This window comes from Schistocerca americana, chromosome 1 (assembly GCF_021461395.2).
Source record: "Schistocerca americana isolate TAMUIC-IGC-003095 chromosome 1, iqSchAmer2.1, whole genome shotgun sequence".
Lineage (NCBI taxonomy): Eukaryota > Metazoa > Arthropoda > Insecta > Orthoptera > Acrididae > Schistocerca > Schistocerca americana.
Window position 1 is genome coordinate 679,141,428 of NC_060119.1, and position 1,153,433 is coordinate 680,294,860.

The 1,153,433-nt window shown below is 42.4% G+C and overlaps 2 protein-coding genes, 2 non-coding genes and 1 pseudogene across 11 annotated transcripts; 3 read left to right on the forward strand and 2 right to left on the reverse strand.

The window, feature by feature from the left end:
* Positions 1-86,565: 86,565 nt before the first annotated feature.
* Positions 86,566-86,640, forward strand: Trnat-ugu. Its single transcript has one exon. It is a non-coding gene; the product is annotated as a tRNA-Thr (tRNA).
* A 41,086-nt stretch (positions 86,641-127,726) lies between these two features.
* LOC124608920 (sodium/potassium-transporting ATPase subunit alpha) lies at positions 127,727-762,330 on the forward strand. Of its 8 annotated transcripts, none has more exons than XM_047140031.1 (19): positions 127,727-127,803; positions 653,579-653,659; positions 657,855-657,989; positions 658,671-658,874; positions 665,410-665,523; positions 677,655-677,907; positions 678,277-678,498; positions 679,133-679,378; positions 701,008-701,119; positions 707,970-708,295; positions 717,863-718,111; positions 723,912-724,050; positions 729,929-730,071; positions 736,525-736,781; positions 741,051-741,145; positions 747,465-747,639; positions 754,618-754,748; positions 757,566-757,667; positions 760,847-762,330. In XM_047140031.1, the coding sequence occupies exons 1-19, from the start codon at positions 127,789-127,791 to the stop codon at positions 760,965-760,967; spliced, it is 3,120 nt and encodes a 1,039-aa protein (XP_046995987.1). In that variant the 5' UTR covers positions 127,727-127,788; the 3' UTR covers positions 760,968-762,330. The 8 variants fall into 8 exon arrangements, with proteins under 8 accessions (XP_046995987.1, XP_046995989.1, XP_046995986.1 ...); XM_047140033.1 differs by lacking the exons at positions 127,727-127,803; positions 665,410-665,523; positions 741,051-741,145 and adding exons at positions 569,487-569,660; positions 664,719-664,832; positions 740,405-740,499; XM_047140030.1 differs by lacking the exons at positions 127,727-127,803; positions 741,051-741,145 and adding exons at positions 569,488-569,660; positions 738,530-738,624.
* Positions 641,113-641,230, forward strand: LOC124561346 (annotated as a pseudogene).
* A 133,936-nt stretch (positions 762,331-896,266) lies between the features above and the next one.
* LOC124609007 lies at positions 896,267-995,632 on the reverse strand. Its single transcript, XM_047140034.1, has 5 exons — positions 995,533-995,632; positions 935,733-935,824; positions 915,004-915,081; positions 903,357-903,626; positions 896,267-896,643 (listed from the first exon to the last, which is right to left on the reverse strand). Exons 1-5 carry the CDS (start codon positions 995,572-995,574, stop codon positions 896,601-896,603), a joined length of 525 nt encoding a protein of 174 aa, XP_046995990.1. The 5' UTR covers positions 995,575-995,632; the 3' UTR covers positions 896,267-896,600.
* Positions 955,292-955,366, reverse strand: Trnat-ugu. Its single transcript has one exon. It is a non-coding gene; the product is annotated as a tRNA-Thr (tRNA).
* Positions 995,633-1,153,433: the final 157,801 nt, after the last annotated feature.

Consider the following 1,153,433-nt stretch of genomic DNA (forward strand, 5'->3'; position numbering starts at 1 on the left):
CAGAAAATCTGTGTTGATGACGTGATTGCACAATTGCGTTCGAATTCTCGTCAGCCCACACGTGTTGATTGTGAAAATTTACAATTTGATCACGTTGGAATGAAGCCTCATCCGTAAAGAGAACATTTGCACTAAAATGAGGATTGACACATTGTTGGATGAACCATTCGTAGAAGTGCACCCTTGGAGGCCAGTCAGCTGCTGATAGTGCCTGCACACGTTGTACATGATACGGAAATAACTGGTTCTCCCGTAGCACTCTCCATACAGTGACGTGGTCAACGTTACCTTGTACAGCAGCAAATTCTCTGACGCTGACATTAGGGTTATCGTCAACTGCACGAAGGATTACCTCGTCCATTGTAGGTGTCCACGTCGTTCTAGGTCTTCCCCAGTCGCGAGTCATAGGCTGGAATGTTCCGTGCTCCCTAAGACGCCGGTCAATTGCTTCGAACGTCTTCCTGTCGGGACACATTCGTTCTGGAAATCTGTCTCGATACAAACGTACCGCGCCACGGCTATTGCCCCGTGCTAAACCATACATCAAATGGGCATCTGCCAACTCCACATTTGTAAACATTCCACTGACTGCAAAACCACGTTCGTGATGAATACTAACCTTTTGATGCTACGTGCTGATGTGCTTGATGTACTGTAGAGCAATGAGTCGCATGTCAACACAAGCACCGAAGTCAACCCTACCTTCCTTCAATTGGGCCAACTGGCGGTGAATCGAGGAAGTACAGTACATACTGACGAAACTAAAATGAGCTCTAACATGGAAATTAAGCGTTTCCGGACACATGTCCACATAACATCTTTTCTTTATTTGTGTGTGAGGAATGTTTCCTGAAAGTTTGGCCGTACCTTTTTGTGACACCCTGTATATGTCAACTGGAGAGCAGGATACAAATGTTGTGTATAGCTAAATAGCTCAACCACAGAATGGGATACTATTGGCACTGCTGTGATCAAAACTATAACTTTCAGTCGATACTATTAGCATCGAAGGTGAAAAAAAACTGTACCCCATAGTGAAGCACGACATAAGTGTCGTCTTACTGCCTCTTCGCGAAGTTCAACTGGGGTACAGGTTGCAAATGTAACGTACGTCCATTTCCACGTTTTCGTTAGCTGTGTACACATATATAGGTGAGTGGAAGAGTAGGATACATATATTGTGTACGTAGCTCCTTCTGCCATCGGTAGTACTACTATCTACGTAAGAACAGACTATTAGTGGTAGTGGAGGCGAAAGAAACAAAACATGTAAAGTTTGCATCCCATGCTTCAGTTGACCTATCTAGTTCAACCGAACAACAGGATATTAATGCTAACGAAAACGAAGAAACCGACGTACGCTAAACTTGTATCACGTACTGCAGTTAACCAATACAGTTCGAATGAGGTTCGAGATACAACCCATATGTATGTGACGTGAGGTATTCTATGCTATCAATATTTCCATCGATTTTTCCCCTTCATTTTCCACAGAAATAATACGATACGAACACGCGCTCCCCTTAACGTGAAAATACTACTTGCCTTGACATATGTCAACCATATTTTTTGTCTCTCGTATTCCTTTGTTTCTGAACACGCTTGTCAGCTGTTACGTCTGTGTAATAAACGATCTCTGGCAAATTCTGACGTCATTGGTCAAAGCCAATGGGTTGTATCCCGTGCTTCACTAGACCCTAGTCGGATAGGTTGCGCCCTCTGGCGGAACGCAGCCGAACCCGTGCTGGGTAACAACCGTTGACATGTAATAGTGGACAACCGCTACGGGTACGAGCCAACATGCTCAGTGAATTGCATCGTGCTAGTGTCTAAGGCTCTATAATGCAGATTCGGAGGTGGGTTTAGCTTTATTCAGCTGGGTGTAGTCCATATTTTAAGAAGAGAAAACATTTACTTCTCCTCATTGTTGTGGATAAATTTCCTATCAACAGCGAAGTCATCAGAGATGGATTACTAGTTTAGATGGACGACATCAAAGGAAGGATTCAACCAATGACAATGACATTGAAATGATTTGTGGCAACCACTAATGTTATGACTTGCCCACATAACTTCATTGTTTTTTCGGAAAAGTGATACCAGTGACCTATGGAGAAGACATAGACAAACTGCATCATTTTATCTCTCAATGCACATTCCGCACTAATCCTCAAATGTCCTCATTATAAATGTCCGCAGTAAATAGTAATCACAGGAGAGTAGAGAAAATGAGAGAGTATGTGTTTCCCGCCAATAGTGAGTCTTAGGATAAATAAATGTTCATGTTGTTCAAAAGACAGAAGGGGACGTCCACATTGATTTATGCCCAGTGCCATTTACCCACTCCAGCCATTTTCTCCCATCATGGCCGCCATTATCAACATAGCGAGACTAGAACATGGAATGTGGACAATCGGAATATACACTGAGTGGCTCATCTTCATTGATTTAAGTTAATTTATGCGTTATCCATTGTGCAGATTAGTATCTGATCACTAAAAGGACATGGTCCTGTAATTACTTAAGGCCGATATATATCCGCGATTAGATTTTTCAGATCACATGGTGGGTATGCAACTGTGGTTAGACCTTAATATACAATGACGGCCGTGACTTGCTGTCAAACTACATCGTACTTGGCCACATCTCCTACGTAAGCGAGCCTTAAATACACTAAGAGTAGGGGTTGATGTGTCAGGGTAGTAACAAAGTTTTACTCAGTCGGAGAACAATCTGTTTTCGAGAGTAACAAAAAAGGAGTTCAAGAATAAGTACCGAGCGAGGTGGCGCTGTGGTTAGCACACTGGACTCGCATTCGGGAGGACGACGGTTCAATCCCGCTTCCGGCCATCCTGATTTAGGTTTTCCGTGATTTCCCTAAATAGCTCCAGGCAAATGCCGGGATGGTTCCTTTCAAAGGGCACGGCCGACTTCCTACCCCGTCCTTCCCTAACCCGATGAGACCGATGACCTCGCTGTCTGGTCTCCCCCAAACCAGCCAGCCAGCCAAGAATAACTAAACCTTCTACCCCTCCTTTTCCCCCTACAGCCCTCCCTCTAATAACGTATATGACGTCTCATTCAACTCTGCGTATTCAAGACGTAATCACACACGACAGTGTGGTATTACAGACTACTGGTGTCTCTCCAGATTACAGCTAGGATGTAAATGCTGTGAACAATATATTCAATATTTTCCGCGGTTGTGAGTGACAAAGCAACACTTTCGACTTTACCTCCTTCTACCCACGAACCGAGAAAATATATAAACTGATATTTTACGCTACTTTCCAGAGCTATTAGAAACTGGTCTTGTTAAAGGAATATTATAATAGGTTGCAATACATATGGTTTACATTACCATCATGATGATTGACAAGCTTGACAGAAATTACGTATACATAGTTATTTTTGTAGCCGAACTTCACAATTTTGTATGTTCACTGCATGTAAACAAACTATTGTACCATAACATGTACACTTCTTACTTCTGAAACAGACGAAAAAGTTGATCATTTTCTGTTGCTGAAATGAAACTCAGTATTAGAAACTAATTGGGTTGTTTGGAAAGCCAGAATTATGCAAGCACAATTATTCATTTTATATTTACCCAGATATGTTTCGACACCTATGTGTCATCTTCTGTGGGTCCAGTTTTTATTCCAGTAATGTACAATATCAAATTTATAATAATTTAACTGTTGTAGGCATAAGAATAACAATATGTGCAATTTGCTTTATTTTGTTTAAATGCTCACCTTAAAATCACATTACTAAATGAATTCCATTATTATACAGCGGTTTTTGTGCTCTTTTTCGTCGTTTTTTTTACAGAATGTCATCTACAAACTAGCCATGAGGAAAATTATTGCATATTTATGAAAAACTGTTTATGAACTGTTTATCCAGAATAGTTCTTCATAAACACGCAATAATTTTCATTGTGGCTGTTTTACAGACGACATGCTGTCAAAAAACGGCGCAAAAGAGCACAAAAACTGGTGTATAATGAAACATTCCCTTAGAAAAATTATACATGACTGTGCTTAAACTGACACACAATATTTTTAGCGCAACGCAATCTGACTTTCAAAAATCCCTACAGAAGAATGGCCCTGACTAACATTAACCTCTACATTTCACAAATCACTTACCTCACAAAAATCTTCGTTACTCGAACTACTGCAATACAGCGAGCGCCACTACTGCCAGCTAAATAAAAGATTCAAACTACGGAAGGCACTAACTACTGATAGGCATAGTTAGCAAATGAAAGGTTTTAATAGAGAACAAACAATGTATTTACCTTAATAGTCATCAAAAGTCATAATATATACAGCAGCTCATGACATCCAGTCTTACAAATTTCAAAACTCCGCCATTTCTCTCCCCACATCCATCACTGCTGGCGGCTCACCTCCAATTGCGCAACGCTACGCGCTGTTAACAGCCAACTGTCCAACACTACAATGGCAGACAACAATGCAAACTAGCCACAGACTGTACACAGCACAGCCAGTGATTTTCATACAGAGTGCTACGTGGCGTTACCAATAAAAAAACCTAAACAGCCTACTCACATAGCCCCCATGCTCCCCACAAAAAATTTTACAAATTGATTTGGGCAGTGGCCAATACAGATATGAAAAATTTTTTCATAATCATAATTACAATAACAAAGCAATCAAATGCACACACTTATTGATACAATGTTGGTCGAAAGCTAAAATTTTCTCACAGTCCATAAAGACAGTCCTGATCATTCATCACAGTAAAATTGCAGTGTTTTTCTCAAAGTCTGAGCAGTAAAAGAAAATGCACATGGAAGTAGTGGATTTCCATGTAGTCTTGAAGAAGTAGTGTAGTCCTTCAAAGGAAAGACAGTGCTGACTCTTGACATGCAGACAGGTAATGGGCCACAACAGAGCAAACCCACAGTAGAGTCATTCGAAGTTTTGAAGAATATTGATTGGTAGGTAGGTCATCGCAGAGCAGACCACTGTAGTCTTGTTAGAGATTACGGTATTGGTGGGCCACCAGAGGTGCAGACCAGTGAAATGTAACTTAATTTGAAGAACTGGTGTCTATACAATTATAAATTTACAACATAAGAATACAATTACAAAGGTACAAAATACATCATTAAAGAACATAATAGTACAGATAACATTTGTAGTAATACAGGCTTTACAAAAGAATAGAAATAGACACATACATCAGTGTTACAGGAATTATGACATAAGTAAATACATAAAACATCAGAATAACTTTAGAGACATCAACTTGAGCATTAAAACAAAACAGAATACATTATGTAAATAAATTGTACAAAACTGCAACCAGTCACTTTTTCATTAATAATGCTTTATTACATTAACCGGTTTTCGAACCCTTTCGGGTTCATCTTCAGATGATTTCGGGAGAATCCGGGAAGTTACATCATTACTCGTAGTAGCATAATGCTGGGTGCTGGTTTGCGACAGTATAGGCGGCTTTTTCGTATCTGTCTGCCTCCATTTTGATGTCCAGAACACTTTCACATGAACTATATTAATTCACACTTTAAGAGTGACACTTTACCAGCATCCAGCATGCGCTTTACAACTGCAATGTCGCCTTTGCAACATCCTGCCAAAATAATATGTCATAATTTTTCAGGCAATTTGATTAACCAAATACGGATGAGTTCTGAGGGGCTGTATGGGTTTGACAGGTACTGATTCTTGTGCAACATGTCTTCAAAATATTTCACAAGACTGGAAAATTCAGATTGTTCGAAATGTTTCATCATTATGATGCTATGTTTTACTCGGTCTTGTGTAGCTTGAGATCAATATGCTGAGAGGAAGGCATAATAAAATTCTCCTTCACTGTGACAATCGTGAATGACCGATCGCATTCTTTCAGCTGGTTCATTCTCTAAGTAGCCACACATAAATTCTAATCTGTGCTCTAATGACCAGTTGGGAGGAAAACAATGAGAGAGTTGATGGAGCCACGGTTGTGGATGAATGTCGTTGCCAGAATTCTTAAATGTTTTGAATTTGCGTGTAGTAATGAACAGCTTATACTCAAAATCATCGTGTCGGCGAGTAGCATATCGGACACTGTTACGTCGTGTCGGCGGTTCCATCTCAAAATTCGGTGCACCTTGCCAATTTCTTTCATAATTTGCGAAATGCCCTGTGTTATTATTTTGTGGCTTTTCCGTATTTCTAAGTCCCTCTTCCCGTGTTGGAGCGCGAGTGTCCTGTGAAATATGTAATTTTTGTATTACTTTTGCCAACTGATCTTGTACCTCCCGGATTTCTCTTTTGTGTTGCGTATTAATTTGATTCTGATTTTGTTTGAATGTCTTAATTTGTTCATACTCTTCTGTATCAGTGATGGCTACAGGTCTTGTGTCATTCAGATCATCATCTACCTTTGCAGATAAGTTAGTGAACTGATCCGAAAGTTCGGCTACTTTCTCCGATAGTGTACTTATTTCCTCAGTGTGTTTTTCTGAACCAAGTTTCAGAGTGTCCATTTGTGTTGAAATCGTATCTACTGTGTCCTTTAAGTTTTCCTGAATTTTTGAAAGTAGCGTAACCGAATCGGTAGATGCAACTGAGTCAATTTTAGCCCACAAGGTCTCATGATTTTCATGAACAATGGTTTGCAGTTCTTTTATGGCTGCTTCGTGATTCTGTAATGCATTTTCATGCCGCGAAAAAATAGGTTGGAAATGCTCACAAATTTGTGTTTTTACGTCATTACAGACTTTTTGACATTTCGGTTCAATGTTATGTCACTCAGTAGTTAAATCTTCACGTGTTTGTTCAAGTGTGGTGTCTAACTTCTGAAGCTTTTGCTGTGTTTGTCTCTGATTTTGTTCCATTGTGTCTAACTGTTGCTGCGTTTTTCTCTGGTGTTGTTCCATTGTGCCTAACTTTTGAAGATTTTGTTCCGATGTCTCTAACTTTTGAAGATTTTGTTCCATTGTGTCTAACTTTTGAAGCTTTTGTCCCATTTGTTGCAATAATTGTAATAACAATGCACTGGTGTCTGAAACATGTTCCTCAGTGCTATTCGACAATGCATTTGAACCGGCAATATTTGCATTTTGAAAAGCAGAAAATGTGTCTTGACTTATTTGAGATAACGGCGACGACGCAAAACCTGAATCTACAGTATTTGCAAGTTTGTGTCCTGTCATTTCGGATTCCTGAGGCAAGCTGTTGCCAACCGATCGATCGATAAAGCTTCCCTGTTCACTAATTCTTTCACTGGCTACACCATTATTTGCAGCCCGCTCCATTTCCCTATGCACAATTACCAAATTACTACTTTGAACATTAGTTAATTCATTACACGGTGGCGCTAACACACTGCTTTCGTCTTCACTGTCATTTCTCAGTTTACTTTGGAGCCTAGTATTACGTTTTTCACACGCCATAATTGTCGCAATATTTCACATGACAACACAGAAAACCACAATTTGAAGAGCAAAATAAGAAAACACATTAACATAGCATTGAAAATAATACCTCGTTAATTGGAAGTGCAGCTGTGAAATACCTGGCGCAAATCTATATGCATGCCACGACTGTTATACTGTACAAGAATGAAAAACTACAACTACAAAGGAAATTCACTCTACAATTAAGCGCTAGCAATAAACAAAGGCTGCACTAATTACACAAACTACAAGAAAAAATCAGAAGATTCCAGTGAGGAATCCTCGGCTAAGGGTCGACATATGAAACGTCCCCTTAGCAAAATTATACATGACTGTGCTTAAACTGACACACAATATTTTTAGCGCAACGCAATTTGACTTTCAAAAATCCCTACAAAAGGATGGCCCCGACTAACATTAACCTCTACCTTTCACATATCACTTACCTCACAAAAATCTTGGTTACTCGAACTACTACAACACAGCGAGCGCCACTACTGCCAGCTAAATAAAAGATTCAAACTACAGAAGGTACTAACTACTGATAGGCATAGTTAGCAAATGAAAGGTTTTAATAGAGAACAAACAATGTATTTACCTTAATAGTCATCAAAAGTCATAATATATATAGCAGCTCATGACATCCAGTCTTACAAATTTCAAAACTCCACCATTTCTCTCCCCACATCCACCACTGCTGGCGGCTCACCTCCAATTGCGCAACGCTATGCGCTGTTACCAGCCAACTGTCCAACACTACAATGGCAGACAACAATGCAAACTAGCCACAGACTGTACACAGCACAGCCAGTGATTTTCATACAGAGTGCTACGTGGCGTTACCAATAAAAAAACCTAAACAGCCTACTTGCATAGCCCCCATGCTCCCCACAAAAAATTTTACAAATTGTTTTGGGCAGTGGCCAATACAGATTTGAAAAAAATTTTCATAATCATAATTACAATGACAGAGAAATCAAATGTACACACTTATTGATACAATGTTGGTCGAAAGCTAAAATTTTCTCACAGTCCATAAAGACAGTCCTAATCATTCATCACAGTAAAATTGCAGTGTTTTTCTCAAAGTCTGAGCAGTAAAAGAAAATGCACATGGAAGTAGTGGATTTCCATGTAGTCTTGAAGAAGTAGTGTTGTCCTTCAAAGGAAAGACAGTGCTGACTCTTGACATGCAGATAGGTAATAGGCCACAACACAGCAAACCCACAGTAGAGTCATTCGAAGTTTTGAAGAATATTGATTGGTAGGTAGGTCATCACAGAGCAAACTACTATAGTCTTGTTAGAGATTACCGTATTGGTGGGCCACCAGAGGTGCAGACCCGATGCAATCCTTGTAGAATTAATGGTATTGGTGGGCCATCAAAGATGCAGACCCACTGTAGTCCTTGGAGAGACGGCCAGCAGTCATCTGTTGCGACTGTGCAGGTGCACAATCACCATCGAAGAGTCTTACAGAGAATATAGCAAGTCCATAAACCACCACTTGTGCACTCACAAAGTTTTTGGAATTGTCCTTAGAACCAGCTATGCTGTTAACCAGTCCCTTGCTGAATTATTAACACATGTGCAAACACTAACAGTCCCAACTTCTCACATATTGTGCATTACTATGACCAACAGAAACATGTGCAGTGAAATGTAACTTAATTTGAAGAACTGGTGTCTATACAATTATAAATTTACAACATAAGAATACAATTACAAAGGTACAAAATACATCATTAAAGAACATAATAGTACAGATAACATTTGTAGTAATACAGGCTTTACAAAAGAATAGAAATAGACATGTACATCAGTGTTACAGGAATTATGACATAATTAAATACATAAAACATCAGAATAACTTTTGAGACATCAACTTGAGCATTGAAACAAAAAAGAATAAATAATGTCTAAGCATCTTTACAATGAAAATAACATATTATTAGAAAAATTCCACAACATAACTCATATCAGCTAAACACATAAAGACAGGAAAAACACAAATATACAAGAGTACACAAACACATAGCAGAATAACACAAGAGGAAAGGGCAGGGTTTGTTTCCAGTGTAACATTTGGTACTGCAGTCCAACCCAAAACTTCATTCCATCGATCTTTCATCTTATTTTAACATTTGTTTCCACCAAAAAAATCCAATCCGAGCTTGCTTTCAGTATTTATATGTTCACATATTTCTTACCTCATTATTTATTTTCCATTATCTTACCTCATCATTTATTTCCAAGAAAATCCTACCTATACCTGTTGTCCCTAAACCCTACTTTTTTGTTCATATCCTCTTTCAAAATCCTTTTTTGACCAAACCATTTTCTTATAGCTTCTCAATGCATTTCTTCCAATTCATCACAACTCGTTCTCTCGTATAGCCTACCCCATCTTAAGCTAACTTAAATCTGCTGAGGTCAGATGCTAAACTAAGGGATGAGGCAATGCAGCAGCACAAAACAGTTAATGCAAACAGCAATGACAAAAAAATTCAAATTGGCAAAGCAAGCAGCAGTAAATGTAATAACTTATATCTAAACATGATAAACCCACAAGCAGAAAAAATAGTGCACTAAAGACAAAACACAGATAAGGGAAATGTATGTTCACATCTTAATGTCTATGTAATTAAAGTGGTGCACCACAAAAACTTATTCTATGAAATAAATTACCAAGTACTTGAAAAGAAAATTATGCATGCAGTTCCTGTGAAGGGAAATGTCTCTTTGTGCTCCTACGTTTTTTTTTTTTTTTGGAAGTATATCACATAATTATTATTTACTAGATCTGTAGACAGAAAATATTTATATTAGTACATCTATAAAATTTTATTTTAACCAATGCTGCGGTGCAGCTAGAAACTAGATATTAAACAAAATATGCAAAGCAAGGCGTGAAACGTCATTCACTAGCCATATGGCATTTCATAATGCAGTAAACAATCTTTCAACTATCAAGACAATATACATGAAATGTTTCTCATCATTTCATTTCAGTAAATATCATAAATTAAGAACTCTACAGTGTAATCATGTTTACAAGTTTGAGCGTGTCGTATTTGCGATGCTTTCTACAAAGAAATGTCAATAGCGAGGATAATGACCATTTTTCTCCACCTGTGCCTCTGAAAGGCACACACTAATGGCTTTTTTCCAGGCGACTGTCGTGCAGCTGGGTGCCCACGACGCATTACGTGAAGGTGGTCACTTAACTTTCTTACCGAAATATTTACGACACCAGTTTGCACTACAGTGACAGTCTCATATAAAATTTCACAGGTCGAGAATTTGCGTTACAAATGTGTAGAAACAAAATCCTTTACATATGATAGTGTCCAAAACATTTTCGTCAGCATTGTGATACATTCACGCATTTACACACATTTTATAACTTTTTAAAAGTGCGATTCTTGGTTTCCATCATCCTTTTTCACAAGTCAGAGTCCCTAACCACTACTCCTTATTCCTTACCTTATTACACATATACATATTCATCAACACGTCTTCAATATTTCATCATAATAAATACATAGCATAATCAGATTCCTCATATAGCATCATCTCATTGATCATAAACATACCTCAACAGCGTAATACACATCATCGGCGTAATAATAACATCATAACAGATCAATCACATCTCAAAATCGTCGTAGCTTTCTGAATATTTTAAAACCTCTAAAAAAATTCTCTGCGCATTTCACAAGTGTTATCTACCTCAAACGAACTTTAAAAATCATGATCCCACACCAAATACATCATTCAAAACTCTCATAGTATCACAATGGTTCTGAAAAAAATGAAGAGTTCACAAAGTACAGACAAAATACAGTTTCATAAGTGTGAAGTTACCCAATGATGTAATTACGTAAACATCTGTCACTGATATAGTAAAATAAATGTTTGTCTCTCTCAGTTAGATAATCAGATAGCTGTGTAATTCTGTGTTAAAGAAACATGGTACTGATGTGTAAAGTGGTATAAGCAAACACCGCATTAGCTAGGGCTCCTTGTGCTTGCCAAACACATGATACACAAAGTAAGCATGTACCCCCCTGAGGATTAATGTAATTATACCCTCAGGTGTTACAGATTACAGCAATGGAATGAAATGTATCACAGAAAACCTTCGTATCATTGTACTTCAAATATCTTTAAAAATAAATGTTTTAAGAACAAAATTAATCACTCAAATACGTGTACTGTAGCACTAAACTGTGCGTCATGTTGTAAGATAATCTCTGTGTAAGTGTCGTAGTTACCTTCTTCCAAAAGCTAAGTTCTGCAGAAGTCAATGTACTTACCTCATTATAAACAAAAGTTAAATGCTTTGCGTATAGATATCTTATATTTACGCTTATTGCCATGGTGAAGAAAGTACTGTGCTGTAACGTATTGTTGTGCTACAGAAAAGGCTGTCTCATTGTAGCTACACCACAAAAGTTACCACTAAAACATGTTCTACTTTCCAGAATAATTCAGAAAAACTGTGCAGATATAAAACAGACACACCGCAAAAGTAACATTGTAAATTGTCACTCATTAGTAGTGTTGTGATAAAATCGTGTAGCTGTCACATAAACTAACCACTGTGTCATCTGGTATCTCACAGAAAGTACTTTAAATACAGAATGTATTTTCAAGTAAACCAAAATGTTGCATTAAAATCTCAATAGCAGTACCAGTATATGTTCTAAGTATGGAAGCCTTATAGTCGTTACGTAATCATGCAACTAACAAGCAAGAATGTACACACACAATAACACTGTGTCGTCTGTTCACTATAACAATGCGCTCTTAAATACTGTCTAAATAAGTTCTCTCTGTTCTTGACTGCATATTTAACTTCAAACATTGTTGCATGTTAACAACAAAGTGTGACAAAGCATACTAGTAATGTAAAGTGAAAAATGTTATAGCAAAGACTAAGTTAAAAGGCAGATTATCTCTCAATAAACGGTTTTACATGTGAAATGTGGTGCAATCCTTTACTCTTCTTAGTACTCAGAGTTTCAACTTGAACGCAATTATCATGCGGTATACGTTGGTAAGGAATACTGGAATTTTTCTCAAGGTTAGCGTCTATGTTATTTTTCTCTGAGCCAGCCGGGGCACGTGGCTGCCTGCGGTGCGAGTCATTGTCTGCTGTCTCTTTGTTGGCGCGCATCGTTATTGGCATTAGGAGACCTAACTTCTACAAATTCACCTTGTCGAGAGTGCCCTGATCTGTTTGAATCCTGCCAGTTCTGATGCAATTCAGGTCTGTCATTACGATCATATCGTCTGTCGTCATGTCGGTAGATTCCATAGTTTCTTTCTTGTCGGTTACGTGGTGGAGAATTTCTCCCTGAATCGTAACTGCACGCTGGACTGTTGCGTCTAAAGTTATTCTGTCTCCCTTCATAATAATTATTTTGCTTCCTATATTGTCTGTTTCTCTGATTGTCTCTGTGATAGTCACAACCACGGAGAGGTGATCTTTCCCTGTAATTATTACTACTCTGCCAACGGATGTCATACGGGTGGTGTCTCTTTTGGTCACGATTTGTGTTGTGAGAATAGCGGAATTGTAACGGATGTGACCTGTAATAGTTGTGCTCCTGTTTTCGCGTTCCGCGATTGTCAGTGTCAATTTCCAATTCTTGTAAGAGTCCCTGAAAAGCTGCAATGTCGTCTTTGCAACATCCTGCCAAAATAATATGTCATAAATTTTCAGGCAATTTGATTAACCAAATGCGGATGAGTTCTGAGGGGCTGTATGGGTTTGACGGGTACTGATTCTTGTGCAACATGTCTTCAAAATATTTCACAAGACTGGAAAATTCAGATTGTTCGAAATGTTTCATCATTATAATGCTATGTTTTACTCGGTCTTGTGTAGCTTGAGACCAATATGCTGAGAGGATGGCATAATAAAATTCTCTTTCACTGTGACAATCGTGAATGACCGATCGCATTCTTTCAGCTGGTTCATTCTCTAAGTAGCCACACATAAATTATAATCTGTGCTCTAATGACCAGTTGGGAGGAAAACAATGTGAGAGTTGATGGAGCCACGGTTGTGGATGAATGTCGTTGCCAGAATTCTTAAATGTTTTGAATTTGCGTGTAGTAATGAACAGCTTATACTCAAAATCATCGTGTCGGCGAGTAGCATATCGGACACTGTTACGTCGTGTCGGCGGTTCCATCTCAAAATTCGGTGCACCTTGCCAATTTCTTTCATAATTTGCGAAATGCCTTGTGTTATTATTTTGTGGCTTTTCCGTATTTCTGAGTCCCTCTTCCCGTGTTGGAGCGCGAGTGTCCTGTGAAATATGTAATTTTTGTATTACTTTTGCCAACTGATCTTGTACTTCCCGGATTTCTCTTTTGTGTTGCGTATTAATTTGATTCTGATTTTGTTTGAATGTCTTAATTTGTTCATACTCTTCTGTGTCAGTGATGGCTACAGGTCTTGTGTCATTCAGATCATCATCTACCTTTGCAGATAAGTTAGTGAACTGATCCGAAAGTTCGGCTACTTTCTCCGATAGTGTACTTATTTCCTCAGTGTGTTTTTCTGAACCAAGTTTCAGAGTGTCCATTTGTGTTGAAATCGTATCTACTGTGTCCTTTAAGTTTTCCTGAATATTTGCAAGTAGCGTAACCGAATCGGTAGATGCAACTGAGTCAATTTTAGCCCACAAGGTCTCATGATTTTCATGAACAATGGTTTGCAGTTCTTTTATGGCTGCTTCATGATTCTGTAATGCATTTTGATGCCGCGAAAAAATAGGTTGGAAATGCTCACAAATTTGTGTTTTTACGTCATTACAGACTTTTTGACATTTCGGTTCAATGTTATGTTACTCAGTAGTTAAATCTTCACTTGTTTGTTCAGTGTGGTGTCTAACTTTTGAAGCTTTTGCTGAGTTTGTCTCTGATTTTGTTCCATTGTGTCTAACTTTTGAAGCTTTTGCTGTGTTTGTCTCTGATTTTGTTCCATTGTGTCTAACTGTTGCTGTGTTTTTCTCTGGTGTTGTTCCATTGCGTCTAACTTTTGATGATTTTGTTCCATTGTGTCTAACTTTTGAAGCTTTTGTCCCATTTGTTACAGTAATTGTAATAACAATGCACTGGTGTCTGAAACATGTTCCTCAGTGCTATTCAGCAATGCATTTGAACTGGCAATATTCGCAGTTTGAAAAGCAGAAAATGTGTCTTGACTTATCTGAAAAAAAGGCGAGGACGCAAAACCTGAATCTACAGCATTTGCAAGATTGTGTCCTGTCCTTTCGGATTCCTGAGGCAAGCTGTTGCCGACCGATCGATCGATAATGCTTCCCTATTCACTAATTCTTTCACTGCCTACGCCATTGTTTGCAGCCCGCTCCATTTCCCTATGCACAGTTCCCAAATTACTACTTTTAACATTAGTTAATCCATTACACGGTGGCGCTAACACACTGCTTTCGTCTTCACTGTCATTTCTCAGTTTACTTTGGAGCCTAGTATTACATTTTTCACACGCCATAATTGTCGCAATATTTCACACGACAACAAAGAAAACCACAATTTGAAGAGCAAAATAAGAAAACGCATTAACATAGCATTGAAAATAATATCTCGTTAATTGGAAGCGCAGCTGCGAAATACTTGGTGCAAATCTACATGCATTCCACGACTGTTATACTGTACAAGAATGAAAAACTACAACTACAAAGGAAATTCACTCTACAATTAAGCGCTAGCAATAAACAAAGGCTGCACTAATTACACAAACTACAAGAAAAAATCAGAAGATTCCAGTGAGGAATCCTCGGCTAAGGCTCGACATATGAGACGTCCCCTTAGCAAAATTATACATGACTGTGCTTAAACTGACACACAATATTTTTAGCGCAACGCAATCTGACTTTCAAAAATCCCTACAAAAGGATGGCCCTGACTAACATTAACCTCTACCTTTCACAAATCACTTACCTCACAAAAATCTTGGTTACTCGAACTAACAGCGCCACTACTGCCAGCTAAATAAAAGATTCAAACTACGGAAGGCACTAACTACTGATAGGCATAGTTAGCAAATGAAAGGTTTTAATAGAGAACAAACAATGTATTTACCTTAATAGTTATCAAAAGTCATAATATATATAGCAGCTCATGACATCCAGTCTTACAAATTTCAAATTACAAATTTCATTCCCCACATCCACCACTGCTGGCGGCTCACCTCCAATTGCGCAACGCTATGCGCTGTTAACAGCCAACTGCCCAACACTACAATGGCAGACAACAATGCAAACTAGCCACAGACTGTACACAGCACAGCCAGTGATTTTCATACAGAGTGCTACGTGGCGTTACCAATAAAAAATCCTGAGCAGCCTACTTACAATAATAATGCAGTTCATTAAGGTGATCGTCTAAACAAAACAAATCAAATTGCACATATTGTAAATCTTAGGCCTACAACAGTTAAATTATTATAAATTTGATATTGTACTTTATAGAAATAAAAATTGGACTCACAGAAGATGACACATAGGTGTCGAACCATGTCTGGGTAAATATAAAAATAAGCTAACTGTGCACAAGGCTGATTTTCAAAACAACCCAATTTTTAAATCGCAAACATGGATGAACATCAAGAGAGGCTTAATACCTTAGTAAAATCAGCATTAGAAATTAAAGTTTACTACTCGTAAAACGTTTTTCATATGAGTCATAACTGCTGTAAGCTACATGCAGACTTAAAATTAGCAAACGAAAAGATTTTAGGGATTAAAGTTTCAGGTATCTGCGGACTTCATATAAAAGCAAGGTAGTCGCATGACCCGTAACTTGTATATCCCTAAATTAAAAACACCTAATACAGGTCTAACCTGGAAAACAATAAAAAATAGTAAGTGTTCGTGTACTCTATTTTATGTACCATATTTAATACTTTATTCTGGATACTGCTTCATATGTACACCATTGTATTCTCCCAAAAGCAAAAAACCAAGTCCAGAAGTATGCAAAACCTGCCAAACTGGAGAATAATACTCTTTTTCAGACTAAATGTACACTACTAGTCTACAAAATTTTCAGATTTTCAAACAAGAAGAAACGAGCTTACGCGCCTGTCACAATACCTGTTCTCTCAATCAAGTCTTGAACTCGACTTTTAAAATGTAGTTGTTACGGAATGAGCGACGACTGTTCTCTTTTACATTAGTTTTTAATAACGTTGAAAACGATGGTCGGTGACTGTGGTGGTTAATTTGTTGCTAGAAGTTCTGTAGTGGCTCTCTTCGCGCTATTATGAAGTTGCTGTAATCGATGGTTGGCGGAATGCCCGTCAGATGGCTCGTCGATCGCGCAAAATCCACGGACCACCAGCATCTCATGAATGTTTTTCTGACAAGCGGCGTCGCCCCTGCAATGCATATTTAAGAAATGATATATAACCAAGTAAAAATGATTACATTCAAGTATAAAGAATTCCAATTAACAGTTACTGGAATATATTATAAATATTATGAATATATTATAAATGGTAGGTGATGCAGAAACAATCTAAAAGATATCATCGACAATCTTATTGTTCCATATTTGGAAATATATGTAGAAATTATATATCGGTAAGTATGAAGGATACACTTTACTGGAGGGAAGATGTAAACATGATGAAATTACTGAATACATAGCAAAATGAAATACATTTGTAACAACATTAAGTAAATAATTACAAATGTGTGATAGTGTGAGAAGAACTGAAAAATATGGGGCTTGGGTAAAGTTTAAGAGAGGGAAGTTGAGTTTCATCATTTACTGTTAAACGATAAGTGAGTGCCAGATGTTTACCTACATGTATAGTTATTTATAGTCCCATGACGGAAAACCGGTTAACTAAGTAAATTAATACTGTAGAACACACTTAATATTGTAAATATGAAACTGATCTTCGAAGCAGCGACAGAAGAACCAAAATACACTCCTGGAAATTGAAATAAGAACACCGTGAATTCATTGTCCCAGGAAGGGGAAACTTTATTGACACATTCCTGGGGTCAGATACATCACATGATCACACTGACAGAACCACAGGCACATAGACACAGGCAACAGAGCATGCACAATGTCGGCACTAGTACAGTGTATATCCACCTTTCGCAGCAATGCAGGCTGCTATTCTCCCATGGAGACGATCGTAGAGATGCTGGATGTAGTCCTGTGGAACGGCTTGCCATGCCATTTCCACCTGGCGCTTCAGTTGGACCAGCGTTCGTGCTGGACGTGCAGACCGCGTGAGACGACGCTTCATCCAGTCCCAAACATGCTCAATGGGGGACAGATCCGGAGATCTTGCTGGTCAGGGTAGTTGACTTACACCTTCTAGAGCACGTTGGGTGGCACGGGATACATGCGGACGTGCATTGTCCTGTTGGAACAGCAAGTTCCCTTGCCGGTCTAGGAATGGTAGAGCGATGGGTTCGATGACGGTTTGGATGTACCGTGCACTATTCAGTGTCCCCTCGACGATCACCAGTGGTGTACGGCCAGTGTAGGAGATGGCTCCCCACACCATGATGCCGGGTGTTGGCCCTGTGTGCCTCGGTCGTATGCAGTCCTGATTGTGGCGCTCACCTGCACGGCGCCAAACACGCATACGACCATCATTGGCACCAAGGCAGAAGCGACTCTCATCGCTGAAGACGACACGTCTCCATTCGTCCCTCCATTCACGCCTGTCGCGACACCACTGGAGGCGGGCTGCACGATGTTGGGGCGTGAGCGGAAGACGGCCTAACGGTGTGCGGGACCGTAGCCCAGCTTCATGGAGACGGTTGCGAATGGTCCTCGCCGATACCCCAGGAGCAACAGTGCCCCTAATTTGCTGGGAAGTGGCGGTGCGGTCCCCTACGGCACTGCGTAGGATCCTACGGTCTTGGCGTGCATCCGTGCGTCGCTGCGGTCCGGTCCCAGGTCGACGGGCACGTGCACCTTCCGCCGACCACTGGCGACAACATCAATGTACTGTGGAGACCTCACGCCCCACGTGTTGAGCAATTCGGCGGTACGTCCACCCGGCCTCCCGCATGCCCACTATACGCCCTCGCTCAAAGTCCGTCAACTGCACATACGGTTCACGTCCACGCTGTCGCGGCATGCTACCAGTGTTAAAGACTGCGATGGAGCTCCGTATGCCACGGCAAACTGGCTGACACTGACGGCGGCGGTGCACAAATGCTGCGCAGCTAGCGCCATTCGACGGCCAACACCGTGGTTCCTGGTGTGTCCGCTGTGCCGTGCGTGTGATCATTGCTTGTACAGCCCTCTCGCAGTGTCCGGAGCAAGTATGGTGGGTCTGACACACCGGTGTCAATGTGTTCTTTTTTCCATTTCCAGGAGTGTACATTCATTAGGAGTATAAAACTTAATCTACATGGAAAAAAACTTATTATTAAGACATCAGTGGAATTAACACTCGCTGTTGCGCAGCTCTAAGAAACGACATCATGAAACGGGACGTTTCATTTAGCATCCGTGGTCCATGTAGAAGCGATTTTTAACGTAATACCTGGCATTCCCGAAAGAAATGTTATAGGCCCTCTGCTTTTCCTGGCCTATATAAACGATTAAGGAAACATTCTGAGCAGCCCACTTAGATTCTTGCCTTGTAATGTCATCAGATGATCAAAACCAATTGCAAAATGATTTACACAAGAATCGGTATATGTGCGAGAACTCGGCAATAGACTGTAAATAATGAAAAGTGTGATGCCATCCACATGACTACTAAAAGGAAATCGCTAAATTTCGGCTACACAGTAAATCACACGAATATAAAGGTTGTCCTTTCAGCTAAATGCTCAGCGATTACAATTAGGAAAAATTTAACGATCACACAGACAATGGTGTGGGAAAAGCAAATCAAACACAGCGATTTATTGTTAGAACACTTAGAAAATGCAACAGGTCTACTAAAGAGTCTAACTACACTAAGCTTCTCCGGCGTCTTCTGGAATCCTGCTGTGAAGTGTGGGATCCGTATCTCTTAGGACTGACGAAGAGCATCGAAAAAGTACAAAGAAGGGCAGCTCGTTTTGTACTGTCGCGCGAAATGGGGGAGAGAGTGCCAAAGATATGATACGCCATTTGGGGTGGCAATCAGTAAAACAAAGGTGTTTTTCGTTGCGACAGGGCCTTGTCATGAAATTTCAATCACCAAGTTTTCTGCTCAGAGACTGAAAATATTTTGTTGGCGCCAACCTACATAGGAAGAAACGGTCATCATAATAAAATAAGAGAAGCAGAGCTCGCACGGAAAGATTTAAGTGTTCGTTCTTCCCGCGCGGTGTTCGAGAGTGGAACGGTAAAAAAGTAGCTTCGGGTGGTTGGATGAACCCTCTACCAAGCACTTAATTGTGAATTACAGAGTAATTATGTAAATGTAACTGTATATGCATAATATTGTATGAAATGGCGGTAAACGCGTATTTTGTGTCATATGTAAATAATCACTATGTATTTGCAAAAATTATAAAACGGAAAACTGTTCGATTTTCAAGAAATCATGAAAAATCCATCTCATATAAGTGGTTGATTAACACGAGAGAAAAGGATTCCAAGTTGCGTGAAACATCTCTCTCGTGTTGTGATGGAGTGTGAATACCCTTTTAGTTATCACGTTGTCTGTGTGATATAGTATATGAGTCTTCGACACCTCAAGCAATACTATTAACTAGTGTACTGGAAAAAGCCACTCCTAGCAAACATCATACAAATGCAAAGGTGAGCAGAAATCAAACGTTGTCTTTATTCCACCAAAAAATATGTAGTCTCAAGGATAAAATAGACCGGTTGCCAATAAATTTAAAAGACGAGCGAGAAAGTGAGTCTGATATACTGTGCTTCTCAGAACATCATGTTATGAGTGGAATACACATGCTACAAATTGAGAACTTTAGTTTAGCTGCGCATTTCTGTAGATCTGTTATGAGTAAAGGTGGAGTTGCAATATCTGCAAAAAAATCAATGTAGAGTATAAAACTCTAGACTTAAGCAAATACTGTGATTAACAGCATTTTCAGGTTAACAGCAGACAGTGCTGGAAATCTGAATGTATTTCTGAAACACATATAATCACTTCTGTCCCGCCTATATAAGAAAATTCAATCAACCATTAATATGGGTGACTTCAATGTGGACTTTTTAAAAATAGAAACAAAACGGAATTTGAACACGTGATGTATTGTTACAACTTAGTACCAATGGTGGACACTCCAACTAGAGTAACAGCTGGTTCTAGCACTTTAATAGATAATGTATTTGTAGATAAGGGTATTTACAATAATTTAACTGTGAAAAATGTTATAAATGGCCTCTATGATCATGAAGGGCAATTTCTCACTCTAAACCAAATAAATGCGCAAAGGAAAAAAATTTCATTTGGAAAAACTTTAGGATTATAAATGAACACACCATTGAAAGCTTTAATCAGCAATTACAGCTAGTGGACTGGTCTCCTGTATATGCTGCAATTGTTGTTAACTCAAAATTTAGTATATTTATCGATGAAGTTACAAGTCTTTTTGAAGAAACCTTTCCAATAAAGTCAGTGAGAGAAAATCAGTTACAATCTGGAAACAAGCCCTGGATTACTAAAGGCATCAAAATTTCTTTTAAAACAAGAGGAGAAGTACATGCAGCAGCCAAGAGAACAAACGACCCCAGTAGGAGTATGCACTATAAACACTACAGTAAAGTTCTGAATGAGACCATACAAGCAGCAAAGAACATGTACTTGAAGGCAGAAATTGATTACTCCAGCAATAAAGTAAAAACTATTTGGAACTTTGTAAAGAAGGAAACAAGGAAAAATGGAGTTCGTAGTGAAAATATCCAAATAAAAAGTGAGGGTCATCTTTTTAGCAATCCAAAAAGAGTTGCAGACACATTAAACAAACTTTTTAACAGCAACTGAAAAAATAGTTTTACAAGGCTCCATGACCCAAGCCATCAATGTTTTGAAAGCCAGAGTAACTAGCTCGGTACAACACATGAAGGTAATAACAGTCACTGTTCAAGAAATTGAAGTAAAAACTCTACTGGAATTGACGAGTAGTGAGTACCATAGTCATGAGACAAGAAGAAACCATTATATCCACTATGAACAGGCAGATCTAGGTATTGTACAGAAAGGACTCCATTTCACTGGCTGTAAGATTTTTAATGCTCTCCCTTCAAGAATTAAATATTTGGTAGAAGATGAGATGTTTTTTTTAAAAAAACTTTTAGGTTGTTCCTATTACAAGGGACATTTTATACGATAGAAGAATTCTTGAATTACGGTGTTCAGGATTTCTTGTATTGTTTACTGCAAATATGTGGCCAAATATTTATTTGTAATCCTGACTATTCTTTATTGTAAACACATATTTTGCAATATTTATTTTCTGTAACACTTATTATTTTGTAATATTTATTTATATCCAAAAATTGATTTTCCAGCAATAGAACCTAAGTTACTGTTTACTGTAATATGAAATCATTTTGTTTTGTTTTTATGTGCTACCTTAGATCTGTGGCATGTTTCATATCCTGTCATATTGTCACAACATGCATCACCAGAACAAGACATAAATAAATAAAATGAATAAAATACTGCATTTGGACCGTGGCTACATCGCACTGAGCTGAGTCCAGGGAATTATGCCGTTCACCGCCAGATGACAATGGCATCGTTTTCACAGCGATGGTTGACAAATTTATCGTAATTCAGCCAAATCATCGAAATATTAGCTGAGTACTTGGCGTTGCCCAGGTATGCAGTTATTCCCATCTTCTATTAGTCCATCTCCTCCTTCACCCTTCCTCCTTCCATTCAAGTGTTATGTGCTGTTTAGCAAACGATATTTCACACTCCTTGAGTTAAAGGAAGGATGATCGTGACAGAATAATATTAAGTAGGGACTAAGTCGCGGAACATTTACTGTGGGCGGGTGTTTGTTTCCGTATGTGTAGACATTAAACGGAACGTGTGGAATGCGAGAAAACGGCTCCACTTGCTGGGAGCGGGCCGTTTTACGTTTCGGCGTCGCGGTTTGGCGGTTGCTTGACCGTCAAGGAGCATCCAAACTCTCCAATGAATGAAAACAAAAGAGATGATGATCTTTTGACAAATAAAATGTACTTTAATCTGGAATGTGATGTTGAGCCTTCGAGGTGTATGTCGAGGTGTGGAAACGAGAAAACGGTTTCACATGCTGGGAGCGGGAAGTTGTGTTCTACTCACTTCACTGTAATGATCTGTACAAACATTTAAGGAAATATATGTTTATACGAGGAAAGTAATGGCCGTTCTTTTTCTTGATATGAATAGAAGTTATCTTGTTTTGCTCCAATAACAGCGGCAGAACGTGAAGAAGTCAAACCATTTCTCTTGGATGCCCGTCATTACTAGAAAAATGGCGCAAAGACTGCAGGATGGTGTAAAGGTTTATTACAACAAATACCTGACGAAATGAGTTCAAATATTAAGGCACTATGTGACAAAGCGGAGTCTAAAATTAACGAACTGTCTGTCAAGGTAGAAAATACGAAAGAAGAACTAAAATTTGAGATAAAAGACGACGTTAAACTGGAAACAGAAGCTAAATTAACTAACACTGCAAATACTTTGACCCGGTTGCCTCAGGAGTTGAAGGATGAGAGCGAGGAAGAAAAAGAGCAATTCAAAAAATTAGTTTGTAAAACTAACAAAGTAGGTCAGTTTTCCGTTAGCCAGTATAACCAGGTTAAAAAGCAAACCTCAGAGGTGAATGAGCGTATAATTGATTTAGAACAAAGCAAATAATTTAATAAATAGTTAACACACCTGAAATGCCATCTAACTTTGAGAAACGATAACACGTATTTGTAAAGTCTACCGTAAGAGATAAAGTAGCATCTCTTAACACTGACACTCCTTCCAATGGAGGTGCTGAAGAACACAAAAGAGAATTAATGATACCATGGGAGTCTACTGAGAGCACAAAGCAGGAAATCCGTAAAGGCAGTCGTAAATAACAGTGAATTATTTTATTTAAAGAATTTGAGTCGGAAGACAGTTACTGTATGGAGATCGAGTACGACGTATCAGATCATTAAAGAGGGGAATAATCATGTGCACTGTAAAATGTATTCGGTAGTTCCAAAAGATTTGCATAATTTAACGGCAGCGGACCTCTTTGGCCAGTAATTAAGCACAGGTAGAGGAGGAGTAAATTATGTACTAGTGTTGGTCGAATGTTGGACAAAGTATGTTAAACTTCATCCCATCAAAGAAGCAAATAAAAATACAGTAATACAGTGTTTGCAAGAGCAGTTTCATAATGTGGGTAAACTACAATGTCTGTTTACTGACAATGGCCCATACTTTATTAGCCATACTTTCAAGAAATTCTTGTTTCGAGAAGGGGTAAAACACGTAACTATATCCAAGTATAGTCCACAAAATAACCCTTGTGAACGTGTTATGAAGGAATTAAGACGATTGTGGAAAACGTACTGTTCCACGATGCACATTAGCTGGGCGTAACTAGTGCCGGAATTCCAAGTAATGACTAATGAATTACCTCATATGTCAACAGGATTACCTCTTGTAAAAATTATGAATAAACCTTTATAGGAGAGCACCTGTTAAAATAGTTTACATGGCCGAATTCACCGATGACTGACTTGCAAAAGTTGAAAGAGAAGGTACAAGAGAAACAAGCACAAACAGAACTTTCAATAATAAGGCTGTTGTACCAAACTTCCAAATAAATGTTTTGGTATTAGTACGAGATTTAAAGAAGGAAACGAGCAATTTTTTTCAGTATTAAAGTGGAACTTTTAAAGTTCAGAATATACCTCATTTAACAGCAGTATATCTAATAGACTTAGATTCAGAACAAGATAAAGGATTAAACAATATAGATATGATTAAAGGATTCAAGGCTCCAGGAGGGTTATCGCCCTTGGGTTGACGACCAGCGGCCTTCCGAATTGAATTGTTTCAATATTTCTGTCTTAGTTTTCTCAGGGATAATGTCTATCTTCTTCGACTATTCTGCTATTTTTTTTTTAATTTTGTGCCTACTGCTGCCTCTTCTTCCAGGAACAGAACTGTAAAAAAATATACGACCCTAACACCAATGCGCGGTGCGTCTAGTGTTTGTTCAATAATAATTGCATGGATATGCTTACGAAGATAGCCATGAGGTTATTTAATAAACTTAACTATAAATTAACATATCAAGGAAAATTCTGAAGATGTGTGATGTACATGTAGTGCACAAAAAACAAAGGATAAGAACGATGTAGCTCTATTATCATATGGTAGTAATGGAAACTGGAGGAAGTTATAACACTATGACACTAGCAGAGAATTGCTTTAACTCACAAGGTATTTGCATAAGTTATGAATGTACTAAGCTAAATATTCTGGAATTTAGAATACGAAATTTTTGGTTTTGTACTTTTTTTAAACATGTGGCAAGTCCGTTCTGTAGGGAATGCCGAACAACTTCTCCCTCCGGCGCCACGGTGAAGTAACTTAGCAGATGGCGTCCCTGGGGTGGAGGGTGGTAGGGGAATCGAGCTATGGGGCTATGGGGCACTATCTTCTTTTCTTCTTCGATCCTAATTAACCTGTCTCTCTATTTCCTTTTCTTACTTCTTCGTTAGGAGTTCCAAATCTATCTTCACTCTGTGCATATGCAAAGTTCCCATCGCAGGATCTCTTCTTTTTACAGTCTGTGTAGTAGAATTTACAACCTCCACAGTAGGATTGCGCTGGCGGATATTTCACGTATGGCGACGACAATAGACTTACTGTATTTTTTTTTTTTTTTTGGGTTAAGTAACTGAAACACGTTAGTCACGCCACACGTTGTTGGAGAGACGAGTCCAGGTAAAAGACGTAAGGCAAGGCAAACTGATGGCGTGCTAACATGTGTAGCCGATTAAGAAGCAAAGTCCATGAGAAGTAAAATTTAGTAACAGGAGACGTAGTTCTAGCGTTATACTACTATATTCGCAAGAAATACCTAAAATAAAATCTTTTTTACTGTCTAAATCTAGTAATTATAAGACAGTAAACGATATCCTATATGTATCAGTAAGTAGAAGTAAGACACATAATCGTGAGAAGTATGTCTACATATTGATGGTATATGTGTTAGAAACAAGAGTAAAAAAAAAAGAAAAAGAAAAGGAGGTAAAAGCGAGGAATTAATATATTTATATAGAGAAAAAGCAGGTAATATCATTAGAAAGCGATTATAGGATAAACTTACCATTTATAGTGAGAAAACATACTAAAAGAGATTAGTAAATGTGTTTACTGATGAAGTTAAGAGGAAGTGTGCAAATGTCCGTCCAAATGTTGCATGGATATATGCCCCACCAATGTTCTGTAAGTCCCTCCAAAACCACAAACGCCATGCACTTCGTCTCTCTTTCCGCTTCCATCTACCTTCCCCCACATGAATTCTTTGCCATCTCCTAAAATTCCCACCTCTCCTCACCCACATCGAACGCCTCCTCATCTCGTACACTATCCATAAATTACATTCTAATGACCTTCTTGTTTCCCCTCTGATAACCAACCCTGGTATGATGGCTCACTTTTATAAACACATGCCACTATTACTCCCCCTATACACACTCCATTTCCTATCCCGACGTAGCTTCAAGAGACTCTCTCTCCCAGACTATGAAATTTGCTCCGATAATTATCCGTCTACATTTGCATACACTATGTGACCAAAAGTATCCGGACACCCCCAAAAACATACGTTTTTCATATTAAGTGCATTGTGCTGTCACCTACTTCCAGCTACTCCATACCAGCGACCTCAGTAGTCATTAGACATCATGAGAGAGCAGACTGGAGAGCAACGCGGAACTCACGAACTTCGAACGTGGGGGTGTCACTTGCGTCCGAAGTCTGTACGCGAGATTTCCACTCTCCTAAACATCCCTAGGTCCACTGTTTCCCATGAACCATGGACCTTGCCGTTGGTGGGGAGGCTTGCGTGCCTCAGCGATACAGATAGCCGTACCGTAGGTACAACCACAACGGAGGGGTATCTGTTGAGAGGCCAGACAAACGTGTGGTTCCTGAAGAGGGGCAGCAGCCTTTTCAGTAGTTGCAAGGGCAACAGTCTGGATGATTGACTGATCTGGCCTTGTAACAATAACCAAAACGGCCTTGCTGTGCTGGTACTGCGAACGGCTGAAAGCAAGGGGAAACTACAGCCGTAATTTTTCCCGAGGGCATGCAGCTTTACTGTATGATTAAATGATGATGGCGTCCTCTTGGGTAAAATATTCCGGAGGTAAAATAGTCCCCCATTCGGATCTCCGGGCGGGGACTACTCAAGAGGATGTCGTTATCAGGAGAAAGAAAACTGGCGTTCTACGGATCGGAGCGTGGAATGTCAGATCCCTTAATCGGGCAGGTAGGTTAGAAAATTTAAAAAGGGAAATGGATAGGTTAAAGTTAGATATTGTGGGAATTAGAGAAGTTCGGTGGCAGGAGGAACAAGACTTCTGGTCAGGTGACTACAGGGTTATAAACACAAAGTCAAATAGGGGTAATGCAGGAGTAGGTTTAATAATGAATAGGAAAATAGGAATTCGGGTAAGCTACTACAAACAGCATAGTGAACGCATTATTGTGGCCAAGATAGATACGAAGCCCACACCTACTACAGTAGTACAAGTTTATATGCCAACTACCTCTGCAGATGACGAAGAAATTTAAGAAATGTATGATGAAATAAAAGAAATTATTAAGATAGTGAAGGGAGACGAAAATTTAATAGTCATGGGTGTCTGGAATTCGAGTGTAGGAAAAGGGAGAGATGGAAACGTAGTAGGTGAATATGGATTGGGGCTAAGAAATGAAAGAGGAAGCAGCCTGGTAGAATTTTGCACAGAGCACAACTTAATCATAGCTAACACTTGGTTTAAGAATCATGAAAGAAGGTTGTATACATGGAAGAACCCTGGAGATACTAAAAGGTATCAGATAGATTATATAATGGTAAGACAGAGATTTAGGAACCAGGTTTCAAATTGTAAGACATTTCCAGGGGCAGATGTGGACTCTGACCACAATCTATTGGTTATGACCTGTAGATTAAAACTGAAGAAACTGCAAAAAGGTGGGAATTTAAGGAGATGGGACCTGGATAAACTGAAAGAACCAGAGGTTGTACAGAGTTTCAGGGAGAGCATAAGGGAACAATTGAAAGGAATGGGGGAAAGAAATACAGTAGAAGAAGAATGGGTAGCTCTGAGGGATGAAGTAGTGAAGGCAGCAGACGATCAAGTAGGTAAAAAGAAGAGGGTTAGTAGAAATCCTTGGGTAACAGAAGAAATATTGAATTTAATTGATGAAAGGAGAAAATATAAAAATGCAGTAAATGAAGCAGGCAAAAAGGAATACAAACGTCTCAAAAATGATATCGACAGGAAGTGCAAAATGGCTAAGCAGGGATGGCTAGAGGACAAATGTAAGGATGTAGAGGCTTATCTCACTAGGGGTAAGATAGATACTGCCTACAGGAAAATTAAAGAGACCTTTGGAGATAAGAGAACCACATGTATGAACATCAAGAGCTCAGATGGAAACCCAGTTCTAAGCAAAGAAGGGAAAGCAGAAAGGTGGAAGGAGTATATAGAGGCTCTATACAAGGGCGATGAACTTGAGGACAATATTATGGAAATGGAAGAGGATGTAGATGAAGATGAAATGGGAGATACGATACTGCGTGAAGAGTTTGACAGAGCACTGAAGGACCTTAGTCGAAACAAGGCCCCCGGAGTAGACAACATTCCATTGGAACTACTGACGGCCTTGGGAGAGCCAGTCCTGACAAAACTCTACCATCTGGTGAGCAAGATGTATGAAACAGGCGAAATACCCTCAGAAGAAGAATATAATAATTCCAATACCAAAGAAAGCAGGTGTTGACAGATGTGAAAATTACCGAACAACCAGTTTAATAAGTCACAGCTGCAAAATACTAACACGAATTCTTTACAAACGAATGGAAAAACTAGTAGAAGCCGACCTCGGGGAAGATCAGTTTGGATTCCGTAGAAATACTGGAACACGTGAGGCAATACTGACCTTACTACTTATCTTAGAAGAAAGATTAAGGAAAGGCAAACCTACGTTTCTAGCATTTGTAGACTTAGAGAAAGATTTTGACAATGTTGACTGGAATACTCTCTTTCAAATTCTAAAGGTGGCAGGGGTAAAATACAGGGATTGAAAGACTATTTACAACTTGTACAGAAACCAGATGGCAGTTATAAGAGTTGAGGGACATGAAATGGAAGCAGTGGTTGGGAAGGGAGTAAGACAGGGTTGTAGCCTCTCCCCGATGTTATTCAATCTCTATATTGAGCAAGCAGTAAAGGAGACAAAAGAAAAATTTGGAGTAGGTGTTAAAATCCATGGAGAAGAAATAAAAACTTTGAGGTTCGTCGATGACATTGTAATTCTGTCAGAGACAGCAAAGGACTTGGAAGAGCAGTTGAACGGAATGGATGGTGTCTTGAAGGGAGGATACAAGATGAACATCAACAAAAGCAAAACGAGGATAATGGAATGTAGTCGAGTTAAGTCGGGTGATGCTGAGGGTATTAGATTAGGAAATGAGACACTTAAAGTAGTAAAGGAGTTTTGCTATTTGGGGAGCAAAATAACTGATGATGGACGAAGTAGAGAGGATATAAAATGTAGACTGGCAATGGCAAGGAAACCGTTTCTGAAGAAGAGAAATTTGTTAACATCGAGTATAGATTTAAGTGTCAGGAAGTTATTTCTGAAAGTATTTGTATGGAGTGTAGCCATGTATGGAAGTGAAACGTGGACGGTAAATAGTTTGGACAAGAAGAGAATAGAAGCTTTTGAAATGTGGTGCTACAGAGGAATGCTGAAGATTAGATGGGTAGATCACATAACTAATTAGGAAGTATTGAATAGGATTGGGGAGAAGAGAAGTTTGTGGCACAACTTGACCAGAAGAAGGGATCGGTTGGTAGGACATGTTCTGAGGCATCAAGGGATCACCAATTTAGTATTGGAGGGCAGCGTGGAGGGTAAAAATCATAGGGGGAGACCAAGAGATGAATACACTAAGCAGATTCAGAAGGATGTGGGTTGCAGTAGGTACTGGGAGATGAAGAAGCTTGCACAGGATAGAGTAGCATGGAGAGCTGCATCAAACCAGTCTCAGGACTAAAGACCACAACAACAACAACAGTTAACTGGAGACGTGAAAGGACACGTACAGCACAAAAGCGTACAGGTCGACCTCGTCCGTTGACTGACAGAGACCGCTGACAGGTGAAGAGGTTCGTAATGTGTAATAGGCAGACATCTATCCAGACCATCACACAGGAATTCCAAACTGCATCAGGATCCACTGCAAGTACTATGACTGTTAGGCGGGAGGTGAGAAAACTTGGATTTCATGGTCGAGCTGCTGCTCATAAGCCACACATGACGCTGGTAAATGCCAAACGCCGCGCTTAGTGGAAGGAGTCTAAACATTGTTCGATTGAACAGTGGAAAAACGTTGTGTGGAGTAACGAATCACAATACACAATGTGGCGATTCGATGGCAGGGTATGGGTATGGCGAATGCCCGGTGAACGTCATCTGTCAGCGTGTGTAGTGCCAACAGTAAAACTCGGAGGCGGTGGTGTTATGGTGTGGTCGTATTTTTCATGGAGGGGTCTTGCACCCCTTGCTGTTTTGTGTCACACTATCACAGCACAAACCTGCACTGATGTTTTAAGCACCTTCTTGCTTCCCAATATTGAGCAATTCGGGGATGGCGATTGCATCTTTCTACACGATCGAGCATCTGTTCATAACGCACGGCCTGTGCTGGAGTGGTTGCACGACAGTAACATTCCTGTAACGGACTGGCCTACACAGAGTCCTGACCTGAATCATATAGAACACATTTGGGATGTTTTGGAACGCCGACTTCGTACCACTCCTCACCGACCGACATCGATACCTCTCCTCGATGCAGCACTCCGTGGAGAATGGGCTGCCATTCCCCAAGGAACCTTCCAGCACCTGACTGATGGTGTGCCTGCTAGAGTGGAAGCTTTCATCAAGGGTAATGGTGGGCCACCGCCGTATAGAATTCAAGCATTTCCGGTGGAGGGCGCCACGAATTTGTAAGTAATTTTCACCCAGGTGTCCGGATACTTTTGATCACATAGTGTACATACTCATCAGACCACCGTATGGAGCGTAGTTGAGGGAACTTTTACCACTACTAGTCATTTCCATTTCTGTTCCGTTGGCAAATAGAGCGCAGGAGAAACGACTACCTCCGTACGAGCTCTAATCTCTCTAATCTTATCTTCATGGTTCTTACTCGAAATGTACCTCGGTGGCATCAGAAATTTCTGCAGTTATCCTCAAATGCCGGTTCTGTAGAGTTTCTCAGTAGTGCTCCTCGAAAAGGACGTCGTCTTCCAATAAACTATCTTTCTGCTCCTTCTGAGGGTGGAGAATTGTTGCTGCTAAGATTGTAGGATGCGTAGCAGTAGCTTGTTCCAAAACAAGAAAAAGTTTCTTCTAAACGTTGGCTCTAAAACGAATACCTTGAGCACTTGCTCATCTTCGATACCCTGAGACACATCTCATCTACTGTAAGTTCTTTGGTTTCTATGTTTTTGAAGAGGTAGTATGGACCAAAGCAACAACAAAATATGTCAAGTAAACATGTGCTCTAGGATGCATATCCTAAGAGCTAAGGGAACTTTGTTCAGTAGAAGAGATGTGTTGCTTCCTAATCAGGAAAATTGATACGTTTACATTTCTCCATCGTACCCGAAAGTTTGTGACATCATCGCGCAATCGCCTTCAGCAGCTACATTTTGTTAACATCCGTTCTTCCCAGTCACCCCATCCCTTGCTTTTACATCGCCCCACACACATCCATCACACTATCTACAACCACTAATTAAGCTATTTTCGCTAGTGTCACTGCAGCTGCATCAGCATGTGCTATAGCTCCGTCACTACCACCTGTCACAGCAGCACATGATCTGACATTATTTGTCATCATCATGTCAACTTCATTTGCATGGCCCATAGTTACAACTTCCTGTACACCTCCATCATCAACACACTCTTCGTCTTATTAACATGACCATTCTTTGGGTAAGACATATTTCCATAACGTATCCCAGTGATGTGATCAACGAACTTATTTAAAAATACTATCCTGAAAAGGCAGAGTTCCGACAGTCAGCCTGCAACCAGAAGCCACAAAACCTCACGAGACTGGCTACACTGGAACAATGGAATCCAACCCATCACACCCCCATACATTAATTTGTTCATTTTTTTCTACCTCGACAAAGGCAAAAATTCCTTAACCTTAAAACCCGATCATTTGAATAAAAAGTATCTCCCAGACCGCAACAATACTCATATTCCACAACGATTTTGCAATGTTCAAGTCGACGCGTAATGCCTTCTACCTAAATATTACTTTCACACCACCTTATTGTGTAAATTTTTCCTACGAATTTTGGTCTCCAAACATCCTGGCTCTCATATGGTTCTCCATGCCCCAATCAAGCTCCAGCACCAAAGCCCTCTCCCCAGTATTATTTCAAGGGTATGTACACCGAGGACACAAAAGAGGAACTGGAAATTACATCCAGAATTTCAGATCGGAGAGAACCATCACATCCACAACAACTCTTGTCCCATATTCCTTGTTCACTTATTTTTAGAAAACCCATCATGTACTGATTACCTCATTACCCACGGCGCCTCCATTTGCCACCTTACACATTACGTAGAACTTTTTCGTATCAAGCTCAAGCTACTGTTATCAAAATTGCCACATCAGCCATGATAATCTATCTCAATAATGTTAAACTCCAGTGCGAAACCAAGTCCTCTCAGTTACTGCTATAAGTTTAAGGCAAACTCTCCTTCCAAGAAACCCGAACTTACTGTCGAAAGGACCGATGGCCCTAACAGTCTGGTCCCTTCATTCCCACAAACCAACCAACCAACATTACTGTCGATGTCTGCCCTATCGGTTCATCACGTCATTCAAACAACCACATCATCCTACGTCTCGTTACTGTCATGGAAGAGTTGTCATTGTTGTCGTCTCCATTTCAGTATGACACGCGGCACATACTCGGCTCTTGATCTCTCAGTTTGCAGTTCTGGTCCTCTACTATCTATACACTGGCGAGCTCACGACGACTTGTGTGGCGGTGACCACTTTCCGCTCTTCCTGATCCTCCCCCGGCCTCACTGGCCTCACTAACCTGGTCGCTTGCCTGCATGGACTCTTATCAAGGCTGACTGGGACGCTTTCACCTCTGCTACCACCACTGGATCTTCATCGCACGGCAACTTCGAACATTACTACGACCATTGTTTCTACAGCTGAATCGGTAATCCCTTGTTCCTCAGGTCGCCCCCGGCGGAAGACTGTGCCTTGGTGGTCGGCGGAAAACTCTGCAGCCTTTACAGATCTTAGGCGGGTCCTACAATGTCATAAGCAGCACCTATCAATGCAGCACCTCATTGCCTTCCAACGGCTCCGTACTCGAGTTCGACAACTAATCAACAGGCGGAAGCAAGAGGTTTGGGATCAATACGACTCCAGCAAGGGAACACGAACCTCTCCTTCCCAGGTTTGGACTGAGATCAGACTCCTTGTTGTTCCTAGGATTTCCACAAATGGAGCTGTATATACCGACCCAAACGCAATCGCAGAGCGTTTTGCTGAGCATTTTGCTCGAACCTGTGCGTCTCAGAATTTCCATCCCGCCTTTCGTACCCTAAAACAGAGGGTGGAGCGTCAACACCTGTCTTTTACTACTCACCACCCTGAGCCATATAATGCTCCATTCAGTGACTGTGCCCTTGCACATTGCCCCGACACAACCCCTGGGCCTGTCCGCATCCATCGCCAAATGATTAAACATATGTCAGCTGATTACCAGCGCACATTCGTACAGTCTTCAAAAGCATCTGGAGGAATGGAGAATTCTAGACGCAATGGCGAGGAAGTATCATCGTTCAAGTGCTAAAACCTGATAAGACCCCGCTGTTATATGGATAGCTATCGTCCTATTAGACTCACCAGTGTTCTGTGCAAGCTGCTCGAACGGATGATGAGTTTCCGATTGTGTTGAGTCCGAGAGTCCGTTTAAGCTCACAAACAACGTGGACGATCAGTGGTCTTCGTATGGACCCAGGGACTCATCGGAATCCCGGTAAATCAACTTGCTGACATTCTAGCCAAAGAGGTTACTTGTAAACCGAGTCTGGAGATCGGCGTATCGGAATCTGATCTGGCATTGCACCGCGAAGTTTATGGGTTATGGAATACAGAAAGGTGCTCCATGACTTTGTCGAAAAAGTCACCTGTGGTAATAGATGCGACAGTGCGTCTTTGTCCTCCATGACAGCCTCTCGCAGGGACTCTATGGTCCTTTGCCGGCTCCGCATCGGCCATCCTTGGCTGACATACGGTCACCTCCTATGCTGGGAGGACCCACCTCAGTGCCGCTGTGGTTCACGTTTGACGGTGGTTCACACCTTGTTGGACAGTTCAATTTTAGTCACCCTTAGGCGGTCTTTTAATCTGCCTGACGCTCCCTTCGATGTTAGGTGGCGTCAACAGCTAACGTTGTTTTAAGTTTTACCCTTGAAGGGGGTTTTTATCAGTATATTTATGGGTGGCCGCTTTGTTCTCATCTCTCAGGGCCTCATCGTACCTGCACTTTATCTCTTCCTCGCGCCCTCTAGTGCTGTCTGTTCGACTTGGTGTTAGTCTTTTCACCATCTGTGTTTCACTTGCCTTGTGTTTTTAGGCTGGAGGTATTAGTGTGTTGCAGAGTGGTTGGCTCATACATTTTGTTCTTGCGATCAGCCAGCCAAGGCCATATGCTATATTGTTTCAACACCATCTACCGATTTTTTCTTTTACTTAATGTTATCAATTTTGGCTTGATGCTTTCGTTTTCTACTTCAGTATAGTTATACTCATAGTTTTACGCATATTGTTCCTTTCCCGGAACTCAGGTGACAGGATTCTTTTGGTGCATCTTTTTAACCCAAGATCTGCATGTCTAAGGAAAAAAGGAACTGATAACCTTGCAGTGTAGTCCCTTTAATTTACAAACGAATCAACCACTCATCTATCCTGTGCGAGCCCCTTCATCTCTGCATAACTACTGCAACCTACAGCAACTTGAACTGTCTTACTATAATCAAGCATTTCTTACTCTACAATTTCTACCCCATGCATATCCCTCAGTTACCACAATTACTACTCCTTAGTGAATCAGTATGTATCCTGTCAGCCTATTCCTTCTTATACCCAAATTTCTTTTCTTCACTATTCGATTCACAACTGAGTGATTATTTGTTGGATCTACTCATCTAATCTTGGATATCCTCCTAAGCGTTCACGTTTCACTTCCGTCAAAGGCTGCAACCCAGGCAAATAGTTTCGAATAAAGGCTTCTTAACATATGAATTTAATTTGATGTTAACAAAGTTATCTTCTTTTTTAGTAATTCTTTTCTTGATATTGTCAGTCTATATTATATATACAATCTACTTCAAACGTCGTTGGTTACTTTGCTTCGCAAATAGCAAAGTTCGTTTAGTGCTTCTAGTGTCTTATTTCCTAATCTCTCAGCATCATCTGACTTAATTCTACCACATTCGTTTCCCGTTGTTTTTCTTTTGTTGAAGTTCATCTTAAAACTCCTCTTCAAGGCATTATTCATTCTGTTCAACTGAACCTCCAACTCGTTAGTTGTCTCTGACAAGATTGCAATGTATTGGGCAAACCTTAGAGTTTTTGTTCCTGTTCACTGAACTTAATTTCCCTTTCAAAATTTGTCTTTAGTTTCGTTTACTGTTTCCTCAATGTAATAATAACAGTGTCTTAGACCCTTCTCAACTAGTGGCTTCCTTTCTTTTCAAAAAAATGGTTCAAATGGCTCTGAGCACTATGGGACTTAACATCTGAGGTCATCAGTCCTCTAGAACTTAGAACTACTTAAACCTAACTAACCTAAGGACATCACACACATCCATGCCCGAGGCAGGATTCGAACCTGCGACCGTAGCGGTCGCGCGGTTTCAGACTGAAGCGCCTTTAACCGCGTGGCCACACTGGCCGGCTCCTTTCTTTTCCTTCGACCCTTGTCACTGCAGACTGGTTTCTGTACAAGTATTGTTAACATTTCGCTCCCTGTATTTTATCCCTGCTGTCTTCAGAATTTCAGAGAGTGTATTCCTTTCAACACTGTCAAAAGCCTTTTCTAAATCTATAAACGCTATAAATGCAGGTTTATTCTCTTCGACCTATCTTCTAAGACAAGTCGTAGGGTCAGTATTGCCTCGCATGTTACAACATTTCTTACCATTTGCGCTCTCAATATTCATGCACCTGCTTCTCTTTTCTCCATACCTATCTACTGTACCAGACGAAAACACATGACGCCGTTCTTTACTTTTCTCCGACAGGAGACCGAGAGGATACTACACTACTGGCCATTAAAATTGCTACACTACGAAGATGACGTGCTACAGACGCGAAATTTAACAGACAGGAAGAAGATGCTGTGATATGCAAATGATTAGCTATTCGGAGCATACACACAAGGTTGTCACCTCCAACGTGCTGACATGAGGAAAGTTTCCAACCGATTTCTCACACACAAACAGCAGTTGACCGGCGTTGCCTGGTGAAACGTTGTTGTGATGTCTCGTGTAACGAGGAGAAATGCGTACCATCACGTTTCCGACTTTGATAAAGGTCGAATTGTAGCCTATCGTGATTGCGGTTTATCGTATCGCGACATTGCTGCTCACGTTGGTCGAGACCCAATGACTGTTAGCAGAATGTGGAATCGGTGGATTCAGGAGGGTAATACGGAATGCCGTGCTGGATCCCAACGGCCTCGTATCGCCAGCAGTCGAGGTGACAGGCATCTTATCCGCATGGCTTAACAGATCATGCAGCCACGTCTCGATCTCTGAGTCAACAGATGAGGACGTTCGCAAGACAACAACTATCTGCACGAACAGTTCGACGACGTTTGCAGCAGCATGGACTAACAGCTCGGAGACCATGGCTGCGGTTACCCTTGACGCTGCATCACAGACAGGAGCGCCTGCGTTGGTGTACTCAACGACGAACCTGGGTGCACGAATGGCAAAACGTCATTTTTTGGGATGAAACCAGGTTCTATGTTTCTCGGCGAGGCTACGCTGGAGTCTCTCATTCGTTGACGCTGCTTGCGGCGACTATCTTTTATTGTGAAACTTCCTGGCGGATTAAAACTGTGTGCCAGACCGAGACTCGAACTCGGGGCCTTTGACTTTCGCGGGCAAGTGCTCTACCAGCTTCTTTCTATTATTATTTTTTGTTGATCTCATTTTATTCGTTGTATTTGTTTGGGGTGGACCTCCGATGATACCCGGTCAAGTTTATCATTGATCCGTTCACTCAGTTTTTTTTATTACAGATGGCAGCTAACTCTCAGCTCAGCTACGAGCTATCCAAGTACGACTCACGACCTGTCCTCACAGATTCGCTTCCGTCAGTACCTCGTCTCCTATCCTACAAGGTTCTCAGGAGAACTTCTGTGTAGTTTGGAAGGTAGGAGACGAGGTATTGGCGCAAGTAAAGCTGTGAGGACGGTCAGTAGTGCATGGGTAGCGCAGTTGGTATAGCACTTGTTCGCAAAATGCAAATGTCCCGAGTTCGAGTCTCGGTCCGACACACAGTTTTGGATGGTTCAAATGGCTCTGAGCACTATGGGACTTAACAGCTGTGGTCATCAGTCCCCTAGAACTTAGAACTACTTAAACCTAACTAACCTAAGGACATCACACACATCCATTCCCGAGGCAGGATTCGAACCTGCGACACACACAGTTTTAATCTGTCAACAAGTTTCATATGGGCGGACACTGTGCTGCAGAGTGAAAATTTCAGTCTGGATCCTTTCTTGTGGTAGTGTTGCGGGGTATAATCCTTGTTCTGGCACATCGCTTTACGAAAGACAACACACATTCTTCAATTTTTCTATACGCAGCATGTATCTTTCGCATAGTCGTAGTTTGAGTTACAAAACTACCGTAGGCTACTGTAGACTACCATAATCAAATGTAAAATGCGGTAGTTTTGCTAGTAGCCTTGGTTAATTTTAGATCGTAACCGCATTAGCCCCACGTTAGATGTGTTGTAGAACTATCGAGCGCTACCACCATTCGGTCACTTTGTTTACGTATGCGTTCAGTGTCTTACTAAGTTCCCCCAGAAACAGGAAACTGTAAAACGTCTAGAAACTGAGTGAGGATATATAAAGGCCTCGTAACCTATGTAACATTTTTGTTCTACATAGTTATCCTCCTTTGTGTTGTTTAAAAATAAACAGTATTTGCAGCAAAATTGAAATTATCAGTGTTAATTCAGATTTTAATTCGAAAAGTGTTTATTTGTAACACAAAGCAGAGGGATGTTGTAGTAAAAACAAAACAAAAAAACGGATTTAGCATGTCGCGCTAGAAAGCACAATTTCTTTAAAAAAAGTAAAATTAAAAAATTGCAAAACAAAAACTTATCAACCTTTCCTTCAATAGTTCGTCGAGCTTTTGTAAAACATGTTCCTGACATTCACACACAACTTTCACACTTATCAATAATAACAAGAAACTCTTGTCTTTGATCATGAGAAGAACATTCTACTTAGTACAATATAACAACAGTAATTATATGGAGTTATGGTTGTGCATATAAACGGTGCTTGCAACAAGAGTAATTGCTTTGGTTACATAAAAGGGCCGAAGTTACGCGTTCCACTAATTTTGATAACTTAATAATAGTAGTAGTAGCTTTATTCATCGTTAGATCTCTTTTTACAAGGATATAGGATATGTCAAAGAACTTAAAAATTTAGATCAATTTAAAATAAGCTAGTTCGTATGCTCATGTATTTACAGACTTCTAGTAAGACACAATCATTAGATTTACTCCTGGTACTCTATACAATATTTTTTTACAAATAACTTATTAAATAATGTAATGCTACACTGTTCACTCATATCTCACTATCAGTCACTGCACACACTATACACACATTGTTTCATAACACTTCACTCACTACACACACACACACACACACACACACACACACACACCACACACACACACTGGTGATCTCCGGGCCATTTTCTGTACCGCAACTTCCCATTTGTTATCGGAAAAATTGAGTCAGCACCCCTCCACAATGAGTAAGATGTTGAGCTCAGAAAGAGGTATTAAGTATTGTGCTATGCATAGCTTAGTGGTAAGTATTTCTAGAAAGGAAAAAAAGAAAAAAACATAAAGTGAAGGTGTTGTGTGGAATGTTGGATCTTTTATAATCATTATTATTATTATTTATTTGTATAAAATTTTTTTCAAACCCCTACTCTGTTTTAGCTAAGTAATCCTTCAATGTATAAAATGAGTTGGATAACAGTTACTTTTTAGCTGCCTTTTTAAATAAGTGTATTTTGGCAATTTCTTTAATCTCTTTTGGTGATTTATTGTACAGTTTTATTCCTTGGTAGAAAATGCTGCTTTGAGTTCTATGTTTATTTTTTCTTGGTAAATGTAAGTTGCGTCTGTCTCTTGTTGTATGGTCATGAACAGAGCTGTTTGTGGAGTAATTAACAATGTTATTTTTCATGTGTGCACCTGACTGGTAAATGTATTCACATAGAGCAGTTAAAATCCCCAGTTTTCTGAACAGATTTTTACAATGAGCTCGACTAGTATTTTTGGTTATTATTCTTATGGCTCTTTCCTGGAGTTTGAAAATTGTGTTCATATTTTGTGCATTTGTTGATCAAAAAAAATTCCATAGCTAACAACTGAGTGCACATATGAATAATATGTAACTAAAAGACACTGTATGTTACACACTGAGGATAGGATTCTAAGGTCATAACATGCTGCTGACATTCTGTTTGCAAGTACCTTTGTGTGTTCACAGTACTTCAATTGAGAATCAATCACCATTCCTAGAAATTTTGCATTTTTTACACAGTCTATAGAGGTGCCATCTACATTTAATTTAACATTGTCATTTTTCCTCTTCAAACTGAAATTCATGGCGTTAGTTTTCTTTATGTTCAATGTCACTTCCTTGAGAGTTTCATTTGCTTTCTTGGCAAGGAGTTCTCTTGTTTTCTCAGTGACTATAATATTGTTGTCATCAGCGAAGAGGATTTTTTCACCATGAGTAACACTACTGGGAAAGTCATTGATGTATATCAGGAACAGTATTGGTCCTAATATGCTACCTTGCTGAACCCCTATATTAATGTATTTTGGTTCTGATAAGTGTTTTACTAAATGTTTAGAGCTATTTGAAGTATGTGTTATCTCTACTCTTTGTACCCTATCTGTTAGGTATGATCAAAACCAGTCATTAGTTACCCCTCTTATTCCTAATGCTTCTAATTTATTTAATAGAATCTTGTGGTCGCCTATATCAAAAGTCTTAGAAAGATCCGAAAATGTGCCTGTGACACACTCATCTTTATCAAGAGCATCAAATACAACTTTTATGAATTCTACTACGGCTGATTTCGTATTTTTGCCACATCGGAAACAAAACTGTGATTCACTTAAATGAAGGTATTTATTCAGGTAATTCATTAATCTGTCTTTCATAATTGCTTCTATAATTTTTGAGAATGCTGAGAGCAGGGAAATGGGCCAGTAATTTTCTATGTCTTCTGCATTACCTTTCTTAAGCAAAGGTACAACTCTTGCTTCTTTTAATTGCTCTGGAAATGCCCCTGATGTTAAGGATTCATTTATTATATTTGTTAAGGGGCCTTGTATAATCCCTATGCATTGTTTCAGTACACACATTGGTACTTCATCTAAGCCTTCTGACTTTTTATTTTTTAGTTTTTGAATTGTTTTACTGACTTCATTCTCTGTTGTTGGAAGTAACATCATTGTATTTAGTGCAACATTAGTTACAGGTGCAATACTTGAAAAATGCTCGTTTACATAGTTCCTAAGTGCTGTAGATTATTCATTACTTTATCCCCCTCCCTTAGCAGTATGTTATTCTGCATTTGTTTGCCTCTCCCCATTTCCTTTTTTATAACATCCTGGACTGCTTTGCTTTTATTCTCTGCATTACATATTATTTTGTCATTAAATGACTTTTTTGCAGTAATCAGCACCTTCCTACAGATTTTTTTGTATCTATGACAGAAATTTAAGAATTCTGGGTCATTGCGAGTCTTTTTCATGGAACTGAGGTGTTTAAATGTTTGGGAGGACTTCTTAATACCTGCTGTTATCCATCTGTTTTTGTGAGATGTTGATACAGATGTGCATACATTTGGAAATGCGTTTCCAAAGTACAATTTAAACAATGTGGAGAATTTAGAGAATTTTATTTTGATTTCTGATAGATGTCATTTGTAGGTTCGTAGTTTAGGGAATTATCGATGGTTGACTTTACTGTTGTTATTTGACAGAGATGATCTGATAGTTAGAGATCTTTCACAGCTACATCACATTTTTCCCTGTCCGTATTTGTGGCCACATGGTCAATTACTGATGAAGTCATTGTGGTAACCCTTGTTGCACTATTGACCAATAGGGACATGCCAAAACTTTGAAGGTTGTTTATGAAGGTGCTGCTGGATTCATTTCTGATGTTAGTGTTAATGGTAATGTCCTCACACAGAATTATGTTGACCTTTGTACTTGAGACTTTATCTAGAACTTCTGTTAACTCACTGTAAAAAGTGTCCACACTACCACTGGGAGATATATTTACACACACACACGAAATGATTAATTTCTTAGTAATATCAAGCCCTGTTAATTCAATAGCTGATATTTCAAAGTGTTTATCTTGACTTACGGTACTGCGGTCATGTCTTGATTTGAACTGTGTTCCTTTCCTGATATAAATGCATGCTCCTCTACCCCTTGAAGTAGAAATGCAGCAAGATTTTTCCTTTTCATACAATGATAATACATGTTGGATTTCTGTGTCTCTACACCAGTGCTCAGTAATACAAGCTACTGTGCAGTTCAACGATTGGAGCTCAACTTCTAATAGTTGTATTTTATTTTTTATTGATTGCATGTTTTTATGGAGGATTGTTGATTGTTAAGTCTGTGAAATGCCCCATGTTACTCTTTCCAATGGTTTGTTTTTCTTTGTGACATCTGGTATATGTGATGTTTGAGGTGTCTAAATCTGTCTTGTGAATGATCGTTGCAGTAGTTTTTAAAGTGCTGGAGATACTATTTAGGCAGGGGAACCTGTTGTCTGGATTTATCCTAAAAAACACCTACTTTTCTTACCTATGAAAACAGGTATTTGACCATGTGTGGCCCGAGATCCACCCCCTATACTTTCATGAATCAGCTGTACCAATCTTCCCTTCCCAGTCCTGTTTAGGTGTAGGCCATACCTAGTGAAACCCCATCTGTTGATAGTAACGACGGGCACCAGAGAAATATGAGCAAAGTTGGCTGTCCTCAGAGCCATCCCTAACCCCACATTGATTCGCTTCACAGCTCCATCAAGGCGTGGCCGATCATGACGTCGGAACAGCTTAACAAAGTGTACGATGGTGCCATGAGTCAGGGAAAGTATCTTGTCCAGGTCACCACCTATGTCATATGCCCCATCCCTTTCCAAGCTGTTTCGCGCCGCACACACTATCACTAGATGGTCCTCTTTTGTAAAGTCCTTACATAAAGACCCTAGGTCCTCTACCACATGACTTGGCCCTGCATTTGGCTTGAAGATACTGGCGGCCTGGTACGCTGCCCCTAAACTTTCCTGTAACTGAGGGCCTACACCTCGCCCATGGCTACCATCTACCAGTAGCACTTTCTTCTTCCTAACACTTTGTATATTCCTAGGCTTCTTGGCCTTGGTTGAAGTGTGCTGCGCATTTCCTGCTCCTCGTTCTACCTGAGGCTCTTCTCCATTTAACTCTGGCAGGGGTAGATACCTGTTTTTTTGTGTTGATGGTAAAACTGTCAGATCGTGTTTTCTTTCTTCCTATCCTCCTATCAGCTGCCAGTTCCCAACCACCCTCCTCCCCCCTATCTCCCTTGATCCTTATGAGTTCCTTCCTTGCTTCATCCAACTGTGCCTGAAGGGCACAGATTTTCCTTTCCTGTTCCCCAATCAAAATATTTCTTCTGCATACTCTGCAGTTCCAAGAGAGAGCCTCTTCTGTTCTCCCAACATTCTCCCCACTGCACCCCCCCCCCCCAGTGAAATTATTTCCTAAAAGAATTGCAACAAATCCCTCTGCTCAGTACCCTATAACAGCTCCCACATTTCTCACTCATGGTCAGTTTCTAAATAATAATTAAGTTTAAAGAAGGTTATAAATTTGTCAAGGATGCGAGATTGACTGTGTGTAAACAAAAAACGACACAAATGTCTTATGTGGATGGTTGCTTTCTTTTGTACTGATTTAGAGATACAATGACAGAAGAATGAATTTTTAATTAATTTGCTTTTAGAGAATTTACGTTATCAAGCGTGTTTGGTCAGTTTTTTAAACGTTTATAACTCGGAAAATTTAGGCCTAGATCGCGTCTATCTAACTACACTCCTGGAAATTGAAATAAGAACACCGTGAATTCATTGTCCCAGGAAGGGCAAACTTTATTGACACATTCCTGGGGTCAGATACATCACATGATCACACTGACAGAACCACAGGCACATAGACACAGGCAACAGAGCATGCACAATGGTGGCACTAGTACAGTGTATATCCACCTTTCGCAGCAATGCAGGCTGCTATTCTCCCATGGAGACGATCGTAGAGATGCTGGATGTAGTCCTGTGGAACGGCTTGCCATGCCATTTCCACATGGCGCCTCAGTTGGACCAGCGTTCGTGCTGGACGTGCAGACCGCGTGAGACGACGCTTCATCCAGTCCCAAACATGCTCAATGGGGGACAGATCCGGAGATCTTGCTGGCCAGGGTAGTTGACTTACACCTTCTAGAGCACGTTGGGTGGCACGGGATACATGCGGACGTGCATTGTCCTGTTGGAACAGCAAGTTCCCTTGCCGGTCTAGGAATGGTAGAACGATCGGTTCGATGACGGTTTGGATGTACCGTGCACTATTCAGTGTCCCCTCGACGATCACCAGTGGTGTACGGCCAGTGTAGGAGATCGCTCCCCACACCATGATGCCGGGTGTTGGCCCTGTGTGCCTCGGTCGTATGCAGTCCTGATTGTGGCGCTCACCTGCACGGCGCCAAACACGCATACGACCATCATTGGCACCAAGGCAGAAGCGACTCTAATCGCTGAAGACGACACGTCTCCATTCGTCCCTCCATTCACGCCTGTCGCGACACCACTGGAGGCGGGCTGCACGATGTTGGGGCGTGAGCAGAAGACGGCCTAACGGTGTGCGGGACCGTAGCCCAGCTTCATGGAGACGGTTGCGAATGGTCCTCGCCGATACCCCAGGAGCAACAGTGTCCCTAATTTGCTGGGAAGTGGCGGTGCGGTCCCCTACGGCACTGCGTAGGATCCTACGGTCTTGGCGTGCATCCGTGCGTCGCTGCGGTCCGGTCCCAGGTCGACGGGCACGTGCACCTTCCGCCGACCACTGGCGACAACATCGATGTACTGTGGAGACCTCACGCCCCACGTGTTGAGCAATTCGGCGGTACGTCCACCCGGCCTCCCGCATGCCCACTATACGCCCTCGCTCAAAGTCCGTCAACTGCACATACTGTTCACGTCCACGCTGTCGCGGCATGCTACCAGTGTTAAAGACTGCGATGGAGCTCCGTATGCCACGGCAAACTGGCTGACACTGACGGCGGCGGTGCACAAATGCTGCGCAGCTAGCGCCATTCGACGGCCAACACCGCGGTTCCTGGTGTGTCCGCTGTGCCGTGCATGTGATCATTGCTTGTACAGCCCTCTCGCAGTGTCCGGAGCAAGTATGGTGGGTCTGACACACCGGTGTCAATGTGTTCTTTTTTCCATTTCCAGGAGTGTAGTAAACAACACGAAATGTGTTAGTTAAATACGATTTAGAAACGTTTAATTACACTTTTATTGTGACAGTAGACACTGATGAATCTAGTAGCAGTCTTTCTTAAACAAATTTTGCACTATCAAGAAAACTTGAATAGAATTTTTTGTTTATGTCGCCCAAAATTTCGGGTTATGTCACGATTATCGGGACTTCAGCTAAAGAACAAGTTTTTTCAAGATCAAGCGCTGCTGGGACGCTAATATTCAGTTGTGTGACAAGAATGGACACTACAGCAAGTACACAAAGGAAAGAAAATTTAAATTTGACACTAATTTCTGTTAAATAAGTTCTTTTATAGGTCGAAGAAAATACCTGTTATCTCACTTGGCGGCCATCTTGTGTCATCCTTATAACATTCAATTTATATTTTGCGAGGATATAAAATACACAGTAGACCATTACTCGACGATGTGCGGTTCTAATTATGTGCAAAACAAAAAAAAAAAAGAGATGTCATCGGCTCCTAGTCTCTCTCTCACACATGCTACCGGTAATCCGACAATATACTACACCATTTATGCACTGTAACGAAAACACCGAATTGTATTTTTGGTAGAGCGCAACTCTACGAGTACTCTACTGCGTATCATGTCGGCGTGTGTGTGCAGTTTCCCTCCCCTCCCCCCACCCCCCCCCCCCCTCGAGAGGAGAAAGGGAAGAATGGAAGCATAATATGGATTCTCCTCAGTAAAAGTCTTATTCTTTATTTGATTTAGCGAAGTTAATACAAACTTAAAAAGGTGAAACACCACCGCGTGATATTAAAACAGGTGATCTCCACCTGGCGACGGTTTGCGTGGTAATTGTTGTGGCATTGAAATTATGCTAGATAGTGCTTCGGCATATTGGCTGGGCGATAGAGTACGGACAACCAACCCCTGGTGCGCAGAGGGATGAAACTGGGTGGTTAAAATCGGGCTCATAAAGAAAAACTGTTTCTTCATTTCCGTTCTCTCGGTTATGGAATGGTGTTATCCTCCAGAAACACGTCATCTGTTTATTGAGCGATGTTTCACTACATAACAAAAAATTGATCGCAGGACAGGAAAAACAGAATGCCAGCTTGCAACCTTTAGAACTAAAAGCCCAGTGTTCAAGTTTATGGTTGGTGTTTTTAGAACGTGTCTCGCGTTTATGATGTACTTACTTTGAGCTCTAAAGTCAGAAATAACAGCAGTCTGAACATGGGGTTTCGTCGTCTGTAAGCACGTAATGCTGGTAAGCAGCGCGTGCGTTATTTACTGCCGGTACTCACGACGTTTTTACGTTGGTGGGCTTTACTTTGGAACAATAGCGTCTACATTCCGCTACCTGACGTCCCGGCTTACGTCCTGGACTGAGGCGCAAATACTGCGCAATTGACATAATCCTACTAGGGAACGCCCGTATCACATGGTTTATATGTTTTACAAAGTGGAACATTGAGTAAAGATTTTGACAAGCAGCAGTCCTATAACAGAACCTTCTAGTCACCATTTTGAGTTTGTGTAAATTGTTCTTAAGATGGAGGAAGTGTTAATTATCGCCCCGCGGCCCGACTAAGAAATTATTTCTTTGATGGCGTGAAGCCAAGAAGCTCGGAGCCTGTAGCCGTCATCTCTATTGAAATTATACTCATTCTTAGAGATCCCAACTGCTGCCCGGACTTTATAATTCCCATTTAATAATGCAATGGAAAAGTAATATTACTCCAATAGTCCAAAAACTGTCATTTTCACAAAGCGTTTGATAAGGGACACTCTTCCAACATTGGAAACTTCCTTCTCACTAAATAATTAGAGAGCTCTACGAGTATCTGTTCTTGCCAGTATTCTTGATCGTCCTGAGAGATATAAGCATTGTCTCTGTAGAGAAACAGCTGGCTTAGGCTAGAAAACATGTTGGAAATATTGGAAAATGTCATTAAACATAGGAACAGGCAAAAGAAGTTCAGGAGGTGATGGCTCACCTAGTTATCTTTCAGCAGAAACGTAGGGGTTCGAATAATGGTGAACGGCAGTTACTCGTCCATGTAGGAACTACTGGGAAATTTGTGACTGGAGAAATTACGCAGTGTTTAACGTTCCGGTGACAACCGGATCATTAAAGAGGGCGGGGTGGGGTTAAGAGTCATTAACAGTTCAAAGCGTAAGCTTTAATCATTTGTGTGCGTAGAGGAATGATTTGGCGACGAATATCTTATCGAATTCAGCATGTCGTCGAAAATGGCAACATCTGTTCATTTACACGGTTTTTGCAAATGACGACTTCGTGCGTTTACATTATTACATATACAGCGCCTCAAACAAAAATAAGTGCACCCTTTTTCAGGTCTGCCAAAGGGTGTGTGGGGGGGGGGGGGTGACCACGAGAAAAAAAACTGAATAATTAACTAAAAGATAACATTCTACGAATCGGCGCCTAAAATGTCAGAAACTTGCACTTGGTGGACAAGCTACAAAATGTGAAAAGGGAAACACAAAGGCTCAGTCTAGATATAGAAAGTGTCAGTGAAGTGAAATGAAAAGAAGACAAGGATTGCTGGGCAGATGCGTATAGGGTAATATCAACAGCAGCAGAAGTATACCGGGAATTTGATTCATTATGAATCGGAAGATAGGACAGAGAGTGTGTTGCTGTGAAGAGTTCAGTAATAGGGTTGTTCTTATCAGTATTGACGGTAAACAAACACCGACAACGATAGTTCAGGTATACGTTCCAACGTCGCAAGATGAAGAAGAGGAGACGGAGAAAGTGGATGAGAATACTGGAAGGATAATACAGTAAGTAAAGAGAGATGATAATCTAATAGCCATGGGGGACTGGAATGCAGTTATAGGGGAAAGAGTAGAAGAAAAGGTTACAGGAGAATACAGGCTTGCGACAAGGAATGTAAGAAGAGAAAGACTAATTGAGTTCTGTTAATAAATTTCAGCTAGTAATAGCGAATACTCTGTTCAAGAATCACAAGAACAGGAGGAATACTTGGAAAAGGCCGGGTGATACTAGAAGATTTAAGATAGATTACGTCATGATCAGCCAGAGATTCCGAAATCAGATACTGGAGTGTAAGGCGTATCTATGGATAGATATAGACTCAAATCACGACGCAGCAGGCTGAAGTTAAGAAAGAATGATCCCGCAAGCAAGTGGGATACAGAGGTACTAAGTAACGAGGTATGCTTGAAGTTCTCTAAGGCTATAGACAGAGCAATAAGAAATAGATCAGTAGGCAGTACAGTTGAAGAGGAGTGGACATCTCTAAAAAGCGAAATCACAGAAGTTGGAAAGAAAAATATAGGTACAACGAAGGTAACTGAGAAGGAAACTTGGGTAACAGAAGAAATACTTCAGTTGATCGATGAAAGAATGGAGTACAAAAATGTTTGGGGAAATTCAGGAATACAGAAATACACGTCGCTGAGGAGTGAAATAAATAGGAAGTGCAGAGCAGCTAAGACGAAATGGCTGCACTAAAAATGTAATGAAATCGAAAAAGATGTTATTGTCGGAAGACTAACCCAGCGTATAGGAAAGTCAAAATAACCTTCGGTGAAATTAAAAGCATGGCTGTTAACATTAAGAGTACAACGGTAATGCCACTGTAAAATGCAGAGGAGACAGCGGATAAGTGTCAACAGCTCATTGGAGGCCTCTATGCGGGAGAAGATTTGTCGTTTGTGCTAGAAGATGGAACAGAAGTCAATTTATAAGAGAAAGGGGACCCAGTATTAGAATCATAATTTAAGAGAGCTTTGGAGGACTTAACATTATATAAGGCAGAGGGTATAGATAACATTCCATCAGAATTTCTAAAACCATTGCGGGAGGGGGGGGGGCAGGGGGGGGGGGAGAGTGCAACAAACCGACTATTCACGTTGGTGTGTAGTACGTATGAGTCTGGCGACATACCGTCTGACTTTCGAAAAAATTCCTAAGACTGCAAGAGTTGGCAAGTACGAGAATTATCGCACAATCAGATTAACAGCTCATGCATCCAAGTTGCTGACAAGAATAATATACAGAAGGATGGAAAAGAAAATTGGGGATGTGTTAGATGACGATGAGTTTGGCTTTAGGAAATGTAAAGGCCCCAGAGAGGCAATTTTGACGTTACGGATGATAATGGAAGCAAGACTAAAGAAAAATTAAGACACTCTCATAGAAGCAGTCGACCTGGAAAATGCGTTCGACAACGAAAAATGATGCAAGATGTTCGAAATTCTCAGAAAAATAGGGATAAGCTATAGGGAGAGATTAGTAATAAACGATATGTGAGGTGTCACCGCCAGACACCACACTTGCTAGGTGGTAGCCTTTAAATCGGCCGCGGTCCGTTAGTATACGTCGGACCCGCGTGTCGCCACTGTCAGTGATTGAAAACCGAGCGCCACCACACGGCAGGTCTAGAGAGTCTTCCTAGCACTCGCCCCAGTTGTACAGCCGACTTTGCTAGCGATGGTTCACTGACAAATTACGCTCTCATTTGCCGAGACGATAGTTAGCATAGCCGTCAGCTACGTCATTTGCTACGACATAGCAAGGCGCCATTATCATTTGCTATTTATCTTGTGATGCATGTACCGTCAGACCGATGTTCACCAATTATGGATTAAAGTTAAGTATTCCAGAAGCTACGTACCTTTTTTACTAGTCTCTATTCCTCTAACTGTTCCAGACCTCACGCCACCCTGCGTGAGCTTAAACGCGTGCCTTTCGGCTTCCTCTCATAGTGGCTTGGCTGTCTTGCCAAGTCACAACAATATGTATAACAGCCAAAAGGTAATAATAAGAGTGGACGACCAAAAACGAAGCTCTCGGATTATAAAGGGTCTAAGAGAGGGATGTATCTTTCGCCCCTACTGTTCAATATATACATTTAAGAAGCAATGATGTAAAGTTCAAGGTGAAAGGATATGACTGATTCGATTCGCTGATGACATGCGATCGTGAGTGAAAGTGAACAATAATTACATGATCTGCTGAATGGAATGAACAGTCAAATGAGTGGAGAATATGGATTGAGAGTAAACCGAAGAAAGATGAAAGTAATGAGGAGTAGCAGAAATGAGAAGAACGAGAAACTTAACATCAAGACTGTTGGTCGCGAAGTAGATGAAATTAAGGAATTCTACTCCCTAGGCATCAAAATAACCAATGGCGGAGGGAGCGAGGAGGACATTATAAACAGACTAGCATTGGCAAAAAGGGCATTCCTGGCCAAGAGAAGTCTACTAGTATCAAACATAGGCCTTAAATTGAGGAAGAAACTTCTGAAAATGCACGTTTGGAGCACAGCGTATAGTATGATAGTGAAACATGGACTGTGAGAAAACCGGAACAAAAGAGATTCGAAGCATTTGAGACGTGGTGCTACAGATGAATGTTGAGCATTAGGCGGACTGATAAGGTAAGGAATAAGGAGGTTCTATGCAAAATGAGAGAGGAAAGGAATATGTGAGATGAAGATGTTGGCACAGGAGAGGAATTCGTGGCGGAAAAAAGAGCGAAAGTGGTTAGAAAGTTTGAGGTATCGATTATTGCTGAAAAACCCATATTGGTAAGTAGTGTGGCCTCCAAGAGTGGTCTTGCAGGCACTGAATCCGGTGTCCAGTCGATCGTAGAGTTCGCGAATACTGATCTGGGATACATTGGGCCACGCTTTCTCGAACTGTACACGTAGTTCTGTAAGAGTTGTTGGTTGATGAGTTGCACGAATCACTTCTCGTCCCATCACATTCCACACGTGCTCGATTGGAGGCAAGTCTGGGCCTCGTGCTGGCCAGGGAAGTTGCTGCACGTCTTGCAGAGCACGTTGAGCTTCACGGGAAATGTATGGACGAGCATTATCCTGTTGGAACAACACATCACCTTCCTGTTGTAAGAACGGCAAAAGAACGGGTCTACCAACATTCCGCACGTTCCGTGCGCTGCTTAGTATCCCCTCCAGATACACCAAATGGTGTACAGGAAGTGTAGATTATCGCACTACAGATAGGCCTGGGACGGACGCAGTGTGTCTTGGACGTAGGTACTCTACGAGACAGCGTCCCAGGTCTGCGTCGTATGAGCAAGCGACCATCACTTGCATGCGGGCAGAATCCGCTTTCATCTCTGAAGACCATAGCGCGCCGTTCCATCTTCCAAATGATCCTTTGACGGCGCTAATCGAGCTGTGCACTTCGATGCTGTGGCCTGAGTGGAAGACGGGCTAGAGGTGTGCCTACCTGTAGTCCCATTGCTAATAACCGGTTAGCAACAGTTCGTGTTGACACGTCTGGGCTCGCAAGCCCTCTGTCTTGTGGTGCTAGCTGTACGATCTGCCACTGCTGCCCTCACAACGCGACGAGCCTGGCGGGCGTCTGTGATGCGTGGATGTCCAGAGCACTGTCTACGGGTGTCAGAATATTCACGTGACCCCTGATACCAGCATCGCTGTACATCTGACGCAACCGAAAGAACCATGTCGCCACACGGAAGGCCACAGTTTTACCCCTTTCAAACTCGTTTAGTTGGCTGTAGGAAGCACGTGTGCATCTTCGTCATCCCCGGCGTGGTTTCCTACTTCATTCGCACGTTCGCACCAACTGAGTCTTCCGGCTGCAAACATTCCCTATCAAGTGGTAGACACAGATGGCACTCTAGTAGGTATCTCGTTACGCTGCCTGTTGTCAGACGACGTTGAAGCCATTATCAGTACATCTACTATCTCCCCGGTGGCATATACCGACATCGGATCAAAATCGGCGTCGCCTTCCAACCGTACTAATCTTTTTACGGCAGTGTAGTTACAAAAGTAACGGCTCGACGGAAGCGAAAATATGTTTCAGGTTATAAAGGCGTCTCAATGCGTCTCACAAAGAAGAAAATATTCCCTTTAAAATGAAAACCAAGGGAGAATTCCTAATTCAGTACTGATATACGAATTTTATAATAACTCCGGCGCTCCATTTGAAGAGCTGTATAGGTTTAGTAGCCTCCTGTTTTGTTCAGCTTCAGTAGCGCCGTAATCCATATGAGGCTCATGTCTGTAGTCGTACTGCGGGTCATCTTGTAGGTATATAAATGGTATTTTCTCATATGCAGGCACCTGCAAAGAAGTTGCCTGCAGTACACAATATTCTCGGATTTCTTGCTGTGTCAAATCTGGATAAAACCTCAAGCTTTCGTTAATTACCACCATCGACTTCATCAGGAGCAACTGACTGTCGTCGTTGCTGCTGTGGTGATCTTGTATAGCTCATGGGCGGCTTCCGATTTGCTGGTGAACGTCATTATTGTCATGCTGCCACAAGTGGTGTCAACGACTGCACTAGTGGTGCCACAGCTCCTGGAGGAGTGTGAAAAATTTAGCAAATTTCTCTTTCTTCACATTACTGAGTACTCGTTGCCATACACCACTCAAATAACGTCAGCCGTCTTGGTTGAAGCTGTCCCCGCACATTCTGATTTCTAGAGCTTCTTTAATAAATCAATCCCAGTATGTAAAAGCCTGTAGGATAATACGTACATATGCCTGACATGGGACTCTACTCTGTCACACAGTTTAAAAACGTTGGAGATGCTGCAGAAATTTTGTGTTCCAGACAATGTCACGAAAAATCTCGGAGCACTTGCTATTGTACGTTCCATGCTGTGCAGATTACCTAAGACCAAAAAGATAGTTCTGCGAGTGAGATGTATCTTAGATGCTTTTGATTCTGCCAATTATGGCTAATCAAATATCAAGCCAACTTAATCACACCCTTACATAGCTGCAGCGAAACATCACGGCCACCTACTTCTGGTACAGTGCTAAATTTTATGAAATGCCTGAAGGAATGGCTAAGGGTTTTCTCCTGTCTCCAAAACAGGAAAACTTCTTTATGCAACATCTAAAGAAACTTGCATCACATTTGGTTCCATTTCATCTATCTTTGTTTTATTGTTATGTTGAAGACATTTTTGTAGTCTGCCACTTGGTGTCGAAGCTCATGAACACATGAACAGCATGTATCCAAACATCCAGCTCACTATTAAGGCAGAGAGAGAGAAGGTAAGTTGTCAACGCACACTGATTAATGCCTCAGGGTGCAGTTTCCACCATCAATTATAAAAGAGAGTTGTTTTAAATACAATGATTTACAAATCTACAATTCTATCTGTCGAGGACCACTTGGGTTCCGAAATTGATCATTTGCAGTACACGTTCCTAAAGATGGCTTTGGCTGATGTTTGGAAAGACATGTTTTGTAAACGTTATTTAATATATATTCCTTATGTTGCCATATATTGTGGATGTGCGTATGAAATGTTTACTTGCCACTGAAACCTACATTTTCTTCCTTAATTACGTCTCTGACACTCTTTGTAAATAATGAGATGTATATTACTTTAGTTTCAATTTTAGGCTCCTTCTACAATTATATTGCACTGAGAAATCACGTAAATGCGTATAAGGGTGTTGCAAGTACTGTATATACTTATCTTATTTGACTATGCTCATGTATTTCTTCACCAATGGTACTTATTTTGCTTTTTACGCAGTGTGACAGTATCCACTCCTATCCGATCCGTATATCACCCTTGGCGAAAACTAAGATTATGCACATTATATTATATGCCTGCTACATCGTTCTTGGAGACATTCGTACTTATAGTAACTTGATGAATGTATACTTGGATTCCTACTTCCAGTATGCTTAAGAACTGTTTCATAATGTACATCTTCATGTATAGCCCTTTGACGTTGTGACGCCTCCCATTAAACTACTTTCGTATAATCTGTTTTTGTGTGTAAGATTAACTTGCACTTATTGGCACGTTAGCAAATTCAAAGATTTACATTATCGGTAGTCATTTGTGTTATGTTTGAATGCATCTTTGCTAGAATTTAGAATAGCTGATTTCAGTCTCAGTACATATGTGAAAGTGTTGTCGTTCATGCATAATATGACGTGGTTATATGGGTTTAGGACGATGTTTTCTTCCTTACATGATAATGTAGATGGAATATTTCTTATGGAATGGCTTTTCGATTGTATACCACATCACGTACGACACTCCATAATGCTTATTTATAAGTAAGTAAGACTGATTCTGTTGAATTCAAACACTATTGTGGCAGTATTTAATGATTTTCCAAAGTTATGTATATTTAATATCATACTCGTCCATGTTGATGTATTCTTTCGTAGGTGCTTGAAAATGATTCAGTGTCGAAACTGGTCACCCGCACAACAAATAAGGCCATAACTGCGCAGCCTTTTACGGATACTGCTTTCTTTCACAAAATTTTCAAATGCTATTCCTGTCGTCAAAATTTTACACCGAGACCCTGTGCGTCTGTCATTTAAGTACATAACCGCTGTCGTAACACACTCCAACGACAATATCGTTCTATTACTCGATATGATTAGCACTTCAAAATGGCACATCTCCGAAATCGGCTGATTGTGCGATATAAATGGCAGTGACTGTGTAACAACCAAGGTGGAAAACGGAATGGTCATTTTATGCTGATTCGTGTTGATGGTAGGCCATGATATGAAAAGCATCCGCCAAACCATCACAGGACGACCTCTTGGCTCAACTACACTCTCCACAAACTGCGAGTTAAACGCCTTTAATAGAGCTCCACAAAAAGGAGTCGCATGCGTTCATATCCGGAGAATATGGCTGCCAATCGAGGACCATGGCATCATTGGAGTAGATGCAAAATCGCGAATCGTCGTACCATACTACAAGCTTCCAGCCAGCTGTTGTCCAGTTTAGGTACTGACTGGCCCACTGAAGGCGTGCAGCCTTATGTGCCGTTGTGATCAATGACCTTTTTCGACGTACCCGACTCCAATAGTCCGGTGCATGCAGCAGATACAACAAGAAATTGGACAACTTCACTCTCGGTGCGGCCATGTGCAAGTCTAAATAAAGGGTGACAGTAATTGAACTATATGAAAAAAACGTAAATTAGTTAGAAACTACAGGGTGGACACACTTTATTCAAAATGTAAAAGTCACTACAGATATTCGTATGTAGGTTATGACATGTTCGATATGCCTACCATCATTGGCGATGGTGAGGCGCAGACAAACAGCATAATTCTGCATGATCCGCTGAAGTGTCGGAACACCGATGCTGTCGATAACTTCCTGAATGGATGTTTTCGGCTCAGCAATGATTCTGGGATATTGCAGTATACCTCGTCTTTAATAGAGCTCCACAAAAGGGGTCACATGTGTTCATATCCGGAGAATATGGCGGCCAATCGAGGACCACGTCAATGGCCTCTAGGTTCCTCATAGTCAGAATACGGTCCCCAAAGTGCTCCTCCAGGACATCAAACACTCTCCTGCTTCAATGGGGTCGAGCTCCATCTTGCTCGAACCACATATTGTCGAAATCAGGGTCACTTTGTATAATGGGGATGAAATCATCTTCCAAAGCCTTCATTGTTCGCTAGTCACCTTGCCATAAAGGAATATCGCACCGATTCTTCCGTGACTGGACATTCCACATCACACAGTAACAATTTGAGGGTGAAGAGACCTCTCGATCGCGAAATGCGAATTCCCCAAATGCGCCAATTATGCTTACTGACGAACCCATCCAAATCAAAGAGGGCTTCGTTGCTAAATCAGACCATCCGCATGAACATACTGATTCCCATCATGCCCCGCGGCCAACCGTGCAGTTTGAATGTCCCAATACAAATCGTTCAGAAGTTATGATGATTTTACTTCATGTAGTTCAATAATCATCGTCCTGCATGATATCTCCTTTCTGACTTTACACATGTCTTCACGTCAACCTCTCTCACTGAGATTATTCCATGCAACCGACTGTCACATACACACCACTTCACTGTCATGACGTACTACATCAGCAATGTACGGTGGAATGATCGCTTGATACCAGCTCTACAGCACGCGCAGTGCTCCCAAGGGATCAGTTTTTTCCACTGAGGTTATCATCTTCTGGCGAAATGTTACGGATGTTCTATTTTTACTTTTTTGTTTTATTTGCGGATGTTCTATTAAATAAAAATAAAACGTCATCCCTTCCCCATGAGCACGCACTCCAGGTGTGACCCATGGGGTGGAGGCGGAACCAGGCGCTGAGGTCGATTCCTTCCGTGTTCATTCTCGTCAACCACTGCAGAGCGCCATCTAGGTGCAGAGCTAATGACGCAGATTTGCATACAAAGCGAAGCCGACAGCCCTCGTTCCTGTCGTTCTGTATTCCTTGATGATACTCTCCCAATAGCCGTGTACCCTCCAGAGCAACGCGGTGTTTTTAAATTCAAACAAATGCTCTCATTTGAGCCTGTGCTCTGTCAGCCCCATTCGAATACATTCGACGCAGCGCTGAGAAACAATGAGTGCTACTGTTTGATATGTTGGCAGTTCCACATTAACATGCAATGCTGTATATGCCTGGTGCGAGTATTTACATTCCGTCCTTCGCAGAGCAAGTGTATCTTCTCTGGTGTTTCCTTTGTTATTGGTAGGTACCAGCAGCAAGCAATAAACTTCATTATTATCATATATGTACGCCAGATCTTCAATGGATGAACTGTTTTCGACTGGTAAGTCAATTTCAATAGCCTATTAGAATATCTTGACCTAAGGATTCGTCATAATATGTGTGAGCAGTCTCAATCGTATGGTGGCCCAGCACGTTTTTACGCTGTTCAAAATCGGTCCACACCGATTTAGCAATTGAAACTTCCCACGAGTATTTGACTGGAATAGTTTCAACATGTTCTGGGTTTGATTACTTTAAAGTCAGGCGTGTACAGTAACTCACGATAGGAATCCAGTGACGTCTTCTGTCGTTATTGCGGTAACGACACCCGCTCTGGTTCCACAAGTTGTCCACAGACCGTACGTCACTTCTTCGGCGGTAACCATCGTGTTTATCGTCTCTATTCAAAAATCAAATGGCTCTGAGCACTATGGGACTTAACTTCTGAGGTCATCAGTCCCCTAGAACTTAGAACTACTTAAACCTAACTAACCTAAGGACATCACATACATCAATGCCCGAGGCAGGATTCGAACCTGCGACCGTAGCGGTCGCGCGGTTGCAGACTGTAGCGTCTAGAACCACTCGGCCACCCCGGGTGGCTATCGTCCCTATTACTCTTACGGCTCATTAACGGCTTTTTTATTTCATTCTAATCGGTTCTCTCTCAATACTTCGAGCAATTATCCCTAAAGGCTGGAAAGAGCACTCCCCGTTATTTTATTGTATAATCTATGCATTGTTTTTCTGGGTACCTTGCTGGAGACAGTAGTATACCAAACCTGTATTTCGATAGTATTCCTCAACGGTCAACGAGATATGTAGATTTGCACTTAAGTCCTAATTCATCTGCAAAATTGCAGGAAGGAGTAACAGATTTGCAGGTACGTTTGGTATTCATCATACCCCTCCCCTCACCCCTCCCACACACTTTTCAGTTAATTAATCTCCTTACGTGTCGGGACGAACCAATGGTACAATGGTGTGTCCTGGTCTTTCCGACCGTGGTCTTTCTGATCACAAATATTTTAGCCGTTGGTTTTCCGACCGTCAATGGAAATCGCAGTAGTGGCTTAGGCCTGGCTGTGGCCATAGCACATCGGCATGTTTAAATGGTTTTTTTAATTTTTTAATTTGTTATTTTATCTTGTTATTTTTTATTTTCGTCTATTCTCTTTCTACAACATTACTGCATTAAATGATGAAGATTCTTATTTTATTTTTTTTATTTTAATTTCTCACTCAATTTTTTGTAAGAAAGCTAATCCCCGGAATCGTTATATACTCATAAAATATTTCAACTTTCTGTGAATATCTATGTATCTCTTTCTTCTTTTTTGGAGAGGGAAGCCAAAGGAATCATTTTTCTAATTTCAAATGTAGCATTTGCTGTTTCCTTCTTCCAGTCATTTGTCAGAATGAGGAGTTTAGTTTCCTGTGCACAACGTTCGAAGGCAACGTTCGAAGGCATACGTGGTCCTAAACCGTGGCTAAAAGCATTCAGCAGCTCAATTGGTATGCTAGGATTTTCCATCCATTGACTTACCATATAGTCTGAGAATTTTATGACCTGTTCTCCACTGGGCACTTCCTCCATTAATACCATCCACGCTTCATCAACACTGGTGAAAGATGTTGCACTGCAGCGTACATGCGACAAGAGATAGGAATCCCACCGTTAATCGTAGTTCTCGTATTTTCTTCCAAAGACATCGGTGTAAGTGTAAATTGCGACCATAAAGGGATGGATCGGGGAACACTGTTTTCAAAGCCATTTCAATGTCTAGCGCTGCAGTTTTTGGTGACCACCCAGCCATCTTACTTTTCAATCAAGAAAAAATTTATTTCTTCTGTGTTTTGACTTTTCCTTGCGTGTAAAGCAAATAAAACACAAAATACCTTCGTCTGTTCTTCCGTACGTCCATTGTCAACGTGTTAACGGTATAGTGTTTTGAACTGTTTATTCAAATGTTCAAATGTGTGTGAATTCCTAAGGGATTAAACTGCTGAGGTCATCGGTCCCTAGACTTACCGACTACTTACACTAACTTATGGTAAGAACAACACACATACCCGTGCCCGTGGGAGGACTCGAACGTCCTGCAAGAGGGCCCGCGCAATCAGTGACATGGCGCCTCTAAGCGAGCGGCCACTCCGGCCGGCGAACTGTTTATTTAAATTCTCGTCACAGTTGCTTGTAATTTATACTGGTGACTAGTTTCAAATATAGCTGTTAATTTTCAAAGCAGACCTGGACTAAAAGTGCTTATCAAATCAAAATTCCACTGACATATTTGGGTAACGTCCATACAACACATATTTATACATCTGGTATGGAGTGATCTTATGACGTAATAAGATAATAATAAGGCGACATCCACACAACACATAGTCATACACCAGGTATGGAGTGATCTTATTACGTAATGAGATATCCCGTATCTCGTATATGACTGTGTGTTGTGTGGAGGTACATCAGCGTAATTTTGCTTTGATAAGCAGTGTTAGTGCAGGTCTGCTTTGAAAATGAATGTCTACGTTCTAAATTAATCACTACTATAAATGACTGAAATCTGAATAAAGAATTATTAACTCAAAGTTTCTGGTTCTCCTCCAAGAAAATGTTATAACTACATATTTAAATTGTTTCGAACAACTGTCAAAGGTTCTACAGTTCCATTTTCACCCAGGATGTTCATCCCTTCTTCATAACGGAATACTTATTTAGTGAGGAATAGAACCATGTCAGTTTTCGAAAAACTATATCCTTCAGTTACTTTCAAAATGTCTTCGTTCAGCTGAATCCCCGATCTAGCGCCAAGGACAGGGGTCGTCCGAAAAGCTTCCCTTCTTACTGTACACAACGCAGTTTTCGAGTTCTCATACTTTGGCATATTTGCAACGAAATATAAATCTCTATCTTTTAAATCTTGAAATTCCTCTTTAAAAATTTACGAGTAGATAACACGCACTCTTTTCTTCGTGGACTCTCTTCCTGAAGTCTGCATTCGTTTCGTACTCTACACATTCGCTTCATCACTTTCGCAATAATGCTGCTGACCAGCCACCATTCTGCCATTTGCAGTTTTTAAACTGCCTCGGCACCTACTCTGTTTGCAATTCACGCGCTACCAGTTCGTACTTTCATCACATTTTAATAGCGCAGCTGGTGGTGATGGTCGTCGTTTTGAAGACACGGCTCCCCTTTTGTTGTTGTAATTATTTTCATTACTCACAGTGTATAGAAGTAGCTTAGGCCTGCAAAACTGTACGGCAACGAAGACTGTCGGCGATGGCAAGGCCTGTCTTACGGTGACAACATATCCGCTATTGGTGAGTGACTTACATCAGCAGTGGGAACGGAGGGGGGGGGGGAGGGGGGCGGGGAGGCTCGGAAAACACACGGTGGCACCCACAGAATGGTGGTAAGACGGCTATAGTGTTGCATGTTTTTATCGACTTCAAGATCTTAGCTGAAGTTGATAATACACAGGGCGCCGGTCGTTGTGGCCGAGCGGTTCTAGGCACTTCAGTCTGGAACCGCGCGACTGCTACGGTCGCACGTTGGAATCATGCCTCGGACATGGATGTGTGCGATGTCCTTAGGTTAGTTAGGTTTAAGTAGTTCTAAGTTCTAGGGGACTGATGACCTCAGATGTTAAGTCCCATAGTGCTCAGAGCCATTTGAACCATAATACACAGGGAACCAAAACAAGTTTGTTTCCTTCCTCTGCTTCACTGAACGCACTTCTGATCCGGACATCACTGCACCCGTTTTCGTGAAGCGCTTGTTGGAGATGCAACCATTCTGTGGAACAGGGAGGTCAGCACCGTAGGCCGCTATGACGGATGGTGGCAGGTCGTTGCATGTAGGTATAGGTCTGTAAGGGTCTTCGTTCTATAAACTACATGATCTAGAGTTCCAGCTACCTCTTTCTCATTAAGATATCCAGGAAAGAGGTGAATTCGCTTATGTTCCATAGTGAAACAAATGCTCTGTTTAAAGTTTTTTCGGTGTTCCATAATCATCCAGTGCCTGTCTCTGCTTTGTAGAGATTGCGAAGTTAGCAGAGGTCTCATATTGGTGGCATCGTTGGATACAGCCAATTCTTTACCTCTTCTGGTAGTTATGAATTCCACAGCAGAGTTATTGTTTTCTTTACCATCTGTGTTGGGTCCTTCTCGAGCTTCCTGCAATAGTGTGGTTATTTAACAGTGTTAGTCGTTGACGTGGATTTGTACGGTTGCATTCGCTTTCCCCACAGGTTGGGCTATTTTAACAACATCTAAGCGACCGTAAGCGTTGCGCTCCACGATCGTTCTATTCTGTATCAATGAGCCTGTAGTTAAACCTGCTTCGCTTTTTCCGATTTCAGGCTTCGAACTGCTTTTTCCTGACTAATAACGATGTCCCGGCCGATACGGTCCAACACTTTTGAGAAGACCGAACCTGTGGCCGAATCCATTCAAATTTCTGCATAAGTTTAAAATGGTTCTACTCCACCTCCTCGTTTTCTGCCTGAGCTCCCAACATTTTATCAAATTTACCACTCTGTTTTGCTTCGACTTACCGTTTATGTGCGTTGTCGGTGCCTATGAGCTTCAGTCGAAATGTCAAGGGTTTTCAACTATTACCCGGTTGGATACCTGACAGCTGACATCGAGCTTTGTTTTTATTTTTGAATAACCCTAGGATAAAATCAGAAATTTCACTTATATTCCTATGTGTGACAATCTTACTACCTTTTTTTCATTCACCAGAAGATTATTCGGCTTCTTCTACGTCACCTATGTTCCGGGATTTCTTGAATCGCTTAGAAGGAATCGCTTCTGCAGAAGTCACTCTTACCGAATGCTTCGAACCTGTGGAATGGTATATTTGTTGGTCCATTTTAATTATGTTTTACCAAACAAATACTAGAGAAATCTTGTAAAGTAATGAACCTGGCGTGGAGTCACGACCTGGTGGCATTTTTTAGATACGTATGTGTAATGCACTCTTGACAGAAGATGAGTTCACGAAGAAAATTACAGTTGGCTCCATGGAACTCAAGAATGTTGGAGGGAATACACCCTGACCTCCACAAAACAAGCCCCAGTGAATAGTAAGCTCAGTTGTTGCATCAGAACAAAGAACAGTAAGCTACAGCGACTCCCAGCGGTGCAACAGGTTTGCGCCACCCAGGGACACAATTTGGTCTCACAAAGCCCTGGTGTAAGTTGCAGAACAAACAAATGACATTGCGTGGCACTGTTCTTTCTTTTCTTTTTCCACGAGCAAATCACGAGCTGTTTGTTTGGTTCGTGTGAGGAACAAGCTCAACTTATGTGTAAAAAGCTCTCTGTAATTACACAGGGCTTAAAACAGAATGTAGAAGGAGGGGCATCTGTACCTTTAGCCGTAGTCTTTTTCGCGGGTGGGTGGTCGAGAGCATCACGGGGAATGTTCCCGTAAGGGAGCTAATGCTTCTAAATATCACCAGTGGGTTATATAAAAAAAAACAGATGATGTTACATTCATATATGCAGTCCTGTCTTCTTCACTCTTTACTTGTAATTGCACATGTACTGAAGCATTAGTTATCCCTTCGGAGCTCACCGTGCTGCGTGGAATAATATGTGATTAAACTTCAAATGTAAGTGATCCTTCCTGAGATATGTTACAGGAGAATGCTGAAGATTAAAGAGGTAGATCGGATATACAATGCTGAAGATTATATGGGTGGATCGGATAACTAACAACGAGGTACTGCGAATAACTGGGGAGGAAAGAAACTAATGGCACAAACGACGTGCTCAAGTGGAAGGATCCGTCCATAGGACAGAATCGTCTAGCTCTGACTACGGCAAGGAAGTGGAAATGCAGTAGGTTACTGTTGTTATGCCTAAATGAAATGAGCTTTACAAGATAAATGAGCATGAAGAGTTGCATCAAACCAGTTCTCGGTCTGAAGATCCCAATAGCAACAATGCTGTTATCTTATTCCTTAAAATAACTTGGCGTTGTTCGAAATAATTATCTTTTCGCTAAAGCACATATCACCACAAACAAACTTAATCAACTACATCACTCGAACTCGAATCATGTAATTATTGGGTATAACCTGAACATTAAAGCTGAGAGAATAGCAGAAAGATAGTAAATTAAGGAGATATGACAAGATAAATTGAAAGAATCAAAGATTTCAATGCGAGTGTTAGTCAGCTATTAACTGAAACTGGAATAAGGAATACAACAGAAGACGAATGGATAGCATTAAGAGATGAAATATTGAGGGCAGCAGAGGATCAACTAGGTAAAAAGACGTCCCAGTAGAAAGCCTTAAATAACACACGAGATAATGAAATTAATAGATGAAAGGAGAAAACACAAAAGTGCGTAAAATAAAGTTGCAAAATAGAGTGCAGGCGTCTAAAAAAATTCAGAGATGGAAAGCAAACTTGCCAAGTAGCAATGGCCAGAGCACAAATGCAACAATGTAGTGCCTTTTACGATTAGAAAAATATAGAAACGAGTATAGGAAAATTAGAGAAAGCTTTGTAGCAAAGGGAAGTAGCTATACGAATATCAAGAGCCTGCAAGGAAACCGGTATGGAGCAAAGAAGGGAAAGCTGAAAAATGGAAGGGCTGTACACAGGAAATGAACTTGAAGATAATACTGCCGGTCGGAGTGGCCGAGCGGTTCTAGGCGCTTCAGTCTGGGACCGCGCGACCGCTGCGGTCGCAGGTTCGCATCCTGCCTCGGGCATGGTTGTGTGTGATGTCCTTAGGTTAGTTAGGTTTAAGTAGTTCTAAGTTCTAGGGGACTGATGACCTCAGATGTTAAGTCCCATAGTGCTCAGAGCCATTTGAACCATTTGAAGATAATGCTGTGGAGAGGGAAAACGAACTACACACAAAGAAGTTTTGCATCACCTCAGTTCCGAGAGTTCCGTAACCTGTACAGAAAATTGGAATAGAGATCAAAATAAACATCATTTCCGCACTTTTTATTGCTCATGAAAACCACACATTGCATGTTGTACCACCATATAGCGAGACCTTCAGAGGTGGTGGTCCAGATTGCTGTGCTGTACACACTGGGACCTCCAATACCCAGTACCACGTCCTCTTCCATTGATGCATGCCTGTATTGGTCTGGCATACTGTCCGCAAGTTCATCAAAGTACTGTTGGTCCAGATTGGCCCATTCGTCAACGGCGATTCGGCGTAGATACCTCAGAGTGGTTGGTGGGTTACATCGTCCACAACCAGCCCTTTTCGAACAAACCCAGGCATGTTCTATATAGTTCATGTCCGGAGAACATGCTGGCCACTCTAGTCGAGTGATGTGTCACAAGATGAGCACGAGGGGGGGGGGGGCTAATTGTCGTCCATGAAGACGAATGCCTCGCCAGTACGCTGCCGAACGTCTCCGACGATTGTCTGGTTGAAGGCATATGCGACACTCATCGGTGAAGAGAACGTGATGCCAATCGTGAGTGGTCCATTCGGCGTGTTGTTGAGCCCATCTGTACCGCGCTGCATGTTGTCGTGGTTGCAAAGATGGACCTCGCCATGGACGTCGGGAGTGAAGTTGCGCATCATGCAGACTATTTCGCACAGTTTTAGTCGTAACAAGATGCTTTGTGGCTGCATGAAAAGCATTATTCAACATGGTGGCGTTGATGTCAGGGTTCCTCCAAGCTGTTGGGAGCGGTCATCCACTGCAGTAGTAGCCCTTGGTCGGCCTGAGGGAGGCATGTCGTCTATAGTTTCTGTCTCTCTATATCTCCTCCATGTCCGAATAACATCCCTTTGGTTCACTCCGAGACGCCTGGACACTTCCCACTTGAGAGGCCTTCCTGGCACAAAGTAACAACGTGGACGCGATTGGACCGCGGTATTGACGGTCTAGGCATGATTGAACTACAGACCTCTGCAGCGCACTTTTCCTCAGATTTATAGAGACCCTACAGACAACAGACCATGTCCAAAGATGTACGTTGATGATCCATAACATCATAACCACTGCCAATCGAGAGATTAGATGCCCTAACGGGCATATGACGCAGCAAGGGAAGTATATAAGCGGAGAACAGTAGAATGGGTATCATCTGGTGACGATATGGGCTGCAAATGGGGAAATCCACTGACGTGAGTGACTTTGACATGGCCCAGTTTTATGGCCCAGTACATTGGAAAGAGCATCTCAGAATCGACGAAACTACAGTTGTAAGCATCTATAGAAAGTCAGTGAAACCACAGGTAGGTAATGGAGGTCTGAGGGTTGTCCGTTCTGTGAAGCACGATAGGCTGCGGTCTGTGGCAAATCTCATGACACAGTACAGTGGTGGTCCAGGCATAAAAGCTTCGGATCACACTGTTCAACATGTACTGTTGAATATGGTGCTCCGTATCAAACAATCCTACGTGTTCCCATACTGAGTCACCGTCATCAATTACGACTACAGTGGGCACAGGATTATAGAGCTTGGACCGTGGATCAGTGAAACGTGCAGCCCGGTCGGGTGGATCAAGTGTCTTGCTACAGCAGGTCGAAAGCCCTGTCCAGATGTGCGGTGATCAAGGCGAACGCCAGCACGAAACAGGCACCTGGCTGCGGTCGCAGAATGCTGTGGACAGTGTAATGCTATGGAAACATTCACCTATGGTAGCGTGGCGCCTGTGGTACTAATCGAAGGCACAACAGGTTCAGCTCAAATTTGGCAGGTCGCTTGTGTACAACCTAAAAGCAATCCACCCCAAAATTGGCAGAATCGATAGATAACTGTAAATACAGCATTTTGCATCATCTGGTATGGTGTCCACAAATGTATACTCTTCCAGAAATCGAGGAAAGAAACTTTTACAATAGCACCTTATGTACCCACATGGTAAATTATTTTCGCCGCAAGCGCCGATGTCTTCCCTGGCTGTGTCGGCGCGCTCCACCTGAATAACTGTCCGTGTCAATGACGGAATCGGGCTATAGTTGTTAGAGAAGCATGACAATGAACTTGCATTGATACCATGGCCACCAAATTAGCCTGATCGGGACGCCGTCGGGCACTAGCTGCACTCCCATAAACCACCAGCACGTAATTTACGGGAAATGCATGAACTGTGCATAGACATCAGGTGCCGTATAGCTCTGGAAAACTACTGCACCGAGGACTTCAGTGGTCCTAAAGACGACCGCAGCAAGTCTGTCGAAATGTCGGCAATTCAGTTGCTTCAGTGTTTTACAATGACGCGACCTAACACCCAAAATAATTTGATTCGGCGTGACACCGGCCGTGGATGCCTACGAACTTACACCAAGCGTCTGTCGAATCCATGCCACGCAGAACAGCTGTTTTATTGCGTTCCAATGCTAGACGTACTAAGCAAGTGGTCATAATGTTTCGGCTCACCAGTTTATGAGACAGGCGGAATATCCTCACAAGGGAAGATCTCAGACACGGCCAACAGGTTCAGCTCAAATTTGGCAGGTCGCTTGTGTACAACCTAAAACAAAGGACTCTATTTTGACTCAACACCCTCCCGTTTTTGAGAAAATCGCCCCTAAAAGCAATCGACCCAAAATTGGCAGAATCGATAGATAACTGTAAATACAGCATTTTGCATCATCTGGTATGGTGTCCACAAATGTATACTCTTCCAGAAATCGAGGAAAGAAACTTTTACAATAGCACCGTATGTACCCACATGGTAAATTATTTTCGCCGCAAGCGCCGAAAGCGCAACGGCCAAGGTAACTGTGTGGGAAGCCGAGAACCCCGGTTCGAATCTAGAAGATACCTAGTGGATGTTATTCTTCTCGTTTGTATTTTTCCATACCTCAATTGATAGGGACAGGAGGGTAGTCAAATAAATTTCTCAAATCTCTTGGGACAGTAAACAACTAAAATGTTCAAAATGGTTCGAATGGTTCTGCGCACTATGGGACTTAACTGCTTAGGTCATCAGTCCACTAGAACTTAGAACTACTCAAACATAACTAACCTAAGGACATCACACACATCCATTCCCCGAGGCAGGATTCGAACCTGCGACCGTAGCGGTCGCGCGGTTCCAGACTGTAGCGCCTAGAACCGCTCGGCCACTCCCGGCAGTCCTAAAATGTTACTCCTGGTCACTTTACAGTAGCTCTTCCAGTCACTGTTACGTGTCCTCACTTTTCTTCGACCAACTAGATGGATGGAACTTATCACATAAACATTCGAAACAAATATACTCGCGGCATCAGGACATCTAATGAATGCAGTCTTTCGACAGCTACACTGTGTAAGTAGGCTGTTTAGGTTTTTATGTTGGTAACGACACGTAGCGCTCTGTATGAAAATCACTGACTGTGCTGTGTGCAGTTTGTGGCTGATTTGTATTGTTGGAACATTGTTATTGTAGTGTTGGGCAGTTGGCTGTTAACAGCGCATAGCGTTGCGCAGTTGGAGGTGAGCAGCCAGCAGTGGTGGATGTGGGGAGAGAGATGGCGGAGTTTTGAGAGCGGATGATCTGGACGTATGTCCATCAGAGACACTAAATTTGTAAGACTGGATATCATGAACTGCTATATATATTATGACTTTTGAACACTATCAAGGTAAATACATTGTTTGTTCTCTATCAAAATCTTTCATTTGCTAACTATGCCTATCAGTAGTTAGTGCCTTCAGTAGTTTGAATCTTTTATCTAGCTGGCAGTAGTGGCCCTCGCTGTATTGCAGTAGTTCGAGTAACGAAGATTTTTGTGAGGTAAGTGATTTGTATAACGTATAGATTAATGTTAGTCAGGGCCATTCTTTTGTAGGGATTATCGAAAGTCAGATTGCGTTGCGCTAAAAATATTGTGTGTCAGTTTAGTGTTGATCAGAATAGGTAAAGAGCGAAATGTCTGAGTACGTTCAGTTTTGCTCAGCTGTTTGAAAATCAAATAATGTAAGAGGTTTATCAGCACAGTCATCATGAATTTTTCTAAGGGGACGTTTCAACTGTTCCTTCCGAAGAGTCGGCGGAAAACAGACTTGGTTTCCATTTAAAAGAATGTCCTTTTCAGGAATTAATTTTGATGGGTACCACGCATACGATATCATTGCCCGAAAAATCGGTACTGAAAGTTGATTATGAAGTGTGCTGCGAATAGTTATTGCATCCGTGGGGTTGTGCAATTCTCGCTGGGTTTCCAGAAGCACACTGCATTTCTGACCCACCTAAATAAAGTTTTTAACCTGGTGATAGAAATAAATATCACACGGCTGGCACAGAGGTGTGTATTACTTTGCCGTGCACGTCAGTTGACAATCGTCATCTACAATCATTGCCTCGTAGATTAGTTTGCCCACTCCAGGAATCCAATATTAGACAAAACTTGTTATCAGCAACTTATGGTTTTAAAACATTCAAAGAAATGTTCTGTAAATCGCATTTGTCAATTTCTCGGATTTGGAGCAAGTAATGTAAATATTTTTCCACAAGTCACTTAAGCGACTGACCTGTTCCATAATCCGAAGACCAAATGTATCATTCGTTTCTTGTAAACACAGGAAAAACTTAGGCAAAACTTTTCTAGAGGCTGTGATGGCATATTGCGCCGTGTACGAATGTGTTAGTTTTCCATTTTTTACTACCAACGTCGGCAAGTGTTCGTTTTTCTCCCTTATTCATAACATGCGTCGAATGTTCATCCTACACTGGCATCCAGTTTGGTCGTTGTTGATCACGTAATCACGATTACAGCCGGTCCTAAGTGACGCCGTTTGCGTGCTGAAAAGAGCCGGAGCCTCCACTTTCTGTATATCTTCTATATTTTCTACCTCCTTGTGGGACATGTACTTAGTGACGTGTCGTTGACGAATTTTATATTCCGATTTGAAATTCCTTGCCCAAGATAATGAGGTAGCAAACGTAAAATCCTTGTTGGTCGTATACTGAAGCGCTGCACCTGCAGCCCGCTCCTTGAGTATTCTCGTTGTTACACTCTCGTTACGACGACGAGATTCTACAAATTTCCACTTATTTATCGCCTGGTATTTGACGTATCTTGTCCCGCCTTTAACGATATCATTTTCTCACGGTTTTAGTTCCTTCCTCCTTTTCAGGGCTGTTGTTGCTCCATTCTTTTGCAGTGTTTGTAGGTTCCAGTTTGGATGATTCCTGGATAGCGTTATCGCCTTTACTTTTACTTCAAAGGGCATAGTGCCGTAGTTGAATCTTTTAGTAACCGGTTCGTAACAGTTATCGGGAACAGATGAAGCACAGATTGTCTGCGACGTGGACATTTCCAAAGTGTTATGACGTTTTTGCGATTTACTAGTCGTGATATCTTCCACTGGATCATCCACTGCTTCGCCTTCATGGTATAGTTCTTCAGTGTCAACAAAAGTCATTTCTTTCGTCAGCTCCAAAAATCGCTCGACGATAGCCGCTCCTGTCAATCTGGAACACCGAAGAACAGAACTGCCTGCTTCCGGTAGTGCATTGGTAATACATCTGTATTGCAACAGTTTCACAGTTTGTGACAGGTTCTCAATTATATATTTCAGCGCTGGTCGGAGAGTGTACATCCTCCATTATTCAGATTATGCAACTGAAAAATATGACACAACAAACAATAACTAGTTACTACGGCATAAACAGAAAAGCTAAGTACTACAAACTAAATACAGTACAAGTCATATGTTACTTACGGAAGATCACTGTGTTTATTCGGCGGATTAACGATGAAAAATCACTACATGTATCCTCGAGGTTCGTGGAGCTGAGTGACGGAAAACAACCCTTTCCGATTAACTTCTGTAAGGTTCATGCTGGACGCCCTCACTCTTCGAGGTTCGTAACTATGATATGACGAACAGGCAACCGGGACAACGTAACTCTCCCCTCGTGCAGTCTGTCCCGTGCCTCGCTGTAAACTAGCGTCGCGTGGTTGGCTCTGTGGCACCCCGTGAGGAATTCGCAGCACTCTTACCCGGAGCTATTTTCATGTTACAAGGCTTAAAAGATTAATTCTTTTCTAATTCACGTCGCTTGGGAAATTAGTTTGCCTACCTTATAAACATTATTATTCCGTGTTGAGTTACGTATCTTTTTAACCCTCCTATTCCTACGATTTCTGATAGGAAAAACTACAATTTAAAAAAAATGAGAACCGTGCAGTTTCCTCGAGATTCGAACCCGGGTTCTCCGCTTCACAGCCCGTTACCTCGGCCGTTGCCCTATTTTTTTATCTCATTTTGTTCGTTATTGTTCGTTGTATTTGTTCGAGTCGGTCGCCACCTGACACCCGTTCAAGTTCATCGCTCAGCCACTTACTCAGTTATTTATTACAGAGGCCAGCTAATCCTCTGATCGAACACGCTGAGCTACGGTGACTGTACTTGTAAAAGTTTCTTTCCTCGATATCTGGAAAAGTATGCATTTGCGGACCCCCATACCTGATGATGACGTCCGCAGCTCGTGGTCGTGCGGTAGCGTTCTCGCTTCCCACGCCCGGGATCCCGGGTTCGATTCCCGGCGGGGTCAGGGATTTTCTCTGCCTCGTGATGACTGGGTGTTGTGTGACGTCCTTAGGTTAGTTAGGTTTAAGTAGTTCTAAGTTCTAGGGGACTGATGACCATAGATGTTAAGTCCTATAGTGCTCAGAGCCATTTTGCCTGATGATGAAAAATGCCGTATTTACAATTCCCGCCAATTATGAGTCGATTGCTCATAATAACCTTTAGGGGTGATTTCCTCAAAACGGGAGGGTGTTAAGCCAAAACACCGTAGAATCCTTCGTTTTAGGTTGTACACAAGCGACCTGCCAAATTTGGGCCGAATCGGTTGGCCTTGTCTGAGGCTTCCATTGTCAGACGACAAGAGAAATATAACGGCAGCAATTTCTAAAAAGGCAGGTACTGACAGGAGTGAATGTTAATATGTGGTGGTTGTAAAATACTATCAAGAATTTCTTACAGAAGAATGTAAAAGCAGAACTTAACCCAGGGAAGATTAGTCTGAGTTCCACAGAAATGTAGGAACAATCAAGATAAGATTGACCCAGGTTGATAGCATTTGCAGATTTAGAAAATCTTATGAGTTGGTGACTGAAGTACACAGTTTGAAATTCTTGAGATTACAGGGGGAAAATCTAGAGAGTGAAAGGTTTTTCATAGCTTATACAGAAACCAGGCTGCAGTCATGAGGGTCGAACGATATGAAAGAGGATCAATTGGGAAGGCAATGAGAAAAGCTTATCTTATAGCGTCTCCCCGATGTTACCCAGTCGGCACATCGTGTAGGGGGTGAAGGAAATTTAAGAGAAATTAGGAAATAAGATTTTCTCTAAAGCACATATTGTCACAAACTAACGTAAAAGACAACAGCTGTCGAATAATTTAGATAATGAACAGTTTTCGCCTCCCTTCTTCTCTTCTTTTCTTTCTCGTATGCTCATTACCGCAAGCCGGTAACATAGACTCCATCCTGAAAAATCTTTTTCATTCTGTTTTCTCAAAAATTTTTATCCTTCCCTTTTCATTCCTGTAGTTCTTTCCCTACTAATCTTCGGGTATTTGATTTCAGCTTTGTTATTAAAAAAAAAAAAAAAAAAAAAAAAAAAGATGAAAGATGTCGTGTGACTAGGGCCTCCTGTCGGCTAGCTGTTTGCTGGGTGCAAGTCTTTCGATTTGACGCCCCTTCGGCGACTTGCGCGTCGATGGGGATGAAATGATGATGATTAGGACAACACAACACCCAGTCCCTGAGCGGAGAAAATCTCCGACCCAGCCGGGAATCGAAACCCGGCCCTTAGGATTGACATTCTGTTGCGCTGAACACTCAGCTACAGGGGGCGGACCCGCTTCTTATGCTCGTTATGTAAAATGTTGTCATTTTTTTGGTGTTTAATTTTTCTCTAGGCTCTCTTCACTCCATCGACACGTAATCGTAAACAGTAGCTGAATTGTAAACCTCAAATAAAGTTTGTTCTGTTTCGAGACAATTTCTTGCTCCTGAAGTGCTCTACGCTTGTGGAGCGGAGAGCCGTGTCCTTGGTGTTCTCTTCCGTCTTTTACTATAGTGGACACTCTTCTGAAAGGTTGCCCACTGAAACAACATTTGGAAAGACCTGTACGTTTTCTCGTTATAGACGAGTATGTGGCGTGTGATTATTTCCATTGACAAAAGTAAATTTAATCTTGTTTTTTATTGCTTTTAAACCTGTTTTGCAAATATAAAGATACTCATGGCTTTGGGAATTTGATTGAATCCGTTCTTGAATCGTTCATTTCGTCCGTCAACAAAGCTATCGTAGTGCCATGCGATGTCCCTATCGTGATTGAGGCGCTGCTCTGTGTGCCGCGCGAGACAATTGCGGGACGCTGATTTGCTCGGAAACATTTATTGACAGACCTGGATTAATTCTTGCACTACTACATTATTCAATTAATCTGAAATGAATCGAAAGTATCGGACACAAACGTAACTTTTTTTTTGTTTGAATTACACCTCACTTCTCTGTCACCTCCGACTTTGTCACCTCACTCTGTCACTTTTTTCAGACATCACCTCCCATTGAAGATAAAACTTCTAAGTCGTTAGGCCTCGTCATTTTCCTCTGAAATTTCTTCTCACAAAATCGACGTTTCCATCCCTCTATGTCGACATTAGATCCTGAAGAAAATCTCAGCAGCAGGGTCGAAGGTTGACTGTGTGAGAAGAAACTGAAAACAAAAATGACGCGCAAGATTCTATCTTCAGCGATAAGGGCAACGAAAGCCTGCTGACTCACGTCGCCTCCCAGATAGCTACTGGCTCCACGAGCTGATATAAGACCTCTGCGTACAGCAAACTGGAAGTGCCCAAGCATAACTCCGCATCTGCCCACGGGAACGGACTGTCAAATGGTCATAGATCTTCCGTACTGGAAAATTAATCTAACTACCGACTTCCTAAATGATAAACTCTTCAAAACACAAACTTCGCCCCAGAATGCACACGACTCACATTTTCATACAAACTTTTCGATTTCACGGGCTCCAATCGGCTCCACGAAATTATTTTGCGTCGATGCATTTCTGCTAGTCAGCTTCAGGAGCTGATTGGGAGTATCTCATCTGGCCGTTTCACGCTCCCAGTGATCGCACTGCTTTGTAAAGTGCTGTTTTGTGTCCGGATTTTCAGAAATTTCTTTCAGTTGGCTGCTGAGAAAAGCTAGAAGTCAAGGAAAAGTAGTAAGCTATTAAGACAGTAGGTATGTTTTGAACAAAACTCATTTAGAAAGATTATTGAAAGACCAGTTCATCATCTCCGTGGTTAACAAAAGCTCGCATCCTCTGAAATTGGTTCCAGCAGTCACAAGAGCGAAAAGAACGAAGCAGCCGTTTGCGGTGGAAAGGAAGTTACAATGTCTCGAAACTGTTTTGCAAAATAAATGTTGATTGCAGATGCTTTCCCTTATGCAATGAAGTACACAGCTGCTGACCCAATGTATTGGAATACAATATGGTAAAGCCTCAAGCTGAGCCTAAATGTATTGTTTTGTAAGCTCGTTGGCTACGAAAGCCACAAAAACGTCAGCAAACTGCATTTTTCTTCAGCTTCTACACGTCTTTCGCCCAAGACACATCTTGTTGTCACCATGTCTCATTGAAAATACGTTCACAAAAGAGCCACTTTCATCTACTGGAAAATGTGAGACTGTCTCATGCACCACAATGGGTATACTGCTGTCAGGTTTACATTTGCTAATGGTAGCTTGCTTTATCTCTGGCTAACGCAGAAGGAAGGAGATAAATGAGACTCGAATACTTCGTCTATTTTACGAATAAAGCTCTCTCGAAGCCTAAAAATGGAATAAAAACAGGCTGATTTGGCCCACTGACCCTTTAAGAGCTACACGGTGCACTGAACTATATTATTGATAGTTAAAAAGGGTCAGCAAAAGCCAGCCGGAGTGGCCGAGCGGTTCTAGGCGCTACAGTCTGGAACCGCGCGACCGCTACGGTCGCAGGTTCGAATCCTGCCTCGGGCATGGATGTGTGTGATGTCCCTAGGTTGGTTAGGTTTAAGTAGTTCTAAGTTCTAGGGGATTGATGACCGCAGCAGTTAAGTCCCATAGTGCTCAGAGCCATTTGAACAATTTTTTTGGTCAGCAAAAGTCCGTTATATGAAGTGAGAATTAAGAAAACCGGTGGGATGTATAGGGACTATTAAGCCATTTGATAAAGGGCTAAAATTTATTAAACTCGAAATTGTAAAAAAAAGTCAACATACAGGAAGATAGCAAAACTAGGGAGTAGCTTGTTTTCATAACAAGCAAAAGTGACACTGCTGACCTTGCTTTTAATAACGCTAGTAAGAAAAAATCAGAATATTTTCGTAATATTGGCATATCTACAGAAAGACTCTGCACATGTCTAACGGATTGAGTTAATGCATATACTGATAAAACTGGGATAAAGTAAAACAATCAATAAATATGCACAAACTTAAGTGGACAATGAAGCCAGAAAAGTTCGTGTTACAGAAAGCATCAATACAGAAATACGATTTATCACCGTGTGATTTATACTGTGAAGAAAGTGAAGAACAGGTAGGAGAACAGTAAAATTACAAGAGTAACTGAAATCATGGCCGATTCTACCATTATCCAAAACTAGGGGGCCGCCTAGGGTGACAAAATTTTATGGGATGCAAAGGGCGGAAAAAAGTAACTTTAAATCAAGAAAAGAAACAACTGAGCAAACGAGGAGAAAAAATGAAAAAGATAAAAAAGTAAAACATCAAATCGTTTTCAAAAGCACATTCTCCCTATTTCAGGTATTTTGGGAAATTTCATTAAAATTAGGACGATTGTACCCAGAAAATGAGGAGATCTGGTAACCTTGGTTTAACGATTAAAACTATAACAGCAGATCTGCATTGTTGTGCCGTCGGAGAGAGCAACGGTAGTAAAAAAGGGAGACGTTATTTTTCAGTTCTCGCCTACAGCGGCAAAACACCCAGCAACGGCCCTGACTGAAACCAGTGTACCACATAATCCTGGTATCCGAAAATTAGCGTGTGTTGAAAGAAATCTTGATGTAATTATCATAACAGAATTTGAGAATGATAAAAATCGACGATGAAAGTGAGGAAAATGGAAGGAAAATAGAAGTCAAATAATTCTGCTATATATGAAACAATATTACTCATGACGGCTAAAGCAGGCAAGATGCAAGATACCAAACGGAGATTCTGACAGGGAAAGAGAGCTTTCTTCAACAAAATAATTCTTTTCAGTTGTCCAATGTGGACCGTGGTTAACCGGAAAAGACACCCACAGCAGATTCTAATAAGTATAGAGAGCTTTCTTCAGCAAAAGAACTGTTTTCAGTTGTCGAATAGGGACTTTTATTAACCACAAGATCTGAATCTGAAATCACTTGAAATGTGATTCTAGAGAGAACAGGACGGTAAAAGTTGACTTGTAAAGTTCGTAATAATGAAATACTGTAAAATATAGGCTTGGAAGGAACAACTATTACCAAAACAGGAAACAGGTTGATGGGGATCTGTTACGACATCGTGGAATAGCTAACTTGGCGCTGGAAGCACGGTGCTCTGCCCGGATCACAGAGCAACAATTTGAAACATCTATTACAAAAAAAAGGTATCGAGAATGCTGGGTGTTGTAAGTGTGCCGAGATGAAGAGATCAGAAAATGTAAGAAGAGATGAGGAACGCCAATGAAAGAGTCTGGTAGACAGAGGGTTAGGGGGTGGGGGTATAGAATGAGTCTCATATATGTGAAATCTTATGGGACTTAACTGCTAAGGTCATCAGTCCCTACGCTTACACACTACTTAACCTAAATTATCCTAAGGACAAACACACATACCCATGCCGGAGGGAGGATTCGAATCTCCGCCGGGACCAGCCGAACAGTCCATGACTGCAGCCCCTAGACCGCTCGGCTAATCCCACGCGGCATAGAATGAGTCTGTCGGCGACAGAAGTATTCTGGGTATCCATCTTAGTGAAGTAAAATTGTTAGTTGGCTACATGTTCATCTATCAATTGAACCATTTTTATCGAAATTATGTGGAACGAGTCGGTTTAAAGGCAATGTATACATGTCTGGTTTCAGTGGGTGGCGCTGTGTCGCGGAGGCAGAGTTCATCCTCCTTCATTAGCCGGAAGGCTCCAGATTGCCGCCATCCTCTGGTTGTTGTTTACCGGCAGCTCGTCACACGTTTCTCAGTCGAGTGCAAATAAGGCTGTTACTAAATGCCGGGTTGCGTAAAGCGCCGAGCCAAGAACGCTCGCACCGGGCAGCAAACACGCTTTGATGTTAATTCCGCAGTTGATAGCATTCTCCCGTGCTTCCCGTCGAGCCGCCGTTCCACAGCAAATGGGCTATTTGCTGTGGCGTTACATGGCAGACACAAACCTAAATCCGTCTATCTTGTGGATACTGCCACCAGCACCGACAGATAGTCCGTCTGGCTTTTCTGCTTGTCAGATAATTGCCGATACGGTAGATAGCGCCAGTTGTTGCTAAGCGAGTCACTTTGTTGTTCACACGCTACGCATTAAGATAGCATATCCTCTTCAAAAGTCAGAAACAGCGGAAAATATCAAGGGTGAGGTGATTCGAAGTCTTGAGAGGCAGTTACGTAAGACGCATCGAATAGAATCTCTAGAAGCTCTGCACAAGTTCAGTCATTTTTCGTAACCCAAATGACCAAACTGCGGACACGTATGTACGCTAAGTGAATAAACATTTGGAGTTCGTTAATAAAACTGTTCTAATCCCTTGAAATATTGACTCCTCGTCACACGTAATGTGCACGCAGGTCGACCAACCACTTTTATCGTGGTTTTTAAGGGCTATGAGCAACTTCTGACCGAGACTTTAAGGGAAGTTTAAATGATATTTAGTCGCAATTAATGTTCACTGTGCAACTACATGACAAGTTCTTGCGACGGGCTGCGACGGGTCACAATGAAGATATAAATACAAAAAAAAAACGGCTTACTTTGATTTCTTTTACATATGATACCACATTTTGTTGTAACTCCACAAACCTAGAGAAAGTTTTTAGAGTGTAAAAGCCTGTAATGAGACTCATTTGTGGTATAAATTAAAGAACAGCATGATTCTTGCTTCGTGAAGTTTATAAATCGTTTTCACTGTGAGAGCACATGGTGAAAACTGATTCACTTTAGAAGCAAATGAAGATACACGTGAACGCTGATTGGTATACCAGGTACGAAAATGTGAAGAAGACTACACAATTCGGAAATTTCGTGTTGACTGTCCTCTGTTTTCGATTGCCACGATCTATCAGTATTGGCTCTTTCGTTGCTATGCGTTGCGTAGCGTTGTGTGAGAATTGATAAATAAATAATGTAAGGAGTGTGTTTAAAAACGTACGCCTCTATAATCCACTCTCGTGAACTCCTACACCCGTGTCATATTTAAGGAAGGAAGGAAGATTAGTGTTACCGTCCTGTCGATAGTGCGGTCAATAGAGACGGTTATCTTATGTGAATCATAGCTGCTGAACGGTACGACGCGAGCAGATCCGTTGGTTGACAATACTGACCCAGAAACAAGTAAACATTTTCCCTCTCACGACTACTCTAGACACTGCGCCATTCTTTCTCCGTTCCTATCATTCCATCGAGCGAAACCATCTTCTTTCCGTAGAATAAACAGAAGAAATACTGCATATCGACAAAAATATCGATTATTACACGAAAACTTTTCGATATCTGTCGGCCAGGAAATTTGAACGATCGACAGCAGCCTACTTCACGGGATTAATAAAAGTGATCGGTGATGAAATAAATGGAAGAAACGGGCGCTCGATATGGAAGCCGGAGGATTAAAGAAAAGTTGTCACAATATGGGAGATCCCGGGAAATACGGGAGAGCAGGTCATCCTATACTCACACCACCTTACCTGACGTATGTTGCAATTTGTTTTGTGCCGAAGCACGCGGTATCGTAGCCGGAAAATAAAAGACAACATCCTTGCTGACCTTAAGGTCCGTCCATAAAGGCAAACCTTAGACAATTTAGAGAAATGGACATTCTTCCAGTACACAGCCTACGGAAGAGAAAATCCTTAGTATGTGGTAAAATGATATGTACCTTCTGCCACATACTGGACTACAATTTCGTAATGTAACTGTACAGGTAATAATTAACGTGAAAATGATGAACACACTGGGTGTTGATCCTCGGGTGATCTACATCTGCCCCTTTGTGGCAGATGTAGTTGCATAAAGTCCCCAGAAAGTCCACTAGTGTAGCATTTTAAAAAGCAACGACCTACGAATTCACTGTGCATTCTCGCCCCGTACGTCGCTCAGTTGTGTACTGGCATGGGCGGTTAGTCATCGATATCGTAGCTTATGAACTAACATCGTCTTCTCATGTGGTGGTGATATATATTCCTCGTGCTGTTCCATAAACATACTGAGGAGACAAGTTTCGTCCAGTCCTTCGATGCGTCACCTCGAATCTTGCGAGACTAACACATGAAGATCGGCAATTATCTAGATGCTCAAACGATCAGTCGTACCCTGGGCAACGTTGGCAATTATCTAGATGCTCAAACGATCAGTCGTACCCTGGGCAACGTTGGAAGATATTCCAGGGGCAAATCTTTCCACCACCAGAACACTACATCTGTGTGTTATACTCTGGACACGAGTAAAATAAAATCTAGATGCTTGTGATGTTGACGTCGGCACAAATGACACTACATCTACAGGCAATGGTTTGTAAGAAAATGGTGTACATTCGGAAAAGGAAGCTTCACACGCTCGTATGCCGTGGTTCGGTATAAGTCAGCGGACGAGACGCGCTGCGCTGCTCGCCGTCGGCCACGTGGCGCAGCTCCCCCAGACGTGTCTAATGAATGGCGGGGGCCGCACACAAGGACGCGAGCACGCTGCCAGCGCGTCCGCGCCCACCGGCTCTTGTTCGCAGACGAGGGTGTTAGCCGGAGCTGTCAGCCGTCGCCCGGCGCCCGCCGCACTGAATGCAGAATGCCCACCTCCACGCCTGCCACGATAACTGAACCGGTCGCGTCCGCTCGCTCCCAAACTGGTTTGAACTTGTCCTGACCGACGACGAGCACCCGCGGAGGGCACTGCAGTGGCCTGTTTATCTCTCACTAGGTGTTTGTCACCATCAGCATGCAACTAGAGAAACTGTGACGTACAGTCGCCCGCCTCCGTCACCCATTCGCGGTATACAACTATTCTGGTCTCTCTAACCCATTACGTAATACGTATATATTCCACAAAAACCTATTCGACGAAACTATGATCTTCTACAGAATATTCTTCAGATCCTTTTCATCTCGACGAGACTGATTTGTCGACTAACAGGATTTCTACTCCACCATTCCTGAAGAGAATCCACGAGGTGCGGTGTAAATGGCGTTCAGAACTTCTTCCTTCACAGACTACCTTACACTCTCTTAAATCGTTCGATATTTCTCTTAGAACTCTACACCTACTTACACTATGTGATCAAAAGTATCCGGACACCTGGCTGAAAATGGCTTACAAGTTCGTGGCGCCCTCTATCGGTAATGATGGAATTCAGTATTGTGTTGGCGCACCCTTAGCCTTGATGACAGCTTCCATTCTCGCAGGCATGCGTTCAGTCATATGCTGTAAAGTTCCTTGGAGAATGGCAACACATACTTTATGCGCTGCTGCGCTGAGGAGACGTATCGTTGTGGATCACTAAGGCTTGTCACGAAACCAGCGTTCCAAAACATCCCAAAGGTGCTCCATTGTATTCAGGCCGGGTCTCTGTGCAGGTCAGTCCATTACAGGGATGTTATTGTCGTGTAACCACTCCGCCACAGGCCGTCCGTTTTGAACAGGTGCTCGATCGTCTTGAAAGATGTAATCGCCGTCACCGAATTGCTCATCAACAGTTTGATCATCAATGTAGGCCTCTGCTGTGGTAGTGCCACTCAAAACAACAAGGGGTGAAAAACACGACCACACCATAACACCACCGCTCCGATTTTTACTGTTGGCACTACACACGCTGGCAGACGATGTTCACCGGGAATTTGCCGTACCCACACCCTGCCATCGGATCGCCACAGTTTGTACCTTGATTCATCACTCCACACAACTTTTTCCACTGTTCAAAAAAAAAAAAAAAAAGGTTCGAAAGACTCTGAGCACTATGGGACTCAACATCTGAGGTCATCAGTCCCCTAGAACTTAGAACTACTTAAACCTAACTAACCTAAGAACATCACACACATCCATGCCTGAGGCAGGATCCGAACCTGCGACCGTAGCAGTCACGTGGTCCTGGACTGAAGCGCCTAGAACCGCACGACCACCGCGGCCGGCCACTGTTCAATCGTCCAAAGTTTACCCTCCTTACACCAAGCGAGGTGTCGTTCGGCATTTACCGGCGTGATGTGTGGCTTATGAGCAGCAGCTGGACCATGAAATCCAAGTTTTCTCATCTCCCGCCTAACTGTCATAATACTTGCAGTGGATCCTGATAAAGTTTGGAATTGCTGTGTGATGGTCTGGATAGATGTCTGCCTATTACACATTACGATCCTCTTCAACTGTCGGTGGTCTCTGTCAGTCAAATGGTTCAAATGGCTCTTAGCACTATGGGACTTAACTACTGAGGTCATCAGTCCCCTAGAACTTAGAACTACTTAAACCTAACTAACCTAAGGACATCACACACATCCATGCGCGAGGCAGGATTCGAACCTGCGACCGTAGCGGTCACGCGGTTCCAAACTGATGCGCTTAGAACCGCATGGCCACACCGGCCGGCTCTCTGTCAGTCAACAGGCGAGGTCGGCCTGTACGCTTTTGTGCTGTACGTGTGTCCCTTCACGTTTCCACTTCACCATTACGTCGGAAATAGTGGACCTAGTGATGTTTAGGAGTGTGGCAATCTCGCGTACAGATGTATGACAGAAGTGACACCCAATCACGTGACCACGCTCGAAGTCCGTGAGTTCCGCGGAGCGCCCCATTCTGCTCTCTCAAGATGTCTAATGACTGCTGAGGTCGCTGATATGGAGTACCTGGTAGTAGGTGGCAGCACAATGCACCTAATATGAAAGACGTATGTCTTTGCATATTTCCGAATACTTGTGATTACATAGTGTACATACTCTGGAAGCCAGCATACGGTGCATAGCGGAGGGAACCACATACCACTTCTAGTTAATTCCTTTCCTGCTTCACAGACAAACAGAGCAAGAGAAAAATGAATGTCTGTAAGCCTCCATACGAGCCCTAGTTTCTCTCATATTATCTTCGTGGTCATTAAGCGAAATATATGTTGGCGACAGTAGAATCGTTCTGCAGTCGGCCTCAAATGCCAATTCTCTACATTTTCCCAATATTGTCCCGCAAAAAGAACGTCTTCGCTCCAGGTATTCCTATTTGAGTTCACGAATTATCTGTGTAATACTTTCTAGCTGATCGAACACACCAGTAATTTCTTCGATGTCTTCGCTTAATCCAACCTGGTAGGGTTGCAGTACTCAATAACAGATGTCACTACCGTTCGATATACGTTCTCCTTTACAGATGAAGCACACCTTCCTAGAATTCTCCCAATAAACGGAAGACGACCATTCGCCTTCTCTCACACAGTCTTTACATACTCGCTCCATTTCATATAGCTTTGAACACTATTTCTAGGTCTTTAAACGACGTGGCTGTGTCAACCAGGACACTGCTGGTGCATCATCCGAGCATTACGGATTTGTTTTTCCTACTCATCCGCTACTTTTAGAGTTAGCTGCCCCATCACACTAACTATAAATCCCGTCACTCAACGACAACACCTCCCCTTACACCACAGCCTGATCAGTAAACAGCCTTAAATTGCTGCTCACGCAGTCCGTCAGATCATTTATGCATATAAAGAATAAAAGCGGTCCTGTCACACTTCCCTGCGGCACTTCCGACGATAGCCTTGTTTCTGAAGAACACTCGCCGCTGAGGACGAAATACTGGATTCTCTTACTTAAGAAGTCTTCGAGTCACTCACATATCTGGGAACCAAACCCGTATGCTCGGACCTTCGTTAACAGTCTGCACTGAAGCACCTTGACATAAATTTCCCGGAAATCTAGCAGTATGGTATCTGGCTGTTGCCCTTTATTCATAACTCGCAGGATATCATGTGAGAAAAGGATAAGAAGAGTTTCGCATGAGCGATGCTTTCAAAATTCGTCCTGATTTGTGCAGCGAAGCTTTTCTGCCTCAAGGAAATTTATTACATTCGAACCCAGAATGCTTTCAAGAATTCTGCAACAAGCAATGCTAAGGGTATTGGTCAGCAATCATGCGGGTTCGTTCTTTTACCTTTCTTATATACAGGCGTCACCTCTAGCTTGGGACTTAGCACTGGGTGAGATGTGTTGTAAACAGAGGGTGTTTCAGAAGTGATGGTCACTATTCAAATATTCAGGGATATGACAGGAATGATCATTCTAAACAAAAAAGTCAAGTAATCATGGGCTCTAAGACGCATACCTTAAGAGCTATGGGCTCTCTACTACTGCAAACTCTTTGCTTTCCATATTTTAGAAAGTGGTAGAATGCATCAAAACAAGAAAAAAATGTCCAGTAAACACGTACTCTAAACCGCATACCTTAAGAGCTTTGAGCACTTACTCATCTTAGCTAGTTTGAAGCACAACTCCTCTAATGAACAAGTGCTTATAGTATGCATCTTAGAGCACATATTTACTAGACTTTTTTTTCTTGTTTCCGTCCATATCACCACCTCTCAAAATATGTAAAGCAAAGAGATTGCAGTGGAAAAAATTGGCGTCACGGTATCGAAGATTCAGAATTTCAGATAGCTCTTAAGGTATGCGTTTTAGAGCCCATATTTGCTTGACTTTTCCGTTTAGAATGATCATTCCTGTCATATCCCTGAATACTGACTTTCGCTTTTGAAACACCCTGCGTATGTGAACTCACCATTGGGCTATCAAGCATTACCTGAACTTAGCGTCACATTTCATCTAGAATGATGTATTAAAATCCCTATCTTTTGTAATTTATTGTGATATGAGGACCGCTGATGCCAATCTGCCCGTCGGAAGGAAAGAAGGCCACAGTTACAACTGATCGTTGACGTTCAGGAGGCCATCCCAAACGGCATACTAAGATGGCGCGGAAGGAAGGGGTCCGTCAATGAATGATGCCAGTGTTCCCTTGTTGCTACTCAGAAAATCACAAATATCTTGAACCAGAAAGGAAAGGCCGTAGTGGGAGAAGTAAGTTTGCAATCCCTTTGATGTGGCATGTGGGTAGTTAAATAAGCACCAGGTCTTCTGTTCTCCACATACTGACACCTAGCAGTACATCTCACGCACAACTGTATTACGTCAGATGAATGAAAGTCGTAAGCAGTTGTTTACTTGTGACATGCAGAAAGTGTGAGACGTATTAGTACTTCTTGTCACGTCTTCAAACTTTTTGCATGTCACAAGTAAACAACTGCTTACGACTTTGATACCTCTCGTAGATAAGAAACGAAAAAGATTACAAAAATCAGGTAATGTTAAATGTAGGCTACTGTAATAACGACGGAATATAACAAGAAAACTACCGTATCCCTTCTACCCCACAGTAAGTAGGCCTATTAAAAACTGTATGTTGCAAGTTGTTTTATATGTAGTAAAAAGCAAAAACGACTTACTTCGCATAGATAAGAGTACTAGGTTGGTTTCCACAAGGCTCCTGTTTGATTTATGTCAGCCCTGTTGACTGCGACTGCCCACTGCTTTCGTCTTTCTTCATTGCATGGGTACGCTAACATGCGAAATCCACCTTCGCCTCTATTGGAACAACCAAATGCACCACAACCTGGCATCGTTTACGAACGTTTGCAGAACGAATTACAAATGTCAAAAACAATACTGTACAATTACTAACGTGTTTCCCTCAAACATGTAGGCCTACCGACTTCATCACAAAACGCTTCATTATTTCAACTCGTATTTAACATTGCAGACGCTAATTACTTACTAAAAACGATATACAACTAAATCGAACATGCATGCACAACGCATAACAAGTCTTTCAATAATTGAAATACCTTTTAATCCTTTCCAAAAGTCCTCTGAACTTCAATTCAACTCAAAAGCACGGCGAACATAGGAAGCGCGAGAGACGTTTGGCAGAAAAATGGTGCCAAAGCTAATCAACCAATCACGGGCAACTTCACCTATGGCCACTCTCGCTGTATACAGACTCTCTATACCGGATCCGCCTCTAGTGGCATCTAGTGGTCAATTCCGCGTCACATAGCTGTTTATGAATACTTTTTATAGTGCATCGGGGATAAAGTGTGACACGGGTATAACCATTTATAGGGAGACAGAATAGAGATACAGGGACAGACTTCTAGGTTCTGGATATCGCAGACTTGTCTCCGCGCAATATTTGCGGAAGGAAGTTCGCTGAAGACGCTTATTGTGTAGTTCGTAAAGCACTTTTCATGCTAACTCCTGGTAATCTGAGAGACGGGGAAGAATAATTCGCAACCGGAGTCTTTCAGATAACTTTGTTTCTTCATTTATCTTATGTAGTACATGTTGTGGAGTTAAGCTATTCACTTAGAGAGTTGTGCATTCGGCTGTAAACACGTTTTACATTTCTAGACTTATTCTTGGGGACAGTGGTACATACCACCAAATTTTCGTTTATCCTACGAATCTCGATTGCCTTTGTGTCATAATATATAATCATTTTGTTTTTTGTCTATACACTTAATTTTTAAGTTGTTTCTCAAATATCACAACTGAACTGCTTCCAGTTAGTCCTTCCTTGGTTTTCCCACCATACATGTTTCACTTCCATAAGTGACGATTTTCCAAAAAAACAATTTTAGATTTTCTTCACCAGTTTGGGACTAACGCACCATTCAGAGAGATTTTTGATGATCAAAAATACATCCTTCGCTAGTGTCAATTTGTACTACTCGTTTAACTTTTTCCTTCTCAGTGGCTCTTTCTTCCTACCTGACATTCTTCCTTATATTCCTCCAATAGTGTTTAACTAGAAGTACTTATCTTCCTATCATTTGTTGCCATTTTTCTTGTTGTACATATCGTATAACAGTCATCGCATGCCTCTTATTATTTTCACCCAAATGGTCTGTCGTATGGAAACAAAAGCATTAGTATGCTTTCTATTGGAAATTTTGTTTATGTCCTCTGGCATGATATCGACAGGGTAAAGGCAGTTTCTACAGCGGACGAGCGCCTGTATAAACAATGCACGTGCTACCAGTTTTGTCACGCGACAGGCGTCTTTCGCACCGCTTGACCTGTATTGCGAGCCCTACAGCCTTGTCGTCGTTGGCACCAAGCCACTTGGTGGATACCGTTAGAGCGCTGTGACTCAGTGTCTTACCCAAGGATTAACTAGTAATAAAATGCTTCTTCCTCTCTTTACTTTTACGTGAATACATAACATCATGTTTATAATACTACACATTTTTGTGCGCCTCACTGCTGTTTATTTCAACAAACAGTACACGATATTATTTCAGTGGTCTTCAGCTTAGTTACCGCATCGGCCAGCCTAGGTAGCTCCATGAAAGCACGATCTGTAGAGTACTCTAAATTACACTTACAAATACTGATCACTCACGTCAACGACAGATAGAAATACATCTTCTCTAAGACAAGCAAATTAGATGTTCACTGAGGCGGAAAATAATTACAGCACCAAAAGAAATAAATGTAGAGTAATGAAATTTCGGGAATTCATTCGTCTAGGTTAACATATTTAAGTCATTAACATTGAAGTTCACAGGTTAACGTAAAATGCGAGATAAGCCATTGCAAATATGAAATGCTGGTACATTAATAACTGGTGTAAAGGCCAGAATGTTGAATGCACGCATACAAACGACCATATTTTGCATTGTACAGGTGCCGCAAATCAGTTTGTGGGGTGGAGTTTCACGACTGTTGCACTTGGTTTGACCAATGCAGGGACGGTTCAATCTGGTTGTAGATGTCGCTGGAGTTGTCCGATGGTGTCCAAAATGTGCTCGATTGAAGATAGATCTGCTGATCGACGTCCGCAGCTCGTGGTCGTGCTGTAGCGTTCTCGCTTCCCACGCCCGGGTTCCCGGGTTGATTCCAGCGGGGTCAGGGATTTTCTCTGCCTCGTGCTGACTGGGTGTTGTGTGATGTCCTTAGGTTAGTTAGGTTTAAGTAGTTCTAAGTTCTAGGGGACTGATGACCATAGATTTTAAGTCCCATAGTGCTCAGAGCCATTTGAACCATTTTGCTGATCGACCAGGCCAAGGCAACGTGTCAACAGTCTATAGAGAACGCTGGGTTACAACAACGATATGTGGAGGAGCGTTATCCTGTTGGAAAATACCCCCTGGAATGCTGTTCATTAATTGCAGCAGAACACGTCGAATCACTAGGCTGACGCACAAAAGTTGCAGTCGCGTGCGTGGGATAACTACGATAGTGCTCCTACTGTCGTACGAAATCACACCCCAGACCATAACTCGAGGTGTAGGTCCAGTTGGTCTAGCACACAGACAGATTGGTTGCAGGCCCTCAACTGGGCCCTAATCATCGCATGGCCATCACTGGCTCCAAGGTAGAACCAGCTTTCTTCAGATCCCTACCCTCCAACAACTTCTCACTTGACACCTCTGACGTTGCAAATGACGGTGTTTTGGGGTCAGTGGAATTCTTGCTACGGCGCGTTTGGTAGGAGTGATACTTAGAAGTACCGTAACTGATTGTAACAGTTCGTTGAGTCACTGTGGTGCTAACTGCTGTCCAGATTGCTGCTGGAGATGCAGTACGATGGTGCTGAACCATACGTCGAACAAGACGGTCTTCCCTTTCGGTAGTGCCACGTGGTCGTCCGGAGCCGGTCTTCTTACGACCGTACATTCTCTTGACCACCGCTGCCAGCAATCGTGTACAGTGGGTACATTCCTGCCAAGTCTTTCTGCAGTATCGCAGAAGGAACGTTCAGCTTCTCGTAGTCCTGTTACTCGACCTTGTTCAAACTCTGTGAGTACTGATGTTGGCATCTTTGTTGCCTTAAAGGCATTCTTGACTAACATCAACACACCTCCTCCGATCTCAAAGGTAACAAGCGGTCACGATCGTTACGTCGTGTATTTAAGGCAAACGTGATTTGCATCCTCTTAAGTAACTGGGGCGAAACTTGAATGTCCGAAAGAACAGATACCATATCCATATAAGTATATAATTCTGCCAATACCGGCCATGATCTTCTTCTTCTATGCGGATGCAGACATATTACCCGAACTCTTACGGGACTTGGTAAGAATGTCTTCCATGAGTAGTGAGTGTGTTGGGTAGGGACACTACGAATGTAGTATGTGGACAGAAAAGGTGAGAATGTGGGCCTCGCGGGAGGCGTAAGCGAGATAGTCCCTTCAGTCGCACTATCCTCTATGCCCTCGGTGGCTCAGCTGGAAAGAGCGTTTGCCATGTAAGCAGGAGACCCCGGGTTCGAGTCCCAGTCGGGGCACACATTTTCACCTGCCCCGTTGATATATATCAACGCCCGTCAGCAGCTGAAGGTATTAGTATATAAGTCTATTTCCTTCTTGATCTTGCGCTTTCTTTTCCGTCAGTGTATTAAGGTAAAGCAGTCATCAACCAGAAGACTGGTTCGACTGTTGCAGTGCCTGAACTATCTGCGGTTCTTCCGTGATGATATGTCCCATCCTCTCTCCGACGTACCAACTGACTCATTATCTTCTGTGAGCAGACCTGTAGTTCAAATTGGCAACGTTCAAACCGTCACAGCATCGCCAGATGTTAAAGTGTTTACGAACGTATAAAAGTGGCTGTCAAGAGTATGAAGCTGTTTGCTTCATTTGTCGGTTGCAGTTAATCGGATCCAATTTACGGAGTGTAGCTATGCGAAGCCCTCCCATGTATCAGCGAGCTCACGGCCGAGATTGTGGCTCCACAGAGGCGCGTCACCGCTGCTGCTCGGCTCCCGTGACGCATCTGCAGCATCCCCGGCTGGCGGTCAAGTGGCGGCGCTGCCAGTTGCGCAAGCCTCCCTACTTCTGCCGTCTCTGGCACGGAGGTTGCGTCACGTCTCGTGCGTAGCTGCGTTGCGCACGGCCAGAGTACCGGCAGCGCTCGACGGCCGCGTCGCACTGCTCCTGAGACCGGGCCACGTCGTGGGTGCACCACAGTAAGCTGCAGCCTAACTGGTCACAGCGGACCTGTGAAAAGGCTCAGCTCTCTGGGACTGAGCAGTGTGTAATAAAGAACACGAGGTTTGCAGTAGGTCAGCAAGCTACTTATTTAGTATATACGTCAGTCTCGCATCATTACTAAACTAGTCAAAAACTTTACGTTTCATTTTATTTACCTTCTTGTTTGAACATCGCGGTGATGTTCTCGGCACATATATGGATTACGTCTTTTAATATACAGGACGGTCCATTGATCGTGACCGGGCCAAATATCTCACGAAATAGGCGTCAAACGAAAAAACTACAAAGAATGAAACATGTCTAGCTTGAAGGGGGAAACCAGATGGCGCTATGGTTGGCCCGCTAGATGGTGTTGCCATAGGTCAAACGGATATCAACTGCGTTTTTTTTTAAATAGGAACCCCCATTTTTTATTACGTATTCGTGTAGTGCGTAAAGATATATGAATGTTTTAGTTGGACCACTTTTTACGCTTTGTGATAGATGGCGCTGTAATAGTCACAAACATATGGCTCACAGTTTTAGACGGAAACAGGTAGGGTTTTTAAATGAAAATACAGAACGTAGGTACGTTTGAACATTCGACATCTACGGCGGTACTCCGAAAGGATACCGCCCTTCGATTGTGCCATTCCAGCACTAATCGAAGCGCTAGGTTTTCAGATGCCAGCCAGCCGAGCAGCAGCGGTCCAGCCGAGCAGCAGCAGCAGCAGCAGCAGCGGTCCCAGCCAGCAGCAGCGGTCTCGGCCAGCAGCAGCGGTCCAGCTGGCAGCAGCCAGCCAGCCCTCCAGCAGCAGCAGCAGCAGCAGCAGCAGCAGCAGAGGCAGTCCAGCCAGCCAGCCAGCCAGCCAGCCCTCCAGCAGCAGCGGCAGCAGCGGCCCCGGCCCCGTCCGCGGCAGCAGCAGCAGCAGCTGCGGCAATCCTGCCAGCCGTCGTCAGCGTCAGCGCCAGCGCCAGCAGCGTGGGACTCTGGTCTTCGTCCGTCTTCATCCGTCTTCGTCTTCATCCGTCTTCGTCTCCATCCATCTTCGTCTGTCCCCAGTTTTTTTCCTTTCCTTTTCGTCCTGTGCATTTTTGTTTATCCCTGTCGTCATGTCAGCCCCCACCACCACTGCCACCACTACCACCACAGCCATAGTTTATACTTTCCCCTCCGCCGCCACCACCACCATTACATGGTGTGCCCAGTCACACCCCCCTCTTTCCATCCCTCCTCTTCTCACTCTCCCTTCGCCCTCGCTCTTTGTCGCCCCCTTTCCAGCTTCTTCCTCCCACTCCTCTCCCTCTGATCCTTTCCCCCCACTCTCCCAGCCTGTCACTGCAGCTCCAGCTAGGGTGGTGGCCCGTCGGGCCACTGCCCATGCCCAACTCTCCCCATCGCCTTCGCCATCACTGGACCACCGTCGCCGTCGCCGTCGCCTTCACCGTCACCATTTCCGGCGCCGACTGCTGCGTCCACGCCGGGACCTGCCCTTTCCCGCCACCTTCCTATAGCTCCCGTCCCTCATATCACCACCCACCCTTCTGCCACCGTTAAACGCCCTAGGGGCACCACCACCTCCTCCGCTCCCAAAAAGACCCCACCCCGTCCTCCTTGCCTCCTCCCCCCCCCCCGGAAGCCATGGATGTCTCCCCGCCTGGCCCTGCTCCCTCCGCCTCCTCCTCCTCCTCCGTCCACTCTTTATACAAATACCTCCTCTCACATCCTGATCCTTCCCGAGGCCCGGAATCCCTCCCTCCTCCTCCGCCAACACTTCCCTGGTGCCCCCATCTCCCTCCTCACTCCCAGATGCGATTCCGTTCTCATCTCCTCCCCCAGCCCCACCCTCCATACTGACATCCTCTCCTGCCTCCCCATCACCCGTTTTGGCCCCAACGCCTCCCTCACCCCTGCTCCTTCTCCATCTCCTACCCACCAACCCCAACCCCCGCGTCGCCCACTGACCCTCACTGCCGTGATCACTCGGCTCAGTCGGACGATCACAAAGGAGGAGGTGTTGGCAGAGCTCAAGGCGCATCCCACACTGGAGGTGTGGGCAGTCCGCCGCATTTTCAACTCGGCCGGCCCCACCCGCCTTATGAGGGTTTTCTCTGAGGATGCCCCCTCCATTGACTGTCACCTGAAGGAGGGTGCCCTCCACTTCAACCAGTGCTATAAGGTCGACCCCTCCCTCATCCCTGTGCTGCCAGAGGTGTCTGCACTATAACGCACACCCAACAGCTGAGTGCTGCGAGGCCCCCACCTGCCCGCATTGTAGGCAAGCGCACTTCCTCCGGCAGTGCCCCAACCTTCAATCCCCTCCCTCCTGTAATACCTGCAATCTCCCCCATCCCACCTACTCCCAGAAGTGTAAAGCCCGACCCCCTCCGACCACTCCTGAACTCACCGTCCCTGTCCGTCCTCTGGACGCCCCCACCCCTCCTGGCAATTCCCTTTGTCCCCCCCCCCCCCACTGCTGAGGACATCATCAGGTTCCTCACCATTATCCTACAAAACGTCCACCCTTTCCAGCACCCTCACACCCTCCGACAGGTCTCCCTCGCTGCCCGTTCCATTTTCCACTTAAAAATGTATGCCACCTACTCCAACAACCAGGCTCATTTCACCTTCTCCCGTCTTGACACCCTTGTCTAAATCCCTGTCATGGCGCGACAGCACCGTATCCTTTTCAACGCCGGCCGCGGTGGTCTAGCGGTTCTAGGCGCTACGGTCGCAGGTTCGAATCCTGCCTCGGGCATGGATGTGTGTGATGTCCTTAGGTTAGTTAGGTTTAAGTAGTTCTAAGTTCTAGGGGACTGATGACCACAGATGTTAAGTCCCATAGTGCTCAGAGCCATTTGAACCATTTTTTTCCTTTTCAACAACAGCTGCTCCCTTCCCGCCAACAAAAACCTCTTCCTGCACACCATTGCCACCCGCGTGGATGCCTTCCTCCTCAATGAAACCTTCCTCCAACCCCACCACACCGTCCACACGTCGCCCTACCTCCTTCACCGCTCCAATAATCCCCTCCCGATTGCGTGGCGGAGTTGCCATTGGTCACCACCGCCAGATCCCAGTTTGCCTCCAACCTCTCCTTCCCAACCCCACCGAACACCTGATCCTCAGTCTCTTCTTCCCCGGCCTTACTGTCACCTGTGCCACCATCTATGTCCGCCCTAATGCCCCTATTCCCTTCGACTTTCTCTCCCACATTGACCGTACCTTCTCCTCCTACGTGATCGCCGCCAACCTCAACATCCATAGTCTTACCGCCGCCCAGTTACGGCGGTGGCATCAGTTCCTCTCCTCCCTTCAAAGTGACCTCATCCCCATCCCCCAGCACACCCGTCCTGAATCCAACTCCACTCCCGATGTTATCCTTTTCTCCCCTAACCTCCTTGGCCGCATAACGGTGGATGTCCTGGAGCCTATTGGTAGCGACCATCTCCCTGTCCTCCTCATTGTTTCAGACAGTCGTCGCCCCCACCCCGACCCTTGTACTGACTCTCCCCCAAAGTACGTCCATGACTATTCCCGTGCCAACTGGAATGCCTACCGGGATACCCTCTCCACCCAGGTCGATAGCCACCCCTTCACCTACCGTCACCCTGACGATGTAACCCATGCCGCCTCCTTTCTCCAGCAGACCTTGTCTGAGGCCGTCAAGGCCCACGTCCCTACTGTCGCCATCCACCCCCACCATCCTACCCTACCACCACAGGCCGTCCTCCTCCTCCGTGAATCCCGTCGTCTCTACCGTGCCTTTCTCCACACGCATGACCCAGACACACTCCGACGCCACGGGCAACTCCAGTGACACATTCGTAATTTGCTCGCGGCTAAGAAACGCTGGGACTGGCGACAGACATGCACCCGTTTAAATGCTACCCTACCTATAAACTCTGGTCAGCCTTCCATCGCCTTACCGGAACTAAACCCTCCCTCTACTATCCTCTTCTCCATAATGATCATCCCTTCCCTGACACCCTTAGTAAGGCTAATCACTTTGCCTCTTACCTCTCCGATGTCTTTTCCATCCCCAATCATCCCCAGTTTGATTACTCCCTCTTCCCAGATGTCCGCGATCGAATTGACACCTCTATCCCACCCCTCGCACCTGGTTTCCAGTACTTGGACAACATTGCACACACGGAACTCAATGCCCCTATCACTACACAGGATCTCATTGCTACACTCCGCACGAAACGCAACACCGCTCTTGGTCACGATCGTGTCACCTACTGTCAGCTTCGTGAAGCTCCTGTCTCTTTCCTCTCCACCCTGGCCAGGCTCTACAATGTAGTCCTGGCCACCGGTTACTACCCCGACCTGTGGAAAACCTCCCGTATCCTGATGTTCCTTAACACTTACAACACTGCCCTCTTTACACCCTGCATTTGGCTGTGAACTGACTTATTTAATGGATGTATGAAATTATATTGGAAAGAACAGAAAAATGGTAGGAATATGGTTCTTGCATTATTTAAAAGGAAAAAGTAAGAGCTTTACTTGAATGTGAGTTTCTTTTACAATATAAAATACAAATGGGTGTTATAATCAAAAAAAGGAAACACAAAAATGTCGTGGTCAAAAAAGTTTTACATGATCTCTCTCTTGAGTAATGTCATCATACTGTATCTAAATTTTAAAAAAAATATCACTGGAATGTCTAACTGCAGGTACCTGTAAACTAGAATATTTTAATAGTTCAGATGTAGTTAGCCTTTGTGTGAAAATCCTGGAAACACTGTGGGCGCAAAGGCCAACGCCACAGTCCTTGCACCATCATCTACTTTCCCTCCTGATGCGCTTACCGTCTCTTTCTTCCCCATGTCTGAACATACTTTGCAATGCCTAGTAGTATGCACCTTGTCAGCAGTGGGTGGGACCTTCTCTGGAAATTGCCTTGCAAATATCCTCTCAATTTGTGAGGATGAGGCGGCTTGTTGCTGAAAAATGTTTCCGCCCTTCTCAGCCAATTTCTTCCCCACTTTGTGAATAAAGTCTACTAGGGATACATTCTTCCTAGTCTTCTCTTTATATAAAATAAAACTGTTGACAGTTGACATGATAAACAAATGGGAAAACAGCTTTTTTCACCACTTCAGAGTTTTTCGGGCAAACGGACAATAGCTGGAGAACTGATCTGCTCTGTCAAACTCAGCTTTATTCTTATTGTAAACAATAATAACGTCTGGCTTTACAATTTCTGCCATTCCGCCTTTGGCCCTCACTTGAATACTAGTGCTGGTAGACTTATGCTTTGTGGAAAGACAAAAAAACATCTCGTTTTGACTTCGACTTCACTGCCAAGAGAGGGTGTTTCCTTTGAAAAACTATGTGACCCTTTTTTTAGTTTTAGTGTTTTGAATATTCGTGGCAAACCTTTACTGGTTTTCAGTACAGTTCCCACTCCAAGAGTTTTATTTTCCCACAACATGTCCAAAAGAGATGGACTGGTTTAGTACCTATCCATATAAATGCAAGGTCCTTTGGCATGTACAGTTAACACAACCTTTTTACAAGGCCCTGGACACTGTTGACAGAACCTGTATATACATCACAGTTTAGCATATAACCAGTTGATGAATGGCAGAGAGCATACAATTTTATACTATATTTATTGTGTTTGTTTTTCATGAATACTCTAAGCCTATTCTACCACGAAAGTGACTCATTGCCTCATCTATTGTCAGATTCATGCCTGGATGAAAACTACTTTTGATTTTATTCACAAAGGAATCAAAAAATGGCCTCATTTTGTGAAGTGGGTCATGCTTTTCTTCGCCTCTGCTAATGAACGTAGCATTGTCATTCAAGTGTAACATCGACAATATAGCGCAAAATCGACCGCGACTCAATTTACTCGCAAATCCCGTCTGCAAAACTTCGACCAACATCAATTATTTTGCTCCCCAAACAGCAAAAACGGTTCTGTTGACCAATAATCACTGATTTTCGGCAATTTGACGACGCACATATGCAAAATAATACTGAAAAACTGCAGACCACTTATAACAAATAGAGTTTATTTCCAGGCTACCTTTGCGTTTCATTTCCGTAATAACGTTACCAGCGTACCAATCCGTTTCACTTTTGATGAGCCGAATAATGTCGTCATCAAGAAATAACTAAAATATTGAAGCTCCTCAGTGGCATCTGAAAAATGCGATGCTACGCCGACTAGTTCCTGGAAATCCGGCAGTACTGGCTGATCATCTACTCCCGACCAGTGTTGCTCTTCGTGATCAGTGAGGCACACACGGCCAGGTACCACAGATGGTGACTGATGGTCTGTACCACTGTCTATATAGGAAAAAAATAATGCTAAGATTGGTTCTAAATGATACTAAATTCAAGTGAAGTAATGAACTCTACTCACAATACAAAATGCGGTAACGAACTCTTCACTTTATTTACAATTGAGACACATACATACCTGAATCCTCACTTGTACTTTCGTCTGGAGAGTACGAATCCTCTTTGTCAGAATCGTCAATATCAGATCCTACATCTCCATAAAGATTATCTAAGATCTCGGCCTCCGTCAAGTCGCTGAGCGCCATTTCACTATCGTAAACACCTGTTAATGAACTGCAGATAACTTCGTCTTTGCAGTGCCAACAACCGCTCCCAGGATGAGATAGCCGATAAATGCTGGCCTCGGATCCTGTACACCCCCCGCAAACTCGATCCTCCTCATCCGCTTGTCTCACCCATCCTCTCCCACCCCCACCCGCTGCCGCGCCTGTATTCCCACGTCCCACCCGGTATCCATCTCTCCACCCTCCTCACCCTCTCCCAAGGTGGCTTCCGCCAGCTCCCCCTCCCTGATGATGTCCTCCTCCCCTCCATCTACCCCTCCTACCAACTTTGATCCTCCCACCCTCTTCCTGTGTTTGCTCCTTTGGGCACCCTCCCTCCCTTCTCTCCCTCTTCCCTCCCTCCTCCATTTCTCCCCACTCCTCCCCCGGGCTTCCCCTCCCCTGTCCCTCTCCTCCTCCCCCCATCTCCTCAGCCATTGGCATCACCCTTATTCCCCTCTTGGCAGGTCCCCGGACTCGCACACGCTAAGTGGACATTCACGCGTCAGATATCATCGCCATCAGTGTCTCGTGTGTGCTGTCGTGTTTAGTGTTCAGCGTTCACCGTCACACTCCATAGTTCACCAGTGCCATCGACATCTTCAGTGTTTGGGCTTCGTGTCAACAGTTTGTAGTGTGGATTGTCATCGAGTGTGAACGGCTTCACGTTTCTTTATGTTCATGTGTCTACTGTTTTTTCCCCGCCGTTTTGTTCCAACCCATGTGTCTCCTGTGTTTTTATCATTGTACTATCTTTGGCTGAAGAGCGGCGTATTGTGCTGCTGCTAGCCTACCTGTTCTACGGGTTTTAAAATCACAATAAAGAAAAAAAAAAGTTTGAACATTTTATTTCGGTTGTTCCAATGTGATACATGTACCTCTGTGAACTTATCACTTCTGAGAACGCATGCTGTTACAGAGTGTTTATCCGTAAATACCACATTAATGCAATAAATGCTCAAAATGATGTCCGCCAACCTCAATGCATTTGGCAATACGTGTAACGACATTCCTCTCAACAGCGGGCAGTTCGCCTTCTGTAATGTTCGCACAGGCATTGACAATGCGCTGATGCATGTTGTCAGGCGTTGTCGGTAGATCACGATAGTAAATATACTGTAACTTTCCTCACAGAAGGAAATCCGGGGACGTCAGATCCGGTGAAAGTGCGGGCCATGGTATGGTGTTTCGCCGACCAATCCACCTGTCATGAAATATGCTATTCTATACCGCTTCAACCCGCGCGAGCTATGTGCCGTACATCCATCCTGTTGGAAGTGCATCGCCATTCTGTCATGCAGTGAAACATCTTGTAGTAACATCGGTAGAACATTACGTAGGAAATCAGCATACATTGTACCATTTAGATTGCCATTGATAAAATGGGGGCCAATTATCCTTCCTCCCATAATGCCGCACCATACATTAACCTGCCAAGGTCGCTGATGTTCCACTTGTCGCAACCATCGTGGATTTTCCGTTGCCCAATAGTGCATATTATGCCGGTTTACGTTACCGCTGTTAGTGAGTAGCGCTTCGTCGCTAAATAGAACGCGTGCAAAAAATCTGTCATCGTCCCGTAATTTCTCTTCTGCCCAGTGGCAGAACTGTAAACGACGTTCAAAGTCGTCACCATGCAATTTCTGGTGCATAGAAATATGGTACGGGTGCAATCGATGTTGATGTAGCATTCTCAACACTGATGTTTTTGAGATTCCCGATTCTCGCGCAGTTTGTTTGCTACTGATGTGCGGATTAGCCGCGACAGCGGCTAAAACACCTACTTGGGCATCATCATTTGTTGCAGGTCGTAGCTGACGTTTGACATGTGGCTTAACACTTCCTGTTTCCTTAAATAACGTAACTATCCGGCGAACGGTCCGGACACTTGAATGATGTCGTCCAGGATACCGAGCAGCATACATAGCACACGCCCGTTGGGCATTTTGATCACAATAGCCATACATCAACACGATATCGACCTTTTCCGCAATTGGTAAACGGTCCATTTTAACACGGGTAATGTATCACGAAGCAAATATCGTCCGCACTGGCGGAATGTTACGTGATACCACGTACTTACACGTCTGTGATTATTACAGTATCATCTATCACAAAGCGAAAAAAAGTGGTCCAACTAAAGCATTCATATTTGTTTACGTACTACACGAATATGTAATAAAAAATGGAGGTTCCTATTTTTCCGTTTGACCCATGGCAGCGCCATCTAGCGGGCCAACCGTAGCGCCATCTGGTTTCCCTCTTCAAGGTAGACGAGTTTCGCTCTTTGTAGTTTTTTCGTTTGATGCTTATTTCGTGAGATATGTGGCCCGGTGACTATCAATGGACCACACTGTATAGCGCAGGGTAGCCGAGCGACACAAGTTAGTAGGCACAGTATCGAAAAGTCCTCAAGTAATGGACAATTCGTTTTCAGTTACGAAAGAATGATACCGAGAAATGTATGATAACATCTAAGTGGCAGATTACAGGACATTCTGGCTACCGCCTTAAGTGCTCTTCAGAAATATCTCGGTTAATCCGTTTATCTAATGCCGCTATCTAAACAATTATCTGTGCCTGCAAGAGAGGCCAATTTCTTTTTCACAGTTTTTTACGGGAACGTTATTCACTGTCGTTTCACTACGAAATATTAAGTTTTAACTCTCTGGAGACGAAATGCGTGATGGTTCCTTTCCAAAGACAGTGGCCGTTTTCTTCCCTCACTCCTGCCCGTCTGACATAGCGCTCGTTCTCTAATGCTGTTTACGCCAATGAGACTGAACTCCTTCGCTGTTAAACTTGATTTTTATTTTTTGCAGATACAGCATTCATCTTTTGACTCTCTATCGAGTATCCGACTTTGGTTCGCTTCTTTCGAACAAAGAAACCTACAAATACGCACCAGGCGTGAGCGCTTTCTCTGCAACAATAAATTTCTAAAGACAAAGAAAAAGAAGGAGTCTTTATCAATTCTGCAATTACGATGGGGATGGAAACTGTGAAGCAGACTTTGCGTATCTCGCCTGTACATTTATACGTTATTGCATCTTCAGAAGCAACTGTTCTTGCGAGACACTGACTCTTTAGACATGCGTTACACCCAAAAAAAATTCCTGGAAATCTTGATGATAACCAGTCACTAGGGGATACCTCTAGTACCACTACAGTTTGGTCCTGTTGAATCTCTTCTTTAATTATTATAAAATTCTTGGATAGCGAAAGAACTTTGCGTTTCATGGTAATCAAATTTGATTTTCCTGCGGAATATACCGTTACGTACACACAACATCTGTTTCTTTTTTAATTATCATAGGTCAGTCTTTTCGTAGAGAAACATCCTTGCATAGAGATGATACTTAACGGTATCCGGCTTCCAAATTGTTAGTGAGATCGTTACTGAGGAAGCCAGGACCCATTGGTAAGCAGTTTGCTTGCAAAATATTGTTCACTTTTCGTTTCCTGTTTACTTCTTGCTTGTCTACTCAAATATAAACATGTTTTAGACATTACATGGGCCAATGGCCTTGCCGCAGTGGTAACACCGGTTCCCGTCAGATCACCGAAGTTAAGCGCTGTGGGACACTTGGATGGGTAACCATCCGGTCTGCAGAGCGCTGGTGGCAAGTGGGGTGCACTCAGCCCTTGTGAGATAAACTGAGGAGCTGCTTGACTGAGAAGTAGCGGCTCCGGTCTCGGAAACTGACATACGGCCGGGAGAGCGGTGTGCTGACCACATGTCCCTCCATGTCAGCATCCAGTGACGCTTGTAGGGTGCGGATGACAAGGCGGCAGGTCGGTGCCGTTGGGCCTACCAAGGCCTCTTCGGATGAAGTTTTTAGCATTACACACGAGTCACTAAAACCTTGGGTTTCCATCCTTAAAACTGCGAGGCCGGATAGTAAGTCGCAGAGGACACTAAGTTTGAAATGTACATCACTCTGAAGGGAGAAAAACACAGTCCAAGAAGAAAAGCTAGAATTAAACTTTCCGGCGACATATTTGTCTTTAGAGGCGGAACATCAACTCAGTAAAATAACGACAGCTTAGGAAACCTGCGCTGCCTCCTTGAAGGAACCGTCTCATTATCCGCAAGTGGCGCTTTGCATTGAGGAGACTCCACATGCAGATTCCTTTAACGAATCTTCCACTCGCTAGCGGAGTATACGCTGTTTCAAGCTTCTTGACAGTCTGACGCCATGTGCCCGAGCAGGACACGAACCTGCAAGGCGAGTCGAGAATCGTGCATGGGTAGCTCAGCCAGTAAAGTGCAGTGCCCGCGAAATTGCTGGGTTCCGACATACATAAACATAATTTTTGCATCATCCCGATACGTAGCGCATATGTATTGCTATTGTGACTATTACTGCGCCGATCGGAAAGTCACCCATTACGTTATAAACATACACACACTTGCAATGAGCGCTACAGACGGGTAGAACGTCGCATCCGAAAGCGTTGCAACATGTCAGTGGAAAGTAATGCTTCAGCAGAGACGCATTATAGATGTCTGTGAAACAGTAAAGTGGACATCCATTGTTCCACGATGGACAGTAGTGAGCCACGATCGGATACGCATCATCACGTTAAGTGCAGGATTGTCAACCAGGGAAGTTGCTCGAAGTGTGCACTGGAGTCAAAGTGATGCGGTGTGGACATGGTAATCGGTTCCAACTGACAGCTAGTGTTGAGGACTCATAGCGCACAATCGTTCCGCGTTCAACAGAGACACATGATGAAAATATCTTTGTATTTCGGGTCAAAGGACCCGTGGGCTGAGTGCTCCATAACTGATTTTGGCGTTCGAAAAAGCTTCAGGACGTATTTTATAGTATCAAACTGTTAGGAGACGATTGCATGATGCGAATCTCCATTCCCGACAACCTTGTCGTACACCACACGACCAAGAACTCATTTAGAGGTAGAGAGTGAATCTTGCAGAGTGAACGCCCCACAATTGGAGTCGGGTGTTGTTTATACAGGGCTATTGCAAATGATTGAAGCGATTTCATAAATTCACTGTAGCTCCATTCATTGAAATACGGTCACGACACACTACAGATACGTAGAAAAACTCATAAAGTTTTATTCGGCTGAAGCCGCACTTCAGGTTTCTGCCGCCAGAGCGCTCGAGAGCGCAGTGAGACAAAATGGCGACAGGAGCCGAGAAAGCGTATGTCGTGCTTGAAATGCATCAGTCAGTGATAACAATGCAACGACACTTCAGGACGAAGTTCAACAAAGATCCACCAACTGGTAACTCCATTCGGCGATGGTACGCGCGGTTTAAAGCTTCTGGATGAGTCTGTAAGGGGAAATCAAGGGGTCGGCCTGCAGTGAGCGAAGAAACGGTTGAACGCGTGCGGACAAGTTTCACGCGTAGACCGCGGAAGTCGACGAATAAAGCAAGCAGAGAGCTAAACGTACCATAGCCGACGGATTGGAAAATCTTACGGAAAAGGCTAAAGCAGAAGCCTTACCGTTTACAATTGCTACAAGCTCTGACACCCGATGACAAAGTCAAACGCTTTGAATTTTCGGCATGGTTGCAAGAGCTCATGGAAGAGGATGCTTTCAGTGCGAAACTTGTTTTCAGTGATGAAGCAACATTTTTTCTTAATGGTGAAGTGAACAGACACAATGTGCGAATCTGGGCGGTAGAGAATCCTCACGCATTCGTGCAGAAAATTCGCAATTCACCAAAAGTTAACGCGTTTTGAGCAATCTCACGGTTTAAAGTTTACGGCCCCTTTTTCTTCTGCGAAAAAAACGTTACAGGGCACATGTATCTGGACATGCTGGAAAATTGGCTCATGCCACAACTGGAGACCGACAGCGCCGACTTCATCTTTCAACAGGATGGTGCTCCACCGCACTTCCATCATGATGTTCGGCATTTCTTAAACAGGAGATCATGATCAGCAATGCATGTCATGGCCTCCACGCTCTCCCGACTTAACCCCATGCGATTTCTTTCTGTGGGGTTATGTGAAAGATTCAGTGTTTAAACCTCCTCTACCAAGAAACGTGCCAGAACTGCAAGCTCGCATCAACGATGCTTTCGAACTCATTGATGGGGACATACTGCGCCGAGTGTGCGAGGAAGTTGATTATCGGCTTGATGTCTGCCGAATCACTAAAGGGGCAAATATCGAACATTTGTGAATGCCTAAAAAAACTTTTTGAGTTTTTGTATGTGTGTGCAAAGCATTGTGAAAATATCTTAAATAATAAAGTTATTGTAGTGCTGTGAAATCGCTTCAGTCATTTGTAATAACACTGTATATGAAACTCGGATGTAACAACCTTATAATTGTCGATGGCGTGTTTGGAGACAACCTGGTAATATCGAACATCTACATCGACATACATACTCCGCATACACCGTATGGTCCGTGGCGCAGGGTACCCCTATACCACTACAAGTCGTTTCCTTTTCCTGTTCCACTCACAGCGAGGGAAAACGACTGACTATATGCCTCCGTATGAGCCCTAATTTTTCGTATCTTCATGGTCCTTGCACGAAATGTATTTTGGCGGTAGTAAGCAGCCCGGCTCTGAATTGCTCCGACGTCATCCTCTAACCCGACTTGGTGCGGATCCCAAACATTCGAGCAGTACTCAAGAACAAACCCGCCCGGTTAGCCATGCGGTCTAACGCACTGCTTTCCGGGTGGGAAGGTGTGCCCGTCCCCGGTACGAATCCGCCCAGCGGATTAGTGTTAGGTCCAGTGTGCCGGCCAGTCTTTGGATGGTTTTCAAGGCGGTTTTCCTTCTGCCTTGGCGAATTCAGGCTGGTTCCCCTTATTCCGCCTCAGTTACACTACGTCGGCGATTGCTGCACAAACTTTTTCTCCATGTACGTGTAAACCATAATGACTCTACCACGCAAACATTGGGTTACACTAGTCTGGAGTGAGACGTTCCCGGTAGGCGGTCCACTGGGGGCCGAACTCCACAATAACCCTGGGTTCGGTGTGGGGTGACGGTGTGGTGAGTGGGCTGCTGTAGCCTGTTGTGGGGTTGTGAACCACTGCGGGCTACGGCGGGGACGAAGCCTCTCCATCGTTTCTAGGTCCCCAGTTCCATACAATACGATATAATATTCAAGAACAGGTCGCACTAGCGTCCTATATGAGGTCTTCTCTATAGATGAACCACACTTTCCAAAAATCCTCCCAATAAACCGAAGTCGACCATTCCCCTTCCGTGCCACATTTCTCAATGCTCGTTTCACCTTGTATCGCGTTGCAACGTTATGCCCAGATATTAAAATGGATTGACTGTGACAAGCAGGATACTTCTAACGCCGTACCAGAACATTACGGGTTTGTTTTTACTACTCGTCCGCATTAACGTACATTTTTCTACATTTCGAGCCAGCTGCCATTCATCACACAAACTCGAAATTTTGTCCAAGTCATCTTGCATCATCCTACAGTCAAATTTGACACCATCCCGAAAACCACCATAGCTTCATCAGCAAAGAACAGCAGATTGCTCCCACTCGCTCCGCCACGTTATTTATGTATACAGAAAATAATAGCAGTCATGTCATACTCCCCTGGGGAACTGCGTTCTTTTACGTAGGAAGTCTTCGAGCACTCAAGTATCTGGGAACCTATTCCGTATTCTCTTACCTTCGTTAACAGTCTGGCCTGGAGCACCGCGTCATATGACTTTCGGAAATCTGGAAACGTGGAATCTGCCTGTTGTCCTTCATCCGTAGTTCGCAGTGTATCATGTGAGAAAAGGGCAAGTAGAATTTCAAGCGAGCGATGCTTTCTGAAAACGTGCTGATTCGTGGACCAGTGACGTAGCGAACCAAACTGGCGCCCAGGACACAGCTCTTGATTGGCGCCCTACTCCCCTCCTCTCTCCCCCACGCCTATCGGAACCCGGAGCACAACACTTTAATGGCGCTCCCCCCTCCCTCTTCTGCGTCCAGCATACAACACTGTAGAAACACATGTAGTATTATAATGTATACAATTTAATAATAATATATTTTCCGGAAAATCTTGTTTGTCTCGGATACCATTTAACCCCCCTCTGCAAGTGGCGCCCAGGGCATGATAGACCCCCTTGTCCCTCACCCCTGTCGCTCTCTAAGCCACTGTCGTGAACGTAAGCTTTTAGGTCTCTAAGATATTTATTATATTCGAACTAAAATTCCACAGAAAACCGATGTTATGGATATTGGTCTGCGGGTCAGTTCTTTTACCTTTATTATAGAGGGTGGTCGGAAATTCCCGTTACGGACTTCTAGGACTTGCAGAGGGGAGTGAGTACAATAGGAACCCATGTCCGGAGACGTCACCCAACGAGACTACAGAGCGTCAAAGTTATAGGTGCGGGCGTCTGTAAATGTACGTATACACGGGGTGATTCCGAGATGATCTTACAGACTTTATAGGATGACGGAGAACAATAAATGAATTAATTTGAAGTAAGGATCCCTGTACAGGAAACGAACGATTCGAAAGTCATAAACGAAACCCGTTCTGATACCTCTAACAGTTGAATACATGTACCGGTTCTTGTGTTGCGAAGAGTGTAGAGCAGGTAACTTTCAGAAATGGTAGTATGAACAAAAACAAGAAAAAATGTCCAATAAACGTGGGCTCTAAAATGCATACATGAGGAGCTATGACCATTCGTTCATCTTGACTAACTTGAAACACATCTCCTCTATTGAGCAAGTGTTCATAGCTGTTAAGGTACGCAATTTAGAGCCCACGTTTATTGGACTTTTTTTTTGTTTTTGTCCATACTGCCACCTCTGAAAGTTACCAACCCTACGCTGTTCGCAACACAAGAACCGGTACATGTATTCAACCGTCAGAGGTATTAGAATGGTTTTCGTTTATGACTTTCTACATCTACATCTGCATCTACATTGATACTCCGCAAGCCACCCAACGGTGTGTGGCGGAGGGCACTTTACGTGCCACTATCATTACCTCCCTTTCCTGTTCCAGTCGCGTATGGTTCGCGGGAAGAACGACTGTCTGAAAGCCTCCGTGCGCGCTCTAATCTCTCTAATTTTACATTCGTGATCTCCTCGGGAAGTATAAGTAGGGGGAAGCAATATATTCGATACCTCATCCAGAAACGCACCCTCTCGAAACCTGGCGAACAAGCTACACCGCGATGCAGAGCGCCTCTCTTGCAGAGTCTGCCACTTGAGTTTATTAAACATCTCCGTAACGCTATCACGGTTACCAAATAACCCAGTGACGAAACGCGCCGCTCTTCTTTGGATCTTCTCTATCTCCTCCGTCAACCCGACCTGGTACGGATCCCACACTGATGAGCAATACTCAAGTATAGGTCGAACGAGTGTTTTGTAAGCCACCTCCTTTGTTGATGGACTACATTTTCTAAGCACTCTCCCAATGAATCTCAACCTGGTACCCGCCTTACCAACAATTAGTTTTATATGATCATTCCACTTCAAATCGTTCCGTACGCATACTCCCAGATATTTTACAGAAGTAACTGCTACCAGTGTTTGTTCCGCTATCATATAATCATACAATAAAGGATCCTTCTTTCTATGTATTCGCAATACATTACATTTGTCTATGTTAAGGGTCAGTTGCTACTCCCTGCACCAAGTGCCTATCCGCTGCAGATCTTCCTGTATTTCGCTACAATTTTCTAATGCAGCAACTTCTCTGTATACTACAGCATCATCCGCGAAAAGCCGCATGGAACTTCCGACACTATCTACTAAGTCATTTATATATATTGTGAAAAGCAATGGTCCCATAACACTCCCCTGTGGCACGCCAGAGGTTACTTTAACGTCTGTAGACGTCTCTCCATTGATAACAACATGCTGTGTTCTGTTTGCTAAAAACTCTTCAATCCAGCCACACAGCTGGTCTGATATTCCGTAGGCTCTTACTTTGTTTATCAGGCGACAGTGCGGAACTGTATCGAACGCCTTCCGGAAGTCAAGAAAAATAGCATCTACCTGGGAGCCTGTATCTAATATTTTCTGGGTCTCATGAACAAATAAGGCGAGTTGGGTCTCACACGATCGCTGTTTCCGGAATCCATGTTGATTCCTACATAGTAGATTCTGGGTTTCCAGAAATGACATGATACGCGAGCAAAAAACATGTTCTAAAATTCTACAAGAGATCGACGTAAGAGATATAGGTCTATAGTTTTGCGCATCTGCTCGACGACCCTTCTTGAAGACTGGGACTATCTGTGCTCTTTTCCAATCATTTGGAACCCTCCGTTCCTCTAGAGACTTGCGGTACACGGCTGTTAGAAGGGGGGCAAGTTCTTTCGCGTACTCTGTGTAGAATCGAATTGGTATCCCGTCAGGTCCAGTGGACTTTCGACTCGTTCGTTTCCGGTACAGGGATCCTTACTTCATATTAACACATCTATCGTTCTCCATCATCCTAGACAGTCTGTAACATCATCACGGAATCACTCCGTGCATACACACATTTACAGACGCCCGCGCCTACAGCTCTGACGCTCTGTAGTCTAGTTGGCTGACGTTTCCGGACATGGGTTCCTCTTCAAAATACGATGTACGCACTCCCCTCTACAAGCCCTATAAGTCATAACGGGAATTTCCGACCACAGGAGTCACCTGCACTTTTTTTCAGTCGCTTGGGACTTTTAACTGGGCGAGAGATTCCCGATACATGCAAGCTAACGCCTCCAACACTGCCCAACATGTGCAAAATGGTGGAACTGGAGTTATGTTCGGAGCTGGCATCGACTGGGGTCACCGCACACCTCTCGTGACGGTCGAGGGCAATCTCGGTGCTTTACGATACATGGACAAGATTCTGCAACAAGTAGTGGGACGCACCGCCAACACGTTGGTGACAGTTTCGTATAAATAGATGATAATTCTCGATCTCAAGGTACTGTTCTCGCGAACACTCCTTAAGCATGCTAGCGTCAACAGAAAGGAGTGTCCTGTCTGTTCACCGGACGTGGACCCAATCGAGCTTGTGTGAGATCGATTGAAACGAGGTGTTTTGGACGTCGGCAACGACCGCATATTCAGCGCGTCTGAATGCAAAATCGATGAGTGGGACAGTTTGGACCAGGGCTGGCTTCATGATCTCATCGATGGTATGGTATGACGGATTCAAGGTTAATGATTAATGATTAATGGGAAGTTCCACCATGTACTGACGTTGTTCAGGAGTTGTGTTAAAAAATTCCCAGTGCGAAGCATGCGATTTTGTCGTTACACAACTTTTTTAAAAGATACACTGGACACACTGCAAATCAATATAAACTCGTTCCTCAGAGCCATTTTTTGTTTTCTGTGCAATGAATTTCGAAGTAAGAGAGCGATGCAAAACTTTTATTGAAATGTGTTGAAGTAGAGTGCTGGACTAGGCGCAGCTCCGGCCCAAGTGAGCGACAGTATACAGCCCTTGCAGTTAGCTGACGCTTTCGCGTCGTCTCCGTGTATTGCTGCGATGTATTTCCTCGTGTATCACATATAATAGTGCGGAATACTGTACAGCACTTCACTATAATATCTGGCAAATGTACAAAAATTTTAGAAGGCTGTGATCAAACCATTATTGTTATCCTGGTCTTCTTCTGTGTGTAGTGCAAGTATCTGTGATGGAGCTCGGTATCATTGCTGTCGACGAGAGACAAGGAAAAGTGTGCAACCCGATGCTCCACATGGAGGAAACCATGCTTAATGTCTACATACAACAGATGAATCGCCATTAAAGCGCTCTCTCTTTCCACTAGACAGTTCAGGGGTGTTTTGAGTGTGCAGTAGGGGTTTTGAGTTTAATCCAGGAAATTGAGCAAAGTCTGAACAATAAGCCACCATCTGTCCTGCCCCTGCCGGCCAAATAGGCAGCGATAATTTCTTCCACTATCAGTACGTGAACACATTACTTCCGACAGGAGTGCCACCGAATAAGTGTGAGTTAGCGACCGCGGCTATGGAGTCGCGTCTTAGGAAGTCATATGCGTGAAATGCTGTTCACACTTATTTTCTGAGGTCTAAGGATGCGTTCCATCCGTAGTTCGCTCCATTTAAACTTGATTGGCTCTGAGCACTATGGGACTCAACATCTTAGATCATGTCCCATAGAACTTAGAACTAGTTAAACCTAACTAACCTAAGGATATCACACACACCCATGCCCGAGGCAGGATTCGAACCTGCGACCGTAGCAGTCCCGCGGTTCCGGACTGCAGCGCCAGAACCGCTAGACCACCGCGGCCGGCTAAACTTGATTGATTCTCTTTCATACATAAAGAACAATTTAATCTGTTTTTTCCTAGATTACTCAGTTTGTATCATAAACGAACATCTCAAATAAAAACAATGTATTTACCGAAGTTCAGTGCAGTCCGCTCTAGATTTCAAGTGGTATGTTTTCCCCCAGCATGCCCACCTCATGAAGTTCAGAAATGCTGTCCTTCCTTCGTATACCGATCTCTCAGGATAAGATTTTGGATGCTGGCACTGGAACTTAGAGCTTGAAGTGATACTTCCAGTAGAAAGTAAATTCCTAAAATTATTCCAAGCTCCCTTAATTCACCTTAATTTCGTATAGAGAAGGAAATTAAATGCTGAGTCTACTGAAAATTTCTTATTGGAGTAACGTTTGTTTTCATTCTCCTAGTTTTTACGCAGTGTAAATTAAATGGCATGAATATCTACGTGACCTATAGATTTCGATTATACGTCAACTTGTTCATGCAAACCGTCATAATATCTGTGTTATGATTGGGGAAACACGAGCACACACACCGCAGTTTGAACTACAAACCTTTTGATTTCTGTGAACTTCCAAACTTCCTCGGTGAAACTAATGGTTTACAAGTGTTCAGATTTACAGCTGAGTTGTCACTTTCTTTTTCCGATTAAGTTTTAGTATGTTACTGGATACGAAACATAAAAGAAATAAACAAACATTACCAGATCCTGCAGAAAAATGAAGGAATTTCAGTTGTGTCCCCTGCTTCTGGCCGATAACATGGCTACCATTAATTGAAAAATAACTGAATCAAATAACTTAAAAATTTTGCCACATTTATGGTGTAAAACGAAGATCCCCAGTTAAAGAATAATGCGCTGATGTTCATATCAGGTTCATGAGACAAATGTTACGTTATATGCAAAATAATAGCACGCAATCAGACCTACTAGCACAGAAATCTCTACTTACTTGCACGATGAGAATTCCGAGAGGATACGTGATTGAGAAACAGAAAATAGTGTGCAGCTTGCAGTATTTAATCCTATGTCATATATTATACTGATAAAGCTACTTGCTGACAGAAATATGATTCTAAAAGCTGTATTTTATTTACGACTCTTATTATGTTATCGCTAATTCAGCGTCAATTTAATACTTATGGGTGTCTGGCAAGTACGATTATGAACATTTTCTCCGCATTACACAAAATACAGAAGAGTTACCTAACGTCGGTGGTACGAATGATACGAGAAGTTCTGTGTTACGTTGAGTCAACTCACTGCATTGTCTATATTATACATATTCTTACGACTTGTATGCCGTTGTCTAAACAGAATGTAACAGGAATTAATTTTTGCCTTATAATTTCATGCCATACTTAGGACGTTCCTGAATGCAGTTCTGTAGTTTTTTTTTTCTTTCATACAGTTTAGTCTCGTCTATTTCCGTATCTGGATGGTCAGCAGTATACACGACCGCGAGTCTGTCACCGAAACTGCCACGGATATTGTTGGTGGGAGGACTGAAATGAGAGCCGGCCATCAACTTCTGCTTTAATCAGAAGAAGTAAAATCCCACACTAACAACCAGGACATCCATGTGCCCTCCTGTTGCGCCGCCTAATGACGCCTTCAACACAGGATAAATAGAAATCGCTAGGCAAGATGTTGTCGTACGGCGACGAACCGTCCTTTACTTTTAGCGCTGTAACTTCTATTTAATCTCATATCCGAGTACCGGTGTTCATTGTCTTTGTTTAGGACTTAACGTCGCTTCCATCAAGCTATCTGTAGAGCCCAAGCACTGCGTGGACAAGGACTTGAAAGGAGATCGGCCATGTGTTTTTAAAGGACCCATCTTGGGGATGTGCACGAGGACCTAAAGCAGGATTTACAGCAAGAACTTGAATCCCGCTTCTCATGAATGCAAAATCTGTGCCCTAACCCCTGCACACCTCGCTAGGTAGTGATGACTGTGTTGTACACTTCCACAACACGCTGATAGGTAGTTAATGGCGGAAGTCTTCATTAGAGCACAACCTGAACTGTGCAAGGGCTCTGCGTTGCCGTACTTGGAAATTTATACTATATATGTGTTACTACACACACTTGTCAACATATCTTTAACATATCTATGTGATGGCCGTCATGTGTGCGACTCAACAAAAATCGTGCCTCTAAAGCAAGTGAAAATTATGTTTCGGGTCTTCTGACGGTACACTCTTAAAAAGAGATGAACAAATCCCTATATATCTTAAGCATCTGAGTATTACTGAATTACAGCAGCAACTCTACAGGAAAAATACTTTATTAGTTACCTGGACAAGTGACTGGTGAAGGGGGCATTGCTCAAGTATTGGAGTACTAAACGATCTCTTTGATACTGTCCATCTCTATACGACAAAATGTGTTTCAACATTTCAACAATGTGACTTACCGGAACAGTAAATTTGTGCGCTATTTGTGGACCAAAACAGATTAGTTTCAACGTGAGGTATCAAATGCAAATGAAATATTACAAAAAGTGAATTCCTGACTGTTAACTCATTTTTACACAGCGAGTGAGACTTGAAATAGCTGGAAAAAATTTCTACACGATTCAAGGCAGCCATAGATGATCACTACCTATTACTCGAAGCCCGTCAGAATAGCAGGAGGAATGTAACTCATTAGCAGCGAGATTTGCATCAACACGGCGCCGAAGTACTCGGCTGTAGTGTACGGAGGATCTGCCATGATGGGGAAACAGCTAGCAGAACTGACTTTGAGTAGAAAGCGAACATCGAGTAATTTACTTCCGAAAAACTTCTGCTAGTACCCGGAAGAAGGCCTCAGCAAGAATGGCGGAACTCGGATTGGAATATTTAGAAAGAATCTAATGGTATCAATACACAAGAAATTTTAACCTAGTCGGTAACAGCCGCGAAATCTTATGTTTTGCTGTGTTTATTCGCTTCCGAAACAATTCTTAGTATTCATCCTAAATTAAAAGCAATTTTCTGAGACGAGACTGTAATCGCTCGTTCGTATATCAGATCAATTTATTGAACTGACTTTTTGATATGTTGCTGAAATTTGAACCTCTTTCTTTCCATCCTACGACAGGTCATCGCCTTCCACCTGAGATGTTGTTTCGTGGAAGTATCGGAAGGCTTCTGTTTAAGATTCTTTTAAATGTATTGCCATCGATTCTGCAGGTTCATCTATCCTCCGTAGTGTCTGAGAACTACGGAGGAGTGGATGCTCCTGATCCTCCCACCTCAGCAGTTGCAGATACTGCGTGTGAAGATATGTTGCTTAATACTCTGTAATTAAAATTATCTTATCAAGGCTGTCTTTGATACTGCCACTGAACACCAATATGAAGATCATGTCATTAATACACTGACTGGCCGCATCTTATCTGACATTCCACTAGCGTCTGCATGAGTGAATACATTATCGTAATATCTGTTAATTCTGCATTACTCTTTATATTTTCCAAACTCTAGGAGTGCCTCTACAGCCCCCTTCATACCCGCCCTGAACACTGTTCTACTTCTGCCTGTGATTTATTCGGCTCTGGTTATTCTATCTGTTGAAACTTCCACTTTGAATGTAAAGAATGACAGTGCTGGAAAAACTCTTACGTTATTAGATTTTGAAACAGCTGAGCAAAACTCAACATACTCAGACATTTCTGTCATTACTTATTCTGATCATCACTAAACTGACACACAATACTTTTTTAGCGCAACGCAATCTGACTTTCAATAATCCCTACAAAAGAATGGCCCTGACTAACAATAACCTATACCTCTCATGAATCACTTACCTCACAAAAATCTTCGTTACTCAAACTACTGCAATACAGCAAGCGCCAAAACTGCCAGCTAAATAAAAGTTTCTAACTACTGAAGGCACTAACTACTGGTAGGCATAGTTAGTAAATGAAAGATTTTGATGGAGAACAAACAATGTATTTACCTTGATAGTGTTCAAAAGTCATAATATATATCAGTTCACGACATCCAGTGTTACAAATTTCCTTGTTCTGACGGACACACGTCCAGATCGACCGCTCTCAAAACTCTGCCATCTTTCTCCCCACATCCACCACTGCTGGCGGCTCACCTCCAACTGTGCATCGCTATGCGCTGTTCACATCCAACTGCCCAACACTACAATAGCGAATATTCCAACAATGCCAACCAGCCACAGACTGCACACAGCACAGTCAGTGATTTCCATACAGAGCGCTACGTGGCGTTACCAACATAAAAACCTAAACCGCCTATTTACACTGTTTATGATGTAATCTGTTACCCACTTTGTTGAAGCGAAAGAAAATCCAGCAGTTTCACATGCCAGTTCCCAATCTGGAGACTGGCTACGTATAGGTAACAATTATTGAACTATATGAAGAAAACGTGAATTAGTTACAAACTACGGCGTGCACACACTTTACTCAACATGTAAATGTCACTACAAATATTCGGATTTAGGTTATGACATGTTCGATATGCCTGCCATCATTGGCGATGATGTGGTGGAGACGAATAGTGAGATCCTGCATGACCCGCCGAAATGTGGGATCATCGATGCTGTCGATGACCTCTTGAATGGATGTTTTTACCTCAGCTATGGTTTTGGGTGTTATTGCTGCAGACCTCGTTACTAACATAGCCTCACAAAAAGGAAGTCGCATGTGTTCAGATCGGAAGAGTAAGGCGGCAAACTGAGGCCCATTCCAGTGGCCTCTGGGTACCCCAGAGCCAGAAAGCGGTCCCAAAGTGCTGCCGCAGGACATCACCCTCCTGCTTCGATGAGGTCGAGCACCGTCTTACATGAACCACATATTGTCGAAATCGGGGTCACTTTCGGTAATGAGGATGAAATCATCTTCCAAAACCTTCTCGTATCTTTCTGTAGTCACCGTAGCATCAAGGAATATCGTCCCAATTATTCTGTGATTGGACACTGCGCATCACACAGTCACCCGTTGAGGGTGAAGAGACTTCCCGATCGCAAAATTTGGATTATCAGTCCCCCAAGTGCACCAATTTTGCTTATTGGCGAACCCATCTAAATGAATGTTGGTTTCGTCGCTAAACCAAACCTTGCCTGCGCATACTAATTCCCATCATGCTCTGTGGCCAACAGTGGAGTTTGAACGTCCTAACACAAAACGTTCAGAAGTTAATTAATTTAGTTCAATAACTGTCACCCCCTAACTCACTCTTTGTATTCGTAACACATGACTTGTGTCTCCATATATTCTCCATGCTTCCTTATTCAAAACTTCAAGCTGTTCTCACTTTCTACCGATTGTCGTGCACTTTTTCCTTATATTCGAGTCCTTCTATATTTATCAGAAATTTTCCCTTTATTATGTGTCATATATGTGTTAATTCAGTACTGGGTATATTTTCTTAACTATCAACTCGCTCTCAAAATTTCCTTTGTTTTTTCTTTGTACATATCTAGGTTCAAGTAACATGTACCTTTTTCTGAGAATATAACTTCTAAAACGAGAAGTTCTGACTGTGAAGCTATGAAGCAGCTCTTGTTTTGGCGTAGCATTTGATGATGATATAGTTACTGGGTACCAAAATGTCTATCAAGGAGGTTTTGACAGCTGATGTGATAGAAAATCAGGCATTTTTTGTTCCTTATTATATTTGTTTTTATAACGTTCAAATCATTCTCTACGCATAGCCTTTTGCGCCGATCGTTCTAGATTATAAACTAAACGCATTGTACATTTAACTTTACTAGAAGTATTTTCATCTCCTATTTCTTTCTTTGGCACTGTAACTAGTACTTGATCGGTTGACACATTCTTTTTTCACTACTCCCTTTCGCGAAAAATTCTTTCCACCTATTCTGTTTCAAACTCCTCAAGCGTTTTTATTAATCTTTTGTCATACAACATTCGAAATGCCAGTTTCTGTTGAGACTTCTACCACAGTCAGTGTTACATGTATATACAGTGTCATGATCAAGAACCTTATTCGAACGGAAGAGAAAACGGTTGATCAAAACATTTTATTACAATGTATACATCGCTACATTTTCTTTATATACGCGATCCGTTTCGATCGGACTTCGATCCATCTTCAGATATAATTGTAACCAAGATAAATAATCAGAGAAGTTCAGTGGGTTCAAATACTACACTGAATAAAATAAACACGTCATTCTAAGTAGTCTTTACCGCAGTAACTAGTCAGTTCACTAAATCACGACTTGCCGTATTGAATGCCATGCAATTTATACAATCCTCCTACATTACTGTGTGAGGATTGTACAGCAACTCTCGATTTACTGAACTGACGAGCTACTGCGGTAAAGATCACTTACTATGCTGTGTACATTTTATTGTGTGTAGCATTATTTGAACCTAATGACCTTTTCTGACAATTTCTCTCCGTTAAAGTTATGTCTGAAGATACAGAAAAGTTCATATGTGGAAAAAAGTGCAGGGATACAGGAAATGCAGTAAAAAGTTGTATATGTTAATCAGATAGCGTGCTCCATACTTCAATGGTGTTAAAGTTCATGAAGGAAGAAGATGTAAGAATGAGATACATACCTGGTCATGTATTTTGTTACTGTCTTAATTTCGTTAACCTCAACAGAAGAATTCGGCAAACTGCCATTAAAGACAGCAAGAACTGTGCCCGACTTGTCTTAAATTTCATAATTATTACCAAAATAATTTTGCAATACTGGTTGTTGTATTAACAGTGAAGTTTCATAAAAGTTCCATTCGTTTATTTTTTCTTTATCTGTGAATGGGTTCAGACGACATAACCTCTTAGGCTGATGCAGCATCCGAGCTGGCATTCGTCAGTATCAGACAAGACATTTGATTCCTGGGCAAGTACTGTCTCTATTGAAGAACATGAAGAGTGAAGATATTTATACAAAATGTTAAGAAAGAATAAGAAAAGGAAGTACGATTTATTTCAAGAGCTTGGAGAAAACCGTATAAAGCAGTTACGTACAGGAATTTTGCAAAAAAATGGTTCAAATGGCTTTGAGCACTATGGGACTTAACTGCTGAGGTCATCAGTCCCCTAGAACTTAGAACTACTTAAACCTAAGTAACCTAAGGACATCACACACATCCATGCCCGAGGCAGGATTCGAACCTGCGACCGTAGCGGTCGCGCGGTTCCAGACTGTAGCGCCTAGAACCGCTCGGCCACTCCGGCCGGTGGAATTTTGCACTGAATGTCAATATTTAACTGGCGATTCCAGTACCAATGCACCAAAATGATTTTCCACAATAAGACAAGCAATTATAAAGGCAATCATAAAGTTACTGTTGTTTATACAAATTGTTTACATTAATAGTTCATAGATCCGTTGGTTACAGTGTTTCGTGAAAAGATTTTATTTGCCTTACTCCATCTGTTTTCTGAGCGTTAGAGATGGACGCTCTCGAGGCTTCTGCGTGTATGTTCGTCGTCGAATGTGTCGATTGCCATTCAACAATAATGGAAAATTATGGCTAATAAAGAACAGACACAAATTAGTCAAATTATATAACTTATTGCGTTAGACTGGAAAGATGGGAAGAGGACTGTGTAAGAGGGTAATTACTTTGTTAGGGCGTTACAGAATGAACCGTCATTCAATACCCGTGAATTAAGGTTTTTATGACATATCAGTTATTTTTCTTATTTTATATCGTGGAGGAGGTGGTTTAAGTTGGACAAATTGTAAATTATGTAATGTGTTATTTTTCATTCTCCCCATTTCTTCACGGACTTTCCAGTTTTAATGCCGATTCACTATCACTGATGAGTGTTTGATGGGACACATTGTTTCATGGCTTGTTCCAGCAGTTCCCCCAATATTTTTATCCCGGCCGAGGAGAGATGTCAACTGCAAAAGCTGCTATCATTCCTCTAAATCGGTGTCGACATATTCTGAGAATCGCTTCTGGGCCTGTCCATGTTCGGTGTGCCTACGCCCTCTCCCTGATACCAAAGAACAAATGGTATCAACAAAGTTATACGTTACAACCCCATTTGCTTCACGTCTTAAAAATATATTCCCAGAGACCGTTTTCGAGAATCCACCGCCATATTTTCGAAAATATCTTAATGAAGAGAAAATGCCCGCTGTTACCCTGTTTGCGGACATATCCAAAGACGCAACCTTGACTGATATGTCATAGTAATACAAGTGGATTTCGATTTCTGTAAGAAGATGATACAAGACACAATACTTTAGAATTCTGTGAAGAATTATCTACAAGAAATGCTTCCTCACTTGAAGAAAGAAGAAAGATTTGGGTTTCACGCTCGTCCACGACGACGTCATTACAGACGGAGTACAAACTTGGATCCAGGAATGATAGGGAAGGAAATAAGGCGTCTCCTTTCCAAAGGAATCATCCCGAAATTTGCCTTAAGCGGTTTAAAGAAACAAGGAAAAAATCTACATCTGATTTGTTGGACAAGGATTTTAACGGTCGTCCTCCCGAAAGCGAGTCTAGTGTCTTTAACACTGCACCACCTCCCTCGGTTCCTCATCTGAACTTAGACTCACAGAATGGTCTGAAATATATTTTACAACAATTACGATGATCTGGTAATACTGCTAGCATTTTTCTTTCCCTAGCTTTCGGCCGGCCGTTGTGGCCGAGCGGTTCTAGGCGCTTCAGTTTGGAACCGCGCTGCTGCTACGGTCGCAGGTTCGAATCCTGCTACGGGAATGGATGTGTGTGATGTCCTTAGGTTAGTTAGGTTTAAGGAGTTCCAAGTCTAGGGGACTGATGACCTCAGATGCTAAGTCCCATAGTGCACAGAGCCATTTGAACCATTTTTGAACTTAGCTTTCGGTCCGCAACAACATTTTCTGCAGTGATCAATAGAAAACATAATATTTCCTCAAAGCACTAGTCGTTTGTCTGCCCTCAATAAAAATTGTATTGGTGTAAATACGAAAAAAAGTTGCTATTATTTTATACTGTTGGAGTCGCATAATGCAGAACTTCCCTAGTACTATTTTAAGATTTTTCGTGGTTGCAAGGTGCAACGGTTTAATATAAGAATAGCGTATGTCTTAAAGACAGATTTAACCTACATACAGATTAGTGCTTAGTTTGGCGTCTTCCATTATTGTTGCACTTACAATTTCAAAGATGCATTTTACTCTACGTATATCGTGGAGGTAAGAAAATAATGGAGATGGTGCTATTGACATCAGCTGCACGTTCTTTTGAAGCCGGTTTTGGAGGGCCCTGCCGCCATTTTAAGTAGACAAAACATGAGCAGACCACTGTCAATCATTGTTCTTGCTCATTATTTCTGTCATGTGCATGCAAAAACTGTAAGAATTACAGTGCCTGCAAGGCCAACATAGTGTCAGGAAGGAATTTTCTGTTCTTGAATGCGTATTTGCTCTAGTAATACATTGACACACATGGCCCCTTAATGTAACTTGTTTTTGTTGACGAATTTCGAATAATCTAAAAGAGAAGGATGTGATGTGAAAATGATGCTTTCGCAATGCGTTTTGTTCCGCTTTCACTATATTTATATCGAAATCAAATGAATCTGGAACTCAGAAACTAACGCTTGTTTGCTAACTGGTACTGCTTCTTGCTCGTTACATTTTCAGCTTTCAACTCGTATGCACAATATTTTTAAAATTTACATACGTGTTCTTTGTTACCCCATAAGCGTGTGCATTGAGGAAAGAAGTAAGGCATGCTGTCGTATCTTGCGCATATCAACAAAGTAAACAACTATTGAAATGTCAAAGAAACAGAACTGTACCGAGGCATATCTCCATGCAGAATAGACGTTTCTTTTTATTAGACTGTCAGTGCATTAGTTTAACTGTAGTTTATACATCTTCTAACTGTGAAATCTTACTATCATGTGTCATTCAGTATGTAACCAACAAAAGCAATTTACAGGGTAAAAAAATATACAGTTTTTTAAACATCTTTCAGCATTGTGGAATAAATGTGTTTAAGGGAATGGTCTCAAACGATTAAGATCCCATAAAATGGATGTTTTGGTTTCACATATATGTAAGTAATCTTTTTTAGTAATGATTGCCTAACCTGTGTAGGATGTAGGCCCACTTTTTACCGGAATATTTAGTCAGTTTAGTTCAGGAGTAACCGAACATAACACAATTGGAATGTGCTTCTACTTTGATCATCTACTTGATTTTACTTTTAAATTTCAATTTGGAGTTTTCAAATTATATAAGCTTATACCATGCTTTATGAAATATCAATAGTTAGTTAATTAGTTACTTAATTTCGTGTTCCATACATCATTTTCACAATAAATCGTAATGATGTGGAGTGAGTCATTATACATGGACATCAATTTTTTAAAATATGCCACCATGCTGGTCATACACCATGCTTTGTGAAACATCAGTAGTTAGTTAATTAGTTACTTTGTTTCATGTTCCACGTACCATTTTCCCAATAAATCGTAAAGATGTCATTGTATACTGACATCAATTTTTTTAATATACCTCCATGCCGGTCATTTATTAGTTCCTTCGTGTTTTAATTAAAGACAGGTAGATCTTAGTCAGTAAGTCCTACCCACCACCATTTATACATTACAGTAATATATAATCTTCTGTGGAATAGGTGGACTTGTCAAAGAGAAATGTTTTCAGTTTAGTTTCAAATTTTACTTTGCTGTCTGTCAGAGATTTTATATAAATGGGTATGTCATCAAAATTTTTGGGTGCAGCTTAGTGAAGCGCTGTTTGTGCTACAGACAACCATCTTAATGTGGCGTAATGAATGTCATTTTTTTCTTCTGGTGTTGTAATTAAGTGCAACATGGATCCTTTTGAAGTGCAATGGATTATTTACAACGAACTTCACGAGGGAATGACTATACTGCGAAAGGGACAGATTGTTACTCGGATGCCGATCAGCAGACAAGGTCGCCATAAAGAGTGTTCACATCAGCTTTCAGCCAAACCCTTCTTCATGAAGGAAGCAAAGCACACATACACATTCATACAATCATACACACGAAACTCATACACACATGACCGCTGTCTCCGGCTGTTCTAACCAGAATCTTTTCATAAAAATGAGGAGGAAATGTGAACAATGAATAATTATCGGCGGAGGAATTTAGGGCATGAGATGCTGCTCCAACGATCAGCGCGGTTACGTAAGCGTGTGTTGTGAGGAGACCGTTGATACAGTGTGGCTCTGATGTCGGAGTGTTTGCAGTTTGGAAGGCAAAGAAAAACACAGGAAAGAAGAGAAAGAATGGACACTGGGTAAAGTTAGGCAAATCTACAGTCAAATGATAGGAAAAAAACGCTACAATAAATGTAAACAGCGCAACCATAATTCACGTATACAAAGGAAAATATTCACTTAGGAATGAAGTTCTATTCCTTTAAATTTCAAACTACGATCAGATTATTAGTACACCCGTAAACAACGCAAGCTGGTATTTTTGATGAAACAACTACGTCTCCAATCAATCAAAGCATCCAACACGGCCTAAACTGGACACAGGGACGTCAGGGTGACGTCAAAGGGAAGTATCACCGCGGTGAACCATGGAGGTATGAATGCGATGAACCGAATGTTTTGAGCCACTCAAGATGGCTGACATCAGCTTCAAGTTCGTGACGTAATGTCAACTCCATGACGAATTTACACACCCAGTAATCTCCGAACGCCTGTGTATTATAATATCTTTCCTCAAAACTTTTCCACGAGGATGGTATTGCCTTTCCCACTAACAGTCAGTTGTTGTTCGATGACAGCACTGTGAGCTAAAAGCGAGTTCATAAGAAATAAATGATACAGCAGATTCATAGATTGGGTTCCTATTATCCTTTGCAGGTGCACCATGTTCTTCGGGAAGTAAGTTTTTCACGTTTTCCATCAAGTTTTTTCGTCAGTAACCGAATTGTCACACGGCATTCATTTTTCCGCTGAGCTACCTTAAATAGGATTCCATAATTCCGTATGCATTGTTCCGCTCGTTGACGACCCAAACACTACCCATCGAATGATGCACATTCATTTTCATATAACTGAGGGGCTAATTCGTCTTTAATGGAAGCACCAGTCACATTTAGTTTCAATTTGTTTTGTCTAACCTTTCCCACAATAGTGTCACATAGCTGTATTGAACTTCACCGATTCTAATTTCACGAACAGTGTGTGCTATTGATATTTCATTTAGACCCTTTTATCACAAAAATGTTTCTACTACCAGATTACTATAACTTAGTTAATGAAAAAACTTATCATAGAAACTTACTGCCTTTTGAACTTATTTTCCATGCACAGCCTTGTCATTGTTTCGACTCGCTGCACAATATTTTCATTCTTGGGTGAGAGAACGTATTCGTTGAGCTGGCTGGCGAGTTACGAAACAGCCAGAAACTACACTCACAGATATTGTTATCTCTGAAGCAACCTTGCGATTCTCGTTGTAACTGGAATATTCTTTGCACGTGAATGTGTGAGAGAGGTCACTACTGCTTTGAAATGAATAGTCTACTGCCTACAGTACTACTCCATTACGAGTTATTAAAGAAGGACTGAATACGAAAGGCAGAAAGTAATGGAGTCTGTTAGTTGAACCGTTATTACATATGAAGGTAGAGCGCGTGTAATATCATTAAACAGGAAATACCTCCAAATCACGAGTAAGAGGAGTAGTTAGTTTCAAAGCGGATCGGAAAATGAGTGTACAATGAGTTTTCAAATTAAATAACTGGTCTCCTTCTTCTGTATACTGACCAGACCCTCAAGAAAAGTGAATTTAATAGTTACGCACTGTTTCAACCTCCGTTAACAGTCTGATAGGGAGAGGCACATACAGGAATGCGTTCATTAGGGAATCCTTTTTTTAACACTATTGTCAGACAATTTTCATGTAATTAATAGAAATTGCAAAAGACAGTAGCAACACTGGCAAAAAATTACAGAAAATGATCGATTACGAAGAAATTGAATAGTAAACTGATTAACTGAGCTGATCTTACAGTGGCAATTTGTGCTTATATCCCTATATGTTGACGAACTAGAAAAGCAACTGTTTGAGCAGCTTGTCGTAAACGACACTAGTTAAAGTCATTCACTAATATCTGACAATAATTTCTCCGCGATTTATAGCCCGCGCGTAGGCGATCCTCACTTTTTGGAGCATTTGATAGTAACATATAACTGCGAGTCCATTACGGCGGGTGCACTCACACTACCGAACCTGCATATGAAAATAAATTTATGTTCTCCATGAACGACGAAACGAGCTATGACTCACTGGACGGTAAGACAGCACTTTCGCGAGTTTTTCTCGGCCTTTTTCACCGAGCGAGTTGGCACAGCGCTTAGCACAGTTGAGTCTCATTCGGGAGGACGACGGTTCAACTTCGCGTCCGACCATCCAGGGATGGCTTCGTTGAAAGGGCACGGCCGGTTTCCTTCCCCAGCCTTGCTCCGTCTCTAATGACCTCGTTCTCGACGAGACTTTAAACCCTAATTTTTCTTCCTTCTGCCCTTCACGCAGAATCGTTTGTCTAAAATAAGAAAGACACAAAGCATGACATCAGCTAATTTTTCAGTTTCAGAATACGATGAAGTTCATGGACTAAAGCAAAGAAGAGTCTGTAGGCCTATATCAACATACACTACGCTGATAGAATGTTCTTCCTTAATGGATTAATAAACATCATGACTGTCGCATGTCACCGAAGTAGGAACTGCACCAACCCAACCAGTCACTACTATAAAATTGTTTTATTACTCTTTACTGCTTTCGAGTACTTTCACAGCCATCTACAGAAGGTATACAGTTAGTTATCAGAAATAAAGAAGGTACGCTATTGTTCTTTCCATAGCTATACAATACACGTAACATGTATGACTGTCATGTGGGTGACTTGGGTCCATCTCCCTCATCTCCCCAAACTGCAAGAGATTTTCTCTTTTTTTGACGGAAGGCTAACACTCACCTTCGTGAGGTCCATCGGGGATCTGTGAGGCTTCATAATTGAATAACCAACGAAACGTTAACATTTACAAGTCGGGTCGTGGAATGTCAGAAGTCTGAACGTTGTCGGGAAGCTAGAAAATCTGTAAGAAGATGGAGCATTTCTGCTCAGTCGAACATAGGTAACAACAACAGCAGTAGAAAATTTTGTAATGGGTGCAGAAATCGTCATGAGTAGAAAGGTACGTCAGGGAGTCTGTTACTGTGAACACTTCGCTGACAAGATAATTCTTATCAGCATCTATAGCAAACCAACGCCAAGACTGCAGGATCATCCAACGAAAGGTCCCAGAATTATTATGGCTTACTGAAGGTTACAACGCACAAATAGTATTGGGAACTAAAAGCTGGTTGAAGCCAGACGTCAATGACAACGAAATCCTAAGTTCAGACTGGAATGTTTATCGTAAAGATAGGTTAGTCGCCAATAGGGGTGGCGTGTTTATTGCAGTAAAAAACTGGATGAAATCTAGTGAAATTATCACGAATTCCGAGTGTGAGTTAATCTGGGTGAAATCGGATGCTTTTATAGACCATTGGGGTTGGGTTGTTTTGGGGAAGAGACCAAACAGCGAGGTCATCGGTCTCATCGGATTAGGGAAGGACGGGGAAGGAAGTCGGCCGTGCCCTTTGAAAGGAGCCATCCTGGCATTTGCCTGGAGCGATTTAGGGAAATCACGGAAAACCTAAATCAGGATGGCCGGACGCGGGATTGAACCGTCGTCCTCCCGAATGCGAGTCCAGTGGCTAGCCACTGCGCCACCTCGCTCGGTTTTATAGACCATCTGGATCAGGATGTGTAGTTGTAAATCGCTTCAGACGGAACTTGCAGAATATCATTAGTATTTTTCCTGATCATGCCGATGTAATAGGGGGTGACTTCAACTTGCCAGGTATATATTGGGAGTGTTATGCCATCAAAACTAGTGCCAGAGACAGGGAATCGTGTGGCATTGTTCCGGATGTCTTGTCAGAAAATTACCTCGAGCATATAGTTAGAGATCCAACTCGTGAGTGTGACGCCTTAGACCTCCTGGCAACAAACAGACCGGAACTTATCGAATCAGTTAATGTAGAGGAAGGTATCAGTGATCATCAGGCTGTGACGACGGGTCCTACAACGAACATTATGAAAGATAGCAAAAAACTTTTTGCGTCGCCCTGGTTCCCAGAATTCGTAAAGATAAACGTTGACTGTGGATATTGTATCACAGACACAGTCCCTTTGGCTGTTCAGAGAAGTCACTAAACCCGCCCAAAGTTGTAAACAACCATGCATGAGCAGCGCCTATTAAACAGCCGAACAGTTCCAGTCATTTCACCAGGCCTAGACGGTCAATACCGCGGTTCAATCGCATCCGCATTGTTACTTTGTGCCAGGAAGGGCTCTCAACAAGGGAAGTTTCCAGGCGTCTCGGAGTGAACCAAAGCCATGTTGTTCGGATATGGAGGGTACACAAAGAGACAGGAACTGTCGATGACATGCCTCGCCCAGGCCGCCCAAGGGCTAGTACTGCAGTGGATGACCGCTACCTACGGATTATGGCTCGGAGGAACACTGACAGCAACGCCACCACGTTGAATAATGCTTTTCGTGCAGCCACAGGACGTCGTGTTACGACTTAAACTGTGCGCAGTAGGCTGAATGATGCGCAACTTCACTCCCGACGTCCATGGCGAGGTCCATCTTTGTAAACACGACACCATGTTGCGCGGTACAGATGAGCCCAACAACATGCTGAATGGATCATTCAGGATTGGAATCACGTTCTTTTCACCGACGATTGTCGCATATGCCTTCAACCAGACGATCTTTGGAGACGTGTTTGGAGTCAACCCGGTCAGGCTGAACGCCTTAGACACACTGTCCAGTGAGTGCAGCAAGGTAGAGGTTCCCAAATGTTGTGGGGTGGCATTATGCGGGACCGACGTACGCAGCTGGAGGCCATGGAAGGCGCCGTACGGCTGTACGACACGTGAATTCCATGATTTCCATCCTCCGACCGATAGTGCAACCATATCGGCAGCATATTGGCGAGGCATTCGTCTTCATGAACGATAATTCGCACCACCATCGTGCACATCTTGTGAATGACTTCCTTCAAGATAACGACATCGCTCGACTAGAGTGGCCAGCATGTTCTCCAGACACGAATGCTATCGAATATGCCTATGACAGATTGAAAAGGGGTGTTTATAGACGACGTAACCCACCAACAACTCTGAGGGATCTATGAAGAATCGCCGTTCAGGAGTGGGACAATCTAGATCAACAGTGCCTCGATGAACTTGTGGATTGATTCCATATTTTTAGATTTCCAGAAGGCTTTCGACACCGTTCCTCACAAGCGTCTTATAACCAAACTGCGTGCCTACGGAGTATCGCCTCAGTTGTGCGTTTGGATTCGTGATTTCCTGTCAGAAAGTTCACAGTTCGTAGTAATGGACGGAAAGTCATCGAGTAAAACAGAAGTAATATCCGGCGTTCCCCAAGTATGTGTTATAGGCCTTCTATTGTTCCTGATCTATATTAACGACATAGGAAACAATCTGAGTAGCCGTCTTAGACTGTTTGCAGATGATGCTGTCATTTACCGTCTTTTAAAGTCATCAGATGATCAAAACGACCTGCAAAATGATTTAGATAAGATATCTGTATGGTGCAAAAAGTGGCAATTGACCCTGAATAAGGAAAAGTGTGAAGTTATTCACATGAGTACTAAAAGAAATCAGCTAAGTTTCGATTACGCCATATGTCACACAAATCTGAAGCCTGTAAATTCAACTAAATACTTAGGGATTACAATTACAAATAACCTAAATGGGAACGATTGTGGGTAGAGCAAACCAAAGACCGCGATTCATTGGCAGAACACTTAGAAGGTGCAACAGGTATACTAAAGAGACTGCTTACACCACGCTTGTCCGCCCTATTCTGGAGTATCGCTGTGCGGTGTGGGATCCGCATCAGGTGGGACTGACGGATGACATCGAAAAAGAACAAAGAAGGGCAGCTCGTTTTGCATTATCGCGAAATAGGGGAGATAGTGTCACAGACATGATTCGTGAACTGGAGTGGCAATCATTAAAACAAAGGCGTTTTTCGTTGCGACGGGATCTTCTCATGAAGTTTCAATGACCAGTTTTCTCCTCCGATTGCGAAAACATTCTGCTGGCACCCACCTACATAGGGAGAAATGATCATCACGATAAAATAAGATAAATCAGGGCTCGCACAGACAAATTTATGTGCTCGTTTTTCCAGCGTGTCGTTCAAGAGTGGAACGATAGAAAGACAGCTTGAAGATGGTTCATTGAACCCTCTGCCAGGCACTTTATTGTGAATAGTAGAGTAATCACGTAGATGTAGATGTAGATGGATAGTATGCCACGACGAATACAGGCGCGCATCAATGCAAGAGGACGTGCTTCTGGGTATTAGAGGTACCGGTGTGTACAGCAATCAGGACCACCAGCTCTGAAGGTCTCGCTGTATGGTGGTACAATATGCAATGTGTGGTTTTCATGAGTAATAAAAAGGGCGGAAACGATGTTTATGTTGGTCTCCGCACCAAATTTCTTTACAGGTTTCGGAACTCTCGGAACCGAGGTGATGCAAAACTTTTTCTGGTGTGTATATTTACTCAGCAAGGGTGACAGGATACAAATTTCAGAATATCTCAGCAGTCAGAATCAAATATTCGATGATTATGACGAAGATGTGGAGAACAAATGGAAAAAATTCAAAGGCATCGTTCAATATGCCCGACACAAGTATGTTCCAAATAAGGTTTTAAGGGACGGGAAATATCCACCATGGTTTAATAGCCGTGTTAGAAAAGCGCTATGTAAACAAAGAGCACTTCATCTCATCTTCAAGAGAAGTAAAAACCCTGCTGACAAAGAAAAGCTGAACGAAGCGAAAATGAGCTTAAGGAGAGCAGTGAGAGAAGCGTTGAATGATTTTGAAAGTAAGACTTTGTCAAACGACCTGAGCAAAAACCCTAAGAGATTTTGATCGTATGTAAAATCAGTAAGTGGGTCAAAATCATCTATTCATTCTCTCAGCGACCACACGGGCACCGAAACGGAAGTTAACAGAGAGAAGGCCGAAATACTGAATTCTGTCTTCGGAAGTTGGTTCACCGCAGAAGATCGTAACACTGACCCTCCTTTCACTCGTCGTGCGAACGTCGAAATGGCGGATATTGAGATAACCGATCGCGGAATTGTAAACCAGCTACAATCCCTCAGTAGTGGAAAGGCTTCAGGACCAAATGAGATATCTATAACATAAAGATTATGCGAAAGAACTTGCGTAATTTATCGTTGATCGATTGAGCAACGAATGGTACCTAACGAATGGAAAAAAGCGCAGGACATTCCCGTTTTTAAGAAAGACCATAAGACAGATCTTCACAATTGTAGACCTATATATTTGACGTCAATTTGTTGTAGGATTATGGAACATGTTTTAAGCTCAAGAATTATGACGTTCTAAGAAAATGAACATCTCCTCTATAAAAATCAACATGGATTCCGCAAACAGAGATTCTGTTCTTCCAAGAGATCCACAGCGCAGTGGACAACGGCGCTCAGGTTGATGCCGTGTTCCTTGATTTCAGTAAGGGATTTGACACCGTCCTGCATTGCCGTTTAATTAAAAAATACGAGCTTACGGAGTATCGGAGCAGACCTGCGATTCGATTCAAGACTTCCTTGCAGATAGAACTCAACACGTCGTTCTTAACGGAACTAAATCGACAGATGTAAAGGTAATGTTCGGCGTACCACAGGGAAGTGTTGATGACCGTTGCTGTTTACAATATATACAGATGATCCAGTAGATAGCGTCGGATGCTCTTTAAGGCTATTCGCAGATAACACAGTTGTTTGTACCGAAGTACCAACGCCAGAAGATAGTAAGAACTTGCAGAACGACATGCAGAGAATTAATGAATAGTGCCGACTTTGGCAGTTGACCCTGAATGTAAATAAATGTAACTTACTGCGCATACATAGGAAAAGAAATCCACTACTGTGCAGCTACACTGTTGATGACAAACAGCTGGAGACAGCGTCTGCCGTAAAGTATATTGGCGTATCTATCCAGAGCGACCTTAAGTGGAATGACCATATAAAACAGATAGTGGTAAAAGCAGACACCAGACTCAGATTCATCGGAAGAATCTTAAGGAAATGTGACTCATCCGCGAAAGAAGTGACTCATAAGAAGCTTGTTCGCCCGACTCTTGAGTATTGTTCATCTATCTGGGACCCCTATCAGGTAGGGTTGATAGAGGAGATACAGAAGATCCAACGAAGAGCGGCGCGTTTCGTCACGGGATCGTTTAACTGGCAAGAGAGCGTTATGGAAATGCTAAACAAACTCCACTGGCAGACGTTACAAGAGAGGCTTTGTTCATCATGGAGGGATTTAGTAGTGAAATTTCGGGACAGCGCTTTTCAGGAGTCAAACAACATATAACTTCCCCCCACATGCATCTCGCGTATTGATCACGAGGAGAAAATTCGAGAAATCAGAGCCAATACAGAGGCTTACCGACAATCATTCTTCCCACGCAGTATTCGTGAGTGGAACAAGGTTGGAGAGATCAGATAGTGGTACCGAAAGTACCCTCCGCCACACACCATTAGGTGGCTTGTGGAGTACGATGTAGATGTAGAGCGCCAACAACGTATGTTCAGGTATACATACCGACGTCAGAAGCAGGAAGATGAAGTGACAGGAAATCAAATACTGAATAGTTTAGCGTAGCGAGCAGCAGTTACATAGGCTTAGATCACAATTTAGTAATGATGAAGAGTAAACTGAAGTTTAAGAGGATTACCAGAAAGAAGCAGTGTGGAAGACAGTGGGATAATAAGGTATACTGAGAGGCGACTGAAATTTATTGTGGAAAGTGATTCTCTCTATCTCTTTTTATGGGGACAAGCAAGGGGGAGGGGGGGATGAAGGGGGCGTTACAAGCTAGGGCAACGACAGGGGCCTTCGAAAATCTGAGAAAAATAAGAGTAAGCTATAGGGAAAGGAGGGTAATATACAATATGAACAAGAACCAAGATTTGTCGATCTAGAAAAAGGGTTCAACAATATAAAACTGTGCAAGATGTTCTCAATTCTGAGAAAAATAGGTATAAGGAAAGATGGATAATGTACCAGAACCAAGAGGGAACGATAAGATTGCAAGACAAAGAACGAAGTGATCGGATTACAAAGAGTGTAAGACAGGGATGTAGTCTTTCGCTCCTAAAGTTCATTCTATAGAGGTAAGAAGGAATGATGGAAATAAAGGTTCAAGAGTGGTATAAAAAATTCAGTGCGAAAGGATATCTATGATATGATTTGGTGACGCGCTGATGACATTGCTAATTTCAATGAAAGTGAAGAAATATTACAGGAGCTTTTGTATGAAATGAACATTCTAACGTGTAAAGAATATGGACTGAGAGTAAACCAAAGAAAGACGAATGTCATGAGCAGTAGCAGAAAGGAGTACAGCGAACAACTTAGCAGCAAAACTGTTGACCACGAATCAGTCGAAGTTGAGGAATAATGCTACATTGGAAGCAAAATAACACACGATTGACGAAACAGGGAGGGTATAATAAGCAGACTAGCGAAGACAAAGAATGGCATTCCTGGCCAGAAGAATGCTGGCATCTAGCATAGGACTTAACTGAAGGAAGAAAGTTCTGAGCAGGGACGTTTGTAGTACAGCATTATATGGTGGCGAATCATGTTCTGTGGGGAAAAGTGGAAAAGAAGAGAAACGAAGCGAGATGTAATGGTATAGAAGGATCTTAAAAATTAAGAGGACTGATAGGATATGGAATATACGGAGAATCAAAACAGGAAAGGATGATAGGAAATATTTAAGAATCAGGGAATAATTTCCACGGCACTTGGAAGAAGCTGAAATACACTCCAGAAATAGTCCAGTAGGACTTGATCGTAGTTATGTGTGGGAAGACACTTTCACAAAGGTGAGAAGAGAGCTGAACTGCGTTGGTTTCCAAAGTGTCTATCACTTGGACACCTGAACAGTTTCATGACTTAATATCTTCTGGTTACATTGTTTGCGGTGCAGCCTACACCACCCACTATGGTTATTCGCAAATTTTGTGGCAGCTATAGAAGGCCGACTCGTCCCATTCACAACTGGGTGTATGTACGTTTCAATACATACTATTCCATTATAACTCACTGATACTGAATTTTGCTGTTGAAATTCAACTAGTGTAAAGTTGCGAGTAATAACAATTGTAACGAAACGGCCTTCGCTACCTCTGTACGTAACACTTAGCTGGCGCCACCGTGACGCGTTCTCGTGATCAGTAGGTACACAACACGCAAAGCCCTGAATTGACGCGAGGCGTTCTTTTGTTGCAGGTATGTACGACATGACACCTCAATTCTTTCCTGTGGAATGGTACCATGCTGACACAGCTGCAGCAGGTAGCGTATGCTGCAAACACGCAAAGAAGGTATGCGAGCGCTCGTGCCTGCCACACGACGCCAGTTCACCATACAGCAGCTCAGACTGCAGTGCTCGTGAAGCTCCATCTCTCTGTGAAACTTTCCTGTGCCGAGGCGCCTCCAGCCAACACTCGCTGATGCGATGGTGATTAACGTGGTGAGTGCAACTACAACATAAACAGCTTCTTCGCAGAAAAATAGTAAATATTGACGTGTTCTCTGTAGAAAAAAAAGTGCGTTGTTGTTGACTTGTGGGAGAAAGTCAAAGTCATCCATATTCATGCAACGACCTGCGTCTGTACTTCTATCGTATTTTTCTGACTTTAATTGTATGTAGACACAGCCGTACCACGTATTACCACTCAGCTACCTATAACAAAGATAAAATAGAGAGTTATGTCACATTATGAGGCCAGTTAACCATATTCACGCTTCATATCTCTCTGAACGGATTGTAAATGATTCTTTTCTTTTACGTCAGAAAGGAATAATGGTAGGCTAGTTTCTGAATATTTGAGTTTTACAGTGCCAGTAACACATTATTTCAACTTTTTGAATTGTGTGCACCTGAGTCTCGCGACTTTAATAACCAAAGAGAATATATAGAAAATGACTTCGCTTGCTAGAAGAGCAAGGTCCTCTATTCTGTTTCAAATTCGTCCAAGCACTGCTGTGTGCATCAGCAAGACATTCTTGGCCATTTCACACAAGCCTTGTTGGAGGCTCTAGCATTTCCATGCGTCATTTTTTTAATTTTACGCACAGTATGAAGTCTCTGCCATCAATGGAACCTCAGTTAAGTGAAATGATTTTCGGGTTTTCGTGCTGCGCCGCTTGCTTTGTTGACACCCTCCCCCCCCCCCCCCCCCCCCCACCACCAAACCCCCAGAAGCTACGAAGTTAACCTCTATCTCAGGCTTGTACTCTGAACCGATTTGTTATGCGCGAACTGAGAAAAATATATCCTGAGTGTTGTTTACTTCAGCTAAGAAGTCCTCCGTGGTGTTACATAACGAGAAAGAGGCGTTTAGATTCTACGTACAAAGATCGTTATCACGTATTGTGTGGAATAAACAACTGCTGCAAGAAATGTTCAACTAAGCTAAGTAAAAGCATTTTACTTACGCTACTTTCGTCAGCTTCTCAGTACTAAATATATGAAAAGAAGGGCTGCTTCTTGTTCCCTTCCATAATAAGTGCAAATTACGACATTATATAAGAAACGCAGCTTTAAACAACATTGCACGTCCTTCGCCTTGCTGTAATTGCATAGCGTTCCACGAATAGTAAAGAGGCAGTTTTATTGTATCATATTAATTTGGCAGGATTTGCTCAATAGCCGAACTGTTAATAACCCTGACGCACACCTTGTCCGTTCATCTTTACTACTGTCATGCTCTTCTTTACTGTTTGGTGACACTTCGCTGAATGGGGGGCTAATTCCGTGCCCTGCATTACACTTCATTTAGCACACGCCAATATCCGATTTTCGGTGGACTTCTTGTAAGTATCTGCTGTTTAGTAACGCGATTATCGACCGTCACGTTGGTGGAAGTTGCAGAAACGGAGTAGCCTTTTCAAGAGTCAGCCGCTCGTCATGTTGGGCGGGTTGATTGCGTCGTATCATCTGATGATGACTCCCGACGACAGACTGCGAACATTCCGCATGCTTAATTTTTCTTGGCTGAAATTCACAGTCATAGAAAACTAATGGAAAGTCATCTTCGTATCCGTTAACTGATAAACTTGTTTGTTTATAACATGCGCTATTGCAAAGTCAACCCTCTAGCCATTTTCCAGTGGAATATAGTGGAAATTTTATACTTCAGAACATCTGAAATGTAACGAAGACGTAACAGATTGTGCGTTGAAGCACACAATTTTCGCTGTATTCGAAATTCAAATCACTAAGCGGTCGAATTTGCTATAGTTAATATTATAAATAAACAGTTTTAATGACCAAATTTGATGACGATGTGTTTTAAAAACTTCACTTGCAGCGCGAGAAACTGTTTAGTAGTTTAACTTTCTCTGTCTTCCACCTTGAGCAGTTAGCTTATTTCCGCCTCTGTGTGTCCCTCGGAGCGCGATCAAGTCAGGTGTGAGCCATGTGACTGTGGTGGCACTATGCCATGTATTTCTGCATCTAACATGCACTCAGGAAAAATGACCATAATGTAATTAAAGATCATCGAAAATCATAAATAAAGGCATTTGTCTACAAATTCTGTTTATTGCATCACAACCACTGCCAAGTAGCTCATTTTCAAATGCTTACATGTCAATATAGATCGAAATCTTTACTTTCTTAAGCTCGATTTTGATGATCATATTCAGTCACATACCTGTCAGCACTTGCAAATTGCCCTTTGGCGTGACACTGAGCAGCAGAGTTGATACAGGAAACAAAAAACTGCTATTTAAGCTACAACCTTGGTAGAAGAAGTGTTGGTAACCCTCAATATATTTCTGTGGTATCCCATAAGAGGAAAGCTGATGTTATTCCCATTCTGACAGATACCAGATGGCAGTTATGAGTGTCGAGGGGCATGAAAGGGAGGCAGTGGTTTGGAAGGGAGTGAGACAGGCTTGTAGCCTATCCCCGATGTTATTCAAACTGTATATTGAGCAAGCAGTAAAGGAAACAAAAGAAAAGTTCGGCGTAGGTATTAAAATCCATGGAGAAACAAAAACTTTGAAGTTCGCCGATGACATTGTAATTCTGTCAGAGACAGCAACGGACTTGGAAGAGCAGTTGAACGGAATGGACAGTGTCTTGAAAGGAGGATATAAGATGAACATCAACAAAATCAAAACGAGGATAATGGAATGTAGTCGAATTAAATGTGGTGATACTGAGGGAATTAGATTAGGAAATGAGTAGTAGATGAGTTTTGCTATTTGGGGAGCAAAATAATTGATGACGGTCGAAGTAGAGAGGATGTAAAAAGTAGACAGGCAATGGCAAGGAAAGCTTTTCTGAAGAAGACAAATTTGTTAACATCGAGTATAGATTTAAGCGTCAGGAAGTTGTTTCTGAAAGTATTTGTATGGAGTGTAACCATGTACGGAAGTGAAACATGGAAGATAAATAGTTTAAACAAGAAGAGAATAGAAGCTTTCGAAATGTGGTGCTACAGAAGAATGCTGAAGATTGGATGGGTAGGTCATATTACTAATGAGGAGGTACTGAACAGAATTGGGGAGAAGAGAAATTTGTGACACGACTTGACTAGAAGATGGGGTCGGTTTGTAGGACATGTTCTGAGGCATCAAGGGATCACCTATTTAGTATTGGAGGGCAACGTGGAGGGTTAAAGTCGCAGAGGGAGACCAAGAGATGAATACACTAAGCAGATTCAGAAGGATGTAGGTTGCAGTAGGTACTGGGAGGTGAAGAAGCTTGCACAGGATTGAGTAGAATGGAGAGCTGCATCAAACGAGTCTCTGGACTGAAGACCACAACAACAACATTATTCCCCTCTCCGCTGCATCAACACAAAGGAACATCAAAGACGTGCAGTACAGACTGCTCCTGATGAAGTAGTTAAAAAACGCTTTGTTGTCGTTTCAACCTGCCATATCACTTGCCCTGGCTATATTTGAGGAATCTGTGAGACTCTTGACCTTTTAAATTTTCCAGCTGAGGAAAACGTCCTCTAAGAGCTTACTCTCATTACTAAGTTAGAGTTTCTACTTCCAATCATTTATTCTCAGTTATTTGACATTTTTGTCGATATGAATGTACTTTTTCAAGTACATTTGCAAGTATTTTGTTTTCGTAACGTAAATAACGTTTACCTTTATCATTCTTATTTTAACTGCTTCTGCAAATAATATTTTTTTTAACTCTGTCTTTTATTTCTAAACGAAAATGATCGTACTGTTTTGAGATTTCTTACTGTCACCACTTATGACAGCAATATTGTTTGAACCGCACTCCATTCTATTCACATGTATCTTGATAACTATACCCATCTTTAAAACAAACGCAGATACGTCGATACAATTATTTACATTTTTGCTTCAGTTTTTTGGGTCAAACTACTAACGTATTTTATAATTGGGTGCTGTTCGTTAAATGTAACACGCTACTACGTTTGCGTTTATTATAAATCTTTATTCTGGAAATTTCTTTTAACAACATATTTTTGAAGAATGTATTTCATGTTGTGTCCTGGCCCTGTCTTCCTTGAACCTGATACGTAATCTTACCATAACACTTGTGACTGCACTTTATTTGCAAACGGAACAACCGCTCACGTTAAATCAATTGTTTTTGTTAAGGAAGATCCACGTTCTTCCTACTGATATGCATTAAACAGCCACTAGCGCGGAAGTTTGTTTAGAAAGAAGTCTACTTTTCTGGAAAAGCGTTAGCGCACAATTTCTTAGGACTTCACATTGTCCAGAAATCTTCTGTCTTTGTATGTGGAGTCAGTTTAATATTCATGTGAGACGTCGATAGGTAATGGTTAAGTCATCTACGAAGTGAGCAAAATGTTACTCACCCTGAAGAGAAGCGCTGCAAAGTCGCTCGGAACGTCGTCATTTTAATTGTCTTAGTGTTTCATAATAGTCTTTTTCACGCGTATTAGTGTTTCATAATACCCAAAACGATTTTATTTAAAATGAACAAATGTTGTTAGTTAGAGGCAGTATGGACTGGATATCTACCGATTTCTGTTAATGGAACTGCAGTGCTGGAAAACCGTGATATACCAAGTCAACTTACCTTTGTAATTGTATGATATGCAAGCGTTCGTCCTTTTGGCAGCTCGTAATATTTCTGGTAGATGTTCGATATTCTCTGTCTAATGATTCGGACAAAGAACTCGATGTAAGAGTAACTTAACTATAACATTTTTCCGGTCGCTCCATGCTTTACTATAGAACTTATAAGTATAAGATATTGTCTATTTAGGTATCATTCAGTTTCATCGAGTCTTTTAGCTGATCAGTTTAATCATTTGGAAAGACGCGTCCATTGTGAAACTGATCTGTATTTTCCAACGTTCACTGTTATAGATTTCTCTCGTGTTCGTGGCGGCATTTGTACTGTCGAGATTAATTCTTGTGCCGAGATTATTAACTTTATATTTAAAGATCGAGGTGACTTATCTTTGACATTTTATTCTTTAACGTAGGTTCTCATCTTGGTACCTAGCATCTGAGTCCGAAGCGATGGCGTAGCACTTAAGTTGTTGGATTTGTATGTAGAGAGCACACATCATGTCCACTGATTAAACTTTTTTGTGATTGCACTGCCATTTTCGACGGTCGACGGAATGGTTTCATCCACCATCTGTGATCAATAGAGCTGTTGCACGGGCAGGCGAAGCGTGTGCCTGGCAATAAGCCAAGCAATGCACAGTGTTACGCATTGGATGAAAAATATAATTTGCTGTTGGCATACTCTGGCTAAACGAAACATACAATATGAAGTATCATATGTTGTGATCCATATTATTGCTTCCTGCAGAAACGGAATATACAGGGTGAAAAGTATTTAAACCGACAAACTCTGGGAGGTTGTAGGGAACATCAAAACAAATATTTTTCCCTAATGTCATTTTTTCGTATGAGGGGTAGTTAAACCGGTAGAGGAAGATTTCTCTGGCGGCAAATCAATTAAACCAACAAACACTTTTCCATTTTTTTATGACCAAGAGACAACACATTAACATAACCCAATTTCAATTACAGTAGATTTTCAAATATGCCTCCATTGACACGTAAACAAAGGTTACACCGTCGGATCATGTTCTCACACTGGCAAAAAGCCCAGGAGTATCCTGAATTGTTCCTGCTGCTGCTAATATCCGGGCAACCAGATCCTCTTCTGATGCAACAGGAGTTGCGTAAACAAGGTTGCGCATCTCTCCCCACACAAAAAAGCCCATAGGGGACATATCTAGGGATCGAGCAGGCCATGGTACAGAACCTGAAACGTCCCCTTAGAAAAATTATAAATGACTGTGCTTAAACTGACACACGATATTTTTTAGCGCAACGCAATCTTTCAAAAATCCCTACGAAAGAATGGCCCTGACTAACATTAACCTATACCTTTCACAAATCACTTACCTCACAAAAATCTTCGTTACTCGAACTACAGCAATACAGCGAGCGCCAGTACTGCCAGCTAAATTGAAGATTCAAACTACTGAAGGCACTAACTACTGATAGGCATAGTTAGCGAATGAAAGATTTTGATAGGGAACAAACAATGCATTTACCTTAATAGTGTTCAAAAGTCATAATATATATACATCAGTTCATGACATCCTGTCTTACAAATTTACTGTCTCTGATGGACACACGTCCAGATCATCCGCTCTCAAAACTCCGCCGTTTCTCTCCCCACATCCACCACTGCTGGCGGCTCACCACCAACTGCGCAACGCTACTCGCTGTTAACAGCCAACTACCCAACACTACAATAGCATATACTCCAACAATGCGAACCAGCCACAGGCTGCACACAGCATAGTCGGTGATTTTCATATAGAGCGCTACATGGCGTTACCAACTTAAAAACCTAAACAGCCTACTTACAAACCACCTCTGCCAATCCACGTTTCTGGGAACCGTCGGTCCAGGAATCGACTCACACGACGACTGAAAAGTGCCGGCTCCCTGTCATCTTGGAACCACATGCGTTGTCTTGTAGGGAGCGGTTAGTTGATAAACCCGCTGCGCAGCTCGTCCGTTGTGGTGCGCTACGTAGTACGCACCAACCATATCAATGCATTCACTCCAGGTGTATCGCTCCATTAGCAAATAGAGACAATGCACTAATACACTGGTGGACAGAAGTTGCCTACAACTGAAGAGCCTAATACGCCCTCTAACAACTGAAGAGCGTAATACAGCCTCCAACGGTTTAAATAATCTTCATAGGAAAAATGACAGTAGGGAAAAATATTTGTTTAGATGTCCCCTACAACCTCCCAGAGTTTGTCGGTTTAAATGCTTTTCACCCTGTAGAGCCATATGAGGTCATGTCAGGCTGTGTACTTTGAATACCAACTAGTCCCAGATTTCAGCACTGTTGCGTCCAGACATTTACTCGCCTTAGCCAGGCTGATACTGCCATGCGTTTGGTGATGTGCGGCACGGTGTTTGCTCGCTGGGCCCACACGGAATAGCATCCGCCCCCCTCCCCCTGCCCCCCCCCCCCCCCCACACACAAGAGGACTTTTGAACCTGTGATGTCACGCTATTCGCCTTGTCCACCATACTACGCGAATGATAGTCGCCAGGCAAGGCTCCGAGGATCAATATGTCAATGAAACGGTACCCACTCACTAAAGGTATTAAGTCTGTTGTGCGCTATCGAGAGCTTGCATGCATTTTGAATGCCCAGTTAAGAATTATTAAAGTCGTCTGAAATAGTTACTAGCTCTCCGCCCGAGACGGCTGCAGGCACTCTTGAGACCTGTCGTGTCACGTGTTGTGACGTAAGCGCCGCGGCGTGCCTTACTCGTGGGCCTCGATTTGCCCGGTAATGGTGCTCCGGTATTTGGCCAGCGCGCAGGATCGCGGCGTGACGTCGGCGCCTCGCCGTGAGGGGGCCAGAGGTGCAGCCGGCGTCAAGTGGCGCTGATGCCGGCCCCGCAGCTGCGCCTGCCTGCCACGCCGTCACCGGGGAACTTCATTCGGCTGGCGTACGGAACGACCTGCCATTAGCCCGCTAACCGCACGCCAATGTATCACAGCCACTTTGAAATTAGGAAGCTTTGTGAATCACGAGACTACGAGCCACAAACATGCGAGGATGAGTTCGACTGCCGACAAGACGGAGATGTACAGTTGTCACAAAACCGGGTCTAAGCAACACCGACTCAAAGGAAGGCCTCGGCGCTTGTTCGTGACGTCACGTCAGCTAGGCACGGCGAACACCAGGTCTGTTGCAGGCATACTCATAATGGTGGTGTCTCCCTCTCTGACACAGCAAAATGTGAAACTATTGGCGGTAGTTGACCAACACACATTGTTCTGAGGGATAATAGTGTACTCCTGAACTTAAATTTCCACCTGTTTTAAGGACTGACATACAAAAACAACTTCATGGTCCAGCAGCAACAGAATTCGTGCTTCTTTACCTTATTTGTAAATCTTAGGAAGTTACGTTTGTACTGGGTTGCGTTTACAAGGAACTGTGGACATATTGGTGCTCTTCTTTAGGTATCTTGGTTGACTATGGGGTGAGGAGCACTGAATGTTAATGAAATATCTTGCGATTGTACACGTTGGGGGAGGGGGTGGGGGACAGAAGAAGAGGGAAAAGAGAGATACTTGCTTTATCAAATAAAATTTTTTATCTTATAAAGTTTGTCCTTTCAGTTGCAAGAGGGGAATATTTATCTTTTCTAATGTGCATGTTTAAAAAAGTTTAAGCTCAGCAGTATTTTCGATGTATGAAGCTATTTTGTTTCCTGTTTAGAATTCCTTTCGTTGAAAACGACTGTAATCTAACGACTGGCAACAGTTGGACATTTACACATGTAAATTAGTTCACATTTCCAGTGACGATGTCAAACGAAAATAAATAAATAAATAAAAGAAACGAGTTCATTGTAAAGGGGTTGGGGAAATATTCGATAACAAAATGGATCAAGTAAATATAGTTACTTGAGCGTAAAATTTCCGAAGCTTGCAATGGGGCAAAGCGTCTTCTCATATTGATCTACGTTTGTTTCGACAGGGTTCAGTAATACAGAACTATGATCTTCATTTGTAGCTTTACGATAGTAAGAAAATCTTTCATCTAAATAAAACTGCAGAATCCAAAACAATACCAAACAGATTTATAGTGACAAGCACGCCCAGGCGTTTCTGAATGCAACTGACCTGGCGTTCGCCGTGCCTAGATGACGTGACGTCACCAACAAGCGCCGAGGCCTTCCTTTGAGTCGGTGTTGCTCTAAGGCGCTTTACCATTGACAGATTATGTGGAGCCTGAAACACGTTTGAATCTATCCAGAAAAATTAATACCACCACGTGTTTGAGGAGAGACTCCTTAACACTATGACCTACTTGAACCAAATAAAGTAAGATTTTTTTTTGTGCTACGCTCCTTTATGGCAGAGTTATTAATAGCTCCAGCCTCCTATTCACGTTCTACTCCACATCCTATAAATTCCTTTAATCTACAGGGTGACAGTTATTGAACTACATGAAATAAAATCGTCATAACTTCTGAACAGTTTGTGTTAGGACGTTCGAACTGCACGGTTGGCCGCGGGGGTGATGGGAATTGTAGGCGTTGTGTTGGCAGAAGAGCCAACACCGTGTTACGAAGGGAGGCCAAAATGCACGCGTTTTAGCTCACGCAGGCCTGCGTGAGGAGGGAAGGACTATACTGACGTGAGGTCTGGAACATGACAAGGAATTAGAATTCAGAAAGCGGACGTAGCTAGTTTGATACTTCACTTTAATCCATTAATGATGAACGTCGCTCTTGACGGTACATGATTCACAATATTATCTGTTCAGAATACATTCGTATTAACTGAATATGGCGCCTTGTTAGGTCGTAGCAAACGAAGTAGCTGAAGGCTATGCTTAACTGTCGTCTCTGCAAATGAGAGCGTATGTAGACAGTGAACCATCGCTAGCAAAGTCGGCTGTACAACTGGTGCGAGTGCTAGGGAGTCTCTCTAGACTAGACCTGCCGTGTGGCGGTGCTCGGTCTGCAATCACTGATAGTGGCGACACGCGGGTCCGACGTACACTAACGGACCGCGGCCGATTTGAAGGCTACCACCTAGCAAGTGTGGTGTCTGGCGGTGACACCACAGTAGGTGCATGCGCACGCGCCCTGTTGTTGTCGGCCATTTGCACGTGAAAATGGCACGGTACAGTGTGAATGAAGGACAGTGCTTGTGCAGGCCTACTATGGGAGCAACAACAGCTCAAATGCGGCTCAAAGGAAGTTGGTGACCGAAGTTAGCTGAAGATAACCGGTCAAAGTGTGCTAACAATCAAGAATTTGACTCGAGAGTTGAGAGAACGGGTAGTCTTCGCGATGAGTGTTGGCGATTTTGGTCGTCCAAAAAGGGTGAAAACGACTGAAAACATCGAGAAGACACTTTCTGTGTTTCAAACTAGCTCCAGGAAATCGATCAGACGAGCTGCACAGCAGGTGGGAATCAGCCGAGAGACACTATGACAAATTGTTGTTGAAGACCTGCATATCTTCACATACAAAACTCAAACCCATCAGTCACGGAGCCCAAGTGCCATTGAACAGCGGATGTGTTTCGCCAAGACTATTGTCCATCGAATTGATGAACAGGAGTTTGATGTGAATATGGTTTGGTTTAGTTACGAAGCCCATTTTCATTTGGGTGGGCCAATAAGGAAAATCAGCACATTTGGGGGACCGAGAATCCGCATTTTGCGATCGAAAAGTCACTCCAGCATCAACGGGTGACTGTGTCGTGTGCAATGTCCAATCACAGAATAATCGGTGCGACATTCCTTGATGGCATGGTGACTACCGAATGATACGTGAAATTTTTGGAAGATGATTTCATCCTCATTATCCAGAGTGACCCTGATTTCGACAAGATGTGGTTCACGCGAAACGGAACTCGATCCCATCAAAGCACGAGAGCTTTTTTTTTATGTCCTGGAGGAGCGCTTTGGGGACCGCATTCTGGCTCTGCGGTATCCGGGGGCCACTAACGTGTACCTCAGTTGGCCGCCATATTCTCCGGATCTGAACACTTGCGAGTCCTTTTTGTGGGACTATAGCGGGCCGAGATGGCCGAGCCGTTCTAGGCGCTACAGTCTGGAACCGCGTGACCGCTACGGTCGTAGGTTCGAATCCTGCCTCGGGCATGGATGTGTGTGATGTCCTTAGGTTAGTTAGGTTTAAGTAGTTCTAAGTCCTAGAGGCCTGATGACCTTAGAAGTTAATCCCCATAGTGCTCAGTGCCATTTTTTTGTGGGGCTATATTAAAGGCAAGGTGTATAGCAATAACCCCTAAACCATTGCTGATCTGAAAACAGTCGTTGAGGAGATCGTGAACAGCATCGGCGTTCCGATACTTCAGCGGATTAGAATTTCGCTATTCGTCTGCGCCACATCATCGCCAGTGATTGCAGGCATATCGAACATATCGTAACCTAAATCCATATACCTGTAGTAACGTTGGTACATGTTGAATGAAGTGTTTACGCGCCGTAGTTTTTTTTTCATATACTTCAATAATTGTCAGCCTGTATATGGGAAGGCAGGATTTCTCCGTGAATTTCATTGATGAAATCTTCTCAGGTTATTAGCCGAGTCGAGGGGTTGTGTTGTCGCAACGTTTCGACGAGTTTCCCACTCATCATCTTCACTCGGTCAGAACGGGGAGGCAGAACCAGGATTCGACGCCGGGTGACGTACCCCCCCCCCCCCCACCCCCCACCCCCATGCGCTCCCTCCACCATCATCGATCGAGACTTCTCTTCCTGAGGCACGGGACTGGTCCACTCATTGGGCTTTCGGCATCAGAGTCTGTGGTCCTGTGGTTATAAAGGAAGGAACTGGACATGAACCTGGTATTTCGCCTGAAGATGAAGAGTGCGAAACTTGTCGAAACGTTATGACCCCACGGCTTGTCTGATAACCCAAGACGATGTAATCAATTCACTCAGTCTGTTTACAATAGATATGACACAATTTTTATAGGATAGAACATGCTCGTAGAAAACTGTGACAATGGCGGAAAGTCCGAGATTTTGAATGATTCTGTCTGCAATACATTTATTTGTTTATGGGTTAGAACTACTTGTACCGTTATACATCATTGTCATTTTTGTACAGACAATAAATTTATCCACGCAAGCCCTACAAATTTCATGTGAAGTTATACACAAGATGCCAAAGTCAATAGAAATACATTTCGTAGACCTAACAAATCTTAGGCCCTTATTCGTATATTATGTTGAAATTTATATATCTCTATTTTATTTATACAGGCATTATGGCTTGAATGCACCATCTTCGATAATAAGCATGTTACACTAAAGTTAATTAATCTCCCTAGCGCATCACCTTCTCGTGAGCATTTCGTATGCGACAATGAAATTCTTACCAGTAGTTAATATTTTGTCTATCATGTGTAAATTTTTTTTACAAACAACGCCAAATTATCCTTCTGCAGAATGTCCCAGGAGGAATAGCAGGAACAATCATTCGAATCAACGAAGTCTAATAAATACGGTCTCTAAAATGCGTACCTTAAGACTTCTGAGCATAATACTATAAAAGAATATCTTCTACTGCAAGCTTTTGCCTTCCATATTTTGAGACGTGGTAGTACAGACCAAAACAAAACAAAAATGCCTAGTATACATGGACTTAAAGAGTTACGAGCACTTGTTCAGCAGAAGATATGTCTTCCACATTAAAAAGAAGATAAAAAGTGCTCATAGCTACGAAACTCTGTTGCGAAACCTTACACCCGATGTCCCTGATTCTTATACCGACAGGAAAAAAAAAATTGAAAATTAATGTCAGCATGCGAAATGTCATTCCAAATGTGAAATGTTGGCACATTAATAACCAGTTTAACCGCTAGAATGTTGAATGCGAGCATGGAAAGGTGTATGCATAATGTTGTACTGGTACCGGGTGTCTGTTTGTGGGGTTAGTTCCATGCCTTTTGCATTGCTCGATCAGTACAGGGACGGTTAATGCTGATTGTGGATTATGCTGGAGTTGTCGTCCGATGTCCCATATGAAAAGCACAGGAAAAGAAACTGCTTTGACCACGTTATCAAACTATTCAGGAGAGAAATTTTAAATTTCGAAACCAAATTTCATGGATTCTAATGGACAAAACTAATAAATACAAACAAAAGTCATTTGGAAGAACATGTTATACAAATTACATTTAATATAAGTTGATTACTCAAATATTTAAATTATAGTTTTATTGGCTTAATATTTACATTAATGTAATGGATTACAATGGAAAGAGGTGCTACTTGTATATAGTACAATAGTAGATATTGCAAATAAAACTGTGTTTCATGTTAAATATTTTGTGTTAGACTATTTTGTCACGAAAAACAATGTTCGTAACAATAAAGATACTTTGGTAAGCAGTTACTTTGATTTCTTGTGGTAAAGTGGTAATAAGAATAAAATATGTCAGTTAGTCCCAATATGCACTTCTTAGCCTAGTGTAGAAGGTGTATTTAAAACATACTAATTTCATGACTGCAGTGCTTCTACAAAATCTGGAAATGCTGACAGTTTTCTTTTGATAATGCCGGAGTATCCGTAAAGACAAATTATTGTTATTATACAAAATTATTCTAAAATTATATTTTATTATATTTTTATATTTTACCCCTGTCAGCGGCGGTTAGATATTCTCCAGACCGCTGCTCTTGAGGTTGCTGTGAAACTCTCACCAAAGATAAAATTCAAGCTCCATTATAAGTTTCACAGTGTTGTTCTGATGAGCCTTGTTAGGAAAGGTCATTTCCTCAAATATTTCTTCTTGAGAAATGATTTCCAATTGTGTGTCGTATCTTGACACACTTGAGGCGTTTGTCTTGGAGCTGTCCTTGAACTAACTGATTTGTAACAGTTCGTTGTGTCACTATCTACCCTCTCGGTAGTGTCACGTGGTCGTCTGAAGCCCGACTAGCGCAACCAGCAGTCTTGTACAGTACTTAAATCCCTGCCAAGTCTTTCTGCAGTACCGCAGAATGAACATTCAGCTTTTCGTAGTCCAATTACACATCCTCGTTCGAACTCAGTGGTTTGTTGATAATGGTGTCTCTCTCGCTTTAGAGGCATTCTTGACTAAAATCAAACCATCAAGTGCGATCTCAAAGGTAACTAAAGCTCACAACCGTTAGAACATGTATTTAAAGCAAACCTGATTTACATCCTCATACTGTATTTGGTCACATCGATAAACCTTTTGGTCTATTCCTTCGTTGGTTCTCTACTTCTTGGGTTTCGCTCTGCTGATACCTTGACTGCTAGGCTTGAGAAACCATTTGTGCTTGTGGCAACGATAGCATTACTTCCACGAAGTATTAGGTAGTTTATTTGTCCACAGGTCACTTTCACATGACAGATTGAACAGTAGGGGTGAAAGACTATATCCTTGTCTTGCGCCCTTTTCAATGCGAGCACTTCGTTCTTGGTCGTCCACTCTTATTATTCCCTCCTTGCTCTTGCTCTTATTGTATATTAACCGTCTCTCCACATAGCTTTCCCCTATTTTTCTCAGAATTTCGAACATATTGCACTATTTTACGCTGTCGAACGCTTTTTCCAGGTCGGAAAATCGTATGAACGTGTCTTGATATTTCTTTAGTCTTGCTTCCATTATCAACCGCAAGGTCAGAATTGCCCCTCTGGTGTCTTTACCTCCCCTAAAGCCAAACTCATTGTCATCTAACACATCCCCAATTTTCATTTCCATTCTTCTGTATATAATTCTTGTCAGGAACTTGGACGCATGAGCTGTTAAGCTGATTGTGCGAGAATACTCGCACTTGTAAGCTCTTGCAGTCTTCAGAATTGTGAGGACCAATTTTTTTCGAAAGCCAGATGGTATGTCGTCAGACTCACACGTTCTAAACACCGACCAGAATAGTCGTTTTGTTGCCACTTCCCCCAATGATATTAGAAATTCTGATGGAATGTTATCTATCCCTTCTGCCTTATTTGATCTTAAGTCATCCAAAGTTCTCTTAAACTCTGTTTCTAATACTGGATTCCCTATCGACTCCTGTTTCTTCTTCTCTCACATCAGACAAATCTTCCCCCTCATAGAGGCATTCAATGTAATCTTTCCACCTACACGCTCTCTTCTCTGCATTTAACAGTGGGATTCCCGTTGCACTCTTAGTGTTACCACCCGTGCTTTTAATTTCACCGACAATTATTTCTCTTTCAATTTCTTCATATTTTTCATCCAGCTATTTCGTCTTAGCTTCCCTGCACTACCTGTTTATTGCCATGCCTCAGTTACTTGTATTTCTGTTATCCTGAATTTCCCTGAACATTTTTGTATTCCTTTTTTCATCGATCATCTGAAGGATTTCTTCTGTTACCCATGGTTTTTTTCAGTTAACTTCTTTGTACCTATGTTTTTCTTTCCAAATTATGTGATTGCATTTTGTAAAGATCGCCATTCCTCTTCAACTGTAATTTTTACTGAGCTATTTCTTATTACTGTGTTTATAGCATTAGTGAACTTCAAGACTATCTCGTCATTCCTTAGTACTTCCGTATCCCGCTTCTTTGCACATTGATTCTTCCTGACTAATCTCTTAAACTTCAACCTACTCTTCATCACTACTGCATTGTGATCTGATTATATCTGCTCCTGAATACGCCTTACAATCCAGTATCCGATTTCGGAATCTCTGCCTGACCATGATGTAATTAATCTAACTGAAATCTTCCCGTATCACCAGGTCTTTTCCAAATATACCTCCCCCTCTTATGATTCTAAAACAGAGTATTTGCTGATACTAACTGAAATGTATTACAGAACTCTGTTAGTCTTTCCCCTCTCTCATTTCGTGTCACAAGCCGATATTCTCATCCTTTTCTTCTACTCCTTCCAATACAACTGCATTTCAGTCCCCCATGACTATTAGATTTTCATATCCCTTAAGTATTGCATTACCCTTTCAGTATCCTCATGTACTTTCTCTATCTCTTCGTTTACAGCTTACGACGCTGGCATGTACTGTATACCTGAATCATCGCTGTCAGTGTTGGTTTGCTGTCGATTCTGATAAGAACAGCCCTATCACTGAACTATTCACAGTAACACACTCTCTGCCCTACTTTCGTAGTCATAGAGAATCCTACTCCGTTATATCATTTTCTGCTGCTGTTGATATTGCCAAATTCTCACCTGACCAGAAATCCCTCTTTTTTCTACTTCACTTTACTGTCCCCTGCTATACCTAGACTGAGGCTTTGCATTTCCCTTTTCAGCTTTTCTAGCTTCCCTGCCACGCCAAGCTTCTGACATTCAACGCCCCGACTCGTAGAATGTTATCCATCCGTTGGTTGTTCAGTCTTTTTCTCATGGTCTTCTCTCCTTTGGCAGTCCCCACCTGGGGATCCGAACAGGGGACTGTTCCGGAATCTTTTGCCAATGCAAAGATCATCATGACACTTTCTCACTTACAGGTCACATGTCATGTGGATGCACATTACATTCTGCATCCTCATGCCGTTGATCATTGCTGATACTTCCGCCTTTACGGGCAGTTTCTCACCCTAAGGACAAGAGAGTGCCTTGCACCTCTTTCCGCTTCTCCGTCCCCTTTGAGAAGGCCGTTGGCTGAGTGAGGGTGACTTCTTATGTTGGAAGTCTTCGGCCGCCAATGCCGATTATTTATCAAAATTTATGCAGTTGCGGGATTCGAACCTGCGACTGAGGGCACTACAATGCAGTACTGTACTTATTGTCAGAAGCAAACTCTGTTTTTTTTCTTACCCCCTAGCGCACTGAGGCATAGGAGAAAATTCACATGCGCTGCCATCAGGCCAGAGGGCAGAGAGTGAGGCAGAGATGGCTGTCGCGGTCACAGGAAATCCTATGTGGCCCTCTTGAGGCTGATGTCTTTACTTTTGTCCATAGGACGTTACGATTGTGTGCTCCCCCACTGTCACGAATGAAAAAAAAAATGATCGTATGGCATTGTTGGCCGGGAGGCCCCATGGGGGGAAGTTCGGCCGCCGTATTGCAAGTCCTTTTTAGTTGACGCCACTTCGGCGACTTACGAGTCAATGATGATGAAATGATAATAAAAAACACACAAAACTCAGTCATCACGAGGCAGAGAAAATCCCTGACCCCACCGGGAATCGAACCCGGGACCCCATGCGCGGGAAGCGAGAACACTACCGCAAGACCATGAGCTGCGGTATTGTCACAACGTATGGCTTTTGGTAAAAACTAAAGAGCCAAAGAAACTGGTAGAGGCAAGCGTAATATACAGAGATATGTATACAGGCAGAATATGGCGCTTACTGAAGCGCCAAACAAACTGGTATAGACATATGTATATATACAAAAACTGAAGCGCCAAAGAAACTGGTAGAGGCATGCGTAATATACAGAGATATGTAAACAGGCAGAATATGGCGCTTACTGAAGCGCCAAAGAAACTGGTATAGGCATGCGTAATATACAGAGATATGTAAACAGGCAGAATATGGCGCTTACTTAACAAGTGCCTGCTGCTGTTGTTACCAAGATTTAAGTGAGTTTGAGCATGGTGCTGTAATTGGCGCACGAGCGATGGGACATAGCATTTCCGAGGTAGCGATGAAGTGGGGATTTTCCCTTATGACCACTTCACGAGTGTACCGTGAATATTAGGAATCCGGTAAAACATCAAATCTCCGACGTCGCTGCGGTCGGAAAAAGATCCTGCAAGAACGGGACCAACGACGACTTAAACGAATCGTCCAAAGTGACAGAAGTGCAATCTTTTCAAAAATTGCTGCAGATTTCAATGCTGGGCTATAAACAAGTGTCACCGTGTAAACCATTTAACAAAATATCATCGATATGGGCTTTCGGAACCTAAGGTCCACTCATGTACCCTTCATGACTGCACGACATAAAGCCTTACATCTCGTCTGGGCCCATCAACACCGACATTCGACTGTTGATGACTGTAAACATGTTTCCTGGTGGGACGAGTTTCGTTTCAAATTTTATCGAGCGGTTGGGCGTGTACGGGTATGGGGACAACCTCATGAATCCATGGACCCTGCATGTCAGTAGGGAGACTGTTAAAGCTGGTGGAGGCTCTGTAATGGTGTGAAGCGTGTGCAGTTGGAGTGGTACGGGACCCTGATACGTCTAGATACGACTCTGACAGGTGACATGTACGTAAGTATCCTATCTCATCACCTGCATCCATTCAGGTCCATTTTGTACTCCGACTGACTTGGACAATTTCAGCAGGACAGTGCGACACCCCACACGTCCAGAATTCTAAAGAGTGGCTTCAGGAATACTCTTCTGAGTTTAAACACTTCCACTTGCCACCAAATTTTACAGACATGAACGTTATTGAGCATATCTGGGATGTCTTTCAACGTCCTGTTCTTAAGAGATCTCCACCCCTTTTTACTCTTACGAATTTACGGACAGCCCTGCAGGATTCATGGTTTCAATTCTCTCCTCCACCACTTCATACATTAGTGGAGTCTATGAACGGCACTTCTACGTGCTCGCGGGGGTCCTACATAGTATTAGGCAGGTGTACCAGTTCCTTTAACTCTTCAGTATATATATATATATATATTATTATTATTAGTCGTAAAGCTCCCAACATGGAAGACGCTAAGTAAAGATGGTTCACTTCTGGGGCTTCTTATTCTTCTTGTTTGCCCACCAGGTCTTCATTCTTTGCGAGAATTCAGCTTTTCTTTCTTCGCTCCATTTTGTTCCAGTTCTCGGCGCTTTTGTCTCTGGTTTGACCTCCCATTTGTCAACTTTAAGTTTGAAATTGTTTCTTTTGTTCATGTCTTCAGTAGTAATGTTGGCTAATTCCAGATCTTTCTTTACATTTTTGATCCATTCTCCTCCATTAACAAGGGATGCTATGTATCTTACTATTTTTTTTGTAAGTCTGTGATCGGGAAGTCTCATTATGTGGCCATAGAATTTTAGACGCCGCTTCCTCATGTCTATCTCTATGTTAGAATATTCTTCAATTTTAGAATTTTTCTGTAATCTATACCCCTCTTTGGTCCATCTTGGTCCCAGAATTTTCCTAATTATTTTCCTTTCCTCTTTCTTCAGGTTTTCCATATCTGTTTTCCTTTTAAGTGTCAAGGTTTCGCTGGCATATAGCATTATTGGTTTAATTACCGACTTATAATGTTTAATTTTTGTATTTATAGATAGACATTTTTTATTGTAAATGTTTTGGACCAGCCCTAGACCCCTACGAGCTTTGAATATTCTTTCTTGTTGTGAGTATTTTTCAGAAATTATCTCTCCTAAATATTTAAAGTATGGTACTCTCTTAATTTCTCCATATTTGGTTTGTAACTTAGAAATTTCTAGATTTGTTGTTTTAAACACCGTTTTCTCAAAAGATATTTGTAGGCCAACTTTTCCTGCACACTCTTTTAAGGTTTCTATCTGTTTGACTGCCATTTCACTAGAATCTGCCATTATTGCAAGATCGTCTGCGTAGGCTAAGTAGGGGATTTGTAGGTCATCTTTTTTGGTTCCCAGTGATATTGGTTTCCAGTACTTTTCTTTTTTGAGTTCTTTTTCCCATTCTGCCATGACTCTATCCATAACTAAGTTAAATAACAGAGGTGATAATCCATCACCTTGTCTAACCCCAGTTTTTATCTCAAATGATTTTGAAAGTTTCCCCATGAATTTCACTTTGCATTTTGTATTTGTTAATGTCTGCTCTATGATGTTCCGTGTCTTCTTATCGAGTCCTTGTTCTTCAAGAATTTTAAATAGTGTGGGTCTGTGAATTGAATCATATGCCTTTTTAAAGTCGACAAAGACATATACTGTAGGCTTCCTTCGCATTTGTCTCATCCTTGTAATCAATTTCAAGTTTAAAATTTGTTCTGGACATGATCTGTTTGGTCTGAAACCAGCTTGGAAATCTGAGGTTTTGGGTTCTAGCAGTTTTTGTGTTCTTTCAAGAAGACAAGCTGATAATATCTTGTATGTGACGGCAAGTAAGGAGATTCCTCTATAGTTGTTCACATCCGATTTATCTCCTTTTTTATGTAACGGATGTATTAGGGCACATTTCCAATCTTCTGGTATTTCTTCAGTAACCCATATTTTTTGAATAATTGTAACTAGCTCATTTCTTGAGTTAGACCCTAGACTTTTGAGAAATTCGGCTACAATTCCATCTTCTCCTGATGCTTTGTTATTTTTGAGTTTGTTTATGTGTTTGATAATTTCTTCTTCAGTTGGCGGTACAGAGTCTTGCTGTTGCGGGGCTTTAGTGCTGGATATTGGAAGAGCTTCTGTTGGTTCTGGACAGTTTAGTAGCGTTTCAAAATATTTGGCTATTTCTTCACAGTTTTCTTCGTCGCTTAGTGCCAGATTCCCATCTGATTTCCGAAAACAGACATTTTGAGGGATATACCCTTTAATTTGGTTTGCAAAGGTTTTGTAGAATCCATGCGTATTATAATTTTTAAAATCTGCTTCTATTGATTCCAGTTGCTGAGTTACATACTTTCTCTTCTCTTGTCTAATAAGTTTATTTGAAAGTTTCCGTGTTTCTAAAAAGTTTTGAAGAGTTTTCTCATTTTTATTTGAACTGTACTTCGCAAAGGCTTCTGTACGAACTTGAATTGCCTTTTCGCATTCCATATTCCACCATGGATGTTTGTGCTTCTTCTTCAGTGGTATTTGCTCCTTCGCTATTTTTGTGATTTTTTCCTTGAATGTTTCCCAGTTGTTTGCGGGAGAATATATATATATATATATATATATATATATATATATATATATATGTGTGTGTGTGTGTGTGTGTGTGTGTGTGTGTGTGTGTGTGTGTGTGTGAGTGAGTGTGTGCGTGCGCGCGCGCACACCTGTGTCTGTATCTGTATGGTACGTGTAGCCAGGTAGGCAAGCAGATTATGCCTGTCAGCAAGTTTACTTGTGTCACAGACTCTTATTCATTACCGTAGATGTACCTGTCCTGGCCTGTAATATCTTGTCTACTTGTAAACTCCAGGACAAAAGAGCCCCGTGTGCCGACTGCTGCACATTCATAGGTTTTTGTGGTTTGTTGGTGTATTTTACTGGTGCTCTCTTTGTCGGCGAAAAATACGACATCCTTTATTAAGGAAGAATTGGTAGATTCCCCTCACTGTTTGTTTCTGCCCTGTTCCAAATTTCGTGCCTATCTATGTCAATCACACGCCTTAATTTCCTTCTTTAATTTGGCTTTTGTGCCCAGTAACTCGTCCACCTTTTTACATTCACCCTTTTCGATCCAATACCGAGCACCTCTCTCTCTCTCTCTCTCTCTCTCTCTCTCTCTCTTTAGGCTAGGGCTATCGTTAGTACACTGAGTTGACTAAAGTCATGGGATACCTCCCAATATCTTGTCGAGCCTCCTTTTGCCCGGTGTAGTGTAGAAACTCGATAAGGCATGGGTTCTACATGCCGGTGGAAGTCCCCTGCAGAACTATTGAACCACCCCGCCTCTGTAGCCGTCTATAATTGAGAAAGTGTTGCCAGCGGACGATTTTGTACACAAACTGACCTCTCGATTATGTCCCATATATTTTCGATGAGATTCATTTTGGACGATGTGGGTGGCCAAGTGATTCGTTCGGATTGTCCAGAATTTTCTTCAAACAAATCGTGAACGATTGTGCCCTACGACATGGCGCGTTGTCATGCGTAAAAATTCCATCGTTTTTTGGGAACATGACCTTCATGAATGGCTGAAAATGAATCTCAAGAGCTGAAGATAACCATTTCCAGCCAGTGGGTCCAGTCCATACCATGTAAACATGGTTCATACAATTATGAAGTCACTATCACTGCATAGTACCTTATTGACAACTTGGGTCATTGGCTTTGTGGGGTCTGCGCCATACTCGAACCCTGCAGTCAGCTCTTACCAACTGAAATCTGGTCTCATCTAACCACGCCAGGGTTGTCCAGTCGTCCAGGCTCCAAATGGTATGGTCACGAAGCCAGTAGAGAAGCTGGAGGCGATGTTGTGCTCCTAGCAAAGGCACTCGTGTCGGGCACACTGTCCTTGCGGATACGTTTGCCGTACGTCTCACATTGATTGTTGCGTTTATATCATACAGTGTTGCTTGTCTGTTAGCACTGACAACTCTACGCAAACGTCACTGCTCTCGGTCGCTAAATCTACATCTACATCTACATATATACTCCGCTAGCCACCAAGCGGTGTGTGGCGGAGGACACAATTCGCGCCAAAGTCATATTTCCCGCCTTTTGTTCCACTCGCGGATCGCGCGAGGGAAAAACGACTGCCTAAACTCCTCAGTACGAGCTCTTATTTCCCTAATCTTTGAATGGTGATCATTGCGCGATTTGGAAGTTGGTGGTAATAACATATGCTTTACATCCTCGGTGAAGATCAGATTTCGGAATTTAGTGAGCAACCCCTTCTGTTTAACGCGTCGTCTATCTGCAAGTGTATCCCACTTCAAGCTTTCTATGAGATTTGTACCGCTCTCGCGTTGGCTAAATGTACCAGTCACGAATCTTGCCGCTCTTCTTTGGACCTTCTCAATCTCTTGAATCACACCCAACTGGCAAGGGCCCCATACAGACGAACAGTACTCCAAGACTGGACGAACTAACGTATTGTATGCTATTTCCTTTCTTGAAGTATTGCATCGCTTCAGGATTCTACCAATAAACCGCAATCTAGAGTCGCATACCCGTTACTTGTGTAATCTGATCATTCCATTTGAGATCATTTCGAACAGTCACACCCAGATACTTGACGGACATTACCGCTTCCAAAGACTGGGCCTTTATTTTGTACTCGTACATTAATGGGGATTTTCGCCTTGTTATACGCAATAGGTTACACTTACTAATATTGAGAGATAACACCAAGGCCGTTGGCCACTGCGTTGTCCGTGGTGAGAGGTAATGCGTGAAATTTGGTGTTCTCGGCACACTCTTGACGCTATGGGCCTCAGCATATTGAATTCCCTAACGATTTCCGGAATGGAATGTCCCATGCGTCTAGCTACAACTACCATTCCGCGATCAAAGCCTGTTAACTCCCATCCTGCGCTCATAATTTGGAGGAAACCTTTCCACACGGATCACATGAGTACAAATAGCTTCGCTAACGCATTGCCCTTTTATACCTTATGCACGCGATACTACCGTCATCTGTGTAAGTGCATATCGCTATCCTGTGATTTTTTACACGTCATTGTAAGCCTATTAAATCTGAGGTTCTGCACTCGCCTGTCAGAGGCAGGAGTATGTTTCTCTGTCTCCTGGCAAACCTGGCTGATACTTTGAAAGGCCGTTCGAGTATTGCGGGCAGTAGGCGGCTGCGCAGAGGGGAACCCCGGGCCGCATCTGGGTGGAGACGGCGGCGCGGCTGCACCTGGCCACGGCTAGGCGAGCTGGCGTAACGATCGCGCCGCCCGATGTGGGTCGCGGCCCGCCGCTCGCCTCCCCCACACTCCCACAACCGAACCTCTTGTGCTGCTGCGTCTGCGTCTGCGTCTGCACCGGGCCCATAACGATCGCTCTAGGGCGGCCATGTGGTCACTGGAAAGCTGCACAGGGCGCGAGTGTCTGATAGTAGGACGTAAATTTGTAGGAAACGAGTGATGGAACGATTAAAGTCTCCCCGACATCGAATTCGTTAGAAATTAAACCGTAATTTTTTGCTGGGGAGGTGATCTTGCAGTTCACGTGATAGGTATGAAATTCCCTGGTTGAAATGGCTCCCATGTGTGAACGTAAACGCCCAGTAGGCGTCAATATAATTGTGCAAGAAGAGATAATTTTTGATGTTCGCTCTAAACAGTGCGACCGAGATTTCTTGTTTGTGATGTGGGAAACTTTAGTAGTCGAAGAAGGACAGGTGGGAACGTGGATGAATAATAAATCAAGAATATTAGCCGTTCAGTGATAGGTGGAATGCTTTAAATTCAGTAATCTTGAGACGGAAATGTGTTAAAATTGTTGAATGTGAGGTCCGCCAGTTACACAAAACACCGTTTCTCTCAGTACCCAAACGTGTTTCGGCTGCACTGTGCCATCATCAGTGGCTTTTCGTTTTTATTTATTCTGCAATGTCAACATTTTTGTTAAATGATTATAAAATTATGTTTATTTTTAGTTCAAATACCTTTACATTTGGTGTGGATGAATTTTCTGGATCACTTGTGTGTTAACTACTACATGTCATATGCAACCAAACGTTTTTTATTTATTTTTTATTTACCTTCTAGGATGTAATTCAGTTTTTCGCTGTGTTTTCGCGCCTTTATTCGTTTTTACTTACGTTTTCGTGTGGCAAGTACTTCCATTCTCCGCAAAATGCTGAGGTGTTGTGATGCACACGTAACTATAACAAGAATTTTTCACAAATAATTTAGTAAAACACTTTTCACTTCACCAGAACACAGTGTGATTGTGGTTTGTTATGTGTCCCAGCCCAGTCAGTGTACATTTGTTCTCCAGAGAGTTCGGCGCCAAAATTTGAATTTTTGTTTGCATTTTATCTTTGTCTGTGTGTGTGTGTGTGTGTGTGTGTGTGTGTGTGTGTGTGTGTGGGACCTGACATGCAACAATTTTAACTACAAACACGGCGGAGGTTCGAGTCTCCCCTCGGGCATGGGTGTATGTGTTTGTCCTTAGGATAGTTTAGGTTAAAGTAGTGGGTAAACTGAGGGACTGACGACCTTAGCAGTTAAGTCCCGTAAGATTTCACACACATTTGAACATTTTTTTTTTTTTTTTTTTTTTGCAAACACGGCCAATACAAGGAGCTGCAAATCAAAATGATGGAAATGTGTTAATTTATTGCCATTGTACTGATCACAACAGGCGTCCCTCTAATAAAACACACCTAAAGAAACGTGCTGTTATCCTAGCAGGGAACTGTGTCATCATCGAGGAGGACGGGATTCATTCGCCTGTACTCTCACACGGTTATGTTGTTTCGATGGTTTGTCCTGTAACCTAGGAAAAGTGGTTTGCACCAAGTGTGCATGATAGTAGTTTTATTGGGGAGAAAAGAGGGTATTCAAATTTTTTTTCGAATTTTCCGTTTTCATTGTCTTTCAATGGACTGGCATAGTAGGGGCAGTTAAGAATAACACCCACGCCCAGTCCTCGTGAGCATCGTCGCACGGTAGTACCGCTGACTAGAGATGGTATATCTTAGCACCACTGGCGAAGGGACACCACTGAAGCATCCTCCTCCCACCAATGGTAAGCGGTCACAAGGGGCGCGGCGGACAGGTCGATGAGAGTGCTTCGGTATTCGGGACGCTCTCTTGCTCGCCAGTTCTGTCCACGACCGGAGGTGTTCACTAGTCCTCCCTTTGGGAGCGAAATGCCTCTCAATTTAACTGCGAAAGCCTCTTGTTGCCTTACGGAGTTTGATTTTAGTGTACCTCTTAGGCGTAGTCTTTTGGAGAAATAAAACCTCCGCTGATGACTGGAATCTTCTCTTTCGAAGGTTTTCTCCCAACACAAACCGACGCCCCACTTTCCGCTCATTTCCATCCTGGCCAAGTCTGGCACGTACACAACCACTGTGGGGAAAATTCCGATATTAAGTAAAGACTGAATGGCAGAAAAGGTTTACGGAGTATTAAAGCCATGCCCCATAATCGTTATCGTGCCGTGAGTTTCCAAAACGTTCTACCGGTGTAGCAGCTGTTCACGATCGAGGCATCGCGGCAGAATTTGGGTCACACACCACAAGACTGCTTATCGTCGGCTTCTAGAGGTTGTTCTTTGTCGGATGTTCGTCATACACACTCCTCGCACAGACGCACAGCCTCGAATCTTGCCCTCCGCGAGTGGATTCTGCGAGCAGGGAGGGGGGGGGGGGGGAGGGGGAGGGGGAGAAGGGGTTACAAGCCTCCAATATTATGAAAATGGGCCGATATGGCAGCGCCAATGCTCTCGTCAAGAATAGCGTGTTGGAAGAATGAACACCACAGCCGGGCTGTGGTAATAGTCGCCACGTGTAATGTCCGTTACCTGCTTGTTCACAGACTGTCACTATGGAAGGTACTTGCCAACCACGCTAGTCGTATGTAGGCAGCCATAAGATGCAACCAGGCACATACGTACGAAACTGCGCAATATCGTTTAGGTATAACGCAGGAGAATATTGGCTTAGCAGTAGAAAGAGAGAAGAGAAAGACTTTAATAGAGTTCTGCGGCAAAACTCAGATGGTAATAGTGCATATCCTTTTCAAAAATCTCACGATAAGGAGGAGTACTTGGAAAAGACCTTGAGACACGATACCAGATATATTATATCACAGCCAGAGAGAGAGAATCAGAAATCAGATCTTCGATTGTAACGCATAGACTAAGACTACAATTTTCACTGAAGAGCCAAAGAAACTGGTACGGCGGCCTATTGTCGTATAAGGCCTCCGAGAGCACGCAGAAGTGCCGCAACATGACGTGGCATCGACTCGAGTAATGTGTGAAGTAGTGCTGGACGGAACTGCCTCCATGAATCCTGTAGGGCTCTCCATAAATCCGTAAGAGTAGGAGGGGGTGCAGATCTCTTCTGAACAGCAATTCAAGGCATCCCAGATATGCTCAATAATCTTCATGTCTGAGGGGTTTGGTGGCCAGCGGAAGTGTTTAAATTCAGAAGTGTTCCTGGAGACACTCTGTAGAAATTCTGGACATGTGGAGTGTCCCAATGTCCCGCTGGAATTGCCAAAGTCCGTCGGAACGCACAGTGGACGTGAATAAGTGCAGGTGATCAGACAGGATGCTTACGTACGTGTCATCTTTCACAGTCGTATCTAGAAGTATCAAGGGTACCACATCACTCCAACTGCACACCTTCCACACCATTACAGAGTCTCCACCGGCTTGAACAGTCCCCTAGTGACATACAGGGTATGTGGATTCATGAGACTGTCTCCATACCCGTACACGTCTGCCCGATCGATACAATTTGAAACGAGACTCGTCCAATCAGGCAGCATGTTTCCAGCCATCAATAGTCCAATGTCGGTGTTGACGGACCCAGGCGATGCGTAAAGTTTTGTGTCGTGCAGTCATCAGAGGTACACGAGTGGGCCTTCGGCTCCGAAAGCCCAAATCGATGATGTTTCGTTGAATGGTTCGCACGCTGACATTTGTTGATAGCCCAGGATTGTAATCTGCAGCAATTTGCGGAAGGGTTGCACTTTTGAACGATTCTCTTCAGTCGTTCTGTAATATCTTGTCCTGGCCGCAGCGATGTCGGAGATTTGATGTTTTACCGCATTCCTAATATTCATGGTACACTCGTGAGATGGTCGTACAGGTAAATCCCCACTTTATCGCTACCTCGGGGATGTTGTGTCCCATCGTTCCTGCGACGAATATAACACCACCTTCAAACTCACTTAAATCTTGATAACCTGTCATTGTAGCAGCAGAAACCGATCTAATAACTGCGTCAGACACTTGTTGTCTTATATAGGCGTTGCCGAACGCAGTTCCGTATTCTGCCTGTTTACACATCTCTGAATTTGAGTACGCCAGTTCCTTTGGCGCTACAGTGTAGTAATGATGAGGAGTAGGCTGAGGTTTGAAGAGAATCGTCAGGAAGATTCAGCGTGGAAAGAAGTAGAATACTGAGGTACTGAAGAATGATGAGAAACATTTGAAGTTCTCCGAGACTGTAGATACTACCATTATAAACACCACAGTAGACTATCCAGTTGAAGAGGAATGGACATCTCTAAAAAGGGCAATCACAGAAGATGGACAGACAAAACTAAGACCAAGGAAGGCAAATGCAAGAAAAAACCTTATGTAAGAGAAGAAATGTTTCAGTTGGATGGAATAAGGAAGTATAAAAATATCCAGGAAAAAACATGACTACAGCAATCTAAATCAATTAGGAATGAAATTAATACGAAGTGTAGAGAAGCCGAGGTTAAATGGCTGCAGGGAAAATGCAAGAAATCGATCAAGAAATTATCGTTGGAAAAACTGTTTCAGCTTATACAAAGGTCAAAAACTTCGGTGAAATTAAAAGGAAAGGTGTAAACATTAAAAGTGGAGGAATAATTTCATTGTTAAACGGAAAGAAGAAGACGGAAGAAGCAAGGGATCTAGTGTTAGAGTCACAGTTTGACATAGCTTTGAAAGATTTATGATGAAATAAGACTAAAGGCATAGATAACAGTCCTTCGCAATTTCTAAAACCAGTGGGGAAATTGGCAATCAAATGCCTATCCAGGTTAGTGCATAGAATCTATGTCGGTACGTCTGGAGACTTTCGATCGGTTTTTCGGAACAATATCATTCACACAATTCCGAAGATAGCAAAGGGAGATAAATGCGAGATCTTCCGCACAGCCAGCTCAAGGTCTCACGCACCCAAGCTTCTGACTGACAAGAATAATGTACAGAAGAATTGAAAAGAAAACAGAGGATTTCGTAGGTGACGACTAGTTTGGCTTTAGGGAAAGTAAAGATACTAGAGGGGCAGTTCTGACTTTGCAAGACCGAAAAATCAAGACATCTTCATAGTTTTTCCGACCTGGAAAAAGCATCCGGCATGTAAAGTGGTGTAAGATGTCAGAATTTCTGAGAAAAACTGAGGTAAACTATAGGGAAAGCATGGAAATATACAAGATGTACAAGAACCAAGAAATACCAACAAGAATGGACGACCAAGAACAAAGTGCTAGGATTAAACATAGTGTAAGACAAGACGCAGTCTTTCACCCCTACTGTTCAGTCTATACATCGAAGAAGCTTTGATGTAAGTAAATCAAAGATTCAAGAGTGGGATTAAAATTAAGGGTGAAAGGTAATCCATGAAAAGATTCGCCGATGACCGTGCTATCTTCAGCAAAAACGAAGAAGATTTAGAGGAACTACTGAATGACTTACAGAAGATTTGCTCCTGAATTTTGTCCTACAGAACTTGACGTGTAAGTACATAAAATATTTTGAGTAACCTAAAGGAAAACGAGAATAATGAGCAGTAGTAAAAATTATGTTAGAGACAAATTTAACATCAAAATTAGCTGCTGCTACGTTGGAAGCAAAATAATATATGATAGACTAGGCAAAGAGGACGTAGAAAGCTGAATATCACACGCAAAGAGGATATCCCTAGCCAAAAGAAGTCTGCTAGTATCAAACATTGACCTTATTTTGAAGGAATGGTATCTGAGAATGTACGTTTGGAAACCGGGAAAGAAGAGAATCTAAACGTTTGAGATCTGATGCTATGGAAGGATGTTCAAAATTAGGTGCACTCACAAGATAAGGAATGGGGAGCTTTTCCGCAGAATCTGAGAGGAAAGTAATATTTCTAAAGCAGGAACGACTCAGGATGGTAGGATATGTGTTAAGATATGATGGAATAACTTCCGTGATACTGGAGGGAAGCACACAAGGCAATAACTGTAAGGGAAGACTAAGACTGGAACATATCCAACAAACAATTTAGGACATTGGGTTTAAGTACGACTCTTAAATGAAGAGGATGGTACAGGGGAGGAAGTCGAGGTTGACGGCATTAAGCCAGTCAGGCAAATGATGAACCAAAAAAGATCAACACTATACAGAAGACGACATTCTTCAGCAAGAGGCGAAGAATTTGTTACTGATTGAATATAGCGTTGACGACAAATCAATGGAAACAGCAAGTATCGTACTACATTTAGTAGAAACCATTCCGACCGACCTAAAGTGGAATGACCACATAAATGGAACAGTAGGAAAAGCAGTGCCACGCTCATATCCAATCGAAGAATCTTAAGGAAATGTACGAGGAGTAACAACAGATTTTGTATCTGGAAGCAGGTTGATTTTATTCAGAAGCCCAGTGCACCATATTATTCCCTATTCTTTTGGCTTCAAAACCCTACTTATCAACATAATCTCCATTCAGAGCTACGACCTTACGCCTCAAAACTGGGAGGCTCTATATGCCCACATGGTACCACTCTACTGGTCGACGTCGGAGACAACGCCTTGCCCCACCTATAATCTCCCAACGGTCCCTCCCGCCCGAGGTTCGAGTCCTCCCTCGGGCATGGGTGTTTATGTTGTTCTTAGCATAAGTTAATTTAAGTAATGTGTAAATCTAGAGACCACACATTTGAGCATTTTATAACCTCCCCATCATCCACGTAGTTCTCCACGCGGATTATATTCTTCATTGGGCCAAACATATGGAAATCGGTAGGAGCAAGATCCAGACTGTATGGTGGATGAGGAAGAACAGTCCAAAAAAGTTTTGTGACCTCTTCTCGGGTGTGCAGACTTGTGTGATGCCTTGCTTTGTCATGGAGAAAGTTCAAACGGCTCTAAGCGCTATGAGACTTAACATCTGAGGTCATCAGTCCCCTAGACTTAGAACTACTTAAACCTAGCTATCCTAAGGACATCACACGCATCCATACCCGAGGCAAGATTCGTACTTGCCACCGTAGCAGCAGCACAGTTCCGGACTGAAGCGTCTAGAGCCGCTCGGCCACAGCGGCCGGCTCGTGAAAAAGGAGAAACTCATTTTCATTTCCGTGGCAACTAAGACACTGAAGTCGTTTCTTCAGTTTCCTGAGGGTGGTACAACACGCTTCAGAGTTCATCGTTGAATCATGAGGGAGCACATCAATCGGGATAACCCCTTCAGAGACCCAGAAGACCATCACCATGACTTTATCGGCTGAAGGTGCAGCTTTGAACTTTTTCATCGGAGGAGAGGTGGCGTGGCGACACTTCATGGGTTGCCGTTTTGTTTCCATTTCGAAGTGATGAACCCATGTTCCATAGTCTGTGGCGATGTTCGACAACACATCATCACGATCACCTTCGTAACAAACAAGAAATTCCGCACTGATTGTCTTTCGTTACCATTTATGGTCTTCCATTATCAGCGATGAGCGCAGCCGGCACACAACTCTGAATACCGCACCTGATGGACGAGTGTGTCAGCACTACCAACAAGACGCCCAGTTGAGCAGTGATCCTTCTATAACCTCGAATGAGAGTGTCCGCACGTTTCAAAATCGCAGGAATCACAGCTGTATGCGGCCGGCCGGCACTCTGAAGATCGGACAAGTCTGCGCGACCTTGTGTTGATGACAGACGCCTCGCCCAACGACTCATCGTGCTTTGTTCACTGCCAGGTCTCTGTAGAAATTATGCAAGCGCCTGCGAATATCTGCGATATTCTGGTTCTCCGCCCAAAGAAACTTAATGACAGCTCTCTGCTTGGAACGCACCTCCGTTACAGACGCATTTTTGAAGGCTACGCGTAGTGTCACCACCTACCGCAACTTCATGCAACTATAGGGGCTGAATGTTGCGTAAAGTTCCACAAGAAATTCAGAAGTTTTCAACCAAAATTGGCCGAGAAATGAAAATGTGTTGCGTTACTTATTGAACGCCCCTCGTAATTTCATCCACTAATGAAACTACCTCCCAAAACCCTTGTTTTACTGATTCTTGAGTATTGTTTATCAATGTGAGATACTTGTCAAGTTCAATTAATAGAATAGATAGAGAAAATCCAAAGAAGAGTGGCACATTTCACCACGGGATCGTGTAGTCGGCTCGAAAGTGTTACTATGATGCTCCAAAAACAAGTCATAGACGGTACACGAAAGTCGTTGAGCATCCCGGAGGGATTTTGAAATTCATCTTACCAAGTTTTTGACCTGTTACGGTCCCTTCGACAAGTTCTTCTATCGTCGTTTCATTGTCGACCTAGAAGTCTTACACCATTATAATGGTAGTGTAGCATGGATTATGGGACTCTCCTTGACCTCATTCGTTGTAGATGTTTCCCCCAGTCATTTCGATAGTTTTGATTATAGCGTGTGGTGTGTTTCAGCTTAGCTTCTTTAAACACATCTTGATTCCTTTAGTGATCCCATTTGGCGTAACAAGCTGTTGGTGCCAAGGATTTCATTTCACAGTCTGTTCATCTTTTCACATCTTTTGCCTTAATTGTCCAGGTCTCGGTGCCAAATCACAGCACAGATCTTGCTAAGATCTTACGATGTTCTTCAGGACTAGGAAGGTTTTCTTACATTATTAACAACTCCGTTTTTGTAGGCCTGGTTACTTTTTCAGATAGGTATGTTTCTTTCAGAACGGATAGTTTATAGCATAAAAGCGAATGTGTTCACGTATAAATCGGGGAAACCATCTCAACCCACCTGGCAGCGTGCGTTCCTCAGGTCAGAGACAGCTACCAAACAGTGTCGGTTCCCTATGCTAAGGACGGCTGAAATAACTTCCAAAGCTGCTCCAGAAGCTGTAACGTGGCAGCCCCTTCACTGGTTTTGCTTCCTTCTGGAAGGGTAAAACTTAGTGCTTTCAAGTCTCAACCGGAAATTATAGGATTGGCCAACATGTTGACTCTTGAAATTCCGAGAGCACATGTTCCAAGAAGACAAGGTCAACATCTTTTTTCTCACATACGTCTCGTGATATGACCACTACGAGAATTCAGAGCTAATACGAATGTTTATCTACAGTCGTTCTTGCCACGTACCCTTAGCGAATGGGACAGTGAATGGCGAGGAAATTTAGTGGTACCAAATGTAAGCTCCGCCACATAACGTAAAGTGAGTTGCGGTGCGTAGATGTAGACTAAAAGAAGGGATAGGCTGCCAAGAAACGTTCTGACTCCTCAACAAATAGTTTTTTGGCAATGGAAGGTTTTGTATGTGAATGTATGAGAATTACCAGGTTGAAACGGAGAACACATAAACGTTCGCTTCTTTTCTTGTGTGTCTACTGTGCTCTTTCAGCACCTATTCTTTGCAGTTCGTACAAAACGTGTATCATAATAAAGAGTAGTACAGGAAAAGGGGGAAATGACAGTGGTTCATGAAGCACCTTCCGCAGAAGACAGTTAGCTGTGTCGGCCATCGGCCGGGACCAGTGTTAGAAAGGCTGGAGCGTTGCCCATGACAATGTACTCAGTGTATTTATAAATAAAAAATGTTACGTATTCCTACATCAGATAGTGTTGGTCAAAATAATAAGAAAAATTCCTGTAATGACATGTTCAGAAACCAATACCTGTTGAGATATAGGCCAATCATCCTGTCACTCCGATCTGTCAGTTACATAGAAGCAGACACTGTATGGAGTGCTGTATGTGGTTACCACTAGAGTCGTAAAACTACCGTAGGCTACTGTAGACTATCATAAGTAAGCGTAGACTACGGTAGCTTTCCTAGTAGCTTTGGTCAGTTAAGGTGCCTGTACATTAGGTGTGTTGCATACCTATCGGGCGTTAACTCATAGCGATCCATTTCTTGCCGTATGCGACCAGTGTCTTGCTGGATTCCCCTAGAGAGTGGAAGCAGTGAACTATCTAGAAACTGAGTGAGGATGTATAAAGGGCCGCATAATCTGTAGAACGTGTTTGTTCTACAAATTTATCCCCTTGTCTGTTACTTAAAAATAAATAGTATTTATAGTGAAACTGAAATTGTTAACGTACAATTCATGTTTTATTCAAAAATCTTCGTTTTAAAGCGTGAAACAGAGAGATGTTGTAGTAAAAGTAGAAAGAAAACAATACCGCGTAATCAAATAGCGCTAAAAAACTGAGTTTCCTAAAAGAAATTGTAAAATAAAAAAACGCAAAACAAAAATATATCAAACATTGATTCAATACTTCCTCAAAATTATATTCATAAACAACTTCTGCATTATGAAAAAAAGAAAATTCTTGCCTTTGATCATGATGAATAACGTTCTACTGAGCAGAAAAAAACAACAATAGTTATATATATTTTTATGTTTGTGCATGCAGGCTATACCCGCATAAAATGTAGTTGCTTTTGTTACAAAAAGGCGCAGAAGTTATGCAGCCAACTAATTTATTTTCTGTAGCTGTATGGAATATGCATTGGACTAGCGCTGAATCATGTGCGGCTCTAATCATGCGCAAAACAACAACAAAAGAGGAATCTTCGGCTCCCAGTTCGTCTCTTAGAAATTCATTTACGTTTCTTTACCTACCAATGCTACCAGTACTACTGGTACTCCTACCATTTACTACGTCATTTACGTACAGCACTAGAACTACCGAACTATGCTTTTGGTAGAGCTCAACTCCAGTAGCCACACATCCTTCAGCCGTACTTCGCAGTGAATCACATTCTTTCAGATACACCTGGCTCCATTGGGACTGGGTTACGCGCATTGGTCCCGTTACGTCTGCACTGTGTCGATGAGCTGGGCATACACCAGTGCCTTTAAATGTCCACATAGCCACAAGCCTAACGCATTCATGTCCTGTCAACGGGGAGGCCACCCTATCACACCTCCCCGACCAGTCCATCGCCCATGAAATGTTGTGGTGAGGCGCTGTCGCTCTACTCGCAGAAAACGGTGTGGTGCACAGCCGCGCATAACAACAATCTAATCTTTCTGCAAGGGTACCGTTCTCCAATAGCGTTCGTAATTCATATTGCATAAATCGGTGAAACATTGTACCTATTAATCTGTTTGGCAAAATGTATGGCCCTGTGAGTCTGTAAGCAACATTGCTTGTAGATACATCGATACTGAGGCGATCCCGAAGACTTACCTGCATGACTGTTCGATGATTTTCGCCTGTTCACACGTGCGTACTGTGGTAAGTTATATTGTGTCTCACTGTTTAGAGGCACAAAACGCGTGGGTGTTTTCAACTCGATACTAAATGCAAATAAGTAGGAGACCGAGTTGATAGGAGCTGAAGAAGTCCAGGTTGCAATAATGTGCGGTACGGGACACTGTTAGAGAGAAGGATTATTATTCAAGAAACACACAGTACAACGAAAATTACTTATGTTCAGTAGTTTGTAGGACTGCAGCTGCGGCTATAACTAACAACATCGAAACATGGAATACCATGAACTAATGCAACATATTCTCAGGGACTAAGCCTGATGGCCCTCCTCAGAGAATCAGTGCAAACAGAACTGGCTGAGTGCCGATTGTGAAGGTGCGTCTGCCTATCTAAGAAGTGAACGAGGCACACTCCAGTTCCGTCGAGCTGCACGGCCCGCTAGAGTGCGTTGTGCTCGGCACACGACGGGCTGCCAACCTTGTGTTGGCGCGGCGTTGTAGTAGTATCTGTGGCAATGATACCACAAGTTACTATACCATCTCTTGCGACACCTGCCTCCTCTGAAAATAAAACGCGGGCTGTTAACTGTCTAACTTCAATGGCTTGTATCTCAACGGGTATTGGTGTCGGGACATAGCATCACAGGAACTTTTCTAGTAGTTTTGACAAATGTTACCTTCTGTGAGAATATGTGACACACTTTTAACCCCTGTATTGTAAGCACAAGCAGGCGACGCGTGAGAGTGGCTCGTGCTCGCCCAGTTGCGACCGGCCTGCGAAAAAACGGAGCGCCGCTAATTGCGCGTAATGGGAGGCCGCGGGCAGGGCGCGCTCATTCTCGGCGCTCATCTAATTAACTTGTTGTGGGGTCGCCGCTGCACTCCTGCCGTGCCCGTCTGGGTTCCCGCTCTCACGCTACAGGCCTGACGGAAGTATACTCCCTCTCATCACTCTGTCTTCTTCATGGCGCACAGAAAATAGGTTATGTGAACTCTTATGTCAACAGCTCCTTTATGGTTTTATGTGTGGTTTTTACACGTGGTTCTGAAGGTTACATAACAGGGATAAAACTCTGGCTAGGTGATATCTGACAGCCAGAATGGGCTAAGGGAGAAAAAATCGGCATGTGCATACCTGTTCTTCATAGATCGGAATCTAGGTTATACTAGCGACAACAAAGAGGCTCCAACGACTCTGTTAATCACATTACAGAGTCGCTGTGAATCGGTCACACAGCACGCATCTGGGAAGCCTGGTCTGTCATCCAGGCTTTGGTTTCCTTTGTTTCTATGATTTCCATGAATCAATTAAAACCCATACTAGGATGATTCATTTTGAAAGGTCGTAGCCCCCTCCTGACCAACTACTGTTGAATCCGATCTTGTGTCGCGTACCAACACAGGTCTTGTCACCAGCTTTGAACGAAGATGTGGTCTGTGTAGCGCAACTGGGACCAAGATGACACCCGAGCGGAGTAGCTGCGCGGTCTGGGGCGTCTTGTCAGTCCGCACGGCTCCCCCCGTCGGAGGTTCGAGTCTTCCCTCGGGCATCACTGTGTGTGTCGTCCTTAGCGTAAGTTAGTTTAAGTAAGATTAACTAGTGTGTAGGCTTAGGGACCAATGACCTCAGCAGTTTGGTCTCATTAGACCTTACCACAAATTTCCAAATTCCCATGATGACAATGTGGGCTGAGGTCTACGAAGTTACCTTTAATGGAGTGAGACACTTCAGTCTCCTAAACTGCGTAGCACAGGTAATTTTGAAATTGAGAAGAGAATCATTTGTCTTCATAGGAAGTGAATAAGGATGTAAACGTGTAACAGTTCAATTTAAGAACAGTTTATTTCTTAATAGTTCAGCCTTACTTGGAGAGGTGTCTTACAGTGGTTTTAAATCTTTGCAAATCAGTGAGTACATCCTATCACTCTAAATCAGAGGCAGCCGTAAATTCGACTCACGAACCGTGCTGTGGCATGAGTGCCTGGCTGCACACTTCCCCCACCTCCACACCGCACTGTCTCAGCGCGAGGAGGGGGAAGGGGGGAAACTGCGACCATGCCACATTTAAATGGCAGTGCAGTCGCACTGCCCATGACTTGGTTTTATAGTTCACATTTCGCAACAACATATATCACAAACGAAACAAATTTTCACTATTATTTCATTATTTTTCGCGCTCTGGAAACATAAAATAATTTTTTTTTTTTTTTCACCGGTCTTCTGACTGGCTTCATGCTGCTCGCCACGAATTCCTTCCCTGTGCTAACCTCTTCATTTCAGAGAAGCACTTGCAACCCACGTCCTCAATTATTTGCTGGGTGTATTCCAATTTCTCTCTTCCTCTACAATTTTTGTCCTCTACACTTCCCTCTAGTACCATGCAAGTCATTCCTTTCTGTCTTAACAGACGTCCTATCATCTTCTCCCTTCTCCTTGTCAGTGATTTTCACATATTCCTTTCCTCTCCGATTCTAAAGCAGAACTTCCTCATTCCTTACCTTATCAGCTCACCTAATTCTCAAGATTCGCTGGTAACACCACATCTCAAATGCTTCGATTCTCTTCTGTCCCGCTTTTCCCACAGTCCATGTTTCAAAATGGTTCAAATGGCTCTGAGCACTATGGGACTACTTTGGTCATCAGTCCCCTAGAACTTAGAACTACTTAAACCTAACTAACCTAAAGACATCACACACATCCATGCCCGAGGCATGATTCGAACCTGCGACCGTAGCGGTCGCTCGGTTCCAGACTGAAGCGCCTAGAACCGCACAGCCACTCCTGCTGGCTCCATGTTTCACTACCATACAATGCTGTACTCCAAACGTACATTCTCAGGAATTCCTTTCTCAAATTAAGGCCGATATCTGATGTTAACAGATTTCTCTTGGTCAGGAATGCCCTTTTTGGCATTGCTAACCTGCTTTTGATGTCCTCCTTGCTCCGTACGTCATTGGTTATTTTAATGGCTAGGCAGCAGAATTCCTTAACTTCATCTACTTCATGACCATCAATCCTGATGTTAAGTTCCTCGGTGTTCTCCTTTCTACTACTTCTCATTACCTTCGTCTTTCTTCTTTCTGCGATTTATTCTCAACCCATACTCTGCACTCACTTGACTGTTCATTTCGTTCAGCAGATCATGTAATTCTTCATCACTTTCACTCAAGATAGGAATATCATCAGCAAATCGTATCATTGGTATCCTTTCACCTTAAATATTAATTCCCGTATTGATCCTTTCTTTGTTTCCATCATTGGTTCTTCGATGCACAGATTGAACAGTAAGGGCAAAAGGCTACATCCTTGTCCCTACACCCTTTTCAATACGAGCACTTCGTTCTTGGTGGTCCACTCTTATTATTCGCTCATATAGGTCCAAAGAAGGTAACTGCGAAGAAACCGTAGGTTACAGAAGAAATACTTAGTTGATTGATGAAAGGAGGAAAGGAGGAAGTACAAAAATGTTCGGGGAAACTCAGGAATAGAATTATTACATATTGTATATGACTCGTTTCTCCCTATAGCTAAACCCCACTTGTCTCACAGTTTCGAACATCTTGCACCATTTTACATTGTCGAACGCTTTTCCCTTGTAGACAAATCCTATGAACATGTCCTGATTTTTCTTTAGTCTTGCTTCCGTTATTACCAGCAACGTCAGAATTGCCTCTCTCGTGCCTTTGCCTTTCCTGAAGCCGAACTGATCGTCATCCAGCACATCCTCAATTTTCTTTTCCATTCTTCTGTATATTATTCTTATAATCAAATTGGATGCATGAGCTCTTAAACTGATTGTGCGATAATTCTCGCACCTGTCAGCGCTTGCCGTCTTCGAAATTGTGTGGATGATGCTTTTCCCAAAGTAAGATGGTATGCCGCCAGACTCATACTTACTACACACCGTTGTGAACAGTCGTTTTGTTGCCACTTCCCCCAATTTTAGATATTCTGGTAAATTGTTATCTATCCCTTCTGCCTTATTTGATATTAGTCCTCCAAAGATCCTTTAAATTCTGATTCTAATACTGGATCTCCTATCTGTTCTAAATCGACTCCTGTCTCTTCTTCTATCACATCAGACAAATCTTCCCCCTCATAGAGACTTTCAATGTATTCTTTCCACCTATCCGCTCTCTCCCCTGCATTTAACAATGGAATTCCCGTTGCACTCTTAATGTTATCACCCTTGCTTTTAATGTCACCGAAGACTGTTTTGACTTTCCTATATTCCGAGTCTTTCCTTCCGACAATCATTTCTTTTTCGATGTCTTCAATTTTCTCCTCCAGTCATTTCGTCTTAGCTTCCCTGCACTTTCTATTATTTTATTCCTCAACGACTTATATTTCTATTCCTGAGTTTCCCCGAACATTTTTGTACTTCCTCCTTTCCTCCTTTCATCAATCAACTAAGTATTTCTTCTGTAACCTACGGTTTCTTCGCAGTTACCATCTTTGGACCTATGTTTTCCTTCCCAACTTCTGTGATGGCCCTTTTTGGAGATGTCCATACCTCTTCAACCGTACTGCCTGCCGAGCTATTCCTTATTGCCGTATCTATAGCCTTAGAGAACTTGAACCGTATCTCGTCATTCCTTAGTACTTCCGTATCCCACTTCTTTACGTATTGATTCTTCCTGGCTAATGTCAGCCTACTCTTCATCACTACTGTATTGTGATCTGAGTCTATGTCTGCTCCTGGGTACGCCTTACAATCCAGTATCTCATATTGGAATCTCTATTTGACCATGATGTAAAATAACTGAAATCTTCCCGTATCACGCGGCCTTTTCCAAGTATACCTCCTCCTCTTCTTATTCTTGAAGAGGGTATTCTCTATTACTAGCTGAAACTTGTCACACAACTCAATTAGTCTTTCTCCTCTCTCTTTCCTTGTCCCAAGCCCATATTCTGCTGTAACCTTTTCTTCTACTCCTTCCCCTACAACTGCATTCCAGTCTCCCATGACTATTAGAGTTTCATCGACCTTTACATACTGTATTACCCTTTCAATATTCTCATACACTTTCTCTATCTCTTCATCTTCAGCTAGCGACGTCGGCATGTATACCTGAACTATCGTTGTCGGTGTTGGTTTGTGTCGATTCTGACAAGAACAACCTTGTCACTGAACTGTTCACCGTAACATACTCTCTGCCCTAGCTTCCTATTCATAACGAATCCTATTCCCGTTATCCCATTTTCTGTTGCTGCTGATATTAACCTGTAGTCATCTGATCACAAATCCTTATCTTATTTCCTCTTCACTTCACTGACCACTACTATATCCAGATTGAGCCTTTGCATTTCCCTTTTCTAATTTTCCTACCACGTTCACGATTCTGACATTCCACGCCCCGACTCGTTCGTTGATTATTCAATCTTTTTTTAATGGTAATCTCCCCCCTGGCAGCCCTCTCCCGGAGATCTGAATGGGTGACTATTCCGGATACTTTTGCCAATGGAGAGATCATCATGACACTTCTTCAATTACAGGCCACATGTCCTGTGGATACACGTTACGTGTCTTTAATGCACTGGTTTCCATTGCCTTATGCATCCTCACGCCGTTGATCTTTGCTGATTCTTCCGCCTTTAGGGACAGTTTCCCACCCCTAGGACAAAAGAGTGCCCTGAACCTCTGTCCGCTCTTCCGCCCACTCTGATAAGGCCGTTGGCAGAATGACTGGTGACTTCTTATGCCAGAAGTCTTCGGCCGCCAATGCTGATTATTAATTAAAATTTAAGCAGCGGTGGGATCCGGAAAACGTTTTGATTATGAATCAGAGACGCTATCCCCTTTTTTCTTTTGTTGTTGATCTAATTTTGTTCAATTTTGTTCGTTGAATTTGTTCGATTCGGACGTCTAATGACACCGTTCATATTTATTAAAGAGGGTAGCTCACTCTCTGCTTTTACAGCCTCATTATGAATTTGTAGAAACTCTACCTGTGGACAACAATGTAGACGTCCTAACAGTTATAATGCAAAAGGAATTAACTTTAGAACGGCAGTTACGTTGCAGATCAGTCAGTTGCTTCTTTACATGCACGGGGGCGCTTTCAGCACAAATGGCAAACGGTCTCTATAACAGTTCAAAGATTGACAGTGTCCTCAAACCGATGACGAAACTATCGTTGTAAATTCTTTCAAGACCACAATGAATTCTTCATATTTTACATTTTCTTTAAAGTCAGTGAGCCGGCCGCGGTGGTCTAGCGGTTCTAGGCGCGCAGTCCGGAACCGCGCGACTGCTACGATCGCAGGTTCGAATCCTGCCTCGGGCATGGATGTGTGTGATGTCCTTAGGTTAGTTAGGTTTAAGTAGTTCTAAGTTCTAGGGGACTGATGACCACAGTAGTTAAGTCCCATAGTGCTCAGAGCCCTTTGAACCATTTTTTAAAGTCAGTGAGCTTAGGGGTCTGGACTGAGTTAGTCAGAAAGTGTCCCTTGTTTTCAAATGCATCCCCATCAAATCAGAAACAAGTTGTTTCTCACCTTGCGGTGTCTCACTGTGGCCGTGTGCGATGAAGTCCACGTAAAATGCGAGGCCTGAAATCCATTTTGGATGTTCTAATTTTTGTTCCTCTACTCATTTTCCCTTCATAAATTCAACAGTAGCGAGTTTTAAATCGAAAAATCGTTTCTGCCATATCCCTTGAGTTAACCAACATTCTTTGCAGTAATATACGCTGACAGAAAAAAACGCAACATCAAGGAGGTGGTGTGCGGCATAAATGAAAGTTGGTAGGCGTGTTCCTACATCTGAAAGATGATGTCTATTGAAATTTCCCACCAGTCGCGTAGAAGTGGCGTTAGTAGCGCCGCTATGAGGATGAAAGTCAGTTGTGCTTTATATACGCGCTGTAACGATCGTTTCAGATTGGACCTGATGAGCGGATGTCAGTCAAGAATGGCTTTAAGCTGACAAAGATTATCAACACTTCAGCGAGTTTGAACGAGGTCGTGTAACAGGGCTACAAGAAGCTGAACGTTCCTTCTGCGATACTGCAGAAAGACTTGGCAGGAATGTAGACACTGTACACGATTGCTGGCAGCGGTGGTCACGGGAATGTACAGTCGCAACAAGACCGGGCTCCGGACGACCACGTGGCACTACCGAGAGGGAAGACCACTGTGTTCGGCGTATGGCTCTGGCGCCTCGTACTGCATCTGCAGTACCAATTTGAGTAGCACTTAGCACGACACTGACACAACGAACTGTTACAAATCGTTTACTTCATGGATAGCTCCGAGACAGACGCCTTATAGTGTGCATTCCACTGACCCCAAGCCACCGCCAATTGCGACTTCAGTGGTGTCAAAGAAGAGCTCATTGGAGGGCAAGGTGGAGGTCTGTCGTGTTTTCTGATAAAATCTCCGTGCCAGTAATGGCCGTCTGTTTGTTAGAAGACTAGCCGAGGGCCTGCAGCCAATCTGTCGACGTGCTAGAAAAACTGGACTTCCATCTGGAGTTATGGGCTGGGCTGCGATTTCTTATGACAGCAGGAGCACTCTCGTTGTTATCCCACGCAGCCTGGCTACAAAATTGTACGTCAGTCTGGAGATCTGACTTGTAATGCTGCCATTTACGAACAGCATTTCAGATGATGTTTTCCAACAGGATAACGCTCTGCCACATACCGCTGTTGTAAAACAACATTACTCTCCACAGCGTCGACGTGTTGACTTGGCCTGCTCGATCGCCAGATCTGTCTCCAATCTAGCACATATGTGACATCATCGAAAGACAACTCCATAGTCATCCACAAAGAGTATTAACCGTCCCGCATTGACCGACCAGGTGCAACAGGCATGGAACTCCATCCCACAATCTGCATCCGGTATTTTTAAAATACAATGCATGTACCTTTGCATGCCTGGATTCAATGTTTTGACGCTTACACCAGTTATTAATGTAGCAACATTTCACATTTGCAATGGCTCATGTTACACATACATCTTGCAACGCTTATCACTTACATATGTTACCTAGAAAAATGTACTCCCAAACTTTTCATTATTCTACATTAACCGTTTACTGGTTATGCGATCTTTTTTCGTCAGTGTATAAAGTGTCCATACTCTTCGTTCACACCCATCAAAATCTGTTGCAACTGACAGTGGAATAATGCGTGGAGCTTTACAGATTTTATTATTCGTACCAACAATTTATTCACGTGCTGTGCGCATGAAAATTTACCTTAAAGTGCATCTTGATGTACAGAATAATGAATCGTGTCTGTAGATAATTGTAATTCTTTTTCTGTTTCGGTTTAAACTAAATCTTTAAGTTCTTTCTGTATTGTATTATAATGTCGTTTCACAGCAAATTTGCAGAACACGTCGTTTATGCTACTGAATAATGTATTTTGAGAATTCCTCACTTCCGTCATTCCCATTCATTTTTCTAGGCTTTTGACGATAGACCGCAGGTTGTGCAAACAGTAACTGAACCTGTTAACGTCCTTCATCCCACGAACAAATAGCGAAAGATAAACAGCGCTGACACAACGATTCTCCCGAAATAAATAGACTTGTGCCAGTTAAAAAACGCCACATCGCACTACAAAATAACTTGTCGCGCTGTAGAGGGTACGTCCGAGAAGTAGCGAGCAAGGCGGAGACAGGCCGAATCTTGGCCCCGCACGTGGTCCTCACACCCGGCATGCATGAAGTTTGGGACACTGTGACTAGCACTATTCTGTGTGTTAGGCCTTTCCAGCAACTCCCGGTTTCTGAGTTCTGCTTTGCTCTATTAAAAATAACAGCTCTATTAACAACTATTTCCAACAATACACAGTCAAATGCCTTAACCACAACTGGAAACAATTATGAGACTGCACTTGCTCCACTATTTATGTTCTGACAGGTAGAAAATGTTACCTATTACACATTGTGACTTACGCACTCAGATACTTTATTCACATCAGGAGACAAGTGGGAGATAGCGTTTGTTTCTACCTATACTCTGACAGAGAGAAAATGTAAACTATTAATCGTTTCCACTAGAGGCAAACTCTATAAAACGCACATCACAAAAAGTTTTGGGTCACCACAGTTCCCTGAACTCCTGTAGATAGACGTTGCCCACAGACACAGTCCCTTTGACTCTTCAGAGATGGCCGCAGCTCGTGGTCGTGCGGTATCGTTCTCGCTTCCCGCTCCCGGGTTCCCGGGTTCGATTCCCGGCGGGGTCAGGGATTTTCTCTGCCTCGTGATGACTGGGTGTTGTGTAATGTCCTTAGGTTAGTTAGGTTTAAGTAGTTCTAAGTTCTAGGGGACTGATGACCATAGATGTTAAGTCCTATAGTGCTCTGAGCCATTCTTCAGAGATGTCACTAAACCCGACCAAAGATGTAAACAACCAGGCATGAGCAGCGCCTATTAGACGTAGGGGGTCCGATATCCGAAAAGTTCCGGTCATTCAACCAGGAAGGAGGTACACGGCTCGTGTAGTCTGTAGTTCAACCATACCTAAACGGTCAGTACCGCGATTAGATCGCGTCCGTATTGTTACTTTGTGCCTGGAAGGACTCTCAACAGGGGAAGTGTCCAGGCGTCTCAGAGTGAACCAAAGCGATGTTGTTCGGACATGAAGGAGATAGAGAGAGACAGGAACTGTCGATGACATGCCTCGCTCAGGCCACCCAAGGGCTACTACTGCAGTGGATGACCGCTACCTACGGATTATGGCTCGGAGGAACCCTGACAGCAACGCCACCATGTTGAATAATGCTTTCCATGCAGCCATAGGACGTCGTGTTAGGTCTCAAACTGTGCGTAATAGGATGCATGATGCGCAACTTTACTCCCGACGTCCATGGCAAGGTCTGTCTTTGCAACCACGACACCATGCAGCGCGGTATAGGTCGGCCCAACTACATGCGGAAAGGACCGCTCTGGATTCTCATCATGTTCTCTTCACAGATAAGTGTCGCATATGCCTTCAACCAGCCAAACATAGGGGACGTGGTTGGAGGCAACCGGTCAGGCTGAACGCCTTAGACATATTGTCCAGTGAGTGCAGCAAGATGGAGGGTCCCTGATGTTTTGGGGTCGCATTGTGTGGGGCCGACATACGTCGCTGGTGGTCATGGAAGGCGCCGTAACGGCTGTACAATACGCGAATGCCATCCTCCGACCGATAGTGCAACCATATTGACAGCATTTTGGCAAGGCATTTTATCGTGCACATTTGGGAATGACTTCCTTCAGGATAACGACATCGCTCGACTAGAGTGGCCAGCATGTTCTCCAGACATGGACCCTATCGAACATGCCTTGGATAGATTCAAAAGGGCTGTTTATGGACGACGTAATCCACCACCCACTCTGACGGATCTACACCGAATCGCCATTGAGGAGTGGGACAATCTGAACCAACAGTGCCTTGATGAACTTGTGGATAGTATGCCACGACGAATACAGGTACGCGGAAGAGGACTTACTGGGTGTGTACAGCAATCTGGACCGCCACCTCTGGAGGTCTCGCTGTATGGTGGTACAACAGGTAATGTGTGCTTTTCATGAGCAATAAAATGAGCGGAAACGATTCTTATGTTGATCTCTATTCCAATTTTCTGTACAGGTTCCGGAACTCTCCGAACCAAGGTGATGCTAAACTTTTTTTGATGTGTGTACTTGCCCGCATCTCGTGGTCGTGCGGTAGCGTTCTCGCTTCCCACGCCCGGGTTCCCGGGTTCGATTCCCGGCGGGGTCAGGGATTTTCCCTGCCTCGTGATGGCTGGGTGTTGTGTGCTGTCCTTAGGTTAGTTAGGTTTAAGTAGTTCTAAGTTCTAGGGGACTTATGACCACAGCAGTTGAGTCCCATAGTGCTCAGAGCCATTTGAACCATTTTTTTTGTGTGTACTTCTTTAACAGGCAGAAAATTCAAGCTGATAAATGTTGTTGGATTCTTATTGGAAACTCAGTTATCCTCCCTCGTATGAGCAAAGGCTTCGGGTAGTTTATAGCAGAAGCATCGAAGTGCCACTCTATAATGACTTCGAGACTCGGCTGTGGTACTTCAAAGACCCGGCAGTGGTACCGCTCCTGAGCACTTCCTTGTAATGACTGCTTCTAACTCATGGTACCGACTCCTCTGACTGCCTCCGCTATTCACTTACATACTGATTCCTTAGGGCACTTAGACCAATATCTCTCACAGCGTTGCTTTTCCTAACTCTTAAGGGATGAGATTTTTCCAGAAGGTTCTAGAATGTTGTCGCTGTTATTACTTCTGCCTGGGTTCAGTCACCTTGGCCTTCTATCTACCGTGTGGGTGTTATCTTTGCCGGCAGTTACACCACGACAGCTTTCTTGGCTGACTGATAACACGTCTTATTTCATACGGAGGATCTCTGGCCCACTTCCCGTTGCCCATCTGACACCAGGCCTTGTGCGTTATGTTAACATTACTCTTAATTACGTTTCTTTGTTTTCCTAGCACCCATGACTCTCGTGCTCCATGTCAATGACACTCTCGTCGACGCAATATTTGACACCAATTTTCTTTCCAAGTCGTTTTGTCCTGATCTTTGCTTACTTGCAAAATCTAAGGATATGTTCAGAAGCAATCCTGGCCATTGGACCCATAGTGACGTAATAGAGAATTATACTTAGAAAACGAAGTACAAAAATTTAACCCTAACTTCTTCTAGCGCATCGAAACGTGTGGTAAGTGAAACGCTGGTTAATTCTTGTTTGGCATGTGACAATCTCCCTAGTGCGCAACTAAGTGCATCGAAAGACAACTCTGTAGCTCATCGTTCAGTGGAATGAATGTCCATATAAACTCTGGCACAAAAACACCAACTTCTGCGATCAAGAGATCGTGGATGTCAGATAAAAGGTTACACAAACCAAGACGTAAAGTTTTCATGTGATTCAATATGTTGTATTCAATTGTTTTATTAAAACAACAATATGCTAGTGTGTCAACAAATAATGACGATATCAGAGACTGGTAACCTGTCACAGAACTTGTAGAAATGTGCATATTCACGTAATCACAGTAGCAGCTGTTCGTCCTGATCCGATTCTTGACGAGCACATAACTAAACCGGTCCGGGGTAATGCAGCATAGATAGGTGATTTATAAAATCTTTTTCAGAGGCTTACATCAACTAACAGTCAAAAATGATATTTCACTCATCGATACCAACTCAGATAATGTCATAATCCCGCATCTTTGTCCTGAGCAGCCTTAAAGCGGAGATGATCTGACGTTGCTTTTATTCCCCCTGGCATCAAGTGTCAAGGGTGTATTTGTATCATTTGAGCGATTTTGTAAAGTAATGTTATGTTTGTTTTGTTATCGGTTAGAGTGAAATAAGAGTGGGACGGTGAAACCGGGTGTTGGCTTATCTATTCTTGTCGAATAGCGCAAAGGGAGCCAGCAAGCTTACGACGGTAGTATCGCCACCAACATTGTCATACGAGACACTGTAGATACGAATCAGTCTGGCTCCTCCCCTATAGCAGACCGAATACAGTAGATGGACATTACTTCCACAGCCGGACTCACAACCATTTACTTTCAGTTCAGTCACCACCACAACACCGCACCTCAAGGACGCAGTTTCTAATCGGCATAGATGTAACATATTTCTTTAGCTAGAGGGACATTTGTAGTATTTTCTGTTTGTTAGCCTTACAAATCATTTCCCCTGTTTTAACTTTGTATTCAATTTGTAATCCCAGAAAGCTTTTAATGAGTTTCGTAGAACGGATACAGTCTCCGACCATAGCTTTATTTGACAAAATTGCTTCGTAAGTAGGTTTGGCTCATTCGTTTTAGCAGAGATCGAAAACGCTGAGAACTTGTACTGTAGAAACGATCGACACAACAGAGTACCACTAAAAAGCAGGCAGAACAAATTGGACAGAATTTGGCATAATATTTCTTAGGAGGATACCCAACATCTCTGTCAATCAATGCTAAACCGAATAACTGTTTGTACAAGGGCCAGAGGCGGACCAACGCGTTGCTGACATTCTGAATTTGTGAAGCTCTTCCTCTTGATTAATCAGCCAATTTGCCGGAATTTGTTTGTCAGTACATGTTATGACATCTTACGATTTTCGTCCCATTCGTGTCGGATAATTTCTCGCTTTTTTATGAGTATATACAATAAAAAGTAAGAAACCTAAGATGGAACTTTGTGGGACACCACTTGTAATTCGTTCCCTGTTGGATGATGCCTCATAGCTCAATACGAGTCTCTCTCCTAATGACACTCTTTGTTTCCTGTCACAGATGTAGTAAAAGACCACAAAAGTACCATTAGCCTGTAATTTACGATCTAATGAATGAGGCACATTTTCACTGTATGTGTAGATGATCTTCTTAATATCTGAACCCTTCATAAATCCGAGCTATGAATTTGACAACATATTATTTGTTGTAAGATGTCTAAGAATTCGAGTGCACATTGACTTTTTTAAAATTTTCGAGAATGCAGGAAAAAGAAAAAGTGGACCGAAATTTCATGGTATTTCTTTATCTCCTTTCTGAAACAAAAGCTCAGCTTTAGAATACTTCGACGATTCACGATATGTTCCAATATTAAATGACTGGTTAGACAGATAACGTCTGTTATTAAACTCAGAAGCACTTCCTTTAATTAACTTTATTGATATTTTATCATAAACTCTACAATTTTTTGACTTTAAAGATCTTATGGTGGACATTACTTTATTGTTGTAGTGAGGGTCATGCACACATTACCGAAGTTACTGATCTGAGGTATTCCATAGTAGCATTAACGACCTGACAAACTCATCTTTTCAATAATAGTCATTAAGTGCTTGTTAAAAAGTATTCAATATTGCACACGTGTGTTACCGATGTTTCTTTTACTCTTAGTGCTATCTGATCCTTTTTATGTCTGGTTCTTCCAGTCTACTTGTTTACTATATCCACTATTGTCTTTATTTAGTTATATGATGTGATTATATTTTTCTCACAATGCTTTTGCTTTGATATTCGTATTATTATCTTTAATATTTTGTAGTATGTCTTATACTGAACTACAGCATCAGCATTATAGTTGTTTTTGCTGACGATGTGGTTTCCTTTTTGTTTTACAAGATATCTTTATTCCTTGAGTAATCCATAGCTTCTTAGTTGACTTTGGTCTAATGTGGGTTACCTTTGGAGGGTAACAGTATTCAAATAAGGTAATGACTTTATTAAAGAAGTGTTGCACTTTTCACTCATGCTATGAGCAGGGTATACATCACTCCAGTTCATATCTTTGACATGTGTCCTAAATTAATAAATTTTTTGCTTGCTGACTATCTTCTTAAATTCAGATTTTGTACATTTTGTGTCCTGTTCACTATTAACATTTAACAGAAGGAACTGCATGTCATGGTCTGAGAGGCCATGGAGTACTGGTTTTGTAATATAATTTTGTTCACTAGACCTTTCATTAAAGATAATATCAATGGCTGTTTGTGAGCAATTGGTTACCCTAGTTGGAAAATTTACGTTAGGAATTAAGTTGAGTAATAGTGTTATTCGCTGTAATAAATTCTTATTGGCTGAGTTTTTAAAAGGTAATCTTCATTAAAACCTTGAGCAGTCACTATTATTCTTTCCTGTTAAATAGGCCAGTAGGACTTTAAGATAAAGAGTGAACAGACTACTTGCAGGTGTTTGGTATGCACTTACCATTACGAAGGATTTATTATGAATTTGTATTTCTGTCACACGTTCTTCCATACGCTGCTCTACACAGAATTCGTGAGTATCAATATTCTTAAACGTATGACAGTTCCTGATGAATGTGGCAACTCTTTCTTTTCCCATTCCTGCTCTAAAAAAATGAGATGCTAGCCTAGATCCTGTGACACTTAAACACTTAACACATCCATACTAGAGATCACATGATGCTCAGAGAGGCATTTTATGTCAAATGGATTTGATGACACTAACTCATCAAAGGTGATACGTAGTTTATTAATTTTACTTCTTAGTCTTCGAATATTTGGATGCAAAATAAACAGCTGACATTTCACATAGACTGAGATCAAATTGCAAGTAAATACGATTTTTTGCTGATTGCTGAAAATTTTTAACCAACAGCTGTTTGTGCTGACGCAGTATGCCAGAATTATATTGTTTATTTTCTTTCTCAAACTGAAGTTTGTTTCTATACTAGCTTCTCTTAAAACTTTGTTTCTTCCTGTCCTCCCTATTCTAAAACAGGTTCTACTCTGACACCTATAACCACTGGTATTTTACCACTCATGACAGCATCCATTTCACTTAAATTTTCTGCTATTAGCCCAGCTAATTCACCCATTTGTTTCCAGTTGAGGCGAAATCTACACCTAGTATAATCCTATCTACTGAGAGAATAAACTGGAACCCCGCCAATAAGTGATCCTGCACCCGACATAAGCAACTATTCCAACTCCAAATTAACTCTCCTAACAAGAAAGTTCCAATTAGATTGATCATGAGGTCTCAGAATAGATATAAACTCAACATTGGTATGTCTCGATGCTGATACGATATTTACCAGGTTACATTCTATTTTGTACAACAGGACCTCTGTCAGTACTATTGCCAACCCATCCCCTATTACCTGGTTATCTTCCTTGGTAAAGTCTATGCAAAGTAATCCTGTGTCGCAGTCTCCAGACCAGGACTAAGTTTTAAAAAGTGGTTGCCTGGTATTGTGAAGCTACTTCATCCTGAAAAAATTGGCCTACATCTCTAGCATGAGAACGAGCTAGAGATGTCTTTGCTGACTTCCTTAATTTCTTACTTTTCAAATTTCTGCTGTAACGCTGTTATGCTCTTTCTACAGCTATATCTGCCTGAGGCTCAGCAGTTTCTAACTGAAGCAGATTCAACGCAAAGCTGTCAGTTGAAGTTCTCAACCCGTTTCTTCTATCTCTTTTTACCCGTCTCTCTCCTTATTTTTAGTATGTTGATGGTTACGATAACTAACAAAACCGTGTTTAACAACTGTAATCGCATACACACTAATTAACAACACATTTTTTTCAGTATAGAATAGTATCTGCAATCGGCCGGTATATGTTCACTGTAAATACGAAATACCAAGGTGATAGAGCACGGTCTAATAATTATTCTAAACAGTTATATCACAGTTTCAAATACATGTAGTATACCACATACGTACTTTGTTCATGAACAAATAACCATAAGTACAAGATCTCTACCTTCACTTCTCAACTCACTGACATGGCAGCAACTTCTGCAGGTAACAGGAGTAATAATAATAGTATACTTCCGAGCGTATTTGGTTAAACTAAAATCTGATTTTAAAGTTAATCAACTGAACTTGCTGGTCCACTTCGATTGACAATGACTTCCACAGGTTGAAACGAAAATGAATTACCGCTTCCATTAAAAAGAAATAAATAAAAAAATAAGTTAGTATTAGCGTCCTTGATGCAAGTAGTTACTGGAGGTTTTTTGTCACAGTCAAAGTAAATCCCAACCCTACAAAATGAACTTCGAAGACGAAACTGGATTCCGACTTTTCTACCTAGGACAAAATCTGAGAAGGATTAGAACCTTCGTGGTTTCGGTAAACACAAGACGTATGAAAAGGCTGCCTCTGTCTTCTAGATAGCATCGTTGTCTCGTATCTGGTTAAAACCACATTCTGTGTGTAGGTGTACGTTTTAAATGTTCTGTAACACTGTGTGTCCTATGGGGACAAAATTAAGTGATAGAGTTATGTGAACTCAGACTAAGCGTGATTCCTTAGTTTTAAAGGTTAATGAAAACCACGACAGCGGTATTATTACACGTTTGTTATGTTATGATCGGTTCTGCTCTTAGAAAATCTTTACGTTTTCGAGTTACGATAAAATCATGATTAAATGGTCCTGTTGTCGTATATAGTGTTACGACCAAATCCAAAAACAATGGTCACAGACATTCTGCCGACGGCCTGGAAATAAGGTGAGCAGACACAGCATGCTGTGTACAGCAGACTGTTCAGTCTTGTGACAATACCGTGGTGCCATTTTTCAACAAGACAATGCTCGTCCACACATGACACTTGTCCGTATGAACCGTCTGCCCCATGTGACCCCAGAGCTGTCCCCCATACAACACGTGCGGGACAAGCTCGGACATCAGTTCCGTTCCTGTGCGAGTATCCGGGATATCAAGGAGCAGTTGCAACAGTTGTCTGCCAGCTTGCCTCAGCAGAGGATACGACGGCTTTATGGCAGTCTTCCCAACAGAATCGGTACATGCATCCGGGCTAGAGGCTCTGCAAAGCCATATGATAACTGGGATGATACTGCCACGTCCTTTGCGAATTGGATTCGTTTTGTAATCAGTGAAATAACATTTCTCAGCCCGTGAAATTTCATTCCCTTTCCTGCTCTATTTCTTGGTGCTTCACCTTTTTTGTTAGGCAATGTAGAAATTTTTCGGCAAAAAAACTATTCTCATCAGCTGTACTGTGAAGAGCAAACTATGTAACTTATTAAAATCAGAAGTTGAAGATACCGCTTCAGTTGAAAGTTCTTTTGTTATCACACGACCGGTGTCGGGTTCTTATAAGCCCAACTTCAGGTATCGTAACTTAGTGTTGTGGCCCCCGAGCGCCGCGATGACCGAGTAATAGGCGCGGTGTGCTACCTATGAGCGCACAACTCCCTGTTCTGCGCTCGTAGGTAGCACACCGCACCTATTACACGTCCACCGCTGTGCTCGGGGACCACAACATCAAGTTACGACACCAGAAGAGGGGCTTATAAGAGCCCGAAACCGGTCGTGTGATAATAAAAGTTTACAACTGAAGCGGTATCTTCAGCCTCTGGTATAATGCTCAGTTGCGGATGTTCCTCCAACAGGATTGTTCGTTATTAAAATCATCTGAGGCCGTGCGGTTCCAGGCGCTACAGTCCGGAACCGAGCGACCGCTTCGGTCGCAGGTTCGAATCCTGCCTCGGGCATGGACGTGTATGCTGTCCTTAGGTTACTTAGATTTAATTAGTTCTAAGTTCTAGGCGGCTGATGACCTCAGAAGTTTAGTCGCATAGTGCTCAGAGCCATTTTTGAGCCAGAATCATCTGATGATGACTTACGAGGAGAACACAGCAAATGGCGTAACGCGATTTCCCACAAACTTTGCTCAGTGGAAGAGGGGTTTACGTATGCGAACACTTGTCTCAGCTTATCCGTAGGTACTCAACCGTTTCTGAGAAAGCGACGGTCAAATTTTCGGCCGTACTTTATACACGCGTATTTATATGCGCCTTTTAACAGGCGGTCAGTTGAACAGAAGCAGTGGCACAGTGGATGGTGTTTCTGCTTCACACTTTTGCTCCCCATGTTGGAAACCCGATTACTGTCTTCAGTTTATTTTCTTTCTTATCATTTATCTATCCATGTCCGTAGAAGATTATTATACGACTGTTTCTTATCAAAGTAGAGGATACAAGGGCGTTACATTAACTATAAAATTACAACTGGGTTTCATAATAAGGGTCACACATTTATTATGTAATATATATGAACCTATGGTTTTTCCATGGGTTACATTCTTAAATTGTCATATCCTGCATTCGTTCTTTTATCAATGCTTATACTAATTCTTACATTTTATTCTGATATTTATTCTTGAGGAATATTTGGTGCTTTTCCTTGGGTGATACCGATCGTAGAACCATTGGAAGTATAGAAATTACGAACACCGTGAGCATCGAGCGAAGGCAGGTTGGCCTCACTGTCATTTACTTGTGTGAATATCACTCGGGAAAGAAGATTTCACTCATTGGCAATAATTTCTCGGCAAACCACGCATAACGGATCAGTTTTACGAAAACTCCGACTTGCAATTGATTATCAATCAAGCTACACTACAGGCATTTCATTGAAAATAATTTCAAATAATTTTCTCATTCATTTATTGTTTCCTTTAATTCGTTCACCAGACTGGCAATTGGCAGACGAATAAGGGCAGAGTTGTTTCAACATACATTGGAAAACATTGGTGCAGTAATCTTCTACAGACATGGTAGATAAATGAAAAACAAAAACAAAAACAATAACCGGATTCCGAACACGGGGTGCAAAACTGAGAAGCCGCGACGACAGCCACTCTGCCGCCTCCTGGGGTAGGTTAAGTTGTCACTCGCTAAGCGGCATATAAACTACCTCGAAAACAGCGACCATCGTTACCTCAGACAAGATCTAAGGATAAGGCAAGACACGTTTTCGCTTATTTTGACCCCTCTTGTTCTGAGCGAAGTTTTCTGGGGAAATGGGGCGGTGGCACTTGCCGTGATCCTCGTTACTAAGAAGTCGAATCCAGTAATGGCATAATTCGTCTGACCTGAAGCTGAAATAGCCGGTCGGGGTGGCCGAGCGGTTCTAGGCGCTACAGTCTGGAACCGCGCGACCGCTACGGTCGCAGGTTCGAATCCTGCCTCGGACATGAAAGTGTGTGATGTCCTTAGGTTAGTTAGGTTTAAGTAGTTCTAAGTTCTAGGGGACTGATGACCTCAGAAGTTAAGTCCCATAGTGCTCAGAGCCATTTGCACCATTTGAAGCTGAAATATTTCATTGTTTGGAAAACTAAGTGTAATTGTAGATTGCGTACTAGCGAATCCATACAAACATTGATTCGAAAACCGAATGTCCAGTTTGAAACACTCGGGACCCGAAGTTGTGAGACACCACTTCTCCACAGGCGCCTTGACGGAACGCCGCGGCAGTAACTTTTGGCAGCCATGCGCCTCCCGCCTTGCTGCGGGACGTGCGTTTAGAAATAACACCAGGAGACAGCCCGTTGTCAGCGCGTGAATCGGTTTGCTACGTGACAGTCACTGAAACCTTTCTGCGGTCGTCGGGCGCCCCTGTGTTGCTGACGAGCAGCTCTGACACTAGCAACTGAATATATTTTCATTCAACGGCGAGAACTGTAGAAGAGGAACCGTCATCGTATATCTTCCGCGAACTGAACACAATGCCTAATTAGTTATACTTTCTGAGGAAATGACCCACTAAAATCAGCGATATTTACTGCAGCTGATTATAAAAACACTGTCGTCAAGGTAAATATGCGACGAAGACACAGATGTCCAAGTAATGAATTGTGGTTTGCTACTCCGATCAGCTCTTCCGCAATTTACAAGAACAAATGCAGCAATTTTATACTTCTTTGGACACAATGATAAACCTTTCTAATGACTTCGACTTCTACTTTAGTTTTGCCAGCACTTTCCTAAATCAGTCCTCCACTAACCGTGGCCCTTGCCGATGTAGAACATCCTGTGTGTCTCAACGATACAGACAGACGTAACTGTAGTTGTATCCACAACAGAGTGGTGTACGTGGTGAGACCAGACTCACCTACGATTCTTAAGAGGGGCAGCAGCCTTTCCAGTGGTTGCAAGGTAGCGATCTGGATGATTGTCTAATCTGGTCTTGTAACATCAACGAAAACAGCCTTGCTGGGCTGGTACTGGGGAAACTACAGCGGTAATTTTTCCCGAGGGAATGCATCTCTACTCTGTGATTAAATGATGATGGTAACAAATGGTTCAAATGGCTTTGAGCACTATGGGACTTAACATCTGTGGTCATCAGTCCCCTAGAACTTAGAACTACTTAAACCTAACTAACCTAAGGACAACACACAACACCCAGTCATCACGAGGCAGAGAAAATCCCTGATCCCGCCGGGAATCGAACCCGGGAACCCGGGCGCGGGAAGCGAGAACGCTACCGCACGACCACGAGCTGCGGACAATGATGGTAACATCTTAGGTAATATATTCCAGAGAGAATATAGTTCCTCATCTGTATGCCTGGTCGCATCAAGAGGATTTAGTCATCAGGAAAAACAAAATTGGCATTCTACGGATCGGAGCGTGAATATTAGATCCTTGTATCGGATAGGTATGCTATAGAATTAAAAAAATGAAATCAGTAAGTTGAAGTTAGCTGCTGTGGAAAATAGTGAAATATGGTGGCAAGAGCAACAAATTTTTGGTCAGGTGAGTACAACGTTATAAATACAAAATCAAATAAGAGTAATCCAGTTGTAGCTTTAAGAGTGGAATGCACATAAGCTTTTATGAACAGCACAGTGAAAGCATTATCGTAGCCAAGATGGACACGAAGCCAACACCCACGACAATAGTGCAAATTTACATGCCAGCTCGCTCCACTGATGATGTGACTGAAAGAATTACAATAAGATAAATGAAATCATTCAGATAGTTAATGGACACGAAAATTCGATTGCGATTGGATCCCATAGTAGGAAACGAAAGACAAGGAAAATAGTAGGAGAACATGGACTGAGGGGAAAAAATAGAAGACAAAGACGCCTCGTAGTATTTTCCGAAGAGCGTAATTTAATCATGGCTAACACTTGGGTTAAAAATCATGCAAGTAGGTTGTGTAAATGGAAGAGATCTGGGAGACTGGAAGGTATCATATAGATTACGTAGTGGTAAGACTGAAACTTCGAATCCAGATTTTGAACCGTAAGACGATTTCAGGAGCAGATGTGGACTCTGACCATAATTTGTTGATTGTGAACAACAGATTACAACTGAATAAATTACAAAAAGAGAGGAAACTAAGGAGATGGGACTTGATAAACTGAATGAAACAAAGATTTTTAAGGGTTTCGAGGGAGTATTAGGCAATTATTGCCTGAAGATCAGGAAATAAGTACAATAGAAAATGAATGGGTAGCCTCGTTAGGGTGAAGGCAACAGTAGATGAAATAGATGAAAGGACAAGGCCTACCAGAAGTCCTTCGGTAAAACCAGGAGCTATCGTTTTTATTTGACGAAAGTAATAAGTATAAAAACGCAACAAATGAAAATGAAATTGACGGAAAATGCAAAATATGTATGCAGGAATAGCTAGAGGGCAAATGCAAGGCTGCATAATCACGCCCAGCTACGGCGAAGGTGGATGCCGCAAAAGCCGGCCGAAGTGGCCGTGCGGTTAACGGCGCTGCAGTCTGGAACCGCAAGTCGCAGGTTCGAATCCTACCTCGGGCATGGATGTTTGTGATGTCCTTAGGTTAGTTAGGTTTAACTAGTTCTAAGTTCTAGGGGACTAATGACCTCAGCAGTTGAGTCCCATAGTGCTCAGAGCCATTTGAACCATTTTGATGCCGCAGAGAGGAAAACTGAAGACAGCTCTGGAGAAAAGAAATTCAGCTGTACTAATATCGAGAGCCTGTACTCAACAAAGAATGGAAAGCTGAAAAATGTAAATAATACGTAGTAGAACAAATATGTCGGCTATAGTGAATATGTAGAGTGTCTGTATAAGAGGAACAAACTTGAGGACAGTACTATAGAGACAGAGAACGACAACTGCCGGCTCCCTGCTCCGTCTTCGATGTTAGACAGTCATGATCTGTTTCCATCTATATCCACGTCTACATCTACATACATACCCCGCAAGCCACCGTATGGCGCATGGCGGAGGGTGTCTAGTGCCGCTATTAGTCGTTTCGTTTCCTCATCCACTCGCAAATAGAGCTATGGAAAAACGACTCTTTACTGCATATGCCTCCACACGACCGCTAATTTTTCTTATCTTAGTTGTCCTTGCACGAAATATACGTTGTCAGCAGCGAAACTGTTCTGCAGTCAACTTAAAACTCAAGTTCTCTAAATTTTCTCAATAGTGTTTCGCGAAAAGAGCGTCATCTTCCCTCCAGGGCTTCTCAGTTTGAGTTCGCGAAGCATCTCCGTAATACTCTCGTACTGATCGAACCTATTGGAAACAAATCTGTCAAGCCGTCTCTGAACTGCTTCCATGTTTTCTCGTAATTCGACTTGAACAGTACTCAAGAATGTGTTGCACTAGTGTTCTACACATTCTGTTATATTCTGTAATATTCTACAATAATATTTATTATATCCTCTACAGCCCTAAAATATTTTTTCTACAGTTGCTATCAAACTGTGAAGAAAACAAGAATGCTCGTAGCTGCAGAGTTCATAGGTCGAACGCTGTCTACAGGCTTGCGCATTGGGCCACGAGACAGCCCTTTAAACTCTGAAACAAGCGGCAGCTGATCTTTATGTAAATATGGCACTCCGAGACTCGACCTAGGCCTTACTTGGGCAGTGCTTTCCTGACTGAGTCACTTGAATGCACGCCACAGACACATAAAGTTGCTGTCCTGTCTCGGAGCAGTAGCAATATTCCCCTGGGTACGCTGTCGCACAGCGTTAAACAGCCACTATTGTGTTCAAGAAAAATGGAGAGGAGTCAATAGTTGTATGAAGCCTTGAGAGAAACCATAATGGGTGTCTCACGTGGCTCGGTCAGAAGAACAATTTCTGAGTGAGCCTCGTACCCCTGTTCGAGGCCAATACATAGATAAACAGCTCATCGGATAATCCGCGAGCCGGCCGAAGTGGCCGTGCGGTTAAAGGCGCTGCAGTCTGGAACCGCATGACCGCTAGGGTCGCAGGTTCGAATCCTGCCTCGGGCATGGATGTTTGTGATGTCCTTAGGTTAGTTAGGTTTAACTAGTTCTAAGTTCTAGGGGACTAATGACCTCAGAAGTTGAGTCCCATAGTGCTCAGAGCCATTTGAACCATTTTTTTTTATAATCCGCGAAGAGTAAAACAGTTTCTTCCCCAGTGGAACGGACTGATGATTCGTTGAAACCTCTGAGGCGGCGGATACTATACCGCATAATATGTGATGTGGAAATACTGGCTGTCGGCGTATATTTTCTGGTCTATGTCATGAGGCAGGTCTAAGCTCTTCGCAGAGTTCTTATGGATCGAATGTATAAGACAATGCAGGTATTGATCCGTCCGTTGCATGAGAATGGGTAACATTAGGACCTCCATGGTGCTTTTAAATTGGATCACTGGGTTCATCTGCTAGCACGATAGTACGAGCTGGCCGCATTATCGACAACACTGTGTCCTATCCAGGTTCATGATATTCTTCTGCCACGGACTGTTTCCTTCGAGACATCTCAAGGCACTCTCGCAAGTAGATATGAATGGCGTGAGTACAGAAATCCTCTGCAACTAGGCGCCTAAGGAATATCCGAGCCGGCATGTCTTTGCCTTCTTTTTACTTCATTTGAGAAAGCGAGTGTTACAATTAAATACATGACTCGTAACGCAAATCAAGTTTGATTTCGACAGCGGCGCCTGACCCGGTGCAGCGCATAGCTCAACGTCCAGTAGTTTTTTTCCAGTCTGGTGGCACCGCAATCTGGAGGCCGCTTTCACCGCCCGTACCGTCGTCCACAGTTCCCGGAATGCACCGGTACGGGCCGCCTAAAACAGCCTAGGGTTAGACCTCCACAGTTCACGCCGAAAAGGAGAATGTCTGTATCTGTAAACATCAATACCCCGCATGCCACTTCTCAGTGCGTAGCTGAGGGTACTTGGTACCACTGTTAATCTTTGTATCAGTACTCAGCCACTCCCCGTTCTAATTCATTCGTGAAATATGCAAAAAGATAACTCTGTGTCCCTCTGTACGGGCAATAATCTTTCTTTTCCTCATGATTCCTGCCCAGAATGTACTCTGGATGTTAAGGAATTGTTGCACTGTCTACCTCGAACACCAATTTACTCAATACAGTTAAGTGTAAACAAAGTCGCCCGTAGTCATAAAATTTCCATATTACCCCCACAGCATCTCTATTTCACTTTAGGATGTGCTTCTTGGAGATGAGGAGAGAGACATAGGAGAGAGAGTGTTGAAAAGCTGATTGAACCAGTGAGATGATGGATGCCACTGCACCCACCAAAATATGGATTTCATGATCCACATCCAGATATCTGAAGAATACAGCGGATGTTGTTGTAGATTACATCAACAAGTTCACATTTTTAATTGTATTTTGTTGTTTATTTAATATTTATTCAGCTGCACTTCTGTGTCAGTAATACATGCCATAAAATATATCATACCGAAACAGAAATTATGAATGACAACAAAACAAAATATTGCAACTTGAAACTATGAAACGCCAGAACAAAAATAATAATAAGAAGAATAAACATACAGTGTACCAATTAAATTCATTTTACAAAGCTTGATAATGGGCATGACCTGGTTTATTGTGGAAATGGTTCAAACCTCATATCCTAAAGTCTGGATTATGTAAACGAATCTGTATGAGCTATATGTAAACAGGTGTTTCTGAATTCCAGATCCATTTCAGTAACTTCCATCTAGCAGAATCAAGGAATCCTAAACTTCTTATAGATGAACAATATTGTCAACTGTTCCATTATTTACATCTAACTGAATTATCATAATATGTTTAATTGGAATATGTTTAATTGGAACTAAAATATTCTCTCAGGGATGTTAGGGGTGTTATATACAGAAAATAATTCAACTAGAGTTTGACAACTTGCATCGTCAGCAACTGTCTTTAACTGTTTGCTCCGTATATAACTAAAGATGTTCTGCCTGAACTGAGCTGACGAGTCCAAAATATTGCCCTCACATAACTTGAAAGAAAGGAATTACGATAAGTAAATAAGCTTTTAGCTCTGACTGTAGGATCTGTATTTGTAAAGGTAGGCGCACTCCACTTCGCAGGAGTCGCGAATCTAACGGTTCATGTGAAATCTGACATCCTTCGCATCACTAATCTCTACGCGACTGAAAGGAACTTTAATGTCAGCATTAACATAACTTCGTGTAATAAACTGGATGAGTTGCGTTTTCCTGGAGTTAAGAGTCAGCTTATTAGGCGTGAATCAAGAGTTGGTTTTGTCTAGAGCGTTATCGTCCGTAGTTGGAGGCAAGTCATTAATGAATACTAAGAAATGCAGCGGCTGTGATATGAAACTTTTCAGAATGTCGCAAGTTGTAATACCCCATTCGAATGGTAGACAATTTCCTGTTATGTAGCAGTCTTCTGCAACCTGACTCAAATGTAAGACTGGAACCAAAGTAATATTTCATCCATCATTCCATAGTTTAGCGTTTCAGTCGATGTGACATAGTACAGTAGTAGGACATTGGATTCACATTGAGGGGACAGCGGTTGAAATACTCACACATGTTTCCATGCTTTCCCCAAATCGATTAAGGCAAGTGCTGAATCGGTCCTTTAAAACTACACGATCGATTTCCTCCCATATCTTTTCCCAGTACGCCCCGTCTCGTCTTCGTAGGCAAAATGTCATCCACCCTTCCTTCACTGCGTTGTAATTTATTTAGCAATCTTTAGTTAACAACGACGCACATCGTCCAAATTTATACATTTGTTTTGTAATCGTGGTGTCCTTGGCATAAACGTTCTATACACTTGAAAAAAATTGTTACTGAATCGAAGCCGGTACTGAGAGCGAAATGACATAATCGCCAATTTAATTTCAGTAAACATACAATTAACAGTTGCCGAAGAACACCAGCGCTTCTATGAGAGGCACCTGAGCCACTCCTTCACGAGGAAAAGAATCTATATTGTGGTCTACACGGTCAAAACACTACATTACACTGATGTGACAAAAATCATGGGCTAACGATATGCGCATACATACATATGTAAATGGGTTATGGTCAAGGCCCACGATGCTGCTTTAAGGGTTTCTACGTGGGTACTGCAGTTTGATGAGCGTGCACGTGCTCTGCAACAAGAGACTGGATAAGAAGAGTGTGCAACCGTCAGCAAGCTGCAGGAGGTGTGCAATCAACAGGGCGAACTTGGAGAGTTTTAACTGAAAGAAATAAACACAACAGCGTGTGTTTTTCAGGACCTGCTTAAAAAGCCCTGACGTGACACAGCAGTTAGCAGAGAAGTGTCATTAAAGGTACCAAGAAGGGACCAATGAAACTCCCTGCATTCTTGTCCTGCGTGTGATTAGTAGTTACGCGTGAATGATAAACTGTTCCATAAAGCTACATGGAGCACGACAAATTGAGGAGACGGCCGGCAGTCGTCGCGGATGTAGCAGGTAAATAGTGTGCCCTCTGTAGTACTAGTGTTGTTTTAGAGTGTTGAACATTCCCGAAGTCGACCAGCAGCTGTGGCGGGAGTGGGAGGCACTCGTGGACCTTAGGGGCGGTGGCGGTGTTTATCAGAGTAACTTGTGAGAGAGTAATAAAGTTGTTCTTCCAGTAAAGACAGCTTTGAAAAAGTTCCAGAGTGAATTCCCCTACTCGAGCGAAGAGTTTGCTTAAAGTGACGGGTTCCTAGGCGGGTGCTGCATCGTACTGAGTGTGCATGTGCCCTGGAGGAGGAGGCTGGATAACAAAAATGTGCCACCGCCAGCTAGCATCAGGTGGTGTTCATTCAAACAGGCGAATTTGGCAGGTTTTAAATGAATGAAATAAATTCAATAGAGGGAAGCCAGCAGCGGAGGCAACAAGAGACATTTGCGCCGAGTATGGCGATAATGCCATTGGACAGAAGACGGCTAGAAAACATTTTTCTTGTTTTACGGAGGATCGTTTTGACATTAGTGACACCCCACGTTCAGGAAGACATTCGGCGTTTGATAAATATCGTTCAAACGTATTAATCCATAGTGATCCACATCAGTGTATTCACAACTGGCAGATATGATGAACTGTGACCATTCCACCATCATGCGACATTTCCATGCGATGTGGAAGGTTAAAAAATCGGGTGTATGGGTACCGCTTGTTCGAAGCCAAAATCACAAAATCAGCGGATGGCCATACGTACATCTCTGCTTGCTCGTCATCCAGTGGCTCGAGAACAACACCGACCATTCCTATCCCGTATGGTTACTAGTGACGAGAAATTGTGCCTTTATGCTAACTAAGGAAAAGAAAAGAATAGTCCAGCCCTAAAAAAAGGAGCAACTCCCCGTACAAAAATCTGCGCGCCTCTGCATAAGATAATATTATGCAGCTTGTGAAACAGCGACGGAGTGGTGTACTACTAATTGCTCCACCGAGATGTAACCATCGCTGCTGACATTTTTGTCAACGACTCAGACTTCTTGCGGACGCAGCCAAACAACAACGACCAGGAAGACTGCGTGAAATGATGCTACTCCACGATGACGCTCTCCTACATTCAGAGGAGATGGGTCGGGAAGTCATTCCGCTCCCACCTTATTCACCTGATCTTGCACACTCACATTTTCACCTTTTCCATTCTCTTCCGAACAACCTTCAAAGAACTCCCTTTCCGAATGAAAATGCGCTCCGAACTTGGTTCGTGGAGTTCTTCGTCTCAAAACCTAGTGATTTCTAAAGTAGCGGAATCGAAAACTTACACCAGCGTTGGGAAAAGTGTTGTAAACAGTGAAAGGGAATATATTATTGATGACTCAAGGCTCAGTTATGTGTATCTGTTTATTAAGGAAATAAGCTATGAACTGAAGCACCAATCCAATATGTGTTACATAACTAACAAATTCCACGGGTTAATGTAGGGTGCTCGAGTCAATATCATACAATCTGGTAGCTTATCATAAACATATCTTCCTTGTACGTCAGAAAATGTTCAAATGTGTGTCAAATATTATGGGACTTAACTGCGAAGGTCATCAGTCCTTAAGCTTACACACTACTTAACCTAAAATCTCCTAAGGACAAACACACACACCCATGCCCGAGGGAGGACTCGAACTTGCGCCGGGACCAGCCGTGTACGTCAGAAAATCCATTTTCATTCAGTTAGCCATCAGAACCCACATACCTTACCGTGCGCTTAAAAAATCCTCCTCAGAAGAAATCTGTGTAATTGGTGTTGTGTTACGAGTGTTGCTCTAGTTTACCAACAGTAGCCTACAAATGATCACTGAACATTTTTCAAATCTCAGTAATATTAATAACTCTTCTAGCGACTTCTTCATATCCCAATTTCAGTGAATTAGCAACTGAACCGCTCCTAATACTATTCTGGCAACATTCTACATTGTTTTCTGAAGTTTATGTACCCTATACGCGAAACCTCATGAGCCTTGCATTTTGTTATAAAATTTGACAAGATCGTACGAATTTTTGCTGAAATGGGCTGTTAGAGATGGTTCCTGATTGTCAAGTAAGGCTCAATACAATCCATACTTTCTTTCACACTGTATTCTCTTCGTTTCTGTTACCTACACTTACTGCCTTTCATTATAAGGCCTGTGTTTTATATTTTAGAAGATAGCATCTTTCATTAGATATGATAAATGTCTCTCTGAAGAATGTTCCAATGTTGGGCTTCAATGAAATTTTAAGTCTTGCCGATTACATAAATATAAATACTTCGGACATATCAGAGGAGGTTATTCGGGTACAGTGGAACCTCGTTTGACGAGCTCCTCCTATAACGCGCGATTCTCATAACGAACAAAACAAATTGTGAAAAAATTACTCGCTTGACGAGCTATGTTTCGCGTAATGAGTGACGACGATTTAGTGTGACATCACCAGCCGGTCGCGCGCGGTGGGGAAAACTTTCAGCAAAATGAACACCTTTCATTGTCGGCAGCGGCATATGATCAATGTCTTTAGTACGTACTGCAGTGTACGTTTAGCGCTCTTTCTGCTACCGTCTTAGACCAGCTTGTGGTCACACAGTTTTCTAAACTTATGCTCATGCAGTGCTTTTTGTGTGCAAATTTTAATAACCTTCGTAGAAATGTCCCCAAAGATAAAGCTGAAAGAAGACGACCATAAGAGAAAGAAAATCACCTCAGAAATAAAAGTAAAATCATTCAGAAACGCGAACGTGGTGTGAGCGTTGCTGATTGAGCACGCACATACAATTGGTTTACATTAACTATTTGCGCGATCCTCAAGAACAAGGACAAGATTAAGGAGATAGATGCTTCAAAAAGAGTGACAAGTGCATCTGGAAAACAGTTTCTTATTCCGGACGTTGTCGTAAGGTTACTTCTTATATGGAGAAATGAAAATCAATTGCCTGGTGACACTATTAATGAGAACATGATTTGTGAGAAGGCGAAAAGATGTTCGCCGACCTCGTTAAGACGCCACTATCATCAGCGACCGAAGAAGTGTTTAAGAGACGCCGTGAGTGGTTCGAGAAGCTTAAGAGTTGAACCGGCATCCACAGCGTTGTGAGGCACGGCGAAGCAGCCAGCTCCGACTCAAAGACACCACGGGACTTCATCAGCAACTTCAAGATGCTCCTAGATTCTGAGGATTATCTACGGCAACGCGTGACGAGACGGGTCTATTCTGGAAAAAGATGCCGAAGCGTACTTTTATAACAGCAGAGGACAATGCATTGCCAGCTCACAAGCCAATGAAAAACCGTCTCATGCTGCTATTCTGTGCTTCCCACTCCCGGGTTCCCGGGTTCGATTCCCGGCGGGGTCAGGGATATTCTCTGCCTCGTGATGGCTGGGTGTTGTGTGCTGTCCTTAGGTTAGTTAGGTTTAAGTAGTTCTAAGTTCTAGGGGACTGATGACCATAGATGTTAAGTCCGATAGTGCTCAGAGCCATTTGAACCATTTGCTATTCTGTGCCGATGCAAGCGGTAACTTGAAACTCCACGAGCCTTCAAGAAATGTAAAGCCCAAAAGAGAAGGTTAAATGCGATTTGATGTCCAACAACAGGGCTTGGGTGACACGTGATCTTTTTTGTGACTGGATCATTGAAAAAATTTGATCCTTCGGTTGAAAAATATTTGCTTGGGATAAATCTGCATTCCATGGCTTGCTTGTTATGGACAACGCTCCTGCCCATTCTCCAGGCCTACAAGACCACATCCTTGAAAAACTTCATCAAGATCCAGTTTCTGCCTCCTAACACCACTCCGTTATTTCAGCCTATGGACCAGCAAATTATTTCTAACTTTAAGAAGCTCTACGCTAAAACACTCTTCGAGCCTTGCTTTGAGCTGACTGAAGCTACCACTCTGTCTCTCAGCGAGTTTTGGAAATATCACTTCAGCATCGTTGTCTGCATCAAGACGATTGAAAAGGCATCGGAAAGTGTTATAAAGAGAGCACTCGCTTCTGCTTGGAAGAAACTTTGGCCGGAGTGTGTTATCGAATGTGACTATGAGGCATTTGAGTCAGTACCTGTGGGGCCAGTAGCCACCTAGACTTTGACCAATATCATGGGACTAGAAGTGGATAACAATATTGTCGATGAGCCTGTGGAAGAATACAACCAAAAACGACCACCTAAGAGCTTATGGAGTTGCAGTGCGTCTCACAGCAGGAAGATATGGTGTCAGAGAAGAAGGAGAAGGAGTCGGTAACAGCAAAGCACAACTCTCGTGGCGCAATAAGAAAAATGCTGAAAGCATGGGAATTGGTTGCAACGTACATTGAAAATCACCACCCCAATAAAGCAGTGCCTACGTCCTGCAACATTATTTGACGATAATCCTATGTCGCATTTTTGCCTGTTGTTGAAGCGTCGACAGAAACAAGTGACTATAGACATTTTCCTAGTAAAAACGAATTAGTTATGTATCGTGGATGATAAAGTACGTAATACTGCACGTATAATTTTTTTAATAAATGGTACCATTAAGATAAAACTTCTGGTACTTTTTCTGCATGGAACGCATTATCGTGGTTTACATTAATTTGTATGGACTAAATTGTTTCGTTAAACGAGTATTTCGCACTACGTGTAAGATTCTGGAACGAATAATGCTCGCTATGCGAGGTTCCACTTTAATATTGATCAATATCATCACCATCATCGATATCATTCAACACAACCAGCACAATAATCCGTCTGAAGTCCACTGGAGCATAAAGAGTTTCTAAACATTTTTCCATAGTCAGCCTTCATATACAGCCGTTCATGTTGCCCCTCCGTATTTCCTAATTTCTTCTACCCACTTTCAATTAGTTCCTAGTCTCGGCCTGTCTCATCTCTTGGTATCCAGCAAAGAATGTTCTCGGTCTGCCTGTCGCCCATTCTTCTGGCTCCATGCCCCATCTACTTCCATCCATTCTCATTGCCGTCATATTTGTACCTTGCACTTCAGTTGTCTCCTGGTCCATTTGTTTGTTTTCCTGTCGCTTCTTTTAAGCACTCAAAATGCATTTTTTCATCGAAGATTTAGTTTGAAAAGCTGTTTTCATTTTTCTCTTTATGTCTTTAGCTGTTCATCCATTCGCTGTTGTCGACTGTCCTAAATACAATACCCTTCAGCTGCTTGCATGACTAAATTATTAATTTGTTCTGTATTCTTTCTACACTTTGCTTATATTCTGTTCTAGTTTTATTATTATCCATTTTGAAGCCTAGTTCAAGCTTGCTATAAAAAATTCTTCCATTCGTCGTTGAAAGAATTGTAAACTGGTTTTGGGCTATCAAAATTTCTTTCTTGTGTGATAAAATACAGTCCGTTTCATTCTTAGTTCCATCTTGTCCTTACCAAGTTCATTTCCATTCTTACAGAAGAATATATTAAAGACAAACATAAAGATCTTCTCAGCCAGTTATGCTAAACTGTAGCCTTTGCAACTACCGATATCCTATCCAAAGTTTCACGTCCAACAACATCCCTAGCGTAACACACTGCCTGACTAAAGAGTGAAGCACCCAGAAGACATGGTGAGATGCTACTAGAACTTCATGCGTGTACAGTCTTAGACATAAAAACTGACCGCCGTTCGGCCGCCACAGAGACTAAGTCCGAGTCGTTCAGTTAAAGTGGCAAATAAAACCGTCCGCCCCTGACAACGCTAAGTCCGGCCATCTGCACAATCTGGCAACACTGTAAGATGCGGAAGTCTCGGGAGGAAGTGTTGTCTACTTCCGAGATGTTGCTCTGTTCTGTGATCCCGCGGTCTAGTGGTAATCATCGTGCATTCTAAACTCGTCGCGTGTTTGTGTCCAATTGCATTTTTTTTAACCACCTTTCGTCCCTCGTCTAAAGTTACGAGTCTGATTGAACATTGAAAATAATTCGTTCACATTCTACCCATCAGTAATAACAAATACTTCCAGAAACCATGTCGCAGGACAGCTCGTGGCTGCGTCGCGATCAGAACAGCGTTTCCTCGCACTTCAGCGGCTACCGGCCACCGGCCAGACGACGCCCGCCGCCTGAAATCGGGCGCCGCCCAGGTGAACGCGGCGCGACGCTGTCAGTGTATGTACCAACTGTCACACACAGATTTGAAGTTCTAAGCATCATCTTGCAGTTAAGCACGGGAGTTCGCATACTTGAAAATCATAAATTACGGTTAAGCGTTGTAAAATTGGATCGCAAGTGGAAAAGGGAGTAAGATCTGCAACACAATATTTCATTTTGGTATAATAGAGGGGTGAATGCAGAGGAGGCAACTCGAAAGATTGGATTGGATTTACGTCTGTAGACGTCATAGGCCACTCCAACAACGATACTTCTATATGTTTGTTCAGCCGTGTTTAGTTGTTTTCAACGTGTTCATCCTGCTGTATATGAGAACGATGACAGGCTTACCCTCTGTTGGATATAGTGATGGAACGGTTGACGGTTAAATTAGTCTAAAAGATGAGTGAATTTCTGTGAGTCAATCCTGGACTACAGTATAACCAGCTAATCCATCTAGCTTAAGGAGTTATCCAACCTTCAACAGCAATCCACCAATTCCCAGCTAACCGTGTTTCCAAGCTATGAGTACTAATGCACTGTTTTTTTTTTGTTTTTTTTTTTTTGGTGAAGACTTTGGCAGACGATAATCACACTTACTGGTAATCGGTTTTTACGTCCACAAACATCGTTGACATGAATGTATTGACGATGTATCTAAAATGGCTTGATCTTTGACCATAGTAGTTCCTTTAGGTCTTCCGCTACCTCAGATAAGCAAGGAACGGTTCGATAGAAACTCCTTCCTCTTATTTGTTTCCTTATCGTTATATAACTGTAGACTCAACTCGTATGTGACGCTTGAGGAAATCTCTCTCCAAATCGTATCACACGATAGTACCCTTGCGGTAGTCGCAGTAAGCATATACCGCACTATTTATGGAATATTGATAAATTCTCTCGAATTCATAATAAAAAAATGTCTGTCGTCGACGGGGCTCGTGGTCTTTAACGATCTTTATGCTGAACTTTGAGGTCTTGAAAGAAGAGTTTACATGCAAATGCTACAGTTATTAATCACATGCCAGTCGCATATTTAGACCTGGATCTCCATGGCACTGTGAGGGGCTAATCTCTATCAAGATGCGTAATAATACACTACTGGCCATTAAAATTGCTACACCACGAAGATGACCTGCTACAGACGCGAAATTTAACCGACAGGAAGAAGATGCTGTGGTATGAAAATGATTAGCTTTTCAGAGCATTCACACAAGGTTGGCGCCGGTAGCGACACCTACAACATGCTGACATGAGAAAAGTGTCCAACCGATTTCTCATACACAAACTGCAGTTGACCGGGGTTGCCTGGTGAAACGTTGTTGTGATGCCTCGTGTAAGGAGGAAAAATGCGTAACATCACGTTTCCGACTTTGATAAAGGTCGGATTGTAGCCTATCGCGATTGCGGTCTATCATATCGCGACATTGCTGCTCGCGTTGGTCGAGATCTAATGACTGTTAGCAGAATATGGAATCGGTGGGTTCAGGAGGGTAATACGGAACGCCGTGCTGGATCCCAACGGCCTCGTATCACTAGCAGTCGAGATGACAGGCATCTTATTCGCTTGGCTGTAATGGATCGTGCAGCCACGTCTAGATCCCTGAGTCAACAGATGGGGACGATTGCAACACAACAACCATCTGCACGAACAGTTCGACGACGTTTGCAGCAGCATGGACTATCAGCTCGGAGACCATGGCTATAGTTACCCTTGACGCTGCATCACAGACAGGAGCGCCTACGATGGTGTACTCAACTACGAACCTGGGTGCATTAATGGCAAAACGTCATGTTTTCGGATGAATCCAGGTTCTGTTTACATGATGGTCGCATCAGTGTTTGGCGACATCGCGGTGAACGCACATGGAAGCTTGTATTCGTCATCGCCATAATGGCGTATCACCCATCGTGATGGTATGGGATGCCATTGGTTACACGTCTCGGTCACCTCTTGTTCGCATTGACAGCACTTTGAACAGTGGACGTTACATATCAGATGTCAGCAGGATAATGCACGACCGCATGTTGCAGCTCCTGTACGGGCCTTTCTGGATACAGAAAATGTTCGACTGCTGTCCTGGCCAGCACATTCTCCAGATCTCTCACCGAGTGAAAACGTATGGTCAATGGCGGCCGAGCAACTAGCTCGTCACAATATGCCACTCAGCACTCTTGATGAACTGTGGAATCGTGTTGAAGCTGCATGGGCAGCTGTACCTGTACACGCCATTCAAGCTCTGTTTGACTCAATGCCCAGGCGTGTGAAGGCCGTTATTACGGCCAGAGGTGGTTTTTCTGGGTACTGATTTCTCAGGATCTATGCACCCAAATTGCGTGAAAATGTAATCACATGTCGGTTCTAGTATAATATATTTGTCCAATGAATGTCCGTTTATCATCTGCACTTCTTCTTGGTGTAGCAATTTTAATGGCCAGTAGTGTACTTATGGAGTTCTACTGTGTACAGATGATGTAAATTATACAGTTTTGTGTATTGTTTCCTTCATATAAATCAATTGCTCCTTGTTTACCGATGTAAAACCCAAATGTGAATCTTTTTATAATTCATGGAAATTGGTCTAGTTGAACCTCGTGATAATTAACAAAAATTTTTCACTCATGACATGATGAAAAAGCGGCTGTCCTGCATTTTACCCTGTGTATGGAAGCAGTGAAGGTGCACTTTCGTGTACTGCACCAGGAGGATCGTCTGTGTCAGTTGTACAAGGTTTGACCAGTAGTGTCCGCATTCGGTGTCTCCCAGCGCACGGCTTCATTGAGGCCCCCTGGTGTGAGCTGCGTGGGGGAGGCGATGCGCCCTTGCCGCCGGCCGGCGGACACTCACCCGCGCTATGTTTAGAGGCGGCAGCGCCACAGCACGAGCTGCATTTGTCCGGCCGTAGGTCAGGGCGGGTTACCACACGGCGCGCCGCCCAGCCTAACGAGCGCGCGACGTTGCGCAAGGTACACCTCCACGTCGCTGCACGACACTTGCTGCTGCGCACCGTTAAATTTTGAATCACTCCGAGAACACACTCTCCGCATGGCTCTTACAGTCAAGTATTTGTTTCATTTTCAATGTGTCCAAATCTGAAATGAAAATTAGAAGCGTAAAGTGGCACGAAATTACTATCATTTATTTCCCGCATGCACTAGAAGCGAAAGAACTCATGAAAGAATTCACCACAGTTAACAACGTAGCACTATACAGGGTGAACTAAATCTCCACTGACAAAATTTCAGAGATTGCTGAGAGACATTTCCTCAGTATTTTGGGATAAAAGACCCATGGTCTCCACTGGTTCGTAATATAGAAATAATGTAATTGTGATTTATTCGTTCTGTTAGCCGATTACCTCACTTTTAATAACAATACCTCACAACTTGTATACGTAAAATACCCTAGTAACATCTACATCTACATCCATACTCCGCAAGCCATCTGACGGTGTGTGGCGGAGGGTACTTTCAGTACCTCTATCGGTTCTCCCTTCTATTCCAGTCTCGAATTGTTCGTGGATAGAAAGATTGTCGGTATGCCTCCGTGTGGGCTCTAATCTCTCTGATTTTATCCTCATGGTCTCTTCGCGAGATATACGTAGCAGGGAGCAGTATAGTGCTTGACTACTCGGTGAAGGTATGTTCTCGAAACATCAACAAAAGCCCGTACCGAGCTACTGAGCGTCTCTCCTGCAGAGTCTTCCACTGGAGTTTATCTATCATCTCCGTAAAGCTTTCGCGATTACTAAATGATCCTGTAACGAAGCGCGCTGCTCTCCGTCGGATCTTCTCTATCTCTTCTATCAACCCTATCTGGTACGGATCCCACACTGGTGAGCAATATTCAAGCAGTGGGCGAAAAAGCGTACTGTAACCCACTTCCTTTGTTTTCGGATTGCATTTCCTTGGGATTTTTCCAATGAATCTCAGTCTGGCATCCGCTTTACCGACGATCAACGTTATATGATCAATCCATTTTATATCACTCCTAATATCTACTCCCAGATAATTCACGGAATTAACTGCTTCCAGTTGCTGACTTGTTATATTGTAGCTAAATGATAAAGGATCTTTCTTTCTCTGAATTCGCAGCACTTTACCCTTTTCTACACTGAGATTCAATTGCCATTCCCTGCACCATGCGTCAATTCGTTGCAGATCCTTCTGCATTTCCGTAAATTTTTCCATTGTTACAACCTCTCGATATACCATAGCGTCATCTGCAAAAGCCCCAGTGAAAATGGTTCAAATGGCTCTGAGCACTATGGGACTTAACATCTATGGTCATCAGTCCCCTAGAACTTAGAACTACTTAAACCTAACTAACCTAAGGACAGCACACAACACCCAGCCACCACGAGGCAGAGAAAATCCCTGACCACGCCGGGAATCGAACCCGGGAACCCGGGCGTGGGAAGCGAGAACGCTACCGCACGACCACGAGATGCGGGCGCCTCAGTGAATTTCCGATGTTATCCACAAGGTCATTTACGTATATTGTGAATAGCAACGGTCCTACGACACTCCCCTGCGGCACACCTGAAATCACTCTTACTTCGGAAGAGTTCTCACCATTGAGAATGACATGCTGCGTTCCGTTATCTAGGAACTCTTCAATGCAATAACACTGATAGTCCACACGCTCTTACTTTGTTCATTAAACGACTGTGGGGAACTGTATCGAACGCCTTGCGGAAGTCAAGAAACACGGCATCTACCTGGGAACCCGTTCTGTGGCCCTCTGAGTCTCGTGGACGAATAGCGTGAGCTGGGTTTCACACGATCGCCTTTTTCGAATCCCATGCTGATTCCTACAGAGTAGATTTCTAGTCATTGTACTGGAACATAATACGTGTTCCAAAATTCTACAACTGATCGACGTTAGAGATATAGGTCTATAGTTCTGCACATCTGTTCGACGTCCCTTCTTCGGTGTGAGGCGAAAATATAGTTTATAAACTCACTAAACGGAGAAAAGTGCAGCAAAGTGTCTTCGTTATCATTGCAAAGGTTCTGGAAACACCATGTTGTATTATCGAAGCAAACATAAATTTTTTTTTGCCCGCAAAATCCGATAATGTTGTTTGCAACTTATGGTCACTCAATGGCGAGGCCATCAGCGCCATTACACTTATTAAAACAAACTGCTGCGGATGGAAACCTCGAAAATTGTTCCACACTCATGCACTCGAATCGAGCACACCATCACTCTACCTTACATGCTCTAAAACAACGGAGATAGAGTAAAAGTAGCTACACATAAGCTTAAAGCAAAAATAAAACTACAAAGGAGCTAAAAGAAATGCACAGGCAAGTGTGAGTGGCTGACCATTTACAAAAATATGGGTGAGCCAGTCACCCTGTTAACATATTAAAACCATAGCCCTAAAATCTGGGGAAAGATGTTGGACAATTCATAAAACTTTAAAACTCGAACGACATCCATTTGAACATTACTTAAAAAAAGAGGGCAGGTCCGTCGGCAAATCCACCGCGGCCCGCTGGTCGGAAAATAAAACACAGTCCAGTAAAATGTGACGCACAGTTAGCTGCTATACGGCTGTGGGCTATGCGAAGACGAGGAAGGAGGACCTCGTATTGCCGACGTGGCTGGAAGGAGGTACGCCACCGTCGTGTTGTGAGCTTCTCTAGGCGAAGATTGTCACTTCCAGCCACTCATACTCCCACCGACACAAGACTCGGGATATCAACAGCGAGACTATAGTACGCAAGGGGATGGCACACTGAAATACCTAAGGATCACGACATGATTCCTTGGCTGCTAGATCCGCGCACTCGTTCCCCGCAAGTCCCATGTGCCCTGGTACCCAGCAGAATGACACCTCCTTCCCCAGTCGTTGAACATGGGGGAGGGCAGCCTGGATATTTGGACTACTTTACCTGATAGGTACAAACGTATCACAGCGTGCAGGGCGCTCAGAGAATCGAAACAGAGAAGAAACCTAGCACTGGAAGAAAGTCTCATACTCCAGTGCCTGCAAGGTCGCATATAATTCGGCTTGGAACACAGTAAAATCTTGAGACAGTAGGACCTTGAGGCCATGATCCGGGAGAACGATAGAGCAGCCAACAGAGTCCCCCTATTTCGACCCATCCGTAACGTAATATCCGGTCTGAGGTGTAAAATTAGTTGTGCGTTATTTCAGTTTCACCTAACTAAACTATAACAAATTTACTGACCAACGCGTACAGACCGTACGTCAGTCTCCTTGTCATCAGTGTCCATCAAAATACACACATTGTGAAATAAATGTGGTAGACGTCAGTCTAGGATTGCCACAAAAATTAGGTTCGCAAGCTGTACATTCGACGGTCAGGTCACGAAAGGAGTAGCATATGACGAAAATGACAGCGACAGAGATTGCGTTAGCGAGATCATAAACCGAGACGAATGGACATGCTGAGTTAGAAATGCAGCATCTGCGCGCGGTCCTAGGCGAGACAGTGGGTTCGTAGGCGGCGGCGGACTATTGATCGGGCCCGCTCGCCGCGGCTTGGCCCGGCCTTCACCTCTCGCGGGGGCGGAGCACAGAGGAAATCATTTCGACGGAAATACGGATCCCGCCGCCGCCGCCACGGCCGCCGACGCCTCCGCCGCCTGCTACCGCCGAGAGGTACTACCGCCAGGCAAGCGGCCTCTACCGCCGCATTGAACCCATCCGTGCGATGCAGTGCGATCACAAGTTTTACGCTTCTCATTATCTTCTCTTTTACTGTAGAGGGAGAATTTTCTTTACAGGTTCACAGATGATAAAGCAATTTTTCTGGAAATAGCAGTACCACAGCTACACTTTATTGTTTTATTTCAGCTGGCCGCTGTGGCTGAGTGGTTCTAGGCGCTTCAGTCAGGAACCGCGCGACCGCTACGGTCGCAGGTTCGAATCCTGCCTCGGGCATGGATGTGTGTGATGTCCTTAGGTTAGTTAGGTTTAACTAGTTCTAAGTTCTAGGATGTTAAGTCCCACAGTGCTCAGAGCCATTTGAACCATTTTTTTGTTTTATTTCATTAATTTGCAGTCGCAAAGAAACAATAATGTCTAGCTGCGGGACTGCTGTTTCCAGAAAAAAACTTTGCGCTTCTCCTAATCCACACGTAAGTTACTAAGTTAACGTATCTCAGCAATTTTTTATATTATGCAAAATTTTCGATGAATCACTGACTTGTAACTAGGAACTGCACGCTATAATTTTGAAATTACAAAATTATATATTACATATGCAATGTGATTCACGCTGTCTGTCTGTCACCAGATATGTATCAACAACATAATGCGTGCAACTCAACGAATGGTTGAAATGGCTCTGAGCACTATGGGACTTAACTTCTGAGGTCATCAGTCCCCTAGAACTTAGAACTACTTACACCTAACTAACCTAAAGACATCACACACGTCCATGCCCGAGGCAGGATTCGAACTTGCGACCGTAGCGGTCGTGCAGTTCCAGACTGTAGCGCCTAGAACCGCTTGGCCACATCGGCCGGCGCACAACTCAACATTTCATGTACATAAGTACACTACGGGCTATTCATACACTCCTGGAAATTGAAATAAGAACACCGTGAATTCATTGTCCCAGGAAGGGGAAACTTTATTGACACATTCCTGGGGTCAGATACATCACATGATCACACTGACAGAACCACAGGTACATAGACACAGGCAACAGAGCATGCACAATGTCGGCACTAGTACAGTGTATATCCACCTTTCGCAGCAATGCAGGCTGCTATTCTCCCATGGAGACGATCGTAGAGATGCTGGATGTAGTCCTGTGGAACGGCTTGCCTTGCCATTTCCACCTGGCGCCTCAATTGGACCAGCGTTCGTGCTGGACGTGCAGACCGCGTGAGACGACGCTTCATCCAGTCCCAAACATGCTCAATGGGGGACAGATCCGGAGATCTTGCTGGCCAGGGTAGTTGACTTACACCTTCTAGAGCACGTTGGGTGGCACGGGATACATGCGGACGTGCATTGTCCTGTTGGAACAGCAAGTTCCCTTGCCGGTCTAGGAATGGTAGAACGATGGGTTCGATGACGGTTTGGATGTACCGTGCACTATTCAGTGTCCCCTCGACGATCACCAGTGGTGTACGGCCAGTGTAGGAGATCGCTCCCCACACCATGATGCCGGGTGTTGGCCCTGTGTGCCTCGGTCGTATGCAGTCCTGATTGTGGCGCTCACCTGCACGGCGCCAAACACGCATACGACCATCATTGGCACCAAGGCAGAAGCGACTCTCATCGCTGAAGACGACACGTCTCCATTCGTCCCTCCATTCACGCCTGTCGCGACACCACTGGAGGCGGGCTGCACAATGTTGGGGCGTGAGCGGAAGACGGCCTAACGGTGTGCGGGACCGTAGCCCAGCTTCATGGAGACGGTTGCGAATGGTCCTCGCCGATACCCCAGGAGCAACAGTGTCCCTAATTTGCTGGGAAGTGGCGGTGCGGTCCCCTACGGCACTGCGTAGGATCCTACGGTCTTGGCGTGCATCCGTGCGTCGCTGCGGTCCGGTCCCAGGTCGACGGGCACGTGCACCTTCCGCCGACCACTGGCGACAACATCGATGTACTGTGGAGACCTCACGCCCCACGTGTTGAGCAATTCGGCGGTACGTCCACCCGGCCTCCCGCATGCCCACTATACGCCCTCGCTCAAAGTCCGTCAACTGCACGTACGGTTCACGTCCACGCCGTCGCGGCATGCTACCAGTGTTAAAGACTGCGATGGAGCTCCGTATGCCACGGCAAACTGGCTGACACTGACGGCGGCGGTGCACAAATGCTGCGCAGCTAGCGCCATTCGACGGCCAACACCGCGGTTCTTGGTGTGTCCGCTGTGCCGTGCGTGTGATCATTGCTTGTACAGCCCTCTCGCAGTGTCCGGAGCAAGTATGGTGGGTCTGACACACCGGTGTCAATGTGTTCTTTTTTCCATTTCCAGGAGTGTATTAGGGTCATTCCAATAGAAACGAGCCAAAGGCTGTAAAACCAAAGCCTCTGAAGGAATAGTAATGTCATTTCCTACGGAAGAATATGTGGTCTCTCTTAAACCGCTGAGGTCCCAACCTCACCGCCAGAGGAACTTCGGCGCACGTCCACCTGACGACGCAGTGAGTGCGTGCACGCGTCGTCGGTTCACTGCTGTCAGTCGTGCGGAAAACAAAGGAATGGAGTTTTCTAAAGAAGAACTGAAGGAAGCACCCCGTTTCCTTACAGCAGATGGAATGCGGGGAACGGAAATTCGTCGAAGAATGACACAAGTGCACCAAGAATACTAAATGCCAGTTGCAAATCCAACGCTCGGTATGTCCGCAATGGCAGTGTCTGCCACCGAACCTCGCCGGTCTTCAGTAATGACGACATCCACCTGGTGGGGACAATGGTACTGGTAATGCGGTTTGGCATTCCAGATCGTGGGTCACCCGCTGACGACATACATCCTTGAAACTTCCTGGCAGGTTAAAACTATGTGCACGACGGAGACTCGAATCTGCCAGGAAGTTTCTGCTGCAGAGTGAAAATTTCATTCTGGGGATTCATCCTTCATTGAATCTCTTCTGGCACGTCTTGACCATTGAAACTTTTTACCAACCCCAGCATGTGGACAAATTACGTTACAACGAGTACCTCCTCTGTGTGTTAGTGCAGAAGTGTTTAAATCGGTTTTTTTCTTGCCTTTCTGATAACATCACGTTTTCTTGAATGATACACGGTAGGTTTATGAACGTCTTGAAAGCAAATGGATTATCTAATGAAGAATATGCGGCACTATTTAAAAACGACGTACTGTTCTTCGTATCTTCGTAAGAAACAAAATTACAAGAAAGGTTAAATCTTAGTAAAAGTTAAGTAATATTTGTGGTTTACATATGAACGCATTTCTACTGTTCACTATAAATGCGCTAACCAAGTGGGCTGGGCCTTGAATGGGTATTTAGATTGACGAGTGAGGCGAGCGAGGGTGGTCTGTGGAGTTGCGCACTGTCGGTGTGTCGAGGTGGCGTAGTGGTTAGCCCATCTGCCTAGTCAGCAGCACACCTGGGTTCGAGTACTGCCCTGGGAACAAATTTTTACTCTCCGTTTCAGTCTGCATACAGACAAGTACATCAAAGAAGTTTGAGGCTTGAAAATGTCTCTAGAACCAAATACTTTCATTTGATTTAAGCAATATTTGGTTGATTCATTTTCAATTAAGCTTCTGGGAAAAAACTTATTTTCTGTGGTCAAGATAAATAATGTCCCCCGTATACAGGGTGGTGACCGGGCCAAATATCTCACGAAATATGCGTCAAACGAAAAAACTACAAAGAACGAAACTTGCCTAGCTTGAAGGGGGAAACCAGATGGCGCTATGGTTGGCCCGCTAGATGGCGCAGCCTTAGCTCAAACGGATGTCAACTGCGTTTTTTAAATAGGAACCCCCATTTTTATTACATATTCGTGTAGTACGTAAAGAAATATGAATGTTTTAGTTGGACCACTTTTTTCGATTTGTGATAGATGGCGCTGTAATAGTCACAAACATGTGGCTCACAATTTTAGAAGAACAGTTGGTACCAGGTAGGTTTTTTTAAAAATTAAAATATAGAACGTAGGTACGTTTGAAAATTTTATTTCGGTTGTTCCAATGTGATACATGTACCTTTGTGAACTTATCATTTCTGAGGACGCATGCTGTTACAGCGTGATTACCTGTAAATACCACATTAAAGCAATAAGTGCTCAAAATGGTGTCCGTCAACCTCAATGCATTTCGCAATACGTGCAACGACGTTCCTCTGAACAGCGAGTGGTTCGCCTTCCGTAATGTTCGCACAGGCATTGACAATGCGCTGACGCATGTTGTCAGGCGTTGCCGGTGGATCACGATAGCAAACATCCTTCAACATTCCGCACAGAAAGAAATCCGGGGACGTCAGATCCGGTGAACTTGCGGGCCATGGTATGGTGCTTCGACGACCAATCTACCTGTCATGAAATACGCTATTCAATACCGCTTCAACCGCACGCGAGCTATGTGCCGGACATCCATCATGTTGGAAGTACATCGCCATTCTGTCATGCAGTGAAACATCTCGTTGTAACATCGGTAGAACATTACGTAGGAAATCAGCATACATGCACCATTTAGATTGCCATCGATAACATGGAGGCCAATTATCCTTCCTCCCATAATGCCGCACCATACATTAACCCGCCAAGGTCGCTGATGTTCCACTTGTCGCAGCCATTGTGGATTTTCCGTTGCTCAATAGTGTATATTACGCCGGTTTACGTTACCGCTGTTGGTGAATGACGCTTCGTCGCTAAATAGAACGAGTGCAAAAAATCTGTCATCGTCCCGTAATTTCTCTTGTGCCCAGTGGCAGAACTGTACACGACGTTCAAAGTCGTCGCCATGCAATTCCTAGTGCATAGAAATATGATACGGGTGCAGTCGATGTTGATGTAGCATTCTCAACACCGACGTTTCTGAGATTCCCGATTCTCGCGCAATTTCTCTGCTACTGATGTGCGGATTAGACACGACAGCAGCGAAAACACCTACTTGGGCATCATCGTTTGTTGCAGGTCGTGGTTGACGTTTCATATGTGGCTGAACACTTCCTGTTTCCTTAAATAACGTAACTATCCGGCGAACGGTCCGGACACTTGGATGATGTCGTCTTGGATACCGAGCAGCATACATAGCACACGTCCGTTGGGAATTTTGATCACAATAGCCATACATTAACACGATATTGACGTTTTCCGCAATTGGTAAAAGGTCCACGAAGCAAATACCGTCCGCACTGGCGGAATGTTAGTGATACCACGTACTTACAGGTTTGTGACTATTACAGCGCCATCTATCACAAAGCGAAAAAAGTGGTCCAACTAAAACATTCATATTTCTTTACATACTACACGAATATGTAATAAAAATTGGGGGTTCCTACTTTTAAAAAAATGCTGTTGATATCCGTTTGACCTATGGCAGCGCCATCTAGCGGGCCAACCATAGCGCCATCTGGTTTCCCCCTTCAGACCAGACGAGTTTCGTTTTTTGTAGTTTTCTCGTTTGATGCTTATTTCGTGAGATATTTGGACCGGTCACTATCAATGGACCACCCTGTATACTAGTGCCTAGCAGCTGTGAAGCTTTTGCCTAAAAGGGATGCAGCCGGTGCTACACATTACTTTTTACAGATACGTTCCTCATGATGAGTGGATGGCATCTAACGTGTCACTTGTATCACAAATAAATTTCGTAGTTTAATAAATGTGAGAGTCGACGGCTTACTACGCACGAAGCAATATGAGAAATTAACCTCCCGTTAACAGTATACGTTTCTGACGGATGTTAGCAAACCCTTATCTATTTTCGTGTCATTTACGTTACTACTTGTTTTTCATTTTTTCCTACTCTGTCCTCGTAGTTTTATACCGGCGATCAGAAGGAACTGAATTAACCCTATCCAGCTGTTCAAGCGCACGATATATACGTTTTCGTAATTTCCCACAGTCTAACACAGGAACCTGACCAGAGAATGTATGTCGCCTGGGTTTGCACAGGGAACTGAATATGAAGAGATGATCCACTGAATATTATCGATCTTTATTGAACTGAAAGAAGTATCTTCATTATAATGAGAAGTATATTATTCTATATCGTTCGGCGTAACACTAACTAGTGAATTTCTCACTGTGCTTGAGCAGGCCAACATATTACGTTAGCGACTTTGTAATCATTTTTCCACTGTAACCTTTATCGTATAAGATAAATGGTTGAATGTGATTTTGAGCACAATAATAGAAAGTACGTGATAAGCTAATCACTGAACAAAACAATATTTCGTATCTGACTAACACTTTTATATATGAATCCTAAAATTTAATTGTAGGACAAGCAGATGCCATGATGTGATTCACTGAGAGACTAAGAGAAAGTGTAGTTGCTTACAAAATACAGTTGGCGGCAAGATGGTAACAGCAATTAATTTATGAGTTGTCACACAGCAGCTCTGTGTCGAGTTCCGCATCTGTGCACCTCCAGTGGACTGCACCCAGCATTTCAGACAAATGTATTACCTCACCAACTCGCTAAGCTCGTAATGAAAAGGCGTGAAAATGGACAGTTGTAGGAACGTTGTATGTAGTATGTCTGGCGTCAGCAAATTTGAAACACATCAGTGTATAAGACAGGAAGCTAAGGTGTAATTTTCATTTTCGTCAAATCTAATAAAAGAAGGCTGCTATGGATCTCAAACGAAACCAGATGTCTGTGATAAAATTCCGCCTGGAGCTCTAAAAGTCTTGGGAAATGGAGCAATATTCAGGTCTCTTATCAATATGATGTACGACGATGGCTTTTGACTACAAGATTTAGTTAAAACTATTTTAGTCCCTTAACCAAAGAAATATAACGTCAACGACTGGAAAGATTACATGAGACTTAATTTCGTATGCCACAGCACAAAGGCCTTAAGAAGACTTTTAATTGTAAAATTAAAAAGTTGAAAGAAATATGAGGAGCAGTAACGATTCACGGATGGAAAATGAACAGGAGATCTTTTAGGATAATAGAAACTTATTGTATAAGATAACAACAATATGTGCATCAGTTTATTGACTGAGAAAATGCCTTTCACAGAGTTGATTAGATCATCTTTCTGAAAACGTTGACAGGTGTTGGTGTAGAGTGAAAAGACAGAAAACTGAAACTCTGCACAAGCAAAAAGTGGTAGCCAGGACAGGAGATGAGAAAACTGGTGAAATAGGCATTGGAAGAGTCATTAGAAAGGGATGTTATTTGCCATGAACGTTTTCAATGTTTCTTTTTCAGTTAAAACTTCCTGGCTGAGAGGCTATGGTCGGTGTATAAAACTGCTCCCTGACGTTTCGTCTCTTTGCCCGTAGCCACCGCCTCGATCTGTTCCCTCTTAGGCCAGCTGTTGCCAATTCAATCAGCGAGTGCTGCAGACGGCCAGCTAATTGGTTCCGCTATGTGGACGATATCTTTGTAGTATAGACTCAGGTGAAGAGGAGTTTGATGTCTCCTTGGTGCAACCTCAATGGTATTAACTGAAGATACAGTTTACGTTGGAGAAAGAGAGCTATGGCTAATTTAATTTTATGGATGTATCTATAATTAAACGAGTGGACGGGACACTAGGCCATAATGTATACAGAGAGAACATACACACTAATCGATACCTCCACAAGGAATCAAACCATCATCCTAGACAAAAAAGAAGTGTCATTAAAATCTTGGTAGACAGAGCCAACAAAGTCTGCGAGCCGGTTTATTTGCAGGATGAATTAAATCGCCTTCAGTAAAAATGGATGTACTTGTAAGGAAATCCATTGAGTGCTTCATAGAAGAAGAGAAAAAGCCGGGAGTACTGAGCAACAATGGCCGCCATCTGAAAAAGTTTTTCTCCCATTCATGAATGAAATTGCGGATCGTTTCGGGAAAGTTTTGGCCAAGTATGGGATCCAGACGATTTGTACACCCACCAGAGAGACTAATGAATATTTAAGATCGGCAACACCTGGGGTATATAGAATTACCTCCAGATGCAGATAAGTGTATATTGGTACCACGAAAAGAAGAGTCGACACCAGCATAGCCGAACACAAAAGGAACAGTCGTCTAGGACATGCCAAAAAATAGGCCGTAGCAGAACTGGTTTTTGAGGTGGGAACCACGAAATAAAATTCTGTGAGACGAGCGTTTTAGCAAGGACATCGCGATATTATACACGCATGCATAGAGAAGCACAGATTCCTAAAGACCATAATAATTTTAATAGAAAAGAAGAAGGTTTGGAGTTAGATAAGATTTGGATGTCAACTTGGCCCCAACAGAAAGACAGACGGTTATTTTTAATCGAGAATGATGACTCCATTAAGAGATAGTCACACAGTCGACATCATGTGACCTATAATGGTGCCCTTTTAGCTCTCTATAAATGCGAGGGCCCCTCAAGCCTTACTGGCAGTAGCCGTTTTACCTCTGAAGATGTCGCTCGCGTTTGGAGACGCAACGTCAGGAAGCAATTTTAAGCATCGACCACGGCCTTTCAGCCTAGAAGCTTTAACTGAAGAAGACGCCTGCAGTGAAAGCTTGCATTGTACGATATTTAATGTTTGTTCTGATAAACGAACAGACAATGCATTAGAAGAAAAGTTATCCTCCTACAGGCCTCGAAGGCCCAAGGGATGTCGACTGGCCGCTGTGCTCCTCTGCCTTGCGGTTGCGGAACGGAGAGTCATGTAGCCAGTACGCCGCTCCCCTTGCCGTTTTGCCGACTTTCCAGACCATGCAGCCGCTATCTCTCATTCAAATTGCTCCTCCTTTGACTTTGCGATGCTGAATGCAACTCCGTATTAGGTGTCCCACTAAGGAAAATTCCCTGACAATGCCGGGAATCGAACCGGGGTCCTCCGCATGGCTACGCTGACCACAGAGCTTCGGAGGCGGACTGCATTACTAAAAATAGGGGTCCAAAACTAGGAGAAGAAATGATATAAGCAATTAAGTATGCATATGATGAGGAAGTGGTGGTTCAATCAGAGGAAAAACTATAATTTATAATGGAAAGGATCTTCAAAAACAGAAAATAACATGAGAAGATAAACAGAAAAAGAACAACTTATGAGAAACAGAAAACATAAAAAGAGAGACTTTGGAACTAGTCGAGTCTAATAGGTATTTAGGAAATTTGGTACTGGCTTAGAAACTGCGTAAAGGAAATAAGTAGTAGAATGTGAATGGTTAAAAGAGTTTTTGAAAAAGTGAAGTGTTAGTTAATAGCAAAAAGAATCCCCGTAGGATTAAGAAATAGATTCAACAAGTTTCTTTCTCAAGTGTAGTACTATACGGCAGGGAACCATGAACGGTAAAAATAAAGAGTGAAAATACTTGATTGGTTCTGAAACGTGTCTCTGTAGAGTAATGTTAAAAGTGAAAGTGAATAGCACTGTCAGAATGGCGAATGAAGAAATACTTGCAGTAATAAGAAAGCAAAGAAAATTAGTGTAAATGATTAAAATGAGGAAAACATATTGACTAAGATATATACTGCGAAGAAGTTGCGTACAAGAAACGAGTAACCTGTACTAAGAAGTCGCTGTTTTCCTTTCTCCGTTTCCTAGTGGATAGCAGTAATGCGTGTAAGCCTCACCTGGTGCTGATCCTCACTTGCGTGCTCCTCTTTTCTCCAATACACAAAGCTAATGTCCTTAGTCTCTTACGGCTATGAAAAACTATCACAGAGTCGATTTTGCTTTTGGTATTTCCCTCTTTCCCATATTCCCATGCTTTTTCCAAATTCTTGTCTTCTGTGTATTACACCCGCTATAGTCCAGCACTCTCTTTTTTAAACAAGAAATATCAAAAAAATTGCTCTGAGCACTATGGGACACAACTGCTGAGTTCGTTAGTCCCCTAGAACTTAGAACTAGTTAAACCTAACTAACCTAAGGACATCACAAACATCCATGCCCGAGGCAGGATTCGAACCTGCGATCGTAGCGGTCTTGCGGTTCCAGACTGCAGCGCATTTAACCGCACGGCCACTTCGGCTGGCCAAGAAACATCGATACACTGTAATCACTTGATAGTTCACAGGTCACAGACCACACAAGTCATCGTAAACTCTAGAACATTCCATGATAATAACGCAGAGAGTTCAAGGTGCAGCAAATACATCAGTAATCCGTAGAACAGCAGTCAAAAACGTAATACTTACAATGCCACGTAGAAGAATTTAAAGATTTAGTTGACAATGAAAGGGCAACAAATTATAACGATTGACACAGGGGATTCATTATTCTGACATTAAAAAGTACTTTGTACTAAATTTGCAAGCATGCAGCACGCAAAGAAATTGGTGCCATGAATATCAAAATTTCTGAAATTGGAAATTTGTGGTAAGTTCCTATGGGATCAAACTGCTGAGGTCATAGGTCACTAGGCTTACACACTAATTTACTTAACTTAAACTAACTTACGCTAAGGACAATACACACACCCATGCCCGAGGGAGGACTCGAACCTCCAACGGGAAAAATTTCTGAAGTCGCACGCATTATTCCACTGTAAGTTACAACAGTTTTCAATGGAACTGAACTAAGAGTATGAAGACTTGATATATTACTGCCAGATAAGTTGGTTAAGACAGGCGACAAGCCTTGAACGATTTTTCGATTTAAATCTAGCTGCTGTTAATTTTTGAAAGGCAAAATGAGAGGCGGAAAGAAAATGAGAACATCCGGAATAGATTGGCAGACCTCGCATTTTGACTGCACACCGCTCACAGTGAGAAATTGCAAGGTGAGCAACAAATTATTTGTGATTTCATGAGGATGGATATGAAAACAAAATTGCGTAGTAGAAGGCACTCATTCTGAGAAACATGGTCCAGTTCCAGAAGAATGCTACCGTTAAAGAATACACAATGTTTGAATAATTCACTGTGGCCTTCGAAGAATTACAACGATAGTTTCCTAACGTTTTGCGCACAATGCCAGCTTATATCTGTTTTCGAGGCCGTTTACTATTTACATTGAAAATGCCCATGTGCATGGCCAGATGTAATTGGTGGATCTACAAGTTAATTCTTGTTTTAAAGACAAATCCTTTTACGTCAAAACTGCCTGGACATCTACATTATTTTCGTCGGTTAGAGTTTGTAAGTCAGCACAATGAGGTTGCAAAACTGCTGCAATAGTTCGATCAACATATGTGTATGAAAGATCTGTTTTCGATTATGAAACTAAATAAGTCAAGATTACGTAGCTATCTGAATACGAAAATTTGTGAAACTGTCTGCGTCTATGCAACGAGGCTGAGTGTTTTGGCGCTTGTGTCAGGGCACGGATTACGAATCGAATTCTTGGCGGCCCTTGCTCTACTGCATAATGCCATCAGTGCCCAAATGACATTGTTCGACATTACACAGGGAAAACTGTTTCACCAGTAGGTGATGTTAGTGACAGTAGTATCGTGATGTCAGGAATAAATATTATTTTACAATTGCTAATTAAAAATTACATTTATTATTTAGACTACACACAGGGCGAACATTAATAAAACCGATAAACTGCAGGAACGGATTCCTGACTGAATAAGGAGGAAAAACGGTCCTATTAACCTGTATCAGGAAATGGTCAGTGTGCGTGCAACGACAACAAATCGTCCCGGAACACAGTACAGAGCTACGTCGCATCCATATTACAACAGATGTTGAAAGTGACGTCCCTGGTGTGCAATGCAAGCGATCACACGTCGCATCATGGATTGATGGACTCTTTCGCATATTGCTACCTCTCTCAGAATAGCGTCACAGGCGTCTTGAACACCTTGTTGTAAGATCTGCACATCAGGAACTGGTTCAGCATACACAGCGCTTTTCAGATGCCTCCAGAGATAAAATCCAAGGAGTTTATGTCCGGTAATCTGCCTTGCTTGCAAAAGGGCTTCCCTGTCCTAACCAACGTCCAGGGAAGGTGTAAATGTAAATGTCGTGTGACCAGGGCCTCCCGTTGGGTAGACCTTTCGCGGGATGCAAGTCTTTCGATTTGACGCCACTTCGGCGACTTGCGCGTCGATGGGGATGAAATGATGATGATTAAGACAACATAATACCAAGTCCCTGAGAGGACTGGTGACAGATACCCCATAACTGTGGTGGTCTGATGCAAAACCCATTGAAAAAATCCTTACCGTAGAGGGAAATGGGCTGTTGACAACCCTTGCACTCGTTGTGGACATTAAGGGCAGTAGCGATTGTCATGCAGGAGACACATAATCGTAATTTGGCTTGCTCCAAGTTGGCGGGCCACTTGCTTGGAGCCACATTTATCTCAATGTCCTGAAGAACCTGGTCCTCCAAATCTTGTGTACGGACTTCCCATCGCCTCACTGCATGTTCGTCTGTCTGAAAGGATCTGTGACCACACAAACGGCCAAAACCGGCTTGAGATGTTGTGATGAGGTTGGTGTCTTGATGATATTTTCTCTGGCATCACAGTGTTGTCTCTCAATCGTTTCCATCTATTTGGCCGTACACAATACAATCTCGGCTTGTTCCTGACATGAGTACCATATCATTCTACTGCTTCGTATGTATTGTATTGTATGTTAACCGAGGACCAGAAACGACGGAGAGACTCCATCCCCGCCGCAGCCGCAGTAGCCCACAACCCCACGTCGACTACTGCAGTCCACTCCTCTGCCGCCCCACACCGAACCCAGGGTTATTGTGCGGTTCGGCCCCCGGTGGACCCCCCCAGGGAAGGTCTCACACCAGACGAGTGTTACCCCTATGTTTTGTCCATTATAATTATCCGGGCTGTTATGCCGTGGTCGGTTGATGAATTCTGAGGTGATTCCCAACGTTTCGTCTCCGACTGCGGGAGACATCTTCAAGGGGGTCCGTAGCTTGATGGAAGGTCCAACACACACACTGGCTCGCCACTGAAGATGTCTCCCGCAGTCGGAGACGAAACGTTGGGAATCACCTCAGAATTCATCAACCGACCACGGCATAACAGCCCGGATAATTATAATGGACATGATATTTCCGGCCGTGAAAGTTTACATTTTAGTACCCCTATGTTTGCGTGGTAGAGTAATGGTGATGTAACCGTACGTGGAGAACTTGTTTGCGCAGCAATCGCCGACATAGTGTAGCTGAGGCAGAGTAAGGGGAACCAGCCCGCATCCGCCGAGGCAGATGGAAAACCGCCTAAAAGCCATCCACAGACTGGCCGGTTCACCGGACCTCGACACAAATCCGCCGGGCGGATTCCTGCCGGGGACCGGCACGGAAACACATGCGTTACACGGCACGACCAACTGTGCGGGCATTCTATTGCTTACTGTACTATGCGTCAATCACACAGCCTGCAACATACAAGGAACACACGGTGAAGACTTGTCTGGAAGCTGGAACCTGCACGTGTGGCGTGGTTCACTGAGTTCAGCTGGTTGGGCGGCTGGGTGGCTGGGAGCGGCGGCCGCTGGGAGTAGTGTGGCCGCAGTGGGGCAGGCCAGGCCAGGCCAGGCCGCGCCAGCGCCAGCCGTATCGAGCCGCGCGCACCGCTGCACGGCACAGCCACGCCCCGCCTGCTCGTCCCTCTAGCCGACATCCACTCTCTCTCCCTGGTACACTCGTCAGCAGGTTTTGTTTTCTCTTCAGTCTCTGCTTGGCGGCCTGCTACCTGACGTTATAGGCTCTGCTCACCATAACCTTAACATCAAACTGCAGAGCGTCTCAAAGAGATTCATACGACATCGTAAGACTATAGCTTCTACATTAATAAAGATAGAAACTTCTATAGGCATCAGTTATGAGTGCTGCATCATGTGGGCGATTGATCAGCGTTCGTCGAGTCAAGATGGCAGTAACACAGCAACAAAAGACGTTTTACAACCGATGCAATTACTTTACAACTGTGCGACACGACTGTCGTCGAGAGTACAGCACTGCACCACCTACAGCTTTAAGCATTCGAATATGGCACCATCAGTTTGAACACATTGGTTGTTTATGTAAGGGGGAATCCACAAGAGTGGCCGAGCGGTTCTAGGCGCTACAGTCTGGAACCGAGCGACCGCTGCGGTCGCAGGTTCGAATCCTGCCTCGGGCATGGATGTGTGTGATGTCCTTAGGTTAGTTAGGTTTAATTAGTTCTAAGTTCTAGGGGACTGATGACCTCAGCAGTTAAGTCCCATAGTGCTCAGAGCCATTTGAACCATTTGAATCCATAAGACGGCAGACGCCCCTTTGCACTCGTTCAAGACGTGCAAACATTCGACAGACATTTGCACATAGTCCAAAGAAGTATACTCGTCGTGCCAACTGAGAGTCAGCCATTCCTCATGTATTCAGGGTGATCCAGCTGCCCTCACCGGGGGTTTTAGTTAACCAGCAAAACCTTCAAATACCGTGGCCATAATTCTCATATTTTGTCGCTAAATACCTGCAAATTACTGGTTCTAAAGAAGTAATGAACAGGATCTTTTTGTAGGAAATTAATACAGTTAAATTTTGTACTGGAATACAATTCCACTAGACCTCACAGTTTTCGAGTTACTCAAGACAAACGTAAAAAAGTGATGGCTCAAATGGCTCTGAGTACTATGGGACTTAACATCTGAGGTCATCAGTCCCCTAGAACTTCGAACTACTTAAGCCTAATCAACCTAAAGACATTACGCACATCCATGCCCGAGGCAGGATTCGAACCTGTGACAGTAACGGCGCGCAGTTCCAGACTGAAGCACCTAGAACCGCTCGGACACTGCGGCCGGATATAAAAGTGACCTTCAAACGAGTTTTTCTTGAATAACTCGAAAACCGTAGCTCCTAGCGAAACGTGTCCCAATACAAAATTTCCTAAAGAAAGGTCCCGTTAATTTTTTCTGTAACACTAATGCACCGAGGTGACAAAATCGTGGGATACATCCTGACATCGCTTCGGACCTCCTTTTGACCGTCATAGTACAGAAATTCAACTTGTCAAGGCCTCAATAAGCCCATTGAAATTCCCCTGCAGAAATACTGATCCATGGTGCCTCTATAGGCATAATTGCGAAAATGTTACCGGTGCAGGTTTTTGTGCACGAGCTGACCTCTCGATCATGTCCCATAATTGTTCGATGAAATTCATGTCATAATGTTCTTCAAACCAACAGTGGTCTCCTGGTGACATAGTGCATTGCCATCTATATAGATTCCATCGTTGTCTGGAAACATTACGTCCATGAATGGCTGAAAACGGTCTCCAAGTATCCGAACATAACCACGTCCAGTCAATGAAGGTTCAGTTGGGTCAGAGGCCTAGTCTGATTCCATTCCATGTAAACACAGCCCACACCAATTTGGAGCCACTTCCAGCTTGCACAGTGGCTTTGACAACTTGGGTTGGGATCTGCGCCACACTTGAACCCTACCATCAGCTCTTACCAAGTGAAACAGGAAATCATCTGTCCAGCCCACAGTTTTCCAGCCCTCTAGATCTAACCGATATGGTCACGAGTGAAGGAGAGCCCCTTTAGGAGATGTCATGCTCTTAGCAAAGGCACTCAAGCCATTTGTCTGCTGCCATAGACCATTAACGCCAAATTACGCCGCCCAATCCAAAGGGTTACGTTCTTCGTACGTCTCACAGTGATTTCTACGGTTAGTTCACGCAGTGTTGCTTGTTTGGTAGCACTGACAACTCTACGCAAACGTCGCTGCTCTCGATCGTTAAGTGAAGGCCGTCGGCCTGTGCGCTGTAATGCCTGAAATTTGGTATGTTCGGCACACTCTTGGCATTGTGGATATCGGAGTATCAAATTCCCTAAAGATTTCTGAATGGGATGTTTCAAGCGTCTAGTTCCGATTGCCACTCTGCGTTCGAAATCTGTTGATTCCTGCGTTCAGCCGTAATCCTGCCGGACACACTGAATCGCACGGATCACCTGAGTACACATGACAGCTCTGCCAATGAACTGCCCTTCTGTACCTTGTTTATGTGATTCTACCGCCATCTGTATTGTGCATGTCGCTACCCCACGACTTTTGTCATCTCAGTGAAGTCTGCGCGTGGAGAGCGAGACATATCAACCCTTGTTTTTGAAGGAGTTGCGGGTTGCATAAAACCCATAGATAGGGCCACTGCACCAGCCTGTATGTCTGTCGTGTTTTATGGCTACGTTTCTGTTTGAAACCATATACGATACAGTTGGTACAAGCTCATCGTGATGGCGATAAACAACAGCTGACAGAGTTTAGTGAATTAATTCGTGGCGTGAAGATGACATAAAACAGTCTCGTTTGTATTGATGTTTTGGTAAGCTAGAGGAGGTGCTTCCCTCCCAGGGAACACCGCCTTATCGTAAGCACCTCCAGTGCCGGGTGGGAGGGTTTGCGTACCTCGCTGAAGTCGAGAGCTACACCGGCGGAAGCGTAGCTACTGGCAGGGTCATCCAACCCGGACTGGTCTCGACTGCTGAACCAGACGAAGTATGGCCCGCAACATAGGGCAAGGGGACTCTATAGAGGTAGGAAAGCCCAACATCCCTAGAGGAGTAAACCCTAAAGAAATCCAGGTCCTCCAAGATGGGGGTTGGGCGGGGGGGGGGGGGCGGTCCGATAACCCCACACATATTATGGAACCTCAACAAGAGCCTCGGATGATGGATGAGGCACAGAAAAAACGACCTCGCCAAAGAAAAAGGTCAAAATATTTGGCAATAGTAACATGGAACGTACGAACAATGTTGAAACCAGGAAAAGTGAAAGAAATAGCTGATGAGATCATGAAGTTCAAGTTCAACACTGTGACGCTAAAAGAAATAAGATGGCAAGGACAAAGACAGACAGATATGCCCCAATATTCTCTGCTGTATATAGAGGACCAGACAGAAGAACAGGACAAGCCGGAACGGGATTCATTATAACAAAGGGGGTTGGTAAAAGTATTTTTGAATTTGAACCCATAAACGAAAGACTTAGCAGACTGAGAGTGAAAGAGAAATACAAAAATATAACGGTAACAGCAGCATACGCACCAACAGGAGAATCAGAAGAAGAAGCAAAGAAAAAGTTTTATGAAGATCTGGAAAGGGCATGCAGTGAAGTATAAAGTATGAACTGTTCTTAGTTATGGGAGATTTTAATGCACAGGTTGGGCGAATCGAATACGGAAGAGTATCAGGGAGATACACATTACATGAAGAAAGTAACGAGAATGGAGAAATGTTATGCCAGTTTGCTACTAGTGAAACGTCCCTCTTGAACAATTTATACAAGACTGTGCTTAAACTGACATACAATATTTTTAGCGCAACGCAATCTGACTTTCAGAAATCCCTACAAAAGAATGGTCCTGACTAACATTAACCTATGCGTTTCACAAATCGCTTACCTCACAAAAATCTTGGTTACTCGAACTACTGCAATACAGCGAGCACCACTGCTGCCAGCTAAATAAAAGATTCAAACTACGGAAGGCACTAACTACTGATAGGGATAGTTAGCAAATGAAAGATATTAATAGAGAACAAACAATGTATTTACCTTAATAGTCATAATATATATAGCAGTTCATGACAAATTACAAAACTCCGCCATCTCTCTCCCCACATCCATCACTGCTGGCGGCTCACCTCCAACTGCGCAACGCTACGCGCTGTTCACATCCAGCTGCCGCTGCCCAACACTACAATGGCAGACAACAATGCAAACTAGACACAGACTGCACACAGCACAGCCAGTGATTTTCATACAGAGGTGGCGTTACCAATAAAAAAACCTAAACAGCCTACTTACACTAGAAATAATCTAATCATCAGGAGCACATGTTTCCCACATAAAAGAATACATCTCGGAACATGAAAATCAAATGTAAGTGGAGTGGTTAAGTGAAGTAGTCAATCAAATAGGCCATGTGTTATTAAAGGAACGACATGCCACGTCAGTTGTCGATGTGAGGGGGGTCCTAACTGAGACTCAGACCATTATGCTGTAAAATCTGTAGTGAGAGAGAAACTATCTTTAACACCTAAACCTGGAATGGAGAAAAATACAAACTGGGACACAGAAAAACTGAATGACCCAGACGTTGTGAAAGCATACCAAGCAAAAGTTAGAGATGCACTGACTCCCAGTGAAGAAACAATAGGAATCCAAGAGAGATGGATTAAGATGCAGAAAGCGCTGAGAGAGACACAAGAAGACATAGTCGAGATTGAGAAGAAAAGCTCAATTGAGAAGACTATAGCCGGCCGAAGTGGCCGTGCGGTTAAAGGCGCTGCAGTCTGGAACCGCAAGACCGCTACGGTCGCAGGTTCGAATCCTGCCTCGGGCATGGATGTTTGTGATGTCCTTAGGTTAGTTAGGTTTAACTAGTTCTAAGTTCTAGGGGACTAATGACCTCCGCAGTTGAGTCCCATAGTGCTCAGAGCCATTTGAGAAGACTATAGAGGCGTAACCCCACTGAATATAGTATGTAAGATTTTCTCTGGAGTGCTGAACTAAAGAATAAAGAAGTGCGCCGGAAAGACACACGGAGAATACCAATGTCGATTCCGACCAAACAGAGGTAATCTGACCAGTTGTTTGTTGCTAGACAAATAATGGAAAAATTTTGTGAGTATGATATAGATCTCCACTTCCTGTTAGTTGACTTTAAACAAGCTTTCGATATTATTAATAGACCAGAATTGTATAAAGGGCTGAATGAATTGGTCATCTGTGGTAAACTGAGAAGGCTAACAATGAAGGATACAAAAGTAAAAGTGAGTAACAGAATGACCAGGCAGTTTGACTCTGAGGGTAGAGTGAAACAAGGCGATGACCTCTCTGCAGTCCTGTTTTACTTAGCCCTGCGTAGTATCACACAAAAAGTAGATAAAAGAGGAACAATAATGATGGAGTCCAGCCAGATATGCGCATATGCAGATGATACTGGCATCGTGACAAGGGATGTAACATCACTTGAAGAAATATATGGACAAATGGAAGCAGAAGAAACAAGAACTGGACTTACTGTAACTGAAAAAAAGACAAAATATATGGTTATGTCCAGTTCTGAAGCTATAAGAACACCACAGGACCTGAAGATCTCTGATAAGTGCTTCGAAGATGTTAGATACTTCCGTTATTTAGGTGTCCTCCAAACCAATGATAATAGTATGAGAAAATGTATTAAAGAAAGGATACAAGCAGGAAACAATGCCTATTATGCAAACCTACAGATACTCAAGAACTCTCTAATTACAAGAATCCAATTACAAGAACAACTATACCCTTGCGCGACCTGTTGCCACATACGGATCAGAAACGTGGACAATGACAGATGCAGACAGTAACAGCCTAAGAGCATTTGAAACTTACGAAAAATCTATGGTCCTGTGAGAGAGGCAGAAGGTTGGAGAGTGAGATGTAATCATGAAATACAAAAGCTTATACAAGGGAAAGATATAGTGAAATTTAGATGACGGAAAAAAGGCTGAGAACAGAGAGATATGGAGGAAGATTGTTGATGAGACCAAGGCCCACCAAGGGCAGTAGTGCCAAAAAAAAAGGAGGGCGGGGGGGTGCTTGACTGGTGCTGGAGTTTCTTCGCCACGCCACGAGGGGCCGCATGTTCCGCATGAGCAAATTTTCAGATGAGAAGGCGTGGCACGGCTCGAGGGACTGGAGCAGCACGTGGCTCAGGAAGTCACCTGTCAGCCGCGAGCACGTGTAGACTGCGCAGAACAGTGACGAGGACCAACTTGCAAGGGCGGCAGGTTTCCCTCTTCGGATGTGGCTACTTGATGTGCAACCACGTATAAGGTCGTCAGTTCCTTCGTGGAATTTCCAATTGCTGGTTTTGGAGCATTTGCATTAGGTGAATACAGGTCCCAGTTTTCCTATGGAGCTACGTCACCATGATGTACCCGTGCAAGACGGTTGTAGCAGTATCATCAAACAGTGGAAGTTAATGGTGAGCTCCCCTCTGCTGTATTTCCTCTCAACGATTCTTAGTTATGCAAAGAGCGAGTGAATGTACTACTTGGTAACTCAGTCTTGATAATGCTCTTGGGAGCTCGGCTGCTCCATCATTTACGTTTCTGTTTTGATATCGGTCGTTGTCAAATCATTCTGATATGGTAAGAAGCGGGTGGGCACATTAAATCCAAAAACATAATTTGACAGCCTTTATTGAAACATTAATTGAAGTACACTTGACGTAAAATAGTACAGGACTACTATAGATGGAAAATTTGGAACAATTACTGTATAGCCTGTAACAATATCAGAATCTTAGGAGCAATTATTATAAAACTTATTAGCGAAAGCTTAACTACAGTGTTAAGCTATTGATTCAAGAAAACAGTTTTTCTCCAATATTCGCGCTCGTACAACCCTGTCTTCAGATTCATTGATCTTTACAAGTTTTCAGTACACCACCATGACAATTAATCACATTCAGATACAAGTTAGTACAAAAAACAAGTGGACATAGTGCAGTTACAATTCTGCTGCCACGACCCCACGGCACCACGACAATCAGTCGTATTCTGATACAAGCTTCTACAATAAACAAGTTGGCATAACACAGCTACAACGCTGAGCCAGGACCCCACGGTCCGCATAAGAGGTACGTCTGTAATAAAATAAAAAAATTAAAAATTAAGTATTTCAATTAAGAGTAATCAGGTTCTAGACAAGTCTTACAAATAATGATTAACTGTCATAATGGCCAGCGGCCCGTTCCAGAACCTCGAGAAAAAATTTGCGTTTATTTGCTTATTGTAACCTTTAACAAGACTGAGATTTAAACGTGCAATAGACAGATAGCAATGCTTTGTAGTTATTTACAATAACGGTCTAACGGCCTTTTACGAAAGGAGGTAAATAATCAGTCGCTACGCTACATCTCTTTACAGTATTTAAGAGTAACAATACAGAATGTTAGTTTTGGTTCAAATGGCTCTGAGCACTATGGGACTTAACATCTATGGTCATCAGTCCCCTAGAACTTAGAACTACTTAAACCTAACTAACCTAAGGACAGCACACAACACCCAGTCATCACGAGTTAGTTTTGGGAAAAAAACAACTAAACGAGGGTCATAACATTGGTTACCACAAGCAGAAAGATATCAGAGGCAATTTTCAATCGCGTAACCGATTGCTCACAATAACTGCAAATTTTAAGTTTGAGAAAAGTGATTTAAGCAATATCGTAAGTACCAACAGCACCGACCACAGCCATAAAGTAATAGATTACTGCTAATGACGCGGACATTAAGCTTTCAGCAAAAATTTGAGGCTTTATTTACAGTCCACAGCCTTTGAAATGAAAGGAGCGCAGTAGCATGTGCACAAGACATGTGGAGTAACACGTGCCTCAATGCAAGCAAATAATGGCGTCTACAGCAAACACATTTAATAACAATAATAATAATAATATTACGGCACGTGCATACGAAAACACAGCCTCTAAGGGTCACACAGTTACGTCACGTATATCAGCTAGTAATTTATCTTAAAACATACTGAAGTACCACCTTAAACATACAAGATTAAAGAATAGTAAATGATACAAAGTCAGCTTTTGAGATGACGGCAGTCGGAAAGATGAGTAGCCACAGGCGTACAATCAGCAACACGACTCGTTTAAGATCCCCACAGCAAATGTTAAAGTCAATAGTGCCAGTCAAGGTTTTGATGGTTCAGAAACTTACTGCTGTGGCTGTCTGAAACTTATTACATGAACTATACACACGAAAGAAGCAACACAGAACTACTGGAAATTGACTGCAACAAGCGACATAATCGCCACACACACATGCATGTAATACAACACCTCGCTACGGTTACGAGCACGTATACCAGCAAAGCAATTTAATAAATCTTGAAACGCCATTAAGAGCCACGCACCTTCTGTATTCAATGTACACAATAACGACACTTGGTGAACAGAATGCTGAACCATCAGAGACCGACTAACTCCACAGGTCTGTCATTCACCAGAAAGTGCAGTCGTGAACGAATGCGCAGCCCGTCCGCTCAACGGACTTTAATTCAAACAGACCGCGCAATTCCCAGTCTCGGCTGCCCCCATCGGCACTGCTCAGCCGAACCCATAAACATTCAGTGCCCCAGCCTTGCACTCGCGGTCATGCGCTGCCTCAGCTGGGAAGACTCACATCGTACCTCCGAACAAGCTCCAACTACTCTTCCCCCGTCCGAGCAACCAAACATAAAATCTTTTTCCGCTAAATGTATTGACCCCTCGCGGCCGGCCATCCGCCACTGATGTTCCAACCTGCCGCTGTATCGATACTAATCTCCAAAGACACCGATACAGCTGACACAAGGCACACACTGCGGTACTGGGTATCAGATTTGGGTGTTACTTTTATTGAGATTCCAAAGGGAGCGTCAGTGTAATTTGTGTGATCTTGTGATTTTAATTTGTCCGTAAGGGTTGCATTTCCTAAGCGCCATCTCTCCGTAAATTGCTTTTGTATTTAACCGCCTGAGATGCCAAACGGTTAAATGCGACTGTGCCGAAAGGGCCGTTTAGTTATCTGACTACTTGAACACTCATTTGATAAATTCATTCGTGACATTAAATTGTGCCTTATCTTTGATGGGTTTTAAAATGTTATGGAATGCGTGGTCATATTGTTGTTTTCTGTTTTAGAACTCCAAAAGCTAATTGTTTTATTGTGACCTTTCAAGATGGCCTCCGTTCCACACGGCCTGCAAACAGATTGAGTACCGGGGATCATTCGCAGGAGTGAAGGGTTCCCTGGCGATGAGATCGCCACCCTTGTCTTTCTAGTGCTGCGGTGAAAGAAAGCCTACAGACAGGCGAGAATCCCGTTCATGTCCTGTGCGCCACAGACTTTGTTTTAATTTGTGAAACTGCATTCCGTTTAAGGATCAAAGAGAATCATCAAAATGGTTCAAATGGCTCTGAGCACTATGTGACTTAACTTCTGAGATCATCAGTCCCCTAGGACTTAGAACTACTTAAACCTGACTAACCTAAGGACATCACACACATATATGCCCGAGGCAGGATTCGAACCTGCGACCGTAGCGGTCGCGTGGTTCCAGACTGTAGCGACTAGAACCGCTCGGTCACCCGGCCGGCCGGAAATCATCACAATGTGAAAGTGTGGAGAACATAACAGCCATAAATTGTAGTCGACCATGAGAAAAACACTCGAAAACATGGCGTGCTTTGCACTTTTTTCAGAGAAAAAAGTACAGCCCGATCTTTCTTGCGCAAAAGGCGTTTACCTGCGTAAGTGGAATGTCTAGCTTTTTCCACATCTGCGGAAACATGCTAAATCTTTCGCTTATGAATAGAACGAAGCACAACAGCGTTGGCACCTGTATATAGGATCTTTTTTTTTTCTCGGTGATTTGCATTAGCTATCGATCGGCCGTATGCGGCGTACGGTCCTCACAGTGCATCGTTGACCTCCTCTGTCGGCAGATTTCACGACATGATATTGTTTTTTTATGAAGTTTGTGGAAGACTTCTACTATGTGCCTCACCTCCCAACAACTTAGACGAAATTTTGGAATTTTAAAAATTTTTTGTTGTGTTCTTAGAAACACCCTTCCCCTTTGCGTACGCATAACGGAAAATGTGTTGGTTTTGCTGAGACTGTGCTGAAAGATATTTTCAGCTTGCGGACCCTACCTACATATCAGTTCCTACTTAAAACGTGTGCAATTAATAAAATTTAACGAAATTTGTTTTTTATTTAACTTTTTTGTGGTGAGCATAAACTATTCCTCCCCACCTTCTTGGATGTACGATGTGCATATTCGAAAGCCTATGAACGGTTTTCACATTCGACAAGACCGCTTCATTCCTAACCGTTGGATTTTGCTGCTTCAGAGTGCAGCGTCTCAATTCATTAGAGGGTGGCTCGTGAAATAAACTGTATAGCTTCCACAGATATGACGTTTCAATAGTGTGCACCAATTCTCATCTGCTGAGTTTGTTCGTTTCTCTACAAGAGTGTGATGCCGTAGCCCCTATCTCGTAGCCAATTATATAACAAGTCCTACTGATATCTTGGAACATCCAAGAAGCCGTTTAAATTCCTTTACTTAAACTGTTCTTTTATCGTGTTGGATTCAGTTCTAACCAGAGACAATACATGTTACGTGTGCATGTGAGAGGTAAGATGGTGGTGGCGGTAGTGGCATGGTACCGCCGGGCTGCCGGAGGTATAAGTAAAATAAAGGACTGCTTTAAGTCATATTTCTTTTATTGGTTGTTGAGAGCCTAAAAAGAGACCAAACCCTTAATCTGCTAACAACACCTTCAGTATTAAGGTGTATTTCGTACAAGCTGCTGCAAACGCGGTTAGAGCATCATCCAGACAAAGTAGTTAAAGAAATACATCAAGAAGCAACTTTTTAAACAATTTTTTGCCAAAAATCGAGTCCTGTTTTCACCGTTCTTCAGCTGGCGTAATAAAATTATATATTCATCAGTACTGCATTCGTGTCGACTGCATTTTGAATGCTGCACTTGCCTTGTACAGAATAACAGTTCGTTTATATACGTAGTTTCTCAAATGAACATTTGCAAGGTGGTTATAATCAAACTTTCGCCACTTGAGCCAGTGTAGACGGAAAACTATTAACCTTATGACTATGTATAGGAATGATATTCAGTCAGTACTCTGCAGGATTTGCGTTGTAGTAGTGTTACTGTCGTGTCTTGCCGTTAGGCACCGATACTGGTACGGAACTCAGATTACAAGCACCAAGGATAAGCAGCGTGAACGGTAGACATTAATGTGATCTGCTTCGCTAACATGTGATCCTTGCCCTAATGGAGAGAGGCGCCTTGGACTCAGCTGTTTTTGATGCCCTACGGACCTCCACCTCACTTTGCTCGTGAGGTCACTCGGTTACTCCTTAACACATTTGGAGAAAACGGAATCTTTGACCAATCGTTCCAAACTGCGTGGCCCCCAAGATCATTAAATTTGAATCCGTGTAATTTCTGGCTGTGGGGTTAACTGAAGGACAGGGTTTATCAACTGGATACTAACACTCATTGGGGTTTGAAGATGAGTATTGAGTGGGAGGTAGCCAACATCCCACGTGAGGTGTTTCGGGCAGCAGTAGAGCAGTATCAGGTGCGGTTCCAGGCTGTCGTGAATGCAAATGGGCGCCACATTGAGCAACGTTTGTAACCTGAAACGTAAACATGATACGCCATTAACATATATTACCCTCTCATGTAGAAATTAAAATATGTTTCCTTCAGTGGTTTATTCTTACAAATGTTTCCATAAAGTTTCATTGTCCTACGATCACTCATTTTGCCTGCGGGCCCTCTCAAGTAGCGAAAGTTTAATCATAACCCTCCTGTACACCTATGTTCCAGTTAGGAGCAATTATTTTTATTTTGTTTCTTTTTTTCCTGTCACGTATATATGTACATGCACGGCGCTGGAAATGTAGTTGACATAAACTGAATAATGACGAAGATATTATTGTATTATGCCAATAGAAATTGCTGAAAACCCTAAAGACGTTTTGGTTTGAATAAAGTTTCATAAAAGGCGGCTGGTAGTTATATTTCTTTAAGTAATTTAATCCACAGGCATGGAATTCAACCACTATTCATGGATAAATAAATCGGCCAAATTTCTTCATCGCAAAAGAAAGTCGAGTGCGGAACCTTGGCTTTTGTGGGCAATGCTCTTACCAACTGAGCGACCAGGGGAGGGACAGGACGCACGAGCCGCGTCCACAGTTTTACTTTTGCCTGCAACTTATTCCCCCCCCCCCCCCCCCCCCGCAAGACCTCCACCCACAGGCGGGCCGGCCGAAGTGGCCGTGCGGTTAAAGGCGCTACAGTCTGGAACCGCAAGACCGCTCCGGTCGCAGGTTCGAATCCTGCCTCGGGCATGGATGTTTGTTTGTGATGTCCTTAGGTTAGTTAGGTTTAACTAGTTCTACGTTCTAGGGGACTAATGACCTCAGCAGTTGAGTCCCATAGTGCTCAGAGCCATTTGAACCTCCACCCACCACCAGCCGAAGTTTGTAAGTCGCGGGTCGTGGCTGGATAACTCAGTCCGTAAGGACATTGTCGATAATAGCAAAGCTCCTGTGTTCGAGGCCCACTCTGGTAAAATGTTTTTACTTTCCAGGAGATACTTAAAAAAAGAAAAAAGGCAGCGAACACTCGGCTACAGATTTCAGTTTCATCCTGAAAATTTATATTTTCTTGAGTGATTGTAAAAAGCATCTTTTGATGGGAGACAGAACGGACACCGCCTCCGCGCGGTCAGACTTGATGAGGAAAGTGGTGCGGAGCAAGGCCGCAGCCCACTGACCGACATGGCTAATGGCGGCGCTAACTGCCCGCTATTCCCACGGCTGCGGGCTGCGGGCTGCAGCGGCCGACTCTGATGCCCTACGCAACCTCTCACATAACTCTTTCTGGCTCTTAGCATTTCAGCTTTACCCACACCTTCGTATGTCTTCTGGTTTGATGTTTGTGAAAAAGTACAAAAATTATGAAATGTGTTATTAGTAATGTAATCACTTTGAGGCAGTAAAGCAGTAAAGCAATGCAATGAAAAATCTGTTCGTGCGGTAGCGTTCTCGCTTCCCACGCCCGGGTTCCCGGGTTCGATTCCCGGCGGGGTCAGGGATTTTCTCTGCCTCGTGATGGCTGGGTGTTGTGTGGTGTCCATAGGTTAGTTAGGTTTAAGTAGTTCTAAGTTCTAGGGGACTTATGACCACAGCAGTTGAGTCCCATAGTGCTCAGGGCCATTTGAACCATTTTTTTTGAAAAATCTGTTTCCATCGGTGGGCGAAGACATTCAACACACACACACACACACGCACGCACGCACAAGAATGCTTGGTACTGAATTATTGTTACGAGTATATCATTTCCACGGAATTCTTCTGACAGAAGTGAATCTTCAACAGATCGGCGCCAGGGAGAGATAGTGGAGCATTACATAGGACACTGTGCATTAATTTCTCGAAGGAGAAATGGCAGGGGGTGGAGAGGGGGGAGAGGGTTAGGATGGAGGCAAGGGAGAAGGGCGGGGGATTCAATGAGCCATTTGAGAACTTCACTGTTGATACTACTGTTGCACATACAGTCCGCCCGGTCTAACGCACGGCTTTCCGGGCGGGAAGGGGCGCCTGGTCCCCGGCACGAATCCACCAGGCGGATTTGTGTCCAGGTCCAGTGAACCGGCCATTCTGTGAATGATTTTTAGGCGGTTTTCCATCTGCCTCTGCGAATGCGGGCTCGTTCCCCTTATTCCGCCTCAGTTACACTATGTCGGCGATTGCTGCGCAAACAAGTTCTCCACGTACACGTACACCACCATTACTCTACCACGCAAACATAGGGGTTACACTCGTCTGGTGTGAGACGTTCCCTGGGGTGTCCACCGGGGGCCGAACCGCACAATAACCCTGGGTTCGGTGTGGGGTGGCGGAGGGGTGAAGTGGACTGCGGTAGTCATCGTGGGGTTGTGGACCACTGCGGCTACGGCGGGGACGGAGTTTCTCCGTCGTTTCTAGGTCCCCGGTTAACATACAATACAATACTGTTGCACGCGGAACCTACACAACACAGCTGTTGCTTCTAGTTGACTGCTGAGGGTAACAGCAGTGGTAGGAATCGCCGATACGCACAGTGACTCAATCCTTCGCCGTTTTACAACTGAGGCTTCTTCCCCTCTTAGCACATGTATCACAAGGCTTGAATTGTGTCGCCTTTGGACTTAAGAAGGTAGTCGTAAAGTGCCAGTTATCACTTCGAATAAATCGAGATGCTGCAGTCAAGATTTCTCTTGTTCTACACATTCACCAGAAATCTCCGTTCTGGAAATGTCTCCCACACAGAGGCTGCCATACCAGGGTGAAGCAAGCTCAGTGATACAGATGCATGACTGTGTCGTGTGCAGAATCAGCTGGAACATTGTTGTGGGACAAGAAAGCTCTGTGGACAGCTTTGGGCGACGCTTTGTGTAGACGGCCTCCACGTATTTCGTCAGGAGATTTCGGTACTATCCTCCTGTGACAGTATGCCCCTTTAGGAAAATAATCTGTTACCATCGCCCCACGGCAGTCCCAAAAACATCTGATCTTTATTTCCGGCGTATATCGAAGTCAAAACAACCTCCGGCGAAATGAAAACTGAGGTCGGTAACATTAAGAGTGCAATGGGAATTACATTGCTAAAAGTACAATAGCAAGTAGTGAGTACTTGCCTGATGACGTGATAGAAGAAGGAATTGGAGTCGATGAGAAAGAGATAAGAGATCCAGTATTATAGTCAGAATTTAAAAGAGCTCTGGAAAACTTGATATCAAATAATATAGAAGGGATAGATAACAATCTATCGAAATTTCTAAAATCACTGGGGGAAGTGGCAACCAAACAACTATTCAATTTAGTTCGTAGACTCTATGAACAGGCTTTCGGAAAAACATCATCTACACAGTTCAGAAGATAGCAAAAGCAGATATGTGCGACACTTTCAAATTAATAGCTCATGAGCTCACGTTGCTGACAAGAGTAATATACAGAAGAATGGAAAAGAAATTTAAGATCAAGAACAAAGTGCTCGCATTGACAATGGTGTAACACAGGAATGCAGTCCTTCTCCCCTGCTGTTCAGTATATACACAGAAGAAGCAATGGCGCAATTGAAAGAAAGGTTCAAGAGTAGGATTAAAATTCTGAGTGAAAGGATATCAGTGATGAGAATCGCTGATGACGTTCCTGTCCTCAATGAAGGTGAAGAAAATTATAGTGTCTGTTGAATGGAGTCAACAGTCTAATGAGTACAGAATACGAATTGCGAGTAAAATGGAAAAATACTAAAGTAATGAGAAGTAGCAGAAACGCAAATAGCGAGAAACTTCAAGATTAGTGATCACGAAATATGCAAAAGTAAGGAATAGCTTACGTTGGAAGCAAAATCACCTATGACAGATTAATCTAGGACATAAAAAGCAGACTGACCCAGTCAAAGAGGGCATTGCTGGTGTTGAGTGGCTGTTGAGCCGTTTAGCATACTCCCAGGATGCTGAAGTCCTATCTCTTGTAACCGACAGAAAAGGGAAGCACCCAATAACATCAAGAAAACTGAAAAGAAATTATAACGTTGTGAAAACAGAAACATCTTATTGAATGCCACTTAATATGGATGGCCCAATCAAGTATGAAAATATGGGTAGCACACCAGACATGGATATATCATTGGGAGGAGGATCGTGTATTTATAACAGGAACAAGTGGTCACTGTAACAGGTTCATTACTGTAAAGCATCAACACATGAATTACCCACTGAGATAAGCAAATGTACATTTAATAAATCGACAAGGGATTATAACTGTAAAATCTAACCTTGACATGCTGAAAGCATAATTATGTGAATAATCTGAATAATTTTCAGATACGGCCAGTGACCAGAAGAGTGATCAGTGGGTTAAAAAACAACACGGAAAAATAAGTATCAACACCAGTAAGCGCCAAAGTGCAAGATGGAAGCAACTAGCTGGCTGCAAAACGTTATAACTGCGCACTTAACTCCTGGTGGGAGCTAACTAATATTGTGTCCCTACAAAATTAGTGATTGCAATTCCGGAATATTCTTATCACACTCACACAGTGTGAAGGAGAAAGTCTGTACTAGTAACAGCTGGACGTTGTGAGTTTGGCTCAATCCCTGTACTTACTACAAAAATGGTGACAACCTTCATGACATCAAGTCTCATTTGGTAGAAAGTGTTTGCTCGTTGTCGGTCCAGCAGTGTTCTCTGTCTTAACACTCCGAAACCTTGCTGTTTCTGCAAGAGCTAGTATCTCGCCACCCAATAGTAGCAGACATTGCGAGTCCCATCCAGTATTAATTTTATACAATGGTTAAAGAAACTTCTATTCCTGTGGGTTCTGCTATAATTAACCAGTGGAGCTGTGGCATGAGGAGGAAACCCGAAAACCTCTCCCATTCCAAGGTACGATTCTGAAGCGATCAAACAGAAAGGCTTGAACACAGACATGACAAAACATGTGATCTACAGAAATAAACGCTACGAACCAATCAGAAGCCTGTTACAAGGGTTTGATATGAACTTTCTTCCATAGCGTTGCTGATAAGGTAAACAACAGCTCTCGCACTGTAGTATCCCTGAAAAGCTGCACCTGGCTTAGAATTTTATCTTTTCTAAAGCGATTCTTCCTTGTGTCTCGAACAATACTGTTTTTGGCAGATAGCTCGCCTTCTGTACGGAGTGCAGGAGTGGGCAAAGCGAATTCAACTTTAAGCTACCTGCACTGAAGTTAGTCCTCTGCCCTAAACGGGTTTATGGTTTCTCCCATCCTTTTTAAGTGAACTGTGGTGGCGCAGCCAACTTGGAAGCTTTCATCTCTGCACAAAATTGGCAAGGGCCCCTCCGCAATAAAAGAAGAGAAGAAAAGAACCTATTCGCTGGAGAGTCAGTGGTAGTACTGAATATTGTCTGCAGTTGTGATCCAGGGTAAGAGATCATCTACAATGACCAAGGTGATAAGCATATAGTATCATGCAATACGTTGCGTGACAGTTTTAGGGAAAAACTGCCACGAAACACTGGCCAAAAGAGAAGTCTATTAGTGTCAAACATAGACCTTAATTTGAGAAAGAAATTCTTGTGACTGTATGTTTCGAGTATGGCATTGTATGGAAATGAATCATGTACCGTGGGAAAACCGTAATAGAAGAGAATCGAAGCATTTCAGATGTGGTGCCACACAAGAAGATGGAGTGATTATGTAAGAAGTGAGGATTTTCTATGCAGAATCGGCTAGGAGAGAAATATGTGCAAAACGTTGACAAGAAGAAGAGATAGGATATGTGAAGACACCAGGGAATAACGTCCATGGTACTGGAGGGAGCTGTAGAAGGTAAAAGCTGTAGAGAAAGACAGAAATCGGCATCTTTCCAACAAATAATTGAGGATGATGGTTGCAAGAGCTACTCTGAATTGTAGAGGTTGGCACAGGAGAGTGGGCAACTCCTCCGATGATGGCTGAGTCTATGCCCTTTTTTGGTTAATCCACTGTTGTACTGATACATCCAGCACCCTTCCATGGTGATTAGGCGACTGAAGAAGTTATTTGGGTTGGCCTGACACAGCTGTAACAATTTCACTGTTGCTTAGGTTTGGTGGACTTTTTGGGTGGGTGTGAGCAGTCGAGAAACCCAGAGGGCGAAGACCTGTGTGACGCTCAAACTGATCCATGACTGATTTTCACTTTTTGTATTGTCGCCTTGATTGTCATACCATGGTCTTCGAGCACCAGGGCCTCTACTTCTCTCGCAATTCCTGGTTCCGCGCAGAGAATTGGTCTACCACATTGCTCTTCGTCGTTGACTTGTTTGACCACACTAAATACTATCTCATATAATGGAGCATTATTACATACAGTACACTTCCGCCAATTCAGCAGCTGCTTTTGCCGCGTTGTTCCCCTTCAAAAGCAGAAAACGAACTACCATACCATACTCCTTTTTATGTACAGGCAGCGCCATTTTTTTGAAGCTGCTCTATCGGCGTGCTACGGTACTGCGGCGAGGATTATGAATATACCTGCAAACAAACAAAAAATTAATTATGTAACTTAATCTTTTCGAGGTGACAATTAAAACTTTATGTCGGTGCAGTAATCTTTAGCTCCTCTGTTTGTGATCGTTTAAATAACACTGAAGCTGGATGTGATCCTTCCATCTGCTCATCGTGATGGTGACACTTGAGACCAAAGCGAAGGCACAAAGGGAGTAGGTGACTCTGTACCTAACACATACATCTACATCTGTACCTCCGTCACCTCTAAGTTAGTACCAGATGTTTTTGTGTTGCTTTCACAGGGCCTTGATGTACTTTTACCTGCAGCAGCTTTCCTCCTTCTGCAGTGAGGATACTAGATTAAGTGCAATTATTGGTCCTAGCATTCATCGTCTCCGTTTGAGTTTATTATTAGCCCTCACAGTACTCTTTTTCCAATGCTGGTGGTAAGTACCTATGGCAGAGGTCAGAGGTCCCTAGGTTACCCCGCGCGGCTTTCCAATGCTAAATGTGTCCTAAAGCCGGATGATGCAGCGTCTGGAAACTCCCTTGGTTTCAGTCTGTGTCATGAGCCATTATCTTCAGTTTCCTTTATTTATTCCTCTTCTATGAACTTTAGGTGCTCCCGATCCGTAGAAGGTGCTTACCTATTCAGTTAATGCACCAAGGACGGGATGAACATATTTCTTGTCCGTAGGTTTCCTAGGCCCATCTTCCACGGAATGCTTGGTCATTACAGCAGACGATAGTAGCAGCATTGGGCGTTTTAACTATAGCTGTACAAAAAAGGCTATCACGTAACTCTCAAAAGTTTTTGGGTCATCTAGACTCCTAATGTAAATTGGAAAGTTCGAAACGACAGCTCAGAACCCTCAGATGAAGATACTGACTGCAGACACAACGAAATAAATCCAAGAAAGCGTTGTCTTCCGCGTGACTGCATAAAGTTTAAAGCTGTGCTGTCGTAAAATCCAGTTAACTTGTATGCTGAGCCAGGCGTCATTTCGTCAAGCTTTACAAGTAGCGAAAGGACTGTGTAGCTCTGTAATAAATTTACTGCCCGGAACCCCATCATATCTCTTGTTATCAGACGTCCTTGTGTAGTCTTGCATTGCCATGGCTTCTACGAAATGTGTTGAACGCCTGCTATTCCTTAGCTGGCAGTTAAATCTTCCAGGTCTGTCTAGCTCCTGAAAGTGTCCGTCATTACAACACAAAATATAATTAACTTACTATCACAAAAGCACGAGAAAATAAATGATATGATTTCTTACACTGACAATATGATATGTAAATAGGTTAAATCTTTTTTTTTTTTTTTTTTTTTTTTTTTTTTTTTTTTTTTTTTTTTTACAAGCTCCTTCGACTTGCATGTTTCTGGTCCAACCGCTCGGCGATTCCTCTAAGCCGTAAAGCTAGGAATTACCACACGTCACTTTCAAAAAGATCAAAACTTTCAAAGAACATTGACTGATAACTTACAGTATTTGCCACTTAGCACTCACTAGAAGCGAAAGAATAGAAATGTGTCATACGAGGCAAGTTTGGACTGTATGGAGGGTGCACCTTACATTCTATGTGTTTTTTTGTGAGCTGATGCATTTAATAAGAAGATGGATACTGATCACCAAATCAATACATAATGGCTACTGTTGATTGTAGGCAGTGAACGAGTAGGTTAAAGAGGAAAATGTGATTTAATGTTGGTTTAACGTTTCCTGGTAGCCGAAGAAGCTAATCTATGTTATTTCTGCCGCAAACAAACCAGCCGTAGCATTCTGTAATGAGCCTTGTAAGTTTCAAACTGTGCTTTTATGTTTGTTTCTTGTGTGATTACGATTTTTAAGTCACCAGCCTGGCAACTGGTTTAACGCAGCCGTTTTGCTGTATCGCGGTCATATTTTTACCTTTGCACACCTGCAACACTCAGTATTTCTGAAAATCTGCTTTACATGTTCCAGTCATTGTCTGTGCCTACAATGTTTGATCTACTAGCCATTCTGGTACGAAATTATTTATTCATTGTTGTCTTAGGTCCCTTCTTTGACTAAGGGTGTTCTATACACTTCTTTTCCCCCTATACTTTTTACTCCTATCTAAGACGTCTACGTAAAGTTAACCCTTCATCTGTAACATCAAAGTTTAAGTCTTCATCTTTCGAGTTAGCCCACAATCCATCCACAAAATGTTGTGCTACAAAGCGATACTGAAGGAAGCTTTCTTCGTCCATGGCAACTTCGCCCATGGCAATGTTTAAGGACTCCATTGTACTTCAAATACCGTGTGTAGATTTGATATCTATGTTGGAGTATTCTTCCACTGCGTCTTCACAAGATTTGATATTTCTAATGGTGATAGTCTCCTTTCTATGATTTTCATCAGTCTGCTTGCTTTCTTTATTTCTAATCCAAATTCTCTACTACGTATTGCCTAAGACGGATTTAGTTAACAGTATTGACAAGAGACAGCCTTTCTCAGTAATCCACTGAAACGTACAACAAATTCCTTTCGCACCTGGGTATTATTATTATAATTATTACTATTATTATTATTATTATTATTATTATTTAGTTTGAAGCTGTCCTCATGACTAAGCGTTCATATAGGATGGTGAGCAGCATTTTTTATCTTTTTTTGTGCTGCTGAAGTTTTTGTGGCTGGCTGCCTAATTGATTATTGCCGGCTCTTGAGGTCTCTTAGCCACTACGTCTGGTATCGTGCGTAGAGGTTACCGGGAAGCCACCCCAGTGCAGACGACCATAGGCGTCGTTACTCGTTCCTACCACGTGAAGGCGGACTCTTTATTTTCTTTTTTTTCTTTTGTTTTTTTGCTTATGTAATGCAGCTTTATACTCATGCTTGTAGAACTTAAAATGTACGCTTATGTGAAAAAGGAAATTATGATATTTGCATTTTAAAAAGAAAATTAAAAAATGGCAGGAGAACAGAGAGAATAGGTTTGTCACACCACATTAGGCGTCCGGGGGTGAAAGTCTCCGTATGGTTCCTCGAACCACCGACTTTCGGACGCCTTTAATATTCTTAATTTTTATAATCCCAACATTAAAATGTAAGTTGTGCCATTTTTGCCTATGTTATGTACCTTGTTTGTAAAATGTACGCGCTGTTCTAATTATTAGAGAATTATTTATCTTAGAACAGGCTTAACACGACGCCTTACAATCACCGTTCATTATTTAAATCTACTATTTATGTCTCTTTATATTTTTAGGGTGTTGTTAGGTTTAGTTTACAATCGCTTACTATATCTAAGCTGTACGCTAATAGTCTGTATTTGCTTCTATCGATTACTTTCATGTGCGTATTGACTTTTGTGCATTCGGCTTTCGTCGTTGTTTGTGTACCCTGTGGTATTTGTCCTAGTGCTGCATATTTTGCTACGGACTACGTCTTTTCCTGTTTATACACTGTACTTTCGTGATATTTGTTCTGCGCTGGCAGAAGTTCAGTTGATCTTTTTTTTTTTTTTTTTTTTTTTTTTTTTACCTTGGATGTCGGAATAAGTTGACTAACTGCCCAGTTTTCATGCAGTAAACTTTGAATCTTCCCCTGCATCTACGACTATCCCTTGCCAAAGACGAAGACGTAAGCCCTTCGGTTTTCCTTAGATTACATGAAGGTAGCGAATTTCCTTTGCAGGATGTCGGAAGATTAAGATAAACCTTAAAGACGAAAGTCAGGAGTTCGAGTTCGATTTCCAGTCGCAACAGTATACGAGTACACTCCGCTGCAGAGACAACGTTTCAGTCTTGAAAATATGTGTATATATATATATATATATATATATATATATAAGTATAATTAGGATTTTGTGTGTTACAGTGTAATTTGTTAGGACGACAATGGGCAAACAATTTAGGTGATCTTCTTTTTCTTATCCTTTTCTCCCGCATCGGAGCAGGCTCGTCATGATTATTAACGGATTGGCATGGTTAGTTTAAGGGGTCGGCGGATGCCCTTCCTGTCGCCATCCCGTTACCCCACAGGACGGAATATAAGTACCGACAACTGTCGGCGTGTAGCGTAATGGAAGTGAAAGTGAGCGAAAGTTTTCAGAATGTGTGAGAATCGTGTAACTGAGGCGGGCCTTGGGTACTACCAGGTGTTCCCCTATTCGGATGTGGGAAACCGCCTAAAAACCGCATCCCGGCTGGCTGGCACGCAGAGCCTCGTCGTCAGTCCGCCGGACGGGTTCGATCCGGAGCTGATGCACCTACCCTCCCGGAAGCGGCGCTTTAAAACGCATGGCTTTCCGGGCGGCTCAGACAGTTTATGTTGTGATGAAATTAGTATGCCATTCTGCTTGATGAGACAATTTGCGTTAATTACATTTACAATGTACCAACAAGGCATTTAAGTCAGACAAATTGCAATTATCTAGAGTAACTAAAATGATGCATTTGTGCATCGCATTTGAAACTAATTACAGAAACATGTTTAAGACATATTACAGTTGCTTTATTCTCCACATAACCAGCCTATTTTAGACTATGGCTGTGATTCGTCTTCACAATGCATCTCAGACATGCTCTATAGCACTCATATCTGGAGATCTTATTGGTTAGTCCATGTGATGGATCTCTTCAACTAGGAGAAATTACACCATAAGAGCAGCACGATACGGCGAGCGTTACTGTCCACGAAGAGAATCTGATCTCTGTACCTCCGATAGCAATATTTTTCTGCCCACCAGCACCAGCACGTCACCACCAAAAAAATGGTTCAATTGGCTCTGAGCACTATGGGACTTAAAATCTATGGTCATCAGTCCCCTAGAACCTAGAACTACTTAAACCTAACTAACCTAAGGACATCACACAACACCCAGTCATTACGAGGCAGAGAAAATCCCTGACCCCGCCGGGAATCGAACCCGGGAACCCGGGCGTGGGAAGCGAGAACGCTACCGCACGACCACGAGCTGCGGACACGTCACCACCACCAAACTTATGTCTTTGAGCTCATTCCCCTGACACGAGAATCTTTATCAACCTGCGGCAGTAGTCCTCTGTGAAGAGCACATCCTGCATTCATCTTTTGTCAGAGATAATAAAAGGACCCGTTTCGTCACAGTTGGGAATGGGACGCGCACTGCCAGATGTCGGGCAAATACATGGATGAGCCAAAATGGTATGTTGGTCCACCTTTGGAATGCAATACGGCGTTGATTCAACAAGTTCTTGGTACGTTTCTAGAGGTATGTGGCAACAAATGTCTACGCACAAATCACGCAATTTCCGTAACTTACAAGACAATGATTTGTAGATGCACAGCTGCGTCAGATAGCGCCCCAGATGTGGCCAAGATATCAACGTGATTTCACGTCTTGCTCCTCACGTCTCTCTGCCCTTGTGACACGGACTGTTATCCTGCTGAAGAAGCCACCGTCGTCATTGCACGCATCCGGTATGAAAGCATGTTGTTCGTCCGCAGTAATGTTCGTGTAGTCCACAGCTGTCATTGTTCCGTGAAAGCCAAGGTGAATTTCCGCCATAGCACAAGACCGTTTCCTCCAGCCTGCATCCATGACGCATTGCAAGTTTTGAGGAACCGTTCGGTGGATGACAGTTTACCCGAACTCGACCAGCGTCCTTGTGACATAAGAAACGTGATTCATCCGCCCTGGCGACACTTTGCTATTGATCTGCGGACCAGTTTCGATGATCCCACGTCCACTGCATTGACAATGTCGCTGTCTCAAAAACAGGAACACGTAGGGGTCGTCTGCTACGAAGCTCGCATGTTCTACAATGTGCGCTGAATGGTCTGCTCCGAAACACTTGTGCTGGCACCGTCATCGTACTCAGTCATCAGATGTGGCACATATCGCCGCCTGTCCTGCCTCACAGAGCGAGCGAGCCTCCGGCCTTCACGTTCTGTGATGAGGCGTGGTCCCGCACCTTGCCGCGCTATTCATGGTTTCTCTGTCCTTCACCCACTTTCCATAGTTGCTCACGACAGTGGCACACCAAAAGCCGAGCAGGCTCGCCGTTTCCGAAACGGTCGTTTTCACGCGCCAGACCATAACAAATCTGACCTTTGTCAAAGCCGCTTATAGGTTTGTTTATGAAATAGCTTTTCTGCTTATTTCATAAACAAAACCATTGTTTACACAATCGCAAGTTTTCACCGACTGTTTCAAATGGATAAAATAAGAAAGGTCATTTATGCGATTTTCCCACTTGCGGCCCTTGTCGTCACTAGAATGACTCTCCATTCGTCTCTGCTAAGCATATATACCTCCATTAAAGCGTCATGTGTCCACAACGCAAACAGGCGACATTCTGTCTCACATTGGGTGGTGCTCGTAATCTACAGCCAGAAGTCGTAGCTGGTTGCAGTATTCCCTCCAGTGTAATTTACGAAAACAGCTGCGGTGTTCTCTTACCAAAATGGATCAAATAAGTGGTTATAAAATTTTACCTGATCAGTGTGTATCAGCTTCTGTAAGCTTCCGATACACAGTTCTTTTGGAAATCATAAATCCTGGCGCAGCTTTAAATTCTGTAGACGTCTTGCAGACAGCATTAGATTTCGTTTGCTGCCTGATGTTAATGGACCTCGAACTGCCGCACGACAAACATTTACTGCGTTCGGAAGAGTCTCGAAATCTCTGAAACGTTTCCTTGCACATTATGGCAGTAATCGCAGCAAAACAGAGTCAGAATCGCGTCTTTGTGGCATTACGTTGCAAACCTTGTAGGAACCAGTCACAACTCAGAACAAAAGATACATTATTGTCCCCCTGCATTGCTTTTTGTTACCTCTTAATCGCATCATTCATCGAAGCTGTTTTTATGTAAAGAGCACACTGAAGAAACTTTAAAGGTCTTTTTTGGTAACTTCCCATCTCTTATATCTCCTTTTTCTTCTTTTCTCGATTACACTTGAGGGTACACAACGTATCGTCGCCCTCCACAGCAGATGCTCCTCATTTCAAACAGTCTCAATTTTACGAATCGATTTGCGATTTGTTGTCAGGCGCATAGGTAGATACTTCAATTATCGTATTACCGATCGTGCCTGACTGAATTTTATTATGGAAAATTATACGTGCATTGTACAAAGGAGCAGTTTACTTTTGGTTGACTCATCATGCATATATGAAGCTAAAATAGCAGTGAGGGTAGAAAGAATCCAGGCCAACAACATAGCCTCGAAACTTTAACAGGTTTTAAATCAAAGTTCTCACTTTTCTTCATCTAGATACTGACTGCTACAGTCACAATTTCTTGTTTTTTTTAATTTTATTTCTAGTTTCATTCATACTGTACGAACTAATGCGATACAAATACGCATTGCATACCCCGAGAAAGAGATTGCGAAACTTGGAAAAAAGATCTTTGAAAATGAAGGCGACACGGTAATAATTGACAAATGCTAAAGTAGTTGATGGAAAGAGAGTGAGTGGTCTTGTACCGATAAAGGAAGTACAAGCAGAAACCTGGTACTGATCAAGGTACTACAAGCAGAAATGCCCTCTAGGGCAAAACGACGCTGAGCAAACGCCGCTATTAAGGGTTCATTTAAATGCAAGTATGTTATTTTCACGTACGTGCTGCTGCTCAATAGTTTCCAGAACTCGGCTGAAGAGCGCGTGTTGTCAAACAGATGTTAGTTGCAGCGGATGTTTACCTCATTATGTTCTATGAGGTCGAAGGCCACGATTAGCGGCCACCGTCTCCCTTACGTAACGCATTACAGCAGCAGCTTCCTTAAAGTGAGGAGCAGTCGGCTTAAAGGTTGCTCCAAGTTTAACGTATCACACAGCAGCAACGCCACGTGTCTTAATTACAGTTTGGATCATTGTATGCTATAATATTGACTTGTGGCTCCATACCTTCGTCAAAAGTGCACTGCTAACGAAACGGTTTTCTATATACTGTGGTAATATTTCAACTACGATACCGCCGTAGTGACTTCACTCAAGGTTCAACCAAGTAACTGGTCAGTACAAAACTATTTCCATTTATTTACTAATTTCTGCAATATCTTAACATGATTTCCGCCTACAATTACAGTACTGCGTCGTTTAATATGCTACACTACTGGCCATTAAAATTGCTACACCAAGAAAAAATGCAGATGATAAACGGGTATTCATTGGACAAATACATTATACTAGAACTGACATGTGATTACATTTTCACGCAATTTGGGTGCATAGATCCCGACAAATCAGAACAACCACCTCTGGCCCTAATAACGGCCTTGATATTCCTGGGCATTGAGTCCAACAGAGCTTGGATGGCGTGTACAGGTACAGCTGCCGATGCAGCTTCAACACTATACCACGGTTCATCAAGAGTAGTGACTGGCGTATTGTGACGAGCCAGTTGCTCGGCCACCATTGATCAGACGTTTTCAGTTGGTGAGAGATCTGGAGAATGTGCTGGCCACGGCAGCAGTCGAACATGTTCTGTATCCAGACAGGCCTGTACAGGACCTGCAACTTGCGGTCGTGCATTATCCTGTTGAAATGTAGGGTTCGGCAGGGACCGAATTAAGGGTAGAGCGACGGGTCGTAACACATCTGAAATGTAACGTCCACTGTTCAAAGTGCCGTCAATACGAACAAGAGGTGACCGAGACGTGAAACCAATGTCACCCCATACCATCACGCCGGGTGATGCGCCAGTATGGCGATGACGAATGCACGCTTCCAATGTGCGTTCACCGCAATGTCACCAAACACGGATGCGACCATCATGATGCTGTAAACAGAACCTGGATTCAGCCGATAAAATGACGTTTTGCCATTCGTGCACCCATGTTCGTCGTTGAGTACACCATCGCAGGCGCTATTGTCTGTGATGCAGCGTCAAGGGTAATTGCAGCCATGGTCTCCGAGCTCATAGTCCATGCTGCTGCAAACGTCGTCGAACTGTTCGTGCAGATGATTGCTGTCTTGCAAACGTCCCCATCTGTTGACTCAGGGATCGAGACGTGGCTGCACGATCCTTTACAGCAATGCGGATAAGATGCCTGTCATCTCGACTGCTAGTGATACTAGACCGTTGGGATCCAACACGGTGTTCCGTATTACCCTCCCGAACCCACCGATTCCATATTCTGCTAACAGTCATTGGATCTCGACCAACGCGAGCAGCAGTGTCGCGATACGATAAAAAGCAATCGCGATAGCCTACAATCCGACCTTTATCAAAGTCGGAAACGTGGTGGTACGCATTTCTCCTCCTTACACGAGGCATCAGAACAACGTTTCACCAGGCAACGCCGGTCAACTGCTGTTTGTGTATGAGAAATCGGTTGGAAATTTTCCTCATGTCAGCACGTTGTAGGTGTCGCCATCGGCGCCAACCTTGTGTGAATGCTCTGAAAAGCTAATCGTTTGCATATCACAGCATCTTCTTCCTGTCGGTTAAATTTCGCGTCTGTAGCACGTCATCTTCGTGGTGTAGCAATTTTAATGGCCAGTAGTGTATTAGTATTAAAAAGGAACGGAGAGAAATATTGTTATGATCGGTGCAATAAACAGTCTTCGGTCGTGTTTAATCAAGTTCATAACTCAGTCACTATCTCTGTTTTTGGTGCTTACGGAAAACGTACCCTAATTAGCAATTAAGTAAAATTAAATATAAGATTGTATGCATACGAGATAATGTCTATCATTTATAAACCATAATACCACAAGTTCTTTCATACCTGAAGAATTAAGTTATATGTACTATGGATGGACTTTGACTGCTAAAGTCTTGCATGTGCAATACCAAGTCCGAGATTCACTTGACTAACGTACATGCCACGGCTGCCGCCGCTTTAGTGCCGTACTCATCAACTGTCTGTTCGAGAAATACCTGAACATGTACATACTTTCTCCACTACTACATGCTTATGTATGCTTTTCAACTCCCCGTTTTGTGATACTTGTGGTGCGCACATCTCTATCTGCCGTATCTTAAAGGAGTGCATTTTACACCGCGATGCTAGAGCAAAAGCAAATATTGGGGGGAGGGGGGGGGGGGGGGATCTGCCCTCTATTTTAGCTGATTATGAGACGAGTGTAACTAAGGTTTTAATGTTTTGCTATGTGTCTGGACTCTGGCCTAAACTTTTATGCTGGAGTTTATAGAGTGTTGCAGAGTGGTTGCCTCCTCCTTTTTTTTCTTGCGAGCAGCCAGCCACATCCATCTGCTGTACTGTTTTAGCTCCTTATACAACTTTCTTCCTGCATCGTTAACGTTTCACTGCAGACGCAATGCGTCGTCCCTTGCTTCTGTGCGGGTACGCACATAGTTTTCCAACTTTTGTTACCTGTGTTTTGGGTGCTGTTTTATCTTCGTGTTCTGGGTATTTTACTGACACTCGTCTCAAACTGTTTTTGCGCGGGCTCTAAAGACCTTTCCGTCGTGCGCCCTCACAAACATCCTCGTCCATCCATCCATCCTGCTTTTCAAGGTTTATCACGACTTATTGTCTGCTGCTGCCTACTTTATTAGGGCCGTATTATTACTCTACAAGCCTGAGAAGTAATTTTATCATTACATCTACACACTGTATCTTTCCCCCACTTCTACGTCCCCGTTCAGCAAACCGTTCGTGGTGCTCGTTATCATGTATAGTAAGTACCTGCTCGACGGTGCCTTGATACTAAGCAGCCTTGCACGAAACTAGTCTTTCGTTGTTAACGGCCATTCTCGTTTCGATGCTTTTAACTACACGCTCACGTGAAGTGAAACTATCACACTCAACTGTACGACTTACACTGTCAGGTCATTACAATTTTAGGTCCACCACGATGAATTAAAGTATCTTCAGTGGTGTTTATTATCGTTTCTGCCTGCGTAAAGATGAGAGTGTCTTTCATGAGGTTCCCTGTAGGGAGCTTTGGCAAGATTCATTACGTACTGCGTATTGCTAGATAGAATAGTAGAAGGCATGATATGGAGGATCGTCAAAGAAGTCTCTCCTTCAGCGTCACGTGCTTTGCACGTGAGTATAAGCGCTTGATGTGTAAGATAATGGGAAGTGCCCTGAATAGAGAAAGTTCGTCATATGTACGAACATAACCATCATGTTGTTGTTGTTGTTGTTTGGTCTTCAGTCCTGAGACTGGTTTGATGCAGCTCTCCACGCTACTCTATTCTGTGTAAGCCTCTTCATCTCCCAGTACCTACTGCAGCCTACATCCTTCTGAATCTGCTTAGTGTATTCATCTCTTGGTCTCCCTCTACGATTTTTACCCTCCACGCTGCCCTCCAATACTAAATTAGTGATCCCTTGATGCCTCAGAACATGTCCTCCCAACCGATCCCTTCTTCTAGTCAAGTTGTGCCACAAACTCTTCTCCCCAATTCTATTCAATACCTCCTCATTATTTATGTGATCTACTCATCTAATCTTCAGCATTCTTCTGTAGCACCACATTTCGAAAGCTTCTATTCGCTTCTTGTCTAAACTATTTATCATCCACGTTTCACTTCCATACATGGCTACACTCCATACAAATACTTTCAGAAACGACTTCCTAACACTTAAATCAATACTCGATGTTTACAAATTTCTCTTCTTCAGAAACGCTTTCCTTGCCATTGCCAGTCTATATTTTATATCCTCTCTACTTCGAGCATCATCAGTTATTTTGCTCCCCAAATAGCAAAACTCCTTTACTACTTTAAGTGTCTCATTTCCTAATCTAATTCCCTCAGCATCACCCGACTTAATTAGATTACATTCCACTATCCTCGTTTTGCTTTTGTTGCTGTTCATCTTATATCCTCCTTTCAAGACACTTTCCATTCCGTTCAGCTACTCTTCCAAGTCCTTTGCTGTCTCTGACAGAATTACAATGTCATCGGCGAACCTCAAAGTTTTTATTTCTTATCCATGGATTTTAATACCTACTCCAAACTTTTCTTTTGTTTCCTTTACTGCTTGCTCAATATACAGATTGAACAGCATTGGGGAGAGGCTACAACCCTGTCTTACTCCCTTCCCAACCACTGCTTCCCATTCATGTCCCTCGACTCTTATAACCATCATGTAGAATTTTATAAAATAGTAGCAGTAAGAGGCTGCCTTCAGGTTGACTTTAAGCCTTAAGGTAGCTGTCCAAAAAATTTCCTTTTTTTTCATTTCTACATTGCTCAACAGAATTAAAGGACTCTTTTCCGAAACCCCTTAATATCCACTCATTGTTACGCTTAAGTTTGAAATACGGCTCGAAGGTCCGTACAGAGCGTGGTGTCCTGCGACGTCATGCTCGGAATTGGCGGCGCTTCAAACAACCGAAACAGGCGAAAAAAAGCTCACAGCTTAGAAGTTCACGTGAGCTGTGAGGTGGGTTACTGATGTCAGATTCGTACCAAATTTCACCGTAAATCTGCCCGACGCTGCCATGGACGGGTCACATGCTCCTAAGGTCGCCACACCCCCTCTCACCCACATTTCAACCCTTCTTTTGACGACTCTGCCACGGAGCCCAGAACAGCGATGCCCAGCGTTGAAGTCACGAGGTTTTCCTATGGGTGGCTTAGGAAAACATTCAAGACACACTGTTGCTCAGAATCGGCATGAAAAGGCTCGAGAGGGTGGCACAAAGTCACTAAAACTACCCCTTTCGCTGGGGCGTTGATTCCCACACATTTCGCAATTGAAAACGACAGTTTGCAATACCACGTTCACAACATTTGACACTGCTGACACGCTCGGTCCGCTGCTCGTGGTCGTGTGGTAGCGTTCTCGCTTCCCACGCCCGGGTTCCCGGGTTCGATTCCCGGCGGGGTCAGGGATTTTCTCTGCCTCGTGATGACTGGGTGTTGTGTGATGTCCTTAGGTTAGTTAGGTTTAAGTAGTTCTAAGTTCTAGGGGACTGATGACCATAGATGTTAAGTCCCATAGTGCTCAGAGCCATTTGACACGCTCGGGCGTTTCATCCATTCTGTAAGGAATTGTTGGGGCGGTATCCCCATCGAACGTGATCGCACCCGTTTGGAGCCCAGAGCGACCGCAGTTCTTGCTCTCGACTAGAAGACGAACTACTAGAGACCGTACAAAATCAGTCGACGAAATCTGAAGTGATCCAAAGCAGTCAAGGATACTTATGTCTTTTCAGCGCTCCTATGTTTAAAATGTTCACCCTGTATTAGAGCCCGTGACGACGTCCTAGGCGCTTGCAGACCGACAACCCTTTCGACAATCTCCGACCCCTGATGGTCTACTGTCAGGTAGATTTTAGCTGCGAAAGAGCACTCTCGTCACGGGTTCAATAAAGGTGGGCAGGTGCCACCGTGGGTTTTGAAGAACTGGACGGTCTCAGAGGTACTTACGCAATTTTATTCACGCATGTGCCAATGTCGCATCTCCCCATGATCATGACAAAGGAGGACACAAAAAAGGAGTGCTGAAAACGCATAAGCATCCTTAGCTACTTCGGATCACTATCAAAATTCGAATCACGTTCATCTCGCAGGAGGAATCGTTACGGTCAGAGGAATCTTTTCGTGGCACTCCCTGAGTGATCTCGTCGTGGTTCTAATAACACCAGTATGAATTTAGCGTACTTTCCTGGCCACCAAACTCACCGGATCTAAACTCAGGCGGGAGTCTGTGGGACGACCGCAATCGGGCGATTCGCGCCACGCATCATCAACGGAGAAACCTAGTGCAGCTGACCACGGCACTCGAGCTGGTATGGCTCCACATTCCTATAGGAACCTTCCAGAACCTTGTTTACTCTCTTCCTGCACATTTCACAGAGGTCCGCGATACAAAACGTGATTATTCAGGCATTTGACCGGCGGTAACATTAATGTGATTACGCCGTGTATATTTAAAAATTTATTTATTGGGTTTTGGTTCCATGACCAACGCATTTTCATCTAATATGGAATCCAACATGCCTATACCTACACTATGTGATCAAAAGTAACCGGACACCTGGCTGAAAATGACTTACAAGTTCGTGGCGCCCTCCATCGGTAATGCTGGAATTGAATATGGTGTTTGCCGACCCTCATCCTCGATGACAGCTTCCACTCTCGCAGGAATACTATCAGTCAGATGCTGGAAGATTTACTGGGGGAATAGGAGCCCATTCTTCAAGGAGTGTTGCACTGAGGAGAGGTATCGATGTCGGTCGGTGAGGCCTGGTTCGAAGTCGGCATTCCAAAACATCCCAAAGGTGTTCTATAGGATTCAGGTCAGGACTCTGTGCAGGCCAGTCCATTACAGGAATGCTATTGTCGTGTAACCACTCCGCCATAGGCCGTGCATTATGAACAGGTGCTCGATCGCGTTGAAAGATGCAGTTGCCATCCCCGAATTTCTCTTCAACAGTGGGCAGCTAGAAAGTGCTTAAAACTCAGTGCAGGCATGTACTGTGATAGTGCCACGCAAAACAACGAGGGGTGTAAGCCCCCTCCACGGGAAACACGACCACATCGTAACACCACCGCCTCCGAATTTTACTGTTGGCACTACACACGCTGGCAGATGACGTTCACCGGGTATTCGCCATACCTACACCCTGTCATCGGCACATTATGTACTGTGGTTTCGTCACTCCGCACAACGTTCTTCCACTGTTCAATCGTCAAACGCTTACATTCCTTACACCAAGCGAGGCATCGTGTGGCATTCACCGGCGTGATGTGTGGCTTATGAAACCCAAGTTTTCTCACATCCCGCCTAACTGTCGTAATATCTGCAGTGGATCGTGATGCAGTTTTGGAATTCCTGCGTGATGGTCTGGATAGATGTCAACTATCGGCGGTCTCTGTCAGTCAGTAGACGAGGTCGGTTTGTATGCCTTTGTGCTTTACGTGTCCCTTAACGTTTCCACATGTTTAGGAATGTGGAAATCTCGCGTACAGACCTATGACACAAGTGACACCCAATCGCCTGACCACGTTCAAATTCCGTGAGTTCCGCGGAGCGCCCCATTCTGCTCTCTCATGATGTCTAATGACTGCTGAGGTCGCTGATATGGAGTACCTGGCAGTTTGTGGCAGCACAATTCACCTAATATGAAAAACGTATATTTTTGGAGGTGTCCGGATACTTTTGGTCACATAGTGTATGTGTAACGGAATCATTTATCACAGTGTAGGGCGAAATTACACCCAACCAGTAGAGAGACTGACTACTTGCGAAAACAGAAAAAAATGTTTAAAGTAGAGCTGCAGTTCTGTTAAGCCTGTTTTGCACAAGCGTAAATAAGCTGCCAACTACGTCGCGATTTTGTGTGTGTGTGTGTGTGTGTGTGTGTGTGTGTGTGTGTGTGTGTGTGTGTGTGTGTGTGCGGGGGAGTGGGGGGGGGGGGGGGGGGGAGGGTGTGTGTGACTGAAATCTGTCTATTGCAATAAGTAGGCAGGTAACTCTAGTAGGGAGAACGTCGCTACAGAGGCCATTAAATTGTGTCATAACGCGTTGCTTTCACTATGGGAACATATGACGTCAATAGCTAATGGAGAAAGTCGACAACTAAATAAGATCAGAAATGTTGAAACGTCCCCTTAGAAAAATTATACATGACTGTGCTTAAACTGACACACAATATTTTTTAGCGCAACGTAATCTGACTTTCAAAAATCCCTACAAAAGAATGGCCCTGACTAACATTAACCTATACGTTTCACAAATCACTTACCTCACAAAAATCTTGGTTACTCGAACTACTGCAATACAGCGAGCGCCACTACTGCCAGCTGAATAAAAGATTCAAACTACTGAAGGCACTAACTATTGATAGGCATAGTTAGCAAATGAAAGATTTTGATAGAGAACAAACAATGTATTTACCTTAATAGTGTTCAAAAGTGATAATATATATAGCAGTTCATGACATCCATTCTTACAAATGTACTGTTTCTGCTGGACACACGTCCAGATCATCCGCTCTCAAAATTCTGCCATCTCTCTCCCCACATCCACCACTGCTGGCGGCTCACCTCCAACTGCACAACGCTACGCGCTGTTAATATCCAGCTGCCCAACACTACGATAGCCAACAACAATGCAAACCAGCCACAGACTGCACACAGCACAGCCAGTTATTTTCATACAGAGCGCTACGTGGCGGTGGTCTTACCAATATAAGAACCTAAACAGCCTACTTACAATGTATACTCTCTCAAGCTGCAGCGCAGTGCAAAGTGTTCCTTGTTTGCACAGTGTTAATTCGCAGAAAGTGGCCAATAGCGTGAGTTTCGAAGCTACCTGACGGAAACTTTTTGTAGTAGCTAGATGAAAAATACCGAATATAAAGGCACTCTCGGCTTCGTTGGATGCTGACTTTCTGTTACACAGCTGGTAATGTCAATCTATGGAACTACGTCCGCTGCTTTTCCTCCATTTGCCAGACATTTTGACCGTCTTGTCGCGGAGGCACACGAGAATATGAGAAATGGCTTACAGACGTTTGAGTGTGTTGCTCATGCCATATTGCTCCATAAGTTGGACCATTACCGAATATGGGAAGTAGCTCACAATTGGTTCACCTCATACTTTAGCAACAGACAGTAAAAGATCATTATTCACAGAGTTGAGAATGGCCGTGATGTAGGGTCTGAGTGGGGTACAATCAAATGGGGGGGTGCCCCAGGGATCAGTGTTCGGGCACTCCTGTTCCTTATTTACGTAAATGATATGCCCTCTCGTATTATGGGTAACTCTAAAATATTTCTGTTTGCTGATGACACTAGCTTGGTAGTAAAGGATGTTGTGTGCAATACTGGCTCGGTTTCAAATAGTGCAGTTCATGACATAAGTTCATGGCTTGTAGAAAATAAACTAACGCTAAATCACAGTAAGACTCAGTTTTTACAGTTTCTGACACACAATTCAGCTAAACCCGACGTTTTAATTTCATAGAATGGGCATACGATTCGTGAAACTGAACAGTTCAAATTTCTGGGTGTTCAGACAGATAGTAAATTGTCGTGGAAAACCTACGTTCAGAATCTTGTTCAAAGACTTAATGCTGTCTCTTTTATTATTCGAACGGTATCTGAAGTTAGTGATCGTCCGACACGAAAATTAGTGTACTTGGTTTATTTTCATTCGTTTATGTCGTATGGTATTATATTTTGGGGTAACTCCTCCCATTCTAAAAGGATATTTTTGACTGAGAAACGGGCGGTTCGGGCAATAAGTGGTGTAAGCTCGCGAACCTCTTGTCGACCCGTGTTCACTAGTCTGGGCGCTTTGTCATTGGCATCTCAATATATATATACTCTTTACTGTCATTTCTTGTTAACAATATCAGCTTAATCCTAAGAATAAGCAGCTTTCACTCGGCAGAAATCAAACCTGCATTTGGATCGGACTTCCTTAACTCTTCTGCAGAAAGTTGTGCAGTATTCTGCTGCATCCATTTTCAATAAGCTACCACAAGTATTCAGAAATCTTAACGTTAATCCATGCGCTTTCAAATCGAAACTGAAGAGTTTCCTCACGGGTCACTCTGTCGAGGAGCTCCTTGAAAAATTAAGATGTTTCTTGTTATATTGTTGATTGCGGTTACTTAAACTTATGGCTTGACTTTTTTGGGTTCATAAACATTTTATTTTTATCTGTTATTACTTGTACGTTGTAATTCCATGTACTGGCACGTTCCATGACCTTCGAGGTTTGCCCCTCAATTTGGTCCTACGGAACTTCACGTGTAAATAGATAAACGAGGGGGAAGAACTAATTTAGTAACAGGGAAATAATGCTGTCTGGCCAGTAGAACAACAGCATAAATAAGCGTAGTATCATGAGCTCACGTCGAAAATTTTTATCTTCCCTTTAAAAGAACTCCGCTCGCATAAATCATAACCATTTCCGGGGCGCGTCGTATACTGCTCATTTTCTTTTTCCAGCACAGTCCATGCCCTACCAGACGGGCAGCTAATTGCGTACAACGCGTACACAGCTTTCTAGTGTTCTCTGCCATCCGGCTCTTGACACCGAAGCCAACAATATCTGCCCGCAACTAATCATTGACGGACCTCTAGCTCAGTTGGAAGTGGATTGCGAAGGAAATCAGCAGTGGCTGTTGTTCACGTATTAAACTAACCAATATATGAGTCACCCAGTTTGAAAAAGCACACTGCTCGGTTTGGAAAGCCTTAGACGGTGTAGAACTGCTACCGTAGGTCATCTGACCCTCTATCGCTAAAGTACGTATTGGCAGTGAGATGGAGTTTATCTACCAGTCGGTTATTTGGATCAGCGCAGTAAGATGAGTCGACTCGAGGACGTGATAGAATCGCAGAAAAGAGCTGTCGTGTTTGGGCATGCTCATGATCAAACCGTGAATGAAGCTGCCCCATTTTATGCTGCGTGAACACAAATCTTCCAGTTTGCCTACAAGGTATGGTACACAACTCGCAGCCATTTAAGACGGCATAAGAACATGGTGGTTAAAAGATCCTAAAATTCAAATGGTTCAAATGGCTCTAAGCACTATGAGACTTAACATCTGAGGTCATCAGTCCCCTAGACCTAGAACTACTTAAACCTAACTAACCTAAGGACATCACACACATTCATGCCCGAGGCAGGATTGAACATGCGACCGTAGCAGCTGCGCTGTTCCGGACTGAAGCGCCTAGAACAGTTCGGTGCCAACGGCCGCCAGAAAGATCCTAACTGACAGGGACTAGAGACGAGAACCACGCCTTGTCAATAACAATCTGCTTCAAATCCGACAGGAATAGTTACTGAAAAAATGAGCGTATGGCATTGGTAGCCGGGAGACCCCTCGCACGGCGGTTCGGCCACCGCTCCACAAGTTCTTTAACGCCACTATGGCGACTTGCGAGTGAATGAGGATGAAATGATGATAAAAGAAACACAACATCCAGTCATCTCGAGGCAGAGAAAATCCCTGACCCCGCCGGGAATCGAATTCGGGACCCCGTGCGCGGGAAGCGAAAACAGTACTGCAAGACCACGAGCCACGGACACTGTTACTGTCAATGATTGCAAATGCATCTCAGCATTAAAACTGTGTGCTGGACCGAGACTCGAACTCCGGACCTTTGCCATTCGTGAGCAAGTGCTCTCTTGGTAGAGTACTTGCCCGCGAAAGGCGGCACACATTTTTAATCTGCCAGAAAGTTTCAAAATCAGCGCACACTCCGCTGCACATTCTGACATCTCAGTCAGTTTCCAAATGTAGAGAACTGCATGTAATGGATGTCTAGTGCTTGGTACCTCACCTCGCGGAAGGCCGTTGCTCACTTCCTCAGTGGGCCTTACAACGCAGAAGCTGGACAACTGCTGACTGAGGGAGTGCAATATGGTGCGACGGGTTGCGATTTCCCCTCTACTCAAATGATGCAATTCGTCAAGAGGACTGACAGCCCTTCATGAGACATTTACTACGCTGTGTGTGGATGGTTCAGTTAAGGATTACGTTGATTCTATGATGTTTTTGATGTGTTTTTCGTATAATGAATAGGGCCTATTCATTCGGGTTACTAGGAATATGAAACAGGAGCTTTATTTCATCTCGGTTACCCTTTCTTCTACATTTTCATGGTGAGTACGCTATGGACATTCCCATCTTCCAAGATGCAAGAGATGTCTTTTCTAGTTTGACAGGTACGTTGGAGCATCCAATTATCATTTATCAGGTAACAAATGTCTGAGACTATTTGAAACAACGGACGAAAGAAAGAAATTAACATTCCCGCAGTTTGGTATGTGTACGTGAGCTAAACATCAACGAGTGGCTGGATATCGTACACCTGAGGAACCTTACCGATTTCTCTCCTCTCTGACCTAAGGCCATTGTCAGTAATAGAGGCATTGTTACACGGTATTAGCGTGATGGAAACTGGAGGTGAGAAATTTTTTGACCGATGTGTTTCGTTGTGACAACACGAGCAATAGAGCAGAAGGGCCATTCCGAATTCAGTCCACAGTCGGAGTAAAGGCAAGTTTTATGGCACGTCAGCGCCTTCCGGTTGGTCGCTCTGATTTACGAGCCATCAGCTAGAGCTGAGAGGAGACGCGGATATTCGCGCGGGAGCGACCTCCGGGCGCAAGCGGCCGTAAATCTCGCTGGATTAAAGTGCGGAGGCTTTTAGCCGATCACTCCGCCCATCTCGTACGACCATATACTTGCTTTCCACTTCGTGTAACGATTGTGCCGTTGCCGAAAGATTTTTGGAGTTAAATGGTTGATACTGCTGTGACAAAAATCGTTTGATGCTCTGTGTAATTTTTTTCATTCGCTTCACGACAATCCGCCGGTAACCGTGTTTCCATGTTACGATGATTCTCCCCTTGTGATGAGATGATGAAAATGATAAGACATTGGTTTCAGGGCGTTTAGCGACATAACTATCAACGCCCTTGCAGAATATGAACCAAATACTTAGAGAGAATAAATTCTTCCCAGATAAGCAATCGTCTTGGGAAAATGCCCCATGGGCACATATTAGAGACTACAAAGACTGTCTGGCGATGACTACACGTACAGTGAAACTTCCTGGCAGATTAAAACTGTGTGCCGGACCGAGACTCGAACTCGGGACCTGGAAACACCCCGCAGGCTGTGGCTAAGCCATGTCCCCGCAATATCCTTTCTTTCGACAGCGCTAGTTCTGCAAGGTTCGCAAGAGAGCTTCTGTAAAGTTTGGAAAGTAGGAGACGAGGTACTGGCAGAAGTAAAGCTGTGAGAACGGGATGTGAGTCGTGCTTGGGTAGCTCAGATGGTAGAGCACTTGCCCGCGAAAGGCAAAGGTCCCTAGTTCGAGTCTCGCTCCGGCACACAGTTTCAATCTGCCAGGAAGTTTCGTATCAGAGCACACTCCGCTGCAGAGTGAAAATATCTTTCTGCATCACGTACAGTGTTTGCCTGTCAATACGTTAAAATGGATACTAAAAATCACAATGGGACCGTACATTTCCAGATGCTCCTTCACGCCTTCTTCGCACGCTAAGAAATATTAAATAAAACGAGAATTCTGTGATAAAAACGCTAAACATTATTTCCTGGTACATGCGGCGAGCTGATTACTGAAAGAGCCAGCCACTGTGAGAACAAGTTAGTGTTGGGTAACAGTTCTATACACACATGTTGTTAATCCTTACCTGACACGCAGTTTAAAAATATATACAAACGGACACACAGTCCGAATTGAAAATTGATTCAGATAATCGTCACTAGCTATATCATTAACTAAAAATGGATGAACGAGTCACTCCGATATACGTTACAATAACCTACACAATAATTTGGGCAAGAGTCATGAAGCCACAAAATCATAAAACATTTTTTCATGCTCGTCTCATTGTTATTTAAAACAGTGAACTCAGCGTTATATCGCAATCCATTTGCACACTGCCTCCATATTATTTTAATCAAAGGTTAGGTGACTTCATGATAATAGCCATGCCTGATTCCCTCCTGGCCCAAATCAGGTGATGAGTGCATTTAATGACTTCGTCCAGCAAGTTTAACACCAGCTTCCAGAATACAAGCATGTTTTATCGTATTTTCTAGCAGTACCGGAAACTTCAAGTTGCAGAACATTAAAGAAAAATGTGGACTTCAAAATAATTATTTTCGCTAGAATATCACGGTTGATTACTAGGTTTAAACCTACGAATCAGTGTAATCAAATGTTTTGAGCTAGACGAAAAAGAATTTAAATAATTCTGCTGAACTATGACACCTATCTTCTTTTGTGCATTTTTCAAAATGTTTCGTCTAATTCCAGCTTTCTAAAAGTATCATTTTAACTTATTTCCTCCAGTCTAGGTGACGGGGACAATATTAGTGTATTTCATGTCCAACACCATGCTGCAGACTGTGTTATAATTCGTCACAACATAACTCGACTAATGTACACAGGAAGTGAGGTCACAAACAGTGCGAGTTGTCTGTCCACACTAGTTCTACATAATCTTAACAATCGGTATTTTTTGTAAGGTGATCAGAAAGGAATTTCCTTCTAGTAAATATTTCAATGAGCGATAAATTGCTTCTTTGTACATGTCATAGCTCCGAATTCCTTGTTTTTTGGGACACATTCACTTTAGCTTGCTAAGAAGCCATTTTTCAATGCCACCGGAACATAATTTATTGAAATAAAGGCTCGTCAATACAATAAAATGCAATATAAAGCTTAAAAAGTAGCCTGGGCTAACCGCTCTTTTCCTTTAACGAGAGATAACAACGTCTGTGTTTTGACACTTGCTGCAAGCAAACGAAATGCCGATGCATTTATGTTTCCGTATTGTTAAGACAAGATCATTCCAGACATCCAATGCAATGATTAAGATGTCAATGAAAAGCATGTGAAAATCCAGAGTATTCTAGAGCGGGATATCTCTGTAACAGCTGTGTAATTACATTGAAAAACAGCAGAGCGCTTTTGGGCAAACTACGCAACAGCAGACAGGTGTATTTCGAACTCAATTAACATTATCTGATGAAAGAGTGAAGCAATCAGAAGAGGAAGAGGAAACAAACGAAACGCCATAGGTTTAGAGAATATGCGATGTTATTTTAGTGATTACAAAATCGATTCAAATTAACGAAGAATTTGGCTGTAAGAGCCCACTTACCGGTATTACGTTGCAGCCCTCTGCCGTAGGTACATTCACTGAGTCGGTTGCAAGGGTGCCATAAGGCCGTTGTATCCAACCCTGAGGCAAGCTGGCCCACAACTGCTGAAAATCGTCTTCGATATACTGGATACTGACATTGGGATGGAGATGACGTCCGAGCTGGTCCCACACATCTTCTATCGGGAACAGATCTGAGGATCTCGCTGGCCAATGAAGTACCTCAACATCACGCACTCAGTTCATAGAGACACTTGCCATGTGTGGAAGAGCACTGTCCCGCTGAAAAATGGTGCAACGACACTTTCGCATTTGAAATTAATACCGAGGACGCTGGATGTCCGTGAAGTACCGTTGTGCCGTTAGAGTTCCCTAAACACTACCAGCCATGGCCTGAATTCATATCCCATACCCTGACGCCAGGAGGAACACCACTCTGCATCTCCACAACATTGCAAGAATAAGACCTATCCACCGGTCACTGCCATGCTCGCCGACGATGTTTACGTGGGGTAGTGTAGAACTGTGATTCATCGCTGTACGCAGTGCCATGCCATTCACCGACAGTCCATGTCTCGGGGTCACGGGACACTCCAAACGTAGCCGTTTGTGTTCTGATGTTACCAGAAGCCTACGTATGCGACGTTAACTGGCTAGTCTAGATGTTACCAGACTGCAATGAATGGTGAGGGTGAGACATAATGTTTCAGAGAGAGCATTTACTTGCTCTCAGTTGCCAGCTCAGGGATGTGCTTAGTGTACAATACGACGATCCTGCCTTTTGATTACATTAGATTAGATTAGATGAGTACTTGATCCATAGATCATGAGTACGATACTTCGTAATGATGTGGAACGTGTCAGGTAATGATGTGGAACGTGTCAGACATGGTCGACTGGAAGCTTGACAAGTATGCCTGCCATGTTCCTGCGTAGTCCAACAATGGGCCATTGTCAAACCAGCATAATGCACGACACGATCAGCCGACGAATCGGAGGCTCACAATGAGGTCCCTTTCAAACTCTATCAGATACTGATAACGCTGTCTCACATGAGTACGCGGCATCTTCGTGTCCTTCGTGTTAATTCAACCTCTGACACTCTTAACATCGCTTATATACCCTACCAGGCACGGTAACAACACCAAACACGAGCAACGCTAATGCACAATGGTCGCCGTTTACCTGTCACAGGGAAATACAAGTCGAATTATTTGCATACCCCTGATGGTGCTTACGTGTGCGAAGTTACACTGACATCCGACAGTGTCTTCTGGTGCTTCACCTTTTTGCCAGGCAGTGTATGTTGGTAACAAAAATTCTGCTCTGCGCATATAATTGTTCCCAATTGAGTTACGCATCTTTTTTTCTTCTCCATAGAGTATAGCGGGCTACTTGATATCCGGCCCGTTATAGAGTTGCGCTTCGTTTCCGTTAATTACCAGGTGAGCTGTTAGTGGGACACAGCGGTTTCCTATCGGGAATAAATAGGCGGGGTCCAGCAGTTCTGACATTTGCCTTACAATGAGCAGGCACGTATCGAAAACCTTGATCGGAATCGGGAATGGACCCATTTTCAATTTATTTGAGATAACATTGTTGCAGACAAAAATCAAAATGTGTGTCTTTGTGCGTGTGTATGTGTGAGTGAGTGTGTGTGTGTGTGTGTGTGTGTGTGTGTGTGTGTGTGTGTGTGTGTTTGTGCGTGTCTGAAAGAGTATAGCGAGCGCCAAGTCTCTGTAAACACTGCCAGGACGTTCTACCAGTCGCTTAGTTCCTCGACTTCAGAAATTGGCTCCTCGGTCACGAAGTTATTTCAGAGCCTCTGTGTGAACCTCTTCATCATTAGAAAATCTCTTTCCCGTCCAGACGTTGTTTCAGCGCTTGCCGAAAACAATGACTGGATACTGTCGTCGATGGGGCTGGCGTTCCCTCCCGATCAGAATCACCCAGAACTGTGCGGCCTTGATCAAACTGTTGGCACTATTTCCCTACGACTGGACGCAACATTACATTTGCTACGTATAGAGCCAGAATTTCACCGTGAATCCTTGTGCAATTTAGAAGTTTTGCTCACAAGAATCATATTGACCCGCGTACTTCAACTCTGGCCTACATTTCCAGTCGCCACGTCATTTCAGTCGCATATTGTGGTGCACCTCTTGTCCATACCACAGCAGAAAGTCTCTGCAGGAAAAGCAGAAGATGTGCTCTCTTCTGACGATGGGTGACATTTGTTGAGGAATAGTTTTAGCATGGGATAATTGTAACTTACTTTCTGAATTGTTTACGTTATTTTGTTTCCGTACTGTTGGCTGTCGACCTAGAGCAGGTTTTTCTAGAGATGAGTCACGGAATTTTGACTGAGAATGGGACTGAGGAGGTGACCAATTGAGTGTAGTTATCACATAGCTTTTGCTCCGTAGCAGTCAGTACAGTGACTGTGGGCAGAGGCGTGGACATAAACGAGACGACCGGTGGCCGTCAGGCGCGAGCTAGAGCGCGGCAGCGGCGGGGAGGGGACGGAACCCGGCCCCCGGCACGCGCTGGCGGCTGACTCAGGCCGAGTTGCGGGGGCGGCGAGTTTCCTCGTTACGTCGCGGCCACGCCGGCACCCCGCCAGACACGCGCTGCCGTAGCGGCCCTGCGCGGCCCCGGCAGGGACCAGTTCTGACCGACCCGTCGTCACGTATGCGGCAGCTCCAGAAGCTACGAGAATATCTCCCGGCTTCCTGCGTACCAGCTAAAACTGAGAGCTGCAGTAACTCTTCTTATACTTCTTTTAGCCAGCTCCAAAGTCGGTAATTTGGCAAATAGTACGAAACTCCCACGACTCTGAATTTCGGTCCTGCAGGCAAAGGTTACATTCGTGACATGAGCGGACTTTCGCTGTTGAGTGAAGATTATACAGAATGTTACTGCACTATCTCTCATCACCAAATTGATGAGTATGTAGCCCATAGAAACAAGAGCACTACTGACAAACATACAACCAAGAGATTGCAGAGTTATCTTTAATGATCATTTACCAGCTATCGAAGGTCACTTCATGTTGCAACAGCGTTTCCTGCCGTTTACTGTCTTCCACTTCCACCAACAACAATTCTAATGCTGTACATTAAACAAACTTACCACGAATATTATTTTTCAACAAATACAATAAACTAGTAGTTTATACCCCACTCAATCCCAAACTGGTTTCAGCCATTGTTACTCTTGACAGATTCACTACCTACTGTTTCTCCAGCGAGCAAAAGCTTGCCTACACACGTTGGTTTTGTTTCTTTTTAATGGTGCAGTCATTTTTCGCTTGCTTCTTTTATCACGCAGACAACACCGAATGTTGCAGACAAGGCTATGTTCAAACTGTGCGTCACCGAAGAATAGTGAATGTCTGAAGATGGCCGGCCGAAGTGGCCGTGCGGTTAAAGGCGCTGCAGTCTGGAACCGCAAGACCGCTACGGTCGCAGGTTCGAATCCTGCCTCGGGTATGGATGTTTGTGATGTCCTTAGGTTAGTTAGGTTTAACTAGTTCTAAGTTCTAGGGGACTAATGACCTCAGCAGTTGAGTCCCATAGTGCTCAGAGCCATTTGAGCCATTTGTCTGAAGATGAATTTTTAAACTGGAAATCAGTTACAACTGACTTATAGACTTCTTTGATAGGTTTAGACTACGACTGTAATGAAATATTTGTTTTGGAAATAGAAAAAAAATGGTTCAAATGGTTCTGAGCACTATGGGACTTAACATCTGAGGTCATCAGTCCTCTAGAACTTAGAACTACTTAAACCTAAGGACATCACACACATCTATGCCCGAGGCAGGATTCGAACCTGCGACCGTAGAGGTCGCGCGGTTCCAGATTGAAGCGCTTAGAACCACTCGGCCACACCGAACGGCGGAAGTGGAAATAGACGTTTTACAACTAAGCTTTGTCTCTGTGCGGCTGATCCCGTCGGAGGTTCGAGCCCTCCCTCTGGCATGGATGTGTGTGTTTGTCCTTAGGATAATTTAGGTTAAGTAGTGTGTAACCTTCGGAACTGATGACCTTAGCAGTTAAGTCCCATAAGATTTCACACACTTTTTTTTTTTTTGTCTCTGTTTCATCTAGTCGTCTTTCGTTCTTGCCACGAGATTCGAGATTGTAGCCCCATTTCTAAGCAATCATTCCTGTCATTAGCCAAAGTGTTGGATTACAATCATGTACCACCACTGCTCATAGTTTTGGTATATTGATCCCAGCCTGTCAGCTTTGCTGACGACCGTAATGATTGCTTGATAATGGGGCCACGACCTCGAAACTAGCAATAAGCGCGAAAAATAAATAAATAACATAAAGACAGTCTAACTGTGGAACATCTGTGTCTAACAGAAACATTTTATCAGTTACAAACCCGCCAATAAAATTCTCCTTGGAAAGTAAAGGGGGAGGCCACGTAATAAAATAGTAATTATACCAACGCCTTCTGTACATACTCATTGTGGCATTATGTCTATAGTGCTAGTTATACAGCTACGGTAACTTGAAACAGAGAACCTCAGGAGAGCGAGACAGAATCTTCCCGGCAGGTCTGCTAACTCACTCTCTGCGAGAATAACAGACTGCAGACAATTTACACCGATGGCAAGCCGTGTACATAATAACAACTCTACTCTGTAGCAACGCCGTGTCTCTTCTGCAATAAGCGACAACTTGCAAAAATGACAGCGTCTACCGAGCACAAAAGATCTCTGTAGAGCTTTATATTCACGAATTATTTATGCAGGTAGAAAATTATGTACGTTAACTCACAGGTCGTTTCGGTTCTTACATCAACACTGCCATTACTATCGTCGTGACTTCATCACTACTTTTCGATATATAGCTTCTCTGCCTTGGCTGGTAACACCAGACAAAAAGATGAAACTCAGTAAATAAATTTTCACATGTGTACTGCAAATAGGCTACCGAACATGCGTAGAAGAAACGATGTGCTGCGTGTGGGGAAGATACCCGTTTTAAATCGTCTGTGCTACTGTGCGTGCAACTACTGTAGTAACAGAAACAATTATCACTGCCCTAAAGAAATGTATTCGACGATTTTTCTAGTATAAATTAACGCTGATGGTTCCTCCAACAGTTGAACTTTCTTAATGTGTTCAAATTCACAATATAAAACACATATTTTCTTGAAATTCCCCATAACTATTACACTAATGAAGGGTAATAGAACTAAAATAAAGCGCTTCAAGTTTATATTACCTAACGCAGTCTGAATGTTACGTGCTAACGACACATGCAAATCTCCGACACAAAATGATGACGGGCTATTTCGTTCTTCAGTAAGGCAAAATTTAACTAATTCACGAAAATTATTTCGTATACTCCAAGTGCACTGAATGTGAACATCTTGCTTGGAATAGGTGTAATATTTACTTTTTAACGGCTGCCCTTTTGTTACGACAGTACGATTCGGGTTTGGGAGGAAAATTTCCCCTCCTTCATCTTTCAGCTATAATATCATACATAGTGCCTATTACGTCTTTCTCTGCAGAAAGTAAGGGCGTGCATGTCAACGTTTACCGTCGATTGTCTTAAAACCCAGTTTGGGGGTTTTTATTCAAAGGGTTTAGCTTAATTCTTGTTCTTCGATGCCAAAGGAGCTTTTGAGAATAATTATGATCGTAGTGAAATGAGCAAAAGGTGTACGCATGTATAAAAATTTTTGGTATGGTCTTTTTTTATGTTTCCTATCCTTCAGAAGTTATTTCGTAAGCACTGGACTGTGATTTAGATGGTTCAAATGGCTCTAAGCACTATGGGACTTAACATCTGAGGTCATCAGTCCCATAGACTTAGAACTACTTAAATAAACTAAGGACATCACACACATCCATGCCCGAGGCAGGATTCGAACCTGAAACCGTAGCTGCCGCGTGGTTCCGGACTGAAGCGCCTAGAACCACTCGGCTACAGCGGCCGGCAGTGATTTAGACCGTTTATGATATTATCTTATGCGAAGAAAATAAATTCTCACTTAAACCACTGATTCGCCTGAAGATGAAGCTATAAGCCGTGGATACTCGTTGTGGAAGAAATTAGATGTGATTGACACTGATAATTGTTTTGATTTGTCTTTTATTATTTCGGCGTTTACCTTGGGAAGAAACTTGTTGACGTGTGAGTACTGGGAATGGGTTGAATGCTGGGTGCTTTAGGGGAATGAGAGAAAACATGGATAAAGACGTCCGGGGCGCGATCTGAAGGGTGGTTCTACTACGTTAGTGCAGAACCAAGTACCTGGACCCCACGTGGGGATTCACTTAGCGAGCGGTAGATAACAATCTCAATAAACATCGCTCATATTTCCACAAAGTATTTATACATAGTTACCAATATATAGGAGGTGTAAACGTGTTCTATATCAGCAGCGTACCGATGGCTTAGCCGCACGTGACCATTTTTAGAAACTGGCTAGCAGCCAAGGAAGCGGCTGGCGGGCAGCTCAAGGAGAGGCGGCCGTCGGATGTGCATTACGGGCTGGGATGGGAGCCAGACGGGACCGGACCCTCATCCTCATTACGGCGAGGACGGCGGCTGGCGAGGCGGCGCCGGCCTAGGTGTCCTCCGCGGCACTCTGCCACGCCGGCTGCCGCTCACCTCCCAGTCCACACACCTCCCTGGGTGGCTCGGCAGTCAGGAGACAAACTCCCGAGTTCAGAAATTTTATATAGTACAACCCGAAACATTTCCTTAATACAGGGTGTCCACAATGAGACCCCAACATTCGAACTCATAAAATCTGAGAGGAAACACAATTTATTGACGAACAAATACAGGGAAATCATACAGCAGCTCATCAAGTTTTCATACACAGGTGGACGGTTCAGTACACTTGAACATGGGCGCCACGGGTAGCGCGAAGAATATCAAGTCTATAATCGATTTCGTGCCATGTGTTGCGGAGCATCCGTTCTGTGACAGAGTTGATGACAATTCTTATGCGCTGTTTCAAGTCTTGCAGGTCCTTTACTAGTGTAGCGTATACCCGGTCTTTCACATAACCCCATAAGAAAAAATCGATGGGGGTTATGTCGGGCGAACGTGGCGGCCAAGGAATTGGACCTCCACAGCCAATCCATCGTTGCGGGAATGTGTCATTTAAAAATTTTCGGACATCAAGGCTCCAATGGGGTGGTGCACCGTCCTGTTGAAACATCGCATCTGGCTGCAGGTCTGTTATCTGTGACACGGCAAATAGTTCCAACATGTCCAGGTAGATGGCACCATCCAAAGTCGGCTCCTGAAAGAAAAACGACCCAACAATGCGATTTATCATAAAACCACACCACACATTGACTTTCGGACTGTCGCGCATGTGTTCCCTAGGTGCATGTGGATTTTCGGACCCCCAGATGCGCACATTGTGACGATTGACAGTTCCACGTGAAAGGTTGCCTCGTCAGAAAACATCACGCGTGATAAAAATGTCTCGTCCGCGGCAATGCGATCTAACATGACACATGCAAATTCTTCTCGCTTTGGTCGATCATCAGGCTTGATTTCTTGCACAACCTGCACTTTATATGCGTACAAACGTAATCGCTTATGAAGCACTTTGTGCACTGTCGAACGTTTCATACGAAGTTCTCGTAATGCCTGTCGCACTGACTTCTGTGGACTTTGTTCGAACGACCGCAGCACTTGTTCCACATGATGTTCGCTGATCCCAGGCTCACCACCACCATGCCCTTTCGACACTCCCAGTAGTCAAGAACTGATCACATCACTTCTTCATAGTCTTGAACGACTGGGGCGCTTTGTTGTAAACTCGACGATAGTTTCTTTGCACTTGGGTCGCCGATTTTGTCTCTGCATACCACCAAACCACTTGTGCACGCTCCTTCATATCCTCCATTTTGCTAAAACAATTGATTGCAGCTCCACTACGGCCACTTGGCGTATCAAATTTGCACACCACAAACTTGTTGAGTTGCTCTGTCTGCCCCTTCAGGATTCACAGGTCCACCATCTGAAATGAGAAAGATATAGGATATTAAAATGTAAGAGTCTCATTGTGGACGCCCTGTACATTTTTCTTCCTCGAAACATCCACCTGACAGACTACGCAAGTGGCCTGAATGCACTGTACTAAAAGTTTTCGTGCAATTCCGGTATATTTAGTAGTTAGTTCTCAAACGATCGGTATATGACTATTCAAGTATCAACTTTTATAAAAATTTCCTTCTTATAACTATCACATACTTCACTCGTTTGCCGATTGTCCAAGGAAAAGGACAAGGAATGTTATTGTTTAACAATTCAAATAACGGCCTCCAGATTATATACGCGTGGGATTATTACAATGGACATTTCACAAGTTTCGATCGCAGCCACCATATTATTGCTATGCTGAAATGAGTTACTGTTCACGGTACAATATTGTAGAATAATTTTACGTTGGCGAAGGAAGTACTTATTGCTGAAAAAAATTAAACATTTACGTATCAGGTTCAAAGACGAAGCGATCTCTTAGGAGTGCTTGCTACAGGCTCACGTTCATTTACTCTCTAGTAGACTTTATTTTCAACAGTCCATTCCATTAAGAGAATAAAAACAGTGTTGACATACGTGTACCACATGGAAATAAACGTCTCTTCGTTAGAACGAAAGCCGCGCGGGATTAGCCGAGCGGTCTGAGGCGCTGCAGTCATGGACTGTGTGGAGGTTCGAGTCCTCCCTCGGGCATGGATGTGTGTGTTTGTCCTTAGGATAATTTAGGTTAAGTAGTGTGTAAGCTTAGGGACTGATGACCTTAGCAGTTAAGACCCATAACATTTCACACACACATTAGAACGAAAACCAGTCCAAGTTGCAAATATTTTGTTTTTCATTCGATGACTAATTTCGGGCGGAGACCCATTTCCAAATCAACGTGACAGAGTCGAAAATGGCATTTCCGAAGATGTCAAATAAATTTGTAATGTACACACTATCTTCAATAATCTCTTCTGATGTGTTTGTTAAAACGCTCCCTCACGAAACCGTTTCATAATCTATCCATAAAAGTCAAAATCCTGGTAAAAAAAAAAAATTGTAAATTTGTGGTAAGATCTTATGCGACCAAACTGCTGAGGTCATCGGTCCCTAGGCTTACACACTACTTAATCTCACTTAAACTAACTTACGCTAAGGACTAGACACACTCATGCCCGAGGGAGGACTCGAACCTCCGATGGAGGGAGCCGCGCGGACCGTGACAAGGCGCCCCAGACCGCACGGCTACGCCGCGCGGCCAAAATCCTGGCAGAAAAAAAACCATATCTTCCTTAAAAATATATTACGGTTGTTACTTGTTGACAGCTTTTCCCAGGCCCTCTCCCGCGTCTTCACGAGGTCGACGTGTTATTCCGCATTTGGGAACTTTAGTGGTAGAGGGTGGCCAAGACGAAATTTGTGAACCCCATCTGTTTGCATCTAGTATTATTCATATGAAAGTGTTCGAAAGTTCTCGAAATATTTTCGAATTGAGCAAATGAGGCAGAACGTGGATACCAACCCGGTATTCACCTAGGCGGACGTCGGAAACCGCCTGAAAACCACATGCAGGCTGGCCCTCGTCATTAAGACGCTGTGCGGCTCCCGTCTGGGACGGGCGCGCCTCCTCGAATAACGGAAGGGGTTTCTAAGGCGCATGGCTATCCGCGGCGGGTCCATTATATTAGGTACATGAATTGCTTAATACAAACAGTAAATCTTATAAGTACCTGTAAACGGCTAGCAGGTAGCCATTCATAAATATTAATTAATTGTGCATTGTACCAACGAAACTTTACGCAGCTTAAGTTTTCTTGAATACAATCTAAGGGGCACACGACGGACTAATCGTCAGGTAGATAACAACTAGTAACAGTAACGCGATAGAAGTTTTCGCTCTTAGAGCAGTAACCGTGGGAGAATAATCGTTTGGCTACACTGCCTTAATGATATCTCGTACTGTAGGAGGCGAAACGTTAACCTGGAAGAACGATATGTCTTTCATCATAGTATGAATCCCTAAACGATGTAGCATTAAAGTTACGGAACCATTGTTGTTAAACTACGCCATTGGCGATAAATCGATGTAAACTAACAATCGTAAAACGTCTAAGGATAGCCGGCCGCGGTGGCCGAGCGGTTCTAGTCTGGAACCGCGCGACCGCTATGGTCGCAGGTTCGAATACTGCCTTTGGCATGGACGTGTGTGATGTCCTTAGGTTAGTTATGTTTAATTAGTTCTAAGTTCTAGGGGACTGATGACTTTAGAAGTTAAGTCCCATAGTGCTCAGAGCCATTTCGGTGGTGGCTCTGAGCACTATGGGACTTAACTTCTGAGGTCATAAGTCCCCTAGAACTTAGAACTACTTAAACCTAACTAACCTAAGGACATCACACACATCCATGCCCGAGGCAGGATTCGAACCTGCGACCGGAGCTGTCGCGCGGTTCCAGACTGCAGCGCCTAGAACCGCTCGGCCACTCCGGCCGGTCAGAGCCATTTGAACCATTCATCTAAGGATATTCGTTCGGAGTGTGTTAACCTAGTCGTAACGAAATCATGTGCTAGACTGAGGTTCAGTGAAAGTAACCTAGGAGATAAAACTCATCCACGAAACTCTTGTTCGCGAAACATTAACAGAGAAGAATATTCAAATCACTAAGGGCAAATATACAAACGGCGGTAGTATCGGGTACACAGGGTATAAAAGGGGAGACCTTTGGCGCAGCTGTCTTTTGTACTCAGGTGATTCATGTGGAAAGGTTTCCGACGTGGTTATGGGCGCACGAGGGGAATTAAAAGACTTTAAAAGCGGAATGGTAGTTACAGCTAGACGAATGCGACACTCCATTTCGGAAACTGTTAAGACTTCAATATTCCGAGATCCAGAGTGTCAAGAGTGTGCGGAAAATACCAAACTTCATGCATTACCTCTCACCACAGACAACGCATGGCCTACGGCCTTCACTTAACACAGAGAGCAGCGACGTTTGAGTAGAGTTGTCAGTTCTAACAGGCAAACAAAGCTGCGTGAAATAACCGCAGAAATCAATGTGGGACGTACGACGAACGAATCCGTTAGGACAGTGTAGCGAAACGTGGCGTTAATGGGCTACGGCAGCAGACGACCAACACGACATCGCCTGCAGCGCTGCTCCTGGGCTCGTGGCCAGATCGGTTTCACCGTAGACGTCTGGAAAAACTTGGACTAGTTAGGCGAGTCCCAATTTCAGTTGATAAGAGCTCATGGTACGGCCGAGAGTGGTGCAGACTCCACAAAGCCATGGACCCAAGCTGTTAACAAGTCATTGTGCTAGCTGGAAAGGACTTCATAATGGGGTGGGCTGAGTTTACATGGAATGAACTGGGCCCCCTGGTCCAACCGAACCGATTAATGATTGGAAATCTACTTGGTGATCGTTTCACATGTTCACAAACAACAACAGAATTATTATGGACGACAATGCGCCCTCTCATCGGACCGCAGTCGTTAGCGATTGGTTTGAAGAACATTCTGGAAAATTCGAGCGTATGACTTGCCCACCCAGATCGCCCCACACAATTTGGAGGTCAGATCGTGCACAAAATCTCGCTCCGGCAATACTTCTGTAATTATGTACGGCTATAGAGGCAGATGGGTCAATACGGACAGATCGTGCACAAAATCCAGCACCGGCAATACTTCCGTAATTATGTACGGCTATAGAGGCAGCATGGCTCAACATTTCTGCGGGGGGCTTCTGCCACATCGAACTGCTACACTGCTCCGGGAAAAAGGAGGTCCGACACGATATTAGAATGTATTCCACGACCTCTGTCGCCTCGACGTAAGAGCACATTGTCACTTGTTGCATTAGTCATCGTGAGAGTGGCACTGACAACCTTCAACTAACTCCAGTGCTACAGGGTACAGGAATTGGGTCGTTCGTCACAGAGAACTGATCCAATTTCGAAAACACACATTTAGAGATGAGTCAAGCAACAATTTACGTCCTCCCTTATATATATCTCACTAAATGGCAAAGACGCTAAAATCACAGAAATTGTAACTTATAAAAACATTATCAACATCCTTTCCTATCGCGCAGCATTCGGGTGTGGAATTTTTTTTTTGAGTCATCAGTCTTGTGACTGGTTTGATGCGGCCCACTACGAATAACTCTCCTGTACCAACTTCTTCATTTCAGAGTAGCACTTGCAACTTACGTCCTCAATTATCTGATGAACGTATTCCAGTCTCGATCTTCCCCTACAGTTTTTGCCCTCCACAGCTCCCTCTGGTACCATGGAAGTTGTTCTCTGATGTCTTACTATATGTTATGTCATCCTGTTCTTTCTCCTTGTCAGTGTTTTCCACATAATGTATATTCTCCGATTTCGCACAGAACCTTCTCATTCCTTATCAGTCCATCTAATTTTCAACATTCGTCAGTAGCACCACATCTCAAATCCTTAAATTCTTTTCCGTTCCGGTTTTCCCACAGTCCATGTTTCACTACGATACAATGCTGTACTCCAAACGTGCATTCTCAAAAATTTCTTCCTTGAATTCAAGCATATGTTTGATACTAGAAGACTTCTCTAGGCCAGGAATGCCTTTTTTGCAATTTCTAGTTTGCTTTTGATGCCCTCCTCGCTACGGCCGTCATTGGTTATTTTGTTGTCTAGGTAGCAGAATTCCTTAACATCGAATACTTCTTGACCACCAATCCTAACGTTAAGTTTCTCGCTGTTCTCATTTCTACCACTTCTCATTACTTTCGTCTTTCTTCGATTTACTCTCAAGCCATATTCTTTACTCATCAGACTGTTTATTCCATTCGGCAGACCATGTAATCCTTCTTCACTTTCACTCAGGATAATAATGTCATCGGCGAATCCAATAACTGTTATGCTTTCACCTTGAATTTTATTTCCACTCTTGAACCTCTCTTTTATTTCCATCATTGTTTATCCGATGCACAGATTGAATACTAGGGGCGGAGGACCACATCCCTGTCTTACACCCTTTTTAATCCGAGCACTTCGTTCTTGATTGTCCACTCTTATTATTCCCTCTTGACTCTTGTACATGTTGTATATACCCGTCTCTTCCTATAGCTTAACCCTATTTTTATCAGAATTTCGAACTTCTTCCACCATTTTACATTGTCGAACGCTTTTTCCAGGTCGACAAATCCTATGAATGTGTTTTGATTTTTCTTTAGTCTTGCTTCCATTATCAGCCGCAACGTCAGAATTGCTTTTCTGGTGCCTTTACCTTTCCTAAGGCCATAGTTGTCCTCATCTAACACGTCTTCAGTTTTCTTTTCCAATCTTTTGTGTATTATTCTTTTCAGCAAGTTGGATGCATGAGCTGTTAAGCTGATTGTGCGACAATTCTCGTATATCTCAGCTCTTGCAGACTTAGGAATTGTGTGGATGATATTTTTCCGAAAATCAGATGGTATGTCGCCAGACTCGTACATTCTACAAACCGAAATGATAGTCGTTGGAATGTTATCAATCCCTTCTGCCTTATTTGATCTTAAGTTCTCCAAAGCGCTCTTAAATTCTAATTCCAATACTGGATCCCCTATCTCTTCTGAATCTACTCCTGTTTCGTCTTCTGCCACACTAGATAAATCTTCCCCGTCATAGAGCTCTTCAGTGTGCTCTTTCCACCTATCCGCTCTCTCCTCTGCATTTAACAGTGGAATTCCTGTTGCATTCTTAATGTTACCAGCCTTGCTTTTAATTTCAGTGAAGGTTATTTTGAGTTTCCTATGTGATGAGTCAGTCCTTCCGACAATCATTTCTGCTTCGATTTCTTCACATTTTTCATGCAGCCATTTCGTCTTGACTTATTTCTACTTCTTTCGTTCCTCAGCGACTTGCATTTCTGTATTCCTGAATTGCCCTGAACATTTTTGTACTTACCTCTTTCGTCGATCAACTGAAGTATTTGTTCTGTTACCCATGGTTTCTTCATACTTACCTGCTATTTACCTACGTATTTCTTTCCAACTGCTGTGATTCCTCTTTTTAGAGATGTCCATTCCTCTTCAACTGTACTGCCTACTGGGCTATTCCTTATTACTGTATCTATAGCTTTAGAGAACTTCCGTATCCCACTTCTTTGTGTGTTGAGCTCCTGACTAATTTCTTAAACTTCAGCCCACTCTTCATCACTACTGCATTGTGATGTAAGTCTACATCTGCTCCGGAGTATGCCTTAGAATCCAGAATCTAATTTCGGAATCTCTGTCTCCCATGATGTAGTCTAACTGAAATCCTCCCGTATCACCCGGCCTTTTCCAACTATACCTCCTCCTCTTGTGATTCTTGAACAGAATATTCGGTATTACTAGCTGAAATTTATTACAAAACTCCTTGTTCCAAACCCAAATTCTCCTGTAACCTTTCGTTCTATTCCTTCCCCTATAACTGCATTCCAGTCGCCCCATGACTATTAGATTTTCGTCTCCCTTTATGTACTATATTACGCTTTTAATATCCTCAAATACTTTCCCTGTCTCTTCGTCTTCAGCTTGCATCTTCGGAGGATTATCGCTGTCGGTGTTGGTTTACTGTCTATTCTGATATGAACAACCTTATCACCTGTTCACAGTAACTCACTCTCTGTCCTATCTACCTATTCCTAAAGACCCTACTCCCGTTGTACCATTTTCTTTTGCTGTTGATACTACCCTATACTCATCTGACCAAAAATACTTGCCTTCTTTCAGTTTCACTTCACTGACACCTACTATATCTACACTGAGACTTTTCCATTTTCAGATTTTCTAGCTTCCCTACCACGTTCAATCTTCTGACATCCCACACCCCGACTCGTTGAACGTTAGCCTTCTGTTGTTTATTCAATCTCTTTCTCGTGGTCACCTCCCCATTGGCAGTCCTCTCCCAGAGATCCGAATGAGAGCTATTGCGGAATCTTTTGCCAATGGAGAGATCACCATGACACTTTTTCAACTAAAGGCCACATGTCCTGTGGATACACGTTATGTGTCTTTAATGCAGTTGTTTTCATTTCTTTCTGCATCCTCGTACCGTTCATTATTGCTGATTCTTCCGTCTTCAGGGGCAGTTCCCCACCCTGAGGACAATAGAGTGCCCTGCACCTCTGTCCGCCCCTACGCCCTTTTTAAAGAGGCCATTGGCAGAATGGGGGTGACTTCTTATGCCGGAAGCCTTCGTCCGCCAATGTTGATTATCAATCAACCAGGGACCGAGATCGTTTTTGATTACTGATCAAAGACCCTAACCCTAGATCACGGATAGGAGGAGGAATAGGAGGAGGAGGCAGGGATGCAACCTATTTTTAATCAACGAAATCCGTCACAGCTTTGGTGCCCTCCTTTCTCTCTTCCTATATTGTATTGTTGTTGCCTAATCTTGCCTTTTTAACTTGAAAATCTATCTGTTAAGAACCGAAAGGTTTCCAAACAAACTGATTTCTCGTGTAATCTGTGTACAGACTACAACCAACATTCTAGATAATAACCTTTACGTATTTTAATTTGTGCGTCCGCTTCAGTTTACCGTCTCCATCGCATGTTCAGTGTCAAGTTAAATATTGATTAATGGCTTAGCACATGCCCTATTAACCTCCCTTGTTCTGCTGACGGTTTTCCATAGTCTTACCTTGATATGCTTTCTAGTACGATTTAATTTCATGCCTGAATTTCAACAATTTTCTGAAGTACCTCAATCCAGACGTCACTCATTTCTTCTTGTCTACAACTGTCGTAGACTCACTATCACATTCCACGCAATTCTAAGCTGCTGACTTGAGTTTCAGAATATCTGTTTTGATGCCAAGGATCTACTGCAAGTGAAGCTCTCTTTCCAGCACCAGTCTGGCTTCTAATGTGTTCCTTGCTTCTACCACCTAAAATAATCTTGCTTCCCAGTTAATTTTTTTCTGTTCTCTCGTACTTATACTCTGCATTATATTCGATCTTGCTTTCTTTATCCTTACGACAATTCCTTTTACTAATAGTCCGACCATTCAACATGTTTATGTTTTCCTTACTTTCAGCCATTAATGGATTTTGAGAAACAGCGGCGATGCCTGTTCCCCCGGAGCAGTTATTACAGATCAGATGTTCTCTTTCGGATCCTTCATTGCTTCGTGGAGAGATAAGTGAAACAAAAGCAGCGATAGACTATGATTCCATCGTGCTTTTCTCACTTTTCTACTTTTAATTTTATCACCTCTTTCTGTAAATATTTCCATTTGCTCTTGTACAACTATAGATACCTAGGTTAAAGCTGCAACGTACTGTGTATAAAGACCAACTAGTTTCGACTGCTAGGGTTCCGTACTTCAGTCGATCCGTTAAAACCCATTTTTCTCAGGATCGGGTAGACGTATCAAGTTGAAGTTTAGTTCCTTGTCGGTGTAACAAAATTTAAGCTTCTACGTCAAAGCAGTCAAAAGATACGGCCAATTATGTCACATACAGAATGTGGCAGAAAACTCGGCTGTTTTTATTAGTCTCTAAAAGTGGAATGGTATTATTGGCAACAATAAATATTTCTCATATGTTTCAGGTAAGTACGCCAATCTGCTGAGACGGTGCGCTCGAACGGGCCTGGACGTACTGTGGCTGTGAAGGACCTCTACAAAAGTGGTAACTGTTTCTGCTTCTGGACGGGAATACCGTTGTCATTTCAATCTTAAACCGAATAGTACTGTACCATCAGCACTTAAGATCAGGTGACGGGTGCAAAATTCTGAAGTAACAGTTGTAGTGTGCACAGAATTTTACAGAATGATTTAAAGTTGCAAATGCACAAGATACAAGTTGTGCAACAGTGAAATGAAATTGATTATAAATAGCAAATCACTCTGTCTGTTGAACTGTTGACTAAAACCACAGAAAACGAATGCTTCTTAAATTTTCTATGGATGAGCAACAAAGCTCATTTTCATCTTAGTGGTTATATTAACAAACAAAGCTGCCGTTACTGGTGCGAAGATCATCCCAAAGAACTCATCAACGCACTTTATACGGCCAGAAAGCCACAGTTTATGGCACTGTCTATTCAATAGACGTAATTGTCCTTTTTTTTAAACATGAATATAGACGAGCCTCCACAGTCACATCTCAAAGGTATACTGCTGTGATTGACACATTCCTCCCTACAAATGAGTATTGATTACAGTCAGATGATTCTTTGTCTCATCGAGCTGAAATTTCAATAGCAGCAGTGCACAGAGTGTTCGGTAACCACATCATGTCAAGGAATGAGGACACTTTGTGGTCTCTCAGAAATAAAAAACAATCTTATTCAAATGCTTGAAAGTGCCGTAGGCGATTTACATCGCACGTTGTCTGAATGAAAACATAAAACGCGTGAAATGGCGGTATGCAATGGTTTCGTTGTTAAGAAAAAATGTCTTACAGTGCAATCCGCGCCCTGTTTCGCTGTATCCAAAGCGGCCCATTTTTCTGCCACACCCTCTACTCTGATACTCATAAACTCACTCATCAAAGTTACGGGGCACATTTCATTGACCTAGAATCGTGACATTAGGCATGAAGCAACGTTTTATAGTAGAAGTAAAGGAAAGAATGCGAAAATTGTTAACTTGTAATTACATAAAAATATTTTTTGCCATTTGTTGTTTGTCTGTCTGTCTTTTAAGGCTCCTATTCCTCAGGGACGGTTACATGTATCAGGTTGACTTTTCTTGTCATACACTAAGGTCTATAGTTCTTGGCGGTGTAAACAATGTAAGCTTCTAACTCACTGCAATCAAAAGATAAGGCCGTCTGTTAAGACTCCTTTTTCTCAGAAAAGGGGAGAGGTATCAGGTTGAAATTTACCTAAACTGCTGAGATCTGCGGTCCCTTAACGGAGTAAGAAATTTAAGCTTCTAGATCAATGGAACCAAAGATGTGGCCATTTATGTCACACATTTTGAAACTCGCAAACTCAGTCATCAAAACCAGTAGATGACTTGTCTGTCTATACAGGGTGACCGGAAACAGTCTGAAGAGGTTGTAAGAGTATTGCCTGTTATGTTGTGCTGAGAAATAACTGTTAACAAAAAAGTTTGATAGGCTGCATCGTTTCCGAGTTAATTACCACTAAAGTTAGCCAATCAGGCCTTACGCACGCAAATTCAAGTTGCCTGTCAGAGACGGTGGACGGTGTTGTGAAACGTGTTCTTCGTTTGGTTTCCTAAAACTGAACAACATTTGGAAATGGGACGTTAGTAAGGATCGAGCCAAAGGTTGAACAGTCTCGTGCGCTATCATCTTCGTTATGAGAACAACTGATGTGCTAAATGTATCTGGCGGGCCGTTTGTATCTGCGCGGGCGACGTCCTGATTGGCAATCTTCAAAGGTAATTAACTCGAAAACGGCACAATGTATCGAACTTTTTTCTTAATTTCCCAGCACAACATACCCTGAAACAACCTCACAAGCTTCTCCGTTTGTTTTTCAGTATCCTGTACACGTAATTAAATTTGTTCGAAACCCCCGTACTAAAACTTGTCTGTGTTCTTTTATTTTTTATAAAAAAGAAACGGGGGCATCTATGAATCAAAAGCTGCAGACTGTGTTAATACCAAAATCACAAATGCATGTATGGCTTTCGATAGTAAAAACAAGACATGTTTTGGGTAATGAGATTTGATGCATAGTAGATAGGCGCTTCCATTCGGGTAGGCAAGCTACAAAGCCGATATCTGAGATACGTGAGGTTTTTAATTAATCCAGGAAAGCTGTTCCAACTAAATAAAATCATTAGCGCTCCAGACTTTGACGTTTTCACTCGGACCACCGACTCCGTCAGGCTCGGTACGACCCACCTGCTGTTCTCACTTGTTGCAGTGCCATTTAGCTCACTTACCAAAGTAGTGACGCCTCGAGATCTGGGTTACGTTACTCACACATTAACAATCAGCTGGCTGGTGAGGAAATCCGGTGCGGCACGCGCTGCGTCCGACTAGTGCACGCATTGGCAGTCCTCACCTACGCAGAAAGATACACGTCACTTTTCACCTTTTCGACCTCTGGCAGCAGAATAATGTCCTTTTTGACTAAAGGAGACCATATGTGCCTACCGCTCATCCTATCGACAACATTAAATTAGAGATGGAGCATGATGAAGAAAAAAATCAGCTATGTCATATTGCAAAAAAGCCATTTCTTTATTCTCTCCAAACAGTGTAGGGTAAAAAACTAAGTCTGGGTGGCCGGTTGCAGACTTGAAGCGCACTCCAGTTGAATGTCGTCTGGTGGGACACGCTGCTGGCTGTTTCATCTGGCACCACAGAGTTTCCTTGTAAACGGCTTGTGATTTTCCAGGATATCGTTATTTGCTAACCAGTGCACAGATTGCCCTATGCAGTCTCTGCAATCGTATAAATCAGGAGAATGTACTTGTTTTCTGTTTTATTATTTATGTTAGAAAGAGCAGAATTTGGTATTCTTGTATGGGAACGTAGCACCGCCACAGACGAACTCTGACTGACAAGTAAGCGACGTATATGCGCTTCCCCAGCATATGCATCTCAGTCTTCGTCAGTGAGTAGCTGACTGACAGCTATTTGCAGTCATCGCTTAACTTGATGACAATGCGGAACCTCTTGCTGACGTCCTAGTGAAGGTGACTGGCATCTACATTCCTCCGGCGATAGTTGTGCAGGTGTATCACGTCGATGACAGCGGCGAAAGTCTTTACTGTTGGTGTCATGTTTTTGTTATGTGGATGTTTCTGGAGGAAGAGTGTGAAACTTTAAGCTACGTAGCGTTTTTTTCCATATATATATATATATATATATATATATATATATATATATATATATATATATATATATATATATGGTTTTGGTTTTTTTTTCTGACAAAAAACTAAACGTATAACTAACGGTAAAAATAAAATAAGTAAAATACAGTACACCAGTGGTCACATGTTCCTTTAAACTATCGTACCACATCACATGTATACTGTCATGTTCTGTAAAGAAATAGGGCGCCTGGAAACTATTAGGTGCAAGGGTCATATAACATAAGAGAAACAGCCGGACGCTGTGGCCGAGCGGTTGTAGACGCTTCAGTCAGGAACCGCGCTGCTGCTACGGTCGCAAGTTCGAATCCTGTGTGATGTCCTTAGGTTAGTTCGGTTTAAGTAGTTCAAAGTTTAGGGGACTGATGACCTCAGATTTTAAGTCCCATAGTGCTTAGAGCCATTTGAATTTTAACTCTCGTAGACTGTGATGTTTTCTGACGTAGGGCTTTCATGTTACAAAAATGGTTCTGAGCACTATGGGACTTAACTTCTGAGGTCATCAGTCCCCTAGAACTTAGAACTACTTAAACCTAACTAACCTAAAGACATCACACACATCCACGCCCGAGGCAGGATTCGAACCTGCGACCGTAGCGATCGCGCGGTTCCAGACTGTAGTGCCTAGAACCGCTCGGCCACTTCGGCCGGCTTTCATGTTACATATCGACATATTTACCAATTATATGAATTAGGTGGCGAATGTGTTACATTTATCTACATAAATACTCTGAAAGCCACTACACAGCACATAGCAGAGGGAACAGCGTCGAAATGTTATCGATTTTCTGTCCTACTGCATCCGTGTAATGAGCGAAAGAAAAATGAGCACTGTACGCGTCGTAATCTTTCATGTCTTTTTCTCATAATCCCTAGGCATATACACGTAGGTGGCAGTATAGTGGTTGCTCAGTCTTATTTCAAAAGAGATTCTCTAAACCTGCTCAACAGTGTTTTGCGAGAATAACGTCGTCTTTCCTCCAGGGACTCCCTTTTAAATTCCCCGAACACTTCTCTTACAACTCCTTATGGGATATACTGATCTGTATACGATGCTGGCAGCGCGTCTCCGAATTCATTCGTGGTTTGCTGTCACACCTAGTTCACAAGAATGCCTATGACTTCCATTCGCCTTTTCGTGGTGGTCCCACTTCATATGTTTTTATTTATTTATTTATTTTTTTTTTTATTTTTTTGTTATCAGTCTACTGACTGGTTTGATGCGGCCCGCCACGAATTCCTTTCCTGTGCTAACCACTTCATCTCAGAGTAGCACTTGCAACCTACGTCCTCGCCCGCATCTCGTGGTCGTGCGGTAGCGTTCTCGCTTCCCACGCCCGGGTTCCCGGGTTCGATTCCCGGCGGGGTCAGGGATTTTCTCTGCCTCGTGATGGCTGGGTGTTGTGTGCTGTCCTTAGGTTAGTTAGGTTTAATTAGTTCTAAGATCTAGGCGACTAATGACCACAGCAGTTGAGTCGCATAGTGCTCAGAGCCATTTGAACAGGCAGCCTACGTCCTCAATTATTTGCTTGACGTATTCCAATCTCTGTCTTCCTCTACAGTTTCTGCCCTCTACAGCCCCCTCTCCGATTCTGCGTAGAACCTCCTCATTCCTTATCCTATCAGTCCACTTAATTTTCAACATTCGTCTATAGCACCACATCTCAAATGCTTCGATTCTGTTCTTTTCCGGTTTTCCCACAGTCCATGTTTCGCTACCATACAATGCTGTACTCCAGACGAACATCCTCAGAAATTTCTTCCTCAAATTAAGGCTGGTATTTGATATTAGTAGACTTCTCTTGCCCAGAAATGCCTTTTTTGCCATAGCGAGTCTGCTTTTGATGTCCTCCTTGCTCCGCCCGTCATTGGTTATTTTACTGCCTAGGTAGCAGAATTCCTTAACTTCATTGACTTCGTGACCATCAATCCTGATGTTAAGTTTTTCGCTGTTCTCATTTCTACTACTTCTCATTACCTTCGTCTTTCTCCGATTTACTCTCAAACCATACTGTGTACTCATTAGACTGTTCATTCCGTTCAGCAGATCATTTAATTCTCCTTCACTTTCACTCAGGATAGCAATGTCATCAGCGAATCGTATCACTGATATCCTTTCACCTTGTATTTTAATTCCACTTCTGAACCTTTCTTTTATTTCCATCATTGCTCCCTCGATGTACAGTTTGAAGAGTAGGGGCGAAAGGCTACAGCCTTGTCTTACACCCTTCTTAATACGAGGACTTCGTTCTTGATCGTCCACTCTTATTATTCCCTCTTGGTTGTTGTACATATTGTATACGACCCGTCTCTCCCTATAGCTTACCCCTATTTTTCAGACTCTCGAACAGCTTGCACCATTTTATATTGTCGAACGCTTTTTCCAGATCGACAGATCCTATGAAAGTGTCTTGATTTTTCTTTAGCCTTGCTTCCATTATTAGCCGTAACGTCAGAATTGCCTCTCTCGTCCCTTTACTTTTCCTAAAGCCAAACTGATCGTCACCTAGCGCATTCTCAATTTCCTTTTCCATTCTTCTGTATATTATTCTTGTAAGCAGCTTCGATGCATGAGCTGTTAAGCTGATTGTGCGATAATTCTCGACTTGTCAGCTCTTGCCGTCTTCGGAATTGTGTGGATGATGCTTTTCCGAAAGTCAGATGGTATATCGCCAGACTCATATATTCTACACACCAATGTGAATAGTCGTTTTGTTGCCACTTCCCCCAATGATTTTAGAAATTCTGATGGAATGTTATCTATCCCTTCTGCCTTATTTGACCGTAAGTCCTCCAAAGCTCTTTTAAATTCCGATTGTAATACTGGATCCCCTATCTCTTCTAAATCAACTCCTGTTTCTTCTTCTATCACATCAGACAAATCTTCACCCGCATAGCGGCTTTCAATGTATTCTTTCCACCTATCTGCTCTCTCCTCTGTATTTAACAGTGGAATTCCCGTTGCACTCTTAATGTTACCACCGTTGCTTTTAATGTCACCAAAGGTTGTTTTGACTTTCCTGTATGCTGAGTCTGTCCTTACGACAATCATATCTTTTTCGATGTCTTCACATTTTTCCTGCAGCCATTTCGTCTTAGCTTCCCTGCACTTCCTATTTATTTCATTCCTCAGCGACTTGTATTTCTGTATTCCTGATTTTCCCGGAACATGTTTATATTTCCTCCTTTCATCAATCAACTGAAGTATTTCTTCTGTTACCCATGGTTTCTTCGCAGCTACCTTCTTTGTACCTATGTTTTCCTTCCCAACTTCTGTGATGGCCCTTTTTAGAGCTGTCCATTCCTCTTCAACTGTACTGCCTACTGCGCTATTCCTTATTGCTGTATCTATAGCGTTAGAGAACTTCAAACGTATCTCGTCATTCCTTAGTACTTCCGTATCCCACTTCTTTGCGTATTGATTCTTCCTGACGAATGTCTTGAACTTCAGCCTACTCTTCATCACTACTATATTGTGATCTGAGTCTATATCTGCTCCTGGGTACGCCTTACAATCCAGTATCTTATTTCGGAATCTCTGTCTGACCATGATGTAATCTCATTGAAATCTTCCCGTATCTCCCGGCCTTTTTCAAGTATACCTCCTCCTCTTGTGATTCTTGAACAGGGTATTCGCTATTACTAGCTGAAACTTGTTGCAGAACTCAATTAGTCTTTCTCCTCTTTCATTCCTTGTCCCAAGCCCACATTCACCTGTAACCTTTTCTTCTACTCCTTGCCCTACAACTGCATTCCAGTCGCCCATGACTATTATATTTTCGTTCCCCTTTACATACTGCAATACCCTTTCAATATCCTCATACACTTTCTCTATCTGTTCATCTTCAGCTTGCGACGTCGGCATGTATACCCGAACAATCGTTGTCGGTGTTGGTCTGCTGTCGATTCTGATTAGAACAACCCGGTCACTGAACTGTTCACAGTAACACACCCTCTGCCCTACCTTCCTATTCATAACGAATCCTACAACTGTTACACCATTTTCTGCCGCTGCTGGTATTACCCGATACTCATCTGACCAGAAATCCTTGTCTTCCTTCCACTTCACTTCACTGACCCCTACTATAGATTGAGCCTTTGCATTTCCCTTTTCAGATTTTCTAGTTTCCCTACCACGTTCAAGCTTCTGACATTCCACGCCCCGACTCGTAGAACGTTATCCTTTCGTTGATTATTCAATCCTTTTCTCATGGTAACCTCTCCCTTGGCAGTCCCCTCCCGGAGATCCGAATGGGGGACTATTCCGGAATCTTTTGCCAATGGAGAGATCATCATGACACTTCTTCAATTACAGGCCACATGTCCTGTGGATACACGTTACGTGTCTTTAATGCAGTGGTTTCCATTGCCTTCTGCATCCTCATGTCGTTGATCATTGCTGATTCTTCCGCCTTTAGGGGCAATTTCCCACCCCTAGGACAAGAGAGTGCCCTGAACCTCTATCCGCTCCTCCGCCCTCTTTGATAAGGCCGTTGGCAGAATGAGGCTGACTTCTTATGCCGGAAGTCATCGGCCGCCAATGCTGATTATTTATCAAAATTTAGTCAGTGGCGGGGATCGAACCCGGGACCGAAGACGTTTTGATTATGAATCTGACGCTACCCATAGACCACGGGTATATGTTATACATAGATTAAAAACAGTCTTGTCCACAATAAAACATTTATTTTCAATGGAAACTGGTTACGGTCAGAGTATTTATACCACGATGATAGGCTCAGCTGCTCAACTTGAGCAACTGACGGACGTTCGTGGAGCCACGACGCCTGCTCCGTTCACCGCCACCACCAACCATCATGGTGTAGTCTGAAGACAGTCGCAATCTGACCGAAACCGGTTACAACTGAAAATAAATGCTTTATTGCGCTCAAGACTGCTTTAACCCTCTGCCAGGCACTTAAATGTGATTTGCGGAGTATCCATATAGATGTAGATGTAGAATCCATTCTTAAAGTATTTTACCTAGACCTTTGATTTTCTCCACGACAAATGTTCTCAAAAATTACCGATTTCATATCGATAGTTGCAATTATACCTACATACTTGTACTATGTGAAGCGCTCAAGATGTTCAACACTTATCCTGTAATCAGATTCAAAACGTGTTTATTGTGAAATAGTAAAATCATCCTGAAGGTAAAAAATTTCTGGACTGCTAAGCTGCGTCGTATTTGCGCTATACGTTCGACGTTTTGACCCTTCTACTGCGATCTTCTTCAGGATCTTGTTGTGTCCACCTTTTACTATGCATTCAGTCGTGGACCGCACAAGAACCTGAAGAAAATCCCAGCATAGTGGTCGGAATGTCGATTGTACAGAACAACCTGTAATATGACTTGGGGTAACAATCCAAAATACACTGCCCCGAGTGACAATGACCACGAAAATCTACAGACTTGTTTGCTTTGATATTTAGTTTAAGGACAACAGGTGAGAAGAACTTGAGTTGGGTTTCACAATCCACCTTAATTATTTGCTGGATGTATTCCAATCTCTCTTCTCCTACAGTTTTTACCCTCTACAGCTCCCTCTAGTACCATGGTATTTATTGCTGGTATCTTAATAGATTTACTGTCATTCTGTCCCTTCTACCTCTCAGTGTTTTTCCTATATTCCTTTCCTTGTCGATTCTGCGGAGAACCTCCTCATTGCGAACCTTATCACTGCACGTAATTTTCTTGTTTAGCACCACATCTCAAATGCTTCGATTCTCTTCTGTTGCGGTTCTCCGACAATCCATATCTCACCGCCAAACGACGCTGTACTCCAAACGTACCTTCTCAGAAATTTGTTCTTCAAATTGAGGGGTACGTTTGATACTTAGGGAAATAGCGGGAAGGTCGGGGAAGAAGGCCAGTGTTCACTCTGTCTGCTTGCCGGGGGGTCTCATCCGAGATGTGGAGGAGGCCCTACTGGCGGCGATAGAGAGCACTGGGTGCACCCGACTGCAAATTGTTGCTCATGTCGGCACCAATGACTCCTGCCGTCTGGGTTCAGAGGTCATCCTCAGTTCGTACAGGCGGTTGGCGGAACTGGTGAAGGCGGAAAGCCTCGCTCGCGGGGTGAAATCAGAGCTAACTATTTGCAGTATCGTTCCCAGAACCGATCGCGGTCCTCTGGTTTGGAGCCGAGTGGAAGGCTTAAACCAGAGGCTCAGACGATTCTGCGGAGATCTGGGGTGCAAATTTCTCGACCTCCGCTATCGGGTGGAGAAATGTAGGGTCCCCCTGAATAGGTCAGGCGTGCACTACACACCGGAAGCGGCTACAAGGGTAGCGGAGTACGTGTGGAATGCACATGGTTTTTTTTTAGGTTAGATACTTCCCTCCCTAGGCCCGACAAGACGCCTCCTGAGACGCGGCAAGGTAGGAGTAGGCAAAATGCAACAGGGAATAACAATATTAATGTGCTAATAGTAAACTGCAGGAACGTCTACAGAAAGGTCCCAGAACTGCTCTCATTAATAAACGGTCACAACGCCCATATAGTACTAGGGACAGAAAGTTGGCTGAAACCAGACGTAAACAGTAATGAAATCCTAAACTCAGATTGGAATGTATACCGCAGAGACAGGCTGGACAGTGAAGGGGGAGGCGTGTTTATAGCGATAAGAAGTGCAATAGTATCGAAGGAAATTGACGGAGATCCGAAATGTGAAATGATTTGGGTGAAGGTTACGGTTAAAGCAGGCTCAGACATGGTAATTGGATGTCTCTATAGGCCCCCTGGCTCAGCAGCTGTTGTGGCTGAGCACCTGAAGGATAATTTGGAAAATATTTCGAGTAGATTTCCCCACCATGTTATAGTTCTGGGTGGAGATTTTAATTTGCCGGATATAGACTGGGAGACTCAGACGTTCATAACGGGTGGCAGGGACAAAGAATCCAGTGAAATTTTTTTAAGTGCTTTATCTGAAAACTACCTTGAGCAGTTAAACAGAGAACCGACTCGTGGCGATAACATATTAGACCTTCTGGTGATAAACAGACCCGAACTATTTGAAAAAGTTAACGCAGAACAGGGAATCAGCGATCATAAAGCGGTTACGGCATCGATGATTTCAGCCGTAAATAGGAATATTAAAAAGCGTAGGAATATTTTTCTGTTTAGAAAACGTGACAAAAAGCAGATTTCAGAGTACCTGTTGGCTCAACACAAAAGTTTTGACTCAAGTACAGATAGTGTTGAGGATCAGTGGACAAAGTTCAAAACCGTCGTACATAATGCGTTAGATGAGTATGTGCCAAGCAAGATCGTAAGAGATGGAAAAGAGCCACCGTGGTACAACAACCGAGTTAGAAAACTGCTGCGGAAGCAAAGGGAACTTCACAGCAAACATAAACATAGCCAAAGCCTTGCAGACAAACAAAAATTACGCGAAGCGAAATGTAGTGTGAGGAGGGCTATGCGAGAGGCGTTCAATGATTTCGAAAGTAAAGTTCTATGTACTGACTTGGCAGAAAATCCTAAGAAATTTTGGTCTTATGTCAAAGCGGTAGGTGGGTCAAAACAAAATGTCCAGACACTCTGTGACCAAAATGGTACTGAAACAGAGGATGACAGACTAAAGGCCGAAATACTAAATGTCTTTTTCCAAAGTTGTTTTACAGAGGAAGATTGCACTGTAGTTCCTTCTCTAGATTTTCGCACAGATGACAAAATGGTAGATATCGAAATAGACGACAGAGGGATAGAGAAACAATTAAAATCGCTCAAAAGAGGAAAGGCCTCTGGACCTGATGGGATACCAGTTCAATTTTACACAGAGTACGCGAAGGAACTTGCCCCCCTTCTTGCAGCGGTGTACCGTAGGTCTCTAGAAGAGCTTAGCGTTCCAAAGGATTGGAAAAGGGCACAAGTCATCCCCGTTTTCAAGAAGGGACGTCGAGCAGATGTGCAGAACTGTAGACCTATATCTCTAACGTCGATCAGTTGTAGAATTTTGGAACACGTGTTGTGTTCGAGTGTAATGACTTTCCTGGAGACAAGAAATCTACTCTGTAGGAATCAGCATGGGTTTCGAAAAAGACGGTCATGTGAAACCCAGCTCGCGCTATTCGTCCACGAGACTCAGAGGGCCATAGACACGGGTTCACAGGTAGATGCCGTGTTTCTTGACTTCCGCAAGGCGTTCGATACAGTTCCCCACAGTCGTTTAATGAACAAGGTAAGAGCATATGGACTATCAGACCAATTGTGTGATTGGATTGAGGAGTTCCTAGATAACAGGACGCAGCATGTCATTCTCAATGGAGAGAAGTCTTCCGAAGTAAGAGTGATTTCAGGTGTGCCGCAGGGGAGTGTCATAGGACCGTTGCTATTCACAATATACATAAATGACCTTGTGGATGACATCGGAAGTTCACTGAGGCTTTTTGCGGATGATGCTGTGGTATATCGAGAGGTTGTAACAATGGAAAATTGTACTGAAATGCAGGAGGATCTGCAGCGAATTGACGCATGGTGCAGGGAATGGCAATTGAATCTCAATGTAGACAAGTGTAATGTGCTGCGAATACACAGAAAGATAGATCCCATATCATTTAGCTACAAAATAGCAGGTCAGCAACTGGAAGCAGTTAATACCATAAATTATCTGGGAGTACGCATTAGGAGTGATTTAAAATGGAATGATCATATAATGTTGATCGTCGGTAAAGCAGATGCCAGACTGAGATTCATTGGAAGAATCCTAAGGAAATGCAATCCGAAAACAAAGGAAGTACGTTACAGTACGCTTGTTCGCCCACTGCTTGAATACTGCTCAGCAGTGTGGGATCCGTACCAGGTAGGGTTGATAGAAGATATAGAGAAGATCCAACGGAGAGCAGCACGCTTCGTTACAGGATCATTTAGTAATCGCGAAAGCGTTACGGAGATGATAGATAAACTCCAGTGGAAGACTCTGCAGGAGAGACGCTCAGTAGCTCGGTACGGGCTTTTGTTGATGTTTCGAGAACATACCTTCACCGAAGAGTCAAGCAGTATATTGCTCCCTCCTACGTATATCTCGCGAAGAGACCATGAGGATAAAATCAGAGAGATTAGAGCCCACACAGAGGCATACCGACAATCCTTCTTTCCACGAACAATACGAGACTGGAATAGCAGGGAGAACCGATAGAGGTACTCAAGGTACCCTCCGCCACACACCGTCAGGTGGCTTGCGGAGTATGGATGTAGATGTAGATGTAGATACCAGTAGACTTCCCTTGGCCAGGAATGCCCTTTTTTCCACTGCTAGTCTGCGTTTAATGTTGTCATTGCTCCGTCCGTCATGGATTATTTTGCTGCCTAGACAGCAGAATACCGAGGGGGGACGTTGATGAAATTGACCAAAAATTAATTTTCGATTTATTTTTTATTTGTTAGTACAACTGATGGACAATAAGTTACCAAAGTTTCAATGTTGAAATCGCAACCGAAGTGCCTTAAAATTAATTAAAAGTGTGACGCGGTCTCCCTGCCACGCCCACGTTTTGAAACAGCACTTCAGCACCAGCTCAGTGAACAACGATTCTGCGTATTACTTTCAACCAAACATGTGCAGGATACATGTAGAAGGCCGTGATACATACTCTTTGGTTTTATAGATCATCTTTGGCCGATCCTGCACTTCTCAAAAACTGTGTTCATTGCAAAACCCAAAATCCATATGGAAACTATGCACTAAAAACACATTTGCATCTGCTACAATTGTCAGATTTGCAACTTAAGACACAGTAATTGTATTTAATGACGAGAACGTCGGGAGGATGAAAGTATTAGAAAGAATGGGCTTCAAGATAGGAAATTTTACTTAAGACATCCTGAGAAAAATAGATTTACAGCGCGTCTCTGAAGAGTCAGTTGAAGACCTGATAAAGGAAAGAAGACAGACAACAAGAAACCAGAAGAGAATCCTTGAAGGGAAAGACGACCCAGAGTACAAATGTGGTGCCTTCTGAAGAAGTGACATAAGGAAAAAAGTTAGGTTGAACTTTAAATTGCGTTTCCTGAAAAATTTGTTTGTTAAAGTTCATGTACCTTTTCCTCAGATTCTGCTAGAATTATGAAATTTTGTACACATATTCCTGTAAACCTAATAAACGTTGCGTCAAGACCAAATTTTGACATTCTGATTGCAAGCTGAGATAAGGGGCAACGTGCTTGGAATTTTGCATGAATTTAAAATTGTACTTGTGGAATTATAATTAAAAAATTATGAAAATTCTCCTTTTTGACCTACTCCGAAATCCTCATGAGAGAAGCTTACAACATATAAAGAGATGAAACAGAAATTTTTGTAGAAATCTCTTGAATACTTTCTGAGAAAGAGGAACATACATTATTTTTAGAAAATAAGACTTCAAATTTCATTCAAAAAAATGTTGAATATATATATATATATATATATATATATATATATATATATACAAAACCAAAAGATTTTATATGTAAATGTGTTACTTTCATGTAAAGCGTGGTACAAAATTTCATTGCCATATCTCCAGATCTGTGAATTTGGTGCGTTTGTGAAATAGTGTCTGTTTTTCAACAACTTCCCCCCGTTAACTTGGTATAATTCGTGATCCCCAATTCTGATGTGAAGTTTCTCGCTGTTGTCGTTGATACTACTTGTGATACTTCAGTTGCTAGCTAGAACCCCGGTATGCCTCCACAGTCGAGCCGTCAGTAGATGCTGTTGGAGTGAGAAGGTTCCTAAGAGAAGCAGGTGGACGGGCGTCGTTCCTCTGCCTGGAATGGCGGAGGCGGGGTGCGCCGCGGCGGCAGGTCTGCTGCTGACAGAGCGCCGCTCCCAGCCGCGAACGACGCGGCGCGGCTCGGCGCCGCGCAGGACGCGCGCAATTTGGGGTCGCGAGCCGCCGCTGCCGCTGCCGCTGACAGTCCACACTCCGCCTCGCCTCGGCTAATGGGCGCAGCCCCGCTCGCATAAATCCTAATCTCCACGTCTGCCGCCCGTTTTCCGTTTCCCACCCGTTCCGTCCCCTGCCTGCGCTCTACAGCCCAACCTACACGGCGTTCCTGTGGTCTCCGTCAGTCGGGTGTCGAAACCGAAACCGACAATCTTCCTCCAATGCGGATCATAATAGTTGCAAAACAAGGAAGACGACATGCAACACCTGTCAAACTGCCATGTGCTTGCATTTGCAAATGACAGCATTTCTCCAGAACTGCACACACTAAGTAGAAATAACGACATCATGCATTCCGCATATAAGGAACTGCTCTAATGAGGCTACCTGCACTACGCTTCTCCGTCTTGCACGGTATGGGATCGCTACCAGACAGGACCGAGTTCAGTCAAAAACTTTCTCCTCGCTAAAATATTTCGTTGATTCCCAGGTAAGTAGTGAGAAAAGACCACTCTAAAGAAATCAGACCTCGCACTGACCTTAGGGGTTCATTTCTCTCACGTGTTATTCGAGAGTGGAATTGTCGAGAAATAGTCTGACAGTCATCTTCCCAACATTCTGCCTGTCAATTGCAGAGCAGTCAGGTGGAGTTTCTCATTCACAAATCGCAGTAGGGTGATATTTATTTGTGAGAAGATCGTGTTACGCCTCGTATAAGAAGGCTGCCAAAACTTGGCAGTGGCAGGATCGTAGTCTATCGGGATTGTAGTTAATCATTCCGCGATACTGCCTTTCGTATTGTTCGGAGTCTCACACGTGATATGCGACCATGAAATCGAAGGGTTCGGGAAGGTCATACTCAGAGCCACGCAGGATCTCAGCAGGCATGCATGACTAGCGCCCGAGGGGCAGACGTATTACTCTCTCAGGCGTGCAGAATCGCACAACCACGTCCCGCACCTTTAGTCAAATTGGCTTCTTTGCATTAATACAAGTAACCACAAGGGCAGTGAGACGACGTTTGAGACACCACCAACTCTCCATGACGACCATTGTTGGACTTTGTTTGACACGGCAGCAACCCAAGTCGTGCGTATAGGAGCGCCCACCGACAACTCAGGACCACATCGCATTTTCAGCACGTCTCGGATCTGCGTAAACCATCACGATGCTTGCAAGCACCAAGGAGAACGAAGCATTTCATTCGTCATCTTCGTATGTGCTCAGGACCTTGCGTCATAGTATGCGTTGCGATTGTGTAACACAGGCAACAGCTGTTAACATTTCTCTCGTGTTAAGGTGTGTATCTTCCCACGCAACATTTATGTTTCGAGAAGATAACTCAAAACCGCTTGTTGTCCGCACTGTCCTGATCTACCTCGATCTATAGAGTATTCGAGTGTTGCTCCGTACACCAAATTCTCCGGTTACAAACCATTGTGAAGTGCGTGGCAGAGAGTACCAGTTATTATCATAGGATTTGTTCCCCTTCGCCGGCCTGTGTGGCCGTCCGGTTCTAGGCGCTTCAGTCTGGAACCGCGTGACAGCTACGGTCGCAGGTTCGAATCCTGCCTCGGGCATGGATGTGTGTGATGTCCTTAGGTTAGTTAGGTTCAAGTAGTTCTATGTTCTAGGGGACTGATGACCACAGATGTTAAGTCCCATAGTGCTCAGAGCCATTTGAACCATTTGTTCCCCTTCCATTCACGTATGGAGTGAAGGAAAATGATTGTTTAAACACCTTATGCAATCTAAACGTGTCCTCAAAACCCCTACGGAAGCGATAGGGTGGAGAGTTGCAATGTATTCGTAGTATCAAAATTTAAAACTGGTTCTTGAAACTTTTTAATCAGACTTTCTCGGAAGCCGAAGGCCCACTCGTTTACCATTGATGACTGCACGGCACAAAACTTTACACCTCGCCTGGGTCGGTCAACACCGACATTGAACCGTTTATTACTGGAAACATGTTGCCTGGTCGGACGAGATCTCGTTTCAAATTGTGTCGAGCGGATGGACGTGTACGGATATGGAGACAACCTCATCAACCCATGGGTCCTACATGTCAGAAGGGGCTGTTCAACCTGGTGGAGGCTCTGTCGGGCGCGTGCGGTTGCAGTGATAAGGGACCTCCGATACGTCTATAAAGGACTCTGACAGGTGACACGTACGTAAGCATCCTGTCTGATCACCTGCATCCATTCATGTCCATTGTGTATTCAGACGGACTTGGGTAATTCCAACAGGACAATGCGACACCCCACACGACCGGAATTGCTACAGTGTGGCTCCAGGAACACTCTTCTGTGTTTAAACACTCCCGCTGGCCACCAAACTACCCACACATGAACATTACTGAGCATATCTGGAATGACTTGCAAAGTATTGTTCAGAAGAGATGTCCACCCCATCGTACTCTTACGGATTTATGGACAGCGCTGCAGGATTCATGGTGTCAATTCCCTCGGGCACTACTTCAGACATTAGTCGAGTCCATGCCACCCCGTGTTGCGGCACTTTTGCATGCTCGTGGGGGGGGGGGGGGGGGGCTACATGATATTAGGGAGGTGTACCAGTTTCTTTGGCACTTCAGTGAACAATATGTACCAAAAAAAAAGTGGTTCAAATGGCTCTGAGCACTATGCGACTTAACTTCAGAGGTCATCAGTCGCCTAGAACTTAGAACTAATTAAACCTGACTAACCTAAGGACATCACACACATCCATGCCCGAGGCAGGATTCGAACCTGCGACCGTAGCGGTCGCTCGGTTCCAGACTGTAGCGCCTAGAACAGCACAGCCACTGCGGCCGGCAATATGTGCAAAAGCCAAGAGAGAATAATAAGAGTGGATGACCAAGAACGAAGTGCTTGGATTAAAAAGGATGCAAGACAGGGATGTAGTCTTTATCCCCTACTGTTCAATCTGTGCATCGGATAAACAGTGATGGAAATAAAAGAAAGGTTCAAGAGTAGAACTAAAATTCAAAGCGAAAGGATGTCAGTAATACGATTCACTGATGATATGCTATCCTGACTGAAAGAGAAGAAAATTACATGATGTGCTGAATGCAATGAACAGTCTGATGAGTACAGAATACAGGTTTGAGAGGAAATCGAAGAAAGTTCACAGTAATGAGAAGTAGCAGAAATGAGAATAGCGATAAACTTTTCACCAGGATTGATAGTCACGAAGTAGATGACGTTAAGGAATTCTACTACCTAGACAGCAAAATAACCAATGACGGACGGAGAACGGAGGTCATCAACAGCAGACTAGCACTGGCAAAAGGGCATTCCTAGCCAAGAGAAGTCTACTAGTATCAATCATAGTCCTTAATTTGATTATGAAATTTCTTAGAATGCACGCTTGGAGCTCAACATTGTATGGCAGTGAAACATGGATTGTTGGAAAATCTGAACAGAAGAGAATCGAAGCATTTGAGATGTTGTTCTACAGACGAATGTTGAAAAGTACACGTGAACTGATGAGGTACGGAATGAGGAGGCACTGCGCAGAATCGGAGAGGAAAGGAATATGTGGAAAACACTGACAACGAGAAGGGACAGGTTTAGAGGACACCTGGTAAGACATCGGGAAGTGACTTCCATGGTACTAGGGGGAGCTGTAGAGGGCAGAAACTGTAGAGGAAGACAGAGATTGGAATAAATCCAGCAAATAATTGAGGACGCAGGTCGCAAGTGCTACTCTGAGATGAAGAGGCAGGCACAGGAGAGGAATTCGTGGTGGGCTGCATCAAACCAATCACAAATATTCATAAGTGCTTCCAGAATATCTGCCGAAACCTGGCAGAGAACAAAAGCCCAGTGAGCCGTTGGCCAGACACCTGGCATCATCGCAACAAGGTCGCGCAAACCTGTCCTATCTCTCGGCTGCCAGCCAACCGCACACAGCTGTGCCTCCTGCAGTGTTTGAATGTGCAAACACCCTCATTCGTGCTGATCGACATATCACAATCAACCACATCGGTGCTCAGCTGGACGTCTTTGTTGGCAATGCTGACAAATTCGTCCACCTATTGGTGGACGCAAAGGCGTATGGCCGCTGCGTTCCTGCCATCTAACAGAAAACCGTAAAGAGCTTCCATCGTTTTAGCCCCGTGTAGGGTGCCCTCGGCGAGACTCAGTACGTGGTTGACGGGGACATTACTGTTGCAGCAAGACGTTGGCGTCAAGGGTAGAGTCGGACCACGCAGGCGTACAGGCTCTCCCAATTAGGTGACGTAAGGCCATCGAATTGAACGAAGATTACGTCGAAACGCAGGGTTTTGTAGCCAATAATTTGGTGTGTTGGATTCATGAATAAAACCAATCTGCGTTCAGAAAAAAATGTGTTCATTACTTGTTGAACATTCCTCGTAGTTTCGTCTTTATTCATATTTCACTAACATAAATGAGACGAAATGATTATTTGCCTTGATATTTCTGAATTCCAAGTCTTTTATTCCATTTCGCACTTTCGAAATCTTTGTATTTGATAATGAGATTCTTTTTCTTATTACTTCGCTCAAGGTCTAACAGGTACCTTTAATTTGTCTCCTTCTCATCTACCCGTAGTCGAGTACTAATGTCACTAGCCGGCCGATGTGGCCGTGCGGTTCTAAGCGCGTCAGTTTGGAACCGCGTGACCACTACGGTCGCAGGTTCGAATCCTGCCTCTGGCATGGATGTGTGTGATGTCCTTAGGTTAGTTAGGCTTAAGTAGTTCTAAGTTCTAGGGGACTGATGACCTCAGTAGTTAAGTCCCATAGTGCTCAGAGCCATTTGAACCATTTGTAATGTCAGTATTATGTTCAATTCTTCCATTTGTTGGTGCAAAAGGTAACATAAAACCATTAGATATCAACCTGATCAACACACACGTGGAAGAACAAAGACTGTATGTTAAATACGGCACCGTAACCTCTCTGTTCGACTCAGAACACACATTTTTTTTTTATTTTTTTTTTTTTTTTTTTTTAAATGCGGACATTGGTAGCAGACAGAAAATATCAGAACCAGTGCAAAGGTGGGTGGTCCAACGAAATGTACCTGATGTTGAACATGAGAATGTTTTCCCAAGCAGTGACAGAAGAATCCTTCAGCTTTACACTGTAACAATGACAGATGATAGTTTTGGGATCCCCTTCTCGTGGTACATGTTCAAGAGTAATTCGGTCACGTTAGAATTCAGTTACAGATTTCGTAATTTTTGTAACAGAAGGAGCAAATATCTATACAAACATTCACTATTGTCGGATGGATTTCCGTTGACGAATTTTTTGCTGCCATAGCATTACAGGTACAACATGTTTGCTTTTTCCCGTAACCGTGGTTGTATTAGTTCTATGATCCTCTCTCAAGCTCTCTTGTCTGCAAGTACGTCTAGCTGGACTAATCTCTTCACCTGCATCACAAATACAGATTCTTCCAGAAGTCCTCAGGAGAAGAACTGAAACTGGGGAAATGTAGCTGCTGACTGGGTGAAATGACTGTTTGATTTGAACTTTGGAGAAGCAAGCAGAAACATTATTAGAAACACGATCAAACCTGCAGAGAAGAATATTACAAAACTACGAAACGTAGGTTAATATGAATATAAGGAGTATATAAGGGGATTTAAGCTATTTCTGATGTACCTGTTAAATAGTCATGAATGACACAAACACAACAGTGGTGTAATGTTGTACAATATTTATTATTTATTACACAACTGATTTTCGGCTGTTACGCAATTCATCAGGTACAAAGATAAGTTTGTGGTGCAGCGAAATTTTGTTGGGGCAAAGATTTTAAATTAGTGTATTTACAGAGTATCTCTATTTCCAGATATGACAAATGTCAGTGTTAGTATTAGGAATAAAACAACAGCGATTATTTCAGTGTAAACACGATGTGACATTATTTAACTAAGATAAAATATGTGACACATTAACTAATGAACTGTAGACAAATTACAATACATAGAAGAATATAATCGGACAATTAACTTTGGTGACAGATTCTAAAGAAGTTGCTGAACAAAATAATCTTGTCATTAATAGGTCCTAAACTACAAACAGTTAAGATACAATAGTGACATTAAGCAGGTGTGCGAAGCAGCTGTAATTATACAAAGTAAATTTTTAACACAAAAAGTGCAGTTTAGTATCTGAAATAAAGGAGAATTGTGCATGTGAGAATAGGAATAATTTACAACAGGACCCCGATGGGATTACGAGTAGTATGTGCAGTTAGAAATGGTGATTAAGGGTATTGTGTCTGCTCATTGAGTACTAAGCTCGGGTTGATGGACCTTTGGTTATTAACTTCCATTACTTCGAGGTATTTCATCTTCCTTCCTCTATAGATGTGATGTAATACTTCGTGTTTCACCTCGCAGTAATGGTCTTCTTTAAGCAGGTGATCTGCAAAAGTAGAGTCTCCTTTTCTACGTTTATAACTTCTATGGTGTTCCTTTAAGCGGGTACATATTGCCCTGCCGTATAGACCTATATAGAATTTGCCCAACTTACAGGTAATTTGATATACTCCACCCTTTTCCAAAGTTGGAGTGCTGTCTTTACCATTGGGCAAAAAGTGTGCCACAGTGTTGTGGACGTAAAATGATGTTTTTTTCTTTTCCTGGATTTAAGCTGTCTGGCTACATCCAGTGAGACTTTTTCTAAGTATTGAATTGTGCACCAGTTGTAGCGTTCTTGAGGTGATGCGTCAAGGACAGTGATAATTACATGGTGAAGCATGAAGTATTACATCACATCCTAAAGGAGGGAAGATGAATTATTTTGAAATAAGAGAAATTAGTAAACACATGCCCGTCAGCCCAAGCTTAGTACTGAATGAGCAGACACAGATTCCTTACTCGCCACTTCTAACTGCATATACAACTCGTAATCCCATCCAAGTCCTCCCCCGGTAGCTGAATGTCAATCCTAAGGGCCCGGGTTCGATTCTCGGCTGGATCGGAGATTTTCTCCGCTCATGGACTGGGTATTGTGTTGTCCTAATCATCATCATTTCATCCCCACCGACGCGCAAGCCGCCGAAGTGGCGTCAGATAGAAAGACGCACCCGGCGAAGGGTATACCCGAGGGGAGGCCCTAGTCACACGACATTTACATTTATCCCATCCAAGATATGTTATACCTGAAGTACTTGTACCAGTACCTGATGTACCTTCTTTGTACCTGATGATGGCGTAACAGTCGAAAGCCTTCTCGTGTAGTAAGTATTAGATATTGTAGAATATTACATCAGTGTTGTGTGTGATTCATTCATAATACACTCCTGGAAATGGAAAAAAGAACACATTGACACCGGTGTGTCAGACCCACCATACTTGCTCCGGACACTGCGAGAGGGCTGTACAAGCAATGATCACACGCACGGCACAGCGGACACACCAGGAACCGCGGTGTTGGCCGTCGAATGGCGCTAGCTGCGCAGCATTTGTGCACCGCCCCCGTCAGTGTCAGCCAGTTTGCCGTGGCATACGGAGCTCCATCGCAGTCTTTAACACTGGTAGCATGCCGCGACAGCGTGGACGTGAACCGTATGTGCAGTTGACGGACTTTGAGCGAGGGCGTATAGTGGGCATGCGGAAGGCCGGGTGGACGTACCGCCGAATTGCTCAACACGTGGGGCGTGAGGTCTCCACAGTAATCGATGTTGTCGCCAGTGGTCGGCGGAAGGTGCACGTGCCCGTCGACCTGGGACCGGACCGCAGCGACGCACGGATGCACGCCAAGACCGTAGGATCCTACGCAGTGCCGTAGGGGACCGCACCGCCACTTCCCAGCAAATTAGGGACACTGTTGCTCCTGGGGTATCGGCGAGGACCATTCGCAACCGTCTCCATGAAGCTGGGCTACGATCCCGAACACCGTTAGGCCGTCTTCCGCTCACGCCCCAACATCGTGCAGCCCGCCTCCAGTGGTGTCGCGACAGGCGTGAATGGAGGGACGAATGGAGACGTGTCGTCTTCAGCGATGAGAGTCGCTTCTGCCTTGGTGCCAATGATGGTCGTATGCGTGTTTGGCGCCGTGCAGGTGAGCGCCACAATCAGGACTGCATACGACCGAGGCACACAGGGCCAACACCCGGCATCATGGTGTGGGGAGCGATCTCCTACACTGGCCGTACACCACTGGTGATCGTCGAGGGGACACTGAATAGTGCACGGTACATCCTAACCGTCATCGAACCCATCGTTCTACCATTCCTAGACCGGCAAGGGAACTTGCTGTTCCAACAGGACAATGCACGTCCGCATGTATCCCGTGCCACCCAACGTGCTCTAGAAAGTGTAAGTCAACTACCCTGGCCAGCAAGATCTCCGGATCTGTCCCCCATTGAGCATGTTTGGGACTGGATGAAGCGTCGTCTCACGCGGTCTGCACGTCCAGCACGAACGCTGGTCCAACTGAGGCGCCAGGTGGAAATGGCATGGCAAGCCGTTCCACAGGACTACATCCAGCATCTCTACGATCGTCTCCATGGGAGAATAGCAGCCTGCATTGCTGCGAAAGGTGGATATACACTGTACTAGTGCCGACATTGTGCATGCTCTGTTGCCTGTGTCTATGTGCCTGTGGTTCTGTCAGTGTGATCATGTGATGTATCTGACCCCAGGAATGTGTCAATAAAGTTTCCCCTTCCTGGGACAATGAATTCACGGTGTTCTTATTTCAATTTCCAGGAGTGTATATGAAATGTTCTACCAAGAACCTACGGAACAATCAATCACTGCTCTTCAGTAGTTCTTACCAGTACGTGTAGCACAGAAATAATAGTTTTACCCAACTCTTTTATTTGGGAGAGTCAAGGTTCAGACCCGCGTCCGACCGTTAAGCTTTAGATTTTCTGTAATTTTTGCAAAAAGCCTTCACCTGGTTGTCAGGATAGTTCTTGCAACAGTGCTATGGACAATATTCTTCCCCATCCTCGTCCATTTGAGGTAGTACTCCAGCTCTAAGGAACTCGACATCGACGGCACAACAAAATTTAACTCTCCTACAACCATCTCCTCCTCTTTTGAAAAATTAGAGAAAACAAAAAGAAGACATAAAACAATAGAAATGTACTATGATCATACGAAGGTAGTTTTTGAAGAGTATAGTACAGTTACGAATACTACAGTATTTATCTGGACGGAAATTTCAGAACAGAAGCAAGCATTTTGTGTATTTTGTTTGCTCCTCGCCGTTTTTTATTAAGCTATAAGCTGAAAATAGAGTACTTCATTAGCTTTCGATTCAACTAGAGCATTATTAGATATCATATCTTCTAGAAGACAGTATTTCTCGAGAATATGATAAGTAGTTTCATTTATAATGAACAAATGTTACTAACATCTTCAAACAGCACAAGGAGGGCTTATTGCCTAACAATTTTGTTCGAATCCTTTACTCACTCCTGTTGTACTGTTATTCAAACACTCCTCTTCGCGTCTGGTTTTCCAGCAGGAACTCCATTCCATGAACCAGCTCAGCAGTGGTCAGATGTATGAGCGCTTAAACAGTTTAGCCTCTCTGAGATGACGCTCTCAGCAGTGAAGTCCTTCAAGGACCAGAGAGTGAAGAATTTTTCTGAAATTGTTTGTTTTGTAATGCCAGTGCCGCACATCAGTTCCACGACTGCGCTGCAGATAAGAAGGCCTGAAATAAGAGCTGGCTGTCTTCCAGTCATACGTCGGGTACAAAGCGTTCACCATTACTATACGCAAACGGTTCTCTTTAAATGAGATTTCAACTTACTCATATTGCTGTTCTTTGAAGTCTCGTAGTTGGAAGGGCGGAATGATTCTTCTGTGTCAAATAATGCTATGATTTCATGTCTGTTTTACTCCAGAATGTTTATTTGTCAGATGAGAAAGGAGACACATTATTAGGTCCATCGTATTGTGCCACTGCTGTTTTGTTGGCATACAACGCGAGTTTCGCTTCCTTGTCTATGCTTTTCTCCTTCGTTATTTCTCTGTGAACGACTGTTTTGAGTATCACACTAGTTCCCATTGTTATAAGTTATTTTGTCACGTACATATTTGGTACGTCGTATCTTCGATATGTCTGTCCAAAAAATGTAATTTAGCCCCGAGTGACATAATACTAGATGGAATGATATGACACGTAGCGTTAATATTTGTTTACGACTTGTATTTTATTGGGCTTTTTTAGAGTGTACTACTAAATGTACACCATCACTCCTTTACATTTGTTAGTTTTTAGGTTTGTTTTTCTTAATACGGAACGGAAGTGAGTAATAATTATGTCTCCTTGTTAAAAATTCGCACTGAAGTGGTAGTATAGTTGTTGACGGCTTCATTGCTTGGACAACCAACGATTGTATTTAATGTACAGCGCTCACCTCGCTCATCTAAACACTCGTGCACTGGATCTCTGGTTTTTGCCCCTCACTTCAAGATAAATTTAAACGCTTTCCACTTTAACGGTCTTCTTAGTTTAGTTAAGTGAAAATGAAAAAGTTTTCCTTCCCTTTCGGATAATAGATTACATTGTGGTTTAAAAACACTCAGTTTAAAATATATTCCATCGAAATCTTTAAAAAAACAAATATATCGCTGTTCTGGTCACCAATTCATACTGCGCCCGATATAAATAGGTTCAACTGGGCAAATATAGGAGCAACTGGGCAAACTTCCACAAGACACATCCCGAAAACAAACCTCTTCATCTCTGAATCAGTAAATAACGTGAAATTAAAATATCGCTTATTGTCTTCAAAATCAGGTACCACACTGCCACGTATTCAGAAATACTATAAATGCATATATATGTGTTGTGTATAGTGGCCACAACACAAAATGATGACAACATTAACATCAACATTTTTTACATTCATATTTGTTGCATTGTTGGCAACAATAGCCGCAGGAGATTTGGTACGGCTTAGTTCTTTTTCTCGCAGTAGATGGCCACCGATCCGGTGGAAATTTAAACTAGCGACGTGAAATTCCCGTTCCGTGCGAATAGGTGTCAGCTCTCTCCAAAAATCTGAGGCACTCATGGAACAAAGAACGTATAAAACAAATACTTTGTAGTTTCATATTAAATAATTATTACTATCATAAAACAATTAACATTCATATATAACATATTACATAGCATATTTTACCACATCGTGAAGACAGAAGAAATCCGCAGTGGTACAGCCCAGTTTCTGAACAGCTACATAGTGTAATAATTTTGCTAATTAAGAGGAGATGAATATAAATAATCGTTTCATAATTTATCAGTTAAATGCCATATTGTTTAACCTTAAAAGTACGCACATTAATTTCAGTTTTGCCTGGAGTGTCTTCTCTCAGATGGGCACACTTATCGCTACCCGTTCGATGAAGGTCTACTCCGCATAATTTCACTGGAAATAATGGAACGTCAAGTGGGACAAGATGATTTCAGTGTGGAGACTGCTCAGGTACATTTCAGACTAGAGATTGGGCTGGTCTGAACACTACAGTGCTTTATCACGTGTAATCCTATGAGAGATTGTATGCACCTGTCTCCCTCCGTCAGCTGAACTGACTTACCAAGTGAGTATGTGCATTTACTTCCAAATCTACACCTACATCCACTTCTACATCTACATCCATACTCTGCGAGATACTGTGAAGCCCATGTCAGAGGGTACTTCGAAGTGTACCATGTGCTAGGGTCTCTTCCCACTCAGTTCACTTGCGGATCTTGGCTACACAGTTCCCGCATGAGCGAATCCTTACTTAATTCTGGTTCTGGAAACCGTGTGAGCAGACTGTCACGTGATCATTGGCGCCTGTCTTCAAGTGTCTGTCAGTGCAGGTTTTTTAACAGTTATGTGACGATCTCCACATCAAACCAACATGTGGCGATTCGTGCTGCTCTTCTCCGTAGACGTTCAGTATCCACTGGCAGTTGTATATGGTGTTGGGCCCACTCACATGACCATTATTCTAGAATGGCTCGCACGAATGTTTTGTAACCAACGTCATTTGTACAGGGTGTTTCAAAAATGACCGGTATTCGCCAGACATGAACCCCTGTGACTTCTTTCTGTGGGGACAATTGAAAGACAGGGTGTACCGCCAGAATCCAGAAACAATTGAACAGCTGAAGCAGTACATCTCATCTGCATGTGAAGCCATTCCGCCAGACACGTTGTCAAAGGTTTCGGGTAATTTCATTCAGAGACTACGCCATATTATTGCTACGCATGGTGGATATGTGGAAAATATCGTACTATAGAGTTTCCCAGACCGCAGCGCCATCTGTTGTTGAAAATTGTAACTACTGTAATTTCGAAAGTTTGTCCGCCTGAAAATGTACTGTTGTCCCAAGCATACTGCAACAAACGGTGTATTTCTATCGCTGTTCGTTTAGTTTTTATTGCCGTTTCAAATATACCGGTCATTTTTGAAACACCCTGTAGATAGACTGCATTTTCCCAGTAACTTACCAATGAACCGAAGTCTGCCAACCGCTTTACCTGACAAAGCCTGCGTCATAATTCCATTTCGTATCCCCACAAATTGTTACTGACACGTACACTCCTGGAAATTGAAATAAGAACACCGTGAATTCATTGTCCCAGGAAGGGGAAACTTTATTGACACATTCCTGGGGTCAGATACATCACATGATCACACTGACAGAACCACAGGCACATAGACACAGGCAATAGAGCATGCACAATGTCGGCACTAGTACAGTGTATATCCACCTTTCGCAGCAATGCAGGCTGCTATTCTCCCATGGAGACGATCGTAGAGATGCTGGATGTAGTCCTGTGGAACGGCTTGCCATGCCATTTCCACCTGGCGCCTCAGTTGGACCAGCGTTCGTGCTGGACGTGCAGACCGCGTGAGACGACGCTTCATCCAGTCCCAAACATGCTCAATGGGGGACAGATCCGGAGATCTTGCTTGCCAGGGTAGTTGACTTACACCTTCTAGAGCACGTTGGGTGGCACGGGATACATGCGGACGTGCATTGTCCTGTTGGAACAGCAAGTTCCCTTGCCGGTCTAGGAATGGTAGAACGATGGGTTCGATGACGGTTTGGATGTACCGTGCACTATTCAGTGTCGCCTCGACGATCACCAGTGGTGTACGGCCAGTGTAGGAGATCGCTCCCCACACCATGATGCCGGGTGTTGGCCCTGTGTGCCTCGGTCGTATGCAGTCCTGATTTTGGCGCTCACCTGCACGGCGCCAAACACGCATACGACCATCATTGGCACCAAGGCAGAAGTGACTCTCATCGCTGAAGACGACACGTCTCCATTCGTCCCTCCATTCACGCCTGTCGCGACACCACTGGAGGCGGGCTGCACGATGTTGGGGCGTGAGCGGAAGACGGCCTAACGGTGTGCGGGATCGTAGCCCAGCTTCATGGAGACGTTTGCGAATGGTCCTCGCCGATACCCCAGGAGCAACAGTGTCCCTAATTTGCTGGGAAGTGGCGGTGCGGTCCCCTACGGCACTGCGTAGGATCCTACAGTCTTGGCGTGCATCCGCGCGTCGCTGCGGTCCGGTCCCAGGTCGACGGGCACGTGCACCTTCCGCCGACCACTGGCGACAACATCGATGTACTGTGGAGACCTCACGCCCGACGTGTTGAGCAATTCGGCGGTACGTCCACCCGGCCTCCCGCATGCCCACTATACGCCCTCGCTCAAAGTCCGTCAACTGCACATACGGTTCACGTCCACGCTGTCGCGGTATGCTACCAGTGTTAAAGACTGCGATAGAGCTCCGTATGCCACGGCAAACTGGCTGACACTGACGGCGGCGGTGCACAAATGCTGCGCAGCTAGCGCCATTCGACGGCCAACACCGCGGTTCCTGGTGTGTCCGCTGTGCCGTGCGTGTGATCATTGCTTGTACATCCCTCTCGCAGTGTCCGGAGCAAGTATGATGGGTCTGACACACCGGTGTCAATGTGTTCTTTTTTCCATTTCCAGGAGTGTATTTGTACCCTTGACTGATTCTAAATGTGACTCTGGTATTGTAATCACAGGATACTACGGTTTTCTTTTCTTTTTTTATGGAAAAATTTTACATTGCTGAACATTTAAACTAGTCATAGAGCCATATACTCTTACACCCATGCATTTATATGAGATATCCGATTACAATTATGGCTCGTTGATACTCTAGTCATAAAGTACTATTTTTCGTGTTTTGTCAAGTGCACAATTTTACATTTCGGAACATCTGAAGCCAATCTCTGAGCCAGCTGAAACCTTTTCAATATTTGACTCAATATTTCTGCAACTTTTTTCATATATTTCGTGTGACAAGTCTGAGGTTACTGTTAAAATTGTGTGCCACATCATTAATACACAAAATGAACAGCAACACACGATTTCATGGTGCACGCCTAAAGTTAATTCTAAACATATTGAGAGATAATATACAGCACATGTCTGAGATAGCATACTGCCCCCTCCCTACCAAGAAATCCTCAGTTCAGTCTCAAATTTCTTTTGAAGTTAACATTTAGGAGCTCTCCGAACCATTTAAATATTGCAGAGGTGTGCGAAACGTCTTGCGGCTCTGTAACTGAGTGGTCAGCGTGGCTGGGTGTCAAGCGGAAGATCTGGCACGATTCCCGGTACTGCCAGGGATTTCTCCTTGGTGGGAGAACTGGAACGGGGTGCGCTCAGCCTCGCGATGCCAGTTGAGGACTGCTTGACTGTATATTGGTTTCTCTAGGTCACGTAAACTGACAATGGCCGGTAGAGTGCTCTGGAGAGCCCACGCCGCTCCATGCCGCACCCAGTGAGGCCACTGGCAGAAGATGAGACGGTGGTCGGTCGATACGATGGGCCTGCGAAAGCCTGTGTTTTAAGTTTAGCCAAGCGAAACGTGAAATACTTCAGATTTTTCGCGAAACAGCAATAAAACTTCTTGTCACTCTTATACGTCCATGCAGGCTGCTAACTGTTTAGAATTTACCGATAAACTAATAGGAGCAGCACGTTCTCTTGGCAGAAGTAAGTACGTATATGTGGTCGTCACTTGTTACCTCATATCATGTCAGCACAAAGCCGCCTTAATACACTATGTGACCAAAAGTATCCGGGCACCTGGCAGAAAATGACTTACAAGTTCGTGGCGCCCTCCATCGATAATGCTGGAATTCAGTATGGTGTTGGCCCACTCTTAGCCTTCATGACAGCTTCCACTCTCGCAGGCATACGTTCAATCAGGTGCTGGAAGGTTTCTTGGGGAATGGCAGCACATTCTGCACGGAGTGCTGCAGTGAGGTGAGGTATCGATATCGGTCGGTAAGCCCTGGCACGAAGTCGGCGTCCAAAACATCCCAAAGCTATAGGATTCAGGTCAGGACTCTGTGCATGCCAGTCCATTACAGGGATGTTATTGTCGTATAAACACTCCGCCACAGGCCGTGCATTATGAACAGGTGCTCGAACGTGTTGAAAGATGTAATCGCCACCCCCGAATTACTCTTCAACAGTGAGAAGCAAGAAGGTGCTTAAAACATCAATGTAGGCCTGTGCTGTGATAGTGCCACGCAACACAACTAGGGGTGCAAGTCCCCTCCATGAAAAACACGGCCACACCACAAAACTACCGCCTCCGAATTTTACTGTTGGCACTACACACGCCAGCAGAGGACGTTCACCGAGCATTCGCCATACCCACACCCAGTCATCAGATCGCCCCATTGTGTACCGTGATTCGTCACTCCACACAACGTTCTTTCACTGTTCAATCGCCCAACGTTTACGCTCCTTACACCAAGCGAGGCATCGTTTGACATTTACCGGGGTGATGCGTGGCTTATGAGCAGCCGTTCGACCATGAAATCCAAGTTTTCCCACCTCCCGTCTAACTGTCATAGTACTTGCAGTGGATCCTGATGTAGTTTGGAATTTCTGTGTGATGGTCTGCATAGATGACAAGTATCGGCGGTCTCTGTAAGTCAACAGACGAGGTCGGCGTGTATGCTTTTGTGCTGTACGTGTCCCTTCGCGTTTCTACTTCACTATCACATCGGAAACAGTGGACCTAGGGATGTTTAGGAGTGTGGAAATCTCGCGTACAGACCTATGACACAAGTGACACCCAATCACCTGACCACATTCGAAGTCCGTGAGTTCCGCAGAGCGCCCCATTCTGCTCTCTCACGAAGTCTAATGACTACTGAGGTCGCTGACATGGAGTACCTGGCATTAGGTGGCATCACAATGCACCTAATACGAAAGACGTGTGTTTTTGAGGTGTCCGGATACTTTTGATCACATAGTGTATCTTTGCCGTCTCTACCCATCTGGTCATAATTCAGTGTTCTCTTCCTTGTCACGTGTTTCCTTTTTTTTGCGTAATTTCGCACCCGCAAAACACAGTTCTTCTTGATAGTTTACTAAAAAATCAGTGTCAACTGTAAAACTAGTTACTTGAAATCATTCACCAATAATCCCATCTGGTTTCAAGTGACACAAATAAGAATTTTGCATTTGGACTAAATGTTAGGAAGGACGACATTATGAACTCGAGAGTAACATCCTGCGTCCTTGCGTCCTTCAAGCGCGGTGTGCAGCCCCCACAGGGACGCCTGCGCGGCTGGATTCTTTGCCAGCTGGCAGGTGGAGCACAGGGCGCAGATGAAGCCACGGACGTCATAGGCTGTTGCGTCGTAACCATTGCGACAGCAGTTTTCAGAACTGTGCAGGAATCTGTGCCTGCGCTCTCCAAATTCGGACGCCAGATATGTAGGTCACTAGAAACATAACTAAATTATCAGAAAGTGAGGGACCTCCTCAACGACTTCTTTCTCTGTTCGGAATGTGTAACGAGTACAGGAAATCTTTCGTACTTTTCACCAATCCTTTCCTCTGTCTGTCGCTCGGTCCTTCATTGCTGCCCAGATTATAATCGAAGAATAGCAACCGATTGGGTCTTCCAGTCACTCGGTCACAAGTTCAGCTGCCGTGCAGTTCGACTTAGGTAGCTGCCAACAGTCGATGAATAACGGTGAAACTCCTAGCAGACGACAAGGCATGTTTCGTGGAGGAACGAGAACATAAATAACTTTTAGCTGGTGATTACAGTAATGGGGAACACGCAAGTTCTTCAAAGCACAACGTTCACTAGACTTTATGGAAAATGGATCTCAGGTATAGATGAATAATTCATATGCTTTTCTAGAACCAATGAAGTCACAGGTTACAATTAAAGTGAACCGCACAACATAGCAACGATTACCTGATTATATCATGCCTCTTGCTATACCATCGTTGATGATCGTTCAGTACAAGTTCGCAAATAAATAAGGAACAAAAAATTCTGAGGGAAGTGACAAAATTGGGGTGGCTAATATATATATATATATATATATATATATTGAAACGACCCTTAGAAAAAATTTATTAATGCTTGTGCTGATAAACCCCTTAAGTTATTTGATTTTCAAACAGCTGAGCAGAACTGCACGTACTCAGACATTTCGCTCTTTACTTATTCTAATCAACACTAAACTGACACACAATATTTTTAGCGCAACGCAATCTGACTTTCAATAATCCCTACAAAAGAATGGCCCTGACTAACATTAACCTATACCTTTCACAAATCACTTACCTCACAAAAATCTTCGTTACGCGAACTATTGCAATACAGCGAGCGCCACTACTGCCAGCTAAATAAAAGATTCAAACTACTGAAGGCACTAACTACTGATATGCATACTCAGCAAATGAAAGATTTTGACAGAGAACAAACAATGTATTTACCTTAATAGCGTTCAAAAGTCAGTTGATGGACACACGTCCAGATCATCCGCTCTCAAAATTCTGCCATCTCTCTCCCCACATCCACTACTGCTGGCGGCTAACCTCTAACTGCGCAACGCTACACGCTGTTCACATCCAACTGTCCAACACTACAATGGCGAATATTCCAACAATGCCAACCAGCCACAGACTGCACACAGCACAGCCAGTGATTTTCATACAGAGCGCTAGGTGACGTTATCAACATAAAAACCTAAACAGCCTGCTTACAAAATATAGAAGGACAAGTGCGTGTAGAACTCGCTCTCTGAGTGTTCCGTACAAACTAAATTATTTATGTTGATACTTTTTTGATACATGCATAATGCTTACTACCTGAGCACCCATCTTACTCTGTTACTCGCTCCTGTGAACGAGAATGCGTTATGCAGATCTTGGTGCCTCTCGCGTCCATCTAGAAAAGATAACCTGAAGATGCCTAAATAAGCCGAAACGCGTCGTTGAAAAACAAAAAACTGAAATTTGCAACCAAGACTGTTTTTAACCAATACTGTTAAGCACTGGTTTTCTGTATGCCACATATGGATTGGAAGAATTTCTGAGAAGCTTAAGCCGGTCGCTGTGGCCGTGCGGTTCTAGGCGCTGCATTCCGGAACCGCGGGACTGCTACGGCCGCAGGTTCGAATCCTGCCTCGGGCATGGATGTGTGTGATGTGCTTAGGTTAGTTAGGTTTAAGTAGTTCTACGTTCTAGGGGACTGATGACCTAGGGTGTTAAGTCCCATAGTGCTCAGAGCCATTTGAACCATTTTTTTGAGAAGCTTAAATTTTTTATATTTCCAAAGAACCATTTCAGTATTTGGCATAAATTTCAATTTAACACCTCAATCGGTTTCTGAAATAAAGGGGTCTTAACAGTCGGACAGATATTCGGACAACAAAGTAATCCTATGAGGGTTCCGTTTTTACCGACTGCCGTACGGAACGCTGAAAATGAATTAATTGTACTGAAACGATGGATCTGTGGACATAAAATTAATGAAGATACAATGATATCAGATAATGCCAGAGTAAAAAGCGCAGATACGCTGGAGCAGCAAAGTAGATGGAACCATGATTGTTAATGAACATTCGAGTCAAATATGGAAGTGTGCTAAGATACACTAATGGTTAACGCCAATGATGGCCACGTACATCAAATCAAGGTTGGAATATTGGCATGAGACAAGTTTTCTCTTGTCATTACATTTTCATTGTGTAAATTTTATTACTGATCACTTGCGTCTCCTGTGGCGTCTTCTTCGACAGACTTTACAGCGGAGCATTTGTTCATACTACAAGGTCACAACCGGCTACAATGATCTGAAGAGTGAAGGGTATTTTCATGTATATACTGTACCCAAATTGCGTGGTTTCATCGACATACACCTTTTGCCGAGTGTCTCTTAGATCAATGGACATGTCTTCGTCTTCTACAGAATTTCCGTAATTAATTTGAACAGTTATGTTTCGAAATTAGCTGTTTCTCGTTTTTTAGCTCCAGAAAGCCAGCCATGACTTTTTACCTGAATTGTCCCTCGCCATCATGAAACTGAAATAAAGTTTATGAAAGTGTAATATGTCGGCTGCATGGGGTCATTGTTGCTGTAATAGAAGTGTTAGATGCATATGGAAAGAGGAAAGACATGCCGACATTCCTGAAGAGATACCAGTTTACTTTCTGCTATAGTTTTCGTGTCCATCAACCGTCCGCCAATGCGGACTAGCCGTTTTGTATCAGCAAAAGTTTACTTTTGTGCGATACTGCACGTCGCCGCACCGTCTGTTTAAGCCGAAACAAGAACGACGTCTTCAAGAATAGGGCAGTGAAAAGTAAAACTCAAATTGCGATTTCTCCGAACTTCTCCGAGGAGTGCTTGGCATACTACTCGGCCTTCTGGTAGCCGTTTGAAGTCGTATTGGTTTTGTTATTGCTTCTTGGATCTAATTCCCACTCATCACTTAAACATACAGCTGACCACTTCATCTCGGCGCTATACCTCAGCTGCAAATCGGGCCGCCATGCCAACGCGGGCTTGGCGGTTTACCTGCGGGAACCTGAAGCGGTCACGGAGGACGCGAAATTGGATAGGAGGGCACACTTCCCGACGCCACAGCGGTCCTCCTTGGATATATCTAGCATTCTCCGGATGTATCTGGACTGTGCTGCCGCTCCCGGCTTCAGCAGTCTGCTCGCGACCACCCCCACAGCTCAAGTATTCTGCAGTTTTAGCGCCCACAGCATTGCGTAATCTGGTACGTTTGTCATCCGACATGTGATTTCCGTTTGCTTGCGAGTACAATACTTTACTGACGCCATCGCTGAGTATGTATTTATTAGTAAAGACAAACAAAACATATGCAACGGAAGACAAATAGATTGAGCTCTTGCTAGAATTCAGTGCCGCGTGGCAGGAAAATATCGCTGGTCACACGTGTTTGCAGAAAGGCTAATACGACGAATGCACATTATTACAGACCAGTCTGTTGCAGTATCTAACAAAATATTGTAAGCGTGAACGCGACGGTTTTCAAGTAGGACCGATACTTCTTTCAGTATGGATTAAAAATAACTACACGCAGTATGGTTTATTCAAACACGACACCTTGGAAAGGGTAGATACAGGTGAACAAATATAGCACTACTTCCTATATTTGCGAAAGGCGTTCGCCTCAGGCCGGCCGAAGTGGCCGTGCGGTTAAAGGCGCTGCAGTCTGGAACCGCAAGACCGCTACGGTCGCAGGTTCGAATCCTGCCTCGGGCATGGATGTTTGTGATGTCCTTAGGTTAGTTAGGTTTAACTAGTGCTAAGTTCTAGGGGACTAATGACCTCAGCAGTTGAGTCCCATAGTGCTCAGAGCCATTTGAACCTTTTTTCGTTCGACTCTGTATCAGATCGCTAGCTGATAAGCAATGTGGTCATATGGAGTATTTTCACAAATACGCGATATGCTCCAATATGTTTTGCTTTACAACCCAGTATGTTATTCTTAAAGTCGAATGTTGCATAGAAAAGGAAGAAACGTCGTGTATGGCTCAAAGAACCGTAATGGAACCGCTGATGTTCCTGATACACGTAAACGATTCAGCAGTTAAAGTCAGCAGCACTACTATTTTCTTCACCGTCGCTGCCGTTGTCTGCAGGAATGTATGCAGTTCTCTTTTACGCTTGTCTCCATTCATATGATCAGCGTCATATCACGATACTGTTGGTTTAAACAAACCAGTGCGTTGTGAGACATTGCTCCACTCCATTTTGCAGTAACAGTAATTCAATGTTCCAAAAATAGAAAAGAACACCGTTGCAAGTGTTTTATGAATAATGTCGCGCTTCGCTCTGTTAGCGCACCTTCAGGTTGTTTTGAGCAGCGGAGACCGCGTAACTTTAAAATATGACTAATGCGGTCTCCGCTGTTCAAGATAATCTGAAGATACTGTAACAGCGCAAAGCGCGTCATTGTTCATAAAATACCTGCAATAGAGACTGTTTTCTATTTTTGGAATAGTTTAGTGTAAGTTCGGAAAGAAAACTACCTCCCCGTCACACGAGAATCACAAGCAAAATATTGTGATTCAACACTACAATGGAGATGAGGAGGATTGCAACTGAATCGCCAGGTTCGTATGGAACACATCTCGTATCTCAATTGCAGTTTTAATTAAAATTGCTTGGTTTTATGAGCAGGCAACAGCAATAAGATGCTGCCTGCTTAACACTCGTATTTTTATAGCTGCCGATATATTGCAGTAACGATGTACTGTCTTAACTGAGCTCTATTTTAACAGCGTTAGACAGATATTCGAAGGAATGACTATTTTTTCTTTCCAACGAAAAATGTCGGTAAAGTAGGCAGGCGTCTGGCGGAGCAGCGCTTCTTCATTCCAGCTTTCTGATATTTATGTGGAAGAAGAAATTGTATCTGTGAATCTCACTTTCAGCAAATGGCAAAGATGTAGAAAAATGGTGCCAATATTAACCGTACAGAAATATCCTTGATTCTTTTAATATTATCACTTGTTGAAAACTTTGTTCTATATTTGGTGCAGTTTGAAGTATTAGATGTGTTTACTATACGTGGAACATCCTGCGTATGCGTGCAGATTGAATCTAACTGACTCATCTAGGGAGTAATGTATTGTACGATACATTGGGTTAGTGAGGTACACGATACCTGTATATTTAATAATTAAAAAGTATGGTATTCGAATGTGCTCTTCAGGAACTATAATTGGAGGAAGCAAATAAGAGTTTTTTTTCTTTATTTTGAAATTTGTTTGCTTAAATGTGCAAGTCAATAACGTAAGGTAAAAAAACTCAGATACTGAACATTTCATTGTTTAATGATATATAAATGAACGAATAATATGTGAAAACAAGATTATCTGAAGAAGAATACATTGCAGGCTACTGAATGTAATAATAAATTAATGAAAATGGTTGCAAAAGTGCTGTATCCCAATATTAGTTGAATCAGTAAGATTTTATGTCGCAGCTAAAATTAACGTACGAAGTGTTGACGTTTAGCTGTAAAAATACTATTTCGTAAGATATGAGATAATACTAGAGCAAATAAATAAACTTTTCTTGGTGAAATAAAACATGTAACACATAAATAAAAAACTTGATTGTAATGAAGATCGCAATAATGTAACTATTATCATGGATAAGTGAAACGTCCCCTTTGAACAATTTATACACGTGACTGGGCTTAAACCTGACATACAATATTTTTTTAGCGCAACGCAATCTGACTTTCAAAATTCCCTACAAAAGAATGGCCCTGACTAACATTAAACTATACCTTTCACAAATCACTTACCTCACAAAAATCTTCGCTGCTCAAGCTACTGCAATACAGCGAGCGCCACTACTGCCAGCTAAATAAAAGATTCAAACTATGGAAGGCACTAACTACTGATAGGGATAGTTAGCAAATGAAAGATATTAATAGAGAACAAACAATGTATTTACCTTGATATCATCATGTATAAATATAGCAGTTCATGACAAATTACAAATCTCCGCCATCTCTCTCTCCACATCCACCACTGCTGGCGGCTCACCTCCAACTGCACAACGCTACGCGCTGTTCACAGCCAGCTGCCTAACACTACAATGGCAGACAACAATGCAAACTAGCCACAGACTGCACACAGCACAGCCAGTGATTTTCATATTGAGCGCTACGTAACGTTGCCAATAAGAAAACATAAACAGCCTACTTACATAGAGAAAACATAAACAGCCTACTTACATAGAGAAAACATAAACAGCCTACTTACATAGCCCCCATGCTCCCCACAAAAAATTTTACAAATTTTTTTTGGGCAGTGGCCAATAATGATTTGATAAAATTTTTCATAATTACAATAACAAAGAAATCAAATGCACACACTTATTGATACAATGTTGGTCAAAAGCTAAAATTTTCTCACAGTCCATAAAGACAGTCCTCATCATTCGTCACAGTAAAATTGCAGTGTTTTTCTCAAAGTCTGAGCAGTAAAGGAAAACGCACACAGAAGTAGTGGATTTCCATGCAATCTTGAAGAAGTAGTGTTGTCCTTCCAACGGAACGACAGTGCTGACTCTTGACATGCATACAGGTAATGGGCCACAACAGAGCAAACCCACAGCAGAGTCAGTCGAAATTTTGAAGAGTATTGGTAGGTAGGTCATCACAGAGCAGACCCACTGTAGTCCTGGTAGAGATTACGGTATTGGTGGGCCACCAGAGGTGCATACCCACTGCAGTCCTTGTAGAAATAATGGTATTGGTGGGCCATCAAAGATGCAGACCCACTGTAGTCCTTATAGAGATGGCCAGCAGCCATGTGTTGTGACTGTGCAGGTGCACAATCACCATCGAAGAGTCTTGCGGATAATATAGCAAGTCCATAAACCACCACTTGTGCACTCACAAAGTTTTTGAAATTGTCCTTAGAACCAGCAATGCTGTTATCCAGTCCCTTGCTGAGTTATTAACACACGTGCAAACACTAACAGTCCCAACTTCTCACATATTGTCCATATACTATGACCAACAGAAACGTGTGCAGTGAAATGTAACTAACAAGTTAATAATATCATGAACTGGTGACAATTACAATTTTATAACATAAGAATACAATAACAAAGGTACAAAATACATCATTAAAAACATAACAATACAGATAACATTTGTAGTACCGGCTTTACAACAGAATAGAAATAAACATATACATCAGTGGAATTATGACATGAGTACATACATGAAAGATCACAATAACTTTTGAAACATCAACTTCACACATGAGCATTAAACAGAACAGAATTAATAATGTCTAACATCTTTACAAAGTAAATAACATAGTATCAGAAAAATTCTACAATGTAACTCATATCCGCTAAACACATAAAGACAGGAAAAACACAAATATACAAGAGTACACAAACACATAGCAGAATAACACAAGAGGAAAGGGCAGGGTTTGTTTTCAGTGTAACATTTGGTACTGCAGTCCAACCTAAAACTTCATTCCATAGATCGTTCGTCTTATTTCAAAATTTGTTTCCACCAAAAAAATCCTATCAAAGCATGCTTTCTGTATTTATATGTTCACATATTTCTTACCTCATTATTTATTTCCAAGAAAATCCTACGTAAACCTGTTTTCCCTAAACCCTACTTTTTTGCTCATATCCTCTTTCAAAATACTTTTTTTTTTGGCCAAACCATTTTCTTATAGCTTCTCAATGCATTTCTTCCAATTCATCACATCTCGTTCTCTCATATAGCCTACCCCATCTTAAGCTAACTTAAATCTACTGAGCTCAGATGCTAAACTAAGGGACGAGGCAATGCAGCAGCACAAAACAATTAACACAAGCAGCAATGACAAAAAAATACAGATTGGCAAAGCTAGCAGCAGCAAATTAATAACTTATATCAAAACATGACATAGCTCAAGCAGAAAAAAATATTACACTAAAAATGGCCATGTCTAATACCTATGTCACATCTTAACACTAGAGTGATGCATCACAATTTATTCTACAAAAGAAATTACCAAGTACTTGAAAAGAAAATTATGAATGCAGTTCCTGTGAAGGTAAATGTCGCTTTGTGCTCCCTCATTTTTTTGAAAAAAATTATTATATACTCGATCTGTAGACAGAAAATATTTATATTAGTACATCTATAAAATTTTATTTTAACCAATGCTGCAGTGCAGCTAGAAACTAGATATCAAATGAAATAAGCAACTATGTACAAAGCAAAGCATAAGAACATCGTTCAATAGTCATGTGGCATTTCATAAGTAGTAAAAAAATCTCTCATCTAGAAAGACAGTAGTCATAGTCAGGTGTGTAGACAAACTATTTCTTGTCATTTCATTAGGCATTTCAGTAAATATCAGAAAGTACAATATGTTTCCAAGTAATTAGCGTGTCGGATTTGCGATGCTTTCTCTAAAGGAATGACAATGCTCTGAAAGGCACGCGCCAATGGCCCTCTCTCCAGGCGTCCGACACAGCTGGGTGCCCACGACGCATTACGTGCAGGTGGTCACTTAACTTTCTTACGGAAATATTTATGACAGCAGTTTCTGCTACAGTGACAGTCTCACATAAAAATATTTCACAGGTCAAGAATTAGCGTTGCAAATCTGTAGAAAGAAAATCCTATAAATATAAGTGTCCAAATAAAATATTCGTCAGCATTGTGATACAGTCACGCATTTACGCACATTTCATAACTCTTAAAGTACGATTCTTGGTTTCCAACATACTTCTTATTCCTCATATACGGTAGCAACATCTTATTGATCATAAACATATCTCAACAGCATAGTACACATCGTCGTCGTAATAATAACATCATAACACCTCAGTCAAATCTCAAAATCGTCGTAGCTTCCTCCAATAATTTCAAAACCTAAAAAAAATTCTCTGCTCATTTCAATAGTGTCATCTACCTCAAACGTACTTTAAAATCATGCTCCCTTACCAAATACATCATTCAAAGCTCTCATAGTATCACAATGATTCCGAAAAAATATGAACAGTTTACAAAGTACTGACAAAATACAGTTTCATAAGTGTGAAGTTACCCAACTGTGTATTGCGTAAACATGTGTCACTGATGTAGTAAAAAAATGTTTATCTCTCAGTTAAATGATCAGATAGCTGTGTAATTTGTGTGTTAGAGAAATATGGTACCGATGTGTAAAGTTGTATAAGCAAATACCATATTAGCTAGGGTTCCTTGTGGTTGCCACACACATGGTACACAAAGTAAGCGTGTACCCCCCTGAGGATTAATGTAATTATACCCTCAGGTGTTACAGATTACAGCAATGGAATGAAATGTATCACGGAAAACTTTCTTTGTAATTCAAAAATAAAAGATTCAAACTATGGAAGGCACTAACTACTGATAGGGATAGTTAGCAAATGAAAGATATTAATAGAGAACAAACAATGTATTTACCTTGATATCATCATGTATAAATATAGCAGTTCATGACAAATTACAAATCTCCGCCATCTCTCTCTCCACATCCACCACTGCTGGCGGCTCACCTCCAACTGCGCAACGCTACGCGCTGTTCACAGCCAGCTGGCAGTTGGAGGTGAGCCGCCAGCAGTGGTGGATGTGGAGAGAGAGATGGCGGAGATTTGTAATTTGTCATGAACTGCTATATTTATACATGATGATATCAAGGTAAATACATTGTTTGTTCTCTATTAATATCTTTCATTTGCTAACTATCCCTATCAGTAGTTAGTGCCTTCCATAGTTTGAATCTTTTATTTAGCTGGCAGTAGTGGCGCTCGCTGTATTGCAGTAGCTTGAGCAGCGAAGATTTTTGTGAGGTAAGTGATTTGTGAAAGGTATAATTTAATGTTAGTCAGGGCCATTCTTTTGTAGGGAATTTTGAAAGTCAGATTGCGTTGCGCTAAAAAAATATTGTATGTCAGGTTTAAGCCCAGTCACGTGTATAAATTGTTCAAAGGGGACGTTTCATATATGTAAGTAGGCTGTTTATGTTTTCTCTATGTAAGTAGGCTGTTTATGTTTTCTCTATGTAAGTAGGCTGTTTATGTTTTCTTATTGGCAACGTTCATTTGCTAACTATCCCTATCAGTAGTTAGTGCCTTCCATAGTTTGAATCTTTTATTTAGCTGGCAGGAGTGGCGCTCGCTGTATTGCAGTAGCTTGAGCAGCGAAGATTTTTGTGAGGTAAGTGATTTGTGAAAGGTATAGTTTAATGTTAGTCAGGGCCATTCTTTTGTAGGGAATTTTGAAAGTCAGATTGCGTTGCGCTAAAAAAATATTGTATGTCAGGTTTAAGCCCAGTCACGTGTATAAATTGTTCAAAGGGGACGTTTCATAAGAAACTAACGCTGGCCATTTGTATGGTCTCTGTCTTTGTTTGTATGGCATGTCGAAAGGTCTCTGTTGGATTCCTTTCATGTTAATTTCTTAAATCTGTTGTCATTTACGGCATAAATTCCTCTCCTAAATTTACTGAGGTGTTTCTGACTATCTGGGAGGAGACTGAGCAGTGAAACGTGTTACTTTTACACATAAACAAGAACGATCTGTCACACTACTACACTTTAAAACACAGTTTATATGTAATTCATGTCACACAGTCTCATTTGGAACCTACATCTGCTTTCTTTTATATACTGTATATGGTAAAATACTGTCATCCCCCTTCCCTTCTGTGTGAAAAAATGAATGAGCAAATGTATTTCTAGTTGCATGCTTGATGGTAGCAGACAAGCCTGTCTGCAAGAGAATAGTAGGACCAACATCAGAACAGGTAGCTACGCTTTCTAGAAGCAAAGACGTTTCTATTCTTAGTATGGTCCTGTCCGTCCCTTGTCATGTTGGTATAGGAAGCTGCCTCTCTGGTCACTTCCGTTTGTATTTGTGAGGCACCCCTCAGGAGGGACCTACGGCAGTCTGTCCGCGGCGAGCGTCTGAAGTGGTAAGATCTCCGGCTAAGCGTGTGTCTGCTAAGTCCGTAGGCCAATGGATTTCTTAAGTTCAGCCTAACTGAAAATTTAATCACCTTTATTTCAGGTTTAGCTCTAAAATATCTAATGTTATCTTAAATTGCAAAGCAGTGTATTTCGAGTGTGAAGTTCAGAATATCTTCCGCTAGTTGCTTTGTCACTACTTCGTGAGTAAAGTGGCACCTCGTATTCATCAGTAACTCTGACTAAGATCATCAATCTTAATTGCGAATATGCGTGAGATTATAACGTCTTGACAATATTTTTCAATATAGCAACTTTTCTTTATGTTCAACCCACATGGGCTGTACTTTGTGAGACCAGTACCTAACTATGATCATCAATCTTAAATGCGAATGTGTGTGAGATTATAACGTCACGTTTTGACAATATTTTTCAATATAGCAACTTTTCTTTATGTTCAACCCACGTAGGCTGTACTTTGTGAGACCAGTACCAAGACTTTATACAATTGTTTGACCCATCAGGTTAATAGTAAGACGATAGTAACCAGTATGAGGTTTTTCTTTTGTAAATTGCTTTTTGATCTAATTTATTCTAATTATCGAAATTATTGTGGAGCTACACTCTTTGTGTAAACAAAGTTGACCACGTGAAGCATGTGGTGTAATCATCAAAGTAGCCCTCAGCTATTCTTTTCGGAAACATTTCACAGAGAGTTAGTATGAATTTAGTATACCAGTGTGTAGTAATTTCATGACGGACAGGATTGCGCTACAAATGTAACTTCTTTGGGTGAAAATTGAATCGGTTGGTTGTGGTTAATTTCCTCTTGGATATGTTTCAACGTTCTTCGTGTGTTATTTTATGGATGCAGTGTTGTATGTAGTCTCCCAGTCTTGGCTCCCTATTTGGACCTGGACCTGATGGGATACCAATTCGATTCTACACAGAGTACGCGAAAGAACTTGCCCCCCTTCTAACAGCCGTGTACCGCAAGTCTCTAGAGGAACGGAGGGTTCCAAATGATTGGAAAAGAGCACAGGTAGTCCCAGTCTTCAAGAAGGGTCGTCGAGCAGATGCGCAAAACTATAGACCTATATCTCTTACGTCGATCTCTTGTAGAATTTTAGAACATGTTTTTTGCTCGCGTATCATGTCCTTTCTGGAAACCCAGAATCTACTAAGTAGGAATCAACATGGATTCCGGAAACAGCGATCGTGTGAGACCCAACTCGCTTTATTTGTTCATGAGACCCAGAAAATATTAGATACAGGCTCCCAGGTAGATGCTATTTTTCTTGACTTCCGGAAGGCGTTCGATACAGTTCCGCACTGTCGCTTGATAAACAAAGTAAGAGCCTACGGAATGTCAGACCAGCTGTGTGGCTGGATTGAAGAGTTTTTAGCAAACAGAACACAGCATGTTGTTATCAATGGAGAGACGTCTACAGACGTTAAAGTAACCTCTGGCGTGCCACAGGGGAGTGTTATGGGACCATTGCTTTTCACAATATATATAAATGACCTAGTAGATAGTGTCGGAAGTTCCATGCGGCTTTTCGCGGATGATGCTGTAGTATACAGAGAAGTTGCAGCATTAGTAAATTGTAGCGAAATGCAGGAAGATCTGCAGCGGATAGGCACTTGGTGCAGGGAGTGGCAACTGACCCTTAACATAGACAAATGTAATGTATTGCGAATACATAGAAAGAAGGATCCTTTATTGTATGATTATATGATAGCGAAACAAACACTGGTAGCAGTTACTTCTGTAAAATATCTGTGAGTATGCGTGCGGAACGATTTGAAGTGGAATGATCATATAAAATTAATTGTTGGTAAGGCGGGTACCAGGTTGAGATTCATTGGGAGAGTGCTTAGAAAATGTAGTCCATCAACAAAGGAGGTGGCTTACAAAACACTCGTTCGACCTATACTTGAGTATTGCTCATCAGTGTGGGATCCGTACCAGATCGGTCTGACGGAGGAGATAGAGAAGATCCAAAGAAGAGCGGCGCGTTTCGTCACAGAGTTATTTGGTAACCGTGATAGCGTTACGGAGATGTTTACTAAACTCAAGTGGCAGACTCTGCAAGAGAGGCGCTCTGCATCGCGGTGTAGCTTGCTCGCCAGGTTTCGAGAGGGTGCGTTTCTGGATGAGGTATCGAATATATTGCTTCCCCCTACTTATACCTCCCGAGGAGATCACGAATGTAAAATTAGAGAGATTAGAGCGCGCACGGAAGTCGTTCTTCCCGCGAACCATACGCGACTGGAACAGGAAAGGGAGGTAATGACAGTGGCACGTAAAGTGCCCTCCGCCACACACCGTTGGGTGGCTTGCGGAGTATCAGTGTAGATGTAGATGTAGATAGATGTAGATGTGTTCCGTAAGATTACAAACTCACATTTTCACAATCCTAAATAAGGCACCAGTTTAGTTATGAATCAAGTTTGATATGGTGAAATTGTAAAGGAACGATGATCAATGTTAAAATAAATGTCCAAATATAAACTGATTTATTTCTTTTTATTTAGATTGTATATATCACCGGTTATCGTAAGATGAATACTAAAAGATTATAATTAATGTTAGTCTGGTTGGGAATTTGGTAAGCTACACTGGATACCTGGTGAAACAGTTGCGCAGTCATCAAAGGTTAACTTCCTCACATAGCTCACAGCTTTTAATCCACTTTTATGGTCATGAATATCAGCACCGCTTACACCACAAATTAATGCAACAACATTACAATGTTTGGCATGGTTATGAATAATAAAATACATCGTTTGGAAGAAAAGTATCTGATTCAACAATTTACGGAGGGCCAACATCGATATCTGAAAGATAAGTCAGTCCGAAACCGCGCGTCTGCTACGGTCGCAGGTTCGAATCCTGCCTCGGGCATGGATGTGTGTGATGTCCTTAGGTTAGTTAGGTTTAAGTAGTTCTAAGTTCTAGGGGACTGATGACCACAGATGTTAAGTCCCATAGTGCTCAGAACCATTTTTTTTGAAAGGTAAGTAATATTTCGCCATTTTAATTAAAGTAATGTATGCCCTAACATACATGCTACCCAGCTTTCATTTCGCACTTGCACTTTCGAACATCAGCTAATTTTCGGTCTTTTGAATGGATAAATTGATAATATACGGTATCGGCTAATACTCTACAAGGTCGGCCTGAATTCACTTTCTAAGAAAGAAGTGCAACTCTCTTCATTACAGGCGCTGTTATGAAGAGTGGTTCTGTCAAAGCACGTTAGGCTTAGAGAGCTTCGCTGTCGTGTGCCTATAAGCCTTTTGCAGCTCGAGCACTTCCGTAGCTGTACGGGAAAAGAAGCTCCTAATTTACGCTTCGAGGTAATCAAGACAACGTTTGCGTGCAGTAAAAGAAGCTCGATGACAGGATTGCCCATCGAATGAGCGATACACTCGGAGATGGATGTATCGTTGTACTGGTCCCATAATGCAATAAGTACACGACAAAGGTGCGCGACCGCCAAACCGAATTCTACACTTGAGTTCTAATACGATCTATACGAACATCGACTTGTGAGTCACTCGCTCATTTATCGCATAATATGGGGTTAAAATATTTATCCCGGGGCGACTGTGCTCCGTGAAGGTACAGCAGTACTGACAACACGCTGCGAAACTGCCCGCATTCAATTGCTGGAGTGCCTCACATAATTGCCCCAGTCACGTTTAAGCTAACGGCTGTCATCCTTCCTGGCTTACAAAAGGTCTTCGAATAAGGACGTGGCCACCCACGAGACCCACGTCTGCAGTAACGCACGCTTACGAAGTAAGAGGTCTAATTTTATATCAGTCTCGAAAGAATATTTACCTCAGCCGGCGTACGATAATCTAGCCAACGGGTCTGCTTGTGCCTACCATTCCGCAAGCAAGCAATCTATCAGTGGTTTCTGTCAGTGAGATAGTCTAGAGGTTATTTACAGTACAGCGTCCAGTAAGAGAGCGGCCTCAATAAATACCAGTGGATCATTAAATGTTTGGCAGATAACTCACTTAATCAATTGGCTGAAAGTATCCAGTACGGCACAATTAGGATGATAAGAAATAAAGTGTTTTCCTTTGTCACCACACTAGTCGGATTTCAATAATACTGAGCTTCTTTACATTTTCTGCAAACTACGTTACACAGTCGGCAGAAATCGGTTGGAAGAATGCATAGTTCCGATAGGCGTATTGTCTTCTAACAATGCTTTACTTGATCCTAGTGACCAATTTCAACACAATGGTAATACTAAATCTACCTAGTGCATATCAGTGACTCGTGTAAGAACATGAACGCATCGTAGTATAGAGCATAACCACATTGTCATGCAGTCATAACCGCTTTAAATGATTGCAGATTGCAGATCAACGACAAAATCTATAAGCATACTTCATACACATGCATACATCTGTATATTACTCATTCGCCGGCAGGAGTGACCGAGCGGTTCTAGGCGCTACAGTCTGGAACAGCGCTACCGCTACGGTCGCAGGTTCGAATCCTGCCTCGGGCATGGATGTGTGTGATGTCCTTAGTTTAGTTAGGTTTAAGTAGTTCTAAGTTCTAGAGGACTGATGACCTCAGAAGTTAAGTCCCATAGTGCTCAAAGCCGTTTTATATTACTCATTCATACTTATTTGTGATATCATATTCATGAATTTATCCATGAATGTTACGCATGTTCGAAGATTTTGTTTTTGACAGCGTATGACTATAAGACCGCTCACGTAAGAAGGCGGGGTATGACTGAGTAGTTTCTTGACGAAGAAGCAGTGACATTGACACTCTGGTTGCGGAAGTGATGTGTTGGAGAACGATTTCCTCTAGGCTATTGCCAACACGAGAAACGCTAGAGACGGTGCCAACTGCGTATTCGCGACGACGATCGTATCCCAGACGGGCAAGTCTTCTCCTAAAATAAGCGCGATTTTTGGCACTTCTTCAGTAGGTGTGCCCCTCTGTCGTCAACGTCACGTCGCGCAGGAGGGGGTGGGATGAGTGACGGCGAATGCCGTGTATGACGTAGGTGTAGTGACGCAAGCTGGGAAGCATGAAATTGCCCACGTAAACGGGCTCCCAGAAATATCTGCCGCCGTTGAACGCGGCCAAAAGGTAGTTCGGTACACTCGCCATGTCCGCAACACAACTGATGTCTCTTGACTGTCTACATATCCAAACATACTTTGTAAGGCCGAGCAGAAGATAACTGTTGCGAATACAAATGGCCTTCATTATGAACGGACTGATCTTGTGCCCTCAATATTCACGAACGATTCGCTGGGTTGAGAATGCTGGCTATGGCCACAACTGTGAGGCGATGACCACTGTATCATGAGAGCATCCTGAAAATTATGACGACAGTTGACAATCACAACTAGTTCCAATTTGCGAAATTTGAGAGCCACAGAAGTTTTAGTCATTCAGTGGCAACTGCTTGTTACGTAATTCATGGTCCTGCAAGTCTCTGAGCTGCTTCAAGGAACACTACACGATGGTGCCGACCACAGTACTCTGCTGGAGGTAATACTTCGACGGTCAGTGGTGATCCTATCGAATACGACCGGAAGAGGTACATTTCATAATAAATGTGCAAAGGCCGTACGTTTTTTTCGTAGTCCTGTTCGCAGCAGGATCTGCTGAAAAGGTATTTTAGACAATTGTTCCACTTTTATGATGAGGACGCTATCGAACTTGTGACAAAGATGTCTGAAATCTGCAGTAATGCCAATTGCTCGACGACAGTAGCAGGCAAACAATTAACTTTATGTAGTGAGAATGCCTCCTACTTACACTAAGTTTAATATATCAGTCCTCATTTCGCATAATTGCAATTAACGTAATTCATCAAAACTCGTACTGTGCGCCCCGCGCTCACCACAACAGGTCATGATACTACATGGCATCGTTGACTTGCTAGTTCGACCCGACGTTAAATTCAGACGATGGCCATAAAGCACTTCAGGTGAGGCGGCTCAGAAGTTAGCATACTACACTTGTCTGCCCGGTCTCACTTTTTTTTCCTAAATCACTGCAGGCGACTACCGGAGTTATTACTTAAATACTTAAAAATGGTTCAAATGGCTCTGAGCACTACGGGACTTACCTCCTGTGGTCATCAGTCCCCTAGAACTTAGAACTACTTAAACCTAACTAAGCTAAGGACAACACACACATCCATACCCGAGGCAGGATTCGAACCTGTGACCGTAGCGGTCTCGCGATTCCAGGCTGTAGCGCCTAGAACCACTCTTAAATACTTCATAGACTGTTACTTCTAACACCCTTTCCAAGCAATGCTATTATTCCGTATTTGTTGTCTCCGACGCCACGAGGCCTTACAATCGTAACTATAATTTAATCTACTGTGCTTCAGAAGCATTTAGCAGGTATTACCTATGATACACGGTAACGAACCATGAAAAGTATGAGAGCGAGTGGAAACGTTCAACATCGTGAACTTAACTTTTGAAGTAAGACTCAATGCAAAGTTCTAAGTCTTCGTGTTGACCTGCCTAAGGCAGACAGGGAGTAGACAGTAAGTAAACAATATTGAAGCGAGGGGATACCTTGAAGTTCTTGCGTCCAGGTACAATACTGACACTATAGTTAAAGTAACAATTCTCCAAGTTGTAACTTTCTTTTATGAATCATTTCTGTTAAAAATAATTTGTCACTTTTGTAGGCTTCCTTCGAACAGCGAAGCATTGTCCTACTGGAATCAGCGATCTTCTGGGGAAATTACTTGACCTCTTGTATCAGGATAGCTTCCTTCAAATGGACCCATGATAATCCTTCTAACACGAACATAGTGAAAGAGTAAGGATTCCGACAGTTCTACGGCTGAAGATGCAGATGAATTGCAGGATGGGCTGTTGCGACGCCCGTCAACTGCAGCTTGATTTCTTTGTGCATTATCATAATTTTCTGGATCACTCATCCACGTAACACGATCAGGCTGTAAAAATAACGCACACCAACGGTTTTCCAGATCCATAATTGCCCTTCCGTCACGAAGACTCTTTCACTCTCGAAACTGTTGCATAATCTTGAGCAAAAGAGCTTAGCACAGTCATACCGTTGATGGGTTGGCCGACACTTTTCTGCTCCGTTGCAGTTAGTACCAGTTAGAGAATTAAAATGTACGTCGTATTTTTTCCGAGTTCCAGGACATCTGCTATACTAAATATATCACTCTGAGCTTGCAGCACCTGAGGCAGCGATACCTCTTCTTTAGAAATCTAACTGCCTTTAAAGGCAACATGCCACTTTCTACCTTTTAGTACACTTCATTTTCTGAACATCCATAAAGTTAACGACGCTAGAAGCATCACATCAGTTCTTTCATTGATGATATTCTCTATCTATGATTTAAAAAGACGAATAAGGTTGTATTTACTTGAACATGTGTAGAATTAATGTGTTTAACATACAAGGTCAAAGATGTAACAGACGTATCTCAGGAACAACGTAATCGTTTTTCTGAGTGAGAAACTTTTTCTTGATCTCTTGTAACAGCTGTAACTTGATCACTATTGCGAGACTCCGTAAATAGTCTCGATTTATGATGCACGTTTTCAGGCATGAAATTCCTGGCAGATTAAAACTGTGTTCCGCATACGGGGCTCAAACATAGGAGAGAGGTAAGGCCATGAGGCGGGTCGTGAGCAGTGCCTGCAGAGCTCAGTCGGTGAGAGTGCTTGCCGCCAAAGACAAACGCCCCACGTTCGAGTCCTGGTCCGCCCAGGAAGTTTCAGATTAGCTCACACTACGCTGCAGAGTGAAAATTCGTTCTAGTTTGCCACAATTATCAAATAATTCAAGCAAGTTGTCACAGGTCGGAAGTGACGTTGCCCTATAGCCATACTATAACTGACATTTTTCTAGATTAGATCAGATTCAGTTCTCATTCCATAGACCCACAATTGAGATGATTCTCATGGCTGTGGAACATGTCAAAAAGTATGACATAAAAGAATATAGAACATTTGAATATAATACTCATTTGTCAGGAAATTGTCAGATATGTGAATACACTACAGTAATTTGGAATTGCTAATATTTACAGAATAAATACGATGTCTGAATGAAACATAGATGTGCACTTTTAATAAATTTATCATACATAAAGTGTAAGTAGGCTGTTTAGGTTTTTATATTGGTAACGCCACGTAGCGCTCTATATGAAAATCACAGATTGTACTGTGTGCAGTCTGTGGCTGGTTTCCATTGCTGGAATAGTCGCCATTGTAGTGTGGTGCAGTTGGCTGTCAACAGCGCGTAGCGTTGCGCGGTTGGAGGTGAGCCGCCAGCAGTGGTGGATGTGGGGAGAGAAATGGCGGAGTTTTGAGAGCGGATGATCTGGACGTGTGTCCATCAGAGACAGTAAATGTGTAAGACTGGATGTCATGAACTGATATTTTATATATATATATATATATATATATATATATATAATGACTTTTGAACACTATTAAGGTAAATACATTGTTTGTTCTCCATCAAAATCTTTCATTTGCTAACTATGCCTATCAGTAGTTAGTGCCTTCAGTAGTTTGAATCTTTTATTTAGCTGGCAGTAGTGGCGCTCGCTGTATTGCAGTTGTTCGAGTAACGAAGATTTTTGTGGGGTAAGTGATTTGTGAAAGGTATAGGTTAATGTTAGTCAGGGCCATTCTTTTGTAGGGATTATTGAAAGTCAGATTGCGTTGCGCTAAAAATATTGTGTGTCACATTAAGCAAAGTCATTTATAATTTTGCTAAGGGGACGTTTCAAAAGTACCTAATCTCGACTGTTAGGACCAACTGCTGTCAAAACTGAAATGTAACATTTTTACTTAATCTGATCTAACAGTTCCTGTTAAGATATTCCTCTATACAATAGATAGAAGTCTTCAAGCTCTGTTTAAACTGTGTTTTATCTGAAAACAAGCTTTTAATGGATGCTAGCGATCTATTGAAAATGCGTGTTCCTGAATTTAACCCTCTTTTTGGAGCAAGTCAAGCGATTTTAGGTATTTATGTAGATTATTCTTATTCCTAGTATTGATGTTATGGCCGGCCGGTGTGGCCGTGCGGTTAAAGGCGCTTCAGTCTGGAACCGCGTGACCGCTACGGTCGCAGGTTCGAATCCTGCCTCGGGCATGGATGTGTGTGATGTCCTTAGGTTAGTTAGGTTTAATTAGTTCTAAGTTCTAGGCGACTGATGACCTCAGAAGTTAAGTCGCATAGTGCTCAGAGCCATTTGAACCATTTGAACCATTGATGTTATGTATTGAGCTACTGGTTGATGATATACAAATTTCATTAAGGAATAAATATATTGAGATGCAGTGGTTAGAATACCCAGTTCCTTGCATAGGTTTCAACATGATGTTCTTGAATTTACACCACAAATGCATCTAGTAAAGATTCTTTCTCAGTAGATAGTCGAAATTTTTATGCGTTAATCTGTTTGCAAATTATAGCATCTTCACTAAAATGTTTCTGACGCAAAAAAATGCCAACTCCCGATAACTTTGTTAACTAATGACTCGTCATACCCCATCCTTTCTACTATCCTTTCATGTAGACTTCGTTCTTATCTCAAACTTATGAATTATCTGGAAACGTTACTATTATTTACTAAGAAATAAAAATTCACTAAGAAGTAATAATTAATGAAAACGGACTGTTAAATAAAGTCTCTAAGATCTTGGTGGTCCACCGCCCATTCCAAAAGAAAAGAGCTAAAAACTGTCTAGTTTTGCAACCTGAATCTTAGTTGTCCTCTTCATTATTTAGAGCGAAACAAATACCTGATCGAATGTCTGAAGTAATAACCTCGACTACCACAGTTCTCAGTTTCGGACTCAGAAAGGTAAGTGAGGTCACAGAACAGACGTAATCGACGATACGACACAGAAAGCACCACAAATCGTGCTAGGCAATTGCAGGCCGCCACCGACAAAGCTACGAAACTGTCGCGTGGCGGCTTCCTTTGGTACACCATAGCTCGCGAAAGGTCTGGATGCGAATCCGGCTCCTGCAAACAGTTTTACGTTGTCACATACAGTTACCGCAGCAGATATTCTGCTTAGAGAAAAATTATTCAAAAATGGTTCAAATGGCTCTGAGCACTATGGGACTCAACTGCTGAGGTCATTAGTCCCCTAGAACTTAGAATTAGTTAAACCTAACCAACCTAAGGACATCACACACATCCATGCCCGAGGCAGGATTCGAACCTGCGACCATAGCGGTCTCGCGGTTCCAGACTGCATCGCCAGAACCGCGAGAAAAATTTTTGATTCTTAGTCACTATGAAATGTCTGGTGCACAAATCAAAGCCAGTTTAAGGCCCAAGGGACACAAGCGTCCGCTTGTGGCGACACACTGAGAGGAGCGCCAGATGCACCCCTGGTGCACAGGGTGTACCATGATTGAGAGCGAAGACAAACAATATCCAGGGTCATTAGATTTAGATTTATCTTTAAAGGACTAACCAAAAGACCAAGTAACAGTAAGTAGTGCACGAAGAAAGGAAGGGAAAGAGGAATGGAGGGCAAATGATACGTAGTGTGTGTGGAAAATGGAAGAAAAGGCTCATAATTATGTTTCGCTTGTATTGAAAAAATGTTCTCGAGTATATGAAGATGGTATCTTCTTTCGGACAGGTCCGAAAGAACAGGTGCCACCTTCATATAGTTAAGGCTAACCGGCCATTAACCTTCTTCTTCTGAGCTGGATGCACACGCATTGCCCGAACTCTTACGGGACTCGGTAAGATTGTCTGCCGCGACTAATGAGTTTAATGGGCAGGGGCACTACCAATGTAGTGTGTGGACACTAAGTTGGGAATGTGGGTCTCACGGGGAGCGTGCAAGGGATAAATCCCTGCAATCGCATTATCCTCTGTGACCTCGGTGGCTCAGATGAATAACTACCAAATGGAACCAGTTACGTTTATTGAAGAACTTTCTTAGCTGGAATTGCACTAGTGATTTACAATTTTATTACTTTTTTGTTTACACTTTGAATGCCACCTTTGTTGTTGTAACACTCAGTTCCTAGAATTATCATTTGTACAGGTTTCCTAAATGTAATCATGTAACAAAATAAATAAATAAAAGTAAAAATTAAAAATAAAAAAGTGAGGGAATAGTTAGGGGTGGCGCCTGAAAAGGGCTAGTTCATTTCTTTTTTAATGGCAGAGTTAAAGTGGCGGTGCCAAGTAGAGATTGATTTCATTTGTTTCTTTTATTTTTGGAGATTAAACTTGTTTGAATGAGAAGATAGGTCCACAAAAAAAGTGGTCAAGAAAACAAAAAATAATAAAAAAAGTAAAAGAAAAAATAGGAAAAAGAGGGTTAGCAAAAAAATGAAAATAAAAAGGGGAGCATCTTTGGTTAATACTTAGAACGTCTTCGGTCCCGGGTTCGAATTCCGCCGCTGATTAAATTTTGATTAAAAACCTTTAATTACAAAAAAAGATGGATAGAGCGTCTGCCATGTAAGCAAGAGATCCCGGGTTCGAGTCCCGGTCGGGGCACACATTTTCAACTGTCCCCGTTTGTATCAACGCCTGTCGACAGCTTAGGGTCTTGATTTAATTGTAATTTGTTTTCGGGTAGGCCCAGTATGAAATGACACTGCAGTACTGTACGATATAGTTCCGTTTTGCGCCATTTATCTCATCACATCGGTTTTCTGCCTGTGCCAATGACCAAGGTCGCAATTATACTTCTTTTTAATCAGTAGGCGTTTTGGAACTGAGTTTAATTTGCTGAGGTGTCAGAATGCTCATTCGATTTTCAAGCATCAACGAATGTGAGGCACTCCAATTACACTAACCAAAAATATCGCAGTATCAAGAAATAACTAATGTAGGATAATGAAATTTCGGGAATACATTTGTCTAGGTAACATATTTAAGTGATTAACATCGCAAGATCAAAGGTTGCTGTAAGTGCGAGATAAGCCGTTGCAAATGGGAAATGCTGGTACATTAATAACCGGTGTAACCGCCAGAATGTTTACTGCAATCATGCAAACGTGCTTGCATTGTGTTGTCAGGTGCCGGTTGTCAGTGTGTGGGACGGAGTTCCATGCCTGTTGCTCCTGGTCAGTCAACACAGGAACGCTTAACGCAGTTTGTGGATGACGCTGGAGTTGTCGTCCAATGATTGTCCACTTGTGCTCGCTTGAAGACAGATCTGATGACCGACCATACCAAGGCCACTTGCCGACACTCTGTAGAGCAAGCTGGGTCAAAATAGCGGTATTCAGGTGCGCGTTATGCTGTTGGAAAACCCACCATGAAACGCTGTTCATGAATGGTAGCACAACTGGTCGAATAACCAGATTGATGTACAGCACTCTACATCTACATCTACATATTACTCTGCAATTCACACTTACGTGCCTGGCAGAGGGTTCATCGAACCATTTTCATACTACTTCTCTACCATTCCAATCTCTAATGGCGCGTGGGAAAAAGGAACACCTAAATCGTTCCGTTCGAGCTCTGATTTCTCTTATTTTATTATGATGATCATTTCTTCCTACGTAGGTGGGTGTCAACAAAATATTTTCGCATTCGGAAGAGAAAGTTGGTGATTGAAATTTCGTAAATAAATCTCGCCGGAAAGAAAACCGCCTTTGTTTCAGTGACTGCCACCCAAATTCACGTATCATATCAGTGACACTCTCACCCCTATTGCGCGATAACAAGAAACAAGATGCCTTTCTTTGCACTTTTTCGATGTCCTCCGTCAATCCTACCTGGTAAGGATCCCATACCGCGCAGGAATATTCCATCAGAGGACGGACAAGTGTAATGTAGCCTGTCTCTTTAGTGGGTTTGTCGCATCTTCTAAGAGTTCTGCCAACAAAGCGCAGTCTTTGTTTCGCCTTCCCCACAATATTATCTATGTGGTCTTTCCAACTTAAGTTGCTCGTAATTGTAATTCCTAGGTATTTAGTCGAATTGACAGCCCTTAGATTTGTGAGTTTTATCGTATACCCAAAATTTATCGGATTTCTTTTAGTACCCATGTCGATGACCTCGCACTTTTCTTTGTTTAGTGCTAATTGCCACTTTTCGCACCGTACAGATATTCTCTCTAGATCATTTTGTAATTCGAACTGATGGTCTGATGATTTTACTAGACGGTAAATTACAGCGTCATTTGTAAATAATCTGAGGGGGCTGCTCAGATTATCACCTAGATCATTTATGTAAATCGGGAACAGCAGATGGCCTATGACACCACCTTGCGGAACGCCAGATATCACTTCTGTTCTACTCGATGATTTACCGTCTACCACTACGAATTGTGACCTCTGAGAGGAAATCATGAATCCAGTCACACAACTGAGACGGTACTCTATATGCACGCAATTTCATTAATAGTCGCTTGTGAGCAACGGTATCAAAAGCCTTCTGGAAATCTAGGAATATGGAATCGATCTGAGATACCTTGCCGACGGCACTCATTACTTCATGGGAATAAAGAGCGAGCTGTGTTGCACAAGAACGATATTTTCTGAATCCGTGTTGGTTATGTATCAATAAGTCATTTTCTTCAAGGTGATTCATAATTTTCGAGTACAGTGCATGCTCCGAAATCCTGTTGCAAATTGAGGTCAGTGATATGGGCCTGCAATTCAATGGGTGACTCCTGTTTCCCTTATTGAATATTGGTGAGACCTGTGCTACTTTTCAGTCTTTAGGAACAGACCTTTCGTCAATTGAGCGGTTGTATATGATTGCTAAGATAGGCGCTATTGTGTCTGCATACTCTGAGAGGAACCTGATTGGTATACCATCTGTGATTTGAGTTGTTTCGCAACACCTAAGAAATCTACCTTTTTGTCACTCATGCTAACAGCAATCAAGGTGCGTGGGGTAAAAAGAATAGTGCTCCTGCTGTCATACGAAATCGCACTGCAGACCATAATTGTAGGTGTGGGTCCAGTGTGTCTAGCACGTAGACAGGTTGGTTGCAGGCCCTTAGCTGACCTCCTTCTAACCAACACACAATCATTATTGGCACCGAGGCAGAACCAGCTTTCACCAGAAAACACAACAGACCTCCACGCTGCTCTCCAATGAGCTCTCGCATGGCACCATTTAAATTGCAAATGGCGGTGCTTCGGGGTCAGTGATATGCAAGCCACAGGGCGTCTGGCTCGGAGTGTCCTTGAAGTAACCGATTTGCAACAGTTCGTTGTCACTGTGGTGCCAACAGCTGCTCAAATTGCTGCTGCAGTGCATCACCATGCGCCAAAGCCATATGCCGAACACGATGGGTTTCCCTTTCGGTGGTGCCCGGATCTCGGTCTTCTTGTGACCGTACATACTAGCAACCACTGCTGCCAGCAATCATTTCAAAATGGTTCAAATGACTCCGGGCACTATGGGACTTAACATCTGAGGTCATCAGTCCCCTAGACTTAGAACTACTTAAACCTAACTAACCTAAGGACATCACACATATCCATGCCCGAGGCGGGATTCTAACCTGCGACCGTAGCAGCAGCGCGATTCCGGACTGAAGCGCCTAGAACCGCTAAGCCACGGGGCTGGCAGCAAACATTTACAGGGGCTACATTCCTGCCAGGTTTTTCTGCAATATCGCTGAAGGAAAATCCAGTGTCTCGTAGCCCTGTTATACGACATGATTAAAACTGTCAGGTGTTAATGGCGTCTCTGTCGCCTAAAAGCATTCTCGATATAAAGTTACCACGTCCAACCTCTAAGGCAGCTAACGCTATCGGATCAAAATTGCAGTTGTCTTCTGTATAGGAAATAGGTCGCGTAAGGATCCTTTAATCGCAAGCCTACAAGGACAGCGTTTCAAATAGCTCACGAACTGCAGACTGTACACTGGAGACTGTGTTATTTGTGATGTTTCGTTGACTTTAGTACATAAGGTAATCGAATTTCCAGTGGATATCAGCCCCGCCCATTGTTCTCTATCCAAGCAGGCAGGAAAATTTTACACTTAACTGCTCTCATGATGTGGGTGCACGTTCATGGACTCAGACACGGACGTAAGCGATCATCTGGTGGTATTCAGGCCCATAAGGCTGCGTTACAGCTGCGCTTGATGGTTGGTACGGGATTCTACAACTACTGAACGACATCTGTTAGTCTTACTCCTCGGCGGCTTTGTGAACACAAGATCAGCTCATTACCTGACACAGTTAACTGCTAAGTTTGCGTCGGTTTCATGTCAATGTATGACAGAAGACAATCGTAGAGACACTTGGTATTTATAGTTTAGATTACTTTTGAGACTCATTTTACTCGGCCAAGTTGTTACTGGATGTCGGGTGCGAAAATGGAAAACGTTCGTAAACACCAAGTGTACGGCTTCCAAGTTAAAAGAATAGGTCAAAAAGTGCACTTGTAGAGGAATAGGTCAGAATATAGCCAGCTCTTTTACTTTTGAAATATTTCTAATTTTTTGAACACATTCACCGAAAAGGTGACTGTGCAAAACAGTACTATAAACGAAATTGATTTCATTTGTGCTGCACAACCCATTCAAGGTTTTAATCATTATCATGTCTACAGTAAATCTTGAAATTCGCGAGACTGTACAACTAATATAATTTATGACTAGAATGTCAATCTGTGTTTTACACATTCTTTGGAATTATTATTGTTAATTCATTTCGATATTTTTATGTAGTTCGTAAAATGCGTATGTAGATAGACTAATTTCTACTCCGCTAAGCTCACTATGATCATTGTGTTTCGTCTGGAATGTATTTAATGACTGGGTTCGCTTCACAACAGAATAAACCTGCAATTTTTTTTTCCTCTGGAACAACAGTCATTGATGTGAAGTTTCGTCTTGTTTGCCGATGATATGGCGCTCCCAATGTTTTAGCAATGATATCAGTAACCCCCTTACCCCCGAGCCTTGAAGAATGGAACTCCCATGAATGAAACAATTCCATCTGAGTTAAAGCATTAAATATTTAACGTGAAGCATGTAAAACTTTTATGCACGAAGACACAAAAACCGTGATCATGTTGGTTTTATTCGTTTTGTATTACTCACTGGACGAGTTTTATCTGAGTAATTTGCATTCCGTTTTCTGAAAAGTTACTTTTCATAGCAACTCATTGTTTATGACATCATATCTTCTGAACTATATGTCGCGTAATTACATAACTTTGCAGCCACATTCAGTGGTGTATTTGGGTACTATTTGGAAAATGTGAATTGTATTAGTCATTCTGAGTCTGGATCACTTTAATCTTTGCCCATCCGGTTGCCTACAAGAAGGACAGGGGCCTGCCTATAAATGCCAGGAGCATTTATGTCATTAAGATGGCAGCTGGCGGGAAAATTAATTATGATAGCTGGTAGGAAATCGAAAAAAATAAGTGTGGCTGGAATTAAAGATGATGCCATAGCATAATGTCCAAATTGGATCATGAAATCACGACTTCTATATCGGAACTCTGGGATGACGAGTGTGCTGTTCGGCATTTCAGCGTTTGGCAGTCAGCATTTGGCGTCGGCGCACGGCATTCTGCATTCTGCGTAAGGCGTTCTCTATTCAGTGTTCAGCACACTTTCCAGACTGGCTTGTGATCTAGAGGTCCTGACTTCATCATCAAGTGAGTGCATTTCTGCCATGACGTCATCGATGACATTGATCCATGGTGACGTTATGAGGTCAACGACCTTTTCAGTCAATAGCGTCAATCAAAACACATTCTCAGTGTCTGTATTTATTGCTGTTGCACAAAAACTAGTGCATTAACGCACGACTGAAAATTACGTTTGGTAAGAATAATTTTGCCTGTTCTTTGCACAGTAAGTTCAATATGTATAAATTTACGAGTATAGAGTAATTATTGAGGGACGAATATTTGACGAGAGAATAACATTGTTTACTCTTATCGACAAGTTGTCTTTAAGCTGAAATGTCATTATGTGTTTTTCAATGTGACGTGCATATCATATTACGCTGACTGGATATCAGCAAGACAAGACTTGTCAGAACAAGCAGATCGGTCAGTTAGCGAGATCAGTCTAGCCAATTCCTGTCTGACCCTTGACAACAATTTAGGTGTGTGAAATAATTAATTTTAGTCCCCATTCAAGCTTTGCATATACACAAGGGCTGCTTTACGAAATTTTTTGGATTTTCATAATTTTCGGTTGAATATGGCGCAAGAAAGAGCATCCAGACGCAGGGCTGAAGGGTGTGCCAAATGCAGAATACTGGGCAGCGGTTGCAGAGGTGTGACTTCATAACATGGTTAGGCCATTCTTGCTGTGATGTCATCAATGACATCTTTTAAATTTCCCATCCACCATCAATTTTTATTTTTAAATTTTCAGTGACCCTTAATTTTTTTTTAATTTCCCGCCGTTGCTCCTGGCATTTAGGCAAGCCTCTGCCTCTGCTTGTAGCCAACCCGACGGCTAAAGGCGAAAGTTGTCCAGAATCGGCGTAGGTAATACTACTAATGTGTGGAATAGAATTAGCATAAAGAAGTAATAAATTAAAGCGCCATGCCTAATGCATGAACAGCGAAAATAGTACACGATAACCCTTTTTCCTTTCATTTTTTTGTAGAGGTGTCAGCGAGAAAAAGTTTGGAAGTGGCTTGCAGTTACGTGTACAGTTTGTCGGAAGTCGCTAAATGCTCTCTTTTCAGGTGCTGGATGTATATAGTCGGGGTAATTTGTGCGTCGTGAGTTATGCTGCCTCAGAACATACACGGCTTCTAACTTCAGGACTTGGCTTACTGTGTTAAACCTTTAACGTCAGATTATACCTTTTAATGGGTAGATTGTGACACCATTTCCAATTTTTAAATTCGGTGGATAGTTACCTTATATACACTTTTGTACGAGTTGTTAATATAATTTTATCTGCATGATCGCTACGGCAGTGGTATCTAAAAGACTGAAGAATGTTAATATATGTTGATGAATAACGTAGCTATCGAAATTTTTAGTGCGTCGCGGGATATTAAACATCTTTCTTGCAGCGCCTGTCTTGTCAGATTTTCATACAAATGTGATGTAGTTGTCTTGGGATAGATCAAATCAGCTGTAAGTAGTGTAGGTTTTATGAAGAGCTTCCGCGGACAAACCGCAGTTTCCGAGATTCTTTCTAGTGAACGGAGTCAGCTGCGTGCTTTACTCACGATTGACCGTACATAAAGGTTCCACTTTTTGTCTCCAAGTACTGAACCTCCCTGGTTATTCTTAACACACCACTACCGCCGGTTATGACTCATTAAACGTATAGCAACGTGCGTGTATACGTAAAACTCATTAGGTCAAGGTCATTAGTGAAGCAGTCTATATAAGTTTATTTTTTCACACGGAGAGTCCTAAGAAGCTGGCACAGGGGTAAGACTCACATTCTGGAGGACCTGCAATCAAATCCTGGCCCGCCCATCCAGGTTTGGGCTTTCCGTGGTTTTTATAAATTCCAGTGTGATTCATTCGAAAAGGATAAGGCCAATTTCTGCCCACATTCTTCTCCAATTCGAGCTTCTGCTCCTCCTCTAATGGCTTAGTCGTCGACGGGATACCAAACCCTAATCTTAAAACTTACAGCATCGTGCCTTCATTTAGACGTAAGGTAATGTTTGTACCAGTTAGTAGCTTTCCAAGATAAGGAATGGTACATGGTTACTGCAAATTCCACCGGATAATACTTGGTCATATACTATAACCACATCACCGTCGATATGATTTTGCATTTCAGATTATTCTCAAAGTCATTAACACCCAACAGGAATACATCCCTGTGTCAGATTAGAAATTACTGTTTGAATGACTCTTGAAGCAACAAAAAATGTTGGATCTTGCGTTTGTACTCTAGAAATCGTGGTTACCGCATTTGCATCATAATGGCTCAGCCCAGTCTCTATGGGAGCATCCTCAGATTCATCACGCATATTTATCGCCAACAAAATCTATATTTACGTCATTTGTAAATTCTAACTTGTTTTTAGAAAAGCCCATAGAAGGGTTACGTAGTTTTGTGTCATCCACTACTAAGGAATTTGTGGTTTTCTCAATCTGTCGTGGAGTATCTAAATCCTTATTGTCGTCTTATCTGAAATCGCTAACGGAGACGAGATCATTTACAGAATCATTTGTCGACCAGTCTAGTACGGCAATATTGATAGCAACCTCAGACTTTTCGCTGACGACGCAGTTATCTATAATGAAGCAATGTGTGAAAAAAATGTGCAGAAATATTCAATCAGACCTTAATTAGATTTCAAAATGATTCAAAGATTGGTAATTTGTTTTTAATGAACAGAAATTAAAATTATACATTTCACAAAACGAAAAAACATTGTTGCGTCGCAACTGGAATTAGTAAACTTATGTAAATACCTTGGTGATTTATAGGGATATGGAATGGAATGGCGCAGTCGTTGGTAAGGCAGGAAGCAGACTTCGGTTGCTTTGGAGGATATGGGAAAATGCACTACTACAATGGAGAATATTTACAAATAATTTGTGCGTCCCAACACAGAATATTGTTTAGGTGTGCGGGATCCATACCGAATAGCACTTACAGCGTATAGTAAATGTACACAAAGAAGAGTGGCACGAATTGTCACAGGTTTGTTTGACTTATTAGAAAGCGTCGGGGAAATGTTAGATAGACAAATTATCACGCGAAAGCCTACTTATGACACTTCAAGAACAGTATTAAGCGAGATATCCAAATATATCTTCAGTTCCTGTTACCATCGTGAAGAAAAAATTAGACCAACCACGTTAGACACAGAGGCATTTAACCAATCATTCTCCCGCACTTTATACGCGATTATAACGGTAAAGCCCTGACATGTGTTACCATGCGAAGTAACCTCTGCCATCCGCCTCCCAGTGGTTTGCAGAGTTCAAATCATTCAAATGGCTCTGAGCAGTATGGGACTTAACATCAGAGGTCATCAGTCCCCTATAACTTAGAACTACTTAAACCTAACTAACCTAAGGACATCACACACATCCATGCCCGAGGCAGAATACGAACCTGCGACATTAGCGGTCACACGGTTCCAGGCTGAACGCCTGGAACCACTCGACCACAACGGCCGGCGTTTGCAGATTGTATATGTAGATATAGAACAGCAAGAGAAAAGGCGAAAGTAGTTTTGCCTTTAACAGCTTATTGACAAGGGAAGAGCGTACAGAGAGGGCATCGTTTCATCATCGCACCAAGCCTTAAATGAATGATATCAAACTAATTACTCCCGTTGTTGAAAAACAATTGAAACAGCTGAAAACGGACACGCAGCCAGGCTCTCGTCGCATTCCAGTCTCGTTCTACAGAGACTACCCTGTGACATTGTACTTACAGTGATTCTATTGTGTAATAAGGAAAGGTCAAATGAAAACAAGACAGATGGGGAAAAGTAAGTAAAGTATTTATTATTTCGAAAGTAATCACCATAACTGTTAATACTTTTATCCCACTATGAGACAAGACGGTGAATGCCTTCATGGAAAAACGTTTGCTGTTGCCTACGGAACCATTATTGTACCCAGACGGCATCTCTTCGTCCGAAGCAAATCGGCAGCCATGAATGTCTTTCTTCAGAGCTCCAAAAATATGTGCATCGCATAGGGAAAGGTCGATACTGTACGGAGGATGTGTAAGGGTTTCCCAGCCAAACTCCTGCAGCTTAGTCGAAACATTCCTAGGTATGTGGACTTGGCGCACTTCAGTTTATACAACGTACCAATTGAGGCACCATGTTCCAAGAAGTCATTGAGCAGCGGGTTCATGCAGTCAAATAATTAGGTCGTCTTGACTTCTCCAGAGCTGGCGTCCTGTTGTTTCGACTGCCCTCCAGAAGAGTTGCTGGGAATGGCTTACACAGGCACTTACCGTCTTGTCTCACAGTGGGATAAATGTATTTACAGTTACGGTGATTACTTTTGAAACAGTAAACAAAGACAAGGTTACTCTCAGGTATAAAAAAATATTTATATCCGTAAAATTATAGACCAACATCTCGTGGCTAGGGACAGACGCAAGCCGTAACGGTAAATTAATCTCGTGATAATTTCAGTTGACTTTCTGTGTTATTTGCTAAACTAAACTCCATCCGAACAGGCCTTGGTAGGTCCAAATGCAACTGCTTACGAAAAAGTAGTATACAACTAAGTCTCGCATGTCATGCTTGCATGTCTGACGGACACTGCAGAGTACACCGTAAAAACAGGCAGTGCAATATACGTAGTACAGTACATGAAACACGTTTTACTGTTGTGTAGTACTCCCACGTTCTCAAACAAGACCTACATCATCATTCGTAATCAAACGTGCAACTCATAGTGGCTGAGACTAAAAAGTAATCAGGTTTCATTTTTATCTCTTTACATTCCATTCACGCATAGTGTTCTTATGGAACTAAAACTCTGCAATTTTACAGACATTTTCATCACTCAAAGTGTATACGGGAGAGATTAGTGGGTTCCTTTACTTTTTTGGAACGTCTAATCTCACCCTTTTAAGATGATGACCAAAAGATAACACGTACCTGTTACGACCAATTCTGTGTTGCTTTTTCGATGTCAACGAAAACACTTATGCGTCTATGCTCGGTGTTCACGATAATTTCCGTCACTTTATTGGAGTTTCAGACTACCATGGGCGAGAGTTTTATCGAAGACCGACTTGGTAGTTAAAATAGGCTCCTTGGGTTTGTTCAAAGGAATCTGTCTGAGCAAAATTTTTATAGTTAATCAGATTGTATATTTTAAGAACGCGTCTCATTCCAGCGATTACTGGACGATGGTGTACGCGAAGAGGATTAGTTTCCCTTCGCTGCAGAAAGTAATCATAAGCAACTATTTTTTCATTTAGTAATAGTTTTGACATTGTCGAATAGTCTCAGAGAACTATTAACGTTAACTAGCGTGACTACCACAATGCAAATCACTGAGGTACACCCGACCGACGTCGCTTTTTTTTGTACTGATGCCTCTCACTGAGAGTGACGCTTTGAATCCTCTTTCCTAAAACGTATTCTGCCCATGCACTTACCTGGTCTAATATTCTGCGCTCCCTTCTACCAGACGCCACTGCACAACTAAATCTAAAACGTTACAGAAGTCAGAAATACGTCATTAACGTGTGCTGCGCTCTCTGCAGCGTTCTATATATCGTGAACGACGTTCTCTGACGGGAATGTATGCAGATACACAGGCGCAGCTACCGTACTCTTCAGTGTAGGTGGCCTCCTTCTTTTAGAAACTCCTCAAGTGTTTTCGTGTTCGATTTTTTTGCAGAAAGATTTCTTTGCTTGGTATGATGATGGAAAATTTATAATTAGGCAGTACTTAAGCGTAACATAACCATTTGATGTTTTTTAGCACTTACAGTGCAAAGACCGCGAAGTAAGACTTTCTGTTATGATTCCTCTACAGTGCTCTCTGTTGCTGATAAACAGTCTGTGTAGACTGTCTAGCTATGCGTATTCGATTCCACGGACCTCCTGTGCCGCTAGGTCCTGAAAAACATACGCTATTACGGTACGTTGTATATGTTATGCTATTGTCCAGGCTTAAGAAAGTGTATTACATTGAGAGACAGACGAACAGGTAGACATAACTTTGAATGTAGTCGTTCAGCCTGTCCATCGCGTGCTCGTAGTCAACGGCTTTACTTTCGTCTGCACGATTAGCACAGGTCTGCTAACACGAACCTGGCGAGCTACGGTCGTCAGCTAATTTTGTTGGCGTGTCTCGGTTAGCTTACTAAAAAGTTCGCCTGGGTAACGGGTTACCAGCACACACACTTCGGCCAGTCTTTCGCAAAAGGCTTCTCCCCACAGGCACATCGACTTGTAAGAATTTGAAGACGGTACAGATCAAATCGACTTTCGACCAGTAACCCTCGCCCTGCGCAGTGACTCTGAGTTAGTACATAACGCAATCTCTGTGTTTAGCTATATACCTATGTAATTCTGGTACGCTGACGACAGCTAATCACCTGTCAATTTGGTACACACAAGCGGTAGCTGCTTGGATTGTTGGGAACATCAAAGAATTTCTTACCATTGCACACAAGGATCATCCTTACTTTCACAAGGGTTAGTCATAAGTAAAGTTACCATATGACTGTGAACAGAAATAAGATTGAGTTATTTAGATATATTTGCTGGAATAGAGAAAGCAATCGTTGAGAGACGTCAATAAATTCACCACCGGAGTGTGACGTCTTTCTGAGGCGATCGAAATCTTCACCTGTAAAAATACACACATTGCTACAGCACCATGTCCCATAAAGCGAGTAGGAACCAATCAGTAAAACAATATTTGTGCAAATATCAAGCGGATTGGATTGTCCAGTTCAAGAGGTCATTAACACTTGAACTCGGACTTTTTTTTCATTTGCTGCCAATTATTTAATGACTCACCCTTTAATTGCTTATGGTGGATATGTAAGAGCCTCTTGGCCGCTGTGACTGGGTTCGGGGTCCAATGTGGCTATGTGATATCACCCCGGCTCCCGCCTCCGCTCTCACCGTTGCCCGTGTCCCGCCACGCGGAGGCATGCTCTTGTTTTCTTGTTTTTCTTTCTGCGGCTCTTTTAAAACTTTACAGATTAACAAAAAACATGAAACAACTAAAATTTCTAATTACTACAAGAATCATACGTGGATAGAGAGAAGAGTAAAGAAAGGAAAAGAGAAAGAGTGTCGGACTGCGAGGTTGAAGCACTTGTACGCAAGGACTTACACGTACAGAGTAATGGTGGGTGTTTTCATCGACTGCCTGCATGAGGCAGAAGCAGTGCATTCAAAAATTGGTTAATGTCCCCCCTCTGTTGTATGAATACTCTCACTATGATCCCACTGACATGATTATGTAGCTACATCACTGACCTCCATCTGTGGCATTGTGCTAGAGCAAATCATAAGCTCAAACATTACGATATTCCTGGAGGAAAACAAGGTTCTCTGCCGGCCGGTGTGGCCGAGCGGTTCTAGGCGCTTCAGTCTGGAACCGCGTGACCGCTACGGTCGCAGGTTCGAATCCTGCCTCGGCAATGGATGTGTGTGATGTCCTTAGATTAGTTAGGTTTAAGTAGTTCTAAGTCTAGGGGACTTATAACCCCAGATGTTAAGTCCCATAGTGCTCAGAGCCATTTGAACCATTTTTGAACAAGTTTCTCTCAAAAAAATCAACACGGATTCAGAAAAAACACTCGTTTGAAACACATATTCATACATGATATCTTCCAAACAACGGGTGCAGATGAACAGGTAGGTTCTGTCTTTCTAGATTTCTGTAAGGTGTCCGACATTGTACCACGTCGTTGACTGCTGACCAACATACGATAATACGGGTTGTCTTCGCCAATATGTGACTGGCACTCACAGTCTTCCCGCGTTTCGTATATGAATGGAACGAAGAGAATATCTGATGTAATAGTACAATCAGAAATGGCCTCTGCACCCAACTTCAGTTATTTGCAACGTGCGGATGTAGATTTTGAGTTCATTCACGCCACGCGAAAGTATTGCGTGGTTATAATTAATGTACCGCTATTCACAGTGGTCCATTGTGAACTGTAATTATCGTTTGACAGCGAAACTTGGAACCCACTTCTGCTGAAAGAAAAAGCTTCAGTTGTGGCACTGCTGCTTTGCATTGTTATGACGGTAAGGGCATCCACCCCGTGACTTGTCAAGCTATAACGTGAGTGAACAGTATAGTCATCGAGAAGAGAGACCGTACTCTGGTACTGAAACCTATTTTGTGAACGGCAGCAGTTAGTCCTGCACGGAGAGAGTATCGCCGACTGAAAGGTCTGAGGAGAGACCAGATGTCATTAAATGGTTTAAAAAAGATGATAATGAAATTCGAAAACACGAGTGAGTTTGGTGTGGCACCTGGAAAAGGCAGGAAGTCTATCCAGGTGGAACTTATTGACGAGATTGGTGTATCTTAACTGACTGCAGCACGTGCCCCGGTTAGTGCTAGCGCTCGGGCGATGTCACGGGAATCGTCCGTCCCACGGTCAACAGTATGGAAAGTTTTGCGGTCTATATCACACTGGACTCCCGTACAAGATACAGACGGTGCAGCAACGGAAACCTCATGATCCGCAGAAACGTTGCGAATTTGCTCTTCGGTCTCTGACACGGATCGGAGTCTATGAGACGTGGCTGGGCAATATTCTAAGGAGTGACGAGGCACGTTTTACACCAGAGGGTGTTTAAGTTAGTTGTTATTGGGTAATGTATAGAAGCAGTATGAGAGGGAGAGCGAGGCGTAAAGCTCTCTCCACATCCGATCTAACAGCGACAGGCGATACACCTTGTACGGACAGCATAATCTAGCACTGGACGTGGTAAATTGAGGAAATTTATAGGTTAACCCCAAGAATTCAGTAACATTTATAGCGTTGGATATCATTAGAGGACACAATGTTGGAAAGAACTTGTGTTGGCTGCCGCAGTCCTGAATACTTGTTCCTTTTGTGCACAATATTTCCAGGCGATTCCATACACTCTCGGGAGGTGTGTTTACGGTGAGATGATCATCATCATCATCTTCTTTGCGGACCAGGCAGTCTGGTCTGTTGAAAGAGGAGTTCCCGCAGAAGTCCAAAATTTCACTGACCAGTTGGTTTGTAGAGAAATGCCTTTTACATAGACTTTTTTATTCTATTTGTTAAATGAGATGGTAACACTTCATTTTGTTCTATTTGCTTTTTTATTAAACCAGTAATCCCATATTCCCGATTCTTTGGCGAAACGAGCTCACATATATGAAGAGCTTCAAACGTCTGACTACAAATGAGTTAATGTGTTCAATATTTGACATTAAGCATCTAAACCTTTATGGTTGAAGACGCAAAACCCTAATTATACTGGATCACTGCATGAACAACGAAAATAGTAAGAGGTAAACTTTACTTCTTTCCATATTTTCTGGAGGAGTGTTAGGGAGAAAAAGTTTCGAAATGTTTTGAAATTATATGTAAAGTCAGTTGGAAGTCTCAAATAGTGGATGAATATACTCCACGTAATTTGTTCACCTGAGTTACGCTGCCTCAAAATACGCAGAGAGTTAAAAAAAAGTCTTGAATACTTTTGGTGTCGCAGTGCTCATAGAAACAAGTAAATGTACACTGTCCCTCATATCTCTCCTCGTCCCTAACACTCATGTCGGAACAACATGACAGAAACACACGTTCCCATCATAATAAAATCCTCTCCGTTCCACTGCATCGCTCAGTCACCTTCTCCAAGTCCTTTACAGTAGCGGGAACCCGACTCTGGAATAACCTCCCTCGTTATGTTAGAGAACTTAAAAACATGACCGGCTTCAAAAAACAATTAATGACGTATCTACTTAAGCAACAGTAATGCCTTCCTCTGTACATGAGTGCACTTCACCTCATTACTTCCCTCTCCCCCCCCCCCCCCCCCCCCACCTTAAACCTCCCTTACCCAAAACTCGCTATACTAGTAAACATCTACTTTACACACCAAAATATTAATGTACATCTGCACAAACCTTCATTACTATTGCGAATCTTTCTCATGTTTGTCATTATTATTTGATTTTTTTTACTGTTATTATTATTGCTTTCACCATAATCTGTATGTATAGCACCTGATGTAAAAATACTGCCAGCATTTACTTTATTAGGTCTTAGTCACTAGTCTTTATTCATATTGTCACTAGAGTAAGCTAATTTTCTCATTTAAACTATGTTCATGATGTTACTCTGCTGTGTGAAATGCTGCATGTGTGGAACACTGGTCCGATGTAAGAGAGGGCCTGATGGCCCTAATCTGATCAGGTTAAATAAATGAATAAATAAATAAATAAATAAAATTAGTCCCAGAAACATGGGTCCGGAAACGCATACTTTCCGAGATAAACACGTGTTCATAGGAAGGGCTCCGCGATTCTTGGTTACGGATATTAGCACAATAGTTGCATTGGCGCTCAGTCAAATGTGTCAACAGGGAATTATAAAATGGTTCAAATGGCTCTGAGCACTATGGGACTTAACATCTGTGGTCATCAGTCCCCTAGAACTTAGAACTACTTAAACCTAACTAACCTAAGGACATCACACACACCCATGCCCGAGGCAGGATTCGAACCTGCGACCGTAGCAGTCCCGCGGTTCCGGACTGCAGCGCCAGAACCGCTAGACCACCGCGGCCGGCTGGGAATTATAACGTTCAAATGGTTCAAATGGTTCAAATGGCTCTGAGCACTATGGGACTTAACATCTACGTAAACCCAGTTAACCTAAGGACATCACACACATCCATGCCCGAGGCAGGATTCGAACCTGCGACCGTAGCGCCTAGAACTGCTCGACCACAGCGAATTATGACGTCTTACTCACATTACTCTACCTACCATTAGGTGGTCTGCAGTCAGTTGTGTGGTTCGAGTCGTGTTTTAGGCTACGTTAATAATAGTCGTGTTTGTGTGTCCTATTATATAGTACCGTCAACCCTGAGTACGTATCTTGGTGTTTTGGCATCTTCCAAACTCAGATTCACTTACGTGTTTACTGTTATTGCGGTGTCTGCACAAATGTTGTAGTAGACATACATCTTCTCTCTTACACCACTTGTTGGCATTGGAAGCCTGCTATTCGACAAGTGAAATGACGGATATGATTTTCTACTATGGCTTAGCAAGTGGATATAGCCCGCGAGCCCTTGCCCCCTACGCGGAAAAATACTCACAGGGCAGAGTGCCCTCTGATAAGCTGTTCGAAAAACTTTTCCAGCTTCTGTGGGGCACAGGTACCTTTGCACCTGGGAAGACTGACAGTGGAAGGCCCAGCAGAGTCCGAACGCCTCACATGGAGGAACGTGTGCTACGTTCAATTGAAGAAACGCCTGGGTCCAATGTGCGACGATTAGCATCAGCAAAAGGGGTGTCTTATCTGAACAACTGCTGTACCCATATCTTTCGGGCCCTGAGGCCACAGGATCATCATGACAGACGGCGGTTGCAAAAGTGCGCCGCGCATCGACTGTTCACGTACAAGATTTTATTTACCGATGAGGCAGGGTTCACAAGAGATGGTGTTGTGAATTCTCATAACCAGCGTGTATCGGTAGATGTAAATCCCAAAGCAGTTCAGGAAAGAGGGCATCAACACCGATTCTGAATCAACGTATGCGCAGGTGTCCTTGGCGACAGATTAATAGAACCATACGTTCTACCGCAGAGATGAACTAGGGCGCATTGTCTGGATTTTCTCTTTAATATATTGCCTACCTTGCTGGAGGTTGTGTCATTGCAGCAACGAATACACACGTGGTTCATGCACAATGGCATGGAGCATCACACTTTCGGTTGGGAGGGGGGGGGCTCGTTCTCCAGACCTAAATCCCTTAGACTTTTGGTTATGGAGACACTTGAAGGAATCGGTCCACGCCACGCCAATCAACGAAGTGCGGACATCACAGGATCTCGTCTTCAATGCATGCTAGCAGTACAACACCGGGCCATCACGTTGAACACCGCCTGCAAGCACTTGTTTATCGCAGAATGTTTGGCTTTCCGAACTCATGTTTATTGAACTTATTTCTCTTGTTTCCATGAGTACTACCACCTCTCAAAGTATTCGACAATTTTTAATACCCGGTATACGCAGTTCCTAGCTTTAATACTTATTCTGTTAAACCTTTTAACGTAATCTTATACTTCTTAATGAATATATTATGAAAGTATTTTAAATTCAATCAATAATTACATTAAATACTGAAAATCAAATTTTTATTGCTCCTGGAAGCCTTTAGATAGGTAACCTGCAACTGGGAAGGGATGGCCTTTTTAATAGCTGTTTTAACAGCTCACTTCGGCCCGATTCTCACAAACATACAACAACAGGTACCGCCAAAACTTTACAATGTTTCATTTGAGTGTTCTTTTTTATTTTATTAGTAAACATTCTGTTTTTTTTTCTCAGACCTTTATTTTTATCATAAGAAACTCTAAACGGTTAAATATTCTGACTTCCTCGATCAAGTTATTGTCAGTTACTGTCTTTGAGCCGGCCGAAGTGGCCGTGCGGTTAAAGGCGCTGCAGTCTGGAACCGCAAGACCGCTACGGTCGCAGGTTCGAATCCTGCCTCGGGCATGGATGTTTGTGATGTCCTTAGGTTACTTAGGTTACTTAGGTTTAACTAGTTCTAAGTTCTAGGGGACTAATGACCTCAGCAGTAGCGTCCCATAGTGCTCAGAGCTATTTGAACCATTTGAACTGTCTTTGAACTGACTGAATATTCCCCCTGAATGTCATTACCTTAGAGCTGTTGAGGGGCAACTCGAGCTTGTCCTTTCCAACTCGATTTTAAAGGTGATGCATCTTCAGTTACAGATTAATCACGAAGCTCGCAAGTAATAGTTGATCGCCCAAAAAAAACTCGTATTTTAAACAGTTTTTCAAGTTTCAATATGTTTTATATTACTTTACCACTCGTTTATATTTGTGTCAATATACACGGTGTTGGGGTCATAAGTGCAAATATTTCTACTCATGATTGAGGACAGTGAACTGAACATTACATCAGTATTTACTTCATTTGCAGACTGACACATATAGCTATTACGATTAGTATGTTTTTAGGTTGGTTAATACCTCTAAGTACGTGTGACACAGGCAAATCAGATGGACAGTAGGTCAGGTATTGAAGTGTGGACGCGTGGAAACAAAACGGATGTTCCCTACTGACAGGAGTATTCCACTTTGCAGTGCAGTTATGGCCGTGCAGGAAACGTCAAATAGTAAATTATGTCATGTGTCTGCTGGAATGCTAATAGAGGCAGAAAAAAGTAACACGGAAGTGGGTATTTACTAAGGTACCAATGATCAAAATAGCTATACCTATCCCCCTAACACCTATTATTGCCCAGTAAATAATGAAACTTAGGTTATTGTATGTATAAGTGTAGTAAGAAGAACATTTGAATAAATTTGTAGATAATTCGAAGATATACAAGCTGCAAAATGTAATACACAGAGATGTCACCGCTACCATAAATATTTGGTCTAGCCTGGCTGGGCATTAAATCGAAGTGAGCTGGGATTACAGACATGGACAAGTAATTCCATGCCGCTTCATCTCCGTACCGGCGAGATCACCAGGCGTAGTGGCTGGCAAGTGGCAGCTTGCGACTCTCTCAGCAATCCATGACCAGATGTTTGCCGTGGGTGAGGATCTGGAGAACATGCTGGCCGGGGCAACGGTCGAACATCCTCTCTATCGAGGCACATCAGGAGAGTAAGGGCAACATGTGGCCTTGCGTGACTTTCTTGAAAGACAGTGTCACGAACATCCCGAAGATAATGCACAGCCACCAGCCTTACAACGTCACAAATGAAACACCTGCTGTCCAGATCAGCGGTTGTGCGAAGCAGAGGTGATCTTGTATTCTCAGTGGTTCTTAATACCATCATGTGAGGTGCTGAGCCTATATGACGATGACGAATGTAATCTGGGAACGTGTGTTCTCCTCGGAGCTCTCACGTAGGAACACCGCCAGCGTGACGTTGTGCGCGGTACCTGGACTCGTTGTGCCCCACTGTCGACGCAACTTTCTGTTGCCCCATCAAAGGAACCCGCAACAAAGGTCCCCGTGCTGACTTTCCATTGCCCTACAGACATTCTGTTTTTAATTTATCAGACCTTCATCTTGATCATAAGAAATTCTAAACAGTTAAATATTCTGACTTCCTCGATCATGTCACTGTCGGTTACTGTCTTTGAACTGAAAGTCGGTCCGTGTGGATGTATCTTGCTGCATGCAAGTTCATTTTCTGTCTCAAGTTACGTGACGTGATTACACTCTCCTGTACTAGCAAGTGAACAATATGTCTGTCCTCTCGGCGCTAGTCGCGTGGGGCAGTTGGGATCCTGCAAGGCACTGAGTATGTAAAGCTCTCTTCTATCGTACTTTTTCATCGACTTATCCAGAAGACTTGCATACTACTCGCTAGTTTTTGTTTGCCCTTTGCAAGGTAACTCATAAGAACAGTAGCCTTTTACATCCCAGAAAACACTAGGTATTTTTTTAGTTCTGGGCCACCGGCTGCCGTCCAATGCTTTGAATGACTTTATTTCTGATCAGAAATGGTGTACTCTAGTTTTCGGCACACAAAATGTGTTGGACTTATTGTAAAAGATTGCTGAGGAATTGCAAAAGATTGCTGAGGAATTCGTCTTGCATTTACTTTTGAACAGCTTTCACCAGACCGACCACCCATCTTGCACGAAGTTTTTTCATATCTATTTTTTCTTATTCAATTTACCGTGCCCTTCCCTCAAATATGACTATACTGCCATTTAATTCTTATTCGCCCGAAGTCTAATAGTACAAGGTGCACTTTGTCGATGTTTTCATCTGTAGTTGCAATTTTCATACATACCTAACATGAATCAATGCATGTTTGAATAAACTGTTGAAAAGCCCGCACAGCTAGCCGTGCGATCTAACGCATTACTTCCCGAGCGGGAAGGCGTGCCGGTCCCCGACATGAATCCGCACAATAACCCTGGGTTCGGTGGGGGACGGCGGTGGGATGGGTGGACTGCCGTAGCCTGTTGTGGGGTTGTGTACCACTGAGGGCTACAGCGGGGAGAGAGCCTTTCCGTCGTTTCTAGGTCCCCAGTTCCATACATACATATATACAACTGTTGAAAATGAAGAAGTAGATTCTGTAACAGACTTCATCAACTTTTATCGATTTTCCGTTGACTATAAACTGTTCAAAAACCAGGCAAAAAAAATTTACGGTATTGTAACGGATTTCTTTTCTTCTTCTTTTTTTATGTTACACACACAACATGACTAGTACAAAAAGCCGTAAAACGAAACTAGTTCATAGATCAAGCTTGCATATGGCTCACGTTGTTGCGAAAGCTGTAAATATATAAAACATTAACTTCGGTTTACATCAACACCATCTTCCTATTGTCCTATTACCTACGTTTCTGATCTTGCACGGAAAACGAGAGTGGCGAGTAGTTAAACTGCGACGCAAAGCGTGTACATTTAACGACTCTGGTCTAGGTTTACGCCTCGTGGGCTATAAATTCGGTTAACTGCACACCGCAGAAGACGATACCATCTGAAACACCGTCCGCAGTCGGACACGTAGCAAAATACATATTACCTTGCGCGTATTTAACGCTCTCCCACGGCTGCGTCTTCTGTACCACAGCTTCCTCCATCACGGCGCTATTTATGTAGTCGACAGCTGCCGTAGTCCACGCCGCAGCCAGAATTATCGCTTCCCAGAAGTCCATAAAGTTGTAACAAAGCTGTCGCAGTTTGCTCGTACGTCGTTCGTCAGGGAAATGTGCGGTGGCATTAAATCGTTTCCATTGCTCTCGGCTCTGCCTCCTCGGAATCAACTGGAGACAAAGTGACATAGACAGACAATACCTGTCTTACTTGCACTTCTGCTTAATAACGTACATTATCCAGCGAATTAACCATAACTGTTGCTTCGGGTATCACAAGGTAGTAAAAGCCGGCCGAAGTGGCCGTGCGGTTAAAGGCGCTGCAGTCTGCAACCGCAAGACAGCTACGGTCGCAGGTTCGAATCCTGCCTCGGGCATGGATGTTTGTGATGTCCTTAGGTTAGTTAGGTTTAACTAGTTCTAAGTTCTAGGGGACTAATGACCTCAGCAGTTGAGTCCCATAGTGCTCAGAGCCATTTGAACCATTTGAACCACAAGGTAGTAACAGCATGGGGTCACTTTGATGTAAATGGGAAGGAGGTTGGGTACAGCGATTTGATACAACTGAAAATATATTGTTCGTGAACACGGTGTCGAACGTCCAATAATAATAAGAATAATAACAATTATTATTATTATTATTATTATTATCATCATTATGTACGTTGTTTTGCTGCACTATACAAATTCGCGTTTCCACATTCAGTAAAGCCAGCTATAACGAAGAAATAAGTTTAGTTTTAAAGTTAAGTTTGCTCTCTTAAGTACTGTACATCAATGGATGAGTGATAGAAGATTTCTCTCAATACATAATTCATCTGATTTTTAACCAAGTTCAGTGTTAGGAATAAGTGGCATTTTTCTCTTCGAATAAATTACGAGTTTTATTATTCCCCTTGAGCTGCAGTAAAGAATTTAAAACCAATTTCACGAGGGAATCTACGTACTGTAGAGTTCCACTTGACACACATAACTACCACAATAGTTACATGGAAGATGACTAATTATCTAGAGTCAGAAAGAATTTTCAGCGGTAAACCTCGGATTATAACGAAATCTTCAAATGGTTCAAATGGCTCTGAGCACTATGGGACTTAACATCTATGGTAATCAGTCCCCTAAAACTTAGAACTACTTAAACCTAACTAACCTAAGGACAGCACACAACACCCAGCCATCACGAGGCAGAGAAAATCCCTGACCCCGCCGGGAATCGAACCCGGGAACCCGGGCGTGGGAAGCGAGAACGCTACCGCACGACCACGAGATGCGGGCGAAATCTTCTTATTCTGAACTGTAGAGAGGCATTTTGGTGCACCGAGCAACGTGTGCAATGGCACGACCAGGAATGAAATGCGACAGTGTTTCCATGGAAGGAGGACGCATTTCCAGTGCATTCTGTGCACTATAAGCCTATTCATACAGATTCATACATGCAAATGTCCAGTTGCCACTGTGCTTCACAATCTATGAAATTCATTATCCTTTGGTACAAAGAGGGCACGTTCTGTCTTACGCCGACTGCCTTCGGGACAAGCTGTAGGCTGTACTCAAGAGAAATAGTTGCGATACCAACTGGCCAAGACGACCACTCTCCTGGGCACTTTTAAGGACTACCTGCTTCAACGAAAGATGTGTATAAAAGACCGTGCATCGGATATTCAGTGCATTGCCGCCAATGAAATCTGCGGTGGCTGAGCATCTTTTATCCACTGGCCGTTCTGTGAATTACGACAGTGGTCTTTTACTGGCAGTAGCCTAATCTTTTTGTAATTCTGTGGACAAAGAAAGGATGTAAATACGATTATCAGACAACATGATTAGCCGGGACGAGCACCTCCAGTTGGACAGTTACTTGAGTCCTACCACTTCAAGTCATCACTCTCAGAGAAATTTCTGCCCTCAGCCTTCGGTGCTTGGCGCTGCGCCACCTGCCACCATCTTGTACGATACAGTATCATTGTCAATTTGCTGGTTGTTTAAGCAGCTTTATGTTTATTTTTCCTTCGTGCTTACAAGATTTTATCTTTGACGTTTAAATTCTTTTCTCTGACAAGTGCATTTGTGCCAGATGTGTCACCCGTGCACGTTATTTTAAACTGCGTGCAACCACTGCCAAATTTCCACATTCTGAATGAGTACCACCTTGCCTGCTGCCACTTAACCAGCTTCATGCTTCTGACATAGTTGTTTGTGTGCTATCCCCTTCATTTTAACTACGGCGTTCCGCTTTTGGTGCACCATGTGTTCATAACTTTACGTGAATGATGGGGCGTGGTACTAAGACATATACCTTTCCACTATGAGTTGTAAAATATAACCTGTCATCTGAGAGCGCGTATTCAATCTGACGCGAAACCGGTCGCCAGTGCGGATCATCTCGTTCAAAATATACACTCCTGGAAATGGAAAAAAGAACACATTGACACCGGTGTGTCAGACCCACCATACTTGCTCCGGACACTGCGAGAGGGCTGTACAAGCAATGATCAAACGCACGGCACAGCGGACACACCAGGAACCGCGGTGTTGGCCGTCGAATGGCGCTAGCTGCGCAGCATTTGTGCACCGCCGCCGTCAGTGTCAGCCAGTTTGCCTTGGCATACGGAGCTCCATCGCAGTCTTTAACACTGGTAGCATGCCGCGACAGCGTGGACGTGAACCGTATGTGCAGTTGACAGACTTTGAGCGAGGGCGTATAGTGGGCATGCGGGAGGCCGGGTGGACGTACCACCGAATTGCTCAACACGTGAGGTCTCCACAGTACATCGATGTTGTCGCCAGTGGTCGGCGGAAGGTGCACGTGCCCGTCGACCTGGGACCGGACCGCAGCGACGCACGGATGCACGCCAAGACCGTAGGATCCTACGCAGTGCCGTAGGGGACCGCACCGCCACTTCCCAGCAAATTAGGGACACTGTTGCTCCTGGGGTATCGGCGAGGACCATTCGCAACCGTCTCCATGAAGCTGGGCTACGGTCTCGCACACCGTTAGGCCGTCTTCCGCTCACGCCCCAACATCGTGCAGCCCGCCTCCAGTGGTGTCGCGACAGGCGTGAATGGAGGGACGAATGGAGACGTGTCGTCTTCAGCGATGAGAGTCGCTTCTGCCTTGGTGCCAATGATGGTCGTATGCGTGTTTGGCGCCGTGCAGGTGAGCGCCACAATCAGGACTGCATACGACCGAGGCACACAGGGCCAACACCCGGCATCATGGTGTGGGGAGCGATCTCCTACACTGGCCGTACACCACTGGTGATCGTCGAGGGGACACTGAATAGTTCACGGTACATCCAAACCGTCATCGAACCCATCGTTCTACCATTCCTAGACCGGCAAGGGAACTTGCTGTTCTAACAGGACAATGCACGTCCGCATGTATCCCGTGCCACCCAACGTGCTCTAGAAGGTGTAAGTCAACTACCCTGGCCAGCAAGATCTCCGGATCTGTCCCCCATTGAGCATGTTTGGGACTGGATGAAGCGTCGTCTCACGCGGTCTGCACGTCCAGCACGAACGCTGGTCCAACTGAGGCGCCAGGTGGAAATGGCATGGCAAGCCGTTCCACAGGACTACATCCAGCATCTCTACGATCGTCTCCATGGGAGAATAGCAGCCTGCATTGCTGCGAAAGGTGGATATACACTGTACTAGTGCCGACACTGTGCATGCTCTGTTGCCTGTGTCTATGTGCCTGTGGTTCTGTCAGTGTGATCATGTGATGTATCTGACCCCAGGAATGTGTCAATAAAGTTTCCCCTTCCTGGGACAATGAATTCACGGTGTTCTTATTTCAATTTCCAGGAGTGTATAATTTGTTACTCAAGCTCATTGAAAAGTAATAGAACACTCATCTTTCTTTCTGCCAGTTTTTTACACCTCGAGGCATATCTCCCATCAAAATTTCCATCTAGCTTGTCAGTCCTTTTTTTGTTTTTTTGCATGGCTCTGTTTTGCGTCACACGCCTCACTCCATTGTTCCAGCGTAGCCGGTGTGAGGTCTCTTTTTTCTGTGTCGTAGAGGTCTCCAGTGGCATATTTTATAATGCCATCTTTCCTCTCGCATTCTTTAAAGATGTACGTACAATTTTAGGTGTTTGTTTTCATTTATGTCTACAATGTCCTTGATAACTCCCATCTGTTCTCGTAGCTTTTCATGTCTGTGAAAACTCTATTTTCATTGCATTTATTTCATTTTATTGGCCCTAGAGGCTTACCACAGCTCTGTACCATAACGTTCAATACTGTTAACTATAGTTTTGCGTATCCTCCGTTTCTAATTTGTTGACGTATTTTTATTCTAAATAGTGCAGTGCAGCGGGTTAGTTACCATCTTTCCTTTCCCACTCTGGGCTTTATTTCCTCGTTGCTCCCACCTTTGTCCGAAAGGATTGTGCCTAAATATTTACATTTATATTTTTTTCAACAAATCTGTCACTAATGACAAGATCTATTTCTATGCCTCCGACAACCAAGTATTGTGTCTTTGTGAAGATTATTTTTACACCCCACTGTTCATATTCTTCTTTAGGCTTTCTTATAATCTATATCCTCTTCTTCCTCGGCGTAAACGACCTGGTCGTCGCGAAATTTAAGGTGAACACTGTGCCATCAGCTATTTTAATTCTCACGATTTTGCACAGCCTTTTCCAATTTTTCAGTGTTTCGTTCAAAAACATTTTAAGGAGAGTATAGGCTAAGAAGCATCTTTGCCCCTCTTCTTTGCTAATCTTAAATTTCCGTGTTAGTAGCTTCTCAATGTTAACACAATAAGTATTATCTGAATACAGCTTTCTAACAGCTTGAACATGACATTTATGACTGTTCTGGTTACTCACTGTTTCCCACAGCGTATAGTGTGGTACACTGTCATAGGCCTCACGAAAGCTTATAAAAAACACCTCTATGTTATGTGCCATTCTAGTCCGCAATCTGCCTAATGCTGCAGGTATTATGAACACAAGACCTGGCTGAGAGGACGCCAAACTGTTTTCCATCTTCGCCAATCAATCTCTCAGTATTAATTATCTTACCATACAGTCTCCCTTGATAATTCGAGCAATCATCCTTGCTTCCCTTTACAAACAGTTTGTGATGCAAGCCTTCTTTAAACTCGATAGGGATTTTCACTCCTCTAAAACGGAGATTAAATGTTTTCGTGAGATGTTCAAACAATGCATTTGGCGCAGCCTTCAATAACTCCATGTAAACAGCTCCAGATCGTGGTGCTCTCCCATTTTTGAATGTTTCACTGTCTTCTGTCCCTCGGCTGTTATATCCTGGACTTTTGTGCCATGTTCGTTGCGTACCAAGGAGCACACGACTTGAAATTCTGATCGCGGTATTTGCCCGAATTGAGATACCCAAACGACAAAAAGTTTAATCCGGGGCCGGCCGGGGTGGCCGAGCGGTTCTAGGCGCTACGGTCTGCAACTGCGCTACCGGGTGTTGTGATGTCCTTAGGCTAGTTAGGTTAAGTAGTCCTAAGTTCTAGGGGACTGATGACCGCAGAAGTTAAGTCCCATAGTTCTCAGAGCCATTTAATACGGGAAGCCGGACGAGTGTTTGAACGCATTCCCTCCAAAATACGATGTTACTGTTTTAAAAACTGCGCCGCCTCTCTCAATGCTGCTGATGAAATAGATCTCCATCGCAAAAATTTGCTCATCAAAGAAGCATCACAGTCCCCAAACTGTGCTCGAATGGGATCTTCAGTTCGGAGTCCGGTCGATATTTCTCAAAGAAAATCGATAATCTGTCGGCACCAAGTTCTATCCTCTCGTTTGCCGTCTGGGTATTCACCAAGACATACCTGGCAACATACTGACGAGCACGTATCACGGTCGACGGCACTGTTCTGTTACACACGTAACATATGGGAGACAGGAGTCGTCGAAGAGGCTTCCAGTCGTAAGAATGTGAGTCGCGCTGACAGAAAGTCAGAAACAGCGGCGGTGTAGGCATGCATGAAGAGCCTGACCGTGGACAGGACCGTGCCGTGCAGAACTCGAGCCGGCAGTGCGGTTGCGACGTTGGCTGCGGTTAGGGGGAGCCGAAGGACGGCCCTCGCCTGGCCTTGCCGCCTTGCGGGCTGCGCCACCACGTGCTCGCCGGCCGCAGCGGGCTGCACGCCGCCCACGCATGGCAGAGCCCTGCTGTTCGAGGACAGGCGCCACTGACTCACTCACCAGTCCACTTTTACTGGGCGCTCGAAGATCACGGCTGCGTATTCCGGCCAATAAAAACCAAACACAAAACAACAAAAAGCTTGAAGCGACTTTGTAAATTCACGCCCTGTAAAAGTAAGGTACAAGCGAGATAATAGCCTCCCGGACTTCAAAATGTCGACACCATGATCTCAAGGAACTGTGTGTGATAAAGGCCATTGCTCTGTCTCATGCTTCAGCAATCCAGAGAACTTACCGCTATGCCATTCTTAACAGTATATCAGTGACAGAGACGAGTACTGAAATCGAGGGTCTACCTCAGTAGGAGCACCAGTAAATGTTTTATAAAAACCCTCAAGGTTCGAAAGTGAAATAGATACTATCACTCATCACTAAAGGACGAAAGATCCTTTCTGATAAAACAGTCAAGCGGCATCCATGAATGAAGGTAGGCTGGTTAGAGTTATATTTTGTCGACATAGAGGTCATTAGGTACGAATAATCAGCACATGTAGGCAAGTATGATGGAGGAAATAGACCTTGAATTTATCTAACGAAACATCGCGGCATATGCCTAATGTCATTTTGGGAAAGCATGGAAACCTGACAGACCGTGGAGGGGAAAATGGCTCTGAGCACTATGGGACTTAACATCTGAGGTCATCAGTCCCCTATATTTGGAACTACATAAACTTAACTAACCTGAGGACGTCATACACATCCATGCTCGAGGCAGGATTCGAACCTGCGACAGTAGCAGCAACGCGGTTCCGGACGTGGACGGTTTTTTCATCATCATTCCTTCCGAAAAGATATCCAGTGTTGAAGTCACACCTCTAAACCGCTCATTTTTTGTGTGACAGGGCAAGAGAACTGGGGGAAGGTGGAATGCTAAGATGTAACAATTTAAACACGCACAGGTTTAGACGCGCCGCAGTGACGACAAAGACGCAGTACACCATTTTCTACCTGTAGGCATCAGATACGGATTTCTGAAGCTTAAAAGTGAAGTAGCAGAGACAATGCTAATTTTATATTTCTTTATATGGATTAGTACGGGAACAACTTCACTAGTTCAATTAAGAAAGAGGTCATGAACTTTCGACAGTACGCTCTGCGTTGAGCTTACAAACCACTTTCAGCAGTATCTTAACACAGTGCACTTGAAAATGAAATGAACTCGATATAAAAAAGGATACAATAACTCTATGAGTTACGAACACATGTCAAATGCTACACCATACAAGTAATGCACGAATGAAACATAAGGCACTGGTTGCACGACAGAACACTGTAAAGGCAGTAAAAGTCCAGCCAAAGTCAAAGCACTATGTGCAAAAAGCGGGCAGTAAATATAAAGGCCGTGAGGCACGAGATTTCACGAACGAAGCACGTCCCGAGCACTCGCCACAGTGGATGCTGCAGAGCTCACAGCTGTTACTTCATACGCTTACTGGACGATTACTCATGGGCAAGAGATGGTGAGCAGTCACTGTGAAATGGATTTCACATTCTTCATCTGCTGCACCACATCGGGGCTTTTAACCATGCTTTCCTGTATTCTTCGCTCAGTTCATTTCTTCAGTGCGTAAGTATCTCACGCTGCCGCTAGGAATCGAACAGGAGACCTGCACATCAGAAGCCAGCCACACTAAACACTAGCGGCAGCAGTGGCGGTGTTAGACGGAGTCCAGTATCGGGATGATATACGCCTGAGACTGTTAAACACGGACGAGTTTCAATGAATCGAAAAGTATTTGCATGTCATTTGCATTGCTGCATCCGGAACAGGACTAGAGTGCAAGTTACAGTGCCATATGTTAGTACATGCGGAGCTGGGGTGATTTAAATACCACTGCTTTTCCTTAACGTCTCTAAACGTAACTACACACTGCTGTGGTCATCAACAGAGCATGTGACGCAATAACGATGCAATAGTTGAAGTCATTCTCTTGTTTGAACTGAGATACAGGGAGACGGGAATTTCATCTGTGTTGTAGCTCCTAAAAGCAATGATAACTTAAAGAAGAAGCTCTTCTTGCCTTCTTTTTGTACGAGCCATTGAAGTAGCACGACAATAATATGTTGGCCTCGTAATCCAGGAAACCATGAAACGAGCAACCGGCATCCACCCCGATCAAATCATGACCTTTGAATATCTCCATGTTTCTTTGATGGAAATAATGTTTGTCTTTCCCCAGCCATTGACAGATCCCATATAGACCCTTTTCTCTAATGGTCTCACGTTCATCAGTAAGTTACAATATAAACAACTGTTTCCGTCTATTGGAATTTTGATTAAAATGAGCTGGATAAGTCTAAATAATTCGCAAATTCCACAGGCGTTATCTTCCACAGAAACAAACAGTTTTTGCTGAATCAGTTGTTTCACTTGCCCACGGAGGGCAGGCATATTCAAACGGAGGACGTGAGTTGTAAAACATAGGACAGTAGTATCTCATCTCCACATAACCTTCGTCGATTGTATGCTGAGAAGCTTCTTCGTGACTTCTCTATATTCTAGAATTTGGAAGGTAATCAGCGCTTTCTCAGAACTACTTCGACTACAGTGACATCATAGCTCCAAAAAACTTAACAACCGCATAGCGACGCAGGCGCTGACTAATGACACCTAATTTGTGGGTGACACTCTTTGAGCTGACGTACCCTTTACTGCTGCTAGCTATCGTGATACAAAAGTCAAGAGCAACTCTTTATGGGAATGTGACAACTGCATAAGGAGACTAAGTACAGAGTTGTGACAGAAATAAGTGACCGAACAAACCAAATTTCATCTGCTGTGGTGCAGAATATCATATGTGGCGAAGAATGAGAGTTTATTTGTCTGTTAATTAATACAGGTAAGTGTTAGACAGAAGTTTATCGGTGCTTATACCTTCAATATAAAGTAATTGTTCAAACAAGTGAATGGAAGCGGAACATAAAAAATGAGCGAAAATCCTATTGTACAAGGCAGAGCACAGAGGTTAAATTCCCTCCAGATCCTATGAGTATGGCTGGCAAGGACAATGTAAGACCTCGTATGCAAATTAGTTAAATCACTTGTCGAGCCGGTCGGTGTGGCCGTGCGGTTCTAGGCGCTTCAGTCTGGAACCGCGTGATCGCTACGGTCGCAGGTTCGAATCCTGCCTCGGGCATGGATGTGTGTGATGTCCTTAGGTTAGTTAGGTTTACGTAGTTCTAAGTTCTAGGGGACTGATGACCACAGATGTTAAGTCCCATAGTGCTCAGAGCCATTTGAACCATCATTTGTCGACAGTGGTAGGTGAATGATCCAGGGGCACAGCCTTCCTCTTGAAAGACATCTCCCGAGGCAAACATGTTCTACACTATGTCATGAGAAAGGTACAAATAAGTTCACTTATTTCTGCATAATGCTCCGAATTGGAGCGTGATTGTGGATCAGGCAGAACGCAATATACGACTGTCCAAATTATGACAACCCATTGATCATGCTTAACCACTGACATAAAAAGCTCCAGATCAAAAGCTTGGATCGGCAGTTTCTATACAACAACGTGATTTCTTCGAAACTTTGTGGCGATTCGTCGAACCAGAAGAGAATTTTCCGTTGGGTCGTAGTTAAAGACCTGTGATTGTTACATAGTTCACCACTTCTCTTGGCAGTACATTTTCTTACCAGTAATTTGGCTGCTAAGGCACTTGTGAAAACGCGTCTCACTTTCCTTTCGCCTTTGTCTCTTAGCTTGTACTTTATTTGGGTTTTCGTGGTGTTCGTAATCAAGATTTGCTATGTACTACTATGTTCTAGGATACTTTTGATTAGTCACTGGCACACCACCTTAGAGAAAACCTTCAATAATTTTTCTTTCAAACTTCATTAACATTGATCATGACAAACAATCATTTGCAGAAGTGATTCTCATTATTCCGGAATAATGAAATAATGCGTTACAGAAATTGTAAGTTGCTCCTACCATGATATTCTCACATCTTCGTAAGTATTGAATAATGAATTTTACTTGATAGTTCTGCTTATACAGATGAGGCCCTGACAGAACGCATATGCCGTTTTCCGTTTGAATTATTATTATTATTTTTTTTTTTTGTGAATTTACATAAGTGGGAAAATTATTGGTTTCATCGTATGCATATTTCTAGAATATAACAGTCTCATAAATTTGTGTAATTGTATAAATATGGATACTTTAAATAGGTTCAATACTAATTAATAGTATTCGTTACTCTGTGATTGGTAACACTTCTATGAAACCGTACTGCGAATATCCTTTCAACGACTGACAACTTTCCTACAGTGATGACTCAATAATTCGAACAGTGACGCATTTCACTCCCCGAGATTTAGTGCTGCAGTTTCAGTAAAGCGCGGGAAAAGTGTGGGCTGCTTTGTGGTCAAATATGGCAAGGGTCATGTAATGGGTTGCAATAATCCTGCAGATAACAGATTTCTCCAGTAACCTTACAACGCCCATGATTCTTTATGTAAAAGATTTGTACTCACAAACTTCCTGAAACCCGATGTGAGTGTTGACTTATTTTCTTGATGTGAGGAAACCGTGGTCTAAAGTGAAGAAAAACTAAGCAGTTGTATTTCTTCTTTCTACAGAAAATCTTCTTCCAACTCCTTTTATAGACAGCACAGCTCAGCTGATAATCGGTAGGCATATGGTTAAAGCATAGGCGTCGGAGGGGTTGGCGGGGGAGGGAAGATGATAAATAGCACACTTTTCAAACGGAATTGATAACATGATAGCCGGCCGAAGTAGCCGTGCGGTTAAAGGCGCTGCAGCCTGGAACCGCAAGACCGCTACGGTCGCAGGTTCGAATCCTGCCTCGGGCATGGATGTTTGTGATGTCCTTAGGTTAGTTAGGTTTAACTAGTTCTAAGTTCTAGGGGACTAATGACCTCAGCAGTTGAGTCCCATAGTGCTCAGAGCCATTTGAACCATTTGATAACATGATAAACACTTTTTAGCTGTCGGGCTGGTTGTAGTGGCCTTGTTCCTCATGATCAGAGGCGACTTCATAAAGTTTCCATCTTATTACAACGTGAATTTTGCTACGTAGCAATTACCGCTAATGTTGGAGATTCACGCCCTCCTCTTGGGATAATAGAGACTGTAAGGGGGTACGTAGCACGTTGCTGTACAGCTATTGGCCCCCATGTGCCTTAAATCCTTGTATGTATTAATTTTCTTATTGTTAGCATTGAAGCACTAATCCACGTGTTGCTAACTTAGTTTCCTTTCCATTACACAACCTTCTGCTATGGACGATGACACATCAACATGTCTCACACATAAACTACTCTGCGTTACAAATCAGCACTTAGTGACCTCTTTATCTTCATAACATCCCTCAACAATTACTGAAATACATGATAAAATTTTGATAAAACACTCGACTTAATAAGAAGTTGTCGCATTTGGCGTTAGGAAGAGAAACTAGATTTTGGCAGTTTGACTTACGTCTTCAATTAATCCAAGATAAAGTTCACTTAGTAAGTAAAGAAGCGAGACTAAGTTATGCAAAGAAATCGCCCATTCTTAACGGATAAAACAGTTGGTATCATTTGGTTTTACTCTGTAATTCACACCACCACCATCCGAAAATTTTATGACGATTCGTAAATCGTAACACTTTTCACTGTTACGATTTCAGCGTCTATTCCGTTAGATCTTTCTTTGCCTTACTTCACCATGGCTTAGACATAACTTAGGTAATGCAGTCTGTGGACTCTGCGTCCGATATGCATCACAAGATTTAAAAAATCGACAGCAAAAAACAAACAGCTATGCATACTACAACGACCATCTGCGTCGGAAACACGATCCCGGACTTGTCATCAACTCCAGCAGCAAATAATAGGACCTGTTGGTAGAGTATAATCTTTCTTGTCTTACAGTGAATATTGTTTTTTGCTTACTCAGTCAATAGGGGAACGTTTTAGCCAAAGCTACTGCGTCACAAATGATACGCGAAGTACATAAATCACAGAATGTTGATGTTTAAGGAAGAAATAGGGCCCACGGGTAACAGGAGGTTAACTCTTAAACGATAGAGAAAATGCGGTAGGAAAGTTCAGACGTTTGAAATGAATTTTCAAAGGGGCGAATGAGAATAGACTGTTCACAGAATGTCATATTCCTCAAAGAACATTAGATCTTCGTTGCAGATTATAAAATTGAAGGCAGTGACCTCTGAACACCTTGTGAAAACCGATCAGAGACATGGTGTGGGCGAAGAGAGAAAAATCCAAGTAATGAAACGAAGTGGGGCAACGTCATGCAAGAACTGCTCATCCTGCCCACTGTACTGCATGTAGACAGAAAAACTGTATCCGTAAAGTGGCGTGACTAAGCTCTATAATCTGACATTTGCTTGCGCTTCCTTAAAGCTTCTTTTCAATTTTCAGTATTATGAACAATGTCCAAGATTTTTTGCACTCCATCATTACTGGCACTTTCATCGGCAATACTGCGAATTCTGTCAGTCAAGTAATCGACAGAAGCAAATTGTGTTCTTGGTGCCCCTGCCTGCACGCCCAAATCACCACACAAGTATCGCGTCTCAGATACCGTTCGTACTTCTCTAACAATCTCGCCACAGACCGGCCATTAAAACACTAACCTACGTTTCCATCTGACAATGAACTGTATAACCTACACTCAGCTATTTACGTATAGTAGCCTTAGTACCGTAAGGTCAATCTTCTGGATGTTTATTAATTTCACCTTAGTTATACCACTTGAAATTAAAAATCTGATGTTGCTATATACTGCAGTGATTTACCATGGTTCCGTAGGCACCGAGTGACGACCAGAAAGTACCTGATATTCAGTTGTCGTTTACTGAATACTGAAACAGTACTAGGAATTTCACGACCAGCAGGAACTTTGTTCCTCTGTATGTGAACCATCTTGTCACCTGGTCAGTAAGGATCCTCGAATTTGAAAGTGTAACGAGACGTGTGGCACACATATCTTCCCACAGCGTGCACCTGAAAGCAGATATTCACGAGTCTTTGTATAGAATAGTGCATTATACAGAACATAGTCTTGTTTTCATGAATACACGTATTCTATGCTCTCCTGAAACTGGTTTAGAAACTCTATAGTGAGTGAACCTATTCTTGAGTACTATTCGATTCTTTGGGATCATCAACAAGTCAGTGATGGAAAAGGAAAATATAACTGACCTTACGACTTACCTTAGAAGAAAGATTAAGGAAAGTCAAACCTACGTTTCTAGCATTTGTAGACTTAGAGAAAGCTTCAAATTCTAAAGGTGGCTGGGGTAAAATACAGGGGGCGAAAGGATATTTACAATTTGTACAGAAAGCAGATGGCAGTTATAAGAGTCGAGGGGCATGAAAGGGAAGCAGTGGTTGGGAAGGGAGTGAGACAGGGTTGTAGTCTCTCCCCGATGTTATTCAATCTGTATATTGAGCAAGCAGTAAAGGAAACAAAAGAAAAATTTGGTGAAGGTATTAAAATCCATGGAGAAGAAATAAAAACTTTGAGGTTAACTGATGACATTGTAATTCTGTCAGAGAGAGCAAAGGACTTGGAAGAGCAGTTGAACGGAATGGACAGTGTCTTGAAAGGAGGATATAAGGTGAACATCAACAAAACGAGGATAATGGAATGTAATCGAATTAAGTCGGGTGATGCTGAGGGAATGAAATTAGGAAATGAGGCACTTAAAGTAGTAAAGGAGTTTTGCTATTCGGGGAGCAAAATAACTGATGCTGGTCGAAGTAGAGAGGACATAAAATATAGACTAACAATGGCAAGGAAAGCGTTTCTGAAGACGAGAAATTTGTTAACATCGAGTATAGATTTAAGTGTCAGGAAGTCGTTTCTGAAAGTATTTGTATGGAGTGTAGCCATGTATGGAAGTGAAACATGGACGATAAATAGTTTGGACAAGAAGAGAATAGAAGCTTTCGAAATGTGGTGCTACAGAAAAATGCTGAAGATTAGATGGGTAGATCACATAACTAATGAGGAGGTATTGTATAGAATTGGGGAGAAGAGGAGTTTGTGGCACAACTTCACAAGAAGAAGGGACCGGTTGGTAGGACATGTTCTGAGGCATCAGGGGATCACAAATTTAGCATTGGAGGGCCGCGTGGAGGGTAAAAATCGTAGAGGGAGACAAAGAGATGAATGCACTAAGCAGATTCAGAAGGATGTAGGTTGCAGTAAGTACTGGGAGATGAAGAAGCTTGCACAGGATAGAGTAGCATGGAGAGCTGCATCAAACCAGTCTCAGGACTGAAGACAACAACAACAACTTAAAGTGTGCTAGTAAAATTGTGACCGAGCACTTTAATCTGTTTGAGACTTATCCAGAGCTGCTAATGGAACGTATAAGAGAAACTCTCGAATAAATATGACTTCTCTTGATTGAATGCTTTTGGAATAATGAAAGGAACTTTATTTCAAAAACGATTATTTCGCTGCCTTTGCCTTATATTTACAGTACAAGAAAGAGTTTGAGGCACAGGTATAATAAACAAAGCCTGCTTCGAACACTGTAACTGTGGTACCATAGATCGATACCACCCACTGGTGTCCCACAGTTGGTAACGGCAAAGCAAGTTCCCGTCAGACGCCGATAGCGGTGGTGCGGGATCCAGTAGAGCACGCCTGCTGAGCCACGCCTCCGGCGGCTCCGTACCACGACCGCCCTCTGCCGCCGCGATATACTGTAGGATGATCGGCGGCAGCCACACTGCCCATTCGCAACCGCAGCTCTGATTATCGCCCACGCATTAGTTAAGAGAGCCTCTCCTTACGATGCCCTTACTGCTATTGTATTACCTGCACTCTACTACTGCGTGTTCATTTGTAAAGTGTCGTCAAACGCTTGAAGAAAGCTACAAAAGCCTCTGTTTACTGTATTTACTTGTTCGCTAATCTCTTCTGTTCCTGTCTAGCTTTGATACGACGACAGCTGCTGCACGACTTTGTAGCCCTTCTGTCCTTACCGTTGTGTACGATGTAGTGCACAACAATAACACTCTACAAATAATGCTCCTGTTGTAGATTATAAACTCTCAATTTTCAGGGAGCTTTGGCATTATAGCTCCGATTGGTAAATATTGCAGCCTGCCTCGAAATTTCGTTTTGCACAACCAGTCGTAGGATTAGTTCAAACGGAGATCAACAGTAATATTAGCCTATTAATATCACCGACTGTATTTTTGTAGTACAGAACAAACATGATTAATTATCTTAAAAAAATGGCTCTCAGCACTATGGGAGTTAACATTGAGGTCATCAGTCCCCTAGAACTTAGAACTACTTAAACCTAACTAACCTAAGGCCATCACACATCCACGCCCGAGGCAGGATTCGAAGCTGCGACCGTAGCATCAACGCGGTTCCGGACTGAAGCGACTAGATCCGCTAGGCCACAGCGGCCGGCGAATTATCTTCGCCCCCCCCCCTCCTTAAATTGGTCTTTGCTAAGGAAATCAGATGGCGCTATGGTTGGCCCGGTAGATGGCGCAGCCATAGGTCAAACGGATATCAACTGCGTTTTTTAAATAGGAACCCCATTTTTATTACATATTCGTTTAGTACGTAAAGAAATTTGAATGATTTAGTTGAACCACTTTTTTCACTTTGTGATAGATGGCGCTGTAATAGTCACAAACACATGGCTCACAATTTTAGACGAACAGTTGGTAACAGGTAGGTTTTCGTAGGTACGTTTGAACATTTTGTTTCGGTTGATCCAATGCGATACATGTACGTTTGTAAACTTATCATTTCTGAGAACGCATGCTGTTACAACTTGATTACCTGTAAATGCCACATTAATGCAATAAATGCTCAATACGATGTCCGTCAAACTCAATGCAATTGGCTATACGTGTAACGACATTCCTCTCAACAGCGAGTAGTTCGCCTTCCGTAATGTTCACACATGCATTGACAATGCGCTGACGCATGTTGTCAGGCGTTGTCGGTGGACCACGATGGCAAATATCCTTCAACTTTCCCCACAGAAAGAAATCCGGGGACGTCATATCCGATGAACGTGCTGGCCATGGTATGGTGCTTCGACGACTAATCCACCTGTCATGAAATATGCTATTCAATACCGCTTCAACCGCACGCGAGCTATGTGACGGACATCATTATGTTGGAAGTACATCGCCATTCTGTCATGCAATGAAACATCTTGTAGTAACATCGGTAGAACATTACGTAGGAAATCAGCATACATTGCACCATTTAGATTGCCATCGATAAAATGGGGTCCAATTATCCTTCCTCCCATAACGCCGCACCATACATTAACCCGCCAAGGTCGCTGATGTTCCACTTGTCGCAGCGATCGTGGATTTTCCGTTGCCCAATAGTGCATATTATGCCGGTTTACGTTACCGCTGTTGGTGAACTACTCTTCGTCGCTAAATAGAACGCGTGTAAAAAATCTGTCATCGTCCAGTAATTTCTCTTGTGCCCAGTGGCAGAAATGTACACGACGTTCAAAGTCGTCGCCATGCAATTCCTGGTGCGTAGAAATATGGTACGGGTGCAATCGATGTTGATGTAGCAATCTCAACATCGACATTTTTGAGATTCCCGATTATCACGCAATTTGTCTGCTACTGATGTGCGGATTAGCCGCTACAGCAGCTAAAACATTTACTTGGGCTTCATCATTTGTTGCAGGTCGTGGTTGACGTTTCACATGAGGCTGAACACTTCCTGTTTCCTTAAATAACGTAACTATCCGGCGAACGGTCCGGACACTTGGATGATGTCGTCCAGGATACCGAGCAGCATACATAGCACACGCCCGTTGGGCATTTTGATCACAATAGCCATACATCAACACGATATCGACCTTTTCCGCAATTGGTAAACGGTCCATTTTAACACGATAATGTATCACGAAGCAAATACCGTCCGCACTGGCGGAATATTACGTGATACCACGTACTTACACGTTTGTGACTATTACAGCTCCATCTATCACAAAGCGAAATAAGTGGTCCAACTAAAACATTCATGTTTATTTACGTACTACACGAGTATGTAATAAAACAATGGGGGTTCCTATTTTATAAAACGCAGTTGATATCCATTTGGCCTATGGCAGCGCCATCTAGCGGGACAACCATAGCGCCCTCTGGCTTCCCCCTTCAAGCTAGACGAGTTTCGTTCTGTGTTGTTTTTTCGTTTATTGCTTATTTCGTGAGATATTTGGCCCGGTCACGATCAATGGACCACCCTGTATACTGAAAAGACACTACATTATGTGTCGTAAACAATCTTCTTTTAGTGAAATATGAAAACACATAGTTTGTTTTTTGTGACATGGTGCCATTTTACGCAATGTGGGGTTACTTTAAATACTTTATTTAAGTGTGCGTGTAGTGTGTGTGTTTGTGTTTTGCTGACGTATTTTGGACATGGAAATACTACAAGTTGCACCCTTTACACACTTTTTTTGGATAAGTACATTAGAATATCTGCTAAAATTTTCGTATCATTCAAATACTTTTTACCTCACACAGGATGGTTGCATTGTGATAGGCTGTTTCACTTTAATGCCTGCCAAAGTACTACGCTTCAATTGGCTGTTTCATTTTAATGGTGATTAAAATACTAGGCTCCGAGAGAACGGGAGGGGGAGGGGTGGCAGGAGAATAGGGACGTCGCTCTTCACGTGATGGTTATGATGATAATGTCATCATAGATAAGAGTAATGACGTCAGGAGGTAAGGTCAAAGGTGACTGACAACATAATTGCCCTGACGTATAGGTAACCCAAAGATCAAAGATCAAATATGCCCCAGAGTCACTACTGCATTCGTTAACAATAACAATCGTAAAATGATTAGGGGTAAACAACAAGAACGACTTAAAGTGGGGTAACCAAATAGCCGAGCCGTTCTAGGCGCTACAGTCTGGAACCGCGCGACCGCTACGGTCGCAGGTTCGGATCCTGCCTCGGGCGTGGATGTGTGTGATGACCTTAGGTTAGTTGGGTTTAAGTAGTTCTAAATTCTAGGGGACTGATGACCTCAGAACTTAAGTCCCATAGTGCTCAGAGCCATTTGAACCGGTTTTTTTTTCTTTTGTAGCCACATAAAACTTGTTGCAGGAAAATCAGATGCCAGGCTAACATCTACTGTAAGAATCTTAAGGAAACGTGATTCACTTGCGAAAGTAACGTCACAAAAAACACTTGTCTAACAGGCTCTCGAGTATTGGTCAACAGTTTGGAACTCTTATCAGGTAGAATCAGCAGAAGAGATAGAGAAGACTCAGCCAAGTGTGGCACGTTCTGTGACGTGTTATTTTAGTAAGCACGAGAGTGTTTCGCAGAAACCTAAAAAAAATAGAGTCGGGCAACATGTTACTTTCTCACACATATGTCTCAGAAATTGACCACGACTTGACAGTCAGAGAATCAGAACTCGTATCTAGGCTTATTGACTGTCGTTCTGCTCACACATAATTCACAACCTTTCGGGAAAGGGGGAAGTAATAATGGTACGAGAAGTATCCTTCGCTATATTCCGTAAGATGGTTTGTGGTGAACAAATGTAGATGAACGAGCACAACAGTCAGTTGCAGGAAGTATACTACCATACTACTGCACATGTAGCGTTCCATGCAGATGAACTGCAAAATAGTCTCGTGCCTCAGGGAGACTTGTCAGATACTTGTGTAATAAGGTACGGTGCAATTGTAACACGCTGCATCAGCACAGAACATGTCACTCGCGTTTCCTTCGATTTCATATCGGATACGACGAACTAAAATTAACATTTTGCTCTGCAATCTGAATATCTCATTATAAAGATAGCGCAAAGCAGCTTCGTTACAGCATCTGTTTAGGCTCGTAAATCTCTCCTGTTCGGAGACAACCTCTAGAAATGATCTGGTTATCGCTGGATACATTTCGTAGCCTTCTACAACATCTGGTGAAAAAGCATGCCGATTATTTCCGGTCTTTGGGCCACAGTCGTTGAGGCACTAGCATGTGGTAACGATTTAGTTCTACGATTGTTAGCTGTTTCTGCTGATCGCAAACAGGTTAGAGCATTGCGTCAGAGATGATGGACTTTGATAACTGTTGCTAAGGGCGAGAATCGTGACTCTTCTTTTCCTTGTATGCATAAAGTTCTCTAGTGTCGCAATTTCTCTGGCTGCAAAGACGAACACTCGTGTCGCATTTTGAGGCAATGACGCACATGTATTTTGCGCTGTTGTGTCGTTATTACTGGCGTCCTTAGCTGTATGAAATAAAACTCCATTAAGCACAAATGTTTTCTTCATCACTCGAAGTTATTTTATATCTCTTTACCGTATTCTGAAATGCCGAAATTGTTACTCCCTGTATCTTCGGACATTAAATTGTTCTCCTGGCTTGTTTCTGTTCTGTTTCTACTCCGTGTGAATAGAAATATAAACCCCCACCACCACTACCACCACCAAAAATCGCTCACCACCATCCCTATACCCCTCCATTACATTTCATTAGAGCAACGGGTACTTCCATTTCAATTTATCATTCAGGTCTACGTTCATAAATCATCTAAACGTTTCCTTTAAATCAGTCTTTCTGAAATCTGAAACTACTGATAATTTTTCTGTCACTGTGAGTAACGCATACTGAAAGTGATATTTTGATCTCGTTTTCTGGATAAAAGCTCATTGCCTGTCTGACGTCAAAGATGGAGACTCATGCATCTGTGCCTATTAATTAGTTAGTTGCACCATAGATGAGATTTGCGATAAACGTTATGATGCGGAACGTGTCACCAGAACAGACAGTTATGTATAAAAGGTAAAATAAAAGGTAAAAAATAATTTTTATATCGCTAAGTGCTGGCCATTTACAGGTTCTTTTAATGACTAATTACCTCTACTCAAGAATCTACGGATAGAAGGAACCGCCAAAGAGAAATATCTTTAATCTACATTTGAAAACACTCGTGCTATCTGTCAGACATTTCATTTCCATCGGTAGATTGTCAAAGAGTGTTGTGGTTGCATATTTCACACCTTCCTGTGCAAAAGTTAGATTCGTTAAAGGGTAACGCAGGTCATTTTTCCTCCTAGTATTGTACTTTTAAGGGGAGCCGGAGGTGCCTATGCTGCCCATGTTAAAATCACTAAGTTTGAGGAACATTTATGAATAAACTACCAAATAGAAAAATTTGAATTTTTTTTACATATAGAGTGGTTTAGTATTGCAGTTATGACAGAGGATTTTGGAGTATCTTTTCTAGTTTCCCTCCAATTATTTTTTTTATTAATGACCCAAATTTTTTTACAAATAATTGCTTTATAATTAAACTGAAATGAAACTACTGAACATATTGCCAAATAGCTCTGTTACAATGTAAGTTTGACCACTAGGAGTGCTGTATAAAAATTTCACTTCTCTAGCTTGAGTGGATTTTGAGAAAATGTTCCTTACATTCAAAAAATTCTAATTTACGGGGAAATGGCTATCAAAGTTTCTCAACACATTCTTGCACTACAGGATGGATTATCAGGGTCTTCGTCTTCATCCTCCAAAAGCTTCCTCTTCTGTCTTCTTTTCTGGCCTGTTGTTCCATTATACTTCATATGCCTTTCTCTTCTTTCTGCTCCTCTTATCCTTTCTCTGTCAATATTTCTTAGTGCTCATACAGTGTTCACCCCAGCTGTAAATCCCAATGCCTTCAGAACTTCACACTTCACACTGTTCCCTTGGTTGTAGGTTGCTATTGCATCATAAATGCCAAAGTGCAGTGTGTTTATGCTTATAAACACCCTTTTAGGAATCACTTTCCAAATCTAATTGTTTACGCTCTCATTAGGATTCTGCGTCTTTCTGTGTAGACATTTGTATAACAATTCTGGCTGTGCTAAGTCTTGAAAAATTGGTTTTATTGCATTTACCACAGCTGCTGGCAAACCATGCTTGTGATCATAGTCCTTTTTTGCACTATATTTGCACCAGGAATCTTTTGGGCACAGGCTGTGTTGAGGGTATTCATTGGAAGAGGCAGTATGAAGGAACAATGCCCACACTGCTTTTCGCATGTCACTAACATTACTAGTATTTTGCCTTATAGCATACCCATAGTATCTCTGTAGACATTCAATCACCTCATCAGTAAGCCTGCCCTCCCTCCTATTGTCCTTCCATCACTGAGCTTACTTGAACCCAAAGTTTGTTTGAGCCTTCGAAGCCGTGCACCCATACGCTTTTGCAAATGCCCAATGCATTCCAACTTTTCAGCTACAAATTCATTTCCATATGGTTTCAGTTCCTCTATAGTCTTGGAACCTTTGGAGTCACCACCCACAAGGTAATATTTGTACCTAACATTGTATCTGGGAACTGAACGTTCAAAAATTTGTTTCCCTCCATCCACTTCCATTGCTCCACTTGATCCACTAAAATTTGCCTCACAGGTTCCACTGTGCTCTCCTTTGATTTTATTTTTGCACCTACAATGTTTTGATAATATTGCAACATCTATCACTTTTGCACTATCACCACAAGTAGCAGTTACAACCCCATTCAGGGATTTATGACCCCTCTTTTGCCAAGAACCATCTAATGCCACTACCAAATCCCTAGAACCACCATTCATTTCTACAGATTCCTCCACTGCTTCCTTCATGGTTTTCAAAGCCACATCTTCAACAGAGGATCCTACCAGTTCACAGTAGTACCCAAATTTGCTTGGAGGCGATGGCAAGTTCATAATACCACAGATCAGTTTACCAGCAGCAGACCCTTTTCCAATGGATCGAAGACCATACACAAGTCGAACATTCACATCAAACACTCTAGATCGTCCATTTTCACCAAAGAGACTGGCATGTGAATTGTAGAAAGTCACTTGATACTTGCAACATGCACAGATTATCTTCATCTCAAAAGCTAAACCAAAGTGCTTTGTTATCTCTAGTCCCACTCCTACACTTGAACACATTTTGCACAGAACACTTTCTTTCAGCACAGAAGATAATAATCGAATATTCAGTACTTCGTTAATATCATCACTGTCACTAACATATTCACGAAATCTGTCACTTCCACCAGTCGGCTTCTTGCTAGAAGATGTCACAGGCCGGCCGAAGTGGCCGTGCGGTTATAGGCGCTGCAGTCTGGAACCGCGAGGCCGCTACGGTCGCAGGTTCGAATCCTGCCTCGGGCATGGATGTGTGTGATGTCCTTAGGTTAGTTAGGTTTAACTAGTTCTAAGTTCTAGGGGACTAATGACCTCAGAAGTTGAGTCCCATAGTGCTCAGAGCCATTTGCTCAGAGCCATTTGATGTCACAGGGCTATGGCCGGCCATGTGTTGCTTAGCAGAAGAACGCACTGTTTCAGTAATTGTAGTATCGCAACTTGGTATTAGTGTTAATTTTCTTTTCCCTATGTTCTTCCTCTTCTTATATACACGGTTATTAAAACGTGGCATCGTAACCAGAACAACGCTTTACACAAGAAGTATAATGCTACCAACAACAGGCGCAACACCGAACTAATTCGAAACGGTAAACAGCAAAGAGACGATGTTCCGCCCTCTTAGCTCTTCATTTGTCACAGAAAACAATGTAGCCAACCCTTGCACACTCGCTGTATGCGTAACATAAGGCGCTGTATGCGTAACAGGCCGAGAAAATCCCAAGCAGTTCGCCAGGAAGTCACGAGAGGGTGTTAGATGCATTCAGCGGCCGCCCATTTCCTCTGCAGGCGTGGGGGAAAATGGTAATAACTCCACTTCTAGGGCGAGTAGAACAATAATTCAAAGTTTACATTAAAGAGGAATGCTCCAATTAATTTTCGGTAGCAAAAAAAAAATCGTAATATTTTTGGATTTGACCACCTCCGGCTCCCCTTAAATATCTCTGTCAGTCTCAAACTTTGAAGGATTACTGATAACAAATTTCATAAGTGAATAAATGTGCTCTGAAGCTACAGCTAATTTTTCCAGCTGCTTAAACAGATACCTGCAAGATATATATGTGTCAACTCTGCATGTAAATCTAATCACTTTCTTCTGCGCAATGAATACTTTTTGCCTAAGCGAAGAGTTACCCTGGGCTGTTCTCCCATAAGAGATCAGTGAATGAAAATACGCAAAATACGATAACTTACTGATTGCTATACGCACAAAGTTGGAAATTATTTTTATGACAAAGCTGTACCACAACGCTTTAGCAGGTCTACTATCTGGCATTTCCGGTTACATTTTCATTATTGTGCGCATCTAAGAACTTACAATTTTCTACCCTGCTTATTATTTCTTTTTGGCATACTAGGTTAATAGGAGGCGGAATATTTTTGACAGTACAGAACTGGATGAGCTGCATTTTTTCGAAGTTTAAAGCTAACACATTTGTACAAAACCGTTCAGTAACTCACAGAAACATAATTTACTGTTTTCTCTGTTGATTCTTCTTTATTATACTTCACAATCACACGCAAACAGACTATCCAAACGTTTTAAGTGGTTGATGGGATGATAGAAACATGGCAGTGAGTAAAAGGAATTTCTGAGTCACACATCATTAAACGCTTTGTTATTGACCTCTGCAAAGCTTTATTTATATCTCTTCTTGTGTGCACTCAATTAATTTAGTTTCGTCATTGCTTCACCAGCAGGTTGTTATACCTAACTTCGACTTACATTTCAACAGACACGGTGTCGTCTGTCTCAAGACATAGGTAGCAACATACAGGAGGACAGCAGAACTATGTGATCAAAAGTATCCAGACACCCTTGTGTAATGTGGAATGTCAAATATCATGGAGGCGGACCCTCCATTATAAAAGGAAGCGGGGAGTACTGTTTTGTCAGTGGAGAACTAATAATGTCAGAATGGATCGGTCGGAAGAGGTCAGTGACTTATGACATGGACTAATCATTGAATGACACTTGAGTAACAAATCCACCAGTGACATTTCAACCTTTCTAAAGCTGCCTAAGTCGACTGTTGGTGAGGCGGTTAAGAAGTGGAAACGCGAAGACCAAATAGACTTCATGTATTGAGCGTTGTGAAAGGTGATTGTAAGAAGTCGCATGAACCACTCGTGCGTACCACGGTGCCACCTGCTGTCCAGTTAGCATAATGTGTAGGGAGTCAAAAATAATGGGTACAAGAGTCGAGCGGCTCCTCATAAGCGATACATTTCTGTAGTCAATACTAAGCGACATTGAGGTGGTGTAAACAGCGACGCCACTGGACAGGGAACACTGGAAACGAGTGATATGTCGTGAAGAATCACGCTGTATCCTGTGGCAGTGCGATGAAGAGTTTTCGTTTGGCCCTTGCCTGGAGAACGTTCTCTGTCTTCGCGTGCAGCGCCAACAGTGAAGTACGGAGGAGGTGATGTTATCGTAAGAGAGTGTTTATTGGTAATTAGAGCGTAGTCCCCTTATTGCGATTGAGGAAATACTGAATAAGAACTAATTTTACAGCACTGTGTACTGTGTACATTTGAGGGATAATTCATCATTGATGGTTGTTTGCATCACCCTGTCATAAGGTAGCATCTGTGAGGCAATGGTTTGTGGACCTTAACATTCCTGAAGTGGACCGGCGTGCCCAGTATCGCGACCTGAACCCAACAGAACACCTCTGAGATCAGTTAGAACGTCGACATCACTTCAGACCCAAAGTCCAACATCACTACCCCCTCTGGTTTCGTCTCCCGGGGAAGAACGGGCTGCCATTACTCCACAGAATTCCAGGCAGCTCATTGAAACCGACCCTAACAGAAATCAACCGACATAAAGGCGAACAGTAGACGCACGCCATATTTATGCCCACTAATGTGTCCGAACACTTTTGATCAGATGATGTATTTTGGTCCTTGTAGATGCCCTGAGCTATCGCATGAGGTATGTCTTTTTCTTGGATGTCACCTTTGTTGTCGTCTTGTGCAGTCGTTCATAGTTCAAAATGGTTCAAATGGCTCTGAGCACTACGGGACTTAACTTCTGAGGTCATCAGTCCCCTAGAACTTAGAACTACTTAAACCTAACCAACCTTAGGACATCACACACATCCAAGCCCGAGGCAGGACTCGAACCTGCGACCGTGGCGGTCTCGCGGTTCCAGACTGTAGCGCCTAGAACCGCTCGGCCATCCCAGCCGGTAGTCGTTCATAGTTATGCACTGTTGAACTCACTCATTCTCGGGCTTACATGCTACTGTTCACTGTGGTTGTAGTATATAACGTCTGACTTAGTAACTCTTGTGAATATCGTCAATTAACTTCAAAAGTGAGCATTCTAGGTTACTCTTCACTGTGACTGTTATAAATATCAATCTAAACTACAAGATACTGCAACCAGACACAATTCGTTTTCATTTTTATATCCACTTCACGTTTGGGAAGGTCCAAGTTCGATTATCTGATGGATTTATTTCAATTAATAACACAGGAATGTATTGTATTTACGCGCCTTTCGGGTAACATATTGCACCGTCTAGTAGGAGAAGGAAAAACCTAAACACTATTTTATTACAGGGCTCGGAGTTTCATGGCGAGTCTTTGATTGTAAAAATGAAGAATAGTACACAAGCTGATTCAAAAGTCATGCCCCACAGGGCAAAATCTATTCTAGCGCTTCACTAGTCTTGCCCATAGGACATGACAGAAACGACCATACGAATCAAAAAATTCGAGTAAGCATAGATTCTAAAACGCACGACTTAAGAGCTGTGAGCACATATTCAGTAGAAGAGATGTTTCACAGCAGCGAAGAAGAAGAAGAAGAAGAAGAAGAAGAAGAAGCCCTCATAGCCAAGGTGTTGAAACAAAAATTTTCTATTACTCTAACGGAGCCAACGCCCTTGCCCCCGCAATGGTAACACCGGTTCCCGTCAGATCACCGTAGTTAAGCGCTGTCGGGCTGGTCTACTACTTGGATGGGTGACCATCCGGTCTGCCGAGCGCTATTGGCAAGAGGGGTGCACTCAGCCCTTATGAGGCAAACTGAGGAGCTACTTTATTGAGAAGTAGCGGCCCCGGCTCCGGTCTCGGAAACTGACATACGGCCGGGAGAGCGGTGTGCTGACCACATGCCCCACCATATCCGCGCCCAGTGACGCCTATAATCTGAGGATGACACGGCGGCCGGTCAGTACCGTTGGGCCTTCATGGCCTGTTCGGAAGCGCTCCACTTCTTGAAACAAGGGTTCACATTGGCCGTCGTAGAGACAATCCTTCACATTGGCCTATATGTGCTTCTGGCGGCATCGCGAGGGCAGAACAGAAAGAGGGCAAGTTGTAGAGTTCGCGATTCGCACTTTGGACGCTGTTTCATTCGTATTTTGGAGTCAGACTGACTGTCTTAGGACTCGGATCTGTGGGAGAGGCAACCGTTCGAGATTCGAGAGATGCTAGACGGCACTTAGCCCACGACCTGCTGCTGCGCTAATCACTGTCTAGCTTTGTTTCACTAGTATTTAAGTTCACGCAGCAATGAGGCGGTCAATATTGCTCACGAGGAAACAGGCGTGTTTTAGTGTTTTACGTAATGTTGATCAATCACGCTTTCTACGTTGATCTCGTGGCCATGACATCGTTTTTGGGTTTTCGTGCATGCTTGTTCCCCTCATTTGCGCTGAATCCATGCAATTATCATGACCAATACGACCCCTCATTTCAATTCATTTCATTTACCTGAGTAATCTGCACCCTTTCATGAGATACCCAACCCGACCTTACATTATAAACGTAATTAATTCCACAGACTCAGTTTCCATCTAGCACTATTCTCTTGTACGAGAGATAACTTGATAAACTTTTTCGTGTTGTGGGTTGATTTGTATCCCGTTAACTTGTCAGTAAATTATAATGATTATGAATTGCTATTTAATTTCAGTAGACAGCAACCCCTCTTGCTACTGTCATGATTATTCATTTTATACGACCCACAGTTACTTTTCCTTTGTCAAGGCCACCCGTCCATTCCGTCTTCTTGTGCACACATCTTCTCCATACCTGTGAATCGTAGTGCGGCAGTCTGCCCATTAAGGGGAGATACTCGACTCGGTGCATATCACCTTCTTGTTCCACGTAGGCTTGGCTTCTATCCTAGTGGTGTTTTACGAATTGCGGCTTACTTACAAAATATCAAAGCGGCTGAACTGAAGACTTGCTAGGAAAAAGAAGTCAGCACATCGTTCGTAACTGAGAAAGATCGTTAAAAGGCAGGCCCTTCGCGATATCCCAAAGCACTATTGTAGGGCAATTACTGTTCATTACCAGGTAGGTAACATCTGTGGCTCTGTCCGAGATCGTTAGCAGACAACGCTGTTGTGTTTAGGAGATGCCGTGGTTATAAAATTGTTGTGAAACTCAGAGACACTTTTAGATGATCAACACCTGATGCAAAGACTGCTCGGTGATGCTCGACATAAATAAATGTAATGCAAAGCACGTAAACAGACGAAAAGACCCGATATCTTGTGACTAAGAGCAATCGGTCGGTTTGGTTTTAACGTGTAGTGTAACGAAGGTCTGGGACTCGAGGTCATGTTGAAAGCCAACGAATGGTAATGGCAAATAAAGTTTGTGGTAACAGAACGCCCTGTTTAAGATAGTCCATTATGGATGTTGAAGAACTCGTGTCTGTTTATTCAATGTAAATACAGAAAACTGCAACAACTCACGTTTCTGATATAGTTATTTAATCCACAAACAGGACTTCGAGCCTTTTCAGGTTCATCTTCACATGGTGTAGAGGAGGTTTCAAAGCTTAATGCTGGGTGGTGGCTATGTGATAAAAAGATGGAACACTCTTTAATACATCACCATGAGTATTGTCTATATGGCGATGTGGATCGACAAATGGTTTCTGTCCTTCCTGCGACAGTATGGGCGACTTCGTTATTAGTTCACTTACATTCTTACGGATGTATGTTCATTTTATCTTGCATTGCCTTCGTTACTTTCTTACAATTATTGTTACGTTGATTTGTGCCTGTGGCGTTGAGAAGCAGCTGAAATCGCTAAAATAAAACAAAGCTCCAGGGTCCTGAGGATTCACTAACATATTCTACACCGAACTTTCGGCTGAGTTTTTAACCATAATACACTGTAGATCCGTTAACCATAAAACAGTATCCAGTAGTTGGAAGACAGCACATGTCACTCCAGTCTATAAGTAAGGTAGCACAACTGATCCACAAAACTACTTTCCAGTAACATTGACGTCTGTCTGTTGTTGAATATCACATCACATTCTGGGCTCAAACGTTATGAGGCTTCTCGAGCAGAATGGCCCCCACCGGTCCAACCAGTGAGATTCTGAGAACACTAGTCATGCGAAACCCAACTTTTCTTTTCACATGACATCCTGAAAGCGTTGAGTCAATGCAATCAGGTAGATACAGGATTTCTTGACATTTGAAAAGATTTTGACTCAGTACCACACTAATGTTTATTAACAAAAGTACGATTATACAGGGTATCAATCAACATTGGGGACTGTATTGGGAATTTTTTGGTAGGGAGGACGCAGCATGTTATCTTGGATGGAGAGTCATTGACATATGTAGAAGTAACTTCAGGTGTGCAGTAGGGAAAAGTGTTGGTAACCTTCCTATTCATGTAGTATATTAATGACCTGTCAGACATATAAATAGTAACCTCAGACTGTTGTAGATGATGCACTTATATACAATGAAGCACTGTTTGAAAGAAAAATCTGATCCTCGTAAGATTTCACAGTAGTGCAATGATTGGCAGCTTGCGTTAAACGTTCTGAGATGTAAAATTCTTCACAGAACGTAGAGGTGTGGGGTAAGGTGCCATATTTTAGAATAGCTAAGAAAATCTAAGGATGTGGTTGGTTAAAAGTGAGCTAAAAGCTCCAAAAATGACTGACGTATGTAAAACATAACAGATTTTGGTTATATATAACGTTTTATAGCGAAAGTCAACAAATTACACTTATTAATTTATGTCAAAGGAACTTGTACATTTTGGGAAGTGCGCAACTTCAGATAGTGTGGTTCTTAATATCGGATAGGACACAAAAAGTAATGTTGAGATATTCCAGTCTGATCACAATAATGATACACTTATAACTACATTGAGGCTCTCATTTGCAGTTTCTATATTTGTACGTCTTCCAGTCATTTTCTCATTCCCAGTATACAGTTCATGTACCCAGCACAACATACTAAACACCTTACCTAATCTTCTCCAGCTTTATCTTCCCGGAAGGAAAAATATTCATTCCTCATCTACACTATCTTTATTATCTATCAAGCTATCTGAAACAGAACTTTCGGAATCGTCAGCAGATGATAATTCACATGTCAGTTTTCTTAATCGCCTACTCATCTCAGCCACCTTTGTGTTCTGGCTACCGTTTCGGATGCTTTGATGTTTGGCATTTTTGATGCTTTGATGTTTTCCCCTGTTTGAAGAGTCTCTTAGTTTTTCTGAAATTGTCCTCTTGCGTTTTAGCTTGTAGAACCCAGTTTATCTTCCAAGTTTCCTACCTTCACGTAATCTAAAAGTGTAGATTTTGGCACTTGAAACACTTTGGACGCCTTTAAGAATCCCGTTTCTTGATTTCTAATGGAATCCATATCATTCCTCATATTTTGCTCTGCCCAACACTTTCTTTTCTTCCCGTACTTCTTCTGAAAAGAGATAAAAAGCGAAATCGATGAAGGTGTGAATGTGTGAGATATTCGAAATTATACTCCCTACCAGTATCAGAGGTTAGGCACCTGGACCACTTGACTGTAATACCGAAACATGTAATGAATTATTGCATTTAATAGCTGCTCGCACGTTTCATTACATATGATGTATCATTAATAAATAAACCTTAAATAGCAAATTAGTTATCATGCAGCTGTGACGCATGCATTGTGTTCACAAAGTATTACATTCAAATTTAAGATATTAAGAAAAAATCAACTGCGAGCACGGAACGCAACTGATGAGCTTGGTAGTTAACAGGACACCAAAATAGGATTTCCCAATTAGAATCGGTCAGTTCATACAAATAACTGGATGCAACATATTTTGGAAAATGAAATACAATTATCGCATTGTCTCAGTCGTGGGTCAAGGAGGCAGTAGACTTCGTTTCATTGTTAGGATATCGGGGAATACAATGTGTTTACGAAGATGATTACTTACAAAAAATGGTTCAAATGTCTCTAAGCACTATGGGACTTAACATGTGAGGTCATGAGTCCCCTAGACTTAGAACCACTTAAACCTAACTAACCTAAGGACATCACACACATCATGCCGAGGCAGGATCCGAACCTTCGACCGTATCAGCAGCGCGGCTCCGGACTGAAGCGCCTAGAACCGCTCGGTCACAAAGGCCGGCTAAGATTACTTACAAAACACTCAAGTACCTCATCCTACAACATCGCTCAAACGCGTGGGACAGATACAAGATAGGCCTAATGTGTACTAAGAAGGGCAGTACGAAGGGTCTCAGGTTTATTTGACACGTTGTGGAACGTCATGGAAATGCTGATAAATGTGAACTGGTAGTCGCTAGAAGATGACAACTAACCAACGAAAGGCTTTTTATAATGTTTTAAGAACCAGTGCTAAGTGATGATGCTTGCATTTTACTACAGCTCCCTACGTATCGCTCCTATAGGAACATTGAACACAAGTTTAGACTAATAGCAGCGTGTACAGAGGTGTTTAATAAATAATTGCATACACGAATGGCACGAGGGAAGCCCTGATACGTCGTACAATGAAAATTATTCTCCGGCTTTCACCAGTGTTTTGAAAAGTAGAGATGTAGATGCACTAGATTTTAGTTTCCAGCATTCGGACTTCTCTGGAATCTTCACCAAATCACTCAAATTCTGAAGGAACGGGAAAGCGTGTAATGTGTCTGAACGTACATGTCTATTGAAAGATACCCGAAAACACGCAGATTTAGTTTGTTTCTTTCTGCTGGGTTCCGTAACCCCCCACAATCGTGCAAAGGAGATCTCATTTCTTCTTTTACTTAAGCTGCTTTATTCTTGAGTAATTTACTGTGTCATTTCCCCCGTACTAGATATTTGTGATCCGTCACGACGTCCATGTATTGTGAGATCATGCAGAGATGTACTGAAAGTTCATTATAGTCAGAGTACAAGCTAGGACTGCAGACTAATGGGAAAGAAAGTCAGTCACGTCCTTTTCAAAGGAACCATGCGAGTAATTTCCCAGAGAGATGTCAGGAAACCGCGTAACACCTAAACTTGGATGGCCGAACAAGGATTGGAATCGCTGTCTTAGTGCCTTGCATCACCTCCTTCTGTACAAGTACAAACGGTTCGACATGACACCGCACAGTCATTCCACAGACGAGACAGCGAGCGGTAGCATTTCCTGTCGACGAGATGAATCCATCGTTCCTATACTTTCCTGTCTTCGTGGCCTTCCATTGCCAAGTAGCTATCAGCGCACCAGATCAGAAGTCGAGTGGACTTTTCTTCATGCACCGAGAGTTTAAAGTCGACGCTGCTGCACCCACGCTAATTACAGTACCCTGTGATGAGTGGCTGGTCAAGAAAGTCATTCGTGAGGAGCAGTGACTCCTTTACTATGTGAGTGCTACGGCTACTCATGTAGCGTTCTGCAACACAGAACTTCGAGTGCTGTGGTGTAGTCTACGTGGTTTATACCTGGTTACAGTGCAGTCTTACCGACATCTACTCTTCACTCTGTCATGATCATGGCAACACGCTTTTACTGCAATCAAGGTACTCGATACCAGCAAAAAACTGTGTACCTGCAATACTTCGAAGATAGAGCAAAATGTGCGTGTGCACGCTGATGCAGCCGTGAAACATTTTAATCTCCTTAGATAGGTGACTCCAAACACCAACGAGTTTCAGAATTATTTACCTAGATATAATTTGTCAGTTCTTGTGGATTCTAGATTTGAATAATAATAGTGGTAGCACACATATTAAAATGAAATCAAAAGGATGAAAAAGCATAAATACACTGTTCAAAAGAATTAGGGAAACTCGTGCATCAGCTTTTTCATACAGGCGCTACCTGTGGTCTTATTGCGTGGCTTGAGACCTTCGCGTATAATGTAGGCAACAATTAAAACCATTCGGCATCTACTGGCTGTGTAATGCTTTACAGTTTCAGGTGGCTCCTCAGAAGGAAGTGAGCACTGGTGTCCCAATGTTTTCTAGTGAGGTACACAGATGGCATTTGCCATTTGTGGTCGTTGTATTCAACCAAGCTCATGCAATACGACATCTTAACGCAGTGCAAGTTGCAAGGGTGGTCTGTTTGATCCAAAAAGGGTGTACTTTCGGTCATGTTGCTGCAAGAGTCAATTCCTCTCCGTCTGTCGTCCGTAAGCTATTGACACGTTACGGGGAGACAGACCAGCACCGTACACGAAGCGAGCTGGACAAGTTCGCCGGCGCATTATATTCCCACGTGAAGACCGACAGTGGCTGTCTCTGCATTGCGGCGTCGTGCCAATACCGCCAGAGCACTGCAAGATGATCTTAGTAGGGCCACTGGAGCCGCTGCGTCCGATCAGACTGTAATGAACAAGTTACGAAAAAAGGCCGTACTTCCGAGACGTCCTGGGCGAGTATCCCACTTGACAGGACAACATTTTGCAGCTCGCCTTGAGTTCTGCCGTTCCGACGTCAACTTCATCACTAGAGAAGCGTGTAATTCACAGATGAATTTGTATCTCCTCTGATGCAAGGTGATGGCCGTGCTCGTGTGCGGAGCCCCGTGGCGAGCGGTACCTGTCAAACGTTGTCCAGCAACTCGACAGATTTCTGAGGTTCTGTGATGTTGTGGGGAGCCGTTAGTGTTGAGTCATATGGATCTTGTCGATGTCCATAGTCACCTTACCGTCAGGCACTACACAGAACAGATCCCGTAGGACCAAATGATGGTTGCTACATAGGGTGCTGGCACGGAATTCCCTACAATACCAGGGCCTATAGGGCGGGCGTCAGCATGGATGTCTTGTGAAACCTGGACATTGAAGTAATGGAATTACCGGCCGTGAGTTCCAGCCTATACCCCCATTGTGCGTATACCCAGTCCTCAATTATTGGTCAACGGAGTATCGCAGACGCCCAAAGTCATAATCCCCTAATTCTTGTGAGCAGAATAGAAAGAACTTCCTACCAGAGTGAAATTTTCACTCTACAGCGGAGTGTGCGCTGATATGAAACTTCCTGGCAGGTTAAAACTGTGTGCCGGACCGAGACTCAAACTCGGGACCTTTTCCTTTCGCGGGCAAGTGCTCTGCCAACTGAGCTACCCAAGCACGACTCACAGCTTTAATTCCCCCAGTATGTCGTCTCCTACCTTCCAAACTTCACAGAAGCTCTCCTGGAAGAAGAGCTAGTTCTGCAAGGTTCGCAGGAGAGCTTCTGTGAAGTTTGGAAGGTAGGAGACGAGGTACTGGCGGAATTAAAGCTGTGGGGAGTGGGCGTGAGTCGTGCTTGGGTAGCCCAGTTGGCAGAGCACTTTCCCGCGAAAGGCAAAGGTCATGAGTTCGAGTCTCGGTGCGGCACACAGTTTTAACCTGCCAGGAAGTTTCAGCTTCCTACCAGTCTTGAAGGCAAGTGGAGGAAACACGTCAGATATTTTTATTTGTATGTTGTGTCCTGTGCTTCTTCTTGCGAATATATTAAATTCGAGAATATGTGAGTAATTTAAGTGGGCTGTTTCATTTCAAAACTCTTAACCAATAAGATAGACAAAAAGCCTAGCCTCCCTCAACAGGTTAACATCTTCAAGTTCGTTTGTTAACTGTTATCTTGTTTATGTACTACCAGTCCATCAGTTTACAGTTACATTTTCTTCAATGATTTATCAGCATTGGGCTATTGCTATTTTCATGCCAATGGCAAATTTTGTCGGCTACGAGCATTACAGTGGAAATCGTTTCAGATCAGTAAATGAAACACAAAGTGCGAAACTCAGATTGGCGAATAATCCGTGCATCAATTAGTTGTGCCCTGGCAGAGTAGCAGCGGCAACAGCAACAGCCTGATCGTATTTAAAGTCCTGCGGCGCGAATGGCGCTCGGGAATTGAATTTGGAGCAGTCCCAACTTGGGCGTGTCGCAGAACTTAGATTGCCTGTAGGTCTCCCCCGGAGAGGGGATTAAGCCCCGACGAAAGGCGCACAGCGGAGCTGCGGGCAATTTGTAAGCAGCGGGCTGCGAGCTCCGGGAGCGCTCCGCCGCGATCGATGGGCTGCCCTAACTTTGGACGGGCCGTCTTTCTTCTCATCGAGCGGCGCTTAGTTGTGTGTGTGTATGTGTGTGTATATGGGGAAGGGGTTGGCCGCGAGGCACACGAAAAAAGGCCGAGTGCTTCTGAATAGCGCCAGAAGACGTGAAAGATTCAGGCTGTAAAAGGCTTCTTTTGTGAGGGTGCTTGTCGAGATGGATGGCCTGTCCACAACAGCCGCCTGCGGCGGAACTCCTCGACCTGCGGCTTCTCTTCGCTTGAGAAGATAACGCGATATTTCCGACTGCGCTCAGAAAAACCGCAAAGCGTCACAAGCAAACTTAAGCTGACGTGCAAAAGAGAGAAAACTAAGGATCTGTCTCGTTAGGTGTCTAGCACAGAATAATCATTTGTCGTATTGGAAAATTTGTTTCTGCGTGACTGCGTTATAATAAAGGACATATGTACACTACTGGCCATTAAAATTGCTACACCAAGAAGAAACACAGATGATAAACGGGTATTCATTGGACAAGTATATTATACTAGAACTGACATGTGATTACATTTTTACGCAATCTGGGTGCATGCATCATGAGAAATCAGTACCCAGAACAACCACCTCTGGACGTAATAACGGCCTTGATACGCCTGGGCATTGAGTCAAACAGAGCTTGGATGGCGTGTACAGGTACAGCTGCCCATGCAGCTTCAACATAGTTTATCAAGAATAGTGACTGGCGTATTGTAACGAGCCAATTGCTCGGCCACCATTGACCAGACGTTTTCAATCGGTGAGAGGTCGGGAGAATGTGCTGGCCAGGGCAGCAGTCGAACATTTTCTCATCCAGAAAGACCCGTACAGGACCTGCAACATGCGGTCGTGCATTATCCTGCTGAAATGTAGCGTTTCGCAGGGATCGAATGAAGGGTAGAGCCACGGGTCGTAACACATCTGAAACGTAACGTCCACTGTTCAAAGTGCCGTCAATGCGAACAAGAGGTGACCGAGACGTGTAACCAATGGCACCCCATACCATCACGCCCGGTGATACGCCAGTATGGCAATGACGAATACACGCTTCCAATGTGCGTTTACCGTGTTGTCGACAAACACGGATGCGACCATAATGATGAGCTAAACAGCGCCTACATTCATCCGAAAAAATGACGTTTTGCCATTCGTGCACCCAGGTTCGTCTCTGAGTACACCATCGCAGGCGCTCCTGTCTATGATGCAGCGTCAAAGGTAACCGCAGCCATGGTCTCCGAGCTGATAGTCCATGCTGCTGCAAACGTCGTCGAACTGTTCGTGCAGATGGTTGTTGTCTTGCAGATGTCCTGTCTGTTGACTCAGGAATCGAGACGTGGCTGCACGATCCGTTACAGCCATGCGGATAAGAAGCCTGTCATCTCGACTGCTAGTGATACGAAACCGTTGGGATCCAGCACGGCGTTCCGTGTTACCCTCCTGAACCCACCGATTTCGTATTTTGCTAGCAGTCATTGGATCTCGACCAACGCGAGCAGCAATGTCGCGATACGATAAACCGGAATCGTGATAGGCTACAATCCGACCTTTATCGAAGTCGGAAACGTGATGGTACGCATTTCTCCTCCTTACACGAGGCAATACAACAATGTTTCACCAGGCAACGCCGGTCAACTGCTGTTTGTGTATGAGAAATCGGTTGGAAACTTTCCTCATGTCAGCACGTTGTAGGTGTCGCCACCGGCGCCAACCTTGTGTGAATGCTCTGAAAAGCTAATCATTTGCATATCACAGCATATTGTTCCTGTCGATTAAATTTCGCGTCTGTAGCACGTCATCTTCGTGGTGTAGCAATTTTAATGGCCATTAGTGTACGTTACACAACCAGTCACCATGTTGAATGATTATTAACCTTACGATATCAAGTTATTAACGACGCTTTTCGGGCTATTAGTTCTCATCGTGAGACATAATTGCAAGTAAATTACTTAAATACATGATGGACCCATTTTCAAAATTTCGTATTTATTCAAGCACAAATCCAAAATGAAGAAGCTTTATACCAATGAAAAGAGGAAGTTTCAAAGTGTTTTTCTCATAACGTCTAATATCAGTTTAATAAACTTAATAATTTGTAATTCATTCGTCTTTAATAATTGGAAATGTGATAAAAGTTATAAATGTTCAATGCGGCCATCGTTGGCTGCAGGGCAGACATCGACGCGGTAGCCAAACTCGTCGCACACACGCGAACGCGCATCTGCCGTTACTGAGTGCACGGCAGCAGTGATTTGGTTCCGCAGATCGTTCAGAGTGGCTGCCAGAGGAGGGACGTAAACAGCTTCCTTCTCAAAACCCCATAAAAAATAGTCGCAGGGTGTGAGATAAGGAGATCTCGGTGGCCAGAAGTGCAGAGCCAGGTCCTCAAGTCCCCTGCAACCGATCCAGCGCTGAGGAAGGGAGTCATTCAAAAAGCCTGATGCATCACGGTGCCAAAGGGGCGGAGCTCCATACTGTTGGAAAATGAAGTCCAGGGACTCTTCCATAAGTTGAGGGAACAGCCTTTGTTCCAACATGTCCAGGTACGCGATTCACGTTACAGTTCTTTCTGCAAAGAAAAATAGTCCATAAACCTTTGTACGGGATGCGGCACAGAACACGTTGATCTTCGGTGAGTCTCTTTCATGTTGCGATGGTGAATATAGATTTTCCAAACCCCATACGCGAACATTGTATCTGTTGACTTTTCCACTAAGGTGGGACGTCACTTCATCGCTGAAAATTACAGGCTGTAGAAAAGCGTCATCCTCCATCTTTGCTAGCACTTAACCACGAAATACGAGACGCTTTTCTTTGTCATTGGGGTTGTGAGACTGCACAAGTTGTAATCGGTAGGGCTTATAAAGCAAACGCTGTCTCAGAACTTTCCATACCGTTGGTTGGGGTTATCCAAGTTCTCGACTGGCTCTGTGAGTAGACTTACTGGAACTACGCACCAAACTTTCTAGAATCCATCGGACATCGTCCTCTGGCACACTCGGCCAGCCTGTGCTTTTTCCTTTGTACGCACTCCCAGTCTGTTTAAATTGCTTAAACCAACGGCTAATGCTTTTGCGAGTTGGTGGTTGAATACCGAATTTGATACAAAATGCCCTCTGCAGTGCAATTTGCGACTCACTTTTTGCGAACTCAAGAACGCAGAAAACCTTGTACTCCATAGCCTTATCTCACTCATAACTGTCAGTGAAACGGAGTGACGGGCCCGTTTATCTGTGCCGGCCGCTTCTGAAACCATCACCGCCCGCCCGCCGCCGCCCGCCAAAGACTTTGAAACTTCATTTTGTATTTGTACTTGAATACACACGAATCTTTGAAAATGGGTCCATCATTTAGAATAACCCTGTATTATGAACAATCCCCCCCCCCAACACAAACTAGATTATCACTAATCTGTGGCGTTGCCACAGAACATTCAAAAACCGTATGTTCCATTCCTAATGAAGATCTTGGTAAAGTAACCAGTTAGCGATAATGTAGCCAACACTATTAGCAGCGTAAATCATAATTAATTAGTCTTCATGCATGATGACGAGACTAACTGCTCGACACGTGTCACTAATAATTACAGTGGCTTGGGAAGCATGATACGCAACTCACACCGATGCTTAGGCCAGTAATTTCTCCTTATCTGAACCAGATGGATTTGACCTGGAATACTATTGGCCACTACTACGCACCCACAACCACCGGTCCTTAATTTGTGGGAACTATGTAACATGCGCGTAGACCTCTGGTGCAGCACAGCTCAAGAAGCCTATGGAGGAGATGTAGAATTCATGCCACGCAGAATCGCTGCTGTATTATATTCCAAAGAAGGGCCAACACACTATTAAATAAGTGATCGTCATGTGTTGCCTTGTTTCAGACTCACCGAAAATTGCTGTTATCATTGAATGAAGGTCAGTGTCAGCCAGTTTCCAAGCAAATCTTTTGAAGGGAACAGCATGCAAGGAATGTTTAAAGTCAGGTATCACGCAAATATAACGGGAACCGAAAATCTAATAATCGGGGGGAATTGGAATGTGATTGTAAGAGAAGGATTGAAAGAAAGGGTTACGGGAGAATATGAGCCTGGCAGTAGCAAAGAGAAAAGAGAAGTATTAACTGCGTTCGCAATAAATTTCAGATGGTAACAGCGAATAGACTGTTAAAGGATCGCAAGAGGAGGAGGTATACTTGGAAACATGCAGAGACACAGCAAGATTCCAATTGTATTACATGTGGTCAGACAGAGACTCAGAAATCAGATATTGCACCGCAAGGCGTGCCCAGGAGCAGATATAGACCCTGTAATGCTACGAGTATGCAGGCCAGCTGATCGGCTGGCTATAATTGCTACGAGGTAAGGCGTACCTGTATTTCATGTACGCCTGAAAGCTAGTGGGCCCAGCGCTCAGGGGGGGGCCGCCACAGCCGCTCCAGGCGAACCAGGTACGCCAGCTAAGGACCGGTACTGCGTTAATCGCAGTACGAACGATTTTGGCGACCGGCGGTCGTTAGGAGGACAGACAATGCTCCAAGAAATGGAGTATCGGACAGTCTTAAGGATGACTAAGTTATAGCTCTCTGAACTTCGACAATAAATGTTCAAATGTGTGTGAATTGCCGGCCGCGGTGGTCTCGCGGTTCTAGGAGCGCAGTCCGGAACCGTGCGACTGCCACGGTCGCAGGTTCGAATCCTGCCTCGGGCATGGATGTGTGTGATGTCCTTAGGTTAGTTAGGTTTAAGTAGTTCTAAGTTCTAGGGGACTAATCACCACAGCAGTTGAGTCCCATAGTGCTCAGAGCCATTTGAACCATTTTTGTGTGTGAATTCCTAAGGGACCAAACCGCTAAGGTCATCGGTCCCTAGACTTACACGCTACTTAAACTAACTTATGCTGAGAACAACATACACCTATGCCCGAGGGAGGACTCAAACCTCCGGCGGGAGGTGCCGCGGAATCCATGATGACGTGGCACCCAAGACCGCGCGGCCACTCCGCGCGTTACCAACTTCAACAATAAATCACAATGAAGTATTGATGCAAATCTGAATACATCAGCGATCTCATAAAATTAGGTGTATCCAGCGACATGACATTATCTGAATATCTTTAAAACTACAGAAACTAATATTTCACTTCATGCAGTTTCAACAAACGATATCTCAGATGATAACATTGCACTATAACTATCATCTCCGAAAGCTATATATCTGTATGTATTTTATTTCTTGATTTATTACGTCTTCTATATATTTTTAATTACACAAATTGAGAGGTTATTACCGTTATCTTTTCTGGTCGCAACTCTCCCATCTGTTGCATCTAGCAGTCAGGCATACTAAATGTGAGGCCTGCCATACGAGAACTTTTAATAATTATGCATCGGAAATGTTGAAATGACTTATCGTAGCCACTGCTACTGTACATTGATAGCAAAGACCTATCATCCAACTGTTTTACTATAATTTTTTTAATTATCTCATCGCAACGGAATTAAACGCATCCGACTAATAAATTTTAAATATGGCACTGTCTGTAAACATTTCCGATGGACTCACTCCACCTTAGTAACACCACATTGCCATTCTATTGCATTCATTTTAATCAGAGCTGGGCTGTTCTAGTAATAGGGAGCATATGGCAAAAAAGTCTGAACAAAATGGCTACCCTCTACTGAATTATCATGACCACACTTTTGTTTCACATCTCCTCTTTTATTTTCTGAGATTCTACCACCGCAATGATACAACATTTCCTCCAATACATTTAAACATAAAAGAAAATAAGGAATTCTCTGCCGAATGAAATTACGAACGCATTTCAATGTCCTATGGTCTCTCAATGTTTTTTCTTATTACTATAGTGCACTTTCTGGACTGGTACAGGTATCCACTACATCTCTCTTCTCTTCTCTCTCTGTCTCTCTCTCTCTCTCTCTCTCTCTCTCTCTCTCACACACACACACACACACACACACACACACAAGTTCATTCATTAATAACCTAGAGAGTTTACTAGCGGTCAGGCTATTCAAAGAAAATTCTTGCTTTTTGGTACACTACTTGTAACTAAGTCGCCACATTCAAATTACACAGATTAAACATGTAAAAGAGATCAGGACTTTTGCCAGTACACATCAAATCTTCCCCACAATAAAATTTCAAACCAGATTAAGAAGTCACAGACCTTCGGATCAAATTTCACACGCAACCTTTCCTACAGACCTACCCCATACTCTGGAGGATTTACGCTCATCTCCTACTGCAATGTAACCCTCATTGTGTTGCTGGGCAGATCGCTAACTCACCTTTTTCACTCTCAGAGTATCAAAATTTCTAACTTGCTTCACACGAATGTAATTAATAACAGTAATTATGGTATCATGATTACTTAATTATATCACACATGGATCGTCAACTGAAGCTTCCACAAGCACTTTTGTTTTCCATTGTCTCTTCGTCAGTACTCACCATGTGGAAGTGCTTGTTCCTAATTCAAATTATGCACACGCAGTTCTTAAATACTCTCAGCATAAATTTACACAAGCAAGTATCTCAGCTTAAAATTTCCACATACAAATATCTCAATTACCACACGTGGTTTCATTGTGACTGTTGGTCACTATCAAAGCATCCCAAGTTTCCCATGAGTTTTACCTGCCTGCCTTTGCATGTATCTCCCACCAAAATGTTTTGTTCTCGTCGATATTCTGAAAGGGGAAATCATTATTTCTAGCTACTCTTAAATATTCCACGTGCATACCATTCCCATATTCTTTAGTTTTACGGAGTACATTAAAAATAGGTGTTTCAACTTCAGGAACCAGCGACAGTGTCGGAACATGGCCGTTCACCAGGCCACCCCACGCTTCCTCAGAAGTCGGGGAGGATCCTGTTACCGTATTGTTCAGCCACACTCCAGGCCCTCTAGTACTCTTAAATACTTCCTATCTTTGGTTCTGCCAAAGGTGACCAGAGGACTGTCTCAAAGATAATTACAGATTCTACATCCACTATCTGCGGTCAGCAGACGACGAACCATTCACGCATTTCTCAAACATCACAAAACTAGATATAGGGATCTATTTTTTGAAGGAAGTGCACATATGAATAATGAAATATGCAAACTGTCCTTCTTTTCTATATCAGTATCGGGTTTCAGTGTCCTGAATAAAACTGTGTTACCATAAAACCGCTGTTCTGACAAGAGCAGTGAAGCATGTTGTTAGACAATGGGTATTACTGTACACAATGAGGCAAATCTTTTCTATGTCGGGTAGCACTGTACCCTTTCAAAATGTTTGTCATAACATCGTATTGTCCACATTAACACGGCAAATGAGCACAGCATAAATACCTCGTAATTTGTGATACTTGTGTAGTTATTTAATGAACGGTTTAATATTTTGCCAGTAACTTTTTTTAAAAGTTGTTTGCAAGTGCTATTAAAAAAATCTGCTAATTTAAAAATGATCAGTCACATATGTTAGCAGACACTACAACTGAGAAGAGAACCAAAAGACGTTTCTGTCAAGAAGACATAAATAATTATTTAAATCGTTTTTAAGGGCAATTCGTTGTTTTTTAAAGCGAGCGCACTTGCTCAAGAAAACTAGCTTATTTATTTACGAAAAATCTTTTTTTTTTGTAATTGTTGTGAGTGATCTGAGTGTGATTCTTTATTTACAACATTTCTTTATTTAAATATTGTTGCAATTTAGTCCTAAAAGTGGTCATGATGAGTGAAATAATGTTTGTAGAAGATAAGAACGATCTATTTTTGGTGGGGATGGTCTTCAGCCAATGAAACAGCAGACAGTACTGGAACACTAGGGAGTCAATTGGAGACTGGGACTCTTCGAGTGAAGAACTCAAGGGAGCGATTCTGCCACTTTGTGTCGAGTGCTGGAAGAAGGCAGACCTGCCTACGGGTATGGTAACGTACCTGTTTCAGACGTATAGGTGATATATTATGGGCGGTGAACAGCTGGTTTGAAACTTCGGGACAACGAACAACCGGTCAGAGACTTTAACTTTTCAGGACACTTTTCGGTTAAATCTTTAAGGGGACACTTTTACGTTCGCTCTGGAAGAAGGCAGACCTGCGTTTGATATAGTGCGGCCATTACGACACTTTAACTTTTACGTTAGATTCCAAAGAGATACTTGGATGTTCGTGCTGGAAGAAGACAGGCCTCCCTGTGGTATCAAGTCGTTTATGATGCAGTGGGTTATAGATTCTCGGCATTGAATGGCTGCTACCATACTTTAATTTCCCAAGGCACTTCATATTTCGGGAGGTCTGAAGGTGTATTTGGCAATGGGAAATGGTATAAGATATCCGAAACTCTAAGAGAAATGGCAGTAAGATATAGTGAAGGACGGGTAATATACAATACACGCAAGAACCAAGAGGGAACAATAAGACTGCAAGACTAAGAGCGAAGTGCACGGATTGAAAAGGCTGTACGACAGGGATGCAGTTTTCCGCTCCTACTGATCATGCCGGCCGGAGTGGCCGTGCGGTTCTAGGCGCTACAGTCTAGAGCCGAGCGACCGCTAGGGTCGCAGGTTCGAATCCTGCCTCGGGCATGGAAGTGTGTGATGTCCTTAGGTTAGTTAGGTTCAATTAGTTCTAAGTTCTAGGCGACTGATGACCTCAGAAGTTAAGTCGCATAGTGCTCAGAGCCATTTGATCATTACACGCACCTCTACGAAGCTATGACGGAAATAAAAGAAAGATTCAAGAGTAGGATTAAATTTCACTGTGAAAGGATATCAATGATAAAATTCGCTGATGATGTTGCTATTAACAGTAAAAGTGAAAAATTACAGGACTTGTTGACTGGAATGAACAGTCTAATGAGTGCGGAATATGAATTGAGAGAAAACCGGCAAAAGACAAAAGCAGCAAAAATAAGAACATCGAAATTGGTGATCATGAAGTAGACAAGGTTCAGGAGTTCTGCTACTTTGGAAGCAAAATGACCCATGAAGGACTGAGCAAGGAGGACATAAAAAGTAGACTAGCACTGGAAAAGAGGGCATTCCTGGCAAGGAGAAGTCTACTGTTACCAAATATAGGCCATAATTTGAAAGAGACATTTCTAACAATGTACGTCTGGAGAACAGCATTGAATGTTAGTGAATCACTGAAAGCGGGAAAACCGGAAGGTAAGAGTCGAAGTGTTTGAGATGTGGTGCTACAGAATCATGTTAAAAATTAGGTGGACTGACAAGATAGGGAACGTGGAGGTTCTTCGCAGAATCGGCGAAGAAGGGACATATGGAAAACATTGACATGAAGAAGGGACAGGACGACATTGACGTGTGTTAAGATATCATCAGATGACCGCTATGTTACTAGAGGGAGTTGTAGAGGGTAAAAACTTTGGGAAAGACAGAGATTTGCAATACATCCAGCAAATAACTGAGGACATAGGATGCAAGTGATACTCTGAGACGATGAGGTTGGCTTAGGAGAGAAATTCGTGACGGGTCGCATCAAAACAGTCAGATAACCACCACTATATATATATATATATATATCGTGAAAAGTCTTTTCTCACAGCAACAAATAAAGCTGCACGTTTTCAATGGGCCACAGAACACAGCAGAGCCGACGAGTCGTGATTCTGACCGTTTTAAAACGGTGCAACTGCATCGACGGCCCAATGAGCTATTTAACCTGCAGTGTGTGGAGGGTAACAAGAGTGAATTCAGAATGAACTGAACATTTTATAAACACAATACTAGAAGTAAAAGTAATTTGCCTGTAGACTCTCCATACTCGTCTAGAATACAGAACGAAGTTTACACTGCTTGACAATTGCCAACGAACAGAATCATTGTTGGACAGGAATGATCGCAGGTAATGATGGACGACGTGAAGCACAGTACACATGTAACAGAGGAGGAGTGGTATATTTATAACGAAAAATGGTACAGATTTCACCAAATGTTAAAGCAGGATGACATAAATAACCTTCGTACACCCATATTTAAACTGGTATAATTTTTTATTGAAAATGAAACTCCTCCTGCTGTATTTAAGATTTCATATTTATTTGGCCACTAGTTTCGACGTCGCGTCAACGTCATCTTCAGGCCCGTACAATTTGATGATATCAGCTGCGTGCGGCTGAGTACTAGAAATCCGCGGTGAGACCAATACTAGTTACACAATACTATTTACACTAGTTACTGCCCGCCACCCATGTGGAGCACGTATTGGTCTCACTTTGGACTTCCAGTTCTCAGCCACACACAACTGATATCATCAAAGTGTACAGGCCTGAAGGTGACATTGACGCAACGTCGAAACTAGTAGCCAAATAAATATGAAATCTTGAACACAGCTGGAGGAGTTTCATTTTCAATAAAAAAAAAAGACATAAATAACGTTCCTAAGTCAGACTACCAACAAAATGGTCACTATCAGACTCTCAGTAAGGAATATGTATGCCCTCCTGCCACAGTAATGCACTTTGTGAAATTGTTATTCATGCTGGCTACCAAACTGTTGAGAAGTCTTTGAGAGATATTGTCCCAGTCCTCTCTAAAGGCGATTTTCATTTCTTACACGATCCAAGCAGAGGGCGTTGGTTGAGAAACACGTCTGCTAAGAGCATCCCAGACATGAAGTATAGGGTTTATGTGCGAGGAGCACGCAGGCCATTCCATACTTCAAGATCCTCAAGTCCATTGTGTCCGACACCTTAGCGGTTCTTTGTGGGCGGGCATAGTCGTTTATAAACAGTGTAAGTAGCCTGTTTATATGTCTGTATGTTGGCAGCGCTGTAGACTGCATTAATATCACTCACAGCGCTTTGCGCCCTCGCTAAGAGACTCTGTGGTTGGACGGACTCGTAGTTGAAGTTAATAGTTAGCAGTGTTGGAGGTTGGCAGTGTTAGCACGAGCGGATGATATGGACGTGTGTCCGTCATGGAGATTTTGTGTTGGTTGGAAATGGGTTGTAAAATGATGATTGATGTATTTGATAATGTCTGGGAAATTGAATTATTGACGATTATTTAATTTTGGAACTGGATGTCACATGATTAAGGTAAAATCTGCTAAATACATTGTTTTCTCTGCAACAAAATATTTCCTTTGCTAACCACATGCCTATTAGTAGTTAGAACCTGCAGTAGTTAGAATCTTTTTATTTAGCTGGCTGCATGCTTGCTGTATTTGCTGTAATTCGTGTCATAAAGATTTTTTTGTTAGGATCTCTTCTAATTCAAGGCCACTTTTTTTGTGTCGATTATTTGCAGTCAGATTACGTTGCCTTTGTATATTGTCGGTCATAAATGAACAGGATAAGTTTGAGCTGTATTTGTCAGGAAAAATTCTGTAAGTCAGTGTTGAAATGATAAAAACAAGTAAAGAGACAGTAGGTTCTGTTTCACTCAACAATTTCGACTAGTGATAAAGACTAGAAGTTTTGCTCAATAGTCCGCAGCTCGTGGTCGTGCGGTAGCGTTCTCGCTTCCCACGCCCGGGTTCCCGAGTTCGATTCCCGGCGGGGTCAGGGATTTTCTCTGCCTCGTGATGACTGGGTGTTGTGTGCTGTCCTTAGGTTAGTTAGGTTTAAGTAGTTCTAAGTTCTAGGGGACTGATGACCATAGATGTTAAGTCCCATAGTGCTCAGAGCCATTTGAACCATTTTTTTACTCAGTAGTTTCAGAAGGTTCAGTTGAATTCAGCAGTTTCAGACATACATATAGAAGTTTCAACAGAAAGCTGTGACCTACCGCACCCCTATACAGACGGAAATGATCTAGAATAATCTCCCTGCAATAGCACTGTGCTGTAACGGTACTTCCGACAGTGACACGCAGCGGTGTCGGCCATTTTGCAAATGCTTGCCGACACCATAACGCCTAGGAGGCCATACCGATAATGTTCACGAACAATCTGTGATTTGTATCGTGTTACTCTCTCTCTCCGCACAAACATGTGGCCAGAATAATTTGTCGTAGTGAAGCGGAATTCGTCGAAGAAAACTACTTTGGATCATAGTTGTTGACCCCAACAAGCATACTCTCTATAGCAAAGAATCCTTTCTCGACGATCGATGGCGCTATTTGCGTTTAACAGGCTTCAGAGCATACGAACCACGGTTCTGGCAGAGACACGTGTACCGGTAGGGATTGCAATATCTGCAGCCTTCTGTCTAGCAGTGAAATGTCTGTTCCTTTTCGCCACTAGAAATACATATCGAGCCTCTTGCTGTGTTGTGGTCCGTCTACGGCCGACAACATGCTTTCGCAATGGATTTCCATCTTCAGCAGCCTTTTTTAATAGCAAGATAACACTTGTGTAGGCACACATTACTGTTGTCACAGTAGTGACACTGTCACCGACTTCGAGCCATCCAGCTGCTCGCCCACGGTCGTATGCACTCAAATGAGGTCTTGCAGACGTGTTCGCTTACCACGCGGAATGTCACACTAATCTGTTCCACAACAACCTTCGTCAAAAACCGAACACCACAAACTTTCGAATGCATACAAAGCGCTTATGCACATGCTTCGCTGCACTTAACACATCCCCCCCCCCCCCTCTACACTGCTTTTACTATTATTGGTCAGCTGTTCCGTAGCAATTGTTGGTCGTTCCGTAGAAACTGGCGGTTGTTCCTTAGGTATATTATGCTGCAAATGTATGTAACATTTTGCCTTTCGACATCCTGCAGGATACTGAAGATTCCTAAATATTCAAAGGTAAAGTAAAACAATACATTCTCTCCCCACTCCTCCTGTAATTTATTAGATTGCTGGTTTTCAGTGACGTACACTACTGGCCATTAAAATTACTACACCAAGAAGAAATGCCGATGATAAACGGGTATTCATTGGACAAATATATTGTACTAGAACTGACATGTGATTACATTTTCACGCAATTTGGGTTCATAGAACCTGAGAAATCAGTACCCAGAACAACCATCTCTGGCCGTAACAACGGCCTTGACACGCCTGGGCATTGAGTCAAACAGAGCTTGGATGGCGTGTATAGGTACAGCTGCCCATGCAGCCACGATACCACAGTTCATCAAGAGTGGTGACCGGCGTATTGTGACGAGCCAGTTGCTCGGCCACCATTGACCGGACGTTTTCAATCGGTGAGAGATCTGGAGAATGTGCTGACCAGCGCAGCAGTCGAACATTTTCTTTATCCAGAAAGGCCCACACAGGACCTGCAACATGCGGTAGTGCATTATCCTGCTGAAATGTAGGGTTTCGCAGCGATCGAATGAAGGGTAGGGTCGTAACACATCTGAAATGTAATGTCCACTGTTCAAAGTGCCGTCAATGCGAAGAAGAGGTGACCGTGACGTGTAACCAATGGCACCCCATACCTTCACGCCGGGTGACACGCCAGTATGCCGATGACTAATACACGCAGCCAATGTGCGTTCACCGCGATGTCGCCAAACACGGATGCGACCATCACGATGCTATAAACAGAACCTGGATTCATCCGAAAAAAATGAAGTTTTGCCATTCGTGCACCCAGGTTCGTCGTTGAGTACACCATCACAGGCACTCCTGTCTGTCATGCAGCGTCAAGTGTAACCGCAGCGATGGCCTCCGAGCTGATAGTCCATGCTGCTGCAAACGTCGTCGAACTGTTCGTGCAGATGGTTGTTGTCTTGCAAACGTCCCCATCTGTTGACTCAGGGATCGAGACGTGGCTGCACGATCCGTTACAGCATTGCGGATAAGATGCCTGTCATCTCGACTGCTAGTGATAAGAGGCCGTTGGGATCCAGCACGGCGTTCCGTATTACCCTCCTGAACCAACCGATTCCATATTCTGCTAACAGTCATTGGATCTCGACCGACGCGAGCAGCAATGTCGCGATATGATAAACCGCAATCGCGATAGGCTACAATCCGACCTTTTCTCCTCCTTACACGAGCCATCACAACAACGTTTCACCAGGCAACGCCGGTCAACTGCTGTTTGTGTATGAGAAATCGGTTGGAAACTCTCCTCATGTCAGCACGTCGTAGGTGTCGCCACCGGCGCCAACCTTGTGTGAATGCTCTGAAAAGCTAATCATTTGCATATCACAGCATCTTCTTCTTGTCGGTTAAATTTCGTGTCTGTAGCACGTCATCTTCGTGGTGTAGTAGTTTTAATGGCCAGTAGTGTAAATCCAACTTAACTCCAATGTTTACATAGACAAATTTATAACATTGCAAGTTACGAGGGCTATTCGGAAAGTGAGGTCCGATGGGATGCGGAATGGAAACCACAGTAAAAATCCGATGAATCTTTGCACAGATATGTTGGGCAGTGTGTCTAGTATGCTCGTCGATCGCGTCACGTCGCTCTTTTCAGTTTTGAGCGCACAGTGAGTACGTAAAGATGCTTCTAACAATAGTCTCCCACCAAGTGTGAGGGCCTGGTGTGAGATTTCGCCTGATGTCATTCAGCCCACATAACATAATTGTCATACGTTTCCTTCTGCACTCTGAGGGGGGCAATGAAGATGCTCCTGCAGCGTTTTCGATGGGAAGCGTTTGATCACCCATAACAGAGCCAGTAACTGACTCTCCCTGACTTTCATCTCTGCTCACAAGAACTGCTAGCTATGAAGACAACCATCTGGCACAGAAGCTGTAGACCAGCGTAGAGAATTGGCAGGAAGCACAGACGGCTTCCTTCCATGACGAGGGCATGGAAAGTTGGTACAACGCTACGACAAATGTCTAAATCGGAGCGGCAGCTAAGTGGCGAAGTAGCTGTTGCAAATAAAACATTTGTGATTTTCACGTTGGTTTCCATTTTGCGACAGATCAGACCTTACTTTCCGAATAAGCCTCGTAATAGTCGGCTGACAGCGTTCTCTGTGAAGTTACATAATTCAGTGTTTGAATTATTAGATGGGCAGCAGCTGAATAATGAATACGAGCAGCAGTTACCCTTTTCAAAATAGATACCTTCTTACATCACTGTCGGGTCTTTCTCTAGGTGTAACGAACGGAGCACGATGAGTGACTTACTGGGTGATTTCGTCCCCAAAAAACCAACCTGAAAACGACCAGCAAGAATGTCTGATATATATTAGACGCGCCATTTGCCTTGTCATTTACAGTGGTTTAGATAGTACATTTTCCGTTGTAGGGAGCCATTTAAATAACGTGATACATTCATCCAACCTACAACTAAATAAAACTTCGATAGATAAGAGATGAGTTTTGGCCACGAGCAGAACCCGTCCCTTCTGTGCAAAAGTACGGGACAGCATTGGGTCGCTATGCCGCCAGCAGACGGATACGGAAGGTGTTGCTGCACGTAGCAGGGCGTCCGCTGCGAGAGAGGAAGCACCATCCAATTCGAGTTTGTACTCCACCTCTGATCACCTCGTCGTTGACGTAATGTTCCTTCTTAAAGTTCATGATGGTCATAAAGGAACGTAAGCAGAATGTGCCAGCCTGCCTAACTATAACACTTGAATTGCTGTGACATAGTTAAAATAGTGAAACGCGCTGTGTTATTCGTGTCACAACTGAAGGCAACCACAAACGGAGCTACGTCGTCAACAGTCCACTGCCTGCCGCAGGCCTTGTTACGCGTGTCGCAGGTTTAGCTGCAGGTGCCTAGTGAATAGCTCCATTGCCGTGCGTGGTAGACATGGCAACCTGCCAGGTTCCGAAACACACGAATGCTGCAGTCCCGTGACGAATGCATGACCCTGAACTATTTCAAAACGAGTTTCAACGAAATGCTGTAACAGGTTCTTAATTCAGATTGTTTATTCATAAAATTAATCGTAAGTGATTGACCACAGAAATAATGATAAGAGCTGCAGTAAAACAGCCAGCTGCTGTGAAGCCTTCAGTATTCAGACTGTCTCTGATAGGTTCATCCCATCTAAACGTGTTAATCTACTTTAAATACAAAATATTTTTTCGTGTTTCAATATAGGCTAACTGAGCTTACATAAGATTTAGACTGAAAGAAAGTTTCTTCTATGAAGTCTCCTTGGGCAAATACGAGGTGAGTCAAATGAAAACAAGTATTTTTTAAAATATTATTTATTGAGCAGAAGTGATAAAAGCTGTATCACTTTTCAAGAGAATCTTCCCCACGCCCAATGCAAGTCCTCCAGCGCTTACAAAGTGCATAAATTCCTTTAGAAAAAAATTCTTTTGGTAGTCCGCTCAACCACTCATGCACCGCGTGGCGTACCTTTTCATCAGAACCGAACTTCTTTCCTCCCATTGCGGCTTTGAGTGGTCCAAATATATCGAAATAACTTGAGGCAAGGTCTGGTGCGTATGGTGGATGACGAAGACACTCAGAATGCAGGTCTGTGATTGTTGGAACTCTTTTACGGGCAGTGTGGGGCCTTGCATTGTCATGTTGGAAAAGCACACCTGCTGACAGCAATCCACGTCGCTTTGATATTTGATTACTGGCCGCAGATGATTTTTTAGGAGATCTGTGTATGATTCACTGGTGACAGTGGTCCCTCTAGGCATGTAATGCTCCAAAATGACGCCTTTTTCGTCCCAAAAGAGATTGAGCTTAACCCTCCCTGCTGATGGTTCTGTTCGAAACTTCTTTGGTTTTGGTGATGAGGTAAGGCGCCATTCCTTGCTCGCTCCCTTGGTTTCCGGTTGGTGGAAGGGAACCCAGTTTTCGTCCCCAGCAACGATTCTTGCAAGGAAGCCATCACTTTCTCGTTCAAAGCGCCGAAGAAGTTCTTCACAAGCATCAACTCGTCGTTCTCTCATTTCAGGAGCAGCTGCTGTGGTACCTATCTTGTAGACACTTTGTGAAACTGGAGCACATCGTGCACAATGTGGTGTGCTGACCCGTGACTAATCTGTAAACATGCTGCAGTGTCATTCAGTGTCACTCGACGGTTTTCCTTCACTATGGCTTCAACTGCTGCAATCTTCTGTAGTGTCACAACTCGTTGTGCCTGGCCTGGACGAGGAACATCTTCCACTGAAGTCACACCATTTGCGAATTTCCTACTCCATTCGTAAACTTGCTGCTATGCAAACATGCATCACCGTACTGAACCGTCATTCGTCGATGAATTTCAATAGGTTTCACACCTTCACTACGCAAAAATCGAATAACAGAACGCTGTTCTTCCCTGATGTAAGTCGCAAGTGGGGCGGCCATCTTTATACTGATACTGCGACGGTGTGTGTGGATCTGAACTATGCTGCCACCTACAGGACATTCTGCACGCTGTTTTTAGCGCGCTTACCAACTTACAGGATGACGGTGAGAAATTTCGATTTGTTATTACAAATTTAAGGTTTTCATTTGACTCACCCTCGTAGCGCACATGCAATCCTTACTGGACCTTCTTCCACGTACTACGTAACACGTCTACGTTTTAACGAGTATCTTTAGTTCATCTATTTATTAGTGAAAGCCCCTACATCGAAATATATATCATCCCCCTCCCCCCCCCCCAAATTAGACTAATTTCCCCCAAGTCAAAGTCAAAAAACGTAGTTCTTCAAAATTTCTATCACAGTCATCTGGCGAAACGTTGGTGTATCAGTGTATTGGGAATTCTTTTTGTCCAATTTTGGAAGAAGCCACTCTATCAGCATCCCAAGGCATACATTTTCGGAGACAGCATTGTTTGCCAATCAGTATGGATCTTGTTTATCACATCTATTAGCTGAAAATTCATTAACGTTGGGCGACACTCTTTCAGATTCTGCAATAGTGTGCCATGATGAATTCCTAAATTTCAGTACTACGTCTGTTAACTTTTACATGTAAGTGAAGCGACGCCTCGTCATTTGGAAACATAAGGCACAGAAGCTTTTAATTTTCCTCTTTTCTTTCTTAAATATCGACATCAAATGCGTTTCCTCTTAATTATTTGCAGTTCTAAGGACAAGCATCATTCTTACTCAGACTGTTTGAGGGGTCTGCCAACCTATAACCTTCCACGTCAGGTAAGTTTTCACAGACATAATGAATTCCTGTCGAATAGGTTCGCCTTTTTTCTCAGATTTACGACAGTAATCTGACTGTTTAAGAGTATATCAACAAGGCTTCTCATCGAAAGTGCCACTCGATGGGAAACAAATGTGCATTCCGACTGGTTTGACGTACTGAACAAAACTGCGCCCTTTTTTTTCCTACTCTCTTCACTACTCGAACAAAAGTTTTTCGTCCCTCTCCCTCTTTCAGACTGTGACCGGCTGAACCGAATACGTTTAGTTTTGTGTCTACAACACTTTGAAACTGGATGAAGATTAGAGGTATTCTGTATTACTGCGATTAGTTTGGGTAATTATTGTTATTATTACAGAATTGGTAAGATCAATTATAGCCACGTTATTCTGTATTCCTATGTTCTGAAAGCATCTCTAATTAGTGCATCCTCCTTGCGTACACTGTGATGCTACGTCATTTCATTGATACGGTCTTTCCAAGAACGTCATGGTCCACCGTATTTACGTCAGCCAGGTGGCTTCCAATTACAAATTTTCTTTTGCCACCGATGATCTGGCATTCTCAACAAATACCCATACCACTTTAATTTTTTCTTTCAATTCTCTCTATCACTGTTTAATTTGCCTTCATTCCAGCTCATACTTCGTCATTCGTTTTTCTATCAGTTCATGACATTCTGGTGTGAATAATCAATTCCCACAACTGTTAGTCTTCAGTAGAGTTCAGTATTTAAAATCCATAGTACTGGTCCATAGCATAGGACAGATTCAGCCAGTAGTCTACCCACTCTTTGTCATTGCTGTAGGAATGTTCTTGTCCCACTTGACACGTTCCACATCATAACGGCTACTGTACCGTGCGATTGATCCATGGAACACGCAACCAACTAACTAACTAACGAAAAAGAATTCATACATCCTGTCACTTTTCTGCTTTGTTTTATTATGTATTACCCAATCCACTTTTGTCTATGTATGTACTTAGACATTTAAATGTTTCTACCTATCTCACAACTACTCCGTCACTGATGTGTACTTCAGTTCTATTGTCACTATTCTTTACCAGATATTGGTTTTTATTAAACTCATATGTAGTTCCCATTTCTCCTATTCCTGATATAAACGCCATATCGTTAACTCAAGATCTCATTTATCTCGAGCTGGAATGTCTTGATCATCAACAAAACTCAATGAAAACACCTGTACGTCATTAACAAAGATTCCCATTCCTCCACAACTGTTCTTCCATCTTCGGAAGCCATTTCTATGAGTGACATACTGCAACTATGTCGCAGCGCTTTTGTGACATTGTTTATTATAATTCTGACGCCCTTTTAACCTGTACCTTATTATCTTTACATTTCAATAATAATCTGTACGAGATGGTCATCCAGATATGTTCCGCAGTTTCCCACAGTTTTCTATAGGAACCGTGTCATTAGTTTTAGCTAAATCTGCAAAGACAATCTGTAACTCCTTCCATACTGTCATAAATTACTCCAACAGCTGTTTCAGATTAAAGAGGTTATCAGTACATAATCTTTTCTATCAGAATCTTCTCTAGTATTTCCGGTATGGTGGCTTACATTCTGCCTTAATTTCTCATACATAATTCTGCCAAATAAGCAGCTCATCGTGCAGTTCACACTAATGCCTCTGTAGCACTTAGGGCCTTTTCCATTTCTCTTTTGGGAAATGGAAATCATATACGATATTTTCCACAATGATAGAATTGTAATCCGTTGATAACATTTTTTCGTCGGGAGCATTACGTATTCTCTTCTTCCAATGGTGTCGTTCAGCCTTCAATAATTCCATTAGAATATTTCCAGGACCAGGTGTTCGACCATTATTCCTTTTCGTTAATGCGCTGCTCACTTCCTCTATCGTAATGGGCATATTTCGAACAGTTTCTTCAGTCTTACACTATTCCTCTTTTGTGTACTGGGGTCTGCCTTCAGTTTGAAGATCTGCAAAATGCTTTCTTTATTTCCTTACTGGACTTAAGTTATCTATTGCTTTGTTTACTCGTGTTTTGTTCATACCAGTAACTGTCCCCCACACTTCTGTCGTTTGTGATCCACCCACTAAACTCACAATTTCAATGCATTTCTGTTCCCAAGTCTTGTTCTGTTCTGGTTTAAATCTGTTCCTTAAATCCTAATTTATAGTCTACTAAGTTTGTCTATTTGAGATGATAAGTTGATAACCTTTTTTGCATAAATTCTTCTTTTCCCAAATCATCTTCTTAAGATCATCCGACATTCATAAAGGATCCTGTTCGCTATGCTACTACTCTTAGTCCCCAGCACCTCTAGAGCAATTTTGCTAATTGCTTGTTTAATATTCTCATATTACTTTTCAATATTGTTATCTTCTGGCATCATTTGTAGTTCACAGTCTAATCTTCGTTGAAATAAATACTTTATGGAGGAGGAGAATGAGCTTATACTGTGTCTGCTCCAGTTCCTCTTCATTGCTCCGGGTAGTTAGCGTCCCATTGTTGATTGTTTCCTCCTATACGAATATGAAATCTTTGATGAAATTTAGAAGTGATCAAATCCACACTTGGCTTCTGGCATTGCTCTATAGTCTTGAACTAATATGTTTGTTCTTTGCTTAGCAGTAATGTAATCAGTATTTCGCATGTATATCTGTGAATATATTTATGTAAACAATGTATGTTCAGAATTCTCAATCATTTTGGTTACGGAATTCTACAAAATTTTCTTCAGCGTTATTAACGACTTTTTCTGCATATCTTCCTACTACCACACAATTTACTTGTGAACCCACTCTTGCACTAAAGTCTCCTGCTGTTATTACTTCTCCGTAGTTTGCTTGAATAGATTGTTTAATTTCTGCTAGAATGGTCTTTGGTTTGCTGTGACATACCATCATCCAGTGCATACACTCCTATTATAAAGCGTTTCAGTCCCATAGAACCTGATAGTGACGGTGACAATTATTTCATATAAAATGCGTAGTCCATGATGTAAACGTTCAGAGATTTGGTAAATGGAATGGAAGCACCTACTTTTGACCGTTTGATTCTATCAACTATAGGCCGACAATGGGTAAAATTTCTCATTTCCTTGTCCCTTTTTTGTTTCTGACAAAACAACTGTGTTCACGTTCGACGATTTATTTCGTTCTTTTTTTCAGTGTATTTGTTTGTCATGCTCTGGACGTTGTCTGTTCCAACTCTTAGTATCCTTTACCCTTGTCAATTTGTCAATAATTGTCGTAATGTTTTTCCACCCACGTTCTGAGGACTCTCTTTCTAATTTGGACACTCTTGCAACACCGAGCGAGGTGGCGCAGTGGTTAGACACTGGACTCGCATTCGGAAGGACGACGGTTCAATCCCGCGTCCGGCCGTCCTGATTTAGGTTTTCCGTGATTTCCCTAAATCGCTCCAGGCAAATGCTGGGATGGTTCCTTTGGAAGGTCACGGCCGACTTCCTTCCCCATCCTTCCCTAATCCGATGAGACCGATGACCTCGCTGTCTGGTCTCCTTCCCCAAACACCCCAACACAACAGTCTTGCACTAAATACGGAAATGTGAAAACAATATGCGCTAGATGTTAAAAAAATTAAGTCAGGAGAAAGACTTCTGACCTAAAAAGTGATATAAAGACAGAAAAACACCACTGAAAGACTTTTATTACTGAGCAGGAACTACTAACTTCCACGATTTTCTCTTAGAAGCGCCCATTCCACTCTCAAAAAGATGCGGTTTTTCGCTACATTAACTTTCGTTTGCGGCGGCGAAATGTTAATTTCCTGGTTACATGGCACAACACAAGTTGAAGTTCTTGAAGCATAATGAGGCGCGTGTTTCTGAAACGAGCGAAGGAAATTTCCGCAGCACACAATGCAATTACGAGCACGGCGGAAGCGACATTACCGTGACGCGGCGCTGCGACTCTCAGATAAGGACCATCAAGTCCAGTTTACAGCTCAGCGAGTCTGGCAGCTGCGCTCAGCAGCTCGTAAGGACGCAATTACCGAGCGTCAGCCTTTCTGCACGGCGCCTGCCGAACTGACAAAGTGTGCTAACGAGGGTCGTTCGTGCTGACGGACATTTTCTTTCTGGTTACGGTGAGGAACATCCTCTGTTTTCATGTAGCTTGCGAAGTAATTGAGAGTGGGAGGAGGGAGGGGGGGAGCACTAGCTGTACAGCAGCTGACTTACACAGTGGGTAGGTGTGCTTGGGGCCGTGATAGCGAGAAATCGACATTGCTTATCGTTCAGTATGAGCTTTGCAATTGAGAATTCAATCAAATGTGAAATCGTTTGATATACGGCTTTTAGCAGCTAAAAATCTCAGAGATGATGATGTGCATCACGATATTTGTATCGCATACGGACAGAATGAAATGAGTTAACGCGTTGTCCTTCAATGGCGTCTTTTGTTTAAGAGTGGAAGGCCGTTTGTTCATGATGATGCCAAAAATGACCATTCGTCTGTAGTCACCAACAAAATGGTACTGAAAATCTACTAAAAAATTCCTGAAGAATAGCGTTCCACAACATCTCTATTGGTGGATAAGTTTCCGCAGATGAGTTCGAGGTGGCCTAGCTCAAATGACAAACTTTCATCGTCTTAGATGCTGTGGGCCCTATGAAGCGAGGTGACCTTTTCAAAGAATGGTTATAGTGAAAGGCAGTTCAGATGCGGTTTCCGCTATCGACCAACCGTGAATCGGGTGTATGATGAAAACAAAGAGGTGGCACTTAAGTCAAAGGCTTTTTTAGCTTACGCAGGTATTTCAAACGGCGTTAGTCGTATTGCGCACGGTGCAAAATGTGTTCTTAGACCACCACCTAAGATTAAGGCTTTTGAGCACCCGTAAAGGATGATTTTGGTTTGTATAAGGCGAGTTATGTACCGTGTGGCATGCAGTTGTGGCATATCAAACATTGGTCAGACCATCAGAACCGTGGAAGACCGGTGTACTCAGCATTAGCATCACACGCGTTCACAACATCCGAGGCAATCTGCTATTGCAGCAGACTGCCTTGGCATCGGCTATCCTGTGCAATATAGCAACACAGAGATTCTGGAGTGCACTTAAAGTTTTGGACAGTGTTAATAAGAAAACAGGTGAGATTAAATTAGCAAGTGGCATAAATAGAAACCAAGATTTTTGCTTAAATTCAGCTCTCTCTCTCTCTCTCTCTCTCTCTCTCTCTCTCTCTCTCCCTCTCTCCCTTGTCGAACAACAGAGGGACGGAGATAATGCTACTTACTCACCTGTATTCATTACTGATAACTGCTGACGTTGGTCTTTCTCGGTTGTGTGCTAGCAGTTTACGGTGTGTGTGTGTGTTGTCTTTCTGGATATTCCACGTATACCGAGGTTTGATATTTCCTTGGAGAGTGCTCTCTCGTTTCATTTTTGCCTTGAAAATGACGGGGCCTGCACTTGTCAAAATACTGATTGTAGTGAAAGGCGTCACCCGGCTGCATTCCGGTAAATTGATTGAATATGATTAATCCACTAAATTACGTGGAGAAGTAATACGAAGATTTAAGACTTTTTTAATTCATTCGCTTTAACTATTCCAGTATTTTATCTATAGCCTAATGGATCTTACTTTCTGGATAATCCTCTTACTTACATGCTTTACAATATGTCTTGGGATGAATTTTTACTGTAACCGACAAGGGAGAATGTCCTTCTGCGACGTCATTTAATTGCTGGGCGACTGAAGTTGTCTAGTAGCTCTTTACCGAAAAGAAGTTTTGGCAACGGATGTGTTGAGATCAGGTCCATTCGACAGTGGGTACTAATGAGCTTTAAATCAGTTCGACAGTCATTGCTCTAGTAGCCTCGAATGAAGAAGAATGGGGGTACAGGGGAAATAAAGTGGGGGAGGGGGAGAGGGGGCCGGAAGAAAAATAACACTCATGCTACACATACATTGCACAGTACATACCCTGGAGTTGAACGGATTATTAGCTCAAACCTAAGTCAGTTAGTAAAACAGTAGTGGGTACAGTAAGGCACATTAGGGCACATTATATGCTACTCGTGGGGGAAAATCAAACATTCAAATGATTACCAAAATCATAAGGGAATCAGTAAGTCCAAAAATATTAATCTAAAATGCTATGAATCAACATTTTACTAGGCAGAGAAAAAACAGCAAATGTTCATTAGTAAAAACAAATCCAATAAAATGAAAATGTTTCGCTGTTCTTTGGGAACAAAAGAAGGAGGTAGCGCTGTGGTTAAAGCACTGGATACGCATTTGCGAAGAGCGGGATTCAATTCGTTGCCTTACATTCAGATTTAGGATCATTTCAGATAGATATTGGGATGGTCCTCTTGAAAATGTCAATTTTCTGTCCCATTCTTATCCGTTCCTAATGACCTTGTCGTAAAAAGGACGTCAGTCCTCTGTCTTATAGTCTGCTGCTTTCGAAAATATACATAACAAAGACAAGATGGATTAAGGTTTAATGTCTCGTCGAGAAGAAAGACATATGAGATCAAACGACATGTCAGAATGGGCAAGGATTTGACGGAAATCACGCGTGGAGCTCTTCAAGCACCCATTTCAGCCTTCGTCTCTAAATGGTACGGCCGGACGGGGATTTTAACCACATTTATCCTGTATGCGAGTCCAGTGCTCGATGACAGTACAAAATTTCTGTATAAAAAGGTTGAAAAACACGATGTATATAGTTTCGATCACGTTGGCTGACAAGTTCTTGCTAAACAACGTGATGAACATGTGACGAGACGTGGAACTTATTCTAAATAACACTATAAACCTAAATCAGCTCATCAATTGTCTCGTTAATAACTGAACGATATGGACGAGAAGCAGCGTAGAAGCTCAACTAATACTCTGTGTTCAGTATTCGGTGGGGTGGGTTATGTAAGCACCTAGCTATATTTTAGCTGTCGCAGAGAAAACACACCAAGACAGACAAATCACCACACTTTGCTGAAGATGGTTCGATCTGAACCAGTAATGTGGATTTCTGTTCTTGCAAAAGGAAGTTGGAGGGAATTTTTGCCGCCTTATATAAAACACAATTAATTTAGTTTTCTTTCAGCACACACAAATTTCAGCTGTTTTTGTGCTTGTCTGATTATTTCGTGCCATTATTGCCGTACGTAACTTTCTTTCTACACTTGTCAGTGTTTCTGGTACTGAAGTCTTGTTTACTGTTATGCTTGACTTGTTAAGATACGTATTTTGTTGACTACCGCTGATTCAAGGGTCACGCAAGCATTATATTTCTCAACGGAAGCAATCTTTCTAGCGTTAGTATAGTTGGTCACATTGGGGGTTGCTTTACCCAGACAGGTTCATTCATGAGAGAAGGTCACAATTTCACCAGTGAGCCCCCGAATGCTTGCAGGAACTTCGGACATCGAATGCCCTCATCGGACTGCTCCGCTTGATCTGGATTCGAGGAGATTCCCACCTCGTGCGTTCAGTTGGCTATTGCCGTTTGGGAGCTAGCACACGGTGAAATGACATTAAGGTCACACACCACGGCTAATTATTCTGTTCATAGTCTCGACTGGAGTACTATCCCTCTAATGTAGTAGCTATCTCTAATTCAGCTTTGCATCAGTGTTAACAATTGTCATTTCTTCATTACAGAGTTGTACTGTAAGTAATGAAACTATGTAAATTACTCACAATACTTATTTTCACGCTGTTTTAATTCCTCTTGGTGCCTTCCCATGTATGAATAGAACAGTGTAGCTGACTGTTGGCCGCCTCTTGTGACATTCCTGTTTGGATAATAAGATACGATGCATGATTTACATCATGAATTTCTGTTAAGCTCCGTGTAAGAGAAAGCTGTTGATTCTGACCTGGAACACATGTTGTTCCTCTAGGAAATCGAAAGCGCCCTAGAACACGTTCCCCGGGTTGGTGTCCTGCTGCCTGACTTCCGGGTAGGTATCGATACATTTCTTAAATGTTAACTTTTTCCTGCATAGGCTCTTTTATTATCTGTAATACACATTTCATTGCATTATTAGCGACCAGATAATATCGCCCTACTTCGGCATTTTCAAGATACATGCTAAGCTTGCACAATCTTACTTGTGCACTGAACAAACATTAATCAATTCTAAGGGACATCGCGTTAATAGCACAAAACACCTCCGTTTCTGTATGATGTCTTTTATAGCCCTTTCTTCAGGTCCGTGTTTTTAGCTGTCTTCTCTTACGTCAATTGGGATTGACGTATTGTCGTTTTTCAACACTTCTCTGCCTTCGTGTTCAATAGTTTTGACTTCGGCACGTATGACCCCAGTTGTTTTTGCGCCATGAAAGAAAACAAAAGAAAAACCGTCTGTAACCTCGACAATTGCCTTAATTTGGCGAGGAAGGGAGGCCACGTGATTCTCCAAGATCTCCACACACTGATGTAACCATTAACTGATGACTGGAGCCCGTGGAGCAACCAATAGCAGGTATGTTGATCGCTACGTTTCATGTGCTGTTCCACGCGTTTCTCTACGGTGTTAAGATCGGACGATTTAGAGGGCCAGTCAAGGTGCGACAGCGAACCTGAATGTTCATCAAACCGGGGACGTACACGTGTTACCCCTTGAGGTCTGCTGATATCACCTTGGAAGAAGGGAGTGTGTGTACAGCCCACTCACCATGCAGATGTAGAAGAGATGGGAACCTTTGAGCGCCAGTAATGCTTCCGGTTCATGTTTCGGCAACCAGAACGAGTCTTCACCGTCATCCATTCATGTCCATTGTACATTCCGACGGACTTGGACAATTCCAGCAGGACAATGCGACAAACCACACATCCAGAATCGTTACAGAGTGGCTCCAGGGACAATCTTCTGAATTTAAACACTTCCGATGACCACGAAACTCCCGAGACATGAACATTATTGAGTGTATCTGGGATGTCTTGCATCGTGCTGTTCAGAAGAGATCTTCACCCCCTCGTACTCTTAGGATTTATGGACAGCTCCGCAGGATTCATGGTGACAGTTCTGTTCAGCATACTTCAGACATTCGTCGAATCCATGCCACGTCGTGTTGCGTCACTTTTGAGTGCTCGTGGTGGCCCTACACGATATTAGGCAGATATAGAATCGTGTGGAAGAAAAGGCAAAATCGTGTTCTCGGACCACGCTATATGACTCTAGGCAGGCAATATCCACTATCTGGTCCTTTGTCCACTGTTTGGTCCTTTGCATATGTGCAGCTTCATGTTCCACTGTGAGCAAGGCGTTTTGCGAGGTACCTGACTTTAAATGTCCTCTGGGCGCAGTTCCCTTCGCAGTGATCGCTTTAAATCTTGTTGAAATATTGTTTTTACTGACAGCAACAATTTCTGTTGGGTTTGAAAGCGATTGATATTTTTCAAGCCGGTCCCTATCGAACAGGATATATTTACGACCGCTGTTCTTACATTGTTACGCGCCACGAGTGGTATACCGTTTCTCTTAAATTCGCTCTACAGCCCGCATTGATACAATGGCATTTCGGGTAAATCCCTTAACGGTGCGGTCACGAGCACGTCCATCGGCGTTACTTCCTTTGTCATTCTGTGATTTCTCCACGGTGACCCGTCTTACGGCGCTGATTCCACACAACAAACTCGCAGAGACTCACCGCCTCAATGCCGTGACGCATTTTAAAGACCGAGCATCACATGACCGCCTGTGTCAGTTCTGTACCATCCATGGCGTCCCATAGCGACCAGTGCGCTCTTTTCATGGCGGCGTGGCTAACGTTTTGCCTGGTGAGATCATACACGATCCAGCATATGTTCGGTGTCAAAGCGCCATAACGGCTCACAGACGGCAGGTGGCAGAACTATCGTTGGAGGGAGTATAGATCGTATCGGAGTGGGTTGGAGGGTTCGTGGAAAACAGTGCAGTCGTTGTCTTAATGCGGAAACGAATCAATTTATCTGACGTTGATCACTGACTTTCGAGCCAAGGGTGGAGCGTTTCCGAAACGGCTAACTTACACCACTGGCCATTAAAATTGCTACACCACGAAGATGACGTGTTAATGACGTGAAATTTAACCGACAGGAAGAAGATGTGATTTGCAAATGATTAGCTTTTCAGAGCATTCACACAAGGTTGGCGCCTGTGGCGACACCTACAACGCGCTGACATGAGAGAAGTTTCCAACCTATTTCTCATACACCAACAGCAGTTGACCGGCGTCATCTGCTGAAACGTTGTTGTGATGCCTCGTGTAAGGAGGAGAAATGCGTACCATCACCTTTCCAACTTTGATAAAGGTCGGATTGTAGCCTATCGCGATTGCGGTTCATCGTATCGCGACATTGCTGCTCGCGTTGGTCGAGATCCAATCACTGTTAGCAGAATATGGAATCGGCGGGTTCAGGAGGGTAATACGGAACGCCGTGCTGGATCCCAACGGCCTCGTATCACTAGCAGTCGAGATGACAGTTGTCTTATCCGCATGGCTGTAACGGATCGTGCAGCCACGTCTCGATCCCTGAGTCAACAGATGGGGACGTTTGCAAGACGACAATCATCTGCACGAACAGTTCGACGACGTTTGCAGCAGCATGGACTATCAGCTCGGAGACCATGGCTGCGGTTACCCTTGACGCTGCATCACAGACAGGAGCGCCTACGATGATGTACTCAACGACGAACCTGGGTGACGAATGGCAAAACGTCATTTTTTCGGATGAATCCAGGTTGTGTTTACAGCATCAAGATGGTCGTTTCCGTGTTTGGCGACATCGCGGTGAACGCTCATTGGAAGCCTGTATTCGTTATCGCCATACGGGCGTATTACCCGGCGTGACGGTATGGGATGCCATTGGTTACACGTGTCGGTCTCCTCTTGTTCGCATTGACGGCACGTTGAACAGATCCCTGCGAAACCCTGCATTTTGCTTGTTCTGTACGGGCCTTTCTGGATACAGAAAATGTTCGACTGCTGCCCTGGCCAGCACATTGTCCAGATCTCTCAGCAACTGAAAACGTCTGGCTCGTCACAATACGCCAGTCACTACTCTTGATGAACTGTGTTGAACTGTGTTGAAGCTGCATGGGCAGCTGTACCTGTACACGCCATCCAAGCTCTGTTTGACTCAATGCCCAGCCGTATCAAGGCCGCTATTACGGCCAGAGGTGGTTGTTCTGGGTACTGATTTCTGAGGATCTATGCACCCCAATTGCGTGAAAATGTAATCGCATGTCAGTTCCAGTATAATATATTACTCCAATGAATACCCATTTATCATCTGCATTTCTTCTTGGTATAGCAATTTCAATGGCCAATAGTGTAATAAACGGTTCACGTGCCACTGTGGTTAAATTACACAGTGCATGGCAAATTGGCCCTATCCAAAACCGAGGCCGAAGTAATTATGGTGCTGCAGGTAATAGGGATGAGCAACGGCTGCGGCGATGTGTACAGGCAAATGGACGTGCAAGTGTCGAACAAATGACCGCCCAGACGAACCAAGGGGCTACCAATAGTGTCTCCTCAAGGACCGTCCACTGAATGGTGCGTAGGGACGTCTGGAGCAGGCGCCTGTTTCATGCAATCGTGGTGACTGCTGTTCATCGGCAGGAAGGCTGGAATTTGCACGCGACTACCGCAGCTGGACGTTCACTGCGTGGTGACAGTTGCCTTTATGCTCCATCGTACAGATGGCCATTGGCGTGTACGACGTGAAACGCATGAAAGGAAACATCCTGCAACAATCATCGGAAGGGTACAGGTCGGAGCTGGAAGCGTTATGGCCTGGTATATTTTTCTGTGGCGTTCCTTGGGTGATCTCTTCATACTGGATCAACACAAGTACGCATCTATCCTTGGAGACCACATCCACCCCTACAAGCAGCTTGTTGTTTCTCGGCACGATGGCATCTACCAGCAGGACAATGCAACGTGTCACACAGCTGACAGCATACGTGCGTGGTTGGAAGAGGACGGGGTTGAGTTTGCTGTACTCCCCTGGCCATCAAATTCCCGATATTTAAACACGATTCAGAGTATGTGCGACCGAGGTGGTGGCTGTGGGCTGTAGACGTGGCGAGAAATCTAGTTGGTACCTTCCAGACTTTTTATAGGTCTTCAAGTTAAGGTGACTGGACAGTGCATAATTCATTTTTCCATTAAATTACAGTTTGAGGTACAAAAATACTAATATATAAGTAATATTAGTATTTTTGTACCCCAAAAGTAAAATGTTACTTGCGGTACTTAACATCTAAATTATAAACTTCCAACACACAAAAAACTAGTAACAGTCATGGTTGGTGTTGTGTACATAGTTCCGCGTAGTCAGCGCTAAGCACAACAGTGCAGACGCAGCGCTCGCCCGTCTCCGCACTACGAAATGGCGCTGCCATAGAGACGGACCAAATTCTGCTTTGGCCGATCCACGTATTAATATGTAACGCAGTCAATGAGGTTGCTGCTAACGTAGAACCTTTTCTCCTCGCGGATCACACTCGCGCAGTGATACATGAACGCGCGAGGTATTATAACGAGTGTACAGACCTCCGATCAATCAGTCTGCATTTGTCTGCATTTGTCTGCACCAGTCCGTACCAGTCTGCATTAGTCGGTACCAGTCTATACGAGTTCTACATTTGTCTGTACCAGTCTATAGTCAAGTTTCAGTCTGCGCCTGATAAGATTACCATATTCCTGTACATAGCCATGAAGATAAATGTGTAGACACTTCTGTCAAGTATCAGAGATATACGTGAGAATAAGATTAACGTACGAATACCAAAGGAACTTCAGATTGCCAATTGTAAATAGCATCCAGAACCAAGTTAAGTAATTTTTATGCTTGTTATTATTTTAATAAATGTGTGTGAAAATTAATCAAGTTCTGTTTAAAGTTGGTCACCGTCAATCTGATACTCTAAGCTTGCAAGTGACATTTCTATCGCATGACCTAACGTCAGACGATAAACACGCCATGTTAAGACCACGAGACATATTGCTGACACTCGCCTACTTCGTTAGAGCGACAAGTCAAATAATCTGATGGTGTGTGTACTGATGGTCTTACAGTACGCGCACCACAGTTGGACAAAATAATGCTGAGACGGATGCCTGCGTCACTGAATAAACTCGCCACTCTGAATTGCGTCACAAGCGCTCAGATTACATTTCATTTCAGTGTCTCTGTAGAAAAGCCACTACATGACAATCCAAAACAATTGCAGCACTGCAACTATGCTTCAGTTCGGAAGGAAGCGGTCTGGATTTAACTGCTTCTCTGGTATTCTCAGCAAGTAAAAGCGTTCTGAGCTAAGGAACAGCGTAAAAGTGAGTGCAACGATCCGAATTATATGCTTCACTTGGTCAGTAGTCCAAGGTTTTTACTGTTTTCATTCTACTACTTTACGATAGTTTTAAAATTGCAAATAAGCATGAATTTCAGCCCAAACAATTCCCTCTTCGCCTTATTCGTTAATAGTGTATCTAGACACATATTAAGGTCAGCATTCACGTTCGTTGTAGTGTTCTTCTGTCGATATCAGTCTGTATCACTTTCGTAGGTATTTGCAGCAGACCCAGTTTCTCCACGAACTCTGCATAGTGTAATGACACTACACACAAAGTCTCTAGAAAATCCAAGTGGATTTTTGGTGCCACGGATGTACTAACTAATCTGGAACTGACAGTTTTTTATTCTCTGGAAATATATCACAGATATATTGTCCCTTGCAAACTTGGTGTAGTGCAAGTGGAAGACAATGTCATTGCCTCACAAAAAAGACGGAGAAGAAGTTTGAGAAGAGGCGTTTGTACCGCAATGATTACGTATTTTGCTCAAAACGTGTGTAATACTCGGCCTAAAACGTAGGAATGATATTTTAAGACAAGCGTCTGTCATCTTTCAGTGATTTCCCTATCCGTGAGACGTTGATATACTACTGTCGCTCTCCTAACGCGATTTGGGATCAACTCTATTCTCTCATGATGTGCTTTCCTTTGATGGCAAATGGCCGATTAGGATTATGTTAATAATCATTACTTTAGAGCTGTCTAATTACAACTGAATAAAACGATTTTTATTGCCATAATGTTTCGTCTTTATTATTTCTAAAGCATCTTTAATGGCCTGAAATATATACATATTTGTTTTATGATTATTTTGTCTTACAGTTTGTCATCGGCCAGTTCCTCTTTTATACACATTTCTGCCTCAGCCAACTCTCTATATTTGTGGAACTCTGGATTTCGAGAAACTTTCATGATTGTGATCTCATCATCTTCAGATACTGGGGAAACCTCGTACGCCAGATTCTAATCTATACTCTGTAACTATGTAAAACTATGTGTTAAGGTATGCCTTATACACCTTACGAGCAATAAATTAATTCGTTGCCTTTTCATTTTGTTACAGGTATGTTGACGTCTATGGCTTTCACCAGATGCTCGCAGCAGTATGGTAATATACGAGAGACGTTCAATAAGTAACGCAACACTTTTTTTTCTACAAGCAGGTTGGTTTTATTTCAATGCACCACATCACACCCCACTCTTTTGGTCAGAAAACCGTATTTTCAACATAATCTCCTTTCAATATGACGGCCTTACCCCATCTTACTGGAGATGGAAGTCGGAAGGTGCGAGATCCGAGCAGTAGGGAGGACGAGGAAGAACAGTCCAGTGAAGTTTTGTGAACTGCTCTCGGGTGCACAGACTTAGGTGAGGCCTTGCGTTGTCATCGATAAAGAGAAGTTCTTTTGCATCTTCGTGGCGATCAACACGCTGAAGACATTTCTTCAATTTCGTGTGGGTAGAACAGTTCACCTCAGAGCTGATCGCTGCACCATGAGGGAGGGCATCAAACAGGATAACCCTTTCAAAGTCCCAGAAGGCAGTCGCCATGACAAGCGGGGGATCGGACTGGTTTGCACGACCTTCTTGCGATGACGACCGACGCCTCGCCCAAAGACTCATCGTGCTTTTGTTCACTGTCAGGTCTCCGCCGACATTCCGCAGGCGCCTATGAACATCTGCGATGTTCGGATATTATGCCGAAAGAAACTCAATGACAGCTCTCTGCTTGGAATGCACCTCCGTTGCAGACGCAATTTTGAAGGCCACATATTGCGCCGCCAGCAATCGGAACTTCATGAAACTATTGCGGCTGAGGTGGAAATATTCCACGATGTCCCACAGCAAATTCCGCTGTGTTTCAACCGAAACTGCCGAGAAAATACTGTGTTGCATTACTTATTAAAACGAACCTCGTAGAATGTAGCTTGAGCGTTGAGAGATCGAATACACATGTTACACACTGCAATTTCATGAATCCTAATAGATAGTACAGCGTGCATGATAACATTACAAAAATCAAATCTGCTGCTGAACAGTTTGCTGGAACGCTTTCAATTTCCTTCATAAGTAAGAAACTATTGCTGTGTGAAATAAAAAAAGCAAGCATGCGACAGCGAGTGTTCAACGTTAACTGTGGCTTAACATTTCCTGGCTACCATGAAATAAGATGTTATAACAATCCTCAACTATTATAGACATAGTAATATTAATCGTGAACTACACTCGTAAAGTACAGCTAGACGTAAAGGACGTTTTCCATTTTTTTCTCGCCCGTGTACTGTAAGCAATTACGAAGCTCTTGGCAGAGTTACGATAAATGTCTTTCTCGGTCTATTCGATTACGTGGTGTCGAAATAAGAATTCCTTATATGACACTTTGTGAGGTTCAGTTACAGTAACCATTTTCAAAACCTGTTCCTTTCGTTACATCTTTGTATCGTATGCAAACTGAATTTCTCATGAAACATTATAACTGGTGTCGCCTAAATTTTGGGCAGAACACGTCCCTCAATTAAGTCATTAGGCCTTCTTAAGAAAGTTAATGAGTGTGGCACACGGGTTCATGTTATGCATTGGACATTTACTTGTAACGAAAGACTGTCCTTCCATTAGCTCCAATTACTTCAACATACAATAATATTTAGATATTCCTATCGTACTGAGTTCCATTTCTTTCTCCTTCTTCCCCAACCCCCTTTCACTCTATCTCTCTCTCTCTCTTCTGTCTCTCTGTCGCTCTGTCCATGTTCACAATGCATTGATGCATTTAGAAATACAGGACCTGAAGGAAGAGTGGGAAAATGGAGTGACTCCTAAAGGGAGTTAATGTCGAACTCCAGCAATCTTCATCCTTATTCTTACATTCGCTTCAGGTTGCCCGAGTACATCAATCCTGTCTTCAGCAGGCTCAAAATCATACCATATAGTCCAGCTACAATGCGATGAATAAATAGTGATGACTATGCAGTCTGGAACAGTGGTTTCCCAGAGTTCATTGAAAGAGTAAAGACCCGATAGATAAATGTAATAAGGCGTATATTGTATGAAACGTATATTGTATGTTGACATGATAAAGTCAAATAAGCCATTTCTGCCAGAACGTTTACGACTTTGTTTGCCTCAACTCGAATCAAGACTGTTGCAAAACTCATTGCAGCTACACAAACCGAGTCTTTGGAAACTAATACAAACATCTGTACATGCAAATGCCCTTGTAAGAAGACAGTTGACATAACGAAAACAATCATTCGTCCAGAAAACTGAAAACGGCGAAATCGATGTTAACTAATGAACATGACTTTACTGCAATTAATGAACTAAAAACTACACAAACTCCGTCTTCTTACCAGATGGATAACCATTAAAAATGAGAAAAATAGGTCCAAAACCTTCGTATTATAGAGCTCAAGTTTGTGCCTGGTGGACGTGATGAAGATTATCCTCTCGAAAATATGATATTGAAACTTTTCCGCAGGGAACAATCTAGTGTCCAAGCTAAACAACCTCCATCTGTATGCATCTCTTCTGGACAGAAAGATAAAGCCAAAGAAAAGGAAACACCCCATAAGTAGAATGACTTCCTTACTGAACTGGATCAGGTTTGGTATATAGGAGCTGATTTTCTTAGCGCAGGTAATGTTATAGTGACGCTGAATCCAAGTGATATCCACGAGACTCACTTGAGGAAGAGTGATTCCGTTATGCTAAGCTGAACAGAAAGGACAACCCCAGAGGGCACAGACCTAAAGGTGCTGTGGCGATGTTCATCCAAGATAAATGCAATCCTCACCTCTCCATCTGCACACAATCTAAGAAAATTGCAGGAATCCAAATTAAGCTCTAGATACCGAGGCTATCAACAATTCATTTACACAGCTGCCTCGATCATACCTCCTTTGCCAAGATTTTAGTGCACACAGCAGCCACCGAAGCTCAGCCGCAACATATCCGCGGAGTAGAACTGTTTAGAATCTCATAGGGGCAAGAAATGTGACACCTGAACACGAGCATTTCAACATTGCTGATACTGCTCGGTAGGAAATGATCGACGATTTCCGTTCAAGTTACGATATCCTTGACCATATCCTTACCGGGATATAGCTTGCATATCCAGAAGTACACAGAGAATTTTGTGGAGATCACAAATGTGACGCTCCAAACCGCTGATGCACCCATTCCAAAGCGTTCTGAAGTGGAAGTGTGCACCAGTTTCACGTTTTCTTTGTTCAGGACGAGTTTAGAATCCTCATAAACTAGACATAAGGGACACCATTCTGAGGTGGATGGTTCATTCAGGCTTCTGGGCCTCGTCCATAATAAGAAGTTCTTTTGAGTACTACACCTGACTGATCTAAGCAGGGCGTAACGTCTTAAGCGATAGGATGCATCTTCTTGAATTGTATAAACCCTCACAGCTCAGCAAGACCTAAACATCTAAAAAACATGAGAGGATCAGGCTGTTCAAAGGCATCAACAGCACCAGAACCGTTGACGGCCTCCGCTTGAAGGCCAAAGAACTGTCATTGCCTATTCAGCGGCGACTGTTCTTGGTGCATCGCGAGTAGAGATTTTTTTTTTTTTTTTTTTTTTAATCTGAAGTCACCAGGATTCCGTCTGAGCAGTCACTTGTTCGTGGAGCTACCCTCGAGTAACAAAGTCATCTGAGACATGTGTGATGAGAGACCTTACGAGATTCGGTGTGGACCAAGTTACGGTCCTTGCATTGGGTTGGAGAGATGTTTTACCGTAGATGCTGAAAAGGTGCAATATGACTCTAGAATCAGTACAGTAGAAAATAGGCTATGGTATATCTCCATCCAGTCACTGTAGCAGTACGAAATTCTACTGCACGTCTCCAGATAGTTCACTGACCCCTGACGCACCGATTCCTTCTACAGCCAGATAATCTATCAGTTTGCGGTGATTACGGCCAGATTTTGACTAGTAGACGCAAGAGATTATATTCCATAATATGAACAGAGACCTGCCCCTCAAAGTGTCAACCACCTCTAAAATTCCTATGGAACATAAACCCCCTGTCAAAATGTTAAGAAATAACTGTTTGATATTTATTTCCCTCAGTCTGGTACCAACAGTGACAGTCTTAAAAGTTCCATTGTTTTATTACTAGATACGCTTTCACTTACTTTCTTATACACTTTTCTGTTTTCCATACTACCATATTTTATATGATTATTCGTCGAGGTTAATATATTTTTCTACATACATTTACAATGATTAGTATTTGACCTGGTCATACAGCTTAACGGGAAGTGCTCTAGTTTGCGAGAAGGGAGGTGAACCAGACAAGATCGAATTCGCGTGACTGATTGAGGACCATTGGTCTGGTACGCTGGCCAGCTTGAGGCGGATTTAGGCGGTTTTCCACTCTCATTTTTGCAAATACTGGACTTGAAACTGGACTTATCCCAACCCTCCACTTCAGAAAATATGCCAAAAAAAGCATTTAAAAGTGCGAAAACACACAGAGAAAAGTTTACACGATTCATACATGTTGCATACGATTTGCCTCCCTCTCCTTAACTGACGACTATGTGACAGGAGGGGCAACCGGACGCAAAGTTAAAATGAAAATGACTTAGCCAAATCACGTGAACAGCCGATCACTAGCACGGGATAATCGCGATGGAAAGAGGACTTTTGGGTGATAACGACGAAGCTGTCATGTATTCTGTTACTAATAACAACAATAAAACTAATTCCCCTCTTTCTCTCCCTCTCCCTCACGCCACATTCCACCCCAACAGCAACAGCAGGAAGTCGCTGGGCGATGCGTCAGCGTGCGTGTGCTGACGGCGGAAGCCGCGAAAAGTGCGTGACGCATCGCTTCCGTAGCAGCGTGGTTTGTACACCACAATTCTGGAGACAGGAAAAATACTGCACATTCTGGTTTTTCCCCACTGAAAAAACCTTAAGCTCTACGACATATTTTAGTATACAGCTAATGAATTTAGTGCATATAAGGCACAGGCCACCGATGACAACTGTTCCAGAAAGAAATAACTCGCTCAACAGATTTCTCAAAATACATGCCAAGTGGATGATATATACCCTACATGAAAAAATGTTCCGTTAGGAAAGTGGGACGCGCTGAACGACGGTGATATGAATTTCAAAATGGTAGAGAGCAGCAATCAGTCGTTTCCATTCTAGCTTTATTATAGCAGATCCAGATTTCGGCTAGTAACTTGCCATTATCAATGCAGTATTTCAGAGTTGTTACACATGCCCTAGCACGTCTCTATCTGTTGTTCAGGCTCCTGTCACAGTTCATTAACGACTGAAATATGTGACCTAGTTTAATCAGATGTATAAGACGTTCGGTGAATTAAAGATCATATTGTTCAATGGTTATAAAATGAAGAGCAAAAATGGAAAACGCTCTAAGTGCCAAATCAAATATTTTTTTCAGGAGGTTGAAACAACTCTATGTCTCTGTACATAAGTGTTTTGTGTCCAAGAAATTGAGAAGGTATTCCGATACCACAGAACTATGCTGCTACTTTATCACGCCAAAAAATAATGTGACGAATTGTAAAATAAATATTTTATTATGAACGTTCTACGTAGTACCATACTAAGAAACTGACTGGTTTTAAGTTACACTGAAAAAGGTTACACAATTTGATTCTTGGACAGAACAAAACAGCTATCAGTCACTGTTAATAACGTTATTTGTTTACACAGATAGCGCCGTTACCGGTTTCGAAACGACCTGTTTATCTTTAGAAGCTTGTTATGTTCATATTACATTTATTGTTGTTTACATTAGTTGTTGGGTGTTTACTACAAAAAACAATGTAAACAACAGCAAATATAATATGAATTCGAAACCAGTAACAGCGTATTAAGCGTGTATAAAAAGTATTATTAACAAAGGCTGGTTGCTGTTTCCTTTTTTTTATGAATCACCTTGTATTTCTTACATGGCAACGGTCTAAAAAAACGTCGGTTTTCGACAGAATACTTGGAACAAAGTTATTGTTCAAAGTGCCATTAATACTGATGCTCTACGTTTTATTTGTGGTAATGCAAATACACAAATACAGCTTTAGGTTTCTAGTTAGTTAAACTAATAGTCAATAGAAAGCGCTTCTCAGCTTCTCATATCTTTCAAATTGTAGTATCCAGAGGGAAGCACAGCCTAACCAAAGACCATGCGCCATCTACCAACGCGTGTTTGAGAGACTTACTCCATGCTTTGGCACCTGGATGAAGTCTAGGGATGTGCAACGGGGACCCAAGAACACAGCAGCACTGAAAACGCCTTTTATGAAAAAACAGCACATAAAACGTTTTACACATCCACTATTCAAATTGTCTCCTATTTTAGGAATACCACTGCAATTACAGTAGAAATGAAGTAGCAATACTGACAGAAAATATATTCCTGTTACCTAGATGTAAGGGAAAAAAATATGAAATTGTACGCTAGTCTCAGTTGTAAATTGAAAAAAATTTCAGACTGCTTTGAAAGTGTGATATCATTCTGAACAGTGGCAAGTGGAATAGTTAGAGAATAATGCGAAGGGAAAATTCGTCCAGTATGTATGTCAATGCACTAGATCAGAAACGAATTAATGTCTGTATCTTTTAGGAGAAAATAAACTTAGACCTACGCAGCTTGTTACGCAGAAATAGACATATTCGACACGACGTTTTCTTCTCTTCTGTTTATAAAAGATGAGCCCTTCACAGCCGGCAAAACGACATTCCCATCCATTACTGGCGCTTCTGATCTCTACACTGGAAATTGTGACTTGTTGGCTGGATAGCTACATGTTACATAAAAAACCGAAGAACCCGTGGTTCTGTTCCCAGTCAATTTCGGGGTTCTTGCGGCATTTAGAGTGTCTCTCAAATCTGTAAATCCCTGTTATGCCCTTCACAAAAAATTTATTTTTTGAAAAAAACTGCTTAAATACTTTTTGAGCTACTTAAATACCTAGTATTAGTGCTGTGCACTTCTAGAATGTAGTGATAATGACCATTTTCGTACAAAGTGCCATTGTATTGTAGCAATAATTTTATTGTACCACAATCTCAGACCATATTTCCGTTATACACTCGGCTATAAAGGTTTCGGTGCATCTGTCCCTTCATGTAGCCTGTTTCCAGTCGTTGATGTGTCCCTCTAGGCTGTGAAGCATTTGTCCACAGTTAGTCACACTGACGCCCACGACTGGAGACTAGCTATGAGAAGACTGCACAAATATTCGGAACCGATGGAACCTTGTATACTGACGGAAGCTTTTCATACATTAGCAGTCACCATGGCTATGACACTACGGCTGTAGTCAATGAAATATTGTAATAGTCACATGAAAGTCGTTTAAATGTTGATATTACGTATTGTGAACAGTCGCCATAAGTTGCATCATCAAACATAATATCATTTTCAGTCGTACGATAATTCTGCTGTTGTAGGTAAAACTCATATTTACGTTATGATTGCGTTCACGTGAGATTCGATAATGTCTTCAGCGGCGTCTCTGGAGAAGCTCTCGCAAATGGCCAGTTACAAGTTTGATGCGGGATACTGGAACATTAATCATAGTGATCTGAGTATAAAGGTAAAACAATTTAACGATGTCATTTTCAGGATTCTCCGTTTACTGCAAAAAAACGCCAAATGCTAGGGGAATCGATACGTTTAGCGCTTCGAGAGCTGAACTACTTTTGTCACCATTCACTTTCGAATGCTGAACGTAAATAAAGAGTAGTGGCCACGTCACGCTTGGCCAGTTTGAAGTCCAACGCTCGAGAGGTCTACTGCGTGCGCCGACAAAACTGCCAATGAACGAGAGTTGCAGGAGGAACGACTATTACATCTGGACATAATGTCACCAACGACATCTATATAGAAAATATTCAGGGTTCAAGGTTTGCGTTCTGTGTGGACTTCTAAAATCGATTAAGGCGATTAGATGAATATCGGAATGATTCTTATAAAAAAAAGACAATACAGCACTTTTCCCCCGCGATACTTGATCTGCCAGAGATTTTGCTGCGTGTGAAACAGTCTTGTCGGAGACGGATGTTAAAAGCGACATGGATGTGCGGGGAAACTAGACACCCTGTTAGAAGAGTCATCCTACATTTAGATGGAAAACTGCGGAATATCTAAACTGAGATATTCCATGAGGGATTACAGCCGGATGATATCGATGTCTTGATACGATATTTCGTCTGAGAACCAGATACACGCCTACAGCTGAGGTTTACAACTTGAGGTTGTTGGGTAACGTCGCCGACTTTATACCAAAATTTGGCGAAATGGCGCATGCGCATAAGTTTTGGCTGCATGGCCGCTCTCTGTCGAATATCGCGCAGGTCCATGCGTAGCGGTATTACTGCGTGCACGCATACCCACAATGCGTTTACTATAAATTAAAGATGTTTTCACCAGAAAAGAAATATGGCATCTGTTATATTGGATTCCAAAATACCGTTTTTTATTGTCATATGTCGACATAATCATGGAAAGCGATGGTATCAGTTTATCTCCTTCGGAAAAAAACTGTTCTCAATGGCTTTCCAGATGAAGACATAAAGTGTGATTTTATTTTACATTTACAACCAACGTCCCTTATTGAACTAATATTGTATATGTAACTTACTGGGTAAATAATGAAATAATATACATGTTCTGATTCTTGTTTTCAGTTCTTTTCAGTGGTATTACTGGTTTTACGTTACACATCCATACGCAAATGGAAATTTGTTGGGACAATTGCTGACGCTAAACTATCCAGTTATAATAGCAACGAACGCCGAAGACTTCAAACAAGTAATACAAGGAAGAACTCCTATAATGTTTATCTAGATTCTAGGTATATCTATACACGCGATGTAGCCATATATTTAATCCGTCGTAGTTGACGATCAGTTACCACCGAGACACACTGCAATAGAAGAAAGAATAACGAAGAGCATTTTGTTGGTACGACATTCCTTGAGGGTTGCCAGTGATCAATACTTGGAAAAAATTTCAGCAGCGCATAGAGATGATCGCCCAAGTCGCCAGTCGCCAGTCGGCAGTTTAAGAATGGTAATTTCAGCCCCGAGACCAGGTAGGTGCAAATAGGGTCAGCCACGTAAAGCAGCGACAAACGGAAAATAGCCGAGGAAATTCACCGAACAGAGAAATCACTGGGTTTGTTCGGCCTACAGTTCACGCGATTCAGCAAAATTGCAATTCTGAGAGGAAGCTACGTTCTTCATAGAAACTACGCTTCTCGTACGAGCACAGAAATGCCCAAAACATTCCCAAGTGCGCATCTCATGGTAAGGAATACACCGCGTTCGAATATGAAGTATGAAAGAATCCATGGGGTGTTAAAACATGTGGTACTAAACCATAAAAAAAGGTTGCGGTCAGTATTTGAGATCATCCAAGAAGGACATCCGAAAGTCGGTTGTTCCACCATGAAAGAGATGCTTCTGCCTATTGCAGTCAGTAACTACTTGAAGAGCACCTGCAAGTTGGAGTCCATGTACTTAACTCGTTGCCTGAAGGAAGAAGAAGTGCTTTGCCTGTAGCGATACTTTTTTGGTGTCTTAATTCGTACTGCTTTGATGCAGCCTGCCACGATTTGCTCTGCTGTTGGAACCTCTTCATCTGGGAGCAGCCCCACACCCAATTTCCTCAGCTGGTTCTTCCTTTACAGTTTTTGACTTCTACGTTTCTAATGCACCGGAAGTTGTTCCCTGGTATCTTAACACACGTTCTATCATCATATTCCTTTTTCTGCTCAGTGATTTCCATATATTCCTTTTACGCCAATTCTGTGAAGAACCTAATCAGTACACTTACTTTTCAGTATCCTTCCGTAAACATCACATCCGAAACGTTTCGATGCTGTTCCATTCCGGTTTTCCCACCGATATAATCCCTCATGGAATATTGCAGTTTAGATATTCAGTGCTTTTCCATTTAAATGCTGGAAAGACACTTCTAACAGGTAATGCCCAGATTTCCTGTACATCCTTGTCGGTATTAACATCGGTCGCCGACGATACCGTTTCAGACGGAGGAAATGTTCTAATTGATGAAGTACGGAGGGGGAAATTGTTGAATAATCTTCCCGTATTGTTCCCTCTTAGTTCTTAAGCATATTGCGTATTATGTGAATCTATTTTCACCCCATAGACGTATGTGGTCAAATTTGAAACTTCTTCGCAGGTTAAAGCTGCGTGCTGGAAATTGACTTGAACGAAGAACCTTTGCCTTTCATAGGAAAAAGCTCTACCAACTGAGCTATCCAGCTACACTGACGACACATAGATTCCCTTATGCCAGTAACCCTCGCCTACTTTCCAAATCTTATAGAAGTTCTCCTGCTTACCTGTGCCTGGATAGCCCGCGAAAGGTTTCGGTTACAGGTTCAAATGGCTCTAAGCACTATGGGACTTAACATCTGAGGTCATCAGTCCCCTAGACTTAGAACTACTTAAACCTAACTTATCTAAGGACATCACACACATCCATGCCCGAGGCAGGATTCGAACCTGCGATCATAGCAGCAGCGCGGTTCCGGACTGAGGCGCCTAGAACCGCTCGGCCACAACAGCCGGGGTTACAGGTTCAAGTCACGATCTGGCGTATAGTTTTAATTTGCCAGGAAGTTTGTATATTTCGGATATTTTGTATATAACCTCGAAGAAAACTATTTATTGACAAATCAATAAAACTGATTCAGAAAGTATCGTTGTTATTGAATAAGCCAGTTCTTTCTTATCTCGAAGTTAATGAGAGCTATCGACAGAGGGGATCAAATTGACTCCATATCTTTAAATCTTCAGGAGGGTTTTGACACCTTTCCACAGAAGAGACTTCTAGCCAAATCGCATGCATATGGAGAATCGTCTCAGCTCTGCCATCGGATTCGTTATTTCTTGTCAAAATGGTCGCAGTTACTAGCAACTGACGGAGAGTCATCGAGTAAAACAGAAGTGTTATCTGGCGTTCCCCAAAGAAGTGTTACAGGATCTCCGCTGCTCTTGATCCACATAAACGACATGGGAGGCAATCTGAGCAGCCCTCATAAATTGTTTGCAGATGGTGCTGTCATTTACCGTCTTATAAAGTCATCAGATGATCAAAATGGATTGCAAAACGATTTAGGCAAGATATCTGTACGGTGCGAAAAGTGCCGATTGACTTTAAATAATCAAAAGTGTCAAATAATCAACACGAGTACAAAAATAAATCTACTGTATTTCAGTTGCACGATAGATCACACAAATCTCAAGGCTTTATATTCAACTAAATACTTACAGATGACAGTTGCCGCTAATTTAAATTGTAACGATCACATAGATAATGTTGTAGGTAAAGCAAGCCAAAGACTGAGATTTATTGGTAGAAAACTTAGAAAGTGCAAGAGGTCTACCAAAAGAGACTGGTTACACCACGTCAGAAGGTACTGCGAAGGACATCAAAAAAGTTCAGTCAGCGCATTTTATGCAATCGCAAAATAGCGGACAACGTGCTACAGATATGAACGCGAACTGGGATGGCAATCATTAAAACAAAGCCGTTTTTCTTGCGGCAGGATTTTCTCATCAAATTTCAATCACGATACTTTTTTGGCGTCCACCTACCTAGGAAAAAATTACCATCATAACTAAGTAAGAAAAATCGGAGCTCGCACGGAAATACACTACTGGCCATTAAAATTGCTACACCAAGAAGAAATGCAGATGATAAACGGCTTTTCATTGGACAAATGTATTATACTAGAACTGACATGTGATTACATTTTCATGCAATTTGGGTGCATAGATCCTGAGAAATCAGTACCCAGAACTACTACCTCTGGCCATAATAACGGCCTTGATACGCCTGGGCATTGAGTGAAACAGAGCTTGGATGGCGTGTACAGGTACAGCTGCCCAGCAATTTCAACACGATACCACAGTTCATCAAGAGTAGTGACTGGCGTATTGTGACGAGCCAGTTGCTCGGCCACCATGGACCAGACGTTTTTAATTGGTGAGAGATCTGGAGAATGTGCTGGCCAGGGCAGCAGTCGAACATTTTCTGTATCCAGAAAGACCCGTACAGGACCTGCAACATGCGGTCGTGCATTATCCTGCTGAAATGTAGCGTTTCACAGGGATCGAATGAAGGGTAGAGCCACGGGCCGTAACACATCTGAAATGTAACGCCCACTGTTCAAAGTGCCGTCAATGCGAACGAGCGGTGACCGAGACGTGTAACCAATGGCACTCCATACCATAACGCCGGGTGATACGCCAGTATGGTGACGACGAATACACGCTTCCAATGTGCGTTCTCCGCGATGTCACCAAATACGGATGTGACCATCATGACGCTGTAAACAGAACCTCATCCGAAAAAATGACGTTTTGCCATTCGTGCACCCAGGTTCGTCGTTGAGTACACCATCGCAGGCACTCCTGTCTGTGATGCAGCGTCAAGGGTAACGGCAGCCATGGTCTCAGAGTTGATAGTCCATGCTGCTGCAAACGTCGTCCAACTGTTCGTGCAGATAGTTGTTGTCTTGCAGACGTCCCCATCTGGTGATTCAGGGATCTAGACGTGGCTGCACGATCCGTTACAGCCATGCGCATAAGATGCCTGTAATCTCGACTGCTAGTGACACGAGGCCGTTGGGATCCAGCACGGGGTTCCGTATTACCCTCCTGAACCCACCGATTCCATATTCTGCTAACAGTCATTGGATCTCGACCAACGCTAGCATCAATGTCACGTTACGATAAACCGCAATCGCGATAGGCTACAATCCGACCTTTATCAAAGTCGGAAACGTGATGGTACGCATTTCTCCTCCTTACACGAGGCATCACAACGTTTCACCAGGCAACGCCGGTCAACTGCTGTTTGTGTATGAGAAATCGGTTGGGAACTTTACTCATGTCAGCACGTTGTAGGTGTCGCCACCGGCGGCAACCTGGTGTGAATGCTCTGAAAAGCTAATCCTTTGCATATCACAGCATCTTCTTCCTGTCTGTTAAATTTCACGTCTGTAGCACGTCATCTTCGTGGTGTAGCAATTTTAATGGCCAGTAGTGTATTAAATGTTCGTTTTTCCCGCCCGCTGTTCGAGAGTGAAACAATAGAGAAATAGCTTGAAGGTGGTTCAGTGTACCCTCTGCCAGGCACTTAATTGTGAACTGCGCAGTAATTGTGTAGATGTAGATGTTTATTACCAGTCTTCCCCTACAGAGTGTACGGAATTTATGAGAATTTCGAAAATTTGAAACGATAAGGAGTTTTACTGCACAGCCCTGTTATCACCCCACGTGGTGCTGCAGTGTGGATCAGAGCGCGCCGTGCTGGAATTTTGCCGCCTGAGGCTGGAGGCTGCGCCGGCTGCCCCGCCCTCTCCCGGCTCGTGGCCGCTGACAGCCGGCCTATCGAACCCAGGCGCCGGTATTGAGCGACCCACATAGGAATGCTCGCGGCCGGAGCCGAGTGGAGAGCAGAGGTCATGCCGCCCGCTCTTCATACTGCTCTCATCCGCCTGCTGAAAACGTCACTAGCCGACCAAAGCGCTGCATCCAGAAGCAGGCTTTCATTTAATGGGCAACTCCCAATGGAAGGCGAGGGTATCGGTGTTAAATCATTACAGAGTGCGCTCCACAACGACAGCCTGTTGTCCCGTCAGTTCCGTGAACTCTACCGCAGGCATAACGATAGTTCCGGTTTCATTTCGTCTCCATCGTATTAGGACAGAGATCAGCCAATGCAGTATCGCATGGGACGATCTCAGTAGCTTTTCATACTGTTCTTCTTTACGGAACTTGTATGAGGTCATGTGTAGCGCTGTTGGAACATTCCCTCAGGACCGATGCCTCATGAAGTAACGTAACTTCAGGATCCCCTCAACGCCGGCTGGAGTGGCCGAGCGGTTCTAGGTGCTACAGTCTGGATCCGCGTGAGCGCTACCGTCGCAGGTTCGAATCCTGCCTCAGGCTTAGATATGTGTGATGTCCTTAGGTTAGTGAGGTTGAAGTAGTTCTAAGTTCTAGAGGACTGAGAACCACAGCAGTTAAGTCTCCATTTGATCCCCTCAACGTACCGGCATCCATTTAAGTAGCCTGAAATGAATGCACGGAAAGACTTGTAATAATTTTTGAGTCACTGAGGGACCACACCGGTCGCACCTAATATTGTAACTGGAACGCTATCCAGATAGCAATAATGGCTTATTTTAATTTAATCTATAGGACCGTCTCCAGGCCAGAGGATGAGATAACGTGAAGGGCCAGTAAACAGAGGTGCCATGAGTACCAACTGGTACCTGCAAACGACCGCTCAAGCAGTTTGTTAAAACTACTTGTTAAACTATGATTTGAAATGTAGTGAGTCTGTCCCTACGCAATGACGCTAGATCTTAGAACGGAGTAAAAACGAGGGCAGTCTGTGACAGGTGGCATAGCCCAGGAATCGTACGTAATGGGTTTCACAAGTCACCACACAGAAACAATAGTCATCATATATCGGCACCTTGAGGCTGCCCATGATGACCTGACATGAAAGTAGAATTGGAAGGAGAATCAGCATTGGCCGTATTTTGTTGTTTTATTGTAAGCAAAATCGATTTTCGGTCACTTAGTGACCATCCTCAGTACTGTAATATACAATTAAAATTGGTACGCACTGGTATCAAGCTATAACCACAAGCTTACAGCGATCACATAGTTATTTTAATTGTATACACTCCTGGAAATTGAAATAAGAACACCGTGAATTCATTGTCCCAGGAAGGGGAAACTTTATTGACACATTCCTGGGGTCAGATACATCACATGATCACACTGACAGAACCACAGGCACATAGACACAGGCAACAGAGCATGCACAATGTCGGCACTAGTACAGTGTATATCCACCTTTCGCAGCAATGCAGGCTGCTATTCTCCCATGGAGACGATCGTAGAGATGCTGGATGTAGTCCTGTGGAACGGCTTGCCATGCCATTTCCACCTGGCGCCTCAGTTGGACCAGCGTTCGTGCTGGACGTGCAGACCGCGTGAGACGACGCTTCATCCAGTCCCAAACATGCTCAATGGGGGACAGATCCGGAGATCTTGCTGGCCAGGGTAGTTGACTTACACCTTCTAGAGCACGTTGGGTGGCACGGGATACATGCGGACGTGCATTGTCCTGATGGAACAGCAAGTTCCCTTGCCGGTCTAGGAATGGTAGAACGATGGGTTCGATGACGGTTTGGATGTACCGTGCACTATTCAGTGTCCCCTCGACGATCACCAGTGGTGTACGGCCAGTGTAAGAGATCGCTCCCCACACCATGATGCCGGGTGTTGGCCCTGTGTGCCTCGGTCGTATGCAGTCCTGATTGTGGCGCTCACCTGCGCGGCGCCAAACACGCATACGACCATAATTGGCACCAAGGCAGAAGCGACTCTCATCGCTGAAGACGACACGTCTCCATTCGTCTCTCCATTCACGCCTGTCGCGACACCACTGGAGGCGGGCTGCACGATGTAGGGGCGTGAGCGGAAGACGGCCTAACGGTGTGCGGGACCGTAGCCCAGCTTCATGGAGACGGTTGCGAATGGTCCTCGCCGATACCCCAGGAGCAACAGTGTCCCTAATTTGCTGGGAAGTGGCGGTGCGGTCCCCTACGGCACTGCGTAGGATCCTACGGTCTTGGCGTGCATCCGTGCTTCGCTGCGATCCGGTCCCAGGTCGACGGGCACGTGCACCTTCCGCCGACCGCTGGCGACAACATCGATGTACTGTGGAGACCTCACGCCCCACGTGTTGAGCAATTCGGCGGTACGTCCATCCGGCCTCCCGCATGCCCACTATACGCCCTCGCTCAAAGTCCGTCAACTGCACATACGGTTCACGTCCACGCTGTCGCGGCATGCTACCAGTGTTAAAGACTGCGATGGAGCTCCGTATACCACGGAAAACTGGCTGACACTGACGGCGACGGTGCACAAATGCTGCGCAGCTAGCGCCATTCGACGGCCAACACCGCGGTTCCTGGTGTGTCCGCTGTGCCGTGCGTGTGATCATTGCTTGTACAGCCCTCTCGCAGTGTCCGGAGCAAGTATGGTGGGTCTGACACACCGGTGTCAATGTGTTCTTTCTTCCATTTCCAGGAGTGTATTACAGCACTGAGGATGGTCACTAAGTGATCGAAAATCGATTTTTCTGGCAATAAAACAACAAAATACGGCCAATGCTGATTTTCATTTCAATTCTATCCACTATTTGGTCGTGGTGCACACAACACGCCATAGAGTCGCCAATCAATGACATGAAAGTCGTCACGAGAGTATTCCGCCGTCGTGGAAAATTCTGGCAGTAGTGCAACTGAAGAAGGGTGTAGTTTATTCCAGGTCGCAATATCGTCTGAGTGTCAGAAAGTGAGGTGACAATGGGTCACTTTGAGTTTGGACCTAACTGGGCTCGGTATTTCAGCGTATTTAAGACGCTTTCCATTGTTGGCGTCAGCGTTCTCTAACCCATTCCTTCCAACATCAAGCACTGTTCACATTTCTGTGCGAGCTTTCGACTATCGATGTGTTTAAATGTCGAACCAGCTGTCTGTACACACAAAACGGCGACCTTCACGAACGCTTAAAACTCTGTCTCTCAGTCTCTAGAAGGAGTAAGCCCTACGCTTCCTGGAGCACGATGCCCAGTTAAGCGTGAAAATACAGTTATCCTTCGTATCTTACGATGTGAAATATTGATGCCAAGTTAGCAACAATTCCATGAGTTCTACCGGGATTTAACTTTTTAAGACTAAAAGCGTACATACTGCAACAGGATAGCGTGTTCAGGTTCCCTGTCCCCACTCCAAAATCAAGAAATTGAGCTAAGTGGTTCACTGGCTGAGCCAACAAACTCATATGCGGAAGTAACAAGATTGAAATTCACACCCCTCATTCGTCAGTTACACCTTCTTTGGTCCCGCCAAATTAGATAAGTTGAATGTCGGATTGGTTGATTGGAATTTCAGTAGTTCCCTCAAATCACTCTGATTTTCAGAATGGTTTCTAAAAATCTAAAAAAAAAAGATCGCGATGGAATTTTCCCTGGAACCTTGTTCAAGCTCTGTCTCAAGCACCATCGTTATCGGCGGGATGTCGGTCTCTAAACTTTCTTAATTGCTTCGAAACCAGAAAATTCCATGTTCCTTCGCATCATCTGGTCGGTAAAATGTAAACATTTGCAGCAGAAACTATCAGTACATTTGGGCTCATTTCCTGCTTTTGGAAAATCTTATAAATTTTCCCTAACATTTCTGGTTTCACACGTTTCTGACGCCTTTCTAACGCTTAAGTCCTACACTACTTCTTTTCTAAAAAACCACCCAGCATTGAAACAATACAGCTGTTGAATTATTACCTGCACTATCGTCGCCATTTCAGCATCTAAATTATACGTTTAAGGGGAATAAGTTCCTGTGTTTTAGCTGCGGTATATCCAAATCTTTTTTAATCATTCTATATAGCAAAACATTATTTTTACATTTTCATTTCCAGAAATTGTGCCTGTTGAGGTATGCCTTCACTAGCTGGTGTTTAAAATACGCTGGTGTCCAAAATTAAAGCTACAAACTGCCGTTTCCCCGTTCTGTGTCTAATTCGCAATGTAATCATACAAACTGTCCACAGATGTCCGTATGATCGTGTTCTGCACGCAAGATGGCATTTCTGTCAAAGGACAACCACGCCAATGGTGACGTCAGGGCACCTACCAAACACGGTAGTGTTTGGCGAAGAGTCCGACATCCATAGTGCTCGTGTACACAGTCACAGACGGTGCAGTGCGGCACAGAAAGACGCCTACCAGACTCTCTGCAGTGGAGGGCCATAGGAAGAATGTAGCAGGACAGTCGCAAGCTGATGTAGTCCGATGGCTTAATGTGGTCGTTCTGTTGTTTCTCGAATGGGGCGTCAGTTTATAGAGACCGAAACTGCATCCCAAAGACCAAGGCATGGCCGACCACGTGTGACATCAAAGAGAAGGGCTGTTATTTGGCTGTAAGGTCACGAGGCACGACCGCACCACCTTAGTACTGCACGGCAACTGGCATCTGACCTCGCCGCATCTACTGGGCGTGTTGTATCGATGCCAACTGCGTACAGAAGGCAGAGTGGCTGTTATTGTCGGGGACCTGCTGTATGTTTACCTCTGACGCGCCCACAGAAGTGAACATCTAGAGTAGAGCCGTGAACATGCCACCTGTGCTGTCGAACAGTGGGCCAATGTTCTTTTCACAAATGAGTTCCGATTTGGTCTGGAGAGTGATTCTCGACGGATTTACATCAGGAAGGAACATGGAACACGATTTCGGGACGCAAATACTGTGAAAAAAGACTGATATCGAAGAGGACCCCTATGATTTGGGCAAGGATTACGTTGACCACTCGAACACCTCTTCGTGAAACTGTACAGGTGAATGGGCAAGGTTTAACGGGTGTCAGATATTGTGACAGGATGTTGAGACCTTATGTCCGGTTGTTGCGAGGTGCTATAGGCCCAGGCTTCGTACTGATGGACGATAATGCTCTCTCAAAGAGCACAGGTCGTTGATGTTTTCTTGGAAACGGAAGATACTGCACGCACGGTATGGCCTCCTCGCTCTCCCGATTTGAATCCCATAGATCAAGTATGGAGTGCACTAGGGAGACGGGTTGCATCACGTCAGCATTCACTAATCACTCTCCAAGACTTGCTCGCAGCTCTGCGTGAAGAATGGGCGTTATCGCCCCAACGTGAGGCTGAAGACATCATTCACAGCATGCCCCGACGTTGTCAGGCGTGTATTGGCGCCAGAGGTGGCCACACCACATACTGAGCACATTAACCAGTTGTAGGAATGTGTCTGCATATCCGATAAGTTGGAAAAAAAGGAAGAACGTTTTTGCCTACCATTTTGCATGTTGCACTTGTTTACCTTCTGTACTCCTTACCTCGTTTCTACCATACCATCAACTGTTTATACCGTCTTTGGCAAAATAAAAGAAATCTTGAAAATTGCCGACTGTTGCTTTCATTTTGGATACCAGTTTATATACAAGAAGATCTTTTACTGAAGAGTTAGCCACTTCTTTAAGCACGGTAAAAATTATTGTTTTACGCATTTCATGACCATCAATTTTTTATAATTCTGACACAGCCATACAATTATTAAATGACAACGTGATCGGCGTCGTGATCGAAACCTTCTTGTGCGTAATCAAATTGGATCAAGGCGTTGTCTCTCAAGAATTGTTTTAATGTAGTTGCCTCTAGTGTTCTTTATTTCGCAATTCTTTATGTGAAACAGTGTCCATCGTACAACTGTTCCGAGTAGTCTAACGGACGTCCTGCTAATGCACCTTTCACACTTTCTGCTAAAAAGGATGAGGCACCGTGGAGGCATGGTCTGATGCCGGTGTAACGTCGTACGCGTACACACCATCGTCGGGTATGTAGATTATTAGAGTTCCAATTCTGTTTGACAGATAGAATGGCCATCAGAGAATATTACTTTTGCTCGTATTTAGTGTTGTTATCAAGCCTCATAGGATATACACTGAAGCGCCAAAGAAACTGGCATAGGCATGCGTATTCAAATTCAGAGATATGTTAATAGGCAGAATACGGCGCTTTGGTTGGCAACGCCTATGTAAGACAACAAGTGTGGCGCACTTGTTAGGTTGGTTGCTACTGCTACAATGACAGGTTATCAATATTTGAGTCTGAAAGTGGTGTTACAGTCGGTGCACGAGCGATGGGACACAGCGTCTGGGGACGTAGCGATGTAGTGAGGAATTTCCCGTACGACCATTTCACAAGAGTACCGTGAATATCAGGAAGCCGGTAAAACATCAAGTCTCCGACATCGCTGTGGCCGGTAACAGACCCAGCAAGACGGGACGACTGAAGAGAATCGTTCAACGTGACAGAAGTGCAACCCTTCCGCAAATTGCTGAAGATTTCACTGCTAGACCATCAACAAGTGTCAGCGAGCGAACCATTCAACGATACATCATCGATATGGGCTTTCGGAGCAGAAGGACCACTCGTGTACCCTTCATTGCTGCACAACTAAAGCTTTACGACTCTCCTGGGCCCGTCAACACCGACACTGGACTATTGATGACTGAAAACATGTTGCCTGATCGAACGAGTCTCGTTTCAAATTGTATCGAGCAGACGGACGTGTATGGACATGGCGACAACCTCATGAATCGATTGTCCCTGCATGTCAGCAGGGAAGTGTTCAATCTGATGGAGGTCGTATAATGGTGTGAGGTGTGTGCAGTTAGAGTGATATGGGACCCCTGATACATCTAGATATGACCGTGATAGGTGACACGTACGTAAGCATCCTATCTGGTCACCTGCATCCATTCATGGCCACTTTGCATTCCGACGGACTTGGTCAATTCCAGCAGGACAATGTGACACCCCACACGTCCAGAACTGTTGCAGAGTGTCTCCAGAAACATTTTTCTGAGTTTAAGCACTTCTGTGGGCCACCAAACTTCCTAGACGTGAACATTATTGAACTATCTTGGATGCCTTGCAAAGTGATGTTCAGAAGAGATCTCCACCCCCTCGCACTCTTACGGATTTATGGACAGCTCTGCAGGATTCATAGTCTCAGTTCCCTACAGCGCTACTTCAAATATTAGTCGAGACCATGGCACGTCGTGTTGCGGCACTTCTGCGCGTTCAAGTGGGCCCTGCACTATATTAGCCAGGTGTACCAGTATATTTAGCTCTTTAGTGTATAAGTGGCGCGAACAGAGTCACATGTTGACTGATCACTGTGAAGGACACGGACATGCGGTGTACTCGTGTAGGATACCGTTATCAACTCCTGACAGACTTTCCAAGGGGCCTCATTGTGGGTCTCCTTTTGACCGGCTCGTCGAATCGTACAGTATCAAGATTTGTGGGGCATTCGGATGTGACTGTGAGCCGATTTGGACTGCATGTGAACCTGAGGGCAGGCGTACTTGTCGTGAAGTTAATGGTCGACCGCATCGGACCACTAGAAGGGACGGTCACCGTACAGTGCACCAAGCACATTGTAGCCCCTCCAAGACTGTATCTACCATCTGAGAGCAAGTAATGGACTTCCTACAAAGTTCTACGTCATCCCGCGTCATTGGTCAGAGACTAGCAGTTGGAATCGGAAATTATCGCCTCATGAATAGGCTGCCTTTAATACCACAACATAAACGGCTGCATTTGGAGTGCTGCCTTGAACGGAAATCATAGAATGCTGATGAAGGGCTTCACATTGTGTTTGTCGATGAACTGCAGTTCTGCGCTACCCCGGATGACCACAGTCCTTGAATGTGGTGGCGAGCTGGTGAGAGATTGCATGCTTCCAATGTTTTAGAGAGAAACAGCGGTGTTCCTCATTGCGTCACAGTGTGGGAAGATATCGTGCATGACTTCAAGTGACGTGTGGTACCATTTTTCAATAAGACAATTTTCGACCACATATGGTACGTATCTTTATGAAGTGTCCCGTGATGTCGAGGTACCCCAGCAAACTTCCCAGATCTTTACTCCAAAGTAGACCACACAGGCTCAATTATATTGAGATCTGGTGACTGTAGTGGTCAGGTGACATGTGACAGTTCATCCTCGGCTCATAACATTAGTAATTGACAACGAGAGCTGTGTGAACGGGAGCGTTGTGATCTTGGAATACAGCAGCACCATTTGGGAACAAGCATTGTACCATTGAATGTACCTGATCAGCCCAATTAGTCATATAATGCTTGGCAGTAATGAGGCCTTGCAGAGTACCCACGGGCCCATCGAACAGCAAGATATGGGCGCCCAAATCGTCATCGAATACACCGCCGTGCCACACACTTGGGACGTAAACTCGACCAGAAGCTGGAAACAGTGTTAAACAAGACTCATCCGACCAAATGACTTTCTTTCATCGCTTCAAATCTTTGGTTTTGTGGCTTCGGCACCACGTTTACCTGTGACGGACGTTTGCGTCAATGATGTCTGGGTTTGGAACTCCATTTCAACCTCCGGTTCCTAGGTTATGGAGTTCTTTTCATGTTGATTTGGTGCTGACAGGTTCGCGAGTACGACATTGAGCCTGCAATGACTTTTGAAATTGTTGCCCTCTTTGTTTTCGTCACAGTATTGTCCAATGGTCATCCGTCACGATCGCCCAACACTCACATTCATCCACGTTGTGACCTACCAGACGATATTTTTGCACTTTCCCTGTCTGCAGTGTAAATCTTCGATACGCTGCTTCTTGAAACATCAAACACTTCGGCCACCTTCGTTATGGAAGAACCCACCACATTAGCACCAACAATTTGCACACGTTCGAATGCACTGAGCTATGACATAATTCCTTCGCAACTACACAGAAAACTTTTCTGACCACGACTAACATTTGCAAAGTAGTGAGGACCTTGCAGGGATGGTGTTCACAGCCAGATACAACAGCGCAACCTCAGGCTTAGCTAACATCTGGATTTCTGTTCAAGCATGCATTTCTCGCTGTTTCTCCATGTTTTTGGCTACCACCTGTATGTGTAATGCATGTAGGGAGATGCACCAGCTGTGGTAATTCAACGAATTAAGGAGAGAGGTAGAACTGATTTGGAAGGCGTGGCTTAGCCATTCGTAATCTCTTATATTCTGGGTCAAGTATGTTCACTCACCAGCCGGTTCCATCCAGATGTTTCAAGACTTGAAGTAGTGAAGTATGCCGTCATTAATGACCTTTCTTATCCATTTCTTTGACTGAAAAACGACAGCCTTGATCTCTCTTGCCACAAATGAAAAATATTTGATTTTTTATTGGCATTATGTCCAATTAATCGGTATTGGTGACAATTATGACTAGTTCAGATGACCTTTTCCACATCACGTCCACAGCTGTGAACCCTAAGGCAATGGAGCGACGCGTTTCTGGTTGCATGTTACGACTTTCGCTTTTCCCGTTTTATGGTTAATACATGAAGAAAAACATCCTGTGGAATTGTAACGTATTTCAGTGCCTTTTGTTTTATCACAGGAGCTCTCACACTGTTTGCGAACACGGGAGGTCATGATTCTTAGATTTATCTGTTAAGTGAGGTTCTCAAAGTTTTAAAAATCTCCCGTTAAAGATGCCCCATGCGTTACTAATTGTGTTACTGACTACGATCATTATCTGTATTCTCAATAATATCGTCATTAATGTAATAGTTTTCAAGCGAGTATTGTACTATAATTAGATCCTTCATATAAAACTGAAAATACGTAAACGACATACAAAAGTTTGAAGGGGTTTTTCATCATTCTTCTCGTGCTGTGTAAGTTTCTTTCCTCATTTGCAGTCTTTCAACTTTGGAAACAACTAAAAGTTCCATGGTGCGACCCCTGGCCTTTATGGTGGGTGAGTCGCACCTCCCATTCCATTGCAATGCAACAGTCGGTGCGTACCAACGGATGTTGCCGCACAGAAAACAAATGGCGCGTTATATACTTCTTTGGATTTTTTTTTTTTTTTTTTTGCAACACTAGATACAAATTTTATACATTCTCAACATAGACAATAGCTAGGAGTACAAGATATTTGACAACAGATGGTCCTTTTCTGTTTTCGTAAATGGTTGCCACGTCTCCTCAGCGCGGGTTGTTTTTAAATGGTGGTGTTTGTGTGTACGGTGCGTTTCCATCGACCGTCGTCTCTTCTGAAATATGTGCTGAGCTACGAAAGTTCCTCCGGTTTTCGCAATGCAGTTGAGAAAACCATCTCATTGTTTGAACTCAATTTAAGAATGCAATAGTGTGAAACAGAGATCTGTTGTCTAATATCAGTGAGCCGGCCGGTGTGGCCGTGTGGTTCTAGGCGCTTCAGTCTGGAACCGCGTGACCGCTACGGTCGCAGGTTCGAATCCTGCCTCGGGCATGGATGTGTGTGATGTCCTTAGGTTAGTTAGGTTTAAGTAGTTCTAAGTTCTAGGGGACTGATGACCACAGATGTTAAGTCCCATAGTGCTCATTTTTCTAATATCAGTGTTGTGCTTAGTAAAAAGGTATTTGGCCTTCCACTTTTATTTTAATTTTGTCTTTGCCTTTTTCAAATAGCTGTGTGGTCACGCTATGTTTTCGTAATTAAATACCAAATCATTTGTGCTTGAAGCGACATTTCGCGTCGCCCTGATCCCCATTCAAGTTACGTTTCGTTTCTAAAAATGGTTCAAATGGCTCTGAGCACTATGGGACTTAACTTCTGAGGTCATCAGTCCCCTAGAACTTAGAACTACTTAAACCTAACTAACCTAAGGACATCACACACATCCATGCCCGAGGCAGGATTCGAACCTGCGACCGTAGCGGTCGCGCGGTTCCAGACTGTAGCGCCTTGAACCGCTCGGCCACCCCGGCCGGCACGTTTCGTTTCTGACAAGATCCTTTGTTCAATAATGAAAGCCATTTGTAGACGTTTACAAAATTAGATTAGGAAATGAGACAGTTAAAGCAATCGACGAGATTTGCTACTCAGCAGCAAAATAACTAACGACGGTTGAAATAGAGAGGATGTAAAGTGGAGACGAAATAGCAAGAAAAGCGTCTTGGAAAAAAAAATTTAACATCGGTAATAGATTTAAGTGACAGGAAACCTTTTCTGAAGGTATTTCTGAAGGCGTTGTCTTTTACGGAAGCGAAACGTGGACGTGTTCAAACAAGAAGAAATAATAGCTTTTGAAATGTGCTTATACGGAAGATTACTGAGGAAAAATGGGTAGATCGAATAATGTGGAGGTACTTACTCTAAATTTGTGCCAAAACTTGAGTGAAAGAAGGAATCGACTGATAGGTCATTCCTGAGGGATCAAGGAATCATCAGCGAACTGATGACTTGTTACTGATTTGGCCAACAGAGCAGAAGCCAGAAATAATATAAATTTTACGCAAGTTCATAAGATGACTTGTGGTATCTCCAAATCGACTGTACACGATATTAACAGTGCAGCAGCATCGACAGAATCTCTAGAAGTGAGCACGTTTTTGGATTCTGCAAGAAAGAAATATAAATGAAAACGGAAATCAACAGAATTTGACAATTTATGATAAAACGTTAGAGCGTGGAACTGTACTTCGATACTACGACACAGGAGAGTATCCGATGGCTAGAAAAATACAGAGAGACTTCCTTGAAAAATCATTTATTCTGGCTCGGAGACATCCGTTCTTTGTTTTCTCTGCTCACTTGGTCTTTGATCCAGAAATTTTTAATGGAATGCAGAGACATTGCAGCACTAAGAACGAAGTTTTGTGTAAAATTCACTTACGGCGTGCCGTTATATACTTCGCTAGAAGTTGCGGTTTCACAAAACCACACGCAAAGATAAATTTTTCTGGATTTAAACGGAAACAGTGACCTGAAAGCAGCTACAGTTACTTTTGTATAGCGTATATCGGCGATCTGGGTGCCGGGTGCAGTGAGGAAGGGTCAGTAAGAGCTGAAAATTTAAAAAATTCGGGAGGTAGGGAATAATCTCGGTCGTATTAAAGCGACATCTAGTGATAGATAGGTGTATGCGGATACTTTAGATCAGATAGTGTATGGTTCATTATGTCGCAAAATGGTCACTGTTTAGAAACCCAGTTATGAAAGATCAGTGCTCCACCCTGGCAACACACGTGTATTTAATTGCCTAGTGGAATTGTGATTGTTTTCACATATACAGAGCAACTGGTCAGTTTCATTGGAGCGTTGTCAGAATATTCTCCAGTGTATGAACTTTGATGTCTATTCGAAACACGCTTTTTCGCCTTTCCGCTAAGATGAGTAGCAGTGCCCGGTCTCCTGTTTAAACTCCAAACCTACGCCCTTCCTGTCAACTACGTCCGTCTGATTGCCTCCTTCCTCTCCCGCCGCCCCTCCTATGTTACCATCCATAACGCAGATTCTCGCACCCTCCGCAGGTGTGCCCCAGGGCTCTGTCCTCTCCCCTCTCCTCTCCCTCCTGTAAACAGCAGATATGCCCCAACCGCCCCCACCAGTACTCCTCCTGCAGTATGCCGATGACACCGCCGTCCTTGCCCTCGCTCCTACCCTTCAATGGCCCTAACGCCTTCTCCAGAATCGCCTTGACCTTTTTGCCGCTTAGTGTAACCAGTGGCTCCTGAAAATCAATCCTTCCAAGACCCAAGCAATCATTGTAGGTTGTACCACTCGCTCCTTCTGGCTCCTTGATTTCTCCCTTACCATCTGCGCCCGTCCTGTCCGCACTCCCCCACCCTCACCTACCTTGGCATCACCATTGACCGTCACCTCACCTAGGTCCCTCATCTCCACTCTATCCAGTCGAAAGCCCACAACCGCCTCCAACTCCTCTCTGGCCAGACATGGGGGCTGAACCCCTCTACCATCCGCCACACCTACAAATCCTTAATCCATCCCATCCTCTGTTATGCCTGTGCCGCCTGGATATCTGCCCCCCCCCCCCAAATTCTGTAAGGCCCTCCAGATCCTTGAGCACCATGCACTCCTCCTCGCCTTCCGTGTACGCCTTCCGTCCCCTAAGCGGGTCGTCTACGACCTGATTCCTTTCCCCCATCTCCTCCTAATCTTCGAACATATCTGCATCCTCTACACCTCCTGTTGCCTTGATCCTCCTCATCCTCTGGTTGCTCCTCTCCTCTCCAACCCCTGCCCTCTGCCGCACGTTCACCGTTGTCCCCCCTACCCTCCACCTCTACACCCTTCATCTCCTTTCCCAAGGTGGCTTCCGTTGACTCCCCCTCCTGGGTGATGCCCTCTCTCCCTCCATTTATCCCTCCTATCGACTCTGATTCTCCCCTGTCCCTCTGTCCTTTTCCTAGGCTACCTCCCCCCCCTTCCATCCTGTTTTTTCCCCACCTACCCTCCCTCTGCCTCCCTTCTCTCCCATGAGTCCTTTTGCTCACTCCTCCACTGCCTTTCCTACTCCTTCTAGCGTCCGCCAAGTCTCCCCTTTTTCCTATGTCCCCTCCCTCCCTCCATCGGCTCCCTCCTTTTTTTCCTGTCCTCTCCTCCCCGCTTTTTCCTCTTCATCGGTCCGGGTCCTCCGCCCCCCCCCCCCCCCCCCAATCTGCCGCCTCTACAGTGCTGTTGAAAGTGAGTGTTCAGTGTTGTATGTCCCCTTTGAGTGTTGCAAACAGCCACCATACTGTCGATAGTTACGTTTTTATCTCATACGAACAGAAATCAAACTGTCACCGTGATTTTTAATTGTGCCTGTCTCCTTCCTGTGTGTCTTCATCCGCAACGTCAACGCCGTGTTTTTGTATTTTAAGTTTCGCGACTTTTCGCCATTTTACTGTTGTTAACAAAGTCACCGTTTTATCGCCTTTTTATATTATTTGTTCTCTCACCATTGTTTGTTTAACTTTTCTCTCGGCTGTAGAGCAGCTTATCAAGCTGCTGTCAGCCCGCCCCTCCCCAGAAGGGGGGGGGGGGGCGGGGGATCGAAAATCAATGAAGGAAAAAAAGAGTAGCAGTGCGGATATTGATTACTTTCAGTGAGCCACAGAAAGCTGGGTGACTGACATAAATTGTGTGTTCTGCAACTGTTAGGAATTAACATATGTACAACCACCCCATATAACTTAAAAATAAATCCGTAATGTGTCGCCACTGGATACAGTTATCATCTAACAGAGCACGCATACCAGCGTAACGGAAGAACACGTTCACATGACAGGACGGTGGTGAGTCGAGGTGCCACGCCACTCGGTGGCCAGTGTTGAAAGCTATGTGCGGACGGCGTTCTGCCGGTAGCATCGCGTGTGGCAGGGCGTTGGTGTTTGGTGTTCGCTGCCAGACCGGGTGTGCTGCTGGCAAAGGCAGCACTCACCGGAACTGGGACCGAGTGCGGCTAACTGCCGACAGCTCGCCACCGGGTGCGCTGAGTCGGGGATCCACGCGTCGCTGCCTCTGAGCACCCCCCCCCCCCCCCCCCCCATCACTGTTTTCGGTTCGTGCATTGCAAGTAGCCGGCGCCCCGTCCAGTCGTCAGCGGTGGCTCCATAGCGCGTGGGTTTTGCTTGTCGCTCCAAACGCCTGCTGTTCCAGGAGAATATCCGGCCCTCCTGGAGACAATATGAGGGCATATTTTTATAGCTTCAGCGGGTGCGTGTCATGACTCTTTCTAAGCATACCTGTATATCCGTTGTATTCAAGTAGCGCGATATATACAGGGTGGTCCATCGATCGTGACCAGGCCAAATATCTCATGAAATAAGCGTCAAAAAAAAAAAAAAACTACAAAGAAGGAAACTTGTCTAGCTTGAGGGGGGAAACCAGATGGCGCTATGGTTGGCCCGCTAGATGGCGCAGCCATAGGTCAGAAGGATATCAACTCCGTTTTTTTTAAAATAGGAACCCCCATTTTTTATTACATATTCGTGTAGTACGTAAAGAAATATGAATGTTTTAGTTCGACCACTTTTTTAGCTTTGTGATAGATGGCGCTGTAATAGTCACAAACGCATAAGTACGTGGTATCACGTAACATTCCGCCAGTGCGGACGGTATTTGCTTTGTGATACATTACCCATGTAAAAATGGACCGCTTACCAATTGCGGAAAAGGTCGATATCGTGTTGATGTATGGCTATTGTGATCAAAATGCCCAACGGGCGTGTGCTGTGTATACTGCTCGATATCCTGGACGACATCATCCAATTGTCCGGAACGTTCGCCGGATAGCTATGTTATTTAAGGAAATAGGAAGTGTTCAGCCACATGTCAAATGTCAATCACGACCTGCAACAAATGATGATGCCCAAGTAGGTGTTTTAGCTGCTGTCGCGGCTAATCCGCACATCAGTAGCAGACAAATTACGTGAGAATCGGGAATCTCAAAAATGTCGGTGTTGAGAATGCTACATCAACATCTATTGCACCCTACCATATTTCTATGCGCCAGGAATTGCATGGCGATGACTTTGAACGTCGTGTACAGTTCAGCCACTGAGCACAAGAGAAATTACGGGACGATGACAAACTTTTTGCACGCTTTCTTTTTAGCAACGAAGCATCATTCACCAACAGCGGTAACGTAAACCGGCATTATATGCACTATTGGGCAACGGAAAATCGACGATGGCTGCGACAAGTAGAACATCAGCGACCTTGGCGGGTTAATGTATGGTGCGGCATTATGGGAGGAAGGATAATTGGCCCTCGTTTTATCGATGGCAATCTAAATGGTGCAATGTATGCTGATTTCCTACGTAATGTTCTACCGATGTTATTACAAGATGTTTCAGTGTATGACAGAATGGCGACGTACTTCCAACATGATGGATGTCCGGCAACATAGCTTGCGTGCGGTTTAGGCGGTATTGAATAGCATATTTCATGACAGGCGGATTGGTCGTCGAAGCACCATACCATGGCCCGCACGTACACCGGATCTAACATCCGCGGATTTTTTTCTGTGGGGAAAGTTGAAGGATATTTGCTATCGTGCTCCACCGAAAACGCCTGACAACATGCGTCAGCGCATTGTCAATGCATGTGTGAGCATTACGGAAGGCGAACTACTCGCTGTTGAGATGAATGTCGTTACAAGTATTGCCAAATGCATTGAGGTGGAAGGACATCATTTTGAGCATTTATTGCATTAATGTGGTATTTACAGGTAATCTCGCTGTGACAGCATGCGTTCTCAGAAATATAAGTTCACAAAGGTACATCTATCACATTGGAAAAACCGAAATAAAATGTTCTAACGTACCTACGTTCTGTATTTTAATTTAAAAAACCTACCTGTTACCAACTCTTCGTCTAAAATTGTGAGCCATATGTTTGTGACTATTACAACGCCATCTATCACAAAGCGAAAAAAGTGGTTCAACTAAAACCTTCATATTTCTTTACGTACTACACGAATATGTAATAAAAAATGGGGGTTCCTATTTAAAAAATGCAGTTTATATCCGTTTGACCTACGGCAGCGCCATCTAGCGGGCCAACCATAGGGCCATCTGGTTTCCCTCTTCAAGCTGGACAAGTTTCGTTCTTTGTAGTTTTTTCGTTTGACGCTTATTTCGTGAGATATTTGGCCTGGTCACTATCAATGGACCACCCTGTATAGGATGTTTCCGTGTTTCCGTAAGAGCGTAGAAAAATTTAACGGGACATAGAGGAAGCTCCACTGATCAATTTGAGGTAGGGAACATGGGGTCGGAGAAACCAGCTTAAGAAAATAACAAGAATAAAGTCACATCACTGTGTACGTTTTTATTTGCATTAGTTACAGTTAACTGCAAATACCATCTTTGATACAATGAATGTATCATTTGTACTGCATCTTACAAAATGTGCTGAAACTGACGTCCATCAGCCTCAATGCAAGCATGACATCGACGAACAAGATTCTGATGCACCCTGGTGTGTTTCGAATCACATCACAGGCAGCTACAATTCTGTCAACTAATTTCATCTCTCTATCCATTGGGGTGTCATACATAAGTGACTTTAGATATCTCCGTAGGAAATAATCAAGGGGATTCAGATTAGGTGACCTCACATACCGTGGAATAGGACCTCCCCTTCCAATCCAGTGACCAGGAAATACAGCACTGAGATGGTTGCGGACATTCACACTGAAGTGAAGTGGTGCGCCGCCATGTCGATTCATAGCACTTTCTGTCACGAGACAAGTAAATACTGTACAACAGAGCCACCTTATAGACAAGTAAAGGAAACAAAGCCTACGTCGTGACTTCCTAGTAATCATATGAGGACGGCATCTGTTCTTTCGGACATGTCCGAAAGAACAGATGCCATCTTCATATCGTTAAAGCTAACAAGCTGCTGACCTTCTTCAGTGCGGATGCACACGAGTTGCCTGAACTCTTACGGGACTCGGTAGATTGTCTGCCGCGAGTAATGGGTATAATGGTAGGGGCATTACGAATGTAGTGTCTGGACTATAAGTTGAGAATGTGGGTCTCACGGGGAGCGTGCCGGCGATAAGTCCCTGCAGTCGCACTATCCTCTGTGCCCTCCGTGGCTCAGTTGGACAGAGCGTCTGTCATGTAAGCAGGAGATCCCGGCTTCGAGTCCCGGTGGAGACAAACATTTTCAACTCTCCCCGTTGATGTATATTAACGTCGGCCTGCGGCTAATGGTATTGATTTAATGGTAATTTCATGCTAGTAATCAGGCTAGTCCCCCCTTGTTTCTTTGCAAGAAATAAAGAGTGTGCTGGTAAATAAACCTCACAGTACATGTAAACCTGTATGCATGTTAGTTGTAAATAAGCTGGGAAACAGAAGTGTTAGACAAAGTGGTAGACAAGTTTACTTCCATGTCTCCTTACGCCGACTTCTCCGACCCCAGGTTCCCTGCCTCAAATTGTTCAGTGGAACATTCTCTATGTTCAGTCACCCTTTGCCAGCTCTTACGGAAACACCCTATATATATTAGAACAAGAACAGGCGGTATCAAATTTCATGTTCCTTTTCCAAACACAGTGCAGTTGAGGTGGTTTAGGATCACCTGACCATGTGGAATTCACATGTGAAACCTTCCCGTCTCCTCTACATCTCTTTCGTTACGCAATCTTCCCTTCTAACATAACCTATGAAACCTTCCCTTAGGATTTCTACCGCTTGCCTAATAATAACAAATGTAATCTTCCCTTTGAAATTAATTCTCTTTCTCAATAATAATAAGTGCAATCTTCGCATACAAATTTAAATGCTGCTTATTAAAAGTTTTTTTCTGATTATTTCGACGAAACAAAGAATGTGTCGTCGTCGTGGCCCTAAGTCGTTACCTGCAATAACCCAAAATTGTTCCTTACCTTTTTTACTGTTACTGAATCGCCATCTGACTGCTACATCGAACTGCGACATGAATATACTTACTGTGTTTTACTATACTCTATTAGCTGCTGGTGGGCTGTCATAATAAGTGGCTGTATTTATTACCAAAGCTGACTTTATTCTTTAATAGCAAATCTGACGTAATTCTTTAATTAATTTGACTGAATTTACGTAATTCATGGTTAAACTTTTTATTGACAACAATAAAATTTTGCAAAGTTTTACGTTGATGGTTTTTGGGATGGATTATAATCAGTAATACAATATTGCTGGCAAAAATTAATTATATACTGAAAATGATTCTTCAAATATTTACTGTTGGTAATGAAATGATTTTACAAACGTTCAAATGGGACTTACTTTTTACAATGATCTTACAACTAGCATTGCGCAAACATACCTTCAATAGTGTTGAGTTTCCAAAAAAAAAAAAAAAAATTCAATAATATTAGTTCCTCCTATGGTAATAGTTAGCTGATGTCTCTGTACATCCGTTTATAATCTCTTGTAAATCATAGCTGGTGGCTGGCATACACACCGCTCCTCTCAACCTCTCGCTTCAGACATGCTACCGACTCTCTTCACATCGCGCTTACTACTGGCTTCCTACGAACGCTGAAGTGCGGTCTCTCCCGCCAACAATGCCTTCTGGCGCAGACAATCCCTGCTACCATTACAAAATGTATCAATGCGCGGTGTTTCCCGCTCTTTTCTTAAAATGTATCCATACGCTGTCTCTCCCGCCCTTTTTAAAATTTTATCAATGTGCGGTCCCTCCCGCCAACAATACTTTGGTGCAGACATTCCCTGCTACCACAGTTATTTCCAAAATGACATATATTAATTATTCCTACTTAATCCTATTAATAAAATATAAACATCTTTCATAAATTGTAGTTTAACAATAGACAATTGGAAGCTAGGAAACATGAACTCCTCAGAGCGAAACGTTGTTGTTAATTATGAATGCTGAAAACTTTAGTTACTGAAAATTTAAGAAAGAACATACCTAGAAACGAATGAAATAAGCTGAGAGTAAATATTAGACACCGAAATGGAGGTGTTAGAAATGTTTTACAGAGGGCAGGGGTGAGTGAGTGGGAAGATGTCAATCATGACGAGGTGTAAACAGACGTCATATGGCCAATGTTGAGGGAATGTGTGTTGTGGTACTGTATATTACGCAATTGACAGGGGCAACGACGAGCAGGTCTCCGTAAGCAATGAACGTATGGCTGTAGTTCATATTCCCGCTCGGTGCAGCTAAAACGCAAGACATTCCCCGGCATCCGCAAAAGGGCAGCAAGCGACATACACTTGAGAAGCAACTTTTATGTATCATTACTCATTTTCATATCATAATGTTTCTAATCAATTATGATTCTTGTATACAGAGTGTCAGAAACAGCCAGAGAAACTCGTAAGGGTGTAGCAGGGTAGGATGTGCTGAGAAATAATTGTTATTAAAACAATTCGATATGCTGCACCATTTCAGAGTTAATTAACACTGAAGTTCGCCACTCAGGCCGTTGCGAGCGCAAATTCAAGCGTCCCGTCAGATGAAAACAGTGTCAGTTGTTCTCATCAAGTAGATGACAATGCACGAGACTGCTCAGTTTTTGGCTCGGGTTCGATACTTACTACCATCCCATCTCAAATTTTTGTGTCACTCGTTTGTTCGGTTTCAGGAAACCAAACGAAGAACACGTCTCGCGGCGCCGGGTCAGGCGGGCAGCTTGACTTCGCGCGCGCAGCTTCAGCGCTAGTTAACTAGCAAACAGCGATACGTATCGAATTTCTTGCTTAACAGTAATTTCTCAGCACAACCAACGCTGCAACATCCTTAGTCGCTTTTCAGACTATTTCTGACCCTCCAGTACATACGTACTCTTAAGTCAATGTGTTTATTATTGCACTCTTATATTCGATCACTAAGAAGATAGTATTATGCAGAGAAATTTCAAGGTATGGAATATGTTGTGGGACCTGATTTGGTTACACAAGATGGCAGGTTTTCACAATGCACTAAATAAATAACAGCCGGAAGAAAAGAGACAAGTCAATAGTCGTAAGGCACTGTTGACGGGGAGACCGCAGGAGGTTGTTCAGCGGGCTAATCGCAATGGTTTTTGTTCCTCCGCGCACAACGGCTCCTAACTGAGGGCGTTTCTAATAAGTCTAACGACAAATTTAGCTTTACTGCGTTAGCAAAAATCTAAACTTGTGAGTTAAATACAGCTTATCTTATTATTCCGTGAAGTGACCAGCGTCCGGACGGCTGTATTTCATGGGCATAGGAGAAAGATGGTCACTCATAGCAAAATGTGGTCAAGAGGGGCCCGTAGAAGAAACACGGCGGCCTGTTCAGCGGGCACCGTACGTTAATCGCAGACATGAAGTGGTATATGCACTCGTATGGCATAACGACACCCCTTGGCTGTGACCACGTTATTAATAACGTACATAAATTTCCCCAATTATTTTCCAGTGATAGTAGATTTTTTGTGAATTAAGCCGTTTATATAGCTTATTATATTTCTCTATTTATAAGCCGTTTCGGTTACTGCCATTATCAGATCTGTAATCAAAGTTTAAAGACATAAGAGTGAGAGGTGATTCCTTCACGTCATGACGCTACGGAAGATAAAAATGTGAAAAGTTAAAACATTTTGAAAAGTTCACTTACCGAAACGTAAAACTCGTGAAACATTTTTCAGTTTTCAATAAAACTTATGCGTAAGTGGGCGTCAACTTTCAAGTGAAAATTAGTTTTATCAATGTGCAACAGTTAAACCAAGTTTTATAATTTAAATTCGAATGTTTGTATTTTCAAAACCGTCTGTCGTTTTACGAATATGTCTGGGGGAAAAGGAAAAAATGAAGGCAACGTTCCTGCTCCCCCCCCCCCCCCTTGCGCCATCCACATTTTCCGAGTCGAGTTGGCAGATGATGCCCTCTTTAGCATAGGTTTTATTGATACTGACACTGAACGTGGTTTTGCGAGTTCTAAATTTTGTTAAGTGAACTTTTAATTTTCTAACCATTCATTTTTTCATCTTTTGTAGCCTCATAACGTACAGAAAACAACTCTCATTCTTATTTTTATTTAATCTTAATAGATCTGACGTTGGTAGTAACTGAAACGACGTTATAAATAAAGGGCTCATACGTAGCATGTTACGGTACGCATGCTTTCGTGCAGACAGTAAAGGCACAATACCTATCATTTACCAACAATCTGATCTCGTCCTAGTTACAAGCAGTAAATGATACTTTCTACTGTGCCTCGTATAACGCTTAAACCGCAAATGTATGTTAGACGGCAAAATAAATTAGGATTAGTGTTGTTTGCCCATAGCAACGACAGATGTAGGAGTATACTTTTTCTCCACTTCTCCTCATCTTCTTCGAGCACTTGCATTAACCGAGTACTTTTCTTTCTCCCAAAGTTAAGTTAAATTTATTTCGAAGGCCGTGACCTTCTACACAAATATTTCAGATGCCTAATGGTAATTAGTGGTATCTGAGCGTGTGTACGCTGTGTCGAGATATCGCGACTGGCCATAGGGAAGTGTGCGCGGCTATAGCTGCGAGCTATCGATTATCGCGGCCGCAACATGGCCGCCTGCTGACTGCGGCGTCGTAAATATCGGCGCTGGGCAAATGTTGGTGGGTCTGGGCTGCCGCGCAAACACCGCCTGCTTTCATAGGCCCGCAAACATTGTTCCAGCCGCGGCACGGCGTCGGTCTGCTGCTCTTCTCTCTGCCCTGCGGGAAAACCTCACGCCGATTCGCGGCTACTTTTCTGTTACCGTCGCCTGGAGATGTTCAGTTATCACAAGCACAGAGTTGGCTTAACAAGATATAGATTTCGGCTCGGCATAAGTAAAATAGTGTTCCCAGATTTATCGCTCCCATCCTACATACAGTGTCTCATTTGATCACTCTGTGAGACACTAACGTGACGGCTTTACACTAACTTGAGACATTAGCAAGTAATGTGGTTCATTACGCTACCAACCTTCGCCCGTACCCTCAGTCTCCCTCTTGAAGTGGAGACTGAGTGAAGCAAATTTCCTCTACCAACAGAACATTAATGCATTACCACAATTGTATTTTTCTCACAGCTAAGAGTAAGCAGCTAATTTCAAGTTCTGTACATTATTTGTACCGTCTCTATCCTAATGATATGCAGTTCTCAAGCTATACGAGCTTTTAATTTCCTACTGCTATTTTACTGGTTACGAAATATCACGCTGACGTAAATTTAATAAAAATGAATATATGTCTTAAACAATATTTATGTTACAAGCGACATTCACTTAAATTAACTAAATAAAAGGCCAAGAAAAAATATTTCAGTTTAGATTTAGTATGTGCTTTGCTACCTGTCACAAATTTCACATTATTAGACAATCCAATCACACTTTGGGGCTCTGGGGCTCTCGATCAATCCCGATATGTTGAAATTAAATGTTTATTAATCAATACATAATTAAATATATAGATATTTACCAGCTATGTCTAGCGTACAGCCCTCTCATCAGCATTGACGATCAAGGTCAGGCATGTGCAGGCAAAAGTCTCGAATAGAAATAACATTAAAAAAACCTAAGGTCAAAGTCTTCAACAAGAACTCTTACATGAAATGTATTTCTTTCCCTCTTATAGCTCAGAGCATGCCTTGCTTGCGATTACTCAGCTTTTGTTTTCAATATAACCAATCAAAATACACCAATTTTTTCCCAGTACCTTATATCTTCCCACGAGTAATCTAGAACATAGGGCCATGAAATTTTCGACTTCGGCGTCCCATGGTTCGACTCTCCCTCCCCGGGCAGTCCTCCCTCATAGGTAAACAGCTTGAGCAGAAGAGCTCTAACCAAAGCGACTGCGTTTAATTGGCACGACACTTAGAAAATGTAACAGACCTACTAAGGAGACTGCCTATACTACGCTTGTCCGTTCTGTTTTAGAATGCTGCTGCGCGGTGTGGGGTCCTTACCAGATAGGACTGACGGAGTACATCGAAAAAGTTCAAAGAAGGGCAGCACGATTTGTATTGTCGCGAAATATGGGAGAGAGTGACACAGAAATGATACAGGATTTGGGCTGGAAATCGTTAAAAGAAAGACGTTTTTCGTTGCGGCGGAAACTTCTCACGAAATTCCAAACACCAACTTTCTCCTCCGAATGCGAAAATATATTGTTGACACCGACCTACATAGGGAGGAACGATCACCACGATAAAATAAGGGAAATCAGAGCTCGTACGGAAAGATATAGGTGTTCTATCTTTCCGCGCGCTATACGAGATTGGAATAATAGAGAATTGTGAAGGTGGTTCGATGAACCCTCTGCCAGGCACTTGAATGTGATTTGCAGAGTATCCATGTAGATGTAGATGGAGATGTAGACACAATACAGCGGACAGCTACTACTGCTGGGATAAAGAAGTAAGGAATAAACACAAGGACACTTACATTTTGTGCTGCGACACCGAAAACCGGTTGGTGCCATATTAACACACACACTAACAGGGGATATGGTCACGTAATAATGATAAGCTATTAATTCAGTATTCCAAGTGTTTTCCTGAAACATGAACAAAAGAACGGTGGATTATTTGTTGCTTCTGTTTGACTGAGAGCAATCATGCTGACTACTGTGCAATATCTACAGTTATATGCATACTACGCAAACCACTGTGAAGCGCTTGCCAGGGGACACTTAACATAGTACGACGTGTTTGGGTCTCTGCCCGCTCCAATTGTGCAGGGAGTGAGGGAAGAGTAATCGCTCAAATCCCTCACTGCACGTTATTCTTAGCCTCATCTTGTCCTCGCGGTCCCTACTCAAACGATACGCAGGGCGCAAAAGGATAGATATAACATCTTTACTTAATAGGGATTTCTGAAACTTTGTAAGCAGGTTGTCATGGGATAACAGCGTCTATCTTTGACCGTCTACTAATTCAGGTTTTCTTCATTTCTGTGACATCTTCTCGTGGCTCAAACAAAACTGTGACCAATCGATCCGCTCTTTTTTGTGTATGCTCAACTTCCATTGTTAGTCTCATATAGTTTGGATCCACCACACTTAATAAATACTCTAAGATGGGACGAACTAGTCATATCAAAACAGTCTCATTTGTAGACGTCCACTTTTCCAGCATGTTCCAAAGAACTCCCTAAAAGCTCTGTTAAACCAGGTATGGCCTTTATTTTCACATCTTGTATTTCTTTTTTTTTTTTAAAATTTCGCTATCGCAAATCATATTAACCGACGCAGTTCCCAAGACATTCATTCAAAATTCTTAATTCTTCAATCTTCCTGTAAGATAGTTCGGTAAACAATAACCATCGAATAACACCAGAGAAATAGCGAGTCGGACGTCAGAAATCAGATGCAATTATTATCCCCAAGATCTGTGGGAGAAAGTTCTTCAATGACGATGACCACACTTCTACGAGCTATACAGTTACTAATAAACGCATCCAAATGCGCTGTTCGAATCCAGGCGTACATTATAATCCGAAATTATTGCGACTTATTGACGCCTCTTCGCATAGAGTCTGATAATACGAACACATCATCCGACGATGTTCATCATGTATTTTCAAAGGCATCGCTCGAAGAGATATAGAGCTGCGTGTCTGCAGGTAGTTTCAGCGTGTGGGGCAATATAGGCAACCCCCCACCACCCTATGCCCCACAAGTAGCCGCCATCACACAGCAAGGCAACCGTAGAATTCAACCAATACCAATCTCATGGTGGCTTGCGACTCACAATACTTTGCCAAGTGTAAACCGGATAGTTTCGCCATGGTCAATACATTTAACGTTATTACTTCACGCAGGAATAATATGTCCTAACTTTATGTGCCTTCATTTATGCATTCGGAAATCATACGCCTATTATAAACGATTATATTAATTCACAATAAAGGATGGCAGCCAAAAACAGTTGCAGGATAGAATTTTTTTTTTAAATTCTTGACCAAGGTTTCGGTACATATAAATATACCTTCATCAGAAGTACATTTCTAAAATTACATCATGCACTGGAGAATAATGAAACAATTATGCCAAAAGGCGTCGTCAGTAATTAAAATATCATCTCCATTTGTAAGACATGTGTAATGGGCACAGGATCAAAGCGAACAGTTTAACAATGTTACTTCGCCTATGAACTGTTGAGACACTGTTTTTGGCTGCCATCCTTTATTGTGAAGAATTTTAACAGTTGCTGCTGCAGCCATGTTTAAAATCTTGAAATTATATTAATTGACAACTACCCATAACATTACAGTACGACAATGTTCAGCTTATTAGACCTCTTTCCTGCGTCTATCTACTCGTATGTCTCCGTTTTCCTTGTGTATAACTATTAATTGTAAGCAAAGGGTTTCATTGTACATTTTAGTCTCGTCTGTTTTCCATTTCATTTCTTAGGCTACAGTTGTTCAGTTTCGAGTCTATCTGATCATTAGTTCCACCTCTTTCAAAGTCATTGTTGATGCATAAATATTACACATACATAATTTGTTTGTAACCTTTAATTTCCTTTTATGTAAATTAGTTTCAATTACTGCTCTGTAACTACTACTCTTTCAATATAACATGCTATATAGTGAACGAGATTCTCCATCCATCAAAATCACGCATCAAAGCACGCTTTCCGAATGTCCACTGATAGACCCTCATGTTCACTGGCAACACGTCTTTGCTCACAGAAAATTCAGTTTTTTATGTATAAGCAAGACAAAGGCACAGGCGTTACTATTCCAGTTGAAACCTATTGTAGGTAAATAATCGCCACAAATTTTAGATGTATCTGTTTTATTGTGATCAAATAGTGAACTGATGGGCCTAAACTTTAAGATTACTTTTAAATATGCCTACAACTTAGGAAACATACCGATAAGTCAAAAAGTATTAGTCCATAAAACAATTGCTCAACAAAGAATTTGTTGCATGGTCAGTTATCGTTATGCAATATACAATACAAATTGAGTTTAATTCTTTCATATTCGAGCACCGCTGGTTTCAGCAGATCAACTACTGTCAGAGAAACCCTTTTCAGTGTTACATATTAGCTAATTTAATTCTGTTTGAATGTCGCTATCCATTATGCGTATATTAAAATGTTGTGCTGAAAATTTGCGCCTCTTTTTTAGCACTTTTGAGTACTTGTAGTCTTCCTCGTGATAATCGATTTAATCTTTCTACGCTAGCTTCATAACTCATAATTTTCTTCGCTGATAATGGAAGGACTTAGTCTTGCCACGGTCAGACCGAACACCCCTGTATGTCTCATGTCGCCCCTAACAATACTTTCCCCGTAATGAGTTCATACATTTAATCGGTTGTTTGCTTGTTAAACACTTTTAGAGAGTCTTTTGATAGATCCATGCCTGAGAAAGCAATATCCTATTGGCACATCCAGCACAATGCAAGAAACTGTTGTTTGTGCTTACACAAACACGTTTCGGCACTTTTTCCAGTCTTCAGAAACAAATAAAATCCGCTTGTAATGGCACAGGTTTACCGAAGCATGTTTGAAAGGCAAACAACAGCGAGTCAAGACAGATCTGCGCAATCCACATGGTATTATTTATTCGCTTTTAGTATTTTCAGGTCTTCAATTGCTGCATGTCAGTATTTGATTTTGAGAGTCTGGCCATCATTGTAATCGATGGGTGATGCACAAATACGAAGAGCGACAAGGAAACGTTGTAGAATAAGGGAGAAAGCCTTTCTAAATTTTATTCGGAGCATCTGACAATCTGAAAGCTGTATGACACAGAAAATGCCTTTGCTAACAACCCACAGACAACGATAAAAAGGAAGGCAATTTCACTGCACGACGTATTACCGTAGGGATCCCATAAGCCGTTTCGTGTCGTCGGGAACTCCGCATGAGTCACGGCCGACATATCCGTGCAGCATTGTGCAGGCGGCGGTCTAATTTCCCCGGTTGGGTCGGGGTGAGACGGAAAGTTGGCAGGCCTGACCAGCTTGCACTGGTTCGGACCGGCGCTCAACTGTTTCTTCCTGTAGTCTGCGGCCGACTCAGCGCGCGGCCGCCGCGCTGATTGGATGTCCGGACCACTCTGCAATGGCGACGCAGTCTGGCAGACATTTGACCTCTCTAAGCGCGCCAGCCGTACCTACACGTTCCACGTGCACACCTTCTGCGTGTTGGTTGCCAGCGTTCCACGCTGTCGAGTTCCTGGTGGACGAAATGTATTGTTACTGCCGGATACTATCGTTAGGAATTTCTTATAACGCAAATTGTTCAGTTGCAATGTCAGGCGACAAATATATTTATGCAATATTTGAAAAAAAACACGAAAATTTGTGAATTAGTCGTCACCAGCCGGTCGTTGTGGTCGAGCCGTTCTAGGCGCTTCAGTCCGGAACCGCGCTGCTGCTACGGTCTCAGGTTCGAATCCTGCCTCGGGCATGGATGTGTGTGATCTCCTTAGGTTAGTTAGGTTTAAGTAGTTCTAAGTCTCAGATGTTAAGTCTCATAGTGCTCAGAGCCATTTGAACCATTTAGTCGTCACGGTAATCTAAGCAGCATTGTTGTCCAACAGTACACTTAATCCGTCTTTGCATCCAGAATATAGCAGTTGCTATTTAACTTCCTCTCTACTTAAACGTGACGTGTGAAATTATAATTATTTTAACGAGTCTCCTCCAGATGACTGAAAGTTTTGGTATATAACAATTCTGATTCGTCCTGCATCTACTTATACATCACTTTCAATTTTCGACCCATTTACACAAATTATTTTTAACTTAATTTAAACAATCGATGTGTTTCTAACTCAGCATTTATACACGCGGTATGCCTCTACCAGCACGCTTCCGTAGCTGAATGGTAAGCGCGATTGACTACGATGCAGAAGACCCCAGTTCGATCCCCGGCACTACTAGGAATTTTTCCTTGGTGGGAGGACTGTACCCAATCTCTTGATAAATGAGAAGCTACTTGATTGAGTAGTAACGGCTCCAGGTAACGAAAACTGACACCCGTCGGGAGAATGGTGTGCTCACACGATAGCCCTCCCTTACCTTATTCAATGACGCCATTGGCGGAAGATGACACGGCGGTCAGTCAGTATCGATGGGCCCCCCAGGGGCTGTAGACGGTTAAACGTATGTTTCTGAGCATCACTACTATGAAAGTGATAAGTGCTACCACCTAACATTACACAATATTACAAATTGATATTCGTGTAGGTAAAATAACACAGCACTAATTTATGTCAGCCGTCTTTGGGAGACAAATAAAAGACGAACAGTGGGCGAGCAAATTACAGAAATACAAACATCTCTTGCTCTTCTAACATGGTTTTCTAAGATCCGACGCTGCAGGTGACCAATCGGATACTATATTTCCAGAATATGAGAAACAGTACGAATCAGTGCCACAACTACGTCTGCAAATAACAAAATAAGAATAACCTGCTTATGGGATATCTATTCAGCTTTCGCGAGTGAACTGTAGACCATTTTTGAAAGGAAAACCTCAACTCAACATCCTGGACAGTTATTCAATGGAGATTCATCTACAGACGTGCTTACAATGTTAGGTATTCCTCAGGGAAATGTGATACATCCACGTAGACTAACAGCAATTTTTAGATGATTCCGTTCAGATAATGAAATTCATGGCGTTGATGGCGACATCTCAGTCTTGGTCTCATTTGAGTTATAGAAAGTCCATAACAGACATAAGAGTGATGTACGGACTATCCTACAAACGATACACAGAAACTTGCGATAGATACTAAAAAGCGCTGGCGTAATACTAAAAAAACACAATTCGGTCACATTAAAACTTTGTTACGCATTTGATAATGCGTAAAATATCAACGTAATGCACCTAATCCATAATGTAGGAGAGTGTAAAGTATTACACATGACAAAACCCAATGATGCAGCCTCTGATCATAGTATTACAAGTTGAGTCTGTTTTGGCGGACAACAGGCCGTTCCACTTATGGTAAGGAATATTCTGGGCCAAGATAGAAAGTTCCTGATCACCAGACTTTACGCCAATTTCCTGGATCAAAGCCGCGCGGGATAGCCGCGCGGTCTGAGGGCGCATTGCCACGGTTCGCGTGGCTCTTCCCCGTCGGACGTTCGAGCCGTCCCTCGGGCGGTGAGTATGTTGTCCTTAGCGTAAGTTAGCGTAAGTTAGTTTAAGTTAGGTTAAGTAGTGAGTAAGCCTAGGGACCGATGACCTCAGCATTTTGGTTCCATAGGATCTTACTACAAATCTTTCCTGGATTAAAATCGAGAGCTCTTCGCAGAGTCTCGTGGAGTGAGGGCGTGCGATGCTGTTGTTGGTGATCCGGCTATCGAATGAGAACGATGAGGTCGGTGGCCGCTTGGTGTTATTAGAAAGTAAAAGATTATCTGACAGTACTGGTATTCACTCGCTTCCTTCTTGCATTATAGTTCAACACAACACAATATCATATATACACATTTCACACACAGATACACATAAGGCACACCTCTCACATTTCACTTTTCATTAAGGAAAGGCTTCATGGTGTACAGCGAAAGAAAAACCTTTCCAATGAGTAGGTCGAACCTACTCCTTGGTGTCTTCCAGTAAAGAATGCCACATAACTTTACTTTGCGAAGTACGGCCACAATGCAAGCACTGCAGACCCCCTGGCAACATTGTGACGTGGTACAGTGCTACAGATTCAAATTTATACGGAAAACTGTTACCGGATCTTCTGTGACACCGCTGATGCCTGACACAGTTTCAACATAGCACCTCCCATTATTGTCAAGCAGTCGTCTATGAAAGTAATGTGAGGACTGCAAATTTTCGGCCTACAACGCCCAAGTCAGTCCGGGAACGCAACTGATCGCTCTAGACACGCTATGTCTTACGATGCTGACACTCGCCCATCAGGCTAGCCCTATGTTCTCACACCCATTAGAGGAACGCACAACGAAAACGGTACACATGTTACTGCACACTGTCAACACTGTACATCACAACCGTCACAAAACTCGTAGGAAACATATTGCAGTAGCTTAACATGATACCACCCCAGAAGAATGGACTGGTGCCGCTATATCGGATCCATCGGACAACACTATCAGAACTGTAGCCTGTTCAATGGGTACGAAGATAAACAGACTGACAGAATCATCTTCCAGCCTAAGAAACAACTTACTAGTGAACAGGGTGCCATCCCAATGCTCCTAGACCCGTCGACAGCGGGCCAGACACTACGAGTATATTCATCGACCAGTATGGTATCTTTTTGCTAGGGGAATGCATTTGACAGGTAGCCTGCCACATAGGACAGCCATTTGAAACCGAGTACATGATCTACGGATTGTAGATAACTCAGGTGCAGCGTTAATTGGATGTCTCTGGCCACCCCACGTTGGGCAAGATAATGATTTGTGATGACTGTGGGCGCCCGATAATCAGTCAATTGTATACTCACGCGTAATACCATCCAGATGTGTATTCTGTTAAATTCCCTTCTCTATCATTCGAAAGTTGTGTAGCAAGTTCACATGGCACACATTAAAAATCACTGAATTCAAAGTCTCAGCCTGTCTGGACTGTTTTGAAGCACTGAGCGCTCTCCTACTGTTGTGTTTTCACGTTGTTCTGCCGCAGCTAAATCCCCACAAGCACGATATATTTTCGTAGATTTCGAAGCTTCCGTGACTCACGGAGATGAGTGTACCTTGGAGTAAAGCTGCTGTCTGCAGTCGAGTTGAGAAATCACGGAGGGTCAGTGTAGACAAAACAATTGGCAGGATTCATTTTATGGGTAAGACGCTGGGAAAGTGACGTTTGCTTACGAAAGAGATTGGTTACAAAATACCATACAGTTTCTACATGAAAGCTGCTGAGGTACGTAGAATTCTCGGTATCAGGTCTGGTTAAAGGAGGACAGCAGACGTATACATTTAAATGCAATGTAACTGCCTTGCTGACTGCTGACAGCGAACAATATAAAGAGGCCGACGCCTGAAGTCAGATGTTTAATACCTATTGAAACTTAATCTGTAAATTCCACGAGTCTGTTTCCTGGTCAAAATTTAGATATTTTCTCCAGCGTTCAACTTGCTCTCGAGGTGAAATTCTGTTAACAATAGCTCAAGTAAAGATCTGTAAAATCATTCGTTCTATCATACATCTATGAACACTATTACATACAGGATGTAAAGACTCTGTGTATACAAAGTTTTAGAGCGTTTAAGGGACATAAAAAAGGCAATTTTTGTGTGACAAAAAGCCAGAGATGCAGTTACCTCGCTAACGGTAAGTGAAGGGTTTGAAGCACGCTTTTCTTAGGCCAACGTTCACAGTTGCTTTGACTGCTTTTTATACAAAGCGTTGACAATTGAATATGATTTGCCACACAACTACTTCTTACAGCTAGAAAGCGTAAGTTTTCATTAATGCTAGCAATGTACACGTCCCTGGATAAACAATTACGTTATTACTGTTCATATTACGTTGTCTTTACATAAAAGTTATGTTTACACATTTTTGATGGCGGATCACATGATTGTGGATCCGGAATGACGGGAGTCCACCATACTTTTCTGCTGAGGTCAGAGAACATTTAGTCAACATTTTACCCAATTGTTGGATTGGGACGGGTGGGACAGAACCATGGCCCCCACGTACTCCAGATCTCACTACAACAGATTCGTTTTTGGGAAGAAAGATGCAGCATTTTGTGTACGAGACACCCATAGACATTCCAAATGAGCTGGTTGCCTGTTTGACTCAAGTTACAGCCACTCTTCGTGAAACACAAACACTGGTGTCCAAAATTAAAGCAAAAAGCGGAAATTTTGCAAGGTTGTGCGTATTTTGCCACAAAACAGTATAAAAAGGCGATAGTAAACTAAAACAAAGTAAACAATACAGAACGTAAAAATTTGCAACATGCATAATGGTAGACAAAAAAGGTTCTTCGTTTTTTCCCAACTTAACGGATTTCAGCACACATTCCAATAACTGGTTAATGTGCTCAGCAGGGGGTGTGACCACCTCAGGCAGCAATGCAGGCCCCACAACGACGGGGCATGCAGTAAATGATGTCCTCAATCTCATCTTGAGACAATTACGCCCATTATTCCTGCGGGGCTACTCGCAGGTCTTAGAGAGTGGTTGGTGGATACTGACGTGATGCAACATGTCTCCTTAGTGAATCTCAGGTGTGCTCTGTGGGACTGAAATCGGAAGAGTATGCTGGCCACGCCATGTGTACAACATAGTCCATTCCCCAGAAAACATCAATTAACCGTGCTCTCTGAGGATGAGCGTTATCGTCCATCAGTTAGAAACCTTGTCGAACAGCACCTCGCAATAACCACACCTGGGGTGCCAAGATCTCGTCACAATACATGACAACAATTAAACCTTGTCGATTCACCCGTTGCAGTTTCCCGAAGAAGTGTCTGAGTGGTCAACATAATCCCTACCCACATCATTAGGGAGCCTCCACGAATCGACTCTTTCCACAATGTCTAGATCCCGAAATCGTGTTCCACGTTCCCTCCAGGTGCGAGTCTGCTGAGAATCGCTCTCCAGATCAAATCGGGACTCATCCGTAAAAAGCACATGGGTCGGAGTTCGACCGCACAGGTGATATATTGACGACTCCACTCTAGACGTTTCCTTCTGGGAAGAAGCGTAGAGGCTCACATACAACAAGCCTTTTGTACCGTTTGCCTCGATATAACACATCTAGTGCACGCTGCGAGGTAAGGCGCCAGTTGCTATGCAGTACTGAGGCAGTAACGTCGTGCCCTTACAGCCAAATAACAGTCCTCTCTTTCTGACGTCACGCGTGCACGGTCCTTTCTGGTCTTCGGCATACAGTTTAGGTCTCTACAAACTGTCGCCACGTCCGAGAAACAACTGAACGATTCACATTAAACCATCTAGCCACATCAGTTTGCAACTTATGACGCTCCACAGCAGAGAGTCTGGTAGGCGTCTTCTCTGTGCTATACTGTACTGTCTGTGAGTCTGTACACAGAGACTGTGGATGCGGGACTATTCGCCAAACACTACCGCGTTTGGTAGGTGCACTGACATCGTTCGCGTGGTTGTCCGTTAACCGGAATGCTACCTTCCGTATAGAACACGGTCGTACGGCCATTTGTTGACAATTTGTACGATTATGTCATGAATTAGACACAGAAGAAGGAAATTTCGGTTTGTTGCTTTAATTTGGGACACCAGTGTAGTTGCCTTGAGCGTATCAGACAACCATTAACGAGCAGATGCCAGCCGTGTATTGATGGATGACATTTTCAGCAACATCTCTAAATAAAATACGCATCACGTCTCTGAACATGACTAGCGTCAAAATCTTTATCATCCCTCGAGGGGAAACGATGCAGCAGTTTCCTGTATATTTGTCACATAACAGAATGTTTCTTTATGTCTCCTCTACTTTTTCTCGTCCTGTCCTCAGTTTTCTGATACGCCCCGCCACGAATACCTCCCCTGCGCCAACCTGAACAACACTTGCATCATCCGTCCTGAATTATTTGTTGGATGTATTCAAATCTCTGCCTTCCTCTGCAGTTGTTACACTTTAAAGTTCTCTCTAGACCATGGAGACTATTCCCTGATGCCTCGACACGTGTCGTATCATCCTGTCCCTACTTCTTGTTAGTGTTTTCCATATGTTTCTCTCTTCGTCGATTCTGCGGAGAACCTCTTCATTCCTTATCAACATTCTCCTCTATCATCACATCCCAAATGCTTCGATTCTCTTCTGGAAAGTTATCCCATTGTCCACAATTCACTACCACAAAATGCTGAGCTCCAAACGTACATTTCCAGAAATTTATTTCGCAAATTAAGGCCTACGTTTGATACCTGTATACTTCCTTTGGTCCTCTTCTTACGTTCTCTTTGCTTCTTTTGCGTCTGTTATTTTGCTTCTAATGTAGCAAAATTCCTTAACTTCGTCTACTTCGTGACCACCAATTTTAGTGATGAGTTTCTCGCCATTCTCTTTTTTGCTACTTCTCATTACTCTTGTCTTTCTCTGCTTCACTCTCAGTCCGTATTCTGTGCTACTAGATTGTTCTTTCCATTCAACAGATCCTGTGATTCTTCTTTATATTCACTGAGGATAACAACATCATCAGCGAATCTTGTCGTTGATGTTCTTTCACCCTGAATTTTATTACCACACTTGAAACTTGCTTTTATCTCCATCATTGCTTCTTCGATTTAGACACTGAACAGCAGGGGCAAAAAATTACATCCCTGTCTTACACATTTTTAATTCACACTTCGTTCTTGGTCTTTCAGTCTTATTGTTCCCTCTTAGTTCTTGTACACATTGCATTTAATCAATCCTTCTCTGTAGCTAAATGTTATTTTTCTCAGAATTTCGAACATCTTATACCATTTCACACTGTCGAATGCTTTTCCTAGATCGACAAATCCAATCAGCGTATTTTCTTTTTCTTTTTTTTTTTTGTTTTCACTCTTGCTTCCGTTATCAAGCGCAAAGTCAGAAAGGCCTCTTTGGCTTTCCTAAAGCCAAACTAACTGTGATCTTATAGATCCCCAGTTTTCTTTTCCATTTTTCTGTATATTATTCTTGTCAGCAGCTTGGAGCATGATATGGTAAGCCTACTGAGCGATAGTGCCGTTGTTATCTTAGGAACTGTGTGGATGATATTTTGTCGGATGCCTAAAGGGACTTTTGCTACATATTTCCCCCAATGTTTTAGAAGTTCCGAGCCGGCCGAAGTGGCCGTGCGGTTAAAGGCGCTGCAGTCTGGAACCGCAAGACCGCTACGGTCGCAGGTTCGAATCCTGCCTCGGGCATGGATGTTTGTGATGTCCTTAGGTTAGTTAGGTTTAACTAGTTCTCTAAGTTCTAGGGGACTAATGACCTCAGCAGTTGAGTCCCATAGTGCTCAGAGCCATTTGAGCCATTTAGAAGTTCCGATGGAACGTTATTTACCCATTTGCTTTATTTGATCATGTCTTCCATAGGTCTCTTAAATTTTGACTCATATACCAGATTCTCTATGACATACTTATCGACTCCATTTTTTTTTCTTTTATTAATTCAACATGCACTCTTTCCGGCGTGTATTTCCTCTGCGTTTAACACTGAAATTCCCATTGCACTCTTAATGTTACGACCCTTGCTTTTAATTTCACCGAAGGTTGTTTTCACTTTTCTATATGGTGAGTCAGTTCTTCCGAGAATCATTTCTTTTTCGATTTCTTCACATTTTCCCTGCAGTCAATTGGCCTTGTTTCCTCTGCACTTGCTATTTATTTTATCCCTAGGGAACTGCTGTATTCCTGTCCATCCTTCATCGATCGACTGAAGTAATTCTTCTGCTACTCAAGATTTCTTCGGAGTTACCTTCCTTGCACCTACACTATGTGGTCAAAAGTATCCGGACACCTGGCTGAAAAAGACTTACAGTAATGCTGGAAATCAATATGGTGTTGGCCCACCCTTAGCCTTGATGAGAGCTTCCACTCTCGCTGGCATACGTTCAATCACGCGCTGGAAGGTTTCTTAGGAATGGCAGCCCATTCTTCACGGATGGCTACACCGAGGAGAGGTATCAATGTTGGTCGGTGAGGCCTCGCATAAAGTCAGCTTTCCAAAACATCCCAAAGGTGTACGATAGGATTCAGGTCAGGATTCTGAGCAGGCCAGCCCATTGCACGGATGTTATTGTGCATTATGAACAGGTGCTTGTTCGTATTGAAAGATGCAATCGCCGTCCCCGAATTGCTCTTCAACAGTGGGAAGCAAGAAGGTGCTTAAAACATCAATGTAGGCCTGTGCTCTGATAGTGCCACGCAAAACAACAAGGGGTGCAAGCCCCCTCCATGAAAAACACGACCACACCATAACACTACTGCCTCAGAATTTTACTGTTGGCATTACACACCCTGGCAGATGACGTTCACCGGGCACTCGCCATACCCACACCTTGCCGTCGGATCGCCACATTGTGTACCGTGATTCGTCACTCCACACAACGTTTTTCAACTGTTCAATCGTCCAATATTTACACTGCTAACATTAAGCGAGGCGTCGTTCGGCATTTACCGGTGTGATGTGTGGGTTATGAGCAACCGCTCGACCATCAAATCCAAGTTTTCACACCTCCGCCTAACTGTCATAGAACTTGCAGTGGATGCTGATGCAGTTTGAATTTCCTGTGTGATGGTCTGGATAGATGTCTGCCTACTACACACGACGACCCTCTTCAACTGTCGGCGATCTCTGTCAGTCAACAGACGAGGTCGGTCTGTACCCTTTTGTGCTGTACGTGCCCCTTCACGTTTCCATTTCACTATCACATCGGAAACAGTGGACATAGAGATGTTTAGGAGTGTGGAAATCTCGCGTACAGACGTATGACACAAGTGACATCCTATCACCTGACCACGTTCGAAGTCCTTGAGTTCCGCGGAGCGCCCCATTCTGCTCTCTCACGATGTCTAATGACTACTGAGGTCGCTGATATGTAGTGTCTGGCAGTAGGTGGCAGCACAACGCATCTAATATAAAAAACGTATGTTTCTGGAGGTGTCCGGCTATCTTTGATCACATAGTGTATGTCCGACTATCCGACATTTGTGATTTCCCTTTAGTAGAGATGTTCGCTCTTCTTCAACTGAGCTGCCTACTCTCGTGTTCCTTATACAGTATCCACAGCCTTAGCGAAATTCAAACGCCTCTTATCGCTTTTTAGTACTTCAGTAGCCCAGTTCCTTCCACTCTGATTCTCCCATACGATTCTGTTAAACATCATTAAACATCACTACTAAATTATGATCTGCGTTTACATCTGTTCCTGGATACGCCTTACAACCCATTATCTAATTTTGGAATCTATGACCATTACGGAAATCCAACTGGAATCTATCCGTGTCTCCGAATCTTTTCGAAGTATACCTCCTCCTCCTCTAATCACTCTGAAAGTTCTAACCAAACTGGAATCCGTTGGATACCGAGGGTGCACAACGACCGTTGTATATTCAAGTGTGAAGGAGGACAGTAGTTAGTCGCAGAAAACCGTAATTTATTACAGATCTAGATTTCGACTACATTAATAGTCATCATCGCTGCATTACTAGATGTTATAAGCGATATCAAGATCTGGAATAAATTACGGATTTCTGCGACTGACTGATGGCTGCCGTCCTTCCTTAAATTTGAGTCTAAAAGTTTATGTAAGTGGTTTTTATACCGAGTATCCTACACTAAAATGTATCGTCTGCATTATTTTGACGGCGGTTTTCAAAGTACCTGTGTAAATTGTTATTCTCAATAAGGAAACGCCACATGCTTTCTTTAAATTCAGAGGAATGATAAATCTGACACACACCTAACTGCAGAACATTTCATCTTGGCTGGCCATATGATTAGGGTTTCGTCTTTGATAGGTATTAACTCATTTGGATGAGGGTGTGAGTGGAAACTGGCTGTGGACTTGTTTAAGAAGTATCCTGGAATTTGTGTGAAGCAATTCTGGTAAACCATATAATATCAAATCAAAATGGCCACCTGAATTTAGGCTCCACTTTCTCGTATAAAGTTCCGGTCTTTTGCTTAATGCAGCATATTGATCAACAAGTTTCGGCATCCTGTTTCTTGGCTCCAAATTGGAATTTTGCGATGCCCCTACAAGCGTCAGTAGATGACTCTGTAAGTGACAATACGTCCAACGGGGCTCTTACGAACCAGTCTCACAAACTGGGTTACATAGTTCTTCAGTACTGACTGCTGAAGGACGCTGAAGGACAAATTGCGTGCGTATTGCAATCAGCTACTGGCATGTGAAGCACAAGTTTGTTTCGTTTTATTGTGGAACAATGACGAAGAAAAGCACATAAAATTGGGTTCCTCAGTCAGGAGAAACCCACATAATGAATATCAAATATAAAAGTATAACCATGAAGCGTTTAAAAATAAGTTTTTTATTTCAAAACCGATCGAGCTCAGCATAACAAAACAATGATTACTGGTAGCAGTAACTGCTCACTCTGTATGAGAAATAAACTTATGAATCGAGATTCACGTGTTGTCTTGTTGTAATATGGCACTAGTATTATGTGAAGGAATAACTGAACTTCATCTTTTGTAGACTCGTTAGAGGCTGTGCATAATGTTATAAGTTCACTATACCGCTTTCAGCCAATAGTATGCTATCTCTTCAGCCACTCAATTCAGTCTACATTTCACTGTGTAAGATGCTTACACATACAGATACACACACACACACACACACACACACACACACACACACACATACATGCCTGCGTATATTTGTACACACACCTATCCTATAACACCAGACCTGATCTCGTTTCCCTGGCCCTGCCTAATCCGAGCTCGTGCTGTATGTTGATGACTCATATGTAGAGGGGTTATCACATTGTGAGTTCCTAATTTACCGCCTAAGAATTTCATGGCGTTGTACAGCCACATACAATCCTCGTGTCAGAGCTTGCAGTGAGTAAGAGGCTTGACAATTGCAGGATGAATCACTCTTGGCAAATTGACATCCATCAGTGGTTTCCTTTCTCACCAATCTCAGATGAAGTTTAATTTGAAACTAGCCTAACAGAGAAACTATCGTCACTTGTATTACTTTGGTGTGAGAGTACGCTGTTATAGTCCAGCGATAATTGGCTAACGAAAGTAACAGAAATAAAATTGAGAACTCTACGTTTCTGAACTGAAATAGGTAGAATGCAGTGGAAGAGGAAAGCTGGCTGTTTAACGGAGAGTTAAATATGGAAGAACTGAAAATACGATAGTAAATGTTCCCAACATACACATAGTGTGGGAAATCAGTGCTTTCCAAAATTATCGCTTATCAGGGAGTCTGACGAAAAAAATTCAAGGAAATATTATAAAACTGGGATGTCTATGACGTATATATAGTGAAAATCAATATGGTGTAATTTCGTTTGTTGCGTTTTGAATCATATCTGCAAACAGTTCATTATCACATGGACTGTGTCAAGATTTCGCAACATTGGGTCAAGTTACTTTATGACCATACCCTATCCGTTTAAGCAGATTGATGTAACGATTATGATAAATGAACTTAATTCGGTGTTGAAAACTGTTCTCTCTCTCTCTCTCTCTCTCTCTCTCTCTCTCTGTCGCTCTGCGATATTAATATTCAACAAACACCTGTCCACCTACACGACTGCCACTCCACTGACCGTCATCACAGAAAGCGTGGACATGGACTGCATTCCTAACCACTACCGCTTTTCGTCAAACACAAAAGATGCGCCGGCCACGTTTGCAAATGATATTCCGAGACAGACCAGAAGCTATGCTACTTGACGACGCCTCCTCGTTACCGGCCACTGTCCTCACACCGAGGACGCGAAACATACACGTGCTGCCACATGATACTGCAATCAGCTGCTCTCATGGAATAAACAAGGTACAATTAATCTCTCACTCACGTGTACCAGGCAAATTCCAGTGACTTCGCTTATGAAAATTAATAATGCGTGAGGTCCCTTACTTTTCGTTCATACTACCTGACACCTGACCCTAAAACAATAAATTTCATGACTGATATCTCCATACCAACGGTTTATCGTCCAGTTTTAAGACCAAAGATATCTGAAGAGCTGCTAACAATGAACGTAGTATATACAGTTCGTCGAAGTCCTGGCTTTCATTTAGTTTATCGTAGACGAGGTAAGCTTTAAATCAGACTGACTCCACAAAGTACGAGTAATATTCGATCAATGGCCGTATTATCGTTCTACTAATACTAGTATAGAGAGTTTGTATTTCAGAACTTGTGGTGCTGAGAGTACAGAAAGGTGACCTCGTCCTGAACTCCGCCGTCATTTTCAGATGATTAGAGAAACGGAACTGAATAGATGCATAAGTATCTATTGTGACATTAATGAGTAAACACAAAACTGGACTGATCACTAACAGCTTGTGCCAAAATGAGATAGATGACATAGGCCTCCAAACTGAAAATCAAAAATAAACAAAAAACGCTTGTACAGGCGCATCGCATCAGGGCCAGTGACCACGAATGTACACTACTGGCCATTAAAATTGCTACACCAAGAAGAAATGCAGATGATAAACGGGTATTCATGGGACAAATATATTATACTAGAAATGACATGTGATTACATTTTCACGCATTTTGGGTGCATAGATCCTGAGAAATCAGTCCCCAGAACAACCACCTCTGCCCGTAATAACGGCTTTGATACGCCTGCGGATTGAGTCAAACAGAGCTTGGATGGCGCGTACAGGTACAGCTCCCCATGCAGCTTCAACACGATACCACAGTTCATCAGGAGTAGTGACTGGCGTATTGTGACGAGCCAGTTGCTCGGCCACCATTGACCAGACGTTTTCAGTTGGTGAGAGATCTGGAGAATGTGCTGGCCAGGGCAACAGCCGAACATTTTCTGTATCCAGAAAGACCCGTACAGGACCTGCAACATGCGGTCGTGCGTTATCCTGCTGAAATGTAGGGTCTCGCAGGGATCGAATGAAGGGTAGAGCTACGGATCGTAACACATCTGAAATGTAACGTCCACTGTTCATTCAAAGTGCCGTCAATGCGAACAAGAGATGATCGATACGTGTAACCAATGGCACCTCATACCATCACGCCGGGTGATACGCCAGTATGACAATGACGAATACACGCTTCCAATGTGTGTTCACCGCGATGTCGCCAAACACGGATACGACCATCATGATGCTGTAAACAGAACCTGAATTCATCCGAAAAAATTACGTTTTGCCATTCGTGCACCCAGGTTCGCGTTGAGTACACTATCGCAGGCCCTCCTGTCTGTGATGCAGCGTCAAGGGTAACCGCAGCCATGGTCTCCGAGTTGATAGCCCATGCTGCTGCAAACGTCGTCGAACTGTTCGTGCAGATGGTTGTTGTCTTGCAAACGTCCCCATCTGTTGACTCAGGGATCGAGACGTCTCTGCACGATCCGTTACAGCCATGCGGATAAGATGCCTGTCATCTCGACTGCTAGTGATACGAGGCCTTTGGGATCCAGCACGGCGTTCCGTATTACCCTCCTGGACCCACCGCTAACAGTCATTGGATCTCGACCAACGCAAGCAGCAATGTCGCGATACGATAAACCGCAATCGCGATAGTCTACAATCCGACCTTTATCAAAGTCGGAAACGTGATGGTACGCATTTCTCCTCCTTACACGAGGCATCACAACAACGTTTCACCAGCCAACGCAGGTCAACTGCTGTTTGTGTATGAGAAATCGGCTGGAATCTTTCCTCATGTCAGTACGTTGTAGGTGTCGCCACCAGCGCTAACCTTGTGGGAATGCTCTGAAAAGCTAATCATTTGTATATCACAGCATCTTTTTCCAGTCGGTTAAATTTCGCGTCTGTAGCACGTCATCTTCGTGGTGTAGCAATTTTAATGGCCAGTAGTGTATGTGGAACAAAATCAATGCTCGAAAAAGTATAGAAAAAACGGAAAGAAGTTTCGAATTTGAAGGCATTACATTGCACCCACGGTGGGTACTTCGTGGAACATGACTAATTCGATTTTATCGCTCTTACATGGTCCCGACAACCCACTAGATGTTAAATCCTATGTGGCGCAATGTTGAAGTAATCTGAGGCTTACCAAAAGCGTATACTTGTAACATGTAGTAGACAATAGTTTTGCGCGATTTTAAACTATTAACAAAAAACGTTCAACATACACGCGTTTATCTGTTACATATGGTAATGTAGTACAGAATTATGTCGTAATCTCGATGGAAAAAACCTAAAAACAATTCAACCCAAGGAGATTAAAAAGCAACAGAATAAAAATCATTCCCTATTATCGTCATTGGTAGATTTACTGAATTTCATGTTGTAAATGGAATAAAAATTTGATCATATCTGCGGAAAATTGTACCCGAATTTGGGTTCTAGTTATGCTACATGCCTAGCATTGAAAAATTATTGTTCATATGCGCATCCCCCTGTTCACTCTATTTAGCGAGTCAAGAGCATCATTTCAATCATCTCTGCGATTTGCCTAATGAGCTGAAAACACATTCAAAATTATTAGTCATCTTTAGTCATACTGGTAACCAAATAGAACTGAGTAGAAAATAAAAGTAATTCACATATACATATGCGAATTGAAGATTTAATTATGACAATCCTTTTACACGTCTTCGTTTCTTGCTCACAATATAACGACATCAACTCAGAACGTAACTTCGGTGTCCAGTTGTTCCTAATTGAAATTCACTCAGAAAGAACAATGGACTGGTAAAATAACACAATATGCACATAAAATACTTCGTCGGTCAGTTCATCGATAAAAAAGACTGAAGATCGAAACTGCAATAAAAGATTTTAAAAATAAACCATCAGTCGAAGACAACAATGATGTCCTTCAAAAATGGAATACTATTCTGGCACAGGAATCAGTGGCAATGCTTTGTAATCAGAATAAGATAGTTCAGTGAGAGAATGACCAGCTTACATTTTCCTGTCTTTCATTCTCTCCTACAGTTACTTCTCAGTAGGTGTTGCTCGTCAAAAGCCATCTTTCTCCACTCAGACAAGGCAGAATCAAAAGAGTTTCTCGATAAGGTCCTTTTTAACGTCTGCTTAATCTGCGTAGTAACTTTTAACGAAAAACTCTTGATTGTAGTACAAGCGGAGACCAGTAGAAAACAATACCATATGGAAATTACTTTTTTCCGTACTACACATGAGAGTACCATGGTCTAGAGATATTGAGAGGCACCCACATGCCTTGCTCATACTGTGGCATCAAGCAGTCAGGCCTGCAAGATGAGTGGTCTGCCAAGCGAGTGGATTCATTCTTATTTATCAAGTAACATGAGCTCTAGTACTCACAATTAAGTTACAAATGATTCTCCTGTTTGAATATTACGCAACGGAAACAGATAACGCACATCTGACTATTAGTAATTTACACAACTCTGACTGTTCACTACGCACTGGCAATACCACATTTTCTTTCTTAGTTAACGGCTTTGATCAACACGTGGCCATCGCACTGAATGTGAATGGCGCACACATTATAAATTCTGGATATCACGACAACATCCTATTCGAAGGAAAAGGCCACCGATCTTTTTCTTTTCACTATCTTTTTTATTCCGATAAATTCTATAACCTAAACACACCATTACATTTTCTACAACAATTACACATGAGAAACTCCGCCCAGTGGCCATGGCTTTACATTGGTGATTCTCTATGTTATGGTCTCGTAATTGTCTAACACTACAGTGCACTTTCTGGATAAGATGGTCGATCTTTTGCTATATCTCACACTTCGACTCTCACACCCATCATCACGAAAATTTCCTCCAGACCGAGCGGTCTATCTTGCTACTCTCCCATGCAAACCACACATTTTTAAATTACATGAAATACACCACACTGGCAACATGGAATACAACACAAGGAATAATCACAACGTTATAATCACATCACTTTCAGCTTTCCCACTGCAGTTAGTATTCATCCCAGTTTCACACGACACTGCCTCACTTCGTAGCTTTTCTTTCCTACTATGAACTCTGGAGGATACATGCACGTCTTCCTGTGCAATGCAAGTCAAGTGGCGTTGCTGGATAGACGGCTGACTCACCTTGCTACACTCTCAGTGTATTATAGTTTGAATCCAGCGTCACACGGAAACATAACACGCAAAGTAATATTAAGAACATATTCGTCACACACGCGAGTCCTCAACTGATACCATGGACGAGTACTTCTCTTTATCCTTTGTCTCATACACAGATTGAGACTCACAGTACTCACCACGTGGAAGTACTCGTCTCTAATTTCAAGTCCCGCACACGCCATTTCTTAAATATTTCCAACTTGTAGTACACACGCCAGTAATTCAGCTTAACTTAAGCACTCGGAAGTATTTCAACTTATTGATACAAGTGGTTTCATTGTGACCGTTGGTCACTTCCGAAGATTACTTCGATCCCCTTAATATTACCTGCCTGACATTTAATTCTCCCCACAAAAGTTCCTGAAACAGAGAAATTATTATTCCAAACTACTCTTAAGTATTCCACAAGCATACCATTCTCGCCACTCTTTTGTCTTTACGGAGCACACCTAAGGCAGGTCTTACCAACACAAGATCCACTGCCAGAGTTCTGAAACATGGCCGTTCTTCAGGTCATCTCGCACCTCTGTCGAGGTGGGGGAAGACCATGCTACCCATTGGTCAGCCACATTTCAGGCGCTCAAAGCTCAGGTAAATTTCATCTCTTTGGTTCCACCAAAGGTGACCAAAGGACCATCTCAAAGATGATCATATATTGAACATTCACTATCTGCGGTTAGCAGACGACCATACATTCATTCATTTCGCAGATCTCACCAAATTGGATGTTGGGATTTATTTTGTGGGAGTGCACATGTGATCAATTAAATAAATAAATTGTCATTATTTCCGACACTGGTATCCGGCTTCGGTGTATTAAGTGAAATTGAGTTATTATTACAAAAAATATGTTTTTCTGACAAGAATAACGGTGAATGTTGTACCTATTTTCAATGTCGGGCGGTAATGTACCCTTTCAATATAAAGCATCCTGGGTACCGGGTTCGTACTCAGCCACTCAGCCATCTATATAAATAAAAATGTAAATTTTCCTTCGCTCAAAATCTTCACCGATTGCATTGAAGTTTTGACAAAACGTTGCATTCGAATAGCTGATGGAGTGCCAGCCGTTGAACGTATTTATAATATACTGTATAATAGGGAGACCTGTTAACAAAAATTTTGAAACGCTCTTGACCGATTTACTGCAAATTTTTACACGATACTCTAATAGAGATTCGGATGGACATAGGCTACATTTTTTTAAAGTTATTATATCAATATGTATGTGGCATATAAAGGGGAACCGTTGTTGACAAAAATCTCCACTAGTTATTCATCTTCATCTTCTTCATCTTCAGCGATACTCTGCAAATCACACTTAAGTGCCTGGCAGAGTGTTCGTTGTACGACCTTCACAATAATTTTCTTCTGTTCCACTCTCGAACGGTGCGCAGAAAAACGAACACCTATGTCTTTCAGTGGGAGCTCTGATTTCCCTTATTTTATTATGATGATATGTAGGCTGGCGTCAACAAAACATTATCGCATTCGGAGCAGAGAAGAAAGCTGGTGATTGAAATTTCGTGAGAAGATCCCGCCGTAACAAGAGACGCCTTTGTACACTATGTGATCAAAAGTATCCGGACACCCCCAAAAACATACATTTTTCATATTAGGTGTATATTGCTGCCATCTACTGCCAGGTACTCCATATCTGCGACCTCAGTAGTCAATAGACACCGTGAGAGAGCAGAATGGGGCGCTCCGCGGAACTCACGGACTTCGAACGTGGTCAGGTGATTGGGTGTCACTTGTGTCATACATCTGTACGCAAGATTTACACAATCCTAAACATCTCTAGGTCCACTGTTTCCGATGTGATAGTGAAGTGGAAACGTCAAGGGACACGTACAGCACAAAAGCATACAGACCGACCTCGTCTGTTGACTGACAGAGATCGCCGACAGTTGAATAGGGTCGTAATGTGTAATACGCAGACATCTATCCAGATTATCACACAGGAAATTCAAACTGCATCAGCATCCATTGCAAGTACTATGACAGTTAGGCGAGAGGTGAGAAAACTTGGATTTGATGGTCATAAGCCACACATCACACCGGTAACTGCTGAACGACGCCTCGCTTGATGTTAGGAGAGTACACATGGGACGATTGAACAGTGGAAAAACGTTGTGTGGAATGATGAATCACGGTACACAATGCGGCGATCGGACGGCCGTCTGTGGGTATGGCGAATGCCCGGTGAAAGTCGTCTGCCAGGGTGTGTAATGCCAACAGAAAATTTCGGAGGGGGTAGTGTTATGGTGTGGTCGTGTTTTTCACGGAGGGGGCTTGCACCCCTTGTTGTTTTACCTGGCACTGTCGCAGCACAGGCCTACATTGATGTTTTAAGCACCTTTTTGCTTCCCACTGTTGAAGAGCAATTCGGGGATGGCGACTGCATTTTTCATCACGATCGAGCACTTTTTCAAATGCACGACCTTTGGCGGAGTGGTTACACTACAACAACATCACTGTAATGGACTCGCCTGCACAGAGTCCTGACCTGACTCCTGTAGAACACCTTTGGGATGTTTTGGAAGGCCGACTTCACGCCAGGCCTCACCGACCGACATTGATACCTCTCTTGAGTGCAGCACTCCGTGAAGAATGAGCTGCCATTCCCCAAGAAACCTTGCAGCACCTGATTGATGTTATGCCTGCGAGAGTCGAAGCTGTCATCAAGGCTAAGAGTGGGCCAACACCTTATTGAATTCCAGCATTACTGATGAAGGGCGCCACGAACTTATAAGTAATTTTCAGCCAGGTGGCCGGATACTTTTGATCCCATAGTGTATTTATTGATGTCCTCCCCAAATCCTGTATCATATCAGTGACACTCTCTCCCATATTCTTCGATAATATGAAACGTGCTGCCCTTCTTTGAACTATCTCGATACACTCAGTTAACACTGTCTGGGAAGGATCCCACACCGCGCAGCACTACTGCAGAAGAGGACAGACAAGCTTAGTGTAGGCAGTCTTTTTAGTAGATCTGTTGCATCTTCTAAGTGTTCTGCCAATAAAACACAGTCTTCGGTTAGCCTCCCCACAACGTCATATATGTGTTGTTTTATATTTAAGTTGTTCGTAATTGTGATTACTACGTATTTAGTTGAATGTACGGCCTTCACATTTTGACTGATTTATCGTGTTACCGAAGTTTTACGAAGTGCTTTTAGCACTCATATGGATGACCTCACACTTTTCATTGCTTAGGGCTAATTACCAATTTTCGCACCACACAGATATCTTCTCTAAATGGTTTTGGATTTGTTTTGATCTTTTGATGATTTTTCTAGACGATAAACGACAGCATCGTCTGCAAACAACATAAGACGGCTGCTCAGATTGTCTCCTAAATCGTTTATACAGGCAAGGAGCAGCAGAGGGCCTACAACATTACCTTGGGGAACGCCAGATATATTTCTGTCTTACTCGATGACTTTCCGTCAATTTCTACGAACTGTGACACCTCTGACAAGAAATCACGAATCCAGTCACACAACTGAGACCATATTGCATAAGCACGCAATTCGACTAGAAGCCTCTTGTGACATATGGTGTCAAAAGCCTTCTGGAAATCTAGAAATACGGAATCAATTTGAGATCCCTTGTCAATAGCACTCAGCACTTCATGTGTATAAAGGGCTAGTTGTGTTTCACAAGAATGATGTTTTCTAAATCCTTGTTGACTGTGTGTAGTAGACCGTTTCCGAGGTAATTCATTATGTTCAAACACAATATATGTTTCAAAATCCCGCTGCATATCGACGTTAATGATATGGGACTGTAATTTAGTGAATTACTCCTACTGCCTTTCTTGGATATTGGCGTGACCTGTGCAACTTTCCAGTTTTGGGTGCGGACCTTTCTTCGAGCGAGCGATTGTATATGATTGTTAAGAATGGAGCTATTGCATCAGCATACTTTGGAAGGAACCTAATTGGTTTATAGTCTGGACCAGAAGACCTGCTTTTATTACGTGATTTAAGTTGCTTCAATAATCCGAGGTTATCTAATTCTAAGTTACTCATATTGGCAGCTGTTCTTGATTAGAATCGTGGAATATTGGTCTTCTTTGGTGAAGGAATTTTGGACGGTTGTGTTTAGTAACTCTGCTTTAGCAGCATTCTCATTGATTAGTATGTATATTGCTATCGGGCAGCGAAGGCACTGATTGTGTCTTGCCGCTGGCATACTTCACATACGACTAGGATCTCTTTGAATTTCCTGCCAGGTTTGGAGACTAAGTGTCGCTGTGGAAAATATTATAAGCATCTCGCATTGGAGACCGGGCTAAATTTCGAGCTTCTGTATATGATAGCCAGTCTTGGATGGTTTCCGTTTTTTATGTTGGGTATGCTTGTTTCGTTGTTTCTGCAACATAGTTCAGACCCGTTTTGTGTACCAAGGTCTATCAGCTCCGTCGTTCGTTAATTTATTTGGTATAAATCTCACAATTGCTGTCGATAATATTTCTTTGAATTCAAGCCACAACTGGTCTACACTTACCGGTAATCATCTTAAATAAATGTGGTGTTAATGTAATCTCGCGTGTTTCTACATTTAAACGTAACCTAAACTGATCTTCCCGAAGGTCGGCGTCAACCTGTTCTTTACGATTTGCTTCTACATGATACTCAAATAAACGTTTGGATGAAAGTAAGCTATATACGAAATATTGTAAGCAAAAATCTAGGAAACATCTTGACCAATTACTTCCAATTTTTACACGAAACTATCATAAAAGTCTGGACGGTGATAAGTTACATACTTTTAACCTTTAACCTTTAAACCTCGAAAAGTTCTTTACTCATTTACGTCAAATTTTTATATTACTCCAACAAACATTCGGACGACACAAGGTATATATATTTTTTTAACACATATAACTAGCCTTTCCCCACAGCTTCACCAGCACATGAATTCCGCACGTATTATATTGAACATGCTCCCTCTTCCCCCTCTCTATCTCCACCTCTTCCTCCCTCTGTGTGTCCACGTCATCCTCCTACCTCTATCTATCTCCTCCTCACCACTCTCCATCTCCTCCTCCTCCTCCTGTCTCTTTGTCCATTTCCTCCATCTCCTCTCACTGACCATATCCCACTCCCCCCACCTTCTGACCTAATGCTCCTCCCCCTCTCTCATTCCATCTGTGCATCTCTCTCTTCTTTTCCATCTCCCCACTATTCCTCTACTCCTTCCTTCCATCTCAAATGGCAACACAGGGTGGGAAAAATAAAAGTAAGAGTGAGTACCATTTGCGGCAACATTAACGCAGGAGGAAAAGACCTACAGTTACTTCCAACAGGTTCGAATCCTGCCTCAGGCATGGATGTGTGTGATGTCCTTAGGTCAGTTAGGTTTAAGTAGTTCTAAGTTCTAGCGGACTGATGGCCTCAGAAGTTAAGTCCCATAGTGCTCAAACCCAATTTATTTCCAACAGGATAGAACAGCTGCCCATACAGTCGGCCGAACCTTGGAGCACATTTAGATAATCAGCACACCTGACAGAGTTGTTAGCAGAAATCAGTCTGGTCGGGGCCCCAGGTGACCGCCCGGGTCACCTAATCCGTAAGTATGTCATTACTTTTTTGGGAGGAGCCCTCAGGTCTAAGGTGTATCGCAACAAACCTCATAGTCTTCTAGAACTGCAGCAGAACATTTCGGATAAGACTGCAGCAATTCCAGCAGTCTAGCTTCGATCGGCCTTCAGAAACTTGCTGATCGGGGCCTAAAAGTGCCAAGAGATCAATGATCATTTTCAACATCTGCTATAGTCAGGTTAGTAATGTATATCCTTTCCTCTGCTGTGTTTCTTTGTACCCTGGAGGGAAATAAACAGGAAGTGCAACGAACCCAAGGAGAGATTCCTACAGGAAAGACGTGAAGAAATCGAAAAAGAAACTGTCGTCGGAAGGACAGATTCTGCATAATACAGAGAAGTCAAAGCAACCTTCGGTGAAATTAAAAGAAACGGTGTCAAAATTAAGAGTGCAATGGGCATTACATTGTTAAAATCAGAGCGGATAGGTAGAAAGAATAAACTGAAGCCCTCTACGAGGCGAAGGGCATGTCTGATGACGTGTCAAAGGAACAAATGGGTGTCGATATGGAAGTCACTGGGGATCCTGTGTTACAGTTACAGATTAACAGAGTTTTTAAAGACTTGATATCAAACAAAGTACATGGGATAGATTACATTCCATCCGAATTTGTAAAATCAGTGGGGGAAGCGGTAATCAAACGATTATTCAAGTTAGCATGTGGCATCTATGAAGCCGGAGACATACCACCAGACTTTCAGGAAAACATTGTCTGCACTACCCGAACATACACTATGTGACCAAATGTATCGAGACCCCCCCCCCCCCAAAAAAAAAAAAAGTTTTTCATATTAGGTGCATTGGCTGCCACCGACTGCCACGTGTTCCATATCGGCGACCTCAGTAGTCATTAGACGTGAGAGAGCAGAATGGGGCGCTCCGCGGAACTCAAAGACTTCAAAAGTGCTCAGGTGATAGAGTGTCACTTGTGTCATACGTCTGTACGCAAGATTTCCACACTCATAAATATCCCTAACTCCACTGCTTCCTATGTGATAGAGAAGTGTAAACGTGAAGGGACGCATAGAGCACAAAAGCATACAGGCCGACGTCGTCTGTTGACTGACAGAGATCGCCGACAGCTGAAGAGGGTCGTAATGTGTAATAGGTAGACATCTATCCAGACCGTCCCACAGGAATTCGAAACTGGACCAGGATCCACTGCCAGCACTATGATAATTAGGCGGGAGGTGTGAAAACTTGGATTTCATGGTCAAGTGGCTGCTTATAAGCCACACATCACGCCAGTAAATGCTAAACGACGCTCGGTGAACGTCACCTGCCAGTGTGTGAAATGCCAACAGTAAAATTCGGAGGTAGTGGTGTTATGGTATGGTCATTTTTTTCACGGAGGGGGCTTGCACCACTTGTTGTTTTGCCTGGCACTATCACAGTGCCGGCTGGGGTGGCCGAGCGGTTCTAGGCGCTAGGGGACTGATGACCTCAGAAGATAAGTCTCGTAGTGCTCAGAGCCATTTGAACCATTTTTGAACTATCACAGTACAGGCCTACATTGATGTTTTAAGCACCTTCTTGCTTCCCATTGTTGAAGAGCAATTCGGGGATGGCGACTGCATCTTTCATCACGATCGAGCACCTTTTCAAATGCACAGCCCGTGGCGGAGTGGTTACACTACAATAACATCCCTGTAAAGGACTGGCCTGCACAAAGTCCTGACCTAAATCTTATAGGACACTTTTGGGATGTTTTGGAAGGCCGACTTCCTGCCAGGCCTCACCGACCGACATCAACACCTCTCCTCAGTGCAGCACTCCGTGAAGAATGGGCCGCCATTCCCCAAGAAACCCTCCAGCACCTGAATGAACGTATGCCTGCAAGAGTGGAAGTCTTATCAAGGCTAAGGGTGAGCCAACATCACATTGAATTCCAGCATTACCGATGGAGGGCGACACGAACTTTTAAGTTATTTTCAGCCAGGTGTCCGGATACTTTTGATCACATAGTGTAGATATAGGCATGTTGGATTCCATATTAGATGAAAATGCGTTGGTCTTGAAACCAAAACCCAATATATAAATTTTAAAAAAGATAAAAATCTAATAGATTTGACGCAATGAATGTAAAGTAGAAAACATATGGAATGCCTAGCTAGACGTAAAAGAAGGGCTGTTGGGCCTAATCATGTAGGGTGGGCATATAAAAATAACTCACCAGATGAAGTGTCTGCGTGGAAAGACAACGATGCATTTACCAGTTGCTTCAGGCGCAGTGTGTTGCATCATTAGCTGCACCAATTTTGGCCTCTGAGACGTTAAGTGACAGATCTGACCTCCTTGCCAACCAAAAACCTCGCTAAGTCAGGCTACAAGGCATCCTGCTACCAGCAGCCTCGGGACGAACGGTGAAGTTCATAGGAACGTGTCCGCCTGGCCGGCGTATCGGGCAGCTACGTCGGCGCGATAGAGAAGCAGGAAACGGGATAAGCGCAGCGGGCTTCCTGGAAGCGGCCGGCGCCTGCCGGGGCCCGGTTCGCTCTGGCGCAGGTAGGCGGCCCGGCCCGCTATCGGAGGCGCCATTCCGCCGAGCGCCGCGCCGGCCGGCCGCGGAGATAGCGCGCACAGTGGACAGCTTCACACCGCAGGCGCCACGACGTCGCAGACACTGTACAGTGGCCTCAACACTTGCTTCTACGCCTGGAAGGATGCCGACATCAACTTTGCAACTTTGGCTGCGAAAGTGCAGTATCTAGAAGCACCTGGTGCTCTTTTTGTGGTATCCAGTTCTAAGAATGATTTGAACCAGTCCTCCAAACTGGTTTATGCTTTGCAAGTCACTTCATCTCTTTGTAACTACAGCAAACTACAGCTACTTGAACTTGCTCATTGCAGTCAACCTTTAGTCACCCTCCATTATTATAATCAAATTCATAATTCCTTCGAGCCTCATGTCATGCCCTATCAACCGATCCTATTCTTACTCAAGTTTGTGCCACATACGAGGGTCACTCCAAAAGAAATGCACACTATTTTTGTAAAAATACAGTTTTCATTCTGCATGTGTGAAAGTTTTACAGTGTGTAGATATATCCTTCCCGCTTGTTTTCAAACTTAGTTCAACCTGTTCCCGTGAGTGGCGCCGTCACAGCATATCTTCAAGATGGCTGCTACACTTGACCTTCGTCAGAAGCAACGTGCTGTCATAGAATTCCTGTGCTGTGAAAACGAGACAGTGGGAAACATCCACAAGAGGTTGAAAAAGGTGTATGGAGATGGTGCTGCCGATCGCAGTACAGTTAGTAGGTGGGCAAGCAGGTTACGTGATGAAAGCGGACGCGGCAATATTGAGGATTGTCTTCGCAGCGACAGGCCTCGTACTGCACACACTTCAGACAATGTGCAGAGAGTTAACGAATTGGTGATTGCTGACAGACGCATCACAGTGAACGAATTATCACACTACGTTGGGATAGGGGAAGGAAGTGTTTGCAGGATACTGAAAGTGTGGCGTTAAAAAAGGTTTGTGCCAGGTGGGTTCCCAGGATGTTGACAGTGGCTCACAAAGAAACAAGAAAAAAGGGTATGCAGCGAACTTTTGGAACAGTAAGAGAAGGGTGGAGATGAATTTCTTGGAAGAATTGTGACAGGTGATGAAACATGGCTCAATCATTTTTCACCAGAGACGAAGAGGCAATCAATGGAGTGGCATCACGCAAATTCACCCAAGGAAAAAATTCAAAACAACACCTTCTGCTGGAAAAGTTATGGCTACGGTGTTTTTCGATTCCGAAGGACTCTTGCTTGTGGACATCATGCCAAGTGGAACAACCATAAGTTCTGATGCATATGTGATGACACTGAATAAACTTCAAGCTCGACTGTGTTCGACCACATCGGCAAAAGCAGGATGTTTCGCTGTTGCACGACAACGCACGGCCACATGTCAGTCAAAAAAAACCATGGAAGAGATCACAAAACTCGGATGGACAGCACTGAAACACCCGCCTCACAGTCCTGATCTGGCTCCATTTGACTATCCTCTCTTTGGGAAACTGAAAGACTCTCTTCGTGGAACAAGGTTTGAAGATGATGACTCCCTAATGCACCCTGCCAACCAGTGGCTCCAACAGGTTGGTTCAGAATTTTACAGTGCGGGTATACAGGCGCTGGTTCCAAGATGGCTTAAGGCAGTTGAGAGGGATGGAAATTATGTGGAGAAATGAAAATATTGTTCGTAAAAGACGTATCTACACATTGCAAAACTTTCAAACATGTAGAATAAAAGATGGATTTAAAAAAAAATGTGCATTTCTTTTGGAGTGACCCTCGTATTTCCTTTCACCCCAGTTCAATTCATTACCTCTTCATTATCCGATTTAACCACCTAATCTTCAGCACTCATTTGCAGTGAAACATTTCAAAATCTTCTCTTTCTTACTGAAATGTTTACCCACACTCCAAACAAATACGCTAATACATGGCTAAAGTTTAAATTATTATTCGATGTTAACAAATTATATTACCAGAAAAGCTGTTTTTTTTCTATTGGCATTCTACATTTCAAATCCTCTCTAATTTAACCATCATCAGTTATTTTGCTGTCCAAATGGCTAAACTCATCTATAGTCTCTATTGCTTCGTGTTTTCCTACATTTTGCTGGAACCCAAACTGATTCCCCCTGAGATGAGGTTCTATCAATCTTTCGATTCTTCTGTAAACGGTTCGTGTTAGTATGGCCCAGTAATATTCGCACCTGTCAGCGGCTGTCTTCTTAGGAATAGCGATTATTACACTTTTCTTGGGGTCTGGGGGTATTTTGCCTGTCTGCTTTACTGATACATATTCAATATTCCACATACACTAACAGAATGAAAGAGATGTGTTGTCTGTCGTCCTTAACCGTACATTCAACCTACATAACAAAAAAGCCATTGAGGCAGTGAATGAAACGTCGATAAGTCGAACAGTCAGAACTTTAGGCATGATAGTGTAGCCCAGCGAATCGACGTGGAACTATCGCGAGAAACTAATAGCAAAATACATGTGGATTAAAATTACGAGCGACATTTCTGCGACTCGAATTGTAGGGGCCAACCGCTCGTAGTTCCTTCTCGAGTACAGCGTGCTGGCTGTGCTGCAGGTACATACTGAGCCTTTTCAAGTCTGGCTGGTCGCTGGCCAACAATACTGCTCTCTGCCATCTGTCACTCAGCAATTTGTTTTATTGAAACTATAATGCACTACAGTTGGACAGTGACGGGACAGAATTCGGCCGTGACCTACACAGAGGTATGCTATCTCGACATTCGCCTCAAATGTGTAACGAGAACCCTCGCTAAACCTAAAACTGACTGGCCGGGCGAGGTTTTGAACCCCGCTCCTCTCGAATATGTTAACTGTGACTTCTGGCTCACACACTGCAGATGAACTCATTTTGGAGCTGAGATCCAAATTGTTACAGCTGTTATAGTTGTTCGCGAAGATGCGGTCCAGTGTTGCATTATGTGCAAGACGATAAAGAGTTTTCGTCTTGTGTAGTGGTGAATTCTTCTTATAAGTAGTGGTTATGCGACAGAAGAGAGAAAACCCAGATCCAGTCTTTCCCTATCTAATGGCAAAATTGGGGGTAGTCGAGCCTACCGACTTCTGACAGGCGGACCACCTTCAAGAGCTTCATATTCGCTCACTACGTTAAATACTGCGGAAGAATCTAGTCAGTCGAGAACAGTCTGCTGCTCCGAAACCTTGGGCCGCGTCCCCTCTCCTCTTCGTCAACCAAATAACAGGAAATGAGAAAAGCGGCTCTATCATTAGCATTTAAAGTTATTATTGTCGGGTTGAGCGCCTTTGTAGATCCGAATGAGTCGCTCTACGGAGACAGCAAAGAAACCTACGTGCGTAAATAACAGATTACATGATCTATCACAACAGGCTCACAGAATTAGCAGTATCTTCTAGAATTAATATTTCAAAACTAGTAACAGACTTTGAGCCAGTTAAACGACAGCAGAAGAAAGGCATCACCTATGCAAAACTTCAACCACATTTCAATTAGAGTTATGAAGGAGGAACTGATTTCAGCTCTCACAAGAACATGCAATGCTCCGCATTTCATGTCCTGATAAAAGAGCGGCTAATAATTTTGTAAAGTACTCGCTTCTATTTTACGTAGTAATGGCAAGAGTGCGGTATCTTGTGACGCCCTTTTCCTCCAAATTTTTTGTCTGTACACGATGAGTGGCTCACCCACTCACTAGCAGAACACTCGTTTGTAAAAGAGCATTTTTCCATCAATTGTTTGTAGTATTATTATCAACCCCGACTATTTCCAATTGAAAAGACGGACTCAATTCTGTGCAGTCCAGAATTACTGTGTCTTGTAATATCGCTCACTTCATGAACTCCGTGACAAATTCCAGCTAAATAACGGCTCCTAGTAGGTTACCAGACGAATCTATTTCTTGTCTAATGTCTGGTATTGATTCGGCTCCCGTATCTCTGTTCTGCAAAAATATTTCCTCTAATGTGTAACTAATTACACTGTTATTAGCGTTTTATTTGATCCAAATGTGGGTTCTTGGTGAAAACTAAACGAAACACTTTTTGCCTTATTCCACAAACTTTATTACTATTTTAAGACCTAGGTTTCGGGTTGAAGTCCAATTTCTTTGACAATACTCATCCCACAGTTGGCAAAAAATCAGAGATACACGCATCAACTTCTTAACCTATCAGTTCTTGACTTGAAAGAGTTACATTTGTACACAACAACATTAATTAGGACAGCATTTACAATAACTTCCTTCGAAAGCAGAAATAATTTTAATTTAAACCAATCCAATATTACTCTCTCTTGATGTACACAGCCTATTCCCAAGCATTCCCGTAAAAGACTGTGGAGATATTGTGTCACAATCATTGTATTTACACGACCTGAATCCAGAAGAACAGCTGAGCATGGTTATTAAGGCAAAATGTTGGTTAAATCAAAATTATTGCTGCGTTTGAGGAGGCGATTATAAGCAATCAGATAGTCTGGCAATGGGCTCAACTTTACCCCCCTTGGTAAGTAGCAGAAATGTTCATGGACAAGAGAGAGACTGATTTTCTTGAGAGCAAACCACAAGCAGTGCATGTTGCGTATCGGTATCGGTACGACGACATTGTCTGTATGTGGAAAGGGTTCACTATACAACTCCAGAAGTTCTTGAGAAATATGAACCAGTGGCATATAACATAAAGATCAGTATGGAGTTAGGGGAGTCCTCGATTGATTTCCTGGAAAAAGCTTACTACACAATAGAAAACAACAGCTATAAATTTAAAGAATCTTTTTGCACGGGTTGGCAGCTCTTTCTGAAATTTTTTCCGTGTTTGGGATTTAAAATTTGGGCTTTTTAAACTCTGCCTTGGGCAAATTGAAAAACGACCATGAACAAATTATCAGTCACAACAGAGAACCAGGAACAACACTTGATAAAAACAGATAACCGACAACACCTTACAAAGAATACAGCATGGCACATACTAACATGCAGCAACAAAAACGTCCACAAGGTGGGGAACATCCTGAAGAAACAAGAACTACAAATATCTTTCCGCACAAACAACACATTACGGAAAAATCTAAACACTAACAACAACAACTCACAGACAAATTCTCCAAAGCTGAAATCTATCAGTTGAACTATAGTTCAGGCAAGTCTGGCATGGGCAAACACGCAGAAATTTTAAAGCGAGATATTCTGAACACCTCAGAGCCTTAAAAAGTGATAGTACACACCCCACATTTGCAGATCATCTAATAACAGAAAACCAGTAGCCAAATAACATTGAGACTGATCTTACGATCGTCAGAAAAAGCAATAGTGTCCACCAAAAACTCGCGAAAGAGGAGAATTGCCACACATAAAAAGCAAACTGCAATGATACAAAGAAATTAAGTCTTGAATAAAAATCCAACACCGTGCAACAAAACGCAGTTTGGAACACTCAGTGTACTGTACAGAGACACCCATTTATCACACCACACAATTTCTCACGAAACATTCAAACTTAGCGCCACGCTAAACATAAGACTCAGGATGAGCAAGTGAGCAGCTGCAATAACATTGTATCTCGAAATGAATATGGACATATACTGAAGCGCCAAAGAAACTGATAGAGGCATGCGTATTCAAATACAGAGATGTGTAAACAGGCAGAATCGTGCGCTGCGGTCGCAACGCCCATATAAGACAAGTATCTGGCGCAGTTGTTGTATCGGTTACTGCTGCTACAATTGCAGCATCTCCGTGGGAGAGAATAAGTTGCGATTTTCCCATACGACCATTTCACGAGTGCACCGTGAATATCAGGAAACCGATGGAACATCAAATCTCCGACGCCGCTGCTGGCGGAAAAAGAACCTGCAAAAACGAGAGCAACAACGACTGAAGAGAATCGTTCAACATGACAGAAGTGCAACCCTTCAGCAAATTGCTGCAGATTTCAATGCTGGGCCATCAACAAGTGTGAGCGTGCGAACCATTCAACGAAACAACACCGATATGGGCTTTCGAAGCCGAAGGCCTAGTAGAGTACCCTTGATTACTGCACGACACAAAGCTTTACGCCTCTTTTGGGCCCGTCAACACCGACATTGGACTGTTGATGACTGGAAACATGTTGCCTAGTCGGACAGGTCTCGTTTCAAATTCTATCGAGCGGGTGGACGCGTACGGGTGTGGACGCAGCTTCGCGAATCCATGGATCCTGATGTCAGCAGGGAACTGTTCAAGCTGGTGTACTGGTGTGCGGCGTGTGGAGTTGGAGTGATATAGGTCCCCTGATCCGTCTAGATACGACCCTGTTAGGTGACAGGCACGTAAGCATCAAGTCTGATCACTTGCATCCATTCATGTCCATTGTGCATTCCTACGGTCTTGAGCAATTCCAGCAAGACAATGCGCCACCCCACACGTCCATCATTGCTACAGAGTGGCTCCAGGAACACTCTTCTGAGTTTAAACACTTCCGCTGGCCACCAGACTTCCCAGACATGAACATTATTGAGCATATTTGGGACGCCTTGCAATTTGCTGTGCAATCTCCATCCCCTCGTACTCTTACGGATTTATGGACAGTCCTGCAGGATTCATGGTCTCAGTTCGCCACAGCACTACTTGAGACATTAGTCGGGTTCATGCCACGTCGTGTTGCGGCACTGCTAATAATGCTAAACATAGATAAATTATTATTATTATTATTGTAATGATAAATGTTGGGCTACTTCTGCGTGCTCGCGAGGGCCCTACACGATATTAGGCAGGTGTACCAGTTTTTTCGGCTCTTCAGTGTATTAGAGTCTGCTTGAATCGCGTTCTGTGGAAAATACATATGTAGTAAATGTGAGTGTAAAATTATGATAATAACTGTGTGAAAACAGTGTACACAACAGCAAAATAGTAAGAGACCCACCACCGCTAGACAACACTACGGAAAAGGTAAGTACAGTTACATACTTAACCACTAAGCACGAAAAGATATTTCAAAAATTTCTGTTTGACTACTTCGCAGACGTGGTGTCGAAACGACAAAAAAGTGTCGAACTATAAAAATGCATTTTCACCAGCAATGTAATTTTCAGGTTAGTAATCGAAACAAACCAAACAAAATGGACACGTTACAATCTTTAGGCCTAAAATAGATAAATGACGATGAACTTAATATTTTACATAAATCAGTTTGACCCATTGAAGCTGACACGTAGGTCGAAACATATCTGGGCGAATAAAAAGAAATAAATTGTGTTTTGCATGAGACGGAATTTAAAAAACCGAAGTTATAAATTCAAGATTTAACGGAAAGGCTCGTTTACTGAGACATACATCCCAGCTTCTCTTCAAACAGTGAACAGCCTACAAATATGCAGTGTTCCACCATATGTTCCACCGTCTCCCTTCTATGCCCATGTCACAAGAATATGACGAGAAACTTAATACAATAGAAATAATTGCTACGAATGATAAATCTGAATCCAACATTGTTGACAACTGAACATAAAACAGAAGAAGCAAGCAGATCCCTGCTGCACCCAGTGGACAACGTAGCTAGGCCTAAAAGGAAGTGGTGTATTTTACCTTTTACAGGCAAAATTTCCCATACGATGAGCAACATTTTAAAAGCAAATGTCCCACACACGTTAGGCAGATGTTCCTTCAGTTCAAAAGATAAACAACAGGCCATTATGAAAAATGTTGTTTAAGAGATCATCTGACGATAGTGTCATTCCTGCTGTATTGAAAAAACTGTATGGTCAATCTAGGCTCATAAACACCCTAGCAACTGGTGATTAAAGAAGCCGGATACATCCTTTGCTTCAACCAAAACCGCAGCTACGTAACAGATTAGAAGACCTAAACATACAGTGAAAGGATGCAAAGCTTGTCAATAAGAAATATTAGAAATTGAAAAACGATATGTGTATCTTCACAGTTACTATTGAATGAGCAGTGTTACATGTACACAGATGAATAACCTTGGTACCCTACTTCATAAACAGATAATGACCTAAATGCCCACTCCTAAGTACGCAGCTCTACTAAAGTGGATGTTTATTCATAGTTATTGTAAATGCTGTCCAAATGAATGTCGTAGTATACAAATGTAACTGCCAAAATTGTCAACAGAGATAAGTTTTATAGTCAAGAATCGATAGACTAAGAAGCTGAAGTGTTTGCTTTTGCTTGGTTCCCATCTTTTGGATCAGGTGTGAACTAGAAAATGGACTTATACCCCGAAACCTAGGTCGTGGGCTTGGTTGCCATCTTTTGGATCGGGTGAGTACTAGATAATGGACTTATAGCACGAAATCTGGGTCGTGTAAGCTAAAATACTTAGACAAACTAAATGAAAATATCTTAATGAACAACTAAACCCAATTGAAGAAGACTTTAGGAACCACAAAACACACGACTTTTACAAAATATTTGCAAATCAGAGCAAAGGATACACTCCATGAAACCTCTGTTTTTGGAAACAAAATTGAAAATTAGCACTAACAAAGAAAATTGTCAAAAATTAGCCAAATATTTCTCACAACTTCTAAATTGCTCACAACCAAGTACGAGATTCCTCAGATTACAACCAGAACACCCGAACTTCACTAGGGCTAACTCAAGAAGAAATTGGTAGTCACATTAAAAAGCTCAAAAATAATAAGTCATCGAGAGAAGACGGAATTGTAGCTGAACTACTGAAGACCCTTGGTCTAAATTCCTTAAAAGATATCAGTCAAATCATCCAATTTTTGTCTCCAACTGGTTCTTCAGAACTACGAACAATGTTCGTTAGATTGGGTTTAATTCCGAGTTCGCGTCTGTATCAATCCGTGTGTGTGTGTGTGTGTGTGTGTGTGTGTGTGTGTGTGTGTGTGTGTGTGCGTGCGTGCGTGCGTGCGTGCGACCTTACGTGTTCGCCAAAACGCCAGCATGCCACACCCATGCCAGAGTTCATCATGCAGAGAGGTTTTGCATGTCTTGCTTCTTTAGTAGAGCTCGGATTATTGCATATTTGCGTGATAGTACACATAAATACACGTATAGAGTGAATCAGGAGGAAAGAACATACTTTTAAGGGAGATAGTATTGATTAGTCTGAAAAATAACTTCAAATGAACATACGCTCTTTTCCTGTACTATCTGACACAGAACTGTTTGAAAATCACGGCCTTCCATGGTATTCCTTCTTCACCAACACTCACATGCGAATACAACAAAAGCGACGTTAGGCTGCGTAGTGTTGTCTTAACCGACCATTTCAATGCCCACGTCGCTTGCCCATGATAGGGCGACGAGGTTTGCAAGAGTACACGTTGTTTACCTCACCTCTTACAGTCAGTACCACATTGGTTGCACCAGTGTAGTACTGTGCTGTTTCGTTTTCAGTCGAAACAGTACGGGTCAGTGTATTGAACATGCCATAAGTCTTCACATATGAAGGGTATTATGACACGATCTTTGTGCAAGGGTTCTGCAAGCGTGTGCTCAAGTAAAGGACCATACGAATGAGCTCAGATCAGCAATACAGTAGCTGTCTACAAGAGCTGCAAAATGCATTGCAGCTGACGGTGGACGTTTTCGACATCTTTTGTGACGAAATGTTCACAATTAAACAAAACATTAAATCATAATGTTTCATTTAGTATCACCTGTTTCCTGTTCCCCCTTGTTTTCATTAGTTTTCTCAGAAACTGTTAAGAGCAGGACATATATTCATATGACGTTTCTTGTTCAGAATCATTAATACTATCGTCCCTTAAATCACGTACCTTTCCTCTTGGTTCACACTCTATGAGTGTAATGGGTTAAAGCATATTTTACTAATTTGTGCATGTTTATGCAAATATTTAACTTATTCAGCGATGTTTCTTGAAGTACAAATATTTCACCACGATACTTTAAGAAGAATAGAAAGACAAGAGAAAATTTCTCCATTTGCATAGAAACACTGTTATCTACCAAGTTTCTAAATCCGAAACAGGGCGTCCAAAAATGAAGATAACATAGTTATCAACAACGAACGGTTCCTGATGTAGTATGAAAAATATACCGCTCAACATCTTAACATAAACTAAACAGCGTTCAATAATAACGCGACAAATCTTTAAAGTTCGGTGCGGCCGTCGTGTCACAAAACTCTATACCGTTTTTATTATATTATTATGTTACCAAACGGATCCATCTTTCACAACGATAAGATTTTCACAAATTAAAAACTGTCATTTTCAGTTAATTTTTAAAGTTGTAACTAGTGTGCTGTCACTGATAAAGTCTCAAGTGTGAGAAGGAGCAGACAGAATATTACAATCCCGAAGGAGAAGAGCAGTGAAACTTATATGCTTCGACAGTCGATTGATTGAAATCCTTCTCTAACAACAGATGGAAATATAGCACTGTGCTAAGTGTCTGAAATCACGTAAGTTTTTTTCTTCATTTTCAGGTTCTCATTAAAGTAAACTCACATTATTTTTAACTATTGTTATAGGTGATCTGTCATAAAAATTTGTAGATAACACAACGTTTGCAGACGTGGTGTTAACAAAGAGTTCTCAAAGATCCAAATAATCTTAAAAGCAACATTTGTTGGAAGCAGCAGTAGAAATGATGAGAACCATAATTTCTCGAAAGATATCTGCAAATCATTAGTTTCAGCCAGCATCCCATCGAGTAAGTTAAATAATGTAGAACATCGAAGGTTCCGAACGAAAAGTCCCTGATAAATCAACAATAAGCAAAAACTACCTAGCCAAAGTTTATGAAGAGATAAATTTAATAATTGATTTAATGAAATTAGTTTGTATGTAAATTACCCCCTTTCCAATATTTTGAGCTTTATAAAAATGTCAGCTACTTAAAACTTTTAAGTATATGATACAAAAATATTTTAAAATGGAAACATAAAATTATATATGCCCTGCAGTGCCACAGAGGGTGATCTAGCTTAGTTTATAATCAAGAAACATATTTCTTTATAGTATTTTTTAAACTTTTTCCCTTCCAAAAGTGAGACCCCAAATTACGCTCTTGATCTTTGCTAATTTTCAATGAAATAATTCTTTTCAGGTAATAGAAGAAATAACAGAAGAAATCGGCAATTCTAACTTGTGATTGTCTGTAAATGAAACAACTCACTCGTGTGGGTGATTTATTGTCACGCTGTCGTAGGAAAAATGACGGAATGTGAAACAGGAGCAATCAATCTCATTGACATGTTCGTGATGCATTATGTGTATTGTAGTCTGGTAGGAAAAATTCTTGGCGATAGCACAGATGCTGCTGCACATACGATTAAGACTGCCAAAGCTTTGCAGGTATTTCATCCTAACGCAGTCCATGTGACTCGTTTAGCACACGTTCTTCACCAGTTGACAGAGGAAATTCGAGTGAATTTTCCAGGAGTAAATGCCTTATGTTCCGCTTTGAAAAAAGTGTTTGCGAACACGCCATCAAGAGTGAACTTATTTACTTGTATGAGACAGGATTCTCGTTTACCTCCAGAGCCAATCCTCACGAGATGGGGAATCTGGACTGAAGCAGCTGTGAATTACAGCGATCATGTAAAAGATGTGAAAAAAGTACTCGATGTGGTGGATAAACATGAAGCAGCAAGTATCCGTGCTGCAGTTCGTTATTGCAATGAGAGGAGTCTCCAACGTAAATTATTATTTATGAAGAATTATTTTAATACACTCACACATTTTGGAGAAAAAGGGATGCCTCTGCCTTGCAGGCATACGAAACAGCTGTCGCTGGAAACATACCAGGAGAAATAGGGAAGAGTCTTTGTAACAAAACTGAGAAAACTGAAGCAAGGAACGAGGTTTAATGTCTCTTCAGTATACCAATAAGGAGTTACAAGAGAATGTCAGCAACAACTTAACCCTTATTCTTTGACATAGCCTCTTTTCGGTACTATCCTGTGATGCTGTGTGAAGTAGACAGATCTTTCTCTTAACAGAAAAACATTTTAAGTGACAGAAGGAGTTTATTTCTTCTAGAAAATTGTGGAAAATATTTAACTGTTTACTGCAATAAAAACAACTAATGCTAAGCTAGATTGAGAGAGAGAGAGAGAGAGAGAGAGTAATAAATATTAATTTTGCTAATGTCTGATTTTAATAATAATTTTACTATTTGAGTACTTCATCCAGATTAATAAAACAGAGAAAGTTGAAGTAGTATACCCGTCTTTTATTTTTTAAGCATATGTTAAAGATTTTATAGCATATTTACCATATTTTAGTGCATAGATCCATGCATATATTCATACTTTACACTGCATATAAATCTGAGCCCTACTCATTATTCATATAGCCAAAAAATAAGAGTCCTAGAATCACTTTTTGATTTCAATGTGCTTACACAGTTAATACTAGAGGTGGTACGTTATCACCTGTTGAAGGGGATATTTCTCAAATAATTTTTATTTTAGCCAAAATGTAGTATTTTTTCTTCAATGATATTCTCTGTGTTTCTATGTTGGGTCATGAGAGCAGCAAAAGTTGATTTATTTGTTGTTTAACCTAAACACATCCACTTGTTCTCAATATCTTGCGTTGAAACTCCTACCAGTTTGGTCAATACTAAAATCTGGGAACAGAGCAATACAATTCATAAATGTCAGATTTATGATGTCCTCCATTACTTAAATTTAAGCCACAAATTAGTTTATATTTCAGTAATCAATCTGGACAACTTTAGCATTAAACATGTATGCAACTTTACATATCTTACCAGTGAATAGCATGCAGACATATTTCATACAGTTTTGGGGGAGGGGGTGGTAAATTGCTGTTTCCTGTAGGCATTGGAACTGTAGGCTATTTATTTTCAATGCTGCTGTGAAGCTTATAGATGATGATGGCGCTACCATCGTTGTTTTGAGCTATCAGTTTAATTTCGTTGAGTAATTGTATTTTATCTGCAGTATCCAATCAAATTCTTTCCACTGTATTGATCATTGCCCGAAAATATGCCTTTTTTGTTGCTCAGGATGAAATGAAGTGCTGTGGATTGTGTCACCAGTTGCAGTTGTTTTCCACATATTTGAAATTTATGTTTGCTGTTGTAGTTGCTAATCTAAAATCAAGAAAGTTAATGCCATAATTAACTGTGAATTTTATGTTTTGATGCTTTTTTTTTTTCAAAATAATCTATTTCATCTTCTATTCCCTCCAAAAAAACAGGCATATCATACACATAACGTTTATAATATTTGCTTAATTTTTTATTAGTATATTAATTTTAAAAAAGATGTTTTTAAATTATTAATGTCTATGTTGGCCAACAGACTAGCTAGACAGCTTCTGTTGCTAATCTACCTTCCAGTATATAAAATTTATTACTAAAGATAAAATAATTGTGCAGTAGCAACAGTGTCAATATTTCAACAAATTCATACATTTCTGGCAAGTTAAGCATTTTACATTTAAGCACATTATTTTTAATTAATGATGTTGTTTTGATAACTGGTATGTTTTTTTACACATTAACTGTACTGAAAAACACAAACCTACCAGTATTCGGTATATTACTTATGCTATCTTTGAGCTCATAACTGTTGTTTGTTTATCTTCTAATTAATAACCCTTAGTGGAAATTCATGTTTTAGAAAGTCCATTTCTGAAAGTTAACAGTTTGGCATATTGGACAGATCGCTTTATGAATTACAGATTTTGATTGCGATTTTAGAGCAGAGGGATTCATTGGAGATTTTTCTCATGAGGATTAGAGAAAGTTACATTCATCGAAGAAATTTTTACGTTTTGTCTCTAATTTGAGGGTTGGATCAGAATGAGTTTCTCTTATGTTGCTATTTTTGGAAAAAAACAGTGTCTTATTAGGTAATAGTCTTCATACATCATTACTGAGGAGCTTCATTTATGAGTTTTTATTATCAGTGCTTTATTATCTTTAAATGTCTTTTTTATTTTCTGGGCTAAAGATTTCCCTTCTGCATTGTCTACATGTTTCTGAATTATATTATTTCCTTTATTCCCAACAGAACTGAATTTTTTCCTCTTTATTTAGTTTCGCTATGTCACATGCAATTGTGGTTCTAACAATAACTTCTTTGACATTATTTTTGTTTATTTTGTAACGTTTTGAGCTCTTGTTCCACAAATTTAGTTCAGAGTCAAAGAAATTAATGGCTGTCGTATTTATAACTCTGTCATAGAAACATTTCTTGACAAATGGTGGGTAATTGTGTTTTACTGCTTTAATTTAGGACTTCTATGCGTTTGTGAGTTGTCATGATGTTCTGTCTTTAAAAAAATTGTTCATCATCCAAAGCACCTTTGAATACACAGGTAATTAATTCCAAATGAATTTCTGTAAGCGTAATTTTAGGATGTGCTGGCAATCGTTGGGGATTCTTCTGTATTCCTCACATTTCGTCCAGAATTTCGTGGAGTTTCTTCTCAGGACTAACATCATGTTTGTCTTTTATTACTTTAAGTAAGCACTTGTCCTTCAAGAAACTGGATCTTTGGAATTCCCAAAAAATAAGAGATTAATGATTCGAAAGAGCATTTTCCATTTGAACCGTTGTCGCATTTGAAAAAGTCAATACGATCAAAATCGTATCCTTTTACTAAATTATAATGAAAGATGAGCGATTCTCAGGAACTATTAGTAAAAATGGTTCGAGTAATACAGATACGTTATAGTGTATGGGGATATGAGATAAGAAAATGCGGTGTGTGACTTCTTGGTCATTAGTGCCAAATGAGATACGTTCTAGAAGTGTCACATAGACTGTTAAACTAACGAAATAAAAGAACGGCTACTCTCTAGATATTCGTTGATTATAAGGGCATCAAAGTGGACAACACCACAATAAAAAAGAAAATGGTGAATTCTGTTTTACAAATTTCTTGCTAAACAAAAGCTAAGCATTCAGTTGTCCTACTGCTGCAAGTGTAAGTTACGTATAATATAATATTAGCGGTACTGAAACACTGCTAAATCGCTAAAACTGAACAGGTTGTAAGAGGCAACAAGAGTTCTTGTCCGGTTCTATATATAATTTGCAGGTCAGTCACGTAACTCAGCAATATTTGCTGTAAATCCTTTGAATGGAGAACCGGTCACAAGTGGTTCGTATTAGCACAGATAACAACCATTTATAAAAGAGAAATCCGAAGTGATGTATAGTCTCCTCTACATGCAGGGGAATTTTAGAAGCTATTCTGATCTCAATTTAATGACCTGTATGGAACAAAATAGCAGCTGAAACAGATCGTGCGAGAACAGACGATCTTCATACCAGAAGAGAAATCTCTTGTTCATTTTGCGAAGCGTCGAAAGTCGAATCTCAGCAACGTTCGGTTATTAGATTAACGAGTCACAATTCGAGGCCATAATTAATACAACTGGGTGAGAGTAACAATGAGAAGCGATATGAAGTGAAATGACCACACGAGTTCAGTCGCGGATAAAAGAAACGGATAATACTGGATAAGTTGTTTTATCTACGGAATGGATTGTTTTTGACGTCTTTTAACGCTTACAGTCTATGCAGAAACAGAACCGAGGTGGAGGCATCCAAATTCGATTCGTTCTAAGAAGGGCAGCGCAGATGTCATAAACGCATTTGACTCACAAGAGAAAGTGCAATATGAGAGCTAATTTTCTTCTCACCCTCCGATCGGCTACGGAGTGGAAACCACAGTTTGTTGCTGTGGTCTTCAGTACAGAGACTGATTTGATGCAGCTCTCCATGCTACTCTATCCTGTGCAAGATCCTTCATCTCCCAGTACCTAATGCAACCTACATCCTTCTGAATCTGTTTAGTGTATTCATCTGTTGGTCTCCCTCTACGATTTTTCCTCTCCACGCAGCCCTCCAATTCTAAATTGGTGATCCCTTGATGCCTCAGAATATGCCCTACCATGCGATCCCTTCTTCTAGTCGAGTTGTGCCATAAATTTTTCTTGGTTCAAATGGCTCTGAGCACTATGGGACTTAACTTCTGAGGTCATCAGTACCCTAGAACTCAGAACTACTTAAACCTAACTAACCTGAGGACATCACACACATCCATGCCCGAGGCAGGATTCGAACCTGCGACCGTAGCGGTAGCGCGGTTTCAGACTGGAGTGCCTAGAACCGCTCGGCCACCCCGACCGGATAAATTTTTCTTCTCTCCAATTCCATTCAATAGCTCCTCATTAGTTATGTGATCTACCCATCTAATCTTCAGCATTCTTCTGTAGCACCACATTTCGAAAACTTCTATTCTCTTCTTGTCTCAACTATTTATCGCCCATGTTTCACCTCCATACATGGATACACTCCATACAAATACTTTCAGAAACAACTTCCTGACACTTAAATCTATACTCGATGTTAACAAATTTCTCTTCTTCACAAACGCTTTCTTTGCCACTGCCAGTCTACATTTTATATCCTCTCTACTTCGACCGTCATCAATTTTTTTGCTCCCCAAATAGCAAAACTCATTTACTACTTTAACCACAGTGTAGAACAAAGCCGGCCGGTGTGGCCGAGCGCTTCTAGGCACTTCAGTCTGGAACCGCGCAATCGCTCCGGTCGCAGGTTCGAATCCTGTCTCGGGCATGGATGTGTGTGATGTCCTTAGGTTAGTTAGGTTTAAGTAGTTCTAAGTTTTAGGGGACTGATGACCACAGTAGTCAAGTCCCATAGTGCTCAGAGCCATTTGCACCATTTAGCCATTTATCGTAGCGTGGTACCAACTTCCCAATACTCTCGTCATAGAAGGCAGCCGCCTGAGATTACCGCCAATTCCCTACGCTGGTCTGCTGTTCGTTGTCTGTGCCAAAATGCTGTCCTCACAGCCGACGATTCATGTGTGCAAAGAGACGAAAATAGGAGGGAGCCAAGACCGGGCTGTCGGTGGGTGATCAAACATTTCCGATGGAAAACGCTGCAGGAGCGTCATCGTTACCCCTGCAATGTGCGGCCGAGAACTTTCATCAAGTAGGAAACGTGTGACCATTACGTTATGTGGGATGCACCAAATCAGGCGGAACCTCTCAGCAGTCACGTCACACTATTCGCTGTAGACGGGCGTGCTTGAGTCGCTGCGCAAAGCTTCATCAGATTTCCACTGCGGCTTACACTACTGGCCATTAAAATTGCTACACCAAGAAGAAATGCAGATGATAAACGGGTATTCATTGGACAAATATATTATACTAGAACTGACATGTGACTACATTTTCACGCAATTTGGGTGCATAGATCCTGAGAAATCAGTACCCAGAACAACCAAATGGCTCTGAGCACTATGGGACTCAACTGCTGAGGTCATTAGTCCCCTAGAACTTAGAACTAGTTAAACCTAACTAACCTAAGGACATCACAAACATCCATGCCCGAGGCAGGATTCGAACCTGCGACCGTAGCGGTCTTGCGGTTCCAGACTGCAGCGCCTTTAACCGCACGGCCACTTCGGCCGGCCAGAACAACCACCTCTGGCCGTAATATGGCCTTGATACGCCTGGGCATTGAGTCAAACAGAGCTTGGATGGCGTGTACAGGTACAGCTGCACATGCAGCTTCAACACGATACCACAGTTGATCAAGAGTAGTGACTGGCGTATTGTGACGAGCCAGTTGCTCGACCACCATTGACCAGACGTTTTCAATTGGTGAGAGATCTGGAGAACGTGCTGGCCAGGGCAGCAGTCGAACATTATCTGTATCCAGAAAGGCCCGTACAGGACGTGCAACATGCGGTCGTGCATTATCCTGCTGAAATGTAAGGTTTCGCAGGGATCGAATGAAGGGTAGAGCCACGGGTCGTAACACATCTGAAATGTAACGTCCGGTGTTCAAAGTGCCGTCAATGCGAATAAGAGGTGACCGAGACGTGTAACCAATGGCAACCCACACCATCACGCCGGGTGATACGCCAGAATGGCGATGACGAATACACGTTTCCAATTTGCGTTCACCGCGATGTCGCCAAACACAGATGCGACCATCATGATGCCGTAAACATAACCTGGATTCACCCGAAAAAATTACCTTTTGCCATTCTTGCACCCAGGTTCGTCTTTGGGTACACCATCGCAGGCTCTCGTGTCTGTTATGCAGCGTCAAGGGTAACCGCAGCTATGGTCTCCGAGCTGATAGTCCATCTTGCTGCAAACTTCGTCGAACTGTTCGTGCAGCTGGTTGTTGTCTTGCAAACGTCCTCATCTGTTGACTCAGTGACCGCGACGTGGCTGCACGATCCGTTTCAGCCATGCGGATAAGATGCCTGTCATCTCGACTGCTAATGATACGAGGCCGTTGGGATCCAGCACGGCGTTCCGTGTTACCCTACTGAACCCACCGATTCCATATTCTGCTAACAGTCATTGGATCTCGACCAACACGGGCAGCAATGTCGCGATACGATAAAGTACAATCGCGATAGCCTACAATCCGACCTTTATCAAAGTCGGAAACGTGATGGTACGCGTTTCTCCTCCTTACATGGGGCATCACAACAACGCTTCACTAGGCAACGCCGGTCAACTGCAGTTTGTGTATGAGAAATCGGTTGGAAACTTTCCTCATGTCAGCACGTTTGTAGTTGTCGCCACCGGCGCCAACGTTGTGTGAATGCTCTGAAAAGTTAATCATTGGCATATCACAGCATCTTCTTCCCGTCGGTTAAATTTCGCGTCTGTAGCACGTCATCTTCGTGGTGTAGCAATTTTAATGGTCAGTAGCGTAATTTCGCGAACGATCTGAGGTAGGAAAAAAATAGCCCTCGAAGAAGTCACGAAAATCAGTCGGCGGAAGAGCCCTTCTGGTGTGGCGTCTGCACACTGCACAGCGGCTGTAAGGAGCTGGTGGCAGCTGCGGCGGCAGCAGGAAGGGCGCAGCAGGGCCGCCTTCTCCGAGGTCAGAGCGGCGCCGCGGCCGCCGCGCCGGTCGATACAGCCGCCGCCCGCCTCCCGCCGCCTTCACTGCCTCCCGGCAACCCACATTCTGCAGCACGCAGACCGCCCCCTCCCCTTACACAGCTCCAGCCATTCGCGGTGCCGTATCTCCAATAAGTAGCAAAAGCGGCTCGGTCGAAGCTCACAAACGATATTCGTGCAGTACTATATACCAGCCGTCTTCAAAGCGTGGGCGCGTCCCCTGGAGGGGCACTGAGGGGCGTGGGGCGATTGGCGCATAGAGTACTATGTACCAGCAGCCCTCGAAGGGGCGCCTACCCTGTGTGGAAGGGGGAGCGGGGTCGGGGGTGGGGGCGCTGTTTTTCATTGAAACACATTTCACATTATCTAAGAAAAAGACTTCCGACGAACAAATATTACTAGCGTCGGGTTCTCATTGTCATGAAACACGTTAGGAAACGCCTCCGTCGTTAATGTGGTGTCTTATTCCTCAAGAACTCACCGATACGTCCTGTCAATAGAAATGTTGAGAAAAGTCGCGAGTAATATTTCATCACTTGTCCCCTGTCACCGATCACCCACAGGGTTAGTTTGGAAAATTGGTGGTAAGGCCTTATGGCACCAAACTGCTGAGGTCATCGGTCCCTAAGCTTACACACTGCTTAATCTAACTTAAACTTACTTATACGCTAAGGCCGACACACACATCCATGCCCGAGGGAGGACCCGAACCTCCGGCTGGGGGAGCTGCGTGGACCGTGACAAGACGCCAGAGACCACGCGGCTACCCCGCGCGGCCAGGGTTAGTTACTTACCAAACATTTAACAACCACTGATGACATTAAGCTGCTTGACAATGTGACCGTCCCACTTCCTTGCAACACTGACTACTAGAAAAGACCGTCAGTCACAGCCATCGTGACTGACCACTCAATTTCAGCGATGCTTCCGGAGTCAGGTCAAAAATAGTGAGTTTAGTTCTAGTACGTGTTCAGTGAAATTAGTAAACCGAATTTAAAATAAAGTGATACAACTTCCGCCATTCCCGTGGATAATTGACTGATTAATACTGATAACAAGAAATTGTATGGAAGGGAGTCGAAGAGTGTCTCTTCTCCTTCGAAAATACGCAGTTCTAATAAGAAAAAGTCTCCTTTCGCATCTTCTTCTGTTCCTATCAGCAACGCTAGTTCTAAACGAAAAACTAAAGTATGTAACTATCAAGTTGATAATCTGACGCCGCGCGGAATGGCCGTGCGGTTTGAGACGTCCTGTCACGGACTGCGCGGCCCCTCCCGCCAGAGGTTCGAGTTCTCCCTCGGGCATGGGTGTGTGTGTGTGTGTTGTTCTTAGTATAAGTTAGTTTAAGCAGTGTGTAAGTCAGCAGTTTGGTCCCTTAGGACACATTTGAACATTTGATAATCTGACGTGAGGCTTTACCAACAGTCTTCTTAATAATAAGGAACGACCACAATGTTTTTTTTTTGTTTGGAGATTTTAGCTAACGATAGCATCAAGCCCATGAAACTAAAGAAACATCTGCAGATAAAACATCCAGACTGTTTAAGTACAACGCATCGAATATTTTAAGCGTCAAGAGCACCCACAAAAATGAAACTTCGAATTCCCCCAAAAAACAGTTATCTTTCCCTAAGAAAGCCCAAGGAGCATCGCTAGAGATATCTTACTGCAATTAATAAATCAAAAGCACTACACATTATTGGTGAGAAATTACTTCTTCAGGTCACAATGTGCGAAATCATGCATGGAGAAAGGTTTGACGTCGTCAGTCGTCGGGCAGCCGCACGTGCAGCAGCATCGACACGGATATGCCGCGTTTAGGAGGAGAAGGCGCTCGCGCCTTACAGTGTATAAACCTATTGATAATATATCTATTACTACGAAAAACGGAGTAGGTGCGCAAGTTATTCTTCATGGTCCTTCAGTGTTCGTGGATATATACTGAATTTTGCTCTTACTAATGCTGATGCTAGTGCACATGGTAATGGTTGGGTTACTGTGGCTCTAGTTCGTGGTGGTAAAGTGGAGACGGTATCAGGGCTAGAGATTTTTAACAGCCGAGAAGTTATTGCTTATCGTACATTTCTGATATGCGAAGTCTATAACAGAGATCGTGGTTCATCTTACTATATGTCTACAATACCGTTGGTTCTTAGGACAAGGAATCGTCGTAAAGTAAATGAATGAGAGTCTGTGTTTGTATGGGTTAAAGATGCACTGAATTGTGCCAAGATTAAAGTTGTTGGTGATGTAACACATTACTATAGAAACAGAAGTAAAATACCTGTCCCTTCCTTGAGAAAATAAAAAAAAAGATTGCTAAGAGAAATTTTTTGTGATATATGTCAAACCACTGTAGTGGTAGAATGTTCAGGAAAATTTCCACTCAGCCCTACCCATTATCCTGACATGAAGGTCGCAACGTGCTGTTCCAGCTGGCTGCCTCACTGTCTGGAGCAGGTCTATTCGTGGAACCTCGCAGTATTTCTTTATCGCACTGCGCACTGTCTCCTTGGCAAGCGTGCCAGCAACTTCATTTTCCCTTATGACGCAGTGTTCCCTCAACCACAGCATACCTAGAAGAAATAATTCTGCAGCTTTGGCATTACTGTGATGCTCTCTCGCCGACTACACAAGCTCGTGACAAATCGCGCAGTTTTTCTGCGAATTTCCTCCAGCACTGCTAATAATTTAGTGTGCTGAGAGTCTCAGACTGACGAAATATTCAACAATCGTACAACTCAGGGTTCTGTAAGCCACTTTTTTCGTTTAAGAGTAAAACATTCTTTTTATTTTTTCTGTGAGTTTTAGATTCAGATCTGCCGTTCACACAATTTGATGGGAATATAGTCTAGCTACATCGGGTCTCTTCCCCTACTTACGTTTGATGATGACGTTGGCTTGTGGGGCGCTCAACTGCGCGGTCATCAGCGCCCTTACCAAGTCCCAATTTCTACACAGCCCAATTATTTGCACAGTGCACTGGAGTCACAGTCACGAATGATGTTGATGATGATGAAATGATGAGGACAGTACAAACACCCAGTCCTCGGGCAGAGAAAATCCCCAGCCGGCCTGGAATCGAACCCGACATCCCGGGATCCCGGGATCCAGAGGCAGCAACGCTAGCCACTGGACCACGAGCTGCGGCCCCCTATTTACGTGCATGTGTGTTAACAGGTGGCTAGCCGTCTTTGCGACAAGCGATGATCAACTGCGGACCATTCTCCTTTTCGCAACAATTCTTAATGGTGGCACTTCCCGAATATAAATTCGTCTTCACTGAAAGAACATGAAAGAGCTACCGATGCTCTCTACTACACAGCAAAGTTTCATCAGATTTTCCTATACTTTCTCAGAAAATAACGTGGTGAACTATACTTCGTAAGCATTCTTACATTCAGTCTTATAAATCGCTCATACATTATTTGCAAGGCTGCGTTACAGAGCTGAATCAAAAGCTTTTTACAGAAGAGAAAACAAGGCATCACGTTGAGTTCCTGTTTCTGTAGCTTTCTGGGACTAATCAACTGAAATTATAAGTTGAATTTTACACGGTTGGTACTTGCTAATTCGTGTACAGTTTTGCACAGGAGATGCTGAGCTTCAAATATTCATCATACGCGAGGGCAAAAAGTGTTCCAGAATTCTTCAAGACATTATCGTTAGAATGAAGTTCTGTAGATCTGTGCATTTCTTCCTCGAACCATTCATAAAAACAAACATGGTTGCACTTTCCTCCATACACCTATCTTCAAAGAAGCGCTGCTAGGACACAAGCCGTTTCTTGAGCACAATTTTCGGTCCAAATAGAATGTCGATGAAACGGTAACAATTCGCTGATTATGGGAGGCTAGAAACGAACCAGCTCTGTTTAAGTCTAACCAGAAAACGCTGAAGAATTACCAGAGTGTTTACAGAGAAAAGTGCTGAAAAATTATGTCTCCGATTTTTTATGTAAAAGCTCTTAAATATTTTTAAACAAAACCAACGTTATTAACACTCTACATTTTTATTCTTCATGTCTACGTATTTGCAGCCCCCTGCTGGTAAAGAGCTCTGAATTATAGCATCAAACTTCATGATGTGTAATACAAGTATGTCGGTGCGGGAGACACTGCGTGCTGTAGTCGAGGTTCGAATTCGAATAGTTCGTCCATACATGGAGCAGCCTCTCCTTCAGCATGACAATGGGCGCTGCTACATCTGCAAGAGTCCGAAGCCTTGATTTCACTGTCATCGATCATCCTCCGTACAGTCCCGACTTGGTCCCCCACGATTTTCATCTGTTTCCAAAACTTAAGGAACAACTTCGAGGACTTCACTTTGATAGTGACGAAGCAGTGCAAAGGGAGGTGATATTGAAATTCCGTCAACAAAGTCAAGTATTCTACAGTGACAGCATCAACAAACTGGTCAATCGTTGGGAGAAATGTGTTCGTCGCTAGGGTGACTAAGCTGAGAATTAAACATGTAGACAGGAAACAGAAAGATACGTAATGTCAATAACGTTTGTTTTATTTCAAAAGCCTTGACAGTTTTCACGTAAAAAATTCAGAGGTATTACTTTCCAGCACACTGTCGTATAACATACAACGGGGTGGTACCACAATCGACACCCGTATAAAAATTGCATCATGAATAGGTCCTCTAGTTTTCTTTGACGGTTGATAGGTAGCACGTGGAAACGTGAGTATATTTAAAGACTACAACAGGAACTACTGCAGGCCAGCTATGCTCTCAGATCAAGAGCAGTAACTGATCCCAATCAGATCCAGAAAAACTGTAATATCCCATTCTAAGCATCTTTTAAACACAAACTACATTATCGTCTTACAAAGTAGTTGCGAACCATGGGCAATCCTGCAGAGGCCGTCCCCTCTCGCTGGGGCTGTCTCGCAGCGACGTCTGTGTGCAACGAAGTTAGATTACGGCATGTACTGCAGTGACTCCTAGACTGGCAAAATCTAAATACCTTAGAATCTAAATCTGCCAGGTACGGTGGGCTTGTACCAGAGTACGACAGTACGAGATGTTTTAATCCTCAATATTAGTCTCATACGTCCAAGGCGAAGTCTCATGTATCCACATAAGAATTAAATTCTCTTCACCCATCACAGGAACTATTTCCAAAACCATTGTAAGACGCAGATTTCGCCGTAAAAACTGGATTCCTAAATACAGAATAAAGGAGCAGAGCCTAGAGCGTCAACCTACCAACACTGTTTCAGAATCTAGCTGTCCAGACACAAGATTTTTGAGATGTTTTTCGAAAGCAACCGCTACAAACAACAAAAGATTCCTTACCATAATCTACAACAGGAGTCCAAAAATCTTGGATACTGGTTTCGTTTCTGAACTCTAAGAGGTTCGACAAAGACATAAGGGCCTTTTTCCAGGCGATTGAGGAGTAGCATGGTCAGAAAAGAAAGTTCTTAACCACATGAACAGATCTGTCTGTTCAAGTATAGTATACGTGTCTCTATATCAAGTGGCACATATTGTTTCTGAGCACATTTCAAGGCTCGTACTCTTGGCTATTGATTCTGAGGTAAAAGTAACTGAAAAAATTATATTATTATTCCCATAGTGGCTAAACAGATATCTGGAGGAAAGAGGGCATCCACCTGGAGATAATAAGCTCCGCTTCCTGTAATCCTTATAAATGGGTTGGGGTCAAGGCCCATTATGGACATGTTAAGGGACTTTCTCATAATAGCACGCGTTTTCCGCCACCTGTTGAAAATGCAAGTTTGGAAAGTTCGGACAGAAAACCACGATTTACTGCGGAGTGTCAGCGGGAGCACGAATTGGCCAATGAAGATATCTGCATTTCTCTCCCGAGATTGACTGGTTGGAAGACACTGATGTTAAAACAGTTTCGTGGAGCAGCTGGGCGCCTGCAGTTATGATGTTTGCAGGATGAGCTCGCTATTGGAGGAGTCGAGTGGTGGGCGCTGTGCGAATGCCGTGTTGAGCGCGTCCGGTCTGGATTGAATGTTTCTCAGTAATAAATAAAGTTGCTCTGCCAGTAGGGAAGGCTTGACAGAATTCGCAAGTACGTACCCCAAGTACGGCGTGGAATTCTTCTCAGTTTGCAGTTTTATCGGAAAGTATTATGGCTTAGTAGGTGAGCACGCGCTCGCATGGAATAAGTAGTACAGCAGAGCTTGGAGCCATTAACTGGTTGCAGGTGGTGTTTCATGAACGAGAAAGTCTCGAGGGTGTCTAATTCAAGATAATATAGCCTTCTTTTTCCCTTGGAATTTGTTTGGCTTTGCCCCTTTTTTTTCTTTGAAGTGTTAACCTGAATGCATTTTTTTGTGGATATTATCGACAGGCGTCACTAGAGACCAACTGGAGGCGGTGACTGCAGTGAACGTTTTCCACGCTAATGTTCGTATGTGAGACTCTTCCTGAAGTATTTCTATTGCTACAGAGCATGTCTCACGGATAAAGTGAGGCTGGCGATCCTGACAGATACAGATTCGTTGGTGTCTGTCATTGCCTTCATTGCGGTAAATTCAGGATGTTTAACAATGATAGTGTGTCGATTTCCATCATAGCTTTCAAACTCTGTCTCTTTTCGAAAGTACTAATTTACATTTTCGGGTGTGAATGACATATACAAATCCCTACAATTCTGAGGACAGATCTACGACGATCGATAGTTTTAGTCCTCTTCATCTGCTTCCGTTGTTCTCTACTCAGTATTAGTCGGCACTGGGATTGCTTCAAATTACAGCTTATACGAACCTCTCATTGAACTGATTAATCAACCTCAAGTCTTAAAACAACGTTTTATTGTTAAATCAGTAACCCTTGACAGAAATTCTAAAATATGCCAACACGAACCTAAATGAATTTTGAAAATTTGGAACTGTTCAGGAGGTATTCGCACTTTATGCTGCAGTAACGCTCGTCATCAATACTGCATTCGAATGAGTACGAAAGAACGCATGTTTTACAGTGCACTGTCACTGCATCAAAATTTCTTCACTGTTCTGCATTAACCATTTCTACACCATGGTTGAACCAATATTTTCAGCTGCGTTGCAAATTGTACACAGTTTCAGGCACTAAACACCACACCATTATCAGTTTCTAAGTTCAAGTATAATGCAGCAGTCATTGCCTTTGTCGTGGTACCCAGGGCATTATTAAAGAACAGTTTCAGTGCCTTTACGATTTGGGATGAGTTTATCATGTTGTTGATGTGGTCTTCAGTCCGAAGACAGGCTTGATGCAGCTCTCCATACTACTCTACCTGTGCAAACCTCTTCATCTGCGAGTAACTACAGCAATCTACATCCTTCTGAATCTGCTTATTGTACTTACCTCTCGGACTCTCTCTACAATTTTTGACCCCAACGCTTCCTTCCAGTACTAAATTGGTGATCCCTTGATGTCTCAGAATATCTCCTACCTACCAATACCTTTTCCCAGTCAGGCTGTTACACAAATTTGTTTGCTCCCCAGTTCTATTCAATACTTTCCCATTAGTTACGTAATCTACCCATATAAGCTCCATCATTTTTCTAAGTTTCAGCATTTTTCGGTAGCACCACATTACACAAGTTTCTATTCTATTCTTGTTTTAACTGTTTATCGTCCAAGACTCACATCCACGCATGGCTACACTTCAGACAAATACTTTCAGAAAAGATTTCCTGACGTTTAAATCCATACTCGATGTTAATAAATTTCGGTTCTTCAGAAACGCTCTTCTTGCCATTGCCTGTCTACATTTTACATCGTCTCTACTTCGGCCATCATCAGCTAGTTTGCTGCCCAAATAGCAAAACTCATCTACTACTTTAAGCGCCTCGTTTCCTAATCCGAATCCCTCAGCATCTCCTGATTTAATTCGACTACATCCATGTTTCGATTTTTTTATGTTCGCCTTATATCCTCCTTTCAAAACCCTGTCCATTCCGTTCAATTGTTCTTCCAAGTCCTCTGCTGTCTCTGAGAAAATTGCAGTGTCATCGGCAAAACTCGAAGTTTTTATATTCTTCTTCCTGGACTTTAATTCCTACTCCAAATTTTTCTTTTGTTTCCTTTACTGCTTGTTCAATGTACAGATTGAATAATACTGGCGATAAGCTACAACCCTGTATCACTCCCTTCTCAAACACTGCTTCCCTTTCATGCCCCTCGACTCTTATAACTGCGGTCTGGTTTCTATACAAGTTGTCAATAGCCTGTCGCTCCCTCTATTTTACCCCTTCTACCCTAAGGATTTCGAAAAGAGTATTCCAGTGAAAATTGTCAAAAACTTTCTCTAAGTCTACAAATGCTTTAAACGTAGGTTTACCTTTCCCATATGAGAAGCTTACAAACTTGAGTGTTTCGGAAATGCCTCCACCCTTGGCCTGAATTCCAATATTCATGCCCTTTTGGACGACAGAGAAATTACTCCGTTTCCATATTACGACAACGACTGTACTTTTTTCTGCGTCCCCATGACACGCAATACTACCACCTGCCGTGAGTGGGTAGTTACGGCATGTTGATGTCGAACATAGGTGGTGGCCAAATTAACCTGACACTGGACCGTGTAGTAATGTCCACATCTGTGACACCAGAACAAAAAAATTACCTTCATTACATACACTCCTGGAAATGGAAAAAAGAACACATTGACACCGGTGTGTCAGACCCACCATACTTGCTCCGGACACTGCGAGAGGGCTGTACAAGCAATGATCACACGCACGGCACAGCGGACACACCAGGAACCGCGGTGTTGGCCGTCGAATGGCGCTAGCTGCGCAGCATTTGTGCACCGCCGCCGTCAGTGTCAGCCAGTTTGCCGTGGCATACGGAGCTCCATCGCAGTCTTTAACACTGGTAGCATGCCACGACAGCGTGGACGTGAACCGTATGTGCAGTTGACGGACTTTGAGCGAGGGTGTATAGTGGGCATGCGGGAGGCCGGGTGGACGTACCGCCGAATTGCTCAACACGTGGGGCGTGAGGTCTCCACAGTACATCGATGTTGTCGCCAGTGGTCGGCGGAAGGTGCACGTGCACGTCGACCTGGGACCGGACCGCAGCGACGCACGGATGCACGCCAAGACCGTAGGATCCTACGCAGTGCCGTAGGGGACCGCACCGCCACTTCCCAGCAAATTAGGGACACTGTTGCTCCTGGGGTATCGGCGAGGACCATTCGCAACCGTCTCCATGAAGCTGGGCTACGGTCCCGCACACCGTTAGGCCGTCTTCCGCTCACGCCCCAACATCGTGCAGCCCGCCTCCAGTGGTGTCGCGACAGGCGTGAATGGAGGGACGAATGGAGACGTGTCGTCTTCAGCGATGAGAGACGCTTCTGCATTGGTGCCAATGACGGTCGTATGCGTGTTTGGCGCCGTGCAGGTGAGCGCCACAATCAGGACTGCATACGACCGAGGCACACAGGGCCAACACCCGGCATCATGGTGTGGGGAGCGATCTCCTACACTGGCCGTACACCACTGGTGATCGTCGAGGGGACACTGAATAGCGCACGGTACATCCAAACCGTCATCGAACCCATCGTTCTACCATTCCTAGACCGGCAAGGGAACTTGCTGTTCCAACAGGACAATGCACGTCCGCATGTATCCCGTGCCACCCAACGTGCTCTAGAAGGTGTAAGTCAACTACCCTTGCCAGCAAGATCTCCGGATCTGTCCCCCATTGAGCATGTTTGGGACTGGATGAAGCGTCATCTCACGCGGTCTGCACGTCCAGCACGAACGCTGGTCCAACTGAGGCGCCAGGTGGAAATGGCATGGCAAGCCGTTCCACAGGACTACATCCAGCATCCCTACGATCGTCTCCATGGGAGAATAGCAGCCTGCATTGCTGCGAAAGGTGGATATACACTGTACTAGTGCCGACATTGTGCATGCTCTGTTGCCTGTGTCTATGTGCCTGTGGTTCTGTCAGTGTGATCATGTGATGTATCTGACCCCAGGAATGTGTCAATAAAGTTTCCCCTTCCTGGGACAATGAATTCACGGTGTTCTTATTTCAATTTCCAGGAGTGTATTACTAATCTTCTTGTGACTCAGAAAGATCAATATGTACGCAGAAAAATCAGTCGTCATTTAGTCAATAACAGACTTGAAAACTATTCATTAACTTACTGCATTTTAAACATTTTCACTACTGGTGTAAATCACTTATTGGACTAGGCAGTTAAGTGTTGAGACATTATGTCAGTAACTACACAAATGTATGACAAATGGCTTCCGAATTAGATACTGTGCCGATGTGGTCGTAATAGTCCGTCCTTCGACTGTCCTTTTACTCTCTATCGTGATGTTCCAAAAAATAAAGAAAAAAAACCTGTTCAACACGTTCCTAGAGATATTGTGTAACCTACAGAAGCTTGGCCTTCATCGTAGCATACTGAATCACTTACTTTACTACTAACAAGAAGACTTGTTACATGATGCATTTCTTAGAAAATGTTTAAGATTTCAACAACTTTTTCTTTCCTCATTTCACATGCAGTAACTCTACTATAAACTGTCTTCCGCAGTCATGTGACACTAATCTTCCCTTGTGTACTTCTCTCTCTTAATTTTTTTTTTTTTTGTTTTTTTTTTTTTTTTTTGCCTTTAAGGTAGTATGTTGCTTAATTTTACACGCAGCTCCTATAGTTCTATTCGGTCGTCCTCTGGCCAAATATTTCCATTTTACCATAGTGCTTTCAGTACGTCTAAATATACTGAACGATATGAGTGCTTACAGTTAAAGCGCTGTAAGGGTGTGACAAACACTGAACGGCTCATCAGAGCAAATTGTTTCAGGATGTCACATCGTAATTGCTCCAGCTTTGATATAATCTGCGCCGAAACCCTCGTATCCTTAACGAACAACAAACGCTGGCAGCTTCCTGTTTCTCTAAACGCCAATTCAATAACTGCACTCTTTTTTTATTTTTTTATTTATTTTTTCATTTTTTTAAAAGCAGGACCTGTAAGTCCTATCAGTAATACGTGTTAAGGTGTCTCTTTAGCGAAACTGAGAAACAGAATAAAATTTTATTAGTATTCAAGCAAATTCTATTACTATCTTCAAACTCCAAACAGTTGTCGCCTTCCGGTCACGAGAAAATTGTTGATAACTATGATTTATTTCTGTGTTCTAAACTTCGAGGCCATATCCAAAACTCTATGTACTTTCCACAGTTGGGTTGAAAGAATGAAAATGCACCAGGAAAGAGCTACGCTACACATTAGGGACCATACCGAATTAATCCTGATGGACCGTAGTTTCCTCAGAACGATGACTGTGATGACTGGAGTCAGAAGCTCGAGAAATTTAATCGAATTTGCACGTTTTAAAGAGAAAAAATTTAATCATAGACGCCACTACAGAAGATTTCAATGGCACTCGCCAGCATTGAATTTCGAGGCCGGGATGAGATTCATTGTGTTTATACAGAAAGTTGCCATGTTATGAATTCGGAGGTAGGGATTACTCTAACGACAGTTATCCGGACTCCAACCGAGAAGAACAGATGTAGTGAAGTCATGTGCTGCGTAGAAAACGCTGGTAACGCCCACAGTCGTTACGAGAGGACGGGCGAGAGTGGAATCGGTTGTTCTGCGATCGACAGAAACCTTTAAACTTGTCACTACATCCGAAGTCGACGCCCATGTGATCCATTTGCCCAAAAGATGTCATCATAAAGGTAGCTCGTTCGCATCCTGTTTGTGTAAGAAATTTTTTTGTCTAGGAAGATCGTATTTCGATGTCACGAAGGCAATTTTCAGTCCAGTCGTCATGTATCCGTTAAACGCGCATTTTGTTTCCTGACAATTTGGAATAGCATGATAGATTCTCCGAATGTCCTTCGACAGGGAAACAGTCTGAGCGCCGCTGTCGTCTGGATCAAGTGAATGAATATGGCGAGCTGAGTTTCGCACAATCGCACGTTTCCACAACATGCTGATTGCTACAGAGTCGTTCGGCATCGAAAAAGGCCATTCTACGGAGCCATAAAACGTTATACGTAATTTCACAGCAGATCTACGCAGTTCCGCAGATCTGCACCTTTGAGCTTCTGCGCTATAAAGCTCCTTCTGAAAGATATGTGGCGTTCTCCAGGGAAGCGACTGAGAGGCCCTGTGTTTAACATAATGGACCGGCATTCGAGATCAGCGGTTTTCAAATACCTGTCTGTCCATCCTGATCTTTCTTGGTTTCCCTAATTCGAATACGGCGATAGCTGGGGTGATTTATTTCCTTCTCCATCTATGACCTATCCGCGTTTATACGTCATCTTTATTGACTTCGTTGCCAACATCCTCCCGTTTTTTCCTCGGTTTCCATAACAGGGGTGCTTCCTTGGCGCTATGATTTAATTAGCAACTACAAGAGACTTTAACTGCTTTGGAATTGCATAGTCACTTGTCTTTAAAACTTTATATTTGCAATATTGCGTATATGCTATGGACTGTACGTACATACCTCCACCTTTCATATGTGGCGGAGGGTACTTTGTGTACCACTGGTCACTTCCCACTCTTTGATGTGTCAGGAAAAACGATTGCTAGTAAACCTCTCTATGAGCTCTAATCTCTCCCGCTTTACCGTCATGGTCTTTTCGTGAGATATACATAGGAGGAAACAATACGTTGGTTGAGTTTTTTAGAATTTACGCTCTCGGAATTTTAACAGTTAACTCCATCGTGGTGCACAACGCCTCTGTTGTAACGTCTGCCACTGAAGTGTACACACACCCTTGACGCTTTCGCTCTTACAAAGCGTACCTCCAACGTAACACACTCCTATTATTTGAGCCTTTTCTATTTGCTCCACGAGTCCTACGTGGTAAGGGCCCCATACCGACGAGCAGTGTGACGAACGAGGGTTTGAAAAACTATCTCCTTAGTGCTTTAATTATTCTTCATGAGAATTCTTCCAATGAATCTCAGTCTGGCATCTGCCTTTTCCTCGGTCTTATGTGATCAATCCACTTCAAATCCATTCTTAGGCATACTATCACATATTTAGTGTATTTAACTGCTTCTAGTGATCGTTCGCTAACGCTGTACTCACACGATGACGAGAATTTCCGCTTATTTACATGCAATACTTTACATTTTTTAGTCGAGCGTGAAATACCATTCGATGCATAAGCGTCAGTCCCCTACAGGTCTTCCTGCATTTCGCTACAATTTCTAGCATTGTAAATTTTATGCGTACAGTACCGTTCGCCAACAGCCTCATGGAGCTCCTGATGTTACCCGCTACGTCATATATACATAATAGGAACAGTAATGTTCCTATTATACTCCCTTGGGATGCGCCCAAAGTAGCTTCTGCATCCGCTGTCTCTCCGTTAAGAATGACACGCTATGTTCTATTTACTAGGAACTTATCAATGCAGTCGAAAAGCTGGAGTGAGCCCTCATATTTCGTTTATTAGGTGACAGTGCAGAACTGTAACCAACGCCTTCTGGAAGTCAAGGAACACAGCATCAGTGATGTGCTCGGTGCGTGGACGAACAGTGCGAGCTGGATTTCACACGATCGTTGTTTTCTGAATCCATCTTGAAGTAACAATATTGTGCGGTTCAACGACCGGATGCAAGTCTTTCACCCGAGTGCCACTTTGACGACATGCGTGTCCCTAACTCATCCCAGTTATTCAACGGACGAAAGGCGACCTACGGTTTAGCGTGGAATCCAAGCCACGTGTCGTACCTGGTGACTCTTCACACACCATTGAGAGATGAACGCTAGATTAACGGCAGACTTAGAATTTCCATGGTGCGACCGCGATACGATCCCGCGTTCTCTCGGTTTCCAGGCATGAGTTTTAACGCTGCACCACCAGGCCCGATTGGTCCACATCGTTTCCTACAGATGATATTTTCAGCTTCCAGAAAGTAAAAATACGCAAGCATAAAAAGTATTCCTCAGTTCTACAAGAGACAAGTACATGGAAGTTGGAGAGCGCTCTCCAACTTCCATGTACTTATTTTTATTTGTCTGACAAACCCTATTCTCAGGGCTATATTTTATTTGGACTAATGGAGCTATGCAGATGTTTGTAAAAACGACAATGACATATCACTCCATGTTAATGTAATACTGCCGCCTTCTGAAGAAGATAGATTTAAATCTATCGAAACCTAGGTAAAGATTACTTTATCCTTTGCAACTGGTCGGCTGTTTTTATTCTTATTACGTGGAACCGTTGCTGTCGCGCAGCTATGTTTAAAATATTATTATTATTATTATTATTACTTTGCGAATCGATAAACACAATCGTTGGGATCATACTAACAGCCAGTGGGAAATTATTAGAAAAGTATTCCATTCTTAAACGGATTACAAGGCTGTATAACAGAAATTGTACCACCCGCACAGTGGACAAAGCCTGCGAAAATAGAACCACAGGTCTACACATTAGAATTCTAAAAACAATAACTGCTCCTCTTCAAGACCGTGGAAAGAAGCGTACAAAGCTAAGAGACAGGGAAAACGCTCTCTTCTCCTGGTTGCGTCATTCACGAACGCAGAAGTCTCTCGTTCCTACTGAAAAACTGTCGCATACATCTGAACCAGACCCTGTAAGTCTTCCTCTGGATTTATCGCTATTTCAGTGCATCACTGCTTGTCTTTGAGCAATACTCTTCAACTGCTGAAAGCGATATACAGCAGTGCCATTTAAAGTCTACAAACCACTACGAACGGAATGAGCTCGAATGACGCCGTTTTGCTCTGAATTCCTCCATAAAAACACAAGATCCGAAATATCTGCACTTATGTGGGAGATGGGTAATCAATTAGAAATTACTTTCCATTTATTTGCACATTCGCTTGCCTGTTAAGATCGGAAAAGGCAGCAAAGTGTGCATATAATGCTGTAGCGCCGCTCCCGATTCTTCAGGTGCTCACTCTTTCAGATGAGTGGAGCTCTTGGATGGAAGGACTCATTAGTTGTGACGTGCCGCCGACATACTCCAGATAACATTATCAGTACACTCTGATGAGCCGCTACTCTGAGATATGCCTACTATCTTGAAATTACATAACGAATTACGTAAATCGAATCGAAATGTCATTCTCCTATCAGCGCCGACAGGGAAGAGTGTGTATTCTGTCACACATATTGCCGGAAATCACAACAAAAATAAATTTTCCATAATTCGTAATCTTCAATGACACTTTCTTGACGTCTTGCATCTCTATACTACACTCTCCAACAGCAAACAGTTTGCTTCTTACAAGATATGGAAGTGTATCACTTCATTTTGAACTCACGCTTCCTCGAAGCTTTTGTCATTAATACAAGTGTTTCGAAATACTAATAGCGAATCAACATAATAATTATGAGGTAGTAACACATGCAGTAAGGTAGTAACAAAGGCATTGTAACACAATTCCTCGACTTGCGCCATAGGGTGGTGGGGTTTCGAGTTCCGCTGGATAGGTCAGGAATCCACTACACGCAGCAAGCGGCTACACGGGTAGCAGGGGTTGTGTGGCGTGGACTGGGCGGTTTTTTAGGTTAGATGGCCTCCGGCAAGTACAGAGAGGGCAGCAGCCTCAAAGGGTGCGGGGCAAAGTCAGGACATGCGGGGACCAAGCAGCGATAGGTATTGTAATTGTAAACTGTCGAAGCTGCATTGGTAAAGTACCGGAACTTCAAGCGCTGATAGAAAGCACCGAAGCTGAAATCGTTATAGGTACAGAAAGCTGACTGAAGCCAGAGATAAATTATGCCGAAATTTTTACAAAGGCACAGACGGTGCTTAGAAAGGATAGATTGGATGCAACCGGTGGTGGCGTGTTTGTCGCTGTTAGTAGCAGTTTATCCTGTAGTGAAGTAGAAGTGGATAGTTCCTGTGAATTATTATGGGTGGAGGTTACACTAAACAACCGAGCTAGGTTAATAGTTGGCTCCTTTTACCGACCTCCCGACTCAGCAGCATTAGTGGCAGAACAACTGAGAGAAAATTTGGAATACATTTCACATAAATTTTCTCAGCATGTTATAGTCTTAGGTGGAGATTTCAATTTACCAGATATAGACTGGGACATTCAGATGTTCAGGACGGGTGGTAGGGACAGAGCATCGAGTGACATTATACTGAGTGCACAATCCGAAAATTACCTCGAGCAGTTAAACAGAGAACCGACTCGTGGAGATAACATCTTGGACCTACTGATAACAAACAGACCCGAACTTTTCGACTCTGTAAGTGCAGAACAGGGAATCAGTGATCATAAGGCCGTTGCAGCATCCCTGAATATGGAAGTTAATAGGAATATAAAAAAGGGAGGAAGATTTATCTGTTTAGCAAGAGTAATAGAAGGCAGATTTCAGACTACCTAACAGATCAAAACGAAAATTTCTGTTCCGACACTGACAAAGTTGAGTGTTTATGGAAAAAGTTCAAGGAAATCGTAAAATGCGTTTTAGACAGGTACGTGCCGAGTAATACTGTGAGGGACGGGAAAAACCCACCGTGGTTCAACAACAAAGTTAGGAAACTACTGCGAAAGCAGAGAGAGCTTCACTCCAAGTGTAAACGCAGCCAAAACCTCTCAGACAAACAGAAGCTAAACGATGTCAAAGTTAGCGTAAGGAGGGCTATGCGTGAAGCGTTCAGTGAATTCGAAACTAAAATACTGTGTACCGACTTGACAGAAAATACTAGGAAGTTCTGGTCTTACGTTAATTCAGTAAGTGGCTCGAAACAGCATATCCAGACACTCCGGGATGATGATGGCATTGAAACAGAGGATGACACGCGTAAAGCTGAAATACTAAACACCTTTTTCCAAAGCTGTTTCACAGAGGATGACCGCACTGCAGTTCCTTCGCTAAATTCTCGCGCAAACGAAAAAATGGCTGACATCGAAATAAGTGTCCAAGGAATAGAAAAGCAACTGGAATCACTCAACAGAGGAAAGTCCACAGGGCCTGACGGGATACCAATTCGATTCTACACAGTGTACGCGACAGAACTTCCCTCCCCCCTTCTAACAGCCGTGTACCGCAAGTCTCTAGAGGAACGGAAGGTTCCAAATGATTGGAAAAGAGCACAGGTAGTCCCAGTCTTCAAGAAGGGTCGTCGATCAGATGCGCAAAACTATAGACCTATATCTCTGACGTCGATCTGTTGTAGAATTTTAGGACATGTTTTTTGCTCGCGTATCATGTCGTTTTTGGAAACCCAGAATCTACTCTGTAGGAATCAACATGGATTCCGGAAACAGCGATCGTGCGAGACCCAACTCACTTTATTTGTTCATGAGACCCAGAAAATATTAGATACAGGCTCCCAGGTAGATGCTATTTTCCTTGACTTCCGGAAGGCGCTCGATACAGTTCCGCACTGTCACCTGATAAACAAAGGAAGAGCCTACGGAATATCAGACCAGCTGTGTGGCTAGATTGAAGAGTTTTTAGCAAACAGAACACAGCATGTTGTTATCAATGGAGAGACGTCTACAGACGTTAAAGTAACCTCTGGCGTGCCACAGGGGAGTGTTGTGGGACCATTGCTTTTCACAATATATATAAATGACCTAGTAGATAGTGTCGGAAGTTCCATGCGGCTTTTCGCGGATGATGCTGTAGTATAAAGAGAAGTTGCAGCATTAGAAAATTGTAGCGAAATGCAGGAAGGTCTGCAGCGGATAGGCATTTGGTGCAGGGAGTGGCAATTGACCCTTAACTTAGACAAATGTAATGCGAATACATAGAAAGAAGGATCCTTTATTGTATGATTATATGATAGCGGAACAAACACTGGTAGCAGTTACTTCTGTAAAACATCTGGGAGTATGCGTGCGGAACGATTTGAAGTGGAATGATCATATAAAATTAATTGTTGGTAAGGCGGGTGCCAGGCTGAGATTCATTGGGAGAGTCCTTAGAAAATGTAGTCCATCAACAAAGGAGGTGGCTTACAAAACACTCCTTCGACCTATACCTGAGTATTGCTCATCAGTGTGGGATTCGTACCAGATCGGGTTGACGGAGGAGATAGAGACGATCCAAAGAAGAGCTGCGCGTTTCGTCACAGGGTTATTTGGTAACCGTGGTAGCGTTACGGAGATGTTTAGCAAACTCAAGTGGCAGATTCTGCAAGAGAGGCGCTCTGCATCGCGGTGTAGCTTGCTCGCCAGGTTGTAACCTCCCCACAAAATTAAATAGATATTATTTGGTTAATGATTCTAATTTTAGTGTAACCTCAGAACAAAATTGCTTCCCATTTATAATCTCCGTACAGAAATGCATTCACATTTAATGTACCCACAAAATTCTTTTCTCATTTAATGTAAGCTCGAAACAGAAAAATTCCTAAACCTCGTAATAAAAAAATAAATTCAGTAACTTGGTAAATTTTGGACGACAGCAGTGATGCGTCATGGGCCCTGTAAGATCATTCTGAATAAAAAAAGCAAAAATTCTTACCTCAATGAAAACGGCTAATATATCTGCTCTTATATAAAAATTTTCCGGGACAGCTCTGTGCAATGCTGGCCGATAGGTTTGTCATTTATGAAAGGAAGCAACTGATTTTTCTTTTGCAACAATAGGAATGACCATGGATTGGAGAAATTAGTAGATTCTTTAAATTGAAATGTATGCTTGTTAAAAATTACTTTACATCACAAAGATTATTATTAGGACTTTTTTTTTTAAAGATTTACATGGGAGTTCACATAATATTACTAGATATGCGCGAGGCTGCTTTTTACCTTATACAATAATACTCAGGCTCCGGCATCGCTGCACCGCGACCGGCCCAGCCAACATGGTACACTATACCACACCAGAGCAGACTGCAGACCAGACTGCAGACCAGACTAGCGCAGACTAGCAACTTACTGCTACAGATACACAGTTCCTACTCAGTCAACACTGCTCTCTGGTCAGCGATTCTCTTATACCTTGCATATCGCAGGCAGCGCATGAGCAGTACATCGAAATAACATCTGCTCGGACCACTTACAAGGTTTCGAGAGGGTGTGTTTCTGGATGAGGTATCGAATATATTGCTTCCCCCTACTTATACCTCCCGAGGAGATCACGAATGTAAAATTAGAGAGATTCGAGCGCGGACGGAGGCTTTCAGACAGTCGTTCTTCCCGCGAACCATACGCGACTGTAACAGAAAAGGAAGGTAATTACAGTGGCACGTAAAGTGCCCTCCGCCACACACCGTTGGGTGGCTTGCGGAGTATAAATGTAGATGTAGATAATGAAGTTACAACTGTTGAAAGCTGAGAGATAAATTCTGTTTCAGCATTCACATTTCCAATTGGTTTCAGTATCGATGTATGGAGAATATAATATTTTTGCCTCCCTGACAGTCTTCCTTCTCAAACTCTTAAAAGAGAGAGCTGCTCTTCCTGCTCTCTGCCCTCGGCTAACAACGACGTTAGAAGGAGTGTGCACTGGCGTCTCTTTACTGTAGACTCCAAAAGCATTCACTAATTCCCAAGCGGAGATATTCCTCGAATACGAGAACTCCGTTACTAAACACGGTCCTTGTAAAACACACTTCCGCAGCTCCAGAGGTGAAATAGTAGTACGCGTAAACACGGGAGCGTAAGTCGGATCTCTTGCCTTTGAATGGGTATTTCGCTGCCTTATGATGATAGTAGGACCATAGAGGATTGACTTTACATGTATACTAATTCAATGTACTTACTCTGCAAGTCACTGTACAATGCATGGCGCACGGTACATCGTGTCAGGGTTACCCAACATTGCCCATTTCCATTCGCCAGTCAGGCGACGTTATATGGCTGCCTGTAATCCTCATAAGGGAAACTCCCAATCTCACCGCCCTCAGATTCAGTGACAAGGTGGCCCAGTGGAGGATAGTCCGTCGAAAACTGAATACATATCAAGCATGAGAACAGGAAGAAAGTATACTGAATTGTGGAAAAAGAAGCGAAATAGAAACATTGAACGGTCCAGGCTCAAGATGTGTAACATCGAGCGAATTTGAATAGCCACGGCGTCGTGGTTATGTGGTCACGGTGTTGGACTGCGAATGGGGAGAACTGTGTTCAGATTTCCCCAATGGCCCATATATATATTTTTTCATAGAATTATGAACTGTCTGTCCGGTCACTGACGTGTCTGTTTGCAGTATTCATATTGGTGTCTGTGCAGTGGTGTAACATCCATTTGCAATAGCGAGGCGTAAGGAGGGTCCTCCAGACGTGCAAACATCCTTCTGGTTCTGCTCAAGTACCCACATGTTATGACTCCTCCGTGATGTTTTGGAAGTTTTGGCTCTAGAATTTCTTTGTTGTAACATAGTTCACACCTGTTTATTTGTTGTTTTCATTTCTGTAAGAGGTCTAAACTGCTTTTCATTGCATTTACCTACGACAGTAATATATTCTTACCACATGACTTATATTCTGCAAGCAATGTATAGTATGACAATTGCCAAGGCTACAAAAGAAGAACAGATAAGTCAATTACCGGACTGGAAGTTCATAATTTTGTTAAAAAAAGAAGAGGGGGAGGAGGGGCGGACGAAGGAGGTTTGAACACGGTTCTCCCGCTCTGTAGCCCAACACGGTGAGCACCAATCACGTAAACGTGGTTCTTGCAACTCACTCGATATGAAGCTTCCTGGCAGATTAAAACTGTGTGCCGGACCGAGACTCGAACTCGGGACCTTTGCCTTTCGCGAGCAAGTGCTCTACCAACTGAGCTACCAAAGCACGACTCACGCCCCGTCCTCACAGCTTTACTTCTGCCAGAGTGCAGAGTGAAAATCTCATTCTGGAAACTCACACGATGTTGCACATCTTGAGCTTGGACTATTCACTGTTTCTATCTTGCTTCTTTGCTCACAGTTCGGTACACATGGTTCTTGTTCTCACGATTGATCTGTGTCCAGTTTTTTACAGGCTATCCACTGGGCCGCTTTTCCCTAAATCTGAGGGGAGTGCGGTGAGGAATTTCCCTTGTCAATACTAGTCCCATTCTCTCGTATCCTAGTATTCTCATGATTCCAATATGACGTATTCGACAAAGACAACACAACACACCTTTTGCACATTCTTCTTTCTCGAAAACCGATTCTTTAAATTAACTGTACACGGCTCATAAGTGAAAACGTCACCTTTGCCCCACAGTTTCTAGCTTCAGTTCCTTCAGTATCCCCATTACGCTTCTGTAAGGACTGTACTAACCAGTTAAATAACATATTTTAATGTCTGCTGTAATGACAACTTGATATAGAGACCAAAAACACTCAATCATTAGTCCGGAATAACTCGTGCCAGTGTCTAGTGAGTGTCTTGCTTACAGATTCTTCATAGTTTCAAAGAACCATCCAATAGCTCTCCCCAAGACTGATTTCAAATGTTCGTCCAATCCCCCACCGTTTCGTAATATTATCTATAGATATTTAAGTGATATCGGCAATAATTTGAAAGTTCTGCTAACGGTCTGATACTGTTACACTGTGGTGACAAATGTCATGGGTTACCACTTAATATCGTGTCGGACTCCTTTTTCCCGGCATAGTGCAGCCACTTGACCTGGCATGGACTCAAAAAGTAATTGAAAGTCCTCTACAGAAATATTGAGCCATGCTGCCTCTACAGCCGTCGTTAATTGCAAAAGTGATGCCGGTGCAGGATTTTGTGCACAAACTTACCTCTCGATTACGTCCCATAAATGTTCGATGGGATTCATGTCAGACATTCTGAGTCGTCAAATAATTTGCTCGGATCGTCCAAAATGTTCTTCAAACGAATCGCGAACAATTGTGGCCCGGTGGCGTGACGTATTGTCATCTATAAAAATTCCAACTTTGTTTGGGAAGTTCTTGAATGGCTGAAAATGGTCTCCAAGTCAATGATCGGTTCAGCTGGATCAGAGGACCCACACAATTATGAAGCCACCACCAGCCTGCGCAGTGCCTTGTTGGCAACTTAGGTCCATGACTTCATGACACACTCGAACCCCGCCACCAGCTCTTATCATCTGAAATCGGGACTCTGACCAGGCTAGGGTCCAATCGATATGGTCGTGCTATTAGAAAAAGCACTAGCGTCGGACGTCTGTGACCATAACCCATTAAGCCCAAATTTCTCCGCACTGTTCTAAAGGATACACTCGTCGTTGGTCCCACGTTGATTTCTTAGATTATTTCACGCCGCGTTGCTTGTCTGTTAGCACTGACAGCTCTACGTAAGCGCCACTGTTCTCGGTCTTTAAGTGAAGGGCGCCGACCGCTACGTTGTCCGTAGTGAAGGGTAAAGTCTGAAATCTAGTATTCTCGGCAGGCTCTTGACACTGTGAATCTCGGAATATTGATTTCCCTAACGTTTTCCGAAATAGAATGTCTCATGGGTTTATCTCCAACTAACATTCCGCGTTCAAAGCCTGTTAATTCTGTCGTGCGGCGATAAGCATATCAGAAACTTTCTCAGGTGAATTACTTTAGTACAAATAACCACGCCTTCAATGCACTGTCCATTTATACTTCGTGTAAGCGATACTACCGCCATCTGTGTATGTCACTTCTGTGTGTTACAGTTGTTCTTTCTCTCTCTCTGATTTTTTTTGTCATATAGCAGGGTCGCTGACCTTTTTTGTTTTTTCACACACAACAGGAAGCTAACGCGGAAAAAATTTAATTGCAATTTCTTCTTCCTTGCTAGCATAAAATTTAGTCCAGTTTTTTTGCTAATATATAAATTTATTTTCTTCATATATGGTGTAACTGCTCACTGAAACTAATTGATGTCTCCACTCCTCTCTTACAAACTCCAACCAACCAATAAAACAAAAAAATTAACACGTTGTTGGTCCACTCAACATTCTTGGCGCGCGTGGCATGTGCAGCAGAGGCCAGTCTACGACCCATAGCGCGCGAACCCCAGTCGGCCGCGGCGACCGCTGTCCCACATGAATTAAAAAATATATGACGACCAGAATGAAACCGCTGTAAAAGAAAAATTAGACGTCTCAAATAACAGTGCTTTAAAAACCAGTATACTTTATCATACAGATACAAAGCGTAACTAAATGAAACATTACCCGTGATTTTGCCAACCACACGAGCATAAATGTTTTTTGTCAACAATTTTCTAACATTACGTTATAAATCGTCTAGCAAGAAAAGGGAAGGACCCAGAAGGAGAGGAGGAAACGAAAGAAAATTTCGCAAGTTGAGAGGGAACGTTTCAGTGATTATAAATGCGAAGGAAAGGAAGGAAGATTAGAGTGTAATGTCCTGTACACAGCGCGGGCATTAGAGAAGTATAAACTCGAATTAGATGCAGTACGGAAAAAAATCGCAGCACGGAGAAGGACACGTGCGACATAAACGTAAGTTGGTAGGCGTATTTCTTCATCTGAAAGATAATGCCTATTCAGATTTAGCGCCATTCTCATATGAGTGGCTTTAGTAGCGTCAGTGTGAGGACGCAGATAAATACCCGCTGTAACGGTCGTGAGCGTTGCCTTTGAGATTGGACGATGTGAGCTGATGTTAGTCAAGAATGCCTTTAACGCCTTAAAAACGACACTGTCAGCACCTCACTGAGTTTGAACGTAGTCATGTAATAGTGCTACGAGAAGTTGAAGGTTCCTCTTGCGATATTACAGAAAGACTTGTCGGAAAGGTAGCCACTGTACATGATGGCTGGCAGCGGTGGTCACGAGAATGTCTGGTGGCAAGAAGTCCGGGATCCGGACAGCCATGTGGCGCCACCGAGAGGGAAGACCATCGTGCTCGGCATATGGCTCTGGCGCGTCGTACTGCATCTGCATCAGCAATGTCAGCAACAGCAATTTCAACAGCAGTTGGCACCACAGTGACACAATGAACTGTTACAAATCGATTACTTCCAGGGTAGCTCCGATCCAGAGGTCCTGTAGCATGCATTCCACTGACCCCAAACCACCGCCATTTGCGACTTCATTGGTGACAAGTGAGGGCTCATTGGAGGGCAGGCTGGAGGTCTGTTGTGTTTTCTGATGAAAGCTGGTTCTGCCTGGATGCCACTGATGGCGGTGTATTCGTTAGAGGAGACCAGTTGAGGGCCTACATCCAACCGGTCTGCTTGCTAGACACACTGGACCTACACCTCGAGTTACGGTCTGGGGTGGGATTTCGTATGACAGCAGGAGCAATCTCGTGTTTGTCCTACGCACCCTCATTGCAAATTTGTACGTAAGACTGGTGATTCGATCTGTTGTGCTGCCATTCATAAACAGCATTCCAAGGGATGTTTTTCAACAGGATAACGCTCACCCAGATACCACTCTACAGACAGTCGACATGTTGCTTTGACCTGCCCGATCAGCTCATCTGTCTCCAATCGAGCTCACATGGGACCTTAAATGACGACAGTTCCAGCGTCGTCCACAAACAACATTAACAGTCCTTGTACTGACCGACCAAGTGCAACAGGCATGAAATGCCGTCCCACAAAGTAACATCCGGCATTTTACAACATAATGCATCCACGTTTGCATACTTGCATTCAACACTGTGGCTGCTACACTGGTTATTAATGCACCAGCACTTGACATTTGCAACGGATTTTCTCGCGCTTACATTGATCTCCAATCGTGTAATGTTAACCACTTAAATATGTTACCTAGACAAAAATTTCACTATCCTATATTAATTTGTTTTGGTACTGCGATTTTTTTCGTCAGTGTATAAAAGAACTTGGCTGTATGAGTCCACTTATCAGTATGACGTTGCATACTCTGGCATGGACGCATGCACTGACTCGAATGGGAGGATTGTGATAAAGTCATTGCATCTTCTTCTGAGGCAAGGTGGCCCACGACCATTGTAACTGGTGTTTGATATCGTGGATACTCTCACCGAGAATGGGTCCCACAAATGTTTTGGTCCCACACATGTTTTATTGAGGACAGGTCTGGAGATCTTCCTGGCCAGAAGAGTACCTCAGCGTCATGCAGACAGTTCATAGAGACACGTGCCACTCGTGGGCGAGCATTTTCTTCTTGAAAAATGTCACTGCGATACTGTCGCACGAGAGGTAACACATGAGAACGCCAAGACGTTCGTCATCTACTGTCACGCCGTTCACAGCTCCCTCCATCACTACTACCACCCGTCAGCTGATGTCGTACTCGATGGCTTCCCACTCACTGACGGCAGCAGTAATACCGCTGTGTCTCTCCAAAGCATTGGAAGAATGGGACGTCTCCCCAAGTCGCCACCATACTTGCTGCCTCCGATCGTCCGGGATGGTGCTGAACTGCAGTTCATCACTGAACTGCGTCCATCAGCAGTCCACGATTTCCGGTCAAGGCAGCACTCCAAATGCAGCCCTTTATGTTGTGGTGTTAACGGCAGCGTACATATGGGACGGTAGTTTCTTAGTCAGCTATTGCTAGACTCGAACCGTTGGTGCGAGATGACCCACACGTAGCATGGAGTCCAGTACTTGTTCTCCGATGACAGACACAGATGCAAAGCGGTTACAATGTGCTTGGCGCACAGTACGGTTTCCTCCCCTCTGGTGCTCAGACGTTGTGACCGTACCTTGACAACGAGTATGCCTGCCTTCATGTTCCCATGCAGCCTAGCATAGGGCCACTGCCATATTCAAATGCCCCACACGTCTAAATATTGCACGATTCGACCAGCCAACCAAACTGAGACCCACAATGAGACATTTTTCAAACTCTGTTACTGCTGCTACAATGGCAGTTTATCAGGATTTAAGTAAGTTTGAACGTCGTATTATAGTCGGCGGACGAGCGATGGGACACAGCATCTCCGAGGTAGCGATGAAGTGGAGATTTTCCCATACGACAATTTCACGAGTGTACCGCGAATAACAGGAATCTGGTAAAGCATCAAATCTCCGACATCGCTGCGGCCGGAAGAAGATCCTGCAAGAACGGAACTAACGACAACTGAAGAGAATTGTTCAGCGTGACAGAAGTGCAACCCTTCCGCAAACTGCTGCAGATTTCAGTGCTGGGCCATCACCGGTATCAGCGTGCGAACCAATCAACGAAACACCATCGGCAAGGCCCAGTCCTTTACCCTGGATGACTGCACGACACAAAGCTTTATGCCTCACCTAGGCCTGTCAACACCGACATTCACTGTTGATGAACGGAAACATGTTGCCTGGTCGGACGAGTCTCGTTTCAAATTGTATCGAGCGGACGGACGTGTGCGGCTATGAAGACAACCTCATGTATCCATGGACTCTGCATTTCAGCTCAAGCTGGTGGAGGCTCTGTAATGGTGTGGGGCATGTGTAGTTGGAGCGATATGGGACCCCTGATACGTCTAGATAGATCTGATAGGTGACACGTAAGTAAGCATCCTATCTGATCACCTGCATCCCGGTCGGAGTGGTCGTGCGGTTCTAGGCGCTACAGTCTGGAGCCGAGCGACCGCTACGGTCGCAGGTTCGAATCTTGCCTCGGGCATGGATGTGTGTGATGTCCTTAGGTTAGTTAGGTTTAATTAGTTCTAAGTTCTAGGCGACTGATGACCTCAGAAGTTAAGTCGTATAGTGCTCAGAGCCAGCCACCTGCATCCATTCGTGACCATTGTGCATTTCGACGGACTTGGGCAGTTGCAGCAGGACAATGCGACACCCCACACGTCCATAATTGCTACAGAGTGGCTCCAGGAACACTCTTCTGAGTTTGAACACTTCTGCTGGCCACAACACTCCCCAGACAAGAACATTATTGAACATATCTGGGATATCTTACAAGGTACTGTTCAGAAGAGATTTCCAACCGCTCGTACTCTTGAGGATTTATGGACAGCCCAGCAGGATTCATGGTGTCAATTGCCCACCACTACTTCAGACATTAGTCGAGTTCATGCCACGTCATGTTGCGGCACTTCTGTGTGCTGGCAGGAGTCCTACACGATATTAGACAGCAGTACCAGTTTCTTTGGCTCTTCAGCGTATATGTCATAATGTTATTGCCTCATTAAAGGACACTTTACAGTGAAAGAGAGAGAATTTAGTGTTGCTTATAAACGAGAGAGAGATGATGGTAGCCACCAGTCCTCCAGGGGTAATGATGGTCATTTTACATGATGACCGCCATTCCTCCTTGGGTGAGCACCATTCTTCCTGGTGACAATGATGGTCATTTTACTATGTGGCAATCATTCCCTGTAGGTGACCACCATAGCCTTAGGGATAATGATGGTCAATTTGCAGGTTGACTTCCCTTGAGTGGCCACCATTCCCCTGGGGGAATAATGACAGTCATTCTATAGAATGACTGCCATGCCCTGCTGAGTGGCCAATATTTCCCTATGGATGACTACAGTAATTTTACAGAATGACTGCCATCACCCTTGGTGACTGCCATTACAATTGGGTGACCCCATTCCCTGTACATGAGCACCTTTCCCCCCTTGTGTGGCCATCATTCTCCTCTAGTTGACCACTATTCCAACTTTTACAACCACCATTCCCTCTGTTTGACCTCCATTCCCCTTGGGTGCTCACCATGTCCCCCCAAGTGAGCTCAATTTTCCCTTGGGCGGTCACCATTCCCCCTTGGTGACCACCATTCCCCTCAGCTGGCCAGAATCTCCCACTAGGTGACCACTATTTTCCCTTGGGTTCCCACCATTGCCCGTGAGTAGCCACCATTCCCCCTTGATGACCACCAGCCCCATCTTAAGTGACCATCATTTCTCTCCCAGACGACCACCATTCATCTGAGTGACCAAAAACGCAACGCATCACCATTGAGATTACGTATGGAATATGAGATACGTCTAAACTCACTGTCAGACACCACAGTCACAGTTTTTAAGTGCATGATGACATCCATTGCAGCCAAGCAAATTCAGGATGTTAATATCCGTCAGTTATATCCATCCAGAGAATGATGTTGCCAGCCATATATTATAATTACTAATTGTCTCAGTTTTTAAATGTGGCTTTTGATATTTTGATCCTCATATTGATTTTCATCGATCCCTTGTTAATGCATTTTGTGTTGATAAATGTGTACTCTTAACTGGACCCTTAATGATTTCGTGTTAGTGAAACCTTACAATAGCTTGACAGGGGATTGCATGTGCTTGATCCGACAATGTAACCAGTTATTTGTACCCCTCTTTGGTATCATTTTAATCTCAGATTCTCTTAAGTTCAGTAGCAATCTGATGCATGCACCTTGAATAGGTATCTGAGTTCACCGGAGTCGTCCATCACACGTAGCTCCAGGTGCAGTGGGCACTTTGCCGAACTCAGACTCATGAGTGGCGTGGTAGGCACCTCACATGCTCGCTGGAAAGAGTGGTGGTCAATGGATACTTATGGTCTGTGGCCAATGATGGTCAATGGTCAATGGTCATTTTACAGTGTGACCATCATTCTCCTGGGTGATTAAAAAACGGAACATGTCATCGTTTGAAGGGAATTGTCCAATGACCATCGTTCTCCACTGATCCTAATTCTCTCCACTGGCCATAACTATCATTATCCATTGATCACCGTTCTCTTCACCGACCAACATTCTCCATGACCTGTCAGTATCTCTACTAACCATCATTCTCCAGGAATTCGTATCATATTGCTATCCACAATCTAAGATATACAGTGAAAAACGTTTTCGAGTGTTATAATTTTTTACTTTGTTAATTCTTGGTGCACTTTAAGCTGCAAAAATCGAACTAATTACAGAGGAAATAAAATAAAAATAATTCTATCAAAGAATTTATTTACGATGCATCGACTCAGTCATTGTCTTTGGAGACGTTGCATCTCAGTTACCGTCTTTGTTAGTGGTGTGTGTGTGTGTGTGTGTGTGTGTGTGTGTGTGTAAACAAAACAATCGTGCACCAGTTTACGTGACAACGTAATACAACACCTCCCTTCCTTCCTAAACTCATATTTGGCTATGTTGTCTGAATGTAGTGTTTTACATAACATATCTTTATTACGTGTTGGTGTTATTTAGTAGCTGATTATAGGAAATACAGTCTGTAAATTCTTTAGAGCCCCGTAGTTCCTATTGGCAAATGTTTTAGAAAGCCGTAGTTCCGATTGCAGCAGTTCTTTTCTTGCTTACCCTCGACTAGGCCCTATCACTTGTAACAATTACCGATCAATATCACCAATTACACTTCTCTTGTGCTATATTACCTTCGCTCCTCCCAAATTTGTGGCCTGAAAAACGTTAGGTGATGACAGATTGAACACCCTTTTTGCATTTATACACCAGTATAACACTTAAATATATAATTTGAGGGTTTACACCAAGACTATGCCTAATTAGTTACATCCAGAATGCCTATTTGTTTTTGTGTTTGCTTAGTACTTTAGCCTGGTCACGTTAGTTTCGATCTTTTAGGGCTAATATTAAATATCAATCGTCCGTTATTTTTCTTAAGCAACATGGATTTTGGTATGAAAATAGCATACTGTAAAGTTCACAGTCACGTTTTAGAGGGCGATTTGACGAATATATGTGGTAAATAACATAGCGATAGCTAAATGTTCTGATACTCGACGTAAATATTACACTTTTTTGTGTTGCAGATGCACTTTTGCACACTTTTTTGCACTTTGAAAGAATATTGTGACATTTGACAAGCTTGATGGATGCCCCAGATAATAGATTTCAGAGGCTGTTATGTATGAGGCTGTTACAGCGCTCGAACTTTAAACGTTTACTAATGCAGGCATCTGTTGGCGAAGACAGGCAATGGGACTTATCTCAGCAGTTGACTTTATTTCGTGTTTTTTTTTTTTTTAATTTTGCGGATTAGTATTTAAATTAAATCTCATATTTGACAACTGTATATTACTAATTCACTAATGATATCGTATAAGCAAATGTTTGTTCTTAATTATTTATGGAGAGTGTGTTTTGCTCTCGTTCTGATATTTCGATAGCGAATGATATATAGCTTCCAATGAAATTTCCAGATATGACTGGCGAGAGCCTGTAAAGCTGTGTTGTGTGTTATGAAAACATAGTTCAGAATATATTTGAAGTCATTTTATGTAGTGCAGGTGTTTTTTGAGTGTGAGACATTTTATGTGTGGTAATATTGCTAACTTAATTTTTTGGTAAATCATTTCCATGAGTGCGGTCAATATTGGGTAAATTGTAATTGGCTCTTTCATTTTAATATCAGCAAAAATATTAGGTTCTGATTGGAGGCCTGTTACAATGTCACTTTAATATAATGCTGCTGAAATACAGAAGTATTACATATGTGTATGCAAATTTAACATGATTATCACAGAAACATTTAATCCATATATGATGGAAAAAAATCACAGCCCCAAAAAAATAATTAACGTTGACAGATTTAAGGGATAAACATTGCAAGATCACTGATTATTGTAACGTAGACAGACTTAAGGGATCACCATTGCAAGAACACAGGTTAATGTAATGTCGAGATAAGTCATTGCAAATATGAAATGCTGGTACATTAATAACCGGTGTAATCGCCAGACTGTTAAATGTAAGCATGCAAATGTGCATGCATTGTGTTGTACAGGTGCCGAATGTCAGTTTGTGGGACGGAGTTACACATCTGCTGCACTTGGTCTGTCAAAACAGGAATGGTTAATGCTGGTTGCGGATGATGCTGAAGATGCCGTCCAATGATGTCCCACTTGTGCTCGATTGAAGACAAATCTGGTGATCGGACAGGTCAAGGCAACATGTCGACACTCTGTAGAGCATGTTGGATTACAACAGTGGTATTTGGGCGAGTGTTATTCTGTTGGAAAACACTCCCTAGAATGCTGTTCATGAATTGCAGCACAACAGGTCGAATCACCAATTGACGTAGAAATTTGCAGTCAGGGCGCGTGAGACAACCACGAGAGTGCTCCTGCTGTCATACGAAATCGCTCTGCAGACCATAACTCCAGGTGTAGGTCCAGTGTGTCTAGCACATGGACAGGTTGGTTGCAACCCTCAACTGGCTTCCTTCTAATCGATACATGGCCATTACTGGCACAGAGGCAGAACCAGCTTTCATCAGGAAACACAACAGTCCTCTCCAATGAGCTCTCGCTTGGCACCACTGAAGCTGCAAATGGCGGTGACTGGGGTCAGTGGAATGCGCGCTGCAGAGCGTCTTGCTCGGAGCTGTCCTTGAAGTAATTGATTTGTAACAGTTCGTTGTGTCATTGTGGTGTCAACCTTTGCTCAGATTGCTGCTGCAGATTTAGTACGATGCGCCAGGACCATATGCCGAACAAGATGGTCTTCCTCAGTGCCACTTGATCGTACGGAGTCCGATCTTCTTCTGACTGTACATTCTCGTGACCACCGTCGCCAGTCATCATGTACAGTGGCTGCGTTCCTTCCAAGTCTTTCTGCAGTATCGCAGAAGGAACCTCCAGCTTTTCGCAGTCCTGTTAGACGACCTCGTTCAAACTCAGTGAGGTGCTGATAGTTGCATCTTTGTTGCTATAAAGGCATTCTTGATTAACATCAACTTACCACGTCCAATCTCAAAGGTAACTAACACTCACGACCAATATAGCGTGTATTTAAAGCAAACCTGATTTGCATCCTCTTACTGGCGCTACCAGCGCCACTCGTATGCGATTGATGCGAAAACTGAATAGACGCCTCCTTGCAGATGTAGAAACACGCCTACAGACTTTCGTTTATGTCGAACGACTCCTCCTTAGTGTTGCTATTTTTTTCGTCATTGCATTATTAAGGTCTTGACCTCAGTTTCATTTTTACACATAATGTTAATATTACGCAGAGGTATGTATGTGTGCACAATTTTACATCAATATCACGGAAGTATTGCATTTCTCTGACCTGGCCCTCATTTTTATACTTCATTTTAATAATACTCCAGAGGCGTGTATGTATACGTAAATTTCTGCAAATAATATAACTTGACACCATTTTTTGCATCATTTTTACACTTCACCGTGATTGGCTGGAAAGAGCGGGTGGTTTACAGAGCACAACTAGGCTAGTTCCGCCATCTCGAATTTTTGATTGAGTGGAGATAGGCAGGAGGGGATGTGGCTTGATGATGTCGCTTATAAGAATGACAACGTCGCCGATTAGAGTCATGATGTCACTGAGCAGGAGGACAGGCTTTGTCGCCCACTGGTGTTCACCTGATCACCGTCTTGCCTGTACAATGTCAAAATATTTATTTAGGAAAAAAAACGCAATCTCTGTTACGCAAAAACCACAGTATGTAATACATAAGCATTTCTTCTTGATACAGCAATTAAATACAGTTGGAAATGCGTCGATTTTTGTTTCTGAATCGTACACCTAATACAAATTAAATCATGTGAGAATAAGAATTAACGTTCTCACATAAGAACGGCACTACAGTTTTCTATTTCATAGAGTAGAAATTCCTATTTTAAACCGGAAAATGAAAACCAGGTGCTACTGTCTGTTGCATCTAAAATTGGTTTTGTTTCATTTTCAGCAAAATTCAGCAGTGAACAGGGAACTAATACGCCCTTCCACTTCCTACACCTTCGTGTTCTTACAGTTGTACTCAGGATTACTGCGCCGTGAACTAGTCACAGGCAGCTATTCCAAAGCGACATTTTTTGCATTCCATAGAACTATGTCCACTATAGTGAGTGCAACTGGGACAAATAGAAAAGTCAGTAAAAAAGCAATCGGTATTCACTTTTACGTCCGCAACATTTCGTTAATAGATTCATATGTAGTTGCATGTTTCCTGTACCAGAACTACCTCCGGGCTACATAAAACGGACATAATATATGCTTGTGCATACTTTGTTTACCCTGTCAATGATTTCTTATGTACAGAACGTGTTTTTAGAACAGAATGTTGGTAAACTTTGACAGTTACATTTATTAGTAAATTCGTGGAGTTACACGTAGGCTAACCGAGTGACAAAATGGAGCAGGCTATATTTTCTTTCCTCTTTTTTTATCTTGAAAGCTTACAAATCACTAAACGGAAAAAATTACACTATTTTGTTGGTTGCTATAGAAAATATGTAGTTCATTTTGCTCTGTCATCAAAAATAATCCTTCCTGCCGTCTGTGTTTCATGCACACAACTGAAAGAAATCTATCTTCGTCGGTTTTCAAAAATAATCCTTCCTGCCGTCTGAGTTTCATGCACACAACTGAAAGAAATCTATCTTCGTCGGTTTTCCGCATCAAAGAACTGATTTCTGTTATGCCAATTACTCTCCGATGGACGTTTCTGCTCAAAATAGCGACTCTTATCGCTGCAGTTCATAGAGTAAAAGTGACATATTTCAGACCCCAGAGAACACTACATTATTGTTAAGGAAGAAGTTTTTTAATGTTTGGAACCACTTGAACATATTTTCAAACTCTTGTTTCGGAGATGTGACGCACGACTATTGAAGATGATAAACCTGTTTATCAATCAGAAACCAATCAGAACAGAGTTATACAATAACAGATTACAGAAGCAGTTGAGTCATAAGTGTGCGCATTCACTGAAATTAATTACGACATCTAATGAAAGTCAACCAGTAAACAGGCAAGGTCATCTCGAGTTCGTCCTTGTGCAGAGTCCAGCACCCTTCGGCGATTGTACTGAAACTCTTGATGTGCTGATTATGAATGTTGCAAAGTGTTATCTTGACTTGTTACGAGCTCGTCATTACTTGATAACTTACACCTTCTTATTCTGCAGAATACAGATGATAAGTTATAAGTCGACATCCTTCAAGTATTGTTCCGAAATAATTTGCTCGTTTCGTATTGGTTAATAATTACAAATGAAAGTATACGATATTTTTGCACTCCTTATTTTAAATGCGAAATCCACTGAGTAATCTCTGAATGATGATTGTCATCCCCCTCCCCTAACAATGAAATAAATAATCCTTCATGCCAGTTCAAATAATAAAAGTAATTAAATGATTCTGCACTGTATAAATCACTAGTATGAATAGTTTTATCAAATAATCATCACCATATATTTTATTGAGATATAAATTCGAAAATAAAACCGCAAAAACGAGTCATGTCATGAGTTACATTATCAGCATATCTGTTAGCGAAATAATAAGTATTCTTGGAAAATTACCCACTGCGCTCTCTTCTCAATAACCCAGATTTCATTCATTCCGGTTCGTACGAGTCCGAGAGAAGTTTACTTGGTCATCAGTATTTCTGAACAAAATTTAACTAGAGATAGAAAATTACGTACATCATATATTTGACACATGATTGCCTCGTAGAAATCCATTAATGTCGTAATAGCAGCCTTTATTTATCGGCACACTTCTAGTTATTCGACATTTCTTCCTTATTATTAACTCAAGATAATTTTCTTGGCACAGAAACGAGAGGTAGTCAGTTTGAATCCTAGTCACAGAAGACACTATCGTTGCCAGAATTTACCGGATAAGTGGAACTGATTTGCTACCATGAAGTTCCTTATGACCAGATTGTGCGTGAAAGACCTGGGCTGAATAGGCAGTCACTAACAGAGGAAACGTGAGACATTGTTAATGACGATACGCCCATTAGTCGCTCTAAAAGCACGCAGCCTTCTCGATGCTTCCAACACTCACCCCTAAGAATGCAAACCCCACCGCAAACTCCATGCACAAAATGTAATTAAACACCTGATGTAATCCAGAACACAGGCAGACTATCTCCACTAATCAATCATGGCAAATACGCGTGATTTCTCCACTCTTACCAAGTCTCATCTAGTACAGGATCGACTTTCGTTACTTATCTTTAAATTTATCGTTCCATTCAGTGACCGTCTTCGCACAAAAACTGATACGTATTTTGTTCTAGGGAAGCTCTGCATGTGCAATGAACAAAGTTATTTCAATCTTCTTCAGTTTCTTTGTTGCATTTTTTTCTGTTCTTGTCTCAGTTCTCTTCTCATCTGCTTCGTTTCTGTTCGTCCAGTTCTCCACATTTGTGTTATATTGTACGTGATATGATCTTCGAAATGACACCTTAGATCAGCTGCAGTTACAGAGATTTATGTGTAATTTGCGTTGACACGAACAGTCCACAAAAAAGCATTGTTTACTGGTTTACATTGTGGAAATTAGAAAGAAACAATATAACGAGAATCCTGCAGAGCTCATCAAAATCTAAAGCAATATCAGATCATTAACATTTTAGTGTAAGAAGAAGAAAACATATTTACGGTGCACTAAAAACAACTTATATTTCGTAATTTCAGTACTTCCTCCCGTTACATCGCTATGACATCTCCAGGACACCAATGCAGATAGTGGCGTATTTATAATTTTGCTTTTTTTTGGGGGGGGGGGCTATGCCTTTCACTTTATAATAGCTCAAATTGAAGATTAATTTTACTGATGTCCAAAATTATAAAAATAAAGTGTGTCACAGTTTTCCATTTGTTTTACTATAACACTAATGACATTAGAAAACAATCTATTGAGTTTGTGAATTACACCATGAAAATAGTTTTATAGGTTTTTGAAGCCCGAGTAATTTTAACAAAACATAATCCACTAAGTAAGAGAATTTTATGCACCGGTTCATAGTCTAGGCTAGTGTTAGTTTGAAGCGCATAAAATCTGCTTCTGTCTGATACTTTAATGTACTTAAGTAGAACAGACGATTAAACCATTTACTATCAATTTAAAGTACAAAAGGAAGACTGTGATCCCTTTGTTTTGCTACATCATTTCTCACAGTTTGGTCATCAGTCCTTTCTTCTCCATGAATTGTCATAATGGCGAGCCCATTCAGACGTGCCTCTCTAGTTGTGTTCCTTAGGTACGTCTTGATTCTCTGAAGGGCGGAGAAACTGCGCTCGTTCGTCGCCGTTGCCACTGATAGAGTTACTGAGAGCTGTAGAGACCGAAACACAATGAGCTAGATCTGACTGTCGCAGACAAACAAATCTTCCATTGCGTTTTGAGGCAGCTGCTCCAGTCGACTCAGACGTTCATGAAAGAGTTTCAACTCAGACGCCGACGCTGTCAAATAGGCGACTATTGGATCTGTCGCATAAAATGAATTGAGTCTACCAAGAGTCTTCGTGGTAGAAGACAATTAAAGCTGTTAAAAAGTCCACAATGTGTCAAGAACCGATCCTGCAATGAACTACTGAAGGCATCCAGAAAGGGATGAACACAGACACTTTGTAGTAACCCGTAACACCATCGCCGGTATCCTGATTTGTACGATGTGCTCGCTTTGTAGAAATGCGTGGTTGTTCAACTCCATTGGCCAAAACAAATTCCTTGACTTCTAAGAAAAGCCGGCTGAAAATATCAACATTTTCCCCCACTGACAACAATTTCCTTTTGAGATCCCTAGCGATGTTGATTAACCTTGCAGAATCCATATGTTGGCGCTGAAGTTGACGACAGATGGACTCACCCAGCGCAAACTGTATAGAACGTGTAACCGAGCAGACGACAAAATCTCCCTTCGTGAAGCTGCTAACAGAATCATGGCATCGTGAGATGTAGTCTTGTCAAATTCTTGAAATTCCCACAGAGTCGAAGCAACACAGCCACATATTTCCTTGAACTCTTGTGCGCTGCGAGGACACTCAGTCAATCAAGTGAAGGTGATACTTTTCAGACTCCTGACTCGAACATCGACTAATAATTCAAAGGCATTATTTTACATTTGCCTACGTTTTGGTGGCCCAAGAAATTACCATTTTCAACGTTCCCAGTGAATTCCTGATAAATGGAATATTGCATGTTTCGGTGACTACCAAACTAAAATTACGAGCTGTACTTTGAGAATATACAGCTAACAGATACTTCTGTGTTATTAATGCATGATCCCCACGAGCTTTTCCCGACTTGGATGCTGCACCTTCATAGCCTTGTCCTGGTAAAAAGGACACATCAAGACCAAATTTTACCAAGTTCTCAATTTTAGATCCAGAAAATCGTTTGCCAGTCACATCGAACACTGGAACAAATGGCAGGAAATCTTCAGAAATATTGATATCCGCTGAAATATAACGGACACAGAGAGAGAGAGAGAGAGAGAGAGAGAGAGAGAGAGAGAGAGAGCAACGTCAGGGTTTCATCCGCAAGAACCGTGAAAGCTGTGGCGTCATTAACGCTCTGAACAATCTCCCACAGGAGTTGGCTTTTAATGCAGCTGATTATCTGATTTTGAATTCGTGCACTAATGTAATTGTCACGTTTACCAGTTCCTTCCAAACTTGCTCGCATGTTTTCGTCCCTTTCGTGCGATGTTTTAGAATGGCAAGAAAGTTTCCCATGTTGCTGTCATCTTGTTTGTCAACTTCAATAGGCCCGAAATCCCTGTGTTCCCTTAACACAGTCTTCTGACATTCACAGAGAATCACCTCCTCGATGACAGGGACTAAGTGTTTTCTATTTTTTTTTCTCCACGTGCTCTACCAAATCTTGCTCCATGCAATGTTTTATGTCTTTTGTCTTGTTCATCATCACGTAAGAAAATTGTCATCATCGATTACAGAAGCGCTATAGTGAGCGTTGCTCGCATGGATGTTGAAATACTCAAGAGCATTCCTCCACTTCGTAAACTATGAGGTCACCCGGGTTCCAACATCTTGAGACTACTTTTACCCGAACGTGTCTTACAAGGAACTCCTTCAGATCGAGGTCGCAAGTTCAAGCATTAGTAACGCTCATTTGAAAGTTTTGTGTTAACAGGTATGAGAAGAAACATATTAGCTGCTAATGACTCACCGTGTGCATCAGGAGGGCGACAGAAATGAGTGTCCGGGAGTTGCTAACATCAGCCTTCAACGTGATGTATGTATTACACTTCAGTAAATGGACATCCCTGACAGTCAAGAAATGTTCAAAACACACCGTTAACTTACCCCACGAACACCGAATGCAAAATGGCGCGCCACAGCGATCACAAAGGCTCGCACCATCAAGAACTCCTTGGGAGTTACGAATCTTGCACACGTACAGCTAGGTATCCACTCTTAAAGAAGGCGTATGGAACTACCTTGGTGTAACGGGGTGATGACGAACGATCAGGACGTCAGTGGCTCTCTTCCAGCACGTCTCGAAACGGGCCACGCTGCAAAAGGTGAGTATTCAAGCTTTTCGCAGGTGGTTACATTAATGTGACTGAACAGTGTATATTATGGTTGTTGCTGTTTTGTATGGACGAGATTAACATGGGAGGGAGCGCAGTCGTTGAAATAGTGGCCTCGTTTCAACAAGTCCAGCATTTAAACAGATGTCCAGCTTTTTTTATTTTTTTGAGTCATTGTCAGAGCTTAGTTTGTGTTCCGTCTCCAATGATCGTATCTTCGACGAGTCGTTAAACTTAAATCATCCTTTTGATGATCGAATTCAGCTGTTTAGTGTCATATTTTCAGCAAGTAATAACTTACTATGTTCGAGCGCAATGGAGCACTTAAAGCATATAATTCTAAAGCAAAAAAGCAAATATAAGGCGCTGAGAATCATAAGGTCATTAAACACACCGTCACCGAGATCAAATTTAAGTGAATATCAGAGAAACCGGTGAGAGAGCTTTTCGTGAGTGTTCGCATGTACTGTGTGGTTTCATAACACATATAAACCTGACTCAAGGTAAGATCAACAGATGTCCGAAGTACTGATGATGATGTATTTTAGGCCCCCATGGTTCTCATAAATTTTGTTCCTATACTTGATAGTTGCAGTCGTAACTTAATAAGCGTCTATTACAAGACGAAAAATTCCAGCAGTATATTTACGGGAAAAACTAAGTTCAGACTATAACAAGCTACGGCTTATACAAGACAGGTGGTGAATGAGGGAATCGAAGGCCGATCACCAAGATTATCGTATTCTTCGTGATGGTGAGGATCAACGGAACAACGGGGGAAAATGGCCAGGTCGTAAAACACTGGACACGTATTCCAAAAGCTTTGGGTTAAAACCTCCAGCCGTAGACGTGCAATACTGTTTCTCTTACCAGTCACTTAAGTAGAATTCCAATGTACGCCTTTTATAAGATAGCCTCTGTCCATTGCTTCATTATGATTAAAACTGTGTCAATAGTCACTTTATAAAAGGCTTACGGTCTATAGATCGGTAAGCCACATCAAAACAATAGAGCCAATGACCGGAAGACTTTCTAGATACGGCGTTATTTCTTCATAACGCTGCCTGATTTGGAAACAAACACCAGCGGACTTTGTTTGCCCTGTAAACGGGATGTACAGTACATTACCTTAGCAAGTGTGTGCCTCTACAGCCTACCGGTCTCCACAGAGCTCGGCAGCTGCCTGGGTAGACACGTTCACCTGTTCACATGTAAGACACGGTAGAGCGCGACCAAGTTATTGCAGCATCGTTGTGACACACGGCACCCATTAAGTCCCAGAGCGCGGTAAACAAACCAGTGACTCAACACCGCAAGATACGGCAACACAGATTCCTTTTCACAGAAGAGATTAACAAACGCTTACCGTGCACACGGATTGCATCAAATCGGCTGCAGTGTTGCTAGACACGGTGTAAGAAGAGAGCCACGCGGGATTAGCCGAGCGGTCTAAGGCGCTGCAGTCATGGGCTGGGCGGCTGGTCCCGGCGGAGGTTCGAGTCCCCCTTCGGGCATGGGTGTGTGTGTGTTTGTCCTTAGGATAATTTAGGTTAAGTAGTGTGTAAGCTTAGGGACTGATGACCTTAGCAGTTAAGTCCCATAAGATATGCCACACATCTGAAAATTTTGTAAGAAGACAGACAGTTAACTGCAAAGTTCTCACTGAGATCGGGAGTGGAATGATTAAGACATTGAATTTGTATTTGGCGAGAATGGGATGCAAATCGGAATTTGATTTACATGTCCTGTGCCTCAGATCGTTCCTTTATTAACACAATGATATTCTATTCTGTATCGGTGTCTCTCTAGCTAAATGGTCTATGTCTAAGGATCAAGATGACGGTGAGACGTTAAACAATACTGTTCACGATTGATGGTTATTAATTTGAATGATGACTTACAAAAAATTAAACTGCGACCATTAAATATGACTGTTTGTACTTCGCTGCATGTTCACGCCTCAATACGACACGTTTACCTATAATGAATGACTTGGCGCAGACCTTAGCTGTAGAAGTCTGCATTGTGGTTGTTCAGAAAGCGTTAGGTCTACTCCCGGAAAAAATCACGTCGTAATTCTGCAAACGGTTCCCCTGCATTGAGGCTGTTCAGAAAATGTTACGTCTACACCCCGAAAAGACACCACGTCGTCATTCTGCAAATGATTTCTTCTTCCGAAAAAAAGGAAGAGGTCGGCAGGTGTTATGTCAGGAAAACACTGGGTCAAGAAAAATGTGATAGCCCAAAGGAGGAGCCTGTGTGACTTTCCTGTGGAGAATGAGCTGTAGCGTTCTCGTGGAGCAACGGCACCCCCTCCCCCCCGCCCCCTTGGACAGCTTCCAGCGGTGCCTCGTCTCGTCAGCCTTCCGTAACTTGGTCAGAAGATTTCGTTAGTATGCCTCTGAGTCCGTTTGTCCCTTACGAGCATAATATATTAGCACCACACCAGCAGTACCTTGCTTAACGACGGTTGGGTCTGCGCCTGTTTCGGCAGTGATGAATCCACATTTTCCACAGGTTGGTTTTCTCCCGTGTCTCCGGGCCGTGATGATACAACCATCGCTCATCCACGCTCTGATGCGGCTAAATAAGCTACCTGGATTGGCCTGACACAGCTGGAACCTTTTCGTTGATGCCTCGGTTCGACGGGCTTTTTGAGTGGTTTTAAGCAGTAGCAGAAACCAGTGGGCGGCAACCTATGTCATCTTCAAATGTCGTGCAAGATACTCAGAACTGATCCGTAACTGATTTACACTTTTACCACTATCGTCTCTATTGTGATACGCTGGTCTTAGATCACCAGGTCTCCATTCGTCTTGTGATTGTCTGTTCTTTACAGAGAAATGTTGTGCCTCTTCGTTGTTCATCATTCAGATTTGTGTCATACAACGGGAAGCACATGCGCCGCGTTAAGTACAGTGCCATTACAACGGTGCATGTTACAAGCTGCATGTTGTAACGTTGTTACCCTTCAAATACAGTAAATCAATTATCTCACGATACTCCACTTTATCAACGGGCTGCGCCATTTTATTTGTCTCCTCTAGAGTACGTACTGTGGAATAAAGAACTTCCTTTGTGTGGTGCGAGAACTGCTGACCTATACCTGCAAACAAACAAAAAATTAATCACTTGACTTTGCGACTACATCTCATAAGTTTGCAAACGTTACTATTCTTCAATCTTACGAATAAACGTTTATTTTTTTGTCCTCCAGTGACTGCTTGAGTAGTTTCCATGTACAGAAACAGTTAATACACTGTACATCCGCACACGTAACATGAACAAGTGCACACACATACTGAGAGCAATTGCTTTTGAAACTTGATCCCCATTTCGGCCCCTTCCTCCACCCCCTCCAGGCCCCCTCCAAAAAAAAAAAAACGCTTCTGCTGTAAAGAAGAGACGGGAAATGCAGAATTTCTTTGTGAATGGTGTGAATGTATAACGCAAAAAGGATTCCTGTCACATAAATGGAGCTGTGAAGTGCTCGTGGATGCACCGGCTGACAGTCGTCCCGGCGACACAAGTTGAATTCATTGTTTTGTTTATTTTTTCTTAAGGCTCCATTGTACTTCTGTGAAACTCAAAACTATAGTTGCTCTGATCCAAAATGACATCAAGAAGTCCAATCCAATTTGGTACTCGTATTTTTGATCGACTGCACTAAAACTTGACTAATAAATTTCTTGAAAGACAGTTGAAACAACTAGTTAAAAAAATGTACGGTGATGTTGCCTTCACAGCTCCACAGAAGGACAATCGTTTACTTAAAAGCGATTCTGTGCACTCGTCACGCAATTTAATTTTTCTTACATATTGCTTATTTATGAAAGTAAAACACCAGCCAGGTCATGCGCTCTGCACATCACACTCGCTAATTCCATAAACGTGTTGTATCTACAGTAACCAGACTGCTGCTGGCAATATCGGTCGCAAAGCGTCAGTGTAGCTGGCTGCTAAGGCATAGGCAGCAGCTGCCACACTATCCAAGCCTTAAACATCGCCACACACTTTATCGTAAGGGAAGAGCTACAAAAAGTCACCTCTGACGAGTGCTCGACTACCTGACGGCCGACTTATGAAGATCAACGTACCTCCCTCTTCATGCATGTCACTATTTCGTCTTAGCCAATATTAAAGAGCTAACTGGCATCTGTTTTACCTGGAAATATTGGCTGAACCGACGCTCCTTCAAAAGTTATTTAATCGACGTGACGGACTCCAGATTTTAACTGCCAAATTCGTAATCGGATATTGTTGAATTATTCCTGTGTAATGTGTGCGTTATCTTTCATTATCAACATTTACATACATCTGCCATCATTATTATGCACTATGTGATCAAAAGTATCCGGACACATGGCTGAAAATGACTTACAAAGTCGTGCCGCCCTCCGCCGGTAATGCTGGAATTAAATATGGTGTTGGTCCACCCTTCGTCTTGATGACAGCTCCCACTACCGCAGGCTTACGTTCAATCAGGTGCTGGAAGTCTTCTTGGGGAATGGCAGCCCATTCTTCACGGAGTGCTGCATTCAGGAGAGGCATCGATGTCGGTGAGGCCTGGCACGAAGTCAGCGTTCCAAAACACCCCAGAGGTGTTCTACAGAATTCAGGCCAGGACTCTGCGCAGGGCAGCCCATTACAGGGACGTTATTGTCGTGTAACCATTCCGCCACAAGCCGTGCATTATGAACAGGTGCTCGATTGTGTTGAAAGATGCAATCGCCATCCCCGAATTGCTCTTCAACAGTGGGAAGTAAGAAACTACTTAAAATATCAATGTAGACCAGTGCTGTGATAGTGACACGCAAAACAACAAAGGGTGCGAGCCACCTCCATGAAAAACACCACCACACCATAACACTGCCGCCTCCGAATTTTACTTTTGGTACTAGACACGCTAGCAGATAACGCTCACCAGGCATTCGCCATACCACACCCTGCCATAGGATCGCCACATTGTGTACCGTGATTCATCACTCCACAAGTTTTCCTACTGTTCAATCGCTCAGTTTTTACGCTCCTTACACCATGCTATGCGTCGTTTGGCATTTACCGACGTGATGTGTGGCTTATGAGCAGCCACTCGACCATGAAATACAAGTTTTCTCACCTCCCACCTAACTGTCATAGTACTTGCAGTGGATCCTGATGCAGGTTGGAATTCCTGTGTGATGGGCTGTATAGATGTCTGCCAATTACTCATTACGACCCTCTTCAACTGTCGGCGGTCTCTGTCAGTCGACAGACGAGGTCGGCGTGTATGCTTTTGTGCTGTACGTGTCCCTTCGCGTTTCCACTTCACTATCACATCGGAAACAGTGGACCTAGGAATGTATAGGAGCGTGGAAATCTCGCGTACCGACGTATGACACAAGTGATACCCAATCACCTGACCACGTTCGAAGTCCGTGAGCTAGGCTAAGCGCCCCATTCTGCTCTCTCACGATGTACAATGACTACTGAGGTCGCTGATATGGAGTACATGGCAGTAGGTGGCAGCACTATGTACTTAATACGAAAAACTTTTTTGTTAAGGGGTCCGGATACTTTTGAACACATCTCCCGTCTGTTGCGGGACACTAGCTCGAAAATTGCGACAGTGCTGGAGTACAAGATGTGGAAGTTTTCCCTACCAGTTCCTCATACTTATTTTGTTGCAAGAATCTAGCAATCTCCGTCTTGCATTTAATCATGATATCGTCTTAGTCGATGTGGAACGTATTTACCTGGTGCACTGTATAGACTGAGATGTCTATGAGCTTTAAACCCAACGCCATGAATGTTTGATGAAACCCTCAACCCCGGTTTTTAAGGCTAAGTTCCGAATACTGTGGGGAAGTGAGTGCTTTCTGGCCGGCCGAAGTGGCCGTGCGGTTCTAGGCGCTGCAGTCTGGAACCGCGAGACCACTACGGTCGCAGGTTCGAATCCTGCCTCGGGCATGGATGTTTGTGATGTCCTTAGGTTAGTTAGGTTTAATTAGTTCTAAGTTCTAGGGGACTAATGACCTGAGAAGTTCAGTCCCATAGTGCTCAGAGCCATTTGAACCATTTTTTGAGTGCTTTCTAAGAGAAATGTGAACTCAGGGACTTCGTCGCGAGAGCCTCGGCAGAGGAAAACTTTTTTTTTATTCTCACTCTCTACAATTTCCTGGTGGCGGTGGTGACTCCATACCCTGAAGAACACAACATATCTGTATATCACTTCATAGGTAGACGGAATTTGCAAGAAGATCGATGATTGTTTGCTTATGAGGTTACTGAGGAACACATGACACATCACCATGACCTTTCGCGGCATCGTGTGATGAAACATTGACATTGTGCAACAACTGTCGTCAGTTTGCACAATGGGTTGGTGCAGATGAGGCCTTATGTTTGTTTAAGTACAACGAAGCAAATGGAGACTATGTGCTGCTGATATTAGTCTTCGAGAGTTCCACAAAACTGGTTAAACCATGAAAGGTAACATGAAGTACAGTCTCCTGTGCGAAACTCATTGAAATTACGAGTTACGACGCACCCAGTTTGTCAATAGCAACCATGTTCTTGTGCTGCTCAACAAACGTGGCATGTAATATTAAAAACATTGCAAGTTCTTAGCTTTCATTCGGAGATATTCCCCCTCTTACCGATTTCCCCTATCATATGCTTAAGAATTCGATTAATTCTTCCAGGAGGGAAAATTTGATCAGTGGAACAAGTGCCTTCAATTCCCTCATATTCTTCTGTCTGAAGCGTAGATCATTTGCATAATTACTTATTAGTTGTGAAAATGAAACAGCTGAATTACACAAACAACGCAGTTCTATGGTTAGAAAGTCACTTCAAAAACAGATCGTCAGTCAGTCAGTCCTCTGTGGATCAGAGAAGTTATCCATATGTATCTAATACCGCTGCTCCCGCATCAATTATGAATGACGCTTTCAGGCCTGTATCACGATGAGCACAAGATTTTTGTCTTAAATTATACCCCAAGAATTCAAAGATCATGCTCATATTAGACCGAAATTTTCGTGAAACATTACCTTAATATTTCTTGATGGTATTAAACTATCCTATCTAAAAAAAAAAGTAAGACATCTCGGTAAAATCGAGTAACTAAACTGAGAAGAACTCTTTTCTTGTCAACAAACGACTAGATTGGAATACCATGACACACGAGACATAGTTCTCAGATTATCCGAGATCGATGTCAAATCCGTGTGAGTGGCTGTCACTCGATCCAGAGGTGACTGTTTCACATGCAGCTGGTGATGACAGAAGTCGTGCGAACGACAAGTAGTATCTTGTGGAGAGAGAATACGGGACACAGCTGATAATGAGGGCTTCAACCTCACAGCCTCTGTGGCGCATTTCGAGCGTCGGCGTTGGGTTCCAACTTTTCCCTTCCTTCCAAAAAAATGGCTCTGAGCACTATGGGACTTAACATCTGTGGTCATCAGTCCCCTAGAACTTAGAACTACTTAAACCTAACAAACCTAAGGACATCACACACATCCATGCCTGAGGCAGGATTCGAAGCTGCAACCGTAGCGGTCCCGCGGTTCCAGACTGTAGCGCCTAGAACCGCTCGGCCACCCCCGCCGGCATCAGCACAGTCATTTATAAATTTTTCTAAGGGTAAGTTTCAATATATAAAAATATCTGCACTTATACCCGCTTTGTACCCTGTATAATTGTACTGACGAACAGGAGGATTGAGATGAAACTTTCATATCTAATCAGAAATACTCCAGGCAAATATTAAATTCCCGCTACATACTTAAAGCGCCTGTTGTGCATGGAGGCACTCTTGTCTGGATCCAGAGCAAGTCGCTAGCTCTGCCCCTATCCCAGTACAGTGCCGCGGCTGAGAGCTCTCCACGGTGCTCTACGAATGGGACCTGCTGGAGTACAGCAGAGGCAGGTGTCGCTGTGGGAACCGCCGTGGCCGCGTCCTCCGGCAGGCTACAAACAGCAGGAAATGAGGCCGCCATTCAGGCCACAAGGCCGCTTCGTTTCAGGCCGTCACTCCGATCAACCGGAAAAACGTTGCGTCACTTGGCAGGGCAGCGCGGCACCATTCAGCGCTCCCCTTCCGGCGCCCACCGCCTCAATGAATCCCCGTCTCTGGTCGGTCGCCATGTTCAGCCAACACTGGTGACCTGTCTGGCACCTTGCGAAGCGTCTTTAAAACACAATTTTTCCCTACTCGTCATCAGGTATTACCAACAATACGGGAGTGCCGCATTGTTATGCTGGGCAGGCTCTTACTACACGTGGCTTTGCCGTTCCCTTTGAGATAGCTATAGTCGAACTGATATCTGTATAAATAAGCAATGCAGGTGGATGTAAATGGATACGCATTGTGCCCCGTATTTCTTGCTGTAGATGATTGAATAGAAAGGAAAGGACGAGGGAGAAATTCAGCGATGACACTTATACCATTCAGTTAATGAGAGGGACATAGGGCATAACGTTCACATACAGTATATGGACCACCATTAAAATACGCTTTTCGTTCTCAGAAGTAGCTTACACTTATCCGGAATACTAAAACGCATTAGTAAGGAGATACTCCACTTCTTACGTTGCCATAAATATACCGTCTACTCCTGGAATATGAAACCAGCAACCGATTCCTTGTTACATTTTCTATGTTGTACGACACAAAATTATCTAATAATTCACACGAATTTGTAGCTGTGAATAATGAATTTAATGTCTTTTTCTGTCTATAGACACGCCACCTTCTCAATAACGCACTTAAAACTGTAAGTACTGAAACAACTGAAGCCCCCCCCCCCCCCTCCCTTCCAATAAAGTAAAATAACCAACAACCTTAACACATTGGGATTCACCCTCCGAATATCAGATGGTATTCATGAGAATTAATAAAAAGTTTTCAGATGCACGAAGCACAATGACGAGCTTGTACACCTTAAATACTAATTGAGACACGCGCATCTCCCTCAAATATTTCAACTGAGGCTTAATCAGTCTTATATCAAACAAATATTATATGCGGAGATAGGAAATCACGTGAACACCTGAAATAGAGCATCACGTCACTGCAATTTGCATTTATTGTAACACTTGATAACAGACCAAGAAAATATCGCGTGTTACACTTCACAGATAATAGCACTAGAACAATAATAAACACCTGATTCAGTTTTCTGCACTTTATTTAAAGTTCAACAGGCGAACTCAATTTAAGTTCTCCCATAAATATAAATATGCGCGTAGGCGCGTTAAAAAACTGGTTATGAAACAGTCATTATAACAGGCACACTCCATTTATAGGGAAAATAATTAGCAAGTTTACACATTGACTAGAACATTTAGGTGCATAACAGGAAAGTGCACCGTCCGCAACACCTTACGGCGACGGTTAACCTCCAGCAAGTTCCTTTCTTTACAATATGACATTTAGATATGCGCATAAGGACGATTAAAACTGGTGGACAAACACTAAATTGGAAATTTGGAAATTGATAAATCTATACCCAAAGGAGCCGCACTCCATCGAAACACCCCAAAGATGGCAACGAAATGTCTACCTAGAGTAACAAAATTAATAGCATGCTTATAGATTGACTAGAATAAGGGAATAACTAACATATACACGACTTCTGACGGCCGACAAACTGTGTTGGGCAATTGAGCAGTGATTAATTCAAGCTAGCCACAATATACGCTAACCAGGTTAGCGGCGTATTTGAAGACAAGCGTCGAGCAAGAACCCTGGTCAGAAGGTAATGGAACCTGGAACCAGTACTAATTTACAACTAACTATAGCATTGAAATCAATTGATGACAGGCTGACCATTACCGATGTGGCGTACAATGAGCAGTCAATAAACTGAACACTCAGCTAAAACCCAAGTATGATGCTGAGGGGTGAAACGCTCAGCCCAAAACATGTTTGTGGCCACGCGGTTCTAGGCGCTGCAGTCCGTAACCGCGCGACTGCTACGGTCGCAGGTTCGAATCCTGCGTCGAGCATGGATGTGTGTGATGTCCTTAGGTTAGTTAGGTTTAAGTACTTCTAAGTTCTAGGGGACTGGTGACCTCAGATGTTACGTCCCATAGTGCTCATAGCCATTTGAACCATTTTGAACCAAAACATGTTTAGATTCAAATGGTTCAAATGGCTCTGAGCACTATGGGACTTAACTACTGAGGTCATCCGTCCCCTAGAACTACTTAAACCTAACTAACCTAAGGACATCACACACATCCATGCCCGAGGCAGGATTCGAACCTGCTACCGTAGCGGTCACGCGGTTCCAAATTGACGCGCTTAGAACCGCACGGCCACACCGGCCGGCCGACATGTTTAGGGCAAACACCTAGTTTGAGAACAACCACCATGAAACAAGGATGATGTTGCAGCTTGCAGTACAAATGCCAGAGCCTCATTATAGCCTTAACCCAAGGCAAGACTAAAGCACACTAGTTTCTCGCTGAATTAAAGTTTCCAAAACAATCCATACAAGCACGATTCCCTTACACGGCAGACGTGCCAACGTTTCCGTTCATACCCCAGCATCAACTAGCGCAACATAAATCTTTGACACATTTCAGATAATATTTTAAAACAACATACTTAAATACCTTTGTTTACCACAAGCCTTAATTAGTTAACAGGTTAGGCTCTGTTACTGATGCCACGCAAATTAGGTAGCAAGTTAAGGTCTACAGTTCTGCTTAGCCATTTAACACGCGTCGTGATGAGGAAAGAAAGAATCCAGCTAATTAATTGAAAGTCACTTCTTGGATTCAATATTTGACGATGCGCTTAAAATCAACAGACAAAGGTGAAGGTCAAGTTTACACTCGCAAGCATCACACGCAGAACACGACCATAAGGTGAACATTAAATAAACTGCTCCTTGTTCAATCATTTACACACCGACGAAACAAATAATCATCACTGAATTACTGCAGATGCCGGAATCTCCAGTTGCTTGCAAATGACGCAAAAAATGGTCAAAACGTCTTACTTTCAGTCAGATGACATCCGTAGGATAGGAGTTTCAGGCCTCATCCCCTTGGATGCACCTGCGACCAAGTCCGTAACATTGGCTGCTATCACGGCTTTAACGATGCACCACACCTGACACGAGTCACGCCAAACCATCAACAAAACGGCGTAGCCTCCTGTACGCTCCCAGACGACCGCAATCAGAGTTCCTCCTCCCGACCGACGCTCTCCCGCAAACACGGAAGGCAGCCGGCCGCAGCAACGCCACAGCGCCCTCTGGCTAGGGTAAGAAAACAGCAGAGCGCGAAGCGGGAATTTCAAAAGGAACGCGCTGTAGACAAGGAGGAAACGCAGAGAATCAACCGCGACATTTCGTCACGGTTCACTAAGGAATAAATCCACGAAGGGTTTCACGGCAAAAAATTGCTGGGAAAACTCGTGTGTATTATCTAAAATAACACCCGTACGAACGGTGGAGTCCTAGCAGGATGCCTTCCTCTCATTTACGATTTGTCATTCGAGACACATTCAAAGTATATTTAATAGCCAACGTATTACTCACTTAGCACAGTTTACAATGCAAATATCCAGTATGCGCATAACACTGATCGACAACTGACTGTAACGTTGTGCTATTGGATAAACTAGTCACACTTCAGTGGTACACAGTCAGGGAGTCAGACATGTATTTAAAGATTTTTATTGCTACTTAAAGACAGTTTTACAAACAGCAGAAATACTTGTGGAAATAAGAATTCCGTAGTTTTAGAATGATTCATAATACCACAATTTCTCATATAGTAGAAAACGTGCCGGAAATAAGAATACGCTTTAAGACAACTCATAATACGGTAATAGTAAACAGAAACAACCTAGGAAGCAACTATAGTAGAGGCTTACAAGGAGCGACAGCCGCTTACAGACGCAAGTCTTAGTTTCCCCGTCCTGGAAACAGCTTCAGTTAGGCCTTCAAACGCTAAATAACGATAATGTAATGACACGTAAATGAAATGTAATCAAATTTACTTTCATGGAGCTGGTATGCTGAAAGACCAAAATTCTTGGACGTCAATCGAAATACGGCGATATCACTAACTGCACAGGATGTGTGGGCAGTATCATTAGAAACAGGGAGTTTACGACTGTCCAATATAGGAACCACTTGCGCAGCACGTCGGTGAAAAAACTGGTTCAAAATGGTTCAAATGGCGCTAAGCACTATGGGACTTAACATCTGAGGTCATCCGTTCCCTAGACTTAGAACTACTTAAACCTAACTAACCTTAGGACGTCACACACATCCATGCCCGAGGCAGAATTCGAACCTGCGACCGTAGCGGTCACGCGGTTCCAGACTGAGCCAACTAGAACCGCTCGGCCACACCGGCCGGCGAAAAAATTGGGAAATGGAAGAAGCTACCAAAGCGCTGCTTGAAGTCATGACACTGGACCTTGTAAGAGCAAACTCCTTTTAATATATGTAATGAACGGTATCGACCAATCTTGTTAGTTCCTACAGTAAAATTTTCAAATTGGAAGGTACAGAGTGTTATATTCTTTTTGCTCAGTGATCCGTTGTCAAAACAGACGATGACAAAATATTCCTCGAAACTCTTCGGGAATGAGCATAGAGTCAGTATTAACATTAAGGAGCAGTCTTTTCTATAGCATGAGTTAATGGCCTCAAGGAGAGGGAAAAGAGTGCAAATCGGTCTGGTCGAAATACTGAGTTGAATCTGACTGGTTATCGACATGTCCACTGTTGTTGAGCCCAAACGTTGTGACCACTACTAGCCGTGGGAGTAGATGCGTCGCTAGTACGTGACGCAGTAAGGAAAACACTAGTTTGGTGAGCATGTTCGTAGCGTTTCTGTTTGCACGTGGGTTTTCCAGTTGCTATGGGTTTATTTATCGTTTGTCATTCTTTATTCGTGGTTTACTGTTGCTGTTTGTGTTTACATATTGTTATTTTGTCTTTTGGAGAGCGAGTGGCGCTGTGGGTGCTAGAAAATAGGATTGCAAGTGGAGAAATCGGAACATTTCTGATATGTTATTCTGTTTGTGTTCAATAGATGGGTGACGGTAGTGGAGGCAGCCAGAAACACATGCGCCGTGTAAGGGGATACGCCATTGGACAGAGCACGGGGAGAAAATGGTTTTAAGGAGGATCGTTTTGACATTAGTGACTCTTGACGTTCAGGAAGACGGTCACGGTTTGATGAAGGTCGCTTAACGCATTAATCCACAATGGTCCACGTCAGTGTACTCTAGAACTGGCAGATATGATGAACTGTGATCATTCCACCATCGTGCGACATTTCCATGCTGTGAGAAAGGTCTAAAAATAGGATTTAAGGGTCTCAAATGCTGTAAGCCAAAATCACAAAAATCAGTGGGTGACCAAATGAGCATCTCTGTTTGCTCTTCATCAGTTAGCTCGGGAACAACACCGACCATTCCTATCCCGTATTGTTACTGGTGACGAGAAACGGTGTCTTTATGCTAACATAAGGAAAAGACAGGAAAGGTTGAGCCCAAACAGAGCCGCAACTGCCTCTGAAAGACCTGCTGGCATCTACAAAAGATAATGTTATGCATCTGGTGGAACATCGGTGGTGTAGTGTACTGCGAACTGCTTCCCCGAGATATAACCATCGCTGCTGACATTCACTGACAACAACTCAAACGTCTAGCAGACGCAATCCAAGAACAACGACTAGGAAGACTGCGTAAAGTGATGTTACCCCAAGATAACACCCGTCTGCATTCTGCTAGACTGACAAAAAACACTATACAGGAGTTGGGTTGGGAAGTCATTCCGCAACTACTTTATTCATCTGATATTGTGCCCTCGAGCACGGGGTCCCGGGTTCGATTCCCGGCGGGGTCAGGGATTTTTCCTGCCTCGAGATGACTGGGTGTTGTTGTGTCGTCTTCCTCATCATCATTCATCCCCATTACGGTCGGAGGAAGGCAATGGCAAACCACCTCCACTAGGACCTTGCCTAGTAAGGCGGCGCGGGTCTCCCGCGTCGCTCCTCTGTAAAGAAGTATGGGACTCATCATCATCATCATCATCATAATTGTGCCCTCAGATTTTCACTTTTTCCGCTCTCTATCGAAAACCGTCAAGGGACTTCCTTCCTGGATGAAAATGCGCTCCGAATATGGCTAGACGAGGTTTTCGCCTCGAAACCAAGTGATTTCTACAGTCTCGGAAACGAGCACCTGTGGAAAGTGGACGAAGGACGTCGAGACCACGAATAGGAGACGAAATGGTGGACGACGGTGCCTTATCACAGAACGTGGAAGTCAAAAACTTTCCCTTTCTGTAAAGCAGGACAGGCGGCCATATAAGGCTGCCGCTGTGGCCGAGCGGTTCTAGGCGCTTCAGTCCGGAACCACGTGACTGCTACGGTCGCAGGTTCGAATCCCGCCTCGGGTATGGATGTGTGTGAGGTCCTTAGGTTAGTTAGGTTTAAGTAGTTCTAAGTTCTGGGGGACTGATGATCTCAGATGTTAAGTTCCATAGCGCTCAGAGCCATTTGAACCATTTGAGCGGCCATATGTGGCAGATCTGACGACACAGAGTATAATGCTGCTGCTGCACAAGTGTTTTGAACACATCGTTCGGTGTACATGGCGAACCATCCATATGTGTTCTCATGTTGGTCCAACGACATCGTCAGCTATGCTTGCAGTGGGCATAGGGCCATCTAGACTGTAGAGTAAATCAACGGAAACCATAATAACTGTGAAATGCTTGAAGATCATTACGGGCCACCTATTTCCAATTATGGTTGATGTGTTTCCTAAATTTGATTATATTCTCCAGCAGGATAACTGTCCGCGTCACAAATCCAGAAACATACTAAAGTTGTTTGAAGAACGTGACATCGAGCTCATGTTGGTGTTTTGGCCACCAAGTTCGCCTTACCTGAACCCTGGAACGCATCTGGGGCACTATCGGCCGCCAGCTGCATGCTCACTCACCACCGCCACTTAATTTGCGGAAATTGCGTGGCCTCTGCTTAGACATTTGGTGCCATATAGCTCCGGAAACCTATAGAGGATTTTTCGAATTCACGACAAGCAGGATTGATGTTGTATTGCGTTCCAGAGGTGGACCAACACACAAGAATATGGTTTTGAGTCATAAGTGTATGGAGCATGTGTGTAACGCCACGCTGATCATCCAAGGACAAATGTAGCGTCTTTGTTCTTGTAACGCAGAGCATTGCCTTACCTGATGCATTTGGTCGCATAATGTACGCCTATATTATTCCCTGCCTAAAAGAATTAACGGGACCTGCTGTAGTGCTTTCTGCTCCTTCTAGCCTAACTCCGTCGAACTTCGTTTGTGCCCAAGGATGTAACAGCAAAAAAATGTATGAACGTGACGCACATGTGGTGTACATCAGAGTATCCACTGCAACATTCGGAATTATTTTCTGTTTTTGTGATTTCTTTTATTTTTAAGTGCCAAGAAGGTTCCCAATTGATAATGTTCGGAGGCGGTTTTATGGATTCAGCGTCTACCTTACAACCAAGGAAACCTCTCCGACGATATTGGTTGGAACGAGGTACTAAATTTGACTTGTAACTGAGCAGTATTTTCCCAGCCAGAGGTGAGTGTTCCTTACGTTATGCGAGTATCTGTTTGTACGTGACAATGAGAAAGTCAGTAACTTGCTCGACAAGATTAAAATGGCCCTGCTGCTACACTTCTGTATGTGTTACTTATTTACTCGTTCGGCATTTTCTGAGGCAATTACCACATTAAATGCTTAGCGAAATACATGAGCTGCAATATTTTTATTGCTCTGCACTCAATTGCAATATTCTTTAAATGGTTCAAATGGCTTTGAGCACTATGGGACTTAACTTCTAAGGTCATCAGTCCCCTAGAACTACTTAAACCTAACTAACCTAAGGACATCACACACATCCATGCCAGAGGCAGGATTCGAACCTGCGACCGTAGCGGTCGCGCGGTTCGTTACTGTTGCTGCTAGAACCGACGGCCACCACGGCCGGCTGCAATTTTCTTTACAAATGTCCTGTTCTCTATATAAATGTTCTTGAGCCGCTCTACGGCTAAGTCAGAGAGCCTGTATGCGTCCTTCAGCTCACCCTCTAAACCAAGCATTTCACACACAAGTAAAAAGTCCACAGATTGGTTTTTCACGCACTCTCGTTCAGGACTGTCCATAGACAACCCAAAGGCGATTCAAAGTTGCCCACAATTTCCTCGGGAAGTTGCATCCTGCGTTCTTCTTGTTGGTGCCATCCACCAAATTTCAGTTCTTATGTCCACTTACAGCCGACAGTCCCTTCCAAGTTGTGTTTTAGTCGAAGCCCTGGAGATATTCGCCGACTTTCCATAAAGATGCGTTTGTTTGTTAGGTGCTGGGTCTTTGTGCATGGGTAGTTCAGGGTTGTCTAGGAGTTTTCTGTATGCTCTTGTAACTAAATGTAATAGCTTCATTTCAGGGAAGTGAAATGATATCCGACTCTAACGTATTACCCAAATTCAGAAATACGAAACGGAAAATTGAAACGCGCGATGTATTCCTGTTGAAACTGACTGGAACGACCTGGGGGTGCAGAACAAGTGTAATGAGGACTTCAGCACTAGTCCTTGTCTACAGCGTGGCTGAATATTGTTCACGAGTCTGGATGGGAATTGCAAAGAAAGCTAAATCGGACGTCCGTATGTGTGATATCTCCATATCGGTAAATGACCTTACGAACACATTTTGTAAGAACTTTTACCCACATCTTTGGAAGCACCAACGGCCTTGCCACAGTGTTTCCACGAACAATACGAGACTGGAATAGAAGAGAGTACTGACAGAGGTACTCAAAGTACACTCCGCCACACACCGTCAGGTGGCTCGCGGAGTATGGATGTAGATGTAGATGTAAGTGGTAACACTGGTTCCCGTCAGATCACCAAAGTTAAGCGCTGTCGGGCTGGACTAGCACTTGGATGGGTGACCATCCGGTCTGCCGAGCGCTGTTGGCAAGTGGGGTGCACTCAGGCCTTGTGAGGCAAACTGAGAGTCTATGCTGTACCTCGAATTACGTGACACAGACCCACAAGCACACTTAGACTAGCATTATAGGCGTGTACCCGAGCTCTTGTAATCTGCATTAGGAAAATGATGCACTGATTCAGATAGAAATACAGTATGACAGTTGTACTGAGAACTGATTATACGTATTTCACAGCCAGCGCAACACTTCGAGACACTCTAAAACCATAGGAACTAGTTGTTAGTTACAGAGACACCATCTGACAAACGGAAAGAAGACGCATAGTGTCTCGCACAGTCATCGATCAGATACAGGTTTTTCATTAATCGAGACCTACTGTCCGCTGTTGGTCCACGCAGGAAGGCAAACGAGAGACGCAGGCGATTTACTTTGCGTCTCGAGAACAGCGAGAACAGAAAACTTCAGGACGGAGAGACTCGGTTTACGTAAGGTCTAGAGAGAAGTACGTTTTTGTTATGGCGTGTATCTAACTGGGGATACGATAATTTCAGTGAATTGTTTCTTGCTGAATAACTGAGAAAGGCTTCAGTAAACCACTGAAGTACCAATTTTTGTCCCACTTAAAAATATGAAGTATGCAACTCCGTGAGACTATTGCGCAGCAGAGCTGGTTCTATTCGAAACCACATCAACTACTTGCCTTTTTTATGACGGTTTTATTGGTTAGTTACTATTATGCGCATTCTAACGATTCTTGTTATGTCTTCTACTTAGTGCTGTCGTATTTCCCGGACCATTCACACGAAACTAACCCTACTCCCACGGTGCCCTTATGTATATGATGGTATACACATTCACCATTCGTCAGTGTAACATAAAATCAGTTGGAAGATGTGGTGACTAACTAAACACGATGAACACTCACAGCTACAGGGTGGAAAAAGTATACTTGACCTGGAGAATATCTCATGCACCTTGGAGATAGCAACCCCGGGTAAGGATTATGTAAGCTGGGTTGCCTGTCTTACAGTTGTAAGTAGGCTGTTACGGTTTTTGTATTGGTAACGCCACGTAGCGCTCGGTATGAAAATCACTGGCTGTGCTGTGTGCAGTCTGTGGCTGGTTTGCATTGTTGTCTGCCATTGTAGTGTTGGGCAGCTGGATGTTAACAGCGCGTAGCGTTGCGCAGTTGGAGGTGAGTCGCCAGCAGTGGTGGATGTGGGGAAGTGAGGTGGCGGATTTTTGAGAGCGGATGATCTGGACGTGTGTCCATCAGAAACAGCACATTTGTAAGAATGGATGCCATGAACTGCTATATATATTATGACTTTTGAACAATATTAAGGTAAATACATTGTTTGTTCTCTATCAAAATCTTTCATTTGCTAACTATACCTATCAGTAGTTAGTGCCTTCAGTAGTTTGAATCTTTTATTTAGCTGGCAGTAGTGGCGCTCGCTGTATTGCAGTAGCTTGAGTAACGAAGATTTTTGTGAGGCAAGTGATTTGTGAAAGGTATAGGTTAATGTTAGTCAGGGCCATTCTTTTGTAGGGATTATTGAAAGTCAGATTCCGTTGCACTAAAAATATTGTGTGTCAGTTTAAACACAGTCATGTATAATTTTTCTAAGGGGACGTTGGCCCTGTTGCGCAATGGATAACGCTTCTGACTGCGTATCAGAAGATTCCAGGTTCGTATCCTGGCAGGATCGCCATATGAAACGTCCCCTTAGAAAAATTATACATGACTGTGTTTAAACTGACACAATATTTTTAGCGCAACGGAATCTGACATTCAATAATCCCTACAAAAGAATGGCCCTGACTAACATTAACCTATACCTTTCACAAATCACTTACCTCACAAAAATCTTCGTTACTCAAGCTACTGCAATACAACGAGTGCCACTACTGCCAGCTAAATAAAAGATTCAAATTACTGAAGGCACTAACTACTGATAGGCATAGTTAGCAAATTAAAGATTTTGATAGAGAACAAACAATGTATTTACCTTAATATTGTTCAAACGTCATAATATATATAGCAGTTCATGACATCCATTCTTACAAATGTACTGTTTCTGATGGGCACACGTCCAGATCATCCGCTCTCAAAAATCCGCCACTCACTTCCCAACATCCACCACTGCTGGCGGCTCATCTCCAACTGCGCAACGCTACGCGCTGTTAACATCCAGCTGCCCAACACTACAGTGGCAGACAACAATGCAAACCAGCCACAGACTGCACACAGCACAGCCAGTGATTTTCATACCGAGCGCTACGTGGCGTTACCAATATAAAAACCTAAACAGCCTACTTACACAGTGAATGAAACAAACAGCAGTCTGATTAAACTGCAGACCAGAGAATGCTCCGGAAACCATCACTTCTAGCGTAGAAGAAAGATTAAGACTCTCTTTAATATAAAAAAAAATTATGGGACTCAGTGAGCAAGAATGTATACTAAATGTCACTAATTCTTTCACTAATATTTCCTTTTGCAGTCTGAATGGATCATACAAAACTAAAACTGTTGGGTAAATGAAAAGTAAAAATGACATTTGCAGGTTCATCAACATTACTAGATAGTTCGTATGCTATATAGTTCTTATCCTACAGAGTAAACATTAAAAGTGATGCAGTTAATTAATTATGTAGGAATTGCTGTGAAGTTTCACATCTCAGAAGTGCAGTCATAGCATAATACCTACAACTCAAGGCCTTTAGCAAAGTGATGTTCTTATGGATGCAATTGAAACTATTTGTAAATTACACGATCAGTTCTCTATTTTTTTGTCACCACGTCAAAGGAAGACCAGTGCTGAAGGAGAAGCTGTACTTTCGAGTCTCCTAAGAAGCGATCCTTAGAACAAATTTATGGATCTTGACAACCCGCGTGATTGGGCTCAGGTTGCTACACAGGCGAACGCTATGGCTGTCCATTAGATACTAGGAAGCGAAAGCCCTGTAGCCTGGAAGGCATTTCCACCTGGTTACTTACCGCGATGGTAAAGAGTTACCAGACACTAGGTAGTATGTCAGCGTTCTGCGCAGCTACATGTCGCAACTTAAAACTCAAATGTTACCATTCTAATTGTAAGTAAATTCGCAACGTCAGATGAAGAAAAGGAATGCTGTTTTGACCGCTGAGGCGCTAAATATAAACTGTAACCCCGAGCTGGACTGACTATCTTTCATATGGCCTACTGGGCTGCTGCAGGATTGTTTTACGTAGTTTCTCACATTTAGTTCACAGACCTGCCTGGGTAGCCGAGCGCGTTAGCACGCCACTTACAGGATTTCGGGAGAAACGCCAGTCCCGGATCGAAACAGCCCGTCGTATTAACGACAAGGATCGGTGTAGGGATGGGAAAAAGCGACCGGTTAAAACCGATACCGGTATTTTAGTTCTGAATAACCCGGTATTTTTCGGTATTTGTTTGGTCTCGGTTATAGCAGGTGTATATATATATACACTCCTGGAAATGGAAAAAAGAACACATTGACACCGGTGTGTCAGACCCACCATACTTGCTCCGGACACTGCGAGAGGGCTGTACAAGCAATGATCACACTCACGGCACAGCGGACACGCCAGGAACCGCGGTGTTGGCCGTCGAATGGCGCTAGCTGCGCAGCATTTGTGCACCGCCGCCGTCAGTGTCAGCCAGTTTGCCGTGGCATCGGAGCTCCATCGCAGTCTTTAACACTGGTAGCATGCCGCGACAGCGTGGACGTGAACCGTATGTGCAGTTGACGGACTTTGAGCGAGGGCGTATAGTGGGCATGCGGGAGGCCGGGTGGACGTACCGCCGAATTGCTCAACACGTGGGGCGTGAGGTCTCCACAGTACATCGATGTTTTCGCCAGTGGTCGGCGGAAGGTGCACGTGCCCGTCGACCTGGGACCGGACCGCAGCGACGCACGGATGCACGCCAAGACCGTAGGATCCTACGCAGTACCGTAGGGGACCGCACCGCCACTTCCCAGCAAATTAGGGACACTGTTGCTCCTGGGGTATCGGCGAGGACCATTCGCAACCGTCTCCATGAAGCTGGGCTACGGTCCCGCACACCGTTAGGCCGTCTTCCGCTCACGCCCCAACATCGTGCAGCCCGCCTCCAGTGGTGTCGCGACAGGCGTGAATGGAGGGACGAATGGAGACGTGTCGTCTTCAGTGATGAGAGTCGCTTCTGCCTTGGTGCCAATGATGGTCGTATGCGTGTTTGGCGCCGTGCAGGTGAGCGCCACAATCAGGACTGCATACGACCGAGGCACACAGGGCCAACACACGGCATCATGGTGTGGGGGGCGATCTCCTACACTGGCCGTACACCACTGGTGATCGTCGAGGGGACACTGAATAGTGCACGGTACATCCAAACCGTCATCGAACCCATCGTTCTACCATTCCTAGACCGGCAAGGGAACTTGCTGTTCCAACAGGACAATGCACGTCCGCATGTATCCCGTGCCACCCAACGTGCTCTAGAAGGTGTAAGTCAACTACCCTGGCCAGCAAGATCTCCGGATCTGTCCCCCATTGAGCATGTTTGGGACTGGATGAAGCGTCGTCTCACGCGGTCTGCACGTCCAGCACGAACGCTGGTCCAACTGAGGCGCCAGGTGGAAATGGCATGGCAAGCCGTTCCACAGGACTACATCCAGCATCTCTTCGATCGTCTCCATGGGAGAATAGCAGCCTGCATTGCTGCGAAAGGTGGATATACACCGTACTAGTGCCGACATTGTGCATGCTCTGTTGCCTGTGCCTATGTGCCTGTGGTTCTGTCAGTGTGATCATGTGATGTATCTGACCCCAGGAATGTGTCAATAAAGTTTCCCCTTCCTGGGACAATGAATTCACGGTGTTCTTATTTCAATTTCCAGGAGTATATATATATATATATACACTCCTGGAAATGGAAAAAAGAACACATTGACACCGGTGTGTCAGACCCACCATACTTGCTCCGGACACTGCGAGAGGGCTGTACAAGCAATGATCACACGCACGGCGCAGCGGACACACCAGGAACCGCGGTGTTGGCCGTCGAATGGCGCTAGCTGCGCAGCATTTGTGCACCGCCGCCGTCAGTGTCAGCCAGTTTGCCGTGGCATACGGAGCTCCATCGCAGTCTTTAACACTGGTAGCATGCCGCGACAGCGTGGACGTGAACCGTATGTGCAGTTGACGGACTTTGAGCGAGGGCGTATAGTGGGCATGCGGGAGGCCGGGTGGACGTACCGCCGAATTGCTCAACACGTGGGGCGTGAGGTCTCCACAGTACATCGATGTTGTCGCCAGTGGTCGGCGGAAGGTGCACGTGCCCGTCGACCTGGGACCGGACCGCAGCGACGCACGGTTGCACGCCAAGACCGTAGGATCCTACGCAGTGCCGTAGGGGACCGCACCGCCACTTCCCAGCAAATTAGGGACACTGTTGCTCCTGGGGTATCGGCGAGGACCATTCGCAACCGTCTCCATGAAGCTGGGCTACGGTCCCGCACACCGTTAGGCCGTCTTCCGCTCACGCCCCAACATCGTGCAGCCCGCCTCCAGTGGTGTCGCGACAGGCGTGAATGGAGGGACGAATGGAGACGTGTCGTCTTCAGCGATGAGAGTCGCTTCTGCCTTGGTGCCAATGATGGTCGTATGCGTGTTTGGCGCCGTGCAGGTGAGCGCCACAATCAGGACTGCATACGACCGAGGCACACAGGACCAACACCCAGCATCATGGTGTGGGGAGCGATCTCCTACACTGGCCGTACACCACTGGTGATCGTCGAGGGGACACTGAATAGTGCACGGTACATCCAAACCGTCATCGAACCCATCGTTCTACCATTCCTAGACCGGCAAGGGAACTTGCTGTTCCAACAGGACAATGCACGTCCGCATGTATCCCGTGCCACCCAACGTGCTCTAGAAGGTGTAAGTCAACTACCCTGGCCAGCAAGATCTCCGGATCTGTCCCCCATTGAGCATGTTTGGGACTGGATGAAGCGTCGTCTCACGCGGTCTGCACGTCCAGCACGAACGCTGGTCCAACTGAGGCGCCAGGTGGAAATGGCATGGCAAGCCGTTCCACAGGACTACATCCAGCATCTCTACGATCGTCTCCATGGGAGAATAGCAGCCTGCATTGCTGCGAAAGGTGTATATACACTGTACTAGTGCCGACATTGTGCATGCTCTGTTGCCTGTGTCTATGTGCCTGTGGTTCTGTCAGTGTGATCATGTGATGTATCTGACCCCAGGAATGTGTCAATAAAGTTTCCCCTTCCTGGGACAATGAATTCACGGTGTTCTTATTTCAATTTCCAGGAGTATATATATATATATATATATATATATATATATATATATATATATATATATATATATATATATATAGGGTGTTACAAAAAGGTACGGCCAAACTTTCAGGAAACATTCCTCACACACAAAGAAAGAAAATATGTTATGTGGACATGTGTCCGGAAACGCTTACTTTCCATGTTAGAGCTCATTTTATTACTTCTCTTCAAATCACATTAATCATGGAATGGAAACACACAGCAACAGAAAGTACGAGGGTGACTTCAAACACTATGTTACAGGAAATGTTCAAAATGTCCTCCGTTAGCGAGGATACATGCATCCACCCTCCGTCGCATGGAATCCCTGATGCGTTGATGCAGCCCTGGAGAATGGCGTATTGTATCACAGCCGTCCACAATACGAGCACGAAGAGTCTCTACATTTGGAACCGGGGTTGCGTAGACAAGAGGTTTCAAATGCCCCCATAAATGAAAGTCAGGAGGGTTGAGGTCAGGAAAGCGTGGAGGCCATGGAATTGGTCCGCCCCTACCAATCCATCGGTCACCGAATCTGTTGTTGAGAAGCGTACGAACACTTCGACTGAAATGTGCAGGAGCTCCATCGTGCATGAACCACATGTTGTGTCGTACTTGTAAAGGCACATGTTCTAGCAGCACAGGTAGAGTATGCCGTATGAAATCATGGCGGTGAATCGAGGAAGTACAGTACATACTGACGAAACTAAAATGAGCTCTAACATGGAAATTAAGCGTTTCTGGACACATGTCCACATAACATCTTCTCTTTATTTGTGTGTGAGGAATGTTTCCTGAAAGTTTGGCCGTACCTTTTTGTAACACTCTATATATATATATACATATAGACTGTAGTAGGAAGTTCTGTTCCTTCTGCAAGACTGATATCGTCTTTGAATGATAGTGATGGAAAGAACCAACTTATAGATCTACACATCGAGTATTTATGACAATATTGGGCCATAAATATTGGCCAAAGGATTAATTCACTATCGAAGTTTTAACTATTGCCGTGTAATTGCTTCTGGTAAATGCTGTGTTTTGTCTTCCATGTTGATTGTTCATTTGAGTTTTCTGAAAGAGCATTTTCCATTTTGTCAAAGAAAGTCAACTGTATTCAAATTCCTATTAAAAAAAGCATATATATAGCAGAGCCTTCATTCGAAATAATTAGGTAATCTTGTATCCCCCCTACAGTCACTGAACGACTATATCTTCCAGTACACCACAGCATCGTCAGCAAACAGCCACAGATTGCCGCTGACCCTGTCTGCAAGATCCTTTATGTATACTGAAAATAACAGCGGTCCTCTCACACTTCCCCGGGCCACTCCCGAGTAGGTGAATACGGGGCTGGTACCCACGTACCATCTAAGACACACGATTCGAAAACGTTTTGACACTTTCACGTAGAGTAACAGTAGACGCAGATAGATAGGGTACTCAAATACTGCACTGGGGGAGATGGTGAAGGGGGTGGCGACATATAGGGCATCCAGCCTCCCTCTACCACCTTCATTGCCAAATCCAGAATATCATGCCGACTTCGTGAAGATACAGGATAAGACCAGGAAAAAGAAGAAGAAAAGATGACGTGTGGTTCTTGCAAAACAGAGATCAAAAGAGTCATAGATTTCTGTCTCCACTAGTTGGCACTATGATGGATTCTCGTGACGTTTTGATTATCACCTGGAAACAAATGAAAATGTATCCATGAAATTTGTGACGGTTCTTCTCTTCAAATTCACCGTTCAATTCGATAAATTTTTCTGTTAATGGATGACTTGTCGCAGAAGATGGTTGTAGAAGCATTTCAGGAAAACTTACACCCCATAAGTTTGAAAATGCTTACTAGGCAATGGTTCCCTTCACCTGAGGAGATTAGAAGTGACTGGGTGACATGACAGGAGAATACGGGGGTGAGGTAAAATATGATATCCCACAGATGAATTATGTGTGACAGCGTCGGGTGCGGAGTGAGCCGGGGCGTCTTCACCTTGACAGACCCCGTAACCTACTCAGGATTTTTCGATAGTATGAAGTTGTGAAGGTTTGCCCCTAACGAGCATAATGCATTAGCACCACACCAGCAAACGCTTTCTCAGTGATGGGTGTGTTTTTGCCTTTTTCGGATGTGGTGAATCCACAGTTCACACGGCTTGCTGTCCTCCCTTCTCTCAAGGTTACAGTGATACACGCAGCACTTGTCCATGGTGTTAGGTAGCTAAGGAAGTCATTTGGATTGGCCTGACACATCTGGAACATTTCCGCTGTTGCCTCAATCGGCGGTCTTTTGGAATTGGTGCGAATGGTCGCGGAAACCAGTGGGTGACGACCTACGCAATGTTCAAATGTGCAAGTGTTCAGAACTGATCCACCACCGATTTCCTCTTTTACCACTATCGACTCGATTGCGATACGCTGGTCTTAGATTAATAGGGTTCCACTTCTCTCGCGATTGCCGGTTCTTCAAGGAGAGAAGGTCTGCCAATTCGTTCTTCGTCATTTAGACCACACTGTAAGCGTCTGCGCCACCTGAGCGTTGTGGCTTATGATGGTGCGCTGCTGTCGTACATTTCCACCATCTCAGCATGGGTTGTTGCAGCAAATATCGAAAATCAGTTAGGGCAGTATCACGTTATCAATGGGCTGCGCCATTTTGCTTTGATTCCTTTAGCGGTGTGCTGAGGTACTGCAGCAATGGAATTTCAATGCGCACCAGGACGGCAGTGGTCAAGGTGGTGCTCCACGTTCTTAGTGGTCGCCACGGCGTGTGGTGTTAAGAGATTGTGCTTGTTGGGGGAAACTGTCACAGGAACACGCTTCCGAAATCTTCTGACAAGGCTATGCGCTCCTTTGGGCTATCCCATTTTTCCTCAACCCCGCATTCTCCTGATAGTGCACCTATTGCGTGGCAGGCATTTCCAGAACGACCACGACGTGTTTCTCGAAATGGGACGTTTCATGAAGAGCCAAAACGCAAACTTCTATAACCAAGTTTTGCGCAAAGTCATCCATCGTTGAGAAAAAAGTGTATTAGTTAATTACATGTTTCATAGTTCATTTGGAACGACATTTTTTATCGAAATGATGAGGAACGAGTCAGTTTACAGGCTATGTATGCATGACTAATGTTAATAATAATGAACGCATTATTTTTTTAGTCTTACTCCTGCAACTATACTTAAAAACAGGTTCTTTTACTGTATAACGATTTTTAATTAGAAATTCGGCAATGTGCGGCTGGTCCCGGCGGAGGTTCGAGTCCTCCCTCGGGCATGGGTGTGTGTGTTTGTCCTTAGGATAATTTAGGTTAAGTACTGTGTAAGCTTAGGGACTGATGACCTTAGCAGTTAAGTCCCATAAGAATTCGCACACATTTGAACATTTTTTGAAATTCGGCAATGAAATAGGAGTTGACCAGGAGAAATAATTTTAAGCTAGATTTAAAACTTTTTTCGCTACCTGTCAGACTTTTTATGTTATTGGGAAAATGAGGAAAAATCATTTTTTCTGCTTATCGAACTCCTTTCTGAGCCATTGACAGTTTTAATAAAGGGTGACAAACGACATTTATCGCCCTAGTGTTGTAGGTATGGACATCACTGTTCTTCTCAAATTGTGATCAATTATTTATGACGAATTTCATTAGCGAATACATGTATTGTGACAGCGCAGTTAAATGCCTCGCTCCTTGGAGAGGTACCAGTGATGCCCGTGAGTGAACACCACATAATATTCTTACTGATCGCTTTTTTGCAACCAGTATTTTCTTTATAACTGATGAGTTACCCCAGATAATCATACCACAAGACATTATTGACGGGATATATGCAAATATGTCAGGAGGTTGATTTTGATTCGTTTTTATCCAAGATCAGCTGAACTTAATTGTTTGAGAGGCTCTGTAATATGCTTCTTCCAATTTAAGTTTTCATCAATATGTACACCCAAAAATTTGGGGCATTCTTCCCTGTTTACTGATCCCTGCTCATGTGCTACAGCCGGCCGCAGTGGCCGAGCGGGTCTAGGCGCTTCAGTACGGAATTGCACTGCTGCTACGGTTGAAGGTTCTAATTCTGCTTCGGGCATGGATGTGTGTGATGTCCTTAGGTTAGGTTTAAGTAGTTCTAAGTCTAGGGGACTGATGCCCTCAGATGTTAAGTTCCATAGTGCTTAGAGCCATTTGAACCATGTACTACGCAGTGTTGGTATGACTCTATGTATTGTACAAAACTGAAAACAGTGTGGGTTTTTTTCAAAATTTAGTGAGAGTCCATAATTCTGAGAATCACTTTATTGTCCTTTGGAAAATATCATCTGCCCTCTTCTTTTTTTTATTTCTCTCTAATGGTATTTATTTCATAGTTATATTGTCTGCAGAAGTACCACTTGCCTGTTGAATGTTACGTAACGTAAAGGTCATTGACATATACAAAGAACAGGAGTGGATTCAAAATTGAACCCTTTGAGACTCCGTTTGTGATGTCTCCCCAGTCACTAAGATTTTCTACCTTTCCAACATTGTCTGAATCATTCAGCATTCAGCATTCTGTTTGTTAAGTATGATTCAAACCAACTGTGTATGAAACCATTAATTACATAAAATTTTAGGTTTTATAAGAGAGTAACATCATTTACACAATCAAACGCCCTAGAAAGATCACAAAAAACACCAGCTGGCTATATTTTATTATTTAATGCTTGGTGAGTGAAACTATAAACAGTATAACAGCAACACTTCTGGAATTCAAACTGTGACGTGCTAAGTAAATTGTTTCCACTTAAGTATGAGACTACTCTTGAGTATATTACTTTTTCGAATATTTTGGAAAAGGATGTCAATAAGGAAATTTGACAATAACTGTTTAAGTCTGCCTTATTATCTTTCTTATAAAGATGTTTAACATTTGCATATTTTAAACTGCCTGGAAAAACTCCTGATGCCAGTGACGCAAAGCACATATCATCAAGGGCATTACTTATTAAGTTGGAATAACTTTTCAGAATTCTGTTTGAAACTCCATAAACACCACATGAACTTTTTTTTTTAGAATTTTCATAATTCTGTCCATTTCAGTGAAAGATGTTGGTGGTAAGTTTTGTGGAATGACGTTTTTAATATACACTCTTCCTTTTCAAGGACTAACATTAGCAAGAAGTTTCGTGCCACCATCAGTCAGATGCTTTTCGGTAGCTTCGCCTCCTCACTTCACACTCGGACTATCTGAGTTTCCTCGGCTTTGCTTCCCCTTTCACAAACGTCAAACCAATCAGCTTTTTTGCAGTAGTTCGTCCATAATGCTCCTCTGGACGGTGTCCAACGCTGTGATTACTTTTCACGTTATAACGATCGATTAGTTTATTTGATAAAAGGGGGATCTCACTACCAAGTTGCAATATTTTTCTCATTCTATCGTTCCTGACGTGAACCAATACTCGTTTCCTAAAGTCCATCTCAAATGTTAGCAACCTGCCTCTGTAACTCCACATGCTTATGTGACAACCATGTGTCGTTGCTCTGCACATTGATCTCGCAAGGAAGAGAGATTGTTTGACGGATAGCTAGTTTATTATATCTTGCTTACTGCCTCACAGTACTATTGTACCATCGCAGTTGCTAAAATCTCTTTAGCACGGCAAGGACGTCCGAAAGCATGTGACATGCGTTTGCACAAATTTCCACAGACATAATCATGAGTCTCATGTTAATCTCGTTTGTAGTCATCAACTATTCTCTACCAAACAGAACGGGAGATAAAGAACAGCCGTCTGTGAGTATCGCGGAAGATATTGTGATAACTACGTCATCGAATTGACAAAAAGCTCAATGTTTTCTAGTCTGCTTTCTCTCTCTCTCTCTCTCTCTCTCTCTCTCTCACACACACACACACACACACACACACACACACACACACACACACACACACTCTTCCTCTCTCTCTCTCTCTCTCTCTCTCTCTCTCTCTCTCTCTCTCTTTTCATCAACTCTTAGGCTTCAACTGCAGATTTATACTTCATTTTCTTTCCCACTTTTTGTCACTCATAGAAGTGCCAATCGTCCATTTAACTTCGATTCTCTCTTTGCCTGCGAACATAGATCAGGGCCTCTGATTCTAGGTAGACATAATTTCATTCCATTTGATACATCAGAAGGTATTCTTATTTCGTACTTCTGGTACACGAGCTTGTATCCGGGTTGGCCTCTAAGGGATTCAATCTCTGCAACATAGCATTACCACTGGGCTTACCAAGAGGACTCTTTCTGTACACTGAAGAAACTCACGAATCGTGTGCGGAAGGGACAGACCGTACAATGTTGCCTCATATGTTATGAAACTTCGCGTGAGAGCTCAGTATCCGTAGAACATCAGATTAAAGGAAGGCACTGAAAGTCCACGGAGAACGACAACGCGCGCGATATCTCGTCGACTACGTTTCCTACTGGAAATACTGAGCAAGCTAAACTGTAATGTGTCTGTAGAAAGTCTTGATTACCTCGAGCTAAAGTCACGAGATTTTCCGCCTCATACAAGATTCGTGAGGTCAAAGCCAGACCATATTTCTGTAAGTCGTAAAAATAGTGCTTCGCAGCTGCAACGACAATATCGTTTTAATCAAATGGTTCAAATGGCTCTGAGCACTATGCGACTTAACTTCTGAGGTCATCAGTCGCCTAGAACTTTGAACTAATTAAACCTAACTAACCTAAGGACATCACACACATCCATGGCCGAGGCAGGATTCGAACCTGCGACCGTAGCGGTCGCGCGGTGCCAGACTGTAGCCCCTAGAACCGCTCGGCCACTCCGACCGGCTCGTTTTAATGAGTTAGTACATCCAGGAGAACACCTGTAATGTTATTTCCAGTGCAGAGACGTCAGTAAATGGATATTTAGTTCCAAGGTAGTACTGACCACGAACTGTGCACTTCCTGACCTTATTTCTGGTAATCTCATAGGTAAATAATCTGACCACGCGATCGCTATATTGATACACTATTCTGTGCAGCATAGTACTCCCTAATTTCTATCTGCAGAAATATTTTGTGTTTACGAGAAATAAAATCGTTCCATTGATGCGATAACTACGTTGATACGTTAGTCTACCTTCATACGCCGCTGAGTTGCCAGTTGACATGTCCAACGAAATCAAGGACTTGTTAGCTCCCATATCTTGATATATCCTCTGTTATAGTTGTATGTACATGAAATTGCCTGCACAACAGCATAATTAAAAAGATCCTGGATTTCTGAGGAACACCGACATTAAAAATGCGTGAGCTGATAACAAGTTATTTGTCTATACTTGGAACTGAAAAGAGGATGAAGATGTAAATGAAGAAACTGAAGGTATGATTCCAGCCATTAAGTGGACAGGAAGGCGTAGCACCTAGCGTGAGGAAAGGATCTGTTTAAAATCGTTACTAGATCAAGGTAATCAGGTAGGTACGATGTGTGCTGAGTCATTCATATGCAACTGCCTTAATCCAGACTCAAGCTGTCGACGGAAAACACTGTACAGGTAGATAATGTGGAAATATCTACTAAATATAACTGTAAGCGTTGTATGTATCACTACGTTTACTGGAATTTGTGATCGATTATTACTCTCATTTTAAGGGAGGCGGATTACAGCTGCTTTTCCTTGTCCTTCTGTAACATAACTAACTGATTAGAGGAAAGTATGTGCGGGTAGAGATACATAACATTTTACCAAATTTTTGTAATTACCTCAAAACGAAGCATTCCACCTCAATAAGTTTGTTCTGAATATGTGCTGTGGGACATTCAGATAACTATCATCCATGTCACTAAAGCAGTTTAAAGCACAGCGCCTACCATTCACGTTCTATTGAAAACGACATCTCATTGTCAATGACAGAGACATACGCTCTACAGCGGAATCCTTCGTCCTCAAGACGAAGTTAAGCGGCGCCGTCTTTGTTTCGTGAACAACGGTCGATTATTCCCTCCTTTGTGTGGAAGCAAAACCCACGTTACACAACTAAATTATGACGACGACAGCGAATGATGTTCTCTGTTACTAGAATGCGCAGTGTCTTGTCACTCTGCAAGAGACTGTGCGATGTCTGGAGAATGGATCGACTGGTTCCTGGAACGAGAGGAGGAAGCAGCACGCGAGACACTCGTTTGTGGTTGACCTCGAGTGGTTCTTTTTTTTTTTTTTCCTAGCGCGCTACTGGCATCTAATATCACTCCTCGCACCAGTATGCGAACAGCTTGGAAGTACCTATGTTCAGCATTCCCACGGCGAGTGAAATTTCTACTTGAGAATAAGTAATGCTATAACTAAATTATCTAAGAGGCTCCTCCGTAATTTGAAGTTTTATGTTTGCTCTTTTCTGGAGGGATTTCGCCACAAGGCTAGTTACAGATAGGTCCTGTACCAGGATTTTCAAACGAATTATTTAACTCGAGAGGGATGTTCGACGTACGTGATGTCTCTGCGAGGGGAATCCCCGTCGCTTCTAGAGATTAAAAAATTCTCCGTTTGGCAGCCACTTAATTCTATTCTCGGGATAGCGCGAGAAACGCTTTGTACGAACACGTAATAACGCCTAACCGGAGAATAAACGCGTAATAACTGAACCTGTGATTCTGGCTGGGTTAGTGAAGTTAACCGGAAAACAAATTTTCACAGTGTCGGGAATACTTACAGAATTAGTGATGACAAGATTGTTTGTTAGAGCGAGGAAGGAGAAGAAACGGGGACATCACACAAAACATATGGAAGAATTTGACGATTCCAAGTTTATAGAAAAATTTCGTACTACTATTACTTTTCGATCTCATGCTTGGGAAACTGGAGCATATGAATGAAATGTGAGACTAGTTCCTAACATACAACTTTTTGCTTATTTGATATTGGTACTGCGTAAATCAGGTACATAAAAACGATCGTATCTGCCAAAACAGTCTCTCTTATTTGGCGTGTATTAAAACTTCTGCAATATTAGATAGATCTATTTCGTTTTATCTAGCAGACAATAGGAAAATAGACGTAATCATATCGAGAAACCTCACCAATCTTGGGCACTATGCGTATTAACAGCTTTTTCAGTATTAGACAACGACATTTTGATTTTTCATTTAGCAAAACGTTTGACAAACTTTGATGAAATAATAGATTCTTTCGCAGAAAGGAAAGCACTCCATGTAAAGCTGTAGCAAGATTCGAGAGAAAAAAGTGCAAGTTATGTGTCTATATTTGGAACTGAAAAAAGGACAAAGAGGGAAAGAGTTCTTATTCTCCCGGTCATAAATAAACCCACCCAGTACTAATTGCGAGCTTTTTTTTTTTTTTTTAAAGAGGGGGTAAGATGTCAAACCGGCTGATTGGAAGCAGAAGAGGCTTGATGGCTTTCATTACAGAATATACACATTTGAGTTCCACATAACGAAGTACAGTGAGTGTGCTATAAGAATGCTATATGAAGATGAGTGGCGCTGCACTTTGGCACACTTAACACCAAATAACATATCGAACTTTTCCTCGAACATATTCGTTTTAAATACCGGTACCAAACTCTTCAGAGAGAAGTGCACTACAAAATGAACATATTTTTGAAAAATAGATTTTTTTTTAATTTTCTAACGTTTTATTTCAAACTCTGGAGGGGGAGGGGGCGCCACTATCATGTTCTTGCCCCGGCTCGGAAATACCGTAGATTCGTTGCTGCTGGTGCTGAATTGCAACGGCTGACGGTGTGAAATACGAAAATGGAACAGGAAAGCGATACAAATTACCTTACTGATAAGGTACAATTAAAATGAAGAAATTTTAACACAATACGCTGAAGTATTTGCACACGATCCATATCAGACGAACACGACGGTAAAAGACTTAGTGTGAAATGTATGTTGCAATGTTATCTGGCCAGATTTCCATCCATGAACCGCGTAATCCTCCACGTCCAGCATTTCGTCTTAGTTTGAGTACTGGGCGCTTTACAATACTCTTCGAACGGGAGGTGTAGAACTGAACGAAATTCCACGCTGAAGCGGTAAGATTCACATTCATTAAAGGTTTTCAGCTTCACGCACACGTTTAGGCAAGAAGCAGATAAACGAAAGCAGAAAGCAGGCAGAAGACACTAGAGCGGGAAAAAAGGCACGGTGTCAAGCCGATACATCAGACATCCGTGCAGAATTGCAGTGAGCTTACAGATAAACGTGTGGCTGCTGCGCTATCTGCAGGAAGCTCCAGCGCGAAAGACCGCCGCCGAATCGGGGCTACCGAGAACACCCGAATGCTTCCGGCGACAGCCGAATAGCGGCGGCCATTGCCGTGACGCAGTGTGACGTCAACGTCGGATAGCTCCCGCTCAATAAAGTGGACTTGTCGCAGGGTCTCAGTTCTCGCCTGGGAGCAGGGCGGTACAGTTTAGTGAGTGCAGCCAGAGAACATCGGACAGACACCTCGGGACGCAGAAGGAGTAAAGTTCTTACGATAGTGCCTGTGCCCAGCGCCTGGGACAAACAACAGCAACATGCCTGCCGATAAGGTTAGTCGCCATAGCTGCCTAGGAGCAAGGCCTGTGTGATCGTCGGACATCCTGCAGAACTGCAAGTTGGATGCCAGCAGTAAAAAGTGTTCCGATGCGTATTTGTTCCCTCCCTGCTCTAGACGCTTTGTGTTGCAGTCCAGAATAGCTTCGAATGTAGAGCTAAATATGAGATAATGCTTTTCTGTGTAGCGACGTTATTTTGAGGTTAGATTCTGCGATGTGTAGTAGAACATAGGCAAGAAGTCGGCAGCTCAGCGTTTCCTGCTGTATCAGAGCCAGCTGAGGAGCAAACTACGTTCAACATCCCCAGCTTCAGGCTGGAAGCTTTGATTGTCTTCTTTTCGAAGTCGAGAAGATTTACAGCACTGTGGTAAAAGTTCAAAATTTCATTGCATTATTAAGTATGCCTGTGAACACTTTTACGTAAAACTACTGACGTGAAAGGCGGTAAGTTCAGTGTGTCGTGCGATGGGCAAAAAGTTTGTTTTCGTGAGTGTAACATCTCAGTAGTCTCTTAGACGATATGGCATAGTAGGCACTTTTTTTTATCACAGTAAATGTCTTACAGAACTAGCAGCTTCAAGACGAAGGTGCGCCTGCGAGATGTGTTCCCACTAACATCAGGTACACTGTTTCAAAAAGTAAAGTACCGCAATTTTTGCGACTTTGCCAAGAGAAAGCGGAATTAAACTGTTTTTCTTCCCCATATAATCGCTCACGACAGCATTTTCAGTTCTCAGCTCAGAGTATCGTCTTTTCGTTGCATTGCGAATACGCACATTTCACCGACTGGCGTTCGGTTTATGCCGTGAAGCACCTTGCTGACGCCCTCACGCCGAGAACAGCCGCTAGAGGTCGCGGGTATGTCGAACTGAGAAATATCGATTGCGTTCTGCGCAAGCGCCGCTACTTGCCTAATAAACAGGTGTTTTTTTATGTGTATGATTGCTGTCGAAAATAATGTGACAGAGAAGGAATTCTCGGAGACTTTAACTAGATTGCCAGAAATAATTTCTTGGCATTATGTTACACGGAAAGTCTCTGTAATTATTTCTGTTTGATGTTATAGTACAAGCGGAATGGGAATACTGGAATACTCGTGAAATGATGTGCAGTATATGTCCGGTGAGAATACGCACGTGTTGGTCAACAGAATTCGTAGACAGTAGCACGACAAGCGTAAACGAAATAACATCTATTGATGATGGTCTCAATGAGCTCATTTAACCACTCGAAAAGTCAAAGAACGTAATCTATAAATCAGAGTAATATAAAACATTTAGTGCCGACTGCTCCCAGTAATTAGTGGAGTAGTGTAAGCTCTGAATTAATAGAACAGCACACAACTTCGCTTAATGAATACGAAGATTCCCCCTCTAGCTGAGTTACGAAATGGAACTTGCGCAACAGAACGAAATGGTTGAAATAAAGAGAGTGGAAAATTACGAACACATGTATAATCCTTTTATAAACTGCGGTATCTTTATAGCAGGATAGATAAGAGTGGCGGACACGAGAGATCCCTTAACTGTTGTTACCTGTTTTGAGAACTACTGATGTAACAGAAAGCATAATTTATTTAATGATTCAGTACTCATATCACCATGTGAAGTTGAAGCATTTTTTCTCTTCTTGTTTCTTTTGACAATGCCAACTGCACCCTCAGTGAAATTCCTGATTGCCGGAAGATGGTCAGGTTTACAGTATCAGTAAATTAGCCTCTCCGAAAATTGTTGGAGCGTTCTAAGCGGCGCTGGTGGATGGCGATTGCTGGCCGGTCCTGACAGACGAGCGGCTGGATTGAACGAGGTCGTGTCGGGAGGGGCAGCGGCCACATCCTGAGGGCGTTACGCCACCTCCCGGCTCTGCCGTGGCGCAACCCAGCGGGGCGCAAGGTCGCCTTCCTGAGAGCATTGTTGGCACCAGTACTGAAGTCCGAGTACAAACTTAAGTGCTTCTGATGTGGAGAACGCTTAAAAGAATTGTGTGATTGGATTGAAGAGTTCCTAGATAACAGAACGCAGCATGTCATTCTCAATGGAGAGAAGTCTTCCGAAGTAAGAGTGATTTCAGGTGTGCCGCAGGGGAGTGTCGTAGGACCGTTGCTATTCTCAGTATACATAAATGACCTTGTGCATGACATCGGAAGTTCACTGAGGCTTTTTGCGGATGATGCTGTGGTATATCGAGAGGTTGTAACATTGGAAAATTGTACTGAAATGCAGGAGGATCTGCAGCGAATTAACGCATGGTGCAGGGAATGGCAATTGAATCTCAATGTAGACAAGTGTAATGTGCTGCGAATACAGAGAAAGAAAGATCCCTTATCATTTAACTACAATATAGCAGGTCAGCAACTGGAAGCAGTTAATTCCATAAATTATCTGGGAGTACGCATTAGGAGTGATTTAAAATGGAATGATCACATAAAGTTGACCGTCGGTAAAGCAGATGCCAGACTGAGATTCATTGGAAGAATCCTAAGGAAATGCAATCCGAAAACAAAGGAAGTAGGTTACAGTACGCTTGTTCGCCCACTGCTTGAATACTGCTCAGCAGTGTGGGATCCGTGCCAAATAGGGTTGATAGAAGAGATAGAGAAGATCCAACGGAGAGCAGCGCGCTTCGTTACAGGATCATTTAGTAATCGCGAAAGCGTTACGGAGATGATAGATAAACTCTAGTGGAAGACTCTGCAGGAGAGACGCTTAGTAGCTCGGTACGGGCTTTTGTTGAAGTTTCGAGAACATACCTTCACCGAGGAGTCAAGCACTATATTGCTCCCTCCTACGTATATCTCGCGAAGAGACCATGAGGATAAAATCAGAGAGATTAGAGCCCACACAGAGGCATACCGACAATCCTTCTTTCCACGAACAATGCGAGACTGGAATAGAAGGGAGAAACAATAGAGGTACTCAAAGTACCCTCCGCCACACACCGTCAGGTGGCTTGCGGAGTATGGATGTAGATGAAAGAAGCGATGGACGCGTCTTTAGGGTTGAAACACTCGTTAATAATACGAAGGGCAAATTGGTTTCTTACTCAGTTTTTCAGTCTGACATGCGTACCTTTCATCTGCATACCCGGAATTTCAACTTACGGAGAAGATGAGCTACTACTACGAGTATACATGTTCTCTAATTGTTTTTACGATATCTTGGCCTGTAGCATAGAGACTGCCCTTTTTTCACGCATCGAAGTAAGAACAGTGAGTAGCAAGTATTTACTGTCTTCCAACCAGTCGTCGAGTCAATAGGATACTTCCAAATACGTGGGATTTTTGTGTCGTTTACGATAACAGTCGCAGGCTACGATTCATCAAACCCTTCGTACTGGACATAACTAATAACAAACACAATACTGTAATCAGAAAGAAGCGGCATTTATATGACTCAAAATCATCTAGTATACTTCGGAATATTTTTCATTATCTGCATTCAGATTTCCTATTGTTTACTGACATGTCCCTACGTCTTACGCTTTGGCTATGTACAGGATGTGCGGTTCTAACAAGACAGTATAACTGTTTCTCTTGCCTCCAGCACGCGGCAGTCACTGTGCAACACCATGCCTTATTCTTCACTAAAGTTACTCTTGCCTTTCGTTACCTTCCTGATACGGATCCGAAAGTTCACAAAATAGTAAAGAAATAATACACCCGACAGGTGCTCGTTGCATAATTACCCTTCTCAACTGCACTACACACCCTTTCCCATTTAGTGATCTTCCAGGGGTAGATTACAAAACAAGGATTTCCACAATGCAATAATTAATTCAAGAATCAATTTCAGCTACTATACCTCCCCGTTACAATGATGAAGATTTAGGATTTAGCGACCTCGACATTCTACCGACCACCTGAACCTTCGTTGGAACATACCACGGTGGTCAGACTACTCTACGAGCTCTTGGCGCAGATATAATTCTTGTCCATCGCCGAAGGAATTACAAATAAATAATTAGCGTGCTGGCGTTGTAAACTGCCCACCGATCAAGGAAGCTCTTTATTATCGCGCATTTACAATTTCTTGGTGCCGCACGCAATAATCATTCCCAGCTTCACCGGAAAGCGAATGGCGGGTAGTGGAATATTGGAATTGCCTCCGTCTCACGGTGCTACATTCCCGAAAGAGAGCTACAGTGAGTTCTCGACTTCGGGGTATCGACGTTGCACGTTCCACGACTTCGCCAGCGAGCGCCTACGTAGACAAAACACACGGACGGGCGTGCTCCGGGACGTGCACGCAGTCTGCATTGCAGACCTCGGCACCCGTCTAGTTACACCTCTACTGTCTCCGCGCTTGTGTCGTGCCCCCCAACACTCTTGTTTCGGTGTATTTTAAGCAGGCAATCTAACGTACATCGCCTACTGGACAAAAGTAATAAAAAGATACAAAAATCCGGATCAAACAGATTTAACATACCTGAACAATAAGTGGGAAATTAATAATAAGCCTCAAACGGAAGTGAATGATAAGCAAAAATAGGAAGCCAAATTGCACAAGGAAGTTGGCTGAATTAAACTTGGTGTCATCTGTGAAATGTTATCGATTTGGGGCTACTCTCTTTATAGCAGCAAATGGTTGGACAAAATTATTTATCTTGGTGCTCACAAAATCAATATTGCCAATTGCCAGTTTATCAGGTGGAATGAAATAATAAAAATATTTATGTCCTGCGCAAGAGATGCTGCAGCTGGGTAGAGAACATAAAGTGCGAAGAACGGCAAAGTCGATTCTACTGAAATTCATAAACTGGCGCAGCTGCTTCAGTCGACCTCAAAGATCTCATACAACAGATGAGACTTACTGGGATAGCGTGAGCAATCTTTTCCAGTTATAGTTGCAAAGAACGATATAGTTCATATAATCTGGTAATAAGAGCAATGCCCAATTACATTTGTGGCTGTACTCTGTACACACAAGATTGTGATTGTGCTTAATATGTGTGTAGATACCTCTATGAAACTGTATATCTAAGCGAGCATGTATTGTAGATTCCATTGGATAGATGTTTCGAGAGCTCTCGGCAGAACTGTTTGAGAAGTTTCTCCCATATTCCAGTTTTGGTACTGTGCAGTAGCGCTGAATGGTTTTCAGATATATAGTAAATTGGCTCGAAGTGCCCCATCGGTCATTGGTAACCACTGCCAATATTGTCAGAATTTGCTTTCGTGTTCGGTGCGCACCAGTCATCTCGTGAGCTAGAGAGTTGTTTAAGCAATCTCCATGGTTTTACTCAAACCTGCATTCCGAAGTTGGCTGTTTATGACAGGTTTGGAATGAATGGTAGATACAGATAGGTATCACAGCAGTGTTCAACGCTGTCTGAAGAAACATGTGTGTTAAAAACAATTTTGTTTCAAACTTAAATTTTTTTCGGACGCTCTTCTGTCGAGAACACCATTACGTAATTCGGCCATCAACCCAGCCAGCCAAAAGATGTTGACGGCTGCCCGCTACATCGGCGCCTGAAATTTGATATTGTCAAACTGGAGCACGCGATCTGTTCGAAACACACTTTTATTCACAAAAATCTTGATTGTATTTGGTGGATTTGACAGTTACCGGATTCGACTATAATGAAAAATCAAAACCAGCATCTTCTAGTCGTGACGACTTGACACTGACTTTTTAAAGAAAATGCTTGATTTGACGATGCTTCATTTGAGTGGAAGTTGGTTAATTGCAAAATCCACCGAAAACGTCCAAGACACTAGTGAATAAATTAGTACTTCGGCCTCCGGCAAACAGGTAACTGAATGGTAGAAGAGGCATACCATTAACACACTGCTGCCATTAATGCTGATGTCAGTCTTCGCAAACGAAGCCGCTACTTTTCCTCGAAAAAGCCGGTCTGTTGACCTCATGAAACTGTGTGAAACACGTCCAGTGCTCTCACAAGGAAAAATCATTGACAGTACCGGGATCGAACCCAGGTGCTCCACGTGAGAGACTCGTTGACCGTTGAGGTACGAAGGGGCACATTGTGTTTAGCTTACTGAGATATTTCTTAGGCTGCTACCTCATTAGGGAAAATATCACAGGAATGTAAAACATCTCGAATCATTTCCGACTGAAATATACACAAATTACGAAAAAGAGAGTAACTGACAGGAAGAGATGTGAGTGCTTGCAGACAAAGCATGGCGTCGGCGCTTCTGCCTTGCATGTGTATTTGATTTGCGGCTGGTATACTTGTGGACTCGGACAACTGGGCGCGTTTGTGGTGCGGCTGAGGTGAGTTTATCGTCGAGGCGCGGCGGCTCATCGCGGGCAACGACTCTGTGGCTCGCGTGCGTGCGAAGGCCGAGGGCGGCCGCACAGGCCTGCGTGCGCCCACGTCTTGCCATCACGTGACCACCTGTGCTGCAGTGTGACCGGTATGTTGCTGGAAATTGGTGTGCTGGACAAAAAACAAAAGTGCAAATGGAAAAGAGGCTCCCTACAAATAAATTCAAGCAGTCGTCGACCTAAAAGTTAACGAGCGTCTTATTTACTACCGTCGAACGAAGCGTACAGTGGTTGTAGGTTTACGCCAACAACAATCAGAAAGCGTCTCTCCAGCCATCGTTGAAAGGTCTCATCCTACATGCTTGCGTTGACACACGACTAATTTCAGACTAGTGCCGAGATCGGAAACTCCTTTTAGATACAGCATAGTACACGTCTTTAGGGTATTCCATACCTGCTGTCCAGTCAGTGGTTGAGAAGTTGATGCTTTGGTCTCCTCGCCAGTTATCAGTCGACAGTGGCATCATATTTCCACTATCCTTTTCGTCTCTGCCTCCCCGTTTTCCTCTGATGTCCCATCAGTTCATCTCTTCTTCTGATAAGGGTCTTCCATAGACTTCTTTCCTTGCTTGTCCATTACAGTAAATCTTGATTTCTTCCTTTACCTGCCGGCGGAAGTGGCCGAGCGGTTCTAGGCGCTACAGTCTGGAACCGCAGGACCGCTACTGTCGCAGGTTCGAATCCTGCCTCGAGCATGGATGTGTGTGATGTCCTTAGGTTACTTAGGTTTAAGTAGTTCTAAGTTCTAGGGGACTGATGACCTCAGCAGTTCTCATACTGCTCAAAGCCATTTGAACCATCTTCCTTTACCTGCCCACTTAATTTTTAACAACTATCTATTGCAGTACATTTCAAATACTCTTCTCTAGGTCAAAAATATCCAACGTCAAAAATACCCAAAGTGCCATTCACATAGTGTACTCCAAAAGCAGAAATAGTAGTTCCCATCTCACTGACTGATACCAATGGAGCGCTGTTTGAATGTGGCTCACTTTACACATTAAGGAAGTCTGTATTTTCCTATGCATTTTGGTCGCTGCTATGTTTTATGTCTATTGAAGTAAACCGTTACGTCATCCAGAATTTCTTCGAAGTCTCCCTTATTTTCGATAGATAACAAGGCAACCCATAATTTACAAACATTGCAGTAAACTGTTGCTGGAGTCTAAAGGATTCTCGTGAACTAATACTGGGAATCAGCAACAGTTGTAACACGGGAAGGCTGATCCACAAAACGTATGCCAGGCGGTACCATGGTTGTCAACGGGGACTTGACGCTTTACTTTCAACGGACTGGGTTTCCGTTCCTAGGCAAGGCATATAGCTCAGAGCACGAAACTGAGAGGAAGACATACAACCGTTACAAGGCATTTGCAGGTAGCCCATATGTCTTTTCATTCCCTAATATCAGGATTCTCTGGAGGATTACAAAGGCGTGCAGGCATAACATTTCATCTCAATAACGTGCAGTGTCGAGCCAACAGGCTCACAGCTGTCGCACTTTTGCTTATATAGAATGCCCTCGACAGTGCGTGGGGAACTCAGAATAACGCTAGGGGAAATTTGGAGGAACAGGTGGATGTTGTTCAGATCAAAAGTAATCATCGAGAATGGTTAAATTTGCCACTTAGAGATACATATTTGTAATTTGGAAAGATGAGCTAGCTGAGTTACAGAGCATGATAACAGTATCGTTGCCATTTGATCCGATACGAGTGACTCGATTTTCAGTGACTCAATTTTCAGCTGCTGTCGTGCAGAAGGTGGACCTCGAGCCGGAGAGTGCAGGCAGTGCCACCAGCAATAATGACGAAACGCGGTCACTACCGCCCCCTAACTGAGTGCGACTGCCGCCACAGAGATGATGTCAGAAGCAGATGAGAAATACAGAGCTGCGAAAATTTCGCGAGTCATGGCTGCAGAGGGCAGCAGCCCGCTGACCTAAGCTGATAGCAGCCTTTCGCGGGGTTCCTCCGATCTAGGTTTTCCATCTCGCGTACAATTTCCCATGTAAAAGTCCGGCAACTTATTACTGCATCTCGGTTTTTTTTTTTTTTCATTTGTAAAAAAGCTTCGCATTTGACGAATCCTACAGGTTAGTGTTCTGTGCTGTATTTTGTGCTGGTAAATTGTAGGAGGACTTCATTATGTATAGGATGGTCAGAAACAGCCTGAGAAATAATTGTTAAGCAAAAAAATTTGATGTGTTGCGCCGTTTCCGAGTTAATTAGCCTTGAAGTTAGTCGTGCGGGTGCGCGCAAATTCAAGAGCCCGCCAGATACAATCAGTGCAGTTTTTCTCATAAGATAGATGACAGCGCAAGATACTGCTCAGCCTTTGGCTCGGGTTCTATGCTTACTACCGGGCCGGCTTGTGTGGCCGAGCGGTTCTAGGCGCTTCAGTCTGGAACCGCGCGACCGCTACGGTCGCAGGTTCGAATCCTGCCTTGGGCATGGAGGTATGTGTTGTCCTTAAGTTAGTTAGGTTTAAGTAGTTCTAAGTTCTAGGGGACTGATGACCTCAGATGTTAAGTTCCATAGTGCTCAGAGCCATTTATCCTTACTACCGTCCCAGGTCAAATTTTTATCGCTCTCCTGTTCGGTTTTAGGAAACCAAACGAAGAACTTATCTGACGACACCGTCTCTTATCTAATTTTTTTCTTAACAGTTATTTCTCAGCGCAACGATTTCTGCAACACCCTTACAAGCTTTGCAGACTGTTTCTAACCACACTGTATAATTGGTACTTTTGTATCCCTCCTGGAAGGCGGCGCGTGGTTCTGCTCCCGTAAAACTGAAGGGTAGGCCGAATATAGGAAGCGAGTAGGAGCAGGTGAGGTAAAACTCGTTACTGCGAATAGGTTAAAATGGTTCTACTGTATCACAACAATATTAACTTGAATACTTAAACTGTCACCTAACTTTGGCTGAGATGAACGTAGGGGCGAAGCCGGTTGTATGAAGGCTAACAAGCTACAGAGGCAAACTCTGTAGTGGCTCGCCCACTATGAACAATGTTGGTAGGTTGTCTCCTCGGGATCAAATGGGCAGAATCTGGAGCGGCGCTCGTGGAGCTGCACAGCGCCGGCTAGAAGGCGCTGTCGTCGGTGTCGTAGTGCCAACCTAAGAATTTGTACCTACGCCGAGGCATCGTAGCTATCGATACCACAGGTATCCTTCCAGAAATCGTCAGCAGATTTCAACTCCAGTAAGTACGATCGTCAGTCATATTTGCCTGTAACCATTTTATCATTGTGGAATGCAGGAAAACATGTTATCTTTGTAGCGAAAGTAATTTTGATTCTCCAGATTGTGAGAATCTCTGCCTGAAATTGTTCGTCTGACAAAGAGATTCCTTACGTTTGTTAAAGCTACTGCTCGTGGACAGTGTTGCTCAGTATCAAAGTTAAAGTGGGAAAACACATGCTTATTGACTGAGCAATGGCAAGACTGTGTCCGTCGTAATCATTGTACCATGCAGACCATCGCAGAATGTAGGTGTTTGGATTTCTATAATATTATTTACCGAAAGGTCAGTTTTTCTGGGCCCCTCGTTACCTGAGTATATCCGCTGTGTTATATAAAATAATAGCGCTGTCTTAAAATTATCCGCTTAGGAAGGGCTATTTTACCAAGACGCAGCCGATTGATGGTCCCTCCGGACTCGCATCACAGCGAGTCTGCTTCAGACCCTCGTCCGGCCGCACAGATGTAGATTTGCTGTTATTTACACAAGTAGTCATTTTCGTTGAAGAGGTTGTAACGAGATGCCATTAAGAAACTACGGAAAGGTATCAGCGACCTCTGTTATAGATGGCAACTGGAGCACGGGTAAGTACAAGTCGCAGCATGCAATGCGTTCCTAGGTGTGATCACTGGCGGTGCCTGTGGGTAGGTGGCAGAGGGGGAGGAACTGGGTCAAGGCCGCCAGATGCGCGCCTGCGCGCTGCTGACCCAGTTGCCCCGTACTGACCGCCACTGGCTGCCAGCTGCCTTACCAGAAGCCGAGCGATGGGCTGGGGAGGGGGATTGGTGAGGGCGTAGTCTGATTACTGGCTCATGGAACGTCACGCCCTTTCCTGGGCCAGGTGGTACATGGACTTCCTCTCAAACCGATCGTCGTTCTGACTGTATCTGCGACTTGCCTATAATTTTTTGTCATTTGTGCAAAGAATAAAGCGGAGCTAAACGGTAAAACGTGAGGGTGGCCGTTCCAGTGACACCGAAATCGAAGGACATCGGCTGCATGGCGGTTCCGAGACGTACCTGTTTATGCATGGAGTAGTCCCAGTACAACAACGTCTCAGATAAAGGTGGGCACGATAACAACACTCGTCCACTGCTTGTTTTAAGGTGGTGGTGTCTAGCTCCGGGAGCAGGACAGCAAAGTCGACGATGAAAAAAAAAGTAGGACCAGTGTCGGACTTAAAGAACCATATCAGACTGAATAATAATCGCAGAACTACCTTGACATGGTCGTAGTAAATTACGAAAACACATAATTAATGTGGTTGGGTCAGCAGTCAAATAAACGACGTGCTGGCCGTTGTGGCCGACCGGTTCTAGGCGCTTCAGTCTGGAACCGGGCGACCGCTACGGTCGCAGGTTTGAATCCTGCCTCGGGCATAGATGTTTGTGATGTCCTTAGGTTACTTAGGTTTAAGAATTCTAAGTTCTAGGGGACTAATGACCTCAGATGTTAAGTCCCATAGTGCTCAGAGCCATTTGAACCAAATAAAGGACGTCAACATTGGAGCTAATTGTCTCATTTCCTCCGTCAACACTCTCTGTAAGTAACAAGCTGAGATATTAGCAACAATTGTTAACATAATTGAAATTTAAAAAGAAAAATCTAAGTGGCTACAGGAGATAGTTACAGAGAAAGAAACTGTCTGATACAAATATAAAAGAAGAGAATAAAAGCTGTGTGACATTGAAGATATACAAGAGCATCGACAAACCCAATAGAAACGGTACGAGGGCGACAACAGGAAGAGTGACAACGTAGTGTTGATTAGCTTTCAGTAACCCAGATACGTTCTACTCGGAGCGAGGTGACTTAAACGTCGATTTTTTTTTATTTCTCTTCGAAACGATGTAGCAGTAGAGACGCTGCACTGTGTAACATGTTTCTGCGTTCTCACAAAGTGCCCACTGTACCTACAGAGATCCTAAAACGGACACACGGACGAATTACGGTCCTTTCGAGTGAAAACGTTATGTACGTATAGCCTGAAGTGGGTGACGCTACTTGCGGGCAAGCGAACTACTTGTGATGGTATCGCCAGTTCCTCTCCGTTTTCAGCTATTGCGTGGCGGGGTTGGAAAACTGAAACTATTAGATGTTTCTGTGAGTTATTATTTGGGGACAGTAATTATGTCATATAACGAAGTAAAAAAAGCGCTGTACATATAAATACAAATCCTTAACGTTCCAATGCAGCATTAGTGGAGTGCTGCATGACACGGTCACGTCGTTTTAATATAGTAAAGCGATATGAAATGGAACGAGCATGTAAGGATTGTTGTGGGGATGGCGAATGTTGGACTTCGGTTTATTGGGAGAATTTTAGGAAAGTGTGGTTCACTAGCACATTTGAGTGCTGTTCGACTGTTCGGGATCCACACCAAATCGGATTAAAGGATGACATCAAAGCTAAAAATGGTTCAAATGGCTCTGAGCACTATGGTACGTGACATCTGAGGACATCAGTCCCCTAGAACTTAGAACTACTTAAACCTAACTAACCTAAGAACATCACAAGCATCCATGCCCGACGCAGGATTCGAACCTGCGACCGTAGCGCGGTTCCGGACTGAAGCGCCTAGAACCGCTCGGCAACAGAGGCCGGCCAGACCTCGAACCAATTCGAGGCGAACTGCTAGATTCGTTATCGATAAGTTCCAACAATACGCAAGTATTACGGAGATGGTTCGAGAACTGAAATGGGAATCCCTGGAGGGCAGGCGACGTTCTTTTCGAGGAACAAACAGCGAAAATTCAGAGAACTTCCATTTGAAGCTGACTGCAGGACGATTCTATTGCCTCCAACATACATTTTTCAAAAGGACGGAAAAGAGAAAGTAAGGCTCATACGGAGGCTTATAGACAGTCGTCTTTTCCTCGCTCTGTTTGCGAGTGGAAGCGAAAGGAAAGCCCTGGTAATGGTACGGGGTGCCTATGTTATAGAATTATGCTTTGAGTACGATCTATTCCTAATTCTTGCGTGGCTAGTGTAGATTTCGTGCCGTCTTTGTTGGCGCAGAATTACACATGCGCTTGGATGTACATATGCACACCGTCTTCCTGTTTAATGATTCCATGTATGGTAGCCGAAAACACTATGTCCTCAAAAGTATCCCGACACCTGGCTGAAAATGGCTTACAAGTTCGTGGCGCCCTCCATCGGTAATGCGGAATTCAATATGGTGTTCGCCCACCCTTAGCCTTGATGACAGCTTCCACTCTGGCAGGCATACGTTCAGTCAGGTGGTGGAAGGTTTCTTGGGGAATGGCAGCCCATTCTTCACGGACTGCTGCATTGAGGAGAGGAATCGATGTCGGTCGGTGAGGCCTGGCACGAAGTCGGCGTTCCAAACATCCCAAAGGTGTTCTATAAGATTCTGGTCAGGACTCTGTGCGGGCCAATCCATTACAGGGATGTTAGTATCGTGTAACCACTCCGCCATAGGCCGTGTATTATGAACAGGTACCCGATCGTGTTGAAAAATGCATTCGCCATACTTGCTCTTAAACAGTGGGAAGCAAGAAGATGCTTAAAACATCAATTTAGGCGTGTGCTGTGATAGTGCCACGCAAAACAACAAGGGGTGCGCGCCCCCTCCATGAAAAAACGACCACACCATAACACCGCTGCCTCCGAATTTTGCTGTTGGCACTACACGCACTGGCAGATGTTCACTGGGCATTCGCCATATCCACACCCTGCCATCGGATTGCCACACTGTGTACCGTGATTCATCACTCCACACAACGTTTTTCCACTGTTCAATCGTCCAATGTTTACGCTCCTTACACCAAGCGAGACGTCGTTTGGCATTTACCGGCGTGACGTGTGGCTTATAAGCAGCCGCTCGACCATGAAATACAAGTTTTCTCACCTCCCGCCAAACTGTCATAGTACTTGCAGTGGATTCTGTTGCAGTTTGGTTCTCCTGTGTGATTGAATAGATGGCTGGCAATTACACATTGCGATCCTCTTCAACTGTCGGCGGTCTCTGTCAGTCAGCAGACGAGGTCGGCCTGTACTCTTTTCTGCTGTACGTGTCCCTTCACGTTTCCATTTCACTACACCAGAAACAGTGGATCTAGGAATGTTCAGCGGTGTGGAAATCTCGCGTATAGACGTATGACACAAGTGACACCCAATCACCTGACCACGTTCGAAGTCCGTGAGTTCCGCGGAGCGCCCCATTCTGCTCTCTCACGGTGTCTAATGTCTACTGAAGTCACTGGCAATAGGTGGCAGCACAATGTAGTGTCCGGATGGTTTTCATCACATAGTGTATGTCACGCGAAACATCACCATAGCCTCCGTTCTCAGATGTCGCAGGCACTCAGTGAATAAACATTCGACCTTCCAGAAGACGTGCAATCATCATTCGCCGTATGTTACTTTGTACTTCGGTGCAAGGAATGGCAGTAGGGGTACTTAAATTTAGTATTTGAAAATAATGATTATATGGGTGCCATGACAAAGATTCTAATGAAGAGCGTTCGTCGAACGGAGTTCTAAACGGTTTCCGTAAAGGAGCTACCGCCTACATTACTTTCTGATCGTGCGTGATGCATCTGCACTTCGACTCCTGCGATTAGGCGCTTTTAGTTGTCTGCTGTAAAGCACAGATAAGGCCCGCCTTCGTCGGTGGGCGGTCAGTGCGTCAGATTGCGCTGCGGATGGCCCGGCTTCAGTTCCCGATACTGCCATGGATTTGCCATCGGTGGCAGGACTGGGAGAGTGCGCGTTTAAGATCATAAGGTCAACTGGCAAGCTGCGTGAGTGAGATGTTGGCGATCGGAAGGTCGGATAGCCGACAAAGTTTGCAAATGCTGTGTGCTGATCACACGCTTATCCAGGACGCCATTGGCAGAGGACGACACGGCAGCCAGTCAATATTGCGTGGTCGCCAACACCAGACTTCGATAGTTAAAAGCAAATATTAGCTGCTATGTGCAATCTCAACGAATAGTGACAGTTCATCCAGCTTTCCATTTGGTGTAATCCCAGTTGGATCTACAAGCTAATAAGCAACATCGCAAGACGAAAATATGATGACCACTGGTTAACAAGAAATTGTGGCGGTTTTTCCACCAGTAGTGCATGGTCGCTGTCGTGCACAGTTCAGAAATAAACGTTGAGGAGGGAAGAAAATGGTTCAAATGGTTCTGAGCACTATGGGACTTAACTTCTGAGGTCATCAGCCCCCTAGGACTTACAACTACTTAAACCTAACTAACCTAAGGACATCACACACATCCATGCCCGAAGCAGGATTCGAACCTGCGACCGTAGCGGTCACGCGGTTCCAGACTGTAGCGCCTAGAACCACACGGCCACATCGGCCGGCGAAAGTTAGGTACTCCTCGTCTGAAGAGTGGATGACACAGCCTCCCCCGCGAATCAAAGTAAAATAAAGGATGTTACTCGGGGTGTAACGAGTTACGCAAATAGCCACGTAAACTGATTTTGTTTGTTCGATGTTCAAGCAATACTGCAAAACAAAAAAGTTGATAAATACATCATCTGCAGTTCAAAACACCCAGTCTGTACAGCAGAGAACTGTTAGGTATCTGACGATGCCCCAACAGGTATAAATATTGCAATAAGAACGGTGATTTTCTACTGACGAAGAGCTCCATTTTGCCAAGTTATAGCGATCTGTTTTGCAGAACTTGTAGCGCTTTCGAGTGCAGTTGCAGGCACTGGAAAGTACGCAGCTGGCAGTGAGCTTTCCTGCAAGTGGTGAATACAGTGGGAGGAGGGCAGTGTTTGAAGGCAGCCCAGGAGGCGGGCTGGTCAGCGGCTTGGCGCCGCAGCGGCAGCAAGTGCCAGCGCGCCGCGCGGTGACGTAACCACTTGGCACGGAGCACCTGCCGATGTGGCCGCCTGGGGCGCTGGAGGCGCGCGTGCTTTGACGGTTATACATCCGTGTTTACCAACTGCTCCACGGCTTACGGCCAGCTGAACGGCACGACTATACACTCGCTATTCCTTGCATTGGTCCCCGTAGTAGCCATCGGAACGTTTAGAAATCATCTAGACGCAAAGAATGCCAAATTGCAATGTACACTGCTTGAAAAGTAGGAGGTCTGGCTCCTTGTAGTGGAAGAATTTGGCAGGTAAGGAGAGCGTCTGGTCACCAGCCTCTGCGCTAATGGCGTCGTTTAGATCACACATCTCCACAGTCTTTCATTCGACAGTGTTGATGGTGTGTCGTCCATCTGGTGGCACGTTAAAGCTCGTGAGTCCATTTGGAGCGATTTTTAGGTGGTGCTCGTTGTCATCAACATTGTGGAAACAACACAGTACTTTATATACACACATTATTGTCATTTACACGAAAAGAAAATGCACGTCAGACGCAAAGCACATATATAATAAAGAAAGGGCCGCAGTGTACTACCAGGCGAACCGTACGCACTTCCCCTCACCGATTTCATTCACATTGACGGATGTATAGGGCACGACTAAGACTTCAACAAATGTCATCAGAAAGATGCAACTCTCAAGCGTTTTCGAGGAATTCGAGTTTAAAATTGTAGGCGCACTCATAATTGGTATGGTCGCCAGTATTCAGAGGCGGCAGCTGAGTGAAAATAAATAAATAAATAATAAAAAATAAATAAAAAGTGAATAAGCGCTTAGTTTCATAAGCAAGAAGTCTTTGGATCGCATCACTTTGCTGATACATTTTTTTTCACGTAATTCTTACAACAGATTTGTTATGAATGTGCGAACAGTATTTAATGATTCGTTTATAATTTTCATAATATCTATCCTGAAAAAAGGAGAACAGAATTTCGTAGAAGACTGGAGATAGAAAAAGGGCACACGAAACACTTCAATCAAATCAGTATAGTTACTGTATTTATAATATTGCATTCGTATGTGACACAAGGATAATGCGTAACCTATAGGGTATTGCAAAAATTAGGACAGTGACCCTATAAATATAGAAAACAATAATTTTGCAACACACAACACATTAATGGTATCCGAATACGGCTATGATGGGAACCTTCATCCAAAATTTTAGAAAACATTCAGTTTTTCTGGGGTGGATGGTTGATTTTGGAGAGGGGACCAAACAACGAGGTCATCGGTCCCATCGGATTAGGGAAGGATGGGGAAGGAAGTCGGGCGTGCCCTTTCAAACGAATCATCCAGGCATTTGTCTGAAGCGATTTAGGAAAATCACGGAAAACCTAAATCACGATGGCCGGACGCTGATTCGAACCGTCGTCCTCCCGAATGCGAGTCCAGTGTGCTTTAACCATTGCGCAAACACGCTCGGTGTTTTTCAGGATAAAGATTCGAAAATAATGAATGATATATTAGATACTGACAACTTGCTGTCATAATAAATCTCTTGTTAGCAATACTTGGGAATGAAAATGAACTACTAGACGCCTCTCGCCTATGGAACTAGGAGCTTACTCGCTCGCCTGTGGGCTCCTTGAATACTAGCGACCGTACAAAGTGTAACTATAAGAACGCCTAAAAGTTTCCAACTAGATTTTCTTGAAAACTGCTGAGAGTTGCGTGTTCCTGTTTACATCTGTTGCAGTCTTTTGACGTGTCATAAACAACCTGTCAATATGAATGAAATCAGAGAGGGGAAGTTCGTACACTATCCTTGTAAGGAAGAAAATCTCCTACGATGAGAGACTGAACCTACCCAATATTTCTCACGTAGTTAATGCCACATAGTCTTCCTTCAGATACTTAGGTGACATGTGTCATCGAAGGACAAACAAAGATGACATTCTTATTTTACCCAAGTAGTAACTCATGCTTAGAACACACAAAATATAGTGACAATATTCAGCATTCGTATTAAGCGCTACTAGAGGGTAATATATTGTACACTGAATGGTAATAGTGTGGCTTGTCTATGGTTAGAGGTAGTGCCTGGAATTTTATATTCTCAGCAAACTATTGACACTGTGTATCTCGAAATATTGCGGGCCTGCCGCGGAAAATATAGAGCTACATTTTTCTCATTTACAGCTAAAACCATTCGTACACCAGAAATTCTCAACCATCGGATCAAGACTGAGTCACAATCTCCAGAGCAAAAGCTTAAACACGACATTGGCTTGGTCGCCACCTCTCTATATTGATGTGAACAACCTTTGAATGTTGCAGTTCTTCTTATTTTTCATGATTGCTATGGAAAACTGCAGAGGAATTCTGCCTTATGCAGGACACTGTTTTATAGTTGTATAGTTGTACCGTGGACGCTATAAAATGGACTGCCAAACGGAAATCGGAACGTTTCTGACATATTCTTTCGTTTGAGTCGAATAGGAGGGTGATGGCAGCAGTGGCAGTCACAAATATTTGCGTCGTGTCTGGGATGATGCCACTGGACAGAGCACGGCAAGAAAATGTTTTTCTCGTTTTAAGAAGGATCGTTTTGAAATCAGCAACCAATCACGTTCAGGAAGACCTTCAGGATTTGAGGAAAATCGTTTAAACGCATTAATCCACAGTGATCCACGTGAGCGTACTTAAAAACTAGCAGATATGATGAACCGTGATCGTTCCAACATCGTGCGACATTTGCACGCAGTGGAGAAGATCCCAAAATCTGGTGTACGGGCACCGAATGCCCTAAGCCAAAATCATAAAAATCGGCGATGATCGTATGTGCATCTCTCTTGCTCGTCATCAGTTGGAACGCGAATAACACCGACCATTCCTATCCTTATTGTTACTGGTGACGATAAATGGTGTCTTTATGCTAACATAAGGAAAAGAACGGAACGCAAAAACTCTTCGCACAAAGACCTGCGTGCATTCATAATAGATAATGTTATGTACTTGGTGGAACGGCGACAGTGCGGTGTACTACGAACTGCTTCCGCGAGGTTTAGCCACCAATGTAGACTTTTATTACCAACAACTAAGACGTCTTCCAGAGGCAGTCCAAAAACAACGACCAGGGAGACTGCGTGAAGTGATACTATTCTAGATAAAGCCCGCCCGCTTTCTGCTAGACTGATAAAAAACATTGTACAGGAGTAATGTTGGGAGATAATTCCGCACTCGCCTTATTCACCTGATTTTGCGACCTCAGATTTTCACCTTTTCCGCATTCTGTCGATCAACCTTCAGTGAACGTCCTTTCCGGATGAAAATGCGCTCCGAATGTGGCTCGACGAATTCTTCGTCTCAGAACGACGTGGTTTCTACATTCGCAGAATCGAAAAGGTGCCACAGCGGTGGCAGACTATTGTAAGCAGTGATGCAGAATATATTATGATGACTGTAGTCTCTGTTACGAGATCTATTGTGTTTATTAAACTTATGGAAGAACATTACGACATTATGCACCAACCCAATATGTTGTCAGACATCAGTGTTATTCTGAAACATATGCGGTACATGGTTTTAAAATATCTGTAATGCTAATAATATGCGAGCCGGGAGTGGATGGAAATGGTGTATTGCAGCTGTGTGTTCCGTTCACCGCTGTCGTCTCTTCACGCGCTCTCATATTATGGAACGCTGTAATAGGTTCATGAGGCGCGCCTAAAGGTCAGGGGCCACCGCCTCAGTCAAAAGCCGAGAGCTGTATTTCATACGCTCATTGTCACATCTGTTGCACTGCAAGGAGGCCGAGAGTGAATACTGTAACGTAACGACCCACACAAGGCAGCATTAAATTTGACACTTCTACAGAGACGCCAATCTGCTGTGGTCTTTTCTGTGCTAAAGCCCTTCCAGTTTAACAGGGTGTAGTTTGTTTTTTTTTTCTTCTTTTTTTTAATCTAATCATCATATTTTGCTTGCTGCGTTCTACAGTTCGCTTCTAAATTTGAAAGTGTGTTGAAGCGTCACTTCCTAGATTTGAAGGAGGGACAATGTTCAAACGGATCCCGTCGTTGGTCACGTGATGACGTATCATTCCTAAGTTTGGCGTGGAGTACACCAGAGCTTTGCGAGGCATAGTAATAATTGGAGACGACTGCTCCTGCCCTCTTCAGACCTGACGAATGACACTCTGTCTAGCGTTGGCGAACCCGTAGCTTAACGTGGAGTCAAACACAAGGCAAGAATTTTGTATTTTACGCATGTGCAGATTTATTACCAGCGGCGAAAATCATTTTAATCTGTGGGGAAAATTGTAGGATGGACGCTCTATTCCACACCTACAGTTTATCAAGATATCGTTCAACCTTCAACCAGCTGACGGACTCTTGTGTCTGCAGTTTGAGTTACCTAGGTCCTGTTTGATAAGCAGCCAGTTGGACAAGAGCCGATAATTACTTTCACAGAGAAATAGTAAAGAAGATAAAACTCGGACCAGTTAACATCGTAAAATTTTCCAGTTCAATGACAGTTCTTTGTTCTATATCAAAGTCCAATTTAGCTAATTAAACCTTCTTTTGCTGATTGCATAATTATAAATGATAAACACAAAACTGTGGACGTTGTACAGCGTAACATTATTTAGTTACCTAGTTTTCGGCTTGCAATGACGCCATCACACTATATCATTACAATGTGATGGCCTTGAGAGAAGAACATTTACAATGTTTTGTAACCTATGTAGCTCTCGCTGCGGTGGGCAAACCAATTTAAATTTGGAACTCAATGTATGGAAGCTCCATGTCACATTTATCTGAAAACACCCCACAAAGTAAAATTACATGATGCACTGAAACTGAAATCAGAGCTAATTTCTTGCAGCCAGCGGTCCAGTGATAAAGATCGAACAAAAAAATGGTTCAAATGGCTCTGAGCACTATGGGACTTAACATCTATGGTCATCAGTCCCCTAGAACTTAGAACTACTTAAACCTAACTAACCCAAGTACAGCACACAACACCCAGTCATCACGAGGCAGAGAAATAAAGATCGAACACACTGACATATGAATGTAATCCAACAGTATAATTTCCGCTCCCCCCCCCCCCCCCCCAAATCCCACCTCTCCTCATCGTACTTTTTTTTTTTTTATTGCGTAACTTCCTCGCAATCTTGCAAAGACTAGTGATTTTAGGAGAGTTGTATAATGAGTGAATTACCATCGCCTTAAACGTGGTTCAAGAATGGAATCTGACGCTCTCGCATGGAGAACACGCTGCAGGGAACCTTCTTGACGTTTAACTCGCCAACACTCTTTGACTGGCGGTGCCACGAAAAGCATGTTGTGCCTTGGTTGACATCGCATACGCTACCTGAGCTGTGCATCGCTATTGTTTACACGACTATACGCCAATCTGTACATTGCGTTCCCATTTTCAGACGATAGGAGAAATGCACTCTCCATAATTTAACTGTTTTTATAATTTTAGTTCGTATCAGAGTAGCTTCATTACAAGCAGAAACGTAAGGAAACAATGAAATGTATCCGCCTCCCAAGTTAATTAAGACTCGTCTACCCTCCCCCCCCCCCCCCCCACCACACACACACTTGTTTATCTCTGATAATTAAGCCCGTTATTTAAAGTAAACCAAATCAGATGACAAAATAAAAGTGATTCAAATTATCCTAGACGTAATTCAGTGAAAGCCATTACTACAAGCAAATGGGATGGACACCACAGTATGTTGGAGGTATTTTGCTATCTATCTCGACAGAAAAGTCCAGTTTCGTCTGGTAGAGTAGAAGCTGAGTTGTGACGAGACACTTGGAGAGGATTTTCGCCTTATGCAGGGCTCCGTTTCATAGTTTTGTGTTTACCCTAACTTGTTTCAGGACTTTATGTGCTATCTTCAGTGGCATTTTTTGTTTGTTATCTTTCTGAAAAATTATTGTTACATGTTAACTACACAGTAGGTTAACATATGATAATTTTTCTGAAAGAAAATAAACAAAGAAATCCCAATGAAAATAGCATGTAAAGCGCTGAAACTTGTTTGAGTAACAAGACAACTATAAAACAGTGTCCTGCATAAGGCAGAATTCCTCTGCAGTTTTCCTTAGCAATCACGAAAAATAAGAAGAGCTGCAACATTCAAAGGTTATTAGAGTCTTGTGACGTTTTATTGTTTGCGACATCCAATAGAGACTAGTTGACGTTCCTCATTGTCCAGATCAATATAAAGAGGAAGCGACCAAGCCAATGTCGTCTTTAAGCTTTTGCTCTGGAGACTGTGACTCAGTCTTGATCCGATGGTTGTGAATTTCTGGTGTACGAATTATTTTAGCTGTAAATGAGAAAAATGTAACTCTATATTTTCCGCGGCAGGCCAGCAATATTCCGAGATCCACAATATCAATAATTTGCTGAGAATATACAATTTCAGGCATTACCTCTAACCACAGACAATGCATGACCAACGACCTTCACTTAACGACAGAGAGCAGCGACGTTTGCACTGAGTTGTCTGTGTTAAGAGACAAGCAACACTGCGTGAAATAACAACAGAAATCAATGTGGGACGTTAAGGTGATGATGATGATGATTATGAGGTCGCGTTCTCCGAGGAGCGTAGGGGACGATGCGGGAGACCCGCACCGCTGTACTAGGCAAGGCCATTGTCTTCCTCCGACTGTAATGGGGATGAATGATGATCATGAAGACGACCCAAAACATCCAATCATCTCGTCGCATAAAATATCCCTGACCCCGCCCGGAATCGAACCCGTGCGCTGGAAGCGAGATCGCTACCGCAAGACCACGAATGGCAGCAGGCGTCCAACGCTAGTGCTTTTGCTAACAGCGCGACATGGCTTGCAACGCCTCTCCTGGGCCAGTGATCATATCGGTCGGACCTCAGGCGACTGGAAAACCGTGGCCTCATCAGACGAGTCACGGTTTCAGTTGTTCAGAGCTGACGGTAGGGTTCGAATGTGGCGCAGACGGCACGAAGCCATGGATCGAAGTTGTCAATAAGGCACTGTGCAACCTGGTGGTGACTCTATAATAGTGTGAGCTGTGTTAACTTGGATTGGGTCCTCTGGTCAAGCTGAACCGATCATTGATGGAGATGCTTATGTTCGGCTACTTGGAGACCATTTGCAGCCATTCATGTATGTATGACAATGCTCCATGTCACCGGATCACAGCTGTTCGCGATTGGTTTGAAGAACAGTCTGGACCATCCGAGCGAATGATTGGACTACCCAGATCGCCCGACATAATCGAGAAAGTTCGTGCACAAAATGCTGCACCGGCAACACTTTCGCAACTATGGACGTCTATAGAGACAGCATGGCTCAGTGTTGTGCAGGGGACTTCCAACGACTTGAGTCTAAGCCGCATCGAGTTGCTGCTCTACGCCGAGCAAGAGGAGGCCCGACGCGATATTAGGATGCATCTCATGACTTTTGTCACCTCAGTGTATATACCGGGTGATCAAAAAGTCAGTATAAATTTGAAAACTGAATAAATCACGGAATAATGTAGATAGAGAGGTATAAATTGACACACATGCTTGGAACGATATGGGGTTTTATTAGAACCAAAAAAATGCAAACGTTCAAAAAATGTCTGACAGATGGCGCTTCATCTGATCAGAACAGCAATAATTAGCATAACAAAGTAAGACAAAGCAAAGATGATGTTCTTTACAGGAAATGTTCAATATGTCTACCATCATTCCTCAACAATAGCTGCAGTCGAGGAATAATGTTGTGAACAGCACTGTAAAGCATGTCCGGAGTTATGGTGAGGCATTGGCGTCGGATGTTGTCTTTCAGCATCCCTAGAGATGTCGGTCGATTATGATACACTTGCGACTTCAGGTAACCCCAAAGCCAATAATCGCACGGACTGAGGTCTGGGGACCTGGGAGGCCAAGCATGACGAAAGTGGCGGCTGAGCACACGATCATCACCAAACGACGCGCGCAAGGGATCTTTCACGCGTCTATTTTTTTTTTTTTTTTTTGTTCTAATAAAACCCCATGTCATTCCAAGCATGTGTGTCAATTTTTACCTATCTAACTACATTATTCCGTGGTTTACTAAGTTTTCAAATTTATACTGACTTTTTGATCATCCGGGACACAACTGGCCATTAAAATTGCTACACCACGAAGATGATGCGCTACAGACGCGAAATTTAACCGACAGGAAGAAGACGCTGTGATATGCAAATGATTAACTTTTCAGAGAATTCACACTAGGTTGGCGCCGGTGGCTACAACGTGCTGACAGGATACATACACAAACAGCAGTTGACCGGCGTTGCCTGATGAAACGTTGTAGTGATGCCTCGTGTAAGGAGGAGAAATGCGTACCATCACGTTTCCGACTTTGATAAAGGTAGGATTGTAGCCTATCGCGATTGCGGTTTATCGTATCGCGACATTGCTGCTCGCGTTGGTCGAGATCCAATGACTGTAAGCAGAATTTGGAATCGCTGGGTACAGGAGGGTAATAGGGAACGCCGTGCTGGATCCCAACCGCCTCGTATCACTAGTAGTCGAGATGACAGGCATCTTATCCGCATGGCTGTAACGGATCGTGCAGCCACTTATCGATCCCTGAGTCAACAGATGGGGACGTTTGCAAGACAACAACCATCTGCACGAACAGTTCGACGATGTGTGCAGCAGCATGGACTATCAGCTCGGAGACCATGGCTGCGGTTAACCTTGACGCTGCATCTCAGGCAGGAGCGCCTGCGATGGTCTACTCAACGACGAACGTGGGTGCAGGAATGGCAAAACGTCATTTTTTAGGATGAATCCAGGTTCTGTTTACAGCATCATGATGGTCGCATCCGTGTTTGGTGACATTGCGGTGAACGCACATTGGAAGCGTGTATTCGTCATCGCCATACTGGCGTTTCATCCGGAGTGATAGTATGGAGTCCCTTTGGTTACACGTCTCGGTCACCTCTTGTTCGCATTGACGGCACTTTAAACATTGGAAGTTACATTTCAGATGTGTTACGACCCGTGGCTCTACCCTTCATTCGATCCCTGCGAAACCCTACATTTCAGCAGGATAATGCACGACCGCATGTAGCAGGTCCTGTAAGGGCCTTTCTGGTTAGAGAAAATGTTGTACTGCTACCCTGGCCAGCACATTCTCCAGATCTCTCACCAACGGAAAACGTCTGGTCAATGGTGAGCGAGCAACTGGCTCGTCACAATACGCCAGTCACTACTCTTGATGGGCTGTGGTATAGTGTTGAAGCTGCATGGGCAGCTGTACCTATACACGCCATCCAAGCCGTGTTTGACTCAATGCCCAGACGTAGCAAGGCCGTTATTACGGCCAGAGGTGGTTGTTCTGGGTACTAATTTATCAGGATCTATGCACCCAAATTGCGTGAAAATGTAATCACATGTCATTTGTAGTAGTCCAATGAATACCTGTTTATCATCTGCATTTCTTCTTGGTGTAGCATTTTTAATGGCCAGTGGTGTAATTCCGTGTGTATGCCATTTTCATAACTTTGCCCATGTGACTGAATATGAAGCCGTATAAGGTTTCCGAATCGATTGCAAATAAACAACGGACACAACTACAGATATTAGTTTGAAAAAGGCCTTCGTGCTGTCTAACAAAATAATTCACAGCCGAAGCCGCCTACGGCCGGCGCTGTGGGAGCGGCAACATTAGGATGAGGCTGGCAGCCACCGGAAGGCAGCCTTTGAAAGGGCGTTGGAACCAGCCCGGGCGTCACCGGGCGCGCAGCCAGGGTCCGCAGCTGGCGTCGCGCGCCGCCCGCCGGCCAACATTCCTGGCCGGGCCCGGCCGCTTCTGGCCGCCTGATGTAACCGCCGGCGGCTCGGCCTGCTTGCAAACAATCCGGCTCTGTGTTCACCCACAACAGACGACACTGGCTGGCTCCCACAGACCACCTGAAATACCGCCCTAACGTCGACAGGTCTTCATTCAGGCTCGCATGTCAAAGGACGTATTCAGCTCAGACTCTGCCGAAGATATATTTTCAGATTTTTAAAATTTTATTTTCTTATCTTCATTCGCGATTTTGTCGTTTTGTACTGTAGCAACCTCTTCATCGTTTGACCACCTGCGACACTCGATGCCTTTAGTTCAATCTCTGTAATGCCCGGCAGATTTTGTGCTAGCTTTGTGAGCTAATTAACGATTGTAGGACATGATATGGTGACTTTTAGCTGCCTCTACATCATCCGGTAAGGTTTTTCTGTAGACTTCCTAGCCGCGCGGGATTAGCCGAGCGGTCTGAGGCGCTGCAGTTGTGGACTGAGCGGCTGATCCCGGCGGAGGTTCGAGTCCTCCCTCGGGCATGGGTGTGTGTGTTTGTCCTTAGGATAATTTAGGTTAAGTAGTGTGTAAGCTTAGGGAATGATACTGATGACCTTGGCAGTTAAGTCCCATAATATTTCACACACTTTTTTTTTTTTGTAGGCTTCCTACATCATCCATACTGTCTAGCATCTATCTTGTCCGCTTAAACTCGTAATATCACTCTGCACTAAATTCTACATTTCCCAAGTTCTTTCCTGGTTGCACAATCATCCGCGAGATACATAGAAAAAAATTCTTCTTCGATCCATGACCGGTTTTTGATAGTATGAGGGCCGATCCGTTTGCTCTGTATTATTTTCCATCATTCGTGATACGCCATTTGACTCATCATTACAGCTGCAAGTATGTGGTACTTCGTTGTAACCGTAGATGGCAGTACTGTCACTAGAATGCTAACCCCACACAGTGCAGCCCGTTTTCCCAATAGCTGTCATTAGAAGACGTGAGCAGACAACGTGGAGTGGACGATGCCATTTCTGTGGAAGGAGGCTGTGAACACTGGATATTCACAGGCGACTGGTTGCAGTGTGTGGTGGGTATGCACTGTCACGAAAAAGTGCACCTACAGTACGACAATGCTTGACTCCACACGAATCGAAAGACCACGACTCCCATCGCTGAACTTGGGTCCCATATGCTGCGTCATCCATCGTATCCTCCTGACTTTCTGATTACCACCTATTCAGACTATGAAGATCTTTGTGTAGACATTTCTCAGATTTGCACGAACTGTCAGCAGCTATCGTGCGGTGGGTGCAGCAGCCTACTAGAAAGTGGTTCGAGTAGGGCTTGCAGAAGATAAAGGGGGAAAGCCACTAGAATGGGCCGCGCGGGGTAGCCGCTTGGTCTAGGGCGCCTTGTCACGGTCCTTGCGGCTCCCCCCCCCCCCCCCCCCCGTCGGAGTTTCGAGTCCTCCCTCGGGCATGGGTATGCGTGTTCTCCATAGCATAAGTTAGTTTAAGTTAGATTAGGTAGTGTGTAGGCTTAGGGACCGATGACCTAAGTAGTTTGGTCCCATAAGACCTTACCACCACTAGAATGGGCAGTATGTGGAATCCCATTCAGCAATGACAATCGTGGTTCTGACTGGTATAGGGACGAACGTTGTCGTGCTGCAAGGTCACTTTTTCGTGACTGCCACCAGTCGCCTGAGAATATCTGCAATGTTTACACCCTCCTCCCACAGAAACTACGTCGTTCAGAGCTCTGTTTGAGAATCACACTCCATGTTGTCGACTCAGGTAATGACAGCAGTTGGGAAAATGGGCTGTACTGTGCAGGATTTTACTGTCCTGTCCTGCCATCTACGGTTACCCCAAAGTATTACATATTTGCAACTATAATGATTAGTCAAATGGCGCACCATGAATGACAAGAAAAGCGCAGCGTAAATATGAAACGCATATCGTAGCGTTGTATTCCAATTTTTTCTTTCAAGAACACATCGTGGCTAAGTGTCAAGTCGTCGTTGCGCTTCAGTTCCTTTGTTCCTTTATTGTAATCCAACTTCTTAGATAGGAGAATGTATTCTTCCGTCGCAATTTTGTAATTTTTTATGTCTATAAAAAAAGCAGTACACAAAATACCCGTTTCTTTTCGTACTTTCCTGCAGTGCTAATCCCTTTTCCTGTTTATCGGGCCGCACATCGTCATCAAACGCCAAGTATTAATGTCAAAAACCATAACGTGAAGGCAAACAAAGTTTACAAATATGAATATTATAATCTTAATGTGATGTCACATGTTATTTCAGTAGTTACGTAAATGATATTCCGAAAATATGCTAATTTTATTTTGACTGTTATGAAATAGTTCTAGGACTGTACCACAAGCTCAGTCTTGACCTATAGAAAAGGAAACATAGTTATTTCTTGTCCCCCATTACGACACTCTCGCATCGCAAGAGGGAAAGATCATAACATGTGCGTAAGAAGAAAATCTAGCTCAGTTACGGGGTTTAACGTTATTCCTGCCAACAATAAACGCACGACTCTCCCTTTATTTCTAGCAATCGGCATACGACGTTGACCAAGCTTTACCAAGGCTTTCTTTTTGTGTCCGGCGGCTCAAAACTCATATATGAATGTGGCGAGTTTGGACTCAGCAAAGGTTGGGAATTTGTACGGGCGCTGATAACCGCGCAATTGAGCGGCCCGCAAACCAAACATCATCATTGAAGTTAAAATCTTCTGGGTTATTAGGCCGCGTCATGTTTCTTCTAAAATGATCGACGTTTCGATCCCTCTGCTGGGATCTTCCTCGGGATCTTCTGCTGTCCACTACTGCCAGAGTGTTCTAGCAGTAGTGGACACCAGAAGATCCTGAGGAAGATCCCAGCAGAGGGATCGAAACGTCGATCATTTTAGAAGAAACATGACGCGGCCTTATAACCCAGAAGATTTTTAACTTCAGTGATAACGGTCACGGAAGCCTGCAGACTTACAAACAAACATCATCATCGTCATCAAAACTCGTGTATATCTTTCTGCATGTGCGCTAAGGTCTTTGCAGGATAAACGGCGAGATGTTTACGTCCGCTCCGAGCGAACCACGACTTTCGCCACGTTCCACTGTCGGCGCTTTTGCTCTGCTACCAGGCGGCTTAGGGGAGCAGCGGGTAACGGGAACTGGCGCGCTGTGCTGAGGACGTTCGCCAGTCGCCACTGAGGCATGCAGCGAGCCGCGCGGCGCGCTTTGCGCTGCGCTACGTTGCCGTGTCGGTTTCCGGGCGGCTGCGGTTTTCGCGGAGCGAGCGTTCCGGGAAGTGCGACGCCGCGCGCTGCGTGGACACGCCACGCCACGCCACCGTTTCTCTCGCCCCCACTCAACCGTGGCAGCATGTGGAACCACACTGTCTCTTGTGAGCTCTTTTGTTTCTAGAACAACAAGCTGTTGCTTACAAAGAATGGACCGCCACACGATGGCCTTGTGCTTACAGCTCGCAGATTTGTGCACCTGAAATGAAGCAGCTAATCAGCTAGGTTGTAATTCTTGTAGCAGGTTTGAACATAGCGACGTATATGATACGTCGAAATACACTGAAGAGCCAAAAAAGCTGGTACACCTGCCGAATATCGTGTAGGGCTCCCGCGAGCACGCAGAAATGCCGCAGCACAGCGTGGCATGGACTCGATTAATGTCTGAAGTAGTGCTGGAGGGAATTGACACCATGAATCCTACAGAGTTGTCCGTAAATTCGTAAGAGTACGAGAACAGAACGCTGCAAGGCATCTCAGATGTGTTCAATAATGTTCATGTCTGGGGAGTTTGGTGGCCAGCGGAAGTGTTTAAACTCAGAGGAGTTTTCCTGGAGCCGCTCTGTAGCATTTCTGGACATGTGGAGTGTGGCATTGCCCTGCTGGAATTGCCCAAGTCCATCGGAATGCACAATTGACATGAATGGATGCAGGTGATGAACAGGATGCTTATGTACTCACCTGTCAGAGTCGTATCTAGATGTATCCACTGCACACGCTTCACACCATTACAGAGCCTCCACCAGCTTCAACAGTCCCCTGCTGACATCTAGGGTCCATGGATTCATGACGTTGTCTCCATACCCGTGCACATCCGTCCGCTCGATTCAATTTGAAACGAGACCCGTCGTCGTTGTTGGCGGGCCCAAACGCGTCGTAAGCTTTTGTGTCCTGTAGTCATCAACGGTACACTAGCGGGCGTTCAGCTCCGAAAGCCCTCATCGGTGATGTTTCGTTCAATGGTTCGCACGCTGATACTTGTTGATGGCCCATCATTGAAATCTGCAGCAGTTTGCGGAAGGGTTGCACTTCTGTCACGTTGAACGATTCTCTTCAATCGTCGGTGGTCCCGTTCTTGCAGGATCTTTTTCCGGGCGCGGCAATGTCGGAGATTTGATGTTTTACCGGATTCCTAATATTCACGGCACACTCGTGAAATGGTCCTACGGGAAAATCCCCCCTTCATCGCCATCTCGGAGATGATCTAACATCTGCTCCAGACACTTGTCTTATATAGGTGTTGCCTACCGGAGCGCCACATTCTGCCTGTTTACGTATCTCTGTATTTGAATACGCATGCCTATACCAGTTTCTTTGGCGATTCAGTGTATGATATGGAAACTGTGACGATTCAAACGTAATAAAACCGTGTGGAAATGCTAGACGAGGGCACCGGATAATTCAGTGTTTCGCAATACTGTCCAAAACGACTCGCTATAAAAGCCCTCCTGCAGCTGTGAATATGCGAGGAACTGTGTAATTTTCAAGCATCCAGGCCATTTCCAACAATATGAGCAGTGGGGGGTTTGGCGGGGTATTATCGCGGGAGATGAAGTTCTCTGCTGAGGAAGGTAGCTGCCTAAGTGAATAAATGTCCATTCTCCTTAACTTTTATATGAAAAAAATCTGGATTAAATGTTTCCACTGTCTTCTGTGTATGGATAATAAATTCTACAGCAGCGAACAGCATGAAAGTAGTCGTGTCGACCCACACTATATTTTCTCATCTGCCATTTGCGTTGTGTGTTCATTACGCGCATGCAGCCTTTTGCGTTCATCCGAGTTACAAGAAGTTTCGCAGTGGCAGCTTTATGATGAGTATCATACTTACACAGTTCTGATCGCACTATTTTAGTGATACTTTGTTGTCTAAGCCAGTGGCGGATACAGAAAAACCTTAAGGAAGGGCGCTAAAGATATCTTGAGCTACATTTACTTTTACCGTAATAAAAAGTAATCAAGTCACATACAAAGTTTTAAGAAAGTTTTATTTAAACTAATTATACACATATACAAGACATGCCATCTTATGATATAAAAAAGTTACAGTTGTGGTTCTCTTCCTTAAATGGTGAATTCTAGGTGGGTCGATGCAGGGAGCACTTAACACGTAACAGAAAACAGCATTAACATTACCTTTCGAGCATTGGCCGTCTTTCCAGTAATATTATACACATTCAAACACACCATAGTCTCACCCCAAAGGCATACTCCCATGGCCATCCTAAAATTCATCATGTCACACGTTACAGCCACGTCTTTGTACGCCGCGTTTTTGAAAACCTTCTTTCTGCTGTAGCAATAGATGCAGGTTGACAAACAAGTATTTTGTACAGAGTGTGCAAAGTAGGATAGTCAGATCTTGGACAAACAGACAACGCTTGCATAACGGAATCACAATCAATCGATCACTCTCACTCTTGACTAATCTTCACGCTTGCACTTTCTACCGCTAGGACTTTTTAATTATTCATTCTTCAGTCTTAATATTTCTGCTTCTGAATGTAAACTAGCTTCCTATTCGGCGAATAGTCCGTATTTATAAAGCTACGTATCGAAGGTTCTCTGTACAAGAAAACAGTAGAATATTCCCGACTTTTCTGGAATAAATGCCAGACAGAATAATGTATCGAGATCACTAGAATGGCCTCGACTTTTCTCGTAGGTATGTGTTAGCTGTCTACATGCCAGACAGAGACGTATAAAATACGATGACGCGGACGCTCGTGCTACATAGGAAAGTATTACTACTCGATAACTCGATTCAGTCGAGTCGACTGATGAAAGAAACGAACGAATAGTGTGCGGGCTGACTGTCGGGGGCGGCGCGGGTGGCAATGCTGGTGGCCCCGCAAGGAGGGGCGGGGAGGGGGGGAGGCACCGGGAGCCGCCCCCCCCCCCCATATGTATCCGCCATTGGTCTAAACACATATTAAACTCAACTGCCATTTTCGTGTCCGTGCTCTTTCGTAATATAGAGTATTTTAATGCCCTGTCTGAGTTAGTAAAATTAGAGTTTCTTCCAGATTGCTGTTTAGCAGAAAAAAACTTCCTAAGAAACTGTTCTATCGTGCTACTAGGTACTTTTATTAGATGTGACTGTTGCAGCGGAGGCAACAGAGAAGCCGTCGTTGACGAGTTGCCCTCGTAAGAAGCCTGTAAGTTCCGATATGACTGTAGATTAACAACACAACAACCACTGACGTACCTGCAGCTCACAACATATCCAGAGACGCCATAGTAAAAGAGAAATACGAACAAGAATGCTACGTCAGAAAAAAACTTCCGAAATATATATCTCAGTGTACCCTTGCGTTTTTGATGTTTTGATAGTCGTGGCAAGTCTTTACACAGGGGAGGATCAGATTTCACGATACAAGTTTAGCATTTCCGCTTGGCGCCAGAAGATGACGGTGTATACGAGAGTAACAGACTCGAATCCCTGAAGTTGCGTAGTGAATCATTCACTCCGAGCTTGTATGTTTTTTTTTTCAAGCGACGCGCAATTAAAGTAAGCCTTCTCGTTGAGTGAGTTCGAAATAAAGCGGAATGACAGAAAGCCTCCATGAGCAGTGTAAGTGCATCTATACCTGACACAGCAAATATGGTTTTTCCTTTTCAGTTATTTTTAAGTGAGAGGGGAAGCAATTAGATTGTTCTTTCCTATTTAGTGAAAGGATTTACCTCTATCGTTGACTCCTTTATTGCCGTTTACCGTTTACCAGTGGTCGTCAAACTGCGGTCTGCGTGTCCCATTTGGCCCGAATCATGTGTTTGTGCGGCCCGCATTTTATAATAATACGTATCTAGCAACTAACGGCCGAATTCAAAAACGACATTAACGTTAATAGCTTCTTAAGGGTGTAGTTTTCCTCCTCAGTGACAAACAAAAATATTTTAAAATATGTTTCATTGTAATTGACGTTGATGAACTCGGCTGTAAGGTGAGTAAAGTAGGTTGCTTGCTTCAAGGGTGCAGGGGTGAGTAGCGCGGCCACTGTGAGCTTACTAGGTGTGACAGAGGGAGTGTTTTGTCGTTTGTGTTCCCCCGACAACTCGTACTTATCAGTTCCTATGGTAAAACTTCTGACAGATAACTAACATGGATTTGTGAATGCTCGTTACAGGGATAGTCGTCTTCAAACGCGATACACTTACGTAGAGAGGAATACGAAATTAAATTGAGGCTGTTGTAATACGATGCAATCAGTAGAAGAAAATTGGCGTTTAAACAGTTTATCAAACATTTGGGGTGTTGTCCGACATTCAGATTGCGTATTTTAATTTAAGTAGAAGTAGTATTATTAGGCATTCGCGCACGTAGTAAAACCAACGCTTCATCACCGCTGTTAGATCTCTGAGGTTCGCAACAATCTTAAAAAGATGTACTGACACGAAAAGTTTCGAATGAGAAAACGATCAGTACTTGTGGACCGGCTGTCAACTTACTGCGCCCTTACTACAGCTAGTCTGTTGGGGGTTATGACTCACTAATTCTACATCTACATCTACATCTATACTCCGCGAGCCACCTTACGGTGTGTGGCGGAGGGTACTTATTGTACCACTATCTGATCCCCCCTTCCCTGTTCCATTCACGAATTGTGCGTGGGAAGAACGACTGCTTGTAAGTCTCCGTATTTGCTCTAATTTCTCGGATCTTTTCGTTGTGATCATTACGCGAGATATATGTGGGCGGTAGTAATATGTTGCCCATCTCTTCCCGGAATGTGCTCTCTCGTAATTTCGATAATAAACCTCTCCGTATTGCGTAACGCCTTTCTTGAAGTGTCCGCCACTGGAGCTTGTTTAGCATCTCCGTAACGCTCTCGCGCTGTCTAAATGTCCCCATGACGAATCGCGCTGCTTTTCGCTGGATCATGTCTATCTCTTCTATTAATCCAACCTGGTAAGGGTCCCATACTGATGAGCAATACTCAAGAATCGGACGAACAAGCGTTTTGTAAGCTACTTCTTTCGTCGATGAGTCACATTTTCTTAGAATTCTTCCTATGAATCTCAACCTGGCGCCTGCTTTTCCCACTATTTGTTTTATGTGATCATTCCACTTCAGATCGCTCCGGATAGTAACTCCTAAGTATTTTACGGTCGTTACCGCTTCTAATGATTTACCACCTATGGCATAATCGTACTGGAATGGATTTCTGCCCCTATGTATGCGCATTATATTACATTTATCTACGTTTAGGGAAAGCTGCCAGCTGTCGCACCATGCATTAATCCTCTGCAGGTCCTCCTGGAGTACGTACGAGTCTTCTGATGTTGCTACTTTCTTGTAGACAACCGTGTCATCTGCAAATAGCCTCACGGAGCTACCGATGTTGTCAACTAAGTCATTTATGTATATTGTAAACAATAAAGGTCCTATCACGCTTCCCTGCGGTACTCCCGAAATTACCTCTACATCTGCAGATTTTGAACCGTTAAGAATGACATGTTGTGTTCTTTCTTCTAGGAAATCCTGAATCCAATCACAAACCTGGTCAGATATTCCGTAAGCTCGTATTTTTTTCACTAAACGTAAGTGCGGAACCGTATCAAATGCCTTCCTGAAGTCCAGGAATACGGCATCAATCTGCTCGCCAGTGTCTACGGCACTGTGAATTTCTTGGGCAAATAGGGCGAGCTGAGTTTCACATGATCTCTGTTTGCGGAATCCATGTTGGTTATGATGAAGGAGATTTGTATTATCTAAGAACGTCATAATACGAGAACACAAAACATGTTCCATTATTCTACAACAGATTGACGTAAGCGAAATAGGCCTATAATTATTCGCATCTGATTTATGACCCTTCTTGAAAATGGGAACGACCTGCGCTTTCTTCCAGTCGCTAGGTACTTTACGTTCTTCCAGCGATCTACGATAAATTGCTGATAGAAAGGGGGCAAGTTCTTTAGCATAATCACTGTAGAATCTTAAGGGTATCTCGTCTGGTCCGGATGCTTTTCCGCTACTAAGTGATAGCAGTTGTTTTTCAATTCCGATATCGTTTATTTCAATATTTTCCATTTTGGCGTCCGTGCGACGGCTGAAGTCAGGGACCGTGTTACGATTTTCCGCAGTGAAACAGTTTCGGAACACTGAATTCAGTATTTCTGCCTTTCTTCGGTCGTCCTCTGTTTCGGTGCCATCGTGGTCAACAAGTGACTGAATAGGGGATTTAGATCCGCTTACCGATTTTACATATGACCAAAACTTTTTAGGGTTCTTGTTTAGATTGTTTGCCAACGTTTTATGTTCGAATTCGTTGAATGCTTCTCTCATTGCTCTCTTTACGCTCTTTTTCGCTTCGTTCAGCTTTTCCTTATCAGCTATGATTCGACTACTCTTAAACCTATGATGAAGCTTTCTTTGTTTCCGTAGTACCTTTCGTACATGATTGTTATACCACGGTGGATCTTTCCCCTCGCTTTGGACCTTAGTCGGTACGAACTTATCTAAGGCGTACTGGACGATGTTTCTGAATTTTTTCCATTTTTGTTCCACATCCTCTTCCTCAGAAATGAACGTTTGATGGTGGTCACTCAGATATTCTGCGATTTGTGCCCTATCACTCTTGTTAAGCAAATATATTTTCCTTCCTTTCTTGGCATTTCTTATTATACTTGTAGTCATTGATGCAACCACTGACTTATGATCACTGATACCCTCTTCTACATTCACGGAGTCGAAAAGTTCCGGTCTATTTGTTGCTATGAGGTCTAAAACGTTAGCTTCACGAGTTGGTTCTCTAACTATCTGCTCGAAGTAATTCTCGGACAAGGCAGTCAGGATAATGTCACAAGAGTCTCTGTCCCTGGCTCCAGTTCTGATTGTGTGACTATCCCATTCTATACCTGGTAGATTGAAGTCTCCCCCTATTACAATAGTATGATCACGAAACTTCTTCACGACGTTCTGCAGGTTCTCTCTGAGGCGCTCAACTACTACGGTTGCTGATGCAGGTGGTCTATAGAAGCATCCGACTATCATATCTGACCCACCTTTGATACTTAACTTAACCCAGATTATTTCACATTCGCATTCGCTAATAACTTCACTGGATATTATTGAATTCTTTACTGCTATAAATACTCCTCCACCATTGGCGTTTATCCTATCCTTGCGGTATATATTCCATTCTGTGTCTAGGATTTCGTTACTGTTCACTTCCGGTTTTAACCAACTTTCCGTTCCTAATACTATATGCGCACTATTTCCTTCAATAAGAGATACTAATTCAGGAACCTTGCCCTGGATACTCCTGCAGTTTACCAATATTACGTTAACTTTTCCTGTTTTTGGGCTCTGAGGACGGACGTTCTTTATCAACGATGATAATGTCCTCTCTGGTAAGCCGTCAGGTATTTTATCGTTTCGCCCAAGGGGGGGTCCCTCTAACCTAAAAAACCCCCGTGTGCACGCCACACGTACTCTGCTACCCTAGTAGCTGCTTCCGGTGTGTAGTGCACGCCTGACCTGTCTAGGGGGGCCCTACAGTTCTCCATCAATAACGGAGGTCGATGAATTTGCAACCATTATAGTCGCAGAGTCGTCTGAGCCTCTGGTTTAACCCTCCACACGGCTCCAAACCAGAGGACCGCGATCGACTCTGGGCACTATGCTGCAGATATTAAGCTCAGCTTGCACTCCGCGTGCGATGCTGGTTGTCTTCACCAAATCAGCCAGCCGCCGGAAGGAACCAAGGATGGCCTCAGAACCCAAGCGGCAGGCGTCATTCGTTCCGACATGTGCTACTATCTGCAGCCGGTCACACCCAGTGCGTTCAATAGCTGCCGGAAGGGCCTCCTCCACATTACGGACGAGACCCCCCGGCAAGCACACCGAGTGCACACTGGCATTCTTCCCCGACCTACCCGCTATTTTCCTGAGGGGGTCCATAACCCGCCTAACGTTGGAGCTCCCTATAACTAATAGGCCCGCCCTCTGTGACTGTCGGGACCTTGCCGGAGAATCGGCCACTGGCCCAACAGGCGAGGCATCCTGTGGTGGCTCGGAAACGATGTCATCGCCACTAGGAAGCACCCCGTACCTGTTGGAAAGGGGTAAGGCAGCTGCCACGCGGCCAGATCCCACCTTCGCCTTTCGGCCAGGCACGCGCGAGCCCACCACTGTCCGCCATTCACCCTGGAGTGATGGCTGACCGGTAAGATGCTCACTGCCGGAAGACGCAGCGACATCAGGGGTTCCATGTGATTCCAAGGCCACCGAAGTAGGCATAGGTCTCACCACAGTTGCCCCAACGCCACTACGAGCCGACGCCTGCGCCTCGAGCTCGATGAGCCTAACAGACAAAGCCTCCACCTGCCCCCGAAGAGTGGCCAATTCTCCTTGCGTCCGCTCACAACAACCACAGTCCCTACACATGACTATGTTTACCCTACTCTATACGGTGACAAATTCCCAAGATAATCTTCTGATGAGCTACTCTGATAATCAAGAAACACTCACTGAAATACGAGACGCGAAAACTACGCTAGGTTTTCCCAGAAAAACTATTTAAAAGCTAAGCGCAGCAAATAAGTACAAAAACGCTTTATGCAAACAGTACTCGCTGCTGCTGGTGCTCTCGCTCTGGCTGTCACAAGACAACTGCTGATTCAAGTGACTAGTGGCTAACGGCCGCGAAACAAACAAAAGACGGTTTTAGGGCGCTTTCTGTTCTAAACGATCAAGAAAACACTAAGAAATCTAACACGAAAACTACGTAAAGTTTTATCAAGAACTGTTAGTTACTATGCAGAGCAGATAAACACAAATAGAATCCCTTCCTTAGTGGAAGGTCGTAAACAAAATGCAAAATAAACGCTTTATACAAATAGTACTCGCTGCTGCTGGTGCTCTCGCTCTGGCTGTCACAAGACAACTGCTGATTCAAGTGACTAGTGGCTAACGGTCGCGAAACAAACAAAAGACGGTTTTAGGGCGCTTTCTGTTCTAAACGATCAAGAAAACACTAAGAAATCTAACACGAAAACTACGTAAAGTTTTATCAAGAACTGTTAGTTACTATGCAGAGCAGATAAACACAAATAGAATCCCTTCCTTAGTGGAAGGTCGTAAACAAAATGCAAAATAAACGCTTTATACAAACAGTACTCGCTGCTGCTGGTGCTCTCGCTCTGGCTGTCACAAGACAACTGCTGATTCAAGTGACTAGTGGCTAACGGCCGCGAAACAAACAAAAGACGGTTTTAGGGCGCTTTCTGTTCTAAACGATCAAGAAAACACTAAGAAATCTAACACGAAAACTACGTAAAGTTTTATCAAGAACTGTTAGTTACTATGCAGAGCAGATAAACACAAATAGAATCCCTTCCTTAGTGGAAGGTCGTAAACAAAATGCAAAATAAACGCTTTATACAAACAGTACTCGCTGCTGCTGGTGCTCTCGCTCTGGCTGTCACAAGACTTAGCTTAGCAGTTAATAATAAGACCGGAGATACGTGGCTCGAGGTACCGCCCAATAATAATGGCAGTATTGGGTATTGAGCAAAACAATGTGATGAAAGCTGCCTTATGAAACTTCCTGGCAGAGTAAAACTGTATGCCGGACCGAGACTCGAACTCGGGACTTTTGCCTTTCGCGGGCAAATGCTCTACCAACTGAGCTACCCAAGCCCGACTCAGGCCCCGTCCTCACAGCTTTAATTCAGCCAGTACCTCGTCTCCTATCTTCCAAACTTCACAGAAGCTCTTCTGGGACCCTTGCAGAACTAGCACTCGTAGACGAAAGGATATTGCGGAGACATGGCTGAGCCACAGCCTGGGGGTTGTTTCTAGAATGAAATTTGCACTCTGCAGCGAAGTGTGCGCTGATACGAAACTTCCTGGCAGATTAAAACTGTGTGCTGAACCGAGACTCGAACTCGGCCCCATGGTAACAATACCATGACGTGGTCACATGTCCAAAAGCAATGTAGGCTAGAAGTTAACGTCATTCCAGGATGAGGTCGTTAGTGGTGGAGCATGAACCAGGGTTGGACACTACTGAGATAGATCTCCGAGCCGTGTTTGGAAACCACTGAAATACCAAAATGAGGTATATGGGTCAGACTGCGGCTCCCGTGTCCTAACCACCGCGTAGGCTTGCCCGACCATATATGCAGAACACTTTTATCGAGTCTTTGAGTCTATCTAGTAACACATAAAATTCTGTGTGTTTATGTCACACCGTAATAGGTTTTGATACACGTGTATTGGCTACCAGACCCAAGGTACAACCACTGAGCTCAAGCGTGAGCAGCGAATTAAGATTTTCTACTAAACTAAACTCGAAGCCGAAACATGATTGTGGACAATCAAAACCAGCAACATAATTTAAAACATCATCAAACTACATTTTCGTGTTTTTAGAGTGCCATACCTCAATCGGTAAAAACGGAACTCTTATAGGATGACTTTGCCGCTTGTCTTTCTGCCTGCCTGCCTGCCCGTCCCATTGTTTGTTAAGGGCCCATTTCCTCAGGAACGGGTAGACGTATGAAGCTGAAATTATTGTGTCGTACTAAGGTCTACGGTCCATCGGCGGTGTAAAAAGTTTAAGCTTGTAAGTCAATACAGTCGACAGATAAGATCATGGGGTCACATATTTTGACACTCGCAAACCCTCACATCAAAGTCTATAGGGTTTCTGTTGATCTAGAGTCATTAAATTTGGAAAGAAGCAAGGTTTCACAGTACAAGTAAAGGGAAAAATCCGAAACTGTTAAAATATTTTTATCATTTGCTATCTGTCCGTGCATGTGTGTGTTAAGGCCCTTTTAGTTTCAGGAAAGGGTAGACATATCAAGTTCAAATTTAAATTAGATATCAAAGTCTGTGGCCCCTTGGTGGTGTAAAAAATTTAAGCTTCTAAGTCACTGCAATCAACAGATACGGCTATTTATGTCAGATATTTTGATACTTGCAACCACGAACATCAAAACCGTTGATGTAGAATCATAAAATTTGACAGGAAGTAAGGCTTCACAGTAGAAGTAAAGGAAAAAACAATTGATGTCGCAAAATTAGCGTAGCATGTTAATGAAGCCTCGTAATTAATAAAACAAAATAAAAATTATAATAGCAAACGCGAAATTATATAAAAAATTCAAATTTAAAACTTGGAATTAAAACATTTCGGAAAGTCTTGGAATTCAGGGGACTGATGTCTTGCGTGTATCGATATCGGTCAGAGGCAAAAATTGTCGAGATTCTTGACTCCCGGGATGGATAAGCTATCTATATACATAAACTAGTTTCTACTGAGCCCTCAGAGCGCGAGTCCCAAACGCAATTGGCCAATTATTACAGTGGGATTACCATTTAAATTCTATTACTAACAGAGAGGCAAATAAAGACTTTCGTCATTACTTCAACTATCATATTAAGCACTTCAACAAATTTTGCGAAACCAGTGCAAATTCATTCTGCACATGTGTCTGAATAACCTGATAAAGGTTCTCCCCAAAAGCAAAACATGTCTACTACTGAAGATCTCGACAGTCACCTTTGTAGATACACACTGTTACTGCTACCCCACTAATAGAACCTACCGGGCATTGAGCTATACGCCAACGAATAACTGAGAAAATTCGACAGAGTTGTAATTTCTATGGGAACAGTTTTGAGTAATGATATGCAAAATATTCGCCGCTGACATCAAATGAAGTAAAATTCGTTAAGGCCTCATGAAATTCGAGAACTGACGTAACATCAATCAGTACACTACTAATTTAGTAAAAACGTATTAATAACTCCTATAAACACGTTGCATCGAACATTTGAGAGCTGGAATGTCCTGCGTGGGGAAAATCCGTTAAAGTTTGGGTAGTTTTCCTGGCGGAGGCGAAGGCCGAGCCCGTCCTCGTTGTGTAGCGTGTGCCGTGTACGGACAGGAACGTTGGCCCGGCTGTGCCCCCACCGGCCTCTGACCTCCGTGCACCGGAGTTTGTCACTCGGAAGCGCCACAGCGCAGGCTGCCCGCTGAGTCGTGCACTCGTGAACTCCTCTCCGTGAAAACTGTTAGCAGCAGACTGCACAACAAAGCGGCTCGATGTTGTCGAGCTCTTCTTCTTTCGATGTGTCGATGTGTTTTGTTTCTTTTCTCTCTCTTTCGTTAGTTAGTCCTCAGCCTTGTCTGCTTTCACGCTGTTGCCATTTCATATAATATCGTGGTTGTTTCTTCATACGCAACATTGACTGAAATCTATAGTGTACACGAGTATGACAGTAATTTCTCGGTAGCAGATTTTCTCCGGTGTTATATCCCTACTTCCTTCCCCCACAATTCGCCACATTACATATTCTTTATCACCATATTCCAGAAGCTTATAGCTTTCTTGTGTGGTTTTCGTACCCTCCAACTTTTACTTACACATAATGCAATGTTCAAAATGTCCTGTTGTGGAATATTCTTCCTCGGCTCTAACTCAGTGTTTGATACGATCAAACTTCTTCTCTTAAAGATACCTTAGTTCGCCGGATGCGGCCTTATCTTTGTCTTCATTCCTATAACCACCTAATACGATATTGCTCCCTAGTTAGTATAATATTTTCACTGCTTTCACCCCCCTCCCCCCTCCTTCTACAGTCATTAGCCGGAGGTTATCACAAATACCTATCACTTTTGTTCTTCTTTTCATTGTCATCAAAATAATTCCGTACTAATATAACCGCCAATAATATTTAAAGAGTCATCTAAATGCTATGTAAGAGGCGATTATGAGCACTGGAGACAGTCATCCCCACCGACTCACCAGGTTGAAGTGCCCGTTTGGTAAACACCGTATTCTACTGCGAGAATAAGTTCGTAACTGCCTGCTACACATACTCGTCCGACAGCAGTCGCCCTCCCTTCAAAGCCATTTTTAAGGGAGTGCAGCCGTGTCACTTGGGACGGAAATATAGACAGGGTGCTCGAGCGTCTCCCACTCGAGTTGATCAAATTTCTGCGTTGCATTTGCGACATCGGGAAGTACTTCATCCTGAAGCAGCAATACTCGTTGACGCAGTTTTCCTGAACGTTTCGCCTTAATCGCGCGCCGTAATTTCTCCAGCGTTGCGCAATACCGTTTCCCAGTGATGAAGACACTAGATTCATTGAAATCAGTGAGCAATGGGCCCTGGTAATCAGAATTACCTTTCCAGCGCACCATTCTACAACGGTTGTTTTCGACAGACCTGCTGCCCTGTACACATTCTTCATTCTCCCATGAATGTCTACCGATGTTTCTCCTTCGGCAGCCAAAAAAGTATAATAGCACGTTGGTCCTGTTTGGGTGCATTTGGTAATAACGTCGTCGTAGTTCACGTTTTCACATTTACCGCACGCACGCCGGAAAGGCGCGAATGCCACGCGAATTCCTTGCCAGCATCTCGGTCCTTATCCACCCGTATCGGAGTCGGACTACGTTGCATATACGCTGCAGCAACTCTTTCAAAAGGAAGTTTTTTGATCGCCCCTTATATTTATTTTTTCCAGGAGGCCAATACTGTATGTGCTAAAAGTAGCAGCGATACGTATTCTCCTCTGGCTATATGCATATTCTAAACAGATCTTTCATTGCCAATTCGGTGCCTAAGTTAAACCTCTGCAGTACGAAAGCGCATTTTGACCTTCACCCATGTGCGTGTCTATTGTGACTGTCCACTTGTCTCCATTGTTTTAATTGGATGCTGCAAATCATTCGCCTGGCACTATTAAATCGCGCGTGATTCGCCGTAATTCTGAGCGTCTTATCCCGGCTTTCATTGTAATAGCCTTACTTGTACGTCTCAGAACTCCCGTTTAGAATTATTTCTACGATTGTTAAAAGTAGATTAAAAATTTCTGCTTGAATACTTTTAGTCGCTGAAATGGAACAGATTATCCTTCTGTTTTTTTGTTTGTTTGTTTTTTCTTACGTAACATTTGAATCGACGTTTCACTGGTGTTAGATGGCAAACTGACAGAATGAGAGTACCAATCTTTATCAGCTTGTGAAGTTTTTTGGCATTGTCACGATAATTCTTTTCGGCGAATACGGTGCTACTTCTACTTCTTAGACTTTTGGTACCACACTAACTTCATGTCTTCTGAATGTGAGTAAGATTAATGTGGCTCCGAATTTATCTCATCGACAGCTTCCATTTTTTTTTACCTCAGTTCTTTCGTTGCGCTATCATGTTGAATCAACCATACCAACTCCATGTGTCTACGACGCTATTCGACAGTCTCCTGCCCACGTACGGCGAGTAATGTGGTATTTACGTCGGTCTCCTTCTTTCCTCCGCCTTTAACAACGATGTATAACCGAGTTACGCTTCTTACAGTAACGCCTATCCGTATCACTCTCCATGAATTGCTTTTATTCTTGTGTGCAGCGTCTTCCTCATGCTTGTGTTCTGCCAACGTCCTTCCACTTTTGTTGATGTGGACGTCACGGCGCATCGTCAGACGTTTTGTTACAGAAACAGTCGATACGGTTCACTGTGAAAAGTAAAAGTGGTTGTCTGCATAGGAGGTGCTATCCAAAATTTTGGGGACTGGAGCTGCCATCTGTTGAAAACCTTACCTTTGGACTAATGGTCACCATCACCCTCGAAGTAGTTGCCATCCGTACGTACACACCGGTCCCAGCGCTTCTGCCACTGGTCAAACGTTTTCTGGAAGTCCTGTTCTTTGAGGGTGTTTATCACCGCCAGCGATGCTTCTTGAATCCTCTCTAGAGTGTCGAACCGACGGCCTTTCAACTTGAGTTTCAGTTTTGGGAACAGCGCGAAGGCCCAAGGTGCCAAATCTGGCGAGTACGGTGGGTGGAGTACAACCGCCATGTTGTTTTTGGCCAAAAAAAGTCCTGGTGAGCAAGGACGTGTGACAGGACGCGTTGTCGTGATGCAGCAGCCAGTTCCCTTAACGCCAAAGTTCGGGCCGTCTTCGCCCCACGTTTTCACGGAGCCGTCGCAGAAATTCACAGTAGTACTCGGAATTCACTGTTTGGTTGGGTGGGACGAATTCTTTGTGCACAATTCTCTTGGTATCAAAGAAAACGATGATCATGCTCTTCTATTTGCTCTTCACCTGTCTCGCTTTTTTGGGTCTTCCGCTGGGACGATTGTTGCTTTGTCTCTGGGTCATAACCGTAAATCCAGCTCTCGTCGCCGATGATAACCCCGTGACAAGAAGGTTGGATCATCAGATGCGGTCTGACGAAGGTCCGCGGATCCATCGTAAAACACACCAAACACAGAGTATTACGGAAATCACTGTGGACACGCAACACGTCCTCCCAGCTGAATGCCACTTCGCACACTGACTCATCAGATATGCAGCTTTCGCCACCTAGCGGTGCAAAGATCTACTACTCCTACTTTCCAGATGGCAGCACCAGTCCCGAAAATTTTGGAATCCACCTCGTACGGCATTTTGTGTTCTACGTTATGGAATGCGCAGAAATGATTGCATAATTGTGAAACATGTCGACCTCGTATTTGTTTGCTCGAGAGCGTATAACGTGTCGGACGTTGCACTTCAGTGCGGGAGGAATAACAGCCACGCCACATCTCGCGGCGGATGCAGCTGCGTTGTAGGCTGTTGAACTGTGCTTCGCCGGCCGCGCTCAGTCCGGAACCGCGGGACAGCTACGGTCGCAGGTTCGAATCCTGCCTCGGGCATGGATGTGTGCGATGTCCTTAGGTTAGTTAGGTTTAATTAGTTCTAAGTTCTAGGCGACTGATGACCTCAGAAGTTAAGTCGCATAGTGCTCAGAGCCATTTGAACCATTTGAACTGTGGTTCGTGTGTCCCGCCGACGCAGCTCACTGCAAGGACACCCCTCAACTCCTTGCTGACTCTCGCATTACCACTTCGGTCTGCTGGCTGCACTGCCAAGCGTGCTATGCAAAACACACCGAGCCCTTCCACGACACAGACTTCAGCAGCGGCGTCGATATAGTATACGTGATACCGAAACACTGAGCGACTGGTAGTGTGCAGACCTTTACGTGGGAAATAGCTAAAATCATAGCTTGTAAAATTTAGAGGTTTTGGAGTGCCATCTGATCGCTTAGTACACATTATAAGTTGCATACTCCATCATCAGAATATCCGAACATATGTATGGAACTCCAATCGACTTATTGTATGCAGTTATTAAATTATTATTACGCTGTGGTCTTCCTCTTAAGTAGCTCCTGATCTCCCTTAGCACTAGGAAAAGATACTCTATACGGATGAACATTACCGCTTGGTCTGAACTGCTTTTTCAACACACGACCTCGTGGGAAATTGAAGTGTTTAGAGGATTAGTCGCTTTCGGACTGTGGAGGCTCTCTCATGTAATTACTATACTTCTTTTGAATCATCAGTCTTCTGACTGGTTTGATGTGACCCGCCACGAATTCCTCTCCTATGCCATACTCTTCATCTTAGAGTAGCCCTTGCAACCTACGTCTTCAGTTCTTTGCTGGTTGTATTCCTCCACAGTTTTTGCCCTCTACAGGTCCCTCTAATGCCATGGAAGTCAGTCCCTCATGTCTTAATAAATGTTCTGTCATCCTGTCCCTTCTTCTTTCCAGTGTTCTCCACATATTCCTTTCCTCTCCAATTCTGGGAAAAACCTTCTCATTCCTTACCTTATCAGTCCACCTAATTTTCAACATTCGTCTGTAGCACCGCATCTCAAATGCTTCGATTATCTTCTTTTCCAGTTTTCCCACGGTCAATATTTTACTGCCATATAATGCTGTGCTCCAAACGTATATTCTCAGAAATTTCTTCCTCAAATGCCCCTTTTGCCAGTGCTAGTCTGCTTTTGATGTCCTCCTTGCTCCGTCCATCATTGGTTATTTTGCTGCCCAGGTTGTAAAATTCCTTAACGACATCTACTTTACTGTACTAATATACTATGAACAGGAAACTGTTCCTATGGTTGAGGAAGCCTACAATCCTCCTCGATGACATCTTGACCTCGGCCGCTCGCGACGAGCTGCCCGCCGAAACTGGAGAACTCACTACACTCATTTTACACTTATCCTTTGCCTTGTCTTATTTGCAGAGATAATCGATATCTTCCATGCGGTAGGTGACAATCTTGTGTCTACAAGACTCAGAAACATTTCGAATGAAAATCTGACTACGAACAGTGACGATTTTACTGTATTGTGCGTTGTAACGCACCCCGAAAGAATTCATTCCGTTTCTTCCTTACTAACGTACAGAAATCTAATTTTCAATGTTGCAGTGACAATAGTTTACAGTTACATTCTTGGTAGCTCCATCAGTTTCAAAAATCGGAGTATGCATGAAGCAGTACGAAGTGAAGTGCTGTTTATTTCACATGGTAAATTAATCCAGTGCTAAAGATCGTTATCGGCCACCGTCTTGCAGTTTAAATCCTCCGCTATATCCGGCCGGCGTGGCCGAGTGGTTCTAGGCGCTACAGTCTGGAACCGCGCGACCGCTACGGTCGCAAGTTCGAATCCTGCCTCGAGCATGGATGTGTGTGATGCCCTTAGTTAGGTTTAAGTAGTTCTAAGTTCTAGGGGACTGATGAACTCAGAAGTTAAGTCCCATAGTGCTCAGAGCCATTTGAACCTCCGCTATGTCTATTAAAAATATATTTTCCCTTTCATCTGATTATTCATTATACAGCGTTCAAAACTTCTAAAACATGAATAACCGCACATTTAACAATGCTGCTACGGTTACATACTTGCTAAAGGGTCCTTCACAGGGAGGAACTGACTGACCAATTTCGTCGATCCAGCTGGTTGTGATTTCTTTATCTTCCGTTCATTAAGGTTATGTTACACGAGACACCGTTTGGTATTACGCAGGCACCCAAACAGGGGTTTGCCTTGGCTGTTTTGAAGCACACACAGCCAAAGAAAGCCGAGAGAAAGCTGTGGACAAAGAAATGACTAATGCAGAGGAAGATATTCACTCATGCTCTGTTACTTGAAGAAGACATGCAGTTTGTGCAGTTCATGTACAGCCCCAAAACTTTCTAAAATTATTTTTTTGTATGTCTATAAATTACAGTTTTCAGATACGCCTTATGCACTATGCACTGCCTCATTGTTTGTCACAAATTCTGCTATGATACACAGAGTACGAATATCTATTGAGTGAGCAGCCAGATGCAAAAACGTAATTTTTTCGCCAGCATATATTGCCTCCTCGTCACGTGACTTTTAGGTAGTTACTTTTGCAAACTAATGGTTCCTTCTTTCGTTTCGATTCTCATCCGTAACAGCTGCCGTTTTCACCATTTCCGATACTAATATATAAACGTGTAAAAACAGAGCGAATGTGTGCAATATTGAAGTTGCAGTTTTTGTTCAAAATGTAAACAACGCCGTCATAAGTCACGTGACGCAGTATGCTTAGCTCACGCCAAAGATAATCCTATTCTATGATTACTTGCGGAAAATATAGTACAAGAAACACAAAATAGCTGCCAGACTGCTGGAATTAATGTATGTTTTTTTCTTGACACTGTAAACTAATACCAGTCTGTTCCTCTCATAAAAACGCCATGCCGTCACTCAATGAAGCGAGGCGACACGCGAGAACTGATTGCTTGTAGGACGGCGGAGCCGAGTGCCGCCGAGTGTGGCCGACGATGCACGAATGACCCGCTGGCAGGGGGCACACAGTAGGTCAGGGGTGGCCAGTTATTTCTGTCCGTCGCGCTGCAAATAGAAGGCCGGCGGCTGGCCAAGCGAAAAGAGACGCCGCCCCCAGTGGGCGTCTGACTGTCGGTAGAAACTTCCGCAGGCGTTTCAGGAACTCACGATCGCGCCCCATACAATAAAGAGAGCAAATTTATCCTCTGTTTCACTTTTGTATGCTCATTCATTATTTTCCATCGCTGTAATTTATTTATGGGCTCATAATATGCCTCCACTATTCTTTCTTGTTTACATATGGTAATTTTTTTTATTTAGATGTATCCTAGTAGTTATGGCCAATTAACACAGGTTTCCGCACGTGGCTTCGTAGTTCATTTGGTTCATCTCTCTTATCTGCCACAACACTAAGTGATTGTGATAAGTTGCTTCCTAGATACCTTGTCAAGCCGTAGATACTAATTCAGCTTCGGAGAAGACGAAGACATTCCATTGCAATTAACAACAAGGTGTGTAAATCTACCTCCTTTCTCGTATTTCCTTCACCACAAATCATTTGTACGTCCCCTACAATAATACATACAACTTTCCTAATAAAATTTATAAGTTCATAAAAAGGATTTTTTTGTGAACAGAACATCAACTTTTTGGAGGGATCCGATATCAATTTATTCTTCTTCTGCAACATAGTACCAATAATCTTCAATTATTTCGAACTTTAACCAGTAAATACGGAACTATGCGTATCACAATTACTTGTCATGCAAGAGATAACTCAAGAGAATCCTGAAAACGAATTCGTTTTGATCTTGAACTGAGAACGGTAAAAGCGTCCGCTTTTGTAGAGGGAAGCAAAGGCTAGAAATAAAGAAAACTAATTATAATATGGTTACTTTCACGCGTACTGTGGTAGAGTGATATTATCGGAAAGTTATTTAGACCATGGCAGAGAGGGTCACATCTTTTAAGGGCACTGTGTAATTTCCCAATTCGTGCCACTATTTTGCAGTCAGGACTTGTTAAACTGGTGATTCAGTATTATTCACACCTGCCGGTACCTGTCGTCTTTGACAATGAAATTATTACATTCATCTTGAAGTATGAGAGTATTTTTTGCCTGTCAGATATATCTTGCAAACCAGGTGGAATAATTTTGGTATACCTGGCTGTCCCAAGAATCTCAATAACACTGGGGCAATGTCGTCTGTTCCATGGGTCTTGTTTCCTCTTAGGCTTTTCAGTACTCTGTCAAATTATTCTCGCCGTATCATATCTCCAATCTCATCTTCACTTACTTCTTCTTCTGTTTTTGTAACATTTTCTTCAAGTATATGGAGTCTCTATGTATTATTTCCACCTTTTAGCTTTCGTTTTTTTGTTTAGTACTGGCTAGCCATCTCAGCTCTTGAGATATTTATACAACTGCTTGTCTTTCCTAGAAAGGCCTCTTTAATTTTGCAATAGGCAGCATTTATCATTCCCCCACTTATGCATGTTCCCACAGCCGTGCATTTGCCCTCCTGCCATGCCTGATTAGCCATTTTGCTCTTTGACACTCTCATTTTTTAGACGTAGTGCAGATGTAGATGTAAATCTACATAGTGCTTATATCACGCGATAGTGGCTACATTTGACTGCGGCTTGTAACCGCTATCAGACTAATGGTACTTGGAGTAACAATGGTTTCTCTGAATATGGAAGCTTGGTGTTTGGTGACGTTAATTGTATCTTGCACGGTACTGAATTTTATTCCCGTGACGATTGTGTGTAAGGCACGTTCGGCCGAGGCAAACTTTGACATGAACTTGTAACATCTTTTCGCCTGTTAGCGCTTCACCATCCTCGTATCGTTCGAAGGACTCTAACCTAAAACACACGCGAACGATTTACGGGTATCGCTATTTTCGTGATATCCGTTCCTACATGCTAAGCTCATCACAGTCCGTCGTTTGCCAAAGTCCCTTAATCGGCAACGTTTCCCATTTTCTGTACGTAAAGGTCCAGATGCGGGGTCACCGCAAAACAAATATTAAAATATGTCTTTCAATAACATAATACAAAATTTAAATTATATTGAAGCCTTTCCAATATTTCCTCATGAATTCAAAGAATGATAGTCGACTTGTTTAGAAATGTTGATATAGAGTGAAGTTTTCTAAACAGGCTGCGCCTTGAAATTCCGGTTAGTTCCATTTATAGCAGAGGATAGCGGGCGTGACTTCAACAGAGTACAACTTAAATGGGCTTCCAGAAGGCTTAAGTAGCTTGGCCTATGAAAGTCGTACCAATAGCCACACGATTGTGACGTTCCGCAGCTTACAACGAATAGGAATCGGCGGTGTGACTGAACAATTCCTGTGTATGTACCGTTGTATTAGGCTTTGATGTGTCATTAATCGATGTTTGATATTACTGTATTGATACAGTTAAAAGTGTAGTTTTAATTCCCTGAATATTCAATGTAGTAAAAACGTGAGAAGTTCGTAAATGTGTCGCTAGAGTGCTCTAGCATACAGTAACATCAGTTCAGCATCAGTTCACCTACAGCGAGGGTGTCAAGAGGGATTAGATGAAATAAGGACGCGAAACATTTCTTTACATGCTGTTATTAGCATCTTCCTCGCTTTCTAAACGGTTTGGTTGATAAATTGCGTTATTTGCAAGTTTGCTTTTCTTACTTAACACGTATCTTGACGATATAGAACAGCGTGCTAAATACTTAGGACTGTCAAAAACAGTTATTTTAAGCCATAAGTCAAGGGGACTCCTCGGCACTCGAGTAATTGACTATGTTGGTAACAGACACACAACCTTTCCTAGTATTGAAACTTAAAGCGTCACCTCTGCCAAGAAGTGTACATTCTGGTGCCACGGCAGCGGTAATAATGTTATTGCTGATCTGTGTGTATTATCATCATCATTACTACCATTTCCACGGCCGGAAAAACATTTGGTTTACACTAATCGCTCAGTTTACAAAGGAGTGTCTTTCAGCTATACTTTTGCCTGACTGAGAGATACAATGTATCTTTAACTGAATTTCGCTTCTGTACACAATAACATAATTGAAGTAGAGTAAGCAGCTACAACAGTGGAGAGTACTATGCAGTAATCGATTGTTAAGAGTCTTCTGTCAGCAGTTCAGTTTACTTCGTCAGTGACGCTAGGCGTTTCTCTTTGCGGTGTGCAAAATGACTTTCTCGACAGAAGAAAGAATTGAAATTGTGGAAGCATATGTGAAAACAGGTTAAGGGAACTCGCGAAAGTTTCGGGGTCAAGTATTCGGATAAAGAACTACCAGCAAAGAGAGCAATACAGAGTCTGCAAAGTTGGCACACCTACGGATCTCTGGAACACGCAAAACGACAAAGGATTCCTTCAGTTCACACCCTAGAAGTTATTGCAGATATTCGCCGAAGAATTATTCAGAGAGCAAAGAAACCTACACGTAAATTAGCCCGACAGGTGCATCTAAGTATTAGAAATTGCCAGTGGACATTGGAAAGTCTTAAGCCGTAGTGTGTGACGGTTGTGCAGCAATAACGGGAGGATGAGAGTCAGAAACGTGCAGATTATTGCACGTAACTTTTGAATTACAGCAACAGAGGTTTGTTAGAATTTTCCATTACATCATGAGTGATGAAGCATGGTTTCACCTTTCTGGGCATGTGAATTCACAGAACACGAGGTACTGGGCAACGGCAAACCCAACACTATGTGACAGCAACCACTCCATGATAAAAAAATTTATGTTTAGTGCGGTGTCACAAGAATGCGCATCATTAGACCGGTATTTTTTGACACAACCGTCAGCACAGATGCCTATAATGAAAATTTTGATACATTTTGTGCGAAACTCACTGAATATGAAAGACAATATTGCTTCTTCCAGCAAGATGAGGCAACATATCACACGTGTTAGGTACCCTGGAATGAGTCCATGATGTCTTCACTGAGAAACGAACCACGTTTGCCGGATCTAACAACATGTAATTTTTGCTTTGGGGATACTTAAAGAACAATGTGTATGAAACAAATCCACGCATAGTACAGGAACCGAAAAAACATCAGCCGTAAGTGGTTGCCATAGATATTAGAACTTTGATACTGCAGGGGTTACTTTCAGTGTTTTCTATAAATGCGTTTTTCATTGTAAATAACTGGTTAGTCCGTTTCAGCTCTTCGATGCTGTAATTTCCCTGCATTTCCTTTATGATTACACGGATACTTTTATCCGCGCCACCTGTATTTATTTTATCAGGACTTGGCTTTAGGATTCTTATGCCACCTCCATGAGATATCTTAAACAGTACGTGGCCAAATAAAATTTTGCGCACTATTAGGACGTGTTTTCCTATTTAATATTGTAATGTATTTTTTCGCAGTTATTATAATTATCATCCAAAGATGTAGCATGCGCCAGTGCTTGCTCCACGACGTAGTAATTACTTTTATGCCGCAGAGCAAGAGACGTGACCGTTCAGCAGTAAGACTTGCAGTTGTATCAGTATTGTTTGGTGGGCGCAGCGGTTGAAAGCTGAGCGGCATGCCGTCCGTGTATGGCCTCCCTGGGATTACTGCGAAACCCTTGCACTGCCGGCGGCCTGGTGTCTGATGACAGGGGGGCTGCTCGCAAAATAGTGCTTACGTAATGCTCTCTTCGGGGCTGCCTATAGTCGGGAATTGTTTTGTCCGTCTAATCACAGTCTGGTGTCTCCTATCAACGTTTCCCTTCGTTTCACATCGATGTGATGTACGAAACAGCGGGTTCATATGTTTATGGACTGCGTAGCTTCACAAATAATTGCAAAACAGATGAAACACGTACCTAGAAAATAGGAGGTAAAATCAGCTATAGTGGGGAGATAACTATGTTTAAGTTTTCTACAGAGTGTCTCAGGAGGAACGGTCAATATTCATGGATGTGCGGGAATGATCACTCGAAGCAAAAAAAGTCTGCCAAACACGGTCCTTAAAATCCATATCTTAAGAGCTCACAGTAGCGAAGATGAACAACTGTTCATGGCTCTTAATGTATGCACTTTAGAACCCATGTTTGCTGCGCCGCTTTTTCTCTTGTTTTAGTCCAGACTATCACATCACAAAATATGGAAAGCAAAGAGCTGGCAGTAGTGGAGCTTTGTTTTACAGTACCAAAGATGAAGAAGTGCTCGTAGTTCTTAATCCTCCGGCCGCGCCGTTGTGTTTTAGACAAAACTTGAACCTTGTTTTAACTGCCCACCGTTTCCGGTCAGCTACTCATTGCGACAACAGTCTTCTTTCTGCCTGCCGCTCCCCACCCCTTTGTTGCGGGTACGTACACAATTTCGTCAATACGCCCCTGACTGTTGTATGGAACGTAACGCGCGACAGGTGGAGGGTTAAGGTATGCATTTGGAAGCCAATGTTTACTAGACATTTTTGCTTCGAATGACCTTTTATGTCATATCCCTGGACAGTGACGATTCCTCCTGGGACACAATATCTTTTTGTGAGAACTCCCCCTTCTTTGCTTCTAGAAGTCGATAAATTTTATAACTAACTCTGAAACATCCTGGTAGATTAAAACTGTGTGCCCGACCGATACTCGAACTCGGGACCTTTGCCTACCGTCAGAACTATCCAAGCACGACTCACGACCCGTCCTCACAACTTCAATTCTGCCAGTGCCTCGTCTCTTACCTTTCAAACTTCACAGAAGCTCTTCTGCGGACCTTGCAGAACTAGCACACTCCTGGAAGAAAGGATACTGCGGAAACATGGCTTAGCCACAGCCTGGGGGATGTTTCCAGAATGAGATTTTCGCTCTCCAGCGGAGTGTGCGCTGATATGAAACTTCCCGGCAGATTAAAACTGTGTGCCAGACCGAGACTCGAACTCGGGACCTTTGCTTTTCGCGTTCATGTGAGGACGGGTCATGAATCGTGCTTGGGTAGCTCAGACGGTAGAGCACTTGCCCGCGAAAGGCAAAGGTCCCGAGTTCGAGTCTCGGTCCGGCACAAGTTTTAATCTGCCAGGAAGTTTCACAGTTAGTTATAAAATTTATCGGCTTCGGCCATCCGTGCACGCCTCCCGGACCGGACCGTACCAAACTTCCGTGTGTCACACTGTTTACATCCTTGTAGCATAGTCCCCCACTTTCACAGCTGATGCTCGCAGCATTACTCTGGATTCCCGCACCTGTGACAATGAGACCACGAGAAATCGTGACCAATGAAGCTTCGTTTTTTGCCCGCCTTTGCACGTGATATTTACTGACGATAGACAACCGTTCGGTATTATTTCAAGATACATTCGTTGAGTGCGAAGATCTTGGCGTCGGTTTTATTAGGTGACGTATGTAAATTCGTGCCGGACTGGCACTCGAACCCGGATTTATACCTTAATTTATCTCGAACTAATTACGCGCCATGACGAGCAAAAGACGGTAAGACCACTGGTGCCGATTCCTCATAGTCTCGTTCTCATTAGTGCGGTAATCCAGACTAATGCTGCGAGCATCAAATCATGAATGTAGGGGACTGAGGTACAAGAATGTAGACAGTGTGACGTACAGAAGATTGGGTCGGTCCGGGAGGCGTGTTCGGATAGCCGAAGTGGTTAAGTCAAACGCTCGCTATAGGCGGGAAATTCGGGTTCGGTCCCGGTCCGGCACAAATTTTCATATGTCACTGCTGTCTACTCTACCTAACTCAGTCGATGTTGAAACATTCGCTCTCAGCGACATCATTTCGAACTAATAATTTCTTTAGTTTGAATAGAAGGTTATAGTTCACACACATGGAGATGACATGAACTGCTGCTTATTCTAATAGATTAATACTACGCTTTGCCATGCGTAGTCCCAAGGTCTCCTAAGCGTATCTCACTTAGCTACTGAAAGTGCAGCAGTGTTCTATCATTTGTAGCAGAAGTTAATTCCGCGAATGTTTAGCGTGTTCCAACAACGAGGTTGGTACAGATAAAGGACATTAGGGAAGTTCTGCAACACAAAATTTTCTTTTTTAGTTTTTCAAACTACGCCTTCTGCACTTAGTGCACTTTTCCGTCCTTTAAAAGCTGCTCGTCAAACCACTGTTTTCAACAAACATGTTCTAACAACTGCGCATGTGCATTACTCCATGTCTGCAGAACTAGAAAATATAACAGAGAATCGCCGTCCTAGAGACGTCGCTAGAGGAAGCAAGTGAAACTAGAGAATGTACAGAGGATGTTCAACATTCCAGCAGCTTACTGCAGGGTAATCACCTGTACAGGTTTTTGCTCCATGCTGCAGCTTTGCCTTTGTGAAAGAACCAACTCATAGTAATGTGAACTAGATGAGCGGACAAGTCCAAGGATGCACTCTCATCTATTTTCTACGGCAGTATTAATAGCGAAGCTATATTTTCTTCAGTGAGCGACAAAGAAGATCGCTCTTTGTGGACAGGCCCTTGAGGTTTAACGTGTCCAAATTGGACTCTCTGAACCTTTACAAAATGGTAGACAGTTTTCTTGAAGTACCGGTGGCTTGCCAAATCTCGAGGAAAACAAGTCGTGATGGCTGTTTCCTCCGCTTCGAAATCTTCATGCTAAACGACGAAGAGCTGCAATAAAACTGAGGCTCCTGTCGATTGTGTGTAGGTCCAGACATGCACATGCATTTATTTAGCTTCAAACCACATTCATGTGAATGATGAATTAATTTCATTCGTTGCCAGATCTGTATTTCATGATATTGCTTTCTATTTTCCTTTTATAATAACTGTTCTCTTTCTTTCATTGTTCGTTTCACCGCCGGGGAATCTGCAGCCCTACAGTTATGCAAGAAATGCAAATAGACCCCCCTTTTTTATCCAGAACTTTCTTCGTTTCTCGCTTTGCTTCTGACTTCACTGTCGTTGAGTATGTAGCTGACAATATGTTTGCGATGCACAAATAAATTAAGCACTGTCAAACTGAAGGTTGATTTGGACGTTGCCGTGCCTTTACTAGATCTTGTTCATTCCAAGTGGTGTGACGTTTATCTTCTAACACATTTCAATCCAGTCAGCTAAGGAAGAAGCCTGTAGCGTGACAGCAGACTACGAATTAAGTTGTCTTGTTAATTGGCCAGAAAAGCTCTTCTTGGGTGCTATCGTATTGTATGTAGCCCGAAACCTTATTCTGCTGATACCAATGTATCATCTTAATACTGAAAATAAAACATTCATTGGGCATTAGTTTAGTTTGAACACCACTGTACTCGTTAGTCCTGCTCTTCATGAAATCCAGATCACAGAGCTTCGTCACATTTTCTCGTCCACAGCTTGATTTCCGTGGCATAAAATTTCGGAATTCACTTAGTTTAGTTTGCTGAGCTGTGTGTATTATCCAAGAGTACAGCTGAGTGAAACGCGCCCTTTGCATGCGCGACAGGCTTAAAGTAACCAGCTATTTTCTAGCGTGATTGAACGAACAGCTGTGTCATGCACGTTCGTGGCTCTGGTAGCACGTTGCCAAATACATTGTATCACCTTTGAGTTCATTTCATTCTGTATGAATTAATTTCTTCTCTGTACTGAATTTCTTCTGAGTTGGCCTGAACCCCGAAAACGACTAAAATTACTTCTGTGTTTTTGCATATTAAAAAGTACCAGAGAACTTCTTTTTTAAAAAATTGTGATTGTATTTACTCTGTTGCTCAGTCCTAAGAATTTTTAGTTTTTTTAGGTAGGCCGATTGATTTGTGTTTCCAGGCAGTAAGTCTTCACGTAATTTTGGATTGTTACATTTTAGCTTTGAAGTGAAATATTAGTTCAGTATTAACGTGATATGGATAGTCAGTGAACGAAATGTGCTGACATTAGAATTGATGACACGTCCAGTGATCGGAAATACCCTCCTATGACCCCAGTGTTATCAGAAGAGCACTGAAGGAACCGTAGATGACTAACATAACGTAATATAAGCAGTCAGAACGATTGATTTACACCTATTGATTTGTGTTATAGTATTTTTATTTATTTATTTATTTTTTGCGAAGTCGATCAAACAGGGAAACAGCTTTGGCGGACTTTTCTCATATAGAAACCAGAGTTGTCTGCCAGTATTAATTTTGCTTTGCCGTTGAACTCTAGTAAGAGAAAAACGTTCGTCTAATTTTCCGCATTGCTTGGTTACTACGCTACAAGCGCCACATGCGCACAGCCCAGCGCCGTGATAAGGCAAGTCCCCTTTGCACAGCGATTAACGCCTTGCAGAGGCAGAGACAGCATTTGCAGAAATACTTCGTAACGCCGACTCCTCTACAACTTCACTGCGCACCTGTGTGGGGGACTTTACGACATGACAGTAGTTCCGCTGCGTCTAGCTACCCAATTATTTCTACCTATATGCTCCATCACGGATATGTATTAGGAATCGTAAAATGTACGCATTTGATCGACTTGAGTACTGCACTTCTGGTGGAACTTATCCGACGGGATTCGTTGGCGAAATAAGACACCAAAACCACGGTGTTTTGCCGAGCTACTGCTTCCATTTTATGCAAATGTTTCGATGACCGACTTAGTCTTCTTCAGATGCTGCGAATATTGCTGTTACGTGTACACGCAGCCTCGACTCCAACCTCTGTCTGAACTCGCAACAGTCTGGTTGGAGTCCAGGCCGCGAGCACGCGTAAGAGTATCTGAAGAAGACGGCTGAGTAATTCGTCGAAACATTGTGCATAAAATGGAAACAATAACCCAACAGAACATCCGGAAGCCCGCTATTAACCAAAACATTTGGTCACGTACCTGTAGCCGACGTCAGCGTTGAACCCTTCTGTGAAGGCGGTTATTATCAGGCGTGGCTAAGATGAAAACTCGAACCAAGTTCTTCCCCCCACCCCCCTTACTGTGAATATTTTATGAAATGTAGATATTTCACTGCGCTCATCGATACCCTTATGCGCCCAGACGCGAATCGAATTAGGTCGCTTTTCTAAACACATTTATTGAAGAGAAACACTTCAGTACAAAGGATAACTGCCAATGTCGCTTTTCTAAACGCATTTATTAAAGACTAACACTTCAACACAAAGCGCGAATGATAATTGCCAATGTACGCGACTGGAGAAATCCTTTAGAACAAGGCGTTTGAACCCCGCAGTTTCTTCTAACAGTGCCATAATTTCTTTTGTAAATGTAGACCATAAAAATGAATTGCTTGAAGCCACGAAGGTTTTCTCTTCTTATTCTGAAGTAGTGTTCGACATTCATCTTGGTTCAAAATAGTATGAAGCGATAGAATGAATGATAGAACACTCTGTTGTTATGATGGTGCGAAATCATTTCTGACTTCGTTCATGTCGCTGAAATGGTGTTAGGTGGTAGGAGACATAAAAATTTTCACATTCTTCCATTCTGGGATTAATTTTCGGCTGCTCTACCCAAAAAAACGGTATTAATGCAATACTCACTGTCATAAATCATTAGTACTTTTCTTCGGAGGGTAGGGAGGTTCCGCGTTCTCTGAAGTTCAAATTAATCGCTAGAACTGTAACGCTGTTGGTTGTAGTTCGTCGTTTAGGTCGGCCCATTGTGCAGCCCCGGGGTTATCTTTCGCAAGCGCTTCGCTGACTCGTCCTCGCCCCTGCTCAGTGGAAGTGGTTTGCCTGCAAGAACCTGCCACCGGTCCCTTTCAAGAACAAGGGAAGGGGTGCTGGTTAAATTTTCACTGCATCCTCCAAGTGTACCATCGTACCCATCGTGTCAGTGCCCCCCCCCCCCCACCCTTCCCCTACAGCTCTGCGAGTACATTCTATTGCTGCCATGTTCTCTCAATAAGGCATTTCTTTTTCACATTATGTTTCCTAACAGATTAGGATCTTTCTTATTAATAGAAGTATTACCCTCAATAGTCGATGTTATTTATTGTAAATGATATTATTGTTGTTGTGGTCTTAAGTCCAATGACTGGTTTGATGGAGCTGTATGCTACTCTATCCTGTGCAAGACTTTTCATCTCGAAGTAACTACAGCAACCTACATTCTTCTGCTTACTGTATTCATCTTTTCCTCTCCGTGTACGATTTTTACCCTCTACACTTCCCTCTAGTACTAAATCGGTGATCCATTCATGTCTCAGAATGTGTCCTACCAACCGATCCCTTCTACTAGTTAGATTGTGCCACAAATTTCTTTTCTCCCCAATTCTATTCAGTACCTCCTCATTAGTTACGCGATTACCCATCTAATCTTCAGCAGTCTTCTGTACCACCACATTTCAAAAGCTTCTATTCTCTTTTTGTCTAAACTGCTTATCGTCCATGTTTCACTTCCATGCAAGGCTACACTCCATACAAATGCTGTCAGAAAAGACTTCCTGACACGTAAATCTAACCTCGATTGAGGTATTTACCGTGTATGCAACTAAATGAAGGCAGTTTGTTTCTTGCCATACGCGTTTCGCTTCTTTTATTTGGGAAGCATCATCACTGGCCTGAAATACGTGTTTCTTTTTACACATACAATAAAAGTATTATGTGATAGATATAATATGCTGCTGTATTACGTTTTGTCGTGTTTTTCTCTTGCTTTTTATGTTACAAGCAACTTTTGTAGCACAAGTTCCGTATTGTGAATCTATCGTTCGGTGTTAGTTAACGATTTCCAGCGCTGTTAACACATGTCTGTGGTCCTGGAGATCTCCAGTGTTTGAAGTTATAAGTTGATGACTCTAGGACTCTACATGCCGATCCGATTTCCCCACACGGTGACGTATTACACGGTCCAGTTACATTAACGTGACCATCGCCTATATTGAAGTCAACGTGTAGTAACCACTCACAGCGGTAGGTGGCAGCACTAGCATAGGGCCTATATAAAGCTTATCTGGGAGACGGGGAGAAAGGTGCAGTCGTTGTCGTAATGTGGAAACGGAGCGTTTTATCTGACATCCAAAAGGGCATGGTCTTTGGCTTTCGGGCCAAGGGTGGGAGCATTTCCGAAACGAGTGTGTTTGTAAACTGTTTGCGTGCCGCTTTGGCAAAAGTATATCGCGGATGGCAAAGTGGCGCTATCCAAAACGGGCGCCGAGGCAACTGTTCTGCACCATGGACCATAGAGGACAGGGGAGATGTATACGAGCGAACAGACGTGCAAGTGCTGAGCAACTGACCGCCCAGCTCAACCAATGGGCTACCAGCGGTGTCTCCTCAACGACCGTTCAGCGAACGTTGCTGCGTATAGGCCTCCCCAGCAGGCGCGTAATCCGTGCTAACTGCTCTTCGCTCTTCAGCGGGAACGGAGGCTGAAATTTACACGCCAGTACCGCAACTGGACGTCCATTGACCGGCGACGGGTGGGCTTTTCGGATGAATCAAATTTTATGATCCATCGGACAGATGGCAGACACTCTGCAGCAATGGTCGGAAGGGTCCAAGCCAGAGGAAGGAGCGTTGTGGTCTGGGGGAGCGTTTTGGTGGCATTCCCTGGGTGACCTCGTTATTCTGGAAGGCTCGGTGGATCAGCATAAGTATGCCATCTATTCCCGGGGACCATGTGTGTGTTCTTCCTCAGCACGATGGCATCTACCAGCAGGACGATGCCATGGGTCACACAGTTCGCAGTGTACATGCGGGGTTCGAAGAGAACCAAAATGAGTTTACTGTAGTACCCTGGCCACCAAACTCTCGGATTTAAATCCAGTCGAGCGTCTGATCACGCTGTTCCGGCTATGGATGCTCAACCGAGTGATCTAGCGGAGCTGGCCACGTCACTGGAGTTGGCATTTTTCCACATCTCTCTCGGTACCTCCGAGTACCTCATTGACGCTTTCTGCGCGTTTCGCAGCGGTTCGCGTTGCAAAAGGTGGCTAAAAGTCCTATAACAGGTGGTCACATTAATGTGACTGCACAGTGTAGGTTGGTACAAAAGCTGACGTTAGCGCTAGATGAAGTCAGTATACAGGGTGTTACAAGAAGGTACGGCCAAACTTTCAGGAAACATTCCTCACACACAAAGAATATGTTATGTGGACATGTGTCCGGAAACGCTTACTTTCCATGTTAGAGCTCATTTTATTACTTCTCTTCAAATCACATTAATCATGGAATGGAAACACACAGCAACAGAACGTACCAGCGTGACTGCAAACACCTTGTTACAGGAAATGTTCAAAATGTCCTCCGTTAGCTAGGATACATGCATCCACCCTCCGTCGCATGGAATCCCTGATGCGCTGATGCAGCCCTGGAGAATGGCGTATTGTATCACAGCCGTCCACAATACGAGCACGAAGAGTCTCTACATTTGGTACTGGGGTTGCGTAGACAAGAGCTTTCAAATTCCCGCATAAATGAAAGTCAAGAGGGTTGAGGTCAGGAGAGCGTGGAGGCCATGGAATTGGTCCGCCTCTACCAATCCATCGGTCACCGAATCTGTTGTTGAGAAGCGTACGAACACTTCGACTGAAATGTGCAGGAGCTCCATCGTGCATGATCCACATGTTGTGTCGTACTTGTAAAGGCACATGTTCTAGCAGCACAGGTAGAGTATCCCGTGTGAAATCATGATAACATGCTCCATTGAGCGTAGGTGGAAGAACATGGGGCTCAATCAAGACATCACCAACAATGCCTGCCCAAACGTTCACAGAAAATCTGTGTTGATGACGTGATTGCACAATTCAGCATTACCTTCCTTCAATTGGGCCAACTGGCGGTGAATCGAGGAAGTACAGTACATACTGACGAAACTAAAATGAGCTCTAACATGGAAATTGAGCGTTTCCGGACACATGTTCACATAACATCTTTTCTTTATTTGTGTGTGAGGAATGTTTCCTGAAAGTTTGGCCGTACCTTTTTGTAACACCCTGTATAGGGAATATCTGGACCATCAGACCATTCATTCGAAATTTGTTAATAAACAATTACGCTCACGTTTCCAAGTCGATGTTTAGTATATGAATGGCCTGTCTTCGTAGCTGGGCAGTCAGCAGCTCTGATTGCTGTGTGGAGCACTCGCGTTCAACTCTCGGTACGGCCAGAGGTTTTTCCTTCATGCAGTTGAGGGGTGACTTGAGCGAGAAGTAGCAGCACAAAAGTCTGGGAATATGACAACTATTCGGACATCGCTATGTTAATCCCACGCCTCTCCCCACGGCATCCAAATGATGTCATTGATGGAGGATGACGCGGCGACTGGTTGGTGCGAGAACGCAGAGCTGGTCGGATATGAATGACAATGGACACAATACTTTAAGAGAATGGATTGCAACCGCGAAGCGGACAATTTATGACTCGTATTCTAACAGCGTTCTCAATTCTGGCAAAGTTTTTTTTATGAGGTGTTTCAAGATTCATTATATCTCACCAGCTGGCTTCGAGATGGCTAGAGGATCTGCATGTTGCTGGGGTAGCGGCAGTAGATAGCAAAGCATTTCTTTATAAGAACATATCTTCCTAACACGTAACGTGATATGAACGCCACATGAGTGATATCGGAGTAGTTGAATTGTTTTGGCTCAGTTCTGTACAGGAATTTCTATTTTGGATGATGGAGCGAAAGATTTAGGCGTTCATTTCCACCATGTGCCCTTCGGGAATGGAACGGTAGAGAGATCGTCTGAAAGTGGTTCTACGCACCCTGTGCTAAGCATTTAAGTGTGAATTGCAGTAATGTAGGCGTAAATATTATAATTTTTATTCTGTTAACAACTAGAGCAGGTCGAGCGATAGGTTACGACAAAAATTTGAATTGCTAGTAACACACATATTCGAAATGAATTTAATTCAGGCGCCAGCTGTATGAATGCATAACAGTTTTCGCTTGGTATAGCGATACTTGGCATCGGCATCTATGCGTGAGTTATGAGTACAGCATCGAAACGAAGTTCCTTAGCCAAGCGAAGGGAAACCATTGTCTCGCTCGTCAGTATTGCAGTGTCATTTTGCTGACTTCACCGTCTGCGTCGGGACGAAGAATTCAAGTGCACAAGGGATTCTTTGAATCAACTCGGTGCAATAACACGAAAACACCGGCACCGTAGTTTTCCTGCAAGCAGTTACTGCGAAGTATCCTTGAGGAATACTTGTGGCACAGTACGCAGTATTCTACTAGCTCGTTGGAACATGACTTATGCCGTGTGTCGTCACGTGATAACCAACGCTTCATACCAAGTTGCTGAGTAAAGGGCTCAGATAGAAATAGGTTTCCCAGTGTAGTATTCCTTTATAACAAATAATGGGTTGTTCGGTGGCAAAGTCGATGGCAGACTACAATCCACAGTTCAGGAATTCAGTCCTTAATCAATTCTGGGATCTTGTTTGTCACTTGCTGCATCTTCCTCCCTTTGGCAATAATTTGTTTATAGTAAAAATGCCAGGGCCACTTTAAAGATGTGTCTTCCTATAACTTGTTGGATAAGTCAGTTCACAAAGGTCGAAGCAAATCAAGGGCATACCACCTCGAGGCATAGTAAAGCACTACAGTGTTCAGACCTTCGGGCTGATGTTGTAGGTATATTGTGCAAGAATCCCTTCATTCCCAACGAATCGTTTGAATATTTGAAGATACGTAAGAATTTATTACTGCTTTAGGTGTCAGTAACCATCTGTTTCGGAGAGCAACCATTCTTTTACAGCATTTTGGTTTCCATATAGAGAATTTGTTCCATTCCATATTGATTCCTCTTTCATCAGAGTTTGGCGTTTGCAGCGGTTGCACTTAATGCAGTGACCGAAAGGAGTAGACATAGCTCGTTGTGTTCCCGTACTTTTTAACTGGATCATTACGACGCTGGCTGCAATCTATCGACAAAGGCAACAAAATAACAGTAACATGTTGCTACTAAAACATGTCGTGCCCTGTCTTCAAGCTGTGAGCCCAAGTTTCGACATCTCTTTGGTCATCCCTCTTGCATGACGTGGTAGTGCTAGTTTGAAAGCAGGTTCCTAACGAACCACTTCGGAGAAAGCAGACAATAATCCTCCGGGTTAAACGACCGACAGCAAAACGAACCCGCCGCATAAAAACGCACGAGAGAAAAAAAGGAAATAGAAAACATGAACCAGTAAGCGAACAAGTTAAAAACTTCAAGACAATTTTTTTTTACCTAATTTTCTGAATACAGAATCAGTCGAGAACGACAAACTTGCAGGTGGAACGATTAACTTATAGGTGACTTTAACCCAAGCGATGTGTTTCGCAGTACCAGTTAGAGTGTCTATGACCTTCAGGTGTTCTCTGTTATCGATGCAGTCACGACCATGAGCCAAAGCAAAGGTGAAAGTCAAGTCACAAATACCCAAACATAGACCTCATTGGTGTCCCTTGCAGTGGTGATCAACCTGGGATCGGTTGCTACTCCGTTGTTCTTCTGATGGACGCACTTTTCGCTTTCTTTTTCTGGTCAGTGAACTGTCGCGTTCAACCAGTTGTGAGAGGTTAATAGTTGAACGTAGAATCGTAACCGCACTTTAACATTTCTTTTTTGCTCGGTCAAGTAAATGACAGAAACAGAAGTCGCATTAAGTGTCGTTAAAAATGAATGAAGAGTATCTACATCGAATCTAGGCTAGCAGTATTGCGTTTGTAACCTGAGACAGCTGCATAGTCTACGAAGGTGACAGGAGAACGGCCAGCTCCTATCTCCAGTGCTGGCAACACTGCGTCGGAAGAGCTTTACGTTTTACGGCTGCAGACTGCGCACGTGTATAGTAAGTTACTTTTACGTCTGGCTTGGAAATATCACAACGCTCTTCAAACCAACTGTAAGGTCAGGACTCATCACGTGTGTCAGGAAACACAGTTTGAATGGACTGTACAGCTACGCGAGCCACCTTCTTCGTGGACCTACGATGGTCGTTTGGCGTGGGCGAGGTAGGAGGGGGGGGGGGGGGGGGGAGATCGTCTGACCCGCCCAGAACAACGAACACGTTTTAGGCGGCCGTTGTTTGCCGTCCTTGTGTGCCGTTCACGCTTTTAGCATAACATCTCCTGACAATTCCAAGGACGATTATATGTGCACCTGGGCACAGAGTAACATATCTTTGTCTGTGACCTGGGTCCGGGTCTGACGCTCAAAAGGAATGCGTTTGCTATACGTCTCCATTCTTCACAGCTCGTGGCCTTGCGGTAGCGTTCTCGCTTCCCGCGCACGGGATCTCGGGTTCGATTCCCGGCGGGGTCAGGGATTTTCTAAAACAATGATTCAAATGGCTCTGAGCACTATGGGACTCAACTGCTGAGGTCATTAGTCCCCTAGAACTTAGAACTAGTTAAACCTAACTAACCTAAGGACATCACAAACATCCATGCCCGAGGCAGGATTCGAACCTGCGACCGTAGCGGTCTTGCGGTTCCAGACTGCAGCGCCTTTAACCGCACGGCCACTTCGGCCGGCTTGGGATTTTTTCTCTACCTCGTGATGACTGAGTGTTGTGTGTCTTTCATCATCATTTCCTCATCACACACTCGCACGTCGCACTCACAAGGGAACCTCCCCATCGCACCCCCATCAGATTTAGTTATAAGTTGGCACAGTGGATAGGCCTTGAAAAACTGAACACAGATCAATCGAGAAAACAGGAAGAAGTTGTGTAGAACTATGAAAAAAATAAGCAAAATATACAAACTGAGTAGTCCATGTGCAAGATAGGCAACATAACAAGAAATTGTGAGCTCACGAGCGCCGTGGTCCCGTGGTTAGCGTAAGGAACTGCGGTACGAGAGGTCCTTGGTTCAAATTTTCCCTCGAGTGAATTTTTTTTATTTTCAGACAATTATCAAAGTTCAGGCACTCACACATAATCAACTTTGCTCTCCAAAATTCCAGGACGTGTTCAGATTTGCTTGGAGATATGCAGGATTTGACGGTCTACGCACGAAAAAATTTGAAAAGCTTAAAAACATATGTTTTGACAGAACACAGGGAAAACTGTGCGACGGTGAAACTGTTGCATTCATTTGTTGCAGTTTGTGACAAACTCTTTTGTTTTCATCATTTTTTTGGGAGTGACTATCACATCCACAAGAAAACCTAAATCGGGCAAGGCAGAAGAATCTTTTTACCCATTCGCCAAGTGGACAAGTTAGGTGGGTCGACAACATATTCCTGTCATGTGACGCACATGCCGTCACCAGTGTCGTATAGAATATATCAGACTTGTTTTCCCGTGGAGGAATCGGTTGACCTATGACCTTGCGATCAAATGTTTTCGGTTCCCATTGGAGAGGCACGTCCTTTTGTCTACTAATCGCACGGTTTTGCGGTGCGGTCGCAAAACACAGACACTAAACTTATTACAGTGAACAGAGACGTCAATGAACGAACGGACAGATCATAACTTTGCGAAAATAAAGAAAGAAAAATTTTTCGCTCGAGGGTAGACTTGAACCAAAGCCCACTCATTCCGCAGTTGCTCACGCTATCCACGGGACCACCGCGCTTCGGAGCTCTCGAACTGTGTGATGTTACCTACCTTGCGCATGGACTACTCAGTTTGTATATTTTGCTTTTTTTTATAGTTACATACAACTTCTTCCTGTTTTCTCAATTGATCTGTGTTCAGTTTTTCAAGGCCTATCCACTGTGCCAACTTATAACTAAATCTGAGGGGGGTGCGATGGGGAGCAATACGGCGGCCGAACTTCCCCGCATGGGGCCTCCCGGCCAACAATGCCATACGATCATTTCATTTCATTAGTTCAGAGCACATTTTTACTGTTGGCCTTCTTAGTGTTTTCCCTTTAGTATGTTGTTCATTAATAAGAATTAAATGAGATCCAATGAGAGTTTATGAATTTATGTTAGGAGCGATCAAAAACTTTCCACTCGAATGCAACACTAACCGATTGCCTGCATTCGGTGATTATATACCGGTATCAGAGTCGCGCTGGGTTGCATATATATAAGCTGCAGCGACGCTCTTAAACGAAAACTTTTTGATCACCCTTATATTATATTATAAATCATTATACATTCTGTCCAGTGAGCGACAGACGATGAACCACGGGGAGCCCAAATATTAGGTTGGTGTATAAGTTCGTAGCGTTTTACCATACTTTAAATAAACACAATAGATACACATAACAGAGACTTTAGTTATCAAAAATATATTCTCCTTCACTGTTTACAGCAATCCGCCAGCGCTCCGCGACTGTAGAAATCACACGGTTTTGAGGCGAAGAACTTGTCGAGTCATGTTCGCAGCGCATTTTCATCCGGAAAGGAAGTTCACTGAAGGTTGATCGACAGAAAGGGAGGACATGATGAAACTTTGAGGGCGCAAGGTCAGGTGAATACAATCAGTGCAGGATGATTCTTGTGTAGTGTGTCTTGTCACTCTAGCAGAACGCGGGAGGGTGTTGTCGTGGAGTAGTATCTATCATTTCACGCAGTCTTCCTTGTCGTTGTCCTTGAATGGCGTCTGAAACACGTCTCAGTTGTTGGTAGTAAATGTCAGCACTGATGTTTACATCTCGGGGAGGCAATTCGTAGTACACCAGTCCATCGCTGTTCCATCAGATACATAGCATTATTTTTTATGCATGCTCGCAGGTCCTTGTATGGGGAGTCGCTGCTTTGGTCTCAACCATTCTTTTCTTTTCCTTCTGTTAGTATAAAGGCACCATCTCTCGTCACCAGTAACGATACAGGACAGGAATGATCGGTGTTGGAGTAGTCGGTAGCCATACACCCGACTGCATACAAATGTTCCGCGGCGGTGGAACGACGACAGTTTATTACATTTGCCAGTTCCCGAGAGCACTGACGTGGTTCAGTGTGAATTGATGCGTTTAACCGGTCGTCATGAAATCTCGAAGATCTTCCTGAACGTGGAGAATCACTAATGTCAAAACGATCCTCCTTAAAAAGAGAAAACCATTTTTTTCTGTGCTCTGTCCAGCGGCATTATCTCTCTACACGACGCAAATGTTTCTGCCACCGCTGCTGTCACCTCTCGGTTGAAGTCAGACAGAAGAATATGTCGGAAATCTGCCGATTTCGTCAGTTGGTACTCCAATTTCTAGCGTCCACAGCTCCACTTACTATTCCAAATGACGAAATGACAATATGTAAACTCAAATAGCAACACTGAACTACAAATAAAAAATGGCAATCGATAAATAAATTCATAGCAACCCGAATATGAACATGCAAAACAAAAACGCTACCAACTTATGTACCAAACTAATAGCATGCGCAGATCGCTGAACGGTTTGATTTTTTGCACATGACGTTATCATGAGGGCACGCAACGCCATTGGATATTAAGGCGCGTAACGGAGTTGTGTTGTAGTTTTGTTTATTTAGTTTATACTGCTCTTGCGGTGTTCGACAAAAGTTTGGTTTTAAAGTGCCTGGCTGTGTTCAACGGGATGCCTGTCGTACAGCAGAAAGATAAAAGGTGAGGATATAATCTAACATACCGTTCCGAAGGACATTCGACTGCAGTAAGTCTGTATTAGAGTGCCACTGAAAAGATCGCTTCGCTGTTACGGTACACCAACCTTTTATTCGCTACATTTCACGCTTGATGGTCAGTCTAGTCCGTCAACTGTAAGGAGAACCTGTTAACCTACCACCGAGGAAAATGCTAAGCCATACACAGTGCCGAATATAGATATAGTAGGAAGGGTTTCCATCATAAGCGGTAATATGAGTGCAGATGCAGTTTCTACGAATAGGGCAGACAGGTTGCAGGCAAGGAAGACAATGAATAGGTAATGTGTCTCCCAAAAAGGAAAAATAGACCAGACAACAGCTACAGATGAATGTCAGTAAACAAATCAGCGAAACTAGTAAACGCATAGAAGAATTAGAATGTAGGAACCGCAGGCTGACAGCTACACAATGTGAGCATAAGTAACCGGACACCTGGCTGAAAATGACTTACAAGTTCGTTGTACCCTCCATTGGTAATGCTGGAATTCAATATGATGTTGGCCCACGCTTAGCTTTGATGACTGCTTCCACTCTCGCAGGCACACGTTCAATTAGGTACTGGAAGGATTTTTGGGAATGGCAGCCCATTCTTCACGGAGTGCTGCACTCAGGAGAGGTATCGACGTCGGTCTGTCAGGCGTGGCACGAAGTGGGAGTTCCAAAACATCCCAAAGGTGTTCTATAAGATTCAGGTCAGGACTCTGTACAGGTCAGTCCATTACAGGGATGTTATTGTCGTGTAACCATTGCGCCAGAGGCCGTGCATTGTGAACAGGTGCTCGATCGTGCTGAAAGATGCAATCGCCATCCCCGAACTGCTCTGCAACAGTGGGAAGTAAGAGGGTGCTTAAAACATCAGTGTAGGCCTGTGCTGTGATAGTGCCACGCAAAACAACAAGACGTGAAAGCCCCCTCCATGAAAAACACGACCACATAATGAAATCACTGGCTCCGAATTTTACTGTTGGTACTACATACTTTGGCAGATGACGTTTACCGGGCATTAGCCATACGCGCACCCAGCCATCGGATAGCCGCATTGTGTACCGTGATTTGTCACTCCCCACGACGTTTAACCGCTGTTCAATCGTCCAATATTTACGCTCATTGCACCAAGCTATGCGTCGTTTGGTATTTACCGTCTTACGAGCAGCCGGTCGACCATGAAATCCAAGTTTTCTCACCTCCCGCCTAACCGTCATAGTACTTGCAGTGGATCCTGATGCAGTTTGGATTTCCTGTGCCATGGTCACCTAAGATGTCTGCCTATTAGACATTACGACCCTCTTTAACTGTAGCTGGTCTCTGTCAGTCAACAGACGAGGTCGGCGTGTACACTTTTGTGCTCTACAAAACCCTTCGCGTTTCCACTTCACTATCACATCGGAAACAATGGATCTAGGGATGTTAATTGGTGTGGAGATCTCGCGTACAGACGTATGACACAAGTGACACCCAATCACCTGACCACGTTCGAAGTCCGTGAGCTCCGCTAAGCGCCCCATTCTGCTCTCTCACGATGTCTGATGAGTACTGAGGTCGCTGATATGGAGTACCTGGCAGTAGGTGGCAGCACAGTGCACCTATGCACCTAATATGAAAAACGTATGTTTTTGGGGGTGTACGGATACTTTTGATCACGTAGTGTAGTTGTGTAATCATGAGGTATAGAGAGAAGTGCTTGAAGTTAAGTGAAAGGTTGTGGAGAGAAAATACAAACATAAGGGAAAGTGTCAATAGAAGCTAGTGCAGGATGAGATGACCGAAATATTAGGTAAACTGTTTTCAAGAACGCAGGAAGCGTGGTGGTCGAATGGAAATAAACCAGCAAAGTGTCAAAGATAAGACATTTGCAAAGCAGTTACACTTCCTGCTGTATCTAGGAAGTGTTATTTGTTTTTAAGAAATCAGGTTGGTTACCCATTTCCAGGACTGACAATGTTGAAGAGATGACATCACGCTCTTTCAGATACTGTCGTGATATGGTTACAGAGGTTTTGCCTCTAATGAAAGCCCACCCATTTCTTTTATCAAACGTTGAATCTGTATGTGTGCTCTCATTCGAAGAAAAGGTTGTGGACACCAGTGTTACATAAGTTTCTGTTGAAGATCGTGTTATATGACCGCACACTAACGTGTTGTTTGCTATTGTTCACGATGGAAGCAACCAGTCTACTGCAGTTTCCACACACAGATAACAGCTGATCAGTTAAACACTACTATCGCTCCATACAAGTTGCTGGCTGCAATATTGTTGCGGTAGTGTGCGACCTCAGCTCAAAGAATCTAACTATTCGGAAAGGTCTTAATGTGACAGAGACAAATTCCTGCTTACCCAACCCAAAATATGAAGATAAACGAATGTGGACGTTTTCGGATGTTCCACATTTATTTAAATTAGTGAGAAACCACTTTCTGGTTGATGGATAAAGACATTCACATGAGAAAATTGCTAATAAAATCTATTACAGAAAGATTCGCCTCAGTGTCAAGGGTTGAGAAAGTAGAAGGGTTTATTTACTCCCGCAACTTTTTTTCGGGCACCATGGCTAAAACCATAAGGTACTGCCCCGAAGAAGAGGAAGAAGCAGCAGATTTGTTTATTTACTTACTTACTTGCTTTCGATGCATTTGACATCCTGAGTGCCCGAAGATGCAATGACAAGAATACATCATCATGTGGTTGTGAAACGCAGAAGGATTTCGAGGAAAGAATTGTAAGGAAGGAAAAAAAAAATTTGCGTAGCCAGTACAAATCGTTTGTTCCGATTCCAGCAAGACATATTGACAACCGCGTGCACGTTATTCATGTGGTTTGCAAACTTTTAGCCATCGCAGATGAAATATATTCTAATTGCACAATTGAACCAAGACGGTTTGCAAATTATTTTCTCACAGATAAGAGACATCGGTGTTTTCCACTTGAATCCTTCTCTAACAGAAGTAAAACATCGATTATACAGGTTGTTGGTAATAAAAAAGCAGTTGGTACCTTAATATATACCTACTTTAGTTTGTTAGTAGTTTTTTCTCTGTGTCTAACAGTGTTCCCTCAAATACGTATATAATGTACTACCTGATGTTTTCTGCACAGTGGTAAACGCAACACTAAGTGGACTACGCTTGTCGGTATAGACTAACTATTTTGCATCTACGCCACCAAACTTCTGCAAATGAAGTAAACACTGATGAATGTTGTTCCGTACACTGTCCTCAGCCGCCAATGAAAATATCTGCCCGTAACACTCCGTATAGCTGCCACTCTTGGGGCACAATGCTCTCTATCAAATGAAATTTCCGTGGAGCCAGATGTCAGACGAATTTTTGACGTTACATGTGTTCAGAGCAAGTTAGCCCTACATGAGCGAAACAATGGAAATGATAGATGGTGAATGAGAGCTGCAGGATATCAACTTTACTCTTCAACCTGCACCAGAAGAGTCGGCTGTAAAAGAGGGACATGACTACTCCGAAGGAATCCGCTACCTGGTTGATTACATCACCTATGGCGCCGAGTACTGTGATGACACACTGGGAAGACCGTCTAGTTATATTTTAAGCCCTCCTGCTAGGGAACCGTAACATTGTAGTTGGACTGAACTATCTCGCGCTGGGATGGGTGTCTGTGATACATGAAGTATCCCAATTTGAACTCATTTTTAATGAATTAAATGGATTGGGCAGAAATAAGTGTAGTGAAAACAATCTGCGCTGCTGTCCAAACCAAATGTGATGATTCTTTTTGCCAGAAATTATGAAACTTTACGTTAGAATAGACTTTTCATTTGCATTCGATTCCTGAATATGAATGCGAAAGGCAGCTACAGCACAAAGGCGGAAAATCACGGCAGTTGCATTCTTCATCCACTACTAACATCTAAATAGGTAAATCAACTATTTTAATAATTTTCTGAAAGCATATTTCAGTTATGTGCAACGGCCTTGCCGCAGTGGATACACCGGTTCCCGTGCGATCACCGAAGTTAAGCGCTGTCGGGCGTGGTCGGCACTTGGATGGGTGACCATCCAGGCCGCCATGCGCTGTTGGGATTTTTCGGGGTGCACTCAGCCTCGTGATGCCAATTGAGGAGCTACTCGACCGAATAGTAGCGGCTTCGGTCAAGAATACCATCATAACGACCAGGAGAGCGGTGTGCTGACCACACGCCCCTCCTATCCGCATCCTCATCTGAGGATGACACGGCGGTCGGATGGTCCCGATGGACCACTTGTGGCCTGAAGACGGAGTGCTTTATATTTCAGTTATAAGTAGTTTGTGTTCGCGAGTGGCTCGCTGCGCCAGCCGTTGCGTCGCTTTCCTCCAGCAGTGACGTCATTGCGCAAGCCAATCGTGACCCGTTTCGCTTCAGGCCCAACCTTCCTTTTAATAACCTTGCGCACAACTATACTTTCCGTATGTTTACTTGAAGATGTCATAATATTTTAATTTTAGGACGACACGAAGAGATTCCAGTTTTGCGCTCGACTAGTGTTTGACCCCTGGGTTTTAATCCCCATGTTTATAAAGAATTGTTTTAGTTCAATGTCCGTGGCATCCAGGAAAAGGTCGCCCCTTCCCCTTTCCCTGACTGGACAGAAATACCAGGGATGATTCTGTTGTACGGACAATAGTGTACAGACCATGGACTTAAGTTCCGTCTGGTCAGCAAACGTCAGCAATTTATCTGGTAACCCTGTCTTCGAGAAAAAATTGAAGCAATTATGCGATGATCAGAGTTAATGTTGCATTTTAGTTTTGTAGCTCCTATCCCGAAACTCTTCTCTGGTTTTGAAGAGAGATGGAGGTAGGGGGGATATTGTAATGGCTAGATTACTGAGTTTCTAATTTTGTGTGCGTGCGAAAAGAAAGTAGCAACACGTCTCCAACATAGCAACTTCGAAAAACGCTGCAGTTTCTTCATTTCACAAAATTTTGGAGCTCTGGAGTTTTTTATCAACGACACTGAAAGGCAAATAAAGTATAAGGGCGGTGAAATGAAAACCGAACACTCACCATTACGGGACTATGCAATGGTTCCAGGTTGTGGATCAGTTAGCGGCCGACCGTCCCGTTGTAGCGGGTGTTCGGTTCTCATTTGACTGCCTCTCGTATACTGAATGTTAAAAAACATTTCTTATTTCGTCTGTTTATCTGTAACGACGATGAGACTTATTAATGAGAAGGTATGTGTTGGAGTCGTTGCCACTGCATTGTAATGAAAATAATGAGTTGTACTGAAATTTTATTGCTGAAGGCTCACGTAAAACTGCAGAATCAGTGCCTCATTTGGAACGATAAGTGTCAAAAATGGATCAATGATATTTCTTTGCCACGAATGGTCTAATGTGAAATTCAAAATTTTTCCTGCGAATTAAACGTTCGAAGAGATTTCGTGATTGCGGTCGGTGGTTGTAAACTTCTCTCCACGATATTTCAGCTGGACACCTTCAGGTGACCCATTGAAGACTGATGAAGGCGTTCTCCGCTCCGCCTTACACATCGCGCCCACCATTTCGGACCTGCTGGGATCAGTGACGGATAACTTGTTCATGAACGTTGCACTCGTCTTCTGCAACCCAGCAAGTCTGCAACTGCGGAAGATGGTATCTCCAACGGACGTTCAATGGAGTATGACAAAACATTAATTTTGGCCACAGCAACGTGGTTTTGGGGCTCCATTATAAAAGAATCCATTGAATTAGGCATCGCGGAAAATCTGATGAACTGTGACAGCGGCTACCAGCTGGATAATGGGTGGAATCCCCTATCTCCGAGATTTGCGGACGAAGATGTCAGAACATTAGCGCCAACTCCGAAGACAGCTGATCTTTACAGTTCCACCAGCGAGGGCGGTGCCGCCGCACGATGTGCTCCTACTGTCACCGTGACTCTGACGCATACGCGGTAATACCACCAGCGCGCAATGTAAGGCGGAGCAGGAAACGTCATTGTCTTCTTGGAAACTTGTAGTAAGTTCCTATGGGACCAGACTGCTGAGGTCATCGGTCCCTAGCCTTACTACTTAATCTAACTGAAACTAACTTACGCTAAGAACAACACACACACACATCCATGGCCGAGGGAGGACTTGAACCTCCGACGGAGGAGGGGGGTGTGGGGGGGGGGGGGTAGCCACACGTACCGTGGCAAGGCGCCTAAGACCGCGCGGCTATCCCGCGCCTTCGTCTTCGATGGCTCACCTGAAGATGACTGGTAGGTGTCCATTTGAAATATCGTGGAGTGAAGTTTACGATGACCGTCCGCAGTCCTGCTATCTCTTCGAACGTGAATGGTCTAGTTTCCTCGAGACGCAGATGGACTTTCACCCATGTAGAGAGCTGCATACATAGATCTCGATCGAATTCATTTTTACAACGCACTCAAGTACACAGAGGTGCTACGTTCAAAAATGAACCACGCGCGTTCCGAATATAAAGCAAGGCTCTGTTGTGTTCAGTAGCAAATTCTAGCAACACTACTCAGATAATCTGAACGAAAGAATATACCTTTTTCTGACCAAAAACTTATGAACATCAAGGGATCAAAAGCGAGTTTTTATTTAATTTCATACTAGGTGACAAACCCGGCATTTCCTAGGTGTTTTTTTGTCATTTTTAAATAGAAATGAAAACAAAAAATGAACTGTTTTTGTAGTGAAGTACGAAAAGAAATTTCAGTCCCATGTATTCGTGAAAAATACCTCCGAAATTATGAAACAGTCGTACATAGAAATATGTCAAAATTTACATATGTGTAAATAAAGTAACCAGAATTAAGAAACATGATCATGGATAGCTTCTGCATGCTAGGCGCAGCGGCTTCGCGTGTCTACAATCCGATTTTGCGCCGGCCGCGGTGGTCTCGCGGTTCTAGGCGCTCAATCCGGAACCGCGGGACTGCTACGGTCGCAGGTTCGAATCCTGCCTCGGGCATGGATGTGTGTGATGTCCTCAGTTTAGTTAGGTTTAAGTAGTTCTAAGTTCTAGGGGACTGATGACCACAGATGTTAAGTCCCATAGTGCTCAGAGCCATTTGAACAATCCGATTTTAAACGTCTCTGTGGCACTGCCTCTTCATAGCCCTATAGACGGTTATCGTTTTTACCTACAGTTCTGTGGGCTTCGCAGTTGAAAGCTGTCAAAAGCACCGCCAAGTGTCGGGGATTTCCGTAAGTTGACTCGACTATAGGAGTATCTTGTTAGTAAAGAAAACATCTAGTAAAACTTCATGCATGATACGGAATTTTTTCATGTATCTCAGTGTTTATGACCTCATATCAAATGGTTCAAATGGCTCTGAGCACTATGGGACTTAACATCTGAGGTCATCAGTCCCCTAGAACTTAGAACTACTTAAACCTAACGAACCTAAGGACATCACACACATCCATGCCCGAGGCAGGATTCGAACCTGCGACCGTAGCGGTCGCGCGGTTCCAGACTGTAGCGCCTAGAACCGCTCTGTCACTCCGGCCGGCGACCTCATATCTCTTGAACTATCTGTCGTACAATGATATATTTGCGTAGATACATTCAGCGTCATACGTAAATACTGTCAACGGAATATGTTAACAGCAAAGAAACAAATTTAAATGCCATGCATGATGCGCAAGTTTTTCTCGCGTCTCATCATTCATGACGTCATATTTCCTGACCTATGTCTCAAACAATGATATAATTTTACAGGTACATTGAATCATATGTAGAACTCTCTGCAACGCGTGTTGCGAACAGAGTTGGTAGAAAAGAAGTAATAAAGTTAAACGCCATGCATGATGCGACAGTTTGTGACGGATCTCCTTGTTTATGACGTCATATCTCCTGAACTACGATAGGCAGGTGGTTTTTATCCACATAGTTATTGTTGCTTGACAATAAGGATGTGTGTGCCGGCTTTGGTTGAAAAAGGTCCAGTAGTTTAGGCGCGCGTGCGCACACACACACACACACACACACACACACACACACACACACACACACACATAGACATGCGCGCGCGCATGCTCACATCCATTCATATATTGTGTATGGATTCATATTTCGAAGCAGTTAACTTCGAAGAATTTAATCATTCATCCGCTCAGCCTATGACAGTATCCTCTCCACAAACGGAAAAGAAGTGATAGCCAGAAAATTATACCTTAGATCGCAGATTTAATCACAAAATTTCGTTTCAGCAAAGAAAGAAAAAAAGAAAAAGAAAAGAAAAGAAAAGAAAACCTCTGTGTCCATCGGCTGCCGTTGGCAGGAGCCCTCCTTTACAAATCGTCATTGTCTCTTTCAGCCTCTGTCGCTTCCTATTTACTGTATGAAAACTGACAATAGGTTCACATTGGAAAGGAAACAGTGACAAGTAGACGCTCTTGTCGGGCGCGCCCAATAGCTCAATCCATAGTTGCGTAGCATGGCATGTACCGCCTTTATAGATTCCTCGTGCAGCATTCGGTTGGAACCGTGGACCTCCACCAGATTTATGTATATTGTTCAAAGGAATCTTTCTATTTTTTAAGGAATTTATATTTTTAAAGGAATCTTTGCCTGCATCACTTTCAACAAACGTGTACGTGAGTGTACTGTTTAGTGAACCATTTACGTATTTTGGTTTCTTCCCGTTCTGTTCTCGATTCATACATAATAAGGAAGGACGGAAAATTGAAACTTAATGTTCCACCTACAGCTACATCATTAGAAACGGAATACAGTACCTTTTTATTAGTACGGGAGAAGAAATCGACCAAGGTCTACTGAAGGAATTATCTCGGCATGTACGTGATACGGTTTAAGGAAACTACGGGAAACATTATTCAGGGTAGAAAACTGAACCACACAGCTCTCTGAAAATACACTTAACCATGCAGTCTACATATAATAAAGCATTTTGGGATGAACGCTGGCTTCTATGAGAATCGAAAGCCTTTCCTTAAGAACAAGACTTCTAATGTTATTCGATCCACCTAATTCTCCGTGAGCCATTCTGCAGTGTACCACTGTTGCCCATCTCCTCTCCTACTCCATTTGCGCATGGCGTGAGGGAAAGTTACTGGCTACGTGCCTCTGTTGCGCTGCGATTGATACTGCTTACGAACGGGCAGGTTGGCTGCAAAGTGGTGTAAGTCACAAAAACTGAAAAATGTGCTGACACCGCCTTTATTCCCTGCTGTACCTTCAAGTGTGTCACGAAGAGAAGAAAGAATGTTGCTGGAAATGAAAGCAGCTGACCGAAAATGCGTCATATCAAGTACGATAAAGCGCGTGGAACATCTGCTTTTAGGAAATAAACCCCGAACTTAAAGATTGAATTCCAGAAACTCGATCTGAGGAAAGGGCGCGCTTCTGAAAACAGGGCTGGCCGTCTTTCAGTGAGTTTTCAAATAGTTTCCGCTGGTAGAAAATTCGTCACGAAAGCAGAGAAACAAAAATGGCTGACCTTCTGAACTTTATACCTTCCTGCCAGCACGATTTCTTTCTAGGTTTACAATGCGGTCGTGGCGTTTCAAACACTGCCGAACAATTTGATGAAACGGTGATAACATCAAAATAATGACATTGTCTGAATTTTCACTTTGTGTTATTCACTTTTCGTTTTTCCTACTCTGACGATAAAAAACAATTCTGTTTTTTTGAATATGTTGTCAGTAGATGACACCACTACTGTGGTCAACGTTTATTGGAGCTCATTACCATACGCAAATCATTTTTTTTAAGATAATGATTTTGAAGATTTTAATTTTGAGGTTGTTGAGACTTTTTATCAATAGGATTATACATTATGGTACAAAGTTTGCATTTACAGGTTACTGTCATGCCCTAATTTACTCAAAAAATATGTAATAATGAGCTGGAAACTTTAAATGTACTCTCTTGAGAAAGCTGAATGTTGGACACACACCGCTTGGCAGCCATTCCGCTCATTTGACCATTCCACTCATTTGATAGAAGTATAATTGCCTCACAGTCTTCCACTAGAACCATTTCTCTAAATTTACCCTACAGGGCTTCGTTAGAAACAGTCTCCTTTCTTCAAAGTTACCTAGTTATATTCCCTGAGCAGATTTGTTACATTTTCTTATAGGCTATACTGACGTGTTCAATCGGACCACAAACTCGTTAGATATCCGCTTTGATACCATCTTATTAAAGAGATCCAAGCATTGGAACAGTCTTTTGGAATTGGGTGCCCTAGCGTCTTGTATGCAATCCATCTATAAAGAAAAAGACACTTTTGCAAAATGCATCCAACAAATTTAAGTTTCACATTCGCCTTTCCTGCTACAAATGTGTTCCTCCCGTTTCAATCAGCCTCATTGTATTAGTCATACTATAGGTTTATTTATCTTTGTTATGTGTATAATTTGTATTTATCCGCAGTCAAAACTGCCATTCATTACACCTATTAGAAACACTGGAAAGGCGCTCTGCGGTGATTCTCTTGCATCAGTTTTCCGTTAGACAATACATCCTTATCGAGAACTTTGAAAGTATCGCCGATCCTACCTAATGAACCGTTTGTAAACGTTAGTCGGCCTCTTACGATTCCTTAGGACACGACCAATTTTACTTTCGTTTATGTCGAATAAGTAGTCGTTCACAATAATGACTTAACTCTATTAATCAAATATTATTCGAACCAATGACATGTTTGTGATACCTTGATTAGCAATCGACAGTTTAATACAGTGTGCAATGGCTTTCGGAAACCTAGGTAGACGCCATCTACTTCTTCATCTGTATCTTCTATCTACAAGATATCGTGTATTAATAAAACGAACTGTAGTAAATCCCAGTCATATTTTTCTGAAACATTACTGATTCAGTGAGACAAGATAGAAACGAGGTTAATTGTACATCTTACATAATGAAAAATAGAATTGGAATTTCGCAAGAGCCTGGTACCTTGTTCGCTTTGAGCACTCTTGAGTGTTTTCCAATACCGTGGTTGTACATCTCAGTGACTCCCATTCGACAGCATGAGTAGCGGTTAAACATTGATAAGGTTATATACTAATGTGTGAGTTAATTTTTAAATGTGAAAATTTATATTTCGTCTTTCTGGCTCTTGGGTTCACTTTCTTCAGCAGATTAATCTACGAGAGACTGGATAAAATGTATGCAGATGCTTATTAGCTCAGATTTTTTTATACGTCCTTCACCATTCTCAGTTTTTCATTACACGATTAAACCGTGGTGCGCCTCTTCTATCTTTTGTTGCCTTACTTGGCACGTATTTGTCTAAAGTACGTTTTAAGATATGTTTGAGCCTAACCACAACTCTTCTGCGTTTGTCAAATTTGAATAAAATTTTCTCAAAGCATCAGGTAGACGGGCTATTAATAAGCTATTGCTGTGTAACCACTGCGCCAGAGGCCGTGCATTGTGAACAGGTGCTCGATCGTGCTGAAAGATGCAATCGCCATCCCCGAACTGCTCTTCAACAGTGGGAAGCAAGAAGGTGCTTAAAACATCAACGTAGGGCTGTGCTGTGATAGTGCCACGTAAAACAACAAAGGGTGCAAGCCCCCTCCACGAAAAACACGACCACATCATAACATCACCGCCTCCGAATTTTACTGTTGGTACTACACGTGCTGGCAGATGACGTTCACCGGGCGTTCGCCATACCCACAGCCTGCCATCGGATCGCCACATTGTGTACCGTGATCCTTCACTCCACACAACGTTTTTCCACTGTTCAATCGTCCAATGTTAACGCTCCTTACACAAAGCGAGGCGTCGTTTGGCATTTACCGGCGTGATGTGTGGCTTATGAGGAGACGCTCGACCATGAAATCCAAGTTTTCTACCTCCCGCCTAATTGTCAGAGTACTTGCAGTGGATCCTGACGCAGTTTGAAATTCCTTTGCGATGGTCTGGATAGATGTCTGCATATTACACATTAAGCCCGGTCCACACGCAACGATATGTCTCCGCAGACATCGGCGCAGATGTCTGTACATGCAAAAGATCGCTGCAAATGTGGTGTGTTCACACAACACAAACCCCAATCTACTACTCGCCCGCCATCTGTCGGTGTAGAAAAGAAATATCAGTGGCAAGCGACTACGCTCCCCGTAAACGTCAAAAATTTAGTTCAGTTATTTTGAAATATAGAAATGGAGGAAGTTCTGTTGTGGTCTGTGTTCGCAACTTGTGTTGCAAGAAACATTCAGAGCAACCACAGGAAACAGAGAAAGCGGTCAAAATGGTGTAGAGAGTGGCTGCTAATAGCGAAAGCAGTTTTCTCACGTAAATTTACTGCGAGAGTTGCAGGGCGAACCTAAAACATGGACAAGTATATTCATGTTTCTTTTTATAATAGCAGTTAATTTTCTATTATGTTTGCTCACAAATATATTCTTTTGTATAAACTTTTGATAAACGTATGTGAAATATATTGTTTTACATTAACTCTCACATTGACACTCCAATTTCATCTTCAATTGTACTCCTGCTTGGTCTTGGCGTTTGTTGATCACTAAGAAAGCCAAGCAGATCAAAATGCCATAACGTTGGCTGGTATACTTGATCTACTCCTACACCAGATCTTCTAGATTTCTGAACTTTGGATAACTCTTTTCGGTAAACAGTTCGCAACGAATTTTTTTTTTTAATTATTATTACTGTTTCTCCGTTTGCCAAGGCGTCAACTGCCCGCAATTTTTCAGTTAGAACATTGTATGCTGCTGTCATTTTGTCTCGGTCTCTACATTCTTTACTTTTAATCTTCCACAAACATGGGTGGTTTCTATATATTTCAATGAATTCACTTACAAACTCTCGAGAACACACGAGTATCAGCCATTTTAATGCCCTGTGCGCACAAATACAAACACTAGACTGAGCAAACAGCTGTTTCGCGCCAGATTTGCGGCGATGTCCTGTCCACACGCTCCAACTTGTCTGCGCAGATGCGGTTTGAACCCACAGATTTGAAAGGTTTCGCTCAAACCGCCAACTCCAACTTCCAGGTTTGCACACACCTCAGGTTGGTGCAATCTTCTGTCCACACGCAACGATCTCTCTGCGCAGATGTGATGTGCGCAGACATTTGCGCAGACAGATCGTTGAGTGTGGACCGGCCTTTACGACCCTCTTCAATTGTCAGCGGTCTCTGTCAGTCACGAGGTCGGCGTGTACGCTTTTGTGCTGTACGTGCCCCTTAACGTTTCCACTTCACTATCACATCGGAAACAATGGATCTAGGGATGTTAATTGGTGTGGAAATCTCGCGTACGGACCGGTGACACGAGTGACACCAAATCACCTGACAACATTCTAAGTCCGTGAGTTCCGCGGAGCGCCCCATTGTGCTATCTCACAATGTCTAAAGACTACTGAGGTCCCTGGTATGGAGTACCTGGCAGTAGGTGGCAGCACAATGCACCTATGCACCTAATATGAAAAACGTTATGTTTTTGGGGGTGTCCAGATACTTTTGATCACATGGTGTATGTCTGAATTTGTTGAGTCTTAGAAGCTTCAGATTATTAATCGTAAGCCCGTCGACATCGGCTGTTCTTGTCCATAATTATGTGTTTTCAGTCAGACCTTTTTGGGCTCACTAGATCTAATGGTTCTGGTTCCTACTGTGAAGTCTAATGCATAAGTTTCACCTGTTTCCTATAATTTCCCCACTTTCTACTTCGGGCTTCGACTAACTCGCAGTTGACTCAGTGGAGGCAACTGTTTTCTAGGAGAGACCTCGGTTCCGAGACTTCGCTGCGATTGGGCCGGCGGTTAACAACATATGTTTTAATTTTTTCACTTTCCTTAATTGCTATTTAGTTATGTTGATAGTCAGTCTGTATAAAGGTCAGTTTTGGTTTAGGGATCTTGGAGTTTCTCCTAACACAAAAGATGCGTTTTTGTTCTGAGTAACACATAATCTGCTGTCCGAGTGACGGTTTCCGGTTTATAGTGCACCTTGATCTATCTAAGGCGACTTTTACAAGTGTGCAGCCTGCAGTACAGGTTGAGGAATCTACAGCTGGCTTTGTCACAAAACTCGAAATTATTATCTGAGACTATCTACTCGTCTTCAGACTAGCAACGGACCCGTACAGTCTAAAGAACGATGCTGTAAATCGATTTTATGAGACGTAACCAATCAGTAGAGAAATCACTCGCATGCTCGGTTTGTTTTATTACTTCATTGGTGGTCCCCGAGGTAAAGACACAGAAGGCGCATCGAAAATTGAAAAACTATGTCAAGTATTTTACTATCGGAAAGGAAATGATGAGTCGTTATTCAGTTGTGTAGCAAGTTTCTTCTGTTTGAAAGCCACGATGTCTCCATTTAGACATTAAATTATGCTGGTAAGTATGTATCCAACATTCTCCATGGACATTGGGAGTCATTGCGAACCATCAGCAGCAGATACGTAATGGAAAAATACCTTTTTTATTCGAGTGATCATCTATGTCGCTCAGTCTCTTAGCAGCCTTTGTATCTTTGTGAATAAACTAGTTCTTATTGTTGGTCCCTTGTAATAGCATGTTTCTATATACTATTCGTAAAGATGTGGAGCAGATGTGATTTTGTAGTATTTAATCTGACCTGCTACGCAAACCTGCATGTTATGTTCCTGTATAATCATGTTTTAATTGTTATGTAACCGTTACCCTGTTGTCGCTAATTGTTTTGTGGACAGCACAAAAAACTGCCTTGCATTCCGGAGGCTACTAGCGTTTTCCTGCATGAAGCGCAGGTACGGTCAGATTCTCTAGCGCACTGTGACTACCTCTTCACCCTTCATGCTTCTCGTCTTTTATTGAGAGAGAACGCACGAGCAGGTTTTTGTGCTGACCTGCAGAAAATATTAATTTATAAGGTGCATCCGCATTTGCTGTTTTGTTGCTGCTAGTTTTAGTGAATGTTAGTGACTGCTAATGTGTAATAACTGCATTATTTGTTGAATGTAATGTTTCGTGGAATGTTAACTAGGCGTCAGCTCTTGACAGCGCAGTGCAACGACATTCCTGGCATGGGTGAAGCGCTCATTTGTCAGTGTTTTTCCAGATATTCTCAAACTATTGAGTCCGTGGTTTCATGGCGGTCACGATTAGCCGTTTGCAGAGAGAATTTTTTAAAAAAATTTACATTCCCCGTCAGCAGCATTGTAAACTTCTAAAGAATCAGGCTCTGTTTCTGGCGATTCAGCGCACATCGTGTACATCTTACATGTGTTTCTTTTTGTATGAGAATAAAGAAGAGCGCTTGCTGCCACGGATTTGCTATGATTCAGAAAAATACTATGCCGTAGAGAGAATGGGTACATTTTGGCACAGTTCGACGCCAACTTTGTCCCTTTACCCGTACAACCGAATACTGTACGAGCAAACTAACTAGGCGTTTTTTTTTTTTTAATTTATTTATCTGAGGCAGTGTCGTCCAACAACAAACAGAAAAGAGCAACTTGTTCCGACCAAGGCAAATGTCGATATTGGTAATCTCCTAGATATTCCCAGAAGGGAATGTCTTGCCTCAGTGCCGTTCCGATGGTATCACAGGAAAGACGCGAGTGTTCTGCAACGACTCGTCTTCTTCACTTTGTTACTGAGTGAAATTATCGCACACATTATTCTCGTACGTACCAGTATTTAGTCCAGAGGTTGGTTTTTAACACGGTACAGCTTAGTGTAGAAGAGGCGTCCCTGTTGAAAGTGGACTGCAGCTTATTGTGGAATCCGAACCAGCACGTTTCACGTAATAGTACATGAGATGTTGCCAGAGGACCAGGGAAAAGATGTTAGAGCCATTGAGCTACCGGGTTTGTCCTATAATGTGTCGGACTCCATAAATAATAAAAAAAAAGCACTTAAGTTCCCGACGAATTCTCTGTGTAGTCCATGTAAGGCAACGCAATCTCGCCTGCTTCTGTTCAGTAACACCTCAAACCACATGCGCGAGGTCCGCAGCTCGTGGTCGTGCGGTAGCGTTCTCGCGTCCCATGCCCGGGTTCCCGGGTTCTATTCCCGGCGGGGTCAGGGATTTTCTCTGCCTCGTGATGACTGGGTGTTGTGTGCTGTCCTTAGGTTAGTTAGGTTTAAGTAGTTCTAAGTTCTAGGGGACCGATGACCATAGATGTTAAGTCCCATAGTGCTCAGAGCCATTTGAACCTACGCTAGTTCCTCGACACGAGACCGCCATGAAGCCACCGACTTACCCATATATATATATATATATATATAAAAAAAAAAATCTGTGGTAACCAAAAGGGCATACTGAAAGCAAATGCAGAAATAAAATAAGAAATCATTAAGTTGCTCACTGAGGATGATTCCTAACGTCCCGCACAGCAAGCTTTGCTACGCCTGCGCTGTTGAAGAGCTGCGCCAGCCGTGCCAGCCTTGTAGTGTAGCGTGTAGCCAGTAGTGGCATCTTGTGAGTGTGTGTTGCAGCACGGCCGGACAGACTCGTACCGCGTGGCTACCATCCCGTCGCTGCCGGACGACAACAAGACTGCCGACGGCAAGGCTAAGGTACCCCTCTCACCTCTCTACAACTCCTGTCTTCTCTTCCTGTGTGGCGCTGCAACGCTTTCCGGCCTGGGACTCTCTACGAAAAGCCTCTCCTTCCGCCGTAGTCCGTGCTTTTGCATTTGTTCTCCATATAGCGCGTTCTGCAATGTTTACGTAGAGCAATTCGACATGTTTCCGCACAGAAAGAGTCTGCATGAGGTTTGGTTTGATGTACGGTACATAATATGCTGTCTCCGCATTACAATTACACGTCTCATATATCCACTCATCACTGAAACACATGGTATAGATTCAACAAAGTTTTTGAAAAATTAGTTTCTGACAATAAGTAGCAACAGAAGATAGTAAAAGCTTTTGACGTGTGGTGCTACTGAGGAATATTGAAGATTAGGTGGGTGAATTGAATAACTAGTGATGAGGTACTGAACCAAATTAGGAAAAAAAATTATGGCTCAGCCAGGCTAAAAGAAAATGCTGGGAGGGGGGCAACTGTAGAGGGAGACCAAGGCTTGAATGTTATTAGCAAGTTCAAATCGATGTAGGTTGCAGTAGTTTTCCAGAGATGATGAAGTCACGAGCAATGGAAGCATCCAATGTGAAAATCATTCTGACCGCCTTTTTTGACTCCAGTGACGTTGTCCATCATGAGTACGCCCCCAGACGGTACTAATGTCAATAAGGAGTACTACCAAGAGGTTCTGCGTCGCCTTAGTGAAGAAGTGAGACGCAAATGGCTGGACTTTTGGGCAGCGACCGGTTAACATCTTCACCATGATAAAGCACCCGCTAATCGTTTTGGTGAAACACAACACGACTGTGGTTTGTCAACCTCCCTATTTCCTTGACCTAGTACCGAGTGACCTCCGGCTTTTCCCTGAACTGAAAAATCTCTGAAAGGGACCACATTTCAGAACAGGAAAGGCATCATGCAGAATTCGACGGAGCAGCTGCCACCATATCAAAAGAGGTTTATCCAGAGATGCTTCAAGCAGTGGTTGAGATAGATATGTAGAAGCTGACATGAATTACTTTGAAGGTGACTAGTGTCAAACAGTTATATTTGAATAAAGACCGATTTTGTAAATAAAAGTCGGATTCTTTTTTGAATAGCCCTCGTATGTTTAGAGTTATCGTACTGACAGTTGTGAAACGCATAGACATGTTCTGCATGCTACGCCGAATCTGTATTTGGCACTCTATGCGCCCTAGCAATTTGTTGCCTGTACATTTCGAGACAATTTCTTGGTTAGGTTAGGTTAGAGTTTTCGTTGTAGCACTGTCTGACAAAAACAATATGGTATGAAAACAATGTAACAGTTCTTTCTGCAGCAGTAATTTGCACATTGTTTAACTACGACGTGCTTTTTTCTTGACTATCATGTTTCTAGGTAACTGCAACCAGATCATTGTTTTCGCTCGTTATCGTCGCTGTGTTACTTCTCAAGTATTCCTCCCATTCGTATTGTATGTACAGTGCTCCTTTTCAATCAACTAATTAGCGTTTCTCAAAGTACCTCCTTGGGCAGATGTGGTCAGTTGTAGGGCTTTTGTGTGTCTGTAAGCAATTATGGCACTCGATCTCAATAAATTCTGATTTTCAATTTTTTGGGCGAGAAGGTAATTAACGGAGAATGAAAAAGTAATCGACCGAGTCATGTCACATCCGTTTTTCATTCGAGCCGAGATGGGGAGAGGAGACTTTCAACGTTGACGACGAGTCCCTGGTCGGTTTGGAAGGCAGCGCCTATTCTGTTGGATTCACTAACCATTCCATTTATCATCAACTAACACATAATCATAAGTATCTAGTACTCTGTAAAAATGCAACGTAAGAATATCTGTTAAAATGTCCTGTATCTTGTATCAAAGGATCGCTCTTAAAATCTAGTACCATCACATACTATGTTCTTATTTCAGTGTCGACGTTTGGCTTCATTGTGAATAAGGGGGTGATCTTATTAAGTGAAAATACGTCTTTTATATCAGTCTAATTTCATACGTTTCACTACGTCCTTTGCTCCACTTAAAAGAGATTTTCTAAATTTTGCGATATCATTTTAGAAAGCGTTTTGGTAGAGAATATAAGGTGACACTGGAGCCGCAGAACAAACATATGCATCGTGGTTTGTGTTGATTATTAATATACACGTATCAACAAAAATTTTGCATCACCCTGGTAAAAAATATAAAAAAAATGAAAATGAGCGTATGGCATCGTTGGCCGCGAGGCCCCTATTCGAGGAAGTTCGGCCGCCAGGTGCAAGTCTTATTTCATTCGACGCCACATTGGGTGACCTGCGCGCCGGTGATGAGAATGAAATGATGATGATGACAACATAGCACCCAGTCCCCGAGCGTAGAACTTCTCCGCCCCGGTCGGGAATCGAACCCGGGCCCGCTTGCAGGGGAGGCGAGATACGGTAGTACCCAGCTAAACAGGCGGACACAACCCTGGTAGATCGTGCAGCTGTGTTACTATTGTGACTGTTAGTGTCAATCATAAGGTCACCCCTGTGTTGTCGTGCAGACATGGGATCGGTTCCAATTGAGATGTAGTATTGAGGATTTACACCGCACAGGACGTCTACGTCCAGAAGGTGCACAGGATGACAGATTTCTACGGCCTTTGAGTTAAAAGAATCACGGGCTGAGTGTTCCAGAACCGAATTTGGCGTTCGATGAGGCTGCAGGACGCCATGTATCGCATAACTGTCAGGAGACGATTGTATGATGCGAACCTCCATTCCCGTTGACCATGGCGAACGCTACGCCGTAACGACAACACCATGGAGTCTGTTACCGATAGGCAAGAAATCATACAGAATGGATTCCCCAGGATTGGCGTCGGGTGTTATTTACGGACGGAACTCCGATCTGTTTCTACCGTGATTATCACAGACAACGTGTTTGGAGACAACTCCGTAATATCCAACGCCTCCAACAGTGTTCCCCATGTGCTACAAGATGGTGATGGAGTGATGTTCTGGGGTGGCATGACATGTGGCCTCTTGTAGTTCCTGAGGGCAATCTCACTGGTCTATGGTACAGAGGCGAGATTTTGCAACCAATAGTGGGACAGGTATCTACAACGTTTTGGTAACAATTTCATCTTGATGACTATGCTCATCGTAGTGCCCTTGTGAATACATTCCTTCAGCATGCAAGGATCGTTAGAATGGGTTGAGAAACAGACGACTTAAACATTATTTTATCTGTACGCACTGCAAATGAATATATATACACACACCTCAGAGCCAGTTTTTGCTTTCTGTGACTTGAATTTCCAAATAAAGGGGTGATGCAAAACTCTTGTTCTGTGTGTATAAAACAAAATGTGTTGTACATTACAGGTTTTATTCCCACGAGCATGTCGACATGATTTGCAATAATGAATTTTACAAATGTGCGGCACAGTAGCAGACTTTACATCGTGTGCAGTGTCGACACCGACCCTAAAATAAGACTGGAAAATCATGTATGCACCTACGCAATGTCTGAAAAAGTATTACCCACAAACAAAACTCTACGAATGTTGAAATAGCCGTTTTCAGCGGTATACTTGCTGGCTATTAACACCATTAATCGACTTTACTGTAACAATTTCGGTTATAGATCATCAGTAAAAGTATATTATTTAGCACTTTACGCGTAAAATCATTTAAAAATATTAGCTAATCTTAATCTCTGAAACTGTCAACTAACGAGGACTCCAGCAGGGTTTTAAAAGTATGACTTTCTATCACTTTTGATATTTTGACAAAAGCGAAGGTTTACGGAATGTTCAATCTATGAGACGAGTGTATCTCTTTCGTTTTGGTAAGAACTTTGGCTTGTTGTGAAGAGTTTACTAATATTTATCGGAAATTCAGTTGTGATCGTTTGTAGCAAATCAAAGACTTAAATTTCCCTCTAATAAATCAGAGCGATATGAAATTCGCTTTGGTACACAGATAGACTTTTTTTTTAGTAATTTGTGCATTAAACAAGGAACGTTCACAATGGTAATTTTCGCAGCATTATGTTTGGTTAAGTACTTTACATCAGTAATTTGCCTTTTCCTTTTTCCAAAAGAAAGCTGTAGGAAGATACCAAATCGTATGAAAAGACAATTTTTAAATTAGTTACTTGTTTGCCAGATGTATGATGTCTATAGTCGTGTACAAATTTGTATTTAAAATATTCCTTTTACTTACAGTCCCGGCGGAAAGAACCATCAGCAAAGAAGAAGAAAGCAGATAACTTAGATGATTTGAAACAAGAGTTAGATATCGATTTCCACAAGATTTCACCAGAAGAGCTCTATGCACGTTTCAGCACAAATCCAGAAACTGTAAGTATCTGCATTACACATCTGTGCCATTTGAAGATAAAAGTGGAAAATCTGTGACACGATAGGCATTGTGAAAGCATAAATTCTCAATTCTTCTCTTGCCTGTAACTTTGCTACTGAATAACATTAATTTCTGTCTCAGTAATTTATTTATCCAAGGATTATTTTTACAATGATGTATGTCGTCAGGAGAGGAATTCGTGGTGGTGTCAGCTTGATACAAGGAAAGAAAAGTGAAATAAACAGCCACATGAATGTATATGTGCTCAGTATGAACAGGCAGAGCATAAATTTCTATCCTCATAAATCTGGGGCCTTTGTCTTAAAAAAATGAACTCTCTCAGTTGGTTATACCTAACATATTGTGAATTCATTTACAGATTGTATTTCACATCGAACTTTTCAGAAGTTAATGTGTGTGTGATTGCTCATTTATTTAGTGAAGTGATTCTATTGAGAAATTATTTGTATAGAGAATTTGGTTCTTAGCGGAGATGATGAAACTTTATATACTGATAAAGGTTTAATTGTTAAATTTCAAAAACATGTGAAACAGTCTCTGGTTGCTGGTATATAATCGTTAGCCTGCCCTTAGTGATTGTTGAGGGACAGATTCTTATACAGCCTGTGATTTATTTGCTCTTTAATGACACAAAATTAAACTGCATTTTCTCATTGCAGGGTCTAACACATGCAAAAGCAAAGGAAGTTCTTGAACGTGATGGACCAAATGCTCTCACACCTCCAAAGCAAACACCTGAATGGGTGAAGTTTTGTAAGAACTTATTTGGAGGCTTTGCCTTGCTGCTGTGGATAGGAGCAATTTTATGCTTCATTGCTTATTCCATCTTAGCAAGTACTGTAGAGGAACCTTCAGACGATAATGTAAGTGTTTTTGTATTTGGTTGTCTGTCTCGTTGTATTTTGTCTATGATTGATACATTTTTCCAACTCAGTATTCATATAATGATGTAGGTCTCTCTTTGATGCAGTCCTAAATATAATTTGTCATAGCTACATGGCTAATAACTGCTTATAAAAATAACCTAATGTCTTGAAATGTCCAATTAAAAAATAAGTAATAGGGCATTATATGTTATTCCAACTCGATTGCTAAGGCCCATGTGACAAACGTATTAGAAATTTTATGTCTAGTGAGTAATGGCTTGTATGTAACTTTTCAGAGGTTGAATTCAGTTAGTGGGAACCTGCAGTTTGTCTAACTTTCATAAATGCTGTATTCAACACTTTTTTGTCTTTAAATCATCTATAGTAAAAGTGGCTACACACGTGCTTGGCAAGCACACTGTCACTTTGCTCAAATAAGTGCAAATACCTTGTGCTTCTACACAGCTCAAGCATGCTTGTACAGTCATCAGTTTGGTGACCAGAATATGTCAAGCTCAGGGAGGAATGTGTAATTGTGTAGTAAAGAGTGGTTACAGAAATGAAAATCATATTCATGTATTAGTAACTTTCTCATTTAACTGAAGATATATCGTCATGATTGTCATAATTACCTCAAGATGAATGAAAAAACACTTTCATGACATAGTTATCTCAAGATAAATGAAGAAACATAATTGTATTTTCTTCCACTTGTTACACCTTTGATTAGAAAGCAGCATACACTCATGAGAGAGGCTGTAACACCACTGTGAATCTCCTGCCCATTCATGAACCAAAACAAACTGAAATACTGTAACACTGGTTTATAAATACAGAGGTGACAAACAGTCATGGTATACCTCCCAATAATTTGTCAGACCTCCTTTTGCCTGGTGTAGAGCAGCAACTCGATGTGGCATCTCAACAAGTCACTTAAAGTCCAAATGTTGCTGGTGAAGGATTTTGTGCATGAACTGACCTCTCAATGATGCCCCGTAAATTTTTGATGATTCATGTCGGGCAATCTGGGTAGCCAAATTACTCGCTCGTATTGTCCAGAAACTAATCGTGTACAACTGTGGCTTATTGACAAGACACATTGTCATCCATAAAAATTCAATCACTATTTTGGAACATGAAGTCCATGAATGGCTGCAAATGGTCTCCAAGTTGCCGAATGTAACAATTTCGAGTTAATGATTGGTTCAGCTCAAACAGAGGATGCAGTCCATTACATGTAAACACAGCCCACACCATTATGGGGCCACGGGGCCTTGTTGACAACTTGGATCCGTGGCTCCATGGGGTCTGCACCACTCTTGAACACTACCGTCTGCTCTTGTCAACCGGAATTGGGATTCACCTGACCAGGCTATGGTTTTTCAATCATCTAGGGTCCAACCAATACGATCTTCAGCTCAGGAGTGGCATCGCAGGCAATATGCTGTTAGCAAAGGCATTTGCTTTGGTGGTCTGCTACCGTAGTCCATTAATGTCAGATTTGGCTTCTCTGTACTAATGGGTACGTTCAGTGTATGTCTCACATAGATTTCTGCTGTTATTTCACACAGTGTTGCTTGTCAGTTAGCACTGACAACTTTCTCCAAGCACCACTGCTGTTTGTTGTTAAGTGAAGGCTCTTGGCTACTTTGTTGTCTGTTGTGAGAGGTAATGCATGAAATTGACAGGTGATCTTGGAATATTGAATTCTGTAACGGTTTCTGAAATGAAATTTCCTCGCCATCTGTGCATGTCACCATCCTATGACTTTCGTCACGTCAGTGTATTTCGTCACTACCAGCCCCTGTCTTGCAGCTGCTTTCCAGCTTTCTTTTCTCTATTCTGAAACTGGTTCTTAATGAATTTATCTTTTTGTTATTGTTCCTCTGGTTGCTGCAGGCTCTAATGCTTTATACTTTGCAAGAAGTACTTCTTATGTAGCATCTCTCTGTTCTTTGTTGTGGTATTTTTCACATTTAATATTCCTTAAGTGTGGATGCATTTCATAGGTACAAATAGACTCCTCCAACAGTTGGTGATTGATATTTCTGAGATCACACGTGCTGGCCACAGAAACGTAGTATGATGTTCATGCAGATACTGTCTCAGAAATGATATATGCTTGCACAAGCCTCTCTATTCTTCGTACACACCCTCAAGCATGCTCAAGTTTCATTGCTTGCATAAGCATGCATAATCACAATTTTTATCAAGCATCAAGCTGCGTGTACAGTCCTGATGCTTGCATCACAAATTTATCCTACAGAGGGTGAAGCATGCATGTGCATGCATACAAGCATGCAGCTACGTGTGTAGCCAACTTAATACAACTCTCAGCTGTGGTCTTTCCTCACCCAGTACTGCATATCAAAACTAACATAATGGACTCTAATTTATTAAGTGAAGCAGTTACTGGTGTGTACTTTAAAAAGGCCAGTTAAAGAGCAGTAGAATCAGTCAAGGGTAGACCATTAATATGCCATAGTGAATGTGGAAATTGCTGCATCCACTATCCTATAATGCCATTATGTAAACTGGTCAGGCATTATCATGTGGCAGATAACCAACACAAACAATTTAGGGAAAGGCCAATCCCTCGCTTGCAAATAAAGAATAATAAAAGTAATATAATAAAATTTGTTTTGCTGTGGTTGAATCTTTAAATTGACAAATTGTGTGTGTCACTCCTGATGATGCCATTTGGTTTCAAGATCAGATTCGAGTAACAAGGGTTGGTCATCTGTGATAACATCTTGAAAATAACCTTTGTTTGTTTCAGTGTGCTTCAGGAGAGACACAGCCATCCAGTGTTCTATGTAGTTTTGATGTTGTTTTTGTCTTTAAGTAACTTTTTTTCATTTGTTCTTTACACATTTTTTTGTCACTCATCCTCAGGGCCGATTGTATAAACAGTTTTTATCTTAGGTCAGAAAATGAACTCTGTTCAGGACTGTGCTCTGTTGTATAACACTAAACTTCAGTCCACAAAAGCAGGTTTAATTTTGATCTAAATTAGTGTGAAAAAGCTTGACAACATCGCTAAAATCAGCTGCCGCCACAATTACCTCACTTCAACTGCAGATACTGATTGCACATCATAAATACACAGTATTTATTATCAGAGGTGTGGTGTAGGAAAGGGGCACGAAAATAAGCAGAAGTTTTGTGATCTTCACATTTCTCCCCAGCCAAAAAAGATTTTATACTGGAAATTGTATTGGGTCATCATAAAAACATGCTGGAATTTAAAAAAAACTGAAAATGTGATTACGGCTCCCAAAGAAAAGGCGAAGAATTCACTGAATGTAAGGACAAACTGTGGCTGGAAGTGTTTGAAAATTTGTTACGTCATTATTAAGAAAAGGTGAGGAACCATTTGCATATGATAGAGTGAAATTTTAAGCCTTACTTTACAATTATTATATTTCATCCCTATGTTATTACCTGTCTTGTGTAAACTGGAGCAAAAAAAGTGTCCAAACTTTTCAAAACTGGAAGCGGTAATTTCATCAGGCCTATGGTTCAGAAAAATAGACAGAAGCTAATTGCAGGCCTGGAGCCAGAATTTATACCTATTACCAGCCCTTAAAAGAATGCAGGTTTTCAGCCCGAATTTGTATGCAGTGTTTTGTTTACATTTTAATAGGCTCCAATAAATTTTTTGAAACAGATTTGATACTTAAACTTCTCAGTATTTTCCACATTAACAAACCTTGCCAGTGGGGAAAGTGTAAAAAATTAAAAGACCTGCTGTGGGATTGAACCTGACATCTTGCGAACTGCGTTCGATGACGTTGCCACTGAGCCCCTGCCTTACAATTAGAAGTTGACTTATGTTTGTGCACTACTAGTCATGTTCATCAGCCTGCATGCAGTTTATATGATAGCTCCACTTGAGCAATAAAATTATGCCTCAGAGTTGATCCTACATCACTGTGATATAATTTGAGATTTAAACAGTGCAGATTTTGGAGTTCAGCTTGATTGGAGGTCATTTTCTGTGTCAAATTAAGATTAACGGCTTTATAGAATTGGCTCCAAGTGTGTACACAGCATTTGGCATGTTTGTACGTGTTCAGTTAATTCACATTCAGTATTTTAATTACTCATCCAAAATTGATATTGTGATATTCTATGTATGAGTGGTAACTTTTACAGTGCAGATGTGTGAAAGATAGTCCACTTTTACTGTTTTCGTTCAGTGTAAAATGGAATGAGATTTTTGGATAATGCCATTCGTAGACATGAAATGTTACTTTTTTGTTTGAGATACAGTGCTGCTTCAGTGAGTAACTGATAATGATAAAAAATATATTTTTTTAATGGCTCAATATAGTAAGGTCACTGTGTAGGCATATCAATGCAGTGAATTATTCCTACATGATAATATATTGTTAACATGAATCATTGAACATGCAACCAACTACATAAATCATTCAATATACAATACTCCTTGTCTTTCGTTGTGGTAGTAAGTATAGTGTGTTTTATTGCCTTTAGTGCCATAGTGTTAAAGAGACTGTGACTATATACATGGGTAGTTGTCAAGTGTTAATCACCACCTCGAATAAACAAAATTGTGCATTAAAATTTTTGTTTGCTTGCAGTTACATGTCTTTAATTATGAATCACATTGAAATCTCCATGTCTCTGTAATGTAGCATGGTGCTGGAGCGGCAAACAACCAAATGATGCTGCTAGTTGATATGACTGAATCATTTTGTTTTGTCTGCCCTAGTGACATGGTGCAGGAATTTCAGTGCATACCAGAACTGCAAGACTTGACTTGTAAACAAACGAAAACTTAATTACATAACTTCATTTTTTTAAAGTTGTGATTAAAACTTTGACTACCTTCTGTACAGAAGGTAATGAAACTGGTTATATTTGTGACATTTAAAACTTTCCTGGTGTCGTACAGTTAGTTGCATAAAATTTCAAGAGAACTGCTGGATGTCTGCAACTTGTTGTCTGGGCAGCAAGCTGGAGACATCCAGCAGTACTCCTGAAATTTTATTGAATGGGGTAGATTCTGCTTCATGATTTAATCTGAATAGAGTCAACCTTTTCTTGTTTTACAATGTTAAAGATTCTATAGCTACTCTATTTCAATAATGAGAGTGTCTCGTGTGGTAATAATGAGTGGGAATAAATTTTAAGTAAAAAATTGAAATAGTAGAAACTGATACTAAATAGCATAAAAAATTGGTCACCTTAGCTTGTGCTATAGGCGTATCATAGAATATAAGATATTTGTGGAATTAACCTGTAGTATGATGGAATAGCAGTTTTAGTTTCATATTGTTGAGTGTTTCATGTTTGTGTTGTGTGTAAAAAATATGTAGAAGTGCTAGTGCCTTATTTATTTTGGGGCGTGCAAAATACTTCAATATTTACCTAAAATATCCACTAACACTACTAACATTTTAACCTTTGTAGTGACTAACAAAACTACAGCAATGTGGAAAATGGCTACACTCATCCATGTAGGAAGCAAGGAATAGAGCACTCAGAGCAAACAGCTGTGTTTTGTTCTGTGTAATCTACTCACCATTTGTTGCCCGAAAGTGTAAAATGAGTGGCCATCTTTCTTCTGTTACTCTACTGTTTCTATTGTATGTTACAATTGATAATTAAATATTACTGTCTTTCTCACTTATGCAGAACTTCCTTGTGGTCTAGTTTCCACTGTATTTATGTAAGCTACAGTTGTGTGTTTTAAACACTTGTCTGTTGTTTTGTAGAAAACACAGCTTAGAAATAGCTTTCATCTAATCCCTCTGAACCATTGAAATTAACTAAATTTCTGTGTGATTTTTCTCACCCAATCAACTCTTGCAGTTATTTTTGGGTGTAGTCTTATCAGCAGTAGTGATTGTGACGGGCTGCTTCTCATATTATCAAGAAGCCAAGTCCTCGGCGATCATGGAATCATTTAAACACATGGTCCCGCAGGTAAGCGGGGATAACCCGTGCATCCAGTGAATGTTCCCACCCTTGCTGCTTTAAATAGATCATATTGCACTTGTACCACTTTATGTTGCCAGCAGGAATGGGATGTTGTAGACATTTAGTGTATAGCCAGTGTTAGAGAAGAAGCTGTTGCCAGAAACTCAGATAAGTTGCTCTCATACTTGCCATACAAAGAAATGGCAGTGGTTCCTGAAAGCAGGTAATCTTGCTTCATTATTGCTATTCACCTTCAAGTGACTCACTCAGTGCTAAGTCACACTGTAAATAGTTCGTGTCCTGACAGGAATGAGATGCAGAACTTCAGAAATAATGTGACAGCTGATGCTTCTCTTAGAGAATGCCAGTATTCTCCCCAAAACTTCCTATGCTGTCTTCCCAGAATTCCTTAGGCTGCTGTATTCCCAGTGCTTATTGTGATATGTGTAGTGCAAATTAATGTGTGTACCCTTTTATATGTATATGTGTGTGTCTGCCTTGTACAAGCTTGTGCTCGTCCAGAGACCGGAAATCGTACGTATTAATTATTGCATAACCTTTCAACTGAGAATCACACTTTCAGTTGTACCTGGGTATTGTGCTGGCTGCGGTGGTTATCATCACTGGCATCTTCTCGTATTATCAGGAAAGCAAGAGTTCTAAAATTATGGATTCTTTCAAAAACATGGTTCCTCAGGTAATTATCTATACATATATTTTTGAAATAAGAATTTGATTTTTAATTTTATTCTAAAAATGAGGCATGTGATCTTCATTCATTTAAGACAAAAGTTTAAAGTGTAAATAAGCATATAGTTGACACTGTTAAATACTGGTTAAAGGCCAGACGGTCTATTATATTTAAGATTAAGTGCTCTGCCACATCTGTTCTTTTCTTCAAAATATTATTTATTTATTTGTATATTTGACACCCATATCATCATACAGAGGGGTCCAGAAAAATGAAGACACCCTTTAATAGCCAATATCAGTGGAACAAAATGACATACTGGTACAGTTCTTGCAGGTTGGAGGGGGGGGGGGGGGGGGAGGTTATTTTATGTGTTCAAAGTGACTCCCATTAACAGCAGTCAATGAAGCTGAACTGTTAACTGAACTGTAGCCACCAGTGGTGCTGGTGTGATAGCCGCATAGGACACCTTGATGGTTTCACGTAGCTCGCTAAATGCAGCAGGTTTCTGTTGATAAACTTCATTTTTCAAGATCCTCTGTAGGTAGAAGTCAAGAGGTGCAAGGTCTGGAGATTGTGGTGGGTACTCAACAGCTTCTCTTCAACCTATTCATTGTTCAGGTAGATTTTCATCCAAGTAGGCTCTGACATCTCTTTGAACACATCTCCGTTGTCAGTAAAATCTTTCATTTCCGAACGTCTCTTGGATGGCAGGTAAAATCGATGTTTGCAGCATATGAAGCTACACCTCACCAGTTACAGTACCTTCAAAGAGGAATGGGCCAATCAAATTGTGTGGTGCCAGATCACACCATACATTAACACTCGATAGGTTAATGTGAGACCAGATAACCATCCCTACAAACCATTCATCCACTTGTAGCATGCCTGCAAACCACTCGCAGTAGTCCATCCTTCGATCCATGTCGTCCTTGTTCATAGTGTGCAGCAATGTTGGATTGTAAACTTTCCACTTTGCAGCCTTCAGAATTCATCATACACTTGATCAGCTTAACGCGCTTCCATGTGCACCCTGCTTCACAGATTTTTGAGGTGACGTAGTAAAATGTTGCAACACAGCAGCTCTGGAAGCTGGACTTCTTGATGTTTCTGGTCAGCCAGACCTTTCCTTATGCACATTCTGAACAGTACCGTCAGCTTCAAATGCATCCCGAATACTATAAATTATTGTATGTGTTGATGGCAGAGTTTTGCACGCATTACACCATTGCCGTTGCACCTCCATCGTGTTTTCGTACTTCCAGTACCACTTCAATATAGCCTTGGGGTACTGAAATGACAATCTTACTTCATTCATTGCTATACTGTCGCGCTGGAAAACACACGCCAAAATATGTTTAGGAAACAATGGAGTATGCTACCGTGGCAAAAAATATATCATTTTGTTTCAAAGATATTAACTATCAAAGAATGTTTACATTTTTCTTGATCTCATTTGTGCATACGACAGTAAGCATACGCTTAAGAAAAACTGTGATTTGCTGTCTATATCAGGAAACTAAAATTGTGAAGTTTGGTTAACAGAACACCCAATTGTACTCTGTTTTGTCTCTAGTCTGTCACTGTGATGAACACCACGATCAACATACAGACACACATGCCGATGAGCATTCAGAATTTTCTTGGTGTGAAAAAAGGATCATATTCAGCAGCTCGTAACTGTTAATTTAGGAAGAAATAAAATTTTAGTTTTATCCTGTATGCGTCAGAGATGTAGATTTATATTTTTATAAGGTTTGGAATGTTGGCATATTATCTAGATGTTTGCAAACTGTGTTAACAGTAAAGGTTAAGTTCTTGACAGATCTGCACCTGTGCAAAGATGCCCATTTGCTTCAGTGCCAAAAATGATTTTGAACATAGTGCAGTTATCTACAGAAGTGAATCTTGATTTAAACAACATTTAATGCACTGACACTTTTTGTTGCCAGTGGAAAGCCAGTTAATAGCAACAGTGGTCAATAGCTGCATATGCCTTGTGAACAATGGTTTGATATATTCTTACTCTAAAGAATATCATTGTTGTATCAGGAAGTCGTCAATGTTACTGAATATTGTTTAGTAATGGTTAACTGCAATACTATCAGGACCGTGGTATATTACAACTTTTCCATTTTCCATTAGTGTTTCTCATTTCTACAGTAGTTATTGCATACAGAAAAGAGGCTTTAATCATTTGGAATTTTACATAATTTCCTGAATCATATTTATTTTTAATTAAATTTCGTAATTTATTCATCCAGATTTGCTTCATTTAGCTATTCCTAATTTTGATGTCTTATTGGTTAAATTTTATACTATTATTATTTTTACTTCTAAATATACCTGTGGCATCTTATGCATGTTTGACAGCTCTTTTTATGTTAAAATATCAGAGTTTTGTTTATTTATTATGCTTTATGTTGTCCAATCACTTGCCTGAAATTGTATTTCATCAGCTGGGACTACAGTATCATAGCAGTGCTCAAAACAAATTTAAAAGAAATGGTTAAATTTTTTGTGCAGATTGGTGTGAGACAACACACGCGCGCGCGCGCACACACACACACACACACACACACACACACACACACACACACAATATCCTTATTTTATCTCCATTTGTTACTGTTCATATTAAATAGTTGATTCTACAATTTGTTTAATGTACATTTTTACTACAACTATTACCCCAGTAATAGTTGTAGTATAAATGTCCTTTAAACAACTTGTAGAATCAGCTATGTAATAAGATCAGTAACTACTACTCTTCCCAGACATGGCGTTGTGCCAGTCTTGGGTGGAAGAGGAGTGTGGTTGCTTTCACCATCATATCTCCCTTCGTATTTCATCTTATAAATAAGTAGTGGTCAGTCCTAGTAATCAATGATTCATCATAAATCCATAATTGAGCATTATGATAATTAATAACTTGATTACAACCTGTGAAGGCTATACAACATTCTGAGATAAGTAGAAGGTGCACTTTGATCGAAAGCTGAAACTGAGTTGCACTCAGTAGCTGATTGGCAGATAGATAGATAGAGAGAGAGAGAGAGAGAGAGAGAGAGAGAGAGGAGAAGACTGCAGATGGTGGCTAAATATACAATGAGTATTGCAGTAAGATAGATTATACATTAAGAAAACATGCAGGTATGAGAGTGAGACAACAGAAAATACTCTTCCATTTTCTATAGTAATATGGTGGTAGTACCAGCAGTTTTACGCATTTAGAGATCAGCATGACCTACAATACAGAGGCAGAAGAGGGGGTGGGTATGTTGAAGTAGACCAGATAAGAAGAGGGGAGGGAGAGCACATGGGGAAGGATACCAGTTGTTACCCACAGCCTACTATGCTACATCCAATTCTCCACTGATTCTTCACAATTCTTCTTCTTTTCTTCATTTCCCAGTTGGTATTGTGCTTGCCTTTGGTGAAGCCATCTTCCTCTAGACCAACATTCTCAGTGCCCATGATCTTGTTGCAATTGCACTTACCTGTACCAGATGAATTTTCATCCTCCTTTCATGTAACTGTAACAAACATGAAATTTCTTCTCTTTTGAAGATACCACCAGAATGTTTGCCATGTCATGCACACATGAATTACTCCTTCTGGTGCCACATTGTAAATGGGCGGTGTTGGGGAATACTTTCTAGTCCCGTAGAAACCTAAAATACCCGCATCTCCGTTAAGCCTCAAGAGGAACACAGTAATATACAATCTGGGCTCACAGTTTAGGATTGCCAACAACACCTCCAATTTAAAGTCCACCATGAATTACATGCCAAAATGTGTCTCCTAATACAGCTTGGTAGCATATGGATGCTGCATTTGCAGTGACAAGCCATCACTTGTGGTAGGCTGAGCGTCCTGGAGAGGTCTTCACAGACAGAAACTACCCTCCTTAGTTCAAAATAGATTTGTGTCCTATCGTCCATCAATCCTAACACACTTGCTGACCATTGGCAAAGAAATATTCCTTCACTTATCTTTCTGTACTGGGATGATTAAATCAGGTTCTCCACCAAGACATTGACTATCTTTTGATCCCTGAAATGAGGACTGTTGTCTTCAACACCATATGCCATGCACCCAACCTGCACAACATCCTTGATCTGTTCCTATACCTCTCCTGCATCTAACCCCTTCCCATGGGCTATGTCCCTGTGGAAGGCTCAGATGCAAGACTATCCCATTATCAGCCAACCACCTCTGTCTGCAGCAAAGTCATTAACTTTTCTTGCTCCACCGAAGACAAAGTAACACATGGAACAAGCAAAATTATATATAATAACACCTTTGCCACATCCACTTCAAATTTTTATGTGTGAATAAGGCCATCGATAAATCACCCACTATTTTGAATGGCCACAATCAAGCTGTGGCCATAGTCTGAGGATGTTGCGCAACATGAAGTGGTTGATTTCAACTGCAACTTCACAATCAGTGCCATTTTTAGTCTCTCCACCTCCATTAGTGTTCTGGACTGCACAGATTTGGTGGAGGGGGGCGGTACTCTCTACAATACACACTTCAGTTTCATGACCCTCTCCCTCTTTCCATTTTCAGTCTAAACTAGCCCACTGAATGAATTGGTTCAGCGCATTGGGGAGAATGGCATTGGAATGTATGGCCAATCTAATTTAGGTTATGCATGGTTGCCCTCGTCACTCTTTGGTTTTACATGATTGCTTGTTAAAATAGAGATTTTTTTTTTAATAAAATTGTTCCAATTCTAATGGCCTCACAGTGGACAGGAAGTTAATTCTTAAGTTTCTTTCCTTCTTTTCTAATATATACTGTGTAGGGATTATGTTGTAATGAAATTATTGACATTAGAGTAACTAATGAAGAGGCGTTGAATTGAAATGTGGGTAAAAGGTTGATATAAGACATCCTGAAGCATCAAAGAATAACTACTTTGGAAATGAATGGAAGTGTGGAGGCTAAAAATTGTAGAGGTAGAGCACAGCTTGATGTAGATGTACATTAAGGAGAGATGTTGCAGTAGTTACACAGAGATGGAGAGACTTGTACAGGATAGACTAGCATGGAGAGCTGCATCACACTAATCTTCGGCCTAAAGAACACACTAGACTTCAGGGCCTAAAATATTGTATGGAAACTTTAAGAAAAAAAATTGCAGCACATCATTGACTGCAATCAGAAAGTTGCAAGTGAATATGATAATGAATATTTTTACTATTAACCGGAAAAATGTGAAGAAAGAATGAATTCAAAGTCCGACACCCTCAATTCTAATTCTGTAGTAACAGGCAAAGTTTGGTGACTATCTGGAACAGCATTTGCTAACACACTTTGGTTCAATATTTGCTGAGATTAATCAGTTCTCAATATGTTCTGCAATCATTGGTGACAGTTGATGAGGCATTTTATGTTCTACAGTGATATTGATGAGGCAATCATACTGTGAACTCTGCTGCAAAGGTCATACAATATAGCTTTTACAAAATCCTTAAGAGTAATGTGTATCAGTTACATACACAATATTATTGTGTGTGTGTGTGTGTGTGTGTGTGTGTGTGTGTGTGTGTGTGTGTCACACATCATTGTTCGATAATTTTTGTAATGTACTGAAGAGATACGGAATGGATAGTGTCTTGAAAGGAGGATATAAGATGAACATCAACAAAAGCAAAATGAGGATAATGGAATGTAGTCGAATTAAGTCAGATGATACTGAGGGTATTAGATTAGGAAATGATACACTTAAAGTAGTAAAGGAGTTTTGCTATTTGGGGAGCAAAATAACTGATGATGGTCGAAGTAGAGAGGATATAAAATGTAGACTGGCAATGGCAAGGAAAGCGTTTCTGAAGAAGAGAAATTTGTTAACATCGAGTATGGATTTAAGTGTCAGGAAATCGTTTCTGAAAATATTTGTATGGAGTGTAGCCATGTATGGAAGCGAAACATGGACGATAAATAGTTTAGACAAGAAGAGAATAGAAGCTTTCGAAATGTGGTGCTACAGAAGAATGCTGAAGATTAGATGGGTAGATCACATAACTAATGAGGAGGTATTGAATAGAATTGGAGAGAAGAGAAGTTTGTGGCACAACTTGACTAGAAGAAGGAATCGGTTGGTAGGACATGTTCTGAGGCATCAAGGGATCACCAATTTAGTATTGGAGGGCAGCGTGGAGGGTAAAAATCGTAAAGGGAGACCAAGAGATGAATTCACCAAGCAGATTCAGAAGGATGTAGGTTGCAGTAGGTATTGGGAGATGAAGAAGCTTGCACAGGATAGAGTAGCATGGAGAGCTGCATCAAACCAGTCTCAGGACTGAAGACCACAACAACAACTGAAGAGATAATGTTAAAGTTATTGCACGTTCTTCAGCTGTAGCACAGCTCCCAATGCAGGGACAGGAGTGGGTTATAAATTCATTAATTTTTGAAAATGAAAGTATTATCTTTAACTGAAATATTTTTGGTATTTTTTTCAGTGTGCCCTCTTGCAACTGTTCGTTTTCTTAGTAGAAACTTATTCTGAATTTGTAATCAGTGAAAAGTGAAGTATGTAATTACATGAACTTTTTTTGCTTTTACCACTTCCTCGAGCCTGGCAATTTTCTTAAATTCTTCATAGTTTTACTCAAAGTTTTATTGTTCACCTTTTCATTTGTAATTTACTGTTTAAATTTAACTCCTCCTCTTCTCCTCCTGCTCCCTCTCTTCCCCCCCCCCCCCCCCCCCCCCTCCCTCCTCCCCAGCACTCCCACTTCCATTTACTGTTTTATTGTTCGCTCAAAGTATCGTGCACTTTATATTCTCATTTTTTACTAATTTATTCTTGATATTTTCCTTTGTTTGGAGACTGTTCTCCATTCTGTGGTATTTTGGTCCTATTGTATGCAGCATTTGTTCTCCTTTGTTTGTTTGTTTCTTTTTTACCTGCCATGTGCTGCCATTTTCATGTGGATTTTTATTTTGCACTTAAGATACAACATAATGATGCAGTTTCTGTTGCACACCTACTATGTTTGTACTGTGATTTAAATAATTGAAATTTTCATGTTTATAAAGTTTTCTTTCATGGACTCAACATACGCACACTCTACAATGACCTCATCAAACAAGGTGACTCGTAATCGCATGCTAGAATTACATTGGGGAGGATGGCATTTTAAATTCCTGTCTAGCCATTTTAATTTAATACTATATTGCACTGCCTGTGTTGTTCAGAAATACCGCAGGAACAGACACCACAGTAACTACAGCTATCATGAAATACATTAAATGTATCCACAGTGCTTGTTCCTTTGGACATGCAAGTGACTTTCAATTAAAATGTCTTCCCTGTACAGGAATATAGATAACGAATGCACGAGTGCAGGTTGTAGGCGTAGAGTTGACTACATAATGGAAAGTTGGGTCTGGCTGTGAGTCATGTTCAGATAGTATTATAGTAAAATCAAACAGTGGAAACTCCAGGTAGGAATATCAACAATGTAGGAAAAGATAGAATGCATTAAGACCTGAGATTATGGAGGTGGCAGCCGTGTGTGGATGAGGGGTGCTTGCTTGTGTATATGAATGGTTTGTGTGTGTGTGTGTGTGTGTGTGTGTGTGTGTGTGTGTGTGTGTGTGTGTGTGTGTTTGCTGATGAAGGCTGTGGCCGAAAGCTCTATGTAAGTGTCTTTTAATTGTGCCTGCCCACAGCTTAATGAGTCTTCTTTACTGTAAGTAGCAATCTCCTACTCCACCGCAAATTTTCATTTTCATCATTTCATTATACAGCTGATGATTCTCCATATTTGCAACTGTGAAAGCATTTCATGAATCTTAAGTTTTCCCAAATTGCATAAAGCAAGTACTAAAATTAAGATGGCTCCGTTGAAAAGTAAATGCGTAATTGCTTTTCCCACAGGAAGTTTAAGCTCCATCTCTAATAATTTTGTTGATGGTGTGTTAAACCCTAATCTTCCTTGTTTTCCCCTTAATGGCCTCATCGCCATTGGTATGGCAAATCTAAACTTCTTCCCTTCTGTCATCATCATCTATATTACATTTCATATTGCATTTTACAATAAGTGGAAAATAGTAATTTATGACATATTTGGTACCTCATGGTTTCACTGGAGATTATGTCATTGTGTTTAAACCCACACACATTACTATAACCTGTTTTACATTTTAGTAGAGAATCCACTTACCTAGTTTCTGTAATTTTTGGGTAGAATGATTGGCCCCATCAGAAGTGCAAATGGTGTCCGATTGTAACAAATAAGTATTCTTGCTGACACGTGGTGACTTACCTTCATTTCCTGTTGCTGTTGCTGCAAAACTGGGTGCTAATTTAGGTAAAGAATTTGGAGTGTATCTTTTTAATTGATATTTGTTGTGATGATGGTAATCTTTCCTGAAACAATGTTCACAACAATAAGAAACACATTTTAAAAATTACAATCTTGTATGTCACAGCCAAAACCGTGTTTAATAGTGGGATTAAATAGTACAGCAAACAGTGTGTTCCCACCTGCTGATTTCCATATTTCTTTCATCTTGCTTTTGTTACTGACAGTCCAAAAGATGTCCGTTGCATTTTTAGCCTTTTTGTTTTACTGTTATGTACAAAAGGCATTCAAAAAGTTTTGCACAGCCGTCTCTTAATTTTTTTTATTTTTTGCAGGAGGAGAATGAAATTTTTTGTGAATATTTGAAACATTTAGCTATACATTGTGCGTACTCAATGTAGCCCCCATCAGCTGTGACAGATCTGGCCCAACGTTCATTCCATGATGTAAATGCACTTTGGTAAAATTGTGAGGATTCACTTTTACACCATCGCTTGACACAGGAAATACGGTCTTTCTCATTATCAAATGTTTTACCATGCAGGTAGGTCTTCAGACGACCAAAGAGATAAAAAACAGTCCGAGCCAAGTCCGGATTGTAAGGAGGATGAGGAACAATTTTCCAATCCATTTTCCTGATTTTCTCCTATGTCATCAGGGCTGTATGGGGTTTAGCATTCTCATGGCGTAGTCTGATGATGTGACCCTGAAGCTGTGGTCTGTTGGTTTTGATGGCATGTCGCAGATTGTCCGATGACAAACAGTAATGGTCCTAGTTAATTGTGGAGCCAGGTGCCAAAAAGTCAATGAAAATGACACCAAACTGATCCCAGAAGGAGGCCATCACCTTTCATCCTGCTGTTCATGCTGTGCTTCTTTAAACCTCTGCAACCATCGCTGGATACTGCTGTGATCCACTGTGTCCTCCCCGTAAACTGGGAGCAACTTCCTGTCAATCGATGTGGCAAAGTCATTGCCGGTCTTGAAGAGGAACTCCATCACTGACCGTTGTAGCAACCTGACATCTACTTCACGGTCCAGTATGGCTCACCTGTAAATAAAAGAGAATACTTTTATATACTAACTTATTAGCTAAATGTTACAAGTATGTTCACAAAAAATTTAGTTCTCCTCCTGCAAAAAATAAAAAAATTAGAGACGACTGTGCAAAACTTTTTGAATGCCCTTTGTATCTCTCAACTTCATCAGAAAACTTTCCTCGTAGATGTCTCTACTCTGGACGCACCACCCTTGGCTCTCGGATCAATGGGAACTGATGACTTTGTTTGGTTCCTTCACCCCGTCCCCATTACCTACCTACCAACCAACCAACAAACAATCAATGTGTGTTTCATTCCAGTTAAAGATATGTTTTCAGTTTTGTGAAAAACTACTTCTTCATGTAACTGACAGCTAAAAATTTCTTCATGTAACCGACAGCTAAAAGTTTAATTATAGTTTTTTACATAAATTTAAACGACTTCGGTTGTATGAAGAACTTAATTGTTTAGTGACTAAGCTCCACAAACATACAGTGATCTACTATGACAAAACATTGTTAAAGAAATATGTTATCGGTGCCCGTATTTTTTCTGAGGCTTGCAGCAACATCACTATCAGTTTATCACTGTGTGATCCCAAGATATTTGCAGAGTCTTCTCAGATTCAGTGTAAGAAAGTGTTCTTGACAAATGTGTGTGGTTTATTAGGTGTTAATTGTAATTTACATATTGCACAGATAAAAAGACAGCAGCAAAACTTCTAACATGTCATATAACAGAAGGTATCCAAAATATAAACAACTAAAATATTGTCCCAGAAGTAGGCTGTATGTGTCAGAAAGCTAAAAAACTACTGGGAGAGTCAGTCAAATGGAAGATTTATTGATTCTGACAACTCTTTTAATCATGACACAACGGAATTAAAGATATTAGATGGCAGTGGGCATTGAATTATATCAGTTGGCCAGTTGAATATTTGTGATGGACCAGAATTTGTCTGTTCTTTTTGGACATGTCCACAATAACAGATACCAAATATACACATTTTAATGTTATAACTCATATATGCAGTACATTAAAACACCACTGGTACTGTTATAATAAAGGTCTAAATATACTTACTGCTCCATGTTGCTATCCAGTATTGTTGCATTTTCAAATACAATTTAAGTGTTTTATAATTAAACTTTCTTCTGTACTAATTCTTAGTTGTATTCAGGTAGGCCTACAGATACAGCTGTGATAAAATAAAGAATAGTTTCACTAGCAGAGATGCTTATTCACTTTGTAAGAGGGTAAGATACTTCTGCATAAGGCATGGTTGTTGTGGTTTGCAAAAAGCTCGTGCTTGTTAGGCAGATGTACTGCAAACTTCCCATACTAATGGGAATGTTATCCATTTTTTAAAATATATTGTAGCTGAACTTCCATGCATTTGCATTGTAGCATTGATTTTGTTATTTAGTGTGCATTAAAAAGTCACTCTTATTGTTTTGTCTGCACTGTATTTTATTTCAGTGAAAAGGGCCACTGTCTGTGAATGCTGTCAGTTAGCAACATTAAGCTGTACAGCACTTTGCCATCTGAATTAGAAGCTGTATAATGATAGCAGCTTATGGGTAGTTTATATTCACTCTGTATATCATTTGGCATTGTGATTTTGATCCTTTTTTCTCAGGATGTGTAGAAATAGAAATATATATTTTTTCCATGAAGTGTTTCATTACTTTTGGCTAATGTACTTTGCATTACGAGTTGATCCATATGAATAACATTCTGATTGCAAACCTGCAAGAGGAACATATCAGTTACCAAAAACAATTTAAGGCAAACCATCTCTGCACTTATTTCATTTTTTTTTTTTTAAAAAAAAAGGTCATGTCTTCCTGCAGGAGCTACTATTGGTCAAAACTAGAAGAAAAGTCCTGCGAAGAATGGTTGAAGGGTGTGGTAGGATGTGTGGCAACTACATGCAGCACTGCTTGTAGTGCCTACCTCTACATAACAGACAGAAGGGAGTGAGAGGACAGATTGATCAGTGTCTCAACAGGTGTTGGTTTCCATGTAGTTTTGACCCAGACTACCTCCTGTAGGAGTATGTGATAGGAAAAAAAAAAAATCAAAATCTTTTTTCTTGTACCTACTGCAGTTTGCTCATAACATTTATTTGAGGGATTACTAAAACAAAGTGCTGTTTCCTGAAATGAAGAATTGCTTTACTGATTCACTCACTTGTACCATCAACAAGAATTTCCAAAATATTTGGCAGTGTGTTGTAACCTTTACAGGACTTGGTTTTTGATATTTAATTGTAAGTATTCACAAGCTCTGTTATGCTTATATGTCAGCAGATTTTCATTTGTGAACCTTTGCAACCTGGCATTATGATGCCGAAATCCTTAGGAACAATGTACAGCATTTTACCATGAAAAATCCGTGAAGGTGAATTTATATGCCGAGCATAACAATGAAATGTTGGACAAAATTTAGGCAAGTAATGTTCACAAAATCTGTGTTCCAGAAATAGTACATGAGAAATGTAATTAATTTTAATGCAGTATATTAGCATATATTTGCTCATGTTCCATTTAGAAATAACCAGGATATAAATTAGAACTCTGAATTGTTGATTTTTTAAAATCAGATTAAGCGCAATACTGTAGATGCATTTTGTAAGCGTATTTATGGTGATGGGAGGAATTAAAACGTGTTGGAAGATTGCAGAGACACACTTTTGTGTCAAACAGCACTCTAGATATAGAGTTTAGTTTTACTGAAAAAATTGACATGTTCTTAATGACATTTTCAGTTCGCAACGGTTCTCCGTGGAGGTGAAAAACTGACACTTCGAGCTGAAGACATTGTGCTAGGTGATGTGGTTGAAGTGAAGTTTGGTGATCGCATTCCAGCAGATATTAGGATTATTGAATCTCGAGGGTTTAAGGTTGATAACTCTTCACTGACAGGAGAGTCGGAACCACAGAGCCGCAGCCCAGAATTTACACATGAAAATCCCCTCGAGACAAAGAATCTTGCATTCTTCTCTACAAATGCTGTTGAAGGTATATAATTAATTGTAAAGATTTGTTCCTGTTGTGAGAATTCATTTACTTTAAATATGTACTGTTTCTTAGTGCTCACAGCTGGGGATGTATGAAATTATTGTATGTACGAAATTGTTTGTAGGCAATGTAGTTTCAGTTGACAGGGAAATAGGATGTGACTTCATTTAAATTCCTCCATAAGGTATGGAAGGAAATTATCTTTCTGCCATGATGTACAACATTTAAATTATTTAGTTCATGAAAGTTGTAAAAATAATTTGATAGACCTAAGATTTATTTATTTATTTTCAAAGGTACTGCCAAAGCTGTGGAGAAAGTTGTAAAAATAATTTGATAGAACTATAACAGATTTCTTTGTTTTCAAAGGTACTGCCAAAGGAGTAGTAATAAGCTGTGGTGACAATACAGTAATGGGGCGAATTGCTGGTTTGGCATCGGGATTGGATACTGGTGAAACACCTATTGCTAAGGAAATTCACCACTTCATCCATTTAATCACTGGAGTTGCTGTTTTTCTTGGAGTTACATTTTTCGTCATAGCTTTCATCCTTGGTTATCATTGGCTCGACGCTGTCATATTTCTTATTGGTATGTTTATTATATATTTTTTTATGTTTATCATAAAGTAGTATGAATGTCGTGTGTAAATGTTTATTTTATTTTTATATTGCTCTGAGAAGTATAAGACTGTGATAGCTACATAGAAAAAATCATGGTGCAAAACTACTACTGTGACTAAGTTTTTTAGCACACTGACTACTGTTACGTGCTTAGGAAATAACAGACTTTCATTATGTTGTAAGGAGGTTCATTCGTCACCTGCAGATCATAGTAGTAGATTGTAGTTTATTGAAGATGCGGCTCAGTAACTTGCAAAAGAGACTTTTGATCATTTTTAGTCATTTAATGTGACTGTGAAGAGGATGCTAATGAAGTAAAAATCAAATCAGCTTTACTTGGTAGAGAAGTCATTTAAAAATTAGTTGTTTTTATCATATAGTTATTTGCAAAGGAGAAAATCAGTGAAAATTTGTAACATTGTTGGTCAGCTTTGAAAATTGTATTTGAGCTCACTTGCATAGACATACCTAGAGAGAGAGAGAGAGAGAGAGAGAGAGAGAGAGAGAGAGAGAATGAATGAATTTGGTTTACTGTAAAGTATTGACATATTTAACTGATAAAAATATGCAAAATGTAATGACTAACTGTTTTTTCTTGTTAGGTATCATTGTAGCTAATGTACCTGAGGGCCTGCTGGCCACAGTGACAGTGTGTCTGACGCTGACAGCAAAGAGGATGGCCTCAAAGAACTGCTTGGTGAAGAACTTGGAAGCTGTAGAAACTCTTGGTTCCACCTCAACCATATGCTCAGACAAGACTGGAACCTTGACTCAGAATCGTATGACTGTTGCCCATATGTGGTTTGATAACCAGATAATTGAGGCTGATACTACAGAAGACCAGTCAGGTTTGTTAACTATAATTTTGAAATTACTGATCCTACATTAGACAAGTTGATGGAAATGTATGTTAGTTCTGCGAAATTTAATAAATTTCATATTTTTTCTAATTACAAAGCACATTTTTCATATGAATGCTTCGAAATATTCAGTTATACAGGAACTGTGAGACAAACAAGACAATTTTTTTCCCAAAAAATATGCAGTTTTGTTTATCTTTCTGATTGGTCTTGTGTACTGTTTACATTTTTCAAAATATACTTCATTCTATTTTTACGTTTCACTTTCCCATGATCTGCGTGTGTTTTATAAAAATATTGTCTAGTTACTTTGGATTCAGTTTCCTCTCATTAACTTCACTAAGCTTTTCAGGCATTTCAATTCTGTGTCATCTCTGTCTTTTAAGAATGAAGTCATATTCAATCAGACAGATGAGCCTATAATAAAATTTGTATTTTGTATTAAAGTTTTTTTAGATATTTGGATGCAAGCTAGTTTCATAAGAGACTTCCATTAGGGACTCCAATCGTTACTGAGTGGATTCCGATCATTGAAAATGACTATTACAAAAAAGCTTTTTGACTGGAATGTTTTCTTTCACAAAAACTTCAACTTTTTTAATTTCCAGTTAATGGGTATTTATTTCGGGAATCAGCAGCATTTTTCTGCTGATGAACAGTGTGTTTCTCTGATCTAATATTTTTCTTGACATTATTTTTCTTTTCACCCAATTTGATAACTAAACAAATTGGGGGAATATTGGTGTCAGATTAGTTTAGTTATGTCAGGTTGTCTATGACGCGGGACAACTGGGAGATCCGGGAATAAACCGGGAATTTTTTCATCCGGGAGAAAACCGGGAAAAACCCGGGAATTTTTTTGAAGTCCGTGAATTTTTTCATTGTTTTTGTTCTCAGTTAAATTTTTGTTACTTTGACTGGTAAGAACCAATACTCTAACAAAGGATATTACTGTATCCTGCTACTGCAGAATAATACTGCACCCATGAAACATGAACGAGAGAAAAAACTAAAATAAAACTTAAATTGCAAAGGAAATGCCCCATATACAGCAACATAACACAGTGCTCATACAAGCGTCTGGCAGCAGCAAAATGTGTCAAAGGCTTTAGGAAGACTATGCAATGCTTCGTAACAACAAATTGCCTCCGATGAGCATGACGTCACAACTGTTAACATTAGATTTGTTTTAGCAGTTACGAGTGGGATCATGCGCATGCACAGTTGAGTAGTACCTTCTTCCGCTTCTGGCTACAGAAAAAAAAAGCGGCTAGGTGCTACTGGGAAAAATTTAACTGGCGTGCCCAAGCTGCCAGATTGCTCAGCAGCCATGGGTCTAGGAGTGGGGGTGAGGTTTGGGGGGGGGAGGGCAGGGAATTCATATAAAACTTGTTTCACAAAGCTCCTAGCATCCACCGCACGTTGGTCTATCGATTATTCGTATGACTTTGAAACGTGTCCCTGTCGGTTTGTGAACATTGTTGAACACATTCTGAGTTGATTTCTGAATTAATCATAAGTTGATTTGTGAATGCGTGCATAGTGTACGTGATGTCTCTGTCAGTGGAATCCTCGTCACATCTAGAAATAAACTTTCCTGCGGACAAAGGGGGCTATACGAGCTGAGCATAGTATAGCCGAACGAAAGAAAGCCAACCACTGTCTGGTTATGTGGTTGATAAGGGTTTGCGAATGATGAGCGTTTTTACGATTACCAGCAAAATCCATAGATTCAGACTTCCAGAGTGCAAATAAACGACTAACAGGTAAGAAAGATTACGTATTATCTTCTCAATGTATCCAAGAAAATGAAATTTTGACGGAAAATTTTTGTCCAGATCGCAATACTAGCAAGGGCCAATTCTACAGTCTCCGGCTAGCAGCCGCTTTAAGGTCTATTCTGCAAGTAGCGCGGAAAACGCGTTGTACGAACACGTAACAATGCCTAACCGGAGAATAATCGCGGGATAACTAAACTGGTGATTCTGGCAGCGTTAGTGAAGTTAATTGGCGAATAAGCTTTGACATTGGCAGGAATAGATACGGAATTAGTGATGACAACATTGTTTGTTAGAACGAGGAAGGAGAAGAAACGGGGACATCACACAAATTACGGAAGAATAAGATGATTCCAAATTTCTATAAAAATTTTGCGCTACTAATTTTCGATCTCATGCTTGAGAAACTGGATCGTATGAATGAAGTGTAAAACTATTTCCTAACGTAAAGCTTTGTGCTTGTAGTAGGCCTAATAGGCATTTGATATTGGTACTTTGTGAATTATAATCTGCCGTGTTATAAAAACGACCATTTCCGCCAAAACGGTCTCGTTTATTTGTCGTGTGTTACAGTTGCTGCAGTATTATAAAACCCTATTTTGTTTTATCTCGCAGACAGTGACAAAATACAGGTAATCAGGTCGAGAAACCACACCAGTCTTGGGCCTATTTGTAATTACAGCTTTTTCAGTATTAGACAATGACATTTCGATTTTTCATGTAGCAAAACGTTTAACGAACTTTGATGAGGTAACAGATCCTTTCACAGAAAGGAAAGCACGCCATGTAAAGCTGTAGCAAGATTAGGCAGAAAAAAATAATCTAGGAGCTAAGGATTGAAGAAATGTGTACTGTCTTGCTTGTCTCTTCTCTTTACTGGCTTTATGTATCCTATACTTAATTTTATGTCACACAAAGCAGCAAGTTGTTAGGTAATAGGGAATAAAGAGTGCAAATTTTCTGAAGAGTTTTTTTTTCTTAAAAAAAAAGAAAAAGAAAGAGGGGTAGGATGTCAAACCGGCTGACTGGAAGCAGGAGAGACACCATAGGACATTTCAGTTTCCGCTGTCCTGAACATAGTTTGATGGCATCCAGTGCAAAATATACACGTTTCAATTCCACAGACCAAAATACAGTGACGTGCGATAGAAGAATGCTGTGTGAAGAGGTGTGGCGCAGCACTTTGGCACACTTAAGGTCAGATAACATGTTTTAAAATTCCTCGGACACGTATGTTTTATGTATCAGAGTCTTCAAAAAGATGTGCGCTACAAAATGAACGTATTTTTCAAAATTCGATTTTTTTCAATTTTTTACGTCCTATCGCAAACGCTCGAGGGACGCCACTATCTTCTATTGCCCCGGTTCGGAAATATCGTAGATACGGGTCTGATGCGCAGAGCAGTCTGAGTTGTAATAGGGAAGCACGGAAGCAGGTAGTCTCCATGTGACCCATGTTTACATTTAGTGATTTTGCTGTTTCCTCTTTGTCTACTGCACTCACGTCAAATGAAAACAAAACTGATTTCTTTGGCCGGTAGCAGTCATGTGAATTAAAATATATTCACATAATGTTGATGGTGTTAGGACAGTAACCAGCCACAAATTTACATTCAGTTCCCTTATTCAAAGGCTACCGTTACCGGCTTCGAATCGTTGTGATTCATCCTCAGATGGTTTACATGCTTTCTTTATGACATGTGGTGTGTTTTTTATAGATTAATTGTCCTAAAATATAAATAATACATAATTATAAACACAGGTGCTATGATATATCGTAACATTTGACAATGATGTGTGATACTCATATGTTTGTAAGCAGTGACTAGTGTAGTGAAACCGGGAGCGGGATGTAAAAATGTTGTAGACATTAACTCTCAGACGAAATTAATGCAAGAAAATGACTTTATCGTCTGTATAATGGGTTCAAACGATGTGGCAAAAAATGAAGCAGAGGTTTGCATGAAAATACTACAGAATTTTTTACAAGCTAATAAATGCAGAAACACAGTAGTTGCCACACATCCTCATAGGCATGATCTGATTTATAGTTCGTGTGTAAACAAAGAAATTCGGAAAACAAACATTAAAATAAGGAAACTATGTTCTCAATACGCTAAGTGTGATGTACTGGATATAAGCAAGCTGCATCGAAATCTGCACACGAAACATGGAATGCATTTGAACTGTGAAGGGAAAAGATTTGTTTGTGATCGTGTTAGTGAAATAATTAAAGAAAGACTTGTAAGGGATAGAACAATTTATCAGATTCCTGAACATCCTTCCAACAGCGAGGAAAACAAAATAAACAAGAAACAAGAACGAAAATACAACACCGCTGACATTCCTAATTTAAACTAGAGGTATGTGATGCTGTAAATATGATTACCAATTACCAAGTAGTGAATATGCCCAAACTAAAAATTTATCACCAAAATGTGCAATCCCTGCGTAATAAGATTGATGAAATTAACATTCTATTAACACATGAACTTAATGATATCTCAGTGTTATGCATTTCTGAGCACTGGCTTAACCCAGAATTAATCCAGAATACGAAAATAAACAAATTTGTCTTGGCTGCTTACTACTGCAGGAAAAACAGCAAGCAGGGTGGGGTAGCAATTTACACAAAGGATGATGTAGATTTTATTACACTACCTGACTTAACTAGGGCAAATGTCGAAAAGGATTATGAAATTGCAGCTATAAAAATTACTCAGTTCAACCTGGTTATTGCTACAGTTTACCGATCACCATCCGGGAATTTTGAACTTTTCTTAAACAAAATGAAGTCATTGCTAAATAAAGTAAATAAAATGGATTGTGAGTTGATAATCTGTGGTGACTTCAATATTGACTTCCTCACGAATAGTGGAAATAGGGAGACCATTTTGAACCTAGCAACGTCCTACAATTTAAAGGCTGAAGTAGAAGCAGCTACCCGAGTATCAGAAACTTGCCAAACAGCTCTTGATCAGTTTCTAGTCAAGAAGAGTTTACACAACACCTCACTAAAAATTTTCAATGCAGGTTTTAGTGATCATCTTGCTCAAATATTAAACATAAAGGTACAAGGCAGTATTATTAACAACATGTCTTTCAGAACAGCATATCGAAGTTATAATCAGCATAATGTGAACTACTTCAACAACTTATTACAGAAAGAAAAATGGCTAGGAGTGTACAAAATGAACGATACAAATAAAACATTCAACACTTTCATTGATACATTAACCCATTTCTTTGAAATTGCATTTCCACTGAAAACATTAACCATACGGGGAAACTCTAGAACAAACAGCTGGATCACAAAGGGAATAAGGGTTTCATGCCAGAAGAAAAGACTACTTCATGAAATATGTAACTCAAAAAATTCCTCACCTGTAGTACGCGCATACTATAAAAAATATTCCAAAATATTAAGAAAAGTAATAAAAGCAGCAATAATAATGCATAATGATGAAATCATTTATAATTCAGCTAATAAATCAAAGGCTATGTGGAGTGTTATAAAAAAAGAATGTGGAGAATATAGACAACCTTGCAAAAATATAACACTATCACATAAAAATAAAAAAGTAACAAACCCCTTAGAAGAAGCCAACACATTTAACAACTTTTTCACAGGTGTTGCTGAAAATATGGTACAATCAAACTTTAAGAGCACCCAGGCAAATGAATATAAAATAAGTGCATGTAGAGGAGCAATGTACATCAGTTCTGTTTCACAAGATGAAGTAGCTAAAGCAATAAAAGGACTAAAAAATTCCAAATCGGCAGGTATTGATGGTAAACCTGCAACAGTGTTAAAGAAGAGCGCATCAAACCTAATTGAAGTACTCACACATTTATGCGACTGCTCACTTCAGGCAGGCACTTTCCCTGATGTGTTGAAAACATCAAAAGTTATTCCTTTATATAAAAAAGGGGATAAAGACAATGTAAATAACTACAGACCCATCACAATTTCCTCCTGCATCTCTAAAATACTGGAAAAAATTATGTATGAGAAACTTATGAAATTTATAAATAAAAACAGCATCCTATGTAACGAACAACATGGATTCAGAAATAAGAGGTCAACGACAACTGCTGTCTATGAGTGCATCAGTTCCATCCTAAACCTGATGGACAAAAAACAGGAAACAATAGGAGTCTTTATTGACTTGTCAAAAGCTTTTGACATGGTGGACCATAAAATTCTGCTATCAAAGCTAGAAAGATATGGTATTCGAGGTCTGTCCAACAAGTGGATCAGTTCCTTCCTCACAAATCGTATGCAGGCAGTGTGCGTCAAGCACACAAATATTGAACTAAAAACTGTATCTAATCACTTATCTGACTATAAACAAATAAAATGTGGTGTACCCCAAGGATCAGTATTGGGACCGCTTCGGTTTCTTCTGTACATAAATGATCTAAGCTTAAATATTAATGCACACAAAACAATCATATTTGCAGATGACATCACGATTCTACTAAAAGGAGACGACGATGAACAGTTACAGCAGACAGTAAACACGGTCACGAAACAACTTAGCAGCTGGGCACAGAGTAATCAGCTTGTAATAAACAGTAAGAAAACTGTTGCTCTAAAATTCCACAATGTTCCTAACAAGGACATGTTTATCCCATCAGTCTCTATCAATGACGAACCAGTTGGTAACAGTACTGAAACCAAATTCTTAGGACTTTGGCTGCAGGGTAACATCAGATGGAATAAGCATATTGAATATCTCAATGCAGAACTGAGCAAAACATGTTACCTTCTTTGTTCATTAAAATCATGCTGTAGTGAGAAAACAGTATTGAATGCATATCATGCGTACTTTCATTCTCGTCTTAGATATGGGGTCACCTTCTGGGGAAACTCTAAAACAGCTAATAGCACTTTTAAACTACAAAAAAGGGCCATTAGAATCTTGTTTGGGTGCAAGCCTAGAGACTCTTGTAAACCCCTGTTTAAGAAATCTGGTATTCCTCCATTACCATGTGTATATATTATGGAAACCCTTTTGTTCTTTAAATTAAATGTAATAGGCAAGGACCGGAGACTGCAAAAAAACTGTGCTATACATGAGCACTTTACCAGACAAAACAAACTTACATATGACTCAAATCAGCACTGTACTGTGCCAAAAAGGTACTTTTCACATGGGAGTTAAGCTTTATAACAAACTTCCTCAGCTATCACTAAGGTCAATACATTTGTAAAATCTCTAAAGTCATATTTACAGCATCACTGCTTTTACTCCATTGAAGAATATTTAAATTTATGAAATGTGTTATATAAATACTTACGTATAAAGTGTATTATTGTAAGCTTAAATATGTATGCCTTGAAATGACTTTCAGCCTGTATATTTATAATTTGACTTGTCCAATGTCTTATGCATAAGCTGCTATGTAGACAACAGGACCAATAAAATACAATCTACAATCAAAACATGTGGTGCGTGGTAGAAATCATCTCAGTGAAAAATCTTAAGTGTTCAGTGAGAACAATTTACGTGTGCAACAATAAGAATGCAGTGGGAATGCATTTACATCTGCTGGATGAATTTTATGAAAACAAACACTCGAAACCGATGTTTCACGTAAGTCACATGCAACGAAAATCGGTAACGCAACCATCTGTGTGTGGCGTGTTTATAATTATGTATTATTTATATTTTAGGACAATTAATGTATAAAAAACACACCACATGTCATAAAGAGAGCATGTAAACCGTCTGAGGATGAATCACAACGATTCGAAACCAGTAACGGTAGCCTTTGAATAAAGGAACTGAAAGTAAATTTGTGGATGGTTGCTGTCCTAACACATCAACATTTGTCTTCAACCAACAGCCATGGTCTCCATCATGTCATCATATGACAGAATTACATTCACATAATTACGGTTGGCTAAAATACGTTATTAGTTTCAGATTTTATTTTCACCTTTCTGACAGTCAAGCATTAATTGCCATGCAGAACAATGAAGTTATTTTTATCGGTTTGCTGAAGAAATTTTCTTTTATTAATCTTTTCCGCTGAGGCAGTCAATATATTTGAAACAAAGGGTTTAATTTCAAACTATTGGCTAGTTTCAACTGTTCGGAGCATTTCAAGTGTACGTTTTCATCTCCTAGAACGTATGGCATTATGCCATAACAAAGTACCAGACATGAGGTAACAAAGTACTGGTACCCAAGGAAATTTACATCCTGAAACAACCTTGAATAGCTTAATGTAATGTCGATGCCTACTTCACTGGGAATCTGGGATTCATTTAAAAATCAGCTCTTTGATGACGAGCTACTTAGAAGAATTTATAGCCCAGAAGATCACACTTTTATGTCGTTATTAAAAAATTTACTGGTACATTTGTGTGATGTATCTTAAAATGTAATTTGGGCATAAAAGCCCAACATTATATGTGAAATCTTAGCTTCTCTTGCAGCATATTGGCCTTAGAGATCAATATTATATGTAAAAGCTTTGTTTTTCTTGTAGCAACATTATATATATTAATTTAAACCATTAACTTTTCCTGTTCGTGTGTTCGCGCTACTTAATAGTGATGTTACTATTGGCTGACTACACCACGTGTCCGAAGCTCTGAATATACGTTGTCATCGGCTGGCTAGATGACGTGACATGAACTATGACTGGCTTACAAATACGCATCGCAATTTCTATTTCAATGCTTCGGAAAGTAACATGCAGTGCTTGGTGGAATTCGAATTTATACTTTCATAATATGAAAATATGCAGTGTACATGTTACTGCACATCAAACATCTTTCCAAAAGGTGTTTCATTTTCTAAAGCGCCGGGAAATTCTACGCGCATGTATAAAACCATAACCATTCAAAGGATTGAAAAATTATACAGTTCCGAGAGAAAATATACTGTCAATTAACGGGGAAAAACGATGTTTCCACCCGGGAGAAAGTGTATTTTTAACCGGGAAATCCGGGAATTTTTTTTTTCCTTGTCCACACCCTGTGTGTAATGTTCCTTAGATCACTTTTGTGATTATTTCACCAATATGATTAGGAACAAGTCAGATTACAAGATATACACACATAAATAGTGCTAATATTAATATTACTGAAATTTTTTGTTCTACACATGCAACTACATTTAGAGGTACCCTTCCCCCCCCGCCTTCCAATTTCTGAAACAGAAACTTGTCCATGGAATAGAAGGAGTTGTCCAAAAGAAATGATTTTAAGCTAGATTTAGAACTTGATCTGCTACCTGCTAGACACTTTTACCGTATTTACTCGAATCTGAGCCACACTCGAATCTAAGCCGCACCGGAAAAATGAGACTCGAAATCAAGGAAAAAGTATTTTCCCGAATCTAAGCTACACCTGAAATTTGAGACTCGAAATTCAAGGGGAGTGAAAAGTTTTAGGCCGCACCCCCAAATCGAAACAAAGTTGGTCCATTGTAATACGAGAGACAATTTAGGTCGAATGAATGACGATACAGCTACAGTAGTTTGGTTCGAGTCATAAGCTCAGCAATTAAGCTTTACCTGGTAGCCATTGCTATGAGTCAGGCTACCCTTCCTTTTCCACGTGCTTCATCTGGTTTGAATTGATTACTTATTTTTCATTCATCTGATAAATGCCGTTCTCTTTGTTATAGGTGTTTACGTCACTCAGCTGAAAATGCATTACTGTGCTGTGCATTGTTTGTTGCGTTCTGATAATGAGTGTTTACGGCCTCTCGCCGCTCGCGGCACGGCTTGCTTTTGTGCGCGCTTCCGCCGCTTACAATAAAAAAAGACAGGAATTGTCTCATTAGCGAAACCATGGAAAGACTGCTATTTGTTGTTACTTACACTGCTGTTTTCTTTGATAATGATCAACAAGAACCAAATAATAGACTGCGTATGATAGATGATGTTCTGAACGAGAGTTTAGCGAAAATTTTTCTCCGTTTGAAAGTCTTTGCAGGCGCCTCTTTAGTACATTACATTCTGCACAGAAATTAGTCATCTTAGATTTAAAAATCTAGTCAATTGCCGTGCTTCATTTCTGACTGTATCACTATTAGACATAAGAATAATACGAATATAAACATGACATGATATGTATATTCTTCCACGTTTGCTGTTGTCTCACTCTAGTTTCGTAGTTTATTAGGCAGACAATTTAAATGAAATAGCAGTAAACATGAAAGAATACATGGCAAAATGTTTATATTCGTATTATTCTTATGGTGAAGACAATACTGCATGTGATTCACAATTCATAAAAGTTCCTCTTAGCAACCATCTCTTCTCACAGGTAGGAAAAAATTCAGAACGTGGAGTTGGCCATATTGACAAACATCCCAGTCTTGCCAGTCGGACTTTCATAGTAAATTGAAATGCTGCTACATTCGAAGATGAACAACACGGAATTTTTATTTACTTCGTTGGATAATGTATGAAAATGCAGTGGTCGAAACTGGGGGCGGAGAAAAAAAGCTCGTCTTCCACCTTTTTTTTTTTTTAATTTATTTACTGACGCAGAGGTTTTGGCGCCAGTATTTATCTTTGTGCCTGCAAAGCAAGCCTGTGTAGCGCTACATACAGGGTGGTCAGAAAATATGTGAAATAATTGTAGGGATGTTACAGGGCAGGTTGTACTGGGACATAAATGTTAAGAAAGAAATTCGATACGTTGCGCCGTTTCCGAGTTATTTAGCATTGAAATCAGTCAATCAGATCGTCGCGCGCGTAAATTCAAGTTTCAACTAATGAGACAAAGCACTCGTTGGGCAACACCGCCCTGGCAGGCCGCTTGAATGCGAGTGCGCGACGCCCCGATTGGCGAAATTCTATGCTAAATAACTCGGAAACGGAGCAACGTATCGAATTTGTTTCTTAACATTTATGTCTCAGTACAACCTGCCCTGTAACATCCCTACAAGCATTTCACACCGTCTGACCACCCTGTATATTTGACGGCAGAAGTTAGTTGTGGCGGCACCTACCAACATTTTTCGGAACTTCCACCTACTTTGTACTCGATTCTAAGCCGCAGGGGGTTTTTTGGATTACAAAAACCGGAAAAAAAGTGCGGCTTAGATACAAGTAAATACGGTATGTTGTTGGGCAAATGATCAAAGATTTTTGTTGCTGAATAATGTACTCCTATTTTGAGCAACTGACGGCTTCAATAACAGATAGAAAAGCTCATTTTTTCCTCTAGTGTTGTACATATGAACATCACTGTTCTCCGCAAATTGAGATGGATTATTTATAACGAATTTCATTACTCTGATGGTGTACTTAAAATGCCTAACTTCTTGAATAGGTGCCTACATGATATCCTTGGGTGAACTCCACTGATTCTTCTCACTGTTCTCTTTTGTGCAATCAATACTTTGTCTAAGAGGTATTTTACCCCAGAAATATATTCCATTAGACATTATTGAGTGGGAAAATGTAAAGTACGTTAGGAGGCTGATTTGTTTATTACCAAGACTAGCGACTATATGAAGAGCGAAAGAAGCTGAACTTAATTGTTTGAGAAGCTCAGTAATATGCTTCTTCCAGTTCAAGTTGTCATCAATGTGAACACCCAAAAATTTGGAGAAATCTACCCTGTTCATATGCTACATAAACTCTCGGTATGACTCTGTTCGGTGTACAGAACTGGATATAGTGAGTTTTTTCAAAATTAAGGGAGAGCCCATTTTCTGAGAACCACTTAATAATTCTATGAAAGACGTCCTTAACTATATCTTCAGCTGCTTTTTCTGGAATGGGATTTATTATAACACTTGTGTCATCTGCAAAAAGTACTAGTTCTGCTTGCTGAACATTAAGTTCAGAGGTCGTTCACATGAATAAGGAACAGCAGAGGACCCAAAATTGAACCCTATGGGACTTTCTTTGTGATAACTCCCCATTCACTAGAATTTACCACCCTCCCAACATTATTTGTGTTTTTCAGCACAACTTTTTGCTTTCTGTTCGTTATGTATGATTCAAAGTAGCTGTATGTATAGCCTTCAGTTCCATAAAATCTGAGTTTTCTAGGAATGTGACATGATCCACACAGTCAAATGCCTTGGGAAGGTCACAAAAAACACCAACTGCCGATAATTTGTTATTTAGGGCTTGTACTGTTTGATGGGTAAATGCGTAGATAGCATTTTCAGTCAAGTAACCCTTCCAGAATCCAAACTGTGACATACTGAGTAAATTATTTTCACTTAAATGTGGGACTACTCTTGAATACATAACTTTTTCTAGTATTTTAGAAAATTAAGTCAGAAATGAGACTGGTCTACACTCTTGTCCCCCTTCTTATGAAGAGGTTGGACAGTTGTGTATTTCAATCTGTCTGGAAAAATTCCCTGTGCCAGCAAAGCATTACATATGTCACTGAAGACTCCACTTACTGAATTAGAACAACACTTCAAAATTCTGTTAGAGACTCCATCAACACCACATGAGCTCTTGTTTTTTAGTATATTTATAATTCCCTTAATTTCAGTGGGGGATGTTGGTGCTATTTCTAAAGTCCTGGGGAATGTCATGTTTAAGATTTTTGTGGGACCCTTTAACCCTTTTTTCCTGCTACATTCAGAAAGGGATTGTTAAAAATACTTGCAACTTGTGAGTTATCACTCAATCATCATTTAGCTTTATTGCTATGGTATGCTGTGCACTGTCAGGCTGCCCCGTCCCCCATTTGACTATATTCCATGTAGTTTTAATCTTATTATCCGCGTTATTAATTTCTGTCGGAACACATAAGCTTCTCGACTTCTTAATGACATTCCTTAAAATATTAGAGTATCTTTTGTAGTAAGCAAGTAATGTCAGATCCTGACTTGTTCTGGCCTGTCCGTATATTTCCCTCTTCCTCTTACATGATATCTTAATTCCCTTAGTAATCCATTTCTTGCTTGACTTTGTAATGGCTTGTTTGGATAACATTTCAGGAAAGCAACTCTCAAATATTGAGACACATTTATGGTGGAATAAATTGATTTTGGCATCGGCATCCTTTTCTGTTTATACTTCATCCCATTCTACCTCTTCTAGGCTTCAGCTTTTCATGGCCATTCATAGCCATCCAACCCATACTCAACTGTGCTGCAGGTACTTAGCATAGAAGTAGAACCAAAAATAACTCTATTCACATGTTAGGAAAAGACTTCCAGGGTCATCAAAATATGTTGACAAGTTTTGTTTTCCAGTCGCTGTAGGGCAGTATGCGGACATTATAAACTGGCAGCTGGCTATGAGCATAAACAAACTAAGATTGTAAGGGCCATAGGGTATGTCAAGGATCACCAGTCCTGTCTAGTGTTGTTGGGGTCATAGTTGAACTCCATGATGACAGTCTGGGATTAGTCTTTTGACTCGTTTCAAAATAAGAAAGTAAAATGATGAGCAAAACACAACACAAAGCATTCGGTAATGGCTACCATGCAGTTGTTTACACAAGTTGGTAGAGTTGTAAACAAGGTATTCAGGCCAGACCTCTACTGGTATTTGACACAACCACAGTTAAAAACATCTGCCACCTAAAACAACCATTTTAGTGTCCATATGCACTGCACTTACATGTAGCTCCCAAAACTGTATTTTGTAAAACAATTTTGCATTTGTGCTCCTGGTCAGTTGTGTAAAAACTCCAATATCAATACTGGGAATTCAGTTGTTGCTGGATTTCAGCAACCACAATCAATTTTATCTTCCATGTGGACACACAACCATTTTTTAAAAATGCTTGGATGATCAGGTTGTTTTTGGCTAATGTGATGGAGTGACATCTTGTGCAATGAAGGAGAAGTAGAAATATTAGATCGAGTATGAAGTTTTGTACCTTATTTTTTAATATTTAACTGTAAAAGATTAGCCATTGTGTTAACTAAGTTAGAAACCAGAACCAGTCTAGCAAAAGCATTTCAGCCCTTAACATGTAAACACAACAGTGAAAAACAGTTTCCAAAATTTGGTTTTCATCTTTTGGAAGTTGTCATGTGTAAAAATAGTGATTATAGCAATTTTTGGACTTCAGCTGAGAAACAAACATACCACATGTATTTCCTCGTTCTAAGACAACAGGTCCCATGGCCGAGCTGTAAATTGCATTACATGGCATGTATAGTGAACATTCAACTATCCATAACTGATTTTTCACCAAAACATTGAGCACACCAATATGTGGTTGCATTCATGGACCTTTTATTTTGCAGATGTGTTCTTACATATATTTTCTTTCCAAATTGGCCTTTGTATGGTGATATGTAATGCAAGTAATCAAAATATCGTTACCTTTTTTTACAAATTAGTATAGAATATTAATTTTTTTGAGTTCTTACTGATTATAGTTGGCACCAGAAATGGCCTAGAGCAGGGCAGAAGCAAGCCTTTTTGTAGAAAAGTTAAACATTGTGGAAATTGAACTAATGAAGAATTTCTGTTTTTGCAAACTGCACACATGGATTGTACTGCTCCTGGCTGTTCATGAAGGAGGCAATATTGGACTGTAAAACTATCTGAACTATTAGTTGCAGATTTGATTTAAAGAAAACAAACAAAAATAAAAAAAATCAACTTGGACAGGAACATTTGATTCATGCTTAAGAGTGAGGGCAGTGCAGCATTACAGAGAAAATTTGGCGACGCGAGCAGGTGCTCAGTGTCTCTCTAGAAAATAAGTAGTGATGTGACAAGGCATTACACAAATTACCAACTAACTTAAGAAAATAAACCTCAAGCCACATGGAAGAGGCTAGCTTTCCCACTATAGCTGTATAGATTGTCAGAAATTTATGATGAAAAAACTGCATCAACGTCAATTAAAAAGCAAGGTAAACAAGGGTCCTGTGACCATGATTAAAACTTAGTCACAACTTAGTTCTCTCTGCACTGCACCAACATTAAATGCTGGTTAGTAAAATGTGTTCAGCTAACCAGGTGACTATGGTTAACTCTGTGTCTTACAAGGGAAAAGTGCCCATTGTACATGCACAGTTAACAATAATTGCTGTATGTGGTACAGGCACTTTTCAGTATGTCAGCGAAACATGGGTATTCTTACGGTGCTATGGAGAACAAGGGAAGGAGGCCTGATTTCTTAAAATTTGAAACTGATTTCCTTTTACAGCTGGTCACCTGTAATGCGATAATTCTATGATGTATTGTTAAGAAGATTTAGAAATCGCCGATGGTTTGAACACAGAAATGTGCCGTGCAATGATCTGAGATACACACCGGTGAAAGTTATTTGTTAACTCAATTCACTCTTCATCCCCTTTTCAGTCTTAAATTGAATTATAGTTAAACTCTAGTGTCTAATGTCAGTTTGCATGTGCATAATATCCATATTCCTGTTGTTGCATTGACTGAAGTAATGCACTTCATCACATAGGTTTCAAGATCATGATTTGTTTCATAATTTCATTTGAATGGAAGAGGAATTTTTTTTCAATGCTGCATGTCATCACTGAAAAAGGTATTTGCTGACAAGATAAAAATGTGAGGCATTCCATAAAACCAAGAAATAACTTCTGTTTACTTTCTAATATAGACCGACAGTCACATTTCGGGCCACTGGGGTAACATTCCAGAAAATACAGCAAATACATTATTTATAGTAAATAACATTGACTACTGCATGTAATACTTCTATTAGATTAAGAAGAAAGACCCAGAACCATTCAGAAAACAAAAGGTGAAAAAATATTTGGAAGGAGGAGGATGTTAACCTGGTATCATCCACTTCACAGCTCATGGTACTATCAATGAAACTACAGCTTCAACAGAATAGGAAATTCTCTGAATCGCTATATACCGTGTAAAGATGGAATCTACAAATATTTTTTTTATATTTAGCTTTGACAAATTCTAACAAAATGACTCTCTTTTGATAGATCAGGATTGTGCGATAGCACTGAAATCCACTGTACCTGTGACTTCAGGAAATCCTTCCAGTACACTGAAACCATCTATCATGGAGTGTAATTCTGCTTGAAAAGGAAACTTTATGTATTGTGGAGACATTGCTGCCATGATTCCCCATACATCACTGATACCGTATTTACTCGAATCTAAGCCGCACCTGAAAAATGAGACCCGAAATAATGAAAAAAAAAAAAATTTCCCGAATCTGAGCCGCACCTGAAATTTGAGACTCGAAATTCAAGGGGAGAGAAAAGTTTTAGGCCACACCTCCAAATCGAAACAAAGTTGGTCCATTGTAATATGAGACACAATTTAGTTCAAATGAATGACGATACACCTACAGTAGTTTGGTTCGAGTCGTAAGCTTAGCAGTTAAGCTTTACTAGGTAGCCATTGATATGCATCAGGCGCTCCGTTCGTATTTATAAGCGTACCCTTCCTTTTTCATGTGCTTCGTCTTGTTTGAATCGATTGCTTATTTTGCTTTGATCTGATAAGTGCCGTTTTCTTTGTAATAGGTGTTTACGTCACTCTAAGCTGAAAATGCATTACTGTACTGTGTCATGCATTGTTTGTCGCATTTGTTTACGGCCTGTCGCCGCTCACGGCATGGCTTGCTTTTGTGCACGCTAAATCCGTTTACAATTAAGGAAAAAAAGAGAGGAATCGTCTCATTAGCGAAACAATGGCAAGAGACTGCTATTTGTTGTTACTTACACTGCTGCTTTCTTTGATAATGATCAACAAGAACCAAATAATAGACCGCGTATGATAGAACATGTTCTGAATGAGAGTTAGGTGAAAATTTTTCTCCGTTTGAAAATCTTTGCGGCCGCTTCTTTAGTACATCAAATTCTACACAGAAATTAGAGTAATCTTAGATTTAAAAATCTGGTCAGTTGCCGTGCTTCATTTCTGACTGTATCACTACTAGGCAAAAGAATCATACAAATATAAACATGACACGATATGTATATTCTTCCGCGTTTGCTGTTGTCTCACTCTAGTTTCGTAGTTTATTAGGCAGGCAGGATTTAAATGAGATAGCAGCAACCACGAAAGAATACATGGCAAAATGTTTATATTCGTATTATTCTTATGGTAAAGAGAATACTGCATGTGATTCGTATTTCATCAGGTTCCTATTAGCAACCATCTCTTCTCACAGGTAGGAAAAAATTCAGAACATAGAGTTGGCCATATTGACAAACATCCCAAACAGTCTTGCCAGTCGGATTTTCGTAGTACATTGAATTTCTGCAACATCTGAAGATGAACAATACGGAGTTTGTATTTACTTCGTTGGATAATGTACGAAAATGTAGTGGTCGAAACTCGGAGCGGAGAAAAAAAAGCTCGTTTACCACCTTTTTTTTTAAATTTATTTACTGACGCATAGGTTTTGGCACCAGTATTTATCTTTGTGCCTACAAAGCATGCCTGTGTAGCGCTACATGTATTCGACGGCAGAAGTTAGTGGCGGCACCTACCAACATTTTTCAGAACTTCCGCTTGCTTTGCACTCGATTCTAAGCCGCAGGCGGTTTTTTGGATTACAAAAACAGGAAAAAAAGTGCGGCTTAGATTCGAGTAAATACGGTAATTCTTTGTTCCGTTGTTCTGTGTACATTAGCACTATCACCAATAACCATGCCCTTAATGTTATTAAAAGTCTGTTCATGGGTGAGACAGGGTTATTCTGATAAGTAGGAAATTCCACCCTCTCATTGATATGACCTAATAATCACCACACTGTTTCTTTTGAAAGTCGAAATTTCTCTTCAAATTTCCTGTCACCATAATCATCGAAAGAATTTCCCCCTTTCCACAAGTATACTAATATGGTTGTGGTGACAATTTATGTGGTCAAGATGTAAAATTTTTTGTCTTCTATGTCATCTAAAATATCAAAAGGTGCTGCCATCTTATTTAACTTATTTTAACAATTCCCAGTTCAAGATTAAGGGGCCACCAACATTGGTCAACTTTGACTGTGACAAACTCCTTCATTTAACTTTAACCAAGGCTGGTGCATTTGAATTTTATGTTGACAAAGGTTAAATGCCAATGTAACCTTGGTGAACTTTTAATTAATCTTGGTTCAGTCGATCCAAAAACTTTTTCATTGCACGTGTGAGAGAAAGAATTGAAGATATGGATCAAATCATACAGTTCATCAGTTTTTATACTAATTCATTGCATATTCATGCAGTTATCTTCCAGTTATTACAGACTAGTTCTAATGTCAATGTATACATAGGTAGAAGTGTCAGTCTGTACCTTCTTGATATGATTTGGGGGTTCTGTTAATGACAGGGATGATTAACATGTGCAGTTTGAGCAACAGGCAGTAGGTTTAGTGACAGTGCTTAAGTGCTTGTTAGTGCCGTGGTAATAGGGGGTGTGAAATGCTGGCAGCATATAATGCCAGAAAATGGTGGATTATGTTTCATGCCTACCCTATTTCAAATATTAGTAGTGTAGTGAGAAGAGAGGAATTATTAACATTAAATTTAAGCTAGTTCCAGGATGACCCCTCATTGTCTTGAAGAGAAAATACAGCACCTAAAGTATGGACTCAAAAGAAGCAGAATTTCAGCAGTGAGATTAAATTATTCTGAGAGCAGGAGACTCTGAAAAGAAATTCCAGTAAGATAGTCATAACTGAGCCTTCATAGTGGAAATACGAGGGCGGTTCAGAAAGTAACCTCCGATTGGTCACAGTGCGGGTTGTGGGGGGAGTAGCGACGCCATCTGTGCGTTCACGCACTCAACAGGTCAGTCGGCATCAAGCCGTGGTCGAGTGAACGTCGTACCTGTGCTAGTTTAGTTTTTGTGGCAGTTTGAAATGTGTGCTGCAATAGAAAACCCCGCCAAATGTGAAGTGCGTGCTGTCATAAGGTTTTTTTACAGCCAAAGGATATTCTGCAGCAGCTATTCATCGTGAGCTTTGTGCCGTGTACGGACCAAGAGTTATGAGTGAAGGAGTTGTCCGTGAATGGGTATGTTTATTTAAAAGTGGACGAGAAAACGTTCATGATGAAGAGAGGAGTGGTAGACCATCATTGGTGACTGACGAACTCGTTCAGATAGTTGATGCAAAAGTTCGTGAAAATCGACATTTCTCAATGTCGGAGTTGTCTACTGGTTTTCCACAGATTTCTAAGACTCTCTTGTACGAGATAGTGACAGCAAGATTGGGTTACCGTAAGTTCTGTGCACGATGGGTGCCCAAAATTCTTACCGACCACCACAAAACTGAAAGAATGGCCTCTGCATTAGACTTTCTGTCACGTTATGAGGACGAAGGAGAACCATTGTTAAACAGAATCGTGACCGGTGACGAAACCTGGATTAAGTACGTGAACCCTGAGACAAAAGAACAATCAAAGATGTGGGCACATTCAAATTCGCCTACCAAACCAAGAAAAGCCTCGCAAGATTTTTCTGCCAGAAAACTGATGGCAACGGTGTTTTGGGATGCCAAAGGGGTGTTGTTGGTTGAACTCATGGAACGTGGTACGACCATTAATCAAGACGTGTACTGTGAAACAATAAAAAAGTTACGACGGGCTATACAGAACAAACGCCGTGGTATGCTGACTTCCGGTATCGTTTTTTTGCACGATAACGCCCGTCCTCACTCTTCTCGCAGAACAACGGCCCTTCTTGAGTCCTTCAAGTGGGACGTTATCAACCATCCACCTTACAGCCCAGACCTGGCGCCAATGATTATCACCTCTTCATGCATTTGAAAAAATGGCTCGGGTCACAGCGGTTTGATGACGACGAAGAGCTCAAACATGCGGTCACAGGCTGGCTCCAGGCACAAGTGGGTGATTTTTATGCAGAAGGAATTTCAAAGCTTGTGAAGAGATACAATAAGTGCCTCAATCGCTATGGAGACTATGTAGAAAAATAGTGCAAAGATGTAGTTGTAAGATGTATATATTAAAATATTTTTATTTAACTTGGTGTATTTTTTTAAATCAACCGGAGGTTACTTTCTGAACGGCCCTCGTACTTCATCAGAAAATATTTTTATATTATCTGGAAACATTGATTAGAGTTTGAGGTGGCTGAATGATAAAGAGCACTGCTGATTGAGACATGAAGTAAAGGACAGGGATGGAGGGTAAGGAGGAAGGGGGAGGGAGAGGACAAACTGTGGTGCCACTTAACTCTAACATTTTGTTGTGAAGCTTGAGAAAATAAATGTAACAAAGGTGAACGTTCCACAAGAGCTTAAAAACAAGGTTATTTTGACTAAACAATCCTTAACAGTCCATGATAGTTCGAGCACATACAGAACCCTATAGGATTTTTGTGCTGCTCAAATATTGTGTTTTGTCAATGTTTCCATCTTGTTTCGTGACATGGTCTGTGAATCTCTCAGGAGCAGTCCCTCCTATGTGGTTGTACAGATCTAGCAAGTGTTATTTAATTTTGCTTAATTCAATATTTCAGATAGTTTTTTCACTATACAAAAGTAATATTGTAAAATTTAATTCAAGGGTTTATCTTCTATCTTCAAGTGATATCGGTTCACGTTTGATCCTCAGTCTCCAGTTCCGTAGTTATCTATTTGCTGAAGTTAACTCTCGTGTTGGTATGACAAAGTAAAGAAATAGTTTCAGATTTTTTCCCTTGCTGGTTTTCACAGATCATAATTAGGAACTAATTATATTGAGGATGGTCGTCAGATGTATTTTCAGGACATTGTGCTTATAATGAGGACAAAATTTATGGAAATTAGGAAAATCCAGTACAATAATTTCTTATATTATTTGTATGCAAGTAACAAATAAAGTAACATCAATAGGGAAAAATTGGTTATCTCATTTGGCCATATAGAGACAGTGTAAGTAAGTGGACTTGATGTACCCACTTCATGGGACTTTTTTGTATCCAAGCAATTAAACAAGTAGTACAGAAACATAATTGGCTAACAAAACCAAAAATTTCTAGCCATTAACATGTTAGGTTTATCATTTGTTATTAGTAGCATATCATATATGCTACCTGTACAGTATTTATGCAATGTATATGTTGTCATTGGGTCTGATTTGAATACAATTCTGCACAAAATGTATTACTTAGACATATACTAAAAGAGAAAAATATGGTTTGTGCTTTAATTTGTGAGGCATTGTTTAAAGCCTCAGTCTTTTCACTGGTTTAATGCTGACCTCTGTTTTCATCACTCATAAGTACTTCACCTAATATCATCCATCTTTTTTTTTATCTAACCTTACCATTTTTCCATTTAGGTGCTTCTTCTAGCAAAAACTTACCGTAACTGTTACCGGCTGCTGATGCAGATGTCCTATTAACCTGTCACTTTTTCTCTTTCCTCACATATTCTTTGTAGTGTTGCTTCATTTCTCACATGGTCTATCTGCTTAATTTGTGAGGTAGTAATGAAGCATTTATACAGAACTGTGAGTGTACTATACTGCTAAGCGTAATGCAGTGCCTCGGGTACCTCTTTGTTTCACTTCGTAATATGTGATGTGAGTGATGAATAGTACATGCTCTTCAAATTCTAATTTACTTAAATATTTAAATTTGTTCTGCAATGGATAACTCTACATAGGAAAATGGAAATACTGTTAGCTTCATTTTTGCGAAGGGTTTAATTAGTGCCATTATATATAAATACCTGTTGAACAGTATGAGTAACTTGTGTGTTGCAGAGACATTTAAAATGAAGTAATACAAAATATTATCTGTACTTTTGTTGTTATTCTTACACTGTGAATTGTCAGACATTCTCCATTATTACGCAACAGGACATATTAGAAGCCTGTAAATTACTTGAAACTATAATGCCTGTGTCTCTGAAAACCATGTTGTTTTTTGTACTCTTTAGTAGTATGTGCAGGTAGTGCATCTATAAGCTTATTGAATAATTTATTTCAGGTGTGCAGTATGATCGAACAAGCCCAGGATTTAAGGCATTGGCCAGAATAGCAACACTTTGTAACAGAGCTGAATTCAAGCCCGGTCAGGATGGAGTACCAATCTTGAAAAGGTTAATATAATTGTAATTAAGCACTACAAATCTGTATTTTTTTGTTTAGGGCCCAAGTATTGAAAAACTGTGTTATTGCATACGAATTCACTACTGTTTTTGCCATTTCATTCTCTTTCAGTGTCTTTATTACTTAAGCATTTCATTCAGATGTATTTATCTGTGCTTCAAATTACTTAAGTTATATGGTATGCTGTATGTTTGAGTAATTTTTTGGAGATATATTAAAGTAGTGAAGTCCCTTCAAATTTGGTTCTAAGCTACAAGGTAAGTCAATTGTCGCCAGCAATCCTTAAACTTTGTTTTGCTTAACATAGTGTTAGTCAGTAGTGGACTTCACTAGTGTGAAGTAACTTGACACAGGTTACATTGTTTGTTTATATCTAAGAAACAGTGAATATAACAGCATGTATTTGTTTGTGGAACACTTTCCGAACATCCAACCTTCATCTTAACCAAGTATTCACAAATGAAATTTAAGATTTGAAGAGTCTGGGTTGGTACTGACACAAGGGTTGAAACTGACAGATTTTGGACTTCAAGCATAAATACTTCTGAAACAAATAAAACTAATATATTAGTTTTTCTTTCAGAGCAAGGGTATTGAGCAGTAGTAATAGAATTTTTGCACTTTGTTACTATAAAAAATCAGAAATAAAAAAAAAAAAAACCTGCTTATGTCAACTTCACCATGCCAGGGGGTGGATATGACTGATTATCTGTTATGTGATAATTGTGGATTGTTTATGACTAGAGTGATTTTTTATTGTTCTCAAACCTTTGTAAATAAATGGAAAAGAAATTTAGCATAATTATTAAATTTTAGTAGTAATCTCAGAGGAAGATACAGAGAAAATTTAAGGACAGAACTATGTTATCAAAATATGCTTTATGAAATTCCAAATAAACACGCACAAAAAATGTGTTCACTGTATATTGAACCCCAATAAGTCCATTTCAATACGAAAATCCCTCTTTCTTCCAACTATTTGGTTGGCAAAATTTTACATCTGAACCCTCTGTTGTGTGTATATCATCAATTACAGGCCACACAAAATGAGACTCATTTCTATGAAGGAATGTAAGAAATAGCTGTATGTGGCTTTTCATAGGTATTTTACCCACATAGTGTTTATCTGTTTTCTTGGAACAGGAATGCAAAGAGATACCTCTGTTATATCTCAGTTATCCTTGACAAAAAGTGGAAATCCCCAGTTTGCTCAGTCGAGAAGTACCGTCAGTACATCAGTAATTCCTCTTCTTCTTTAACGCTAAAACTGGCTGACCATGTTTGTTTTATCATGAAAGCCAAGAGTCCTATTTATGTGTTTTTTTTTTTTTTTTTTTTTTGGGAATTTTTACATTCAACTAGTCTTCTTAATATTAATCTTTCAATTCATAATTTCTTTGAGACACAGTTCGAAAGTATCCCAGGTATATTTCTTCAGTTCACACAGTTTACATTTGTATACATGTGGAATTTTTGCACCGACAAATTATGCAGTATGAAGAAAGAAACACAACTGTGGCCTGAGTGACAAATTCGCAAGTTAACATACAGACACCTGCAACGATGACTTCTTCACTAATCATTAGACTATTATAGACAATTGTTGCTGCATCCACCGTACCACATTGTTGCTGCATTCATTAGATCACACTATTGCCACATTCACGAATGCTTGTTCATAAAGGAACCACTTGAGGAAAGACACTCAATTTCGCCCCAGGTTTCTCAGCTGGTCAACTTCACCTTGATTTCCACCAAGAGTTTGTACATTCTGTTTGGCGTCTATAAAATATGTACATGTAATGGATCATCTGATGTTACTGCTCTATTTTTGTTATGGCGGGTCAGTGCATAACATATATTAGGTCTAGATACAAGAGTTGTTTTATGTCAGTCACATTTTAGCTCATTAAAGAAGTTTAAAAAGTTGGTCTTTTTGAAAACAACAGTATTCAGATTCAGATTACTGCGCAGTTGGCCAATGCCACAAGTTAAGAACTTTCGAATAGAAAATATAATAACTGAAATAAAAGAATGTTTATCATCGTGTATAGCTATTTAACATAAAATGCTTTTTGAACTTCTCGGTCAACTTCACTTCAGCAGTCAACTTCACCCCATATGATGGTAGTGGAACTTCGTCAGTCAGGTAGGTCAGTGTCCGTTACTACAGAAGAGGGTCTTAATATTGCTGTGCAGTGTTTTGTTCAATCACTGACTAAATCTCAAAGAAAGCATTCAATGAAAGTTGGAATAGCAAGAACAAGCCTGTGAAGACTTCAGAAAAGGCTGAAATTGAGATCACGTAGACCTACTTTACTTCAAGGCCTAAATGAATGTGATCCAGATGGGTGTATGAAAGAATGGAATTCTGCAAATTGTACACAATCCAACAGGGCGCCCCTCTCAAGTTTTACAAAAGCATTCTTTGTGTGTGACAAAGTGACTCTCAAGATGAATGGCAGTGTGAACAGGCACAACTGTGTGAACTGGGATTCTATGAATACACATGTGGCTGTAGAGACAGAGTTAAACTCTTGTGGCATGAACGTATGGGCAGGGATTTTCAGTGATGAGCTAATTGGGCCTTATATCTTTTTAACGGCACTGTCAGTTCTGTAAATGGCCTAGACTTGCTTGAAGAAGTATCATTAGAACCAGAAAATATTCCAGATTTTGAACATCTGCAGCTAGTTAAGGAAAAAATGAGATGTCAACCAGATAGGGCACCCCCACTTTATGGAATTGTGATGAGAGACTTTCTAAATGAAAACTTTGAGGAATGGAGTGGCAGATTGGGTGCTATTGAAGGTTCCCAAATATCACACCCATAGATTTTGGAGTCAGGGATGCACTAAGAAATGAGGTTTATTCCCCCAAAATGTGTGATATTGAGTGTTTGAAAGAATAAACCAGTTAGAATTAGAAAACTTATTGTTTCAGAAGATTGGGAATAAAATTTGTAAATCAGTGTCCAGAAGATGCAATGTTTGCTTAAAACAGCATGGAAACTACTTTGAGCATCTTGTGTAGGTTCATTGATCTCAACATGTATTTCTGTGTTGACAAAAAAATTTGTATTTTCGTAAGTTTAGTATTGTTGCACCAAATGCATTTTTGACAACTGACTTACAGCATCCCTCTATGTCATTTGAGTAGTATTGAAAGAAGATGCATAGTACATTATGGCATAAAAATATAATGGAGCCAAACACAGAACACTGTCACATTATAGAATGGTATGAAATATATGATACTGAGAGTTTTTGCTCAAGTTTCAGCCAAATCTATACTTAAAGCCCTCAAGAAGCAAGGTAGTCTTTAAATTAATTCTACTGAAGAATAATTCATCAGTGCCACCATGTCATCATTAGACTTCATCAGTGTAATGAGAAATTCCGAACTGAAAGAGAAATTGGACAAAAAGATCCCTGTCGCCAAAACTAATCCCAGCAGCCCCAGCGGGAAGAGTTTGAGATCCATAAATTGTGAAAGGAAGAATGAAAACGAATTTTTTGAAAGAACATATGGCAAAAGTAATAATGACCCCTGATGGAGTTACTCCTGTGCAAAATTGACAGAATGGTCTTAAAAGTCGTGTATTAAATCTAGCGGAAAAGGTACTGGGATTGAATAAGGTAGAACAGAGGCAGTCATGGATAACAGATGGCTGAGATACTGGATTTAATAAAGGAAAAAAAAAGTTGGTATGTTGAAAGAGAACAGCAAAAGTGTAGGTCGGAAACAAAATTATGTGAATAAAAAGAAATGACGGAAGGGAAGATTTCATTAAGGTGATGCAGATACTGCACACAGACTCAAGGAAGCATGGAATAAGGATCATAGTGACAAAAGATAAAAAAAGTAATTGTATAATGATGGCTGCAAATAAGGTGAGAAGTTGGATACAATTCTCAGAGAAATTTAGGTGGTGTCGACAAGCAATCATACCAGTTGAAAATGAGGATACAGTGCAAGAAGAGAGTTGATACTTATTTCTGAAATTCAGAAAGTTCGTTAAGACCTTGGAAGAAAAAAAGAAGTGCCCTAGTATTGATGGAATACCAGTAGACATATTAAGGACATGAAGCCAAAGGGTGGAGCAAGTTTGTGAATTAAATCTATGTAAACATATTTTGAAGCAAATGTAATTGTTATTCTTAAGAAGAAAGCAAGAAAAGATAGGTGTGAAAATTGCCTGTCAATCAGTCTAAGATTGTATGTGTGAAGAATACAAAATTATAGAAGATGAAATCATATTTGGAGAAGACCAGTTTGGTTATAGTTGAAGTAGGGTCACTCGAGAAATAATTTCGCAATATGGTTTTGATTGGATTGTTTGGGGGAAGAGACCAAACAGCGAGGTCATCGGTCTCATCGGATTAGGGAAGGACGGGGAAGGAATTAGGCCGTGCCCTTTCAAAGGAACCATCCCGACATTTGCCTGGAGCGATTTAGGGAAATCATGGAAAACCTAAATCAGGATGGCCGGACACAGCATTGAACCGTCGTCCTCCCAAATGCGAGTCCAGTGTGCTAACCACTGCGCCACCTCGCTCGGTAGCAATATGGTTAATTACAGAGGGAGGATTTAGTAAAAACAAGGAAACATACATTCAATTTGTAGGTACGAAGAAGACTTTTTAAAATGTGGAATGGAATAAAATATTTTCCATTCATATACATTTGGTATCAGCTAAAGGAATAGAAAGATAATCTTATGAGTCATGGGGGCAGACTGGTAGAATGGTACAAGAGCCCAAAATTTGGACGGATGTAAGGCAGGATTGTTCAGATGCACGGTTGATACTTAATTTGAATTTGTATATTTAAGAGACAATGAGGAAAGTAAGGGATTATATTGACGTGGGAGTTTTTTTGTTTCTTGACAGTAAATCAGCAAGATGGCATAGCAGTGGTCACTGAAAGGTGACAGGAACTGATATGGTGCATAGTTAACATGAGCTAGCTGGTCGCTCTAGTTTGTATGTAAATGGAAAATAAGGCCAAGGGGCACACAACAGATAGACTTTCTGGATGTCTAAATGCTAAACTTGGAAGAGACATTCGTGAAGAGCTAGATGAATGTTGGTATCTTGAAAGTAGATGATAATAAACGAGAATGCTGTTGCAGCATGTACTGTAAAAGGACTTTCTGCTAAAAGAAACAGATGCTATCCTCAAAAAAACAAAAAAACAAAAAAAATGTAAGGCTATGTTTAGAACACAACTCTAAATGAGTGTGAAACATGGACAGTGGGGAGGACAGAAATGAGATGATTAGACACCTTTGAAATGTACTCTACAGTACAGGAGCCTGTTGAGGATCAGATGGATTGATAAAATAGGGAATGAAGATGTTCTGCAGTTAGTCCATGAGAAAATATCCCATAAAGAACCAAATGAATTGAAGAGAAGAAATAGGTGGTTGCATATTAAGACTGCACTAATTGCAGAAAATGATCTTAGAAAGGTGGTGGAATGAAATTATTGCAGGCGCAGGACTAGGTATAAATATATTTAGAAGATTGTTGACAATATGGTATGCATAAAAATATAAATATATATAGCAGACAGTTGACAATATAGGATACATAATTTGTGCTGTAATAAAAGTGAAAATCTGGCAAAGTATAGGAATGGGGTATTGCTTAAAACCAAGCTTAGACTTAATGACCAAGAAGACAAACAGGGAAAGTAAAGAAGCAAAATGTGTTAGTATAACATATGTGATCTGATCTCTCGTAGTTTAGCTAGTGACATTGTTCTGTTTGCTTTTTGGGCTGATAAATTTTGGCAACAGATAGAACATCTTTATGGAGCAAATTTGAAAGTAGACATCAAAATCAATTTTATTAATATAAAAATAATATATACAGAAAATAATTTATCCAAAAGGAATTAGTATATATTAACACTAAAGTCATTGAATCAGTTGAAGAGTTCTTGTGAGACATTGAATTTTCAGGCTGAGGGTTGGTCGGTGAGAATTGGAGGGATGCATGTTGAGCATTTCTAAGAGAGAGGAAACCATAATGGATCAGGAAACAGACTGTAGGGAAAAGTTTATTTATGACCATAGTGAAAATGAAAGGGAGTGGGCAGGCCATGAATGGAGTGGGCAAGATGTTTATCCAAGTGAATGGATGGTGGATGGATGAGGGGAGTTCCTTGCTGTGTTCCAAGGGATTTTAAAAGGTAGGTAGGTTGATAGGTAGAGGAGAGAGAGAGAGAGAGAGAGAGAGAGAGAGAGAGAGAGAGAGAGAGAGAGAGAGAGAGAGAGAGAAGACGACGACGACGACGAGGATGATGATGATGATGATGATGATAGGGGATTACCTCATGAGAAATTGGTAGATGACATTAGGAAACACATAAGCAATGTGGGTATGTATAATTGGAGACACTGTAATACATGGAAAGGCTTGGAGGTGCCATTTTTCCAACAGTGGGTGTCAAATCACCATGTCTCTTCAACTCTCGGGCTTGTAACAGTTTCATCTTAAATACGATTCACATGCAGTATTGATTGGTGATAAAAACTTTCCTGGTTTGTTATCAAAAAACAATTTTAATGAAGAGTTAACGTTTCTTTCCTGAGGGAAATGGGAAGGGATGGGGGTGCAAGCAGAGACTGAAAGCAAGCTTCACTGAAGTGTTACAGTTTCTTATTTAGACGTTACTTATTTATCATGTAAATAATCCTTTCAACAGAATGAGAGAACAGTGGCTGTAATAATGTCTGTAAAAAATAATCAGCTTACAACATTTTAAATGTGTAATAACCTGCACTGCATTTTTGTGACTACTATATTCAGTAAGCACTTTGTTTGTTTCCAGAGAAGTAAATGGTGATGCATCAGAGGCAGCCTTATTGAAGTGTATGGAACTTGCTTTGGGAGATGTGATGTCAATTCGAAAGCGCAACAAGAAAGTTTGTGAGATACCATTTAATTCGACTAACAAGTATCAGGTATCTATCCATGAAACAGAAGATGCGAATGATCCCCGTTACTTAATGGTTATGAAAGGAGCACCGGAACGTATTCTGGATAGATGTTCTACAATTTTTATTGGTGGTAAAGAGAAAGTCCTGGATGAAGAAATGAAGGAAGCTTTCAATAATGCATACCTTGAATTGGGTGGCCTAGGAGAACGTGTGCTTGGTAAGTAAAGCAAAATCCAAAGTTTGTGTGAAACTGTCATTTTGTTTCTTGATTCCGGAGAAAGGACATTTTTTAAATGTCTTTTACTATGCACTTTGCCTAATGTTCCTCCCAGGAGGTGGCAAAAACAGTGCATCCCTGCAACTATAACACAACAGCACAGTGTCTTTCAACAAAGACATGACAACAATGGAGTGTATATGATTACATGTCAGGGCTAAGGAAAATGTTATTGTGATCAGGCAGGCAGATCCATAGCTGTTACAAAGCTGAGTGTGAGAAAGTAACTGGAGGTTGCATGATACCGATTTAATTTTATGCATAGTGGTTGTTGTTTGAACCATGACTGATTTTCCTTTGTTAAATACAGGGTGGCCCAAAAAGGATGGTCACATTTTAAATAACTATAACTCCATCAGTTTTACAAATTAATTTTATTCAATTACGTAACTAAATGCACCCAGGCACCCAATTACAAGAACTAACCACAAAAAATCATGTACGGAAAATGACTTCCGGAAGATGGTGTCCTTCCTCGGTGATGCATTCCACAAGTCTTTCCTCGAAATTTTCCATCACTTTCACTACTGTTTCTTCTTGAATTGCCATAATTTCCGCACTGATTGCCTCCTTCAGATCAATTAAGTTTCGGGGCTTCTTTACGTAGACTTTTGACTTTAGGTATCCCCAAAGAAAAAAATCACAGGCTGAGAGGTCAGGTGATCTCGCGGGCCAGTGGACATCTCCAAAACGCGAGATGATGTGGTGGGGGAACATCCGCCTTAAAACACACATGGAGTCATTGGCTGTGTGGGCCGTGGCCCCGTCCTGTTGAAACCAAATTCGATCTCGATTTACATGTAACTCTCGCAGTTTCGGCACCAAAAAGCTACGTAGCATGTTAACGTAACGTTTCGAGTTCACTGTGACTGTAGTGTTGTTCTCCTCAAAAAAATAAGGACCAACAATCCCCAATCTTGAAATTCCACACCAGACTGTTACCTTAGCACTATGAAGAGGCTTTTGGTGCAATTCTCTGGGATTATCTGCTGCCCAATACCTGCAGTTTTGTTTATTGACATAGCCGTCTAAATGGAAATGGGCTTCATCTGACATAAGAAGCACAACATCATTATTAGAGTACAAAATGTCAAGCATTGATTCACAAAATCGTCTTCGCTGCTCAAAATCACGATCATACAGCTTTTGCGTGATCATAATTTTGTATGGGTGAAACTGTAACTCACGGCTTAAAATACGCTGCAACGAACTACGGCTGAGGCCTAAAGTTTGAGCACGACGCCTAGTGGAACGACGCGGGCTTTGCAGCACTGACGCTCTAACATCATCAAAAAATGGTTCAAATGGCTCTGAGCACTATGGGACTCAACTGCTGTGGTCATAAGTCCCCGAGAACTTAGAACTACTTAAACCTAACTAACCTAAGGACAGCACACAACACCCAGCCATCACGAGGCAGAGAAAATCCCTGACCCCGCCGGGAATCGAACCCGGGAACCCGGGCGTGGGAAGCGAGAACGCTACCGCTCTAACATCATCAATGTTCTGTGGAGTAACTGCCGTACGTGTACGCCCTGTAGATTTACCACTTTTGACAGACCCTGTTGTCCGGAATGCAGTCACCCAACGTGATATGGATCTGCGATCTGGAATGGGTCCATCACGCGCTACACCAAAACGTTGTCGAAACAATCGTTGCACAGTAATAAACGATTCAGCATTTCTGAAAAACTGTTCCACAGCAAAAACACGATGCTCGACCGTCCACTGCGCCATCTCGTGGCAAACTGGGTGTAAAGGCCGACTTGCAGACGGCCGGCAGTGGTCCCCCCTCCTCACCTTTCAATGGTACTACGCAGTTCAAATCCGACCATCCTTTTTGGGCCACCCGGTATAAATATATTAGGAATGTTTCTCTCTCCTAATATGTATCTAGAAACAGTATGATTGCAGTTTTTCCCCCCTTGTAATGCCCCTTTCTGTACAACATATTTTAATTATCACCTATAGTGAGGTATGTCTTTTATCTTTAAATGTAACTAGTATTGCTGTATAGTAAGCTTACTATTGATAGTAATAGCTTTTTTTATATTCTGTCTGTATGGCTTAAGGTGATCATTAAGTTCCAGGTGCGCAGTCGCATAAATTCCACTTCTTTTGATATTTTGGTGGTATACTGTTTAGCTGGCTTTGAAGTGAGCAGAAGGCTGACGCTACAGCACTGGCGCCATACTTTTAAACTTTTCGCTCTTGTCATGTGACCACTGACACACAGACTTTGATTGGGGGCAAAGAAGTACATGTATGCTTAGAGCTGTGACTATGTGGGTAGTTCTCGCTGGGAAGTCTATGCATCACTGTGAGATGCACCATAGCGATATCTTTGTAAGTTTATTAAAGGAAGTCCCCAAGCTGAAACCCTTGTCTCTATTAATTAAATTTGTTGCCTAACAATTTCAAGTGCTCCTATTACTGTCAAGTCCCATAAAGATGAAATTGACATTATAATTTTGACATTTTCATACTACATAGTGACCAATGTAAATACAATGCCCTGCCATGGCCAATTTATTGTACTTTGAGTCGGGTGTACCTGGAGTGTTCCATGCGTCCTTCAGGTACTCTACAAGTCGTGTGTCCAGCCACCCCAGCCTTCCAAAGCATCAAACGGCCTTTAATGGAACCAAAGATGTCTACTATCTTCGATGGAGGGCAAAACATCACTTTTACCTTGTGCTTGTTGATGATCCATACTATTTTAGATAGCTGTAAATCTATTTTTCCTTATGCCCATCTTTGATTTTATTCATAGTGCCTTACTTATCTACTGTGCAGAATTCCTTTTGACTTCAAAACCTCCCTTTGAGTTGAAACTTGTCTTGCGGAGCTGTCTTGTCAGCAGTGATGTGTGCTGTGTGCTCTGCACTGAACCAAAACACCCAAAAATGGAAAGTGTGCCTCCCTTTAGATTTCCATTGTAAACTGGATTTGTCCATGGATGGAATTTACATGATTTAAAAATTCTTGTAATTTATCTTCAACATGAGGCCACACTACAAATGCATTGTCAGCATATTTCCAAATGCTGGTTCCATTGTTATTTTGTTGAACTCCCCTGTAAACAAATGGGGACTACCCATGTTGACAGCCTCAGTCTGCTCAAAAAAATTGTTATTAAATAAACAGTATGTTGTGGTCTTTTAACATGTTTGAACAAAGCTGAAATCTCTCTATTAAATTTTTTGCCAATAAGAGAGGACGGTTCTGAAATAATTTACTTTATGAATGACACCATGTCAGAGCTCACAAATAGATCAGAACTGTTCAATTTAAGTGATTTTAGTTTGCTAAAGAAGTCCACAGGGTTGTGTGTATGATGAGCACTTTGTTCAAACATGTTATGACCTCAACAAATAACAGATTTTTTTGAACAGATGATGGAATCACTATGGGCAGTCCCCTGTTGCCCTCCGTGGCCAGTTTGTTCATGGAGGACTCTAAGGAAGACGCTCTGGAATTTGGTAGCTTGAAGCCCACAGTGTTTTGGAGATCTGTTGGTACATTTATAGTGTGACCCCATGGTGAAAATAAATTACAAGAATTTTTAAGTCATCTGAATTCTATCTGTGAACAAATCCAGTTTATAATGGAAATTTAAAAGGAGGGATGACTTTCATTTTTGGATGTTTTGCTTCTACACAAGGATGATGGCACTTTGGGACATGAAGTGTATTGGAAATCGATGTATACGGATTTGAAGTCAATGGGTATTCTCCATAGTAGATACATGCTGTTCGTCCACAGTAAACTGACGATTCATGCGGTGCCTGTTGGGAATGGCAGAAGGCATGTCATGCCCTGCATTAAGACTGCCAAGGGAAGAGAAATGGTGAGGGGAAGGCAGTGTCCACTGCTTGTTGCAGTGCTGGCTTTGTAATCATTAATAATGTGTACAGTGACACTTCATGTCTAGGTGCACTTTAATGTTAGCAGCACCCAGAGATGAGGTGAATACCCTTCAACTAGTGCCAATTTTCCCCACTTTTGGCAGCAGTAATAAAATCGTCAAGTTATTTTGAACAAGCAGTAAGACACTACAAATGAAACTAAAGATGGGCCCAAGGAATGCAGAAGAAGGTACAGGAAGATTTAAGTCCATGGCTTTCCTGTCAGATATGGGTAGCCTGTTATCAGAAGTAGAATGGATTCTCAGCAAGCATGAAATAAAAGTTATTTTTAACTGTCCACCAAAAACACTCTTGGGCTCTGTTATGGATAATTTGATGCTTCAGAAGGCTCAGGTTTACAAGATCTGCTGCAGGTGTGGCCATTCTACATCGGAGATACGGATAGATAAATCATAATGTCCATGGAAGACACGTGGAACACCTTAGGTGTAGCAAGCTCTTCCACCCCAATAATTTGGCTATGGTAGAGCATTGTACTGACACTGATCACTCTGTATTGTACAAAAGTGTCAAAATTCTAGCACCAGCTTCATCATTTTGGAACTCTGTTGTGAAATAAGTAACTGAAATTCATTTGGCAACAAATTTTATTAACAGAGAGACCAATTTCAGCTGGTATTAGCCATGGAACCTGGCACTTTCTTTGTAATCTTGCAAAGACATTGCACACTGCAGCTAAACAGTGGTATACCTACTTCCCAGTGCAGATTGACAGTGTAGCCATAGATGTAATTTGTGTGTATGTGCACTTCGCTGCCTTTGATCAGTGTCTCTGGCACCTGAGTATCTGCAGCCAGATGCACATTGGCATGGTCAGTGAGTTTAAAAGGATGGAGCCAGTGCTTTAGCATCAATCTTTTGGCTCACTCTGAAGATGACTGAACGGTATATGGCTGAAATATTAGGAGAAGTGGAATTTATGTAGCCACACACCTGAAATTTAATGGAGCAGTCATTACACTGTGAAAACAAATGAACATGCAAATTGTGCTCTTTATGGCCAGTAGTTAATCCCTAAAGTTTTTCATTTGCCACATAATGCTTTTTAATGATACAGAACTATGAAAAACATTGTTTGTTACAGTGGTACCAGAAAAAAAAAATGCTCCCACCAAAGCACACACAAAGGCAAATATGTCCTGGGCAGAGTTACAGATGTAAATGAAGGAACTAGCTTTTCAACTTACCTGTCAGTTATAAAGATGTTTAATACAAAACATATTGACATACTCTCACACATGTTATTGAAGTTTAGGATACATGCAGCCCCACTCGGGGGTACTTCCTATTATACTACACACAGGAGGCAGCTACACGGGTAGCATGGGCCATGTGGAAGGGGCTGGGTTGTTTTTTAGGTTAGAGGGCCTCAGGGAACCACAGAAGGGACGTCTGTCTAAAAGCGGGCAGGTAAAACACAGTAAGGTAGTTGTAGAAACGATTGGCATTGTAGTTTTAAATTGGCATAGCTGTGTTAGGAAAGAACCCGAGCTCCAAGCCCTGATAGAAAGCACTGAAGCTCAAATAGTTGTAGGTACAGAGAGCTGCTAAAGCTGGAAATAAGTTCAGCTGAGTTTTTTTCAAGCAATCTAACAGTGTTCAGAAAGGATAGATTAAATACAGTCGGTGGTGGAGTATTTATTGCTGTCAGAGTAGTTTGCCTTGTAGTGAAATTGAAGTAGACTCAAACTATTAATTGGATAGTTTTACCGCCCCCCCCCCCCTCCCCGACTCAGAAGATATAGTTGCTGAACAGTTCAAAAAAAATGTGAGTCTCATTTCAAGTAAGTACCCCACTCATACAATTACATTCGGTGGTGACTTTAATCTACCCTCGATATGCTGGAAAAATTACACGTTTAAAGCAGGCGGCAGGCATAAAACGTTATCCGAAATTGTACTGAATGCTTTCTCAGAAAATTATTTTGAACAATTAGTTCATGAGCCCACTCGAAGCGTAAATGGTTGCGAAAGCATACTTGACCTTTTAGCAACAAATAATCCTCGACAAATAGTGAGTTGTGACGAATACAGGGATTACCGACCACACGGCAGCTGCTGCTAGGCTGAATACTGTAACACCTACAACCATCCAAAAGAACCGCAAAGTATATCTATTTAAAAAAAAACTGATAAAAATGCTCTTAACACCTTTTTAAGAGACAGTCTTCACTCCTTACGATCTGATCATGTAAGTGTAGAAAAGTTGTGGAATGTTTTCAAAGAGATAGTATCGGCAGCAATTGAGAGGTATATACCACATAAATTAATAAGTGATGGTACTGATCCCCCATGGTACACAAAATGGATCAGATCATTTTTGCAGAAGGAACGAAAAAAGCATGCCAAATTTAAAAGAACACAAAATCCCCAAGGTGACTTATTAAACTGATAGTTCGGTAATTTTCACATCTGTCAACACCTGCTTTCTTTGGGATTGGAATTATTATATTCTTCTTAAAGTCTGAGGGTATTTCGCCTGCCGCGTACATCTTGCTCACCAGATGATAGAGTTTTGTCATGACTGGCTCTCCCAAGGCTGTCAGTAGTTCTAATGGAATGTTGTCTACTCCCGGGGCCTTGTTTCAACTCAGGTCTTTCAGTGCTTTGTCAAACTCTTCACGCAGTATCATATCTCCCATTTTGTCTTCATCTACATCCTCTTCCATTTCCATAATATTGTCCTCAAGTACATCGCTCTTGTATAGACCCTCTACATACTCCTTCCACCTTTCTGCTTTCCCTTCATTGCCTAGTACTGGGTTTCCATCTGAGCTCTTGATATTCATACAAGTGGTTCTCTTTTCTCCAAAGGTCTCTTTAATTTTCCTGTAGGCAGTATCTATCTTAACCCTAGTGAGATAAGCCTCTATATCCTTGCATTTGTCCTCTAGCCAACCCTGCTTAGCCATTTTGCACTTCCTGTCGATCTCATTATTGAGGCGTTTGTATTCCTTTTTGCCTGCTTCATTTACTGCATTTTTATATTTTCTCCTTTCATCAATTAAATTCAGTATTTCTTCTGTTACCCAAGGATTTCTACTAGCCCTCGTCTTTTTATCTACTTGATTCTCAGCTGCCTTCACTACTTCATCTCTCAAAGCTACCCATTCTTCTTCTACTGTATTTCTTTCCCCCATTCTTGTCAATTGTTCCCTTATGCTCTCCCTGAAACTCTGTACAACCTCTGGTTCTTTCAGTTTATCCAGGTCCCATCTCCTTAAGTTCCCACCTTTTTGCAGTTTCTTCAGTTTTAATCTACAGTTCATAACCAATAGATTGTGGTCAGAGTCCACATCTGCCCCTGGAAATGTCTTACAATTTAAAACCTGGTTCCTAAATCTCTGTCTTACCATTATATAATCTATCTGAAACCTGTCAGTATCTGCAGGCTTCTTCCATGTATACAACCTTCTTTTATGATTCTTGAACCAAGTGTTAGCTATGATTAAGTTGTGCTCTGTGCAAAATTCTACCAGACGGCTTCCTCTTTCATTTCTTAGCCCCAATCCATATTCACCTACTACGTTTCCTTCTCTCCCTCTTCCTACTACCTAATTCCAGTCCCCCATGACTATTAAATTTTCGTCTCCCTTCACTATCTGAATAATTTCTTTCATTTCATCATACATTTCCTTGTCATCTGCAGAATTAGTTGGCATATAAACTCGTACTACTGTAGTAGGCGTGGGCTTCGTGTCTGTCTTGGCCACAATAAGGCGTTCACTATGCTGTTTGTAGTAGCTTATTTGCGCTCCTATTTTTTTATTCATTGTTAAACCAACTCCTGCATTACCCCTATTTGATTTTGTATTTATAACACTGTATTCACCTGACCAAAAGTCTTGTTCCTCCTGCCACCAAACTTCACTAATGCCTACTATATCTAACTTTAACCTATCCATTTCCATTTTTAAATTTTCTAACCTACCTGCTCGATTAAGGGATCTGACATTCCATGCTTCGATCCGTAGAACGCCAGTTTTCTTTCTCCTGATAACGACGTCCTTTTGAGTAGTCCCCGCCCGGAGATCCGAATGGGGGACTATTTTACCTCTGGGATATTTTACCCAAGAGGACGCCATCATCATTTAACCATACAGTAAAGCTGCATGCCCTCGGGAAAAATTACGGCTGTAGTTTCCAATTGCTTTCAGCCGTTCGCAGTACCAGCACAGCAAGGCCGTTTTGGTTAGTGTTACAAGGCCAGATCAGTCAATCATCCAGACTGTTGCCCCTGCGAGTACTGAAAAGGCTGCTGCCCCTCTTCAGGAACCACACGTTTGTCTGGCCTCTCAACAGATACCCCTCCGTTGTGGTTGCACCTACGGTACGGCTATCTGTGTCGCTGAGGCACGCAAGCCTCCCCACCAATGGCAAGGTCCATGGTTCTTGGGGGGAAGATTGCTCCCATTGGGGTTGCAAAGACAAGATTAGACCAACTATACAGCACAAAAAAAATGGTTCAAATGGCTCTGAGCACTATGGGACTTAACATCTATGGTCATCAGTCCCCTAGAACTTAGAACTACTTAAACCTAACTAACCTAAGGACATCACACAACACCCAGTCATCACGAGGCAGAGAAAATGCCTGACCCTGCCGGGAATCGAACCCGGGTGTGGGAAGCGAGAACTATACAGCACAGACAGATGCATTTAAACACTCATTTTTCTCATGCTGAATAGAATGGGAGAAGCCCCAACAACTGGTCCATTGGGACATACCCTGTGCCATAACTGCAGTGGTTTGCAGAGTATAAATGTAGCTGTGGAAGTAGGGGATGAGCTATGAGGACTGGCAGCACCAAGAAAAGCATTTCTGAAAAAGAAAAATTCGTTAGCACCGAATATAAATTTAGGCGTTACAAAGTCTTTTTTGCAGGGTTTTTGTCTAACCATGTATGGAAGTGAAACATGAATGATAAACAGAATAGAGACACTTTTGGAATGTGCTACAGAAGAATTCTGAAAATTAGGTGGGTAGCCCAGGTAATTAGTGTAGAGGTATTAAATTGAATTGGGGAGAAAAAGAATTTGTGACTCAACTTCATTAAAAATTACTTCAGTTCACAGGACACACAGTGAGGCATCAAGGAAACATCAGTTTGGCATGTAGGGAAGTATGATGGGTAAAAATTGTAGTCTGAGGTCGAGTGATGGACACAATAGTGGGGTTCAAGTGGATATAAGTTACAGTAGTTACGCAGAGATGAAGAGGCATGCACAGGGTAGAGTAGTGTGGAGACTTGCATCAAATCAGTCTTCGAAGTGAAGATAACAACAACAAGAAGCTGTAAATAACTTTGATTCTTTAATTGGTTCCTTTATAAAGGCTTAGATTCACTCCTTATTGTTGTTGATCCGAAGTAGTGCTTTGTTGCTAATGAGCCTAAATGGGAGTATGTTAAATCCTAATTACAAATAAAAACAAGGTATAATTATGCACAGAGAAACAAACTTATAATCATTTTCCAATGTTCAATTTTCAGAGATTTTTGATAATGTGCAATATTAAATTTTCCCCACTTTTTTCCACAGTCTGTCTAATTTTGACATTATTTCATAATTTTTTCAGGTTTCTGTGACTTTATGCTGCCAACAGACAAGTTTCCTCCTGGATTCAAGTTTGATGCTGATGATCCTAATTTTCCCCTAAATGGACTTCGTTTTGTTGGGCTTATGTCAATGATTGATCCACCTCGTGCAGCTGTACCTGATGCTGTTGCAAAGTGTCGTTCTGCTGGTATAAAAGTTATCATGGTGACTGGTGATCATCCCATCACTGCCAAGGCTATTGCTAAATCTGTTGGAATCATCTCTGAAGGTCTGTACAGTATTTATATTTTCTGGCGAATTGGAAAAAGAATGTAAAAGTAACTGATTTGCAATATTAATGTAGGTGACTTATTTCTACGATTATGCATCTTATCCCAAAACATCCTGCACTGAGATTAAAGCTTTGTCTTCTATCATTGGTGTATTTTCCCTCTCTTTGCATTACTCATCCACTTCTATTTTTGTTTTCTGCTTTCCTTCTCATCTGCTAATCCTTCCCTGTTATTTATCACTCTTCCCCTGACCAGTAAACTTCTTCTCTGTCTGTCAGCTTTCTTTTCTACTGTTGTCGTATATTTCTTGTAGACGTGGTTACTCACATTTGATAAGAATGTAGTGAGAAAATTCCTTGATGTTAAATTCCCCACTTACTTATTGCTATGGATATTATAATTGTTATTATTATTACTATTATTATTATTGTTATACACTGATAGTGTACTTTACAAATTGTGATATTTATTCACCGTGGAAGTCTGGTGAGAGAGGACCTGAAGACTGCGAGCTCCTTTTTTCTCAGTGTAGAGCAACTCACAGACTACTGCATAAAAGTTAATATTCTATAGCCTGTCATCAGAACGACCATCTGAAGAGTGGCATTGAAACTAAAATTGACCACCATACATTGTGCTCAGTGACAGTCGAAAACAAAAGAGAACAACAAAATAATAACATCTTGGGTTGTTGGGTGTTCTGCCGGATATCAGCGTCGTACTTGCACGATATTTCGGTCACGTAGCTCGAGACCTTCATCAGGTGCGACCTGAGACTGCTCCTCGAGTGGACCTGGTCCAGTATTTATGCCTATGGACTTCCCCCTCCACCAACGGCTGCAGGCGCTTCCTCTGTGGTCCGCGCCAATTCCCTGTGACCTGCTGGAGCGTTGCTGCTCCGTTTTCCGTCCGCTGCGGTTCTAGGTGTTCCCTCTGCGGTCCGCGCCCACCAAACCCGCTCCTGGGGGTTTCATCTACGGTCTGGGGTACCAGGCGTTCCCCCTGCGGTCCGCGCCCGCTCACCGCGACCTGTTGGAGCGTTGCCGCTCCGTTTTTCATCTGCTGCGGCTCTGGATGTTCCCTCTGCGGTCCGCGCCCACCAGTCCCACTTCTGGGTGTTCCATCTTCGGTCTGGTGCTCCTGGCAGTCCGTCAGGGGCTCGTTTACCATCTCCATGTCTCTGGTTCTTCTGTTTGTGTAGTGTTGCAGCTGGCCCCGTTGCTCCTTTAACAATTCCAGAGCCGGATCCCAGGCTCTGCTTAGCTGGTACCCTGTGTCACGATTCATAAGATCGTCAGCCATTTTAATCTCAATCGATTCTCTTATGACACTGTCCCAAAATCTGGGTGTTTGTGCTAGAATCTTGGTATCCTCATACTTCATGGCATGATCTAGCTCTAGACAGTGTTCAGCAATGGCTGACTTAGTCACCTGTCTTAATCTAGTGTGCCTCTGATGTTCTTTGCACCTGATCTCCACAGTTCTTGTCGTCTGGCCAATGTAGGACATGCCACATTGACAAGGTATATTGTAAATCCCTGGTTTTCGTAACCCCAGGTCGTCTTTGACACTCCCCAGCAGTCCCCCGATCTTGTTGGATGGACAGAACACACACTTGATATTGTGTTTACGCAGGATCCTACTGATTCTGGCAGAAATAGAGCCAGCATAGGGCAGATATGCCACCTTCCTTGCTTCATCTTGGCCTTCTTCAGGAACCTGTGGTATAGTGGCTGGTCGGAGTGCCCTCTCAATTTGTCTGTCCATGTATCCATTCTTGGAGAAAACTGTTTTGAGACGTTCTATCTCTATGGGTAGATTCTCTTGGTCTGATAGGGCACGTGCTCTGTGGACCAAAGTCTTCAGAACCCCATTCTTCTGTGCAGGGTGGTGACAACTGCTGGCCTGCAGATATAAATCAGTCCAGAGGAAAGCAGATGGATCAATTGGCCACAGTGTGTACCGAAAACCTACACACACTGATTTATATCTGCAGGCCAGCAGTTGTCACCACCCTGCACAGAAGAATGGGGTTCTGAAGACTTTGGTCCACAGAGCACGTGCCCTATCAGACCAAGAGAATCTACCCATAGAGATAGAACGTCTCAAAACAGTTTTCTCCAAGAATGGATACATGGACAGACAAATTGAGAGGGCACTCCGACCAGCCACTATACCACAGGTTCCTGAAGAAGGCCAAGATGAAGCAAGGAAGGTGGCATATCTGCCCTATGCTGGCTCTATTTCTGCCAGAATCAGTAGGATCCTGCGTAAACACAATATCAAGTGTGTTTTCTGTCCATCCAACAAGATCGGGGGACTGCTGGGGAGTGTCAAAGACGACCTGGGGTTACGAAAACCAGGGATTTACAATATACCTTGTCAATGTGGCATGTTCTACATTGGCCAGACGACAAGAACTGTGGAGATCAGGTGCAAAGAACATCAGAGGCACACTAGATTAAGACAGGTGACTAAGTCAGCCATTGCTGAACACTGTCTAGAGCTAGATCATGCCATGAAGTATGAGGATACCAAGATTCTAGCACAAACACCCAGATTTTGGGACAGTGTCATAAGAGAATCGATTGAGATTAAAATGGCTGACGATCTTATGAATCGTGACACAGGGTACCAGCTAAGCAGAGCCTGGGATCCGGCTCTGGAATTGTTAAAGGAGCAACGGGGCCAGCTGCAACACTACACAAACAGAAGAACCAGAGACATGGAGATGGTAAACGAGCCCCTGACGGACTGCCAGGAGCACCAGACCGAAGATGGAACACCCAGAAGTGGGACTGGTGGGCGCGGACCGCAGAGGGAACATCCAGAGCCGCAGCAGATGAAAAACGGAGCGGCAACGCTCCAACAGGTCGTGGTGAGCGGGCGCGGACCGCAGGGGGAACGCCTGGTACCCCAGACCGTAGATGAAACCCCCAGGAGCGGGTTTGGTGGGCGCGGACCGCAGAGGGAACACCTAGAACCGCAGCGGACGGAAAACGGAGCAGCAACGCTCCAGCAGGTCACAGGGAATGGGCGCGGACCACAGAGGAAGCGCCTGCAGCCGTTGGTGGAGGGGGAAGTCCATAGGCATAAATACTGGACCAGGTCCACTCGAGGAGCAGTCTCAGGTCGCACCTGATGAGGGTCTCGAGCTACGTGACCGAAATATCGTGCAAGTACGACGCTGATATCCGGCAGAACACCCGACAACCCAAGATGTCATTAGATCGCCGGGAAATCCTGAAGAGTTACAACAAAATAATAGTCATGGCACTAATACTTATACCTTGTTGTTGATTTTGATTAAACTATGTAATTATTTTACTGTAGCAACCAGATTCATATGTCTACATACATTTAATAATATTCATTCAGCCCCAAGCTAGTGTCTCCTGTAAGTCATAGTCGAGCTTTCGTATTTGACGTTAGCCAACAACACGAAAAAATTCTCTCTTCCTTCTTTGCTAGTGAAATTATTTACTGCCCTTAAATCAATCCTTTACTGCTAATTTGCCGTGGGGAAAGCTAATTTACTTGTTTGCTAATAAATTTTAAAGACATATCCTCCACAAAGAAAGAAAACTGTGCACTGTTGCGATTTTATGCAACCTTTCTCTGATTAATTTTATATTTCTGACTGGTACGTAATGGATATTATTATTCATTTTTGAAATAATGTGATAAAGAGAATGTCAGAAAATAATCCCAGAAATGCGTTCTGCCTGGAGTGGGAGAAAAATTCAGTTCTACATCTACTTGTATTGGTACGCAACTTCCTACACCGTACACTGCAGCAGTATAACAAACGTCATAAGGAAGGATAATGTTTGATGAACACTACAATTCACTTCTTTATTTTATACATTTTTTTAAAATCACAGTTACTGTGGATAATTACAGAACTTCTTTGCAGTATTACACCAGAGAGAGAGAGAGAGAGAGAGAGAGAGAGAGAGAGAGAGAGAGAGAGACGGGGGAGGGGGGGGGGGAGTCCAACTTTTATGTTAATAATCAACTAAGCGGTTTATATATATTTTTTGTAATTGTTCACTTTCTTTAACTTAACACAACAGTGTTAACTAAGGACATTATTCTTTGCATCTCATTGTATTCTTTTTAGTTGTAATACTTGTTTCTCTGATTTATGTTGAGACAACACATTGCCATCTGTCAATCCCTAATAACACAATGTTCTCTCCGCTTCCATTAGAGGTTCCCATTTTTGCCAACACAAGGTGCAACAAGTGTGTCCTTTGCTGTATTGCTTGTCTGGTGTGAATCGTGTTGCTTTAAAGAAAATCGGTTATGTATTCAGATACCAGAAACTAGTCTCATTGGCGTTCTCGTACATGAAAAAAGTAAATGATATATAAACTTAAATCAGATTATTTTTAACATTTTGTGTGGGAAACTGTAGCCTGTTGACACGGAGAAATGTATAGAAAAAATTAAATAGTTAAAATAAATGTGAGCTATCCATGCTGCTCCCTCAAAAGACCTTAATCTTGCCAGCTGAAGTAAACACATAAATATTGTTTCACCACTATAAATTGGCCCTTCACTTGATGGCAGGTGGAAATTGCAGGAGCCCATGCCTTGCCCCAGCATGCATTAAGACAGCATTGAGGAGAGGAGCAGTGAAGGGAAGGCAGTACCTTCCCCTACCAGCAGTGCTGGCACCATTATTAATATTTTGTACTCATATTTAAGCAGAGGTGACACACAAAAATATCGGCAGTGGTTGGAAACAAATGAGTGTCTTCCAGGTAGTGCCGATTCTCTCTGCTATTGACAGCCCAGTAAATAGGGTCAACTTATCATGGCCATGCTGTAAATAAATAACTGCGTTGATATGCTCCTTTTGTGGTTTAGTCTTTACCATTGATGGATAATGATATTAAGGTCATTAGTTTAATGCACAGTTGATCGCTTCCAATTTGTAAGTGATGGAAAGGTCAGGGATGATATCCACTCAGCCTTGGAAAATCAAATGAGAATCTTCCAATGTAAATAAATAGTGAAACTGCCTGTCAAAATCTGAAGTAGAGTGAAACTGAAAGGCTTGCACCAGACTGAGCACCATAACTTCTTATAGTAATAAAAACGTAGTTTTAAGTTAATTTCAAACTGTCCATTCATATGGAAAAGTAACTGCACATACATCACATCAATTTGAATTGTGGTTGCTAATATTACACAATTCCAAAATTGTGAAACAGCTCTAATGTTGCAGCGACTGATTCGTAATGAATGAGATCGCTGTAGAAAATCTTTGCACAAAAATAGCTCAGTTATGGAATTGCTACCTTGATGTGTTAATTCTGAACTTCATGATTTTCCTTAGGGTAACTACTCTCCTAGACTTATTTTTGTGTCTCCGACATCAAGGTAATCCTCTCCCACCTGCAAACTGTGTGCATAAGCTTAGGAAAGTAACCATTAAAGTTAGGGGTTCTAAGCTTTTTGATTCATCCCATACTCTCAAATATAAAGAAATATCACTGAGATGTGTCATCAAGGGAGACACTAACCTGGGCCTTCTACCAGTCTGGAATGGGACAACATACCTGTAGTTAAACTGTTGTCAACACAGTTCTCAGTTGTGAAAGTACCAAATGTACAGTCTGCAGAGGCATGTGAGAGAGATATGACAGGACAGTGTCCTCTGTGCATATATGATGCTTAATTTATTGATAACTGATTCATTATTTTTTTTAAATTGTGCCAGAGTAAGATTTAATAAAATAAATCTCATTTTGTGAACTTTAATCTTAATCACACCTCCATTTCCAGGCAATGAAACTGTGGAAGATATTGCACAACGATTAAACATTCCAGTGTCAGAAGTTAATCCTCGTGAAGCAAAAGCAGCTGTGGTTCATGGTACAGAACTACGTGACCTTAATTCTGATCAGCTAGATGAGATCCTCAGGTACGTATCACTAGTTCATCATCAAGGAATAACATTCTTGTGAAGTATGCTTAATAGTGTTACAGTTCCATGATGAACAGGAGCCTACTGATTTTTCGCATTGCTTTTTACTTTTTGAAGAACAATTCATTTGAAAGTCTTTGAAGGTTGAGAAATTTATGAAATGGAAAAAAAAGATTTCTGCCTCAGTTGTTGTTTATTGATTATGAGGAAACAGTTATTCAAGGAGAGTTGTTTCTTTCAGTAATAATCAGGGAAGTATTTACTGAGAAAAAGACTAAGCAGTGCTAAGTCTGTCAAGTTTAACTGAACATTATCTTGCAGAGTGAGTGAGTGAGTGTGTGTGTGTGTGCGCGCGCGTGTGTGTGTGCGCGCGTGTGCGTGTGCGTGCTTGGGGGTGCAGGTGTGCGTGTTTTGAGGAAAAAAAAAGAAAAATTCAATCCACTTGACCGATGCAAGTATGTCCTAGAAACCAAGTGATACGTGTAAAGAAACTTAGTACTCATCTGTTCTTCCACATAGTTGTCTATTGCTCCATAATTCCTGTTCCACATAAAATACGATGTTTTGGAGATGGTAAGAGCAAAAAGAGCATTAGGTGTAAGAGAAGCACAAATTTCAGAGGATTTGTCAGAAACTTTTATTCAAGTTCTACATTATTGTATGCATTGATCAGTGGTTGTGTGTGTGGTAGAAGAGGGTCATTAAAAAGACAGAAATAAAATAATAGAAAATCAAGGTTGTAGTAACACAGTATGAAAAGATGACTACCCCCACAACATAGAGTTGGTGTTGACTTGAAGAGAGACATCCACCAAATGTAGAAAAATCTCACACAAACACAACTCACACACAAATGGTCATTCTCCAGGTGTTGAGGCTCCCACCTTAGCACCTGAAGACAAAAGTAGCCACGTGTGTGCGCTTGCGTGCGTGCGTACGTATACACACACGTAAATTTTTCTTTAAATCTATGTCTCATGATGGACTCCGCCAGCTAGCTGAATATATTTAGAACACTTTTTCATTGTGTTTGTCTGTGACTCAGCGCTGCCTCTGTGTGGGGAGTAGCCATCCATCCTTTGCGTATTATTGTGAGATGACAGAAACCATCTTCATATACTTAAAACAGTAAGCTTTTTGTCCTATTGCCAACTTCAGATACTACACATTGTTAGTCTTTCCGTCTTAATTTCAGCCTGCTCTCTCTGATAAAGCTCATAATATGATATGTGACTGTCTGCAGCACTCATTTGTTCTACACGAGAAGTCCACTTATGGCAATTCCTCATGATGATGTCATTTAAATGGTGTGAAATAGTCTTGTATCCTCCTTAGGTCACTTTTTTGTCCTCATTACACCAATTATCGGTTGAAGAAAACACAATTCCTTTCTTGCAAGGACCTATTTTTCCTCACCATAGTTCCCATCAAAGTGTGAATAGCTACAACCTGTTCAGTATATGCTCCTACTAGATGGTTATCTGATTTTAGTTTCAGGTGCTGAAATTGCATTACAGAGTGTTCTTTTACTTCTGTCTGTAAGACCAAAAATTTTTTTTCATTTCTTAGACTACAGGCTTTGGCCAACATGACCATCATCAGAGCTGTTTTAAAACATGTCCTAATGTAATGAAGCCACAGTGGCATTGTAAAAAAATACACACAAAACTAGCTTAGCAGTGTCACACATTTTTGAAATCCCGTGTAAATTAGGCAACAGGGCCTGCAGTGTCATCCTCTTAACAGCACTACTGTTCATAACAAACTTTTAGTACTGTTATGAACGGTAACATTGTTAACAGTATGACTGCCAGAACTGTGGACTAGTTTTATGCTATACCTATACTACTATCTACAGGCAAGTTGTTGGTTAACGTTGTTACAATTTTTCAAAAGTACTTCATCAATTCACTTACGATTTTTGCACGACGCACTAAAGATAATTCAGACGGACATAGGCTGGATATATTTTTTAATATTGTATGTAACCGTATATGTAATAGATAAAGAGGAAACAACAAAAAGTTCTTGACCAATTTACTTAAGATTTTTACACAATGTTCTAAAGATGATTTGGGCAGATATAAGCTATATATTTTTAATATACAGCAAACATGGCAAGGCTTTACAGTTACCAGATATGTGGGATTTGGATACACATCTAAAACTCCTTCCATCTTCTTCCCCCAACCCCCTTTCCCTCTGCCAGTCTCCTCCTCCTTCCCCCTCACTATGTCGATCGGCTCCCCCTCCCGTGCCCCCTCATGGTTCTGTTCTCTTACCCCTCTCTCTGACCTTGGGCCTTGTTTATTGTTATTGCAAGCGAAACCATGATTGGAAACTGAAGTTACATAATATGAATGGGTAAATTGGTCAGGATATTTGGTACATGGAGAATGAGAGACATCTCTCCAGCTGCTGGATCTGTGACTGTAATGGCTTCAGTGACAGTATTTCATGTTGCTTTAATCTACGAAAGTATAGGACTACAAAGTTTTGGATGGTTCAGATTCCGTAGTAGTATTCTCATCATAAACCAATAAGCCAGAAATATAACTTCCTGTATAACCAACAGTGTGTAAGAAAACAGAACAGGATATGTTTGATTGTACAAATTTTGCCTGAAAATACAGGTTGTTTCAAAATGATGTTTCAAAATGAATGGGACAAAAAGAAAATATTCCTATGACTACAGTAATGACTTTATTTCAGAAATACACATTAGACCAAAAGGTTAACTCCCACTGTTCCCATGGACATTTGCAGAAGTATAAAGTGGCAGATGCCTATCTGGTGTTGCATTTTTTGGGACCTGTTCCAATGTAGTCATACCAGTGGAGTTAATTGTGCCTAGCATCTGGAGGTTTAACTGCTGTAAGTCCTGTGGAAGTGGTGGAAGGTAAACTATGTGCTTTACACATTCCGGAAAAACAAAAAAAAAAAAAAAAAAAAAAAAAGAACTATTGGTGTAATGTCAGGCAGCATGTGGGGGCCACAATATTAACAGCACATTATTTGACTTGGCGTGACCAGTCTGGCACTGTGGAAGATGTTCTTTGAGGAGATTTCTTATGATGTCATGGCAATGTGGCGGGCCCCTGTCCTGCTGTAAAATGAAGTTGAATAATTCTTCTGTCAACTGAGGCAACAGCCAGAGAGATAGGTTGTGCCTGTAATGGTAGATCCTGTGAAGAGGAAAGGACCATAGACTCTGCTGTTTGTTATGGCATAGAAAACATTAAGTTTCGGAGAATAATGTTTATGTTCCAGAAAGGCAGGTGGGTTTCATGTACCTCATATAATGCTTGTTCACTTTGCAACTTAAGTGAAATGTGGCTTCATCAGATAACACAAGTCTGTCTGCAAAACCATTTACCTCCATTCGTGTGTGCAAATCAATGCATAGTTGTCTCTGTTTTGGTTTATAAGCTGATTTTATGGCCTTGAACAGCAGATGATTGTGCAGAGAGAGAGAGAGAACACACACACACACACACACACACACACACCACTTTTGAATGTGACACGTTCACTTCTCTGCTGGCAGCAGGACATGTGCATTTTCTATGGCTTTTTTGTTAGATCATACGAATGTTTTCCACCACTTCGTTCTCGATGGATGGCTGTCCTGTGGTTTTCTTCTTGCTTGTGGACCCTGTCACCTCAAGTTGGTTTGCCCATCTAGCATTGTTGTGACAGTACGGTAGCTACTTTACCAAATTTGGTTTGAAAATGTCTTTAAACAACAATTGTTAATGATGTATTTGAGTATTTTAAGACGTGATATGCCTTTTTTTATTGCCCATGCCAACAGTTTGAATATGAAAGCCAGTGATTAACAATAAGGGCAACTTTGCATTGTTTCATTGTTGCCAGCTTAAACTGTGATAGTCAACCTTTTAGTCTATATGTGTATTTCTGAAATAAAGTCATTACTGTATTCACATGAAGACTTTCTTTTTGTACCATTCATTTTGATTCATCCTGTATGTAAAGGAGAAGTGTATAAATATGAGATAAACAATTTATCTAATAGTTCATATGCCCTCCTGTGATAGTTGAAACTGACTGTAAGAAAGACATCGAAACCGCACACTTTCATAGCATAGCACAGTATAGCACATCATTTTGCTTCTTGCAGTTTCTTTTAACAGAAAACAGGAAAGTTATATTTACGGCTTATCAGCTTATGATGATACTAAATTGTCCAAAGCTTTGTGATCATACATATTCACAGATTAAAACTATATGAAATACTATCACTGAAGCCATGTCAATAACTATTGATCTGTTTTGCTGCTGATGTCATTTTCCAAAATTTTTGAGATGATGTATTCTACAATAGTACCTTACTTTAAAAACAGTAGTATCATCCGCCAATCATAGTTCGGTTTCAGAAGGGTTGTTTCATAAAATTTCGGGTGTACAGCTGCATAAATTTCACTTCATCTTCTGATGTTTTGGCCGTATACCGTCCAGTCATCTTTAGAGTATATAATCCAGGGACATAAATCTGACTGGGGATAAATCACATACGGGGCTCAATCTTAGGCCCACTACCTCATATATGTAAACGATCTATCATCTAATATACTTCGAGCAGAATTAGTTCTTTTTGAAGATGACAATAGTATTCTAATCAACCGAAACACACACACAGAAACTGAAGAAATGGTAAACAAAGTTCATATGTATCACTGGTTTTCTTCAAATGGTCTCACCCTCAGCTTTAAAAAGACACGAAATATTCAGTTCTGCACATCTAATGGTCCTATACCAGTGGTAAGTGTAACATACAGTAGGAAATAATAAATAGAGTGAAAACTTAAAAATTCTTAGATGTCCATATTGATGAGAATTGAAATTGGAAAATGCACATTTTGGATCTCCTAAAATAACTTAGTTCAGCCACATTTGCAATTAGAATCATTGAAAAGAGACAAATCAGTAAGTTTGACATACACTGAAGAGCCCAAGAAACTGGTATACCTACCTAATATAGTGTAGGGCCCCCACGAGCAAGCAGAAGTGTAGCATCACGATGTGGCATGGACTCAATTAATGTCTGAAGTAGTGCTGGAGGGAATTGATACTATGAATCCTGCAGGGCTGCTCATAAAACCATAAGAGTATGAGGATGGGAGATCTCTTCTGAACAGCATGTTGCAAGGCATGCCAGTTAGTTTGGTGGCCAGTGGAAGTGTTTAAACTCAGAAGTGTGTCCCTGGAGCCACTCTGTAGCAATTCTGGATGTGTGGGGTGTCTCATTGTCCTGCTGGAATTGCCAAAGTCCATTTGGAATGCACAATGGACATGAATGGATCCAGGTGATAAGACAGGATGCTTACATATGAGTCATCTGTCAGTCATATCTAGACGTATCAGGGATCCCATATCATTCCAACTGCTCATGCCCACACTTTTACAGAGCCTCAACCAGCTTGAACAGTACCCTGTTGACCTGCAGGGTCCATTGATTCATGAGGTTATCTCCATACCCCTACACGTCCATCCTGTCAATACAATCTAAAATGAGACTCGCCCAACCAGGCAACATGTTTCCAGTCATGGACAGTCCAGTGTCTGCATTGATGGGCCCAGGCAAGGTGTAAAGCTTTGTGTTGTGCAGTCATCAAGGTTACACGAGTGGGCCTTCAGCTCTGAAAGCCCATATCGATGATGTTTCGTCGAGGGAAGAGGTGGAATAATAATTTAAAATTATTTTCTGTTTTTTACTAGTGGTATGTAGGCCTTGTGTAACATGGTAGCATGAACTTGAATCTGCAGATAATCTGTGAAGGTGAAAAGAGAATTGCAGTAGATCGCAGTGTAGGTTACTTATTTTACATTTTTTTTTTTTTTTTAATGGTTTCAGGTATCACACTGAAATTGTGTTTGCGCGCACATCACCTCAACAAAAGTTGATCATTGTAGAAGGCTGTCAAAGAATGGGAGCTATTGTAGCTGTGACTGGTGATGGTGTAAACGACTCCCCTGCACTCAAGAAAGCTGACATTGGTGAGTTAATCAACAACACGTTTTTATTTATTGGTTTATATTTGAAACTCGAACAAAAGAACTTAAAGGAGTAACTTCATTAACAGTAGCAGCATGTACACATTTGATTGTGGAGAAATTCAAGAAAAGAGGATAAGTCAAAATTTGATGTATAAAAGTAACAACAGCAATAAAAGATTTGTATGTGCAAGAAAAGTGAAATTCATTGTACTAGAGGCAAAGCCAAAAGAAAAAACAAGGTAAAAGAAACAAAGAAGTAGAAGGGAAAGTAAGGAATACCGTGAAATGGGCATGCTGTTGTAAGAGGAAATGAACTTTATTAATGGACACCATAACGCCTGCTGTTATCAGTTCTCCATTTGTTTTTCATACTACCATAAGAATTCAACCTTATGCCATTTTCAAGTTGTTGTTGTCTTCAGTCCTGAGACTGGTTTGATGCAGCTCTCCATGCTACTCTATCCTGTGCAAGCTTCTTCATCTCCCAGTATGTACTGCAGCCTACATCCTTCTGAATCTGCTTTGTGTATTCATCTCTTGGTCTCCCTCTACGATTTTTACCCTCCACTCTGCCCTCCAATACTAAATTGGTGATCCCTTGATGCCTCAGAACATGTCCTAGCAACCGATCCCTTCTTCTTGTCAAGTTGTGCCACAAACTCCTCTTCTCCCCAATTCTATTCAATACCTCCTCATTAGTTATGTGATCTATCCATCTAATCTTCAGCATTCTTCTGTAGCACCACATTTCGAAAGCTTCTATTCTCTTCTTGTCCAAACTATTTATCGTCCATGTTTCACTTCCGTACATGGCTACACTCCATACAAATACTTTCAGAAACGACTTCCTGACACTTAAATCTATACTTGATGTTAACAAATTTCTCTTCTTCAGAAACACTTTCCTTGCCATTGCCAGTCTACATTATATATCCTCTCTACTTCGACCATCATCAGTTATTTTGCTCCCCAAATAGCAAAACTCATTTACTACTTTAAGTGTCTCATTTCCTAATCTGATTCCCTCAGCGTCACCCGACTTAATTAGACTACATTCCATTATCCTCGTTTTGCTTTTGTTGATGTTCATCTTATATCCTCCTTTCAAGACACTGTCCATTCTGTTCAACCGCTCTTCTAAGTCCTTTGCTGTCTCTGACAGAATTACAATGTCATCAGCGAACCTCAAAGTTTTTATTTCTTCTCCATAGATTTTAATACCTACTCCGAATTTTTCTTTTGTTTCTTTTACTGCTTGCTCAATATACAGATTGAACAACATCGGGGAGAGGCTACAACCCTGTCTCACTCCCTTCCCAACCACTGCATCCCTTTCATGTCCCTATGCTCTTATAACTGCCATCTGGTTTCTGTACAAATTGTAAATAGTCTTTCGCTCCCTGTATTTTACTCCTGCCACCTTCAGAATTTGAAAGAGAGTATTCCAGTCAACATTGTCAAAAGCTTTCTCCAAGTCTACAAATGCTAGAAATGTAGGTTTGCCTTTTCTTAATCTAGCTTCTAAAATAAGTCGTAGGGTTAGTATTGCCTCACGTGTTCCCATATTTCTACGGAATCCAAACTGATCTTCCCCGAGGTTGGCTTCTACCAGATTTTCCATTCGTCTGTAAAGAATTCGCGTTAGTATTTTGCAGCCGTGACTTATTAAACTGATAGTTCGGTAATTTTCACATCTGTCAACGCCTGCTTTCTTTGGAATTGGAATTATTATATTCTTCTTGAAGTCTGAGGGTATTTCGCCTGTCTCATACATTCTGCTCCCCAGATGGTAGAGTTTTGTCAGGACTGGCTCTCCTAAGGCTGTCAGTAGTTCTAATGGAGTGTTGTCTACTCCCGGGGACTTGTTTCGACTTAGGTCTTTCAGTGCTCTATCGAACTCTTCACGCAGTATGATATCTCCCATTTCATCTTCATCTACAGCCCCTTCCATTTCTATAACATTGCCCTCAAGTACATCGCCCTTGTATAGACCCTCTATATACTCCTTCCACCTTTCTGCTTTCCCTTCATTGCCTAGAACTTGGTTTCCATCTGAGCTCTTGATATCCATACAAGTGGTTCTCCTTTCTCCAGAGGTCTCTTTAATTTTCCTCTAGGCAGTATCTATCTTTCCCTCGTGAGATAATCCTCTACATCGTTACATTTGTCCTCTAGCCATGCCTGTTTAGCCATTTTGCACTTCCTGCCGATCTCATTTTTGTGACGTTTGTATTCCTTTTTGCCTGCTTCATTTACTGCATTTTTATATTTTCTCCTTTCGTCAATTAAATTCAATATTTCTTCTGTCACCCAAGGATTTCTACTAGCCCTCGTCTTTTTACCTACGTGATCCTCTGCTGCCTTCACTACTTCATCCCTCAAAGCTACCCATTCTTCTACTACTGTATTTCTTTCCCCCATTCTTGTCAATTGTTCCCTTATGCTCTCCCTGAAACTCTGTACAACCTCTGGTTCTTTCAGTTTATCCAGGTCCCATCTCCTTAAGTTCCCACCTTTTTGCAGTTTCTTCAGTTTTAATCTACAGTTCATAACCAATAGATTGTGGTCAGAGTCCACATCTGCCCCTGGAAATGTCTTACAATTTAAAACCTGGTTCCTAAATCTCTGTCTTACCATTATATAATCTATTTGAAACCTTTTAGTATCTCCAGGGTTCTTCCTTGTATACAACCTTCTTTCATGATTCTTGAACCAAGTGTTAGCTATGATTAAGTTGTGCTCTGTGCAAAATTCTACCAGACGGCTTCCTCTTTCATTTCTTAGCCCCAATCCACATTCACCTACTACGTTTCCTTCTCTTCCTTTTCCTACTGTCGAATTCCAGTCCCCCATGGCTGTTAAATTTTCATCTCCCTTCACTATCTGAATAATTTCTTTTATTTCATCATACATTTCTTCAATTTCTTCGTCATCTGCAGAGCTAGTAGGCATATAGACTTGTCCTACTGTCGTAGGCGTGGGCTTCGTGTCTATCTTGGCCACAAAAATGCGTTCACTGTGCTGTTTGTAGTAGCTTACCTGCATTCCTATTGCTTTATTCATTATTAAACCTACTCCTGCATTACCCCTATTTGATTTTGTATTTATAACCCTGTATTCACCTGACCAAAAGTCTTGTTCCTCCTGCCACCGAACTTCACTAATTCCCACTATATCCAACTTTAACCTATCCATTTCTCTTTTTAAATTTTCTAACCTACCTGCCCGATTAAGGGATCTGACATTCCATGCTTCGATCCGTAGAACGCCAGTTTTCTTTCTCCTGATAACGACGTACTCTTGAGTAGTCCGAATGGGGGACTATTTTACCTCTGGAATATTTTACCCAAGAGGACGCCATCATCATTTATCCATACAGTAAAGCTGCATGCCCTCGGGAAAAAATTACGGCCGTAGTTTCCAATTGCTTTCAGCCGTTCGCAGTACCAGCACAGCAAGGCCTTTTTGGTTAGTGTTACAAGGCCAGATCAGTTAATCATCCAGACTGTTGCCCCTGCGAGTACTGAAAAGGCTGCTGCCCCTCTTCAGGAACCATATGTTTGTCTGGCCTCTCAACAGATTCCCCTCCGTTGTGGTTGCACCTACGGTACGGCTATCTGTGTCGCTGAGGCACGCGAGCCTCCCCACCAACGGCAAGGTCTATGGTTCATGGGGTGGAGGATTTTCAAATACCTAGGTACAATTATTGACTACAGGGTCATCAAAAATATGAGATTACAAGTATATGAGGTTACAAGTATTGCTGTATTGGTAACTTTTAATCTTTATGTATGATTCATGTCTATAGCCTTGCACTTCCCAGAGCTAAACCCACATGTATAATTAAAAAAATTGTACCAGGGTCTCCATTGGTAGGGCTACCCTGTCACAAAGTTAAAATCACATTCATTAGTAAATAGCATAATCACATTTGATGCACAGGCTACATCTAAACAGCAGTTTATGTGAACACATCTTAGTTGATGGTGGTGTTAGAAAGATCTTACTTTTTTGTATTAGTTCTTCATAACAGCACCATCAGTTGAAATTTGTTGACAAAAAGTGCAGTTCAATCATAACATGTACATCGAGTGCCATACCAGTGGTAGTACTTGTACAGTTTTTGTAATACATGTGATATTTGCTCTTGGAAGTACTACGCTAAAATGTATATTATATAAAAGACCTGACAGGGACCAGTATAACTCTTTACAGTCACATCCTTTTGTTGACCCTTTAGTCAATAACTAGATATAGGTTCTTGAAAATGTCTCTAGCGTGTAGGTGTTTCTGTAAAATAAATGCAGTTGAGTTACTGCTCTGCTCCAGGAAATAATCGTGTTGGAGAACAGGAAGTTTGTATCTAAAAGTCAGTGCTATGCAGTGTATGTAGGTAGACTGAGAAGTAATACATATATGCTTATAGATCATGAATGAAATGACTTTGAGAAATATGCCAGGTAGCATTTGGAAGGTAACTTGCCCCTCTTTAAGAATGCTTAGTTTGAATGTGTTGCATTCATCCAGGGTGCATTCGTACAGTATGTTTTGAGTTGTGGAAGTATGGAGATGTGTTCTAGTGCTGTGTCAGCATCAGTTAAACAGCGTGCTGTTATCGTGATTTTAACTGCTGAAAATGTGACTATTTGTGAGACTCGACGTTGTTTAAAGGTTGTTTATGGTGACAATGCTGTTTATAAGTGTTCTTTAAACTGATGAGTAATAAACTTTACCGAGTGAGGTGGCGCAGTGGTTAGCACACTGGACTCGCATTCGGGAGGACGACGGTTCAATCCCGTCTCCAGCCATCCTGATTTAGGTTTTCCGTGATTTCCCTAAATCGTTTCAGGCAAATGCCGGGATGGTTCCTTTGAAAGGGCACGGCCGATGTCCTTCCCCATCCTTCCCTAACCTGAGCTTGCGCTCCGTCTCTAATGATCTCGTTGTCGACGAGACGTTAAACAGCACTAACCTAAACTAACCTAATAAACTTTGTGGTTGTGAGCCTGGAAAAGCTATAAGTGTTGGTGAAACATGCAGTATATATGTGATCACTACCACAGATGATAAACATTGCAACTCATCGATGATTTGATTCAAAATAATCAGTGAATCACTCAAAAGCATATTGCAAACCGTATTGAAATATCTAAGGAATGTGTCAGCTTCATTATTGAGCAATAATCTTGCTACATGACAATGCTCATCCACGCATCACCCTCAACTGAAAAGGCTGTGTGAAACCTGAAGTTTGAGCCAATTCCGTACCCTTGTTACTACAGTGAACTTGTGACTTGCGAATTTTATTTTTTCCTGGACTCAAGAGGGACCTAAAGGGTAATTATTACAACTCAGACAATGAGGTGAAGGCAGCTGTCCAGTCCGGGATTTGAGAAAAGTTGGAAGCACTTTTCTGTGATGGAATGAAAAAACTTGTTACACATTGGGAGAACTGTGTTAGTCATAATGCTGACTCTGTTGAAAAATAAATAGATGGTTTTGAATTTTAAGACTTGTACTTTAATGTACGTTGTGCCTGATCTTTCTGCTTTTTCTTTGTTTGTCTCTTAGAAGCATGTGCGCATTACTTTTCAGCGTACTCTCATATTTGTGTATCAAAAGCAAGCAAAACTGAAATATTGCTTGGAATATTGTTCTGATTACATTTCAGTTCTGGACATCAAGGAATATTACATGTCAGTTTGTATTTGATCATAGTTGCATGGATTATCAAATTAGTGTAGACCTTTCAGGGATCCATGATCGTTTCTTGTCCTTTCACTGAGAAAAATTGCCTGAATATGAAGTTTAGCCTATTAGATTACAGTCAGCATCAATTGTTTTTGCAAAACCAAGATTGTTATGACTGAAAGTATCAGAAATTATGAAACGATGGTGTGAGGATGCGATCTGAGACTAGTCAAAGTTCTAACATTGCAGAAAGGAAACGAATAATGGTATTCAGTCTTCGGTATTTGAATTCCTGCTGCTTTCCATGCACAAAGTGGAAAGGAACAAAATCCTGAAAGCACCCACCACGAAGGAAAACAGGAAAACTAGAAGTAAAATTATAATTGTCGGGTTGTAATATGAATTGTAAGGAGGATTAGCTTTTAAGACAGTTGTCTAGGAATCAATAGGAGCAGGGTGAATAATCTAGTCACTCTGATTTTGATTTTTGTTTCCCCAAATCCCTTCAGTGAATGCTGCCCTGATTCTGTCAGTAAGCCATAGCTTCCACTTATATGGCTTTCTTCAAGTAAACTGGTGTGCCATACTTAATATTTGTTGAGGACATGACACATTTTAATTTTGTGTGTGTGTGTGTGTGTGTGTGTGTGTGATTATTTAAGAAAAGGTTGAAGTTGTGTGTTCATGAAATCACTGATAATTGTGATAATTAGGCTAAAAGTTGTATCTTGTAACATCTTGGATAATTTTATTACATTTCAGGTGTGGCTATGGGTATTGCTGGCTCTGACGTATCAAAGCAGGCTGCTGACATGATCCTGTTGGATGATAACTTTGCTTCAATTGTAACTGGTGTGGAAGAGGGGCGTTTGATCTTTGACAACTTGAAGAAGTCTATTGCATACACACTGACATCCAACATCCCTGAAATATCACCTTTCCTTGCATTCATCTTATGTGACATTCCTCTACCCCTTGGCACAGTTACAATCTTGTGCATTGATCTGGGCACTGACATGGTGAGTATTTATTATACTATTTCTTCTTATGTATAGATACTTCCATGTTACAGGTCAGAGAATTACTGTTTATGGTAATAATTACATTTTCAGTAACAAAATTTTTAGCTCATGTTAATTTGAAATAATGGGGAAACTGGAACAGTGTATCCTTATCCAGAAATTATCCAGTCCTGTAAGTCCCGAGTCCAGCTGCCAGTATCACTTCATTGTGGTCAGAGTATTGCTGCAAATACTTAAGCTGACCAGTTTCTTCTGTTCTTGACTGAAAGTCTACCTGTATATGTATTTGTATGTAAAATGCACACCATTTGTTATGACTCTTTGGATCACAGTGACACAAGGGAACAGAAGATTTCCTTTTTGAGATGAGGGCATTAAAAGTCATAAAACACCCAACTGTCCCATAGCAATCACGACCAACTTCCTCTAATTTGTGTAATGTAAACAGTACCTTAATTATGGTTGAAGATTCAGCATGTTTTTCCAGTATCTGAAGTGTGTGTAATGTCATGCTGCCACAGCTGTTCACTGTTTCAGTGTTAATGATTGACATTTCATAGTAGTTTGTAATTTCTTTTTCTATTGCTGCAGTTTTACTTGAATTTCGGATACCTGTACTATTTGAGAGAACCTTACCCATCATTGGTGTGGCTTAAGAGTTACTTGAATTGTGTGTTTTTTTTCTGTGTGTGTGATATGTTTATTCAGCATGATTGATTTTTTTTTTCAGCATGAAGCCAGTAGCTACTTAACTATGAGTTACTTTTATTTCATTTTTCTTCTTCTTAGGGATACAAAAGGTAGGTGTGTGTGTGTGTGTGTGTGTGTGTGTGTGTGTGTGTGTGTGTGTGTGTGAAACTAAAGTGTCGCATCAGTTATGATACTTCAAAAGAGAAAATGTTTCTCAGTACAGAATTTTTGTAATAAATTTCTGCATCTTCTCTGTCTTGTCTCTTTTTGTTGTTAGCTCTTTGTTTTTAATTTCAGTACAGTCTAAAAAACTGTGAAATATGAGTTCAGAATAGATACTGCATTGCAGGAGCAGCTTTCTTGTTCCAGGAGAAGTGCACTAGTATTGCTGCTCTTCATTAAGTAGTAGTTAAATCTGTTATGGTCCATTCTCTCTATACTGATTCTTAAGAATATGTCTGTGCAGTTAGAGGGAAGTGGATGTGTCTGTGACAGTGCATTGGAAGGAAATATGAGCGGTCTGCACTGTCAATATTTGGCATTTTCATGAATGATCAACAGACGTGCTTATAGTTCATTCCAGTCAAATCTGTTCGTCTGACTTTTCCCTTCTACACACACTCTGTATTGTACCAATTCTTTCTTTACATTCGTCATTCTGCTCATGTCTGGTATAAGGGACACAATTGCATTCACCAGACATTTTTCTTGTTTTGTGAGTTAATTAAATGAGCTGTTAAGTGGTCTTTTTTATGTTAAAATGATACTGTACGTTTGAGCTTACAGTCTACTGAATAAAAAATCTTCACACCATGTTTGGTGTGCAGAAATTTTTTAATCTCAGTCGATTTGAAAAAGCAGTGCTAACATTCATTCAGTTTTATCCTTCTGGAAGGATTTGGTATATTTTCTCATATAATTCAGTAATATTACCTCATCAGAATCACATTTTTTTGTATTACTACATGATTGAGACCTACACAGACTGATTAGGGACAAAGATTATAAATATTGTTTGGAGAAGGAACCTGTGTACATCTTTCTGTCACTATCAGGTACCAGCAATTTCCCTGGCTTACGAGGAGGCTGAGTCTGATATAATGAAGCGACGTCCACGTAATCCTTACAAAGATAATTTGGTCAATGAAAGGTAACTTGAATCAGTGGGCTTATCCTCCAAAAGAATTGTTACTGTAATGTAAACATTTTTGCATATTACTTGAGCACAACACTTTTTATGCATATTACCCCTTAGATTTTATACTGATGCATAAACAGATCTTTGTCAAGCTAGAGAATGTCTTTAATAGGCTGTGCAGCTAGAGTATTTACTGCTTCTTAGTTTTTATTTTATTTCTTCCTCTCTGACATTCATATTTAATTCCCATGCATGTTTTATTATTTATCTCTTACTTTTGAAATTTCTTCAGCTGGATGTGAAGTGGTAAGTTCTCACTATAAGCCACTGCTACACTGACCTTTGCAGTTATATCTCAAATGACAAGGTTCCTTTTCCTGTTCCCATTTCCTCTGTCACAATGTTCCAGCCATTAGGGGGCTAGTCTCTTTTTTTACCATAGACTCTGTATTTACTTTCTTAAGAAGATTATAGAGATATTACTACATATGAGTGATGCTAAATGATTGCAGTTTTATGATTATGCTAGACAGTTTCTAATTTCTGTTTTGCCCAGTTAATTTTTTTTTTTCCATAGTATCTACTGTACTTGAAATATAGAGAAAAATTTAATAGTTCTGACGCACTCATACAGAAAATTGTTTGAGATTTTGAAGTTTAGTGGAGTTCTTACCATTGAGAGCAATGAGTAATTATGTTGTAGCTACTATCACTGTGTTGTGCGTGTGTGTGTGTGTGTGTGTGTGTGTGTGTGGCAGTTGTTATTGTTCTGCCATCCAGCCTTTCAGATTCCACAAGAAAGTATTGTAGCATCTGTTGGGTTGCAATGCTTCCTTGGTGCATTTGTATGAACAATGTCACTGCCACATAATAATTTTTATATGATGAATGATGCTGTAGAATTAGTTGAATATCACTCATCAGTAAATACAAAAAACAGTGACTAGACTATGCAACAGTTCATACATTGCAACTGTATTTCATACATTTTTCAACACTGTCTCATGTGTGGTGCTTGTCTCATAACTGTAGTATTCAAATTCCAAACAGTTTAACATCCATTACTTCTATAACTATACATGTAGAGACTAATAGACACTTGTTTTTCAGATAAAATTTGCATTTGTTGATGACCTGTACCTGCAGTATTTTGTAACTGATGCCATTGATCCTGGATGATTTATTTTTTTAATTTTCTAGTGTTTTCATGGCTAAAAGAATAACATTAAAGTTGTGAGCATTTTAAAAACAGTTATTAAACTGTAGCTCATTCATCATAGCAGAACATTTGTCAAACATTGTATAACATTTATCTGTAATAACAGTGGAACTTCTCAGGGATATAAATCTGTACTAATTCTCTTTTTTATTGTATTTGCATGAATTAAAATTGTTAGACAGTTAATTGTATTGCAGATTACTTTCCAGAGAAGCTCACTGCATGAAGTGTGAAAACGGTACATATTTTTGTATAACCTTGTGTTCTACTTTTAGCCATGAATAGTTATGCATTCCAGAGTCATTCCACTTTTTTGTTCCTTTTTGTTACCCATTGAGAGTATTGTGTGTATATTGGAGTAGTCACATATTGCATCCATCTTATGATTGTAGTAGAAACAGCAATTTTAATTTTCAGACTCCTTCTAGTATCAGTTATTTACATAGGATCAAATACAAGCAGCCTCCATTTGTGGATGTTCTGGGGAAATAATTGGATAGGAAATCAGTTTTCTTGTGTAAGTTTTGCTTGAAGAAATATAATTTTGAATTTCTGGACACTTATATTTCTTAGGTCCCTGCCATCTCATTAGGATATGAGCTTGCAGAAGCAGATATAATGAAGCGTCCTCCAAGAAACCCAAGAACGGATAACTTGGTTAACAGCAGGTATATTCCGTCAGGTGTATGTGAGAAATGTGATGTGTAGTCTCATTAATCTCACATAACCAAATGTGGGCATAAACTGTAATAATTGTAACTTACTGGTTCTGGAGGATGGTTTACTGATGTTGCAGTACCTGTGATAGTAATTAATTTCATATTATAGTGTGTTTTACAGAGAATTTAGATGATTAATAATAATAATAATAATAATAATATCAGTTCAAAGTTATAATTATAATGTGTGATTCCTCAGACCTCCCCTTACCATTCCTTGCTCTTTGCGTTCATATGGGTAGAATGTAGTAGATGTGTGTAACTACTGCACTTACATAGTTCTTTCCTGTAGGGAAAGTCTCATAAGTGAATGTTTAGGGTTAGTTATGTGTCCACAGAAATAGTGCTTGCACTTAGTTGCTGACTTGAATGTCTTTTGTTTAATTTATACCCTGCAGTTTCATGCCTTTTATGTAGTACCCTCACTTTTAGAAATCTTTAAATTTTTGTTCTCATTTTCTTTAGTTTTGTGTTTTCATCATGTTGCGCCATTTTGTTAGGTCCCTGCCATTTCTCTGGCCTATGAAGAAGCAGAATCTGATATCATGAAGCGACAGCCTCGAAATCCTTTCACAGATAAGCTCGTAAATGAAAGGTAAATGGTCAAAATATCCAATTTCTACTGGGGTCATTATTTTGGTTGTGTGGGGCCCTTATTTTACTTCTCTCAATACACTATAAATGATGAGAACCCCGAAAAATACGTGACTTCTGAAAATTACTCACTTGCCAAGGATATAAAGGTAAGTCTGAATGTTTATTGTGCTTTAGCTCCGTATGTTGTATGTTAAACTTAGAATGCCATCATCACTTTTGGGAAGTACAGTTTTTAGTAAACATCCAGTGTTTGGTAAACATCCCTTCTAAAATCGAGCACATTGTGTTACATTACTCTGTTTTGCCTGTTACTCCTACAGTGAAAGAAAGATACCATCTGTATTGCCTTTCCTTTTGATCATGAGTTTGTACATATGCAAAACGCACGCGCGCGCGCGCGCGCGCCCACACACACACACACACACACACACACACACACACACACACAAGATGGAAACGCCATACCTTTTCTATCTTTCCCATTCCTCCCAGCCTACAAAATCGTCTTTTGGTACCAATACTTCATGTTTTGCATATTGAGATTTCTAGCAATGGGCTACTAACTTGGTTTCGGCAAGAATTCAGAAAGGAATTGCCCATAGCCCTATTGATGGAACTATTGTAATGGTTATCGTATCTGCCGAAATAATGTGAAATCTGCCACATTAGTGCTGCTGCATGTCACTTGGTGAATGTAAAAGAAAAAAAAAAGTAGTGTCATGATAACTTATGAAACAAAAGAAAACAATGAAAATGATAAATGAAGAAACAAGCAAGGTGGCGGGTGAATTTTTTAAACAAAATATGTGGTGTTTGTTTAGCATAATGTTTCTGTTTTGAAAAAGTGATCCGTCAGACACATAAATTTTAAGCTTCCTTTTATGAAAGGTGAACACAGAGCTTAGAGCGAAGGTTGATAGAATGGTGAGTAGATGTGAGCAAAAGTTTTGAAAGTACCAGGACAAAGAAACATAAGCAAGCTAGGATGCTAAGCATGAAATATAAACAGCAAAAGTATATTCTGCATGCATGATGACTGTATAACACAACCATTGGGTGTGATTTAGAGACTGCAGCAATAAACTATACAAAGACTAAATAAGTTAAGTAGAAATAATGGAGATAATAGTTGGAATATTGGTTGGTGCAAGAGGAAAAGCAAAAAGCATTCTATAACAAGCAGGGAATTGCTGAGTTCTGGTTTTATCAGTTAAGTACACATAGGAACCTGAAAAGTTTAGTTTGTGATAAATGCAAATGCAGAAGCAAATTCTGCCTCAAAAAGTGAAAATGAAAATTTAGCCAGTAAATGCTGTTTCATAGTGAATTTTATCCAGGTGAACTATTTTGTCAGAGCTTGCTTGAATTAGCTTCTTTTCTGCATAGAGATATCATAAATGTGACCAGTTTCTGATTGCTAGCATTACACATCAACTTACTAAGCCCAATTGGGAAAGATACGTAAGAATGTATTTCCAAAATAAAAAGTGCACAAGTGCAATGACATATCGGTGTGCTCAGTGCTCTGGTGCCATGTCAGTTTTGGGTGATTAATGGGCCTGTATAAGATACATGCTGCATAATGCAATGTAGAACTGAGCTGTGGGACCTAGCATGTTAGAACAAATAAACACACAGTTTTATGTGCTAGCTTAAGTTCAAGAGCTGGCATTAAAAAGAATGATAAACTTTAATATGGGAGCTTCAGGTGGCAGGTGTTTTGAACTTCGGTTACATCAAATATCAGTAGAGATCGGGTCTGACCTACCTCATTTATGATGTTGTCAATATCAGCAAACAATTGCATGGTAGTTGGTACCAAATGTTTTGTGTTGTGTGTTGCTCATTGTTTCTTATTGTGATAATTCTAGTTCTTTTATGCTTACAGTCAACTGCTAGTTTATAATGTCCACACTCTGCACTTTAATGACTGGAAAACAAAACCTGTTAATGTATTTTGACCGTGCCGAATTTCCTTCCCTAATGTGCAAATAAGAGGTTTTTTTCCCCCCTGCTTCTATTTAAAGCCCCTTTCAGAACAATTAACTTTCCTATCTCAATTGACTACTCAAAATGAGTGAGTCTGCTGCAGCACGCATGGGACTTTATTCTGCTACTGAGTCTTGAGGGGGTCTCTTTATTTACACATTGGTGCCAAAACTGCATGTATGTAGTGAGAGCTGTCCGCCGTGCAGTTTGGCACCTGTGTGGTGGAAGTGATTTTATGAGGGACTATCCTTTTTGTGAAAAAAATCAAGATATAGTAAGAACAAGCAAAGACAATAGCATATTAATCATCAAATAAAATTCGTAGTTCTTGCCAAAGACCACGTGGTAAACTCTTCCCACTCCAGAGAAATGAAATAATGGGAAAGGTGTCATCCAAACATTTCAAAACACAAACATTTGCTTGAGAAAGTACAGACTTGCAAACAAATCATATATCTAGAATGCAGTAAACAGTGCCTTCTTACATTATTCTTCATATTTTGTTTTCTTACTTAGTGCCAAATAATACCAAAAATTATTTTTCTTCTTAGTAATTCTGGCTTTTTCACTGTGGAAATAATTTTCAGTATAACCTGTTTAACTATGTATGTTCTTATTTTTGCACATTTTAGTCTTTGTAAAATGAAATAACATTTTTGCTTCTGGATTATTTTCTCTCTTGTAGAGAGATCTCGTGCGACCTCTCCGGTGTGTCATGAAAACAAAGCAACCAACATGATAAAGATTCAGAAAACACTAAAGCAAAAAATACAATCTATGATAGAAGTAAGCATGGCAGGAATAAGCTAACTTCCAATATTAGCAGACTCTGCCAAACCCATGCTTCTGTGCATGTGTAGTCTACAGCATACTTTGCACAATCTGTCGATTAGTGACATCACACACACATTTGCGACGTGGTCGGCTGCTGATTTACATCCAGGCATGAGAGGCGCATGCACTTCGAGAAGTTGAGTTTGGTCAGGCAGTAGCTAATGTTAAATGAGCATTAGTACCTTGTTGGTTCTATCTGTAGCAGTGGCAGATATGAGTCACACAGCTGTGAGTGCCCACGAAAGGGCAAAACCAATATTCTGTAGGTTTTGTTGTTATTTAATTTGGTGCAACAAGAAAAATGTCTAGAAACATCTTCAGTCATCTTAAGTCAGTCTTGGTCCAGTGGCGGGAAAATGCTGCTGCTTCTCGACAGAAAAAAATCATTTGTTGAAAGCTCAAGTAGAGCCAGAAGAAGAAAATAGAAAAAGACCTACTTTGAGAAAAAGCATGTGTTTTAATAAAAGCAAACATTCCAATTGAAAAGCTGATTGGGGAATCACCCCCCTTTTTTAATATTTAACAGCCAGTTTCTAAGCACAGCACGGAGACATCGTCTGTAGGCTCATAGTGTGACAACCTTTCAGATTTGTACGTCTAATCATTTAGGAAAAAAAAAAAAGAAATAAGCTAATCTTGCCATAAATAGATACTACATTCCAGGTCCCTTAGTATACTATACTGCTGTTGTTGTCTGAACCCCTTCACTTAATTTGTTTGTTACTAATGAAGATCTGCTCACAGTTCCCAGACATCTGTCTTTCCTTTTTTTAGGTTGTTTTCTTCACATAAGTGTGTATCCTCTCCTGTTATTTATTTTTATAAATCCCTGCTCCCTGTTTTTGGGCATTATAGTGATTCACAGTGGCATCATCAGGATTCACCTACTGTTAATAATGGCTGGATGGTTTGGCAACATGGTGATCACATTCCCTACAATTGTAGATTGCTCCTTGCACTACCTTGTAGAAAGCAGTACACCAGTCAGAACAGGTCTAGGGCCTAATCCTAAGGTGAGGTTTACATTTTACATTTAAGATAAGGACTTACACAATCAAAACATTTGAATTCATACAGGGAGACAAACAAAATTGGAGCAGGGCTGAGAACCATTGTGGTTTGTCGAGGTATGTTTTCTTAAATATAAGTTGCAGTTCTTTGCTTTAAAAGAAAACTGATCTAATTGTGACCAAAGTAGTGATGATGGCATCAAACAATCCTTCACTTTCCATTCATTTTCGCTATGTATATTGTGTAACTGTTGCTTTCTTTCCTTATTTCATTATGCTGTGCTAGACTTTCTCTGTATATCCTAGCATGCAAGCTGAAATTTCAGTCTCATCTCTGTTGTTTTCATTGCTGCTCCCCATTACACATCCCTTGTTCCTGTCACAAACCTTACAAGTCCCAGCCTCTGTCTTTCTCTGTTAGATGTCTATTGTTCTCTACTGGTTTTAAGTAGACAGGGAAATTTCCATTGCATGGTTCTTGATTACTAACTCTCTACTGTATTACTAACACTGCCACTATAGGTGCCTGCTATTTCTCTGGCTTACGAAGCTCCAGAGTCGGATATCATGAAACGGCAGCCCCGCGATCCGTACAGGGACAATCTGGTGAACCGCAGGTATGTTTGAATGATAACCCCCGTTGGCTGCTGGATGACTGTGGTGTTGTCACCTTATATCTCCAACAACAACCAGCAACCAGATAAATGCATGTCTATATTGTGGCATTGGCTCGCAACCAGGTTTTTAGTCCTAGCTGGCTGCACTTGCAGATCACTCTGTAATCTTGATCTTGTGTAGACTCATTAATGTTAAGATCACCCTGTGCTTCCATTTTGTTTCACATTACAGATCGTGGCAGAAAACTGTTTAGTTTTCCTCGCCCCTTTCACAGATATTTTGTAGGATAAAAGTAAATATACTGGACCAAAATAGACTTCCTGAAGTATGCATTACACTTCTATTTTGTGACTATGCTCAAACTGTCATTTCCATTCAGTTATTTTATACAGTGTGAGATTTTATTCTCATAAGAAATTTCTGTTATAGTTCATTGCATCACCCATGCTGAATTTACAGACATTGTATGCAGATTTTTAGTTGCCAAGACTTGAAGTATGTTGTCTTCCTCCTCATAAATTAAAAAAAAATCATATGTGTGTCAGGCTTATTTTCTTTTGTATTTATGGCTCTTGTATCTCTCATCTACAAAAGGAATAAATGTAAGAAGTTCCTAATCATCTTTTTACATTCACCAATTTTCATAGATTGTCTCCATGTAAGCAATAACAAAAACACAATTTTACTACCACAAATGCAGCTGGTAGTAACTAGTATTAGAACCTGGAAGCACTTAGTACATTTTCTTTAGTATCTCAGCAGAAACTAGTTTTCGTATTAATGTACAGTAATTTGTCACAGGTGCACTCAGCAGACTAGCTGTGTAGACTGTCACTGATCATTTATTGTATAAATTTGTTTTTTCTGTTTAGTATGTGAAAGTAAGTATGTCAGTCATGTGAGTTTAAAGTATGTTCTTAGTAATTGGCAACAGTTTTTACATACTTGGTGATTCATTGATTGACCATATCACACAACTGTGGTGCCTCCCGTTCCCCCACCTGTGTGTTTCATTTGCCTACGTTCAGTTCTCCATCACAACCAGTTTCCTGTCCAACCATAATCACCAGAAGTAATATGCATACAGTAATTCTGAGTATAACCTCTACTTCTAGATGGAGAGTAATGGTTCCATTGTGTTTGTGATGTAAATGAATATTTGATGGAACTATGGCACAGGGGGCATCACCCTAGTTGCGAGCCTTAAAGTTGCAAGTGTCTTGTGAAAGAGAACATGCTATACTACCTGTTAATCTTGCTCTGTCTGTGGGGAATGCTGCATTTTTATTTGATGTGTTCATCATAACCTTGTCTGTTTTTATTCCCATACACATTGCAGTCCCTGTTACACAAGGTAAATATTACCCTTGAAAAGCCAGACTGGACACCTGAGACAGTGGTTTGGTGAGTTCATTCCATTTTAAGACCTTTTCTGTTACTATTATGTTGTTATTATGCATGAGTGGTGCTGGCTTGTGTTTTACACAGCATAGTTATCTGACATTGCTGCTATTAGATGAATATCATTTCATAAATAACCTGTAACAACATAGTTGATTTATAACAAACATGTATTGCTTGATATATCTGTCATTTTAAATCAGTTAACAACAGAACTTCTTTTCTTTAAAAAAAAAAAAAAAAAAAAAAATTAAAAAATTGCAACTTTTGGAATTTCAATAGTTTCATCAGCTCATTTTTTAAAAAGAAAAAATTAATACTAAAATCGTATAAGAAATGCAGTTTAGTCAGTTTGTGCAATAGATACTTTTACTTGATAGTTGAAAATGTGTTTTCAATCTGTTTTCAGTTAAGTCTGTTTTCTTGTGTGAGTGAATACTTTAATGGTGAATATTTGCTCTGCAGGCTTATCTCCATGGCATATGGGCAGATTGGCATGATACAGGCTGCAGCAGGATTCTTTGTCTATTTTGTAATAATGGCTGAGAACGGTTTCTTGCCTCTCAAACTATTTGGAATTCGAAAGCAGTGGGACTCGAAGGCTGTTAATGATCTTCCAGATTCTTATGGACAAGAATGGGTAAGAGTCTTTTCAAAATATAAAGATTGAAAGAGAAGGATTATTTTAATTTTTTGTGATTAAAACCTGTTTTGGATCAAGTAACTAATATAGGGTGTGCCCAAATGAAAGGGAGACTAGAGTTATATGTTAAGAAGTTATAACAACAGTATTATAGTTACAGTTCATCTGAAACAGTACTACTACACACAGTTGCTATTGACATCAATACACTGATCCCAGTGCGTAGGAAGGAAGAGGATGGCTTCAGTGTAGAAACTCCTGGGTTGCTGACAGATCCAGTTTTCCACAGCTGTCCTCCACTCTCTTGCCACAGGAGAACCTCTGACCGTTCAGATATTGTGTTAAGGGGCTGAAAATATGCAAATCATGTGGGGAGACAATCGAGGCTGTAAGGGGAATGTTCCATGATCTACATTGAAATTTTTGAAAGAAATTGAGGGTCTTTTTGGCCACATTTGGCCCAGCACTGCCCTGGAGAAGCACTATCCCATTTGAAAGCTTGCTCCTGTGCTTGTTCTTGATGGCCTGTTAGAACCTAAGCAATGTGTTGCAATACTGCTCAGTGTTAACTGTTGCACCCCATGATAGTCAGTTGATGAGTAGAAGTCCTTCTTTGAAAAAGGATCTGTGCATCACTTTTCTGGCCCCCAGGGCAGTTGACTTGTTTTTGGATGAGGGGAGCCAAGACGTTGTCACTCAGTGGTCATCCATTTAGTGGCACAGTCAAAGTGGGTACACCACATTTCATCACATGCCGCAATCTGAGCAGTGAAATCCATTTCTTGCTCTGTGTATCTTTAACAGATTGGTCAGGCAAACTTCCATCTTCTGAATCTGAAAGATGCTTGGGCACCCATGGGTTACTAACTTCGCCATAACAAAGCTTCTTGTGGATTATGTATGGCACAGTTCCTTAGTTTACTGATAGTTCAGTGGCAGCATCACTTATGGTCCAATGATTCAACCTTGTAAGCTCTTCAACAGCTGAAATTGTGGCACCACTGGTGAGAACATGCACCTGCCCATACTGTGGCGTGTCCTTGATGTTTACACATCCTGCCTCACAACACTGACACCACCGAAATATTGTGTACCATATGAGACTCTGCTGTCCGTACACCTCTTTCGTCCCTCGATATATTTGTGAAGCATGCTTCCCTTCTCTATGAATAAACTGGATAACCGCTCTTAGTGCTGATCAGCAGGAATCCATCTTCCAACAAACTGCGGAAACAACTCTCCAGAAATTAGGCAATTGCTGTGAAGCCATTAATTCTTCTTGTACGATGGAAATACCACCATTTCATCTCTCAGAAACACATTTATCCACTGGGACTACGTACAGCACTGCTACAGCTAAGGTCTCCTTTTCAGTTGGGCGTACTACAGTGATTATGCTAAAGAACTTGCCCCCTTTCTATCAGCAATTTATCGTAGATCGCTGGAAGAACGTAAAGTACCAAGCGACTGGAAGAAAGTGCAGGTCGTTCCCATTTTCAAGAAGGGTCATAAATCAGATGCGAATAATTATAGGCCTATTTCGCTTGGGTCAATCTGTTGTAGAATAATGGAACATGTTTTGTGTTCTCGTATTATGACGTTCTTAGATAATACAAATCTCCTTCATCATAACCAACATGGATTCCGCAAACAGAGGTCATGTGAAACTCAGCTCGCCCTATTTGCCCAAGAAATTCACAGTGCCGTAGACACTGGCGAGCAGATTGATGCCGTATTCCTGGACTTCAGGAAGGCATTTGATACGGTTCCGCACTTACGTTTAGTGAAAAAAATACGAGCTTACGGAATATCGGACCAGGTTTGTGATTGGATTCAGGATTTCCTAGAAGAAAGAACACAACATGTCATTCTTAACGGTTCAAAATCTGCAGATGTAGAGGTAATTTCGGGAGTACCACAGGGAAGCGTGATAGGACCTTTATTGTTTACAATATACATAAATGACTTAGTTGACAACATCGGTAGCTCCGTGAGGCTATTTGCAGATGACACGGTTGTCTACAAGAAAGTAGCAACATCAGAAGACTCGTACGTACTCCAGGAGGACCTGCAGAGGATTAATGCATGGTGCGACAGCTGGCAGCTTTCCCTAAACGTAGATAAATGTAATATAATGCGCATATATAGGGGCAGAAATCCATTCCAGTACGACTATGCCATAGGTGGTAAATCATTGGAAGCGGTAACGACCGTAAAATACTTAGGAGTTACTATCCGGAGCGATCTGAAGTGGAATGATCACATAAAACAAATAGTGGGAAAAGCAGGCGCCAGGTTGAGATTCATGGGAAGAATTCTAAGAAAATGTGACTCATCGACGAAAGAAGTAGCTTACAAAACGCTTGTTTGTCCGATTCTTGAGTATTGCTCATCAGTATGGGACCCTTACCAGGTTGGATTAATAGAAGAGATAGACATGATCCAGCGAAAAGCAGCGCGATTCGTCATGGGGACATTTAGTCAGCGCGAGAGCGTTACGGAGATGCTGAACAAGCTCCAGTGGCGGACACTTCAAGAAAGGCGTTACGCAATACGGAGAGGTTTATTATCGAAATTACGAGAGAGCACATTCCGGGAAGAGATGGGCAACATATTACTACCGCCCACATATATCTCGCGTAATGATCACAACGAAAAGATCCGAGAAATTAGAGCAAATACGGAGACTTACAAGCAGTCGTTCTTCCCACGCACAATTCGTGAATGGAACAGGGAAGGGGGGATCAGATAGTGGTACAATAAGTACCCTCCGCCACACACCGTAAGGTGGCTCGCGGAGTATAGATGTAGATGTAGATGTAGATGTATATTTTGTTTTTTGTTCTATGCAGGTAATTAGGTGTATAACTTTTTGTAGTAAAAAAAGTGGATGTCTTTTAGTTTTCTTCTTTATGTATATTGGTTTTCCATAGTAATTTTTTTGTACTTACCTCAAATGTAGAGTTAATCAACTAAATGATGAAGTGTAGGTCAAAATTGTTCTCAGAATAATTGTAATATATAAAATAAAGATGGTGGGAAGATCGGCTCTTTAGTTTCAGTATTGTACTTAATAACTGAAGTAATAGTTGTTTCTATAAGTTAGCTTTATACCTGGTTTGCTTCACATAGTATGGTTAGATCACATCAATTTACAAAAATAATGAAAGCAAGAAGCATGTAATTGCCAAACCTTTGTTGCCTAATTATCTCGGCACTCATTTTGTTAATGGGCAATCCAGCAGGATGCTCTTACTTCAAAAGTTGAATTTCATAAATTTTGCTATTTGGTGAAAGCTGTGAAAGAAACTGTAAAAGCTAATCAACAGAGCTCTATGTTTATATTTCCAAGAAAAGGCTGACATGCCTCTGCCATTCATGTACGATGTTCATCATAATAATAATATTGTGGTAAGTGTAGTGAAACCCTGTATTAACAAACCTTTAAAAAATTTCTCATTTTTAATGAGTGCTTCATTCTGTTCTAGTAAAACTACATACATTGTTACTAAAAACTACCGTATTTACTCGAATCTAAGCCGCACTTTTTTCCGGTTTTTGTAATCCAAAAAACTGCCTGAGGCTTAGAATCGAGTGCAAAGTAACCGGAAGTTCTGAAAAATGTTGGTAGGTGCCGCCACAACTAACTTCTGCTGTCGAATATGTGTACCGCTATACAGGCAAGATTTTCAGTGACAAAGATAAATACTGGCGCCAAAACCTCTGCATCAGTAAATAAAAGAAAAGGTAGAAGAATGTAAGCATTATGCCATGTATTCTTTCGTGTTTGCTGCTATCTCATTTAAATCCTGCCTGCCTAATAAACTACGAAACTAGAGTGAGACAACAGCAAACGCGGAAGAATATACTCATCATGTCATGATTATATTCGTATTATTCTTATGCTGAATAGTAATACAGTCAGAAATGGAGCACAGCAACTGACTAGATTTTTAAATCTAAGATGACTAATTTCTGTGCAGAATGTAATGTACTAAAGAGGTGTCTGCAAAGATTTTCAAACGGAGAAAAATTTTTGCTAAACTCTCGTTCAGAAATTCATCTATCATACGCAGTCTATTATTTGGTTCTTGTTGATCATTATCAAAGAAAGCAGCAGAGTAAGTAACAACAAATAGCAGTCTCTTGCCATTGTTTCGCTTATTAGACAATTCCTCTTTTTTTATTATTATTATTATTATTATTGAAAGCGGCGGCAGCACACACAAAAGCAAGCCATGCCCGAGCAGCGACAGGTCGCAAACACTCATTATCAGAATGCGATGAACAATGCATGACACAGTACAATAATGCATTTTCAGCTCAGAGTGACGTAAACACCTATAACAAAGAGAACGGCACTTATCAGATCAAACCAAAATAAGCAATCGATTCAAACCAGACGAAGCACGTGAAAAAGGAAGGGTACTCATATAAATACAGACGGAGTGCCTGACACATAGCAATGGCTACTTGGTAAAGCTTAACAGTTAAGATTATGACTTGAACCAACCCACTATAGCTGTATCTTCATCCATTCGACCTAAATTGTGTCTCATGTTACAATGGACCAACTTTGTTTCGATTTGGAGGTGCGGTCTAAAACTTTTCTCCCCCCTTGAATTTCGAGTCTCAAATTTCAAATACGGTAGTTAATGAACTCAAGTTTAAGAAAAAGTTTTGTTATAAGGAATAAATGTGAAACAATTGACAAAAACTGAAACATATTTTGTCATGTTTTGTAAAATATCCACAAGTGAATTCTACTCGTGTACATGTTAATGTTATTGAACACTACTCTCTCATAAGGAAAGTGATTACATATGATAAGACCTACATGAAATGTGACTTATTTAGTTCTGTGATCAAAATACTGCACTGAAACATATAAAAAAGTTATATGCAGTTTGACAATTGATATTCCAGGGTAGAGCCAATGAAAAAAATTGGCAATAAACGATGACTTATATTCAGTGTGTTGATGCATAGACACATGAAACAGCACTGAAAATTTCAGTAGCCATCAAGCTTTCCTCTTCCTTCCAGTGAAAATATACACGCACTCTCTCTCTCTCTCTCTCTCTCTCTCTCTCTCTCTTTCTCTTTCTCCCCCTCCCCCCCCCCTCTCTCTTTCTCCCCCCCCCCCCCCTCTCTCTCTCTCTCTCTCTCTCTCTCTCTCTCTCTCTCTCTCTCTCTCTCTCTCTCTTTCTTTCTCCCCCTCCCTCCCTCTCTCTCTCTCTGTGCCTAAAATAGTGCAAGAATTGTTACGAGTATCAGCCAGCTACACTGCTCCTTTAAATGGTGTTTATTTTATAAATCAACAATGAGCCCATTTCGGCATATTGCCACCATCATGTGCTCTTGCATGCAATATTGTTGCTGCCAGGTCCTGTCTTTTTATAATTATTAGTTTCTCCTTGGATGAATGTTGGAGACACACGTGTCTCATTCTCAGTCAGAAATCAGAACTTAGTAGACTGAAATTCTAGAGAAATAATAAACTTTTACATATGAGTGTTTTTGAATTGCTAGACAGGAGAATTACACAACCTTGTGAGCTTATTGGGGATTGTATACTAATCTGGTGTTCATAGGTGTAATATCTGTAGTACTTTGCCTTTGGAAGCTAGTGCCAGGTAGGGAACATATGCTAAATGGCTTCCCACCTTGTACTTCATTGGACTTGCGAATTTGTGCTGTTAGCAAATTTTTTTGTACTCACTAATATTGTTTCCTTAATTCATTCAAACATCTCTACTACTTTATAGAGAGTCCTATGCATATAAATCAGTTGAATCTGAGATTAAAAAATTACAATTTTCTTCCAGAATATGAAAGAAAGTTTAACTTTACCTATATTGCCACAATACTTAAAGGAGCATCTACCAGCCACCAGAACTTAAAAAAAAAGTCTCTTGAGACACAAAGTGACCAGTATATGACTAATGGATTAAGAACATATGCAAAATAAAGAAAATGCAGCCACTCAACTATAATGACTGATGTGTGGTGGATAGAAACACACAACAGAAAAAAGTATTTAGCCTAGCTTTTAAACTCTCTGTCTACCAGTAGTAGAAGAGAGAGCAAATGCACACAACCGTGCCTGCATTGTGTGTGTGAATGTGTGTATTTTCTCTAGAGGAAGAGCAAGAGCTTGAAAGCAAGTATAAATAAGATTTTCTGTTGCATGTTTCTGTGTGCCAGACATCAGTCAGCTATAGGTTAGTGGTTGCCTTCCCTTTATTTTATGTCTTATTCCATCAAGGAATCTCCATTAGGTTAAGAACATAAATTGTTAATTGTGCTTTCTGCAATATTTTTGAAATTGTTGGAGTCATAAATAACACTTTAAACTTGCGTTGAAGACTGAGCCCCAAACACACCTAACTACAAAGATAATAGCTTGTGTGAGCTGTAGACCAAATGCTGGGATGGCTAATACCATCCACGCCTTTACTTAGAGTCAATGTCTTGTGATTTATTTGTGCATGGCCTGAGCCATATCCTGTAATTAAGTTTCATGCTTCTGGTTTGATAGCCTTACCTACAGCATTGTATTCTGGCACCTCTTAAGCTGAATAATAATTTGTAGTTAAAAATACAAATGATTATGATGAATTATGTCATTTAAGATGTCCTCAGATTCATTGAGCAGTACACTGTCAAGGTTTTCACCAATAAGTATATTACTTAAGAAGTATTCACATAACATGTAACTAATTTTTGATGTTTTGTCTTGTAAAGTATCTGTTTTTGTGTCGTAAATCTATGCCTAGTGCCAGTCTGACAGTGTTTCATTTGCTGTTGTGTATTGCTGTTGTCCTGTGATGAACCTTTGAAACTAAAGGATGGTAGGTACATACTGCTTTAGTTAAAAGTGGGTTGTATATTAGTTTTAATTTAAGATACATACTCAGAACTGATAATGGGTTCTATTAGAACAATGATATTTGTAATGACTTATATTTACAGACCTATCAGGACAGAAAGAAACTGGAATACACCTGCCACACTGCATTTTTCGTAACAATTGTGATTGTGCAGTGGGCTGATTTGATCATCTGCAAGACTCGTCGCAACTCTATCATTCACCAGGGAATGAGGTGTGTACAACTTTTTTCCCTTTCATTATTTTCAGAATTATTTCTGCTATTTGTGCATGATGTCCTTCACAGTTTTCAGTGTATGTGGTATTGATCAAGTATTTATACATTAAACATTGACAATTTCTATAGTGTAAGATTAAAAATATGAAAATGTGTGGAGTAATCATATATATATTTATCAAACATGATGGCACAGTGGTTGAAACCCTCGATAAATACAATTCACACATGAGAGGAATGAGATTGAAATTGCCTTCCATACATGTTGATTTAGGTTTTCAAAAAAATAGATATAAAGTCCATGTTTTCATATGGAAATACACAGATTAAAGAAACAAGATCAACAGTAGCATACACTCAAATATTTTGATGCTTAAAACTGAAAGCCTTGCAGTATCACCAGGACAAAAAAGGAAGGAGGGGCGGGTGGGGGGGGGGGCAGAGGAGGGGGAAGAAATTGACAAACATTGCTACTTGTTGTATGCAGATGTGATAATTGCTACAGAAATATTTCCATTCTTGCAAGTATTCTGTTGTGACTGAACTTCAGCTTACTTCAAAGTGGAACAAACACTTCATTAAATGATGAATGTGGTTCATAGTATTTGATAATAAGTTGGTCACTGTAGACCACTTCTTAAAAATTTTGAAGTATGCAAAATAACAAATATGATATGAAATCTATTGACAGTAGTTTGCAGGAACAGAATGAACATAATGAAAAATAGTTAGGTCTTCAGAGGAGGAGGACTGTTTTCTGCGACTGGAGACAGAATAGAAGTAAGAAATGACTAATAAGTCATAACAAATGATTAATAAGTCACTGAAATGGCTGGAAAACCAAAAGCCATGACTTTTTTGTCATTTTTCATTCTCTGTTTGTAAGTTTCATTACTGTTGAAGTGTCTGGCTAATTTAGAAATTGGAGATGGTATCTTACTGTGCATGTTACTATGAGCAAAAAATTGTCACCAAAACTTCTCGATATGTACCAGCAAAATACGAAGAAAACCTTACGCCATCTGATATGGTGTACCTAGTTGGCTCATAATTGTGGTAGAGAGCTGAAAATTCGAAGTGCTGAATAGAGCACTTCTTTTTTTGAAATTTGTTTATTTCATATTTACACAGTAGGACACTCATCTAGGAGAACTAACAGGTAAGTAGCAAATGTCGCAATTATTCCCTAAACCTTCTTGAAAGTGATATAAGGTTATATATTGGATAATTTAAGGTAAAACCATCATTGGTGTAACATTAAACTGGGACAGGTGATGAGGAAAATTTAACAGCAGAGGCTCATTATGTAGAAACTACTGTGCCAAAGCAAAGTGCAGTTCTACATTCTGGCCCTGATGGACCAAACGGGACCAACTGACCATCTTGTCATCCTCTGCCATTGGCTCCACTGAATTGTGGTTAGGAGGAGTGTGGCATTAGACATCGCTGTCCTGGCTATTGTCAGCTTTCCTGACTTTGGAACCATTACTTCTCATTCAAGTAGCTCCTCAGTTGACTTCATGAGACCGACTGCACGTGTACCAGACCTCCTACCAAGGAAAAATGTTACACGGTACTGGGAACTGAATGTGGGTGGTCCTCATAGCAGCCAGACACACTGACCACTGAGCTACGGAAGTGGATGCTTTGTCAAAAAGTGAGAAACAGTAAGGATGAACACACAAAGCTGTCAATTAATTGTAATTGTGGGTCTTGGTGTAAAAATCAGTTGTTAGTTTTGGTCAAAAATGAGTTAGGAGTATGCTTAGTGTACAATAGTTGATTCTGCATCTTTGGGTACAAGAACAAAACTTTCGTTGATGTATACAGCCCCTTGCAAACACATACTCAGGAGGTTTTTTACTTACCTGGATCTAGCATCAAAACTGATGTGCACCTAGAAGCAGAGCAATGACCATATAAAGTGGTCACTAGTGGCAGACCATACGGTAGCAATGAGAACTCTGTATTGAGTGAGTATGTGTTAGATACCTAAGTGTTACACTGTATACAATCGGTGACCTGTGCTGTGTTGCTAAGTAACATTTTAGATACATGGTGATTTTAATATTGTGTACTGTATCTGCATTGGTTTTGTTTATTTTATTTTCGATTTAAATAATCTCAGATCAGAATTTATGTGATATAGTCCAAATTTAGATATTTGGTGCAAGTACCAGACGAGTCAAATTTATTTTTATAAGTTTTGCCTTCAGGCATGAGGATTCATCTCTCAATAATATTCTTGTACTAAATATTTTACAGCCCCATTGTTCAGTGGAAACATAAAGTTTTGTTCATTATAGATTTGTATAAGCCAGGGTATAATAAAAAATAAATAAAAAAAAAAAATAAGTGTTAGTAGGTCTCACACTCTGAAGGTTCTGTACAAACTGGATTATTTACTGTGTATAGGTAGTTCACCTATAGGTTTGGTGAGTGTCAAAATAGGTGACAAATAAATAGCTGTATCTTTTGATTGCATTGACTTAGAAACTTAAATTTTTTGCACTGCCAAGGGAATACAGACCTTAGTACTTGACATAAATTGCAGCTTGTCACCAGTACTCGTTCCTAGGGAAATGGGGTCTTGACAGACAAACAGACTGACAAAAACTGATCCTGTAAAGACTTCTATTATTATCAATTGATGTACGGAATCCTAGAAAGAAGTTTGGCTTTTCAAATCAGCTGGGAGATAATGGAAATATAATAAAGTGCAACAAATAAATATGATGATTTTGCAATAAAAATTTAGTCCCGCCTCAATCTTTTATGTACACTTGGATGCTAAAAAGGTTGTTATATTTACAGGAACTGGGCTCTGAACTTCGGTCTTGTTTTTGAGACTGCTCTGGCTGCCTTCTTATCATATTGTCCAGGCATGGACAAAGGCCTGCGGATGTATCCTCTGAAGTAAGTTGATATCTCATCAGATATTTAGCTATTTTCTAGGCAAATAAACAATCTTATCAACACAAAAATTCATATTTTTATTTTTTTAATGTGTATTCAAGTAGACATCTGATTTTATATTTTATCTGGCACATCCCAAAGGAGTATGCTATAAAATTCCTGTATGAGCATAAGTCAGTTAATAATCTTCAAAGTTGTTTCCACCAGTGTGTGTGTGTGTGTGTGTGTGTGTGTGTGTGTGTGTGTGTGTGTGTGTGTGTTTGGAGTGTATCTGGTATCGTTGGGTTATGGTGTGGGGTTGCACTCCATACATCATCTGTGACTCCATTGCATGTGTGTGTGTCAACTTTACCTACGAATAATTCGCAGTCACCGTTCTTGAAGTTAATTGATTGAGTGAGCCTGCTGTGCAGTGCCACTAACTGTGCTTTGTGACGTCTTCCTTTGCGATTGGAGCGAGTGCTGGAAGAGCAGTGATCTATTTAAGCTACTGAAAGAACGTAATCAGATCGGGGATAACTCTTCTGTATTATAACTACTTTTACAGTTTTGTTTGCTGGGGGTTGCTCATAACTTGTAGCCTACAACAGATTGTAGCATGTAGAATGACAGTTCTCAAGTCTTCTTCATTTGCATTGGGATGCCTGCCCACACCTCCTTCTCTGTGGCTTAAAAGGCTCTGCCAAGTCATGATGCCAAAGCATAAGTGGGCCTCCACAGCAGGTGGAGGTATGCACTCTGCTATTGCACTATGTCAATGTCCTGAGCTGACAGTTTTTGTACCCCATCTGCACATACGTTAAACCAAGGTGTACGCAGTGGGCTGTTCCATACTTAAAAGCTACCGGAACACAGTTTTACGTTTCCAGGTACATCATCAGATGCCATGGGCTTGTTGTTCTGGAACTTCAGCACATCTGAGCAGTTAGTAGTGGAACATGTTATTCCCTATGACCAACTTGTTACACCGTAGTTTGCCCCTGTTGATAAGGAAGGAATGACAACAGCTGAAATGCAGTAATGCACAGAGAGAAAAGAATGTGGCAAATGGAGAAGTATGAAGTGAATTGTGATTCTTGACAGTTAGTGGGGGACAGTCACTATTGTACTTTCAAATATTTCTGTATTTGAGACAAAAGGGGCCATAAGTATAATTTATGCAATTACAATTTGAGATCACATATAGGTAATAATCACACACTGCTTTGTTTGTGGAAGAAGGGCAGCAGACCTGCTGCAAACCATGGCTGTTTTAGGCAGTATTGAAATGGATGTGTCCAATTATCATTACTTAAATACGTCATTGGCTGGAGCAAGACTGCCCTCTTCCATAAATGAAGCAGTGTGGTGGTATTATAAATATGGTCTCAAGTCAAAATTGTGGAAATGAGACTTTGCACCTCTTCACCTCTTGTAGGCAAATATTTGAGGATGTTATCTCACCAGAGAGAACAGGTTAATCACAAAGATACTTTACACTTATTTCCACCTTTTCTGAGAAATTCACCTTTGCTCATCATCTGTCTTTCTCATCTTTCTGTTTATTCCATCATACATTGCTTCCTGTTTTCATGATTTGACAAATTTATTTTATGTTAACTTTCTGGCCAGATGCCCTTCCTGTTGCCACAGTCATTGTTAACCCAATGGAGATGAGTTGTGAGTGGAACCTGTTGTGTGAATTGTGTAAGCTTTGTTCTGCGTATTATTGTATATTAGCTGTTTGTGTATCATATTCTTGGAGGCAGCTGTTTGGGATCATCCCAGCATTATGCCTAAACTAGTGCAGAAAATTGCGTGAAGACCATACTCAGGCTGGCAGCCAGTCTACCACGCCGACAATCATTAATGTATTACGTGAGTTCAGTCAGGGCCTGGCTCAGTTCCCTGTCTCTCAAAATAACGTACTGCACTTTAGCTCATCATTGCTGTGAAGCTTATTACTCTTTAAAATCTTAAATATTTCTCCATGTGACAGCTGCTCACTTTGTCTGGAAACAAATAGGTCAACAGGCAAAGGAAAATGGAAATGAAGCTTAAGAAATTATTGGCATTAAGTAGCAAAAATATACACACAACTAGCATTGTGCACACATGCACAAACATTTTTATATGCTCTTATTGAACTTGTCCACTGCCTGCAAGTTAATTAATGGCAGTTGTCTCACTTCCCAACTATTTCCAGAATGTCATGTGGACAATATTTCAGAGTGTGGAGACATGATGATCACTTTGTGCTTGAAATGTATTGTAAAGTGACTGCCTAAAACTTTTCATAAACAATGTAGGAGAAGTTGTATAATTCTTGTCCCATATTACTGACAGGCATCTGCAATGACAACTACCCAAACTGTCAGTTTTCAAGTGGTGTGAGGTTAGACCTGTTGAAATTCCATAGGATGACATATGTTTTTCAGTGTTTGTATTTTATTTATGTCTCATTGCCTCTCTCATTTTGTGGTAAGTACTGCAATTGCACATAACAGTCTTTTGTGAGAATATGTGAAAAGCAAGGTAGTCATGCTGACGCAGGCTTTTGCAACAAATGTGATGTATAAAAACACAATAAAAATAGATCTTAAAGTTTGAGAAAAAATTGTGCAAATTATTCAAATTAAAACTCGCCCTTTAGTAGCATTTTTAAATTCCTTCTTCAGGGAGGAGAAATGAGGTGGTTGAGGAAGATTTTTTGCAAAGAAGTCCACAAGATCAGTATCACAATTAGATCAAGATTTACACATTTTGTAGGTACTGTGTATTGTAATTAGATCGTACTTGGTGGTAAAAGGGTTAACTATTCATATGAACAAGCCTCTGGAAATGAAATCTGCTGTCATAAGAGTGTTTCCTGCTGAAAGACTTCCACTAAAGAAGGTATTAGGTTGTTAATGGGTAGCATGTGTTAGAATGTTTTCCTAAATGGTGCAATACACAATTTTGTATTTGATTCTATACATATATGTAGAATATGTAACATGATGCTTTAAATCTTGTGTAAAACATTTAAAATATTAGATTTATCATGTATATGACACAAATTTGTGGTTAAAAATATAAAAAGAAGGAAGTTCGTGTATTTATACCTGTGGTTAGAATGTTTCAAACTAATATGGTGTAGCTTAGAGCTTGTCTTACCCATATTCTTTTGTCTTTTCAATTTTTTTTTTTTTTTTTTACAGATTTGTGTGGTGGCTACCAGGACTGCCCTTCTCCCTAGCCATCTTCATTTACGATGAAGTGCGCCGTTTCTACCTACGCCGAAACCCAGGTGGTTGGTTGGAACAGGAAACATACTACTAGAATGCTCCAGGCCTGGTGACAAGCAGTGCCAGCGTTAAGCCTGCCACGTTTTAGTAGGCACATCAGGAAGGAGGAAAGCGGTGTACCACAGAGTGTGTCATGCGTGTACTGTTCTGCTCTTACAGTGTCTGGATATTTAAACAGTTACAGAAAACAGAAGAATATTGATTGTTAAAAGTGCAAGATATATATATTATATATAATTCCACTGTTAAGTATTCTTCTACTACACTTTTAAACATTTTGTGTTCGCTGTCCGAGGGACACGGCTGGGCCGGTTAGCTCCCAGGAAGCCGTTCTTTTTTTACGTGCACTTTCGGAGCTGTCAATAGCAGTCTGCCGAATTTGACAGGTTGCTGCAGTTGATATTTTGGTTTAGTGAAAATAGCTGTTATTGAAATGTGGAAAAGTGTGCATAAACTCAATGTTCTTTTATTGTACAGTGTATGTTGAGAATTACAATGGGAAAGTGAAAAAGAGGGATCTGTTAAAGATGTGAAGTTTGATGAATTGCCTTGCTTCAGGAGAAGTGTCTTGTTTGATAGAACCAGCTAGTCTTTTTCAGACATGTTCAGCCTTTCTCAACCATTCAGCTTCTTGGGGAGGGCAGGTGATCTTTTATGACATTCCACACGTCTGAATAGTTGCCTTAAGTGGAAGCTGTGTTTTGGGTGAACGTATCATCTGTGTAGGAAGTGAGAAGTGTTAACAGAGCTTTGTTAAAATTTGGTTTTTCCCCAGTCAGGCTTGCTGAAAATTTTTCCCCGAGTTGCATCAGGAAAAACTTTCAAGAGAGATTATAAAGCAGTGGTGTTAACTAGATATTTGAACTATCTCCATTGAAACATATAACAGTAATAAGTGCAGATTTTTCATATCCTTTTTTTCTTTCCTTTTCTTTTCTTTTTGGAGGAGAAGAATGGTGTAAATAACACTTAAAACTAGATCCAGAGTATTAGTTAGCTAACAAGAAAAGAGGTGTAAAGGTTTCTGAGCTACATAGATGATTTAAAGGTAAACAATTTAATGTCCATGCTTGAACCGAACTGGATACTTAGGTAATAGACATGCATTAGGTTTAGTGTTTCCTTGTCGTCATGATACATGGCTCATGTGGCCAGTAATGGATTGCAACACGCTGCTTTCTTCCCCGTGACAGCCTGAGAAGAGGGTGGAACGTTAATTTTCATTCACCTTGTTGTAAATATTTTAAATTTTCTCAGCTGCTTGAAATATTTTGTTTCTAATTTGTGTTAGCAAGGAAAACTTTCCGCCAGCTTCTTGCACAGGCTAGAGAACAAACTGTATAAACTGTGTCAATGTTTGGGTGTTAAATGAACAAATAAACAAACTTCTTAAAATATTCTCCTTTGGATATATTCATTATGTTGCTCTAGTAACAAAATAATAAAACTTCAGATATAATTCAGTCATAATCCAAAATATTCTCACTCATTTTTGTTCGGTTTTATGAATCATGTTCTCTTTTATTCTTAGCATATTGTTGTTTGTTGCACAACAGTGCATTTGGTATGAAGCTTGGACATTGCATAGCACAAAAGTTTACAATGAGAGTTGGTAAATCAGTGAAAGTAGACAATAACATATATCAAAAAGTGTTGAACATGAAGTTTAGTTGTAGATTTTGCTGTATTTTGAAATAGGGTCATTCAGTGTGGTTGCTTAACAGAACATTGTAGAATGTACACTAAACTAGAGAAATTAAGTGAAAGCTTTGGAATGACAAAATTTGAGTAGGTGGCTTAGGACAACATTTTGTAATTAGCTTCTTATTAATTGTCTCAGAATTATGTAACACTGTTGGTTATACATTTTCTGAGGAAACTGTTGCAAGCCAAAAAGTACTGCAAATGATGGGTAACCTTTGTGGTTAGGATTGTCCTCCTTGTCCCATTACATTCGTTCACTCAAGCCACAGTGTTCAGCTCATGCCATAACAAATTTTGTTGTTCATATATGTGAGCTGAATTACGACTGTCATTTTGGTTAAACGCTCCAACATTGTCTGGAGTGTTTGACATTGTATTATCATTCATTATGAATCCTTACTAATGAGGCAAATAGTACACTACTGTAACTGCAGTGAAGTATATACCTGCTTAGTGAATATCCTGCCTGCCATTGACTATAAAAGCAGGAAACTGTTACATCTAGCCAGGCAAAAAATTTCTGAGAGCAGTAATAGTGAAGTCTTGAAGCTGTTCCAATAAACAAAACTCACTGGTGTGGTCAAAAGCTGTTAACAGCATTACTGTAAACAATTTACTTATATCATTTATGGAATGACACCTCCACATTAGAGAAACTAATAGAAATCTGCAAAGAGTTAAACATTGTTGTAAATTTTCACCTGAGATATACATTTATCTTAATTCATACACTCGTCTCGTCTCATCTTGTTAAAACTGAGTATCAGTGATTATACTGAGCACGTGTAATGTAAGTATTTTTGTATTGCCAGGAAGAATTCAACATTTGTGAAGTTTTTGCTGCCATAAATCAATTTTGTGTGCATATGTATGTTATTTATATGTTATGTTCATAGATTATTTTACTGAAGAAAAAACATTTACGAGAATACCTTAAAACTGTGTTAAATTATTTATGCTAAAGAAAATATCCAGGATGATATCACCATTCATTGATTACAGTTCTGAAATTTCATTACAAACTGCACGGACTTGTAGATATGTTACACACACTACGTGTTTAGCATAACAGTAATAGGATTAATACACTGTTAATCTGTTTAGCCGGACAAATCAATTGTATGGTAGTATTTAACATCATCAGCCTATGTTAGAATATCAGGATAAATGTGAGTCAGTTGCTTAAAGAGCAAGGTGCAGATTATCCATTTTCCACGCATAATTACTACAATGAATATTTTTGTTTAGAGTACAGTATTGTGCATCTGACTCATTTTTTACCATGGAAGACAATGCAGTCCCCCCATTCCGCCATCAGGCAGCTCAGAAATATTTTTCATGTTTTCATTTCACCACCAGGTAAATGTGGGTGCTCAGCCCTCATAACATGTCTGCAGCCAATTTCCTGTCTATGTTGTTGCCTCCCTTTCTCCTAGGAGGTCTCTCTCTCTCTCTCTCTCTCTCTCTCTCTCTCTCTCTCTCTCTCTCTCTCTCTCTCAGACAGTTCCCTTCAGAATTAGAATTCTTGCTCTGTGTTGATACGTAGTGAAAGCATACCATTGAACATTGCCAAGAGGAATGCTTAGTTGATCATTCTTTTCTGCCTGCCAATAAATCTCAATAATATTGCAGCTTCTAAAATGGATTATTGGGAATGAGTGTTAACCTGTATCACACTTCATGTTGTTGCTGAAATTAGAGAAAGTGTGGAAGTTAACAGATAAACACAAATGTATTGTTCTTAGAATCTAAAATGAATTAGAAGTTAGAGTTAAACAACAAAGCGGCAAAACTGCAATAAAAATTTCTCAGGATTGTGGGGTAGGCATACGAACAGTGAGAGACTGTAAGAAAAATAAAGAAAAGTTGTTAAATTCTTGCAACCAAAGCTAATAGCCAAAACAGACTGTCACAGGATGTGCCTAAAGCTTCACTTTACATGAAACTTATGGGAAGCACTGCACTTTCGGCTCCAGCAGAATAAAGCAGCAGTAGTTTTCGTATAAGATCTGATCTTAACAGAGAAAGCAGGAGATTATCATGGAATTGAAGACTGAAGGAAAATTTAATGCTGCATCAGGATGACCAACTCAATTTAAACATGTTATGTCTTTCTGTGCTCCCTCCATACACCAAACCTCTATAGGTAAGTGTTGCCCTTCCATTATCTTATAAATTTCTCATTTTAAGCATTGCTACAGGATTCAAGAAATAGCTGTTCAGGGGAAAAACTTAATGCTAACAGACACACATGGTTCTTTTTATGATAAATTCTTCAGTTATAACCAATAGAATCATTTTCTCCCAGAACAGATGTAAAATGCTCCGTGTATTGGAAGGAAATGCCTATGTGAACTTCATTCACTCAGACTGAAGTGCAAGCCACCAAATATAAGTGTAGTACAGACTTACTGTTCTTTTCTATGCAAATTCTGCGTGTGAAGCCAGTTACTGGAAAATCGAAAATACTATGCACATTCTAAGAAACAAGAACCAAGCACTAGGAGCATGGACGAATAGTACTATCTTCAGAGACTAATTCCATTCTGTGTTTGCCCCTGCTGCTATTTTACTGTACAACACACTTTAACAGTTTGGGGGGGAAGGGGGGCGTATGGCAGCTATTGGTTGGCGGGAGCCATCTCCGCATTTGTCAGGATGTACTTTGACACCCACTGGCGTGGGGGAAGCTGTAGACAAGTACTCTACAAATATAAACAGTTCTTGATGTGGCTATGTATACTTCCCCGGCTCATTAATGGATCAAATTCTTGTCGGAGCTTCAGCCGGATCAAACTGTTACCAGCACACAATATTTCTGCGGTCCACCTGGCCACCATCATCAGGTGAGAAAAGCTAAGCTGCTCTCATCGATAACTGGCGAGAGTGGCTTAGCTTTTCTCACCTGATGATGGCGGCCAGGTGGACCACGGAAATATTGTGTGCAGATGATAGCTTGATCCGGCTGAAGACCTGACAAGAATTTGATCTATAAATAGTTCTTTATTAATCCAGTGAACTTAAACAATCTTTCAGGGTCACCCTCATCTCTAGAGTGGTTTGGCATCGTCCTTTACTGTTTCAACCCAGCATGACAGGCAAGTGGCCAGTGGCCAGTGGCACTTCCCCTGCAGCTGGGGTGCGAGCTGCTTATTCGGAAGGAAAATTAGGGTTTAGCATACTGTCGACATCAAGGTCAATAGAGATGGGGTTTAAATACAGCTGTCCAGTTCTGACTTTGTGGAAGGGGCTGCATTTATGCATCACACAGAGATGTCTGGAAGAAGATCCTTGGCTGCGGTCTGCCTGTCTGTTGAGCAACGGTGGGTCAAGCCACGGAATCTTCCTGGAGGTTGGTCAACTTCTCAAGCCATGCACATGTGGAAATGGCTGCGGCTGTTGTGCTGTATGTTGTCCAGTAGTAGTCTGTGCTTGTGTCCCAATGCAGTCTGTGATTCTGGATGTGTCTGTGCAGTTACACCACATTACCATTCAGCAGATGTGCTTGTTTCGGATGACAAATGACTTTTATGAGATGTATTACATCTTGTTACTGCACTCGCATAACCAACGTATGCTCACAGCTATGAAATATTATCAGTTGAGTGTCTTGTAATAGGTTATGCAAGAAGGTTCAGACATCCTTAGTTTCTTGAAATCACTGAAAGTGCTTCATGCAGTCCATGGCATTGTGGAAGAAAATTGCAACACCTCCATTGAAAGTAACTTAGAAAGTTATAGTAGTGAGTTACGTGATGCAGCTGCTTATTTGATCGATCCTGTGAAATGAGAGGCATAGATTAACTCAAATGACTGGGACACTACTACTGTCACCTGAATCAGCTTCATTTGAGTTTATGTCAAATAGTAAGGTCTTCAGTCTCTTTGCAGTGTAAATAGTTTAAGCCTCTAAATCAATGGAATCAAAAGATATGATAATTTATTTCACACATTTTGATATTCACAAACTCTTTTTTATTTATTTTTTATTTCATTTCATGTTCCGTAGATCCTGGTAGCGAGTGAATCGCAAAGATATAGAACATGTCAGATTCTACATAGTTCAAATGTAACTTGTATAAGTACAATACAAAGATACAATGTAAATAAAAATCAACTAAACAATAGCACAATCAATTAACAGAAAATTGTGTTTCACATGAAGGGTGAGTAATATATTTCTGAAATGGAATGCGTCAGATTGTACACAGTTGAAATATATCTTCCATAAATAAAAGATGCATTGTAAATAAGATATCAGCTAAACAACAGCACATTCAGTTAACAGAACATTTTTGTTTCACATGTTAAGGATATGTAATATATGCAGGAGTCGAGATAAAATAAATATTACAAAGGAAATACAGGAATACTAATAAATAATTGTCATACGCCTATGATAGTACTCAAAATAAAATTAATTATACTAAGTTTGCAACACTTACAAACTTAGTGATTATATACGTTTTCTTTCACATATTCGTCAACTGTATAAAAAGATTTCTCTATCAGGTACTCCTTGAGAGTTTGTTTGAATGCTGGCAATCTTTTGTGAAGGCATTTGATGTGTAGTGGGAGAGCATTAAGCAGCTAAATGCTGGAGTAATAAGCTCCTTTTTGAACCATAGTGAGGCTTTTCAGTTCAGTATGCAGCTTGTTATTGGCTCTTGTGTTATAGTCATGAAATTGGCTGTTATCTTTGTAGATAGAAGGGCTTCTACAAGAAAAGGTCAACAAGGAAAAGATACATTGTGAGGAGGTGGTAAGGATCCCCCATCTTTCGAAATAAGCACCTGCAAGAGTGCCTGTGATGGACACCACTCATTATTCTAATGGTTCCCCCCCCCCCCTCCCCCCCCCCCCCCCCCCCAGTGAAAATGCTCTTTGCGACACGTTTGTTCCCCCCCAGAATATAATAGCATATGATATTAATGAATGAAAATAGCCGACGTACGAAGCCTTAATGGTGTCTACTTCAGCCACTGAAGCAATAACCCGTAGTGCAAATATTGCTGAGCTAAGTGTTTTATAAAGGTGATGAATGTGTGCTGACCAGTTACATTTGCTATCTACATAAGCACCCAGGAATTTTGTAACCTCAGCTTTTTGTATTTCTTGATCTCTGTACTTTTTAATGTTAATGTCTTCCAGATTTCTTTGTGGAGTATGGAATCTCATATAAAGGGTTTTATCTGTATTGAGTGAGAGACCATTTGAAGAAAACCAGTTTACAATATTATTGAAAACTTTAGTCTTAGTTTGTTCAAGATTGTTGTTTGTAAGATCGTCAGTTAGAATTGTAGTATCATGTGCAAAAAGAATAAATTTACTGTTTGTATCAGAACAAAGTGGGAGATCATTAATGAAGATTTGAAATAGCAGTGGATCCAAAACAGAGCCTTGTGGCACACCACAACTTACTGAGTCCCACTCAGATGAGGCAGGTTCTCTGGATGAGCCATTCAGCATTACAGTCTGCTTTCGGTCCTTTAGGTATGATTGGAGCCAGGAACCAACAGTACCACCCAAACCATAATATTCTGCCTTTTTCAAAAGGATTACCGAGCGAGGTGGCGCAGTGGTTAGACACTGGACTCGCATTCGGGAGGACGACGGTTCAATCCCGCGTCCGGCCATCCTGATTTAGCTTTTCCGTGATTTTCCTAAATCGCTTCAGGCAAATGCCGGGATGGTTCCTTCGGAAGGGCACGGCCGACTTCCTTCCCTAATCCGATGAGACCGATGACCACGCGGTCTGGTCTCCTTCCCCAAAGAACCCAACCCAACCCCTCAAAAGTATTAGATGGTTTACACAATCAAAGGCTTTTGAGAGGTCACAAAAAATACCTACTGTAGACATTTTTTGTTCATGGCTTCCAGAACTTGGTTGGTGAAAGAGAATATTGCTTGTTCTGTAAAGACCTGCACGGAAACCAAACTGACTTTTGTTTAGGATATTGTGGAAGCTGCGATGATTGACAATCAACCTGTGCATGAGTTTTTCAAGAATTTTTGAAAAGATGGTTAAGAGGGAGATTGGGCAATAGTTTGTAACATTGTTTTTCTCACCTATTTTAAAGAGAGGTACCACTTCAGCTAGTTTTAGCCTGTCTGGCACTATTACTTATTGCAGAGATGTATTGAATATGTTGCATAAGACTGGACTTAGATATTTATAGCAATATTACACTATTTTACAGGAAATATTGTCCACAGCAACAGACTTTTTATTTTTTAATGAGGTAATAATTCTTTCAATCTCTTTTACTGTAACATGACGTAAGGGTAATTGTGGGGGTCTATTACTGATAACTTTCTGTAAAAGAGCCAATGACTCATCCACAGAACCTTTACAGCCTGTCTTCTCTGCTGCTGACAAAAAGTGCCTGTTGAAGATTTCTGCAACCATTTCAGGTTTCTTTACAATATTGGTACCTTGTTTAATTTCAACGGGTGTCCTGTCCCCGTTTTTTCTTTTTTTCCCCACTTTATCACATTCCAAATTGTTTTTGTTTTTTTTGTCAGACTTATCAATTTCAGACTTATTGCACATATTTTTTGACTTATTTGTTACCTTCTTTAGGATGCTGCAGTAAAGTTTGTAGTGCTGACATTTCTTTGGATCATTACAAGTTCTGAGGGAATAATATAGCATCCTCTTTGTTCTGAAGGATGTTTTTATTCCTGCAGTGGTCCATGACTTATTGACAGTGCTTACAAGACTGTTTTTAATTATTTTTTGGTAAATGTGGCTTCAAAGATAGACATAAATTCATTCAGAAAGGTATTATACTTTTTGTTCACATCTGTTTCATTGAAAACTGGACTCCAGTCTATCTCTTGCAGGCTGGTGTTGAAATTTTGGAGGGTTTCATCATTTATTATCCTAAAGGATTCCCAAGAATTTCAGAACTGTTGCTCAGATTGATGTCAGTGAGAGAAAGGATTGGCCACCATGATCAGAAAGGCCAAGAATTGGACATACACTGATATTGTTGACTCTTGACTTATCTATAAATATGTTGTCAATCAGACTTCGACAGTTCTCTGTAACTCTAGTTGGGCATTAAAACATGTAGATGTAGATGTAGATGAACTATCTAGGTAAGAGTCGAGCCTGGTAAATCATTTGACTGGAAACCAAGAGGTCATAGGATTAAATCCCAGTCGGAGCTTGAATTTTTCAATCTGCATTTTAAAGCTTGCTTTCAAGGCTCACTGATGTGAGGAGTTGCTAGAAATGACACCTAGTTCGGATACGACACTATACTGAACGTCCCCTTTTGTCAGTTAGATAACTGGTGTAGGTTAGGGCCAAGCAAATCATCTAAGTGGAGTCTAATTGAAGGACTTGCACCAGGCCAGTGAACTAAACATTATTATTATTGCTATTATTGGAAGTTGTATTGATAGACTGGCAGTCGCTTTGATGAATAGTTTATTTTACAATTTGTTTCAATCACAAGATCACCTGGCATGGAAAAAAGCTCATCCTCTCAGCATTTTTGTGTAGTTAACAACCACAATGACCAAAAATACCACATGGGTCACTGAAAAACCCAAAAATGTGGTACATTGCTAAATACCTCTGCCATTTACTTTAGTGATTTTGCAGAGTATGCATGCAGATGTAGACAACTTGTGACAAACATTACAACCTGATACAAAAATGTCATTGTGGCATGACTGACAAATGTAATCTTGACATTAAAAACAGATTATGCTGACACATTGTAACTATTGATAAAAAGTTGTACATATGTCTTCTGCAACTCAGTACTATGTAACAGTACTTCACATTACTACTGTAGTTCCAACTAGAACATAAGAACTATGCTTATGAAGTTCTGTTGTTATTCTTGACAATATACATGTGGAAGAGGAAATGATAGAGAAGGAGGGATAGCATAGCAAGGGGGATCTGAATACATCATCATAGAAAGCTCACTGTGATGTAGGAAGAGGCTATATTGTTGTTGATGAAATAGGAGTATGGAGCATGGAGGAGGAGGGGGATCCTGTTGAAAGAACCATGTGGATAAAGAGTAATAGACTTGTGTACTCATGAAAAAAATTGAAAGGAGGCTGCAATAGTGAAGTTGTGAGGAGCATTAAGATTACTGGAAAGGATTGGAAAGTAACTGAAATAGTTGAGGGCCAGGGCTTAGTTGAAGATAAGTCATGTGATATATCTGCTGCAACTTCTTCATGATTGGGCATGACAACTTTTGCGAAGGATTAGGTTGACCCTCACTGGATGTGATACACAATAGTGTATGTCAGTGGCTGTTTCACTACCTCCACCATCTGGATCTTTCTATCCCCCATCCTCTGCCTTCCAAGCATCAACTTGTAAACTGCATAGGCTGGAACTGTGTCACAGCACGTCCTTATGTCCTGCAATATTTTTGGTCTTAACCTCTGATAAAGAGATGTGCAAGTAAGAAGGCAACTGAATGAAGAATACAGACAGAAGAAGTGGGAAATTACTTTGCGACGTCACTATTTCGTCCCCCTGCACGCTGTCATTTGAGCATGAGGCAGACAAATGGTAGTGAAAACTAAGAAACTGAAACAGAGTTAAATAAAATATCAATGAAAGAATTTTTACTATAGCTTGGCTAAACAACTTATATTGAGGTAAGTAAGAAGAAACCCACTTATTATTATGCAACAGCATGGGGGAGATATTTATTTATTTTTTGAGTTGGTTTGATGCAGTGCCATGTCCTGGGAGGGAGAAAGGAGGACAGATCAATGCTTAACAAAGGACCTTACCTTGTTCGATTAATTCAATAAGGTTAGCTGCAGATGGACTGCCTGCTAATTCCTTGACTGTGGCTGAAAAGAAACTTTGAGTGGTGCACAGTACAGAACTCAGTAGGATTACTTAGGAAACTGAGTGGAATTATCTCAGTACTGAAGTGAATGCAGTTCACAGAAGTACCTCTGGCACTTTTTCCTATTTACAAGTTACCGTAGGTAAATAACTGATTCTCCATTCTCTGAGTCTACATTGGCCAAGGCTGTGAAAACTACTAAGTTTGGAACCTACAGATGAGGGCCGTGGACACGGTGTCATTGGCTCCCTGCCAGCACTGCACCCATCTTCATTAGGGTAAGAGGGTCCCTATTTATACTACATCTGTTTGCCCTTGGCCCTTTCTGGTCGGTTTAGTGATTATTTTATTTATACGTGTCCAGAACATAACATATTAAATATGATTTATCATACATATATATTACAAGTATTACAGAGAATATATGCATATTTATATTCCGTGTGCTGCCCAGAATTCTGCTGCACAGACTGCCTTATCATTGGCGATAATCAGATCACCCATGGACACAGGTTCCGACAGATTCCTGCAATTGTATAGATGCTGATGATCTTCAGGTTCACCACACCAACATAGTTCGTCCCCTGAGATGTATCTCCTATTTCTTCATGTTCTCCTTACACCGAGATACTCCAGTTCTCAGTATAGTGAGTACCTTCCATGTCGTGTGGGAGATGACCTGTAGCAAGTTCGTCCTTGGGGTTGACCCAATATTTCTCTGATGATGAGCTATGCCAGAGTTGTATCCTGTGGTCTGCAGGTGATATCCAGATTGGTTGCGTTGTCCGGAGAAAACTTTTTCTTGACATGAGTCTTGGTGTTTGATGTTCGCATCCAAACAGGGGGTGTGTCTGATCCATCTTCTGCTTCTTTCTTTCCACTTCAGTTGCTGCTCTCCTTCTGATGTCTGGAGGTGCTACACCCATGAGGTGGTAGATTTTGTCAACAGGGGTTGCCCGCAAGAAGCCGGTTACAATTCGTCCTGATTAATTTAGGGCAATATTTACCTGTTTGGCATGGCAGGAGTTCTGCCATACAGGTGCTGCATATTCAGCAGCGGAGAAGCACAAAGCGAGGTCAGATGTGCAGAGGACCTGTGGGTGTGCTCCCCAATTGTTACAGGTCAATTTCCTAATAATGTTGTTCCTCGCACTGACTTTCATTTTTGTATCTGTACAGTGGTCCTTGAAGGTGAAGGACCAGTCCAACTTCACTCTGAGGTACTTTGTGGTGTCACAGTGGGTCAGCTGTTGACCTCTCCAGGTTATTTTCAGTTCCTCCGTACTTCTCTGTTCCGTAAGTGGAATGCACACACTTGTGTTTTGGAGCGGTTTGGCTTCAGGTAGTTGTTATTGTAGTAGTTAGATAATGCCTCAAGACTTATTGTGAGTTTTTCTTCCACCTCCTCAAAAGTTCTACCTTGCGTAGCAAGTGTTGTGTCATCTGCATAAATGAAAGATCTTGTGACAAGATTAACTGGCTGGTCATTAGTGTAAATATTAAACAGCAGTGGGGCTAGCACACTCCTAGGGGGATACCATTTCTCTGTGCCCTCCACTGGCTCCTCTTGTTTTGTAGAGTAACAAAGAAATGTCTGTTTTGTAGCAGGCATTGTATAAACTGTGTTAGGTGGAAGTCTTTCATGATGGCATAGATCTTTGTTAACATTTTCCTGTGATTAATGGTGTCATATGCAGCAGTAAGATCCACAAAAGTGACACCGGTGATCTGCCCGTGTTCATATCCATCCTCTATGTGTTGTTTCAGGTTCAAGATCTGTCCACAACATGACCTCCCAGGGCAGAACCCAGATTGTTATTTGATCAGTGTTTGATCGACTTGGTCTGAGATTTTATTGAGGATCATTCTCTCTAAACCTTTGTATAGATGACATAAGAGTGATATGAGTCAGATATTTTTGGCATCTGTTGGCTGTTTGCCCGGTTTCAGTAGGACCACAACTTTGGTTTTTCTCCAGATCTTTGGTATTTGCAATTTTGAGACACAGGTGTTCACCATATCTAGAATCCACTTCTTGGTTGCTGGTCCAAACATTTTTATCTGTTCCGTCCTCAAGTCAATTAACCCCGCAGCTTTATTGTTCTTCATTGAGCATATTGTGGTTTCTAATTCGTCCAGTGAGAATGGTGTATCAGTATAGTTATTCTCTTCAGTAATTCTCTGGCTCTTTGGAGTTACCGATTTTTTATTAACTTTGCCATTCAGCAGTAACTGATGTGCTATCTGGTTAGGTGTTTTATCAGAGATGGCCGAGGGAATAGCTGTTGGGTCATTTCCGAGGTTCTTCAGCAGTTGCCATGCGTTTCTACTATATTGTTTCATATCGAGCTGTGTCATAAGATTGCACCATTTTTCTTTCCTTCTAGCTGATATGGCTAGTATAAGTTCTTCACCAACCTGTATTGTTTCTTCAGCAAATGGGTCATCTTAATAAATGTGTTTATATTTATTCATAAGTGTTTTTGTATTTTTGTCTAGTCCTGGTATGTAAGTTGTTCTTCATCTGTGGGGTATATACCTACAAGAGACAGCTTTCACCAGCTTTATAAAGCTGTCATATTTCTCTGGAGAAGGATCTAGTTCAAAGATTTTGGAATCAAGTTCTTCAGTAAATTTATCCCATTGTGCTCATTTAAAGTTAAATGTTCTCTTGAGGGGGGTGTAGCTGGGTTTGATGCCTGCTTCTATAGTGCAAATAATTGCTCGGTGTTGTGTCCTTGGAATTGGGTCTCCCATTTCTTTCTTCACTTGGTGGGCAACATATTCACTTGCAAAGATATTATCTGGGTTACATCCATGGCCCCACCTTCCACTCCTGTAGGAGTATGGTAGCTTTGGCTCGTGTATTAACTTCAGGCTCGTGCTTTCTACCCAGTTTTCAAGGTCTTCTCCACTTTGGTCTGTTTCTCTGTAGCCCCATGATACACTGTGGCAGTTAAAATCTCGCATGACCAACTTCACTGGTTGTAAATTGAAATTATCAGATTCTTTGAAACGGAATACATTGTTTGGTGGTTTGTACAGTGATGTTGCCGGCCGGGGTGGCTGAGCAGGTTCGAATCCTGCCTCGGGCATGGATGTGTGTGATGTCCTTCAGTTAGTTAGGTTTAAGTAGTTCTAAGTTCTAGAGGACTGATGACCTTAGAAGTTAAGACCCATAGTGCTCAGAGCCATTTGAACCATTTTGAACACTGATGTTACCGTATAAGTCTCTGTTGCTACAGTCAATATTTCTGTGTCATTATCTACAGTTAAGTCTGAGGATGAGATGTTGAGGCCTGGTTTAGCAAATATTGCACTGCCATACTGTTCACTGGGTCTCAGTGATTAATCTCATTCCATGTATCCTCGGCCTTCTGTCATTCGGACCTCTGTGAGTTTCCTGGATGAGCAGGACATCACAGTTCTTTGTCTTACACATACTGGATAGTAATAATCCTTTCTCTACTGATTTTCCTTCTACATTTATGGAGATTATTGTAACAGCTGGCTTTGGAAAAAGCCTTTTCGATTTATAATCTGGTGTAATGTTCTGATGGTGGAAGGATTTGCCACTGAAAGTACTCCCAGCGTTGCCCAGGGTATACCTAATCGCTGATGATGACATGTCTACATCTACATCTAAATCTTCATCTACATCCATACTCCGCAAGCCACCTGACAGTGTGTCGTGGAGGGTACTTTGAGTACCTCTATCTGTTCTCCCTTCTATTTCAGTCTTGTATTGTTCGTGGAAAGAAAGACTGTCGGTATGCCTCGGTGTGGGCTCTAATCTCTCTGATTTTATCCTCATGGTCTCTTCGTGAGATATATGTAGGAGGGAGCAATATACTGCTTGACTCCTCGGTGAAGGTATGTTCTCGAAACATCAACAAAAGCCTGTACTGAGCTACTGAGTGTCTCTCCTGCAGAGTCTTCCATGGAGTTTATCTATCAACTCCGTAACGCTTTTGAGATTACTAAATGATCCTGTAACGAAGCGTGCTGCTCTCCGTCGGATCTTCTCTATCTCTTTTATCAACCCTATCTGGTACGGATCCCACACTGGTGAGCAATATTCAAGCAGTGGGCGAACAAGTGTACTGTAACCTACTTCCTTTGTTTTCGGATTGCATTTCCTTAGGATTCTTCCAGTGAATCTCAGTCTGGCATTTGCTTTACCGATGATCAACTTTATATGAACGTTCCATTTTAAATAACTCCTAATGCGTACTCCCAGATAATTTATGGAATTAACTGCTTCCAGTTGCTGACCTGCTATATTGTAGCTAAATGATAAAGGATCTTTCTTTCAATGTATTCGCAGCACATTACACTTGTCTACAGTGAGATTCAATTGCCATTCCCTGCACCATGCGTCAATTCATTGCAGATCCTCCTGCATTTCAGTACAATTTTCCATAGTCTTGTTGTATTTATCCCTTTGTTGCGATCTTCGAGGAGCCCCCTTCCGTGTACCCAGTGATGTAGCGGAAGTGGCTGGCCACATGTTTAGTATGAGATGCCCAGCATATTTGGTTCTTCTGGAATATTCTCTCATTGCTACCATGTAAGCTACAGGGAGCTGGTCACATATGCCACTATTACTGGTCATGAGGGCAGCAGCGCTAGTGTCCATCATAGGGTTCAAATACTGGTTCGCTGCTTCCAGTACTGAAACATCCAGCATCTTGTCTCTGGCTCAGAATTGCTCTCTGAGCTGTATTAAGGAACTGGTAAGAATATTTTGACTTTCATGACACCTCCCTTTCCCCCAGGGAAAATTTTGTAAACTCAGACGTCCGGAGTTATAAAATTTTTGTTTCCTAGCCATGTGCGCCACTGGACTTTTTCTTATCTTTATTGCCAAACAGACATATTTACATTTATTAAAACAGGTTCAACATGCTACTAGGAAGGCGGTTTCAGTATAATAAATTTTTTTCACATATCAATTTACAGGAGTAGGCTCAGTAATCAATCATATTCCATATAATACATGAGCACACATTGTTTTGAGCATAGGTTTCAATTTTGCATAGTACAGAACTCACATTAATGGAATCATCAATATACAGCAGAGCTACAATTTTTCTCAGTGCATCTCACATAATACAATATTTTCGATATAAGCCACCTTCCCTCATAGCACAAAACTTGCATTGATGGAATCATCGGCATACTACAGAATAATTACAATTTTCATTATTGCACACCATATAGCACGCATTGTCTACAATCCTCTTTTCATTCTATCTTTCATCAGCATGTAACTTGGGCGACTCTAATGTAAGCATGTCAACTACTACAACTACCATCTTTCTGGTAGATCATGGTGCCTGACTTCATTCTTTCCACATCACTTTGTCACGAATGGGAGTATGTCGTACTACTTTAGCATTGTACTTGAATAACTCCTTCGTCTCACTTTATTGGTCAGATTGTGGAGAGCTCGTAAACCCTACTAGTCCTTACGAGTGTTGCTAGTCACTAATGTATTAGTTACACATATTCTAGCTTAACACCTGTCTCCTACTTCACAAATCAATTTGCATTTACAGTAAGTGCATAAACAAAAGGTCACAGTTACAAAACAAAGTATTGCTGAACCAGCGAACCCTTACGTGTAGTACTCATTGACCATCCTCTGCAGGTCGTACATTGTTGGTAGTCTATTTAATTTTGTAATTCTTCTGTTTTATGTCCAGTGACCTAGGGGTCATCTAAACGTATAATTACATGCTCTAATGTTAAAAGTAGGGGGATCTGGGACACTTATTGTTTCTCTTCTTCTGTTAGACAACGCCTATATTTAGCTAAGCAACTATGATTTTTTTTTAATTTTTTTTGTAGTGGTGTGTACCATATGGTCAGACTGCAACATAATCTGTGCACCATATCCCTTACATTTACGCGAGAAATGTTAGCCTCCAATAATGAATTCGGTGGGAGGTATGTAGTTACACAGTATAACAACACTTCGTTCTTTGGAGCGACATGCAACCATTGGTTGTTTTGTATCTGCGTCCAGATACTTTCATTCAACACTATGTACTTACTGTTGAAAATTTGGGGAATTTCTCGTAAAGGTTGCATTATGTGAGCTTTGCATTGTTTGTGATCTTATGTGGACATTAATATGAAATTCTGTTTAGATATTTGATGTGTCAGGGTGACCATTTTACATAGTAGTTGGGGACTGGACATTTGCACATACTGTCGCTTTGCTTCGTATATGATCAGAAAATGGGTAATGGCTTTGACTTATCAAATTCAGCTGCTAGGGTCCAAACTTTATATAGATTATATGTATTACTAGGGTCTCTTTAACATGTAGCTTAACGTAGTACCTGCTAAAAAATTGTCTAAATGTATTTTTCAGTTCCTTCTTAATGAGCACAAGATGCTTAAAAACCTGTGGGGGATTGATCAAGTGTGTTTTTTCCAATAGACCCTTCTGCGCATTCCCTATAACAGAAATCAGCAGTATGTGTTCTAATTCACTGAACATGGTCGTGAGTTACACTAATTGCTCCATTATGATTATTAGAATTGTGGAATGTTGCAACTTCTTACTCATACTGTTTTTGTATTCCTCCACATGAATGTTCAGTTTTCTAAACCTTTTGGCAATAATCTGCTTATTCTTGGTCAAGGCATTTATCATTTGATTAACCTCCCCATTAGAGACACTCTTACTATAGTGACTTGCTCTTTAGACAGTTACAACAGTTCCATCTGTTGCTCTTCTAACACATCTATTTTTACCTTAAAGAAAGACGCATCATCTTTGTCAAATGGCTCTGAGCACTATGCGACTTAACTTCTGAGGTCATCAGTCGCCTAGAACTTAGAACTAATTAAACCCAACTAACCTAAGGACATCACACACATCCATGCCCGAGGCAGGATTTGAACCTGAGACCGTAGCGGTCACGCGGTTCCAGACTGAAGCGCCTTTAACCGCACGGCCACACCGGCTGGCATCATCTTTGTCTAATGTACCAAACAATATTTTGCTAGTCGTGGCAATAAAGTTCAGTATGCCTTGTTTTGTCGTTGTTTGCTCAAGCATGCTCAACTGCCCAGTTAATTCTTTTACTTCCATAATTTTCTCTACATGCCACATTATAGTTTGCTGAGCATTATTGCACTCACTTGTGCTTACCTTGACCTGATCCAATGTCTAATCCAATACATTACATCTCTGTGGCCATTTGTTGCATTTGTGCAAACCTCTCATGTAGTTCTCTTAGGCTGAAATAGCTAACAATCCTCCAAGTTATATAGACTGACTAACCAAAAGTTACTGTAATATATCCCTGGTGCACATTGGAACTGTTGCATTTGTACATCCTGGAACGACATTCCTTTTTCCATGAAGCAGGATATCAACATATTTCCAATAAGGGTGGTCACCCACGGTGCACGTCTCCCTAGCATCTGCAATAGAAAGAACTCTCAGCCTACTGACTGTATTCTCGTAATTCTTACTAGTTAAAATTCAGCAACAACCGAAGCAACAGAACTCAAGGCGATTCTAAATGAGTTTAAACAGCTCGTTATGCTGATTCTGCCGCTTATTGTGGCTGCAATGCAAGCGGCCACCCAGGCCAACACCACAACAGCAACCCCAACGGCCAGACATGGCTATACGCCAATACTGGGGCTCACAGCCTGTGTTTGTAACGTTAACAGCATTCGCACCCGAGAAGGTGAGTTCCGGCAGTATCTGTGCGACGAGGCAGTGGACGTTTGCCTCGTCACGGAAACTCACTGAAACCCGGTTTCAACCTGTGGGCAGCAAATTACCACTGCTACCGCTCAGACAGAGAAACGGCGGGAGGTGGAAAGGCGGTGTACGTAAAAACATCGTTGCGCCACCACCTTGTACAACTTCCAGAGCTGGCGTCGTTGTCAGTACGTCGGCGGGGAAGATTACCTTCATCTCAGTATACCAGCCACCGAGCGGGACACTACAACCAGCAGACTTCGAGGCGCTGCTGGCAATGCGCAGCAACCTCTTCATCGGCGACGCCAAACACTCGGAATGGAACTCTCGAGTAACGAACAACAGTGGATGGTTATGGCAAGAAAAAAGGAATAAAAGTGAGATAGTGTTAATACTTTCATCCTTCTGCAGATGACGTGTCATTGAGCACATTTGTAATGTGCATGCAGTACACGTGAGGTGCCTAGTTGTTTCCACTACCCTGTGTGGAATACATAAGTTCTTGTACACTACACGAACCCGCTGTCTTCATGATGATGTCCCCAGTGCAAAAAACAGCATGCAGGTCGTGGATTCTTTTTCTTGAGGCTGAAATTAACTTCGCAAGGAACTGCTGCTATGAATAAACTATAACTCATTTGGGATGCCACTCGCGTTTTTATTTATATAGACATGAGAAACTATTCTTGATCACAACGTATTGAACATATCTTTCCACAGTCATTATATCTGGCTAAAACAACATGAAATACGTCCTGCCACAGACAACATGTCTATCTACTGGAACCGTCGGAACTGGAGAATAAAATTACATGAATCAAATACTACTATTACAGACATCATGTCTGTACCTAGGGACGGTCGGAACTGTAGTAAATAAAATTGCATGAAACAAATACTACTATAACAGACAACATGTCTGCCTACTGGAATGGTCAGAACTGGAGAGCCGGACTGCCTGAGACACTTCGCGCGCCAAGCCAGCAAGGCGTGACCCGAACGCCACCGAAGTGCATCGGCAGTAATATCGTCAGTCTTTTGTTTTAGCAATTCTTTGATTTTAATAGTTTTGAAATGACTGATAGCTGGCTGGTGAGAGATGTTTATTTAAAAAACTGAAGTAATTTGGATGACAGGTTTAATTAATAATAGCAACTAAAGTTTAACGTTTTGGCGCCCTACCGCCGAACACAGCAGCCAATCACAGAGCAGCAGCATCATGCAGGCGGTCTTTCTCTCGGGAATGGTACCGAATCTAACATCTGTCACCGATACATCATCCCACATTGCGTCATCTCTATGCTTCTTGCATCTCCACTGCCCTGGGAATAGCTTCCTGGAGCCTAATATGATGGCTGAATAAGCCAGAAATATTACGTGGAGGCTACTCCGAGCGGCCAGGAACCACGATGCAATTGTGGTAGGGCCTTATGACCCTACCATATACCCACGATGCGGCCTCCCCGACGTCCTCGATGTCGCCATCATCAAGGGGGCCGCCCACAACGCAATCGCGTCTACCCGCTGTGGCCTGTTGTCAGATCACTTGCCACTGATATTCGATATGGACACAGATGGGGTAGCACCACCGGAGAGCCGCATACCACTGCACAACATCGACTGGGAGCACTTCCGAGTGCACCTGGCACAGACAGTCGCCGCCACGCCTGAGCCGGACGTCATGGGAGCAGACGCGGCCATCGCAGCATTCACGCGTCTCACGCTGGATGCAGCAGTTGCAGCCACACCTCAAGGCCCCAGGAAACCATGGCACTATTCCCGCCAGCTGCCTCCTGACATCATGGACGCCATCAAGCAAAAGAATAGGCTCTTTCGTGACTGGCAGGTCACAAGTGACCCCGCCGCGAAGCGAGAGTTGAATCGACGCCGCCGCCACATTGCGGCCGCAGTAGCAGACCACCCAAACCGAGACTGGGCGGGCCTGATTTAAACGCTCAGGATCAATGATGGCAGCCCGTGGAAAACCACCAAGAGGTTCCTGCGACGTCGCCAACGCATTCCGCTGCTGCTGGTGGGACGTGACGTCTTCGCAAAACCCGACACTAAAGCCAGCATATTAGCCGACACGTTTGCGGCAAAATTCACGCCGCTGGAAGACGACATCGACGAAGAACACGTCCGCCTGGTGGAAGAGTGGCTGCCTGCCTACCTGGCCGCCAGAGCGGACGACGACGACATCGAAGAAATAGCCGAAGAAGAGGTACAACAGCAGCTCGCCCTCCTGCCAACCAGGAAGGCGGGTGGTTGCCACCTGACGCAGTCCGCGTCCTGGCGGCTATTTTTAACGCCATCTTGAAGAGCTACAGCTACCCATGGGCATGGAAACATGCTGAGGTCGTGGCCATTCCGAAAGCAGGGGAACACAACAGGCTGGCCTAGAACTACGGGCCAATCAGCCTCCTGCCTTCCATCTCAAAGGTGTTTGAGCGCCTCTATGTGAGAAGGTTGCGCCGCCACGTCAGGGAAGAAGGCCTGCTTCCTGACGAGCAGTTCGGGTTCCACCGAGGACATTCGACACAACAACAGCTGCTGTGACTCGTGGAGCTGGCGATGGGGGCTCTGGAGCGTCGTGAGTGCCTAGGGGCGCTACTACTGGACGTCGCTGGCGCCTTCGACTGCATGTGGCACAACGGCCTCCCGTACAAGTTCAACATGCGAGCCGACAATGGGAAATCTACCGCGCGCCCCATCAGAGCAGTAGTACTACAGGGGTCCGTCCTCGGCCCCCTACTCTACTGCCTCTACACCGCAGACGTCCCGAAAACGCCGAGGGTTCACCTGGCACTCTACGCGGACGACACCGCGCTGTTCGCGAGGAGCATGAACACGCAACTGCTGCGTCTCCGCCTGCAGCTCGCCAGCGACGAGCTTGGAGCTTGGGCCACCAACGGTTGGCGGCTCAAATTCAACGCAGTCAAGAGCCTGGCGATTGTCACGCTGAAGAAGGTGCCAGCGGACGTCAGGCCGGTGCAGTTAATGGGAGACCCCATACCATGGTCACGTAGGGGTCGATACCTCGGCGTTACCCTCGACAGGCACCTGACGTGGAAGACGCATATTCGGGAAGTGCGAGCAAAGGCGCTGTCCAGCATGCGCCTGCTGTACCTGCTGCTGAACCCAGAGTCGAGACTACCTCCAGACTGCAGCAGAACACTCTTATCTAATGCTCATCAGGCCAGTGTTGGAGTACGCTGCCGCAGTCTGGGGAAACGCGGCCGACACTTCAGTGAAGATGCTCCAGGCCGTGCAGAACAAAGCCCTCAGGCTCGCACTGCACCTACCACGCGATTTTCCCGCAAGGGAATTGCACGAACTTGCCGGAATACCGCTGCTTAAACAGCGCTTCGGGCAAGCAGCGGCAAGTTTTTACGCGGCAACGAGTGAAGCCGACAACCAACTCGTCAGAGGACTTGGGAATCAAGTCCACTGGCGACCGACCACACGCTGGGCGGACCTGCTGCGCGAGTAGCGACTATGCACCAGCAGCAAAAGAAGAAGAAAACCTCACTAGTGCCACCAAACGACAATTCAAGGAAGAGATGGAAGAAAACACATAGGAAGCTGTAAGAACAGCAGTGTAGGCTGCTTAAGCTACCTATCAACTAGGTAAGAAGCCTAATAGAAGTCACGGCAGGCTCCGACTGTCTGCCACGCCCCTGGACGTCTGTGGAGGTGGCAGGGCGCTGCTCAGCTGATTTGGATGGTGCCACATCAGCAGCAGCGGAAGCGAGGCTCCTCTCTGGTTGAACCAGTGCCGAAAGCGCCGGCTGCCTTCGTTATTTTGAGGCTGCACGCCGGAAGACAATGTAGCCTCGGTAGGACGCCACATGCCTCTTGCTGCAGTTGCAGCGTTTTGGCGTGATCGTCTTCAGGATCTTGCAGTCCTGACTGAGATGGTCTCCCACGCAGAGCTTCACCACATGGTCCAGGCCCTGGCAGTTGAAGCATTGTGGCTGTCCTCGTCTCTTGCGCAGTTTTCCCGCGGTAACTCCAACAACCACCACGTGGGTCAGTTGGAAGATTTTGCTGTTCTCAAGAGTGTCATCGAGGACCGCCATGAACAGTGGCTTGTCGGAGTTGCCCCTGGGTAACTTCATACGCGCTGTGGCGCGTATATGGAAGCTCTGGTCCTCGAGCAGCTCCCGGAGGTACCCATGGTTCATACTAAAGGGGAACTTGCAGAAGACGAGTGAGTCATCACCGGCATCCAGTAGTAGGTCAAGCTGTGAAGTCTCTTTTTTGGCGAGGTTCATGACACCACAATGATCCTCTGCGGTCTTCGTGAGAACGTGGTGCTAGTTGCGCCCTGCAACGCAAAATGTCACGTTCCCCTTGTAACCTCCCCACCGGAAATTATGTATGACAAAGTTAAATAATAATGGGGCCACGAAGTAATATCGTCCCCACAGAAATATTTAAATAAAAAATATAATAAATGGGAGCCAAGCGTAACCTCCCTAGCAATTAAATTTAATGACAATAAAAAATGAGAATCGCAATCTGACTCAAAGTATAAGCTGTCACGAAAATGATGAAAAACAATTCAATGCTAATGAAACTTCAGTGATAATGATAACTCAATTAAACCGAAATATCGGTCTTTGGCCCTGTGCAAAAAATCAGAATCAATTTCTTACCTCATTGAAACTGCATGTCAAATTTCTGCTCTCGTTGTTGGCCACTGCTTGGAGGAAATGCATTGCAATTAATATTTTTTTTTTTTTTTGAAATTTAACTGAAACTTTTCTTTAAAGGAAATGAAAGGAAATCGTTGGTTCAATTAAAAGGTTCTTTTGTAAAAATTACTTTGAAATCAAAATTATTATTGGGGCGATTATTGCACAAATTAGTTACAATTAATTTACATTGTTACCTAAGGGCATTGCTGATTCATTACCTAGTTTAAAAAATAATATACCTCGTCCTGAATCTTGACCAGAATGCCATGTCGACGCCCGCCGACTCCTCACACACGACTGCACTCGATTGCTACTACCGACATACTGCAGCTCGCAACTGTACTGCACGACTACTACCGACCGACTGCTCTGCACGACGAATACTAGAGTACTGCTCGTAACACTAGCGCGGTCAAGCGCAGACTAACCACGATAAAAGGCTCTCTGGTCAAAGATTTTATCATGCCTCACCATCGCTGCTATGTTACATACGTGTTTCATAACCCTCCACTGGGGGGCCAAAATTTGGCAGCGATGGTGAGTCATTTGGACTTGCCATCGCAAGAAATTTTTACAATTTACAGAATATTTAGATGTAGTACATGAATTAATGTTGTGCACATGCACCGAGTACAAAACATTTCAGACAAAGACAAGATATGAGTACAAAACATATTAGCAAATCAGAAAACTGTATGTACAAATTATTTGACAGATAACAAAGTGCACACGCACTGAAAAAATTTTTTTAGCATATTCAGAACAAATAAACAGAATGGCAAAAAAAATCATGTTGACAAGTGACATGAGTGCACATGCACTGCAGTTGAGGACATATCAGCAAATGACGAAATGTATATACAATGAGTAACAAATGACATAAGTGCATATACATAATAAGTGTATATACAGTGTAAAGACAAGAGTGCACATATACTGTACTTCAGAACAAATCGAAAAAATGTCTTTAGCATTTTCACAACAAATAAACATAATGGCAAAAAATCATGTCGACAAGTGACATAAGTGTACTCGCACTGGAGTTCAGCGAATCGAAAAAAATGTATAGCCATGAACATAAATGATGTTAGCAAAAAAATGATTTTCATTATTAGGATAGGAAAGGGAAGGATTGCATCATGGTTGTAGCACTTTAGATTGCACATAGCTGCTCTGAAAGTCCATATCTTTCCACAGAAGTACAACACCAAATGACACAATTTGAAGTTCTTTTCCCATCAGAATTTATCAGCGTAGCCAAGACACTGAACTGTCGTAGTAATGTTCCATATTTTCATTTTGGCAGTACATTAGGTACACCAAACAGTGGGACCATAATAACGTCTTCATCGCTCACGGTGGTGGACAGCATGTCGTGTCAACACCACACTCTTACAAGGCACACCAACGTAGAATTAGTGCAAAAACCAAATATAGTGCTCCATGATCAAGAGGATGGACAGGACAAATCGACATTCCAGTAATTCAGGGTAGTTAGCTCATAAGGTGAAGGACATTAAGTCACATAATATTGAGAATTACAGTAGTAGTTTGTGGCATTCATAGCCTAGTTATTGAACATTTCTGTACCATGTATTTAGTATTACAGAATAATGTTCATAAAATTAAATTATTGGCATCATGGGTAATTGTATTCCAATAAACAGTGGCAGTCCTTGGCCAGTTACAAAGCATATTTAGTATGACAGAATAATGTTCATCAGACGTCTTAATTGAAAAGGAGAGTCAATTATTGGCCTAGCATTAACATAATACATTGAGTGATACAAATTATTGGCACTCATTGGCCATTTACCAAAACATGAAAAGTCAACATTGAAAACAAGAGCTAATTAATGGCACAATTAATAACATAATTCATTTAGTGACATTAATTATTGGCACTCAGGGCCCAGTTATAGAACATGAAAAATCATCATTGAAAACAGGAGCTAATTAATGGCATAATTAATAACATAATTCATTTAGTGACATTAATTATTGGCACTCAGTGGCCAGTTATTATAACATGAAAAGTCATAACTGAAAACAGGAGCTAATTGATGACATAATTAATATATAATTCATTAAGTGACACTAATTATTGGCACTCAATGGCCATCAAGTATTGAATAGAATAAAACATTGTTCCTCATTCGGTATTATTCAGATCATTAAGAAGTCATTATTAAAAATCAGTTAATTACAGTCATAGCATTAGTAATCATGGGCATTATAAGTAGTGTCATTGCAATAAACAGTGGCAGTTATTAGCCAGTTACAAAGCATTATTTTATATATATATATATATATATGTATATATATATATATTTTTTTTCTCATTAAGAAGTCATTACTCAAGTGACATACTATTCAGAGCTAATCAGTATTATTCAGAAATATCATAAACTAGTGACATTATGTGGGACTGGTAATACATTTTTTTGTTAGCAATGCATTGCGTTGGGATCGATAATTAATTGCTGAGGCAAAACAATATTTGCTTTTGACCTATTGCTGCAAATGAGGATAGGTAACGTCATTCGTCATGAGTCAGCTGTAGCAAGGTTATGTAACAAGCCAGTATATGTGATCACATTTATAAAAGATAGACACAAATGGGTAAAAAAAAATAAAAATGCAAGTACTAGAACAGGTATAATAAGTAACAGGTTTAGTAAGTATCATGAAAAGCTTCTCCTAAAAAAAAAAATACAAAATGGATTATTGAGCTGAAAGAAGAAACGCATACTATGCTGAAAAGTAGTGAACTTCTAATTAACACATAGTGAAATGTGTATAAAAATGTGTTCCATAGCTGTCCTTTCCAAAAGCTTCAGTTATCATACCATGCAATATAACACCTGCTGTCAAAGCAAACTGCAACAAATACTTAAATAACTGAAACTTCCTGGCAGATTAAAACTGTGTGCCCGACCGAGACTCGAACTCGGGACCTTTGCCTTTCGCGGGCAAGTGCTCTACCATCTGAGCTACCGAAGCACGACTCACGCCCGGTACTCACAGCTTTACTTCTGCCAGTATCTCGTCTCCTACCTTCCAAACTTTACAGAAGCTCTCCTGCGAACCTTGCAGAACTAGCACTCCTGAAAGAAAGGATACTGCGGAGACATGGCTTAGCCACAGCCTGGGGGATGTTTCCAGAATGAGATTTTCACTCTGCAGCGGAGTGTGCGCTGATATGAAACTTCCTGGCAGATTAAAACTGTGTGCCCGACCGAGACTCGAACTCGGGACCTTTGCCTTAAATAACTACATAGCATAAATACATAACTTCAACTTATCCTCATCTGTAAAGAAAAAACTTCATTATCATAACTTCATTATTCATATTATCATAACTTCATTATTATCATCACCTATAAAGAAAAACTTCATTATTCATAACAGCATATCCTTCATCATTATTCATCAGCATTCATTATCATCTGCAAAAAATCACTTCATTACTCATTACACAACTATTCCTTATCTCTAGCATATTTCATCACTAAAACTAAGATGTGTAGTTCTGTCTGACAGCCTGCATCAATCACCTTGTATTCTGAAAGAAAAAATTAGTTAAGACTGCTATTCTACGATGAGTATAGTATAATCTTGTTAATGCTTGTTAATCCTGATCCATTTACTCTTCCTCATAAAGTTATTGCATCTTCTTTCGTTTATTCCGTAGGTGAAATTCCCATTTCTGTTGAATTTATTTCTTACACGCATCATTTCTTTCTGAAATTGATGAACAAAGATTAATGTCTTGCATTTAAATCGTATACCCACTAAATAATGACTGGTTTATGGTGACATAATTAACCATACAGCATAACATGACAGAAAACGTAATATGTCAAAGACATTGACAGTGTTCAGAGGCAAAAATGTACACAGAATAATACAATGCAGCAGCAAAAAGAAAAATGTAAAACAGTCACAATGTTGAGATATCATAGGGCAAAAAATGTCAAAGTCAACTGGTGTGTGTTATATCTTAACTATTTCACAGTGCATACAAACAAAACTGGAATACATATACACAAAAAAAAAATGGAAAATGTGCACGGTCTGATGTGTAACGACAAGAAAAACGACCTGCTAACCTTACCTTGTCGGGCACTTGCCAAGAAAAAATACGATAATCATCAGTAATTAGTCATGTGAATATAATTGCATAAGTGGTCATAAAAAAATTAGTAAATGGCATCATAGTGTGTCGAATCATAAAGTATCTTCATTCAATAAAGGGTTTAATATTGGACCAATGGTGGTTGCCTTTCGATTTTCTGGTTCTTAAAGTTTCGACGTGTACAACATTGGGATGAGGAATGCTGCGAATCCGATATGGACCTGCGTATAGAAGTTCAAATTTACTGCACTTACCTTTTAATTTGCTGGATAAATAGTGTGTACGCACTAATATCTTCTGTCCAACGTGAAAGTCGCGGCGTGTACAAACCTGTTTTTGCTGTCTTCTCCGGCGCTCTGCGGCACGTTTGATGTTGTTCAGCGCAATGTCAATTATTTCGTGGTGTCTTAGTCGACGACATTTAGGGAAGTTTACTAATTCTTTAATTTTGTTTGGTGGTTCAACGTTTTTCAGTATAACAGACGGAGATAGCATAGTGGATTCATTTGGAATGGAATTAATTACATCTTGGAATGAGAATATGTGTGTATCCCAATCAATATGTCTTTTGTGGCAGTATAGTCGGCACAGCTTACCAATTTCTTTCATTAATCTTTCACAGGGGTTTGAAGAAGCATGGTACTTGGATATATAGATCGGAGAAATGTTTCTAGCTCGTAACATACGTGTCCATATGCCAGAGCGAAATTGTGATCCATTGTCAGAAATTACTTTCATCACATGCCCTACATGAAATAGAAAATGTTTTACAAATGCTTTCGAAACAGTTTTAGCAGTAGCTTTGCGTAACGGAGTGTAAGTAACAAATTTTGAAGTGAGTTCAACAGCGACAAAGATGTAGCAGAAACCTCTGTTAGTTCTCGGAATCGGACCAAAAATGTCTGCTGCGGCCATATGTCTTAATTTAACAGGTACAATGGGATATAAAGGAGGAATATGTGAAGTGGTGTCTGATTTAGCTTTCTGGCAAATTTTACAAGACGCTAAAACTCGTCGTATACGTTTTTCCATGTTGGTAAAATAACAGTTCTGTCTCAGTATAAGAAAACATTTTCGTGCTCCGTAATGTGCGTAACTTAAATGAGTGTACCAGATTAATTTGTTAACCAGTTCGTCAGGAATGCATAATAACCAATTGTTGCTGTCAGGATGAGAGCGGCGAAACAGAATGTCATTGCGTACATTGTAATGGTTTCTAATCGTAACATTATTCTTATCTTGCCAAAGGTGTTTAATTTCTTTCCACACGTTGTCTTTATTTTGTTCTTGTGCTATGTCCTGTAATGACGATGAAATAAAATTTTCAAATGCTACTTGCTGAATGTACATGACACTGAAATTTGCTTTGCAGAAGTTGGTTGCTACGTCTTGCTGATTGTTGCTCAGAGAACGCGATAGTGCGTCTGCTATAACATTTTGTGTGCCGAGAATGTGAACTATTGTAAAATTAAATTCCTGTAAATAAAGTTTCCATCTGCTTAATCTGTCGTGAGTGAATTTAGCCGAAAATAAAAATTGTATTGCTCTGTGGTCTGTGTAGACGGTGGTATGTTTGCCATAAAGAAAATGCCGAAATCTCGTAAAAGCCCATACAACACATAATGTTTCAAGTTCTGTAACAGAATAATTTCGTTCAGCAGGTGACAAAATGCGACTTGCAAATGCGATGTTTTTAATTACTGTTGAACTATCTTCTTCAATTTTCTGGAAAATGTGTACGCCTAAAGCGGTGTTGGAACTGTCGGTGGCAATGGAAAAATTTCTAGTAAGATCTGGGTGCGATAAAAGTGGTGCATTCAACAGAGCATGTTTCAGGTTCATGAATTCAGAGTGTGCTTGCTTATCCCAAGACCAAATACTGTTTTTACCTGTTAATTGGCATAATCTGGGTGTGTCTAAAGCAGAGTGATGAATAAATTTACGAAAAAAGTTAATTAAGCCCAAAAAACTGCGTAGTTGCTTTTTTGTTGTAGGAATAGTAATGTCACGTAGAGCTTGAAGTTTTTCCGGATCAGGTGCAATACCTTCTGCTGAAATTACGTGTCCAAGAAATTTTGTAGAAGTTTTGCCAAAGTGCGATTTACTAAGATTAACTGTAAGTCCTTGTGCATGAAAAGTTTGCAACATTTGTTCTAAAACTACATTGTGTTCAGACCAGTTAGCTTCTGCGATAAGAATGTCGTCTACATACGTCGTAATTCTGTCCTTAAGTTCTGTCGGAAGTATTGTGTTCAAACCGCGAATAAAAGCTGCAGAAGAAATAGTTAAGCCGAATGGTAATTTGCAAAATTGATAACAGTCATCAAAACAGAGAAAAGCTGTGTACTTTCTGCAATTCGGATGAAGCTGAATTTGCCAAAATCCCGATTTCAAATCTAATGTAGAATAAATAGCAGTACCGTGAAATTTCTGTAGAAGTTCCTCTAAAGTCTGTGATCGATCTGTTTCATTAATAATAATGTCATTAATGTGACGTGAATCAAGTGCGAGGCGAAGTGAGCCATCTTTTTTCTTAACAATATGTAGCGGGTTTATGTACGGACTAACTGCTGGTTCAATAATTCCTTGGTCAAGCATATCCTGCAATTCTTTTTTAACCTGTTCTCTGTGGATATATGGAATGGGATAATGCTTTGCTTTAAATGTGTCGTGCTGTTTGACTTGAAATTCATACATAAAACCGGACATAGTACCAGGAATGTTGTCAAAAACTGGAGCTTGCTGTAAAAGAATTTTGTGTAATTGCGTTCGTTCGTCCTCTGTAGTTGCACTGCTTTGTCTAACTTTATCGGAAATCATCTGCATTACGTCGTAGTCAGCTTCGTCAGGAGTATTATAGTTATGTACGTACGTATCCGTGAACAATGTGGGATTACAGTCTATGTTACGTGTTGCGGAAATGACCTCTGTGCGGTTAATTGTTTGTTCTTCCGCAGACAATGAATGCTGAAATTCTAAAGCAAGTTGTACATTTTCATCCTTTAGCATTAAATAAGAATTCTGAAAATCAATAACTGCGTCGCGTTGTACCAGAAAATTCGTACCTAAAATAACGTCTGTTGTCAATAAAGGAACAATCCAAAAATTTGAGTGAAATGTATGACCTCCAATACAAAATGATAAATGCGTCTGTAATTTAACGTCTACTCCTTTACTCGATACTGCTCCCTTCACTTTTGTTTTGCCTAAAGGTAATGTCGGATAGGTATTCTCTTTGTTACATTCGTTAAAAGTTTCTTCATTTATTACTGATATAGGTGATCCAGAATCAATTTCTGCTGAGAATTTCGATGAACCAATTTTAATTTCGATAACAGGATGTGAAATAGATTTCTGAACAAATGGTCTTTCCTGCAAAAGAGTGTCTCGTATGTCGTCAAAAGTAATTACATTTTCGTGAACAACATTCTGCGTGTCTAAAGTAGTGCTCGTGTTACTGGAAGATGCGACCTGTACAGTATCTAGTCAGATTCTATCTGACGTGTTATTGTTATCAGGAGGATGCTGTGGCATTTCTACTATTTGAACAGCTCTATTACCTCTTCCAGACGTATTACGCTCTGGATGATACCTACTGTCGGGTTCATTCATGAGAATAGGTTCTTGTGTATAATTTTGCTGTTGGTATGTCCGACTGTTGTTAGATGTACGCTGAAAATTGTTCTCATTATTTTTACGTCTGTCGTAATAGTCATTCCTATACGGTGTATTGCGATAGGAATTGAAATACTGTCTTCTTTGTACGTAGTTGTTTCCTTGCTGCCGTGCGTTACTATTTGTTGGATCTGGGACTATACGTGCACGCGGCTGAACATTAAAGCCTGGTTGACCTTGTGCATTCCATTGTTGGTTAGGTATGCTGACCGGCTGGTTTTGATGTTGTTGTTGTGAAACATCTCTATTGTTACTAAAGTGTGGTTCCTGTTGCTGAAAATTTCGACGATATTGATAATTAGAATTTTGGCTGTTATTAAAGTTTTGGTAGTTATCGTTCCTAAAGCGTCTGTTACCTTTTCTATTAAAATTACGCGTCTGATCATAATTGCTGTAAGTTTGTTGACCTTGGTTATTATATGAAAAGTTTTTGTTTACAAAAGAATAATCAGATTGCTGCACTTCTAAAAGCTGCAACAAATCTCTGAATGCTGAAATATTTTCCTTTTGCTGGCCCGTTAGAAGTGACACCTTTAATGACCGTGGTAATTTAGAGATGCATAATTGTATAAGTGCGGATTCACCGTACGGTTCACTCAGGTATTGGTTTTGTTGCACCATGTGCTCAAAAAATTGCGTCACACTGGGGAAATTGGAGTTCTCATAATTCGGTAAGCTAATTAGTTGATCTTTAATTCCGCGCTGTGTCGTCTTCGACCAGTACGCTGATAGAAAAGCATTCTGAAACTCTTCTACCGAATAGCACTGTCTCGCGATCGGTCTCATACGAGTTGCCGGTTCGCCTTCCAAAAAACTGCAAATAAATTCAAGTTTATGTGTTACAGGCCAAGTCGGTGGAAAAGCAAAGCTAAACTGTTGTATCCAATCCAGTGGGTGAATCTGTGTTCTGTCGTTTTTAAACACTTTAAACTTTCTCACTGACAGAAAATGTTTGTAATCAAAATTATCGTCTCTGTGTGATGGAACAGGTTCAGGATTGTAAGAGAATCTATTGAACTGTGGTTGTTCGGAATCTAAGTCCCGTACTCTCTGTAGATTACCCAAATTATACGCGTTGCGCGAGTCTGACAGATGTTCGCAAAGTGGCGTCTGCTGTGATGTGTTATTAACTGAAATACTTTTCATCTCTGTTACTTCTTGTTGTAGACTCGATAACTTTCTATGCAACGTGTTATTAGACGAATCGATCTCATTAATTGTCTGCTGTAAATTTTGAAATTCAGGTATTTGGTTAAATGAAATCGGTGCAGTATCGTCTGACTTATTGTCATTACTACTTTCTATAACGTCAATACGACTGGCCAATTCATCACATTTTTCAGTCAGTATTTTAACCTGATCATCGGTTTTAGAATCGGACGCATTAATCTGTTTTTGCAACTTACGTGTAGTTTCGCTCAGTTTTTTAACATCAGCTTTGATGACATCGCAATCCTGTGTTAGTTCTAATTGTTCGAATCTGTCTGTCACTGTTTGAATATTTACTGTGTGTGTATCTGTTTTTGATGTAAGATCAGAAATTTCATCACGTAATTCCGCGTTTAACTGTTCTATGGTTTTAATTTTGTCGGACACTGTAGTAATATTATTGTCTACATACGTCTTTGCCTTCGCAAACATTTTACGTTTGTCTTCTTGTCTTTGAGCAGTGATTGTTTCCATGACTTGACGTTTGACTTTGTTTTGATCCTGAATAAATTTGCGGAAACGCGTATCACTGTTTTGTATGTGGTGACTAAATCGCTCGTCAATTTGAGTGTTCTGCTGCTCGAATTTCGCGTCTATCTTTTCATCCATTGTGCGCGAAAGTTCTGCTGTCATTGTTTTAAACTCGTCGCGTAATTGTGTAGCCTTTTCAGAGCATTGTTTAGCGACTCCGCTAATTTCGTCTCTGAGTGTTTCTGTTGCAGCTGTTTGCATTTCCCTTAATTCCTGAGCAACAGACCTAATTTCTTCGCTACTTTTTTTTGAACAAGCCTCAATTTCTACGCGCAACTGTTCCTTAGTGTCATGGCACTGCGCGGCAACGGCTCTAATTTGTTCACTAAGCTGTCTGGAATTGTCGTCTAATTTTTCATTTAACTGTCTGGAATTGTCGTCTAATTTTTCATTTAAGTGGCTGGCATGTTCACTAAGTTGTTTGAGATTTTCGTCATTATTGTCGAGTTTTTCATTTAAGTGTTTGTTATCTTCCCTAAGTTGTCTAAAATCTTCACTTTGTTTTTCATTCTGTTGTTTGACCTGTTCACTAAGTTGTCTGAAATTTTCATCAATTTTATTAAATTTTTTGTCCTGTTCACTAAATTGTTGTTTGAAATCTTCACTCTGTTGTTGTAGCAATCTTGCCATAATTTGTTCAAAGCCAAAGTTAGCGTTTATACTCTCTGTGCTGTTTAGTGGTGGATCTGGAACTCTCTCGCTTACTGTAACCATTTGGTTATTCTGAGATTTAGAAAAAGGTTTGTCAGTCGGATGTACACTGTCAGACATTATTTCGGAATTAAATAGATCCGTCGTACTTTCAGTACACTGTCCATTTTCATTAGAAATATTTGTCTGAACGTTACTTGAATTTTCCAAACCGGGTGTGTTACGCTGGGCAGCGCTCATTACTATAGACCACTCCGCGTCATCAATTGTCGTCAAATTAACAGACGAGACAATTGAGTTCGTTTGTTCATCATTAAGGTAAAAGTCATCACTAGTGGTTGGAATGCACTGATTGTCAGTGAACGCAGGATTGTCATCATTACACTGCGTGTCACAAGTCCTATCGGTAAAGTTGTTTGAGTCGTTAATTTCATTCATAATACCTCGTGACACACTATTCACAGTCTTTCACGGCATTTTTGCAATAGTCACAAAACAAATAAGCACATATGCAAAAAGCAACAATCACTAATACAACAGAGCAAACGAATTGCCGTTGACCTGTAGAAAGAAAGTCACAAGATTAGTGAAAGCGTTGCGCCAAATCCTAATTATATCTAAGCAAATAAGAGCAGATATCTGACTGTTTTTCAAAAGATTCTCAACGAAATACGATCCTGGAGTGGGTGTCGCCAAGTGTAACCTCCCCACCGGAAATTATGTATGACAAAGTTAAATAATAATGGGGCCACGAAGCAATATCGTCCCCACAGAAATATTTAAATAAAAAATATAATAAATGGGAGCCAAGCGTAACCTCCCTAGCAATTAAATTTAATGACAATAAAAAATGAGAATCGCAATCTGACTCAAAGTATAAGCTGTCACGAAAATGATGAAAAACAATTCAAAGCTAATGAAACTTCAGTGATAATGATAACTCAATTAAACCGAAATATCGGTCTTTGGCCCTGTTCAAAAAATCAGAATCAATTTCTTACCTCATTGAAACTGCATGTCAAATTTCTGCTCTCGTTGTTGGCCACTGCTTGGAGGAAATGCATTGCAATTAATATTTTTTTTTTTTTTTAAATTTAACTGAAACTTTTCTTTAAAGGAAATGAAAGGAAATCGTTGGTTCAATTAAAAGGTTCTTTTGTAAAAATTACTTTGAAATCAAAATTATTATTGGGGCGATTATTGCACAAATTAGTTACAATTAATTTACATTGTTACCTAAGGGCATTGCTGATTCATTACCTAGTTTAAAAAATAATATACCTCGTCCTGAATCTTGACCAGAATGCCATGTCGACGCCCGCCGACTCCTCACACACGACTGCACTCGATTGCTACTACCGACATACTGCAGCTCGCAACTGTACTGCACGACTACTACCGACCGACTGCTCTGCACGACGAATACTAGAGTACTGCTCGTAACACTCGCGCGGTCAAGCGCAGACTAACCACGATAAAAGGCTCTCTGGTCAAAGATTTTATCATGCCTCACCATCGCTGCTACGTTACATACGTGTTTCACCCTTGACCACGGCTTTAATTTTCTCGCGAAATTCTCTGAAGCCGCCGGTACACTCGATGACGACAGGGGGTGGTGGGGGCGACCTCTTCTGCTATTGGTCCTCCATGGTCTCGCCGGCATCGTCATTGAGGTCAGAGAACTGGTTGCCCGTGTTAACAGCTGATTGTTGTGCCCTGGCTGTGTGCTTGCGGGGCCGCACGGGATTAGCCGAGCGGTCTAGGGCGCTGCAGTCATGGACTGTGCGGCTAGTCCCGGCGGAAGTTCGAGTCCTCCCTCGGGCATGGGTATGTGTGTTTGTCCTTAGGATAATTTAGGTTAAGTGGTGTGTAAGCTTAGGGACTGGTGACCTTAGCAGTTGTCCCATAAGATTTCACACTCATCTGAAAATTTTCTTGTGCTTCCTGGTGGGCTGCATGAAGTCCTCATCTTCGATGGTTGGTGGAAGGGGCCTGGATCCCTTCCGTGACGCCTTCCGCTGACTGCAGAGAGTTGGTGCACTACTAGATGTGCTAGTGGCGGATCTCTTGGAGATGGTTGCCGCGCTCGCATCAGCTGGCCGCTTGCGCGAGTGCTTCTCCACCTCCATCGTTTCGGCCGCCGGGTTGGGGCGTGGGATAAGGACCATCAGGGAGGCGAGCCGCGTCTCTGCTTCCAGCGTCTGGGCTGGATCTGCTGCAGGCGTTATCCCCTGCGAAATGGTATCGTCTGGTGCAGTAGCTGACGTATCCGTTTCGGATCGTGGCTGCGGAACGGCCGACATTGGCGCGGTGAAGCCGCGCTGCTAATGGAGGAGGCACAGGACAGGACCGGTGGGCCGCCTACGTCAAGCACGCTGGCTACAGCGTGCAGCGGCACGACCCCATCCGCTGAAAGAGCGCGCCTGCCCTTTTGGACCGGTCTGTCGTGGGTGGCCGGCGGGTCCGCTACACCACTCGCTGCTTCAGCCGAGACTGAGGTCACATGACTGCGCTGGCCCATATTGCTGTCCATCTCGTTGTCCAAGGACGTCTGCCGTTTTGTTGTCGTCGGGTGGGCCGGATGGGGCCGCCGACAGAGCAAGCTCTGCCGAAAGGCGATCCGCCACACCCTTCGCTTCTTCACAGTGGTCCGCTCGATAAGGACAATAATGCTACAATAATGGCTTCCAATTCATTGAACGCATGACATTGATTGATTAACAATTAAACACGATAATTTTGCAAAAAGTCACGTGTGTCGTAAATGACTTTATATTATAAATATATTTTTGACATAATAATACACTACTGGCCATTAAAATAGCTACACCAAGAAGAAATGCAGATGATAAACGGGTATTCATTGGACAAATATATTATACTAGAACTGACATGTGATTACATTTTCACGCCATTTGGGTGCATAGATCCTGAGAAATCAGTACCCAGAACAACCACCTGTGGTCGTAATAACGGCCTTGATACGCCTGGGCATTGAGTCAAACAGAGCTTGGATGGCGTGTACAGGTACAGCTGCCCATGCAGCTGCAACACGATACCACAGTTCATCAAGAGTAGTGACTGGCGTATTGTGACGAGCCAGTTGCTCGGCCACCATTGACCAGACGTTTTCAATTGGTGAGAGGTCTGAAGAATGTGCTGGCCAGGGCAGCAGTCGAACATTTTCTGTATCCAGAAAGGCCCGTACAGGACCTGCAAGATGCGGTCGTGCATTATCCTGCTGAAATGTAGGGTTTCCCAGTGATCGAATGAAGGGTAGAGCCACGGGTCGTAACACATGTGAAATGTAACGTCCACTGTTCAAAGTGCCGTCAACGCGAACAAGAGGTGACCGAGACGTGTAACCAATGGCACCCCATATCATCACGCCGGGTGATACACCAGTATGGCGATGACGAATTTACGCTTCGAATGTGCGTTCACCGCGATGTCGCCAAACACGGATGCGACCATCATGATGCTGTAAACAGAACCTGGATTCATCCGAAATAATGGCGTTTTGCCATTCGTGCACCCAGGTTCGTCGTTGAGTACACCATCGCAGGCGCTCCTGTCTGTGATGCAGCGTCAAGGGAAACCGCAGCCATGGTCTCTGAGCTGATAGTCCATGCTGCTGCAAACGTCAACGTTTCACCAGTCAACGCCGGTCAACTGCTGTTTGTGTATGAGAAATCGGTTGGAAACTTTCCTCATGTCAGCACGTTGTAGGTGTCGCCACCGGCGCCAACGTTGTGTGAACGCTCTGAAAAACCAATCATTTGCATATCACAGCACCTTCTTCCTGTCGGTTAAATTTAGCGTTTGTAGCACCTCATCTTCGTGGTGTAGCAATTTTAATGGCTAGTGGTGTATTTTAGATTATTTTACAAGCTTTGTGAGAAAGTATGCTGTATGACTTTTAGTAACAAGTGATACACAAATACAACAGTTACGCAAATTACTTTCAAATTATAACACGCAATTTAACGCTAAATAATTTCAGCATCTGTGTGTAAATTGTATTTTTGCGTAAAATATGGCTTTTGATGTAGAAAGATGTTAAGACCTGATAGGTTCAGTCGTGAGTAAAGCAGGTGGTAGACGCGGTTGATTGGTAGAATATTGGGAAGTGCAAACAGACTGCTTACAAATCACTCGTGCGACCCATCCTAGAATATTGCGCAAGAGTGTTGGACCTGTACCAAATAGGAGTAACTGCGGATATTGAACGTATACCGAGAAGGGCAGCACAATTGGTCACAGGTTAGTTTAATCTGAGAGAGAGTGTCACAGACACAGAAGGAACTGAACTGGAAGACTCTTGGAAACAGACATAAACTATCCCGACAAAGTCTCTTAACAAAGTTTAAGAACAGGCTTTAAATGATTTTTCTACGAATCCCCAACGTATCGCCCACACAGGGATCGTTAGGATATGATTAGAATAATTACTACATGCACAAAAGCGTTCAAACAATCATTCTTCCCGCGCTTCATACATGATGGAACAGGAAGAAACCCTAATAACTGGTGCAATGGGACTTACCCTCTGCCATGCACCTCACGGTGGTTTGCACAGTATAAATGGCGCGTAGGAATCACAGTCATTTTGAGAGATGTATGTGGAACGACATAATACGTTGGTCGACTCTTCCCGGAATGCACCCTCTCGAAATTTTAACAGTAAACCTCTCCGTCATGTACAACATGTCTCTTGTAGCATCTTCCAATGGAGTTCATTGAGCATCCCAGTAATGCTCTCACACTGACTAAATGATCCCGTGACAGAATGCGTCACTCTTTGTTTGATCGTCTCTATTCCTTCTATCAGACCTACCTGTTAAGGGTCCCAGTTTGATTAATGATATCACGAATCACTCGAACAACTTCTTTGTAACCCACTTCTTTCGTGGATGAGTTACATTTCCATTACATCCTTCTGATGAATCTTGGTATAGCGTCTGCTTTTCCTGTTATTTGTTTTACGTCGTCATTCCACTTAATATTGCTCTGGATAGTTACTCTTAGACAGTGCTGTTTTTCTAGGGAAACGCTGGGGGATGCGTACCCCTAAACGTTTTCGTCGACAAAGTAATTTTTTTACGATGTTGAGAACTTGGAAGAGTGCCAAAGATTTATTTCACTTCGTAAATTTTTTATTTCATTTTTTCGTGTTGGTAATTGCAATACGAATGATACCAGTGCAGTTTTTGGTAGGAAAATCGATGTCATTGACTGTTTCAAGCATTTCGAAGCTGCGGCAACCGTTCTCGACAACTGAATCGCTGGCAGCCAGTTCGACAAGCATGTAGTGCCCTCGCCCGCTAATAGTGGGCGATGGTAGTGCTAAACGGATATGCGTACGCTCAAATTGCATGCTTCATTTGAGGTGATGTAAACTGAAGTGTTCGATGCCACATTCTCTTGTATATTTGTGTTTCCCGGTATCGCCTGCCTCATTTGAGCAAAGTCAACTGAAGAGTCCGATACTTTTTTTTTTTTTTTTTTTTTTTTAACGTGTTGATGGCTAAAAACAGACGGGTGGTATTCCAGGCTTCAGCTGTAACTAATTTTCGCTGCGTTATATCGCATGTCGGAGTATCCTCAATTTTTTTAGAAAAAAAGCACTGCTCCTAGATATTTTACAGTGTATACCGTTCCCATCAATTTGTCACCAACAGTTTAATTGTATAGTAGCGGATTTATTTTCCTATGTATGCACAATGTGTTACATTTATTTAAGTTTAGGATCAACTGACAGAGCCTGCGTCATTCATCAATCTTCTGTGGGTCATTCTGCAAATGGATACAACTTCTGGCTTTGCTACTGTTCTATAGACAACCATATCCTCTGGAAATTGTCTTAAAGAGCTTCCGACGCTTTCTATTAGATCATTTATGCTGGACATTTAGAAATTCCTGTTACAGATTTCTAGGACTTGTAAGGGGAGTGAGTATGCAATATTTTGAATAGGAACCCATGAATGGGAGAGCTACTTATCGCCTTTATTAAGATCTCTCCATAACGTCCGACTCCATCACGTACCCTTTTCGCTACAATTACGCAACAGCTTTGAGAAAAGTCACCATCATCAGGCATGACTGTGGTGCTCCAAGGAGATGCTGCACACCCTTTTCTTTAGAGATGGAGGCAAGCAAACGCATTTACTGATTTCGCCTTTCAGCAAAACCGTTAAGAATACATTCATACCATACTGTGGTAAAGCGTGACAGGTAATCAGCGCTTTGGTGTTCTACAGAGAGAAACAACTCATTAATATTAACATGGACACATGTTTATAGGTCATGCTTTTGAAGACAATTTCGTTGCTTTAATTTTTAAAAAGACATCATTTATCTGGGAAGACACTGGTCCTACTTTGTTCTGAGACCATTTATGAAAATGAGTTCATATTTACAGCAGACTGCAATATTAATCCGCCAGAAAGAGACCTTTTGTTATTATTACTTAGTGAAAAAAAGAAGAACATAATCTGTTTGGAAAAGAAGAAAGCATGTATTTTGTTTTTTATTTAGACTAAAAAATTTTACATTCGATTTTCAAATGTAGTTTTCCTTTCAACAGTTCGGGAAAGAAATTCTTTCATGACATCCATAAGACTAATTTTTTCAGACCTGTCCTGATGAACATGGGGGAGGAGTAGATGGGTGTGTCTTGACTGAGTCATTGTTGATCTGAGGGAAGTTTTAAGTCGTTTCAGGGCGCTGAATGACCTCTCAGAAGATGCTGACAATATTGGAACTGTCAGAATCAGAATGATGAGGCGAAAGACTTCCTGAAAGGTTTTTTTAGTCCAACCACGTTCAGCAATAAGTTTTCTTTGTAATAGAGGATACATTACATGGTTGTACACCAGTCGTAATGGTTTGCAACATTTCGAACTGTACATGAAGCCTGTCCAGAATAAAGTCTGTTGTATGTTCTCCAAGCAATTCTTCCAAACATCGTGCAGATGGAGGATGTGTTAGGGAGGACGTAATAAGTATCTCTTCTAGGTGGGATAGTCGCTTTAGAGCCTCTTGGTTGAACCTTCGATCAATCTCATTCAGAAGGAGATCAAGAATTTTAAACAAATCTTTACTAAATTTTCGTTTTTGAGACAATCGTTTTGGAACAGATGGTGTTTCTATGTGTTACAATTTCGCTGGTATTTTTCTAGGCCGTGAGATACTTGGGTCTTTCATATTTCGATTTTAGAATAATCTTCAGATTTCTGTAACAGCATGTCAAATGCTTCTGTAGTCCTAAGATTTGCAAGAGCTACTTTTACAATCTCTACAGAATGTTTCACTCCAGCTGTATTAAAAACTGGATTCTATAGGGATCTGACCAGTACGTCACACAGTCCAAACACTTCAATTGCTATTGTATAAAAAATAGTTTCAAACTTTTCAAACCACTTCGCGTAGCCCCGCAGGACTGACCTTCATTCGTTTGTAACTGAGCCAGGCACATTCAAGATTTTGGTCACTGTTTTCTGGACCCATTTATAGTTTTCCCTGAAACGTGTCAAAGATTTTGCTCTTACAGCGCGGCGGGTGGGACACATTGAAATCAGTCGTTGAGCTATTGGGTTTGGATTCGTCTCATCGACACCAGACTATAGCACAACATCTGCATACACGGTTTTTCTTTTTGCGAATTCTAGAATTATATTTGAGACGTCTTTCACAGCTAACAGTACATCACACGGTGGATCACAGCTTCTTGAACTTCCTGTGGTGCCAGTTCCAAAGATTCCTGCAGCGGATGTAACAACTCTTTGGCTGGCCTTGAGCAAGGATTTGCTTCATACCTTTGTTCTGCCCAGACATACCAGCTGCACCACCGAAACAGTGGGCGCGCGTTTGCGCCTTGGGAGTCCGGCGAGTACAGAAACACAGAAAAAGTTCTTTATTTCGAGCATCTCAGGGTCAACACAACGTACGTGAACTGCCACGTCCGTCGCTGAATCTGCCATAATTCCGTAAAATGGGAACATTTTTTTGGTGCACAATTTCTCATGTGAGTCATAATTTCCAGTAATTTTGTATCACTGGCGCCAACTAAGTGTCACGGCACATCATTCCCCTTCTCATCGAGGAGTGTCATGAGTGTCCCAGACACATTTTTACTTGCTGCTGTCTTTGCGACAAGTTTTACTGTAAAAATTGACTTGCATTATAGCACTGTACTTTTCCTTTCATAAGCAAACAAATGACATTAATATACTTCCACATTATGATGGATGAAAACATCTCAGTATTTGTTGTACAGAGAATTACTCATCTCTTTGCTTACAATTTTTGCTGAAAACCTTGTTTTAGTACACCTTGAACTGTTTATGTGTACTGAATTATCACGCTGCATTCTGTAAGGCGTGCAGAAACTTATCATGTGCGGCGTATCACCAACACGTAGACCCATTTACTCGTCACTGGAAAGATACAGCTTTCCTACCACGATAAAAAATTACTTCGGTGCGTTAGCTTCAGTTGGTACGCTTATAAACATCGTAAAAACTATGACTAATAACGGAATCCCGTTGGCCGTGCGGTCTAACGCACGGCTTTCCGGGTGGGAGGGAGTGCCTGGTCCACGGCACGAATCCGCCCGACGGACTTGTGTCGCGGTGTCTAGTGTGAGACATTCCCTGGGTGGGGGGGGGGGGGGGGGGGGGGGTCCACCGGGGACCGAACCGCACAATAACCCTGGGTTCGGTGTGGGGCGGCGGAGGGGTGAAGTGGACTGCGGTAGTCGTCGTGGGGTTGTGGACCACTGCGGCGAAGGCGGAGCCTTTCCGTCGTTTCTAGGCCCCCGGTTAACATACAATACAATACAATAACGAAAAGGTAGTCACTTCACTGCCAAGCAAGAATGTTCGACTATTATCTATCAATTTTTATAGGAAATCACATGAGAAACGTTGCATAGATAACAGAAAAAACCCCACGCAAATCCAAGAACCGTATTTTCTTAATTTTTGTGTGCAAGCAGTAAAACGTTTTCCAAACCAACTAATTTCAGAAAAGGATGTAACTTTGCCTCATTATAAAAAACATTGATCCTTATGAGTGAAAATTCGGTTTCCGCTTCGGTTCTTTTGTGTTGCATGGCGAGAAAGAGTTTTCCACAAACAGTCTGCAAAAATGATACGTGTCTATGAGCCAGGGATAACGAATTGCGATCGTGAATCTGGATAATAAATCAAAGTATACTGAACGTCAGGATCAAATTATCTATAATGCCTCAGTAGACTGAGGGCCGTTTTTAGCATGAAGGACATTATCTAAGCAATAATTCTGATAGAGTGCATTGCTTAACTACTACTACTACTACTACTACTAACTAATGTTTCGAAACATTCGTCTCACTTTTCTTATCCTGCGACAGCAGTGGACTTTCTCTTGCTGTGGAATAAAACGATGATCTGAGTACCCTGTCATGATGCCTAATGTTAGGAAAAGCTGCAGTGGGCTACGGAGGGATTTTCGTGCAATACTACATGTAGCTCAAACGCATGCGCACAAATACTAGTTTTCTTGAAAATACTAGTTTTCTTGTAGCGCACAAGAATTATTCCATCTCAGTTCTCGATACGAAGCTATGCACGTCGCTTGCGCCTTTCTGTACGAGTTTAACTCATATTGTTACATAGTGATTATCGACATCTTTCTTGAGTAAACCTCATCTTGGTTTGCTGCAGTTGCTTTTTCAGCGACCGTTGTTAATTATTTCTGGAAGATTTCTTCGCCGGCCGTGGTGGCCGAGCGGTTCTAGGCGCTACAGTTTGGAACCGCGCGACCGCTACGGTCGCAGGTTCGAATCCTGCCTAGGGCATGGATGTGTGTGATGTCCTTAGGTTAGTTAGGTTTAAGTAGTTCTAGGTTCAAGGGGACTAATGACCTCAGAAGTTAAGTCCCATTGTGCTCAGAGCCATTTGAACATTTCTTCGCTTTTCCCTGCTCGAATCCTTGGGGCTGACCCGTTTGCCACGGGTAAGGATAGTCAAGTGAGTTCTAAATATTCCAGTGTAGATCCAGACACTATTTTGTCGCTTTTGCATTGGCGTTTGGTGCCCCTTTTAACTCAAAAGCATTTCCACTGTATCGGAAATGACTGACATCTTTTTGCAAATACTTTGTTGTACACCATATAACTGACATCTTTTTTGCAAATGCTTTCGGGTACACCATAGCTTTCCCCCCCATGCCCCGTCAACCCTCTGCCCATAATAGTCTCACTGAGAAGTGTGGGAATGTAATTACATTTACGTTCTTCAAAGAACTACTGAGAATAAAATGTCTGACAGACAGCAGTAATAGCTAAAAAATAAATTAAAATCATATCTCCTTGACAACTTCTTCTATATCAAAGATGAATTCTTGAATAGGAATGAATAAATCTATAAATATAGTATATGCATGTTGTGCCATTTAAGAGAATGGGGTAAATAAGAGAAATATTAAACTTTAACACTGTACTGTAATATATATTAAAAAATCTTGTTTCATATGTGCATTTCTTGTGCACTTGACATGTTCCACAGTATAACGGGTACCGTACCGTGCGATTGATCAATGGAACACGCAACCAACTAACTAACTAGATACTCGGTGTTGAGCTAGGACATTTATGACAAATAAATGACATAATGTAATTACATACATTTCACCGCACAGCTTCGGTCTTATCACCTCGAAACTGCAAATCAATTTTGCGTCTCTTTATCTCTGTCTAGAAAACTGAAGCAAAATCACTGGCTACAATGTACACGTTTCGCGTTCGTAACCAGAACAACAGTGCATAGCGATGTAGTTACGGCGTGGAGGCATGGTAGACGTTAGGGGAGGGAAAAGGGGGGAGTGTCAGAATACTGCCTCTCCTAACACTTAGGTTATCACTTTGTTTTTATTTTCTTAAATGTTGGATTGTTCACAGAGTGCGGCGGGAATTGTCGTAGCGGCGAGCCAGGTCAGGCGTACCGACTGCGTTTTGGCGTTGTTGACCGGTGTTTTGTTACTTTCGATAGGACCGAGAGACTAAACTGACCGAAAAAGGTTTTGCACCACCTGCAGATCTGCGAAAGTGTGTGGACTCAGATTCAAGGGGAATCGAACAGTAAGTAATGAGGGTGATGACAATACTTGTTTTGAACAGTACGTTATTACGCAGGAGCAGAGGATAGCTGTTAACAATGTAAAGGGTCAGCAAAACCGATTTTTTACGGTCAAGAATCTGCCCGAAGTCTGGCGCTCCCCCTCCCCAAATTCGGTCCACTGGCCACTCTGTGGTTCGCCCATACGACACACACAGCCTTGGGGGCTTGATCAGTCTCAACTACTGTTCGAAAGTGCTGTGCAGAAATTGTTACATATGCACGAAGAGACCGTCCCCCATTAGGAGTCACAAACTGAAAAATGGGACGAAGGGAGAGAACAGAATGTAGTAGATGTTATAAGATGCTTCACTCAAAAACAAAAATCGTTGCCAACAGAAATACTGATCCTATATTTCTTGACGGCAGCATAGTTGGTGCAGTGGCTCTGCCTGTAGATCAAATAAAATTCCAAGTGAATTTAGGGAGGAGGTGGGGGCAAGGGGGGCAGAAACCGTATCTTGGCCCCCGCCCCCAGAATTTGAAGTTAGGTGGAGGGGAGGTGACTGCCCCTCCGGTTGATACGCTGTTTCTTACTTTCTAAACAAATAATGTTACATGACTAATTGTTTACAGTGAAGAGAGAAAAAAAATACTATTACGTATTCATTCATGTCCTTACAGATAGATTGACTTACAGTAAGCACTGCTTGTGTAGTATATGACGGATTGGACTCATTTGAGTTTTTGTCGATTCCTGTCACCGAAACACTTCAGCTACTACATTTAGTGCAGCATTGTACCAAAGGTCGGGTTTCGCATCGTTGCATTGTTCTAGTCGGCTGTTGGGACCTCCACTGTTTCATTCTGGCATGAGTGAATGGGCGCATCAGTTGCATCAAGACGGACACCGTATTTTGCCTTGTGTCTGTTAGTCACATCTCTAGGATATTACGACGGTTCACACGTGGCAGAGTGAAAATCGAATATTACACAAGACGTATAGTATTTGCCATCGTCCATTTGATATACCGCACACACTCAATCTCCCATGCGTTTTTTCATATCCCTTCAGTATTTAACAGGATTACAAAAATTAAATTTCTTTACACCAGTTCATAAACAATCGCCGTAACTGTAACACTTCCTCATTTGTTACGAGTTTTGTTGCTCTGTTCAGGATAAGAATAAACCTGATGTAAAAATTACTCCACGTATTCTTCCACGTTTGCTTGAAGCGCATTGGATTTCGTTTCACGTGGAGCGGAAGCCAAGCTGTGTCCAGTACAGACAAATACTATCATAAGGATAAGTTTTGTGCTGTGTTACTCGCACATAGACTGAACGGTAATGTGGGACAACAGCTTTATTGGCGCATTAAACTTGGACAGCAGTGGCCAGCCAATTGCTCGAACTAACCTCCAACGATCTAAGCAGTTGCAGTTCAGACATAAAAAAAGAGACTAGCAAAGAAACAATATAGCTTCGAATGTCATTTAGTTTTTAATGAGAACGAAATAATATTTGGCAAAACTCCAGCGTTACCGCACGCTTCTTAGGTGACCAGACGGAAAGCATAAAACGCACTCCTTCTGACCTAATATAGTATTCTAGTTACAAATAAGAGTGATGAAAATTCCTAACTGAAATGAAATGTGTAGCTAGGGCCTCCCGCCTTGTAAGACCGGTCGCCTGGTGCAAGTCTTTGTGTTGACGCCACTTCGGCGACTTGCGTGTCGATGGGGATGAGATGATGGTGATGATGAAGACAACACAACACAACAACCAGTCCCTGAACGGAGAAAATCTCCGACCAGGAATCGAACCCGGACCCCTTAACATGGCATTCCGTCGCGCTGACCGATCAGCTATCGAGGCGAACAATTCCTAACTTAAACACGGGGTAATTTTTCTGATCGAGCTAGGTGTGATACAAAAGCGTACTGCGGGATTTCACCGCACTGTTGAATACTGAAGCCACTGAAGGTACTAATTACTGTCAGTCGTCCGGTAATCTCTCAGCTCTTCCTTTAAACCGAGTTCGAGAAATACATTTCAGTTCTGGAACTGCCATTTGCTACGTTGATAACGAGTCGATCAACACGGAATCCACGCAGGCGCCGCATGTTCTCTTCTTCTTTAATGACGTGCCGTTCTATATCCCACCAGCTTTTTCATATGCCACTGCTAAGGTGACATGTGAAAAAGCTGCGCGCATTGATTCCAGTAGGTCTGGCAGCTTAACATACTTGTTATTTCTCGGGCCAAATCCCTTAACTTGACTCCAGATGAGGTCTGCTGGGTTCATATTGTAATGGTACCGTGTCAAACGTAAAAATGCAGCATTTGTATTTCGTGCTCGATGCTGTGAAAATGATCGTTTTCCACGTTCCTTGACAGTTGGGACTCTGGTTCGAGTAAGACTACATCTATGGCATAAAACAATAGAAATAACCCATATAAAGAGTATTTGGTTTTTCATTTTTGCCCAAAAGTTAAATTGTTATGTATTCTTAATTTAAGCAACCTTTATAAACATTCTTTCATAAAATGTCGACAGTTAAGTATTTACATTTTAAATAAAAACAAGAATTTCGAGTGCAATATGTAACTAGAAATAAGAAGACGTGCATTATTCATGAAAATGATGATGGATTTTACAATTACAAGATGTAGATATTTCAAATTGAACGAAGAAAATGAGGGAGACGAGACTTGAATCAGCGATCCCTGAACTGCACCAGATTGTCAGTCTACTACGCTACCGATTCCGCTACACACACAAAGTGCATATGTATCTCAACTGCATCAAGTACAGCCCTCGGGAAACTTCAAAGCCAGTTTTTTCTGTGAATTTATGAAAAACATTAAGGAAAATCTATTTCTCGGAACTTTTTAACAGTGTTTCCCTACGGGACAGAAGGCAGCCTCATCCATTTTCACACTGTGTATTAATAGCGCGACAATCAGAACACAACAATACAAAGACTATAAAAACTACAGAGCTAAAGCATGATTTAGGGCAACGTCGGAGGCCGATAATACATTAGAATATCTTCAGTTTTATATAACGTAACTTAGTAATAATATCATCATCATCATCAGTTATCTGCTATATTAGCAGGTCCTTTGCCTCTCCATTGTCTGCGATCCATTGCTTCCTTCTTAAGGCTGCTGTATGTTGTACCGTCCATCATGTCATTCAGTATCTGGAATCTCTTCCTTCCTCCCTTCCTTTTCCGTTCTACATAACCTTCTAAAACTGTTTTTATCAGTCCGTCATTCTTTCTTAATATATGCCCAATCCAATTTCTTTTTCTTCTCTTTATTACATCTAGTAACTGTCTTTTCTCTCCCACTCTTCTCAGTACCTCTTCATTTTTTACTCTGTCCATCCAACTTATTCTTTCCATCTTCCGCCATGTCCAGATCTCAAAAGCCTCCAGCCTTTCTCTGTCTTTTTTCCTCATAGCCCATGTTTCAGCGCCATATAGAAGAAGGAAGACATTTTATGAGTCTCTTTCTGAGTTATCTGTCCAGACCGCTGCAGAAGATTCTCCTTTTCTTATAAAACGCCTCTTTTGCCATTGCTATCGTTGTTTAATTTCTGTGGTGCACTTCCAGTCGGTGTCTATCCTGCTTCCAAGATACTTGAAATTTTGCACCTGTTCTAGTGTTTCTCCATTCAGCACAATTTTTATTTCCTTATTTCCTCCTATTGCCAATACTTTTGTTTTATTTGTGTTAATTTTCATTCCATATTTTTTTCCGTTAGTTGCAATGGTGTCCACCAAATCCTGTAATTCCTTTTCTCCTGTGGCTAGAAGGACCATGTCATCAGCAAATCTCAAGCACCCTACTCTTCTTCCTCCAATTTCTACTCCTTTGTCATCTAATGAGCATTGGTCAATCATATTTTCCAAGTACAGGTTGAAAAGAGTAGGTGATAAACAGCATCCTTGTCTTACTCCTTTCCCTAGTCTGATCCAGTTTGTACTTTCTCCTCTCACTTTAACTGAAACTTTTTGATTAAGGTACAATGGGTTTATGAGTCTTCTGGTTTTCCAGTCCACTCTCTTTTCCCTCATAATAGTCGCCAGCTTGTCCCAAACCACATTGTCAAATGCCTTTTCTAAATCGATGAAGCACATATATAGGTCTCTTCCTTTTTCAATAAACCTTTCTCCCAAGATTCGTAGGAGCCCTATTGCATCTCTGGTGCCCGTATTCCGTCTAAAGCCAAACTGCTCCTCGCCGAGATTCTCCTCTATTACTTTTTCAAGTCTTTTATTAATTATTCTTAACATCACTTTGGCTGCATGTGAAATGAGGCTGATTGTCCTGTGCTCGCTGCATTTCTTGGTTCCTTGCCGAGCGGCTCTAGGCGCTACAGTCTGGACCCGCGCGATCGCTGCGGTCGCAGGTTCAAATCCTGCCTCGGGCATGGGTGTGTGTGTGATGTCCTTAGGTTAGCTAGGTTTAAGTAGTTCTAAGTTCTAGGGGACTGATGACCTCAGCAGTTAAGTCCCATAGTGCTCAGAGCCATTTTAACCATTTTTTGGTTCCTTGTTTTTTCGGTAATGGAATCATTACTGTTGTCAAAAAGTCCTCAGGCCATTCACCACTGTCATATACACTCCTGGAAATTGAAATAAGAACACCGTGAATTCATTGTCCCAGGAAGGGGAAACTTTATTGACACATTCCTGGGGTCAGATACATCACATGATCACACTGACAGAACCACAGGCACATAGACACAGGCAACAGAGCATGCACAATGTCGGCACTAGTACAGTGTATATCCACCTTTCGCAGCAATGCAGGCTGCTATTCTCCCATGGAGACGATCGTAGAGATGCTGGATGTAGTCCTGTGGAACGGCTTGCCATGCCATTTCCACCTGGCGCCTCAGCTGGACCAGCGTTCGTGCTGGACGTGCAGACCGCGTGAGACGACGCTTCATCCAGTCCCAAACATGCTCAATGGGGGACAGATCCGGAGATCTAGCTGGGCAGGGTAGTTGACTTACACCTTCTTGAGCACGTTGGGTGGCACGGGATACATGCGGACGTGCATTGTCCTGTTGGAACAGCAAGTTCCCTTGCCGGTCTAGGAATGGTAGAACGATGGGTTCGATGACGGTTTGGATGTACCGTGCACTATTCAGTGTCCCCTCGACGATCACCAGTGGTGTACGGCCAGTGTAGGAGATCGCTCCCCACACCATGATGCCAGGTGTTGGCCCTGTGTGTCTCGGTCGTATGCAGTCCTGATTGTGGCGCTCACCTGCACGGCGCCAAACACGCATACGACCATCATTGGCACCAAGGCAGAAGCGACTCTCATCGCTGAAGACGACACGTCTCCATTCGTCCCTCCATTCACGCCTGTCGCGACACCACTGGAGGCGGGCTGCACGATGTTGAGGCGTGAGCGGAAGACGGCCTAACGGTGTGCGGGACCGTAGCCCAGCTTCATGGAGACGGTTGCGAATGGTCCTCGCCGATACCCCAGGAGCAACAGTGTCCCTAATTTGCTGGGAAGTGGCGGTGCGGTCCCCTACGGCACTGCGTAGGATCCTACGGTCTTGGCGTGCATCCGTGCGTCGCTGCGGTCCGGTCCCAGGTCGACGGGCACGTGCACCTTCAGCCGACCACTGGCGACAACATCGATGTACTGTGGAGACCTCACGCCCCACGTGTTGAGCAATTCGGCGGTACGTCCACCCGGCCTCCCGCATGCCCACTATACGCCCTCGCTCAAAGTCCGTCAACTGCACATACGGTTCACGTCCACGCTGTCGCGGCATGCTACCAGTGTTAAAGACTGCGATGGAGCTCCGTATGCCACGGCAAACTGGCTGATACTGACGGCGGCGGTGCACAAATGCTGCGCAGCTAGCGCCATTCGACGGCCAACACCGCGGTTCCTGGTGTGTCCGCTGTGCCGTGCGTGTGATCATTGCTTGTACAACCCTCTCGCAGTGTCCGGAGCAAGTATGGTGGGTCTGACACACCGGTGCCAATGTGTTCTTTTTTCCATTTCCATTATTACATAACCTCAATATTTCTCTTATTCCATTATGGTTCAAGCATTTTAGTATTTCTCCCGGTACTGTATCTGTACCTACTGATTTGCCATTTTTCATTGCAGCAATGGCAGACTTTACTTCTTCCATTATGATGGTCGGTCCTTTCTCTTCATCACTTACACTGTTGTGTGATTCAAGTTCCAGAGTTTCTGGTTTGCTATTTGTGTCATATAGCTCTTTTATATATTCTTCCCATCTCTGGAGGACATCTTCACGATCTTTGTACACTACCTCTTCGTCTTTACTCAAAATTTCCATAGTAGCACTTCCTGCTCTGTTTTGTCCCCATGTCATAGTCTTTACTCTGTTGTATAGTAAGTCGTATCTTCCCTTCCTGTCCAGTTCTTCAATTTCATGACATTCCTCTTTTAGCCATTTTTTCCTAGCCTGCTCTGTTTCTCTTCGCAGTTCGTTATTTAACCTTCGGTATATCTTTCTTGCATCTTCAGTGTTCTTGTTTTTCAATTTTCTTCTCTCCTCCATCTTGGAAATCATTTCTTGTGTGACCCATGGTTTTTTTGACCTTTTCCCTTTTACATATCCTATATTTTGCTGTCCTGCTTTAATGATTCCTTCTTTCAGCGTATTCCAGTACTCGTTGGCATTATTAGGTGCTTCTTTGTCTCGTAATGTGTTTAGAAAGCCCCGAGACAGCATTTCTGTAATTTGTTCTTTATTGGACCTTATCTTCTCTAGATCCCACTTCTTCACCATTGTCGCCTTTTTCAGTTTTTTCATTCTTATTTCTATTTACGCCATAAGTAAGTTGTGGTCACTATTAATATCTGCACCTTCTTGATTCCATTCCTGTATCTTTCTTCTACCAGTATAAAATCGATTTGGTTTCTATATTTATCCCCTGGTGATTTCCAAGTGTAAAGCCTCCTCTTATGGTTCTTGAACCATGTGTTTGCCGCTATCAGCTGCCTTTCCCTGCAGAAGTCAATTAACCATTCACCTCTGTCATTTCTCTTTCCAAGACCATGACTGCCTACTATGTTTCCCTCTTTCCCTTCTCCCACAATGGCGTTCCAGTCTCCCATTACTGTTTTGCAGCATTTTTTATTTTCGTCCATTATTCTCTCTATTACATTGTACGTTTCCTCTACAATTTGGTCATCATGTTCTGAAGTTGGCATATACACCTGGACAATCAGTAAATCTTTTTGTGCTCCTTTCAGCCTTACACCAATAACCCAGTCATTTGCATAGTCTACATATTCCACACATTTAGCCAATTCCTTTGTCGTAATCATTCCTACTCCATTAATTCCTTTTACTTCTCCTCCTGAGTAGTAGAATACACATTCATCTGACTGCAACTCTCCATGTCCATTCCATCTTACCTCAGCAACTCCTACGAGGTCCATATGATTCTTTTCCATCTCTCTTTTAAGGTTTTCTAGTTTTCCTGCTTGTAGCAGAGTTCTGACATTCCAGGTACCAATTCTCGTTTTGATTTTTTGCGTCCTTTCAAGTTGTCCCCCCCCCCCCCCGGAGATCCGACTGGGGGACTATTTTACCTCCGGACACTAATTTAACATGAGAGGAAGCCATTTTTTGTGCATAAAATGGAGACTGCATTATGCAGGGAAGATAATCTGCGGTGGTATTCCGTTGCCTTCCGCAGTTCTGGAGGCCGCCCCTAACATGGGATACAGATGCCTTTTGCAGCCGCCCGCTCCGGGTCAGACGCTGCATGAGAAGTATAGGTTGGAAAATGAAAGACCCCTAGCCCTAGAAACCTAATAGCGTCAGGGTCGGAAAAGAACAAGAGCTGGCCGAGGGTGGCCAGATAGGAAAGATAAGAGTGAGGAGCCTGGCATAAGTAAGTGTAAGCAATGCCAGGACTCAGCTCGGAGCCCCGTGGTCGTCAGCCACGTATCACTAGGTGTGACTCAGTACATATGCAGGACCTGCTTCCCGTTATAACACTAGTGTACATGTGCTACAGTTTCTGAGCAATCATCGCGTTTGTGTTTGTTTACTTCAGGTTTATTCTTGTGATGAACAGAATATAGATTCTGTCCTCCTTTTCTTAATAAAAAGTTTATTACTAGTACAGAGTAGTACATAATCTTACACACACACACACACACACGTTGTCAAATCGTTGTCATTTCATGCTCCTTTTCATGCGCGGAAATAAGAAGTCGCATCGAGCCAGGTCAGGCACCGCGGAACCATGCCATTTTCAGCCAAAAACTGAGGTGGCTGTGTGTGCAGGTGCATTGTCGTAACTGAAGAACCAGCCTCCTATCTGCCAAGAAGTGGGGTGTTTTTTGACGAACACTTGCCCAATCTTCTTAAAACTTCCAAATAAAAGGTTTGATTCACGGTCTGGGCAGGGGGAAGAAATTCTGAATAAACTATGCCCCTGGCATCAAAAAAGCAAATCAGCATTGTTTTGATGTTTAAGTGACTTAACGACATTTTTTGAGTAGGGTGATAATGACGTCTTCCGTTGACTGTTGCTTTGTTTCTGGGTCGTAACCATAGCACCATTACTCATCACCGGTAATGACCTTTGACAGACAATGTGGATCAGTTTCAAGCTGTTGTTTCAAAGCACGATATGTTTCAACTCGACGTTCCTTTTGATTGTCAGTCAGAACCCGAGGCACAAATTTGGCAGCAATTCTTTTCATGCCCAAATCTTTCGTTAAAATTCGCTGAACCGAGCTCCAAGATAACCCACTAATCTCTGATAGCTGATCAATTGTCTGTCGACGGTCTGTGAACACGAGCTCTCAATTTTTTTCAACATTTTCGTTGTTTCTGGCAGTTGATGGACGTCCAGAACGAGGTTTCTCATCAACTGAAATGTCGCCATTTTTAAATCGAGCAAACCACTCGTACATTTGAGTTTTTTCCACTGCGTCATCTTGGTAAGATGTTTTTAACGTTAGAACAGCACGCATGGCGTAGCCTGATCGCTCTCCCGATTTGAATCCTACAGAGAACGTCTCGGATGCACTAGGAAGATGGCTTTCATCACGTCAGCATCCACCAACCACTCTCCAAGACTGCGAGCACCTCTGCAGTAAGAATGGGCGTTATTGTCTCAACATGAGACTGATGACATCATACACGGCATGTCCCATCGTTGTCGGGCCTGTGTTGTTGCCAGAGGGAGTCACACCCCATACTGAGCACATTAACCAGTTGTCGGAATGTGTGTCCAAATCCGTTAAGTTGGAAAAAAACGAAGAACATTTTTATCTACCATTACGCTTGTTGCAGTTATTTACATTCCGAATTCTTTGCTTTGTTTCCAGTTTATTATCACCTGTTTATACTGTCTTGTGGCAAAATAAAAGCAACCTTGCAAAATTTCGTTTGTTGCTTTAAGTTTGAACCGGGTGATCAAAAAGTCAGTATAAATTTGAAAACTTAATAAACCACGGAATAATGTAGATAGATTGACCCCATAGATTGACACACATGCTTGGAATAACACAGGGTTTTATTAGGTAAAAAAAAGAAAAAAAAACAACCAAAGTTCACAAAATGTCCGACAGATGGCGCTGGACAGCAGAACGTCAGTGACTGCGCATGACAATCGTGTACAAAAGGAGCTGTAATGAGAGAGAGAATCAGATGCGCCAGCAGTCGCAGCATTTTGACGTTACCTGAAAAGGCGCTTTTAGTGAAGCTGTATTATCAGAATGGGGAATGTGCTAGATCAGCGTTACGATCCTATCGCCATAGGAAGGGGATTCGAACGGGTAAAGGTCCGTTGACAAATGCAGCTGTGGCGGAAATGATTTCGAAGTTTGAAGCCACGGGTTGTTGAGACGATAGACCCCGTAGTGGCTGACCGAGCACAAGGCGTAATGCTGCCGAGACAGTTCAGGAAGAAATGGAGACTGTAGCGGGTTCGTACACGGTGCACGGGGAAGTCAGCGCTCGTGAGTCGCACGTCGCACCGGCATTCCATACAATAGTGTTTGGTTGGCACTGAGGCGTACCCTCCGATGCTATCCGTAACAAAATCCATCGGCATCATGAACTGTTACCTGGCGATTTAGTAAAGCGGAGGGCATTTGCGCTGTGGGCGTTTCAAAAGATGGCGGAAGATGACGATTGGTTGAGTAACGTGTTGTGGACCGACGAAGCTCATTTCACGCTCCGAGGGTCTGTCAACGCCCACAACTGCAGAATTTGGGCTACCGAAAATCCTAGAACTGTCGTGCAAACTCCATTGCACGACGAGAAAGTCACGGTATGGGTTGGATTTAACACATTTACCGTTATTGGGCCTTTTTTCTTCGAGGAAATGCGTGATTCTGGTTTTGTAACTGCTACCGTGACGGGTGAGAGGTACGCCGATATGTTACAGAATCGCATCATACCCAGTCTGGCTGATAAACACCTGCTGGAACGTACGATGTTTATGCGGGATGGCGCTCCACCCCATATTGTTAGACGCATGAAAGATCTCTTGCGATCTCCGTGCGATTATTGGCTTTGGGGTTACCTGAAGTCGCAAGTGTATCGTGATCGACCGACATCTCTAGGGACGCTGAAAGACAACATCCGACGCCAATGCCTCACCATGACTCCGGACATGCTTTACAGTGCTGTTCACAACATTATTCCTCGACTACAGCTATTGTTGAGGAATGATGGTGGACGTATTGAGCATTTCCTGTAAAGAACATCATCTTTGCTTTGTCTTACTTTGTTATGCTAATTATTGCTATTCTGATCTGTCTGACATTTTCTGAACTTTTGTATTTTTTTTGGTTCTAATAAAACCCAATGTCATTCCAAGCATGTGTGTCAATTTTTACCTCTCTGTCTACATTATTCCGTGATTTATTCAGTTTTCAAATTTATACTGACTTTTTGATCATCCGGTATATGAAATTTCCTGCCATCTCGCGATACCTCTTTCATAACTGCTCTGGGAAAAAATACTTTCGGATGGCGATTGTGTGGTAATTCGTCTACAGTCTGCATTGAAATATTGCGTAACAAAATACTATCATTTAAAGTTTCCATTAAATCCATATTGTGACTGCCCTTAATACTGTCGTCATTCTGATGACGTACCATATCACTTCCTAAGCGTGATTTTAAAAATATTTGTATTAGTTTACTGGTTCAAATGGCTCTGAGCACTATGGGACTCAACTGCTGAGGTCATTAGTCCCCTAGAACTTAGAACTAGTGAAACCTAACTAACCTAAGGACATCACAAACATCCATGCCCGAGGCAGGATTCGAACCTGCGACCGTTGCGGTCTTGCGGTTCCAGACTGCAGCGCCTTTAACCGCACGGCCACTTCGACCGGCTATTAGTTTACTGATCTTTTGTTTGATCCTTAATGGCTAATCAGATATTCACACTTGAAAATTATTACATTGAGTCGTAATAATTTTTATAAATCGGAAAATCTTTTATGGCAGCATTCGCGTACAACAAGATGGCAGCTACTTCTTACAAAAACGTTTCGTGTAGCCCAAGATTGCTAGCACAGAATGCTACGTTCTGCTGAAAAATGTTACTAGAAAATCTACATAGAAAAAGCCTATTGTTGCAGTTGACTGACTGCAGCCGAATAAATATCAAGCCTTCGTCATACCTTAAATGATGCCTTCTTATTGATTTGCCGTTCCAGATATTACGTATTCTTTGCATTATACTTTTTTAAAAACCTTCTTTCCTGTCTCTTCTCTTCTTTCTCGTGTTTTTACTCCACTTCTTTTTTTGTCATGTAACCGAAAGAAACTTTACGTCCATTATTATATGAATGATGAGTCTTATACAAATATGTATAGCTATGTAACTATTGTTACAGGCACAGTCCTGTAGGGACTGATGACCTTAGCAGTTAAGTCCCATAAGATTTCACACACATTTGAACATTTTTGAACACAGTCCTGTCACAGTCGCCAGTACACAATATATTAATAAAAATGTACAATAATATATGTTATGACGAACTCAGAAAGGATAAAATTTAGATACATGAATACAAGTGAATAACATATTGTAATAATGAATGTTCTTAGTTTGTGTATTGTTAAGCTCTGTGTATCAGTTCTTCATGCACTTACTTAGTCCATCGTTCGTAAATATTGTAAAGTTCAATCTTTTACTTTTTGTCTTCTTGATTCTTCCCTGTGAGGCTGTCTAAGTCGTCAATGTTATTTTTAGGAGTTTTTTCCATGTAGTTGTAATGGAGGCGAATCGGACATTCTAATGTTACGCCTACTTTTTTTAGCACTGACTTGCTGTATTATTATTTGATAAATAAATCCACGACACACAAATGTATTTCATACTATATATATATATCCACCAAATACTTCTTCTTTGACTCTTACATATGAAGAACACAAAAGGAGAGAACAGCATCTTGAACATGACGAAATAAGACAAGAGAACGAACAAATGTAACAAAAAGCGTCGTACGGCTTCACCTTTCTCGTACATCAACGTTTCTGTGGCAACTCCAATGATTCTAATGTGTTTGTTATACAAGACGCAGTTATTTTATTATATACCATTGCATTTATTATATACCATTGCAAAACAATCTTTTTCCTTTACAAATTTTTTATGATTTACTGGTAACATTACACAGGGAATTGCCCAAACGTTAGACATGCCTGCGAGCACGGTGCATAAAATCCTACGAAACAGCGTGAGTTGCTATCCATACAAAATCAGCAATGTTCAACTAACCTGCCAGCAAGACAATAATTAAGTCTGGGACTTTTTGCTCAATGGAAGTGCATAGTGAATGGCCACGGAGCATTCTGTGGACAGAGGAAGCCTATTTACATCTTCAAGGACTTGTCACTATAGAGAATTGCAGAATATGAGCAACGGAAAACCCGCACGCACATAAACCAGCACCACTTCATTCTGCAAAGGTAACTGTGTGGTGCAGGTTGACGGCATCATTTATCGTAGGGCTGTATTTTTTCGAGGCGATTGTACTGCGAATTTTGTTAGCTGGACCGTCACTGGTAAATACTATGAGAGTCTTTTGCGCACAATCGTCATTCCAGCTCTTCAACAGCGTGGATGTGTGAGTAGAATCATTTATGTGCAACAAGGTGCTCCACAGCACTTGCACAGCCAGTGAAGCGGCTGCTGCGTAAGAATTCGGAAATGCCAGAATTATCAGCCGTCATTTCCCTACAGCCTCGCTGTCCAGATCGGCTAATCTTAATCCATTTGACTTCTGGCTGTGGGGTTATCTGAAAGATCCAGAATGAGATTTTCACTCTGCAGCGGAGTGTGCGCTGATATGAAGCTTCCTCGCAGATTAAAACTGTGTGCCGGACCGAGACTCGAACTCAGGAGCTTTGCCTTTCGCGGGAAAGTGCTCTACCAACTGAGCTACCCAAGCACGACTGACGACCCGTCCTCACAGCTTTAATTCCGCCAGTTCCTCGTCTCCTACCTTCCAAACTTCGCAGAAGCTCTCCTACATACTGGCGGGATTAAAGCTGTGAGGACGGGTCGTGAGTCGTGCTTGGGTATATCAGTTGGTAGAGCACTTGTCCGCGAAAGGCAAAGGTCCCGAGTTCGTGTCTCGGTCCGGCACACAGTTTTAATCTGCCAGGAAATGTTTGAAAGATGTTGTGTTCAGTGCTACAATTACAAACGTAGCTGAATTGAAGGCACGCACTGCTTAACGCATTCTGACCCCCGAGACACTCCGATCTGTTGTGGAACATGCTTTTCTCGATTTCAACTTTTCGCAAAAAACTGTGGACAGCATATTGAGCATGTCTTGCTTCAGCCTCGCGACAGAAACCGACGTCATTTTGCTTTTTATGCGATTTTTGGCCTCAGAAAAATTAAAAACCGAAGTCATTTTGCTTTTTATTAGAATTTTCGGCCCCAGGACAATTAAAAACCTATGTATCTGGATTTGTATGCGGTTTTTGACCTGAGGACAATTAAAAACCGATTTTTCCCATCCGATGAGGTATGACTTTACTGTGGAGTAACGAACGCTGCCACAACTATTGGCTGCCGAACTTGTGCAGTCATGCACATGAAACGGTACGGATGGTGTAACGTGCAACTGAAACCATGGCTGCCGTATTGCGATTTGTGTGTCATTTGTAGCCGACCCCATTTATGGCAAACGCCATCTACTTATAAAATTTTCGATAATTTTTTCCCCATGACGTTTCCCCCTGTGTCAATAATATGATATTCAAATTTCACTTCATTCTAAGCAGTGGATCTCTTTCTATGGCGTTTTGAATTTGAAACTTTGATTATGGACACTCTATATTGCCAACACTGGGTAGAATTTCGTACCTGTTGCTAAGGCGTAAGTAGTCAGCCGTGTGGCCCATTCCTCTCTAGTCTTCCGCTGAGTTACGCGCGAACACCCCACTGTCCGCCACTCACTGTGGAATGAAGACAGACTGATCAGACACAGAGACAACCAGGTCACCAGGGAACTCCTACGACACCAGAGGTGCCGCAGGTCTTGTCGCTGGTGTCCCGCTGTCGCTGTAGCAGCAGCCAGAAGCTTGTCACTCAGAAATACACATACCATTTCTTATGTTTGATCAGCAATCAAACATTGCAGCAGAAAGTGAAATTGGTTCATATAGTAAATTACATAAAAATAAAATTTTGTTTTGGTTATATTTTCATTTATTATTTATTCATCTATGTATACGCGTGTTTATCATAAAATATGTAAGTGTCCAAATTGTAATTGCCCTTTTCACCAGCCGGCCGGAGTGGCCGAGCGGTTCTAGGCGCTTCAGTCTGGAACCGCGCGACCGCTGCGGTCGCAGGTTCGAATCCTGCCTCGGGAATGGGTGTGTGTGACGTCCTTAGGTTAGTTAGGTTTAAGTAGTTCTAAGTTCTAGGGCTTGATGACCTTAGAAGTTAAGTCTCATAGTGCTCAGGGCCATTTGAACCATTTTTTAACTCTGTTACCATAAACCGTAAACCAGGGTGACCCAAAAGTCCGTTAACATTTGAAAAAGTACTACAAGGTGTACAACTTCGCTTCCACCTTTTGCCGATAGGTGGCTACAACGGTAAGCAGCGGTCGAAAGAAACAGATGGCAGACGTCAGGCAGTAGCTTGGACCTCGGTCGACATAACCTCATTCAAACATTAGTCCATTTGTGTCTGCATCATAAAGTTGTTCTTGATTGAAAATGTCAGTTTACGAGCTTAATTCTCGTCATTTGCAGGAGTGTTACTGTTTTGATTCAATATGAAGAAAACAGCGTCTGAGTCTCATAGACTGCTCTCAAGTACGTATGGTAAGGACGCTGTTAGTGAAAGAACGTGTCGTGAGTGGTTTCAACGCTTCGAGAACGGTGACTTTAACGTCGTAGACCGGCATAGTGGTGGAAGAGAGAATGTTTTCGAAGATGCAGAACTGGAGACATTGCTGAGTGAAGACTCGCGTCAAACTCAAGAAGAATTGGCACGATTAGTGGGAGTGACACAGCAAGCCATTTCAAAACGTCTCAAGGCTATGGGCATGATTCAGAAAAAAGGAACTTGGGTCCCCTGTGAGCTGAAACCAAGAGACGTTGAACGGCGTTTGTGTGTTTGTGAACAGTTGCTTCAGAGGCAAAACAGAGGGGATTTCTGCATCGCATTGTGAGCAGGGACGAAAAATGGGTTTATTACGATAACCCTAAACGCAAAAAATCATGGGGATATCCCTGCCATGCTACCACGTTGACGGCCAAACCGAATATTCACGGCTCCAAGATCATGCTCTGCATTTGGTGGGACCAGCTCGGCGTCGTGTACTATGAGGTGTTAAAACCAAGTGAAACAATTACAGGTGCTCGTTATCGAACGCAATTAATGCGTTTGAGCAGAGCATTAAAAGACAAACGGCCGCAATAAAGCGAGAGGCACGATAAAGTGATTTTGCAGCACGACAACGCTCGACCCCACGCTGCAAAAGAGGTCAAAACATACTTGGAAACGTTAATACGGGAAGTCCTACCCCACCCGCTGTACTCTCCAGACATTGCTTCCTCTGACTAAAACTTGTTTAGATTAATGGCCGATCTCATGAAGAAGTCAGAAATTGGATCGATTCGTGGATTGCTTCAGAAGATAAACAATTTTTTCGACGCGGGATTCGTACACTGCCCGAAAGATGGGAGAAGGTAGTGGCCAGCGATGGAAAATACTTTGAATGATACATGTGTAACCAAATTGTTTCATTAAAACCTCAAATGTTGGGGAAGAAACGGCGGAAGCAAAGTTGTACACCTTGTAATTCAGGGAAGAATGTTGGCAGAGAGGTAAAACTCGACACACTTGCCTGAAACTCAAATGTAAAAGGACTTGGCGTATCCAGTATCACTCTAAACAGTGACCAAAGGATGAATGAATGAATACATAAATAAAATTGATAACTGAACATATGTGAAGGAATACTATTCCTCAGAACAGTAATTATCTAATTCACCCGAGAGAAAACAGACGAGATAAAGAACTACAGACCTGTCAGTGTATTCGTAAGGAGGTGCAAGATATTCACTGAAATTCTCGGCAGCAACGATTGCAACCTGCACAAAACGCCATTCCGCGTCTTTTATACTGTTACTATAATCGAAGACATCGGCTTACAATAGATAAGCTTTGCATGACATTCCATGAAGCCTAATCTTTTAAGGCTGTCAATTAATCGTTGCGACTGGGACGCTAGTATCTCTGTGCTGGCGTAGTGTAGCGGTTAGCTTGTAAACCTGACATGTAGAAGAAGGTCGTAGGTTCGAATCTCATCAAATGCAGCGACATTTATTACTTTTCTGAACCTAATCAAAAGACTATGATTATCATTTTATGGCATTTAGTTGGTTGAATTGTATTTTTTACTTCTAACTCTTCGCCATGTCAATTTCACAGTCATATTGACTTTTGTCATTTGCTCTTATTTTTCTTCCTAGCGTTCTTTTTCTCGTTTGGAATCTGCTTATGTCACCTATACTCCGCAACCAAGTGCCAACAAGCACTGTAAAGGTAATGGTTGGTAATGTAGCATCTCCTCTTATAGTTTCAAGTAATCAATAACAGAAATAAGCTACGGTCTGATTTTACCTCTAAAGCTGAAATTTTTCTGCGGAAGATGCTATGAAACAAAAATGTTATGAAATTTTTCTGTCTTGAGTTTTCCGGTAGAGATTAGCCATAAACGTTGTAAACAAAGCGATCATAATTTTAGTTCTGCTTCAGGTTGTTGATCACCATTTTGTCGGATACATTGCACATCACGAGGTTGTGGTTAGCTTAGGAAATGAGTTTAAATTCAGAACTACAAAAGCTGTTGTCTGCGCTGTTCAGTAATTGGTCATTTAAAATCAGCTATCGACAGAACATCTCCTATTTCTGTCACACCTCGTGGTGGCTATTCCCAACATTGCTCTGCATTACATATTAACAGCATTTGTGAAGTGATCTGCTGTGTTTGTGTACTGCCTATAACCAAATGGTAGCCGGCAGTGAATGCGGCAGCACTGTAGAGGGAAGTGACACCCGTCAACTATCAAGTAATTTTAATCAGACTACAGTCAACCCCTTATGGCACTTATAGCATTCTTCCGGGAATGGCGACTTCCTCAACCATGAACACAGCTTGCTGTTCAGTTTACAAACATTCTCTGCATCTCAGGTATTTCCTGTCTAGTTCTCTTACATAAGCAGGCAAAATAACTTTATTGAGCTCATGTTTACATGGTGGAGTTTTTTTAAGCAAGTACTCATTTTCAGGTGTTAAGTGAGCTGTTGTGTACGAGGGCTGTCCAGAAAGTAAGTTACGATCGGGCGCGAAATGGAAACCACTGGGAAAATCCGGTAAAGCTTCGCACATATGTGTTGGTCAGTGTCTCTAGTATGCCCGTCAATCGTGTCGCGGCGCTCTTTTCAGTTTTGAGTGAACAGTGAGCACGTAAAGATGCGTAGGGAATAGCGTCTCCCGCCAAGCACGAGGGCCCGGTTAGAGATTTCGCCTGTGTCATGCAGCCCACATAACACAACTGTCGAGTAGTTCCTTCTTCAAGCCAATTCTCGGCCGCACACTGCAGGGGCAATGAAGACGCTCCTGCAGCGTTTCCGATGAGAAGTGTTTGATCACCCACAATACAGTCCGTAATTGGCTCCCCCTGAGTCTCATTTCTGCTGACAAAAACCGCTGTCCATGAAGACAAATTTTTCGATCGACAACGACCTGCAGACCTGGCCGAAAGCACAGGCGGCTGCTTTCTATGACGAGGATATTGGAAAGTTGATACAACACTACGACAAAACTCGAAGTTGGAGCGGCGACTATGTAGAGAAGTAGGTGGAAGGTGTACCTAACTGTTGCAAATAAAATGTTTCTGGTTTTCACTGTGGTTTCTGTTTCGCGAGCGATCGTAACTTACTTTCTGGACAGCCCTCGTACATTTGACAGCAAAAAAAGTGGGCCACTGCTGAATGCAACCAACATTACGAGGATGTGTTGCAGGTCCTCTAAATGCCAAAACCCTATGGGGGACAGTTGTTGCTTGACTTTACACAATGGTTACCACAAGAGACCACTAGAGAACACTGCACGTTATGGCAGACTGGCCACATGTAAACCAATACCGTCATACAACAAATATTCGACAACATATTATTAAAGGTGAGACAGTCCTTAACGCTTGTAAATTAAACTTCAACATGAGACACTGTAGAAGTCTTATCATACTCTTTAAGTGACATGACAGCTTGTTGTTCGTGATCCGAATTTGAACCCTCTGTTAAGCAAACAAAGCTTGCGTGTCTGATCAAGACTGGACTAGGCATGAAGAAATACAAACCATCGAAGTGTTCACCAGTATCAGTTTACAAGGCCGAATGTCCCAACCTGTAAATAAATGACGATACGTTTAGCGCCGCACCAGGAACCCCATGAGGATTCTGTTACCCGTGAGAAGTAACCACGAATGGTGTGTAGTAAAATGAAACGCACATGTTTGAAACGCCATGAAGTTGTGGTGATGGACGGGGAGTAGAACCCAGTGCCTACATCAACTGTTAGCTAAGCACAGTCAGATGTCAGATATTAAATGTGTTCACCAACAGCGTGATATTGGAACCAGAAACAATGATACAAGTGATTTTTGCTTGGCAGGGACTGAAGCCTGGAATCTTTCGCTGTTATCTTATAGTTAAGAATAGACACGAAATATTTATTGCCTCTTCAAAAATAGCGAGATGTGCACATGTTCGGCAGCGCCTGGGTCTCCAACTCCGTGCATGTCGTCGTTGTTGACGTCACACGAAGACTTGTCAACTGTCACATTCCCTTTCACTAACAGTAAGTATCGCCCCGTTCGCAGAGACCTGGAGAAGTTTGGCATCGTGAGGAAACAACGAAATGATGGGACAGTATCATCTGAACGTGCCAACAAATACTTTGTTCCAGCATTATTAAATACCCCGAAATATCACCTATTGAAATCAATCCAGCATGGATATGGAGAGCATCATTCTTGAGAGACACAGCTGCCACTTTATTCGCACGGCATACTGCGTACGGGCCCTCTCAAATTGGTTCCGTATTTATAGAGACCCAAAAAGGCTTTTGATATCATTCCTCATAAGCGGCTTCCTACCGCATTGCATTCCTATAGACATTCGTCTCAGTGGTGCGAGTGGCTTGGTGATTTCCTGTCTGAAAGGTCACATTTCGCAGTAACTGATGAACTGATGGGACGTCACATAGTGAAACGGAAGTGATGAGTGTGATTCCGCAAGTAAAGTGATCGTAGTACTAAATCGCAGAAATGTCGTTCATCAACGCCTGTTCGTCTTCCTGAGCGTAGTGATTAACTTATCTCACAACGATCCTACTTGAAACAATACAACTTGACTTTCTCGATAGGACACAGGACAGAGGTGTTTCGAATTGCCTCCAACGCTTTCACCCTCTTATTAAACACAAATGTTAGACTTTACTCCGTTTTATACTTCGTTGCCTAATGCATAAACGACTCTCCTCATGAGTAATATTCAAATTGTCATGGCACGCGCTGTACTACAAACTTGAACAAAATATGACCATAGTTAAATACGCTTATAGCAACATGCGATACAAAACCGCCACGGAGCATGCTGAAACATAGTGTTATATCATAAGCAACGTTACATGACGTTATAATTGCTAATTTGAGCGCAGAAAAGTCCGCTGGAGATCATAGATCACTTGGGCGGACGGCGGACGCCAGTTAGTATCAAACGACCGCTGAATGATGACACTGGTATTGGTCTTACCAACACAGAAACCCACGAGACCTTACACAAACATTTTATCGCAAGATTTTTCTGTTGCTGGCTGATTAGAACATGAAGAAACTGTCTCTGACCTTCTGTCAGACTGATACTCTTAGCAGATAGACGGAATACAGCATTAAAAAAAGGAAAGGAAAATCATGGTGTCGATATCACGGATTTGCGTTCGCACTGCATCACATTGACTGCTAGACCATTAATAGGTTATTCACAACAGTTCAAGTGGAAGTCAACATTCCTCGTTACGTGTGGTGCATACCCCCACTGTGACAACAACATGATACTAATACATGTGAAACTCAGTGGTTGGTTGGACTGATGCTAGCTTATAATGTCTAAGATGTGGGTTCGATTCACGCGGTGGGTAACAGTTTTTAACAGCCGCAAACATACCCTCTTCAGTAAGTCAAGTAAAGAACGCAGGACTTTGCTGTGGTTCCAAATTAACATTAAACATGCCCATTCGTTACTGACTGGAACAGAGTTGAATTAGTCTTGACTGTGAGAGGCGGAAGTCGCTTCTTGCAGAAAGTCCATCTCCAGTAACCTTTCTTGCGCTGGTAATGTTATTTTAGTTCACGAACCAATCGTTATGTAAGGTCATCGGACCTTCGTTTTTATTTTAAGTGACCCTGAAATTTTGAAAATGACTCTGGCACTGGACTGAGTTTTGAGCTCCGATTCCGATTTTTCTCTGGATTTGAACCCTTCGAGATGATACTGACCCATAATTTCGTTGTTTCATCATGATGCCAAACTCCTCCAGGTCTCTACGAACGGCGCGATCCTAACTACTAATGAAAGAGAATTTGATACTTGACACCTCTTCGTATGGGGTCAACAACGACGATATGAGCGGGGCTGGAGTCTGTAATCCCCCCCCCCCCCTTCCTTCTTCCATCTGTTGTCCACATTAAAAAAAACACCCAGTCCAAGTAATTAATATGCAAAGTCTTTTGTGAAGATTTGAGAGGAGCGGAGATTGCAATAAACTTTCAAGTTTACTTAGCTTGTGATGTTGAGATGGCTGCAGTTCTTCTTGTCTAGGGGTCTGATTCTTGAAGCTGAAAATCTAACGTCAGGTCCTCACGGTTGGTTTGAACTAAATAAGTTGGAAGATCGCTATTGCAGAATTTTTTGTTACCTAAATATATTTTCCACCGATTTTCTCACATTTTAGTATATCATATAGTATTTTGTTTTTTCACATTAACAAAGCCGAAATTACATTGTTCGCACAAAAATAGGTCCCATCACATCACAGGCAAGCTTACGACTCTCCGACTCTGCGGAAATAACAATATTTCAAAGGGTCTACAATTTTTCTTCCCAAATTAATTCCTAATAGTTTTCGTTACATTATTAATTTCGATTGTTATTTTATAAATGAATTCAGAAACAAATGTAGTAAACAGTACAGGATTGCATAATTAATAATAGAAATTTTAAGTGTGCGAATAATTCGCAGTTCCAAATGTTTCTAAAAAATAATTTTAAATGTACATTCAGAGCTAGTACGTATCGATTATAACATCGAAAGTAAAATAGTTTATAAAAAAATCCTTTTCATAAATTTTAGCTTGAAATATAGCATACTGAGTATAAAATTATATGGAAGGTTTCAGAAAGCAACTGAGATAACAGTGACCAGTCGAAAATTCGAAAAATAATACTTTTGAGGAAAAGTAATGCTAGAGGACGATGTCCTAGCCCCAGGCAGCACAAAATTATTCATCGTGTTACCTCTAGCCAAATATGTGCACACCTCACTACTGGTGAAGAGAAAATAAAAGCGAAAGGTGCAGGCTCGAGTCCTTTCCAGGCAAAAATCATTTGTATCATTATTTCAGGTTCCATTATCATGCTGTTGATGTACGTATTTAATATCTGACATCTAACTGTGCTTACCTAACAGTTCATATAGGCACTGGGTTCTACTTCCCGTCTATCACCACAGCTTTACTTCATAGCGTTTACACATGTGCGTTGCACTTTATTACACACCTTTCGTGGTTACTTCTCAGGGGCAATAGAATCTTCATGGGGCTCCTGGTGCAGCGCTAAACGTATCGTATCTATTGACAGGTTTGGACATTCGACCTTGTAAACTGATACTGGTGAGCACTTCGATGTTTTGTATTTCTTTGTGTCTGGTCGAGTACTGATCAGACACGCAAGCTTTGTTTGGTTAACAAAGGGTTCAAATTCGGATCATGAGCAACAAGCTGTCACGTCACTTGTGGAGTATGATATGACTTCTATAGTGTGTCATGTTGCAGTTTAAGTTACAAGCGTTAAGGACTGTCTCACCTCTAACAACGTGTTTTCAAGTATTTGTTGTATGACGGTATTGGTTTACATCTGGACAGACTGTCATAAAGATCAGTGTACTCTAGTGGTCTATTGTATCCATTATGTACAGTCAAAGGACTGTACTGCAGAGGGTTTAGAGAACGAGCGACATAGTTATGCTGTGTTCGTTGCATGCAGTCAGGTAAGGCCTACACGTTGGAATTCAGTGGTGTCCCGTTTGCAATGCGTTGCTATAAGCAATGGCTGAGAAGGAACATAAGCGCTGTTTTTAACAGTTTCTGAGGAAACTAGTGAAAACAATGGTGAACAGCATAAATGTGGGTGACAGTAAATGAAACATTGTGATCTAATGTTTTGTTTAATTGTTTACATTTCCTTACAAAAGATGCACAAGAAGTCCACTGTCACTGTGAACTGCTGCTGCTGTGTTACTGCTCAGAGCTCATTCCTATGGTCCTTTACTTGAGTGCACATATGTAAAATACGAGCGGTAAATTTCTCTTTTGTGCCCGCTCTGCGCTTGTAGGCTTCGGTCTTAAGCCAACCCCACGAACAGTTATCTCACGGAGTAAGACCAGGTGACCTTCGTGGCCAATAAATGACTCCATGGGGACCGACCCAACGCCCTGGTCACTATTCAGTGAGGTACTGTGCCGCTGGACGTACGGAAGGTGCAGGAGTGCAGTCGTTCAGAGAGTATTATCATAAACAGAAGTATCAGAACGACCTGATATGCATTTCGACTGATTTGCATGCAGCCCGCATAATGTAGCTACCTTGCAAGTCTTCTAATCTCTTTGCAGTACAGACGTAATACAAAATGGATAGCACAAGAAATCACTAGAGAATAATATTCTTTAAAGCAATCAGTTCATTAAAGTCAGTTCAATTTCAGCAAGTGATATTTCAAAATCACTACTGTACTCATTGGAATTTGTGTTAACTATCTCCATCATAAAAGTCGTTACAGCCATCTTTATGCAAAATTAAATACTTTTTATGAGCAAGAGATTCTGAGTCAACATCTGGACTCTTTAAGTTCTACAATTCGAAGTATTTTTGCTCTTTAAAATGCTTTCCCACAGCTGTGAAATGTCCATCCTGATACTAGTGGTTTGTCATAAACTGTATGTTGAACTAACCAGTTAAAAGCCACACGATTAACGTCTTATCACCAGTAATTTCTCTATACTCATAACTGAGTAATTATTTGTGCACATGGAACTCAAAACGAGACGAAGAACTTCTTTGTTATCTGCATTGAAACCGAGCACCTATAGCCATTGAAACAAAGCAAAGCTTTCGTGCCTGACCGTGACTCGATCACAGCAACGTTTGTCATTGGTGACTGGGCGTAGAGTCGTGAAATTCACAACTATCAGTTAGTAAATATGAATTTGAAAATTTTTTATTCTGCCTGGAATCCTGTCAAAACGCTTATCTCCCTGTTAACCAACTACGAAAAAGGACTAATATAATTTCAAGTAGCGAAGATTGTGCATGTATAAAATGAAGTGCCCTGATGTAAAGTTTTGTGACGGTGACTCAAATCAGCACGTAATCAGATTGTTAACTAAGTAAAATCAGATATCGAAATTTTTCACCAACAGCAAGACGTTTGAATTTGAAATGAAGATACTTTTTTTTGCCTCACTGGCAATACTTAAAAACAATACGAGCACTCTGTATGGCGATCATCTAGCAGCTATGAATTAATAAAAAATAATCAGTGAAATTTAGCATACCACATCAGTTATATGACGTTTATGGAAAACAGAAAAAACTTAAGAGTTTCTTAGGAATTTGTTGCAGTCTTTATGAGTTAAGATAGAGAAGGAGGAAAAAGTCTGAGTTTAAATATACCATTCCACTGGGCTTTGAGCCTATGGCTACAGTTTTAGTAACACGGCTACCGAGAAATCAATAACTGAAATAGTACAGACTAAGGCAGAGAAAGGCAGTTTAATTATTTATTTTATGTTTAACTTATTGTAGCGCATATCAGGCATTTTTTGCTCATCATCAGGCGCTTGTGTATAACAGAAAACTGTCACATAAAGATAAATTACCTTAGTATAGCTTAACAACGAACTGATTTGTTCACTGCTCGCTGCTGGAGTGGTTATTGGAATATTTGCGGTAGAGGTTGTCAGTGGGAGGCCAGAAATCAACGTCTGGTAGTGCTGTTTGCGGGCGTGGAGCTGTACGGAAAACAGGTAGTTTTGCAGCTGTTACCGTGGTGCTTCACAGTGTGAAACACTTTCTTTTTACGTCAGTTGTTCACTTAAGATTTAACCTTCCCAAACTTCATTTTCTTTTTGATGCTTTGGAGTAGCTCTTTGTAACGTCACACGTTTGCACTGCCTCATCTGACACTGATTTGGACGTAATTATTCCACAGAATCGGGGTTCCTAAACTTCGCAAGTTAGGCAACAATTAATGCAGAAAGAAGCAGGTTTCCTACACAGTAACTGAAAGAAACATTGTGATTTTGCTGTTAAATAATCATCTTACAGTTCAAAACTTAAAATTTTCAATGAATGTTACGTATTACACACGTATTGTTCAAAAAATTTCATCATAATTTCAAGTAAACATCTACTGAGCTCGTGAAATCTGACACAACTTCATCTGTACACTCCTGTACCCTACGGCGTTGCCAGACAGTGCACATGGCTGTACTTAAAATTTTGTATCTAACCATCATACCTAATAATAATAATGACAAGGTTTTCAGAGACTAAAGGTAATATTTAGACTTACTTTGAGATGCAGGTCATGTTGCTCCGGATATTGTATTTCAGTGAACTATGTTACCTCACATATTGCACCACGGTTGTCTCTAACAGCAGTTTATACAAATGGTAAGATAGTGCTGGGTTTGATATCTTTTGTTATTAGGTTCGAATCTTGACGCTGAAATTTTAATTCGTTGTAAACAAAGACTTGTTAGTTTAGGAGCACAACGTCAATTGTAACCTTAAAAGTACTCGTAGTATTCTTAAAATTTGTATATGTGACTTCCAATGCAAATACAAACAGTCTCAGAAACTGGTACACCTGCCTAATATCGTGTAGGTCCCCCTCATACACGCAGAAGCACTCCACTAATGTCTAAAGTAGTGCTGGAGGGAATTGACACCACGAATCCTGCATGGCTGTCCATAAATCCGTAAGAGCACGAGGGGTGAAGATCTCTTCTGAACAGCACGCTGTAAGGCATCCCAGATATGCTCAATACGTGTCTGGGGAGTCTAGTGGCCAGCGGAAGTGTTTAAACTCAGAAGAGTGTTCCTGGAGCTACTCTGTAGCAATTCTGGATGTGTGGGGTGTTGCATTGTCCTACTGGAATTGCCCAAGTCCGTTTGGAATGCACAATCGACATGAATTGATGGTGGTGATCAGACAGGATGCTTATGCAGATGTCACCTGTCAGAGTCGTATCTAGACGTATCAGGGGTCCCATATCACACCTACTGCACATGCCCCACACCATTACGGATCCTTCACCAGCCTTAACAGTCCCCTGTTGACATGCAGGGTCCATGGCTTTATGAGCTTGTCTCCATACTCGTACACGTCCATCCGATCGATACAATTTGAAACGAGACTCGTCCGACCAGGCAACATGTTTCCAGTCATCAAAAATCCAATGTAGGTGTTGCCGGGCCCAGGCGAGGCGAAAGCTTTGTGTCAAGCAGGTATCAAGGGTACACGCGATGGTGTTCGGCTCCGAAAGGTCATATCGATTATGTTTTGTTGAATGGTTCGCACGCTGACACTTGTTCATAGCCCAGCACTGAATCTACAGCAATTTGCCGAAGGGTTACACTTCTGTCAGTTTGAACGATACTCTCCAGTTGCCGTAGGTCCTGTTGTTACAGGATGGTTTTCCGTCCGCAGCGATGTCGGAGATTTGATGTTTTACCGGATTCCTGATATTCACGGTTCACTCGTGAAATGGTCGTACGGGAAAATCCCCATTTCAGCGCTACCTCAGAGCTGCTGTGTTCCATCGCTCGTGCGCCGACTGTAACACCACGTTACGTTCAAACTCACTTAAATCTTGATAATCTGCCATTGTAGTAGCAGTAACCGACCTAACACCTGCACCAGATACTTGCTGTCTTTTGTAGGCGTCGCCGAACGCAGCGCCGTATTCTGCGTTCTCATATCTCTGTACTTGAATACGCATGCCTATACCAGTTTCTTTGGCGCTTCAGTATATAAATACGCATCAGTTTGGGGATAAACGCAGCCTTCGATTGTTAAACGTTTTGTGTTTCTAGCAGTACCATACCCTTAGATGTTAAATTCAGTTTCAATTAATGATTTCGACAGATAATAATGGTGGTAATTATTATATGGGTATTCTGATGAATGACCTTGAACCTGAAGCTGTTGATGAAGATGTGAGACTTCTTAGGCAAACAATAATGTAGTGCTATCAGACGAAAATATCGACCTGGTCCAGAAGGTGCAGACTTCGTTTTTAAACCTTTTCGTTCTTGGGCAATAAGCTTTTCTTATCGGTAAATAAGTGTATATTGCTGCCTAAGAAGTTTTAAGATTAAACTAAATTCTTTTATCTACGACACCGTTAAAAGAACTATTCTTAACAGAGCTAAATACCTGTTTGTGAAGCGATTAATGATCGCATTTTGCCGCACTTCGCTGGTTAGAATTGGCCGTATTATGAAGCGTTGCACCTGCAGCCCACTCCTGAAGTATTCTCGTTCTAACATTCTCGTTACGACAACGAGATTCGACAAATCGGTCGTATGTCCATTTATTTATAGCCTGGTATTTGTCATATCTTGTCCCTCCTTTAACGATATCACTTTCCCATAATTTCAAGTCCTTCTTCCTTTTCAGGGCTGTTGTTGCTCCATTCTTTTGCAGTGTTTGAAAGTTCCAATTTGGATGGGTCCTGGCTAGCGCTACCGACTTTACTTTTACTTACGGGATCTTCTCCTGAAATTTCAATCACCAGTTTTCTCTTCCGATTGCGAAAACATTCTGTTGGCACCAACCTACATTGAGAGAAATGATCATCACGATAAAATAAGAGAAATCAGGGATAGCACAGAAAAATTTAAGTGCTTGTTTTTCCCGCGTGCCTTTAGAGCGTGGAACGGTAGAGAGACAGTTTGAAAGTGGTTCATTGAACCCTCTGCTAGGCACTTTATTGTGAATAGCAAAGTAATCACGTAGATGTAGATGTACTTCAAGTAGTTCAATCGTTTAGTAACCGGTTCGTAATACTCATCGGAAACAGATGAAGCAGATATTCCGAGTGACGGGGAGATTTTCAAAGTGTTATGACCATTTTGTGATTCACTAGTCGGGATATCTTCCACTGAATCACTTTCTGCTTCGTCTTCATGGTATAGTACTTCAGTATTGTAACCTCTCCACAAAAAAATATAATAAATATTATGAATAATGATTCTGATTTAGTGTAACCTCAAAACAAAATTCTTTACATTTATAACCTCCCTACAAAAATCTTTTCACATTAACCTCCACACAAAATTCGTTTACATTTAATCTACCCACAAAATTCTTTCTGATTTAATCTAAGCTCAAAATTCATTCACATTTAGCGTAACCTCAAAACAGAAAAATTCCTAAACCTCTCATCAGTAAAAATTATAATCATGTCGTTCACATTCAGTATAACATCCCAATAAAAAAAATAAATTCAGTAACCTGGTAATAAAACAATGTAACTAGCCTCTCAATTAAATTGTCGTTCATTTATGACTTTTCAATAATTCACTGTGAATTTAACCTGGTAAATTTTGGACGACACCAGTGCTGCGTCATGGCCCTGAAAGATCATTCTGAATAAAAAAAGGAAAAATTCTTACCTCAATGAAGTCGCCGGATATATCTGCTCTTACAATAAATTTTTCCAAGACAGCTCTGTGCAATGCTGGCCGACCTATCTGTCATTTATGAAAGGAAGCAACTGATTTTTCTATTGCAATAATGGGGATGATCATGGATGGAAGAAATTAGTAAATTCTTTAAAATGAAATGAACGGTTGTTAAAAGTTACTTTTTATGAGGAAGATTATTATTACGACAGTTTTAAAACATTTACATGTGACTTGAGATAACATTACTACATATGCGCGAGGCTGCTTTTTACCTTATACAATAATACTCAGGCTCTGGCATCGCTGCACCGCGACCGGGTCAGCCAACACCAGAGCAGACTCCAGACTAGCAACAACTTACTGCTACAGCTACACAGTTCCTACTGCAGTCAACACTGCTCTCCGGTCAGAGACCTTGCATATCGCAGGCAGCGCATGAGCAATACATCGAAATTACATCTGCTCGGACCTCTTACATAACCCTCCACTGGGGGGGCAAAAATTTGGCAGTGATGGTGAGTCAATTGGACTTGCCATGAGCAACAAATTTTTCTAAAATCTACTTAATTGACTAAGTTTACAGTCACAGAGTATATACATGTATATATAAGTGCAGAACATGAAATGAAATAGAGTGCACATGCACTGAGTACAGAACATATATGAAGCAATGACAAAATGCATACGCAATGAGTACAAAACACATTGACAAATGACATAAAGTGCACACGCACTGTATGTATTTTTTACCATTTTACAAGAACTAGGATACGAAATGAGTACAAAACATATTAACAAATGACATAAAGTGCACACGCACTGTATATGTCTCTACCATTTTACAAGAACTAGGAAAGGAAAGGGAAGGATTGCATCATGGTTGTAGCACAGTAGGTTGCATGTAGCTGCAGTGGAAGTCCATATCTTTCTACAGAAGCACAACTCCAAGTGAGACAATCTGAAGTTCTCTTCCCTGATGTATTAATCAGTGTAGCCAAGACACTGAAATGTCGTATTAATATTCAAAGTTATCATTTTGGTAGTATATTAGGTACACCAAACAGTGGGACCATAATAACATCTCCATCGTTCAAGGTGGTGGACAGCATGATGTGTCAACACCACACTCCTGCAGAATTGATACTTTTTCACCAACGTAGAATTAGTGCAAAATCCAAATATACTGCTCCATGATCATGAGGATAGACAGGACAAACGGATATTGCAGTAATTTCTGGTAATTAGGTCAGAAGGTGAAGGACATTAAGTCTCATGTTAGTCATCATTGAGAATTACACTAGTCTATTAACCGATTTGAGTAATTGTTGGCACTCATTGCCTAGTTACTAAACATTTCTGTACTATGTATGGAGTATTACAGAACATCATTCATAAGTCATCTGATTACACTAAATATTGGCACTCATTGGCCAGTTACAAACCATTTTTATGCATTGTTCAGAAGTCATCATTCAAAACAGGAGTTAATTAATGGCATACCATTTACATAATTCATCTAGTTACAGTAATCATCGGCACTCATTGGCCAGTTACAAACCATTTTTATGCATTATTCAGAAGTGATCATTCAAAACACGAGTTAATGAGTGTAGCATTAAGCTACTGGTATTCATATATGATATCATGTAAGTGACATAAGACAAATTTAAAATATAAGAAACAGTGGCATTCATTGGCCAGTTACAAAGTATTCATATAGTTTTATAAAACATTATTCAGTATTATTCAGAAGTCATCATTCAAAATGAGAGTTAATTATTCGCATAGCATTTATAGAGTATAACAAGAATATTATTTACAGAAATTATTGGCAGAGCATTTATGCATTATTACAAAACATCATTCAGTATTACTCAGAACTCATCAGTCAAGTGACATAGGACATATTTAAAATGTAACACAGTGTAACTATTACTCAAGGTCTGTGTTCCAATAATACATAGATATAATGGATTCAATACATCTGACAAATCTGCATTATATTTAGTACTATAAATATATCTTAAACTAGTAGCATTATTTGGGACTGGTAATACATTTTTTTGTGCCAGCAATGCATTGCGTTGGGATCGATAATTAATTGCTGGGGCTTGAAAATATTTGCTTTTGACTTATTGCTGCAAATAAGGATTAGTAACGTCATTCGTCATGAGTCAGCTGTAGCAAGGTTATGAACAAGTAGAGTATATGTGATCACATTCATGAATGAAACACACAAATGGGTCAAAAAAAAAATGCAAGTACTAGAACAGGTTTAATAACTAACTGCTTATAGCACATTAATTTCATGAATAACTTCTCTTGGAAAAAATACAAAATGGATTATTAAGCTGAAAGAAGAAACGCAAATTATGCTGAAAAGTAGTGAACTTCGAATTAACAGGTAATGAAACGTGTACTCAATATGTATGCACTCTAGCTGTCCTTTCCAAAACATTCAGTCATTATATCATGCGATATAAGACATACTGTCAAAATGAACTGCAACAAGTACTTAAATAACTACATAGCATTTCTTAACTAACAGTAAATATATAAACTTCATCATTATCCTCATCTGCAAAGAAAAACTTCATTATTCATATTACCATAACTTCATTACTATCATCACCTGCAAAGAAAAACTTTATTATTCATATTAGCATATTTTTCATGTAACTATTCATTAACATTCATAATCATCTGCAAAAAAAGACACTTCATTATTCATTATTCATATTACCATTTACTTCATACAACTATTCATAGTATAGAGTTCCTTATTTCTAGCATATTTCATCACTAAAACTAAGATGTGTAGTTCTGTCTGACAGCCTGCATCAATCGCCTCGTATTCTGAAAGAGAAAAATTAGTTAAGACTGTTATCATACGATGTGTATAGTATATTCTTGTTAATGCTTGTTAATTCTGATCCATTTACTCTTCGTGACATGGTATTGCATTTTCTTTCGTTCATTCCGAAGGAGAAATTCCCATTTCATAGTAATCCACTGTGGTTTGTTTAAGTTATTTCTTTTACACGTTATTGCTTTCTGAAAATAATGAATAAGGATTAATATCTTGCATTTAAATCATATACCCATTAAATAAAAACTTGTTTCTAGTCATATAATTAAGCATACAGCATAGCATGACAGGAAACGTATTATGTCAGAAACATAGAGAGTGTTCAGGTGCAAAAATGTACACACAGTCTCATAATGCAGTAGCCAAAAGTATAGAATAGTCAAGATATTGAGGTATCATAAGGAAAAATGTCAAAGTCAACTGGTGTTTCTTATACCTTAAAGATTTCGTAGTGCATACAAACAAAACAGGAAAACAATCATACATACACGAAAAATGGAAAATGTGCACGGTCTTATATATAACGACAAGAAAAGCGACCTGCTAACCTTACCTTGCCGGGCACTTGCCAAGAAAAAATACGATAATCATCAGTAAGCAGTCACATAGATAGAATTGCATGATTGGTCATAAAACATGTAACTTTATCTGGAAAAATGTGCACGGTCTGATGTGTAACGACAAGAAAAGCGAACTGCTAACCTTACCTTGCCAGGCACTTGCCAAGAAAAAAAATGATAATCATCAGTAAGTAGTCATATACACTCCTGGAAATGGAAAAAAGAACACATTGACACCGGTGTGTCAGACCCACCATACTTGCTCCGGACACTGCGAGAGGGCTGTACAAGCAATGATCACACGCAGGGCACAGCGGACACACCAGGAACCGCGGTGTTGGCCGTCGAATGGCGCTAGCTGCGCAGCATTTGTGCACCGCCGCCGTCAGTGTCAGCCAGTTTGCCGTGGCATACGGAGCTCCATCGCAGTCTTTGACACTGGTAGCATGCCGCGACAGCGTGGACGTGAACCGTATGTGCAGTTGACGGACTATGAGCGAGGGCGTATAGTGGGCATGCGGGAGGCCGGGTGGACGTACCGCCGAATTGCTCAACACGTGGGGCGTGAGGTCTCCACAGTACATCGATGTTGTCGCCAGTGGTCGGCGGAAGGTGCACGTGCCCGTCGACCTGGGACCGGACCGCAGCGACGCACGGATGCACGCCAAGACCGTAGGATCCTACGCAGTGCCGTAGGGGACCGCACCGCCACTTCCCAGCAAATTAGGGACACTGTTGCTCCTGGGGTATCGGCGAGGACCATTCGCAACCGTCTCCATGAAGCTGGGCTACGGTCCCGCACACCGTTAGGCCGTCTTCCGCTCACGCCCCAACATCGTGCAGCCCGCCTCCAGTGGTGTCGCGACAGGCGTGAATGGAGGGACGAATAGAGACGTGTCGTCTTCAGCAATGAGAGTCGCTTCTGCCTTGGTGCCAATGACGGTCGTATGCGTGTTTGGCGCCGCGCAGGTGAGCGCCACAATCAGGACTGCATACGACCGAGGCACACAGGGCCAACACCCGGCATCATGGTGTGGGGAGCGATCTCCTACACTGGCCGTACACCACTGGTGATCGTCGAGGGGACACTGAATAGTGCACGGTACATCCAAACCGTCATCGAACCCATCGTTCTACCATTCCTAGACCGGCAAGGGAACTTGCTGTTCCAACAGGACAATGCACGTCCGCATGTATCCCGTGCCACCCAACGTGCTCTAGAAGGTGTAAGTCAACTACCCTGGCCAGCAAGATCTCCGGATCTGTCCCCCATTGAGCATGTTTGGGACTGGATGAAGCGTCGTCTCACGCGGTCTGCACGTCCAGCACGAACGCTGGTCCAACTGAGGCGCCAGGTGGAAATGGCATGGCAAGCCGTTCCACAGGACTACACCAGCATCTCTACGATCGTCTCCATGGGAGAATAGCAGCCTGCATTGCTGCGAAAGGTGGATATACACTGTACTAGTGCCGACATTGTGCATGCTCTGTTGCCTGTGTCTATGTGCCTGTGGTTCTGTCAGTGTGATCATGTGATGTATCTGACCCCAGGAATGTGTCAATAAAGTTTCCCCTTCCTGGGACAATGAATTCATGGTGTTCTTATTTCAATTTCCAGGAGTGTAGATAGAATTGCATAATTGGTCATATAAAAAATCAGGAAAATGGTATTACAGGGTGATAAATCATAAAGTATGTTCATTCAATAAAGGGTTTAATATTGGAGGCATGGTGATTGCGTTTACTTTTTCTGGTTCTCAGAGTTTCGACGTGTACTACATGGGGGTGAGGAATGCTACGAATCCGATATGGACCTGCGTATAAAAGCTCAAATTTACTGCATCTACTCTTTCCTCTGTTGGATAAATAATGTGTGCGTACTAATATCTTCTGTCCAATGTGAAAGTCACGGCGTGTACAAACCTGTTTTTGCTGTCTTCTCCGGCGCTCTGCGGCACGTTTGATGTTGTTCAGCGCAATGTTAATTATTTCATGGTGTCGTAGTCGACGAGATGTAGGAAAGGATACTAATTCTCTAATTTTGTTAGGTGGTTCAACATTTTTCAGTATAACAGTCGGAGATAGCATAGTAGATTCATTTGGTATTGAGTTAATTACAACCTGGAATGACAGTATGTGTGTATCCCAATCAATATGTTTTTTATGGCAGTATATTCTACATAGTTTACCAATATCTTTCATTAGTCGTCACAAGGGTTCGAAGAAGCGTGATACTTGGATATATAGATCGGAGAAATGTTTCTTGTTCGTAACATACGTGTCCATAACGCAGATCTAAACTGTGATCCACTGTCGCAAATTACTTTCAATACATGCCCTACATGGAGTAAAAAATGTTTTACAAATGCATTCGAAACAGATTTAGCAGTAGCTTTGCGTAACGGAGTGAAGGTAAGAAATTTCGAAGTGAGTTCAACAGCGACAAAGATGTAGCAAAAACCTCTATTAGATCTGGGAATCGGACGAAAAATGTCTGCAGCGGCCATGTGTCTCAGTTTAACAGGTAGAATGGGATGTAACGGAGGAATATGTGAAGTCGTGTCTGACTTAGCTTTCTGGCAGATTTTACATGACGCTAAAACTCGTCGAATATGTTTCTCCATGTTGGCAAAATAACAGTTCTGTCTCAGTACAAGAAAACATTTTCTTGCTCCGTAATGTGCGTAACTTAAATGAGTATACCAAATTAATTTGTTAACAAGCTCGTCAGGAATACATAGTAACCAATTGTTGCTGCCAGGGTGAGAGCGGCGAAACAGAATATTATTGCGTACAGTGTAATGGTTTCTGATGGTAACATTATTCCTATCTTGCCAAAGGTGTTTAATTTCTTTCCATACGTTGTCTTTGCTCTGCTCTTGTGCTATGTCTCGTAATGACGACGAAATGAAATTTTCAAATGCAACTTGTAAAATATACATGATGCTGAAATTTGCTTGGCAAAAGTTGGTTGCGATGTCTTGCTGATTGTTGCTGAGAGGACAGGATAGTGCATCTGCTACAATATTTTGTGTACCGAGAATGTGAACAATTGTAAAATTAAATTCCTGCAAATAAAGTTTCCATCTGCTTAACCTGTCGTGTGTAAATTTTGCGGAAAGTAAAAACTGTATAGCTCTATGATCTGTGTAAACGGTCGTATGTCTTCCATAAAGAAAATGCCTGAATCTCGTAAATGCCCATACAACACACAATATTTCAAGTTCTGTAACAGAATAATTGCGTTCAGCAGGTGACAGAATGCGACTCGCAAAGGCGATGTTTTTAATTACTGTAGAACCATCTTCTTCAATTTCCTGAAAAATGTGTACGCCTAAAGCGGTGTTAGAACTGTCGGTGACAATGGAAAAATTTCTAGTAAGATCTGGATGTGGTAAAAGAGGTGCATTCAGTAAGGCATGTTTCAAATAACATTTTCGTGAACAAGATTCTGTGTATCTGAAGTACTGCTTACGTAGCTGGAAGATGCAACCTGTACTGTAACTAGTCAAATTCTATCTGACGTGCTATTATTTGCGGGAGGATGCTGTGACACTTCCACTATCTGTACTGTTCTGTTATTTCGTCCTGACGCATTAGGTTCGGGATGATACCGACTGTCTGGTTCATTCATGATAATCTGTTGTTGCGGATGATTTTGCTGCTGGTAAGACCGACTGTGATTAAACGTACGCTGAAAATTGTGCTCATTACTTTTACGTCTGTCATGATAGTCATTTCTATACGGTGCATTGCGATAGGAATTGAAATGGTGTGTTTTCTGTACGTAGTGATTTTCTTGCTGCTGTGCGTTACTATTTGGTGGAGCCGACGCTATACGTGTAGGCGGCGAAACATTAAACCTTGGTTGACCTTGCACATTACATTGTCGGTTAGGAATGCTAACCGGTTGGTTTTGTTGCTGTTGTTGGGAAAAACCTCTGTCGTTACCAAAATGTGTCTGCGATTGCTGCTAATTTTGTACATACTGATGATTAAAATTTTGTTTGTTATTAAAATAATGCTGGTAGTTCTTGCCATTTCGGGAGTGTCTAATGAAACTGTCACTTTCGGTAAAACTTGTCATATCAGGTTTTCCTTACTCATTCTTAATCCTAGATAGATCGATAGTTGAAGAGCTGTTTTGACAGATATAAAGGATAGTAAAAGAGAAGGCAGCAGTGCAGAAAACTAAAGATGAAATAGCACTACTACAGCTCGGGGCCCTGTGCACGCTACGGCACATATTCATCGAAGTGTAATGAATCCCCTGAGGTCTATTACGCGCTGCAAATAAATTTAAGTTTCTGCGTTACAGGCAATGCCGGTGAAAATTCAAAAACAAATTGTTGTATCCAGTCCAATTTAAGTTTCTGCATTAAAGGCCAAGCTGGTGAAAGTACAAAAACAAACTGTCGTATCCAGTCCAAAGGGCGTATTTGTGTTCTGTCATTTTTAAATACCTTAAATTTTTTCACGTATAAAAATTGCTTATAATCAAAATTATCGTCTCTGTATGTATGAACAGGTTCAGGATTGTATGAGAATCTATTTGTCTGTGTCTGTTCGGAATCTAACTCACGTACTCTCTGTAAATTACCTAAATTATACTGGCTGTGTGAGTCTGACAAATGTTGGGAGAGTGGCGTATGCTGTGATGTGTTAAAGGCTGAAATATTTCTCATCTCCGTCACTTCGTGCTGTAAAGATGACAATTTTCTATGTAATGTATTATTGGACGAACCTAACTCACTGATTATCTGCTGTAAATTTTGTAATTCGGGTGTTTGATTAAACGAAATTGGTGATGTATCGTCTGATTTGGTGTCATTATTATTTTCGATAACATCAATACGACTGGCCAATTCATCATATTTTTCAGTCAGTACTTTTACCTGATCATCGTTTTTAGTATCACAAGCATTAATTTGTTTTTGTATTTTACGTGTGGTTTTGTTCAATTTCTTAACGTCTGCTTTAATGGCATCGGGATCCTGTATTAATTCCAACTTTTCAAGTCTGTTGGTCATTGTCTGAAAGTCTAATGTGTGTGTGTCTGTTTTTGTTTTAAGATCGGAGATTTCATCATGCAATTCGGTGTTCAACTGTTTGATTTCGTCCGATACTGTAGCAATACTGTTGTCTACGTATGTTTTTGCTTTCGTAAATAATTTACGCTTATCTTCCTGTCTCTGTACAGTAATTGTTTCCATGACCTGTTGCTTTACTTTATTCTGTTCCTGTATAAATTTACGGTAACGCGTTTCACTGTTTTGTAGGTGGTGATTAAAAGGTTCGTCAATTTGGCTGTTCTGTTGGTCAAATTTCGCATCTATTTTCGCATCCAGTGTGCGTGAAAGTTCTGATGACATTAATTTAAACTCGTCGCGTAACTGTGATGCGTTTTCAGAGCATTGTTTAGCGACTGCACTAATTTCATCTCTAAGTAATTTAGTTGTGGCTGCATGTGTATTACTTAATTCTTGTGCCATAGATCTAATTTCTTCATTACTGTTCCTAGCACAAGTCTTAATTTCCTCACGTAATTGTTCTTTAGTATCATGACATTGCACGGCAACGGCTGTTGTTTGTTCTGTTCATTAAGTTGTTTGAAATTGTTGTCTTGTTTATCATTCGACTGTTTGAGACTTTTATTAAGTTGTTTGAAGTTGTTGTCTTGTTTTTCATTAAGTTGTTGTTTAAGATTTTCATTAAGTTGTATCAATAATGCCATAACTCGATCCATGTCAAAATTAACTGCTGTATTTTCTGTGCTGTGTGATGGTGCATGTGCATTTGTCACGTTTTGTGTAGCCATTAGGTCATCCTCTGATTCTTGAAAAGGTTTGCTAATCGGATGTGCACTATTGGTCACTAAATCGGAATCAAATAAATCTGACGTATTCTGACTACATTGTTCATCTTCGTGAGAAAAATTTATCTGTTCACAATTCAAATTTTGCAAACCGGGTGTGTCAAACTGGGCAGCGTTCATTGTATCGGAACGTGCCGCGTCATCAATTGTTAAATTTACTGTGGACATAATTGAATTTGTTTGCTTATCATTAGGATCAATATCATTACTAGTGATCGGCACACACTGATTATCTGTAATTAGGGGATTATCACTATTACACTGAGTGTCACAAGTATTATCGGTCAAATTATTCGAGTCGGCTATTTCACTCATTGCACATCGCGATGTACTGTTAACAGTTTTTCGCGGCATTTTTCACAAATCAAAATTAAGCACAAAATGAAACAAAGACAAAGCGAAATGGGACAAACACAATTACAACAAAGAGCAATAAATTGCCGATGATCTGTGAAAGAAGAAGTGACAAATTAGTAAATGCGTTGCGCCAGGTGCAAACTACATTTAAGTAAATAAGAGCAGATATATGACTACTTCTCAGAGATTCATAAATAAATACGATACTGGCCGGTTGTCGCCAAGTGAAACCTCCCCACAAAAAATATAATAAATATTATGAATAATTATTCTGATTTAGTGTAACCTCAAAACAAAATTCTTTACATTTATAACCTCCCTACAAAATTCTTTTCACATTAACCTTCACACAAAATTCGTTTACATTTAAACTAACCCACAAAATTCTTTCTGATTTAATCTAAGCTCAAAATTCATTCACATTTAGCGTAACCTCAAAACAGAAAAATTCCTAAACCTCCCATCAGTAAAAATTATAATTATGTCGTTCACATTCAGTATAACATCCCAATAAAAAAAAAAATTCAGCAACCTGGTAATAAAACAATGTAACTAACCTCTCAATTAAATTGTCGCTCATTTATGACTTTTCAATAATTCACTGTGAATTTAACCTGGCAAATTTTGGACGACACCAGTGCTGCGTCATGGCCCTGAAAGATCATTCTGAATAAAAAAAAGGAAAAATTCTTACCTCAATGAAGTCGCCGGATATATCTGCTCTTACAATAAATTTTTCCGGCACAGCTCTGTGCAATGCTGGCCGACCTATCTGTCATTTATGAAAGGAAGCAACTGATTTTTCTATTGCAATAATCGGGATGATCATGGATGGGAGAAATTAGTAAATTCTTTAGATTGAAATGAATGGTTGTTAAAAGTTACTTTTTATGAGGAAGATTATTATTACGACAGTTTTAAAACATTTACATGTGACTTGAGATAAAATTACTACATATGCGCGAGGCTACTTTTTACCTTATACGATAATACTCAGGCTCCGGCATCGCTGCACCGCGACCGGGTCAGCCAACACAATACACCATACCAGACCAGAGCAGACTCCAGACTAGCAACAACTTACTGCTACAGCTACACAGTTCCTACTGCAGTCAACACTGCTCTCTGGTCAGAGACCTTGCATATCGCAGGCAGCGCATGAGCAATACATCGAAATTACATCTGCTCGTACCTCTTGCAGTATCAACAAAAGTCATTTCGTTCGTTTCTCCGAGTCCCAGCCAGTTACCTTGGCCGTTGCGCTATCGGCACTGTCGGCGTAAAGCGTTTACCATATGGGTACAGACGCGGCAGTTGTTTCTTTCCTCGATATCTGGAAAAGTTTGCGTTTGCTGACCCCATACCTGATGATGAAAAATGCTCTATTTATAATTATCTACCGATCCCTCCAATTTTGAGTCGATTGCTCGTTGTAGCCTTTAGGGGTGATTTTCTCAAAATTGCAGGGTTGTTGACCCAAAATATCTTAGTGTCCTTCGTTTTAGGTTGTACACAAGCGACCTGCCAAATTTGAGCCGAATCGATTGGCCGTGTCTGAGGCCTTCCCCTTGTAAGGTAATTTTCTTGTCAGAAGCCTACTGATGATTAACCAGTTAATAGGGAACTGAATTTTTTTTCACCGTGTCTAATTTGTAAGCTAAGGGCATCATATGTTACGACACAGTCAAGAAGGCATCTGTGGGCGTCAGTGGTCTGGTACATTGATCTTAGTTTCTGGCTTGTGCGGTATGGGTTCGATTTCCACTTCCGGCAGGTATTTTAAACACACGTGAACAGACCTCCTTCACATCTAGTAACGCCAAGTGAAGAACGTCAGCCGGCCGATATGGCCGAGCGGTTCTAGGCGCTGCAGTCTGGAACCGCGCGATCTCTACGGTTGCAGATTCGAATCTTGCCTCGGGCATGGATGTGTGTGATGTCCTTAGGTTAGTTGGGTTTAAGTAGTTCTAAGTTCTAGGGGACTGATGACCTGAGATGTTAAGTCCCACAGTACTCAGAGCCATTTGAACCATTTTTGAAGCACGGCAGGTTGCACCGTAGTTCAGAATCCTCATTATAAACATCATGATATCCCTTCGCAACTACCTGGGGCAGAGCCGAGTTAGGTTGGGCTGCAGCAGAGGCAGAAGTCCAGGTAAACAGAAACTATGTCGCCAGTGAGCTTCCGTGCATTAGAAACTTTGTTTTATTTAATGAGACAACGGTCATACAAGGTCACATGGCCTTTAATTTATTTGATCTTGAGACGTTGAAAAATTTGGTGCTGGACCGAGATTCGAATCTAGATCTCCTCTTCGTGGTATCCGACCCACACGAAACGACTTACTTCGATCATTTAGTTATTATCCCCCAAGATTGGAAACTCTTCCCGGTCTCCACAAAAGGCTCAGCACAAAAATATTCATGGTTTTATTTCAAGTCCTAGCACATGCACACCGAACTAACTGGTGACAAATAATTTTTTTAATGTCTCTTGATGTGTTGCCAGCAATAACAATAGGTGACGTTATATCTAGTCACACATGCACACTGGTGAGCAAGCAATTCGTGGATAGACAACAACGGTGATTGGTGCCAGGTTCAATTCCTTCATTTTAAATTCAAATATCTTGTTGTTAGCGAAAATAATCGATATCTAACATCTGATTTTACTTACTTAACAATGTGATTACGTGCTGGGTTTGAGTCGCCGTGTCACAAAACTTTACATCAGGGCTATTCGTTTAATACACTCCCAAAATTTGTTAGTTTAAAATATATCAAACCTTTTTCGTGGTTAGCTAACAGGGAGATAAGGGTCTTGACAGGATTCCACGCAGAGCACAAAAATTTCTAAGTTCATATTTACTAACTGATAGTGGTGGAAACTTCGATATTTGACGACTCTTTACGCCCAGTCGCCAATGACGAACGTTGCTCTGATCGAGTATCGGTCAGGCACGAAAGCTTGACTTAGGTACAATGGCTACAGGCGTTTGGTTTCAAACCAGATCCAGAACAAAGGATTGTTCACACATGTGCACAAATATTGGCCCAAGCATGATTATACGGAAATTACTGGTAGTACGATGTTAATTTTGAGGTTTCCAAAGAGCGCTTGTGCTGTTAATCGCGTAGCTTTTAACTGGTTAGTTCAACATCCAGTTTGTGCCACACCACTCGTATCTGGAGCGACGTTTCACTGGTGTGGGAAAACATTTTAAAGAGCAAAACTACTTCGAATTGTAGAACTTTGAGAGTCCAAATATTGTCCCAAAATCTTTTCTCCATAGAAAATATTTAAATCTGCATAAAGATTGCTGGAATGACTTATATGATGGAGTTACTTAACTCAAATTCTAATGAGTATGGTAGTGATTTTAAAATAACACTTAGTGTAATAAAATTGACATTACAATCGTTGAGGACTGTCTCATTTCTAATGACGCATTTCCTAGAATTTACAATATCTTGGTGTTGATTTACGTCTAGACTGATTACTTTAAAGAACAGTGTTCTCTAGTGATCTTTTGTGGTATTCATTCTGTATAGTGTAACGTCTGTACTGCAAAGAGACTGCGCGGCCTCTTCCGCCGGAGGTTCGAGTCCTCTCTCGGGCATGGGTGTGTGTGTTGTTCTTAGCATATATTGGTTTAAGTAGTCTGTAATTCTAGGGACCAATGACCTCACAAGTTTGGTCCATTAGGAATTTACACATTTGAACATTTTTTTGCATAGAGATTAGAAGACCTGCAAGGCAGATACGTTATGTGGGCTGCATGCAAATCAGGAGAAATTCAATTCAGATCATTCGGATACTTTTGGGTATGATAGTACATATCGCACCCCGGCAAAAAAGTGACATAACTAAAAAATGCTATACTTGAGGAAACTCGACTCTTAGAATTAATTCTATGAAACTTATACTGAAATAGAATAAGCTGCCGTTATACCATATTTCACATAAGTACTGTTAGCAATAAATTCCATATTATGTTTCAAGAATGTTGGTGCACTTCACACGTATTTTTCAGTGGCGTAAACTAAGGATGACGTTCTTCGACTTGTGTCTCGTCTTTTGCCGGGATGCAATATGACGTGTTGCCAAAGGAATATCCTGCAAGCATTCTGGTAACACATTTTGAAGGAAATCAAGATACCGTACTCAATTAAGACGATTCTATAAAACAAATGGAACGATGAGCTGGTTACCAATAGTACCGTACAGCACATTCACTGAAAAACTTCGTGAAAAATTTGTTTCCACAGTAGCGTGAAGATTTTAATCTACCCACACGCGAGAGTTGCGCGTGTTATTGATGCCATTATTTTCAAACAGCTATGCGTCGGATACTATTAAGAAAAGGGCATATGTAATTTGAAGTTTTTTGTTCAGAATCAACAACACTATCACCCCTCAAAGCATGTACCTTTCCTCCTGAATCACTTTGTTTAAACACGGTCTCAGTGAAGCTATTTACTCCACTCACTAGAGAGGACAGGAATCGCTGGGGAGTGTAACACTCCGGTTTAATCTTCTTACTTATCCCGCTCGATGGGGATCTGATAGCAGCCCAAATAGATAATAATTAATGTGACCATGTACCTAATGGGGCTGGCAATCGGATTGGACTGCTACGGAGTTGTTACATTCCATTTTGTCCTTCTCGAATGCTGCAACAATGAATGACTGGTGCCAAGAAGAACAGCAACACAGCTTCATTAATCAACAACCTATATTTATCACCAAAAAAACACAACGTAAGGAGACAGCCACTGCCTTCGTCGTACAGAATTAATAACGGCTAATCACAGCACAGGCCTCTTTGTTATTCATTATCGTCACACGCAAATTTTAATCACTGTATCCAACACTGCAATCCAACACTGCAATCCAAATAATTCCGGCGCGGTAGACGCGAAAATACAAATATCGGCACTGAAATATCACTGAATCACACTAGTAATTGTACTTGTTCACTTTCCCGTATATTTCTACCACAAAAGGGGTTAAACCGCGGGGATGGCCACCCCCTTTGTCGGTAGGGCCTTGCATTACGGCCACCGGCCGCCCCACGGCCCGGCCCGCAGCCTGGGTCCCACTCTACTACTACTGTCTCAACACTCGCTCTCGCTCTCGCAACCCGACACACACTATCGATTGTTTGTCCTGTCGACCTGTGCTGTCGCAAAACTTATAGTAAGGGCCTACGGACCCCTTACATCCCCGCCCTCGAAAACTTCTTTGAAGCCACAGGCGTAAAAGAATCGGCTAGGGAATTAGACATCACTACATATGAACAAAACACACAGTGCAAATAAGTAATGAAATTACAATCACCAAGAAAATCCTTGACTCCGGTAGTGGGCTGCCTCTACAATAATATTCTACAAAAAGTTATTACATCTCAAAAATATGGCATTGTCCAAATAACACACAACATCAATCCTACTTACTTAACATAGCATGGTAAATATTTATTATAAACTTATCTTATCAAAAATTTCCAAAAACTTTTCACCTTCAAAGGTTTGTACGAGTCATTAACTACATATCTGTTATAACTTGCTATAGCAAACACAAGAAAAGAAACTAGTTGAATGCCAGCTACCCCTTTGGTATGCCATCCTTTCAGCGGGGTTCGTGCCGTCCATACTACTATCACTCTAATTTATAACTCCCTTCCCAACACATATAAAAGTTAAGGAAGAAAAAATCACAACTTATTTAAATCTTTAACACAAGCAAATTGAAATTGAGACAAAATATGACATTTATACATTGAATGCCGGCTCCCCCTTTGGTATGCCGTCCTTTCAGCGGGGTTCGTGCCGTCCATACTACTACCACACTAATTTATAACTCACTTGGCCAACACACATAAAAGTTAAGGAAGAAATTCACAACTTGTTCATTACAGATTCCATAAATTTAAATGCTACATTGTACCGCTAAGCATGTCTTACATAATTATTTGCAACACTACAACTAATGTGGTCACCCAATGAAAAATTTTAAACTACTGATCATTTCATTTTGCCAAACCTTACTGCCATATGTGAACTGTTATCAAGAAAGCTTAGATGAGAGGTACAATATTTCCTGTTATATTCACATTAATTCAAATCCACTATATGGATATTTGTCATTCATTACTCAGTGCCAGAATCCTGCTTCTAAAGCTTGACCTACGTATAACCATAATTGACTCTGATAGCTAATTGGATACATGAATTACTAATTATTCATTAGTTACACTTTGTTTTATCAGCATACTTCAGATAAACATGTATACCTACAAATAACTTGCAAACAGATGTTGCTCATGTGCTAAATGACATACTTCAATACTTCAAACATCTCACACTCCATATTCTTCATTACACATAACTTAACATCAACTTCGACTGCAAATAAATATATATCTTCAACCTACATCAATTCTCCATATAATTCAATACTTCAAATATCTCATATTCAATATACATCATTACACATAACTCCCTCAACTTAACAGCAACTTCAACTGCATATATATCTTCAACCTTCATCAACTCTCCATATTCGCTGCAATAACCACATAAAAATACTACTTCAGGCTCCTTAGCCTCTCCATTCATCATATTTCACATCATTTATCCGACCAACTATCTCCTTGTGTATTTGTTTCTTTATATGTTCATCTACTTACAAGCTGATACATTACTTCAATTTCCTTACAACAGTTTGACCTTTTCATGCCTCATAAAACAACTCTATAAGATTACCCAAATTCTTGTTAAACCAATTAGCTTACCACGACATTATGTAAACATTCGCTTTCTGATATGGTTCTCATTTTATTCCTTCTGGCATTATTAATTTTGGTTATTTACTCACAGTAAACTGAGCTTTTTTTTTTAAGTTATTGATTCTCTGACATCTCACACTCTACATCAACAGCAACTACTACAAATTTACTACATGGTTCCTGACTGAATTGCTTGGATGACCACTACCAATCCTAACTACTACTCACTAACTTTCTTAACCTAAGGATAGAGAAAGATGGTAGAGGAGTGACACTTGAAATTAGAAATAAAGTCTCACCCAGCTGGGAGTGTACCAGTCGCCACTTGGTATACCAGCAAAAGAGTTGCTAGCTCCCTACACCTTAACTACTTCTCCATATATGAGTGAACTATAAACTTGCTACAAGATTCATAGCTATCATTTGTACAACCACTACCTATTCTAACTACTACACACTAACTTTCTTAACCTAAGGATAGAGAAAGATGGTAGAGGAGTGAAACTTGAAATTAGAAGTAAAGTCTCACCCAGCTGGGAGTGTACCAGTCGCCACTTGGTATACCAGCAAAAGAGTTGCTAGCTCCCTACACCTTAACTACTTCTCCATATATGAGTGAACTATAAATTTGCTACAAGATTCCTAACTATCATTTGTACAACCACTACCTATTCTAATTACTACACACTAACTTTCTTAACCTAAGGATAGAGAAAGATGGTAGAGGAGTGAAACTTGAAATTAGAAGTGAAGTCTCACCCAGCTGGGAGTGTACCAGTCGCCACTTGGTATACCAGCAAAAGAGTTGCTAGCTCCCTACACCTTAACTTTCTTCAATTCATACCTCTTCCTCATCTGGGTTATCCCTGTTCTCGTGTGAGTAGTACCTTTTTATGTTTTCCACATGTTCCTTACCATGCACTCTCTTTGTCCGTGCATACTCCAACTCCACAGTGTTAGGATGACCAATTTTTATAATCCTGTATGGTCCCTTATAAACGTCGTTGAATTTATTTATTTCAGAGTTTATTTTCTTTGATTTTGCATGAACCTTTATCCCTTCCTTCTTTTTGATTCCCCAGGTGAAGGCCTCACCTTCCATTCTATCTATTGCAAATTGAATCTTGTCTGAGTCTTTAAGATGTGCTGGGAAAACTCCTTTTAACCACTTCATAAATATCATTGGGTGCAACCCTCCTTTCGGTCTAAATTTCTGCCCTGTATGATTTTGGACGTACCGATTATCACTGCTCATCAAGGTAACTACTCTACCTTCCCCAACGGTTAAAGTGGCATTGCTAATTCGCTTATCAATTTCTTCTGTCTTGCTCTCCAATTGCTGCACTCCCTGTTGTAATTGCCTGACCTCCATTGCAACCCTCTTGTTATCTTCTTCTCGTTGCACGGCTATAGCATTTCTCAGATGGACAGGCAATTGGTTTTGCCTATCTCCTATCCCCTTAACCGCATCATTACATTGTTTCTGCATTTGCGTCACCTCGGCGATTCGATGATTGCAATTCGTTTCCACTTCGTTGATTCTTTCTCCCAACTCGGCTTTCGTTTCTTCAATATTGTCTTCCATCTTTTTTGTTAACTTTCCTTCCATCTTCTCCACGTCCCCCTGGACTTGGTCTATGCTCTTCTGTAGCTTCCTCTCTCTCTCGTCGACGTCCATCTTCAGTCGTTCTTGTAACTCCTGCATTTCCTTCTTCAGATTACATTCTATTTTCATTTGCGATGTTTTGATCTCTTGTAAACCTTTCTCTAATGATGTGTTAGTTTCTTGTAAATCCTTTAGTGATTCTCTTGTTTCTTGTAAACCCTTCTCTAATGATGCGTTACTTACTTGTAAACCTTTCACTAATGATGCATTAGTTTCTTGTAAACTTTTCTCTAATGATTCGCGGAATTTTTCTTCCCTTTCTCGTAAATCTTCCTTTAGTGATGCGTAGCTTTCTTTTAGCAAGGCTGCCAACATCGACCGTATATCTGCACCCTCTGAAATTGGCTTATTTCTCATCGTTTGTCCCGGTGTCTCGGGATAACTAGTTGAATGTGCTACTGGGCTATCTAATGACACTCCATAATCACTGATACCCGAATCATCTCGGTCTTCCTGTCCAATCCCTTTCCTTTCAACTACTGCCTCACAAACCTGCTTATCTTCAGTAGACATGTTTGTTTATTTTTAACACACAGGAAGTAATATAGAATAACCTCTAGTAACCCAAAACACTCCTAATTACCATGAAACTAATCAAACAGTACCTGAAGTATTATTCAATTAATCCCTAAGTTGATATAATATGCAAGAGCATCGAACACAACAACTCTCAAAACCTAATCACTTCAAATATCAATTTTCACATACACAGCTTATGTCAAATGTTTTAAATAAGATAAATCATACTATTCATAAAATCTATACGTATAAATTCCCCAAAAACAATAAGCATATCTGTATAATTATCATTTAGACAGCGCAGTATGCATAAATAAGTATGCTCAATTTCAGAGTATTTTTCGCAAACTTTTCGGAAATTACTGCAATTGGGCACTTTTTCTAACACGCAATTCAGTTTACAAACGTTTATTTACCGCGAAAACTGCACATTGCAATTTAATGTTACGTCAACCAGTCGTCTCCACTCACCAACTGACGTTACCACGAGTCGCGATGTTTTGACGTTTGAAGTGGGCGTGGCGCTGTACCGCCGCTGCAACCGCGTGAGGTCTCGCTGTGGTGGGACGTCGTAGTTCTCAGCCGGCCGCTCCGTGGCGCTGCAGGTGGGCGTAGTTTGTAGTTCGACTGCTAGATGTCGGGACGGCGCTCGGTGTAGTGCGTCTGTGCTTGAACTACTCTTTGCACAGGTAGTTGGGATGACGTGTGAAATCACCTCGCAGATTGAAGCTCTTTGGCGCAACTGCTACACGTGTCTGCGTGACGTCACTCAATAATTGCGTCGCCACAAAACATTGTCGTCCGCATACCAGTTTATGGGTCCGCATGAAGCTGCCTGATTTTCACTATTCAAAAGGCAATTTCAGTCAAAATATTACCACTAAACACTTCCTTAAAAGCTTTCGTGATGAATTCTTAGTTCGTTTTGCTATAGTAATGTTCACACGTGTTTTTCTTTAGTGTTCACTTTTCACAGTTTTTCGTGCGGATTTACGCATTTGCACATTATAACACAGTTTATTGACACTATTATTCTCATCTAATATGGCAAGAAAAAGTTTAGTCACAATCGTAAGATATTCTTACTTCGTATTGTTCAAAAATGCACTGATTCTTGTCGCGATTTGAAAGTTTATGTTCTGTCTCGATCCAAAATTGAAAAAAAAATTTTTTTTTTTTTCACGTTAGCAAGATAAATTTACCTACTGTTCTTTACGATTCGTGCGAAAATTGCACTTGTCCTTTCACGGTAAGCCAAGGGTGTAACACTCCGGTTTAATCTTCTTACTTATCCCGCTCGATCGGGATCTGATAGCAGCCCAAATAGATAATAATTAATGAGACCGTCTACCTAATGGGGCTGGCAATCGGATTGGACTGCTACGGAGTTGTTACATTCCATTTTGTCCTTCTCGAATGCTGCAATAATGAATGTCTGGTGCCAAGAAGAACAGCAACACAGCTTCATTAATCAACAACCTATATTTATCACCAAAAAACACAACGTAAGGAGACAGCCACTGCCTTCGTCGTACAGAATTAATAACGGCTAATCACAGCACAGGCCTCTTTGTTATTCATTATCGTCACACGCAAATTTTAATCACTGTATCCAACACTGCAATCCAACACTGCAATCCAAATAATTCCGGCGCGGTAGACGCGAAAATACAAATATCGGCACTGAAATATCACTGAATCACACTAGTAATTGTACTTGTTCACTTTCCCGTATATTTCTACCACAAAAGGGGTTAAACCGCGGGGATGGCCACCCCCTTTGTCGGTAGGGCCTTGCATTACGGCCACCGGCCGCCCCACGGCCCGGCCCGCAGCCTGGGTCCCACTCTACTACTACTGTCTCAACACTCGCTCTCGCTCTCGCAACCCGACACACACTATCGATTGTTTGTCCTGTCGACCTGTGCTGTCGCAAAACTTATAGTAAGGGCCTACGGACCCCTTACAGCGTCTCTCTGAAAAGTGAGCAGCGCTCGTGGTGGGGGAAGTTGCCTTTTCCCAAAGATGCTACTGCTGCTGTACGTAATGACTAACAATCAATTTTGCTCTATCACTGTAGAACAGTTTGCAAATATTTAGGTGCTCACTGTCCATATGAAATTCTTGTGTTAGTGTTATTAGTAATTCATATTGTATTTCATGTAATGTTAACGAACTTTGTGGAAAATAGACGACCCCGTTCCGTTCAGACTGGGTCGCCAGCGATTCAGAAGGCGATCTGCGGAAGATCCGTCTTGTCAAATACCCTGTCCTTGCTTGTTATGACTAATTGCGGCAGAGACAATGGGGAATTACCTGCTCGTTCTTCATTTTGCCGACCTGTGAGGGAGGGAAGTGTATGACCACAATCCAATGACCTATCGTCCTTTATGCTTCTCACCTCCACTCCTGCCTTTCCACCATGCTACACCCCCAGAACGCAATCTATCCGTTGTTACGATTATACTGCACTCTGATGTGGTACATACATTTAATACCTGTTTTTAAACAAAATCAATTAACAATAAACATAATTTTATACCATTGAAACACTATTTCTACTAATCTGCGCTTTTTCCATCTACTAAAACACGAGAGCTGTTAGTCCTACACAAAAAAATTAATAGGACCTTTTCCGTAGGAAACGTAATGAAGTTTGTACCGGGAAACATTTTCGCTGAATGCTGCAGTTTCTTAGAGAGTCAAGTGAAGCCTAAATTACGATTTTTAAACTTGGTGGCCTCCCCCTTCCCCATGCCTTCTCCCTTCCCCTTGCGGTTATGATTTTTAGTATGTTATTTTTTACACTCTCACCCTTCCACTGCACAGAAATTTGCGACTGTACGAATTTTTTCCCCCAACTTTCCTTCGTTGACTGAACTCTACTGACTGAACTATACGACGCTGGCACTATCTGTCGTGCAGTTGGATTTCCGCTCGGCGTCCACGTCAACGCCAGCTGCTTCATCCCGTGTTGAAGACGTTTTTACGATGTGTATAAGCGATCTGTGTGTACTGTTATGCATTGCGGCAGTGAGACGTCCAATGAGAAATCTGTTAAGACCTGATGGTTGCTCAGAGAGCATTGGAGAGATACCCTTTGGGAATTACTGACAGAAAGGTAAACGGATGACTCACGGAGCAGAATGAAGTGGAAGAAATAATCGTGACTGTAATGAAAGTGAAAAGGAAGTGCGTCAGGGCGTACGGCAGTTCATCTTTTGTAACTTCATTCTTGTTTACATGTCTGTCACACAAAGAAAAACATAGCTGTGGAGATCTTTGCGGCTTGACTATGGTATCAACACTATAAATCAATCGATTAGGAAGCCTTAGGCATTACCTAACAACTGTGCAGAATGTAGAGCGGCTTCCTAGTTGTGGAAATACTTTGCATTCCATCTGACCAACGGAACAGCTTATTCTTTGGGCAACCTATAGGTATACTTAAAAATAAATAGAAAATGTGAGTGTAATAGTGTTCATTTATTCGTTCATAAAGAAACAATGTTAATGAATATGTCACCGATATTTCCGCACCACATAATAAAAGAGGAATGAATTTTCCGTTCCCTGTATCTTGAAAACCTTTCGGGATTGGATGCACGTCTAAGAGGCCTGGCCAGAAAGAAAGCCAAGGAACTAGCCTGGCCACTTTATTATCTGTCTCGCAGCATCCTGATACGCGATTGTTTTTTCCTGGAACTATATAAAGCATAATGTAGAAAATTTGGTGGGTAGATCGAATAAATAATGATGACCTACTTCAAATGGTTCATATGGCTCTGAGCACTATGGGACTTAACATCTGAGGTCATCAGTCCCCTAGAACTTACAAGGGAACCTCCCCATCGCACCCCTCTCAGATTTAGTCATAAGTTGGCACAGTGGATAGGCATTGAAAAAGTGAACACAGATCAATCGAGAAAACAGGAAGAAGTTGTGTGGAACTATGAAAAAAATTAGTAAAAATATACAAACTGAGTAGTCCATGCGCAAGATAGGCAACATCAAGGAAATGTGTGCTCAGGAGCGCCGTGGTCCCGTGGTTAGCGTGCATAGCTGCGGAATGAGAGGTTATTGGTTCAAGTCTTCCCTCGACTGAAAATTTTACTTTCTTTATTTTCGCAAAGTTATGATCTATCCGTTCGTTCATTGACGTCTCTGTTCACTGCAATAAGCTTAGTGTCTATGTTTTGCGACCGCACCGCAAAACCGTGCGATTAGTAGACGAAAGGACGTGCCTCTCCAATGGGAACCGAAAACATTTGATCGCAAGGTCATAGGTCAACCGATTCCTCCACAGGAAAACACGTCTGATATATTCTATACGACACTGGTGACGGCATTTGCGTCACATGACAGGAATATGTTGTCGACCCACCTAATTTGTACATGGGTAAAAAGATTCTTCTACCTTGCCCGATTTAGGTTTTCTTGTGGATGTGATAATCACTCGCAAAAAAGTGATGAAAACATAAGAGTTTGTCACATAAACTGAAAATAAAAAATTAAACTTTTCACTCGAGGGAAGACTTGAACCTAGGACGTCTCGTTCCGTAGCTGTTCTCGCTAACCACAGGACCACGGCGCTCCTAGACTCCCATTCTCCTTGATGTTGCCTATCTTCGCATGGACTACTCAGTTTGTATATTTTACTAATTTTTTTCATAGTTCCACACAACTTCTTCCTGTTTTCTCGATTGATCTGTGTTCAGTTTTTCAAGGCCTATCCACTGTGCCAACTTATAACTAAATCTGAGGGGAGTGCGATGGGGAGGTTCCCTTGTTAGAACTACTTGAACCTAACCAACCTAAGAACATCACACACATCCATGCCCGAGGCAGGATTCGAACGTGCGACCGTAGCGGTCGGGCGGTTCCAGACTGAAGCGCCTAGAACCGCTCGATCACTGCGGCCGGCTGAGGAGCTACTGAATCGAACTGGGGAAAAAAGAAAGTTGTGGCAGACTTGACTGAAAGACGGTGTCGGCTGATCGGACATTCTGAGGCGTCCAGTAATAGTCAGTTTGGTAATGGAAGGATATGTAGGACGTATGGTATGGTAAGCAGTGGAGTACAGACATCGGGTTGAAATGGATGTAGGCAGTAGCAGTTATGCCGTGATGAAGGGACTTGCAGAGGATAGTCTGTGGACTGAAGATCACAACTGCAACAACGACAGCAGTGTGCTCCCTGCCGCCGTTGGAGAAGCAGCTGCAGCAGCAAGTCGTATCCTCCTAGCTCACTTATTTGTTACATAGTTTAATTCTTAATTTGTTTGCATGTTTTTGGTACTTGCATTGTTTAATTCATAAATTTCGGGCGTATTGTAGTATTTGAGAGTTGTAGCACCGCGTTTTAGTACCTGAATAGTGTAAAATCGCATAGTCTCCTTCCGCCGCCGAGCAGTGTGTCAGCAGTGCGCAAGTAGCAGCATTACTGCATTTACTAGGCAATCTTGTATTTTAATAACCGTTTAACTTTTATCTCGAATTGTTTGTGCTCTCTGTAGATTAGTTCAGACGTTCTTTGCACAACAGTTTTTAGCATAGATAGGGACTGCAACTGCTGTGTTCGGATGCAGGCTGAGTTGGCATCTCTTCGCTCCCAGCTTCAGGCACTGTTGGCTTCGGTCACACAGCTTGAGGCTGTTGCCAATGGGCATCACTGTGGGGGTCCGGATGGGGTTTGTCGGGGACGGCCAGCTCGTCCCACGCATCCCCCGATCGGACTACGACTGTGGCTGCCCGGGATACTGCCCACATTGAGGTTGACCCCTCACCTGTGGAAGAGTGGGAGGTCGTCTCGAGGTGTGGCAGGGGGCGAAAGACATTCCGGAGGGCTGAACGGAAGGCCTCTCCAGTTTGTCTGACGAACCAGTTTCAGGCTCTGTCTCAGGCTGATACTGATCTTCGGCCGGACATGGCTGCTTGTCCTGTTCCAGAGGTTGTCCCTCAGTCTGCAAGATCCGGGGAGTCGCAGAGGGTGGGCTTACTGGTAGTTGGGAGCTCCAACGTCAGGCGCGTAATGGGGCCCCTTTGGGATATGGCAGCAAGAGAGGGGAAGAAAACCAATGTGCACTCCGTATGCATACCGGGGGGAGTCATTCCAGATGTGGAAAGGGTCCTTCCGGATGCCATGAAGGGTACAGGGTGCACCCATCTGCAGGTGGTCCCTCATGTCGGCATCAATGATGTGTGTCGCTATGGATCGGAGGAAATCCTCTCTGGCTTCCGGCGGCTATCTGATTTGGCGAAGACTGCCAGTCTCGCTAGCGGGATGAAAGCAGAGCTCACCATCTGCAGCATCGTCGACAAGACTGACTGCGGACCTTTGGTACAGAGCCGAGTGGAGGGTCTGAATCAGAGGCTGAGACGGTTCTGCGACCGTGTGGGCTGCAGATTCCTCGACTTGCGCCATAGTGTGGTGGGGTTTCGGGTTCCGCTGGATAGGTCAGGAGTCCACTACACGCAGCAAGCGGCTACACGGATAGCAGGGGTTGTGTGGCGTGGACTGGGCGGTTTTTTAGGTTAGATGGCCTCGGGCAAGTACAGAAAGGGCAACAGCCTCAAAGGGTGCAGGGCAAAGTCAGGACATGCGGGGACCAAGCAGCAATCGGTATTGTAATTGTAAACTGTCGAAGCTGCATTGGTAAAGTACCGGAACTTCAAGCGCTGATAGAAAGCACCGAAGCTGAAATCGTTATAGGTACAGAAAGCTGGCTGAAGCCAGAGATAAATTCTGCCGAAATTTTTACAAAGGCACAGACGATGTTTAGAAAGGATAGATTGCATGCAACCGGTGGTGGCGTGTTTGTCGCTGTTAGTAATAGTTTATCCTGTAGTGAAGTAGAAGTGGATAGTTCCTGTGAATTATTATGGGTGGAGGTTACACTCAACAACCGAGCTAGGTTAATAGTTGGCTCCTTTTACCGACCTCCCGACTCAGCGGCATTAGTGGCAGAACAACTGAGAGAAAATTTGGAATACATTTCACATAAATTTTCTCTGCATGTTATAGTCTTAGGTGGAGATTTCAATGTACCAGATATAGACCGGGACACTCAGATGTTTAGGACGGGCGGTAGGGACAGAGCATCGAGTGACATTATACTGAGTGCACTATCCGAAAATTACCTCGAGCAATTAAACAGAGAACCGACTCGTGGAGATAACATCTTGGACCTACTGATAACAAACAGACCCAAACTTTTCGACTCTGTAAGTGCAGAACAGGGAATCAGTGATCATAAGGTCGTTGCAGCATCCCTGAATATAGAAGTAAATAGGAATACAAAAAAAGGGAGGAAGGTGTATCTGTTTAGCAAGAGTAATAGAAGGCAGATTTCGGACTACCTAACAGATCAAAACGAAAATTTCTGTTCCGACACTGACAATGTTGAGTGTTTATGGAAAAAGTTCAATGTAATCGTAAAATGCGTTTTAGACAGGTACGTGCCGAGTAAACCTGTGAGGGACGGGAAAAACCCACCGTGGTTCAACAACAAAGTTAGGAAACTACTGCGAAAGCAAAGAGAGCTTCACTCCAAGTTTAAACGCAGCCAAAACCTCTCAGACAAACAGAAGCTAAACGATGTCAAAGTTAGCGTAAAGAGGGCTATGCGTGAAGCGTTCAGTGAATTCGAAAGTAAAATTCTATGTACTGACTTGACAGAAAATCCTAGGAAGTTCTGGTCTTACGTTAAATCAGTAAGTGGCTCGAAACAGCATATCCAGACACTCCGGGATGATGATGGCATTGAAACAGAGGATGACACGCGTAAAGCTGAAATACTAAACCCCTTTTTCCAAAGCTGTTTCACAGAGGAAGACCGCACTGCAGTTCCTTCTCTGAATCCTCGCACAAACGAAAAAATGGCTGACATCGAAATAAGTGCCCAAGGAATAGAAAAGCACCTGGAATCACTCAACAGAGGAAAGTCCTCTGGACCTGACGGGATACCAATTCGATTCTACACAGAGCACGCGAAAGAACTTGCCCCCCTTCTAACAGCCGTGTACCGCAAGTCTCTAGAGGAACGGAAGGTTCCAAATGATTGGAAAAGAGCACAGGTAGTCCCAGTCTTCAAGAAGGTTCGTCGAGCAGATGCGCAAAACTATAGACCTATATCTCTGACGTCGATCTGTTGTAGAATTTTAGAACATGTTTTTTGCTCGAGTATCATGTCGTTTTTGGAAACCCAGAATCTACTCTGTAGGAGTCAAGATGGATTCCGGAAACAGCGATCGTGTGAGACCCAACTCGCTTTATTTGTTCATGAGACCCAGAAAATATTAGATACAGGCTCCCAGATAGATGCTATTTTCCTTGACTTCCGGAAGGCGTTCGATACAGTTCCGCACTGTCGCCTGATAAACAAAGTAAGAGCCTACGGAATATTAGACCAGCTGTGTGGCTGGATTGAAGAGTTTTTAGCAAACAGAACACAGCATGTTGTTATCAATGGAGAGACGTCTACAGACGTTAAAGTAACCTCTGGCGTGCCACAGGGGAGTGTTATGGGACGATTGCTTTTCACAATATATATAAATGACCTAGTAGATAGTGTCGGAAGTTCCATGCGGCTTTTCGCGGATGATGCTGTAGTATACGGAGAAATTGCAGCATTAGAAAATTGTAACGAAATGCAGGAAGATCTGCAGCAGATAGGCACTTGGTGCAGGGAGTGGCAACTGACCCTTAACATAGACAAATGTTATGTATTGCGAATACATAGAAAGAAGGATCCTTTATTGTATGATCATATGATAGCGGAACAAACACTGGTAGCAGTTACTTCTGTAAAATATCTGGGAGTATGCGTACGGAACGATTTGAAGTGGAATGATCATATAAAAATGATTGTTGGTAAGGCGGGTACCAGGTTGAGATTCATTGGGAGAGTCCTTAGAAAATGTAGTCCATCAACAAAGGAGGTGGCTTACAAAACACTCATTCGACCTATACTTGAGTATTGCTCATCAGTGTGGGATCCGAACCATATCGGGTTGACGGAGGAGATAGAGAAGATCCAAAGAAGAGCGGCGCGTTTCGTCACAGGGTTATTTGGTAACCGTGATAGCGTTACGGAGATGTTTAGCAAACTCAAGGGGCAGACTCTGCAAGAGAGCCGCTCTGCATCGCGGTGTAGCTTGCTCGCCAGGTTTCGAGAGGGGGCGTTTCTGGATGAGGTATCGAATATATTGCTTCCCCCTACTTATACCTCCCGAGGAGATCACGAATGTAAAATTAGAGAGATTCGAGCGCGCACGGAGGCTTTCCGACAGTCGTTCTTCCCGCGAACCATACGCGACTGGAACAGGAAAGGGAGGTAATGACAGTGGCACGTAAAGTGCTCTCCGCCACACACCGTTGGGTGGCTTGCGGAGTGTAAATGTAGATGAACAACATATTTCTCTGTGACAAGCTGAAACTTGTCGGTTGCGTCAATAATAATGGATGAGTAGTTTGTTGTAGACGAGTTACTGCGCTGCATCTGAAAACATAGAGTAGGCCTACTGGGCAGCCAAAACGTTTTAAGCAGTGGATTTAAAACAGGACATTATCTGGTGGAGGGCAAGAACGTCTAAAATCAACAGCTCGTCCACTGTCACTGGGTCTATTGGTCAAATTGAAACTGATCAGGGTGTAAGGACACGATTCAAGGACGGAAAAAATCCCATTCTAATGTAATGTGTAAATCTTCTCTACTAATGTAGGCAGCTTCTTTTCGTTGCCAACAGACATACTACAGCATTTTTTTTTACTATTTTCTCACGTCGCAAATATTATTCTCCTAACATAGCATCCATAATGTACCAGACCCACGTGCTCTCATCTTGTTGCATTCGCAAATGGTGCGTGACAAGAATGATTGTCGGTATGTCTTCGTGTGATCCCTTGGGTCAAATTTCCTCTAATTTTCCCGTCGTGGCCCTTGCGCAAAATGTACGTGGCAGGAAGTAATACTTTCCTTGCGTCATTTTTCAGGGTATTCCCTCACTCTTATAAGGCGAATAATTTATTTCCTACATTGTCTAACCCGAAAAATCCTACAAACGCTATATAAATCGCACAGTACTTCTTTGTGTCTTCGCTATTTCTTCCGTTAATTCAACTGCTCCTGAGGATTCCTTAAATAAATGTGCCTGGCTCGGACAGTAAAAAAAAAAAAAAAAAAAATAAAAATCATCGCTTGAGTGATATAGCAATTTCTGAGTTGAATATTATTCTTTCTTTACATTATTAGCGATTGTTCACTTAAATCAGTCACAACAGCCTACTCACACTGCTGCGTTCATCTGAGGAGATTTCGGGATTCTGCTTCTCATTTGCAACGATTTGATACTGACACGTGTGAGTCATCATCAGTCACAGTTACACTAAAATACTGCCGTAAAGTCACATACATCGTGGCACACAGATGTGTCGTTATCCACAAAAAAGAAAAACGAAAAGTTGAAAATTGAAATTAAAAAGTGACTTATGTTAACGAAGGAATAACTCAACCACAGCAAATTGGGCCAATATAGATCACCTGCTGACCTCCTTCCAATAGCGTATTACGCAACGCATTCGGTGGGTTGCGTATCAAGCAGCCCACTCGTAACTTCAAGCATCGCCTTGCGATACCATCAGAACCAGTGCCCCTTTCTGTCTAGTTATTTAGTGGTCTGGACGTAACCTGGTCTACTACTTCAAGGCTAATCCCACATCCAACAGAACATAAGTCTGGCTTTATAGAGACTCTTTGTTTCTGAAAGGTGCAATAATTCTAGTGTTTTTCTTAAATTATTCTTTATATCCCTCGTTCAGCTTCTCCGTTTTTATGGAATATACAAAATTTTGTTTGCACCGTAGCCCATAATAAGTCGTTGACAACTTCTTCAACTTCACTAGGAGAGACAGAAACCACAATACGTGTAAGAAAGGGACAATAATAATAATAATATTACTACTAATAATAATAACAATAATATTCATTCATCGTTTGATCATTCTGTACAGTGATTTAGACAAGTCATGTTCTAAAGAGATACATAATCTGTCACATATTATGGAGATAATTATCGGAACACACTAATATGTAAGTCTTAATTATGAATAAAAAATGAATATCTTACATTCTAATACCTGTCACTACTGGCTCATTGCATGGTTACGGGGGTAACATTTGTACAATTGACAAAGCAGTAATAATATGAAAATTAAAAACAGACATACCAGAGTATGAACAAGATACGCCAAGATCTGATGAAGCAGCCTGGGTTTATTTGCCGCTGAACGAAGGAACAGGACGTGTTACAGACGTAACAAAACCTTTACTTTCCGTGGAATTTTCCTACTCCATTCAGACCTTTTGACATACACGCTTTAACTCATACAGGTCATAGTTGCTATTCCTCAGGCTCACTTGTTAGGATACGATTGCAATGCAACAATCAACACAGAAAAGAAGCAGCAGATAAATTCTTCATGTGAAATACCATACATAATATACCCATTATGCACATTCTTTAACAAAGTAGCAATTGAGTAGTTTATGCGTTCCTCAAAGGTATAGACACTAATAAAAATTAGCATATATTTGAACTCTTTCCTAAACACACCTCGCGGTTATGCGTCCTTTATTTCTACAGGCAATGCACGGAACATGATTTCTAAGTTGATACAGGGTCTGCTAAGTACGTCTCTAAGAAAGTCGTTCTCACTTCCAGTTTCATACTTGGCTGTTTAATGGTGAAAGTTTCCTTCACAACCTGGCGTGCAAAACTAAAGGATGAAAGTAATTTTTGGATGTTGCGCCCCTGCCAAGTAACATAGCTCGGTAGATCTTGGACCTTACGTTGAATGAACTGCTACAGTATAGCACAGAAGATAACTGAAATAAATACGCAATGAGACGAACAGAAGTAACACTTTTATTCATCCACAATAATTACACTGAAGTCACCGCGAGTCATGGTGGTCCGCTTGACATTAAAAAAGGCGAGACATTTTCTTTAATAGGATGTACGATCACCAGAGACCGGATTTGTTTGCAAAATGCATAGAGTTTTGAGTAGTTTAAAAGTATGTATTAGCAGTGTTCTTTACTGTTCTCTCTTTCAAGAGGTCACTGGTACAATTTTAAAGTGCAGTAATTGCATATTTTGGGGAAAACTGATTTTGCATACGCATTTATTAGAATTACAGGTAATGACAAATTTTCATTTCTCCAACCAAAATAAAAATTTCCAGTCATAATCAAATCATATTTTATAATTAAAAGTGCCTAAGTGCGGTATTTAAGAGTCTAGTTGATTGACAAATGCAATAGTTTTCTCTATTTTCTTGAAATGACGACTACTGACTGTAGTGCGATTGCATCATATGAGCCAATTGTTTAGCCACGTTGCAACAGAAGCTGGGATTCCCCTTGTTTATAGAATGATGAGGAATCATCTGAGATAGGACATAAGATTACATCTGTCGGATGTGTTACAAGCCTTTACTTGCAACTGCAGTCACAGTTCAGAGCAAGAATGCGGACTGAAAAATATTTTGCTTCGTTTCACCACAGTCAAACTGTCGCAATCATCTGTGTTACGTAAATATGTACAGAGTTCGTGAGTGATAACTTAAGTGAGGATGGGCAAGTATTAATATATTTGTCATGTGATTGAAGTATTGCTTCTGACAAAGAAGCTCCGAGTAGTACAGCATCTGAACACAGTGAAGCACAAACAAAATGCAACCAGAAATTCCGCTTAACATAAAAAATGTAAGCACGTGATTTAGGGAACGGGTCAACGTCCCAGAGAATCATGCTACTCATTCGCCAAGGAATTTTCTTCAGCATTTATCAGTGCAAGCTTTTCTCTGTCGAAAATAAATAATATTTATCTTTCTTAGATAACATACTAATAAAAGTCTGGTTGATAAATCTATCCTTCGTGGCATATGTGTGCCCAAGTGTTTCAGCGAACATATTCGTGTTATCAGGGAAGCCTTAAAACATCGTTCCTCATGTTTTATATTTTTTCTTAGTTATTCATTCCATAGTCCCACAAAAGAGGGGATCCTCCTGGGTGTGAAACATGTCAGATAAACACATTATAAAAATGTAATTAGAAAAACTTGAGTTTCATTCATTTTACTGATCCTCAGTCAATAAACAGTAAAATTATGTGCATGAATTAAAATTAAACTTCTAATATTTACAGGTTTAATACTTACATCTGCTTTCATTAAGTCCATAATTCACCCAGTAACTAGTTACTTGGCTATTACAACCGAGTATTGTCAAAAATTAAAGTAAATTATTCATTTCAATGATCTGTAGTTAAGAACAGTCAAATTATGTACAATATTTAAAATTAAACTTCCACTATTTACAGACTTAAGACTTACATCTGCTTTCCATACATCCATCATTCACACAATAGGTAGTTACTTGGTTGTTACAACCAAGTATTGTCAAAAATTAAAGTATAATAAATTTTCATTAAAATGGTCTACTGCACTTGTTGAGAAATTCATGGCTGGAATAGAAGGAGTTGACCGCCAAAATTTCTTTTAATTTTTGTTTAAATTGTGCCTTGTCTGAATCTAAACTCTTAATGGTTACTGGTAACTTATTGAAAATATGCGTTGCTGAATACTGGACTCCTTTCTGGGCAAGAGTAAGTGATTTTAAATCTTTATGTATATTGTTCTTATTCCTAGTATTGATACTGTGTACTAAGCAGTTAGTTGGAAAAAGAGATGCATTATTTGCAACAAACTTCATTAAGGAGTAAACATACTGAGAAGCTGTGGTTAGTATGCCCAATTCTTTGAATAGGTTTAGACATGATGTTCTTGGATTTACACTACACATTACTCTTATTATACGCTTCTGTACTCTAAAAAAATTTTCTCGGCTTGTGGAGTTACCCCAAAATATGATACCATATGACACAATGGAGTGAAAATAAGCAAAATATGTAACTTTTTTTACATTTATATCTCCTATGTCTGACATCATTCGCATTGCAAACACACACTTGTTTAGGCGCTTTAACAGTTCGTTAGTATGTCGCTCCCAACTGAATTTAATATCAAGTTGTAATTCCAAGAATATTACACTCTCAACTTCTCCTATTTCCATGTTATCATATTTTATACACAAACTAGAAGGAAATCTCTTGGAAGTTCTGAACTGCCTATAGGGGGTCTTTTCAAACTTTGATGACAGTGAATTGGCCATGAACCACTTATTAATGTCAGAAAACATTTGATTAGCTGCCCTTTCTAAATTTGTATTTGAGTTACTATTGTTGCAATGTTTGTATCATCTGCAAATAAGACAAACTTGGCATCTGGTAATGTAACACGTGACAGGTCATTAATATACACAAGAAAAAGAAGTGCGTCTTTTCAGGGGTGCATTCGGCCCTGTCTTCATTTTTATGGACGACAACGCGGGAACGCATTGAACAGAGCAGGTGGAGAAGCTCTTGGAACGAGCGGGTGTTTTGACAATGGACAGGCCTACCCGTTACCTCGATTCAAATCCTATCGAGTACATGTGGGATGCGTTGGGGTGGCGTATTGCAGCACTTCAAGATGTACCAACGACCTTCCAGGAGTTCCCAACCGTGCTGGTGGAGCAATGGAACGCCCTACCTCGGGAACTCTTTCCTAACTTGCATGACAGCATGTTGCAGAGCATACATTGCCGTCCGTAGTGATCACACACCCGATTAAGCGCAATGTCCGACCTTTCCCAGTGTCCACGGGACCAACATGAATCACGGACACTTTACCGTAATTAGCAGAGGTTGAAAATAGCGTTTCAGTTCTAAGGATTTTTTTAAAATTTAAAACTCGACAGGTTTCGAGCTCTCATATGTCCAAAATCAGGTGCTGTGATTCGGAGCGCCGCGGTTGTCGAATATAGGACGCGGCGAATCACCAGAGAGCGCAGAGCACGGAATCCACTGCTCGCTGGTGATACACCGTGTCCTGTATTCGTCCACCGCGGCGCTCCGAGTCACAGCACAAAGTTATAACATCTGATGATGGGCATACGAGAGCCCGAAACCGGTCGTGTGTTTTAAATAAAACGAACCTTAGAACTGAAGCGATATTTTCAATCTCTACTATAATGCTCAGTTGCGGATGTTCCTCCGACACGATTGTTTTTAGCGTAATTATTGTCTTTGAATAGAAGAGTCATATCTATTCGTCTCAATGCGAATTTATTTCAGTTACATTTTGTATTATACTGGAACAGTTCTTTTTATGTACGATCCAAATCTCATCTACCTGTTACTTGACAGTAACACACTGTGCGAAAGTTACTTCAGTCCTTAAGTTTTGTGTACCATTGTATACGCACTGATCGAAAAAACCGCAACACCCAAAAATAATTAATGTGAAGTATTGAAAATTTCGGGAATACATTTGTCTATGTAAATGTTTTGGTGATTAACATTGCAAGACCACGTAGTGATCACACACCTGATTAAGCGCAATATCCGACCTTTCCCAGTGTCCGCGGGACCAACATGAATCACGGACACTTTACCGTAATTAGCAGAGGGCGAGATATCGCTAAGCCACTACAAATGTGAAATGCTGGACATCAATAACCGGTGTAACCGCTATACTGTTGAATGCAAGCATACAGTGGTGCATGCATTGTGCTGCACAGGTGCCGGATTTCAGTTCGTGGGATGGAGTTCTACCCCAGTTGCACTTGGTCGGTCATTACGTGGACGCTTAATGCTGTTTGTAGATGACACTGGAGTTGTCGTCCGATAATGTCCCATGTGTGCTGGATTGGAGGCAGATCTTGTGATCGAGAAGGCCGAAGCAACAGGTCGACATTCTGTAGAGCATGTTGTATTACAACAGCGGTGGGCGAGCATTATCCTGTTGGAAAACACCCCCTGAAATGATGTTCATGAATGGCAGTACAACAGGTCGAATCACCAGATTGACGTACAAATTTGCAATCAGGGTGCGTGGTAAAACCACGAGAGTGCCTCTGCTGTCATGGAATCCCACCCGAGACCGTAACTCCAGGTGTAGGTCCAGTGTGTCCTAGCACACAGACAGGTTGGTTGCAGGTCCTCAACTGGTCTACTTCTGACCAACACACGGCAATTACTGGCACCGAGGCAGAACCAGTTTTCAGCAGAAAACGCAACAGACCTCCATCCTGCCCTCTAATGGGCAATAAAGTCGCAAATGGGGGTGGTTTCGGGTTGGTGGAATGCACGCTGCGGGGCGTCTGACTCGGAGCTGTCCATGAAGTAACCGATTTGCAACATTTCGTGGCGTCACTATGGTGTCAACTGCAATTCAAATTGCTGCAGCAGATGCATTACGATGCAGCAGAGCCATGCGCCGAGCACTTTGGTCTTACCCTTCGGTAGTGCCAAGTGGCTGTCAGGAGCCCTGTCATCTTACGACTGTACATTCTCGTGACCACGGCTGCCAACAATATTGTTCAGTGGCAATATTGTTGCCAAGTCTTTCTGCCATATCGCAGAAGGAATATCCAGCTTCCCGTAGCCCTATTGCACGATCCCGTTCATACACAGCAATGCTTTGATAATTGCGTCTTTGTCGCTGTAAAGGTATTCTTTATTAACATCAATTCACCACGTCAAATCTCAAAGGTGACTAACGTTCAATACCGTTACAGCGTGCATTTAAAGCAAGCCTGATTTGTATCCTCTTACTGGTGCTACTGGCGCCACTTTTACGCGACTAGTGCGAAACTGGGTCAAATGGTTCAAATGGCTCTGAGCACTATGGGACTTAACTGCTGTGGTCGTCAGTCCCCTAGAACTTAGAACTACTTAAACTTAACTAACCCAAGGACATCACACACATCCATGCCTGAGGCAGGATTCGAACCTGCGACCGTAGCGGTCGCGCGGTTCCAGACTGTGGCGCCTAGAACCGCTCGTCCACCCGGGCCGGCCTGTGAAACTGGAATAGACATCATCATGCAGATGTATAACCACGCCTGTCAACTTCCATTTATGTTGTACAACTCCTTCTTGGTCATTGTATGTATATAGTAACACTTTTAAATTGACTAAACTCGTTCCTATATGATCTCCTCTTGACATTCTGATTCATTAGCCTTAAAGTTCTCAGATGTTTTCAGCGTTTACGAAGAAGTGGTAGTGCTTTCAGAACCATTTCATCTTCGAAGTAATGCAATAATATGACATTCCTCACTCTACAGCATCTCTTGTTTACTGAAAATAATCCACCCATAGCACTACCGGTTATCCTGGACACATTCAGTTCAGTAAAACGTAGGATGTAACATCGCCAATAACAATAAAGTGCTGGGAAAGCAATGTTGAAAATACCTGTTAATAAAAATCAAAATCGGAATAGGAAATCAAACACTTTTGAACAACAACTTTTTGAGCATGTCACTGATTATGAAAGCGTTACTTTTCATGATCTCCTTCATTAAGGTAAGTGGGGATAATTTTGTGGTCTAACTCTGCAATTAGACACAAAATATGGATAACACCTGATGTGCATCCTCGAATTTTATTTATTCATTCGTTGTGTTCCATGGATCTCATCCACAAGCTGAACGTTCGATATTTGAAAAGCTTGAAGTCGGACCTTTACAAAAGAGAAGCAAATCTTAAGAATTTAAAGTATATGCTTACTAATGAACTATCACTATACTGGATAATAACAGTAGTATGTCTATTGGCATTCCAACACACAGCTCAAGCAGCCGCTGCTAGTCAGCGCTGCTGTCGGTCGTGGCAGTAGTGGGAGATTAAAAAAACCAAGACAGCAGTGGCAGAAAGTTTAAATAAACATTCCAAGATGGCAGTGGTGGGAAATTTAAATTTTCAAGATGATGAAGTTGGTAAAGGGTTGCATTGATGAGAAATTTTAAAAATGTAAGATGGTACTGGTGAGAAATTTAAAGATTTTTTTTGCATCGCTTGAAAATGATGCATTCAATCACAGCAAAGTATTTCTACTTGGGAGACTATCAAAATGAAACAGTCAATTAGTATGCAACCCAAAGTATTCGATTATTTGTAAAAAATAGTCACAATACTTCATCATTTAAGAAAAATTATGTAAGCTTCACCTGAATTGTGTAAATTGGTGTTAAGTTCAAAAAATTATGCGAAAAATCTGAATTCATTTATTTATCAAAATTATGTTGCAAAACTCCTTCTTGGTCGTTGTATATATATAGTAATACTTTTAAATTGACTAAACTCATTCCTACATGATCTCCTCTTGTCACACACACACACACACACACACACACACACACACACACACACACACACACACAGACACACACACATTAGTAGGGCGCCATGCCACTATGGCACTATGACTTTAATGGGTGACATTGTTGTCCTCTTATGTAAACAAATTGGTCACTTTCCCTTGCCTAATTTAATGACCTGTGTGTAAACAAGCAACTTGGTTGTGTTCATATTTTGTCTATTCAAGCTGTAATTAATGAACTATAACTGCCATTATAATTGCAAATAATGGTCCATAACTATCATTTAATTACCATAATTTGTAGACAAGATGGTGGCCGAGTAGTGTACTTGCACTCTACCCAGCTGTCTGACAATTGTCTACTAAAGATGGTAATTTATGGCCCAAAATGGCATTCCCCCTCCCCCCCCCCCCCCACACACACAGGTACAGTGTGCTCCTACTGGACTTCCCCCACCCCCCACCCCCCACCCCCTTAGTGTCCCCAGCATTCATAGGCAAATTTAATATCTAGGGATGTATCACTGTACCAGAGATTTTCGAAAACCAGTTCTCGGTAGAACCCGCGATCTGAGATCATCCTCACACTAACATCTTTGCTGTCATCGGTGTTTCAAGTGTAGGTGGTATTACATAACAATTCTAACATCTGGTGGCTGCTGTAATGGCTTTGCCTCACCTGCAGAAAGAAGAAGAAATGTTGTGGTTACACACGTATGGTCACGTTTTCTACAAGAGGCGTTCAAAAAGTTTCCATTCAAAGCCATACAGTCCAGAATCAGTATGCCAATGAGGTAAAATTGCAGTGAGCATTGGGACAATCATCCCATCGACGCACCAGGTTCAAGATATCTATTTGGTAAAACACAATGTTCTGCTGTGTGAAGAAGTCCATCATTGCCTTTTGCACATCCTAGTCTGACAAGATTTGCCGACCCTTCAAGGTCTTTTTCAAGTGATCGAAGGCATGATAATTGCCTGTGCTCGAGTGTCTCCCATCTGAGTTGTCATCATCCGTAACAGATGTGGCTGGTCTCCCAGATCGACCGGCATGCTGTGTTGAACCATGACCAGCACAGAACTTGGCACATCTTTCCAGAGTTGTTGTTTTTGACAAACATGCTACCCTATACGCATTCTTCATTCTCCAGTGGGTGTCTACCAATGTTGGTCCTTCAGCAACCAAGAAAAGAATAACAGTACGTTGGTCCTACGTTTGGTAATAGCATCGCGATACTTCACTTTTATGCATTTACCACATGCATGTCTGAAACACAAATGCTGGACTAGTTCCTTTCCTATATGTAGGTGCTTATATACCAGCATTGGAAACGTTTTGATTGCTCGCTATACTAACTTCAGTGGCACTACTCACTTGCCACCTGTATTGAGGAGAAGGTTAGTTGCAATCTGTAGTTAAATCTTCACCGTTTAAGAGTTCTCATTCAGCTGATATAATGTTACCGTAAATTGCTGTTAATATACAGGGTGATTCAAAAAGAATACCACAACTTTAGGAATTTAAAACTCTGCAACGACAAAAGGCAGAGCTAAGCACTATCTGTCGGCGAATTAAGGGAGCTATAAAGTTTCATTTAGTTGTACATTTGTTCGCTTGAGGCGCTGTTGACTAGGCGTCAGCGTCAGTTGATGCTAAGATGGCGACCGCTCAACAGAAAGCTTTTTGTGTTATTGAGTATGGCAGAAGTGAATCGACGACAGTTGTTCAGCGTGCATTTCGAACGAAGTATGGTGTTAAACCTCCTGATAGGTGGTGTATTAAACGTTGGTATAAACAGTTTACAGAGAATGGGTGTTTGTGCAAAGGGAAAAGTTCTGGACGGCCGAGAACGAGTGATGAAAATGTAGCACGCATCCAGCAAGCATTTGTTCGCAGCCTAGGAAAATCGACTCGCAGAGCTAGCTCGAACAAGAAGCACAACAATTCATATTTCAGTAGGATGGAGCGCCACCACATTGGCACTTATCTGTCCGTAAATACCTGAACGTCAACTACCCGAGGCGATGGATCGGCCGCCAGGCAGCCCGTGACAGAGCACTTCATCACTGGCCTCCAAGAAGCCCTGATCTTACCCCCTGCGATTTTTGCTTATGAGGGTATGTTAAGGATATGGTGTTTCAGCCACCGCTCCCAGCCACCATTGATGATTTGAAACGAGAAATAACAGCAGCTATCCAAACTGTTACGCCTGATATGCTACAGAGAGTGTGGAACGAATTGGAGTATCGGGTTGATATTGCTCGAGTGTCTGGAGGGGGCCATATTGAACATCTCTGAACTTGTTTTTGAGTGAAAAAAAACCTTTTTAAACACTCTTTGTAATGATGTATAACAGAAGGTTATATTATGTTTCTTTCATTAAATACACATTTTTAAAGTTGTGGTATTCTTTTTGAATCACCCTGTATAATATATACAGCAGTGTACGCAAGAACGAAAAAACTCTCTGTCTCTCTCACTCTCTTTATATATATAATTTTTGGTTTCAGGTGTAATTTAATGGCTAATACTATCACCCTCACCTTATTGCATTTAATGTCTGCATATATATATATATATATATATATATATATATATATATATATATATATATATATATATATATATGAGCTCCACAACTAGTTCATCATGTGAGACAATGAATGAAGTCGTGATAGCAGACATTAAATGCAATAAGGTGAGGGTGATGGTATTAGCCATTAAATTACACCTGAAACCAAAAATTATATATATAAAGAGAGAGAGAGACAGAGAGTTTTTTTGTTCTTGCGTACACTGCTGTAAATATTATATATTAACAGCAATTTACAGTAACATTATATCAGCTGAATGAGAACTCTTAAACGGTGAAGATTTAACTACAGATTGCAACTAACAGCATTTGTGTTCCAGACATGCATGTGGTAAATGCAGAAAAGTGAAGTATCGCGATGCTATTACCAAACGTAGGACCAACGTACTGTTATTCTTTTCTTGGTTGTTGGTTGCTCAAGGACCAACATTGGTAGACATCCACTGGAGAATGAAGAATGCGTATAGGGTAGCATGTTTGTCAAAAACAACAACTCTGGAAAGATGTGCCAAGTTCTGTGCTGGTCATGGTTCGACACGGCATGCATATATATATATGTGTGTGTGTGTGTGTGTGTGTGTGTGTGTGTGTGTGTGCATGTGTGTGTTTGTGTGTGATAAGGAGGGGTCAATAGGATTGTTCGTTAAATTACACATTGGTGATGAGTGCACACTGCAAGTTCTCAATACTGAAGAATCTTTCAATACTCTGTAGTCAAACATTAACATACTGCTGATGAGGAATGATCATTGTTCAGCATCGGCGTTTTCGGGGAACTACTAATATATGATGGTTAATTGATTTGGGGGAGAGGACCAAACAGGAAGGTCACTGGTCCCAAATATATAATGATGATGCATGTAGACTATGGATTCAACAAGACAGAGAGTGTTGATGTATATTATATATTCAAATGCCTCAAATCCAAATGTATGTCTATGGTGACTCTTGAAATTTACAAAAACCTTACTAGTGAACAATAATTTGAAATCACACATTCAAATGCCTTCAATCTGAAAACATGTGTCAGGCAACTCTTGAAATTTATGAGAAACTCATTGATGAGTGCTATGGACATTATGAGGTTGATGTCCCAACTCATAACAAACTATGCTGAGTAGGTTATAAAAGAGATCGAATAAAATGGACAGTATTTAATACACCTACTTTCTTTTTGGGGCACTCCCTTTTCCAAACTGCAAGTATGACACTGACTGTGATAAACCAGTTACACATCTTTAAGCACTAAAAATCAGATGCATATCTTGAAGATAGCCTGATGCTATGAGACAGCAAGCCATTTGTCTGTGCATTTACTGAGGCACCTGAAGAGGAGTAGAGGTGTGCATAGGACACCATCCACACTGCCTGCATCAAACTCACTCCAGCAACCACCAACTGCGTGGAGTGGAGCTACTGCCCCCACACCCCACCACTGCCTGCACCCATCATCCCCCAACTGAGTGTAGCGCTGGTGTGTGTGTGTGTGTTTGTGTGTAAAATATTCATGGTCCAGTCACATTAATGTGACCATTGCCTACTTTCAATGTCAACAAACAATAACCATTCACAGGTGGCAAGTGGCAGTAGAGAGTATTCGAGGGTAACACAGAAAACAGTGCTGTCATTGTCATAATGCAGAAACAGAACGATTTATCTGACATTCAAAAGGGCTTGATCATTGGCTATCAGGTCAATAGTGGAAGCATGTCTGAAAGTTTGTAAACTGTATGTATGCCGCCATGGTTGAAGTGTACTGTGCACTGCAAAATGATGCTATCTAAAACGGTTACTGCGACTGTACACTGTATAATAAAGCGTATAGGTACGTATCCCATTGTTCTTTACTAGAATATTATGGTGTCAGAGCAACATGCACCTATTGTTTTGTATAGCGTGGCATTAGTTAAACATTATTATGCGTGGTTGCAGGTTATGCACTGTGGTAGTAGTTTCCAGCTCCTGTATTCTTGTTCAGGAACGCTATTTGCTGTAATATTAGAGTTTCAAATTAGCAAGAGCGTGTTTTTTGGTGCTCTGAGTCATCACATTCCATATTTGTATCTGCATTCTTTAACACAATCGGTAAATAGCGTTGGGATTTATTACCATGCTGAGCATTCCACATGTTGCATGGTGTTGCTTGAGCGAGGTACAGACTAAAGGCGCGTTTACACCTGTGCGACCTTCCATGCACACTAGGTGCATGCAGCCATTGCGCAGAAGAGGAAAGCAGGTTCATCCAAAGGAGATTTCCCATACGGGATGGGGAGACAATTGCCTCTGCTAGCATGTGGAGCAAGCACAGCTGTACAGGGACGAGTCAAAATGCCCACAGATGTAAACGCACCTTAACAATGCCAAACACTTATATGCTGGTATGGTATTATACGTGGTTTGTATGATTTATGGCAGGCAGGTCTGGTTGATATGAAGCAATATTCGTGAGTGAATAAAGGTTTCAAATATATTTTAATAGTTATAAATACATATTCCAAATCCGAATGGACCCTACATGTGAAGGTGAAGACTAATAAGGAAGTTGCAGATGTGTTTGAGCAGTTGATGCAGGCAGCGATGAATCACTGCCCAGACAATCTTCAAACTGATCATGGGGCGATCAGCACTGCATACACCACCATTCAGCATTCTCCCACACGAAACAGAATACTGTGGTACATTTAAATACGATAATAAAAGTCCATATGTGGGTGCAGTTAATCTCTAAGTATCATACCAGTAGCTCAATACCCTCCCACAAAAACTGCACAGTATGATCAGTCTTGATATAATACTATAAACGCGAGCCCTCTTGATGTCTGTGATGTTGAGCTTCTAAATACAGTATACTATCGCATTAAAATGCTGAATCCATACAAGCAGAAATTTAACGTTTCAAAATATTTTAAAATACATGACAGTGTTTGAGAAATCTTACCTACCGTACTTGTCTACAGAGTTATTTACAGTTTACAAAGTGCGATGAACAAATCCCAAAAACTTACATCTTAAAGAACAGTGAACATGAAGATATTGCTGTTAGCTTCTACACAGAGGAATTAGAGAGAAGCTCTAAACGTACCGTGTTTCTCACAGAGCGCTTCATGAGACACTGAGGGAGCAAGGCTATAGTGAAATGGCTTAGTTTTCTATCAAAGCCCAACAGTTGGGTGGATAGTAAAGACACAGTATATAGTAATGTGAGCAAACCCTTTAAATATGCAGCGTCATAACATGTTTCATAGGATGCACATCATCATGGTAAAGATAGCATTCTTGACAGTTTACCAATTGAAATCTGGGTATAATTATTGTGTATGCAAAACAAAGCTGCAAACGCGTCTGACATGTTGTGATAAGGGGCTTAACCTCTGGCTGAAGCATGTAAGGAACATGATTTAGCATAGTATACAAATAAAGTCTTAGAAGAACGTCACGTTTCATATCGAATTTTAGCTGATACCTGTGGCCGTTTCTAAGTCATCAGTTACTGCCATTACTTTGTGCATTATGGTTGTTACCAACTGATTCTGATGTCGGCAGTCACCCTTAGTTTATTGAATATGATGGATGTTACTAACATCGCCATTGTGTACACTTGGACCTGAAATACGAGGGTGAGCGAAATGAAAACCTTAAATTTGTAATAACAAATCGAAATTTCGCACTGTTATCCTGTAAATTGGTAAGCGTGCTGCAAACAACGTGCAGAATGGCCTGTAGGTGGTAGCATAGTGCAGATTCACACATACCGTCGCAGCATCAGTGTAAAGATGGCTGCCCCACTTGCGACTTGCACCAGGGATAACAGCGTTCTGTTATTCGGTTTTTGTGTAGTGAAAGTGTGAGTCCTATTGAAATTCATGGACGAATGAAGCTTCAGTACGGTGATGCATGTTTGTCACAGCAGCAAGTCTACGAATGGAGTAGGAAGTTCGCAAATGGTATGACTTCAATGGAAGATGCTCCACGTCCAGGCCAGGCACAACGAGTTGTGAGTCCACGTCTGCAGCTCGTGGTCGTGCGGTAGCGTTCTCGCTTCCCACGCCCGGGTTCCCGGGTTCGATTCCCGGCGGGGTCAGGGATTTTCTCTACCTCGTGATGACTGGGTGTTGTGTGATGTCCTTAGGTTAGTTAGGTTTCGGTAGTTGTAAGTTCTAGGGGACTGATGACCATAGATGTTAAGTCCCATAGTGCTCAGAGCCATTTGAACCATTTTTTTGTGAGTCCACAGAACACTGCAGCAGTTGAAGCCATAGTGAAGGAAAACCGCCGAGTGACAGTGAATGACATTGCAGCATGGTTACAGATTAGTCATGGGTCAGCACACCACATTGTGCATGATGTGCTCCAGTTTCACAAAGCGTCTGCAAGATGGGTGCCACGGTAGCTGACTCCTGAAATGAGAGAACGACGTGTTGATGCTTGTGAAGAACTTCTTCGGCGCTTTGAACGAGAAGGTTATGGCTTCCTTGCAAGAACCTGGGTTCACTTCGACCAACCGGAAACGAAGGGAGCGAGCAAGGAATGGCGCCGTTCCTTATCACCAAAACCAGAGAAGTTTCGAACAGAACCATCAGCAGGGAAGGTTATGCTGACTCTCTTTTGGGACGAAAAAGGCGTCATTCTGGAGCATTACTTGCCTAGAGGGACCACTGTCACCAGTGCATCATACACAGATCTCCTAAAGAGTCATCTGCGGCCTGCAATCAAATCAAAGCGACATGGATTGCTGTCAGCAGGTGTCCTTTTGCAACATGACAATGCAAGGCACCACACTGCCCGTACAACAGTTGCAACAATCACAGACCTGCATTTTGAGTGTCTTCCTCATCCACCATAGTCACCAGACCTTGCCCCAAGTGATTTCCATATGTTTGGACCACTCCAAGACGCAACGGGAGGAAAGAAGTTCCGTTCTGATGAAGAAGTACACCACGCGGTGCATGACTGGTTGCGCGGACCACCAAAAGAATTTTTTTCTAAAGGAATGTATGCACTTTGTAAGCGCTGGAGGACTTGCATTGAGCGTGGGGGAGATTATGTTGAAGAGTGATACAGCTTTGTACCACTTCTGCACAATAAATAATATTTCAAAAATATTTAAGGTTTTCATTTGACTCACCCTCGTATCACAGTTTGTCCTGTACCATGATCCGAAATCATTGAGGATGAAATTGATTGAATTGTATTCATCCTTTCACCACGAGAATGAATGAGTTTCTTGCGCATCTCGGTCAGCAATTTCGTCTTCAAGGTATGTAAGATATCTTTATGAGTAATGGACTCGTACCAACACTGAACTTCATTTAAGTACTTCTCAAAAGAGTGTCGGAGATTATTATTCTAAGAGAACATGTGCAGGTTCTAGGCGCTAGGCGCTACAGTCTGGAACCGCGCGACCGCTACGGTCGCAGGTTCGAATCCTGCCTCGGGCTTGGGTGTGTGTGATGTCCTTAGGTTAGTTAGGTTTAAGCAGTTCTAAGTTCTAGGGGAATGATGACCTCAGATGTTAAGTCCCATAGTGCTCAGAGCCATTTGAACCATTTGTCCAGGTTCCTTTTTAAGTGATCTTGTATTCATCAGACCACTACTTCGAGAAAAACGCTCTCTCGAACTCCTCACAAGTCTGACAAATTTTCTTCACGTCAGTCACCCAAAGGCTTGCGTTCCCCTGCATATGCCTTGCCATGTAGCTTCCTTTGATATTCATTTCATGTGTGGGGTAGCACATCACGAAATCCCTTATGAACACAAAGGGATTTAATGTTTTCTTGTCCGGCGAATATTGCTGGAACTGGCAGTGCTTAGGGAGCTTCTCCTCCATCAGCATCATGGTACACAAATTCGTCGGTGACAAAACACCGTGAGCTGTATCCAGATTGTATGCACAGAACGATTGATATGCTTCTGCATTGTTAGAGCCTGATGCGGTGCCCGAGGTCTGTCATTGTCGTGCCTTGACATAAATCTGTCGTTGTTGTGGCTTGACATAAATCTCTGTTCGAGCATCTTTAATGGACCTCGGACCTCCTCTACATCCCTAGATACATTCTCGACAGTGTTTGTTACCTTGGTTCTCCATTGAGCAAAGTGTGAACCCAGCTGTTCTGGTATCTTTTTTAATTATCTCTTGACACTGGCTATTTGAAAGTAAATCTTCGATTTATAAGTTAGCTACAGCTTCCTTTATTCCTTTATCAACGCAATAAAGCTCTTGTTTTCCTTGGCCTTAGCCTTCTAATTTACTACTAAAATGGGTTTGATGTTCATCAAGCTTATGTACAACTGATTATTCATAACTTGGATGAGAAAATGTTAATTGTCCCAGTTAGCGGACCAACACTGGTGTGAACAGTTTCCTAGCTAGTTCTTAAATCCTTAATTTCGTTTGACACATTCACTAACCTATCAGGAAATTTTTCCTGAGTCTATCGTAACTAACTATCTCATTAGAGATCTCGAACTGCTTAGTTTCAATAACAGACACCTGCGAAGTTACTAATTCAAAGTCTCATGTGGTTCGTAATTCGTTTTGTTTGGTTAGACATTGCTACCTTGGTAAACATTCCGGTTTGTTGAGACGATAAAAGTCTTAAATGATTCAAAATTTCCACAAGCAGATGTGTGACTACTTACGTGGATGCTGTGGTCTCTTGTACTCCTGAATGCCCAATTACGTGTTCAACATTAGATTGTTATTCATGCTGCAGGGTAAACATTGCTCGAGTTCTAGCTATAACGTACCAAAAATGGAGTTTGAAATACGAGTTGTTAATCCAGCCTAGTAAGGTCACTCAAATAAGAATTCATTCTTAATCCAACACTTGACACATATAAATTTTTTTTTTAAAAGATTAACTCAAGACACAGACTATCACTACACTAAATACCGTATGGCAATCGTACAACTGTCTATGGCTAAAAGTAGAAGTTTACTTGACTGAACTGGCACAGACGTGTAGTAGGTGAAAATGTTAACTAAGCTTGCCTGTTCGAAGTCTTCACTGATGAAATGATCTCTGTGAAGAACCTTGGCTGCATTGCAGTCATTTCCCCACGACTGCACCCACAAGTAATGCAACAAAATACAACACATGTATTAATATACAGAAACAGAGGACGGTACCATTATTGAAGATCCAGGGAATATAAAAGATCTCTGGAAAGAACATTTTAAGGAGCTGCTAAACGCTGAGGGGCAAGTACATGAGGAAACAACAAATAATGGAGGAATTGAGAGAAGTTGTTAAGGAGAATTAGGAGAAATTACACTGGAAGAAATGGAAGAAGCTGTGAAGAAGATGAATGGGGGAAAGCCCCATGACCTGATGAAGTATCAGTGGACATGATAAGAGCAGCAGATCCAGTGGGAGTGCAGTGGCTGTATAGAGTACTATCAAGCGTGTGGAGAAATAGTACAATACCTGACGACTGGAGAACAGGAGACATTGTTCCCATCTTCAAGAAAGGCAATAAAAGACTCTGTAAAAACTACAGAGGAATAACCCTTATGAGTCATACAGCCAAGATTTTTGAAAGAATTTTACTAAATCGAATAAATGAAAAGATAGAAAAGGAGCTGAGTGAATAACAGCATGGGTTTAGGAAAGGAAGAAGCACGATCGACCTGATATTTTCTATCCGTCAACTGATGGAAAAAAGTTGGGAGTATAACAAAAGGGTGATAATGGTTTTTATAGACATAGAAAAGGCATATGACTCGGTTGACAGGAAAGACTCTGGGAAGAAATGAAGAAGATGAATATAGAAGATGGATACATTAATGTTATAAAGACAATGTACAGAGGACACAATTGTAGAATTAGAACACCATTGGGGAACTCTGAATACTTCGAAATAAGACAAGGACTTAAGCAAGGAAGTATTCTATCTCCTGCACTTTTTAATGTTGTGATGGAGGGAATGAATAGGACAGTTAAAGATATAGTAAAAGAAAAGACAAAAAGATGATTTTTGCAGATGATATGGTAATATGGGGCGATAAAGAGGTAGATGTACAGGTACAGCTTGATGTGTGGACGGAAATAATGAAAAGGTATGGATTAAAAATAAATAAAGATAAGAGTGAAGTAATGGTATTTGGAAGAGAGAAAGGAATCAACAGAAATATTACTTTGAATGGAGAACCCCTCAAAGTGGTAGAAAGTTTTACTTATTTAGGGAGTGAAATATCAAGGGATGGAAGAATAACGAACGAAATTAATAGGAGGTTACAGAAGGGAGGCAATTTCTATCAAACAATAAAACACCTGATTTGGAATAATGAAGTTTCAGAAAGAGCAAAACTCCTTATGTATAAGAATTCCCTATTGTCACCTATGGTGGAGAAACATGGACAATGACAGAAAGGGACTGGAGCAGACTGCAAGCAGGGGAAATGAAATTTCTCAGAGCAGTTAAGGGAAAAACAAGAATGGACAGAGTAAGGAATGTAGAGATTAGAAACGACCTCAAACAAGAAAGTATGAGAGAAGAAATTGAAAGAAAGAGATTAAGATGGTATGGGCATGTTAAGAGGATGCATGGGCTGAGACTCCCCAAAATTGTGGAAGAACTAAAGATGGATGGGAAAAGACCTAGAGGGCGCCCAAGAACACGGTGGAAAATGGGAGTGAGAATATCTGTAGAAAGGAGAGGTGTGACCTGGCAGCTAGTGGAGGAAGAAAAGTGGTGGGAGGACCGAGCCAAATGGAGAGGACTCATCAGCACCCAGACCCGGCAGTAGCTGGAGCGGGATTCGGATATAGATAGATAGATAGATAGATAGATAGTATTAATATACAACGTATATAATAATACAATACATAGGAAACAATGAAAGTCCACATCTAATCTCTATGGTTTTCTCTATGTCCTGTCTAGATAGGTTGACACTCAAAATGTAAAAAAAAAGAAAGAATTTAATTGGATTCAGTTAATCTCGTAATATCAAAGATAATGTTCTAACTAATCAACGAGAAATCAAATCTGCATGTATGAACGTTTGTTATACGCAGTAGTATGATTATTATTTGCCACTCTTTTTTGAATCGGAAGTTAGTTTCAAGATTTCTGCAGCTCGGCGAAATGAATCTTCTGCTGCCCCACGTCTGGCTGGTATGTTTGCTGTAGGCCACAAGTCGGGAATAGATTAGACTGTTCGTGATAAACCATTCAGAAATCGTCCACACAATGACAATATTCTGGACTGGATGCTGGTAAACATTATCCATGCTAGAAAAATTTTAAAAAGGAAAGGAAAATATTTTTAGGGTGAATAAAATTCATCTAGAAAAGTTCTGACGGTGCGTAGGCTCTTGGATTGCTACCAGAGTCCATCCATCCAAAGGTCTCTAGTCTGGTGAGCAACACGTCGGGATTCATATAAGCTGTATGACTTGAAATAAAATTTGTAGTTAGCCTCCTTGTATTAACAAATGGTGTATTTTACTATGTTCTTCTTACACAACATCAAATTTTGTTTGTATCGATCTTATCACAACTTTAGCAAATCAGTTAACTTTCAGAATTCCAAATTTAACAAGATGGCTGACTTTCAACAATTCATGAAATTAGCTACAGACAAGAACTCATTACACGTCTACTCAGTTGGAGAACTAGCACCAGAACGTCCTTTCATAATTCGTTAATTATTATTAAGTACAAAGAGAATTGCCGATTGACACAGAGCGCATGGCTTCTCTCTTGCAGTCAGAAATTAGAGACTGGGCGCTATTTAGAAATTTTAGTTACTGTTTGCATAACTTGTGCATCATTGTACACGTCTCACATTGTGAAACAAATTCGCATCATCTCATTGGAACTTCATTAACAGAAATGTGTCCACTCGCGCTGCGCGTCTCACATTGTTAAAAAAAGAATAACACCATCTTACTAGAACTTCATTCATAGAAATATGAGCACTAGCGCTTTAAAGGGGGTAAATATGAAAGGTGCAGTGTTACAGGCGCTGGGATAAATGTCAAACAGATTATGAACTGCAACTTGTTGCCCACTTAAAAAATATGTATAGGATGGTTAAAAAATTGCATCAAGTTATCGTTGTTGGTTGCTAAAAGTGTTCTGAAGCAGGAAGGAGTAAAAAGAAGAAGACATTAAAATACGTGGGGTTCTACGAACACCTAAGGCATCAAGTGGAATCATCCCATTTTTAATTCCAACAGCGCGGACAGTGCAGAATGAACTAAGAATGGAACAGCAACTTCAGGAAGCGAAAAGACCTAAGACGCTAAGGAACTGTTCACGAGGAAAAGAAGATTGTAGTCCTACTACCTGAGAGAAACACTTAAAAAACAGATCTACTTACATTCGTCAAAAAATTCCACATCCCATGATTCCAAGGAGTGTTTATAATTAATCCACTCCTGAAGACCATGTGTAAATGTACGTAATATGGCATTGTGATCCTAAATGTTGGAGGAGGATCTGGGACTCAGTGGGTTGCGTGTGCTAAGAAGAACAGGAATAATGTGGACTACTTCAACTCATATGGTGATTTACATCCGCCAGGAGAATTGCAGTGTTACTTTATTGACAACAAGCATGTTCTACAATTTTAGACGCTACTGAGGCTTCAGTTTATAATCACTCTGTGTTTCTCTGCCTAATGTATATCCTGAAGACAGCATAAAAAAGAAACTGCATGTACATGAGTGCATCAATTGATGTGTAGATGTGAGGTCATTCACTTTAACTTTGAAAGAACTATCCTCAATATTAAACGCAATTTACTTCCCAATTGACCCAAACAAGGGGAATGGAGTATTGAAGCTATTAGTCTTGAAACGTACAACAGCATTGTTGTCACTGGGCAATGTATCTAAGGGAACTGTCGCCTATACATTGTTGTTGCATGATAGTGTGGTGAATTATTCTCAGCTGACTGTAACAGTGCAACGAACAGTATAAATTACTGAGCGATGCATCACATCCGCGGTATTTCACGTTGGGACCTCTGATTGCTATAATTATTACTGATACACAGGATTTTCACAACGAATGCGGGCAGTTCATGTTTAAGGACCTGGCATTTCTACCTTTTTCAGAAGCTGGAAGTGTAATAGCGACATTCTCTGTGAATGATGAAGCTCCTAAACCATTCAAAACCATTAAATGCCCTACAACTTGGAGGACTATACTGTGGATGACGCGAAATCACCATTTCAAGAACTAGGGCGAATTTGGCTTATCTCTGGGACACTTACTGACGACGGTCCGGAATATCGATCACATCGATGGTGCCGTTTACACCAAAGACAGTGAGAAGGAATGTTGGATGAGGGAAACAAGTCTGGCACCCAGACTGCCCAGCAATCTGCCAACTTAAGAAAATGTACGGAGATGAAGAAGAAGAGGAAGCAAGAATCAGTGCTTTTATTTCCACTTCAAATAATGTTACACTTATTTTCAGTTTCACCAACAAACCATTTTTTAAAACAAAATAATGCATTTGACTTATTCCATTATCCCCCGTACACCAATAGGTTTTAATGGTGAATATGTAGCTTTAACTACATAAACTCCCTGTGTTTTGGTTCCAGAATTGTAGACAGAATTTCAGACAGTCTTTGAATATGCTTTTGAAATCAGTGTTGCTCAAGTGCATGTATCGCCCACATTTGGACACACCATATGAACAAGCAATCAAACAGTGAACTATGATATGTCCATCTGCAAACTATATGTGTTTTGTCTCCACTGCAGTGTGTGGCCAATACTTGGTGGGCTGGATAACATGCTGCACATGTTTACACTGGCAGGCATCCTCCATGCTACAATGGGCAGTGTGTTCATTTGGGACTAGCTGCAGAGAGCTGGTCTGTAACGTTTTATCAGTGGCGTGGAGTATAATTCTTTTGAGGTGTGTTGAAGTGTTTTAAGAACACTGGCCACTGCTCTCTGTACGCTGTTAGGCTTTCATTTCAGAGCATCTAAATTTCATTAAAGACACATCCCGCTTATGTGACTGTACTGAATAAAAACAGCACTAAATTTATCACTTCTGGCAGAGTGGAGTGTAAATATATCTAGTGGATTCTTTTAAGACCGCATGCACAGCGAAATACTAAGGAAGGGCCAGTTGAATGTAAATATACATTGGTGTCTGCCTTGAGAACTTACCACATCATGCAGGCACACCCATATAAATGTAACAGACATACAGCCAGCTTGCTCTATGGAGCATGGTCTGCTCTGGCAGATGGTGTTTGCTTGTGCGTCTCGTACAAAAATTTATTGGGAGACCTTGTTCTGCCTGTACCATACAGTGTGCTCTGGTAGACACTGAATGCCACAAATTTTTTTGTATGTGCAGCAGAGGACTCTGCTATGGAGCAGCTGCATCTGCTTTCAGCAGATAGTATTTGTCCGGTAAAAAAATTTATTGTATAGGGCATGTGACTTTACTGTGAAGCTGTGTCTGCTATAAAATTTATTATATACCACAGACAGTACCCGCTGTGAGCACCAGATGTGTGTCGCCTCCCCCCCCCGCCTCCGATAATATTTGTCTGGTACAGAGATTTATTATATAGCAGAGGTACCTCTCTTTAAAAGCAGGTGCATGCCAACAGACAGCTTTTGCCTATAACTGGTCTATACTATATCACAATACGGTATCAGTTCTGTAAAGCGAAAAATCCTGTTTCAGCCCACAGGATCGTCAGTATCTCTATCCTGATCGGTTGAGAAGTATGAAGTCAATGTTTCTGCTCTGATTGACTGGAAATATGGTGGCAGGAGTTGTTGTTTTGCTAGTTTTGGTCTGCCCCAGGTATTTTATTTTCCCGATGTCCAACATATTTGGTGAACGTTCCCCAATCTGCCACCTGGGGAGGTGGCCGATGGGAGACTAGCAACTCCACACAGGGAAGGGTGCCATCAAATCCCCAAAAATCGATCCAGAACCAAACTTCAGGAACAGTGTCACTGCACCATATGAGATCCACCAACAACATGTCGGTACTCACAAGTTATGGTTCAAAATAAATGATCTTACATATATCCGTTTTTGGTTTTTATTCCAACAGATTTTTGAGATGATTGAGAAATATATCTGCCAGAAAACTTGATACACAGTACTACTGCCCATGTTAAGACCCTCTTTCTATTGATGTTCTTTTCCATCATGAGTAAAGTAATTATGTGAGAATTTTAGCTGTAACATGTCAGTGACTTCTGATATACCTGAAAATAGCTACTTTTGATATTTTACTAAGGTTTAGGAGATTAAGCCTATTCTTTTGTTAGCTGGTACATTTGTAAATAGGTTAGTCACATCAAAACCAACACACCTATTACCAGCAGGAATTTATGTATATATTTGATATTCGTTGCTAAGTCATTTGTACTCTTAACTATGAATTATCAAAAGTATAGCACAGCTTCAGTAATTGAGAGGTTAAAGGAAGGTGTATTTTTAGAATTAACAATGGGCCTCACTGGGGCATAAGAGTTATGGTTTTAGGTTGAGCTATCAGCCTCAGAGTAATGGGTCCATTACAATACATGTTCTTGCTTGTTGTTCTGTGAATAGGAAATTGCATTTGTTAACCATTTTTCTGATTTTGCTCTGGAATTTTACTGTTGGATCTTGTTTAAGCTCAGTTATGTTGTTTTCAGGAAAGAAAGTCAGTTTTTATGGGTATACTCATTTTTGTTCATAACTAATACAGGACTACTTTTGTAATCCTTTACAGTCATGGCGTCATTAATATTAAGTTTCTTGTTTATGATGTTTACATTCTCTCTTCATAAGCTGCTTCAGGTATTTCTTTATGATTCTAAATGATGTTAGTAATGTTGTTTGCTAAGAGAATTTGTTCAGTAACACAGGTGGAAATATATCCCCATAAAATCAAAAAGCTTGTGACTCTATGTCGAATCAACAGGCACATTTCTCTAGGCAAAGTTATTTTAGTAATTTTAAAGACTTATTTCAAATTTATTCCTTGTATATGTCAGTTTAATTGATTTTCAGATCTCTGACACTATGTGAGAAATTTCATCCTCATCATGCTAAACTACATCTGTGAAGTGATTTTGAAACTTGTAAATGTATGTGTGCTTTGAGTGGCGTGATGTGTGATAAGAGAAAGGATAAAACAACATCTGCTGACATTAAAAGGTTAAAGAATTTTTCCTTTATTTTCCACTGCTTCTCATTATATTTTTCTCAACTGATTCACGAAATACAAAACTTAATATTTTACCCTCTCCTAACAGGAACATACATTTCACCTCACTGAGAAGCGATAGTACATTATGTATTAAGATGATGGTGGACCTACAGGATCTGAAATGCATCATGTAATTTAACGAGACATGTAAAAATTGTAACTGAAGGCTTTTTTATTCATACTATCTGTGTCTTAAATACAGTTACATTCACAGCTGTAAAATATTAACATAATTAAAGAAATATATTAGCATGGAGTCACTAACATCTGAGAATATAAAAGCTGTATGTGATCAATAACTGATTTTACTGTGTGTGTAAAAACGTAAAAAAATTGTACAATTTAAACTCAGAATTTCGTTCGTCATAGTTACAAGGTTTGTAATAGGCTGTACAGATCTTAGTTGATCGAGACTGGCTTTAACTGTGCACTTAACCAGGCCCACATCTAACTTCTCTTTAGAATATAAACTTTTTTTATAATAAAATTTATATATACAGTGTTTGTATTTTACTTTTTCCATTCCCCTTCAATACAAAGTGTGTGTGTGTGCGTGTGTGTGTGTGTGTGTGAGAGAGAGAGAGAGAGAGAGAAAGAGAGAGAGAGAGGGAGAGAGAGAGATAGATAGAGATGAAATTTACTGAGGCAGTACATTGAGTATGTTGTCTAACACAAACATTTTGTTGGTGACATATAAATCAGAGAGAGAGAGAGAGAGAGAGAGAGGTGAAATATACTGATAAGGCACTAGTATTTGACATAAATGTTAATGAAGAATAAAGCAGAGATTGTTGAATATATATATATATATATATATATATATATATATATATATATATGTGTGTGTGTGTGTGTGTGTGTGTGTGTGTGTGTGCATAAATTTTTGAAGATGATACCAATTAATGTTATTCAGGTGAAGCTTTCATAATTTTTAAGAGCTATATTATTGTGAATATCTCTCATAAATAATCGAATATTTTAAAATATTGTGGGTGCATACACATTGGCTGTTGTGTTAATGGTCTCTTCAGCAAAAATACTGCACTCTAATTCTCTTTTTCATTTTAAATTGATGCGACAGATTTTTTTTTTTTTTTTTAAATCTCTTGTCAGTGACACTTCGCATGTATTAAATTTTCTGCCACTGCCGTCTTGCATTTTTTTAAATTTCCCACCATTGCCATGTTGGATTTTTAAATTTCCTGAATTTTCCGGTGACTGCAGTACCGACTAGAGGCGGCTGCTTGAACTGAATGCTGGAACGGCTGTAGACGTGCTATTAATAACATGCGTGCCTACTCCAGCTAAAGGTAAATTATTATGAAAGCGACTGTTTTTAATGGAGTTGCTGCTTCCTCAGGTATGTATATAAATTATTCGCTGTTTACTTTCTATTGGTAGTTTAATAGTTACTTGTGCTTCCTCCAGCTACACGTAAGTTAGGTGGAAAGTAGCTGTTTTTAATGGAATTGTTGCCTCCTCAGTTACATGTAGTAAATACTTTCTGTTTTCCTCCTGTTAGTAACTTGATAATTATTTGAATATTTTGGTCATTTTCTTGTGCTTACTATACCTAAATGAATATTAGTGGGAACACAGCTGTTTTTATTGACTTTCTGGTTCCTCGGTTATGTAAATTAAATATTTTCTGTTTACCTTCTATTGGTAGCTTAATACAGGGTGATTCAAAAAGAATACCACAACTTTAAAAATGTGTATTTAATGAAAGAAACATAATATAACCTTCTGTTATACATCATTACAAAGAGTATTTAAAAAGGTTTTTTTTCGCTCAAAAACAAGTTCAGAGATGTTCAATATGGACCCCTCCAGACACTCGAGCAATATCAACCCGATACTCCAACTCATTCCACACTCTCTGTAGCATATCAGGCGTAACAGTTTGGATAGCTGCTGTTATTTCTCGTTTCAAACCATCAATGGTGGCTGGGAGAGGTGGCCGAAACGCCATATCCTTAACATACCCCCATAAGAAAAAATCGCAGGGGGTAAGATCAGGGCTTCTTGGAGGCCAGTGATGAAGTGCTCTGTCACGGGCTGCCTGGCGGCCGATCCATCGCCTCGGGTAGTTGACGTTCAGGTAGTTACAGACAGATAAGTGCCAATGTGGTGGTGCTCCATCCTGCTGAAATATGAATTGTTGTGCTTCTTGTTCGAGCTAGCTCTGCGAGTCGATTTTCCTGGGCTGCGAACAAATGCTTGCTGGATGCGTGCTACATTTTCATCACTCGTTCTCGGCCGTCCAGAACTTTTCCCTTTGCACAAACACCCATTCTCTGTAAACTGTTTATACCAACGTTTAATACACCACCTATCAAGAGGTTTAACACCATACTTCGTTCGAAATGCACGCTGAACAACTGTCGTCGATTCACTTCTGCCGTACTCAATAACACAAAAAGCTTTCTGTTGAGCGGTCGCCATCTTAGCATCAACTGACGCTGACGCCTAGTTAACAGCGCCTCAAGCGAACAAATGTACAACTAAATGAAACTTTATAGCTCCCTTAATTCGCCGACAGATAGTGCTTAGCTCTGCCTTTTGTCGTTGCAGAGTTTTAAATTCCTAAAGTTGTGGTATTATTTTTGAATCACCCTGTAATTGCTTGAATATGTTGGTATTTCTCACAGAAAGTAGTTACCTATCTCTGTAGCAATGAGGCCTGTTTAAAACACACTAGTATTTCTCTTGTAGGTTAGCAATGAACATCATTACTTGCTGTGTAGCTATCAGGAAAGTTCAGTCCTTGATTTTAAATAATCTGACAATTTCTAGAGAAGTGGGTAGCGAAATACTTTCTTCATGGTATGGCAGCAAAGCATCGTGGTAGGGATTCTATGATACACTCCAAGTGTTGGGATGCTATACTCATCAGTGACTACTTGACAAATGCTCACAGCTCACAGAGATTGATCAGAGCTGAGTTCTAAGCATGCACATCTTGTAGTCCATATCAACTGATTATGTTTGAGGTTGGGTGTAATGGAGGCCATACAGGCACCCTCACATCTTTGGAGGATTCCTCACACACATTTCATACAATCCAAAAGCGATAGGTTGGTGCATTAATAGAATGCCTGCAGAGTAGTGTGATTGAACCAAAGTATATACATGATCAGACAATGGTTTCCCTGTCTCGTTAACTGGTGAAATATAAATATAGGTATATGAGGAACTGTAGTTCAACTTCCACACCTGTATGAACGGTGCCATATTTATAACCACGTTGCATTACTTAATGTGGCTTTCAATGTTCTCCTCCCTTTCACTGATGTGTAACAGCAGGAATTGAACTCACCATTCCAGGTGACCTGTCTCCATTAATAGTGTCCTGTGCATAGCCCGGTTCATGTGTCCTGTGACACGCAGTGAGCGTAGAAGAAAGTGTGAGGTTGTGGTCCCTGGGCTTTACGGAGAGAAGACAGCTTTGACTAGCATGGCCTCCCACCGGCTGCCCTTCATCACTGAACTGGTGTGTGCTCACCACACTATGTCCCATCTACCCCGTGTTACAGTCCACTTTAGGCCACTGTCATCAACGTGTTACCCCCTGTGGCAGGTGAATCTGATGGTGGTAGCCAAATTGAATGGAGGAACCAATGCTCCCCCCCCCCCCCCCAAAAAGATGAAGGTGCTATAGTTGCGCGACTTTGGAGAAGGAGCGTCCATTCACTGGGCAACAGGAATGTATACACAGTCAAATGCACCGACATCGCACTTGTTCTCAGCCTGCTCCCATCTCTCATGCCAGTATAAGGCATCACGACACCTAAGCTGTTTGATACAATGAATCACTCATTTTTCCACGTTGACAGGAGCATTCTACCATGCAAGGCAGCAGCCATCTCCAAATCAATGATTAGTAAGTTTAATTTACTACAGTTTGATTGTAGTCCAGCGTGTAGTGATATTCCAGCTCCGTGCCAATATTTGAACTTAATGTGGGGTATAGAAAGGTTTTTCAAATTTTTGTTAATTTCACTGGGCTAAATACTACCCCCCCCCCCCCCCCCCCACTCTTAGAAAAAGCTCCCTGGTCCCTCTGCAAAGCTGTAGATGGTGTAGAATTGGTTCCAGGCAGTCATATGAGCCTCCACAACTGAAGTAAGTCTTAGCGGTGAAGTGGTGTATATGTGCAAGTCGCTGGTGTGGAATCAGTACCATAAGATTCGTCGATGTGGAGTTATTGTAGTACATCATGTAGTAGTACTATTTAAAAGTAATTTGAAATATGTAACAATGCGTCCTTGGTGTGGCAGTGATATCTCTTCTTTGAGCAGCTGTCATCTAGGAAACTACGTTATTTATCGATGTAGGGATTCAGTCCCACATTTGGTATCCACTCTGTGGTTCATTACGAAACGTGAAACATATTACAATGGCTTAAGGATCACATTCTTTCTCGTTCTCTCTCTCACATCACTGATTATGTCTTGCTCCTTTTGTTCAGGTTCAATGTGTTTCTATGGTACAATAAAAAACTGTTATCCTGCATACTTGTTCTCTTTCAGTATACAGAATTGAATTTCGATCTATAATTAGAAGGCGAACTTCAGATCACATTATGTGACATTAAAAAATTAATTAAACCGCCCTAAGCTCTACAACTGCCAAGTTAATTAAAGAGCCTTCAGCTCTGTTTGCAATTAAACTTATGGTATGTACAGCACTGTACTCATATGGTGTGCTTATTCAATAATGATGTAGGTCATAGATGTCTATTCCGTCTCTGCTACTAAGTGAGATGCAGTTTGTTTTTGCCATATACATATCGCTAAGTTTATTTGTGAAGCATCTACAGTGGTCTGTAAAACCTGTTTTTTACTGTATACAATAAAGGCGTTATATAGTAGTGACAAGTATATTACTATAATACGTTTCCTCTTGTTACTCTCTTGTTTTTCAAGTTAGAAACAACTTTTCCAGCACAATTTTCATGATGTTAAATTATCGTTTGGAATTACTTACAATTTCCGATGTTAATCCATGTATATCGTCCAGGAGATGTATGTACTCGGTCTGTATATTATAGATGGCCAATTTTCGGCTTTTTTTCCTACCACATTTATTTCAACACTTATTTTCCACTTTTCATTGTGTCCTGAATATGCTTGTGTACAGTGTGTAGGGTTGACGACTGTCACTAGGTATTTACCCTTCGTCTTTAGTTTGTGTTGTGGTGCGTATGCATGCGGAAAAAATGACGAAATCTAATTATATGATAGTTTTCACGATCTGGCAACGGCCTTGCCGCAGTGGATGCACCGGTTCCCGTGAGATTACTGAAGTTAAGCGCTGTCGGGCGTGTCCGGCACTTGGATGGGTGACCATCCAGCTGCCATGCGCTGTTGCCGTTTTTAGGGGTGCACTCAGCCTCGTGATGCCAATTGAGGAGCTACTCGACCGAATAGTAGCGGCTCTGGTCAAAGAAAACCATCATAACGACCGGGAGAGCGGTGTGCTGACCACACGCCCCTCCTAACCGCATCCTCAACTGAGGATGACGCGGCGGTCGGATGGTCCCGATGGGCCACTTGTGGCCTGAAGACGGAGTGCTTTTCACGATCTGAGTACGAAACTGCATTTAATTATATGAAGTCTGATAGCCTAATTTCTTAACATTATTACAAGACTTAACGTTTTGAAAGCATTTTTAGCACCAGATACGATGGGGAAAGCAAGGTATACTATAACATTACAGTAAGGGAGAAAGAGCTATCGTGTTTCGTCATGCCCACTACGATACCGTTAATGAAGTTATTAGATATTTTGGTTGTGAGTGCAGACAGTTCAATATGCCTATAAAGAACCATGTGATAATGCCTACTGAAAGTGATCATAATTGAGTGGGACTGGAGACGAATGTCAGTGACAATCAGTATCAAACCCTACAGTAATTTCGGCTGTCAGCGATTGCACAGTATTGTATTTCTACAATAAAAATTTATATAATTTGACGCAGATGTTATTTGATTTTATATGTGGTGTTATATTGTTCACTAAATGGCATGAAAAAGCAATTTAACCTCGTTCTGTCCATTCAAATCCAGCTGTGCTGCATTAGAACTGAAATGTGCTAATCATAACATATTACCAAAAGTGTCCACTCTTCAGTTATGTATGATTATGATTAATAGCTGCCCCAATTAGGCAACGTAATATCTCTTTAGTAGAATTTCGCGATCTGCTGTCAGTAACGTAGTGAAACAAAGGAGCTGTGCGTGCGTACTTTGAATCTTTGTCGCCCTCCTTCTTTCGCTCGCTGCATTATGAAAAAATAATGTGTTTTAACATGGCCATTTTGCACTCCCTATTCTGCTAATTTCTGACATGTTTGGAAGACTTAACATTTTTAAAGGTACTTGTATGCTGATTATGTTAAATGAACTATAAATAGTGAGCTAATTATGACTTAAATACCGCGTTCTTGTTTAGAAAAAAAATCTGAGATAACCAGATAAATATATCTATTTGTCATGGAAAAAGAGAATCAGCAGAATTATTACAATGTATAATATATCTGTGTGTCTACCTGGCACTGCAAGTACCTGAGGCGTTAGTCGCTCATTTGATTTTGGCGTATTTCGAAACTTCATCGTCCTGATTTCTTTTCAAAGATTTAATTCATTTATGGCTTAGAAAGAAATTAACATGCCTCATTGTTGCATGTAGTCAGGTAACCCGAACGAATAATGTAATCTCTCTCAACATTACGTATTATACCTTCCCGTAACCTTTGGTCACTCATTTTAAAGTAAGGAGTAGTAATAGCTCAGTAATCTTTGTAGTGTCACCACAAGGCACCATACTTGCTAGGCTGTAGGCTTCAAATCGGCCGCGGTCCGTCAGTACACATCGGACCCGGGAGCCGCCCCTGTCGACGCTAGCAGACCGAGCGCCGCCACTCGGCTGGTCTTACACGAGACAAGCTATCGCACTGCCCAGTTCTACAGCCGACTTTAATAGGAATGGTTCACTTGTTATAGCTTCAGAGATCTTATTTGCAGAGACGCTAGTTAGCATAACCTTCAGCTAAGTCAGAAACTACGACCTAGCCAGGCGGCACATACAGTTTATGCATTGACAATTGATCTATATGTGTGAAGAAATCAGAATTGTAAAGAAGTATTCGCAGTCCAGTCTATAACTGCACCTGTAAATATTATTGTACAAAGTCAAGATCGACGTTCACCGCTGATGCTGAATTAACGCTAAGTATTAAATTGTATCCCTGTCTACTAACTTTTTAATCACCTAAGATGTTCCAGATACATCCCGTCAAGTACAGTTCATTGATCCTCACGTCAGCCTACGTGATCAATGCGTGCAATGGCCACACTTCGTGATCAGACTAACAAGGAGACGGTGGGATCGGGGATTTGTCCGAAATTTTGTGTGGTGAAGGAGGACCCCTAACACCTCACGTGGTTAAGATATTAGGACGCACTACCCGGAAAATCCCGGGAAAAATCGATCCAAAATTTCTTAGGTGCCGTATGAGAATAAACCAGAGGTCTCGGGTTCGATTCCTTCTCCGGCACTTTTTTCCTTCTGTTTCATTTTCTTTTGTTATTCCACAAATTATTCAGAAAGTTTCCCAAATCTACATTATCTTCTACAAATTAGCTACATTATTGAATAAACATTATTTTCTTTTTGTCCAACAACACAATTCATGGCGGTGGGTTTTCCATTTTTAATTGTAAATTATATGAGGGGAAACATTGCGTTTTTAATCAGAATAGCAAAGTCGATTGGGAAACATTCAATTTTTATACATATAATAATTATAAAGAAGAACCGCAGTGGTAATTATCGTAAAAACAAAGCAATAGTTTTTGCGACATCTTGCGCAACGTATGAAAGCGAATTTTTTACAATCACAGGGCGTTTGCAATAAATCTGTACAAAAACATGCCCCATTAACATTTACGAAAATTTTTAGAGTTTCTGATAATTTTGAGGCAAATCAGGAAAATTGAATCATGTCTCGGAATATTGGTGCCGATAATTGATGGTGAATTATAGAACGAATTTTTATACAGTCTTCCCGGGAATTAATTTCACGATTCTCCTGTAACAGTGCGCTGCAATTTTGCAAGTAACAGAAGGAGGAATCGAACCCAAGACCTCTGGCATAAAGGTCCGAACGCTAACCATGTTTTTTGTTCGTGTTGATCGTTGTGTTTGGTCGTTGCGGACGTCGCAAGACATCCTGTTCGAGTTCGGCGGTTGTTCCTTCCACTCAGTTTTTTATTAAAGAGGCCAACCGGCTTTCTGACCGAACACGCTGAGCTACCGTGCCGGCATCCATGTAGGCTAAACGACGGCTCTGCAATAAACTAACATTTTATACTTATACGGCACCTAAGAAACTTTGGATCGATTTTTCTCGGGATTTTCCGAGAAGTGCGTCCTAATATTTTAACCATGTGAGGTGTTAGGGGTCCTCTTTCACCACACAAAATTGCGGACAAATCCCTGACCCCACAGTCGTGCCGTCTCCTTGTAAGAGTCAAATTGCGTGACTCAGCCGGGTCACCCTTTTTCCATGAGGCCCATAGTTCCGCCTCATACACAACACTCTTATCGTACAGCTATCGTAACTTTCACTTCGATACTGGAGGTTTCTTGCCGAGTTCTGTCTACCTTAAGTTCCTATGAGGTACCATTCGCGTTTTATTATTCTATAAGCACGTATTTCGTTCATTAGGTTGCAGTGAAGTGCAAAACTGAACAAATGTCGTGGGTTTTTCTAGCAAATGTTTATTATATACAAACGCATCAACTAGGAAGAGTAAGCGTACACTAGTGATAAATATTCAATAAGACAACAGTTTTTCCCCGCGCTGTCGTTTACACGACGTGTGGAAGGCTCATGAACGCCTCAAATGTCTCTCCGTTGTGCCTGAAGAGCGAGGCACCGTGGTCGCGCAGCACAGCTGGTACGTAGGCTGCCGGAGAACTGGCGCCGGGCTGGGCCGCTCCGTGGGGGCGGCCGTGGCGCCGCACTGCAGGGGGCGCCGCCGCTGGGCGCGTGGGCGGGGCGGCGGGCGAGGGCCGCCGCCCTGCCGCAGGCTTCTCACTCAGAGTAGTTCGCGTACGAGTCGTCTGCTGCGTTTCCACTGCAACAGTTTTGTCTGTATTTACTTATTCCGCTTGCCACACGTCCTTGTACCTAACCATTCTTAGTATTTCTATGGGTGTGGGATATTAATTAAAATTTCGTTCCTATGAGAGCTCATTTTCATTATTTTCAATACAGGACAAAGCCCCTGGTACAACTGCTGAATGGTGTGAGTACATAATGGCTGTTGGGTGTTCCTTACATTATTGGAACTTTTCAGGAGCATGTCGCAAATGACCAGTCCCACAGCTATGCGCGCGTGCAGCTTATTGGCGTGTTTCGAGTTTTAAGGTCGTAGCACAGGAGCACCATACCGACAACTCGATCAGTCTGTGGAATTACTGCAGAAAGAGTGACAATCAGCTGGCCTCAGGTCAGCAGCGTGGCAAAGAAGATTAACCCTTCGAGAAATTGTAGCATAGTACGACTGACATTGATGAACAGATGGGAGACAACAACTGAAATCCGGCTCGAGGTTACAGGCAGAGTGACACCACTATGAACCGTCGGGAATATACACTACTGGCCTTTAAAATTTCTAAACAAAGAAGAAATGCAGATGATAAACGGGTGTTCAATGGACAAATATATTATACTAGAACTGACATGTGATTACATTTTCACGCAATTTGGGTGCATAGATCCTGAGAAATCAGTACCCAGAACAACCACCCCTGGCCGTAATAACGGCCTTGATACGCCTGGGCATTGAGTCAAACAGAGCTTGGATGGCGTCTACTGGTATAGCTGCCCATGCAGCTTCAACACGATACCACAGTTCATCAAGAGTAGTGAATGGCGTATTGTGACGAGCCAGTTGCTCGGCCACCATTGACTAGACGTTTTCAGTTGGTGAGAGATCTGGAGAATGTGCTGGCCAGGGCAGCAGCCGAACATTTCATGTATCCAGAAAGGTCCGTACAGGACCTACAACATGCGGTCGTGTATTATCCTGCTGAAATATAGGTTTTCGCAGGGATCGAATGAAGGGTAGAGCCGCGGGTCGTAACACATCTGAAATGTAACGTCCACTGTTCAAAGAGCCGTCAATGCGAACAAGAGGTGACCGAGACGTGTAACCAATGGCATCCCGTACCATCACGCCGGGTGAGACGCCTGTATGGCGATGACGAATACACGCTTTCACTACGCGTTCACCGCGATGTCGCCAAACACGGATGCGACCATCATGATGCTGTAAACAGAACCTGGATTCGCCCGAAAAAAATGACGTTTAGCCATTCGTGCATCCAGGTTCGTCGTTGAGTACACCATCGCAGGGGCTCCTGTCTGTGATGCAGCGTCAAGGGTAACCGCAGCCATGATCTCCGAGCTGATAGTCCATGCTGCTGCAAACGTCGTCGGACTGTTCGTGCAGATGGTTGTTGTCTTGCAAACGTCGCCATCTGTTGACTCAGGGACCGAGACGTGGCTGCACGATCCGTTACAGCCATGCGGATACGATGCCTGTCATCTCGACTGCTAGTGATGTGAGGCCTTTGGGACCAGCACGGCGTTCCGTATTACCCTCCTGAACCCACCTATTCCATATTCTTCAGTCATACGACAAACCGCAATCGCGATAGGCTACAATCCGACCTTTATCAAAGTCGGAAATGTGATGGTGCGGATTTCTCCTCCTTACACGAGGCATCACAACAACGTTTCGCCAGGCAACGCCGGTCAACTGCTGTTTGTGTACGAGAAATCGGTTGCAAACTTTCCTCATGTCAGCACGTTGTAGGTGTCGCGACCGGCGCCAACCTTGTGTGAATGCACAGAAAAGCTAATCATTTGCATATCACAGCATCTTCCTCCTGTCGGTTAAATTTCGCGTCTGTAGCACGTCATCTTCGTGGTGTAGCAATTTTAATGGCCAGTAGTGTATTACTGCGAGCTCGGTTGAGATTTCGATATGTCATGCGTTGTTTACTGCTGACACAACAGAGTTGCGTGGTGTACAGCCGAGTCAATTGGAGCATTGTGTTGTTTTCTGTGGTGTTAATCGACGAGTATCGCTACTGTTTGTGGCGATCAGATCAGCACCAACGTGTCCGTCGACGACCCTGTGAACGTCCGTACGATTCAGCGATTCTCGAGAGTCGTACCTGTTCAACTACTCAAATCATGGTGCAGGGAGCAACTGGATACGGCTTAACAGGAGTTAAGGGAGCTGAATACTCGCTGGCATGCGGCAGGAACGATAAGCTCTGTTATCATACCCTTCACGACCAGGATAAAAAGTTGAATATTCCACCAGGACAATGCAAGACTGCGCGCTGTAGATCACGCCGTAAACGCCTCGAAGAATGTAAGGGCACTTAACCGGCCTGCAAGTTCCCCCAAGCAAATCTAGGATGCGATGGGAAGCCAGCCTCTAGCCAGTAGTGTTCATGAAAAGAGACAGGATGTATATCAGTTACGGGAAGAGAATCCTCAAGATGACATCCGTAGGCTGTTTACTTGAATGCCACAATCAAAGTAACAGTGTATGGTATTAGTGACCGCCGGCCACTGTAGCCGAGCGGTTCTAGGCGCTTCAGTCTGGAACCGCGCGACCGCTACGGTCGCAGGTTCGAATCCTGCCTTGGGCATGGATGTGTGTGCTGTTCTTAGGTTAGTTAGGTTTAAGTAGTTCTAAGTTCTAGGGGACTTATGACCACAGATGTTAAGTCCCATAGTGTTCTGAGCCATTTGAACCATATTCGTGACCGTTCGATTATACGCCATTCTGATGTATACTATGGACATCAGTTCCGAAAGGAATGAAAGTTTGATTGTTTAATATGTACGAGGTTTAAAGAGAAACAAAGACATCGAACGAAATTAGACACTGAAATAAAGTCAACGGTGACTAGTGAAAACTTGTGCCGGAGTTCCAGAGTTCGATAGCTTCAATGGAGAAAAACTCTGAGGATATTTTCATTTTATGGGTGGGTAGAAACATGTTAAGCATCTTGTCTTACTATTACGACGAGTTGGGAGACATTTGCTGGGCGGGAGAGGTGCTGACATGTGTGCGCAATAAGAAACGAAAAAGATACAACATGCTGTGGCCACGTAACTTCTCTGGTCATAACCACCTTAAGAGAGCGTGTCAGTGTGACAGAAACTAGCATTTAAAGTTGACAGGGGATAGTGAGTTATTCAGTGCTTGCTTCTTAATGTCATCAAATACAATTTGTCCAGACGCTTCTTCATTTTGTAGGACAGATAACAACTTTGCCATATTTTATAGGACGACCTGGGGAAAATTCAGAACGATGTGGCAAAAACTTACAAGAAGAAACTGTAATGAAAGTACAGTCAACCATATATCATGAACACGTATCTCCAACAAATTATCGGTGGCGGATGACCAATTGTAATATCTAATGAGGACTTATTGGAGAATTATTAAATTGGATGTCTAGCAATAAAGAAATATAGGCAATGAGCAGACACTATTGAGGAACAGGAGATGGACAAGAGTGTTACAAACAGCAGAAACCGTGAAAGACTAAGAACAATTGGGAATTAATGATTGAAGTTAAAATACGAGAGAGTAGAAGAAACGGATGGAGATTGACTAGTTGGTAAACAAAAAATGACTAAACGAATATTTTGGTAGACGTTTTGTTTTTCATCACGAGTGATATCGATAAATGGTGATGATGATGATGTAATGAAACTGGTCCCGAACCACCAGAGAACAGTCATTTCTAAGCCCAGCTTTCATAGCAGTAGATTATCGGTGTTTTTAATTGGGGAGAAACCTCCACAATTAGGATAATTTTCGCCATTTAGAACGCAGTGTACAATTTGTAGCCTTTACCACGCCAAGAGAACATCTTGGAGCCTCCAAATAATGTTAACTTATGTTTTCGTTCCGTAAGCCTAGTATTGTTTGGATCTTAAATAGCGTTCGTAGAAAACTCTTGGCAGAGACTTTTGGACTGCGTCAGTTATCAGAGAATTTCCATGATGTCAGCGCAATCTTAACTTTGCAGAGGGGTTAACGCATGGTTGACAGCATGCGAGATGTGAAGAAGGGTTACAGCTCTTTCATAAAATTCCAGTTATCGAAGGTGAGAGTTTGTGTCTTAGCCTACACATGCTGTTACCTTTTTATGCCAGCTCTCCCCGTTTGACAGAAGTGAAAGCAAGATAGTTTTGATCATAGAGTCGCACTTCCCTAAGTTCTTAAATTGGAAATCATTTTTGTGGAAAGTAAAGCGTTTGTTTGTGTTACTGTAGCCCCATACTTCTCTAACTATAATTCTACAGTATTTCCAGAACGCTTTTGACACCATTTCTCACAAGCGATTTCTAAGCTAATTGTGTGCCTGTGGAGTATCGTCTCAGTTGTGTGACAGGATTCGTGATTTGCTGTCTGAAACGTCACAGTTCATAGTAACTGACGGAATGTCATCGATTGAAACAGAAGTAATATCTGTCGTTTCTCAGGGAAGTGTTATAGGCCCTCTGCTGTTCATAATCTATGTACACGATTTAGGAGAGGGTCTGAACAACCCTATTAGACTGTTAGCATATGATGCTATCGTCTACCATTTATTAAAATCCCTACAACATCAAAACCAATTGCAATATGATTTAGGCAAGATGTCTGTAGGGCGTGAAAAGTTCCAATTGACTGGAATCCGTTAAATTTTGGTTACACATCAAATAGCAGAAATTAAAAAGCTGTCAATACAACTAAGTACAAAGGAATTAAAATTACGAACAACTTAAATTGGAACGATCAGATAGATAATGTTGTGGGGAAGTCGTACCTATAACTGTCTTTTATTGGCAGAATACTTAGAAGATACAGCATTTGCCTACCCTCTTCTGGGATACTGCTGCACGGTAAGAGACTTTTTGGGACAGTATTGATACAGGACATCGCGAAGTAGGGGAGAAAGTGACGCAAGTGTGATATACGAGTTGGGTTGTCAGACATTGAAACAAAGGCATTTTCGAAATTTCCTGGCAGATTAAAACTGTGTGCCGGACCGAGACTCGAACTCGGAACCTGGTGGAATTGAAGCTGTGAGGACGAGTCGTGGGTCATGCTTGGGTTGTCCAGATGGTAGACCACATTCCCGCGAAAGGCAAAGGTCCCGAGTTCGAGTCTCGGCCTGTAACACAGTTTTAACCTACCAGGAAGTTTCATAGCACTTCACACTCCACCGCAGAGTGGAAATTTCATTCTGGAAAGGCGTTTTTCATTGCAAAGAGATATTTTCACGAAATTTCGATCAGTGACTTTCTCCACTGAATGCGTAAATACATTGCTGGCGTCCATCTATATAGGGGTGTATTGGTCACCGTAATAATGTGAGAGAACCGAGCGAGATGGGGCAGTGGTTAGCACACAGGACTCGCATTCGGGAGGACGACGGTTCAAACCCGCGTCTGGCCATCTTGATCTAGTCTTCGTTGATCCATTATGGATCGTGGGACGACGGCTGGCATAAACTTCTTGATGCAATAATTTACCAACAGCCGTATGTATTGTAGAAATTTATTTTATTTTATGAACTTCTATGTGCTACCAGTTTCGGCATTACATTGATGCCATCTTCAGGCCCCACTCGTCATAGTCGTGAAATCACTATACACGAAAGAGCCATATAACTGGATCAGTGAGTCAAATCGTCCTGCAACAGCTCTTGGTGGCCAGGCGACACAATTTTTCTCAGTCTGTGTCGCCTGGCCACCAAGAGCTGTTGCAGGACGATTTGATTCACTGATCCAGTTATATGGCTCTTTCGTGTATAGTGATTTCACGACTATGACGAGTGGGGCCTGAAGATGGCATCAATGTAATGCCGAAACTGGTAGCACATAGAAGTTCATAAAATAAAATAAATTTCTACAATACATACGGCTGTTGGTAAATTATTGCATCAAGAAAATCTTGATCTAGGTTTTCCATGATTTGCCTAAATCGCTTCAGGCAAATGCCGGGATGGTTCCTTTGAAAGGGCACAGCCAGCTTTCTTCCCCATCCTTCCCTAATCCGATGGGACCGATGACCTCGCTGTTTGGTCACCTCCACCGAATCAACCAACCAACCAATAAAGTAAGAGAAATTAGATCTCCTATTCGAGAGTAGAACGGTGGAGAAGTAGTCTGACGGTGGTTCGATGAACTCCTGTCAAGCACTTAAGTGTGAACAGCCGAGTAGTAAAGGAGATTTAGATAGTCTATATGCTCGTATTTTGTTCATTGGACGACAATAAGAAAGTATCTAACGCATTTAGGAAGACAGGAAATGGAGAGACTGGTGCCTGTTGTTTGCTGCTTGTTCACAAATTGGGTTGGCTTTCACAACATCGATGAATGCATAGTGTCTTCCACCACGGGTTGGTGATTTGGTGTAACCACTGCCGGCGGGGATGGCCGAGCGTTTCTAGGCGCTTCAGTCTGGAACCGCGCTACCGCTACGGTCGCAGGTTCGAATCCTGTCTCGAGCATGGATGTGTGTGATGTCCTTAGGTTAGTTTGGTTTCAGTAGTTCTAAGTTCCAGGGGACTGATGACTTCAGAAGATAAGTCTCATAGTGCTCAGAACCATTTGAACCATTTTTTGTAACCACTGCAAAAAATGAAAGCGGAAAGAGCACAGCACCAATACTTCCAGTTTTATGAGCCACGTGGGACGTCCACGGCGACCCTATCGACGGCACGGTGTAACTCACACCGACGCTCTGTGCGTTGTCGTTACCTGGGCGCTGGCACTGCCGGCAGGGGGTCCTCCGCGTCCTCGGACTCGACGGCGGGCGCGTCGAGGGCCTGGCGGCGCCGCCTGCTGCTGTGTGGCTGCGGCTGCGGGGGCGGCTGCGCAGCCAGCAGGTTGGGGCTGTCCTCGGGCCGGCTGGGCACGCCCCCGCGGCCGCCGCCCTCCAGCCGCAGCAGCGGCAGCGCGGGCGCCCTGCGCAGCACCGCGTCGCTGTTGTCCGCCGGCGGCGGGTCCGACTCCACCGTCAGCGACCTCCTGCCGGACACGCAGACACACTGCTCACACCAACACGCTAGAGCTAGCTGTGAAATCAAAGTCGGAAGGCTTTGGAGCAAGTTAAAGCTTATTAATCACAATGCATCTGACAACCAAGAATACAGAAATGCTCTGAAACCAAAGATACAGATTACAGAATACACTAATGGCCATTAAAATTGCTACACCACTAAGATGACGTGGTGCAGACGCGAAATTTAACTGACAGGAAGAAGATGCAGTGATATGCGAATGATCAACTTTTCAGAGCATTCACACAAGGCTGGCGCCGGTATGACACCTACGACGTGCTGACATGACGAAAGTGTCCAACCGATTTCTCATACACAAACAGCAGTTGACCGGCATTGCCTGGTGAAACGTTATTGTGATGCCTCATGTAAGGAGGAGAAATGCGTACCATCACGTTTCGACTTTGATAAAGGTCGGATTGTAGCCTATCGCGATTGCGGTTTATAGCATTGCGACATTGCTGCTCGCATTGGTCGAGATCCAGTGACTGTTAGCAGAATATGGCATCGGTGGGTTCAGGAGGGTAATACGGAACGCCGTGCTGGATCCCAAAGGCCTCGCATCACTAGCAGTCGAGATGACAGGCATCATATCCGCATGGCTGTAACGGATCGTGCAGCCAACTCTCGATCCCTGAGTCAACAGATGGCGACGTTTGCAAGACAACAACCATCTGCACGAACAGTTCGACAACGTTTGCAGCAGCATGGACTATTAGCTCGGAGACCGTGGCTGCGGTTACCCTTGACGCTGCATCACAGACAGGAGCGCCTGCGATGGTGTACTCAACGACGAACCTGGGTGCACGAATGGCAAAACGTCATTTTTTCAGGCGAATCCAGGTTCTGTTCACAGCATCGTGATGGTCGCATCCGTGTTTGGCGACATCGCGGTGAACGCACATTGGAAGCGCATATTCGTCATCGCCATATTGGCGTATCACTCGGCGTGATGGTATGGGGTGCCATTGGATACACGTCTCTGTCACCTCTTGTTCGCATTGACGGCACTTTGAACAGTGTACGTTACATTTCAGATGTGTTATGACCCGTGGCTCTACCCTTCATTCGATCCCTGCGAAACTCTACATTTAAGCAGGATAATGCACGACCGCATGTTGCAGGCCCTGTACGGGCCTTTCTGGATACAGAAAATGTTCGACTGCTGCCCTGGCCAACACATTCTCTAGATCTCTCACCAATTGAAAACGTCTAGTCAATGGTTCCGAGCAACTGGCTCGTCACAATACGCAGTCACTACTCTTGATGAACTGTGGTATCATGTTGAAGCTGCATGGGCAGCTGTACCTGTACACGCCATCCAAGCTCCGTTTGACTCAATGCCCAGGCGTATCAAGGCCGTTATTACGGCCAGAGGTGATTGTTCTGGGTACTGATTTCTCAGGATCTATGCACCCAAATTGCGTGAAAATGTAATCACATGTCAGTTCTAGTATAATATATTTGTCCAATGAATACCCGTTTATCATCTGCATTTCTTCTTGGTGCAGCAATTTTAATGGCCAGTAGTGTATGTTGGATGGCTGTGGAACAAGTTAAAGCTTAATCACAATGCCTCTGACAACCAAGAACACAGGAATGGTCTAAAACCAAAGATACTGATTTCAGAATAATGTACAGGACAAAACTGATGTCCATATAGGCTGTCTTAAACCTTCTGGGTCAAATTGAAACAGGTGATGGGTTGTCCACAACCGATTATATTGAGACAGGAAACTAATGGTCGAAAATGCGTATTTATTGCGTTATGGATGCACATAGCAGAATAGCAACGTAGCTCATAGCAGTTGTTCAAAGCCAAGACCGCCAGTCTCAATGCATGTATTGGCAACGGCACTGCAATTTTGCCACGCTCTTGCAAAGATCCCGGGTGTCTGTTGTACACTGGAACAGGTAGTGGGTGATAAACAGCGTACACTTCTGACAACCAAACAAACATACTGTACACATCTTAGCTCATAGCAAGTGTGTTGTGTTTCTGCGAGATGTGCTACCACAGTTCTTGGGAACTGTACTCCTCCCTGCCCGCGAGAGGATGTGTTTTCAACACAAGGTGCAACAGCTCACTTTGATGTTAATGCCCACGAGCAGCTGAATGACACGTACCCACATTGTTGGATTCGAAGGGGAGGTCGTGACTCACGACCAGCGCGATCGCCGGATCTCTCACCTCTGGACTTTATCCTATGGGGTTACGTCAAGACATTGGTGTACCAAACTCCATAGAAACGGATGAAGACCTGCTTGTTAGGATCCAAGCTGCCTGTCTCCTGGTACAACAGGCACCGGGGATCTTTGAGAGAGTATGTATGTATGTATGCATATGTGCACTAGGATGGGTAGGAACGCCAGGAGCAATTTCAACCAAACTCGTTACACACATGCCAGGAGACAGTTACTATTGGGTGGGTGTAGGACACCCCTACGCATGGTGGTGGAGTGGGGCTGAGGGGGAGGAGGGATGTGGTTGCATGTTGAAAAGTGGCCATATCTTCTGCAATTGTTCTACGTCAGTAAAAGTATGTTTACGTTGTATTGCCTTGCAGAAGGTGATTAATCGCCAGTTTGTTGTGGTCTTCAGTCAAAACACTGGTTTGATGCAGCTCTCCACACCACTTTCTCCCTGTGCAAGCGTTTTGATCTCCGTATAACTATTTCGACGTACATCTATTTGAACCCGCTTACTGTACCCAAAGTATTGGCGTCCCTCTACAATTTTTCTCCACGTCCCCTCACCCCATACTTCCCAGCATTATCAAACTGACGATTTGTTGATACCTCAGAGTGTGTTCCTGTCGAGCGAGCCCTCCTTTTATTCAACTTGTCCCATATATTTCTCTTTTCCCCTAGTCGATTCAGCACCTCCTCATCAGTTCTGCTATCTACCCATCATATCTTCAGCATTCTCCTGTAGGGCTACGTTCCAAAAGCTATTCTCTTTTGTGCGTTTCAGTTCCGTAAAAGCCTACTCCGTCCGAACAGGTCTCGAAAGACCATAACGGTACTGACCGACCGTCGTGTCATCCTCAGCGTATAGGCGTCCCTGGATGCGGATATAGAGGGGCGCGTAGTCAGCACACTGCTCTCCCGGCCGTTGTCAGTTTTCGTGACCGGAGCCGCTACTTCTTAATCAAGTAGCTCCTCAATTTGCCTCACAAGGGCTGAGCGTACCCCGCGCGCCAACAGCGCTCGGCAGACCTAACAGTCATCCATCCAAGTGCTAGCCAAGCCCGACAGCGCTTAACTTCGGCGATCAGACGGGAATCGGTGTTACCACTGCGGCAAGGCCGTTGGCCATAAAAGCCTCACTACAGACAAATACCTTAAGAAGAGACTTCCTAACACTTGAACGGATATTAGTTGTTAACAAATGCTTTGCGTGGTATAGACAGTTTTCATTTTCTGTCTTTCTACTTTGGCCATCGCTAGTTATTTTACAGCCCACATAGCAAATTAGCAATTTAATTCGGCTAAAATTCCTTACCCTTCTTTTTTGTTGACGTTCATCTTATATCCTTTTTTTTCAAGACATTATCCATTACTTGATTTACACCCGTGGTCTAGGGGTAGCGTCTCGGACTCATAATCAATACGTATTCAATCCCTGGTTCGAATCCCACCGCTGCTTAAATTTTGATAAATAATCAGAATTCGCGGCCGAAGACTTCCGGCACAGGTCGTCAGCCTCATTCTGCTAACGGTCTTGTCAAAGAGGGCGGAGGAGCGGACAGAGTTTCAGGGCACACTCTTGTCCTAGGGGTGGGAAACTGCCCCTAAAGGCGGAAAAATCATCAATGATCAACAGCATGAGAATGCAGAAGGCAATGGAAACCATTGCATTAAAGACATGTAACGTGTATACAAATGACATGTGACCTGTAATTGAAGAAGTGTCATGATGATCTCTCCAATGACAAAAGATTCCGGAAGTCTCCCATTCGGAACTCCGGGAGGGGACTGCCAAGTGGAAGGTTACCGTGAGAAAAAGATTAAATAATGAACGAAAGGATAACGTTCAAGCCGGCCGGAGTGGCCGAGCGGTTCTAGGCGCTACAATCTGGAACCGCGCGACCGCTACGGTGCAGGTTCGAATCCCGCCTCGGGCATGGGTGTGTGTGTTGTCCTTAGGTTAGTTAGGTTTAAGTAGTTCTATGTTCTAGGGGACTGATGACCTCAGAAGTTAAGTCCCATAGTGATCAGAGCCATTTGAATCAATTTGATAACGTTCTACGAGTCGGGACGTGGAATGTCAGAAGCTTGAACGTGGTAGGGAAACAAGAAAATTTGAAAAGGGAAATGCAAATGCTCAATATAGATATGGTAGGGGTCAGTGAAGTAAAGTGGAAAGAATATGAAGTTAGGGCAGAGAGTGTGTTACTGTGAATAGTTCAGTGAAAGGTTGTTCTTAGCAGAATCGACAAAAACCAACACCGACAACGATAGTTCAGGTATACATGCCGACATCGCAAGCTGAAGATGAAGAGGTAGAGAAAGTTTATGAGGATATTGAAAGAGTAATACAGTATGTAAAGGGGGATGAAAATCTAATAGTCATGGGGGACTGCAATGCCGTTGTAGGCGAAGGAGTGGAAGAAAAGGTTACGCGAGAATATGGGCTTGGTACAAGGAATGGGAGAGGATTAATTGAGTTCTGTAACAAGTTTAAACTAGTAACAGCAAATACTCTGTTCAAGAATCACAAGAGGAGGAGGTATACTTGGAAAAGGCCGGGTGATACAGGAAGATTTCAGTTAGATTACATCATGGTCAGACAGAGATTCCGAAATCGATACTGGATTGTAAAGTGTACCCAGGAGCAGTTATAGAGTCACATCACATTATAGTAGTCATGAAGAGCAGTCTGAAGTTCAAGACATTAGTCAGGAAGAATCAATACGCAAAGAAGTGGGATACGGAAGTACTAAGGAATGACGTGATACAGTTGAAGTTCTCTAAGGCTATAGATACAGCAATAAGGACTAGCTCAGTAGGCAGTACAGTTGAAGAGGAACGGACATTTCTAAAAAGGGCCCTTACGGAAGTTGGGAAGGAAAACATAGGTACAAAGAAGGTAGCTGCGAAGAAACCACGGGTAACAGAAGAAATACTTCAATTGATCGATGAAAGGAGGAAGTACAAAAATGTTCCGGGAAACTCAGGTACACAGAAATGCAAGTCGCTGAGGGATGAAATAAATTGGATGTGCAGGGAAGCTAAGACGAAATGGCTGCATCAAAAATGTGAAGAAATTCGAAAAAGGAATGATTGGCGGAGGGACAGACCCAGCATACAGGAAAGTCAAAACAACCTTCGGTGACATTAAAAGCAAGGGTGATAACATTAAGAGCGCAACGGGAATTCCACTGTTAAATGTAGAGGAGAAAGCAGATAGGTGAAAAGAATACATTGAAAGCCTCTATGAGGGGAAAGATTTGTATGATGTGATAGAAGAAGAAACAGGAGGCGATTTAGGATCCAGTATTAGAATCAGAATTTAAAAGAGCTTCGGAGGACTTAAGATCAAATACAGCAGGAGGCATATATATCATTTCATCAGGATTTCTAAAATCATTGGAGGAAGTGGCAACTAAACTACTATTCACGTTGGTGTGTAGAATGTATGAGTCTGGCGACATACCTTCTGACTTTCGGGACAGCATCATCCACACAATTCCGAAGACGGCAAGGGCTGACAAGTTCGAGAATTATCGCACAATCAGCTTAACAGCTCATGCATCCTAGTTGCTTACAAGCATAACAGACAGAAGAATGGAGAAGAAAATTGAGGATGCTCTAGATGACGATCAGTTTGGCTTTAGGAAAGGTAGAGGCACGAGAGAGGCAATTCTGACGTTGCGGTTAATAATGAAAGCAAGACACTTTCATAGGATTTGTCGACCTGGAAAAAGCGTTGGACAATGTAAAATGGTGCAAGGTGTTCGACATTCTGAAAAAAGTAGCTACAGGGAGAGATGGGTCATATATAATATGTACAACAGCCAAGAGGGAATAATTAGAGTGGACGACCAAGAATGAAGTGCTCGTATTAAAAAGGGTATAAGACAAGGACGTAGCCTTTCGTCCCTACTGTTTAGTCTGTACAGCGAGGAAGCAATTATGGAAATAAAAGTAAGGTTTAGGAGTGGAATTAAAATTCAAGATGAAAGGATATCAATGATACGATTCGTTGATGACATTGATCTTGAGTGAAAGTGAAGAAGAATTAAATGATCTGCTGAAAGGAATGAACAATCTAATGAGTACAGGATATGGACTGAGAGTAAATCGAAGAAAGAAGAAGGTAATGAGAAGTAGTAGAAATGAGAACAGCGAGAAACATAATATCAGGATTGATGGTCACCAAGTAGATGATGTTAAGGAATTCTGCTACCTAGGCAGTAAAATAACCAATGACGGACGGAGCAAGGAGGACGTCAAAAGCAGACTAGCAATGGCAAGAGGTCTACCAATATCAAATAGCGGCCTTAATTCGAGGAATTCTGAGAATGTACGTCTGAAGTACAGCACTGTTTGGTAGTGAAACATGGATTGTGGGAAAACCGGAACAGAAGAGAATCGAAGCATTTGACATGTGGTGCTACAGACGAATATTCAAAATTAGGTGGACTGATAAGGTAAGGAATGAGGAGATTCTGCGCAGAATGGGAGAGGAAACGAGCATGGGGAAAGCACTCATATGGAGAAGGGACAGTATGATAGGACATCTGTTAAGACAGGAGGGAATGACTTCCATGGTACTAGAAGGAGCTGTAGAGGGCAAAAACTGTAGAGGAAGACAGAAATTGGAATACATCCAGCAAGTAATTGAGGATGTAGGTTGCAACTGTTACTCTGAGATGAAGATGCTAGCACAGGAGAGAAATTCGTGGTGGGCCGCATCAAACCAGTCAGAAGACTGATGAAAAAAAAAAAAAATTCCTTTTAACTGTTCTTCCAAGTCCTTTGCCATCTCTGACGTAAGTACAATGTCATCAGCAAACAATAAGTTTTTATTTCTTTTCTCTGAACTTTGATTCCCTTCCCAAATTCTTCTTGGTTTCCAGTACTGCTCCATGTAAAGATTGAATAACATCGGCGATAGTCTACCTCACGTCCTATCAGCCACTGCTTCACTTTCGTATCCTTCGAGTGCACTCTGGTTTCTTTACAACTTGAAAATATCCATTCGCTCCATGTATAGTACACTGAAAGAATGCATTCCGATCAACATTGTTGAAAGTTTATTCTAAGTCTGTAAATACTATAAATGTAGGTTTGCCTTTCTTTAACGTACATTCTAAGATGTAGGCTCAGTATTGTCTAGTATGTCCTACATTTCTTAGAAAAACCAGACTGGCCTTTCCCGAGTCTTGCTTCGACCAGTTTTTCCATTCTCCTGTAAAAAAATTAGTCTCAGTATTTTGCAACCATAGTTTATTAAAGGTATGGGAGTAATTTGTTAATTATCAGGCCTGTCAGACGCTGTCTTCTTCGGAATTGGAATTATTCCAATCATCTTGAAGTACGCAGGTATTTCGGCTGTCTCCTATCTTTCACACCAGATCGGATAGTTTTCTCGTGGATGGCTCTCCCAAGGATTTCAATAATTTCGAGTAAATGTAATCTATTCCAGCGGCCTTGTTTCGACTTAGGTCTTCTAGTGCTCTGCGAAATACTTCTCGTAGCGTCACAGCTTATATTTTCCATCTTCTTCCTCTTTCCTTTATCTAATAATGCTTTCGAGCTCATTTCCCTTAAACAGTCCTATGTATTCGATCAACCACTCAGCTTTCCCAACTTTGATTGTAACTGGCTTGACATCTCAGCTCTTGATATTCATACAGCCGCTTCTGCTTTCTGCGAAGGTGTCTTTAATTCTCCTATAGGCAGTGTCTATCCTTCCCGTAGTTACACATTCTCCTACACCCTTGCATTTCTCTTCTAGCCACTACTGCTTTGTCATTTTGCACTTCCTGTCAGTCTCATATTTTAGATGTCTGTATCTTCTGCTGTCTGTTTCATTTGCTGCATTTTAATATGTTCTCTTTTCATCAGTTAGATTCAACCACTCGTACGTTACCCAACGATTTGTAATGGGTTTTGGCTTTTTACCCATTTGATCCTCTGGTGGGTCCACTATTACGTCTCTCCAGAATACCCATTCGTCTTCTGATGTGTTCCTTACCCCTGTCCCAGTCAGTCGTTGCCTGATGCTACTTTTTAAAATCTGGATAACCACTGGTTCTTTCAGTTTTTCCCAGTTCCCATTACCTTAAATCACCACCTCTCTGCACCATATCTCTGTACAGGTAGTCATATCTCCGTGCCGCTGCTTTGTTGCAAAGCGACTATCGCTGGACGTATTAGGTTGGTGCATAAGTTCTTAGCGAGTCTGTTTTTCATGTTGGTATTCCGGTTGCTATGGGTTTATTTATCAGACTAAGAACAGCCGACCAGTTGCAAAGGATAAAGTAATCTTTACCTAGGTTTCAATAGATATAAATCTATCTTCTTCAGAAGACGGCCTGGGGACAATGAACATCGTAATATATATTAAGGTATGAAACATGAGTCAAGAATAAAGTTTAACATATATTAGGAAAATATTGTATTACAAGATGTGAGAAAGATTCTTGGTACTTACAGTATTATAACAACATGAAGTGATATGTCCTTATCGTTTAGGCAAACATCTGCATAGTTACATTAATCATATAAAATATAGCCCTGACAACAGGGTTTGTCAAACAAATAAAATAGGTACAGAGAAGTTGCAGAGCGCCTAAGCGACTGAGTAAAATCGGCCAGCGTAGTAGCACAGCGGCCAGGGCAGGTGGCGCTCATGTCGCGAACTATGTGCCGATAGGCGTACTGAAGTAACATTTGAAACATCAATATTAAATGCGTTCTTAAATAGAGTGATAATAAATAAATTGGCAAGCATTTAACACTCCCGTTATGACATTGTGGGAGGTATAGGAACAATAACGTAGATACATACATCAAAAAGACAGGTGGCGCTTCCGCCGTGAGTTACATGCAGTGGTCTATATAGCCAAAATATAAAGTTATATTACCATATTAGTGAAGCCCATAGAACGTATATAAGTCAAAACATCAAGAACAATCAGTAATGGCTTTTAAGAAAATTACGAGACCTGGTCTACAATCCAGTTACTACGTGATATAGAATAAGAGAAAATTACATGAGGGCCGCTGTAGTGGCAGCCATACATCGTGAAAAGAACACATTATATAAACGATAGTAAACTGGAAGATTTGAAAGTGCATTATAGCTTCCTGAGGAAATAGACTACTGAGGTTACTAGCATTAATGTTATATATTACACAGTACGGGTTTAAAGCCTTCGAAACTGGAAGATTTGAAAGTGCATTATAGCTTCCTGAGGAAATAGACTACTGAGGTTACTAGCATTAATGTTATATATTACACAGTACGGGTTTAAAGCCTTCGAAAAATTGTTTACAGGCAAGGTTCAACTGATCATTCAGAATATTGCCGTCTTTGAGCTCTAGATGTTTAAAAATAAATAGCTCTTCCCACAGATCTAGTCTCCGTCCTTTGACCTGTCTATGTAGGATAACTGTGTCTTCTAACTGTTTAGGCGTATGGCCGGTTATCAAGAGGTGTTCAGCAAAGGTAGAGTTGCGAATATTCGTTCCTTTTTTACCTAACAGATGTTCTTTATATCGTGTTTTCACAGCTCTGCCGGTTTGACCAATATAATAAGAGGGGCAGTTATTACAGGTTAGCTTGTAAATACCTGAATTAGAAAACCAATCGCTGACAATCTCTACTGACTGTACAAGATTTCTTTTTAAACTGTTATCTGTAGAAAAGGAGACGTTACAGTTATATTTTTTATTTAGAAGACGTTTAATCCTATACGATAAGTTACCCAGGAAAGGGTAAGGTTTATTATTTATCAATTGCCATTTTTATTAATCCACAGCGGAGGCAGCCAGAAGCATTTGCGTCGTGCATGAGGATAATAGCAATGGTCAGACCATAGCAAGAAAATGGTTTTGTCGATTTAAGGAGGATCGTTTTGACATTACTGATTCTCCACGTTCAGGAACATCTTCGGGATTTGATGAAGATCGTTTAAACGCATTAATCCACAATGATCCACGTCAGTGTGCTCGAGAATTGGCAGATGTTATGAACTATGATCGTCCCACCATCGTGCAAGGTTTCCATACAATACGGAACATTCAAAAAATTGGTGAATAGATACCGCTTGCTCTAAGCCAAAATCACAAAAGTCAGCGTGTGGACGTACGTGTATCACTGCTTGCACGTCATCAGTTGTCTCGTGAACAACGTCGACCAGTCACATCCTGGTGACGACAAATGGTGTCTCTATGCTAATATAAGGAACAACCTTCAAGGACATTCCTTTCCTGCGAACATGGTTATACGAGTTCTTCTCCTCAAAATCACGTGATTTCTACTTTCACGGAATCGAAAAGTTACGCCAGCGTTGGCAGACTGTTGTAAATAGTGGAGGAGAATATATTATTGACGATTAAAGCCTCTATTATGTGTATCTGTTGTGTTTATTAAACTTGTGGAAAAATGCTACGAACTATACACCGACCCAACATACAGATATCTCTGTTAATGGATCTCCCACACTGTCTGCCTTTGCGAATCTTGGTCTATCCTTGGACAGAACAAAGGGAAGGTTGGTAACGCCCAATATTTGGGCGGAAATCTTTTCCTCTGTTGGTTGTCACACGACGTGACGTCAGTGAACCTGCGCTCCAGTTACACCTTTGAATGGAACACGTTGGCCGAAGGAATCCGGCCGACACCGGTAAGTGTCCGAAACCAGACTAAATTAGGCAGTTGTTTTGATAGGAAGTCATTTACATTCATTCCAGCATGCAGTCAGCAGCATTCGTGAACTGACACGGACGGTGCTTCTGGCGTGGCAGAAAAAAAAATCCCTAAAGATGACACTCGAAGGCTGTTTGCTTCCATACCATAAAGAACACAAGAAAGTATGCTTGATTTTGGGGCTCTCAGTTTGTAATGATGCTTATGGTGGACATCAGCTCCAAATGGAATAAATGTTTATTCGTTTAATATTCTGTATGTGAAGAACATCTCTTCAAAGTTTGGCTAGTATCAAGTTGGAGTTTCATCGAATAACACTACATTTCCATCTGCGTATTTTCAACATTGATGTATGTTTATTATTTATTTATCTACTCTGAACAAATTGAGACATTTTATTGACTGTTAACTTACAATCATTACTCCAGCAATAGAAAAGTTAATTTTGGTAGATGCTTACTTGACGACGGGCGGAGCGTGCGGCCGAAGCGTGGAAGAGTGAAGCGCCGACATCTCCTCCTGGGTGAGTGACACTCGGCTGCAACACAACACGTGAGTCCGCTCATTACGGTGTCTGCTTCAGCCGACTGATTCAAGGGAGTGCAAACAAATGATAGCTTAAGAGTCGAGAAAAGGAAGATCTCGGAGAGAGCGGAACTGGTGCTGGAATTCGAGCAACGGTGGGACGAAACTGGTGTGATGTGCACAATATCAACTACAGATGAATCAATGAGTTGTTAAGGTGATTACGAAACATTTGCCATGTTCTAAGATTCGACGCGTTGAATATTTCGTGCATAAACTACAAATTGCAAAATATTTAGACGTTATTATAGTAGTTGAAAGAGCCGCTCGCTGCCGGTCTGTAGTATTTTCTTGACAATATTAATGAACCACAACTGCAACGACGTGTACGTTTCGGAGGGCTTCCCAAATTTTAAAGTTTCCTGTGTCGAAGCTCTGGTACTTACGGTAGAACGGCGGCGATAATCATCCTTTAGATATGAGACGTTTGGCACTTACACATTCTCAGCCGCAACAACATTTGTTAGACAGTTGAACAATGCGAAATTACGAACTTTACAAACAGAGAACTCGAGAGTTGAACATTTGTTTTAATAATTCGATTTTCTTAGACCTATACACACTTTCGAGCTGGCGATGGATTAATAGCTTACAACCGCTCGGGAAGCCCCGTGAACCTGACAACTGACGGTGACAGTACTAGGATACTAAAGCCACCGAACGCGAAACGTGCTTGATGAAGTGCACATTTCTCTTGCACTCCGAGAATAAGGCTACGCTAGACAGTCCAAGTGATAGGGAGCCACGCTGATCCACGACTGCTTTACGTCCACATGTAGGCTTCAAATTGTGCACATCCCTCTCGACAGAACCCCAGGTGGGGTTCCGAAAAGAACTGAGGACAGATGAAATAACCCCATCTCTCGGAATGTTCATCAATCGATACTGACAGAATGCGGAAGTGAGCGTAATACAATAATGCAGTGTATTATTTAACTAGCCTCCAGGTTAGCAAAAGGAGGAGGAACTGGTGCATAAGGCTTGTCAGCCTGTATCCTGTTGTAATCATATATGAGGGACGATGGCACACATGTTAGGCGTCCTATCTCGGAGAAAGTAAACGTTTTACGTACGCTGTTCCTTCTTTCTTAGCGACGGACAATGGAGACATCAGCTGTGAAATATTGTGCTATCTGAAACTAAGGCTATTCTCTTATTAATATTCTTCCTGTTAGTTGTGTTTATTGTTTTAATGTATTTGCTACAGACCTCGAAGCAACTAAGACTTCATCTTCAGGCACTTAAGCCACGTCATCGATGTGATATACCATCTTGTTAATGTCCCAGAGCAGCTTCTAGTGTAGAAAGTATAAACAAAATGAAGATACTATTGTTAATTACCAGACTGTTGGCGAGACTGTGCCATTGCCACTTATGATTTCTACGCCGTCGTACCTCGCCACTCTAGGGCAACGACATTTTGTGCGACACTTGAGTCCACACAGCATTTTTCCATGTGTGCCGCGCGTCCACTCAATAGTTACAATGTGAGCCACTCCTTCAGCAGTACCCGTGAGGGTCGGTGGCTTCTCTCACAGCGACGAAATTTTTCTGTATTAATGTGGCTGCTTCTTTGTCCAGCACTGAACTGGAGGGATATCTGCCTGTCTGCTATTATAATTCGAGCTATTCGATGGCGACTGGCGTTGTTTGTACCTTGACGGGGATGGCAGTTTACTATGGCGGCGACAGTTTCTCCGGAATCACGGCATACTCGGTAGTCCGTTCATGCCGTAGTCCGCGACAAGTCAATGAAAGATTGTTTAGAGTTGTAATAGTTCCACGTGGGTTTGGCACGTGTGAATGCAGACAGTGTGTGATATCTCCAATCTCTCTCTCTCTTGTGCTCGATTATTAACATGACATCCAGAACAGTCTTTCATGACACCTTTGTCTCGCGCCGTTACTATCACCTACTGGTGTTTGCTGCTAAATTATTTTATTGATAGTCTCACGACAAGCAATTATCTGGTTATGTTTGATAACAAATATTAATGAAATAACTACACTAATGGCCATTAAAATTGCTACACCAAGAAGATGACGTGCTACAGACGCGAAATTTAGCCGACGGGAAGAAGGTGCAGTGATACGCAAATGATTAGCTTTTCAGAGCATTCACACAAGGTTGGCACCGGTGGCGACACCTACAACGTGCTGACATGAGGAAAGTTTCCAACCGATTTCTCATACACAAACAGCAGTTGACCGGCGTTGCCTGGTGAAACGTTGTTGTGATGCCTCGTGTAAGGAGGAGAAATGCGTACCATCACGTTTTCGACTTTGATAAAGGTCGGATTGTAGCCTATCGCGATTGCGGTTTATCGTATCGCGACATTGCTGCTCGCCTTGGTCGAGATCCAATTACTGTTAGCAGAATATGGCATCGGTGGGTTCAGGAGGGTAATACGGAACGCCGTGCTGGATCCCAACGGCCTCGTATCACTAGCAGTCGAGGTGACAGGCATCTTATCCGCATGGCTGTAACGGATAGTGCAGCCACGTCTCGATCCCTGAGTCAACAGATGGGGACGTTTGCAAGACAACAACCATCTGAATGAATAGTTGGACGACGTTTGCAGCAGCATGGACTATTAGCTCGGAGACCGTGGCTGCAGTTACCCTTGACGCTGCATCACAGACAGGAGCGCCTGCGATGGTGTACTCAACGACGAACCTGGGTGCACGAATGGCAAAACGTCATTTTTTCGGATGAATACAGATTCTGTTTACACCATCATGATGGTCGCATCCGTGTTTGGCGACATCGAGGTGAACGCACATTGGAAGCGTGTATTCGTCATCGCCACTGGCCTATCACCCGGCATGATGGTATGGGGTGCCATTGGTTACACGTCTCTGTCACCTCTTGTTCACATTGACGGCGCTTTGAACAGTGGACGTTACATTTCAGATGTGTTACGACCCGCAATAAATGATCGATCCGTGCGAAACCCTACATTTCACCAGGATAATCCACAATCGCATGTTGCAGGTCCTGTACGGGCCTTTCTGGATACAGGAAATGTTCGACTGCTGCCCTGGCCAGCACATTCTCCAGATCTCTCAGCAACGTCTGGTCAATGGTGGCGAGGAACTGGCTCGCCACAATACGCCAGTCACTACTCTTGATGAACTGTGGTATCGTGTTGAAGCTGCATGAGCAGCTGTACCTGTACACCTGTATATATCTCCATCAAAGTCAGGTGCTTGAAAGGTTGAAGTGCCATTGTGGGGTGACAGGTAGTGAGCGTTGCTGGGGACTCTCCCACGTGTTCACACGGGCCGCCAGAGATAGCTATCCCTCATACACCATTACACGGCCGCAGAAGGCCTTCTGCGACACGTTAGCCTTGCGGCGTGGCAGCGTCCGCCTCTATTACGAGTGCAAAACCTGCTCGATGCGAAACGGCTGCACGAGTGCCTAGCGAGCGGGAAGATATTCCTTATAAGCGCGTTTGGAGCAACTATTTTGCCTGTGAATCCCTAACACCATATAGCATTAATTTATTCGCGCAATATTCCAATAACGGTATTTTGTCACACTATCACTTTACCTAACGAACACATAGAGACGAAATCGTCGAATACTTCAGTTGGTCATCGGACGGTAACTCCGAAAAATATATTGTCACATTGATTCGTCTACTCAAATTGAAATTAAAAATATCATCCCTTTCCATGTCAAAAAGTAGCTCGAACGATTATTAGTGCTTCCACTTCTTGATTATAGCGACGTTATCGTACAAAGTCTTTCACAAATAAATTTTTTTGGTTACACCTGGGGATGGACTCTTTTGTATGATTAATTTGTAATTTTCGTCTTTTCGACCACAATAATAAGAGAAAGTACTTTCAGTAGTAACCATGATTGTTATAATAAAGTCATCTCTTGAGAACTGAGATCTGTAAGAAGAAGATTTTTACATGTTTGTTTACACGGTACGAGGTTCTGGATCAGGTGCTTTTCAGGAAGGAGAGACGTTCCAGCAACATGTGTCACAGAATCCGTTCAGCGGACAGTCTTTTTCATCTTTAGTACATGACTTAAGTGGTTTATACTACTCTTCATACAGAAACCAATTCCTGAGGGAATTGCAATAAATGAAGTTCACGTGTCAGTGTAGTCTTTACAACACAGTTTTTCGGTTCCGAAGAGCTGTAATGAGTTCATGTACTGACAGTAAAATGTTGTTTTTTAATCTCGATAAGGACGTTACGTTATAGCGACTGGAAGCTCATGGGTACAACTGTTTTTAGTGAACTAATTTCTTGTCTTGTTAGTCGCTTGGTGACGTACCCAAGTCTACCACCTGAATACCGCCATATAACGGAAGAAAAATGAAAGATACGGCTAAGACACGAACAACATGCGGAACAAAGGTTCGATTTCCGTCTGTCTGCTGGTACATAATATTACAACTAGCAACCACAGCACACGACACTTGCAGCCTCAGGAACAAGGTCCAAGGCCGGGACACAGTTCGCTGCAAGAAGCAGCGGCAGCCTTTAGACACGGGGAAGAGCGAGTAAGGACGCTGGAGTCGACTTGTGTCTTTTTATATCCTGCGAGTATGTTTGAAAAATTTCACTTGAAGGTGTAGTACCGGACATACTTCACGTTCAGAAATGACAAAACAAAATGAATTCCAGTTCGTGAAGCGTATTCCACGGCGAGATAAATAAAATATCATTGCATATATCAGTCATGGTGCTATGATACAAACAGCTTTTGCAACTTTTTTGAATTAAAGAATGCGATCAGAGAATTAGCGCTTTTTGTGAACCTTGTTGTCAAAAATCTGAAACTGGTTTGATGCAGCTCTCCACGCTAAACTACTTTGTGCAAGATCTTTCACATCTGCATCAGGCGCAGATCTAAGGAGAGTCATGGCAAACCATCCCTCGCTCCCACCCCCCCCCCTCCCCTTACCCAAAAGAAAAAATACATTTAAGCTTTCATATTTCTACGTGTATCGATTCTCAAATTACTTAGATAAATTTTGGGAAGTAAAGTAGTATGAAGACAGTTTAAAAATAGCATGGAATTCCGCAAAAATACAGCTGCGTTTAACGCAGGATACTGTTCAGTGGTTTGCTGGAGGGTGCCAAAGCGATGTACTAAGCATCAACCATAGGGAATTATTATTATTATCTTTCCTTTCTCAGACCTTAGGTCTGGTTCGGAATGAAAGTGACGCGGACCTTGATCAAGCGTCACTTCCTTTTAACTGTACGGTATATGTTACATTGCGTTTAGGAACTTTCGGGTAATTGAACATGTATCAATAATTACGGATTTCTGAAGTTGTATATATAAGTTTGGATGTAGCTGTATTGCATTGATGTACTGGTGGATATTGCGTGGTATGACTCCTGTAGTTGAAAGTATAATTGGTATAATGTCAACTTTATCCTGATGCCACATGTCCTTGACATCCTCAGCCAGTTGGATGTATTTTTCAATTTTTTCTCCTGTTTTCTTCTGTATATTTGCTGTATTGGGTATGGATATTTCAATTAGTTGTGTTAATTTCTTCTTTTTATTGGTGAGTATGATGTCAGGTTTGTTATGTGGCGTTGTTTTATCTGTTATAATGGTTCTGTTCCAGTATAATTTGTATTCATCATTCTCCAGTACATTTTGTGGTGTATACTTGTATGTAGGAACGTGTTGTTTTAAAAGTTTATGTTGTAAGGCAAGCTGTTGATGTATTGTTTTTGCGACGTTGTCATGTCTTCTGGGGTATTCTGTATTCGCTAGTATTGTACATCCGCTTGTGATGTGATCTACTGTTTCTATTTGTTGTTTACAAAGTCTGCATTTATCCGTTGTGGTATTGGGATCTTTAATAATATGCTTGCTGTAATATCTGGTGTTTATTGTTTGATCCTGTATTGCAATCATGAATCCTTCTGTCTCACTGTATATATTGCCTCTTCTTAGCCATGTGTTGGATACGTCTTGATCGATGTGTGGCTGTGTTAGATGATACGGGTGCTTGCCATGTAGTGTTTTCTTTTTCCAATTTACTTTCTTTGTATCTGTTGATGTTATGTGATCTAAAGGGTTGTAGAGGTGGTTATGAAATTGTAGTGGTGTAGCCGATGTATTTATGTGGGTGATTGCTTTGTGTATTTTGCTAGTTTCTGCTCGTTCTAGAAAGAATTTTCTTAAATTGTCTACCTGTCCATAATGTAGGTTTTTTATGTCGATAAATCCCCTTCCTCCTTCCTTTCTGCTTAATGTGAATCTTTCTGTTACTGAATGTATGTGATGTATTCTATATTTGTGGCATTGTGATCGTGTAAGTGTATTGAGTGCTTCTAGGTCTGTGTTACTCCATTTCACTACTCCAAATGAGTAGGTCAATATTGGTATAGCATAGGTATTTATAGCTTTTGTCTTGTTTCTTGCTGTCAATTCTGTTTTCAGTATTTTTGTTAGTCTTTGTCTATATTTTTCTTTTAGCTCTTCCTTAATATTTCTATCATCTATTCCTATTTTTTGTCTGTATCCTAGATATTTATAGGCATCTGTTTTTTCCATCGCTTCTATGCAGTCGCTGTGGTTATCCAATATGTAATCTTCTTGTTTAGTGTGGTTTCCCTTGACTATGCTATTTTTCTTACATTTGTCTGTTCCAAAAGCCATATTTATATCATTGCTAAATACTTCTGTTATCTTTAGTAATTGGTTGAGTTGTTGATTTGTTGCTGCCAGTAGTTTTAGATCATCCATGTATAGCAAATGTGTGATTTTGTGTGGGTATGTTCCAGTAATATTGTAACCATAATTTGTATTATTTAGCATGTTGGATAGTGGGTTCAGAGCAAGGCAGAACCAGAAAGGACTTAATGAATCTCCTTGGTATATTCCACGCTTAATCTGTATTGGCTGTGATGTGATATTATTTGAATTTGTTTGGATATTAAGTGTGGTTTTCCAGTTTTTCATTACTATGTTTAGGAACTGTATCAATTTAGGATCTACTTTATATATTTCCAATATTTGTAGTAACCATGAGTGGGGTACACTATCAAAAGCTTTTTGGTAATCGATGTATGCGTAGTGTAGCGACCTTTGTTTAGTTTTAGCTTGATATGTCACCTCTGCATCTATTATCAGTTGCTCTTTACATCCTCGTGCTCCTTTGCAACAGCCTTTTTGTTCTTCATTTATAATTTTGTTCTGTGTTGTATGTGTCACTAGTTTCTGTTTAATGACTGAAGTAAATATTTTGTATATTGTTGGTAGGCATGTTATGGGCCGATATTTAGCTGGGTTCGCTGTGTCTGCTTGATCTTTAGGTTTCAGATAAGTTATTCCATGTGTAAGTGTATCAGGGAATGTGTATGGGTCTGCAATGTAACTGTTAAATAATTTAGTTGGATGTGAATGTGTTGAGGTGAACTTCTTTAACCAGAAATTTGCTATTTTGTCATTTCCAGGGGCTTTCCAATTGTGAGTAGAATTAATTGCTTGGGTGACTTCATGTTGCAAAATTGTCACTTCAGGCATTTGTGGTATCATCTTGTATGTGTCTGTTTCTGCTTGTATCCACCGTGCATGCCTGTTATGTTGTACCGGGTTTGACCATATGTTGCTCCAGAAGTGTTCCATGTCTGTTATGTTTGGTGGATTATTTATTTCAATGTGTGTGTTATCTATTGTCTGGTAAAATTTCTTTTGGTTTGTGTTGAATGTTTGGTTTTGTTTCCTTCTATTTTCACTTTTTTTGTATCTTCTGAGTCGTTTGGCGAATGCTTGTAATTTCTGCTTCTTTTCGTCTAATTGCTCTGTCGCTTCTTGTTGTGAGATTTTACCTAACCTTTTTCGTTTTTTTTCTGAGATTTCATTTCTTATAAATTGTGTTAGCTGTCCGATGTCTTTTCTCAGTTTTTCTATTTTGATCTGTAGCCTGTGTTGCCATGCTGGTTTTGTGGGTTTCTTCTGTGTGTTGGTTGGTTCTGATCTCTGCCTAGTGTGTATATTTAGTGTAGTGAGTGCTCCTATATATATCAGTAGTTGTAACTCTTCCATCGTTGTGTTTTCATTTATTTTGTTGTGTATGATTGTGTTGATAGTTTTTATTGTTGTTTCGACTTGTGGGTTATTTGGTGGTCTATGCAAGAATGGTCTAATGTCTGTATTTGTGTCTTTGTATTCTATATATGTTAGCTGAAATTTTTCTTCTATATCTAATATCTGTGTCACTTTGTGTTCTATTTGTGCTTGTTCTGGTGGCTGCCTTAAGATTTCGTTTTCCTCTGATTGTTTAATTGGTGTGTGCTGTTCTTTGTTTGTTTGCTCTGGGATGTTTGAGTCCATTACTGTATTTTCTTCTTCTTCTGATTGCACATTATTTTGTTCCAGTATTTGTTGTACTTGTTGTTTGATGTTATCTAATTCTGAGTGGGGTATCCTGTTATTTTTTATTATTCCACGGATCTGATCAGCTAGTCGTTGTTCTGTTAAAAATTTTAATTCTGGGGTCTGGTAATAAATGTTGTGTATACTTGTGATCTGTATCCAGTTGTGTTGGTTCCTAGGTTTGTTGCTTGGTAATAACAGAACATGAGGTGTCGATTAACTTCATCTGACCATCTCATCCTCTGTCTTTGTTTTCCTTCTAGGGTGGTTGCAGGAAGCATATCCTGCAAAACACCTCTATTTGGATTTAAATCATTTTCCAGTTGGCTAGCAGTGTCGTTACCATTGTGGGCGGGCATAGGGTTCAAGCGTCGTCCCTGACCATGACGGCGCTTGTCCGATCTTCATTAGTTCTGTCCTGAACCAACTAATCACACTAGAAGCCCTATTAGTGGTTTGTTCTTTTCGTCGCCTTTTACGACTGGCAGAACATACCGGAGGCCTATTCTTTTCCCGGGCCTCCACAGGAATTATTATTATTATTATTATTATTATTATATTTAAGCATTCTATATTATTATTATTATTATTAAATATTAGGCAATATGGGACGTTAAAAGTGGACATCAGCAAATTATGTTTGGGAATGGTGAGGGAGGAGAAAATTAGAAACTATAAGCCAATCCCTAAATCCAAGAATCCAACCCCGGATCCGTGCCTGACCACCAGCATAGCTTCTGGACACTGCATATATTCCACGTACTTACAGTATTTAAACTTTGGTACCCCACATTCCACTCCTGTCAGCAAATTACCAAACTAATTTCTTGATTACTTGCGAATTGTCCTTTCAGCCTATCCCCCCTCGGATCAATCAAGCTACATCTGAAGACAATATTTCCGCTGTCCGTCACATTTAATTTTTCGTAATGTATCAATAACATAGATAACTCAATAATGATTGCGTCAGTGTGTTTGACATTCAGAGAGAGTAATTAGCAGATTATTGCTTTATTACATGCTTATGCTAATATCTCTTTGCAACAGTCATAACTGTGAAAATCTGTTCTCTTCTCGAGGAAGAAGTAATGTATTATAAAGAAGAGGTTGGTATTCGACTACCTTAATAGGGAAGTCATTACGCCTTTTAAACTCCAAGCTGCTTCTTCTGTTTCGTTTTTTTTTTTAACGCCTTTTCTTTGAGAGAAATGCGCGGTAGGCGGTCCCCGCAGACAGCGCTCATCATAGGGTTAGGAGGTGGCCTTGGCTTTTCCATTCTTTGGTGCGGCTTTTCTTTGGAAGAAGTCTGCAGCAGACAGATTGTAGTAGACATACTAGCCAGTAAGCAGTGGTTGAGCAAAGTTCATGTAATAGTTAGCTCTCAAAGATTTTTATGTTTTGTGCTAATAATGGCGCATTTCATTGAGGAATGCCATAATTAGTACGTTCGTGGTAATAAGTCGTCTGTTGGAAACTGTAGCTGTGGAGGCAACATATTTCCAGGAAAAATGCAGTGCTGCAAGAATTGCATCATCATTATATCGAGGAGGGTTCCAAAAGGTAGACAATAGGCCTTGTTCGGATCTAAATAATACGAAACGTTAAAATACTGAGATGGCTCATTCGCACCAATCCTCAGGTGTACTGCAAATGAAAAGACAAGCTACTGACAATTATTTTGTACTTTGTGTTATTCTAAACATTCTGTGGCTGTGAGCTCAGCAACCGTGTATGCAGTTATATAAAATATAATAGCCAACCGGTTGCACACAATTAAAAAAAAAAAGAAACATCAACCAGGTTTCGATAGTTCTCTCTTCATGAGAATGGTAAAAGCTACCTCGAAAAATATATAAGATATAAATAATATACATAAAATAGATACATATGTGAAAATTCTCAACCAAAACCAGAAAACTGTACTTAGATGAAATCTCATAACAACTTTATAATTTCATCAACAGTGCTCTCGTCGAATTACATGTTTGTGTTTCATGAGTCAAGGATAAAAATCATAATAAAAAATGTAAGCCGACACTGCCATGAGGTGGACACGAGGATTAGTAGTGCCATCTAGTAACAAAACGGCAAAATTATATACATACGCGTTAAGAGCAAAATTACATGGCTGTAGGTATGCACTAGTAACACATAGTACCCAGATAATGCGCAATATGAAAATTTGCAAAAATAGTAAATGTCTTTTTACAGGTAGTTTTAAATAAAGTAAAAAACTGACAATGACAGTTAGATAAGGGAAACCGACATCCTCGACCCTACTGTAGTGAAAAATTCAAAAATCAATGTTCTAAGTAACGGCCCTAAACCTTGAAAAGTTTTTATTACGCAACTGTAATTGTTTGTTAAGAAAAAAACCGCCTTTAAGAGAGAGGTGTTTGAAAATTTTCACTCTTCAAGAATATCGAGTCTCAGTGTATGATACTGACATCTTGCAGTTCTTTGGGTTTATGCCTTGTGATTAACAAGTGGTCGGCAAATGATGACTTATGAATATTAGTATCCCTTTTTCTGGAAGATGTTCTCTAAATCTTACAGATATAGCTCGCACAGTTTGTCCTATGTAACAAGCCGGACAAGAGTTACAGACGATTTTATAAATTCCTGACTTTTGCAAATGAGATTGTGTTGAATCCAGATTGTGAATAAGACTTTTTTAGAGCCTTATTGGCGGAAAAAGCTACTTTGCAATCACATTTGTTTTGCACAAGACGCTGTATTCTGTGAGACAGGTTCAAGAAATGGTATGGAAATAAAATTTTTCTGATCTTTTCGTCATTTATGGAAACGCCCAGATTGGTGATTCTGATCTTCGTTTTATTACTGAAAATGTTACTTACTATGTTGGGTTCGTAGCCACTATTAACTGCAATGTTTTTGATCAATTTTCAATTAATGACCGAAATGATTAGAGAAATTTTAGTTCCATACAATTTCTTGGTTTTGTCTCTTACAGAATACAGCGTCATCTGCAAATCAAATGTGATTGCAAAGTAGCTTTTTCTGCCAATAATTCTCTAAAAAGTAATCTTATTCACAGTCTGTATTCAATACAGTCTCATTTGCAAAAGTCAGTTTATAAAATCGATTGTGACTCTTTCCGGCCTATTACATAGGACAAACGGAGTGGGCTATGTCTGTAAGATTTAGAGAACATCTTCCAGGAAAAAAAAGGTACTAATATTCATAATTCATACTTTGCCGACCACTTGTTAATCACAGGACATAAACCCAAACAACTGCAAGATATCAGTATCCTACACTCCGAGAAAAAAGGTCTCAGACTCAATATCCTTGAAGAATTGGGAATTTACAAACACCTCTCCCTTAAAGACGGTTTTATTCTTAACGAACAGTTAGAGTCGTTACTTAGAACTGCCTGATTTTTTTAATTTTTCACTACAGTAGCGTCGGAGATGTCGGTTTCCCTTATCCACTTGTCATTGTCAGTTTTTTACTTTATTTAAAACTACCTGTAAAAAGGCAGCTGTTTGCAAGTTTGCCGTTTTGTTACTAGATGGCACTACTAATCCTCTTGTCCACATCATGGCAGTGTCGGCTTACATGCCATTTAGTCTGACGCCTCTTACTGCGTACGTGGCGGTCTTAGCCGGCTACAGCTGTTAACTTGTGCCACCGCTTGCAGCCATGGTTTTATCATTCTGTGATAACTGTCTGTCTTTTTTATTATGATTTTTATTCTTGACTCATGGAACGCTGAAGATTGGATGGGTGGATCACGTAACTAATGAGGAGGTATTGAATAGGATTGGGGAGAAGAGAAGTTTGTGGCACAACTTGACCAGAAGAAGGGATCGGTTGGTAGGACATGTTCTGAGGCATCAAGGGATCACCAATTTAGTATTGGAGGGCAGCGTGGAGGGTAAAAATCGTAGAGGGAGACCAAGAGATGAATACACTAAGCAGATTCAGAAGGATGTAGGTTGCAGTAGGTACTGGGAGATGAAAAAGCTTGCACAGGATAGAGTAGCATGGAGAGCTGCATCAAACCAGTCTCAGGACTGAAGACCACAACAACAACATGGAACGCAAACATGTCATTTGTCGAGATCATTGTTGCTGAGGTTATAAAGTTATTATGTGATTTCATGTAAGTAAAGTTTTCTGTTTTTGGTTGATAATTTTCAAATATGTATCTATTTTATGTATATTTTTTATTTATACCTTATATATTTTTCTAGGTAGCTTTTACCATTCTAATGAAGATAGTCTTACAACTATCGAATCCTGGTTAACGTGTTTTTCTTTTTCTTTTTTTTTTATTGTGTGCAACCGGCTAGCTGACTATTACATTTTATGTAACTCTGTATTATGACAGGAGAGAAAGACCCTTTTTTGAAACAAAGTGTTATTTTGGAAACAATACAGTAAAAATTTATTATAAAAAGTCTTACATCCTGTTTACAAGCCGCGCGGCGTAGCCACGTGGTCTAGGACGCCTTGGCACGGATCGCGCGGCTCCCCCCGTCGGAGGTTCGAGTCCTCCCTCGAGCATGGGTGTGTGTGTTGTCCTTAGCGTAAGTTAGTTAAAGTCAGATTAAGTAGTATGTAAGCCTAGGGTCCGACGACCACAGCAGTTTGATCCCATAGGAACTTACCACAAATTTTCTCTTCACAAATACTTAAAATTTACTTATGCTTGAATCCCATCCAAAAATATCAGTAGTGTGCCGTGTGTGCTGGCTGAAACTACATTACGTGATCACAAGTATCCGGACACCCTCAAAAACATACGTTTTGCATATTAGATGCGTTGTGCTACCAACTACTGACAAGTACTCCATATCAGCGACCTCAGTAGTCATTAGACATCGTGAGAGTGCAAAATGGGGCGCTCCGCGGAACTCACGGACTTCGAACGTGATCAGATGATTGGGTGTCACTTGTGTCATACTTCAGTATGCGAGATATCCACACATCTAAACATCCCTAGGTCCACTGTTTCCGATGTGATAGTGAAGTGGAAAGGTGAAGGGACACGCACAGCACAAAAGAGTACAGGCCCACCTCGTCTGTTGACTGACAGAGACCGCCGAAAGTTGAAGAGGTTCGTAATGTGTAATAAGCAGACGTCTATCCAGACCATCACACAGCAATTCCAAACTGCATCAGAATCCGATGCAAGTACTATGACAGTTAGGCGGGAGGTGAGAAAACTTGGATTTCATGGTCGAGCGGCTTCTCCCACGCCACACATCACGGCGGTAAATGTCGAACGACGCCTCGCTTGGTGCAATGAGCGTAAACATTGGACGATTGAACAGTGGAAAACAGTTGTGTGGAGTGACGAATCACGGTACACAATGTGGCGATCCAATGGCAGAGTGTGGGTATGGCGAATGCCCGGTGAAAGTCGTCTGCCAGCGTGTGTAGTGACAACAGTAAAATTCGGAGGCGGTGGTGTTATGGTGTGGTTGTGTGTTTCATGGAGGGGGCTTGTATCCCTTGCTGTTTTGCGTGGCACTATCACAGCACAGGCCTACATTAATGTTTTAAACACCTTCTTCCCACTTCCCACTATTGAAGAGCAATTCGGGGATGGCGATTGCATTTTTTAACACGATCGAGCACCTGTTCATAATAAACGATCTGTGGCGGATTGGTTGCACGACAATAACATCCCTGTAAATATCTCTCCTCAGTGCAGCACTCCATGGAGAATGGTCTGCCATTCCCCAAGAAACCTCCCAGCACTTGACTGAACGTATGCCTGCGAGAGTGGAAGCTGTTATCAAGGCTAAGGGTTGGCCAACGCCATATTGAATTCCAGCATTACCGATGGAGGGCGCCACGAACTTGTAAGTCATTTTCAGCCAGGTATCCAGATACTTTCGATCACATAGTGCGTCAGACTTATATTTTGGCTATACATCCTTGTCCATGGCGGTCTTCTACCTTTGGTTGCGAAGCGTTTATCTGGTGGCTGTCGGGACGCGGAGGTGACCAGTCAGTCGGTGCACGGAGCCCCGAGGAACGGCGGTTGCTTGCTCGCTTGGAAGGACCCTTGCCGCTACCTGTGAATGCGATTTGTTTAACGGGTCCGCCGTATACAATGGGCGACCGCGGGCGTGCAGTACTGTGGATTCTGGAGACGTCGCAGCCTTACTTTACGGCAGTGAATTTGACTCATGGAGTGAATGCTTGTCACGATCCTTGGACCTTTCTGACTGAAACAGATGCTGTGCTTTGGTGTGGACATATCGATACTTTCTTGCCATTTTCCAGTTACCTCTGACAGACTATGTGCCGACAGAGTGTATAAACTGTGATAGTGGATTTCGCCATACACTGTGCTCATGTGGTTTTATACAGCTACAGATTTCTCAGGATTGTACATTGTTAATGAGCAGTTGTCTGACTGCCTTACACTGTTTCTATGGATCAGACTGCTCACCTCATTTTAATGTTGTCCTGTAATGATGGGCTGTGTATGAGTACACGTTGTTGATGCACAGTCGACGTATTAACTGGAATGCACTGACATCCATACACCCATGGACATGTTAAGATAGAATTAGTGCTTGGGACCCAGTGGATTATGCCAAGGAAGTTACTGTTCCTTTTATGGTTCTAAAAAAAAACTCAGATTTGATCTCAATGTGTTTGAAAATTTGTAAAAGGAACACGTGCATATCTAAAATGAAACTAATTCAGTTTTTTTGGATTCTAAAGTAAGCCAGTGATTGTCAGTTTAAAGAATGTGATTAGAGAGTGTTTTGCAAATATTTCTTTTTTGAACTGAGGACAAATGGAGAGTATTTGTCACCTGATCGTTTATGCTTACACTTAATTTCGTATGGAGCTAAATGCTGTAGAATTTTATTGAATTAGAGCCTTAAAACATTTTGTGGTCCTTATGGTATCTCAATTATTAGGATAGTTTTGTTGTTCAAGAGAGATTGCACCTTTGTATTTGACTGAAGTGTTCAAATATTAACCTGACCTCAATTGATTCCACCCTTTTAACTTGTTAATCTACTACTGTACAGTACAGTACATTTGGAAGCAGAGTATCGTTGATTGATTGAGAGAAGGTGGATATTTTTTGTTGCAGTGGTTTTTTTTTATTGTTTCCTTATACTGTTCTTATTTTTCAGAATGCCTGACAATGTAAAGTATCCGCCTTATTTTAGGTGTGGACAGTTAATCTATGTATTACAATGACCAAAGTTAGAGGCTAAAGGCACTGTCTATGAGCTGGTTGAAAAAGTGCTTCAAAACAGTCATTTGCGGTGGAGCAAATCATTACCGAGGCCGGTGAGGTGAGTTTGGATGCTGCTGCATGACAGGGGTGCTACAGAGTGAGGATAGTTGGACACTGAATCAAATACGGAAGTTGGAGGCCTGGTTTAAAAATTACCTGGACAGAATGAATGAGCTAGTGGGTGGGAACAAGGAACAAGTGCATAGTCTAGTAACATACTGTGATACTATTCGAGGGTGGTTTCAGACCAGTAACAGAAGAGTAAGGGTTGTTGACGGTGCAGTTAAAGTGAAAGATTAAAGTAGAGGGTGAAGCAAATGATCCTTGATACTCCATTTATGAAATTGCAGAAAGAGTTACAGGAAATTTTAAATGAATGTTCCCATTTTCCGTTGAACTCAGTTGATTGTAGAGTTGATTTTTGTATTTTAGGGTGGAGTTTCAAATGGAGTATGGACCACGGAAATGAGTGATTTAGATGCCTTGAGACTGATTGTCATTAAAGTAAAGGATTATTTGTTTGATGAAGTTTTGCAAGTGACGCAAGAAAATAGTATGCAGAAACAGTTTAGGACTACAATTTGTAGGTTAATTCCACCAAGACCACTGCAAGAGTTAATTTTTCGGCAGTAAAGACGTGAACAGGAGACTCATGAGTCAGTGATAAAGTATTTGGAGAGAGATAAAAGAAACGTGATAGCCTTGGAACTTTCATATACCAAAGAGCAAGTAAACCGTATTTTACGCCGGTTGAACCCTGATAGTAGGCACCACACGGTATGTTGTCAAATCTCCATGACAGTGACTCAATTGGATGAAGTGGTAAGGCACAAGCAGGCCATGCAGGCACAGAATTTGTGGATCGTACAGGGACAGCAAATCCGTAAAAGGAAGAGCTTGTAGAAGTAACGATTTAGAGAGGAAACAGAAGGAGCAAGACTTCAACAGAAAGGCATACTAAGAAACAGTGATTCACAAAGGTGGGTAGATAGGGGGGTCACATAAGTTAATTTGCTGGAAGTGTGGGAAGCACGTACATCTAAGAAGTGAAGGCATCGGGAAGGAAAGACGGGAACAAGAATTGTGACAGTTACTGCAAGGGGAAGGCTAACGGATTAGTGTGATAAAGAATAAAAGAATTTCACAATTGCCATTTGTGTGTGCAGCATTGAATAATGAAGCAATCTGCACCCTTCTGGATTTAGGTAGTACGATCTTGGTAGTTAATTAGAAATAGTTTCGGAGCATGAGGGAATCTGAGCGTAGAGGGAGATGGTAGCAGATAACGGACAATACTTGACGGATGATAAGTCGAGTTGAATTGTGAACATATGTTAAAATCAAGCTGATGATTGATGAGTTTTCTTGGAAGATGAGGATGAAGGTCATTGAAAATTTAGCCACTGACTATATTTCTGATTCCCCTCTGGTCAGTGGAGCAGTTTCATTATAAAATTAGGCTACAAAGAATTTTTCTGTTTAGCTGGCAAGGGCAAAGAAGCACGGTGGTGTTGGCTTGTAATGAACCCAGTGAAGAAGTAGCTAATATGGGGAAGTAAGATTCGTTAGATGACCAGTTAGTTCATTTAGATGAATTTATAAAGGATAAGGTCAAAATTGTGTGTGGCGACAATGGCAGCGGTTCTTTGTAGCTTGTGGATGCCATGTTTTCCTGTATAAAATGTAATGCAGTGTGTTTATAAGTATCTGGATGATCTGGTGATCTAGGAGTAGTTCGATTCAGGAACACATACAGCACTTACATGAGATGTTCGAGCGATTAAGAAAGGCAGTTGTGACATTCTGTGTTAGACAGTTGTTTTTGAATTTGCTTTTATGGACGTAAAATTTCAGGGGAAGGAATTTTTATTGACCAAGAGAGACTGGAAGCCACTGATCACTTCCCACAACAACTGCAGAATGTCAAACAAGATGCCAGGACAGCCGGGATGGCCAATTTTTTAGGACATTTATTAGTGGCTTTGCGGAGAAGGTAGATCTCCTTAACAGTGTAAAAAGGGATGTAAATTTATGTGGAGGACCTTCCAGAAAGCCGCATCTTTGGCCTTAAAGGACGCGTTAAGGTCAGCATCGGTACTGGCTATCCCAGATTTAAATGCTGAATTCATTTTGCAAACTGATGCATCAGGTCTAGTAACAGGAGCAGTTTTGTTGCAGGGACAGGAAGGGAATCGGAAGGTACCTACGCATCAAGGGGTTAAATGAATTGAAGGAAAGCTATTCAATCAGTTCTCCTGGTTTGTGCAGCTGGTGGATGAGTATACTTGTACTACCGAGATGGGTCGAGGCTTTGAGTCCATCTTGGCTATGGTAATCCGTTCAGCACCTTGTTCATAGTGATTCACCTACATTCTTATATTCTGAAGCTTATCAAATGCAGTTCATAGCTTGATTGTGGTGCGTGAATGTCTCGGAGAGGAGGAAATAATACTTAAACATACTAGGTGCTTCTTAAGTATCAAGTAACAATATTCATTTACATAGATAGCAATTCATCGGGTAGTCATTGTTTTGCACCAATCGACAGCACGTATAACACGAAACGGAACAGATCCTGTCCAGATTTCTGTCTAACTGACCATCCAAACCATAAGTGATCGTGTTGTGCAGCCAAAGGCACTCCATTGCATCTAGTCAGTTGTTGGGCGCATACGACAATGACGAATACAATCTGTCAATTTTCGTTCATGGAGCCTCCACACATGATGGGTACATACATCGTGATGTTGTACGTAGCGCCGTGAGTCGTCTGAAATGACGACGTGGTGCCACTGCTTTGTACGGAATTGTCGCTGTGCTCCCCACTTTGTGGGGGCTCCTCTCTGTGGTGCTGCAGACTTTATCAGGCTGTCCATGTGGGTATTTATCTGGCTGCTAACGAGCCCATTTCCTGACTCAAGGTAGGTCACGTGGCTGTATGATCTTGCACAGCCAAGCGAAGAATACGGTTGTCCTCTCGGGCGCTAAACTCATGTGACTGTTAAAATCCTGCATGGCGTTGAACGCGGTCTCTCTGAACCCATCAATTCCATGTTCGAGTGACGGTTGCGGGATCCCGACCAACGCGAGAAAAAATATCGCGGATCTGTTTTCCCACTAACTGACATTTAAATTCGATTTATGAATGAGGAACGCTCTGCGTAATCTTCCCTCGTATACAGAACATAAATGGTGTTACGCCTGCTTAATTAGTGCAGCTGCGGTGAAATGCTAATCGTTTGCATAGCGAGCCATGTAATACATTTAATGCCAGTTTCACGTTTGTAAGATGCCGCGTTCACAGTGGTGTCATTTTAATGGGTGATGATTTATCAAGCGCTGTCTGATAACAAACTCTACTACTTTTTCATCGTACTGAATTAAAAATCTATCTTTACATCTCGTCTGTTTTCGTAATTGTTTTGATCATTGTAGAAAACAACTAACTCTGCTCCTCCTTCAGAGCGCTAATAGCGAAATGATAAATAAATTACAATAACTGGTAAAGGACCCGTCTTAAGTTGCGTGGGAAGTTTTATTTATTTACTGACGACTGGTTTCGGACAGCTCGTCCTTTATCAGATTATTCAAGTATGTAAGTCTTGCGTTAAAATTAGATGTGCAATACAGGCCACAAAACATGTAAACGCCGCACTATAAAACGCAGCGTCAACACATGCTAATAGCCGTAGTGCCACGTTTACGTGTTTTGTGGTCTGTACTGCACATCTAGTTTTAACGCAAGACTTACATACATGAATTATTTGATAATGGACCAACTGTCCGAAACTAGTCATCAGTGAATAAATGAAACTTCCTACTCAATTTAAGGCGGTTCCTCTAACAATTATTGTAATCACAGGAAAGCTGCAGCCCTGTGCAACTCCAGCATGCTTGAGATACTCAAAAATGTAATTAATTTGAGAGCGAAGGAAATACTTTCCTTGTAGAGTTCTCCAATCAGCAAACCTACGGCTATTAATTCAAGAACCAAAATAAACCAGAATGAGATTTTCTCACTGCAGCGGAGTGTGCGCTGATATGAAACTTCCTGGCAGATTAAAACTGTATACCGGACCGAGACTCGAACTCGGGACCTCTGCCTTTCTCGGGCAAGTGGCCTACCAACTTTTTTTTAATTTTTATTTTTTTTCTATTTTTTTAAAATCTCATTTTGTTTGCTTTTGTTCGTTGCATCTGCTCGGGGCGGACGTCGTATGACATCCGTTTAAGCTCGTTGTTGATCGATTAACTCAGTTTTTTTTTATTACACAAGGCAGCTAAGCCTCTGACCGAACACGCTGAGCTACCGTGACGGCATCAACTGAGCTACCCAAGCACGCCTGACGTCCCGTCCTCACAGCCTTACTTCTGCCTGTATCTCGTCTCCTATCTTCCAAACTTTACAGAAGCTCTCCTGCGAACCTTGCAGAACTAGCACTCCTGAAAGAAAGGATATTGTGAAGACATGGCTTAGCCACAGCCTCGGGGATGTTTCCAGAATGAGATTTTCACTCTGCAGCACAGTGTGCGCTGATATGAATCTTCCTGGCAGATTAAAAATGCGTGTCGGACCGAGACTCGAACTCGGACCTTTGCCTTTCGCGGCCAAGTGCTCTACCAACTGAGCTGTGAGGACGGGGCGCGAGTCGTGCTTGGGTAGCTCAGTTGGTAGAGCACTTGCCCGCGAAAGGCAAAGGTCCAGAGTTCGAGTCTCGGTCCGGCACACAGTTTTAATCTGCTAGGAAGTTTCGCCACAATATAAACGATACTTTGAGATTTCCTACCCGTGCTGGTCTTAGCTGCACAGAAGACAATAAGAAAGTAGATTTTAGTGGCAGTTTATGTACTACTGCAACGAATGAGGATAATTCCTGTTATAAATCAGTCTCATAATGCACTTGTAGATTCATGCAATATTTAATTGTATCACACGGTTCATAAATTAACTGAGGTTGCCATTACGACATTCGGTAGGCATGCGTACCTGTCGAAGTTGTCCACCTCAGAGGTGTCCTCCGGCGTGACGGGCGACGGCACGGGGCTGGCGGTCACACATACCGCCCACCAGGGCGACACCTGCAACAGGAGCGTCTGGTTGGCACATTCCCATCTCTTGTAACAATGAAATCGCACAGCAAGTAGGTACGAGTGGTGCAGCTCCTAGTCTTAATAACTTCTCCTCGAGCAGATCACAACCTTCATAGATTATTTCAACCTAAATTTGTTAGCCAGATGAGTTTCGAGCAGTATTTAGGACATATTATTTTTCCCGATTTGGCGTTCTTTGTGTAATAACCAGTTTCACACACCAACTTGAAGTAGGTTTGCACTCGTGCTTTCTTAAGACAGAAAGGAGCAACAAGTTTACAGATGCTGTCAGGATTTGTTTCATTGGGGTGTCCACAGAGCTCTAGTCAAGGATTTTCTACTGCTTTGCAATTTCGAGGATTTCTTAACTTTTCCTGGTTTTCGTGCAATAAATCACGATTTTAGAAGGCAGAATAGCAGGAGAATTTTAACTCAAAGGGATCGTATTTAAGTATTCTACTTGTTGCTGTGAAATCAGATTTAATAAATAGGAGCTGGTATGGTTGTTGTACATATCAGTCTATCTCATAGTCGGGTCTGACAGATCTCAAAATAGCCTTCTAAGTGTAGGGCAACAACACACTTTTTACACTGCCACGCACTTTCATTTCCTTTCCCTCCTGAGTAGCATACACAATACCCTTTTGTGACTTTTTTTTCTTGTCCTTTGGGGGTACGTGCATCGGGAAATGAGCCCATGTCTTGCCTGAAGTCTCAGAGGTGGTAATCGCTGAACAGGTAGCAGTTCACTGAAGTGAATTCTACAGAAGTATCATCTAAGAAATAACTCAATTTCTTTCAGATTTCCGTAGTAAAGGCTAAATTGTGTGTTGTAGAGTGTATAGCTACTTTTAAAATGAATTTGTTTTCTGTTATGTAACGTTATTCTGTGAAACAGCTAAATGCTAAATAAATACTTTTTTTTTTTTTTTTTTAAATGTTTAGTGTTGCTGTGAAGTCAGTGTAGTAGATTTTTTATTTCCACTGATTTTGTGATACACAGTAAAGAATACATACAACTGATAGATAAAAAAAAATATTTTTCCGTACCCCTTAACCGTGCGTCACATGATAGGAAGGAGAGTTGTTATTTGGTCTTTGAAGTCTATCCACAAATTCCCTTCAAATGTTCAAGGGCACATTTAGGTTTTATCACCTACTGTCTTGGTGTCTGACTTCCCTTTCTTCTCGCTTTGCCTGTTCTCGTCCTGTCAACAGTTCATTATCTCTGTCGAAAACACTATCAACACAGTTCTGCAATCCCTTCTAAGCATCACCATGAACTACTCTTTCCACCATGTTGGTCGTTTAGTAACAGAAACTACCACGTGACACACATGACCCGTGTTTCGTCTTAGAATACTTTTCAGAGCTGTCAGCTGGCCAGAAATTGAACTCCATGCGTTCATATGGTGAGGCGCACATGCGTGATCTGAGTTCGTCATAAGATTTAAATGCTACAGCAACTTCATGCGACTACCGTTCGTCATTTGGTGCGACTGCGTTAATATATATCAGCAATGTTGCACACTCTTCAGTTCGTAAAAGTAATCAATAAGCCCTAAAGAGATGCCTAAAAATGGTGAAGGTGAAAACGCTTAAATAGTATATGCCTGGCGAATCGAGGATATCTTGTTATCTTGTTTGTAGTTAGCATTGCGTTTCTGACACGATCATTTCAAAATCCACTATAGCCGGCATATTCGTTCTGAGAGAATTTGGTAATTGTGTGGATATTTAAAAAAATTATATATCGTTATTTTTCAGTCCCACATTTTTTCTAGTATAACTGGTTTCTACCTCCAGGTATCATTTTCATTAGTTGCGTAAGCGAGCCGTCGTGTCTGTGTCGGAACTATACGTAAGAATACTAACAGATTCAAAAGAAAGGACATATAAAATGTTTTATGCTTCAAAATTTAACAGTAGAGAACAAATGAAGAAAAAATGAAGCAAAAAGAGACTGTTTTAAAAAGCTTAAGTTGCGCGTTCAAAGTGTGGGGATGGTACCGTATTAGCAGACACCTCGAGAAAGACACCTATCAAAATTTGAAGCATTACGTTTTCCTGATACAGTGGATTTAAATGTTTCGATCTTATGTAAATCACCGTTATTCGCCTCGACCATTGAAACGAAAGCTAAAAACAAATTTGATTCTTGTATCATGAAGTCACACACAGTTGTACACTTAAACGCTGTTTTAGATCGAAGTGAAGATTTACAAGTAAAGAACAATTTTAAAACTTCCCTTAAGTCACGGAAACAAAGCTATGCCTGGTACAAAAATTACTTTTCTATTCACTCTTTCCTCTTGCTTGTATGTGCACAGAATTTCTTTCGCATTCCAGTTTTTCCACTCTAGGATGAACGTAATGATACAAATTGTAACAGTAATAACATTTACGCCCTGCATGAACAATCCTTTAACGAATCTATAAATAGATGTTATGCTGCCCCCTAATATTCTTCCGAACATATTGACGACCAGTGCTAGTGCACCATACCGATTAAAGTGGATCAGTGGTTAGTACCCTGGCACTGCATGCGGGAGGACGGCTTTTTAAATCCATACATCTACATCTACATATATACTCCGCTAGCCACCAAGCGGTGCGTGGCGAAGGGCACAATTGGCGCCAAAGTCATATTTCCCCCCTCTGTTCCACTCGCGGATCGCGCGAGGGAAAAACGACTGTCTGAACGCCTCAGTACTAGTTCTTATTTCCCTTATCTTTGAATGGTGACCATAGCGCGATTTGAAAGTTGGTGGTAATAATATATGCTCTACATCCTCGGTTAAGATCGGATTTCGAAATTTAGTGAGCAGACCATTCTGTATAGCGCGCCGTATATCTGTAAGTGTGTCCCACTTCAAACTTTCTATGAGATCTGTAACGCTCTCGCGATGGCTAAATGTACCAGTCACGAATCTTGCTGCTCTTCTTTGGACCTTCTCAATCTCTTGAATCAGACCCAACTGGTAATGGTCCCATACAGACGAACAATACTCCAAGACTGGACGAACTAACGTACTGTAAGCAATTTCCTTTGTTGAAGGACTGTATCGCTTCAGGATTCTACCAGTCAACCGCAATCTAGAGTTCGCCTTACCCGTTAGTTGTATAATCTGACCATTCCATTTGAGATCATTTCGAGTAGTCACACCCAGGTACTTGACGGACGTTACCGCTTCCAAAGACTGGGCATTTATTTTCTACTCTTACATTAATGGGGATTTTCGCCTTGTTATACGCAGTAGGTTACACTTACTAATATTGAGAGATAACTGTCAGTCATTACACCACGCATTTATTTTCTGCAAATCCTCATTGATTTGTTCACAACTTTCGTGTGATACTACTTTCCTGTAGACTACAGCATTATCGGCAAACAGTCTAAGGTCGCTGTCAGTATCATCAACCAGTTCGTTTATGTAAATCGTAAGAAGCAGAGGACTATTACGCTGCCCTGGGGCGCACCTGAAGTTACGCTTATTTCTGTTGAAGTCACCCCGTTCAGGACGACATACTGCCTCCTGTCTGTTAGAAAACTTTCTATCCACCCGCATATGTCATCGGATAGACCGTAACCGCGCACTTTTTGTAACAAGCGACAGTGCGGAACTGAGTCGAACGCCTTTCGAAAGTCGAGAAATATGCCATCTAGATATAAGTTCTCCATGGTTTTCCGAAATCTATCCAGGTAAATGCCAGGATAGTTGCTTTCATCTTTCATAAGGACAGCGCCAACTTCCTTTCTTACTTTCCCCAACTCACTCTTTAATTATCTCGTTGTCGACAGAACGCTAAAGCATAACTTCCTTCATTTTTGTGCACGTCGAACCTGGGTTCCAGCAAAGGATTTAGAGAGAATTACCCTCTAAGGAAAAAAATCGACATACTACGATGGAATTAGCTGAATGGAGAGGGAATCGATAAATGTGATGTACACGCACAGACAGACAAATGATCACAAAAAAATGGTTCAAATGGCTCTGAGCACTATGGGACTCAACTGCTGTGGTCATAAGTCCCCTAGAACTTAGAACTACTTAAACCTAACTAACCTAAGGACAGCACACAACACCCAGCCATCACGAGGCAGAGAAAATCCCTGACCCCGCCGGGAATCGAACCCGGGAACCCGGGCGTGGGAAGCGAGAACGCTACCGCACGACCACGAGATGCGGGCAAATGATCACAGTATCAGAAAAATTGGATGATTTATTCAAGACAAAGAGCTTCATAAACTCAGGAAGTAAATAATGCGGTGGTTCACTTCTGGCCCTTACGCAAGCAGTTACTCTGTCTGACACTGATTTGCAGAGCTGTTGGGTGTCCTTCTGAGGGATATCGTGCCGAATTCTGTCCAATCCCGACGTAGCTGGAGGGCCCTGCCTATAATACTCCAAACGTTCTCAATTGGGGAGAGATCCAGAGAACTCGGCATCTCTCCAGAATTGGCCCTAAATGAAATAAGGGGAACCATGGCGAAAGACTGAAACTTAGAGCAGAGGGCAAAAAGATGGTCTGTACAACACAGTAGGATGGCGAAGCGGATAGACATGTTTTGTTGCAGCGCGTCAGAACCGCAATGACATGCGGCGTAATTGGCAATGTGATGTTTGTGCGTGTGTGTCCATGTGTGGCGAAAGTCAGCGTTTCCACACGCCGCAATCAACACTGCAAAGCTTTATCGCGCAAGTCTTCTTCGGATGACGCAAAGTGCCGGGGTTAACAAGGTCAGTCACGCCGCGGGTGAGTGAACACGTGACGAAACTTTCGGTTTTCCTCCTAAAGAGCGGATTTAACTCGCAAGCTGGCGACCTCATCTGCAGAGGACGACCGGAGAATAACGATTGTTACGAAATTCTTGAGTTGTCTTGCCGAAACGTACTGTGATAATACATTACTGGCTATTAAAATTGCCACACCACGAAGATGACGTGCTACAGACGCGAAATTTAACCGACAGGAAGAAGATGCTGTAATATTCAAATGATTAGCATTTCAGAGCATTCACACAAGGTTGGCACCGGTAGCGACACCTACAACGTGCTGACATGAGGAAAGTTTCTAACCGATTTCTCATACTCAAACAGCAGTTGACCGGCCTTGCCTGGTGAAACGTTGTTGTGAGGTCTCGTGTAATGAGGAGAAATGCGTATCATCGCGTTTCCGACTTTGATAAGGTCGGATTGTAGCCCATCGCGATTGCGGTTTGTCGTATCGCGACATTGCTGCTCGCGTTGGTTGAGATCCAATGACTGTTAGCAGAAATGAAATGAAATGTCGTGTGGCTAGGGCCTCCCGTCGGGTAGACCGTTAGCCTGGTGCAGGTCTTTAGAGTTGACGCCACTTCGGCGATCTGCGCGTCGATGGGGATGAAATGATGATGATTAGGACAACACAACACCCAGTCCCTGATCGGAGAAAATCTCCGACCCAGCCGGGAATCGAACCCGTGCCCTTAGAATTGACATTCCGTCACGCTGACCATTTAGCTACCGGGGGCGGACACAGCAGAATATGGAATCGGTGGGTTCAGGAGTGTAATACGGAACACCGTGCTGGATCCCAATGGCCTCGTATCACTAGCAGTCGAGGTGACAGGCATCTTATCCGCATAGCTGTAACGGATCGTGCAGCCACGTCTCGATACCTGAGTCAAGAGATGGGGACGTTTGCAAGACAACAACCATCTGCACGAACAGTTCGACGACGTTTGCAGCAGCATGGACTATCTACTCGGGGACCATGGCTGCGGTTACCCTTGACGCTGCATCACAGGCAGGAGCGCCTGCGATGGTGTACTCAACGACAAACCTGGGTGCACGAATGGCAAAACGTCATTTTTTCGGATCAATCCAGGTTCTGTTTACAGCATCATGATGGTCGCATCCGTGTTTGGCGATATCGCGGTGAACGCACATTGGAAGCGTATATTCGTCATCGCCATACTGGCGTATCACTCGGCGTGATGGTATGGGGTGCCATTGGTTACATGTCTCCTGTCACCTCTTGTTCGCATTGACGGCACTTTGAACAGTGTACGTTACATTTCAGATGTGTTACGACCCGTGGCTCTACCCTTCATTCGATCCCTGCGAAACACTACATTTCAGCAGGATAATGCACGACCGCATGTTGCAGGTCCTGTACGGGCCTTTCTGGATACAGAAAGTGTTCGACTGCTACCCTGGCCAGCACATTCTCCAGCTCTCTCACCAATTGGAAACGTTTGGTCAATGGTGGCCGAGCAACTGGCTCGTCACAATACGCCAGTCACTACTCTTGATGAACTGTGGTATCATGTTGAAGCTGCATGGGCAGCTGTACCTGTACACGCCATCCAAGCTCTGTTTGACTAAATGCCCAGGCGTATGAAGGCCGTTATTACGGCCAGAGGTGGTTGTTCTGGGTACTGATTTCTCAGGATCTATGCACCCAAATGGCGTGAAAATGTAATCACATACCAGTTCTAGTATAATATATTTGTCCAATGAATACCCGTTTATCATCTGCATTTGTCCTTGGTGTAGCAATTTTAATGGCCAGTAGTGTAAGTGAACAGGGTGCCATGGAAGCCTTAGGTTTCACAGAATTATTGTTTACTCTCTTCCGCAGCGATAGTGGAAGATTACCATTGCCGGTGCGTAACTAGTTGTAGGTGTCGCAAGTTAGCGTGCGCTGTTTATCCTTCAGTGACTATGTAAACAGCTGCTAAGACAAGTCAGTAAGATTCTTGTTGGATACCCAGAACGATACTGCGCAGATATAGTGAACATGTACCCAAAACTGTAGATCTGGAGAAATGCCCCGTGGGAAATTATACGTGGGCGATGGGAAAACTAGAAAAGAAATAACTTGGTACTTTTGAGGAATGCGGTTAATGAATAGATGTAAAAATTAAAGGGATTAACACCTGGAAAAATGAAAGGTATTATACTGAATAAGTAATAGAGTAAAGGTTGCAGACGGAGAGAAAATTCTGTAGGAAAAGACCAAGGCTGGAGCGAGAATCATAACCGCTAGTAGTGTCGGAGGCGGGAAATACATAAGGAGTGACGGAGCACGAGGATCTGTCATAACGCAAGTTTCGAGAACAATAACAGAAAGAAGTGAACAACTGTATGCAGACTGCACTGAATGATTTAAGAAGATCGCTGCAAATAATGAAAACAGTTCTTTCTGGAAGCCAAGGCTGGCCGTATATCTTTCGCCCCGAAATCATGAGTGGCACTTGGCATTATATGACTTCTGCATATTTAAGAGTAACTGCATAGTGGGCTTGCATCCGGGATGGCAACTAGAGAAGAGTTGACTCACTTTGGGAAGAATGAAGTAATAAATGGTTCAAATGGCTCTGAGCACTATGGGACTTAACATCTGAGGTCATCAGTCCTCTAGAACTTAGAACTTCTCAAATCTAACCAACCTAAGGATATCACACACATCCATGCCCGAAGCAGGATTCGAACCTGCGACCGTAGCGGTCGCGCGGTCCCAAACTGAAGCGCTAGAACCGCTCGGTCACCGCGGCCGGCAATGAAGTAACAGGTACAGTCAAATGAGGAACACGAGAGTTAAGGGGGTGTAAAATTAGAACGGTGATCTACGTTCAGGAATAAATCGTCCGAAGTTTTCTCTGTTACATGTACACTTTCTGAGCAGTTATCATTTACTCTTGACAATTTTAAAACTCAACATGAAACGCAGGCGTAGTCAGGCGATCGACGGCCGTCTTTAGCAGATAACTTCCAGAAATGGACACCTGTTCCGGTAATTTTTCAAATTTTCAGAACATTGGCAGACAGAGAACGCATTCCTTACTAATCATCGCTATTCAGATGACAGAGATACTGTACACGCAAGACTAAGAAAAACATTACAGAATTCAACGACTACTACGCTACGCGCAACAGCGACAGAAAAACGTTCGCGACATGAATCTGATGGTGGGGAAGCTGAACAATGGTTTCAGATGTACGCATGCCGGCGACTTGCCGGAAGAACAGCGTGTGACCGGAAGACAACGTTTACAAAACATTCGTTTGGCCTGTTTTCAGTGTCGGCATTCCCACGTCGTAGCGTTGGGTGGGAATTCTGAAGTCGGGAGGGGGACAGCTGATTCTGAATCCCTTCGTGGTTTTCTTAAAGCGACATAATCTTAGTAAATATACTTGTCTGTCTCGGTCGTGTCAATAAAATCAGTTTTATTTAGTGCGTCTCCTTCCTCCTGCATCTCAAATACTTAATTCAAGTTTTTGTTAAAGTTGATCTTTGTGGCTTTAATTGGTGAACAGTTTCACTTACAGTCATTCGACAGCATTGTCAAATAAAACGTTAAGTTCTTCTTCTTCATTAAGTGGCAAGGGTCTTATCGACCATCGCCTGCTCTACAAGCCTCCTCCATTTCCTTTTGTTGAGTGCACTGTTTGTCCATTCAGTGTTCATGTTCATCCTGGCTGTGTACTCCCGGATGTTATCTCTCCACCTACTTCTGGATCTTCCTCTCGTCCCATCTATTGTCTTTCCAAATGCTATTTTAGGTAGCCTGTTTTGTGTGATTCTTTCTATGTGGCCTGCCCAGTTCAACCTTCTTTTCTTTAGCACATCTACGATGTTACGGTATTTGTACAGCTCTCTTAATTTTTCATTTTTTCTTATCCTCCATTCCATGTTATCTTCATCACATACTGGACCAAAAATTTTTCTTAGTATTTTTCTTTAAAGCATTAGCAGTTTTTCTTTATTTTTCTTTCTAAATATTAATGGTTCACATCCGTGTAATGTTACTGGTATAATGGTCGACTGATAAAAGCTTATTTTGAAGTTAGTACTTAGTAATCTTTTCGGTATGATTTTGATAAAACTAAAGAATGTTTTGTTCGCTGTTGCTAGACGGGTATCTATTTCTATATCCATTCCATTATTGTTACTAAACAGACTCCCTAAGTACTTGAAGCGGTCAACTGTTTTGAAAGTGAATCCATCTGCAGCCGAAGGTGCATCACTTTGGCCTTTCTTACTTATGAGCAGATATTCTGTCTTTTCTTCATTAACAAGTAATCCTGATTTCTCATCAATTTTGTAATAATTTTGCATTATTTTGATTAAATCTGTTTTGGAGGTACTTATTAATGCTATATTATCTGCGTCGGGAGGTCTAGTAATGTTCATCTCCTGCATTTGCATCCCTCGTGGATTAGGTTTACTAATTTCTCTATCGATCTTCTCTAAGACGAGGTTAAATAAGATAGGTGAAATGGCATCTCCTTGTCTCATTCCACTGAAGACTTTAAAATTTTGTGTTTCTCCTACAGTTATCTAGATTCAACGTAAAGTTTCATCTGTACAGGTTTTAATTAATCTGATTAGCTCTGAAGGTATTTCAGGTTCTCTCAATACATTTAGAAGTGTCTGTCGGTGGACGCTATTGTAGGCCTTTTTGAAATCTGGAAATAATATGTGTACATCTACATTGAATTCCTACGCCTTTTCAGTTATCTATCTCAGAGTGAAAATATATCTACTGTGGATCTATTTCTGCGGAAACCACATTTGTAGTCACCAATTAATTCTTCACTAATTGGGATCAGTCTGTTTAAAAGGCATGTCGATAGGATTTTATAAGTAGCAGAATTACTTTTTCGAATATCTCGTTGTTGCTTCACCAGTCAGTTTACAGTTACTCTCTTTACGTAATATAGAGTGGCGCTGGCTGAACTAAAAGTATAATTTTTATCTTTCTGTTTTCATATCTACGTAGTTGTCCGAATCAAACATCTGCTTGAAAGTTCAGTTTTGACTGACTTACCATGAGGAAAAAGTAATCTTGAAATATTTCTTATAAATAGAGTTTTATTGTAATGAATATTATATGACATTTATTGGTAAGATTTCCGTATATATACGAGACATCAAGTTCATCGTTCGATCCCGATAGCGAAAGATCGATGAAAAAAACATTACAAAGAGTCACTGTATTTCATAATATCTACACTAGGCTATGTCGTAATGTTTTGCCTTGGAACTTCTATCCTGAGACCGACAGAAGGCAGCATTTTTGTGACTTGTTGAGTGCTAGCAGTTCACAGCCGAATTGTCTACCGAGCGAGGTGGTGCAATAGTTAGCATACCGAACTCGCGTTCGGGAGGACGCCGGTTCAAATCCGCGTCCTCCCATCCACATTAAAGTTTTCCGTGATTTCCCTAGATCGTCACAAACAAATTCCGGCATGGTTCCTTTGAAAGAGCACGGCCGACCTGCTTCCCCGTCCTTCATTTAAAGGACGTGCTCCGTCTCTAGTTGTGACCTCGATCGCGATGGAACGTTAAGCCCTAATCTCCTTTCTTGCCTTCTCGAAATGTTCTCTGCGACTGTACTGAATTGTCAGCGTTCAAGGTTTATGCCAGGCATTGTCCCTTGCTTTATTACGCTGATATGGTTTAGTCACCAATGATAAGATTCACTGATGGCATTGTTATCCTCAGTGAAAGTGAGAAAGAGTTGCAGAAACTGTTGAATTGAATGAACAGTCTAATTACGCCACAGTTTGGACGGAGTGAACCGAAGAAAGACGAAAGTAATGAGAAACAGGAGAATTGAGACTAAACTTAAAAATCGCTTTACATTCTGGTACACACCACCCCCGTCCACCCATACACACATATGAACCCGCATCTCCTCTCCTGAGTCTCTAGGCTAGTTACGCCTTGTCTTTAGTTCGTGTCCAGACTAGTGGCCGGTATTATATAATGGTTCGAATGGTTCTGAGCACTATGGGACTTAACATCTGAGGTCATCAGTCCCCTAGAACTTAGAACTACTTAAACCTAACTAACCTAAGGACAACAAAAACATCCATGTCCGAGGCAGGATTCGAACCTGCAACTGTAGCGGTCGCGTGGTTCCAGACTGAAGCGCCTAGAACCGCTCGGCCACAACGGCCGGCTATTATATAATATGCAAGGGATATAAAGTGAGAACGAGGTGAGTCTCCTCTTCCAATACACACTGAGGTGATAAAAGTCATCGGGTAGCGACGTGCACGTATACGGATAGCGACACTGTCGCATACATAATTTATAAAAAGGGAGTGCATTGGCGGAGCTGTCATTTTTTCTCAGGTAACTTATGTAAAAAGTTTTCGGGCGTGGTTATGGACGCACGGTGGGGATTAACAGGCTCTGGAAGCGGAGTGTTAGTTCGAGCTAAGCGCGTGGGACATTCAGCTTCGGAAATTATTAGAGAATTCGATATTCCGAGATCCACAGTGTCAAGAATGTGCCGAGAATACCAGATTTCGGGCACTATCTCTCACCACGGACAGCGCCGTGGCTGACGGCTTTCACGTAGCGACCGACAGCAGTGGCGTTTGCGTAGAGTTGTCAGTGCTAACAGACAATTCAACACTGAGTGAAATAACGGCAGAAATCAATGTAGGACGTACGACGAACGTATCGTTAGGGCAGTGCGGCGAAATTTGGCGTTAATGGGCTATGGCAGCAGACGACAGACGTGAGCGCCTTTCCTAGTAGAACGACATCGCCTGCAGACCCACTTCTAGGCTTGTGACCATATCGGTTTCACCCTAGATGACGAGAAAACCATGGCCTCGTTAGATGAGTCCCTATTTCAGTTGGTTAGAGCTGAAGTGAGCGCAGACCTCACGAAGCGATGGACCCAAGTTGTCAACAAGGCACTGTGCATAGTGGTGGGGGCTCCATAGTGGTGTGGGCTGTGCTTACGTGGAATGGACTTTGTCCTGGTTATGTTCGGCGACTTGGAAAGCATTTACAGCCAAAAGACGATGGAACTTTTATGGATGACAATGCGTCATGTCACAGGGCCACAATTGTTCGCAATTTGTTTAAAGAACATTCTGGACAGTTCGAGTCAATTATTTGGCTACCAGGATCGCCTGACGTGAATCCAACCGAACATTTATTGTACATAATCGAGAGATCAGCTCGAGCACAAAATCCTGCACCGGACAGCTACAGAGGCAGCATTGTTCGATATTTCTGCAGGGGGCTTCCAACGACTTCTTGAATCCATGCCACGTGGAGTTGGTGCGCTTGAGACATCGCATGGCTTTTGTTACCTCAGTGTAGTGTGCCATACGCATCTCTGAATCCTGCGGATGAAGGTGTAGCATTGTGGAGTGCTAAGGCGTACACTTCTTGATAGTGGGGCCGCCAATCTTAAGATCTTCATCAGACTAACAAATCACCATCATAAAACTGAGCTCCATCTACATCTACATCTACATGGTTACTCTGCAATTCACATTTAACTGCCTGGCAGAAGGTTTATCGAACCATTTTCATACTACTTCTCTACCATTCTACTCTCGAATGGCGCGTGTGAAAAGGAAACGCCTAAATCTTTCCGTTCGAGCTCTGATTTCTCTTATTTTATTATAATGATCATTTCTCCCCACGTCGGTGGGTGTCAACAAAATATTTACGCATTCGGAAGAGAAAGTTGGTGATTGAAGTTTTGTAAATAGATCTCGCTGCAAAGAAAACCGCCTTTGTTACAGTGACTGCCACCCCTACTCGCGTATCATACCAGTGACACTCTCACCCCTATTACGCGATAACACGAAACGAACTGCCCTTCTTTGCACTTTTTCGATGTCCTCCGTCAATCCCACCTGGTAAGGATCCCACACCGCGCAGCAGTATTCCAACAGAGGACGGACAAGTGTAATGTAGGCTGTCTCTTTAGTGGGTGTGTTGTATTTTCTGAGTGTTCTGCTAACAAAGCGCAGTCTTTGTTTCGCCTTCCCCACAATATTGTCTATGTGGTCTTTCCAATTTAAATTGCTCGTAATTGTAATTCCTGGGTATTTAGTCGATTTGTGCGTACCCATGTGGATGCCCTCGCACTTTTCTTTCTTTAGTGTTAATTGCCACTTTTCGCACCATACAGAAATTCTCTCTAGATCATTTTGTAATTGGAATTGGTCGTCTGATGATTTTACTAGACGGTAAATTACAGCGTCAACTGCAAACAATCTAAGGGGGCTGCTCAGATTATCACCTAGATCATTTATATAAATCAGGAACAGCAGAGGGCCTATGACACTACCTTGCTGAACGCCAGATATCACTTCTGTTCTGCTCGATGATTTACCGTCGATCACTACGAACTGTGACCTATCTGAGAGGTCTCTTTAACCCATTACTGTTCCTCATATATGTAAACGATAATATACAAAAAGGAGAATTAGTTCTTTTTGCAGGCGACACTAGTATCATAATCAGTCCCAGCACATGTAAAGAAACAGAATAAATGGTAAACAAAGGTCTTAAAAATGTCATCGACTGGTTTCCTGCGAATGGTCTTACTCTCAGTTTTAAAATGACAACATATTCAGTTCTGCACATCTAGAGACACGACACAATTATAACACATGGTGAGGAAATAATAAATGTGGCGTAAACACCAAAATTATTAGAGATGGAACTAAGGACACAGAAATCCACCCTGACTGTGATCACTACAAGAGGGCCGACTGACTTATTGTTGTCCAATTTCTAACGTGACAATGTCTTCTTCTATCACCGGGATTTCCCTGGTTTTCGCTCTCGGGTACCTGAGGCAGTGATGTAGGAGGGTGGTTTAACTGTGCTGCTCCTCCGCTCCCCCCCCCCCCCCCCCACCCCCCACTCCCGCCGTCCTTTTCATCCTCCTCCTCAGATTGCTCAAAGGAGCGCGTCTGCGGGCTGCGCAGCGGAGAAAGTGTGTCGCCAGCGTGCTGGCGTGAGGCGGACGAGACCGTGACAGCTGCCGCACGGAGGCAACGTCACCGCTGCGCTTACACTCGCCTGCACATGTGCTACAACACTCGTTCTGCCGACGTCTCAGCTGTTTATGGCGCTCTTACCCTTAGCTGATGGCAGCGTTTGGTTAGACTCTGAAATCTAAGCGCAGAGTATTGCGTTGTAACTGTACCAGTTCATATTTTCCTTGATTTCCGTACGCTGCACCTACGGCAGGAAACGAGCGATGTTCTTCAGGGCTGACGAGTGAGTGATTTTACATAAAGAATGTGTGACGTATTTCTGTTACCTTGTACTGAGCAGCTTTAAGTTGATGACTTGCACAGATAGACCGCGAAAGGTTGAAACCCATGAAAACTGCGAAACTCCTGAAGCTGGCTCTATGGCAAACATTAGCAAACTTTTATCTACTTAAGTATTTCGACTACTAAGTCACTTCTGTAAACAGAACAGATTATCATTCTGAATAATATTCCACAGTTCTTCAGAACAGGTATATTAATATAATGCTTTGCTGCTGTTTGCTATGGAAGTTTTTTTTTCACAGATGACGGGAAATTTTCTAAATGTGAGACAAAAGTCTGCCGACAGAGCCCTGTTTCAGACCCGTTACGTGATGTTGACTTGCCAATAGACGTAAAACTGCCCTTTGCCGGTCCCGTTAGTCTTAACTTCCAGGACGTTATACAGCTGGTCCTAAGAGGTCGTCAATCGTCATTATTAAGAAGTCTTATGTTATTGTTCTGCTGTTTTCAAGAACTATAAAAGGCCGAAAAAGGTTCTGTTGTCGGAAAATTTCCGGTGTTCGCTTAGTTCGTGCAGCCGTGGAAGTATCGTCCACCTACTAGCGGATAACTCAGAGTTAACATGGAGATAGAGGACAAAACTCTAGTAATATAACGTTCATAGAACACCTGCTACTGCCATTCTCTTCTAAATGAGATGAATGCAAATAAGACCATTCGACATGGCAATTAAAACCCTGAACTACTGAACGACACAAATATGTTATGTGGTTCGAAGCGTCTTGTTTTACCAGTTATTTTTGGTTTCTCCGACTTAATCTTACAGCAATTAATTAAAGAGAATTTTACAACAGAAGCGCTTCGGTTTTGTTTACAAAGCATCTTCTGTGTTCATTCTGGAAATATGGATACATATCGTCATTCATTTTGCTTGTTAAGATTATAACAACCAAAACGTACAACATACATATTTCCAGAATGACGACAGAACATACTTTGTAAAAAAAGGCGAAACAAGTCTGATGAAAAATTTTCTTTAATTAAATGCAGTAAGCTTAAGACGGAGAAACCAATAGTAATTGCTTTTAATAGCTGCTGCGGAGATGATCATGCAAACAAACATATTATAGTCTTCTTTTATATTATCTATAACAACGGATACGTTAACTAATGAAGAATGCAAGGGGGAACGTATAGTATAGACTTTCTTTTTATTGCAAGGTATTTTAAACAATATGTAACGATTTGTACCGTCTTACTGTAGTTTTGATTCGGTCCTATTCTGGTGCTACATTTATTTTATTAGGGAATCACGCTGTAAATGAAAGTAAAACATCATCTGCTTCCGAGAATTTTTCCGGGTTGTACGGACGTGGACCAAGGTACTCTTCTATCCCTGACGTTTCGTCCAAAGCTACGTTGGACATTTTCGGAGGTGCTCCTGGTTGTGCTGAGTCTTTCTGACTCAGCAAGACTCAGCACAACCAGGAGCAACTCCGAAGATGTCTAACGTAGCTTTGGACGAAACGTCATGGATAGAAGAGTTATATGGACCACGGCCGAACAATCCGGAAGAATTCTCGGCAGCTGAAACATCCGGTCGTGAAAGCCTTCATTGCACCATCTGCTTCCCTGTTTTCTCTCTGTCCCCGAAACGAGAGTGATACTGAAATTACTGAACATTATACCCTCTGTACAGGAATAATTTTGGGCCTTAAGGTAACGCCTTTCAAAATATAATTACTGGTGATCACCAAGAGGCCGTAAGAGAAGATATTGATTTGAACAAGGACGCCAAGAGAGCAGGATGCATGCCTAGGAGGTAGTTGGCAGTTAGTTCCAGCCAGGTACTGGCAGCCTAATGGATCTGAACATTTTCCGCAGAACTCACCGGTAAGACAGACATAGTTTTTGTAGGAACTGCTGTTCAGGGTGACAATGGAAAATCGTGCCTATCTTGATAGCCTGTCCTTTTCTGGCTAAGATCAAATATTTAAATAAGACCCAGTAGAGAAAGTCAACTTCACTTCTGTACGTGTCCTGGAGCAGAAGACACGTACCGTCCGTGTTTATCATAGAGAACCTCGTGGACAACCGCCGGCCACCTTCGGTACAACAAGGGGAGATGTTGCGCGCCATCGTAGTCCACTGTTGCTCCTCGTTGCGAGCGTTTCTCTCTCTCGCTCATCTCAACCTTTTAGGAGCTTCATTGACTCCGATCTGGTAAACCTTATTTTAAATCTTATTTTAATTCATGCTGCATGACATGTGAACCTGAATTTGAACACAAGTGCACTCTTTCATCCAGATTCCAGTGCTAAATATTCGTCTTCTGTTGTTTGTAAATCTTGAATGCTGAATATGTCGCAATTAAGGAGACCAGTTTGGGCTCTTCCCATTCTTACGAGTTTGGTATTGTTCTTCTCGTTCTCCTACATCCCCATGATTAACCTCGATTAATTTATGTACAAAATCACTGCTTGATTCATACCCTCAAAGAGGATCGAGTCAGTTACTTCTAAGGCCACTCGGTATGGAATCATCTTCATTGCGTTCCATTTGTTAGCGGAACTGGTGAGCATGCGAGGTATAACACCACACTAAGTTTACACCAAAGCTGATAGGCAATTACAAATTATGACACCAGTCAGGTGACAATGTTTTTTGAGTATCGGAGACTATGTTTCCATCAGATGGCATTTCAAGAGTAGACGGGAAACGATGCAGACTGGTTTCAAATGGCTCTAAGCACTGTGGGACTTAACATCTGAGGTCATCAGTCCCTTAGACTTAGAACTACTTAAATCTACCTAACCTAAGGACATCACACACGTCCATGCCCGAGGTAGGGTTCGAACCTGCGACCGTAGCAGCAGCGCGGTTCCGGACTGAAGCGCCTAGAACCGCTCGGCCACAGCGGGCGGTGCAGACTGGTTTGACGCAAAAGAGGGTAAAATAAGATGTCTCTCATGACTTCCATGCCCACAGAGTCCGAATATTATCTTATCGTTTCGGTTTCCACAGGAAAAAGCAATAGAAACTCATTTGTTTCCTTAGCAGTGCATTAAATATGATGATATGAAACACGAATAAAAACAAATTGAAATTGTCATACATCGCATCGCGTAGAGCGTCAGTTTCTGAGACAATGAAACGATCTAGATAAGCATCGCATTCATGCGACAGATTAACTAAGGTAAGCCTTTTGTTTAGATTGTACATTGTTTTTAACGAGCGAATAAATTCATATCATACTGTACCATGACTAGAATGTAAACAACCGAAGGCACAGACCTCCTTCTGAGATTTCGAATACTTATTCGGTAGGTTACATGCAAGGTACGCAAGAGCAGTCTCTTGGATCGTTGACGGGGTTGCACAGACCACAAACCACTTCAGTTCTGTTTACATTCTTATGGCTCAGATGCATGCTGTGCTAGCAACACACGTGGTGGTATTAATCTACCATAATATTATTACACCTGAGAGCAAGAGCGCTTTGTTCGACTTATTTTGTTATATTTCATGAGGACACGCTGAAGCACTTGATAATGTACGCACAACTGTCTTGAAATAATTCACAGTGATATACGTTTTCCTTAGCCATCACTGTACTTGCTTACTGTAACGTCACTGTGTGTTTCTGATAACGTCGACGGAACGCCAAGTGCAATATTATCGTGATCGGGTAATAACCTTGTGGCTGAGCGCCCTTAACCGACACACAAACGCTAGAAGACGCCGCTCACATACTGTGCAAAGACTCATTAAATCCAGGTCCCGTGTGTGCTAGGTAAACATGTTTTGGTGGAAGTCTGCTTTTACGATTTTTCATCATTTTGATTTATGATCCAAGCATGTTTCGCCTGTGATTTCTGTGCAGTATGACTATCCTATGATTTTCTTGAGCTTTCAGCCTATCGTGTAAAAAAGCAGGAACACATTTTCGCAACTATTAGATCATAGTTGTGTTCACTATATATGACGCGTAAGAGTCTCCAATGAAGAGGACGGCCTGGATAGTGTGTTTCTAGGTAAGTGAAGATCGCAGTTTCGAGTCTCGCACTGGACGTGTCTGCTGGCATTGAATGTGTCATTGCAGTGCATGTCTTCTACAGTAGTGGAAATCAGTACCAAGACAAGGTTCCTACGAAAGTAATAGTACAGTGTTTGAAGCACACTGTATCAAATTTATTATTAAAGTGATATAGGCAGTCGTGACGGAATTACGTAGTTTCTTTCATAGCAAGAGTACCAAATGAGGTGTTTCCATTACCCGGACCGAAACAGGCATAAAGGCACTCGCTGTTATTTTGTGTTATTGCATTGTTAGCACTTTCTCCAATCTACGTTCTTCTTAATTACCTCAAAAATTCTGTTCGGTATTAATTTTGTTAGAGTTTTTAGCTCTTGCAGTGCAGTTGTCACCCATTCTTCTTTTCTCGCACTTTTCAGCTCACATACGACCTCAAATTGCCCTCCATAGTGATAAACACGCCTTGCAGGTATTCCACAAAGATTGACCAGATGCAATATGTTATTGAAGCATTAGACTTTCATTCCCTAGGTCGTCATACAGTCTAGTCAATTCTGTCTCTACCATATCAGTGTACCACGTTAGAGCAACTTCTAGTGTTCAGCCAAGCAATGCGTGATCTACCTTCAGCGCAGATGGCTGCCCTAATCATAACACTTTCTCTTTCTTACCTTCTGCTCTGTTCTCAGATCATACCAGTAATACTGAAATCCATTTGGCCCATCTACATTAAACTACTTCTCGTCACAGATTATTTAATCGCATTCTGAAGTGCATTTAGTCTTCTTATTTTTGGATGTTACAGCAGGTTTCTGCAGTCGTTTCTTGACGACAAGATGTTTTCATTTGACAAAATTTGTTGTACGCGTCTGGCAGATACTGACAACTGTAAATCAGCAACAAGTTGAGAAGAATAACAGTTGGTCACCCCTGCTTTGAGCGAAAGTAACCGTTTTTTTTGATGCCTCAGATAATTTTGTACCTTGCTCATATCTTCAGTTCTGTCCATCTTCTTTCTGCAGTGTATAGAAATTACCAGTAACTGTACTTGAACGGTTCGACTTCGTGGAGATTTGAAGATTAGAGAGTCTGATATCCTTGTGCACACCGACTTTTACTTTTTCATCTCATGGTAACTGTTTTCCACATGATACTGTCAGAATCGTGATTTGTACACAGAATACTCACTGTCACTAATGGTCTCTGCTCCCTATCTTCAGTCAAGGTACATACACACACACACACTAACACCACACAGAGCCTTTATTCCGAGTTCTACCCTGTACTACCAGAATTTTAGATGAAATTATGATTAACTCAATACCACTAGCTGCTGACGGGCGTTGATGTAGATCAACGGGGACAGTTGAAAATGTGTGCTCCGACCGGGACTCGAACCCGGGATCTCCTGCTTACATGGCAGACGCTCTATCCATCTGAGCCACCGAGGGCAGAGAGGATGGTGCGACTGCAGGGATTTTTCGACGGCACGCTCCCCGTGAGACCCACATCAGCCGATTAGCCGATTAGCCTTAAACGATGTGAAGCTGGCATCTGTTCTTCAGTGCGGATGCACACGATTTGCCTGAACTCTTACGGGACTCGGTAGATTGTCTGCAGCGAGTAATGGGTATAATGGCACGGACACTACGAATGTAGTGTGTGGACTATAAGTTAAGAATGTGGGTCTCACGGGGAGCGTGCCGGCGATAAATCCCTGCAGTCGCACCATCCTCTCTGCCCTCGATGGCTCACATGGATAGAGCGTCTGTCATGTAAGCATGAGATCCCGGGTTCGAGTCCCGGTCGGATCACACATTTTTAACTGTTCCCGTTGATCTATATCAACGCCCGTCAGCAGATAATGGTACTGAGTTAATTATAATTTCATTCTTGAAAACTGTACGGTCAAATGGCTCTGAGCACTATGCGACTTAACTTCTGAGGTCATCAGTCGCCTAGAACTTAGAACTAAGTAAACCTAACTAACCTAAGGACATCACACACATCCATGCCCGAGGCAGGACTCGAACCTGCGACCGTAGCGGTCGCTCGATTCCAGACTGTAGCGCCCAGAACCGCTCGGCCACTCTGGCCGGCAGCTGTACGGTCACCAATGGCATAAATTTAGATATCTTGTTGTATACTGCTCTACCGACATCAAAAGCGATAATACGTATTTGCGTTCGACGTTGTACTGGATCTCATACTATTGCGTATACACTGTGCACAACTATTCCAACCGACAATATTAATTTTCCTACAAGTATCCATGACTTTAGACTGATTTTCACCAGGGTATAGTGGTTGCAACTGGAGGAAGAGACTGGAAAGAGGTGAGAGAGATGTGTGAAGGTGAGTTTAATGTCCCATCGAAAGCGAGATCATTATAGACCAAGAAAAAGGTTCAAAAATGGTTCAAATGGCTCTGAGCACTATGGGACTTAACTTATGTGGTCATCAGTCCCCTAGAACTTAGAACTACTTAAACCTAACTAACCTAAGGACATCACACACATCCATGCCCGAGGCAGGATTCGAACCTGCGACCGTAGCAGTCGCGCGGTTCCGGACTGAACGCCTTAACCGCGAGACCACCGCGGCCGGCCCAAGAAAAAGGGCTGACTGGAAAAAAAATAGGGAATGAAATCGGTCATGGCGTTAGAAATAATCATCGCGCGCCAATTGCCTTAAGCGACACGTGGAAATCAGGAGAAACGATAATCTGGGTGGCCGGACGGAATGTGAAACGGCGCCTCCCAGAATACGAGACTCGTGTTTTTACAGGTCCTCGCTGAGTGAGGGGAGTAGGCGGCGGCGGCTTCTGCTGGCGGCGTCGCGGCCTGGCTGCGCCCCTGCCCCTGCGGCCAGTGCCACGCCCAACACGCGCCGGCGTGTCCCACACAAATGTCAGCACCCGAGCCGTTCCAAACCTGAATCTGCTCACCCCGCCAGGACAGGCCACCGTCCCGGCCGGGACCGGCTCGGCCGTCGCGGCTGGCTCGGGCTACGGGCGCGTGCTCTCTCTCTCTCTCTCTCTCTCTCTCTCTCTTGCCTGCTGTACTGACTGACAGGTGAGAGTCTTACCGGCACTCAAGACAGCTGGAAGCACTTCCAGTTCCAACTGCATTGAAAGTCCGTCCCACTGACAGATGTAGAAGTAACTAAAAGCGTGCTTCAGGAAAGCATGTTAGGACCAGTGCCGTTCATGTTCTACATTACTGAAGAACGACAACAAATAACGAAATTTTTCTTATTGTGTGTATAGAGTATGATAAGAAGCACCCACAGTTAAATTTTCAGGCGATTTACTGGTATACAGGACGGCGAATTTAGTACTCTGAGCTGCCATCTCTAGCTGAATCTAGCTGCCATCTTCAACCAGGCTCAGTATCGAGTCTAATAAGCTTCGAAGAGAGACCTGAGTACGCCATTCCATGCTGTTTCACTCCAGTGTTGGTAGTGGGTGGTGAAAGAGTGGGCGCCAATATATAAGCAGCTCGTGACCAGATGTTTTTGAATGGGTGTGAGATCTGAGGAAAGTGGTGCCAAGGTAACAATTGAACACCTGTGTAGATGTTGGTCAGGACAGCAAGGGCAATATGCAGACATGCGTTATCTTGTTGGAAGGTGCGTTGCGGAGACCTCGAAGGTTGGGAATAGTTATCAGTCTTAAGATATCAGTAATCTAACGCTTGCTGTTCAAATTAACAGACATGTGAACCGGAGATGATCATTTTGTGTACCCAGTGACAGCCAATGTCACCACGCTGCGTACACCCCACGGAACCTTCGCGTCCATCGTGGTTGTGCACGCAGAATGCAGACTTGTCTAAAAAGACGACGTGCTGCCACTCGGTGCCGAGTGTTGCCATCAGGCACACTACCATTGGCGCGTACCTCTCGGCTGCCACATCAAGGGAAACTGCAATAATGGTTGCCTTCCTTATAGTTTCCGGAGCTCCAGAAGGCGTCTCAAGGTCAGCGTGGATATTTGTTTTCGTGCAAACAAGCCAATTTACTGAGCAAAAGTACGTGATGTGGCTGCACAATCCTGCACTGCCGAGCGAATGTCTGTCCTTTCAGGCGTTAGCCGTGTGTGGGATGCTTGACATCCGGCATGGCGTCGAGTATGACGCTCAAAACCCATCGATTCCATATGCGAACGACAGTAGTTCGACGCCTATAAATATGATCAACAATACTGCGAACGACCATGTGCAATGTCGATAGGATCACGACCCCGCCGCTTGCGAATTCCAACATGTACTGGTACACGTTTCTCAAATGGCTCTGAGCACTATGGGACTTAACATCTGAGCTCATCAGTCCCCTAGAACTTAGAACTACTTAAACCTCACTAACCTAAGGACATCACACACATCCATGCCCGAGACAGGATTCGAACCTGCGACCGTAGCTTTCGCGCGGTTCCAGACTGAAGCGCCTAGAACCGCTCGGCCACTGCGGCCGGCTACACGTTTCTCACGCTTACACGGGGCGTCACACGATATTCTCACAAACGAACAACATTAATATGCGATTTATGAGTGAGAGACCCGCTGTGTAGTGTTTCCGTATACGGGATGTGACGTGTGCAAGTGCAGATATTTTTAAGTACATCTGGTACATTAATATGTGTACACACCAGGGAGTTAGTTCATTCTTCTCTGCGGCGAACAGTGTTCCCACAAACACGTCACATAATGTACTACCTGATGCTTGCCGCAAGGTAGTAACTTTAACACTAAGTGGACTATGCCTGTCAAATAGTCTAACCGTTTTGCGTCCGTGCATCCACACTTCAACATGTGATCTCCTACCCAGGGAAAAGTAAATATTGGCATGCTCTTGCCACATATACTTGGAGGTACTTACCAACCGAAAAACATATGACTTGTAATTGCTGTAATTATTAGTCTGCAAATCACGGAAATACTAATGCAATGTTGTTCAGTACACCGCCCTCAGTCAGCAATAGAAAGATCTGCACTTGTACTCGTTACAGCCCTTATACAAAATGTAGATAGTGTTAAACCTATTTACTTTGTGTGGCTCTGCTGAAATGCTGTTCATTTGGAGGCATGAAGAACAGTTAATGGGAATTGAAGCTTGTCGCATGCTGTATTCATGGGGCTGCATATTTTTAATGGTCAGCAACATAATCATCTGGCAGACACTATTAATAGTATCTTTCGATATATCGCAGATCATGGGGTTATCTATAATGTCCTATTCGTAAAAAACCTCACAAAAAACCAGTCAGATTGTGATAAGATTTCAAACTGATGAAAAGATTAGCAACTTGCATTAAAAGTTGAGGAATGTGAAAGTGTGCACTTGAGAAAACACACAATCCATTAAATCACAACTGAAATTTCTTATAAATACATGGATAAAACAATTTGTAGGGATGCGAAAATAGAATAATTATATACGCTCAGCATTAGGCAAAACAGGTGGCAGTCTGTCGACGGTGTTGAGTAAATATGGTGAAGTCTAGGCTCTGTCATCAAATTACTGGGCTTTCAGTTCGATGCTATCTTGGACGATGACAAAATCTACAGACGAAATCTCACAGTAAACGTAACTTTTTTTCAATTCATGCACGTGAGTTTTAAGTCACATCTTTTGGACAAAATACCCCAAAATCAACATGGGTCAATAAAACAATAAATGTGTATTCAGACATCCCTGTGTATGAGGTATGTTGGGAAGTACCTTTTGTCATGCGATTCAGTGGTTTGCAGAGGATCGGCGCAGATATAGATGCTGTTGAAGAAGTAGACGACATTGGGCGTATTTCTTCAGCACGTGTGCAGCTGAACTTTTCTTCAACAAGCTGAATCGCCTTTGTGTATTTCCATAAACAGGCTATATTTCTCATTCGCGAGCATCACATTCTTTGGGTTCAATGTGTCCACTTATAACTGTTTGCGGACCAGCATTCGAGCATCTCATACGTCTTCTTATTCGTGCTGAAGGCCCCCGTCCAACTTTATTAACATTTCACGTCTCGTGCACTGACACTGCTAGTGAGGAAAAGATTACAACAGAATGCAGTTTTGACTTAGTTGTTGGGCCATATTTCTCTGAAACCTGTTCTCCAACAGCGCTGGTCTTTCGGTTTTGGAAAGCGAGCCTGTGTGCAGAGGAGGGCGGGGCAGCGACGGGCTGTGGCAAGTTTCGCTCGCGAGAGGAAAAATTGCGTGCGAGGAGCAGTCCAGACAGCTGTAGTCGAGCAGTCAGTGGGGTTGTCTGTAATGCGTATGAGCTGATTTCTGTTCGCGGTACAGCCTTGGTCTTATTCTTTCTGGGATTTCTGAAAACTACGTGAAGGAGAAGTATGCTTTGGAAAAGCGAACATTAATAGCCGGGAAAGCGAAGTATTAACATCGGGGTACAGACCACAACATACTGATGTGTATATAACGACACAGGTTGATGGATGACACAGAGGTCGAACGGCATCGCTACGTTAACATTTTAGTTTTCAGCATATGAAAAAAATTGTAGCACTTATCTCTGACTGTTCAGGTTTTTCCATAAACGTTTCCAATTATTTTACGTGTGAACTTCCAAGCTTTTCACAAAGCTTGCTGAGGCACAAGTATGCATAATTTCTGTTCTCTTTCAGAAAATATTTTATTTTCGCTATACGTTTATAGTTTATACTTTCTTTAATTCCGTATGTCTTCCCTTTGTTTTGGTGTTGCAGAATCACTGGTAGGAAAACATTAAGCATCCGAGAATAACGGAAAACTGTGTCTTTCCCGTAGCTGCTCTTCCCCCCCCCCCCCCCCCCTCCTCCCCCTTGTGTTACCTAGACAGCTGTCCTGCAGTTTTGAGCTTCACTCTGATAGCATTCAATATGCTGTGTAAACTGAATTAAGCAGTTTATGCCTTGCACTAACGCTATAAAACTGTAAACGTTAAAGAATGATGAAACCATAAGAAAAACACCGTAGGCTTTCAAATACTCTAATGTAAGATGACTTTTATTGCACAATGTACATACGGTGTGTCACTCCTAAGAGTCGTCAGACACATTTTCTCTGGTGTTTCGCCGGCTGGAGTGGCCGAGCGGTTCTAGGCGCTACAGTCTGGAACCGCGCGACCGCTACGGTCGCAGGTTCGAATCCTGCCTCGGGCATGGATGTGTGTGATGTCCTTCGGTTAGTTAGGTTTAAGTATTTCTAAGTTCTTGGGGACTGATGACCTGAGAAGTTAAGTCCCATAGTGCTCAGAGCCATTTTTTCTGGTGTTTCGGCAGATATTTGCGATTTTGTGTTTGCGCTGTGTAGCTTGAGTCAGCAAAACAAATACCACTCATCACTCATGCGACGCACAGTGTCGACGGAAAACGCTGGTTTGCTTTTTGTTACAAACAAAATGAGTTTTAAACCGGAAATTTTATCTGTCCATTCGATAGAGCGGTCACAAATTCGTCTAGTTCGATACTTTTTTCATCGATATGTATTAACGGGACAGTAAAACGGAACAATAGCCATTTATTCCAGCAGTAACTGAGTAGCGCTGCCGCATTGCCGTAGCTGTCATTGCCGCCAAGGGCGATCCTGTCGCTCGTGGAGTCCTTGTTATTTTCGTATTTCAGTGTCACTGGTAATACATAACGATAAAATGAATGTCGCTAATTGGGACCGCTCTATCGATGGAGACGTCAAATTCCGCTTTAAACATCATTTTGTTTGTAACGGGGAACAAATCGACGCTTTCCGTCTGATACTTGGCATCGAACGCTTGTACCCGCACGTGAAGAAAATCCAGTACTGATTGTTCTTGTCACTGTTGCACCACTGCTGTAGTCATTCTTCCTTTTCACGAACATTAATCTCGTGCAGCTAGTGCCCACTATTGCGAACAGGGACTTTACCTCTGCAGGTACCATATCTCTGGATTAGAGGTGTCTACTGAACAATAGTGTCCAGGGTTTGGCGTTTCACATCCCGCTGCTGGAAGAAATTTTCATCGGCAGTATTTGTCAGGAAAACGAGCGGTTGCCGATCGTTAGCCATTGTGTCAATGGCTTGTGTTAAATTCTAAACGTGTCTCGAGCGTGATACGGAACCAAAGCGCTACACATCAGCGATCCGTTCATCTGGTGGGAACGCTAAGCAAGGCGGCTCCATTGGCGCTATTCGAGAGGGACAGGTTACGTAAAAGCACCGAATTCCTGTCTTTCTCTCATCGTCCACAATCCAAACAGTATGCCAAACTGTGCACGTAAAAGTGATTTAGAGTACACGCTCACATTCGCGTCAAGACAAACTTCGCAAAGGAAAGGTGTCAATGCGCGCGGAAGAAGAGCAATTTTTCAATTGGACAGTTGACCCAAGACCAAGAGGTTTTCCTAAAAACAGAACCTCACGAATTTACTTTATCTGTAATTTCCCACACCTCTTCATCTAAAATCGTGTGGGACTCATACGACGAAACTTGTGCTTGTTTAACACTTTTAACTTTTCTTTGTAACGCGTTACTAATCGTGCTCGTCGACTCATTAAAGTGATACTTCAGCGGTATCACGAGTTTTAAACCTCAGCTTGTGCCAGTTACTGACACTGTCTAGTAGACGAATTAGGCAGGGTTAGTAGTTTGAAAATAAGGAGCTCGATTATTTCTGTCAGATTTGCCTCATTCGACGAAAAGCCGTAAAGAGTTTAATTAGTACAATAAGGGGCTACCGTGAGAAACAAACAGCGACTGAGAGAGTCTGAATGAAATAACATCGCCTGGATTCCTAATTAATCGGAAATGGGGCGTCGTAAAGCACTAATAAACGATAAGATTTTTAAAATTTTGCGTTTGGGATCCTCAGTAGCTGACGCAAACACGAAGAGAGTGTCGGCAAGTGCGTTCAGTGTGTGTTTAGGCAGAGGGAGAGCTGAAAGTCGGCCAAGTTCAAGGCTGTGACTGGCGAGCACCGCAGAGGACGATAGTCGATGACCCGTGCGCGGCTGCGATGTTTACTGTCTGCCGAGCACCAGACGCGCGCTCCGTTTAAGCTCGCCTGACAAGGACACAACACTCAAGATCGAGGGCGTCCTCTGGCGGGCGACCTCGTCAAAAGTCGTATCGAAGCTGCTACTCTGGCGTCTCATTCATGGCATTCTGACGTATTCTACCCCTTTGTAGGGTTCCGTATCTCAGTCGGTAGAAACGGAACCCTTTTAAGATCACTTTAGTGTCCGTTGTCTGCCTGTCTGTCCGACTGTTAAAAACCTATCAAGTTGAAATTTATGGCACATACTGAAGTCCATGGTCGCTTGGCGGTGTAAAACATTGAATCTTCCAAGTCAACGAAATCAAAAGCTACGGCGATTTATGTCACATATTTTGATACTCGCAAAGTCACACATCAAAACCAAGAGTATTCCGCGTTGTCCTAGAATCGTGAAGTTTGGCAGGAAGCAGGGTTTTACAATAAAAATAAAGGAAAAAATCCGAAAATTGTGAAGCTGTAACTATATCACACGAAAAAATATTTCTTTTCTCATTTGTTATACAACGTCAAACTTGAAATTACGATTATCAGTAGTTCTGCATTGTAACTGACTGCGTCGCAATGGTAAAAGTTAACATCAGGCATGAAATAACTTTTTGCTCATACGACGCTTTTCAGAATCCATCCATCATGAGATATCCATCATTATTGAATTTTTCGTGTCCAGGACATAAAATAATTACAAAAACTAATAAATATCAAATTTGCAAAATTAAATATGTACAGCAGTATTTATGACAAAGATTCAATAATATACACAAACAAGCAAACAGCAAGATGATTATATTTTTTGACGATCCCAGTATTCGGCGGTTATCACAGCAGTTTCGCTGGCTGCAGCAAGATCACAGAGAGTGCATGCAGCCGGTAGGTTCCTGCAGACTAGCAGATGTAGTTCCTCCTTTACGTTACCACACTGACAAGTTTCCTCCTCATTACTGAAGCCCACATCCTGAGGTTGACTTTGCACCTTGACACCCCAACTCGCAGTCTGTTCAAAGTCTTCCAGGCCAGGTATGACAGGTGTGAACTCCTTGACCGTTATGTGATTGTCTTCGGCTAGGGAGTCTCGCCCAAGCTTCTCTCTGCGAGTTCTGGGGAATGAACGAATTGCCATAGTTTTCTGTAGGAAGCTTTTTCTTGACCTCAGTCTTGGCTGTTGAGGGTCATGTCCGAACAAAGGATGTCTAGGATCGATTTCTTGTTTCTTCTTCTCCACTTCTCTTGCAGCTTGCCTTGGAATGCGTGGCGATTTCAAGCTGCATGTGATACAAACATTCGCAGGCGCATTACATTAGCAATAAAGTCATTCCTTGCTTTATGTCTGACTTCTAGCACTGCAATACATTCCTCCCGAGTAGAGAACTACTGATTATTATATTAATGGTCACCAGCCTAATGCAAGATTTTATGTCACATTTATATTACTGCAATTAAAACATTCTGGAAAATCTTGGAATTACGGGGACCGATATACTGCCAGTAGTAATGCCAATAACAGGCAAAAATGATCGAGATTCTCGTGGCTCAGAATTATTGAACTGTCTATATACATAATTAAATTTGTACGGAACCTTCAATGCGCGTGTCCTACTTGCGCCTGGCCAATTTTTTGCGATATTCCAAGGCTCTTTTCCGACACTATACCCTCCTACATAAGCTTGGTTCCAGAAACTCCTCCTGTAAATGTGGACTACTGTTTTCAGATCACTGACTTTGGGCAGACGAAGGGATTTTTCAAGCCCTTTTTTATTTTGCCATCTAAGCGTTCTTCCTATGTACTATTTTGTGTCTTCGATTCATAAGGCTTAAAATTCTTTCCTTGCTTCTACTGTATCTGTGACTAATTTTGTGTTCCGGTTGGTTGGTTGGTTGCTTGAGGTTAAAGGGACCAAACAGCAAGGTCATCAGTCCCTTGTTTCAAATAGACTCCATTCTACTAACGGGACATCTCAGTATAGTCAGAAAAATAAAACGGATAAAGGGGAAACGTAAAAGGGCAGTCACGTTGTCATTAGTAAAAAACAAATGAGGGAAGTTGGCAAGAGAACGAACCCAACACTATGCTGAAACAGCATAGGCAAGACCAACTGTGAATTAAAAGGTACAACTGCTATAATGCAGAAAGTACGTATGGGAATAGAAAAACTAACCAAGCCTTAAAAAGAAGGGGTAAAAACAGAGTAAAAGGGAAAGAAAAGAGGATTCCTGTCAGGGAGGTGAATCGGGAATCTCTGAACACTGCCTACAGTGGGAGACACCCAAACACTCACCGCCCTGCCCCAACACCAGAGGGAGATTAAAAACTTTAAAACTGAGAATAAAAACCACTCTCCCGGAGGAAACCTAGAACCAGAGAGACCATCCGGGAATCGTCAGCCAACATCAAAGGTAAAGTGTGGGGGAGTCTGTACTTAGCACGCAGAGCCAAAAGAAGGGGGCATTCAACCAAAATGTGGGCCACTGACTGGAAGGCTCCACAACCACATAGCGGGGGTGGCTCATCACGCAAAAGGAAACCATGGGTCAGCCTGGTATGGCCAATGCGGAGACGACACAGTGTGGTCGAGTCCTTGCGGGAGAGGCTAAAGGAAGAACGCCATGGGCCTGTATTCACCTTAATGGCACGAAGTTTATTAGACAGTGGAGTAGCCTCCCAAGAATTGGCCCATGACTGTGCAAAGTGGGATTTGATGTGAAGCCGTAAATCCGCTGCAGGAGGGGTTACAGAAAACGGGGGGTAAGTAACTGCTCCCCCAGCCAAACGATCAGCGAGCTCATTACCCGGGATACCCACATGGCCCGGGACCCGTAGGAAGTCAATGGAACAAGCAGCACGGTGAAGATCAGCGAGATGGTCATGGATGGCAGAGACCAAGGGATGGCGCGAAAAACACCGGTCAATAGCAAGAAGGCCACTCATCGAGTCCGTACATAACAAAACGCGGTTGTGTTGGGATTGTTTAATAAAGGTAAGGGCCCGGGAAATTGCCATCAATTCCGCAGTAAACACCCCACATGAGGGTGGCAGTAGATGATTTTCCGTTCCAACAAAGGAAGTGAAGGCATACCCAACATGATCAGCAGATTTAGAACCATCAGTGTAAAAAACAACAGCATCCCGAAACTCCCATAAAATTTGGCGGAAAAAGGAACGGAACACCACCGGGGGGATGGAATCTTTCGGACCGCGGCGGAGATCCATCCGAATTCGAGGCCGAGGAACTAACCAAGGAGGGGTGGAGGGGAGGGAGCGAGGAAGACAGGACAAAGAAGGAAGCCGAAAATCACGGGTAAGAGACGCAAGGCGCAGCCCAACCGGTAAACCCGCCCGAGGGCGGGAGTCAGGCGGGCGACGCCCATGGTCTGGGAATAGGATAGAATAGGAAGGATGAGCGGGAGAAGAACGGATAGTAAGGGCATAAGACACCAGAAGCTGGGACCGCCGAACAGAAAGGGGGGGGATCCCAGCTTCAACCAGGAGACTATCAACAGGGCTAGTAGGGAAGGCACCGGTGGCCAAACGGATACCACGATGGTGGACTGGATCCAGCACGTGCAGCGTGGAAGGAGCAGCTGAACCATAAACTTGACAACCATAGTCCAAACGTGACAGAACTAGAGCACGATAAAGACGGAGGAGGAGGGAACGGTCCGCACCCCAGGAGGAGTGGGCAAGGAAGCGAAGGACATTGAGTTTACGGAAACATCCTACCTTCAGGAGTCTGATATGGGGCAGCCAAGTGAGCTTGTTGTCGAAAAGAAGACCTAGGAAACGAAACTGTGGAACCACAGGCAATCTTTGTGCAGCGAGATAGAGCTCTGGATCAGGGTGGACCGTAGTACGGCGACAGAAGTGGACCACCCGCGATTTTAAAGGAGAGAATTGAAACCCGTGGGAGAGGGTCCATGCAGAGGCACGCCGTATAGCCACCTGGAGCTGCCGTTCTGCAGATGGCATCGAGGAGGAACTAACCCAAATGCAGAAATCATCCACATACAGGGCAGGGGCGACCAAGGGACCGACAGAGGCCACAAGTCCATCGACAGCAATGAGGAAAAGAAGGACACTCAAGACAGAACCCTGTGGGATGCCCGTCTCCTGGGTCCGTGGAGAACTAAAAGCAGTACCAACTCGAACTCTGAATGACCGATGGATCAGGAACTGGCGGATAAAAATCGGGAGTGGGCCCCGAAGACCCCACTGATGAAGGGTTAGTAAGATGTGATGGCGCCAGGCCGTGTCATAGGCCTTGCGAAGGTCAAAAAACACTGCAACCAAATGGCGGCGCTGGGAAAAAGCCTGCCGAACTGCGGATTCTAAGCGAAGCAAATGATCGATTGGAGATCGTCCCTCTCGAAAGCCACACTGGTAAGGGGACAATAGATCCCGAGATTCGAGGACCCAAGTGAGCCGACGGGCTACCAGCCGTTCAAGTAACTTACAACCAACATTGGTCAAACTAATTGGCCGATAGCTGTCAACAGATAGGGGATTCTGACCAGGCTTAAGGATAGGAACCACAATGCTATCCCTCCACTGAGAAGGGAAATCACCCTGGAGCCAGATACGGTTAAACACCCGAAGAAGATGGTGCCGTTGTGGAGCACTGAGATGTTGAAGCAGCTGGTTATGAATGGAATCTGGGCCAGGAGCTGTATCATGAGAAGCAGATAGAGCAGAAAGAAATTCCCATTCAGTGAAAGGTTCGTTGTAAGATTCTGACTCACAAGTGGTGAAACATAAGGTGACAGCTTCAGCCTGCTGTTTTTGATGAAGGAAAGCAGCTGGATAGGAGGCCGACGCTGATGCCACTGCAAAATGGGTCGCAAGATGTTCTGCGAGAACTAATGGGTCCGTACAAATGCCATCTGGGAGGTGAAGGCCTGGGAGGGTGGACTGCCGATGGCGACCTTGGAGAGAGCGAAGTGTAGCCCACACCCGTGACAGAGGGACAGTGGAACCAAGGGAAGAAACGAATCGTTCCCAACATATCCGCTTGCTCTGTTTGATTAAATAACGGGCTTTAGCGCGAAGGCGCTTAAAGGTAGAAAGGCTGGCTACAGATGGGTGCCGCTTAAACTGTTGCAAAGCTCGACGGCGATCACGGATGGCAATGGCAATGGCCGTACTCCACCACGGGACTTGCCGACGACGAAATTGTCCAGATGAGCGCGGGACAGCAAGGTTAGCAGCGCGAACAATCGCGTCAGACACGTCACGTAGGACGTCATCAATACAACCCGACAAAGAGGGAGAAAACTCGACCTGTGCAGTATATAGAGGCCAATCGGCGAGGTGGAAAGACCAACGAGGTAACCTCTCCATCGGGGAGCGGGAAGGGAGCGTGATAATCAACGGGAAATGGTCACTATCACAAAGGTCGTCGTGTGGCGACCAGTGTAATGAAGGGAGGAGAGAGGGAGAAGAAAGAGAAAGATCAATGGCAGAAAAAGTACCATGACCAGCACTGAAATGAGTAGGGGAGCCATCATTAAGAAGGCACAGGTCGTGGTCTGCAATAAATTGGTCGATAAGAAGACCTCGTCTAGATGGAAAGGCACTGCCCCACAAAGGATGATGAGCATTAAAATCCCCAAGGAGGAGGAAGGGAGGAGGAAGTTGCTGAAGAAGGGTGGTTAAGGCAGCAGGTGTAAGAGTCCTGTCAGGAGGGAGATAAAGATTGCATACTGTGACTGCAGAGTCTAAGTGGACCCTAACAGCAACTGCTTCCAATGTAGTTTGGAGAGGAATCCACGTGCTAGCAATGTCTGTACGGACCAACGTACAAACGCCACCAGAAGCCCGCAAGGGTCCGACCCGATTTCGACAGAAAACACGGAACCCACGGAGGGTCGGTGAGTGAGCATCAGTAAAATGAGATTCCTGGAGAACCACACAAGCTGCTGAGTAGGACGAAAGAAGGGATTTCAATTCCGGAAGGTGACGATAGTAGCCATTACAATTCCATTGGAGAACCACAGAACGATGGTTTAAATGAGGGCTGAACACGCTAAATCCAGTCATACCGCCGGGTCCCCACCCGTCACCGACAAGGAGGGGGCGACATCCATAAACGACAGGTCAGAATCCGGTTGTGAAGCCGGGGAAGGGACCTCCGGTGACACCAGAGGCTCTTTGTCCCGGGACTTATGTTTCTTCTTCTTTTCAGGCTGAGATCGAGGAGGGCTGTGTGGCATAATGGAGCCAGCTGCAGCAAGATCAGGAACAGAAAGAGACCGGGCGACCTGGGGGCCGATAGACCGCGGCTCTCGCGGTCGCCGCGCTGCAGTAGACCTTTGACCTGGAAGGTGCCGGGAAGGGGCATCCCGGGAGAGGCGCCCTTGACCGGCAGACGCCGAAGGAGTGGGACACTTCTCCGGCTGGGGAGGGGGAGCGGCGCCCAGAGGAGAAGGTGTGGGAGCCGCAGGGGAGGGGGGAAGGAGAGGGGTCCGGGACGGGGGTAAGGAAGGGGGAGGAAGGGATGAAGATGTAACCAAGGCGTAACTAGATGTCATGGACACAGGGTGCAATCGTGCATATTTCTTACGGGCCTCTGTGTAGCTTAAACGATCAAGAGACTTATACTCCTGTATCTTTTTTTCTTTCTTATAGACTGGGCAATCTGCTGAACGTGGAGAATGACTACCATGACAATTTACACATACAGGAGGGGGAACACAGGGACTCCCCTCATGGAGTGGACGTCCACAGTCACCACAGAGAGGGTCCTGGGTACAACGAGAAGACATGTGGCCAAAACGCAAGCACTTAAAACACCGCATAGGAGGTGGGATGTACGGCTTCACATCACAGCGATAGACCATAATCTTAACTTTCTCAGGAAGGGTATCCCCTTCAAAGGCCAGGATAAAGGCACCAGTATCAATACGATTATCTTTAGGACCCTTCTGAACACGCCGAACAAAGTGAACACCCCGCCGTCCGAGATTGTCCCGAAGTTCCTCATCAGTTTGAAGGATGAGGTCTCTGTGAAAAATCACACCTTGTACCATATTTAGAGACTGGTGAGGGGTAATGGACACGGGAATTGTGCCAAGATGGGTACAGGCACGAAGGGCCGCAGATTGGGCAGCTGAAGCAGTTTTTATCAGTAATGAACCCGACCGCATCTTGCTCAGGGAGTCCACTTCGCCGAACTTGTCTTCAATGTGTTCCACGAAGAATAAAGGTTTGACACTGGTGAAAGTATCTCCATCAGTCCTGGTGCAAACTAGATAACGGGGGAAAGGTTTTGCCCCTAGACGACGGGTCTGACCCTCCTCCCAGGGGGTAGCCACGGAAGGGAAGGCCGAAGGGGCAAGAGAAGCAGCACTTGAGGAATCAGTACCACGCAGAGAGACGGCCGCAGAAGAGCGGCCAGAGGTTTGGACCCTTATGCGTTTCATCTGCATAGCGTCCGCCCTGATACCACCCACTCCGATCAGGGGCTCTCCTCACGGGCGCCACCCAGCCACAGCAAGGGCCGTCTGGCACGGCGGCCATTGCCGGGAGTTCCGATGCTCCAGGATGACGAGCAACCACTCCAAGGCATGCATGAGGAGGTCACAGCTCAGGCATCAGAAGTGTGATCCCTGTGTGTTCAGGGGGCTCAACCAAAAGGGTACATAGCGACCCCACCACACGGTCTGGCTACCGTGCTGGCTATGCACCCTAGCATCAGACAACGACGTAGAAGAAAAGGTGGAATATACTAGGAGGGCACACGTCGGAGACACTAGGTAAGGTGCTCTTCCCCAAATGGCTCACACTACGGAAGAGAAATTTTGAAATGGAGGTCAAACCCCAAAGGGGGACCAAGGAATGCCAAAAGGAGGAGATGATTACGCAACAAAGCCAGAGTGTAAAACCAACAGAACCAGGAGGATAGCGAGGGCCAACATAAGCAAGGACACCAATAGAGGGAGAGGAGAGGGCGAGGGGAAAGGGGTATGGAGGGGAAAGGAGGGAAAGGGAAAGGAAATGCAGCCCAGGAGAGAAAGAAGGCTGCAATGGCTCGGGGCCCCGTGCTCGCCACGCACGTATCCACGAAAGGGTTGTGGACCCCCTGGGGGGAATTTTGTGTTCCACTGGCTGTTATTGTCACTTCTAGTCTTCATTACTGCCTGTATCTTTCTTTCCCTTCTAAGTTAGACAACCTGTTCATTTGATTTAATAGTTATCAAAAAAATTTTGCTACTCTCAGGTGCAAACAGTGACGTCAACTGTCTTCATTTATGCCTGCATCTTCGTTAACGAAAAACGGAAGCAAGACTGGCTACGTTCTACAGCACTGTTTTACTCATGAGTCTCTTCCTGCAGATAGTGAACCTGTTGTATAGTCCTACACGTCAAGAAACAAGTGAATCCGCCCCCCCCTCACATTCACTCACGAATGACCATGACGGTGCGTTCAGAAAAATTTTGGAGGCGTATACGGAGTTGTTGTCCAAACGCCGTTGCATATGTTGCAAGTTGCAAAAGCAGAAGTGCAGCGTGTATAAAAAAGAGTCATCCAATTTAAAAAAAATCATAAGTATTTCGTTATTTGAGATATGTGTGTGAACAACGTACTGTTGGAAAGAGCAAACTCTCGAGTATTACATGCTTCTCGCTAAGTAGCATGCTGGCATCTGGAAGTACGGGAATTTTTAAATCAAAGTATCACTAAATGGTCGCACTGGACCAAATGCTTCAGCCTTACATTACTGGCCTCCAGGGTCACCGGACCTGACTGTTTGTGATTATTTTTTGTGGTGATTTTAAAACACTCTGTTTATGTGCCTCCGTTACCAACAACAATGAATGAAGTGAGACATCGTATAACAGCAGCTGTGGAAGCTGTAACTCAAGACATGCTCGCTGCAGTGTGGGAACAATTTGAATGTCGCATAGACATATGCCGTGCATCTCAAGTCGGGGCATATTGAACACCTATGAAAAGGTATGAAAAAAACTTTTTGAGCTTCCCGTTCATAAAAAAAACAAAAATCAAATGGTTCAAATGGCTCTGAGCACTATGGGACTCAACTGCTGAGGTCATTAGTCCCCTAGAACTTAGAACTAGTTAAACCTAAACTAACCTAAGGACATCACAAACATCCATGCCCGAGGCAGGATTCGAACCTGCGACCGTAGCGGTTTTGCGGTTCCAGACTGCAGCGCCTTTAACCGCACGGCCACTTCGGCCGGCACAAAAATCACTGTATATATTTATTAGTTTCAGAAATGTAGACGTGCCAAATCGGTTGATTCTTTTTGATACGCCCTGTATATAAAGGGTTACGCCTCCGCCTATTGTTTCCTTGAGACAAAATTTTCATGATAAAATTTTTCTTTTCATCGAAATACGGAATGGCTATAATCGCAAAGTGCACTAACAGCCTTTACGGAGCCGTGTTATAGTTCTCACAGTTGTGTAGTAAGAAATGCTGGGTGCCTGCGGTAATGTAAGAAACCTCAAATTTGCTCTGCATATCGGTTATAAGTCTCAAGCAAGAAATAGTACAAAAGTATTATTTTTAATTTTGTCGTTATTTGTTTTAGTTTTTTGCAATTTCATGCTTATTCGTAACGTGATGAATATTAAAAATTAACGTCTGTGACGGGAAAACAGCAGAGAAGGAATTTAAGAGACGTACCACGACGATAAAATGTCCAAAAAAAAGATAACAATAGCAGCAACAATAATAATAATAATAAATCATTCATTTGCTACTTTTGCGCAGCGATGTAAGGAAGTGACTTTCTAAAGTGTATGGATAGTGGAGATAATTCGATATGGAAACGAATATGTATTTCTTAATTAGGCATAAAACAATGAAAATCATCCTCGGTCGATAGGCGTTCCTGAATACGGATGCGAGGGAAGGGTGGGCACGCGGTCAGCACACCGCTCTCCCGGCCGTCGTCAGCTTTCGCGACCGGAGTCGCTGCTTCTCGATTGAGTAGCTCCTCATCTGGCCTCACAAGGACTAAATGCACCCCACCTGCCTACAGTGCTTGGCAGACCTAGCCGGTCATCCATCCAAGTTCTGTCCGAGCGTGACGGCGCTAACTTCGATGATCTGACGGGGACCGGTGTTACCAGTGCAGCAATGGTGTTGCATCTCGTACCTTACTCTGTACCACTTTATCACTTTACAACTTTAGACGCGGATGGGTATTAGAGCAGAGATGTACTAGGGCCGACACCCCAGCCGCCTACCGCCCCCTCCGCTACATTGCATTTGCGAAGGACACACAGATTGAAGTCCAAGTCCTGCCGATGCCGATATTCGATCCGCGACCGTTTGGTAGCCCACCAGTCGCCGCAGCTGATTAGGTAGTTAATGAAAATTTTTTTGAAAAACACGGATGTGTCTCATTTCATGACTGTTTTTAGGATGTAACATCCACACCGTTACTCTCTTTACCGCGCTTGCACGTAAGGGGTATATCATCTGCAGCGTTTACCGGAAAATCTGTTGGGTCTGAAACATCCCCTTAGAAAAATTAATGAATTACTGTGCTGGTAAACCCATAACGTTATTTGATGTTCAAACAGCAGAGAAAAACTGAACGTACTCAGACATTTCTCTCTTTACTTATTCCGATCATCACTAAACTGAGACACAATATTTTTAGCGCAACGCATCCCTACAAAAGAATGGCCCTGACTAACAATAACCTATACCTTTCATGAATCACTTACCTCACAAAAATCTTCATTACTCGAACTACTGCAATACAGCGAGCGCCAATAATGCCAACTAAATAAAAGATTCTAACTACTGAAGACACTAACTACTGGTAGGCATAGTTAGCCTACAGACAGAGAACAAACAATGACAGAGAACAAACAATGTATTTACGTTAATAGTGTTCAAAAGTCATCTCATATACATATAATCAGTTCATGATATCCAGTATTACAAATTTACTGTTTCTGATGGACACACGTCCAGATCGTCCGCTCTCAAAACTCCGCCATCTCTCTCCCCACATCCACCACTGCTGGCGGCTCACCCCCAACTGCGCAACGCTATGCGCTGTTCACAATTAACTGCCCAACACTACAATAGCGAATATTCCAACAATGCCAACCAGCCACAGACTGCACACAGCTCAGCCAGTGATTTTCATACAGAGCGCAATGTGACATTACCAACATAAAAACCTAAACAGCCTACTTACAGGTCATACATCTTCTATGTATCATTTTTTTCCGTTGGATATATGGGAAAACGTGGAAATACATTCAGATGTCGTTTGCAGATTCATTATTTATTGAACGTTTTGGATACTTACACTAAGTCACTATATTATATACCCACAACCGCAGCAGCATTTTGCAGTGTTTTGGCATGCTCGTGTGAAATCACACTTTTCTTAGAAGCAACTATCAGCATCGTGTACCCATACAGAGCATATCAACTGTAACTGTTTATGAATTCCAGTCTTTGGTCTTTGTCAATTTACTTATCACGCGTTCTTCTTAAGATAAGAAGACGTGGTCCTTGTCGTTCATGGACTACTCTTACGGAATTTTACGTTCTCGTATTTAGTCGAGGTTGAAAGCGCTACCGCCCTTACGCAACCAGACGCGAATCAAGCCATATAAGCTGATTGAAATGAAAGATAAAAACTTGCACTGTCACAGTTAATCATTATTTTAGGAGCGTTTCAGAAGTTTCTATTTACTTCACACTTGCGTAACATGTCCTACAAATTACCGTTTTATCGATAACACAATCTTGGTACTACTGCAAGACTGAACTGTTCAACATCGAGTTCAAAATCGAAATAATAATTTATTTGGGATGTAAGTGGATCTGTAATAAGTGTTGTATGTACTGAAATCTGCTGGATGGCCAGTTAGTCACAACTTCTAGTTTTAAACTAGATAGTATTGTCATCTCACGAATTAAAATTTTCTTCTATTCGTAGCACAGAATTACAGAATCCATTTTCAGATGATACCATCTGAACGGGAAATTTTTAGTTCTAAAATTGAAATATTCTAAGGTAATCCAAAGAATTTTTTAAATTAAGTAATTTTATGAGGGAATGTCCACACCTACAAAAATTAGTTGTTTATGTAGAAAATTCCTAGTAGTTGTACGCTGTCAATTTCTCATAGAAATTATAACCACTCATATCCGCGATCTGTCGATTCATATGAGGTATCGGAAGCATACCCAATAAGTAGGGCCTCACGCAGCTGTTCATTTCCTAGTCGTTGACGAGGACTGCAGACAGCGCGTGCATCCTGCTCTTAGACGCCTCTTGTCTGTGGAAGGAGGCAGCAGAAACCTCCGGCTGGTGACTACAGCCAAGGTCAGATCCGCGCCGGATATTCTCAAAACTGGTCGGCAAACCTGTTGCTTTTTGCGGCCAGGTCCTCTGCAGGAGAATTGTGTAATGTGCCAGGCCTGCCGTCTGCAGTGAGCAACAGTCAGCCGGAGGCTTGGGGAGCCCGGCTGCGGCCACGGTCGGTTCAGCCGTCCCTCACCGATAAGGCTCCGATGCCGTGACTCTCGCCGAATGCTCCTACATCTCATCCTGTACTAGTTAAATACAATTTATTTTATGTTGGTAATACTTGGAGACGTCATCTACTCCTGTCCATTAATATAGAATGTAATGCGCATGAGTGCAGATATTTCTATAAGTGACTGAGGACAGTGTACCGAACAATATTACTTCAGTATTTACGTAATTTGGAGACTAATAGCCATTACAAGTCTTATGTTGTAAGGAAGGTTAGTAGTTCCAAGTACATGTGGCAAGAGCAAGCCATTAACGCTTATTTTCCCCTGGGCAGCAGGTTAGCTGTTGAAGTGTGGAAGCGTGGATGCAAAATGTTAAGCGTATACTGACAGAGGTAGTGCAGTACAACCGTGCAGAAAACATCAGGTCGTAAAGTTAGTGAAGCGTCTAGGGAAGAATATTCAGCGCAGACGAAAAGAAAAAGCAACACGCAGATGAGTGTACATATTAAGGTAATATATATAAAAATATCTGCACTTATAACCGTTACATGCTCTATTACAAGGCCAGGAAGAACAGCAATTAGTGATATTTATGTATTGTGCATATACAGAATAAAAGAATATATGACTTAATTTGTGTGTGGTTTGAGAGTATGCAGTACTCAAAATCTTGTACAGATGTGCCCTATTTGGCAGCAACAGTGGCTCTAACTGGGCTAGTTATTAAATCGTAGTGAATCTGGATGACAAATGCAGGTGCTTCATCTATGCTGGTACAAATCTGTACCAGAGTTCACCAATCTTATTGATGGCCAGTGGGTGGCGCACCAGTCTCTCGAAAAACCCGCAACCAGACCTTTCTGACGCGTGAGAGATGTGGAGAACGTGCTGACCAGGGCAACTGTTGAACACACTCCATTTCGAAGTAGGTCAGAACAGCATTGGAAACATGCAGTTGTTCTCTATGTAGTTGGACAGAAATGGCTCGGAGTAATCGAAAATAGGTATTACGAGTCGAAAATGTAACTGATGGTGTCCATATTAGCCGCTATGGGAATCAGCGGAAATTACATTGTATACCCAACGGTACTTCACACCAACAGACTAGGTGCTGGACCCAAATGAGGATGAGGAATGCAGTCTGTTTACTTTAGTTATCCTCCAAGCTTCGATGCACGGATACGTCGATGGCGATGCAGAATTCGTCTGAAAAGACGACGTGGTGACACTCTTGTATCTAGCATTGTTGTAAGGCGCTCGCACCGCTGTAGACTCGGCTCTATCTCTACTGCTGTGTCAAAGGGAGCTGCAACAACGGCCGTCTTGCTGGCAGTCCATGAGCTGGTCCAGCAGACGTCGTCGTACTGTCCACTTGCATACTTGTCTTGCCGCAAACAAGCAAATCTCTAATTCAAGGTACCTGACGTGTCCGTACGATACCGCACAGTTGAGCGAACAATAAGTCCGTCCTCTCGGACGCTGGTCGCTAGAGGCTATTGAGATCCTGCCAGTTATTATGACCCTCCTGAATTTGTCTTACTGTATTCGCTTGACAGTAGTGGGATTTTCTCACAAACAACCGACACTGCGTTGCGATTTGTGATCGAGAAACCCGCAGTGTAGCCTTCCTCAGTATACAGAGATAGATGGATATACTCCTATCCACACTGTGTGGATGCATTAGAATATTAATCATTTGCATATCCAAGCATCTACTACATTCACGTCAATTATGGATTGCTGCATGCCGTCTTCATGCAGTTTTAATTGGTAATGACCAGCAGTGGGTTGAAAACTTTTTATTGACCGTTTATGTGATTGTAGAGGTCGTAATAATGATGTAATGACTGCGTAAAATACACGTCAATCTTTGACGATGCTGCTATAAGACAAGTCGCTACAAAATGGCGGGGGCCCATTCTGTGTAAGCTCAGAGTCCATTAAGACAGGTTGATAAGAAATCGCCATGGTGGGACGCTGATTTGAAACGCAGTCCTCCCACATACAATGAGTCGTCAGAGTTTATTTTCCTATTAAAATCAGCGGCCTATCAAATGGTCTAACACTCATGATCATACTCGTTGTTCCTTCGTGTGCAGGACAGCAATACTTGCGATTTTCGCAACGACTGGGCTGTGGGAGCGACGAACTGGCGGAGTTTCTGCTTTATACCGGTTGAAACCGCACCACAGGGTAACGAATTACTGCCGACGTTATCAGTAGCAAAATATTTGTCGTGCTTGACTAGCATTTCCCGTCAAGAATAAGATAACTTTTTAATGGCGCTTATGACTCATCGTGAATCTGCTTTGAACTATTTGCTCACTGTTGCCTCAACTTCGCACAAAATAACGTGACACTCCATTTGCAAAAAAAATTTGTATTAGTAAGTCGTACGATACTTCCGCCCGATTTTGATATTTGAAGCCAAATATTCAAAGCATTAAATGGTGTTTCTAATGCCGTGGCATCCAGTACTCAACATAGCCGTTGGGCATAATTTTACAACTGAGGTTGTGAGACAGTGTTGCATTATAACGATCTCACAAAAATACGGAATACAATACTGCTGACTTAAGGACGTATTTTACGAGAAGCTATTCCGAGCGCACAAAAGAAAGTATCGATCTACACAGATATGGAATAATTATTTCGTAATTAGATCTTTCTGTTCTTGACATCAAATTTTACTACTCACCTATACATAATGACTAGGGTTACATTACAGTTTGTTGCTGTGACTGTATTTAAAAACTATACTTTATATTCATGAAATATGTGGTATAAAATTCCAGTAAACCAACCAGATTTGCTAGCGCTAGTACTACATGCCTACATGCCTAAATATTTGCATGCGATGACAGACCCTGATGCATTTGCATTTTCAATGTTTCCCCGTGATTTGAATCGTCTTCAAGGTGAACACGTGGCGTCGATTCAAAAGTCGTAATTCCATCCGTGACTGGTAGAATAGGTAATTCACCTTCTGTTACAATTTGGTACAATTTCGTGTTCACCTGCCCACCAAGCAATCGACCGAATGAGATGGCGCTGTGCGGGACGAACGAGTCATTCATATTTAGTTTCTTTGTGGATCGTTTAATGCAAATGCCGGGATGGCTCCTTTGTAAACGAATCAGAGGATTTCCTTCCAAATCTTACCAAATCCGAACTTTTAGTCCATTTTTGTCTTGTCTTCGACTTGATGAAACCCTAATCGTATCTCCTTGCTACGACCAATTGACGTTCACTTATCTGCATAATCTATGTTTGTTTGTCCTATTTTGGAGTACTACTGTGCGGTGTGTGATCGTTTAAATGGTTGGAGGACATTCAAAAAGCCCAAAGGAGGACAGCTGGTTTTGTATTATCGCGAAATGGGATGGAGAGAGTCACGGAAGTAACGAGCGAGTTCGGGTGGCAATTATTAAAACAAAGGCGTTTTTCTATGCGGCGAGATATTTTCAGGAAATTTCAGTCACCAGATTTCTTTCTCGATTGTTAAGTCATAGTGCTGAATTCCACTTACCTCGGGAGAAACAACTATCGTAATAAAATACGAGACATCAGCGTTCGCACGGAAAGACGTAGGTGCTCGTCGTTCATACGTGTTAATCGAGAGAGGGACGGTCGAGAAATAGTCAGAAAGTCTATCTATAAATCCTCTGTAAAACACATAAGCGCTAAATGCAGAGTAAACTTGTAGAAGTAAATGTATCGTGCCCGCACCTGTAATGACCAAAGTCCTGCGGTGCTCCTGATTGTACTTGGTAAAAGGTACATAAATTTCTAGTGGTTATTTGTTCCAGTTTTCCGTAAGTAGACTGGAAGGGTTCAGCTTTGACCCTCTAAATTACAGTAACGCTTCCATTTTAATTGTTATATTGTTATGGCTATCCCACCGTTCTTGCCAAGAACATTTCCTGTAACCGGTTTGTCCATGACCTTGCTTGAGTGTCTTTCTGCTGAGGGACAGGTCTTCCGACGCCAAGTATAGTTCCAAAAAGTAATAGTAGTAGTTCCAAAAAGTCAGTATCAAGCAAGTCGGCTGCAAATTATGAATTTTTCCGCTGACACATGATGGTTTCCGTAACTACATTTTCGCTTGTCCTGTTGCGCCACATGTACTCTTTGATTTTTCATGTCTTCATCTGGTAGTTTGTTATGGTGCAAATTTGATAACAACGGAAAATATGCCTGTTACGGTTGTCGTAGGAAATCAGCGGACTACTGGGCAATAAACGTTCTGACCATCCTGCAAAAAAGTGCACGAACTGATGCTCACTATAAATTCCTTGCAGGATTATGTTTACTGTCAGAGGCTTGCGGTTAAGGCTAACAATAATTTAAACTTGAAAGAAATTTTGAACTGTGCTATCCAATAGCAAATACCGCTTAGTTGTGGTCTTAAGCGGAAAAAGATTATCACCATTAATATATTAAGAGCAAGCCACATGGTTACCATGAAACGTCCCCTAAGAAATATTATGAATTACTGTGCTGGTAAACTTCTACGTTATTTCATACAGAGACAGTTGAGTAAAACTGAACGTACTCAGACATTGCTCTCTCTACTTATTCTGATCATCAATAAACTGACACACAATACTTTTAGCGCAACGCATCTGACTTTCAATAATCCCTACAAGAGAATGGCCCTGGCTAACAATAAACTATACCTTTCATGAATCACTTACCTCACAAAAATCTTCGTTACTCGAACTACTGCAATACAGCGAGCGCCAATACTGCCAGCTAAATAAAAGATCCTAACTACTGAAGGCACTAACTACTGATCAGCATAGTTGGCAAATGAAAGATTTTGATAGAGAACAAACATTGCATTTGCCTTAATAATGTTCAAAAGTCATCATATATAAATCAGTTCATGATATCCAGTCTTAAAAATTTCCTCTTTCTGACGGACACACGTCCATATCGTCCGCTCTCAAAACTCTGGCATCTCTCTCTCCCCCCCCCCCCCCTTCCACCACTGCTGGCGGCTCACCTCCAGCTGCGCAACACTACGCGCTGTTCACATCCATCTGCCCAACACTACACAAGCGAATATTTCAACAATGAGTCCAACCAGCCACAGACTGCACACAGCACAGTCAGTGATTTTCATACAGAGCGCTACGTGGAGTTACCAACATAAAAACCTTAACAGCCTACTTACAACCAACAAAACGAAACATCTGGTAATGTTAATACCCTCTATGAATTGCGATTATTGTGCAGTCGACGACGATACTCGGCATTTTTTTAAACTGGAATGTGAAAAATATCAATAAAAAGGCTAGAAAATACTACATTAAGAACTAAAAATTTCTGATTAATTTTCACTCCGATTGATTCTAAGTTATTTGAACTATCAAACCTGTAAATATATGTAGAAATTCATTAGACCTTGCAAAATGAATCTTGAATAATACTTCGTTTGTACTTATCACGTGATTTGTTGGTTTTTTTACTTGTTACTTTATGAAAAACTTAACTCTGAATGTCACAACGTTCAGTGCTCTTATATTCATGATAAAAATACACGAATATTAATTTTAAAAATACCCTTATGTTTATGTCCTACGAACGAGGTCTCTTCAAAAAATTCCAGAACGTACGTAATTTCAAGTCAATGGCGTGTTGGAGCGAAATGCGATTGGCATCCCTGCACACTCCTGTGTTTAATGTGTAACTGCCGGAAGTTTCGTTGTAGTATATCTGTTAGTTATTGTACAGTGTTGTATTGAATAGAACGTTGTGTCTCACAGTTGCGAATTTCGAGATGGTAGAGTTAAAGGAGTAACGCGTTCGCATTAAATTTTGCGTGAAACTCAAGAGAACCTGTACAGACACACTAAATGGTGAAGGAAGGCTACGGAGACGAGTGCTTAGCCGTCCGACGACACTCATATCAGGAACGTCAAAGAAATAGTGCTGCCAATCGAAGACTGACTGTCCGAGAGATTTTAGTTGGATCATGTCATGAAATCCTGACACGTATCTTGGAATACATCTTGTTGCCGCCAAGTTCGTCCCACGGCTCACGAGTCAAGTCCACGAAGACCTTCGCCTCGCAATCTGAGGAGAGCTTTTGGATTGCACAAATGACAACGAGACGTTCCTTAAGAGACTCATAACTGGCGATGAGACGTGAGCCTGCGGTTATGATGTTGAGGCCAAGGTTCAGTTTTCACAGTGGGTCGGGAAAGGTTCTCCAAGACCAAAAAAAGCTCGTCAGGTCAGGTCAAATGCGAAAGTCATGCTGATAGTTTTCTTTGGCTTTGAAGGATAAGTTCATCATGAATTCCTGCAACAGGGACAAACTGTTAGTCTGTGGTACTATCGGGACGTGTTGTGAAGACAGCCAGATAATGTGAGAAGGGAACGGCCTGAAACGTGGCGAGACAATTTATGGTTTTTGCCTCACGATAACGCAGCCGTACATTCGTCACTACTGGTGCGTGATTATTGCACAAAAATCAAATCTCTGTGCTATCTCATCCTCCGTACTCTCCAGACCTGGCCCCTGTGGTCTTTTTTATTTCTGAAGTTGGAAACCCCGTTGAAAGGACGAAGATTTGCAATGATAGACTAGATAAAAGAAAATTCGCAGACGGTGCTTCGCGCGATCCAGCAAGAGGCGTACGAAGAATGCTTCCGGAAGTGGAAACGGCGTTGGGAGCTTTGTATCCATTGTGTAGGAGAGTATCTCGAAGGAGCCCATGCCCAATAAGTAAAAGGTAAGCGTAGAAATTTTTTTTGGATTGTTTGAACGGACCTCGTGTAACGTGCTAGAATTTAATTTCACCTCATGTTTTCGAATCTTGTAGCTGGCTATAGATGCCAATGGTCGAAGTTATTTGAAATGAAATAAATATATACTTTTGCTGTAGGGCTTGCTCTATAATTATAAATGGTTGAAATGGCTCTGAGCACTGTGGGACTTAACATCGAGTTCATCAGTGCCCTAAAACTTAGAACTACTTAAACCTAACTAACCTAATGACATCACACACATCCATGCCCGAGGCAGGATTCGAACCTGCGACAGTAGCGGTCGCGCGGTTCCACACTGAAGCGCCCAGGACCGCTCGGCCACACCGGCCGGCTTCTATAATTATAGTCCGTGTTCTTGACTTCCAGTATTTCAAACTGTGTTTGGGTACAAATGAAGCCGCAGGTATGTAAAGAGAGCACAAGCATCCGAGTGCCACCTAGAGTTATTTGCAGGTTACCTCTGTAGCTGTAAACGTAATCACTTGCTAGTCAGCGCGAGCACTTAGTCACTTAATGCTACGCGGGAAGGTCGCTGCAGGCAGCTGCTCAAAATAAAAAGGTGGCCCGGTGTGGGTATTGTCTCTCAGTGAAGAGGCTGTTAGGATGCGTTGCCTCCCCGCGGTGCAGAATTGCGGCTGTCTGCCACCGGCGCCAGCGGGCTTCAAACAAGAAACAAGCGCAAAGCGACATGTGTGTCGAGACCGGTCCTTCCGGAATGCTAATTACCGATCCTCGTGCAGCCAGATAGACGACTGGAATTTGCCGAAGACGACAGGCTGTCCTCGTCAGGTTCTGCGAGTTTCTAAGCTTTCACTTTTTCTCCTTCAGTCTTTGCTTTTTTCGTCTTTTCTGCTTCCGTTCTTTTCTGTCCTTTTGCATGGTGCGGGGACTGGTTACACAGATTGATTGCGAGTGTAATAGATACTACACTGCGGCTGACCTAATAGAGCAACTGACCTTTATTTTCTGCACTAATGGCGGCGTGGATACCCAAGTAGTTTCCTCTACAAGTCGATTTTTGTTAGTGAGGGTCCTTGTAGTAACCATCACTATTTTTAATACGAGTGTGTCTAACTTTTGCTCAGTAATTGATTGCTGAAAGCCGGCCGCGCTGGCCGAGCGGTTCTAGGCGCTTCAGTCCGGTACCGCGCGACTGCTACGGTCGCAGGTTCGAATCCTGCCTCGGGCATGGATGCGTGTGATGTCCTTAGGTAGTTCTAAGTTCTAGGGGACTGATGACCTCAGATGTTAAGTCTCATAGTGTTCAGAGCCATTTGAACCATTTGATCGCTGACGATCCAAACCCAATGCTGTAACTACTACACCACTGATGGGAGTCCGTCGCCTAGCGTTTTGTCTTTACACCGATGCGAGACTGATCGCGTGCAGTATTCACTTTTGTGGCGTGAGTCTTTTTACGAGCAGGACGCAAAAGTCGATTGCTCCCATAATGGTAGGCATTAAATTGCATCAGAAATGTTGTGTGCTGAGGTACTGACTAAAGAGCGAGTCTTTCGTGTATCATTGTGACTCTCTAGAAGATTAATTAAACAAGACAGATTACCAATGCGCCAAATATTCAGTTTTAGTACACTGACCGGCACGAAAAACGCAACACTTATATTTCTTACAGAAACTGAAAATTATTTTAAATTTATGACGCTTTTATGAGACTAATCCACTATCTTATGATGGAATATTGTGGTACAGTCCCATTGTTATTAATTATTTTTATACGTTCAAATGATACGCACAGAAGGTGTATTTAGAATTTGCGTATCACGAAAGACGTTGTTACGCTCCTGCGAGAGAAAGAAAGTGCTAGCGTGCAAATATTTCCAACCGAGAAAAGTAGCTGAATTATTTGGCAATCGGAGCTTCTGAGAACACACCGTTGGAGATACAGAACATTTCATTCCCATTATTTATTAAGTGAAATAACTATCTACATCTGTATCGTCATTTTATTATTTTTATTATTATTATGCGCTAAATATTTTTTACACTTTCGCAAGGGACGCCGTGCACCCAAATACGGAGAGCTGAAACGATTCGCTTTTCACTGAATTTTACGGGTGCTTTCACGCGCAAGACGCAGAGCTTTGTCTTCGCTTCGCTGTAGCTGTCGTGTATCTTTCCAAGGCAATCGTCGCTACTCGCTTTACACAGAGTGAAATGGCAGTCTTCAGATGGGACACCTCAAGCTGCCTGCCCGCAGTTACGAGATGAACTCTCAACCTCAGTTTCGGTACACTCTGACAGATCAGAAGCTTACAGTTTCTGTCGACTACAAGCTGTATATCATTAGTCCAACGAATATTAAAGTTTTTCTGCGCGCGTCTGGCGATGGAGGAAACAAAAAATGGTTCAAATGGCTCCGAGTACTATGGGACTTAACTGCTGTCGTCATCAGTCCCCTAGAACTTAGAACTACTTAAACCTAACTAACCTAAGGACATCACACACATCCATGCCCGAGGCAGGATTCGAACCTGCGACCGTAGCGGTCACGCGGCTCCAGATTGTAGCGCCTAGATGGAGCAAACAGTGACTGCGATTAACGTAGAGAGTTTCGTAGTCGACACATTCTACTGCAGTTCTCTCTGTATTGAGGACAAATTAAAGTTTTATCTCTTGATTTGTACAAGTTTTCGGTCTTAAATTGAAGAATGTTGACATTAACGTCATCCAGTGTCACTGATGAAGTGTTCTGCCAAATTACTGCGAATAATTTTCGCGTCACTCGATATGCAGATTGTACTAGAGCCAGATTCTGTATCTTTGAAACCATCGCACTACGATATATCGTCAAATTTGGCTTCCTGTCTAGCGTGAACGAAATTGTGAAACACAACGCAACGTGTTATGATGTCTCCCGCAAACCCAGGTGAGACTTCGAAAGTTCTGTGAAAAATCCGCCACTTATTGGATAATTCCAAACGTATAAGCGGTAGTCAAATGATAACGAGGAAGATGGGAAAAAGTAAGTAAACTGATTATTATTTCAAAAGTAATCATCATAGCTGTTAAGACATTTATACCACTGTGAGACAAGATGGTCAAAGACTCCATGGAAAAATGTTTGCGGTTGCCTAGGGAATCGTGATTGTACCCAGGGGTGCACCTATTCGTCTAAAGCAAATCGACTGCCACGAATGTCTTTCTTCACACCAGCTCCGGGAAAGTCATGGTGACCTTTTTCTTCGGCTGCAAGGGGTCGCTGTTCGTTAACCTTCTGGAACACGCGCCACGGTTAACGTACAGCGGTATATGGACACTTTCAAAAATTGAAGCGCACTATCAAGTCCAAAAGCCGAGGAACGTTGACGGACGGCATCATTCTGTTGCAGGATGATGCCCGCCCACATTTTGCAAGGTCGGTTCGACTACGCTGCAGAAATTTCTCTGGGAAACCTTTACACGTCCTTCATACAGTACCGATCTCTCCCCATGCGATTTCCATATTTTTGGAGCCCTGAAAAAAAGAAAGAGATTCGTGGCCGTCGATTTGCTTCCGACGAAGAGGTGCTCCCCGCAGGGAACAGCAAGCATTTTTTCCGTTTTGACCATCGTATCTCACAGTGTGATAAATGTATTAACAGTTGTGACTCTTAGGGTATTTCCATTTCTGTGGCTAAATGCTATTCCTGTCGCAGCAAAGTCATATTAAATGGTAATTAGTTGAAACCCTCAGCTGCCGACAGGTGTTATTTATATACCTCGATGGGGACAGCTAAAATGTGTGCCCCGACCGGTACTCGAACCCGGGATCTCCTGCTTACATGGCAGACGCTCTTATCCATCTGAGCCACCGAGCACACAGGTGAATACCGCGACTGCAGGGACTTATCCCTTGCACGCTTCCCGTGAGACCCACATTCCCAACTGTCCACAATCTACATGCGTAATGTACCTAATAGATATTTGCCCATCCACTCATTACTCGCGCACACTAAGGTGACGATTCCCGTAAGAGTTCGGGCAACCTGTGCGCATTCGTACAGACGAAGGTCAATGGCCGGGTTTATTCTACAGAAGCTGCATGTTCATCAGTGGTATCTGTTCTTTCGAGAACAGTTACTATCTTCATATAAAGTCATATTATATTAAGTCTGGTAGCGAAAAGGCGTCTCGCCATTTGTACAAGTATCTCTCGTCACGGGCCTCTCCCTTTCACATCGCATTTGTGTATAAAGAACCCGTGGCACTGCTGAGGAAGCTGCAAACGGAATCAGCCACAGTCGATCCAGTTCTGGGATGTGTAAAAGCGCTGGCCGGTCTACTGGACAGTTGTCAGTTCGATGCACTGAGTCATTCCGAGTGTGGCCCATCTGCTTGTCTCTCAGATCTACGCTTTAAGTACGGTTCAGTCAGTGAGCATCAATGCCATGTATTATGACTAGGAAAATTTACGTCTAAGACCTGTTTTCTGTAAAATGAGTGTGACGGATTGCGCCTGTTGACTTGAAGTAAACATACCGGTTGCAATATTCTCTCTCAGGCGGCGAATGAAGCGACGTCATAGACTGGCAGGCACGATTGGCCTTTTGGCCAATCAGCGTTATGTAATTTCCCATTTACGTCACGCGCCAGTCCGAGTCTGCGGCGTTTTGCGCTTGCAGTGGCAAAGGTCGCTCAGCGGCGAAGACTGGTCTCGACGCAGCTGAATGGTTATGACTGCCAACAAGTGGATACCAGTTAGCAAACAGCTGCCAGTACTGACGGCTTCAGTTGAAGGATAACAAGAACTGAGTAAAATAGAAAGCAGTGTTAGTGGCAAAGGGGGAGGGGAGAAGGGAGGGCAAAATTTCTACAAGTTCACTTACTGAGTTGTTGATGCGGAGGGAGGTGGCTTAAGCAGTTAATTTGACTCTTTTATATACCACATGTCACGTAAATAAAAAATCAAGAGTAGCGATAACTGCTAAGACACGGAACTAGTTTCCAGGATCGATAGAGGTGCGCAGAGATGAGACAGTAGACGCATACACCGAGGCTCAAATCCTCGACCGATCATCCAGAGTTAGATTTTCCATGGTTTTCCTAAATCAAGTGAGACGAATCCGCTAGCTGTCACCGAAAATATCATGGACAGTATGAGAATATTATCCAAAGAATCAGATGTCCCTTCTCTAATAGCTGTTATCTCAATGGGATCGTATAGTTCTTTCCTACGTTCGTATTCGAGAATGTTAGACTTCAAGTTCCACTTGATCACTATAATTTACATCCCTCGTCTCCTTAAACCACTCTAAGATTATTCCTACAACAAGCCTTTCCAACTCCTGTACCGACTTCTCTCTCTATTCTTTCTTGCACTTGCCGTCCACAGGAGTTTTAAACCTCAAAAGCAGAAACAAAACGTTATAAAAAAGAAAAGTAGGAAGTAGCAAATTAAGTAGAAAACTGAACGTAAAAATCCGGTATTAATTTGGAAGTGTGTGATATTTGATTGAACGGTGATTGAAACTGTATCTTCCACATTCAGTTTGGATTCACGTGCTCTAAACTAAATTTTAAAGACATAGTGTCATCTCTGTCTCACCTATAGGAAGTCTGATCATACAGTTGAGGACCTAATTAAAAACGAACACTTATTTTCTTAAAAGTTATCCCTCCCGATTTCATATATTCATGTAGTCACTGACGGTAAGGACGACTCCGTAGGCAAATGGCTGCTATTTTTTCTTCATTTAGTAGCTAAGTATAAATCTACGTTTATTGTAACAGCATAGTGCTACCGAGGCAAACTGACAGAGCACGGCCGATTATCGAGTCGAGCCCAGAAGAGAAAAAAATGGTTCAAATGGCTCTGAGCACTGTGGGACTTAACAGCTGAGGTCATCAGTCCCCTAGAACTTAGAATTACTCAAACCTAACTAACCTAAGGACATCACACACACCCATGCCCAAGGCAGGATTCGAACCTGCAACCGTAGCGGTCGAGCGGTTCCAGACTGAAGCGCCTAGAACCGCACGGCCATCCCGGCCGGCAGAAGAGAAAAAGTCTCTTGACATCTAAGACAATTGAAAAACTGCATATTGATTCCTACGCAGAAGTTTTTTTGGCCCGTGCAAAATGTCATCAACGCGAGCATCAGATCTTTTTGTTTTCCATAATCTTTATTCCGTCTAGTAAGGGGTTCGCTTCTTCAGAATTCTGCAAATTTTATTTTACTACTAGCTGACGAACCGGTTATTCCCCGGGTATTTATTTTGCCAATTTTCTATTAGAAACGTACGGTTCCTGTGCGCAGGGAGCACCTGCTTCGCGGTATGAAACCCGATGTTGTAAACGTTCCTGTGGCAAACCTTCTTTTTAACTCTGTAGACGGCTGTTGCTTTCTCCTACAGCCATTTGCGCTTCGTAGTTGATAGCTGTCAAAAGCGCTGCCAGGTAACATGGATTTCCTTAAGGTGACTCGAATGTAGGATTGTCGTAACAGAATAAAATATGTGCAGTAAAACTTCGTGTACGATGCGGCATTTTTTGACGCATCTCAGACTTTAAGACGTCATATCTGCTGAACTGTGATAATAGGTGTTTCTTGCCCTCCCCCCCCCCCCCCCCCCCCCCACACACACACACATGCAACGTATACACACAAACACACATCCGTTTTTACAATACGTGCGGATTTAACTTTGTGGCCGTATCCTCTTTCTGAGGCCGCAGTCGTCAAGGTAACCTAAGGCAGCGATGTCGAGTACTCCATTTGTTAGTTTCTTGTGTAAGCTTCGTTCTGTGTGCTATCGTATTTTAACTCTTCATGGACTATATTCCGTGACGGGGACCAGCCCAGCATTTGCATAAACGAGCATGGGAAACCGCCTAAAAACCACATCCAGGCTGGTCGGTGTACCAATCCACGATCGTTAATCCGCTCCGCGGATTCGATGCAAGGCTAGCTCGCTACCCGGTCTCCCAAGCCGGCGCGCTCCACGTTACGCTATACCAAAAGGCCACACGCGAACATAAATATGTTTCATAATTATACTGCCATTATCATGAAATATTAACACGAATTAAATAAAGAAGAGTCGAGAAACCGGTAGAAACGACCTCGGAAAAGATAAGTTTGGGTTCCGGAGAAATGTAGGAACACGCGAGGCAATACTGAGCCTACGACTTACGTTGGAAGATAGATCAAGGAAAGGCAAATCAGCATTTATAGCATTTGTATTTTTAGAGAAATATGTTAACAATGTTGTCTGGAATACACTACCTGGAATTCTGAAGGTAGCAGGGGTAAAATACTGGGAACAAAAGAATATTTACAACTTGTACAGAAACCAGACAGCAAAATGGTTCAAATGGCTCTGAGCACTATGGGACTTAACATCTATGGTCATCAGTCCCCTAGAACTCAGAACTACTTAAACCTAACTAACCTAAGGAGAGCACACAACACCCGGCCATCACGAGGCAGAGAAAATCCCTGACCCCGCCGGGAATCGAACCCGGGAACCCGGGCGTGGGAAGCGAGAACGCTACCGCACGACCACGAGATGCGGGCACCAGACAGCAGTTATAAGAATTGAGGAGCAGGAAAGGGAATCACTGGCTGAGAAGGGAAAGGTCCTGGAAGTGCAGTTGAACGGAATCGTCAGTGTCCTGAAAGGAGGATATAAGATGAAAATCAACAAAAGCAAAACAGTGATAATGGAATGTAAACTAATTAAACCAGGCTATGATGAAGGAATTAGACTATGAAATGAGAAATTTAAAGTAGTAGATGAGTTTTGTTATTTGGGCAGCAAAAAAAATGATGATGGCCGAAGACGAGAGAATACAAAATGTAGACTACCAATCGCTAGAAAAGAGTTTCTGTACAAAAGAAATTTGTTAATATCGAATATAGATTTAAGTGTTAGGAAGTCTTTTGTGAAGGTATTTGCATGGAATGTAGCCATGTACGGAAGTGAAATGTGGACGATAAATAGTTTAGACAAGAAGAGATAGAAGCTTTCGAAATGTGGTGCTACAGAACAATGCTGAAAATTAAATCGGTGATATACGTAACTAATAAGGAGGTACTAAAAAGAAATGGGGCGAAAAGAAGTTTTTGCACGACTAAAAGAAGGAATCGGTTGGTAGGATATCAAGGGATCACTCATTTAGCACTGGTGGGAAGTGTGGGGCGTAAAAACCGTAGAGTGAGAACAAGAAATAAATACAGTAAGAAGTTTCAAAAGCATTTAGGTTGCAGTAGTTATTCGGAGATGAGTAGATTTGCACAGAATAGAGTACCACGGAGTGCAGTATCAAACCAATCTTCAGACTGAAGACCACGACGACAAAAATTCTACTGCAGTCAGGTGGGTGTGTAGTGAAGCGCGTCCGAAGGGCATCTCTTCTTGAAGACTGGAACGAGTTGGGGGCGTTTTACCAATCGTGTGGGATGCACCGTTCTTCCAGTGACTTACGACACGCCATTGTTTGAAGATGGGCGATATCTTCCGCATATCTGTATTGCAGTCAAAAGGATACTTCATGAGATCTACGAGCTTCTGCTCTATCGAGTGGCCGGCCAGAGTGGCCGAGCGGTTCTAGGCGCTTCAGTCTGGAACCACGCGACCGCTACGGTCGCAAGTTCTAATCCTGCCTCGGGTATGGATGTGTGTGATGTCCCTAAGTTAGTTAAGTTTAAGTAGTTCTAAGTTCAAGGGGACTGATGACCTCAGATGTTAAGTCCCATAGTGCTCAGAGCCATTTGAATCATTTCTATCGAGTGTTTTGCACTCAGATTTTAAAGCTATCAATGCTGCATTCGAGTGACTGACGAAAGTGGGAATTATTTTGTGATCTTCGAATTTCAGAAGGCAGTATTTATTAATTTAACCGTAATTTTATCACCATTCGGTTTGGTTTCATTACGAACAACGAGCGTCAAGCTAGAAGATTTAAATCCGTTAACGGATATTACGTGAGTCAAATCTTTTTGTTTTGTTTGTGTTAACTCAGCAGACATAATAATTAAAATTCATCGTGCTTCTGATATTGCCACTGAACTATTTCGCATCCATCACTGTCTTTCACTGCACAAACTATGGTGCTTACTATATTTCTCAATTTGTGTTGCCAGACGTCCACACTCTGCTTCCCAGAGCTCAACGTTTGCAACTGGTTGCTCGGGTAATTTCTGATCGCTTTCCTAGGATAAAAATAAACAGATTTACCTTATCAACTTTCTAGAGATCAATAACGCTATAATAGCCTTGTGATCGCTGTTTACACTGAATCTAACATTAAGTCTTTTCTTTACCATTTGAACTAAATACAAGAGACCCACTCTTTGCAGCGTGTTATGCTGAACCAAAAGAGGTTTCTATAAACCCTAAAAATGCCTCATGACTGCAACACATCTGCTCTACTGTTCACATTGCCGTTTCCCCTGTGTGGCGCATATCTAATCCTTTAAGGGGGATACTATAGCTGTACGCTTAACAGCTTAAGTCGATAAATGGTGGTAGTGTCGTAAACGCTCGAAAGTCAAAATTAACTACAAATGTGCCTGCTTTCCGTGCATTAGAAAATGATAATGTGTAGAAGAACACTCACTCGTAATATTTTTCCTGCAACATTTGAGTATATTTTTTCCTCTTCAGCGACTTGTTAAACGTAAATATTATTACTGGATGCTCGAAAAACGTAAATTAGTGTATTTTTGATTGAGCGGATAGATCTGTTCACAGCCTTAACGCCGATTGCTGATGCAACAGAAAGAATAAACTGCGTAACACTGATTACATGCACTGTGCGGCTGATCCCGGCGGAGGTTCGAGTCCTCCCTCGGACATGGGTGTGTGTGTTTGTCCTTAGTATAATTTAGGTTAAGTAGTGTGTAAGCTTAGGGACTGATGATCTTAGCAGTTAAGTCCTATAAAATTTCACACACATTTGAACATTTTTGATTACATGCGATCCAGTCACATTAATCTGAACCGAGGGGGCTATCAACAGTGTCTCCTCAGCGAAGGTTGCTACGTATGGGCCTCCGCAGCAGGCGCTTACTAGGTGCGTCCGTGCTGACTGCTGCTCATCGATAACGAAGGTTGGAATTTGCACGCCAGTACCGCAATTGTACGTCCACTGAGTGGCGACAAATGGCCTTTTCAGATGTATCACGCTGTATTCCCCATCGGAGAGATGGAAAACGCCCTGCAACAATCATCGCAAGGGTTCAGGACGGGGGAAAGAGCGTTGTGATTTTTTTCGTGGCATTCCCTGGGTTATTCCGACATTCTAAAACGCACAGTGGATCAGCACAACTATTATCTGTCCTTGGGGACCACGTCCATTCCTATATGTAGTGTGGTTTTTCTCGACACGATGGCATTTACCAGCAGGACAATACAACGTGTCATACTGCTCTTAGTGTACGTGCGTAGTTTGAAGAGCTCCAGGGTGAGTCTACCGTACTCCCCGGCCTCCAAAGTCCCTGGATTTAAACCCAGTCGAGTATCTGTGGACCATCTCGATCAGGCTGTTCGCCCCATGGGTCCTCTACCGGGAAACCTGGCGCAGGTGGAGACGGCAGTGGAGTCAGCGTGGCTCCATGTACCCGTCTGAACCTTCTTGGACCTCACTGCCTCTTCTCTCACTCCTCGCAGCGGCCTTCGCTGCAAAAGGTGATTATTCAGGATTTTGACAGCTGATCACGTTAATGTGATTCGACAGTGTATAATTTATATTACGACATGACAACAGTGACAAATTCATACTTTTCGGTTGGTAGGACATGTTCTGAGGCATCAAGGGATCACCAATTTGGTATTGGAGGACAGCGCGGAGCGTAAAAATCGTAGAGGCACACCAAGAGATGAATACACTAAACAGATACAGAAGGATGTAGGCTGCAGTAGGTACTGGGAGATGAAGAAGCTTGCACAGGATAGAGTAGCATGGAGAGCTGCATCAAATCAGTCTCAGGACTGAAGACCACAACAACAACAACAACTATCTGAAGTTAATGATTTTATATTCATCTAAGATGATTCTGTAAATTCTCTTAGGAACCTGTTGGACAGTCGGCCGAAACTGGTTGTTTAAATAAAGATTTTATCGCAGTTCGAGACGGTAATCGGGATATTTATCAAATATCTACGCGTTGTGGGGCACCACCTCGTGAAAATGTACTTAAATTTACCCAATAGCGTTTGGTGAGAGATATGTTGTCTTTTTTCCAAAGATTCTCATTTCAGTTTGCTGAACACATCCTGTTACGCCCCTAGCAGCGTGTCTCGAAGAGCGTACGACGTCTACAGAGGTGCTCGCCTGATAAGGACTCCAAACAGTGGAAAAATACTTTAGAATTGGTCGCACCAGCTTCTTGTGTGCAATTTCCTTTACATATACGCTGCACTTTTCCAGAGTCCTTCCGACAAACCAATCGACTTTCCTACTAGCGATTGAACAGGTTCGTCCCAGTGTATGTCGCTTTTTAGTATTACCACTAACAAGTTACACGATGTTTATCGCTAAACCTGTAACCGGATACTATCGGTAAGTGTTCGTGCGGGTGAATCTGCCGATATCCGTAGCAATAACTACTTTGTAGTTAAAGTCAAAGGACAACGTCAATATTACATTTTTTGCCTGTTTTCCATTACATGCCATCGATAATGATTGTTACTATACTTTTTATTCGTATTACTTATTCGGGACGAAGTGCCACTGAACTTACTTTAAAGTACAGTGTCCTGGAGAGGGCAGACGTTCTGCCGACGCCTTTAAGGACTAGAAAAGCAGGCGACGTGCTCTCCAGCCCAGTGTCTCGCACAGTGACGCGTCCGTCCAGTTTTCGTCGTACCAGTCTGAGGCCCGAGTCCACCCAGCTTCGGTCTGGAGTAACAGGGGGTCTTATGGATCTATCGGAAGCCACTACAAAACGACGCTGATACTCTGTCCAGTGGACTCTTTGCTTTGTGGTGTAACTCCTGTTTATGTAGCACGCACGAAATAAATAATTTTAGATACAAAATCAGTGGGTCTATTAGCTTGTCTCTTAAATTTGTTCACTAGTATGCAGTGCAACGCTCATTACATTGAAATGTCTAGCAGAGAAACATTATATAACATCGTGGTAAATAAACGTAATCTGCTAGCACAGCCGAGAGTATTAAGGCACCGTTTCTGTGATGGGGACATTTCGGCTTGCCTGGATAAGACTTTTAGGCGGTTGCTCACATTCCGCTAGGCGAATGGCGGGTTGGTAGCCATGTGCTGGCTCGGTTACACGATTCGGAAATATCCAGAGAAACTTCCTCACACTTTCACATAAATAACACTACACGCAGTTAGTGGGGGTACGCCCACTGCGTCCCGTGGGGAGAGGAGGGGCATCCGGCCACACCTCAAATTTGCAAATCCGTTCTTAACCGTGCCGATCCTGCACCGACGTGAAACAAGGGCAGGAGAGGAACGAAAAAGAAGAAACTGGCGAATTAATGTACATTTGATAAACGAACTCCATCACTAACCTTTAACAGCATGCAGTATGCGACGTTAATTTGTAGCACGATTGCATTTGACTTGACAATATTACGGAAATACTCCGGCGGATATTTCATGATATCAGTTTCATTACTTGCGAACTTGTGCGGAATATATTAATAATATTAAAGACTAAGTTGTAGTCGGCCGGGGTGGCCGAGCGGTTCTAGGCGCTTCAGGCCGGAACCTCGCGCCTGCTACAATCGCAGGTTCGAATCCTACCTCAGGCATGGATGTGTGTGACGTCCTTAGGTTAGTTAGGTTTAAGTAGTTCTAAGTTCTAGGGGACTGATAATAGCCGGCCGGTGTGGCCGTGCGGTTCTAAGCGCGTCAGTTTGGAACCGCGTGACCGCTACGGTCGCAGGTTCGAATCCTGCCTCGGGCATGGATGTGTGTGATGGCCTTAGGTTAGTTAGGTTTAAGTAGTTCTAAGTTCTAGGGGACTGATGACCTCAGTAGTTAAGTCCCATAGTGCTCAGAGCCATTTGAACCATTTGGACTGATAACCTCAGCTGTTAAGCCCCATAGTGCTCAGAGTCATTTGTACTAAGTTGCATTAAAATGTAGTCAAAGTTGGCATCTACGTTTACGGAACAGGTTAAAATGATTTAAGGTTTTTAATATCCGTAGATGAGGATAAAAAACTTGGGGGCAAGGGATTTGCGGTTGCGGTGCTGATCTAATTTCCCTTAAACACGCATAGCTCAAATGGCTTATTTCTCTTCTTTACGGGACAAAGTTTACTGAATGGAAGCAATCCTGTGACAACACGTGGCGCGGTGTGTAAACACAGGGCGGTAGGCTGGGGGAGAGTGGCGGCGCGGCCCTGCTTGCGGTACTCACGGAGAGCGCGAGGCAGAGAGCGGCTGTTGCGGCGGCGCGCATGGTTCCTCTGGTCTGGTCTGGTGTGTGCTGCGGTGCGGCTGACACTGTACGCCGCGCCGGCCCCCGAACGCTTATATGCGGCGCCGCGCCGCGCCACGTCACGCGGCACCCTCCCCACCACAGCACGGCGCCGGGTCGCCTCTCGTCACCCCGGCGACGCAGCTGCCGATACCGTATCTGCATCGATACCTTCTCGGAATTCCCACAAGCTGCTCTCTCCCTCTTCCGCACATGTGTAAACAATTGCCAGAACGATACACTATCGAGAAAACCGCTTGACCCGGTTCCACACCAACATTTATTAATGCAAAAACGATGATACAGAGTAAGTAAAATAAGGCCTGCGACTCAAGCCCGTGACCGGGCTATTGTGTTGACTGCAAGTAGAATGCAGCCATTCTGCCGGCAGGTGTGGCCGAGCGGTTCTAGGCGCTACAGTCTGGAACCGCGCGACCGCTACGGTCGCAGGTTCGAATCCTGCCTCGGGCATGGATGTGTGTGATGTCCTTAGGTTAGTTAGGTTTAAGTAGTTCTAAGTTATAGGGGACTGATGACCTAAGATGTTAAGTCCCATAGTGCTCAGAGCCATTTGATCTCAATTTGATTCCATATTTCTAGATTTCAGGAAGGCTTTTGTCACCGTTCTGCACAAGCGAGTGCTAATCAAATTGGGTGTCTGTGCAGTGTCGTCTTGCCTGATGATTCCTGATTTCCTGTCAGAAAGGACACACTTCACAGTAGCTAACGGCAATTTCAAATGATTCAAATGGCTCTGAACACCATGGGACTTAACTTCTGAGGTCCCCTAGAACTTAGAACTACTTAAACCTAACCTAAGGACATCACACACCTCCATGCCCGAGGCAGGATTCGAACCTGCGACCGTAGCGGTCTCGCGGTTCCAGACTGTAGCGCCAAAAACCGATCTGCCACTCTTGCCGGCCTAACGGCAAATCATTGAGTGAAACACAAGTGATATCTGGCGTTCCCCAAGCAAGTGTTAGGAGCCCTCTCCCGTTTCTGACCTGTAAGCGGCGACCAAAAAGATTCCGCTCGAAGGACATGGAGTCCGGAATCGGCATGCCAATCAAGCAAAACTGCCGTCAGTATTGAGGTAATCATCCCACCGACGCACCAGTTTGAAGATACTTGTTTGATAAAACACCGTGTCCTGTTGCGTGAAGAGTCCTTAATGTCTTCTGCAGTTTACAGTCGTTTTCGACAGACACGCTGCCCCATATGCATTATTCATTCTCCAATGGGTGTCTGTCGGTCTTTGCCCTTCGGCAGCCAAGAAAACAATATCAATACGTTGGTCCTCTCTGGACGCTTTAGGCAATAAAGTCATCCATATTTCACGTTTCTGCATTTATTGCACTCATGCACGTTGCATACAGGCAGCAGCAACGCCGTTCAAAATGGTTCAAATGGCTCTGAGCACTATGGGACTTAACATCTGAGGTCATCAGTCCCCTAGAACTTAGAACTACTTAAACCTAACTAACCTAAGGACATCACACACATCCATGCCCGAGGCAGGATTCGAACCTGCGACCGTATCAGTCGCGCGGTTCCGGACTGAAGCGCCTAGAACCGCTCGGCCACCGCGGCCGGCAGCAACGCCGTCAAACGGAAACGTTTTGATCGTCCCTTATATATGAATGTTTTGGAACACAATGTGAACAGTCCTCACTAATTGAATGCAACTGATACTATCGTTTATCGTCTAGTAAATTCCTCAGAAGATCAATATAATTAAGAAATGTTTTAGACACGGTGGAGGGGAAACTATCTCTTGACAATGAACAGTACAAAGTGTGAGGTCCACCACATGAGTATTAAAAGGAATCCGTTGAATTTCGGTTACACAATAAATCATATAAATTTAAAGGTTTTTAATTCAAGTAAGTACCCGTGGTCTAGGGGTAGCGTCTTTGATTCATAATCGGTCCCGGGTTCGATCCCCGCCACTGCCTAAAGGCGGCCGAAGACTTCCGGCATAAGAAGTCAGCCTCATTCTGCCAACGGCCTTGTCAGAGAGGGCGGAGGAGCGGATAGAGGTTCAGGGCACTCTCTTGTCCTAGGGGTGCTAAATTGCCCCTAAAGGCGGAAGAATCAACAATGATCAACGACATGAGAATGCAGAAGGCAATGGAAACCACTGCATTAAAGACACGTAACATGTAACCACAGGACATGTGGCCTGTAATTGAAGAACTGTCATGATGATCTCTCCATTGGCAAAAGATTCCGGAATAGTCCCCCATTCGGATCTCCGGGAGGGGACTGCCAAGGGGGAGGTTACCATGAGAAAAAGATTGAATAATCAACGAAAGGATAACGTTCTACGACTCGGGGCGTGGAATGTCAGAAGCTTCAACATGGTATGGAAACTAGAAAAACTGAAAAGGGAAATGCAAAGGCTCAATCTAGATATAGTAGGGGTCAGTGAAGTGAAGTGGAAGGATGACAAGGATTTCTGGTCAGATGAGTATCGGGTAATATCAACAGCAGCAGAAAATGGTATAACAGGTGCAGGATTCGTTATGAATAGGAAGGTAGGGCAGAGGGTGTGTTTCTGTGAACAGTTCAGTGACCGGGTTGTTCTAATCAGAATCGACAGCAGACCAACACCGACAACGATAGTTCAGGTATACATGCCGACGTCGCAAGCTGAAGATGAACAGATAGAGAAAGTGTATGAGGATATTGAAAGGGTAATGCAGTATGTAAAGGGGGACGAAAATCTAATAGTCATGGGCGACTGGAATGCAGTTGTAGGGGAAGGAGTAGAAGAAAAGGTTACAAGAGAATATGGGCTTGGGACAAGGAATGAAAGAGGAGAAAGACTAATTGAGTTCTGTAACAAGTTTCAGCTAGTAATAGCTAATACCCTGTTCAAGAATCACAAGAGGAGGAGGTATACTTGGAAAAGGCCGGGAGATACGGGAAGATTTCAATTAGATTACATCATGGTCAGACAGAGATTCCGAAACCAGATACTGGATTGTAAGGCGTACCCAGGAGCAGATATAGACTCAGATCACAATATAGTAGTGATGAAGAGTAGGCTGAAGTTCAAGACATTAGTCAAGAAGAATCAATACGCAAAGAAGTGGGATACGGATGTACTAAGGAATGACGAGATACGTTTGAAGTTCTCTAACGCTATAGATACAGCAATAAGGAATAGCGCAGTAGGCAGTACAGTTGAAGAGGAATGGACATCTCTAAAAAGGGCCATCAGAGAAGTTGGGAAGGAAAACATAGGTACAAAGAAGGTAGCTGCGAAGAAACCATGGGTAACAGAAGAAATACTTCAGTTGATTGATGAAAGGAGGAAGTACAAACATGTTGCGGGAAAATCAGGAATACAGAAATACAAGTCGCTGAGGAATAAAATAAATAAGAAGTGCAGGGAAGCTAAGACGAAATGACTGCAGGAAAAATGTGAAGACATCGAAAAAGATATGATTGTCGGAAGGACAGACTCAGCATACAGGAAAGTCAAAACAACGTTTGGTGACATTAAAAGCAACGGTGGTAACATTAAGAGTGCAACGGGAATTCCACTGTTAAATGCAGAGGAGAGAGCAGATAGGTGGAAAGAATACATTGAAAGCCTCTATGAGGGTGAAGATTTGTCTGATGTGATAGAAGAAGAAACAGGAGTCGATTTAGAAGAGATAGGGGATCCAGTATTAGAATCGGAATTTAAAAGAGCTTTGGAGGACTTACGGTCAAATAAGGCAGAAGGGTTAGATAACATTCCATCAGAATTTCTAAAATCATTGGGGGAAGTGGCAACAAAACGACTATTCACGTTGGTGTGTAGAATATATGAGTCTGGCGATATACCATCTGACTTTCGGAAAAGCATCATCCACACAATTCCGAAGACGGCAAGAGCTGAAAAGTGCGAGAATTATCGCACAATCAGCTTAACAGCTCATGCATCGAAGCTGCTTACGAGAATAATATACAGAAGACTGGAAAAGAAAATTGGGAATGCGCTAGGTGACGATCAGTTTGGATTTAGGAAAAGTAAAGGGACGAGAGAGGCAATTCTGACGTTACGGCTAATAATGGAAGCAAGGCTAAAGAAAAATCAAGACGCTTTCATAGGATTTGTCGACCTGGAAAAAGCGTTCGGCAATATAAAATGGTGCAAGCTGTTCGAGATTCTGAAAAAAGTAGGGGTAAGCTATAGAGAGAGACGGGTCATATACAATACGTACAACAACCAAGAGGGAATAATAAGAGTGGACCATCAAGAACGAAGTGCTCGTATTAAGAAGGGTGTAAGACAAGGCTGTAGCCTTTCGCCCCTACTCTTCAATCTGTACATCGAGGAAGCAACGATGGAAATAAATGAAAGGTTCAGGAGTGGAATTAAAATACAAGGTGAAAGGATATCAATGATACGATTCGCTGATGACATTGCTATCCTGAGTGGAAGTGAAGAAGAATTAAATGATCTGCTGAACGGAATGAACAGTCTAATGAGTACACAGTATGGTTTGAGAGTAAATCGGAGAAAGACAAAGGTAATGAGAAGTAGTAGAAATGAGAACAGCGAGAAACTTAACATCAGGATTGATGGTCACGAAGTCAATGAAGTTAAGGAATTCTGCTACCTAGGCAGTAAAATAACCAATGACGGATGGAGCAAGGAGGACATCAAAAGCAGACGCGCTATGGCAAAAAAGGCATTTCTGGCCAAGAGAAGTCTACTAATATCAAATATCGGCCTTAATTTGAGGAAGAAATTTCTGAGGATGTACGTCTGGAATACAGCATTGTATGGTAGTGAAACATGGACTGTGGGAAAACCGGAACAGAAGAGAATCGAAGCATTTGAGATGTGGTGCTATAGACGAATGTTGAAAATTAGGTGGACTGATAAGGTAAGGAATGAGAAGGTTCTACGCAGAATCGGAGAAGAAAGGAATATGTGGAAAACACTGATAAGGAGAAGGGACAGGATGATAGGACATCTGCTAAGACATGAGGGAATGACTTCCATGGTACTAGAGGGAGCTGTAGAAGGCAAAAACTGTAGAGGAAGACAGAGATTGGAATACGTCAAGCAAATAATTGAGGACGTAGGTTGCAAGTGCTACTCTGAGATGAAGAGGTTAGCACAGGAAAGGAATTCGTGGCGGGCCGCATCAAACCAGTCAGTAGACTGATGACAAAAAAAAAAAAAAAACCCGGGGTTTACAATTAGGAACATCTTACATTGGAACTACCGCACAGAGAATATTTGTGTATGGCGAACAAAAGACTGCCTTTTATTGACAGAACAATTACAAGATACTGCCAGACTAGTTCTGCGCGATATGGGATCCTTACCAGAGTGGATTGAAGAAGAACACTGAAAAACTTCAAAGAAGGGAAACTCGATTTGTATCATCGCAAAATGTGAACTACTGGTACATTAATAACCCGTGTAACCGCCAGAGTGTTGAACGGAAACGTGCATACATTGCGTTGTTCAGGCGCCGGATGTCAGTATGTGGGATGGAGTTTCCTGCACAGTTTCAGCACAACAGGCACAGTCACTAGACTGACGTACAAATTTGCAGCCAGGGTGCGTGGGGTAGCCACGACAGTGCTCCTTCTGTCATACGAAACGGCACTTCAGACCCTAATTCAGATGTAGGTCCAATGTGTCTAGGGCTCAGACAGGCGTTCGGCTGGCCTTCTCCTCCTAACCAACACAGAGTTATCACAGGCACTGAGGAAGCACCAGCTTTCATCAGAAAACACATCATACTTCCAACGTGAACCTCCAATGAGCTCTCACTTGACAGCACTGAAGTCGGAAGTCGCAGTGGTTTGGCCTGAGTGGAAACCACGCTTAAGGGCGTCTGGCTCAGAGCTGTCCTTGAAGTAACCAATTAGCAACAGTTCGTTTTGTCACTGTGGTGGCAACTGCTGCTCAAATTGCTGCTGCAGATGTCCCAGAACCATACACAGAACACGATGGTCTTCCCTCCTGGTAGTGCCAAGTGACCATCAGGGGCCTGGTCTTCTTGCGACCGTACATTCTCGTAACAACCACTGCCAGCAATCATGTGCAGTGCCTAAGTTCTTGCCAAGTATTTCTACAATATCGCAGAAGGAACATTCAGCTTCTTGTGATCCTAGCAAATGACTTCGTTCTGTGACGTGTTGGTAATCGCGTCTTGGTCGCCTTAAAGGCATTCTTGACTAACGTCAGCTCACCAGGTCCAATCACAAAGGTAAGTAACACTCACGACCGTTACAGCGTGTATTTGAAGCAATCCTCATTTGCGACCTCATAGTGGTTCCACTAGCGCATCTCTTATGCGACTGGAGCGAAATTTGAGTAGACATCGTCTTTCAGGTGCAAAAACACGCCTACCAACTTTCATTTATGTTGCATAGCTCTTTCTTGGTGTTGCAACTTTTTTCGTCAGTGTATTTAGGTGATCATTTCTTACACGTGCTGATCGGTGGTGAATCGGTCGAGAAATATTCAAAACCTGAACCTTCTGCCAAATTCGTGAGCTTATGTAGAAAGTATTGATATAGATGTAGATGTATCCGGGACCTTCAGGGCTGAAGTCTAGCACTCTACCGAGGTCATCTTGAAACAGAGTCTCAAAAGAAATTCATGAATTGACTGAGGATTTATTTCCTGGACGACGTAGCTACGTTGGTTAGAGAGTCACGTACAGACCTAGAAATAGCTTCAGGGGCGTCCCGTGCAAGTGTGTTGGGACACTTGTTGTTCATATAGTACATTAATGACCTGGAAGACAATGTAGACTCAGACTTTTCACAGATAAACAGTTATCTGCTCAGGAGTACTATCCGAAAAAAGTTGTACAGATATATCGTTAGGTCTTGATAAGATTTTGACGTGGTGCCTAAATTGGCAGGTAGTTTAAATGCTCAGAAACGTACAAATGTTCACTTCAAATAAAGAAAAAACTTAGTATCCTATGAATACACTATCAGTGACTCACAACTGGAATCAGTCAGCTTAGTTTTTTATTGCAGAATCTGGCCATTTATAGTGCTATTGGAACCTAAAACTAAGCAACAATCGTTTTCTTCTTATCTTCTCAGAATATATTAATGCCCTGGTTGATGGGCTGCCTCTGTTATTTTGACGCCACCCTCCTAGGTGATGAGTTTTGTTGTTGTACAAGAAATTTTGCAGCCTTGATCAGTAGCCTGAAACATTACCTGTTCTGTGGGATGTCTTCTGTGATGTTAAGTTTTCTCAAACTGCTCCTTGTCTCTCCCAGCCATCCCGTCGTGATTTTTAATTTGGAAATGAAATTAAAAATTTTCTTCGTTAGCCTATTGTCATTCATTCTGTAAATATGACCGTAAAATTTTAATTTTATCTTTCTTATCGTGCCTGCGATTGTTTCCATGTTTATATGTAGATATTCATTTCTTATCCTGGTACAGTTGTTGCCTTTGTTCTTTTGTGGTCCTAAAATTTTTCTGAGTGTTTTCCTTTCTTTCTTTTCCAGTTATTCTTATTCGCCTCATTTATTCATTGTTGTGTAGTGTTTGATGTTCACGTGGAATGATGCTGATCTTTTATCATATTGGTTTTGGGTGAGTTGTATGTTAAGTCTTTTTTCTTCGATCTTTCATTACTTCTGGAGTTATCTCTTTGATTGTATCTATTCCCTCAAATACTTAAACTCATCAACTCTTTTAATGGTTCCGTGTTGCATTTGTATACATTTCTTTTCTGTGGTATTTACGATCAATGTACTCCGTTTTCCCATACGATATTTGTTTTAGCTGCAATTTCATGAAGTGTTTTTATCATCATCGTTGCTTCAGTTTTCCCCTTAGAAATTACAGCAACATCGTCAGCACAAGCGAGACATTTCACCTCGAATCTTCCCCTTCCTTGCTCTAGATGGATTCCTTTGATGTTTTCCTCTTTTATTTCTTAATCCTACTCTCTCGTGACCTTGTCTAAGACCAAACCGAAGAGAATCGGTGAGAGCCGATCGCCCTACCGAACACCTTTGTTAATTCTGAAGGGTTCAGGAACTTCTTCCAGGAATTTAGCTTTTGAAGTTGTGTCTGTGAGTGGCTGTTCGACTAACTGTCTGGTGGTTTCGTCCATATCTGCTTCTTCCAGTGTTAGGAAAACTGTTTTTCAGTCTACACGGTCGTAGGCTTTTTTGAAATCAATGATTGTAACGACTGTGTTAAGGTTGCGCAGTTTTCTGATCCTGAGGATAGTTTTCAAATTAAAAATTTGGTCTGGGCGCGATCCATATTTTCTGAAACCGCTTGATAGTGGCCAGTGGTATGTTCTACTTGATCTTCTATCTTCTTCATTGGAGGTTTGGATAAATTGTAATTTTCTAGATGGGTGGAAGTAGATACATGCCTCAGTAATTGTTGGTGTCTGTCCTGTCACCCTTCTTACGTAGCGGATGGATTATGGGTTGTTTCCAGTCGTCCGGTATTCTTCCTTTCTCCCAGCAATCTTTAATAACCTTATAAATGATTCCAGCTGTCCGCATCCCTTCCAGTTTGCACATCTGAGCTAATATTCCGTCTTGACCTGGCGCTCTGTTGTTTTTCAGATGGCCCATCTGTTGGTTAGTTTGACTCAGTGACGGCGGGTCAGACTTAACTTATATAAAATGCTTATATAGACTTACATGTATAACACTTATATAAACTTATAAAACTTGTAACATATATAAATACCTGTGTGTAACAATTGGCAGGGGTATGAAGTGGAATGATCACATAGGCTCAGTCATAGGTAAAGATGATGGAAGACTCCGGTTCTTTCGCTGGATACTCGGACAATACAGTCAATCTACAACATCCACATCTGATTGCGCCCTGCAAATTTCACTTGATTCCCGGCGAAAAGTTCAGACTATTTCTCTAGCACACTGCTCCCGAAAAGAGCGCGGGAGAAACCTTTCCTTGTGAGCTCTGATTTCTGTTATTTTGTTACGATGACCATTTCGCCCTCTATAGGTGGGGCGCCAACAAAATGTTTTCTCATTCGGAGGGGAAAGTTGGTGACTGAAATTTCGTGAAAAGATCTCACCGCAACGAAAAATGTCAGTGTTCTAATTAACTTTCCCTCTTTGGACTTTTTCGATGTCGTCCGTCACTCCTATATGTTAAGGATCCCATACCACGCAGCGGTACTCCAGAAGAGAATGGACAAGCGCAGTGTAGGCAATCTCTTTAGCAAAACTGTTATATTTTCTAAGTCTTTGGTAATAAAACACAATATTTCGTTCACCTTCCCCGTAGCAGGTGGCGCTGCTGTATTTGACCACGAACGGCATCTCTCCAGTGCCCTCAATACGTAGCACGTGTCACCCGTGGTCAGAACAGAGTTCTGCGTTGTTGTGAGTGCGTTATGTCGGATCAAAGTGAATGCGAACGTGGGCTAATTATTGGGGCTCGTACGTTGGGTGCTTCCGTGGCCAAGGTGGCTGAAGTGTTTGGTGTTTCAAAGGGACCTTCTCGAAGACTTATAACGCTCACAGAGAAAGCGAAGAACATGATGCGGCAAGTCACAACGCGAAGGAAAGTGTATGTATGAATGATCGTGGCGGACGGTCGAAAAGGACTGTAACAAAAAATAAGAGAATGACAGCTGCAAAGGTTACTGCAGAACTGAATTTCGCACTCGCTAACTCTGTCAACTCCAAAAGAACACGAAGGGAGCTGCATGAACAAAGAATTTCAGAGAGAGCTGGAATTACAAAACCACTCATCAGTGATACAAATGCCCGCGGTGCGGAAGCCATAAATCCTGGTCTAAGGAGAAATGGAAGAAAATTATTTGGTCGAATGAATCTAGTTTCACACTGCTTGCAACTTCTGCCCCAGTTTGCGTCCCGAAAGTGAAACATGGCTGATGTTCGATGATGATCTTTGCAACCATATCGTGGTACTCCATGAGTCTCAGATTTACTCTGGAATGTTGCTTTACTGCCAAGGATTATGTGAGTATTTCGGGTGATCAGGTAAGTCCCGTTGCACAAAATTTGTTTCCCAGTGACGATGCTGTGCTGCATGACGACAGAGCAGCTGTCCATACAGCTCGCATCGTCCAGGAGTGGTTTTGTGAGCACGACAATGAAATGTCGCATCTTTCCTGGCCACCACAGTCATCTCATCTCAATAGTATTGCGCCTTTGAGGTCTACTTTGGAGATAATGGTGAGCAATCACTATTCATATTAATCATCGTTAGCTTAACTTGTCATTGTTTAATATTCCATCGAAAATCATACGGGACCTATATCTCTGACGTCGATCTGTTGTAGAATTTTAGAACATGTTTTTTGCTCCAGTATCATGTCGTTTTTGGAAACCCAGAATCTACTATGTAGGAATCAACATGGATTCCGGAAACAGCGATCGTGTGAGACCCAACTCGCTTTATTTGTTCATGAGACCCAGAAAATATTAGATACAGGCTCCCAGGTACATGCTATTTTTCTTGACTTCCGGAAGGCGTTCGATACAGTTCCGCACTGTCGCCTGATAATCAAAGTAAGAGCCTACGGAATATCAGACCAGCTGTGTGGCTGGATTGAAGAGTTTTTAGCAAACAGAACACAGCATGTTGTTATCAATGGAGAGACGTCTACAGACGTTAAAGTAACTTCTGGCGTGCCACAGGGGAGTGTTATGGGACCATTGCTTTTCACAATATATATAAATGACCTAGTAGATAGTGTCGGAAGTTCCATGCGGCTTTTCGCGGATGATGCTGTAGTATACAGAGAAGTTGCAGCATTAGAAAATTGTAGCGAAATGTAGGAAGTTCTATAGCGGATAGGCACTTGGTGCAGGGAGTGGCAACTGTCCCTTAACATAGACAAATGTAATGTATTGCGAATACATAGAAAGAAGGATCCTTTATTGTATGATTATATGATAGCGGAACAAACACTGGTAGCAGTTACTTCTGTAAAATATCTGGGAGTATGCGTGCGGAACGATTTGAAGTGGAATGATCATGTAAAATTAATTGTTGGTAAGGCGGGTACCAGGTTTAGATTCATTGGGAGAGTGCTTAGAAAATGTAGTCCATCAACAAAGGAGGTGGCTTACAAAACGCTCGTTCGACCTATACTTGAGTATTGCTCATCAATGTGGGATCCGTACCAGATAGGGTTGACGGAGGGGATAGAGAAGATCCAAAGAAGAGCGGCGCGTTTCGTCACAGGGTTATTTGGTGACCGTGATAGCGTTACGGAGATGTTTAGCAAACTCAAGTGGCAGACTCTGCAAGAGAGGCGCTCTTCATCGCGGTGTAGCTTGCTCACCAGGTTTCGAGAGGGTGCGTTTCTGGATGAGGTATCGAATATATTGCTTCCCCCTACTTATACCTCCCGAGGAGATCACGAATGTAAAATTAGAGAGATTAGAGCGCGCACGGAGGCTTTCAGACAGTCGTTCTTCCCGCGAACCACACGCGACTGGAACAGGAAAGGGAGGTAATGACAGTGGCACGTAAAGTGCCCTCCGCCACACACCGTAGGGTGGCTTGCGGAGTATAAATGTAGAGTAGATGTAGACTTGAATTTACCCATTCCGAGATTATTCAAATGGCTCTGAGCACTATAGGACTTAACTTCTCAGGTCATCAGTCCCCTAGAACTTAGAACTACTTAAACCTAACTAACCTAAGGACACCACACACATTCATGCCCGAGACAGGATTCGAACCTGCGACCGCAGCAGCAGCGCGGTTCCAGACTGAAGCGCCTAGAACCGCTCGGCCAGATTAACCGGCGCGGGTCACGCTACTCAGATGTTGTCACACCTTGTATTGCCGGTCGCTATGGGAATCAACGTCAACAGGGATATGATGAGCGACATCAGTTTATTTGATAGCAGCCAAATACTAATTTTCCGACGAATGGGACACTAGGTCACGAAGTGGACGGGAATGGCTGGAAAGACTTAATCTATGAAAGGCGTTAGTTACCGATAACATTTTATGAGAACTCTATGCACCGCAACAGGTCTCATAAACTAAGCGAAGATTTGTTAATAACAAGTCCTCCCTCGGGCTTGGGTGTGTGTGTTTGTCCTTAGGATAATTTAGGTTAAGTAGTGTAAGCTTAGGGACTGATGACCTTAGCAGTTAAGTCCCATAAGATTTCACACATATTTGAACAAGAGCCATGAATGAAGGCAAAACAAGCGAAACAGTCAAGTCTACGAAGCTACTACGAAATGTGCACGCGTTCCATGAGGCGAAACGCGGACAGAATCTAAGAGAACCTGTTTTTGTTTGGTGCATTAGTTCTTAGCGTTCTTCCATAAGTTCAATAAACACACCAGATACACTAAACAGAGACTTCAGTCAGTAATATTAGGTCTGCAACTTTGCATTCGCCGTTTTGCAATAGCGGCAAGTGGGGTTCGGGTGGTTGGTCATAGGTGTAATACTATAAGCTTAGGCATCTGTAAACATAATGCCATAAAAGTATTAGTCGATTTGTGATTGCATCATAAGGTTATTCTCGATTAAGGACGTCAACTTACGTACCCATTCCTCGCCATTTGCGGCAAGTTTTAATTTCCTTCTTTAACATGAAGAAATCTGCGGCTGTGGCTATTAGAACGTTGGGTCAGACAAATGGTGAGGGAACTATTAGTGCAAGAACGTGCAGAGAATGTTTTCAACGCCTTAAGAACGGTGATTTTGATGTCGAAGACCGGCATGGAGGTGGAAGACAGAACGTTTTCCTAACTACTGAAACACACGAAGACAGTCACAGGACATTATTGCCGAAAGCAATTAATGCGTTCGAGCCCAGCACTGAAACACAAACGGCCACAATACAGCGATAGACACGTAAAGGTAATTTTGCAGCAGGTCAGTGCTCGACCCCATGTCGCAAAACCCGTCAAAATACACTTGGAAACGTTGAAATGAGAAGTCCTATCCATCCTGCCGTATTCTCCATACGTTGCTCTCTCTCTGACTACCACCTTTTTCGATAAGTGGCGTAGAGTCTGGCTGACCAGCACTTCCGATCATATCAACAAGTGCAGAATTGAATCGATTCATGGATCCCCACAAAGACGCCCAGTTCTTCCACCACGGGATTCGTATGCTATCCGAAAGATGGGAGAATGTAGTGGCCAGCGATGGGCAATACTACGATTCATAATTTTTTTTTCACAGTAAATCCCCGAACTTCGAGAAAAAACGGTGGAAGCAAAGTTGTAGACCTAGTAATATATTCTCCTTGACTTAACAACAAGCTGCCAACGCTGGGGTAACTTTTCTGTTCCGTAACTGTAGAAATCATTTGGTTTTGAGGCGAAGAGCTCATCGAACCATCTTCGGAGATCTTCATCCAGGAAGGAAGTTTCTTCAAGGATGCTCGACAGAGAGCGGAAAAGGTGGAAGTCTGAGATTGCAGGATCAGGTGAATAAGATGGATGTGACATGACTTCCCAACCAACTCCCATATAATGCTTTTTTGTCAGTCTAGCAGAATGCGGGAGGGCGTTATCGCAGAGTATCATCACTTCACTCCTTGTTCTTGGACTGCGTCTCCAGAACGACTCCTTCGTTGAAAATAATTTTCAGCAGTGATGATTACACCTCGGGGAAGCAATTGTAGTGCACCACACTGTCGCTCTTAAACCATATGCACAGCACCATCTTTTAAGAATGTGCGTACGTCTTTGTCCTTACGTCAGCACAAGAAAAATGGCTCTGAGCACTATGGGACTCAACTTCTGAGGTCATTAGTCCCCTAGAACTTAGAACTAGTTAAACCTAACTAACCTAAGGACATCACAAACATCCATGCCCGAGGCAGGATTCGAACCTGCGACCGTAGCAGTCTTGCGGTTCCAGACTGCAGCGCCTTTAACCGCACGGCCACTTCGGCCGGCACGTCAGCACAAAGACACCATTTGTCGTCACCAGTAATGGTGCCGGATAGGAATGGTCGCTGTTGTTCACGAGCCAACTGATGACGAACAAGCAGAGATGCACATATGGCCACCCGCAGATTTTTATGATTTTAGCTTAGAGCATGCGGTATCAATACACGAATGATCGACTGGTCGCAGTTCATCACATTTGCGAACTCTCGTGAACTTATGCACCAAACTGATAATAGTTAGGTAAAATATTTGTGAGGTAGACATTAACCTGAGGCTTAAAAGGGGGCAGAAACTCTTCTAGGATTTACAAGCAGCTACAGAATGTTGGTGCAGCGTTCTACAGTTATTTGCAATATTGATGATGTTAGTAAGAGCCAAACAGAGAGAGTCACTAAATATTTATTCACGAAATTCCACTCTCTGATTAACATGAATTCCTTACAAAGGAAACATGCTATGATCGATTATCATTCCTGGATTCGTCTGCGACCATAATAATGTACTTAGTTTAGTTAATAGTGGAATACAGTAACAATAGTTTCTTTGAAATTTCACTTACCACTCCTCCCACCTGTTCGCCCTCCATATGACGCTTGATATACTCAATACTTTTACGTTTTAACAAATACCGCCAATAACTGCCAATATGTTCATCTTCATGAGCATCATCGTTACCATGAGGCATTTGACGTTCATTGTTCGACAAAACCCATCTCTAGACTTTTCAGTGCGTCGCTGTCTTCTACTACCCGCATTGACGTTGCTCCTGTGTTCTTTCTATTGTTATTCACCTAGGTCGTTGTCTAATTGTCAGCCGTATTTTACTTCTTGGCATCTAACAAAGTAGTTACTTGGTCCATTTGCCAAACACCTGGCCTGATATTCCGTACATGTCCATTTCATTTTTTATTACGTTCATGATTACATCTTCATCCCAGTCTAATCCATTTTTTTCGTTTCCCTGCCTCTCCTTGTGGTTTACAACAAGCATCAATCCATTGCTCACTCGGCAACCGTCAGTTTTTGAATCGTTTTCGCGTTAAAAGTCCATAGGTCACTGTCATAAGTGAAGGTGGATAACACGGGCTGAGCTACGGTCGCGGGTTCGGATCCTGCCTCGAGCATCGATGTGCGTGTCGTCTTTAGGTTAGTTAGGTTTAAGTAGTTCTAAGTTCTAGGGGAATGATGACCTCAGATGTTAAGTCCCATAGTGCACAAAGACATTGGACCATTTTGAACACAGGCTGACTGTATACTTTTAATCTTGCTCGTGTTGAGCGTCACAACTGACACTAGTATTAATGTCAATGAAAATCACCTCAGATGTATTATTACACATTTACTGTGTTACGACCGGATCGTTATTAGAACTTCTTCTGGTTGCCTGCAGCTAAACAAAAGAGGAAATTAGCTAAAGCTCCAACATCTTAACGAAAATTGCCAGCTCACACTAATAACAGCCTTATAGTGAATACTCATCGAGTCATGCTCAATGGTTATTGTATATAATGTTGAAGACCAAATCCAAAAACAATTACCAAAACATTCTACCGACCACCTGGCGAAAGTCTGGCAAGCAGGCTCGGCATGCTTCCTACAGCAAACCGTTGATGCAGGGCCGCGCCACGGCACCGGTAACCAATACCTCAACGTAACACTTGGCCTCTGTCGAGGCCTTTGCGATGATAATCATTACGAACAATGACAACACCTTAAGCTCAAAACTGGTACTAAAGACTACACAGTTAATCCCACAATTGAAAAATAGAAACGAACAAAAGTTAACAGCACAATTACGCACAGTAACAAGAGAGCAGGTGACGGTGTGTAACGTCTGAAAAGAATTGACCGTTGTTACTAGAAGTGCAAGACGTTGCCTCAAATCATACTTTAATCGATTTGTCGATGGTAATAGATCTTGCGGTGTTGTGTTTTTTAACATGTGTTTCTTATATTTTTTGTTAAATGTTGTAAAAGTAAGGAGAGCGACGCGTCATGCTGTCATCTAGTATAACGACGACCGTCAAAGCACTTGCGTCGGTAGCGGCACCGCTATACCAAAGTGTCGGAAGCGGCAAAGAGTACCCATCACACCGCAGCCGGCCCCTGGAGGCCCCAACGAACGCCGAATGTAATAATAACTAGATTGTTAAATGTGAGGATCGTTTTCTGTTTTAATGGTTCCGAAAAGGTTCTTGAAAAATGGCTCTGAGCACTATGGGACTTAACTTCTCAGGTCATCAGTCCCCTAGAACTTAGAACTACTTAAACCTAACTAACTTAAGGACATCACACACATCCATGCCCGAGGCAGGATTCGAACCTCCGACCGTAGCGGTCGCGCGGTTCCAAACTGTAGCGCCCAGAACCGCTCGGCCACTCCGGCCGGCGAAAAGGTTCTACGTAGAGAGTTCTCATCTAGTCCTCTTCAGGCTGGGATCAAACTCTCATCTCGTTGTGGCTGAGTTTTCAACCTGAAATCTTGATCATCGGACGGTATTTTATCATTACTGTTCAGTTATTTAAAGTATATTCCGATTTCAGGAGTAATTTTATGTTCCGTGGAGGATAGAAGTGAATGAAGAGGTATTCACAATAAACGTAGAAATCTTGAGGGAATCGTGGTCGGTGCAAGAAAATATTTTGTAGTGAAATTCATGTCAGATTGTTCACTAGTAGAAGATATTCTGACCAGTACTGTGTGGAAAGTTTGTGTGTTGAGGATATTGGTTTCGATCAGCGTGATAGGCTACTGATCGAGCTACAGCTGAATAACTAACGATTCTTGTGCGGAAGAGATATTCCAGTAATTCGACACGACACCGGGGACGCGACTTTCAAGTAAAGTATCTCTCCTGTACGCTGTACGGGAATATACATCATGCATGTGCGAGTGCAGGCTGTAGACACTTGGTTGACAACATACGGAGATTTCTGTCTGGCCGTGGGTCGCGCTCGGATAACCAATGCCTGCCGGGCGCTGGCACATGAGCTCAGGGTAACCGGTCAGAGGGTTTGCTACCCTCTGAAATAAAAAAAAAAAAACCGGGTGAATGGCTCAAAGAACAGCCTGAACGGGTGTTGACGGACTTCTGCCCAGAACACATTCAATGAACAATATAGAACAAAATGAGATACGCAGGTAATCCTGGTTCGAGTCCCGGTCCGACGCAAATTTTCATTGCCGTCATTGCATTATACAGCTGATGGTTGTTCATATTCGCAACTGCCAATGCATTTCATGTATGCCATTAGTTGGTGGGTTGTGGAAAACAGCATTGAGCAAAGTACCGTCTCAGTAGCTGGTTATTAGCGTGGATTCGCAGTGAGCTGTGGGTGCCTCAGTGGTTTTATTGAACACAGGTCTTAGTGTGGTTAATTTTGCGGAACTCTAGGTTTACAACATCACTACAAAACTATTACAGTCTGCTAATATCCATATTTCTGAGTTTTAGTAAAGTTATGCCCGCTGGAACCACTGATTAGAATCACGACTGGCGATACTGCACACTTTTACATATTACGACGAATGACGCACATCAACTTGTGTAAGTGGAAGTTTCTGAGTAGCGCCAAAGGCTGAAAAGTATAGCTTCGTACAACTTGTTAACGTTAAGGTCTAAAGTGGGAGTGGAAAAGCAGGCATTTTTTTCCAGCGCACATTTTTTTGTAATTCTTTTCGGAGGGTTGACGGGCACTCGTTCACAACCGACGCTTCGTGTATTGTATTAGAAGAAACAAATAAAAGGAAACAAGCTTCACGCTCATATGTAAACTGAAGAAGAAGTGTACATCTATTCCTTTCAAGTCTATTTTTAAAAGTTGAGAGAGTTTTATTCGAAAGAAAGGTATTATAAATACTGAAGTGAAAAGCACTAATAAAAGAGAATACATGCACAACAGACAAATTATATTTCTCAATATTAAAAGATGTAACCTGATTGATTGGAAAAGAATCTCTTAGGGACAGAAGGATACGAAAAAGTTTGCTTGATCTTCGTTAGTAAAAAATGAAAGGAGTCAATAATTGAATTTCCGGTTTCTGACTAAACCCAAACAGAGATAGTAGTCAGCTGTATCGTTTATGGTTGTAATTATTTAGTGATATATTTAATTTTTTTTTGGAGAGGAATCACTGAGAGAAACCGATAAGTAATACGAGAGCAAAGATTGCTAGAAATTTAATTTTTTATCAGTTTGTGTAAAAATCGTAACAACTGTTAAGAAATAGTTACATCGCTGATTTTATTGTGAGAACAATCTTTGCTCGCGTGGATGGGTGAATCATAAACAAAAGAAGCGTGTAAATCATTCTCAATATCATACAATCTTGTAGATTAGGTTTTATCAGATTTTGAATTGTAAAGAAGACAGAACTTTTGTATTTTATCGGAAGGGTAAACGATGTGTTTACGGGAAACGCCAAAGTTAGTGGCGTACTTTAAAATATCGTACACTTAATCATGTCTGACAGCAAGCAATATTGTAGAAAAAGATTTTCAACTTGGGTAGCAAGCTGTTATTTAGAACATCACAGTTCAGTACATACAGGTTGCTATTACTCACAAACGTGTGAGTGATCCAGAAGACACCCAGAACTTATTAATCTTATAAAAATAAATGAAAACGCAATCAGATGCGTTGATAGGTCATCCACGCGCGCGGTTAGAGCATCTGTGCCGAAAAGTGGGGGTAGTAAGAACTCAGCTTACACGGTCATGCCATCTAGTTTACTGGTTCTTTTAAGTTATGTATCTTAACTGCTATCACCCACAAGCTGTAACACGAAATATATAAAACAGCATGCTACAAGTGCTTAAACCGAACAGTATCGTCATTTGACAACTATGATAGTGACTGAATAGTCATTTTTGTGGCGGCGTTCGTAGCGACAAGCAATTCGCTGTAGAAACGGCTTACGAAGTCACCGCCACACTTTTAATAGCGGGCCGACCGGTCCTCTGGAACAGTGAACAGAAAGATGAAAACCCAAACACTCTGATTAAATAAAAGTCGGTACTTATCTTTATTAACGAAGATACAGAAACACAGTAGTGAACTCCGTGTCTACAGAAATCTGTCTAGTTCGAGTCGGAGCGGCTAGGTCAGCGTCGGCAGACGACAAACAACAACTCTGCTGCGATGAACACACAACTGACTAGCAAGTACATAATTCGGTGGCGAGTATACAACTGAGCGGCGAATACAGAACTGTCCTAGCGCTCGCGACTCCAGCGCTTAAGAAACCAGAAGCCAGCGGTGGCGCGCGCAGACTTGCGGCGATTTCCTGTCTCGCTGGCGCTGCTTATGCGGACGGCGTCCGGACTTTGATGCTGCCAACCTTTTGGCAGCGGGCTCGGGTGGCATTACTGGCTAGGATATAACAGTCATAAAATACAGTTGTAAAATAATTATGTAAAATATATCAGGAACGGTAATTTTGATATTACAGAATGATCATAAGTCATAAATAACGCAATTACAAAAGGTGAATTGTCTTTACAAATGTAAAAAAGCTAAAGCAAACAAACTGGTGTTTTTCTCCAATGTTGTTAATACGATTACAAGAGAGATGTATTCTTGTATTCCACCTAAAGATGACGCAACCATTAGATAACTGTTTTACCTGGTAATCTTTTGTTTGATCATTTACTCACTGACTTACCTATTAGGAGATGATGAAGTTTTGTGCAACCGCTGGCCATTCCCTCCTTTACCGTACGTAACAGTAGCAAGTACAACACAGCTAGAATTTGTCAACACACGACTGAAAACATTCAGTCTACTTATTTTAGCTCTCCATATTTCAATGCCAACACTATTTTTTGCAGTAATTTTTATTCATTCGTCATGGTCACGTTGAGTGAGTATATTTACTGGCTTTAGTTAGTTGATATAGTTACTTCAATTCGGGAGGACGACGGTTCAATCCCACGTCCGACCATCCTGATTTAGGTTTTCCGTGATTTCCCTAAATCGCTCCAGGCAAATGCCGGGATGGTTCCTTTGAAAGGGCACGGCCGACTTCCTTCTCCGTCCTTCCCTAATTCTATGAGACCAATGATCTTGCTGTCTGGTCTTTTCCCCCAAACAACCCCAACCCCCAGTTACTTCATACTCGTATGTGTAATCAGTTGTTCACTGTGTCATGTGTCTAATGTGGGTCAACTTTGTGTACACTTTGGCATCGGCTCTTTCATTGTACAGACACGTAGCAAATTCAGCACAACTCGCTTTTAGTTCGTGAGTAACACACAAGAACTACTCAGTTCAGCTTTTTAAATTATTTTAAATGTTCAATGATAACTCGTTATTTGTTGTAATTACTTTTATTCTGTAGTCACCATCAATTTATGTGGTCAGAATAGCTGGGTCTCTCATATTGTACGTAAATATTGCACAATCGATTGTGCAATAAGTCGTATGACTTCGTCAATCGGTACCGGCTTGTGTAATCACTGGCATTTGTTCTCTTGCATTGTACATAATTGTAGCTAATCTACCACCGATCGCTTGTAATTTTATTAACAGTATACGATAACTACCAGTTTCTTTGCTTAACTCTCAACGACAATGCGTCTTCTGTAGCTATGTTATTTATGACTTCTGATCGTTCTTTAAGGTCTTAATTATAGCTCCTGGTGTACTTTGTATTTTATAGTTACTTACTTCCTTCGTTCGTGTCAAATGACGATGCACTGTCACCTGTTCCTTTGGTATTGTGGAGAGTACTGAAGAATGGGATACAACCATGGAGGTAAAAGAAGAAGGGAGGTGGCATTACGTCACAAACTTGAAGCCGAGGTCCGTCATCTTAACTAGCCCAAAAGATTAGGTTCACTGCATTCATACCTCCATAGTTCACTGAGGTGACGCTTCCCCGTGACATCTCTCTGACTTTGTCGTATTACTTGAGCATATACGCATGCAACAGAAAAAACTTTAGGAATTGCCTTCCTGACACAATGTTAATTCATGTAAGCTCTATAATTTTTAGTATTTAAAACAGTTGTTTTTGGCACACGACAGAAACAAATAACTGCTTTTATTCTGTAGTCATGATCACCTTGTAAGATCACAAACATTGATTCTGTTATACTGCATGCAATTACCTCACAGTCGATGGAATGAGAAGTTGTTTGGCGTTAACAACCTAGTGACGATACAGCTTTGTGTAACCATTGGTAATGTGTTCTCTTCCGTTTCAAATTATTGTAGCAAGTTTAACGCAGCTCGTTTGTAATTTTATATATTGTATACATTAACAATATATAACGAAAATCTCCACTTTCGTTGGTTTAACTCTTTTAAATTTCGAAGACACTGCATCTTTTGGACCTACATTATCATGACTTAAGATCGTTCTCTGCGGTATTTACCGTTCCTGATATATTTTACGTAATTTTTCTGTAACTGAATTTTATAATTGTTGACCTACTGTCACAGGTGTCAAATGACGATGTAGTTTGGTGTAAGCACTGTCACCTGTTTCCATATTATTGTGCGTAATTGTGTTATCAACTTTTGATCGTTTTCAATTGTTTGGATTAAATGCGTTATCTTTCAAAATGGTTCAAACGGCTCTGAGCATTATGGGACTTAACATCTGTGGTCATCAGTCCCCTAGAACTTAGAACTACTTAAACCTAACTAACCTAAGAACATCACACACATCCATGCCCGAGGCAGGATTCGAACCTGCGACCGTAGCAGTCGCGCGGCTCCGGACTGATCGCCTAGAACCGCGAGACCACCGCGGCCGCCCGTTGTCTTTAATATATGTTCTGTGTTTACGGTTTTGTCATTGCTTGCAACGATTATGATCACAAAGGCGACTATCGCACTCTACGGACAAATACTACGTGTACATATTGTTTCCTCTGTCGTGGCGCGGCCCTATCTGGACGTTATGTTGTAGGAAATCATGCCGTTCTTGCTTGCCGCACGTCCGCGAAGCGGCCGGAAGAATGTTTACGATCTTTATTTTTAGATTTAATGTTTAACATTATATACTACAACCAAACTATTTGTGTCACTCTTTTACACATTTCGGTGAGGATTTAGTATAAGGCCGTTACCAGTTGAGTTGCCTATTTTATTCGTTAAGATGCTGTAACGTTGGCGTAATTTCCTGTTTTGCTTAACTACCAGTAATCTCAAGAGATTTTACGAACGAACACAATAACAACAAATACCCAACAAATACAGCTGAGCTAGTCTTTATTAATCATTAACATGTTATTTTATACTACGCAAAAATATCGGAGGCTTATTTTTGAAAACCATGCTTAAGAGCTAGATTTCCTAAAGCACTACAGGCAGTTTTTATCCTTCTGTTTGTTGTTGTCCAGCCAGTCGTTGTCTTGAACGGTTTTTTTTTTTTTGTGGTTTTAGGGCGCACAACTACAATGGTCATCAGCGCCCAGACTACGTTAGGAATGCTCCGCGAGGCACAAGTTTGAAACAGCAGCTAAAAGGGAAAACACGATAAAAGACAGATTGACAGGCATAGGATTAAAAAACAGCATAATCAAATGTCCTTAGACAGGTTTGTCAAGTTGATAAAACGAAGAACGCGAGCAGCTGCTCCTGGGTCATCCGCTAAAATGGCATCCAGAGTACATGGCAGGCCAAGATCAAGACGCAGTGTATTAAAATCCGGACAGGACGTTAAAATGTGGCGGAACGTGAGCAATTGCCCACATGGGCAGAACGGCGCCGGCGCAGCCGTCAGCAGATGGCGATGGCTGAACCGGCAGTGTCAAATTCGTAACCGGACCAAAACGACCTCCTCCCGCCGAGAAGGGCGTGAGGAGGACGTCCAAGCCGCGGGAAGAGGTTTCAAGGCCCGAAACTTGTTGTCCGTAAGTGCAGTCCAATCGGCATGCCATAGCGATAAAATGCGCCTACAAATGACCCTGCTACAATCTGATGAAGGGACACAACAAGAAGCTGTCAGAGGCTGGAGGACCGCAGCCTTGAGCTTCGTTCCCAGGGATACCGACATGGACAGGAACCCACATAAAGCTAACCGGAGAACCGTCGTCCACCAGCTGCTGAAGAGAGCGTTGGATCCGGTGCACGAAAGGGTGAACCGGATACGGATCACTGAGGCTCTGGATGGCGCTCAGGGAATCGGAGCAGATGACATAAGCAGAATGTCGGTGGCGGCAGATGTAAAGAACAGCCTGGTAGCGGGCAAAGAGCTCAGCTGTGAAGACCGAACAATGGCCATGGAGCCGGTATTTGAAACTTTGTGCCCCGACAATAAAAGAACACCTGACCCCGTCATTGGTCTTAGAGCCATCTGTGTAAATGAAGGTCATATTAATGAACTTCGAACGAAGTTCGACAAAACGGGAGTGGTATACCGAACTGGGGGTAACCTCCTTTGGAAGCGAGTTGAGGTCAAGGTGAACGCGAACCTGAGCCTGGAGCCAAGGTGGCGCGTGGCTCTCGCCCACTCTAAAGGTTGCAGGGAGTGAAAAATCAAGGTGTTGAAGGAGGCGACGAAAGCGAACTCCAGGGGGTAGCAGGGCAGGGACATACAACCTGTATTGACGGTCGAGAGAGTCGTCAAAAAAGGAACGATAAGACGGGTGGTCGGGCATTGACAGTAGGCGACAGGCATACCGACAAAGCAGTATATCGCGCCGGTAGGTGAGTGGCAATTCGCCGGCTTCAGCATGAAGACTCTCGACGGGACTAGTATAAAACGCTCCGATCGCAAGACGTAAACCCCGATGTTGTATGGAGTTGAGGCGGCGTAAGATGGACGGCCGTGCAGAGGAGTATACGAAGCTCCCATAATCCAGCTTGGAGCGAACGATCGACCGATATAGGCGAAGTAGGAGGGTTCGATCCGCTCCCCACGACATACCACCGAGAACACGGAGGACATTTAGAGAACGGGTACAACGGGCAGCCAAATATGACACATGTGGAGACCAGCTAAGTTTCCTGTCAAATTTTGTTGTCTCCACGAATGGGAGAGCAACGGGACCGAGTCGTAAGGACGGTGGGAGAAAATCTTTGTAGCGCCAGAAGTTAATACAGACCGTCTTCTCGGCAGAAAAACGGAAACCATTGGCGACACTCCAGGAGTAAAGACGGTCAAGAGAACGCTGAAGACAGCGCTCCAGGAAACATGTACGCTGCGCGCTGCAATAGATGGTAATATCGTCCACGAAAAGGGAGCCTGATACATCAGCTGGGAGGCAATCCATTATTGGATTGATCGCTATGGCGAAGAGAAAACATGTACGCTGCGCGCTGCAATAGATGGTAATATCGTCCACGAAAAGGGAGCCTGATACATCAGCTGGGAGGCAATCCATTATTGGATTGATCGCTATGGCGAAGAGAGCGACGCTCAAAACTGAGCCCTGTGGCACCCCATTCTCCTGGCGATAGGTGTCTGACAGGACAGAACCCACACGTACCCTGAACTGTCGATCCATTAAAAAGGAACGAATAAAAAGAGGGAGGCGACCGCGAAGGCCCCATGTATGCATGGTGCGGAGAATGCCCGCCCTCCAACAGGTGTCGTAAACTTTCTCCAAATCAAAGAACACAGCCGCGGTCGGGCGCTTCAACAAGAAGTTATTCATAATGAAGGTCGACAAGGTAACCAGATGGCCAACAGCAGAGCGGCGCCTACGAAATCCACATTGTACATTGGTAAGTAGGCGTCGAGGTTCGACCAGCCAAACCAAACGAGAGTTAACCATTCGCTCCATCACCTTACAGACACAGCTGGTAAGCGAGATGGGTCGATAACTGGAAGGCAAGTGCTTGTCCTTCCCCGGCTTAGGAATCGGTACAACAATGGACTCGCGCCTGCATGCGGAAACATGTCCCTCAATCCAGATGCGATTATAAGTACGAAGAAGGAAACCTTTACCCGCAGGAGAAAGGTTCTTCAGCATCTGAATATGAATAGAATCAGGCCCTGGAGCGGAGGACCGCGACCGGAAAGTGCATTTTCGAGTTCCCGCATGGTGAATGGGGCATTATAACTTTCACGATTCGAGGAGTGGAAGTTAGTTGGCCTTGCCTCCTCTGTCTGTTTTCGGGGGAGGAAGGCAGGGTGGTAATGAGAGGAGCTCGAAACCTCGGCGAGAAATCGGCCGAAGGAAATGGATACATCCTCAGGGGCCACAAGGACGTCATTCGCGACCGTCAAGCCAGAAACTGGTGAGTGGACCTTAGTGCCAGATAGCCGGCGCAGGCTACCCCAGACAACACAAGAAGGAGTAAAACTGTTGAAGGTGCTTGTGAAAGCAGCCCAGCTGGCTTTCTTGCTTTCTTTAATAATAAGACGACACTGCGCACGTAATCGTTTATAATTGATACAATTCGCCACTGTAGGGTGGCGTTTAAAGGTGCGTAAAGCACGTCGACGAGCACGTAAAGCGTCTCTACATGCTGCGGTCCACCAGGGGACCGGTACGCGACGTGGAGAAGAAGTAGTGTGAGGGATAGGCTATTCAGCAGCAGTGAGAATGACTTCCGTGAGGTGTGCGACCTGACTATCGCAGCTTGGGAAGGTTTGATCCTGAAAGGTCGCCCTGGAAGAGATGAGCCCCCAGTCCGCTTTGGAGATGTTCCAACTAGTTGAGCACGGAGAGGGGGTATGATGCAGGAGATGGGTAACACACGGGAAGTGGTCGCTCGAATGTGTATCAGAAAGTGCATACCACTCAAACCGGCGTGCAAGTTGTGTAGTACATATAGAGAGGTCTAAATGGGAATAGGTGTGAGATGTGTCCGAAAGAAAAGTAGGGGCGCCAGTATTGAGGCAGACAAGATTGAGCTGGTTGAAAAGGTCTGCTAACAGGGAGCCCCTCGGGCAGGATGCTGGAGAGCCCCAAAGGGGATGGTGGGCATTGAAGTCTCCAGCTAACAAAAATGGTGCAGGTAGCTGAGCAATAATTTGCATCATGTCTGCCCTGGTAACGGCAGACGACGATGGAGTGTAAACGGTACAAATGGAAAATGTAAAAGTGGGGAGAGTGATTCGGACGGCAACTGCCTGCAGGCCGGTGTGCAATGTGATGGGATCGTAGTAAATATCATCCCGGACCAGCAACATAACCCCTCCATGAGCCGGAATACCTGCCACAGGGGGTAGGTCAAAACGCACAGAGGTGTAGTGTGCCAAGGCAATTAGATCGCATGGGCGTAGCTTCGTTTCCTGGAGGGCTACGACGAGCGGACAGTGCAAGCGGAGCAGCAACTTCAAGTCCTCTCGGTTGGAGCGAATGCTGCTAATATTCCAGTGAATAAGTGCCATCGTGAGAAGAAAAAGAAGACGCAAGAAGGGGTCACCTCGAAGGCCGCTGAGGGCCTGGCTTCGAGCGAGTACTGCCGCCGCTATCAGTAGGCGGACAGTCATCGTCCATTGGTTCATTGGTTCGATAGGTTCATCGGCCATCGGCACGGTCGGAAGGTGTCAGCTCAGGCAATCACCCCTCCCTGGGCCTGGCCTTTACCAGGGGGTACGTGCGTGCCTTACTTGTCTACCCAGGGCGGGGAATTACGCGTTACCCCGTCACCGGCTACGCGTGCGAACGCGTGGGTCGGCCTTCAGGCACGCACAGGGAGGAAGGAAGAAGAGGAAAAAGAAGGGAGAGAGGGAGAGAAAGGACAGACTGCCTCAAACGCCGAGGCGGAGACCAGAGAAGGCAAGGAGAAGAAGGCAAGGAGAAGGCAAGGGAAAGAGTAAGTAAGACAGTGAGATGGAGAAGAACAAAGAAAGGAACCAACCAAAGGAAGGAAGAAACCAGAGGAAGTGAAAAACCAAAATGACCGCAAATATAGGTCATGGAACCGTCCGTCTCCGGACGCAGGCGCTAACTACCCCCTTGAGGGGGAGGGACTCCTTTTAGTCGCCTCTTACGACAGGCAGGAATACCTCGGGCCTATTCTAATCCCCGGACCCGCAGGGGGTGTCTTGAACTGTGCTATATACTGAATTCAATGATTGCTTCTGTATGTTCATTGTTAACGTGAACAGTTTTATGCTACATTTTTTTGATTGTCAATGATTGTTGTAATCATTTTCAAGTGGTTTATTTAAATCGCGTAACGCGAATGCCAGAATGTTTCCCATTCTTCTTCGTTCCGACGACGTGTTCTATCTCTAATGACAGCGACATCGATGGGCATTAAATACCTCCCATTTATTTTTCAGCCGTATTTTCAGATGTAACCTGTTAACAATGTAGTTTCAGTCAAATGTTCACGTAAATTCTATAACGTTCTTTAGTAGCCGTTAAAGAATCTACATGAACATTTGACTGAAACTACATTGTTAAAAGTAAAGCGCTCACTGATGTTCTGTGCCAGAAATACGAAAATTATGGGTGTTGTTGCAGTTTCTCTTCTCTAGAGGGAAACAGTGAAATTACATCAGCAAAATGAAGATGGTTCAGATATACACCGACGAAAAAAAAAAAAATCGCAGCACCAAAGAATGATTGATGTAAAGTTAAGAACTTCGGGAGTACATTTGTCTAGGTAATATACACACATCAAAAAAACTTTTGCATCAACTCGGTTCCGAGAGTTCCGGAACCTGTACAGAAAATCAGAACAGAGATCAACATGAACATCATTTCCGCCCTTTTTATTGCTAATGAAAACCACACACTGCATGTTGTACTACCATATAACGAGACCTTCAGAGGTGATGGTTCAGACTGCTGTACACACCGGTACCCCCAATACCCAGCAGCACGTCCTCTTGCATCGATGCATGCATGTATTCGTCGTGGCATGCTATTCACAAGTTCATCAAGGTACTGTTGGCCCAGATTGTCCCACTCCTCAACGGCGATTCGGTGTAGAACCCTCAGAGTGGTTGGTGGGTCACATCGTCCATAAACAGGCATGTTCGATAGGGTTTATGTCTGGAGAATATGCTGGCCACAGTAGTCGAGTGATGTCGTTACCCTGAAGGAAGTCATTCACAAGATGTGCATGATGGAGGCGCCAATTGTCGTCCATGAAGACGAATGCCTCACCAATATGCCGCCAATATGGTTGCATTGTCAGTCGGAGGATGGCATTCGCGTATCGTACAGTCGTTTAGGTGCCTTCCATGACCACCAGCGGCGTACGTCAGCCCCACATAATGCCTCCCTAAAACAGCAGGGAACCTCCATCTCACTGCGCCCGCTGGTCAGTGTGTCTAAGGCGTTCAGCCTGACCGGGTTGCCTCCAAACACGTCACCGGCGATTGTCTGGTTGAAGGCATATGCGACACTCAGCGGTGAAGAGTACGTGATGCCAATCCTGAGCGGTCCATTCGGCGTGCTGTTGGACCCATCTGTACCGCCCTGCATGATGTCGTGGTTGCAAAGATGAACCTCGCCATGGAAGTCGTGAGTGAAACGTCCAATAGGCGCTGCTCATGCATGGTTGTTTTACATCTTTGGGCGTGTTTGGTGACACCCTTGAAGAAAGGCACTTTGTCTGTTATACAATATCCACAGTCAACGTCTATCTTCAGGAGTTCTGGGAACCGGAATGATGCAAAACTTTTTTTGATGTGTGTATATAAGTGATTAACACTACAAGATCGCGGATTAATGTAAATGCGAGATAAGTCATTGCAAGTACGAAATGCTGGTTCATTAATAACCTGTGTAACCACCAGAATGTTGTAAGCATGAGGACGTGCATGCATTGGCTGGTAGAAATCCTTCTCACAAATCCTGTGATATTGAGCATATTTAGCACAAAGGTCCTCATCACAGATATGTTCCAGAACTTCGTGAGCCCATTTCGTTCCAGTGCTTCGTGAGCCTTTCAACTACTTCACGTCGCCTTTCAACTACCTCAATAACAGTATCTCTTAATTCAAGTTTCATCACTTTATGAGCAATATTTCGCTTCGTATAGGAAAGTCTGCTAAGTTCCTCCCAATCAGCATCAATTTCTTCGCCACAATAAAAGCATTGTGTATTAACATTAATTATCTTCCTGGATGATCAAAGATTCAACATGGACAGTGCAGGGCCTTTTGTCAAAGACGATCTAATCAGTTTTGGGTTATTGTACTTCTCCTGACAAGTTTCAGCCATAGCAGTTAATAATTTACGACCTGCGATTCTCCTATCCTTCCTGGATTGTAGTAGCGTCTCCAGTCCTTTCTACTTCGCTTTAACCACATCGCCATCTGCCATACTGCCATCGCACATAAAACACATCTCTATACGATTTGGAGCACTCATCTTAAATGCACAGGCCGCACAACGAATGTAAACTCAAACGAGGAAACGCGAATTTTGCAAGACGGAAGGAATTTTGAATGCATCTGTCGTTAACAATGGAAACAGTAACAAAGGAACGGAGAGTATGGCAGCCTCGGCTGTTTACTACATGTCAATCGAGGGAGATCTATAGATACCGCTACACCCGAAAGTGGGGCAGCTTTATGTCTTCCTATTGGTAATTTCATTTCAATGATTAACTTTGACTTACAAAACAACTAAATGGAATTACTTTGACTTTCAGGTGTAGGAACGCTTGGTAATACGTAAAACTGAAAAACTACATCTTATGTAAGGTGAAATTTGATAGCTTGACTTTTTCATTTGGAATAGCCGTTTTTGAGTTATAGGGATTGGAACAGACTTTTTAGCCAAGATTGTAAAAATGAGTAAACTTCGACAATTTACTGCGACCAAACAGCTGCACCGATTTTGACATTTAAGTGTGTCATTCGACGCAAAATTTAATGCCCATTCATTTTGCTAATATTAACATTTTCAATAGGATGCATGGTTCCCGGGTAATAGGCGAAAACCTGAAAAAATTGTCGAAATTTCGTTTTTTTTTTTTTTTTTTTTTTTTGCCACAAAAAGTTGTTTCGAACGGAGGTCGGAAACTTCGATTCTACATACTTTCAATTATATACACGAAATAAATATGTAGAATCTTCTGCCTCATTTCTGGCAAGCCTTTACTGGACTATGCAACCAATTTTTCTGCATGATAGACACACTGGACCTACACCCGGGGTTATGGCCTGGTGTATGATTTCATATGACAACGGAAGCACTCTCATGGTTATCCCAGACACCCTGACTGTAAATTTTTGCATCAGTGTGGTGACTGGACCTATTGCGCTGCTATTCGTGAACAGCATTCCAGGGGGTGTTTTCAACAGGATGACGCTCGCCCACGTACCGGTGCTGTAACCCAACACGATCTACAGAGTGTCGACATGAGTTGGCCTGCTCAATTACCAGATCTGTCTCTAATCGAGTACACATGGGATGTTACTGGACGACAACTCCAGCGCCATCCACAAACAGCATTAACCATTCCTGTATTGACCGACCAAGTGCAACAGTCGTGGAACTCCATCTCATAAACAAACTTCCGGCACCTGTGAAGGAAAACGAGGAAGACCTGCATCCACACAGACAGATAAAGAAACGGAAATCGGTGCTTCCTACTTCGAACAATCAGAGGAGTGCCAGTTTACTTTGCAGGAGTTGAAGGATCAAGTCACGAGTGCCTGCGACACAGACGTAAGGACCATAAAACATGACTCTTCCGGAAGTATGTTGAAGAAATAATGATTGTTGACAAACACAAAAAGACCACAGTAGTGTGTTTCGAAAGTACTGGCTATAAGATAGTGTCTGATACTTTGTATCTCAGCAGTCTGTCAGATCCACGAGAAGAGCGTGTAACCTCCCCCTCTCTTATCGACCTTAATGACAGTGAAAAATTAAACCGCGTGTACCTAATGGAAATTTGGGAAAAGCAATCGTCACCGAAGTTAATCTGTCGGTAAAGAGGGAGGAAAGGGTTACATCTAAATGAAAGGAAAAATGCAAATGGAACTGGTGGAAATTAATTTTGAAAAGGGGTAAAGTTAATAAAGAAAGTAAATGTGCGGCCGTTACATTAACAATTAACTAGCGGTAATTAGATATTTGAGATTTGGGGGAAATTACGGTCGCCAGTCCTAAGGACAATTACTATAGTAACTGAAAAAGAAAGGTTATTACACATATAATTAGCACTAGAAGCGTGGCAACTGAAGGTTGACACGTGTAATGTGAAAACTTTAAGTTTGTCAGAAGTAATAAATGTCGCTACACTCTGACTTAATTTAGCAAAAGAATTAATAAAACCGGAAAACTGAAAGTTAACTTAGTGACTGAAGTTAATAGTGAGCTTTCTTCCTGAAGCACATCGAAATTCAGTAAAATACGGTTAGTCTTGGACTACCTCAACAATCATTTCAAAAGATACTTGAATCTACGCAATTTAGAAATAAGAGATTTAACTTTGAACTTGAATTAAATGATTCTGAACAATTAACAATAGTAAAATTTAGTACGTACCAAGCTGAGCTGGAGTCACAGGTAAGCTAAAATACGCAAACAAAACTCGCACTCTTAATTTGTGCTTGTGTAATCTAAATATTGTAGCCAGCTATAAATACCTTAACTGAACTTTGAAATTAAAGCAGTGAAATCGAATGCTTTTACTTTAATGCTGGCGTTTGAATTTCAACGACACTCGAGCTCATTCCGGAAAAGGAAGGGACCCTGCTTGGTAATGCAATTGGGACAATGAGCAACAAATGTTCATGGTAAGTTGCTGTAATTATAGTTACGAAAATGGAACAGTTTGAAAAGCTGAGGTCTGCCATACAGTTCTAAAACTTTACGTGCTTCCAGTCTTCCTTGTTTGTTGATTGAAGGTTTGAAGCCGTCGATCGAGGAGGTGGCGACAGTCACTCATTGTCGGCCGTCGCTGTTGCAGAAGCTGGGTGTTGGCACGCCTTCTTCTCGACACGGTCTCCAGCCGAAACGGGCTCTTGATGTGTGCCAGCTAACGCTTCCCGTCCGCGACACCGTGTCAGAGTCTCACATAGCAAGTCGAGCGCAATTACATGCTGCCAAACCCCGAAAGCGCGGCAACTCGCGGGAGCGTCACACAACACACCTGCTCCACTGCACTACTCCAGCCAGACTCCCTTCTGCCCAGCCCGCGCTCCACGCGGCAGAGTTAACACTACCAAAGATCCTAAACACTTTCGTTCTCCACACGACCTATCGATGTATTCGTTCGATAGTATAGTTTTCCCTAGGCCAGACCCAGCGTATAAATACAAATAATATTCACAAAACAAACCAATTATACATCGACATAAATGCATATATATACAAATAGTAAAACAATTACAATATACAAAGACACAGAAATGTTATATCTTCAGATAACAAAATAAGGAAAAAAATTTGCAGTGCAATAGATGGAAATAGGAGGATATGCATTTCCGGTGTTACACGTGCCCCACATTGTCTGAGGATGTTCGTGTAACCTAAACAGACTCAGAAAATGTCCCAAAAAAGAAACAGCGGAAATGCATGTGCTCAAAACATTAACAAAATTTAGTATTCGTCCAATTAAGCATAAATCAATTTTTAGACCATAATAATTGAGTGGAGACACTCCTAATCTTATTCCACTCTGTCATCTTATACAAAAGAAAACAGGTTGACAACATATTAAAATTCATAGAAAACATAGAAAATGGTTTAGCTATTCTAAAATCATCAAAATTCCTAACATTATTAAGAAATTAAATTCTGTTTACAAAATTAACCAGAGTACATGGTAAAAAAAAACAGGTATATCAAAATACGCAAATTAATAATTAATTACATAGAATACACATTTTATATAACCTTTTCATAATTAATATTCTCGTCATGAGAGTCCACTTAACGCTAAACAAGAAAATAATATAGAGCAGATCGACAAAAACATAAATATTGACAACAGAATTCTTTCACATCAGCTGTCCGGGAAGAAAAACAACTCCGCCTTCCGTACCCGCAAGTGCAAAGAATGCCGACAGCGGCACAAGAGCCGACAGCGGCTCCGCCTCGCCAGTTTTGTTGCGCCCGCCTGTGCGGCACGCTTGATCTCACTCGCCTGTGTAACGGCATTTCCAGAACGTCCGTTTCACTGAATTCTTTCGGAAAAACTCACTCCCGAGTAATCTCAAGGAGTCCATTAACACTATCACAGTGTATAACTCAACACTGTCCATCATCACACGCATGTACTAGCCTGAAACTTAAAACAGCGTCTAAGTACATCGGCAATGGCTAGTAAATCACATATTTATGAAATTTTACAGCTAGTTATAAAATCATATTTACATTCCTTAATCTACTGTGACTCAGCTGAAAACTTAAAATAGCAGCTTGGATTTTTCGATTGATTATTAATCAATTCCTCTTAAATCATTTAGTCAAAATTAATTACTTTTTAATTACAACTTCTTTAATGTATTCTTGGTCAGGCAAAAGCATGCCAATCTAGCAAATCGTTTAAATCTTACACTCTATATTTACATATTGTACAAATTACCCATTCTGTGGTATTAATCAATCCTAGGTTGGTACAATTTCGAGTCTACAATGTTCCGTATACCTAATAGTTTTCCAGAGCTTGGATACTCTAAGCAATAAGCATTTGTGTGAGGTATACCAATGACTTTATATGGTCCATTATAAACAAACTTAAATTTAGAGATTTCATTGTCGATCTCGCTCGATTTCTCATGAGCTTTTACAAGTACTAAGTCTCCGATTGCAAACTTAGCAAAACGCGCTTTAGCGACATGACGACGTATGCGAGCATCGGCTTTTACCTTCATTATTTTTCGCAAACGATCTTTTTTCACACCAATATTAATGTAAATCTGTGGAGGGAATTTGATTATCTCTTCCACAAGTCCCGGTTTGTCTGAAAACACACTCTTATTTCTCATTATTACTTCATACAGGCCTCGTCTTTGTTCGTGTGTTACGTTTGACACACCGTCTATAATAGTTTCCAATTCACTTTCTACACTATTGTCAATGCCGAGCGTCCTCACGTTACAGTAGTTCAAATTCCTACCTACGTCAATGACATCCGGCCAGTTAACAATGTTTATATGCTGGTATTGCCTATGCACAACGTCTCCTGCCTCGTCAAAACTAGCTACTATTGTTTTATCTTGGGACGTACATGTCAAAGTTTTGCTTTCGTAATTAATCACTGCACGGTACTCTAATAGCCAATCTAACCCGATAATTACTTCCGTAGTTAAGTCTGGCACGACGACAAACTCTTGTTCAAATCGTGCCCCACATATCTCGAAGTTGACAAAAATCTGTTTTGTGACCGGTATACTGGTCTTCCCAGTAGCACCGATAATTTTCAATCCTGTTACTGGCATAACTACGATGCCAGGTCTGTCTTTCAGTAACTCAAATATTTTCCCAGATACAGAACTCAATTCTGCACCGGTGTCAATCAACACGTTTAGTTGTAGGCCGTGCATATTAACAGACACTACTATCTGTCTACACTTGTCCTCGACTGTTTCTTTATTTTCCCACAGTAAAAAAAAATGGCTCTGAGCACTATGGGACTCAACTGCTGAGGTCATTAGTCCCCTAGAACTTAGAACTAGTTAAACCTAACTAACCTAAGGACATCACAAACATCCATGCCCGAGGCAGGATTCGAACCTGCGACCGTAGCGGTCTTGCGGTTCCAGACTGCAGCGCCTTTAACCGCACGGCCACTTCGGCCGGCTTTTTCCCACAGTAAATCCTCGTCTATATCCAGGTCATTCCAGAAAAAACCATCCGGCTTTGATCCTGAATCCGGCTTATCTGGCGGCCTTTTCAGCCTCTGTTCACATACAGTTTTAATTTCAACACGTTTGTCCTGAGGCTTCGTCTGTAGCTTCGCCTCCAATACCGAAACCTTTTCATGTAACTCGTCAACTAATGAAAGTTGCTTTGCCATCAATTCACTAATTGTCACCTTCGTTGATTCCTCTTTGGTCAGATTGATCTCATCTGCCAATCTACCTGGAGGAATGTGCCCAGTAGTATCTGCAATTACTTCCTCTAGACCTGCGCAACCCACACTGCTATCGTCTGACCGTATAATGTCAGCTCTAACCACATACACGCTGTAATCTATGTGCTTTTCTACCAGTCGTGTCCGGCTATCACTAAAATTTTCGTAATCTTTCTCCTTAATACTCTCGCAATGTTTAAACTGGAGGTTGGCGTCGGATGGGTCGGCTACTTCTACCACTATAACTTTCGGTAAAGTCTGCCGGTTAGGGCCAGAACTTTCCGTTACTACTTCAACATCCAACTCCTGCGGGACGAAACACGACGAATCTTGCTCGTGCTCCCCATTAACATCAACTATTTCTAGTAAAGTCTGCCGGTTAGGGCCAGAACTTTCTATCACTTCACAAATACTATCTTCATGTGGGACGAGACGCGGCAAATCCTGCCCGCGCTCCCCATATACACATTTCTCCCGTACAGGCCCCTATAATCTCTTAGTTCGTCGTATAAGCGACCGAACTGCCTTAACCAGACCTCATCCCTCTCTGCATCCCCTCGCTCAATGACGGACGTGTTATCCGACATCTGATCTTCTCTCAACAATTGCGAATCATTCTTAAACTCGATCTCCAGTTCTGCTGTGGGTGTTACAGCTGCCACTTTATAACCTATTTCCGGAACACTACTTACATTGTTCTCACTGACAGTGAATGTATTTTCTACTGCCGTGTCTACAGCTGATCTACTACTTGTGGGCGCACTCCTTTCTCTTAACACTGGCACACTCTCCCACCGTTGATTATTCCACACGGAATTTTCATAACGACGACCCCTGCGTTTTCTCCTGTTATTGGGCCGCCAAAATTTCTCCACGCCCGGTCGGCCCCTCACCGGCGCGGCTAATGGTTTCCCTGTCTCGTCCCAGCAGATACGCTCCCCGGATACTGCTGAGGCGGCTGGTCACAAACTCTGGCGTTATTACTATTCTGTGAAGCCCGTATCACGTTAGTATGATACTGGTTTCCGTCATTCCTGTTATTATTTGCATTGTACCGATTGTTATTACGGTCCGAACCATTTTTGTTATTGCTGCCATGGTTGCGGTATGCATTATTCCCATGGTTATCGTTGTTGTGGTACCCGTTGTTGTTACCACGACGTCTACCACTGTCGCGATTATTGCGCCAATGGTCCTCATCCTCAACTCTTTCCAGGAAATCATTGATTGTCTTGTAATTGCTTCCTACTTATCGTTTTGTATCATCTGGAAGCTTCTTGTAGAGTTTCCAGACTATTTCGGATTCTGTGCGGCGATCACGCAAATATTCCAACTTGCGGATCCAGCCCTCACAAAACTCCTTCATCGAACCGCGCGAATTCGCATCGAAAGGCCTCGATACGACAAATTCGCGCCAGACACTTTGCTGTTTTTGCTCTGACCAGTATTCCGCCAGAAACAAATTTTTAAACTCGTCAAAAGTTAGGTTCGTAATGTTGAGGTTTAAGCCCCAACGCTTGGCATCACCAGCCAACACATCAATAATCGCATTAATTTTTAATTACTATTAAAAACAGTCTTGATCACGATTTATTTAACAAGGTGACCGGTTTCGACCACTACTGTGGTCATCTTCAGACCTATAAGTTGTATACAAAGCTCTAATTAGAGGGCTACATACATTAAACAAAATACATAAAGTTATAAAGCTATAAAACGTTGAATTACCATTGAGTAGGAACCTCTTTCTGTTGGAGAATCACTACTGGAGAAACCAGTGCACGTCTTACTATATATAATGGAGGCTCTACCCACTTCTGACTGCATGATGTCATTATTAACCAATGAGTAATAAGTCGAATTACAATTTAAAATTTCTTAGTTAAAAGAACATTGTCAAGAATTAGAAATAAATACACACTAAACTTAGCTTATTAAACAGCTATTGTCAATTAAGAAGCGCTAAAATATTTAAATATGTAGGAAAATGGACTTCGGTTTGGCAGTACATGGGTTGCCCTCTCAAGGCCTATCAGCGAACCATTTGGAACCACTGGTTGCTATGGTGAAGTTAGACGCCGTTGCAAAGATGAAGCAGCAGGCTTTTTTCACTGAAGTTGCTGTAAAGTCGATAGTCGAACTAGTGGTTGCCATGGTGAGGACAAACGCCAGTGCAAAGATGTGGCAGCAGGCTTCTTTCCAACGAAGTTGTTGCGAAGTAGAATGGCAAAGACTGTGGCGTCAGACGATGTATTATTGAGCAGCAACTACTATTTATTAAAACGAAAAGAGTAAGCTACAATAATCTGTAGCTGACATGTATACTACATGCTGCCCAAATACGATACGAAGTACTTGTCCGTATATGTGAAATATTATCTATGAAGTTGATATGTAGATTACATGAGCCTTTTTTTTTCATTTAAGGCATTGCTATTCCTCAAGTTATATGCCAGTCATATAAGCAACTAAAAATGAAAGAATTTAAAATTATAAAATTATGAGCCAGTGTCAAAAATAAAACGATGTGAATAGCAATATGCAGTCTAAAAGCATAAAAGCAAAAATTCTAAAACAGATAGTCAATCATAAAATAATGATTGGTAAAAACAATTACAATGTAAAGATAAAATATTTGCTAAAAGTCTTTATAATTAAAAAAATATATATATAATTTCTATTCTTTAACCTTTTAAAACAAAGGACAGAAGAGTAAACATTCTAAAGCAGATCATCAAAAAGCTCAAAGAAATGTTTGTCTTTGAACTGAAGTTGTTCGTTTAAATCAGATAATGGATTACTTTTGTGAAGTGAAAAAATTTCAATTTCTTCTAAGGTATTTAGCAGTGGTCCTTTTGGCACAGTATGTAATATTTTCAAATTGCTAGAAATGCAACCCTCAGAATGATTGTATCCATCAAGATGTTGACCAAATATTGATTTGATACGTGCAGTACCAGTAGTATGTTCTTTGAAACGTGTTAAAAAGTTACGGCCAGTTTGGCCAATATACTGTTTCTCACAGTCATTACATATTATTTTATAAACGCCTGACTTTTGGTATCTATTTGAGTCTCCAATTGTGTGTTTCAGTTTCATCTGTAGGAGGTTATTAGTTTTAAATGCTATTGTCACGCTTGTGTGTTCTTAAATAATTTATTTATTTTATCTGAGATAGATCCCATGTATGTCATTTGTGCAAATCTCTTCTTAGAATTTATAACAGCGTCATTTTTTTCTTGTAATTTTTGATATAACAGATCAACCTGTAGGGAATTATAATTGTTAGCAACTGCTATCTGTTTTAATGTACCAATTTCCTTTTGGATTGCATCATGTTGGAGAGGTAATTTCAGTATCCTATGTATCATAGTTTTAAAAAATGCCATTTTGTATCTTAATGGATGGCATGATGTAGCATTTATTATTACGTCGGTTGATGTGGGTTTTCTATAAATAGAAATATTATGTTTTCCATTCTGATTTGTAATTGTGAGGTCAAGGAAATTAATACTATTGTTACTTTCGTGTTCTACTGTAAATACAAGTTTTGGATGTAAATTATTTAAGTTGTTAGCGAAAGCATCAATTTCTTCCTTAGAGCCGTTATATAATAGCAGTGTGTCATCAACATATCTTTTGTAGTATATAATTTTATTTGTTATTTCTGGATTATTTTTGAAAAATTGGATTTCAACGTAGTTGACGAAGATATCTGCTATAGTGCTAGCCAGGGAATTCCCCATTGCAAGTCCATCTTCCTGTATGTATATTTTATTATTAAATGAAAAATAATTAAAATCTAGAGTAATTCTTAACAGTTCGATTAATTCAACTATTTCTTTGGGGCTCATGATTTTGTGACGCGTTAAGTTATCATTAATGATAGAGATAGTCTCTTGAATAGGTATATTCGTGTAAAGATTTGTGATGTCCAACAATGCGAACCTTGGGTTTCTTGGAATATCCACATCATAAATTAACTTAGTTAATTCGAAACTGTTTTTAATACTAAAATTTTCTTCATAAACGTAGAAGGATTTTAAGATTTGATTGAGCTTTTTGTTCAGGTTATAAGAGGGACTGTTGCTATTGTTGACAATTGAATTGGTAAATTTGGTTTGTGTAATTTGATTTGCGATCTCAACTTAGGTAAAGTGGGGTTCATAACTCTAAGTGTTATTTTATCTTTAGGTGAAAGTAAAGAGTCACTATCATCAATCAGCTTTTTAATTTTTGTTTGAAATCTTGAAGTTGGGTCTTTATTAACCTCAGTTATTCAATTAGCGTTAAAAAATTGTAAAGTTTGTCCTCACCATGGCAACCACTAGTTCGACTATCGACTTTACAGCAACTTCAGTGAAAAAAGCCTGCTGCTTCATCTTTACAACGGCGTCTAACTTCACCATAGCAACCAGTGGTTCCAAATGGTTCGCTGATAGGCCTTGAGAGGGCAACCCATGTACTGCCAAACCGAAGTCCATTTTCCTACATATCTAAATATTTTAACGCTTCTTAATTGACAATAGCTGTTTAATAAGCTAAGTTTAGTGTGTATTTATTTCTAATTCTTGACAATGTTCTTTTAACTAAGAAATTTTAAATTGTAATTCGACTTATTACTCATTGGTTAATAATGACATCATGCAGTCAGAAGTAGGTGGAGCCTCCATTATATATAGTAAGACGTGCACTGGTTTCTCCAGTAGTGATTCTCCAACAGAAAGAGGTTCCTACTCAATGGTAATTCAACGTTTTATAGCTTTATAACTTTATGTATTTTGTTTAATGTATGTAGCCCTCTAATTAGAGCTTTGTATACAACCTATAGGTCTGAAGATGACCACAGTAGTGGTCGAAACCGGTCACCTTGTTAAATAAATCGTGATCAAGACTGTTTTTAATAGTAATTATTTATAAGACATTGATCACTGATGTTCCCATAATGCAGTCAAAAGTAATGCATTAATTTTTCTCTCATTACTCCATGATCTGGGTAAAACTCTTTCACAATTTTTAATGAAATCTGTAGGGTGTATACCACCCTTTTTCAAGGGGTCGAACCGCTCCTCTTTCGTCAACAATTCCGAACTATGTGCACAGATTGGCACATAGCTCTGTTTTTCGTCAAGTTTCTTTTCTAATTCCGAAACTCTCGTAATTACTTGACAAGTGGTTGTCGCAAGCGTTTCTACTTCCCTTTTTTTCTCTTCGCAGGTATTAGCCTGCTTCGTCACTTTAGCATCAACCTCGGACACTAAAGCCTTTAAAGTTTCCACCTTCTGTTGATCCTCTTTTTTCACTAATTGAATTTGTTCCGTCACCTTATTCTCGATGATCGGAGCAACTGCTTCTCCTACACTTTTCTCGATTCTGCTAATTTCGGAATTAAAACGAGTATTTATGCTTGCAATTTCCGCCTCATCGCTTACCATTTCCTGTTTAAGATTACCGATTTCGGTATCAATTACAACAGTATCTTCTTTCATTTTATCAGCTTTTGTGTTAACAACTCCAACATTGTTGTTAACAACATTAATAGCTTTGTTCTGATTGTCCAGCTTCCGTTCAATTTTTTCAGCCTGAGCTTCTTGCTTGGCAGACTGAGCTTTAATTTCTGACGATTGACTTTTGAATTCATTAATCAAAACATTCAATAAATCAGTTAAATTCCCGGAAACTACCGGTTTTTCTTCTGTAGCGGCTTCCTCTTTAATTGTCCCCCCGTATTCGTCATCAAGGGGTTCAGATTTGATTTTCGCTTCCGATTCCGAAACATTTTCTACAGTTTGGAATTCCATTTCTGCTCTTTGTTGCGTTTCGGCGGTCGCGTCTTTCATGCTAGCCGCCTGCCCCTGAACAATGGGTACCGCGGCGCGCGTTTCCCACTGTTCGACCGATTGTTCCGTATCCAAGTCTACCAAATTTTGGCAGTTGTTGCCTTAACTCATTTTAATAATTTTCAATATAAATGCCAAATCTCAAATCTAATTAGGATTCCTCACACTAATATTCTCGCTGACGTATCGACCATTTCGTAACCAGTACCTTGTTACGAGATTTGCACAATGCAAAATTCGTGTCCAGAACAACCTCAAATCCGAAGATTGTCCTGTCACCAGGTCGCCACGTGTAACCTCCACCTCACTTATCGACCTTAATGACAGTGAAAAATTAAACTGCGTGTACCTAATGGAAATTTGGGAAAAGCAATCGTCACCGAAGTTAATCTGTCGGTAAAGATAGAGGAAAGGGTTACATCTAAATGAAAGGAAAAATGCAAATGGAACTGGTGGAAATTAATTTTGAAAAGGGGTAAAGTTAATAAAGAAAGTAAATGTGCGGCCGTTACATTAACAATTAACTAGCGGTAATTAGATATTTGAGATTTGGGGGAAATTACGGTCGCCAGTCCTAAGGACAATTACTATAGTAACTGAAAAAGAAAGGTTATTACACATATAATTAGCACTAGAAGCGTGGCAACTGAAGGTTGACACGTGTAATGTGAAAACTTTAAGTTTGTCAGAAGTAATAAATGTCGCTACACTCTGACTTAATTTAGCAAAAGAATTAATAAAACCGGAAAACTGAAAGTTAACTTAGTGACTGAAGTTAATAGTGAGCTTTCTTCCTGAAGCACATCGAAATTCAGTAAAATACGGTTAGTCTTGGACTACCTCAACAATCATTTCAAAAGATACTTGAATCTACGCAATTTAGAAATAAGAGATTTAACTTTGAACTTGAATTAAATGATTCTGAACAATTAACAATAGTAAAATTTAGTACGTACCAAGCTGAGCTGGAGTCACAGGTAAGCTAAAATACGCAAACAAAACTCGCACTCTTAATTTGTGCTTGTGTAATCTAAATATTGTAGCCAGCTATAAATACCTTAACTGAACTTTGAAATTAAAGCAGTGAAATCGAATGCTTTTACTTTAATGCTGGCGTTTGAATTTCAACGACACTCGAGCTCATTCCGGAAAAGGAAGGGACCCTGCTTGGTAATGCAATTGGGACAATGAGCAACAAATGTTCATGGTAAGTTGCTGTAATTATAGTTACGAAAATGGAACAGTTTGAAAAGCTGAGGTCTGCCATACAGTTCTAAAACTTTACGTGCTTCCAGTCTTCCTTGTTGGTTGATTGAAGGTTTGAAGCCGTCGATCGAGGAGGTGGCGACAGTCACTCATTGTCGGCCGTCGCTGTTGCAGAAGCTGGGTGTTGGCACGCCTTCTTCTCGACACGGTCTCCAGCCGAAACGGGCTCTTGATGTGTGCCAGCTAACGCTTCCCGTCCGCGACACCGTGTCAGAGTCTCACATAGCAAGTCGAGCGCAATTACATGCTGCCAAACCCCGAAAGCGCGGCAACTCGCGGGAGCGTCACACAACACACCTGCTCCACTGCACTACTCCAGCCAGACTCCCTTCTGCCCAGCCCGCGCTCCACGCGGCAGAGTTAACACTACCAAAGATCCTAAACACTTTCGTTCTCCACACGACCTATCGATGTATTCGTTCGATAGTATAGTTTTCCCTAGGCCAGACCCAGCGTATAAATACAAATAATATTCACAAAACAAACCAATTATACATCGACATAAATGCATATACATACAAATAGTAAAACAATTACAATATACAAAGACACAGAAATGTTATATCTTCAGGTAACAAAATCAGGAAAAAAATTTGCAGTGCAATAGATGGAAATAGGAGGATATGCATTTCCGGCGTTAGAAGCGTCTGAGAATTGTAGGCCCACTGCAGATGAACTTCTTGAGGGCATCCGTATACAGGTCCATGATACATTGCTGTACGCCCCCCCCCCTCCACCCGTCCACCTGTCCACCTGATCACCTGATGATTTCTTGTCCAATCAGTTATTTCTGAATCATTATCCAGTTCTTTGAGACATTGGTTTCGATAGCCAGACAAGGAGGGGAACTCTAGATAAATGGCAAAAGGGTTTTGCTTTGTTACATGGAGTGATTTCTGCAGTAAGGCCAACGTCATTTCTATCTTCACTATTGACTGGGCTCAGTACATTCATCCACAAAGGTTCGGATCGTGACTTACGGACGACGCTCTTACTCCCAAAGCCCCAGACGTCAGATAGTCAGAACTCTACTAAAAGTTGTATATCGACAGAGAATATCTACCAAAACAACGATATGGTTTGTATTATGTGCTGTCGTACAGGAGAACGTGCGTAAAGGATAAGTGGCAAGTAACACCTAATCTGTGGAGCACAGGAAAAGCTGAACTGTGAGTAACTGTCGCGTAGAGCTCTCGTGGGGAAGGCGGTAGAACGTTAGTTGGTCGCACCAAGGTCCCGGGTTCGAGACCCAGTAATGCTAATTTCTGTACTGTAGTACATGTGAAAGTGTTATATGAGACATGTTCCTGAAATGCAAAAGTAATGTTCAGAGTTTATAACAATGTTCTACTGGCAGTCTGCTTTCGCTTGATTTATTTGAAATCTGGAGGTTTCGTTGTCAGTGCATCTGGATTCGTAGTTCGATGTATGGAAGCTTACCTGTTTGAGACGTCCTCGACTGCACGACTTGAGCATTGTAACATAAAAAGTGAAGAATTCATCCAGTTCATCTTTGATAACGGAGATTTTAACATTGCACCATTGACGGCTTGGTTCAAATGGTTCAAATGGCTCTGAGCACTATGGGGACTTCTGAGGTCATTAGTCTCCTAGAACTTAGAACTAGTTAAACCTAACTAACCTAAGGACATCACAAACATCCATGCCCGAGGCAGGATTCGAACCTGCGACCGTAGCGGTCTTGCGGTTCCAGACTGCAGCGCCTTTAACCGCACGGCCACTTCGTTCGGCGATTGACGGCTTCAATACTTTCCATTCCATGGGAAGAATCGTGGCAGTCACTCCCTACACAGCTATGGAGACTGACAATAACATTGATCGGGAAGGAAAGCGTTCAACTTCTTAATTTTTGTACCTCAACTGACCACCTATCACCCTAAAGCAAATGATGTTGGATAAAACAGTATTATTATAAGGGATCTCAATTTCAGCGACCCTCAGTGCTTAACGCTATCGCTCTCTGGACATGAGAGTTTATGATTTTATGGAAAGTGGAAGAAATTCACTGACGTGCCATAGTGGAATGGATTCATGGAAAAAGCCGCAAATCACTGACAGTCGGTTCGTTTGAAAATAATGTGCCTCCTATTCTTAAATCATCCTCCTACTTTGCACAAAACAATATGTACATCTCTACTAACACTACTGAAAAAATGCATAAAAGATGGTCAAGGGTGGTGATGTATCACATTCGATGAGCCACTTTATCTGAGGGCGATGGATATTGTAAGAAGCGAAGACAGTGATTTAGAACATGTCATTGTATAGTTAAGTAGGTATCACCTTCTAATGTCCTTCTTGGGGAACATCGGTGTAATGATGGCAGGAAGTGCCTTGAGAGACTTGCTGTCCACAATATTTGCTGAAATTAATGTTTTGAGTGGGCATGTGTACACTCGAGCAGTTACAGCTCATACACTGATTCACATGTTACTGGCGTATTACATCGTTCTGATATTTAAATTGTGTTTTTAATATTTTCCTGCCCTTTCATTTGTTGATGTGTACAACTTTTTATATTACATGTACCTAAATATAAAATGGCCGTTACTATGTACTTGGTTTTCATTCTAACAACCCACTCTTCCCACTTAAGGCAACGATAAAAATGAACAAAAATACGCATGAATAAAAACAAGTATGTGCTCATTAGAGAGTCGTCTTTCCCAGAGGAAATTTCATTGCACTGAATTACTTTGGCTTTCAAGTATATTAACACTTAATAGTGCCTAAAACTGAAAAACTATATGCTTTTTTAACATGAAATTTCATGTTCTACAACTCTGAATAAACTTGACAATTTTTATTTGGAGTAGCCGTTTTTGAGTTACAGGGGCTGGAGCCGACTTGTTGGCCAAGTTGCTAAAAATCAACGAAGTTTGAAAACTGATTGCGTGCAAACGGCATTTTGACATTTAAGTAGTTCATTCGACGCAAAATTTAACGCTCTTTCATTGTGGTAATACTGACATTTTTAGCAGAATCTATAGTTTCGGAATAATAGGCGAAAACCTGAAGAAGGTGGCAAAATTTCTCGTTTTTTTTTTTTTTTTTTTTTTTTTTTTTGGCCTCAAAAAGTTGTCCCGAGAGTTTTGGAGGTCGAAAACTTGGATTCAACATATGCTCAACTATATACACAAGATAAAAAAATAAAATCTTCTACCTCGTTTTTGCATGCAAAAAGTACCCCATTACTTGAGTAGCAGGCTCTCAACAGGCCTCCTCCTGATCAACGCACAGCCATCACTGGCACCGAGGCAGAACCAGCTTTCATCAGGAAACACGACAGACCTCCACCCTGCCCTTCAATGAGCTCTCGCTTGACACTACTAAAGTCGCAAATGGCGGAGATTTGGGATCGATGGAATGCACGCTGCAGGGCATCTGACTCGGAGGAGACCTTTACGTGAATCAAAACTTGACATGTAACTGCAGAATGACAGGTCATTACTGAATTCGGGGCGGTTAGAGTATTTACCAAAACAAGTAGACTCAGCGTTTTGTAACTATTTTGCGATTGTCCATAGGTTAAGTGAAATAAACGACACCCTAATGTTAGCCACAGATAATGTTAGCCACAGATGATTCTGAATGCTGGGTCTTTATTCCAACCCCTCTCTGCCCCACATTCTCCACCTGCCCCATGTATTTCATAACCCAGAAGGGGGATGACGCACATGAAGGCATTACCTTGTCCGCAGATTTATTACGCCATCAGCAATGGTACTACTGAACATCCGTGCTGCTCCAGCTAACCTTACTGCTCAAACCAGGCAGCCCCGGCACAGTGCACTGCTGGACATTCACAGAGACAGTACTTGTTAATTTAGCAGGACAAAAAAATCGTTCAAATGGCTCTGAGCACTGTGGGACTTAACTTCTGAGGCCATCAGTCCCCTAGAACTTAGAACTACTTAAACCTAACTAACCTAAGGACAACACACACATCCATGCCCGAGGCAGGATTCGAACCTGCGACCGTAGCGGTCGTGCGGTTAGAGACTGTAGCGCCTAGAAACGCTCGGCCACTCCCGCCGGCTTATTTAGCAGGACAGTTTCAGCAACCTGTGTGATAGCAAGATGTCCGAAATTCTGAGACAAACAGGAGTAAGCTACAAGAAAAGACTGATAATATACAGTATCTACAAGAACCAAGAGAGAACAATAAAAATGGAAGGCCAAGAACAAAGTGCTTGGAAATAAAAAGCAGCAGTAATTTAGCTTTACACACTGTATTTAGTTAGTTTTTATCTCATATGATTCTGCGAAGAAGTAAACTGTATGTATGTAATTTACTGACTAGTGCATACGAAATTGTTCTAAGTTTCTGGGCATATTTTAGTGCATCTGCAACATGCTAACTGACTTTCTAGCGTAGCTCCATGCCACTATAAGCGCTTCTGTCTCCTGATTCAGACTGATTCTCGTGACCGTTGAGTAGTGTGCTTGCGTAGCCCATTAGCTGCAGCCGCAGACGAACGTACACACCACAAGCAGCAGCAGCAGTTTCAGTTTATACACAGGATTTAGTTTAGTTTTCATCTCACGTTCCTCTACGAAGAAGTGGAGCGTATCTGTGCCTTTTACTGTGCTGACTAAAGTACGCGTCATATATCTTGGCGGCCGAGTTTAGGTTCGTTCTGCGCATCTGACGTCACAAAACACAGTCAGCCAATGAACAGAGAACGACGTTGCCAGATCTCGACAGCAGTGGAGAGCAGGGACGAGTGTCTTCAGTTTTAGAAACGTTCAGTCATAAATAAAGTAATAGAACAAAAGCAATCTCTTGATAGCAGACTTTCTTTTACAGAAAGTTTGGAAAAAGCATTCTTTATACCAATTGCTTCATATTCTATTAATTAATTAAACCAAACAAGCAATAAGACTCCTAATTCAGGCGATAGCAAGGAAAGGTGTTTGTTTCAATCTCACAAACTGCTTTTTCGCAATAAAGAACAGCGGTAATTGTTTATTTCCTATTGTACTTCGACGAAGCGTGAGTATTTCATAGTCATACCTACAGTGTTTATAAGTAGTTGCGTGAGGTGTTAGGATCCTTATGGAGTTACACTGTTCATTGAGCTGAGGTAGCGGAACCTTTGTTTTATTAGTTTTAAATGTCAGTTGAAAAATATGTACTACTGTAGAATGTTATGACTAATAAAAAAAATGGTAGAGCAAAAAAAAAAAAAAAAAAAAAGAACGGTTAAGGTGTTGGGCTGCCAAGTGAAAGGTTATGAGTTCAAACCTTGTGTAGTGCTTAATATTTTCTTTATTAAAAAACAATATTGGAGTGCCTTACTTCACGAGTTTTATTCGTTTGAATGAAATTTCTAGTGCTTTGCCTCTTCATTAACTTTTTCGCTGCTGCAGACACGTGCTCCCCGCATTCCGCGCATCACTGCACTTCTCGCCTGTGCAGACACATGGCGTTCCCACTGCTTTGACACACTTATCATTCGATTTCACAAAAACTATTTGGCCAAAAAATTTGATTTTTACATGTCTTCTTGCCTGATACCTTCCCCCCATAAATGACTTAATTTTGTTTCGATGTGCAGCATTAAATGTAGTAAACGAAATTGTGAAGAGTTTGCAGAGGTAAAAGTCCATAGCGTGTACTTTCCGTATGGTCGATTTTAGTTGCCACAATGTTGAGAATAAAATGTGGACAAGATACCTAAATTTCATATAATATTTACTGTATAACAATATCTCATTTAATTTAAGTACCACATAGGTGTCGTATGTAATATTGAGAAACATTCCGTCTTTCGCGACTGTAATAAAAGTTTTATATACACACGGCGCGTTTGGCTTTATTTTAAATCACTTCCATCGGTGAAAGGTATGGCACATACACAATGGTATTCATGTTTTATTTCTTGTTTTTGTTCCACAGTCGCAGTTTTACCAATGGTATTGAAATATATCCCTCTTCTGCAACTGTAATAAGCGACTTATTTAGACCAGACGCGTTTCTCTCTTTTGAAGCATCATAAGAGGACTGTATTTTGTGTCCTCCATTGCCAAGTCACCTTTCGTAGTTTTGTGCTGCGGTAGCACAATATTCAACGTTTGTGTTGGCTCATCAGTGTTTTAGCAAATAAATGCTGTTTGTGTATGCCACACACTAAATTATATTTGACATAGCTCTGAGCACTTCACTGACAGACGGTATATTCAAGTCCTAATGTTTTTGTAAGTCCACAGTTTTGTTTAATGTATTTTGTCTACTTCCTTTTGATTGATTGAAGTGCTTTAAAATAAAGCCAAACGTGCCCAGTGTAAGTAAAACTTTTGTTACAGTCGCGAAAGGTGCAATATTTCTCAATATTACATACGACACTTATGTGGTACTTAAATGAAATGAAATATATAGGTATCTTGTGCACATTTCATTCTCAACATTGTGGCAACTAAAATCGACCATACGGAAAGTATACTCTATGGACTTTTACCTCTGCAAACTCTTCAAAATTTCGTGCAAAGGTTTACTATATTTAATGCTGCATAATAACTGCATTGAACATCGAAACAAAATTAAGCCATTTATGGGGGGAAGGTATCAGTCAAGAAGATAGGTAAAAATCTAATTTTTGAGCCAAATAGTTTTTGTGGAATCGAATGATAAAGAGTGTCAAAGCAGTCGGAACACAATGTGTCCGCACAGGCGAGCAGTGCAGTGACAAAATCGCCCACAGCTCGGAATGCAGGGAGCACGTCTTTGTAGCAGCGAAAGGGTTAATGCGGCCGTGGTGGCTTTACTTCATGAATTGCGCGCTCCCCCCTACACGTAAGCTTGCGAACTATGCTATACTATGGCGCTGCTTCTATTGGCGCGTGCGTCGTGTGCAACTGGCAACGCAGCAATCTCCGGCGTCTGGGCGGGCATGCGCCAGCCGCCAAGGTAAAAGAATTGAACTATAGTGTATATTAACTTAAGCCTATTAGTGCATTTGCATTGTATGAGCTGACTTTGGGGTATACTGAAAATAAGTAGTGTAGCAGCAAAATTTAGGTTGCACCCAGAGACTCTTTGGGTCAGTGTTATATTAGTTGTGGTATACACAAAAATTAATTAGGGACAGGGACTGCACCTGAACCGTACGGATGCAGGAGAAACTGGCCACTGTCCGTAGGCACCTGGAAGCTGCATTGGCCACAGTCGACAGGCTTGAGGCTGCTGCCCTGGGCTGCGGTGTCGTTGGAGCCTGTAGTGTCGCCTGGGGTCCTTGATGTCGCAGCACCTTCTGATATGCACGTCCCAGCCAGTCAACACTCACCTAACGGTGGATAGTGAACAGTGGCGGGTTGTGAATCTCTGGGTCGACGTTGAAAGTGGATGCTGGACACATGGTTGTCCACTTACACCTTAAAAACAGGCCTGAGGTATTGCCACTGCTGAAAATACGTCCGAAACAGCACGGGACTCATCAACTGTTGAGACTGGGGCCAGTCCTCCTGAAAGTTCGAAACAAGTGTAGAGGGCGAGATTGCTTGTCATTGGGAGCTCCAACGTTAGCCGGGTGTCTGAGCGGCAGGTCTGCGGAGAAGGCCAATTTCCACTCCCTTTCCTTTCCAGGGGGCACATGTAAAGGTGGCTCTACTCGCAGTGATTGAGCGCACTGGGTGGACCCGGCACCCGGCTGCAAATCGTGGCTCATATTGGTAATAATGACACCTGCCGCCTGGGTTCGGAGGCAATTCTCTATTCATACTGCTGCCTGACTGGGGGTGAAGACATGGGATGGAAACTGCGCTGTCGTTTTACAGCATTGTTCCCAGAACTGATCACAGTCCTCTGGTTTGGAGCCAAATGGAAGGCTTAAACCAGAGGTGCAGATGATCTTGTATGCAGATTTGTTGACGTCCGCTATCGTATGCAAAATTGCAGGACCTTTCCCATTAAGAGATCAGGCGTGCGCTACACGCAGGAAGCGGCTACTAGAGTTATGGGAATCACTTCACAGGCCCTATACGATCCATTCTGATTCCAGACAGGATGTAATTCACCAAAGCGGTTCGCAGAAAGGAAGTGTTCATATAGTATTAGGTAACTGCAGGAGTGTCTACAGAAAAGTACCGGAACTAGTATCGCTTATAAACGGTAAAATAGTACTTGGGCCAGAAGCCTGGCTGATTTCCAGATGTTAGTAGAAATGAAATTCTTAATTCAGATTGGATTTATATCGCAAAGATAGATTGGACGCCCGCGTGGAGGCGTGTTTATAGCTGTAAAAAATACGATACTATGTATTGAGGTTATTACAGATTCCGAATGCGAAATAATTTGGGCGAAGAAAGTGTTAAAGCTGTATCAAACATGCTCATCAGATGCGTTTCTACATCCTTTGCCTCAGGAGCAGTAGTGACGGAACATCTGACGGAAACTTGTAGAATATTTCGCGTAAATTTAAAGGTTGAGTTATAATATTAGGTGAGAGACTATTGTTTGGGAGGCTCATGTGATTAATGTGGGTAGCAAGGACAGGGAATCATGTGAAATTGTTCTAAATGCCCTACCCTATTATTACCTTCAGCAGCTAGTCAGAGAACCGACTAATCAAGGCGATGTATTAGATTTCCTGGTCAGCAACAAACCCAAACTTTTCGACTCTGCATAGAAAGCGAATCTGTGATTGTAAGGTCGCTATAGCATCACTGAATACGGTTGTCAATAGGACTGTAAAAAAAGGTTAGAAAGATATTTCGGCTCAGCAAGAGCGACAATAAATAGATTTTGGGCTATGTGAGCGGTCAACATAAAAATTTCATCTACAGCACTGACAATGGTGAGCATCAACGGACAAAATTCAAGAATATTGTGCGATATGCTTTAGACTGGCATCTGCCGAGCAAAGTTATGACGCATGGAAAAGACTCATCGCACCAAGACAGTCACGCTGCAAAGCTGGAACGAAAATAGAAAGAGCTGCACTGCAAATTTAAACGCTGCCAATGACTCACACACAAACGAAAATTGAACGAAGCTAAAATTAGCATAAAGACAGCCATGCGTGAAGCGTTCAAGGAATTTGAAGGTAAAATTCTGTCTACCACCTTGACAGAAAACCCTTAGAAGTTTTGGTCTTCTGTTAAATCATTAAACGAATCGAAGTCAACTGTCCTGACACTCAATGACCGTAATGGCGTCAAAACGTAGGATGATACAGGGAAGGCCGAAATAGTAAAAATCTTTTCCCAAAACTGTTTCACTGACGAAGATCTAACTGTAGATCCCTCTAGAAATCGTCGCAGGAACATCAAAATGGCAGATATCGAAATAAGTGACCATAGGACGAAAAGCAACTTAAATCGCCCAACAGAAAAAGGCTACTAGACCTGACGGGATACCAACACGATTCTAAATAGCGTATGTAGGAGACGTGTTTCCTCTTGTAGCAGCAGTGTACCGCCGAAGGAGCGAAGCGTTCCTAACGACTGGAAAAAAGGGCAGGTCATTCCCGTTTTCAGATAGGGTCGTCGAAGAGATGCTCGGAACTATACGCCTATATCTCTGACATCGGTCTGTTGTAGAAGTCTGAAGTATGTTACATGTTCGTGTATTACGACATTTCTGGAGACCCAAAAATATACTCTGTAAGAATCAAGATGAGTTCCGAAAACAATGATGCTGTGAAACCTTGCCCACGAGATCCAGAAATGAGTATATACAGGCGCCCAGGTAGACGTATTCCTTGTCTTAAGGAAGGCAGTTTCGCACTGATGCCTAATCAAAAAACTACGAGAGAAGACTGAAGAGTTTCTACAAACGGTACACAGGATTTCATTCTCAACGGAGACAACTCCTCAGACGTAAACGTAAATTCGAACGTACCTCGAGGGGATATTATTGGAGCATTACTTTCCACAGCGTATACAAATAACCTGGCGAATAACATCGGAAGTTCGAAAATATCCGAAAAAGAGTATTGCGTTTCGTTAAAGGAGCATTCAGTAAGCGTGAATGCGTCACGGAGATGCTCTGCCGACTCCATTGGCAGACGCTGTAATAGAGGCGTTCTGGATTACGACATGGTTTACTGAAAAATTCCGACTGTGTACGTTCTTTCGAGACTGGAAAAGGGAAGTGGAGAAATGACAGTGGTACGCAAAATATCTTCTAATACACGCTGAAAGGTTTTTGGTGTAGTACGGATTTAGATGTAGAAAAATGTTTAAGGTATCGATGCAGCCTTTAGCCCCTGCCGTTCAATCTATAAAGCGAAGAAGAAATGACGGAAATCTAAGAAAAGTCAAGAATGGAATTAAAGTACAGAGCGACAGGATATTAGTGATAATATTCGCTGATGACATTCCTCTAGTCACTGAAAGAGAACAAGAATTGCAGGCCTGTTCAACGGAATGAACGGTCTAATAAGTACAGAATATGGATTGAGAGTAAATTAAAGAAAAACGAGAACAGCGAGGAACTTAACATTTAAATTAAGGACATCGAAGTTAAGTAACGCTGCTGCCTTGGGAGCAAAGTAACACATCATGACTGAAGAAAGGAGTCCATAAAAAGCAGACTAGCACAGACGAAGAAAGCATTCCTAGCCAAAAGAAGTAAACCAATGCCGAAGAAAGTTCCGAGAATGTACGTTGGAAAACAGCGTTGTATTGTAGTGAATTACTGACCATGCAGAAACCGGAAAAGAATAGAATGGAAGCGTTTTAAATATGGTGCTACAGATGGGTATAAAAATTAGCTGGACTGGTAAGATAATAAATGAGGTTTCAACAGAATAAGCGAAGAAAGGAACATATGGGGCCGGCCGGGGTGGCAGAGCGGTTCTAGGCGCTACAGTCTGGAACCGCGCGACCGCTATGGTCGCAGGTTCGAATCCTGCCTCGGGCATGGATGTGTGTGATGTCCTTAGGTTAGTTAGGTTTAAGTAGTTCTAAGTTCTAGGGGACTGATGACCTCAGATGTTAAGCCCCAGATAGGGAAGAAAATGAGTTATTCTGAACAGTTCAATGAAAGGGTTGTTATTATGCGAATCGATAACAAACCAATACCGACAACAACAGTTCACGAATACGAGTCGATTGTCGATATCGCAAGCAGAAGGCGAAGAGACAGAGAAAGTATGTGAGGGTATTGAACGGGTAAAGCAGTATGTAAAGGGAGATGGAAAACCTAGTAGCATGGAAGACTGGAATGCGGTTATAGGGGAAGGAGTAGAATAAAAGGGTTACGAGAGAATATGGATTGGTGCTGGGGATGAGAGACGAGAAAGACTAATTGACATCTGTCATAAATTTTAGTTAGTAATAGCGAATATTCTGTTTAAGAATCACAAGGAGAGCAGCTGTGCTTTGCAACGGCCGGGAGATACGGGAAAATTTCAGTTAGATTACATCATAATCAGACAGAGATTCCGAAATAAGATACTGGATTGTAATGTGTTCGTAGGAGCAGATTACAATGGAATAGTGACAAAGAGTAGGCTGAAGTTTAAGAACAGATCTGAAGATGGTCATTACTGACTGAAACCGGTCATCGTCGAAGGACTATATATTGTGATCAAAGACTGAAATAAAAATTAGCTCAGTAGACAGTAAAGTCGAAGAGGAATGGACATCTCTAAAAAGGGCAATCACACACGTTGGAAAGGAAAACATGATTACAAAGAAGGTAACTGCAAATAAATCTTGGATAACAAAAGAAATACTTCAGTAGATCGATGAAAGAAGGAAATACGAAAATGTTCAGGCAAACTCAGGGATACACAGGGATACAGAAATACAAGTCGCTGAGGAGTGAAATAAACAGAAAGTCAAGGGAACCAAAGATGAAATGGTTACATGAAAAATGTGAAGAAATCGGAAGAGAAGTGTCTGTCGGAAGGACTGTCTCAGCACGTAGGAAATCATACAATCTTCGGTGAAATTAGAAGCAAGGGGCTAACATTAAGAGTGCAACAGGAATTCCCTGTTAAACGCAGGGGAAGCGCGGAGAGGTGGAGAGAGTACACTGACGACCTCTATGAGGAGGAAGACTGGTCTGATGACCTAATAGAAGAAGCTGTACTCGAGAGGGGAGAGATAGGGGATCCAGCATTAGGATCAGAGTTTATAAGGGCTTTGGATGACTTCAGTGCAAATAAGGTAAAAGCGATAGATAACATGCCATCGGAATTTCTGTAATCACCGGAGGAAGAGGTGTGTAGAATGTATTGGTCTGGCGACATAGCAAGAGAATTTCACAAAAACATCATCCACACAGTTCCGAAGATAGCAAGAGCCGACAAGTGCGAGAATTATTGCACAATCAATATAACACCTCATGCACCCAAGCCGCCAACAAAAATAATATACAGAAGAATGGAAAAGAAAATTGAGGGTGTCTTAGATGAAGATCGGTTTGCCTGTTTGGCTTTAGGAAAGACAAAGGCACCAAGAGGCAATTATGACGTTGCCGTTGATAATGGAAGCAAGACTAAAGAAATAACAAGACATGTTCATAGGATCTGTCGTCTGGAAATAGCGTTTGACAATTTCAAATGGTGCAAGATGTTTGAAATTCCGAAGAAAATAGGTTAAGCTAAGAGAGAGACGGATCATATACAACATGTTCAAGAGCCAAGAAGGAATAATAAGAGTGGAAGACCAAGAGCGAAATGCTCGGGTTAGAAAGAGTGTAAGACAGGGATGTAGTTTCTCGCCATTACTGTTACAGTCTATACATCGAAGAAGCAATGATAGAATTAAAAGAAAGGTTCAAGAGTGGAATTGAAGGTGAAAGTTCATCAATGATAGGATTCGCTGATGACATTGCTATCCTCAATGTAAATGAAGAACAATTACAGGATCTGCTGTACAGATGAACAGTCTGATGAGTATAGAATATGGATTGAGAGTAAATCGGAGAAAGACGAAAGTCATGAGAAGAAGCAGAAATGAGAACAGCGAAAAACTTAACATCAGGATTGATGGTCACAAAGTAGATGAAGTTAAGGAATTCTGCTACCTAGGTGCAAAATAACCAGTGACGGACAGAACAAGGAGGACATCAAAAGCAGACTAGCAATGGCAAAAAGGGCATTCCTGGCCAAGAGAAGTCTGCTAGTATCAAATATAAGCCTTAATTTGGAGGAGAATTTTCTGAGAATGCACGTTTGGAGCACAACATTGTATCGTAGTGAAACATGGACTGTGAAGAAAATGATTAAATAGTGTAACGAAAATAAACCATAACAGTTGTGTTACCTAGTCCTGTCGTGAATTGAGCCATATGTGAAGAAAACGGTTCTCGGAGACCTACCATGTATAATTTTGACTGACAATTTCAATTATTTAAACTCAAAAGCCCCAGTTTTACTTCAAACATGGTTCAAATGGCTCTGAGCAGTATGGGACTTAACATCTGAGGTCATCAGTCCCCTGGAACTTAGAACTACTTATACCCAACTAACCTAAGGACATCACACACATCCATGCCCGAGGCAGGATTCGAACCTGCGACCATAGCGGTCGCGCGGTTCCAGACTGAAGCACCTAGAACCGTTCGGCCACTTCGGCCGGCTCGTTTTCTTCCAAACGTAACAAAAGTTACCACGCCAGAGTTTGGCAACAAACATCAAAAGAACATAAAACACAAAAAAATCCCGTAAATAAATACGGAAACGGCTCTTATTTTGTTCAGTTTTAACTAAAAGGGCCAAATAAACTTGCACCTGGTTATGAGTATGTCGTAACACGTCGTCTTATTGAATGTAAACACAGTTTATGTAGTTGACAAGCGACAAATTCAGAATTCCCGCCTGCCGCTGTGGAAGAGCGGTTCTAGGCGCTTCAGTCTGGAACCGCGCGACCGCTACAGTCGCAGGTTCGAATCCTGCCTCGGTCGTGGATGTGCATGATATCCTAGGTTAGTTACGTTTAAGTAGTTCTAAGTTCTAGGGGACTGATGACCTCAGAAGTTAAGTCCCATAGTGCTCAGAGCCATTTGAACCATTTTTTCAGAATTCCCACCAACAGCGTGCCTTGCACCAAGAGATGTCGAGCCGGCTAACTGTGAGTGGTCGGCACTCAGAATTGAATGGCGGACGCCACAACTTACGCAGTGAACCATATACCACAACAAAACACGTAAATGCGCCCGATAAAAACACTACACGCGTGCATAAAACACTTCCTTCCAAAGGAATACGCAAAACAAGTGCAATAACAACCTCAGTAACATAAATGAGTAAGACAGAGAAAGTAAATAGTAATAACCACTTTTAAGGGTGGATTCAACAATGTCAACACTGACTGCGAACACTCTTTTCAGAAACTGAATTTGTTTTTGAAGAAGATAAATATGGAGAAAAGATCGTCACAAAAGAGAGAGAAATAACAATTACATCTAAATGAAATGATTTAAGTCTTTACAGGTGGAGAACGCTTGTTGCGTTGTGACGTCGACGGCGGTCCGGTGATGCTGGCGGCGTAATTATTGTGGCCCCATCAGTCATGAAAATGCAATAGACTTGTCCTCTTGCTCGGAATATGATTCTCTAGACGGGATATAACCTTCCTTTGGTCATAAGTTGCTCAGACGTAATAGTTAACGTATAGGTCCAGTTTGATTTGCGTGCGATTACGATGTTCCATACGCACACAATTATCTGTTTGCGACGTCCCGTACACAGTTTTATAAGAGCGTAGAACGCACTTATACTCGCTGATCGCGAAGTTAGAGTCCGTCAGCTTTGATCAAGTACGGTCGCGAAATCACAGTTCTGGCGAAAAACAGTACCATACGTAGCAGTTTACAACTCACCACGGCGACAGTTAATATTTTAACGCCGCAGCAGCTCATTAAGTTACACACAAGATAACAGGTTCCAAGAACATTATTCGTGCAACTCCGTTACGTGGAAAACAGTTCGGTTCTAACCATGACAATCACTGTCCATTCGCTTGAGCACTGTAACTGTTACTTACTGTACTCAATTAAGCTCACAGTATTCACAGTCTTAACATTTCGTTTCATAACGTCCACGTCGAAATTTAGTTTATACCGTGACTGAAATTACAAGAACGCTGCCGTAACGTTTCGCGAGCTTCTGTCTAGCACGATTACACAACACGTGCAAGAAAGGTGCAACGCTGCACTTCCACTCATTGTCACTGTTTGACTGTGAAGTATCGATATCACTATCGCATCACAGTTCACACAACAGTGCTGATATTAACAGTCCCGGATGTACCATATTTCCGATCCGGGGCAAAAACTTGATAATGGCGCCCCCCTCGCCTTTCCCCATCGAGCGCTTGAGATAGGACACCAAAAATTTAAAAAGAAATCTTTTTTTTTTAAAGAAGTTCGTTTTATAGCGCACGTCTTTCTGAGGAATATGATATATAAAGCGTTTAGGTTCGAGGAAATGTAAGATACGTTATTCGGTATTGAGTGTGCCAAAGTGCAGTGCACGCCCCTTCACACAGCTTTCTTCTATCGCACGTCACTGTATTTCGCTCTGTGGAATTGAAACGTGTGTGTTTTCTAAACGAACCATCAAACCTATAGTCAGGACAGTGGAAATTAAAATGTCCTGCGAGGCCTCTCCTGCTCCCATCGGCCGGTTTGACATCCTACACCTTTAAAAAACACAATAACTAAGTGGGATTATTTGTGACTAGGAGAATAAGAACTCCTCAGAAAATTCCACTCTTTATTGGTTCAAAATGGTTCAAATGGCTCTGAGCACTATGGGACTGAACTTCTAAGGTCATCAGTCCCCTAGAACTTAGAACTACTTAAACCTAACTAACCTAAGGACAGCACACACATCCATGCCCGAAGCAGGATTCGAACCTGCGACCGTAGCGGTCCCGCGGTTCCAGACTGTAGCGCCTAGAACCGATCGGCCACCCTGGCCGGCACACTCTATATTGCCTATTAGCTAAAAACTTCCTCTTTTGTGTGACATAAAATTAAATGTACGAAACATAAAACCAATAAAGACAACAGACAACCAAGCAGTACACGTTTTTTCAATCATTAGGGCTCACTATCTTTGTCTCCCTACTCTTCCTACAACTTTACACGCATGCTTTCCATTCTGCGAAAACATCTATTACCTTGCCAAAGTTCGTCAAACATTTAGCGACGGGAAAAATCAGATGTCGTTGTCTAATACTGAGCAACCTGCTAATACGGATAGTACCCAAGACTGATGCGGTTTCTCAATCTGATTACGTCTATTTTGTCACTGTCTGCTAGATATTACGAAAAACCCCTTTCTAATATTGCAATTGTAGCACACGTCAGATAACCGAGAATATTTTGGCACAAATGGTCATTTTTATTTACGTCATTTACATAATTAATACGACACAACATAATTTACGAAAGTTTTATGTTAGGAAAAGTTTCACATTTCATTCATAGGCTCTAGTTTCTCAAGCTTGGAATCGAAAAGTAGTAGCACTAAATTGTTATAGAAATTTGGAATCATCATATTCTTCCACATACACTGAACAGCCAAACAAACTGGTACACCTACCTAATATCTTTTAGGGCCCCTGCAAGCACGGACAAGGGCCGCAGCACGACGTGGCATGTACTCGGCTGATGTCTGAAGTAATGCTGGAGGGAACTGACACCAGGAATCCCGCATGGCTGTCCGTAAACCCGTAAGAGAACGAGGGTGTGGAAATCTCTTCTGAACAGCACGTTGCAAGGCATCCCAGATATGCTCAATAATGTTCATGTCTGGGTGTTTGGTGGCCAGCAGAAATGTTTAAGCTCAGAAGAGTGTTCCTGGAGCCACTCTGCAGAAATTCTGGACGTGTAGGGTGTCGCATTATACTGCTGGAATTGCCCAAGTCCGTCGGAATGCACAACAGACATGAATGGATGCAGGTGATTAGACAGGATGCTTACGTACATGTCACCTGTCAGTGTCGTATCCAGACATTTCAGGGGTCCCATATCACTCCAACGGCACACGTCCCACACCATTACAGAGCCTCCACCAGCTAGAACAGTCCCCTGCTGACATGCAGGGCCCATGGATTCCATACCCGTACACGTCCATCCGCTCGATACAATTTGAAACGAGACTCGACCGATCAGGCAACATGTTTCCAGTTATCAACAGTCCAATGTCGGTGTTGATGGCGAAGGCGAGGAGTAAAGCTTTGTGTCGTGCAGTCATCAAGTGTACACGAATGGGTCATCGGTTCAGAAAGCCCATATCGATGATGTTTCGTTGGATGTTTCCTACGCTGACACTTATTGATGGCCCAGCAATGAAATCTGTAGCAATTTGTGGAAGGATTGCACTTTTGTATCGTTGAACGATTCTCTTCAGTCGTCCTTGGTCCCGTTCTTGCAGGATCTTTTTCCAGCCGCCTCAATGTCGTAGATTTGATGTTTTATCGGATGCCTGATATTTAAGGTACACTCGTGAAATGGTCGTACGAGAAAATCCGAACTTCACCGCTACCGCGGAGATGCTGTGTCCCGTTGCTCGTGCGACTATTATAACACCACGTTCAAACTCACTTAAATCTTGATAACCTGCCATTGTAGCAACAGTAACCGATCTAACAACTGCGGCAAACACTTGTTATCATATGCAGGCGTTGGCGACCGTAGCGCCTTGTTCTACTTGTTTACATATCTCTGTATGTGAATACGCATGACCATACCAGATTCTTTGGCGCTTCAGTGTAGTTTGTGTGATGTCCTTGTTTCTTCTCTATCCTCGTTCTAGCAAAAAGTCTTGTCATCACTAATTCTGGAACTACTCCTTCATTGCCAGAACTTATATTCCAGTTAACTTCACTAACCTTGCCAGTATCATAGGTACAGTTACTCCGCGTTTATTCTCTGGTTAGACGTTATTGCATTTTCCACGCTGTTGGGTGTACGGTTGGTAGTGTAGCGATATGGCAAAAAATTTTCTGAATACACCGAGAATATAATATGTAATCTTTGTTACCTGTTATTGGTATTAGTCTTTTATTTCCACTCTGATAATCTGGATCTATGGACTTAGCAAATCATTACAACAATGCTGATCATTCGTGCACCCAGTCAACCACATAAAGAAACAGCGATTGGCATCGATCCTTTCGGGTTTACTCGGCTCAGCTTATAGAGCTCCGTCCTCTTCTGTCTGCGGGAAGATGCGACTGGGATTCCCCTGGCAGAGACATCATGTACACTATGCACACATTCAAAAATGAACTTATGATTTGTTCAGAAATCAACTTAGAATGTGTTCAAAAATGTTTAAAAACCAACTGGGATGCATTTCAAAATCATATGAATACTCGATAGAACAACGTGCTCTGGATGCTAGGCACTTTGTGAAAAAAGATTTTTTTCTTAGAGAATATGAATTCAGCGTCCCCTGACATTGTCGCCCACGGCAGGTATTCCATTGTTCCCCTCCCCCCCCCCCCTTCCTGCCACCCCCTCCTGGATCCGATCCCTGCATATTACACTTGGTTTCACGCAGAACATTTGACAAAAGCATTACAAAGAACATCAAGCATACATTACAGTTTTGCATGATCAATTAAATTTTCATGTAGCAATATTAAAAAAATAAAAACAGTTACATTTCATACTGTAGAACAAAACAAGAAATATTGTATACCATCAAATATGTGTGAACAGATTAAATGAAGGAGAAGGAAAGAGAGAAGAAAAGAAAAAAAGTCTCACAATTTGCAGTGTCTTCCTAGTACTACAAATGGTTGTTGAAAATTAGGTGAGTGATAATGTAAGGAAGTGTGGAGGTCCTCCACAGAACCAGCAAGGATAGGAATATATGGTCAAGACTGACAAGAGGACGATAGGTGATCTGTTAAGATGTCCGGTAACAACTTCTTTGTTATTAAAAGTATGTATAGAGGGTAAAAACTGTAGAGGATGAGAGTGATTGGTGTACAGCCAGCAAATAATTGAGGACATAGGCTGCAATTGCTGCTCTGTGATGAAAAGCTTGGCATACGAGAGGAATTCGTGGCAGCCCGCATCGAACCAACCAGAAAACTGGTGACTCAAAAGAATGTGGTCGCTGCTCTCTCCAACACCATTTTCTGGCACAGGTGTTGTCACTGACAACTCACTCATCCATCTGTGCTTTCTCTGGAATCTTTGCAGTTGAGGGAGCGTCCCGCAACTAATGAACTGGTTCCCATTTCACTTTCTCAGTTCAAAGCAATCTGCCGCCTCATCGGCAATGAATACCTGACGCCATTTACACCAGCCTCCGAATTACTGATGGAGCAGTTGGTCAGGGTGCTCATACCGCAACTGCACAAGACCTTGCTGACGACGTCAACCAGCTACCTCGCTGTACAGTAGTCGGCTCCATCGACGGGGCCAGTGCGGTAGAAATTCTGGGTGGGCGCAGGCATCGAATCCTGCCACACCTCCCGCGCTACGTGCACCGTGGCCAGTACAGACCCGCCTATAAGCATGGCCCCACGCACATTCTGCTGGTTGTGATGGTGGACGCAAGGGGTTGTCATAGGTTTTAGGCGTCAACTGTTTGACATCGCGGCCCATCATGAGCTCAATCTTTTCTCCTAAACCATCTTCAGCGGCGACTGCGTTTACAAAAAACGCCCCAACTGCCACCGCCTCGAGCCCAGGGAATTGGCAGACAGGCAAAGTACCTGTCCCGCTGTCAGCTGCAACCCTGTGCCTCTTCCGCCACGCGCTCACCACTGCGATCTGTGCACCGACTACCCCAATCGTAAACACACAGTCGAGTGGACTAGACTGTTGGAGTCCGTGGACGCGGATCCACTCCCACCACGAAGGTCGCTCCTAGATTAAGGAGATTCTGGCCTTTGTTAGGAAATTATGAGAGTAAGTGTTGCTTGTTGTTATGTAAGAGCGACCCTTAGCTAGAAAGGAAACAATTAGGCTAATGTGTTTGACTGGAAGTGCGTAATAACAGAGTTTATGTAGGAGTGTATAACACTAAAAGTGGATGTAAGTCCCGCCTGTTATTCAAAACTTGTTTTTCCATCTGACCTAAAATAATAATAATAATTATTTTAACTGCAAACACGACAAACAGAATAGCAGCAGGTCCAAATGATGAATATTTCGTAGCCCAGACAGGCATTAGCCAGTAAGCTCAACAATAAATACACAACACGTTAATGAAATTTCAGAAGACGATCTTAGTATACAGTTTAATAAAAAAGAAACAAGCTTTAATGTAATGCCGACTATGTAAAAAAAAATAAAAATAAAAATAAAAATAAAATAAAAACCTCTGTGAATAGCATATCATTTGCATCAAAGAAAGTGAAAAGGAAGGTGGAGGTAATATGGTTAAAACAAGAAATTAGGGAACTGCTTGCTGAAAAACAGTTGCTCAACACTGAACTTTACAACACACATCTAGAACTGGCCAATAAATTTCCAATATCAGCTCACTTTGAGGAAGTAATAGAGAAGGCCCCTTGACGATGACACAGAAGCGCTGAAACACGTTTGGATCACATGGAAAAAAACTGTTTTGCGTAAAAGACGGACCTCATAACGAATAATTTTTAACGCGGACAAGTCAAATACGAAGCAGCAAGTCTAAATGATGAACAATAAAAAAATATTTTCCGATGCCTAGAGAAAGAAAGTAATAAATTCTAAGTGTGTTGTGTTGTTGGTGTTGTAAGTGGGTAAGGTGCGTCTGTGACCTGAAAAAAAGTCACATTCCATTATGGGATGAGTTTGTAGGTGTTAGCGGCGGTCAAAGTTCGATGTCAGGCATGCTGAATGAATCTTGAAATGAGAAGGAAAAGAATGGATGTAGTTAGATTATCAGAGAGGGGTTGGCTATTATACATGAGCGTGTAATTTGGAGCAAGATGGTGGAAAGTCGGTGGAGAGCTGTCTGGAATTTATTTTACTTGTCTGTCGCCAGTCTTGGCTTAGTATGTTACAGTTATGTATGTGAATGTAGGCATTATTGAAACACCTGGGGTTCTCTGAGTGCATCGAAAGATAGCAGGAAGAGTGGAGGAAGGAAAATGTGGACTCAGATTAGTGGAACGATTGGGTATGTATAATGTTCATGTCTGGGGAGACTGGCGGCCAGCGGAAGTGTTCAGACTCAGAAGAGAGTTCCCTGAGACACTCTGTAGCAATTCTGGACGTGTGGGGTGTAGCATTGGTCTACTGGAATTACCCAAGTCCGTCGGAGCGCACAACAGGCATGAGCAGATGCAGGTGATCAGACAGGATGCTTACGTACGTTTCACCTGTCAGAGTCGTATCTAGATGTATCAGGGGTACCATATCACTCCAGCTGCATAGGCCCCACACCATTACAGAGCCTCCACCAGCTTGAACAGGCCACTGCTGACATTCAGGGTCCATGAATTTTTGGATATAGTAAGTGGGTAATTTCCCCAACCCCACAAAAACATTAAGTGTCATATAACATTTTGTGTAATGTAATATCTTCTATAGACACCTTTTATTAACCTGACAAGTTCCACATCATTACGAAGTGTCGTATTCATGATCTATTTAACAAGTACTAATCTAATCTGGAGTCATGAGGTTGTCTCCATACCCGTACACATCCATCTGATCGGTACAATCTGACAAGAGACTCGTCCGACCAGGCAACGTGTTTCCAGTCATCGACAGTCCAGTGTCGGTGTTGACGGGCTCTGGCGAGGCCTAAAGCTTTGTGTCGTTCAATTATCAAGGGTTCATGAGTGGACCTAGGGCTCCGAAAGCCCATATCGATGATGTTTCGTTGAATGGTTCGCACCCTGACTTTTGTTGATGGCCCAGCATTGAAATCTGTAGCAATTTGCTTAAGGGTTGCATTTCTGTCGCGTTGAACGATTCTCTTCAGTTGTCGTTGGTCCCGTTCTTACAGGATCTTTTTCCGACTTCAGCGATGTCGGAGGTTTGATGTTTTACCGGATTCCTGATATTCAAGGAGCACTCGTGAAATGGTCGTACGGGAAAATCCCCACTTCAGCGCTTCCTCGGAGATGCTGTGTCCCATCGCTCGCGCACTGACTCCAACACTACATTCAAACTTACTTAAATCTTGATAACCTGCTATTGTAGCAGCAGTAACCGATCTAAAAACTGCTCCATACACTTGCTGTCTTATACAGGCGTTGCCGACCGCAGCGCCGTATTCTGACCGGTTTCATATCTCTGTGTTTGAAAACGCATGCCTATACCAGTTTCTTTGACACTTCGGTGTAGAAGCAATTTTTGAGATTTGTATGGGGAATCTGGAAGGTAACATTGTGCTTGGATTGTTTTGGATGAAGCTATTGGGGCTTACATTTAATGATAGAAAGCAATTTTAAAAGCTGAGAGTTATGAATGACTTATGATGACTACCAAAAGCACTGAAGACCGCTGCAATTATGTGACTCATAAGATTGGAGGCTGCTGTTGTAACATGTGGCGGAAACTGAAATGTACCACTGACTGAGTTCAGCTTGGGAGTTATTATGGAGATCTAGGTCGGAGCCAAAAGTGAAGTCGTATGGAATGGGACTACAGGTTGGATAGAGACAGTGGCACAGAGGACTGTTCGGTAATGGTAATGCTTAAGTGTTCGACAGGATGACAACCGAGTTTTGTGGCTGAATAAGAAGACTTTTTGTTTAGGTGTCATATTGCACCTCCGTCTCGGCCACTGGGTGGTAACTGTTGGCACCATGAAAGTTACAGGGGGACATGCGGTTGAGGAGATGTGATATGAAGAAGAATACATTTGGGATAGAGGAGTGATTTCTACAGTGTGAGGAATTTTGTAACATTATGTTAGGGTTTCAGTAAAGGACATGAAAGACGAGGATTTTACACTGTACAACATAACATTTATGGCAAATTAATATCAATCCAAACTTGTTGTGCAATATACAGGGTGAGTCACATAAGATGTAATAACCCTTTTGTTTCATGAACGGTTAAAAATATCGAAACGCGTCTCTCTCTCTCTCTCTTTTTCCTTTTTTTTTTTGTGTGGTGTGCATACTGTAAGTACCTTCGGTACACACACCATCAGATTATTTGACTTGTCGCTCTAACGAAGTAGGCGAGTGTCAGCAATATGTCTCGTGGCCTTATCGTGGCGTGTTTATCTTCTGCCGTTAGGTCAGACGATAGAAACGCCACTTGCACGCTTAGAGTAGCAGATTGACGGTGACCAACTTTAAACAGAACTTCATTAATTTTCACACACATTTATTAAAATAATAACAAGCATAAAATTACTTACCTTTATTCTGGATGCTATTTACAATTGACAATCTGAAGTTCCTTTGGTCTTGGTACGTTAATCTTATTCTCACATATCTCTGATACTTGACAAAGTGTCTATACATTTATCTTCATGGCTGTGTACAGGAATATGATAATCTTATTAGGCGCAGACTGAAACTTGACTATAGACAAATGCAGACTAATGTAGACTGGTACAGACTAACGCAGACTGACTAATCGGAGGTCTGTACACTCGTTATAATACCTCGAGCGTTCAGGTACCACTGCGCGAGTGTGATCTGCGAGGAGAAAAGGTTCTACGTTAGCAGCAATCTCATCGGCTGCGTTACATATTAATAGGCGGATCGGTGGAAGCAGAATTTGGTCCGTCTCTAAGACAGCGCCATCTCGTAGTGACGGACGAGCGCTGCGCCTGCGCTGTTGTGCTTAGTGGGGCGCGCCCTAGTGGGAAAGTTGTGTACGCGCGGACTACGCGGAACTATGTACACAACAGTATGGGATACATTCGTTGAACTAAACATTTTATTAAAAATGCTTTGGTGACCAACTTTACACCGCAAAATAAATTTTCTTCTTAACGAAACGTTGTCTCATGCTGAACGTAAGCGCATAATGCCAGTGTTACCAGCTACGTGCAATACACGTTTTTGCATTGCAATGCGATTTCTTGCGCTCGTAAATAAAATAAATAATTTACTAACAATGATTTGGTAACCACCCAAATCACATAACATAAATTTTGTCTTAAAAAATAACTTTAGCCTTTGTTTAAGCATGTGTTCAAACTACTGACCACGGACTGACAGCCACGTTTGCAATCGACGTTCCAAAGAAGCCGAACAGATGTAATTATGTTGGATGATATGGTAGAGCATGTACTGGCGATTCGACGACACATATCATCTGGTGTAGTTGGTGATTCGTCATAGACCTCATCTTTAAGTGCTCCCCAAAGGAAGAAATCGAGAGGAGCCAAATTGGGGACCTCGCAGCCATTTGACAGCAGATTTTCGTTCTAGTCAATGTCTGGGAAGTTTTCATTCAGTATTTGTGTTGCAACACGGGACGAGTGAGCTGCACAACCGTCGTGTTGCAGCCACATACACTGTCGAATATCCAGTGGTACCAATTCTAGAACACCCGGCAGAATGTTCATCAGGAATTGTGTGTACGAATGTCCTTTTAGAACGCCTGAGATGAAGTAAGGTTGTAACCTCCCTCTTACTAATCGACCTATCCTGCTTTCGATATGAAATATGACCGTGGATCGCGTGTATGCCTAATGGATTTTTTCTAATTGTATAAGGCTATCTTTCCCGAAGAAGTGATACCGATAAGCACGAGGAAAGTGTACAACCGACCCTTCTGATGGAAAGTCTACTAAAAATAAAAGTAATTAAACCGATCTGGGCTATAAAATGGAAAATGAAAGTTATTTTGTGCATTCACTCACGAACAACACTGGACCGAAAGGGGTACCACTGCTCATGAATCCAAAAGTTACACTAATGAACGAAAAGGAAGTAATTAATGGTCACCAGCCCACTAGGGAAATTTACATCCAAAATCCTGTACAAGATGATAGGAAAGAAAAACATGTATTATTAAACACTGACGTGGCAACTAAGGGTTTCCAGGTTTTTTTTTGTTTTTTGTTTTTTGTTTTTATACTGATTTTAAGTGAGTATGTAATGATAAAGAAAACTGAGAAGTCACTCTTACGTTATGTTTGGCATTAAATTTTGAAAAAGGCAATCGAGTAATGATTTGATAATATGCAATTAAACTGAATGTAACTACTGTACTTCGTTATGTGAACAATTACTTTCAGTGACCTCAGCATAATGGTCATCAAAGAAATTTAGAAAAAAATGCATGCACTTTTTACTTTGCCGTTACTTATTTTGCAAATTGGATTTCATATTATTGTCTGAACAACTGAGGCTTTTTTACTGACTTGAACAAAATTAAATACTAGAATGCGTACCAAACCAAACAGTAATGTGCTCCAAGCTATATGTAAAATAAATAAAACTTCCGCACTCTTGTGCATTTCTTTAGATTTGGATTTTTTCCAGTGATTGATTCTCAAACTTGAAAAATGAAACTGCTTTACTTTAGTCATATACTGAAGCCTCTGTTGTACAACAGTTAATTTAAAGTAGACTGAGGCTAAAATTCTTAAAAGAGAAATTATTCATTAATAAACTGGCTGTAACTACTCAATTTGTTTCTTATGACACTCAGTTAGCATATAAGGAAAAAAAGGAACAAGGATCCTGCTTGGTAACAATGTCTGGGGACAATGAGGACACAATCGCCCTGAGTTTAACTGATTATTATTTAAATAAATCTTATCAATCAAATCACATTCAGTTGTGCTGCTGGGTTAGCCGTTAATACTTTCTACCAATGAACAGTCTTACTTCAGTACCGTGCATACGACGAAACTCGGAGCCGACGACGAAACTGTGTTGCTGGAACTGCTGCAGTTGTTGAAGACGGTAACATATTGTGGAGCCACGGCTAATTATAAGAATGGGCAATCGTAATTAATACAGCCTCTTCCGCCCGTCCACTGTCCGTACTCCTGCTCTAGACATCTGGCCGGCGCGCGTACATGATGCCGCCGAAAATGGTACTCTCTACTGCGAGAGCATTTACAACACACTTCCGCACGCTACAAGCGCTGGAACCCGTCTATCCCTCTCTCCGCGCGCTCTGCGCAAACAACTCCCCTATCCAAAGATTTTACAATGCACAAGCACTGTTATTATCGTTGCTAGTCGATGCAAATAACAATCCCTTTGGCTTTTTCCCAGAGTTTATAAGTTTCACAGTAAGACACAGATAAATACAATGAAATGTCAACAGACTTCTACCTAAATGTACACATACAGTGAAGCAATGTCCTTACTTACTAAAAGAAAGCATTTAAATTACAAATATTTACACACAATTAAAAAAAGTTATATATCGGTAGCAGGTGCCATGCATCCTGCATTTTCGGCCTTACAAGGTTCCTGAGTGGAATTTATTATGATGCCACACCATACGTTTACACTCCACGGCCATTGAGGTTACCTGACGAAGCCAGTGTGGATTTTCGGCTGCCCAGTAGTGCATGTTATGCAAATTTACACTAGCGTGGTTATTAAATGTTGCTTTATCGGTAAAGAGCACACGTTGGCAAAACGTAGGTTCGCCTCTCAGTTGCTGAAGGACAAACCGATATAATTCTGTAGGGTGTTCGAAATCACTGCCGTTGATGGCCTGACGTAGGCACATGATCGGGATGGAAATTCTGCCGATGCAGGATGCGAATGACACTCGTCTGGCTGATTCCATATTCCTTGGGAATCTGTCGCGTACCACTGTACGGATTCACTAGCGTCGCAACCAGAACACCTTCTTCGTGTTCTCTGTCAGTTGCAGTCTTCTTTCTTGGCCTCTTTTTGACGTTCAAGCAGCGTATCCCCACTAATTTGTGCAATTGCCTGGCGCGTCGGACTTTGGCGATGCAGATGGATATCCCTACACTGCACTGTTTTTACGGCGTTTCTTTTACATTCGCCATATAAAAGCAGTATGTCCAACTTCTGCTCACTGTTGTACCCGTCTGCACGAGACGAATGTTGAAGCAGAAATGAGTGGCCTGCACTGCAGACAAGTAATCAGACAAATGTGTTGAATTCTGACACAATGTAGCACGAAAGTTCCGCTTAGCGGTGTTTGCACCGCTAATGCCGATTCTGGCCACCGTGCTCTCAATTTCTGGGACATATCTCGAATTTTTTAAAGACATGCTTCAACGTCGACATTAACAAACGCTGTATCACTGTAATAGACAGTACTGTAATCTTCTTCTGCAGCGAGACGGACATTATCTTTGGAAGATACCAAATGAGATCTAGAAAGCCTGTGAGATGTACCTGGTGCTGTGCAACTATAGCCCTCACGTTACAACCAGCCACCGGGGATGGCTTATGGAATGGTTCAAATGGCTCTGAGCACTATGGGACTCAACTGCTGTGGTCATCAGTCCCCTAGAACTTAGAACTACTTAATCCTAACTAACCTAAGGACATCACACACATCCATGCCCGAGGCAGGATTCGAACCTGCGACCGTAGCAGTCGCATGGCTTATGGAGGTGAGGTGTTGTAACTGCTGTCACAGCATTATGAAGTTACGGGAGAAGGCTGGGGAAGGAGATACTGTTTTAACCAGGATGGATAAGGTATTCAAATTGATGGGGTGGCTGTTAACAAGAGGAGGAAAACGGATTTTGATTAGTAGCCAGAGAAACTGGTGTAAAGTATAGAGACGTTCAGATTGTAAAGGTTTAGCAGAAACGTATCATGTCTTCCAGTGTTGGAATGGGAACGAAGCATTTGGTAGGATGGTTTTGGTTTCATGTGGACTGATAGGGACGATGAGACGAGGATTCTTCAGAGGTCTATGGAAGTATGTGGTGTGCTGATTACTAGTGATTTGTAAGAGTATTTCAAACTGGAAGAATCTTTGCGGAGTTGACGCGACTTGTAGTGAGAACAGTGGATTATATCTCACATTAGTTGGTATGTTGACCTGTATGGTACTGAAGGCAGCAGAGACATTGCTGTGATGGTATTTCAGATTGAAACAATCTTTGTGGGGGTTTGGGAAATGTAGGTACTGTGATCAGTGCACTGCAGGCAGCGGAGACGTGGGTACAGGAACCGAGGAGCTGACAGGGTACCCGAGTGAGGCAGTGAACGTTGGAATTAGTGGGAGGAATGAGTGGGTAGATCGAACCTGTAATGTTCGGATACAGTTTTAATAGTATCTGCTTGACACAGTCAAGATGTTTAAACATCTGTGCATAACGTTGCAAAGCGATTGAGGTGTAACGAGCGTGTGAGAACTGTGGTAGAGAAGGCGAATGGTCGACTTCGGTTTATTGGGAGAATTTTAGGAAAGAGTGGTTCACCTGTAAAGGAGACCCTATTCATCTACATCTACATCTACATCCATACTCCGCAAGCCACCTGACGGTGTGTGGCGGAGGGTACTCTGAGTACCTCTATCGGTTTTCCCTTCTATTCCAGTCTCGTATTGTTCGTGGAAAGAAGGATTGTCGGTATGCTTCTGTGTGGGCTCTATCTCTCTGATTTTATCCTCATGGTCTCTTCGTGAGATATACGTAGGAGGGAGCAATATACATCTACATCTACATCTATACTCCGCGAGCCACCTTACGGTGTGTGGCGGAGGGTACTTATTGTACCACTATCTGATCCCCCCTTCCCTGTTCCATTCACGAATTGTGCGTGGGAAGAACGACTGCTTGTAAGTCTCCCTATTTGCTCTAATTTCTCGGATCTTTTCGTTGTGATCATTACGCGAGATATATGTGGGCGGTAGTAATATGTTGCCCATCTCTTCCCGGAATGTGCTCTCTCGTAATTTCGATAATAAACCTCTCCGTATTGCGTAACGCCTTTCTTGAAGTGTCCGCCACTGGAGCTTGTTCAGCATCTCCGTAACGCTCTCGCGCTGACTAAATGTCCCCATGACGAATCGCGCTGCTTTTCGCTGGATCATGTCTATCTCTTCTATTAATCCAACCTGGTAAGGGTCCCATACTGATGAGCAATACTCAAGAATCGGACGAACAAGCGTTTTGTAAGCTACTTCTTTCGTCGATGAGTCACATTTTCTTAGAATTCTTCCTATGAATCTCAACCTGGCGCCTGCTTTTCCCACTATTTGTTTTATGTGATCATTCCACTTCAGATCGCTCCGGATAGTAACTCCTAAGTATTTTACGGTCGTTACCGCTTCCAATGATTTACCACCTATGGCATAATCGTACTGGAATGGATTTCTGCCCCTATGTATGCGCATTATATTACATTTATCTACGTTTAGGGAAAGCTGCCAGCTGTCGCACCATGCATTAATCCTCTGCAGGTCCTCCTGGAGTACGTACGAGTCTTCTGATGTTGCTACTTTCTTGTAGACAACCGTGTCATCTGCAAATAGCCTCACGGAGCTACCGATGTTGTCAACTAAGTCATTTATGTATATTATAAACAATAAAGGTCCTATCACGCTTCCCTGCGGTACTCCCGAAATTACCTCTACATCTGCAGATTTTGAACCGTTAAGAATGACATGTTGTGTCCTTTCTTCTAGGAAATCCTGAATCCAATCACAAACCTGGTCCGATATTCCGTAAGCTCGTATTTTTTTCACTAAACGTAAGTGCGGAACCGTATCAAATGCCTTCCTGAAGTCCAGGAATACGGCATCAATCTGCTCGCCAGTGTCTACGGCACTGTGAATTTCTTGGGCAAATAGGGCGAGCTGAGTTTCACATGATCTCTGTTTGCGGAATCCATGTTGGTTATGATGAAGGAGATTTGTATTATCTAAGAACGTCATAATACGAGAACACAAAACATGTTCCATTATTCTACAACAGATTGACGTAAGCGAAATAGGCCTATAATTATTCGCATCTGATTTATGACCCTTCTTGAAAATGGGAACGACCTGCGCTTTCTTCCAGTCGCTAGGTACTTTACGTTCTTCCAGCGATCTACGATAAATTGCTGATAGAAAGGGGGCAAGTTCTTTAGCATAATCACTGTAGAATCTTAAGGGTATCTCGTCTGGTCCGGATGCTTTTCCGCTACTAAGTGATAGCAGTTGTTTTTCAATTCCGATATCGTTTATTTCAATATTTTCCATTTTGGCGTCCGTGCGACGGCTGAAGTCAGGGACCGTGTTACGATTTTCCGCAGTTAAACAGTTTCGGAACACTGAATTCAGTATTTCTGCCTTTCTTCGGTCGTCCTCTGTTTCGGTGCCATCGTGGTCAACGAGTGACTGAATAGGGGATTTAGATCCGCTTACCGATTTTACATATGACCAAAACTTTTTAGGGTTCTTGTTTAGATTGTTTGCCAATGTTTTATATTCGAATTCGTTGAATGCTTCTCTCATTGCTCTCTTTACGCTCTTTTTCGCTTCGTTCAGCTTTTCCTTATCAGCTATGATTCGACTACTCTTAAACCTATGATGAAGCTTTCTTTGTTTCCGTAGTACCTTTCGTACATGATTGTTATACCACGGTGGATCTTTCCCCTCGCTTTGGACCTTAGTCGGTACGAACTTATCTAAGGCGTACTGGACGATGTTTCTGAATTTTTTCCATTTTTGTTCCACATCCTCTTCCTCAGAAATGAACGTTTGATGGTGGTCACTCAGATATTCTGCGATTTGTGCCCTATCACTCTTGTTAAGCAAATATATTTTCCTTCCTTTCTTGGCATTTCTTATTACACTTGTAGTCATTGATACAACCACTGACTTATGATCACTGATACCCTCTTCTACATTCACGGAGTCGAAAAGTTCCGGTCTATTTGTTGCTATGAGGTCTAAAACGTTAGCTTCACGAGTTGGTTCTCTAACTATCTGCTCGAAGTAATTCTCGGACAAGGCAGTCAGGATAATGTCACAAGAGTCTCTGTCCCTGGCTCCAGTTCTGATTGTGTGACTATCCCATTCTATACCTGGTAGATTGAAGTCTCCCCCTATTACAATAGTATGATCACGAAACTTCTTCACGACGTTCTGCAGGTTCTCTCTGAGGCGCTCAACTACTACGGTTGCTGATGCAGGTGGTCTATAGAAGCATCCGACTATCATATCTGACCCACCTTTGATACTTAACTTAACCCAGATTATTTCACATTCGCATTCGCTAATAACTTCACTGGATATTATTGAATTCTTTACTGCTATAAATACTCCTCCACCATTGGCGTTTATCCTATCCTTGCGGTATATATTCCATTCTGTGTCTAGGATTTCGTTACTATAGAAGCATCCGACTATCATATCTGACCCACCTTTGATACTTAACTTAACCCAGATTATTTCACATTCGCATTCGCTAATAACTTCACTGGATATTATTGAATTCTTTACTGCTATAAATACTCCTCCACCATTGGCGTTTATCCTATCCTTGCGGTATATATTCCATTCTGTGTCTAGGATTTCGTTACTGTTCACTTCCGGTTTTAACCAACTTTCCGTTCCTAATACTATATGCGCACTATTTCCTTCAATAAGAGATACTAATTCAGGAACCTTGCCCTGGATACTCCTGCAGTTTACCAATATTACGTTAACTTTTCCTGTTTTTGGTCTCTGAGGACGGACGTTCTTTATCAACGATGATAATGTCCTCTCTGGTAAGCCGTCAGGTATTTTATCGTTTCGCCCAAGGGGGGGTCCCTCTAACCTAAAAAACCCCCGTGTGCACGCCACACGTACTCTGCTACCCTAGTAGCTGCTTCCGGTGTGTAGTGCACGCCTGACCTGTCTAGGGGGGCCCTACAGTTCTCCACCCAATAACGGAGGTCGATGAATTTGCAACCATTATAGTCGCAGAGTCGTCTGAGCCTCTGGTTTAGACCCTCCACACGGCTCCAAACCAGAGGACCGCGATCGACTCTGGGCACTATGCTGCAGATATTAAGCTCAGCTTGCACTCCGCGTGCGATGCTGGTTGTCTTCACCAAATCAGCCAGCCGCCGGAAGGAACCAAGGATGGCCTCAGAACCCAAGCGGCAGGCGTCATTCGTTCCGACATGTGCTACTATCTGCAGCCGGTCACACCCAGTGCGTTCAATAGCTGCCGGAATGGCCTCCTCCACATTACGGACGAGACCCCCCGGCAAGCACACCGAGTGCACACTGGCATTCTTCCCCGACCTACCCGCTATTTTCCTGAGGGGCTCCATAACCCGCCTAACGTTGGAGCTCCCTATAACTAATAGGCCCGCCCTCTGTGACTGTCGGGACCTTGCCGGAGAATCGGCCACTGGCCCAACAGGCGAGGCATCCTGTGGTGGCTCGGAAACGATGTCATCACCACTAGGAAGCACCCCGTACCTGTTGGAAAGGGGTAAGGCAGCTGCCACGCGGCCAGATCCCACCTTTGCCTTTCGGCCAGGCACGCGCGAGCCCACCACTGTCCGCCATTCACCCTGGAGTGATGGCTGACCGGTAAGATGCTCACTGCCGGAAGACGCAGCGACATCAGGGGTTCCATGTGATTCCAAGGCCACCGAAGTAGGCATAGGTCTCACCACAGTTGCCCCAACGCCACTACGAGCCGACGCCTGCGCCTCGAGCTCGATGAGCCTAACAGACAAAGCCTCCACCTGCCCCCGAAGAGTGGCCAATTCTCCTTGCGTCCGCTCACAACAACCACAGTCCCTACACATGACTATGTTTACCCTACTCTATACGGTGACAAATTCCCAAGATAATCTTCTGATGAGCTACTCTGATAATCAAGAAACACTCACTGAAATACGAGACGCGAAAACTACGCTAGGTTTTCCCAGAAAAACTATTTAAAAGCTAAGCGCAGCAAATAAGTACAAAAACGCTTTATGCAAACAGTACTCGCTGCTGCTGGTGCTCTCGCTCTGGCTGTCACAAGACAACTGCTGATTCAAGTGACTAGTGGCTAACGGCCGCGAAACAAACAAAAGACGGTTTTAGGGCGCTTTCTGTTCTAAACGATCAAGAAAACACTAAGAAATCTAACACGAAAACTACGTAAAGTTTTATCAAGAACTGTTAGTTACTAAGCAGAGCAGATAAACACAAATAGAATCCCTTCCTTAGTGGAAGGTCGTAAACAAAATGCAAAATAAACGCTTTATACAAACAGTACTCGCTGCTGCTGGTGCTCTCGCTCTGGCTGTCACAAGACAACTGCTGATTCAAGTGACTAGTGGCTAACGGCCGCGAAACAAACAAAAGACGGTTTTAGGGCGCTTTCTGTTCTAAACGATCAAGAAAACACTAAGAAATCTAACACGAAAACTACGTAAAGTTTTATCAAGAACTGTTAGTTACTATGCAGAGCAGATAAACACAAATAGAATCCCTTCCTTAGTGGAAGGTCGTAAACAAAATGCAAAATAAACGCTTTATACAAACAGTACTCGCTGCTGCTGGTGCTCTCGCTCTGGCTGCTTGACTCCTCGGTGAAGGTATGTTCTCGAAACTTCAACAAAAGCCCGTACCGAGCTACTGAGCGTCTCTCCTGCAGAGTCTTATACTGGAGTTTATCTATCATCTCCGTAACGCTTTCGTGATTACTAAATGATCCTGTAACGAAGCGCGCTGCTCTCCGTTGGATTCTCTATCTCTTCTATCAACCCTATCTGGTACGGATCCCACACTGCTGAGCAGTACTCAAGCAGTGGGCGAACAAGCGTACTGTAACCTACTTCCTTTGTTTTCGGATTGCATTTCGTTAGGATTCTTCCAATGAATCTGCCTCGCATCTGCTTTACCGACGATCAACTTTATATGATCATACCATTTTAAATCACTCCTAATGCGTACTCCCAGATAATTTATGGAATTAACTGCTTCCAGTTGCTGACCTGCTATATTGTAGCAAAATGATAAGGGATCTATCTTTCGATGTATTCGCAGCACATTACACTTGTCTACATTGAGATTGAATTGCCATTCCCTGCACCATGCGTCAATTCGCTACAGATCCTCCTGCATTTCAGTACAATTTTCCATTGTTACAACCTCTCGATACACCACAGCATCATCTGCAAAAAGCCTCAGTGAACTTCCGATGTCATCCATAAGGTCATTTATGTATATTGTGAATAGCAACGGTCCTATGACACTCCCCTGCGGCACACCTGAAATCACTCTTACTTCGGAAGACTTCTCTCCGTTGAGTACTGCTCGAATGTTGGGATCCGTACCAGGTCGGACTGAAGAAAGACATGGAAGCAATTCACAGGCGGGCTGCTAGATTTGTTACCGGCAGATTCGAACAACACATAAGTATTACGGAGATTCTTCGAGAACTTAGATGGGAACCGCTGGAGGGAATGCGACGTTCTTTTCGAGAAACACTATTGAGCAAATTTAGAAAACCTGCATTTGAAGCTAACTGCCGAATGATTCAACTGCCGTCAACATACAATGCGCGTAAGGACCACGAAGGTAAGATATGAGAAATTAGGGCTCATACGGAGGCATACGGACAGTCGTTTTTCCCTGCCTCTATTTGCGAGTGGAACAGGAAAGGAAACGACAAGTAGTGGTACAGGGTACCCTCCGCCACGCACCTTACGGTGTCTTGCGGAGTATCTGTGTAGATGTAGATTAAATACGAAATCTTTTCTGGGTGTGATTTACTTATAGTACAGTATGCTGTGTAATCTGGGAGGCCATCAAGTACACTCCTATTGCCCACTAGAAGTGCGGTAAATATGCATCAGCTTCTGAGCACGGTAACGATATTTCTGCTTGGCCTTTTTTTTCTTTACATGCGGCCGTCGTTTACCATGAAAGCAAAGCGGTGTTTTGGTACTTATTCTCAGCTCCTGATCACGATGAGTTTGAGCTTTATTCTCTCTGTCAAAGAACTCTATTGAGAGTCTTGTATTAACTGTCTCATTTTGCATAACAGATTCTCGATCAAGCTATGTTAACAATAAATTTTTAATTATCTCAGGAAAAGAGACTAAAAGTGACTATTATTTGAAAAAAACTGTGAAAGTGCGTCATACCAATCAATATCTTTGCCCTTACGTGGTCCTAAAGAGATCCGCTAAGTTGGACATGACCATTGACACTGCTGAATGCCACCACATTGAGAGTGGTTCGTATAGGCCAGAGAGGCAAATGTCCTTGGTTAACATACTTTGTCCCCCACGTGATGTCGAGGTGGCGCAGTGGTTAGCACACTGGACTCGCATTCGGGAGGACGACGGTTCAATCCCGCGTCCGGCCATCCTGATTTCGGTTTTCCGTGATTTCACTAAATCACTCCAGGCAAATGCCGGGATGGTTCCTTTGAAAGGGCGCGACCGACTTCCTCCCCCGTCCTTCCCTAATCCGATGAGACCGATGACCTCGCAGTTTGTTCTCTTCCCCCAAACAATCCAATCCACACATGATATCCAATGTAGGTGCTACTGGGACGTGTCTCAGGTTCTCCCCGGCACACCGAATTTCCGAACACATTTTTTAAGATATTCGTTTTAGTTGCTAAAGGTGGTGAGGTAGTAAGACAAAGGATGCAATGAATAACATTTCGAAGGAAACAGGCTATTGCTGCTTAGAAGAAGCTTAGCACAAACTACATCTCTGCATTCCTTGCAAATAAACGAATATTTGACCTCCCTATTACATTTTCAAAATTAAAAAGTAATAATTCCGACAAAATTCCGGTGGGTGCATGATTTCCACATCATTAGAGATTTTCTGTATTTTTACAGCTGCAAGCCGATATCAAAAAATCACTTTGCGATTGCAGATGACTAATCATCAAGAAGAGGTATTAAAGGCGCCACAAACGTTTCAGCTCCAGCATCCCTGCTAATATTAAGTGACAGTAATTTGCTGCTGCTAACTGCTTGAATCAGTCAGCGACAATTCTGAAATTTCTGAGGCTGCAGGTTACATCTTCTAGCTGGAAATTTCAATATAATGCAGAGTCAGATGGTTATCCGCTTCGATTGTAAGTAGTTTTATTGGTATAGAATCACGACCGATTAAAAGCCCATCTTCAGGCGTACAAGACTGCAAAAGGGAAAATGAGGAAACTATAATAAGATATTGTGTAACACTGAACACTTGTTTCTTGTAATAACAGAGAGATATCACTTTTAACAGATGATCGGGCACTCTCACTATTTATGTCCAAGTACACGATTTTCACTTTATTTTTATATTTTAACGACGTAGATTTAACTATATTCAATTATATATTATGCATTCACCATTTGTTATCGTCGGTCTAATCAGTTACCTCTTACGCTATTCGCCTCTGTATGGTTTCAATTTACCTTGTAATACGAAGGTCGCTGCCTTCTACCATCGTGTCAATCCATGTCACGGCTTCACCTGGCGGTTGTCACCCGACCGCAACCTAGTGTTCACAATGTACGGCGGCCATGTGCCTCACGGTTTAATTTATCTCAGGTTATTCGGTGATGTTCTCTCAGTATTTCACTTCCTTTTTTTCTTCCTTTGATCTCTCACTTTTGTTAGGTTAGTGTGTAGCTATCTGGTGCGACAGCCTTACTTTAATTCTGACTAACCCAACCGTAAAAGCTTCAGAACTGTTGCAGGACAGTCAATCACCACTATTATTATAACAATCAAATACACCAGGTCTCATTATAGTTTCTTCATTTTCCATTTTGGAGTCTTTTTCCATTTTGGAGTCTTGTACACCTAAAGATGGGCTTATAATTGCCCAAAACCGGTAGTGGTTTCGAACGAGTAAAACCATTTACAACTGAAGTGATTAATTATCGACTCTGCTGCGAAGATGAGTTGCGGATGTCCGTCTACCCAGATCTTATATTTAACTCAAATATGTTCTGAAAGTGTATACGATTTGTAGATTTAGATGACGGAGGTGCTTGTTTAAAAAGAAATAAGACAGAACTAGATGCATGGTTGTATGCAATTCTTGTACAATCACAGAATCCTCAGTAAAACAGAAAGTTCGAACTACGAAGAAACGTTACGCATGCCACGAGCTATAAGAAAGCTGAAGTAAAAAGTAAAAGCAAAAAGAAATCAATGAAATTCTCATTCCCTGAAGCTGAGAAGCTTGTTGTGTGTTCCTAAATCTTGCTATCTTTACTTCTTTCCTGATCATCGGCATGTTCCTAATAAATAACTATCAATTGTTCTCCGAAAAAATGTGGTTTTTCCTTCTTCTTCCTATTTTTACACATGAAATGAGGAAAATAGCTGGTGATGTATGTTTTTGCAGTCACTCCGCGAATACATTACAGAATCTTTCTCCGAAGGAACTCCAGCCTGTCCTAACGTGCTGGTTGTTTACCATTAGATGACCTACAGATGGTCTTGCAGTCATTAATAAATTTCTTCTCGAAGAGTCCTCTTTGCCACGAAAGGTTCATACAGTTAGACATCTTCGTGAGCGTTTGGCAAAATGGCCTCGTCCACTAATACGTGGCACTTTACGGAAAGCATTTTCAATTTTACTCTTGTTTTCGATAACAGAGGGAATGACTACTGTTCTTCATGCAAAGCTGTTATCAGTAGTGCAGGTTGGAGAATGGTAAAAGACTGTGACCAACCAACAACAGGTCACTCCTTCCTACCCGCCCCCCCCCCCCCCCCCCCCTCCCAAAAAAAAGCTCCGGAGAATCTGAAACATACTGCAATGATGCAATGAAATCAAGACTTGTGATCGAGGTAAGTACATAGGTTCTAATTGTTTGTGGGTGAAGTTATTCGTTCACGAAATGAGCACTGTGCTGTAAAATATTGTCTTATCAGATACTGCGTAGCCATGAAGCTGTATATAAACCTCAAGTAAGTGTTCTCCATAAAAGTGGAAAATTAAAGTTAAACGTGATAATAAATGGGCGTTGATGCACTCATCTGAAGATCTACCAGACATTGCTTCCTCCGGAGAATAAAATTTCGCAGGTCTTTGAAAGATGAGAATGGGGATCATGGCACGACTACTACTTTGCAAGCGACGTCCGTGGAGAGAATGGTTCAAATGGCTCCGAGCACTATGGGACTTAACTTCAGCGGCCATCAGTCCCCTAGAACGTAGAACTACTTAAACCGAACTAACCTAAGGACATCACACACAGCCATGCCCGAGGCAGGATTCGAACCTGGGACCGTAGCGATCGCGCGGTTGAGAGAATTGTCCTCATATGGTCTGAAGTCCAGTGTCACGTGCACGATCATGTCACTATTGCTACGGTCTCTGCCAGAACAGATCATGAGTGAGATGGGGTCGAGATTCTGTTCGTAAGAACATATAACAAAAAATATTTTTGTAGCGTGCCGTAGCCCATAGCCGTTCTTGACTTAATAATGTGGTTGCTGAACCTTTTTTTTTTCTTATTCAGTGTTCGTCTCACCTAAGAAAGGGCTGCTAATGATTGGCAAATATTGTTGTTACACTAAGACCGGATCACCTTCGTGCAGTCACATACCTGAACAAGCCGAAATTCGCACCGTGTAAGCTTTATTCTGTATCTTTTCATGTTTACCGATCAGTGTATAACTTGTACATAATGAAATAGGTAATAAGGAATACAGACAAAAAAATTGACATAATGGCAAAGCAAGAATGGCTAGAGGAAAAATGCAGAGCTATAGAAAAGTACATAACTACAGGGAAAAATAGACGCTTCTTATAAGAAAATTAGAGAAACCATTAGAGAGAAGAGATGTATTGCACAAATTAACTAAACGAAAGGATCGCCTTGTAGGGCACACTGGGGAAGCATGGAAAGAATATATCATTTGGGATTGAACGAAAACGTAGATGGAATCCAAAATGTGCTCGCTCAGAACAGACTTGTTTGTAGAGCTGCATAAAATCTATCTTCAATCTGAAAATCACGGTAACAACATATTCTTCAAATAAAATTCTGTTTGATTGTAGACAGTGTAGGGTGTAGGCGTCTACTACTGTAAAGGACCCCTATTACAGCTCAGGATAGTTCAGCAAAGGTCATTGACAGAACAAACCACCGAGAGGCCATAGGACTGTAGGTTTATGACGGCTCTTCTGGTCAGAAGTCCTTTAGAGAAGTGTAAATAACGCCGACATTGGTCTGTGGAGAAATAATTCTGTAGTCAGGTGGATGAACGAAAGGATGGCGAACGTTGTTTACCTGAATATATCATGGCGTCAGTGAAAATTGGTGGGAGTGGTGTGATGTTTTCAGGCTTTTGTGCTAGGTCTAGGGTTGGATCCAAGGTTTTGACGATGGCAAAATGAACATAAATACGCATGAAAAAACTAAAGGCAACTGAGCCGTGGTAAAAATTTCTGTTTTGAAGAGCGCGCCGCAGCGCGCAGTGTGAAGCAGTCGCCCTCCGTTTCTGGCGGTGGCGCCGCTGTGGCAATCGCAGCTTTGGTGTCCCCCTCTCGTGGGAAAGGGGAAAGGTTGCCTGTTCGCGTACATTTAAGGGGAGCTATGAGCTCGCCAGTTGGTCAGTTGGTCAGTCGCAGTCAGTCTGGGTCAGTCCCTCGTCCCCAGCTCACTAGTCTGTCTCTCGTCCGAATTTGTGAGGTAGTTTGTGTCTGTCTGTCGTCCGGAGTGCTAGTATGTCTTTCGTTCGGATCAATCTTTAAAACCGGATAAATGAGAGTCTTTCCACTCTGCCAGTAAGAGAACTCAGCAAGTGGTCGCCCGGTCGGGGCTTAGTTCCTGCATCTGAGTCTGCGCGTTAGGCCGCCAGTCTGCTCGAGTGGCTCGGGCAATGGTCATTGGCGGTTGGATCGATCGGTTGGTCGGTGGCGCACTGAGACATAAGATGACTTGTCCGCCTTGAGCGTCGGCGCATGTGAGGTCGCCACGTGAGACCAGTGGGCCGCGCCGTATAGCGAGGGGAGTGGCTTCGCGGTCGACATGAGAGCAACAGGAGTCAACCCACGACATGTCTGGCCGGTGCTAGCTGCGACGCCGTGGTGTAACTGGTTCTCCGAGCGCTTCTGGGCCCCTTCAGTTACCACCTTGTGGAGCTTGGCTCGGTCCTTTCCTGGTGCAGGGATGTCGTTTTGCCAGTGGATGTCTTTCCTCTGCTTGGTTGGGTCCGAGCCAGTATTTCCGGCGTCGTGTGTTTGGAAGTGAGTGGGAGACGTACCAGCAGTGGAATCGCGACAGAGCATCAGTCGCGGACGGAGCAGCGGGCAGTCGGTCGGTTGGTGCGGATCAGGAAAAATGGGAGATCGGCGCGCCTTTCTGCGTCCGTAGAAGCGGCTGGCAGCGAACGGTTCGGGAGAGCGATTTGGGGGTGCTGCGCCAGGTCTTCTCGAGAAATCGCGATTTATTAGAAGTTAAGTGATTGGTGATATGTTCTGTGATTTACTCTTGTTAAATTCTACTTGTTTTCTTGGTCAGTCTCTCGTCCCCAGCTTGCTCGTCTGTCCCTCGTCCGCATTTGTTAGGCAGTTAGTGTCTGTCTGTCGTTCGAAGCTGGCTCTGCATGTTTGTCGGTTTTGGTGTGTTAACGAATTTATTGCTTGGAGTGTAACGCCCTAATTCCTGAAATATGTTTTGATCTTGCATATCATCTTGAGAGGCGGTATCTGTGTACTGTAGAGCATGTTAACTTGTTTGGCCAACCTTGTATAATTTTATATAAAATTGAATTTCATGGACTTTTATTTAAATGGTCATTTTAGTATATAAAGTTGCCACCCTTCCACCATAAGACCTTTCTTAGACGTTGAAATCAAGTTGCACCTTCGGTGGCAAAGTTAATATTCTAATTTTAGTGTTTTGTACCATTTCCATCCCTACTACAGGGTGCATAGTTTGTGTGCTTGTCTGAATTGTTAAAACTTTTAGTTTAAAGTAATCTGGTGTGTTGCAGATTTGCACCAGTGTAGTCTTTCAGAGGTTGTTGTGAGCGGTCGTAATTTCGGCCGTGTCAAAAGGGAGCGGCAAGGTTCTCAGCCCGAAAGCTCATACAGTCAAAAATTTGTTTCTTTCTGCCTCTGAATAAATTGTAACTTGATATTTAGAGGGTGCTTTCTGATTATAATTTTAAATCTGTTTCTTTTAAAAAAATGATTTTAGGTGAATAAAATTCTCATTTGTTAAAAGCAATTTGGTTATGATTTCATCAGTTACTCCCTGGCAACTACTTCCATGCTCACATAGTGTGATTAAATGTGTTAATGTTCTTGATGAATCGCTAGTAAGTAGAATAAATTCTCAAGAAAATGCTTTGAAAGTAAATCACGGTTCAGGAAGATACTTCCCGCCTTGTGGCATCAGATTGGAGCTGTATGTAATGTCTTGTCCACGACGAAAAGACCTAGAGGAAAATCGCGCGAATTTGCTGAACTAATCTGTCAAAGCACCAAACTGAACCACTTAGAACATCTTTAGGACGAACATGAGCGCAATTTACGAGTTAAAAATTTGCCATTTGCCCCTTTCTATCAAAGCACCGAACTGAACCACTTCGAATATCTTTAGGACAAACATGAGCGCAATTTACGAGTTAAAAATTTGCCATTTGCCCCTTTCATTGCATTATTACTAACTGTACAAACTTCCCCTAAAATTAAATTTCGTAAAATGGAGGACTTACATGCAGGCAGCTACATGACTGGCGTCCTTTGAACGAACTGCACTGGCGTGTTGAGGTTGTGGGCCAAGCAGGTTGCTTTTGTTTTCTTCTCCAGGATACTGACATTCTGCACTCTCTTCGTTACACGCATCAGCTGTAGACCTATACTGAGGATGTGCCTTTCGCAATGTGTTGACGTGTAAATTGCTATCCAGTCACAGAGTTGAGATAGTAATTTATTCGCTTGTCTGGTCATTAACACCATTATCACTTGCAACAGATCTCCTTTACTCAGACTGTGTAATGTGGAAAATCTGACATCTAGTCGTCAGCGAGTACCAAAAAATTTAGGGGTCTCGATAGACAGTAAAGAAAGAAACCTTAGGTAACATACGGGATCGTTGTGCGGAGTAATAGTTGTTTGCTTTCCCAAAGAAGGAACACGGACTCTGGAATCTTACGATCTAAGTCGCGATACACTGAGATGACAAAGGTCATGGGATACTTCCTAACATCGTGTCGGACCTCCTTTTGCCCGGCATAGTGCAGCAGATCGATGTGGAAGGAACTGAACAAGTCGTTGGAAGTTTCTCACAGAAATATTGAGCCATGTTGCCTTTATAGCCCTCCATAACTGCGAAAGTGTTGCCGGTGCAGGGTTTTGTGAACGAACTAACTTTCGGTCACTCCCATAAATGTTCCGTGGGATTTATGTCAGGCGATCTGGATGGCAAAATCATTCGCTTGAGTTGTCCAGAATGTTCTTCAAACCAGTCGTGAACAAATGTGGCCCAGTGACATAATGCATTGTCATCCATAAAAATTGCATCATTGTTTGGGAACATGAAGTCCATGAACGACTGCAAATGGTCTCCAAGTAGCCGAACAGTGCCATTTCCAGTCAGTGATTGATTCAGTTGGGTCAGAGAACGCAATCCATTCCACATAAACACCATTATCAAGCCTACAGCCGGCCGCGGTGGTTTCGCGGTTCTAGGCGCTCAGTCCGGAACCGCGCGACTGCTACGGTTGCAGGTTCGAATCCTGCCTCGGGCATGGATGTGTGTGATGTCCTTAGGTTAGTTAGGTTTAAGTAGTTCTAAGTTCTAGGGGACTGATGACCACAGATGTTAAGTCCCATAGTGCTCAGAGCCATTTGAACCATTTTATCAAGCCTACACCATTATCAAGCTACCACCAGCTTGCACAGTCCCTATTGACAACCTGGGAGTAGTGGGACAAAGAGAGTGTCACTCCACTCTGAACTGTTGCCAAATTTAGTCAAGGTAGCGGATTCAAAACGGCGGCCATAGATGTGGCAAGATTGGAGTGACGCCTTGGTGAGAAATTCAAATGTTGGCTGGAAAATACGCCAGTTGGGCTATCTCCACTAACCTAAGAAAATGGTAGGAAAATTTTGTAGGAAAAAAATTGCGAGAAAGTAGGTCAATTGGGCTACTCCCACTAACCTAAGTCGTCCTTTCCCCTGGAATTGGTGGGAAACGGTCCGTCTCCATCCAGTTGCTGTTGAGAAAGAAGTATTATTTATTTATTTTCAGTGGGAAGCTGGAACAATTTATTTAGGAATGCATTTCACATAGTTTATTTATTGCACTGATGCAAAACACTCGCCCTGAATTACAGGGATCACATTACGTAGCCTACAGACCCAGATGCAGGATAGGAAGCAGTGTATTTATTTCCAGTTTGGGAGCCGCAACAATTTGTTTAGGGGGTGGAGTTCACTTAGTTTAATTGTTACACTGATACAAAACACTCGCCCTGACATACTTGGGGTCACAATACAAGGCCTTCAGACCTGCAGATTACCCATAAATTACCGAAATAATGTAGTATAGTCATGGACAGACATAGAAACAACTCATAAAGTATAAACATAGGCTTCTGTGGCCATTGTCGAATTAAATGAAATTTTTCTGGGTTTGTGACTGCATTGTCAATACATATGAAACTACCGACGTTCGGTCCCTGTTGCAAGCGACCTTCTTCAGGGTGTTTTTGTTTACTGCTGAATGAGAAAACTTTGTTTCTTATACACCTGCAGATATGGCTGTTATCTAATTCTGATAGCTTCGACGTGAAGTCTTTATTCACAAATGTACCAGTACAAGACACCATGAATATCTTAGAGGAACGCATGGCACCCAGGATCTGCGATCTAATGCACCACTGTTCAACGACCATCTATTTCAGGTGAAAAGGGGAAGTTTTTGAACAGACAGATGGTGTAGCTATGGGCTCCCCTCTCTCGCCTATTGCAGCAGACATCTTTATGGAAGAATTTGAAGAAACGGCACTCCAGTCCACACCATTATGCCCGGAATGTTGGCTCCAATATGTTTGCGACCCTTTGTTATAGGCCACATGGAGAGGAAGAGCTATGAAATTTCCACCAACACCTCAACTAGCAGCACAGCAGAATCCAGTACATTATGGAGATAAAAAAGAATGGGGTGCTGCCTTTCATCGACAACTGGGCCATAGAGTACATATGAAGCCAACCAGTACTGACAGGTACCTGCATGCTTCCTCCCATCACCACCCTACGCTGAAGAAATCCGCCCTGCTCACTTTAAATAAGACGTCTCACAGGATCAGCGATGAAGAACATCTAAAGGGCGAACTAAAAAACCTAAAGTCCATTTTTTGGCCATTGGTTATGGACTGAGAGTAATAGATGAAACTGTGGCAACAAAGAATGAAGACAATAGAGGAGAACAATAGGAAGCACAAAACATCGCTGTTTTAACATATTTTCAATGTGTCACTGAACAGGTGGGCAAAATTCTCTGCCGAGCAGGCATCAAGCCGATTTTCCGAAGCAGCAGCAGAATATAATATGTTCTTCGCATAATGCTGATGAACTACATTGAGCTGGAATGTGCGAAATCAGGTGCGAATGTGGATTAGTGTAACTAGGTGGGATGGGGCGGCCCATCAGCACACGGGTACTTGAACATGAAAGATATCCGACTAAAACAGCACACCAAGTCAGCGGTGGAAGAACACCAGGATGAGTGCGGCAAACAGATTGATTTTGATGGCGCACGTGCACTGGCGAAACAGCCTCTTACTTTTAGAAGGAAGATTACAGAGGAAATAGAAATAGCCAAGTGACCAGCGAACATGAACAGAGAAGGTGGGTGCCGATTTACGACGTCTTGGCTGCCAGCAATAACAGCGCTATGGGACGATAGCTCACATGAAGTAACATATACAGGCACGAGAGAGACCGCAGCGGCCGCAGGTACATAGAGAGAAAGCAGGAAAACGACGCCACGTCACAGCTGCCGCCTGGTTTTGCATTCGCCGATTTCCACTAGTCACAGGCAGTAATGCAAACACCAATCAAAACGTCTGATTACCACAAATGAAAAGAAATAATAGAAACACCAATAAAGACTTGTAACATCCCTCCCCTTCATCCTAAACAGTCTATCATAATTAGATAACAGCCGTGTCTGCAGGTATACAGGAACCAAAGTTTTCTCATTCAGCAGTAAACAAAAACACCCTGAAGAAGATCGCTTGCAACAGGAACCAAAACGTCGGTAGTTTTAGGTGTATATATTGACAATGCGGCCACAAACGTAGAAAAATTTTATTCAACTCGTAAACTATCAAAATAATGCATGTAGAACGCTCTACAAACAAGCTCACTAATTGTAAACTGTTGAAATAATGGATTGCACAGCCTATAGAAATTTTCACAAAATAATGCAGTTCATTGATGTATAGACACATTCAGCACGTGTAAAATTGTCAAAATAATGCATGTATAATGCTCTGCAATTACGCTCACAACGGTTAAACTGTGCACAAACACTCATTGCATACAAACGCTTTCGAACTATCGTTAAGACATTCGACCACAACGTATCAGTTGTATGCTCCCTACAGAGGTTGAAGGCGGAATGATGACCGGCTTTGTTGGGCGTGGACGCCGGTGCGGCGCGCTGACGTGGGTCCAGCCTGTCCCAAAGGCGAGACGCGTCTCTGCGCACATGGCTGGAGAGGGCGGCAATGTGCTTACCTGGCCACCGTGGCTGGTGTGCTGACGCGTCGCCTTTGTAACTGCGGGTCCATCACGGATTAGCATCAACGCTAGGAGACAGGCTCCTCTAACTGCTACGCGTGGCAACCTGTCCCACAGCCGATATGCATCTGACTGGCGCCCGTGACATGAACGACGACTGGTTGAGAGCTTCTGTACGTGACAGTTCTATGACAAGGCCTAATTGCGGGGCGAGATGTTTTCCTAGAGACCCATCCTCACAGGTGTGGCTAAAAGGTTTTCAGTGTTATACGGAAGTCTCATGTCTATGTAAATGACAGCCAAGTCTCCCTCTGGAGACGCTATAGAAATCTTTTGCTCTGCTTTCAGAAACTTTTTTTACGAAAATATCCCAGAATAACACCAAATGAATTGTTCGTGATGGCCCTAATGAGGCACCCCGTCCATCATGTGTTACTCTTCCCAGAAATCGTGACGTCCTGCTTTCAACAAACGTCTCAGGAACAGTAAACGCACGCTCTTGTTCTCACCACTAAAAGCCTTCATCATGTCTGCATGCTTGAGAAAACATCTTTAATCATAAACGCATTCTTGTTGCTTGTAAAGAAAGATGATGGTCACATCAATCCCTTCCAGGAAATAATAACGTTCCTAGAAGGCTTCTCATTGGCTGTCCATTCAAATGAAGCTCTCTTATTGGTCGCCTCAGTCCGCTGCTGTCTGCCTTGTGCATTCTATCATCTCTGTGTGTGCGTGCATGCTTGTCTCCAAGATGAAGAGAGCTAGCAGCAACAATCCAGGGAATTGCGGGAAGAGGCATAGAGTTCTGGAGGCAGGATTACCAAGTGAGTAAATAATTTGTATTTTGAATGTAAATTTTCTTGTGTACGTTAAATTCTTCTTATTAATTTCGTTTCTTTGTTATAGTACAACTCCTAAGATTATGAGGAGAGATGGGAGGGGGCTAGACAGTGGCAGACTCTCGAAGTCCAGTCTCTTGTGATGGGCTCACAGCCAAGATTGCCTTGTGAGTATAATACTCATAGTAATTTGTTCCTGTATAGTAGCAGTTCAAAAATTTTCTTACTTCATACCCGTTTTTTATAGCTCACTTGATGCGAATGCAAACTGAGCTGGAGGCAGATCTGGAGGCTGAAAAGAACTATCCACTGCAGCAGCAGCAACGCTATGTGGAACAGCTTCCAGCTATGGGTAACCAACAGCAACACTCACGTGAGCATAGAAATAAAAATATCGATGTGTGATCTTTCTGTGTTACTCTACATTCAAAATAAATAAAATTATTTCTCGTCCTGTTACACGAACAGCTCTAGAGGAGGAGTTCGATTTGTTGAACAGGCAGCTGGAGGCTTTTCATCAGCAGATGTGGGAACAGCCTCCATCAAATAATGAGATGCCCGAGTAGCATACTTGTAAGTTGAAAAAGATTCCGTTTGTACGTGCCTCTAGTAGTAGTAGTAGTAGTAGTTGTTGTTGTTGTTGTTATTGTTGTAGTAGTAGGGTATAGGAAGATTTTTTCTCTAACAAATTGGTTTATATATCTTGTTTGTGGTTGTTGTCGTAGACGAGACAGACCAATTACCAGGTGCCGATTCTGACAAGGATAATGACATGCCCGAATGGGTCAGGCAAAGGGTCACTGGAATAGACACAGAAAGGTGGCGTGATCTGGCCCTGTTAGATGATGGTGATGATGACTTCTTTGAGTGTGTGGTAGAGTTGCCCGATGAAGTGCTCATGCCTTGGAGCCAGAGCGAAAAAGGTACTTACTCACTCTGCTTATAACCTCAAGATCGTCAGTATTCTATCTTCCACTACCCCAGCAGTGGCAAGCAATGCACTTAATTATTATTTCTTTATCTCTTCTTTTACAGCGGTTGCGTCTCCGCAGCTGCAACACAGCGTGGCGCTGATACCGCTGATGGTGGCTAGACTTCCTCTCCAAAGCAGCACCCGGTAAGGCAAGCCTCGCCTATACGGGCGCCGCTACACGTAGATTGGGAGGTAGTGGTCACCACCCCGACACCACTGCTCTGGCGTCCTGGACCGAGCAACAGTCTCACAGCCCTAAAGTTACTGGGTCGGCTCTGCACCAGCAGCAACAGCATCGGGAGCCATCGCTGCAGCCTGGCTTTTCCCACTGGTCTGACCCTGTAGCACCGCAGCATCCTCCTCCTGTCATCATCGTCAGATCAGCCTCGTCAGAATCGGCGTAAACGCAAGCTATGTATGCCTTGGCGCATTCCGATTTGCCCCTCCCCAGCACCATCATCAACGAGGTGGACATAGATTAGTATTAATAGTCATAAAGAAGATCCTGTGGCTAGTGGCAGTTCCCTCTCCCGTCCTTTTAGTGAAGGACATCAGGTCAGTGATACCATACTGCAATTAGAATACTCGGAGATTGCAGATGCTTTCGAGGAATGAATCTCACGAGGATCGAGAACCTGCAAGGAGGGTACTGCAACCCTGTTGGTTTTCTAAGGGCATGCCTTCCTGTCATGGAAAAGGAGCTCCTTGAGGTAAGCAATGATCCATGGCATCCCACCATTAAATGCAGTGTGGTGCTCTGCATCAAACTATCACACCCCACCAAAGTTGATTCTGGTGTTGAAGAGACAACTCTTTGTTGTCTTTGGAGGGAAAATGACGTGATATCGTCGAGCAAGTCAATCGTCGAGTGGTGTCGTAAATCCACCTTGAGTGCTATACTGGCCCAGTTTTCCGAGGTGGGAGTCAGAGGGTCAGCTAAAGCACTCAGCCGAATACTACACCTGCACATCCATACACATGTCTATGACCCGGTAAATAGAGGCTCAAACTAGAGAAAGCTCCCTAAAGAAATAGCTAACAAGTGGGCATGCATTAATGTCGAAAATAGAATGGATCAGTCTTGTTTCGCATGGTCAATCCTGGATCGTGTAAGAAATTACAAATACAGAGATCACCCTACCATGTAGGTGGTAATATTCGTGGGTGTTACGACTTTGATGGTATCAAGTTCCCCGTCAAGATCCTGGACATATCTAAATTTGAGGCACAGAATATTGGAATATTGGTTCATGTTTGTGGCCTGGAGAAGAGCAAGTCAGATGAGCAAGACAAGCATATTGTTGTCGGCCCACTCCATTTCTCAAAATTTGTTGGTGAGTATGTGTGTGCATGTAAAGACGCTGCTCTACTCTGAAGGTGACTATTATCACTATGATTGGATCAAGAACATGTCCCGAATTCTATTCTCTCACTTGAGTAAATATGAACATAAAAAGCATATTTGCTTAAGGTGCCTGAATTAATTCTCCTCAGACACCTTATTAGTGGCGCATGTTGTAGACTGCGCTTCCAAGGGCCCAGTATGTGTTATTACGCCTACTGAGGAAAACAAATTCACAAAGCTTAAGGATGCTCACCACCAGGAGAAATCCCCCTTTTGTAGTGTATGCCGACTTTGAATGCCTCCTTGTTCCTGTGACCCGCTCTGAAGGTGACACTACGCCTCACATACCACCTTTACAGAAAATCACATACCATATGCGGCAGTGTACCAAATTGTATCGTCCTATGATTCCAGTCTTAATCACTACAAATCTTATGACGGGGATAATCCTATGGTTTGGCTGCTCACTGACATCGAAAAAATTTCATGGTAGATTGATAAGCTTTACAGTGACAACGTTCCCATGAACAAATCGAAGGAGAATGAAGATTCGTATAACAACACGATTGATTGTCGTATTTGTGGGCTACCATTAGACAGAAAAGTTGTAACTCCTCGTAGAGACCACTGTCATCATACGGGGAAGTTCTGTGGAGTAGCTCACGATATATGCAGTTTGAAGTACCAGATACCAAGGCACATACCCGCTTTCTTCCGTAATTTAAGTGGGTATGACGCTTACTTTCTAGTTGAGAACGTGGGTGGTTTCGATATGGGGAAAGACCAGGTCAGTGTCCAACCTGAGAGCCTCGAGAAATACATTTCGTTTTACAAACCAATGTCACCAAGAATTATGCTCTGCTTCCTTGATACAGTGCGTTTCATGCAGGTGCCACTCCAGAAACTCGTTGAAACTCTACCTTGGGGTGGATATTCATATCACTCGAGCTGCATTTCCCAACGAGGAAAAGTTTCAGCTTGTGAATAGGAAGGGGGTTTCCCATATGAGTCTGTAGATAGTATGGCGAAACTCAATGAAACCAGGCTATCTAACAGAACTGCATTCTCCAGCAACCTTACAGGCGACGCCATACAGAATGCAGAGTATGATCATGCCCTGAATGTCTGGTGGGAATTCAGCATCTCCACTTTCGGAGAGTACGCATGGACTTATATGGACACAGATGTGCGCTTGCTTGCGGACGTTTTCTAGAAATTCCAGAGTCTATGTATAGCCAGATATTCTATGGATCCTGCCGTTTATTACATGGGACCTGGGTTGTCTTGAGAAGCAATGCTCAAGAAAACGAAGTGCAGTATCGAATTATTGGTCGATGCTGACATGCTTCTTTTCTTTGAGCAAGGGATCCGTGGGGGACTTTGCCAACGTATCCACAGGCATACGAAGGCAAATACCCACAGATGGGTGGCAGGTTCAATGCATCCATTGATTCGAGTTACTTAATGTACCCAGATGTGAATAACTTATACGGGCATGCCATGCAGCATTCATTACCGAGTGCTGAGTTTCGGTGGGTGCCTGAAGGCAAATGCAAGGGCTAGGTGGGAAAATCATGGGGATATGGCGGCTGATTCTGATGTAGGGTATGTGGTGGAGGCAGAACTCACATACCCTATCAGTTTGCATGATGTACACGCCGATTTGCCGCTGTGTCCAGAACAACTAGTTCTGCCAGGAGGCTCTACTCCTAAAGCGATAACAATGCTGAGGAATAAGTGAAGACACATTATTCATTATTGTGACCTCCAGCAATGTCTCAACTTTAGTATGGATCTGGTTAGAATCACCCACGCTATCTCCTTCAAGCAGTCCCCCTGGTTGAAGGAGTATATTGATTTGAATACGAGACAGAGTGCTTCCATGATGTGGTACTTTGAGAAAGATTTTTACAAATTAATGAATAACCCAATTTTCGGTAGAATAATGGAAAACTTGAGGGAACGAAATGAAATTTTGATTAGAATCGAATGGGATGGGCGTTATGGCCTAAGAAAATGCATTGCCAGACCAAATTTTAGGCAGGTCATCATATTCAATAAGAACTTTGTCGCTGTGGTGTTTGGATAGGTCTAGTATGCATATACCAAACAAACAGGTTTCGTAAACTCTACTGCTGTCATGCAAAAATTTCCTAATTTGAAAATGAATTAGGCTCAGGAAAATTTAAAATTTGATACGGACTTATGCTGTTTCTGGTTTTTACAGACAGCTGATAACTTGGAAAAAGGTAATCATTTATTTAAAGTTTATATTTTTTCATATTATATAAAAAATGAAGTTACAGTATTGCAAAGTTATTAGAAAACAGGAATATAACAAAGTAAAACGCTTTTAAAATAGATCATTCTCGAACAGTGTATCATTGTCATGTGCAGAGGTTGGCCAGGTAAATAGTTCATTATAAAAAACTTCGAAGCTTTCAGGAATATGAATTATCATCTTCTTGATGTCTTCCATTTCCTTGATGTTGACTGGAACTTTCCCTGATGGATAGGCTGCAATTGAACGAAAATCAATATCTACGTTCTGGGAGCAAGTTTCAGCACTTAATAGCTGTGCTTTTGTAATCCATCAGTGGAAGTGTATGTTGCGATTACCCCTTTTTCTGTAGAGTTATAGTGCAACTCTGTATATCGAGTGGGAGCAAACTTGAATTTTGCTTCTTTTGGCACACTCCTCCCTTAAAATTCTCTGGCTAGTGGGTGTTTTTGTGTAACATTCCTTCCACCAACCATCAAAATCTTTTACATTAGTGGTGAGTAGCTTGGTGATGTGAAAGTTGTTACTAGACTGAGCACACAACTCTTCATATTCATCAGGTGTATACATCCCATCATTTTTACGTATCATCCTCTTACTAGTACCAAAATCTCGATCGTTTGGAAGATATTAATGCCGTCGAACCGGAAAATAACGAAAAATTTCTTCAAAACGTCCTGAATCTGCAAGAGTAAGGCAGAATCTTATCATGGAGTGATTCCAATTCTGCCCACAGGTTCCATCGGAAAAGGAATACAGATTTTTAACATTTGATGGAATATTAGTGGCATTGTATTTCAGTAGCATGGTGCATATCTCATTGGCTCCTTTGTGGGCTACTCCTTCGTGGTACAGGAATATTTCAGATTACATAGTTTTTAGGTTGTTCATCCCAAAAAGTTCACCCAAAGTTACCTCAAGTAAAATATATGCTGAACTGGGATCGTTGGAAGGGGAAGATTTTGCTTAAAATGAAATTAAAGTGTGACTGTGTCTTCGCATTCCACACATAACTTGGTGACACTTTTAAGTTTATTGTAAAATTTCTTGGGTAGTAAGTTCAGTAAGAGCAGCCCATTTAACTGCATCACCAATAGAGGAGCTCTTGATTTTTGTATCAAGTTCTTCACATTTTATCTACCTGCGGACGTCCGAACCATAATGAAAAGTTGTCATGAAAATATGTAAGATAAAACTCGTATTTTACATCTAAATGAGGGTATTTTTCTTTAAACAAGGAATGCATTTTTTTTAACATCAAGGCGGGCATCAGGATAACTGATGTCTTTGGTGCCATAGTGGCACATTGGTGGAGAATGATGAAATATGCTCGACAGAAATCGTGTTCCTCTATATTTTTACCTCTTTTATCTTGAGGAGATTTACCCTCTATTAGGAGATCAATAAGCCTTCGAACCAGGCCCTCAGTAATGCCGTAGAATGAAATAAATGCTTTCTTACATACCCTTTTCCTGTCTCCTCTGTATAGTGAGAAATATTCGAAATTGGCCGCTCTTTCTCTAGGTTGTTCAGAACGAGGCCTACTGTGCTTAATGCGTATTTTTCAATCAGTTGTAAGAAAATGTCTTGCCCGTCTTTTGATTTCAACTGACTCAAATTAGCATCAATTTCAGATTTTTCATCATCGCTAAACTTAGAAAAGTGTCGTAATATATAGTTACAAGCAACACCTGTTGTTCTAGATGGGATGAGACGCCCTTTCCAGTTGATGTGTTCAACCCCACGAACTTTAGAGGGTCTAATGACGTTTCTTCGACGTTTTTCTTCATTTCTCCTCCTCTTATTAGAAGCTGTTTCGTGATCATTTTCACTGCTTGTGGTACTCACAGACATATTGAACATAGAACAGGAAACGTTAAGCACGAACTTGGAAAACGTGGAAAACAACAATACAAAGATTTCGATAAGAGCAGCTGTATCTACGGATCTGCTCAATAGACTAACGTGGTCCTTGCGTTCAACATGCATCTTGCCTTTCTAAGTATCTTTTCATCGATTTTTCGCAATTTTGTGACTGAAGTGGTTTCTGCACTCGCCGATTCAATTGTAGAACAAACGTCTTCTGCGAGTAAAGTATGGTTGTAATTCTCCTGGTGGTTGCAGGTCACCAAATGAGTCGAAATAGTAGACGGTATCTGCATTTTTCTTAACATATGACACTGAATGGGTGCCGGAACCTCCAGGAACATCTAAATTCACAATACCACATTCATCAGTTTTCCACATAGTCTTCGGTAATGTATCCCGCATAAACACACCACAGAATCTTGAAACCTTGAATTTTTTTTCTAGCAAACTGAGGATCAGTATTTGTGAGTGCTCGATCTGGTAGGACTGCAAATAGGCTTTTTTTATTGATGAATAGACCAAGCCCTTTCCTGTACAGTTTCAAGTGTAGTCCTTTCCCAATGGCTGCAGCTGCAATAGTTGCAGCACTACCAGCGCAGGACCCTACCGTCGAGAGCGCGGAGAGAGGCGGGATGAGGAATAGAAGAAAACCATCAGACGTCTTGGGTATTGGTAGAACTCGAGGTGCTTTAACCGATCCTCCTCTTCTTCTTCCCGCATCTTTCTGCGTCAGAGTGTTTTTAGCTGGATATATCGCTGTCAGGATACATTTCTTCAAACAGCTCTGCTTTACACCCTTCTTGTTTAGTGCACAATTCATCACTTATAAACCTAACTTAATTTTTCCAAGCATGGTTTGATCGATTGCAAATGCTGCAATGCGTTGACCTACACCAATAACCTTTCTTCTGCGTATCATCTTAGCCTTATCAGCTAAAATCCTATCTGCAATGTGACGACTTGAGAGATCTTTACTTGTAGCGTATGCTATGTCGTATTCCATACACGCTTCGTCGAGCAGATTAACCCCCTTATCACCTCGTGCCAAGCGTTTATGAAGCTTTGTTCCAGGTTCACAGTAGTTATATCCTGGAATGTGTAACTCCACCGGCAGTTTGTCTAGAATGCCACCACCTCCTCTAATGCGTCTCCTAGCATGCATGTTATCCTACTGCGGTGGTTGTGGAGTGTGCACCACATTATATAGCAAATCGTTAGCATCAATCCAACTGTTTTGTGCTGCAGGAAAACCAAGCCATTTGACTAGTGCTCTAATGACCCGACTTCTTATGACTCTCTAACAGGAACACATTCGGTTCTGAGCTTTTCCGCAACTCCTCGATGTAGAAGCAATCTGTAGTTTCTTCGCCTTTACTATCCTTCAAGGTATAAGTTCTAGGATTCGTTCTTTGCGCTTTGGAAACTATAAATATCTCTGTCGACCAGTTCGGTACGTATGAGATCTCAAATTCTGTCTTATGTTTTGAGATAGAACCAAACCACCTGCATTAAATTTCTGTTTGCGCGGATGTAGCATTTTAATGCTATAGTACACCGTATCCATGAGTCCATTATCACGAACATCGAATGGTCTCATTTTCAGTTTGCTATGTTTGGTTCGATTATACTGAGCGATTATTTCTGTGAGGATATATGTCCATTCGTATGAGCAGCGAAAGTTAAAACGTATCCACATTTGACCTTTTATTGTTCTGTCCAAACACTCTACGACACTTGCCTTCAGGTGGGTGAATGTTAAGTAGTGATGTATTCCATACCGCTGCATCATGGTCTTGAAATACCAATTATAAAACTTTCCACCGTGATCGGTTTGGAAGTTGTTTGGGCATCGGTTCGTCCCTGTCTGTAGCAAACGCCCAAATACATCCGCGGCATTTCTACCCCTTTTTGTTTTAACAGGTAACGCCCAGGCAAATTTGGAGTATATATCAATAACCATTAAAATATATTTGAATCTATTATTCTCATGTGAATATTTCCTCATATCTACAGGTTCAGCCTGCCATAAGTCATCTAAACCTTTAATCATATCATACCTACGAGGGTATGTTTGCGTGCGGATTTGTGCAATTCTCCAACTACTGTCTCCATACTTATTCGACGATACCTCTCTCTCTAAGCTCAGGGATTATTGAAACAGCCTCATTCGAATGAGCTTTATTACCTGCAGCAGCTGATGCCGTGAGCAGCTGTATTAAATCTATTAACTCGTTGGGGTCGTCATAATATAAATACTGCGGGATTTAATTGTTCACTGCTTTATGCTCAATGTCAATACCATCGCCTCTGCTGTCATTGTTGTTTTCGCCATCAAGTATTGGTTTTATAATGGTTTTATATTTCTCGTTGCTCAGGCTTTTTGCGATCTTATGCACATCAGTAAAAATGCAGTATTTCACGGTACATTTTCCTGTCATTAAATGAATAATTTATAGGTTTTTTGTGGGTCTTACGAAAATAAGATTCATTAATCCAGGTGTTCTCTCAACCCGTCTATTACCAATCTGTATTGCGTCTATATTTATAGGTTGCGTGCCCATCATATACGGTCTCCAGGTACTGGTAGAAGTAAAGCTGTGAGGACGGGGCGTGAGTCGTGCTTGGGTAGCTCAGCAGGTGCAGGCACAGTAGCTTAGCTTGTTCGGTCAGAGAGCTGGTTGGCCTCTGTAATAAAAAAAACTGAGTGGAAGGATCAAATGGCTCTGAGCACTACGCGACTTAACTTCTGAGGTCATCAGTCGCCTAGAACTTCACACACATCCATGCCCGAGGCAGGATGCGAACCTGCGACCGCAGCGGTCACGCGGTTCCAGACTGAAGCGCCTATAACCGCTCGGCCACACCGGCCGGCGTGGAAGGATCAACAAACGAACTTGAACGGGTGTCATGTGACGTCCGCAGCGACCAAACAAAACGATCAACAACGAACAAAATGCAAAAAAAAAAAAAAAAAAAAAAAAAAAAAAGTGCTGGTAGGGCACTTGCCCCCGAAAGGCAAAGGTCCCGAGTTCGAGTCTCAGTCCGGGACACAGTTTTAATCTGCCAGGAATTTTCATATACGGTCTTCCCCTGCTAAGCCGAATGTTCTGTTTGACCAGGGACGTGTTGGTTAATGAATTCGTCAATGGCAACAGAGCTAGACATGCGCGCGAATTTGCCCATGGTGCATCGTGTATTGATGTATTCACTTCTATTACCAGGCTATACATACAGAAACTCCTGAAACTTTCGCCTGTACCTACCATCATTCAATTTTCTTGTTTGATCAGTAACGAGGTACCCATACTGTGAATGATACAAGCAGTCAGGTCATATTCATACCAAATCATTGGTTGGTTGGTTGGTTGGTTGTTTGGGGAAGGAGACCAGACAGCGTGGTCATCGGTCTCATCGGATTAGGGAAGGAAGTCGGCCGTGCCCTTTCAGAGGAACCATCCCGGCATTTGCCTGGAATGATTTAGGGACATCACGGAAAACCTAAATCAGGATGGCCGGACGCGGGATTGAACCGTCGTCCTCCCGAATGCGAGCCCAGTGTCTAACCACTGCGCCACCTCGCTCGGTACAAAATCATTGAACGATATGTCACTTCCTACATTTGCATGGTAAATATGTTTTAAATTCTGACTGTCTTGTTTGAAGTCTATAATGAGTTTTGCATTAACCCCAACCAACTGTTTCGGGATTCTGGGATATGTTTGGCTTAGATAAAATACATCAGCACCCATATAACGGCCTAAACAGAAATAATTTCGAATTTGGTCTTGATTTTCCATAGAAACACGTCAAATATTAAGACAATGTTTGGCTTTACTTTTTCAGGTGGGGGGGGGGGGGGATATCACCGCTTTCATTGAATGTCGTGTATGTAATAACTTTTACACCGCACAGTATCTCCTGTAATAGTTGATACTTGGGTTGGAACAGTGTTTTTGAGGATACAGAAACACGTTCAAATCGGACTCCATCTACATGTGTTAGCAGCGTTAAGAGGACATTAGTCTTGCCACAATTGGATGGACCTATAGTAATTGCTCTTATAATATCAGGAAGGAGTACTCCGTTGATCTTCTTCTTCTTCTTCAGGTCTTCTTTTGCATCTTCATAGGACCAGTCACCGACAACAAAGTCCTTGTGATGACGATGTTTCACCCACCCTGACATGACACTAAGCCAGGTACTGACAAGTAGTTGGCATATGTAGAAAGATACACTTAAAGGGATGGTAATAGTATGTATAGCCACTGTATCTCCAGCACTCAACCATTGAGCTATGTTAGTTGCATAGAGAAATCAGCTATATATTTTACCCCTGAAGAGTAACTTCATCATCATTTTGTCAATGAGGGGTGAGGAGATGTTTGGGGCAATTGTCTGCTGCTGCATCATTATAGGTGTAGCATTGAAAATCGAGATATTAATAAGTGTAATACTTGGACTGCAATGAGAGAGGTATGAAATAAAACACAAACACATAGTGAGATTACATACACATACATTATTTATTTAAATATCATGTATCAGGTGTGTTTAAAAAAAATCATCAGACTCTTCCTTTACCTTCTTCTTCGCACCTGTACAGTATTGCGCGCATATCTCATTAAAGCCAATGTGTGCCTCGCAATACTCGAGTTTTTCACATGAACATTTAATCTGTTTCTCTTTTGGTTCTGCGTTTATGTGCAAACAAAGCTACTGCTCCAAATCATCGACATATACACTATGCACACGTAGGAAGTTTACAACATCATTGTATGTGAAGTCTATGCTCGGCAGCCAATAACTCAATCTCTCCAATGCAAGGCATAGCACAGTATCCAGATCGTATAAGTTCGTAAATGAGACGTGCCATAGATAAACACATTTGTCACCTGATTTTACACAGGGTGCAGAGTCATCACACACTTTTGTAATAGATAGTGTCACACCAATAAGGCGAATGTGTGAGTCTGTGTGTGTGTGTGTGTGTGTGTGTGTGTGTGCGTGTGTGTGGGGGGGGGGGTGGGGGGGGTGGGAGGGGGGGTACGAGTTGGATAATACTCTGCAGCCATTTTCTGATTGATGTGGCGCTCCGCACGACATATTTCGTCCTAGTTGAAATCAGATATAGGCGTTTTAACACCCTTCGAAGCATTTTAAATTTCTATTCTCACATGCAAGCCCCAGTCATAATGTGCTTCTATACTCATGTTTACATGTTTTTTTTCCACTGGGAGTTAAAGTATGGGCACACTTGATACCTTCTTATCCACAGCATGTGCACTCTGTGCCTGCACTAGCACAGATACGTTCTGTTGGGATGGATCGTGTGTCGGTGAGCAGTACTGTCCATCTTGCTGTTGTTTAGGACCACTAGCAGCATTCAATCTGTTGGGAGCAGACCACATGTCCTCATCACACATGAGTGGGACACACAATGACAACTCTGTGTCCTGCTCCAGCAAGTGGGCCATGTGTGCTACAGGATCCCACGTGGCCGCTACAGGTTCAGACATGCAGGAGGTTGTTGCTGCCGCAGGTCCAGAGGTTGGTGTAGGTCTCAGAAAGATGGCAGCTGAGGTTTCTGCAGGTCCGGACACAGCAGAGATCAACATGTTGACGCTCATCCCTGCATGCTTGGACATGTCAAGGACTACTGCTGAACAAAGAGGAGGAAGCATGGAGCAAGATGCGAAAACAATCGACATCACTAGTAATGCTAACCACAGACAAAGATGTGATATAGTATACTTACTTTTCCGTTTCTTCCTGTTCTGCAGGGCTGTGCTGGATCACGACTGATGTTGACACTGCACAGTTCTTATTCTTTTTCTTCTTCTTCTTCTGCCACTGCTGCTGGTTAACTGAGCGAGATTGAGGTCACAGAGCTGCTGAGCCTGCCCTATACCCCCTCAAACAACGTTATGGGATACTACCATCCTACTGGCTGAGGTCTAACACATGACCAGATTAAGATTTCCTTTTGGTTTCCATCCTTTTTTTCTGGACTGAAATCTTGGACTACATCACAGGAGGTTGGGGCGATGGTGTTGGGGGGGGGGGGGGGGGCGGGCAACAGCGCACTATGGTGGCAGTGTTGTGAACTAGGCAAGTCAGCCTCCTATCCACAAGGTGAACACCTGTGGTTCATGTGGAACAGGACAAAGTGGATGTGGGGTGTTAGGCAATTTCAAAAAGGTCGGCATTTCCGGCACAAGCATCTATCTGCATGAGTACTGAAATGTATGTTCACGCCTTCCCACTGCACTGGCACTGTTTGTAGAAAAGTATTAACCACATGCTCCTCGTCAGTTATCTTTTTTTTTCCACTCGTTGTGTAGGAGGCTATGGATACAGTCCTCAGCTGTGTGCTTGCATGTAGTACACATATTAAATTCACCCCTGCTCATCACTAGAATTTGCTCAATTGTACACATGGATGCTTGCACTGGAGTGAGTGAATATCTTACCTCTTGTTCTTTGGCTGCACTTTTATTGAATGATCTACATTTACAGCCCACATTAAGCATAGCTGCGTAACTTAGCCCAAATTCCTCTTCACCAAATATCAATGTTATTGACACATTCCTCAGATGCTAATATACTACTATTTTTCCAGCACAGACATCCCATCCATTGAATACAGTAAACAATTGCATCTGTCCTCACAGTCCAGTAGCTAGACATAGACTGAGTCCTTTTTCCGCCATTTTCCCCCAGACCGCCATCTTGGATTTCGTCATGGAAGGGGAGAGGGAGAGGGACGACAGTGCCCTCTGGTGGCGGTACTGTGAACTAGTTCACCTGGACTCGAGACCTCATGGTGAACACACTGGATGGAGCTACTGCCTATGACAACAAAATTGTTTAAATAAACAATACATGCAAAATAAAGGCTTACATCCATTCTATCTAACAGCCCAGCACAGACTGAGTCCTTTTCCCGCCAATTTACAGATGGGGGAGGGGAGTAATGCATACGAAGTGAGTGTTTCATATCAGTGCAATAAATAATCTACGTGAAATAAACCCCCTAAATAAATTGTTGCAGCTCCCCAACTGAAAACAAATAAAGTACTCTCTTCCCTATCCTGCGTCTGGGTCTGTAGGCTATGTACTGTGATCCCTTTACGTCAAGGCGAGTATTTTGTATCAGTGTAATAAACAAACTACTTGAAATCCATCCCTAAATAAATTGTTCCAGCTTCCCACCGAAAATAAATGAAGTACACTCCTTCCTCTCCAGCAGTTGGACAGAGACTGATCGTTTCCCGCCAATTCCAAGGAAGAGGAAGTGGCTGAATCACTTAGGTTAGTCGAAATAGCCTAGTTGATCTATTTGCTCCCCATTTTTTTTCTCTGCCAAAATTTTCCCGCCAGTTTCTTAGGTTAGTGGAGGTAGCCCAAGTGACATTCTTTCCCGACATTTTTCCCGCCATTTTCTTAGGTTAGTGGAGGAAGCCCAATTGACCTATTACCTCCGCAAAAATTTGAACTTCCTGTCATGACGTCACTGTGACATTGCCATCTTGGATCTGCCATCTTGAATAAACCTGACAACAATGCAAAGTGGGGTGATGCTCTCTTTGTCCCGCTACTCCTGTGTCCATGGCTTTGTAGGGTCTGCGCCACACTCGAACCCTTCCATCAGCTGTTACCAACTGAAATAGGAGCTCATCTGACCAGTGACCAGGCCACGATTTTCCATACGTCTAGGGTCCAACTGATGTGGTCACGAGCCCAGGAGAGGCGCTGCAGGCGATGTCGCGCTGTTAGGAAAGGCACTCGCGTCGGTCGTCGGCTGACACAGGCGTTAACGCCAAATTTCACCGAACTGTCCTAACGCTCACCGAACGTCCCTCAATGATTTATGCTGTTACTCCACGCAGTATTGCTTGTCCTGCTAGTACTGACGACTCTAGGCAAACGCCGCTGCTCTCGGTCGTACAATGAAAGCCGTCATCCACCGTGTTCTCTGTGGTGAGAGGCAATGCCTGTAGTTCTGTTACTCTCAGCATACTTTTGACACTATGGATCTCGGAATCCTGCATTCCCTAACTATTTTCGAAATGGAATCTCCTATGCGTCTAACTCCAACTATGATTCCATGTTCAAAGTCTGTTATTTCCAGTCGTGTGGCCATAATCACGTCGGAAATCTTTTCACATAAATCACCAGAGTAGAAATGACAGCTCTGACAATCCACTGCCCTCTAATATCTTGTTCAAATGGCTCTGAATGGAGAATGTGTAAGGGCTTCCCAGCGAAACTTCTGCTGCGTGCTCTAATTTCTTGTGCATGTGATACTACGGCCATCTGCATATGTGCGTATCGCTATCCCATGACATTCGTCACTTCAGTGTATCCTGAGATAACGATTGAAATGCTAACTTTCTGCTGTATCTTAATGGAGCTTGGCTATCACCAGCAGTATGTGCACCGGTCATAGTTATGAAGCTGCACAGGGATACCATGATAAGAGGAGACAAGATGTTAGCAGATGAGACTTCATTAATATTCAGAAGCTTCATTTCACCGAATGGCAGTAGATCTAGTGCCTTTCTTGGCAAGTTCTAGACAACACTCGTTTACACCAGTGTGGTTTTTCAGTAGAATATGTCTAGTTTTCAGAAGAATATCCTTCACATCGCGGGAGTAGCTACATATTTGAGATAACTGATTTCTTGATTCGTAAATATGATTGGATGCAGCTGCACGAAATAAGACTACAAAGGGAAAAGTGAGAGATAGATGAGATGTGTGCATCCGTGCCAAGACTGAAAGAGATTATAAGAGACAGTAAAATGAAAACGAGGCAGATGTAAAAAAGTAATTAAACTGTTTATTGTTTAAAAATTAAAGGTCGTAACTGTGAGACAGGACGGTCAATGCCTTCATCGAAATACGATTACGGTTGCCTACGGAACCATGATTGTACCTAGACATGCATCTCTTCGTGCGAGGCAAATCGACGGCCACGAGTGTCTTTCTCTAGGGCTCCATAAATATCGAATTCGCATGGATAGAGATCTGAATATGTAAGGGCTTCCCAGCGAAACTTCTGCAGCGTGCTCTAAACAGCCTTGGCAATACTTGGGAGGGAATATGTTCCATAGGCAATCGCAAACATCTCTCACTTTTCCCTTTGTACTCTTATTTCGTGCAGCTGCATCCAATCATATTTACGAATCGAGAAATCAGTTATCTCAAATATGTAGCTGCTCCAACGATGTGAAGGATATTCTTCTGAAAAATAGACATATTCTTCTGAAAAACTAGACTGGTGTAAACGAGTATTATCTGGAACTTGCCGAGAAAGGCACTAGATCTGCTGCCATTCGGTGAAATGAAGCTTCTGAATATTAATGAAGTCTTATCTGCAAGTCACTGCTAACATCTTGTCTCCTCTTATCATGGTATCCCTGCGCAGGTTCATAACTGAAGGCATTGACCATCTTGTCACACAGTGGACTAAATGTATTAACAGTTATTGCGAGTAATTTTGAAATAATAAACATTTTACTTAAGTTTTAGCGTTCCGAACTTCAGTCGGTAAAAACGGAACCCTTACAGGATCGGTTTGTTGTCCGACTGTCCGTCTGTCCGTCTGTCTGCCCGACTGTTAAGAACTCTTTTTCTCAGGAACGAGTAGACGCATGAAGCCGAAATTTATGTCACATACTAAGGTCTCCGGTCCCTTGGCGGTGTAAAACATTTAAGCTTTTAAATCAATGCAATCAAAAGATAGGGCCATTTATGTCACATATTTTGATACTCGTAGCTTCACTCATTAAAACCTATAGGATGCGTTCCGTTGACCTCGAATCATGAAATATTTCAGGAACTAAGGTTTCAGAGTATAAGTAAATTAAAATTACGAAAAATGTTAAACTGTAATTATATCACACAAAGGATATCTTTTTGCCGTCAGAACTTACATTGTATTCACCTTCCGTCAAAGGCGTAACAGAAAAATATTATTGCTTGCAAACATAAAATGTAAGTTGTAATCATATTTTAGTAAGTAAGTAAATAAAAAATATTTTATTAAAACTTCTCTCCCCCTACATATATAATCTGAAGTCCCTTGCTCGTTTTTTTTATATACAGGGTGGTCCATTGATCGTAATCGGGCCAAATATCTCACGAAATAAGCGTCAAACGAAAAACTACAAAGAACGCAACTTGTCTAGCTTGAAGAGGGAAACCAGATGACGCTATGGTTGGCCCGCTAGATGGCGCTGCCATGGGTCAAACGGATATCAAATGCGTTTTTTTTTTTTTTTAAAAAGGAACCCCCATTTTGTATTATATATTCATGTAGTACGTAAAGAAATATGAATGTTTTAGTTGGACCACTCTTTTCGCTTTGTGATAGATGGCGCTGTAATAGTCACAAACATATGCCTCACAATTTTAGACGAACAGTTGGTAACAGGTAGGTTTTTAAATTAAAACACATAACGTACGTACGTTTGAACATTTTATTTCGGTTGTTCCAATGTGATACATGTACCTTTGTGAACTTATCATTTCTGAGAACGCATGCTGTTACAGCGTGATTACCTGTAAATACCACATTAATGCAATAAATGCTCAAAATGATGTCCGTCAACCTCAGTGTAGCGACATTCCTCTCAACAGCGAGTAGTTCGCCTTCCGTAATGTTCGCACATGCATTGACAATGCGCTGACGTATGTTGTCAGGCGTTGTCGGTGGATCACGATAGAAAATATACTTCAACTTTCCCCACAGAAAGGAATTGGGGGACGTCAGATCCAGTGAACGTGCGGGCCACGATAAGGTGCTTCGACGACCAACCTACCTGTCATGAAATATCCTATTCAATACCGCTTCAACCGCACGCAAGTTATGTGCCGTACATCCATCGTGTTGGAAGTACATGACAATTCTGTCATGCAGTGAAACATCTTGTAGTAACATCGGTAGAACATTACATAGGAAATCAGCATGCATTGCACCATTTAGATTGCCATCGATAAAATGGGGGCGAATTATCCTTCCTCCCATAATCCCGCACCATACATTAACCCGCTAAGGTCGCTGATGATCCACTTGTAGCAGCCATCGTGTATTTTCTGTTGCCAATAGTGCATATTATGCACCGGGGTGGTGAATGACGCTTCGTCGCTAGATAGAACGGGTGCAAAAAATCTGTCATCGTCCCGTAATTTCTCTTGTGCCCAGTGGCAGAACTGTACACGACGTTCAAAGTCGTCCCATGCAATTCCTGGTGCAAAGAAATATGGTTCGGGTGCAATCGATGTTGATGTAGCATTTTCAACACCGACGTTTTTGAGATTCCCGATTCTCGCGCAATTTGTCTGCTACTGATGTGCGGATTAGCCGCGACAACAGCTAAAACACCTGCTTGGGTATCATCATTTGTTGCAGGTCGTGGTTGACGTTTCACATGTGGCTGAACACCTCCTGTTTCCTTAAATAACGGAACTATCTGGCGAACGGTCCGAACACTTGGATGATGTCGTCCAGGATACCGTACAGTATCCATAGCACACGCCCGTTGGGCATTTTGATCACAATAGCCATACATCAACACGATATCGACCTTTTCCGCAATTGCTAAACCGTCCATTTTAACACGGGTAATGTATCACGAAGCAAATACTGTCCGCACTGGTGGAATGTTACGTGATACCACGTACTTAAACGTTTGTGACTACTACAGCACCATTTATCACAAAGCGAAAGAAGTGGTCCAACTAAAACATTCATATTTATTTACGTACTACACGAATATGTAATAAAAAATGGGGGTTCTTATCTTTAAAAACGCAGTTGATATCCGTTTGACCTGTGGCAGCGCCATCTAGTGGGCCAACCATAGCGCCATGTGGTTTCCCCCTTCAAGCTAGACGAGTTTAGTTCTTTGTAGTTTTTTCGTTTGACGCTTATTTCGTGAGATATTTGGCCCGGTCATTATCAATGGACCACCCTGTATATCCGTGCTAGTCTCAGGAACGACTTTAGAGATTTTGAATCGGTCTTGGAGCTTCCAAGATAGATATCTTTCCTTTACTGATATCGATAACAGACAAAAATCGTTCGAGATTTTTCAATTTCCGGGACGGATGAGCTGTCTGTGTACATAGTTAAGTTTTCACGGAACTCTCAGAGCGCGAGTCCTACTCGCACCTGGCCAATTTTTTTCCCAGCCGTCTTGTTTCCATCCGACTGCCCCCTACATATTCCCATGGAGACATTATAAATGCGTTACCTACAAGCTGCAATATGAGTTTCTGATGTTGATGTAACTTTCTTTACTGGCACCATAAATCATTGAGAAAATGCAATCTGTTATGAATTTAATAGAATGAATGTTTCTGCAATCGAGATGGAAGAGTTTGTTCACGTCCCTTATGCGACTGTAGTCGACTGATGAGGCAATGAGTCTGATGGATAGCAAAGAGTCTAATTATAGAGGCTGCGTTATTTTATACTGCTTCCTCCCGCATTGCTGTGGATGTCCGATGTCTCTGTTGCCAACGCAAGCTTCTTAACTTGTAATTTTTAATACTTTATGTTGGGTCAGCCGATAATTACGGTACAGAGTCATTACCACAGAGAGCACTACACGCCAGGCAGCCTTCAGCGTGGCGCCACAGACTTTCATCGGTCGCCACATAAATGGGCATGTAACAGGAACTGCACTGTGAACATTTCTTTAATCATCAGTCTTCTGACTGGTTTAATTGCAACCGACGTCCTCAATTATTTGCTGGATGTATTCCAATCTTTGTCTTCCTCTACGACTTTTACACTCAACAGCTCCCTCTAGTAATACGGAAGTAATTTCCTGATATCTTAACAGACGTCCTTTCATGCTGTCCCTTTTTCTTGACAATGTTTTCCATGTGGTCTTTTCCTCACTGATTCTGCTCAGAACTTCCTCACTCCTTACTTTACAAGTCCGTCTAATTTCCAACGTTCTTCTCTAGCACCACATCTCAAATGCTTCGATTCTCTTCTGTTCCGATTTTCCCACAGTCCATGTCCCACTGCCATTTAATGCCGTGCTCCAGATGAACATTCTCAGAAAGTTCTTCCTCAGGACCTATGTTGGATGCTAACAGACTTCTCTTTGCTAGGAATGCCCTTTTTGCCAGTGACAGTCTGCTTTTTATATCCTCTTTGCTCCATCAAAACGGCTCTGAGCACTATGGGACTTAACATCGATGGTCATCAGTCCCCTAGAACTTAGAACTACTTAAACCTAACTAACCTAAGGACAGCACACAACACCCAGCCATCACGAGGCAGAGAAAATCCCTAACCCCGCCGGGAATCGAACCCGGGAACCCGTGCGTGGGAAGCGAGAACGCTACCGCACGACCACGAGATGCGGGCTTTGCTCCATCCTTCCTGGGCTATTTTGCTGGCTAAGTAGAAGAATTCCTTAACTTCATCTAATTCGTGAGCCACATTTCTGATGTTTAGTCTCTAGCTGTTCTTATATCTTCTGCTTCTCATTACTTTCGTATTACTTCGGTTTATTGTAATTCCTTCCTCTGTACTCAGTAAACTGTTCATTCTATTCAACAGCTTCCGTACTAGGATAGCAGTCTCTTCAACGAATCTTACCATTGATAAACTTTCACCTTGAATTTTAATCCCTCTCTTGAACGTTTTTTTTATTTCTCTCATTGCTTTTTCGATGTATAGATTGAACGGTAAGGGTGAAACACTACATCCCTGTCTTACACCTTTTTTAATCCGAGCACTCCGTTCCTGTTCTTCCAGTCCTACTGTTCTCTCTTGATTCTTGTACATATTGTATATTACCTGCCTTTCCCTTTAGCTTGCCCCCATTTTTCTCAGAATTTCAAACATGCTGCACCACTTTACATTGTCGAAGCTTTCCCAGGTCGACGAACCCAGTGAACGTGTCTTGATTTTTCTTCAGTCTTGCTTCCATTATCAATCGCAACATGAGAACTGTCTCTCTGGTGCCTTTACCTTTCCTAACGCCAATTGATCGTCATCTAACAGATCCACAATTTTTTTCCATTCTTCCCAATATTATTATTGTCAGCAACTTGGATGCATGAGCTGGTGGTACATCGCCAGTCTCATACGTTCTACACACCAACGGGAATAATCGTTTTGTTCCCACTTTTCCCAACGATTTTAAAAATCCCAATGGAATGTTATACATCCTTTCTGCCTTATTTGATCCGAAGATGTTCAAATTTCACCGAAGGTTATTTTGACTTTTCTATGTGTTGAGCCCGTCCTTCCGACAATCATTTCTTTTCGGTTTCTCCACATTTTCATGCAGCCTTTTTGCCTTATCCTCTCTGCACTTCCTATTTATTTTGTACCTAAGTGATTTGTATTTATGTATTCCTGAATTACCCTGGACATTTTCCCTGGGCCCTCTTCTTTCTTCTGTTTTTTTCGCAGCTACCTTCCTTGTATCTAAGGTTTTCTTTCCAACTACTGTGATATCCATTCCTCTTTAACTGAACTGCCTACGAAGCTACTCACAGTCGGATTATCTATAGCCTCAGAGAGCTTCAAGCGTGTCTCTTCATTCCATATCCTACTTCTTTGCACATTGATTCTAACTGACTAGTCTCTTAAATTTCAGCCTCCTCTTCGTCATTACTAAATTGTGATCTGAATCTACACTCCTGGAAATGGAAAAAAGAACACATTGACACTGCTGTGTCAGACCCACCATACTTGCTCCGGACACTGCGAGAGGGCTGTACAAGCAATGATCACACGCACGGCACAGCGGACACACCAGGAACCGCGGTGTTGGCCGTCGAATGACGCTAGCTGCGCAGCATTTGTGCACCGCCGCCGTCAGTGTCAGCCAGTTTGCCGTGGCATACGGAGCTCCATCGCAGTCTTTAACACTGGTAGCATGCCGCGACAGCGTGGACGTGAACCGTATGTGCAGTTGACGGACTTTGAGCGAGGGCGTATAGTGGGCATGCGGGAGGCCGGGTGGACGTACCGCCGAATTGCTCAACAAGTGGGGCGTGAGGTCTCCACAGTACATTGATGTTGACGCCAGTGGTCGGCGGAAGGTGCACGTGCCCGTCGACCTGGGACCGGACCGCAGCGACGCACGGATGCACGCCAAGACCGTAGGATCCTACGCAGTGCCGTAGGGGACCGCACCGCCACTTCCCAGCAAATTAGGGACACTGTTGCTCCTGGGGTATCGGCGAGGACCATTCGCAACCGTCTCCATGAAGCTGGGCTACGGTCCCGCATACCGTTAGGCCGTCTTCCGCTCACGCCCCAACATCGTGCAGCCCGCCTTCAGTGGTGTCGCGACAGGCGTGAATGGAGGGACGAATGGAGACGTGTCGTCTTCAGCGATGAGAGTCGCTTCTGCCTTGGTGCCAATGATGGTCGTACGCGTGTTTGGCGCCGTGCAGGTGAGCGCCACAATCAGGACTGCATAAGACCGAGGCACACAGGGCCAACACCCGGCATCATGGTGTGGGGAGCGATCTCCTACACTGGCCGTACACCACTGGTGATCGTCGAGGGGACACTGAATTGTGCACGGTACATCCAAACCGTCTTCGAACCCAGCGTTTTACCATTCCTAGACCGGCAAGGGAACTTGCTGTTCCAACAGGACAATGCACGTCCGCATGTATCCCGTGCCACCCAACGTGCTCTAGAAGGTGTAAGTCAACTACCCTGGCCAGCAAGATCTCCGGATCTGTCCCCCATTGAGCATGTTTGGGACTGGATGAAGCGTCGTCTCATGCGGCCTGCACGTCCAGCACGAACGCTGGTCCAACTGAGGCGCCAGGTGGAAATGGCATGGCAAGCCGTTCCACAGGACTACATCCAGCATCTCTACGATCGTCTCCATGGGAGAATAGCAGCCTGCATTGCTGCGAAAGGTGGATATACACTGTACTAGTGCCGACATTGTGCATGCTCTGTTGCCTGTGTCTATGTGCCTGTGGTTCTGTCAGTGTGATCATGTGATGTATCTGACCCCAGGAATGTGTCAATAAAGTTTCCACTTCCTGGGACAATGAATTCACGGTGTTCTTATTTCAATTTCCAGGAGTGTATATCTGCTCCTGGGTACGCCTTACAATATCTGATTTCGGAATCTCTGTCTCATTATGATGTAATCACCTAGTTCCACTAAAATGGATGTAGAGAGATTATAGGTAAAGTTTAAGCAAATTCTAAATCGTGATCTGGAGAGTTACGTGCCTAGTAAGTGAATAAAGGATGGAAAAGACCCACCATGGTTTAATAACGAAATTAGGCTGATGCTGAGGAAGCAGGGGCTGTTGCACTCTCGGTTAAAAAGGAAACGCATAAATGACGACAAGCGAAGGTTAGTTAAGATTAGTACATCTGTGAAAAGACGTACGCGCGAAGCACACATGTGCCAGCGTCACATCTTAGCATAAGATCTGACAGAGAACCCGAGAAAATTCTGGTCGTATGTAAAATAACTAAGCGGGTCTAAGGCTTCCATTCAGTCCCTTGTCGACCAGTCCGGTGTGGTAGTTGAAGACAGCATAACGAAAGCTGAAGTGTTAAGTTTCACGCTCAAGAAATCGTTCACACAGGAGAATCGTACAAACATATAGTCATTTGACCACAGAACACACTCCAGTATGGACGACATATTAATAAGCACACCCGGCGTAGAGAAACAACTGAAGGATTTGAAAGCAAATAAATCACCAGGTCCGGATGGAATCCCAGTTAGATTTTACAAACAGCACTCTACGGCATTGGCCCCTTATCTAGCTTGCATTTATCGTGTATCTCTCGCCCAGCGCAAAGTCCCAAGTGACTGGAAAAACACAGGCGACTCCAGTACGTAACAAAAATAAAAGAACGGACTCGCAAAATTACAGACTAATATCCCTAACTTCCGTTTGCTGCAGAATCCTTGAACATATTCTCAGCTCGAATATAATAAAATTCTTAAGACTGAGAAGCTTATGTGCACGAATCAGCATGGTTTTAGAGAGCATCAGTCATACGAAACTCAGCTTACCCTTTTCTCACATGATATACTGAGATCTATGGATGAAGAGCAACAGGGAAATTTATATTTCTAGATTTACAGAAAGCATTTGACACGGTCCCCATTGCAGGTTGTTAACGAAGGTACGGGCATATAGCATAAATTCTCAGATATGTGAGTGGCTCGAAGACTTGTTAAGTAATGGAACCTAGTATGTTCTCTTCGACGGTCAGTGTTCATCAGAGACAAGAATATCGTCAGGAGAGCCCCAGGGAAATGTGACAGCACCGCTGTTGTTTTCTATATACGTAAATTATTTGGTTGACAGGGTGGGCGGCAATCTGCGGTTGTTTGCTGCTGATGCCGTGGTGTACGGTAAGGTGTCGAAGTTAACTGACAGTAGGAAGATACAAGAAGACTTAGACAGAATTTACAGTTGATATGATGAATGACAGCTACCCCTAAATGTGAGAAAGTGTAAGTTAATGCGGATGAGCACTAAGATAAAACCTGTAATGTTCTGAAACAGCATTACTAATGTCGTTTAAATATCTGGGCATAACATTGCAAAGTGATATGAGGTGGAACGAGAATGTGAGAACTTTGGCAGGGAAGGCCAATGGTCGACTTCGGTTTATTGGGAGAATTTTAGGAAAGAGTGGTTCACCTGTAAAGGAGACCACATTTAGGACGCTGGTGCGACCTATTCTTGAGTACTTCAAAAATGGTTCAAATGGCTCTGAGCACTATGGGACTCAACTTCTGAGGTCATCAGTCCCCTAGAACTTAGAACTACTTAAACCAAACTAACCTAAGAACAACACACACATCAATGCCCGAGGCAGGATTTGAACCTGCGACCGTAGCGGTCTTGCGGTTGTCGTCAGTACAGCTCGAGTGTTTGGGATCTGTACCAGGTCGTATTGAAGGAAGACATCGAAGCAATACAGAGGCGGGCTGCTAGATTTGTTACCGGTAGCTTCGAACAACACGTACGTGTTACGGAGTTGCTTCGGGAAATCGAACGGGAAGGCTACGTTCTTTTCGAGGAACACTATTGGGAAAATTTAGAGAACTGGCAGTTGAATCTGACTGCCAAACGATTCTACTGCCGCCAATATACATTGCGGTATGGACTACGAAGATGAAATACGAGAAATTAGGGCTTACGCGGAGGCAAATAGACAATCGTTTTGTCCTCACTCTATTTGCGATTGGAACAGGAAAGGAAATGATAAGTAGTGGAACAAGATACCCTTTGACACGCAGATTACTGTGGCTTGCGGAGTATCTATGTAGAAGTAGGTGTAACGGAAATCTTCTCAAGTGTACCTCATCCTCTTGTGATTCTTGAACACATCATTCACTATTTCTCCTCTCTCGCTCTACTAACAAGCCCATAATCTCCCATAACCCTTTCTTCTGCTGCCTCACCTACAACTGCATTCCAATCTCACGTGACTATTAGATTTCCATATCACTTTACGTAATGAATTACCCGTTCAATATCTTCATGTACTTTCCCTATTTCTTCATCTTCTACCTGCGACGTCGACATGGACACGTGAACTGTTTTTGGCAGTGCTGATTCGTTAACGATTCAGATAAGAACAATCCTCTCATTGAACTATTCACAGTATCTCACTCTCTGCCCTACCTTCTTATTCATAACAAACCTTACTCCTGTTATACCATTTTCTGCTGCTGTTGATATTATCCTATAATAATCTGACCAGAAATCCTTGTCTTTCTTCCACTTCACTGACAAACATCGTATCTATATTGTGCCTCTGCATTTCCATTTTCAGATTTTCTAGGTTTCCTATCAAGTTCAAGAAAAAGGCAGAGTGCCAACAAACTCCCGTCAACTAGTCACAAGCGTAAATAAACCTTAAATATGAAAATATATTAACGCAATGTAAAAAAGTTTGAAAGCGAGAAGGAATTACCAAAATCTAAAAATTGAAGCAGTACACTCACGACATGCAAACTGGTATCACTAGACGCATTGAAATGCTAAGCAAAACCTAAGGAACGACCTGCCTGTTGGTAATAGAACTTAATGTCCTCTGGTTTTTACGCTACATAAATAAATAAATAAAAATCAGGCAAGATATCAAAACATTAATTGAAGCAACGGTCACCATATCGTGACAGTTATCGCCATAAACACAGTATCATATAGCTAAAAACGTCGGCAATGGGATGAAACCATGTTACAGATGTAGAATTAATAGGATACGATAAGGAAAAAGGAAACAATAAATATGTCATAGGGCTTAATACATACACGTACTTGCTGCGTGGCAACGTGTGTAATTGCCAAAAAGTATTACTTTTGTAGCGCAGAACCCTCAGTTTAACAGAGTAGTTTATAGCTAGGGAGACAAGAGGAAAACCTGTTATTTAAAATGTAGGAGACTATTGTACGTACGTGAGCTATGTGCGTGGTATTGTTGATACATAACCAATGGCGATTATTTCTCACCTTCGTATATTTTTCTTTTACGTAACGTTTGATGAGTGCATGTTTTTTGAGGATGCGTTAGTATAGGTAATTCCTCCTTCTATCCTTTTCTTGTTTGACGCTATCCTTTGCTAACAACCAATCTTTTTTTGACATGGCTTCCAAATTTAACCTCTTCATCTCAAGTTTTCGGCTTCACAGACGCTAAACAGTGTGTTTACAGTATGTTGCTTTATACTACCATAATTTTACTGATGTTTGTTTTATATTACGATTGATCCTTATGAGAACTTTTTGTATGGGACATTTCATTTATAGTATTTTTCGTGTAATATGTTCCTGCTTATTCACTATTAAGATACGCTGTACACAGTAACCCATAAATGAATGTGTTGTTTCCATTTTACCCTACGGTAGCCTATCAATTTTGCATTTGTAGTATGGTTTGGTTCCATTGCTGACATTTTTGGCTTTATGGCGATAATAATCACGTTTTGATGACTATTATTTCGTTAATGTTTTGGCATCTTGCATTATTTTCATTTATTTATTTATTTAGCGTAACATTCAGTAGGCAATAAGTTATTTTGTCAACTGACAAGTCATTCTCCAGGTTTTGTTTAGCATCTCAACATATCTAACCATACGCTTTTGCATCCATCTGCGAGTCACTTCAGTTGTTAGATTTCAGTAATGTCTTCCAGCTTTCAAACTTTTTGTCATTGCTTTAATATATTTGCATCTTTAATGTTTGTGTAGCCTTGTGACAAGTTGACGGGGTTGTGTTTAAAAAAACTTATGTCATATATACCGGGAGTTTGTTTGCATCCCGCCTTTTCATTGGTTCGAGTTATCTTCCCTGGATATTGACTATTCTAGTACACTATTCAAATTTCCAGTTGCACACGGTTTTTTTATGTTTTCGTTCTTGTCTCATCTTTCATACCCGTGCAGAGTTTCTACTACTTAACAGACATTGTTTCATATCCTATTAGTCTCTCTTTATCATTTGTTCAAAAACTCATGTTTTCACAATAATTCTCATGTTACAGTATGTAGTGATAGCTACTATAAGGGTTAATTGCACTTAGGGTTCACTACCCTCTACGCTTCATTGTTGATGACCTCTGGTTTCGTGTTTTCTTTTCAGTCTTATATCTTTGGCTATGTCATATGAAATCTGGTTCTTAGTGTATACGACACAAGAGGATATGTCAATCGCATCTTCATACTACAAGCAAAAAACAATATTAATAATAATTTACATTCATTATTTTGTTTTCTTGATTTTCAGTATTCATTCTTTGCGACAGATTTTCTGTGTTCATGACGTTCCGTTACAGTATGACCATTATATGTGACACCATTGTTTGCACGACGTAACTTAGCGCAATTTTCAATGATAATTTTTTAATTAGTACTCTACAATCTTTTTATTTACTACAGTACAGTTGTTTTTACTGTCCTTCGTAATATCATGTTAGTATTGTATTTTGTTGCTTAGGTGGCTTTTACTAATACAGTGAATGGGTACATTACAATTCAGTGAAAGATATTTGTGTGTCATGAATTTTATTTTACAGTCTTCATGTCTTTGATCTCACTTTTTATAAGTTTTACTAGTGTGGTAAATTTAATTCAAATAATGAAAAATGATATTGCATAACAGAATTGATTTCTATTGTAAGCTTGATGATTTTGTCGATTTGTACAGGGTCCTGAAGATGGGGCAAATGTAGCACCGAAACTGATAGTTACAAAAAATATTAAATTAAATTATGGCTGTTTGTATCTATTTTCTTCAAGTATTCGACCAGCCGCATCTTCATTCCATTTCAATAACATGGAATTACAGAATAAATGCAAATGAAGACAGCACATGAAAATAAGTAACGTCACGCCATGCCTGTGATATCATCCCAGTCTAAATCACATACCGAACTATCTCAGAGCAACAGCTTTCTCCATTCTGTGGGGTAAGAGTCGACTGCATGAAGTCTCTGCACACCACACTCTCGTTGATGGTATCGGTTTTCGAAGTAACAGTTGCTGCGTCTTCGGATGGCTCTTCGGTTATCCTTACGAGTAAGAGTTGAGCCCCTTACGGGTTTCTTCCACCGAGTTACGCTACTGGCACTACCTGAATTTGAGCCCGCGTCCTTCATGAGGCAGTTTGGCAACCTGGACGCACAGTCACTGACAGGAACTACTCCTGTATCTCTTGTCTTTAATAGGTGCCGAAAACACTTATGCTGGCATTGACTATGCCAGTATTATGTGCTTCATTTTTCGACAGGTATGTGTACTCGTCATAGAACTGCGACAGATATTTATTGACTAAATATTTTAGTTTTGCTTTAAAAACCGCATCGTCTGCAAACAGGACTGGCGTAAGAGCACAAAAAACCAAAAGCTGATGCTTTATTTTACAGTTGATTCCGTCGCACTTCATTCTTATCTGTTGCGATGACAGTGCCCGAAATACAAATCTGTGTTCTTTACTCATTAACGGCAGAGGATCTTGGTGTGGTTTTCAAACTACACTGATTTAGCAAAATGTCATACGATAGTGGGGCACAGGTGTGTTGTATGTACACCACACACCCCCTGTGCTAGCAAACAGCAATTCTGTATGAGACCTTTGTTGAGTAATTGTGCAAGTGATTTGCAACGCCGTCGTGAGCTAACGCCTTTCGAATGAGGTTTGGTGGTCGGCGCCTGATGGATGGGAATTTCAATTTCGGCAGTGGTGCAGCAATTAGATTTCACACGTCCAACCGTGTCAAGGGTGTATCGTGAAAGATTAAGGGGGGGTAGGACGTCAAACGGGCCGACTTAGAGCAGGAGAGGCACCAAAGGACATTTTAATTTCCACTGTCTTTGCTTTTACAAATAAATTCATAAAACTTTGTCAGCATGACCAGGAAGTATTCAAAATTCACACTCATAGCAGTGGAAGTTCGAAAACATAACGAAGTAATTTTTTTTACTTGCAAAATTTCATCATTTTTTTCCACTTACTAATGGCTGCATTTGTTGCTATAGGTACACTTTTCTTCATTAGTAAGAGAGATTCTTCGATGAATTTCGCACAGCATACAAACTATACTTAAAAGTGTATGAAACTCTAGAATTTTCAAAATCTATTAAAAACTGTGGTAAAAATTGAGGTAATTAACTATAAAATTAGCGTTTTTTCTAAACATGAAGTTTAAAATATAACAGCTCATTCGTTTTTTCATAAATTAAATAAATTCTAGAGTTTCATACACCTGTAAATATGGTATGTATGCTGCGCAAAATTCATCGAAGAATCTCTCTAACGTATGAAGAAAAGTGTACCTATAGCAACACATGCTGCCATTAGTAAGTGAAAAAAATGATGAAATCTCACACGTAAAAAAAATTATTTTGTTATGTTTCAGAACTTCCACTGCAATGAGTCTGAATTCTGAATCCTTCCTGGTGATGGTGACAAAGTTTTATGAATTTATTTGTAAAAGTATAGACACTGGAAATTAAAATGTCCTGTGATGCCTCTCCTGCTCCAAGTCGACCAGTTGGACGTCCTACCCCGCTTAAATGAGGATGACGTCACTCTCCACAACAGGCGAACTACCAGCCCTACAGCCACCCTTGATGACCGTGACAGGCGACATCTGAGATGGCTTGTCACTTTTGACATAAGGGCAACACAAGACGTGCTGGACATGTCTCCCAGTGGATAATCCGAAAGAACATGGCTCCCGTGGGGTATGCGAGCCGGCGCTGCAGACAGATGCCACTGTTAACCCAACGTCAAAGGCCACAACGGCTTGCATTTGTCGCTAGTCATCAGGGATGGATACTGTAACAATGGCTTAACGTGATATGGTCGGACGAATCACAGTTTCCATTACACCATGCCGATAGGAGGCACCATTTTTGGCGCAGACCACGTGAATCGATGGATACAGCTGATAAGAAGGTGTGGTTCACGGCGGTGATGTGTATGCCTTGGTCTGGGGTGCATTTCCCTGGAATGGAATGGGCTCACTAGTTGTTCTGGCAGTGACGTTGAATGGTCCACGGTATGTTGAGCTGCTATAGGCCCATCTCCACCCATTTTTGGCTTTCCTGACTGTAACGATGATAACGTGCCGCCACATCACTCCCATATAGCCCGGGAATGGTTCCTGCAGGAACATGCAGGGAATGTCCAAAAACCAAGATGGCCATCCAGAGCCAATATTTGAACCCCATTGGGCATTTCTGGGGTGTCGTGGAACGCGGGCTCCGTAGCATGGATACTACACCCACGGAGAGGCCAGAATTCGCTGCCGCTCTGCAAACGATTTGTGTCAGCTGCTTTCAGAGGAGTACCAGAGGCTCGCAGACTCACTTCCACGGCATCTCACTGCAGTCTGCAGGACCAGAGGAGGCCCCACGCGACATTACGTGCCCATCCAATGACACTTGCTAAGTCAGTGTACTTCTGCATCAATCTAAAAATGCGTCGGCTTAATGCCTGCCTCTAATTCGGTTACGCTCTATAGATCCACTAGAAGCTCAAAAAAACTGCGAAAAACCTCAAGGTTTTTCCTTTAAGATGTCCGATATACAACCCATCCTTAGAAGCACTACTGGCTTGTTCTCTTTCTATAATGACCTCGTTGTCGACGGAACGTTATTTCTAATTCCTACTTTTTATCTTCTTTTTACTCTCTACGTTCATTTGGCATGGATACAGCAAGCATTACGGAAATTTGCATTTTTTGTTTACTTTTTTTATGAAATGAAACGATTGTAAATTCACTGGGAGAAAGACACGGGGTGGTGTTAACATCTTCATAATGGAGATTAATGACATGTACTATCTGATAAAAAGTGTCCAGACAGCTAAAGTGGACATTAATGTGGGGCGTGTCTGTCCTTCATCTTTATCACGAATTGAACTCTGCTGAGACACTTTCAGTTAATGTGGAGAAATGGCAGTCCATTCTTCATCAAAAGGCAAAACCCGGGTAGGTAGTGATTCTGGATGCAGGAGTCTGGAGCGAAGTCGACGTTCTAACTCCTCCCAAATACGTTTATCTGAGTTCAGGTCGGGACTATGGGCGGGCCAGTCCATTTGAGGAATGTTATTATCCACAAACCATTGTGTCACTGATGTTACAGGTTGCACTGTCATTCTGATACATTGATCTCCTACTAACTGTCCCTCTACTGTACGCTGCACACAGTACCGTAAAATATGTTCATGCCCTTCCCGACTTGGCGTTTTCTCAAGCACAGTAAGGGGGCCACACCCTAACCACAAAAGCCATCCCCGTACCGTAAAACCGCATTCTCTGTACTCCACTGTTGATAGGACATAACGTTCTCCAGGCATTCGCCGAACTCAAACCATTCCAACGGAATTTGGCAGGGTACAGAGTGATCCATCACTCCAAATCAATTGTTTCCTGTCATGTATTCTCTAGTGGCGACGCTCTTTAAACAACCTCAACGGTCGCTTAGCACTGATTAAAAAAATGTGTGGCATACGAGGAGCTGCTCCATCATTTTACCACATTATTTTTAACTTCCTACGCAGACATGTGCTAGCTTGACTGCTGGAAGCATTTTGCAACTCACGAGTGATTCCTTCCGCTGATTTCGGGCGATTTTTTACTAACACTCTCGGTAATGCTCGACTATTCCTGTCAGTTATTACATGATATCTGGCTGGTTTTGGTTTAACAGTTGTTTCTTCGCGTTTCCTCTTCATATTCGCATCATCATTCAGACAGATTGTTGTTATCGTTGTAGTCTTCAGTCCAGAGACTGGTTTGATGCAGCTCTCCGTTCTACCCTATACTGTGCAAGCTAATTCATCTTCAAGTACCTACTGCAACCTACATCCTTCTGAATCTACTTAGTGTATTCATCTCTTGGCCTCCCCCTACAATTTTTACCCTCCACGCTGCTCTCCAATACTAAGTTGGTGATCCCTTGATGCCTCAGAACATGTCCTAGCAACTGATCCCTTCTTCTAGTCAAGTTGTGCCACAAATACCCCTTCTCCCTAGTTCTGTTCAGTACCTCCTCATTAGTTACGTGATCTACCCATGTAATCTTCAGCATTATTCTGTAGTACCATATTTCACAAGCCTCTATTCTCTTCCTGTCTAAACTGTTTATCGTCCATGTTTCACTTCCATACATGATTATACTCCATGCAAATACTTTCAGAAAAGACTTCCTGTCATTTAAATGTATACTCGATGTTAACAAATTTCTCTTCTGCAGAAATGCTTTCCTTGCCATTGTCAGTCTTCATTTTATATAATCTCTACTTCGACCATCATCAGTTAATTTGCTCCTCAAATAGCAAAACTCAACTACTACTTTAAGTGCCTCATTTCCTTATCCTAATTTCTTCGACATCACCTAATTTAGTTCGACTACATTCCATTATACTCGTTTGGCTTTTGTTGATGTTCATCTTATACCCTCCTTTCAAGACACTGTCCATTCCATTCAACTGCTCTTCCAAGTCCTTTGCTGTCTCTGACAGATTTACAATGTCATCGGCGAACCTCAAAGTTTTTATTTCTTCTCCATGGATTTTAATTCCTACTCCGAATTTTTCTTTTGTTTCCTTTACTGCTTGCTCTATATACAGATTGAATAACATTGGGGAGAGGCTACAACCCTGTCTCACTCCTTCCCAACCACTGCTTCCCTTTCATGTCCCTCGACTCTTATAACTGCCGTCTGGATTCCGTACAAATTGTAAATAGCCTTTCGTTCCTTGAATTTGACCCCTGCAACCTTCATAATTTTAGAGAGAATATTACAGTCATTACTGTCAAAAGCATTCTCTAAATCTACAAACGCTTGAAACGTAGGTTTGTCATTCCTTAATCTATCTTCCAAGATAAGTCGTAGAGTCAGTATTGTCACACGTATTCCAACATTTCTACGGAATCCAAACTGATCTTCCCCAAGGTCGGCTTCTTCAAGGTTTTCCATTCGTCTGCAAACAATCCGTGTTTTATCTAGCAGTCGTGAATTATTAAACTGATAGTTCGATAATTTTCACACATGCAACACCTGCTTTCTTTGGGATTGGAATTATTATATTCTTCTTGAAGTCAGGGTATTTTGCCTGTTTCATACATATTGCTCACAAGGCGGTAGAGTTTTGTCAGGGCTGGCTCTCCCAAGGATGTCAGTAGTTCTAACGGAATGCTGTCTACTCCTGGGGCCTTGTTTCGGCTCACGTCTTTCAGTGCTTTATCAAACTCTTCGTGCAGTATCATATCTCCCATTTGATCTTTATTTACGTCCTCTTCCACTTCCATAATACTGCCCTCCAGTACATTACCCTTATATACACCCTCTATATACTCCTTTCACCTTTCTGCTTTCCCTTCTTTGCTTAGAACTGGTTTTCCACCTGAGCTCTTGATGTTCATGTAAGTGATTCTCTTTTCTCCAAAGGTCTCTTTAATTTGTCTGTAGGCCGTATCTATCTTATCCCTAGTGATACATGCTTCTACATCCTTATATTTGTCCTGTAGTCATCCCTGCTTAGCCATTTTGCATTTCCTGCTGATCTCGTTTTTGAGACGTTTATATTAATGTTTGCCTGCTTCATTTACTGCATTTTCATATTTTCTCCTTTCCTCAATTAAATTCATTATCTCTTCTGTTACCCAAAGATTTCTATTAGCCCTCTTCTTTTTACCTACTGGATCCTCTACTGCCCCTCACTATTTCATCTCTCAAAGCTACCCATCTTTCTTCTACTCTCTTTCCCCCATTCTTGTCAATCGTTCCCTGACGCTCCCTCTGAAATTCTGTACAACCTCTGGTTATTTCAGTTTATTCAGGTCCTATTTCCTTAAATTCCTACCTTTTAGCAGTTTCTTCAGTTTTAGTCTACAGTTCATAACCCATAAATTGTGGCCAGAGGCCACATATGCCTCTGGAAATGTCTTACAATTTAAAACTTGGTTCCTAAATCTCGTGTCTTCCCACTACATAGTCTATCTGAAACCTTCCAGTGTCTCCAGGCCTCTTCCATGTATATAACCTTCTTTCATGATTCTTGAACCAAGTGTTTATTATAATTAAGTTATGCTCTGTGCGAAATTCTACCAGGTGTCTTCCTCTTTCATTCCTTACCCCTAGTCCATATTCACCTACTAATTTTCCTTCTCTTCCTTTTCCTTCTATCGAAATCCAGTCGCTCCATGACAGGCAGATCAGAAGGCTACAAATCACTACACTAGGGTTGAAATGTTTCTGACGGAACTGTGACTCAGGTGACAGTCCATGATTAGTTCGCCTTTGAAGTCACTGAGCTCTCCTTACGTACACACTCTGCTGTTACTGCTTCTCTGTTGACAACGGAATTGTATGCCTCGTCCCAGTTTATAATGGCTGTTCCGCCTCTCTTGATATCTATGGTCAGTTCCGTATTATACTGGGGTGTGTAGTTTTGTCATCTAGTGCATATCGAAGGAGCAATGATGGAAATAAAAGGAAGGTTTAGGAGCGTATTAAAATTCGGAATGAAGGAATATCAAAGATAATTTTCGCTAATTATATTGTTGTCTTCTGTTAAAGTTATGAAGTACTATAGGACGTTCTCCATGGAATGAACAGTTTCCTGAACACAGAATATGGGCTGAGAGTAAACTAAAGAAAGGTTAATAAAGTCTTTAATTTGAGAAAAAAATTCTGATAAAGAGATTGTGGGCATGAAGGGAATAGTAGTGTTTGAGGCGTGGTGTTATAGAGTGATACTAAAACTTAGTTGGACTGGTGAGATAAGAAATGAAGATGTTTCCCACACAGTACATGGAAAATGCTCTCTGAAATAAATGAGAAGAGCAGGATGTGTGTTCAGACATCGTGGGCGAAGATGGGGTTAGAATGAATAGCACAAGCAATTGAAGAGGTTGTCACAGTAAAGGAGATCAAGGCAGCTTGTATGAAACCATTCAGAAGACTTGATAAAAGATTCATACTTGCCAGTTTCAAAGGTTAATTTTCGCATTATGGAAACCTACATTTATAACATTTGTCGACTTGGAGAGAGCTTTTGACAGTGTTGACTGGAAACTCTGTTTGAGTCCTTGGAGTCTTTAATGGCGGCATGACTGGATAAAATCTTCTTAGTTTCGAAGCAGCGTCAGTTCCCATAAAATTCTCGAGCTTTCGATTGGTAGCTCCTCTATCGTCATCAACGCTAAAACTATTGACTGCTGGGTTTGTTTTTTTCCTTATCGTACTTTCATTCCCTGGCACCAATGGGTGGGGGAGGGCTGTTAGAGGCACAATCCGCCGCTCTTCAGCCGATAGACAATACAGTGATAAAAAAAGATAAAACAAAACATATAAAAAGGCGATAAAAAGGAGAACATAAGAAACATAATAAGGAGGGAGATAATGGGGGTTAAAATATATGCTTACATGGAGATGTTCATTGTGGGACACAGTTGAAAATGATCCACATAAAGACAAAAACACAGCTGGCGATGTGTGTAGCACATAAGATGCATCGGAGTCACAAACACAAGATAAATGTTGACCACAGTTTTAAAAATCCTCACCAGAATAACGGCGCTTCAAACCCACTGAATGAGGCAGAGCACACATGACAATGAATAAAATTGCTAGGAGGGATCTACAGAGGGAAGGGAGACATGAGACGTTGGATGAGAGGGGAGAGGAGGGGGCAGTGGAGGATGGTGGCTGGAGAGGATGGGATGAAAAAATGGGGTCAGGTGACACACCACAGGGCAGGAGGTGGGTGGAGTGGGAGAGGGAAAGCAAGCCAGAAGGGAGTGCAAAGACACAAGACGGATTTTCTGGAAAGGTAGGGGTGTAACAGGGAGGAAAAACCGCTCAGGGGTACTGAAAAGTAAGGGAGAGGGAGCCCTGAGGAAGGGGGAAGGTGGGTTTAGAATTGGTAGGAGGGGTAGATATCAGAGCGAACCTCACCTTCGAGGAGTAGGTGCTGGCAGGTGCGTTGGTAAACGAGGCGGATGTTGTGGAGAGGGAGAGAGGGTGGAACACAATGGTAAAGGTGCAGCAATGGGTGGGGGGTAGAAAAGATAGGAGACAGCAGGGGGTGAGGGGGATTGAGTATGCAGATGATGTAGAGGGTTGAGACGTGTTCGAGGAAAAGGAGAGGATGTGAGAAGGAGATGAGGTCATACAGGATCCGTGTGAGGGGTGGAAGACAGATTATGGAAGGCAAGGCAGAGTTCATGGCGTTCGAGCATAGGGAAGGTGTTCAGAATCTGGGTGGAGTGGGAATCCGGGGGACACTGGCATAGCAAAGGATGGGGCAGATCAAGGATTTGTAGGTGTAAACAATGGTAGGAGAATGCAGTCCCCGTGTCCGGCCAAACAAGAGTTTCAGGAGGCGAAGTCTATTGTGGGTTTTGTGTAGGATCACAGTCGAGGGCGAGACCAATGTATTTCAGGGAAGGAAAAATTTGGAAATTAGTGGAAAGCTTCTTTAGGATCAAACTGATAAGGACATCAGTTCCTAGACTTACACATTACTTAATCTAACTTAAAGCATTTTAAACTTACACTAAGGACAACACACACACCCATTCCCAAGGGAGGAATCGAACCTCCGACGGGGGTGAGCTGTGCGAACTGTGACAAGGTGCCCCGGACCGTGCAGCTCCAGGGTAGGAGTGAGGTGGATAGGAAAATCATAAATGCTAAGGTAAAACTCGAGGAGCCGGAAGGAGGGGGGGGGGGGGGGTATATGAGCCACGATGATCGCCTGGATCTTGGAGGTGTTGATGCGAAGAAGCCACTGGTTGCACCAAGTAGTGAACTGGTCAAGGTGGGTTTGAAGGATATGTTGGGGCCATTGAAGGGTAGAGTAGACGGCCAGGAAAGCGGTGTCATCAGAAAATTGGAGGAGCTGAACAAGTGGGGGAGGTTTGGGCATATCTGCAGTATACAGGAGATAGAGGAGGGGGGGGGGGAAGGACGGAACTGCAGTGGGATAAGGCATATGGGAATTTGTATTGTGGATAGTGACACAGCAAAGACGATGGGAGAGGAAGAAATCAACGAGGTGAACGAAATTTAGAGGAATTGCAGAGATCCGGAGTTTAAAGAGGGGCCCGGGATGCCATACACTGTCATAAGCGTTCTGGATGTCGAGGGAAACAAAAATAGCGGAACGACGAGAGCTAAGCTGAAGGGAAAGAAGATTGGTAAGGTTAAGGAACTGGTTGTCAGTGGAGAAGGAGGGTCGGAAGCCACACTGGGTAAGGGGAAGGAGGTGGTGCTGGTTGAGGTGGTGATGAATATGTTGGGAGAGGATGGATTCGAAGATCTTTTGAATATGGGGGTGAGGCAGATGGGATGATAGGAAGAGGTATCAGAAGGTGGTATGCCGGGTTTAAAGGACAACAGGATGCAGAAGTCTTCCACAGGTCGGGACAAAAGCCGGTGGAGAGGACGACATTATACAAGGTAGCAAGAACAGCCAGGAAGGATGGGTGAGATTCCTTTAGGTGGCGGTAGGTGACATAGTAGTGACCAGGGACGGTGTTACGTTTGGAGCGGAGTATGAGTTTGATGTCGTGTGCTGTAATGGGAGTCTTTAAATCTGAGGGGGATAATTGATTCAAGTACTGGAAACAGGAGGTGAGTGGCGGGGCAGAGGAGTCGGTGCATTCAAGGACAATGGAGAAGAGGGAGTAATCGAAGTGAGGATCGAGCTCTAACATGGAAAGTAAGCGTTTCCGGACACATGTCCACGTAACATATTTTCTTTCTTTGTGTGTGAGGAATGTTTCCTGAAAGTTTGCCCGTACCTTTTTGTAACACCCTGTATGTATATATATATATATTATGGATAGATAAACATAAACAAGATGCAATACAAACGGCCGAAGGCCCACAATAAAATTTTGATGATTTTAGAATAAACTACCATAACCTTTCAAAGGCAGAAGGCCGCAATGCTTGAGCTTGAAAGGTAATTTTAAGAATAGTGTTCCAAGCGGCTGAAGGCCCACAATTAATTTTCCAAAATTAAAAAAAATATAACCATAAGCATTAAGTTTTAAAGGGCTAAAAGCGCACTAAAAGAAAGGACAACACAACGACAATAACCTTTCAGCAAATAGCCACTTGCCGGAATTCAGACTTACTCATATGCGGCTGAAGGCCTTTAATTTACATAAAACACAGTAAAACCAAGAATTTCTTAAATAATTGGCTATGATAGATTATAAGCAGACAATTAAACACCCGTGAGAAAGACAGTAAAGACAACGGCACTCAGAAGCATCCAGGGGGTCGTTCTGCCTCGTTCACTTAGGTGAAACAGGTGGTGAGTCCAACTACACTCGATCCGTCGGTAACCCAACCAAAGGAAAGCCACGGACCGACAGACAAAACGACTTGCTTGCCACCAATCGGTACATGAGAACTCAAAAACCAAAATGTTACGGACGTAATTATCCACAATAAAATATGTATATGTATTAAGCTGTCAAAACTACACATCGTGTTGGACAGCGACAACAGTTGAGGAAAGGACACTCCCTTAAATTACGTTAGTGGCCAGGGCAGGTAACTGGAACACTAACGGCCACAAGGCAGAAAATTCCGCTGGTGCACTTGAATTGTAATCAACCAATATAGTTAATTGCACCGCATGGCGGCTAAATTTCAGCAATACAAACACTCGGTGTTGCTCACAGGAAAACCTCCGCAACAGCGAGCCACCGAAACGAACTACACCTAGCTTGGGTACTTAAGACACCATTCAACTTTGACGTCCTGGGCCGCTGAGCGACGAAGCTCCACACACGCTCCGACACTGCGCCAGCGCCAGCGGACTCAGCCAGCTGCGCCGCACGGAGATATCCTCCCTGGGTCCGCACCAACCGACCGACTAGCCGCAGAATGCCAACATCCAAAATAGTCGTCAGTGGAAATAACGCCAACTACACACACAACCTGACAAACACTTGCACGAAGACCTGAACGATACCCAATGGTAACTAAGCAGCCTCGAAGACAAATCGGGAGTCGATGCGCGCGCGCACGCACGCACGCACGCACGCACACACACACACACACACACACACACACACACACACAAACACAGAGCCGACTCATGAACGATAGGCGAGCCAAAACGCATCGTCCGGTAGACGCGTTCTAACTGACTGGCAGTCCCGAACTCGCGACCCGAACTCCCTTACGACAGACAACGACCGGGAAGTAATAGCAGTCGAATAAAGACACTACGAGAGGGGATATATCGATACGCGCTGCTAACGCCGGTCACGGTCAGTCAAAGCAGCAACTCAGTGACAGTAGTAATTTAAATTAACGTAGTGATGTGGAAGAACGTTAAAAACAGGGTGTAAAATACATGATGGCGGGAACACGAGCCACGCACGGCTTAGGGAGGTGGGAAGCAAAATGGTTGGCTTGGTGCTGACACAGATACGAGATATGTTGCGCCCTGTTAAAGACGACATAGCTCTTCGAATGCCCGAGGTGTATGGTGTCCTTTGCGAGTGCGGCAGCATCTATGTATTCCAGACGATTCGCACGGTTGTAGAGCGTTGTATCAAGCACAAGAGCCATATTAAGCAAAGGGAGTTCGACAAGTTGGCCATAGCAGAGCATTGCCTCGAAAATGGACACAAAATATAGTTTGAGAACATAAGAGTCTTGGCTCATGCATCAACATACTGGGATTCTGTTAGAAAAGAAGCGGCTGAGATTGGAATGAAAGCATCAATTTCAACAGAGACCAGGGCCACGCACTGAGTAGGGCGTGGGGGTGGGCTTTGGACGTTGAAAGGAAACAACAGCGGATGCTGAACGATTTTAGGGAGGCGGGAGCGGCAGTTTCAAATGTGGCGCCGGCGCCTCGCGCCGCCACCTGACTTCACTCGTTCCTGCGGTGGGCCGCAGCTGCTATAAGCTGTCCAACTCACCTTCTGCGCACGCATCGTTTCGGCCCTCTCTGATTGGTGTCAGCTACCGTAATCATAGGTATATATAAGTGAGAAACAGTGGCAGCCCACTCTCTCCATCTCCACACCTTCCATCTCCTTTCCCAACGCAACTTCCACCATCTACCCTTCCCGGATGATGAGCTTCCCCCTGACATCTACCGTTCCTACCAACTCTAACCCCATCTTCCTGCCTCCTCCTCAGGGCTCCCTCTCCTTCCCCTCCCTCCTCCTAAGCGGCTTCCCCCTCCTACTCCCCTCCATCTCTTGTGCCTCCTTTCAGTGTCTCTGCACTCCCTCCTGCCCTGTCTTCCCTCTTCATCTCCCGCCCCACGTGTCTCCTGCCTCTTCGTGTACCCACTGACGCCCCTCCTCTCTTCATCCCGCCGCTTCCCCTGCTGCCCCTTGCTCTCCCCTCCTTTTCCATTCTCTCTGCCCTTTCCCTCGGCAGTTTTATTCTTCGTCGTGTGTGCTCCATGTGGGTTTTAAGTGTGTTGTTCCGGAGTTTTTTACTACTGTGGCGGAATTTTAACCTGTGCATGTCCATTCAGTGCCTTCTCTGAGTTTTGAAGAATCGCCAACTGTGTTTTTTTTTAACTTTCTGGTGACTTATTTTTTAACTGTCCTCCATGAACGTCTCTGTGTTAGTCTATTTTTTACCTCCATTTTCTCCCATTATTCTGTTTTCAGTTCCCCTTTATCGCCTTATGTAAGTAACATTTTATTCTTATTTTAAGTTGTCATGTCACTTGGCTGAAGAGCGGCAGGGGAATGAAATCACAATAAAGAAAAAAGAAATGGCAGTCCAGGCAGTCAATAGTTTTACTCCTGACGACGATGGCGGAGCTTGCCATCGAAAGCTCGAAAATTTTATTGGTTAGCGATGCGGCTTGAAAACCGAGAGGATTTTATCTGTACTCTCTTTGAAATTCTGGAGGTGGCAGGAGTAAAATACAACGAGTGAAAGGCTATTTACAACCTGTATGGAAACCAGACGACAGTTATAAGAATCGAGGGGCATGAAAAGGAAGTAGCGATTGAGAAGGGTGTGAGACAGAGTTGTATCCTGTCCCCAATGTTATTCAATCTGCACATTGAGCAAGCAGTAAAGGAAACCAAAGAAAAATTTGAAGAAGGAATTAAAGTTCAAGGAAAAGAAATAAAATCTTTGACGTTTGACGATTACACTGTAATTCTGTTAGAGACAGCAAAGGGCTTTGAAGAGCAGTTGAATGTAATGGACACCGTGTTGAGAAGTGTGTATAAAGATAATGGAATGTAGTTGAATTAAGTCAGCAGTTATTTCAACGTCGAGGGTCGGCGCAACTTGTCCACGCAGTCCACCCACCGTTCTGCAGTCTGAAGATGGTTCTTAAATAGAATCGAAACCAGTCACTCCAAAAAAATAAATAAGTTGCGATCAAGACTGTTTTTAATATTTAAATCAGGTGATACCGAGGGAATTAGATTAGGAAACGAGACAATTAAAGTAGTAGATGACTTTTGCCATTTGATCAGTAAAACAGCTGATGATGTCAGAAGTAGAGAAGATATAAAATTCAGATTGGCACTGGCAAGAAAAACGTTTCTGAAGAAGAGAAATGTGTCAACATAGAATATCGATCTACGAATTACATCTTTCCTGAAATTATTTGAGCCGTGTGTGGAAGTGGAACATGGACAATTAACAGTTTAGACAAGAAGAGTATAGAAGCTTTCAAAGTGTGACGCTAGAGAAGAATGTAGAAGACTAGATGGGTAGATCACGTAAGTAATAACGAGATACAGAACAGAATTGGGAAGAAAGGAAATTTTTGGCACACTAGAAGAAGTGATCGGTTGATAGGGCACATTCTGAGATATCAAGGGATCATCAGTTTAGTATTGGAGGGAAATGTAGGAGTAAAAATCGTAGGAGACCATGAGATGAATACAGTAAGCAGTTTCAGAAGGATGTAAATTGCAAAAGTTATTCGGAGATGAAGAGGCTTGCCCAGGATAGAGCAGCATGGGGAACTGCATGAAACCAGTCTACGGACTGACGACCACAGCAGCAGCAACAACAATTTTTTTCTATACAAAAAGTTTTAAGTCCTCATACAGTAGATGTATTTATTTTACTACTAATAGCTCACTGGTTGGTAGAATACTGCATTGTGAGTAAGTCTGGAATACGTTTTGACCAATAACGTTGTACTATGCTATCGCAGTAATTTGTCTGGCAGTTTTTATACAATTAACAATTTTGTCAAAATTGGAGAAACACAAAATTAGTAACTGCTGAAACATATAAAAATGCATCCAAATTCAAAACATTTCATTCTCGAGCTTTTCTGATGCGACGTACTAATACTAGGTCAACACACATAGTTTTATGTACAAGTGTCGTAATATTACCGAAACTGCAGGAGCATTAACATAAAACTTTTATTATTGAATTTGCATGCAGATCTGCCTAACACGGTTACTTTTTGTATCGAAACTACATTAATCAAACTGCTTTCTAAAGGCAACAATTACAAGTCACAAAAGGCCAAAATAAATTAAAGCTTTTAATGGCAATTTCCTATAAACCGCAAATTAGCTACAAAGAATCACTGAAGAAAATATTTGACATTGTTAATCAGCATCTTAAAGTGGATGGTCTTGTTGAATCAAAATAAAGTCAATTGAGCGATTCATTTAGTTAACTATACAAAATGAAAACAGTTGTGAAATTTCGCATAACCTTAAAGAGATTGTATAAATTCTCTGTGTCCAGGGCACTTCCTCCTTTAAGACCGTAATTCTCTATTTTTTAAAACTTGTTAGCCGCGTGATGGTGATCCCTCTTCCTCGAAACGATAATACCTTGCCAAATACGTAGAAATACAAACATCATATTTTTTTCTCTTTTTATCAATGTACGATAAACAGGCAGAACGCGTAATATGACTAAGTTTGCTCTCAAATGGGTCAACAAAACAAAAATCTCACGACACTGGATAAATCGTGTTTAGTCATAATGTGATTTATTGCCGCATTTGAAGTTCGGCCGGCCGGAGTGGCCGTGCGGTTCTAGGCGCTACAGTCTGGAACCGAGCGACCGCTACGGTCGCAGGTTCGAATCCTGCCTCGGGCTTGGATGTGTGTGATGTCCTTAGGTTAGTTAAGTTTAATTAGTTCTAAGTTCTAGGTGACTGATGACCTCAGAAGTTGAGTCGCATAGTGCTCAGAGCCATTTGAACCATTTTTTTGAAGTTCGCGGATTTCCCATCTAACGAAGAGCGCGGAGCGTCACTACATGATAACGAAATTCCACAGACCACGTCCTGTGTTTTGCATCTTTGTAAGAACTGGTGCTACAGCTCTTTGCTGCAGTATTGAGAGTATTGATGATCTATAGCGCCCTATTAACTAAATAGTGCGTCCTATTTTAAGAAGGATAAACTTACAATTTTAGCATCGAAAAGAGGCAGGAAGCGAAATATTTCAAAAAATTGTACTAAGAAGACAGACACTCATTCTATTATCAATATGTGTTACTTGTGGACAATATATTTTAACTTTATAATACAATAAGTATTTACATCTCCATTTTCACTTTATTCGTAGCCTTATTGCACCTAAGCATACGACACCTACCCGTATGATAAGGCAATACCTCCCGTGTTACGACTAAAATAAATTTCATGTAGCCTGCTAATTTATTATTGGAATGGAAAACATATCGACACCATTTGTCTGCGAACTGCATATATTTTTCGGCCTTACTGCTTTCATCTACTAAACTCTCAATGCATTTTATGTGCTGAGTAAACTATGCATTCCATTCAACGAGTCAATCATTCACTCATTTTCGTGTCCGGTCATCATTTCCAAAAGGTAGCAACTCCGATGGCCTTGTTGATTCCCTCGATCAGATCCTGTGTTGTGCAGGGTTGTTCAATTTGAGGATAAATTAGTAGGTGGGCCGGGTCTTATGTTGTTCCGCACTCGCAGGATGTATCTCCATTAGCTGGAAGAATGCCCCACATTCATCGAGTCATGTAATTCTTCGTACTTTCACAGAGGTAAACAACGTCATCAGCGAAGTTTATCGTTGATGTCCTTTCACCTTGAATTTTAATCCCACTTGTGATCTTTTTCTGTTTGCTTCATTTATTCTTCAACATACAAATTGAACAGTAGAGGAAAAAGATACAAGCCTTACGTCCTTCTTAATCAAAGCACTTCTATCGTAGTTTTCCATTGTATTCTCTTGGATCTGGTGCTTATTTCCCTAAAGTATTTTTCCTTATGCAATATACTTATTTCTCCGAGGAATTAAAATATTTTGCACTACTTTGCAATTTATTTTATTTATTTGCAACTTTGCAGCCGGTTACCTATAATTTAAACATAGGCTGTGTTCCAGAGAAAACGCAGTAAATATTCTAGAGTTCGAATAAAAAAGAGCTGCCAACATGAGTAACTTAAAAGTAGATATCCTTAAACCACTGAATAAGGAAATGAGTGAATGATTGACTCGTTGAATGGAATGATATACCAACATCAGGAAAGGAAATAGGAGTAACGTGCTGAATTACAGACCCATTATACTGACATCGATTTCTAGGATTCTGGAACATATACTGTGTTCGAACATTATGAATTACTTCGAAGAAAACAATCTATCAACACATAGTACGGATCCATAAAATATCGTTATTGTGAAACATAACGACCTATGTATTCACACGAAGTAATGTGTGCTATTGACTGGGGATGTCAAATTGATCCCATGGTTTCCAAATTTTCAAAGGCTTTTGACACCGTTCCTCACAAGCTGTGGCCGAGCGGTTCTAGGCGACACAGTCTGAAACCGCGCGATCGCTACGGTCGCAGGTTCGAATCCTGCCTCGGGCATGGATGTGTGTGATGTCCTTAGATTAGTTAGGTTTAAGTAGTTCTAAGTTCTAGGGGACTGATGATCTCAGAAGTTAAGCCTCATAGTGCTCAAAGCCATTTGAACCTTACAAGCTGCTTGTAAACAAATTACGAGCCCATGAAGTACCGTCTCAGTTGTGCGAATGGATTTGTGATTCCTTGTCAGAAAGATCATCCAGTAAAACAGGCGTGATTTGTGGTGTTCCCAAGGGAAGTGTTACAGGCCCTCTGCTGTTCCTAATCTATGAAGCAGTTTTGGAGACAATTTGAACAGCGCTCTTTTTTTTTTTGTAGATATTTACTGTCATTGACCGTCTCGTAAAGTCATCAGGAGATAAAAAGTCGCAAAATGATTTAGAGAAAATATATGTAAGGCGCAAAAAGTGGAAATTGAATGTAAATAATGAAAAATGTGAGGTCACCCACATGAGTACTAAAAGGAATCGTTGAATTTCGGTTACATGGGATAATACAGATTGTTTGTGTTGTTCTAGTCTTCAGTCCAAACACTGGTTTGATGCAGCTCTCCATGCTACTGTATCCTGGGCAAGCCTCTTCATCTCCGAATAACCACTGCAACTTAAATCCTTCTGAATCTGCTTACTGTATTCATCTCTTGGTCTCCCTCTGCGATTTTTACCCGCACACTGATATTTATATTCAACTAAATAATAAGAGATTACAATCACAAGCAATCTGAACTGGAACGATCACATCAATAATGCTGTGGCGGAAACGAACTAAAGAAAGAGTTGTTTTGGCAGAACACTTAGAAGATGCAATAGGTCTAGTAAGGAGACTGAAATCACTACGTTTGTCCATACTCTTCTGGAATATAGCTGCACGGTAGAGGATCCATATCAGACAGGAATGACGGAGGACATAGGAAAGGTTCAAAGAAGGGCAGCTCGTTTGGTATTATCATGAAATGCGGGAGAGAGTGTCACGGATATGATACGCTAGTTGGGGTTGTAATCATTAAGATAAAAGCGTTTTTCGTTGCGGCAAGATCTTTTCACGAAATTTCAATCACCGACTTTCCCCTCCGCACGCGAAAATACACTCCTGGAAATTGAAATAGGAACACCGTGAATTCATTGTCCCAGGAAGGGGAAACTTTATTGACGCATTCCTGGGGTCAGATACATCACATGATCACACTGACAGAACCACAGGCACATAGACACAGGCAACAGAGCATGCACAATGTCGGCACTAGTACAGTGTATATCCAGCTTTCGCAGCAATGCAGGCTGCTATTCTCCCATGGAGACGATCGTAGAGATGCTGGATGTAGTCCTGTGGAAAGGCTTGCCGTGCCATTTCCACCTGGCGCCTCAGTTGGACCAGCGTTCGTGCTGGACGTGCAGACCGCGTGAGACGACGCTTCATCCAGTCCCAAACATGCTCAATGGGGGACAGATCCGGAGATCTTGCTGGCCAGGGTAGTTGACTTACACCTTCTAGAGTACGTTGGGTGGCACGGGATACATGCGGACGTGCATTGTCCTGTTGGAACAGCAAGTTCCCTTGCCGGTCTAGGAATGGTAGAACGATGGGTTCGATGACGGTTTGGATGTACCGTGCACTATTCAGTGTCCCCTCGACGATCACCAGTGGTGTACGGCCAGTGTAGGAGATCGCTCCCCACACCATGATGCCGGGTGTTGGCCCTGTGTGCCTCGGTCGTATGCAGTCCTGATTGTGGCGCTCACCTGCACGGCGCCAAACACGCATACGACCATCATTGGCACCAAGGCAGAAGCGACTCTCATCGCTGAAGACGACACGTCTCCATTCGTCCCTCCATTCACGCCTGTCGCGACACCACTGGAGGCGGGCTGCACGATGTTGGGGCGTGAGCGGAAGACGGCCTAACGGTGTGCGGGACCGTAGCCCAGCTTCATGGAGACGGTTGCGAATGGTCCTCGCCGATACCCCAGGAGCAACAGTGTCCCTAATTTGCTGGGAAGTGGCGGTGCGGTCCCCTAGCACCGCGTAGGATCCTACGGTTTTGGCGTGCATCCGTGCGTCGCTGCGGTCCGGTCCCAGGTCGACGGGCACGTGCACCTTCCGCCGACCACTGGCGACAACATCGATGTACTGTGGAGACCTCACGCCCCACGTGTTGAGCAATTCGGCGGTACGTCCACCCGGCCTCCCGCATGCCCACTATACGCCCTCGCTCAAAGTCCGTCAACTGCACATACGGTTCACGTCCACGCTGTCGCGGCATGCTACCAGTGTTAAAGACTGCGATGGAGCTCCGTATGCCACGACAAACTGGCTGACACTGACGGCGGCGGTGCACAAATGCTGCGCAGCTAGCGCCATTCGACGGCCAACACCGCGGTTCCTGGTGTGTCCGCTGTGCCGTGCGTGTGATCATTGCTTGTACAGCCCTCTCGCAGTGTCCGGAGCAAGTATGGTGGGTCTGACACACCGGTGTCAATGTGTTCTTTTTTCCATTTCCAGGAGTGTATTTTGTTGTCGTAGTAAGAAATGGTCATCGCAATAAATAAAATCAGGGTGAACTCGCACTAGAAGATTTAAGCGTTCGTTTTCCCGCGCGCTGTTCGAGAGTGGAACACCAGAGAAATAGCTTGAAGATGGTTCGATGAGCCCTCGGCCAGGGACTTACGTGTGAAATGCAGAGTAGTCATGCAGGCGTAGATATATCTGTTCTTACACAAATTATTTATATCAACAGGAAATTTTTGCTATACGTGGGCCAGCAGTTAATGATACAATATGCGTTTTTACGTCTTACACAATACTACTGCCGTCATCGTATTGTTCCTCTCTTAAGAGTCAACATCAAACCAACACCGACAACGACAGTTCAGGTATAAATGCTGACGTCGGAAGTTGAAGATGAAGAGATAGAGAGTGTATATGAGGATACTGAACGCGTAATTCAGTACGTAAAGGGAGATGAAAATCTAACAGTCATGGTGTACAGGAAGGAGTAGAAGAAAGGATTACAGGAGAATATGGACTTGGTACTAGGAATGAGAGAGGAGAAAGACTAATCGAGTTATGCAATAAATTTCAGCTATTAATAGCGAATACTCTGTTCAAGATTCACATGAGGCGGAGGTGTACTTGGAAAAGACCGGGAGATACAGGAATATTTGAGTGAGATTACATCATGGTCAGACAGAGATTCTGAAATCAGATACCGCATCGTAAGGCGTACCCAGGAGCAGATATAGTTCAGACCACAATTTAATAATGATGAAGACTTCCAGAATGAGATTTTCACTCTGCAGCGGAGTGTGCGCTGATATGAAACTTCCTGGCAGATTAAAACTGTGTGCCGGACAGACTCTCGGACCCGGGACCTTTGCCTTTCGCGGGCAAGTGCTCTACCATCTGAGATATCCAAGCACGACTCACGCCCCATCCTCACAGCTTGCCCGCGAAAGGCAAAAGTCCTGAGTTCGAGTCTCGGTCTGGCACACAGTTTTAATCTGCCAGAAAGTTTCATGATGAAGGCTATACTGAAGCTTAAGCGACCAGTCAGGTAGACTCAATATGCAAAGAAGTGGGATACGGAGTACTAAAGAATGAAGAGATACGCTTGAAGTTTCCTAGGGAGATAGGTACTGCAATAAGGAATAGTTCAGTAGGCAGTACAGTTGAAGACGAATGGACATTTCTAAAAAGGGCAATCATAGAAATTGGAAACAAAAACGCAGGTGCGAAGAAAGTAACAGAAGAAATACTTCGGTTGATCGATGAAATCAGCAAGTACAAAAATGTTCAGGGAAATTCAAGAATACAGGAATACAAGTCACTCAGAAATGAAATAATAGGATGTGCAAGGAAGCTAAGACGAAATGAAGCATGAAAAATGTGAAGAAATCGAAAAGAGATAATTGTTGGAACAACTGCCTCAGCATACCGAAAAGGGAAAACAACCTTCGGTGAAATCAAAAGCGAGGTTAATAACATTAAGAGTGCAATGGGATTTCCACTATTAAATGCAGACGAGAGAGTGGATAAGTGGAAAGAGTACACTGAAGGCCTCTATGAGGGGCGACTTGTCTGATGTGATAAAAGAAGAAACAGGAGTCGATAGAGAAGAGGTAGATAATTATTAGAGACAGGACTTAATGTCAAATAAGGCAGAAGGGATCGATAACATTCCACCAGAATTTCTAAAACCATTGGGGGAAGTGGTAACAAAACGACTATTCACATGGGTGTGTAGAATGTAAGAGTCTGGCGGTATACCATCTGACTTAACAGGAAAATATCATCGGCACAATTCCGAAAACGGGAAAACGTGAAAAGTGGGAGAATTATCACACTGTCAGCTTAACGGTTCATGCATCCACGTTCCTAACAAGAAAAATGTACAAAAGAACGGAAAAGAAAATTGAGGATGTCTTAGGTGATGATCAGTGTGGCCTTTGGAAAACTAAAGGCATCCGCGAAGCAGTTATTGTTGCTATTCATAATGGAAGCAAGACTAATGAAAAATCATGACAAGTTCATAGGATTTGTCGACCAGGAAAAAACGTTCAACAATATCAAATGGTGCAAGATGATCAGATGATCACAATTCTGGGGAAAATAGTGGTAAGCTATACGGAGAGAGGGGTAATATACAACATTTACGAGAGCCTAGAGGGAATAATGAGAGTGCAAGACCAAGAATGAAGTGCTCAGATTAGAAAGGGTGTAAGACAGGGATGTAATCTTTCGCTCTTACTGTTCAATCTATACATCGAAGAAGCAATGACAGAAATAAAGAAAGGTTCAAGAGATCAATGAAAGATCGAGGTGAAATGACATCAATGATAAGATTCGCTGAAGACGTTGGTATCATGAGTAAAAGAGAAGAAGAATTACGTTATCTGCTGAATGGAATGAACAGTCTACTGAGCACAGAATATGGATTAAGAGTAAATCAAAGGAAGACGAAAGTAAAGACAAGTAGGAGAAATGGGAAGAGCTAGAAAGATAATATCAGAATTGATGGTGACAAAATAGATGAAATTAAGGAATTATGCTACCTAGGCAGCAAAATAACCCATGCTGGACGGAGCAACGAAGACAGCAAAAGCAGATTAACACTGGGAAAAATTGTATTTCTGGATAAGGTAAGTCTACTAGCATCAAACATGGGCCTTAACTTGAGGAAGAAATTTCTGAGAACATTGAATGGTTTTTCATACGTTCTCGTCACTGTTGAACTTACTTCAAAATTTGTTTCTTTCACACCGTTATGCAAAGCCACTAGACGGTCTGAATCCAACGTCTTTGTTAAAAATTTCTTACGTGAAGTTGAACACGCTGACAAGGTCATTTCAGGTAACAGACCACAATTCAGATCTTCTGTTTGGTCACGCATGCTGTGAAATCGTAAAACCAAAGCTGTTTTTATTTCATTGTACTCTCCACGTTGTAACCCATCTGAACGCATTATGAAAGAAATTAATAAGCTTTGCAGACTTTATTGTCACAGGAAGCATCAGTATTGGGACAGATACCTACACTTATTTCAAAATGTACTGAATGAAATGCCTCACGACTCCAGTGTGTTGCCACCTATTCTTGTATTGAAGAATGAGGAACCACCGAACAGAATCAGAGAGCCTATACCTTTTCCGAATACACGTAAACTTCGACATAAAGACATGATTGATTTGGCTATTAAATATATGAATTCTGCTGCAGACAAAACTACATGGTAAGACGAATGCAAAGAAACTACACATTAGTCAAAAAGTTCTCATTAAAACCCATTCATTGTCATATAAGAAGAAACATTTGAGTTACAAATCCTTTCTGATTTCCAATGGACCTTACAGGATCTGACATATTGCATGATAATTGCGTTGAAGTTGAAACTCTGTGTACTAAGAAAAATAAAGGATTACACCACATTTCTCATGTAAAACCGATTATTGAGAAATAATTTGCTTTCTGACTTAGTCTTTGCTATAAAATTTTTCACTGCAAGTTACTATTACGCTTTGTCACATTTAGCAAGCAGCGATGTTTTGCAGTTTACTGTCTGGTCAAGAACTTGTGAAATATATTAAGACAGTAATTTTACGAGTTCACTTTTATAGGGAGCAGACGACACAGTCTTATTGTGTGTCCATTTCTGCTTGTTAGTTACACATTTTTGTCACGACTATAAGATTCACATTCTGAGGACATATACTGCTAATGAGGTTCTACTGCAACATTTTGGTTTACTTGAAAAAAAAATTGTGTAAAATACTTTCTGAGAGGTCACAGACGACGCAGTATTTGGTTTGTGTGACAGCTACACGATTATATTACGACGCTACTTATGAGTGACACAATTTTCATTATCGCTTTTACGCTGTATCTGTTTCATGTCTGCACAGTATCACATCAATACATTACAGTTCGGTACTTTCAAGGTCACGGCAATGAACGTAATAACTACGACATTATATGCGATTGCAGGCTTTCTCGGCGTATTTCAGCTATGAAATCTTCACGGGTTATCAGCCGAGTGGCCTGAAGATGATGGATACGCATTCCATTGAAACGTTGCGACTAGAAGACGACGCCACTCGGCTGATAACTCGTGAAGATTTCATAGCTAACTACGGCATTTATACTCATAGCAATTTCCTTTTATATATGACAAGGTAAGTACACTGATTTTTGGAGAATTTTTTGTATGAACGACGATAACTACGACACTTGGCAGATTTTTACCGTTAAGCAATGACAGAAATTTCTGACAGCAAGATGTATAGTAGTGCTACATGAGATGCATTTGAGTGATTACTTTTTGTACTTTAAACATTATTAGAAATATTTTTGAACTACAATGATACAGAGAAGGTTTTTGGTGATACATTTCATTCTGCAGTTTTAATTTGTAAGATATGCGGTATAATTACATTATCCCTCATGGGGGTATGCCTGCTTTGTGTACCACGTGGGTGGCAAGTTCAAGGAGCCCTAGCTAATATGGTATTTGCTTATACAGTTTTAGACATCAGTACCATATTTCTCTAACTCAGAATTACACAGCTATATGACATTTAACAGAGAGAAATAAACATTTTACTACGTCTCTGACATATGTTTAGGTAATTGCACAGTTGGATAACTTCGCATTTAGGAAATTGTACTTTGTCTACATTTTGTGAACTGCTCACGTTTACCTTAGGAACCATTGTGATACTGCTAGAACTTTGAGTGATGTATACTGTATGTGTCCTTGATGTAATGCTCTGCTGCGCTGGGCTGTTTCTGCCGGAAATACCCATTCTTGTGTTGCCATCAACTTCAATTGTGTCGCTTCAGCCGCTTTTAAGCTCACTGCACTCCTGCAAGCGCTCACATAGCTCTAGAAAAGAGAGGTCGTTGACCTCGCTATGAACATTTCTTCGCAGAACACACCACAAACACAACACACACTATTACTTGTAAACATATGACTACAATTTGGATATAGTACTCTGTGCTACATACTGAAATGCACATGAATTGATGGGAAATATTCTTACGTTTACACAACTGATTATGACAAGTGTCTCTCTACGACAGTTGAGAGAATTTCTAATGACTTATGAAGTGCCAAATGGCTGTTGAATGACGTTTTTATGTTTGTCTCTGTACATATTTGCTTATTTTATTTGAAATCTGGTTTCTAGTTCCGCTGCAGCAGTGGTTTTATAAAATAAAATTCAATACATTTGCTAATGTGAACACTTTCTGTCAATAGATCCATTAAATAATAATTTTATGATACACAAGGAGCACTTGGGAAGAAAAGAAAAATAAGAAGGAGAAGGGACTAGTAACAGGAACTGCATACATAATTTTCTTTTCAAGGGCTTGGTAATTTTTTGGTAGAATAAGTTCTTGTGGTGCCCCACTTTAGTTTAAAATACACTCCTGGAAATTGAAATAAGAACACCGTGAATTCATTGTCCCAGGAAGGGGAAACTTTATTGACACATTCCTGGGGTCAGATACATCACATGATCACACTGACAGAACCACAGGCACATAGACACAGGCAACAGAGCATGCACAATGTCGGCACTAGTACAGTGTATATCCACCTTTCGCAGCAATGCAGGCTGCTATTCTCCCATGGAGACGATCGTAGAGATGCTGGATGTAGTCCTGTGGAACGGCTTGCCATGCCATTTCCACCTGGCGCCGCAGTTGGACCAGCGTTCGTGCTGGACGTGCAGACCGCGTGAGACGACGCTTCATCCAGTCCCAAACATGCTCAATGGGGGACAGATCCGGAGATCTTGCTGGCCAGGGTAGTTGACTTACACCTTCTAGAGCACGTTGGGTGGCACGGGATACATGCGGACGTGTATTGTCCTGTTGGAACAGCAAGTTCCCTTGCCGGTCTAGGAATGGTAGAACGATGGGTTCGATGATGGTTTGGATGTACCGTGCACTATTCAGTGTCCCCTCGACGATCACCAGTGGTGTACGGCCAGTGTAGGAGATCGCGCCCCACACCATGATGCCGGGTGTTGGCCCTGTGTGCCTCGGTCGTATGCAGTCCTGATTGCGGCGCTCACCTGCACGGCGCCAAACACGCATACGACCATCATTGGCACCAAGGCAGAAGCGACTCTCATCGCTGAAGACGACACGTCTCCATTCGTCCCTCCATTCACGCCTGTCGCGACACCACTGGAGGCGGGCTGCACGATGTTGGGGCGTGAGCGGAAGACGGCCTAACGGTGTGCGGGACCGTAGCCCAGCTTCATGGAGACGGTTGCGAATGGTCCTCGCCGATACCCCAGGAGCAACAGTGTCCCTAATTTGCTGGGAAGTGGCGGTGCGGTCCCCTACGGCACTGCGTAGGATCCTACGGTCTTGGCGTGCATCCGTGCGTCGCTGCGGTCCGGTCCCAGGTCGACGGGCACGTGCACCTTCCGCCGACCACTGGCGACAACATCGATGTACTGTGGAGACCTCACGCCCCACGTGTTGAGCAATTCGGCGGTACGTCCACCCGGCCTCCCGCATGCCCACTATACGCCTTCGCTCAAAGTCCGTCAACTGCACATACGGTTCACGTCCACGCTGTCGCGGCATGCTACCAGTGTTAAAGACTGCGATGGAGCTCCGTATACCACGGCAAACTGGCTGACACTGACGGCGGCGGTGCACAAATGCTGCGCAGCTAGCGCCATTCGACGACCAACACCGCGGTTCCTGGTGTGTCCGCTGTGCCGTGCGTGTGATCATTGCTTGTACAGCCCTCTCGCAGTGTCCGGAGCAAGTATGGTGGGTCTGACACACCGGTGTTAATGTGTTCTTTTTTCCATTTCCAGGAGTGTATGACATAGAATTGTCACATTTCACCTGGTAGATCTTGTTCCTTGTGCAGACACTTTGCATAGTTGCGATGATCACTGATGCACACATGCTATTGTAAGCCTACACGTATATTTCCCTTATCTGCATTGCTGTCTTTGCTGTAATATCTTTTCTGCTTTCTGATGCTTAGGTATAAGTCATTGCATTTGCTGCTGCCATTTGTCAGGTCATTACCTACTGAATTTTATTTTGTATTACTGTGATAAGCCAGTTTTCCCACTGATTTATTTTTCTTATTTGGTGCATATTGCCTTATATTACTTGTAATGTTGCATTTACTTTGCTAATTTAGATATGCTGCTGTTTGCTTTGCCAATTTGTTTTTTTTGTCTTTGTTGTTTGTGCTAATTGTTTTGTGCTGCTGCATTGTCTCGTACTCTATTTTATGTATCTGAACTCAGTAGATCTAAGTTAGCTTAAGAGCGGGTATGCTATTTAAGAAAATGCATTATGATGAGTTGGGAAGAAATGCATTGAGAATCTATAAGAAAAATGTCTGGCCAAAATCTATTGTGTAATGAGGACCAATTATTTTGGAAGAGGAAATGAACGGATGTAAGTAAGGTATAGTGACAACAGGTTCAGTTAAGATTTTCTTGGAAACGAATGATGAGGTAAGAAAAATATGGAAGCACAAGCACTGGTTGAAAGTATAAATACTGATAGATAGGATTTTTTGTGGAAACCAATGTTGAAGTAAGAAAGGTCTTCGTGAATTAAATGTAGAGTTTGTTGGAAATGAAGTAGTTTTGGTTGAAACAATGGTATAAAATGCACACCACAAGTACTGCAGTATCAAATGTTACACTTATTCTTTGACATTTTCACTTCAAAACTGATCCTGTCTTTTCATTTTGTGTTGTTCCGCTATGTTTATGTTGTACCATTGTCTCTGTGTTCTTCCTAGTTCTTTGTGTTTACCTGGTAAGATAAATATGGTAACATTTTTTGTTCCTTCCAACACTAGGCTGTATTCACTATGATGAGGAATAATGTTATCCTTAAATCTAATCTCTGTTTTTGTACCATGTTCTTTACGTTAGGAAGATCGTTTTTAATGTTATTTATTCTGTTATGCTTCTACTGATATTCTCATTTTTCATCTATTTACTCATGTCATAATTCCTGTATTACTCTTATATATACTTAATTTCATTCTTTTTGTAAAGCCTGTATTACTAGAAATGTTATTTGTACTATCACGTTCTTTATTATAATGATGTTTTCTTTACATTTGTGATTGTATTTGTGTGCTGTTCAGTTGTAATTGTACAGACACCAATTCTTTAAGTTAGGTAAATATTAGGGATTTATTTTATTGCTCACATTTGTCTGTTGGTCATACTATATGTATCAAATCTCAGATAATATGACTGTGTTAGTGCTTGCACATGTGTTGAGAATTCAGCAAGGGACTGGTTAACAGCATTGCCGGTTGTATGGATATTGTCAAAAAATCAGTCAGTGCACAATGGTGGTTCATGGACTTGCTATATTACCATCAAGACTCTTCAATTGTGACTGTGCGCCCAGACAGACACGACGGATGGCTGTTGGCCATCTCTACAAGGACTACAGTGGGTCTGCATCTTTGGTGGCCCACTACTATCATAATCTGTACAAGGACTACTGTGGGTCTGCGCTGTGGTGACCCATCAATTCCACCAATATTCTTCAAGACTTCGACTGATACTGCTGTGGGTATGCTCTGTTGTGGCCCATTACCAATCTTACGATATCAATTGAAATCTTCATGTGAAGACTCAGCACTGCGTTTCAATGAGGAGGACAACACTGCTTCTTCAAGACTGCATGGTTGCCCACTACTTACTTGTGCATTTTCATATACTACTCAGCCTTTGTGCATAAAACTGGCGTGGACTTCTCTTGTATTGTATTATTAGAACTGTCTTTAGGGACTGTTAGGAGATTTTTTGCTTTATTGACCAACAGCATATTACTTAACCTTCGTGTGCATCTGATCTATTTGATATTGTTAATATAAAAAATTTAACAACTTAGTCTTAGCCACTGACCAAAACACTTCGTAAAATTTTTTGAGGGGAGCAGGGGGCTATGTAAGTAGTTTGTTTATATGTTTGTATGTTGGCAGCGCTATAGACTGTCTTAATGTCACTGACAGCGCTCTGCGTTCTCGGTAAGAGACTCTGTGATTGGACGGACTAACAATTAGCAGTTAGCGAACGGACGGCTTGGACATGTGTCCTTCGTGGAGACTCAGTGTTGGTAGGACATGCATTTCAAAATGAGGATGGATGTAGTTGGTGATGTTTAGGTGGTGGAATTATTGACGACTACATAATTTTTGGAACTGAATGTCACATGGATAAGGTAAAATCTGCGAAATACATTGCTAACCACATGCCTCCTAGTAGTTAGAATCTTTATATTTAGCTGGATGTAGTTGCTGCTTGCTGTAATTGCTGTAGTTCGTGTTATGATTTTCTGTCAGGTAAGTAACTTATGAAAAAGTATGGGTTATTTTTAGGATTTCTTCCAGTTCAGCGCCATTCTTGGTGTTAATTATTTGAAGCCATGTTGTCATTGTATAGCAGTCATATTACGCTGCGCTTGTATATTGTGGATAATAAATTAATAGGTTAAGTTTGAGTTGTCTTTGTCAGGGTAAATTCTGTAGGTCAGCGTTGAAACGATAAAAATAAGTAAAGAGACAGTAGCAGCAGTTTCACTCAGCAGTTTAAGTAAATACGAAGAAGTTTCAACTGTACCATAGGATCGGAGCGCCACCAGGACGTCTGCCGCCGGAAGTTCGAAGGGTAGTTCAAATATGCGTATAGTCCGCAGTCCCAGTTCGGAATGATCAACCTCGACGTTGCCGACATTTCCGTCTGTGTGGCAGGAGTGTAGTCTTTGTTTCATGTCTTGAAGAACCCTGTCGCACGTTGCGTCGTTAGTAATTTTTACAGGGATGGTGTTACTTACGGTCGAAGAATTGGATGCCGACGACGTCGGCAGCCGGGATCTTGGCCTCTTCCTTTAAAACGCCGTCGACATCGAGTGCACTTGGTCTAGCAAAGTCGTTTCTAAAAGCGAATCTCACGGTTGATTTTCGGTATTGATTCCCCATGATTTTGCAGCCATACCGCGTCATGTTAGTGTCGGCCGAAGAAAGTAAATAAGGCGAGTGGCCTGCACTGCAGGCGGAAACACACAGCACGTCCGCGCTGCTCGGCCGCTGAAGCAGTACCTTTTAACCACTGCGCCATTCTCTCACCCGCGTACGCTTTAATTACGAAATGGTAAGATATGGTCCATGATGTCACACCTTTTCCACTGACTGTGGATACCATCAAAGGAGTTATGAAAAACATAAGCTCATTGAAAGTGACACAGTAGGTATTCTACTAGCTTTTATCAGATCGGCTTCTTTTGGAGAGAGTGTGAGAATTTTAATAGCTGCAAACGTTATCGTCAAAAAATTTCGACAAAGTGATGGAAAAGGTACTCACGTGGCAGTTAGTGCTGTATCATCATCACCCAGCCCAAACCGCTTAGGATAGAAATTTGAAATTTTGAGAAGGTGTGGATCTTACACTGTAGGCGCCGTTTAAGAAGAGTTTTTCGAAATTCCTATCTAAAGGGCTGAAATAGGTGATGAAATCTTTTTTTTTTTTAAATGCCGCTATTAATGTAATTTCGAAGCTTGAGCCATAAGTACATTCGGAAAACACCATGCTTATATGCCCTTAATAATAATATAAGGAAACTAATTTAAACTCGATTTTATATAACAATAATAAATGCTTATAACATAATGAATCATCCATTACAAGATCAATTGACAAAAAGGACGTTGGAAACGCACCTGGAATCCAGATTATGCAGAAAAGATTTCTTACGAGCTCTATGGGTTAATTATCGTCTTTAGCAACTGCAGTGAAATATCTATTAAGATCAGACATGTTTCGCTTTATTCTAAAGCTTCTTGAGTGGCTACTGTAGCTATATGGTTTTTTTTATCTTCCAATTTTGTTTGGTAAGATCTTTAACAGTTCACTTGCTTTACTTACTACTATAAACAGTTTTCATTCTTATTGCTACTCATGCTTTTTTGTTGTTGTTTACTTCATTCTTCCTGTTCTTCCATGTGTATGCCTTGGGTTTTTCAGCACACAACACTTTCACTGCACCAAATATATTCGCGGTTCTGCGTGTTGAGAAGAACTACTGTAATCTCGCCGTTTCGGGTTTTGTTTTACTATCGTGAGCAGCGTTCGTCTTTTGTTTGTTTTGGTAGTGGTGGGAGCGTCTCCTATCGTTCTGTGAGTGTTTATATTTTCCGACTGTATATATATGTATGTTTGTGTGTGTGTGTGTTTGTGAAGGGTACTAACATGTCTTAACTACTGTTTGCGTAAATTATTTGTTTACTATGGTACAGCATAGGATAGTCTAGGGCAGCAATATTTTCTCGTTTGTGATATTATTTTGCGGTGTCTAGGAGGTTTGCTCTGTCTCTGTAACATGTATTATTAGTTTAAATAGCTTCTGGTTGTTGACGTTTGTCTCAAAGAGTTCAAAGAACAAAATCTTAGCTCAAAAAAGTTGGCTTGCGAGTGAAATTAGAACGTTATATGCACATAAAAAAATACGCGAACAAAATCATAAACTGTATGAAAAACACTTGCACTTAGCAGACACTATGAACAACAACACCCTCCTGTGGTATGTATAAGGGGCAAAGTTGAAGAACACACCTGTAATGCTATAGAACAGTTAAAATAGAGGCAGAATAAGGAACTAGAAGCACTTATGGACAAACATATATAATGAAATGTCCCAAGCAGGCATAGACATACACATAAGTTCTAACTACGTCTCATGAACCTCAAAGACATCAAACTAAGGGAGAAAGAACATAGCTACTACCAAAAGGCTTCGTAGAATCTGAGAACGTACTGTCTCGAAAACCGAGGAAGACACAAGAATCATGAACATAGGCCTAACAAGAGAATTAGTAGGCAAAAAACTTAAAAACATCATAGATACAAGACGTGAACACAGTTAAACAAGAGAGATAACCACAGAAACTAAGACCCTGAAAACCCCTATATAAGAACTACACACAGGCAACATAATCATAACGAAGGTAGACAAGGGGAATAATGTTGTCGTAATGGATGAACATGAATACAATAACAAGACATAAGAATTCATTTCATAGAATAAAATCACAAAATTAAAGTCCAACCCAACAAAGAGATTCCAGACAAAAATGAAAAACACACTCCAGGCTATAGAACACACTTGAGGGCAGACAAAAAACTCATATGACATGCATGAAATCTAATACCATAAAACTCTGCAGCTAACCAAAGCTTCATAAAGCGAATACTCCTGTTGGGCCTGTCTTCTCTTGTAGTTTTAGGAGATGTTCTTTGTTACTGAATCTGACTATTTTCATGTACTTTTCTATTGTGGTAGGCTGGTTGTTTTCTTTCCTGTGGTATTCTACAAATGATGAAAAGTTGATGCCACATCCCTATGCTATTTTGTGTTCCTCATACCTCATTTCTAAAGTTCTGTCTGTCTGTCCTCAGCATAAAGCATCAAAGCTGTTACACTGAAGTTGTAAATGCCATTTTTGGTATATGTCAGTGTGATCTTTCTTTTTTAGATGTTTCTGTGTAGAGTTGATGCTTTTGTATGCTATTTTTAGTCATTTATTTCATGAGGATATTCCCAATTCTGTGAGTCAGTTTGTTTTCGTATGCGAGTGTGTACTAGCTTGTTTGTTGGGTTTTGTGTTGTTCACTTTTACGTAGTGGTGATGATGTTGGGATGTATGATTATGGAGGGTGTTGTGCGTCTGTGGATTTGTGAAGTGTTTTTTTTTTCATGTTTTTCTGAATTTTCTTGTTCAGTTTTGTTAGTAGGGATTGTTGGTATCCATTACTTTTTGTTACCTGAGTGATTGTGTTCAGCTCCTTATTATAGTTATCTTTAGCATGTGGTACTGTGTTTGATCCTTGGATCATATAACTGTGGATGTATTCTTTTTGGACCTATCGGTGGTTAGATGATTGCTGTCATATTGTGTCTGTTGTGATGTTTTTCCTAGAATTGCAGAATGAGTGTTGGTTATTTTGCTCTGTGGTGAATATTTTTATGATGTTTATTTGGCCTGTTTGTTCTGTCTCTAACGTGAACTATATCTTTTTGTGTAATGTGTCTGTCTCTACCTACAGTTGTTCTATTTTATTTTCTGGTTCATCTACCAAGCTGAGAACGTCATCCGTGTATTTCCACAAAACCAATATATTGTATTTTGTTGGTACTGTCTTCTGGAAATTTTTTTCATATTTTTTCGTTCATAAAGAAATTTGCTTACTTTCCTGAAATTAGGAATCTCATTGTCAATCCTTCTTCTAGTAGATAGAATTCTTTATTGAATTCAGACTAATTTTAGTCGTTAAAGAGAAGCAGTAATGTGCTTATCTCTCTTCTGTGGCTATGTCGTAACTGATTGTGAGTATCCAGGTCTGACTGAGATTCTGGAGTATATTTTTTCTACATCAAATGAGTCCAACATGGCTGTATCTGGAATATATAAGTCTTTTATGTGATTTATTAATTTCTCTGTGTTTTTCACTGTTCTGTCATTTTGTGTTTTATACTGTTGTGTGAGTATGTCTAGTGAGGATGTGCGCTTATCTATAATTTATGATGGGCCTCATGGGAGGTATGTACTTTATGAAGCTTTCTTGGCTCTAAAGTTTTGGGGCATTCGATTTTACACATGCCATAGGAGCGTTTTGTCTGCCTTCAGGTTTGTGTTCTATTGTCTTTAGTATGTTTTTCATTTTTTCTGGAACCTCTTTGTTGGGTTTAACTTTAGTTTTGTGGTTTTATTCTATGAAATGAATTCTTGTGTGTCAATATTGTATTCTTGTTTATCCATTAGGACAACTGTACGCTCCTTGTCTGCCTTCATTCATAGCATTTTTTCCAACCATTTCAAACATCATCATAACCATCATCATCATCATCATACAGCAGTCCACGTGGTGGAGGTATGATCAAGGGGACAGAAAGGAAGAGTGATTACAATAAAGAGGAAAATGCTATTTTGAAATGAGCTGACAATATACTGACCAGCATAATAAACCAAAAACTGCTCCAACGTATGTTGAAGTACTTCGTTCATATGTAACTGCTTCTCTACATCAAATAAATAGTAAAGTTCTGGTGATAAAAGCTAAGAGAGACATATTTAACATACTGTGTCCTGTGCAAGAGGAAGACCAAGGCAATAACGAGTAACAACACTCTTCATTTATTTATTTTGAGTGACAAGACTGTTTATTTTGAGTAACAAGACTGCCTATTTCTTATTTTGAATAAGAAGGTTGTTTACTTGTTTATTTTCATTAAAACGTAATTCCTTAACATCTGTTGTTGTTGTGGTCTTCAGTTCAGAGACTGGTTTGATGCAGCTCTCCATGCTACTCTATCCTGTGCAAGCTTCTTCACCTTCCAGTATCTACTGCAACCTACATCCTTCTGAATCTGCTTAGTGTGTTCAACTCTTGGTCTCCCTTTACGATTTTTACCCTCCACGCTGCCCTCCAATACTAAATTGATGATCCCTTGATGCCTCAGAACATGTCCTAGCAACCGATCCCTTCTTCTATTCAAGGTGTGCCACCAATTTCTCTTCTCCCTAATTCTATTCAATACCTTTTCATTAGTTATGTGATCTACCCATCTAATCTTCAGGATTCTTCTGTAGCACCACATTTAGAAAGCTTCTATTCTCTTCTTGTCTACACTATTTATCGTCAACGTTTCACTTCCATACATGGCCACACTCCATACAAATTCTTCCAGAAACGACTTCCTGACACTTAAGTCTATAACCGATGTTAACAAATTCCTCTTCTCCAGAAACGCTTTCCTTGCCATTGCCAGTCTACATTTTATATCCTCTCTACTTCGACCATCATCAGTTATTTTGCTCCCCAAATAGCAAAACTCATTTACTACTTTAAGCGTCTCGTTTCATATTCTAATATCCTCAGCATCACCCGATTTAATTCGACTGCATTCCATTTTCCTCATTTTGCTTTTGTTGATGTTCATCTTATATCCTCCTTTCAAGACGCAGTCCATTCCGTTCTGCTGCTCTTCCAAGTCCTTTGCTGTCCCTGACAGAATTACAATGTCATCGGCAAACCTCAAAGGTTTTTTTCTGCTCCGTGGATTTTAATTTCTACTCCGAATTTTCATTTTTTTTCCTTTACTACTTGCTCAATATACAGATTGAATAACACCGGGGAGAGGCTACAATCCTGTCTCACTCCCTTCCCAACCACTGCTTCCCTTTCATTCCCCTTGACTCTTATAACTGCCATCTGGTTTCTGTACAAATTGTGAATAGCCTTTCGCTCCCTGAATTTTACCCCTGCCACCTTCAGAATTTGAAAGAGAGTATTCCAGTCAACATTGTCAAAAGCTTTCTCTAAGTCTACAAATGCTAGAAACGTAGGTTTGGCTTTCCTTGTTCTATTTTCTAAGGTAAGTCGTTGGGTCAGTATTGCCTCACGTGTTCGAACATTTCTACAGAATCCAAACTGATCTTCCCCGAGGTAGGCTTCTACCATTTTTTCTGGTAAGAATTCTGTAAAGATTTCGTGTTAGTATTTTGCAGCTGTGATCTATTAAACTGATATTTCGGTAATTTATCACATCTGTTAACACCTGCTTTCTTTGGGATTGGAATTATTATATTCTTCTTGAAGTCTGAGGGTATTTCGCTTGTCTCATACATTTTGCTCACCAGATGGTAGAATTTTGTTAGGGCTGGCTCTCCCAACTCTATCAGTAGTTCTAATGGAATGTTGTCTACTCCCGGGGCCTTGTTTCGGCTTAGGTCTTTCAGTGCTCTGTCAAACTCTTCACACAGTATCGTATCTCCCATTTCATCTTCATCTACATCCTCTTCCATTCCCATAATATTGTCCTCAAGAAGATCGCCCTTGTATAGACCCTCTATCTACTCCTTCCACCTTTCTGCTTTCTCTTCTTTGCTTAGAACTGGGTTTCCATCTGAGCTCTTGATATTCATACAAGTGGTTCTCCTTGCTCCAAAAGTCTCTTTAATTTTCCTGTAGGCGGTATCTATGAGATAAGCCTCTACATCCTTACATTTGTCCTCTAGCCATCCCTGCTTAGCTATTTCGCAGTTCCTGTAGATCTCATTTTTGAGACGTTTGTATTCCTTTTTGCCTGTTTCATTTACTGCATTTTTATACTTTCTCCTTTCATCAATTAAATTCAATATGTCTTCTGTTACCCAAGGATTTCAATTAGCCCTCGTCTTTTTACGTACTTGATCCTCTGCTAGCTTCACTATTTCATCCCTGAAAGCTACCCATTCTTCTTCTAGTGTATTTCTTTCCCCCATTCGTGTCAATCATTTCTTAATGCTCTCCCTGAAACTCTACAACTTCTGGTTCTGTCAGTTTATCCAGATGCAATCTCCTTAAATTCCCACCTTTTTGCAGTTTCTTCATTTTTAATCTACGGTTCATAACCAATAGTTTGTGGCCAGAATCCAGTCTGCCCCTGGAAATGTCTTATAATTTAAAACCTGGTTCTTAAATCTCTGTCTTACCATTATATAATATATCTGAAACCTTCGAGTATGTCAAGGCCTCTTCCATGTATACAACCTTCTTTTATGATTATTGTGTTAGCTATGATTAAGTTATGCTCCGCGCAAAATTCTACCAGGCGGCTTCCTCTTTCATTTCTTACCCCCATGTCCTTCTCTTCCTTTTCCTACCATCGAATTCCAGTCACCCATGACTATTACATTTTCGTCTCCCTTCACTATCTGAATAATTTCTTTTATCTCATCATACACTTCATCAATCTATTGGTCATCTGCGGAGCTAGTTGTACTAGGCATATAAATTTGTACTTCTATGGTAGGCGTGGACTTCGTGTCTATCTTGACCACAATAATGCGTTCACTATGCTGTTTGTAGTAGCTTTCCCGCACTCCTATTTTTTATTCTTATTATACCTACTCCTGCATTACCCCTATTTGATTTTGTATTTATAACCCTGTATTCACCTGACCAAAAGTCTTGTTCCTCCCGCCACCAAACTTCACTAATTCGGACTATATCTAACTTCAACCTATCCATTTCCCTTTTTAAATTAACATCTATAAAATACTAATTGTATGCAGTGCTTTATCTCGAATGTGGACTGTAATTATTACAAATTCAAATTACAAAATTTGGTGGTAGTACCAACTAAGCTAATTTATGAATATCATACAGTCTCCTGCATACTGTATTAACTTTTCAGTCATAATTTACATTACTTATTTTCAAAATCTAGCACTATATCAGTACTGAAATTTTTTTACAGATTCCCACTGCCACTGTACATACTTAGTAGTGCTCAAGTATTCCTGTAGAATGTCTCTCATCTTCCTAGCTTCTTTAACTGATTTGTGTTGACCTAATCTTCCAATGCCCCTCAGATTATTTTGCTACCATTCTCCTGGAAGGATAACACAGTAATTTGCGTCCTCTTTCTTTCCCAGTTGTGCAACATAATTCTTTCCCCATGTGTCCAGTAAAAAATTATGTAGCACACAAGTAGATAGTGTGATTTTTTCTACAGATTCAACAGGTAGCTCCATTTTCTTAATGAGAATTCTGAACCTCTTGCTCAGAATTCCAAAAACATTTTCAGAAGTTCTTCTTGCGCTACTCAAACGGTAATTACATATTTTCTGTTCCTGTGTGAGATTTCTCTTATATGGTTTCATTATATGCGCTGATAATGGAAAAGAATCATCAGCTACAACTATAAAAGGCACTGCAGTTTGAGTTCCTGATAATATCTCTGGTGCAAGAATGTCCATTACGTTTTCAGCACCAGTAGCAGCTTCACAGAGAGGACTGTTCTGGAACACTCCTCCAGCACCAATCCTCCCATTGCAACCTATATCCACACATGTAAATTACCCTGTGTGGCAACAAATGCCAGTAACACAATGCTGTTACCTCCTTTGTAATTGTGGGAGTATGATCCCATACATCTTGGTGATCGGAATTCCACATGATTGCTTTCTAAAGCACCAAGACAATTTGGAAAGTTCCATATGTCTTGGAACTGTTTTGATATACGTTTCCATTCACTTTTTCTTTTATGGCACCTGAAAGACAGAAAATGTGATTTGAATATGTCAATGTAACTTTCATACACGTGAACTGAAAAATAAGTATAATCTTATGGAATCACTACGTTTCAGACACATTTTTCCGTAACAACTGAAAATGATAAATTATGAAGTGTACTGATTTTGTCTGAAAATTCCGCTGGTACGGGAGAAACAGTTTTGGCCTCTAAATTGTAAAGTTGAATTCTTAACATAAACTTTTACAATGTGGGGATATATTTTGAATATAACTGCCAAACTTTAAAAATGTGTGATAATACCTGGACACAGGGATAGCACAAGGTTGGATCAGAGATACATTGTTCCCCCAAACAAATATTTTTTGGAAATTTTTAAGATGCCACTTTAAAGACTTTGTTGCTATTTCTAACGAATTTCGCAGAATAAAGAGAAAACTAGGGGTTTGTCAGCTAACTAAACGTAACAAGTAAAACTGCATCAAAAAGTTGTGGCAGGGGCACTAAGAATACACACCCCGATATATGCTTCTTGCTGCCCCTTCCGCTGGAGGTTCGAGTCCTCCCTCGGGCATGGATGTGTGTGTTGTTCTTGGCATAAGTTATTTTAAATAGTGTAGAAGTCTAGGGACCGATGACTTCAGCAGTTTGGTGCCTTAGGAATTCACACACATTTGAACATGTTTCTTGCTGACAGTAACACATCTGAACAAAAATGGTTCCTTTATTGTACTTTTCAGCTTTTTTAAATGTGTTATTACATTAACTTATTTTGGTCATGTTCTCATGAAATTCAACAAAATCAACGTGCTTTCATGTATGAGTCCTTCAAGCATTGGTAAACTGTGTCACAAGTTTCAGGAATAATTGAGGATATCGTGCTTACAGGCATTCTGAATGAAAACATAAGGCTTCTGTAGCTTTTTCCAGCAGCTAGAAACGCCTGTGTTAGAACTAACCTAAAGAAAATTATGGAATTGACTACAGCTTACAAGTATGCACTGTATGTACAGCAGCCTAGTAATACTACGCTTATATAAAGGTACCTACTTACCTCTTTCAAGATGAGATATATTCTCGAATGACTGTGTTTTGCTTCGTAATTCTTGGACTTACTAAATGAAGCAATGTCAACAATTCTGCCTTGCATATTCTCAGAAAAATTTTGTATGATTCCCTGTCCTCCAATTTCAGTTCATCGCGTAATAAACTGTGCAATTCCCGACCGCCCTCGTCACGTCTTAAAATCTAAGGTCTACTCCACCATCTTCTATTACGCCATCGTGAATTTCTTCGTGGACGCCGCCGAGATATTACTGCAGTAATGACTGCATAAGCAGCAGTTGCCAGTCTCAGTTCGTCATCAGCCATTTTCTAAAATAATGTTGCGCCATCTGCAGTCATTGTCTGTGCAAACTCAGCTACCAGATGGCATGCTAGGTCTTGTAGCAGGAAGTTGTTGCATCTTATTGCACCATTAGTGGCGCAAGATGTGCCCTCGTGTGTTCAGGGCTTAAGCGTTCAATAACAGCGACAGCTGGGGACGCCAAGGGAGTGCCCGCGCCCCAGAGACGGATAGGTTAGGCCCCTCTTTGACCTCAGTCATTATCACGAACAGCTGTCTGTTATACGGGGATGACTCAACCGGACTGTAGCGCTACTGGGTTACGTGTGCTTGTTTTATCCTGTACCGTCGCAGCCAAGACGTACTCAGATTTCAAGTCAGGTGCTTCATTTTTGCCAGACTATAACTGTTTCCGTAGGTGTCATGCAACTTATGAAATTACATGGGAAGAACCGACTATTCTCCAACTCACAGACCCAGAAACAACCGGCAGTCGTTCGATATGCTGCTGCGAACGCTCAAGTCAAACGTATGAATTCTGTCGTAGCAGGATATCAGCTCGCACATAGCATAGTGAGTATCCAGGCGCTGTTTGGTCTGCAGACGTCAAGCCCCCAGCTGCGAGACAGAACGCGCCAACTGCGCGCCTAGTTCGTGACCCGCAGTTTTTCCTCGGTCTCCGTTTCCAAGAACGACCATGTTGATAGCTCACGTGCAGGCAGTAAACCTTCCGGATAAACATTTGCTAGAAAAATGGCGAACTTAGTCATATGTACAGATACACCACAATTTTATCCGTAAGCACATCTGCCAGAATCGCTAGCACATATAGCACAAGCTATCAGGGGCCCTGCAGACGCAATGTTCCGTGTTTCTTTTTTTTTGCTTGTGTGTGTGAGGGGGGGGGGGGGGGACGGCGGGGGGGGCGGGGGGGGGGCAGGGGGGCGGGGGGGGGGGGGGGAGGGGTGAGCATCGGCGCCCGTTATGGGCTGACGGGAAGACGACAATCAAACAATAGCAGCTAACTTAGTACTGTTTTTGCAATCCTGTTTTGCATTCCCTTCACCAGTTTCAAGTTTAGCCGCATGGTGCCTTTAAAGTATGTTTGTCTACCAAGTTTCAATGGATTTCTATAAAAATTTTCGAGCGTTGTAGCCTATTCCCCTCAAACCGAATGTTGCAGTGCTAGGTCCCCATCTTCTACCATTCTGTTTAAAAATATTTATAGTGTGTCTGCAGAGGAAAGTAAATTTCCCTCTAAGAAAGACAGCGAAATACTGAATTGTGGTCAATGGCCCACTTGCACAACAAAAGAGAAACATTTACTCCCAATTTAAAGTAAGTACTGAACGTGTTAATATGGAACAAGGTTTTGTGAGCATTTCGGGCAAGAATCTGTAGAATGTGGCATATTCTAAAGTTAATGGAATGGCACACCCTATACGTACAAGGCTCAGATTCTTCGAAAAAATGTGTTATCATAAGGAAGAGATGACACAAGTGTCGAAGAAAACAATGGCAGCAAATGGTGGGAGCTGTCTTGCAAGTTTACTTGTTGATATTTTCATTGAGAATGTAAATTATTTATAGCAAAACATCAGATAGTTAACAAAGTAATTAATACGTATCATAAAATGTATGTATTATGTGTGTACGTGTGTGTATGCGTATATATGTTCCACATCTCCTCCTAAACGGGTTGATCGATTTGGATCAAACTTAGTGCACAGATACTTTACAGTCACGCAACAATTGCTGTGGGAGTAAGAGCCACCTACCTACCAAAGGGTGAGTGTGGGAGTGGAAAAGGTGCGTAACGCGCGTCTTATGAATTCCCAGATTTTTACTCAACCAGTAATTGAGAATGAGACTACTTAGCGACTTGCAACAGACTTCATACATAATTTCAAAGCTTTATGAAATTTTTTATCGCTGACAACCCCTAGAAAATCATGAAAGAATTTCCGCTGTTCATGGAGTAAAAGTACCGCATGAGGCACGACGCTATAATTTATTACTTCTTTACTACTAACTGTATTCGCGAGGCATTTTGCAGACAGTAAGCAGATATAGCAGTACCTGCAAAATTGTATCACTGTACGACAAGTAGTTCGGGAGATATGACGTCATAAACAAGATGCGTGATAAACTGCCGCATTATGCATGACGTTTTAAATTTATTACTTCTGTCTTACTGACTCTAACGACAATTAATTCCGTAGATTGTATCTACACATGCCGCTGAATGTTTCTACAAAATTATATCATTGCACGACTCATAGTTCAGGAGATATAAGGACGTAAACATTAAGCACAAGGCCAGACGCTTCGTGCTACAGAAGTAAGCGCTCAGTTATAAATACACTACTGGCCACTAAAATTGCTACGCCAAGAAGAAATGCAGATGATAAACGGGTATTCATTGGACAAATGTATTATACTAGAACTGAAATGTGGTTACATTTTCACGCAATTTGGGTGCATAGATCCTGAGAAATCAGTACCCAGAACAACCCCCTCTAGGCGCTGCAGTCTGGAACCGCGCGACCGCTACGGTCGCAGGCTCGAATCCTGCCTCGGGCATGGATGTGTGTGATGTCCTTAGTTAGGTTTAAGTAATCCTAACTTCTAGGGGACTGATGACCACAGAAGTTAAGTCCCATAGTGCTCAGAGCCATTTGAACCATTTGAGCTAGCCAACCCCCTCTGGCCGTAATAACGGCCTTGATACGCCTGGGCATTGAGTCAAACACATCTTGGATGGCGTGTGCAGGTACAGCTGACCATGCAGCTTCAATACGATACTACAGTTCATCAAGAGTAGTGACTGGCGTATTGTGACGAGCCAGACGTTTTCAG

Bases quoted from the DNA above. Each gene is read 5' to 3' on its own strand.
- LOC124609007 (XM_047140034.1), bottom strand. From the start codon at position 995,574: ATGCGCGCCGCCGCAACAGCCGCTCTCTGCCTCGCGCTCTCC. The intron at 935,825-995,532 runs GTGAGTACCGCA...CTCCTGTTGCAG, and splicing joins CTCTCTGCCTCGCGCTCTCC to GTGTCGCCCTGGTGGGCGGT. The intron at 896,644-903,356 runs GTAACGACAACG...AAACTGTTGCAG, and splicing joins CCGGCAGTGCCAGCGCCCAG to TGGAAACGCAGCAGACGACT.
- LOC124608920 (XM_047140031.1), top strand. The intron at 657,990-658,670 runs GTAAGTATCTGC...TTCTCATTGCAG, and splicing joins TCAGCACAAATCCAGAAACT to GGTCTAACACATGCAAAAGC. The intron at 747,640-754,617 runs GTAAGAGTCTTT...TTATATTTACAG, and splicing joins ATTCTTATGGACAAGAATGG to ACCTATCAGGACAGAAAGAA.